Below are 965,389 nucleotides of genomic sequence, written 5' to 3'. Positions count from 1 at the left end.
GCTCTGTGAAGTTGGTGCTGTGTTTCTAGATAAATTCATTGTGGATAGACCAATCAATGGCTATCAGCCAGGATGGGCAGGGATAGTGTCCCTAGCTTCTGTTCGCCAATTCCTAGCTTCTGGCAACAGGGGATGGATCACTTGATGATTACCTGTTCTGTTCATTCCCTCTGAAGCACCTGGCATTGGCCACTGTCAGAAGTCAGGATAGTGGGCTAGATGGACTCTTGGTCTGACCCAGTATAGCCATTCTTATGTTAGGTGTAGAATGTGAACACCTTACATAAAAAAGCCTTAAAGAGACAGCTCAGAGTAAATTCATGTGAGCAGGTTTTTTTTAATTTTTTTTTTTCATTGCATAGGTTTGTCAAAAACAGTTTCATGACATATTTGATACCAAATTGTAATGTAATTGATCCACAGTGCCCAGAGAAGGAAAATAAATTGTGGTGCTAAAGCAGTATGCAGTATAATTTATTCTTTAATATTGTAGGAACCAAAGACATCAAGAAGATTAGGGCTGATTGTGCTAGGAGCTGTACAGATATACTACTGTTCTTCTGTGACAGAACAATGAATGGTAATCCAGGTAGGGGCCTCCATTTTGCAGGGGAGGAGAGAGAAAAATAGTTAGCTTATTTACCATTACAGGAAATAACAGGTTACAGCTTTCTTCCAAAGTGTAATATAAAACTTTACATTTACTGTATCTAACTTAAACTTAATACCTGATAATATAAATTAAAATAATTTCATAAACCCTGCTGATTTGAGGCTATGGACAAAGTATATGCTTTGTGTTCAAGTCTACCTTGAGGAGACAGTGGTAAATACTCTTTACTTCATCACTTCTGACTCCTTAGTGCTCCCTTTTCCCTGAGGAAAGTTGTCTTTATCTCTTTCAATAAATCTTAGCTAACTTAATGCATGTCTTCTGGAATATTTTTTCGTTATATGCTACTGTAGCTTGGATTACTAACTTTTTGCTCTTTGTGTGTGCAGTACCTGGCACAATGGAGCCTCAATACACTACTGCAACATAAATATTAAATTACATAATACGTAAAATGAATAGGAGTATGTTGTTAGCTTAATCTTTCATTAATCTTTTTTGATGCTCCTGAATTCATTACTTCTATCTGGTGTGCTGTGATCTAGAATAGACTGGGCTTTATTCTTTTCTCACTTACACTGGTGTAGATGATTAAGTCCACAGAAATAATAAAATCTAAACAATGTAAAACTGATGTAAATGAGAGGCGAATCAGACTCTATATCTTGCCTTGAATATTAGAATTTCCTGTTTAGTAATCTTTAATTCATTTGTCCCCTTTCCCTTCAAGATTTTGTGTGGGTGTGTAGTAACATTTTTCCCACATACCCTGGTTTTAGTATTGAGAGTATGTAATAGGTTTAGTAATTTCATATAGGTTAATAGTCATTAACCTTAAAGCTGCTGGAATGAATTGTGTTTTCATCTTGTCTGTCTAGTGTGACTTTTTATTGTGTTTAATCCAGGTATCTTCTTTAATTTCTTATAGGCTGTTAAAATCTCTTCTGTTGAGATGAATGACCCACAAGGTCACTCATTCTTATAACTTACTACTGCGTTAAGAGCTATTGTAAATATCCTCTTTCATGTCTCATATTTGAACTTTTCAATTTTGATGTTGAAAATGAATGCCTTTCTTTAGTCTATATTATGCTGGTTAACTCCCATATCTGAGTATATATAATTTAAGGTGGACTGGGAATTCCATTCCAGGAACCCAGATGATTCTCAGTTAGTCAACAATTTGTGTACTTCTAACAGCAACTGTACATTGTAATTCAGTGACTTGACCTACTTCTGTAATACCTTTTTAAGGAGTCAAGGTATGGAAAGTTCATTTATTAAATGCCCGAAATTTAAACTCTGCCTTTCAAAAGTTTAAATGTGAGTCATTTAAAAACACAGTTGTATGAAGACAATTATTACAGCAGTGGTGCTGGTAGCCTGAGTATAGAACCCAAGTCTTAGTCCCTTCTTTAACCTTTAAAATGATTTTAAATTATATATATTGAATTAGTTGTGTCTGAAATAAGCTCTGTTGACAGCCCTGGTGACTGAAATCCATTTCTGTACCACAGCACTGGTACAGCATCAGTATTACAAGCTTCTCCACACTGTGCTAACTTGAAAGGGACCCTCCTGTGAAGATCAGAGGGCAATTCATTCTATAGACCTCTTCTCATTCAGTTTTCCCTTGAGACTGATAGTAAGAATGGGACTGATGTGCAATTAGCTCATGTTAGTAGTGAAAGAATGTTATCATCTGATAGCCCTTTGGAAGTGTACAATTGTCCACATCTGAAAACCATCACCATGGACATGCTTGTTAGTAAAAGAGAGGACACTGGTTGCCTTGGCATGGAAACTGAAGAGCCCTCTGACTCACAGATGTATTGTTTCTGGGACAGGATTGAAGTATGCTGGAAGGGTGTGATCAGAATTCACTAGGTGCTTTGGTAATACAAATAATAAATAATAACATATTACAACTGCTTCCTGTGCTGTCTCTCTCCTATCGTTAAATGGAGAACTTGAGTCTCTAAAATGTTAACATGGCACCTTCAACCAGCACTGAATTCACTTTAAAAAAAAAAAAAACATGAACAGAAAACTGACAGCAAAAGAAATATGTTTCTTTGTATTTGGTTATTCTTCTGAATAGTTGAGGAAATTGGCATATCCAAAATGCAGTAGAACACTGGCTGTGTGTTAAATTTATCTGGCCTGTTATTAAAACTAGTATTCTTACTCCTTGTCCCAGTTCAGTTATATTATCAAAGTGCTGATTATTGATTTTATAGCTATTAATTCAGGCAGGATCAGTAAATATCGATTGTGATGAAGATGTTATACTAGACAAAGTAACTCTTAGAATACTGTTACTTCCCTTACTGCCAGCTAAATGAATGTTTAGGAGAGTGGCTGCAGTAGTCAAAGGGTTTTTGCTTTTGAAATATTTACTATGCAACCTAATATTTATATCAAAACATGAAAACAAAGAATACAGGGGCAATCAGAATCAGCAATGTTGTTAACAGGTGGATACAGATGATTGTGGTAAAGGATTTTTTTTTTTTTTAAGGCGAGTGTCTTACAGTTTTGAAGTAATTTACTGCCAAATAGTTTCTTATAGTAACTGAATGTTTGCGTAGAAAAATGTAGAATTCTAGTTGGATAGTTACAACCAAGAGGAGAACATCGTCACTTGATCTTTCTTTGTTCTAGTATCACTTATTTTGGAATATGTTTATTTTCAATATGTTGAACATTAGTTTTCTGACCAAGTTACCGTATATACTCAATCATAAACTGGTTCGTTTATAAGCCAACCCCCCCCCCAAGATGGATAAGTAAAATAGAAATTTTTTATGACCCATTCATAAGCTGATCCTATAATTCAGGGATCGGCAACCTTTGGCTCCAGGGCCATCAAGATAAGCCGCTGGCGGCCGAGACTGTTTGTTTACCTGGAGCGTCCGCAGGCATGGAGGTAAACCTAAGTAAACAAAGTGTCCTGGCACGCCAGTGGCTTACCCTGATGGGCTGGGACAGCACCTGGTGGGGAAATTTAGGAGGAGGGAGGGAGAAGCTGGGGGTTAGGGGAGTAACCCTTGTGACCACCCCCAACATGACCCCATCCCATCTCTTCCCACTGTAGCTGAGGCAGGCCAGGTATATACGATAATTTTGCAGGCTATAAGATCATATTGTGATTACATTATTAAAAATATATTTCAAATACCTATTTTTAATCTTTGTTAATCCTTTTGAAGTGATGGACACATGAATCTGACTGCCCTGTTGGTGTTGAGATTGGATCATGGATAACAATTACTGTGGTTGCTGGACAGAACTGGTTTTGAATCAGCTGTCATTAAAATATAAATATCTGTTCTTCTGGAAGATCTGTTGATTTACCACAATTAATTTAATGATTGTGGGCTGGAGGCTAGCCAGGGTGTCATCGGTGCATGGTCCTGTGCTGTGGAACTTGGGTTTACTGCTAGTCCACTGTAGCTGGTCTCTCAGAGATTTAGGGCTTGGTGTGAGACTTGTCTTTTTTCTCATGCCTCTCACACAGGTGGATTGGGAGGATGGCAACCAGTATGGTAAATAGTCAGTCTTCCAGTGTTAATACTGGTCAATAGGTTAGTTAAAATTTCAGAGTATTATTCTGTGTTTAAAGACTGTGGTGGATGCTTTTTGTAAATGCTTTTTGTAAATTTTGAAAACGAAATAAGATTTTGTTCACTGTAATGTTAGGTTACAAAATACTTAGTTCACTCCTGTCCTTGAAAGTATGACACAATGTTTTACTTCTTAAACAAACCTAGTTTATTGTATACTTGTTCATGAATGCTAGGCTGCTGACTTTGATGGGTTTTTGTGTGTTTTCACTTAATTCACAAGATTGCCATCTTTACTTAAAATTAGACTGATGTTCTGAAGGAGTAGAGTTGAGCAGTCAGCTCAGGTCACTCTTTTTACCTCAGTTTTATCTGAATTTCAGTTTACAGTTTAATACTTACTTTGAATTTCAGATAAAATTCTAATGTAGAAACTGAACTTCTTTTCTTCTCTCTTCTGTCCCCTTCCCTTTTAGGCTTATTAACCATGTGATTTACAATCCAGGAAGTGAAGTCACTCCACCTCTTCCAAAATATGGAAGACAATTAGAATTTACGTATGGGGACAATTCCTCTCACCCCATACAAAATTAAAGTTAGGCCATATCTACAGTAGAGAGCTTACAGCTGCATGATTGTCCCATGCAGCTGTGCTACTGTAAGATTGTTCATGTAGCCACTTTATGCTGATGAGAGAGAGCTCTCCAGTTGACATAATTAAACTACACCCCAACGAGTGGCGGTAGCTATGTTAGTGGGAGAGTGTCTCCTGGTGAAAAAGCGCTGTCCACACGGGTGCTTCTGTCATTGTAACTCGTGTCAGTCAGGGGTGTGTTTTTTTTATTTTCTCCACATCCCTAAGTGACATAAGTTATTCTAACAAAAGTGCTAATGTAGACATAACCTTAGTCTCGTAAGTGAGAATTGCATTGGAGAGGGGAAAAAAAAACCCTGCTAAGTTCTTCTTATAACTGAAGCTTTCCTATTTTCCTTTTGACCTGCTAGGTGTTAGAGAAGTGTTAACTTAATGTATGTGCTTCTCAGTCACTTCAGGCTGTTAGTTTTAAATATGGCTCTTGTTGAGTGACTTTATATTGTAGTTAGATTTTTGAGATACTGTGAATAGAGCAGATTTAATCAGTTTTTGCTTTAAGGGATAACATCAACTTAAAATTTAGTCTATTTAAAAAAGGAGTTTAAAAGTAGTTTCAGGTTCTGCATCTGCCCTTGAGTTCTCCATTAAATGTTTGTGGTTTTACAGTCATCTTTTTTTATGTTAAAAATGTTTTTCTTTCCCCTACTACTGTATGAAAGACCACCCAAACAATAGGGGAAACAGATCCATTGATTGTTCCAGAAAAACTGACTACAGTAGAACCTCACAGTTATGAACGCCAGAGTTACGAACTGACCAGTCAACCACACACTTCATTTGGAACTGGAAGTTCACAATCAGGCAGCAGCAGAGACCAAAAACAAACAAACAAACAAAAAAAACCCATGCAAATACAGTACAGTACTGTGTTACATGTAAATTACTTAAAAAAAATAAAGGGAAAGCAGTATTTTTCTTCTGCATAGTAAAGTTTCAAAGCTATATTAAGTCAGTGCTCAGTTGTAAACTTTTGAAAGAACAACCATAACATTTTGTTCAGAGGTGTTCATAACTCAGAGGCTTTACTGTATTTGCAAAGTGTTCTCAAATGCATAAAATACACTAAAAATTGTTTTTTTCTCAGACCTTGGTTTTATAGTACTTCTACATGTAACTTTTACCAGTAGTAGTTAAAAAGCTTTATTTTGAAATTTATCTCTTTGAGATCTGAAACTCTTGACCTCTCTTGGGTGGAGACCTTCATCTCTCTCTCCTTCCTGGGGATTTTCTAGGCTCCACAGTTCCCTGTCTACACTCTGATTTTCCCAGAGAATCAGACTGCATAAGCACGCCTGCTTTGCATTCTCCTTAGAGGCTATAAACTGTGAAATTGCTCACAGTTAAAAGTTACCACACAGCCCTTTCTAAGCAAGGACATTTATTTTTAAGGTGAAAGTATTAGAGAAAACATATTAAAACAATAAAAGACCCTACACGCATGCTAGTAAGCTTACCAGAGATCATCCAAACCCAAACAAGGGCTCTGGTAGGATTCAGTCCTTCAAACCCCACCAAGTGGGGTGTTGTGATCTCAAAAACAAAACAAAAAAGAACTACAAGTTTATAACACCTGTTCAGAAGAACCCTCATGAACTGTGCATTGTTTTGTTTATGCAGTTTGGGCCTTTGATCTTTTCCTTATGAAACAGGTGATCGGCAGACAAAGATCCCCTCCTCAAGCTGAAGGTTCAAAAGGCTGACTTGTATCCTCCCCCTCTGGCTATGCATTTGCTTACTCCTCCCCTAGAGATGTCCCAGGAAACCCACTTAACTTTATTCCATAAGTACATTCTTGTGTGTCACATCGTTTCAGATGTTCCTTTGAAGCTCATGACACTTCCCAGTGTTTACCTTGGTCATGTCTCCCCCAGTGGAAGTCAAATACAATTCCTTGATTCATAAACTTTCCATTTTTTTATACAATGGACTCCAAAGCTACTTGAACTTAATTCAGTAAGGTTTTTCACAGATATTGCAAGAAATTGCCCTGGATGTCACAGAATACATTGTGAAATATCGTGGCTACAGGTGATTTCAGTCAGTCTTTTGTTTTCAGTGTTTTTCTGTTTAAATTAAGAGTGCCTTCTGTTCAACATATTTTATTTTCTTTTTTTTCCTCAACTCTGCCTCACTCATCCTGTTTTCTTTTTCCTTCTCCTTCTTTTCCTTTCCTTCCCTTCATCCTTCTTGTTGTGCATCTGCACTAAATTTAAAACATTTAGGGATGCCTATTGAGATTATGCTCTTCATTGCAAACTCTTCCAGTTCTGTTCCTGAAGCACTGCTTGAGAAACCACTCCTCTCCCAACTCAGGCTGTGGCTACACTTAGCACTTCAAAGCGCTGCCGCGGTAGCGCTGCCGCGGCAGCGCTTTGAAGCGCTAAGTGTAGTCAAAGCGCCAGCGCTGGGAGAGAGTTCTCCCAGCGCTGTCCGTACTCCACCTCCCTGTGGGGAATAACAGACAGCGCTGGGAGCCGTGCTCCCAGCGCTGGGGCTTTGACCACACTGGCACTTTGCAGCGCCGCAATTTGCAGCGCTGGAGAGGGTGTGTTTTCACACCCTGCTGCAGCGCTGCAAATTTGTAAGTGTAGCCAAGCCCTCAGTATGCATATGCCAAAGGTTTATTGGGGAAAACCTGTAGCATTGGAAGATCAAAAGCAACACTGTATTTATTAATGGGGAGTTGATGCCTTTCACCTTCTTGTCCTTGAATGGATAACTACACCTTTCTCTCCTGATGGATTCTCCATTCAGATTGCTGAATCTGGAGTCTGTCTCTGTTTATTCACAGAGGAATTATTGACTAGTGATTACAGTATAGGACTTGGAGTTATGAGAATAGATTTTCCTGAGTGACAAAAGGAAAAAACGCATTTTGTTTTTTGTAGAGATTAGGTTTTGCAAAACCTAAGACTAGTAGAAATGTTTCCATGAATTTTTAAAACCAAATGAAACCAATTTAACTGAGATCTTGGCAGCATGTTTTGCATTTTGTGTTGTGTGGAACCCTAAAAGAGCAGTTGAATAGCCCATTTTCTTTATTCAAGTTGGTAGTGAGTGCTAAATAGTTAAAATCTATTACTACAGACCATTAACCTCTTAACACTCTTAAAAAATAATTTGTTTTAGAAAAGGTTAAAAATATTTTTGAAAAAAGAAATCTTCCAATGCTCTCTTCCCTGTGTGTGCTTCAGTTTCCTCATCTGTAAAATAAGTTAATGGTTCCCTTTCTTGCCAGAGTGTAAGGTCTGACTTGCTTTATTTTCTGTAAATGCTTTGAGATTTTTTGGATAATTACTTGTACTACAGCAGATTAGTAGAAGTACATACTACTGGAATATTAAGTATATTTATACAATTCATCCTGTTTGTTTTACCCCATTATTCCTAGTTATGTATCTTTCCTAAATAATGTCTCCTCCTCCTTGGTTTTAACACCTTTTAACTATTTGTAGGCTGTTGGCTCTTATACAGTTGTCAGTTAAGTAAAATATACATATTTAGTACTTTTAATCTTCACAAGTCATTCCTTCCATCGTCCTGATAATTTTTGTCATTATTCTCTGAACTCTCCTTCTAGTGTGTCATTTTATTGATCAAGAGTGCCCAGAAGAGAGAATATTATTCCAGATGCAGTTATTCCAACACTTTGTGAAGAGATGATATTATTTATTTTGTGTTACAGTAGTATCTTGGGGCCCCTATCATGGATCAGAATTCTGTTGTGGTAGGTCCTATGAAAACACATCGTAAAAAGATGGTCCCTGCCTCAGAGTTTTAAATTCAAGCTGAAGATGAGACAAGAGTGGACACTACAGATAGATGGAGCACAAGAAATAACAGTCAGACAATATTTATTAGCATAATAAGAACAGAAAAATGGCCATACTGGGTCAGACCAATGGTCCATCTTGCCCATTATCCTGTCTCCCCTCAATGACCAATGCCAGGTGCTTCAGAGGGAATGAAATAGAACAGGGCAATCATTGAGTGATCCATCCCCTGTTGTCTACTCCCAGCTTCTGGGCAGTCAAAGGCTAGGGACACCCTGAGGATGGAGTTGTATCCCTGACCATCTTGGCTAATAGTCATTGATGGACCTATCTTCCGTGAATTTATCTAATTGTTTTTTGAATCCAGTTATACTTTTGACCTTCACAACATCATCTAGCAATGAGTTCCACAGGTTGACCATGTGTTGTGTGGAGTAGTACTTTTGTTTCTTTTAAACTTGCTGCCTATTAATTTCATTGGGTGCCCCCTAGTTCTTGTTATGTGAAGGCGTAAATATTGTTTCTTGTTCACTTTGTCCATACTGTTCATAATTTATAGACCTCTATCCTATCCCCCATTTGTTGTCTATTTTCCAAGCTGAAAAGTCCCATTCTTTATAATCTCTCCTCATAAGGAAGCTGTTCTGTATCTTTAATCATCTTTGTTGCCCTTCTCTGTATCTTTTCCAATTCTAATGTCTTTTTTTTAAGATGCAGTGATCAGAACTGCGCGCGGTATTCAAGATGTGAGCATGCAATGGATTTATATATTGGAGTTCTGATATTTACTGTCTTATCTATCTCTTTCCTAGTGGTTCCTAACATTTTGTTAGCTTTTTTGACTGCTGCTGTACATTGAGCAGATGTGGGGGATATGATAGAGGTATATAAAATTGAGTGATGTGGAGAAAGTAGATAAGGAAAAGTTATTTACTTATGCCCATAATACAAGAACTAGGGGCCACCAAATGAAAATAATGGGCAGCAGGTTTAAAACAAATAAAAGGAAGTTCTTCACACAGCGCACAGTCAATTTGTGGAACTCCTTGCCTGAGGAGGTTGTGAAGGCTAGGACTATAACAGGGTTTAAAAGAGAAGTGGATAAATTCATGGAGGTTGGGTAAGGAGTGGTATTCCTAGCCTCTGTTTGTCAGAGGGTGGAGATGGATGGCAGGAGAGAGATCACTTGATGATTACCTGTTAGGTTCACTCCCTCTGGGGCACCCTGCATTGGCCACTGTTGGTAGACAGGATACTGGGCTAGGTGGACCATTGGTCTGTCCCAGTACGGCCGTTCTTATGTTTTCAGAGAACTATCTACAATGAGTCCAAGATATCTTACTTGAGTAGTAACAGCTAATTTAGATTCCATTATTTTTTGTGTAGATTTGGGATTATGTTTTCCAATGTGCATTATTTTGCATTTATCAACATTGAATTTCATCTGCCATTTTGTTGCCCAGTCACCCAGTTTTGTGAAGCCCTGTCAGATTTATTTGTAGACTCTCGCATCTCCTCAGCTCTGTGTTTTCTGTGTGTCTAAATCCAAAATTGTATTGGCATTTTTTGTTGCTTCATTGCTTTGCAAATGTGTTTAGTTTGCTGTCAACTATTACCTAGAGGTCTGTTTTTAGCATTATTGCTTTTCAGGTTTTTCCTTTCCACTGAGTTTTTGGAATTTTTTTTGCTTAAGTATTATTTTTATTTGTCCATCATGTTATATTTTACCCATGCTTTCAATCTTACTAACTTGCTTTGCAATATTTTTTTTCAATGGCATTTTGCTGTTTCTTTGTCTTTAGAGCCATCTAAAAATCCACGTAATGTACTTTTTAACTTCTAGGTCATTATTCATTTCAGGGATAGGACCAATGGAAGGTAGTAACTGCAGTCTTAGTTGTCTGGGTTCTGGAGCATGTTCTGGACTTTGCATAGCTTTAATACAAAGGTTGCCTTGACTTTCAAGGAACTAATTCCTTTAGGGAATTCTGGTGACAAATTATGATGTTAGAACTTGATGGAATTAATTAGATAACTTGACTGTGTCCTTATATTTCAGATAACTATATGCTGGGCTAAATAAACTCAGAGGCTGGAGTGTTTTTTAGGAAACCAACTTTGTGTTAAAGGTGTTTGTCCAATTCATAGGGAGCATTGCAAATTCTTTTGATTACACTGTAATATGCTCTTTCTCTTCTCCTGTCTGTGGCTTTTATTCCGCATATTTCAGAACACTGACTCCCTCTGCTGCTTAGGGAAAGGATTGGTGGCTTCACCCATGAATAATTTTATGCTGTTTTAAATGCTTCAGTATTTTCCTGTTCTGAAGTTAATGGAAAACTGAATTTGGAGAGGGTATAATAACCTGACCAGTAATCAAGCTGTTGTTAAAGTTGAGATAGTATCTAAAATAATGTAATTTAAAGTTAGGGAATGGTTTAACTACAGGTGGGATTTAAAAAAATAAAATATATTTAGTTAAACTGGTGCAGCTTTGTGCATGGATCAGTTTATATCCATAATTCACAGGTGAAAGTTAAATTGATATGACTGTATACATGTATGTTTGCTGTACTTTACTTCAACTAAATTTGCCTTTAAACCGATTGAAGTTAAACCAGTGCCACTTCTTTGTAAACAGGGCTTATCTATTATGTGTTTGTGGCTTAACCTTCCTCGAGGGCAGGATGTTTGAGAAAAGTGGTTGAATGGGATAACAGAATAAGGGCTTGAGAAACAGAAGTAGCATTTTTGTCAGTATATGGCACTGTCCTTATGAGGACAGTAGTCAGACAGCACAAGGATTTGTGTACTTTCTACCTAAGTAACTTGCAAATTAGATCCCTTTAGCCAGTCAGGATGTGAGGATTTGCCAAAATTCATTTGTGGGTTAGCAGCTGTCCAGCATGTCTGTTCTCTGAGACAATTCCATTTCAGTATAATTCCATTTAACTCACAGTGACCCACCAGTATGGATTCCAGACTGTGAAAGATTTAAAATAGCTGGAAAAAAATTAAATAAAAGGCTTACTTTGGAACTGATTTGAAATTATCAAAATAGTTTAATGTAATTATTCATTTGTATAGTGGGTGAGCGAGCTTGAGAGAAAAAAAACATAAACCTAACACATGCGAAACACATCTGTGCAATCATTTTCCTTTGCACACTTATTTACAAATGGTAAATATTTGCCAAATTCTTTGCCTAATTTTTTGTCTATTAAGATTGTGTTCTTTTAGGGCAGAGACCTTATCTTGATACATGTCTTTAAAGCATCAAGCACATTTCTGGCACAATGTAAATAATAAAAATAACCTCTGTTAAAACCACCATTGTCAAACTATTTATCTTACCTGAGTTGTCTGAATATTCTAAAGTAGTCAATGCTTTTTGATGTCAGACATGTGATTATTACTTTTGAAAAGTGTTCCTTAATATTTGATGAATAATGTTTCCACTGTTGCTTTCCCAAAGAGAGAGTGGGTGCCATGCACTAGCTGGAGTAAATATTGAGCAACTGAGACCTCTTGGGGCCCAGCTTGAGCCCTGATTTGATCTCCAAGTATGTGCAAAAATAGTTGGTATAATCTATCAACCTTAATAAAAGCTGTTTTATTTCAGGGGGCAATATCTCTGGACATGTTTACTCAAATGACCTAAATTTTGGATCACTAACTTACCTCACACCCTTATGAGGCACACCAGATTTCAAGGAAATCTGAGTAACCATGTGGAGTTGAGGGAACTAGGAGCGTATTCCTTTAAATAGGAAAAGACAGTTAGCCTTTACTATATCAGAACTGGCGTGCCACCATAAAAAAAATACATCTGGTGGACTGTACCTGGCAATGCTATCTGAGGGATAAGCTTACTAGCCAGGGAGAAGAATACTGGGCTGCCTCCCCAAAAATCACACCCCAGCAATTTAAACATAAATTGGTTGTTTATTGCATACTGCATTTAATTGTAAAATGTCTGTCAAATTTCTTTTAAGTAAAATTTGAATAACAAAAAAAATTCTTGCATATATTTCTCAACAAATTTTAACAATATTGGTCAAATGATAGATTTACCAGATAGTATTTGAACAGGTATAAATCTGGTAGAACGCCACCAAGTATTTGTCAAATTATTCTAAGAATATCTATGAAATTGATCCAATGGTGTATTAATTAAGTTATTTGACAAGTTGTTACTAGTTATATAGTTTGTTATACCTTCTTACCTTTCTTGTCTTTCACATAAATAGGTCATGGCATGTCTTGTCCTAAACTGTCTTGTCTGTTTCTTTTCTTCCTTCTCTGGCCTTTCACTCCCATCTTTTCTCTCTTTACTCTAGCCCATATTGTACTATACCTTCTCCAATACATTTTCCCTCTCCATTCTACCCTCTCCTTCCTCCCCCCCGCCCACACACACCACAAAATTTCTCTATCGTATTACTTTTCTATCATATCCTATTAATTTCTTTATCTCTCACCTGGCCCCCATAGGGTTTTGCAAGATACCTAGTAACCAGAAGACTAAGCATACTCACCACAGACTGAGAGGGATTGGGGCAGACACTGTTTGTGCACAATACCCAAGTGAGAAGCCCCCCCCCCCACTTCAAAAGCAGGTCAGGGACTCTCATTTGGCTTGTATGCAGCTGATAATTTTTGAACCACCCAATGCACCACCTCCTACTTCAGAACCTCCAGGCTGCTATGAAAATGAGAGTTTGGGGGGCTCTTCTGTTTTACCCCTTCTCCAGACTCATGGCTACTGAGGTGGGTGTGTATGTATACTTCTTTGTTTTTTTGGCTGCGATATTTACCCATACTCTTACCCACCCTCTCAAAGCCTCCTCCAGTGAACAATGCTGTTGACTTTTCTCTGCTGCTGCTCATAACCTTCCCAAGCAAACAGCCTAATTAAACTGATCTGATTGTTGTGAATTTCACTGCTTCACCAGGTTCTGAGCAGAAATTCTGTAAACTGGCCAAATTTGGTTAGTTTTGGCTTTACCACAGCATAGGAAAACTGAGCAGCAGCAGAGGTACTGGAACAGTTTGTCTGCAGACTTAAGAAGGCAGTGTTACGTCAGTTACACTCGTTCATGTTTGGAACATTATCTTTGCAATCAGAAGGACTACAGATTTAATTGTTTAAAAATAAAAACTTAGTTTCTGGAGATCCTGATGGTATTCACCCTGGAAAGCTTCCTACTTGTCCTGGGTGATTTAGCAAGTAGACTTTTTAAGCCTGTATGTTGGTGTCCAGGGTTATCAGTTATATTTATTAGCAGTACATATTCTGCAAAAGTTAAAAATAAGTAAAATAGCTTTAAAAAAAAGCAGGTTTAAATATATGAACTTATTATGCCTTTTTATATGATTATATCTTTTTACCTTGCGAAATACTAATACTGTGAAATATCTTGATGTTAGGTGGTTAGATTATCTGCAATAGATCTGAAAATAGTTTGCTCAGAAAAGGTAACCTTGGTGTTAGAGGCCAGTTTGCTTTTTATAAGGGGCTATTTCTTTGATGGATGTGGTTTAAATATAGAAACTGTTGTATCAACATGGCATCCAACATATGTATGCAGTCAAATAAACCCTTTATTTCCATCTTTTATAAATAGTGTATTTCTTTTCTGTTCCCCAGCCCTTCAGTGTGTTAAGGGCAGACACAGTTATTACAGCAGTTATTCAGCTCTTCACATGTTTTTTATTTTTGTGATTATGTTTAAGAACGCTGTTTCAAATTTAAACAATAACCTTATGTTTCAAGGAGCTAAACATAAAGCTGATAAGTGTTGTTTTAATTGTATTATTTGATACCAAGTTACTGATCAAATTAGTTACCATGGAAATTTAGCAGTTTGAAACAATTATACTGAGTTTTCAGAAATAACCGCATATAGTGTTAGATATTAACATAATCAATGTGATAGATTTGTGTCCAATAATTTTGTTTTGATTTATCTCAGGACTTCACAATTGGAAGAATGTAGACAGATTTATTTGGGCTTAAAGAAGGCTTCATATCTATAGGGAATTCACAGATTTGAGTCTAAACTAATCCAAATAATTAAAATTTGGATAAATTATATAATAATAATATAATAATAATATATGGAGATATCCCTATCTCATAGAACTGGAAGGGACCCTGAAAAGTCATTGAGTTCAGCCCTCTGCCTTCACTAGCAGGACCAAGTACTGATTTTGCCCCAGATCCCTAAGTGGCCCCCTCAAGGATTGCTATTCCTCCCCCCACTGAGCCATCTCTCCCCATTTACTGTGATTAAATGAAGTAATGTTGTAAAATTTTTCATTCTTTTTATAGTCAGTTTTTTGAAAATCAATGTCAAATGCTCAAAGATTCAGTTTTTAAGGTGAGCTTATTTTTTAAGGTGGGGTCTTCAGAAGATCCTGAAGGATTTAGAACCACACATCCAACTGAGCATCAATGGGACTTGTGCTCCTAAATACTGTAGGAAATCCTCTGAAAATCCCTGAATGTTATAGTGGTTCCAACACATAAAAACATTAACAGACTTTATGGGTTATTTTTCTTGTGAAGAAATATGAAATATTAATTTTTTTAAGTAGGATGGATAGCTCAGAGGTTTGAGCATTGGCCTGCTAAACCCAGGGTTGTGAGTTCAATTCTTGAGGGGACCACCTAGGGATCTGGGGCAAAATCAGTACTTGGTCCTGCTAGTGAAGGCAGGGGGCTGTATTCGATGACCTTTCAGGGTCCCTTCCAGTTCTGAGATAGGTATATCTTCATATATTAATTAATATGTCAACAACTGCTAATTACTTCAAACAGCAATGGTTAGATTTACCTTCACATATATCTAAGTACTGTTACACTGATGGAAACTTCTGCAAGAATCGCTTTCTAGATAAATAAGGTTATCTCTTTATTTCAGTTTTATTCTAGACACCCATCCAAAAATCTGGATGCTCTTTACATACATTTAAATACACAAATATGGTGATTAAATTTTATTGCAATGTTCAATTTTTGATGTATGTTAAACAGCTTGTTTGCAAAATTTTCACTCCTTTTGCCTTCATACTGAGGTCCAGTTTCGAAAATGATCTTCTTTAAATTATATTTATTACTAGTTGAAAATTAGGTTTATAAAACTGATATATTTGTGAGTTTTATAGGCTTATCCTGTTTATTTTTGTATAGTATAGAACTGTAGGCAATTCAGGAGTTGATCAACACGTATCCACCTGTTTTTGTATTCTGAAATTACACGTTGCACTGCAAACTCTGGCAGTTAAATTGTCTAGAGTTCCATATCCACCTTCTGGATCACAGACAATTTAAGAACCAGTAAAAAAGATGTGTTGGGGAGGCGGGGGGGATAGTAGGAGAGAGGCTTATTGTGATTTGCTATTGTGTGCTTTAAAGTGTTATGATCCATGTTGCCTCCCTTGGGAGGATGAAGTGCAAGGAGCATGAACGAGCCCATAAAATTGCAAAGGGTTTATGGTGTATAATTAATACAGAACTTTCTATGAACTTCATATTAGTTTCACTTGGGCTTTTTTCCACTAACAAATATTTTTTTGAACGAAGATTGTTTTTAGAATTCGAATGTACTGATTTTCTTATTGAATCATAACAAGAACTTGTAGGCTGTTTTATTTTAGTATATTTTCTTAGTTTTCTTTAGAGGCTTTGTGTCTTAGAAAGGTTTTTGAGCAGTGGCCAGGTCTATACTAGGCGGCAAATAAACTTTGTCAGTATAACTGCATCTAATACTGGGAGGGTTGGCTGGAGTAAAAAATCATATCCTTGACCGGAAAAAATATGATCCTAGTACGAACACATGCTGTATGGGGCAAAATTGTCTGGTGAAGCTTAACCGTCACTCTGGGAATTCTCTCTGTGCCATGAACTCTGAATTTGGGCTGATTATCACTTATTTGTGTCTCATTTCCTAATCTGTAAAAAAGGGGATATATGCTTACTTCATACTGGTGGTGTTTCGCTCGAGTTAACATTTGTGAAGTATTTTGAAGATGTAAAGCAGTATAGAAGTGTTGAATGTATCAGTAGCAATTTCATATTTAATAAATTGTCTGGTATTTGTGTTTTAAATTAGAACAGCAAAAAAATTTTGTTAGAAAGTTTGCAATGCCAAGATATGATTGTAAATGAATGAAAAATATTTGCCTGAGCAGTTAGTCACTACTCTTCACTGTTTTCCTCAAATGAATATTAATCCGTCATGAGTCTGACACCTTTTAATAACAGTACTGTTCTGTGTTGCTGCCATTAAAAGTTGTTATGCAATTTAAAATAGTACTTTATGACTAAAAGTATTTTACATATCTTACTTTCTTCAGGTGCAACAGAGGTGCATGTTTTGGTGCTACCTTTTAGCTAGCTGTCAGCACTAGAATCCTGGTGCTACAATGCTACTGAGAAACTAGGTATGATAACACTGAATGCTAGCAGTAGCAACCTGAGACCCAGTGATCCATGGGATAGCCCCCAACAGCAAGGGCCGATCTTGGGGGGGGGGGGGTGTGATTCATAAGTCTTCATATAGCTCTGATAAAGGGTGGAGAAAATAGCAGATCCTCCAAATATCTTTGTATATAGGGTGGGGGACCATCAGAAAATGGGGGGGGGGGTCTACCTCAGGATGGGATGCAGAGATAAAGTTCTTGACACCTTAAATGACTGCTTTTTGAAGCAACTGATCCTGGAGCCCAGAAGAGGAGAGACAATTCTTGATTTAATCCTAAATGGAGCACAAGATCTGGTCCAAGAAGTGATTATAGCTGGATCGCTTGGTAATCCATAATATAATTAAATGTAACATCTCTGTGGCAGGGAAAACACCACAGCAGCCAAACACTTGTAGCATTTAATTTCAGAAAGGGGGACTACACAAAAATGAAGAGGTTAGTTAAACAGAAATTAAAAGGTACAGCGCCAAAAGTGAAATCCCTGTAAGCTGCATGGAAACTTTTTAAAAACACCATAATAATGGCTTAACTTAAATGTATACCCCAAATTAAAAAACAGTAAGAGAACCAAAAAAGTACCACTGTGGCTAAACAACAAAATAAAAGAAGCAGTGAGAGACAAAAAAGCATCCTTTAAAAAGTGGAAGTTAAATCCTAATGAGGAAAATAGAAAGGAGCATAAACTCTGGCAAATGACATGTAAAAATATAATTAGGAAGGCTAAAAAAGAATTTGAAGAATAGCTAGCCAAAGACTTAAAAAGTAATAGCCATTTTTTTTAAGTACATCAGAAGCGGGAAGCCTACTAAACATCCAGTGGAGCCACTGGAAGATCGAGATGCTAAAGTACTTTATGCAGGGGACTGGACTCAGTGACCTCTCGAGGTCCCTTCCAGTCCTAGAATCTATGAATCTATAAAGGAGCGCTCAAGGACGATAAGGCCATTGCAGAGAAATGAAATTAATTATTTGCATCGGTTTTCACGGCTGAGAATGTGAGGGAAATTCCAGACCTGAGCCATTTTTTTTAGGTGACAAATCTGAGGAACTATCCCAGCTTGAGGTGTCATTGAGGTTTTGGAACAAATTGATAAACTAAACAGTAATAAGTCACCAGGACCGGATGGTTTTCACCCAAGAGTTGTGAAGGAACTCAAATGAGAAATTGCAGAACTACCTAACTGTAGTGTGTAACCTATCATTTAAATCAGCTTCTGTACCAAATAGCTGGAGGATAGCTAATGTGATGCCAATTTTTAAAAAGGGCACCAGAGGTGATCCTGACAATTACAGGCCAGTAGGCCTGATATCAGTACCACGTGAAATGGTTGAAACTATAGTAAAGAACAAAGTTGTCAGACACATAGATAACATAATTTGTTGGGGAAAAGTCAACAGTCAGTTGCACACGTACAAATTGGGAAATGACTGCCTAATGGGAGTACTGCGGAAAGGGATCTGGGGGTCACAGTGGACCACAAGCTAAATATGAGTCAACAGTATAACACTATTGCGCGCAAAAAAAAAAAAAGTGAACATCATTCTGGGATGTATTAGCAGGAGTGTTGCACGCAAGACACCAGAAGTAATTCTTCTGCTCTATTCTGTGCTGATTAGGCCTCAGCTGGAGTATTGTGTCCAGTTCTGGGTGCCACATTTCAGGAAAGATGTGGAGAAATTGGAGAAAGTCCAGAGAAGAGCAATAAAAATTATTCAAGGCCTAGAAAATATGACCTATGAGGGAAGATTGGAAAAAAATGGGTTTGTTTAGTTTAGAAAAGAGAAGACTGAGCGGGGGCATGATAGTTTTCAACTACGTAAAAGGTTGTTACAAGGAGGAGGGAGAAAAATTGTTCTTCATGATAGGATAGGACAAGAAGCAATGGGCTTAAATTGCAGCAAGGGAGACTTAGGTTGGACATTAGGAAAAACTTCCTAACCTTCAGGGTAGTTAGGCACTGGAATAGATTGCCTAGGGAGTTTGTGGAATCTCCGTCATTGGAGATTTTTAAGAGCAGGTTAGACAAACACCTGCCAGGGATGATCTAGTCAGTGGTTCTCAAACTTTTGTACTGGTGACCCCTTTCACATAGCAAGCCTCTGAGTGTGCCCCCCCCCATACAAATTAAAAACACTTTTAAATATATTTAATACTATTATAAATGCTGGAGGCAAAGCAGGGTTTGGGGTGGAGGTTGACAGCTCGTGACCCCCCCATGTAATAACTTCATGACCCCCTGAGGGTCCCGACCCCCAGTTTGAGAAACCCTGGTCTAGATAATACTTAGTCCTGCCATGGGTGCAGGGGACTGGACTAGATGACCTCTCAAGGTCCCTTCCAGTTCTATGATTCTGTGGTTTTTGTAAAGGGAAATCATGCCTCACCATTCTACTAGAGAGGGTCAACAAGCATGTGGCCAAGGGGGATCCAGTGGATATAGTGTACTTAGATTTTCAGAAAGCCTTTGACAAGGTCCCTCACAAAAGGCTCTTAAGCAGGGTTTCTCAAATTAGGGGTTGGGACCTCTCAGGGGGTCGCAAGGGTATTACATGGGGGGGTCACGAGCTGTCAGCCTCCACCCCAAGCCCCGCTTTGCCTCCAGCATTTATAATGGTGTTAAATATGTAAAAAAGTGTTTTTAATTTATAAGGGGGGGGGTGTCGCACTCAGAGGCTTGCCATGTGAAAGTGGACACCAGTACAAAAGTTAAAGAACCACTGCTCTTAAGCAAAGTAAGCTGTCATGGGATAAGAGGGACGGTCCTCTCATGAATTGGTAACTGGTTAAAAGATAGGAAACAAAGGGTAAGGATGGAGAGAGATAAATAGTGGTGTCCTCCAGGAATCTGTACTGGGACAAGTCCTAGACAACATATTCATAAATGATCTGGAAAAAGGGGTAAACAGTGAGGTGGCAACATTTGCAGATGATACAAAACTACTCAAGATAGCTAAGTCCCAGGCAGACTGCGAAGATCTACAAAAGGATCTTACAAAACTGGGTGACTGGCCAACAAAATGGCTGATGAAATTCAATATTGATAAATGTAAAGTACTGCACATTGGAAAACATAATCCCAGTTATACATATAAAATGATGGGGGTCTAAATTAGCTGTTACCACTCAAGAAAGATCTTGGACTCATTGTAGATAGTTCTCTGAAAACATCCACTCAGTGTGCAACGGCAGCAGTCAAAAAAGCGAACAGAGAGTTGGGAATCATTAAGAAAGGGATTGATAATAAGACAGAAAATATATTGCCTCTATATAAATCCATGTTACACTCACATCTTGAATACTGTGTGCAGATGTGGTTGCCCCATCTCAGAAAAGATATATTGGACTTGGGAAAACGTTCAGAAAAGGGCAACAAAAATTATTAAGGGTATGGAATGGCTGCCTTATGAGAAGAGATTAATAAAACTGGGACTTCTCAGCTTGGAAAAGAGACGAGTAGGGCGAATATGATATCGGTCTATAAAATCCTGGTGTGGAGAAAGTAAATAAGGAAGTGTTATTTATTCCTTCTCATAACACACAAACTAGGGGTCACCAAATGAAATTACTAGGCAGCAGGTTTAAAACAAACAAAAGGAAGTATTTTTTCACACAATGCACAGTCAGCCTGTGGAATCCTTGCCAGAGGATGTTGTGAAGACCAAGACTGTAACAGAGTTCAGAAAAGAACTAACGTTCATGGAGGATAGGTCCATCAGTGGCTATTAGCTAAGATGAACAGGGATGGTGTCCCTAGCCTCTGTTGCCAGAAGCTGGGAATGGGCGATAGGGGATGGATCACTTGATTACCTGTTCTGTTTGTTCCCTCTGAGGTATCTGGATTGGCCACTCGCAGAAGACAGGATACTGGGCTAGATGGACATTTTGTCTGACCAAGTATAGTCATTCTTATATACTTATTTTCTTAATGTGGTGCTTTGTTGCTGTCGCAATGTGCTTATGCACAGGTGTAGTAGTACAGAAGAACCTCAGCGTTTTGAACACCAGAGGTATGAACTGAGCATTTGGAGCCAGAAGTATGTAATCAGGTAGCAGCAGACACACACATACACACACCCATCCATCCATCTGTACGGTGTTTGCCTTTGGTATTGTGTTAAATGTAAACTACTAAAAAAATTAAGGGAAAGTTTAAATTTTTTTTGACAAGGCAAGGAAATTGTTTCTGTGCTTGTTTTGTTTAAATTAAGATGGTTAAAAGCAGCATTTTTCTTCTCCATAGTAAAGTTTCAAAGCTGTGTTAAGTCAAAGTTCATTTATCAACTTTTGAAAGAACAGCCATAACGTTTTGTTCAGAGTAAGAAACATTTTAGAGTTACGAACACCTTGCAAACGGAAGTTGTTTGTAACTCTGAGGTTCTACTGTACTGATGTTTGCTAGTGCTGAGTGTTAGTGGTATTGTGACTTTATTTACTTTTAAACTGTGGAGGAATTTTCAGTCCTATAAGAAGTAAATTATCCTCTCTAGGATGCACTTATTGTGCTAGAAATCAAGCCTGAACTTTGGGTATTATTGAGTCACATTCCTCTAACTTTTAGAAAAATCACATTTTGTTGAAGTATGTTAATTGGGTATAGTCTATGTATATAAATCAAGTTAATTAGAAATTGCATATTTGTGATTTAGTCCAAAAACCATATTATTGTTCCACTTTGTTCCTGATTTATATCCCTTATTTATAGGGTTAAGGATTTATTTTGGAAAAGATGAATCATCTATTGATATTTCAGTGGGAGGATTTAGAATATTTGGTAGCCAAGCAGTTTTTAAAAAAATACCTATGTTTTATATAGCACTTTTCATCAGTAGTTTTCAAAGCACTTCACAAAAGAGGTTATCGTCATTATCTCCATTTTACAGCTGGAGAAACTGAGACCCAGAGAGATGAAGTGATTTGCCCAAGGTCACCCAGCAGGCCAGTGGCAGAGCCAGGAAAGAACCCAGGTCTCCCGAGTCCCAGTCTGGTGCTCTATCCAGTAGGCATTTCCTTCAGTAGCAATTATTAAATATTATACAATTTAATTATTTAATGCAAGAATTCTGAAACATGGTGAAATGACATAAATCATTGTCAGTGGAAGGCTATAATACCTGGGTGTAAATTGTACAGGAAGACCAGATCAGGTCATAAATATGCGGAAGTAACATTGTACTTAAAATATTTTGTAGATTCTAAGTGAAGAGGACTATGCAATAGAATCTTATGATTTGAAATTTACAACTAAAGAATAAAAATCTGATAGGGTGTAAGTACCAGTTTCTGAATCAGGATAGTGAATGCACAATATTGAGGGAGATCAAAGGTACAAAATCTAAAACAGTAACAATATGTGACTTCATCTACTTGCATATAAACTAGTCAAATGTCACGTCAGATAGAGCTCATAAAACTGGATGACTGGACAACAAAATGGCAGATGAGAGTCAGTGTTGATAAATGCAAAATAATGCATTTAATGCATATTGGAAAACATAATCCCAATTATACATACAAAAGTGATGGGGTCTAAATTAGTTGTTACCACTCAAGAAGAGATCTTGGAGTCATTGTGGATAGTTCTCTGAAGACATGCACTTAATGTACAGTGGCAGTCAAAAAAGCTATCCATCTTAGGAATTTTTAGGCAAGGGATAGATAATAAGGCAGTAAATATCATAATGCCACTCTAAATTCATGGTATGGTTACATGTTGAGTATTGCACGCAGTTCTGGTTGCCCCATCTTAAAAATATATTAGAAATGGAAAAGGTACAGAGAAGGGCAACAAAAATGATTACAGCTACAGTACAGCTTCCATATAGAGGTCTATAAAATCATGACTGGTGTGGAAAAAGTAAATAAGGGAGTGTTATTTACTCCTTCTCATAACAGAAGAACTAGGGGTAACCGAATGAAATTAATAGGCAGCAGGTTTAAAATAAACAAAAGGAAGTATTTTTTCACACAACACACAGTCAACATGTGGAACTCCTTGCCAGAAGATGTTGTGAAAGTCAAGACTATAACAGGGTTAAAAAAAACTAGATAAATTCATAGAGGATAGGTCCATCAATGGCTGTTAGCCAGTTTGGGCAGGGATGGTGTCCCTAGCCTCTGTTTGCCAGAAGCTGGGAGTGAGTGATGGGGGATGGATCACTTGATGATTACCTGTTCTGTTCATTCCCTCTGGGACACCTGGCATTGGCCACTGTTGGAAGGCAGGATACTGGGCTAGATGGACCTTTGGTCTGACCCAGTATGGCTGTTCTTATGCTCATATGAGAGAGAGACTAAAAAGACTGGGACTATTTAGCTTGGAAAAAGAGATGATTAAAGGGGGTTATGATAGAGGTCTATGAAATCCTGAATGGAGTGGAGAAAGTGAATAGGGAAGTGTTATTTACTCCTTCACATAACACAAGAACCAGGGTCACCCAATGAAATTAATAGGCAGCGGGTTTAAAACAAACAAAAGGAAGTACTACTTCACACAACACAGAGTCAACATGTGAAACTTGTTTGCAGGGGATGTTGTGAAGGCCAAAACTATAAATAGATTTTAAAAATAATTAGATAAGTTTTTGGAGGATAGGTCCATCAGTGGCTATTAGCCAAGATGGTCTGGGTACAAACCCATGCTCTGGATGCCCCATAGCCTCTGACTGCCAGATGGTTGGACTGGACAACAAGGGATACACACTTGCCTTTTTCTGTTTATTTCACTGAGCTCTGGCATCATTCTCCTAGGTTGAACAGAAATATTCTTTAATTGAGTGTGGATACATGATAGAAGAAATTAAAATTTTATAGGTAGAAAAGTTAATTTTGCCTTTTATCAATTGACCATTGTGTGGAGAGATATTGATCATATGTGAATGGAGATTGCTGTAGTCTGGTGAATCTGGCACCCATAAATTGAGTGGCTGTATCAAGCATAAAAATCAGTTTCTTCTGCAGCTTTGCCTGAAAGCAAACTTGAGTCACAATGGTGATCTGCACAACTCTTTAAGCTTCAATTCCCTTAGTGATACCATCGTCTGTTCCAGATTCTAAATCTACTTTGTCATAATAAAGTACAAGGTTTTTTACCCTGCATAAATTTGATACAGATTTTTTTCTAGCTACAGTGTATTCAGTGGACCAGGCAGTAAGCACTGTAATAAATATAGCTTTCGAGATCGTTGAGATCTTTTTGTCAGTTATTGGGCTAGTTGCACCTCTGACCCCTTCTGCTCTCTGTGAGTGCACCCCCATTCAGGCCTGCAGGCAATCACCTCTTTTGGGTAGGAATAGTGTGATTCTCCCATTCTCAGACCAGGCATTGGGCTGCAATACCCTGCTACTAACTGGTTACATCGGTAGATCTGACTTCAGAACCTGCAGTTCTGTTCCTCAGGAGCTATAACCAGTGGCATCCAGTGACCAAAACGCTTTCTTAAAGCAACGTATTGTTTGTTTAATATTAAAGCATTTCAGAGAAAATAACTTAAAACAATAAACAGTCTATACATATTCCTGTTTTACCGAAGGCTTATCATCCCCCTGGAAACTTGGGGAAGGCCCCAGCTGATTCAGACACTATTGCAGGACATGTCTCTGTGTCCCTATCAGTCTGTTCCCTCCACAAATTGACAACTGCTCCAGTTCCCTCTCTAGAGAGACCTTTTACCCATTTAGTGTCCATTACTAGGCTCCCAGGCTTGGAAAAACAATTGTGGCTTTGTCTTTGGCTGGGGCCTAGAAATAAGCATCTTCACTAAGCCATTGTCTTGTAATTGTCCCCAAAGGTTTGTTGGGAGACTGCTTATTTAGAGCTATTGAGTTGCCTTTCTGTTTGTTTTTCCAACAGCTCCCTAATAAGCTAAACCAATACATTTGTACAGAAAGCCCAACGTAGCAATATAGTGACTATCTTGCTAATCAGGTCGCATGCAGTAATTATTACAGATCAGAATTCCTTGATAAAATAGCAGCTCCACATTCACCACATCTTTCTTAAGATATTTTGCAATTTCCTTTCTAAAAGTTTAATACTTCATGGGTGTAAATATATTTTGAGCCCAAGTTAAGGATGTTTTCTGCAAATTATAGAGTATTTTAAAAATCTGTAAAACTGAAATGATGTTTAGCGAATGTGGTAAATTATGTTAAATGAGGTGGCAAACTATTGGATCTCCTGTTTCATTTTATGAAGAGGTCTGGAAATAGGAACTTCCTATGGACAAAGTAACATGTTTTCTGCTTTCATGCATTTCACAAATTAAACTGCCTAGCTGTGACAGCATTAGCTAATTTGCAACTGCATGGTTGTAACACAGTATTAGAAAGAGGACATTGTCCTTTTGAAATTAAACCAAATTTTGTTGCTGCAGCAAGTAATCAGATTGTATTTTTTTTACTTCAAAATGTACTTTGGGCTAGAAAATATGTGACTTACCTTTATGTCAAAAATAACTCTTTGAATTACCTGGCCCGTAGCTGAAAGGCCTTGTCCCAAACTCGCCCCTTTCCAGTCCCCTCTTCTCAGAGTACTAAGAAGGCAGAGCTCTTAGGCATAGTTTAACTTGTATATTTGGGCAGGGGGCACCTCCAGTCAAGCCAACAGGGCTGTGCATGGGGACAAATTCTGTGCTGGCCCACAGGGGCGCCATTTCAAATTTTGGGGAGGGGGATCTTTAACTATGATTCCAAGGGCTACTTAGGCAACTGAAAGCTATTTTTTTATTTTTATTTTTTTAAGTTAACTTAGAAATTATCTGACAGGAGCACGGTATCTAATTCCTATATCAAGAAAGAAAATTAAATAAATACTAGACTCACTCAGCTTTAATACTAACATGATCTGACATCTTGTGGCAAGTCACTTAAGGGACACTGGTTAGGTTTAAAATTGTAATGTATATTCTTTCTCAGATACTCTTACTAAAATCAGAATGGACCATCATGATCATCTAGTCTGACACCTGCACGTTGCAGACCACAGAACCTCACCCACTCACTCATGTGGTAAACCCCTAATCTTTGGCTGAGTTACTAAAGTCCTCAAATCATGGTTTAAAGACTTCAAGTTACAGAGAATTCACCATTTACACTAGTTTAAACCTGCAAGTGACCCATGCCCCATGCTGCAGAGGAAGTGAAAAACCACCAGGGTCTCTGCCAATCTGACCTGGGGGGAAATTCCTTCCCCACTACTCATATGGTGATCAGTTAGACTCTGAGAATGTGGGTAAGATCCACCAGTCACTCAGCTCATTCCCAGCATTTCCTGTTCTTTCCTGCCAGACCCGACTCTATTTTTCTTGGGCTTCTCTGCAACAGTGTTTTCCCCAGTCAGTTCTTAGTTCTTTACTTCCCATTTTATACTCTTAAATTGCTATGGTTTTGTACTCATTTGTTTAATTTACTAATTGTTAGTAGAGTTTCAGATTTTACATAGATTTTTTTCCTAGTAAGACATTTCACTCTTAAAATGCTCTTTTGTGCTGAAAAAGACAACTGCACGTATTCAAACAAAAATGATAAGCAATTGCCTGTGCTGATTTTGCAACCAGTATCACCTTCTGATATACATTGAACTTTTACAAGTCATGAAAGCTGAAATGCTTCAAGTAGGGGATATACTTCTCAGGATTTGCAGATTGAAGTCAAGTGATTTAGGAGCACAAGTCCCATTAGGTCCCTTTGAAAATCCCAAGCATATGTCCCTAAATATGAGTTTAGGAAACCTAACTTGAGGCTCCTGTTTTTTGAGAATTTTGGCCTATGTATATTTTTAAAACAAGTGATGACTTTGTTAATGTATTGTCAATGCTGAAGAAATTTTGTTTTGAAGTGACAAATATTTTATATCACTAAGTTTGTAGTACAGATACAATTTTTGTTCCTGATACTGCAAACGTTTATGCACTTATTTAACTTCAAGTACATGAATAGTCCCATTGAAGTTAATGGGACTATTCCTGTAGGTAAAGTTACATACCTGCTTAAGCATTTATAGGTTCAAGGCCTTAATTTTCAGTACTTGTGCATATGACTTTGATTATTGTTTGTCAATTAGTATCTCAAGGGGTGAATATACCCCATAGAATTTAGAGGGAGATTATCACAAGGAAAAGCTTTTTTTTTTTTTCCTTTTGCTATTATCATAGTAGATACATGTTATCCAGAAAAGAAACATGATCTGCTAGGGCAAGTTTTCCATTGTATTTATAGGATAACAAACCACTTTAACCTTACTATAGGAGCTTACTCTGTGTGGCACAGAATGCCTTTTGCTATCAGTTTCATGTTAACTTCGTCACAGTTCTTGTCGAAGTTGAATGGGTGAGATTTCCATTATCAATTAGATACAAAGAATTTTTTCATTATGTGGCATCTGCTAGGCTTAGAACTGCTGTCTAGCTTCTGCTACTGTGAGGCATCTTTACTTGATGGCTTAAAAAAGTGTTTTCTTTAGATCACAGGATAATAAATACTAAGGTAATAGGAGTGGAGAATGCTAAAAGGTGAGCTCATTTAGCAAGTGAATATTGAACTTAGGAGGGGATGAGGAAGCATGTACGTATCGTTAAAGTAACACACTATTTTTTGGTTTCAGAGTAGCAGCCGTGTTAGTCTGTATCGCAAAAAAAACAGGAGTATTTGTGGCACCTTAAAGACTAACAAATTTATTTTAGCATGAGCTTTCGTGAGCTAAAGCTCACTTCTTCGGATGCATAGAATGGAACACACAGACAGGAGATATTTATACATACAGAGAACATGAAAAGGTGGAAGTATGCATACCAACAGGCAGAGTCTAATCAATTGAGATGAGCTATCGTTAGCAGGAGGAAAAAAAACTTTTTGAAGTGATAATTAAGATGGCCCATAGAAGGTGTGAGGAGAACTTAACATAGGGAAATAGATTCAATTGGTGTAATGACCCAACCATTCCCAGTCTTTGTTTAAACCACAGTTAATTGTATCTAGTTTGCATATTAATTCAAGTTCAGCAGTCTCTCTTTGGAGTCTGTTTTTGAAGTTTTTTTGTTGCAAAATTGCCACCTTCAAGTCTGTCACTGAGTGGTTAGAAAGGTTGAAGTGTTCTCCCACTGGTTTTTGAATGTTATGATTCCTGATGTCAGATTTGTGTCCATTTATTCTTTTGCGTAGAGACTGTCCGGTTTGGCCAATGTACATGGCAGAGGGGCATTGCTGGCACATGATGGCATATATCACGTTGGTAGATGTGCAGGTGTACGAGCCCCTGATGGTGTTGTTAGGTAAAAAGCAAGTCCTACTCACCTCTCCAGCACCCGAGTTTGTGCGGAGTTGGTATAGGGCTCAGAAATCTGTCAGAGACCAGACAACAATTCGTTGATCAACGGGCTCACACCATCCTTAGCTTAAAAGCAGAGCTTCGGAGTAAGTGTGGCCAGTTTATTAGGGGTGAGCATCAATGTTTATACACAGAAGTAAACAAAGTGATTAACAGATCATAATGGTCATGCATAATTAATCAAGATTCTACGGGATAAAACAGGTTAAAATGCAAATTGGAGAAGACAAAGGAGGAGATGGCTACTTATGGCTACTAATTGGGAGGGGAAGGGTCATGAGTAGTTCGCAGGTCAAAACTTTTGATTAAAAGTTTCAGACAGAGACATGTAGTCTGAGTTAAGTTTCAGTGCATAAAGAGTTCAGACTCAACAGTGTGTCTGATGTGATTAGGTCCTGTGATGGTGTCACTTGAATGGATTTTTTTTTTTGTTATCTTCAGTGTCATTTGGTCAAATTTACCATTCAACATGGTTAAATCTGCTTTGGATGTCATCAACTCTGAGTGTCATCTCATGCAACAGTATTATTATTTGGATGGCTGGACCATTTTTAGGCCCTACCCTGAGATGGATTTTTCATTAGTAGTCAGTGTGGTAAAGCAGAATGGCAGCTACTTCTTCCATGCTGCTGATTACTTTGAAATGGTCTGGCTGAGTGGTTTTAAGGTTGGCTTTAGCCATTTTTGGAGCTGTGAATGTGTACCTAATTATTAGTTATTCTTAAACTTTATTTTGGTTTAAAGTGTGCTTATCAGATCACCCAGTGCATATGCAATATTCAAAAAACCAATTTTAGAGCCTGGCTTATCAAATAGATTCTAACTTTCTCTCTTACCCCATTGCTGAAAAGGAGAATTAACTTTAGACCCTTTCTAATATTTCCTCAAACAAAAACATGTGGAAAATAAGCTTTAGCTCTGCAGTGTGCCTATAGAGTCAAGGGCCCTGGTCTGAAAGTGCCCTGTCACCAAGACCCCTTTTAATTTAAATCTGGGGGGTGCATAGTTGGTAGGCCCCATCTGATCTCCATTCACAGAGTATAATAGGAAGAGAAACACTTCATTTTTAAGTACGTGGATTTGAAGTGTTAGGATCTGAGGTCTATCAAGTATTTGTACCTAGTTGTTGCATAGTTTCAAAGCAGCAAGTTGAATTAGTACCCTGCCAAACTTTGCCCCTCTCAGATCACTGTTTACAGAAGTCAGTTTCGCCAGAAAGTTTTTTCAGTCTTGAGAGATTGGTTGTTCATCAAGGAAAACTTCAAGTATTTAAAGAATTTATTCTCTCATTTTATATTTTGTAGGTTCTTAATAATTCCAATAATTTTGGCTATATTCTTTTCCAAAGAAATTGGTACAAGTGAATTTGTACAGAATACTGCATTAAATAAGATCTCAGAAGACATAGGACATACTGGATCCTGGAATAATATCAGACTGGGAAAATTCTTTCCTGTTTTGGCTTTGACATTACAGCATGAACCAGTATCATCCAATTTCTTGTAGAAAAGAGCAAAATCCAAAGTTAAACCAATATTCATGCTAAGAGTTGCACTCAGATATGTTACCCTGAAAGGGCCATAAGAGTTGCTGTGTTACTCCTGGAGATCAGCAGCTTATGTACATGGTTGCTAATTGCAAGAATACAACCCATTAGAGTAGACGTTTATTGTGGAGTTTATCATGAGATCTAATTAAAATCAAAAGATCCAGTGGATCTAGTTTGCTCTCTCAGTTGCACTTTGTCCTGTTTGCAGGCCTAGTTGCACACTATTTCTTTTTTGGTCTCTCTGACTGCACCCTCTCAGGTATCTGGCCTTATGCCTTCAGCTCTCTGAGAGCTGGAATTTCTCAGTTTGCCCACTCTTGCATTGGCTCCAGTACACTAGCTTCAGTACACTGGGTATTGACTGTGCTAACTCAGCAGGGCCAACTGGGTTTGATACCTGCAGTTCTTCTCTTTGGGAGTCTATGACCAGTGTTAAGTATAATGGCCAGACAGTAGGGTTGCCAACCTCCCAGGATTGGCCTGGAGTCTCCCGGAATTGGCATCAATCTCCTGGCGACTATTGAAAGCAATCTGGGAGGATATTTAAACAGGATATTTAGAGAAAATGACATTCTGTCATCACGGGGTCGGGGGGAGGAGGGGAAATCTCCTGGAATAGCTTCAATCAGCGTTGGCAGCCCTACCAGACAGCCTTGCATCAAAGAATTGTTTAACCTTAACAATAGGAATATAGCATAGTTTTAAAATCCTTTTCTCTCTATCTACGTGCATGTCTCTTACCTAAAGCTCTACCATCCGGTGATGGTCTAATTTGAGAGACACTAGTGGGTCTTGGGTGTCAGCCTGAACAGTTTCCTGACAGCAATTAATCTCCCTCTGGAAAAGAGTGTCTTTTTATCCAGTCTGAGTTCTTTTGTTGTTCTCAGTTCCCAGTACTGCCCTGTGTGGCAAAACAAGTTTTGCACCTTGACTGGAGTCATGAGGTAGAATCCGCTCAGGCATTGTCTTTTAACCACTCTAAATTGTTTACTGGGGATTGGCTTAGCTTGAGTCATTTCCCCCTTCCTGCTTGTTTTCCCAAAAGTCCTGTTGATTTAACCCACTATAGTTATGTAGTAAACATCCCAATAACCTGGCCAACACGCAGTAGTCATAAACTATTACAGAGCAGCTCATGTCTGTCACACGCATCACTGCATATCGTATAAAATAATCTGCTGTGCTTGCATGAGCAGTTGATCTAACAGGATGCAGATTGTTGTACTTCACATAAGAGAGCACAATCAAGTCTTAAAATACTTGGGATATTCAGCTACTAGCTTGCACCCAGGTTCTGCTTTCCAAAGTGATTTTAAAATCCTCCTAATCTTGTATTTCTCATTTTACTTGTTATTGGTTACTGTAGCTATACATTACTATACCATATGTTCTCAGCCGTGTGTGTGTGTGTGTGTGTGTGTAACTTTCTATTGGTGGGGAGGTCCAGTTAGTTGGCCCATATTTGGGTGAGTGATGATGTTGCAACACCATGTGCCAGTTCACAGTACTGCTCATGGGGTCACAATGCTACAACAAACATGCAGGTTAGTGTCTGAGGACCTCCTGGAGGAAGTGAGTCTCGGGGTGGTGGGGCTTGCACAAGGGCAGCGTGAGTATCTTTTCAGCTATTGTGTGGGGGTGGCCTCCCAGGTTAAAAACATACAAAAATGTTGAGTGGGTGTGTGATTGAAAAATAATTGAGGACCTCTATAAACAGGGCCGGCTCTAGACCCTAGCGCGGCAAGCACGCGCATGGGGCGGCCCTTTCCCGGGGGGGCGGCAGGCTGGGCCGGCGGACCTGCCGCAGTGATGCCTGCGGGAGGTCCACCGGAGCCCCGGGACGACTGGACCTGCCGCAGGCATGACTGCGGAGGGGGCGCTCGTCCCGCGGCTCGGCTGGACCTCCCGCAGGCATGACTGCGGCAGCTCAAGCGGAGCCGCCGGACCTGCGAACCGTCCGCAACTGCGGGAGGTCCAGCCGAGCCGCGCGACCAGCGGACCCTCCGCAGTCATGCCCGCGGGAGGTCCGCTGCTCCCGCGGCTCCGGGGCGCCTCCCGGGCATGACTGCTTGGGCGGCCAAAAACGTAGAGCCGGCCCTGTCTATAAACACTTTGAAAATGACTTCTAACATCACGTTGGCTTCTGTGTTTATGAAAATAAAATGGACTGATATTTGAAACACAAATCTTTAGTATTTTATAAATGTGGGGTGTGAAAAATTGACCATATACTTATGAGCCAAAGGCTGTTGGGAAGTTGATGTTTGTTTAAAAGGTACATACAGTATATAAAAACATTAAAAATATATATATAAAATGATAGATATTTTGACTATTCTCACTCTGTACAACATCTAAAAGAGAAGTGGGTGGGGTGTGATAGAACTAACAAAACTTGTGCCTGTTATTGTCCAGAGCACTTGACTGATGCTGTATCCTGCTCCTCTGTTAGTCTCAAACTTAGACAATCTAAAGACAGACTCTTGCTTTGTGTATAGAATGTGCAGCACAAATGAGTTTGGATCCTTATTGGAGCCTTTAGATGCTATTGCAAATAGATAATCATGAAAATCTTAATAGTACCGGGATTTCTACTGGACTGTTGCCATGCATTCTGCTAATAAATTTGAAGACCCAACCCTTGTGGTTACTGGAGAAAAGTTAATTTTTGTCTCCCCCTCACCCCTTTTTCCCATTCTGCAGTCACCTGACTAATGCATGGGGCAAGACTTTCCATCACTCTACCCCCAGTGCCAGCCCTCTGGGTACTCTGAGACCAGGCCTACACTAGAAGCACGACATCAGCTGCGCTGCTGTAGTGTGTCTGGTGAAGACACAATCTGCTGACGGTAGCACCAATGTGGACAAGCTCATAGATTGCTGTAACCTGCATCGCTCAAGGGGGGGCGGGCGGTGTTATCTTTTTCACACTCCTGAGCAATGTAAGTTAGATCAACTTAAGCAGTAGTGTAGGCCTGTCCTAAGGAACTGTGTGTGCTTTCCCAAGTGGCTGAAGAATGAAACTGACCTGATTGTGGTCAGATAATCTACTTCTCACAGAGATTTCAATAGTTAGTGTAAGTTGACAAGACTGAGTTTTTACTCTGCTGCAGCTTGGCAAAGTTGTTTCAGTATCTGAAGTGGTACTGGGGATGTCTGCAGATTTAGGCCAGGTATATACTAGGAGAGGTTTGCCAGAAAACCAAACTGGCAAATCCTTCCAGTGTAATAAAGGTAATAATTGGAGATATACCAATCTCCTAGAACTGGAAGGGACCTCGAAAGGTCATCGAGTCCAGCCCCCTGCCTTCACTAGCAGGACCAGTTTTTTGCCCCAGATCCCTAAGTGGCCTCCTCAAGGATTGAACTCACAACCCTAAAAGTGCTTTTTCCAGTATAGCTTATATAACTTCTCTGAGTGAAATAATCTATACCAGCAAATATGCAGTGTAGTTGTAGCCACGTCAGTCCCAGGATATTAGAAAGACAGTGTTTGAGATAGCAACAAAGAGTTCTGTGGCACCTTATAGACTAACAGACGTATTGGAGCATAAGCTTTCGTGGGTGAATACCCACTTCATCAGATGCATGTGTTGAGATAATATCTTTCATTGGACCAACTTATGTTGGAGAAAGAGACAAGCTTTCAGGCTCTGCATCTTGTTTCTCTCACTATACCAGCAAAAGCAGTTTTTTGCTGCTATAAAAAATGTTGCCAGAAATGATACCCCAAGCAACATTACTATATTGCCACAATTCTAATGGATACCAAGCCTTAGAAAGCTGGCATTGCTTCAGTTTATATTCAGTTGGCATTCAGAAGGTTACCTTTTATGATCATAAGGGATAGATATTTGATGTTTTTAAAATGAAATCTTAAATTCTCCCAAAGTTTATTGGTTTTCCTACTGCCACTTGCCATGGAAAACTACCTGCTCCTCAGTGGCAGGTAGGCGAGTGGATTTTTCAGGTCTTGTTAATTTGATTTTACTATAACAATTTCCCCCCTTGTGTTACATGCATCATATGTATTCTTTTCCTTCTAGATGATCATGGGAACAGCAATGGCAGTCATGTAAAAATCTTTTTACCGAAGAAGCTGCTTGAATGTCTACCAAAATGTTCAAGTTTACCAAAAGAGAGGCACCGCTGGAACACTAATGAGGTAACTAATTTTTTTTCTTTTAATAGCACTTTTCTTGGTGCTTATTGTCTGTTTTCTTGTTCAAGAAAACTCAGAAAATATTGTAGGTGAAATTGTTAATATGGAAACCCATGACCTTTGGTATCTAACAGAAGCTGACTCACTTTCTGAGAAGCTTGTGTTATTTAATGAGCTTTGAACTGTGCTTGTTTCAAAAAGACAGAATGAGCATGCTGACTAATTTGGTAGGAGTCTGTTCTGTTTGTATACGTTGCAGTGTTTCTCAAAGGTGTAGTTAAACTCTACATGTGTCTGATTTAAATGTTCTTACTGTTGTCAGGACTTAATGAAGATATGGCTTTGGTACTGTACTAAACAGTATTGTTTTGAAAATGTGAAATTACTGTTAAAATGGATAATGATAGACTTCCTAGCAGTAAAGCAATACTTATTCCTCCTTGCAAAATGGATTTGAGACTTAGCTAGCTTAGCAACTACTGAGAAACCCTTGTTAAGAGCAGAGGATGCAACTAATAAAGTATTTCAGACCTGCAGTCCAGTTCTAAAAAGAAAGCAGGAGGTGATTCTCTGGCTGTGCCTGTGTAACTCTTGTTAACCATAACAGGATTTTTGTGGTTGTTGTCAAGACAAGAAATGTACTCATTCCATTAATATTCAGTTGTTTAGGGGTACAAATTAAAACTTAAAATGCAGTCTGTTTGTGTGTAAACCATGGCCTGTTGAGTCTCTTAGGCAGTAAGGGTGCAAGTTATATCTTAGTACCCTCAATATAATATTAGATATGAATTGGCTATTCACATAATACCTGTCTTATTTATGGGAAGTCGTTTTATAAGATGTAGCAAGTTGTGGGGGGAGGGGGGGAGAATATTTTAGTGGATACCATAATTAAATTTTTTCTATCACTGTAATCAATTATTTGTATCAGACTTCAAAAGGTTTTAACTGAAAATGTACCAACAGAATGTACATGACAGCAGGTGGTCACTCAAGCACAAAAACAAAAATCTTAATTTGTTAAAATCTGTTTAGCAAAGTTGCAAACGTTATCACTTTTTGTCTCAAATCTAAATTTGATCTTGCAAATTGTAATTTACAAAATATTGTAATGAAATTAATTAGGTCAGGGTTTTTATTTTTTAATTGCCATCAAAAATTAAAAAATTTCTAGAGCAGTGCTCAGTATCATGCTTATATGTGTTGTCTCACATGATTTTGGCTGCAATTTTGCAACTTAGTAATTAGATTTTTCTTTTTTAATTGACTTTCTTCTGTGATAGCATTTATATTTGCAACAAAGCATGAATTAGTAGCAATTCCTATGGTTTTAACAGATGCTGGTTTTAGAGAAATATTTAGGCAAGTACAACTCTTAATATGGCCGGAACAATAGAGCAGTATTTTATCTTGAATGAGCTTGGTGATTTCAGACACTTCTCTGGATGACAAAGCCATTAAAAAGTGTAAACTTGGTTTTTTCGTGTCGCGTCATTCATACAAGAATATCACATAATGCTGTCATTTGTGCACATAAATTGTAAACTTTAATTATATCTCATGCAGATAGCATCTATGGTTATAGGAATCCTGGGTAAAATTACACAGTAGTCAAGTTTGAGGGGGAAATGATTGAGTATGGGGTGAACTATAAGGTGTGTGGAATATGATTTGTCTTTCTGGTGCTCACGAGGTGTAATAGGCTAGGAGAAGAGATTGAGAGTATCGTCTGAATGTGGGGTATATGTCAGTCACTGTTGGAGCTGTGTTCAAATCTTTTAATAGTACTTGTCGTGGTATAATTGATGCAAGTATGTCTTAAACTATTTGCCAATAAAATTAATTTTAGCTACAATTACTGTAAGTGATTATGATAATCTTCTCAGCACTACATTGTCTGTGGAGAATCAGTTTAGCTTAGTCTTTTGAATGTGGACCTTGACACTGTCGTACCTTTGTTACCTTTGTAACAATGAGATTCACTGGCAGCAGTCAAGGGACTAATTCTGCCCTTGGATTAAGGCTCGTGGTTTCCATTAATTTCAGTGTATATTGTACTGCTTTCAATTTATCTGTGAACGTATTTAAAGGGTTGACCTTTATGGGTGGTCATAGTGGCCTGGCCTGTGTACCAAGAGAAGAGAATCTTCTGCCTAAATTAAGTTTAGCAGCATTAAATTTTCTTCAGCAGAACACAGTCTTAAATATTGGTGTAGATGCACAAAATTATATACAATGAATAATAAAATCAGTAGGATATGAAAACAAGGAAAGTGGGGATCATGTCCCTTTCTCCATGACTGTGGTTCTTATTCTGAATTAAGTAAACTTTGACATTATTGTATTTCTTGTTTAAGATTAACTGATTCTGTCACCAAACCTTAATTCCATATCATTGTATAAAATTGAGAGAACATTATGAATTGACAAGTACTTGACACAACCAAAGATTACTTCAGTCTATTGTAGATTATCTTCTCCTGACTCTGTAACTGTATTTTTTGTACTCTTGCAAAACTACTTTGGGGATATTTAACTTAATTTTAAAGAGCAAAACACAGTTTCTCAGCTATTTAATGTTCAGTACATAGACAAACGTTTTTTTTTTTAAAACTGGGGTTTTGCAAAAAATGCAATAAGCAGGTAGAGAAATGGGGCATTTAAAAATGCTTAAAATTTTTTATTGAGATTTGATTTCAAATGATTCAGTTTTAACTAAAATGATGGAAATATTTTTGCTTATCAAAATCTCATCTATTTTTAAATCAACTTCATGGTGTTTTTATATTTCATGCTGAAGAAAGTGTTCCTTGTAAATTCTATTTTTTTACTAGAGATTGTGAAATCATCAGTTTAGCCAACCCATTTAATTATGGTTTTACATTTTTGAGATACTGAGACACTGTATATACATTGTTGTTTGGGATGGTGAAAGTGGGATTTCATATGAATTCTCAGTTAAGCCCAACATAATAACTATTTTTTAGAAAATGATTGAAACTGGATTTGAATAAGTGTTTTTGACTATTAATATTTGTGAAGTAGAATTTCTGTTCCTCTTGTTTTTACTATACAAAGAGGCAATGTTTTCCCCTTCAAACTGATGTTTTTGTAGATAGCTTCAGTTTTAATTGTGGAGGAACTATTTTCCCATTATAAGGCCAATTTTTTCATACAATAAAATCCTGAAACGTCACACATTGTGTCATCCTTTGATAACTTTTTCAAGAAGTCTGGAAGAAATCAGAAAAGGAGGTTTAACGTTGTGATGGTCTGAAATTTTACCTGAAGTTCTGTTTTGGAGTATATTTATTTCCAAAATGGTTGGCCTAGAAACTCCTCCTCTTTCCACAGGAACAGCAGCACTCAGGAGATGCTCCCAGGACTATGGAACTCTGAGCACCAGTTCTCACACCAGCTCAGGGCAGTTTTCTGAATTGTTGTTATGGTTACCACATTTGTCAGTGTGACACGTTGCATCCCATGAGGCTTTGTATGTGTGACATAACTGGAATATGTGTTATGCTACATATGCCATGTAACATCTCTGCAAAGGTTATGATCTACTGAATATATTCATCCTGTTTATACGCATGTGTCATTTTTGTGCTCGAAGTTATGAATATTGGCTTTATACTTGTTTAATTTTAAAAAGCCTCAGTGAAGCAGTTGGTCAGCTTTCTGAGAAAAGACTGTTCTCAGTAAGTGCCCAGTCAAGAAGCCCTTGAGCCAACAATTGACTTGGAGACGCCAATCCACATCTGAGCTTTCCCAGGAATGTTGTTTGGCTGATAAGGAACTCAGTCATGCATGGACATGTGACTTGCCTATGTGACTCCAATACTCCATTTGGTAGCTGGATTCTACATAGGGGGAGGAAGGGGTGTCCACCCACAAGAGAGAGTCTATTTAAACCCCTGGGAAACTCCTCTATTTTGTTTTCAGCTGGCTCAAGAGAGAGCCTCTCCACCCCAAATATTTCAGTTGGCCCAGAGGACTTTTAAGGTGACACCATTTGAAAGAATAGATTTTTGTTTCCTTGATAGATGGATAGATGTAGTTATGATACGTAACACCATTTTTCTTCATCAACATACTCAATTCAGAATTCTTTTGCTGTTCTTTTAATGCATTAGTCAGCTTAAAATGGATATGAATTAGTGTAAAACTTAAACTGTGGTTATATTTTGAGCATTTATTTATGTATAGAAAGTGAGAGAGAATTATTGAACTCTTAAAACCAGGTAATCTGGGAGAGAATATCTTCAAAGTGCACTAAGAGTATTCTGGTATTCCTGTAATGTTTGAAAAGCATAAAGGCAACTTTTGGGTTTTTTTTTCTTTTTTTGGCCTCTAAGAAGTTACTAAAAATGGTTGCCTGTTTAAATTGTGAGTTTTCTGGGACGAAGACCATTTTGTTCTGTTTCTAATTTGAAATTCCTAGGGTACTTCCTGACCCTGAAAAATAAGAGTACTCGTGACCACCTATTCCGCATAACCAGCTGTTAAAGCCGAAATCCTGTGAATGCTGGTCCAGTGTTGGATTAGTCAGCTTTCAGTTGCTTATTTTGTAGGTCTTTCTGGATTTAGTGTCTTGTGTTTTGTAATATTTCGTTATATTAGTCAAATTGCCTGTTGCTACATAATTTGCCAAGAGATTTTAAATGCTTTTAAGCTACCTTTTCTAGTTCACAATAAATATATAGGTATGGAAAATCCATATAAAAGTTGTTGTTTGGGGAATTGGGAGAAAAAAGAAAGCCCTGATTAATATGCATCAGACTAAACACAGATCTAACATAGACTTGATATTTGTAATGTCCGTGTTTTAATAAACAAAAATACATGTAGGCCGACTCTCACTGAACCTTAGCTATAACCACAGTGCTACATATAACTACTTTCAGAGTTAGGTACTAGTCAAGATGAGTGGGAGCGACCGAATCTATCCCATTATAACTTAAAATTCATAATAATCTTGTGGTAGGCAGTATTCTTAAATGGGATTTAGTCAAGATGTTGAAACACTGACAAAACAAAAGTATGCTTCAGATATGAAGTATTTTTTGCCGTCTTTGATATAACTCAATTATGCCTTTTAACTCAAATTTAATGAAAAGCATGAAGTAACTCAGATTGTTCCTTATGTGTAGTTTGTTGAAACAGCAAGTTGGCTAGTGTTATAAAACCTTTTACATAGTTGTACAACAGCCAGTACTTACAGGGCTGGAGTATTTTGACTACACAAACTAAATCAGCTCTGTAATCTCCGGAGAACAATGAGAATATTTCTTTGACTAATTGCTTACTGCCTATGCAGTAAAGGCATATAAAATGGCATTTGACAACATCCAAGATATATTAAGGATAACTTAACATTGTATTCAATCTAGTCTTATGGTTTTTAAAGTTTGGTTTATCATGTAAAGTTAGTACTGCCACACGATTACAAAAATTAATCACGAAATTAAAAAAAAAAGATGAATTGCCGATTTAATCGCACTAAACAATAATACATTACCCTTTAAATCTTTTTGGATGTTTTCTACATTTTCAAGTATATTGATTTGAATTACAACACAGAATATAAAGTGTACAGTGCTCAGTTTATATTTTTGATTACAAATATTTGCACTGTGTAAAAGAGAAACAAAAGGAATAGTATTTTTCAATTCCCCTCATACAAGTACTGTAGTGTAATCTTTGTCATAAAAGTGCAACTTACAAATGTAGAAATTATTTTTTTACATAACTGCATTAAAAAATAAAGCAATGTAAAACTTCAGAGCCTACAAGCCCATGCAGTCTTCCTTCTTGTTCAGCCAGTTGCTAAGGGCTTGGCTACACTTGAAAGTTGCAGCGCTGGGAGTTACAGCGCTGGTCGTGCAGCTGTGCAGGAACAGCGCTGGTGTGTGGCCACACTCACAGCTACCAGCGCTGGTGTGTGGCCACATTTGCAGCATTTGCAGCGCTGTTGGGAGTGATGCATTATGGGCAGCTATCCCAGGGTTCAAGTGGCAGCAACGTGCTTTTCAAAAGAGGGGGGTGGAGTGGGGTCTAGTGTGACAGGGAGCGGGGGGAGGGGGGGGAGAGAGAGAGTGGACTTTTGGAGCCAACACTGTGTGTTAGCTTCCTGCCTTGAAAAATCAGAAAATGTTTCCAACCCCTTAGTCTTAACTCTTAGTTGCAAACAGCCTGCATCCAACACGACTCCCCGCTGTTTCACTCACTCCCTGCCAGCCTCTCATTTGATTGTTTACAGACAGGTACAGTTTGATCACAGCAAACAGGAGCTCTGTTTGTTTTTTAGATAAGCAGCACCGGTGGAGCTCCGAGTTCACAACAAAACAAAGAGAGGCTGCATAACAAAACAAAGAGAGTAATTTAGTTAAAAGCATTCTGGGATATCTCCTAATACCCTGGAGGCCAATTAAAGCGCTGGTGTGTGGCCACACTTGACGAGCAGTGCTGGATCACCAGTACTGCACTCGTTATACCCCAACCAGACCAGGTGTACAGCCAGCGCTGCAGCCAGGGAGTTGCAGCGCTGGATGTGCCTTGCAGGTGTGGACAGTTACTAATTGCAGCGCTGGAAAGCCTCCACCAGCGCTGCAACTTTCAAGTGTAGCCAAGCCCTAAGACAAACAAGTTTGTTTACATTCACAGGAGATAATGCTGCCCGTTTCTTATTTAGAGTGTCACCTGAAAGTGAGAACAGGCATTTGAATGGCACTGTTGTAGCCAGCATTGCAAGGTATTTACGTGCCAAATATGCTAAACATTTGTATGTCCCTTCATGCTTCATCAGCATGGGAGCATATCCTCTGGAATGGTGACAAAGCATGAAGGGGCATACGAATGTTTAGCATAACTGACATCAATATATTTGAAAATGTAGAAAAACATCCAAAATATTTATAATAAATTTAAATGGGTATTCTATTGTTTAACGGTGCAATTAAAACTGCGATTAATTGCGATTAAATTTTTAATTGAGTTAATTTGTTTGAGTTAATTGCTTGAGTTAACTGCATTAATTGACAGCCCTGTGTAAAGTATTCCAAACTCTAACTTCTTATTGAATCAAGTAATCTACTGAGGTCCAATGTAGCATTACGAGGAAGAAGTGGCTTCTAAAATATCAGTACCCAAGGGTGCTGTGCCTCTTGGCATGTAGAGTGTCTTCCTGTCTCTTCCTAGCAGAGCTCATTAGGTTGACAGAAGCTGGGGATACCTGCTGTTAATCACAGAAACAACTCTCTTGAAGCTGTCTTCGTAGTTGAATGCACCACAGAGAGATTTATCTTCTTCAAGAGACATCAGAGCCATAGACTGGCCATGTGTTCAAGAAACAGTGATATTTACAAGTACATATGTGCATCTTTCTTCAAGTAATACCAAAGACACTGTGCTATAAACTCCTGAATTTTTTGAATGCCAAACTAATTTGACTGTAGAGAATACTAATTTTTCCCCCTATTCCCCCATAGAAATAGATTCCCTCAATTTCCTAACAAAATCCAGCAGTACCTCTCATATTTAACCTTTTCCTTCCTGCATGGTAAAGAACCTCAGCTTATGTCCAGTCTTTTCATCCCAGTGTTCAGGTGCTTCATGAATTACCACAACTCTGAAGATGATCTGGAGAAAGGGGTAAAAAGTGAGGTGGCAAAGTTTGCAGATGATACTAAACTGCAAATAAAAGCATTAATAACTGATGTTTTATAATGCTGTCTTTGAAGTAAGGATTTTATAGGAAATTTTTCTTATCCTCCCCTTTATTAGCATATGACCATGATGATAATTGTGTAGTGAAATTACTTTGACAACAGATTGTTTTTGTAGTTGTGTGCAGCTAAGATATTGGAATCATGTGACCAAATTGAGCATTATTTAGAAACTACCTTGTCTTAGATACTGTAATCCCCCCAGTTCTTGAGCAATGAAATTACCTTTTGTGCACTTATCACTGTACTTAAAAGTATTTGCTCTCGTTATTTTGCATTGGATACAGAGTTCACAACAAAGAATGGAATGTCTAAGGTTCAGTGATATTTTGTTCTTTTAGAACAATAAAAAAAACCATATTGAGGCTGAGTGCTCTGCCAATTTAAAATTGCAAAATCAATTATAAATTTGCCAGTTCACCCTTTCTACAGCTAGCATCTCTAAGGATGAATAACACCTTAGCACTATATCCAGTACTTCTGACTCTCCTATCTCACCTCAAAGGAAAGGCAAAACACATGGATCATTGCAGCATACCCTAAAAATCAGCAAATCTGTTTTTTTTCCGGATAGGACAGGATGACATTTTACAACTGAAGAACCCCAATAAAATGTACAGAAAAAAATTAATCTCTTTTGTGATATGCTACGGTCAATTAACAGGCTTAGTTTACTAGTAATATGTGAGCAAGATACCTCTGAAATATAGGGTGTTGGTTTTTTTAACTGTTACACAGTAAATGTTTCTCATTGGTCTAATAGTCTTTAAAAGTTTTCTCCTACTGGTAAAAATGGAAAAGATGAGGTTTAGCAATGTCAAAGGGCAGGCCTCAAAAGAGAGAGGTTACAAATAATTCAGTCAGTTATCTGAAATAGGAAATTCTCTTTATATACAACACACAGGCTAAAAAATTAAATGACAATATAATACATTAGAATTACGCCGCTTCCTAAACTGGTTGACATCACCAGTTTTATTCACAAAATGAGAATCATTTTCCTGTACTTTGCTTCCTTGACAACAGTTTTTAAGATGCTAAAGGATAGTAGCACCTTCCAATTAATGAAAGTGTATAGAAATGTTTTCTTTCCAAAAGTTAATTTTAAATGGAATTGATATCCAGATTTGTGAGAGAGTATTCATTTGGCCTTTCTTTTGTATTAGATGTTTCTCTTATGAAAGTGTAGTTACTAACATACATTGAGATGCTATTGTACATGATTTACCAAGTAGTTAATCCACTTTCTGAATAAATTGATAAAGCTGACATATGTACAAGAGTTTTTGGGCAAAAGAATGATGTTCCACCAAAATAGCTATCTTAAAAAAAAAAAAAAAAAAAAAAAAGAGGGGGGGGGTTTCATTACCATTTTGTAAATGCATGAAGAACTTGTTTTGCTAAAATTCAGCTAAAATGCTTGAACACTAAATGAAAAACTCTGGCTCTTTGAACTCTTTCTGTAGCAGTCTGAGGGTATGTCTGTACTACCCGTTGGATCAGCAGGCAGCAGGGATCGATTTATCGTGTCTAGTCTAGACGCGATAAATCGACCCCCGAGCGTTCTCCCGTCGACTCCTGTACTCCAACACCATGAGAGGCGCAGGCAGAGTCGACGGGAGAGCAGCAGCAGTCAACTCACTGCAGTGAAGACACCATGATGAGTTGGTCTAAGTATGTCTACTTCAGAAGTTGTGTAACTTAGATTTCCTCCCCAAGTGTAGACAAGGCCTGAGAATAAAGCTTCCTACATCAGTAGGTATTACTGAGTCCTGGAGGTGCTAAAAATTTAGCCCATTCCTTCAAATTTACCCATATGTAGTTCCATTGGTTTTAATGGGATTAGAAAATTGCAAAAAAAGAATTACTTGGACGATAATGTTTTGCAGTATTTGGCCCTTACTCTATTTGTCTCTTGAATTCTTTCACAACTATAAAAAGTTAATTTGCAGAGGTACATTATATGCTCCTTTTATATTTAAAATGAATGAATCTGCAGACTTGGAGTTGGAAAGAATAAATTGCTGTCCTTGTTCTAATATGCAGGATTATAAATAACTCATTGATTATTTATGTTTCATTGTGATGACATCTGATCAGTGCCAAGTTAATAGTGTTTAGTCTCTTTAAAGGGAGACAGGTTAAAAATCAGTTTTAAAAAATTTCTCCAAAGGTAATTTTCATGCATTTGAAACTTAAATCTGAAACTTGCAAATAGCTATTTTCATGCAAATGAAGTGGTATTGGCGGTGCATGGTATTTGTCAATTCTGTGTACCAGCTAGATGATGATGATGTACACTTTCTGCCATTCATTTTACAAAGGAGTATAGTGTCTGATGGAGATATATAGCTGCTGTTTCTTCAGATGTGAATGTGTATTCTTGAAAGGATTGTCAGCATTAATGAAAACATTTCAGTCTGCCAGTTTCCTGGTTTTAGTTACCATTATAACTTATACTCATATTACATAAATTACTCCCTTTTCCCCTGGGCATGAGACTTGGTCCTTACAAGACAACTGTTTCTATCTCAAAGGCTCCTGTTCACCTCTAATCCAGCAGTCTTTTTAACCAGCTTCCTGGTAGTTTACATTAAATATCAGATTCCAATCTTCCACCAACCTGAATTAGGCTCCTGTGGTCCAGGAGTTCCTTTCCCTTTGATAACCTCCTCTGCTGTCTGTCTGCTCCTTGGCTAGCTTTTATATCACTGCAAGATTGAAAGCTGGCTTGTAGCCAGCCAGTGGGAGCTTTAATTCTTGCAGTAGCCTTCTTTAAGGCTTCTCCTCCTTTAAGGAATACATTGTTGTTGTCATTTGTTTGTTGTTTTTCAAAGGGAGACCGAAACCTTATATATTGTTAAGATGGCTATGTATCAGCAAGAGCTGAAGAGACGGTACAGCCTATAGAAGGAGACTTTCTTTCCAAAAGATTAGGAAGATATATATCTTTTTGTTATCATGACCATAACCTCATATAAAAATATCAACAGTGAAAAAATTGAAGGTTCATTAATAGGAAGTTGTGCGTGGGCAGAGCAACCTTCCTTATTTGTAATTCAGAGCTTATATAGCTCTGGACACACACCTGAATCCCCAGGACAAGAGTCAGGCTTTGCGCAACAAAATCTCTGTTACCATCTCTTTTGTTACATATGGATGTCATTCAGTATCTTAGGAGTTGATAGTCATGAACACTGTCTGTAGAAGTCAGTTCTGTCTCTGCACTTGGAAGACAATGTTCAGGGAAAACAGCTAGTATTGGGGAAAGAAGTCACTTTGCAAAGTGCCAGAAACTTTGAAAACCCACAGAATCATCATCAACATTAATGTCAACAGAACAGGATGTTGTGACTTGAGGGTGTAGACCTGGCTTGACATGAGTCACTGGGCTTGGGGGAGGCCTCATTTCTTGAGAGACCAGATTAAGGAGGTAAGTAGATCAGCAGCCTGGAAACAATGTCTGTGCTAACTAAGGTAGGTAAATGCCCCAGTAAGCTAAGAGTCAGAATATCTCAACTAGCTAAGATAAGTGGGAACACCAAGGGAACCTTTTATAATGGACAAAATAGCAATGAACAAATAAGACTGGAACATAATATGAGGTAAAGAGTAAGGCTCTGTCTACACTACGCAGATTTTAGTGACATGGCTGTGCTGCTACAGCCGTGCTGCTAAAAGGCGCACAGTGTAGCCACCGGTTTCAGAGTGGTAGCCATGTTAGTCTGTATTAGCAAAAAGAACGAGGAGTACTTGTGGCACCTTAGAGTACTATTTGTCCGTTTTGAGAGAACTCTCCTGCCAACAAAAACTTCCATCCCCAACGAGTGGCATTAGCGCTGTCGGCAGGAGAGCACTCCTGCCTACAAAGTGCTGTTCACACCAGCACTTGTCATCGACAATACGTTTGTCTTTCTAAATCATGTATAAACAAATTGTGCTGCATGGGGATTGGTTCCTACGAAGTGATCAGGCCAGTCCCAAAATGTGTAAAGCAATGTGATGTGTAATGTATATAAAGGAAGAGGTTTTTCTCTGTAGCTTTGGATTTGTGTTATACCCTGCCTCCACCCGCTGTGTTTTGAGTCTGATCAACTCAGTGTAGCTTTGCCATAAGCCAAATAAAAATACCTGAGTGTTGAAGTCTGGAGTTGAACTGAGTACTTGGAAAGCCAAGTAGAAAGAGTTCTCCAAGAGAATGCCAACACAGGCCTTTGACTAGAAATCACTATTCTTTTTAACCTTACAGCTAGGGCTGTCAAACGATTAAAAAAATTAATCGTGATTAATCACGCAATTAAACAATAATAGAATACTATTTATTTAAATATTTTTGGATGTAGTGCAATCTCTTTATCATGAAAGTAGAACTTACAAATGTAGAATTATGTACCAAAAAACTGCAATAAAAATAAAACAATGTAAAACTTTAGAGCCTTCAAGTCCACTCAGTCCTATTTCTTGTTCAACCAGTTGCTCAGACAAACAAGTTTGTTTACATTTGAAGAGATAATGCTGCCTGCTGCTTGTTCACAATGTCACCTGAAAGTGAGAACAGGTGTTCACATGACAGTGTTGCAGCTGGCATCACAAGATGCCATACGCTAAAGATTCATACGTCTCTTCATGCTTCATCCGCCATTATAGAGAACGTGTGTCCATGCTGATGATGGGTTCTGCTCGATAACGGACCGGCGCATGTTCATTTTCATAATCTGAGTCAGATTCCACCAGCAGAAGGCTGATTTTCTTTTTGGGTGGTTTGGGTTCTGTAGCTTCTTTATCGGAGTGTTTCTCTTTTAAGACTTCTGAAAGCATGCTCCACACCTCATACCTCTCAGGTTTTGGAAGGCACTTCAGATTCTTAAACCTTGGGTCGAGTGCTGTAGCTATCTTTAGAAATCTCACGTTAGTACCTTCTTTGCATTTTGTCAAATCTGCAGCGAAAGTGTTTTTAAAATGAACAACATGTGCTGAGTTGTCATCTGAAACTACTGGAATATATGGCAGAATGCAGTAAAACAGAGCATGAGACATACAATTCTCCCCCAAGGAGTTCAGTCAGAAATGCAATGAATGCATTATTTTTTTTAACGAATGTTACCAGCATGGAAGCATGTCCTCTGGAATGGCAGCTGAAGCATGAAGGGGCATAAAATGTTTAGCATATCTGGCACATAAATACCTAGCAATGCTGGCTACAAAAGTGCCATGCGAACGCCTGTTCTCACTTTCTGGTGACATTGTAAATAAAAGGTGGGCAGCATTATCTCCCATAAATGTAAACAAACAAGTTTGTCTTAGTGATTGGCTGAACAAGAAGTAAGACTGAGTGGACTTGTAGACTCTAAAGTTTTACATAGTTTTGTTTTTTGAGTGCAGTTATGTAATAAAGAACCCTACATTTGTAAGTTGCACTTTCATGATAGAGATTGCACTACAGTACTTGTATGAGGTGAACTGAAAAATACTATTTCTTTTATCATGTTTACAGTTCAAATATTTGTAATAAAAATAATATAAAGTGAGCAGTGTGCACTTCGTATTCTGTATTGTAATTGAAATAAATATATTTGAAAATGTAGACAAACATCAAAATATTTAATACATTTCAATTGGTAGTCTATTGTTTAACAGTGCGATTAAAAATGCGATTAATCGCAATGATAGATTATCCCTCTTCTTGCTACACAGACAAGCAAGTCCTAAAAATCATAAAAGGACATACTCTAGAATCCACAAAGATCTCTGAAGGACACATCTCACAGTGAAGTTCTTCAAGCAGTCCCCATATGAGCGCCTCTTAAATAGAGATCAGCTGTTTACTATTACAGTTTCAGTAAATAGAGCTTGTCCCCTACCACGAGAGATTCCAGAGAATTCATTGTTTTCTTTGTGTTACTCAAAAATGGGGCAGAAAAATTTGGGTATCCTGGCTCTGAAATACCAAAGCACATCTGCCAGAGCGTGAAAATACAGAATGGAAACCACCTGGATAGCGACCAGTTGGGGGGCTAGCGTGAACTTTATCTGATGTTTGTAGACCCTAAGACAGCATCTTCACATGTTCTCATCTTTATGTGGCTCAAAAATTTCCTGAGATTTTTCTGAAATTCCAAGTGCTACCAATTTAAGTGTCTGCTCTTTGGTTTGGTAATCCTCCTCCCTCAAAGGTATTTACAAAAGATACGCATAGCCATAATTGTACTCCCAAGCATCCAGCGCAGGCATATGTATCTATTGCTAGATTACATCCTCATCTGGGACTGCACGGATTAGCCACATAAGTGAAGGCATCTGACCAAACCTTGGCAAGCGTTTCCTCTGCAGACAGAAAGGCAGGAAGTTGCTATTAGTCTTGAGTCTCTGAGGATGAATTACACCCTTTTGGAGCCTCTTAGCTTGAGATATCCTAAGGAGGAGACAGGACCAAGATAGTGTCTTACCCGAGGAAACAAGGAATGTAGGAAATCGGTATGAATGAGATTATTCCAGTGGGCAGAGCAGAATACCTTGTGCACTGAGGTCATGCATGTCAGTCTTTGATTCATAAACTGACTGGCTGAGCCAGCAGTCCCAACAACTGTAGAATGACCCTAAACCATTTGTGAAACATTCCTAATTAAATGAAATATCTTTAGTAAATCCTCTTGCATTAGCAGTATATACGAGTTATAAAATCTGTATATAGAGCATATGGATTAAATTAACTTTCAAGCAATATTTGAATGTGATATAATCATACAAGTAGCCAGATATACCAGATAATATAATATACTAGTTGGGTTGCTTGATTTCATCACCTGATAGGCAGAAGTGTCAATTAAATTGCAGAGAAAAAGAAATTGTGGAGGTCCTGTGTGCACAGATTGATGCACCAAAAATATAGAAACATAATTTACAAGTACAAATTCAAATTTTTGTTTAGTTTGTAAAGGAGTCTTACCTCGATTTAAAAAATAAATAAATCACATTTTCAGTGGTATTTTTGTCGTATGTAAAATAGTTAATCTGCACAACAGAAGAAGGTATATAAACTTTGTCCTTATTCATTTGTATGTACATATAGAATAGTTATCTATAATTGGATTTCACGAAAAGTTATGCAACTACAGATCCTCCTGTTCAGCTGTTTTTCCCCTGAGTTGGTTTTATAGTGAGACTTGTACATACTTGGTTAAATATGAATGCTCAGTAGTGACTGAAGCAGTGTGCCCATAGATTCAGAATCTTAATCTAGTCATAGAAAAATATTTATCTAGTGTTATATTGATGTCATGAAAAGCATATACAGAAATGGAATTAGATGCGTTTTATAACAAGGTCATCAGTTGTAAAGTAAGAATGCAGTTTTTAAAGGTAAGCTCTACTGCTCCACAGGTTTGGTCTCTTTGGTGCATATTGCAAAGGAACACCCTGGTCTGACATGATGTGAGTTCTGAATTGAAAGTTAAACATAATTTGGGATGGATAAAATTATAGTTATCAACTAATTGCTCAGAAAACAAGTGTAAATTTTGTGTTTGCTAATCAGGGGAGTGCCATTCCTTATTTTCATTATTTTATAGAGTACAATGAAGAGGTCATTTGAATGTGAGGGTATTTGTTTAATAAAACAATTCTGAACATGCCTGTCTTCTCTAGTATTACTTTCTGGCTCTAGTAATGTTTTTGTCAGTACAGTTTTGTGGGGAGGACTCAGGGTACCATTAAAAGCTATATACCATTATTAAAGTAAGCTGTCCCTAAATGGGTTTATGAATGTAGGCTACAGTTGGGATTTCTCTTCTATACTTTTAATAGTAGCTGTGCTCAATTGTTCAGTTTTAGGAGGATGAGAATTCCAGACGGAGATAGAAGGCAGTAGTAGAGAGGTAAGATTGGCCACACGGTGAAAATTCAAAGATGGAAAATAAAATTTAAGAGTAACATCATAGAATAGATAGCTAAATCACTTGGTATTAAAGAATTCACCCAACTATAGAAATAAAGGGTATTGAGGAGGGAATCCTTTTTCTCACAAAGACCTGTGGAGCTGGAGCTCCTAGAAAAGATGTTGGCTCAGCCCCTTGCCTGATTCTTTTCTTGGTTTTCCATGTCTCTTTACTTTTTCCACCTGTTGCCTGTCCACCCGTATCTTTTATTTACTAAATTGTTCTCTACCTACTCCTCTACATTTTCTTTCCTTCTCCCACATGTCCCCAAAAACTTTCAATCCCTATCATAGACTCATAGAATGTAGAATCATAGAAGATGAGGGTTGGAAGAGACCTCAGGAGGTCATCTAGTCCAACCCCGTGCTCAAAGCAGGACCAATCCCAACTAAATCATCCCAGACAGGGCTTTGTCAAACCAGGCCTTAAAAACCTCTAAGGATGGAGATTCTACCACTTCCCTAGGTAACCCATTCCAGTGATTCACCATCCTCCTAGTGAAATGTTTTTTCCTAATATCCAACCTAGACCTCCTCCACTGCAATTTGAGACATTGCTCCTTGTTCTGTCATCTGCCACCACTGAGAACAACCGAGCTCCATCCTCTTTGGAACCTGCCTTCAGGTAGTTGAAGACTGCTATCAAATCCCCCCTCACTCTTCTCTTCTGCAGACTAAATAAGCCCAGTTCCCCTAGCCTCTCTTCATAGGTCATGTGCCCCAGCCCCCTAATCATTTTCTTTGCCCTCTGCTGGACTCTCTCCAATTTGTCCACATCATTCCTGTAGTGGGGGGGGTCCAAAACTGGACACAATACTCCAGATGTGGCCTCACCAGTGCCGAAGAGAGGGGAATAATCACTTTCCTCTATCTTCTGGCAGTGCTCCTACTAATGCAGCCCAATATGCCATTAGCCTTCTTGGTAGCAAGGGCACACTGCTGACTCATATCCAGCTTCTCGTCCACTGTAATCCCCAGATTCTTTTCTGCAGAACTGCTGCTTAGCCAGTCGGCCCCCCCGCCTGTAGCAGTGCATGGGATTCTTCTGTCTTAAGTTCAGTATTCTGCACTTGTCCTTGCTGAATCTCATCAGATTTCTTTTAGCCCAATCATCCAGTTTGCCTAGGTCACTCTGGACCCTATCCTTACTCTACAGGGTATCTACCTCTCTCCCCAGCTTAGTGTCATCCACAAACTTGCTGAGGGTGCAATCCATCCCATCAAAAGATCTGCCTAAACAGGGCTGTAATTACATACCTTTTTTAATGCCTTTTTTCAACTTTAGTTGTTTCATTTTTCCAAGTACTTGTTTTTTCCCCTTGATATTTTCCTTGTAAAATAGTCACTGTGTGTGAGATTGAAAAGACAGGATTTTGATCACTTGTCAAATTAATAAAAACTGAGGATATTACATTTTGTAAGTGAACCAATTCATCTGCGCTTATATATGCTAGTCCCTTGCAAAAAGAGATTTAAATTGACTTTGTAAATTGACTTTGTTGGAAAACATTTTCCTTGTAAAATGCAGTGCAAAGTACAACTCACATTGCACATTAATGCTGTGTTGAGTGCTGTGCATGTCAGAGGCCCAAGTATATGATGTAATAGTATTTATTACCACTTTTGTCCCTGTGGATCAGCAAGATACTTATTGTAATATTCAAATTAAATTAATGCACGCTAGCAGTTTTCACATACTTCAAAGAATGGGTTTACACATTAAAAATACTGAAATATTAAATACTTTTTTCTTTGATTGTGTTCTCTTTTGCTGGTATATTTTGGGAGTAGTGGTATATTGGTGAAGCGGAATGAAGCCTGAAAATGTTATATTTTATGAAGAACAGAATAGGCTAATGAAAGGGCAGTTTTTTCTGAAGCTATTTTTTTTTCTAGTTAAAATTTTCAAATACTTCTGTGCTAACTCAAAAATCACTTTGAATTTTCTTTAACTTCATTTGTCAGCTGTGTGGGCCAAATAAGAAATGTGGTTTGGCTTTTTCAGTAAGTCTTTTTTTTTTTTTTTTTAAATGTGCTCATTGCCGAGAGCTTTCTCTTTGGCTGAGGCTCAGGCTTCTCCATTCAGGCTTCCCCTTACACTAACCATTATAGAGTTCTGCATGCCAGTAGTCTGATACATCATGTAATTGTATTCTCTTATCAGACATGAAGAAGTGAACCAAAATAAGTCTTCTCCTCTTAACGCTTTGTGAACAGATTACTATGATCAGCAGCAGTTCCTGAGCTGGATCTCCACTTCTATAAGAGGGGCCAGCTGGCAGGGCATTCTCTGGGAGAAGCCCTCACTTTGAAACTCACTTATTTCTCTCTCCCTCTCCCTCCCCACTTCCAGTTTGACTTTCAGGGCATCTGGAAAGTCCCTTCTGTCTTCCCTTATCTGTGAGGGATTGTGAGGACTGGTGGGAGATCGTAAAGATCTAAAATACGTTTTCAGCTGCTGGGTTAAATGTTAGGTATGAGAGGAAGGGGGTTCTTAGTGTAATCTATATGTATAATTAACCGTATGTTTTAAATGTGTCAGGGAGCGCCCAGATCCTTCTTTTTATGGAATAAGTATACAAATCAAAATAAATGTCCAACTAATATTGCTAAGATAGACAAGATAGGTGAGGTAATATCACACTCTTTCTAATAGCAGAACTCAGGATGGAGTGTGCTGCCTTGAAAGATTTCTCCTCTCTATTAACCCAAGACTTCTCAAGCTGCTTTCAAACCTAGTTTTTCTGTATGGCAACATTATATCTTGAGATAATTAATCATTATTTGGGTAACAGCCACCTCCCCTCTGTCTCATTCAACTAAAAGCTGACAAAACATGACTACAAGCGTAATTTGAATCTTTGAGTCAAACCATGAGTTGAAACTAGCATCTTTCAGAAGGGAAAAGCTAGGGCATTAATTCACTCTGCTGTCTAGTCCTATCAGCTATTTTTATACAAGTAAACTGCTGCTGGCTAGGAAACAATTTTTGGTGACATTTTCATGTTATTTCCAAAAATGTACGTGTGTGTGTGTATTAGAAATACATTTATAAAATTTAAATCAGTTAAAAATGCCTAAGGAATGCCTACATGCAAGTTCTTCAAGTTGATGTGCATGTACATTTTCTTGTGGGGAATGATTGATTTTAGAATCTTACTGTATGGAGTGTTTATGTTGAATTTTCTAATTACAGGATATAAAAGCAAGTTCAGGCTAAGCCTACCGGTTATAGTTTGAAAGGAATAGTTTGATCTGGCCTTGTGACTACTGCTTATGACCATGTAGGTAAAATCAGTGCCTTTCGAGGCATTTCAGCCTCTTTCCCTTTTTCTCTTTTTTCTCTTTTTAATATAAAAAAGTGGTGGACTGGGTATTGGGATGAAGCAGAATTGCCATATCAGCTGTCGTCTTTGGCCATGCACGTGAGAAACAGATGTGATTGGTCAGCTGGTTTTGGAGGCACTATCTTGTTGTATTACTAAAAGACAGGACTTGAAAATGTAACTGGACACCTGCTAGGTAGAGAAATATGCCTGTCAGCCATGGCCTGATATGGAGCATGATCGTGCTCAGGAGAGAGAGAAAAAGGGTCACTAGTGAGATTGACAGGCAACACCATCATGACGAGCCTGATGTCCTGTCCTGGCTCTCTGGAGTGGGGAAGATGCTGGGATTCCCAACTGGGCATCATCACTGGACCCTACTTGGGGTTTTGATCACAGATTCCTGCTATCCAGACACAGGTACAAAGGACATTTGAAGCACTTTTCCCCCACCAAAGCTGATAGTGTTATCAAGCATATTTTTTAAATTTAAGTGCGTCTTGTCAATTTCACTGATGCATACAAAGTTGAGAATAGTTGTTGAAAAACAAACTAAACATTGCCTAACGATTTTTTAAATTCAAAAACATTTTGCTTCAAACTTTTCTAAAATAACTTATTTTGAAAATGTTGGAGTGTTTTTTTAACCATTTTTGGTTTTCAGTATCTTGGTTCAGCATTTCCGCTTCTCGTTTTCTGTTTTTTCCATTTTTGTCACTGAAAAAGGAAATGAGGAAAACCAAAAAAGCCCAACAGTGTTTTAGTTTAAAAGATTTTTTTCACCAAATAAGCCTTTTCTCAAAAACAATCTTTTTTTTAAAAATAAGTTTTCCTTCAAAAACATTGATTAACTCCAGTAGTGAATAGCATCTGTGAAACAGACCTTTTGTTAATTTCACTCTGCCCAGAAATTGATGGCTTAGCTTCCCAACTTCAGTATGCCCTAAAGAAAGGTTTTGTTTTGTTTTTTAGATTCCACTTTGAGTAGATTTTTTTCAATCCTTGCTATGATGTAGGTAACATTTTCAAGCGGCCTATGTTCTATTTTCAAAAGTGACCTAGGCACTTAAAGTTCTATTCATATTGAATGGGCAAACTATTTTGATGAACGTTATACGTATATAGAAATTGTAGGATGTAAAGGGGTGGATTTTGGAATTTCTGATCCATATTAGAAACTGACATATTTGAATTTGAATAATCAGTATCTGAACCTGGAAGTTCAGTGAAAAATTATCCTTAAAATTTACACTAACTCATAGCTACCCGAATATATTTTGCACCTTTGAAAACTTATTGCACTTATCTCATTAAGAAATAGTGCCATCTAAATTAGTTTAGAGCAGTGGTTTTCAACCTGTGGTCCACGGACACTTGGGGGTCCATAGACGATGTATAAGATTTCCAAAGGGGTCCACACCTCCATTTGAAATTTTTTAGAGATCCACAAATGGAAAAAGATTGAAAACTACTGATTTAGAGTAGTGGTTCTCAACCGTTCCAGACTGCTGTACCTTAGGAGTCTGATTTGTCTTGTGTACCCCAAGCTTCACCTCACTCAAAACCCACTTGCTTACAAAATCAGACATAAAAATATGAAAGTGTCATTGTACACTATTACTAAGAAATGTCTTACGTTCTCATTTTTACCGTATAATGTACTAACTTCACTAGTGCTTTCTATGTAGCCTATTGTAAAGCTTGTCAAATATCTAGATGAGTTGATGTCCCCCCTGGAGGACCTCTGCATACCCACAAAGGTATGCATACTCCTGGTTGAGAACCACTGCTTAGAGGGTAGCTTTTATGGAGGTCAAGTCTATCCGTTTGTAACTGCTAAACTATTTTCAAGTGAAATACTTGTTTCTTGCTTACTGCTTCAGAACTTCATTTCATTCTCAAGAAGATGGATTGGCTTAAAATCTTTCAGTTTAAAATAAATGCTGATTAATCAACGATTTCTTGTTAAATGGCAAGTGAATCAAATAACAAATATACCAATTATCATTTTAAATTGTGTATACATTGCTTCACAAAAATATCCATAGCAGACTGTTCATTGTGATGTTAACTGCCCCCCTTCTTAAAATTTTATCATATAAATTTAATTTATACTTTTTGTTTGGAATCTGTGAGCAACTGGGGAATGTTACATATCCAAATACATTTAATCATAGTACTTCATCTGAAGTGTTCATTTTTTTTCTCACAATGATAGCACATCTACTGAGATGAGTCAGGAATTTTATCATGCTTATGCTACTTACCTGGGTTTTTACCTCACTGCAAAGACTAGAACGCAATAAATAACATTGCCTCTAAAGGATTATATGGCTTATACTGGCATTGTGATGGGGTATTGATTCTTTCTATAACGTTTAAAATTGCTTGTATGCCTTGTAGTAGTGAATACATATATGATAGATTCAGTATGAGATGAGCATTCCAGTAGAAATGAAATAGTGGTTTACATTCCCATTTCAAGAGCTATGCAAAAACAAAAATAAAAAAAAATCCACCTCTTGTTTCTCAGAAATGGAGCCTTAAGCTACCAACCGATTTGTTTCCAATGCATGAAACGGCAAGTTACTTTATTAAAGCCTAGTTTGAGGAAAGCATCAGTTTTACTGTCATAGAGTTTTTCTTCATTGGTTGCTTTAAGCTAGCAGGATCTCCTTTTGTGCCCTTCTCATAAGATACATTTTGGCCTTGATCTGTTTTAATGTACAAATAGTTCAGGATTATATTTTAACAAGAGAAAATCAAATGTGAATTGAAACAGAGGGTTTATATAGAATTAACTTTAACATGGAAAATTGGAAGAGAGGTGGTTAAATTTTGATCATGAAGGAGTTTATTTGAAACTATTTAGTTATAACCCAATGAGTTAGGGATTACCGGTACTTTAGCACCAGATTTAGCCAGTTGGTACTAATGTGAACAGTATGATAGTAATCTAGAATTTGACACTTTCTCCAGCTGATTTTTCACTATGGTAAGAGAACTCATGTTTAATAACACATTTTTGTGGCACAATTAAAGAGAGAATTAAATAATTGCTGTAGAACATTAACTTTAAACTGAATTGTTTTGTATCATTAGTGGTCAGTTGTCCCTAGCTTGTTTTAGCTAAAATTATATGTAAATTTTGGTTGGATTTCTTGACCTAGATTTGTTCCAAATTTAAAATTATTTATCTCAAAGAAGTGAAAACCTCTTGAAACTTCTTATTGTAGGAAATGAAAAAAATATAGTGGAAGAAAAACATGAATATAATCCTGTAAAGTTGCTGTTTTGCTTTTAAGGCATGTTGTAAACTTATCATTTCTGCATAATTTCAGTAAGAGAATTGACTAAGTTACTGCTTGTTGCTTGAGAGTGCATACCAAAGGTTCTTTATAGCTTCCATGTAATTGAAATTCTAGTGGGAAAGGATTTTGTGTTGCAAATCACATTTAAAGGACTATTTTATTGTAGTGTTAACTGATACATTATGATTTTAGTATTTCTTGTATTTGTGTCAATAACTACATTATTTCTGTATTTATGCTGAACAGAGAAAACTCTAAAAATAAGGGAATAATTTTTACACTGAAAATGGATTTTAAACATACTTGTATCAAAACCCATTTGACAGTTATCTGTTTTTAAATAATGGGTTCCCTGATCAACATTGTTATGAGTATGATTATAATTGCTACGTTCTTTGACTTTGTGTCATAGATTAAACAGTGGGATTATAAATTGGCCTACCTGTGTTGCTTTAGTTTTCCTGACTTTTAATAAGAACATTTTGTAAGTTTAGGAGAAAAACCTTCTTAAATATTTCTTTGAATGGAAAGATTTGTATATAAGCCACTTTAGGCAGGGAAAAAAGGCAGTGGCATTAGAGTAAAAATTGAGCTTAATAGCAACGTAAAGGTTACTACACATTCAAACATCACATGGTTTACTGTATTCAGTTTGGAAAGAGGCTATTTTCAATAACTTTGATTTGATTCCATGAAAGGTATTAGTTTTACTTACTGTAGCTCCTTTGTTTTGCAGAGATCTTGATGCAGACGTCCTTTTGGATTTCTTTTTAATAATGTGTGACCCTTCACCTTTGATCCCTTGACCTGCATTACCTTGGTAACCATTTCATTTTTAATTTAATTTCATTTTTTAATTTTTGTGTGCAAGCTGTAACATTTCATCATCTTAAATTGTAACTTTCTTTGACTTCCCCAAATATATAAATGTTCATTTTATCTATAAAGTTATATAATGCTGGGTTCATTTTTGTATTAAAATTCATTTCAGTTGTAAAAATAAAGTGTAAAAATCTCATTTTCTTTTTCTTTAAGTTTAACAGTGTGCATGTTTTTTGTATAGTGCATTACTTTTTCTACCCATGTCCTTAGAAAACTTAAAACTTACTTATTATTTGTTGTTTTTGCACTTCTTAAATGTTAACTTGCATTTCCTCAGTAGTTATCAGTATCAGTAGGAATTTCTCTGCATTTTGTCTGCTGTTTTCTTTCTATCCTACTCACATTTTAATAGTTTAAAATGCCATTGTGAGAACATTTAAAATATTATTTTAATGAACATAAAATAATAAAAAATTATACCATTTTTAATATTTCATTTATTCTGGAGTTTTTTTTCCTTTCACTTCTGCGGTAATATAAAAACAAGTAGTTAGTAAGTTGGGATATGATTAAGGTTTTGGTTTCTCATCCCAGATATAAAGGCCAGCTATTTAAACAGTTATCTGTTTAATCTAGTGATGCATTGGTGCAATTGTGATATTCTGATCTGACAGAGTTCAGAATTATCAGTACTAGAGGCATCAGTATCCTAAAGCCACAGTACTTTTTTGTTTTTGTTTTTTCTTTTTTCAAAAGATGCTGACATTTAAAGCAATTTGCATTAACTCTGGATACTAGCAATGGCTTTTAGTAGGAATTCGTTTCTGTCTTATAAATTATCATATGAAATCTCTACTAAGCATGGTCCACTGAAGCACAGATTATTTTTTTAAGTGTCTCATTATTTTATTCTCCAACATTTAATGCTGAAGTTTTAATTGCACACAGCTGAAGCTGCTAAATGAACACTGAAATGTACTTAAGTCCTCTCTGAGGTTTGTTGATACCTATAAAAGTTTATAATTAAAATTAGGGTTGAAGTGAGCTGTTTGAGCTCTTCCAAACTTGGCCCTCCAAACTCACTGCTTTTGTCCATTTGGCCTATGACTATTGCTGAAATCTGTTGCTGAAAATGCAGACTATCATGAGAACCACCAAAGATGCTAAAACCATTACAGCATTTTCAAATCTGAAAAGTGAACCTGCAAAGGTGTCACTGTATTACAGATATGCTCCATATCTGTATTCCATTATACCTATTTACTTCAGACAAGAAATAGTTTTACTGCTCTTTATTCCTGAAATCATTGAAGAGCCAGTACTGCCCAGAGTGAGTGAGCTGGATTCAATTTTTTGTCCATCAACAGAATTGTTGACTTAAAATCCAATTAGTTATGTGTGTGTTCAACCGCATTACCTTAAATATGTTTCACATCCATCACTAAAAATGTTGAAAAAACTCATCTCCATTCTCAGAGTACAGGTTGGATTGGCAGAGATGGTAGTTAAAAAATAAAAATATTTTAACCTGTAGAATAGGTATGATCATTGAGACACAAAAATAGAATCCCTTGATGATTTTACCAGAATGGTAGCCATCTTATTCTGTATCCACAAATACAACAAGGAGTCCGGTGGCACCTTAAAGACTAACAGATTTATTTGCGCATAAGCTTTTGTGGGTAAAACCCCCCACTTCAGATGCATTGATGATTTTAATCATTTTTCAGAATAGAACTGCACTTTGAAGTAGTAATAAAGTCTACTGCGTTATATTTCCTCAGTTTTAACACTTATTCCTGTGTCTTTTTACAATCCTAGTATTATGAGTTGAAATGGGAATGTTGGTTAAACTCCAGAAGAGAACTTCAGGTCCTCCACATCCCTCTCAGAAAACAGAGGACCCATCCTATTTTCCCCCTTTTCTCCCCATGGTAGCCTTAGTCAATCCAGAGCCAAGAAGCTCATAGTCTCTTAGCAGAAATTGTGTAAAGGGACCACATTTTGTATACAAACTTGTTGTGATTTTTTGGGTGTGTCTGTGACTGAAGGACACGTTCTGTGAGCAGCCTCTGCTACTTGACCTAGATATATACTTCAGTCACTCAAATCAGCATGACTTCTACTTGGAGTGCATACATTTGACACAGCATTTCTCGTCTTTCACATCTGATGCCCAATTTGAGAGCAGTTCTGCAACCCTTGTATTTATTGTTTTCCACAGATCCATCTTTTCTGGGTTGTTACTGCTAATTTATCTCCCAAGTGTCCTTTATGTTGTGAATATTTGAAGGAGAAGGAAAGATTATTAATGTAGTAATTATAGCTCTGAGTAGTTTGACAGCATAGATCCACACCCTCATGTTCTTTCCCCACTTCGGAATCTATACAGTAGGTTCTGATTCAATGGAAATGAACTGAAGTGAGATTGCGGCCAGTGCTTCTTGTATAACATGGAGTCCCTTCAAACATGTGGTGTCATGAGAGAAAAGCATACATGCTTGAACAGTGCTGGTTTTCCTGAGGATTCTTGATCCAGCAGGCATGCCCTTGTAAAAATGCAGATCTTTTTTTCCTTCTGCTTGGAAAAACTACAGTAACTAAGTAGGTAATTTTTTTTCTGTTAAGTATTTAAGATGCCCTCCTTTTCAGCATTTATTAAAACACATTTCCTGTGTAAGCTGGGAATGCTTTTACTAATCTCCAAGCAAGGCTGAATGCTGGAAGAAGAATTGATATTCTTTAAGGTAAATATGGAGATTTCTCATCCAGAAAATGCTGCTGCTGCTGCCGCAGATGCTGCTGTAGTTTTTGACAGTGATGATGATGAGTGGTGTGTAATAGTAGTTCAAGATGAGAGGCTACCACACTGTGGAAAGCAATCCTTTGAACATGAATTCTATGACATGATAGCAGCAGTAAATGTGTTCTGTTCTGTTGCCTCATTGGATTTCCCACAGGTTGTTTCTTACCCTTCTGGATTCTCCTGAACAGATTTCACATTTCAGAGTTAAATATTTTTGTACTTCCCTGCCTCTTATCCTCACACGATCACTTTCCATAAACTTTAATCCCCAGTACTGGAATGGCTTAAGTGGGTTTCAGTCATGTCCCCACCCATATCCAACTCAACAGGCAAGCTAGTGGTGCTTCTTGATTAGTATATCTTCTTTTCTTTTGTCCTATTTGTTGAAGATTTCCTCCATGAGGGAGGAGCACTTGGCTGTTCATTAAGATTATCCTGTATTAAGAGGTCTGATCTGACTGTTTAAAATAAGATGGGGTTGAGTGAGAGCCAGGATTTTAATTGTCCATAAGAGTTCACTATCTGCTCTCTCAATTTAGTGCTATTATACTGTCTTAAGTTTAATGTTTCTTTTTGGACTATTGTATTTACATAAAAAGCCCAATAAGCATAGCTTAACAAAGAAAGCTTACTCACAGGGCAGGTTTCCTTATTTTCTTTCAATTCTAATTAAAATATGTGGGGCTGTATATGAATGACAAATGGAAAATTCAATCAGAAATTAAAATTACACTTATAGTTTTACTGCTGTAATAAATTTTTGAACTTCATGAAGGAAGGTTTTGATAGTATCTTTATAATAAAATGAAAACGCTTACCAACACCAGAAGTAATTTTTAATTCCGTTTTCACACTTGAATTGAACTTGTCATATGTATAATCTGAGATCCTCATGTGACAGTTTATTTTTGATTGATTATATGCTAAAATCAATCTTGTGCATCTTATTTTTGAGTGATTTTTAGCAGATATAATCAATCTTGTACATCTTCAGAATTTCTATTGTTGAGAATGCAAAATAAACGTGTAGCACTTTTTGTTGAGGGTGTCCTTCCATTTGGAGAGTGAAGTGGGGAGAACAAATGGCTTGAATAACATTGTAGTTTAATTTCAAGGGACCTGAGTATAAACCTTGTTTAAATCACAAATGAACAGCCACAAAGTAGTCTCATGTAGTTCCTACTAGACATCTTTACGCCTAGATTGGCAGAAGTTATAGTGATGAGGGTTATAGAAGTACCTAAAGAGGTAGTATTTTCTGTTAATCAAAGAGAAACTGGAAGAATGACTGTGGCAGGTCCGTAGTAAGATGCACTGGCATAGTTGTGTGAGTGCAGCAGGTCAGTTGCCTACCCACACTAACCCTGATTTTATCAGTGTTTTCCCTACGTTTTTGAAGAACCTATCATAGCTTCCAAAGCCACAGATAATTTCCCAGGGTAGAACAACGTAAGCTGGGACATTGTCAATTAATGAACACGTTCAAAGGATTCCCTCCTCTTACCACCACAGAATCCCAAAGCTCCTTGTGCTACACCTTCAGTCATGCTGCAAAAACACTGCAAAGCTCAACAAGTGAATTTTGTCTGACCAATATAGTGGAGGGAATTTTGGAGTAGATAGTCCTCTACAGAGAAGACTGTGCTCCAAGTATACAAATCTAGGATCTATTTGTGAAATGCTGTAACCTATGTCAGTTGCACTGTGATAGGCTTTCTCCTTGTGCTCCTTCTTAAGATAGCAAGGACCCAGGTTATAATGGACTTTTAGATCAAAACCAGCCCTTAAATGCACCTGAAAACAAATGGAAACCAGTGTAGTCTTCAAGGCACAAATTAATATTCTCTTCTGTAAGAGACTGCTAAATAGGAGTACAGCAGTATTGGCATTAGTTCAAGTAAAACCATGGATTAGGACCTCTCAGAATCCAACTTTGCATATTACTGATGTTATACTTTACTGAGTTGTCCTTTTTTTTTTAAACACAGCTGGGCCCCTAAAGACACTAACGCCAAGAAGCATTAGGTACTATATTTATTATGATTAAGCTCTTAAGGAGTTGTCTTGTAGTAAAAATATAAAATATGCACACCTATGGAACTCTAAATTTTATCAGCATGAACAGCAAAATGAAAATTTTGCAATTTTAGTCTAATTTCATTTCTGTAACTCATGAAAATATAAGAAGAAAATTATTTTGCAACTTTTTTTTAATTTCGCCACTTTTTTTTATTTCTGCCAGGTGTTTTGGTGCACCATCTGCACAAAATCCTCAAGTATTTGAAAATTAGTGGGCATTTTGCATTGGGATAAGAGAATTGCTCGGTTCTTCAAATTTTAGTTCATTGCCTTTATTTTGGATTTATTACCAATTTCTTCTTTACATTTGGTTTTATTGTTTAGTCTTGTCTCGGTATTAATAGTTGAATTGTGAACAGCATAGGAGAAGTAGATGTGTAATACTTGAAATGTTTTTTGTGTTTTTTAAACTGACTTGTCCCCCTTTTTAATAAAATCACATAAGAACTTAAGCTCTTTGCTGGTGGGAGTTGGAAAGAAACACTTCAAATAGTGCGATGACAGGGAACTTAAATTATTATACATAAGTCTCTACCATTTGAACAGAAGTAGAAGCTTCATAAGCTAGCAGTAGTACATTATTATCCTCTAATGAACCAGCCATTATAGGGGAATTTGATAGATTCTCCCATTGTATTCCATACTCCTGTTAGAAAAAGTCTGTCTTAAGCATCTGGGGTATAAAGGAACCATGTTGGGCTCTTACAATCTCCTGCCTGGTTCTTTGGTGAGTTTTAAACCCAGGACCAAGACCTTCAGCACGGCATAGATCTCTGCCACTTGAGTTAAAGGAGTAGAGCTGTTAAATGGTAACAGTAGTAAATCTGGTACTTCTCTGCTGTCTCAATCTAAAGAAGACATTCATACTGAAGAAAAATATTCTCTCTGTACCTATAGAAGAGGTTTCTGCTCTCAAAAGCTGGTTTAGCACTTGAACTGGTTCTTAAGTATTTTCTATCAGTTCGGTCTTTTGACATCTTTAAAACTTAGCAGTAAACATGTACGACTTAATATTTTTGTACTTAATTTAAATGTTTTAATAGAAGTTTAAGCCTTAAAATATATTGTCATAATTTCACATTTAATTTTAGATAGGATTTTTAAAAAACACATATATTTAAATAAAAATCTGATTTTTTTTTTAACAAAAGCATTGTTTTTTCTCTCTTTCATTATCAGGAAGAGAAAAGTAATAAAATGTAACAATTGATTTGACAATAGTCAGTTTTACAGCAAAGCGGGAACCCTGTCCTGTCCTCCCTTTTTTGAGCAGAAGCTTTTTCTGGATCCTGTAAGAGAGAACCTTATTTAATATCAGTCAAGCCAGTGTTTGTATTGTATAAAATGATCATATAAAATACTTTCACCAAAATTAGTTCTCAAGTTAACATTTTAAATAATTTAAATAATTTCTTTTAATTAAAACATTACCAGGAAAGAATTTCAGTTAATAAAGTCAGTCCTCTCTCACATTCAAGCACACAAATCCATCCAAGTATTTATGCTTAAAGATTTAAAGTCACTTCCCAATTTCTCTTGAAAATCATTATTAGAAATAACCATAAGCTACGTTATCCTTAATGTTTAAATTTACCATATTCTCCACTTATTTTAACCAAATATCAGAAGCTTCCAAATTCCTCAGTAATGACTTTTTCAATTATTCACTCTTTTTCTGTACTTGAGATACTGACAATTTTGGGTAATATCAGAGGTCACATATTGTTTAAACAGTCTTGGTTGCAGTTGTGATGAGAAGTGCAGAGATCAGGCTCTACCTCTGAGCATTGGATAAATTAAGTTTAGGCTAAATTATCTTTCCTGGTTGATCTCTGCTTGCTAAAAGGAGGAGGAGGATGTTTCCTGTGCCTGCTCACCTCTGTCTCCTCCCTCTCCATGTGGGCACCAAACCTCCTTGGGGAGGGTGCTGTGAAGGCAAGTAATTGTCCCAGTAACATTTGTGAATCTGGGCCTTTGTGACAAAACAATTACTATTGACAGGAAGGGAAGCACTTTTGAGTTCCAGTAACTACAAAGTACAATATGTTCATTATCTTTTGGGAATAGTTTGGATTGGAATTCTAGGTCCTGGGTTAATAGATTGATGACCCTGCACAATGATATAAGATACATGACAAATTGACTGTATGGAAGGCAAAAAGTTGAAATTGTAAGATTGTTTAGGAACACCTGAGCGGAAGCTGGCAAAATATGCTACTGGTTCTATCATTCTTCCTATTTATGATCAATTGTACCACTCCTGATAAATTCAGGCAAGAGAGTTTCGGTCTCACAGTTTGTCACCAGCAATCCTCTGTACTCTCCTTATGTCTGCTCACAATTCATCTACTTTGTTTTTATATATTTATAATAAACACAATAAATATAAGTTGTAAATCCATTCAGCTATGAGTAAAAACCATACAGAAATGTTTTAGGAAGCAAAATGAAATGGTGTTTCACCTGAGTTGAAGGGGAAAAAAGTAAACTTTCTTTAATTCTTATACTTAAGTGATAGAATTGGTATAAACAAGGTTATTAAATTACCATAACTAAAGTAGATGACTTTTGTGTGCAGCATAAGCCAGATATGCCCATTCTAAACACTCGTTTCTCTGGGACAGAACCCATTAAATTCTGTTACTATGTGTTATTTGTCAGGGCACTGGGTCCAACAGATGGATTCTATCTGATTCTTTCTCAAAACAAAGCATTATATGTTAGGCTAAACTAGGACATCTTTTACTGAGCACTTCATAATTCTGGTGATTTTCAGTTTTTTTGCTCATTTAAAAAAAATCAAAGGATTAAAACCAAAAGTTAATCTGGAAGACTGCTCAAACATAAATGTAAAGATTGAAACTAATTTATTTATTTACAAAGGATACATGTTCTGGCTATTTCATTGAATAGCCATTATATAAATGGATAGCGCTTCATGATTATTCTGCCTTGTTTTTTAATCTAGTAGTCATTAAATAAGAACACATCGCTCTTAAACTTGGCATCTAAAATCCTTGTCCATCCCATGTAATTCCCAAGGAGAATTCACCAATGGTCTTGTTAGTATGGATGCAGATGCTGTTTGTTTACATTATTTTCTGATATCACATTTTTTGGATACAAGTCCACCTCCAGCAGAGAAGGTGGTTCACATTATTTTGTGGTGGGGAGAGGTGGTTGTCACTCACTTTCAGACTGTACAACTTGAGCCTTTCGGTGGGCCAAATAACCATGAGGTTTAGGTAATAGTGTGAAAGGATGGTGACAAATCCTGATGTGTGAGGTTTGCCTTAGTGAAGGAATCGTATAATGAAAATCAAACACTTCACCTATAGTAATGAATTTTAAGTTAATTACAGCCTGTTAGAGATAAATGGGTTTGGATTATATGATTATGTAAAATTGGAAGCTGCATCTACTCCATGGTGAATTTCTGCTCAGCAATAACCAGTTACCTTTTGGTAGCACTGTGTGTATCGACATTAATAATTTAAACTCATTCTCTGTACAGAAAAACGTTCACATTGCCTGGATGACATTTAACACAGTATTTAAACTGTCGTTAGAACCTTTACCTCATCTATATAGAACCTTTACCTGTGATACACAAGTCCCCTCTATCCTCTTAAATAAAATAAAAATGAAAAACCATCTAAAATTAACAAGCAAAACACTAAGTAGAAACAGTATAAAAATATTTTACCAGTAAATCTGGGGCAAGAGCTGTCTTTTAAAGAAAGCCTATTAAACTTGGCAGGAAAAAGCTTTGGAAGGAGTTCTTTGGAAAATATTATAATTAAAAGATTTGTTCAAATGTGTTTTTTTCCCCTTTTGAGGAGTTTAAAGAAATCCCTCCCTCCATAAATTGATTACCTCTCAACATGAGAACTCCTTGGCATTAAATACCAGTTAAGCTGCCACTGTGCTGATTTGAATGTTCCTTTGTGTTAAATGTAAAACAGGTTTTTAATCGTATGATTTAGATGTTTTAATAGAAAGTAAATGTTTAACTTACTTTGGCTGCAGCTGAACCTTTATTTAATCCACAAGAACATTTACAATAAAGTGAGAACATGCCTTTATTTAAATAAAGCTTCATTGATGGGCTAGCTATTTTAAGCATTTCAGGATATACAGTCAAAAATAGGAATAATTTTTAAATAGAAATGACAGTTCACATTTACAGGTATAGCTTGTATAATATTTTAAGCAGTGATCAAGCTCAGATTGCAATATAAGGCCTGGCGAAAGGTAAAACTGAAATACTGTAATGGGTAAAAACACAGGGCTTTTAGGTGCCATATGGTTAGGTAAAACTGTTCTCTCTCCCCCACCCCCAAAGTGCCATTGGATTTTAAATGATTAGTCATGGTCAGTGCCTCTGTTTGCTTCTGAGTACCGTACTGGGACACTGGTTTAGTAATAACTTCAGGGGAAGAATGCCACCTTCTGAAGTGAAGCATGGGCATCTCTTTCTGAAGCATCCAGGTTTTCCTGGCAGAGCTCCATCAAGTGTTGGAACAGGCTTGACCTTATTTAGCCTTTGAGCTCTTGATGCAAGATCACAGCTCAAGGTAATACAACTGCAGAGGATCAGGCTTATAAGGCAAAATTTCTCTATTGCTCCAAAGCTATTTTTTTCTTTAAAAAAAATAGTGGGTGGGGAGAACTATCAGTGGCCTGTGAAAAAAATACTGTAGAGGAATTCTGCCAATTCACTTCAATGTACTGTCTTTGCAGTTGCGCTGGGAATTAAGGAAGCCAGATTTTCTTTTCCTGCTAACATGGCAAAGTTTTATATACATTACCTACAATACAACATTCTCTGTTTCTTTGTACAAGTAGATCCATCAGATTGCTCAGGCTCGAGCAAATCTTTGCTCCTTCTAGAAGGGAGTTTTGCCCTAGAGACCCAATGGATAAGAAGATTGATGGGGCACTCAAAAATATTTTTGATTACTCTGCTGCTTAGCTGGCCATGCATTCATTATATGCAGCTCATGCCCTAACAGCGTGGAGTACACAGTTACAGGAGGAGCCCTCCATCTTTGTTTTAATTCCAGAATATTCAGAAAAGTTTTATCTGAGGGTAGTATCATTTGCAGTTTTTTATATATTTCCACCATCAGAAGACAGACTACTAGGCCTATTAGCGTCTTAAGAAGTCAGTAGATCATAGGCCTCTGGAATTCTATTCTGAAGAAGGCTAGAATGGCCATGTATTGCAGTGCTTTCAGATTAACATGTAACACTCATATCTTCAGTTTGCTTTTCCACAGCCACAACAAAAATTACAATGAGGGGGAGAAAGAGAGAGACAAGGGAATTATCATATGAGAAAATAAATCCAGCTGATTGTCTCAGGGCAGGAGAGAGGAAATTGAATTGCGTGGTTTTATTATGAGATTGGCAGTGAGGTGGGGATTGTAGCTGCTCAGCTACTGTGATGATGAGCAGTATAGACATGGAGTCACAGACCTGGGGAAATGCATCCAAACAAATCAGGGACTGGGGAAAGACCCCATGCAGTTCTGACATGGGTTACGCACTCTGCTGAAGTTCATTGCTGCTGAAGTCTGTAAAAAAGGAAGACAAATGATCATTTGTTTACAGGCACTGAGTCAAGTTATTTCATGCCGGAGGTCAAAAGATAACTGTATAACAGCTGGCAACTTATGCTGTGTGTGGGGCATATATATGTTCTAATGTGAATGTCTCTGGAAGGTTAGTGACCACAGGGCATGATCTCGGCACACACTGTATCACAGGCCTCAGAGCGCTGCAGTGGTGCTAAAGCACAGGTTGAAAAGTGCATTTCTGCTGTTGAGTATAACATTACTTTATACTCTTTTACTGCTCCATATCCTCACAGCCCTGGGAGATCAGCAGGTAGTGTTTAGAGGGTGCAGAGTGTAACCCATTTTTTTTACAATTAATGTGTGTGTGATTGGGTGGGTAAAGTGAATTTTGGGAAAGCTGATAAGAGGGCCAGGCTCCAGAAATGAGACGCTCCCTTCTGCCTCGGATTGAAAAAGGAGGTATATTTAGAATTCCACAGAGCCACAAAGCAGCCTGCACTGGCTATAGTGTAGTTAACTGGAAACATAAACCACTACTTAGAAGAGATTAAGTGGCACAAATTACAAACTTTACAAATCGTTAACTGATTTATAAATTATTGACATTTAGGTATAGGTGTGACTGCACCTTTCCATTCTTTGTCATTCCCTTGCCTACAAACAGAGGAATAATGAGATTCTAGCCCCCAAAGTATTTGGATCATTCATGTCTGAATCATTTCTGTTCTCTGTTTGGCTGCATTGATTTTTCAGTTTTGGATTTGTACTGTTTATCTTACTTTCAAGTCTGTAGGATTAAACTCTCTAACATTCTTGCTTCAGACTGCCGAATATTACTACCTTATTTCTAAAAACGTCTGGCTCCCAGTGATTGTAGAATCTGATTTTTTTGGTGGGGGGAGAGGGAAGGGTAATCACATGGTAACTAAGCAGAAGGTCCAGTTAAGTCTTTATGTGGGCACATTGGGAGTGGATATACCTTACCTGGAAAGAATACCAAATGCTGTGTTGTGCAGTGTCTTCATTCTCTTTTTTTTCATTATCAGCAAGGTGTTTCTCCTTTTTCTACATGCCAGTGACTTTGAGGAATTGGGGGATAGCCCTTATTAACATTGTTTAAATAAAGCATTTGCTGAAATTTTATGACTAGTGCCTACAGTTTTAGTCACAGTTCTTTGCCAAGGTTTGCATTTACAGATTATATGAATGTTATAATTAAAACCTTTTGTAGCTTGGGAGATAAGATTTGAAGCACTAGACTCTTTTCCAATAGAGATGTTTTTATTTGTAAATTACGATTGCTGTCCATTACCTTCTCTAATGAACTTGTAAAGTGTTGTATTTCAGCCCTATGGAATGGATGGAGGATTCCCTTTTCAATTTATCAGCTGCGTTTGTTTCTTGACACCTATGGACACTTAACTTTTTATTTTTTCCCCATTAAAAAAGGCAACGCTGCCAAATTCTGGTTATGGAGCTGTGAGTGTGGAACTGCTTTTATAGATCTGTATTGATTTTAGTTAGAGGTGATAGCAAAAGTGGATTGCTCAACGTAACCCTCTTTTCTCTCATTGGAAGGTCCCAAATCCGTGAAAACATCTTGATCTCTAGAGCCAGCAGATGGCTGGTGGAGTGAATTTGATTGTGCTGCTGGTGTGCCAGTGAACTGGCCAGGGATATTTTGTCACTTCTTAGGGCGACCCAGGAGAGTCGGGCACCTTACTACCACCTGCCCTTAGTGTGAGGAAGTCTTGTGTGTGCCTGCCAGTGGTCAGCTCCCTGACACCACCAGTCACAAACAGTGCAAGCACTCACCCCACGCGGGCTTAGGGTGACCAGGTGTCCCAATTTTATAGGGACAGTCCTGATATTTGGGTCTTTTTCTTATATAGGCTCCTGTTACCCCCACTCCCGTCCCAATTTTTCACACTTGCTGTCTGGTCACCCTACGCGGGCTCCATTGTCCTGCCACAGGTTAGCAATAGGCACACACCAACCTCAATGTCTAATCTGAGTTCTGAGCTCTTTTTCCAAGGATTTTGTCAATTTTTCATTGGTGTGTAAGCCCGTGCCCTCTTCCATCACTGAATAAATAATTTTCTCTGCAGTAACATTTAATGTAATTCTAGCTCTGCCTTACACAGAGAAGTTTTCACAGGGTGTTAATTTACATTTATGTAGAGCTTTATATCAAACTATTTCTAAATGCTTTACAAATGGGTGGGGTAAATCCTCATGTTACAGATGGAGGACACATCCAAGCCCACCCAGTGAGTCAGTTTTAGAGTTTTGACTAAACCCCACAGATCCACTGCTATAACCACTAGACCTGTTGCTTTCCTTGTAAAAACAAATGGAGGGGACATTTTGCTTCCTGTTTGAGGCAGTGAAGCTGTTCTGAGATTAGGAATCTAAACCTGTCTGTGAAATCTTCAGTTTGTGTAGACTGACATAGGCCTGCTGTCTTCTAATTTACTAATTTAATGTACTAATGTACACAGTCTAAGAATATGGCCCATTGTAATTCTCCAGGAAGCCAATATTGTTAAGAAAACTAGCATGCTAGGTTATAAATTACTGAGGAGGAAGTCCAGGGCAAGTATAAATAGAAATTTTTTCAAGCTGGGAAGAGATTCCTTGTGTCAATTGCAGATAATGAGTGCTAATACTATAGCTTTTTATTGTTTATATGAACTGTCTAGATGATCAGATGAAAGTCAAGATTCGTAGCTTGGAAGCACAAGGAAAACTGTAATCAGCTTCTGAAGCATTTACAGTATGTTCTCAATTAAGATGTGCTCCTGGGAGAGGGACACACTGTTCAGGGCAGCTGAATGAACAATGAGCAAGAAACAAAACAGAGGGAGTGTGACTGGGAAAAGGCTCTGGGCCTTGTGAGGAAGAGCTCCTAAACTGTGGCCTTGTTTTTAAAGGGACTAGGAGAAACAAACTGTGTGCAGGTGCAGAAAGTTACTCTACTGATCCACCCAGGCTGTCAGGCCAGGTGGGGCTCGTTAAATCTCACTCAGTGTAGGTAAGAGGCAGAAAAGTCCAGTGAAGGGAAAGCAAGAGGCAAGGATAGAAAGTCCTAATAACAAGATAAGCCTCTGCAACAGCTTGCTCAGAAGAAAGCTAGGGGCAAGTTTCTGTTGATTTGTTTTGAAGTGCAGTCCTGCTTTCAAGACGGTTGTTTAAGACACCGAGGAAGCTAAATAAAGACAAATACTGGAAAGCAGGTATGCTCCATAGTATCCTACTCTGTATGTGCTGTTGTGTTATGGGGTATGAAATGTGTTGTACTAGCTACAAAGTGTTGCAGGGTGCTAACAGGATGAGTGATACTAGTGAAAATGAAAATCTCTTCAGTCATTCTGGTACGCTGCAATGAAAATAAAGGACACTACATCCCATAGCTAGGGGAATACAAGAGACCATGAATCATGTGGGTATCTGATTAGTATCCACTCTTGCTCACTGTGCAGCTGAAATTGCACTTTGGGGTTGGGGTTAAAGTAAAATGGAATTAAAATTATTCCAGATTTCAACATTGTACTTCAAAGTTAAAAATGACTTAATGTTGAAAAGACACCATTTTGTGGTGACCTGAACAGGGTTCTTCAAAGTGGGAAGAGAATTGTTAAAACTTACCCAGGCTATTTTTTGAAAAAGCAGAGAGGCTCTGGCATCTGCACTAGGTATTGAAATTACATCTCTAGTCTTACCAAACAAATACATGTAAGCAGGAGTACCCCCCCCCCCAAGAAATATTTTCATAGAAATTACTAAAAGACTGGTCTTACCATACAAATACATGTAAACAGGAGTACTCCCCCCTGAGAAAAATTTTCATAGAAATTACTAAAAGCATCTATCAGGATCAAGTTAAAAATGACTTTTATTTTTAAGCACTAATGCATTGGAAAGTTATCTGGATCTCTCTTTAAGTTTTTCTTTTTTACTTTAACTTCAAAACTGGCATTTCAGATCTGGATTTTAATGAGAAAAAATAAACTTGAGATATGCATTCGTTAACTTAATCCTATTTAATAGCTTTTATGTACAACCTACAGTTTCTATGTCCAGTCAGAATGACTGCAAATCAGAGTGTTATTTTGATTTAAAATGGTAACACAATTGTGTGAGTACATACAGTTAACAGTTTACAGAAATTTAAAATAACTTAAGTAAATTCCTTGTGGTAAACCACCTGGAATTGTGCAACCTACAGTTAATTTTAAGTGGTGCTTCATGGTTTTAGAATGATGTCACATACATTGTGAAAACACCGATTCCTATGCTGAGGCTTTGGCTACACTTGCATTTCAAAGCGCTGCCGCGGCAGCGCTTTGAAGCGCTAAGTGTAGTCAAAGCGCCAGCGCTGGGAGAAAACTCTCCCAGCGCTGTCCGTACTCCACTTCCCTGTGGGGAATAACGGACAGCGCTGGGAGCGCGGCTCCCAGCGCTGGGGCTTTGACTACACTGGCGCTTTGTAGCGCCGCAATTTGCAGCGCTGCAGAGGGTGTGTTTTCACACCCTGCTGCAGCGCTGCAAATTTGTAAGTGTAGCCAAGCCCTGAGTCACAAAGGACACAAATATACTTTGTAAAGGAGTGGCCTTCAAAATCACAAAAGCTTAATGCTTTAAATACAGTGACCTGGGAGAAAAGACCTAATTTTATTGTGTGTGTGTGTGTGTGTGTGTGTGTGTGTACACAAGGCTTTTCTCATTAGTACAGAACTACTACAGTTCATTTGCTTACGGCTCAGATACATAAATTAAAACCAAGAATTATATTTTCTGTATTAGCTTTCAAACATTTAAAACTATTATATTAATGCAGGTGATCATATCTGGATAGATAATGATGTTGCTATGTACAGGCTTGCACTGTAAGTTGTTGAGATCCAATTATGTAAGCGCTTGTGTGCTATAAATAGCTCATTAGTCTGAGAAGTTGCATTCACCACACAGGCACTGCCTGTTTTTGTGCGTTCTGTAGTAAAAGTATAGAGGATGGGTTTGTGTGAGTGTATTTGGGACAGATTAGCACTTGCTACATTTTGTGCCACTTGGAACAAAGGCCCTGATCCTGCAAATACTTAATGCATTTGCTTACCTTTTGATTAGGTGAGTACTGCACAAATGTTTGCAGGATCGCAAACTAGGTATCTCCTTTTTTCACTCTGGTCTCTATACCTTCTACCATGTCAACGTGTATACACCGAGTGACATCCCAATCCCAGTGCTCCAGGCCTGTGCCCCTTTCTCATTCGAATCACTTCTGAAAGCACACTGCTTCTGTGAGCCTCTCACACGCTAACTCCCATCATCATCAAATGCTTCCTTTCCATTCTTGCAACAGATAAGAGAGAACTCAAGGCTACTTGCATGCAGAAAGTTAATGTAATCAGGGCCTAAATTACATTTTCTTTTGGTGCATTCTGCCTTACCTGTGCCCATCTTTTAGGCTCTGTCCACACTAGAAGATTTTGTCTCTGTTTAGAAGGTGTGTAGTATGGATGAAGCCGTAGTGTAGGCAGGATACAGGCCTTTTTAATTCTTTATTACTTAGACTGCTTCTAATTGCAATGTAAAGCATTCCAGATTTCTCATTGATGTGTCCCCTAATGCACAAGAAACTGAAGTATCATTAAATTACAGGGCATCAGTGGATTGATGGCTTTTTTCCCCCTCTGCTTTACAAAACAAATACCAGAATATATTTTATTAAATGCAAATCAAATTTAATGCATTATGCTAAGAAAGCCAAAAAGATAAATTGTTTTATGATACATTGTTGCTTTCCTCTGACTTAAATGTATATTATGCCCAGGTGCCTCTTAATTAAAAAAGTGTCTTTGAGCTAAAACTTTTCCTAGCAGAATCAAACATCTGAAACCAGAGACCAGCACTGGAGCCCAGGGCTTCTCTAGTGTAGTTAACTGTGGAATGCTAATGTTTTAGTATTACATTTTGCTTTTTACAAATGGACTCCAGATAGGAACTGTTCTTTCCTGTGGCTTTGTTTTTAGCAATGCAGTTTAGAAAGAAACCCATGAAACCTGCCTCTGCTAATCATCTCTCAAAAACCTGAATGGATTGAAAATGTGACAATTTCTCCTCTCTGTGTATCAACAAATGAGTTCATATTTGGTTGTGTTCTGCGAAGGTCAAGAAGAGGGAAAAATTGCGCTTTCATGGGTGACATGACACCTGTACCCTCTGGCCTAATTTAACATTCTCAAACTGCCTGAGGTAACGCACATGCTAATATCCTCACACCTCAGCGCTCCCTTTAACTTGCCTACCTTTTAGGAGTTAGAACCTTCCTTTTTTTCCCCAAGGACCCTGCCTAGAACAGTAAAAATTTCTTTCTGGCTGTAACACGCTTGCATTTAAATCAGAAAGGCTAAGGCACAAAAAGTGTTACACCTAGCAAGGGACATAAAGGCAATAAGAAGAGGTTCTTTACATCCTTAAGGAGCAAAAGAAAGATGAAGGAAAGCGTAGGCCCTTTACTAAGTGGGGAAGGAGAGCTAATAACTGATTATATCAAGAAAGTTGAGAGGTTTAAAGCCTATTTTGCATCAGTCTTCACTAAAAAGCTTAATGGTGACCAGATACTTCACACAATATTAACAAGGGGGAAGGAATGCAAGCCAAAATAGGGAAAGAAGAGGTTAGTGCATTTTGATAAGTTAGATGTATCCAAGTCAGCAAGCTCTGATGAAAGTCATCCTAGGGTACTTAAAGAACTAGCTGAAGCGATCTCAGAAATGTTAGCATTTATCTTTGAGAACTCATGGAGGAGTGGTGAGGTCACAGAGGACTGGAGAAGGGCAAGCGTAGCACCTGTCTTTAAAAAGAGGAACAAAGAGGACCCAGGGAATTATAGACCAATGAGCCCTACTTTGATACCTAGAAAGATACTAGAACAAATTATTGCATACAGACTGACAATACACCGGGAAGATAATAGGTTTAAAAGGAACAGCCAGCATGGATTTTTCAAGAACAAATCGGGCCAAACCAACCTAATTTCCTTCTTTGACAGGGTTACTGACCTACTAGATAGGGGGAAGCAGCAGATGGAATGGATCTTGAAATTCCACAGCATGTACTTGGGCAGCCCAGCTATCCCTGGCCCATATCTGCTTGTTCAGAGTGCAGAAGAAAGGGGAATTGAAGACATACTCCAAATGAGGAGCCTCAATTATCAGTTATCAAGTGACATGATTACTAGGTGCCCAACTGATTCTCAGAGGTGTTTTCTCCGCTTGGGCACCCAAACTCACTCCTCTTTGATAGGTTAGGTCTAAATTCTCCTAGTTCCTTAGCTCTGTAGTCCCTCTGCATCCAGACTCTGCACTGCAACAGTGGGCCCCTGCTACAGGCATGCTGACTACCACCTACCTTTCTGGTCACACATGCTTCTATAGTAGCTGAAATGATCCCATGAGCTTATTTCTTCCTGTTTCTCTAAAACATGTCCTGACTCTTGACAGATCATCTGATCTCTGGGCAGACTGAGCTTCAGAATCGGCGTCCAGCCAGCCATGTCCTATCTTATTGGAAAATGACAGAAATAATGCTCCTGACTGGCTAGTGGCAGCAGCTGACACTTAATGTGATTTAATGGAATCTTGTTCAGCAAGCTATTGGGGAATCTTATCCACACTCCTAGTGAGATTGCAGCACCACACTGTGTGCAGAAAACGGGGCCTTCAATGACTATTAATTTTGTGTTTTGTTAATCTAAAATGGTGGGGAAAGCCCCAGTCACTCACTGAACTGTAAGCAACATTCATTTATGTACACATTAATTTAGAAGTAATTGCTTCTAGGGAGGCGCTGTTGAGACAGGGAAACCCTGAGGAGCTAGATTTTGGCTTGAGGGCTGATGTTTGAACTGCAGCAAGGAGTAGCCTTAGGAGGTTCTGTGCCTCAGAGACCTCACATTGAGGCAATTCCTCCTTGCTCCTGTGCTAGCCTGAACCAGAAGTTAATTAAATGTTCCCCCATATACTGAGTTGGAAGTGGGGGAGCAAAGGCTCCACCCATTTCCTTCTCCTCCCGGACCACCCGCACCAGCAAAGGAATCAACAAATGAATAACCCTGATTGCTCTTATGTGCCTGGACCCTTTTTGAATACTGTCTGAAGCATCTCCCGTTGCTTTCCGCTTGATTCTTCATGTTAAGAAGCCATTAAAAGTGACAGTAAATGTATGTACCTGCTAAAATTTCCCTGATGATGGCATTCTAGAAATTACATCCACAGCTCACTCCCCTCTGGAATGAATGTGGTGGCTGGTTTTCAAAGCTCAGCTATTATGCAGTAGTTTGTAATGTTGTTCTGATAGGCACGTGCTTCCTAGCAGTTCACTGCCTTGTGTACAAACAATTTCGGATAAATTGCTGCTTTCATTAATATTTTGAATCACTTTCTCAGGCAAATATATTATTGTTGTAGTCCGAAAAATAAGCTAGATATATGCAGTAGCACAGCTCCCCATGGGGCCCAAAATAAAATGGTAAGAATTGGTGTGACTTAAGGTATCACTCTCGGACCCTTTGATATAGTAGTAATGTAGTGTTTGGAAAGTTAATTCTCTTAAAAACGGATTCTGCTGCTCTTAAGAAGAATTATGTATAACCACTGGCCTTAGCAGATCTGGAGCTATAAATAACCACGTGCCCAGGCTTATTAGCAAAAAGGTCCACTACTAACTCCTCCAATAGTAAGTGTTATGGCAGGCAACAGGAAAATTACATAAGGCAATGAGATGAAAAAATTGGAGAAATACATTTTTAAACTAAAGCTCTTGTCAAGCATTTAACAGATGAGTTTTCCTTTTGTTCCTGTGCACTTCAGTGCTTGAAGAATAAACTTTGTGAAGTTAGTAATGTCACTGTATGAAAGCGTTTTGGTTTTTTTTAAATCTCAAACCCAACTGTGTATGTCCTGTTGTTGTACTGATCATTACCTATTACTGACCCTTTTTCATGGGACTCTTTATGCTGTAAAATGCTTTTAAACAGATCAACTTCCTGAAGTCCATTAAAAATTAAATTACAAACTGAAGTGAAATATTTGTGAAAAATTAATTGTGAAATTAAAAGTTTATTGCCTTTCAGTGCAGAGGAGGGGTCACATTGCTGGGGATTCCTCATAAATAAATAGCTAGTGGTTGGAGTAGAGATACTGAAGAATAGTTTTCTCCTGGTGGAGTGCGCATGGAGATGTGTGTTCATGTTTTGTCAGTAATATAATATAGACCTTTACAGGATAAAAAAGAAATAGCCAGTTTCCTCTTAAGTGGTGTGTGAAAAGAATAATTTAGTCTCCAAAGCTGTCACAGCAATCAAAGTTTCCTAATGATCAAATTATAAAGCTTTGTGAACGAAAATGGCACTAGAAAGCAACCAAAGTACTCTGGCATGTGGAAAACTCACTGACGTTTGTGTCTGACGAAGTGGGTGGTTTTCCAGTGGTTTGCATGCCGAGGGAGTGCGACTCAGTGTCCCTGGGTGTTACTGGTTTAACGAGGTGATGGGAGAGGGAGTTTGTTGTTACAGAGGACCAGAGAGGGAACTTGGGACCCCAACCAATGGCCTGGAGGATGGATACGCCAGCGACTGGGCACCTGACGACCCGAGGACCCAGCTCTGGAGTTGCAGCTGGTTCTGGCCAGTGGGAGGACAATGGGCTGTAAAGAGAGGACCCCATGACGTAACCAGCCGGTTCCAGCCAGATGGGGGCTGAGAGGAGAGGAGGCCCAGGTGACCCAGTTTACGACCCTGTTTACCTGGAGAGAAGACAATGGACAGAGGGGGCTTAGGGCCGGGATATCGGAGGCCCAGCTGGGAAGCAGGGTGGCTCTGGGCTGCAGAGTGGGAGCAGGCAGAGCCCACCTGGATGCAGGGGAGACTTGGATGTGCTGTGCTGAGAGAGGCCAGGCCTGAGGGCCCTGAGAGTTTCCTGTGCTGTGTTCAATGGATCAATTGAATACCAGTGTAATTCAATGGAGTTATAGCAGGGAGGTATTTGGACCGATCTGTCCAATTTTGTCATAGTTACTCAAGTATGGAGAGTTTTAGAGCACTCCTTCTGTTTGGCATATGCAGTCTGAACTTGTAAGAATGTGTTATTCATCACTTTAATCGGTGATCTGGTTGGGATGGACTCTGGGATTTTATTTTCTCGTCCCATATTTACATTTCTTTCTCCACAGGAGAAGAATAATCCTATAGGTTGAGATTTTCGAAGCCAGCTAGTGGATTTATTGAAATTTTATAGAAATGGTGTGACTAATTCCCTTGGTCAGAGTTGAAAATCTCCACTCTAATGCTTATTCCAAGTGAAACTTCATTTCCCACAATAGGAATTCCTTCCAGCCAACCCCTCTGTTGTTAAGGAGCAGCGAGGATGCCTTTGAAGGGAGAATGGTCCAACTCTCCTTGGTTAGAGAGAGGTATTTGAGAGGTGAGGGATAAAGTGTAAAGAATGTGGAAGATCCTCCTGGCGGTGAGGAAGAAGACAGGAAGAGCTAACCCTTCCTGCAGGTTATATTCTCTAGTGACGTCTATCTGCAGCTCATAATTCAGCCCCCAGTTACGAAGAAGGGCTGCAGAACCCATTAGTGTCTCAGGCTATGGCTACACTTACGGTTTGCAGCGCTGGTAGTTTGCAGCGCTGGTCATCCAGCTGTGCAGGGCCAGCGCTGCAGTGTGGCCACACTGACAGCTACCAGCGCTGCAGTGTGGCCACATTGGCAGCATTTCCAGCGCTGTACTGAGAGGTGCATTGTGGGCAGCTATCCCACAGAGCACCTCATCCCGTTTTAGCGCCGTTTTGGCGCTGAGTATTGTGGGAAGGGGAAGGAAGTGTGTGGGTCATTCCGCTCCCTGTTCCAACGCCCCGTGGTGCATCGCTTCACTTCCCAGCAGTCACACTTTCGCCGTCCACGTTTCTTGCCATTTGTGAGTGCAGCACGCTGTGAAATGGAGACTGAGCTGCTGAGGAATTTGCTGCTGACTGTCGCCAGCACATCACGTTTGGCAGTTGAGCTATTCCTTCAGCTCCAAAGTGACAGTGAGGATTCCGATGATGATATGGATTTGCCTAAAGCGGGTGACATGAAATTGCTTGTGGCGGTAACAGAAATGCTCAGCACTGTGGAACGCCGCTTTTGGGCTCGTGAGACAAGCAGTGAGTGGTGGGATCACATTGTCATGGAAGTCTGGGATGACGAGCAGTGGCTGCAGAACTTTCATATGAGAAAAGCCACTTTCATGGGACTGTGTGCTGAGCTCGCCCCCACCCTGCGGCGCAAGGACACAAGATTGAGAGCTGCTCTGACGGTGGAAAAGCGGGTGGCTATTGCAATGTGGAAGCTGGCAACTCCAGACAGCTACCGGTCGGTCGGGAACCAGTTTGGGGTGGGAAAGTCGACCGTTGGAATCGTGTTGATGCAAGTTTGCAGGGCCATTAATCGCATCCTGCTGAGGAGAACCGTGACTGTGGGGAACGTGCAGGACATTGTGGATGGCTTTTCAGAAATGGGTTTCCCTAACTGTGGAGGGGCAATAGATGGGACGCATATTCCTATTCTGGCACCACCCCACCTAGCCTACGAGTACATTAATCGCAAGGGGTATTTCTCTATGGTTCTCCAGGCGCTTGTGGATCACCGTGGGCGTTTCATTGATATTTACACAGGCTGGCCTGGAAAAGTGCATGATGCACGCATCTTTCGGAACAGTGGCCTGTTCAGGAAGATGCAGGAAGGTACATTTTTCCCAGACCGAAAGATCACAGTAAGGGACGTTGAAATGCCCATTGTGATCCTTGGGGACCCCGCTTACCCATTAATGCCTTGGCTCATGAAACCATATACAGGGAAGCTGAACAGGAGCCAGGACCGTTTCAACTACAGGCTGAGCCGATGCCGAATGACTGTGGAGTGTGCTTTTGGCCGTTTAAAAGCTCGCTGGAGATGTCTATATGGGAAGCTAGACTTGGGGGAAAGCAGCATCCCTGCGGTTATATCCGCGTGCTGTACCCTCCATAATATTTGTGAAGGGAAGGGTGAAGCATTCAGCCAGGCATGGACCAACGAGGTGCAAGTCCTGGAGGCTGAATTTGCACAGCCAGACAGCAGGGCTACTAGAGACGCCCACCACAGGGCAACAAGGATTAGGGATGCCTTGAGGGAGAAATTTGAGGCTTAAAGCCAACAGTAATGTTTTTTTGCCTTGACCAGGAGTGACGTGCACTGGTTACAGTGCTTTTAAGTGCCTGTGTTTTCCTTGATGTTTGTTACCTGTGTTTTCATTGGGGTTTGTTATCTTTCACTTTATGCAATAATAAAAACTGATTCATAATCAAAGAAATCATTTATTTAAAAAAAAGGAAGTACACGGGCAGGGGGGTTGGTTGTTGAACTGTACATTCATAGTTTTTCATATGTACTGCCAGGAGTGCTGTGCACCTCAGGATTGTACTGTTGCATGGTGATGGGTGTTGAGTGCAGAGGGTAAGGGTCGTAGTTCTCTGGGCTCATAGGTGACCGTACAGGTGTCGGGGGCAGCTGGTGATGGTGTAGGTAAGAACCTGGATGCTGGGGAACGGGACTTGGAGCTGACATTGGTGCATAGAGGAAAGAGGTTTGGGAGGGTGGGGGTTTGGCACGGTAGTGCTCTGCCTGCATTGCTACCATTGACTGCATACAGTCTGTTTGGCGCACAATGAGGTTTATAAGCTGCCTCGTGGTTTTCTTCAGCGTCAATGCCTTTCTCCTGCTTTCTGTTTGCCTCCAGTGATGCATCTTTTCTCTCCATTCCTGCGCATTTTTATTCTCTGTTGCACACTGGTTCATAACTGCCTTCACCAGTTCTTCTTTGCTCTTGTTCGGTTTCCTCCTCAGGTTTTGCAGCTTTCTTTCAGTCACTGATAAGACTGGCCCAGGACTACTCAAGGTCACTGTAAAAATACAGCAAATGATACATTTTAAGAGAGCTTCCATTGTGTATAATCTGAAGTTATTTTAAAGTCTCACAAGCATTCCTCACACATTTCAGCAACTGCTAGAGAATTCACAGCCTCCCAGAAATGGTAATGGTAATTAACCCTGGGGTTTCCTTCCGCGGTGTGCTCGAGCAGGGTGCTGGTGCTTTGTTAAACGCAGCACCTCCATCTCCCTCAGGAATTAACCCTGGGGTTTCCTTCCGCGGTGTGCTCGAGCAGGGTGCTTCTTGCTTCATGGCTAGGCTGCCTGTTTCGGGGCTTTGTTAACCCTGGGGTTCCTGGGGTTCCTGCCTGCCGCGCTATGCAGTTGGGGAAACCAGCACTGAAACACTCCCTCCATTTCCCACAGGAGTTAATACTGGAAGATATCTCCCTTCTGCGGGTTACCAAAGAAGCAAGGGAGGGTCTCCTACAACAATGCGGATTCCGCCCGGGTCCTTATGCAGCGTGCCTCTGTGCAAGCATGGTTCCCCCACCCGTCCTGGAACAGTGGCGCGGACGCGTTAGCCTGAATGGGACAGGGACCACAATGGCTCTCCCTTTAAACTTGGTCACGCGAATTGCCTATGCTCTTGCAGAAACTTTTGAAGAGATTACAGAGGCAGATTACTGCGACGTGATAGACCACATCAATGGGATATTCCATGTCTAGGCATGCAGGCATGCAGCCATACCATCCCCCCTACTCTCCCAAAACCTTTGCATTGCAATAAAAGCTGCTTACCTGGGACCTGCTCCTGTGATTCTTCTGCACCAAGTTCCAGGGGCTGCGACTGGCTAGCTTCCTCCTGGCTTGAGAAGAGCTCCTGACTGCATGCCTCCTCCGGGCTGGCTTCCCCCACCACAGTAGCCTCACTGTCTGCCTCCCCCTCCCCCTCCTCTACCGGCTCTGAACTGTCCATCGTGGTCCTTGGATTTACAGAGGGGTCACCCCCATAAATCGCATCCAGCTCCTTGTAAAACCGGCAGGTCGTGGGGGCACTGCCGGATCTGCGGTTTCCCTCGCGTGCTTTGCAATAGGCACTCCGCAGCTCCTTTACTTTTACCCTGCACTGCACCGCGTCACGCTCATGGCCCCTTTCCATCATGGCTCTCGATACCTGGGCAAAGGTATCATAATTCTTACGGCTAGAGCGCAGCTGTGCCTGCGCAGATTCCTCCCCCCAAACACTGATGAGGTCCATCAGCTCGCCATTGCTCCATGCTGGGGCTCGTTTGCCACGTGGAGGCATGGTCACCTGTAAAGATTCACTGATTGCATTCCATACCTGGCTGAGCAAACAGGAAGGGGATTTTTAAAATTCCCGGGGCATTTAAAGGGCGGGTCACCTGAGGCCAGGGAAGTAGAGTCTGACCTGATGAGCAGAGTGGCTGAACAGGCATTCTGGGATACATCCTTATACCCTGGAGGCCAATCACAGCGCTGGTGTGTGGCCACACTTGATGACCAGCGCTGGAATCCTTATTCCCCATGCCGAGAGGGGTGTTCGGCCAGCGCTGCAGCCAGGGAGTTGCAGCGCTGGAAGTGCCTTGCAGGTGTGGCCACTTACTAATTGCAGCGCTGGTGGAGGCTTTCCAGCGCTGCAAATCGCCAGCGTAGCCATACCCTCAGAGTAGGATATAAAAGAATAATACCCACCCTGTCTCCTCTGCTTGTTGAGCCATGCTTGTGGGCGCTTGGGTAGTTAGCATTTCAGGACTTTCCTGTCTGCTGATAAACCATGTATGGTGCCTGTTTTGTAACTAGTCCTGTCCTGTCTTTGACCTAGGAAACAGGCTTTTCTGCTCTGTAATCTAAGTACAGTACTGTGTTCAAAGAATTATGCTATCGTTTTGACTCCAGTAACATGCAGCACATGGAGTCACAGCAGTTTTTTCTAATAATTTGCTTTCTAGTTTTAAACACTGAGCATCTTTGTATTTCTGTTACTGCTGCTAATTTGTTGGATTGTCCAATGAAGAAAGGAAACATTCGGAAACTATGATTTTTCTGCCTGTTTTTCATTATTCCCACCATAACAGAAATCCTTTTTTGACCGTAAATAAAATGACAAGTAGCTGTAGGGTGCAGTACACAGAACAAAATAAAATTGTTCCATTTTAGACTTGTTCTACCCCACTGATACAGAAAATGAGGTTAGGCTGAAGTGACTGCAGGCAGTGTAATAACCTTGCCAATAATCTTTGTCATATAAATTAAAAAGTTATACATTTTTAATTGATGTATTTAAATGAAGGTAGGTAAAACAAGATGATTATTTAAAATAGAAGAGCTCAGTATCTTGAACTAGGGACAAAGGGCCCTTTTATTTGTGTTTCCTGCATTTCCTCAGTTTGTGACATAAATATTTGAAAGGTTTCTGCATTGAATTAAAAAAAATTGAAATGGTACTCAGTGTTTCCTCCTTCGACAAAAATAAAATCTCTTAGGCAGCATAATAAAACATACGTTATTTGCCCAGAGCTGTTCAAATCTCAGGTAAATAAACATATGCATTTTAGACAGTTTTTTCCCCCTAGAAGCTGTTCAGACGTCTCAAGTAAATATTTAAAATCTCTGGATTATTGTTTAGCTAGACTTTATCTGCTTAGAGGACTTTTATTAATTTAAACCCATTTATTGTAACAATTTGATCCACACTGTCGATTAACATAACATCGTATTGCTACTAAAGAAAATAAGAGAGAAGCGGATATTTATATGTCCATTCTTGACTTGTCCATTCTAATTCATTTCTTTTAATTGTTCATATTGTGTCTTGGGACCAGTAAGGTTTCAAGGTATAAGAACACAGCAGTTGCACAAAACAAGTGTTAAACATTGTGTTTTTGTTTCTTTAAAATTATTGAATGGATTTTTATGTGGTTGGGAATTATGCCTAAAAGAAAAATGATTCTTATGCAGACATTCAGGCCAGAGTGAAATGAAACCCCATAAAGCAGGAGTTAATGGTTGAGGTTATGTGGCATACTTAGATGCTAGGACTGCCCATGTGTTTTCCCAGTAGCTTGCATCAAAGTTCATTGATATTACTGTGTTCAGACTCTGTTCTCTCTTATTTTTCACAGTAAGCTTTTATTGACAGATAAGTGTGCAATATTTAATTTAGCAGCATTCAACCTCCTTAAAAATAGCACAAATATTGAGAAGTCATTGTTAAAAGTACTCAATCAATTTCAATGTAATTAAAAGGTATCCGATCAAAGCATAATTTGGTAAAGCACAATAATAACCACAGGTATGTAGATCAATGTGTAATGGTAAGGATTTCGGCTCTGGGCCTCACTGAAGGGCAGTGGGATTAAGAAGATAGAATCGCATGTCAGAGACCAATGCCTGGTTTGCCATCTCTTTGGATAACCCAGTCTACTGGTTTTAAAGGATAGTCCTGAACCCCACAGGAATCCAGCTGTACTCTCGTCCACCTGCTTTTTATTTTGTCTGCATGTCTTTTCTAGGAGGAAAATCTCTCCATGCACGAGGCGTAGATACACCTTGCCCTGTCACATGCATCATCTGCTTTTTAGAATCTTAAATTAGTCATTAAAAAAGTCTCTCCATCCCAATACTCCAGCATACAGGGCAAACCTGTGGATCTCGGATGCTTTAGGGAGATCAATATCTTCCATTCAATGTTGTTTGTTTGTTTTAAACTCTGGGGCACAGAGCTGAGGTTGGGAGAAGAGGGCGTTTGAAATAAATAGAGGTTTATTGTACACAGAACTTAAGAGCCGTAACTATAATGTGCGATAACTTTATGGATTCACCCTTTGTGCTCAAGTGACCACAATCTCTTCTGAAGGCTGGGGTGGGTTTTTGTATAATCTAAAGCCGTGCGTAGTCACTTTTAAAATTATTTTTCCCAACAGAAAACCTATAAAGGAGTAAAGGTTCTTGGTAGGTTTGCATGTTTTTTAGCCTTCCTTTTTATTTTGATTTTTTCCACAGAGCAGAACAGAAATAGTATGAGTAAAAAATACCTCCAAATAATCAACTTGCTGGTAAGTAAGGTAGTCCCTTTGTTGTACATAGATGTGTTTTAGTGAATAATCTTGAGCTTTTTTTTTTCCACAAATGACACCATCTGCAACTCTACAACAGTTTATTAATCAGCAAAAACAATAATTTGGAGTTCAGTTTTTTTCTCTCGTTTGAAAAAAACCTCCTAGCAGTGACTGTTCAGCGTGTCTGGTGTTTTATTCTTTTTATTGTGGCAGCCTCACATTTCTTAAAGATAACCTAAACTACACAGATACAAGTCTGGAATTATCTAGCTGGCTAACAGAAGTCATGGGGGCTTGCAAGATCCTCTTCCATTCTATAAACTGCCTATGTCACAAAGCGTTACAACTGCTGATAAAGTTTTGCTTAGGAGCTATTTTTATTAGTGTCTTGGGGACAGCTCCTCAGCTGGTGTCAAGCAGCATAGCTTCATTAAATTGTGCTGATTGACACTAGCTGAGGATCAGATCATGGGTCTTTTCAATTGCTAAAATAGAAAAGATTTAGCTCAAAGACAGAAATTACAAATCATACACAGACTGTTCCTTGGCTTCTGGAATGTTTTTCCTGGTGGTGCCTCGACTGCTAATCTGTTTTGACACATTTTAAAACTCCTCTTTGGAGAATCAAGCAGCTGCTTAAAACAAAAAGCAGGATCTGAAATGTGTTTTTATGAATGAAATAAGAATTTTGTCTGATTTATATTTGAGCTGTAAAAAAATTATTCTGCCGGAATCCTCTGCATTCTTCTACAGCATGTCACTGTCAAGAAGGTCATCCTGTCCCTTCAATCCATCTCACAGTATCTATGTTTACATAGCACTGCAGACAGGGTCATAAACTAGAGTGGAATATTTAATAAGGCACCTTTTTAAAATAAGACTTTTCATATCCTACTTTTATTGATTCCCAATTTTACCAACTCAAATTTCACTGGTATTTAGGAGCTGTATGTGCAGCACAAATTAGGGAATAGGCTTTTTTATTTTCCTGCAAACAACATTTTCATCATAACTACTCTGCCTATAATAAAGCAAATGGTAACATGGTATATTAGATGTTTAAGAAGTAAAAGGATTCATCCTTGTTGCTATTATACTCAGTGTCACCATAAACGGTAATCATTCTGTTATGAAAGTGCAGGGGCGGCTCTAGAAAATCCACCGCCCCAAGCAGGGCAATGCGCCGCGCCGCTCGCGTCGCCCTTCCCCGGTCCCGGGGCAGAAGTGCCTGCGGACCGTCCAGTGGTCCCGCGGCTCCGGTGGAGCATCCGCAGGCATGACTGCGGGAGCTCTGTCCGAGCCGCGGGACCAGCGCACCCGCCGCAGTCATGCCTGCGGCAGGTCCTCTCGTCCCGGGGCTCTGGTGGACCTCCCGCAGGCATGACTGCGGGAGGTCCGCCGGAGCCAAATGCTGCCCTGCCGGTAAAATGCCGCCCCACGCGCCTGCTTGGTGCGCTGGGGTCTGGAGCTGGCCCTGTGAAAGTGACACCTAGAGAATGGAGAGGCTGCATTTAATTTATACTTGCCCAGTCAGCACCTGTGCAAAACTGCCATCTTTTTAATTAAAACAAAAAATTAAGGTGAAATCCTTCTGTTACTGGTTCAACTATCCTTATGGCCAGTACACACAGGGGCAAAGGAACCTTCCTTAATATCACACACTCAGATGGTTCCAGACTGATGTTGGAGGTACCTGCTCAAGAGGGTGAAAGGACTGAAATATTCTGTGTGTCTTCCCTGGGATTGTCCACAAGGGGGCCAATACCCATTATTTATTTATTGATGTGGACACTTGCTCACTAGGAACTGGACTGGGTTCCTTCCAATTAATTTCATATCAAACACCCAACTTCCAGCAGTTTGCAGCCATTACCAACCAGGGTGGGATTTTAAGCAGTAATCTGGAGGCGAAGGGATATTCCTCTCCTTTCCAGTGCCTTTTGGTTGCATCTTTGTTTACTTGGATGGCTGAATTCATGGTTGTAAAAGGACAAGGTATAGAATCTCAAGGTTGGAAAGGACCTCAGGAGGTATCTAGTCCAACCCCCTGCTCAAAGCAGGACCAATCCCCAGACAGATTTTTGCCCCAGATCCCTAAGTGGCCTCCTCAAGGATTGGACTCTCAACCCTGGGTTTAGCGGGCCAATGCTCAAACCACTGAGCTATCCCTCCCCCACAAATCAGTGCTTACAGTAAGCTAAGACTTTCTTTTTGTTGTTGTTGTTGTGGCAAATAGTAAATGTGATTATAGGTAAACACAGTACTTACATTACATTTACATTTGTCTTCTGGTGGGTTGCTAACACTTTTAAAACACTTTCCCCCAAGAATTAACACATACACAGAGCCCATTATGCAGTACTTTGGTCTCATTATTAATTTTATTTCACATACAGGATCCTAGTGAGATGTCTTTACTACAGGGCTTTGGAGCAACAGGCATGGATAAGCAGACCCACTTTTGAGGAGTTCACTTGGTACAACCTCTAGTGTCCAATAGTTTCCCTCCCTCCCCAGCCCACTGGCTCGAGGTCCGGGGTAGCCAGAAGGATTCCAGGTGCAATCCGGGGAGTGGGCTAACTTTTCATATCTTTGCTTCCAGAGCCTGTTGGTGTGCGATTTTAACAACAATTTCTTCACTTAACAAATTTTGTCTCATCGTACTGGAGACATACTGAATTTATTTATATTGATAGGTATCAAACAATGATTTTTTTCCTTTGCTTTAACAGATGCTTTAACAGATGCATTAAAACCTTAATATTTTCTGATATTACCCAAAACATCTTATGCAATTGTTTTGGAGTTCACCATTGTGTTTCTGAGAAATAGAAGTGGCATCTGTGAAAGGGAGGATACAGCTGTGAAAGGGAGGATGTCCTAACTGATACTAACATATCTAGTGAGGTAAATAGAAAGGAGCATAAACACTGCCAAATTAAGTGTAAAAATGTAATTAAAAAAGCCAAAAAGAAGTTTGAAGAACAGCTAGCCAAAAACTCAAAAGTAATAACAAAATGTTTTTTAAGTACATTAGAAGCAGGAAGCTGCTAAACAACCAGTGGGGCCCCTGGACGATTGAGATACAAAGGATGATGAAGTCATTGCGGAGAAACTAAATGAATTCTTTGCTTCAGTCCTCATGGCTGAGGATGTTTGGGAGATTCCCAAACCTGAGCCGGCTTTTGTAGGTGACAAATCTGAGGAACTGTCACAGATTGAAGTGTCACTAGAGGAGGTTTTGGAATTAATTGATAAACTTAACAGTAACAAGTCACCAGGACCAGATGGCATTCACCCAAGAGTTCTGAAAGAACTCCAATGTGAAATTGCAGAACTACTAACTGGTTTGTAACCTGTCCTTTAAATCGGCTTCGGTACCCAATGACTGGAAGTTAGCTAATGTAACACCAATATTTAAAAAGGGCTCTAGAGGTGATCCCAGCAATTACAGACCGGTAAGTCTAACATCAGTACCGGGAAAATTAGTTGAAACAATAGTAAAGAATAAAATTGTTGGACACAGAAGAACATAAATTGTTGGGCAAAAGTCAACATGGTTTCTGTAAAGGGAAATCATGTCTTACTAATCTTTTAGAGTTCTTTGAAGGGGTCAACAAACATGTGGACAAGGGGGATCCAGTGGACATAGTGTACTTAGATTTCCAGAAAGCCTTTGACAAGGTCCCTCACCAAAGGCTCTTACGTAAATTAAGTTGTCATGGGATAAGAGGGAAGATCCTTTAATGGATTGAGAACTGGTTAAAACACAGGGAACAAAGGGTAGGAATAAATGGTAAATTCTCAGAATGGAGAGGGGTAACTAGTGGTATTCCCCAAGGGTCAGTCCTAGGACCAATCCTATTCAACTTATTCATAAATGATCTGGAGAAAGGGGTAAAAAGTGAGGTGGCAAAGTTTGCAGACTATGAAACTGCTCAAGATAGTTAAGACCAAAGCAGACTGTGAAGAACTTCACTTAGCTTTGTGAGATCTTTTTGATTAGGCAACAAAATGGCAAATGAAATTTAATGTGGATAAATGTCAAGTAATGCACATTGGGAAAAATAACCCCAACTATACATACAATATGATGGGGGCTAATTTAGCTTCAACTAATCAGGAAAAAGATCTTGGAGTCATCTTGGATAGTTCTCTGAAGACATCCACGCAGTGTGCAGCGGCAGTCAAAAAAGCAAACAGGATGTTAGGAATCATTAAAAAGGGGATAGAGAAAAAGAAAGAATATCTTATTGCCCTTCTGTAAATCCATGGTACACCCACATTTTGAATACTGCGTACAGATGTGGTCTCTTCATCTCAAAAAAGTTATACTGGCATTAGAAAAGGTTCAAAGAAGGGCAACTAAAATGATTAGGGGTTTGGAACGGGTCCCATATGAGGAGAGATTAAAGAGGCTAGGACTTTTCAGCTTGGAAAAGAGGAGACTAAGGGGGGATATGACAGAGGTATATAAAATCATGAGTGATGTGGAGAAAGTGAATAAGGAAAAGTGATTTACTTGTTCCCATAATATAAGAACTAGGGGTCACCAATTGAAATTAATGGGCAGCAGGTTTAAAACAAATAAAAGGAAGTTCTTCACACAGCGCACAGTCAACTTGTGGAACTCCTTGCCTGAGGAGGTTGTGAAGGCTAGGACTATAACAGACTTTAAAAGAGAACTGGATAAATTCATGGTGGTTAAGTCCATTATTGGCTATTAGCCAGGATGGATAAGGAATGGTGTCCCTAGCCTCTGTTTGTCAGAGGGTGGAGCTGGATGGCAGGAGAGGGATCACTTGATCATTACCGGTTCTGTTCACTCCCTCTGGGGCACCTGGCATTGGCCACTGTCGGTAGACAGGATACTGGGCTGGATGGACCTTTGGTCTGACCCAGTATGACCATTTCTTACGTTCTTATGACATGTTAGGCCTCTCCCTGAACCAGAAGGTTGACATTTGGGTAGCGTGTCTGTATCTCCTTCCTGCACAGTGCATTGTGTGACTGTAACTCACGATAAGGACACCCAATTACTGCTCACCATCTGGAGTTATGCTGACTCTGCTTATCTAGTTGAAACAAAGCAAGGTTGTCTCCTGTTCACTCAGCTTTTCTTTAGCCATATATTGTCCGTTGTTAGCCAGGCCTCATGCTGCAGACCAAGCTGTGGAAATTTGGCCTCTGTGAAAAATTCTTAACAGAGATTGTGGTCAAGATCTTACATAGATATTATTAGGATTTTGGCTCTTCATGAAGCTGTGAAAATGCACCTACAGTTGCGGTAATAATTGATCCTGTGTGGCACTGCTCTTGTAAACACTTTTATCCCCTTAATTATTTTGTTTTAGGTAACTCTAGGGGAGATTTTCAAAGGTACAAAGGGCAGTTAAGCATTCAGCTCTCATTGAAAGTCATGTATATCAACAGCCTGTAAACTTCCAAATGGAAGTATCACCAGCTGAACAGAGCCATGTTGAAGACCTGTGGACCTCTAAGCTCAGTGTTCTCCCAGGATGGCTCTTCTAGGGCAGTCGGGAGTGGCGGTCTTGTAAAGTTACATTTATTCCATAGAACATAGGGGTTGAGGATATATGTAGTCCTGCTAATGGGACACTAATGCAGTCTTAAAATGAGATCTTTTCCTGCCAGTCTGATGCAGTCAATTCCACCTCCTCTTCAATTGACTCAACTTCAGTTCACTTTCAGTGGAAGCTGAATGCCTGACCCCAGAATCCCTTTCAAAGGCCCAGCCATACATGTTCTGTTTTGCTGTGACACTGATACAGTATCCCACCTTTTGGCTGTGGCCTGAGAAGCATTTGGGATAAGCACAGAATACAGGGTTGATTGTTTACAAGTATTGGTTGTGTGCCTTTTTGTGCTTTTTATTTGTTTTTTGCATCTCTTGTTGGTTCAGCTCATTTGTTCTTGGCAAATTATTGTTTGCAAAGCCCTCTCTGTAGTATCTGTTTGTACCTTACATTGCTTAGATTAGAAGCAAATAACATTACTCAAATACAGGAGTCCTGCTGTGGTGTGGTGTCTGGCACATTGGCCAACTGAGTTGTGATTCTTCTCTACAGGGTTTTATCTAGTGATCTCTATTTTATACCCCTTAGATCCATATTCTGCTCCGATTGGTCTCTAGTTGCTGCCTGCATCCTAGACTTGTTTTCAAAGCTCTGCGTGGCGGTGGTCTGCTTGTCCAGCAACGCTGATGCTCCAGCCGGTAGTTGCTGTACTTGGCTCTGTGCTACACAAAGGGCTTGTTGCACTTTGTTTGTGCTTGGACACTTAAGCTTCATCGTCTCTTCACTTGTGTACTAGTGAACTATTGCTTTTTATCTATTATATTATTATTATAATATTAATTTATTATTATATTATTATTCACTTGGATTTTTTAAATATAACTCTAGGCACCTATTCAGTGCTCTGGGTAAATGTCACATAATCGGCACATAAATATGTCCACCTCTGCCCACAGCAGCCTCGGAGATACAGGCAGAGAGTCTTGCCCGCATGCGCGGGGTTCAGCTGATCGCCATATTTGGGGTTGGGAAGGAATTTTCCTCCAGGGTAGATTGGCAGTGGCCCTGGAAGTTTTTCGCCTTCCTCCGCAGCATGGGGCAGGGGTCGCTTGCTGGAGGATTATCTGCTACTTGAAGTCTTTAAATCAGGATTTGGGGACTTCAACAGCTGAGTCAAGGGAGAGAATTATTTCAGGAGTGGGGGGGTCAGCTTTTGTGGCCTGCATCTTGTGGGAGGTCAGACTAGATGATCATAATGGTCCCTTCTGATCTTAAATTCTATGATTCTATGAGAAGACATGGGTGGAAAAGGTGGGCTTTGTAGTATTCCTTGCCATTTGTTTTATTGGGGTGTTCCCCAGACTCGGATCATTTCTGTGGTAAACTAAGAGCTTGCTCTTGCTCAGGTTCTGGTATGTACAGCACTTGCTGGTGGGCTCAACTCTGCAAGGAGACACTGTGTGTTCCAGGACATATTGCAGGATCATGGTTGTTCTTACTGGGGTACACAGGTACACTCCTGTCTTCTGGTACTGTGTGGTAGGTCCATTTAAAACTGCTGAGTGCACACTTGTCCAGGGAGTGCGGTTATCCTGCTTCTGCTAAGCACAGAACCTGGCTGCCGGCAAAACCAAGCTCCTTCTGCCCACTCTTCTGAAACAGTTTGTCTAGCTCCAACTGGCGTTTGATATAAATTTATGAGCCCGCCTTTAGCTCCCATGAGGACGTACGGTAGGTCTGCCTCAAAAAGCTCCTCTGTGGTACAGATACAAAAGAGCATTGATGAGGAACAGGTTATGAAATGAGAGAGGCTGGAGAATTCAGAGGCAAGGCCAATGTGACTCAAACAAAAGCTTCCACATTAGAATTTCTCTTTCATGACAAAGTTAAAGTCAATTAAACTTTCTCAAGATAGTGTTTTAAAAAACTTTTTAATGGAGGCTTATAAAGTGCCTATTCAGAGATTTTCAGCTGCTTAGGCCTATTGGGTAAAGACCTACTTATATAGTTTGACTTTTAACATGTATGTACCTTAAATAATTTGCACCAAAAAAACCAAACCAAAGCAAAATATTACCCAAGAGAGTCTAACAGTCTGTCATGCAAGTAGAATTTAAATTAATTTCATGTTAGGAACACTTTAAAATGTATCCTGTTTTGTAAAGGGAGGTGTGCTGTCACAGGGCCGGGTGGTAACTCTTCCCTTTTCTACAGTTCTACTGTGACTTGCCAGAATGCTTCTCACACCTCAGTACAGGAAGGATTTAAACCAACTGGAGGAAGTTCAGGGAATAGCAACAAAGATACTGAAGAAAGAGCTAAATAGTGCTTTGCATGGCTTGCCTAAGCTATGACGGGGGTGGGAGATGGGGAGTAACAGGTTAAGTATTTAAAAGGTGTAAACACTAAAATGGGAAATGAATTTTTGTTGGTCTTAGTATTAACTGTTTAATAGACAAATGCTTAAAATTGTTACTCAGACAGAACCAAGTTGGTAATCCAGCTGTGTGTAACACCAAGTTTACATTGTTCCTGGCCCTCTATAGATGCAGTTAAATGGCAGGTGATGTTGATAAACACTTGGCCACTTGATTGGATCCATCCCACTTTTTCCATTATCATTTAGGCATTGACAGTGGGTTCTGCTCTGTAAATAAAGCTGTGGTTCCTGTTCACTATCTAAATTGTGGTTTATAACCTGTATATTTCATGAAACTAGCCCTCTGGTTCACCATGGACTGCAGTCCTCTCTGGTCATTTCTTAGAGTGGGGAGATAGAATTGCAGTGCATTATCTGTGTCAGTGATTTCTTTCAAATTAATAGTTATCTGCAGAATTGAATAAATTCAAATCTATTTTAGGGGTAATCTTAATTCATATTCTCAAAAATCATAAGTAGAAAAATAAGCACTGCTTTATCTTTGGGGGTTTTTTCTTTTTGCTCAAGTATCCTTTAGATTGAATTTTTATATTTTCCAAGAAAGGATGCTAATAAAGATGATCAAATTAAGATATGAGATGCCAGGAACCCAGTTCAACTGAGAAAGGAGAGGAGTTACTGTAAGACTTTCCCATTTACCATTTTCCATAATATGAATGATGAACATTTTACGTATATCTGAAGGGAAATGATGCTGCTGATGCACTATGGGTTTGATCTACAATGATTTGATTTATGGGCATATTAAAAACTTATTACATTTAATTTTCTGACTTGCAGTTATTGTAATTAATTTAATTTTTGAATTTGTGTGCGTGTATATATTAAAATATAAATTTTTTGCATTGGTTTTGTTTTCTCTTTTAAGCGAAGTTGTGATGAAATCAAAGCGTGCTCCACTTGGGTGGGTGTTTTTTTCCAGAAAGGTCTTTATAGGCACCAGTCGCAATTACACTTGTGAACAAAGCTTCTACATGTAATTTTTCCAGATGAAATTGGTGTCTGCCAGTCCCACTGCTAGATGAATTTCCCTTACTGACTGACCAGTGAAAAATTGCCAAGCCAATCAGTGACTGGCTTATTCATAAGAATACTGTATTTTGTTTCTAAATTATGCGTGGCTGAGGCACAGAATGCGTCCATTCTCTAAGCCAATAAAAATTCAGCATTTTAAAATAACACTCACAACTGCAACTTTCCTGTACCAGCATTCATCACAAACAGTGACAGAGCTTACATCATTAATCATTTGCTGTAATAGAAAAAAGTCATTGGAACAGAACATTGTTACAGGATGAATGTCTCCCAATTGCAAATAAATGCTTTGGTTTTCCTGCAATGTTTATATCTGAAAAATGCCCTGGCTTCAAAATGGCATTTACCTGGCATCAGGAGACCATTACCCTGAAACAATAGTCTATTCTGTTGACAATCTCTTTTTTAATTGCTCACCAGGAAGCTTGGAATGTGCAGTGCTCTCTATACAATTCTGCGGAGAAAAGAGGGACCTGCTGTGTGCAGCAGAGGTCAAAAGACAGAAGTTTGGTTAGGAGATAAATAACTTTATTATTGTCCTTGTCATGCTGTAATTTTACCCAATACAACATGGTGGTCAACAATGGTAAAACATAAATTTGAGCAAGTTGGAATGGTTCTTTTATTGCTTTACATGCTGTTGGGTTTAGCAGACAGTTTGCTCAGCAGTGTTTTGTACACAGCAGAAGTCCCAGTCCATGCACCAAGGAAACCTGCTCCGGAGCCCTGGTTGAGAACTACTGACCTACAGGTTGTTGATATAACAATAGGAATAGGAAGGCATATAGTTACTTGCTACAAAGCGGGCACAACTTTTATTGTATTTTTTTTTCATATTGGGGAAAATTTCCAGATCTAAACACTACTACTTACACCTCATTTGTTTTTCAGAATTTTTCTTGAGACACTTGGCCATGATAGAAGTACAGGTGATTACAAACTTGCTCAGACTTGACCATGATGCTGCATTTGTCGCATCACAGTCAATTTCATTGCAAAGACTATGAACTCTGTTCTGCAGGTTCAGACAGAAGGCTAGATCAGACACAACCCATCTCCAGTCACAAATAGCTCACCTAATAGTAGAGGGAGAACATAAACTGCCAGCCAAATGAACTTATCTATGGCACTGCAATAGATAATGTGAGTGCTGCTTTACAAAGAAAATGTAATTGAATCTGATCATCTCTTACTGAATTTTCCTGGATATATAACCTTAAAATAATTTAATTTTTACCGAGATACTTCTTACAGTTTGCAGTGGGAACATGGGGTTAATCAGCTAAACTGTGCTTTTTAGGTAAACATTGAATAATTGCTAGCGTTTGCCACTGAAAAAAATTCAGGCCCATTTTTAAAATAGCAGATGTTAAAATCAGCTCTTTATCTGGCTGTTCGTGAAGAAATCCTTATTCTTTACTTTTCAGTAGTAAATTGCAGAATGAAAAAATTAGATGAATGTGAGATTACAACATTTATTCAAGAACATGTTAGTTTCTCTCTCTTCTAAAGATCTTAAAATTAAGTGTGTCCGAAGTAACTAATCTTGGTTTGAAACTGCGTATTAGTGTTTGTTTCACTCCAGAAGATTAAGCATTTTATAGATGAAGTTACTTGTTTTGAGCTGACACAGCCATTTTTTCAAGGTTTTATGATTTGATAAGGTCTTGGTTTTGTTTGGCTTGTTGGTATAGTATCTCCATTAGCTGTTTTGGCCAGAGAGGATAACCCTACTTAACCTGGAAAATCATTTGAACATGGATGTAATCTAATTTCTGATTCTTTCCATATTGTCTGTTGTCAAAGGGTGGAATTTACAGACGTTCCATCCCATGAGAGGTCATGGGACTTGTGCTCCTAAATCATGCTTTTGAAAATCCCACCCCAGCATTTTGAGGAGGGGACTGTCTCTCTGTTATGGCATCCAGCACAATCGGATTTTGATCCTGACTGTTGCCTTCAGGCACCACCCATTATAATTAACATAATATTAATAAAAAAGTTTACTGAGGGCTCTCAGGGCAGAAGAGTGGCTTCCAGAGCTTGTGCTAATGAACAGGCCACTATCACAATGATCCAGACTAGCATTTCCCCTGGGGAACAAACACCAGTCTGCCTAATTCATGATACCGTGAGTTATAACTACAGTGTGCAGTTATGCAGTCTTTGGAATTGCTCCTGGATAGTGTTACTAACCTGAAGCATACAAAATGCTTTGCTACCAGTTTTATATCACTACAGAATGCTTTCATTCGGGTGGGGGAAAGGGGGCACCATGAAAATATTGACTATTCTTGAGCTTGGGGGCTCCTAAGTGGAAGGAGGGATAGCTCAGTAGTTTGAGCATTGGCCTGCTAAACCCAGGATTGTGAGTTCAGTCCTCAAGGGAGCCATTTAGGGATCGGGGGGGGGAATCTGTCCGGGACAGTACTTGGTCCTGCTAGTGAAGGCAGGGGACTGCACTCAATGACCTTTCAAGGTCACTTCCAGTTCTATGGATAGATATATCTCCATATGTGTTTGAATTTGGCCTTTTACAAGTTGAGATCTGTATGTTCTTTGCCTCTTGTATTACTCACTTCCTTTGAAATGTGATGTGTACAAAACGGGAGTTTGCTAAGCTTCCACTGCCATTGGCCTCTGTTTGAAATTTAAAGTTCTTTCTTAACTGCTTTCTACTGCCTCTGCTTTAGTCTGAAGTATTCACAAGTAAAGATATGTGAGGAAATCTTATGCTATTATTTGAGAAAAAGGAATGTAAGAATGTAGGAAGTTAAAACATTCTGAAGCAAACTAACTGGCTTTAAGCCTGTACTGTCTAATTAGAACATGTGCTATTTTAATTTTACGCCATTGTATTCAGTTTTTAAAAATCTAAAAATAACACAAATGTAATGTGTGAACATAAGCACTTTACCAAAATGAAAGGCCGTGAAGGTGACCAGTGATCTTGTAGGTCCTGTCCAGCAGTTAAGTTGTTATAAGGAAAAAGTTATTGTGGATCTTCTTTCTCGAAGTTGGTTCGGTTGCTGCTGCCAGATGGTAGTTTATTAAAATCGAGTGTGGTGCTGGCCACGTGAATCGGCAACAATCAAAATAAATTACTCTGGTATTGCTGTCTTGATGGTGGTTGAACTATAATCAGAACTTAAAGCAATGATGCATCTGTGTCCTGAAATAGGCAAGGATTTGTACAGCATTCTCTCTGCACGGCTTCTCCTGGATTGTAAGCTCTTTGAAGCAGGACCCGGTGTGTGTTGTGCGTGTGTATACAGTGCCTAGCATAGTGGGGCTGTAGGCCTTACTACAATACAAATAGTAAGGTTTAATTTGTCTAGCCAACAAAGCTAATGCCACTGAGCAATTGTGGGTCTAATTTCCCAACCTCAGAAATTGCCCCGTGAACTTGACCAGACCTGTTCTACCCCTTCTCTCAAAATATTCCTCCGTCATGTTTGTCAACACAATGCCCCCATTATAACTGTGCCTGGGATCTGTGAATGAAAGAAGTACAAAGAGATTAAATCTAACTTGTGTAAAGTACACAAGTGGCTACTTACTTAAAAAAAATAAAAGTTGCAAAATCTCAGAAAGGTTTATGAAAAATATTTATTTGCAAAGGATGGTGGAAATGTCTGAGTTCCACTCAGTGTACGGTAGTGAATTGAAATATAGCATCACCTATGTATCATCAAAATAATAAAATATTATGAAACCAATAAGCTATGAGTTGCCCACTTGGCAGGTTAAAAGTAAAACCCTCCCTCCTTTACAAGGCCAAGTGACTCTTAATTCATCCCCTGAGATTTCACGTTAAAATGTGTTCACTGCCAGCTGACAAAAGAGTCAAGCCTAGATTTATTACGCTGGCACCTGCAGTAAAAAAATGACGGATGAAGAAAATGTATTTAATTATCATTCACTGCCACATCTCTGTCTGCTTCAGTCTCAGTGCTGCAGCTGTTGGCACACATTTTATTTTAAAGTCAATGTGCTTATCTGGAGAAGAGCCTGATCTCCCTGAGTAAATTGACTTGTGGGAGAAAGAAAATGGTGAACTCTTTTAAGAAGCAGCTGAACAAATGCAGATTTGTATTATGTTCGCTCGCCTTAATTGTCTAATCCATTTGACTTTGTAGCAACTTCCTGCTTTGTGAGCAAAACATTTACAAGAAATAACATTTAACATGTCCCCTCTAAGCCCAAATAAATATACTTCTCATTCCTGTACATACAGCTCAGGCTGTCTATCTGATTTTGTCAACCTCAATTTGGGACACATTTCCTGGTGTGGAGTCGGGTTTTTCTGAGGGGTATGGCAGTTCTGTTGCTATTGGATATGATGATAGTGATCAATGGATCCGTAAAATGTCTTTGGGAGGCCAGCTCGCTTTCCTAGAGGTCAGCCTCCAAAGAGTGGCATTTTCCTCTTAGTTCTTTGCTTGCAAATATCTTTTAAATAAATTCCCAAATCCTAGGAATGAAAAATATTCCTCCTTGGGGGGCAGTCTTTTGTAGAATCCTGTAATCCCTGATTTTGCCATTCTGAGACTACCCCTGTAAAACTCCACTTGAGTTGGATTGGTTTACAGTAGTTTAAAGATATGCAATTTGTAACAAAAATACTTCCTATCAAAAATAGACAAAGCCTAATGATGATTCCCTTGAAGTTACCCTTATCAGAGTGGCCAGGTCCCATTGTATGCATTCATCTTACAAACACAATAGGATTATATTGCTTTGCAGAGGCTAATGTTGGGATTGAGGCAATAATTCACCTAGGAATTTTGGTTTTGGATAACTGGCAAGAGAATGTTGCAAAGTTCTATATGGAGAAAAATGTGGCACAGAGCAGAATTTTCAGACATGGGGTGTCTAAAATTTAGACACACAAATGCATAGTTAGACCCTGTCAGAGGGTGATTGGTCCTTTAGGGGAATTGGGCCCAGACCCACCTGTGTCTAATCAGCTGCCTCCCAGCTGATGCTCAGAGTCCAGGGATTAGGAGAGAGCTTGAGTGTAGTTCAGTGGAGTTGTAAGACCTGCAGGTGGGCTCCTGAAGTAGTCCTTGGAGCCAAGGGAGAAGAACCCAGTTTGTATGTCACTTGCAGACAGATGGCTGCTGAGCGCAGTCAAGAAGGGAGCGGAGAGGGTCTCCTGGGCTAGGCTCCCAGGCAGACGGCCTGTGGAGTGTAGCTCTGGAGAGGGTAGAAAGGCCCCTGCAGAACAGCCTGGGTCAGAGGGAAGGAGCATGACTGACAGATTGAACCTGTGTTTTATTATTAATAAATCACAAGTCCTGAAGAAAAGGGACTGGGATCCTGTGGCTGGAGAGCATTCTGTGGTGCATGGGCCAGTGAATTAGCCACGGGCTTACAAGCATCTAAATCTGTGGCTGGATTTTCAGAGGCACTGAGGACCTGCATTTCAAATTGACTCTGAAAATCAGGTGCTGTGCTCTAGAACAGCTTGGCCTCGTTTCACAGACCTGCTTTTCTAGATGATGGCTGAATGTACAGCAGCTCAACACGTAGCCCTCAGACAGCACTGTAAACAGCCTTTCCAGGCACCTTAGACTCGAGGTGCTGCCCTGCAAAGCTTTTGAGGAATGATCTGGAGTGAGTCATGTGGTTATTGGCCACACCCATGCCAAGGACAGCATTCCAGGAGACCAAGCTACTCCAGCCTTCTCACAACTACCAAGCTAGTGTGACAATACATCTTTTCAATGACCAGTGTTGAGCCTAATGTGTAGTTCATAGAAGTTTGCCACTGACCTCTATGGGAATGGGATCAAGCCTACTATAGAAAACCTTAGGGAGCACCTCCTTGCTAAAATGAAATCCCTGATGGCAGTGCTTAATTTGTGCCAGTTCAGCGCCCCGGCACTTCTTTCATTACGAATTAAGCCCTGCTTGATGAATTGTGTGTTCGTTCCCTCCTACTCCCTGTGCCAATGGAATCCCTTTTGGCTCTTTCCTTCTCTCCGTCAGTCCCAGGGGAGAGCTGCTGAGTGTCTCCAAAAGCCAACTCTTATCCCAGCCTCCTGACATCTCTGAGCCCATTCTCCACCTCCTGCAGAGCCATGCTGAAGTCGTATACTTCGCCTGCCAGAGTTTGCCATTGTTAGGTGTCAACTGTTTGTTCAGTTTCTCCATCGATGGAGGTTGGTTTCAGCCAGTCCTGTAATGACCCATTTAGTCCACCAGAGACAGTTACATAACACACACTGCATGTCTCCTCTGCCCCAGGAGCATTTTAACTCTGTTGAGCCCAAGGGTAGGAATCCCTAGTCAAGTAAGTCACTGCCACGCATGCCATTCATAAAAATATTACAGAAAATTTCTACTCGTCAGGCATCATCATCATCATCCTTGGCTCTGAGACCCCCTTTTCCTGCCCCCTTCACCAACTGTACAGAATGTCTGCAAGCCTGATTGTCATTGTCTCCACTGACTTCCTTTGTTACAGCCCAGCCTATTGAAATCCTCCTCCATGGCTTCATCTCTAATTTTGGCACTTCTGACACCCATCTCCTGGGCCTTCCCCAGTATGCAAGTGCAAAATACTGCTGCCACTGCCTTGCATGCATGAAGAAGAGTCACCCTGCCGCTCCTCTTGGCTCTGGGCTCATTCTAGGCTCCAGTGCCAGGTTGTCTTCCCTGGACTTGTCCAGCCAGTTTTACAAACTTTGTCTCTCTCTTTCTGCTTCTACTCCTCAATACTCCCAGCCCAGCTCCTTTGTGACTTTGCTGGATTTTCACCAAAGCGGATGAAAAGGCCCCTGTGCCATGTTGCCATCTGGAGCAACCTCTGGGTATCACTGAAATGGAGAGGCAAAGGAAACCCGGTAGTCTCCCCAGGAAATGTCTCTTCTGCATTGTGCTGTGCCTCTGGTTCTCTATCCCTTCTCACTGGTTATTCAGCTGTGTGCAGATTTTTGGGATGCATTTCGTATTAAGCCCATTAATGTATTCACACTCCTCTTCTGTGCATCTTCTTACCCATTTCACTGCACACCTCTTGTCTTTGTTCTTCCTTCCTTGCGCACCCGTATTGCTGGAACTTCCCTACCCCCATTCCAGTGTGCCAGGTGCCCACCTCGATTTTTCAAATTTCTCCTCACTGCACCCCCTCCCCGCTTTCCCTTCCACAAAGCCACTGTCGCCCACCCATCACCAAAAGATACGCTAATCAGACAGAGTCCTTCTGGGCACATCTCATGTTATCAGTCTGTTTATCTTACAGGCCACAGGGAAGTGGGGACTGTCTTCTGTATCTTGCTGCAGTCAGGGCCAAGCACACTGGCGGTAATTCCTTGTAAATAACTCTAATGTGGTCTCATGGCTGCTGACAAGGCAACAAGCAAGAGAAGGGATCCCTTTCCTCTTAAGCCTTGTGTTCAGCGGAGGGAAGTGGGACTTTCACTTTCAGCCTCTGTCACATTCAGCACCCCGAATTGTAACCTCGTGTTTCTATCAGCTCGGTATTCACTGGAGAAGCTGTTTATAGCTATTAATGCAAGCTCCTCCCACACCTTTTTCCATTGTCTCATGGGCCTTGGTCTGTCAAAGACGACAAACTAAATATCCAGTTATAATTATCTCTGGATATACAGTACAGACCCCTTTATGCATGGATGTCGGGAGTCAAGCCATCACGACCACGTGTTAACGGACCACGGGTTAAGATGGCCATGCTGAAAAAAGTGTCAATGATTCACTTAGGAAAAAAGCTGTTATTTTCTGCTCTTTTTGGCTCGCATTTTTTTTCTTTCTTATGAAGTCTGTCATTCGCCACAGATGAGTGATTTCGATATTTTCTGCATTTTGCTCCTCCGTAAATCTTACAACAGTTTCTACAGCACTAAGGACTTCTGTGGGCAAATTTTTGACCTTTTCAACGACATCCTCATCGTCGTCATTTAGGCCTGCATTATTAGAATTCTCACCATCACTTTCACGGTCCGACGTAGCCTTGCAGTCCGTTAATATTTCTTTCTCAGCCAGAAATTCTGAAGTCAGGCAATCTTCATCCATCTCCAGCCACTCAGTAATGATTTCCAGCGACGCATCCAAACTAAAATCTTTTATCATTTGAAAGAGAAGTTTACCTTTATCCTCTTTTGTCTGTGTGCATGTTTGTAGGACGTCTTCTTCCGAAAATCCTTCAACATCTGGCTCTGAATCAGTGCCACTGCTGGAGTTTTCCGTGTCTGAGCCGTCTTTGACAGAAAAGGCATCACGGAGAGCTGTCATCCAGCAGTTTTCAATGGACTTTTGTTTTACTCCATCCCAAGCTTTTTTAACTAAATAAATATATTCCTTCATGTTTAACTATTTCAGGAATTCGGAAATGCCTGAAGACATGCATGATACAATCGCCAAAATCAGCTCCTGTCAAGAATTGTTGTTAAAATTCTGAATAATGCCCTGGTCTAAAGGTTGAATTTTTGATGTTGTGTTGAATGGTAGGTATAGCACTCAAATTTTTCCATCGCTCGATACCAGTGATTCGGCTGGAGGATGGGCTGGACAATTGTCAAGTACCACGTGTTAACGAGTCTTGCATGTTAAATAGGTCGCACTGGGAGGCATGGTACTACCGTGCTTTAAGCAGATTCGCGCGTAAACGGGTCTGTAGTGTATCCCCTTTTATCTCGGCTTACTATGACGTTAGGATAACACCAACAGCAGTAGTTATGAAGTGCAGGCAAATATAATTAAACAATCATATGGTAATAATTGGTTACAGTTGTTAAAAGAGGAGCAGACGTTTCATAAACAGAATTACAGATTGTATCAAGGTCAGAAAAGATGAAACACATCATTACGGGTTCATCAGAGGAACTTCAGCAGAAGGCATTCATAAGTCTGATTTCCAAATGAAGATAGCTACACATTCCTCCCACATTAATTTTTATTAAGCATTTTATGTTTTAATACAAAACTACATACCATACTGTGCAAGTTTAGTATGTTTTATATGTGTAATATATTTTGCAGTTATTATATGGCCTGTGTCGGTTATGTGTTAATGGAAATCAAACATCTCAATTTAACATTAAAAAGAAATTAAGCCAATGATGAATTATCCCTAATGTAGCTGCAGCTACAAGAATCTTTCCAGAGCAGTTGTGTGTCCTTTGAACTTAGTTATTGAGGAAGAGGTTAGCCTGGCAAATATGCTCCTTTAGCGCTGATGTGGCTGTTTTGGCTATCTGTCTTGTGGTTCTGTCAAACATGCGGAGTCTGTGAATGCAGTGTAAGCAGCTGATTCTTAGTAACCAGCTCAGATCAGGGAGGTATTTAGGTAGCTTTGCCAAGGTTTCTTACACAGCACTTTAGAAAGAATCCAGTCTCTCTCACTTTAAAAAACTCTTTGAACAGATTTTACAAGATATGGGGGATGCATTTTATATTGCGTCAGATCCAATATGCTGTTTAATAGCCGGTTAGACCCATTTCTGACAGTGATTGTACTTCTGTTGCTGTTACTGAATTCAATAGCCGTTACGACTCTCCCAAACAATTTCCTGGAATGAGCAAGCTGCTCAAGCAGCTACTAAACACCCAGATAAAAAAAGAAAAGGGAAAAAGATCATAGGAGCAAGAAAACACTGAGGTTTTTAAATGAAGGCACAGAAATGTACATGGGATGCATGTCTTTGCAAAAGTGTAGCTGGAATACCTCCGCTGTCCACTTGGGCGAGATGTGACAATGGCTAGAGCTGGGAAGGAGTTTTTGACTAATGTTTTCCACTGAAAAATGCCCATTTGTGGAAACCAAAACTGTTCACAACACAGGGACGGGTTCAATGAATTCCCCAACTCAAAAAAAGTTGAAAAAAGGTTCAAAATTGTTGGCTTTTATTTTGACCTTTTCAAAAGGAAAAATTTGTCTTTTCTGATTAGAAATGACTTCTTGTTTCTAAATTTAAGCTAATTCACTGATGCCTGGGTGAGAGAGATGGGGGGGGGGTGCTCTTGGAAGATAAAGGCCTTGAATGTCCCAATTCAGCCACTCTTATCACATGCTCCTCCCCCGCTGCCGCAACGACTGACCATCCTCTCCTCCCATAGCCCTCTGGGTGCCTCTTCCATGCTGTTCCCGTTGTGTGAATGTGCCACAGCCCTCCAATCCCACCACAAGGCCCCCCCAGTCTGTGACATCTGGGGTACTAGCCCACTAAAATATTCATCTCTTGCTTATTATTTAAAAACCTTTGCTCCCCATCCACTGCCCTCGCCTTTGCAGAACAGCACATCCGTCTAGGTGCTGCTGCTCCATTCCTCCATCTGCCTGCCCAGCTGCTACCAGAGCTGATCTTCAGGGCAGGGATCCTGTCTCTACTCTGTGAGCGGCCACTACTGTAATTAACAACCTCTTGTCCTAACCTTTCCTTCCGGCAAACTAGCAAGTTAGCAGAGGCTGTTGGAAATTACTCACTTCCCAATGGGCCGAACACCATCCCCAGGCACACATGGAAGGGAAGGGACTGACTCCAGCTGCGTGGCTATTGCCTTGAGAATGGTCCCCACTTGGGGTGTGCACTGTGCTTGGGAGCTTGGCTTTGCTCTGCAACTTGGGTTTCAGTATCAATAGCCCAGCACCGTGAATGTGCATCAAGGCTTCTCACTCTCACGAGTGGCAACCAGCTTGGCACGGGAGCTGAAGCCTGGTGTCATGTCTGCCAGATCCCCAGTGACAGCCCTGCCTGCTGCTGCTTCCACCTTCCCGGGTGCTTTGGGATGAGGTTGGCAAAGGAGCTAATGGAGGGAGACACCTGGTTCCCACTGAATTTCAGTGGGACTTGGGCATCTAACTCGCTTGGACCATGTCTTGGACCTGAGCAGTCTGTAAAAACTGCCCCAGTAGGAGGAAAGCTACAGGACTGACTGGGCAGCAAATGCAGAACATGAGCAAATGGGAAGGGACACAGGGACTTTACTTCCTTACCCCAGGCTGCCAGTGAAAACTAGCAGCAGGGCTGGGATTAAACCTTGTGAAATCCTGGATCCCACTCCTGTGCTCAGGCCACCAGACCCTGCTGCCTTTGCATATGTGTCCCCCTCTCAACACACTGCTTCCCAAAGGCACACAGATGCCTCACAAAAGTGATTATTTAAAAATCTTTATAACAATTACCATTTGCAGCTTGAAAAACAAAGATTTTACCCTTATTTATAGAAACAAATGGTCTCTCCAAGAAGAGCTACATGGCGTTTGTCAGTGAATATGGTATGCACCCAATCTATCAAGGGTATCTACTATCTACCGATATGGTACAGAATTGTGTTTCTAGCCACGTATCCGCTTTGTGTGCGTGCGCGACAGAGAGGGTCTGGCATGACAGAGAAATCAACAGTAGGAGAATATGGTAAACTTCAGAGGAAGAAAAGAGGAATTCCTGTAGCTCTAAATCCATCATGTGTGTTCTGCTGTTGCGCTGATGATGTATGTGTTTATCTCGCTATCCCTGTTGGGTTATCTACACAGTTTTGTTTAGATAATGCAGTCAAAGACAGGACGTTCTTCAAAAGAGCACAAGAAGAGGGCTTCTGCTAAACAAAGATACATTGTTCACATCTCAACTTCTGTCATTTCGGAGATAGCTATGACTAATCCGGTTACCCATTTCATCTTTAGAATTTATGATTAATTTAAATATGCTAAACTGATTGTTCACATCATAGTCTAAATGATAGGAAATGCTCCAGTGGGAAACCTGCAGGACTGGAGGAAAGTTCTGTTTATATTATAATTAGGGCCCTATGAAATTCACGGTCCATTTAGGTCAAGTTCACGGTCATAGGATTTTTAAAATAGTAAATTTCATGATTTCAGCTATTTAAATCTGAAATTTCCCGGTGTTGTAATTGTAGGGGTCCTGACCCCAAAAGATGTTGTGAAGGGGTCGCAAGGTTATTGATGGGGGGCTGCAGTACTGCAACCCTGACTTCTGCGCTGCTGCTGGTGGCGGCGCTGCCTTCAGCGCTCAGCAGCTGTCGAGCAGTGGCTGCTGGCTGGGAGCCCAGCTCTGAAGGCAACGCCGTCGCCAGCAGCAGTGCAGAAGTAAGGCTGGCATGGGATGCTATTGCCACCCTTACTTCTGTGCTGCTGCCTGCAGAACTGGGCCCTCAGTCAGCAGCTACCGCTTTCCGGCCACCCAGCTCTGAAGGCAGCAGTGCAGAAGTAAGGGTGGCATCGTGTGGTATTGCCACACTTACTTCTGTGCTGCTGCTGGCAGGGTGCGCTGCCAGCAGCCGCCTCTCTCCCGCTTCCACTGGAAGCAGCGCAGAAGTAAGGGTGGCAATATCCAGGGCCGGCTCCAGCTTTTTTGCCACCCCAAGCAGCGAAGGAAAAAAAAAAAAGATAAAGCCGTGATCTGCGGCACTTCGGTGACAGTTCTACCGCGCCACTTCGTTCTTTGGTGGCAATTCGCCGGCTGGTCCTTCCCTCCAAGAGGGACTGAGGGACCCGCCGCCGAATTGCTGCTGAAGAGCCGGACGTGGCACCCGTTTCCATTGGCCGCCCCAAGCACCTGCTTCCCGTGCTGGTGCCTGGAGCCGGCCCTGGCAATATCACGACCCCCCTAAAATAACCTTGTGACCCCCCTGCAACTCCCGTTTGGGTCAGGACCCCCAGTTTGAGAAACGCTGGTCTCCTCCGTGAAATCTGTATAGTATAGGGTAATAAAAGCACACAAAAGACCAGATTTCACGGCGGAAGACCAGATTTCATGGTCCATGGCGAGTTTTTCATGGCCATGAATTTGGTAGGGCCATAATTATAATGCAGAACATGTATAATTAAAAGGAACAGTTTAACTGGCAATATTAAATAAAATACCTTTACTTCAGCAAAGACGTTTTAAGTTTAAAAAAAACCTGCAGAAATTTTGAACCTGGTCCAGTTTTTGACTGGCTTTCACGAGCCACTGGTAGTGAGTGACATTCACTCCCAGAAATCCAGTTTGTTCTGTGTGCCGCCAGAAATATTGAGGCTCTATTAGAAAATTGCTGTTTTTAGGCAGGAAGTTACATTTATAGATGTGACATTTATTGCTTTATAAAGGAAGCTGAAAGTAATAATTTATACCATCTCAGGTAAGGATCCCTGCATGATGTAGCCAATTGACATTTACAGCTCTAGTTCTGTATTAAGATACAAGGGCCTGGTAAGCCATTTTGCTTTTATCCATTTTCTAACACCCCACTCATTTTGTGAGCGCTCCATCGCATACATTGTGTCCTGTGCTGCGGGTTCCTCTGCATGGAGACTATTAAGGGGACTGCGCTAGTCTTAGGATAAAAGGGGATTATGCTTGTACGGAAAGAGGATAGAAGAAGTGGTTTGACTTTGCTTGTCAGGGAGCATCAAACTATTGCTTAGGACACAAGTGCCGTTGGTGAGACAAGCCCAAGGCTGGCAAAGCCCCTTTAGCTAGTATTGCATTTTTGGCAATATTAGATTGATGGGAATGTTCTTTCTCATGGTTAAGTTGAAGGCTGTGTGATTTCCCTTGGTGGCGGGGGCTGAGGGTATCATGCGATCTGTACTAAGCATTAAAACACTCCTGAACTCTTCCGTTCTCTCCTGCCCTGCCTCAGCCTTGAAACTTTGTAGCACATTCTCCAGTCTGGGCTGAATCGCTGGTTTCTGTCAGCGGCTGTTTTACAGGCATTTGTGCTCAGGGTGCTTGGGGAGGGAAAACATTCCATGAACAGGTACTGTAATAATGGAACACTCGAGCAGGAATATTTTTATTGTTACATTTATTATATTACACGTGTTCTGTGAAGAAGAGCCCTGTGCTCCTGCATGCCTGTCATCCAAACCAGAAGAGAGGGGAGCTGTGGAACTGACTTGGTTTAAATTTCATCTGCAGTTTAGCTGTTAAAACGCAAACCTCTACTGGTGTCCACACCAAGAATAGCAGCTAATCTCAGTATTGGCAAGGAATTCCCATGTGACATCGCTCGGGGGAGTGGTGGTAACTCAGAGCTGACAGTGCAGAGAGGATTTCCTGTATAGGGTGCTGAATATTTGAAAGGCTTCTGCCATTCAACAATTTAAATACTACTTAGAATCTCGCAATACTTTTGCAAATTTAAAAATATCCCATTTAAAAATATATACTGCCAAGAAACTCCTGTTCCCCAAATACACGAGCCAGTGTACCCTGGTGTCAGGAGCTCGGGCACTTTGCCTGAGGAAGTGCTGCTGAGTTAGACCAGCTTTAGGTACTGCAGGTCAACTCCTACAGTCAGTAGTTTAGCAAACCACATTTAGTGACTGCGGAATTTGCCTCTCTCAGATAATGGGTGACTCCACCGTACAACACTGAGCCTGAGAGAGCTTGTTCCTAGGGCTGTCTCCCATAGCTGAGACTCAAGTGCCTTGCTGCGTCCAGCAGGCGTTCACAGCGGCACTGAAAGTCCTGAGACCCAGCCTTGCTCAAGAGGAGAGAGGGATGGCAGCCTTGTTGAAGGGCGTGAGAAAGGTGACACTGGTGTCTCTGTGCACTATAAAACTGCTTCCCATCTAAGTGAGTGCTGCTTTCTGAAGACTGCAGCTCTTGTTAGTATTTCTGCAGTAGAGATTTTAATGTGCAAAGCTGAATTTTAAGTCCCCTCAATTGACTATTAAAATACAGGATTACACAATAAAATCACTGCTGCAGGAATACTTGCCAAAGAGGCAACGACACATTCCCTTCACTCAGTGGAGTCTTTTTGTCTTTATCCTGCCTCAGCTCAGTAAATCTTCTTGCTTTCTTGCACTAGGGTCAATACATATCATGGTGGTTTCAGGAGCTTCCAGGGATCAGTTTTAAAAATCAAGTTTTCCCTAGCAGGAAAGCAGCATAGTTAGGCTGATGTCACAGTCCTTGTTGTTTTGACTCGCTGCTTGATTTCTGCAAAGTCATGGGGGTGATGAGAAACGGGAAGAGCCAATGAGAGCGTGTGATGGTGCATTAATTTATTCCGAGTGATCAATGAGTGCACAGTCTTGAGCCATTGATCGCTCCTGTGTCTATCCATACTCCTGCAGTGCACTGTTGCACTCCAATGACCCCAGTCCTGCCTGGTGGCTGCTGCCAGCTCATGATGAAAAAGGCAAGAACTGAAAAGAGAATTTTAAGTTGAAAAAGTGACACAAAGGGAAAGGGTGAAACATCTGGGAAGCCATGAAAAGTCCTGAAAAAGAACGTGAGGCACTGATACAGCCATGTGTGCAGGGTCTGCTTGAGGAGGGAGCAGGGCAGGGTAGTCAGTGGATGTGCTTATTCAGAGTGAAGTACCTCTTCTAATTTGTGATGTGCCAGTGCAGAAGCCAAATAAATTTTAAACAGTTTTGCAAGGCCATTAATTTGTCTTGAAGCAATGATGGCTCTTGCAGCCTATTAGCCAGCTCCTGAGAGGATAATAGAACTGGTTTTCCCAACTAGCTCCATAAAAGAAACTGCTTTGCATTCAGGGCCAGCTTTAGGCCGATTCCTCCGAATCGGGCCCTGCACCTAAGGGGCCCCGCGCCCTAAAGAAAAGCATCTAACTTAGGCACCTTTTTAATTTTTACTCACCCAGCAGCGCTCTGGGTCTTCGGTGGCACTTCGGCGGCGGGTCCTTCACTTGCTCCGGGTCTTCAGCGGCATTTCGGTGGCGGGTCCTTCACTGCCGTGGAAGACCCAGACCAAAAACCCGGAGCGCCGCCGGGTGAGTCATCCCTGCCGGGGGCCCGTCAAAACTATTCGAATCGGGCCCCGCACTTCCTAAAGCCGGCCCTGTTTGCATTCCAAAGCCAGAAGGTATTTGAACCTTGCATCGTTTGAGCCCAGGAAGACGTATCTTTATTACAACACAAGTTCATTTGACATCCATCCACTTCTCTGTCTTGTTTAAAGTACTACTGCCCTCTCTCACTGACTGCTGGGGAGGCGCTCAGCTGAGCAATGCAGGGGCCAGGCAGCCAAAACAAATGCTGTATTTGAAGTGAGTTGCAACAACTGTGAAATTGGAGAACTACTAACTGCGTTATGTAACACATCGCTGGAACAAGCCTGTGGACCAGATGAATGGAAGGTAGCTAATGTAAAAGGGTTCCAGAGGTAATCCTGGAGTTACAGGCTGGTGACTCTAACTTCAGTACTGGACAAACTAGTAGAAACTATAGTAAAGAATGGAATTACCAGACACTTAGATGAACACGATGTGTTGAGGAAGTGTTAACGTGGCCTTTGAAAAGGGAAATCATGCCTCACGAATCTATTAGAATTCTTTAAAGGTGTCAACAAGCATGTGCATAAGGGTGATCCAGTGGATATAGTGTGTATGGATTTTCAGAAAGCCTTTGACAAGATCCCTTACCAAAGGCTCTTAATGAAACTAATTAGTCATGGGATAAGAGAGAAGATCCTCTCACAGATCAGTGACTGGTTAAAAGATTGGAAACAACGGGTGGGAAGAAAGATCTTGGAATCAGCGCAATGCTCAGCAGTTGTCAAAAAGGCGAATAGAATGTTAGAAACTATTAGGAAAGGGATAAATAATAAAACATAAAATAATATAACGACACTATAGATAAAATCCATGGTGTCCCCACACCTTGAATACTGTGTCCAGTTCTGGTCACCCAATCTTGAAAAGGATATAGCGGGACTGGAAAAAGTTCAGAGAATGGCAACAAAGGTGATTAAAGATATGGAATGGTTTCCATCTGAGGAGAGACTAAAATAATTAAGGTTGTTCAGTTTAGAAAAGAAATGATGGAGGGTATGATAGAGGTCTATAAAATCATGACTATTGTGGAAAAAGTGGAGAGAGTATTATTTACCCTTTCCCACAATACAAAAAACAGAGATCTCCTGGTGAAATTAGTACAATCATGAAGTACTTTCCTCACAGAATTAACCTGTGGAACTCATTGCTAGGGGATGTTGTGAAAGCCAAAAGTATAACTGAGTTTAAAAAAGAACTAGTTGAGTTCATGGAGGATTCGTCTGTCAATGGCTATTAGCCAGGATGGTCAAGAACACAACCCCATTCTCTGGGGAACCCTAAACCTCCGACTGCCAGAAATCAGGAGGGGAAGACGGGGGTGGCTCACTCTGACTGCCCTGAAGTGCTGGTACTAGCCAAGGTTGAAGATCGCACTGGGCAAGATGGACCATTGGTGGTTTGGCCCAGTCTGGCTGCTGTTATGTTTGTTCAGACTAGTCAACTTTGGGCATTTCAGAGCTCACTGGGGTGCGGGGGGGAGGTGCTGTATATGCCAGTTGTGGGAAATGGTTCTGCTTCTCACCAAAGATCAGAGCCCTTGTTCCCCAGCTCCCAGACACTTGGTCTGTTTTCATTCCCTTTTATGAAAACCTGACAGGCTTCAGCAGCCTTGCGAGCTTCTGGGTGAAATCCTAGACCTGCTAAAGTCACTGGCGGAAGTTCCTTTGACTGAAGTGGAGCCAGGATTTCATTCTGTCCTTAGAAATAGACCCTGGAAAGTACCTAGAAAATCTGATCAAGATATCCTTAAAAACAGAGGGATCTGGGAAAACCTGACCTGCGGGCGCACTCAGTCTTATTTTTTCTAACCAGCAGGGAGAGGAATGGTGAGTGCTTCACCCAAACTGACAGGATATGGGCTGAACACCCAGAATCAAGCAACAGTGTATCACACTGATTCTTCCAACACCTGAAATCAGACATCTCCACATACGGTGCTGTCCATCCTACTCAGAAATCTACGGCAGTAGCACAAACGGTGCAATCCTGCACTAGGCAACACATGGCTTTAGGTGATGGTAAACTGGAGTGTCTTAGGGCTGATTTACTTTAGAAAACTATAACCTGTTCAGCTAAACTGATGCAAAGTATATGCACTTAAACCAGTTGGACCCTGCTTATATCAGATTATCTTAATGTAAATCCAAATTAACCTAAATCGATGTAAGTGAGGGTTAAGTCAGCTAAATGCATGTACATTAGGGATTTGCACCAGTTTAGTTAGATCAATTGCGTTAAACCAGTGCAACTTTTCCAGAGTAGCCAAGCCCTTGCAGAAAGTGCTATAAAAAATTAGTTGTACTACCATCTCTATTTAGCCAACCCTAAATAATATCGAGTGCAGATTTCCTGCTAGTGCTGCTGCTGTTGGGTGGTGGAAGTCCTAGGCAAAAGGCTTATCAAGACCTGCTGCTATGCTGATACTTTTTTAACCTTTTTGGGACAAGAGTTATTTTCCTATGGGAAGCTCATTGCTACTAAAGACTGTGTTGGGGACTGGTAGTGTGAAGGGATTAATAAGACTCTGTAACTCCTAGGTAACAGAAGTACCCTGTCTGCGGAAACTGCCGAGGGACAAATGCTGTTTTTCATTGACAGTAATGCTGGTGCACGTATTGTATGCAGGTTGTTGCATAATTCACTGCTGCTGTCTGGAGCTTACAGTAATTCACACATGACCCTTTTCAAAAAATATAATTTTAATAAGCATGCATGTACTTAAAAATTCAATTGTTGGGGATGTTTATCCTCTGACTTTCGTGTCTCTACTTGTGTGTCCTTGTCAGCAGGGACAGCTGGCTCCTTGTGGGCCCAGAGAAATGATTGGAGGAATCTCAGTAACAGGATTGGATAAAACACTATTACATACTTTTTTGTTGTGCTCTGTTTTGCATGGTTACCATCATTGTTCAGAGCTGTGGATGACTTTAAACAACTGCGCTCTGACTCTATGTTTAGATGCTGAAACTTTTTGATCTGCATGTTCTGAAAGGATATTCTTCTTTTCTTTCCTAGGTGAGAGCTCTTCATAGGCTACTGTATTGTCAAAGCCAAGGAAAGGCAAACAATCTTAGAAACATTGAAACAATATAATCTGATTTGTTTTGTTTAATTTATTCACTTTTTCAATCATTAGACTCTACAAAACTTGCATATGAACTGAAAAGTGCTCCGTTCCTGTCAGCGTCCCTCTCCCCTTGCAGCACAGCATTGTGCACTAGACTATGGTAACTGCTGAACAAACCTTGTTACGTTTTAGCTTCTTTTAAGTAAACCAGGCAATACTTTTTTACATGTCAGACAGAAATTCAGATCCTACCAGTGAAGGCTCTGAGACAGGCTGTAAACGCTCACTTACCATCCAGAAGGGAGATGAGGCGAAGTCCATTAGTATGGGATAGGCGCTTTGATACTAGGGTGACGAGTGCAAGGGAGATGCCTGAACATTTAAAATAATAATAATAAAAAAATTAGACAAGCCCAGGGGAGGAAGATGGAGGTGTCTGCACCTCAGAAGGAAAGGCGTTTGTTTTTTTGTCTATGAAACAACATGCTTGTATTACTGTTCCCTCACTCACATTTTTTTCCCTTCACCCACCTGCTCCATCTTTTTTTCAGCTAAGACTGTAAGGTCTTGAGGCAGAGACGCTCTATAGTCTGCACAGTGCCTGGCACAGCAGGGCCCTGTCATGATTTTGGGGCTCTGTCTGTACAACTTGTGAATTCTGGTTGATGATATGAGATTGTATCATGAAATTGCTGTATAATGGAAAGCCTCTGAATGTGTATCTACCAAGAGCCGGCAAGACCATGTCGTGTCTGCCTCAAACCAGGGACGATGGGGAATATGAAAGTTAAATGTGGTGCTGTGAATGGACAATAGGTCTGCTAAGGGGGGCTGCTTAAGCTGGGAAAAGTTACTTTGCCTGTCTGGAGGAAGGGGGTGAAAGGAGAGCAGTGGAAAGCGATCAAAACACCCAGCAAAGAAAGCCAAGCGTTGGTTGGGGATATATAAAAAGACTCAACATCACACAGGGGAACCTGGGGCACAAACACAGGAAGTGTTGGTAGGAAGAAGGAAGGGGTCAGACTAGTCAAGGACGGAAATGGAAAAGTGGGGAAGAGACTGAGGGAGAAGTAAGTCACCATGTAGGAGATGCAGGAGGCTGGGGATCCTGCCTCCCTTGCTGAAAACAGATGGTCACCTGGGATCCAGAGGCTTAGGTCCACTCCCAACAGTCTGCCAGGCAGCGGGGGCAGGGGAGGGGGGCGCGAACTGACTGAATCTGTGACAGGCCCCCACTTCGTAGGGCCCCAGAGCCCCCCTGTGATGCAGTAATAGCCACTTTCCCCTAGGCAGGCCTTCCGCTTTGCCCTGGGGTTGGAGCAGGTGGGGGGACGGGCTGTTGGAAAAGGGAGGTTTCTCTCTTCTTGGGAGATACCAGAGGGGCTTTATTTTTAGTAAAATATTACAATTTTAAAATGACTAATGTGTACCTTTCTAGTAACTGGGGAATAGCTGCAGGTGTGATTCTGTCCCATAACAATGGGGTCTTGGTGGTGTTCTGAGTCATTCCCGAATACCAAGGGAACATTATATTATGTCCCAGTATTACAGCTGTAGACTGTGAACAGAAACAGCCTATAATGAGCTTCACTACAACTGACAAAGTACAACAACTAATACATACATGTAAAGACAGTAAACAGACAAGCAAAATTAACTTCCACTCAAAGACAGACACACGGGTCAATATCTTGTCACAGAGAATTACAAATGCCTCCTGTTGTACTACTACTGAATGTGCCCTGCCCCAGGGTAGTATGTTTGATAGGTTAGGAGATGGTTAGCAGCAAGCAATTCTTATTAGTCAACGTCAAAGTATCTATTTGTAAAATGTAGGTGTATTGTGGTTTTAATGTAATTCCAAAATGGCTGCCCTTGGGAAGGTTCCCATGGGAAATGTACCAGCAGGTTGCAATTGGGGAAATATTTCCAGCAGTTCAATAATGGAAAGTTGTCATGCAAAGTCGAGACTAAAGATTTTCTGCAACTCTTGAGCACAGGGGAGACTTGGTAGAGAGGAGGGGTGTTTATCCCGTAGTTTGCCCTGGTAAAATGCAGCTCTTCTGGATTCCTCCTCTGAGCTCCAGCCCAATTGGATATTAATATTAATTTGAGGTTCAGAACAACCAGTGCCTGTAGGTGTGTGTGGTGTACGTGCATCATGCTTGAACTATGCTTACTGGACTGGAGCTACAAGGGGGAACTGCAGAACGTACATAGCCGCTAGAGAACAGAATAGCTTAGAAACCACTGGCAGCACCTAAGGAGCCATGAAACATTCCACTGAGATGACAGGTTTTAGCTGGAGGTGGGAAGGAGCCCAGATAAAGCTGTAATGAAACAAGTAGGATTGAAAGTTCTGCTTTGGAAAGTCTGTGAAGGAGGAGGGAGGCCCTGCTGTGGATTCGAGGCTTCTGTAGAAGAGTGGGGAGCCACAGTGACATAAGGCTGGTTAACTTCTGGAACAGGCTTCCAAGGGAGGTTGTAAAATCCCCATCACTGGAGGTTTTTAAGAACAGGGAGGCTGTAGAATCCCCATCAGCGGAAGTTTTTTGGACAAACACCTGTTGGGGATGGTCTGGGTTCTGCCACAGTGCAGGGGGCTGGTCTTCATGACTTCTTGAGGCCACTTCCAGCCCTACATTTCCATCATTCGTGATAAAAACAACATTTCCAGGGGCTCAGACCCAGCGGACCTTTTAGCAGGTATCCATACATGTGGTCCAGGTTTGATTGTTTTTTGCAGCCACAAAAGACATTGGGGGTACAAGTGGAAGAACCTGGATCTCTAATAACTTTGTCAGTGGCAGCCAAATTGAAATGCTCTGCTCTGTGCCACACCGCAGGCATGGATTGCCTTCCCACCTCCCAGAAATGGAGGCCGCTCCCTGTGAAAACTGCCCCCAACGACCAGAGTCTGCCCAGTGTGTTTGATTTGCTGTAAATGAAAGCTGTTGCAATAGTGATTTGGCTGTTTCCTCTTCCAGAGATACTCTGTCAAGATGCCACATTATTTTATCTCAATGTCTAGTATAAACCCCCCCCAAAGCACCCAGGTCCCTCTACTCTTGAGAGAAAACAACATCTGAGATTTTAAACAGAGCAAATTCATATCGGTGCGGTTTGGTGTTGCTTTTGAAATGCGTCAGTGGCTTTGCTGCTAGTGGAAGGTGCCAGGCTGATGAGCGCTTCCTTTCAGCTCCAGGACAGGCAGAGCGTAGGAAGCACAAGTGCAGGCTTGCCCTGCCTGGCTCATGTGCCTGAATGCTGACCTGGGGTGGGGGTAGTTGCTACAGGGGACAGGGCCTGTTCAGTTTCTGTGACCCATTCAGCTCTTGGCTTCTCCTCAGATTGTCAACAGGAGCCAGTGATGATGGCCGCTTTGTGCTGTGTACACAAGTCCAACAGGAACTGGACTGAGATCCACCAACTGATTTCACATCAGCCTTGCAGCCGTCAGATAGGAACAACTTGTGCATGCTACTGCTCCGAGCTGCATTAGCTCTGGGGAGCCACCGGCAAAGTGCTCTCTTCCCTTGGGGCAGCCACTCTCCCATAACCCAGTCTTCTAAAAGACACAGTATGGGTCACACAGGCTGTGCAGCTATCACCTGAATGGGCCTGTATCCCTTCACCAGGGCTGAAATCTACCCCTGTACAGAGGGATGGGGAGGGTTGAGCAGTGCCTAGTGTTCCATCTGTGCAGGCCTAGAGTTTGGGAAGGAAATGTCATTCCCCCAAATCTGATATTTCAGGGGGCAAATGTAATTAGTAGCCACAGCACCTGGCAGGGGGCTGAAGTTTCCCATTGTCATGCTGCGACTTTACTGTACTAATAGGCAGAACTTCTGATCAATGCACTTGTTCTAGACAATTGTTTGATTAATTATTTGTTAACACCATCTTTGGCTGTGTCATATTTACTTTTTTGTTTACTGTTTGCTGTTCACAGTAATTACAGTATAGTTGTGAGATGAAAACATGACTAAATTATGACAGTGCTTGTGTAACAATCTCTTAGAACTGACAGGGAAGGCAACAGCTGCACAATTAGGCTATAAATTCTCTTAAATGAACTTGTCTGTGGAAATGGTACCTGTGTGGCCGTGTTTTGTAAGAGATAACTAGACTTAATGGGCTTGGTGAAGGAGCACCAAGAATAGCCTCATAAAAAAGAAACTTTGTTCTTTGTCATAAACCACTTGTTCTCTTATAAAAACAAAGGGCTCAGTGTTGGGCCATTAACTTTCTTGCTTTTGTTGTGGGACAACTGGCACCAGAGCATCCATTTGACAAGCATCAGGGATCCTTTCCCACTTCACTGTAATCTGCTCTTTGAGGGAAGCCAAACTCTAATCACAGAGTCACTATCAATGCAGAGGGAGATATAGATATAAAGTGGATTTATGCTGATGCAAACTCTGAAGTGGGCAATGATTTAGTTTAATCGCCAGAAGCTAAGGTGAAAGGGAAAGTGATAAAGCTCTAGAAATGTGAGTTTTAAATGCTACATATTTATTTTTAATTAAAAAGAGCAGTTTATACTTAATTGGTTATGCTATGTTTTAAACTCTGATTAGATTTTAAAAGCAATATTTCATGACTAAATTAAATTATGGTAATTTGAAGTTTTCATAAAATCATTAAAAACTGATACAAATGCGCTGAGAAGCTCTACTAAAGTCCTGCAGCAAGCTGCTCTCATGCGTAAGAGTGCACAGGATTGGGCCCATAATGGCTGGTGATTGAATTTTTTTAGAAATCCATTTCTCTGCGTTTTCATGCTGTAAAGAGGTAAAGTTAGTGCTAGGGCCTCATTACCATGTGCACAGAGTCCTTGTTCACAAAACAGCTTAAAAGAAGATAGAAGTTTTCCAATAGGAAGAAAACATTTCATTCTGGGCAGCCTCCTGACAAGTCTAAACAAAAGCAGTTTTAACAGTAATGCCAGCCCCGTTTACACTTTGTGGAGTAAAGAAATCAAACACCTGGGACTAGTTTAAGAAAAAAACTGAGTGTTTTTCTGTCAGAAAATGTTGATTCATCACAATGTCTATTTTGACCAAATTCCATTTTGAAAAAAAGTATTTTGACCTCATGAGAACAGAACATTTCGATTTTTAATTTCAAAATGTGTTTTATTTTATATGCTATAAGTTACAATAGCAAATAGAGTAACTTGTATATACTTCTTCTGTATAGAAGGCCAGACACTGAGTCCCCTTTTCCTCATCTCTGGCAGTGTCTTGCAGCACCTGAAGTCTTGCTGAATCAAATAGTGCCACTCAGCATGTGGGAGGGGATCAGAATCTGGGAGCAGATTTGGGGGCCTGGCAGATCAGTCTGAAGCAAAAAGTGGCGGATTTCCTCAGACTACCTGTGTCACCTTGGGCAAGTGATTTAACTTCAGTCCCTTAGTATTAAAACTGGGAGATGATAGTTGTGAGGTCAGTATAATATGAGGCTAAAATGACTTTGGTAAAGCATGTAGGACAAGAAGTCATCAGCTTAATCTGCAGCTAGGGAGGTTTAGGTTAGATATTGGGAGAAAAATTTCTAACGGTAAGGGCAGTGAAGTCCTGGAACATGCGTCCAAGGGAGGTTGTGGAATCCCCGTCATTGGAGGTTTTTAAGACCAGGTTGGACAAACCCCAGTCAGGGATGGTCTGGGTTTACTCAGTCCTGCCACAGCGTAGCTGGCTAGACTTGGTGACCTCTTGAGGGCCTGTCCAGCCCTGCCTTTCTGTAATTCTGTGTTGGACTTGGATGGAAGGCAAAGTAGTTTTATTATAGCACAGGAGTCTAGGTGCCATCTCACAATCAATCATACAGAGGCTGTGGCTACACAAGAGAGCTTACAGCTGTCCAATGCAGCTGCGCTGCTGTGAGCCCTGTAGTAAAGCTGCTCTAAGCTGATGGGAGAGAGCTCTTGCGTTGACTTAATTAATCCACCCCAAACAAGCAGTGGTAGCTACGGCAGTGGGAGAAGCTCTCCTGCTGATGGAGCGCTGTCCACACCAGCACTTAGGTCAGTATAACTTATGTCGCTTGGGGGTGAGGGGGTTTCTCACACCCTGGAGGAGCATAAGTTATACCGACATATATGGTAGAAAAGGGCAAGTGATCTCCTTGCGTATGGAACCCCAAAGCACACTGTGTTCCTCTGCTGCATATTGGCTTTGACTTTGTAAGTTTGTTATTAATAGGACTCAGGCACTTCCTCAGGAAATAAGTGATGCTGTAAATATTGGGACTGTTCACATGGAGAAAAATACTACCCCTGAAATCAGCCCTGCTGTCTGCTTTTGAAGAGGCGAAGTTCTGTGCCATATCCCAATATATTGTTACAGACTTCCCCTCAGAGCAACCTGATTGTGGACAGCACGCTAATTTATGTGAGCATAGCTCAAAAAAAGTATACCTCTGTGTTTGGAGATAATCCACTTAGGTCATAATGAAATAGAAGGTGTGTGTGTAGAGATGCAATAATTCTTTCATGCAACACTTGCCACCTTTTCCGCTCCCTCTCCCCCTCCTAAAAACTGAGTTACCAGAGAGACCATCTTATCCTTGTAGTTTGCAAAATAAAAGCAAAGTGCAAGGCTCCCACAATGCATGCATCTGTCTGCAGGGAGGCAGCCAATTAGATTTTCAATTTCAAAATATTCCCAAAAGTTTCAGTACCTGAAGGGCACAGAGTCCCATGGCACACAGGACACACATCTGGGCATTCATCAGATTGCTCTTCCTTTGTACCTTTCTCCTGCTGCTCACAGTCTGTGCACTGACCTGCTTGCACCCCAGATTTATGAGGAATCTTAAACTGCTGTCCCATTACAGTGCGTCTTTCACCCAGAAAATCCGTTAACTGCACTGTTCTCTATGAACTTCGGCAAAACTTTGGTCATTAGAAGTAGTGCAATAAGCTAACTACAAAATAGATTTCTTAAACGTCTCCTTGAAGCATGTTGGCTTGAAGCAACGCCTGGAACAAATTCAGATTGGAAATATAGTGTAAATTTTTAACCAGGTAATTAACCGGGGGAACAACTTACCGAGTTTCATGGTACATTCTCCATCACTGGCCATTTTAAAATCAAGATTGGATGTTTTGCTAAAAGTTCTGCTCTAGGAATTGTTTTGGGGAAGTTCTCTGGCCGTGCTATACAGGAGGTCAGACGAGATGATCACAATGGTTCCTCCTGGCCTTGGAATACACGATTCTGTGTTGTGCCCTAACCATTTTTAGTTCTGTGTCTTGCCAGTCAAGATGGAGGGGCCAGGTGGCCAAATATAAACAACATTGCAACATTATTAACCCGTTAAAGATTGTGAATGTAGCATATTCTGTGTATGAGAGTTTTAAAATAATTATAGTAACATTAAGCAGTTATTAGTATTCACGAAAAATGCTTGTGGCAGGCTTAGCACAAGTAATGAGAAGCCACCTGCAGTTCAAAGCAGTACTTGATAATGCTGTAATTAGATTTGAGATGCAAAAAAGCTCATTAAAATTAAATAACATATTTGTCACTGTTTTAAGAGGTACAGATTGCCTAGAACCATGCTGGTCTCTTGACCTTGAATATTTTGACATCGTCTTGGCTGTCAAGAATTCAAAAATAACATCAGCAATTCTTTAGAGAGTTCTGAAAGTCTGTTAATTCTTTTTAAACTACAAGATGAACAAACTGATGTTTACTTGATCTTCGTATCTGAATGTTTATACTATACCTGAGATTCATTCTTATTGTCTGATAATGGGCATTTTGTAGGATTTATTCCCAAACAAGGCTGGTTTTGCAGCTAGATTTGATGCAGAGCAGCTGCTTCGTCTCTTACTGGAGAATGGGTTACATGATATAACATGCAGATTGTGAATGTTGCTGGTATTTTGCTCTTATAGGTGCATTTCAGCCCCAGGCAGGTGGTGTGCACAAGGCCTGTGCATCACTGGAGTCCCACCTGAGCCCTATGGTTTGTAGCCTGTATGGTTACAAACCCTTGTGAATGGGTTACATGATATAACATGCAGATTGTGAATGTTGCTGGTATTTTGCTCTTATAGGTGCATTTCAGCCCCAGGCAGGTGGTGTGCACAAGGCCTGTGCATCACTGGAGTCCCACCTGAGCCCTATGGTTTGTAGCCTGTATGGTTACAAACCCTTGTGAATGGGTGGGCAGATGTTTTCAGTGAAGTTGTAATTTCAGAGAAGTCAGGCAGTCACTGACTGAAGTGCCAGATGCTCATGCCGAAGACTGCCTTGCTCTATAATTGTCCCATTGATTTCACTGGGACTGCTCGTGGGGTAACGTGCAACTTAACTAACATCAGGAAGAGCTGGTCACTCAAGAGACCGAAACCTGCTGTTCCCTTCCTGCAGCCTCATGCTGATGGCCCTAATCAGTAATACCTGCCTGTACCATTAGCTGGGTTGCTGTTTAAAAGACTCTTTTCTGCTACCAAAGAGTATCTGGTGAGTATCACTGAGCACCGCCTGGTCCCTCCCCCCACAAGGTGCCAAAAGATGACTGAGTCCCATTCCTGCAGCTGGCTCTTGCACCAAGATTCTCATGTTCCATCGGCACCAGTTTCCCAGGCGAGCAGAGTGGAGACTGCGTCTGTGGCTGGGAGTCCCTGTGACTGTCCTCACCTCTGGAGCCACCCTGGCATATTACAATTAGACACCTATATCTGAAGGTTCCCATCTTTTCTGGTATTTATCCCCTGGAGGTTCCACCTGTGCTCTCAGGGCCTGAGACCTAAAACCTCACTGGGCCCTGGAACTCCAGTTCCCATCTCTGAAACTGGTATTTAACATCTGAGTACAGTGGCATAGCTTTGTGGTGTACTGTACAGGGGAATAAAGACCCAATATCTGCCCCACGGAGCTTACAGTGCAAGTGGGATAAGAACTGACATGATGCAGGGGAAGGTGACTTTGGGCAAGGCGGGAGAAGTTCACGCAACATGAAGTGACTTTATTTGTATTGCACAGGGCGTTGGTCTGGGGCTAAAGGACAGGGAGAGGTGGGTAGAAGGAGGGATGGGAATGAGCAGGAGGCTGCAGGGATTCCATTTCAGGCTTGGGGTCCAGTCTGGGAGAAAAACTGAAAAAGGGCAAGAAGGGAAGTGGGGTCAGCAGCGTGCCTGGCCTGCGCGGAGGTGCAGCAGATCTGCTGAAGAGTGAGCAGGAGCAGCGGTGTGCAGAGCCTTGAAGGTGGAGCCAAGGAGTGTGAATTTGACATGGGAGGAGATGTAGAGCCAGTGATAAGCATTGAGGGTCTAGAACTAATTATCTGAATGGATTCGCCACTGATTGAAATCCATACCATGACCACAGTGATGTAAAAAGGACTGTGTATGTGTGTGTGTGTTTTGGTGTTTTGACTGTTCTAGCCTGTACAAAATCTCCTTACATTTGCTGTGAGTTCTGCCTAGTAAATGCCTGTCACCTGTGAATACGAACCTAAAACTGAATAGAGGCTTGGGGAGAAATTGTCAGTCGGGAAGTGCAGATTTCAGGGCTGACAGGTTTTGCTGTCACTAGGTCAGCCTCACCCTTCTCTGCATACTCCAGGAACACTGAAGTCATTTCTTGTGTTACAAAATTAACTATGATCTATGTTAAACTCAATTGGAAATGCATTTTCAGATGTGTAATGAAAGCAACAGATTTTAATTCACAACAACGGGTGTTCTAGCTCTATTGAAACATCCCTGAAGGTGAGAGGGTTCAAAGCTGCCTTAATCTTCGGGTGCAAGGTGAAAAAGTGAAAACAAGTGTAAGCAAGATGGAGCGGTTGGTTGGTTTGTGTTTGTCCTGGGAATGTGACCTTTCTCTACTCACATGATCAACCCGTAAGGTGCAAGAGTTCATTGCATAGCAACAGCAAAGCTAAGGTGGTGAGGATTTCTCCATGGAAGCAGCGGACACACAGCACAGAGAGAACCCATCTCTGAGGGGCATCTTGGTGCCATCCTGGACTGGAGAGTAAAAGTGCAAACAGTCAGCTTAATTCCCGTCTGTGTGCTCACCGTGCTGTGTGACTGACTGTAAACTGGTAACAAGGGACATTAGGGATTGCTTACTACCTGGGTTGGCTTCATCCCTTGTGAGAATCCTACTGCAAGGGCGTAACCTCTGTAGTGTCCTCCGGGGTCACTGCATGCTGAAGCTCTGAGAGAAATAAGGCTCCTCAGGACTTGGGAGCTGGAGAGATTGGCATTTTTCTGGATGGCAAAGAGAATTCTCACCATATGGAATTTCCCAGGATGTGTCTCATGCAAATTGTTTACATATCTTCCAGCTCATGGTTAGAAGCTTTGTGCCACTTGCCCTGTCAGTTACTCTATCAGGTATGCTTAGAGAATTCTCTTGATTTATGGGCTTAGCCTGGCAGACAGAAGTGACTTGCAGAGGAAGTGGAGACAAATCTCTATTCTACATGGCGTTCTGGCATCAGAAAAGGAAAGGCTGTGTCACTCAGCTAGGCAAAAGGCTTCCCAACCTACACAGAGGTTCCTTTTTTGCTGGGGGAGATCCTCCTGTTCATGTCTGCTGGGCTGACTCTTTTTATGGCACAACGGATAAGTATGTTTTCCAGCCTCTATTCACAGGGTTTTGTCTCCTCCAGCTATTTTGCACTCAGCTGATTTTGCTTTTCCTTTTCTTTTTAGTGTTGAATCATCCAATGTGGGGCAGCCCCAAACTTATCAACCTTGGTGACCTGTGGTACTGGCTGCATTATGTTATTTAAGGAATGGAACGTACAGTTTAGGAGAAGCTTTGTTTGAAAAGCTTATTTGCAAGTTACAGATAAATGCTAACAGTTTGCATATTGGGGCTGAGACTTCTAGCCTTCTGGATCCTGCAGGTGCCTCTGCAGAATGATCAGTTCAGATTTTCCTGTTAGAAATAGAATATAATTTTGGGGGGAAATGTTGTATTTGCTTTTGACAGCTGCAGCACAGAATAACTAGAATGACCTGCAGTGTCATGGACTTAAGCGATTGAGAGAGATTGTGTGAGTTGAGTTTATTCTCCTTGGAAAAGAGACGATATTGTGATGACCTCTTTCACGTTTTTAACATTTCAAGCAGATTGATAAAATTGATCCAAGTAAATTCTTAACACTTCAAAGGACATGAAAGCAAGAGGACAGGACAATTTATAGATTGGGGGATTGGGTGCAGGAAAGCACTACGCCAGTGCTTCTTACACAAAAGGTAATAATAAATCTGGACTCTGTTAATAGATGGAGGTGAAGGAGTCAAGAAGCCTCAGAGATTGATTCGGCTGCAATGTGCCAATGGCAGTGAGAGAGGCAAATGGACCATATGGTGTACTCCACCTCCTAGTGCAGTTTGTGTGTGTAGGAACCGATGAAGAATTGCCAAATCAGATCAGACCAGGGTCCATCTAGTCTAGTATTCTCCTCCTGGCACTGGCTAGTATCAGATGCTTCAGAGAAGATTGCAGAAACCCAGTGTTGGACTATTAAGAAATAACCTTTCCAAAGGAGATGATTCTTCCTAAACCCATCAAATAGAGTTTGTCTTATAGCCTGAAGCAGGAGTGGTTATATCCCTTAGAGAAGAAAACGCTATCTAATGTAATTGTGGCTGTTCTCATTATCCTTATGACCCAGCCCTCTAGAATCTGTTTAAGCTCTTGGTTTCAGTGATATCTTGTAGCAATGAGTTCCACAGGATAATTATGCATTGTAAACATGATTTATTTTATCAGCATCACATTTATTGATTTTCAGTTTGTTGTATGCCTCCTTGCTCTTGTGTTGCAAGAGAAGGGAAATAGGAGTGCTTTATTAACCTCTTCTGTACCATTCATGATTCTGCATGCCTCAATCAGTAAGTATCTTAGCATGAGTATTTGAGGGTGTGTGTGTGTGTGTGAAATCAGGTTTTACTTCTTATAAAATCGCCTGCGGGTTGTGCTGTTGACTTAAGTTATTTAAAAATGGAGTTGGGTAACAATTTGTGGTTATTGGATTTAGGTTGTCTGAGTTAGGTACTTTAGTCTCCTTTTAATTGGAAAACAAGGAAATATTTTAAAAGGTGACTGGTAATTAGTCTTTAGTATGGATATTTACCTGGATCCTATCTATCCTGTTGGAGTCCTGAGGGTTCCCTCCATTCCTCACTCTTCCTTCAAGGGAAAAATCTCTCTTCTTGGATCGTCACTGGATGTTTCTTTATAAAGAATAATACAGTCTGTGGATGGTGCTCTGCTGAAAGGTGCTGGGCTGAGCCCTGGCACCCAGAGTCTGTCTTTCTCCACAGAACAAGCGTGGCAAAGGCAGCTGCAGTACACGCTTCCCCATAACGCACTGTCAGTATGCCTCAGCCACGACCCTCTTATTCATTGGATGAGTCAGATCTCCTATGCTGGCCCCAGGGAATGCTGGGGCCTCCTGCTGGGCAGCGGGGCAGATTGGGATGCAAAGGGAGATAGCAGGAAGGTGTGCACAGCCTGGCCCCATGTCCGAGCTGTTGCTGTGATTCTCCGCAGAAGGTCTATTGGCCTTTCCCGAGTTTGTCACTGGAGAAAGGGAGTGTGATTTACAAGAGGGTTTCTGTGTGACCTATAAACTCTTCTTTTGGGGGGTTGCCTGCATCTGTTTTAAATGCCTCTAAATGGAGACTCTCTCTGTAGAAAGTCGTGTAGAAAGATTTTTCTCTGACAGGGAACATGACCTTTAAAACCTGAAGTACATGCCTGGAGAAATCAGAATTGCCAAAAAAAGCCAACAGTGTGTGACCTGCAGTTTCACCTGCCTTGCATTGGTGAGCTTGTCTGCAGGAGCGAAGCAATATTTAAATGTCTCCTGTTCCACTGGCTGTGCAGCTGCAAGAGTTGCCTGGGGACCCATCCCACAGATCCCATAATAAGGGTATTACCTTGGACTTGACACATGAAATGCTTCACCTTGCGAGAGGCTCGCAGGGGACTCAGAAGTGTCTCTCCCTTCCTGTGCGGGAAACAAACTGGCAACAAATTGCACTGTGCATGGGAATCTCGCTGCAGGCTTATTTAGCTTTTTATTTTACATAGCAAAGAATTGGCATGATATTGCCCTCCTGACTCCATCACCACCACATTGTGTCCTAAAGGGCAGCTCACATGGACACGTCTTTATCATGTAAAGGGCTCCCATCCAAAACCTCACCACAGGCCTGGCAAGATGCTGCTAAGAAATACTGACATGTTCAAACTCCTCATGGGAATGTTGGGTTGGGGAAGGCAGTCAGGAAATCCAGATCAGCCCATTCACAGGGCAGGCACAGAGATAGCTCCAGCGCTTGATGCATATGGTAACTAACCTCTACTGGAATTTGCCCATGTGTCAGGTGGCACTGCTGAAGGGAAGAGATCTTACATGGCTCAGTGCTTGGATTCTGCTACAACTGCTCTTTGGGAGTAGAGGGACATACCTGTAAAGGACCATTCACCGCAGCTCTGTGCCTCCAAATGGCTGTCATTTTCCAAGCCTTGAGGCGTTTCTGGTGTTCGTTTCCAGGGAGCAGTTATTTGTCACATAGTGAATTACCCAGAATTTGCAAGAAGAAAATGTTACTATTCATTTAGTAATTACATTTTGTTTGACATTATGTTTTGTTTTGTTTTTCTCTATTTCTCCACAGGTAGGTCAATGCCCATAGACAGAAGCATGACTAGCATGACTGTTTTGATGAGAGAAAACTTGCAAACCTTTTCGGAGGCAAGTGTTCTGTTGCCTGCAATGAAGTGCAGAGAGCTTCCAGGGTTGCATTAATTTTGGTTTAACTTCAACACTTTGTGCGTGTGTGTGTGTGTGTGTGTGTGTGCGCGCACATACAGGCCCATTATTTGAGAAATGAATTTAGCTCCCACATCTGCCATACAGTGTCTGCAAATCTGGCTTCTTAAAGATGGGTAAATCAAGTTTCTAGGCTGAGAAGTGATGGGAAGAACTGCTGTTTGAAACAGCGCTACAGATGCCAACACGACGATTTACCTACATTGTATTTTACTTTTCAAACCGCATTTTAAAATGCCAGTGTGAATTGGTTTTCAAAGCTAGCTCTGTTGTTTTGGGCTACTTGTCGGGACATGCCCCTGCGGTGGGCGGTTAGAATGCGAGATTGCACAGAAAGTGCTGAAGTTTAGAAGCAGACGAAAGGGATTTTGCCCTTTGTCCTTTGGTTTATCCTTTCTAGTGGTTGAGCAAACCCCAATATGATTATCATTTATTACATATTAAGCACATATTATTCAACACGATGAACTCCATGGAGCCCCAGGTGTAGCAGGAAGAAATGCTTCCAAGGGATAGCTTTTCTTTATGCTTCTGCACAACTATCTTCTCTTTCTATTTCAAATAGATTTGCACATGGCTAATTTAAAACCCCAAAAGATTTTTTTTCAAAAGAGAATAAAAGATAAGGCCAAGATGATTAATTTTGTAATTCTTCTAAAGGTCATAAATATACTGGCCATTGTGTAGACCTTGCCGAGTCTCTGTGTATAGAGAGGCTACCCAAGAGATGGAGAAGCTATGCTGCAAACATGGGGTGAAGGGGAATTCCAGGATGAAAGGTGGTATGCTCTGATCCTGTTTAAAAAATTAAAAATGGCTAAGCTACAATGAGGAGCGAGTCCTGACAACCATGAAACCCCCTGATCTGACAACAAAAAGCATTTCATTCTCGCAGTTAGTGCAAAGCCATTTTCTGCCTGGTACCTGTGCTGGTGGCAGCATGACACAACTAGGAAACTTGCCATAGTTACCTATAAAGAGCTTTCCCAATATTCAAACTAACCTGCTCTGGTTAGTTACAATGCAATGGTCACATTTAATTTAGATTTTGAATATGTGGTATTGCCTTTGTACATGTTGGTGTTGGATTCTGGGACAGAATAAAGCCCCATTTAGCGTTCAGAGGGCCTACCACATACACAGACGCTCTAGTCTGATCAGAAATGTAACGCTAACTATAATCATGTGTATGTATCTGCTTTGGATACATGTGTGTTATAGCACTCTCTCCTAGATGTGTTTATATTAAAGGCTGGTTTTTATTTTAATAACTGTCAAAAATAGGTTATGGAGTAAAAGGTAGTGGAGTAAAGGACTGCATATGAGGCTCAAAGAGCACAAACAGGCTGGGCTTTGGAGGCAGAAAAGGAGAAACTTGAACTTGGTGGGTTTTTTTATTTTGTGTGCTGTGCATTTGCAAGGTGCTGTGCATCTTGTGGAAGTGACGGCAGGACTGAGCCTCCAGTGTATAGGTGACAAGTAAAAGGGACATTTTATTAAGTAACAAAATACATTAAAAATAAAGCAAATGACAGGATTCAAAGTGAAAAGAGGAGAGTTTGTGACAAGTTGACAAGACCATTCAGTGCAGTGGGTTCTCTTCATAGATTTCAGATCTGAATACATTTGTAGTTCTGCTGTGAATTTGTGCTAAGCAGAAAAGTGAACGTCCAGTGATATTTATCTCTATTTTTTCAATTTTTGATTAAATACAATAAAATGGGTTTTAAATGCCCTTGCTCACTTCAGCCTTAGAAATAACGTGTGAGGCTCTCACACAGGGTCCATTAGCAAGACTTTGTAATTTTCTAAAATTAATTTTTAATGATGAATTTGTCTTGTTTTCAGAAGTTATATAAAACATCCTTTGTTTAAAACACATTTATTTCTCAACAATGTCATCATGAAGGAGAATCACGTTATTTCAGGATCTCTTAGTAAAATTGTTTATAGTTCAGCTGTTCCACGCTCACAAAATATTTTAGGCAGATGAATAATTGACTGTCACAATTAAATCAAAATTGTTTGGGAAGTATTCCTGCCAAATGCCAGACACAAATGTAGGCTTCAAAACAGCATCTTTGAGTGACAGCCTCTTTGTAGGGTAAATAAACCAAGCCAGCTATAGTGAGAACAGAAGGGAAGGTGCTCCCTCACCCGCTTCTGTCTTTCCTGAAGGAGCTGTTTTTTAACTGAAATTACACACACAAATAGCATTACCTAGTAAACCCCTTCTTGCTTTTCAGCAAAGGTTCAGTTTCCTGCATGCAATCAGCACACAGTGGTGGTGTTATTTAAGAATGGGCAAAAGGGTAGGGGTGGGAAGAGTCGGGAGAATGACTTCGTGGTCTGCACTTGATGACTTGTTAGGGAATTGTTTTGAAGTGACTGTATTAACTCTGAGGGATGGAATCTGGAAAGCGAGCAGGTGTGGGCGTCTTGGGGGGGTGGGGGTGCGGCAAGAAGCCAACAGAAAGAAGTGAATTTTTGTAGCGAATAAGGAGGAGAGGAAGGTCCACGGAGCAAGAGTCAATGGAGCGTGTGCCGGGCAAAAGCCCAGTTTGGAGTACGCCGAGCCAATGTCTGTGTGAGGGCACATCTCTTGAGGCCCAGCTACCTGCTGAGGTGAACTCCGATGCATGGAAAGAAATCCTTCTGGCCCCAAATCAGTGGCACATCTGATATCTCCTAACCCTCCCCAGAAGTGCAGAAGCCCTCCCAGAGTGAGGGTGAGGAAGGAAGTCAGCTGGTGTCATTTGCAGAGGGATATTACTCCAGGTTTAGATTTAGTTTTGACAGGTCTATCTCAGCCATGATGTTAACATAAAAGTGTAATCAGAGAGGCAGCATCCTGCACTCATATTCAGAGCCTCCCTTCTGCGTTCCCCCTCTTGGAAGCCAACGTTGGAGGAGTTGTTGGGATGTCATTTCTGTGCAGTGTCTGCCAGTCGGGTTTGAATGCAGGATCTTCAGCCTCACAGCAAAGAGTGTAAGGAGTAACTCTTGTTAGTTTTAGCTGCTAAGAGTGGTAAGCCGTTCTCAAGTGAACCAAGCAGAGGAGGGGGACAGGACACTCACTTTGACGGCGTGTACGTACAGTGTGGGCATAGGGCACATTTCTGTCGTCACTTTCCACTCACTTGATTCTAATTATGTTATTCCATGAGATGGGCATCATCCACATACAGAATGTGAACCTGACCAAGATACATCAATGAACTTAACCCAGCTAAGTGCCCAGGTGCTGTAACTTATCATCTCCATAATGTGACTATGCAAACCTTACAGAAACCCGATCTGATTTGTAACATCAAGACATTACATCACTGTTAGTAACAAATGTTGTATTCTAAATATGCAAAATACTTCTACATTAACCTAAATAACACCAATAAATTCCAAAGCTTAGCATAAATCTGCAAACCGCTAATGGAAGGCTGTGCAGTTTGTTCCTCTTTGGAGCAGTCTGGAGTCATGCATAATGCAGTAGTGCAACCACTAACAGAAGCTCACACACAATCATTTACATTTCTTTTTATGTACCCGAGAAACTGATCTTTGAAGTGCTCCCTAATGGCCCAGGCAGCATCCTGAGGGACCAGTCCAGTTCCCTCCTTCCATCCACTGCAGACTACAGGGAGTGGAATAAGAACTGTCATGCTATTCCCCTGAATTTATGCTTTGTCATTATTTGGTGAGATGTTTCAGGCTTTGCCCACTTATGAATCCTCTCAGAGAGGCCAGGACCTTGCTGTGCAGTTGTGTGTCAAAAGAGCAGAGCACATGAGGTCTCGCAGACCTGCTAGGAGACTGTCATCCTCTGATCAGAGCAAACAAATCTACACAGGCCCCGGGAACAGCGCCGTCACTTGCCTGCCCAGGCTCAGGCGCAGCAGGAACGTTACACCAGCACTCGGAAGTGGAGTCAAAGACGCTGTAGAGGCAAATAGCACTTTCTTCGTGTCGAAGGAGCTACGTCTATGCCAAGTGCTCCTCGGTCCTTCTCACTAAATTAAAACAAACCCTGAACGATCATCCCCTATGTCTCTTGATTGGACACTGTCTTAACTTTTATGGTATTTGCATTATTCCCAGAGATGCATTTAAAACTTGTATTTCTTATGAAAGCGAATTTCATATTGACTCCATTGCCCCTGTGCCAGGAATGAGTGATGGGCCTGTCATTCAGTCTGTGCGTGGCCATCAGTGTCCTGCTGGAAGTGTCTGCACCCCAGAGACCTTGTTGTTGGCCTTCAGTGTTCGGCTGTAACCACCAATCATTGCTCCTTTTTTTTTTTAAAGTTACAAATTAAAGCAAATTTCCATCATTCTTGGTCTATGACAGTGGGACACTTTCCTACACAAGTATGATATTCTGCTGTGCATGCCACAGGCCTCCAGTGCCAGGGTAGTAATGCGAGGTGAAGCATTGTCTGTGGCATCCCTGGTATGGGCTTATTCCTGTTGGGAAGGAGGTGACTTTGAGGGGAGATGACAGGAACTTCAAAATTAAGAAATGGGATGGAGAGAAATTTGACACCCTGTGGGGAAGGAGACCGGGGACACAGTGTGGAAATTGGAAAGCCAGTGGGGAATCTGGGCAGAATGCCTGCATGCCACGGGGCACAAACCGCCTCTCTCTGTCACGGTCTTCACAAGATGAGTAGTTATGGAGTGAGTTAACATGGAAGGTGATTGAAGCAGAGGTATCTGAGTTCCAAAGACTTCAGCTTTCATGTCTGAGAATGGGGAGATGTCTGGGTCTGGTTAAAATGGAGGAAGGAATCTATAAGAAGTTTTAAAGACTGACCTGTTAATGAGCCTGTAGTTAGATGACCTGACACTACGTGCATTCCCACGGTTTCTCAAATGCAATATGGGAAGGTTGGTTCTTCCAATCCTGGGTGCACTCGGAGGGTGGGAGTGATCTTGGCATCAGCCATAAAACTGAATGGAAAGAGCCCACCCCATTGTGCACTATTCCTCAATAACAGAACATTCTTGGAGGTGGATTGATGTGAGCTCACTTGGGTTAGGCCTCCTTGGGATCCGCCTGATTTCCACAACATGCTTTTCAGACAATGATCTTTATTTCATACAGATTTCTTTTCCTCATTCAAGCATCCAGACTCTCCGCTTGTGTGAAGCAGTTTCACTCCTCCCCTTTTTTCCTAGCTCCTTGACTGGGTGTCCCCGAGAGACACCTTTTGATGAATGGCAACTTCATGTCACTTCCTGAAGGCTGGTTGCAGTCTAGGGGTACATCTACACAGGGATAAAAGCCTCAGGCCACGGGGCTAGCCGACATTCAGGCTCAGGCAGGACTCTGAGCTCTGGGACTCTTCCCCCTCACAGGGTCCCAGAGCTCAGGCTCCAGCCTGAGCCCAAACATCTGCACAGCGTTTTTTCATCCCCAGAGCTGACGTGGGCTGGCTGCGGGGCTTTTATCCCCATGTAGACACAGCCTGTGGGGCTTGTGTCCCTGATGAATCAGGCCCAGGCTTCTGTGCCTAATGTTTTCAGTGATTTCCTGCATTTGATGTTGCTCTCTTCTTTGCTGTGAACCTTGCTTTATATTTTCTTCTTCACTTGCATTGCTGGAGATTGTTCTTGAACAGCTTTCTACACGCAGAGGAGACTGGTTTTTGACAAAGTGCCCTGTGGTTTCTTTTCTGTTTTTAAGTCCCCTCTGAATATTTCCACTAGCTTTTCACATGTCTCTTTAGTCACCATGCTCCTGTAACACTTCTCCTTCTGGGGAGTGTCAAAGGGTTAAAAAAAGAGAGGGAGAGAAGACCTTGAAAGTAATTAATAGAACTGGTGAGAGTGTCTCCTGGAGAAGAAAAGCACATAATGTGGGTTTTTTTCTGCTTGCCTCCTCCTCACTCTTTGTGAGTAATTACATGTAGGTGTCTTGGGGTGGGAGTATTTATAGACACTCCACATTTTTGGAGTGTTGAAATTTTCCTTTTGTAGCACTCTCGTTATAAAAGGCAGTGAAAGTACAGTGTGTGCCATGCACCCAGATTGCTTTTACTTTGTAGCAACTTTAATTAGAAACGAAAATGGAATTTTAAAGGAATTTTAATATTGCTCAGATTTGTAAATAGAGCAATTACAGTAATTTTACTATTACTTTAGGGGTGTCTCAAAAGCCCCTTGATCCTTAAGATACTAGCTTTCTAGCTATATGGTAGGCATGAGGCTGGCCCCCCCTATTATAAGGTATTCAAAAGCAAACTATAAAGAAACCATAATTGGGCTTGTGGCCTTTTTTGCTGGTTTGACGTAAGATCTGAAAATTTTTAATAAATGCCTTTCTACATTGTTTTCATTAATTCTCCCGCAAAAACATATAGAGCGGCCCCTTTTGTGTTTGAAGGGCCGGGGCTGTTGAGATTTTCACAGACAGCATTTTTCCTGCGTGTGTGTTAGGCAGTGGAGTTCGATGAGTGTTTTAACAAGGCCTTGTCTATGTTGGGGGGACGAGTGTTGCGTTTACTGCATTTATGTTGGTGATATAAGTAGCGTTCTGATATGGAGCTTAGCAGACGGCAATTGCTGCTTGCACTCATCCCTGAGTCCCTCTCAGAATCAAAAGGTTAGCACAAGAGGGAAATTTTAAAAATGAATCTTTTCACTGGAAAGTAGAAAGGAAACCACTGTCACAGCTTTCAAAGGCACAATGCCCTCTGCGTTTCCCATTTCCCCCAAGATGCTGTGCACACATGAAGCAGGAGAAGGTCCGTCCGCTCTGAAATATAGCTTTGATGAGCTGGAAACATTTTACGTGCAATTTTTGTAGATTCTATTATTTGGTGAGGGAAGGAGCTGCTTGAGGGAGGGGGAGGTGAAGTTAGCGTAGATGCCACTAAACTCAACACTAACCGATCACAGTAACTGCTGGTCTCTCCTATTCTGAACAGAGCAGCATCTGAGAGAATCTCCCAGACCACTCTTGTAACTGTTGGTGAATACTAACAGTATCTACAGTAAATAGTTTTAAGCCACTTGTCGCCATGGTATCTGACCTCCTGATGGCAATAACCGTCACTTTTTTATGGCCGTTGGCTTTCTTTTGTCCCAGTCTCTCCTCCCCTCCCCCCACCCCATCAGCTTGTTTGGAAGTCTCGGGTCAGTGTGGCAGTGTCCGGTAGTCTCAGAATGCAACACAACCCTGGTTAGTCAGCTGCCCTTAATTACTGGCAGTTGTTGCATACTGTCTGTATTACAATGGCCCTGAACTGGGATTTTCACAGTCTACAGTCTTTGAAAGAGTCTCGTAAAAACGTTAGCAAATGACGCCTTCAGAGCAGAAAGTGTTTATTGCTGAATCCTGTATGTTCCCCTCTCCTGATGTGTTCTTGTTTTCTGGGAACTGTAGGACGAGAAATAAGTGTGAATTTCTTCTAGCTTCTAGGAAAGGATGTCCTTGCAATCACATTGTCCTGAGGCCTGTCCCAAGGAGAGAAGCAGTTTGTAATACAACTTCTGATGCCTAGCGGGAAACTTCATTTTACAGAAAGCCTTTTCACTTACAAACAATCTTTAAAAGATCAAACATTGCTGGCTGGCTGTCGCTATCTGAAACACAGTTTTGGGTTGGGATACACAGGCTTATTTGTTGTTTCATTAACAATTACTTGATACCTTTTCTTTTAAGCTTCCCAGCACAATAATGAAACAACTTTAAAGGCTGCTCTGACTGATACTAACAAATGGTCACAAATTTGTGTTTTAAAAAAATATCTGAGCTCAGACCTTTATTCTGTCAGTTGGTAAGGGCTACAGGCATTGCAGAGAACCCCTGTGTTAGGGAATATAAGAACTGCCATATATCATCAGACCAGTGATCCATCTAGTCCAATATCACACCTCTGACAGTGGCCAACACCAGATGTTTCACAGGGAAGTGCAGGAAATCCTGTGATGGATAATTTTGAAATAATCTGTCAATGGCAGATTTTCTTCCTAACGCCAGTTTTCTCAGTTAGGTGGTGGTTGGTTTAAGCCAGGGGTCGGCAAACTACGACCTGTGGGCCGGTCCGGCCTGTCAGGGCTTTGGATCCAGCCCACGAGATTGCCACCCCCCATGGCGCCGCAGGCCCTGTGCCGCTCCCAGAAGCGGACGGCACCACGTCCCTGCGGCCCCTGGGAGAATGGGGCAGAGGGCTCTGTGTGCTGCCCTCGTCTGCAGGCACCAGCCCCCGCAGCTCCCATTGGCTGGGAATGGGGAACTGCGGCCAATGGGAGCTTCGGGGGAGGTACCCGCAGGCAAGGGCGGCGCACGGAGCCCTCTGCTCCCCCTCCCCCAGGGGCCGCAGGGACGTGGTGCCGTCCGCTTCTGGGAGTGGCCCGGGGCCCGGGCAGGCAGGGAGCCTGTCTTAGCCCCACTTTGCGCCACTGCCACCCTGGAGCCGCTCCAGGTAAACGGCACCAGGCTGGAGCCTGCACCCCGAACTCCTCCTGCACCCCGCACCCCAATCCCCTGCCCTGAGCCCCCTCCTGCGCCCCAATCCCTTGTCCTGAGCCCCCTCCTGCACCCCACACTCCCTCCCACACCCCAACCCCCAGCCCTACATTCATGGCCCTACATGCAATTTCCCCATCCAGGCCAAAAAGTTTGCCCACCCCTGGTTTAAGCACTGGAAGGTTTAAGCCTTTTAAATGTTTTTATCCTATCTGCTATAACTGTGGATAGTCTCATTATCCACATAAATTTGGAACCTTTTGTGAATCCTGCTAAGATCATAAACTCATATATGTTAAGGCCAGAAGGGACCATCAGGGTCATCTAGTCTGACCTCCTGCACATCACAGGCCACAGAACCTCACCCACCCATCCTGTCGTACGCCCATAACCTCTGGCTTAGTTAGTAAGTCCTTGTATCTTGATTTAAAGACTCCAGCTACAGAGCTCTTGGCCTTAATGATATCTTGTGGTAGTAGTTCCATTGATTAATTACATCCCACGTAAAATAATTTTTGGTCTCTTTGCTATTAAAAGTTTTTAGTTTCAGGGGAAAAACCCTTCAGGCTTCAGAGATCTTCATGTTTCTTCCTCCAGCTTGAAGCAAAAGCCTAAAAGAGGCAGCTGTTTTATCCAAATAAAAACCTGGAACATGAGAAATAACACCCTGGTGTTTTTTCCCCAAAGTCTTCAAAGCATTCTGCTCCATCTCCCATTTTATATATTTAGTAAATGTATATGAAGGCTGCTAAATGCTGTCTAAAGCTACAAATTGATTGGAGTGTTTATTTTGGATTACATGAACGTTGCTCAAGGTAATTCAGTTTTTCATTATGATGCTCTAAGAAATAGAAATCATTGCCGTTAAAGTGTGTGTGTATTTGTTGAAAGTTAAACTTTTATTCTCTTTATCAGCCTGTAAAGCTCTTTCCAATAGCTTCCTGCTGGGGAGTAGGCTCTTTGCCCTATGCCATGTTCATCCCCTCACCTGCAGTTCTTGTAACCTGCACTATGCTGGGCTGTCACTCCCCCTTACATAAAACAGCCACAGAATGCAAGGTCTCCTGTGCAGGTTAGAGCAGGTCAGTGCAGCATTCAGATATTGAAGGAAGAATGCGTTCGTCTTACTAATGCATAATATCTCCCCATTACGAAACTGAGTCAGTGGCCCATGGTATATTAAACTGATGTAGTTTCCTCATTTCATTCTTTTTAATTCCTCTTAATTCTTTGTTTTGTCTAGAATCCTGGAATTATGAGCTGGAATAAGCCACACAGTCCATTCCCTGCTGACCAGGCCTGGACTGTGGCAATCCCTACAATACATCTTCTAGAGTTTTGTTTAGTCCAGTTTTAAAAGATCCCATAATCTTTGTTCCTGTCTTTGTTTGGCACAGAGCAGTGGTTAGAATTCAGAAAAGGAATGACCTCCTTTTCATTAAATGATACTGACATTCTTTTGCCTTCAACATAAAATTCCTAAACAGTGATTAGACGGAATATTAGAGGCAGATAAATGAGGAATTTAAATTCATTAAGATTTCCTTAATTTCTCTATTTTCAGGTTTCTTTGCAGTTTAATACATTATCTTGTACTGTGGCATCTGCTCTTGCTGATTCATTCAAACAAGCTCTAACCTTTAGTCAGAGACACTGACAGTGAGAGCTGTCAACAGACAAGGGCTTGCAGCCTGAACCAGGATTTGTAGGTGTGTGACATGGGGAAGGATGATTCTCTGTGCATGAATTTAGGGCCCCCTTCAAGATAAAGTGTATTGTGAGGATGGAGATGATGCAGTGATTCTCCAAGGAGACACTGTGGACATATTTTGACAGCTGATTAGCTGAGTGACATTGCTGAGAGCCTTGGAGGAGTCGTTGGCTTTCCCAACCAAGTGCCCTGACTGTAAATACCAAACGGACGAGGCGCTGAGCCTGGTGAAGAGTAAGTCAGATGGAAGTGGGCAGCAGCTGGCTGTGTGGGCCAGCTAGCGCAAGGAGAGAGTGCATGGCTAAGGAAAGGCTGCAAAAGCATATTCCAGGGGCTGCAATATCCCGTCCTCATGCATCTGTGGAGTCCTGGCTGGGCTGCATGCTGGGGATTTCTCTCTGGTGCTGCCACTGGAGCCTCATTGCTGTAGGAGTCCCTGCAGCTGGTACATTGCCTAGCTGCAGGAGAAGGCCTGCATCATGGCTTTGTGCCAGCCCTGGCTTTGCGTGACTCCAAGGCCCCTGCGCAGGAGCGGGAAGGCGGGAGGCCAGCCCAGAGCAAAGCTGCCTCTCTTTTGTGTAGCTGGAACTATCACTAACTGCCCTGGGTCAAAGCTGCAGAGGAGTGGCAGGATTTTGGGCCTTGGCCACTTTTTTGCTTACAAGTGCCCCAGCACCTCGGTGCAGCGCGGGTCCCACTGATATTCACGATTGCGAATGGCCAGGATAATACCTCTCCAGTGTGCTGCAGCCAAAATAGTCTTCGCTACCCACTGCTTCATGTGGGCGGCTCCTCCTTGAGTCTCGGCATCTGCTTCCACATCTGACTCCAACTCCACATCCTCTCTTAGCTCTGCTCCTGCCTGGACATTGCCCCTACTCTCCTGCTCATGCCCTGTCAGCCACCAGCTCTGCCTGCCTTGCAGTTCCCTGGTCTCGCCTAGCAACACTGCATAGTCCTGGGTGCTGCGCCCTGTACTTGGAGGACCTCCGGGCGCCTGTGCTGACTCTCTCCTGTACAGGACACTTCTTTGGCATAGCCTTTCGTTGCTGAACTGCGCCCCACCACGCCTGTCTGTGCCTGGCCTGGGACCCTCAAACATGAAAGGCTCAGTGCAAGCCGAATGGCTGGAACTTGGGTTTGGATGCGTCTTCACTGCTGACTCAACTCGGGTTATCGGCACCCAGGTTAGCTTAGCCCAGGTGTGTGCAGCCACCCAGCAAGGCCAGATCCAAGTGATTAGATCCACACTGTGGCTGCATTCCCCCTTGTGTGTCTCTAAGATGTCTGGGGTCACAGCCTGTGGCACTGGAGGACTATCAGCATGGAAGTGGGGTAGCCTGGGTTTTCACTGCAAAGTGGGTGGGTCACCAGCCTGAGTGAAAACACCACTTGGGCTGCAGACTGTGCCCCAGCATGAGCCAGGTAGCTGAAGTCGAAAGCACAACCAAACTCAGCCAGAGGGCTTTGTGCGTGGACAGGAGCTGAGTTCGGGGCAACACTCAGGTCAGAGCCTGAGTTAACAAGGCCTTAGCCAGGGCTCCACATTAGCTTCCATTTCAGCCCTCCCATCTGTGCACACTGAGGCTCAGATCCCCTAAGCTTCTTGGGGCTGCAACTCTGCTTCTGAGCTCAGCAGAAGCAGAGCAGCTCTTGGTAACTGGGGTGGAGGATTAAAGTGGGGGCGCAAATGGATGGGGGCGGGAGAGGAGGGGGGCTGGTACTGTGCAATGCCTCTTGCATCAGAGGTTTCATGTGCCGGTATTTAGAGAGGAAACCTTCGCTCTGGGCACGGTGTGGGTGAGGGGGACTGGTGGTGTGATGGGCAGGGATTGAATCTAGAAAATAATTGTAGGAGTAAGAGAGACCATTTGTTACCCTGGTAGTAAGTGATTGTGTCCAGGCGAGTATTCCCGAGTCCTGGAATATTCCTTTGGTTAACTGTCCTGTCCAGCATCCATCTCACAACAGGCTCTGTGCTAGTAGCTGGGCAGCTCAGGGCTGAGAGGGTTCAGGGAAAGTACCTGCAGATGTAGGTGAGGCTTGAAACAGGCGCTTTGTAGAACCGACCCAAGCTGCCCTCCCAGCTTTTCCGTCCCCGGACACGGAGCTTTCTCGAACATAGAGTCTGACGTAGGAAAGAGAAAATCCCAGGTTCTCTGGGACCATTTCCTATCACACAGCCCCCACCATGCTTCCCTCGCTGTACTGCAGGGTGCTGTGTGACCGGGAAAAGGGTCTTTGCAGAAATTAAAATAAGCCACATGCATCTCGCTAATCCTGTTCATTGTTTTCCCTCTTGTTTCTTCAACCTCATGTTCTAAGTAGCTGTGTTTATGTTACATACATCACATTCCTTCCCTGAGCTAAAACAGAAGCAAAATAATGTTCATCGTTCACCCTGTCCAAGAGGCAGACGAACAGAAACAGCCCTAATATTTAGGGCTAAAATATTGCCAGATAAAATGGCCTCTCTAAATGAAGAAGGAAAGCCAGAGCTCATGCTGTCCTAATTGAAGAGCCCAGCAGAGGTTTTTAGCATGGGATGTGCTATGCTGCCCATCACTCTGCCCTGCTTGTCGCTATCGCTTAGAACTTTATTCCTTTCTACTGGAAAGCTTCCTCAATTTGCTGAGCCTTCCGATGGCCTGGAGTAGTGAAGGACTTTCCCTCGGGCAATATACGTTAACTGTGATCTGCCTGGCCTCCAACCGAGAGCTCCATCACCTTCTGTTTCTTTGTTTTTGCTGGACAGAACCATTCAGATCTATTCTGGGGCTTCAAGTGAGTCTCCGGAAGCTCCCAAGAAAGAAATCCATTTGATGTGTGTGGTTATGCTGAGAAATCTAATGGAAGAGCAAACCCTGGGTAAACATCCTCATTGTGCTGCTTGCTGAGATAGAGCAGCCTTTAGAATTTCAAGCCATAATTTGTATTCAAATGAAGGTCATTTGAAAGGTGTAACATAGTAAACAGCCATTATTTCATTTTGATAGTGGTACTAAAATTATAGTGTTGGTTGAATTATTTTAGTATAGGACCATTACCAGCTCCCTAAAACACTTCTAGGAATTTTTATATCAGTGCTGCAGTCCTGAAATTAGAGGAAAATTAAAAATCACGAGGCTGTGATGGTGTAATTTTTTGAGAGCATGTCTTGGTTTTTATAGTATTTTTCCTTTCTCCTTCACTTCTGCGCCAAAACAGAAATGTGTGTGCTTTGTCTGAGGTTGCCGTTGACATATTGCTGCTGCTGCTGTTCCTCACTCATTTTCTACCATGAGATGTCTCTGTTTTGAGTGCAAATTGTTTTAGGATAGTGTTGTCATCCCTGCAGCTAGCACTGTATGGTGTGTATTGCTGAGCTACTCCTAGCAGTGTTTGCATCGGGCTCTGGTACCGTTTGTCTGAGTGCAACACGTCTATTCTCATCAGCACCTCAAAAGTTATTGGTCTGCTCTACTTTCCATGATGCTTTTCCTAATATAAAAAGAGGGGAGAGGGCTGGAGTGTTGCAGGGCAGGTATGAGTCGTGGAGAATCTGTCAATCTGGAAGCTGAGGCTCGGCTGAGAAGCGGAGTTCAAGACCATGTGGTTAGCTATGGAGGATGTGGAGCAGAGATAGTTAATTATATTTTGTCAAGTTACAAATTTCTTGGTCAAGGTATAGTCGAGGTTCAGATTCCAGAGAAAATATTTTAAAAACTAACGATGATGATGATAATAATAAGTAAATAAAAAGATTTTGGCATTCGTTCAAAAGCATCTGGTGGTCTGGCTTTGGATCACAGATGCCTATTGACTGCTACCTTGGAACAGCATTCTCTTTTACTTTCCTGTCGTTCTGAAGGTGCCAGAGCTTTGCTATCTTTGAGGACTGGGTTTTTCTCTGTATTATATCTGCTTGGATGGAGGGGCTGTGAGTTTATCATGTCTAAGCAGAGTTAGCCCTAGTCAGAGTATGGATGGGAAACCTCCAGTGGAAACTGAGATGTTGCAGAAAGTGGCAGTGGTGATTCAGCAAGTGACACTCTTGCTTCTAAATCTGGGCTGAGTAGAGCTGTGCAGGGCTGGAACTTCATTTCACTGCCAGTTCCATGATTTGAACATTTGATTTTGTTCTGAATTGGCATGAAAGCAGATTTTCAAAATTTCCCACAAAACAATTAAAAATGATCTTGGGTCATTTCACTTTGATTTAGACTTTTAAAATTTGTTTCAATATAAAATATTTTTCTAAATGAAAAATCAAAACCGTCTGTTCCCCAAATGTGAAAATGGACCCTTGGAGTGCTATTAGAATGCTTTCTTTTGCAATTTTTGTCAATCAAATTTCATCAGAATTGACACATTCCCACAGAAGGTTTTTTTGACAAAATTGCATTTCTAGTGGAAAATGCCCTGTCAGAAGATGTTTGGCTCGCCCTAGTACGGAGCAGTGGGTCGAAATGGTGCTGTGCTACAAGAGGTATTAATTCTGTTGTAAGGAAACCCAAGGCCTTGAGCACTAACAATCCCACGGCACTTTTCAGAAGAGCCATGGAGGAGCCAAGAGAGCTTGCAGGGTCTGCAAGGTTACACATCCATCCATAATGTCAAGCATTTGGGTTTATAACATTGGTGAAGAGGAGAAGCTGGGAGGCCTCGAGTCTCTTGTCTGTCCTGTAACCTTCAGCGATTACTTGGGGTGGGGAGTTAAGCTTCAAATGCCTTACATGGGAGGATGTGTGGAGAAAGAGCCCAAGGCGTATTCAGTGGGATGTGTGTGTTTGGTGGGGTCGGTCAGAACTGATGGCATGCATGGGGGGCAGAGTTTGTTTATTGGTGGGGAAATGAACAATATAAAATTAACAGGCACACATTAAATGGATTAAATACTGGCTCAAAGTGTAACTGTAAATGAGAAATCATCACTGAGCGGGTCTGTTTCCAGTGGGTTCACTCAGGGATTTGTTCTTGGCAAATCTCTTTAACATCTTTATCAGTGACCTGGAAGACAATCACCTCTGATAAAGGTTTCAGATTTCACAAAATTGGGGGAGTGATAAATATTGAAGTTTGGGTCACTGATTCTGAGCAATCCAGATCACTTGGTAAACTGGGCACAAACAAACAATATGTTTTTAATAGGCTAAATGTAAATCTATGCATGTGGGAACAAAGAATAGAGGCCATAGGGGAACTATCCTGGGAAGCAGGGACTGTAAAACATTTGGGGGTTGTGGTGGAGATTGAGCTGAATGTGAGCTCCCAGTGTGATGCTGTGGCCAAAAGAGCTAATGCGATCCTGAGATGCACATACAGGGCAATCTTGAGTAGGTGTAGAGAGGTTATTTTACTTCTTTTTTTGGCACTGGTGCAACAGCTGCCAGAATACTGTGTCCCATTCTGGTGGCCACAATTTAAGAATGATGTTGATAAATTGGAAGGGGTTCGGAGAAGAGCCATAGGAATGATTAAAGAATTAGAAAACCTGCATTATGCTGGTGGACTCGAGCTCAATCTAGTTGGCTTAACGAAGAGAAGGGTAAGGGGTGACTTGATTACAGTCTATAAATACCTACAGGGGGAAGAAATAATTACAAATGGGCTCTTCAATCTAGCAAAGATATAACACAATCCAATGGCTGGAAGTTGAAGTTAGACAAATTCAGACTAGAAATAAGGTGCACATTTTAAACAGTGAGAGTCATTAAGAATTGGAACAGCCAGGCCCTCCGGCAGGGTGGGCAAAGGGGGTAATTGCCCAGGGGCACAGGCAACATGCGCTGCCCTTGCCCTGAGCGCCGACTCCGCAGCTCCCATTGGCTGGAACTGTGGCCAGTGGGAGCTGCGGGGGCAGCGCCTGTGGGCAGCGGCACGCAGAGACCCCCTAAGCCCCCCACCTAGGAGCCACTGCCAGGGGGTGTGCTGGTCACTTTTGGGAGCCATGCGACATAAGCGCCAACCCCCTGATCCCTTCCTGCACCCCAACCGCCTTCCTCAGCCTAGAGCCTGCACCCCGCACCCAAACTCCCTCACAGATGCCTCGCCCCCTCCCGCACCCAAACTCCCTCACAGAGCCCTCGCCCTCTCCCGCACCCAAACTCCCTCACGGAGCCCTCGCCCCCTCCCGCACCCAAACTCCCTCACGGAGCCCTCGCCCCCTCCCGCACCCAAACTCCCTCACGGAGCCCTCGCCCCCTCCCGCACCCAAACTCCCTCACGGAGCCCTCGCCCCCTCCCGTACCCAAACTCCCTCACGGAGCCCTCGCCCCCTCCCGCACCCAAACTCCCTCACGGAGCCCTCGCCCCCTCCCGCACCCAAACTCCCTCACGGAGCCCTCGCCCCCTCCCGCACCCAAACTCCCTCACGGAGCCCTCGCCCCCTCCCGCACCCAAACTCCCTCACGGAGCCCTCGCCCCCTCCCGCACCCAAACTCCCTCACGGAGCCCTCGCCCCCTCCCGCACCCAAACTCCCTCACGGAGCCCTCGCCCCCTCCCGCACCCAAACTCCCTCACGGAGCCCTCGCCCCCTCCCGCACCCAAACTCCCTCACGGAGCCCTCGCCCCCTCCCGCACCCAAACTCCCTCCCGGAGCCCTCGCCCCCTCCCGCACCCAAACTCCCTCACGGAGCCCTCGCCCTCTCCCGCACCCAAACTCCCTCACGGAGCCCTCGCCCCCTCCCGCACCCAAACTCCCTCACGGAGCCCTCGCCCCCTCCCGCACCCAAACTCCCTCACGGAGCCCTCTCCCCCTCCCGCACCCAAACTCCCTCACGGAGCCCTCGCCCCCTCCCGCACCCAAACTCCCTCACGGAGCCCTCGCCCCCTCCCGCACCCAAACTCCCTCACGGAGCCCTCGCCCCCTCCCGCACCCAAACTCCCTCACGGAGCCCTCGCCCCCTCCCGCACCCAAACTCCCTCACGGAGCCCTCGCCCCCTCCCGCACCCAAACTCCCTCACGGAGCCCTCGCCCCCTCCCGCACCCAATCTCCGTCACGGAGCCCTCGCCCTCTCCCGCACCCAAACTCCTTGCCCCAGCCTGGTGAAAGTGAGTGAAGGTGGGGGAGAGTGAGCGACAGAGGGAGGGGGGATGGAGTGAGCAGGGGGTCCTTGGGGAAGGGGCAGGGGGGAGGGCAAGGGTCTTTGGGCTTGTGCAATTTGACAGTTGGCAACCCTACCAGGCGGGCATGTGGAAGCCCTGGCCATGCCCAGCAGGGCAGCTGGCAGCTCACTGGGTACCAGCCAGCGCAGGCGCAGCACTGCCTGAATGTCTGTGGCTTGTACATGGGTGGGGGCCCATTGACTGTTCTGCTCTGGGGCCTGGCATTGCTGTCGGCCGGCCTGGGAACAGCTTACCAAAGGTTGTGCTGGATTCCCCATCACTGACAATTTTTAAATCAAGTTTGGGTGTTTTTCTGAAAGATCTGTTCTAGGGATTATTGTGGGAAGTTCTCCGGCCTGTGTTATACAGGAAGTCAGACTAGATGATTACAGCGGTCTCTGGTCTTAGAATTTAGGAATCTAAAGGTGGCTGCATGGGTAGGCTTCATCTGGGCTGACAGGCTTAAGGTGAGTGCAATCAGAGTTGAACACCGAGGTCTCCTGCCAAGACACACAGGATATGACTCAGCTGACTCAGGCCTTGTCTGCACCGGAGAGCTCACAGTGGCACAGCTGTACCAATGCAGTGCACTGCTGCAAGATCGCTCGGGTAGCTGCTCTCTGCCAAAGGGGGAGGACTCTCCCATCGACATAATAAAACCACCCTCACGAGTGGCGGGAGCAGCACTCCCACTAACATAGCGCTGTCCACTTGGGCAATTCTGTAATTTACGTTGCTCGGGGGATGGTTTTTTCACACCACAGCACCATAAGTTATACCGATAAAAGTGCTGGTATAGACAAGCCCTCAGGTTTGCAGGGCTCAGGCTGTGTGGCCATGTGAGCTTGGGCTGGAGTCCCAGATCTGAGATCCTCCCCACCCAGGGCATCCCAGAGCCCGGGCTCCAGCCTGAGCCCAGACATCTACGTTGTAGTTTTATAGCCCCACAGCCGGAGCGCTGCGAGCCTGAGTTGGCTGACATGGGTCAGCCGTGGGTGTTCAATTGCAGGGTAGGCACACCCAATATGGGTTTATTTCTTGGCCTCAGTCACATGCATTTGCTCAGGAGTCTGAAGCTAATAATCTCGTTACATGAGACGGGTCAATATTTGTTTGGGGCACTTCTCATCTCTTTATTGTACATCCTCTGTCTGTTTCCATCAATATACCCCTATAAATACACGGGGTGTATCAAGTGACTCAATGGAGATGGAACTGATCTCATTAGAGAGGATTTTGCCTTCTATTTTTATAATTATTATTTACGTGTGGGGAGGGTGTATGTGGCGCGGGTGGGGGGACGTGTCCTGATAAATTTAAATAGAGCTAGAATTTTATTATTAGGCCTAATTATTATGAAAACCAACATTCAGGTAGCAAATGGTTGGTCCTGAATGTTTAGTGGATAAAAGGGCTTTAAAATAATCTTCACGAAAAGCTGAAGTCTTAAGAAAATCACGGTTTCCAATTTGAGAGCTGATTCATAGGGTTTAATTTCCCTGGCACATTAGTTTGCATCAATCATTTGAATGTCCAGCACCCTAACAGTAAAGCTCCATATTGCTGAATAATATGAAGAAGAATCAGGTTTCCATGATTCTGATTCCCAGAAACATCTGCCAAGACTAGGGATTTTCCTACTTTAAACCAGAGCCAGTTGCTCCATACCAGCCCAGGTGTACTGTCTGTAAATAGAAAGTGTCCGGGAACATTTTCAGTTCATTAATATTAACCCTAAAAGATTTACATTAGCCATAACTGTTTAATAGAAATTCTGCTGTTACTTTCAGAGAAAAGTAAATGTTGATTAATGGGTGAGAGAAAAGATGATTGTTTCAAGAAGCATCCCAAAGTTAAGCAATACGGCAGCATCTGAAACATAGTTACTAATACCTCCTCTGTGTTATCTGTACAGCTCCTTACCCCAAAAAACAATTTAGAGTGTTTCAAAATAGGATGAACATTAAGGCAGTTGGTGAACAAAACATACTGTGCAGGGGAAGGGAACTGCTTTGTGCAGCTTCTAATGTAAACCTAATTTAGATTTTCAATAAAAGAAGGTGCCATATCACCTTACTTCAGTGCTTTTTGTCATTATATTATGTTTAAGAAATACTTCCATAGGGGAGTAGATATGCACTTACAATCTCTCTGCATTTATTTTCTTTTAGGAATACATATAATAAAACTCCAAGTTAATAGAATGAAAATAATTTCTACAATAACAGTTCCAGCAAATCTCAGAATTGCCGGGGTGAAGGTGGCTAGACAGAGTAAGGCAATTACGTCTATTATTAGTAGCACAGTGGAAGGATTGATGTACAATGGGCTGCGCGTAAGCAGAAGCCTTCAGACGTGAACTAAATTTTAATAGTGAAATTCTCATAGATTATAGCTCCCTTCATTAACATTTTCACACATCGCTGACTAACAAATGAGGAAAAGGGCCTTCTGTACCCGTGGATTTATAATGCTCTGAATGCTCTCTATACCTCTGTGTATGTGCTGAAGCTTAATCTTCCCCTAACCTATGACTGCTAGTGGATTAACTCTTTCTGAACCAAATGTTTTTTCATTCAGAGCAGGGAATCTGTTCAGGAAAGAGAGTAATCTCTTCTCTAAAGACATAAAGAGCAAAGTAGGTGGTGTGCTTTGTGCATGGCGGTGGTTAGCTAATCTTGGCAGAAGGCTCTTTCACTTACGCTATTGATATTTGACAACCTGTGTTAGCAGCTCAAAGAGCCAGAGGCTGGTTAGTGAAGAGTTACTTGTGGCTTCAGCGTTAAAAACCATGAATTGCTGGTAGCCAAAGTGGAACTTTCCTCTCTGGTGCCTTGTGTGGCAGATTTGGATTTAGACATCGATTTTCATGAGGTGGTTGTTTCCAGAGATGTATTGCGTCCAAGCTGACATAACTTGGTTGAGTTGTGCAGAGAAACCCTTGCTATCAGAGCACGCTGCGCAGAGCAGTTCAACTTTGCTATTAGAGATGGGGACTTTAAGAGCCTAAAATTTGGCATCTAAAACTAGGGTGACCAGTTTGAAAAATCGGGATGGGGGTTGGGGGTAATAGACGCCTATGTAAGCAAAAGCTCCAAATATTGGGACTGTCTCTATAAGATCGGGACATCTGGTCACCCTGTCTAAAACCATCCTGAGGCACCCAAACAAGTGGCTGATTTTCAGAGGTACTCTCGATTGTAGTGGGGACTGTGGGTGATCATCAGCTCTGTCCCTTGTTTAGATGCCTATGGGTTGAGATGTCAGACCCTTAGGCTCCCAAGTTAGAAAGTTATGGCCTTTGGGAATGGAATTCTTGTGGAATATGATAAAATATACAAAAGGGACTGATGGCTCAGGAATGGCGCTAGTGAGAGCTCATGTAACACTCTTGTTCTGTGGAGGGAGGTTATGGAGCCACGTGGTTTTCCCTTTGGGTGTAAGAGACCTGACAGCCCAGTAGAATGTAGCTCAGAAACGGGTCCCCAGGTTTAAGGGCTCTGAAGCAGACTCTAGTTATGGTACCTGGCGGGGTAGGGAGGTTGTTTCATTACATTGGTCATTATCATATTCTATGAGTCTGTGATTTAAAAAAAAAGTGTGTGCGCAGTCACTGGGAAAGGGATAGCATCCAGATTGTTACCTGCATGTCAGGTGTGCCTCAGTGCCCTCCTAATCTTTCATAGAGAAGTGCAGTCCCTGGTGACTGTAGCTCCCAGCATGCAGTGCTCTATCTAGGAGTGTACCTCACTCCCATGAAATGCAACTGTGCAGCAAATTGCATGGATCCCCTTCCGAGGACAGTTTGTGTGCCTCTGTGTTCACAGAGGGGCTGGGGTTACCCAGGGCAGGCGGTAAGGCTGAGGATGAGAAGTTCTATGTATTATCTGAAGGAACAGACCCATTCAAAGAATGACACTTTTGCAGAAGGTGCTAGTCACTTAGGTATTAATGACACTACTAAGGGGATATTTGAGGTTTTATGATAAGCAACGGGCGGGTGGTGGGTGGGGGCATTTGAGCCAGAGCCTGGTGGATACATGAAGCATAAACAACAGTGACAGGTTCTGTCTGCTGGGATATCACTTTTGGACTTGCTCATTTGTACGCACTCATGGGCAGGAGCAACGGGGAGAAGAGTGATTTTGAAATCACTCACCCGTAGTTTCCTGAAATTGATAAATGATTCCTACACATGGTTACAGTCAGAGCAGTTGTTCACTGAACAGAGTCCCCAGGGAGGTATGTGGTCAAGGCGCTGTCACTGCCAAGATTCAAGGGCAAGGTGGAGGCACAGGGAATGTGTCTTGTGAAATGCAGGGCTCAGATGGCCTGTTCCAAGTATGTGCTCTGGGCCTGCTGTCTCCTCTGCAGGAGGTGACATTGCATCTCAGTGCAGCCCCAGTGCCTGGACTGAATGAAAAGATGAATTGTCTGTGTCATTTATCAGTCCCTGGAGGGCAAGAGTCGGGATTTCAGCCAGTTACAACACAATGCAGTGAAACCTCCCTCCCCACCAAGCTCCGCTCATCCCTTCTAGAACTGCTCAGCTTCTGTGGAAGCTGTGAATACTGAATGTCCAGTCCCATCACCTGGCTGCCATGAAGGCCTCTCTCTGTCAGTCTTCCCAGCTAAAACCAGCCCAGTCCCTCAATGCATCCAACCCACACCTGGATGAAATCATGGAAGAGAGTGAGTGAAATTATACACCCCCTTGGCCACCAGAGAACCGAATTACTGCTCTGCTTCTCATCTGTGTTCTCCGTGTAGTGTCTGCTTGTATAACCGGAGTCGAGCTCATGGTGTTGAATGGTTTCTGTGGTTATCCATCACCTCAGTTCGGCTTTAGTATTTCCCCAGCGGCCCGAGCATCTTATTGCATTGTGGGGTCCTTATTTTTTAAAAACAAAAGCTAGGCACTAATGGGACAATATACAGCTCCTCCTTGCTTTTTTGTGTGTGTGTGTAATGTGCAGCATGTTGAATGGCCATGGCACTGAAATGCTTTGACAAGCTGGTGCTCACACAGTGCAGCACATATTGTATCCATCAAGTGTTAAAAGTGCATCAGAAATGCGCCAGTTTCATTACACATAATCAGTTCTTATTGAAATGATCCTTTCAGTGCTGCATGCTGCAAATTAACAATCTGACTTATATACAATAAAAACCCAACTATTGTACAAAGTAATACTTCTTAGGCGGTGGAGACACAGATGGAAATTCATTTAATGAACAGCACCAAGAATAGATTCTAAACTTTTTGCAATTACCCTGGAAAAACCCAGAAGACACAAAACAGCGCTTTGCAGTCTTCCGTGTGAGAGACTAAGACTTGTTGGAGCCTATTGCGGGGAAAGGGGACAGAAGCAGTTTGAAATAAATATCTGTTTCACGTAAATAATACCACAAGCCTTTTGCGCATACACATGCTACAAATGAGGCTGTGTGCTCACATGTGTTACCTAGCCGGGTTCAAACCTGCAATGTCTAGTTGGCAGCCGGTATCAACCAGAGTGCCCCAAGGGTTGGTCCTGGGGCTGGTTTTGTTCAATATCTTCATTAATGATCTGGAGGATGGCATGGACTGCACTCTCAGCAAGTTTGCAGATGACACTAAACTGGGAGGAGTGGTAGATACGCTGAAGGGTAGGGATAGGATACAGAGTGACCTAGACAAATTAGGGGATTGGGCCAAAAGTAATCTGATGAGGTTCAACAAGGACAAATGCAGAGTCCTGCACTTAGGACAGAAGAATCCCATGCACTGCTACAGACTAGGGACCGAGTGGCTAGGCAGCAGTTTTGCAGAAAAGGACCTAGGGGTTCCAGTGGACGAGAAGCTGGATATGAGTCAACAGTGTGCCCTTGTGGCCAAGAAGGCTAACGGGATTTTGGGCTGTATAAGAAGGGACATTGCCAACAGATCGAGGGACGTGATCATTCCCCTCTATTCGACATCAGTGAGGCCTCATCTGGAGTACTGTGTCCAGTTTTGGGCCCCACACTACAAGAAGGATGTGGAAAAATTGGAAAGAGTCCAGTGAAGGGCAACAAAAATGATTAGGGGGCTGGAGCACATGATTTATGAGGAAAGGCTGAGGGAACTGGGATTATTTAGTCTGCAGAAGAGAAGAATGAGGGGGGATTTGATCGCTGCTTTCAAGTACCTGAAAGGGGGTTCCAAAGAGGATGGATCTAGACTGTTCTCAGTGGTAGCAGATGACAGAACAAGGAGTAATGGTCACAAGTTGTAGTGGGGGAGGTTTAGGTTGGATTTTAGGAAAAACTTTTTCACTAGGAGGGTGGTGAAGCACTGGAAATGGTTACCTAGGGAGGTGGTGGAATCTCCTTCCTTGGAGGTTTTTAAGGCCTGGCTTGACAAAGCCCTGGCTGAGATGATTTAGTTGGGGTTTGGTCCTGCTTTGAGCAGGGGGTTGGACGAGATGACCTCCTGAGGTCCCATCCAACCCTGATATTCTATGATTCAATATGCTGAATATGCGCCACTCTCATTGATGGCAGAATCAGTCTCCAAATGCATCAAAAATACTTTTCTGTGTGGTTGTAACCACAGACATATTTATGTCCCAGCCATTACAATACAGTTTATTTAAGCAGAAGGAATTGTGCATTTTTATGGAAGGAGAATAAAAACACAGGTGTTTTCTGAGTGTTTTTAATGAAAATCTTTATTGGTGATAAGCTGGTTCTTTCAATGAAGTGTAAGAATAGAGTGCAAATAAAAATTCCCTGAAATTATAAATCCTTAAAGATTTTGCTAAATATGTAGAATTTCCCGTTTTTAGCTGCACCTGCCTGGCTCTGCTCATCCCCTTTATGGATTTTCCATCCCCTGGTGCTTAACCTACACTTCTCTCATTACATGAAAAGTTCTCTAGTTACATTAATATATATTGGAAAGAATGTGAACTCTAAAAAATGGTTTCAGAACGTTTGCCGCTTTAACTATGCGGAAACCCACACAAATGAGGCATGCAATTTGAAATGAATTGGGTCTGTAATATAAATTTTCTCCCTATGTCTCTGTACTGAGGAGTCAGCTTTTGCTCTACAGGCAATTTACATTTAAGCATCAGAACTTATTTGACAAAAAAAATTTGAACTCCAAAATGTGATGATTAATAATGTTCTCAAAAAGGATGTTTCTCCAGACCGATTCTTCTTTTTCCATCATATCGAACTGTTTTGTATTTTGAATATACAAATTAAACCAAAACAGCCTCTGCTTTGTGCAGAATTTGGGAGTGCAGTTGATTGCAGGGTAGATGACAGATTTTAAGTATCCAGCAGAAAATCCCAGCTAAATTCTGTTATTGAGCTCAGAATAATGCAGGTTCAAAAGTCAGTTGCTGGGATAACAGAGCCCTTTGAAAATGTGGTCCATAATCTCTCAAGGCCTAGCCCCTCAATGCTAGTCCAGACTATTGAATGTGAATCAATTCAGAGACCTGGGGGAAGTGAAGGGGGAGGCTGTATTGCAGTTTCTGCTGAGTCAGTTTCACAAGGTTTGTTCCTTTGACTGATTCGGGTAATGGCAATAGACAAGAGGATGGATACCTGCTCTGAAGCACTGGCCTCTTTGATCCTCACAGACTAACTTGGGAGGTTTTCATGATGAGCTTGTGCACAGATTTTTATTATGTGAACATAGTGTCACAGAAAGTCAAAAGGGCAGAAGAGTCTCAAAACACCCCAGGCTCCAGCTTGGAGAGGCTCAGAACACCTCCATGCCCCCCAGCTCCCCCTCCCAGCACTTGGGGGGTGGGGAGCTGAGCAGCTCCTCTAGGAGCAATATTTCCTGTGTGTCTGCCTGCCTAACACTGAGCTCTCCAGTTTAGGCGTTCACACTGTGAATGCCCTTCTAGTAGTTGGCCAAGATGGCCTCCTGCATGCTGCACCTCCTGGTCTTCAGACAGGTGAATGTTTTAGCCTGGCTCACGTGTTCCCGTGGCTTCTCCGCTCTCCTATTCACTAAGAGGGGGCACCTTGTCATAGCCCAGTTTCTATAACTCTCTTCTTTGTATGAGCCTATGGGCCAATGTTCATGAACAAATGTATGTGATTGCTGCTTAACTTACATACAATACAGAATCACATTCACTACAAACTCCGTGTGTGTAAGTGCTGTATTAGTCCGAACGAGTGAGTGTCCACATCTGGGCTATTTCCCAGTGCATCATATTCAGCATAAGTGAATATTGAAGATATGTAACCATATTCTGGCATCTGTCTCTTGGAACACAGATTGCAGATAAAGGTATGGAGAGAGGAACCCATTCCTTGGACTGCAGGAAACATTGCACTGATTCAACACTTCAGTACAGTATTCAGCATCATTAAAATAGCTCCCCACATGCATTTGGCCCTGAGAGAAATAACTTGACTTCACTGCAGCCTATAAGAAAACTGCCTCAGGGAAGTTGGTTCTACTGTATCTTACACCCTCAAGTCTTCTATTCCCATCAGTAATAGGTGGTGTTGCCTTAGTGCCATTAGTTTGGTAATGGGACAGGGTGGAGAGTGGAGGCTTAATCAAAGAATACAGCAGGAATGCTGTATTGCTGGAGTGTTGTGGACTATTAGGCCTGGTCTATACTTAAAACTTAGGTCGACATAGCTACATTGCTCGGGGGTGTGGAAAATCCCCATCCCTGAGTGAGGTAGCTATGCCCATCTAACCTTCTGTGCAGATGCAGCTAGGTCAGCAGAAGGATGTTTCTATCAACCTGGCTACCATCACTTGGGGAAGTGGTTTTCCTACCGCAATGGAAAACCCCCTTTCATCTCTCCAAACTGTCTCTATGCTACAGGGTTATGCCAACACAGCCATGCCACCTAGAAATGATGTAATCCTTTTTTTAGTCAATAAGGGACTCCCCAAATTGGTTCATGTCAAAATGTGCAAGGCCTGTGCAATTCCATCCCTACCAGGTGGAGTGCATCACATGGGCATGGAGCCACGAAGTAGTGCTCTTGAGACTGCTCCTGAGGACTTCTCAGGGGCATCTGATTTAAAAAAAAGAAGCCTAGTCTTGTTCTGTATTAATTCTACTGTATCAATTGCTGCAGCAGCTCCCCTGATACTGGGCTGACGAAGGGGGCTGGAGCATGCCCATGGGGAACCAGTTAATATAGATGTGTTCAAGTGAAAAGTTAATTGATTTTAATAGCACAACAATCTGAGGTGGGAGGCAGCGGTTACTGAGACAGACGCTCCTCAAGTCTCCCAGGGCACCCCTATCAGCACTGCCTGCTTCAGAAGATTGCAAATCCTTGAAGGGCTTTGGTGGGCTTTCCTGGGCTTGAAGTGATAGCGGGATAGAGAGACTTGCCCGGCTGTAGTGCGTATGAGCACTAAGCCTTAAATACAAGGTGTTCACATAGATCTCTCGAAAGGACAGTTTCAAACAGGGATAAGGGGAGAAAAAATATGCAGCTGGAATGGAATGCCATAGGAGATAAGTATCACAACCTGTTCCATATTTATTATGGGCAACAATTTGACTAACGGAGAATTTAGATTAATAACATTCAGCCTGGAGAAGTAATTTCCTTTGAGAAAGCGATTTACATGCACTCTGCCAAAAAGAGCCGTCACCGCTCTCTCTTGTCGTGTCAGCTCAAATAATGAAGTTGAAAATAACATGGAAGGTTAATAGGTCCTACTTATCTCCTTAGAGCCGAAAAGGAAGATTTACAGTGTGGAGTCTGTTTTGCATATTTCCGTTGGAAATTGAAAGGTTTTTTCCCAGACAAGATTTATGAGAACTCGTGGTTAAAGGTATCTGCTCTGTTATTGCTCATCAGTGAGGCAGTAAACCACTTCATTTTGGTAGATATTTCCATGGTTAGAAGGGAGCCAAGTTTCCTGGGTCACTGACCAGGGACTTTATTGGGATGCTGATGCTGTCATTCAAGTTATATTTATTTTTAATGGGTGATAACTACTTTAACTTTGGAAGTTCACCCATTTATATTTAACTGTCACAGAGTGGTTAAAATGGGTGAAGAAATTGCACTCTTGCCCTGCGTCTCTTGCATATTAATGTAATGTACAGATGACTAACATGCCATCATCTTGGCTGAACACATGTTTGAGAATCAGCATGGAGTTCAATAGCTTAGTGGTTTTCTTCTTCGTCTCCTGATCCTCTCCTCTGACAACTTGCAGGGGCTCCTTACAGCTTTAGAGAAACCAATATTTGTTAAAAGCTGACTGTTTTCCTTTGGAAGGAGACTCATGACTTCCATTTCTGCTGGAGGTAAGCAAGGAATTGCATGTATGTGTATTAGATATGATGTGTGCATATACTCTGCCTTGTATGCAGATTAATTGTGTGTTTGTGTGTGTGCACACTCTACACGTGTCTGAAATACATATTTGTCTCTATTTAGTCCTTTATCTTTAGTTTCATACTTTGTATTGAAGTGGACAATTTATTTTCATAAATTTGGTTTCCTATCTAGACAGTCCACGGTGTTTGAACAATGATTTCTCTGAATTCTCAGATGTGATACGTTTATTAAAAAAAAAATCCCTGCCCAGGATTTGCCATTTATTCTGATTACAAGGCATCCTGATTACAAGATCCTGATCCGGCTGGAGTCAATAGGAGCTTCATAGGTCAGAGTTTGTGCAGAGCCTTGAAGATGAGAAGATGCTTGTTCCCGTGGAGAAGGGTGAGCCAGTGGAGGGACTCAGAAAAGTGGGAGTGACACAGTCAGATCAATGGGAGAGGAAGGCAGTTTTTGTGGCTGTGTCTTATTGGTCTGAAGGAGGTAGTGTGGGTGTTGGGAGGGACTGGCTGCTGTAGTCAAGATGGGGGATGATCCTAGTGTGGATAAGCATGTTGGCTGTGTGGGCAGAGAGGAGGGGAAGAATTACTGATTTATTGTGGAGAAATACAGGGGCTGGGTATCAGAGGAGGCTGAAGAGATGGCCCCCGGGTTACAGGCTGATCAATAGAGTTATCAATAGTCCAGGAGCCCAGGGGCTTGGGTTTAGTGATGGTAAATTTGAGTTGACAATGACTGTATCCAAAGAGAGTCCCACTGTGATGCAAGAGTGGGGAGAAGTAGGTTTGTGAGTCACCAGCGGAGAGAGAATAGCTGAATCCGTGCAGGGGGTGAGGTTCAGAGAGCCTGCAGAGATGGAGGAGGAGGCCAAGGGCAGAGTTGTGAGTGGAGGAAGAGTCACTAACAGGAGGTGTGGAAGGAGCAGGGTGGGAGGATTGTCAAGGAGAGGGAGCTGCCTTCGGAGCTGGTGGAGGAGGAGAAATCAGAAGCGTGAAATGCTGTGGTGATTTGGGGAGGATGAGGCTGGATTCTAGGCCCAAAGGCTTCAGCAGGCAGAGGCCATTCGAAACCTTGGCGAGAGCAAACATGAGAGAAGGGGGATTCTTGCCCCGGGTGCAGGAGGGAGAGGGAGTGACTGTGTGTGGACTGAACAGAATGGAGTCCCTCACCTGTGTCCTCTATCTGCTGGGCCGGCCTTCCCTTCCCTTCCCTCTCCCACACAACTATAACCGGAGTGCCTCGCTACTGCGGGAGGGTTGCCTCACAAATAAGGTGACCAGACAGCAAATGTGAAAAATCGGGACGGGGTTGGGGGGGTAATAGGAGCCTATATAAGGAAAAGACCCAAAAATCAGGACTGTCCCTATAAAATCGGGACATCTGGTCACCCTACTCACAAATAGCCAAACGTGCTGTCACTTCGCTGCGTATTGCCTGTCTTCATTCTCTGACATGGCTCCGGCATCGGACCTCTTTTGCTATTTGTGGAGATACAGGACTGCAGTTCTTCTAATCCAGTGATTCTCAAACTTTTGTATTGGTGACCCCTTTCACACAGGAAGCCTGTGAGTGTGAAACCGCCCCTTATACATTGAAACATGTATAAACATTGAAAACACATCGTTTAACACTATTATAAATGCTGGAGGCGAAGTGGGGTTTGGGGATGGAGGCTGACAGCTTGCGACTTCCCATGTAATAACCTCGTGACCCCCTGAAAGGTCAATAGGCAGCAGGTTTAAAACAAATAAAAGGAAGTTCTTCTTCACGCAGTGCACAGTCAACTTGTGGAACTCCTTGCCTGAGGAGGTTGTGAAGGCCAGGACTATAACAATGTTTAAAAGGGGACTGGATAAATTCATGGTGGCTAAGTCCATAAATGGCTATTAGCTAGGATGGGTAAGAATGGTGTCCCTAGCCTCTGTTCGTCAGAGGATGGAGATGGATGGCAGGAGAGAGATCACTTGATCATTGCCTGTTAGGTTCACTCCCTCTGGGGCACCTGGCATTGGCCACTGTCGGTAGACAGATACTGGGCTAGATGGACCTTTGGTCTGACCCAGTACGGCCATTCTTGTGTTCTTATGTCATGATCCTCAGTTTGAGAACTCGCTTTTTTATCCCAGCCTTAATGCATATTTTCCCTGACCTCAGGAGTGAGGTTATGGTTCTACATAGCTCTGGATTGGTGTTACTGGTGAGCCTGAGACAGGATACAGGTCTTTCTGCCTAATCTTTAGAGGCAGTTGTTTGTTGGGCTTTCTCTGGACTTCAGTACATTATATTTAATATCAAGTTCTCTATCTAGAGCTCTGGATCCGCCACATGATCACACATTTCCACAGCTTTAAGAGTATATTTGACACCCCATAACAGCATGGTGTTCTTGCATTAAAAATGCCTGGTGATAATCCATGTTACTTTCCTTGGGAGTAAGAGCTGCCAGACTGTACTGATGTGTCACCCAGAACCTGTTCCCTTCATTAAAAACAGTAATGATCTTGTGGTAACCAGTGAGGGTGCTGCTGCGTTATCTCAGGGTGATGCTGAAAATAACTCGAGCTTCCTCTGTAATTACACCATTTACTAAAACACGTCTTGCTGAGGCAATGGATGATAACGATATGCACAGGAGGGAGCAATTCTAAGACATTAAAGCCCTGTCATTTCAAATTATTATTATTATTATTATTTATTTTATTATTTTATTAAATTCCCAAAGGACTTGGGGCATGTTATGGACATTTTGATTTTAAAAAGCTAAGCTGCCTCTAAATTATGAGAACACAAAAAAGCTCTCAAATCTTTTTTTCCCCATTGCTTTCCCTTAACTTAAAGGCCAAAAATAAAATTAAATTGAAAGTTAAGGATTCTTGTAATTGGGGAGCATAAAATACATTCATTTCCAAAGGAATCACATAAGATGACATTCTATTGTTTTAGTTAATAGCAAAAATGGATTAGTCAGGAAAAAAAAAAGGAGGCTATATTGACAATTGCTCCTGTACTTAGCCCCGGTCTGCCAGTCTTGGTTTTCAGAAGCCGCCAATCTGTGTAAATCCCTGGGTCGGGGCGGGACAGGTTAATGATGGAACTTTAATCCTTTTGATGCTACTACCAGTAGGTATGCCAAAATCCTATGCTTCTCGTCATAGATGTTTTACATTTATATAAACTACAGAGTTGCTGTTATAATTACTTAGGTGTGTGTGGCAAAGAGAAATGACAAGTCCCTCCTTAGGGGAGCTAGCAATCTAACTTAGATTTTAGACACAATAAACCTGTGGTGCAGCTAGGAGTTGGGAAGATGAGGGGTTACAGTGAATATACAATGCTAAACAGCTTCATTAATCCAGCTCAGTAGTTTCTCTTTTCATGCCAACAAGTGATTTTTCTTTCTCACAACTGAGGATTTGGGGGAGGGGAATGTTTGAATGCAGAGAAAGGAGCAATGAGGGAAAAGAGGGAATCAGAGGGGAGGATGAAGGTTGTAAGATTGGTGCTGGAGAGGAGAAGGGAGATGTCTGATTTGGAGATGGGACTAAAGGAGGAGAGCAGTGGGAAAGGGCATAGGGATGGTTTCAGGGGAGGAGGTGCTTGGATGCTGAGGTGGTGACTGTGGTGTGTATACATGGATGATTCAATATCAGAGTCCCACCCAGCTGGTGATGATTTTGTCTTTAAAGAATCAAGCTGGGCCTGGGAGGAGGAGACGAGATTGGAAGGCAAGTTTCACAAGTTTATAGCTTTCCAATTAAATCTTTCAGGGAGGGGCCAGTCTTGTGCTCTGCACATTTCCACAGCCAGCTCGTTCGTACACTTGAGAGGTGCAGTGGGTCTGTCATGCCATTTACTACACGTGCGAATGCGGTTGTGCCAGTCAGTGCTGGGCAGGAGAGAGTATCCCCATTACCCAAGGGATGGCATGAGTGGGTCCATGCCATGAATGCACATTAAAGACAGGAGCTAGCTGCTCTCCCGAAAAGCTAGAAATTGGAAAGCATTCCCGCCCCGTGGAGATACTAACCTGGGGAGACTTCCTCCACCAGCTAATCCTAGCTCCAGGAGCAATTCAAGTGAACAAACTCAGTCCCTGCAAACAAGGCCCTCTGCTTTCTGTGCAGTCTGTTGGCAATTAATTCCATGCTACACCTGTAAATAGGGTTCGGCTCCCAGCCTCCCATCACACAGTGCAAATCAATAAAGGGACAATAGGTAGCCTTGGACAATCCCCACAGATTTTCTTGTTACTATGACATCCCATTTCTTTGAATGGAAAGAGCCTTTATTCTTCATTGAAACACACTTGACATAACCTTCACCTCCCAGTAAACGCAGAGATGTTTCAGACGTCACATTGGTGAGAGAAGCATTTATTTAGTCTGTATTTACAGGTATTAGAACGAGGCTCCATTGAAATAGCAGATGTGCCTGGGCCACTTTATCACCTGTGCTGAAGAGGTGAGCGCTGTCCTGCGCGTCCCATATCTGAAGCCAAATGCTTTTCTTCTCCTCCATGGCAGCCTGCCATTCCATACACCTCATTAGTGCCAGGTGTCTAAAAGAGTTAGAATTGCCCCAGTCACCTCCACTGGTTTTTAAAAATCCTTGTTCGTTCCCTCAGAATCCAGAGTTGGGGGAAGGTGGAACAATAAACACTTGACAGCTTTATTAATGCAGAACCTGAGAAAACAGACACTGAAAGAAACCCAAACCAAAGGCGAGAGAATGTTACCACTCTCCACTTTGCCTGCTGCTCTGTTACCTGATGGATTTAATGCAGATTCTGAATGTGCTCAAACATAGATCTGCACCAAAACCAGTTTTTGAACTCCTGTCTATGTAATAAATACTCTCCTGGATGATTTATGCCTGGCCCTTCGGAAGATTCTCTGGCTCTCTGCTGCTGGAACTGAATCATACCCAACTTTTAAAAAATAATCATTCCATCTTGATGATTTAAATTTCATAATACATTGGAGCCCACTTAAACGAATAACTCCTAAAAGGGATAGAATTGCTAATAAATGTTCTGTCTAGCACAAACCGTAAAATATTCATTTAAGGCAGTTATTTCACATTACTGAATATGTGAAAAAAAATTAACTTTTTGCACAGCTTAAGGTACAATTCAATAATAATTCAAGCTATTTAATGAATGAAATATTTAACATAATCTGCATACATTAAATGACAGAATACAAGGTATAACAAATGTAGCACTGGAATTGAAGGATAAAACTGGGAGAAATAAATATAAATTGTTCAGTGTAAATCTGAAGAGAAGAGGCTTCCATGCACTATAAAATATATTGTGGGAAGGGAGCTGATTTCCATTTCCAGGGCCTCTTGTCTCAGGATATTTTGGGAGGTGAGTTTTCGTAACTATGGGGCCCACTGCACAAACAGAATCAGTGGTTAACCAGGGGTGATGGTCAATTAATAATAACCACTGCAATGTGTAATTCTCATGGCCTGGAACTGGGGCCATTGGGAACAGCTGTGTCCAGTGGGCGTGTGATGGTCTGGAATGGGATGAGTAATGTCTATGGGAGAGTAGCACTCTAGATCTTCCCCTCAGAAGAGTTCATGTCTGCTTCTGTTAATTACCATACAAATCACTATGAAAGGTCACTCCAGTTTAATTAAAACACATCCTATTTAGGGTTTTGTGTGTGACTGTTTTTATTTTACTTTGTCAGTGTGTATATTTGGCCAGGAAAATTCCTAGCTCCAGCACAATGAGGGAGAAATCCAGACTTGGGTGTGCTTGTAGTGTGTAGCACTGTCCAAGCCCAAGGCCTCGGAGCACCATTACCTTTGGGATATGGGAATTAATCCAGAGAGGTTATTGGCAGAAATTTCCTTGATGTCCTATATGTGGTTTCTGTGGCTCTTTTCTCTCCCTTTATGTGGAAGCAGACCCCAGGATGTAATCTGTTCCTGTGTCGCTGAGTATGCTGTCAGTGTCAGCTGTGCTGTGTGGTTAATCCTTGCTGGGTATCACGATTGCCTCCAGCAAATCCTGCTGGGAACCGAAGAGGAGAGCAGCTCTGAGCTCCCCTACGTACACTGCTTGATTAGGGTTTTCTTAAAGCCTGCTGCAGAGATGAGATGTCTCTGAGTAGCTCCTTTTCTGGCGCGTAATCAGGAGCCCCGGGCCTTGCTACAGCAGCACTTTACAGTGCGTTTGATTTATCTCCCAAACCGAGCTGAACTTGTGACCAAATATTCTGACCAAGACACTGGCCAGTGAAAAGGCCTGTTAATGCCCCGAGCCACACCTGGATTGATCAGCGTTTGGATTTGACAGTGTCCTTTGCACAAAGTATGTCTGAGAGGTGGGGAGATGCTGTACCCCGGCCCCCATGGCAGAAAGCCCTTTAAACTGGGCAGTCTGCACTGCTGCCTTAGTCTCCTGGCTGTTGTAGGTGTCTGATACTGGGGGAGGTTCACTACCAGGGAATGCTTGAAAATAAATAATCTTAGGCAAAGGCCCAGAGGAAAGATGTACATTGAGATGGAGGCCAAAAAAGGCCCTTTACCTCTGATGGATTGTGTGTGAAATTCTGTGACCAATGTCCATAGTATCAAGCCATGCAGGAGGCCAGGCATAAGGAAGCATATACTGATGCAAAGGGCAGCGTGAGGGAGTATGTTTTTGAGGGGCTGAAAATCCACCACCTTTAGACAGGGAGATGGGATTCTGGTCTTGGCATCCAAGGCATGGTATTTGTTTCCATAACTTGGAGCCAAGACCATCACCCGAGATAATAGCTGGTTGCTCCTTTCTGACTTGGGAGGGCAAGTCACTGCCTGTGTGTTGGGTTTTATCACAGTGCTAACTCTGGCGTGAGGAGGAGTTTTGGGCAGGGGGCGAGGAAACGGGATCAACACTTTCTGTGAGTGTGTTGTCCATCTCTGGGTGTTTGACTTGACAAAGATGGGCCGCTTTCTGCATTGCAATGTTTGTGGTGACATTGGAAGTGCTTTCCATCGGGTGTCTAAGGAACTGCTATAATATAGCCTGTCTTGCTGGCAGATGTGTGAAGCTGCAAACTACACATCTTTCCTACACAGCCTCTGGTGAGCTCGGTAACTGTTGTTTGACCACAGAAGATGAGAGGGGGCACTTCCAGGAGTTTACATATTTCAAAGTAAATATGTGTTCTGAAATCCAAAAGGCCTCTGCCCACCAGGGTATGTAAATCTTCACATTAAGTAGTCTCATAAAAGGAAAAGTGCAGACAAACATAAAGATTTCGCTAAGAACCAAATTTTGACAGAGCTTTGAAAGGAGTGCTGGCTTCTGCTTGAATGTGGAAATCAAGAGGGTATAAACTCTTCCTTTAAAATACAGCTTTTAAAATAAAGCCTGTTCCCGGAGTGTCGAGAGGTTTCAAGCTGCATGTTGGCCCAGTGACTCGCAGGAATGAACAGAGTGCTTTCCTTGCTGCTGCAGCCTGTCTCAGAGAATATTTCAATCTGCTCATCTGTAATAGAACAGAAAAATTCCTGAAGGGTTCCCGCAACCTGCCTCAGCTCTGCACATATGGAAATCTGAATTGGAATTGATCCTTCAACTAGTCCTTGTGAAAGCCGCAAAGAACAGTTTGTGGTTGGTGTGATGATATTATAAATAGCTTTGGAGGCTGGAGGGTGTTTTGCAGTTCACTCAGCCATGTACATTTTGGAGACAGGCTCTCCTTTTGTGGAAATCCCAATGCCCTGAAGTCATGTGAACTCATTTTGCTCTGCGTCCTTTAGGCTTTTTCAGTGACAAAGCACAACACAGCAGGGCTGGTTCACAAACCTAGTGCTCCTGAAAACTGCTCTGGGAACAAAATAAATCCAGCCTGAGTTCTACTGTACGTATACTAGGGTGCAGCTCCCAAAGCTGGAGGTCTGTTTTATTGCGTGTTACTTCCACTGTGCTGTTATATAATGTATCAAAGGCAGAAATGATCATCACAATGACTCTGTGTTGTATGTAGATGTGCATATGTACAGGCTTGTGTCTCACTCATGCTGATAACTGCCCTGTAGCACATTGGGATGGCAGTGGCTGTCACTCACTGGAAGGCAAACAGGACAGTAAAAAAGTCAGACGTTGTGAAGTCATCCTTGGTCCCAAATTTTCCTTTTCCTCTCCCATTTCCTTTCTCTGTAAGTCACCTATCCCCACCTCTAGCATATTGTCAGAGGTGGTCCTAACTTTGACTGTAGCCTCTGTTGAAATCTTTTAATCACACATCGATCATTTCCTGTCTCCTAAATCCCGACTCTCCAAACTTGACAGAATCCAGAATGCTGCAGCTAGAGTGCCCCCTTCTCTAGAACGCTAGCACTGCCCTATAGTAGAGCATGTCTGTTTCTGAGGCACCTGTCACAGTGGTGACTGAGTACCAGCAATGTTATGTAAAGCAGCAAACAATCCATAGGCCTGCGTTCTGTAGCCTGTTCTCTTCCCGGAAGGAGCATGCATTGTTTGTGGTCGTGCTGCTGGAACATTTCATTAACTTGATGTCAGTGTGGAGCTGCGGGCAGTAATTATGGGAAGGCTTTTGCCCAGAGGCAGGCCTTGAATTTCATTCAGCAGGTGTGTCAAGGGGGCAGCAAGGGATTCTCTCAGCTACGCTAGCTTCCTTTTTCTCTGCTGGCCCTTACACTGGCTGGCTATCCAACTCTGAATCCAAGTGAAAATGCTTCATGGACTTGTACCACAGAAAGGCCATCTGCTCCCTGCCAGCTGATGCTGCTTCTCTTTCTCCGCAGTCAGGGACACCCTCCGTTTGGAATTCTCCCTCCTTTTCAAAGAACCTGCCGATCTCCCTCTTTAAATCCTGCCTAAAAATCTTCCTACTAAAACCAGCCAACAACTGATGTGCCTCCCACTCCTCATGCTCTCCCCAGCCTTCCTCATGGTGACGCTCCCTCTGATGAGCTCCCCTACACTGTCACTTCTCCTTACAGTCCCCTCCTGGCGGCATGGAACATTTAAAACATATGTTTTGTGAGTGATCTTAACCTTTCCTGCTCCAGGGTATAAGCCAACTGGCCACTATCTCAGGGAGGGGGCTGGCTTTGATGGCCCCAAACCCTGAAACAGGATGGCAAGTCTATGTTCCTGAAGCACTCACTCCCACACACTCCTTATGGACAAGCCCTGGAGAATTAGGAAAGCAGATGTCATCCCCACCCTGCTCTGAAAAGAACATCCACATGTTGTACACAGGCCAAACTTACTCTTCTCCTAGGCTTTGGCTTTAACTGGTAATGTCAACAATAATTGAACATAAACCTTGGCGTAAGCCTTCTCCTTGAGCTTGACTCTTCTTAGCGTTTTCCCTGCTTGATCTCTCTCTGTCTCAGACCCTAGTTGGGGGGCTGGAACAATTTTTATAGCGTGGGTCCTGATGATGGAAGCCATGCATTTGGTGTTTGTTATTACTACTTCAATCCCAGGGGTTGCAGCAGCACCCCCAGCACCCCTAGTTCCAGCACCACTGACCCTAGGTCATTCTGTCCAGGGCAATACACAACCCTTCTTTTGTTTCCTAGTTAGAACTAACAAGATCGATCAGCTAACATGTGTCAGGAGCACATTGTAACTTCAAACAGACTTCAGGCATCTGACATCAGGATGACTCAAGAGAGAAACTGTGTCAGGTCTGGGAGTCTGCCATCTTGTGACAATTTCATAAACTTTAAACAAATAGGGTTCTATAGATACTACTCCAAAAACCTGTAGGGCCAGATCCTCTGTTGGTGTAAATCAGCCTAGCTCCATTGAAGTGAATGGAGCTATATCAATTTATATCAGCTGAGGATCTGTCCCATAAACTTTAACAGAGGCCCTTTCTGTCAGGCTTGATTTGTAGCCATCCTATAGAATTCTACAGCAGGAATACGATTCTTTAGGGCTCGTCTTCATTTTCCCCATTGCTGAAACACTCTTCCCCATTCACTTCCCCCTTCTTCCCTCTGGAAATTGCTCTCTGCATCTGTCTCATTTTATGATACTTTGTATGAGATGCTTTCTCTAAAAATGAACAGTTCTATATTGCATAAATATTAAGGGGTCTGTTCCCTTGTTGGTCTGAGCCTTATAAACCATATTAGCAGCACTAATGGGTGCTGAGTTTGCATACTGTATCCCAGAAAGCAGAGACCCCTTAGCTAGCATTTCTGTAGAACAATTACAGAGTAAATTGGGGACGGGTTAAGACAGCAAAAACCACAGGAAAGGAAAATAAGAGATAAAACTTGATATTTTCTTCATACAAATAGCGAGAACATTAAAAGGCATTAGGTGACCATGCAATTTGTTCTCAGCAGGCAACTGCAGGAGGGGGCAGTTGGTTGTTTGTCTTTACCTATAAATTGCAGTTCATAATCAAAACAGTGGCAAGGTTGAATTCTCAATTATGCTCAATTAATATGGGATTTTCAGTTAATTTTCCCTAAGTGAAGTACATTTTAGTAATTTATTAAATCTCTTTTCTCTTTTGTGTAAGTGGCCAGCACTCTGCAAACTGTCTAGTGAAATTAAAAGAATCACAGGGAGAAAATGAAATCTGTTTTTAAAATGATTTCCCAGTGACTGACACCGTATTCTAGCTCTTGAAGTTTGGTGTGTATTTTTTTAACCTTCTGAAAGCTGTAACACATTACCCTGGAACTCCTCATAAAGAATACAGATCTTGGCTTGTTTATGGTTCTCCTGATTGGACAAAAATCATCTGGAATTGGTTACTGGGTCCCATGCACTTACTTTAGTCTCCTTGAGGTTAAAAATATTAACATCACTTACTGTGCCATTTGGGGGGAGGGATAGCTCAGTGGTTTGAGCATTGGCCTGCTAAACCCAGGGTTGTGAGTTCAATCCTTGAGGAGGCCACTTAGGGATCTGGGGCAAAAAATTGGTCCTGCTAGTGAAGGCAGGGGGCTGGACTCAATGACCTTTCAAGGTCCCTTCCAGTTCTAGGAGACTGGTATATCTGCAATAACTAGATCTAAGTTTTGATCCAACGCCATAGATTGTTGCCATTGCAACTCACAACATGTTTGGCACTTGTACTTCCTCAACCACAAGCATCCCTCTGTCCTAAGGAATGAGTAGGAAAGGTAAATGCATTACTGTATTAAGCACATAGGGTGTAGAATGGACTCTCTCCTTTTAACTCTCACCTTGACTCTGAATAATGGTTTTTATACCAGACTGAGAGAGCAGAAAAATGTAAAGGAGAAAAATGTTCAAATGGTTAAATGCCTCCAAGCTTTTCGCAGCAGGGTCTGTAATTTATAGCTTAATGTTGTTCAGGAAGGACTCTGAAACACTCGGATTCTATTTTCAATTGTATTTCTTAGACCAAAAAATTGACTGCAGTAACAAAGAATAGAAGATGCACTAGTTTCGGCTGGAGAACACAGGAATTGCCAGACTGAATCAGACCTGAGGTTCCATTTAGTTCAGTGTCCTATTTCCAGCAGTGCCGGGTACCAGGTGCTTCAGAGGAAGGAGAAAGAACTCGCAGTGAGCAGATGTAGGATAAGCTGTGCCCCCTACTAAATCCCATCCTGCTGTCTAGCAGAGATTGGCTTGAGCCCTGATGCATGAGGTTTAATATCCCTTCTATAGAATTGTTACAATAACTCTGCATAGTCCTGATATCCATAGAGATGCCCAGTCCCTTCTCTGACTCTAATGTTTTTGGCCTTGAGGCATTCCTGTGGCAGAGAGTTCCACAGTCTAATTATACATTGCATGAAAAAATATTTTCTTTAATCAGTTTTGAATTTCTCACTTCTAATTTCATTGGGTGTACCCTTGGTCTTGTGCTACGAGACAGGGAGAACAGAAGTTCATGATCCATCTTCTCTATTCCATTTATTCTTTTTATATACTTTAATGATGTCTTCTCATTACTTGTCTCTTTCATGAGATGAACAATCCCAGTCTTCCCAATCTCTCTTCCTGGGGGAGTTTTTCCCCCCAGAACCTTGATCGTTCTGATCTCTTTTTTGATCACCTCTAGTTCTGCAATATCCTTTTTGACATGGCGTGATCAGCACTGCACAGAGTATCCAGTTGAGGCCAAACCACTGACTTATATAAAGGCATTATATTCTCGATATTAGGTGACCATCCCATTCTTTATCCATCTTAACATCATCTTTGCTTTTTTGACCGCAGCTGCACGTTAAGCCGAGGTCTCCATTGAGCTGTCTACAGTGATGCCCAGGTCTCTTTCCTGGGCTGATACAGTTTGTTTAGAACTGTTAAGGTGTCTGAGTCATTTACAGTTTCCCCTCCAATGTGCATTGCTCTGCATTTATTAACAGTTTCAATTGCCATCATGTTGCCCTTTCACTAAGCTTGTTTAAATCTCTCAGAAGTTCCTCTGTGGTCCTGACTAATCTAAATAACGGTGTCCTCCGTAAATTTTGCCGCTCACTGCCCCCCATTTCCAGATCATTAATAAATATATTAAACAACATAGGACTTAGTATGCAATGTTGAACCCCCCCCCCCCCACCCCGTTAGGGTATACTGGCTACTCGAGGGTGTATTGTGTACTAAATTGATGTCATCCTTATGCAAAAGACAGATGACTCTTCTCACTGATTGAAGGAGTTTAAACTGCCAAACTTTCATGAAAATATTCTTTCTCTTGATACCAAACGTTTTCACTCCTGGGGAACCAAAGTTTCAAGAATAGAGAAAAATGCTTTGGTTGGGCATTACCCTCAGAGGATTTTGATGGTTCGCTACATGCCATACTTCCCTTTTAATGTTATATTTTAATGTGAACCAGTTCAACACGAGCTCTTTCCATTGTTTAATTACTAGGTGAAGGCCACATCGTCTTTGGGTAGTTGCTGGGAGTGGCGACAAGAAGCAATTTGACAGTAACTGCAAAATCTCATGGTACTGTCCTCTATTCTATTGAATAAACTGGAATCTTGATCAGAGAATGTGAGATTTCATGGCAGACCTCGACCTTGCGATAAAACTGCAGATGCTGTGTGAAGTTACTGTACGACCCACAGAATTTCACAAGTACTCACCAGCATTCAGGTTATATGCACCTGCTAAATGTGACCATCAAGGAGTCTGCAGGAGTATATAATTTCTATCAATAAGCTGGTATTTACCAAATAAAATTTACTCGATTTGTTTACCACAGTGAGTTCCCTTTTGAGCAGAGATGGCTGTTCTCATATATTTTACAGAAGAGATTTTAAATTCCCCCATTGTTAAACAAAGAATAAAAATGATTTTGTGTATTTTAAATAATTAATGAAACTGGCATTAAAGAAATAATTTGTGCATGAAACAGACTGAGGAATGTTACTTTAATGGGTATTCAATGGCCTTCTTCAGGGAGTGGATATGGAGTAGGCTAAAGCAAGGTTTTTTGGTTTGTATTTTTTTCATCTCTGTGTCTTGACAGCACGTTAATGTCAATATTACCCCTAAAAACACTTTGCTTTTATAACAGGCAATTTTGTTGTTGTTGAAAATACATTGTTTGAATTCGAAAGCAATTCATTCCAGGATCAAGGCTTTAAATTGGAGCCAATTAGGACAAAGAGCTGCTAAAAAGGGTTTTTCAAACACCAAGAGCTTAAAGGTTAAAATTCAATGAACTAAACACAAAGAACCATCAGAATGAGGCCTTCTAAGGACAGATGTATGAATGGGCTGGGTGAAAGCCAGTGCTTATAATCGGGTTTATACTTTAAAATATTATTGCTTTAATGTGATTAACCAAATGTGTAACGATGCTTGAGTTTCAGTAAGGATGGTATTTCTGTGGCAGGACTTCTTCCTACAGTCATTTATGTATATTTGCAACCAGGTTTAATGATAACTTTTCCTATCACATATAATAAAGCTGTGTGTGCGCGCACGAGAGAGTGTCTCGGTATATGACATTGTCTGTGAGGAAGAAAGTGGGGAGGGTGTGCGCTTGTGCCAGTGCCTTAAAAATAAGCCCTCAACAAATTGTCTATTAGGTCACAAGTAGAAAATCTATCCTAATTGCCCCCTGTGCCTGCGGTGTACACGGAGCTTTTGGGAAGGGGGAGCCCCACTGCCTAGTGGAATTGGAGCAGGAAATGGCAGAAGGTGAGGAGACACCTGCTCCCCTGGCCCTGCTGTGACCGAACAGGAAGCAGTATGAGTGGAGGGGAGGGAGTCCCTGACTGGCAAAGGTGTGCTGGGCACCTGGGCTGAATGTGACGAATAAATCCTAATGAGTTCTGGATCTGTCTTTGCCTTCTGGCTTTTGAGTCTTTGGGCTGCACATTTTCAAGCTTTGCTCCGTAACCAGGTGGGCGGGAAACTTGCTATCTTTTTTAGTAGAAGCTGAAAATCAGGTGATTACTCAACTCCAGGAGCCGGGGCTTCAAGTGAACCACCAAACCTCACAAGAGTCATGATTAAAATTGGAAGAGTTGTCAGCACTGGGCTGCTGGGGATGCTGTGCTCCTGGCCTTGCCGTGGTTGCTGGGGAATTGTGCCGCCAGACTCTCCCTCCCTCATTTGTCACTTGCAGCACGTGAGTCAGGCTGTGGGTAAGCTGCGGGCTGTTTCCCACAGCTATGTGTTTGTGTGTTATGCCATGGTCGTGGCTGTGCTTGCTAGCCAGTCCTGGCCTCCTGCTTTGCTGTGAGCAGCCTGGCACTCCCCATGTGGCGGGGTGGGGGTGATTGTGGCCATGCTGCAGGCTCGCTACATCTCTCATTGAACTCTTCTCTATATTTAGCAAGAAATGCACTGGCATCCTTCAGTCTGAAGTTCGTTTTGTACATTGAGCTAATAAACAATGCTGCATGAGACTAATAACAACACATCGCACAACCCCCCAGCCACCTAGCCCTCCTGCAGAATCCTTTCAGGGCAATAAATCCCAGGCCAAATTGAATAGCTCTGAAATTTACGTGGGTAGTTTTGAAAATGGTAATGATGAATGGTGTTCCAGCACTGCTCTGACAATGAAAAATGTGACAGTGGTATCTCACAGGATGGAGCTGGGTCCCTGCTGAACTGGAACTGATCACCTGATCCTGTGAAGTCTCTCAACGCTGGAACCATCAGGATGCTTGTACTTTTGTATGTTGCCAGAAGCATCAGTGGACAGATGTTTAGATGTGTTTTCTGACCATACCCAACATCTACCATTTAAAAATATAAAGAACCATGAAATAGTATGTAATGCTTAACTTTTGGAAAATATTAGTTCTATCAGCCCTTACTACACTGTTTAATAAAACATGAGGTAGCTGAAAACATGGCTTGCAGTTAGTCTCTAGCTGTTGCTGTTTAAACTTGTGAAATGTCCTGGCAGTACAAAACAAGACATAGCCAAGAAAATGCTGGGTTAATTTACCCAGACATTTGCCCAATAACTCAGCCCACTGTGTCAGGTGTGATGGGGCATCCTCTTGGAACAGTGGGAGTCAGCAAGCCAGCCCTGGGGAAAGAGACATTGAAGCAACGTTCCCATTAGGACTTCAGACTAAAATGAATTCTTGTCCCAGAGAGAAGCAGCAGCCAGGTCATCCTGGCTAGGAATGAGGATGGTATCACTGTGGGCAGGTTTGTTTTAGTTCTGGAGACATGAACTAAAAATATGTTTTAGATCACCAGTGACAGACGGTTACATCCTTGTCTGTAGGAGACATCTGTCCACATCCCTAAACTCTTAGTAAGGAATGAATGAAGAGGCCAGGTGTTTATATATATATATATATATAGAAAGTCCTAAATATTATCCCATGGTAAGCTTTGCATTAGCAGTCAGTGGACACTAATCTTATCAATGGAACAAAGGCAGGGAGGAGCAAAAAGAAATTCTATTTCTTTAAGTACTTGATTCATCCCAGTCTTGGTTTCCAAAGGATGCTTGCAAACTTTGAAGATTACTCTGAAATCTTCCTGTTCTGTGGGAGCTGTAGCTTGCTTTCTGAGCCCCTACCACTGTCCTGTATAAGCTCAGTTCCCTTTGTAAAGTGTGTGGGGATTAGTCTCACTATAGTAATTGGAGGTGGAAGTGGAGGTTGTGGCCCGTGGGGATTTGCCTGGTTAGCCTCGAAGGGCTTCTACACCCATCACAGTCTCCAGCTGACTATTTCAAACCTAACTCTTTCAGGCAGCAGTTTCCCCCCCCCCAGAAATGTAGTACTTTAGGCATGCTCTCTGGTTAACCCTCCTTGGAGGGCAAGTCCAGGAAGCCGTGGGCAGTTCATTTTAAAGGTTTGCTTGCCCAATGATGCTCAGAATTGGAAAGATCTTGTTTTTCCTTAAGTGCTTGTACCTTCTTCTTAGAAGTAAGGGTAGCAAAAATCTTTCCTGGTAAGTGAAATATGAATCACATCTCAGAGCTCTGAAAATAACTTGCAAAGAATTTATGGATCCCTGAAGTTCTTCTGGGTTTTATATTGTTTATTTTCCTTTCTAAAATAAAATAATTCACAGGTGGCGGGTGAGTTTTCAGTGTGGGTAATTCTGAATAAAAATGGATGGCAAGAAGAATTCCTTCTAGAGGGTCAGTTCCACTGTGACTACCTAAGACTAATGGTACTGGATTAATAATACAGGGCTGCTTTAATATTCACAGCCTGCTACTTATATAGGCCAGAAATATTTTCATTTTTATGTGCTGAACAAAATTGTAACGAGAGGACAGTTTTATTGCAGCTGTGTGCATAATGGGTTGCACAGGAACCAGTCCTGTACATTAATCAGCATTTGTTGGCTATTTCCAGAGACTTGACCTATAGTTGCCATTGCTGCTAAAAATTCACTGATTTACTAGATTAAATTGGCATACAGATGCAGGAATTGTAAACCACAATCTAACAGCACTGGGTGGGACTCAGAAGCCTGCAATCAGCTTCAAGCTTAATTTTTGGGAGAGTTTTTCTTTCTAAACCTCAGATAAGGAACAGTGATCACAGGTAAAATATGGAGGAAAAACTTAATGAGCCATGGTGATTTAAAATGACGAAAGAGAGCCAAACAGCTGAATTTACAATATGATTTGCTGGATTGTACCTGGGACATGAAATAATATAGACTGGAGCTCAAATATATCCTTTTGCCACAGGGTACCAGAAATAATGTGTTCTTACTTATTAAACATGTTCTTTGCAACTTTTCTTCAAAATATATTCAGTATATGTTGACTAAAGGCCATAACCAATAGAAACAGCAATGTATTGAGTTGAAGGAAGGTGTCTGGTGGTATACAGCAGAGATCAGCATTAGGCTGTAATCTTACTTTAACATCTTCTCTAGTGATCTGAAAGAGAGATTAAACTGCACTTTAGTAAAATTCCCACAGAGGACATGAAATCAGGATGAGTTGTGAACGCCCATTGAGACAAGGGAAATGTGAGGAGCCCAAGAGAATTAAGAAACGTAGGCAGACAATTAAATAAGAATCCGCTAAAAAATTCAGCTGAGGAAAAATAATCCAAAGCACCCATTCTTCATGGGAGGCAGAGAGCTGTGAAGCAGTGATGCTGAAATTGACTGAGGGGCAATACTGTAGTGCCGGGGGTGCAATATGCTTGGAGGTAACAGAGGACAATGAAGTTTTGAGCTGCATGTACCTTGGCATCCCATCCCAGCAGGGATAAAGCCCTCTCTACCTGGTTATGGTGTGTTGCTTTCACTATGGGGCACCACACAGCAGAAACAGTTACCCGGGGGATAGAGAGATGGGCTTAGATGGAAGGACTCAGCGCTGAACACGTTTAGTATCTCAGGGGAGGAAACAATGAAACTACGTGTTTGTGACGGGGGGGCGTAACTGAAATTAAAAAAGGGGAAAATGTAGGGCAAAGATTTAGTGTTATTTCTGTTTTAATTGCATGGCAGATGCATGGATAGTCTGGTGATGGGGCCATGTCGTTACCACTGCCTGCGCTATACCTGTTCTGCATCTAAATAGAGGACTTCCGTTTCTAAGGCTGCTGGGCACTTCACAGCAACATGGATGGAACTCAATAACAATTAAAAAAGCAAACCAGGCACCTCACTACTATAACTGCTACGATACTTGTTAACGTTGTGAACATTAGCATTAAAATGTTGCTTTGAAGATCAATAACAATACACATGTGGCATTTAAATATTTGTAATCAATGTAACAGCCTGAAAACATTCTTAGAGGGCCACTAGGTCTGGAGAAAAATGACAAATTAAACGTTAGTTGTATTTTTTCCCAATGACTTGGAGATCAATAGATGCCAGATTCTATTTTAGTTTCCATTTAATGTTTTTATTCTTTACACTCATTTCTGTATCTTTTTCTAGCCTATCCTGATGCATGTTTACATCAACTGGCAATCTGAGGATCCTGTTCGTCCAGAGACACTGTAACAAAAACTAATAACTTTTCAAGTGTCAGATCTCAGGAGAAATGTATTTATTACCTGCAGGAAGGGGAGGGAGGCGTAGAAAGGAATTGGGAGGGGGGAGAAGGAAGACATAAGAATCAGTTCTAGTCACATGTCAGAGTTTGAAAAGATTGTGGCACAGTGGTGTGATTTGTCAGGTGCAAAGAAACAGTAGGTGCTTTAACATTGATCACCAGAATATCATCACATCCTGCAGTCTCATCCTAAATATGCATTGACTGTACAGCAAAAAAACGGGAAAAAGACTATCGGGGCTGAAAGCTTTGCTGCATCATGCAAAGGCTTCAGCCATTTTCCTCTTTCCAGAATAATGGGCAATGGAAGGAAATATGATCTAGTCCAGTTAATTCAATAGCCAACAGACATTTTCTTGCTTTTTGAGCTGTAAAATGCAAACGTTCTCACAGGACATCTAGACTATCTGCTTCATCCTAATCCTACTATTCATGGGGAATTTCTTCTTTTGCATCAATTCTAAATAGCAAGTTCTTTATCAGAGTCTCTCATTTTGTGGCTACCACCTCCATGCCCCTTGTAAGCTGAACTGAATACGGCTTTCTTTCAAGAGGAACAGAGAAACTGAATGTATTTCTAGACTTTGTTCTCTCTGGTCACTAGCTGCCTAGTCCTCTGTCTACTAGACGCAAGACTTATTTCCTAATTGGTTTTGTAATGGGATCATTTATAACGTTTTAGGTAAGAAGACCTTTTAGGTTATTGATATTATCTCACTGACACATCAGGTATTGGCTGAGATTTATTTGGATTAATTGGAGAGATGTTCGGAAAAGATAGTATACTTGTTTGTTTTCTGTTTTAGTCACATAGTTTCATGATCAAGAAAAATGGCAGCAGAAGACCTTAAATTTTATTACAATGTCCACAGGGAACTTTTGGTGGGTATGTTTGGATGTTAATTATCACAGCAGCTAATTGAAGAATGTTCAGGTCTGAGCATCAAGGTCTCCTGAAGGGACTTTAATGAACAGGCAAAGCAGAGACCCAAAGAAGAGCTTTGTGCGGCTTGAAAGCTTGTGTGTGTGTGTCTCTCTCACCAACAGAAGTTGGTGCAGTAAAATATATTACCTCCCCCAGCTTGTCTCTCAGGCAGAGCAAAGTTGTTTGTGGTCAAATGCTGGAGAATTGTGTTTCCCTCACTTCGCTGAAACATCTGTTGCCCTACAAAAAGTTCACGAAGAAGCTTTCAGTGCCTCATAACAGATGGGCTTTTGAGGAGTAAATCATCCCAGCAAGATCCAACTATGGGAATTTACAAAGCAATATCAGAAGCCAATAATCCATAATGTGGCTATAGACCCTTTTGGTGTCTTCAGTATTTTAGAAAATGCTTGTTACTGTTTGGAATTACAATAGCCTGCTCCATGATTTTGTTTATTACTTTTGTATACATTTTAATAGGCCTTTGCTAATGGCCTGATGCTGCCGACACCAAGTGACACAAGCAGTTCCAGTAATACCAGGGGACAGTTCACATGAGTGAAGGGTTTGTAGGCTCAGACCCTTTTTACCATCTCCGAGTGATGGGTTGAGTCAGTAATTCATGTGCACACTTAGACAATTTATAGTACACAGGTTATTTACTCACTACACCCATCTTACTGTAACAAAAGTGTCCTGAATACAGTTTTGCATGACAGACTATAATAGTTCCTTTGGAGTCATCATGGTCTATCCTGTAAATAATAAATATTTTAAGAATTATCTTAATATGTGCGTATACAATGGATTATAATGGGTCCCTCCGATCCATTACATTGATCAGGAGCATACTGTAATACCCTTTTAAAAATAGTCTAAATACTCTTTAAATAGTGGTTTGGAGTTTTTGCAATCTAAAGTTCATACATCCCAGAGAGAGCATCTGTTTTTAAAATATTCTATTCAAAAACAAAAGAGAAATTAATCCATTAGCCAATAACTTAAAGTGATTCTTACTGCTTGACAAATAAACAGCGGGATTTGGAGTTTGAAAGATACTGTATTTAGTCATCACCTGGGTGGGCATGCAACACAGACACTCCAATAAATATCATCACACACTAATTATAATGGGGCTCATGTGCATAAGTCCCTCTGAAGTCAGTGCAGGATAGCTCTGTAATACCTGGGTGCAAGACGGCATGGAAAGCATATATTCCAGCCCTGTCTCTGCATTTCCTTTCTTTGTGGCTTTGAGTCAGACCAGCATCATCACTCTCACGTAGTTTTTGTCATGATTTAATGTGCATCTTTCTTTTAAGAAGCATTTTAATTCCCTCTTTGAAATAAAAAAAAGAAAACATAAATCACAGACAGAATCTTTTAACATTTACCGTTTAAAATGAATTCCTGTTGAGAGTCTCTTAAGCTAGATTTATATCTGATTTTGCATTGAACTGTGTCGTTATGTGGGACTGAAAAACTCTTATAAAATTAAGCATAATGTGAAAACATGCTGAAAAGACAGTTTTGCAGAAATATGGAACATTATTATGTTAGAGAATATTGTAGTGAAAAATATGCAGAAAGGAACAATTACCATGGACATTTTCCTCTTAATGATCCTTGTACAATTCTTTGGTGGAAAGGTTTGTTGGTGTCTCCTTATCGATAAATGCAAATTGAGAACGCATTGATATTTTCAAATCATATGAAATCAGTACAAAGAATTAGCCTTTTATTTGGAGCCAGACTAGCGGGAAGCCAGGGTGAGCTGGACTAGACACGCTGATGTTGGTACCCTAGAGAACTGGAAAGTTGCAGTCCAGATGAATGGGGATTTGACCCTGCTGACAACACAGAAATGAGTATTTAAAAAAAAAAAAATACTCAGCACAAATGCATCATTATCTCCTGATTCCTCCCCCAAATTCTTTGACACCTACACCCAGCAAGAAGGCTCTGTTGAACATTGCATTGATGAGCTGAAGCCTTTTTTTCCAGCCAGTGCTTTATTTTGAACCAGCACTGCAATTTAAATGTAACAGTACCCGAGAGCTCTGGTCCCCTTCCTCTGATTTCTCCTTTTGCAGGGGGCAGTGGGAAACAAAGTCCTTGCTAGGAGCACTAAAATGAGAAAGCTTTCTCCAAGTGATGATATGAGGAAGAAAATGACAACATTAACTTAGCCTAGAAGCATACTCTCAAGGAAGAAGGCTATATTGGTTTTAAAAGAGACCTGGTTTAGAGGGAAAGTGAAGGCAGCTATAAAAAAAATATATATAGCCAATGGAAGAAAGAGTAAACTGATAGCAACAAATATAAACCAGAAGCTTGGAACTGTAGAAAATTGATAAGGGAAGCAAAGGGACATAAGGAGAAATCTATGGCCAGCAAAGTTGAAGGACAATAAGGAGTTTTTAAAGTACAATAGGAACAAAAAGAATCCTGACAGTGGCATTGATCCATTAAAAGATGGAAATGGTAGAATTATCAATAATAATGCAGAAAAGATAAAAATGTTCAATAAATAGTTCTGTTCTGTATTTGGGGAAAAAACAATGATGTAGCTATATCATATGATAACACTCTTTCCATTCCACTAGCATCCCAGAAGGATGTTAAACAACAGCTACTAAAGTTAGACATTTTAAAAGCAACAAGTCCATATAACTTGCACCCAAGAGTTTTAGAAGAGCTGGCTGAGGTGCACACTGGACAATTAATATTGATTTTTATTTAAATAAGTCTTGGAGCACTGGAGAAATTCCAGAAAAGTGGAAGAAAATGAATCTTGTGCCAATATTTAAAAAGGGTAAACAGGATGACCTAGCTGCTTATAGGCCTATCTGTTTGACATTGATCCTGGGCAAGATATGGAGTAGCTGATATAGAATTGAATTAAAGGAGGGTAATAGAATGAATACCTATCAACATGGTTTTGTGGAAAATAGATCCTGTCAAAGTAATTTGATTTTTTATTAGATTACAATTTTGCTTGATAAAGGTAATAGTGTAGATGATGTAATATACTTATACTTCTGTAAGTCATTTAACTTGGTACTGAATAACATTTGATTTAAAAAGCTAGAATGATATAAAATTAGCATGGCACACATTAAATGAATTAACAACTAGCTAACTACTCCTCAAATTGTATTTTAAAGGGGAATCATCTAGTGTGTGCGTTTCTAGTCAGGTCCTGCAGGGATCTGTTTTTGGCCGATATTGTTTAACATTTTTATCAATGACCTGGAAGAAAACATATAAATGATCTCTGATAAGGTTTGCAGGTGCAACTAAGATTGGGGGAAAGGTAAATAATGAAGAGGACAGGTCACTGATACAGAGTGATCTGACTTGCTTGGTAAGCTAGGCTCAATCAAACAATGGGCATTTTAATATGGCTACATGTTCTAGGAACAAAGAATGCAGCCCTACTTACAGAATGGGGGATTCTCTCCTGGGAAGCAGTGACTGAAAAAGATTTGGGGGGTGGTAGTGGATAATCAGCAAGAACTCCCAGTGTGATGCCGTGTCCAGTAGCGGAGCTAATGCAACCTGGGACGCATAAACAGGGGACTCAATAGTAGGAGCAGAGAGGTTATTTTCCATCTCTATTTGGCATTAGACTCACAGACTTTAAGGCCAGAAGGGACCATTGTGACCATCTAGTCCGACCTCCTGCACAACGCAGGCCACCGAATCTCACCCACCCACTCCTGTAACAAACCCCTGACCTATGTCTGAGCTATTGAAGCCTTCAACTTGTGTTTTCAAGGTGCAGAGAATCCTCCAGCAAGTGACCCATGCCCCAAGCTGCAGAGGAAGGCGAAAACCTCCCAGGGCCTCTGCCAATCTGCCCTGGAGGGATATTCCTTCCTGACCCCAAATATGGCGATCAGCTAAACCCTGAGCATGTGGGCAAAACTCACCAGCCAGACTCCCAAGAAAGAATTCTCTGTAGTAACTCAGATCCCAACCTATCTAGTGATTAAGGTCAGCAAGAGATATTTTCATTATATTACACTATTGTTGTGTTTATCCCGAGAATTAAATACTTTGATGGTAATTTAATAAAAACTGGTAAAAATAGAGAAATCCTGGTTCCCAGCATAATGCCGAAAAGGACAATTTTGGGAGCCATACTGCAGGTCTGAGTCGCTCCTAATGGCAGGTTTCTAGCTTTATTTATTATTTAGTTTTAGATCTTTCACCTGAGCCATGGCCTTGTCTTCTAGCTTGTTCTGTTCCTTAAAAGTTTTCTTAGCCTGATTATAGCTTCCCAACAGCTCTGTTGATGGAACCTCTCTAGGCACATGCAGATGCAATCCATATGGATTTTGTTACAGTGTAGTGGTGCTCGGTTTATTCTGAATGCAGCTGTCAGCTTTCTTCCAACCCTCTGGGATCTGGAGTTGCTGTAGTTCCTTCCTTAGCATGGATATGGAGGAGAGAAGATTGTCTGCACATGAGTTATGTTTCCTATTCTGACCTTCCATTCCTGCCATCTTATGTCTGGGTGGTGGTGTGTTTTGACAGCAGAAGCAGAGGGCGAAGCCCACTGCACTGCAGAAATAGCTGGAGTGTTCTCTCTCCCAAACAGGCCATTAGGTGTGGTGCAGCACTCCCTTTGGCAGAGAAATCAATTTCTTCTCTACCTACATCAGGATCAGAACACCAGACCTCAGTGTGACCTCAGCTTGAATTCACTCATCAATAATGAACCAGAGGTGAGGCCGCTGCATGAGAAGGCGTGCCGTGAGGTTTGTGACTTCAACCCCCTTAGCAAGTACACGCTCAAAATGGGAGAGACACCCAGTCAGGTAGCAGCTGGGATTGCTTGGTCCGGTATTGGCTGGGGAGCCAGTGTAGGGAATTGACCCTCAAGGGGGGGCAGGGGGTGCTTTGCCTGGAATGTCTCAGCAGGTGCCTGTTGGAAATTCCTTATGGTTGTCCTGTTCATTCCTGGTCTTTTTTCCTCAAGACAGAGGTTTTTTTGCTAAAGGAAGCAAAGTTTTTTTGCAAAAAGAACAAGGAGTCCTTGTGGCACCTTAGAGACTAACACATTTATTTGGGCATAAGCTTTTGCTAGCCCACGAAAGCTTATGCCCAAATAAATGTGTTAGTCTCTAAGGTGTCACAAGTAATCCTTGTTTTTTTTTGCTGATACAGACTAACACGGCTACCACTCTGAAAGTTTTTTTGGAGATTTAAAACCTAATCTATAGGCCTCTTACAGCTTCAGATTTTAAAATACCACAGTACTGCTGAGCTGTAATTTAAGATTATGACATTAGCAATTAAAAAAAGATAATTACCACTACCCCACGGTATCTTGATGTGACTAATTTGAAGCCACTTGCTTGTGTTACACATGGAAGATGGTTTGGGGACAGATGGATCTTGGAGAAAGGTGAATATATTTCCTGTGCCTCTAGAGGGCTGTTTCAGCTGTTGGCAGAACAAACAGGAGAACAGCGATCTACAGGAAATGTTGCTCAGTCTTACATTAGCAATGGTTTAATGTATAAATTTGATTCTTTGAAATTCAAAAAGAGGAAAATTCTACAGTTTCTTAGCCAACTATTTTCAGCAGCAGACTGTAAAATAGCAATAACAAAACCTAATGTTTCCCAGAGCATAGTCAATCCCCACATTTCCAGACACCAAGAGTTTCCTACTACATGTTATCAAACTATACATATAAATCTGCTGCAAGGTGCATCAGCGGAAGACTTAGGTTTTGTGAGGGGGTTAAAGAGAGACCCTGGAGGACCCTTGCCCCTAATAATATATGCATATGTGTACATAATACACACCTAAGTGTATGTGTGTGGGGGTGTATGTATGTGTATAATTATTACAATGTGTGTGTTTGTACATTCACAAACATACATTCACATAGACGCACTGTTTGGTTAAGTCAGTGTTATTAGAATACTAATCTCAATTTCTGCAGTGTCTGGTGCATTACCTTTGAGTTTTAGGCCCCAGTCCTGCAAATACAAAAGAAAGTTGTGGAACTTGACTGGCATTGAAGTCTGTGGGACTACGTGGGTGAAATTTACATGCATGCTTAAATGTTTGCAAGATAAGGGCTTTACAGTGTTACCTGTAGGACTAATGGTCAAATCCTGCAGCCAAAACTTGTATCTTGCCCTCCCTGACTTAATTCTGTTGTGCTCTGTGGGCCTGATTCTGATTTACACTAAGGCCACAGCACAACACTAGCATGGCAAAGGAGCCTTAAGATGGAAGTAAATTATAGTTGCGCACTCGTGTGAATGAGAATCAGACCATGTGACCCCAATGGGAATTTTGGCTGTTCAAGGAATGTCCAGCCAAGCCTTGCTATAATACTTAGAGTTGGTTTCAATATACCGGTATATCTATTTGGTTTTAAGTAAATTTATGTATAAAACTTACTTGGAAATGTGTACAGTAGTTTCCTATAAATAGTAATCCCACATCTCTTTAAATCTGATACCATTGATGTGCTTATTGCTATTATTTTATTTTATTTTATTAATGAAAAGGGATTTCTGAAGGTGGAGATATGAATAACAAATTTGAACATTATGGGAGCAAAGTCTTCGATTCTAGATATGAAATTGCCTTTCACAAAAGGCTGTGCCTATTCATATTGACAGAAGTTAATGTAAATAGATTTTCAGGTTTTCCTCTCTGTAGATTTTCTCTAATATCTGCTATTGGATTGTGCTGTTGATATGGCTTTGGCATTAAGCATTTCCTCACCTGTTACCAACTCTTGCTTTCCATTAAAAAATGTAAATCAAGTGACTTTGAATGCTTCCAATTTAGATTTTTGATAGAAAAAAAGTTAAACTCAAAGCATTTGCTGATGATGTGGTACTTAAACCTGAGTAAAGTAGGAAAAAAAAGATTAAATTAATAACGCAGAAACTTCTTGCAGTATTGCTTCAGTTACTGGTGTTCCAACTTAAATTAACTTCACTGTATATTTAAAAAAAATTTAAGCCAAAAAGGCTAAATGTAAAAGATTGAAAAAGACAAATATATGAGGTAGTGACTAAAAGGTGCTTAATGAGACAGCCTCATTCCCTTAACAACCCAGCAGGGATGCAGGAGACCAACAGAAAAAAATGAAAATTAAATTGAATTTCAGAATTACAATTTTACTTTTGTATTTTCTATTTTGAAGTTATTTGTATTTCTGCCTTATGTGCAACAAATAATTAAAACCTACTTTACTGTGTTTTTCTTGGTATCAAACTGTGAGTTAGCATTAAAAATAATTGTACTCATAGTGCTTTTAATTAAAAATGGGGTAGGAGGTCTTCTGGCATGGTCCCAATGTGTTACGCAGTTACTAAGTTAGGGCCTGATTCTCGGCTCTTCGTGGGCTCTGGGTTCTGCCCATGTGAATCTGATTTCAAGATTGTGGCTTTTGGCTCTTCTGTGAAGGTCCCAGCGTGTTCAACAGACCTACAGAATATCCAAGTACAAAAGTTTCCCACTCTCTGGGATGGTTGATTTGCAGAGCTAAATAATATGGCCCAGGAAATGTTCATGAATGTGTAATTTTCCCATGAATTGTTTGGTAACTACCTCACTTCAGTTGGCCAAAGTTTCTTTTTCATGTTTGCTCTGGGGCCAGGCATGCAGCCCTTTCTCAGGCAAAACTCATTCATTTTTATTGAGTAAAGGCTGGAGGCTAAGGGAGGACCTTTAAGAATTTCATGCTTTTTCTACATAGCAGTGGAGAGGCTTGTTATGCCTAGAAACCTATGTTAATGCATGATGATTTATGGAAAATGTAACTGAAAAGAGGAATTGCAAAATTTCTCTGTGTAAAGTATGCCAAAATTGACTGTAGATGGGATGTAAGTCCTACAGAAGTGGGTTAGAGAAATAAGTTTTACATTTCTCTAGCATTCTTCCTCAAGGATGCTAAAGTGCTTTCCGTGCTTCACAAAATGATAATGCAAACTGTCCGGAGGAAGTGGTCACCTTTGAGGTGGAAAGCAGCAGTGCACATGGCAGTAGGCAGCAGTATAGGTCAGGTAGTGAAGAAGAATCCTATATCCGATTATATGTCAGGAGGAATTTAGGAAAGTGGAATGTAATTGCTTGAGTAGGAGAATGGACTTACTGTATAGCTGGGTTATGCATCATGGCTCTAAGTTATTAGGCCTATCGATTACTATGATAGGTGTGTTGGGGGAAAGAAGTAAAATGAATTAAACCTCTTAATAAAATAAACTATTCTAGTCCAAAAATCGAGCTATTTACCACAGTGAAGTTGACACAAACATATTCACATCTGGCTCCCCTTGAAAAATGAACAATGAAAAAGACTTTCATTTTTGACAGAATTAATGATGAAGAGTTCATGGATTCCAAGGCCTGATGGGACCACTGTGATCATCTAGTCTGACCTCCCGTGTAATACAGGCCAGAGAATTTCTCCAAAATAATCCCTAGAGCAGATCTCTCAGAAAAACATCCAATCTTGATATAAAAATTGCCAATGATGGAGACTCTACCTTTTTAACTGTTCAAATGGTTAATTACAATCATTGTCAAAAATATACAGGCGTGTCTCATCTTATGCTGGGGTTACGTTCCGCTGTCAGCGTGTAAAGCGAAAATCATGTATAGTCAAAATTACATTGAGTGTAATGGCGGGTGGAATCGCCCGCACTACAGGCACAGTATTGAAATTGTTATTTTTCTCTTTTTTTTTTGTTTTGTTTGCCGATCGCGCAAAGCTCAGTTCGCGCATGTTAAATGCGCGTAAGATGAGACTCGCCTGTACACCTTTTTTCCATTCTGAATTTGTCTAGCTTCAGCTTCTAGTCATCGGATTGTATTAGACCTTTCTCTGCTAGATTGAAGAGCCCATTATTAAATATTTGTTCTCCAAGTAGATAATTATAGACCATAATCAAGTCACCCCTTAACTTTCTCTTTGTTAAGCTAAATAGATTGACCTCTTTGAGTCTGTCACCATAAGGCAGGTTTTCTAATCCTTTAATCATTCTCATGGCTCTTACCTGAACCCTCTCCAATTCATTAACATCTTTCTTGAATTGTGGGCATCAGAACTGGACACAGTATTCCAGCAGTGGTTGCACTAGTTCCAAATACAGAGGGAAAATAATTTCTCCACTCCTACTTGAGATTCCCCTGTTTATACATCCCAGGATCGCATTAGCTCTTTTGGCCACAACATTACATTTGGGAGCTCATGTTCAGCTAATTATCCACTCCAAATCTTTTTCAGAGTCTCTGCTTCACAGGGTCAAGTCCCACATCCTGTAAGTATGGCCTCCATTCTTCGTTCCTAGATGTGTACATTTTATTTTAGCCATATTAAAATACATACTGTTTACTGGTGATCAGTTTACCAAGGGATCCAGATTTGCTCTATTTCAGTGACCTGCCTTCATTATTTACCATGCCCCCAACTTTTGTGTTATCTGCAAACTTTATCAGTGATGATTTTATGTTTTCTTCCAGGTCATTGATAAAAATTTTACATAGAAAGGAATGTTGTAGAAAATGAAATACTCTTGTTTATTTTTTTAGCAGTCTATAGCAGACTGAAGTCTCTTTACAGTGTTTGCCTATTGGGTCTCCAAAGTGCAGAGAGACTCTTTAGTAGCTTTAGATTGATTAATTGTTCTAGTTTGAGTTATGTAAAAGAATTGATTTATTTTTACTATTGTGAACATATCTACAGTACATTAATTAGCATCCCTTATTGAATTATTTTTTTCTCTTTTGCATATTTAGAATATTTTGTCATGATTAAGCTGCTCTTCTAAACTAGCAATGGAGGCCTCGTCTGTAGCTCAAACACTAACAACATGCAGCATGTGAGGAAATGATTTAGAATTCTTTTTTTGTATTTTTTAATATTCACAATAGGGGATGTCTGTAGTGCATCAAACTGTTTTCATGTGATGATTTATGGACAACTCCCAGAGACTTTGAATGAAGAATCAGCAGTATAGAATCATAGGACTGGAAGGACTTCAAGAGGTCATCTCGTCCAGTCCCCTGTACTCATGGCAGGACTAAGTATTATCTAGACCATCCCTGACAGGTGTTTGTCCAACCTGCTCTTAAAAATCTCCAATGACGGAGATTCCACAACCTCCCCAGGCAATTTATTCCAGTGCTTAACCACCCTGCCAGTTAGGAAGTTTTTCCTAATGTCCAACCTAAACCTCCCTTGCTGCAATTTAAGCCCATTGCTTCTTGTTGTATCCTCAGAGGTTAAGAAGAACACATTTTCCCCCTCCTTCTTTTAACAACCTTTTATGTAGTTGAAAACTGTTCTCATGTCCCCTCTCAGTCTTCTCTTTTCCAGACTAAACAAACCCAATTTTTTCTATCTTCCTCATAGGTCATGTTTTCTAGAACTTTAATTATTTTTGTTGCTATGCTCTTTACTTTCTCCAGTTTGTCCACATCCTTCCTGAAATGTGGCACCCAGAACTGGACACAATACTCCAGTTGAGGCCTAATCAGTGAGGAGTAGAGTGGAAGAATTACTTCTCGTGTCTTGCCTACAATACTCCTGCTAATACAGCCCAGAATGATGTTCATTTGTTTTGCAACAGTGTTATGCTGTTGACTCATATTTACTTTGTGGTCCACTGTGACCCCCAGATCTCTTTCTGCAATACTCCTTCCTAGGCAGTCATTTCCCATTTTGTATGTGTGCAACTGATTGTTCCTTCTGAAATGGAGTACTTTGGATTTGTCCTTATTGAATTTCATCCTATTTACTTCAGACCATTTCTCCAGTTTGTCCAGATCATTTTGAATTTTAATCCTACCCTCCAAAGCACTTGCAACCCCTCCCAGCTTGGTATCGTCTGCAAACTTTATAAGTGTGCTCTCTATGCCATTTTCTAAATCATGTATCCCTCAAAACAGATTGTTACTGAATATCCTTCAGTTTAGGACTTTGTTTAAATGTAAAGCTAAAACCCATGCAAATCCCACTGGATATTGGCTTATGTAGGGTGTGATGCTGAAAACACTTAAGGATGTGAGTAAATATGTTGTTGAGTAGTCCCCTCCGTTCAATGGGACCATTGGTAAGTGTGAGCGCTTGTCTAGGATCAGGTGTTATTCTTGGCTCTGTGGGTGCAAGTAGTTAATTTATGTGGGGTGTGGGTGTATATTTTACAAAATTTAGTATACAGTAGAACCTCAGAGTTACCAATTGACCAGTCAACCACACACCTCATTTGGAACCAGTTTGTAATCAGGCAGCAGCAGAGACAAAAAAGAGAGGAAATACAGAATGTAAACTACTCAAAAAATACAGGGAAAGCAGCATTTTTCTTCTTCACAGTAAAGTTTCAGAGCTGTATTAAGTCAATGTTCAGTTGTAAACTTTTGAAAGAACAACCCTAACGTTCTGTTCAGAATTATGAATAACCTCCATTCCCGAGGTGTTTGTAACTCTGGGGTTTGTTACCGTATGGTTAAACATTGCTGAACAGAGCTTGGTTAATTGTGGTGTCTTTCAGCCGTTCTTTGTTTTGTTCTGTTGCAACTTACTGGAGCTGTAACAAACTCTTTGTGGGTCACTATACAAATGTCAGAAATTGCCAGAAATGCTGACTCAAAAATTCCATGTTGGTAGCTGAATTTCCTCTAGTAAGGTATTTTAGACCTGAATTTCTGTAATACTGTCAGTGAGACAGTGAGTTATCCTGAGAGAAGAGCACTCCTGGGTGCATAGTGAGTCATGTAGTAGAAGTAAAGGCCTTCAGTGATCTGTCCAGTTCGCATGCAGTTTGGGGAGGAGTGGAGGAGGTTTTCTGTCGCTGTACACTGGCCCCAAGGCTCTATATACTGTTACATGGCGTTTAAGGAGATTTGCACCCCATACCTACTTTTTCTTTGAAGTTTTATGTAGGTTCCCGCCCCTACTTTTAAAAGCTCCTAGTATCATATTAGTGAATCGTTAAAGTTATTCTTGATTTTGCGGTTTAATTTCTCTCCACATTTTCTTGTGTTTTTAGTGCAACTCAGTTATGCCTTTCGTCCAGTGACTTTCCACCATCTCCAGTTCCAGGAGCAGAGCAGTTCATTTTTCCCTTCCTACATTATAAATGTTTGGGATGGAATGATAGGGGCTAAACATTTTAAGCAGTGACCACTATGCTGACCTAAAAGAAAGTCTTGTTAGCGTAGTTCCGACTCTGAACTGGGCTTTAGGAAATCTGGTGGCTTAACAGCAACGTTTTCCTTTTAGTGATTTAGCCTCCCAAAAGAGGCTTTTAATAACAAGTTCAGCTTAAAGTGTGATTTTAAAAAATGATTTAGCCAGGTCTGAGGAAAGCCCATCGGCGAAGGTCAGAAGCCCTGTCCCAGCTGGCTCTTTGAAACATTTATAATGGAATAATTAATTTTGAATTTTATGTTTGAATTTATTTTTAAAAATGCAGTTGTGCTTCCCCAAGGTAAGGTATATGATAGCCAGCCTGCTTTTCCGGAACACTTCTCTGTGCCAGCGAGGAAGAATGTTGAGCAGGTTGAGTTTCTCGCCAAGCCATGCTTTTCCCTGGATTTAGCGCAATCTAGGTAGGGTTACGGGTGCTCCAGTGGCAGAGCTGCAGCTCTGCTGTTGGAGCGCCATAGCATAGTTGTTTCCTGCATTGATGGAACGGGATTTTCCATTGCTGTAGTTAATCCACCTCTCTAAGTAGCAGTAGCTAGGTCACAGATGAATTCTTCTGTCATGCTGGCTGCATCTACATTGGAGGTTCGGTTGGCTTAATTACAGTGCTCAGGTGTGATTTTTTTTTTCAGGCTCCTGAGTGATATTGCTTTGTCAATCTAAATTTTAAGTGCAGACCGGGGCTTACTCTGCAGCTGCTTGGTAGGGGGATATCGGAGTTCTGTATCTGCCTCTTTCACATGTTGTCACAATAGTGTGTTACTGCTTCTTCCTTCTCGTGGTGAACTGGAGAGGTGATACAGGCAGTTGGTGATTCTTGACCATGCTAATGCCATGAAGTGGCCTGGAGGAAGTGATTGTTAAAAGCAGTATGTGTGTTCCACGGAGAGAGGGCAGGACTGAGTTACAGCAGGATTCATGTTAAGGAGTGTAGTGGGTTTGTTTATTGAGAGCGAGGAAGTTGTTAGAAAAAGTTTAATCAATGGCCGAGAGGATAAAAGACAATGAGAATTTTTAAAACAAGAACCAGTGACTGGAAATTGAAGTAAGCAAAGTTCAAAGAGGAAATAAGATGCAAATTTTAAAACCACAAACATAATTAACAATTGGAACAGCTTACCAAGAGAGGTGGTGAATTCTCTATTATTTGGAGTCTTTAAATCAATGCTGGATCTTTTTCTAAAGGATATGCTCTAATTCCACCACGGGTGCTCGGGCTAGAAGCAAGAATCTCTGGGTGCAGTCTATTGCCTGTTCTTATGCAGGAGGTCAGACTAGACCATCTGTCCCACCTGTCCCATCTGACCAGCTGGTCAGCAGGGCATCCCCAGGGAAATCTGCACTGTCATGTGCCCCTTACCTCTAGCTAGTCCATGCTTTTGTGGGCGGGGACATGCTGCACACTTTGGGATATGCTGGTCTAGGTGATCATAATGGTCCCTTCTGTCCTGGAAATAGACGTTTGCATCTCTGGAAACGTGTCGTCAGGAAGCTGCCCAATCACCATCCTCTCTCTCATCTTCTGATTGTATAGCGTGTCGCTGTCACTCTGGCAAGGTCTAGAGCCCTCATGTTTAGGGCCCTTCCTGTCAGGATTCAGGCCTGCGAGTCATGTGAAGGGTGTGCTGGGCTCCTGCTGGTTGTGCGTGTTGTGAAGTGCTGAGAAATGTTGTTACAGCTGCTCAGTGCTGCTGTTCTTGGCGCTCTGGTGATAGCCGCATGAGCAGAGGACCTGGCTTGCTGATTCAGCAGACCTCGATGTTACACATAAAGAGAGACCACAGCCTTGGTTTGGTGCCGAAGGTGCTTGGCGAGGTTCATTGTCGACAAAGCAAGGTCCTAGCCCCCTGATAGGGGCAGGCACCCTAACACTAGGGTCATCAGATAGCAACTGTGAAAAAACGGGACTGGGGGTGGGAGGGTAATAGGCACCTATATAAGAAAAAGTCCCAGAAAATGGGACTGTCCCTTTAAAAACAGGACATCTGGTATGCCCGCAACAAGGTACCCATTTGGTCTGCACACCAGGATGCTGTCCCCTCAGTGAGTGCGAAGTTACCCCTTCTATAATTTCTCCTTTTATACATAGATACAAACCAGGTACGTATTATGCTCCAGACGTTGCTAGTTACCACCCTTCTCCTTGTACCTGCTAGTTTGAACAAAACATCCATGTCCATTACCCTGTCGTTCCCTCCTTATCTTCAAGGGGTCGGTGTGTTCCTGTACCATCTCCTAAGAATGTGTTCACATAGTTACTTGAGAACTCTGGGTGTTGTACCATCCTCTCCAGCCAGGAATGTGCTTACTTGGTTTGCCGATACCTAGGGTGCTGTTATTTTGCCAAGGCCAGGACAACTCTGGTTCACAAGCCTTTGGTTCACACTATTAGTTATGTCTAGAGCTGCAGCAAGGTTTACAGTGGATGAAGTCCAAGTGTTCATGCTAAGCTTTTGGGGATCTATCATTTGTCCTGTATGCTATTGAGGCTACTTTTTATTTTATTTTATTTTATTTTATTTTTTTTTACATTCATGGCATATATTGCAAGGCTTGTTTACTCAGGTTTTCTTTGTGGGGTATTGTAGTGTGTTTGAGGTTATTAGTTTTCTTGTGTACATTCACCAGTATTGGCTATCGGATTTACTTTGTTGTTTTATTTTTTTCTTATAAGAAATGCAATAGGGTGTAAGCAATAGCTGAGTTTTTAAATAGAAAACCCCCAGACCCTGTAACTTCTCAACAGACAGAATTTAAGGAATATTAATTTTAGGAGTACTTGATGCAATGACATTATTGTGAAACTTCTTCACAGTCAGATGATTTCATCAGAACTTAGGATTTCTAAATGTCATTTTATAATGTCTAATTAAGGTATCAGTTTGAAGACATCATGTTATTTTAATTGAAACTGTAAGAGTAATCTATTCAGTTTTTCCTGTTAAATTAAGAGCACAGACCTTTAACAGATGATTAATAAGACATTGTTATTAATGAAAACATCCTGCCATTTGAAATCTAGACTCTTGTCTTGTTGTGTAAATGGAAGGAATGAAACGTATATCTCTAAGACCAAATACATTTTTCATTTATTCTTATTTGGAGCCAGCTAGTCGTCTCAGTGCCTCTTTTGGGAGATTTAAATTTGAAGGGATTGGGAATCTATTTTCTATTGGGCAAGACTTAGTGAATGAATTGGTAGCTGTTAATAGACCAGTAGGTCATTTGATTTATCCCTCGTAAAACAAGGGAGAAAAAGGGAAAATAATAAAGAACATTTTGGACAGAGATAAATACTTTATCTGCTAGGCTAATAGGCCAACAGCTTTGGTTTGAGCCTCTAATGGATGTTTTCAGGCCTAGAAATAAATATGTTTTTGTGTCATGAAAAAAAGCACCAAATGAATAATGTAAAAGCTCCCATTTCATTCCTGTCCTCTCTGAGCCCTGGTCTACGCTACAAGTTTAGGTTGAATTTAGCAGCGTTTCATTGATTTAACCCTGCACCCGTCCATATGACGAAGCCATTTTTTTCGACTTAAAGGGCTCTTAAAATCTATTTCTGTACTCCTCCCCCGACGAGGGGATTAGCGCTGAAATCGACCTTGCTGGGTCAATTTGGGGTAGTGTGGTCACAATTCGACGGTATTGGCCTCCGGGAGCTATCCCAGAGTGCTCCATTGTGACCGCTCTGGACAGCGCTCTCAACTCAGATGCACTGGCCAGGTAGACAGGAAAAGGCCCGCAAACTTGTGAATCTCATTTCCTGTGTGGCCAGCATGGCAATCTGCAGTGAGTGCAGATCTCATCAGCAAAGATGACCATGATGGAGTCCCAGAATCGCAAAAGAGCTCCAGCATGGACCGAACGGGAGGTACGGGATCTGATCGCTCTATGGGGAGATGAATCCGTGCTATCAGAACTCTGTTCAAAAAGACGAAATGCCCAAACATTTGAAAAAATCTCCAAGGGCATGAAGGACAGATGCTATAACCCGGACCCCCAGCAGTGCTGCGTGAAACTTAAGGAGCCTACCAAAAAAACAGAGGGGCAAACGGCGGCTCCGGGTCAGAGCCCCAGACATGCCGCTTCTATGATGAGCTGCATGCCATTCTAGGGGGTGCCCCTGAAACTACCCCACTCCTGTGCTTTGACTCCGTCAATGGAGTAGCACGCAACAGGGATGTGGGGTTTGGGGATGAGGAGGAGGTTGAAGATAGCTCACAGCCAGCAAGTGGAGAAACTGTTTTCCCCGACAGCCAGGAACTGTTTCTCACCCTGGACCTGGAGTCAGTACCCCCCGAACGCACCCAAGGCTGCCTCCCGGACCGCCAGGTGGAGAAGGGACCTCTGGTGAGTGTACCTTTGTAAATATTATACATGGTTTAAAAGCAAGCATGTTTAATGATTAATTTGCCCTGGCATTTGCGGCCAGTACAGCTACTGGAAAAGTCTGTTAACGTGTCTGGGGATGGAGTGGAAATCCTCCAGGGACATCTCCATAAAGCTCTCCTGGATGTATTCCCAAAGCCTTTGCAAAAGGTTTCTGGGGAGGGCAGCCTTATTCTGTCCTCCATGGTAGGACACTTTACCACGCCAGGCCAGTAGCACGTAGTCTGGAATCGTTGCATAACAAAGCATGGCAGCGTATAGTCCCGGTGTTTGCTGGCATTCAAGCAACATCTCGCCAGAAGACGGTGCAGTACGACTGCAGGCAGGACTAAATCTCCATGAGACGAAACTTAAAAAGAGAATGACCTGGAGTCACTCCTATTTATGTCCAGGCGCCACTGACAGACCTCACCGAGGTCTGCCAGGAGCACCCATGTCTGCCCGGGCACTCCGACCGACCTCACCGAGGTCAGCTAAAAGAGCACCCAGGAAACGACAACGATTGCTACCAATTGTAATGCACCACCTGCTGCCAAAAGGCAATGAGCTGCTGCTGTGTAGCAATGCAGTCCCACGTCTGTCAGCACCCAGGAGACGTACGGTGATGGTGAGCTAAGCAGACTCCATGCTTGCCGTGGTATGGCGTCTGCACGGGTAACCCAGGAAAAAAGGCTCAAAACGATTGTCTGCCATTGCTTTCATGGGAGGGGCTGACAACATGCACCCAGAACCACCCGCGACGATGTTTTTGACCCATCAGGCATTGGGATCTCAGCCCAGAATTCCAGTGGGTGGTGGAGACTGCGGGAACTGTGGGTTAGCTACCACAGTGCAACACTCTGGAAGTCAACGCTGGCCTCGGTACTGTGGACGCACTCTGCTGAGTTAATGGTCTTAATGGTCTTAAGTGGGGACACACACAATCGACTGTATACAATCGATTTCTAAAAAATCGACTTCTATAAATTCAACCTAATTTCGTAGTGTAGACACACCCTGAGTCTCTATTCTCCTTGCCTGGCTGGCCGAGTCTCCTAGATCAGCATGTCTCAGACATGCTCTTGGATACCATATTTCTCTCGAGGGCACTAGGTTTCTTTTCCTATGATTCTTTCTCTGCCCTCTCTCCACAGAGGATTAGCAGCAACGGAGACCCTGGGGAACCAGAATATTTGTCATTTGCTGTTCTGTATGCTTTAGAAAGGGGCATCTAAATAATAAATCCTTGGAAGGATGTTACATAGAAGCTAGGCTGGCTGATTGTTAAAAGGGCCAAGAATGGAATGTGGAGCCTTTTCTCATCTAGGTGACTGGTTCAGATTTGCCCAGTTCAATAGTATCTGAAAGTCATTGCTGTCTGATAGCCAATGGGCAGCATGACTTAGTTATCTGGGGGCCTGTGTCGGTCTGTCCTACTAATTTAAGTGCCTAAACACTGCGGTGTCAACTGTCCCATTCCTAGCGGGGCAGGACAGACCTCCACCACTGATATAATTAACTGGCCCCTAGCTGACTGTCTCGGTGGAGAGATCTGGGTCGGAATTAGGCCATGGGGAATGACCTGTTCCTCTCTGATTAACCTTGGGCTCTCCTTGTCAGGGGGGTGTTTGGGGAAGCCTGCAGAGCAGAGCCAGTGTGTGGGCACCAGTTCTATCAATCAGGCACCTTTTACCAGTGCTAAATGCTTTTAGAAAAGACCTTTATGCATTGACACTGGACTTCAGCTACCAACACTGACCCTGCTGGTAAGTTATTGATCACCATTTTCCAAACAGCTCTGTAATTTTTATGGAGCTGAAACTCCCATTAATTCCTGAAAGATGATGTTTATGAGAGGGAATTAAGCACAGGTTTTAGATTTTATAATTATCCTTTTTTTCCACTCAAGGGGATAAGGAAACTGGGGCTAGTGTAAGTTTCTGACACAGGGAATAAAGACAAATAACAGAGCTCTTGTAAAATGCTACATACAGACCAATCATTGGTGTCTTTCTCTTCTAGGGAATGGAGTGAGTCTCAGTACAGCAATGACTGTAAATGATTCAATTAGAGTTAGCTTCAGATATTGATAATAAAATCTAGCTTCCATCTAATTAGGTAGAAGATTAGTCGGTGTACCCTTACTCAATTAGAAAAATACATTTAAAATGAAGTTTTAATTTATTTTTGTCTTTAATTCAGTCACAATGGGGAAGGGAATTCAGTAATTTGAATGCTGACTTTCAGGTACTTCGCATTACAAAACCAAATGAAATAACATTCTGCTATAATGTTTCATTGCTCTCAGATTTATAGGGAAAATTAAAATGAATCCCACATTAATATGTGGCCATATATAAAACAGCAGCAGCTAAGATCTTTGATAGGCAAATATCCTGGTTTGGGGTATTTGTAGAAGGACAGAAAAGGAAAGTAGGGCTGTTGAGTTCCTCTGCTGGTTTATAGAAAGAAAGAAGAAAGAGAATCTTTGCTTGGCAGCCGCTTTCTGTACATTGTGAAATGATGGCAACATTGAATTGCATGATTTGAAATTTTATTACTGCCAGCCAGGATCTCTATTAATCTTTTTTTAATGTTTTTTCGCCTCCATTTTGTGCCATTTGTCAGAAGTTACCTGCGAAGGAAAATAGCCTCTTTTCTCTTTGCAAATAAAAGCTTTGCAGCTTGTTTTCAAATGCTAAGGATCTTAACCATTTAAAGCAACCAAAATTAATTGTAAATCTGCTGTTAGTTTCTGATTAGGAAAAAAATCACAGGAAATGTGTATTGCTAGACTTTAAGCAATCAGGAACCCAGCTCCATTCTGTGCTTTGTGAAGTATTGGCTTTGTCGCAGAATAATGTAATTTCTAGAGAAATTTGTGTAATTTGGCAATGAGTGAGCTGTGTGCCTGAGTTTCACTGTCTGATTTGCAGGGTTTGTTAATCAAGAAAGGAATGCCCCTTTCATTTATGACATCACAGGGTGTGAGGGCATGCACTCCCCACACTAGCCTTGCAAGAGCTGAATTTGGCCAGGAGGGCCCAATCAACTAATTAGGATGCAAGCAGGGGACATTTAAGTTAGAGGCAGCTGATTAAGGACAGGCTCACCTGTGCAGGAACAGGCAGGGCCTGTAGAATACCATGTAGCTGGCCACGAAGAGCAGGGCTGCTGGTGCTGGGAAAGGCTGAACAAAGGGAGTGGGAGGCTGGCAAACCCGGGGGGAAGCCCAGGGAAACAGCGGCAAGAGGTAGGACTGTCACAGGGACTGTGGCTCCTTGTTCGAGGGTCCCTGGGCTGGAACACAGAGTAGAGAGTGGGCCTGGGTTCCCCTCCCAAGCACTGGGGAGTGGCAAGGGCTTTGGAAGTGCCAGCCAGCCAGCAGGCCTGGGAAGAATGTGAATTCTCTGGAATAGGAGGACTCAAGTGACCTGGCCAGAGGGCCAAGCCACAGAGAGGAAGCTGCAGACGTGGGAGTGAGCAGGGGGCAGCGGAGCCAGACAAGCCAGGAGACCACACCAGAGGGAGAGCGCAAGCTGGCAGAGCTAATCCCCAGGATGGCTGGCAGGAAGCGCCGCTCGCAGTGAGTGGACCCTGTGACCCAGGGGAATAATTGGAATGAAAATTACTTGTGCCATTTAGTATGGATGTGAAAGCAAAGAAAAGCAACCCCCCAACTGTAGATGAGAGCCAGGAGAATCGATGGAAAACGTTTGAAAATCGGTGTAACATTTTTTGGCACTACACTTCATCCCCAAAATGTGTCAAGTCTGAAAAGCATTCCCAGAAGTCAGAAAGGTCCCTACTTATGAAATGTCAACAGGATGACACAAGTGAGCTCCGGAAGGAATGAGGAGCTTGTGGTTTAAGGTGCTCAGGAGACCCAAGTTCTAATATTGGTTAGAGTGGGTCGAATTTTCCATGCTGCTTTTGTTTGTGAGTGTCATTTTTCACATGTTGTTGGGTGATTTTCTGAACTCAAGTATGGTAACTTTTATGTTTAACAAAAAAAAGTTGTTATGAATATTTTGGCTAGTTGTGTATCTTAAAAAAAAATACATAGACTAATGCAACGGATCCCCTTCCCAGTGCTGCACTGAGCAACCAGAGCCATGAGATTAGTAGGCACATAGCCAAGGTTTGGTAATCTTGCTGGAGAATGGATGTCTAGACAGATGAGGCATCAGAAATCCAGCAGGCAGCATTGAAGGCCAGAAAAGTTTGAGCAGAGTAGTTCAGGTCCAGCTTGTCCCTCTTTGTTTGCTTAAATGTCTAATGCTGTTTTTGGGGGAGTTTTTTAAACCCCTCTCTTTCTGGTGCTGAGAGTTAATGTTCTGCTGACATTTGTTCACAGAAATACAGCTTTGATTTTAAAAGCAGCAAAGAATTGATTTTAGCTTTGATTGTATTATACCAGGGCCCTTCACCCACGTATGGTTAAGGGTCTGTCAGTGATTCTTCATAAACATTCCCTTCTGGGCTGAAAGTTGGCAGTTAAGGCCTTTTATTTTTCCTCCCCAAAACTGGAGAAAAAACAGGTGGTAGTTTGAAATGGTAAGAGTGCAAACCCCACCTCTTAGAGGAGTTAGCCTGTTAGTCCAATGATCAGATGACTAAATACCCACTGTCCCCTCTGTTTTCATAGATTGGAGAGTGTTCAGTCTTTCTATTGCTATTTGAAAGCTCTTTGTATCTACGGGTACGTCTACACTACGGGACTATTCCGAATTTGCATAAACCGGTTTTGTAAAACAGATTTTATAAAATCGAGTGCGCGCGGCCACACTAAACACATTAAATCGGTGGTGTGCGTCCATGGTCCGAGGCTAGCGTCGATTTCTGGAGCGTTGCACTGTGGGTAGCTATTCCCTAGCTATCCCATAGTTCCCGCAGCCTCCCCCGCCCCTTGGAACTTCCGGGTTGAGATCCCAGTGCCTGATGGGGCAAAAATCATTGTCGCGGGTGGTTCTGGGTAAATGTCGTCAGTCACTCCTTCGTCTGGGAAAGCAACGGCAGACAAGCATTTCGCGCCTTTTTCCCCTGGATTGCCCTGGCAGATGCCATAGCATGGCAATCATGGAGCTTTTTTTGCCGTTTGTGACTCTCACCGTATGTGTACTAGATGCCGCTCACACAGGCGATTCAGCAGCGCTACACAGAAGCATGCTTTTGCTTTTGCATGACAGCAGAGATGGTTACTAGCCATATTGCACCATCCAAATCCTTCCATAAATTGGAACTGAGGATGATCATGGCTACCAGTCCTTTTGTACCATTTGCTGCTAGTGCCCCTGGTCAATCAGCCAGGGGCGCAAAAGCCAAGAGTGGTTACTAGCCATATTGTACCTTCCATCGTTTTGTACCATTGGCTGCTGTCATAAGTGCCCCTGTCCGATCAGCCAGGGGCGCAAAAGCAAAAATTGGGAATGACTCCCTGAGTCAATCCCTCCTTTTTGGTATCTAAAAATAGAATCAGTGCTGCCTAATATAGGCAAGTGTGCTAGAGAACCACCTGCTCTGTGTCAGAGCCCGCAGAAATTATTATCTGTATGCTATTCACAGGGGGTGCTCCTGTAACAACCCCACCTGTTGATTCCGTTCTTCCCCCAGCCTTTCTTGGCTACCGTAGCATTGTCCCCCCACTTGTGTGATGAATTAATAAAGAATGCAGGAATAAGACACACTGACTTGTTAGTGAGAAATGAGTGGAAGGCAGCCTCCAGCTGCTATGATAGTCCAGACAGGACATTAAGCAGTGTGTAGGAGAGAAGCCCAGCATCCCACTGCTAGTCCAGGGGCAACTGAATCTTTTCTTTACACATGAAGGGTGGGGGCTGATGGAGCTCAGCCCCCTGTTGCTATGATGAGGATGGTTACCAGCCATATTGCACCATCCATCCACCAGAAAAAATTAGGGCCAATAGGCTGATGACGAGGACGGTTACCAGTCCTTTTGTACCATCAGCTGAGGCTGATGATGAGGATGGATTTCCATCTTTTTGCACAATCAGCTTATGCTGATGATGAGGATGGATTTCCATCATTTTGTACCATCAGCCGCCCATGACGGGGGGGGAGCAAGGATGTTGGTGTTGAGTGCTGCACTATCGCGTCTATCTGCAGCATTCAGTAAAGATAGGGTGACATGTAAAAGAGTCAGAGGATTGTTTTACCTTTCGCTTCTGGGGGTGGGTGGGGGGTGGGTGAGTAGATTGCCAAGCTATGCCCTGACCCGCGGGCACTGTGTTTGACCCTAGAAGCATTTGGAGCTCAGCCAAGAATGCAAATAATTTTAGGAGGCTGCAGGAACTGTGGGATAGCTTCAGTCCTCCAGTCCATGCGCATCCATTTGATTCTTTGGCTTTCCGTTACGCTTGTCACGCTGCAGTGCGCTGAGTCCCTGCTATGGCGTCTGTCTGGAGATTTTTAAAAAAGGATTCTGAATTTCATCTTCTGTAACGGAGCGCTGATAGAACGGATAGAACGGATTTGCCTGCCCTTACAGCGATCACATCCGCATGGTCCATGCGGGAGCTCTTTTTTTTATTTTGATTTCGGACTGCATCGCCACCCGTGCTGATCGGAGCTCCACGCTGGGCAAACAGGAAATATTCAAAAGTTCGCAGGGCTTTTCCTGTTTACCTGTTTACCATCCGAGTTCAGATTGCGGTCCAGAGCGGTCACTGGTGCACTGTGGGATAGCTCCCGGAGGCCAATACCGTCGATCAGCGTCCACACTAACCCTAATCCGATATGTTAATACCGATACTAGCGTTACTCCTCTCGTTAGGGAGGAGTACAGAAACCGGTTTAAAGAGCCATTAAAATCGATATAAGGTGCCTCCTAGTGTGGACGGTTTTGGCGTTAAATCGGTTTTATGCTCCTAAAACCGATTTAAACGCCTAGTGTAGACCAGGCTTCAGAGACTGATCTGTAAGGCCCTGATCTCACAAACACACATGCATCCTTTCTAGATGACAGTAATCCCATTGAGTTCTGTGAAGTTCTTCTCATGTGCAAAGTTGAGCATGTACATAAATGTTTGCAGGGTTGGGGTCTGAGTGATTTGAAACAGACTAGATGTCTATTGCAAGGGCCTCTGTTCCTCTGTGCTGGAGCTCTGGCTCCAACCTGTGCTCTGACACACAGGCTCCCTGGGCTGGGGAGCCTAATACTGGAGCTACGCTACAATGGAGGAGATGTAGGCTCCCACTCTCATTCCACAGGCTAGCAAGGGGCTGGGGCTGCTAGCTTGCTGAGCATATACGGAGGTCTGTGAGTGCCACGCAGGAAATGTGCACACCGTGCTTTGTCACCAGTGTAACCAGCATTCTTCAAATCACTAGTGAGAGCCAAAAGCGAGTGCGCACATTCCCTCTAGGAGAGGGTGCACAAATGTGGGCCTGCTCACCTGTTTGTAAATGCTGAATGAGTTACGTTGAGCAGGTGAAGTTAATTCCATTCTGTGGGGAAATGCTTCCTCGCTGTCTCACTAGAGGAGCTAATGTAACACCAACAGACCCTGGTGGTTGGTGGGCGGGATTGAACCTGAGACTTCTGGAGCTTAGTGCGTGAGCTGCTACTGCATGAGCTAAAAGCCAGATGGCTGTTAGCTAAGGCTGCAGAGCAGACTCAATCTCTCTCTCTAAGTGGTCTCGGTGCCACTAGATGGGACAGAGCATCACACCCAGAAGGTGTGTGGGTTACACTAGGTGAGCCGGAATGGCCTGTGCACTTCAGTGGTGAGAACCTGCTATTACCGATTCCTCTAGTGGAACAAAGCTGGGTCGTGTGTCTGGTGTCATGGGGGCACGATTACCTTGTGCCAGTGACATCTGTGACTGATTAAGGAGCGACCAGGGTTGGGTCTGAGGTCTCCTTTGCAGCTCACTTGGCCAAGGTGGCAGCACAAGGCCTGGAGGATGGCAGGGTGGAAGGAAAGGGGGTACAGAGTTTCTCGTGGCTCCCCCTGGGATGCTCAGGAAAATGGTCTACTGTTGTCAGTGGCATTTACAATCTGGCTCCTAGGCCTGAGGTTTGTGGCTTCCCCCAAAGCAGGCACCAGAGGCACCAGAGCAACCCTGTGTCTAGTAGCTGGTGTAGGTCTGCAAGTCAGGCTCTGTGTGGGCTGCAGGCCTGGGCCGGGTGTGTTCTGTCTGCGCGGGTCAGGCTGTCGTCGTGAGCTATCGTTTCTTGGTGGTACGTCTCCCAAGTCAGCGTTTCACGTGGTCTGTCCCCTTGCAGTTCAGGCTTTCGCTAATTGTTCAGCCATAATCACTGAAATCTTAAAACCCATGTCACCATCTTGATGGTTCCTGGTGTTGAACTGAGGAACTGCGAGAATTAAAAACCTGCATCCCTACAGCTTAAACGAAGAGGCTCAGTCCTAGCACAGAGGCTGTGGGTAATGGACACTGAACAGGGGGCTCCCACTGCTCTTCTTTCTCGACCATAGGGAGAAGCATCCGGAGGGGGGGAAGGAGCATGTGCTGGGGAGGCCAAGTCCTGAGTTCTCTTTGTGGCAGCCTTTGAACCACTGTGCAAAATTCAATAGAGAATTATCTGCCTTAGGCTCTTTTGAAAGCCTGAGGCACAAGTGCCCTATTCCCTTAGACCCTTTTGTAAATACCAACCTGTATCCCTTCCTTCTCTGGGACTGTTACAAGAACTGACACAAAGGCTGCCATTCTCTGCTGAACTCTGGGTTATTCCATAGCGGGTGTCTGCCTCCCTGCAGGAGTGCTGGGAGGGTTAATTAGTTTTATGTTCAACAGTTTGTATGCTCACAGGGCTCTCTCAGGGTGCAGGATTATTATTAAGTATTACATAGTGGGGGGTTTCAAAGTCTTTGCCATATCTCTGCTAATCTAATATGAAATGGAAACCCCACAAATGGCTGTGGTTACCCTAGTTTCATATTGTCAGTCAGCAGATCATAAACTTCTTCAGAGACGCTAAAGCGTTGTTGGCTTCTATATAAAGACAAGCTGGCTGAATTGAAATAGTTAGGGAACCAGCTTCCGGTCTCCCTGGAGGACATAAACCACTTCCAGAATCACAGGGCTGTTGATAAATCCATACAGATTTAGACTGGCCTTTGTGACACAACACACACAATTTTCTGTTTAACAGAAACCTGGTCCCTGAAGGAAAGGAACCAGAAGGGATGCTCTTTGGGTTTCTGTTTGTTTGGGGTTTGGATTTTTGGTGCAATACTTTTTGCTAGAAGAACTTACACCAGAAATGAATTTGGCCCAACACAGCATTAAATTCGTCTTGTGCAGAGCCCCACAAGAGGCTTGTGCACTGCCTAAATCTCTTAGCCCTGGCTTGCTAGGCTTTCTGATTTGTCTGTCTTCCAGCTAGTCAGGAACTCTTGCCAAGCTGCATCTCAGCCTGGCCCATCCTTGTGTGTTTTTTGTCACTACAAACTCTTTTCCATTGCCACCTGGCTACGTTGCTCTTCAGTACACATGGCATGCCTTGCTGGTCACAGCCTTCTTGTCATTACTACTCTCATTATTTCGGTGTTTAGCACTCTCCCCGTCACTGTTGCGTGATACCCATTCTGCACAGAGTGTGTGTTAAAATCATCCACCTGCTGTGTCTTTGTCTTAATGAAAGATAGTTGTATTTCACATCACAGTGTGGGTGTGTCAATATAATATATTGATAAACACATTATATCATTGTAACAACTTGTGTCTTCCGTTCCCTCGCTGGCACTCACATATGAATACCTATAGATCAGGTATTTTATTGCTCCCAAAATAAATGTACTTTCTATGCAGACTTGGCAACAGAAATAGCTGTAAATGAAAGGTCAACCCAGGGTTGCAGTGTGAAAATGACACATTTTGGTATGGGTATAGGAAACAACAAACTGAAGTATGTTACAGCAGTGTGACAGGCAGGATTTAAAGTGACAACAGGAACCTAACAGGTCCCTTGACACCTCCCCACTTCCCATCTCTTCCTTACTTTGTGCTGTAGGAATCAGATTTCTTATTTTGACTGAACTGATGTGAAAGCGGATTTTTCTCTCTCCCCTCAGTTGTGGTCTGTAAGTGATCAGCTGTTGCAATTGGTTCAAAATAATTCTTTATTCGAAAAATGTTCAGCCCTAGAGGTATAGCTCTGTATGATGGTAAAACGGAATCCAGGTGTATGATGAAGCCTGCCTAGCTGCTGTATTTCATCTTCTGCAGATGTTTGAGTTTGTGCTTTGGCCCTCCGGCTGCACTGGCGGTGACTCGCTGATGCACGTTCCTTGCAGCAGAGGTATGGAGGGCTGGGAGCATTTCACAGCTAGGGTGCTGACCCCTGCCTGCTTCTCTGGGGGATAGGAATCCCCCATAGTTGGGCAGCCAGCAGGTCCCATGAATATAGGGGAAGGCTCATAGCATAGATGCTGGGCACAGGGCGTACCTGCCACGAGTAGGTTCCTTGCTGATGCTTTGGGATTCCTTACTAAATGGGGATTGTTTTTGCCAGGGGCTATGAGGGAGTGACGAGGAAATGCTCAAAGGCCTCGTCCAAGCAGATGCTGATATTAAATTATCTAAAGATAGGGTCTATAGGTCCCTTTTCATTCCCAACCCCCGGGAAGTCTGTGTCTCTGTACGCTTGTAGCTCCGTGCTTTGTGTCAAAGCTGAAATGTCCGTGCCTCATGCTGGGTGATTGCCGCATTACTGCGGTGCAGCAAGGTGAGCTAAAGGGAGTTCCATCCTTCGCTCTCAGTGCCCTGGCTCTTCGACAGCACAGAGCCAAGTGAAGTGAGTGCCACGCTGCTGAGGATTTATATGGAAATTGTTTCTATGCTTTGTATTGCTACAGCTGCCCACACCCTTTCCTGCCCATTCAGCATTGTGTGTTCCAGTGCCGTTTAGTAGCAGAGCAAGGAAGAGCAGGTGTGGTGTTTTCTGTCTGCATCTGGCAGCCTGGACTGCTCTGGGTGGAAGGAGCATCCCAAGTGAGTGACGCTCCCTGGGGTGGTTATTACAATGAGGGAATTTTAATTAAAAGAATATAAAAATGTCTTGCTGATGTCAGCGCAGACATGGAAGCAATGAAAAGCAGCCACAATACTCCCCTGGAAATGGCCTTTGTTGCACATAAAAGTAAAATTAATAAGATATATATAACTTTATGTTCACTTACAGCATTTCATCACCACAGACAGAAAGGCAAGAGGTCTGGTCCATAGATCCTGAAACCCAGACTGCACCATTCCTAGCTTCACTAACCTTTGCTTAGAATATAAAACCATTTCAGCCTACAATACGGGGCAGGAGCAGTGACCCACTCAGGGCCCCTGCCAGTCTGACCAATGCTGAGTTTTGCAGGCATGGTGCCTGATTAATAGGGAGATTGACGCACAACACACTTACAATAATTTGGTAACTAATATGGAGATGTTCATTAAAAACTACTTTACATCCATTTAATGATAATTCATAATCCTTATACAGTGGTTTTCAACCTTGAAAAGCTTTATATACATTAGCTGGTTGCCGTATTGCAGCTCAGAGTTGGTTACTGAACTCCTCCCTCATCCTCTTCTTCAGTCGGGAAGAGAGAATCTTCCCAGGGAGTATTATCACCTTAGCCTGATCTCAATTCAACAGGAGTCAGCAGCCAATAGGAGAAATTTCAACCCAAATGATAGTTTTTGGAAGTAAAATTATATGCCATTGAAAATAGGGGTCTTGAATAAAACCCAGGAGTACTGCCTCCTACAGTACCAGATAATATTGCTTGTCCATGTAGTCTGGCAGCCTGGCCTTGACATTGATAAATTGGACCATGAGTCTATCTAGTTCACTATTCCACTTTCTGTGGTACCAGATCCGATCACTGGTTATCTGTGCTAGCATCCTGCCTCCAGCTGTAGCCAATGAGGCAGATGTAAACCCACTCGTAATTAACCTCATTGTGCAAAAATACCCCACATTGGAAAAACGTGTTCTTACCCCGGCTGATGATCATTCTTCACATTAGCATGAAGATCTAGAGCCCTTGTAATAGCTTCCTAACTAGTGCCACTGAAGGTGGCATTTCTTTTCATACACATGTCTTTGAAAAGTGTGTGGTCTAGTGTTCGTGTAATTCAGAGCCTTGTCTTAATTGACCCCACTGCCAAAGTGTGTGCAATGTCTGTGCGCCACTCACGTCAGTTTTCAGAGTTCAGGAATACCTTAGTTTGTGTTCAGTGGTTTGTTTCAGTGTATTATCTCCTATTCCTTTCTACCTGTATTATCTCTCACATAGGAATCTATTGCTACAATGTAGATTGAATGTTAGAATATATTTCTAAGTTTTTATTGTTTCCCCGATCTCTACATGTGGCTTTAGCAATTGCATGATTTAATTTGGGAGTATTTATATGAAACTAGGATCTGTGGATGCAGGGCCGCCCAGAGGATTCAGGGGGCCCGGGGTCTTTGGCGACGGGGGGGCCCCTGCTGCCGAATTGCCGGGTCCCGGAGTGGAAGGACCCCCTGCCGCTGAATTGCCGCCGAAGACCCGGCGTGGAAGAAGCTCCGGGGGCCCGGGCCTCACGAGAGTTTCCCGGGGCCCTCGGAGCGAGTGAAGGACCCCGCTCCAGGGGCCCTGAAAAACTCTCATGGGGGCCCCTGCGGGGCCTGGGGCAAATTGCCCCACTTGTGTCCCCCCCCCCCCCCCCCCCGGGCGGCCCTGTGTGGATGAGAGAGACAAATTAGAAATTCCAGCCTGCATTCACCGTGCAATGGAATAAAAAGGGTCTGTCTAATGTACATGTGATTATTTTGTTCGGGATGGGGGCCATCAACTTACATAGTGCGATGTAAAGGAATGTGTGTGAGGAAATCTGTCACTTCTACTGCATTCAGTTTTGTATTGAAACTGACCTTTGAACAGCCTAGTTCAATACACCAAGGTCTACAGAGAGGTTTTAGAAGAAAATTCATGGCTTGGAAGATAGTTTCAAAATAAATGCCCCCATGCCTCTCTGCCTCCCCCCAAGAAGCCCCCCAGATCCTCTCGTCATAGTCTGGATTTTGTTATGTTAGCAGAATACCACGTTAGGGAAATTTAAGTTGGTGCTACCTCCTTGCAAAAGTGGCTCACTTTTCTAGCTCAGAATGTCACCAGTGCAAGTTTCTAGTTAAATGAGCATTTATATATTTTCTGCAAGACAGGTGTATTGATTGCCTCCCTGTCTCTTTTAGAGAGTACAGTCAAAGTTTAGACTAAAAAATTTGCTAGGAAACATTACAGTGACAAAAATAAAATTAAATAAGAGCACTGCTAACCACAGGGGAAAATTGCATTTATATTTTAAAAGGCTGTGTGTTGTTGACAGATGTTCATAAAGCCTGACACTAGCTTGACTCTAATTCTCTCCTGGCTAATGAGAAACCTTATTTGCTTCTCTCCCGCTTTCCATTTTCTCTGCAGCTTAACAAGTGTCATCTTTTTCTGTGGTTTCTGATTATTTTAGGCCAAATAGCTGATCAAATTAAATTGCATTTCATTTTTTATTCTGATGCTGCTAAGCAAGGTAGCGAGAACTCCACCATCATGTGACATTCAGATCAGTTTGTGTTTGTAATATCCAGAATATTAGTGGCTGTGATAGTGCGCGGAAGCCCTCCACTCCCCCAGAGAAGACAGTGGTGGAAAATGAAAATGGCTGGAACTGAATTAAGAGGAAACCACAGGTAAAATTGACTTGAATTTATATTTTAATGTCAGCCCGACAAGAGAAGGGAGCTAGATACGGGAAGTCTGCTTTCTGGACAGTGGTGGCCTAGAAGGAGGCTTTCCAAGTTCATAATTTCTTTTGTTTAGAAGATATCCCAGCCATCAGAAACGGTATAGTAAAATCCTCAAACACAGACTTCCATTCCACACATGGTAATTAATAGTCTGGAATTCAGGCTTATTTTTAAACTAACACTTTATTACAGTAGAACAAAGTAGATAATCTAAACTGACATGCATGTATATTATGTGATTCTATATTAGAAAGGAAACAGAGGCCAGATGGGAACACCTGGTACATGTTGCCTTTTGGGAACAAAGCAGCATTTATTGAGATGCAAGAGCCTGTTGGAAATGTGGTGAAGTTGGCGGGGAAAGGAGCTGAAATTCAGATTCACTCCGAGCTGCATGGAATTCGATAGCCCTTTAGGCTTCATCTCTGTGACCAGAGAGTTAGTGAATTTTGGTGCAAATGACTCAGTTCTCCAGAGCTGGTGAAGCCCTGTCTGTGCTGCTGCATCTGAGGAAGTGTTTAATCACAGAAATTGTAGGGTCAGGGTACCTGGGGGTTCAATTCTACCAGCCCGGACTCTGGATAACTCATGGCATGAAGGGGAGGGGTGTTCATGCCAGGGATTCTCTAAAGAGTTTCTATATCTGGATAGAAGCCCCTAAAAAAAGCACATGGGCAGAGCCTCCAAATGCTGGCCTCTTGTGGGATGGCGGATTCTTCTTGCTGTCCCATGACTGGCTCTAAAGGGAACTAACTTCCTTGGTGTTCATTTTGTATATAGTGAGCACAGCTGAGTTTGTAAATCAAGAAAACAAAGAGGCATTTGCAGCTGCAGGAGAAAGGGACACTTTACTAATTCAAAGAACGGGAACATCTGGTCCTCTTACCAAGGACCTTTAGACGTTCCCCAGTCATTGCATCTTAAATGGACCATACCACTTGTTTGTGTAAAACGGGATTTATTTGTACCACCAGCTCTATCCAAACTGGAGGCAGCTTTTCCAACGAAGGACATTAAAATCGTTGTTCCGCGGTAGTTTTGGTGAACATCCAGTGTTGGCCTTCGTATCTGCCATACATCATGGCACCAGTTATAGACTCAGGGCACAGCAGTGCAGAGGCACAGGAGCCCATCGTGGGGGGGGCTGTATCAAAGGGCTTTGGAAGCTCTAGTGCTAATGTTTCCTTAGCAACATGAAGTTCCTGAAGTGTTTTGGTGTAATACTTTCCCCTTTCTAGTGTGATGCTACTCAGGTGCCTGGCCTGTTTCTCTGTGGCCATGCAGGGCTGATATGGCAACACTCCACTGGCTGGACTCAGATGCAATATCAGATGGTGGCTAAAATGGATTCAAAACAAATAACCAGACAACTATACATACAATATGATGGGGGCTAAGTTAGCTACAACTAATCAGGGAAGAGACCTTGGAGTCATCGTGGACAGTTCTCTGAAGACGTCCACGCAATGTGCAGCGGCAGTCAAAAAAGCAAACAGGATGTTAGGAATCATTAAAAAAGGGATAGAGAATAAGACTGAGAATATATTATTGCCCTTATATAAATCCATGGTACGTCCACATCTTGAATACTGCGTACAGATGTGGTCTCCTCACCTCAAAAAAGATATACTGGCATTAGAAAAGGTTCAGAAAAGGGCAACTAAAATGATTAGGGGTTTGGAACAGGCCCCTTCTGAGGAGAGATTAAAGAGGCTAGGACTTTTCAGCTTGGAAAAGAGGAGACTAAGGGGGGATATGACAGAGGTCTATAAAATCATGAGTGGTGTTGAGAAAGTGAATAAGGAAAAGTGATTTACTTGTTCCTATAATATAAGAACTAGGGGTCACCAAATGAAATTAATGGGCAGCAGGTTTAAAACAAATAAAATGAAGTTCATCTTCACTCAGCACACAGTCAACTGGTGGAACTCCTTGTCTGAGGAGGTTGTGAAGGCTGGGACTATAACAGGGTTTAAAAGAGAATTGGATAAATTCATGGAGGTTAAGTCCATTAATGGCTATTAGCCAGGATGGGTAAGGAATGGTGTCCCTAGCCAGAGGGTGGTGATGGGTGGCAGGAGAGAAAGATCACTTGATCATTACCTGTTAGGTTCATTCCCTCTGGGACACCTGGCATTGGTCACTGTCGGCAGACGGGATACTGGGCTGGATGGATCTTTGGTCTGACCCAGTATGGCCGTTCTTATGTTATGTTCACTCTCATTTAGAAATGTTTGCTCTGCTCAATGGATCATCCAGTGTCTGCCAATGTCTTGTACCTCTTCCCTAGGATAATTATTCCACCATCTTCTGGATCTCCCTGTCCAGGGAGTTTTCCTTGATATCTACTTTAAATATTCCCCTTTGTGTTTTCACCCTTTAGTCTTGGCACTACTTCCCGTTAGCCCTTTTCCTGCTGCTCTCAAATACATTTCTTCTCCCTCCTTGGTGCTGGTTTCTCAGGTATTTGCAGACAGCTTTTGTCCCCCCCGTTCAGTGTTCTCGTAGCCGAGGTGTATGTACCACGGCTGTTTGTCCTCTCACTTACACCATGTGACTCCACTAACTTTAATGGAGCTACTCTTGATTTATACTGGTGTCAATGGGAGGGGGATTGGCCCTACTGTATGAAGAGTTTAATATTTCCTCATGCCCAGAACCCCTGGGCTCCATATCTTAGGCCACACCAGAGCTGTACAGAGAACTATTGCTTCCTTGCTCTGTCAAAGTATGCCTCTGCATTTGCAGCCTTGTTGTCTCTACAGGTGACAGCCTCAATGCTCACATCTATATTAGTGTGTAAACCAAGGCTGACATGTAACATTAGCTCATCCCAGAGTGTACGTAGCCATGGGTGCTCCCGGAGCATATTCACAGAAGCACTTCTCATTCTCTTGTGCCTCCAACACTGATCTGAATATGGCAATTTCATTCTTGAGACCAATTGGTGTCCGGTGTATCCTGTCTGGAATCTGAAACCATGTTGCCCTGCTCTGCTGCTCTCCTGAATATTCTTCAGTAACCACTCTCAATTTTGGGGTGGGCTGTTTCATCGTATGGCAGCAGCTGGGTACTATGCTGACAGTTACACCATAAAAGCCTACGCTGAGAACTCTGTTCCTGTGTCACCCTTGGGGCAGTGTTTAGCTTTGGAGATCATCTCCCTGAAGACAGGGGGACTCATAGGCAGATCTGTAGGCTTCTCATGGCCTTTCTAAAATAGCTTATCCACTGCCAGTCCTTGTAACTCTGAGTAGGATGAAGTCCACAATCTACTTGGAACTGTGGCGGGTTCCTTTCATCCCTGTCAAACATCCGGTACCCCTTCATTGATGCAAGAGGAAGGAAGACGTATTTATTCTGAAGGAAATATATTCCCCATAATGGGACTTGAGCAGACCAAACAGCTGCGCTCTGATGAGCTGGAACATGGTTGGGTTTCTTCCTGGCTTCAGTTGACTGACTTCAACAGGTGCAGGGCTGAGCCCCACATAATCTGAGAATTAACACCTCGTTTGCTATGTACGGTGTCTGTCTAGGAGGCACTGTAATGCCATTGGAAACCAGAGGGGGGCAGCCCATCACGTTCGTTGTCTGCCCATTCTGTTTATACTGTCAGAGGTGCAATAAGTCTCAGAGCGAAGAACAAAACTACCTTCTGCTGTTCATCGTGAGTTTTTAGCTCAAGGTGGATCCAAACTCTCTCTGGTTTTAGTCGCTCCATTTTATTAGTAAACCGTGTGTCCCAAAGGATGTTGCAAAATGTAACACGAGTAAAGATTCGGCTTCACTCAAGCCTTCCTTTAAATATATTTCTTATTTGTTCTTCTTACTTTGTTGGCAAATAGGTAGCACAATATCAGAATAGTGAAGTCTAGCTTCCTGATCCCTTATATGATATTCCCAGAGAATGCAGCATTGCAGCTGCTGCTTCCAGGAAATGTTGCATATTTTCAGTAACTAATACATGGAATGTTAGAGCAGGTCCTCTTGTTCAACTCTGGGTGATTTGCTATTATTAAATGTTTAAAAAAAAAAACAGCCAAGAGGCTGCAGTCACACAATACTAGTTTGGAAATGTATTTGTGGTTCTAGTTCTTTTGCCATTGTAACCTCCTAGTCTGGCATCCTTATCTGGCACCTTGAAATTATCTGATCACGTTATAACTTCATGTTTCAGCTGACAGTATGCTCAATACAAGACTACTGAGAGAAGTAAGGGAAAGCAAGAGCAATGTGAGATCCAATACCAACTCTCAGTAGGCAATACGAGTGTATATGGCATCTCGGCAAGGCATGGCTCAGGCAGAGCTTGCCCAGCTGCTGCGCTGTCTCTGCCTCACTGAGAACTCTGGATCAATCAAAGACATCCCTCCCTAGGCCTGTCAGTCTGGCACCTTTCACCAGCATTACATTCAGATTTTTTTTTAACTTGTTAAATAACAAGCAAGAAAACCCAAGAGAATAATGAGAGGCAGAGACGACATTACAACTTGTAATAAATTGCTCCCTTTAATCTCAAGTCTCCCAATGATGGGTTCTGACAGCTACAAGGATTGTGTATATATAACACAGCTCGACATAACTGCTGCTACTATTACTGTATTTCCATAAGCCATTAAAGCCGGGAATTCAGGGGTTATAGATGCAGGTGTTTTCTGAGCCCAGTTGGGAGCAGCTCGGGGTTAGTCATTTGCCATTTTGCCCTCATTTCATGCATTCAGAATTCAGTGTGTACATGTATCAATAGCACCATCACTTGCACAGTCGACTGTGTGCCACACGCTACACAAGCAAGACATGAATCTGCCCTGGATTCCCTGACACATCATAACTTCATCATCCACTCTAGGTCCCTGCTTTAGTAATGCATTTAGGTATTAGTCCATCCTGGTTCATCAAAGTGCCTAGTTTACAGTACAGGTTCTGCACAAGAAAACATAAAATCATCACTGAGGAAGTCTGCACATGACAAAAACTGGGGCAGTGGCAAATAATGAAGAAGACAGGTCACTGATTCAGCGTAATCTAGATCAGTGGCTCTCAACCTTTCCAAAATACTGAACCCTTTCAGGACTCTGATTTGTCTTGCGTACTCCCAAGTTTCACCTCACTTAAACTACTTGCTTACAAAAATCCAGAATGTCACAGTACACTGTTACTGAAGAATTGCTTGCTTTCTCATTTTGTTCGTATGAAATTTTAGTTTTGTCCTTACTTCACTAGTGCATTTTATGTAGCCTGTTGCAAAACTAGGCAAATATCGAGATGAGTTGATGTATCCGCTGGAAAACCTCTGTGTACCCCAGGGATGCATGTACCCCTGGTTGAGAACTGCTGATCAGCAGTTCTGAATCCTGGGGGGCTGTGAGCAGGTTTCAGGAGGTCCACCAAGCAGGGCCAGCTTTAGACTCACTTGAGCCCAGGGCAGAAAGCTGAAGCCTGAGCACCTTAGCTTTGTGGGGACCCCTGTGGTTTGGAACCTCAGGCAGTTGTCCTGCTTGCTACCCCATAATGCTGGCCCTGGCTTTTGCGTGCAGAAAAACAGTTGTGGCACAGGTGCGCTGTGGAATTTTTATAGCAAGTTGGGGGGCTCAGAAAAAGATTGAGAACCCCTGCTATAGCACATCTCTAGGGATGAGAGGGTGGCTACAGCTCTCTGGCTTATTCACTTGTTGGTCTCTCAGCCAGGGCCGGCTCCAGGCACCAGTGCAGGAAGCAGGTGCTTGGGGCGACCAATGGAAAGGGGTGGCACGTCCGGGTCTTCGGCAATTCGGCAGTGGGTCCCTCAGTCCCTCTGGAAGGGAAGGAGCGTCTGCTGAATTGCCGCTGAAGAATGAAGCGGTGCGGTTGAGCTGCCGCAGAAGTGCCGCCAATCATGGCTTTCTTTTCTTTTCTTTTCTTCACCACTTGGGGCAGCAAAAAAGCTGGAGCCAGCCCTGCTCTTAGCTATGTGCTTAAAACTGAAATATAACGCCTGGAAGACTTCTCTGTCTACCGGAAACATACCTGGTTAAGGAACTAAGTAGCTTTTCTTCAGACTTTGGGTGTGAGCGAGTGAGTGACTCTTGTACTGAATGGTTCTCGGAGCAGCTTTCCATTCACTTCATGAAGCTTCGACTTCTCCTGGGAGTCCATGTGGCTCTGCGTGGCTGATCTGGCCCAGAATTCTGGCCCTTGAAGCTTTAACCCATTTCCTGACGTTTTTGTCTGACCTGTAAATGTCACATCACTCCCTCTCAGACTGAAGACTCTTTGCTTTAATTGCCTTCCTCAGTGACCTGCTCCATAACGTTCTCACCCTTTGTGTCCTGCCAGAGCTCCACTTGTAACCCTGCTTGTTGTGACTTGTGGGATGGTGCTGCCTGTGGGCTCTGGATGAGGTCAGGGCCCTGGTGTGCTGGGTGCTGCACAGAGGAAAACACGATCCCTGCCTGAATAACTTGTGCTCTGACTCCCCAGTTTACTGGCCGCCTCCCTACTGTGAAAAGTGAATCTCTTCCCACTTAATGGACCTTTTTAGCTCACCTCAGAGTCTCTTCTTCTTCCAGAGATCAGCAGCCTGACACCTTCAGTCACAGCTTTGATCCTGGCATTTGCCTCATATCCAAGGCAACAGTCTCCTCATGGGACAGTGCATAGGACCAGACAGAACATGGGGGGTGGGATTCAAACAAGGTCCTCGTGCTCATCTGTGTGTTTTGTATTCAATCCTTCTGCTGATACAGGCTAGTACCCTATTTGCCCTTGCTACTGCAGCCATGTTGGGCTGATGCTTTAAAGGCTTATTACAGTCACAGTTTGCACTGACCCGTGGTTATTAACACTTTCTTCAGGGAGGGCATTGATATGTTCTCCAAGTCCCCTCTCTTTTTTTCTTTTTAACTGACTGTAACAATTAAGATTTGGGGGATTATTTTCTGCTGATGGCAGTTTGTAGTTGATTCAAAACTCTCCTTGTAATGTTTCTTTGAGGTTTTAGAAAGAGTGTGCTGTGTGGGCCAAAGAGTTTAAAAAGGGATGAGTAATGCCTCAGGCCAAAGCCCATGTGGCAGAAACTTGTTTAGTCTCTGGAGGAACTCACCAAATACACCAGATGGAGAAACAGGTTTAGGAAGGGACAGCTGAGTGTGGAAGAGAGGAGATTGTTCATTTGCTATTAGTCAGATGTTTGGAGACTTTGGGGCCCTTCTTTCTTCATACACTTCGCAATTAAGCAGGGAGCATGAATGCAGAAAGCTGGATTTTGCAGGATTTGGGTCTTTCTCTTCTGACCTTGATGGTGACATGCTGCCTTTTGTTTGTAATCTTGGGCAAAGAGCAACTGACAAATGGTTTGATAGGAGACAAAAGCAAACAATAGACTCACTAGAAAGATACAATGAATAGGATTTAATTGAATTTTTTGTGAAGACATTGATTTGACCCTGTAGGACACATACAGTAAATCATTAGGGAAATTAATACACATTAAAGTGCGGTTTATATTATCACAGAACTTTTCTTCTTGTTTTGTTTTTAAATTATTATTTCAATGACTTTGTTTTAAGTAGTGATGAATCTTTCATTTTTTTTACCTAAATGGGGCTAGTTTCACACAGTGATGTACTTTGCAGAGCAGCTTATGAATACCTCACGTACATTAGTAGCAATGCTCATGCTGCAAAACTGAACACAGGCTGGTTTATACATTTCTAAAAAAATCCGTTAATAGCCAGCCATTAAACCCCAATGTTACAGTTCAATCTCAGTATCTTGCCTTTTCTCTTAGGCCCCTCCAGATCTCTCAGAGACTCTTGGATTTCTAAACTAACACAGCCTAAGAAAAGAGTTTTTGTTACAAAGAAACATGTGTGAATTTAGTGCACTGGGGCAATTGGATCCATACAATTAGGCCAAAAGATGGATCAGGAAGTAACTTAATAAAAGTGACTTGATTTTCAAAGGTGCTGAATGCCTGCCGGTCCCAGCTTCCACCGGACTTGTGGGTGTTCAGCACTTCTAAAAACCAGGCCTCTTCTACTTGCCTGCCTAAAGATGGATTCGGGAGCCTGACTTTAGGCCAGTCATATTTGGAAATTTTGGTCTGTGCAAAAAAGGAGGCGATAGAGCTGATTGTAGCTGACTCATCCCTAGGGCAGGGAGGTGCTGTGATCGCTTTGACAAGTGCACATTAGTACTGGTCCTTGGAGAACTCCTCCTGTTTCCCACTACCTCTCCCAGGAGAAACACACCCTGCCCTCCCTTTGCCTGTGTATTTTGATCCTGCAGCACCTTCTCCTGTTCCAGCCCTGGGCCTCTCTTGAGCAGGCACATCCCGTGCTGCCTTAATAGTGCTGAATAATGGGCACAAATAGGGCCACAGGTTTCCAAACATTTCCAGCTGTGACTTACCCTAACTCTTGAACTGTTGTTATCCCTACCCCACAGAACCAGCTTCTGTATTCAGCAGCCCCTGCTTCCCCATTGCTTCCTTGGCCATTACAGTTTTGTAAATGTAACTTCAGTACTGGGCAAATTGGTTGAAACTATAGTCATAGGTGCTGGCTTCCTCCAGGCCTGAAAGGTGCTCAATGCCCCCGCTCCACCCCAGGCTCTGCCCCTTCTTCCAAGTCCCCATCCTCGCCCCACCTCTTCCCGCCCAGCATGTCCTGTCTCTGCTCCTCCCCCTTCCTCCCAGAGCCTCCTGCACACCACAAAACAGCTGATTGCAGCGGGAGGGAGGCTCTGGGAAGGAGGGGGAGGAGTTGATCAGCAGGGCCACTGGCAGAGGGGCAGCACTGGGGGAGAGGAGGGAGCTGGCTGCTGGTGGGTGCTAAGCACCCGCTAACTTTTTTCCATGGGTGCTTCAGGCGCCTATGACTATAGTAAAGAACAGAATTATTAGAGACACAGACAAACACAATATGTTGGAGAAGAGTCAACATGGTTTTTGTAAAGGGAAATCATGCCTCACCAGTCTACTAGAATTCTTTGAGGGTGTCAACAAACATGTGGACAAGGGTGATCCAGTGGATATAGTGTACTTGGACTTTCAGAAAGCCTTTGACAATGTTCCTCACCAAAGGCTCTTATCCCGTGACTGCTTACTTTGTTTAAAAGGGATGGTCTTTTTGTGGATCAGTAAATGGGTAAAAGATTTGAAAACAAAGCTTAGGAATAAATGGTCAGTTTTCAGAATTGAGAGAGGTAAATAGTGGGGACCTGTGAGGATCTATACTGGGACCAGTGCTGTTCAACATATTCATAAATCATCTGGAAAAGGGGGTGAAAAGTGAGGCGGCAAAGTTTGCGGATGATACAAAATTACTGAAGATGGTTAAGTCCGAAGCAGACTGCAAAGAGCTACAAAGAAATCTCACAAAACTGGGTGGCTAGGCAAGAAAATTCAAAGAAATGGACATTAGGAAACATAATCCCAACTATACATACAAAATGAGGGGGTCTTAAATTAGTTGTTACCACTCAAGAAAAAGATCTTGTAGTCGGCGTGACTAGTTCTTTGAAAACATCCGCTCATGTAGCAGCAGTCAAAAAAGCGAGCAATGTTAGGAATCATTAGGAAAGAGATTCTGTTTTTATTATCTATCAGAATGCCACTATATAAATCTGTGGTATGCCCACACTTTGAATACTGCATGCAGTTCTGGTCACCCCATCTCATAAAAGATAAAGTACTGAAGAAGTACAGAGAAGGGCAACAAAAACGATGAGGGGTATGGAACAGCTTCCATATGAGGAAAGAGTAAAAAGACTGGGAATGTTCATCCTAGAAAAGAGATGACTCAGGGGAGATGATAGAGGTCTATAAAATCATGAATGGTTTGGAGAAAGTGAATAAGATATCACAAGAACCAGTGGCCACCCAATGAACTTAATAGTCCGGAGGCTTAAAACAAACATAAGGAAGTGCTACTTCACTCAACGCACAATCAACCAGGGGATGTTGCCAGGGGATGTTGTGAAGGCCAAAGTTGTAACTGGGTTTAAAAGAGAATTAGGTAAGTTCCTGGAGGACAGATCCATCAATGGCTATAGCCAAGATGGTCAGGGTCATAACCCCTGTCTCTGGGTGTGCCAGAAGCTGGGACTGGACGACAGGGGATGGATCACTGAATGATTGCCCCTGTTCTGTTCATACCTTCTGACGTACCTGGCGCTGGTCACTGTCGAACAACAGGATACTGGACTAGATGGAGCATTGGTCTGACCAAGTATGGCTATCCTTAAGTTCTTATGTACAGCTGTACTGTTGTGCCTGATGAATGTGCAGTGCAGCTGTATTAATGTCCCATTGCTACAGAACAGCGTGCGCGCACTCTCAGTGGAAATCCTAAAAGAACAAATGGCACTTTCTTAGCCAGAGCAATGGACTGAAAAATGATACTTTCCTGCCTTCTACCTCTTCAGCTCAGCCCCTACGTTGATTTGGGTCTGTTCGTCCCCAGGAGTTGTGAAGCTGTGTAAGGAGGATTTTGGCTGTAGCCCTCAGGGCTGTATCTGTTGCCTTCGTTTTCTCTGAAGCCAGTTCCCTTTTGTTCGGGTGTCTGCACCGTCTTCAAAGCAGGTATAACTCAGCACCTGTGTAATGCTACAGGAACTGAATTCTGTTGCTGGCTGAGATTTTTTTCCAGTGTGATGGATAAGAGATTAGGTAATTATAGAAAGAATATTCACAGAACTGGGGCCAAGCTGCCTTCTGAACACACTTGTAACTCCAGCCTCCTAACCTTGGTACTGTGCATTCATATGTTTGCCTTCTCCCAGCGCTTGCAGCGCTGCTCAGAGGTAGAGATCACAGCTACAAACACCCAGGGTGACACACCACACCTTGCAAGTCCACAAGTGTTGTGACCTGTGAAATCCTCCTGCAAGGTTGTTTAGCTTGTCTGCTTCTCTCACTCAGGCAAGGCTCGTCCTGTCATGGCAGATTCCCGGTAGCCATTCCTTCCTGATCAGAGAGAGACAAAGTGAGCACCCAAGAGCTAAGCCACAGTAAGTGAACTTGGGCTGATAGGGAAGAGGGGTAGCACAGACTAGAGATTGATCTACCTGCAAAGACTCCCTTGGGAATTGATGATTAACTCCTGACAGTAGCCTTATCGGTCCCAGACCTCTCTGCACCATACAGGAGGAGAATCTTGTTTTCCCTGGATCACCCCCCGCTCTCAGGCCTGTTACACTGGGGTGCCATTGGCGAGGGGAAGGCCTCAGTCAGGAATTAGATAGTCAAGAGCGCAAAAGGTGCTAGAATTAGAAGCAGGGTCCATCTCTGGCCCTGAATGGAACTGCGTGTGTCTGAGAAGCACTTCTAGATTCCTACATGCCCAAGGAGGAGGGGAAGACAGTCAAAGCTGGCGGGTAAGAGAAAGTACCGGCCAGGTTGTGCTGCCCCCTCGCCACTGCATGGGAGGGGACACAAAGTAGGTGGTGGAGTGATCTCCATGGTGTTGTGCACGCCGACCTTGCAGAACCCCTCCTATTCATCTTTGGGGGCACAGGCTGGGAGGGCTGAGCCAGTCTGGGGCAGATCTCTTTGGGAGGGGAAATGTCTCCATCATCTTCCTTGCCCCTCCGTCCTCATCCCCTAGTATTTGAGCACTTGCTCACAGGTTTCCCCTGGTCTTGGTCAAAGCCTTGTGGGACAGCTTGTGTGTGTGGTGAGGAGGGAGTGCTTTACTGCTACCATTCCGTGTAGCTGATTCCTGTGCATAGGAGAGCCAGTCTGTTTCTGGAAGCTTTGTGAGTTCACCCTTGCTGTATAATCAGCAAGAAAATGCTTAGAGATGGAGGGTGAGAGGCTATTGTGTCCACAGCAGTGCCTCACTACACCAAGGACTTCACAGGCATCTTTCCTGGGACCACAGATGTCAAATGTGAGGTTGCCAAAATAGGATTAAAAATCAGCCAAAAGAAAATAAGTCACGATCGCTGAAAGAAAGGTCTGAAGTGAGGATGCAGATGCGATTGAAGCATAGTTAACAAGTCTGTATATCTGGGAAGCACAACCAGTGCTGATGCCCAACTTCCTAAGGAGATGAAAGCAAGAATTAAAAAGACACGTGGAGCTTTTTCGAGACGTGCGAATCTTAGCATTTTTCAAAATATTTGCCAAAGTACCACGATAAAGTGAACCAAGTTATTGTGATGCCCACATAGGAATATGCTTCTGAAATCTGGCCAATGCAGAAACCCACGGCAGGATACTGAATGCATTCCATGAGATGCTTGCGGAGAATTCTTGGTGTCCACTAAAGTAAATATTGCCGATGTTTCGAAAGACTGACTCACAGGCTGTAGAGACAATGATTGAGGGAGACGGCTGAAGTGACTGGACATGTTGTACAGATAGTCCTAGACAAACGCTTGACTGGACACCATTTGGTGGAAGATGGAAAAGAGGAGGACAAAAAATTACGTATAAGAAAACCATTGAGAAGATGTCAATGTAATAGGATCAGATTATAAAGCAGCAAGAAACGTGGCATTGAACAGAGGGAGGTGGAAACACTGGGTTGCCTCATGTCATAAATTACAAGAACATATAATCCAATAATAATGGGAATGCAGAAAAATTCCATTTCCAGTGGGTGTGTTACCACCATCTCCAAGCAGGGTCTGCCAGCACATTTCTTTAGCTCAAAGAGCTGAACATGGCATCTACAGCCAGTGATGCTTTTCAAGCCTTATTTATGTTCAGTCTGATTGGATCCATTATTCTGCTAGGAATTCTGCTCTCCTTTATACTTACGTTGTTTACAACTTTGCCATTATACCGTTGGATAAAGACCCATCATGCAGCACTTGGTACAGGATGTTAATATCCATTTGTTTGTTTTACATCAGAATCAAGTTACAAAAACACCAACTATGATGAAAATTAACACCTGACTAAAAGCCATAAAGAAGGTAGGAAATTCGTTGTTAAAGCTGCCACTGTGTAATTAGGATTGTTGAAGGGTGTCGCTAGGAGCAATTGCTAAGGAATTAAAAAAATGTAAATTTTTAAGTTTTAAATAATAGGAAAAAATCTCCTAATGGTCATATGTGCTAAGAAGTGATCATCTCATTACTTGGGACACTTAAAACTGTGCCAGAAAAAGCACTAGCAAATACAATTGGGTTCATTTATAATTCACCTCTTGCAGACAGACAGTTCTGTGGTCAGAAAGCAAAAAGTAAAACCATTCAGGAGGAGGCCAGGAAGCTTTGTAAGGAACAGCCCTGTGCTGGCTGGCCTGAGGCAAAAGCCTTTGCTGTTCCGGATGATTTTGTTGATTTCAGTCAGGCCCTCTGCATAATTATGATTTTTTAAAATTTTTTGATTTATTTGGTGTTAAACATTGAGGGTGAAACCCACCAGCTTTCTGCTGATGACTCTCTGTTTGTAGTAGCTCCATTAGATCTGGTACAGTGTCAACTAACAGTTCTGATCTGCAGACAGTATTAGGTACTTGCATGAATATTGTAATGCCCCAGGGTCCCTTTTGAGATCAGCATCACAGTTCCAAGCCAAAATCCAATTGAAATTTATTGCATTTAGCAGAATAAATATCCTACCTATAGTTCTCTGAAACCTACCTGCAAATGGCATGTATCATCATAAGATGTTGTCCATGATACACTGGACATTTCTTTCTGTTCAAACTCCTACTGAAACAACGGAGTTTTGTGTAGTAAGAGTGTGCTGCAGCAAGCATATGATCTAGCATGGATGCCTACAAAGATTTAAAAAAATAAAAATGTAAAACCAAGCATCTCCAGTGGATTAACTGAAAGCTGTGAGGCCAGACACTATGTATGTTCTGCAGCTAGGCTGCAAACCCAGCTACCTGTTTTGCCTCCAAAACATGTTTCTTTCCAAGCTGCCAGAAATGATTAGTCCATTTTAAAGATTGACCATATGCAAAAGCTAACCCTGAACAGAAATGGCTTTACTAAACAATCCAGAATTTAGGATTTTGTTTTTCAATTTCTGAATGATAAAAACAGCATTTTAATGATTTTAATAAATAATGTAAAGAAATTGTAGTGGAGTTAACGACCTGCAACAATGCCAGCTTCCGGCTGGATGTGAGTTAAAGGCCCCTGTAAAAGGGGGGTTTAGAATGGGAACAGCTAAGCCTCTGGGGTCTTTTGTGGCTATTCATCACTTTAAGCAGTTAGTTTTCCCCTCTTTGGTGTATGTTTCTTTCGAATGTGACAAAAAGAACATAAATTTCTCTCTCATAACATTGATTCTCTTTATAGTAACCTTTGAAGAGCAAAATCCCTTTATATGTGTTTGATATAATATATATTGCATCAAAAGCTACTCAGCAAGATTTCTTTGATTGACTATGTTTCAAGGAGCAGGCATGGATCTCCCAGTGCCATAGTAACATACTTTCACACTCATATCTTTTATTGACTGGCTGCTGTTGGAAGGAAGGAAAAAGAAGTTAAATATCTTTGTAGGTCCCTTTTTTATAATGACTGGCTGGAGGATTTGGGTAGCTGAGTGTGGGTTGGGGATGTGTGGAGCTGGGTCCAGCTCCCCGCCAGGCACAGGGAATAGCAGCATTTTGGGAGTGATATTGGGAAATGTTTTCCCACCTACCTTGTCTGGAATATTGGCAGTCTGGCTTGCCCTGAAGGCTCAGGTATCTACCTGCTTTAGAAAAAAGTGGCTAGGTCTGGCTGCAAGAGATATTCAGTTAATACTTTACCCCAATGCTAATTGTGTGCCTTCAAATTGTCCGTCTGTTTTTGGGGGGCTGCTAGGTTTTCAGGGGCTTGTGCGCAGGGCCCTGCACAAGGCTTTCAGACTCTAGTCTAAGCGATGCACAGGCCTTGTGCAGATTCTCTGCCCACAGCTGAGTTGCATGGTCAGTGAATAAGGATCCCAAAATGGCTCCAACATTTTCCTTTAAGCAGCTGCTGCAGCATGAGATGCTACCAAGGAGCCCCTGGCCTGGCATGTTTGTGTTTTGCCTACAGTGTTTAGTGTAATCTCGTCTAAAACATTGACTCCTCAGGCTCATTGTTTAACAACATTTCTAATTGCTGGGATTGGTCTGTTGGTATTTCAACATTTCTGGTAGAGTAAAGGCTTGGAGGGTGGAACCTTTATCTTATGGGACTTCCTTTGACATTTCTTTCGTTTGTGTATCTGCTTTTGGAATTTAGTTTCTTTTGTAGATAATGGGATTCCATTCTGGGGTGTGAAGGAGCCAGTGAGTTGTCAGCTGAGAGAGGAGATACGAGCTTTTGATCAATGGCTTCTGTTAGTTTGTATCATGGATGTATTAATGTTCAAATTTTGTCTGTTTTGATTAGTCTTATTGGATGTGGGGTTATGATGTAAAGTTGAGAAATGGCTTTTTTTAAACAAGTGTTTGTCTTTGCTAGTGGCTGAGCTTCTGGGGCTGAGATATCTCCTTTCATTGTAGATTGTTTGGAGTGTCTTTTAATGCCAGCAAATGATTCTAACACCTCTGCTGGCTGCTTGTGCAGCTAGAGTTCTTTAGTTAAATCACACCTGAGTTTCTTTTACCTGTCACTCGATTCACAGTAAAACAGGGGATGCATTTAAAAGAAATAACAGCCCTGGTAACTGGAGGCCTGTCTTTATTCACAGAACACAGATCCGCAGCATGGGCAGCAGCGATACACACCACAGCTGCCAGTATGCCCCTAGGATGTCTCCAAGGAGTGACAAGGGAGTTCAAAGTCCCTGACCAGTCTGCTGAATGCCAGCTGCAGGAGGCCAGATAGTGGCCGTTGTGCTGGTGGGTTTTTGTTCTGTAGATATGTGTATTACTGGGAACTGGGTTCAGACCCACCATCTCCTTTCACATAAGCCAATTAACAGCAGACTAAGGTTCACTACTCACATGGGCCAGATGTTTTTGTCTTCTGCTGGCATATGATGCAGTGTGGGCACTGATGCTGTATGGGTTATGCCTGAGATGACTTGCATGTGCATTGGTAGGGGGATGTTTATTCTTGTGTTGTATCCTTCTTAAATATATTTATTTTGTTGTTTTGCTCTGCACCACAAATGCCATGGGATGTAATAGAAACAGAGTGTTTGGTGTATCTACATTAGAGTTTAGCCTCAAGTTTTCTGCCGCTGTGCCAGTTGCGCTGACTCTCTCTGCATGTTTCACTGATTCCAGCAATGCAGTTTGTCAGGGCACTCCTCTTTTTGGTTGGCTTTGTGCTGTGAACGTTCACTCCAAGTACTGCTGAGCATCACTGAATCACTGATTTCTTCTAGTTCTACAATTTGTGAGGTTGTAGACAAGAGTTTTCCCAGCTTCTTGTTACTGATGTAGTGACAGAAGTTGGCACGTAGGTGTCAAACTGTAATGTGAATCTTTGCTTGTTTCTCTTCTACATAATGTAGAGTCGTTTGAATAGAACGACTCCTGGGCTCTTTGGCTGAGATACTCTCCTTAAATGAAATGTTACTTTGATTTTCTGTTTCATATTTGAATTTTGTTTGTGGCTAATAGATATGTTAGCTGCATTAAATAACTGAAAATACGCTTTGTAAATACAATAGGAATCATTTACAAACTAGTACACGAGTTAGGTTTAATGGTAATCCTGTGTGTGGTGTTCTCTGTCCTTTGTGACACACATACATAATATTGCTGGAGACACCCTTGCCACATAATAAAATTATGAACGATGTCATGGCAGAAATGCGCTGTGATGAAGTGATATCTGGCTGTGTGAAGGTTTTAGGTATCAGGCTGTGGGTGCACGTGGAGAAAGTGAAATAGATTCAGTTAGATTGGGTGGGAGAAGTTACAGAATTTATATTGGACTAGACCATGGCATTTTATGTGACTTAGTAACTCCTTGATAGGGATGTTTCTGGATAGTAAAACACTTCCATCGTGTGCCCTGCCAACACAGGGTCAGCAGTCATGTGGCAGCCCTGAGCTGTGGCAAGGGCACGGGCACTGTGGCTGCTCTGCTGTTGTGGGTTGGTTTTTTTTTTTTAAGATGTGAAACATTTTCTGTTTGTGCAGTAATTGTTGTTTTACTGCTCTCTGGGGGATTAGTTCACCCCCCCCCACACACACACACCCTTGTGTGTGTAAGAGAGACCATTTGGGTAGTCCTCATTAATCTCTTCGCTTCCGGACTGAGGTTTGTCCTGGCACTGTAATCGATGCTCTATTCGAATTACCGAAAAGCCAGGCCATAGATTACCTAGAACATTGGGCTGTATTGGGGATGCAGTGACCGCTTTGAGGAGCCTAGTGGTATTTTTGAGAGAACCACAGTGATGGGAGCTACTTTGGCCCTTGGTCTTGTTTTCCCAGTAGTCTGTTTCCAAACCAGCCAGCCAACTACCAACCTACCTTAGCTGACGCTTCCATGATGAAAGTACAGAATCCAGTTTCAAAATAGCTTTATGTTGCTGCTTTTTTCCTTGCAGTTTCAAGTGGGCTTTATGAAGTGGCTCCATTCTGATCTACTCCTCTTGGTTATAAAGATGAGCATTCTGGGAAGGGGGCCTTTTCTGCGCTTTGCACAAGTCCTGGTTTGTTATCCCATTTTTGCAGTTTGCATCCTCCTAATGCATAAGTCTTTGTAACTGTGGAGGCCTTAGTTAGTGCATGAAGTGCAGCATGGAGACTTGATTGTCTCTCCATTGTAGACTTTAATTTGTCCAGTTTTGTGAGATAGATTTTCCTTGTTCTCCAAAGGTATTTCCTCTGGATGAGGGAAATCAGCCTCTAATATGTTGTTAAGCAGAAAGCCCCCAGGAACTCCTATCCTAGTTGATGTGAATCCTTCCTTTATCCACTTATAAGAATTGAATTATACTTTCAGAATTGTCTAAAGATCTATCCCTCTGAGCCTGAATTGAGCTTTTGTCTTTCATATTATCACAGTGGGGATGAATGCTCCAAGGGGGTCTGAGTGACCATGCTGAAAAGACAGACTTCTTTGGCCATAGTTCTGCAGCACACTTCTCTGATGGCAGGATCCATCCCCATGAGCAGGTTTCAGAATGTCATTGCATACCTGTGGACTTCAGTCTGTAAGAAAACCATGAAAGGGGTTCTAGATTATGAAGAGATGCCTGACCTCTCCATAGTAGTAAGGGGGAAGCAAGCCTCTTGTTTATAAAAAACAATTTGCATCTCCCACTTCTAACATGGTGAAGAGCAAACCACACCCTAACTGAAAAAGCTGTGTTGTGTGAAATCGTGTTTGGGTGGGAAGTGCTGCTTCCACTCCCATCATTGTATGTAGTGTAGCTGTAGTTGTGTCGGTCCCAGGATATTAGAGACACAAGGTGGGTGGGGTAATATCTTTTATGGGACCAACTTCTGTTGGGGAGAGAGACCAGTCAGGGTGGGACTTCAGACCCATTAGCTCCTCCATTCCACCTCCCCAAGTGAGTTTGTTGACACTAGTTTGCCACAAGGGCTCCCGCCTCTAAACTCTGATGTCCTCATACCTACAGGGACTGCTTTATGGCAGCATCGCCTCTGGGCATCTTGCCCTAGGCAAAATCCTAAACCTATCTGTGACCCACTGAGCATACTTACTTTGGAGGGATCTAGAGTTCAAACCAGCTTGATCCATCTCTATCTGAAGGCATTTGTTTCCTTAAATGTCTGCATGTACAAACCATCTGCCAATAGCTTCTTTAGGGTTCTGTACTAGAACAGGCAATGAATCCAGATTCCAGAAGCTCTGCCTTCCTCCTCCAGTGCTGGTTGTTCCGTTCCATTCTAGGGCTCGCTTTCCGTCCAAGCGTAGGATTGGGTGCGCACTATAACCTGGTTTAAACCCCCTTGTTTTCAGTTTTTACTAATTTTTACCTAAAATTTCCTGGGTTTTACAAAAACTATTGTTCAGTTTTTACTGTTTTTTTTTTTTGTAAACGCAAATTTTAGACCACTCAAGTACATGAATATACTGATTGTTAGGAAAATTCAATACCTTCTATTAGGTAGATGTGTTTATGTTAATAATAAATTAGTCTAACTGTAAATGAGAGACTCTTGAAGTAAGGCAATGTAGTGGAAGACACACAGGAACGTGAACATACAGTTCATGAAATAAACCACAGCATTAAGCTGCTTTTACTTACTTTCACCATTTATTGCTTTTTTTTCTATCATCCTCTCCCATGATATTTATTTATCCAGAAAACTGTGAAGTTAATTTTTGCACTGATTTTTTTCAACTCTCCCCTCCCCGCCTCTTAGCCTGAGTCCTGCGAACACAAGTCAGCTGGCCCGCACCAGCCACAGGTGTAGGGTGACCAGACAGGAAGTGTGAAAAATCAGGATGGGGTGGGGGATAATAGGAGCCTATAATAAGAGAGAGACCCAAAAATCGGGACATCTGGTCACCCTACTCGGGTGTCTAATTCCAATGTAGACCTAACTTCCATCTTCGTTTAGTTGCACATTGTCAGAGTTTTAGAACTTGTGCTTGTTTCACTTATTCATCTGATTTGACCGGTTGGTAAAAGTGCAGCATTTGTTGCTTACCTCAAGATTGTGTCCAGTGTAGCTGTTCCAGGAATTAGATTCTGGGGGTTTGCATGACATTATTTTGACACTGCATTTTAAATGGCATCCGATCAGAAATAATGAAGGGGCATATTCAGGACCTCAGCACAGCTTATTCATGTATGAAGGCATTGCTAAAATCTACTGCAATAGTAATTGTTTTAAAAATACAGGCCAATAATTGTTTGTAAAATGAGTCCTGCAATGGATTCTGGGAGAGTTTATTTGTAGTGTAAACATGTTGGTTAGAAGTCATTAATATGACATTCACGCAACTCTAATAAAGTACATAACACAGATCTGGCACCACTGAAATACTCAAAGGACATTAAGTATGAGTCTTAAAACCAAGAGTATTGGAAACAAGATATTTTTACGTCTCGTTTGGGAGTAATATAATTGCGTTTTGTGGCTCTAGCAGATGCTTGGGCCAGCTGGTTGGAGAGCATTGTTTTTTTCCCCCCTTAGCTTTGGTACCATACAGATAAACCCTTTATATAGAACTCTCATAAAGACCTTTTTTTTTTTTTAATCATCTCATGGTCGACAGACCCATTTTTGTGTGTACATAATATTCTGGATTGTATAGACTGTAGACACTTTTATTACAAAAGCACTGGAGAATAAACTACAAATGTTTGAGTCTAATTTGAGGCAATATAGCATTCAATCCGGCTTTACTGACCTTTCTGTCTCGCTACCGCTATCCAAATCTCCCTGAGAAGAAAAACCTAGAGCTGATGGGGACTTAGTTAGGTATTTTTTGGAGAGAGATTATCAATTGACACAGAGCTGCAGCAGTAAACACTTCTGAGTGCATCCTCATGGATGGGGTGCCAGAGTGACGTTACCCCACGCTGTGTTGGATTGCAGGCTCTCTAGGGAACATTGGAGGGACTGAACAGCTCACTTTTGATGTGAAACTTACGTAATGAGGCTCCACATTTACGTATAAGCTTCCCAATGCTGGTCGTCACCTCCACATCTAAGCACTTAATATAATAAATAGTTTATTCTTCCGACTTCCCTGGGAGGCAGAAAAGTACCTGCACAAGAGCATACTAGAGTGGTTGTGTTGGCACAAGCAGTGTTGTGTTTGTGCCAGGGCTGAGCCCTGGCCTCTCTGGGCCTGGCGATTCGGAGCCCTGGCCCCTCTGGGCTTGCCGCATCAGTTATGAAAGTAAAATTGCTTCAGCCCCGGCACTTCTGTCATTACAAATTAAGCACTGGGCACAAGACAGCATTGGAAGCTGTATAATTGTGAACTGGAGGCAGAGTTGGCTACAGCAGATTTTCGCAGTGGCTTTGCCCTAAAGAGAAGTTGGAGAATATGGCTACCCCTGCCTTACACTGACTCTAATGGATTTGGGGTCAAACTTTGCTTAAACAGCATTTCATTTTCACATTGTCTAGTGCTGAATAGTTTGCCAAGAAAAATAGGAGCAGCTGGATTGGCTGGGTGCGTAGGTCAGCATGTTGCCCTGAATATGGGGCATTAATGAGAGAACATTACTGGTCGCACACTTGCCAACACTTCATGTTGCCAAAGCTGGGTTCCAGGGGGAATATTTTCTTTTTGCGTGGTATTTTTGGACAGTCTAATTATGCAAATACTGTACTGTGAATCCTCTCCTTTTCCATGAGAGTTTTGTGCTTATGACCTTCCCAGCTTGTGCGCCTTTAAAACAAATCCGTAATGGGATTTCCAGCTTTTTACTTAGTTAACTTGTGTCACAGTTGAGCCTTGCATCTCACTGTTCTGTAAAATAGTTGAGGTTATTTCATACATTTTTATGTGCAATCCTGTCGTCGTGCAGCTGAGATGTTCATCGGGCTAGCGCAGGTTAGCGTTTTGGGCATGGTGAGACCTAGAGGCACCATTTGAGAGAACCTGGTGCTTGCATCCAGCGCATGAAAAGCTGTAATACTTGCGCTGTGTATATCCATGAAAAATTGTCTCTGCTGTCACGTTTATTCCTATGCAAAGGCCCTTTTTAAATACTAATTTTTGATGCTGCTTGTGTCAAATTGAACTGTTGTAATTAGTAAGTGGAAGCCTCCCTCTTTTTTCCATTGAAAGCCGCTCCAGACGATAGGAATCAAAAGGATCATTGTAGAGGCTGTTTTTAACAGCGTACCAGTCGTGCCTTCTGTAAGTGTTTTTAATCTGTGGCCCCCATGAGGTGTTTGTGAGACAAAAGAGACCGTGGGAAGCTGAGCCAGAAAGTGTGCGGGTTTTGAAGACGACAGTGTGTTTGGGGTCCAGAATGGCCTCACGAGCTGTGGATTCTGCTCTGCCTGCCGCATGGAGAATGTGGCTGCGGGAGGCAGACACAGTGGTGGTGGTAGAGTGGCTGGGTCACAGCCAGATTCCGGCATGTTTCATGTAGCGTCCTCGATCTCTGAATGCTGTGCAGAGTTACGCCCTGATGTGAGGCCAGAGAACGTCTAGGCAGCCCCTAACCATAGGCATGTGAAGCTCTCCGTCCAGGTTGGGGTTGGTGACTCGGGCAGAGGGTCAGGCCAGTTCCTATTTGCAGTTGTCCCACCCCTAAAGGAGTGATCAGCGACCTGACTGGGCTGATAGCTGTGCAGCAGGTGATGCTGCACCAGTGCAGTGAACAGAAGACCCAGGAGCTTGAGGAAGAGAGATGGAAGGCGAAGACCGGTCACTTGGGACTCAGGAACAACCAGGCACCTCCAGGCCTAGCTGGGAAAGGCAGGGAGTCGTGAGAGAGTTTTTGTTACTTCAGAGCAACTATCTTTAAGACGCCCTTATTTACCCACAAGGAAATGTTCTTCTGGGCGTATTTGTGGTAGAGCCAGCTTGACACCTAGTGGCCGGCTGGATTTATGGCAGGTAACATAGCCTGACCTTGGCTCTTGTGGTTTGGTTAGATTTCTCCTCACTCAGCTCCAATCAGAGTGGGGATTTATGAACCTGCATGGGCTGGTCACGTCTTCATTCTGTGTGAATCATCAGTCCCTTTCCTAATGCTGCCAATATAATTTAAAGAAACAGGAGTAAAAAATATCCCTCTAAACTACTTGTAGCACATCCTGTATTGGGCTGGCAGGAACAGCAGTGATCATTAGAATATCTCTGAAAAGACATTTGCAGCTTTTTCTGCAGCCTGACCTGAATTGAGTGGTTTGAGCCTTTACTGGTACGGTAGTTATACCCAGGATACAGCTCTGTGCTGAATTAAACAGCCTCTCATGCAGCGCAGCCTATCAATCAGCAAGCAGGGAGGCATTGACATAATTTATAACAAAAAGCTAAAATAAAAATGTTCTTGTGGCTGGTTGGGATTTGAATCCAAGCCGTGGAGATTAAATGATGCCAAGATAAAGTGTCTTTGCCTTCATGTTATTTTGCCTTGTTCATTCTAGCTCACTTTACACACCAGCCCTATCGGTTTCCCAGACACTATGAAGTATGTTTGAGCTGGGTTTGTTACCTGGGAAGGAGGCCAGTGCTAACAATCAGAATCCTGCAGCTTACTCTGAAGGGAGTATGCCCTGCAATGCCAGTATTAGGGATAGATATTGTCTGGGTGCTGCTGTTTTGCTCTTTGACTATTGACAGCACAAGTGACATGCTAAAAATGGCAGCTGGACTTCCTTGCCCTGTTGCCAATGCCCATGCTTCCATCTCAGCAAGCTGAAATGGGCACCCACTTTAAGCAACCAGTGGCTGCTGTAGAATGAGCGGCTCTGACTGGGATCCCATATAACAATACCTCGCACAGATAGTGCTTTTGGTCCACATATCTCAAATTGCTCTTCAGAAACAGGCATGTGGCATTGTTACTCCCAATTCACAGCTGAAGAAAGAAGACTTGCCCAAAGTGACACAGCAAGTCAGTTTTGGAGCTGGGAGCAGAACACAGTTCTCCTGACCCTCAGCCCAGCAGCTACTCAGACTTATTCCTCAAGCTGTTCATGCATTGGGATGTGCAGTATCCTGCACTGCAAATCTGTTTGGGGAAACTGGTTTAATTGTCTGAATAAGAAATATATTATGAGGGTTATGAGAGAGAGACGTGGCTTGAGTCCAGGACTGGACGCAAGCATCTCCTGAATTCTGTCTCTGTCTGGGGTGAGTCATGTAACCCTTCTGCACCACCCCAATCGGAAGAGTGACCTTTAGGAGTTATACCTGGACCATAAAGCTGTGCCGAGGGAGAGTATATTCATCAGAGCGAACCCTGTTAGCCCCATTCCAACACCATGCCCCTTTCCCTCTTCTGTTTGAAATGTCCCTTCCCCACCTCACTAGCCCTCTGCTAATCTGAGTCATTGCTGCTCTATAAACCCCCATTACATTCCCAACCCAGACGGGGCTCCATGTTTGGTAGTCTCCGCACCTGCTGGTGGTTGGGCAGGAGCTCACAGCTGAGAGAGGCTGGATCCTCCCTCACCGGGGTGGTGCACACCCACCCTCCCTGCCAGACATAGTTTCTCACTTTTGGTGAGGTATTTGTGTCTTTCAGTATTTTCAAACCCAAGCATGTGGGCTAGAATATTTTTCTTCTATTTTAAATGAATGCTAAGATTCTCTCTCATTCACATGATTCCAGGAGCTGGGGCTTTATGAAACACATCAAATACTGCGAGACTTGCTGTAAAATCATGTGTGTAGCCAACAGTGGTCCTGTTTCTATTCTGCACATTGGGAATAACATTGCACACAATTCTATGCAAATTATAATTATTAAACACAGTTCTAATGCAAATAGTGTGGGGTAGAGGGTATAGACATGAGACACTGGGGAAGAAATGCCAAAGCAAAGCTGCTTTCCAACACAGGAGGTTCTGCATGAGCAGTTTGTGTTTTTCTCTCTCAAGTTCTTGGAAATTTTTACAATGGTAATGTGGGATGTGCTGGTTCCCAACAGACCTTGAATGGTCTCTTGAAATGTGTTAACTACTTATGCTAAACAATCTGTTCCACCTTGTATTTTGCTGTGACACCCTGAGTACTTTTCCCAGGCCTGAAGAAGAGCTCTGGGTAGCTTGAAAGACTGTCTCTCTCACCAACGGAAGTTGGTCCAATAAAAGATATTACCTCACCCACCTTGTCGGTTAGTAGGAGTCTAGACAGTCTTAGATATTCAGACATAATTTTGACATATGCCCAGAGGCAGAGTGCTACAGCCAATATGTGGGAAATCGGCCATCTTCTACTTTAGCTCAGGAGCAATCACTGATTAGAGAGATTTGTACAAATCTAGTAGAGTGCTTGCCTCTTTAGGATGGAATTGTTCCACGGTGGCTGGATTGCTCTCTGGATGATTTAATGACACTGATATATGAGGCGTTATACTATCTGCTGAGGGTGGCAGTGAGGGGCAGGCACTGGAATGTGCATCCTGGTGTGGTGTGTTTAGGGTGGGACGTGCTCGGTCTGGGTGAAAGCCAAATGAACGGGACTTCTGCAGTCTCTTCTGCTGGAGTAATACTTGCTGGGGAGAGGCTTTTGTACTGGGTTAGAGCATGACAGGCTCTTTCTGGAGGGTTGTCTGGCCACATGCAGGTCCCCATAATGAGTCTGCACACTCAGCAGTTCTAATGTTCACTCTAGTTTTGCTACTGCCAGTACGCTACAGTTGTAAATAATGAAGGATGAAGTGTTGCCCAGCATATTCTCTCAAGGAATGTGTCATTCCTTGCAGTAGTCTGTAACATCCTCTATTGAGCTGAGGCTGTGAACCTGCTCCCTCTAAAGGGCTGGCCAGAAACACTTCTTCCCTTCCTAAATCAACGTAACATCTTCCCTGCTCAGTCACCTGACCAATGGCAAGAATAGCCTACATTTTGTGAGCAAGAGATTTAAAAATAATAAAAGGAGATTTAGTTTTACACATTGCATAATCAACCTGTTGAACTCTCAGTCACAAGATGTAGAATTCAAGAGCTGAGCAAGATTCTAAAAAGGATTAGATACTTATAAGACAATGAGATGATCCACAATTGTATCAGGCATACTAAGATAAAACCTATTTCCAAGACATAAACCATCTACTAACTGACAAGGTTATGAAGAAACGTCTTCTATGGGCAGGGTATTGCAAGGGGTTTCTTACACCTTCCCCTGCATTGGTGGACCCCTGGTCTGATCCAATATGGCAGTTCCTATGTTCAGACAAAACAGGAGAGGAATGGACTGGTAGGTCACATTTGAATGTGGGGGGTGACTAATCCAGTGCTATTTGGAGATGCTGTGAGCTCGGTCTAGTGTCTTCCTCTCCATAAAATGCACATGTGCATAACTCCAACGCTGGCGCAGTGCTTTGAGTCTTCTAATTGAAAACTGATGCATAATTCCTATTCAGCAGCTTTTTCTCAGGCTTAAGGAAGGTGATTTGGTGTTTTGTAGTAATTTGAAGTTTATGAAACACATATACCAACACCATCTTAATTTAACGTACAGACTCTGCCAATTTCCTCTGAGCAAATCAGTTCTCATCTGGAAGTAATGGGCCGTATCATGCCTGCAAGTGGGAGCAATGACTTACGGTGATGTCACCCACTGGCTTTTCATGGAAATTATTAATAAATCCGTAATTCTATCTGCAGTGATGTTGTGTGTATAAATATTTAATTTACCTTCGGGTGCCCACGTTTTCACCATCGTGCCCTTAGCTTTCTGACTTAGCTCAGAGCTTGGAGGAGCTGCACAGTAGATGAAGTTATCTGAGCTTTCTGTGTGGTGGGAAAGGTTAATGTATTTCTCCTTTTTCCTTTTAATCTTTACACAGTTGGGCTTTGGGGGCTTGGGGCTTCGAATCCAAGCTGGCAAAATACAACTTCTCCTGCCTGAATGAAAGACTTAAAGGATGGCTCTGTCTCTGGCAGAGGCCTTCCTAACACAGAATGTTGTTACTGTGACTAAGTGAAGACCTGTTGCCTGCTTCTGTTTTTAAATGAATGGTATTTGGGGTAGGAAGCCATTTCTCATGTTTTCTGTTTCAGGGCTGAAATATTTTGGTCCTCACTATAGATTGCCCTTTCCAGCCAAAGGCTTTTGTTATAGCATGCCAAGTGGTACACAGAAGATGTTTCAAACTGGATTTAAAGTCAAGGATCTAGCAGCAAAGGCAGGATCGACAGTATCCTACTTGAGGGTGGAGCAGATTTAGAGAAGTTCTGTTCTGTGAAACTTTCAAGTCTCCAAAACTACTATGCAAGTTAATTCTTTTTTGCACATTTTTCTTTTTCAGGAAATTGCAGCTTATTTAATAACATTTGAAAAGCATGAAGAATGGCTAACGACTTCCCCTAAAACAAGGTAACATTGCTAATATTGCAGCTTGTGAAAATGTACATTGATTTATTTTCACTGATGACTTGACTTGCTAATCAATTCATTGGGCACAAAGTGAAAACTCCAAGTCATGCTTGATAGCTTGTGACACTGAAGTCTCATTAATTGACATAATGAGTGTTTTATTGAATGAAATCAGATTGATTAAAAACAGACCACCTGCAATCTTGACAGGTAAAAGTTTTAACCTGATGATTTAACATTTAATTGTATCCTTTCAGATGAATGCATTTAAAAGGCTTTGTTGAGTGAAGGTTGTAGGCTATTTATCTTGACAATGCTCCCTACTGTCACTAATCTGTTAGCCAGAAACTTAAAAAAAAAATCCTTTGCACTTTCCCTGTTTAAAATGCAGACTCTAAGTTTGTTTGTATTTTGGCATGTTTCTTGTTGGGGTTAAGTGTCTGGTGGCAAGGAGATCCCAATAAGCCAAATTAACAGGCATGTTTGCAGTTTATTAAGCAGTAAATGTCATGTATTCTTCTAACTGCCATAAATGTTTAACTTCTGCAACCCGCTGGGAACTGATACAATAAATTAAAGACTGCAGATGTTTTCCTGTTGTGGAATCCTGATGATCATTTTATTATGTTGAGACATGAAGTTGCACTACTTGCGACTGAAAACAAGAAAAGGAACTTGTGCTTACGGAGAGTGTATAAAGTTCTGGGGTGTTATCTAAAACCACATTTTTGCTTTTTCTAAATTACAGCATCTTTCTCATTAACAATGAATGGAGCAAGGGTTTATTAGTCAGAAGAGGGTTAGCTCAGCAGGACATGCTGAAGTTCTGTTTTTCTTGCTGTATAGTTGGGAGAAACCCAGTGCATTTTCACACCTGTTCACAACTAGGCTGTTGGGTCACTGGTGTGAGAACACATTTTTGGAGGAATAATGAACTATTCAATGTTGTAAACCAGGTAAGACCTGCCCCAAAATAATACAAGAAGCTGTAGTGCTTTTCCTGGGAGGAGGCCAGAGCAGCTGGAAGTGAGGCTTTCCTGCTTCTGGCCTCTGCAGTTCAATGTGCTCACAACTGCCTGGAGAGCAGCCCGACGATGCTTCATGCAGACAAGAGGGTACAGCCAGCGAGTGCCTTTTCCATCTCCCACTGGGGATGGCCCCAAGAAATGCAAATGCAGAGAGAGCTACAGCAGACACAGCACAAGATGAATCTTTGATAGTTTGTTGCTTGGTTTGGCATCATATTCCTTTGTAATTAGTAGGGGCAGAAATTATAGTAAGATACAAGAATGGTTATTGACCGTAACAAATAGTACAAATTAACTTGCTGAATGTTTAATAGCTCACAGCTGAGGGGAGGATTTAGACAAAGGAGGATGGTAGAGCAGTTAAAGAAAAGAGAAGGGTGGCTTTCTTTGGGAAGTTAGAAAACAACTTCTGTTAAACTTAGGACACTCTCCACCCCCGACTTCTCTAGCATTCAAGCTGCCTTAACATCCTCTTACATTATTAAACAAGTTCTTCATTAATCGTTATCAAAACGTGGTGTGCATTAGGACTGAGAGGTGAGAGATTTCATGTGCTATTGCTTTTACAGGTGATGCACCCAGTTCCACTAGACTCAAATGTTTACTACAACGGCTGATAGTTCAGGTTCTTGCTTTCAAGGAACTTTAGGTGCACACGGTGATAGGATCCCTGGGGTGCAGCCTGGGACTGTGGGACCTATGTGCTCTTAACTCTCCTGCCTGGGCTGTCTCTCACAATGCTTTGCTAGTGACAAGCAGCAAACCCCTCCAGGTGCTGTTACCACTCAGCACAACTGCATGTGGAGCCCCACCCCCAGCTCGATGGCATGAATGTTCCCAGAGCCACTCATGAATCACACAGAGAAAGGCACCAGCCAAATCCCCCCAGCTCCCAGCCTTGTACCTCAGGAATATACCATCTTGCACTGCTCAAAACCCTTTCTTGAGCAATGCAATTTTGTTAATTGGTTCACCACTTCCACAATGGAACATGGATATACACCAGCCTAAACCTGAGCAAATTTACCAAGCAATTCATGCAAACACACTAGTAAAGATAAACAGTAAAACAAATTTACTGATTACAAAAGATAGATTATAAGTGATGGGCAAAAAGTAGAGTGGTTACCAAAATATAAGCACACAGTCTGAACTCTCAACCCTATTAGACTGGGCAATATCTAGATTGAGCAGTTTTCCTCACCCCACTGGATATTGCAGTTCATAGGACACAGGTTTCACCTTTGAAACCTGGGCCAGTCTCCTCTGTTGGGGTCTTCAGTCTTCTGAATGTCCTTGTTGCTTGCAGCATAGATGGGGGCAGGAGAAAAGGCCAAGCATGCCGCCATTGTATTCTGTTTTATACCCTCAGTCCATGTGCTTGGAGGACACAAGTCCAGGCATGTCTGGCCGGTATTGTTGAGTCTCCAGGCCAGATTGAACAATTCCCCTGGTGTGGCCTTGTGCAGGTGAGTCATTGCATTGTAGCTCCCTTGCTGGACAATGGCTGTTGGTTACTTTCCTTGTTATTGTCTTTGGGGGAGCTAGTACCTGGGCACTTTCCAAACCCACGGCATATTTTAGTGACAACCAAACAACACAATTCTCATAACTTCCTATGTATTAATGTTGTACATATTTAGATGGAACAATGGGTTTCAGCAGATCCTAACCTTTCCCATGGTACCTTACATGGCCTGCTTTATTTGCAATATCACAATTATGAATGATGAATATGGGGGTTGCAGGGTGCGCCCCTGGGGTGCAGAGTGTGTCACACACCTTTCCAGCCTAGGTGGGGGTCTATATTTTATCACTAGTGACAGGCATCTCATCTGCAGTCTCTGGGTGCTGCCACCTTTTTCTTGGGGCTGTGTAAACAGATTCTCATTCCACCCATTGGCTTCAGAACAATAGGTAAAACGATTGCATTTGGAAAGGCTGCTTTCTGACCTGGGATCTTGAGTTATAGAATTAATGCAAAAAGACGTCTCTTTGAGCTTTGCCAACTCAGCCTGTTGAGTGGTCAGAAAGCATATTAAACAGAGTCAGGGGATATATACAGCACCATTAAATACATCAGAAATATGCATGTGTTTGTAGAAATGTTTTAAGACTTTAAGGGTTTGTTTAGTTTGCTAAAGGCAATGCATGAAAATAGCAATTTTCCTATTAATATTACAATATCCTGCTCCTGTGTATTTATACTTGAAAGCATAATGTCCCATGAGGAGGAAAGTTGCAACGGCTGTTCAAGGACCTTCTTAAATTAGTTGTTGAGTTCATTTTGAAATTTTTTTAATATTGAAATTAATTGGTGCAGTTAAATGCTGAGTTCATACAAACAGGCCTCTTGGTATTAAAGAATTAATGACATTGATCCAGCACTGAACCGGAACATTCCCCATTCTTCGTTTGCTGCTGCAGGTGCTGCTAATTTCATCTTAGAAAATTAATAAAAATGAATTGCACCACTGACACTTATAGAGTTTCTTAATAAAATGATACATAGTGTGAGCTGAGGAATCGCTATGAAATGAATCGCTGTAGTTGGTGCTTATAGAGATGTTGGGTATGTGAGTTTCAGGAAGGGACTGACCCTTGTTGGTGCTGCTTTCTGACGGTCTAACAATACAATTAGTCCTTATTGCATCATAATTGTAAAGAGGGGCTTGGGAGCCGGCTGTTTGATTCAGTAATGGGGTGCTATAACGTTTCTTTAGTGGGAAGCAACAGTGGGTGGTAATAAATGTATAGGGAAAGGGGCTGGGAGTGGATCTTCTGCCAAAGTAGTTTTCAGTCCACAAAAAGTTCTCTGTTGGATATTTTCCCTCCAAGAAGTGTGGAGTGCAGGTTCCAAACTGCAGGCTGGGGCGTGTGTGCATCAAGAAGAGAGTAACTTGGTGTCCTCTGCAGGTCCTTGGCCGTGATGTGTCATGTTCAGTGGTGTATCTGAAGGCTGGAGTTCAAGATCATAGGGTTAAGACCTTGTGTGTTGAATATTCATGACAATATTTCATTACAATACAATAATGTCACATGACAAGCTAATTGCAAACTAATATTCATCCTGAAAGGTCGGTAATGGGATGTTGTGAATGGCAGAGATGAGACCCTTTGCAGAGTTGGCTCCAGCTGATGTTGTATGTTCACAAGGGAATGTGCAGAGGTAATTTGAAATATGCATGTGAATGATTTAGGAAGGTGCCGTGCCAGTTTGTCCTTTTCACAGGGGAGCACAGCTCTGCTGTCTGACACTAGAATGAAGGGCATGTTTATAACGGAAACCTAACGCTTCTTTCACGGCTGGGGCATTTGCTCTGGCTGAAATGTGTTGAATGAGGGTTGGCCTGGAAAGAAATAATTCTACTGCACTAATATACAGGCTGGCAGAAGAGGGAGTGGCTCTGGGTTTCAGGCCGTATCTACATGCCTGGAATTTCAACATGGCTTAATATTTTCCAATTAATAATTCACTGAATTAATCTATAATAAGGGTATTAATAAGTTAAAACAACTGAGTTCCCTTCCCATGTTTACAAAGAAATGGTGCGCATGGATGTCCTAATGTTTGTATACTATCTCTGTAATCTATGGGCAAGAAAGTGCCTTATGCATATCTATATTAACAGAATCATAATGACTGAAGAAGCAATGAGAAATCTTCCAAAGAGTCATAGAGACACCTGATTTCTTTTTTTGAATGTATGAATCTATGAATTTCACAAATCTCCTGGTAAAGTGACTTTCTAGTGCTCAATAAAAATTAAATGTCGGACAGCACTGTAGTTATTTGGTTTTGTAGAACGAAGACTTTGTTATTTTTGCAAAATATGCTAATAAACATACTGGAGATTAGTTTTAATTAATTAGTTATAAACAATGTATAAACATAAATTAACGAAGTACATTTGGTGATGTAGTAACCTTGATGTTGTCTTGTAATCATATTTGCTTGCTTACTTGTTAATTTGCCAACTAATCCACAATGGGTCTTCTAGTCATTAGTGAGAATTAATAAAGTTCGACTGTAATGTAGCACTAATAAAATCTTTGATGCTTCTAGATTTAAATGCAAATCATGGAAAATTACTAAACATTCCCATAGGAAATGGAATAAAATTGTTTTCATTGTTAAAGGCACCCTGGTTTTCAGTGGCACAATGGATTTTCCAGACACAAACAATCTTGGTTTCTCCCTCAATACATTCTATAACTACTGATTTTTCTAGTGCTTTTCATTTTCAAAGCACGTTAAAAACTTTAACCCTCATAACATCACCGGCTTCAGATCTCTCACGTCCCTGGCGAGTGCCCTAGCTCCTGGGCTATTGGCTGGTCTGGGGTGAGTCTCGGCTGTTGACCAGGGATCTCATGCCTCACCTGCGAAACCTTCCCAATGAAACCGGTAGCTCCTCCTGATTTGGAGCAAGAACTTGAACTTGGGTCTCCTACAGCCCAGGTAAGTGCCCCTACGACCAGATTATAAGAGTCAATCTCTCTCTTCCCCATGGCCCAATGAATATTTAGACAAATCCGAACAGCTCCAATTGGGGGTAGGGGGAAGGAACGGGGAAGAGTGTGTGTGTAAACGACTGACTTTATAGCCTTGTGGTCAGGGTGCTCATGTGGGATGTGGGAGATCGAAGTTCAAGTCTTTGCTCTGTCTGATTTTAGACCAGTGACTCGAATGTGCATCTGCCTGACCACTAGGCTGTTGACTGTTCTCAGACGGTGTGTGGCTCTCTGTGATTTTGACCAAAACTTTCATCCTAACAAAACTTTCCTCAACCCAGAACTGAGATGATTCCATGAAAAGTTTTAATTTCCATGAAAAAAGTGTAGTTCAAAAGTTCCCAACCAGCTCTTAGTATTACCCTTGTTTCCAGCATGAGGAAACTGAGGCAAAGAGAGGTTAAATGACTTACCACAGGCTCAAACCAATGGGACACTGGTAGAGTGGAGCTTAGAATTGCAGTAGTTGCAGACCCATGCTCCGTGCGCTGGAGTTAGCTGTTCAGTCCATTAGATCACAGTTTCTCTATGAGGACTACAATTTGATTATTGAGAATTAAATAGTGTCTCTTCTTGCAACTGATAAACATAGATTTTACCATCTACATCTGTGCTTTGATGCAGGGTTATTTCTCTCTTTCTTGTTACATTTTGTAGCTTTGTATTAACCACTTTTTCTTTGCTTGATATTACTTATTTTATCTTTTTGATAATACAAAAATCAATTGAAGTGATTAAACAGAAAAAGAAGTCTGACCTAAGCTTACAAGAAGATTTTCAGAGTACAGGTATCTCCATTTGTCGTTATCTCAGACTTTTAAGTCCTAGATGTGGCCAGGCTTTGAAAAATGTGCCTGAACTTTTCAGCACAACAATCTAAAATACAGATTCCTCAAGAAAATTTAGCTCTGAGTCGCCTACCTCTTGTGAATTAAGCGAAACCCTGAACAACAGGTGTTAGTTAGCAGATCACTGTGCATGTTCGATTGGATTGTGGTCACATAAATTAGAAAAATCAAGTTCTATCAAATTAGAGTTTCCTGACGGACTAGAGCTGCCTGACAGGTGAGGACTGCAGAGGGGATGATTTCAGGTAGACCTGTTTGAACTGCGGGTAACATTTGTACTTAATTTTTCAAAGACAATATGACAGAGCCTGTGCTGATCCATGTGTTCAGATATGCTGTTAGGTACCTCCAGAACTCAGCATGGCCATGGCCATGAATGAAACCTAGAGTATTTCTGAAAATTCAGGCCCAGGTGTTACAATGGGCTACAGAGATAAACCAGGTGATACAGAATGAAATTACAGCCATTATAGCACAACTAATACTGAGATCCTGCAAATGTCTTCCTAGTTTAACCAAATTAAGGCTGCTTTAATTCTGAATGAGTGTGTCCACACAGGGCTTTAATGCAATTTGATGAATCCACTTTAAATTCTCACCTTTAGTGAATTTGGATTAATTTTCCCGAGTGTTCCTGTGTACAGAAGCGCTTCAATAAACACATTCCTCAAACATTTGGTGCAGAGAAGAGGGTGGAAGTAAGAGTAATTGAAGAAAAACTTACACCAACTACTCTGGGTGCAAAACTGCCTCTGGGAATACAGCCACTCTTTTGACAATTATGGGTGATCTTTCTGTTGTGCTGCATTAGGGGCCTGCTGTGCAGTTAATATGGTCATAGTACAACGTTAGAGTATTTTGTTAGTATGTCTTGCAAATTCTTGTTATGACACAAAACCTACAATAATTGGCGAAGTGTCAAACCTGCCTGAATGGCTCCACATTCCAATTTCAAGTGATTGTTTTGGCGGTCTGAGAATATGCCATTGTAGCAAAAACTGAAAATTAATTTCAGAGCTAGTTTAAAAGATCTGGCAAAGTCTGCTTTTCAGTTACACAGTGTACGCTTGCCCATTTCACTTCTGCAGGAGTTGGGTTTCTCGCTGCCCCTCTAGCCCGTGAGAGAGAATGTATGATTTAAACAAGCAGGCTGCTAAAACTCAGCACTAATGCCAAGTCTCGTTGAGCTTGGCAGTGGTATACACAAGTTCACATGAGAAGGAGCTGTGCTTTGAATATTCCACCCCCCACCCCCCGAGTATTCTACACAAACCTACTTTTCTTCCTCATTGACCACGCATGCATTATCATTGCACCTTGGTGTGTTTGCTATGAACAAAGACATTGATCGGGAATTAAGAGGGGCACTCCTTCCTCTGGAAACAATCTGCCTCTTTGAAAAGCCTCTTTGTGTGTGTCTCTAGATATTTAAATTCCTAGCATGCAGAAGCATAATGACTGAAGGCTAGAAAGGAGGGGTCTTGGATGACCAGCCTGTTCTTCCTGAATTAAAGGCACTTCCTTTTGCTAGCTCTGCTGACTGTCATGTTGAGGATTTCCCTTGCTGAGACTCTGGTAATCCTGAAGGAATGGCTGTAGTGGAATTTGCATTCTTGTGTAGTTCTTTCAGCACCTCACAGTCCTGTTCCTGAGTGGAGAGTTCACTCATTAGCTCCTAGATGTTGCTTCACCCCCTTGTCAGCAAGCCCAGAGAGAGCACAGTCACACAGCTGGATTGCAAAGAAATAGTAGACACCAAACTGCTTGACTGAGGCACAATTCCAGACAGACAAGCCCTGATTTCTAAATCTAAGCACCGTTAGACTATGTGAATGTCTCATCTATGGACACTTAAATTAACATTGTAGGCACCTACAACAGCTAGTTACTTGCTGAATTACCGATGTGAACGTTCCATTTGGGAGCTGAGTGTTCCCTTAAGGCCCTGCAAGTTGGAAAATTGTCCCTCTTTGCCCTCTTTGTGTGGCATCTCGCCATTTCAAGTCTTATTTTCATTACTACCACTTGAAAGACATTCTGCTATTGGGATGTGACTGGGAGCGTGGTGGGGAGGGCAGGCTCAGAGATAATGCAAAACAATTGTGCTTTGGCTCTGGTACTCACAAAAATACAAGCTGAGGGTGTTTTTGTTTTGTTTTTTAAGCATTTCCTAATAAACAGTTGGCGCTGTGGTGAGCTGTACTCTGCACTAATGGGGAGAAGGAAGGGGGAAATCCCAGTTGGAGATTCTCAGCCCGGGAAGGTGGCGCCTGGCATTTCTAGGCAGTGAGACTTGGCAGTGATTAATATTTCTGAAACTAAAAATGTTCAGTTACAATGTACTCATACAAATCAATAGCAATTTACATACAGTGTCGCTATCTGTTTGTGGTAATTTAGTTTTACTTCTGCTACCTGCTGGTTTATTTTTAGTATTTTAATTTCCCTCTGCTGGGTTAGGAAAACAAGCATAGCTTTTCATTTAATAGACAAGGACAGTAGAGTGTGTAGTGTTTCCTATTGATAAATTCTGACCTCATAAATCAAAAAGTTTGCAAGACTCAGTTCATAACAAATAAATACATTAAATAAGGCCTGGTCTGGTTTGTAAAGTGTTGTTGGAAATGGAGAATGTGCATTTTTCACGTGCATGCATGCGCACATGAACAATTTATAATTTCCGACTGGTCAGAAGTAGTTGAGGGCTGGATTTTTATTTCACACTTTTATATAGTGCAGAGAACATGGAGACATGATCCCTGCCCATAAGAGTTTATAATCTAAAGGTGAAATTCCAGGGTTTCTGTGGGGTTAAGTGGTGCATAGGCCCCATGAATTTTGCTTTACATGAAAGACCCAATGCAGGGAAATAGAACGTTGGGAAGGGAGAGGGAGTCTTATGCAAAATGTAATTTTTGGAGGGAAAGCAGGAAGGAGAGAGCTTTTGGGAGGTTTATGAAGGAGGTTATGGAGGAAATGTGCCATTGAGGATCAGTGAGGATATTCAGGCATCGGGAACTGCATGGGAAGAGGCCTGAAAATGAGGGATACAGTAGGGAACTGGAATAAAAGGGGCTCAGGGCCTGAGTGAGAGATGGTCTTTAAGGTGAATAATTGCCACGCCAGCTGGATGGACTGTCCCTGAGATACAGCACTGTCTGCAATCTCCCAAAGGAACAAAATCCCCGATCTGTGTGTGTCTCTTTCACACTGTGTGGGTTGCGGTTAGACAAGGTCGCGTGGTGGTGGGGGCAGTACTGTTACAAGTGGCTTTGCATTTTGGTTGGGGGACGACCTCTTAAGGAGTTGACTGGGCCAGAGAGATTAGGCTTTGCAATGCTTATTGGGGTTTTAAGGGATTGGCTTGCTGTTGATCCGCGAGCTAATTTGATGGGATCCGGTTTTCAAGAGAAATCAAGCCAAAGCCCTAATCAAATCCTCAGCCAGGAAGTGGAAAATAAATAGCTCTTCTTCCTGCGTTATTCAGATGGGAGTCTCAGGCTATGTCTACACTACGCAGCTTTTAGCAACACGACTGTGTCGCTACAGCCGTGCCGCTAAAAGTCACACACTCTAGTTGCTGTTTGTTGGCTCTCCTGCTGACAAACTTCCACCCCCACCGAGTGGGGTTAGCTTTGTTGGCAGGAAAGCACTCCTGCCGACAAAGCGCTGTTCACACCGACGTGTGTTGTTGGCAAAACTTTTGTCTTTCGGGAGTGTGTGGTGTATGTTTTGTTGTTCAGAGACTTAAAAAAAAATTTGTCATTCAATTGTCAGTGTAGACAAAGCCTCGGAAGGGCCTAGTTTTGACTTTGTTTCTCTGGTGACTCCAGTAGCCAAAGCAAGCCATAGGGATTGTGCATTACAGAGACTGGTTTGAAATCACTTTTCCTGATTTAAAACACTTTAGAATCATCTTTTCTCTCCTCCCCTCCCCCAGTTATTTTGCAGACTCTGGAGCTTTCAGGTTTGCTGTGAAATTCAATTCCATATGTAGAATATGGGCTTGTGCCTACGCTGAAGAGGAAGGTACTAGCCCACGATAAGATTGAGTGGTAGCAGGGCAAGACAATGTCATAGTTTCCTTTGCAACAAAACTGCCTCTAGGCACATATGCACAAAGCAATGCGGAATGGATTGTTCCCCACCACGAGTGACAACACCATGGTGAAATAGCAGCTGTCCTGTGTTGGGGAGCTGGAGAAAGGAGCCTTGCATTGCGATGCGCAACAGAGGCCAGCTGGGCTCCTAACCCACAGCGAAGCTAGAACCTCCAAGCAGAGGGGCAGGGAACAGCCTAGTGACAGAGTGGCAGGGAGAGCGCAACCTGAGCATGTGAAAGATGGTGATTAGCAGATGCTGCTGTATTGAGTGTGTTCTCATGGGAAAACCTTGCAGTCCTCTCCCAGGCAAGACTCCCACTGTTCCTATATGTTATCCCAGACATAGAATTTTGCTGCAAGTAAGTAAAGTAAGAGGAAGAACATGGTAGTTAAGAAAACAGTCACTAGACACTTAATTTCCTAAGAGACAAGGTTAAATTTTAAAATAAACCTATCATGTGAAAGTAGGGAAATCCCAGAGTTTAAGGAACTACCATAACTCTAACCTCCCAAACAACATTCATTCTCTCTCTGTAGCAATGCAAGGCTCCCATCTCCTCCTCTTCCTTCCTTCCGTACGCTCTTTGTAAGGTGTTTATTATTGGACCTAGGACTTTCAGAAGGCCCAGCTTTCCTTTGGCATCTTTGTTTTCATAATGGCTTGAAGGAATCTGCAGTCTGTAGCTGCTCCTGTCTCGAAGGTGGAGAAGGCACTAACTGTACTTGTCCAGCCTGTGTGTGCATGGCAGAACATTGGCTTTTGAACTGGCTCTGTGCCCACACATCTCAAGTGCTCTGTTGCTGCCTAGCCATCGTCCCTTTTCCTGGAAGGGCTCTGATTTCTCTTTGCAGATGTGCTAGCTCTGGCACATGGATAATGGTTGGAATCTCAAAGAAAAGTGGGAAACAATGGCCCTCATTAAGTGATTTGTAGGGCTAATAATTTATAACATTACAGCATGTAGAAGCCACAGAAAAATATTCAGAGAGGGCAGGAATCTGCACAACTGCTATAGGACTAAGAGAGCCGGACTCTCACTTTACTGGTTACTAAAGATGATGAAGCTCTTTGATACTAGTTGATAGGGCTGTCTCAGGGTTTCTGGTTTTTCTCAGAGCATTGCTATGAGGACAGAGCTAAGGATGAGTCCTCTAACTGAATGTCCCTGTAGCAGGGTGGACCTCTGCTCTGGCTGTGAAGGGGTTAAAAACAGCCCTGGGAAGGGGCCAAGGCTCGAGAAAGCAGCTTTTAGGCTGGGTTAATTGAGGAAGAGGCTGCAGGTGAGGCCACGCCCCAAACTGAGCGACAGCTGGCCCCTATAAAAGGCCAGGGAAGCCAGAAGCAAGGCAGTCTCTCTCTGCATTCAGAGGAAGATGGACCTGGCTACAGGGAGCTAGACCAGGTACCTGAGTGGAGCAGGGCTGGGGAAAGGCTGAGGAGCTGGGGAGCTCTAGCCTGGAAAGCCCCAGGCTGCGGCCTAGCATTGGGCTAAAAGGTACTGGGGGTTGCAGAGGGCAGCCCAGGGGTAGGCCAAGGCAGCAGGTCCAAACCCTGCCTGCCAGTGATGAGTGGCTGATCCTGCAGTCTGCCCCAGGGCGTGGGGCTAGACAGTGACTGGCAGTAGCAATACACTGAGGCAAGGTGGGGATAGAGGGTGGGGGTTCCCCAAGGAGGGGAGACCCTAAGTGAAAGGGGTTACTGCTGGGGGGGTAGCACCCCATGTAAAAGGACACCGGGGTCCAGGGAGGGACTCGAGCCAGAGGACAGGCGGATCACTGGCCTGCAGAGGGCGCTCCGTGCTGGAAAATGAGCTAATTCCCGGAGTCACCAACAGGAGGCGCCGCAGGGGTGAGTCCGACCCGTCTACAGTCCCTATTTCAAATATTTGGATTTCATTCAGTCTAACTTAATCTCTCAATTTTCTGAGTATTTAAGGTTGGTTTTCATTGAAGTCCTATTTTTTCCCTTGACCTTCATTCTAGCTTAATGAACATTTTGTGTTTTGGAACTTCCTTAGTTATGATTTTGTTGTGAGCTTATGAATTTTTGAAATGTCTGTAGGCTGCCCTGGGAGACAGGCAGCCAAATTCCCCAGGGGAGGAATGTGGCTCAGCCAGTGTACATAGTCCCTGGCTCCCAAGTCTGTTCCTATATTTAGAGGGAAGGCAAGAAAGCAACCTTAGCCAGAGATAGGCTTGTGTGTGCGTGTGTGTGCGTGAGCGGTGTTACACTTACCCCATACATACACATTACATAATCACATTATATTTCTGCTATTAGTTTTTATCAGAAAGTGCCATGGGGTTCTAAAGATGTTAGAATTTTGCAGTATATTAATTTTGTATTGAATAATTAATAGTAAAGTTAATTGATGAATTATTCAATTTTCAGGTAAAAATAGGGTAATAAATATTCATAACTTATTTTATTATGGGAATTTCTATTTCCTATATCATTAAAAGCAAGATTAACTAAGGTTGGTTTTAAATGAAGATTGAAAACAATTGTGCTTTAGAATTAATTTACAGTGTTAAGGTCATTACCTTGCAAGCACAGCTCTCTAGTGCAGTCTGTGCTGAAGAGCTTGTATTTTACTGCACTGGGTATTTGTTGAAATTTTCTCAATTAGCTGAGTTGATTATTTTTAAATAAAAAAAAAGTGTGGTTTATACTTTAAAAACATTGTTTATTTTTTAAATCTTTTTTTATTGTGGAAAGCTCAATGCACAGCAGAGCTAATCACATAACAATTACAGTGCACAGGGTCCTTCATGCAAAACACTGCCACTGGCCCTCTCAGTTTATTAATTAGGGGGCTCTTAACTTGGCTGCTTCCACTGATTGCAGCTGGAGCAGTATGGCAGAGGGTGAGGGGTGGCTTCTCAGGCAGGAAGGTCTCAGACCCTTTAGGCAGGTCTATATGCAGCCAAATTACCACTTTAAATTCCGGAGACCAGTTGGCAGCCAGGACAGGCCACAAAGCACTAGTATAATGCACTCATGGCACATAGGACCACGTAATAAAAAGCCAGTGGCATTCTGCACTAATTTACTGGCCAGCATTGGTGGCTCCCGAGTCAACTATCATGGAAACAACTTTTGGAATTTCCTGACATTTGAATGCTTGCTATTTTCCCCCATAGCTGCCTGGAAAATGGCATTTCAGTTCTGTGACCATTTCTGAGATTTTTGGAAAATGTTCCATCCCAAATTGGGATAAAAAACAAACTTGAAATTTTACCTGGATCTAAATTTCTGCAATATTTTGGAAACATCAAAACATGCTTCCAGCTGGGACATTTCGGTGTTTTCTAAGCGAAATATGCTTCCTGCGCTCCCCAACAGCCTGCTTAGCAGGATGCTGGGAAGTGTGTGTGTGGGAGCTGCAGCACTGCAAATGATTTTCCAAGGAAGAACTGAAATTTTCCCACAGAAAATTGAAATTTTGCAGGAAGTGAATTTCCTGATGGGAAAACTCCCAATCAGTTTGAAGTTCCACCTTTGCTTTTGCATTCACACAGCTGTTTTGTGTTTGACACTGAAGTGCAGTATAATGTGGTCCCAAACTTTGCCCATTGATCCCCAAACATATAGCCAGGTATTTGAGTTGATTTATTAAGAACTTCACAGATATGCAGTGGCCAGGAATGATGCAAGTGTTACCACTCTAAAAAAATCCTAAGAGAAGAGTGAAACCTAATGTATTATTCAGAAGAGGGGTCCCTCTTACTCTTAATGAGAGGCTCTTCTCCACAGGGCAGAGATGCCGATTGTGAGTTTGTCTCACTCTCCAGCAGTTGCTGAGAAAATCTGCTTTTAATCTCTTCATTTGCTGCATTGTGCTGAGTCCTTTCTTTTTGTATCCTTTACAACATGGGTGGTTTTCCCCTTAGTGACTTTCCTAAGCAGCAAGAAAATATAGTTCATTGTGCAAGAAATTTAGCATGTGTGGTTTTGTAAGGGGACATGGTGGCATAGAGGTGAGAGATCTAGGAAGGGGTGAGAAGAAAGAGGTTAAAATGTGTAGCTTTGTATCCAAAGTCCTGCTCTGGTTATTGCTCATCAAAATATTGTTGGAAACTAACTAAAGCCTCTTAGATACATTAGCGAGGGCTAAAAAGAGCCGTATTCTCTCCTACCCCTAGCATGTGTTAAAGGGGTCGGGGTCGTCAGCCTTTCCTCAAATCTGTTCTTGCCCCACCCACCTACATTGGCTGTAAAATCTGCTTTTCTGCTTGTGCTGCTCAGGGGCGGCTCTAGGAATCCCGCCGCCCCAAGCACGGCGGCACGCTGCGGGAGGCGCTCTGGCGGTCGCCGGTCCCGCGGCTCCGGTGGACCTCCTGCAGACGTGCCTGCGGAGGGTCCGCTGGTCCCGCAGCTCCGGTGGAGCATCCGCAGGGACGCCTGCGGGAGGTCCACCGGAGCCGCCTGCTGCCCTCCCGGCTAGAGGCAGAGCGCCCCCCGCAGCATGCTGCCCCAAGCACGCGCTTGGCACGCTGGGGTCTGGAGCCGGCCCTGGTGCTGCTAGAATTTTTGTTTTTGTTTTATGAAACTACACAAACTGCATATCTCTGTGTTTAGCTCAGGAAATGTGTGCAGTCAATTTCTTTTGAACTTGAGATAGTGCTTGACACCATCCCTGCTTATACGGCACTGCTCATCTTATACTTTTAAGATCTTGACCCTTTTTTCATATTGTTCTTTGTATTTCCAGGTCTTTTTTTTTTCCCCTTGAAGAGGATAAACTGTACTGAGATGGTTTAATAGCCATTGATTTGTAATGATTTTTAGCCACCGTGGTCCAGAAGAGTTGAAAAGCCAATAATTAATCCTTTCAACAGCTCATCTCTTTTGTTTTAAAATGACCTAATAGCAGAATTGCTAGAGCAGTCAGGATGCCTGACCCAGATCAGTTCATTGTCTTCAACTATTTCCTTCAAATATGTTTGCCATGAATTATTCAGCAAGACAGCAGGTGAGAGCTTGTGCTACCGGAGAGCGTGTTTTATTTAATATTTAACTAGTAACTCAGAAGAATGGCATCATTGCAGGTATTGTCTAAAACAAACTTAGCAGGATAAGAAGATATCTATGTATCCTAAAAGGATGGGATTTAATTGTTGCAAATGCTGATATTTTAGTCTTTGTCTGAAGTGCTGTGTAAGGCAGTTCATTCTGCTTTTCATACGAGTTAATGGGTACAGCTGCTCATGAGTGTGCTTTTACTGTTCAGAAACAGAATATTAACTTCACCCATCCTCAGCTTATATCTCCTGTTTGCCTATTATTGCAGATACAGACACACTTTATCCCAGAAGAAAACATAAGGGTTGGGCCTCATGTTGTCTCCCCTACCTGATGACTTCTTCAGTGGGAGCAAGTGGGGTGGGTTGTATCCCAAAAAACCCAGGCAGACACTTACGGGCTTGGCTGGGTCATTACATTTAGAAGAGGGACCAGCTGACTGGTCCAACCTGCTGTCCTCCTTGTTTGAAATCCTCCAGGATACCAGGCCATGGAGGCTCCTGTTCTTGTGCTTCTTTGCAGCCCACTCCAATAGCAACGTCCTTAGTCCCTGTCTGCCTCTGCACATAGGCAGCAAGTCGGAGCCCAGACACCATGCTGGTGTGGATGGGCACGGCAGCCTGTCAGTATTATCTGTAGCAAGCAGCTCTGCAATTTCAACCCCATCCATCCTTTGGAAATAGAGAACCCTAGAAAATGTGGAATAATCAGAAAAAGAGATTATCTCACAACATGTAGCAATTAATTATTCAGTAAACTGGTGTCTGCTTTCACTGAGGCTTGGTAAGCTCTTCCATCAATAGATGTCAATGAAAAAATTATAGTGTTACATTTGGACAAAATTGAAATTCAGAATGTGGACTGGTTCTGATTCTCCATAGATCAAATAATATGGGGGAAAGAACTTGGCAAGATTTCAGAGGCTGCTGTGTATGATGTGTGTTATCAGTAGGGTCTTACCAAATTCATGGTCCATTTTGGTCAATTTCACAGTCATAGGATTTTTAAAATAGTAAATTTCATTATTTCAGCTATTTACATCTGAAATTTCATGATGTTGTAATTGTAGGGGTCCTGACCCCAAAAAGAGTTGTGAGGGGGGTCACAAGGTTATGGGGGGGGGAGGTTTGCAGTACTGCTACCCTTACTGCTGCTGGTGGTGGCGCTGCCTTCAGAGCTGAGCAGCTGGAGAGCGGCAGCTGCTGGCCAGAAGCCCAGCTCTGAAGGCAGAGCTGCCACCAGCAGCAGCGCACAAGTAAGAGTGGCATGGTACTTCTCTGCTTTTACTGGAGCAGAGCACCGCCTTCAAAGCTGGGTACCCAGCCCACAACTGCCGCTCTCCGGGTGCCCAGCTCTGAAATCAATGCAGAAGTAAGAGTGGCAATAGTGTGACTCCCCTAAAATTATCTTGACTCCCCTACAACTCCCTTTTGGGTCAGGACCCTCAACTTGAGAAAGGCTGGTCTCCCCTGCAAAATCTGTATAGTATAAGGTAAAAGCGCACAAAAGACAAGATTTCATGGTGGGAGACCAGATTTCACCATCCGTGACCCATTTTTCATGGCTGTGAATTTAGTAGGGCCCTAGTTATCAGGGATTCATTAGAGCTCAGCTGAATAAGACATTGGCTGTTTCTGACCTGGTGAGAGTGAAGAGATGAATGTGAGGAGACTTCGCCGTATATTATGAATGATGGTTGTGGTGAAACATGACTGCTAGAACTAGATCTCTTAATGCCTAAAAAGAGTTAATGCTCTTGGATTAAAACATATAATAGAGACATGGGAGCATATGACAAACCGAGGAGAGGGTTTCTTTTTCCGAGTATCAGAATCATCGAGTTTACAGAGAAAAGCTGTTCTCCAGGGAAAGTCTGAAAATTGCGGAAGGACCAAGAAAACTCGTATTTGTTCGTGGTATTTAACATGCTAATAAAATTAAAGACTTTGTGGCATTTTAAATGCTTTACAGTTTAATTTATATTCTAGTATGGTAATGAAGAAGCAGCTTTTGTCCAGGAGGTGAGATATGCAAAAATAACCTTTAAGTTGCTCATAATTAACCTTTAATGATATTCTCTCACTTTACCAATATATTGTGTGCATCAGAAATGTAACATACAGTGAGAGTGGCTGCGGCTGCTTGTTGCATCCTAATGACCTGCAAATCATGGATGATTAAAAAAAACCCAAAACCCTTTTATTGAGGTTATTTATTTGCAGTGTTTTTACTCCAAGAAATCTGGCTCTGAAATTTGAATGCTGATGATTGGAGCCAAGCATCTGAGTTAGTTTCCATTCTCCTATGATTAGCCAAGAGTGATCAGGAAGCATAGATTCCATTATAAGACCTGTGTTGTCAGAAATGTGGATAAACGGGCTTTTATGCAATGAATAGTTTAGAAAGTGTAATGTTTACTGTAAAGATGGTATCTCTATCTGTAAATTAAATTGTACTCTAGTTGCTTTGTAAACATGCACACAGAATCTTGAATTGGGAATAGAGTTTTGCAACACCATAACTGTTTGTATGTCAGGAACACAGTAAGAAACTTTGATTGAAGGGAACTGTGCATAATGGAGGGCCTGCTATTCAGATGTAGTTGAATACAAATTGATTTGTATAACAAACTGTTTGTCAGAAGATGAAGAGCTAACTCCAGAGGCTGATTTTTATGCTGAAGAACAGCATTTGGTGTATGTAATAAACAGACTTTATCTTTGTGTGGAATGAAAAATAATTTGCTAACCCAGTAGTTTGTGTATTTCACAGAAACACATGCTGTTTATATGCACACTCTGCTGTGGTGATACGTTATAACCGTCTTTCACTGATTCCTTAAAGGGGCCCTTCCGTTAGCTCAGATTTAAGGAATTATGGAATTAACTGACAGACGCGGCTCTAGACATTTCGCCACCCCAAGCACGGCGTCATGCCCCGGGGGGTGCTCTGCCGCTCGCCGGTCCCGCGGCTCTGGTGGACCTCCCGCAGGCATGCCTGCGGAGGGTCCGCTGGTCCCGCGGCTGCGGTGGAGCAGCGGGACCAGCGGACCCTCCACAGGCACGCCTGCGGGAGGTCCACCGAAGCCGCGGGACCAGCGGACCCTCCGCAGGCATGCCGCCGAAGGCTGTCTGCCTGCCGCCCTTGCGGCGACCGGCAGAGCGCCCCCCCGCGGCATGCCGCCCCAAGCACACGCTTGGCATGCTGGGGCCTGGAGCCGCCCCTGTTAACTGTGTTTTCTCCTAAAGCATCCAGCACTTGAGCCAGGAGGGACTTGACTACCATTTCTAGGCTAGCGAACCAGTAAAGGGCTTCTCTTGGTGCCCCACAAACAGAGCAATTTTCTAACCCGCCTTTGGATCCTTCCCCAAGCCTCTCAGAGTTGTGGAATCAGGATAGCAAGAAAGTGGCTAATTTTTTGTATTTGTCTATCAAAATAGAATCAAAGCAAGGGGCTTAGGAGATACAGACCAAAGCCACCTCTCCACTTCATAACAGCGCATTCCCTAGAAAATGATACTGTCATTAGAAGAAAGAATTGGAAAATAATTGTCTTATTGTGCTGCAGTCAAGCTCTAGAGCTATGGAAGTTATGAAGCTGAATCTTAAGCCAATCTGTGTCTGTCCATCTGACTTAAATTTGCTCTGCAGCACAGATAATAAACTCTCTCAAAGGGTGAAATTCAGCCCTGTGTAGAGGTCCCTAGCCCTGTGCTGACTTCCTGCACGGTGGTGCATTTCACCGGGTGTGACTAACACTGATAATAGCCCAACAGTGGGTATAGTGTGGTGGTAGCAAAGGGGAGACTTGCAAGAAACATGGATGGCAGTAGCAGCACGCTTCTCTGTTCTTTGGATTTCAGAATTTGGATCTATTGGAAACTGAGCTCTACGGAATCAATCCAGATATTGAGCTCTGCCTGCGGTCAGTATTACTATTGTGTGTATTATTGTAGGGCCTAGGAACTCAGTCATGGGCTGGGTCCCGTTGCACTAGGCACTTTACAAACCCACAACAAAGACAGTCTCTGCCCTGAAGAGTTTGCAGTTTGAAACTTGCTGTAGTAACAAGGCTGCTGCTGTTGTGTGTGCTTTTTAAATTTGATCTTTTCAAAAATCACAGTATCTTCCATGGCTGAATGTGGGTCTCTCAATACTCTGTCCTCCCCCAGATTAGTTCTTCATATTCCCAAGAAGCTGCAAATTCAGAGTAATGCAGTTGGAAATTAACTTTCATTTGATGTGCTAAGAGTTGTGACAGTTGTAAGTCTCTCTGATGTCAGACACAATAGTGTGTTTAATTGGATCAAATGCTCCATGGGTGATAAGGCTTTATTGAGTCTCAAGTCTTTTGATGTTATCTAGGAAAACATTAAAATATCAAAGTCACATTTTTCTCATTAAGGTACCAGATAAATATTACACATTTCATAATGTTTGCAGAAGAAAGGTGACCAGCCTCCAGGAGAGATGTCAAGGATGAAACTATTTTGTAGAAATTAACCAACTATTTGCAGCTTGCTTTCAGGTTACACGTAGCCAGTTAGAGCTTTATATTTTGAGAAAAGGCCACTGATTGTGCCAGTGACGGCAGAGCAGCTAAGCAGTTTGATGCGTGCTCAGAGCCTAGTGCCTGATATTGCTGGAGATAATAAGCATATTGTCACTGAGAAGTTATTTCTTTCTACTCTACTGAGCAAAATAGTGAAATGTCCAAATTTTACATATAAAGGAGGCATCCTTTTACATTTCTGTTATGTTGATGTGGAGCTGATGTGCAGCTGAGAGACTCCCGACTGGTGTTGCCACGAGGGCTGGGAAATATGAGCCTTTGTTTCCATTATTCGTATTTTCTTTTGTGAAGTTATAATTGAATAGGCCAATACGTGGGTGCATGTGATGGACCACTCCCCCAGGAATACAGTAGCCCTGTCTACCTCAGTTGCCTGTAAGGCTGATCTAAGGATGGAAAAACAGCGTTTGAAATGGGAGGTCAAAAAGCAGTCGTGCTTTCCCCAAAAGCATCATCTGCCACACCCACGTTCCCATCAGTCCCCATTTGTTACACTCTCTTTGCCGTCCTCCCCCCCTCCCCGCTTTGCTCCATTTGGCAAGGGAATGCGAAGGGAAGTTTATAAACTCCAGTCTACTAATTTGAACCACCCCAGAGGAATCGTTTGAGGTGATCCGAGAGGACAGAGGTACGCATATTAGATTGAAGGGAAGGAAGGGAAATTAAAGGCTGAATATGAAGAAATATAGCCCAACAGTGAGGTCTGTTGGGTTGTGGAATAGTGATCTTAACCCTATGTGTAGGGCTCTTTAAAAGTAGGCTGGACAAAAGCACAGGAGGCAGGGGTGCTGGAACAATGTGTAGAGTGGGGGTGCAGAGAGCCACTGAACCATACTGTAAACTCTTCATGCCAGGGAGTGCGGCAGCCCCCTCCACCGAGCATCTCTGGTTCCAGCACCTTTGACCAGAGGAGACACTGAAGACAGCAATCGTGTATTCCAGGAAGATGGAGTAGATAACCCAGTAGATCTCTTCCATTTCCATAGATTGACAGGCTTCTGTGCCATTGTTAATGTGCTCCAGTTTAGGTGCTGTATGTTGGATGTGACCCATTCGTGTAGTATTTCAGGTGTTTAAGGAATGTCACATGGTAGCCTACACCAGAACACTCTGTACATTTACTATTATGATGATACATTGCCACATCACAGGGGTTCTCAACCTCCTGGAGGCTGCAATCATTCTTCATTTTTCTCCCTTTCTGACCCTTTCTTTAAAAAAAATAAAGAAATAAAATAAAAGTGGATCAACCTTGTGGTTGCAGAGAGACCCTTGGAACCGTGAACCAAACATAACCGATGCAGCTATTCTGCCCAAATCTGCAGCCACCCTGAAACAAGCGCTCTGGGGGGGTGAATGACGCCATTCATCTCAGTTAATCCCTATGGACTCTGCTATTCTGTGGCGGGAGTTTGGCACTTTCAAGATGCCAAGGCTTTCAGCATTTCTGCTGTGGAATTTTCCACTTTACTGCAGCTTGGCCCTGGCATTTTGTTTTGTCTCCCTGCCCTGGTGAGACCTGCTGGCAGCTGCCTCCTGCTCTCTGGCTTTGCCTTCGAGGGGGAGTTCACTGGGTTACAATGTGCTTCCATGGAACTAGGCCACCCCCTTTCCTACCTGTTCTTCCCTCTTCGGTGGATCTGCCGCTTGCAGTCATGGGCAGTGGATGAAGCTTTCCCTGTCCTGCCTCTTCTGGCTGAGGCTATGCTCCTGTTCTGCCCCACGGCCCCGCCCCCACTCATGCCTCCCCGACCCGTGGCCTTGAAACTGGAACGCTCTGTGCCCCCGCTGTGGCTCCTCGTCTGGGGAGATTTTTCTGCGCCCCCTAAATCCGCCATTGCCCCCCCCAGCGGTGCAGGCTGTGGGGAGGCTTAGCCCCCCCAGCCTCCATTACATGTTGTCCATGCTTGCAGTGCAGCTTCCCTCTCTGGCAGACGCTGACCAGAGCACAGCCAGGAATGCTACTCAGCTACCTCCACCCTTCAAAGGAGTAGGTGGGGTAGCTGGATTCCGAGGGCTGCATGCAGTGGTAAGGGGGAGGGAACACAGCCATTTGAGCCCAAGTATCCATCTTTACAGAGTAAACCATGGAGTTCTTCAAGGAGAAGCATGTGAGTTTACAAAATCAGACCACTGTTTTATTATATGGCAATGCTGCTGAGCATCAGATTTGGTGTCCTCGAGAATAGCAAAAGCTGCCTAGCCTCAGATAATTGGGAAACGCTGATTACACACTGTGTATCAGATGTCATTAATGCTATATTGGTCTTTGCTGCTGCCAGTCAAAGCCACTCTCTTCCAATGACTCAGTCAGCTGATGACAAATTTATGACATGGCTGCAGATGTTCAGGAACAGCTGTTCAGCAAAATTCAGGAGAGCCAGCACTTCTCCATCTGAGTGGATGAAACCACAGATGTTGTCCTCTGCCCAACTTTGATCGCTTGTCCAGCCAGTGGGAATTACCTGTGCATGGGGGTACTGACAGGACGTGCTATGGGGGAAGCTTTCCAGCAAGCAATTCTTGCAGCTGGGTTGGATTGGCATTGCTGTGCAAACACAGCAGCCATGTGTGTTCAGTCCAGCCCATTGCACTCCAAGCCATTTGAACTCCTTTGTTCAGTTCACTAGGAAGTGTTGGAAGCATAGAGAATGCCAGGACGAGTCCTTGACAATCTGTGAACTTTACTAAAGGGGAGCCCACTGAGGCAGGCCTCTGCACTGTTATGTGAAGAAACAGGCACTTGGCATCATCAGAGCTTGTTGGCTTTCTCCTGGCAGAGTTCTGGACTGCTTGTGTAGCTCAGAGACAAGGCAAGGGTTTCATGTGGTTCTACCCTGGCAGAATACTTCCCTGACCACCTTTTGCTTACTCGGAGTGCTTCTTTCCAGTGGTGCAATGTGACATGGGTTCTTAATGTGGGGAGTGGGGTGTTGTGATTCCTAACAAAAAGTTGGGGTTCATGACTACCCTGCCCTTCCCAGTTTGCTAAATGCAGGAGAGGGAGATTGTGGCTAGAGGGGTGAGGGTCCAGGGTGCTCCCAGTCTGGAGAGGGATGGGAACTCTGGCTGGATGAAAATAGCTGTTTCTCTGTTCTAGCTCTGGCTCATTGCTCTCTTTGATAGACGGTTCATTAAGGCGTCTCCTTTTTGTTTCTTCTTGCTGTGGATTTTAAACTGCTCATTGATAGCTTGGCAGGATTTTCAAGGTGCAAGTTCTGCTGCTTTTCCTTTCATTCCTGCTGGGGAGATGAATATTTAATGAATGACTCTGTATTTCAGTGGAGGGTTCTTTGCCACCGCTGTCCCACCTGAACAGATGAAAGATTGATGCATGTTTGTTGTATGGCTTCTCTCTTTGTTCTCAGGATAAGTGTCGGAGTCCTATAAACTTTTTACCAGAACCTGCCCTGTTGGAGCTCAGAAGCCAATTGCTGCTTTAAGAGAGAGAACCACCAACGTAATTTAAAGACCCGTAAGCAGCGACTTGCAAACATTTGATGGGAATGTGGGGAGCTAGAATGAGCGACTGTCCCCTACTGTGTTTACCTGGAGAGAAAACATTTATTTAGGTATATTCACATATCACATCTGTTTTGCATTTAAATGGAAATATTTTCCAATGTTTGTAATGCCATGAATTGGGTTAAACATTTTAAGAGGTAATAACATAAAAAGGACACACAGAGTGCCTGCTACTCACTGGAGAGCAAGTGAGGCATGCACACAGCCTGGGCTGGCACTAATAGGTTCGCTGTCTTCCCAGTCAATGGACCGGATGGGCTCATAGTGAATTTATGAGGATTTTATTCCCAAGTTCTGACTTCCCCCTTGTCTCACACTGAATGCTGCATCTATGGGTGGGAGAAGGGGGAAGCAAAAAGGAAGAGATTTGCCAGACAAGTAACCCTGTCCACTGCACAGGAATACAGATCAAGGGTGCTCTGACACCATTTTTTTTACATTGGTGTAAATCCACGGGTGGCCACTGTTGAGACATAAACTGGAGTAAGACAATGGACAATCAGGCCCATAATACTCGAAAAGGACTAGTTAGTAAAACTCCAGAAAGCTACCAGCCTTCTCTTCCCCCACATGCTGCATAAACCTACACCAGCCATGTCTGAGGCGCTGTCTCCTGCTCACTGCTGCTTAAAGTTACTAAACAATAATCTCCTTATTAGTACTACAGAGCTGTCCCTGTAACTGGCCGGATTTCCAGAGCCCTTCACGGTGCGAAGTAGAGGAAAGAGGTCAGCTGCTCTTGCCATGCAACATTTCCCTTTTTTCTCTCCTCCACTTCCCTTCAGGAGGTGGCTGCTTGCCTGTCTGCCGCCCCTGAAATGCTGGGGGCTGCCATCCTGAGAGAGCCCACGTGGTATTTACTTTACAGTGTTGAGTGTTGGCAGATGCATGATTCAGTGGCCTGGCCTTTGTGTCATAGGAGGTTACTTTCTGTTGTCGCAGAGCACCGCAGTGCAAGATGCAAACAGCCCAAATAGTAAATCAAAATAAGGTGTGTGACACTAAAAAGAATATTAGACAAAGTCAAATAAGGCCTGATCTGATATTGGCTGGCTGATATTTGTTATGGAAATGTCTTGTTTTCCCATAGACAGACTCACTGTGATGAGTCAATCCCACTGGTGTACTCAGTAAAAGCCTGATGAGAGAAATGATGATGTAGGATGATGCATCCTAGCTGTTTCTCCTGTGCCAGGTTGCAGTCCAGTGGCAGTGGTCCTGGGGCACTTATTCCAGTTGTCTCCTGGCCCCATACTGCTGCTGCGTGATGCGAGGTAGCAGTGCAGAACTCTGCAACTTTTAACTGTGCCTGATGCTGTGGCTGCCTCTGCCTCTGTTTAATCTTCATTTGATAAAACAAGGTCCTTTTCCTGATGATGTAAATGTTGCCACTGCGTAAATCTCATCACCTGAACACAGAAGCTTTAGATTTGCCTAAATATGTCCCATTGTCTAGCAATAATGAGCAAGTTGCCTTGTGTTCAAACATGCTTTTTCATCCATTTTGGCAGGCAGAGGGTTACCCATCGGCTTCAGAGCTTGAGGGGAACCTACACAGTCATTCTGAGGGAATCAGTTTTTCCTCTGACCACATCCTGGGGAGCAGTCCCTGTGGCTTTGGAGTGGAATGCAGTCCCCTAAAGTCATCCCCTCACATCCCCTTTGTTGGCCAGCCATGGGAATGAAGGCCTCATGCCTGTGGCTCGGCCTCTGGACACACCTGCCAGCTTCTTCCTCTTTACAATCAGCTATGGCCACAGAGAGACTGAATGAACACAACCCCCCCACCTCCCTCCCCTGCCCTTTGGAGCATCCCTTGTGTAGAACCAGTGCCCCACATGTGGGTCTGAGCAGATAAGTTACAATGTAGCCACTTTCCTCCCAGTCTGAGTCTCACCGTCCTGGGGGTGCCAGTTCACTTTCCCAGCACAAGCACTTGTGTTTTCACACTGAAATCTTTCAAATCCCACTTCAAAAGTCACTTTTCATAGCCAGCTTCCCAGTTCTACCCTTGGTTTTGGTCAGTCTGCTTCAGTTCTGCATTTCATCGCAGAGTGAGGGAGATGGAAGAGATCTAGAAAAATACAAAGCAAAACAACTAGATTGTCAGCTTTTTCTTAATTTTGTTTTAGTTGTAAATTATTCATTTGTGAAATAAACTAAACCAAATTAGGCCACTTTAATTCTGGAAGAGGATGTTCACACAGGGGTTTAATGCATCCACTTCAAATTCGCACCTTTAGTTAATTCAGATGAATTTTCCTGGGTGTCCCCAGGTAGACAAGCCTTGAGAAATAGCTGTCCCCAAATCAGCTCTCTCTCCTCCTTACTGTCCAGATTTCATTCTGTTTGTCTAATTTCATAGTGCAAGGACATTGTTGTCTTCTATATCAACTGCCTTTTATTCCTGTGGTGCTATATCAGCAATTATAATAATAAACAATAACATATTATAACATATTCCATTATCCTAATGACTTACTTATCTGTATACCTACATATTCTTCTGCAGTCCCCTCCCTTCCCCATCTTGACACCTCCTAAGTCTTAGCCATGGTGCATAAATAGATGTTTCAAAATGTTGGTCTAAATTCCGTATTCTGGCATTTGTCTTTGATTCTGAGATTCTGTGCTAACACTGCGTCCTGGATACCTTTGTTTTAAAATCCATAGACAACATTCTTTATTTTTTAAATACATTACTTGCAAATTGCCAACTGTCTATTTGTTCCAGGTAATTGTGAACACAATTGGTAAAGTAAGCATCAAGTAGGGTTTAATTGCACGCCTAATGGACAATGACTGATGAGGATAAAGCCCCAGCTGTGCTGCACCTTCACTTTACAGAAGAGCCACCTTCCTTGCAGCAGGTTTACTCACTACACTGTACTTTTAAAAATGTTCCACGGTGAATATTTTCAGAGCTCCCTGTGCTTCCCATTTCCATAACCTGTTTGGTTCTGTCCCTTGTGCGTAGAATCTCCTGGGGCTCGTGAGCCATAACTTTAATTCTTACGACAAGTTGCACTCCCATTTTTATAAGTTATTAATTTCAGAGACATGCAAGCCTTGCTCAGGCTCAACAACAACATAATAATTAATATCCCTGTCATAAAGTCACTGTAAGACATTCGGGACTTTATTCTTGCATTCATTGCAGTGCTGCTTTTCTCTGTTTTATATCCAGAATTCTGAGAATTATTTTCAGTCACCATAAATCTCTTCTATAAATCTCTGATCAACTCTTCAGGATCAGCCAGATTCTCAAGCTTGTATCTAGAATAAATGTGTTTTGTGGGAAACTTTGCAGCTGTTCTGTAACCTTTCATAATGCAGCTTTGTACTACTGTGCAATTTGTCTGTTTTGAAGGCTAGTGTGATCATAATATACTAATCATTTCATAAAGTCCAGAATAGCTTTAATATCCTTGGCAATTGATCCTCTTCTAGTTTAGATTGGTGAATTATATAACATTTAATAATATATTATAATTATTGAATCTATTAATCACTAGATGTCCTGTATCTTTTGCTTCCATACAACATCAGAGCATGAATTTAGGAGATGCTTAAATCACACAAAGTTGGATTATCCAGGCAATCAGTGTCAATGTTCACAATCATGATAGTTTAATTGAAGAAAAAGGCTTTCTTCAGATCCTTCTTGGAGCACCCATATAACGGTAACTCTGAGAATGTTAAACTGCATTCCATCTTACAATTTGAAACTGGCCTTGTTTTACTACGAAGCCCTAAACAGTTTCTCACATGAAGACCCTAAACTGTGAGCTAAGAAGAGACGCGGAGGAAAAGTCCTGACTTTGTATATGTTTCTCATACCCACATAAGATGACAAGGCCCAAGTTGTTTCATAAGGTCTATGGTACCTTATATTTTAATATTTCACTGGCTCTGTTACACACACACACAGAACGATCTCTGTCAAAACTGTTTCATTACAACTACTTACTAGACACAGCTGTTCACTGGAAGTGGCTGCCTCATGCAATTGTATTTAGGAACTTGCAGTTGGGTTAAATACTTAGTTTTTTGGATTCAGGATCTGAAACTGTGTTTTGTTGGCATTTTCACAGCAGGTTAACTATTCACTTTGTTGCTTGTCTTTATTATACAAAAGAGTCAGGGTCCCCAGCATACCGGGACATTGCCAAACTCTTTGAATCTGATGTGCCTGTTCGGACAGTACCTCAGAGCACCCCCACCCCCACCTTGGGCGCTCTGTCGATACAACTTCTCCTCTCAGCTGGTGGTGGTTTTGGTCCAGGCACCCATAGTCCCTTTCCACTGTATAGCTCCTTAGACTTATTGTCTATTTGAAGAGCGTCCCACACATCCAATATGTCAATTCAGCATGTTGTGTGTAATCTGTTAGCTTTCGCTATGCTGTCTCTTGGCTCAAGTCCTCTGGCATTTGTTTATGTGTATCTCCTTTTAAACTCTCATTTTCTTTGGCTTTTTAAATTCCATCTTCTGTTATATTGAGCCTTTAAGTGGTTAAGCGCTGTTGTGTCTGCAGCGCTATGGGACATTCTTACATGGATGAAAAGAGCTATGGAAGGAGTTGTGCACACCCATCCACCCTTTCTGGGTCCAATAATTGGGTGACAAACCTGATATTTACCAGGGCTGGATAACAAATAGGGCAAAACTACATTTTCAAGGTGCAGTATTTTCTTTTTAGAGAGGATTCCTCTTTCCCCATTCACGAAGATGTCACATTCCTGCCTGTGGAAACACTTTCATGTGTGTGCACACACTGCAAGGTGCGAGCACAGATTCTCAAATCTGATCTCTCTTGGTTTGTTGGCGCTGAGGATTTTTTCACCCAGCTCTGAACATTACTGTTGCCCTGTATGTATTCCAAGCTGTATCAGTGTACAGCATCAATGGTTTTGGAGAGTGATAAGGCACAAAGAAGGAGGCCTTGTCCCAAGAAACAGTGTCTATGTGGATGTCAAGTATCAGAGGGGTAGCTGTGTTAGTCTGGATCTGTAAAAGCAGCAAAGAATCCTGTGGCACCTTATAGACTAACAGACCTTTTGCAGCATGAGCTTTCGTGGGTGAATACCCACTTCTTCGGATGCAAGTGGTGGAAATTTCCAGGGGCAGGTTTATATATGCAAGCAAGAAGCAAGCTAGAGATAACGAGGTTTGTTCAATCAGGGAGGATGAGGCCCTGTTCTAGCAGTTGAGTGAAAACCAAGAGAGGAGAAACTGGTTCTGTAGTTGGCAAGCCATTCACAGTCTTTGTTTAATCCTGAGCTGATGGTGTCAAATTTGCAGATGAACTGGAGCTCAGCAGTTTCTCTTTGAAGTCTGGTCCTGAAGTTTTTTGCTGCAGGATGGCCACCTTAAGATCTGCTATTGTGTGGCCAGGGAGGTTGAAGTGTTCTCCTACAGGTTTTTGTATATTGCCATTCCTAATATCTGATTTGTGTCCATTTATCCTTTTCCTTAGACTGTCCAGTTTGGCTGATGTACATAGCAGAGGGGCATTGCTGGCATATGATGGCGTATATTACATTGGTGGACGTGCAGGTGAATGAACCGGTGATGGTGTGGCTGATCTGGTTAGGTCCTGTGGACCTATGTGGATAAAATTTTCAGATCCAAATTGGATTTCTGCAGATCCAGGTGTTAAGAGGATCTTTAAGTCCCGAGAAACCTAGATTTAAAAAAATCTGCCAAGGATTTTTCTTAAAATTCTCCTTGGTTAGCATTCTTGCTATATGCACTGTAACAATACTTTAATATAATTAAATATTAAATTCCATGTAGAATCTAGTGGGTAGGCAGATGTACTGGTATGTTAAACTTTATGTTGCTTGAAAATGGTTTTCAGGTACATCAGAGGGAGACCATCCAGCTGTAAAATTATCTGCTTTATGATGCTGCATCACAGCTTTGGCTTTCCTTTTAATTAAAAATGTACCTTAAAGTCTAGCATCCTCAGACAATCTTCACTATCACTTTTTGTTTTGTTTAATTTACTGACAGAATATAAAATGACACAATTGTTCCATGAGCTTTTGGTATTGTTTACAGAGAGAATGCATTTTAATTCAAATAATTTTTGCATTTTGCTTGGTTGATCCAGGTTTGGTTTTTTTTGCCTTTTTGTGAGGTTGTGGCAAATGCCACAGCAGATCAGACCATTGATTTAAAAACCAATCTGAGCTCCCAGCACAGGTGATGTAATGTGGTTGCTGGCTGTGACCCTTTTAAGATAGTGCCTTCCCTTCCCAGACCATCTGCATTTGAGGGATCAGGTGGCTCATAAGGACCAGGTTGTATCTATTCATAATGTTTGGAGAGACAGTGTGGTCCAGTGGATAGGGCATTGGGCTGGGACCTTGATTCTCTACCCACATCTGCCACTGACCTGCTGTGAAGTGACATACCCAGGGTCACACCTATCTGTGCTTGTTTCCCTTCCTGATCTTTGTTTCTCTTGTCTGTTTAAATGGTAAACTGGGGGGGGGGGGACAGGAGCTGTCTCTTGTAATGTGTCTTGCAGGGCACCTAGCACAATGGGGCCTTGATCTCAGTTGGGGCCCCTAGGTGCTATCATACTACTACTATATTTCATGATGCATCTATAATATTTGGCTTCGCACCTGAGTGGAATCCCTCAACCTTCCCCATAGGCTGTATCTGATAGAGAACCAGAACCTGTGACCGGGCCTGGGTGAGCTCATCTGCTGACATCTGTAGGTGTTGCAGACACGTAGATCTGGTCTTGCATATCCACAGAACATGAAGTGTTTTTTTATTGCCTTTGTTTTATACATTTAAATGGAAAAATGAAGACAATTTTACAGAAACAGAAAATTTTAATGCAAAAAAAGTCATCCAAATATTTCTTCATTTAATAATGTTTGAGGACTGCTGGCTTTGCCAATAATATTTAATGACACTTCTTTAGCCCCTTCCATCTGAGGCTCTCAGCTTTAGGGTCCTAATGTTGACTCTAGGAAATGTTGTTGTTAAAAGCTGGGTTTTCCCTGCCTCTCAGTGAGCCACATCAATGGGTCACATGGAGTGTCACAAAAACGTCCTCCACGGTCAGGCCAGAGTGAATGTTACATTATCCCCGGGCACAGGCGGCAGCTGTAGCTGGGAGCTAATTAGGAGGGAAGAGTGCAGGATGGGAGAAGCCACTACTTGGGCTTGATTCTGCTGTCTCTCCACTATGTAATGGTGTAACCCTATTGCTTTGATTGGAGTTGCATCTGATTCTCGCAGGTCTCAGTGAGAATAGAATTGAGCCCCTTAATATTTCTAAATCTAATTTTTTATAAATGTAAGATAATGATGATCTTAATGGGGACAAATAAGGCCACTTCCCCACATTCATTTGCAGAATTTTAATGAGGCTGTACCTGTTCTATAATTGCACTGTCTTGGAATGCTAGTTAGCTGGTCAGATCTCTCCCTCAGTCCTGCTCATTTTGCAGTAAAATTTAAAAGCTCGTGTTTGAGAAACATGGTGTTAAGCTGTACAATTGCACCTATACTTTATCATATGCTAGCAGGGTTGTTGACGCTGAGTGATACAGATGACAGAAGGACACTCTATTTACAAGTGAAATTATGTTGTATATTTTAAGTCCTACTGTAAATATAAGTGACAGGCTAATGCATCACTTTGAGATACACTGGCAGGGACAGGCAGAGGTAGGATTAAACTCTTACATGCTGTAGTCTTATTTGCAGCCCTGTTTTTGTCATCTTGATAGAGATACTGGATTTTCCTGCTGTCCTCCTCACAAGCTCCTTTGCTCTGTTGCTCCAGTCCCCATCACCAGTTGAAGGACCAAGCTTGTGTCAAACTTTATCTCAGAGGAAGATCTTTAAATTCTTCTCTGGTTGTGTTCCCTATTCTTCCACCCTTGGGATCATACCCCTTTAATGGTTTACATCCTCTGACTTACCGGCCCCTAGAATTAGGTTGCATAGTAAAAGAGTGATGTCAAACATCAGACACTTGGCTGGCATCTGCAGCAGTGCTGTGCAATATAGCACAATAACTGGGTGCTGCCTAGCAACTCTGGGGAAACTTTGTCTCCCGTGGGTTCCATTAGGAAGTGCAGTTGCTGCTGTGGCACTGACGGATGAGCTGCAGCCTCTCAGAAATGTAGGCTGCTTGGGCTTTGACTTTGAGTCGTAGGTTGGTCCATCTAGGGTTATATTGTTCTCAGTCACCTCTTGATTCAGGAGCCATCATTTTCTTTCCAGAGCCATTTAGCCCTTATACATGCAGCCAGCAGCATTGCAGCACCAGCTGTTGCAATTTAGCTTTCTTTAAATTGTAATGCTGCTCTGTGTCTGGTTGTGATCAGATACCCCCAAAACTCACCACTTCCTTAAACAAGGGCATCAGCTGTTCTGCTTTGTTAGACTGTAAGAGTCAGCAACAGAGAACCCACCTTCTCCAAAGCATTGCTTCAGTGCCCTCGGTCTTGGTACATATAAAGTTCTGAGAACCTTTATAGCCTCCATGACAAATTGTTTCTGGAACGACAGAGAGTGACTAGTAGCACTGGAGTTTCCAAAAGGAAAGGGCTGGCTTGGACCTCAGGCTGGCGTGAACTGTGAGAGTGCAAGGAAAAGAGAAGAATCCATTAGCCGTGAGCAGAGCTGAACTTGGGGGTTCTGTGCACACTCACATTTTAATGCTTCAGACCTCAGAAGTGGGCTGTCCTAGGGCAACATCTTAAACCTGGTTCCCTTAAGAGGACTTGAGAATTGCATGTAGGTGAATGCTGTTCCTAGTAAGCTCATATCTTTCTTATTCTCATGGTTGGGGCAGCTTTGAGTGATCTGTACTAATAAAGAATGAAGTAGAAAAACTGGCACATTTCAGATAAAAATACCATCATTACAGGAGATCGGGGGCATGGACGAGGTGCCTTTCATCTCCAAATCTGGCACAGGTGACCAGTGAAATGAGTTTGGAGCGGCTCAACCAGGTACCGGGGGAACACTTGTTTAACAGACTCCAGTTTGTGTTTGTAATGCTTGCTAGTGCTGCAGGAAAGCGTAGTGTCCCCTAAGATGCTCTGTGTCGGTTTGCAGAAAACTGAACACCCTTGCCATGCCCCCTGGAGGCCCCGGCCTCGCTCACTCCTCCCCCTCTTCCTCCCTTGCTCGCTCTCCCCCACCCTCGCTCACTTGTTCATTTTCACTGGGCTGGGGCAGGGGGTTGGGGTGCAGGAGTGGGTGAGGGCTCCAGCTCGGGGTGCAGGCTCTGGGGTGGGGCCAGGGATGAGGGGTTCGGGGTGTGGGAGGGGGCTCAGGGCTGGGGCAGGGGGTTGGGGTGCAGGAGGAAGTTGGGGCTCTGGGTGGTTCTCACCTCAGGCAGCTCCCAAAATTAACAACATGTCCCTCTGGCTGCTAGGCGCAGGGGCGTCCAGGGAGGCTCTGCGTGTTTCCCCCACCCTGCCCACCAGCTCCACAGCTCCCATTGGCCAGGAATGCAGCCAATGGGAGGTGCTCCTGGCTGCCCCTGCCCTAGGAGCCAGAGGGACATGTCGCCACTTCCGGGAGTGGTGCGGAGCCAGGTAGGGAGCCTGCCTGCGCCACAACTGGACTTTTAATGGCCCGGCGGTGCTAATCGGAGCTGCCAGGGACCCTCTTCAACCAGGTATTCCGGTTAAAAACCAGATGCCTGGCAACCTTAGGTTCTAACCAGGGGCGGCTCCAGGCACCAGCGCTCCAAGCGTGTGCCTGGAGTGGCAAGCCATGGGGGGTGCTCTGCCGTTTGCCGCTAGGGCGGCAGGCAGGCTGCCTTCGGCGGCTTGCCTGCGGAGGGTCCACTGGTCCCGCGGCTTCGGTGGACCTCCCGCAGGCCTGCAGGAGGTCTGCCGAAGCCGTGGGACCAGCGGACCCTCCATGCTTGGGGCGACAAAATGTCTAGAGCTGCCCCTGGTTCTAACCGTAAAGACACTGGGGTATAGTGCAGGGAAAACTGGACTTTCTGTTGAGGAGAAGGAGCAGAGCTGCCCCAGAGTTTGAAAGGAGAAATAGGAGAGAGAAGGTGGTGTTTGAGAGGCTCTGGTGCTTCCCGACTTAGCAACCACCTGCCCTGCACAGGACATGCCTCTGGCTGCCGGAAGCAGCCTTTGCCTCTATGAACAAAGGGTATTTATACTTCTTTAAACAGGAAATACCCACGTAGGCTTGGAATTTGTCTGTACCGGGAATGGCGTCCAATGCCAGGCAGTCAAATGCAGAGTAGCATCAGCATGGCAGTGGGCAGCAGGGACACTTTGTTTTAACGAGGTCAAAGTGCTTCATTTCGACCCTTGCCTTTTGACAATTGTCATTTTGATCTTTTAAAATCAGAAATTGGTTTTCATGGGAAACTGTGATGTTTCATTTTGATTCGGGGTGAAAGGAAGTGTCAGAATTCTCACACAATGAAAGGTTGCGCTTTGACCAGCTGTAGGCACAAGATCTCATTCAGACCAAGGGTGAGATTTTGTGCAGCACTAAACTCACAGCCCAGGGGGAGGAAGGGCTCAGGTGTCTTTAAGCCTGGCCTATGCTGGTGGCTACAGAGGCTCTCGGCATAGTTTAAATTGCCCTGGGACCTGCATAAATCATGGCCGCCCTATGGGCCACAAGGACTGCCCAGCATCTCTGCATGCTTCCGTCCTGCCCTGACACACTCCTCCTGCCTTTCACCCCCCTACAACAGGGACTGCGAGGGGGAGTCTCGAACAGGAGGCTTCTGCACTTTCTTATTCATATTACGTGAGACTCGGTATGCCTGTGCAATTTCATATTGCTGCCTCCCTGAACTCTAGGGGTTGTGTCAGGCTGCAGGAAAGGAAACACCTTCAGAGCAGCTAAGAGAACAATCGGGCTATTACAGGGAGATGCGGCTTCCGGGTGCCAACAAAGTTAATGGCTCCTCTTGCCAAGGCTGAGACCCTAAAGGTCAAAAGACCCTAACTGATAAAAAGTGCCCCTGGTGGAAAGGAAAGGTGGAAAGCGGTCAGCATGCTGTGAGCCTGGCAGTGCAGGAGAGAGGTAGCATCTGCAGACAGCCAGGCCTCTGTCAGCAGGGTCTAAGCAGCTAGAAGTGTAGGTAAGATCCGCATGGTTAAGCCTCTTTCGTTTTTAACCCATGTCTCTGACTGCTGTATTCCTGTGCTATTAATAGTCTGCAAGACTGCTGGAGAAGGCTATGTAGTCCTTGTGTAATAACAACTAGTGTCAGCTCCTGGGGAGAGGTCAACAACAGGGCCCACCCCCGCCAGACCTGCTGAAGTTGTCACAGCTGGTACCCAGGGGCCACAACCCAAGTCCTGTCTCAGTTCTGTTAGCTGACTTTGTTTTATATCCACAGCACTGTGCTTACACTTCTCCAGCTCCAAGGACTTTTGATCCTAATTCAGCTCCTGAACTTCTCTCCCTGCTGGCTGCTCAGTATCTACATGTTCAAATGGGATCTTAATAGTTAATTTCCACAGATACAAATAAAGTTAAGAGATGAGGAAATGTGTGACGGTCCTTTCAATTAAGAGAGAGAGAAATTGTTTCAATAAAGTGTCTGGTCTAGGAGTATCTATTTCATTTGTTTAACTAGGTGGTCATTAATATTCTCTGTGACACTGATGCTGCAGATGCATGATTCATACCCAAAGTGGCCTTTAGTTTAAATGAAGCCAGACCACTAACTGTGGGATTGGAATACTTTCCTGCAGGCTCTTTGAACAAGGGTTTTAAATAGTCACTGTGGAATGGCTTTAGAATGCCGGATGCAAATACCGTTTTCTGATTGGCTATCCGTAATGATGTCATACCATTACCAAGAGCTGGGAATTGACTGGAGTTGTGTCCTGTGCTTGTTTGTTTTTTCATTCATTTCTAAGCTTTATTTTCATTGATTGTCTGAGTCACCGAAGTTTACGTTTGTTACAATGGAAACTGATGATACATGAGTCACACTTATAAAAGTGCGAGGTCCATTGCTTAAGATAATGGACTACATCCGCCTAGGATCTGCATGAGCTTTCACTGGCATGGGGTCCACTGTAGTGGAAAAGGGAGGAGTATGGAAATGGAAGTAGCCAGAATCTGGCCAGCACTGGCCAGGAATGGGCCGTGCCAGTGCAGCCTGGGAATGCTCTGAATTCAGCGCTCTGTTCTGTGGAGCTCAGTGAGATTTAAAGTTGACTTCAATGGCAGAAGCCCTGAGGGAGAGAAATGTTGCTTGTCATTCCCCTGCTACCGCAGGTGAATCTCTCCAGGGACATGAGGAGCAAGGCTGGTGTAATTTGACCCAATGTTCAGATCCTAAATGTAAAGTAATTCCTAGGAGCTTTTCAGGATGCACATTTATTTTGCATTTATTGAATGGTTCTGGGCTCTCCCTCCTTGCACCTTGTATCACTCGCAGTGTGCTGTATAAGCTTGGAGAAATCCCCAGCCTATTAAGACCCAGTTACATGAAATGTCCTTCTACACGGTCCTGCCTCTTATGAGTTTTAGGAGAGACTATACATTTTATATAGTCTGCCTATGACTCAAGTGCCTGAGAACAAAGGGCATCTGCTCAGCATGTAGGTCATAGAGTCAAAGAATGGAGAGAGAGCTGCTAGGATATCTAACCCATCTCCCTGCCAAAGGAGTTTTGCTTCCTGCAGCACCTTTATGAATGTCGTGCCAGATTGCTGCCACTCAGGTAGAGGACAATATTTGTGACCCAAAAAAAAAAAAGTCAGCGAGTCAGCATGAAAAACAATTTTATATCCCTACATATTTTTCTATATTTGATTTAATTTTGTGCCTGTGTGTGTGATAAAATTAGAGCTGGGGAACAGCCTGCTGCTGCAGAAAGTTGGTGCATTTTAACTCAGTGACTAAGTGTGAAAAATTGCAGCTATTGAACAGCCAATTTTGAAGCTTTTCAAATACTTGTCAGGTGTGAGATGCCGGTCATTTCCTAGGCAGTTACTACCATGAGGCCAGGTGAACCCATTTGCTAAATTCTCAGATAAATGCTTTCACTTCAGTATGAAAAAAACCAATGGCTAGGTAAGGTTTCCCTGCCCCTCTCCAAACACGAGTCTGTCATATTCTTGGAAAGGAAAGGAGTGCAAAAGAAACCCTGTGTTTCAGGAATGTATAGGCTGGCAGGTCTGGCCTGAACAGTAATTGGCCTGAAATGACCAAAGTCGTGATTAATGTTCTGTCTGATGATCTGTATTTCTGCTTCCTCTCCCCAAAATACTTGGGAAAAACAGGCATTTTCCCTTGAGCTTTCCCGCTAAGTTCAGCTATGCCAAGTCCAACGCAGTGAGACAAATCTGGGATTGTGTAGCTGGTCAGCCTCCCACCTTGCTTGGGATGGAATCTTCTGTTGCAGGGCAAGATGGTGAGCTGTTGATCTTAACCAGTGCCAGCAGTAAAACTGTCTTCCCAACCGGGATCCCACTTCTGGAATTGCTGCAATGCAAGACTGCCGTGCACCCTGAGGCCGAGGAAAGCAGAGCTAATTTGGGAGCCGGAGAAGCAGGGCAGGGGTGATGGCTGAACAATAAAGTAACCCCATAAAAGGGAGCAGGAAACATGTCACTTTCATGTATACTTCAACAAGCAATGTGACTGCTGTCCTGTGGAGCCACTGCGTTTGTGAGCAGTCCGCATGGTATGAACTAGCATCGTTAGCATGTACATTTCAGGCTATCAAAGCTCAGGAAACCAATACTTCCGATGACCTGACAAAGTGACCTGCAATATATGGAGATTTACATACATATTGCCTGGTCCCCAAACTGTCTGAAACTCCCCAGACAGCATCCAGAAGCAAAGATGAGAGTGCTGGTGGAAAGCAGTGCTCCTGTGGCCTTTCTAGAAGAGCAACTTCCAGAAAACTTCAGTGAATAGAGAAACTGTGACTTCTCCTGGCTGTATTTGTTCCTCCCCCTTTCTAATGCAATCAGTTGTTTTCAGAGGGCTCACTCTTCACCTCCACAGGCTACTGTGATTGCTGAAAAACCAACCTTCGAATACACAGAAATAGCCTCGAGAATGACCTGTTTTGGTTAGCTCAGGAGAAGCTCCAGAAGAGAGACAGGAGTCTGAAAACGCACAGTGAATCTATCAACTCTACTAAGAGTGTCAAAATGCAACTTATTGTGGAAACCACTTTTGTCCCATGGTTATGTCAGCCCTGGGTAATCTCTCTTGAACTAAAGTGTAATTTAATAAAATGGGAGATAAGGAATGAGTGTGGTAAAAAGGGACACCAATAATTCTTGTTGTGTCTCACTGCAGGTGACTAGAAAAGGCTTCAGTGCACTCACAACAATTGCCCAGCTAGTGAGTCTGTTTTCAAAGCTTATGCACAGGGGTGAGGTGACAAGGATGGGACCCTTCCATTGCTCACTGCCTTCGCTGGATGGCAATTCTGGGTGCTGACGTGAAAATGAGCAAACCAAGCATCCCATAACTAATGCGGATGCAGCAGCAGCCAGCTTCCAGGGCTTGACAGTGCAGATTATCTGGCTTATAAATAGAAGGTAAAGTCCTGAGCAAGACAGGGGAATGCAGAGGACTTTGGTCCTCCATTAATGTCTCCATTAATGTGAGCACTAGTGCCTGGTGACCGAGTTACACCTTACCCTCCCCCACGCTTAGCCTCCATATACATCTGCACCAGAGCACAACCCCCTTTTATTCCCTCGCTGGCAGTGTGCATGGATTTGCAAACTCGAGGCTGCTCCCTGGAGAGCAGGGGCTGCCTGGCCCAGCTGTTAGTGGGCATGTGTTTTACCCTGTCAGTGAGGGTCTGTGAGCCTAGTGCAGGAACCATGAAAGTGACTTCATTAAAATAGCAATTATGAGATTATTAAAAACTGTTACTGCAGAGATGAACTGAGGCAGGTGCTGTGCTGTAGCACTCACTTCTCTCTGCTGCATAGGCAAGGTAATTTGTGTAGTAAAATACAGAGCTGAAAAGTGATCATTTGACCAATTTTCAGAAATAATTTCTTTCATGTGAGATGCTGGTGGAGAACTGGCAAGCCTTGTCACTAGCTTCTTGGAAAAGTTCATATATAAATATTGCTGAGGGCAAGTTGGGACAGTGCCGTTAACATGCCTGGACAATATCAAACTTTAACCAGTCGCATCAAAGCGTTGATTGTCAAATCCATTTATGCATTGTTCACAGCTTGCTTGTGGATTCTGCTAGGGAAGTGTCCTGTCAACTTAGCTTTCGCAGGGTTCAGTGGCAGCACCAGAGCACGTGAAATTGCTTACTGCAGTCAGAGGGTGGCAAAGTTTTAGCTTTCCACTCGTCAGGCACTCAGACAGAAGACAGGTGTGTTACATGAACTCAGTGCTAGGAACATGAATAGCTGTGTGTAGGTAATGACTGATATTTGACACCTTTTATCGTTTTTGTGACACTTCCGGAAAACACGTTCAATCAGGGCTTGTTCTTGTGGCAAAATCTTGTCTCTGTACCTCAAGTGTTGAAACTTCACCAAGGCTAGCAATGCCTTTTGTTCAGTGACGTGTGGAGATCTGTGGGGTGGAATAGGTACCCCATGCTTTAATCAAATAATGTTTGCTTATAAACAAAAGGAGATGGCTGATATACCTTCCCACTTCCTGGTGCACGCATTTGAGGGCCATCCATGTTTTAGGTATGTAGGCCAGGAACCTGGACACATAAGTGCGGCATAAAATGCATTTTTCCCTCTTGTATTCAATCTTGCCACTAGTGTGCTAAAGCTAACCCTAGGTAGGCTAAATGGCAGTTAGAGAGAGCTCATTTATGAAAAAGAAACAATTATTTTCAACAGATTCAGAACCATGGAGTTGTGCATATTGGTAACTTGTATTACCATATGCTATTGTTACTCATCTGGTTAAAAGGTCAGATGTACAGATCACAAGCAGAGATCTGCTAATAGAGTTAATTGAACTGTATCCAGGGCACAAGTTTGATTTATAAATGTTTTGGAATATTTTAAGCATGCAAACTTGCATAGAAATGCTCCTAATTGCTCTCCTTGCTTAAAATCCCAAGGTGACATTAACATTTAAAGTATTTCAAAGGTTGTGCTAGGATCTTGTGGGATTGTGTGACTTTGCTTCCCCCAAGAGTTAACACCAGACTACTTTAGTATAGGTCATATTATATAGCATTATTACACGCTGTCTGAATAAGGAATGCAAAAATCTCTGCCCACCAGCATATTGGGTAACTCATCAAATGATCTGCCTAAGTTACTGTGGTTTGTTTATAGTGAGAAAAGTAATGCTACAGTACAAATGTTTACTGTATAACAGGATTTGAAAGCTGCTAGGAAAAGGTTGAAACTGTTGGGCCAGTTACCAAGAAAATACTTATTTTTTTTTATTTTTTTTTATTTTTTTTTGTAAAGAAGGATTTGGTTCACTGAATAACATACTGTCCTAGCCATCAAATGCTAAGAGGAAACGTATCCTGGAGTCAAATTTTATTATCTGTCTCCTTGTTTCTAGTCTGCAATATTTAAAGTGACAGATTATTAGAATTCTCAGTGTTAAGCTAACTTGGTGCAAAAGAGAGAAAACATGGATCTAAAATATTCAGTGTTGTTTATGCCAGTTTCTTGTATTTAATTTATCTCATGGGATTCCCGAAAGCTCGTCTTATTATTTGTACTACCTTAGTGCCCAGCACCAGGACTGCATTGTGCTAGGCACTGCACAAACACAGACCAAATGCAGTCATTCCACAGAATAGCAAAGAGTAAGAATCACTTGTCTTTGCTGGCGTTTGTGGTTAAGGCTGGTGATATAAAGGGTTCTTGATTAGGTTATACAGAGCTGACCAGTGGGGATCCTGAGTCCTGTAACTTGAGAGACTCCCATTCCTGCCCCAAATTCTGTGGTCTAGGGATCTGATAATTTTAGTGACTCCCAATGACAACTATCCAAATATCTTTCCTCAAGGATTTGAGCTGATTTTTATTCCCCCCCCCATCTGCTTTTATGATGTGGAAGAGCAATGTTCAACGTTCCTTAATGAACGCATGCACCAAGAGAAGGGAGAAGCTGAAGTTTTCTTTGTGTGACAATGAATTTCTGTTGAATTGTGCAAGATCTCCAGAATCATCCCTTCCCCCTTGTGCCCCCCTTCTCCTTGGCGTGGTCAGACAGTAGCACGACTGCTGTCTCTCACTGGGTCATAGAGAAGATTTTCCATGACTCTGGTTTTCATATTGTTTTGTACCATAACCTTCCAACCCCTCACCTCTTTCATGCCAGTATTCATTAGGGACCGGTGTGGATACAGATGAGAAATACAAATACCAGTACACACACACATCCCAACGAGACAGGTTAGTTAAATATATTTTTCTTCCAAGAATAACATGTAACCAGAACTACATAGAACAGCTGTCAGACCTGTCTTATTCAGGAAGTATTTTTTAATAACTTCTCTCTTCAATAAAAATAATAATGAACAAAACCCCATTTTGTTCTGTGCCTTGTTTTGAAGTCATGAAGTTGAAAAGGCGGAAGGATTTTCTAATCACTTCTACATTTGTCTTCCTCCTCCACCCTAGTGTACTAAACAGACTTTTCCAAATGCCACTCTGCACATCTGCTCTGCCATTCACCTTCTCTCTTTTTCTTTCCTTTTTTCTCTTCAAGTTTTTTTTTAAGTAATCCAGCAGTGTGTGTGCGTCAGTTTCATAACCTCAGAATTCAGGGGGGCTTACTCCAAAGAATTCCAGGTGCCAAACCAAAATAGAGCAAAACCCTGTCAGGCAACTATCCACATAAGGTGCAAACTTGTTCAAAGAATAATTGAGAGTACAAAAGAAGTCAGTACGTTTCCTAAACACAGATGCTGATTTTTCAGAAGTGTTGAGCCAACACTAGCTCCTGGTGAAGTCACAGCACCCTTGGGAATCAGGCCATAAAGCTTTCGTAAATGCATCTGTGTGTCATAGGAACGATCTGTTCTGGGGTGCCCGACACTGTTGTACTGACCACCAAAGAAAAGGCCAGGTTCTGATGCTTTGAGTCCTGTTTGGTTCCTCACCCTACAGGTGGGCCCCATGGATTTTTATGGGAGTCTTTGTGCAGTCAGGTTTTACTTGTTGGGATGGAGAGCCTCAGCTGGTACAAATGGTCAGAGCTCCACTGAGCTCAAAGCTGAGGGTGTGCAGCGTTGAGTGAAGGTGGCAGAATGTAGGCCAACGTGGTTAGGACACGCACAGAATTGGCTGTTCTGGATGCACTCAGGTTTGGCAGCTTTCCCCTCCCCTTTCCCATTGTAGTTGCTTGTAGCGATTCCTTGTCCTGGGTTATTGTAGAAAGACTTTTGCAAGGAGGTGAGTGCTCTGAAAATGGTCAGGTTTGGGCTCATTCTTATCCCCGTGAGAGGGAATTGGTGTGACATATAAAGATGTTTGCTCCAGATGCTTTCGTGCTTTTGCTAGCTTGTTGCATTTCCAGGGCTGCCAGGGGGAGGGTGCAAGTGGGGCAATTTAAACCAAATATGTCTCCTTATAGTAGATTGCTGTCCTTTATAATATGGGATGTATTTCTCAGTCACTTTAAAAGTCCTGCTTCATTAGCTTGGTGACTGTTTGGTAATTTGCAAAGTCACTTTCACAAGTTTTAATACTGTCTGGTTGAGAGTCACAGTAATAAATGTATTAGATCTTAATAGTGTTATGATTCTGTCTGAAGTGAAAAAAATTAGTCCGTAATTAGCTCTGACCTCCAGTTAAGCCAGTGCCATGTAAAAGATTGTGGAGATTGTGTGGAGAGAGCACAGAATGTTGTGATAATGTTGGAGGGCCCGAACTGGATCTTGCTCCCAGAGAGCCTGGACAGGTGAACAGTAACGTGGCCTTTTCAGCCAGTTACAGAAATGTGCTGCTTCCAATTTCATATGCAGCTCCCACTAGAGTAGACTACCTAGGTAAATGTCAGGGGAAGGGAAAATTAGACAAAGGAGTAGGGTAGATCTCATTCAGTTGAGCAATTGCATGTACCTCTGGGCTCTTCTCCAGAAATGTGTGGGCAGCTGAGGAGAGTGGACACCCCAGGCAGCTTTATCTGGGGTGTCCAGGGCAGAGCACCCTCCTATCAGGTTTACTGATTTAGCGCCAACTCTGAGACCGTTACTCGGATGGGGTAAGGGAGATTCAAATCTAAAATCAGACAAAAAAATGAAACTGTCAGTGTTTGACCCTTAAACATCAGAGCTGGACTGGTGTTTTAACAGTTTCCATTCCTCTACCCCGATAGAACACGAGTTCGGATATAACGCAGTAAAGCAGTGCTCTGGGGGGATGGGGCTGCACACTCTGGTGGATCAAAGCAAGTTCGATATAACGCGGTTTCACCTATAACGTGGTAAGATTTTTTTGGCTCCCGAGGGCAGCGTTATATCGGGGTAGAGGTGTGCTTGTCTGATTCAGCTTTTGGTTTCCATGTTACTTTTGTGCTGTAAACAATGGTGCTTTTCCAAAAGTTTGCAAAGATGTTCTAAGCAAAGATTAATGGCAAAATAGATTTTGACATTTTGATAAGAACTAGTTCACATTCTATATTGTGAATTTTTGATTCTAAGCTGTTTTGAAAAGTCACTGTGAGCTTAAATCTTGTTTGTAAAATCTGCATATTGCATCAGTAGCAAGAACTGTGTGAACTCAAAGGTCACTTCATATACACTTGAAACAATTTGGATGAATGCAGAGACGTTGAATTAGAATAGTTTGCCAGACTTGCTGCCATTTGTGGGTGTTGTGATAGATACATAATGAATGTCTTGAACTTCTCAGCCTCTCCAGTATTTGGAATGTAAAAACATGGACCTTTAATGGAAATGTTTTATATTCATGAAAAAGACAAAGTTCCTGCTACTTAGAAAACTTGGTTGCAATGTGAGAATGAATAAATACATCAAGCACGGTGTGACTGTCTATTGTGAGAAAATATTTAAAATTGTATTTTAAATACTACAAGATGCCTTTTAGTATCTTGGCACAAACCTGACAATTATCATGAATTTTCCCTTCCGTCCCTGACAGCCCCCTGAGAGTTACAATCCAAGCTTTTGAAGAAACCTCCCACTGGACTGCTTGTCTGGACCAATATTAGTGAGACTAGTCTAGCCAGTAGGTGACATTGTGGGTAATCTTCCAGCAGAGTCAATATAAATTAAACACAGGAAATCATTCAGGGAGAAAGGGCTTGGAGAAGGAAGATAATCAGGAAAAGGTGTGGATGCCATTGGTTTAAATTTAGGAAGCAACAGACAACAATATACTGTATGGAGAACAGAACTTGCTTTTGCAGAGCACATTTCAATACGGAGTTGGGCGCCAGGAGGGCAATGATCATGCAAAAGCAACCCAAATTTGTCTTTCCCAGTACCATCAGCTATAGTTCACACACAGCCTTGCACATTGACACTGGTTTTATTGTAGAGAGATCAGGGTCCTTAATGATATTTTATTTAAAATTGTGTCCTAGAGAGTATTAACCTCCACATTAGCAGTCCCTAGTCAGAGGACTTGGAATGGCTCTTCCTGTACTGCAGGATCTGGACAGCTGTCCTGGTGTAGGACTTCAGTCTGTAGCTTTCTGATCCAGTCAAGCTGTAAGCACAGAGCAAGAATATAGAAGCTGAAAAACAAGTCTTTGTCTGTGTGTGCAGAATGCACTGCTGCTACACTTTCCCCTCTCATTCCTTCCTCCATCACACAGCAAATTTCCCACTAACAAAAGTAGGGTTGGCAGGTCTGACAATATGAGTGGGTAGGGCACTTGGAGCTAGGGTTAGGGTTCCTATGGGTAGGGCTTCTTGCCCTAGGGTTAGGGTTCCTATGGGTAGGGCACTTGGAGCTAGGGTTAGGGTTCCTATGGGTAGGGATTCCCGCCCTAGGGTTAGTGTTCCTAAGGGTAGGGCCCTTGGAGCTAGGGTTAGGGTTCCTATGGGTAGGGCTTCTTGCCCTAGGGTTAGGGTTCCTATGGGTAGGGCATTTGGAGCTAGGGTTAGGGTTCCTATGGGTAGGGATTCCCGCCCTAGGGTTAGGGTTCCTATGGGTAGGGCACTTGGAGCTAGAGTTAGGGTTCCTATGGGTAGGGATTCCCGCCCAAGGGTTAGTGTTCCTAAGGGTAGGGCCCTTGGAGCTAGGGTTAGGGTTCCTATGGGTAGGGCTTCTTGCCCTAGGGTTAGGGTTCCTATGGGTAGGGCATTTGGAGCTAGGGTTAGGGTTCCTATGGGTAGGGATTCCCGCCCTAGGGTTAGGGTTCCTATGGGTAGGGCCCTTGGAGCTAGGGTTAGGGTTCCTATGGGTAGGGCTTCTTGCCCTAGGGTTAGGGTTCCTATGGGTAGGGCATTTGGAGCTAGGGTTAGGGTTCCTATGGGTAGGGATTCCCGCCCTAGGGTTAGGGTTCCCCTCGGGTCTCCTGCCCCATCCAACCCCCCACCTTCCTTGACAGATTCCCCCCGGTCCCCTGCCCCATTCACCCCCCTTCCCTGTCCCCTGACTGCCCCCTGCTGCCCCATCCAACCCCTGCTCCTTCCTGACTGCCCCCCCCGGGACCCTTGCCCCCATTCAATCCCTCTGTTCCCTGCCCTCTGACCGGCCCGACACTAATCCACCCCCCCAACACCCCTGCCCTCTATCCAACACCCCCTCCATGCTCCCTGCCACCTTACCGTGCTGCCTGGAGGTGGGGGCAGGGCCGGGCTGGGCTGCTCGGCCAGGGTTGGGACCGGAGCCGGGGGTCTCGGCCGGGGCCGGAGTCGGGGCATCCAGCTGGCTGGGGCCGGGCCAGAGCCGCGCCGCCCGGCCGAGTGCCCCAGCTCCAGCTCCAGCTCACCACTGAATACGACTGTTTGTCAGATGGTCATGAAGAAGTTCTGTTGCCAGGGAGTTAATATCAAGGCAATTTCCTCCCATGTTTTCCCCAAATTGTTAGAACTTTCAGGATTTACTAATTTAAAAAAAAAAGGGTGGGGGAAGAGGTTGTTATAAGGGATTTTTTATCACACTCAAAGCCAAAAGAGTATTTCTGCTCATGGCCCCAAACCTATAGCATGGGATCATCTTCTTTATGTATTGACAAAATACACAAAGAAGGTGACACCAGGCCAATCCCTTCTCCAACAGTGTGAATATACGCAATTGCTAGAAATGTCTGCTGTGAAATCTGAATTCATTAGAAGTTTTGGCTAATTGACTTTATCAGTCCATGCTGCTAGTTCATTTTAATTTTCCTTTCAAAAGCTGTAGCATGTGGGATGTGCGACGTAGAATATTAATGCCCAGAAATGATGCAGCATGTGATTCTGAAGTGGCATGAAAACCTGCCTAAAGCAAGCAAGGTCACTAACAAAACAAAGATGTGCTGACCATGGCACTAGTTAACATAATTAGTTTTTATACAGAAGTGGAAACAGGAGAAAGACAGGGTAGGGGGAGGGAACAAACTGGCTTTCAAAAAGCAATTATAATAGAGTGAAATATTTGTAAAAATTCTCATTCGATCTGTGAATGTTCCTTCTTCCAGAGTCAACATAATTTGCTAAAATTTAAATGAGAAAGCAGAAAAAGTACATACAAATCATGGGGACTTTTTTCACTTTAAAATTCCGTACGTTTCAGTGAATGTGCACTAAGTCATTGGACTTTGCACTGAATGAATGATTGTGACACATATTTGCTCCGGTGTTAACTGTAGTACAGGTTCAGTGTAGAAACCATGAACTCAGTTCTCTGAGGTGCATGGGAGCTTGCAACTCCCATTTAAGTCAGTGACCTGGAGATGCTTAGTACCTCTTAGTAAAAGCTTAGCACGTCTCAGGAATAGGAGCTCAGACCACATAAATGCAGAGAGAAGAGTGTGTTCTTTGAAATTGTGATTACAAATTAGTGTACCTCCTTTCCCTGTTTTGTGCAAATGTGCATCTGAATTAAGTGGCCAGTATATGGTTTCAATAGGAAATGGGTTGCAGCTATACATTCTTGGCATTAGGTATATCAAAGGATGGACACACACACACGCGCACACACACAAAATCTGTCAATGTCTTTTTAGTGCATCAGTCACCATGATATCTAGGTATTTAATTTAGTGAGTAAATTACAGGGATGAAGTTTCCCCATGCATGCATACTCTGTGTGTGTGCTTTCCTGTTTCATTTAAAGTGATTCATTATTTTGGTAGTTGTAATTTTTATTATTATTGTTTTATTTATTTTTACATAGAAGAAGTTAAGGAAATTCTTGGTGTAACCTTGAACCAGAGCAGAATTCTTCTGGCAGAAACCTTCAGGTGTATATCATAAGGTTCTGTGGATTCCCAGTTCTTTGCTGGCGAGCTGTTGCTTGAAAGTTTCAGGATCAAGTATCATGCCATCAATTAATTTTTTACTAAAGAGGGTTATCCACCCAACAGAGGGGCATGCATCATTTTGTCACTCTTTGTGCTGACTCTGCTCATTAGTATTCCACTGTCAAAAATTGGCCTAGTGAATTCAAGCACAGAGCGAACTCACAAAGACAATATCTGGTCTGGCTGTTCTGCTCCCGTCAGTCAATGTGGCAGAATTAGGCAGCAGAGTTGCACTTTCAATATTGGGCAATAGACAAGTGACAGTGATTGAATTTGTTTAATAAAACGGCATTTGCGCTGCCTCAGTAGAACCATTCTGAATGAAAAACTGGCCCTTGAGCAGATGACCAAAGTCATCAGCCTCTGACTTATTAAGAGGAGAACTCAGAAAGCCTCCTCAGGGCTTTGGAATGAAATGTGAATGCTAAATTGCAGTGAACACAAGGGGTCTTTGGAATCCTAAACACCTTACCTCCAGGCATCAGTAGCCCAGGGGAAAGCAAGGTACAGTTATACACATGTTCTATTTCAGAGGAGCAGCCGTGTTAGTCTGTATCCGCAAAAAGAACAGGAGCACTTGAGGCACCTTAGAGACTAACACATTTATTAGAGCATAAGCTTTCGTGGGCTAAAACCCACTTTATCAGATGCATGCAGTGGAAAATACAGTAGGAAGATATATATATATACACACACACACACAGAGAACATGAAACAATGGGTGTTACCATACACACTATAAGGAGAGTGATCAGTTAAGGTGAGCTATTACTAGCAGGAGAGGAAAAAAAAACTTTTTGTAGTGGTAATCAAAATGGCCCGTTTCCAGCAGTTGACAAGAAGGTGTGAGGATCCATAGAGGGGAAAAATAAACACAGGGAAATAGTTTTACTTTGTGTAATGACCCATCCACTCCCAGTCTTTATTCAAGCCTAATTTAATGGTGTCCAATTTGCAAATTAATTCCAATTCAGCAGTCTCTCTTTGGAGTCTGTTTTTGAAGTTTTTTTGTTGTAATATTGCGACTTTTAGATCTGTAATCGAGTGACCAGGGAGATTGAAGTGTTCTCCAATCTTATAATTCTTGACGTCTGATTTGTGTCTATTTATTCTTTTAAATAGAGACTGTTCTGAGGTCTAATTCTAGGCTCCCTAAATCTACATGAAGAGAGAATGCTGACTCCTGTGTACAGCACAAAAGGGTGTGGAAAAGACATGCTAAGTCTAACTTTAGCATGGTCTGTGCCCTTATAAGGGAAAACCCCAGTGCTCATTCACTAATGGAAGGTTAAACTTTGTGCACTTGATTTTATACCTAATATTTCTTCAGGATTTGGATAAATTTATCTGGATTGGTTGCAAACATTAGAATATCAACTTTAAACTAAGGAATTCTATACTGCTTTCCTGTATGGATCTAAAGAAGAGAGCTAGAAGAGAGGATAGTAAGCATATCTTTCTCATATCTTATTTAATTAAATTTGTCTGTTCTACTTTTAACTCATCCATTCCGATGGATAACTATATAAGGAGAAACAGTTTATTATTAAAGGAAGGTTGATAACCAAACCATTTTAAAACACAGAATCATTATTACATTTCCACACAGTCAAAAGCCTTTTCACTATGAAGAAAACTTTAGCTGAAGTTAAATTAAAAAATTTTGAGCAACATTGCTGACTGTTAAAATGTCGACATTTATCCACAGTCATCACAGAATGGTATCTGGGATACTGCATCTTATATTCAGAATAGAAAATAACTGTTATCTGGATAAACTACTTGGTAAATGAGAGATGAGATTATTAAATCTTGTTGCTCGGTCTGAACTATATCTTGTGTTCCCAAAGGCGACTCTGTCTGGTGGTCTCCAATTTGGAATATCTTCCCATCACAATGCGAACGTGTTTGTAAATATTTTATACTCTCAAGGATCAGTGAAGTGCTCCTGCTCACATGGCAGTCAATGGAGTTTTGATGTCTAATCTAATATGCCTGTTAGTGTAGTATGAAAGCATCACTGGCGTCGGCGGGAGCTATATCACACCCCAAATGGGTCTAGTATTACAGCATTGCTGGGCATCGTGTTGGGGTGTCATTATCAGAGTGCTAGGTGTTCTGAGTGAATCCCCATATTTATTATAACTCTATTCAACACATTTGGTAACCATGAGTTCATTTCCCACTGAAGAGCTTATAGCCATTTAACTTTACTGCTCCTTCTGCTCTTGCAGCTATTAATCGCTGTCATAACATCTCTTGTTTTCACTGGACTTTCCAGCAATGTCACATCAGCTACTGCCGGTTCAGGGTGTTAATCTTGTATCCTTTTTCACTATGAGCATTATTTTTTAAATGTCTAACGGGTTGCATTATCTCAGTAGTAGAAAAATCAATACAATAACTTAAGGTAGGTATGGTGTTATAATTGTAAGGTTAATATGGTTAATTAGTTAAACATAAAGCATTGTGTTCTGCCCCCAATGCTATTTAAATTACCAACAAGTAAATTACAGCTCTCCTTGGACACACTTAAGTATGCTTACAAAATTGAGGTACACATCCTGCATCTTTAGAGTTAAGAATACTTTTCCTTTTGCAACATCCACACTCTTTAGATTTGTTCATCTCTCAGCGAGGTGAGGACTCTACTCGGGAAGAAAACCCATTCTGTAATGAGAACACTGTATTTAAGTGGGGAAACACTCTTTCATTGCTTCCCCCAAGCAGACTTCGTTTAAGACCTGAGTAATTTTTTGTTTAAACTGGGAACCATATGTCAATTTTCAGTTCTGATGATTTAAAACTTTTAATTTCATACATCACTTCATAGGCAACCATATATAAAGGGCAAAATAATTAGATATTTGTATTTTTATGTTTTCAAATCATATAATTCATATGAAATCTGACATTTAATCTTGTTTTCTTGCAACTGATTGAGTTTGACATGCCAGTGGTCTAGGAAAGTGAACCCGGGATGTAATGATAATAAAACAAATACAACTTCCAACTTGTTAAAATAATTAGGAGAATTGCTGTCTAAGTGTAGTAAATTGAAAAGTAGATTTAAAATGCATAGTTAGGATTTAATGGTACTAGATAATAAACTATGTAGAAATAGGATAAAAAGCAGCAACTGACACAGTTTGAAGTCCTTAATATTTTTAGCCACCTCAGTAGAGTCCTGCAAATCTGTGGATATCTGCTTTATATCTGCGGATCAGATGCGGGGACCGATTTTGTATGCACGCAGGGCTCTACACCTCAGTGTTTAGGGTAAGGGTGGGGCAACCCCTCTTGGGCTTTGGAAGGACTGGTAGGTGTCTTGCATTCACATAGCATGACATTCCCTGTCATTTAGAGCATTCAGTGCTAGACACTAGCAAGCTTGCTGTTGGAGTAAGCTGACTTTGATCTCATGGTGCAAATTCCACTCCCCCACCAAAAAAAAATTGTTCGAGAATCCTCTGAAATTCGATTAGAACACTTCTAGATGCTAGTGTTCATGCCTGAGCAGGCTTTTATTGCCACGACAGGCAATTTATCTATTAACACAAGTCTCAACAGGAAAAGCTTTAGGAAGCTTTGCTTCTTTCCATTGCCAGACAAGGCTCAGGATTGTCCCAGTTTTAGGATTAAAGTACTAATATCTGTCCAGCCCAAACTTGTAGATGTCATTCCACTTGTGTGTGTGAACCTGAATTAAGAATCTGAGTGTGACAGAGAACTGTGCTCCTTGTCAGAGAAGTGAGTCCTGCATCAGGGTGAGAGTCTTCTTTCTCAGCTCTTTATTGGCTTGGGCTTTAATTGCACAAAAAGGGGTAGCAGCAGAAAATAGAAAGAAAACCAAAACTATGCCAAGGTGTGCATTCCTCACAATAGATTCTTTAGATTCTGGAACCTTAGATAGGTCCTAGATCTCATAACCATGAGTCAAGTTGCCTAGCGCTGCATAAAGACAAATGGGGAGAATTTAACAACCAATGTTCTGTAAGTTTGTGGCTGAGATAGTGTCTCCCTGCAGAACTGTCCCTTGGATTGCAGAATTCGCCACCACAGGAAAACGCTATCTGCTTTGTCTGCATTCTCAACATGTGCATCACAGGTACTTCTAGGTTCAGTGGCAGCTTTTCTCCTGTAAGAAGACCACCTTCTCCACTGCTCTATTTGTTATGCCACTAATTTTAAGGAGGATTATTCTTGATTGTCTCCAGAGAAATGTTGCTGGCCATTTTCCAGGCATCGGTTTTGAGGCATGGTCCATGCAAACAGATGAGACCTATGTCATGCCCTGATAGTGACAAGGCTCAGGCCCATCTCAGTCTCTGTTGGTAGAAAGTTCCACAGCCAAGGGCCTGCCACCATGAATGACCTGGATCCCATGTGCTGATAGCTACAGGGTCAGGTACCACTCACTTGCCCAGAGTTCTCAACTGTGTGATTTCTGACTAGCCAGGCCACAGCCCACTAAGAGGTTTAAGGGTTAGTACCAGGACCTTGAGGTCCATCCCTAACTGGATGAAGAGCCATTGCAGCCTGCAGAGCACCATGTGATTCTGTCATTGGTCTGTCTTCCTAGTAAGCCAGCTGCTGTGTGTTGTTCCAGGAATTCTTCTGTATTGTTTCCTTGGTTAACCCCATGGGGAGGTCATTCCTGCTCTTCCTCTGTGTGTGATACTTGCAGCTTGGAATTGTGCAACTTCAGTCTCCTGGCCTTTTATTCACCAGTGTTTCAGGAGCAATAAACTAATTAAAATATATAAATGAAAAGCAGCTGCCTGTGATTTGTGCCTGTATATGTGAGTCTGAGTGCACTCTGAGTTCATTGATCCTTAAATGAAGTCTCGGAGTTCTGCCTCTTGGAGTTGCTCAGGGGATGAAATCCTGGCTTGGCTTCTTCTACTCTTTTCTACAATATCTTAACCACCAACATTATTTTTTTTCCATCTTGTCATATTTTATCTTTTCCTTTTTCTTTTACAAGCACATGCAATAAGTTTCAGAGTGGTAGCTGTGTTAGTCTGTATCAGCAAAAAGAATGAGGAGTCCTTGTGGCATCTTAGAGACTAACAAATTTATTTGGGCATAAGCTTTTGTGGGCTAAAACCCACTTCATCGGATATCCTGTTCTTCCCATATCCCAGGGCTCAGAGGGTGGGCAGGATCCTGTCAAAATAATGTGGCTTTTTTTAATCTTTAAGCTCTCCCTTCTATACCCACCAATGCCTAGGAACAACAGTGAATGTTTAATGATCTTTTACACAAGTAGTTCCATCTCTTGGGAGATAAAATTAGATCTGCTTCTCCTGGCATATGAGAAGCTGGAGGACATGTGAGAAGCTGGAGGACATCCATCATCTATCACCTAAGTGCTTGCTGTAACATCCTGAGATGAGTTAGAAGTGACATCTGCTTGAGGAGTCTCTTTAGGTGCAGTTGTGTAGTGTGACACTCTGAAGTCGTACTATTTCTGGCTACTAAAAACAGATGGTAGCGATCTCTCATTTAATGGATACAGTGTAAAGCCGAGGTATTAGATTACAAAAGATCATTCCATCTGCCTGTGTTTGAAACTCAGACTTGTATATGCATTTGGTCACAGTGTGGCCTGAAGTTAGTACATGGGCAGGTAAACTGGTAAAGGTGTTGCATCTTTGTAAAGTTTATACAGCACTGTAGTATTTTTCCCTTCTAGGCTTTAGAGATTCCTAAAAGTAGCACTGAAGTGGATTCTTGCCCATCAGAGCAGGGGACATGTCTACTGCTACCTTTAGGATGATTGTTCCTAAGGTTTCTAGCACCCTTGAGAATTTACTTTGGTTGATACCATTGACAGTGAGCTTGCACACCGTGAAACTCTGTTTTTATAGTTAAGTTGCATAAAAGCCCCAGTTCATTTCTAGAAATGTGCAATTTACAGTTTTGGAGACAGTGAAACTCAGCTCATGGTGCCAGGCCAAGCTGAGGTTCTGAAGAAATTAATGGGAGTTTTTCCTTTGTCTTCACTGATGCCTGGGTTTGGCTCAATAAAGTTATATGGTTTTGAAATGACTTTGTTATAAGAGGTTCCAGTGTATTGAGTAAGGAATAGCTCATTGTCTTCGTGGCACTTTGAATTAATCAAGATTAAAATAGATACCATACAGTGATTGTTATATAAAATGCAGAAGAGCATGGGAACAATTCTAAATGCATCTTATCATACAGTGTGTTTTCTTGAGGGATATAGAAAAGGAAGCCCTATGAGCCCTATTTCTTCTGGTGACCAATTAATTAGACTTATGGGATTAACTACTACTATACTATAGAGTAGTTATTAGACTGAAAATGTATTAAAACTCCACGGCTGCAACTACAGTCCATAGTCATCATCAAGCAGGAAAAATTATGCTTTAAAAATAAAAATACACTAAATGAATGTACTCCAGTTTAAGGAAATATTCATGAGAAAAGGTTAACAACCACAATGGAATTGTAATCAAATTTCTTCATTATTTCCATAAATCTAGTGTTCATAAAAATACACAAAGCCTTCCTTCAAATAGTCAAGGTTTACAAGAGACTTGTATGAAAAATAAAATCCCTGTGTTAATGGATGGTTTCTAAAATGAAAAAAAACAATAAGGTTGAATTGAAAGCATATTACACAAATGGCAGTGGAGAATGCATGACAGGCAAATGTTACACATGTGCAGTCAGATCTAATAATATCCAGCATTAGGAGATTTTATTTTTGGCAAGGAGGTACCAAGTATGATGGTTTTTTTTTTTTTTTAACAAAACACCTTCAATTTCTTCTACAGTAGCATTGCTGGTGGTGGTAAGTGAAGGGCAGTAATTACCATATTACCTGTAATATGATACCAATTGCTGACAAAAGAAAGGGGGAAAAGGAATAAAGCAATGAACACCAGGTATTTTATTCTCCCACAGTATGTTGCTTATACTGCAGCAAATACTGCAAGCATATATCCTAATGTCCTTTGCATACTGTACTCAGTTTAGAAATGGTTAGTCTCCCCTATGATCTTGGGAGGGATACATGAAGTTTAAAAAGGATTCTTACTAATTTGCATGGTCTTAAATCAGGGCATGTTGCTTAAAAGTTAGTTCAAGATAAATTCATGTGAAAATCAGTAATTTCAACTAAACTGTTAATAGCACCCTCCTATAATTTATGTAAGGTCGGAAATACTTTCCATTGAAAAGGTCTGGGAAAAGATGGGGGTTTGATGAAAACAAATGTGTTTTATACTATAATAATCAGTCTTGCATAAAACCTATAGGTTGTTAGCAGCTTTATCATGAAATGCAGCTACTGATCCTAACATAAGTGAGGGACACTTAATAGTTCAAAATATCTCAAGTTGCTGTTTACATTTAGATTTGCTTATTTGATTGGAGTTTGTTTTGTTCCCTGTGGCCTGAATTGGGGGGGGGGGGCGGAGGGGGGAGGGAGAGGAAGGAGGAAAGGGAAAGACAGAGAAATTGTTGATTCATGTGAGAAATTATTTTAATTTGTGACAACTTTGTATTCTGGTAATTGTATAAAATCAATAATTGAGATACAAGATGAATAACATTAAAACACTTGGAATAGTCTTATGAGTGCATAAAAATTAAATATTGGAGTAATATTCTATTTTTTTCTGTGTATAAGTCACCTTAACTCTTCAAGTAAGCAGTCTACATACTGTATCTTGTTTGAACAGTTGGTCACATCTGCATGATAACACAATTCCATTAAGATGTTCATATATTCAGCATACAGGCAATTTGCCAAATAGGGTAGGCATGGTGTTAAACCATAATCAGAATAAAAACGGAGAATGCAGAATATTTGAAAATATTTCCCGAGCCAAATTCTCAGCAAGTATCAGTCTATTGATGGACACCGAATTCAGAAGTTTGTGTGTCAGCTTCCCTGAATTATGTTTCTGTATCTTTCTGTGCAGGGAGTATACTGAATATGTCAGTATTAAGAATGCTGGTATTCTGAATAAATTACAGCATAGACTTTATCTTATGACTTTAGAATGTGAAAATGGCAAAAGAGAGAGCGAGTCATTTTAGATTTAAAATACTTTTAGAAGAAGTCAAAGATATTGTACAATCAGTCAGAAGTATGCCATGCTGAGACAGCTTTAGGTGCTGCTTGTGAACGTGTCTTGTGTGTTTTACACTCTGAAGTAAAAAATACTTGGATAACAAATTGAACTGATGGATACCATCTTATTTTTGGTTTGATATAGATGCCAAATGTTGTGCAGAGGTAAGATTTTGGGAAGCTGGCATGCAAGGTATCATATAGTTTTAGTTATGGCAAATAATAGAATATGTTTTTCATGATATACATATGTACCTGTCAGGCTAGTATCAGTATGTCACCCAAGATAAATATTTCATTATGTCAATCACTGTAAGAAAAATACAAATAAAATACGTCCCCCTTTCATTTACTAAGACTAGTTTACTTTTAATTCTGCATGACACTGTGGGCCTTCATATTTCACAGACCATAACTAGATTACTATGTTCTACTGGAATAGTTTGTGTTAATGAAGTCTGATTGGGAATATAGAACAGATTTCCTCTAAAGAAGGCATTATGTGGTTATTTTCACTGTCTGGGATTCCAGTTAATTGCATTGTCATCATTAATTGATGTCACTAAATTGACATAAATAGATCGGTATCGTCTTGAGGTTAATTTTGAAGATGGGAGGGGGAGGAACTTAACTTTTTTGTGAAGTTCTGATACAGGCCTTGGTTCAGCCAGATACTTAAACATGTGCCTAAATTATAACCGATGCGTAATAGCCCCATTGAAATCAATGGACTGACTGGGACTGCTCATGTGTGGAGGGTTAGGCACACGCTGAATCCAGGCCGCAGTCCATAAAACAAACAGCTTAACTCCTCTATTTAAAAGATAAATCCCTAAAGAGGGGGAGACTTTCTGTATGTTGTGAGACCCCCAGGCTCCCTTTTAGTCACTTGTGTGTGCTGTGCCCGAACGTGTATGGAGACTTTGCCATGACAGCTGCTCAGTGTGAACTGCTATTGGGCCATGTGCTCCATCATATCTTTTAAGTTGTGATTGAAATCTTGTATCACTGTCTGAATAAAGATGCAGAGAAACTTCACACTGAGTTTTATGCCTATAAACAGCTGATATGTCTCGGCTGGAGGCTAAAAACACCCACGCCTCTGAGCCTGATTTGTGACAGGCTGAACACCTCCTGTTCCGGGGTCAGCCCAGATTTATGTATATAATTAGTATTAATCAACAATCAAACAAGAGTTTGTGTGTAAATCAACATTTTTAATTAGGTTGCTACATTGCGTAAAATATTTTTGGACTGTGGAAAAAGAGCCATTGAAGGTTGGTTAGCAGCACTCTGTTCTCACCCAGCGTTTTCATTAGTGCTGTACTCATTTTCATCAGCTTTTTGCTTTGCTAATCAAGGGACTATGACTTTGGCTTTCTACATTTGCCTTGTGACAGGACTCCCAGAGTGGAGCTTAAGTACTATGTAATGCCATGCACTGAAATAGGTTTCCCCAGTGCTAGAAGTAGTTTCCTTCATGGGGTTGGGGGGAAGTAAATAAATTGAGGTCAGGCAGATCCTGGCTGTGAACAACTGAAATGAAAGAAGCCGTCTTACTCCAGGCTAGGCAAGGAGCTTGTCCGGCCTCCCTCACAATGAAGCCAGCAATAGTTACACTGGACTCTTAGCAGAGCTCCGCTGAGAAGACCCATCACATCACACAGGGTTAAACAGAGCGCCCATCCCAAGCTCCCTAACTTGGCATGACCAGCCGGCTGCATTATCACCAGCTGAAGAGATGTCACCTCATTGACTTTCTTTTTCTTTCCAGCAGTGTCAGGTCAAATGTGTTCGTTCATTTTCTGACAGCTGCTTCTGCTGAGATATTTTGTGCATGGTATTTGAATGCAGAACTTGTCCTTCCTTGGTTTTGTTTAGTCCCTGAATGCTTATTACCAAGCTCTCCTCTGCACTGCTCAGCGGTAGCCCAAGGTCCATCCACATGGGCATTGCTTTTTAAAACTAATTTTCAGGGGCTTGGAATGAGCTATGGAAGCTAGTAGACAGTGTTTGTGTGTACCCTTTCATATGGAGAGAGAGAGGATTGCTCATATGGCCATAGTGAGACAGATATACCTTAAAACCAATTGTCCTGAAATGCATCTGACTGTTACCCGTTTCTCCAGACTGTGCCAGTTCATTCCTGTCCTGTGTTGGTGTGGTGTGCGGGACACCCAGTGCAGCATGTGTTCCCCGCCTCTGCCCCACACCGTGGCAAGCACTAAACGGGAATGCTTCCTGCGTTCAGGAGGAGGCAAGGACTGTAACGGTGACTGATCCCTGTATTGTAGGCACATGGGTTAAGGGAGGCACAATCTGCACAAACATGGTTAGGTAGGCGGCATGTGCACATTCCCAATCTCCTTTTGGACACAGCCAAGTGCTGCCTTCAGAGCTGGGTGGCCAGAGAGCCACCCTTACTTCTGCGTAAAGTTTTACCTTTGCCCTGGGAGAGGGGCTATGGGGGACGGGGAGCTAAGGACAATTTTGGGGTGGCTGTAGCTCCCACAAGCCCTCCCCTAGCATCATGTCACCTGTGTCTGACTGTTAATTATAAATGACATTTTTCCCCCTGCTGATCTCAGTGTTCTGATTGATCTGCAGTTTAATGCAGCTCTTCAGCTGCTGAACAATCAAGCCTTCTCTTGTCTGAGTCCCAGGGCCGCCTTAGGGAAAATTTGGTGCCCTTTCTTTGGAGGTGGAGTGGGGCTGGATGGGCTGGAGCTGACAGGCAGAGCCCCGTGTAAGCACCCTGCGAGCCCCTGACCAAACATGTGCGTGCTATCCGTGTGCCTAGGGAGGTGTAGCTACTGGTTTCAGATGATTTGTGCATGTGCTGCTGTCATGCTCTTTTCCCAAACTGGCTGGATCTCACAGGAGAGCAGTAGGAGCAGAATTGCAGTGTCTCCCCTCCAGTTGGTTACATGGGGTAAGGCAGTAGGTTGGGGTTGGTCACAGACGATGCCTCTCTGCCATGCCGCTCCATGAGCTGTCTGCAGCTTCAGGGGATGTGGAGAATCTCCTGCAGGCTCTGTTGATGCATCTGTGAGTGTGGGGCCCCACAGGCTAGTTACAGCTGTGTGCCCCGAGGGCTTCGTGAGATGAGGTTTGTTCCCATAGCATTGCTGTGCTCTTCTCTGGCACTGTTTAGCGTAGGCTTGTAAAGCAGTTTTACAAATATTAACTCGCACAAACCCTCTGCACTACATCACCTCCCATATAGAACCGTCTCCTTTCACAGATGGAAAAGATGAGGCACAAAGCTGTTAAATGACGATGTGACTTTGGGCAATGAGACAATGTCAGAGCTGGGAATAGAATCCAAGAGTCTGGATTCTGTCCACCAAGCTGTGCTCCTCCTGTGCTAACCGTAGGGGCGTCTGGCTGCTCTTGGGGACTCGACTCCATCAGACAAAGCATTGATGGACCATTGTAGCCAGCATGGGCAGGGGGATGTTGTCCCTGGCTTCTCTTTGTTTGCCAGAAGCTGGGAATGGGCAACTTGCTGATTCCCTGCTCTGTTCATTCCCTCTGGGGCACCTGGCATTGGCCACTGTCGGAAGACAAGATACTGGGCGAGATGGACCTTTGGTCTGACCCAGTCTGGCCGTTCTGTTTCTCCAAACTGAAAACTGAGGTGTGTGACATCCTCCCTATATCTTGGAGACACTTGCACCCACTATCAAGTGAACAGCTGCTACAGAAATCTAGTTACTGTATGTAAATTGCAGTCCTAATTTATTTGTATTAAATTAGTATACATTTAATGAAATTTTGATCACTGAAAGTTGTTTACAGAACAAATTCCAGGGAAATTTTGAAGTGCTTTTCTTCCTTATTTTTGTTTGATAAATGACAAAATGATGGTCTAGTAAAATATATCTCACTACATAAGGTTTTTAGTTATAAATGTGAGGGTGGGTTTATCACAGTAGTGGATTATTCCAAAAGTCTTGTTGAACTAATGTTTGAATTTCAGGTTGCCATTCGTTACTGTATCTCCTGTATAAATACTATCCTCAGATTGTTCCAAACCTACTACTTTGTTAATAATTGTGCAACAGAAAAATCAGTTTTCAGAGTGGTAGCCATGCTAGTCTGTATCAGCAAAAAGAACAAGGAGTACTTGTGGCACCTTAGAGACTAACATTTATTTGGGCATAAGCTTTCGTGGGCTAAAACCCACTTCATCGAATGCATGGAGTTGAAAATACAGTAGGAAGATAGATAGATATAGATATAGATATAGATATAGATATAGATATAGATATAGATATAGAGATATAGATATAGATATAGATATACATACACACACACAACATGAAAAGGTGGGGGTTACCATACCAACTCTAATGAGACAAATCAATTAAGGTAGGCTATTAGCAGGAGGAAAAAAAACTTTTGTAATGATAATCAGGATGGCCCATTTCAAACAATTGAGAAGAAGGTGTGAGTAACAGTAGGGAGAAAAATTAGCATGGGGAAATAGTTTTTAAGACTGGGAGTGGATGGGTCATTACACAAAGTAAAAACCATTTCCCCATTCTAATTTTCCCCTACTGTTACTCACACCTTCTTGTCAATGAAAATCTAAAGAGGTGCATGGAGATATCATCACAGTCCACGTTGGGAGCCCAATGTTCGGGACAATGACTGAGGTTTTGTGTCAGGTTCATTTACAGCTCATTGTGCAGATATATCCGATAATTCCATGTGAAGCTCCTGGATTTGATTCTTATTTACATTAATGTCCCTTATACCTCTATGGCAGTGTAAAGGAGCCTTAAGCCGGGCTTAAATTTTATTTACCGTGACTTGTCTTAAAGAACTATTTACATTGCCAGAGTGATACAGAAGGGCCTTGGTATAAATGAGAGTTAGGCCCTCCATCTCTTACTCTGAACTGTAAAATATGTGATGAAAAATTAGACCTCCAGGTTTCTAAGAACACTTACTGAAAGTGGAAACAAGATGATTTCTACTGGTTGGAACTTCTTGGCATCCGACGAAGTGGGTATTCACCCACGAAAGCTCATGCTGCAAAACGTCTGTTAGTCTATAAGGTGCCACAGGATTCTTTGCTGCTTTTACTGGTTGGAACGTTAGCATATTCTCATCATTTGGAGCATCTGATTTTCTTTCCCCTTCGAGGGTTGACAATTAAAGTTTTTCAGTTGGACAATAAGTTACGAAAACTCAATTTGACAAAATATTTTTTTAAACCTCAAAACAATTCACAATGAATAATGTATCCAATGAATTTAGCCTCCTTTTTTCTACATAAGGAATCACCACATGGAGATTGCACATCTGTCACGTTTATTCTTTACTTCAGGGCTGCCCGGGGGGTGGGGGTGGGGGGGCAAGTGGGGCAATTTGCCCGGGGCCCCACAGGGGCCCCCACGAGAATATTGTATTCTATACTATTGCAACTTTTTTTTATGGAAGGGGCCCTGAAATTGCTTTGCCACAGGCCCCCTGAATCCTCTGGGTGTCCCTGCCTTACTTTAAAATATTTAATATTTTAAAAATTTTATTAAATTCTGTGGGAAACTATCCAGCATCATCCTGTGATTGGGGTCCTGGAACTTAGGGTGCTGAGGGGCAGCAGCACCCTTAGCTTGAAGTGGTTTCCATCATATACTGGGTTTACAGTTTTGTTCAATGTGTTTCAGTACCCCCACTAAAAAAAATTGTTCCAATGCCACTGTGAATATCTGATATTTGTTAATGAAGCTTAATTGGTTAGCTGCAATTGGTAAGATTAGCCACGGGGCACTGTTTCTGTTCCTTGATTGGATGTGCGGGCAAGGATTTCTGGTATGAATTCTCACATGTGCAAATTTAAAATTAAGTTCATACAAATACTTGTGTGGGTGACTTTGAGGTTCACTTCCTACAAACCTCTGCATCGGTAAACTCAATTGCCAAAATGTTTGTGCAAAGCAACACAAAGCATAGTCATAGCAGTTGGTTTTAAAATTTTAGCAAATAGTGACTGATGGTGTGTTTGCAGTATTTACCAATTATAAAAATAAAGTACTTTTGTCTAGGCAAGAAATAACCCCGTCTCCATACTGGCCATAGGAGAATTCTGGTAGCTATTGCTTTTGTTCCACCCTCTCTTGGCAGAATATTAACTACAGTGTGAGCTGATGGTTATAATGGGTAAATTTAGACAGGTATTGAATGTAAGACACACATCTAAATATTTGTGATTTTTACAGTTTACTAAATCTTAGATTAATATCCTATCATTTTTTCGGCAAATGTCTGGGCAACATCTTTCAATGTATACATCATTTCAGTCTTTGAAAGCAATCTCAATTTTAAAATGATTTCTAAATATGATCCTTTATATCCATTTATTAGTATAGTGGGATTATTTCCTGCTGCTTTATAGACGTGCCTTGAGGATTTCTTTTTAAAAGCACCCCAAGATTTTCTGCACTAGAGAGGAATCTGAAAGGAAAGACAGCAGGAAAAGAACACCTACTGCACTTCATGTACCTACAATACATTAAAAGACACTAAAGTTGCAGTGTGTTTCACTAACTGCTCTCAGTGGAATTTATGGATTTGCACACAATACCTCAATGGTGTAAAGAAATTTGTACTATATTCAAATTGATGATTCTATCTAGGTCAGAGACTTCTCTTTGTAGAAAGATTATTGGAGCACTGGGGTCTAATTGTCCAGCTTCATTTTTGAAGGTTCTCCCTTTCTGTTTTGCTTTCTCCTTGAGCGATCTCGGAGCTCCCTGTAATGATCACCTAAAGACTGTTGTTGAAGACTAATCCCAAACAAAATTAACCATACTTAACAGCATTTATTTTGCAAAGTGCTTTAGACATTTTTCAAGTTTGATCATAAAAAATGTGGTACTGTATGTCTTCCATATAGAAGGAGGACACTTGAAGGCTCTAATACTGTAGCTTAAGATCTAAAAATATGTGGAAAGGATCATACAGAATCTTGTTTTGTGTTCTAGAAAAAGGGAAAAATTTGGTGTAATTTTATGTAGACTGAGAAAATATTTTTGTCTTCCCTCCATCCCCCCAAAAAACCATCCATCACCCCTGGTTTTGTAGAAAAAAATGTTTCTTTGGAATCCAAACAATGCACTATAATAAGATACAGAGTTAAGCCTTGTTAAAATAAGTTTTTAAAAGTTAATTGGAGCCCTAGGTCCTTGAGATAATGACTTGTTTCCATGGAGAGAGCAATCAATAACTCGAAACGACTGTTAACACAAAGAGCAGGTTTGGAAACCCTGTAGCTAAATTTGAAAATATAGATCAAACAGGGACTCTCCTAGGTGCACTAACAGATATTTGAGTGATTTATATGAAAACAATTTAAAGCATTCACTGGCTGTAAGAACTAATTTTCAATAAATCAAACAGCATCCCCATAGGAACAAGAAATAAATGAGGGCAAAAGAAATTGCTAAAGGTTGTTGAGCAATAAAGAGATGGGTTCTAGTTCTCTTAAAATTATATTTAAATGGACAAAGTTGATTTAACTGTCTTTTTTCATGTCTAGTACTAAGATTTAGGTCTATAGCATGCCATTATAACAAGAAATTATTCATCAGAAGACTTTTAGTATTTCATGTGCATTCCACTTAATGGCAATTTTAATATCCCAGCTTCAGTCCTAAATCGTTATGAAGAGGTTTCAATTGCTTGGTATACTGGGAAGTCCATAAAAATTGTTTCTAGAAAATTTTCAAATCTGATGTAAAGATACAATTATCAACATCTGATATTATCCAGTTATTGGAAAGAAAAAATGTCCATGATCCTATTGTTAGCCTGCACTACAGCTGCACTAAATGTTTAGCCGTGGGATCCTACAAGTTTCCAGAAGTATAGTCCTAGTTAGTGAGTCTAATGACAAGGTGCTAAAAACTAGTTCTGACATATTACTTCATTAGAAAGAAAGGCGATTGCTTTTATGGTCATGTTAGGAAAAGGATGTACTTTGGTGTTCCCTTTCTAAAGGTGTAAACACTTGGTGTAATTTAATTGGCAGAAAATAACATAGCAACTTACCAAAGTTCAGAATTACTCAAATAGCAGACACTATGAAAACCCGACCATGATTTCTCAATTTTGCTTTGGAATGGTTCAGTTTTACAGTTTATTTTACAATGACATAATCTCTGAAAGTGGAATGTTGGCCCTCCAGATGTCATTGGGAGTTTTGCTGTTGACTTCAGAGGACCAGGACTTCATGTTGAGTGGGAGAAAAGTAATAGGGGGCGGGGGGGAGAAGGAGAAAATTCAAATGATGAAACATTTTGTGTGAAGCACGTGTCTGATTGCATGCCCCCTGCACTAAGGATTATGGCGCTTTTTGTCCACTTCCTGTGTTGTGGAATTCCAAAATAAGGGATTTAGGGAGGAATTTTCAAAAGTGCTGAAGTAAATGAGCACAAGTCTGATTGAATGTCAGCGGGACTTGTGCTCCTAAGGCTGTTTCTGAAAGTCCCACCCTTAAACAATTTCTACTGGATTTAGAATCTATATCGGAAATACCCTAGACAAAGGAACTCTCTGTATGCTCAGGGTGTGGTCCATTGAAGTTAATGGTAATCTGTTTATTGACTTCAGTTTGCTTTCAGTTAGGGTCCTAGTGCTTAGTAACTTCAATAACTGAATACACCACAGCTCCCAGATCAGAGTGTCCTTGTTATATAAACAAAGCACATGGAATTTAGTCACATAACCAAAATGGTTAAAAATTACTAACCTAGAAACCATAGCAAAACATTTTCTAAGCTCTATAATGCAAAGTTTCTATACTGGTGGATTGTGTTCTTTCTCTAAATATGTTTATATATGAAATAAGGTACCATGTGAAACATGGTTGCTAGAGAAACATATCTGGTAAGAGGAGGCAGAAGCACAAGTCACAGATGGGTATAGAAACTGGCCTGGTTTTGCCTGTACAAGTTCTGGTAATAAGTTGAGCTCGCTGAAAAATGGAATTTCTGTCCTGAGGGAAATTCTGAAAATTTTAAATTTTGTTTTGTTCCAAATCAGAACACATCAAACCTTTGTATTTCCTGCAAAAGGGCATATTCTGATTTGGGAACATACCGGAGCCATGGCCGCCTATCCTGGGTCTCCATGTTCCCCAGCACTGCTCCCTTTTCTTGTGTTGTACCCTAACGCTGTGAGACTTGAGTGGGGACAGAAACCCCTGGGCTGAGAATGGGAAGGATGTCGGGGGATGAAAATGTTGGGCTGACTATGGGTGAGGGATTGATTCTCGGGCTCACAACAGGAGGGAAAACCCTTGCCACTGTAACAGCTCTTTCTGTTGACATTTTTGTGTTCCCACAAACATTTTGATTTCAACAAACAGAATTTTCCTGCAGAAAACTGTTCCATCAGATGTTTTTGACCTGCTGTGTTAACAAGAGCATAGTTAGGAGTGGAGTTAATAGGCCCATAATATGGGGCGAGATTGTGTGATTCTTTTGTGAATTCACTGACTGGCATCAAAATGTGGCACCATTGGCACTGATTGCTTTTCTTTCCCTCAACCATGATTCTTTATTTAAAACTTTACAGTAAAATAAATATTTGCTGAAAAGGAAAGACTATAAATTCCAGGGTCCCTGCACTGTTCCCTATTCTGTCAACTAGTTAAATCAAGGAGCAAATGCGCAAAGCAAAAAATAAAGTTGAAATTTACATTCTTTTCAGGAGCATCATAAAAATGGGACTTAAAATATAAATAAAACCTATTGATATCAATCAGTTTTATTATGAAACTGAAAGCCTGATCTGTAGTTGCTCCATCACACTCCACCTCCTATATGTCTTGGAGTCTTTTGTGGAGATCCGTAGGCAAAGCTCTACACATACATTCATAGCTGCATGTAACCCCTGGGCGGATTTCATCCGGAAAGCAGTGCTGTGACGGCTATGGATTTATCCCGGGATCCATGACATTGCTAGGCGGATGATGAAATCTCTGAGCTGCTGCATCCTCCCATAGCAATTTGCTTCCCACTCACCTTGTGTTTGGACTTTAACTATTTCTGACTAAGGTAAAGAAACAAAAGCACTAAATAAGGGTTGCTCCTCACTGGGTTTTCTTGGGGGGTGAGGTGGGATTGTGTCAGTATAATTGCAGGATATAATATATAATGTTCCAAATCTTTGAAAGGGTGGACGGCAAAAAGTGGAAGACCTAATGGAACATATAAACCCATGAAAAGTCTGGGGCAAGAACAAATCAAGGTCTTGGGGGACAACTGCTCTCTTCTCCCACAGCAAATGACGCCCCTGTGTTTTCAGTGAAAATCTGCATTCGCTTACTGTAAATGTAGAGAAATGGATAACTCTTAACTGTGAGGCATAGGCCATGTCTCAACTCCTCATTGCTCCCTTTGCAGTTGCACCTCAGAGGCTTGCGCACCGTTGCTAGTGCTGCTGTTTCTCCTGTGTTGTTTCTGAGTCGTCCCGACAGTGTGACTCTCACCACAGGGTTTGGAATCAATACAAAGTGTTCAGTTAAAGTGGAAAAAATGAAACAGACCTGCCTTTTCAAGCTTTCCAACATCCAGCCGTTGCGAGGCATTATTCTTCCCTACCGTCCCCTTGTATTGCACTTACAGAGTCATCGATTCTAAGGCCAAAAAGGACCATTGTGATCATCTAGTCTGACCTGTAGAACACAGGCCAGAGAATTTCCCCACAATAATTCCTAGAGCAGAGCTTTTAGAAAAACATCCACACTTGATTTAAAAATTGTCAGCGATGGAGGATCCACCACAACTCTTGGTAAGCTAGTCCAGTGGTTAATAACTCTAACAATTAAAAAGAATTTACATTATATTTCCAGTCTGAATTTGTCTCACTTCAACTCCCAGCCATAGGTGGGTGTTATACCTTTCTCTGCTAGATAGAAGAGCCCATTATTAAAGATTTGTTCTCTGTGTAGGTATGTATAGACTCTAATCAAGTCAGCCCATATCCTTCTCTATGTTAAGCTAAATAGATTGAGCTTCTTGAATCTATCACTATATGTATGTTTTCAAATCCTTTAATCATTCTCGTGACTCTTTTCTGAACACTCTCCAATTTATCAATGACCTGACAACGGAAGAATGGCCATACTGGATCAGACCAATGGTCCATCAAGCCTAACAGTGGCCAGTGCCAGGTGCTTCAGAGGGAGTGAGAACAGAAGAAGGCAGATATCGAGTGATCCATCCCCTGTCATCCAGTCCCAACTTCTAGCACTCAGAGGTTTAGGGACACCCAGAGCATGGGGTTGTGTCCCTGACCATCTTGGCTAATAGCCATTGAGGGACCTGTCCTTCATGAACCTAATTCTCTTTTGAACCCAGTTGTACTTTTGGCCTTCACAACATCTGCTGGGAATGAGTTCCACAGGTTGACTGTGTGTTGTGTGAAGAAGTAAACCTGCTTCCTATTCATTTCATTGAGTGACCCCCTGGTTCTTGTGTTATGTGAAGGGGTAAATAACACTTTTTTTGTTCACACCATGCACAATTTTATAAACCTCTATCATACCTCTCTCAGTCTTCTTTTTTCTAAGCTGAACAGACCCAGTCTTTTTAATCTCTCTGTGATGGGTTGGATCACAGAAACCCGCTTGGGGCTGCAAACTGATGTGCCAAGACTACTTCTGCCCCTGCTTTCCCTGCCAGCTTTGGACTCTAGAACCCTGCCTGGTTGTGCCGGCCACGCTTGCCAGCCACAAACACAGTCCCAGGTCTGAACCACGTCCCACAAACTGCAGGCTTAACTGAAGGCAGTTTACAGGAGTGTTCCTGTCTCCAGCACTCAGATGCCCAACTCCAAGTGGGGTCCAAACCCCAAATAAATCTGTTTTACCCTGTATAATACATACTCTGGGTTCAATAATAAGTAAAAAGTGATTTTATTAAATACAGAAAGTAAGATTTAAGTGGTTCCAAATAGTAACAGACAGAACAAAGTGAATTATCAAGCAAAATAAAATAAAACAGGCAAACCTATGCCTAATACAGTGAGAAAACTGAATACAGCTAAAACTTCACCCTCAGAGGTGTTCCAATAAGTTTCCTTTTACAGACTAGTCTCCTTCTAGTCTGGGTCCAGCAATCACTCACACCCCCTGTGGCTACTTTCCTTTGTTCCAGTTTCTTTCAGGTATTCTTTGGGGTGGAGAGGCTATCTCTTGAACCAGCTGAAGACAAAATGGAGGGATTTCCCGGGGGGTTAAATAGACTTTCTCTTGTGGGTGGAGACCCCCTGCTCTCTCCTACGCAAAGTCCAGCTCCAAGATGGAGTTTTGGAGTCACACGGGCAAGCCACATGTCCATGCATGACTCAGTTTTTACAGGCAGCAGCCATTGCCCACATGCTATCTTGAGTATCTCCAGGAAGACTTCTTAAGTGGATTGGAGCCTTCTGAGATCCATTGTTCATTACGTGTTTCTTGATTGGGCACTTAATTTGTATGTTCCTTTCTCAAGAAGCCGACCAAATGCTTTACTAAGGCTACTTAAAAATCAAGCAAGTACACAGCCAATATTCATAACCTCGAATACAAAAATGATGCATGAATTCAAATAGGATGAATAGATTCAGTAGAGCGTAACCTTTACAGAGCTATGTTACATGGCATATGTAGCATCAAACATATTCCAGTTATGTCATATATACATTCATAACCATATTTCCATAAAGCCTAATGGGTTGCACTCTCACTGTCCTCACATGGAAGCTGTTCCATACCCAGAATAATTTTTGTCGGCTTTCTCTGTATCTTTTCTAAAATGTCTTTTTTGAGATGAGGTGACCAAAATTGTGTGCAGTATTCAAAGTGTGGGTTTACTATGGCTTTATATAGTGGCGGTCTAATATTTCTTTCTTATATATCCCTTTCCTAATGCTTCCTAACTTTGTTAGCTTTTTTGACTACTTTGATTGTCCATTGGCTTCACTGATTATTTGGACAGATTTCCTGCTTCTGATGTACTTCAAAAATTTTTTACTGTTAGTTTTAAAATCTTTTGCTAGTAGCTTTTCAAATAATTTTTGGCCTGCCCAATTATGATTTTACACTTGACTTGAACATAAGAATGGCCATACTGGGTCAGATTAAAGGTTCATCTAACCCAATATTCTGTCTTACAATAGTGGCCAATGCCAGGTTCCCCAGAGGGAATGAACAGAACAGGTAATCATCAAGTGATCCATCCCCTGTTGCCCATTCCCAGCTTCTGGCAAACAGAGGCTAGAGATTCCATCCCTGCCCAGCCTGGCTAATACCCATTGATGGACCTATCCTCCTAACCCTGTTTTAGTCTTGGCCTTCACAACATCCTCTGGCAAGGAGTTTCACAGGTTGACTGTGCATTGTGGGAAGAAATACTTCCTTTTGTTTGTTTTAATCCTGCTGCCTATTAATTTCATTGGGTGACCCCTAATTCTTGTGTTATGAGAAGGTGTAAATAACACTTTCTTATTTACTTTCTCCACACCGGTCATGATTTTATAGGCCTCAATCATATCCCTCCTTAGTCGTCTCTTTTCCAAGCTGAAAAGGCCCAGTCTTATTAGTCTCTCCTCATATGGAAGCCATTCCATACCCCTAATAATTTTTGTTGCCCTTTTCTGAACCTTTTCCAATTCCAGTCTCTCTTTAGAGATGGGGCGACCACATCTGCAAACAGTATTCAAGCTGTGGGCGTACCATGGATTTATATAGAGCAATATGATATTTTCTATCCCTTTCTTAACGACTTGCCAGAGTTTATGCTTCTTTCTATTTTCATCAGTAGGATTTGGCTCCCAATTTTTCAAGGATGCCATTTTGCCTCTAATCACCTATTTTTCTCTGCTGTTTAGCAATGGTGACTCTTTTTTTTGGACATCGTTCTTGAATTGTGGGCACTAGAACTGGACGCAGTATTCCAGCATCGGTCACACCAGTGCCAAGTACAGAGATAAAATAACCTCTCTACTCCTACTTGAGATATCCCTAGTTAAACATCCCAGGATTGCATTAGCTCTTTTGGCTACAGAATCACACATGTTCAGCTGATTATCGATTACAACCCCCAAATCTTTTTCTGAATGATTGGTTCCCAGTGCCCCATTCTGTGAGTACGGCCCACATTCTTTGTTCCTAGATGTATAGGTTTACATTTAGCTGTATTTAAAAACATATTGTTTGCTTGCACCCAGTTTACCAAGTGATCCAGATTGCTCTAAATGAGTGACATGTCCTCTTCATTATTTACCACTACCTCAATTTTTATGCCATCTGCAAACTTTATCAATCACGATTTTTGTTTTCTTTCAGGTCATTGATAAAAATGCTAAATAGTGTAGGGCCTAGGGTGACCAGATGTCCTGATTTTATAGGGACAGTCCTGATTTTGTTTTTTGTTTTTTTTCTTGTATAGGCTCCTATTAGCCCCCACCCCCTGTCCCAATTTTTCACATTTGCTGTCTGGTCACTCTAGTAGGGCCAGGAACTGATCCCTGTGGGACCTCATTGGAAACAGACCCACATGATGATTCCCCATTTACAGCTACATTTTGAGACCTATCAGTATTTAATCCATTTGACGTGTGCCATGTTGATTTTATATTGTTCTAGCTTTTAAATCAAAATGTTTTGCGGTACCCAAGCCAAATGACATAATATACTTAGACTTCTTCAAGGCAACACTGTAGTATGTAAGAACCACTGCACAACTTGCTGCTAAAATACAATGGTCACATAGGGTCTAATTCAGGAAAGCATCTCTGTTTGGAACAGCATTTAAGCACATGCTCGTCTCCCATTGAAGTCAGCAGGACTTAAGTGCTTTCCTAGATTTAAGCATGTATATAAGTGCTTTTAAGGATCAGGGCTATAATAAAGTACTTAAAAGCAGACCATATGACTGCCAAATTACCTGTAACTTTACTGCAGTGGAACCTTTTTAAAAAAATAGCAGTGACCAAAAGTAACTGGTTTCAGAAATTAATCCTGCCTGAAAACATCCCCAGCAGTTGGAGAATTGCTCAGCAGTTTTTTACTGTACTTTGCATTGGACATTTCAGTATAAATTCTAAAAACAGATCTTACAAAAATGCTTTATTTTGCAGCACATAAACAGTCTTGTAACATGGCATAAATGTTAAATTTGTACTGATGTTCACTTCACTCATTTTTTGTTAGAGCTGTAGGTAATTACACCCATACTTAATGAATAGCATTAGTTTTATTGATGAACACTGAGGCTACATGCTGGCAGGAGGAGGTAAGGCTTAAGTTTTACGGCCTACTGCTGCTATGAAAAAGCATCTAGACACCAATTAATGTTTCTTTGATGGGATTAGTCACTGCCTTAATTGCAACTTTGGATAGAATTGCTAAATCTGTTCTTTTAGACTAACTTTAAAAATATTATCAATATGGAATAAATTCCCTTTCATCTTAAATATAAAGACAAAAAATAGCCAGTGTATTTACATTTTTTGTGTGATTTATATCTGTCCCTAAATGGGTAAGAAGAGTATCATCACCAGAACCTTAGTTTCATTATATGCAGAACCCAATGAACAGGTTAGCTTCTGGCACACATAATTCAAACTTCCTTCTGCTGCTGTATAATAATCTCAGGATTAACTAAAGAGAGCAAAGTCTTTAAAGGTGAGGAGTAATTCAGTCTCCATGCAAGATGAAATATTGCCATGTCCTCAGCAGAGACTTCAGGTTCTGTGAATTTGTGTTAAGTTATTCGATTAGGTTATTTGTGGCTCTGCTGCAAGAGGCTGAACATAAATAAACCAGGATTTTTTCCCCTTTAGGGTAAAAGTACTTATTTTGGGGTGGGGGGGAGTGATTTTTGTTTTGTATATACAGTAGGCCAGTGATATTCCTGTGAAAGGCAACTCCACCATTCTGAGCCACGTGCCCCCTCCTCCCTGATTAAGGATGCCAAGGAAAAGTGAGTTTGTCTAAGAGTTATTTTTAAATGGATTATGGATTGTGCATATGGAAAAAGAGCTATGATTTTTAAAAGCCATTTTCTACAGAGAAACTTAAATGAAAAGTTTGTTGGCATCATATATTGAAATGTGTGCAGCTACGATAGAATCCTGAGGATGCATCTACTGAAAAAGGGGGTTCATTTATTTGTACAATATTGTAAAATGGAATTGTGTGCTCTTGTATTTAATTACCCCTGATTGAAAGTTGTGACTTCTGCAATCACTAAAATAGCTTCCTTGCACAGTGAACACATATGGTGCCATTCAAATTGAAAGCATTTTTGTCCCTCCAAAAAGATCCTTTATTTTATATATTTTTTTCTGTTTTAGGTAAAACTGTTCAATGTGCAGAATTTTGTTTCCTCTCTTAAAAAAGAGCAATAATATAAACAATCAGACTTTGGATTTCTATCCCTTCTAAGAGGGAGAGGGCAACAGTTGAACCCAGGCTATGTGGAATTCTTCAGAGTTCAGATTCCTTGTTTATAAAAGGAATTAATTTTCTAAATATTTGCTTAGGGCCAGAAAACAGCCTGTCCTGTATGCCTGCATAGGAAAGTTGGAGGGCATAAGGCAGCTCCTTACTCCTCCGAGAGAGCTGTCTGTACTGTGCCAGGTGCACAGGTACCTCTGTGGGAAGTGCTGCCTACCTCCCACCCCTGACATGCGAGCAGGAGGGGGCAGGGAATGGGTATAGTCTAGGCTTCACCCCAATTTTCCCCTTTCCCCCCACTGGTTGGCACACTGAGGACATATGTTGTGCCAGGTATAGAGCCAATGGAGGGTATTTCTCTTCCCTCCTCCACTTGCTCCCCGCCCCCACCCCCAGCAGGGAGGGACCAGGAAGACAGATTGTGGCTCTGAATCAGAGTTTCCCTCCCGTCTTCTCCTGAGGCCATGCAACGACATGCTGGCGAAGGGAAGGAATTGACTACGCTCTTCTGAATGACTGGGGCTGATGTAGCTGAACTTTCTTTTTTTAGCTTCAGTCTCAGGCTTGGAGCTACGGTACCAGCTTTGGATTTTAATCTTCTGAAGAAGCCAGTGGTACAGTGGGGAAGAATGTCAAGGCAAATGAAGACTTATGGAAGCCTGTTTCTCAATGGAGAAATAACTTCTGTCATTGGGTGGGTTGTCTCTAAATACAAGAAATAAGAAAGATGCGATATTTTTAAAATCTTGTCAGTCAAACTATCATAATCAACAGTCACCAAGCATCCTTCATCACTCTTCACATGAGAGCTGCAGTGCAAGAGCTTAGAAAAATCCACTGAGTACCAGAAAAAGAAATTAATGGGGTGGTTTACGGGAAATCTATCATCTGGCATGTTTGATAGCACTTAGAGCAGAATTCTACAAGATAAAATCTCTCTCTTGGAACACGACATCAGAAGGGTGTGGTCTGAATGGAAGGCACTTGGGAGCACTTGATCCTGGCAGTCCTTGCGATTTCCAAATCGAGCCTTCCTTTTTTGTATGTTTTAATTCCTGCCTTTAGGACCTAGGATCACTCCTTTCTTTGGGAGTGTAGCGAGGTGCAGCTTGATCCCTCCTGCTTCTGCCCCTGCTGCCCTCACAAAACCAATCAGGGACACCTCAGGTCGATGCAATCCCCCGTGTATTTTATTTGTAGTCCTGTCCCACCACCAGCTTACTGTCTATGTACAGGGTTTTACAGCCGGATTTCACCAGCAGCAGACCAGAGTCACCAGTCCTTCCCAGGTAATGGGCCTTTGCTGCCAAATGAGTTCCACAGGTCTCTGATAGTGTCAGATGTGGCTGGGAGATGGACCAAATGTGATTTCCAGCTAAATGAACCCGGTGACATAACAAAAAAGATGACGCTTTTAAGCAAATCCGCTGAGTATCAGAGATGAGGGAAATAACAGGACTGCACCATCCCCTTCAGATATCGCATGTACAATCCAGGGTGTTTGTGGTTGTCTTTTGTCCTTAATACAGACTAATTTCCTAACGTACTCAAAGTGCTAGATGGAGATCCCAGCCCTTCATGAGCATGGCGTCCTCACAGCTTTCTCTGGTCTAATCAACCACAGTAGAGTATTTTGTAGTATTTCTCAATCTTTTCCATATTATACACTGCTGCCTAGAACCGAAATGCTCTTGTGAACCCTCTTATCCCCCCACCCCAAATCCACAATCACCCTGCAGCATGGGAGAGGGGAATTTTCAAAGGCACCAAAGGGAGTTAGGCACCCAGCTCACCATGGTATCGGAACACCTTCCAAACTTAAAAATGAACAGAAATAGAAAATAATACATGTGTGGAATGTGGTTTGAGTTAAACTGTTGGAATTTAAACTTTTTGTATTCTCTGTCAATTTATTTTAGCTGTGAAGCTTTAAAATTTGTAGAGTAAACAGTAGGTTAATGGTAAGGAGTTTCAAAGAAGTATGTTTTCACTGTAGCTCAGATGTTATAGGTACCACTTATGGCCTTGGTATCTGAAATTGGGTGTCTGGTGACTAATTGCCACACGCCATTGCAGCTTTCTTACTGTGAAGTCAAGTGAGTAAATTAACCTGTAGTGGCGTTGCACCCACTTATGCTAAAGTCAGTGGAATAGCATCTATTTACCCCATCACATTATTTTCTGCAGTTTTTCAGAGCTCAGGTTTCTTTAGTAAAGTAATAGGTTGTGAAAGGGTGTTTTCTGTTGACTTCCTCATTCCTTCCCTTCTGCTGGAAGAAAACGTTAGTATTTGATTCTTCTGCCATTATTATGAGCCATCAACAACAGTGCTGAGGAGGTGCAAAGGCACAACAACAAAAACGGGCGCATGTTTTGCGGCAGTCTGGATGTTGAAAAGTAGAAATATGATTTGACATGTAGAATAATCAAAGCTGGCACATGCTATATTGATTGCATGCCGTCACATGACAGGCCTTCAGCTACCAATCTAGCAGCACACGGCGATGATAATGGTATACAAACTACAGCTAAACAACAAACAATTTAACTTTGAGTTAACAAATAAAAAAGCAACTTCTTTACTAAGGCAAATAGGAGGAAAAGTTTAATTAGCTCTTTGGAAGCCAATCAGTGCTCTTATAGCTGGTGGAATATTTCAGGTAAGAGAATAAGGACCTGGTTGAGGGTTGATGAAGAGAGAGAATGCTGAACAGCCCACGCAATCCAGGTCCTCTTGTTATTTGCTAAAGTTAAATATTTAGAGACTGCTCAGACAGTAATGCTTCTCTATTTAAGTGTATTGCTATTTCGGGAGAGCAAATGAAAACTGCATGGTAACTGGCACTCTCCCTTGTATCCCAGTCTCAGTCACTATGTGACTTGCTGCTCTGTTGAGAGCAGATTGGAAAGCTTAGCAGCAGTGACAGATCTGCAGAGCTGGTGTCACTCCTGCGTGTATCTTGACAGTTAAACATATTGGTCCTGGCTTAGATGCCACTTCTTGAAAACATTTGCTCTGGTTTGGACACACACAGTACATGGTTTTAATATGTTTGTTATGACACTGTTAGAGAGCATACCGGAAGTTCTTTGAAGCTCAGACACAGCCCGTGTTTATTGTTTAATTTAGGGCTGATGCCAAAATGATTGATTGTGGTTTGTAAATATCATTTTCATTTGTTCTACCTGTACAAACCCTGCTCTTGTGCAGTCTGATTTACGTTCTGTTCTCTAACAGCAAAGTGCTATCCATTATTGCCCATGATTCCGGGAACCTAACCTGGAGGTGGAAAAGCCCTAACTGTAATGAGGCCCTGAATCTGAAGGAAAAGATGGAATTTCCTTACCAAGAACAGGTGACAAAGTGTCCGTGACAATTTTCCCCACCTGAAAATCCAGTAGCTGGAGATCAAATGGGTCCTGTAGGTTACAAACTTTAGAAACACCCCACACTGTGAAACTGAGGCCACAAACCTGCATTTGTGTTTGATTTTTTGAGGGGTTTTAGAAACTAACATTGACTAACGCAGCAAAAATACTGAGAAGCTAGTCTAATGAATGCGATAAGGCTCGTCCTGTAAATTGTTTGGGATAGTTACCAGCAGGGCTGCCCAGAGGATTCAGGGGGCCTGGGGCAAAGCAATTTCGGGGGCCCCTTCCATAAGAAAAAGTTGCAATACTATAGAATACGATATTCTCGTGGGGGCCCCTGCAGGGCCTGGGGCAAATTGTCCCACTTGCCACCCCACTCCCTCCCAGGCAGCCCTGGATACCAGTCACATCAGTCTGTCAGCATCATGGGGCAACATTTCCCTGGGTTCAGCTGTTGCGAAAAGGGGGTTCCAATGTATTGCTTTAGATACAAACTTGGAGATCTATTCTGCATGATCTTACTCATGTGAGTAATCCCATTGCCTTTAATGGGACAGTGAGGATTACTCAGGCAAGGAAAGGCATCTTGGCTCTCACTCACACATAGTCCTAGGCTGCTTTTCACCTGTTGTGAGAACCCTGTTTCTCAGGACTCATGCGAGGCATTTGTCCTCTTCACTTATTTATAGTTTCTCCCTTTCATTCAAGTGGGATCCAAAGCTAGTGATTCAGTGCAATGATTTTATTAAAAGCTCAGGCCTCCTTTTTCTAGGGCCTCCCTTGAAGGCTCCAGCTGTCAGTTTCTAACCAGTTTCTGCACCAGTAGTTATGGCCTTTGGGAATGGAAATTAATTTCCGTATATTATCATGCAAAGATTGAGAAGAGAGCAGAGAGCCTCTTTCCCCCATCTCCCAAGCGTATGGTAGCTCCAACTATAGAGAACAGGAATAAGAAATAATGCCATCCAGACTGTTAGCAGGAGTCCTTTCTCAGTACCAGGCTTAGAAAGCCAGACTTTCAGGCTTTCCCTATGTAGTGTGTCTTAACGGAATCTGCTTCTTGTCGATTAATAAGATATAAGAAGGTATTTCCTGCTTTACCATTGCCATAGTTAAGTTATATGGTCAGAAAAGAGGATTTTCCATAGTGGAAAAACTTTCTGGCAAAGTCCAGTTCTGTCTTTATGTATTGTTCATGGATACCACTGCAAGCAAAGCATCTCAGCAGAGAAATCAAATCAGACTCAGAATCAAGATATATTCACATTCCTCCTAGTATCATACAAAATAGGCCTTCCTGTTTTACAGAGAGTAAACTTTGCACCCAGCCTTCACCCTGCCGGTATTTTTAAGGAGCATTGTCAAGGTTGGTAAGCCTAACATTCATCCTAATAGCTTTGGTTTGGTTCACGTACAGTATCACCAGCCCCTACGTCTACCTGCTGGCTCCATTTTCCAAGACATGGATTGTTGTAATTGTCACAATCCTTCTGGCTCACAGGAATGAAGCAGGCTGGGAGGCAATGTGGCAGGACAGCCAGATATACCTGTATGCTGAGTTTGGAAGATCATACAATGGATGAACTGGGATTTAATTTATGCTTCAGCCATTGGTTTGATCTTGTTGAAGTGGCCTCTCTCTTGTTCTGCATGAGCTGGAGCTTACTGGAACATTCTCTGCCTCATTTTGGAAGAGCTGTTCATAGCGTTTTCTGGATCAAGTGGGAGGAGGTTATTGCGGGGGTCATTGATGCCTGTTGACCACAGCACGTCCCTTTTATAAAAACCTGAGACCATACAAATTTTTATATTTGTATGGTAAAGAATTGAGCTGCTCTAAATACCTTTCACAGATGATTGAAATAATTGCAGGGTGGAATAGAAAATAATCAGTTTTAGACACCAGCCTTTCTAGAAGAAGGGTTTGGGGTGACCTTACTCTTTTTTTTTTTTTGTCCCAGAAAACCAGAGTCATTGTTAGCTTTGCAATATTTACAGCATGCTCTCGGCCACTTGAGCAGTAAAACGTAGTTTTCCATTAAATGATATGTCTGACATTTACCAACATTTTATGTGACAATTTAGAAGAAACTGGTTGCATTAAACAACCTTATTAATATTGCAGTAACATGATTAGGGGAACATCCTGGTCATTTAGACCAAAGGGACTTTAATTTATGGGTTCAATAGGGTGGCTATGAAGTGTCTATTGACCAAAATACCTTTACCACAATTCATATTGTATTTACTGTTCTAGTGTGTTTGTGTCTCATAAACACAATAAGGCCACGTTTTTTTGGCTTTCATTATCCAAACACCAGAGTTTATTTAAAAAAAAAAAAGACTGGCTATTAAAAACAGAAAATGGACATGTATAAATTAATTCCTGCCAACTTGGTTGTTGAGCTTGAATTTGGTCACATTTTGAAAATATCCCTGGTTCAGTTTAGATCCCAGATCTATTGTCTCTATTGCAGTTTATGCCATCAGTTTGTTTCATTATTCGTGGCATTTCATGCATGCATTGTGGCAAACCCAGTAATGGAAGCGGCTTATAAAATGCAAATGGAGATGGACCCATCCCTTTGCAAAAGTGATAAATTGCTAGGAAAGTTACACCAAAGTGGTGGTGTCAAACCTGAAAAAAATAGATTTAACTTGAAGAATTCCCTGTAGTAGAAATCTTGGGAAATGTTGAAGAGCTCATTCACAAAATTATTTTGCTGAATTCCACTTGATTTTTATATACTTCAGTTATCTCAGAGGGATGTTGTGAAGCTAAATTAATGTTTGCTAAGCATGCTGAGATCCTTGGATGGAAGGTGCTACAAAAGTGCAGAGTATTACTACTTTACTAGGAATAAATGCAGAAGGGACATTTGCAGTGTGTGTGTGTAATTTGTGAGGGTATTACAATAAAAGTTTAGTTATAAAGGGGAAGATTGAATTTAGGTAGTTTATAACACACCTACATTAAAATGGGTGTTAGTAGCTAGTAAAATGTTCTCTACATCCTCACTGTATTTTTTAATTTATAAAAGAATCCGTTGCTGTGTCATTAATGCATCAAGTCACAAAACAAGCTGGCAAACCTTGAGGAACAATTTTGTGGTCCCTTGTTGGCTATCAAATCATGTTGAATTTATCGGGGGCACCATTATATTAAAAACATTGAATAATAATAGAGAGAGCCCCTTAAAAATGGAAGTCCATGTATAATGAATAGAGCTGGTTGAAGATAGAAATTTCCATCCTGTGAGAAGTTCTGAGATTTTGAAATTTTGGCTTTGTCCTGAATCAAGATAAAAATTCTAAATCTTGCAATTTTTTGGTTAAATAAAATATTATGAAATACTTATTTTTGACGTTATCAAAATGTTTTGTTTCAGTAAAATCAAAATGCTTTGTTCTGACTTTATCATTTTGATTTTTATGTTATAATTAATGTAACAGTTGAAAGGATAAAGGGCAGCATGTGTGGGAAGCTAGTGCTGCAACCACCTGAGTAGTATTTGTAGCGAGGACACACTGAGGACATCAGCCTAAAGGGCTGTCAATCTGGAACCTTTCACAAGCATGGATGCACTTACTAAACGAGGTGCCATCCTGTCTATTGGACTCCTTTGTATTAACGTATAAACTTTTCCATAGTAATGAAGATGAGTTTTTTCACCATTTCCTTTATTAATCACTTATTTAATCAGCTTTTGAATAAGGATCTGAAAAATTGCTCAGGAGTAAACATTGGTGAAACAGCCAGTTCTCTGCCTTGGTCTGGATACTGAGATTTAAAAGCCTGTTAGTTGCATATTAGTTAATATTTTTCAGCATATGTTGTTCCATTTTTCAGTATTTTTATCATGTAGAGTAAGTGCAGGTGTCTGGCAGAAAAAATGACTCAATACAGTTCATTGAACTGAGGCTGCATTGTGTGGAACATAGTATGCAGTGTTGGTCCCAGGATATTAGAGAGACAAGGTGGGTGAGGTAATATATATTTTATTGGGCCAACTTCTGTTGGTGAGAGAGAAATACATGTTAACTATTTATGCTAAACAATCTGTTCCACCTTCTGTATTTAGCTGGGGCACTCTGAGTACCTTTCCCAAGACCGGAAGAAGAGCCCTGTATAAGCTTGTCTCTCTCACCAATAGAAGTTGGTCCAATAAAAGATATTAACCCACCCACCTTGTCTCTATGAAACACAGTGACATCCTTGCATTCGAAGAAGTGGGTATTCACCCACGAAAGCTCATGCTGCAAAACGTCTGTTAGTCTATAAGGTGCCACAGGATTCTTTGCTGCAGTGACATCCTTGTGGATTTTGTCAAATTTCCCTTTTTAAAGGCTATATAAGAAAAGGCCCACCAGTGTCTTTATCACCAATTTGGGAAGTAACACAGTTTGGACAAAAATAGCCCATGTGCCAAAATATCTATTTATCTGATAGCCATAATAGAGAGAGAGAGAGAGAGGGAGACAGACATCTCAAATCTCATGCATGCCCATGATGGAGTGTTTTCTGCTTCATAATGATTCTTCCTGTCCTCCTTCCCCCAGGCCACAAACAAGAAACCTGAGGAGACTTACAGGCAGCTTTTAAATGCCACAGAATTATAAAAGAGAGGAAATCCATAGTTATAACTTAAACTTCATCCTTAAAGTATTCTGTTCTATTTCAGTGTTAAGCAATAGTGTCATACAGAGCTGATATCCAAGCCCCTCCAAATGGGATCGGAATTAATGATCACATGCTCTTTGTTCATGAAGAACACCACGCTCCTCTATTCATGGCTTTTTCCCTTTTTATAGCTTATGGAAAAAATATTGTGGGCTGTTCTTCTATCCTTGGTACTGATGGATTGCTATGTGAAAGGGTGATTCTTCCCTGATCAGAACAGGGCTTATCCTGATCGCTTGCATTAAGGCCTTCTGCTGAGACCATTGCATACCATGGCTCACAAAATCCTCACCCTAGGCTCTGATAACTACAGCTATCTTAGTGGGACTTGATGGCAAGGCCATCCAGTGGGGCTCTGCTCTTGGGCAAGGGTCCATAGTAGATCTGATTGCAGGAGTGGGATGTTTTTGAATCGAGGGACTCAATGTTCGTTTATGTAAAGTATTGTGCACATCTGTGGTGTTATTGAGTAATAATAAATAGAAATGCCATTTATGAAGTTTCAGCATTGTTGTTGTTCCTGCACTATTTGTTTCTAATACCATTTATAGATCATAAACAAAACAAAATCTTATAAAAGATTTTTGCTGAGTGTGAAAATCTCCATCAGAACGCATGAGATTGTTCCCTTCACCAGTTTTTAGCTCATCACTGCATTTCTCACCTGCAGAACAAAAACCGTTTGATATGGTTAATCCTCTTTGCTAAGAAATGACAGAATAATTTTTGTTTGTTTGTATTAGATTATTAAGAAATTATTAGAATATGACAAGTCAGGAGTTGTTGTAAGGATGAATTGTCATTTCATGGACACAAGGTTTTTTCAGAATATATGTGAAACTTGTGTTACACAGCAGTGGTTTCCTTTTGAAACTATCTCTGGTGCATTTTCTCATTCATTTAAGATAAGGGGAAAGGTCTGACTGAAGCACACTAATGACTCTCAGAACTATGACTGCTCCTGCCTTTTAGTCTGTTGTGCCTAGGTATAAAATGTCCAAGAAAAATTCTGTTTGGTTTCTAACTGTGCTGTTAATGGAACAGAATGATTGTCAGCTTCATTAGACAGTCTACTGCAGCCATCTTGGATTCCTTCCTTTTCTTATATATTCATCTTTCTTTCCTACCAGGGTAAAAATCCATGCTCCATTGAGCTCAATGGGAAAACTCCATTAATGTCAGTGGAGCCAGGATTTCATCCCATATTTTTATATCACATGTCTATTACGGCTCTTTGGTAACAGGCAATAAGATAGGCATTGAAACTGTAATCTGGGCACACCTGATTGAAGGCAATGATGCCAGCAGCCAGAGATTTAGAAAAGTGTGTGAAGATTTCTCAGTCCTGGAGGGTCTGTCTTCCGGGTAAGTTCTCTGCCTCAGAGTGGAGAATGTGAAACTTTGTATCCAGAGCATAAAGGAAGCTTGAAATGAGAAAAATAAGCATTATGAACAGGTGCCTGTCCCAACGTGCTATCAGACAGTCTACACACTGTGCCGTGTCCCAGTTTCATCCTTTCCTGGGATTTCTTTTTATTAACACAGAAATTAACAATAAAATCATGTCAAGTTTAGCTGAAACCTTCTCACCAGATGTGGCTCTTTCAGGCATCCTCCACCCTGTATATCTCGTGTGTGGAAAGCCATATGCATTAAATCTGGGGGAGTGGGGGTAATGAGGAGGGCTGGTCAAAGGGATTCTGACCAAACAAAACAAAGCTTCAAAGGATTTGAATATTTTCACCCCAAAATGGTACCAATTGCAATTTTCCAGTTTTCGACAAAACAGTTCCAAATTAAAAGTTTCAATCTAATCAATTTAAAAAAAAAGTTTCAATTTGAATTGTATTAAATCTAAATGAAAAATATCTAGTTTTCTCCCTTCTCTCCCATTTTTCATTTAGAAGGGGGACTGTCGAAAAATGTCATAGGAAATGAAGATTATTTTTTTTTGTTTCATTTGAAATTTTCTGGGTCAAAAAGTTCCGATTTTTCAGTGAGCTCAAGTAATAAGTAAACAGTCTGTGTGAGCCAGCAGAACCCACTTACACTTATATTTTTCCTAGTAACCTGCTAAGAGGATGTGGTGTTACACACACTACTAGCATGGTTCATCCAGAGATTATAATTATTTATAAAAAGACTGACTTTGTGGGCTGAGAACACCTGTGTGCTAGATTTAAGCCCAATATAAGGGAAAGCTACCACATTGTGAGCGCCTGAAAAACATTTTATTCAGATGAAAAATTAACAGCCCTGTATTATTGGCATTGCTCTGGGCAGCACAGCTGTAGTAATTATAGATAATTTTTGTTTCACTTAACACATGCTTTCAATATTTGCATATCGTCAGGGTCAGTTTCCAGTGCCTCTCCACTTGAAGGGATACAATTAAATTACTTTATTCACTGCTGTCCTTTTGTATCTCTGGTTGATAAATGTATTCAGTGTGCATGACAGTAGTATGGAAAAAAAGAAAACAGGGCTTTCTGCTGGCCTGCGATTTGATTAATGACCCGCTCCAGAGGGGATAGTCCCATCTTTTCTTTTTATTAAGTGTACATTAGGGAGAATGACATCTGATATTAAATAATATACAATTAATAACTCAATATTCAATAGCAATAAACAATCAATAATGCATAATTAATTCCCAACAAATGTAGGCAACCTATTTCTTTAAATATGTTATAAAAATATATCCGGACTCCTGTATTTTATGTAGTTACAATAATTCGTGTTTCCCTGTTTTCTGCCCTCATGACCAGTGGTTTACAGCTATGTCTAAGGGGTCCACAAAAGATTGTCATGATCATAGAACAGTGAGTTTCAACCTGTGGTCCGTGTATGCCTGTGGATCTGCAGATGACATCTAAGATTTCCAGAGGGGTCTGCACCACCAGGTGACATTTTTCAGGAGTCCGCAAATGAAAAAGGTTGAAAACCACTGCTCTAGACAGACATGTTGATCAAAATTCAAGATTGCACATGACGGTAGGTGCTTGGAAATAAACTTACATTCTATATTTACACAACAGAATTGCAGATATTTGCTTAAAAATATTTTCCTTTTTCTACATTCCCTGTTTCCCACTCTGAAAATATACCAACCTTTCTGTCCCCAACAGATCCTCAAACCTAGGAGGCTCTGCTTTGTATTTCAAATTTCAGCCTGCAGTCCATTTCCTAGTGGGCGAAATGTAGCGAGAATGTGGGGAAGGTTTGTTTGGCTCTCAGTGCAGTATTCCAGGTCAGCCCTGCAGAGGAGTAAGGGACCTTAAAGGATAAAAACATGTGGAAACAGAAACCACTTTTCCATTAACCTCACTTGGCAACAGGCCCTCTGAACAGTATCAACCGGGCCCCACGCAGCACACTAGGCCTCAGCTCAGCATCACCAGAGCATCCTGGGGGCCTGCATCTCAGTCTGCTCTGTCCCATCTCCCCTGCCCTCACACTGGCTGCGCTCAGAGCAGCAGGTGCAATTCCTGCGGCTGGCCTCTGGGGAGTGCTGGTCTGCCTCCTCCATCTCTGCTCTCTTCATGGCACTCAGGAGGGAAGGGCACTCTGGCTAGTAAGGAAATGATGGGGAGGGAGGAGGGCTGTTCCAGTCTCCCAGGGCCCCCACAGGCTTTGCACTCCCACTGCCTCTCCCCACCTCAGGTCCCAGAGCCCCCCACAGGCCTAGGGCTCCTACTGCCTGCCCACCTGTCCCCCACTTTCCCCCTTTAGGCTCTGAGACTCCACCGGCCTTGGGCTCCCCTGACTTCCCCTCCCCAAGCTCTCAGAACCCATCAGGCCTCCTTATGCAGAGGAAACTCAGGAACAAGGCATGCCAATATTTGCTTAAACATTCGGAGATGTGTATGTATAGATAAATATTTCCCTTTAAGACCCATCTGATGTAACTAGAACATGAGAATAAAATTCCCACTTAAAAAAATAATTAGACTCCAAGATTTCAAAATTTGACAGACCTTATGTCACAGCTAATTACATGCTCAACTATGGGTCAGAATTATCAAGGCGATAACAAGGAGATATTTTTGGTTTATCAGACATTAGTGAATACATTTCATTTCTAGATATTAACATGCTCAAACAAAGAGAGATTACCTAGTTTTAATAACTGTGATGCTTTCTATTGATGGAAAGCTGGCACAAATATAGTATACATGTGTAGTTAAAAGCAAAAAGTAATTTTTGAATTACTGGTTTTCTGTAAATATAGTAATTGAGTAATTATTATCAGAACCATGTCTGGTTTTAAAATACTGAAAATCACTTGTATGTGAAACATGACAAATACGTTCCCAGCATTCTTTTAATTAGCCTTACCCTATATCAGCAGTAAAACTGCAAGCGGAGCTAGAGCGTACAATATTTGTAGATTATTTTGGTTCGTATTCTTTCCATTATGCAATAATATTAAAATACTATTTTATTATTTCCAGTATAGACTTATTTTAATGAAATGAAGATGGCTGTGGAGCTGCAAACTAGGAGCTAATCAAATAAGTAAATTGGTGTTTCCATTCTAGTACTACCTATTATTGCTATGGTTCCAGGTGAAGAATAAAAAAAAAGAATTGCTTTTCATATCTGACCAAATGCCGCACAGGTTTAATTTATTTCCCTTACAAACCTCCTATAAACATAAACTAGAATAGTCCAGTAAGAAACTATGATCACAGAAGAATCTAAGTTCTGTTATGCAACTTTCTTCCTCCTAAAATGTCGAATATCCTGTAAAAGTTTGAGTGGTATTCCTGAATATATGTATACAGGCAAAACCTTTAGATGAGATTGGGTTTTGTAATATACCAATGGTGCATTCTGAGGATTTGTATCAGATCTTGATCTCTTCAGCCTTGCTGTAACCATCAATTTATTACTCCTGGCTCTGTTTGTGTGAGACAGAGATAAGCACAGGGGACATACCTTCTCTGTTTTTTCTTACAACAAGAGAGAAATATAGGAACAATTTATATCAGGTTAAAATTGTTTCTCATTTTTATGAAGACACCCAAGAAACAGCTGTTTTCTATAGGCATTAAACCAACTTGAAACAGTGCTATCAAAGTCAGAGACTTTCCCAAGATTTGTAAAAGGCATTTTTTTAAATAGAGAAAAGGGGAACAGAAGGTTGTAACTTACTAGATTTTTAACCAAACCATATTAGCTGTGTTGTCGTCCAGTGATATCTTACTCTGTTCCGTGCTGTGTAATAGAAGGAAAGGGGTGTGTGTGTGTGTGTGTGTGTGTGTGTGTTAAAGAGCTTTTATTTATTTCAGCCTTGCAAAATCATCATGAAACTGTACTAGGCCAGGTACACAATCTGGTCACCCACTCATGCTTTAATGATGATGGTAATGAGAAAATGAATGATATTCTAATCACCCATCAAAAAATTACTCAGCCCAATCAAGTGGGTGTGTAGAACTTTTCATGATTGATTTCTATATTTAGTGTTTTGTGTAGTTCCTTGTGACAAAAGTAGCTGTAACAAAATCAAAGTCAAAATGACTGTGTCTCACCCTTCATCAGTTCAGCATATCCAATCAAACAATACCATAAAGAAACTAAGATCGTATTGATAGTGCTAGTGATAATCTGAGAAAGCAAGTAAACAGAAACATTTGGGCTGATGAAAAGGAATAATAGAATTGTTGTATGCACATTACAGATCATAAGTAAGGCTACATTTATGTCACGGAGGTCACGGAAGTCACAAAATCCATGACTTCCAGAGACCTCCATGATCTTTTCTGTTTCAATCTCTGGGGCTGCAGGACTCTGGAGCTGGCAGCCAGGGGGGCCCCCTGAAAGGTTCCAGTGACAGTGTCGCATGGGGGGAGGGAGACTCCCCAGGTGAGCAGCTGGGGTGTCCTGTTTTCTCTTTGGCAAATATGGTCACCCTGGAGCTGTAGTAGTTTGAAGTAGTTTCTTGTCCATGTTAGTTGTGTTCCATATGGTGGGTATGATTCTGTATACCTTGCAGGGCATTATTTCGGGAAAGAGACGGGAGGCAGATTAGGTAATATTTCAGACTCAACATGGCTTTACTTATCTACATGAAGGTGAGGACCAGGTGCAGAAGCAGAGAACAGGTATGTTTTGTCACAATCTCTCCACACTGTTTATGCGCCTTTTTTTGACATACAATAAAGACGAGGATATTAGCTTAGTCTAGATCTTTTCAGCCGGGGTAAGGCTCAGAAGAAACCTGTCAATAGCATATGGTGTATAATGATGACCTGAACTTAATTGAGTACTTAGTCCAGTGTTGGTGTGAATTATTATTAACCCCATTTACAACAGTTACTGTTTTGTTACTGCATTATTCCTATGTAATAAAATACTGTTTTGTGTAACCACTTTCAAATAGTGGCACTCTGCATTTTTACAGAAACTGGAGTGTGACCATCTGAATAAGATGATATTCTTCTGTTGTTGCAGTGGCTACATGTGAAGCATAAAAGTAGGGGTGGGCGATTTTTCCTGCTGGTCTAAGTATCGCTTTCTTCACCTCTGGTGTGGCTTTGAAACCACAAGCCAATATTGTATAAAACAGACCACTTAATTTGGCTTGTTTAAAGAGCTTTCTTGGCTGGGAGCTATATTGAAACTCTGCTGGCACTGAAAATGTTTAGTAGCATTTGTTAGTTCCAAATAATTCTTTGCTCCTTCTGAAAATACAGGTGCCCAGACAGAAAAATGTTTTTTAAAATTGAATTCTGTAGAAATTGGTGTGCAGTATATTGTGTAGATTTTTCCTCAACGGTTTCTGTATGTTAATTTGTTTTGTTTATACAAGTTCAGGAGTTTTACTTTATCATATGTCGCCGGCGAAAGCTTTTCTATGAAAGTTGTTTATTGCTGCTGCCGCTGCTAATGTTGTTGTATTTCTTTCTTTTCTTGGTGTTCCAAAGCCAAATTACTGTGACTAATGTACCACTGTAAATTTTTGCAACCATCTACATTACTGATGTCTGCATGTGATGCATGGTGTCCTTTTAGTGATTTTTTTTGTTACGGAAAAATGGCATTTCTGCTATATCAGTTTAGCATATGATGAAACATTTCAACAAAATATTGTAGTGTACCAAAAAGATATTAACTACTGTATATTGGACAAATAGTTACGGTTACCTATTGATATCCCAAAACTTCCATAGATGAGTCCTAAGTGGAAAATGTGTTCAGGTAGCTTTGAAGTTAAGATGATGAACACAAATGAAAGAGCTGTTTTAGGTCTAACCTTGATCTAAAGTGCGTGCAATGAATACCATGTATTCTGGTATAAATGAATGCCTTTTCTATTTATTTTTTGGTAACATATTCATTCAACTGCTGTTAAACCTTCTTATTACCTAATCCTGGTTGATGGATTAAAAGATGTGGTAGAAGTTCCTTTAAGACTAGATGAGAGACTGTGTACCATAAAATAACCAGTATCCTTTCTCTTTCACCTTCTTTTTCTTCTATTTTTAGAGCATAGCTCAGCCTATGGGTAATATATCATGGTCAGACAGTGGATAGTACTAACGGGTTATTTTTTTATAACTATCATTGACACATTTAATTCATTAGGTACAAAATCTCAAGTAAATTTTTGCAGACCATAAAACATAGTTAATCTGGTGAGTAGCAATCAAAGGTGAAAAATTATGTTAAGCCAAATGTAGAATATTGCTTTTCTGTAGAGACTTTGCGGTCTAAATATCTTTCATCATAAATTTTTCTAGTGTGTTTCTTTATGTAATTCATCCGTTTCTTGTTTTCAGACCACAGAATGGTTCTATGATACTGTACAACAGGAAGAAGGTGAAATACAGGAAAGATGGATATTGCTGGAAAAAGAGGAAAGATGGGAAAACCACCAGAGAGGATCACATGAAACTGAAGGTCCAGGGAGTGGAGGTAGGAGAACAAAGGGTTTGCCTTTCAGGGGAAGGAACAGTGAAAGAGCAGTGCTTCCATTAATTGCTCTTGTTAATGTAAAGTTGTAAATACTATATGTATATTTGCTGAATTCCTATTTTCCCCCTAAAATCAGTATTATAGTTTTTAGTAAAATCTAAATGTGGCTTCACTTCATCAGAATATAGTTAAGGAGTCAGAGTGTTGTTGAAGATATTGAAGTGTTGGAAAATGTTTTTCCAAGGTGCACACTTTTCTATAGCAGTTGATTACAAAGGCGTGCAAACATCTCAGGCATGGGTTGCTAATCATTTGCAAGTCGTCTCTCTCTTAGAAATGGGTAAGCATCGGTGCCTTCACGTCTGCATGATGAATAGGCACTTACTACTTGGTGACTGTCGTTCAGGATTTCCAGTAGGGCACTGTAACTTGACCTGATTTTACTCGAAGGACCTGATCTTTCTCCTAATGGAAACAGTAGTGGAATTTACACTGACTTCAGCAGGGGCAGGATTGGACCCTAATTCAAGGCATGTTTTGAAAGTGCCTCTTATTGTTCTGCTGTCCTTTGCTGGGCTGTTCAAAGTCCTGATGCTGATGTAGCTTATCTCCTAGAATACATATGTTTGCACTACACAGTGACTCCTTGGAGCAGTTGCCTCTTCTTGAATCATGCATCAGGAAAAGCTATTCAATTGCATTAATATTCTGAATGGGGAAGTGGAGAAAAGATGCATTTATTTAAATCTCATTTTATTTTCTAATTTTGCCAAATGGGGAAGTGACCTTGGCTGCCCAAATAGTTGAGCCTCTATTACGCATGATTTGCTTTGCATCATTAAGCCCCCCAAAATACAAGACAGGTTTACCCCATACTTAAGATCAAAATGAGGAAAGGGCTTAACAAGCACCAAGGAAAACTCCATTCTAGGAAAGTGATCAGAGACTTGTGTGTGGGCGGGGGCACGCTCCCACACACGTGCATGTGTGTACATACCTTTCCTAGAAAGATCATTCCTGATGGAGGCCTCATGAGTGTCATTAATATATTTAAATAACCTTTATTGATGGGATTGTTTGGTTGTTTTCAGTTTATACCATGTTCCTGTTCTAATAGACCCAATGCTGCTCTCAGCTATGTGGCTATAACTCCTATTGTACTTGATGGCGGTGTATAATCAGTGTCTCTAGGCACATATAACAATGGTAAATCTATACTGATGCCCAAATCAAGTGCATTACAATAACCGCATCCAAAAGTGACAAAGGTCTAGAGTACCGTGGCATGGAATGGTCACAGTCTTTTTGCCAAGTGCAAACTAAAAGAACTTTTGACCACTACAGCTGTCTGGCCATCTAGAAGTGATAACGTTTAGTAACAAAATGGGCAGTATATTACCTGCAACATTCCCTTTAATTGTTATACCAGTGAGCCCCAAATTCAGCAAGACACTTAAACATTTGCTTAACATCAAGTATGTCAGTAATTCTGTTGATGTCATTGGGAGTATTCATGTGGGTAAAGTTAAGCACATGCTTAAATAATTTGCTGAATCGGGCCCCTAACTAGCACCATCTCTCTTTTATCCAGATTGAGCATCAGACAGTTTGCTGCCATCCAAATCCCAATCTAGACCAGAATTTGGGAAAGTTTAAAAAAAATTGCACCATCTGTGTCTGATGAAACAGAAATACAGCTGAGTATCATCAGCATAGTGATGGTACTGCAGCTTAACGTAGTGTACTATCCTCTCCTGTTTTACTGTAGCCTTGAGATGGTGACTTTAGGAATGATGTGCTAAAGGAAAATGTGAGCCCAGATATTTTTTCTGCGTCTGGTATTGTGTTGCAGAATTTAGTGTTTACTGAATTTACAAGACCACTTGAGTTCAATGGATTACCCTACCATACTGAAGTTTCTTCTGGGCACTTTATCAGTATTACGTTTTGCAATACACATTATTGAGTTTATTATGTTTAAAATAGCATAAAATGGGTTTTGTTATATTACACCAGAGATGCAATTTTGCTCTGTAATTTTAATGTCTAATACCAATATTGTTTATTACGATGAGCAAAGAAAAGTTACTATACTAGAAATTCTGTGAACTCTTTGCTCAGGTTTTTCACGGCATGGTTTAATTGACTGCAGTGAACATTTAAAATGCAGACTACCAAAAACAGTCACCAGGAAGTCCTTCTAAAGAGCTGTGACCATTGCTTAGGACACTCATGACTATAGATAGCAATTTGTCTTCAGCCATTTTTTAAAATAAACCCATTATGTGAAAAGAGTCTACTTCAGCTATTGCGTAGTCATAGAGTTTACGGTCAGAAGGGACCCTTAGGTCATGTACTCTGACCTCCTTTACATCATAGGCCATTAAATGTCACCCCAGTAACCTGTTCTGAGCGCAATAATTTGTTTGACTAAAGAATAGCCTCCAGAAAGGCTCCCAGTCTTAACCTGGAAAGAGCAAGTGCTGGGAATCGACAATCCCCTTGTTACTTTTGTTCTAATGGTTAATGATCCTCACTGTTCTACTTTAACTTATTTTTAATTTGAATTTGTCTTGCTTCCACTTCCGACCATTGGTTCTTGTTCTGCCTTTCTCTGCTAGACTAAAGATCTCTTTAGCAGCCAGTATTTTCTATCCAATTATGGATTGTAATCAAGTCACCTCTCAATCCTCTTTTTGATAAGCTAAACAGAATGAGCTCTTTGTCTCTCACTTCGGATAAGGGCAGAGCCAGGGGTCACTGCTGTGGGTCTGGAGGGCTGATAAGTTTGGATGGAAGAGCAGGGGAAAGATTTTCCAAGTTTCATATCAGGTAAACAAAGCAATGGGCAAGCATGGCCTTGGTTCCCAAATTCAAAATGGCGAAAGACTAGTAGAAATGTGCTTGGCATTAGGGCTCATAATTGGCAGAACACTATTACCATCCAAAGATATCCATAAAGTGATTTGGAATTTCCCAGACTGAGTGACTAGGAACCAGACTGACCATCTATATACGTTGATATCCTAGATTCCACAACAACTGTAGCTAGTTTCAGACAAGGATGCCTAAAGTCTGGATAAGTGAAGACACATGCAGCTACGTGAAAGAAAGGAAACTAGCCAAAGCAAACTCTTAAAAAATGTGTCCAGAGAAAGGAAGCAGCAAAAATCTATATACAAGAGGATAAAAGGCAGTGTGTGAGGAGACAAAAAGAAATACACAGAGAGGAATGCCAAAGATGCTCAAGAGGCTGCTGAAAGAGGTGAGACTAAAACACTTAATCAGCTCAACAAAGTCCTGACTGGCAAGTTTGTGTCAGCTGAAGTGTCTGTGAGGGATGACTAAGGAAAGACTTTAGCAACAGAAAAAGAGAGCGACAGATGGAGCAATTTCAGGAGGTGCAGAAAAGACCAATACAACACAAAGCACCGGCTTTGACAAAGAAATGAGACGCCTCCAGTTAGAGAACACAACGAGAGTTGGGCAAAACGTTTTCATAACATTTCGCATCACAAACATAGATGTGAAAGACTCAATAGAAATGTTAAAACTTGCGAAAGCTGCAGATGAAGCTCAAGTCACTAGGGAAGTGCTGAAAGCTGCAGTAATGAGACCATCAATGAAATCATTGAACTCGTCAACAAATATGGGAGTAGGAAAAGCCTCCAGAACAAAGGAAAATAGCATTATAGTCAAAATACCAAAGAAAGGTGACCTAAAGCAATTGCTACAACTAGTGCAATGTTGCACTCTTTTCAGTGATAGGTTAAGTTTTCTTCTTAAGCAGAATAAAGGATGTGATTGAGGCAGAGTTAAAGGAAGAACATGGTAAATTTCAATTGAGAGGGCCATATGTTGACCAGATTTTCACCCTATGAATAATGGAGGAGAACATTGAATGGCAAAAACAACTTATCATTAACTTCATAGATTTTAAGAAATCATTTGAAAGCCTACATCATGATTGACTGAGGAACATATTGAAGCAGCATGCAAACAAAAATAATATAACCAAGGCTTTGTATAAAGGTGCAGCATCCACAGTTAAAGTAAATGCGGACTTGAGAGTACGGTTCAATGTAGACACTGGTGTCATATAAAAATGCATTTTTGCACTGCTACTGGTTGGTATTGGCATTGACTTCATTATGAGAAGAAGTGTAGACGGATATAACACAGGCATCAACAACAGTATACTAGATTTAGAATTTGCTGCTGACGTTGCTCTTTTAACTCATGCGAAGACCGAAAGACTGCAGCATTGCAAAAAGAGTTAGGAAAAAACAAATCTAACAAGAGGCCCAGCAACTTCCTACCCAAGCATGACTTTAGAAGGCAAAGGAATACAAGAAATGAGTTAATTTACATATGTTGACAGTAACATGTAAGCCAGTGGGGATGTCCGGAAGGAAATAACGTCACAAATTGGCAAGGTGACAGAGGCACTTACCAGCTTAAAGAAGATTTGGTTATAAAAAATCGGCAACTTAAAGATCAATCACTGAATCTTCAATTCAAATGTTATTTCCATCTTAACATATGGATCTGAAAGCAGGCAATAAAGATACAGACAGACATCTAAAAGCCTTAGAGAGCAAATGCACTAGAAAAATACTAGCCATTACATGGAATGAATTTATTTGGAAATAAGGCATACCTTTTTAATGGTGAGAGTATTTAACTATTTTAACAATTTACCAAGTGTCATGGTGGATTCTCCATCAATGACAATTTTAAAATCAAGTTTGGATGTTTTCTTAAAGATCTGCTCTAGAAATTGTCCTGGGGCAGTTCTCTGCCCCATGCTATCCAGGAGATCAAACCAAATGATCACAAATGCTCCCTTCTGACCTTAGATTCTATGAATAACAAAGGCCAAGATCCATCAGAGAGTTCAGTAACCTTTTATCTTTAAAAAGAGAATAGAAATATTTGGACATGTGTTAAGAATGAAGCCTGAGCATTGGTCATGGCAATCATGCCATTGGGCAGCGGGAGGAATGTGCCAAAAGATCTGACTGAAATAATCTCTTCATAGAACAATACTCAGAGAAGGAAAACTTACGGAATTTAACAACATAGGGGGTATGCACAGCATGGCCCAGAGATGGGATAGTCTTATTTGTGCCATGAGCGACTTCTGATGCCATGAGAAGGATTCAGATTCAGAATCAAATTAATCTTTCAAGTTCCTAAAGTTTCATATCCCTTCAGTAATGAAGAGCAACTTCACCCATAAAGGATGAAAATTCTTCTCCAAGGAGTCAGCACAATCGGAGCTGGATGTTGTTTAGGTCTCTACTTTGTACTAAAACAGAAGACTCTTTAGATCTACAACCATTTAATCATGATTCACTTTGGGAATCCTGAATGTTAAAAAAAAAATGTCATTGCAAATAACATGGCTCAGATGATTAAATAGATTTCATCTAGGGCTTCCAGCAGATGCAGGATGCTCTTTCTAAGTTTGACATACCAATAGTCTATTGTAATGCTTTATGTAGTTGTATATTGAACTTTATTAATCATTTCAAATAAGTCTGCTTCTGTATCAAACAGTGCTAGCTGTAGGAATTCATTAACTGGCTGTTTTGGCGTATTTTATGTGTGAATCAGAGATTTGTCTTGTGGAAGGTATTTTGATGCAGTATGTTTCCTCTTCGTGCTCAAGCAGGAACTCAAACAACCTTATCTATAGTCATCAATGATTATTTTGAGGGTGGATTTTTTTCCTTCTCAGATCATTAGCTAGACCACTTTCACTTCCTGGGCCGTGGCTCCTGGGTGGTTTCTAGGCAACTTGACTGACAGTTGCCTTCCCCCACACTGCCTCGTGTGTGCCATGGGAAGGGATAGCTCATCTCCTGGCTACATGCATTTTGCCTGTTGATCTGTTCTCCAGGCTCCTAGCTTGCCAGTCTAGACTTCTGGTTCCCTCACTCTCTGCCTGCAATCTGGACTCCAGTTCTGGCTCCCTGACCCCCTGCTGCCTACTTCCATGAAACAGTGCAAGGGCTATGCATTTCACACTCGTAAGGGAAAGCTGGAGAGCAGAAGGCGGAGCAGGGAGACTGAAAATATAACGTTTGGCACCTGTCTACAAAAAATGGTGGATTCCACAACAGAAATGCTGAATTCCATGGTATCTTATAAAAGACCAAATTCTGTGGCTCTGGAGTCCATAGGGGAATGGGGAAGTTATGTGAAGCTGGCTAGTGTCTGTCAGTAGATATAGCTACTTGGTATATACATCGGGTGTTTAGATTTTGTCTTAAGTGTAATGTTTACTTTGGAGTAGTGCCTGTTGGTGTGAGTACCAGCACAGTGCAGGTAAATAGAATGTCCTGAAAATAGTTCTTTACAGTCCACATTCTGCCATCCTCCGTCCTTCTGTGAAGTACCTTAGCCTGAAATCTGGCTGCTTTCACTGGGCCAGATCATCCCCTTATGGCATTGGTGGTGCAGGGCCGCCCGGCGGGAGGGGCAAGAGGGACAATTTGCCCCAGGCCCCACAGGGGCCCCCACGAGAGTTTTTGGGGCCCCTGGAGCAGGGTCCTTCACTTGCTCCGGGGGCCCTGGAAAACTCTCACGGGGCCCGGGCCCCTGGAGCTTCTTCCGCTCCCGGTCTTCGCCGGCGGGGGGTCCTTCTGCTTCAGGGCAGAAGGACCCTCCGCCGAAGTGCAGCCGGGTCTTCGGCGGTAATTCGGTGGCGGGGGGCCCCGCCGCAGATCTTCGGGGCACTTCGGCGGCGGATCCCGGAACGGAAGGACCCCCCGCTGCCGAATTACCACCGAAGCGGGGGCCCCCGCCACCAAAGACCCCAGGCCCCCGGAATCCTCTGGGTGGCCCTGTGGTGGTGGGGTGGGGAGAGAACACAAATTCCCATGCATTATTCCATGGTGGAGAAGGAAGCAGGCAAAAGTCCAGGGGTCCTGCCCCAACCCTGGGGGATTAGATAAGCTGAGGGCTATTTATATGGGGATACCCCAGTGCCTCCTCATTTGCTGTGTCCCATAGCTGAGTTCTTGTGGCAACAGGGATTCCCCCGATTGCTTCTGCTTTCTCCAGGGACCTGAGGCTGCAAAGGGGCTTAGCAGGTTGCACTCTATTTCTTGGGGACGCTCCTGTCGGGAACACTATATATCTGTAAAAGCAGCAAAGAATCCTGTGGCACCTTATAGACTAACAGACGTTTTGCAGCATGAGCTTTCGTGGGTGAATACCCACTTCTTCGGATGCAAGTCTTGCATCCGAAGAAGTGGGTATTCACCCACGAAAGCTCATGCTGCAAAACGTCTGTTAGTCTATAAGGTGCCACAGGATTCTTTGCTGCTTTTACAGAACCAGACTAACACGGCTACCCCTCTGATACTTGACACTATATATCTGGTCCGCCTGGCCTCCCGCTCTGGTGCAAACCTTGCATCCTGTAGCTGTGTAGCATCTGGAGCCCAGTGGGAAGGGATGAAGTGCTGCAGGGGCCTCTGAGTTCTCTGCTACACACCCAGAGTGTGTCTGATACATGCCACTGGGCTGCATGTGCTTTTGAAGTACTACCTACACGGACTACACATGGCAGAATCAGGTTATAAGCTCTTCTTATATATGTTCCCTCCTGTGCTCCTTAATTCTGCTCAGTAAAGCAGCATCATATGGATTACCATGCTTAATTTTTAATAACCCTTAGCAATTTTTAAATATTTCTGTCAGGATACTTTTTCTCAAGATTAAATGGTTCAAATCTTGCCAGTGTTTCTAACGTAGTTGCTCCTTTTTTGCTTATCATTTTTGTTGCTCTGCACTGAACTCTCTCCAATTTAATTACCACCATTTTTTCTACTAGGCTGACTAAATCTAGACCTTGTACTACTGCAGACGTGATCTAATCAGGTCTTTAATAAAGATATAGAACAAGGTCCTTAATCATAGGAGATACCTATCTTGATACAAGTCTATTAGCCTTCTCCACTGCTCCTGCATCCTGGGCTGAACATTTAAATGTTGGATCTATGCAGCTTACAGCATTATTATATATGGTGCTATGGTTGTATTGCCCTGGGCTAATAAATGGAGGGAATATCTTCTCTATTAAGTGGGTAGAATTAAGTATCAATATTGCTATAATTTTTCCATTAGATGGCCTCAGTTTTGTGAGTCTTTGAAGCTCCCAAGCCTGCCTGATTTTTAGCAAGGGCTGTTCATATTTTCCCAATGTAGTAGCCAAAAAAAAATGTAGCCACCCTAAGTAGGGAAGATGATTACTACCCATTTTATCCAATCCCTCTCCTTCCCTCTCTTTTATGGCAGGGGCATGACTCTATACTCATCCTGTAGTTGGAAAAGCATCTTCATTCCAAAGGACTGTAAAATCATTTGCAACCCCTCTGCTTGCAAGTGATGTGTCCTGTATCTTCTAGTGGCTTTGGGAAATGCCTCACCTCTGGGATAATCCCAGGCCCATATCATCCAACCCAAGCACTGAAAACAGCCTGACTCACTCCTTAACTAATCTCTTGTAGGACCATGTCTTGCTGCTGCCTGCTAGGTCATTTGGCTTGCAACCTTAAACCCCAGTAACAACCTTCAGTCTGAATTGTAGACAAAGTTCATCGTCATTTTTGTGACTTCTAAATGTTACCCACAGAAAATTAAATATTGTCTAAAATTCTTGATTAATTACTAGTTTAACTCACATCATTTTTTGTTGTTTGAGGTATGGAGTTGTGGTCTTACGTTTGTGATCTCATTCCAATTAGAATGAGATGTTCTTTACTTGGACACTTAGATAACAGATTTTAAGAAGCTCCTTCTAAAGTTGGGATGATATTGTAGTTACCACATTAGGAATTAACAGGGCATGAAATAACTGTCTGCCTTGTGGCACTGCCAGATCATTTCAGGTCTGCTTGCAGTCAGAAGATAAATAGGTATCATACTTCTGGCTGACGGAAAAATACTTAGAAAGAAGCCAGCCAAGAACATTGATAGGATCCAAGTCAAGTTTTGAAAATGGCAGTTAATAGGCAAAAAGGAGAAACAAAATTGGCAATGAAATTACTGACCAGGCAAATTCTCAAAAAGGGTTTTATATTTAGTGTATTTTTATTATTAATTACTTCTTGAATGCCCTCAGCATGCTTTGTGCTGTGCTCATTTTAGCTTTTGGTTGAAGAAAAAAATCTTTTGAAATGAGTTTGGATCAATTACTTATTTTCAAGGTGGTGTTTAACACAGTAGAGGAGAATTTGGTGCATATAGAGAATACAGGTAAAGCAACTTCAGTAAAGCTAGAAAATGTAATAAAACTTGCTTAATTTCTTCTCTTGTATGTCAGGGTGATGGTGAATAATTCCATGAGATTCCTAATCAAAAAGTTGTCTAGGTTAGCACCATTGGTCACTGTTTCTTCCAGTAACTTTCTTGGTTAAACTGGTGCACTATCCTCTAGAAAATTCTGGGTAAACCAACAGTGAGAAGTTCACTTGGTCTTTCCCTAAATATCTCTTTTTCAAGATCCAAATCCATAGCCCTTCTTTAATTTCTAATTTAGTTAGGATCCCTGGTGATATGTTGCTAATCAATTCACATAATTAAAAAATTTAACTAATAAATAATAGTAAGTGGTGTGTTGAAATAGCAATAGCATATTTCCCGACTGACACTGCTCTAAATTTACAGATGGTTGGTTCAATTAATGTATTTGCCTTTCCTTGTGCATGAATCTCTCTCGCTGTCTATAAATTGCATATACACCTGAATGCATAGTAAAATGTTGCGAAAATGAATGAGGTCATATGGTCATAGTAATTCAGGAAGTGGTCTCCTAATAATTGGGAATTCTTCTGTCTTTTAATCTGCTAATAGGATCAAGGGCAAAGGGAGGAAAGAATGGGGAAAATGAGCGATGAGAGAGATACTGGAAATGTAGTGAGTACTACAGCTTCCAAAAGAGAACAGTTCCTGCATTTCTGAATCTCAGTGGAAATCCTGGCCCTAGGCAGATACTTCTCCGGGGCTTGATCTTTCGATGATGCACATCTGTTAGATAACTGGTGATGGAGCCATGCTGAAGTCCAGGACACAGTAATAACATTAAACAGTAGCAGAAGTTGAAAATCTACTTTGAGACCATTTGGTTGTATCATGCTGTGAGGCTACTTTCCATTCTGGTACCTCTGATTAACAGGTTTATTGGAAACTAGAAGGGATAACTTAGACACCCGCCAAAGGGAGCAAGCTTCCCTTTGTTTTAAAATTGTGAGCCCCAAAAGAATGTAAGTAGAGTCAATGGAGAAACTGACAAGGAAAAAGAAATAGAAACCCTGGAATTGCCAGAGGTTTTTTTGAGCTCACAAAGTCACTTGAATGGGTCTTACTGAGCAGTGAGCTTTCTAATAGCCCACTGGGGACTTGGGGAAACCAACCAAATGCATTTTTATTTGTGACCTTAGCCAATTTGAACCCAGGTCTGCAAAGATGATTAGTCAGTATATTAACCTCATGTCCCCTCCTGATTCCAAATGTAATTGGGAATGAATACTTTCTCCTGTCCTTAAATCACTTATGTCTGTGTACACATATAGGTATCTGAAATGCCATGGAAGTTATGGCTATGGAACAAAATGCTAACTCTGTGTAGCAAGAGTTTGCTACTAATATTTTTTTGCATTCCACTAGCTCTCTTCATCTGAGCTCTCAAAACACTTTCCAGTAATTAATTAGCTGAACAATGTACTTGTGAAGTAGGCAAGGGATATATAGTAATCATTTTACCCACTACTGAAACGCAGCCACCTCTGGGTTGATGGGAGCAGCTGTTTAACAGTTTACAACTATGCTATACAGCTGTTTAGAACAATAAAAGAACAACACTAAATTCAGTTGAAACTACTGGGGAGGGATGAGTATATAAGAAAGCAGAGCGTAATTACCCAAGCTGAAATTTTGCCAAGATAATGGTATTGACCCCCAAATCTTACAAAAAGTTCAATGGGATTTTTTATTGTCATAATTGTTCAGAAATTCAGTGTAACATGAAAGATATCCCAGTTTTGGGGTGCCCCGAAAGGCCAGGCTGACTGAGAGAGAAGGGTGCCACTACTGAATTGCCAAGGTTGCTTTCAGCAGCACCTCGTGCTTACTGGGGGTTTCCCATCAAAGTATCAACCGAGTTTGACCTTGCTAGTTTGAGATTTGATGGGACCCTACATATATAGAGAGTGAACCATTATCCACCCAGGATGTGTTTTCATATATTACAATATGTTACATTTTGTGATTTTCCTTTTTTAAAACTTGATTTGAGTTTTATTAAGCAAGAAACTCCCTTGTGGAGAGAGAGCTGCAGATTCCAATTTTGTATGCAGAACTTGTATTTAATTATTATCATAACAGTCCCTTAACATTATTACAGATTAGCCCACAAGGACATGTATGGAAATTTTAGAGTATTCAATTTCTATATAAACTCTGAAACATCAATGTCAACATTCACAAAAGACTTCTTTAGCATTTGGGTCCAAACATGCAGCATACACATTACATAGGCTGTATCACGTTGGTGATACTAGCATTGTTTATTATTAAGAACAAACTACCTTTTTCTCTTAGTAAGTGAACAAATGGACTTTTTCTGCAGTATGTAAAACAGTCCCTCACTCAATCTTAAACTATAGATTGTTTTTACATCTTTCAGTTCACTGCTATTGTCAGTACAATTTATTGCTAAATTATTCCTGGAGGGGGAAGCAACTTCTAAGATGAAATATTCAAGCAACGCTAATCTCAAAAACTATTTCTAGGATAGTCTGATCCAATTCACTTTAATTTACATGAGTTTTACTCACCATCAGAGGTGCGCTATGTAGTTTGCAAACTAATTAGGATCACGTTGTTTAATCAGGCTGCTTAATGCATTCCAGGAAAATAGAGTAGGACCAGCTTGGAGAAGAAAATAGAGTTGAAGGTGAAAGACTTCTGATACCAATATGCACACACAAATGTGTGTGCCCACACATGCACAGTGTTGCAAACAAAAAACATTCAAACTCTACCCAAAAGAAGTGACAGGTTTTGCATGAACTTATTCTGGGCGGTCGCTATTAGGTGTTTTTTTTTTAACCTCCTTTTATTTTTCTACTTCTGTTGGCTTAACTTTCATCTGATTTTTTCCCTTGCATATCCTCCCAACTTGACTGAGATGGGGTGGTTGCAGTCGGCTGTGATTCATAGTGGGGGAAGTAGCTTTTCCCTAGCTATGTCCTTGCAGTTTGTTCTCGTGATTCTAATTTCTGTCACAATGTAGTATTTTAGGGCTGTAGTGAACTGATCACAGAGCCTCCTCCATCGCGAAGGGTGCTTGCTCCTCTGCCATGTCTTGAAGAGAGAAACAGGACTGAAGAGCGTTAATGCATGCATTTGTTAGCGTTTGAGTTTGGTTTGGGATGGATCAGGACATGCTGGAATGAAAGACAGACATAGGGATGGATTTTAAGAAGCAGGCTGTAACTTTAATTTAGCAACTGGGAGGCGTGCCAATGCCCTTCTCACATACCAGGCACTTACCTGGGTCCAATGCAGAGTTACAGGGTTCCCACCATTTAACTAGAAGTTTGGGGTAGGGCCTCTTCAGCCTGTCCCTAGAACCCAGCTCACTTCTGAATCCTCTCCCACTCCTTCCCCTCCACCCCGTAAGGAGATTAAACGGTACCAAGGGAGGCCTTGATCTTGGAAGATTTCAGGTCTCCCCTTCTCCTTTCAGGCACAATCCCAAGCCTTTTAGAGCCATTATCCGCATGGAGACCAGTGCGAGTTGCAGCAATCTGAACATTCCAATATTTATTATCTTGTAACATTTAAACTTCTGTTCTTTCTCCTTTAATGTAACTGTGCCCATCTAACGCTGCGAGGAAGGTGAAAACCTACCACATCTCTGCCAGTTTGACCCAATGGGGAAAAATTCCTTCCTGATCCCCCGCCAACAAGACAATTGGTCAGACCCTCAGCATCCTGGAAGCTCAATATACTTCAACTACGGGGAGGCAGTGGGGCAGTTGTGTGGGGGTGGGGGGTGGGAGGGAGAGGAGGGAGCCAGGCAGCCATAGAGGCAAGATTGCTCTGGAAAGCATAGAGAAGGTTTGAACTGAGGCCAGTCAATGAGAGGCAAAGAACACCTCCCACACACTGATACGTGGAGGGGCAGGAAAAGGTTAGAATGTGACAGCAAACTGAGATTCCAAGACAGCCTTCCTGCACTATCCTGGCATTTGGGCATCTCTGCCCAGTGGCCGTGAGATGTCCTATCCACCACCTCTCTGCTGCGTGGGGGTGGCCTGTCTGGTGTCCTTGCCGAAGAGATGCACCCCCGTGACCGGCGCAGGGACTGCGCTATCAGTTGTGTTCTGTTTAGGGCTGAGAACCTTGTCAGCCTGTAACAAATAACAAGCAATACAGACTAGCTAGAACAGAGCAAAATGGAAAGTGGATTAAAATAGCAAGTGTAACTTGGGAAAGGGAAAGTCTGTAGCAAGGGCGTTTATTAACCATGGAGTCTTTTGAAAGGCGCTTGGACACGCTGAATTTAATAAAATCCCCATGCAATAGTTACAGTGAAGAGGACACATTATTTCTGCATGTTTAAGTATTTACGTGACAGTAGAAGAAAACCGGTGCCTGTTACTTTAATCTTTGCTGCCATAATTTACACCCATCTTTAGTGATGGATTTGACAGGTAGACGCTTATTACAAATGTGTAAAAATGTTGATTCTTCATGAATTGATTATTTGGAATTTATTTGATTAAATATTCTAGGTGGTGTTTGATATACTGAACTTATGGTCATTACAGCATCTTAATGATTCATATCTCTATGGCAGTGTGAGGGAAATCAAAGAGCTAGTTTACAGTTTCTGAAGGAGAATATGGATTATTATTAAATCTGGAATGAGTCTCCTGAGAATCAGTTCTGAAGGGAACATACATATCAATAATTCCTCTTCTACATTGGGATCCTAATGTATTCACTTATAGTAACATAAATTCACAGCGAATGGTTGTGCTTTCTGACAGTTTTTTTCCTAACACACTATACACATGAAAGGTCTTTTTTTTTTAAATCCTTCAGCAAATACGTAACATGCCTAATCCCTTAGTTATGATAGCTTGTTTTACAGTTTATAACTTTTTAACAATAAAAAGCTTTCTTAATAGCTGGGTGTTTCAGAGCCTAAGATCCTGTAGAGATCAGAATGTTTTTTGTATGCATATGATCTTTTAGTGGGAATCTTAAAGGTATTTACTTTGTTTTCTTGGATGGGACCTATGATGGTTATTAAATCCACTAGGGGTCCTCTGAGTAAAAGCCCAAAGAAGAATGTATGCAAACTGTTACTAGGTTTTTAATTTGAGCAAATTATTGTGGGAAAGGTTGGTAACAAAGATGTGTAAACTACACTTTGTTGGGTAGAACTTCTGGTTAGTTATTTTAAACTCTAGAGGTTTTTTTGCCTTTTTTGTGTGTTTGTGTTTTAATGCACTTTGGCCAAAAGTGCATAACATTAAACAGTGCTACATCATAGGAAAGCCAGCTTTTCCTGATGTAGCTTTGGTAACACTTTGAGAAGAATGCTGGCAAGTATGCTATTGCATGTGGCTGAGAACTTAGCAAAGTCTCCTTCCCAAAGAGATGGATGCAACAACATACTGGGCTTGATTCAGATTCCACCTACACTGGCTTTACGTTGTTTAACTCTGAGGACTTCAGTGGAGTTCTTCCTCCTTTGCACAAGTGTGAGTGAGTAAGAATCAGACTAAGTGAATCCACTGTTATGTTTTTAAAAAAGGAAATGAAGAAATCCACAGGCTCCTTGTTTGTATGTTAACAATACAATGTGCGGGGATTCAATATTTGTTTATTGATATTTGCGTGACATCTTAAATCCTTTGTTTTGTTTCTGGGTGGCGCAGACTGAAATGCACTTTGTTACCAGTATATTACTGTATAATGTTCAATGTGCTGACAAAATACACACTGGACAAAGATAATTTAGCAATAATCTAAATTATTATTTACTTTCCTTAGAAATATTCTGGCCTGCCCTAACCAGAAATCAGGGTCTTCTCTACAAAATCTCCAGGTAGAACTTATATATGAAGTTGGACATTTCTCACAAACTTGTATCTTTTGGAATACTGATGTAGAGCTTATGGCATCTATATGCCCCAGATGCACTAGGTTATCAGAGTTGTTATTTTTAGTCACTGGAGTATGAGGAGAAAATAGATAGCAGGCAGCACTGAATGTCAAGACATTAATGCATCAGTCTTTAGACATTTTTGGTCCAGAAGAGCAAGCTACAGTCTGGGCACAGCAAGTATTCACAGAATTTCTCTCCCTAGCATGAATCCGCAGGGACTGGTATGCTAGGGTCTTTGTGGCATGATGCTTGTTTTGCATGGGTATGAAAAAAAAAGAGAGGATTGTATCATTTCTGTCATTCTGAAGCCTAGGATGGCTTTCTCAATAAGTTCTCCTGATTTAGCAAAGGACTTAAGCACATGCTGAATTTTAAGTATATGTGTGATCTGTCTCTGTTCAGCAAAGCCGTTGCACACATTCTTAAATGCTATTGACTTAACTGGGACTTAAGTACGTGCTTAACTTTAAACACATGATTAAGTGTTTTTCTAAAAAAAGATAGGATCATTTGTATGCTTAAAGTCAAGTATATGCTTAAGTGCTTTACTGAACTGGACCCCAGGCTACTGAGGAATTCATACATAACTGTTACCTTTTCAGTGTAGAGCACAGTAGTTGAGATGAACTTTTAAACTGTTTGCTAAAACAGATTAGTGAATGTTCATTGGAAATGTACGACAATGCAGTACAGTGTTTACATCCCATTTTATTCAGCCTCCTATAAAAAGGCAATACCCAGTTTATACTAACTGGCTACCTGATAAAAGTTTGTTTTGTTTATGGATAGCAACTTAGTCTATAAAATTGTTACTTTGAGGCTTCCAGATGGAATCACTTGGTAAATGGAAGGAGCCTTAGAAGGAGGGAAATGAAAATGAATTCACGAAGAAATAAAGAATCTGTTTCTTATAGTTCCTTTTGCAAATAGTGCTTCCAATGACATATTGTGAATGGACTGAGTTATAACAAAACCAGAAATAAAAGAGGGCTCCAGGGTAGAAAGAACAATTGTTACACTTGCTTTGCATTATATCAGTTAAAGTAGCTTTTTTACACTCAATTAGTTCACACATTGTGTTGGACACAAACCAGAATGTAGAACATTTTTTTATTTTGTTTTTACTTGATTAAGGGAGATGAGATTAAATAAATTCAGTACCATTACCCTCTGTTCTTTCTTTTAGATGCTTTAGTCTAGCTGTTGGTTTTTGCATGAGTTAGTGGGTTAAAGAATTTTTACTTTGCCTTAATCTATTCCTGATATAGGAAAACTTTTGAAACTAAAACAGAACAAAGGTTCTTTTTTCAAAGCAATTTGTTTCATTGTATCAACAACGTATTATGATGCAGAAATGTTTATGAAACAAGATTAAGAATAGGAATTTTTATATTGGTATGTTTTATTTCAAAATGTTTGTGATTTGAATTTTAGTGAAGGATAAATAGTATGGTAGGCTAATAGCTGTTTGGAAACATTTAAGCAGCAAAAATTGTGACACAGAGTATTTCAAGAAACTTCGTTAATTTATTGTGCTTAATGACCTTTCCTTACATTTTTAATGTTAATACAGTAATGTTAATCACTATCATGTTTGATTGCTGATATGACCATTTAATACATCCTGAAAGTATAGTGACAATTTAAAAAAAATGCATACCTTTGATAAAATTATTCTCATTGCTGAGAATAAAAAAAGAACAAAACCAACCAACTAAACAAAAAAACAGGATCCTTTGCTGTTCCAGGTTATGTGCCAGTAACCTGTCTGGAAAGAATATGGAGAAAAATGTTGTGTAACCACTTAAGGATTTTTATGATGAAATTTAAACAATAAGTGTTAGTGTAGATCTATGGATGATTTTAAACACCCGAGATCCATAAACATGTTATATATACAGTATGAACATTGTCAATTTAAGTAACTTATCTAGCAATATCCAATTTTTTTTTTACCTGTGGATTCAGTTGTGAATGAATTCCCAGATTTCAACTTTAAAAAAAAATCATATTTAGAGAAACAGAAGATCAGTAAACGCAACAATTTTTTTTGGTGTTCTATAATGAAACTATTAATAAACAAAATAGTAGGAACCTGCTGGGTAAAAATTCCAATTACATGTTTTACTCCAAAAAGCACATCAAATAAATATTGCACTTTGTTATTTCTAGAAGATGCATCAGCTTTAGTTAATTTGCATAAATTATACAACTCATTATCTTTGTTTATAAAGCTTTAGCAAATTTTTGGCTCATGAATGCTAAGAAATCTGTTAAATTCAGTGCTATCTGCTTTACTACCTATTCACTTTTTAAATAATTTACACAAAACATATCTGTGACAGTCCAGGAAGTGGTGCCCTTTACCAGTGATAAATGAGATGCATTAAGTTTGACTTATGTTTCTTAAAATTAAAAAAACAAAAAGCTTATGCTTTCCTCTGTGCTTTTTAAAAATGTATTGTATTTCCATGACACACATGCAAGTTATTTTTATAGACCTAATAAGTATGATGTAAACACATGCACATTTATGTCATTGAGTTACAAAGGTTTAATACTGTTCATGCACTAAAAATATGGTCTATGTAGCACACTGAAGATTTAAGTATATAGGTTAAGATTTTAGTGTATGGGTTAATAAACAGTACTTAACTCCACCATTGTGTATAATTCTCATCACTTTAAGATGTCTACCCTTAGTATTTACCTGATAGATAATATTTCTGGTGGCTTATATTTCACTGAACAAGTGTTTGGGATGTGTCTGGACTCTATTTAGATTTGGAACTGTGGTCAAAGGACAGGACATTGGAATCCTATATAGTTGCAAAGACTTCCTTCTCAATTAAATATTGTGTATTTCTGCATTGACTAGACCCTTCAGGATATCATCCTTAATACCGGCAGGGCAGTAAACACATTTTGAATGATTTATAATAGACTGTGAAGATTAATTATGAATTATAATAGTAAAGAAAGTTACTGTGATGTATCCGACGAAGTGGGTATTCACCCACGAAAGCTCATGCTCCCGAACGTGTTAGTCTATAAGGTGCCACAGGACTCTTTGCTGCTTTTACAGATCCAGACTAACACGGCTACCCCTCTGATACTGTGATGTATCTGTGAAGCTGAAATTATTCTCATTAGAGGAGCAGAGACAATATGATAGTTTGAGTTTTGTGTGGAAATGCTGTTATTGCTAGGCCCTTGTGTGTCTGCAATCATGGTCTGAATGTGCTGATGTGTTGCTCAGCTGCCTTCACTGGCTGAGTTAACCTTTGTTGTACGAACACATAAGAAGCCTTGTGGGAACAAACACATTTTTAACTGGCAGGTTGTTGTAAATCTGCTTGTTGTTTTTAATGAGGGCAGAGTCACAAACTGAGGTTGTAATGAATTCATATGTTCTAGGCTGGACTCTGGGGCACAATGTCTCAATCGTGGAGTAAATTTTGGGGAGCACAAGCATTCAAAACTTAATTCTGTTTGTTGGTTTTCCACCGACAGGAGTGCAAAAATCCCTCCCCAAATCCAACCATAGTTAGTAGCTGGTGTACAATGTAGGTGTTGTACGGCTGCAGAATGGATTTGACTTTGACTTTCAGGGCTAGTGTAAGAGTGCTGACTCAGTCTTTTATTACTACATGGTTCTTCTTATTGGACTGTGCTCTCATTAGGCATTGAAACCACTTGGAGAGAACCATTGAAGGATGAATGCAAATTAACACAAACAATTCCAGTGTGAAGGATTCTTAAATTGTGCACTTCATCAACAGACAAAGCTGTTCTCTTCTTCTCAGCCTCCCACGCCCCTTTTAAAAAGTCGGCTGTGAAAATCAGAGATGGTACCGGGAAGTGTTGTCAGGATCTAGGTTAGATTTAGAATTTACATCTAGGGGCTTGGCTATACTTGAAAGTTGCAGCGCTGGGAGTTGCAGCGCTGGTCGTGCAGCTGTGCAGGGCCAGCGCTGGTGTGTGGCCACACTCACAGCTACCAGCGCTGGTGTGTGGCCACATTTGCAGCATTTACAGCGCTGTTGGGAGTGCTGCATTATGGGCAGCTATCCCAGCATTCAAGTGGCAACAACGTGCTTTTCAAAAGAGGGGGGCGGAGGGTGGTGTACTGTGACAGGGAGCGGGGAAGATAGAGAGAGTGGATTTTTGGAGCCAACACTGTGTGTTAGCTTCCCTGGATTTAAAAATCACAAAATGTTCGCGAGCCCTTAGTCTTAACTCTTAATTGCAAACAGCCTGCCTACAACACGGACTCCTCGCTGTTTCACTCACTCCCTGTGGTGTACTGTGACAGGGAGCGGGGAAGATAGAGAGAGTGGATTTTTGGAGCCAACACTGTGTGTTAGTTTCCCTGGATTGAAAAATCACAAAATGTTCACGAACCCTTAGTCTTAATTGCAAACAGCCTGCATCCAACGCTGTTTCTCTGTCAAGCAAACTGCTTGCCTCTCATTTGATGGTTCACAGCCAGGTACAGATAGCTCCTGTTTGCTGTGATCAGTGTTTGTTTTTTAGATAAGCAGTTCAACGGAGCTCCGATCGGAGTTCACAACAAAACAAAGAGAGGCTGCATAACAAAACAAAGAGAGTAATTTAGTTAAAAGCATTCTGGGATATCTCCTTATTCCCTGGAGGCCAATAAAAGCGCTGGTGTGTCTCCACACTTGATGAGCAGCGCTGGATCACCAGCGCTACAATCGCTACACCCCAACCTGGCCAGGTGCTGCAGCCAGGGAGTTGCAGCACTGGATGTGCCTTGCAGGTGTGGACAGTTACTAATTGCAGCGCTGGAAAGCCTCTACCAGCGCTGCAACTTGCAAGTGTAGCCAAGCCCTGGGTTTCAGGTTCAGATTCTATCTCACAGGATTTTGACCCCTTAATGGCACTAAACTTCTTGTAGCTGATCCACCATCTTGGGCCAGAATTGGTGAGAAAGGTACAAACGGACCATTGAACTTGGCTTATCATAAAGAGCAAAAGGGAAATGCGTTTAGCTAAAATGAAATGTGTGCTATTTTTTCCTTTGATCTTTAATTTAAAACAAAACAAAATGGGAAATTCAGAGCTAAAGCTGAAACTCTATGCTTACCTCTCCTGTTGTGTTCAGCTTAAGAATAGAAGAATGGCCATACTGAGTCAGACCAATGGTGCATCTAGCCAAGTATCCTGTGGGCTAGAATGCTACTTTACAAATCCCTGGTATGCCTGCACCTTGAATAATGCATGCAGTTCTGGTCATCCCATCTCAAAAAAGGTATATTAGAACTGGAAAAGGTACAGAGAAGGGCAACCACAAATTATTAAGGGTATGAAACAGCTGCAATATGAAGAGAGATTAAAAAGACTTGGACTTTTCAGATTGGAAAAGAGGGGACTAAGGAGTGGGGGGGATATGATAAGAAGTCTGTAAAATCCTGAATGGTGTGAAGAAAAAGTGTTATTTGCCCCTTCACGTAACAGAAGAATCAGGGTTCACCTAATGACAGTAATAGAGAGCAGGTTTAAAAGAAATGAAAGGAAGTACTTCTGCCCACAATGCACGATCAACTGGTGGAACTTGTTGCCAGAGGATGTTTTGAAGGCCAAGACTATAACAGGATTCAAAAAAGAACTAGATAAGTTCATGGAGGATAGGTCCATCAATGGCTATTAGCCAGCATGGGCCAGGATACAAAAGCATGCTCTGAAGTGTCCCTAGCCTCTGTTTGCCAGAAGCTGGGACTGGACAACGGGGGATGGATCACTGGATATTTGCCCTGTTCTGTTCATTCCCTCTGATGCATTTGGCAATGGCCACTGGTCTGACTCAGTATGGACTTGCTTATGTTCTTATGTTAATAGAATTTGATCAGCTTTAACTTCATGGCGGAGAGGTATTATTTGCTCTTACATTTTTCAGTATCCCTGCACTTTGAAACATATCCAGGAAGATTAATTTAAAAGTGCAAAGTGCTGAAGAGTTGTTTGGTTGAAGTGTCAAATGATATTGGGGCATTGTCTTTTGGCTTCTACCCCCTCATAGTGTGATGTCCCAGGATGACAAAGATTCAAAGTATTTAGAATATATTGGGCCCTTAGAGCCAGAAATCTTGTTCTTAAGATTAATTGTGGGTCTCACGTTAATCTTCTGTTTTCCATTATACAGGGGTTTTCCAGCTAGCTTTACAAGTTATTTACTAGGAAGTTTAGCTTTAATATGTGCTATTTGTAGTTGCATTGAGAAATAGGTATACTGAGCACTGTAGTTTACTAATGTAGCTTTTCTCTTGAATCAGAAAATGGCATGCCTTTGTCTGAACAACCCTCCAATGCTCCTGTCCTTTGGATCTCCCAAAGGACCCTTCACTTTTATTTTTAAAACAGGAGGGCTTTGTGAGGTAGCAAACGTATTGTGTGTGTTTTCGCTGCAATAGGAATGGCTATAGGGGTAATACAGTGACTATATCCAGATGGCTTAGGTCTTGTATTCTTTAGATCTATAAGGCCAGGGGGCTTGCAGCTCCTGAAGCTGTCACAAGACATCCTACCAGGGCTGGGGCTGGCAGAATATAAAGCAGCTTTGTATCGGGAAATGTGTGAAGCAGCTGTTTGGTGAGTTTTGTGCATTTACAAAAGAACATACATAAAATGTTCAGGTTTCAGCAAAGTTATTTTTTTTTGGCTACAAGCTAGCTGCAGGCCATGTTTTTCTCCCCAGTAGCCTGTTTTTAGTACTGCTGTTCGTGTCCACATCATACTGGATTGGGAGCTAATGCAAGCTGTACCCTTTAATACAGGCATAGCTAGGGCTTTTAGAACAGTTCTTTGGCTTACAAGGTCTCCAGGATGAAGTGAATGCAGAACAGAAACATCCAATGTCAATCATTTATCGAGTGGCTCTGGGCTAGTGGAGATAGCATCATAGGGCCTAGAGAAGAAATGTCTCCTCAATGTTATTTTATTGCAGTGGCCTGAGAGAGAATTTGCACAGGTGGGAAGTAAGTATGGGAAGAGGATGTTGTCATACCATCATGGAAGTTAGATGGAAGAACTGTCAGGGTATCCAGTCCCATCTCCCCGCACACGTGCACGTACTCCCTGAAGTATGTTGTGCAATGTTTTATTCAGCCTAGTTTTAAATGTCCCAACTGACGGAGCTACCACTACTTCTGGTGGGAGGTAATTCCACAGTCTAATAGATCTCGCCATCAGGAAACCTTTCCTGCTGCTCAGCCTAATTTGTTTCTTAATTTCATCCCGTTGCTTGGCATCCTCTCCAATAATCATTTGAAGTAGTAATTCCTGTAAGCTGATGTAGAGGAGAAGCTTGTTAAGGCCTGATATGTCAGAAAACGTTCAGTAATCTTTTCTGGTGAAAATATGATCTCTGTGCTGTTGCCAGGTTCACGCAGGGGGATTTGTTGCACAAGTGTTCGTTGTGCTACTTGTTTGTCTTTAGGATGTTTTAACTTGTGTGGCCAATAACTACAAAGTGTCGTCAATTTCTGGAAAGGAGAATAGATGTAACCGGCTGATCTGGGATACTTCCTCACTAAATTAGATCTCAGTGAAAAAAATGAGCCCAGTGGTTAGAGCTGCTTGTTGTGTCCTGCATAATATTTGTGAGACAAAGGGGGAAAAATTGTTGTCAGGTGGAGGGCAGGGGTGGAGCAGCTGTCAGCTGAGTTTGAACAGTCACACCCAAGGACCAAAAAAAGAGCTCAACGTGGAGCTATGCGACTGAAGCCTGGTCTACACTAGGCGTTTAAATCGGTTTTAGGAGCGTAAAACCGATTTAACGCCACAACCGTCCACACTAGGAGGCACCTTATATCGATTTTAATGGCTCTTTAAACCGGTTTCTGTACTCCTCCCTAACGAGAGGAGTAGCGCTAGTATCGGTATTACCATATCGGATTAGGGTTAGTGTGGCCGCTGATCAACGGTATTGGCCTCCGGGCGGTATCCCACAGTGCACCACTGACCGCTCTGGACAGCAATCTGAACTCGGATGCAGTGGCCAGGTAGACAGGAAAAGCCCCGCGAACTTTTGAATATTTCCTGTTTGCCCAGCATGGAGCTCCGATCAGCACGTGTGGCGATGCAGTTAAAAATCAAAATAAAGAAAGAGCTCCCGCATGGACCATGCGGACGTGATCGCTGTAAGGGCAGGCAAATCTGTTCTATCAGCGCTCCGTTACAGAAGACGAAATTCAAAATCATTTTTTTAAAATCTCCAGACAGAGCTCCAAATGCTTCTAGGGTCAAACACCGTGTCCGCGGTGGGTCAGGGCATAGCTCGGCAATTTTTGCCCCATCAGGCACTGGGATCTCAACCCGGAAGTTGCAAGGGGCGGGGGAGGCTGCGGGAACTATGGGATAGCTATGGAATAGCTACCCACAGTGCAACGCTCCAGAAATCGACACTAGCCTCGAACCGTGGACACACACCACCGATTTAATGTGTTTAGTGTGGCCACGCGCACTCGATTTTATAAAATCTGTTTTACAAAACCGGTTTATGCAAATTTGGAATAGTCCCGTAGTGTAGACGTACCCTGAGGGAGACCTGGGAAGAGGATTTTAATGGTCAGCCACGGTAATGTGCTATGCTTGACTGTGGTCTATCTGGCCCTTACGTTCTGGGCATGTTAGAAGTTGTGTAGTGCTTGGAGTACATTTATTAATATCACACTGGCTTTTAATGGCCCTAAGAACTTTGCAGTGTTTACTGCACATTTGTAATTATTATACTGTGTTTTTCACTGAATCTCTGAGTTCCGTGGTCCTATTTTATTGCAAGTAATATGTGCTTTGAGTAGTGTTAGGCATTCTGGAGTATCCGTTGTGAAGTAATAAAAACAATACAATGCAAACTTATAAAATAAATTAATGGAAAAGAACTTCAAAATTAGAACAGCAGAAAATATTCCGGTCCATTCTTGCCATACACCAACTATGGCTCTCACTGGTCACTTGTGGCTTTCCGCACTGTCGCTGGCATAGAGTGGGGAGAGAGGATGTGGCCTGTGCTGCTAAATGGAAGGTTGGGGGGCGTAAGTAGCGGCTGAACTGGAATTCTGCATTCCTTTACAAAGTGAGCGAGCCTGAGACTGTTGGACCTGTAGGTCAACAAGGGTCTGCAGCACTTCTGTTTGCAGCCTGGGGGGAAGCCCAATTATGTCCTGGTGCATCTCCCTCTCCTTTTCCTGGTGGGACTCCTGGGCCTTTTCCCTGTCCTCTCTCCCCACCTCCAGGCTGTCGGCTATATTCACCCTCCAGATGATCCAGTGAAGCACTGGCTTGCAAGATCTCAGTGAATGTGTTCTTCCTAGTCCCCATCAGGAACAGGCATTCCGGGGTGTGGAGGGGGCATCTCTCAAGGCCACAACAGTAGCAGCTACAGGTAAAACAGCCAGGTGTATTATTGTATTTACAGTAACAGCAGAAAGCAAAAGGTCTGTTTCAGAGCTCCCTTCCCTTATTCCCATAACAGTTTTACATAAGACATGCTTATTGACACGTCAGCTTTGGAGTACCTCTGGCCCCCTCCCCCCCATGTGTCCTTCCTTCCTCGTTACTGTTTGTGGCAGGGATCTGTGTCTCAGGCTCTTGGAAGGTGTCCATGGAGCTGTGTTGGGTTCCAGTGGGGTCTCGACCAAGTCTGGCATGCAGCTCGTTGTAAAGCAACTGGGTGGTGGCTCAGCACTAGATCAACCATAGGCCTCCCTGACCTTGTGGTGTGTCTGCTGCTGTTAGTTTCCTTAATGCAGCACTGCTGCTGATCCCAGTCATGGCCCTTTGCCTCCATCCCATGTGCAATCTTTTAGTAGGTGTCCATGGTTCCATGACTGGTCTGTAGCTGTTCCTGTATAGCCTCTTCTTCTCACAGGCCCTGGAGAGCCAATATCTCCTGTCTGTTCCAGGCAGGGGCATGTCAGGAGCGCGGAGCCAACACGTTTGGCTGGGCAGTTGTACACGGCAAGGGAGAGCTGCTAGCTGTGCTTGCCAAGCTGGGCGATAGCTGAGTGGATGCTGTCAGGCATTGTGGGACAGCTGCTGGAAAACTTTTTGGCTCGACAGAGGTCATGCAGCATCTACACTTGCACTGCATTGACCACAGTACATTGACTAAGGCTCAACGCTGTTCAGAATGCAGGGTTACTGCATCACCTTAACAGGCTGCTTGGGAGACAGATTTCATTGTAGACACATGCACAATGAGGTTGATGGAAGGCAACTTTTATATAACTTTGTGGTGCAGAACAGGCCTAAGGGACTTTGACCACAGAACAAGTTTTAGCCCTTATTTAAAAAACAACCAACCAAAAACCAAACAACAATGATGTGGAAAGAGAAAATTAAAAGATCAGGTGTTGAACTGAGATGTAGCAGTTTAAAAACTATGGAAGCGATTATTGCAATACAAAGGAATTCAGTTTGGCTTGACTGAGTAGAAATGGGGTCAGCATCCATTTTGGGTGGATACAAAGTAGAATGTAGGGAAATTCTCTATAAATCAAGTGTAACTGTCTCTACAGTGCAAGATATAATAATCATGGTGTGGCACAGGTTTGCAATAATTGTTCAGGCAATTGTTTTGTAATTGACTGTATCATATTTTTCCTGTTTAATAAATAGAATGAATAAAGCTGAATCACATGAGGTAGGATTGCAATTCAAATTCCATTCATTAAAGGCTGAACATTTGTCATTTAGCATGTAAAGTCAGTTTCTATGTAAATTATTCCAAAAGGATCTCCATGGACTAATGACGTTAGTGTCTATGGATTGAAGTTGTTTGAGTAATTGATACTACAACCGGATGGCATGCTTTGGGGGAAAAAAGAAACTGGTGATGTAACTTGTACACTTCTCTGGCAGAATTGGCAGTGTGACTGCTAAATATGTTAGATGCATGAATACTACAATCAGGAATCCTAAATAAAATGACTTGTTAGTTTCAGTTTAAAGATTCAGATTTCTTCTCATTTCAGGGTTTTTTATGCTATAGATGTTGTTGTTAGCCAAAAAAAAAAAGTTTGATCAATGTCTAGAATACTTACATCTTTCTATTAACAAGTCCTTCAGACTTTCGTCCACCTGGGCACCTGTTCCCTCTTTCACTGTAGCCTGAGATACAAGTACCAATTGTTAGGTGAGAATAATATTACTTCCAAGATCACAATTGAAAAAGTAAACCCTTTAGTTATTCAGAATACTTCAGTGTTCAGGTCTCTGAATTTACCTCAAGTTCTGAAGGTGAGTCCAACCAGCTTCAACTATTTGTAAATTTCATGCATCCTGGTTGAATCCAGTCCCGGAAGGGAACATGAAAAACAGTTCATTAGTTATTTAGATTGACATACAAAGAAGACTCCTGTGCACATCAGAGAGCACCCTGTGGCAGCTAGTCAGAATCCGATTCCATACCAGCCAGCAGCTTAACAAAGTCCATTTATAAGAAAAGTAAATTCACGTAACCAATCAGCAATTTAAAGCAGTAAAATATATTCAGTCTACCAAAGAGCTTCATACCCTTTGCCCTCTTCAGAGCCCTAGCAAATACAGAGTGTATTTGCAGCACGTCCTATAGGACAATATACATAAGTGAAATTTGCTGTAATTTTGGTAGTTCCTAACCTTCTGTAAGTGAAAACTGAAGAGTTTAGTGAGTCCAGGAAGGAAAAGTGGAGGGTGAACCCTGCTGAAGAACCAAAATCCTTAACTACAAAGGGAGAAATTGGTTTCTGGGGTGGGCTACCTTGTGGAGGAATCTTGAGTCTGAGTCAGAGAGGGCTGAGTTCAGTGCTACTCATTCCACCATCTAGGAACCCTCGGAGCAACCTGAGTATAAGGCCTGGACTGGCCTTTTTGTTCAGATTTGGGTAGTTATTCTTGTATAGAATCCAATGTGTTTGTTAATAAAGTCAAACCCTGGGAAGAGGGTGAGTTTTGATCTTACACAGGGCTGTGAATTGTGTTTTTAGGGTAGATGGAAGGTCAGCTGCTCACAGGGACATAGGAACAAACTGACTGTGGTGTATTTTAGGAAAGACAAGATTATCTCAAATCCAGAACAGGTATAAAAGCAGGAAAGCTGAAGAACTTGTTACAACTCCTCAGCTCTTCCCTTAGATGAGTACAATGCATTCCTTGTGAATCATGCCTCTTAAATGTGACCTATATAATACCCATTTTGATGTTATAACAGTAATACTTTGCACATGCATAGTGCCTTTCATCTGAGAATCTCCAAGTACTTTACAGACATCTGCTGTATACTACTATCAAAATAACCTAAACAGTGTTTTAAAAAGTATAAAGCTCTGTGAAGGCTGTGATAGTAACTGTGGAGTTATTCCTCCGCCGAGAAGTTTCCAGGACAGTCACCTCCTAATCAAATCCCACGTTAGTAATATATTTAATCAAAGAATAAACTTGTGTGGAAAATAAGACAAACCATGAAAGTAGATAAATTCATTTCTTTTAAAAGCCTTGAAACTATTCTTAATTTTTTAAATTGCGCAATTACTCACACTAAATATTAAAAATAATTTTAGGTTAAATGTAGGCTTGCAACATCAATATAATCGCAGCAGCTTAATTTGGCATAAAATGTCTAATGAAATATTTTAATACAATTGTACATTCAGTTTACTAGTTTATTTCAATTTCATGGTGTATTAGTAGTTTTTATATTATTAAAAACCCTTCCAGTTGATATTCTTGTTTACGGAAAAAGCCTGCTGTTAAGAGGCTGTCTTCTGCCTGGGGTTGTTGCCTGTTCTGGGTCTGATGTTCTGACAGCCCAACCCTCTATGTTTCTTGTTAGTCACAAAAACAAAGTTAAGGTAAAAATCTCACTGAGCACGGCAGGAGTCGCCCAGCTCCAGGGGTTGGAAACATTTGCTTCTCAGATGCTAACTCCCGCTTTGATGCAGGTGGGCACTGGGCAGAGACGGGAAAGAGGTAGAGCCTGGGCTCTGTCACCTCTGAACAACAAGCTGGCCAGTGCAGCTGAGCTGCCGTTGAGAGATGTAATTGTTGCCAGCCCTAAACTTGGCACAGATTACTTCTCCCCTGGAGCAAATGGGGAAACCAGGAACCAGATTGTGACTCTTGGTTTAGTCCTGAGGCAACGTAAGCATGTGCTACCCCTTCTTGAGGCGGAGTGTAAAATAACACTCTTGTCTGTTGTGAAATTACTTTGTATAATTGCATACAAAATGGCAGTAACATCCATGACATCTTGTATAGCCACAGACAGCAACACAATACAAAGCAATTGCTGATTCACATTTGTGAAGAGGCAGTGTTGCCTAATGAACAGAGCAGTCGGCTGGCTGGGATTCAGGTGACCTGGGCTCTGTTTCTGGCTCTGCTATTGGGCTGGTGCGAGGCCTTGGGCAAGCACTTTGCTGGTTTGAGCATCATTTCCCCCATCTGTAAAATGGGAATAATGATACCGAGCCCCTTGGTGAACACTTTGAGCTCTATGGACGTAAAGAACTGTATGAGAGCTTATCATCATTATTAGTGATTATTGGACTTTATCGTGACTTCCCACCTTCCCCTGGGAGATCTGTTTTGAATTGGTAGGGTAATCTGGGATCATCTGTCCATGATGTACAATCATCACCTGCCCATATTACTCTTTCCCTTCCTTCCGTCTCTGTCTGTTTTGTTGTCGTAGAGTGCAAGCCCTTTGGAGCTGAGGAAAGTATCTAGCAAATTGTGGGAACTACCAGATGGAGACCTGGTATCTACAGTTAAATGAAGAAGGAACTTTCCCTAGAGCCAAGTACAATGGCTTGCCTGATTAAAGCACCTGCAGTAGCAATGGCTAAAATTTGTCTGAACATTTTCCGTTAGAATTACCGTGCAATTAGAGATGAGGATGAAAGTGGAAGGTGGCATGTAGCATCTGGGGCCTTGTCTATACTACAGAGTTTTGTCGACAAAAGTTATGTCGACTCTCAAAAAGTGCTATAATAAAAATCAGTATTGCATGTTCACAGTCACTCCTGTCAGCAGAGTGCATCAACACACAGGGCACTAGCATCAACAGCGTGAGCAATGCTCTGCAGATTACCTTTCCCACAGTCCAGCTCGACACCTTCTGCCACTAGGTCTTGTGGGAAGGCAAAGCGGATCATGGCGCATCTTGGGACCGGGCTCAATGTCCCATGATGCATTGCTTTCTGTCCCAGCATTCCATGGGCTTCCGGCTTTTTTCCCTGGCATTTTTTCAACATCCCTTATTTGCTGTGCACCCAAGCATCATGAGAAGGGATGGATCCCGCACTGCTCTCATATGCTCTGATAACTGTCATTAAGATGTTGCGGATGGCAGTGCAGTTAATCATGAAGTTCCTAACTGAAGAAGACTCCCAGTTGCCTGACATGCTGTGTGGTTTGGATAGGAGCAACTTTAGATTGCTTTTGACATTCACAGAACAGCTGCAGAGGGTGAACCATTGCTTTGGGGCTCAGGAAATAAGCACTGAATGGTGGGATTGTATCATCATGCAGGTGTGGGGTGATGAGCAGTGGCTACAGAACTTTTGGATGCGGAAAGCCACTTTCTTGGAACTGTGTGTGGAGCTTGCCTCTGCACTGCAGCACAAGGACACCAGAATGAGAACTGCTCTATACCCTGAACCCACCTCTGCGCTACACAAACCACAGCCACTTACCAGGCGTCTCCTCTCCTGCTTCTTGCTCTCCAGAGAGCAACTGCTGAGGACTGACTAGACACCTCTGGAGTGGAGAACAGTTCCTGGCTGCCTGCCCACCGGGTGACCCCACTGGGAGCTCCCCATCATCATCTAACTGCACATCATCATCAATGACTTTGTCCTCCAGGTTAGGTCCTCTTTCTGCCACCTCCAAGCCTGCTGAAGTATCCACGGGGCTCTTGGCAGTGGTGGTGACGTCACCACCGACAATACCATCCAGCTCCTATAGAACTGGCAGGCCTTAGGTGACGCACCGGAGCCTCGAGATCTGCCTGTAGGTATCAAAATTCCTACGGCTCAAGCACAGCTGGGACTGCACAGCCTCCTCTCCCCATATACTGAGCAGCTACAGCAGCTCCACAGTGGTCCAAGCGGGAAAGGGATTGCTGTGATAACCTGCCATGGTCACCTGGGAAAATGCGATGAGACCTCTCTACGCCAAGCCAACAGGAAATGGAATTTCAAAAATTCCTGGGCTTCTAAGGGAGTGGGGCGGGTGGCTGTTTACCTGGCTGTAGGGCAGTGGAGTTCAAACTGATGACCAGAGTGGTCACAATGGGCATTGTGGGACACCTCCTGCAGGCCAATTAAAGCAATAAAATCAAGCATGGTGTCTACACTGGCACTTCGTCGACAAAATTTTGCGCAAAAAGCCTTATGTCTTTCATCAGAGTGGTTTTATTTTGTCACCAAAACAGGGCATTTTTGCCACCAAAAGTCACCTTGCAGTTTGTACGCATTCACTGTTTTGTCAACAGCTGTCTTTTGTTGACAAAATGTTGTAGTGTAGACAAGACCTAGGTGTCATTAAAACCAGGGCGGGCCGTCTGACGTGACTTGCAAGCCAGAGAGAGATTTGCAACTTGTCTCTCTGTAGTCAGTAGTTATTATTGTGGATCTCATTGAAAAGAGATCAACGAATTAGTGTGCTTTGTTAGGGATAAAGTAAGCATTTTCTAACTTGTACCTCGACGTGTTTGTCTTCTAAAATCTGCCTTTTCTTTTTTTTTTAAAGTAAAAAGAATGGTCTTTTTCTTTTTCCATTCTGAAAAAAACAAAACCAAACCATTTAATGTATTTCTTAATTATTGATACTATTTTTCTTATTAATTATAGTATAGGAAAGACCTCTACATATTAAAAATCCTTACTAAAGAAAATATTAGAACAAGAATACAAATTTGAAATGAGTCATTAATACACAACCTTGTATGCCCATCTTAAACCACGGGTTTGTGCCATTGGGGAGAACGTAAAGCACAAATACACAGTGACATTTATATTGACTCTTTCAGTTTGAAGAAATTTTAAATGAAATATGCTTTCCACCTGCACTATGAAAAATCCATTTATGGAAACAAAATCCAATAGGAGATCTGAAGATTGGGGCCAGAAATGAAATATTTTGAGAATAAAATATATGGAGATTGGATTGTTCAATCTGCGGTCTCTGTTTAACGTGCCAAGGATTTGAGCTGAAGGTTGAGGTTTATTGGACTGAACTTCCTCCTGATAGTGTTTGCAAAACAATTTTTACATCTTGGCAATTTAGAAAACTAAAGTTTTAAAAGAGCCATCCTAATTTATCAGTCAGAGACAATAGTCTGCATTCACTTGGAGTCCCTTTAGACCAACCTCGATATGCGGAGATACTTTTTATGAGAACATGTTGGCAAGGAATGTGCCCTGAAAATCACGTCTTAATTTGGAAGATTTAAAATACTATTTTCCTGAAGGATATTTTTATGCATCTGTAGATTTGTTCTCAGTAGAAATTGGTTTCCTCTAATTGAACACCAGAGAAAACCAGAATTGTGGATTGATTGACCAAACCAATTAACTCGTTCTAGTAAAGTTAGTTTTTGAAATAAAAATTGATTCTTCACCGGTTCCATCTCTTTTATATGGATTTCATTGCTGTGGCCCTTATGTCACAAATCAGAATCAAATACAATTGACTATATGCAGCACCTTTCATTGTGAATTCATAGAAATCACATCACCGCAGTGTCCAGGCTGTGCATAGACGTGGCACTATGTGCTCAGCTCTAAAAAGTCTAAATAACGTTGGATGTTGCACTCTGTTTTTGCTTGTGAAGCAACTTACACTCCTGTTACTGCTGATAGCTTTGTAATTCCTGCCTAAAATCTCATTCTCAACACCTGTTGGAATACCTGATCCTGACAGCTTCCATTTCCTGTCTGGTGAGGAACTGCGATACATTGTTTTTATTGCTGCATTTATCATGGATAACAACTTTAGCATCCCTCCTTTCTTTTTTCGCTGTGACCTTCACTTGTTTAACTGTAACTCATTTGAAAGGCAAATATTCTCCACCAGCTACTCAGTTTCTAAAGGACTATTAATGGAGGATAGTACTATGACTAACATCCATTGCAGTTCCTCATAAGATTAGCAGGTTTACTATTTCTGTATGGGGCCACATGCTCACACAGTGTCCAGATTATTAAACAGTATGTGTTTTGTAATCTTATAATTCCATTGTCAGCTGTAACTGAGATAACTTTGACAGAAAATGCTGAGTTTCTGTATGTTGTACAACATTGTTACCTGAGCTCTTTGTGTGATATCACTGTTCTTGTTTGGGTTTTTGGGACATTTTAGGAATTAAAACAGATTTTATTGTATACCTCTAACATGCACATTACAATAAAGATGACTTGTTATCAATACCATGTGCCATCTAAACAGAACAGGTGAATTAACATCCTGATTTCAGAGATTCCTCTTTGGAAGAGAGAGAGTTTGATTCTGATCTCATTGATAACAGTGCAAATCAGAAGTAAATGCAGTGAGATCAAAATCAGGTCCAGAGTCTTAAATGCTGTTGGGAATTTATGAAAAGCAAAAGTGACTCTTATTATTTGGTGCACTTAGATTTCTGACTACACAGAACACAGTAGGAAGGAAATCAGCTAACATAATTCATGCATGTAATCTTAGGTCCTAGTCTTGCAAACAGCTCTTTGTGGGCACAGGAGTCTACTGGCAGTGAACTGCTTGCATGATTGAGGTCTGAGTAGTTATGTTAAGATGAAGGAAACTTGTTATAGTTTCTTCATGTACAAGCAGCCGTTAAAAAGTTGACTTTGTTTACCACATAGTTACCACAGATACATATTTCCTATTCTAAGTAGAACAGAAAACTGGATTTCAACTATGTGGTAACATTTAGCAAATGCTGACTTTTTAATGGCAACCACTGTGTAGGATAATGTTTATTCAACTATCATACTGGCATGATATGAAAATTAATTAGTTTTTGTATATTTTTGCACTTTTGAAATATAAAGCATTGTATGCATGCTAACTATTGCCATGTTGCAGAAAATATATAAACTATGAAGGTCAGAGTGGAGCTATTGGAAAATTCTTAGTGGCTAAGGAATGCCATCTCCATAGAGAGAATAAAGAGAGACACTGAAAAAAATATGTAATGATATTGCCTATATTTTCAAAAGGTCAAAGAGCCATTTGAATGCCAAGATGATTTTTACAGAGCTCTTGGGGACAGACTGCCTGGAAAATGTACATTTTTCTCTAACTGCTTGAAGAACTTTAAAAGATCCAAGTGTCTGATTTAAAAAAAAAAAGGGGGGGACTGTATAACTGTGCTCTTTTAAATTGGATATTGTGCATGCAAACTGACAATTGAGTCTGTCCATTTATTAATGTTAACATCCTATTTGCATGTGCAGTTGTAGAAGTTGTACTTACCAATTAGCCCAAAATTGTGCGCAGATTCTTACATGCAAGTTTTAGACATGCATTTAAGACTGTAAATGCTTTGTACATAACAAATGAGGATGGATGCTGTGCATCTAAATAGTGGATGTTAAAACTGTAATTGTCCATTCAGCCTGCTGCTTTGTCAGTTGGTTATATACACTCTCACTTTAGTTGCAAAGTGTGTGCAAAATAATCAGTTCCTGGAAAATAACCTTGTTGTGAAAGTGTTAAATAAGCAGCTTAAACACAAAAGCACTAATGAGATGTTAGACCATGTTAACAAAGTTGACAATGCCTGGGGATGTGGTTGGGTTGACAGGCCTAGAGATGCTTTACATTCAGTGAATATGCTGAACTTGAAAACAAGATACAAACAGCCATTTAACAAACTGAATATTCTATTTCTGGGAGTAAATTAGCTGGAACGTTTCTCATGGGAGTGCCTGTGAGCTGAGATTACTCAGCACTTTTCCAGGAGACACTCGGCACCTTGCAGGATCATCCTTCAACCAAAACTTGGAAAAAATACATTGGAAGGGAGGAGGAATTAGCTGAATCAGAAACTGTTCTTTGGGTTTTCCTGACACACACTGGGATGGGCAGGGCAAAAGAGATTTTAATATACTAATTCCATAGCAAGAAAATACAAACAGCAATTTTAAATTTTATTATTTGGAAAAAAGGAAAACTAGTCCTTTCTCACTGCTTACTTGTCTGAGGAATAATCTGGATATTAGGTTGCCCTTAACAATTGCTTAATCTTCGCAAAGTCTGGGAGTTTTATAATTGTATGGTAATATATTCATTCATTGCTGCGTTTTCATATTTCTACTGCCACCTTGTGGCTACCCAATATTAACATCACTCTATTGTAGATCTAATTTTCTTGTTGTAGGGGAACTAATAAAGTTGATCATTAGAGGCTCCTGACTTGGGCAGCAAAGGTGTGACTGATTTGTTTGAATTCTTTAATCACCTTTTCTACTAGCCAGTCAACATTAGACCCATCTTCAGTCCTTTCCACTCCTCTGACACAAGCCTATTATCTGTCCATTCACACCATTCCTCTGTTGAGAGAGCCTCCTCCTTTGCTAGCCCACCAACTGCAATAAGTGTCCTAATATCTCTGTCTCCATAACTCTTCATCTGGCTGAAAAACACCCCCTTCTCTTGCCCTGTGTTGTGCGTTCCTCTGTCACTATTTTATACTTTACTTAACTCTGAAGCTCAATAAAGTTGTATTTATTACATGTTGATTTCTATAAGGGAGCACTCGTTTGAGTTTTGACTGTCTGACAGATCAGCTTGAACCTTTTGTGATTATTTAGTAGCTGAATTATCATGGCCTTTGGGACCCTTCCTAATGTAAATGAAAGCCGATTATTTCACTTAATATGGAATGCTGCAAACTTTTACAAAATGATATAAAAATACTGACTTTGCTATTGACATAAAATGTTCTACAGCAACAGAACAGCTGAATACCTGGATGTGGTATTCAGCGGTAATTGCAAGGTCATATTTGCTTAACTGTTGTTTGAATTCTGATAACAAGAAGGGGGAAATCAGCCTGAAATCTGAGGAAATAATGGTGCATTAAGCACCTTTCTGGAATTAGAATTTGACTGCAGGGTTTGAAGGCTAATCCTAGGACACTGACATGGTATTGCATCTGGCTATACCATGGGTCTCTTGGAGTCTATACAGTGCTACATGTGTGACAGTGATTGTCACTGGGAGAACTGCGTCATGAAACTGAGCATTTAACTCTTCCTGACCTTCATCAACATAGCGCAGTCTCTCAGGACTCTGTTCCCACAAGTTACATTTCCAGAACTGCTTTCCCCTGTCTGCTTATAGCCAGTTCTTGTCACTTATTGCAACAAATATGGTGTGTTATTCCATAAAAAGGCCCCATGCTACTAAGGACTGCAACATTTTACAGTACTATAAATATGTTTTTGAGGATTATGTCTTCTGTCTAACCTAAGTACATTCTATAATACTATGTGAGTGTTACTGTTTATGGTTGTACTTTGACTGCAATTTTTGTATTCCTGTTGTCATAAACAAATTGTTAATAAAATGTAAGTGAAAAAATGTTTTATGCATAAAAATTGAAAGTTTTTCATGAAATCTATGTCGTGCAAGTGCTGTGCTTGCTAATATTACCTTTGCTTTATCTAGCTATGCAGTGTTCATAAAATAAGCAGATTTGCTCCCTTCTTAATCCCGATCAGGAAGACTCACTGCTATCATAGTACATATGTAGCCATATAGGATATAGTATGTTGCCCCCTGTGACCAAAGTGATGTCGACAGTGTGCCCTTGTTGTCAAGGAGCTTAATGGCATTTTGGGCTGTATAAGTAGGGGCATTGCCAGCAGATCGAGGGACGTGATCATTCCCCTCTATTCGGCATTGCTGAGGCCTCATCTGGAGTACCGTGTCCAGTTTTGGGCCCCACAAAGGCTGTGGAAAAATTGGAAAGAGTCCAGCGGAGGGCAACAAAAATGATTAGGGGGCTGGAGCACATGACTTATGAGGAGAGACTGAGGGAACTGGAATTATTTAGTCTGCAGAAGAGAAGAATTAGGGGGGATTTGATAGCTGCTTTCAACTACCTGAAAGGGGGTTGTAAAGAGGATGGGTCTAGACTGTTCTCAGGGGTGGCAGATGACAGAACAAGGAGTAATGGTTTCAAGTTGCAGTGGGGGAGGTTTAGGTTGGATATTAGGAAAAACGTTTTCACTTGGAGGGTGGTGAAGCACTGGAATGGGTTACCTAGGGAGGTGGTAGAATCTCCTTCCTTAGAGGTTTTTAAGGTCAGGCTTGACAAAGCCCTGGCTGGGATGATTTAGTTGGGGATTGGTCCTGCTTTGAGCAGGGGGTTGGACTAGATACCTCATGAGGTCCCTTCCAACTCTGAGATTCTATGATTCTATGTATTTTTTTTTGCCTTTTCAACCAGGGCCGGCTCCAGAGCCCAGCGGGGCAAGCACCCGCCTGGGGCGGCCCTTTCCCGGGGGGGCGGCAGGCTGGGCCGGCGGACCTGCCGCAGTCATGCCTGCGGGAGGTCCACCGGAGCCCCGGGAGCAGCGGACCTGCCGCAGGCATGACTGCGGACGGTTCGCTGGTCCCGCGGCTCGGCTGGACCTCCCGCAGGCATGACTGCGGCGGCTCAACCGGAGCCGCCGGACCAGCGAACCGCCCGCAGCTGCGGGAGGTCCAGCCGAGCCGCGCGACCAGCGGACCCTCCGCAGTCATGCCCGCGGGAGGTCCGCTGCTCCCGCGGCTCGGGGGCGCCTCCCGGGCATGACTGCTTGGGGCGGCCGAATTTGTAGAGCCGCCCCTGTTTTCAACAAGAGGTGGCTCTGAGCTTCAGAAAGTGGAGTAAGTTAATTTTTCTTGTCACACCTGTCTCAGCTCCCTCTCCCCCCCAGTTTTAAGTACAGGCATTTATCATAGGTTTTATTTACTCGTCTCAACCTATACAATTGTAAATTCCCACTCATTCAGCTTTTTTGTAGCTTACCCATGGCTGTAGAAGGCAAACAATGCAGACTTTGATCATTAGAAGTAAATGAGTGTTATCAAGCATATCAACACTTTACTGGGATTTCCAGATTGGTTATAGTCTGGGAAAAGGAAATAAGACTAGGATCTAAGAAATAAAGCTGCTATTCTTGATCAGTACCTGCTATTTTTAACTGAGCAAAAATTACTGTTATAGATTTCTTCTGTATTGCAAATGCAAAAGTGATTAGGAATATTGGTATATTTTCCCCCAACTCATTTTTGCCAGTGTCTTTTTATAATGTACCTCAGCAGGCTGTGACTTCTGGCTTAGTTGACATTCTTCCCATTACATTGGATTTCTAGATCTGCCTGTGTGTGACCTTTGTGGATCACGATGCCTGACAGGCTGACTCCGCATACTGTGACCATGGGTAATGAGGGAGAAATATCTGAAGCCCAAAACAATGGCTTGGGTTATGATCACTTGGGATTCTTTGGTCCCTTGCCTCATTGTCTTTGCATCACAATAGAGAATATTGTGTGGCTTAATCATTATTTATAAAGGGCTTTGAGATCCTCAGATGAAAATCATCTCTATTCTGTGCAAATAGAAATGGCATTTTGTTTTTCTCCCTTAGAATATATTGATATATTTCTTCTGCTGTTGATGCTCATTTCTGCAGGGTCACGAGTTGTGCAAGTCCAGGACTATTAGCTCTTCCTATTGGTTAATATTGACTTGGCTGAAGATGTCAGATGGGAACATTTTCTTTTTCCAATTGTGTTTTTTATAAAGAAAATACTTTGTTAATGAGGAATTTGCACGAAGGCAACTGTTCTAGAGTTGGGGAAGTTGTTCTTCTACCTAAGTGACAAGTATGCAAAGCACTTTTAGTGTGTTCTATATTTAAGAAAAAACTTTTCCTTACTTGAAACAGATTTACACAATTAAGGAATTTGTTTAGACTTTAAGTACTTTTTCTACTACTGCATAATAATAATAATAGAGTAATTTTGTAATTAGCAAAAAATGTGCCTTTTCCAGTAAACTATCTTAGTTAGGAGAAGGGAAGCAAAATAATCTTTCTCTCTCTCTTTTAAGCAAAAAATATATTTTTTTTCATGTGGGGGTGGGGGGAGAGGTGGGGAGAATGCTTACTAAGCATTCTGAGTCCCTCTCAGATGGTGTGGTACAAAGCCAGGATCTTTCCCATATCTCCACGCACATGGCATCCTCGGTGGGGAGAGAAATCTCCTGAGCGCTGAGGATTTTCAATATCTAATTTGTCATACTTTTCAATTAACACTTTTTGAACTACAGTAATTGTATAAAATATATGGAAAAGTTTTGATTAAAACATGAAATCCGAAGGGTTATTAATGACTGGAGGGCATTGGAGCTTGGTGCTTACTGTGGGTTCTCTTGTCAATTTACAGCATTTAAAAACTACCACTGATTAAAATGATTCTATCTATAGCAATTTTATTTGCATAGTCTACGTAGCTTTCAAAGTAAATATTAATTCCATTATGCCATAAACTTTTATTTATCATGACAGCAAACCATAAAGTTCTCCTACTAGAATATAGCCATTAAATTGCATATCCTAGATCAGACAGAGCACACACATTGAATTCAAGCAGCATTACCTACCATACTTTAAGTCAGAAATGCATACTATTTAACGATGAATCTTAGCCTGAGCTTATGCAGAAAATCTTCTTTCGCCATTATTCAGCCAAACAGAAATATGAGTGGAAGGCTGCACTTGCAGAACGGGCATAGGCCAGAACTGGAGAGCAAAGTGCACAGAGGCACCAGGCTTTAATTCACTGAAAGTGTTCCTGGCATATTATATGTTTGACTTTTTTAATTACCTAAATTACTCATTAAAAGTGCCTTATAATTGCCCAACTCTGTGGTATTGTGAGAATTGTAGGTTTTAATTTTTTTTTTATGTAATGCAGTTGACTTGTGCAGGGTGATTATTTAAAAAGATGGATTTTTGTTAACTCCAGTGCTAAATGAAAATAGATAGCTGTGTTTAGTAGAGGTGTGGACTATTGTTAGAATTTTAAAATTTTCCATAAACTATACAAGGAATTTAAATGGGAAGCACTGGCTACTTCCAACATGCTCTCACTTGCTTTGTTGCCACATTTTAAAAACAACTGTAGGAAATAGAAAGAGATGAGTGTTCGTCATTTTAGCTCCATAATGCCATGTCCAGAGGAGATTTCACATTCTTAATCTCTGCTCAGTCATTGTTTTGAGGCTCCAAACAACCAAGATTGATAGAACTCTGAGACCTATGTGATACCTACTTGTGTATTTTTAGTATTTGTTGTTTTGGTTTTTTTTGCAATTCAATTGTGTGCAAAGCTTTCCAGCAATCTTCCCTGTTCCATGTGTACTTTCCTTTTTCCATGCATCCCAGCTTCTCTTTCTCCTGGTTTGGCACTGGACTTTTGCAAGCCAAGTTACTGTCCTCAGACTGATTCTTTATCTCAACACTGGCTACTTTCTCCTCCTGCTTCTCTCAGTCACTACTGATGCAGTCACTACTGTGACAGTTTGTGGAATCTGTTTATGTAAGTGCACAAAATTCTATTAACACAGTTTCTGACTATGACCGTCAGGGTGGCTTGCCCTACAGTGTTGAGGTAAATATGCCCAGTGGTCTGTGATGGGATGTTAGATAGGTTGGGATCTGAGTTACTACAGAGAATTCTTTCCTGGGTGCTGGCTGGTGAGTCTTGCCCTCATGCTCAGAGTTTAACTGATCGCCATATTTGGGGTCGGGAAGGAATTTTTCTCCAGGGCAGATTGGCAGAGGCCCTGGAGGTTTTTCGCCTTCCTCTGCAGCATGGGGCACGGGTCACTTGCTGGAGGATTCTCTGCAGCTTGAGGTATTCAAACCACAATTTAAGGACTTCAGTAACTCAGACATAGGTTAGGGGTTTGTTACAGGAGTGGATGGGTGAGATTCTGTGGCCTGCATTGTGCAGGAGGTCAGATTAGATGATCATAATGATCCCTTCTGACCTTAAAGTCTTTGAGTCTATAAATCTTCCATTTTATGGCAGAACACATATAGAGCTGGTCTACACTGGAAACTTGCATGGGCATAGCTATGTGTCTCAGAGATGTGAAAAATCCACACCCTTGCTATGCCAACATAACCCCTGGTGTAGACAACAATACGCTTCAGAAGAATTCTTCTGTCGACTTAGCTACTGCCTCTCAGGAAGGTGGATTACCGAGCTAGACTGACAGGAGAGCCCCTCCCGTAGGTGTAGGAAGTGTCTAAATTGAAGCGCTACAGTTGCAGCTCTGCCGCTGTAGCATTTCAAGTGTAGACAAACCCACCGTGTCTGAGAGAACTGAACCATCGAGGAACCATCAACAATGGAGGCTACCAGCCAAAGCCTATTGACTTGCTAATGACTCTCATCTGTTCCAGTGACTCTCTATGCCAGCATCCCATGTTAGTGGTGGTGGCAGGATGGAACCCCACCCCCACCCACTGGAAGGATTGAAAGAACATGTTAAAACCTGCTTTTAAAAGAACATGCTGTCTCTAGTAGAAGAGAAGACCATTGCCTGGAATGGGAAGTGTCCTGGACTCCTTGAAGGACACTGACTAAAACTCGAAGGGCTCCCAGGAGGGGTGAGGAAACGGGGGTGAGGGAGGGTCTTGCATGCAGGTGTTTATTTTTGCCTATACCTGTTAGTGTGCTGCTTTTCTGTGAGTAAGGTGTGTGATTTAGAAGTTCCTTTGCAAAGTGGGTGTGTTACTTGCTCTAACTATCATATAGTCCCTTAAGAGTTAAACTATAAACCAGAGTCCCACAAGATCAAACCTTTTGGGGAAGATGCGCGTAAGCTATTTGGGAGACTTGGATGCTCATCGCTGGTCTTGAGGCTTAGAGCAGCTGGACCAGGGGATTCCATTTCCTGAGAAATGGTACCAGGCATGGAATCTAACCAGTGAGTATACCTGAGAGTCTGGATGCTGCTCTGACCCAGAGCACACAGGATCGAAAGGTTGGGGTCAATATAACTGCCTAGTGTCCATCCACAAAGAGAAACTCAGCCTAGGTTGTAATAACTACTTCCATACAGAAGGATAGGCAAGCAGTTTTGCTGGACCCAGCAATAATTTCAATCAAAAAATGCATTGGCATGAAATGCATAGACAGTTGCTTCTTCTTTGTTGCCTATCTTATGCAATGCACCCTCTACTGGGAATTCCAGGTGAGTCTCATTTGGCATGAGAAATCATAAATAATACGTCAAAGCCACAGTAGATGTCATTAACTAGCCACTAGTTGCACATTTTATAAGTGTTACACAATCCTAAACAATTAATATGGAGCATTGAAAGCAATAAAATATGTAACTGTAGTATCCACTTTTGGAAGATCTTTAATATATAATTCACATGTCATAAAGAAGAATGAGAGAAGGGCTGCACTTTTTTCTTTTTAAGGGCACCTAAGAAAAGCTGGTAATACAACACTTAGAGAATCATGAGTTGAAAAGGATTCTAGTAGCCAGGGCCGTCCTTAGGATTTAGGGGGCCCTACGCAGTATTCTTGAACTGGTGCCCCTGTGCCTGGCAGCAACCCGGGCTTGCAGCCTGCGGGAGAGGGAAGGGAGGGATGAGGCAGCAAAGGATACCGAGCTGCCCGGCTGGCCTCACGGCGGCGGAGAGGCACAGTTCCCCGCAGAGACCCCTATACCCTCTCCCTCATGCAGAATGCGCGGCACTGATGCATTCGGCTCTGTGAATATGGCCCCTGCCTAAGGAGACTACAGTGCGCACTGGGTGTGTGGGAGCCGACCCTCTCTTACCTGCTGTCATGGGCAGTGGGTGAAGCTGCTGCTTGGGGAAGCTAGCTCCTCCGCCCATACTCCACCCCAGCTCTGCCCCAGGCCCCACCCACCCTCTCCCCAATGTCTCCCTCCTCTCCCCCCCCCCCCCCCGATCACTCCCTTCCAGCCAAATCTCTGAACCCAAATGAAGCAAATGACATTTTAAAAAACCACTCTTTTGGAATTTCTTTCTAAAGAAAATGGAGCATGTTTTTGACTGCATGCCAGAAGGTGAAGACTGGACATGCAGAAGGTACCTAATTAAAAGCACTAAATTTGGGAATAAAAAATGTCAGTCACGAGTTTTTTGATGTACCCTGAAGTTTGTCAGAGATTTATTTGCAAAAACTTTGCAGTAAGCGGAAGTCAGCTGTCTTGCTGAACACAACATTAAATATTATGGAATACACGATGCAGCTCTTCTCTGTTTTACATTTTCTTAATCAGTATTTCTAAGCTGATTTTATATTTTAAATGTACTCTTAAGCCTTCATAAAGTAATCAGTCCAGATTACTACATATTTAACTCACTGAAACAAAGACATTATTTTAAATTAATCAGTCACAGAGGTTTAGTGTGTTCATAACAACGTTCATTGCTTTTAGAAAAAGGGAAACTAATTTACTTTGTGATCTCCATAACAATAGACATGTTTATGAAATTTTAACAACTTTAAAAAATGTTTCTAAAGATTTTAGGCATAACAAAGGATTTTCTTTCTTACTAAGGTACTGATTTTGCTGGAGGGTTCTCTTAAAACTAGTTCATCAAATAGTCAGAAGTAAAGAAAGGGAAACTCTTTGTCCAGCAATCTGGCAGGAAAGGGGTGTTGTCCCTTTAAGGGCTATCTTCAACACGGGGACTTCTGGCACCTTAGAGACTAACAAATTTATTTCAACAGAGGGGTGAAGGGAGAAAGGGATGGACAGAAACTTTGGAAGCAAGTTTTTTTTACTATTTAAAATTAAAACGTGTATTTTAGATAAGGGTGGTCCTTTGAAGGATTTATTTATTTAAACTATATGTCTGAACATCCAAGCATTTAAGGCTAAAGATGAATACTCAGATTGTTCATCTAAAAATCTATTTAAGTATTTTTTAGAGATGTGATTTTATTGTCTTCAGCAACATACTAATGAAATATTTTTAAAGCAAATTTTAAACTAAGGTCCTGTAGAATAAAAAGTTCTGAGTAAATATTACAGTCACGCACAACCGTTTTTGTCAGTAAATTCTGAAATTGACAGTATATACCTGGGGTTTGGCAAATGCCTGTTGAATGGCTTCATTACCGCTTGAATGGCTCTTCAACAGTTTCAGTGTTGTGCTAATGGGTCTGGCAGGTTGGAAGGCTTTTTCACATTTAAGTTACTAGATCCTCTCCAGAGTAAAAAGAACAGGAGTACTTGTGGCACCTTAGAGACTAACAAATTTATCTGAGCATAAGCTTTCGTGGGCTACAGCCCACTTCATTGGATGCATGCAGTGGAAAATACAGTAGGAAGATATATATATATATATATATATATATATACACACACAGAGAACATGAAACAATGGATGTTACAATACACACTATAAGGAGAGTGATCAGTTAAGGTGAGCTATTACCAGCAGGAGAGAAAAAAACTTTGTAGTGGTAATCAAAATGGTCATTTGCAGCAGTTGACAAGAAGGTGTGAGGAATAGTGTGTGTGTGGGGGAATAAACATGGGGAAATGGTTTTACTTTGTGTAATGATCCATCCACTCCCAGTCTTTATACAAGCCTAATTTAATGGTGTCCATTTTGCAAATTAATTCCAATTCATCAGTCTCTGGTTGGAGTCTGTTTTTGAAGTAAGAGTCACCAGGCTGCTGCAGCTATTTGTGGGAGCCTGCAGGAAGGGTCAGAACAGGTATAGGAAGAGGTGGGGGGGAGGGTGGACACTAAAACCCGGGAGGGTAAACACTAAGGCTATGGCTACACTTGCACTTCAAAGCGCTACCGCGGCAGCGCTTTGAAGCGCTAAGTGTAGTCAAAGCGCCAGCACTGGGAGAGAGCTCTCCCAGCGCTGTCCGTACTCCACCTCCCTGTGGGGAATAACGTACAGCGCTGGGAGCCGCGCTGGGGCTTTGCAGTGCCGCAATTTGCAGCGCTGGAGAGGGTGTGTTTTCACACCCTGCTGCAGCGCTGCAAATCTGCAAGTGTAGCCATGGTCTAAGACTCAGGGGTGCCCCAAATTTTCAGAATCATCTCCTAGAACTCAGCCTTGTTCACTAATGCTCCATGGTGCATTCTCTCACTCCCCAGTTTTGTGCACCCTTCTCACAGATGCTTTTAATGGTGTAAATGTGGGAGTATTCCCAAGTTTTTTCCAAGCAGTGTAACAGAGTATATTGTATTTGTATTCAAGGTAATTTTAGACTTGATTTCTATTCTTGTTCTTAGAGAGAGGCAATAAAGACCACTGCATTATTGTTATAGCTATTTATATCAGGACATTGCTGTACGTGGTGCTTTCCAGTCATGTAAGAAAACAGTCTGGCTCTGAGGAGTTTACTATCAGAGGCTGTGGCTACACTTAGCACTTCAAAGCGCTGCCGCGGCAGCACTTTGAAGCGCTAAGTGTAGTCAAAGCACCAGCGCTGGGAGAAAGCTCTCCCAGTGCTGTCCGTACTCCACCTCCCTGTGGGGAATAACGGACAGCGCTGGGAGCCGCGCTCCCAGCGCTGGGGCTTTGATCACACTGGCGCTTTGCAGCGCCGCAATTTGCAGTGCTGGAGAGGGTGTGTTTTCACACCCTGCTGCAGTGCTGCAAATTTGTAAGTGTAGCCAAGCCCATCGGCTCTGATCTCTCAAACACTTTCCACCAGGCATAGTGCATGCTACTGTGCATTGTCTCTTTGAATTCGGTGGGAACAGACACAGCACTATACCCAGTAGCAAGTGTTTTCAGTGAGTTCTGATGAGAGAGGTTGTTCTAGAATCATAGAATCTCAGGGTTGGGAGGGACCTCAGGAGGTCATCTAGTCCAACCTCCTGCTCAAAGCAGGACCGATCCCAACTAAATCATCCCAGACAAGGCTTTGTCAAGCCTGACCTTAAAAACCTCTAAGGAAGGAGATTCCACCACCCTTAGGTAACCCATTCCAGTGCTTCTAGTGAAATAGTTTTTCCTAAAATCCAACCTACACCTCCCCACTGCAACTTGAGATCACTGCTCCTTGTTCTGTCATCTGCCTCCACTGAGAACAGCCGAGGTCCATCCTCTTTGCAATTCCCCTTCAGGTAGTTGAAAGCAGTGATCAAATCCCCCCTCATTCTTCTCTTCTGCAGACTTAATAACCCCAGTTCCCTCAGCCTCTCCTCATAAGTCATGTGCCCCAGCCCCCTCATCATTTTCGTTGCCCTCTGCTCAACTCTCTCCAATTTGTCCACATCCTTTCTGTAGGGGGTGGCCCAAAACCGGACACAATACTCCAGATATGGTCTCACCAGTGCTGAATAGAGGGGAATAATCACTTCCCTTGATCTGCTGGCAATGCTCCTACTAATACAGCCCAAAATGCCGTTGGCCTTCTTTGCCGCAAGGGCATGCTGCTGACTCATATCCAGCTTCTCATCCACTGTAATCCCCAGGTCCTTTTCTGCAGAACTGCTGCTTAGCCAGTCAGTCCCCAACCTGTAGCAATGCATGGGATTCTTCTGTCCTAAGTGCAGGACTCTACACTTGTCCTTGTTGAACCTCATCAGATTTCTTTTAGCCCAATCCTCCAGTTTGTCTAGGTCACTCTGGACCCTATCCCTACCCTCTAGCATATCTACCTCTCCCCCCCCCCAGCTTAGTGTCATTGAAAACTTGCGGATGGTGCAATCCATCCCATCATGCAGATAATTAAAGAATATGTTGAACAAAACTGGCCCAAGACCAACCCCTAGGGCACACTGCTTGACCAGCTGCCAACTAGACACTGAGCCATTGATCACTACCTGTTGATCCAGATGATCTAGCCAGCTTTCTATCCACCTTATAGTCTATTCATCCAATCCATACTTTTTTAACTTGCTGGAAATAATACTGTGGGAGACTGTATCAAAAGCTTTGCTAAAGTCCAGAAATAGCACATCCACCGCTTTCCTCGTATCCACAGAGCCAGTTATCTCATCATAGAAGGCAGTTGGGTTGGTCAGGCATGACTTGCCCTTGATGAATCCATGTGGACTGTTCCTAATCACCTTCCTCTCCTCCAAGTGCTTCAAAATGGATTCCTTGAGGACCTGCTCCATGATTTTTCCAGGGATTGAGGTGAGGCTGACCGGTCTGTAGTTCCCCAGATTCTCCTTCTTCCCTTTTTTAAATATGGGCACTATATTTGCCTTTTCCCAATCATCCGGGACCTCCCCTGATCTCCGTGAGTCTTCAAAGATAATGGCCAATGGCTCTGCAATCACATCAGCCAACTCCCTCAGCCCACTCGGATGTATTAGATACAGCCCCCTGGACTTGTGCATGTCCAGCTTTTCTAAATAGTCCTTAACCTGTTCTTTAACCACTGAGGGCTGCTCACTTCCTCCCCATACTGTGTTGCCCAGTGCAGCAGTCTGGGAGCTGATCTTGTCTGTGAAGACCGAGGCAAAAAAATGATTGAGTACTTCAGCTTTTTCCACATCTGTCACTAGGTTGTCTTCCCCCATTCAGTAAGGGTCCCACACTTTCCCTGATCATCTTCTTGTTGTTAACATACCTGTAGAAACCCTCCTTGTTACCCTTCACATCTCTTGCTAGCTGCAACTCCAGTTGTGCTTTGGCTGTCCCGGTTACACCCCTGCATACTCAAGCAATATTTTTATACTCCACCCTAGTCATCTGTCCAAGTTTCCACTTCTTGTAAGATTCCTTTTTGTGTTTAAGCCCACTGAAGATTTCTCTGTTAAGCCAAGCTGGTCGCCTACCATATTTGCTATTCTTTCTGCACATCGGGATGGTTGGTTCCTGTGCCCTCAATAAGTCTTCTTTAAAATACAGCCAGCTCTCCTGGACTCCTTCTCCCCCCATATTAGCCTCCTGGGGGATCCTGCCCATCAGTTCCCTGAGGAAGTAAAAGTCTGCTTTTCTGAAGTCTAGGGTCCGTATTCTGCTGCTCTCCTTTCTTCCTTGCGTCAGGATCCTGAACTTGACCATCTCATGGTCACGGCTGCCCATGTTGCCACCCACTTCTGCCTCCCCTACCAATTCTTCCCTGTTTGTGAGCAGCAGGTCAAGAGGAGCATGGCCCCTAGTTGGTTCCTTCAGCACTTACACCAGGAAGTTGTCCCCAACACTCTCCAAAAACTTCCTGGATTGTCTGTGCACTGCTGTATTGCTCTCCCAGCAGATGTCAGGGTGATTGAAGTCCCCCATGAGAACTAGGGCCTGTGATCTGGAAACTTGTGTTAGTTGTCCGAAGAAAGCCTCATCTACCTCATCCTTCTGGTCCAGTGGTCTATAGCACATGCCCACCATGACATCGCCTTTGTTGCACTCACCTCTAAACTTAATCCAAAGACTCTTAACAGGCTTTTCTCAAGTTTCATACTGGACCTCTGAGCAGTCATACTGCTCCCTTACATACAGTGCAACTCCTCCACCTTTTCTCCCCTGCCTGTCCTTCCTGAACCGTTTATACCCATCCATGACATTGCTCCAGTCATGTGAGTTACCCCACCAAGTCTCTGTTATTCCAGTCACATCATAGTTCTTTGACTGTGCCATCACTTCCAATTCTTCCTGTTTCTAGGTAAGGGGTGCTGTGAAGAAAGGCACAGAATCAGGAATGGGACAAGAACCTTAAGAAGAGATGATTAGACAGAGTATAGGGAATGAGAAGAAGTGGTGTGGAAATAGGTGGTGAGATGTTGGTGGGGCAGAGCTGGATACAGCCTTGAAGGTCAGGCCAAAGTGTTTGAACTTGAGGTGGAAAGTGACAGACAATGCCAAAGGGAAATGCAACCATATTTGTAACTACCTCAGTAGCCTGTGATCTTTGGTGGAGAAATTGCAAAATCTGGGAAGAAGGCTTAGAAATTCCTACAAAACCAGGTCCAGAATGCTTATATACCATCAGTTGTAGGACTGCTGTGAGATCGGAGAATCCTGTCAGCATACAAATAGCTGATATTTGAACTGTAAAAGCACCTTTGAAATTGCTTAGCTCTTGATTAAACAAAAAAACCTCAAGAGGTCTGTAAATACTTAATGTTAATGTTAAATTATCAAAATCAAAGTGGCGTGTGTAATGGCTGTTGAAAGCCCATCTAGAAGGGCACGTTGATTCATAAATTCATAGATGTTAATGCAAGAAGGGACCATTCAGATAATCTAGCCTGTTCTCCCACATAACACACGCCTGAAAATATCTCCCAGGGATTCCTACATGGAGCCCGTTCCCTCTTCTTGAGCTAGGCTGTATCTTTTAGGAAGGTGTCCAGTCTTGATTTAAAGACTTAGAGAATCTGCCACATCTTGAAGTTAAAAATTTGCACCTTATTTGCACCTGAATTGTCTAGCTTCCAGCTATTGGATCATCTTATGCTTTGTCTAGTAGAGTAAAGAGCTGTCTACTATTAGAAATATTCTCCTCAAGTAGGGACTTATACACTGTGATCAAGTCACCTCTTAACCTTCACTTGGATAAACTAAACAGATGGAGTTTCTTAAATCTATCTCCCAAAGGCAGGTTTTACAGACCTTCAGTAATTTTTGGAGATCTTATCTGAACCTTTTCCAGGTTTTCAACATACTTTTTAAAGTGTGAATCCCGGAAATGAGCACAGTACTCCTGGGATACTCTCTCTAATGTTGTGTAAAAAGGTAATAATTTCCCTACTTCTTACTCTATATTACCCTGTTTATGCATCCAAAGATTATATTAACTCTTTTACCTACTACAGAGCACTGAGAGGTCATGTTTAGTTGGTAATCCACTTTGACCCCTAAGTCCTTTACTAAGTCCTTGCTTTTAAGAATATAGTCTCCTATCCTGTGAATGGGATCTGTGTTTGTTCCTAGATGTGTGACATCACATATGGCTGTGTTCAAATGAGCCCAGTTTACCAAACAATCCAGAATGCTTTGCAGAACTGACATGTTATTTACCACTCCACCAGTTTTTGCATTTGAGAAGCTATTAAACCTGGTAAACACACAAGGTATCCCCTTAATAAATGGCCCTTTTGCTGATCCTGTGAATGTTAGTGCTGAGAGTCAAAAAGTTTTAGGAGAGTATTCTGAGAAAATATTTGTGCTCAGATCAACTCCTTTGAACTTCAAATAGTTCATTCTCTTTGATTACAACTTTAACAGGCAATTGTATCTGTGCAGATGTACCCAACTAGACTGATGGGGTGTGTATCTCAGCAACTGGCAACTATTATGTAGATAACCAACAACTGATAAAAACAAACCTTAGTGTGTTTACAGTGAATCAATCTGATGAACATTTTCTTATGTAAAGACATTATTTCTAGGGTCATATCTGAACTTCAGAGGAACCTGCTAACATAAGAGACAAGCCCAAACTCACTGACAATCAGAGGTGATCCTCCAGTGAAATAAACTCTTATAAAGGTTACAGGAAGATGCTTTGTTATGAGAAGAAGGGTCTTCTATGTCTAGAGTGCTAAGATTCTCTTTCTAAAATCTTCACACTTAGATTTGGTCTTAGGGTTAAAAATTGTCTGACATACGTATTTATATTTTAAACTTATTTCATTTTCTCTGATAGTCTGTTGTCTGCTGCAATCTAATTCTGGTAGATTACCAAAAAAGAATCATGATAGAATGTTTGCAAAGTGGGACAGAGTATTTATATCACAGTCAACAGGGCTGGAGAAGCTTTCACCTTATGTCAAAGGCAGGGCTAGTGATTTTATATAGAAAAGGTACAAGCTAAAGGTGCTGGAGGTCAATCTGCAGTGCCAATGCGAATGGAGAACAAAGGACAATTACAGAATTTGTGATGGATGAACTATCCATCTATAATCCATCTATAACTTTCCAGCTACATGGGGGAAAGGAGGTATTGGAGAACAGCGTGAATCCAACTTACTGCGTGTCCAACTAGCTAAAAGGCAAAGAGGAAAGTGGTCATGTTATTGAGTGAATCCCCAACCTAAATGATCAGAAGTTGCTTGACATGCTGTATTTCAATATGATTTTATTTCAGTACAAATATACCCAGAAGCACTTGAAATTGGAGCAATGCATGAGGGAAAATCTGAATGTCAAAAGGCCACTGACAGATTGTCTTTTGTGTTGTCAGAACTAGATATTTGACATTTGAAGGTTTGAGAGTTGAGCTCTGGTCAGTAGCATGAGTGAAGGCCATGTCCTACTCAGTCCCTGTGGCAAGAAACACGGATACTAGCTGAGACTGTCAGGTCAACATCCACAATAATCAGAATTTTAATTCAGATTTAGAGTATCTGTTAAAAGGTCCATATATACCGGATCATTTCTCATCCTTCCAGATACATCCACGTGATAGTTATTCCTTTTATTTATTACTTGTATTCCAACGGCACCCAGGGGTCTGACTCAGTGGTGGGTCCCCATTGTGCTAGGTTCTGCACAAACACACAAGTGCATACTCCCTTGCCCAAGGAGCTAATAATTTAAGAAGATAGGTGATATACAAAAGTTAGAGAAAGGAAAGCTGCAAAATCTATACATGTTTTTAATGGATAAGCCCTGAGCCTCACTGTCATGTTTTGGCAGATTTATTATAGGTGTCGCAGCGGAGGGGAGAGTTTGAGAGCATTGGATTTGCTGAGACTGCTCTTTCAGTGTTTATCATTTATTTTTAATTTTAATTTTTTAAGAAGACTGCTGCAGCAGTTATGCTGTATCCTGATAGTGTTCTGAGCCCAAACGCGCACTGGTTCTATGTGTTGATTGTTCGTAGGTGCTGGAAAACTATTTTCTCACCAGATTGTATTTCCCTTTCTTGCACAAGCTGTTTTTTACAGAATCCCGTCACTCGTTCTCTAATTTCACCCAGGAATGGCCTTTTCTTGCAGTCCCCATTACTAAAAGCCCTTCTCTACACTTTGACTACGGAAACCTCTTTCCAGTCTTCCTGCTCTCCACTCATCCTGTTCCAGCCTGTCCAAAACAGCCCTATCTCCATCACCTTCCTTCCTGGAATCCCTTCAATGGCTTCCTGGTCCTTTCTGTATTCAATTCAAGCTCACATGTACATCTTTGTCCTCTTTTCTCTTGTTCCCTTCATTTCTCCTAGTCCTTACCTGTAAGGAGGGATAGCTCAGTGGTTTGAGCATTGGCTTGCAAAACCCAGGTTGTGAGTTCAATCCTTGAGGGGGCCACTTAGGGATCTGGGGCAAAATCAGTACTTGGTCCTGCTAGTGAAGGCAGGGGGCTGGATTTGATGACCTTTCAGAGTCCCTTCCAGTTCTATGAGATAGGTATATCTCCATATATAATAATAATCTCTCTGAACTCCTGTCTTTTATCTTGTCTTGCCCTTGTTTACCTTCTCTGTCATACTATGGAAACTCTGTGGGGGTGTAGGATATGCCCTACTCTTTGAGGAGTGTTGTGTATATTTATAGGACTATATAATGATTAAGAAGGGTGATGATAAAATGAAGGCTGATTTAGGCACGCTGTTTTGGCAGAGCAGTTATATTGCTATTAAGAATACATTTTGCTGCTAGTGTTATGAATTTCTTTAGCAGAGTAAAAAGAGTGTCTCAGACCTTTATGAAAAGCCTGTTTTTATTGCAAGGAACTCACAATAACAAGCAAGACCTTGAAAGGTGCCTCATCTTTACAGGCTTTATTTTTTATTATACCAGTTCCAACTCTGGATTTTAAAATATTTTTCTCTGAGTATCAAAGTGTGGAGGGACTGTCCACACAAGGGAGAGGCAAATGGAGCAAGAGAGCAGCTGTTTATTCATGAGGACTGTGAACTACTACTGCTTAGCAGAGAAGGGCTAGAGCAGGAACCACCTCCCTGTCCCCAGATCTTTGCGGGAGTACAGCGTACACGTGAGCTCAGCGTCGGGACTAGCCTCTCTCTAACGTTTTAACTAGAAACAGTGAATCTGGACACTCTTCTGTTTTGGAGAATTTCAGATTCAGACCAGGTTGTGGCTGCGCTCCATAACCAAGGATTATTTCGGCTAGATAAAATATTAATGCCTAGATTGTGCCTGGTCCTGACTGGTATCCTTTCTAGGAAGAGAGAGTTTCACTGCAACAGGAACATGCTGTTGAGACTGTGCAAACTTTCTTCGGTCTGGATAATTTGGGATTATAATTTTAAAATATGAATAATTGGCTGCATGCAGAGCACGTTTTTGAGGCTGTGGAATTTGAATATTGACTTGTCTCATTAAATTTAGTAACAGAGCAACAAGCTGCAATTGTCAGGGTCTGGAATGGATTGATAAAGTGTTTTACAAAATCTGAATCGTTACAACATTTTAAAATGTGGACCAAGTGGCACAGCGACTCAGTTGCAGTGAACATTCACTTCTGCTCTTTGGAGTTCCATTCCTTGCTTAAATCATAATTGAAAACGTGCATAATCTCAGGCTAGTCTCCGTGTGTTACAAAACCAATACATAACATTACACAGCACAGGACTGTTGACAGTATATTTTCAAGAAAGGCACCCTAGCACATTGACTTCATGACAGAATTGTATTCCATCGTCATCAGATTCTACTCAGTCCATTCCTCTTTCTAGCTAATACTGTTCAGTCCTTCACTTGTGAACACAGACACATTGAAACCAGGGAGACTTTGATCCTGCTCCCATTGATGTCAGACTGTGCAAATTGAGTATATGTAGATTGAAAGGCTTGGAGATCTTGCTGTGAGCATCGTGGATCTGACCTGACTTTAGAAACCATCAGAATCGTTTAGATGCAGAACACAGAGGATAGCCCTTATGGACACACATGAAGGATCCTGGAAATAAAAGTGAACCCTGCCTGTGCCTTTTCCCTGTGTAATTAATCTACAGTTGTAAGTCTGTCAGTTAGTTAAATGGGGAACAACATGTTTCCGACATTTCAGCTACTTAGTTAAAATGTTTCCCCTGAGGTCTTGGCGAGCAAATGTTTCTCCTGTAGGGGTCCCCTGCCCACCTTAATAACCTAAGGAAACTGGGGTGGAGCTGTGATTATCATCCTGCCAGAAATAAAATGTGTGATGATTAAAAATATGGGTTCGCTGTTTTTAAAGGTAAAAGTCAATGCAGAAAACATTGGGTGATTTGTTAGAAGAGGTCATGGATATCTGAATTTTTGGAAAAATTAAGCTGAATGGCAGAGTAGAAAAAATGTGAAGTTCCTGTGGCAGTATTTACAAACTGCTGTATTTGATTTGATCTCAAATACTTAAAGGAAGAATTTGTGCTTTTACTTTATCAGATTTAATGCATGTTTTCTCACTTATCATTGCATATTGTATTGCACTGGATCTTTTGCATGCTTTATCCTGAGAATTTTTTGACAGTGCAACAACTCTGGGTATATTTGCATGTATGTTTATTACCTTAATCTGAGAGAGAGAGAGAGAGAGAGGTGGATTCTCAAAGTTTTTAAGGATTTTATTTGAATTAAGAAGAAATCTTTACTATGCAAACTTGCAATGTGACCAAAGCTACAGGCAGATGTTGTTGATTTCTTCTCAAAATTAGTCAAAACTGGAACGGAGTTACCCATATTTCTGGAATTTCTTGGATGCATTCTTCAGCTGAGATATCAGCCAAAGTGGATTTCTGTGTGAAAGAATTATTGCATATGACAAATCTGAAAGAATGTGCATTATTTTCTGGCTGATCTAGAGAGTGGGAAGAATATTAACCCCAAAACCTAAATTGAATTTAAATTGATAGCTTGTTTAAAATAGAAATGCTTAGGCTTTTCCTTATATTAGAAAAAATGAAAAACATTTTGTTTAGAAATTGTCAGCCAACTACCAGGAACTGTTGCCAACCTGTCAGACTGATCAGGATAGGAGAGGAACACACTGTAATGTTGTTATTTACTAAAGGAAAATCCCTGCTATCATTTCACCATCTCCAGTGTTAAAAAAGCCTAGTTCCATCTGTGACTTGAATGAATAAAGATCATGTGACATTGCACTCCATATGATTTATGAATATATGCTAATGAGTGTGAATATAATGTAACTGGAATATGCTTTATGCAAAAGGTCTCTTGTAAGGTATCATTACAAAGCTTATACTCTACTGAGTGTGATCATCCTATTTGATTGTATGTATCATTCTTGTATCTGAAATGAGAAATATGAAACATAACTCTGAGATCCTCCATTAATGGTGGTTTGGAATCTTGATGGCTCCCATCAACTAGGACAATTGGTTGCAAATAGCTCTGTTTACTTGCAAGCCTTCCTGTGAGTCAGACCAAGAAGAATGAAGGCTGGGGGGGTCTCGCAGAACATGTGACCATGTCACATGATACTGGAATCCATCTTAAACCTGGTGCTTTTCCATGTAGGAGGAGGGGTGGGGACCCAGAGAGACAAAAGATTCCCACCTTGTGCCAAACTATATAAGGGGGTGGAACAGAACAATGGGGGTTCCAGTCATGAGAAATCCCCTAGTTACCTCCTGAGCTGGAACTAACAAGGACTGTACCAGGGGAAAGGATTGGGCCCAGACTAGGAAGGAGTCCAGTCTGTGAAAGACGCTTATTGGAACATCTCTGAGGGTGAGATTTTATCTGTAATCAGTTTAATGTATTCGGCTTAGACTTGCATGTTTTGTTTTATTTTGCTTGGTAGCTTACTTTGTTCTGTCTGTTATTACTTGGAACTGCTTAAATCCTACTTTTTATACTTTTGCTTATTAATTAACCCAGAGTAAGTAATGAATACCTGGGGGAGCAAACAGCTGTGCATATCTCTCTATCAGTGTTATAGAGGGTGGATAATTTATAAGTTTGCCCTGTATAAACTTTATACAGAGTAAAACGGATTCATTTGGGGTTTGGATCCCATTGGGTGCTGGAGGCAGGAGCACTTCTTAAGCTGTTTTCAGTTAAGTCTGCAGACTTGGGGTGCGTGGTTCAGACCCTGGGTCTGTTTTGGAGCAGACTGGCGTGTCTGGCTCGACAAGGCAGGGTTCTGGAGGCCCAAACTGGCAGAGGAAACGGGCTCAGGGGTAGTCTCAGCACATCAGGTGACAGTCCCAAGGGGGTTTCTGTGACCCAGCTCGTCACAGATCAGATCTGAGGCAGCTGATCATGAGGCTTTAGTTGCTGGGCTATTCCCCTTCTCGCACCTTCTCTGTCTTGCAGAGAATCTGCATCAGACATAAGCTTCCACCTTTAATGAATGGGGCTGCAGACCTGTCAGATACTTGCCTTCCTATCCCATCCCTTTGGATTGCTGAGCTATTTCTGTGGAGGGATGAACCATGTTGGATGAAAAGGAGAACCTCCTGCCCTTCATCTAAATTCAAATGGAGCTGTTTTTAAAGCTCCCAAATGTTCCAATTAATGTTATTCCCAGACTGCTATTTTACTTAAGTTTCACATGTCGAGGTTCCAGCCAAGGTCTAGAATTGGAAATGCATAAATCCTGGAGAGAGGTTTTAGAACAGTCTTTCCAACCACAAGTGCAGTAGAAGTGCTGGATATTTTAGTCAAACTTTGCAAACCCGCGAGGTTTGGATAGTTCAGATTAGTTTCAACTAAGCATCCAAACTGAAACTGAACTCTGAATTCTTTGAGGTTCCTCTTCATGTTCTCTTCCGTTTGCTTGAGTTATCCAAGTTTTGTGAAATCACAGTTACTTCCATTGTGATACACTTGTGATGTCATTATTAATTCTGGATATAACAGACCATCATGAGTCAAGCAAGAGGAGAAAATGTCTTTTGTTTTCATACACAAATATGTTAGTCTTTAGTGGTGATGCGAAAGGAAAAACAGATTCAAAATGTTGGAATGAAATAGGGTTTTAGCCAAACAGGGTGTTTTTAAGTCTAATCTGGTGAGCTCCAGGCTCTTTAAAACCTCCCACGCAGATCATAAAATCATAAGTCGATTGTGCTGTGTTCAGCTTTAACTTTCTCTATTGACTTTAACTTGACTTTAAATGTGTGTGACTAAATGAGAGAAACTTAAAACCAGTGTCTCATGTTCACAGAAAATGGTGGAAATTCTTTAATATATAAATAGGAGTGTTCTGTGTTTCATATTATGAAGCCCAGTGAGGGTAGCTTGGGGGAACTGGGGGAGAACTGCTCCTTACAGCCTTTGCTCCGAATGAGAGTCACAGGAGCAAAAGAAAAGAATCAAATCTGCCTTCCTCATCTCAATTGGGAGCGTGTTTTCCAAACAGCGCTTGCAGCAGTGGCACCCAGTGAAGTATTTTGTGTGACCCTGGCAAGGAATTCCACTTTGTTGAGCTTCCATTTTTCTATCTGCAAAATGACACTAATAAAATCAACCTGCGTCACCAAGGTGTTCTGTGCTATGTTCTCCTCAGATGGAAGGTGCTATACAGATTCCATCTTAAATTATTTTTGTCACGTCAGCAAAAAGGAATACATTGTAAATTATTTGAAGAGACCATATTCTGCATGTGAAGGAAGGTGCCCTGGCCAAATGTAACAATTCAAGAGATTAGTCAAGTAAACACATGAAATGATGTTTTTCTGTCGATACTATATAGTTGTGCATGTGTTGTCTTTGTGCCATTCCTGGGATTTTGGCTAGGTGTCGAAGTTAATCAGTTCTTTTATTTGGTAGCTCATTCTGTGCATTCAAGTGATTTCAGCATAATTTTCACACTGCAGATTTCAATTAGAATTGAAGACGTTTAATTACACCTAGGACAAGCACATAACTGCTCGAAAATATAAAGCAGTTATTTAAACATGTTGTTGATGTGCTAATTGGTTGTTAGGTATTGGGGCCACAGGAGCCATAGGAGATTACAAGGATATTTTATATTGTCATTTTCTTTTGGCTGTTTTTCCTCAATATAAATGTTTAAACAAAAGCAGGTAGATCTTGAAACTTTATCGCAGGGTAAATAGCATGGAGGAAATCCCTGCTTTGCTTTGCTTGTATGCTACTAGCTATGAACAGAAGTGACTCAGCTGGACTCAGTGATAACAGGCATTTAAGAAACTTGTTTAAAAAACAACAACTAGTGAGTGAATTTTAGAACTTTGAAAGAAGCGAGATTGACAGAAGTGTTGTGTTTATCCACAGAACAGGCTCCGCCACCGCAGAGGAGGTGCAAGCTTTCCCAGCACTGTGTCTGAAATTGAGCATGGAAGGATCACCTCTGGGTTTCCTAGGGATTCGTCTCCATGCTCATTCAGTATGGCCTCTTGATGAGACTGCAAAAACAACCTTTCACATCACCTTACCTAAAAAGATATATTTCCATGATAGCATATATCAGAGGATTTATAGATTCCAAGACCAGAAGGGACCATTGATACTCCAGTCTGACCTCCTGTATAACACAGGCCACAGAACTTCTGCAAATTGATTCCTAGAGCAGATCTTTTAGAAAAACATCCAATCTTGATTTAAAAATTGTCAGTGATGGAGGATCCGCCACAACCTTTGGTAAATTCACCATGACCCTTGGTAAATTACCCTCATTATCAAAAACTGAATGCCTTATTTCCTGTCTGAATTTGTATAGTTTCAGTTTCAACATTGGATAACATTCTACCTTTCCCTGCTAGACTGAAGAGCCAATTATTGAATATTTGTCCGTATGTTGGTACTTGTGTACCGTGATCAAGTCACTCCTTAACCTTCTCTTTGTTCCGTTTAAATAGAATGAGCTTGAGTCTGTCAGTATAAGGCATGTTTTCTAATCCTATAATCATTCTTGTGGATCTTCTCTGAACCCTCTCCAATGTGTCGACATCCTTCTTGAATTCTGGGCACCAGAACTGGACACAATATTCCAGCAACGGTTGCACCAGAGTCAAATATAGAGGTAAAAAAATCTCTCTACTCCTACTTGACATTCCTCTATTTATGCATCCCATGATCATATTCACTCTTTTGGCCACAGTATCACACTAGGAGCTGATTCTTTTTTAGAGTCACTGCTTCCCAGGAAGAATACCCCATTCTGTAAATATGGCCTGCATTCTTTGTTCCTAGATGTATGTGTTTATATTTAGTCATATTAAAATGCATATTAATCAAAATGTCAGGTGGTACCAAGTCAAACACCTTACAAAAATGTAAGTCTATTATGTCAACACTCTTTTATCAGTCTTTGGATGCAATGATTTATGTCCATTGCTATCATAATATTTTAATGTCCTGTGCTTAGGGATGTCCATTAATGAAAACAAAACATGAAATGCTCAATGGGGAAAAATTCTGAGAAATGTGATATTTTATTTCCAATCAGATTTCTTTCTGAAATGTTCCAGTCTTCTATTTTAAGGTGAGGAGCAGAATTTGAGTCTTGCTGATTGTCTACATTATGGGGGTTAGTACAGCTATCACAACTATGCCGCTGTAACCCCATAGTGTGGACGCACAGCGCAGCAATGGATGCGGTTCTTCCATCACTGTAGGTAATTCCACCTCCCCAAGTGACCGGTAGATAGGTGGATGGAAGAATGCTTCTGTTGATCTACCTGCGTCTACACTGGGGATTTAGGTCGGCAGAGCTGCAGCACACAGGGATGTGGATTTGTCAATGTCCCTGAGACCTGTAGCTATGTCGACCTAAGACCAGGCCTTAGTGATGGCTCCTCTAATGTTCAGTATTAGTTGTCTAGTTATGGCCCCATGATAGCATGTTGTTTTTTAATATAGTGTAGCTGCACTTCATGGGGCGGATGTGAATTTATTAATTCCTCACTAGTTAGAAATTTCTACTGCCAACAGGCTGTGACATCATTATTGACTAAAAATGCAACCATTCATCCTTTTGGACTGGAAAAAGAGCAAGGGAAATATGAAATCATCAGAGCCTAATGTCCTTCTTTTTGTCTGGTTCAATCTCATCTTTCACTCGGGATTTTGTGGGACTCAAGTTTTCCTGTGAGCACTTAATAAAATGTAAATATTAATTGCGATGATTTTGATTTCGCTTATGCTACTTTTACATTGCTGTCTCTCGAGTGACTGGAAGGTTTATTCGTTATTTGTGCCAGGGTAAGTCAGATCAGATCTTATTTAAATATTCTGAAATACTGCAGAAGGAGCAGTAGATGGGAAGTCTTTAAGACCCTATTGCTTACCGATTGTAGTTCCAATCTTTACATTCCTGTGCCCTGGTAAAGCAGCGTTTCTGCTCAGGAACTTGGTACAACATGTTTATTTTATGAATGGCTTTGGGGTGGGGGTGGGGGAAACCGTCAGGATGCCATCCAGGAGACTGGTTTTATTATGTTTTCTCAGTAAACAAAAATTTGGTACATTTAATACTTAAACAAATCCCGTGAGATTTCTCTGATGAATGCAAAATGACAGTTATCACAACATTCCATATAAACCCAAGTTGGTATGTAGGAGCCTATTTTATTTTTAATTTAAACTCCACCCAACCTGTTCTGGGGGAGATGAGCACAGATAATATAGGGAGTTTACACTTGTATCTATCACTCATATTGTTTTGTTATTTTTAAGCATTCATGTCTTTTCTTTTTTAACTGTTATTAGTGTAATGCCATAATTGCTCTTCACCTAATTTAGCTGCCAAGTGCAGATTGATAACATGGTATTATTTAACTGATTTGCTAAATAGAGCTGCAAAATGACACACACGAGGGGTGACTTTACATAACAGCAATATACACTTTTTTTTTAGCAGATCCATTATTTAAGATCAGGTTGATGTGCAATGTATTATTATCTTTAGTGTGACAAAAACAAGCCGTAAAAAAATACACATTAGTAGGGTTGTAACCTCTGGAGCATGGCGGGTGAGTTTACATGTAATGATACATGGTGAATTGATTGTTAAGGCCATATTTTATTATACATTTGCAGATTGGTTTCTTAGCTACAGTATTACACATCTGACCATCTTTTTATACAAACACTTCTCTTTTGTGTGCGATACCTTTTGTCCCCTTGGGGCAACATGAACCTTCAAGATGTTAATTTAAATACATATACATTTACATACTTATAGTTTACTTGCATACATAAGGTGTATTCTGCCATTTATAATTGCATTTTACAATGGAGCCCTGCATTTTAATTCATCAGCATCTCATTTAGTTTAAATTACAAGGGGATTCCTAACATGAGAGAGGAGTTTGCCGCAGTACTGGATACACAAACTGTCCCACAAAAATCAGGATGGCTGAATCCAAGGTCAAGTGAAACAAATGTGTAGCTCTTCTGCTCTTACCTCCAGTCCAGTAGAGCACAGGTTCGTGTTCCAGCCCATGAAACCTACATCATACCAAGACACTGGGGATTCAGTATGATTAAAAAAACTTTCTGATTAAGTGAAAGATGAGGTCATGTCTGATTTGTGGGCTAGAACTCCCATAGGGAGTCTTGATGTGCCAGGTGAGGAGATATACTTGAATCTTAAAACCAGCGTTCTCCGTCAGAGAGCTACCACGTATCAGTAACTTCAGTAAATATATAAACATAATGTTGATCTCTAGTGGAACATGTAACCTGATGTATTTACATGTGGTGGTAAGTTTAAACAGCTTTAGACAGCCTTTCCCTCTGATTTTGAATAAAGCATTCTTGTATCCTACTCAAAATTCTCTAGCCGTGTTTACATTTTAATAGGCATTGCTGTAGAATAGATTTTTTTTTTATTGCTTGTATATATCAGTAAGGAAAAAAGCAAAGCGGCCCAGCTGCATGTTTCTATAGAAGCAGCAAAGAATCCTGTGGCACCTTATAGACTAACAGACATTTTGGAGCATGAGCTTTCGTGGGTGAATACCCACTTCGTCGGATGCATGTAGTGGAAATTTCCAGGGGCAAGTATATATAAGCAAGCAAGAAGCAGGCTAGAGATAACGAGGTTAGTTCAATCAGGGAGGATGAGGCCCTCTTCTAGCAGCTGAGGTGTCTCAGCTCAGGATTAAACAAAGACTGTGAATGGCTTGCTAACTACAAAACCAGTTTCTCCTCCCTTGGTTTTCACACCTCAGCTGCTAGAAGAGGGCCTCATCCTCCCTGATTGAACTAACCTCGTTATCTCTTGCCTGCTTCTTGCTTGCATATATATACCTGCCCCTGGAAATTTCCACTACATGCATCCGACGAAGTGGGTATTCACCCACGAAAGCTCATGCTCCAAAACTTCTGTTAGTCTATAAAGTGCCACAGGACTCTTTGCTGCTTTTACAGATCCAGACTAACATGGCTACCCCTCTGATACTAGACATGTTTCTATAGAAAGCCCTCTCCTCCAACTAATCAGCAAACACAACTTTTATGGGCAAAATAGCATGTAAATTTTAACCTGTCTGGTAGCCAAAGCAAAAATATGTGCAATTGGATGATTAATATATCATACCAGGAAAAAATTGACATTAGAGCTAAACATTTCCAAAGGAGTCAGCTGGAAAAAAATGAGTAGCAAACAGAGAGAGGCTACATCTCATTGCTCCGTGCTAGAAGATAAATCTCTGCTGTGATTGTTAGGAAATTTAAACAAAACACATAACCATCTCAAAATATTTGTCCAGAATTTGTTGGAATATAGGAATGGTTCTACTCCACAAAGGAGCTTTGGTAAAATTGACTGACAGTCAGAAAACTCTAGAAACAAACGGAATTGTAGCCGAGCTCTTTGGAGCTGTGTGGTAGCACTCTTTTTATTGTTTCCTTTTCTGCATGAAGGAAAAATCCTGCCTGCTCTGTGTGTAATAAACAACTTTCTGTTCGGTAGTTAGTCCCTACGTAGTAGCTCCGTGTTGCTGTTAAAGGCACGAAGGATCTGCTCATCCTTGCATGTAGTTAATATTAACTTTCTCTTGTGCAAAAGGTTCTTCGCATCGCTGTTGATTTGTATAATACAATAAAATGAGCCAAGTCAGCTACTGTAGCATTGCACAGACCAAATTGCCAGCTCTTTCCCTAGGGAAGTCTTTCTCTTTCCTCTCCTAGCATTCCCAGGAGATACCTAATTAAAAACTACAGATGCAGTTTAAAAATACACTTGCCAGATGTTTGTTTAAAATGACCTATAACTGGCAGCAGAAATAGAAAAGGCCGAACGTGTTTGATGCCATAATGTAACCTTTTTGTAGACTGTCATTCTGTATGTTAATGAAGCACAGCTGAATTTAAAAGCCAGACCTGCCAAGCCATAAAACAAACTGCTTTGAAAGCAATGCATCAGTAATTCTTATCACCTGGCATCTGGAGCTCCTGTGAAAGCTGACTTTCTAACTAGAACATAGCATATCATGGCTTAGGAGGAAGCTCTGATTTTGCAATTTGCAAGCAATTTAGGCTGATGGATCTGCTTGCTGAAGCTAATACAGATCTGTTAAGACAAACAATTTTGTCTGCAAAATCTCGCTTTGAAACATTTCAGCATTGATTTTACTAGTATCATATATTATGTTGAAATGCAATGTTGATAGATATCTAGATGCCAAACAAAGTTGCACAGGCTATTTAGTTAATCAGATATGTTTTAAAAAATGAAACTAAAGTTTTGAGTAGGATATAAAATTGTTATTGAAACTTTAATTTTCCTCTGGAAAAGCTGAGTGATTAGGAATATAGAACCTTTTAATCAATTTGTTTAAAGGAAATTGACTGTCTCTTCCTTACAATGACAATTTATAGACAGCAAACGTCTATTGGTGCACTTATTAAAGAAAACATACAGGTTAAATTACAGTTAAACTAGTAGCTAGCTGTCAATATATAAGCATTTCAAACAGTTTTTGTGGCTAATGTGAGGGGAGCTTTTAGCTTTCAACCATATGAAATACCTGTTTTATTGCCTTGTACCTTTTTTAAGCCTGTGGCTGACATATATTGATGTACCGCGTCTTGCATTAAGATACGTTGCTCACACGTGGGAGACATGGAAATTGGACACCAGGAATAAATTATTGCAGCTTTTCCTCAGAAAAAGACAATTTAAACTCATGGAGGAGTACAAATAATATGCGTGTGTGTATGATAGCAAGAATTATGGGTTTATCATATTCTGCCAATTAGTAAAGGATGACGTATTTGTAAGTACTACTATAGGTAGACAAGGTGCAATGTGTAGTTTGAGTCTCATTGCAATGTTTTTCCCTTGAACTTTGTTAAATAAAATTCATTTCCTAATTTTTAGTAAATGAGTCACAAGCTGTTACCCAGAGATGTTGTTTATAAAAATTATGTAACAAACTATTCAATCATTTCCTTTCCTAAGCTTGTTCTTACAAGAAACTATATACAGACATGTGGTTTTATTGCCCTTTTATTACCTTATTAGAAGTGTGTTGATGTGCTCCCAAAAATAAATATAACAATAGTCCAGAACACCTACCTCTGCTTAATGTTTAATATGCCTGTGTACGTATTCATGCTTTTTATTAGGAATCATAAAGGCATCCAGTTTGAAAATCTGAAAATATCCAGTATTATTCCATATTTATATTTAGCTGCACAGTTCCTCCCAAAGTAGCTCTACTGTACAAAGCATACATAATAGAGGCTAATTGATCTGGGGGAATGCTATCCACACAGACCAGTAAACAGTGTGCCAGCTGGAAGTATTAAGTGTTCATAATCATCTAAGGACCCTCTTCTGTCCATGTATCTTTGTTTTACTCTGATTCAGTAACCATGCCTGGATGAGGGTCTTGATCAGCAAAAACTCAAATTACATCACATTTCAACCTCTTTTTTCAATCAGCCATCTATGGGAAAGTGCCTACCTTTCATTTAGTAGGTAAGAGCTGCAAATTCACATATTCCCTGCCATCTGTACTCACAGTGGCGCCGATTTAGCCTGTAGTGTAGACAAGGCCTCAGACTGAGTTGGAGCAAGGAAAGAAGGAATTAGGTAGAGTGGGTGTGAAGGGGAATCAGGAACACTCTATCACATGACATCACTCTCTGGATGTTGTTCTGGGCAGATCCAAATTGATGTGCTACCATTGCTCCTGGGAGTTTGTTTCAATATCCTGTACTTCAGGTTTGCCAGCTTCCTGCATGCATCTGAAGCACTGGATTGGAGGGATCTTGAAAAAGTCTTGCGGTGACTCCATCAATTGCAGTAGTTACTGTTAAAAATAATAGTAGCTAGAAATTGCTAGGATTATGGGTCAGTAGGAAAATAAGGAGAGCAAGGCATGCTAAAGTAACAAGAGCTTTAAAATTCCGGTGGTCTTGTTGGGGAGTTTGTGTCCTGCAGGGTGAATTCTATTGAATGATCTTTAGTTCCTGAAAGCCACTCCCTTCCTGCTGGAATGGTGAGATTATACGGCCACAGGACTTTCTGCTCACTTCATGGACATCCTTAGCACATCTCTAGCAGAACAGGAGACTTGGCAGCCTCTGCATCCAGAAGAACAAATAAGAAATGGTGGAACAAGAAGGCCTTGGGTGCTGAGAAGAGGTGAAAAGATTGATGTCCTGTTCTTCCCAGACAATGAGCAGTGGTCAACAGGGACTAAAGAGGAGCTAAACTCTTTTCTTAAAGGGATGGATCATTCACAGATATGACCTCATTATAAAACTCTGGCCATGTTTTCTCTCTGCACCCCCGCTCCCCCCTGCTGGTGTGTGTAGCTCCCATATTAATCAGGGCAGCACCCCAACCCTAAAGGGATACTTCCTGCTTTTCCCAACAGGATAAAGAATGTGTTAACTAGAGAACAGGTATATCATGTCTGGGCTACACTAATGCTGTAAGTTGATCCAAGTGATGCTTCTTCAGTTATGTAAGTTATGCAACGTAAGTCGACGTACCTTAGATTGACTTACAGCGGTGGCCACTCTATGCTATGTTGACGAGAGATGTGCTGCTTCTGCCCCTTGGTAAGGTGGATTATGCACGTGAACGGGAGAGCACTCTCCCATTCATTTAACATGTCTTCGCTAGACCCGCTAAATCGATGCCACTGCATCGATCACAGTGGTGCTGATTTAGCCCGTAGTGTAGACAAGGCCTCAGACTGAGTTGGAGCAAGGAAAGAAGGAATTAGGAAATGAAAGGAAGCAAAGCGCACGTGTGTTAAATCTAGAATGGAAGAAAATGGACATTTTCTTGGATGAGTTACTGACTCCAGTGCAGGAACAACAAATAAAAGGCTTGGGTCAGATTTCTAATTATCTGGCCGCTTTAGGCCACTCGTTATGTGGATTGGTATAGGTTATCGCTCAGCATGTTGACAATTCTGCAACCCCCTTTATCCCTGTCCAGGGCAGCGGGGGACACAGCCAGTAGGTGCAGGTCGTTGTGGCAGAAGCAAAAGATCTGCCTCCTTAGTTCTCTAATTTCAGGAACAGTGCAGTAAACCTGCGTCTGGCCCATTTGGAAGGAGAGGGGGGTGGCTTCATCTGCCTACAAATGACAATATCTGTGGAAGTGCTGTGGTTGCCCTCAGCTTTTCTTTCTATTTCATTGTGATGACAGAGGCTTCCTAATTTTCATGCTTTCTCCTTCAAAGTCGTACCAAAGCAGCTACTGGCAGGCATGAAGAGGTGACAGCAGCACCTGTCGTACAGGCAGCTGTCCATTTGTGTTAGTTTAACACTATGTGCTGGCATGACACATGGATGAGTGCGTCCCTCACAATGAGTTTGTATGGAGGGGAGAAGAGCAGCAGTTTCACAATATGTTCTGGAACTTGTTTGTGTTTTTAGTATGGAACAGAGAGAGGTTTTGGAGATTAGCTGCAAAGCTGCACTCATTTTAGACCCTGACATGGATAGTCAGACCCTCAGCCCAGCCCCCTCTGGCGTAATTGCTACACTCTTGAAACGTGCCCCAAATTGTGGAAGAATTAGAAAGAGAACGCTGCCTTGTATCATTTCTGTAAAATGTATATTTGACCATTTTAAAATACTCATTATTTTACAGAATTTTAACAGACTAGAGACCAAATAGGATCTTGAATAAGAAGAGCAGGCTAGCACTGTTCTCTATTCTGTGTTATATTCACATTTCATGAAACTAACCTGCTTTGTGACCTGTTACATGGAAAAGAATATACTGGACTATTTAAAATGGCAACATAATCTTAATCTAGCCCTGGGATCACACCTAGATAGACTATCGCGTGAGCAGGAGAGATTTCACTCTGATAGCGCATCTTCTTATGAACTTCATAGGTAATGACAAATGTTAAATTGCATTAACATTAAAAAATGTGAGTTGCTAACTGACAAGTAAAATAGCATTGTTTGTGTTTGTGTGTAATAGGGAGCCTTATAATATGCTTGGGCCAAATACCAATAGACACATTAGAAAGCAAAAGTTGAATACAATGTAAGGTGCTATATAGGTGGCCGTCCCTGTAGGGCCAGTGCTGTGTACTGTAAAGGGTTAGCTCACAGGTCTGCAGGCTGGGAATGTGCTGCTTTATTCAGCTGCATCACAAAAAAATTGAATGGGGAGAAAACTGACGCGGACTAAGAGGAGGTCTGGAGGCGCGAAGCATGGCTCCGTTCCCATATACTCTGGGTAACTCCGTTAACCACATCACAACCACTTTACTGTACTGTGCAAAGCCCAGCAGGTGGGAGGCCATTTACACTCTGGAAAATCGGGAACAATAAACTGAAAGTATTGCAGACCCTTCAGAACCTAGCAACGCCCCACCCAAACGCAAACGGGGAATTGTTAACACTGCAGTAATCCATACTAGCGAATTGGGAAAAGGTGTGGCTGTATTTGAACTGAACTGTCGCCCAATTCCGAGTTGCCTTCTAGTAAATGGCTGTGAAAGAAACGCAACTGGTTTAGTACTGACAAGGAGTTTCCATCAAGACTTGTTTGCCAATGGTAGCACAGCAAGAGACATGCTTATAATGAATGTGTGATTGTTCTCTCCTCTCATAAATATCATCTGCATGCATTATATTCAGGCAGCCTCAGTTCAGTAATTTGGTCAGAGTCCAGTGCCGCCTCTGCAGAATTTTAAATCGTGTCTGTCTCAGTCTGGGCTCTGTGCCCTCTCTGTGGAGTAAATAAGAACCTGAAAGGGGAAAATGCTGTGCCTCATATAGCAAAATGAAGTTAAAAATACAATAATGTCTGTTATGAATTGTGGGAACTGTATAAAAGCAGAGAGGCCTTTTGGATACTAAGGTAGGATATCCGTTGTATGTTAACTGCTACTGAACATGGAATCTTAAGGCTTTATTCTGATCTCTCTTATGCTGCTGTAACTCCATTAACTTCAGTGAAGTTTCTCCTAATTTCCCATGGTAGAGCTGAGATCAGAATCAGGTTCATAGTGTGCTGGTGTTCTGTTAACCCTTCTCGTTTGTCTGCTTAGGTGTCCTGCTGCTATCCCTGGCCAAGACTTAGCTGTTCTGTTCAGCACTAGTGATTTACAGGGGGTGGCATGGTAAATTAAAGTCCCTGCCAGCTGCAGAGTTGGCTGCCTGGCTTTTGGTCCCTGCAGGCCTGCTGACGAGAAATCCCATCCCTATTAGGCTCTTTATGAACTGCTCTGATAAAAGCCACAATAAATTTATCTTCATTACAACTGCCAAGGCAGCACTTGAGGTGCCAGGTCCACAGCAATGGAATCCTCTGCTAGAGGGAGCAATGATTTACCGTGGCACCCACATGAGGAAAGACAGAGCAGGGTCTTCTTCGCCAGAAGACTTATGCAGGTACAAACACCAGAAGCAAGCCTGTGACTTAAGGGCAGAATCTAGTGATTTTCCCACAGAACAGAAACATCCTTTTTCTGGGTTCAGTGCAGTTTTGCTTGCACAGTGTCATCTGCACTCATCCTCTTCACGTATCAGTTATTTGGGATCACATACATTAACCTGGCATTCATTAAATCTTTTGACCCTACATAAAAGTTTTGGATACAAGTTTTTTGTATCTTGCAGTTTCCCAAAAGAATTACTGGCAACCTGAAAGGGATAAAATTCAGTGCTGTCTGTTTTCAATCTTCCGCATTTTTAAGCGTGTGCACTCCTTTTCAGTCAAGTAGCACTTCCAGTACGTTCTATGCTTGTTTTAGTAAAACATTGTATATCTGATGAAATGGGATTAACTTCTTGGGCCACAAGGAGGCAGCTCCCAGTAATGGTGAGTAAAACCACCAGGATTCATGGAAGATGGATGTTTGAAGTACTTCAGCATAGTCGGCTAATGAAGGTGCTCATGCAGAGTAAAAACCTGCTGCATTCACATTCTCAAACTTTTGGACTAAGAGAGATTTTCTGGTGTAAGGACATGATACTAGATTGCATTTAGGTCCATTTCCTACCAAAAGAAAGGAAATCTTTCAATTTGCTTAGGAAGAATTGTCTGTGTGAAGTATCCCTCCCTATTGCCTAGATTTGTGATGATTATGCAAGTTTCAGGTGCTTGGGGCCTGCTTTAAAGTCCCACATATGCATGAGGAGTTCCTTTTAACATGAATATACACCTCTGTACCAAAGGAGCCTGCACATTGTCTCAGTATTTGTGAACGATGTTGAGAGGAGAATGTATTTGTTTTTCTTCTCTGGGTGAGTACCCCATTTTTTGCATCCTGCCTAGAGCCTGGCAGGTTTTTTGGGATGCATAATATAGTCTAGGAGACAAAATACTAATATCACGTGATGCTCTGGGAGATCGATCTTACATTGCCTTCTCTTTAAATATATATGTTATATCACAAGAAGCTGGAAAAGGCAGGGTTCGGAGGTAGAAATTTTTATCTGTGACTGTAGAAGGTGCAGCAGTTACTAACAGTTTGAGTTTAACATTGTAATCACTTATATTTCCAGCAGTGTAGTCAGCCATAGCTTTGTAGCTTCATTTCTTCCCAAAAAGATGAACAATTGATCGTGTTTTGCTATAATATACTTCACCATCCTATAGAGCACAAGATATTTGCTGGTGAAGTGCCTTTCATTAGAGTTCATTATAAATGTGACCTATTGCATGAAACAGAACAATGGGTCAAAGAGTCTTAAAATGTTTGTAAAATATTTTATTTGCATATAATTTTTAAAATACGACATTCAATTTAATTAAATTGTTTATTATTTTACTGCACCTTTAAGATTTTTGTTTTCCATTCAAACTTTTGCTGCCTTAGACTTTTGAGGATTTATTGAAGAATCTTTTTCTCTCCAGGGCCTGGAGATATGAAAACACAGGAAGATACATTTCCAGTGCAGGGGGGTTAGCTGTACAACTTGCATCAATGTTAACAGGATTTGCCCTGCTAAATCCTTATGTGCTAACCTGCAGCTGCATTCTCTTAAAAAAAGACTATGCATCATTAGAAATCACAAGACCCCATTCTGATATTAACACGTATTGATGCCCCTCTTCCATTACAATGCAGCAACAACTACAGAAGGAATAATTTCCTTGTGGGAAAGGAGTTTATGGCAGTGCTGCTTCTTTGTGATCCTCTTCCAGTCCACAGTTCTGATAAGTAAAGAGAGATTCCTTTGAAAATGTTTTATGAATTTGATTGTGATCAGAACAGTTTAGTCTTTGTACACAGGAGGCTGAGGGGCAAAAATTCTTGGAACCAAGGAGGCCAGAAAGAGAGTGATTTCATTTGTCCCATGAAAATAATTTGCATTTTTCTTACATATCTTTCTGTTTGCTTTTCTCTTGCTCCTTCCCCTTTTTGAGCCCTTAAAATGGGATTTTCCCACCTCAGTAGATATAATCGATCAAACTCTGATATGCCATGTTATTAAGGCCTATGTTATGACTGCCCTTTGAGCATAGTGATCTTGGTTTTAGCTTTATAAGCAATGCATCACATGACAATAGCCCTGTGGTTCTTGTCCTTCTGACCTCTACATACTGCTAAAATATTGTCCTATGGATATGAAATGAAAAGGGTACAACTTTATTTCTTCAAAGATCAGCCAGTCTAGCCCAGAGGTATAATAAAATTCCAAACTTTCCTTTTAGGAATCATCTTTTTGTAAGAAATATCTTTCAGAGTTAAATGGTAGATACACAATTGTGAAATAAAATATCAAGGCTCAGTGCCTTGAAGCTGTGTAGAGTTTTATGTTGTAGTGACTGCTCAGTTTCATTAGGAGGGCTACATGTTATAAAAGTGGTTTCTTTGCCTATGGAAGGCTGCCTGTGCAGAAAGAGTTTAAACATAAACGTACTATGTCTAATCTTGCCACCAATCCTGTCACACTGGGAGCCTGCAAGGGCCCATGCTAGTATTCACTACAATGTGCCTGAAAGATGCTCAGACAAATAATCAACTTGATGCTGTCTCTCTTTAGGGTGACGACTCTTCCAAGATTCATCTCCATCCATTCTCCTAAGAAATAGAACATAACTTGATTCGTTATTACACTGGAGCTCTAGTAAAGTCTCATCTGTTAGGGCAGTTCAGAGACAAATCCTGACTTCTTGTTTGATTGGAATATAGGATACATTGCATCAGACGTGACCTCAGTATAAACTGGTAATCTGAACAAATGGACTGCCTGGTTTAGGCTCCTAGATAAGAGATTGAAGTCCAGGACCTCCATAGTAGTGTTCTCTGAAATGTTACCAGTTCCATGCGCAAGACTAGCTAGACAGGCAACTGCAGGCAGGGCCGGTGCAAGGATGTTTCGCACCCTAGGCGAAACTTCCACCTTGTGCCCCGCTCTGAGGCCCCCCCCGCGGCAGCTCCCCCCCCTCCACCCTGAGGCGCCCCCCTTGAGGCAGCTCCCCACCCCCCACCCTGAAGCACACCCCCCCGCCCCAGCTCACCCCTGAAGTGAAGCAGCCCCGGCGTGCTCGGGGAGGAGGCGGGGCAGGGGTGAGCTGGGGCGGGGAGTTCCCCTGCATGCCGCCCCCCCTTACTTGTTGCAGGCGGCTCTCCCCGCACTCCCCTGCCCCAGGTCCCTCCGCCTAAATGCCAGCGGCGACCGGGGTGGCCGAAAATCCGGCTGCCGCGTTCGCTGCCAAAGAAAATGGCGCCCCCCCAGATCCCAGTGCCCTAGGCGACTGCTTAGGTCACCTGAATGGTTGCACCAGCCCTGACTGCAAGGTATCAATGCATGGATGAGATGATGGTTTAGGGAGGAGGAGGGGTTTAGCTTTATTAGGAACTGGGGAAATTTTTGGAAAAGTAGGAGCCTATACAATTGCTGACACACACAATTAAAAAGGTGATAGAGCAGTTTTTAGGGCCGACGAGAGCACGGGGAAGCCGGTACAAATTACCGGGGCCCAGTGGTGTGGAAGGGGGCCCAGGGCCCGGCTTCCCCGTCTTCGTCAGCTCTGTTTAGCCAGTCCGCCCTTGCTGGGGGGCCTGGATTTTTTTCACCGGGGCCCAAACCCGTTCTCGGCAGCCCTGGCAGTTTTTAAACTAAGGGCTGGCGGAAAGCCGACAGGTGTGGAAGAGAATGTAATTAGGACAGAGACATCCCTTGGGGAGGATCTATTAATGGAGATTCTCTATATCTTAGTAAGGAGGAGAAGTTGGAAGATGATAAAGTATAGGTAGGATCTGATGCAAAAAAGTCAAATGAAATAGTCCCATTCAATTAATGGCAGACAGCTAAAAAGTGACAATTTTTAAGTGCTTATATAGAAATGCTAGAAGTTTAAATACTAAGATGGATTAATTTGAGTGCATCATATAAATTAGGATTTTGATATTATAGGTATCACAGAAACTTGGTGGAATAATCACACAGTAATACCAGGGTACAAAATATATTGGAAAGACAGAATAGGATGTGTTGGTAGGGGAGTGGCACTATATGTGAAAGAAAGCATAGAATAAAATGAATTAAAAATCTCAAATGAACCAAACTGTACCACAGAATCTCTATGGATAGTAATTCCATGCTCAAATAATAAGAATATAGTAGCAGGGATGTACTACTGACCACCTGACCAGGATGGTGATAGTGACTGTGAAATGCTTAGAGAGATTGGAGAGGCTATAAAAACAGAAAACCCAATAATAATGGGGGATTTCAACTATCCCCATATTGGCTGGGTACATGTCACCTCAGGACAGGATGCAGAGATAAAGTTTCTTGATTCCTTAAATGACTGCTTCTTGGAGCAGCTAGTCATGGAACCTCCAACGAGAGAGGAAGTTCATGATTTCGTCCTAAGTGGAGCACAAGATCTGGTCTGATGAATTACATGCACCATCACTGCAACTCAGAGTAACCAGAACCCCCCTAACGTAGCCAAAAACAACAGTCTGGGCAAAGAGAGAATTCCCATGTCAACTTGTTCTTTGTCAGATACAGGCTAATATGCCTCTATCAAATGAAGTCTTGTTCTTCTCCCACCCCCATTAACCCAAATACTTAGCTGAACTCCGCTGCAAGATAAGCACAGAGCAGCTACCAGCTCAGACAAAGGGAGGCTCCCGCTAAACCCACCTGTTGGAGCTACTGCTTGTAGATCAGGTGAGTTCCAGGCCAGATTTTGCCTGAAGTCATGCAGAGGATGAAGACAAAGAGTTCAGCAACCAGATGCTGGGCTCAGAGTTTTGTAAATCTGCTTTAGAATTTGACCATCAGTTGGCAGGTAGAGAAACCACCTCTTAGATATGTGACAGTGGAAGAAGGAGACTGCTGCTATGAATGAAAAAAATGCATTTAATGAAGTTGTTTTTCCACCACATTCCATTAAAAAATAAATAAACTCTCACCAGGGCATAAAGCATTTATTAATCAAAATTCTTAATGTTGACAAATGTAAACCAATACTCACTGGTCTCCAAATAATAAACACAAGAACAAAGATCAATAGCATTGAACTACAGAACAGCAACTTTGGGAACGAATGTGAAGTGAATGGTGGATTATGTCTTTTAGAAAAGCTGGGTAATAAGAAAAAGCAGTTTAAAGAGCCAGCAGATTACTAAAACACACAGAAAATAGATGGAAATAATATTTGAATAGTTAGAGTAGATATTGCTTAGAATATTCTATGGGAACAAAATTAGATAGACACACATGCAAAATATCTTTTTGTGTCAAAAAATTCAAATGTTATTTCACTTAAGTAACAGCGAATGAAATTCTTTCAAGATTTCATGGGAAAAATGGATACCAGACTAAGCTCTGACATGCCAAGTACCATTTCTACAGGGAAGATTTTCGAGAACTGAGGCAGCAGTTCTTCAAGCAAAGAATGATATCGGTGTTGCCAAATTCTCCTGTAAATGGGTGAAATTACAGTAAAGTCGGTGAAGCTGTGCCAATTCAGACCTGTGGAGAAATTAGCCCATGGAATAAGCTACCAGGGAAAACAATTGAATCCAAGAGTATAAATAAGCTCTGGAGTCATCTCAGTCAGTTTTCCAGTGAGGAGGAGATGGAGGGGAGGTTGGTGGAAGAAGAAAAAAACATTCATGAGCTGGTATGATGCCTCTGAAGAGGCTTGTTCCTAAAATCTTTTTATATGTGTGTTAATCCCCCCTGAAAGCTGGGCATCAGGAAGGCAAATGCCAATCCCATTGTATCTGCAGTAGCTTCAGTGACCATTATGGCATCCTAACTGCTTATTAATAAGATATGAGGCCCCTAAAGGGAATTGCCAGTTTCTGTGAATGAAGATGAGGCATTTACAGGTTTCTGATCCATCTGTAGCTACTATGGGGTATGTTCTTCCAATGATGCAAAATACAGTTACTGGAATTTTTACGGGGAGCTGTGTGTACATTGAAGGGAGTCTGTACTCTAAACTGCTAAAGAGGAAGCATAAAGCCACTGTTTAAGCTAACTTCAGGGCTGATGAGTTCTTGAAGAACAAAAGCTCAGTAGATAGTGTTAGCAGAGACAGAACCTCAGGCTTGTGAAACTGTGCTTATTGTTCTTTGCTTGTCTCTCTTTGCAGCAGAACTTGTCCAATATTTAATTGAAAATAATAGAAACTCTAAAAATTAAGACACTAAGCAAATATTTTTCCTTAAAAATACATTGCTGCTTTTTTGAGAGGGCTTACTGCCCTGTTATTACAGGGTTAGTCCCTGAGCAGTGTGCCTGTGAAAATGGTACTGTCGATTTTATGGTTATTTTCTCTCAGTGGTTTACAGATCATATTTGCTGAGTTGACAGAAAAAGAAAGATGTTTTTCTTAACAGCTAGTGCTACAAATTCACCTGGGATCTGAGAGTCAAGATAGGTTCTTTCTGACTCATACATTATAACTAGTGATAAATATTCAACAGGGGCAAATTGTTCCCTAGTTATACCTTTGAAACCCAGTAAATTTCAGTATATAGCTGTAATTTAGGGAAGAATTAGGCTCTGCATTCAGAATTTAGAGCCTGATCCAAAGTTCACTGAAGTTGACAGAGGGACCACCATTGACTTTTGGATCTCATTTTTAGTTAATGAATCTGTTGATCACAAGTGAACCTCAGTAGAATCTGACTCTCTCTCTCTCTCAGCGGTGTTGGTTTTGCAACAGTAACGGGAGTAGAAGATAGTAAAGGCATTTGTGTCACACCTGATTGTGAATGTACTGTACTGAGGATATAGAACTGTTGCATAAAAAAGTGCTTTTCATATCTAGGCCCAGCTACAGCAAGGGGCTATTTCTTCTAACCATCTGATTTCAGCCCAATCAGTGTGGAGATGAGTTGCTGCCTTTCATGAAGCTATTGCATTTAAGTCGATCTCTTTAATAGAATAACAGAAATGTAGGGTGGGAAAGGACCTTGAGAAGTCATCAAGTCCAGCCCCCAAGTAAACCTAGACCATCCCTGGCAGGTGTTTGCTCAACCTGTTCTTCAAAACCTCCAGTGATGAGGATTCCACAACCTCCCTTGGAAGCCTGTTCCAGAATGACCTGTATAGTTAGAAAGGTTTTCCTAATATCTAACCTAAATCTGCTTTGCTGCTCCAATTACTTCATGTCCTACCTTCAGTGGACAAGGAAAACAATTGATCACCATCCTCTTTATAACAGTCCTTTACATATTTGAACACACTTATCAGGTGTGTCTCCTCCACTTTGTCCTCTTTTCTCAAGACTAAAACCCAATTTTCTAAACCTTTTACCATTTCTGTTGGTCTCCCCTGGATTCTCTCCAATTTATTCACATCTTTCCTAAAGTGTGATGCCCAGAATTAAACACAGGACTCCAGCTGAGGCCTCACCAGTGCCAAGAGCAGGACAATTAACTCCCCTGTCTTACATGAAACATTCCTGTTAATACAGAATATTAGCCTTTTTTGCAACTGCATCACATTGTTGACTCTTACTCAATTTGTGTTCCACTATAATCCTCAGATCCTTTTCAGTAGTACTACCACCTACCCAGTTATTTCCCCATTTTACTGTTAAGTGGGGAGTTTTTTGTGTCTGGGAAGTCTGTTGAGCTCACTGAGTATGTAATAAGGTTTGTATTAAATTGTTGTGGATGGACATTTATATAAGTATGCAGTTTGTAAGTCCCTTATAGATCCAACAGGATGGAAGATAATTAATTGGCATCATAGTTAAAATGTTAAAGGAAAATGATTGTTACAATAGGCCAGATTTATCCTGAAGTCAATGGAATTGCCTGAAACTTCCATCTGAAATTGTAATTACGCCAAGGATAAATTTGGCCCACTGTATTTTTAAATAAAATAAAATGGAAAGTAGGTAACAGCCATTAGGAGAATAGGTGAGAAATGGGGTCTGATGTGCAAACAAGCCTTCTTTGTTAGTAAAAAATACACAACTGATTCAATGGCAAAAATAAATAGGAGGATTCAGTGCTAATGGTCTGAAGGGGTTGGAAGCCTCCAGACTCCAATATTAAGAGGTGGCAAAATATTTAGTGTTCTTTATTGCTGGAAATGTTACACTTCCATTTACCTCATTTTAATTATGAATACTATTCCTCAGCACAGGGAATGACTGGGGAATTACATCTACTAATGGTTAGAAGAAATAGTTTAGATTTTAGCTGTTCTGTTATCTCACTCTCATTAGGACATCTCAGTGGCTTCTAGGAAAACCCATGTAGATGTGCAGACTATGGGGTATTTAATTTTAGGATCACTGTTAGCTGATAGTAGTACTTTAGTTTCAAGAGTATTCTTTATACTCAATCTCTCTGGAACAGTTACAGATTAATCTTACTGCGAAATGGGGCTTTGTTCTATTGTCTGTTGCCAAGATCGAATCCTGTCATCTGCCTGTAGGTCTTACACCAGTGGTGGCCCGCAGGGATGTGCTGGCCACTGCTTCCTACAGCTCCCATTGGCCAGGAATAGCGAACCAGGGCCACTGGGAGCTGCGTGGGGCCATGCCTGTAGGCTGTAGACGGTCGACGTCAGCAAAATGTCTCCTGGCCCGCAATCAGATTACCGTGATGGGCCGCATGTGGGTTGCCTACCACTCTGTTATACCATTACCAGTTGTATTGGTTGGAATATGTTATAACCATGCTGTGGGGTTTAGACAACAAATCCTAGCTGTGATATAAACTTAGTCATTAGTATTCTGTGCTTGTGCATGTTAAAGACACCATGGAATAGTGATAATTAGATAAAGCATCATTTAACATCATCACCAATGTACTTTACAATTATTTATTCACCATTTTTCACCATAGTCAGCAAAACAGAAACTCTCTAAAGCATCCAATAAGTATACTATCCCATGGCTGTTACTTAATTACTGGTTTATGAGGATCATAATTCTTGTTATTGTAGCACAGGCTGTTTTCTGAGGGATCCATGGGAGGTGTCCATTAACTTGTCTGTCTTCCTTGTTCTTTTTGTTCATTGTTTATTTTGGCATCAGGATGTTGTAATTGCTGTTGCAATTTAGCAACTTACATACCCAGCATGCTACAGTTAAGTTGCAGCACATTCCCAAGCTCAACGAGTCCAAGTGAAAGACCTTTGTTTTTTAATAGGATTATTTGTCTATGAAATGGGGGGAAAAAAGTGTTTACAGGTGCATGAGAAATAAATCCCCTGTGTTCCCAATTCCCTCCTCCGCCCTGTTAGGGGCACTCTGCCACTGCACTCATCTAGCCGCAACATGGCATAGTTGTCACTAATAATAAGGACCATTTTCTAGTATGATCTTACGGTTCTTTATCTCTTTGTCTATGTTAGGGATGTTTTTGATTGGTTGGGGGTTTTGGGTGGAAGGAGATAACCATGCTCTAAGTATCATTCTTATAGAGGATGGTCAGATTTATCTAACGTTCTCTGGAAGTTTGTTCCATAGCCAGAATCCATCAAGAACGTTTTATTTCCTGTTCTCACCCACTTCCTCCGGGACTTTGTGAATCTAGTCCTTACATAACTTCTTTGCCATGAAAAGGTGTGACCGAGGCTCTGGATCACCATGCCTATTTCATAACTTATAACCACAGAATATAAGTGTTGGGGGGTTGTTCTTGTAGAAAATGCCTATTTGAAAGGTCAATACCAAAATGAGCTGGGGTAGAGATGTGCAAAGTGGTTTGCGAGGTGTGATAGCTAAGCTAGGCCATTAAGCCTTTGAAAGGCAGCTGCTAATCATTGCCAGGGGTCTTTGTATCAGTGGCCAATTTAGAGTTAGTGAGGCCCTGTGTGCAGCTTCATTTTCATTCTTTTTTTCTTCATCCTCTTACTATATTATAAGTAATGGGAAGTAAATGAAAATAAAGTGAGGTACCTTGATTGGGGCAGGGGGTTGGGGTGCAGGAGGTGGTGTGGGGGTGCGGGCTCTGGGCTGGGGCAGGGGGTTGGGGTGTGTGGGGGGGTAGGAGGGTGGCACTTACCTCTGGCGGTGCAGCTCTCAAAGTGACAGGCACCCCCCCCCTCCAGCAGCGGCTTCTAGGCAGGGGGGGACAGGGGTCTCCATGTGCCACTGCCCACAGGCACAGCCCCCGCAGCTCTCATTAGCCACAGTTCCTGACCAATTGGAGCTGTGGAGTCAGTGCTTGGGATGGGGGCAACGCACGGAGCTGCCTCCTTTGCTGCCAGGGGTGCACAGAGACGTACCAGCAGCTGGCCGCTTCCAGGAGCGGCATGGGGCCACCGGCCATGGCATGCAGGCAGCCTGCCTGCCTGAGACCTGCTGCGCTGCTGGCTGGGACTCAGGAGTGGGTTATCAGATATTTGTCCTGCATTTTGGGGGGGCCCCCTGTCGGTGGGAGTCCCGTGCCACCACACGGTTTATTTCATGGTAAATCTGCTCCTGCTTTGTATCCTCAGAAATGTTGTAGAGAGAGAGCAGCAAGTGCAAACTCTGTTGTGTGCAAAGGTGGGTAGAGAAAAGTGGTTTGGATGTGGAGGTAGCAGTCATGGGAGGGAGGGAGGATAGGTAACTTTATTAAAGAGGCTGGTTTAGTATAGATGAGCTGTGTGTACAATTCCTGTATGCGTGAAGCCCATAGTAACAGCACAGCTGTCCAGCTATTACCAGATATCAGATGTCTGGCAGCACCTGATCAGAGATGGGCTTACAGGAGAGACTTGGAGGAGGATACTGTGATGGTGACATAGGAGAAAGCAGGAAGGTGTTTGCAGGAGAAACAGGTGATTGTGCTTGGAATCACGGACAGAGCAAAGGCAGGAATTGGCATCACATCTTTTTCACACAGTTCAGGATCTGAATTTTGTTTCGTGTATTTTGGATGCCAAAGTAGATGGAGCTCATTCTCAGAAAGATATTGTCATGGAGTGTGGGGAAGTCCAGGCCCTGCACCCCTGGCTTCCTGCGATTCACCGTGACTCTCAGCCAGCCAGTAAAACAGAAGGTTTATTTAGATGACAGGAACACAGTCCAAAACAGGCCTTGCAGGTACAGACAACAGGGCCCCCTCAGTTAGGTCCATCTAGGGGGCCAGAGAGGCCAGAGCCACATTGGGAGACCAGAGCCCCATCTGGGCTCCCCTCCATTCTCCGAGCCAGCTCCAAACTGAAACTCCCCCCAGCTCCTCCCCCAGCCTTTGTCCAGTTTCCCAGGCAGAGGTGTCACCTGGCCTCCAACCCCCTTCCTGGGTTCTCATGTTACGTGCCCAGGTATCCTCCCTCAAGGAAAGTCTCCCATCCCCAATGCAGACAGTCCCAGCAAAATTCCCCTGCAACCTTCCCAGGCCAACACTCCCCACTCAGCATTCAAACAACACATTAAGAACATTCCCAGTTTGTCACAGATATGTATTTTAACTGCTGTAGTGTGTGACTGCTTCATCTTAAACATCAATTTGTCTTGGCTCAGTGTTGTCATGGTGCTAATTGCTATTGCAGAGGGGCTATGTCATTTCTTTGAAAGGAGTGTGTTTGATTTCCTAGAATTTTTATATGCAAAGATAGCATGCTCTTTGCTTCGGTTAGAATGTCTTCTAGTAATTTTCACTGTACTCAGATGCTGGGATGTTTGTCTCATAGTTTCCTTATGACTAGCACGCACTATGCTATCCGAACTCCAAGTCAGAGAAGAATACAAATTCAAGAAAATAACACCTGCCAACATTAGCTTTTTCTCAGGGATCCATTAAAAGTTCATTAAACTTTTCACAGGCATCAATTCTAAGTGCTGAAAAATTGGTGTAGTTTAGAAAATGCGTGGAGAATATGAAAGGTGTCTTTTGTGACCTCCCTGTAATGCTGTACAAGAGCTCAGAGGCTTCAGTCCATGCAGAGAGTTGGGGTTACAAAATATCTTGGATTTTTTAACTTGTACATTGGCATCTACGCAAATATCCTTGTTTAAAAAAGGGCACTGTTTTAATGCTTGTATTCTGTTACCTCCTACTGCTGCTACATTACTACTTAGTATGAACTTAATGTACCTGCAATATTTTTTCCTGTTCATAGAATATAGAATAATAGACAATTAGGGTTTGAAGAGACCTCAGGAGGTCATCTAGTCCAACCCCCTGCTCAAAGTAGGACCAACCCCAAATAAACCATCCCAGCCAGGGCTTTGTCAAGCCAGACCTTAAAAACCTCTAAGGATGGAGATTCCACCACCTCCCTAGGTAACCCATTCTAGTGCTTCATTGCCCTCCTAGTGAACATTTTTTCCCTAATATCCAACTTAGACCTCCTCCACTGCAACTTGAGACCATTACTCCTCATTCTGTCATCTGGTACCACTGAGAACAGCCAAGTTCCATCCTCTCTGGAACCCCCTTTTAGATAGTTGAAAGCAGCTATCAAATCCCCCCTCATTCTTCTCTTCTGCAGACTAAACAACCCCAGTTTCCTCAGCCTCTCCTCTTAAGTCATGTGCTGCAGCCCCCTCATCATTTTTGTTGCCCTCCTCTGGACTCTTTTTTCAATTTGTCCACATCCCTTCTGTAGTGGGGGGCCCAAAACTGGATGCAATACTCTGATTTGGCCTCACCAGTGCCGAAGAGAGGGGAATAATCACTTCCCTCGATCTGCTGGCAGTGCCCCTACTAATACAGCCCAATATGCCATTAGCCTTCTTGGCAACAAGGGCACACTGCTGACTCATATCCAGCTTCTCGTCCACTGTAAGCCCCAGGTCCTTTTCTGCAGAACTGCTTCCTAGCCATTCGGTCCCCAGCCTGTAGCAGTGCATGGGATTCTTCCATCCTAAGTGCAGGACTCTGCACTTGTCCTTGTTGAACTTCATCAGATTTATTTTGGCCCAATACTCCTATTTGTCTAGGTCACTTTGGACTCTATCCCTATCCTCCCATGTATCTACCTCTTCCCCTAGCTTAGTGTCATCCGCGAACTTGCAGCCAGATCATTAATGAAGATGTTGAACAAAACATATCCCTGGGGCACTCCACTTGATACTGGCTGCCAATGAGCCGTTGATAACTACCCGTTGATCCCGATGATCTAGCCAGCTTTCTATCCACTTTATAATCCATTCATCCAATCCATACTTTTTTAACTTGCTGACAAGAATACTGTGGGAGACCCTATCAAAATCTTTGCTAAAGTCAAGGAATAACACGTCCGCTGCTTTCCCCTCATTCATAGAGCCAGTTATCTCGTCATAGAAGGCAATTAGGTTAGTCAGGCATGACTTGCCCTTGGTGATTCAATTTTGACTGTTGTGATCACCTTCCTCTCCTCCAAGTGTTTCAAAATGGATTCCTTGAGGACCTGCTCCATGGTTTTTCCAGGAATTGAGGTGAGGCTGACTGGTCTGTAGTTTCCTGGATTCTCCTTCTCTTTTTTAAAGATGGGCTCTACATTAGCCTTTTTCCAATCATCCGAGACCTTCCCAGTCGCCAGGAGTTTTAAAGATAATGGCCACTGGTTCTGCAATCACATCAGCCAACTCTCTTAGCATCCTCGGATGCAGCATCCGGCCCCATGGACTTGTGCTTGTCCAGCTTTTCTAAATATCCTTAACCTGTTCTTTCACCACTGAAGGCTGCTCACCTCCTCACCATACTGTGTTGCCCATTGCAGCAGTCTGGGAGCTGACCTTGTGTGTGAAGACCGAGGCAAAAAAAGCATTGAGTACTTCAGCTTTTTCCACCTCATTTGTCACTAGATTGCCTCCCCCATTCAGTAAGTGTCCCACACTTTCTGTGACCAACTTCTTGTTTGTAACATATCTGTAGAAACCCTTTTTGTTACCCTTCACATCCCTTGCTAGCTGCAACTCCAATTGTGCCTTGGCCTTCCTGATTACACCCCTGTGTGCTCGAGCAATATTTTTATACTCCCTAGTGATCTGTCCAAGTTTCCACTTGTTGTAAGCCTTCTTTTTGTGCTTAAGCTCACTGAAGATTTCTCTGTTAAGCCAAGCTGGTCGCCTACCATATTTGCTATTCTTTCTGCACATCGGGATGGTTGGTTCCTGCGCCCTCAATAAGTCTTCTTTAAAATGCAGCCAGCTCTCCTGGACTCCTTCTCCCCCCATATTAGCCTCCTGGGGGATCCTGCCCATCTGTTCCCTGAAGGAGTCAAAGTCTGCTTTTCTGAAGTCCAGGGTCCATATTCTGCTACTCTCCTTTCTTCCTTGTGTCAGGATCCTGAACTTGACCATCTCATGGTCACTGCTGCCCAAGTTGCCACCCACTTCTGCCTCCCCTACCAATTCTTCCCTGTTTGTGAGCAGCAGGTCAAGAGGAGCTCGGCCCCTAGTTGGTTCCTTCAGCACTTACACCAGGAAGTTGTCCCCAACTATCTCCAAAAACTTCCTGGATCCCAGCAGATGTCAGGGTGATTGAAGTCCCCCATGAGAACCAGGGCCTGTGATCTGGAAACTCCTTCACCTTTTCTCCCCTGCCTGTCCTTCCTGAACAGTTTATACCCATCCGTGACATTGCTCCAGTTATCTGAGTTACTCCACCAAGTCTCTGTTACTCCATTCACATCATAGTTCCTCGACTGCATCAGCACTTCCAATTTTTCCTGCTTGTTTCCCAGGGTTCTTGCGTTCATATACAGGCACCTAAGATAACTAGCCGATTGCCCTGCTTTCTCAGTATGAATCAGGAGGTCTCCCCTGTTGAACCCTCCTCATTGTATTTCCTCCCAGTATCCCACTTCCCCCACTTACCTCTGGTCTTAGGTCACCATCCCCCAGCAAACCTAGTTTAAAGCTCTCCTCACTAGGTTAGCAAGCCTGCCCGTGAAGATGCTCTTCCCTCTCTTTTGTTAGGTGGATCCCATCTCTTCCTAGCAATCCTTCTTCCTGGAACCACATCCCATGGTCGAAGAATCCAAAGCCCTCTCTCTGACACCACTTGCATAACCACACATTTACCTCCACAAGTCGATGGTCCCTACCTGGGCCCTTTCCTTCAACAGGGAGGATGGATGAGAACACGACTTGCGCCTCAAACTCCTTCATTCTTCTTCCCAGAGCCACATAGTCTACAGTGACCCGCTCAAGGTTATTCTTGGCAGCAGCATTGGTGCCCACATAGAGAAATAGGAATGAGTAGCGGTCTGAGGGCTTGACCAGTCTCAGCAGACACTCTGTCACATCCTGAATTCTAGCTCCAGGCAAGCAGCACACTTCTCGAGTCTTCCGGTCTGGACAGCAGATGGATGACTCTGTCCCCCTTAGGAGGGAGCCCCCCATCACCACCACCCATCTCCTCCTCTTGAGAGTAGTGGTCGTGGAACCCCCATCCCTAGGACAATGCATTCCATGCCTTCCGGTCGATGGGGTCTCCTCCTGATCCCTTCCCTCAGATGACTCTTCCAAGCCATTCTCCGCCTTAGTACCTGTGCAGAGAGCCTGAAAACGGTTTCTTACCTTTATCTGCATTGGGAGTACATGGGCTTCTCCTCTTCTTCTTCTGGAGGTCTGTGGTGGACCATGACTCCATGGAGTACCCAGGTTAGGTGGCATTTTAAAGTTGCCAGTTCATGTTGGTTAGGCAGTCTGCTTTCCTGGATTTGCAGTTTACTTAACCTTGCAAGCACTTAGTTATGGACTAAACTTGAAAATAAAGATTTTTAAATTTGATATATTCCAGGTTTAAGCAACAGGATCTCAACTCCATGAGCACTTTGCAGTTTGGCATGTAATCATTCAAAAGAAGGTAGGGTGTTATAGCACTTTTTGAAGCCTTTTTACTCCACATTTAGAGCTGTGAATAAATCCTTGTGTTGCAGGATAAAATGTGATTGTAGTATATTATTTGGGCTTGACATTTATGGCAAGTATAAACAGAGTGTTATTACTGCCAAATCATCAGGCTTAGATCAAGGAAAAATGGCAAGCTGAGAGAGCACGCAAGTGAGAGGAGCTTTTATACAAAAGAGAACAAAGTGATATGCTCCAGCTTTTAATACTACCAGCTATAAACTAGAAAAGCGAAGAGCAGAAAATTGAAACCATCATGCAAGTGTCACGTCCAGGGGCATCCAAGACAGAAGTCTTTACTGATAAATATGTGGTGCTGGCTTAGGATACGATGGACCAGCACAGGATTTTTTGGTGGGGAGGGCATTTAGTGTTGTAACCTTATTCAGTATTGATTCCCACCCATCAAGAACTCTGCTGTTACCCTTCAATCCTCTGTTCGGTATCTCTGTCTAATTAGACAGTAAAAAAGAAGTGTTGTTCACATTGGACCTGAGCCCTTGCGAAATGGCGGTAGGGGTCCTTCCTGATGGCTCCTTTGGCTAATTCTGATATAGATCCCTCCTGAAATATCAGGTCTTGGGTATGCTGTTGAGATGACCCCTCTCTTTCAAAGGTAATCTTTTTCAGTATCCGGGATATCATCGTTCCATCATTTCAGCAATACAGTTCAACTGACTTCTGCCTCACAAGAAAGATTTGAGGGTCTTTATTTCCCAGTTAGACTCCTGTAATTCATGAGCTGCCAGTTTATGTAGGGTTGTGGGTTCTTCAGCATTCACTTGCTTATAAGTAAGGTCCAAGTACAGTGTTTCTAAAGGACGTCTGTGCTGCAGTTGGATGAGTGATTGCAGTTTGGGTAGGCATACCTGTGCTAGCTTTAATCCAGGTAGCATGACTAAAAATAACAATGAACCCTGGCATAGGGTAGCAACATGAGTATATACCCAGAGTCCTGGGTGGGTTTGTACAGCCTGCATTGAAGCCCATGCTGCCATATCTTCACTGCTATTTTTAGCATTGCTAACTAGATTAAAGCTACCACATGTATGGCTATCAGAGGTGTAATCGCACCTGTGGCTGCAGTGAAGACGCATCCTTAGTCTGTTGCACCTATTCCTATGGTTTTCCCAGAAAAAGACCCTCTGTGCTTTAGGAATATGTACAGTACCTCAACAATAAAATTTACAAAAGCTGATTTTATAGATCCTTTTTTTCTGGCCACTTCCTTGTGGCAACTAAATTGTTGCATGTTGTTTTCTGTCAATATTATTAGTTAAAGTCTTTGGAATTTATTAATCTAATAGCTCTCTAAATGGGCATTTTTGAAGCTGAGATTCCAAATGTCAGATTGCTTACTCTTTTTAAATCTATACTGACATAATGTTTATTTGATGTTGTCTTTCACAACTGACCCTGAGAGTGTCTCAGATGCTCTGGTGATGAGTACTACTAAACACACATGTTGGTATTGTGACTGACTTGTGTGGTATTGAATCATTTTAAGTAGTTTTTGTGATTTAAATAAAAACAATTATCACTGGACTCCTTGATACAGGAGTCTGAAGATTCCAAGAAGCTATTAGTCATCTGACCCCATAGTTAAATGTAGACTCCATACAACTCAAGCACCAAGTTTGCACCTTTCTTACCTTTTTCAACTTCTTGTGTAAGAGTTCAAATGGGGCTGATGCATCTAAATATCCATAAATGTTGTACACGTTGTTTGTGCAATCACATGCATCAGCTGCCATGTTCTAACAGGATAAGAAATGTCACTTTTAAATCTGAAAACACTAGAGTTAGTGTTAGCTCTACACGTTCTTAGAGTATTATAGCATGTTCTGTAGGATCTATCTGGCTTGAAAACTAACCCAGCTACTCCTCTGTTTCTCTCTCTTTTTGACTGTGCTCTTCTCAGTGACAACACCTTATTTGCTTTTATTGAAGATCTAGTTACTTCTCCTTCTGTATAGAACAATCCTCAGCACCTTCTGCTAGTGAGTGATTTGCCTCTAGGCTGCTGTCTCAGGCCATTCATTGTAAGAACATTTCTCCTGTGCTTCAGATACTACGTTGCCTTCCCAGAAGTGGCAGATTGAGTTTAAAGTCCTTCTATTGACTTGTCAGTAGAGCTGAGCAAAAAAAAAAGAAAGGTTTCATTGGATTTTTGGGTGCTTTTTACCTTTTTAAAAAAATCTAGCCAAATTTAAAAACGAAATGTCATTTTGGAGCAAAAAAGACTGTTTGTTTGCCAAATTCATCCTGAATTCACCTATAGTTTTGATTGATCAGAAACTGCATGTTTTGCAAATAGAAATATCTGAAAAAATTTGCCCAGTTTTACTAGTCAGTGCTTTGCAAGTCCAACACTTTGTAGTGTATCTCCCTGACATTTTGATGACATAAGTTCTGGCTCATCTCTTGAAATCCATCGATAGGATTTATGGTCTTGTTTCTGGATAGTAGGCAGACAAATGTCAGAGATTATGTTCCTCCATGGGTTTTGCTATAAGCATGAGTTCTTCATTTCCAGGAGACCTGCACCTACTCTGCAGCTAAGGAGGAGCAAACCTAAAATAGTTTCCTTAAAATTTTTACACAGCTGGTGACATGATTTAATGTGTTTTTCTTTTTGTTATTCACAGGTGTATTTATATTTCTTCTCTCTGTATTAGTGCAGACAAGTCTTAACAACATTTTCTTGAATTACGCTATGAAAAATAGATTAATTAACTAATTTAAAAGTTTAAAGTAATTGTTGCTGAATGTGATTTAATCTGTTTTGTTACTCATATGTGGATTTAGATTGCTTCTCTCTGTATTAATGCAGGGAAGTCTTAATGACATTTTCTTGAATTGCACTATGAAAAATAAAGATTAATTAACTAATTTAGAAGTTTAAAGTAATTGGGATGTCTTGGCTTCTCATTCAGCAACAAACATTTTAGGGGCATTGTTGATCTCCATTCTGTCTTATGAATATGCATTTTGGTTTATTGATAATGTTTTAGTAAAGTTATAAGGTAAAGAAAACTCAATTTCTAATGTATTCACTGTAGAGTTTTATGGGGAGTGGAATCCTTTGTTGGTTTCTGTACATGTAGTTAAAATCCCTGACTTGACAAATGAGATGTGACCTTGAAGTAAATTTGCCCATTATCTAGAAATCGTGCTAGCAGATATTAAAAATTGACTTCATTTATTTTATGAGGAGTCGGGGCATGTCAAGCTGCTCATAATTAGTGATAAACTTATTTCTGCTTGACTACTTTTTACATTGTTTATATTTTTTATTGATGTACTCGTGCATATGTAGCTATCATTCTAAAAAGGAAATGATCAGGTCATTTATAATGCAGTCTATGTTCTTCCAACTCGTTGCAGGAATGTCCCTTACTATATCAGTAATATGATCCAGGTCTTATTTTGGTTTGACAGTCTTTAATCACACCCGCTAGACAGACTAGTCATTTTTGAAGCTAGTGAAAGAGATCACACCCATTTGTTTTCTCCAAGTAAGGTAATGGGAGACTCCTTAGTATAAACAGACAAAACACAGCACAATTGCATCTGCAGGACCTCAGCTATAACAAGCTGCTTGAGCTCTGATATGTATTTATTTCTTGTTACAACAAACAAGTAAAGAAAGGTCCTCCAAATAAAATAAACTGTGAACAGACGACTTCATTTTTGACTCTTTGACCCTGTGTCTTAATGCCATATGTTTGTATGGTATGGCTTTGAAATAAACACAGTGGCAGTACTTGTATGTCATACAGTCACCAAAACACTGCTTTGTTGTTGAACAACCATGCTAAATAACTTACTGAAATAGTTATTAAAATACTGAACAAATATGTTTGACTGTCAGTTTGGGGGGAGAAGTTAAGTGGGCGCCATCAAACCCCAGAATGTACAGGGTTATCTTATATATCCATAGTCTGAGTAGCCCTTTCTATCTTTGAACTGAACATTTTGAGCTCCTAACTTCTCTCATCGCTAGTTTTCATTCACATTTATTTTTTTGGCTAATTTAGCGTATTGGAATCACGTCTAAGGAAGATGGAGGAAGAGCACTATGGGAGCAGGTTAGAGCACATCACATGAAAGTCGAAATCCCTTCCACGGCAGCACAAACAAATCCAAACTAATTGCCCTTCCATCTCTCTCAGGCTTCTCTATAGTTCCCTTGTAGTCTCTACCTCATGGCTTCCCCTGTAGGAGCCTGACTTGCCCCTGTTGTTTCCTGTTTGTTAAACCCTATCCCAGGGCTTCTCTCCACCAGAGACACCTGACCCATTACAGTCTCTTCCCACCTGAGCCACCTCAGTCTATTGATAATGCCTAGCTCTGCCTCCTCTGGCCAAGAGTCAGTCAGTCATCCCTCAGGTGCGGAGTGTGACCAGTTGGGCTTCTGGCCTGGTCTTGCAGGTGCTTGGGGGTTAGCTCCCATCACAGGTACATTCAGAGATACAGCAGGGGCTGGTTCTGCTACACATACCTGGGGTTCTTCACTTCTCTAAGGAAAGAGGCAGGAGACATGGTGGTATGGTAGAATGTGCAAGTAGGTGCATGGAGTGCAAAATGCCTTGTCAAATGACAGATTAATCAAAGTCCCGTCGGGCATTTCTGTTTCTGTATACTATTCTAAATCCACTCAATAGACTGGGGACAAGAGTATTTGTGTAAGTAAGTTTACGGAGAATGCGACAGGGTAATTTTTTTTCTGATACATGAATCTGTGGCTCTTGGACAAGAACAACACAGGCCATTGTTAATAGGACTATGTCACTGAAAAGATTAAAATTTTCTTTTGCTATATTTGTTTTGCAACAGGAACAATTTCACATGGCTGCTAGACAATTATTTTATAGGGGGAAATCTTGGTCATTATTCTGTCTCATTCCTACATCTGTCATGTTCCTCCATGAGCTTTTCTCTTTGGTGCGCTAGATACAACCATGTAGTCATCACTATTAAAAGCTCTCTCACTTAGGATGGAGAAGACCAACTAGATTTTGTTTGGTTCTGGAGCTCATTTTGGCCATGATAACAGATTGTCTGTAATAACTATTAGTATATTTATTTCTTTGTTAAAGTAGGACCTTGTGAGAATGTGCTAGATCAGCTAGAATACAGAAGGATGAGTCGGTAACTGCTAGTTGCAAAATGGCTGGTTAGGGCTGCAACTGCTTGGCTGGGAAAAAGCTCCTGTTAAAGGGCATCCCTGCACAGGGAATCAGGGAGAGACCAGGAAAAGTGCTCCTGGACTTGGGGTAGGTTTGGTATTGTGCCTTTCACCAGTGTATCACCAACTTTCTGTATCATATTTGCTTTGTGAATTTTATGGGCATTCACCAGCAAGGTATTGTGCACTGACTGGGGTTGATGAGGACGAGTAAAAGAACCTAATTGGCATTTCCCATTTCTAATTCCTGAGATTCTGCACATTTCATACCAAGTTCAGTAAGTGGCCAAATGTTGGATGTGTTTATAAACTTGACCTAGCTCAGTAGAAATCTTGAAGCGGTGATGATGATATAATGAATTATTGCATCACTAATTAGCACTATCTGAACATTTTCTTGAATTAAACTCAGTCTTTCTTAGCCTTGTTGCTGTTTGAAGAAAACATTTCTTAGTCAGATCCATTTCCTTTGTGAATTCTCTGTGATCTAAGCACTCCTTGAACCAGAGAAACTAGACATGGGAAAAACCTGTTAGGTTAACTGTCTATCTGGGCTAACTATTTTCTTGGCCAAGGTTGGATTGTGCCCTGCAGTATGTTTTCTAATGCTGTGCACAGTCTTACATGTCCCAAGTGATGAGGCTACCATCACTTCCCCAGAAGCCAATTTTATAGCCAAATAGATTTCGCTGTCTGGAAGCTTTTCTTGATATTCTGCTTTAATTGTCCTTTCCTCAGTTTCTTCCCATTACTTCTAGTTATCTACAGTCTTTCTGCTCTCTCCCAAATAATACCTTGCCTCCTTAGGTGTTTGATATCTTCACATACATACTGTTATTTCCATTATACTACTTATTCTCTTTCCTATAATAGAAAATTTTAGCCCAGTACTGTATAGAGTCCAGAGCTCTTTTCTTGGACAGAAGGGGACGTCAGAAGAGCAGCAAGCTATTACATTCTCTGTTTCTTTCTCCAAGTGCAAATTACACCTTCAGAAAGTTCCTTTGAAAACTGTCATCCTCCAGCAGATGAGAAATTATGTATTTTAAGGCATAAAGTAAAATGCTATAGAGACTTTCAACCATAATAATAACAACAACCTTCATGGCTTACGGAACCAGGGGAATGAAAGGTGGAAATTTCCCTTTTAAATCATTACCCCTCATGAAGGAGATTTTTCAACTCAGCAAACTAGGCTCAAAAGCTGGAGATGCAAGGCAGTGGGAGACACTTTTGTGCTTGTGCTATAGGAGTGCTGAAAACTTATGTATACTTTGGGGTGAAGGAATGTTACATCTCAGCTTTGTTTTACTCATAGTTCTTAAAGCATATGTATTGTTGGGTCCTCCCATAACATATGAACAAAAGTGTTCCTCACTGCCTTGCATATCCAGCATTGGAACCTTCCAGGAAAGCATCCCAGGGGTTTTAAATACTCTGACATCACACTGGATGCTCTGACTTTGAGAGGCAATTGCAATTGTAAATTTCTTGCTCCATGAACAGAGCTAACAGCACCAACATAAAAATGGCCATAGTAAGTCAGACCAATGGTCCATGTAACCCAATATCCCGTCTCTGTCAGCGACTGGTGTCAGATGCTTCAGAGGGAATTAACAGAACAGGGCAATTTTGAATGATCCATCACCTATCATCCAGAGCCAGCTTCTGGCAGGTGGAGGTTTAGAGTCACCCAGAGCATAGGGTTGCACCCCTGACCATCTTGGCTAATAGCCATTGATGGACCTATCCTCCAAGAACTTATCTAATTCTCTTTAGAACCCAGTTATACTTTTGGCCTTCACAACAGCCCCTGGCAACGAGTTCATTGTGAAGAAATACTTCCTTCGGTTTGTTGCCATCATTGTCTGGTAGAATAGTCTCTTGGAAAATACAAAACAAGTAAAGGTGGCAGTTTCAAGATCTGCAAACCTCTGTCAATATGGCTTAGTATGGCAGCTCTTCATGATACTATACCCAGACATAAGATGTACTATTTGCTCTTGGCACCCAGTTATTCTCTATGTATTAACTCATTATGATGTGGTCTGCTTAATAATTGTAGATTATCCTGGTCAAAGTTTCTCTCAAAAGATGCTTGTAAGCCAATATTTTATTTTGCTATTGAACCTCTTCTTTCTTTGTTTCCTGCAGCCATGCTACTTTCAGATGGGATCTCACAAGATCCCATCACAAGCAAAGCAGGGTTGGGCCTGGTCAGTACTTACACAGGAATTTACCAAGGAAAGCCTAGATACTGAAAGAAGTTGTCTTGGTTCTTCAGTAGGTGGCGCTTTTCCCTCAGGATGGGTGCTGAACTGGTGCTGCAAGGATGGTGGTGGGGCTTTTGTGCTTGTGCAGGTGCTGTATTTTGAATGACATTTAAAACAGGTGTTGACCACTCACAGTCAGTAGAGGTGTTAATCCCAGTGTCCTGGTAAGATTCTACTTGGGGTAATTACATGTTGTCTCCTTAAATTCTTCTGGTAACTTCAGTTTGAAACCAAACTCTTCTTCACTTTTTGTCCTAAACTCTGTTGCTGTGTGCTACTTAACAGCTTCTGTTTTCCACCTTGAAGATGGCTGCATTTCAGATCTGGAGTATGGAATTCTTCCCCACAGTGCTAACACAATCTGAATTTTGTGTCTTTAGCAAATGGAATTAGTCACAACAACAATCTAACTGCTTTCTTAGTGTACAGAAATACTGTACAGTGATCATCATTAAAAACTTTACAGTTTTGCCTTTGGAGGTAGATAATGTTACCGGGGTATTTGTATATTTCCTATTCCAGTTAAATGCTATTATAATGGTAGTTTGTACAATGTTATTTATAGGCCCCAACTAGATATTATATTATTACCTACAGGCCCCCGGTATTTAAATGCCTAGCACAATTTTGATGCTCTGTAAATAATAATAAAAAATACAATAGTATCATTAAAGACATTTGTAAAGATGGTTCTGATCTTGCACCAGTGAAGTCAATGAGAGTTCTGCCGTTGATGTAATGGGTGCAAGCTTAGGACCTATCCTGGTACCACTCTACCAGGAGATACAGATTTGACATGTCTCACCCAGGTGCTAATTGCAGTATTCAACTCTAAAACAAAACTAGAGTTTTTCCAAGAAAGTTTCTTAAATGGTGTTACTACAAGTATTTTTGTTTTCTCAGGCAATTCAGCATAAGAGTTTATTGATTTAAAAATAAAGACACTTGAAGAACAGACTACACAAAGTGCAATTTTTAGTGATGAAATTAGACTGTGATGTCCAGCCAGTTTAGCTGTTGGATCACTGAACTTTATCTGCAAATTACCCTCCTGAAATTGAAAGTGGAGTCTGTTTTTCTGCAAACTGATCTATCTGGATTATCGTCTCCAGAAGTTAATTTTGGACCCAGCTGTATGTCGGTTTTGCTTCAATTTATGCAAAAAGTGACCTTTGTCTATATTTTCCCCCATTTCTGTCCTCCCTTTGCAATCTTTTCCTCTTCCCAAAAAAAAAATGCTGACAGGAGATTTCTTCCTTGTCATTCTGGAAATAGTCAACAAATTCTATGGAGAGGTGACCTCCATTATGAGAGAGAAATCGGCATTTGGACAGAGCCCAAACTCAGGCACCGTAGTCCTCCTTTGACTGGCAAGGTGACATTGTATGTCATATCAGCATTCATGACCAGCTCCCTGCTCCTCAGAGAGTAATTATTTCTTTCAGAGCGAAAGGTCCAATTTGCTGTGAAGAACAGAGCCCCAGGTAAAACGAAAAGAGCCTGGCTGTAAGCTCCCTTGACATAAAAGAGGCACAAACCCGAACTTTACATCATAATAGCCATTCAATTTGATTTATTATGTTTGTTTTTACTTTCCTTCTGTCAGATTGTATTAGGATGTTTACACTTCAGTTTGCTCTGTGCACAGTTCGGTAGGCAAAGATTGCCAAATTACAAATGACACCAGTGCTGGGATCCTAACCCTCTGGCTCTGCTCAGGATACTTTTTATGCCAAATCTGCACCTTTTGGTACAGATTGCGGGATTTATTGCTTTGAACTCCTGCTAAACTAAACACACTAAAGACTCTTCAACTTTCTCTCAGCATTAGTATTAGAATTAGAGTAAAACCGTTGGGAGGGAACAAATGCAAATGTTATGAATGTGCTGGAGGAACAAAGGAATCCTGTAACAAAGTTTTCCAGTCTAATTCAGGTAAAGGTAAAGAAGTTGAATCTACGCAGCCAAGGCTGCTGTTCAAACTAATTTAAATTACATACATTCAGTTCTGCGACTGAGCTATGGTAATGCACTTTCTAGTCCTCCCCCTCCACCCCCTTCCGAGGAAACAGGTTCATGAACTCTGCTGAGATGCCCACAAATCCCTGAGAATCTTATTCTGTGTTTATTGTCATAACGGTAGATTCCTAATCTCAGCTTGATTAAACCCCTGGAGTGCGTTGCTCAGTTCATAATACATGGAAGCTTGGTGTGGGATTCTCAGTCTGTGATACACAAGCACTTGGCACAGGGTCCTTTGTAGGTTGTTAGCTGTAGGGGTCGTATTAGTATTGTTTGTTCCACAGTGGTTTCGAAAGATCCCAAGGGGCTGGGGTGCCATTGTGTTACGGTCAGTTCAAATACATATGATGACATGGTCCTTGCCCTGATCATCCTATCTGATTGTGCAGGCAGACTCTCACCCACAGGGTGTAGGGGACCACCCATGAAAAGCATTTTACAGGCCGGAGGCCTAAATTATCCAAGCATTGGGCATGTGAGAGTCAAGCACTTGTATACTCTGGGGGTGATGTGTTATGTGTGGTCCTTGGCCTGAGAAATCATGCACAATAGCCTGTGCAGATTCTTAAAATCACACAGTGACGGGTGCCTCAGTGTCTGAGATGAGACACGCTTAATGTTGTTAAAGAATATGATTTTATTAATTGCATTTCTTCTGGGTTGTTGAGCTTCCCCTAAGGTGCCAAACCTGCCACTAAGATTATCTCCTGCACTGTAGCACCTTTTTCTGTGCATGTCAATATGGCATAGAGTGAAGATTCTAGAACATTCCCATTCTGTCGGAGATGGGCACACACTCTTCTAATTGAACTCAATAAACTTCTGCTTACAAGACTGCATGCTGTCACAATTAGGTCTTCCACAATCCTTTTCTCAACTTTATTTGATCCAATGTATTTGGAGAGATAAAACTTGGAAGGCAATTGACTTAAACATGGAACAAATGCAGCCTAGTTATTATGGTGTATGCTAAATTTTAATGGCATTTAGAAAGTGTTTTGTGGGGTAGATAATAGGAGTAAACCTATCAAACCTCAACTATGTTCTGTTTTATAGTGCAGAACATTTTTGTGCTACAATCCAAAGGCTTTAAAATGTAATAAGGTACATTTGAACCCACGGGTTTTAAAATATATGTAAAAATGTGCATATAAAAAATAGAATAAAAGAATCCATTACAGCATAAGTAGAATTCAAGTGAAGAGATGCATTACCGGGAAAGCTTTTAACATTTCATGTGTCACAGATGATTATTTATTGACATGTATTATTGTTCAAAGATTAAAATATTGCAAAGTTAGGGGGGGAAATGCAGTCATGGAGAGGGTTTTATTTCTGTATTGTTTTACTCTGGTTTTTTACTCCTAAATACAATTGTCACAAAATCTACCAAATTGCATTATTAACTAACTTCAGTGGAAAATTCCATAGGAATATCTCCTCCTTCTTTTAGTATAAAAATGTGAACTTGAAAAGTGATACATTTCATGAGTTTGAAATATTAGTTTACATTTCTGAACTGAGCAAACACAGTAGCTGCTGCTGTCTAGTTTTCACTTAGTTTTATTTTCATTGTATTTCTTTTTAAAACGTACTGTGCTTTTTTTTTGTATAGGTTTATAGTCCTTTCCTCTTTATGCCCTAATAAAGGTGTTCTCATGCATTTTCCGCAAACCGTTGCAGAGAATAAGCCAGTAAAACTCTTTCATTAACAGCAGTTGTTCTGCCCTATCACTGATGTTGGTGAGTGTTTCACTTTTCAGTGATGTCACTTCAAGGAAAGCTTACAAAATTAAGAACCTGATTTTGATCTTGCTTCCACTGGGCATTTAGAGGCTTTATTTGCAGCATGGGAACATGGCTTAATAATGGGATCCTAGGTTCAGAACCAGCCTATGTCATTAGTCACCCTGCTGTCCAGTTTGTGGTGGACACTGTCCACATCACAATACTCTCCCCCCCACCCCCCCGCTGGTATCAACTGGCCTCTCAGCACAGTGTTGCCACTGCTACTACCAAATAATAACAATACCCCTGTGGCTTTCCACCCTGAAAGACGGTGAAAAGATTAACTGACCTTCACTGGGGAAGGAGGTCTGACTAGCCCTCTTTTACGGATGCATCAAGTGAATGGCTGGCAGAGTGTGGATTCCTGCTGCCATAACCCTAGCCCAACCTGCCATCTATGTCTAGTGACTACACAGGTTTGCGGTTAGTTAATTTTAAAAAACTGACTATTTAAAACTCTGCTGGCTTACCGCTGTCCCTTAGCTCTTGACGCCATTAAGCTGCTGAAAGCATTAGAAAACCCGTTTTTATATAATACTAAAAATGACTGGCCTCCCATGCAGGTGTTTTAATAAAGATGAAATGTATTTTTGAAGCTAATCTTGTGTAGGCTTCCTCCAAAGAATCTCTTTAGCATTCTGCAGAGGGCCTATTTCTGTGTCAATTGTTGTACTTCATGGATAGATGGTGACGGAGAGAGAGGGGAAAAAATAGGAGTGGGGGGAAGCAGCTCTTGCTTCACAACAGTTACTAGCCTGATCTCGCTATATTCTGTTGAAACACATACAGGCTCCTCTCAGACATATTGGACAACCAAAGGGTGCACGTTCCGGGCTGGTAACCCCTGTCCTTACAGACAGATGGAATCCGTGGCCCATCAGCAGCAGCAGAATGATGGCTTGATTTCCAATGTACAGTTGCTATCACACATTCCGCACTGAGTGCTTTTTTTCCCTTACAAAATATCCATATGGCCTGCTTAGAGAATATTGTAAACAAAATTTCAGACAAAAGTCATTAGTTGCAAGAATTTTAATGTACAAAAGATAAACAACAATATGTGACTGGCGTCAGCAAAACCAAAGACTGTTGAACTGAGTTACTTTGAAAGTGAAATCACAGGAGCATTATTATTTAAAATAGAAGTAACAATCAAACAACAGGCAAACCATATAAATGCCCATGGAATAGGCACAAACCCTCCAGCCTTAGGGTTTAAAGCCAGTCTTTAACTACTAGGGACTGGGATGAGATCTTCATGAGGGGCAGAGTATTCTGCCTCTACCTACTGCAAGGTTTCTTGAACCTTCCTGCAAAGCATCTGGTGCTGGCTACCTTCAGACACAGGATACAAGACTAGATGGACCGACCACAGATCTGCTCCAGTGTAGAAATTATCTTCCAAGTATACTAAAAAATACTCCCACATGTGCACAGCCACACTCATTTACTAACACATTCCTGTGCGGTTTTTTACACATTTATCTTGATCCTTTTTAACACACCCACATGCTCTCTCTCTCTTAATCCATGCTCAATTACACATACACGAGAGATAATCATCCAGATTCAATACAATGTGGTTATTATCTGAAAGAGGAAAGATAACCAAAAGATCCTTCTTTTAGATCTCTTTGCTTTTATCCCTAATGGGGAAAACTTCTAAATAATTTGGAAAGCAGTATTAATCTTTTGCTTCTGAAAAAGGAGCCTGCATCTTTAACAGAGCCTAGTTTTGAAACATAACTCATGGAGTTCTACAAATACCCCATCAATAGTGCAGCGGCTCATTGCATTGTCCTCAGTGCATGGAATCTTCATTATTTGCACTGTTGATAAAAGGCAGCATTTTTAGCAGATCTGCACTACTCCATTTAGCTGAGAACAATGATTTATTCCCCCCTCACTATTGGATATCCTCTGTTTCCTTGGGTAATAAAGAACTCCCACACTGATGGGGTGAATGGGAAAGAATGGCTGTCAAGGGTGGGAAAAGAACAGTCCTAAAGGAAAAACTATGGAAAAAGCATTTTACTACAGGCTCTGTGACTTAAAAAACAAAACCTACTACACAGGCTCCCAAGCTAAACAATGGAGTCTAAACACTGCTAGAAAGCAGCTGCACTCTCTCACTCTGAGAGGCTTCAGTTCTATGTGTGATGGGAAGCAGGGGTGTGTGTGTGTGTGTGTGTGTGGAGAGAGAGAGAGAGAGAGAGTGTTTGCATCTGCCTCTGCCTGCATGTACGTTGTGCATGTGCGAGAGTGTGTGTGTGTCTGTGTGTGCAAAAGAGATGGGGAGAGAATGTACTTCTAGGCAGGAACACCGCCTACCTGCTGTGCGTTCTTGCACAGATACAACATTTTATTGTAGTTTCCTCACCGACAGTGTTGTGGAATCAAGTAGCTAATGCCGCACATCTCTTGCTGATGAAAAGTACTATATTAGTAGTATATTATTATACTGTTAATGCTGGGTATTATTACTCGTCTTTTTATACTGTGCCCTGGTTCTCTGTGGCTGTCCATCTTTCTCTCTGCGTGTGTGCTGTAGTGTCTATGATGCGTTTCTATATTGCTGAGGGGGCTAAATGAATTACATGGCTTTTTTAAAGGAATGGGGGTGGAATTCATGATGGATCTAAAAGAGTGAACACTGTGGGCTGCTGGGATAAACTGCTAGGGAAGAGAGCTGAGTTGCTCTCCTTAGAAGTGTTCGTGAGGGGCTAGATTCCAGCCACTGGTTCTTGTTGTGCCTTTTTTTGCTAGATTAAAGAGCCTTTTAATACTCAGTATTTTCTCCTCATTCAGGTATTTACATACTATAAACCACTCAATCTTTTTGATCAAACAAACAGATCAAGCTCTTTAAGTCTCTCACTGTAAGGCACTTTCCAGCCCTCAAATAATTTTTGTGGCAGTTTTCTGCACCCTCTTCAAATTTTTAACATCCTTTTAAAAACGTGGGTACTGGAACGGTATGTACTTTTCCAGTATTGCTCTCACCAAGGCCATAGACAGAGGTAAAATCACCTCTTTACCCCTACTTGCTATTCTGCTGTTTATACATTTGAGGATCACATAAGCCATTTTTGCCACAGCTTTGCGCTGGGAGCTCATGTTCTGTTGTTTGTCCTCTACAACCCCTGAATCTTTTCCAGAGTCACTACTTTCCAAGACTCAGCCCCCCATTCTGTAAGTGTGGCCTGCACGCCTTGTTCCTAGATGTATGACTTTGCATTTGGCTCTATTAAAACACATTTGGTTTGAATCGGTCCAGTTTACCAAGCGATCCAGAGCACTTTGTATGACTACCCTGTCCGCATCATTTCCAATTCCACAAATCCTTGTGTCATTGCAAATTTTGTCAGTAGTAATTTCATATCTACTCCCAGATCATTAATGAAAATGTTTAATAGCATTGGGTCTAGTTCTGATGGCTGGAGAACCCCACATGAAGCCCTCCAATTCTATGATGATTCTTCCTATTTAATGATGATTCACCATCATTGACTGGGATCTGTCAGCCAGTTCGCAGTCCATTTAATGTGTGCTTTATTGATATTGTATATTACAGTTTTTCAATCAGAATGCCAAGCAGTCCTAAATCGAACACCTTACAAAAGTCTAAGTATATTACAGCTTTGCAATTACCTTTATCAACCAACTTGTAATCTCCTCAAAGAATGAAATCAGGTTTGTTTGCCAAGACCTATTTTCCATAAAACCATGCTGACTCATATTAATTATATTCCTATCCTTTAATTCTTTATTAATTGGATCCCATATCAGCTTTTTCATTATTTTGCCTGGGATTGATGTCAGGCTAACTGGACTATTGCTACCCGCGTCATCCTGCTTGCCCTTTTTGAATAATGATGTTGTGGTTCAGATTACAGGGTAATTGCACACAATGGAACTCTTACGTGTAATTACCATGTTGTAACCTCCCTTTAGTTTAGAATGCAGAAATAATCACATATTTATTTGCTCTGTAATTACATAACAATGTACTCCCTATTAAATTAAGAGGTCAATAATTGCCACTTAAGTAATGATTCACAGGAGGTTTGAAAATGTGAGGGAATATCCACTGCTCATAACCTCAGAAAAGATTAATGACATCAGCACAGTCTTGGGCAGAGACAGAGGGTTTATTGTTCTAAAGAAGGAAAAGACCATCAGAATTCAGTCTGACTTAACCTTTATAAAAGGTGAACACATTAAAGAGAAGGTCCTGTAAGTAGCAAAATTCTAGCTAATATGTAAAATGAAGGTGTGTATGGGTTGACATTGAGGTGCATTGGCAATTATGCATGTAACAGAGAAGACTGGAAATTTGAGGCATAAATACAGGACAGCACAAGGGTGCATGCATAGAGTTGGGGGTATAGGAGTGTTCTTTCCTTGACTGCAGTAGCAGGGAATCCAGCAGGTCAAAACTGAGGTACATTGATTAGATTTTGGGATGACGTGTGTGTCGACTGGACTAGTGAGAGGTTCTGAATGGAGGATTGAGGTGCATCTGCAGAGCTATAGAGAAAGCCAGCACTGTTACTCCCTAGCTTTCGTGACAGGTACAGCCATTCAGAAATAAAATAAAGGGAATAAGCTAGAATAGATGAGGCACCGTGTCAGCACCAGTAAGAGACTAGGGTAAGCATAGGTGGAAAGCTGCAAGATAGCTTATGTTAAGGAAAATATATAATTTAATGACAGGTTTCAGGTCCTCTTTGAGCTCAGTTGCTCTAGTTTGTGGATAGATTTGACATTATTTAGTCTTTTAATTATTTAGGGACCGATCCTAGATGGGTGTAAACTGTCATAGTTCTATTGACTTTAATGAAACTATGACAATTTACACTCCCTGAGGATCTGCCCCCTAGATTGCTCTTGGATGTGAAAATCAGTAGACAGTAACTTCTATGGCTAGTTTCAAACTAGCAGTGAGAAATGAGGCATATTGTGAGGGATAAAACTGTGTGTCCCATTGATTTGTCAGAATTTGTACTGCTTGTTCTATATACCACAATAACGTTTAATGGATACTTGAACCATCTCAATTGGTGAAAAAGAAATCATGCTTCAGATAGTCACTGTTGCTATGGAAACCACTGCGGTTAGACCCTCATGGCTGGGCGCTCTCTGTGAGTTGGAGAGTTGGGGTTGTGTTACAACATCGGGAGGGAAAAGAAAACAACACACACAGCCTTCTAAAGTCTATAAAGAGTGTTTAAAAACTGGTGTTTACTGTGTGCCTTTAGATTTGGACTGAGCATCTGGCCAGGGTCTCTAAGTGCTAGTTAGATACCAAGAGGAATTAAAAATACCCTTCCTTCCAAAATGCCTTGTTTTACACACAGCAAAACCTTTCTTTTGAGTGTGGGTTAAATGAAAGATTACTCAGAGTGTGATGGTAAATAGTAAGTGAGGAATTCCAGGCAGAAGGACATAAATACAGATTTGCTCGGCCATCTAACATCCTGGCATATCCTGCTATAATGGCCTTTTAATTGATTAGTCCAAATATAAAAGATTCATGTTGTCTGCTCCCTCCAAAGCTCTTCAGTTCCATGTCAGCTCAGAAGCAAACAAAAATGGCTGTCAATGGGTTTATAGTCACAGAGCATACAGGGGACGGCAGAGCTGGGCACAGCGGGTTCTGGAGGAAGGGCAGAATTTCAGGACAACTGATCTAAAATGCAGAGTAAACATCCAGCAGTTGAAATCTCCAACTGTACAAATCAATGAATTGAAGGTGCGTTGTGCAAAATACGGTACGTGGGCAGCTGGTCTGGCTCACAGAAATATTTGTGTACTGTCCTTTACCATAGCAAATAATGTTAACACTGGGCTACAGGATCCTCAAACTAGTGAGCAATTTCAGTATGTTTAATGTCTGAGACATTATTTCCATGCAGGGAAACCCTCTTTTATGTGACCAGGAATCTGGCTGAGCTTGGATATGCACAAAATTCAGAGCTAATTGATGCAGCTCTGGTGCCCTTGTTTCTGCAGCACCTTTATGTGAGCTGGTTCACCTGAGTGTGAAAAGCTTTTCATCTGTTGGTAACAGAGTCAACTGTCTCTTAAACTTGGCACTTAGTTATTTTGCCAGTTGCCTGCGCAAGAGACTCACCACGTGATCAAACCAGAAAAAAAACAAAAGTTCCAGTTGTTAAAGCGTTTTCCTTCCTGTTGCTCCTTCCCCAGCACAGGTGCCGTTTGTTGCCTGAGGTTGCTGATATATGAAGTTTTTCATGGCTGCAGGCCCCATCCTGATACTTTCATAGCTATGAGTCCCACGTTATAAATCCCATAGTGCCTACTGACCTCCTGACTGATTTTTCTCTTGGGTTGTCACAATAGATAGTTGGCTGGTTTTCTGTGTCTACAAAGGCTATAAAAATGTTCCAAGTAAATATGTCACTGGCAGATGATGCTTGAGAGCCTTGCAGGAGTCTAGCCCCTTCATCTCAATGCACAATGCAGCTGCTGCCAGAATTTATCAGCTGGAAGCAGAAAGGAGAGGATAAGGAAATGCTTGTTTCCCTGCAAATACTGATCTAAACCCTTTGGTAGAGAGAGATAACTTCATCATGTGTGAGCCTGCAGGTGGAGCCTCTGTATGAACAGATTACCTGCAAAGATTGTGTACAGATTATGTGGGGAGATGGGGACTTTGAGAACAGATTACTTGGGAGTGGTGGGGGCTCTCTACCCACCCACCACACAGCGGGTTGGGGGCTCTCTGTCTTCAGTTTATCTGGGAGGAAGGTTGGGATAGTTGAAAATCTTAATCTCCCCACCAGTTTTGCCGATGGCACTGTTCTGTGAGAGAGTCCTGCAGTTAGGATGTAGGGTTCAGTCCGTATCTAGCAGTGCTCTCATTTCTATAACAAGAGGGGGCCTTCTGAGGCCAGGTCTCAATGTCCATAGAAATGTGATGGATCTCCTGATAGCAGAGTCAGCGAGATTTTTACTGAGTAGCAGGAGGTGTTTCCAGAGACCAGTCAAGTAAACACACTGGGCACAATTCAGAGTTCATTTTCCTCTGAGACCTTTACTGAAATATTCTTCTGTTCCAGTCCCAGTCACGTAAAGGTGCCATTGGCTGCGCCTCCTTTAGTAGGTTGCAAACTCAGCCTGTTCCTTCAGATTCAAACAGGGTAGAAGTCCTCAGTCTGGAAGAATCTTTTTCTGAAATACAGGTAATACTATTTTTTCCTCATTTCAGGTAACCTAGCCATGCCCCATCCAAACCAGTGAACTCTGGAGTCAAAATTCCAACCCCTTCTCCTTTATACAGTCATTCTCCCACCATTTTTGGAAACTAACAAAAGATTTAACAGAGAGGAATTACAGTAATTTTTCCAAAAACAAATAATCTTACATATGCATTTTTCCATCAAGGTCTGTGCTCCATGCTGTCACCCTCACTCTTTGCATCCACCATTCCCATAGCACACCCCTCCACATGCTCCCGTTTAGTCTATAGATGTTACTCAGATGGAACTTGAAGATCTGTCACATGGCTTTCCAGCCCTGCATCTCTCACTCTTCATTATGTAGAAATTAAGCATCTTCCATCAGAAGAGCACTCCTTCTCAAATGCCAATTCAGGAAGCGCTGTAATGTCAATGGAAGTCAAAGTGTTGGACCTTTTTACGCACTGGAATTGTGCAGGTACAAAGCCTTCACTGTATCTATTTTGCCAGTTGGGGTTTACCCATCAAGAAGACCCTAGGTTGCTCACACCAGGGAGACTAATTATTTGTTCATTGATGAAAGATGGTCCCAATCCACAAGGTGTGGTTCCAAACTTTCCCAGAATTCACTGATGCTCTGGCCCAGCCCTAGAAGGGCTGCAATACAGTGCTGGAGCTAGAAGTTCTGTGGGTGATACAGTCTCTTGGCTTTTTATTATTCGAATTGTTCCTCTTGTTATTTAAGCAGCTGAGTCAACGTTTCCTCGGCGTTTAAGAAAGTTAATAGGGGAGCTGAATAAATATTTTAAGGTCATGTAAGTGCTCATAGGAGGGTTGTTTATTTTCAGGCTTGTGTAATATGATTCCTGTGCTCTTCCATGTAGAACACTTCCCATTTGTGAAACTTGAGCATTCATAAAATTTGCTGTAGCCTCCAACAGGATTAATCTTGGAATAAATAATCAGCAAACTGGTGTGGGGTACCAAGTGTTCACGTATTAGCACACATTCAGGTGAAAAGCCTGTCAGAAATGCACACAAGAAGAGAGATGCTTAACTGCAGGGTGGTTTCCCACCCACACCTCAGAGGAAGTTACATCCCCCTCTGAATCAGCCTTTCTCAGGCCCAGGGCCTTTCAAAACAAAAATGTTGCATGAGTGCTGTGGCTTCTATGGAACTTGGCTTGTTCCCCAGCATTCTCACTGCTGCTCGGTCTTGGCTATTTTCTATCTAATGAGGACTGCTGCACACTTCTCACTTGAGAAAAGGATATTTCTCCTTAGCTGCTAATTTCTCTTATAGAAAACCTGCTTTGGTGACCAAACTCTCCCAGTTGGTTTAAAAGAAGATGGAAGTACTAATAAAAATTAGTATCCCTCTCACTTGTAGTTTTTTCTTTAATATGAAGTCTCTCTCTCTTTGTAATCTGGTGCTAAATATTCTAATAAAGTCGTTTACAAGTTTGGAAGGCCCCTCTGTGTGGGATTCGTTTTTAGGCAGTGGTCAAAAAGTGACATGGCCCGTAATGGTTTGCTGTGTTGTTTTAGCTGTATTGGTCCCAGGGTGTGAGCAAGACAGGTGGATGAGGCAATATCTTATTGGACTAACTTCTATTGGGTGGAACGTTCAAGCTTTTGAGCTTCACAGACTTGAAAGAAAGCTCCATGTAGCTCATAAGTGTGTACCTTTCACCAACAGAAGTTGGTCCACCTCACTTACCTTGTCTTTCTCATGACCCCGACTGACATTTTGTCTACTGCCTCTGGGACCTGGAAGTGGACACAAACCCCTTCCAGTGAGGGTTGCTGGCTAGGCTTTCTCAGAGAAGATAAATTAGTGGCCAAAGAGAAATTTCCCTGTAATTCCCACACATGAGTCTGCTAGGAGACATCTGCTGATGTTTCTCATCCTCCGCCCGGTCAGTGAAATTTAAATATTTGCAGACCCAGTTTCCAGAAGAATGAGGGGCAGATATTGGGAGTAGAGGAAGCAGGCTAGTCCATATCACTGTATGGCAGTTGCTCTGCATTTTACAATTTTTAGTCAATTTATTTATGAATCACAAAATGTGAAAATAAATGTAAACAAAAATATATAAACAGGGTTAATGTACCAGGTATCAGATTTTATCTGCTCGGGTCCTGATTCATTAACCTTTTGCTTGTGCAGGCATATTGTTATCTTTGATTTCTCTGTTTGGCCATATGGGTTTGTTGGCTGCATAGTATTTATCAGCAAGGAAGCAGCAAACTTGCCATCTGGGTGGTGTTCATCCAGCTACTTGAAATAGTTTTAAAAATATGGGCCTAGGGAGCCCCCATTTATCCCACATTTTGACATGGAGGGGGCACTTTATACCTCATTCAACAGCTAAGCAATAGCCTCTTTTCTGTAGTGGACAGGTACCAGGGGGCATCACTGCTCAGGGTGAGGCAGTCTGTGGACACAGGTTGTTTATGTAACTGATGCTTCCTTTACTGACACTTCAGGTGTCTAATAGCCATCACTATCTTCACAATGTGTGCTTGTGATACTACTTCAGAATCTCTGGCATTGGAGCAAAAGGGACTCCTCTGTATTATCATCGTGCAAAGATGCCCAAAAGATGGAGAGGCTCGTACTGCAGTTAATAGAATTGTCAAGTGTCTTTGCAAGAGAAGATGCTCATTTTTTCTTTACATTTTACTCAGTAAACACCATGCTTTCATCTCACATTGGCATTTTACTTTATATAGGTTGCTTCATTGCTGCAACCACCAACTCCCCCCCCCCGGTCCTCCCCTCCCCAAAACCCCCCCAAAAACAAAAAAACAACCCTGCAGAAATGCTCAGAGGGTCTAAGAGTTTGCCAGTTACACCTGAGGGTGGACTTGGGATGTACCTCACTATTGGGGGTTCAGAGGAGCCTTCTGCTAGGGGAACTGCCTACCTCAAGGTTTCTTGTACTTCACTCTTAAGGATCTGGCAATGGCCACTCATGGTGACAGGATACTGGACTAGATGGACCACTAGTCTGGTCCAGTATAGCAATTGCTGTAGTTCTACCATCATTGCTTGAATCTTTTAGCTCACCAATAGGAGAGCGAAGACATAATGCCATATTATTCAACGGCATCCATAACATTTCCCTTCAGTCTTACATTTATGTTTGCAGCCTATGTAAAAATATTAGTTCCCATTGCTGCCCAGTTTCTGTAATGTCAGTATACTAAGATCTACCTTTCAGTATTGCATTTTACACACAATGCTGCTTTCTTTATATACTAGAGAATGTTCCAAAAATAGCCAGGTTTCAAAGAGGAGCTCACAGGCAATTTTGCTGTTGGCAGTGAAATAAATGTTTGTTGTGATCTGGAACAAAAAATGCAATGGATCCTTAATTGAAGTTCACTTTTAACATTCAAGGTATTTTTATTACAATTTGAAATCCATTGTGGTAGATGATTATCTTCAGAGATTAGCTTTCCTTTGGGACTTTACTTTTCTGGTGATGTAATTTCAATGGCACCTTGGCTAATATTAGGGGGCAGAGATAGAGTTGGTCAGATGATGCAGCTTTGTTAGACACCATCTACTATAGTATGTTCTGCTGCGTCGTTATATCTGGTACTCCTGAAAAGGCCCATGAAAGCTTCCCTCCTCCTCCTCCTTCTCTGAAACAATTACTTTCCTTTATATTAATTTTTCCAATTCTACACTAAAAGCCCTACTGTATTCCTTTTTTCCCTTATGAAGCACAGAATTAACTAGGTATGGTTAGATTATAAAATGGTAAGCACAAAATATGCATAGCTGAAAAGAGCAATTCTTAATCAGCTGCCATAACTTCAGTAAAAATAATGGTAATTTAATTAATCGTACAATGCCACTGCTAGTGATTGAATTTGTGGAGTTTAAGGAAATTAATATAAATTGTGTATTACACTCTTATTAAGAATACCAAATCCTAACATATTATGTTTTGACATGTCTATTATTTATATGCAAATATAGTCTTTTCTACAGAATTTCCTTGGAGATAAACATTTTATTAGAAAGTTAAGGAAGATTTCACAATGTATTAATAGAAGATAATCAACATGTAGCTTGTGACTTTGGGAATATAATTGTAAGAAGTGTGCAGACTAGCTTTTATATCATTATTGCTCTTTATTTGAGATGCATTCAGAATGAGATGTTACTTAGAAATATTGTATGCACTCTATATAAAATCTGCATAATATGCGCACACATTCTGTGTGTTTGAGTGTAAGCTGAATTATGCCTATTTAATAAGAAATTATGCACAGGATTTTTTTACAATTATAAACCTAAATTTTTATTCAATGGCCACACAAAACTGCCTTTGTTCGCTGCACACTCATGGTAATGGTGATTAACAGTGATTTTAGTATAATGAATCCATTTCAGAGGTTATATACATTGGTCACCAGTAAAAAGTCAACATTTACTGTACCAGAGTATTGGGGATACAATTGTTTGCAATTCTGGGTAGAAAGGAACCTGTATTAGCCTCAGACACTCTGTGGTAGTTGTTAGTACATTGACTTTTTAATGCAACTACTGCATTTCCAAACCAAACCAAACTGCAGAGTCCAATCTAGAGTTTGATTAGTAACTGAGATGGGTTGTGAAAATGGAAAGGGCAAAAGGCATTTTTTTACCAATCATGAAATCTGTAGCAGTTCAGCAGCATCCTTGTTTTCTATGGATCACAACAAAGGAACATTTCAGTGATAAAAACAAACCATTCTTTGTTGCAATATTGTCTACACGTAAATAGAGAGGAGAGGAAACATTCTTTATATAAAAATGGACAAATCTAGTTAGAACTTTGTGCGTATTTGTAAATTTGCAGTGCTGGTGAATGGTACTTGGCAGACTGCTCTGGAGAATGATGTGCTTTGTTTCACCATAGAACAGGTGAATACGGTGTGTTTTAGGACACACTGAAATATTAGTTCCTAGTTAGTTGTTCAGGCTTTATAGTGATGGATTCATTTTTAATATATATATAGATTGCAAAAATAGATCTCTGCACATGTCATTTAGGACAATATGATCCACTTTAGGAGCAGGCTTCAAAGGTTACTTCTGGCCCTGTACTTTACAATACCTCTCTAAATTAGCCTCCCCCAAGGACAGAGTTACATGTATAGACATGGTCTTTTGATGGATTATTTCTCTGGCATGTTGATTTACAAGTTGAATGTTTATAGCACGTTAAGTAAATGTCACAGAAGTATATATCTTTAAGAGTAATACTCTCAGTGACTGCAAAATGATAAACGATGAGATTGGACCCCCTACTTCCCCCTGCTGGATTTCAGTCAATATTTTATTGGTGCTTGTGGAATGAGAGCATGTTATGCTCACTGGTGGCAAGGTCAAGCCCTGCTGAATTAGCATCTTTTTGTTCCAGACAGAAAAGAAGCCCCATTTTGTGGGGCTAAACATTTATTGTGGGGAAAGGAAATGAGATGAGCAGGTGGATTACAATAAAACAGATCTGCATAATAGTTGCAAAAGAAATTCAGTCTTCTGCTAGAAATAGCAATGCAATCATCAGCATTTTAAGAGTGGTAATCAATTAAACCCCAGTCAAACCCCTGACTCGTGTTGAGTACCACTTCCTCACATGGATAGTTCCAGTTGGCTTTGCAAGGTTGTGCAAAAATTGGTAGTTTCTTGAAGGAAGCTGTAGATAGTGTTGGAAATTAATTTGAAGAGAGGTATGGGAAGAGATCAGTGGGAGGAGTCTAGTCTGTCAGGTTATCAGGCCTTCTGTTTGTGGCACCCTCCGATTTTTTCTAATTGTGTTGTGTTTGTAAAATTGTGACATCTTAACAATTACCTGAAGAACACTTTGTTTCCTTACATTACGTCTTTGTATGTCTCTAAATTACTGTGATTGAGCTTCAAACCTCAATCAGGGTTCATGCATCCAATAATAATAATAATAATACTTCTATAGTATTTCCTTTGCAAAACCCATTACCAATATTAAGTAATTATTTGGATACCTGTAAAAGGGCAGACTTGTATTGGTGTTCTACCTCTGAAACAAGATAATTACAGAGGCTCTTCAAATTTTATGTATTTAGTTATATTTATCAATTATTAGTAAAGTTAAAAAACCTAACAATCTAACTGCACATGTGACATGATTTATAAAAATATGTATTTGATAGGTCTTCCTCATTAGTTATTGTTTTCTTTGGTAAATAATTGAATTATATACTTGATCTTTTTCTTTGCTCTACTCATTTTAGAAGGAATAATCTGTACAGATATGCTGAGTTCACAGCAATGTACAAAGTCTCATGCTTCTGAGTCAGTTAAATAATATTTTTTGTAATCATTTTGTTAATTTTAATTTTAATTTTACAGTAAATTTTAAATGTTTAAATTATACTTCACAAAGCTCAGTGAACCACAGTTAGCACTATATGACACACACAATGTTTGTGAGCCAAAAACTAGAACTTCTCTTTCCATGCCCAGTTAATGAGGAGGATTGGAATTAAAACCCAACTTGGACTCGGCAGGTTTTGGAGAACTGACGGTCACTGCCAGTTGATGTTTTGTACTAGGTCTCTGAGGGACCGATTCTGGTTTCCTCATTGGATGCAGCTGCGCTTGACATCTAGATTCCACTGCCACTCGTGCTTGTGTATATTTCCTGTGCACCTAAGAGTCCTAAGAAAGCCCACCTGCTGGAGAAGAGCTATTGTTTTAACAGTATTGGCAGGCTGCATCTTAGCATTATGTTTTTATATATGTTCAGCTTTCCTGTCTCAGTTGATGATGATAAAGGATACAGCATCATAGTTAGGAAATCAAGATAAATATGGCTCTGGAACAGAGAAGAATGCCCCAAGGCCCCTGTTTGCCTTTTTCACTGTGCAGATTGGTGCTTCTTTCCTTTTGTTTGTTTGCTATTAATAGAATGTTTAATCTTAGTTGGGCAACATCAACCAATATTACTTGAACAAATAAGTCGGCATAGATATTTGCTTTAGGCTTTTAACTTTGTTTGAATATATTTCAACTTTTTTGTTTGAATAGCTTCTCTATAGGGATATTCTGAATGTTTAAATTTCCTCATCACAAGTGAACTGTTGAGTGAAGTAAAATAGACATCTTGGGTAATAGCTCATAAGATCAACTCCCCTTTGCATGCAAAAGGGTACACAACTTGTTAAATTGTATAGAAATATTGGACTTTTTCTGCTCTATTTATAGCATCATTATGACACTGGCAACATCACTGTATTTAAAGCTGAGCTGGCATTTACAATCAAAACCCTGACGCTGGGGCACAGGGATCACATCTTAGCCTCTATACAATGAAATTGTACTGAGGTCTGACACGCACTCTCAGAAATTAGATGTGGAAAAGACCGCCCATTAGCCTGTCTAGTCCAGCCCCAGGCAGTACACCTCTACCCCGATATAACGCGAATTCGGATATAATGCGGTAAAGCAGCGCTCTGAGGAGGCGGGACTGCGCACTCCGGCGGATCAAAGCAAGTTCGATATAATGCGGTTTTACCTATAACGCAGTTATATCGTGGTAGAGCCGTATAGGATTGTTCTCTACATACATTCTCCAATGCTTTATCCATTTGTCTTAATGGCCTAAGTGATGGGGCTCCCAATTCCACAGTCTAATAGATCTCACTGTCGGGACATTTGTCCTGATATTCAGGCTAGATTTTCCTTTCCTCATGTTCAGTCCATTACTCCCATTTATTGCACTTTGGGCCATTTTAAATGGTTCTCTTCGCCCCCTCCCCCCCGTGGTTAGTCCCATAGCTAATTATTCCATTAGCCCATTCGTTATTGTTTTCAGCCTAGATGCGATGTTTACTTCATACTAAAGATTATTCTAGTGAGTTTGGGAAGTTTATTAGTTAGGGTGCATCACCTAGATGTTTTTATTTTACTAAGTTCTAGACAAGAACTCCTTTGGGTCACAAAAACAAAGGAGTGTTAGAAATGGAAGAGAATGAAAGTGAGTATTACAGAATTAAAAGGGCAGTCTATGGGCTGTAGAAGGGAATGGTAAAACATGAAACTTGGCGTGTAGAAGGTTTGATCGCAGGGACTCACTAAAAGGAAACTCTTGCTGTATATAATTAACTGGATAAGCCCCTGTAAACTACCTAGATATTGTTCAAGGCTCTAGGAAACCATTAATTAAAAAAATTACACCCTGTGTATAGGGAGGGAGTAGGAAACTCTGCAAGAAGATATTTCTCAACATGAGCTCAGCACATGGGGGACTGGAACAAAACTCTGTTGAAATGACAGACAAATATCAGTATGAAAACAGTGACATAGGCTGCTACTTTGAGCTCTCCAATTCCTTGCAGACTTGAATGTTAGTATGCCAAATCTTATATTGCTTCTTCAGCCAAAACCCCATTTGGGAATAAACACTCACTTGTGAGTTTTGCCTGAGCAAGGCCCAGAAGATTTAGCTGAGTAAGAGTACAAAGAGATCAAGAACCTGATCCTGCTGTCATAGTCACTAGGAGTTTTGTTGACTTCAATGAGCGCAGGATCAGAAGCCAAGTTAGGATGTCAGTGCAACAATAATGTTAAAAAGTGGGCCCAATCCTGCAGTCCTAGCGTGCACACAGCTCCCATTTCTTTCGATAGCTTTTTTTTCCATGCGCTTCAGTGTCAGAACTCTACAGTGCAAATCTCTAGGAATGGTGTCATAGTAAGAGAAGAAATGTTGAGTAGTCTGTAATCAGTATCCCTTTCTGAAAAATGCTAAAGTATTCAACAAAGATTGTGCACGTCTTGGAATAGTGTGATTTCACTGCTTTAAAGACTGAGGGACAAGTTTTGATCGTACTTCAACTGAGCTACTCCTAATTTACACTGGTGTAACTGACATGCTCAAATAAATGTGTTAGTCTCTAAGGTGCCACAAGTACTCCTGTTCTTTTTGACATGAGAAACAGGCCCTTACAGGAATATTTTTTATTAGGGTTATGATCCAAGGTAAAAGAAATTGATTCTGAGCTAACGTAACATGAAGGTTCAAGACAAACCATGAAAAGCCAGTAAATCATTACTTAACTCAAGCCCATTCTGCTTACTGAGGGACTTTGCTCTATGCTCTCCCCTGTCATGGAATTATCAAACAATTAAGATTTTTATATGCCTGGTCAACTGTACCCCTGGAGACCCTTGGCTCAGCAGGCTTCATTTAGGATCTTCATTCGTTGTGCTAGCTTGGATCTCAGCTTCAAAACAAAATACTTGCTGTCACTTCATTCATATATTCACACATCTATATATATTTACTCAAAAAGTTGAACCAACATAATCTGCCCAATGGACATGGATGAAGGAACCTGAAAAATGGATTTGCAAATGTTGATAGTATTAAAATGGAGCCTATATACTGATGTGCAGGAGGCTATGATAGAGAAGAATTCTGCAGTGTCTTAAGGTCAAAAATATGCTTATCAAGTTGGAATCTAGTTTGATGAAGTTCCTAGGTTTATCTGCCTTTCTGGAATGTTATTTCCAACACACTCAGGCTTTATTTTTTGCTATATTTTTTAACATTTGAAATTAATATATAGAGAGTACTATTTTATTGTAACCATTTTGCAGTCATATTTACCTGGGATTATACTGTAAATCCGTACAGGTTCCCTTTTCAGGAGGGTAAAAGATTTCTGCATGATTTCTTGGTCCTGGCATGCCTATGAATGAGGTCATATAGCTGAAAATGCCCCCCTTCCTTGTGGCTTTCCCATTAGTACAGCTGCTGTGGTGGCACAGCTGCCTCATCTGTTACTATGAGGGGAGGATGCAGAGGGTGGCTCTGTCCTTGGTAAAAGCTGTCTCATTAAATATGCCTGAGTAATCATTTGATAATTAACGGATGCATACAAGCCGGGCAGGATAAAAATATATATCCATCTTTCACTCCTTGCTAATCTCTGACTGTTCTTACAGGTCATCTGGAAAGTAGGGTATTTAACTCAACATGAAGATTTTTTAACCTTTTTAATACTGATACATTTGTTTTGACTTGGAACATTGCCAGGACTAATAATAATAATGACTTCTAATGATGGGGCAACAGAAAAAGCTTGGGGGGAATATAACTCTGGGAATCTAGTTTCATTCCAGCCTAGAGTAAAATAACTATTAATTATGAGTGTTGCTCATTAATTGGTTCTGTGGTCTTATATAGAAACAAACAAATTACTAGGTTAAGGAGTTAGGTGTAATTTCTTCCTTTCCTTTTTTTTTCTTTCTAACTTTGGAAATCCATTTGATTCTTATTAATAAGTGTATTCAAATTAATTTCATTTAATATTTTTCCTTCAGTTTGACAGCAACTTCTATCTCTCTTGCCCTGCTGTAGCATCAACTCTCCATCTTATTTCAGATCTTAGCTGAAAAAATTGTTCTCCCTTGTGTATACAGCTCTCTATAAGTAATAAATAATTTCACGCTCATTCTATTATTTTTCTCTACAACTATATTATTGAATTCTGTAAACCAATTTCGGATACACAAAGTTTGTGAGAAAAACCTTGTGCTAAATGTACTTGTATTACATTATATGGAAGGACCCATCCTTCCTGTCTTCCTTCATTTAGAAATCCCAAATTTATCTGCATCTACTAAGTCTGGCATTTTAATAACAGCAGCATGGGACATTCTGAACTATAATTGCTTTGGTGAGCTCTTGCCTGAGAGACCCTTGGGTTATCCGTGGCTCACAAACCAGTTTTGGCTGGTGCCTTCTAGTTCAACAGATCGAGGCTGACAGCACCATGGGGGGCCAATAGCCTGCTGCCTCTGGCTTGTGGTCTACCTGTGCTTGAGAGGAGTGATTGTCCTAGAAATGATTCTGAAATATTCTCTTCCACAGCATGCCATCTGGTCAGGTCAATGCATTGCTCCTGTGCAGAGAAAGAGAGAGTGAGACTAAGGGCTAGACTAAAATACTTCCTCAAATTTGCCTAATACTATGCTATTAGGAGTTAGCATTATCATTGTATATAATATAATTAATAAACAATGGGCATACCTTGCTGCAGTGATTTACCTTGACTGGTCCCTTATTAAACATACCTGCAGCTACGAAACAGGCTGTAGATTAAGGATAGATCTGCATGGGCACATAGCTTGCAAGGTAATTTATCTTACTTGCTATGCTGTGTGAAGAGAGAGAATGAGTGTGGAAAAATGTGCAGCGGCAGTCTCTGTCACACCAGAGGTTCCGAAGGGTCTGCCAATTTGTCTGAAGGTGGCTGGTTTTGAGTTTGTTACTCATTTGGGAAGATTTTCTAGAATTGGGGGGGAAATCTATCTTTTTAAGGCAAGAGTGTCTTCCGCTCCCTTTTGTTAGATTGTGATACAGGAACTGGTGTCCCAATATGTATCTTAATTGAAAGGAAACGTACGTGAGAAAAATGGGGGCGTCTACCTTAAGTAGAAAATGCTCTTAGAGGAAAACAGCGTGCTCTTCAGAATGAAGATCTCTAATTTCCTTTCATACCCCAGAAGCCCCAGGTGTCCCCACAGCCCCAGGCTTGGCCTGAGACATCAGGGCAGAGACCTGGCTAGATGAGACCAACAATTAAAATGAAAACAGAGATTTAAAAGAGCAACTGCAAGATTTCTTTTTAAAGTGAAGTGAATTAACATAATATTTTATGCAGTATTTATTACCATCTACTATTTTATTATCTGTATAATAACTTTTATAGACGTATCTGTTGCCTTGCCTCCAGCCCTGAGATTTAATAACTGTTACCAGGGCACTTGCATAGCTCTGTTGTCTTATCCCACGTTTTAAAGACTGATGCGATGCTAAAGGCAGTTTAGGATTCAAATTCCACTGTAGGCGGCTCATGCCCTGTCTGTTACTGTGCACATGTTCAGTTGCAGCATTCTGGTGCATGATGTTCTAACCTATGTAGAGGGGGGTAAGTCGATTTATTTACCAATTCTGTGCTACAGAATTCCTCTGTCTGACTTAAAGTATTTAAACAGACCATGAATTCATCTGCTTGCAAGAGACTGCAGCTGGATTTTCTATAGGAACCCTCTAAATACTAAAAGTGGAAATTATAATAAGATTCACTTTTTTTTTTCTTCTAGGAACTCAGTTCCAGTCTTTACCATAGGACAGTTATACACACCCAGCAGTTTAAAATTTCTTTTTACTGAATAACACTCCAAAGACAAATCGTTATAGCACAGCAATTACAAGGTGCCCTAGATAGACTAACATCACTAACTAGAGATTTGTTATTTTCCTTTCCAATGAAAAATATAACACAGGGCCTAAACCCAAATATATTATATATTATTTTAAACCTTACAAAATAAGTACAGGAATTAGGACATCTGACAATTGGAGATCTTCTGCTCTCACAGAGGCTCACCCTGGGGATTATATTGGCAATTAGATAAAACATTTAGTTGTCCCACGTAACCAATTTTTCAGCATCCACAATATTGAGTGCACACAACTTAAAATAAGAAAAGCTAACAATTACTATGGCTGTTAGACTTGCATGCTGTCTGTGGTTCAGTGATGTAATATGACTCATGAAGACATTTGGCTTCCAGTAAACTATTTATGATGTTTTCCCAGTCTCAATCCCACTGACTTCAGTAAAATTATACAAAATTGTTTTGCAATCCAACCCACAGATTCAGCCCCGGTTACCCCTGGCAGCTCTATCTTCTCCCTGCTGAGTTGTGCTGGATCTGACTGGTGTTCTATCAGTCAGAGCACAGGGTCTTGTGTCTCAACAATAGATACAGTCACACACATACCTCTGCCCTACTTACTTACTTGTAAGCTTGCTTCTTATAATTAGATGACCAAGGCGGCATCCTTTTAAGCAAGTAGCAGACTTCCCTATCATTTTAACTATAATCCACTGCTATATTTTAAAAATAATATTTTCCTTTTTGGGGCTAAGGACTTTACAGGTACCTTAACATACAAATCCTGCAGACCAATCAGGTCCAACTAACCTTTACAATTACAGAAAACTGTATTGAGAGCCACCCCCAAGATTCAGTCTGGGTTACCCCTGGCAGCTCTATCTTCTCCCTGCAGAGCTGGACTAGATCTGACTGGTGCTCAAAAAATAGCTGCCAGTTTTGTACCCCTGATAGAACTTGCTACTGCTTGGTCAGGCACGTCCAACTTTTAACTAAGTGTGTGTGTGTGTGTGTGTGTGTGTGAGAGATGCAGAAATGTGCCCTTAATGAAAACACACCCAGCCGCTTCAAGACAGCTACTGAGCATGGTTAACACCTTCCTGCTCTCCCTCAAATGTGCTGAAATAGCAACTGCTTTTGTGTAGTTACTCAAGTCTCTCTGCTGCCACCTTGCCTGAGAATGTTTCCATAGCAACTAAGAGCAAGTAGAAACAACAATAAGGTTTTTGACTGAATGCTAGAAAATAAGGGGGGTGGGGAGAGGGTTGCATGGTTACTACAGTCCACAGCAGGACCGGCTGCATGCACCAGACGAGAAAGCATGTGCCTGGGGCGGCACATTGTAAGGGGCGGCATTCCAGCCAATCTTGGGGCAGCACATTCCGGCCGCCCTGCCGTGGTTTTTTTTTCTTTTTTTTGCTTTGGCAGCTTGGTCCGCAGCTCCAGAGCCCCCAGCCGGCTCCCCGCGCTCCGCCAGTCCCAGCCCAGCTTGGGGCGGAAAAAAGCTAGAGTCGGCCCTGGTCCACAGCATCCCTGTCACAGATGGATCTGAGCCATGGCACCTTCAAAATGAGGCAGAAACATGTGTCTTCAAAATGTATTCAGCATTATATTTTTAAGCTGTCATAAACCGTCATCCAGAAGAGTAGCAGAATTAATTGAAAAGGAAGCACTTCCTGCTTGAATGCTTGAAATAGATGAGATTTATTTGTTAACTAGCAAATGTGCTCATTATAATCTTTAGGCTTGGGTAGATTGTGTAGGATATCTGAACCATGCATTGAACCATCCTCTTCCAAAATGACAGTATCAGGATGAGCAGGTTTAGCAATTTTTCAATCATTCCTATTTTGTTTTGTTTGTTTTCAAACGGCCAAGTCCCACCAATCTCTTCATATCAGGGGCTGGGTAATGGTGCTTACATCATTCATAGACTAATTATATTAGTACAAATAAGCCCTGGCTGCTCAATAAAAGCCTTTGATCACAACTGAGTGTGCAATTCAAATCCTGCATCAGGACTGTATGTTTCATGCAGAGAGGTGTCCTGCTGGAATGTTTGTAACAGAGAAGAATAGTGGGGTATCTGCTAATTCTCTATGAACTCTTTGATCACTGTGGACAATCAGATGGAGAGAACTCTTGAGTCAGTAAGTCAATATTTTAGTGCTGAATGCTTTAGGTAAGTTCTCTTAAGCTGTCAGGGGAAAGAGGAAAGAGAGAAGGGCAGATTCAGGGCTTCCCCATCAAGTCAGCCTTCCTGTGTGTTCCTTTCTGGACAGCGTGTTATGTCACAATACATTACTTGAGTTAGCAGAATACAAGGGCAGATTAATAAGACTGTGAAGCTGTTGCTTACATATGTTGATAGATGCTGCTAGTCTGGCGGTCAATGCAATCAGCTGGTATGGTGCCAATATTGTCATTTTAAATCCTGCTTGAACTGAAGTTTCAGATATTTGGTGATATAGATATTGGCAGTATAAATATAAAAATAAATCTATCGTTCAGATCAGTGATGCCCCCCAACATCACACTTTGCTTGGTATCATCTGATCAGCCCAGCTAGGCTGCTGAGAACAATTTATATGAAGAGTTGGCATAAGCAAGCATGTGAGCGATACCCACTGCATGGCGAAAGCTGTGTGTCATTTGATTCAATATTGTCCCTGTCCAATCTATGGGATTCTCCAGGCAACTTTTCAAACACATTTTGGCTCAATAAAACACCACTTATAATTCCTCATTCTGTGAACCATGTTCTTTATTAACACACAATCCTGGTTGCCAGACAGCCTTGTATTGGTCATGGTTTAATACAAGATAATTTATATGGGCAACAAGCAAACCTCTTATGCTTAGCCAGTCCAAGTCCACTAGCATGAAGGATTAAATGTCTCTTTCCTAACAGCACTTGTAACGATGGCTACTGGTATCTGACCTTTTTCAGAAAAATTCATGTAGACAAATTCTGATGAGAAATAAGGTGCAAGTTTTGTAACAGTGCTGGTTATTAATCATTGAAACAAATTACCTTGGATTCTCTGTCACTTGCCGTCTTTAAATCCAGACTGGACATGTTGCTATACATTAGTTCAATGGGAAGTTGTGGGCTGGATGCAGGAGCTGGGCGAGGTTCTGTAGCCTGTGTTACGCAAGAGGCCAGACTTGATGACCATAATGTTTCCTTCTGACCATAACGTCCATGAATTCTTCTCCCTTGCCTGCACCAAGGCCCATGGCTAGTCAGCGAGTCTCTGTCACGGTATCTCAGAGTAACCTCCTGTGCGGCATGACTTTGTCTCCGTCCCTTTGCTGCCCTTCTTGGACCTGCATGGCTCTCTCTCACAGACCCCCCTTCAGCCTCCCAGTATAAGTATTTATTTAAGTACATGAGTGCCTAGCAGCTAACCAAGACCAGGGTCTCCTTGTGCTAGGGCACTTTGCAAATGCAGAGTAATAGACAGTCCCTGCCCTGGAGATCTTACAGTCTACGTGGGTAAGACAAAGGGCAGGGGAAAGGGATAGAACATACAAGCAGAGTGATGATTTCATGGCTGAGTCTCCCAGGTCCCCCTTTTTCTCTCCTATGGCCAAGTCTGTCTGGAGCTTTTGTTTTAGCTCACAATGATCCAAACAGCCAGCCAGACAACAGAATGAATGGAATTCATTTGGAGCAGGACCCAAATGTTCTAGGGATTTAAATAATACAGCTGCTACTGCTTGCTTCAAGCGGGGGTGGTGCATTAGGATTTCCCTTTTTATTTTCCCATAGTTCCAAAACAGTTTCAATATTTTATAAGGAGTCAGTCCACACAGAATAGAGTAATTGATATAAGCAATTTCAGTTCCCTTTAATATAACAAATCTCAAGTGTGAAACCTCCTTGGTTGATTATCTGCATAAAATAAAGGTCTTTTTAGTATAACTAAGTTCTCAGTTCATTTTACAGTTGAGTCGAGTGAAAATATCATTACATTGGGGAGAGCATTAAACTTTATACCTATTGAACCTGCCCGAGTTTGTGAGAGAGAGAAGCAGGTTTCCCAGCAGTTGCTGCTGCAAACAATTCATTCTGGGATCTCTGTTTCTCCCGGAATCCTGCCTCTCTCCTCACTGCAATGCTGAGAGGATGGGATAAGTGGGAGCGCTAGTGCTGTGGGGACTAGCAGCAGCCATGGGGATTGCATCAGCTTGGAGTCAGGGAACATGTAAACCATGAGGAATGGGTAGGCAAGAGAGAGCTGCCTGTGCCTGTGGGGCCAGCAATAGTTCATAAGAAATGTCATGACAAAGTAACTATTTCTCTGTACTAAATCACTGGTCTCACCTGCTACATTTATCATACAGGGCAGGACTTAAAAGTTATAGGTACTTAATACTACAGAGAACATATGTGGGAGAGAAAATACATCCTGCAGGAAATACCTGTGCTGCTAAATCTTGCCATGTTTGCCTGCACTGGAAAGGTGGTAACAGGACAGGCTTTGATCTTCATCTTAAAAATGCACATTTTGCTTAAAAATATTGAATTACAAGCAATGCATTTAGTTTAAAGAGCTACATTTTCTGACTGGTTTTACTAAAAGTTTAGAGAAGAATTACACACAGGATAACTACCCATCTATGTGTTTCTCTTGCCAGTTTATTATCCAGTTAACTGTAATGGTATCAGTGCATTGGTCTGAGACTGAAACCACTTACAGACATGTAGCTAAATGAAGTATTAATTGAACTGCTGATGCACACAAATGGGGAGCATGCAATGTCTTTGGGTTTCTGCTGTACAAATGAGGTTAGAGCAGTGTAAATGTTTTTAGCACAGATTCTCAGAGAAGGCTCCAATTCTTGCAAAATAAAAAATTGCAAATAATATCTGCAGACATAGCAAAGACAATTAATATTAAAACATGTTGCACTTCCAATGTTCCGTACACGCTGGACCATGCCTGGAAGTGCTCTCGGGTTGCCTACTTTTGCCATTCACTGCAGCCAAAACTCAATGTTGTTTAGCCATTCCCCATCCCATTTTCTGCAAAAATTGCTGCTTTCATGGAGTGAAATCAGAGCCACTGAACTAGACTGAGGTATCAGAATTGCAAGAGAGATTTGTCAAAAACCAATTTTTTTGGTAGATAACCAAACCTTCCAGAAGTGAATAAATATTAAGACTTGCCAGAAGTCTTAATTGAAAGTTTTATTTCATATGCTTAAGTGCAGAGCAAAATGTTACCAAATAAACACAACACAGGACCAGGGGGTTCTTGAGTCCCTATCAGCTCTTGAATGAGATTAGAAAACTAAACAATTTCACATCCAATATGATGCCACAAGTTAATGAAATTGTGCTGCAAATGCATTGTAAGATCCTCACTGGGGCACTAGATGAGCACTGCATTTTCAGGAAGGAAGAGACCTTTAGCTTCTCTGCTGTTAAATGGTTGAGATGTGGGATTGGAGAAGAGGTCAGCTCAGATAGTGCCCTGAGAGATTTTACTGTAACCTCAGCTCCAGAGCAGTTGAAAATCTTGGGGGTGTGCAGGGTTACTAAACTTATTGGCCTAACCAGTTCCTGCTGCAATGCAGGCCTTGTTCTCCTTCTGTCTGTGTTATATTAGCTACCTGACAGGCTGGAGGGAATTCCATGAGTTTGCTATCAGCTGCAGAGAGAGACAGATGTTCAGACCCAAGGTGACGCATAGCAGCAAATGCCTGCAGCAAGAAACTATTAATGCTACTAGTCAGAGAGAGCCCCACAGTGCTCCATGCTGCAGCAAGACACAAAATAAATAAGTGTCAGTCATTACGGCTGGAATTGTTTTTCTCTTTAGGTGGAGAGCAGCAGTGTTGTTCCTCTAGTCTAAGCAATATTCCACCTACATTATTTACCTTTTAAGGATCCATCAAAATCCTCCAAAGATCTAAAAGTGAGTGGTGGTGATGATAAAACCTGGCGCATGTCATTTTATTTTAATGCATCCAGGTTTCTGCATTAATTTTCTCTAACTCCATACTAAGGGATCTCCACCAGAAAAAAAGAGAGGGAGAAACCTTTGCCATATCTGGAAGTTTAATGTGTGGAGGGTGTCTCTCTCTTGCCTACTTCTCCCCAAGAAGATGCACTTGGACTGCAGTTGTACCAGGTTGTTTGGCAGAGCACAGGAAACTGACTCACAAATTGGTGTAGGAACAGACCAGTAAGGCATAAATCAGTCCCTCTGCATTCACTGACTTCAGTAGTTACACCCACTTATGGCAATGTTATATTTGGATGTGAGTTTAAAAGAAGATACTATTGTTTGTGAGGAAACGTACTCAATTCCAAGAAATAAAAATGGAACGCCTACTTAGTTAAAAGTGAATAGTACAAAATAAATAAAGGTTTCCGATAGACAACTTTTATTTTATTGTTGCTGTATCTCTGTAGCTCTCATCTTTGGACCCAGTAAGAAGCTCTTCTCATTGATTTCAGCACATTTGGCATTGGTTCCCTCAGGTAGACAGAATAACAGAGTAGATAGATCATTGGTCTGTTCTGACATATTAGTTCTTATCAATAAATTTTAAAAGGAAATTTTGACTTATGGGAAGACTTAAAATGTGGGGAGTATTTTAAGGATGGCTGTGTGTCTCTAGGTAGGAAGCAGTATTGGGGACTCAGTAAATGGCTGACTGTGTATTGTTTTGAAATCATTATGCAAAAATGTGCACTTTGACAAATGGATCTGCCAGTCCAAATACTACGAGAGGAACACTAATGCCCTTACCTCTTCTCCAGCAAGGAGAGAGACTGTGCAAGCATATCAGTATCTACATGGAGAACAAATATTTCATCATGGGCTCTTCAGTCTAGCAGAAAAGTATAACATGATCCAATGGCAGGAAGTTGAAGCTAGACAAATTTAGACTGGAAATAAAGCATACATTTTTAACGAGGAGAGTAATTAACCATTGGAACAATTTACCAAGGGCCACGGGAGATTCTCCATCACTAACAATTTTTCATTCAGGATTGGATGTTTTTCTAAAAGAATTATTTGAGGGATGTTCTTTGGCCTGTTTTCTACAGGAGATCAGATTAGATGATCACAATGCCCTTGGAATCTATGAATCAGTGGAATCTGTGAATGTACCTTGGCACTGTCAAAGCCAAGGACACAGAACTTATCCTATAGAGACAGATGGTGGAATAATGTTTAGATACAATTGAGGACATTTGACCAAATGCTACAAAGTTCGTTTTGATTAACCTGGTTCAGATTATGATTTAGGATATTTTTTTGCTGCCCAAGTCGCAGTTTTGTTGCCGGAGTCCAGAGATAAACAACAGACATGGGGCAAACTATCGAAAAGGCCTGAGTAAATTTACACTCCTGAGCTACTTTGGCACTTTAAAAAATGTTACCCATGAACAGCTATTATGTTACCATGCGGCTAAGTTAAATCCACTTGAGAGACTGAATTCCCAAACATTTATTCTTAGTGTCATAATTTATTGTTATTATTTATTATTGTTTTATCTTATTTTTGCTACTTCTCCCCTTCCCTCTTGCTGTTAATTGGTTTCATGCACTTAGTATGTAGTGTTTTACAATGTAAGCTATTTGGAGCAGTGACTCTCATTCACTGTGTGTTTGTAGAATGCCTAGTACGACGGAGCCTGACTTGGTTGAGGCCACTAGGTGCTACAACAATGAAAATAATAGTTAATATTTGAATAATGCAGTTTGAAGTTAAATAGTAATTTTCTTAAGTATTTGGTAGCTTATATTAATAGTAAATTTAATATTTTCTTCTATAATAAGTTGGATGTAATGTTGTTGGGAGCCCTGCAATGATGCTAGTTGCTAATTCAGTGTATATAATGTATAAGCGATTAGATCTTGGAGAAATGCATAGTTAGCTGTGATGCATTTCTTTTTGGAAATGGAGCATATCATTGAGAAAGCATGTTTCCCTGACTGTCTGACTGAGAATCACTTTCTTACATGCAGCTTCTGCCCACATGCTATACTCATTAAAGTGGATAAAACATGATGAAATGCTAAAGCTTTATAGCCCCTTTATACCACTACATCAAGTATTTGATGGCTCTATTGCTGGTTTTCTGTAATTCAGAAAAAGTATGAAACTGAAGTCCTGACCATTTGTGGTCATTAATGTTTTTAAAAAACACAACCCTTAACCAGTTTGGTCATTCTGTCTACCTAAACACTACTTTGGTTTTGTATTCTTCATTTCCTTGTATCGTTGTATAATGGTGCTGCACACTATTAAATGCTAACAGACGTTTTGCAGCATGAGCTTTCGTGGGTGAATGCCCACTTCTTCGGATGCACTTGCATCCGAAAAGCTCATGCTGCAAAACGTCTGTTAGTCTATAAGGTGCCACAGGATTCTTTGCTGCTTTTACAGAACCAGACTAACACGGCTACCCCTCTGATACTTGACACTATTAAATGGATGCCCTAATTCATCCCAGATATGATTGCATTTCATTGGTGGGCGAAGTGATCCCTATATAAAAGCTAGAGCCTGCAATGCAATGCTATTTATTGGTAGAGTATTTGAGCATTTTGGAATTATTGGCTGGAACATGCTTTATGTAAATGACATATCAGGATCTCTGTACCATTCCAACAGACGAGTGCATTCCTTACTACAGATTTGCTTTATTTATTTATTTGAGGATCTTAAGAAACTCTTATCAACTATAGATAAGGTTGCAGGTGATGGTTTGAGAGGATGGATGATCTTGTGGTTAAGGCATTGGGCTGAGGATCAGGAGATACCTTGTTTTGCCACAGACTTCTTGTGTGACCATGGGTAAATCACTTGATATTTTTCTGGGTACAGGAAAGTACCTTTGTTTAAATCAGTGGGATGTGAGCACGTGCTAAAAGTTAAGCATTTCACAGAATACGTCTTTTGAGTCTCATCAACTCACTTGTAAAATGAGGATGAAAATTCCTTTCTCCCATCCTTCGTCTGTCTCATTTGGGCTGTTGAGATTGTAAGCAAACCTTCAACTCCATGGGTCTTCCCCTTAGACTACAGGTTGTCAGACACTTCTGTGGGGAAGTAATGTATAGGGAAATCTCCATCTGATTGGCTGCTTTTCCTCTACCTCCTGTAGAAAGGCAGCCAATCAGAGAGATTGCAGCCTGTGGAGAAGCTCTGCTGGGCTGCCCTTCTCCGGGAGGCACTTCAGGACAGCGACTGTCTCTTACAGTGTACGTGCAGTGCCTAGTATAATGCGGCCCAATGCTAATAAGTAATGGCTAGTTGTTTCCAGCATGGCTTGGCGTATGAACTAATCTGTGCCTTCTCGTATTTTCTGACTAATTCTGTCCTGTTTCAACACTTTTCAGAATAGGAGACCCAAAATGCAGTTCTGAGTCTGCATAGGGCTAGAGCAGGAGAGGGGGGAGAGAGCTACTAGATACACAGAGCTCTTCTTCTGCAAATGGACTTTGAGACCAGACTTGAGCTGCAAAGAGGTGCCAGTTATACGCACAGAGCAGCTTTCATAATAAAAAGTCTCTCTTAAAAGTGAAAAAGACGTGTTTCTCCCAGCAGAGTTTAGGTGAGTCAATGTGGATGTTGTTTCAGTATCGAATCAAATCAATACAATTGGTATTGAACTCAAAGAAGCCTTCACTGCTGATCCAAAAGCTGTGTTGGCTCCGGTTACTGTAACAGGACAGGTAAATTACTGAGGAGGAAGCTCAGCTTCTCTGTAATTGTTTGCTATCTGCCTGGAAAGGACAAGGAGCTTTGAAGGGGGCAGTAACTGTGAGGCTTTGTGTTTCTTACAAAGGACAGAGGATGTGGGTTTAGCTTTTTATCTTGCTTCTTGCCTTTCCTTTATGAAAAGTATGAAGTCTGTATTACAATTGATTTTACACTGAGCCTGGTGAGAGGGAACTTCCTTCCTTAAGGCAATATAGGTAAATGGAAACAGATTTGTTATTTTAAAACAAAACTGAAGCAGGATTTAACTTTAACCATTCCAAAGTGCAGTACAGCAGCCTGGTGAATTTGCAGAAAGAAAATAAACTTGGGGGGTGACAAAATTTAGTAAACAAAAAGTTTACCTTAACTATATGAAGAAAAAGGTAGAATGCACCATTCATTTCAACCCCAGCAGACAGAGGCAGCTAGGCATGATTATCAGAGAAAGGGACACGCAAGATAGGCTAATCAGGAAAAAGGAGTATTTGGGGGCAAAGGACCTTGTCTGTCTGTGCTGGTGCATATCATCCCCAGTTTTATTGATCCCTGGGCCTTGAAATCTGTAAAGATCACTGGATTTAGGATTTAATTTGTGCTGTTAAATCCATATGGCAGAATCTTCATGTCTACATTCATTTTTTTGTTTGTGTTAAATGCTTTATTTAGTGATGTTAAACATCACTTGTGATTTGTGTATATTTTTAAAGTGTTTCCAAGAAAAAGGCTTAAAAATCCTTTCAGGTCGTATTTAAAACAAAGAGAAATTGTATCTGCTGATGATATCTATGCCTTGGGATTGAAGATTTTTAAATAGATTTGTATCAGCTCAAGTTGGAGAATTTATAACCCGTTAGTCCCAGTATTTGTGACATTCTGGTATGTTTCCATGGACAGAATTGTGATGCCATAAATAAGGGCACCCTGAAGGTTTCATACTCTTTAATGTCACTGAAACACAGACTCTGTGTAAAATATGTGGAAATGTCAGAAATATAACAAAATGCTTTGCAGAGAGACATTTTTTAGTTTGTTGTGCTCTGTTTTCAGAAGGAAATTTATTTTGTGTCTTGGAATACTTTGATTTTTAATTCAGTGTATTTTTTTCAAACTTTGTTTTATTGAGAATCAGTGACACATACTCACTGTAAAATTGGTTTTCCAAGAAGTTTATCTTGTTCCATTTGTCAGGAGAAAGGGACAGCCCTGGTTAAAACCAGATCTTTCAAATTCTTTGCTGTCTAAGCAATCAATAAGCATTCATAAGGGGCAGAGTCTGTGACCCAATGACAATAATTTCAGTCATTTTAAAGAAAGCACTCCATATTTCACTCTGGCAGACGAGGTCTCAGTTTCTATCCCTTCACAACAAATGCTGAGGGCTAGGTGGAGTGGCACCGGGTTAGGACTGGTGCACAGGCAATACCAGCTGAATCTCTTTTATGCAACCACTCAGCTTTTAGGGTTCCTTGCTCTTAAAAAATCTCGTCCACAAGAATGAGTTATTTATCCACATCCTGAGGTCTGAGTTAATCATTGCATTGCTCCTGATGAAGACGTTCTGAATTGTCAGGAGAACAGAAGAAAACATCAGCCTTAAACTCAAGTATCTGATTTCAATGAGCAGGAATTCTAACCCACATCTCTCAGTATCACAATATAAAGAGAGATTCCAAGGGCAAGGTATATGAGTGAGAAATTACAAGACTTCACATAGCTATGAATGTGTGCTGTAGACAGGCATTTTCTGATTATATGCTTTTATTACTCTGTGCTACATATTTATTCTCTATGTACATCTACTGAATATTGCTCTTTATCTTAGTCATATTTTGAGAATTAAGTATAATTTGAGAGGCACATATGCTTTGTGCAGGACCTGTGATCAGGAATAAATTTTACTGTGTAGGATCGCCAGGTAGCCAGAACTGCGTACTTCAGCATCAGAGGGCTGGAATGAACACTTAACTTGTAAGTTCAGATTCTCCTCACCACTATAGAACAAACAAGACCTCCTGCCCCAATCAACGTCTGAACTCACGTATGTGTGTCTTCTATGTTACTGCAACTAAGACCTGAATGCCCATAGTTTGCCGTTCTTCCAGATGAGACCCTAGCAGTGCTGAGTCTGTCTCAGCAAGGAACCAACACTGCCAGGCCAGGCTAGTTGGAGCTGTGGCCTGTACAGAGCCCATCTCAGTTGGGATTTGCCTCCCTGTGACTGGGTTAATTGAGATTGGTCCTGCTTTGAGAAGGGGGTTGGACTAGATGACCTCCTGAGGTCTCGTCAAACCCTCATCTTCTATGATTCTATGAAACTCTGCAGTGATTGACATGCGAGGAGTTTATGATGCCCAGCACCTTACCAAGTTCAAGTCCTTAGACTACAAGTTCCTCTGAGCAACGATTTGCCTTTTGATTTGTATATAATGTGCCATCCTTTCAGAGGGCGCATTAGAAGTAGCAAGTGGCTTCTCATCCTCAACCACTCAGAAATAAACTCACTGAATCACTCTGAGTGTTTATGGTGCAAAATTACGTTACTGGTTAATACATCCTTTTAAACTAACTCATATAGTGATAGTAACTTTTTAAAGCCTTAATGTTACTGTTTATTACTTATTGATACAGGTTTACATAAAAATAAAATGACAGATCTGTGCCCCCGGAATCTTTAGCCTTAATTAGACTTTAGGTAGTGAAGAATGGCAGGAAGCAAACTTTTGGGAACCATGTCACAAGTGAGAGCATGAGATGGGTTTAAGGGCCGCTTTGGATTTTTAAAGGAATACGTACAAAAGATTAGCTGAGTGTTTGGCCAGGTCCTGAACGAAGACGAAGATCAATGGTGGAGGCTGAGCAGTTGATAAGCTTGAGTCTTGAGGAGCGATTTGGAAGTGGAGGAAGCATTGAGAAGCCATTCTAACATATGGTGTCCTGGCCCTAGGCAGCTTGGGAGCTCCCCTTCAGCAGATTGCATCAGGGCATCCCATTCCTTTGTATCAAGGAGCTCCGGCACTGAGTGACTATATTCTCCAGCAAGGGCTACAGGAATATGCCCATGGACTAGTGTCTGTATATTTGAAACAAAGTTGTCTTACACTTGTAAATACATTGTCTGGAATGTTTCAGATGCAGTTTGCTGCCTTGAGTGACTTTATTCATGGTACAGTAATAGACTAGGATGCTGTGAATAGGAGGCTCCAGGACATTCTTGCTGCATTTCAGGAGTATGTAGGGTAAGTACAAATAGTTGGTACATGAGGATTTCAAAGCTGCAATATGCGCACACGGGAAATTTTACCCTGCTCCTGATTTACACCAAACAAAGGTAAAAACCTGGTTTTCTTAAGGCAGAGAAAGCAGACAGTGTGAGAGATCTGTGAATTATTTCCAAACTACATAATAATTGATTGGCTATCTAAGCCCCATTATGCATTTTCCTATAAATGACATTAACAAAGTTCTTCCTCTCAGAGCCATCCTCTCATGGGGGCCTGGGAAAGCTTAACTGTGGTTCTTTCACTCCATGTTTTCACCTGAATAATACAACATCTTCATTAGCCACCCTAGCAATAATCTGCTACTGATTGAGATTAATAGAGAAAATATTTTCTGAACACTTTAGTACGCATTTTCATTAATCTATGTTCAGAAAATTAATCTTGTGGGGTGACCTGCAAAAGGTGTTAATTGCAGTTTCAGATATAAATCTATCAAAAGTTTGAAGAGATGCACTAACAACTGCAAAACAACAGCCAGATTTTCAGAAAGGAACCTCCATGTCATAGTCCTTCTGCTTTATGCCAATTTGAAAAAAAATCTCCTCTAAACGAGGTGCAAGCCTGGCTTTTTATGGGCCACAGAGATGTTTTATATTCCTGCCCATAGCAGCGTAGGAACTTTCAGTCACCAAATTATTTGCTTTATTCTACTGTATGAGTTGATGGATTTTAAACAAACAAAACAACCCAACAACACCCAAAGATAATTTCTTCCCAGTAATGTGCAGTACAGTGGCAAACGATTGCATGTTGAACTTTGAAAGGTGATTTTACTGGAGCTATGGCCAAATATGACTGCAAGCTACAGCCCATGAATGGTCACTAGTGCTGGGACTGTCTGCATATTGTTGAGAGCGTGGAATGAGGGTGTTGCCATTCGAATTCTGGGGAGGTCACAGTCAGGCTTAGCTCAAGATGATGGGGAAGCAAAAAATGAAGCCTATTCCCAAGCCTAGCGTTCAGCTATAATTTCTGAAAAGCATTGCGAGTCTGTCCATGACAATGATGGACACATCCGTTATCAGAAGAAGAAGGGAAAATACAGCTGAGCTGCTTGGGCCAAATTAAACACAGAGAATCATAGAATATTAGGGTTTGAAGAGATCTCAGGAGGTCATCTAGTCCAACGTCCTGCTCAAAGCAGGACCATAAACATCTCCGCACTTGAGAATTTGCTTGCTTTGAGCATGTTTACGTTCTTATAAAATTCTTATATTCAGGCTTAAACAAGATTTTTTTTCTCTCACCAGTGATAAGGAGGTTGTTTTCTTTGTGTGCAGGGATTAAATGACTATTGTAGCCCATGGCTGAACTGTGGGTTCAAAGTTAGTTTATAATCATAAAGAGAAGATAAAGATATAATTTAGCAATGCAAGACACCTACAGGCCCAAGCCTATAAGATATTAGCTTAAGTGCTTAGCATAAGGAAGTTAAGCTTGTAAATTAAGCATAAGTAAACTGATCAGCCGTGACCCTAAATCACAAGATGGCACAAGATGTAATTTTGCAATAAAAAATTCTGCATAAAATGCTGACAGGTAACCACAAAAAATTAGTTGATGCTCATTTGGATATTTTAGAATAGGAACATCAGCAGATGTTCAACTGCAAAATTGATATAATAACCAATTGACATACATGCTAATAAGTTTCAGATAATTAGCCTAGAGAATAACAACACCCCAATATTAGTAGTGAGGAAGTTAGTTATGGGCAAAGGAGGCCGAAAACATTTTTATGGAAATTCATGGCAGCCAAGAGATCTGATAACAGGCCTAATCACGACCTAGACTGTTGAGATCATGACCCTTGGAATCATTTGGCATGCCAGAGAGAGAATAGGACCCTCGTGGATCACCTCCCTACTTCTAGATCTCCACAGGGATTGTATGAGTATGAGTATGCATATGACATGATGCTGGACACCAAGTTAGTATTGGATTACTGCCACATACTTGTTTGTATTTGATGCTTGTGTATTTACTAACTGCTAATAAAACTGTTACAATACAAAAGTTTTTCTCTGTGTGTTTTGCAGCTGTGCATGCTGGGGTTTCCAACTAGAATTTCCAATTAGAATCGCAATTCTAATAACTCTGGGCCTGATCTTGGAACTGAAATCTGTCAAACCTCAGCGTATTGGCTGGGAATTCTTAAGTAATCAATATACCGGTAATTAATACATGATCATTAGATCAGGCAAGATCCCTAGTGGTGCATTTTTCTCCTGGTTCACAGAGAACTTACTACAGAATTGATTTGTATTTTATTATTCTCCAAGCTGGCCATGGAGCTGCCAGATTTATATATTAAGCAGATATAGGCACATAGAAATGCCATAATTTGGATTAAGTAGGCTGTGTACATATTATCAAATACACTGTGCATGGAATATTCCCATGTTCATAGCTCAGGAGCTCAGCACAAACCTAAGTGGGGACAGAATTCCAGAGCACTCTCAGACTAGGAATTAAGTGTTATTGTTATGCTCTAATTTTCACACTGCAGCAGACTCTTGTTTGTGTGACTTGTTTTCAGACCACTGCTGCTAATGCATGATAAGGCAGAAGGTGCCTTTTCTGGTTCACATTACTTCTGGGCTCCCATTTCCTGCAAGGTGGAGTTCACACAGGATAGTAGGCTCCCATCCATGTTCTGCTGGAAGAGAATCTGATATGGGGCACCCTTCACATAAGAGTTAGTGTCCATGAATGTGGAAAGGAATAGCAACTCCATAGAGTATTGAGTTGTTCTGAAGTCATGGAGAGGAAGATTATGATGATGTTATTACATAAGGGCCCATTACTCATGCTCCACCCTGGTGAGAATAATACTTAGAAATAGATGTATCCTTTTTATAATAATATAATATATGGAGATATACCTATCTGATAGAACTGGAAGGGATGTTGAAAGGTCACTGAGTCCAGTACCCTGTCTTCACTAGCAGGACCAAGTACTGTCCATCACAGTGCCCCCCCCATCCCTAAATGGCCCTCTCAAGGATTGAACTCTCAACCATGGGTTTAGCAGGCCAATGCTCAAACCACTGAGCTGTCCCTCCCCCATCTGCTATGAGTTCACACTTAAAGTCCATTCCACTCCAAAAGGAGTTTGTTACTTCTTAGTTAAGAGGAGCATTGTTTCTTTTACTTTAATGTTCAGATGGCAGATCATGCGGAGTGTGTGTGTGTGTTGTGAGGCACTACTCAAGAAAGGATGGGGTAAATATAACACTTGGGGTACATTTGTATGACTTAGTATATTGAACAATATACCTACAGTATCTGTCCTGTGAATCCTGCACTCTGTTCTCCTTGGCAAGGTGGATTGTTAAACATGTCTAGGCTGCATTAACATAGTACTAATATGCTGTATAGTCGTTGCTGTGTTGGTCCCAGGCTATTAGCGAGACAAGGTGGGTGAGGTTCTGAGACCTGAAGAAGAGCTCTGTTTGGCTCGAAAGCTTGTCTCTCTCACCAACAAAAGCTTGTTACCTCACCCACCTTATCTCTCTCGATACAAATAAGCAGTTCCAGGGAGTGGGCCTGATATGTACCTACTTGTCGCCAGTGCAACTCCATAGGTTCTAGGTTTACATGGTTGTGAGAACCGAATCAGACCCACACACATTTCACATATTGCATCATGTGTCCTTTATTCTTCTCATATGAATTAAACATGGAGTTCCAAGTAACCGAACTCTATGCACCTTCTGCTGAGACCACATCAGAATGGGTGTTGGAGCTTCCCAGGAGGGGCTTGTATGGTATTGCAGGAAAGGGCAGTGAGTCTCGTGCTGGAAGTGAGTGTAGATGGTGAATATTCAGCATCAATTCTAAATGTGCTTTAAAGTCCTTTGGTGGCCCTTATTCTTGAGATTGTTTCTGGGACGGGGACTTGCTTTTCCCTTCCTACTCTTCTTTGCTTCCTCCTCACAAGTCAGTCTGGTTCTAAGCTCCTCCTAGGATACATGAAACCAGTGCGCTCTGGAAGTCTGTACACTGAACAGGGTTCTTTGAGAAGGATTATTTGTTTACAATTACTGATAATGAAATCTGACATGGAAGTGACACTGTGCATGTCATGTGACCAGCCTGAGATGATGATTTACGTCCACTGTTACTTATGAAAGTGCAGTTGGTAAATTCTTGTCGATTTGAAAATCTGCAGCCAATGTATTGGATAAAACTGATGAATTGAAGAGTTGAGGGAACCGGTTTGTGCACTCCCGAAGGACTCATTTTTAATGGTACTTTTTGTTGTATTAACATGCTGTTTATCTTCGAATTCTCCAATTTGGGGAAGCTAGCAACACAGGATTTTCTTTTTCTTCTTGAAATCCCAAACAAACGTGAGTTGGTTTCAGTGACTGAGAAAATATTGCTTTTTGATTTACTGCTGTAGCCAGCTTAAGTAAGACTCAGTACATGGTCAATCTCAATGAAGTATTTTCACTTGACAGTAAAGAAGTATTTGCGTATATATTCCTGCCTCTTCCCGGGGATGCTGATAAACTGCTCTTTACAAAAATGAAAATAAACAATACTTAAGTTTACAAATGCCACAATCAATCTTCCTCTGAGCTATCAGATGGTTGTTAAGGTTTGAATTATACAAATTACATGCAAAAGCACTAATCAGTTTTTGAAGTTGCATTTTTATAATGGAAACAGGTAAAATTTAGAAAGGACTTCAAGTGTGTATGCACAGGAGGATTTAATGTTGGCCTTGTAAGTGGATACTGCTCCTAGAGAATGAAATGTCATCATTTAAGTCCCACTTAAACCTTGAAAACAGAGCTTAAATTGGATTTAAGTAGCACTTACTTCTTGTGCAGTACTGCAGTATGGGGTTTGTTTCACCCCTTTCGGAGCTGAGCACAGAGAGCCTTTGCGTGCAGGATACTCAGCATCTACAGGAGAGGGTGGATGAGGTCCTTCTATTCATGGTTACAGGAGCCATTCTATTTGTCACGCACCTGGAAAGAGTAGGATTAGTGTAGAATCTCTACTTCTTGCAAAAATGTTGGGCCACCCATCAGGAATACCAGCCACAGCAGAACCCAGCAGATGTGCCCATAGATGCAAAGCAAATAAAAGTGCTTCTCAAAGCAGCTGCTTCTGGAGACAGGGCAGAGTGCAAGGACTGATAAGAGCAGCCTAGCATGTCAGTCTTGCCCCTGGCTTAAGTAAAGGGATAGCAAGGCTGGACTTTGACAGCCTTCAGGGTTCTGAAAAAGTAGTTTGGTTTGGGCTTCAGGATTGAGAAACGTAGCGGAGCGGTCCCAGTGAACGGAGCCTTTTGGACTAGAAAGAGCAGAATAAATGACATATAAAGTTCAAAAGTTTATTTTATAAATTATGATTGCTCCCTCCCAGTTGAAATTGGAAGCCTGAAAGCTAGGTTGGGATGAGGTAAGGCAAATTCCATAGCGGCCGATGTCCTGCCAGCTGGGAGGAGGCATTTCGCTAACTGTGATACCAGCATTCTGTTTGGCCAAATGTCTCTGAACTGCTGGGTTTTTAAAAGAAGTGTCTAGGAGAAAGGCAGTTTGTCTTAACCCCCCCAGCCAATCATATTTGACTTTCATCAGTGATTTGTGGAACCTTATTCCAGATGTATAATAGCTAGTGCTTATCTGTGGCCATGGCAAGAACTTGAAGCCCAGAGAAACAGAAAGAGGCAGGTTCATTTCAATTTGAGCCATGTAGTTTCATGGAGTATCAATTATCATCTAAACAGTGAGGTCTAGGATAACTACAGTTTTATGTAGAAAGTGCAGACATGAGGCATTTTGACTCCTAGCCTGTTATCTGCTCCATACCTGTATTGATTCAATTGACACTCTTTGTTAGCATTTTCTGCCTTTTAGTTATAAAGTATAAGTGGTTGAAGAGGTGTGTATATATAAGATCCCATCTGTAGAAGAGTTTATAAGATGAACTTGTATGAAAGTTTTGGGTTAGGTAATCCATAATTAATCAGCACAGCTCACAGGTCCATTGGATACTAGTGACAAGTTATTTCACATAAAATGTAATCCCCTCACTCCACACCTTTTATATGGGGGAGATTTCAGATTTGAATGCAGCAGTATTCTGCAGTTAATCATGTGTGTTTGGTTTGGATAGTTTTATTGTTTATATGACAGTAGCAGCCAAAGGCCCAATTAGGATCAGGATCCCATTGTCCCATGTACTCTGCAGAGGCAGACTGAGTTCTAGCCCAGACTAGTTTACAATCCAAGGGTCAGATTGTGGCCTGGCTTGATGTGGCCATCTGGCATAGAAGGGAGAGTTATACCCTCCCCTCATCGTTACTGCAGACATGAAGAAAAGAGCAGGGGCTGTGCGCGGTACTCTCTGCCTCATGTGCAGGTGGGTGAAGTAGAGAGGGACAGGGGCATGGCTCCCCCTCCCATTGCCCTGGCCAGCACAGTTCAGTCAGCATGAGATGGATGTCGCAATCTGCCCTGTCACAAGGGGAAGGAAGGACAGTTCCTTTCTTTGAGGTACAATTCCTTCCCTGGGCTGTGGCTGGCACTATGACTACGTATCGACTCTTACACAAGGCTGGGGGAAAGGAACAATCTACCTTTAGGCAAGATGCAGTTTAAGGCTCTGACACAGGAAAGCACTTGACTGTGTACTTTGGTCCTACTGAAGCCAATAGGACTTAAACACGTACATAAAGGCAAGCTCACAGTTAAGTCTTTCCTACATTTTTTTTTTACAAATAAGGAATGAACTAGTTCTTGGTCCTTGATCTTTGCCTTCCCTCCCCCCCCCGCTCCATTTTATCAGGGCATGTGCCAGCTTGTTGCTCCTCCCTGAGGTTGTGTTGTATTTTCCTTACTCAACATTATAAGTGTCATAATTGTGAAATTGTCTTGAACAACCCTTCAAGAAACAGAGCAACAACTTACAGTATCTTAGACAGAAAGTCATCCCAGGAAGACAAGAGAATGTTTTCTGAAATTCTGCTGTTATTCATTTGCCAGGATATACCACTACTGTATATCTTGCAGTAGCAGATCTGTTCCAGCATTTATTAGCTACCATGAAAACGAGCTTTCTAGTCTTTGATGAAAAATTAATACAAGTAAAATATCGACCTTTTTACTGCTTATTGAATGTCAAAAAAGCTCAGTTCTGTTTGCTCATTGTGAACTTGAATAAATTTAGCCACGCTAATCTTGAGATTAATGCTTTGATGTTTGGATTTTTGGAACATGAATGAAATATTTAAAATTTGATTGTGAGCAATGTAAACTTGGCATTTCTACAACAGCTTGTCCAGAAAGACATTCTTCAGTGCATACTTGTTGTAGTTCCTGCCATAGCTTGTGAACTATAGTGAGGGCTTAAGGATTTTAAATTGGAATGGTAAGATTGTGTTATTGGCATACAGAATAATTTGCTTTAAGATGTAGAAAAAGTATTTTATTCAGGGATCCATTGAAAGGAGGTTTGAAGGTCAGATCCTTCCAAGTTTTGAGCACATTTGGTATATTTTCAGAATTGCAAGGCTATTTCATAACCTTAAGTGGCTTGGCATGAGAAATATTTTTAGTGATGAACTGAATATTAATTTCTGAAGTCCCCTGCTTGGAATCCACTCAGGCTTTCCCCTCATTTCATCATGTTTTTTACCCAAATATTTTTGTGGGATTAACAGGTAAAATATGACTTCCTTGCAAAGAATTTAAATTGACCACACAGGGAAGACTTTGGGTATTGATTATTAAATTCCAGAACTTTTAATTGTTTCTTGTTCTAAAGTAATCAAGAAATAGAAGCCTGGACCAACACATTTTAAGTGGCTGACATCTACATTGAATGCAGTCATTTTTAGACTGAGTCTGATGTATTCTTACGTAAATTTCTATTCTTGTGGGTTAACGCTTTTACTAGCATGTGGGTTGATTTTTTTTTTGGGTTAAATTTGTAAAATACTGCTTTACTTGCCTGATTCTGAGAGATGCATCATCACCTTGTGTAATTGGTGGAGTTGGGATTTTGGGAACTTCTTGGAATAAAGCTCCATGCACTGTATTTGCACTATAGATTCTCATCACACCCAGCCCTTGATGTTTTTTCAGTAGTGCAAATACATAAAGCAAATTCAGTATGTAAGATAATATAGGATCAAACTAATAATAGAGAAAAAAGTAGCATTAAAAAGAAAATGTTATAGCAAATCAGGTATATCTAATAGAGGATACATTGATACATTTACACACACTTCTTCATATGTAGGAGCTTTGAAGTTCCCATGCCAGAGAACTAGGCCATCAGATCCAGGATCCTGCTCTCCCTGATATCAATACGTGATGTTTCACAGGCGAGCGTATTTTTTTTAAGATACCTATCAGATTGTACAATGCTATGGAAATAGTGGAGGAATTCCTTCCTGATCCCTGTGACAATCAATTCATGCTTTGAAGCATGAGATCGTATTATTAGTAATGGGCAAACTCCGGTAGTTTGAAGGTTCCGAGATCCTTGCAAGCTGCTTTTTTAATGTATTTGCTGCAAAACTAGGGCCAGGTCTTGTAAACCCTTTGTGCTCATGAGGATTCCATTGAAGCCGTTCTGGTCTCTGTTACACTTCTGTGAATCTGAAATAGTTTCATTAACGTCTATGGCAGGATTTCACAAACTCCATTGCACCGTGACCCCCTTCTGACAACGAAAATTACTGAAGGACCCTGGGCAGGGGGACTGAAGCCTGAGCTTTGCTGCGCTGGGCAGAGGGGCCAAACCCAAAGTCTGAGCCCCACTGCCCAGCGGGGCGCCTGCGGAAGCCTCAGGGCTTCGGCTCTGGGCAGTGGGGCTCTGACTTGGGCTAAATGGACCCTGTGAGGGAAAGTCCCACACCTGAGGCTTTTCTTTTTCAGTGATAGATCTGAACACCTGTCCCAGATTGAGGTGTCAATAGAGAACGTTTTGGGATAAATTGAGAAATTAAACAGTTAAGTCACCAGGACCAGATCGTATCACCCAAGGGTTCTGAAATGGCAGAACTACTGACTGTGGTATGTAACCTATCACTTAAATCAGCCAAAGTTTGCAGATGATATAAAATTACTTAAAATTGTTAAGCCAAAGATGAATGTGAAGAGTTACAAACGGATCTCTCAAAACTGGGTGACAGGGCAAGAAAATGGCAGATGGAAATTGAATGTTGATGAGTTCAAACTAACGCACATTGGAAAACATAATCCCAACTATACAAAATAATGGTGTCTAACTTAGCTGTTACCACTCAAGAAAGAAACTCTGGAGTTATTATGAATGGTTCTCTGAAAACATCTGCTCAATATGTTAGGAAGCATTAGGAAAGGAATAGATAATAAAACAGAACATATCATAATGCCACCCTATAAATCCATGGTATGCCCACACCTTGAATGCTGCCTGAAGTTCTGATCACCCATCTAAAAAATATGTTAGAATCGGAAAAAGTATAGAGAGAGGCAACAAAAATGATTAGGGATCTGGCACAGCTTCCATACGAGGAGAGATTAAAAAGACTGGGACTAGTTGGCTTGGAAAGAGATGACTACAGGGGGTATGATTGAGGTCTATAAAATCATGAATGCTGCACAGAAAGTGAATAGGGAAGTGTTATTTACCCTTTCACAGAACACAAGAACTAGGGGGTCACTCAGTCAAATTAACAGACAGCAGGTTTTAAACAAACATAAGAAAGTACCTCTTCACACAGCGCGCAGTCAATCTATGGAACTTGTTGCCAGCAGATGTTGTGAAGGCCAAAAGTATGGCTGGGTTTTAGATACATTCATGGAGGATTAGCTAAATTGGTCAAGGACACAACCCCATACTCTGAGTGTCCCTAAACCTTTGACTGCCAGAATCTGGGACTGTGGGGTGGATCACTCTATAAATTGTCCTGTCTGTTCATTCCCTCTGAAGCATCTGGCACTGTCCACTGTCAAAAGACAGGATACTCAGCTAAAAGGACCATTGGTCAGCCATTGATTTAGTCAAGAGACCCTCTGTTGTTTCATTATACCATATGTTAAAATCGAGTAACTAAACCCTTCATATTTTTGTATGCTATACTTCAATCACAACTCTGCTCCTCTAAACTAAATAATTCTATTTTGTACATATATAAATCTATGTAGACATCAAACCATCTTCATTAATCTCCTCTGAATTTTTTCAGTCTCAGCTATCTCTCTTATAGCTGAAGCAACCAAGGTATACGTTAGTAGTTAGTACAGATTTGTATCTGATTTTCCATTTATGCTGCTGACATGATTAAAGGCTTCAAGTAAAACCTCAGTTAAATCCTGTCATACCTCAGGTCCGTTATTTTTTCTTCTATTAGGATTTCAGGCATTTCTTTGACATACTTTTTATTGTTGAGTTAGGAAGAAAACACTTGACTCATTTGCAACATTTTTATTATATTCTCTTTATAACAATTTCTAAAAGAGAATAAAATGTTTTCTGTATTGTGGCCATATTTCAGTTTGACTTTAATATGCTGCATGATTTTCCAGCTCATAGTTCTTCTAACCTTGTGGTGACAGTCAAGAAATCTTTATACCTGAAAAAAGGTGCAGCTGCACAAGTTACTGGAGATGCAATATATTGTGTGGGAAGCCTAATTACTTGCCTGCACTGGGATGCTCTGGCCTGGAGGTTTTACATTTCTTGCTTAAGTAACTGCGAGGGAGGATTTGGGTTTGGCATATTTTCTCATGGAAAAAAAGTAGCCTTTCATATGGCTCTTCATGTAATTCACTCACTCAGTGAGCTGGTTTTCTCCAGTCTAAGGATAGATGACCCTAGATTTCCAAATTAAACTGCAAACTCTGAGTCTGTCATTTGGCTTATACATTCTTTCCTCTGGGCATGATCCTGAGATATGCTAATTGCTTGCAATCGCTAATAACTTTACCTTGCATGAGGTGTTGTATAAAGTTTCATCCCAGACTGCTTATGCATAAGGCAGAATAGTTAGTCTGTTCTCTAATCACTTATCATATGTTGAAAAGCTAGTGAAGTAACAATCCTGATGCTTTCTGCATCTGACTGGATATATGTGCTATTTGGGCTGTGATTCACATATATTTTGAGCCATTGGTGAATTTTCTTGTCACTTACTAATTATCTTCCTCCTCTTAGTCTTGAATATTCTTTTGGACTATAATAACCTCAGAATGATTGATATTAGTTGTCAGTGCAGCCAATTCTTCTCAAGCCGAGCTGTTCTGAAGCAGTCAGGCCTGATGATGTCGCAGCTCTAATTGTGCCCTATTCTGTAGGTGTCCCAGGAGACCCTACATGTTCATTTTTAATGCTTCAGTGAGATGGATAATGCATAGATCTTAAGGCCAGAAGGACCATTAGATCATCTAGTCTGTAGGGTGACCAGACAGTAAGTGTGAAAAATCGGGACAGGGACTGGGGGGTAATAGGACCCTATATAAGAAAAAGACGCAAAAATCAGAACTGTCCCTATAAAATTGAGACATCTGGTCACCCTACTAGTCTGCCTCCTGTATTCATCCAGTTACTCCGTTACTGAGCTCAATAACTTGTGTTTTGGCTAAAGCATATCTTCCAGAGAGGCATCCAGTATAATCCACCATGGCTAATGTTCCCCACTGTTAAAATATGACTTATTTTCAGTTTGAATTTGTCTGGCTTCAGCTTCCCTGCATTGGTTCTTGTTATGCCTTTCTCTGCTACACGAGAGAGCCCCTTAATATCCAGTATTTCCTCCCATGAAGGTACTTATACACTGTCATCAAGTCTTCTCTCAGTCTTCTTTTTGATAAACTAAACGGCATTGCACTGGGAATTCATGTTCAATTGCTTGTCCACTATGACCCCTAAATCCTTTTTAGAGTCACTGCTTTCCACGATACAGTCCCCCGTTCTCTAGATATGGCTGGCATTCCTAATTCCTAGATGTGTAACTTTGCATTTGGCTGTATTAAAATGCATTTGATTTTAATTGGCCCAGTTTACCAAGTGATCCAGATTGGCCTATATGACTGCCTTGTCGTCCTCGTTGTTTACCATCCCACCAGTCTGTCATCTGGACATTTTATCAGCAGTGATTTTTTTATTTACTCACAGATTATTGATTAAAATGTTGAATGCATTGGCCCTAGTACTGATATCTGCAGAAATCCACTAGAAACACCCTGTTAAATGATGATTTTCCCATGACGACTACTTTTGCAGAGCTGTGAGTTAGCCAGATTTGGCAAACTGTCATAGATATTTTAAAACCATATTTAGTCTCCATGGCTTCTTTTCAGGAAAAAGCCATATATTGGGAGGAGGAAAATGTGTAATGTGCTGGGTGGGCAGTGGAGTTTTCCCTCAGTGCACCACATTGCTAGAGCATGTCTCTCTCTGTCTGTCTGTGTGTGCACACTGTGGGTGCTAGGCATTTGGGATAGGGATACTTTGTGCACTGCGGTGTGGATGCCAGAGCCTTCGGTTCAAGCAGGGGTCAGAAAATCCTTAACTTAGGGTTAAAATGTAGTGGAGACACTCAAACCCAGGGTCCCCTGACATGGGTCAGCTGACTCAGGTCCCACTCACCCTAGGCTCACATTGCTGTGTAGACATACCCTCAGGGACCTTATAGTCCTTAGTCACCCCAGCTCCTGCTTGTATGTGATTGCTCTAATCAGCTGATCACATGGGCACTGGAGTCTGTGGGCATGGACATTGGTTTCCATGCATTCACTACAGCTTTTATCTTTCCTTTCTAGAAGCTTCTTTACCAGATCAATTATTCCCACTTAGAGATTCAAGCCTTTATCTTTGGAGTTTCTGAATCTGTGTGCTGCTTAATTCATGCAGAGTTTTGCATGCCATCTCTTTATCAGCTTGACTACCATCACCTGAGTTAATCGCTATACCACTGAAACGACCCTTGTTTTCAAAGTATCCATCAAATAAATGGATTTAAAGACATAGGTCAGAGAGAAAAAAGATCTGTAACAAGCTGGTACAATTTGTCCTCCCAGTGTTTTAAAACCTGGTGCTGAATGATTGTCCCTTTGCTTTTGTTGAAGATTATACATTTGGTCCTGTTTGAAATAAGTGCGTAAGTTTCTAAGTGCTGTCACTGTGCTTCCCTACTCGTGTGCTCATGCAGAAATCATGTTTATGGAATTTACAGCCTTTAATTTTCTTTTTCTTTTGCAATAACAAACACAGATGTGTAATGGAAAGAAACATCATGATTTGGGTCCTTGGTTTCAAGTAGCTGCAAACCTTCTGTAAGATAGAGAACTTGTCATTTGCTAGGTTTCACTCAAATGTAACAAACATTTGCTGTCTCCCACAGAGCCCAGTATCTCTTGTTATCTCTATCGAGGGCCCTTCATCTTTCCAGCAGACCAGAGGAGAATTATTTATTACATTCTTTATTACCTTCTGTGCAGAAAATGCCTAAGCAAATGCATTAGGGAGAGAGGCTGATGCCTGGCAGGCAGATTAAGAGAAGACTTTGCTTTACCTTCTTTGTTTGGCCATTTTTTTGCACGCCAGATAAACCCTGGAGATTTGTATAGCCTTTTTCTCAAGTGTGTCTTTGGGGAGAAAGGCACAATATTAAACACCTTCCGTCCCTCATTCATATCATCAGGAAAAGTATGGAGAACGTAAACTGTCCTCACCACAGCAGCCCTAGGGTGAGAAGGCCTCAAGATGCCCAATAGCCAGACTCACCAGGACTAACTAGGTAACATGTCTCTGCTGGGCAGCCCCATGACCACAGCTCACATGGGCCATCCTTTGAGTTGCTCACTGCTGCCCAGACACAGGCACAGTCCAGTCACAAGTAATGGTTAAAAGGAGGACACACGAAAAATCTTTTTTCACGATTCAGCATTTTGTGGGACAAACATTCTGTCCAGCTGCATGGGCTGTTGTATTAATTTAGATGAAGTAAAGGGCCCAAAGAGTTAAAGATGTTAACATGACCCTGAAATTGTCCAACATTAAGCGGTTTTAAATGAGGTTTGGGGTTTGATATACTGAAACCTCAGCCTGCTTAGTACCGTGGTAAACACACCATGACCTTTCATGAAAGATACAAAAAAAGGGGGGGAGAAGTTAAAGCATTTGAAATGTAAAGTATTAAGTAAGGCTTTTGTTTTAAAGACATGTCTTGTTCTCGTTCTCTTTAGCTGGAGAGAGGTTTTAATAAGGAAAACCCTGCTACTTGACAGTCTTAGATGGTAATAAGTGTCCATTTTGGGGAAAAGAGAAATAGTAATTTGAGATGGGCTGGTACTGTTGTTGTTAAAGTCCAGTCTTGTTTTCTAAATGACAAAACACACACAGGAGGGAAGAAAAAAAGAACTTTAAAGATAGAAAATGCAGATTCTGTCTCTGCTGTTGACTTTCACTTGCAACCTCGCTGCTAGAGAATCATAGGAATAGCACACAGCCTTACTAGTGGGTTAGATAAATGTCTATCAGGGATGGTCTAGACAGTATTTGGTCCTGCCATGAGGGCAGGGGACTGGACTTGATGACCTCTCGAGGTCCCTTCCAGTCCTTGAATCTATGAATCTACCAGCCACTCCGAGATCTGGCAAACTTATACTAGCATTGGGCAGTTCAGGGCATTGCATTTAGCTGCCTCTTTCTGGTCAGAGGCTCACATGCAGTCTTGGCTAGCTAAGCCAGACTCTTACTAGACAGAATGGAAAAGGAGAGAGAGAGAAGAGAAGGCATAAGGTATGGAAAGAAAAGGGTGTTGTGTGTTTCAGACAAAGTCTCATATCCCATCTGGCATTTGAGATTTAGCCAGAGCCAGTGGAAGTGGTGGTGTCATCTGAGTCGCTCTCTCTGGCTTGGTCTGGTTGGACATCTCTCAGGATGTGGGTGAAGAAGGCACGATTGTGTCACACTAGATTGTGGCAATGAAACCCAGTCCTGGTGAAACTCAGCCAGAACCACAGTAGCCAGCTTTTCCTCTTAGTCTTTATCTGAGAACTCTAAAAGAGAGTGATGGAATATCACATTCCTTCATTATTTTGTTTACGAATCAGGTCTAAATTGTGACACACCAATTTTGGTCCATTAATTTTTGGTCCCCTCTTTTCTTGTTTACCAGGCATGATTCTAACATAGTCCTTGAATTACATTAGTTGGCCTTTTTGTTTGGACTAATTCAGTCTTTGTCTTCCTTCTGCACCTTTTCCCATCAACATCTATTCTTGTAAGTTATTTTGACATTTTATGAACTTTAACTCACTTTTCACAGTTGAATGCACAATTAGGGTAAAATCGTAGGCTGCTCTGGTTCCTGCACACTCTATGTATATATGGAGAAAAACCAGTGGTTCCTTACTCTAATCAACAAGGGGCTGCAGTTCAATCTCTCTGAAACCTCACAGTAGTGCACGATCACCTTGTGCTGCCATTTGTGTTATACATCAAATCAGGGTTATTAGAAGCCTCTGTGGGGCAAACTGGTATCCAGCACATCTCTGTATTCTAATTCCAGAGGAAGCTGCTGATTAGAAGTAGCTCTGGTTATTGTATGCACATTTGGTCAACAATTAAACACATTTTGAACATGCTGTTTGCATGTAATTTATGTGAATGTTTGTTGAAGTGCAAGTGTGTATTGAGGCTGCTGTGTTGTGTGATTATGCCGACTGCAGCATGACTAAGGTTTATACGGTTCACCCTTTATACTGTATAAAGTACTTTTTCTAGGATCCCGTTTTCATAGTTTACTTACTCTAACATAGCGATTAATTTTGTTTTTCCATCCTCTACCTTCTCAACTGTCAGTGATGCATCCTAGTATCTTAACTGTAACTGTATAGCCTAATTGTTTGCTTTCTTAATTGGTTCTTAACATTGTCTAACATTTCAAGTAGTTATTCATCGCTATTCCATGGTTCTTGAAAATTGTATGTCATTTTATACTTACTCTGAGACATATTTATAGCCATTGGTTTTGCATTTATCTGTGTTATATTTTACTTCAGAATCATGGAACTATTTCAGTATGTTACCATTCATCATTATTCGGAAAAAATAGCTTTCAGATTTTATGTTGGAGAATCTTGGTAAGATGTTTAGGATCAAAGTGTGATCTTAAAGTGTAGAGATATGGCCTTCAGCTCCCACAAATCTTTCCTGGGAAGGTTGTGAGGGTCCACACACATCAGTGTCCTAGGTCTCAAGGAAGAGGAGAAAGATAGCTACCAAAGAATTAGACGAGGTCTCTGTACCATTGCAAACAGTACTGAGCAGCAGGATACTAGACAGCCAAAAGCACTGCCGTATCTGGCCTAGGAACAAGTCCTTATATTATATTCACTGCCTTCAATTTTCTGACTGGAAAGTAGAGTATGAATATGTATTATGAAGTGCTTGATTAATTACACTATTCAGAGTGGATACCTCTTTTAATGATTATTTCCTTTTTAATTAGAATTTATCTGTACGCCAGCCACAGACAACTGGATTATAAGAGTCTCTTTTATCTGTCTTGTTTTAAAAAAAACCAAAAAAAAAACCAAAAAAAACCCCAACACCCGGAAGGACAGAATATACAGTTAGCTTTAGTATGTATCCAGGGCTCTTCTGAAGCACAGCTACATTTTATTGATGGGTGAGGAGGTCTGGAGATAGTGTTCCTTTTCCTATTGTTCTCAGATAGGATTAGGAGGGCTTCAGGGTGACATATGCAGACTTTGACTATCAAATTAGATAATAATGCATCACTTCATTTTTTTTATTCACAAACGAGCTTTATGATATCTCAAGCTGACTGAAGTCCAATTAATGAGTTCTTTGCAACCTAAAATACAGAGAATGAGTTTAGGTCTAACATAGACATTAGACCGGCCTTCTCTGACATTTTGATTAAGACACTAGAACAATACAAATTCAACATGACACACATTAAATCAATTAAAAACTGGCTAGCTGATAGATCTCAAAATGTAATTGTAAACAGAGAATCATCATTGAGCAGGTGTGTTCTAGTGGGGTCCTTCAGGGATTGGTTCTTGACATTGTCAAAGAGCAATCAATCAGGATCACTTCGTAAGCTGTGTGAAAGCAAACAATATGCATTTCAGTATGGCCAAGTATAAAGTCTCACATTTAGGAACAAACAGTGCAGGCCATATTTACAGGATGGGGAACTCTAACCTGAGAAGAAATGACTCTGAAAAGGACTTGGGGTCATGGTAGATAATCAGCTGAACTGAGCGCCCAGTTTGATGCTGTTATCAAAAGGGCTAATGTGATCATTTGAAGTATAAATATTGAATAAGAGTAGAGAGGTTATATTAACTCTCAATTTGGCACTGGTGCAACTGCTTCTGAAATAGCATGTCCAGTTCTGGTGTCCACATTGAAGAAGGATGTCAAAAAATTGGAGAGGATTCAGAGAAGAGCCAGGAGAATGATTAAGGGATTGGAAACATACCTTAAAAACGCAAGGAGCTTGATCTGTTCAGCTTCTCAAAGAAGAGGTTAAGGGGTGACTTGATTATAGTTTGTAAGTATGTTCACGGGGAACAGAAATTTGATACTAGAAGACTCTTAAATCTAGCAGAGAAAGATATAACAAGAACATGGAAGGTTTAGACTAGAAATAAGGTGCAAAAATACCCAGTAAAGATAATGAACCATTGGAACAATTTACCAAAGGTTATGGTGGATTCTCAATCACTAGAAACCTTTAAATCAACATTGAACATTTTTCTAAAAAATATGTTCTAGTTCCAAGATAAATTAATTCAGGAAAGTCCGCTAGCCAGTGCTATGCAAGAGGTCAGACTAGATCATCAGTGGTCCCCTCTGGCCTTATAATCTATGATTCAGTAATTAGAGGAAGTATAGTATTTTTTTTAAAAAAGGGAAAAATATCTAGGCCATTTTTGACAGATTATGGCATAGTTTAAAAGATATTTTGCAGTTGAATAATTGACGGTGACTATTAGCCCTGAGGAAAGAGTACCCTCTTTTCCTTTTTAACTTCGTGGGAATTCTGTAAACCTGTCAAGAATCCCAAGTACAATCTCTACATCTTGTACTGTTTGAGTGGGAAAGATTTGACATTTTTTTCTCCTTTTTAAATGCATCTGCATCGGAGTGAGATTCCTTTTGTAGGGTTCTCACCCAGGCTCTGGTGATTAAGCACTTAAATTGATTAATCAAATTTCCTGTGATGAGAACGACTGTCATTCATTAATCTGAGCAGGATTATAAATAAGAGATGGCAGATACAGGAGACCAACATGTTGACAGATACACATGCTGGTTTGAATACAAATTGCACTATTACATCTAGAGGGTTTTAGCTGTAGGCTGTCTAGGGATATCACTTCCCTAAAGATAAAATTAGACTGAGATTAAAGTATCCCCATTTTAATAAAAAAATATGCATTTTTGAGCAGGCAGCTACTGTAGGTGAGCATGCAGGTTTGCATACCAATTATTGTCTTTCATTGATACAAGAAAATATCTGCTGGTTCTACAACAGCATCAAGCTATGGAATTTGTTTTACTTATAGTTCATTGAAGATTTTTATGTGGCTAATTTTACTCATGTCGGTCAGAATAGAATTCTGACAGGTGTTTGTCCAACCTGTATTAATGCATGCAGCAATTTACGAGCATTTCATAAAATCTAAACACATTCCTATTATTCGAATACCTGTTTTAACAATCCACACACACACATCAGCCAGACTGGTTCCAGCAATGTATTTGTCAGTGTTTGTTTGAGACCGAGGGGCCTAGGCACGAGCTGGCACCCGGTCTGCCAAAGTCAGACTGGGTCAGACCAAGGGTCCATCTAGCCCAGTATCCTGTCTTCCGACAGTGGCTGATGCCAGATGCTTCAGAGGGAATGAACAGAGCAGGGTTGATTATCAAGTGACCCATCCCATCATACAGTCCCAGCTTCTGGGAGGCAGAGGCTTAGGAACACACAGAGCCTGGCGTTATGCCCTTGACCATCATGGCGAATAGCCATTGATGGACCTATTCTCCAAGAACTCATCAGTTGTTTTTTTTAACAGTTATACTTTTGGCCTTCACAACCATTTGCTGGCCACAAGTTCCAAACAAGTTGACGGTGTGTTGTGTGAAGAAGTACTTACTTATGTTTATTTTAATCATGTTACCTATTAATTTCATTGGGTGACTCCTGTTTCCTGTGTTATGCGAAGGGGTAACTAACACTTCCCTATTCAGTTTCTCAACACCAGCCATGATTTTATAGACCTCTATCATAACCCCCTCAGTCATCTTGTTCAATACCCCTAAGTTTTTTGTTACCTTTTAATGTACTTTTTCCAATTCTATTGTATCTTTTTTGAGGTGGGCGACTGGAACTGCATTCAGTATTCAAGACGTGGGGGGTCCACGGGTTTACATAGTGGCATTGTGATATTTTCTATCTTATCTATTTCTTTCCTAATGGTTCCTAACATGGTTAGCTTTTTTGATGGCCACTGCGCATTGAGCAGATATTTTCAGAGAACTATCCACAATGACTCCATGATCTCTTTCTTGAATGGTAACAGCTAATTTAAACTCCATTGTTTTGTATGTATAGTTGGGTTGATGTTGTCCAATGCAATTATTTTGCCCTTACCAACGCTAAATTTCATCTATCATTTTGTTGCCAAGTCATCCAATTCAGTGAGATCTCTTTGTAACTCTTCACATTCATCTTTGGACTTAAAACCATCTTGAGTAACTTAGTATCATCTGCAGACTTTGCCACCACCCTGCTTACTGGGTTTTCCAGATCATTTATGAATATGTTGAACTGCACAGGTCCCAGTACAGATCCTTCATGGACTCCACTGTTTACTTCTTTCCACTGTATAAACTGACCATTTATTCCTACCCTTTGTCTCCTATCTTTTAACCAGTTACTGAGCCATGAGAGGACCTTCCCTCTTATCCCATGACTGCCTGCTTTGCTTAAGAGCCTTTGATGTGGGACCTTGTCAAAGCCTTTCTGGAAGTCTAAGTACACTGTATCCACTGGATCATCATTGTCCACATGCTTGTTTAAAGCCTAAATGAATTATAATTGAGTGGTGAGGCATGATTTCTCTTTACAAAAGCCATGTTGACTCTTCCCCAGCATATAGTGTTCATCTATATGTCTGGTAATTCTATTCTTTACTATAGTTTTAACCAATTTGTCTGGTACTGAAGTTAGGCTTCCTGGCCTGTAATTGCTAGGGTCACCTCTGGTGCCTTTTTTAAAAATAGCCATTAAATTATCTATCCTCCAGACATTTAACTTCCATTGATTTCAGTAGGATTTAGGTACCTAAATCTGAGCCTTCACCCATAGTATGTTTAGTGATTTTGCAAACCATTTCTTTCCTGAATGAGTGAATGCTGGGAAGTGAGGAATGCTGCAGAGCATGCTGAGATTAAAGCTATCATTTCTCGTTGAACTGGTCTCATACATTGTTTTTATAAATATTTAAAGAACCCTTATTAAAAGAATTACCATCATAAAAATTTAAGAGTTTGATAAGTGACATCCAGAATGCTAGTATTTTATTTCAGTTTTTGAGAGGGAGATTAAAAACGAATACACTGCTCGTAGTCACAAAAAGGTGTTAGTAATTGTGCATGGTTTTTAAAATGTTTGTTTTCTGCATTCTTGCTCTCCCAGCCTTCCTTTCTTCTCTGGTGTGCTGTTGTGTAGCAAGATTGCCTTTACTTCTGCCAGCAGAGTACAGGGCTCTTGTCTACTGCTGGCAATGGTAACACCTGTCCTTCCTTCACTTTTGTGCTGCATGCCTGATGTACTTCCTCCACGTTAACGGACATATATCCGATAGCTTCCACGCTTTCATCACGCTGCATCCTGGGACTCTGTCTCTTCATTGCCTCTGAGCACCTCTTACTGCTCCACCCACAGCGATTACTCTTTCCTACGTCATATTCAGATTATAGATAAGTGTGTGAAAGCGACTTTGCCTATATTTGGAGAAATCCGGGGGGCACCCCACTGCTTGCCATTCTGTTAGCTGCAGAAGGAGACTCATTTCTTTGTCTGTCTGTTTCTAAGGATCAAAAGCCTTTCTCCTTGGCTGATTTAATCCGAGCCAGTTGTGGTGAATGGGGCATCGGCTAATGCCCATACCTGGACACCTCAGAAGAAGAAAGGATGTGGCTACTATAGAATATAAACAGCCCACTAAAAAGGAGCTGACCTTGGACTTTAATTTAGTATTGAGCTGCAGATAAGGGATCAATGGGTAGGCTCAGCAGGATTCAATAGTGGGTAAGCGAATACTGTCACTGAATGCTATTAGTATTCTTATAGTGGAGGCCAATGTAAAGGAAAAGGCTAGAGAAGAGAGGGGTCTCTTTAAAAGGGGCTGGGAAATACTAGAAAACCTGGTTGCTGAATTTTTTTAACCCTCACCACAATACCGAGAGGCATCTGCACTTCTCTGGTGCAGGTGTAGAACTGGCAGTTTTGCTAGGTGGACTGCTAGCAGCTCTTACCAAAAAAATGAGAATAGTTGTTTAATGAGGTCCAATAACTGCCTAGCACGGATACTGCAGAAAAGGACCGGGGGGTTATAGTAGATCACAAAGTAAATATTAGTCAACAGTGTAATGCTGTTACAAACCAAGTGAGCATCATTCTGAGATGTATCAGCAGGAAGGTTGTAAGCAAGACACGAGAAGTAATTCTTCCACTCTACTCTGCGCTGATAAGGCTTCAACTATAGTATTGTGTCCAATTCTGGGCACCACACTTCAGGAAAGATGTGGACAAATTAGAGGAATTTCCAGAGGAGAGCAACAAAAATGATTAAAGGTCTAGAAAACATGACTTACAAAGAAAGATTGAAAACATTGGGTTTGTTCAGTCCGGAAAAAAGAAGACTGGGAGGGTGGTGCATGATAAGTATTCAAGTATATTAAAAGGTTGTTATAAAAAGGAGGGTGATTAATTGTTCTCCTTAACCACTGAGGACAGGACAAGTAGTAATGGGCTTAAATTGCAGCAAGGTCAATTTAAGTTAGACATTAGGAAAATCTTCCTTAACTGTCAGGGTAGTTAAGCACTGGAACAAATTACCTAGGGAGGTTGTGGTTTTTAAGTACAGGTTAGACAAACTTACTGACCCTCCTAGTGGCATACGACAATCTGCAGAATTTTGAAAGCCGAGGCATCTGCTGGGGCTAGGGGCGTCTGCAGAAGCCCCTAACCAGGGGTGAAAGTGGTGTGGCGTACCGCTAAGAAGCTGGTACCGGCCTGTATGCAGCCGAGGTTAAAGCGCTGCCCCTTTCCCTTGCACCCCCCCCCCCACAGCTGCCAGTGGGGGGAGCAAAAGTGGCAGCTGCCCCGGGCTGGCGATTTAAAAGGGCCTGGGGCTCCTGGCCGCCGCTGTTGCTACCGCAGCAGCAGCCAGAGCCCCGGGCAGCACAGGCTGGGCAGCGCGGATGGGCTGTCTGGGGGAGGCTGACCTCCCAGTCCTGCCTCTTCCGCCCAAGGCCCCACCCCTTCTGGGGCCCAGGAGCCAGCCCCCCTGCCGGTAAGAATTTAATATTAGTTTCACCCCTGCCCCTAACCTGCCACCCCGCCGCAGGGCAGAAGCCCCAAGCTCCTCTCACCCCAGTCTGGTCGGTGTAGAATGGAGGGGAGAGCATGGGGGCTCGGCAAACCGCACTTTAACTGTAAAAGAGCCACCTGCGGCTCAGCCACCCCCGGTTTAGATCAATCTTAGACCTGTCTTGGTGCAGGGGACTGGGCTAGATGACCTATAGAGGCCCTTTCTAGTCCTACATTTCTATGATTCTATGACATGAACTGGGCAAGTGTTTAGATGTGTAGATTTAAACCATTTCATGACACTAATATTATTTTTCAATAATAGATGTTTGTAGCATTTGGTTTGTAGCAGGATCTGAAAGAAGCATGTAGTGGTGCTCAGCTGTGGAGTGAATTTTGGAAACCTGCACTGACTTTTCAGGAATATGTCGACTAAATACTATAGCACTGATGTCCCCAAAGATATTGCTATCCTCTGAAAGCTCAAGTCCATGATGTTACTGTCCAGAACCATTGCTGCATTCACCTTTTCCCCTGTAGTTTTCTACGTTGCTGCCATAAAAACCACTTCATTCTCTATCGGCCCTCAGCATCCAGGTGCTGCTGCCTAGAACTAGTGCTGCTTTCACTATTACTCGGACATCCCTGGAACCAACGTCTTATTCTGTCTAATGTGCAGTAACATTTTTGAGTTTGGGCTCTGCTGTGTAGGCAATTAAATTATTAACAAGGTTTAACTATTGAGCCTGTTTCAATAAGGAAAATTAACGGGTCTGAAAAGAGATTCAGCACAGGATGAAGCAAAAGCAGACGGTTTTGGACAGGATGAGTCACTGAGACTGGATCCTTTGCTGTGTACTGACTCCTAGAGCCTTCCAGGCAAGCTTGTCCTACCTGACATTCCTCTACATAGAGGGATCTGAGACTGTTCTCTGTTGATAGGGATCTGGTTGAATTAGATGTGCAGCCTTTACTGTGTAATAGTCTGCTGTATATATTGCACAGCGGGATCCCTCAGTTTCTTCTATTGCAATTGCTTCCATAGCTGCACTAACTCAACACAGCAGATCTGCTTCCTCTCCGGCACCCACAAACACTCACCAGTAGGCACTCTGGTCTTCCCAAAACTTGAGGGATCTGCTTAATTTTCCAGTGTAAACCCAAGTGTGTGTGTGTTCCCTTGTTTTTTGTATTAGGCAGGGTATCACACCAGAACTGTCTTTCTCACCCTCAAGCATCTGGGCCCAAAAACTAACTGCAATTTTAAACGGATTTTCCAAGTCTATTCAAAGCACTTAGTGGTTATCCAGCCTGACTTGGTTATCCCCATCTGAGATGTGTTGTTCAAGTGACACGGGCCTGTGTTTTGGGGACTGAAAGTTCTGGCCCTTGTGTACCTTTTACACACTCCCTGAGGGCACCATTCTCTGCCACTGATATGTTACAACGTCTCTTCCACTGAAATCTCTTCTCCATGCTTCCTGCCACAATTCCTGCCATCTTCTCTGTGTCATTACTGACCAAAGTGCCCAGTTAGGTGCCCATCCATCCATCCATCCATCCCACTCATGAGGTGTTAACTGCAGTCCTAAGAATTTACACCAAACATTGTGACTGCTTTTAAGGTTACACAAGTGATGCTAAAGTGGCTCTAGTTTGTGATGGGCTGTAGTGTTCACAGGAACTCTTTCTTGTCCGAGAGCTAACACTTACCACTGTATTCTTATGTAAATGACACACTGGAAATAACATTCTCAGCCTTCAGTCCCAAGATCTCAGGCCTGTGCTTCAGCTAATGGAGCTGCCTCATTAGCTAAGCCAGTACAGGAAACAGTTACCCATGTGAGGAGATTTGACATTTATCCTGCCCCATGGAGGGGATTGGTACACAGAGAAACCAACCATCATATTGCCTTGGAGTGTTAGATCACTGCATAGGTCATGGGTAGGTCATGTGTCACTTTTAATGTGACAATGTGATTATTTTTGTAATACGTGCCAGAATTATTTGTGGAAGATGCTGAGGGGAGGAGCATTTCTGTCCCACTGTGAGAGAAATGAATGAAGAAATGGACTGCGATGTTTAGAAGCAGGGTGAAAAAAGTTGGATGGTGACATGGATCAGTTGTGTAAATGTATTGCCATTAAAAACTAAACCAAAAGCGGTGTTCTGTATATGCTGGTGTAAATGGTCTCAGCAATCTGGCTAACCAGAGGCAGAATTTGAATTTCTAAAGCCTGCTACAATTAGGGTGACCAGATAGCAAGTGTTAAAAATCGTGACAGTGCTTGGGGGCTAATAGGCACCTACATAAGACAAAGCCCTGAATATCGGGACTGACCCTATAAAATTGGGACATCTGGTCACGCTAGTTACAATGCAGCTTTTCATGTCTGAAGTGACTTTCAAGTGACCGCTGATGCACCAAACCAGCCACTCATTCATTTGAACTATGTTGCGGGCTCTGAGTTTGAGAGCCCCCTTTTGGAGCCTGTTAGGAAGGCTTCTGCCCCTATAATGGGAGAAGTGATCAGTCAGATGTGACGCTGGCTTTCCAGTAAGACACAAACATTAGAAGTTTGAATCTTCTGAGACCTTGCCATGGAAACCATTGCAGGTAATGATACATTCAGACTCCTTCTCCCCTTTATCACATGCTGCTTTCTTTACTGAATAGAGAGCACCAGAGAGAGTCTCCTCCGAGTGTTCTTTGCTTACAGAAAAGAATGAGACTGAGGACATATTATACCCTTGGCACTCACTTCGGGAAGCTTCTGGGATTGAATAGTTTGTTTTGAATTGTAATGGAGCTAGGGATAAGAAATAGATACAGAATTTTTATGGTCTAGTAGAGAACTTTTTGTATGTGCTACAAAAAAGAAAATGCAAATATCTATCAGCTAAGTATTAGGTTAAAACATTATTAGATAAACTTAACATTAGTTTTATGGCCCAACTATGTATTTGGCCCTGTACAAGACACAAATGAAGATAACTACCACATGGAAAACTCTCAATATAAAAGCCAGACTTGGTTTCTCTGGGAGACACCTAATTTAGATAGCTTCCATCTCTCACCCTCCCTTCAGTCCATTAGCTTAGTGAAGCATCTGAAAGACACAGGACAATGTTCATAGAGAAAATGAGTCTTTAGGAGGGATTTGAGGGTGGGGAGTGGTTGGGACCTGGTGCACAGGGACTAGGAGCTCATGTTCCTACATAGTTGGTGTGAAGATGAAAGTGGGGAAATGGAGAGGTGGAAAGACTTGTCTCAGTAACACAGGGTGTGAGTGCAGACACAATAAAAGACAAGGTCTGAGATATAGAGTTGTGCAGAAACAACAAGGAGTCCTTGTGGCACTTTAGAGACTAACAAATTTATTTAGGCAAAAGCTTTCGTGGGCTAAAACCCTCTTCATCAGATGCATGGAGTGGAACTGTTGTATATTTATACCTCCCTACTATATGTTCCACTCCATGCATCTGATGAAGTGGGTTTTAGCCCACGAAAGCTTATGCCCAAATAAATTTTAGTCTCTAAAGTGCCACAAGGACTCCTCTTGTTTTTGCTGATACAGACTAACACGGCTACCACTCTGAAACCTGAGAGTTGTGCACGGCTTTGAATGCCACAGATTAGAAATTGGAACATGATGTAGTAAGCAAAGCAGGGAGGTGTTTTTAGGGGGATTCAAAGCAGGGAAATGATATAATTTAGTTGGTTGCATTTTTTTGCATTACAAAATGAGCACTATGTTATCTTCAGTTTTTAATTTGTAGAACAGTCTGTTCAACCCTTTTACAGTTATTTAAGATTCAAAGGACTGAATAGGCTGGATTCTGCTCTCAGTTATGCCTGTGCTACTCCATTGTAATCTAAATGAAAGCAGGATCTGGCCCTGTGTAGCATGGTTGTTAAAAATAGCATGTTATTAGAATATAATGAAGCCTTTTCCCCAAACCTCTCCAGTGATAACTTGTGTGCAAGATTCCTCCTCTGTGTCCAGCTTCAGCATGATGTCTTTGTCTGGGTCTGAATGCTTAGTCTGTGGGTCAAAGTTTTTGAAGCAACTAAGTCCTGTTTTCAAAAGTGATATAGGCACTTAGGAGCCAAAATCTTATTGAAAATCAGTGGGTTCTAGGCTCCCAAGCCACTTACCTAGTTCCGAAAGTTTTACTTTGGGTCTCTTCTAAGCTGTAAGGTCCTTGGGGAAGGGCTACATCTAGGTCTGTGTTTTGTTACAGGGCTGCTAGTGCTGACTAAATAAAGCCCAAGATTTTGAGACGTGACTAGTTATTTTTGGAGCCCCAGTTTTTAGGGGTCTGATTTTTAGAGAGCTGGTGCTCGGTGCTTTCTGAAAATCAGGCTCCTTTAAGGTGTCTCAAGTTGGGTACCAAAAATCACTAGTAAAGCCAAACCAATACACGTACCATGGGTCTGGACTTGCTCTACATTGCCACCCCCAGCACATGGAAGTCATGACTGCTCTGTATTCTCCAGGAAAATAAAGCTTTCCCACATGGGATTATACTTTGGTCTGTCATCCTGTATCTTGTAGACTAAGGGCCTGATTTACCACTGCCTTGAATCTCATGTCAGTATTTTCACCTGAGTAAAGTGAGCACTGTGGGCTGCATTCAGCAAAGCGCTTAAGCATTTGAGTGATCTCATTCCTATTCGGCAAAGCACTAAAGCATGTGCTTGAATCCCATTGACTTCCATGAGATTTAAAACCCTGCTCAAATGTTTTGCTGACTAGGGATGGGATCACTCGTGCTGAAAGATACGCATGTGCACTAATATTTTGCTGAATCAAGACCTCCTCTGAATAATCTTGAAAAACAAATGTAAACACATTTAATGTCTGTGTTTTGCTAAGACCAGTAGTTTTGAGGACAGGATGGGGCATGGTTAGCAATGGTTTTGTTGGAGGATGTGCGATGTTGGGGAAATTGTGAATGCCTCTCTATGTTATGACAGTATTTTGCTTATTAGAACAAAATAAAAATCTCAAGTGCAGACTGGCTTCCCTTCTGTTGGGTTCCTTGCTGCTGCAAAGTTCAGCTGCTGTTACCCCACAATCTCCTAGGCAGGCAAATTGGGACTGATTTTTTTAAAGGAGTGTTTAGGCTGGTTTCCTAACATGTCCCCATCAACATCATGTCATTCTGCCCTACGATACATGTCAGAAAATTGCCTCTCCTGGTGTTGCTCACTTGACTAAGCCTCCATCACCCCTTCCGCTTCCCCAGCCACAATCTAGCATTAAGGGGGAGAAAGTAAGATTGATGGCATTGGAATCCCTGTGCATGGTACTGGCATCAAGTCAGGGGATTTTATAGCAGTACCTTGGCTTTTCTTACTGAATTTTGATTAATGGAGCAGGCTGGAACTGGTGAAGTCTCCCAGCTCTTTAGCTGACAGGAATGAACGTAATCTGATGTTTAAATGGATTTGGAACGTGTCTGTGGTTTTAGCCTCTGTGTCCTGAAGGAAAGACCATCTGCTACGAGATAACCTCATCTCAGAGGGCACTTATTTCACGTCTGTTTGAGAAGGCAGATGACACTTTATATAAAGTTTTGAGATTTTTCAATGCTTGCTAATTTTGGGGGAAATAAGCACCTGATCCTAAATACCCACATGTTTTTTGATGTCCTGACTCTCTTAACCCTGCTCTGGCCTTTCAGTTTCACTAAGAGAGAATTTCCTAGGTTCTCTTTACAAACACATATGGAAAATTGCTCGGAGGTACAAAACAAAAATTTTACTGCAAACAACCAGCAACCTGTGGTGAATATTGATAACTACTTGCACGCAGTCTGGGTAAATCAGTTTCAGGAAGACTGGATAGAGAGTGCATCTGCTGGGAAATAAGTTCTTTAAAACTGCTGGGGCTTTTAAAATAGTAAAATACCATAAAATGTCAGGGAAAAAACTGGAATAATTGCTACATGTGCATATTTAAATAAATAAATAAAGGGAACATTCAAGATAAATGCAAGAGAACAGATTTGTACTTTTTGGTTTATTCCTCTGGAACTCGGGTTATTGTGTGAAAAATTAGGTGTTTCTTTTTCATCTTCCTCCCCAAGAAGAAGCGCTGAGGTGTCCTTGCAAGCCCACACAGGCAGGTGGGATTAAATGATCGACAGGTTCCTAAGCGCTCCATGGCACACAACTTTTACGTTGTACCTGCCAGATTCCTTACAGAGCGGTGCTGGATAGGGCTGTGTTGGAATCTGACGGCTCATATTTTAAATGAGCAGAATAACGACATAAAAGCTGTTTCTTTCCCATTTATACATCCAAGGAAATTTGTACCACATGCAGCGTGCATGTCATTATACGGTTCAAAATACAGCATTCCCTCTTTCCCAAGCCTCTTATATAGCAGAGTAGATAATTTGCAGGGCTGAGGTTAAGAGCAGAACTTGATTGGGCTCGGAGACTGTAGTTAATTTAAGAGACCCATATCTTTTCATTAAGAATAAAGTTAAATCCTCACTTGCTTCCTGGGAGGTTTGATCATGGCTGCGGTTGCTGCTTCTGCGAGGCAATACATTATCCCTGATGAAAATCTGTGGAGGAGCTCTGAAAATGTAGGTGTAATTACAGACGGATATACAGTGCAGTAGAGTTGTTTAATGGATGTATGATTAGTTGCTAGGCCTAAGTACACACTGCTTAACAACATGAGGCCTAACAACAGCAATGATGGCTTTTCATCCAGCATGCCTGTCAGTATCACAAGCCATTAAAACAATTGTTACCCTGTTGTGTCTCTATTCCCTGTCCCTTATTTCTTAACCATTTGCCTTTTGTTCTTACCTGCAATTTTAACTTTCCACTGTGGGCCACAAAAATGTTACTTTTAAAAGCTAATCTTAGAACAATTAGCATCAACTACAGTGTCCAAAGAAATACAGAAGTATTTGCTCTACCTATCAAAAGGGCCAGTACAAAATGGAGCCTAGTGTGTCTCTGCAGATCTAGGTAGTCGTTGGGGCCCAAGGTTGTCGTTTCATTCTCTTCAAGGTGGGGAATGAGCTCTCAGTTTGCAGCAAGAACCGCTTGGCACAGGGCAGAGGCATTTTGCTTGTAGAAACTGGAGGCTAAGAAGTGCAAGTACCTAGGAATAGCAGGGTATGAGCCCTAGGTGTTAAATGCCAGTCTTGCAAAGAAACTTAACAAAGGCATTTTTAATTCTGAGATTCTGATGGAATAAAAGACCAGAATATCCCCCTCTGATCCGTCTCACTGTACTTAGTGTCTCTTTATGTTTTATTGTTCCAGTACCGGTCAGTCCCCCTGGCAGAAGCTGACACCTCAATATAATTTATTCTCCTAGTGGGGGACCTGTAGACCTGGACTCCTAGGTGAATAGACTGTGGTGAATTACCTCCTGGGATGTGTGGCTTGAATTCTGTTATCTGGCCCATCTTGTTTCAGGGGCAGGCAGGGTTCTGTAAGAGTGCGGGATAACATGGGGCCACCCTATGCACAACCTGGCCAGGGAAGGGATCTCTTTCTTTTACACGTTCATTCATTGACTTCAGGAGTCCTTTCAGAGGGAATTTCTCATCCTGTGTGGACAGGTTTGTGCAAAGTAGATTTTCTCATTTAACTGTTTTATGGATTTAACTTGCTTGCTAATCAGATTCCTTTATTTGGGGCACTTTAGTTGTGCCATGAGTATGTTTCTTTGAAAAGACCATTTGTTTAGGGATTTCAGTGTAAATCCCATATTGTTAGGGGTTTGGTATGGGAAGCGTGCCCTTTTGCTAACAGGTTAATTCTTCTGTCTCTCTCCTTCTATCTGGGAGAAGCAAGAAAGCCCTGAGAAATTGGCTGTCAGGCAGAGGGGAGAGAGGGAGCGCCGAAGAAATTGCTTGTTGAATGGGGAAGGAAGGCGATCTTCTGATTTACATTTGCTGAAAGCTCACTGCCTGGGAAAGGAGCCATGGCAGAAGAATTCGTGCCAGGCTGTGAGTGAGAAGCTGGAGCTGTCTCCTGTCTCAGCTCTGGATAGGAGGCAGGAAACCCCCCATTTCCCCATTATTCTGCACTAAATTTGTCCATGATGTCTGCAAATAGCAGGGATATTTGAAAGTTGAGGACTCATTCCAAAATAATTACCCAGGTGTATTTCTAACATTTTAGAGGTGCAGGTTTTATATGATTCGGTGTAACTTTTTATTAGGGGAATTGAGAATTGTGTGAAAATCTGAACAAAATCCATAAAGATTTTAGTTTTTAAAATATCCACAAATGTAATGCAGTGGGGAGAAGGATTTCAAAGCTTGTCCAGCCCTATCTTGAATTTCTGGTTCTCTTGCTTTTCCATTTTCATCCTCAAGGTGTTCTTGTTAAAGAAGAGCACCTCAGCACTAACATATATATCTTTTAATAAGACACAATAACATTAAGTAGCTCAGCATAAAAAAAATCCACAGACACTTTGATATTTTTCCAGTTTTCAGCACGTTGGTAACATAATCTGTGAAATGCATTTAAAACGGGCAAGTCTATGTGTAGAAATAGCTGTGTCTATTGGAAGACAGCCTTTTAAGTCAATTGAACATTCATTAGTAAGATGTGGTGGGCTCTACAAGTGTCTGACTCGTAGGGAACAGCATACCGCCGGCATAGACAGAAGCTAGCTGTAACTGAGCCTCTCTAAAGACATATACAAGTTTCACATCCAACAGGGACTCTACAGTGTTCTTCCTCTAACTGTGGACAGGGGATTCTGAGTGTGAAGACAATGGCATCGTTTCTGCAAATTGTCAGGAGTTTAACCAATCTTTGAGCTAGATTAAGCTGCTTGCACAGAAGGCATTGACAAAATGATAGCTCCGCACACCCCTGTGTTATGGCAAAGAGTTTAGTATAGGAGAGGAAGGGTGAGACCTTGATTTTTGCATATTCAGACTCCTGAATTTCTGCTCCACCAGCAATCTCTGTTTCTGGCATGATATGGAGACTGCTGGCTTGTTCAGAGAATGGAGACGTGCCAGCTTTAACCCCGAATACTTCCCAGCTGTTAGCACACAAATTCATTGAATCTTCTTCTTTGGTTTCTCTTCCTCAGCAGCTATTAGGAGCATAAACCCCAAGTCCTTTCACCACCCTTCAGATGGGGAGAGCTGCAGAAAACTAGTCTGTACTGACAGCCCTTTGGCCAGCAAAGTGTAACAGTCACAAGGAGGCAGTGTCTTAGCTAGCTGGGTCATTAGCACAGAGAGGAGTCTCCTGAGTTGACAGAAGTTTCAGGACAAAATCCTACATTTCTTGCACACCCAAAATTCCCAGCTAAGTCCATGAGAAATAATGGCAAGAGAAGTAATATCAGTCCTTCTTATTTGTAGTTATAATGGTGCCTCTGTAGGGTAATGGATAGGCTCCTTAGGCTCAGGTAGCTGATGGTTACGGGATTAACTTCTCAGCACCTTTGAAACATTCATTAGTTTATTCTAATTACATCCTTTGTGTCTCATCACAGCTCTGCACTCTTCTGGCTTGTTTGCCTGACCTCCACCCTTAACACAACCGCTTCTGAGAGAGGACCCCCCTGCTGGGGGCTTTTGTCAAAGCGTTCATGCACACTTTGGGCTAACTTTGATAGTGTAGCATTACAAAGTAGAGAGATGGGATGGCCATCCTGAGTACAATCCCACCTGGGACCCTGGGTACTTACTCAGGTGCCTACTACTGGTGCCAGGGTGGCTACACTTCTCTTTTTAATGCACTAGCTCAATCAAAGCTAGCACGTGTGCATCTACCTGGGGTGGAAATTACACCTCCAGCTCAATGTGCAGGTATAGCCCGGGGTCTCTGAGTGGGGCTAGGGCTCCAGACAGCCGTCACCACTTCTCCTTACAGAGTCTGTTCTCTTTGGGGGACTCCGTGAGCAATTCCCCAAGCAGCAGCCTAAGACTTGCATTAAAAACAAGATTTATTGAAAATAGAGAGAAAGTGGTTGTAAAATAAAAGAAGCAATTTGGGTAACACATCTAAATGTAAACTTCTCATAAGCTAGAGAAAGCCCCCTCAGCTTATTTACAGGATAATAAAAGGAAATGTTACATTTGACTCACTTTTGTCAAAGATCTGTTGTCAGTAACCCATCTCCCGCCTCTGCTTTCCCAGAACACACACTCTGAGAACTTGGTTCTCAAGTCCCAGGTCCAGATCCAGTGCTTCCATATGCCTGGCATATAAGAATGGCCATATTGGGTCAGAACAACGGTCCATCTAGCCCAGTGTCCTGACTTCCAACAGTGGCCAATGCCTGATGTTTCAGAGGGAATGAACAGAACAGGTAATCATCAAGTGATCCATCCCCTGTTGCCCATTCCTGTACCCGAGTGTTTACTCACTCATTCTGGTATATCATCATGCTAGATAGCCCCTTTCACCATAGTTCTTTGTAGATAGATCCACAATGGGTGTTTGTAAACATTTTGGATCCTCAGGATGATTGTCATCTGGAGGAAGGTCTTTAGAAATGCTAATTAACTTCCTTAATTTCCTCGCCAAGCGGACAGTTTCTGGCCTGCCAGACGTCCATTGAGCATATCTGTCTGCATTTAGAAATGCAGCTTATGGACTTTCATAACTCATTCTTAACATCGTTCTATTCCATATTAATTATCTTCCTCTTGTGTGTCATCTCCATTACTGGAGGTTTGCAGCCAAAGTAGCCCATTCTGTACTATGCTCTATTAATCTCTTTGTGCCTGTATAGTCCCTTTTGATCCACCCAAAATACCGCAGCCTCCATCCAAGATCTTCTTTTTCTACCTTCTGTTCTTCTGCCGTTATCTTTCCCTTCCAGCGCCCATAAACTTGCATCACCCACTGAGCACATCAAGCCATGCAGGGCACCAGTTGGTATTGAGGGCCAGTCAGGTGTCATAGCAGTTGAGGAATACTATGTCAGGTAATCGTGGAATAATTTGGGGGCTAATACGGCACAAGGGCCCCAGGAATCAAATGGAGCGAGTTTTTACAGACTGGAACCCTAACTTTTAGCTGAAGGCTTAACCCACAAGGCAGCAGGGATTTTAACTCATTGACAAATACAGACCCTCTGTCACAATTATCTGTTTTACAGAGGGGAGGAGGGACATATAGGTGAGGCAGGGATTAGCACAGGGTCACACTTAGTCCACTAGACCAAACTGTTCCCTGTTTGTGACAAGCTTTTTCCCTTTCTCCATCCCTGTTTGTATGGGGACGGGGGGGGGGGGATGTCTTCCTCTGCTTTCACACCCTTTGGGATGAGATGGGATCAGCTTCCGCACTGTGAGGGGAGAGGACAAGGGTGGTGGCTGAGCGAGGGCTACACAGAGACCCTGGACTTTCCTCAGTCATAGAAACACTGATCTTTTCAGACCTGAGGGAAGTAGTCTGCTGAATTGCTCACCCAGTGTGGTGCATGGTCTGTTGCCCAAAATGCTTTTGTGGTTTGTGTGATGTTCTTGCCTCTCACATACACACATCCTATTGTGCCTATTTTTTGCCAGTTCCTTGGGAGAATGAATTTTTGTCTGTGATGTAACTTGTGCCGAGGTGAGACGTGCATGTTGAGTGGTGACTATAGACCATTCTGGGCAGGACAGGAGGTGTCCCTGCTGAGCTGGTGTAGCTCTCTGGAAGTAGGAATCAGTCCCCTTTTCCCTTGATGCATCAGGCTGCAAGGGGGAGAAGAATGCTTTCCTTGTCTTTACTGGAGTCAAAGAAGCATTTTTCCAACTCTGAACACAGAAAGAGGCAACTGAGAGGATTCCATTTAGCATTTCCCTTTAAAGACAAATTGCTGCCTGTTCTTGCGTTGAATTCTCATCCGGAAGGCGACAAACTTCACATTTTCATATTTGTATCTGTTTTCAGAACAGAAATCAATAAGCTGTTGAAGTGGCTTTTCCCTTCAGGTGGGTCAGAAATGTGGCTCCTTTCCTTCTAAAGATTTTGTAAACTTAAAAGAAAATAATGAAAAAAATGTTCCTCTCTGTCCAGCCCATTAATTCTGCATGCTCAGGACAGAATTAACCTTGGCAAGCCTTCTAGAGGAGAGAGTAATTCTAACCTTAAAAATCTGCTGATTAAAGCTGGTTTCAGGAATTCGATTTCACTTAATGCCTTGGCTGAGAGCCCAGCCCAGCATTAACATAGCCACAGACACACAGGCTTTGGCGTTTTTTACCTCTCCAATAAAAAAAAGGCCAATGAAACCCCTTTTGCATGTTTTAAGCAAGAATTCATTTTAAGGACTCCTTTAACTAAGTGGATTGAGTATGTCATGGTTACCTAGCTCCTAAGGACAGCAGGGGATGTAATTCTGGCCTCCACACAGCTAATTATATTTAGAAATGGTGGTAAATTTACGCCACTGATCTCATTTTAGTCAGACACATGGCAAGCAGGTTTGGGGAATAGGAGATTGTGGGAGCTTGGCAAAGAGAAAGCATCAGATTCCCTATGAGGGAATCGAGAGAGGCCAGAAAAGGTGAGTTTGCACAGGTGCGATAGTATGGCTGCTGTTGCATAGCTGGTTAATGTGAAGAGATGCACTGGCTGCTGTATGGGCCTTGTGGTTAATTAGCTTGGGTTCCTCAGTTCAGCAGATTGGTTTTTATAGGTAAATAAGCACAGGCCTCCCAGAAGAGGAGCCGTTCAAGAAAATAATTTTGAAAATAGGTATTCCCTGCATCCCTCTCATAGCCCACTGCAGCTCATCCAATCCTAGCCGAGTTGTCTGTGCTGCCCATTCTTCTCTGGCTCATGTCCCGCGATCAGTATTCATGTTCCAGCATCTACAGTCTGACATTCATCTGGAACGCAGCTAGAGCCTTGGCTGCACAGCACTCAGAGACAGGGCCACAACGCGTCCAAGGAGGAGTCCACGCAGCAAAAGAAGGGTGTGAAACCTCCCCCCATACACACATCACACACACCCCACACACACTCTCACTCTTTTAGATAGAAACAAGGGACAAATATTAAGTAAACCTTCTTCCTGCCCTTGTTCCCAAGGGCACTTGCCACACCTAGGCACCTGTGTTTAACCACATTGATTTTTAATGTAAACGCTGGAGAGACGAGCAGTCATAGGTTCTTAGGCTGGGTCCAGTACTGATCTCTCACTTTGCTTGCTGGCTGGAATGGAAACTGAGTGTAGCTGGCTTAACTTTATGGGCACCAGATCATCAAAAAAGCTTTGACATATTCTGTGCAGTGAGCCAAACTGAGTCTGGGAATCCAGGATTCTCCCGCCTGGATAGCGTCTGAACGCTGGGGAGGTATGTGCGCTATGAAAGAACACAAAACAACAGCCTGCCACTTAGGAGCCCAGCACAAATATCACCGGGATTCCTTTAGCCGTAGGGCTACAATGCAGCCATGTGCAAAAGCAGCAAGGAGCAAAGGGTTCTGATCTCCTCCCAGCTCCACTGCTTTCCCTGGAATTCTATCCAGTCACTGCTTTCCAGTGCTCTGTGGCATAAATTCCCCTCTTCTGGGCCTGCCCTTCTACCCTGCATACCCCTATAGAGAGGGCAGGCAACTGTGGCGCTTCACCCTTTCCTTGGCATAGAAACCCCATTGCACTCTGGTTTTAGCAAAATGCTCCATTCCCAAAAAGCCCTGTTAGCAAAACTCTTCCATAAAGTTGCAGTAAGTGGAACACAGAGCACACAGTCTGCGAAAGTGTCCTTTGCTGTCTGATTGGCCTCTGGAACAGTGACAGCACTAGGAAAGGCTGGAGTTTGCAGTTCTGTTGCTATGACCCATTGTTTTAAGTAAGGATTGGGTTGGGTTCATTGTTGCCCTTAAGGAAGACTGTCAAAGATCATAATTAAATCTCTCTGTCATTCATGTGTATGATCTGTCCTCCTCCAATTGCTTTCTGGCTCTAACAACAAGCCTCAACCCTGACAGGTAGGACCCAGCGTGGATGAGGTAAAGAGGAGTTTAGACTTCATCACCCATTCATCACTCATGTAGTCCTTGGAGTCTGTGCTGAGACTGGGGCAGGGGAGGGGGACGTTAGTGACAGGTTGGTCTTTTTGTGCTGTGGCTGCCTGTGCTCGAAGAACTGGTCTGGGGCCAACAGCACGTTTAACATAGGCTATTGAGCACCCGTCCAATGGGAGCAGCTTTGAGTTACTACATCCTGGCCAGATCTGGACAAGTGACCGGTAGTTAGAGGCCAAGTCTTTCACAAAATTCTGATTTTATTCTGATGGGTTCACAAGGAATTTATGAAGCTCTGGAGTGAAAACGAGGTGAAACAGGGTAAGATTCACTAATGAAACTGTTATGTTTGCTTCCCAAAGGTGCTTACTGCAGCCTGGAATCAGCTCAGAGAAGGACTTTCCCAGTCCTTTGCAAATATTATTCATCTTTGTACAAAGAGCAGTTTTACCAAGCGGTTGTGGAAGGAGTCCTGTGCTCTTTGGGTGCCTTTGCAGTGCCCTGGTAATCGTTGCCTGATCTCACTGCATGGCAGCATGCCCAGAAGAACAAACTGTGTGACAAATGGGCAGGGAATTTCAGAAATGCTACAGATGCATAATCCTGTTACAAATGCAACAATATGAAAAGCCACTAATCGTGTTAGGATTCAAACAGCACAAGCATGATGGCTTTAGTCCCAGTCCCAGTTGGGGGACACTGCTATAGTCTCCATTTGCCACAAGGTGCCTGGTACTTGCAACAGCAATCACATTTCATGGGGAGAAGCTGCCTCTCGCATTGAGTGACACACACAGTTCTTAGCTCTGGCCTCAGTCGCTGGCGATTATTTCATTTAAACCTACCTGTTCTGGGTGTAAGGTCTTCTGCGATCCCTGCAAGGGATTCTGCGATCCCTGCAAGGAGTCAGCACGTCTGTCTGGCACAGGAGGGCTGGGTGTAGCTCTCTCTAGAGCCTGTACGGGGGTGAGCTCAAGGAGGCCATTTTGTCGGGTCCATACACTGCCCCTGTTGTTGTAGGAAGCAAGGCCCCTATTTTGTTCAATAAGAACCTGGATAGAGAAAGACACTGACAGTTGCAGTACATTGCGTTATGCCTTCCCTGTAGGAGGCCAGGACATCCCAGAGAGACCTAAAGAATCTGTGTTATCCTGACTGGAGTCTGTCTCTGGTAGATTGGGGTGGGGGTGTCGCTGAATCTGAAGCAGACTTCTCAACTGGCAAACAGGCAGAATGTCTTCCATCCCCACCTGAGGTGTTTTCCTGTACGCTTCCAGTTCTTTTCCTGAAACGGATGCCCTTGGACTGGGATAACAGCAACTGCTGGGAGACAGGGAGGGAGAATGCCTGAGCTGCATGAGAAAGGATCAAGGAAAAGACATTTCTCACCTTTTGGGGTTGCCTGTCCCAGTCTCGCATTGCACTAGCACCTTCTCTCTTAAGTCAGGTGAACTCCTGGTCTCTGATTTATGATGAGAACTACTGTTATCTGTATTCTGACAGTGACCGCAATTTGCTAAGCACTGTCTATACATGGACACGAAGGCTGATCGTACGTATGTTTTTATTATTAAGATCTGCACATACAACATACAACAAATGTGCCAATATCTTCACCAGCCTCCTTGCTGGACAAGTTGTGATTCTTGGTGGTGGTTCTTTAATATCCTTTGAAGCTGGGATGTTTGAGAAGCTGCCCCAAAGAAGAGTCAGCACATGTGTGAATAATTAACTCCTCTTCAGGGAGTGCAGTATTTCTGTGCAATCACATGAGTCAAGCTACATTGTTAGTGTTGGTAAAACAGAAAGCAACAAAGAAAAGGCTGATTAAAATATTAACTACGGTAAGCGAGGGACTTTCAGGCCTCCTTATGTAAGGAAATATGCTTTCTGTGCACTGTTTTTCAGTTTTAAAAAGTCCCAGTTGGTCAGAGTTCTCACTTTCACCTTGTAAGTAGGTTAGAGATTGGTGCCAAGGAATATTTTCCCTTTGACAAGATGCAAACTTCCTAGGCGTTTGGTCCTGGAGGAAGGAACTTTTCATTTAGGAGTTGAAGGAGCTGGCAGTAAATACACTGTTCTTGGGTGCACCCTTTGCCCACTGTTTATTATTAAATCACATTAATTACATTAGTGCCTAAAGCCCAGCCAAGAACAGGGCCCCATTGTGTTAGGTGCTGTGGACACAGCGGGGCAGTCTGTCCTTGCCGGAAGAGTGTCCAGTCGCAAGAGACCAGACAGACACAGAGTGGGAAGGGCTGGAACACACCAGCAGGGGCCTGCGTGATGGCAGCAAATGGCATGGCAGTGTCTGGATTTAGTGGTTTGTTTCTTTGGGGGGTTACTTAGGAGGGGATCAGCTACATGGAAAGACCAGGGAAGGGAGGGGCAGGGTTGAGGGGGACGGGGCAGGGGAGAAGAGAGTAAGGGCGCAGGTGTGGAGAGACACAGAGGTGAAGAGACCCAGGGGAGCGGGTTGGAGAAACGGACAATCAGCACAGGGCAGAGAAAGTCCAGTTAAACTGCAGGACGGTCTCTGAATGCCCAGTGGTCCCTGCTCTGGCTGGTTCTGGTCGTACCAGCTGGGGCTCCTGCTGGCTCCTCTCTGCAGTTCCCCCCCAGTGCTACGTGGTGGGGTACCACCAGAGGTGGGTGGTGAGGTCTTTCCTACACTGTTCTGGGTCCAGGCAGGTGCGGGGAGGAGGGAGACGTGGCTGGGCCCCAATTTACCGCTTCCCTCCAGGGCAGATCCTGCTCTGGCTACTTCTAGTCATACTCCGTCTCCTCCTCGGTGTTGTGTCTCTGCAACGCACATGGGACATCAGTTCCAAGAACTTTTACCATAGAAGGAATTAGAATACTCTGACCTGCTCGACACAGCATTCTAATCAACAGTAACATCTCCTACAGTTCATTTCTGTGAAGAATTTTTATATTTCAGGAAATATGAACAGGAAAAACTTTCATTGCCATTAAATATCCCTTTTAACTTTCAGCTATTAGTAACTTTTCCAATAAAAGAAAATCCTTTGGTCTGAAATCTCACCTGGTTTGTCTCAGCCTATCAGCGCATTTAATTTTTTTTGACTATTGAAAACTGCTCAGAATTAATAACATGCCTTTTTAAAATGTGTAGCTTGCCCTTACAGGGGAATGGACTTTTAAAGGTTTTAGTTGGCTTACAACAATGGAAGTAATAAAAAATTTGCAAATGCTGCACACACTGGCTAAAATTCACCCCAAAGCAAAGAGCAGCAGATTCCACTTAAGTCTTCATAAGTGATTGGCTCTCTACAGAGGGGCAAATTTAACCAGTGTGCAAAGTGATATTTCTATATGCTTCCTATTGGAGGCAGTGCACGTTAACCCATATTTTCTGGCTGATACTATTTAACCTTTTAGCTACTGCTGAGAGATGTTGTCCTTTCATGACCTATCATTTGCCATCCTGGAAATCCATAACAAACCAATGCAAGGGTCCCTGGCTTTATAAAACTCTGTTAGCTCTAAATAAACTATTTCAGTATTTAAATTTTTTTAAATTATATTCAGTCTAGAATTTGCTGTTGTCCAGAAAAAAAAACTTGTAAGGCGACATACAGATGAAGAGAGAATCCCTTTCCCTCCTTTGTATCCATGCAACGCTTGTCTTTCAGACAGAAGCCTTGTTTAAGTGGGGAAAATTTCTCTGATTATTCACACTTACAACTTTATGTGAAGGGCACATAGGTTAGTCACTCACTCACTCACTGTTTTCTTCACCCTTTTTGTCATATTATTTATCGGGTACCCTCAAAGTCTCTCAGGTCAGTGCTATATCATTCAAGAAACAGTTACTGAAAGACTCTATAGTGCCACCTTCTGTCCAGATGTATGCAAAGAGAGCCAGCGTTTCATGAAAAATGACTGAAAACCAATTTTTCAGCTTTGTTTCAGTAAATAGGGAGACACTGCCATTTCCTTATCTTTAATTCACTGTGATAAACTAATCATAATCAATTTGTTTAGTGTTAATGTGGCTATCATAAAAATAACTAAAAGTTATTGCTTCCATTGGATTGAAACTAACTTGGGACATCCACTCACACAGGGTCCAGAGGCTAAAAGTGGAGAAAGCACACATGACACCATTCAGATTTACAAACTGACATTACCTTCAGGGGGCAGATCTAAAAAGTAGCCCTTCCAAAACTCCAAAGCAAGAAGAAAGGGATAAAGAGTGGGATTGACCACAAGTTAAAAAGTGGAAATCCACGTAGTGTTAATAGTACTTCTGTCCTCCTAATTGAGCAGAGTTTGTATAGTTTCCTTGTGATATTTCTGTACTGCTAGAACCAGGGAGTGATCGGGCCATATACCAATAATTCTTAGACCATATGATTTGTGACACAGGACAGCTGTTCTACAGTGGACACAAATGCCATCCATGGATAGTTCAGTGCTTGGAGTGGAAAATACAGTAGAGAGATATAAATACACAGCATATGAAAAGATGGGAGCTGCCTTACCAAGTGGGGGTATCTCTCTGCTGTATTTTTCACTCCATGCATCTGATGAAGTGGGCTTTAGCCCACGAAAGCTTATGCCCAAATAAATTTGTTAGTCTCTAAGGTGCCACAAGGACTCCTTGTCGTTTTTGCTGATACAGACTAACATGGCTACCACTCTGAAACCTATCTAGAGGATAGTTCATCTTTGTTGAATTGGTTCTGCATTTGCTTTGGTATTTTTATTAGTATTAAATTTTCTCATACTGTTTCCTGATCCTGGAAATTCTTGGTTTTTGTGTTATTCCATTTAAAGGAGTCTGAAATTCTATAGGGAATTTCAGTAATCATTCATACTGACCCATGTGGTTCTTCATGTATTTTTCATGTAGTAAATACCAAGCTACTCCTTCAAAGCCATTCTCCTGTCAACATACAGTAAAGAGCTTGAGAACTGGCACCTTTTTCCTTAAGCATCCAATGCTTCTCTCTCTCTCTTTGCAAGAGAGCAGCCAAGGAGGGAATGTCTGGCTCAGGAGTCACGGGAATCTAATATATTTTCTAATACCCCACCTGTTGCCAGGAGATCTGAACACCGATGCCGTCTACTCTGGGAAGCCTGGTTTTATGGCATCCCTTCACAAAAGCTCCTTTGCAGGAGAGTGTAGAGATCTAGTCGGGAGAGGGCAGAGCTGGGGTGACAACTGTCTGCTGGATTTTCCCAACACTCTCCTCCCCCAAAAACAATTTGGTGGACTAACCCAAGCAAGCTGCTTGAAGGCATTGCCTCAAGCAGATCTGCAGTTACTGTTGGTTGAGGGCACTGCACGCCAGGGCTCTTGCATGCAAATCTGGACTATGATGGAACAATTCCAAGGAAACCACACAACTTTCCACATACACACACCCTGTCTGGGAATAGAAGTTGCCAGTTAAAAATGCCTTTCATTGTTTTATTTTCTCAGCTTGTTCTGGACTAAAATTCATGACATGTCTGACTCACACTGTAAATCCAAATTTACCATGTTATCAATTTTTTAGCTATTATTTCATTTTATGGTGGTTAATTTATTAACCTTGGAAATCCCCAGAAACAATAAAGCTTAAGATATCCTGGCTTTTATATTTATATCTTAAACATGATTTTTATACTTTTTTATCTGAAAATTCATTTAATGTTTATTGCAGTCTTCACTCATGTTGTCTTTATTCTAGCAATTGGATTTATTAAGATTTGTTTCTTCTGCTACAGCACATTCTCCTGCAGCTGTGTTAATTCTGAAACACAAAGGTATGATGTCACTGAGAAAGAGAGCTACCCTGCTGCCTGTGCCATCCCATAGCTCTGTGAGGCAGGAAGGCCTGTAAGCCAAAGGAGCTTGTTCACTTCCAAACCACCCAAGTTAAAATAGCCAGGTTGACAACTGCATCTCGAGATTGGGTCTCATGTCACACCCTTTGTGAGAGAATCAATTGCATGTTTTATGTATTTTGTAAGGCACCTTCACATTTACTTTTCTATACAACATTTGAATTTTCTTAACACTCTGCTCAGATTTTGATAAGCAGGTTTATTGGGTGTGAGATACTTGTGCATCTTTAATTATGCAGACCAAGCGGTAATGGCACACCTAAAACCTTACACAGAGAAGTATGGGAACGGGGCACTCTTCATATCCACAAGCTAAACAAAACGCATGCTAAAGGAGTCCCAATAGTCACTGCATCTTTGTTCTGTACTGATTTGTGTGCGCTAATCACAAAGCATGACTATGATAGCACAGTAAATCAGTGTAACTATACTGATTTACGCCAGGCGAGAAGCTGGCTTTCTGTGACCCACTGCTCAGTATTTTGGGATTCTCTAATGAAGAATCAGGTGTTGGAATTTCTCTCTCTCTCTCTCAGCAATACTTTGTAGATATCTTTGTAGATACCTTTCATCTAAGGATCTCAAAATGCTTTACAAATGTTAATGAATGTCACCTCATAACACTTAGGTGACGGAGGTGTTTCACCTGCTGAATAACCCATAGTACTTCTAGCAGCACATAGATGTTCCTTGAAGAGCTCCATTTCAAGTAGTGACCCAACCCTGCTTCTGAGATCTAGTGGGATCACAGCGTGGGGACAACATTGCATCACACAGAGAGACTCTCACAACATGAGTATTACCTTAAATTCCTCAAGTGGGTTTTTCGGAGCTGCACACTTTTCTTATAACAAATTGCATATTGTTTTAGATTATATCAATGAATCCCATGAGGAATTTGCAAAATAATTGTCTGGTTAAGGAGATTCAGAAGAGAATGAGGAGATAAGCAGAACAGTAAGCCTGAACACTGCCAAACCATGCTCTTTTAACCTGGGAACTCATGCTATCTAAGCATCTTAGAGCCCACTTAGAAGGAAATACTATGGTTCAGGAAATTTCTAATATAAGTCATAAGCAACTTCATTTTAAGTTATAGGGATGTATTTTCTTCTGCCAGTTTCTGTGCTGTTTTCGGAACGATTTAAGATTATCTATTAAATATAACCTAGATTCTGGTGTGTTGATCAATGAACGGACTAATATTCAGAATCCCTCTGATCACTGAGCACCTAAGGCTAAATCAAACTGGAATCCATTTAGTTAAAATTAATTTTAAAGCAATTCACTACTTAATGAATTCTATAGCCTCATCTTTTGGTGGAGGAATGGGATTTTAATTGGTTTGTCTAATCTCAGGTTAATATTAACCAATTTTTTTGACTAAGCAGGTACCACGTGTGATAATTTAAGCCCTCTGTCTATAATGAAGGCAGTGACAGAACAAAGGTTGGCTTTCTGTATGTGGAATTGCTCCATGACCTTTGCTACTAACCTAATGCCACTGAAAAATAAATGCCACCTGTGATACTTCAGCTTAAATGTAGAGGTTTTTCTTTTGTGAAGTCTTTCTGTTTACATCCTTCATTTGGCTTCAGCTACATGAAAATAGAAGCTAAACCCATAAATATTTCCAGCCTTTGCATTTCTGCAAAATACAACAGACGGGGGAATAAGCTATGAATCCATTGTGGAGGTCTCACTTCTGACCTTGTGATCAGGGACAAGGCATTTCAACTGCTAGTTGGGGATCTGAGAGCAGGGTCATAATCTCTCTGGCCAGAATTGGAGCTACAGTGCCTTAATCTATAGCAACTTGTAAAAGAAGAAACATGGTGCTCCGTGTGTTATCTTTCCCAAATATTCCACCAGTATCCACCTAATGAAAGTTAAGAAACTTCCCACATAGGGCATCCAGAGACCGTACCATGTTTAAGGAGCAATTCTTTGAAGTTACCTGATGCTGACAGTGCAGTTTAGCTATTGTGATAATTGGCAATTTAGAAATACCAGAGATTATGTATCTAGTGGGAGGCAAAGTAGTCTTATTCACCACTTACTTGGTATCTACTATTCACTGATTTCACATACACAGATTTATCCCTAGAAAAAGACCTGCCACTGATATATTGCAATAATGAAGCATTTGAATCTTTAAGATGAAGCATTACTACAAAGCAGATCCTGAGCATTACAAAGAGCAGCTCCATCCCAAATGGAAAGTGCAGGAGAGACTGCCTTCCTTACATAAGAGCAAATTGTTTTGTGCATTGTGCTACTGCAATACATGCTCCTTGTTATGGGACAGGAATGGAGTTTGGAGCCAGCAAGGGGCACATCAGGCCTGGTGCCAGCCCATCCACAGGTAAGCAAAGCCTGGGCCAAATTAGCATGTTTGGTCATGTCAGGTCTGGGCCAGATTAGTATCAGTAGCATGCAGGGCCTGGGCTCAGTTAGCAGACACTCAGGGCCAAGTTAGTGCTAGTGGGTGGTGGCCTTGGCCTAGTTCACATGAGCAATCTTTGGAGCCTGTGCCTGGCTGAGTCGGTGAGTGCTTGGCAACCCTTTACCACTGGCAGGTACACAAGGCCTAAGCCAGGTTAGTGTCAGTGAGCATGTGGTGCTTGGGCCTGGTTGGAGTTAGTGGGTCCTGGACTGGAATAATGTCAACAGTGGGGGGTGGGGGCTGTCACTTAGTTAATCCTAGGGAGCGGATGCTAGTTCCCAATAGCAGGGCCTGTGTCTGGTTCGTATCAGCTGGCACACAAGGCGTGGCCTAGGTATGGAGGCGGGCCTCAGTCAGTGTTGGTGGGCACTCAGAGTATGTGAACACTGTAATTAAAAGCCTGCGGCTGGCCTTTGTCAGCAGACTTGGACTCATGGGGGTTGGGCGGGGCTGTTTAATTGTGGTATAGACATTCGGACTTGGGCAGGAGCCCGGGCTCTGGGACCCCATGAGTGGGAAGGGTCCCAGAGCTCAGGCTCCAGCCTGAGCCCAGATGTCTACACCACAATTAAACTGCCCCATAGGCCGAGCTCCCGAACCCAAGTCAGTTGACACAGGCCAGCCACAGGTGTTTAATTGCAGTGTAGACAAACCCTTAGAGCCCACGTAGCATTGATCAGCATCCTTGTGTCAGTGGGCCCGTGGGGCCTGGATTTGGTGCACATAAGGTTATGACAGCACTATAAGGGGTCTGAATAAATTGTTTGCATTGCCACTGTAGAGTTATACCAATTTCTAATTCTGATATCATAGAAAGGCTTCTCAAGAAATATTGATTGTTAAATGATTGCCTGGAAACTTTTTGGAACACCTCAGTTTTTTCCCCACCTGATAGGCTACCTCCTGAAATGAGAAGACCAGTTCTAAGTCAGCATAATGGTACCTTAAAAACCCTTTAATACAACATGAGCCTGCAATGCATCCCAGAATCTCTGCTGGAGATTATCCTAAATAAACAGGATCTGTTTCTCTCCCATTCTTAATGGTGGGATTAAAATACTAAAATGTTTAGCTTTTCTTTGGATTATTTTTTTAGGGTTGGGTTGGGTTAGGTTTGTTTTTTGGGGGATTTGTTCATTTCTCATTTTTTGTCAAATTTACCCTTGACATATTTGAAAAGCTGGTTAATCTTCAGCATTTGTATTTTTAAAATAACTATATGGTGGAAACTAGCAGCCCATAAAATCCTTTTTAATTCAAGTTGACCTTGTGAGTGATTATCTTGCACAGGAGAAACAACAGCCAGCCTCTTAGTACATTCAGTGATAAGCATGCGTTTTTAATGCACACCTGAATCTGGCTTTTCCTTCACACTAATCATGTTATGGGGCATGCTAATGATGCCACGCCTGGCAATCTTATTGTTTGCAAAGTATTTTCTTAGTTTGTGAAGGTGTGTGATGCTGAAGGATTATAAATCAAGATTTGTGAAACCTTTTGTATTGGGATAAAAGGGTCACAATTCCTGTATTAGAGAGATTATGCAAAGAGAGACTATGTCACGGTGCAGGGTGCTATCCAGGTTTTATTGACATGTAGATTGGAGAACCGGCATTACTCAGGCATAATAGAGTGCTAAGTAAATTATTCAGGGCACCCAAACAAGTGATGATAAAACCTGGATTCCACCCCTCTACGTAACATTAGTAGTTATGCCGTGATATCCATATCTGGGAGAAAAAGGTATTAAAGACAATTTAAACAAGATCTAATGATAGGATTTTGTAATACTCATTTGCTTGTCTTAGTTAATATAAGTTTAAAATATTACTGAGTTTTACCATATTTAGGGACAGTTTTACAGATGGAAGGAAATTTTAAAATCAAGAAAAACAAAGATAACCTGAAAGTTTTCTTTAATAGAAAATAGCTGAGCAACTTCCATGTTACAGCCCCCCCATTTTAAAGCACACTAACCCAACAACAACCCCTTCTCCCAGTTCAGGGACCACTTAGCCCCCACTTTTCACACAGCAGACCCCTGAGAACAGGGCCACCTGAAAACCTTACATCTCCAATGTTCTGGGGCACCTACTTGGACTGTACCCATAGTGCTTGGTATATTTCTTTTGGAGCTGAGTGAAATGCCAGTGGAACTGAATCTAAGCCACAGGAAGAGTATTTATCTTCTTAAAACCAAAGAACATAATTCAGTGTGAACAGAATTCCCATTTTGTCCAGTCTTGCTTTCTAGATTCCCCTGAACCAAGTTCAGGAATGGAAATACCAAAGGAAATGTTTGAGAGAGGCAGTGCTTCTGGGATGAAGCTGCTCAAGCAGGGAACTACCAGTCCCATCTGACTACTGATTTATGATCCTCCAGGGTGGACATGAAGGCACATCCCCTTGCCCAGTCCAAATAGCAGGGAGTGAGCAGAAACTCTGTGGGAAAACCTTGACCCAGGAACTAATCTGGCACTTGGTGAAGTGGTGGTGGTGGTACGGCAAGCCAGGAGCACCAGGGAAGGTGGATGCACAGGGAAACCACCAAGAAACTGTCTATTCTATTTTATTTTATTTTATTCTGTATCAGTTTATATACCATAGTATCTGAGCATCTTGCAGTAGTGCAGTAAGCAACATGACTTCACACTTGTCACATGTTGTTTTTCTCATTCTCTCCCCAAAAGGAGAAGTCTGTGCATTGGAATGTCTTGGTTTTAGGTATGGTTTTATGATGATGATGATGTCGTTATTAAATAAACTATACCTGTTGCTAAGTGTTTAGAGAAGGCAAGCTTAAAGAAATGTGCTTTGCACTTGGAGTGGAAAGGAGTGTGATTTGTGAAGGCCCTGAGTTCCTGAGGGAGTTCATTCCACAGTCTAGGACTGCACCTGGAGAAGGTTCTGTCTCCCACACAGATGAGCTTTACAGTCTTTGTCCTTGACCTGCCAAGATGGACACACGATTCCCAAGGCAAATACACCTCTGTCAAGGCTGCCCTGCAGCACTCTGTGGATCAAACCACAGATGCAGAGTGGAACTGAGCAGCCTTCAGTGGCTGGACACAACAAAAAGGAGACTCTCTCAGCAATTTTGGCTGTTTACCAATGCCTCGCCACTTCCCAGCCTGTGAAGACTAAATGCAGGATTCAGTGGCCCATATGGCTGGGAGAGAGATCTGGGTAGCACTTTAGAAGGAGAAACCTGAAGAGCTGGTGAAGGAGCCTGAAAGAGCGAGAAGAGGCAACTATTAAAAAAGGAATTAAAAATAAGCCCTGTAAAGAAGCTGATAACTTATTCAGTTCTGATATTTATTTCACCATTATAGAGACGATGCAAATGTTCAGTGGGTGAATTTGCTTTATCTTAGTCCTTCAGTTTATGTCATCCAAGTGTTGCTAATATTTACATGGGACTGCTCATTTTAAAATATTTATAACATATAGTTTCTAATAGTTTTAATATTTAAAATGTTTTGGCACTAAAGGGAGATAAGTTTGTTTGCCAAAGCAGTTAAAAGAACCCAAAGTGTAGTAACCAAAATCCAGGCGTCTGCAGCATTTGTGCTCTCTTCTCAGCTATTAAGTATCAGAGGGGTAGCCGTGTTAGTCTGCTTCTCAGCTATTGTCATTCTTTGTAATCTTGCTGCAAAATCCCTCCCTTTAAACATAGCCAATCTATACATATGTATGTAGCTATTATTCATACCTTGACATCTGAACTGTAGCTGGAAGGCAGAAGCCAGAGCTAATTCTGTTGTATAGATCATCTGTCACTGAATACCACATCCCTTCTTCTCCCACCTGGCATGCACTCACATCAGTTCCTTCTCAGGATTTGAGTGCTTTGCTGTTACAGCCTTCTTTTCTCTAACACAACATTGCACAGGGCAGAAATCCTATTTTTCATTAATTGTTAAGAAACTAGGACTAGGATTCATATAGAACAAAGCTATATGCTGGGAGGTCTCATGTTGCAATTGTAGTTAAAGATAGATATTTACATTTTAATAAAAAGACATGAAAATAATTAGGAAACTAGAATAAATTATCACAAGGTAGGTACCCCCAACCCCAGGTGTTAGAATCACTGACTATTATTTCATGGCTTAGTGTCAGATCCATGGCGTTCTCATTTTATGGCAGCATGGCAGGAGCATAGTTCTATGGGTCAATATGATTTCTTTTAGATTTTAGTGAGCCAGTAAGGATTCTTCTAAATTAATCCAGTTTCAGTTCTTCATCTCAACCAAGGATATAAACCAGGATTTATTTGCAAATGAAGAGAGATACCATTCAAGCTCATTATCTCCTTATATCAAATGAATCAATAGACTGAGCTGGGGACTCTTCTTCTCACTGGACAGTGGGGCACACTTTGGGCCCAATCCTACAAGTTGCTGAGTATCCCTCCACTCCCATGACTCCACAGGAGGCACTCAGCAACTGCAGGAGCAAGGCCATGGTTAGCCTGTTATGCTAATTCTACAGAAATTCTAGTTCTCATATTGTGTGTCCCATTGAAGGGCCTTGGGTTTTCCCCAGATGTTAGATGTGTTAAAGAGAGCACTGTAAAGCACTTGGTCTCTTCTTGATGTTCATAAAAACCTTCCTATGTTATTGGCATCAGGCAGAATGAGCTTTATGGTCTTAATGAACAGACTTGCATTTTCTCCACGTGTCAGTGAGATGGGCTAAGCGTCAGGGAAGCTGGAGCTTAGAGACAGGGCAGGGAGTGTTCAACAGTATTTTTCAGTTCAAGATCTGATATTCTCGAACACTGCTGACTTACTCCCCTTTGGTTGGTATATTTATTTCACACTGAAATAAGATCCTGCGTGCCTTTTGTATGCAATTTCAGCACCATCCTTCCCCAAAACACAGCACCACAGAGGTAACTTTGAATATCTGCTGTAAAGAGGAAATTCTTCCTTGCCCTGACATTGCATCAAAGGGATGTTGACAGGCTTTTATTCTCCTATCTTAAAGTTTCTTCTCATTTGATGGGAAATGTTCGCTGGATTCTGAATATCTCATTGTTGGATGACTCCATCCCTGAGTAAATAAAAAGAACAGTCTGAGGGTTAGTATCCCCTATGAAAACAATGTGGTGTGCTCCTCAGCAGTTTCAGCACCATTAAGTAACCAACAGATGCTATTTCTAGAGCTGTGCTGACAGTACTGATGGTGCTCCTGCCCAGATGTAGATGCTTTGATAAGACGGTGTTATGCAGATTGGAAATATTGTCTAATGCTTAGAGCTCCTGCCTTGTAGTCAGGACTCCTGGGTTCCATTCCTGGCTCTGCCCCTAATTCACTGTGTGACCTTGGACAAGTCATTTAATGGCTATGAAAATGACCATTGTCGGCAACTGTTACCTCAGAACCAGTACTGCACACCACTGAATTGTCCATGTAGAAGGAAGAAAATAGTTTCCATCACCCTTACAGAAAATGAGGATCAGCCAAGTTTCAATCTCACTTTTGGGAGTAGTGGTGGAAACCATTTTTTCTCCTTTTATACTAGCAGTAAAACTATTTTCATTACCTGTGTGAGGGGGCTCTTGCTGACAAGAGTTTCCCACTGTAAACTCGGCTAACCTCAATGAGTCAGTTCCTTATATGCTGGGGACTATTAACCCTCAGATATGAGAGTTAATTAGTTAACATTTATCCAGCCCTTGGAAGAAGTAAAGTGGTATATAATGGCTAAGTATTATTCTAGTCAACACAATCTGTAGAATAAAATGCAAAAATTAAAAATTAATTTTAAAAAAGCCACAACCAGGAGAAATTTGATTGCCCCCTCCCCACACCTTTAATTGTAGAAATACTGATACTGCTGAGAGGCACATGACCACTCAAGGGACAATAGCTCATGAAATCTGCAAGCAGGTTGTTCAGTGGTTGCAATCTACCGTTTAAGGAAAACTGTCAGAACAAGACTCTTCTTCTCAGTAGGAGAGAGTGTAATATCATACCCCCTCCCTCTCTCCATTAAAAACCAAAGATGCCAGAAAAGAATATTGCTTTCTTAATAAATACATTTTGGACAGGAATTGTACAGGGATCTTTGAAATTAATTCAGCTTTGGTTGGTTAGTTGGTTTGTACTGGGTTTAGCTCACAACTGACAGCAATGTTAAAAGTTCTAGCATATTGGAAATCTGATTTTCTTGCAACCAAAATCCCTTAGCCTCATTGATTCCCGTTCCCATACAAGTAGGATTCAAATCAACTTCATTAACAAAATGTCATTTTGGCATTTTATATGTAAAATAATGTATTGTGAAATTTTTAAAGCCCATTTGTAAAATCCACTGATTTTTTTCTGTGGGATATGTTACGAAGGAGAGTTTAAAAAAAGAATCATCTTGAAACAAAAGATGGAAAAATACAGACCAAACCAGCTTCTTTGTTGCATGCCTGGAGTCATGGTAATACGGTGCAGTGTTATTTGCTCTGACCTTGTCTAGATGTCTGAGCTTTGAGTAAATACAGTAGCTTATCACTTAAGTGGTTATTAGGAGAATCTAGATAGTTTAATAAGTGGTTTTGAAGGCAATGGTTCCAGCTTTGTGATGCTGATTTAGAAAATCAAGTCATTTGGTTTCAGTAACATATCTGGTAATGTGTGTGCATCTCTGAGGGGTTTCTGTGTAGTGGCAGCCAAAGGAAATGGTCATGTAACATTTTTATTTACTTATTGCTTCACTCAACCCTCCCTAGTGCTTTGGGTGCAAGAACAATGTTCAACATAAGGAACCCTCTCAAGTACACGTAACCAAACCCCTCTCTTCAGCCCAATCTCCACCCGCCAGCCCTATCCAGACCCTGCACGGAGAAGCATGTCTTGCAGCATGACCTGATTAACAAATGTGGACATTGGAAAGCCAATGAAGGCAGGAATTGAGCTCTGGCGCCCAGGATCCTCACCTCACCAATGCTGAAATCCTGGCCCAACTGAAGTCAATGGGATTTTACTATTGAGTTCAATGGGGCCAGGATGTCTCCCAAGAACACCCTCCTGATTCACCCTGGGGACCTGTGACATGAGGCTTTAGAGGGTCCTCTGGGCCATTGTGAATTTAAATGGCATGTTTTGGCCAGCTTATTAATTCCTGACCAATGGAATTTAGAACTGGAACTGACCCCGAGCCCCAGTGAGGTGTTAGTGAGGAGAGCTTGGTGAGGTTTGCATGGGGTTTTTACTCTGCTCTGTTAGTTGTAACTGAACGATGCCGTGCCTTCCCTGGCCTAGCTTCAAATTTCCATTTATTGTAGGAACCTGACTGGAATTCTTTTCACAATTGATTGTTCTCTATATTTTGGGTGAATTCAGTTCTTATGAAGATGAGGCATGAATAACTTTTCTGTGAGCCAGTCAGTGCAGGCGGATGTAGCACAACCTTTTTATAGAGCACTTTGCACCAGCAGGTTGCTTTCGCATCTCCCCCATTTTACAGAGGGGGAACTGAGTCACAGATAGTGGAAGTGACTTGCCCAAGGTTACCCAGCAGGCCAGTGGTAGAATCAGAAATAGAGCCCACGTCTCCTGAATCCCAGGCCAGTGCTCTATCCACTATGCCACACTGCCTCCCTAGTTGCCATCTCATGTTGATTGTTTCTACTTGAAATAATCTGAGAATTCTATGCCACAGGTTCTCAAAGTGTAAAGCAGGGAGAGGTGTAAAAATCTAGTGTGTAAATGTTTATGAAGTACCATTCTAAAGTATAGGTATAATTTGATCTGGTATTCTGTTTTACCAGCAAGATCTATTCAGGTATTGATTTTAGTAAATACCAACATAACATAGCATATAATGTACTGTAGATACCAGGCCAGTCCCTGGAGCAGGCTTACCTTTCTTCTAACCTTTGGTTAGTGTCTGAACAGTGATTTCCTTCAGTAATGCTGTATCTCCTTTTTCTCCCTAGTGCCTATACGGCTGTTATGTCCATTCGTCCATCATCCCCACTTTCCACAGAAGGTGCTACTGGCTTCTTCAGGTAAGGTGACATGAGATTTCTCTCTTACTGTGTTTTGTTTTATAGAGATTTGTATGGCTCTGGCTTTCATTGCCTCTGGCTTTCATTGCCTCTAGAAAGTGATCTATAACTTTCTCTGCTTTTTGTCTGAAAGTGATGTGGATGTCTTCAAATTAATAAGTATCTATTCAGAGCTGTGAGATGATTTTTTTTCTCTTGATAACTGTTCAGCAACATAAAGGTGATAACAGTTTAAACATCCCCTACACACACAGACAGCTAATGAGAGTGAGATTTCTTAGTGTTTCCTGAAATAAGATGATGTTTTGGACATGAAGCTATTCACAGGCAGTGAGGAGCAAAGAATGCTGACTGCTACATGAATATGGGATGTCACAGGAGCGAAAGAAATCCCATGTTGATTATTAGGTTTTTGTTTGAAAATATTTCAGTGCAGAGTATGTGGCAAATCATAGTCCAGGAAAGTGGGGTTCAACCTTTGTCCTAGAACTCCTGTACAGTTTTCAAATATTTCATCTTACTGGTGTATTCTTTAGTAAAGCCCCTTGGAAGTTTCAAACTGAATTCTCATGACATTCTTACAATGTGCTGATATTAGTTTGCTGTTAGAGGGTTTTTTAGAACAGTTGGTCTGTGCATGCTGGTTATTTATGGTAGGCTTGCACATGGGTGCTGGATTGTGTGTGATAGTCAAGGATTGCTGGCCTTCTTCTCCTGGTTCGTTATTGTTGGGTTGTTCAGAAGTGCTAGATGGCACTAATTAATTTTCTTCTTTTTTGTGTGTTGTGTCTTTTAGCAAGTCAGAATCTCAAGCTGCCTTGTAGCAGATTCTCTTCCTTCTCATCCAGTTTTCCCTCCCACAGTTTGCACATAATCTCTGTGCTTTTATAATTGTTTCATTCAGACCTTTGAACTTTATTTCCCCCCTTTAAATTTGCTGACTATAAATAAGTCAATAGAGTCTGGTAACAGCATATGATGAAAAAATATCATTGCAGCCTGAGCCCGTATTCCACCTGCTTCAGACTGAAACCTAATGTAGCACCAGCTAGATCCATGCTACAGGAAAGAGCTATTGAACACTACTGGGTTTCACGGTGCATCAGCTCAACAATAAATAATACATAGTGCAGCATTTCCTATAACTCACAAGGGTTTTGCCTCCTGTAGCTGGAAGGAACTGCAAAGAAGCCGGTGTTACTGTTGCTTAGCTGAAAGGATAGTACTTCTGCTTTGAGATCCACAGACCTTCCGTTCATGTCCTTTCAGGGACAGATACTCACTCACACAGTGCCCTTTAAATATACGTCCTGTGCGTGCAGTAGGATACAGCTGGCACTTGGAAGGAAGGGGAGAAGCCTTTTGTCTGTACGGCTAAAGGAGCCATTATAAGGTCACTGTTCAGTGCTCTGGTCTGAACAAATTGCAAACTAAACTTAGTAAGAGTCCAATGTGCCTTAGGCAGCAGACAGCTGTTTGTTTTATTATTTAACTTCCGTCTCTGCTGGTGTCTGTGTGATGGATGATGTGACACCAGAATCCGATTGAAATTCTAAATTCGGTCACAGCACCAGTGTTTGCATTCACTTCCCCCTGCTGCGCTTCCTTCTGCGGCACTCTGCGTTCCTTGGGTTACTTAGGTGCTCCCTCCCGGCAAAGGAGGGGCACAGTAGCAAGAGAAGCAGCCAGATCTGTCCCTGATGGCTCTCACCAGGGATGCTCTGGGGGTCTGGTGGGGTGGTTCTGTACCTTAGGTTTTCTTCTCAGCCCTTTAACTTATTCATCTCCTCTTCTTTATCTGCTCCTTGGTTGTTGTTCCCGTTTGCCATTCACTGTCTCTTCCCCTTCCCGTAACTCCCAGAAACACAGGGAAATCTGCTGAAAGAAATTGCTATAAAGGGTGAACAAGATAAATGAACGAGAATAAACCTGCAGCTTGAATGTAACAAATGTAAAAAAGACCATTTTCTCTTAATGTCTCTGTGTAGAGGCTTACCTCCCATAGTCCCATATGGTGCTATTGAGCGAAGATATTACAGAGTTTACTCTGTGTTCAGAGGTGCATAGTTGTCAGCCGTGCTGTTACTGGTCTGCACATACCCTGAACCACCGACAGTTCCTGGAATAATTAGCCTCCTCCATGCAGTCATTGACTCTTCCCCATTAGCACTCACCCTTCCCTCCTTCCAAATCAAATCGCCTGCTCTCCCCAAAGCCTGACAATCCCAGAGCTCTTCTCTGTCCCATTGCTCCAAAGGGTTTTTATTTTCCCTGTCTGTCTACACCAGCCCTGTGAACCCAACTCCAGTGCTTCGAGGTACCTAGAGTCTTACCAGCTCACTGGAGTCCATTTCTATTTCATGAGTGTTTCATAGCAACTAAAAAATCTTGGGGAGGAGTCCTTGTCTTCCAGGAGAAATGCACAAATTAGGAACCTGAATACATCCTTTATCCTGTGCATTGTAGACAATGATTCAGAATCCCAAGGACAAAACTCCAGTCCAAGATTTATCTGTGACTTTTGCAGGTGGAAGGTGCTAGCTAATGCAAGGTGCTGTAGCATCATACTGTCACACCGAATGGGTATGGGGCTGGGCTCTCCCGGCACATTGTTTGTCTTCTTGAAATAAGCAGAGCTTCCTAATTAAGGAATTTAGGGCATGGTGAGTTTGACTGGATCGTGGCCTTATCCCTCTCAAGCAATAGACGAATATGTTCCAATATATCCAATACAGTTCCAATATATCCAATACAGAATAGTGTATTGGATATGGAATAATCCTGCAGGGCCCCAGATTATTCCATATCCAATACACTATTCTGTAGTTTTTCTCGTCCAGTTTCAAATGTCTCAAGCCATGAAGCTTCCATCATTGCCTTAGAGAGACTATTTTACACCCTCACAGATCTCACTGTCAGGAAATTTCCATTCAGCCCTAATCTACCAGCCTAACCAATTCCTGTTCCTTCTCGGTGTTTGCATCTTTCAGACACTTGTGTAGTGTGTATGTCCCCCTTTACTCACGGTTTGGCCAACCTATATTAGTTCATGTTTAGCTCCTTTCTCATAGGTCAATCCCTCCAGCCCCTTAATCATTGTTCCCATCTTTTTCTGTATTTCCAATATGTTCGTCTACATATTTCTAGTGCTGAGTTACCCAGCACTGCAGACAGTATATTCTAGGTGCAGTCTTACCACCACCACATAGAGAAGGGACTCACCTTCCCGGTCACCCAGGAAGCTACTGTGTATGCTACCCAAAATCGCCTTTGTTGGTTTGCTGCCCTATCATTAGCAAATTCATATCCAATTAGCTATATACTAATACCACAGGTCTCTTTCAGCTTCACTGGGTACAGAGTTTCTCTCTCCCATTTAATAGGTGTGTGTGCTGACTTTTAGACAATCCTCCTTCAGTCTGATAATTGATTGGAATTGAAACAAGTGAACTGGAAGTACATTTCTTATTATCCTATTTATAAAATGTGATGCAGTTCATTTTGTTGTGAATGTTGTATGCTCTTATTCATAAACAAGGACACATTGTGCCTTCATTGTATAAGGAATAGGAGTTTGTGATTCATTAAAGCATCTTCCAGATATAAATGGGCATCCTTCAATCATGCTCTCAAGGTTGTGCAACTCTGTAAAAGAAAGGAGTTAGCCAAGAATGGATGACCCTCATTCTAATAGCTGCACAGCGCTTCTCTTCAGCTCCAGGATGAATACAGGGACAAGCAAGATCAGAAAGACAGAGATGTTATGATGCCAAGAGAAACTTGATGAGTTGAGTCCTTTTTATCCGTATTTCAAAGTTAAAACAAGGAAGTCATTTTGGGGTTGGTATGTAAATGACTCCATAGCACTCCTACACCTCATTCATCATTTCAGATTTTAACCAATAGGCAAATATGTTTTCGGATTTGGAGGCCTAAAGTTAGGTGTCTAAATCCTGAATAACTGGCCTGATTTTTCAGAGAGGCCAAGCACCTGTCTTCTGTTGCGGGTCAGCATCCCTGAAAATCAGGCCCAGAATAAGGTGTTCAAATGTGGAGTTAGTTGCCTGTCTTTAGGTTGCTGACAATGTTGGCGTCCTTCTCAGACAGTTATTACATTTCCATACCGATAGTTCATAACTGTGCAGCCATTTTCCTTTCTGTGTAGGTGCTGGGCTTCTCTCAATCTACAAATGGGATCATTGTCACTAGAACAGTTGGTTTAAATGGGAAATTAGATAAACAGCAAACATGACTATCCCCCTGCTCTTCAAGTTTAAACATAGTAACTTATCTATCTGTTAACTTTGATTGTAAGGATACTGCCAAAAGTTCCCCAATTTTTCATTTCTAGTGGGAAGTTTCTTCTCCAGTTCTGCTACTTCTTCTGAAGGGCCTGATGCTGTTTTCCATAAATCCACGTGCCTGCACACAAATAGTAAATCTCATAATGAAAGAAAACTTACTTAAACTAAGTATTTTTTAACCTTCGTCACATGCTTTTAAATAAACAGATATCGATGATAAGGACTTGATGGCTTAACAGGACTGGGAATAGGATACAAAGCTTTTCATTTCTAGTTCACAGGTTTAAATATGGTACAAGATGGTAGCAATAAGTCAAATACAAAACAGTAGGCAACAAACATATGGGCTAAAGAAATATAAGAACTGCCATATTGGTCAGAGCAATGGTCCATCTAGCCAAATATCCTGTCTGTGACAGTGGCCAGTACCAGAGCTTCAGGGGATAGGGGAACTGTCCAGAGCAGGACAGTTGGAGTGATCCACCCCATCTTTCCCTCCTGGCATCTGGCAGTCACAGGTTTAGGGTCGCCCCAAGCATGGGGTTTCACCCCTGACCATCTTGGCTTATAGCCATTTGGTGGACTGATCCTCCATGAATGTATCTAGTTCTTTTTTTAATCCAGTTATACTTTTGGCCTTCATAACATCCCATGGCAATGAATTCCACAGGTTAATTGTGCACTGTGTGAAAAAGTACTTCCTGTTCTTTGTTTTAAAGCTACTGTCTATTAATTTCATCGGGAGACCGCTGGTTTTCGTATTGTGGGAAAGGGTAAATAACATTTTTCTATTCACTTTTTCTACACAATGATTTTATAGACCTCTATCATATTGTCTTTGTTGTCTCTTCTAAACTGAACAGCCACGTAATATTGTTAGTCTCTCCTCATATGGAAGCCCTTCCATACCCTGATCATCTTTGTTGTCCTTCTCTGAACTTTTTCCAGTTCTGCTATATCCTTTTTGAGATGGGGTTATCAGATATAGTATGCAAGGTGTGGGTGCACCATGGATTTATATAATAGCATTATGATATTTTCTGTTTGGTTTTCTATCCTTTTCCTAATGGTTCCTAACATCTGCCCATTGAGATTAAGTTTTCAGAGAACTGTCCATGGTGACTCCTAGATCTCTTTCTTAGAATATGGAGCACTCACTTCCTGACAGTGAAACTTCCCAAATGTCCCAAGAGAAACAAATTCTGCAATAAGACTGAAGTAGAAAATTACAGGCCCATTAGCTTGACATCTCCAATACACAAAATAATGGAAGCTATTTTGAGGAACAGGTTAAGTGGATACATGTACTAATTTAATAAAGGACAATCAGTATGGATTAGACTGAAAAGACCCTGTCCAACCTCTTCATCTTCTGAAGGGATCACAGACAACTCTGATAATAGCTGTGCATGAGATGAGATGTCATTTATTTACATTCCCAGATAGTTTTGGGTGAAGTTTTAAACGAGGCCTTTGCTCCAGTTGTGGGTTGTTTTCAGATGTTGGCTTCAGCCTCACAACTTGAAAACAGTGAAGACTGCTGACAGAATGGTTTAAAATGTTTTTAAACAAACTATTTCAGTGAAAAGCCCAGTAAGATTTCTTGGACCTGTAGTTAGTTCAGCAGTTTTTCTGAAGTTCTGAGTCCAAGTTCTCACAAATTCTGGGTTCACACTCACAAAGGACATTAATTTGGAAGAGAGGTCTAATCTGTATCACTCATAAAAAATGCAACAACATTATAAAACCACCTCAGCACACTTCAGCTGTCTCTAGGATCACCCCCTAATCCACTAGGGATTGGAAACCAAACAAGACTTAGAACCCACTCAGACTTGCTTTTCTCAATAATAAAAATGTGGGCACACATTCTAAGTTCTTTGTCACCTCTCGCAGGTGTATATTTGTGCTGGTTTTGCCAGGGCTGTGATGTTTTCATCACAGTTTTTGTTGCTATTAGTCAATACAATGACAGAAACAGGCTAGTGATCGATACGGGGATGAGCATCAGCGAAGCACAGGCCTTGTTCCAGCTTCTAGAGAAGCCTTTTGTTTGTAAGGGACCTTGGTGACTGCTGAGTGGGCTGACTCAGAGACAGGATCTGAATAGTTTACACTGGTCCCAACTGACAGTTCCCTCCATTCACAATTACTCTCATTAAAAAGATCAGGTTCTGTAAAATTCTATCCTAGCTCTGCTCAGGAGAATCTTTTCATATAAATAACTTGCTTTCATTATGTAATATAAATTGCTTCTTCCTGTTTATAAGCAGGCTGGGGCTTCATACTGCTGCCCCCAAAGGCAGAATCGACTGGAAGAGGCATTTGTGGCAATAACATATGATAAGATAAGATAAGATTAATCTGTTTGCAGATCTCTCAGAGGAGGGGAATTGATGCTAGACACAATTTTCTTTGTTTATGGGGTAGGTATTCAATTCCCTTAACACCTTTTCATTCTGCAAAGGATGTCATACTGAGACCCATCCAGGCATTGGTGGTGGATGGAGCTAACATGCTGGAATTCTCCATGCCAAGTGGGGCTCTGATGATGACAGCAATGCTACCCGGAGGATATTTTGGGGCCTGCTCTATTCTGACATTTTATAGCTTAATGCTGAGTAGGTTAATGGCCCAACTAGTCCTCTGAGCCATGGGGTTGCCAAGTCTAGGAGGGGAGAGAACTGCAGTTTCTTGGCCAAGACATCTGGCTGTCAGTGGAAGGCACCACAACCTTAACCATCGGTCAGAAATATTTTAGCATGCTGCATACACCTTAGAAACTGAATTACACTTTCACCAGAGGTATAGAAGTCTTGGCAGCCCCAGGGCAGTAGCTACTCATTCACCAACTCTTCTGTTGGCTCAGGTCAATAGAAAGCATGCTCATCACCATGGTCTGATTGCAGGGCATATAGGTTACTTATGAGCAATGGTGCATTCTTAAAGAAACATTATTTCTTTCATAAAATACATAGACAAATTGTTCACATCTTTTCCCACCCATTCCACTTCCACACTCATTAACTATATACCACATGTCCACTCCCAAGGGCTGCATACAGCACCACATTTTGCGCATTTTATTTTTTTCTTCTTTCACATTTTAATAGTATTTAATGCAGTGGTGGGCAACCTGCAGCCTGCGGGCCATATGCTGCCCATCAGAGTAATCCCCAGCAGGCTGCGAGACAGTTTGTTTACATTGACAGCCTGCAGGCATGGCCGCCCACAGCTCCCAGTGGCTGTGGTTTGCCATTCCCAGCCAATGGGAGCTGTGGGAAGTGGCGGCCAGCACGTCCCTGCAGCCCACACCGCTTCCCGCAGCGCCTATTGGCCAGGAACGGTGAACCGCGACCACTGAGAGCTGTGGGCAGCCATGCCTGCAGACCGTCAATGTAAACAAACTGTCTCGCGGCCTGCCAGCAGATTACCCTGACGGGTGGCCCACTACTGATTGAATGGATTGTTTTCATGCCACAAAGCAAGTATATAAATGGCAACATTTGGCATTCTCCAGTGAAGCAGTACTGGGTTGGGTTTTTTTAGCTGTCACACAACTCTAGCAAAGTTAGTTATTTTCATATTATTGGAAAAGGAGCCATAGAAGGGGTTATTTTGGGCTATGGAGCCTATCATCTCTGGGGTTTACCCTCAGGCCAGGTCAGTACCAGGTGATGGTTGTTCTGTGGCACACAGTTTGTGAAATGAGTTGGTGGATCACAGTCCAGTTCCTGCTGTCCCTGATCACCTCACAAAAAACACCATGAGGCAAACCCGCAGCCAAGCCAGGGCTGCTTGCTCTGCTGCTTGCGCTTGCCCAGCAGTGGGCGTTGTCCAGGGTTCTCTGGTCGGTGCCCTCCTCTGACTCCCTGTTTTTGACCCTGTGACCCTCACTCCTGTCCCTGTTTTTCTCAAAATTCAGCTGAGACCTGGATCCATGACTCCTCCCCTTACACTGGGGAAGGGGCCTTTAGGGGTGGGCAGGCTTGCACCCCCCCAGCCCCCAGAGTCCCGCTAGGTGCCCTGCAATGGAGCTGAGCTGAGTCACTACTCAGGCGTGCAGGAACAGCTCAGCTGCACGGACTTAGCCTTTCAGGGGAGCCTGCAGTGACTCAGCTTACCCCTGAGCCCAGCCTGGGGCAGACGACCCCCAGGCTCAGGTATTTCCCCAACCCCACCAGAGCTGCAGATCAGTCTGTGAAGCAGCACTGCTGCTGCCTTGCAGCGTGGCAGACTCTCGAGACTCCGGCCTGTTCTTGCTCCTGTTCCAACCTTGCCCTTGCCCTATGCAGACATTGCCCCAGCCAAGTTACTGACCCTCTCCAGCCTTGCCTCCGCTTTCTGACTCTCCCTGCTCCCTCGAACTCTGACCTTTCGCCTGTATCTGGACCGTGCTACGCTACTGACTTGGCTTGTCACTGGACTCTGACCATCCGGCTTGTCTGACGTGGCTTGTCCCTTGACTGCAGCTACGGTACTGATTCTGGCTTGTCTGTGGGCTCTGGTCTCAGTTCTGACCCCAGCCTGTCCATGGATCTCGATTCCAGTGACATCCTTGGCGGAGTCCCGACCCTATGTCCGACTTCGACCTCTGCTCCAACCACTAGAGCTGACTATCACCTGACAAACAGTCTTTTGCCCTTCCTTCTTGGAATTCCCAGCATAAAGGCCTAGGTTTGAATGGCCATGCAGGCTGAAGTCCCCCTTATGCATATGCATTACACTGCCATCTTCAGGTATATGCTTATATCCTGTATCTCTATTAAGATACTATTTATTATATGTACAGCAACTCCTTCATCCACAGAGCCTAAATACATGTGCAGTGCAGCCAATCTTCTCTCCAAAGAATGGTAAAAGTAATTTAAAAATCCACAATTGAGCTGTCTCTGTACAAAGTGCAATTTTCAAAGACTCTTATCTAGACCAAATCTTAGCCAGGTTTGCAGGTTTGGCATTCCTTCACAATAACTTTATCGTCTGGCTCCCAGCTATTTCAGCACAGGTGCTGTTTGTAAAAGTTGCTTGAATTGTTTATAATGGAAAAAGCCTTGACGTTCTCATATGGGACATGGTCCTGAAATACCCCTTTTCCCTTTAGTCCCCCCAAATACTATTTATTAGTTAGATGTATTTTTAAGGATTTTGAATGTTGGACAGTTGATCTAATTGCAGTAATGTCATGTGGAAAGGCAGGGCTTTCTTCTCTATTTGCATTTGAGCTGGGAGTCTGACTTCAGGCTGCTGCAGAGTATTAGACTGATGCTGTAATATCTTTGAGAAGTTAGAAATGGGTGTTAATTTATGCAGGCAGCTTTAGTGTGTACCTGTAGGGCTGAGTGACAGCCAGCTCCTAACAAAAAGATGGGTGATGTTCAATGAAATCACAGCCACAACAAACGAGGCACTTTCATCTTCCCGGGTATTTTCTTCCAGGGCCAGGCCAGCAGATTCATACTAATAAATGTTTTCAGCATTTGCTGTTGCCAAAGAGAAATTGCCCCTGCCTAATTTTCAGGAAACATCATTGTTGTTATAAAGTGGTGCTGGAGAGCTGTTATCGCAGGTCGCCTATAACGCATGCAACAGCTGCTGATTAGAGACAGTAAATGAATCTCCCTGTGTAGAATCTTCCGTTATCTCCTGAAGGATTCCCGCTTTTTTCAGATGTTTTAAGCTTTCTCAATAATGCTGCGTATACACCCTTAATTTTTAAATAGGTTTTTGTAATTGTAAAACACACATTGCAGTTTCTCTGCCAAAGATATTTACCTTCCAGCCTCCCTGCACTGACAACCTCTCATTTACTTGTTGGATGCAAATGAATGAACCAGGACAAAGTGTTATTTTACAACATTTTTTCATATTTTTTGTTTTAAAATTTTCCCATTCTAGTAGAATAAGTTCATGATTTGTACAAGACATAGATAAAGCAATAAGGCTGATTGTGTTAATTCCCTTTAGTAATTGTGCTTGCTGTGGAATAGCACCTTAAAGAGATGCCACTACAAAGCCCTTTAGACCGTTAATTTGCCATATCATTAGTTATGAACTAGTTGGGAATGTCCTGCAGTGTCCAAGTATCTAACTTAAACCTCTACAAGAAAATAAAACAGAAAATTAAACGGAAACAGCTACTAATATTTGAGGTCCCAAATCAAGCCAATATCTTGTCCTTTTAACTTCCCATACATTGGCTGTGAACAGATGACACCTAGAAACACTTCCAAAAATTGTGTACATTTTGTTCACACCATGGTTACACTGATGCACAAACAAGCAAAGTACACCAAAAGCAGCCATGTTGGTCCCTGGTGTACTGAAAACAAAGGAGAGCTGTCTCTGCAGTGCTACCCTGACCCATTTCACCAGATAACATATAACATGCCCAGTGGACCAAATAAATCTCAGAACCAAACTACCTATAACTTGATTTTTTTAAACGGAAAAAGCAATTTTAAAAAATCTGCAGGCTATTGGAGATGAGCATTTCATTGTTACTGTAATTACTTTGGGGTAGTGGACATAGCTGTAGTGTTCATCTTTCTTTATGGTATCCAGCGAGGGAACCTGCCCCTGGAAAAAGCAGATATTCTGCAGTTCTTGCAAATTCTCAGCAAACAAATACAATTTCAGCCTAGATTGCTTTGAGACATGTTCTGTGTGCCCCTATGAAAGTTGCACTACACCTAATTTAGACTTGGAAAGGAAAGCTATCTGAATACTGAAAAAGCTGATACTGCATGACAAGGCTGCCTTCCTGCTAGGCTCACATGCACTGAAGTGTCAAACCAGGTGCCACACAGAGTAGAATAAATCTTTTTTTTTTTTTGGGAGTACCTGTTAGTTTAATAAAAGAAACAGAAATTCAGCTGTTTGCAGTTAGTTAAATAAAGAAGCAGTATTGCTTAAATCTTTTCTTGGGTAGGAATAATGTCAGGTCCTCCTCAGGCTCATGAAAAGATTTCAACAGTTAGCTACTATAACTGAATTCATTGGCTTGTTTGACAGGAAAGGGATTGTGTAAGAACACAACTGCTGTGTATGTTTAGATTTTCAAAATGACACCAGATTTTCTGTCAATGGAAAACAAGTCTGTTTATATTCACCATGACTAATGCAGCAGGAAATTTAAATTCTTGGCCACAGTCAATTTTTAAACATTGGCATAGTTCAATAACAAATTATAGAATTCCCTTCTGTCTATTGGTAATTAGCACCCCAGGAATTTAAAATGCTGCTAGCTGCCAGGCTCCTATGGGCTGGCTGCTGTTTGCAAAGATTATTGGAAACACTCACCATCCTTTCCTGTTAATGCTGATGCATCTCCTGCCTTTTCCACTCTCACATGGCAAATCTACAGTCCCTGAGCTTGTTGGATACTCTGAATTGTTTGTTTTCCATCCTGATGCCAACAAATTAGTGTTTTCCATTAAATGAGATTTTCCTGATTTACTTTAATTTGATTATGTTAAAATGCTGTAAATGGGGGAAGTGACATTACAATATGGGTAAGGTCCCCATTTCTCTTAGATTCAGGGTCCACAGAGCCACACCAGGCACATGAAGTCTGCCCTAAAGGGTCATCCTAAAAGATCTTGTGAACTTCATTATTGCTTAAATATTGTCTCTTTCTAGAAAGATAGAGTTAGTTCAAATTGGTGCCTTTTCTGTAAGTGTTGACTTCACAATGTCTTAAATGGAGCTAACTTGTGTATTTTATTTGCTTCCCTTTATTATTTGTCTCTCAAAATACCTTCCTCTTTTGCTTCAATAAGTGGATAAGAAAACAACTACAATCTTGACAAACAGAGGTCAGTGACCCATCATAGGGCAGAATACAGCTGACTTGACAAAAATATCGAGCAATAGAGCTGGAGAAAATACTGCAAAAAAGAAAATGAATTGTGAACATTCATTCAAATGAAACCTGCACATTTGCTTAGAGAATATTCATTATTTTATTCATTTTCTATTAACACTTGTAGGAGTGAGTTTTTGTTGGCAAACTTCTTTGTGGAAGGAGACAGTGTCGTGAATACCTGTAAGAATTGGTATTCCTCCTGGAAGTGTTTACATAGCCATCTTGACCGGTCATGCAGCACAGACAGTGAATTAGTCAGAGCCAGTATTTGAAGGCAACATGTAGGCAGATGTCTCTTCCCATCAACTGTTCACTGAATAATTTCAAATGATGTGCCAATTTGTAAATGTCAGTATTTGTTCATAGGTAATTCACAAAGTGGTGGCAGGCTAATTCACTGAATTATAGGTTAGCAGACCATAGTGTGCCTAGCCCTGCCCAGCAGAGAGCAGAAGCCCCAACAGTGGGTGGATTTATGAGCAGTTGGCAGACAATATCTAACCATGGGATGCAGTGATATGTCCAGTATGAAAGAACTTGTCGTGCTCGGTGTTGGAAGGGAGTGGAGCCCATGCTCTGGGTCACAGGGATGTTGCCTGCAGAGGAGTTGCACAATTCCAGAGTGCATTGCCAAAGAAATCTGTGGCTGGAGGAAGTCAAAGAAGTTTTGCCATTGGCAATGCAGATTTGTACAGCATTTTGTAGGAAATCTGTACAATTCATGCGCTCTCATTTGGGCACAATTTGTGTGGATCATATGTGCCAGCGTTGAGATGGTATAGTTTTGTCATGCCAGCTAGTGGTTTAGAGAACATAATGTAAAATGTATGACAGATACCTGTGCCACCACAGGAAGTTCTGAAAAGTGAATGAGGAAAAATAGGCTCAGCAGCAATCTAGGAACTCTATAACTTAGTATATAAAACAATCTCTGATGGACCTCTGCTCTTTGGTTGTTCACCATGGAAGTTGTAAAGAGCCACAAGACTTACTGCAGCACCTGCCACAACAGAGTAAGCTTAAGTGACATTCTAGGGCAATGTTGCACATCTGTAGCACCATACAGATGCTGCTATCAGGGCAGCTCTATGTATTTTGCCATCCCAAGCATGGCAGTCAGGCGGCTTTTGGCGGCATGCCTGTGGGGGTCTGCTGGTAACGCAGATTCAGCGGCATGCCTGCAGGAGGTCCGCCAGTCCCGCGCCTTCGGTGTACCCGCCGCCCACGGGACCGGCGGACCTCCCGCAGGCATGCTGCCGAAGGCTCCCTGACTGTCGCCCCCACAGCGACCGGCAGGCTGCCCCCCCCCACCTTGCTGTCCCAGGCACGCGCTTGGAGCGCTGGTGCCTGGAGCCGCCCCTGGCTGCTATTCTGAGCAGGCATAGCGTATCCTATAAGAAGCAAGTGAAAGATTCTGAAGGAGAGATTCCAATTATCTAATCATCTACTAACAATATTAAAACAAAACTTCGTTAAGTTTTGCATGTTTTAACCATGTGTACTACTTAGACTATCTCTAAGCAGCATTTAAAATCAGAGACTCTAAAATTGTGGGGTTTTTTGGTTTTTTTTGCAATATATGTTCCTTTAAACTTTTTTCTGGATTTTCTTCTGATACTTGAATATGTATCTGTTATTATTGATGCCCACATTGTGCTACGTGTTTCCCAAACATAAAAGAAAGCATTGTCCCTTCCTGGAAGAGCTGCACGTCTGAATGCTGTAGGCAAAAGAGAATCAAGGCTTGTAAATCCAGTTCAGATGTTTTCTCATGCACAGGCTGTGGCTGTCCTCAGAAATATTTCCTGTTTCTGCTGTCACCTTTGCATCAGACATCCCTTCACATTCTGGGCATGAGGCAAAATAGCTCTTTCCTTTGAAAAAGAGTCCTGACAAATAAGCATCTCCTCCTTGTCTCAGAGCTTTGCCCTTGCTGTGTAAACAGCAGGTTCTTCCATTCTGTCCTAAGTAACAAAAGACTGTTGAGAATTTTTGTTTTATATAAATTGGGAATATTAAAGCCTCATAAAAATCTTGAGACTTTTTGCACAGTAACAGTTTTTATGTTTCATTGGGGTAAAATAGAAATGACTGGGCAATAAAGCATTAAAGAATGTGCACTGTATGTGGGCACGTTAAGTGTGTCCTACATTATTGAAACAGCAACGTATTCATCTAGGCACTCAGCATAATGAGCCTTTGCAGTTTTTTGTTATAGGGATAAAAACTGTTGGCATTATACGAACACATTTTCCCAAAGTGCGAGTTTTAACCTATATGATCAAATTCTGAGTGTATTGTAGGATAACAAAGGAGGACACCAAGACTGTAACTGGAAGCAGTGTGGTCTGGAGGTTTGAGCACACAATTGGGATTCAGGAGGCCTAGTTTCTGTGCCCCGTGCAGTGGATTTGTTGTGTGATCGGTGGCAAATTATATAAACAATCTGAGACTTGACTTTTTCCCCATCTGTGAAGCGGTGGTGATAACTTCACTCACTTTGACTGAAGCATTTTGAGATCTGTTGTTGTTTATATTACCAATAGCATCCAAAGACTCCATCATTCCGGAGTTATTCAAACACACATCGAGGAACATTCCCTGCTCCTAAAAGTTCACAATCTAAGAAAATCTACAGATGAAAATAGAAGTGCAAAGTATTATTATTGATTCCAATGCGTTATTGGAGGCTTCAGGTATTAATGGAGTATGAATTCAGGTCTGGGTACTGAAACTATTAATTGACTAGGAGTAGAAAGAAACTTCTCTTACAGAGAGGTTACTGCATAGTTGCCCATTATGAAGTTTTTCACATATTATTTTGAAGCATCTAGAACTGGCAGTTGTCACAGACAAGGTAGTGGGTTAGGTGGACCTCTGGACTGATGCAGTACAGTATAGCATTTCCTACGCTCCTAAAATGCTGTGAAAAGTAAATCAGAGCCTAAGGTTTTACAAGTGTTGTCTTGTTCGTAATTTTCGGAATTTCGAAGGACTCTGAGTTCCTGGCATGCTGTTTAGACTGCCTAGTTCTGACTCAGCTTCTGGCTTTTCATTTTACAACTGTGCTGACCAAGTTGTATAGGAAGTTAGGTGAATTTGCCTGAGATCACTTAGCTTTTGTCCCCTCAGAATTAGGACATAATATTTAGTACTTACCTTGTGCAGCAGCTCTTTATATCCTTGAAATTCTGAACACACACTAACTATTATAGGCCCAGCCTGGCTCCAACTTTTGCAGTGGCCACTATACTTCATTGCCCCATAAAGAGAATATGGTAAATAGCAAAGAGTGCAACATCAGTTGACCACACTGCACTTCATAAGATATTATGTAGTTCTCCCCATTTTTGCTGGGGAGAACTACACTGATTGGAAATGCTTATAGATGGATAATTATAGTAAAGGTCCGTCAAGAGGCCTGATTGAATATCCTTAGAGTAACATTTTTAATGTAAAGATACTGTTGACTTGACCATAGGACTATGCATTTTGAGAGTTTTACTAGATGCATTCCTGGATATGGAACTAGATTAGTGCTGAAGGACTTGTCTTTGACATTGGGCTTTCTATGACTGGCATCTTACGAGTACTTTCAGCACCAGCTCTGACCATCTTTGATGTCGGTGGAGTACATTAAAATCTATCCACAGTCCTATGCCTCTTTGCCATGTTTCACAACTCTCAACTATACAAAAGCAAGAAAGAATAGCATGTAAAAAGATCTGTCCTCTATAAGCATGACCTTATCATACGTGATGAACATTTTTATTCTATGAAAGTTGTAGATACCCCTAATAAGCTTCCTTGTGTTCCTTTGTCCTAAATTACCTGTAAAAAAGAAATCAAGAATCACTTCTGCTTCTCATGTAGTCCCTTTAAAGACACACAATGCTTAAGCCACTGCCATGTTCTAGTTTTCTTTTAACCACACATTTAGTGACCCTTGAATAACAGGACTGAAATATAAAAAATATTCACAGAATTTATGGAGCTGGGCAAAAAAATTGCACAGTCTCATTAAGATTTCAGGGTCCTAGCCAAGACTTTTCAGCCTAGTAGATATTCCTGCCTTCTGCACTTATACCTTTGATTTCAGTTTATTTTGGTGAGTCAGGTGTTGTAATCACAGTGTTTTGTTTGTTAGTCTCTGCAGTTAGTCATATTAGGCCAAGATGTTATCTTCTCTTTGGGAATCAGATTCGTATGTAAGAGTGTTTGCAGTAGCTTTTCTAGAACACTGGAAACTGCTTGTAACCAGGACTTCCTATTATCATAAATGCCCCAAAAGTTAATTTTAAACAGGCGTCAGATCTTGTTTTCCTGATATTAATTCACTTTTGTGCTCTGTACTTTAGAGTTCTGTGCTGATCCCTTTGGCTCTCAGTGGGCCAGAAGCCTTACCAGTTGTGTCATTTGTTTCAAAATAGAGTTGTGTATGACATAAAACCTAGTATGCAATATCACTGTCTGTGTTCTCATGTTCCAGTTGTCTAGAAAATACTGCCGTTGTGTTTTTATCTTTCACCTCATTCTGAATGGGAAAATTGCATTTGTGGTTTTCGTCTTTCCTCTTTATTCAAGACCAACTATGAAAGTTGCCATTTGTTTACTCTGGCCAATCCTTGAAATCTGCGGTCATCTGTCATAATTTACAGGACCTGACTGTTAAACCTGAAGATAAAGGGAAAAGACAAATGAAGCAGAGTGAGATGTAGTTCCTCAGAGAAGGAAATTATTAATTAGTCTTATTATCCAGAACTTGTCAGTCTGCTAATCCTACACTATGCAAAGTGCTTTATGCTTCCAATACTCTGTTCTGTCAGCTTTGCTAAACAGTTGCTTTGAATACAAAGACTAAGCAAAACAGTTTGGTTACCATCTTTATTTGTCACACCAAACAAATGCAGTTCTCCGTTGCACATGTCAACTTTGAAAAGGCAGAGAGAAACTAAAATCTCCTTAATTTATATTCTATATTGTTTATAATTTGGGGCTTTTATCCAGTTATGCATGTTGTGTAATCATCTGTTGACACTGCACTCCTAATAAAATAATCTTCTTTAAAGCAAAGGGGGTTTTGATCTTTTTCAGAGCAAAAGACAAAAGTTTGCCTCAAGGAAACATTTCCTTTTTTGCCTTTGAAAACAAAGAAAGAATCAAGAGTAAAATATGAGTCAGAACTTGAAAACAATAAAAAAATAAAACCAGCATCACCAAAACATAGATACTTTTTAGATCTCTCCTCTTTAAAATGGACTGCTTGTGAAACACCACTGCCACCGCTGCTCCAGAAGCTGGGCTCTGGAAATGGGTCCTTGGGAGCTCCAAATTAGAGACGTTCAATATTTGATATTTTCACTAGAACAAACTAAAAATGATGCAAAGATTGAAAATTGAAGGAAACAACAAGTGAAAGGGAAGCAAAGGAGCTAAGCAGACAATAGTGAATTTGGTGCCCATACTGAGTGATGATCAGCACTACTCAGTATTATTTATGGTGTCTCATGCTTGCCGTCCACTGCCCAGCTCTGTGCTGCATCATTACCCAAGTTCCCCACTTCCATCTCAAATCCTTCCACACCCTGCTATTGCTGCCAGAGTTTGTTCACTGACTCTCTGAGATGAGTACAGGTGTTGACAATATTAACTTTTAGCCCAGCCAATCTCAGTTAGGTTCCCCACCTTTCTCTCTTGGCAGAACAGTGATAAATTCCCTATTTTCCTAGACCAACCTGGATTTTAAAGTCCTAGAAATGAAATCTAAGACTCCTCCACAATATACCGCTGAAACATCTTTTACAGTTGTCATTAACATCAAAAAAATGAAAAGCAACCAATTTCTCTTTGAGAGCATTCAGCTGCTGCAGGTCTGCTATTTGTCATCCTCTCTTTCGATCATTTTCTGCGTCTCCCGGAGGCATGTCAGTGCAATCGCATCTCTGCCATGAAAGAGAGGAGGAGAGAGGCCTACTGTCGCTGCCAACACTCATGATAGGCATTGAAAGTCACACACTGCGACAGCTGCTCTTGTTCTCTCTGACACTCTCTCCTGTTTACCTCCTTTTAAACAGTCTCCTTTATTTTGCAGCTGTATGGCCTGAATGCAGAGAGAGCTGCTGAGCCGCTGTGATGCACCCTGACCTTGACAGGCTTTACATGACCCCTTGAATTCTGAATCTCACCAATGTTCACTGTAGCTGGAAACATTTGCAGTTTATGTAAGAAATGTGGCTTTATGTTTGTCTCTCAAGTATTCAAATATAGCTGTCGGTGCTCTTCCTACTGGTGAAGGTCCCAGCCTAACAGTGACCTTTTAATTCATGCTGAATCCCTGGCGGCCAGACTGTGCCCCGCAGAGAGTGCATGCTTGAGCCAGAATGCCTTGGTCAAGGGCAGGTGCTGTGGTGAGAGGTCCTACAGGAATCTTTGATAGATACATAGATGGAAAGATGCTCCACGGATAACAGCAGGCATCTTATGAACACAGGAGTGGCTTATGAACACAAAAGGGTGGGCTTGGGGATGTCTCAGTCAAATTGAATTTCCTATTCCAGGGGTCCATGTCCAATAATCTCACAGTAATCTGTTGTTTTGACCTTTTCATGTGGTGAGCCATGTAAATCAGGAGAGATGAGAGTGAGCAATGAAGGGTGAGATAGCAGTGAGCATCAGGCTGGGCCCTTAATGCTCTATGGGCCACACTTTCTAACCCGGGTAAAATCTTTGTAATGAAAGTGCAGTATTGCTTTTGGGGGCTAGCTGGACTCTGCTTGAAACACCTTTTGTAGCTTAACTCTCTTTAATTAAATTATTTTTGTCAAATATCTGCATTCTCTGATGCAATGATTCCCCCAGGGAATGAATTAATTTACTCCCCAGTGGTTCACCTGTTCGAGAATGTTTAGACTCTCTTACAACTTTGTCATCTCCACCCATTTGACTAAAACTGAATTCCATCTGGTCATCTCTGGCCAAGATATTTACCTGGTCATAAACTCCTTCCTTAAACTCGTCTGTCTTATTCTGATGCTATTCTGTAAAACATATTCCCAAATCACCTTGCTTAGTTTTACAAAAGTAAGTCCCCTTGATGTATTTAGACTAAGAAATAACCTCACCTGAATATCACACTGCTCCATGCTGTCAGTATTCATGGAGATCTAGCAATCACTGTGTTGTTGGGTAGCTACTCAGTAGTTATTTATTTTCACCTAAGTATTCTCTCCTGGAAACAGGGAAGCTTCATATGTCCCTCCCACGAAGCTTTCCCAGCTACCTTTTCCTCGGGCATAAGCCCATTCACCAATTCCAAATTCCCTTAAATTGGCTTAACTCTCAAAACCTTTTTAATCTGAGTGATGATTCCATGACCCTCCCTAAAGGCTGACCTCCATAATCTTGACTTCTGGCCCTTTGACTCATTCAGAGAGTTTCCTGACAGTTCCCAAGCTGGAATTTCACAATGCAAACCTGTGTGTCAGGAGCAATTTGTCATCTTCAGCTCTTCAGATTTTTTTACTCTCCAGTCTGTTGTTTTTCTGTAGAACTTTCTCACAGAAACAAATTGTGCTGGTTAAAATTGGAACTGCAGCTCAGACTGGGACATACCCTGCTCCTATTATAAGTCAAGATATCTTCACAACACAAGATGAGTTTTGATACCTGCAGGATGAGTTAAATGGAGACTGCAGTGAAATCCAGCAATGACCCTCTGCTGATGTTCCAGTGAAGGGAAGACAGCAGTGATTTCATTACCTAGAAGACTGGAAACATCTTAGCAGGAATGTGCTTTATCTTTTGTAATGTTTTTATAAATTTATTAATATACTTGCTGCATTTTTCTGAGAATTTGGATAGTAAAGCTAAATGTATAGAGGGCAGCCTATTTTCTGAGAGAGAAGTGCCAATGGCTCCATGATTAAAAAACAATTTCCAACCATTTTGAACATATAAACTTTATTTTAGCTGAGATTTCTGCTATTTTTGTATCACCCCCACCTTTTAAAAAAGAAAATCAAGGATTCATTCCCTAGATATATGAGAAGACTGACATTAATGCAGGCAAACTAAAATGAAACCAAAGTCTTTAGGTTTTGCTTTCTGTTCTCATTTCCAGAAGAAGAGATGCATTTCCCAAACTGTTTTAGGACGTGTGCTGGTTTCTAATCAAGAGGAATTATTATAGGGGCAACATAAAAAAGTCCAAAACATGGACAATTCCTGCAAAATTGGAAAGCAGATTTTATGCTTTTGGCTCTTTGTGGAAACAATGTACCATTTGCACTTTACATCTGACTTGGGAGATTGAAAGCAGCATATCTGTCACTTTATAGTTGCTGTAATACTGCCATGTGCTATTGGCTCCGCTAATGTAACAAAGGATAGCAGCACATGACAGAACCAACAAAATGTTACCATGCGGCCATTTGTTTAAAATTCTGGCAGGTCTGATGTGACACTGGCCTTATGCAAACAGACAACTATTTGTCTATTTTCAGTAACTTATACCTTGAGCACCTGCGCTGTCTAAATCGTATTTTTCCTCAATAGCTATGAAGGGACAGGAAACAGGATTAGTTCAGCAATGTCGGGGCACCCTGCTGAGATGTGGTGTCTGCATGGGGCAGATTACAATTTTAAAGACTGTATCCAGGACTGGAAGTGACGTTTGGGACCTCGTTGCTCACATGCACCTTCCATCTGCTTGTTGAGTGGGTCTCACATGCTGGGCTTGTGTATGTTTTCAGATTCTGCTCTGCTTTCTGGATCTGTGATGCCATCACACAGTTCTTCTCAAAGTGTACGACAGCAATAGCTCCACTGGAAATGGAATCAAACTAAAGACTCCTAGGCCTTTATTACTGTTCTCTGTATATTGAGGATTAGGCTTTTGGTGACATTTAAATTGAATCCTAATGCTATTCTGAAATATATAATACACTAAATTTATTTCACCTCAAGTTTGAGCTAATGGTTTATTAAAATTATGTACCTCACTGTAACAAATCTCTGCTTCCTAGAGCAGGATGGTTAGACTTAAGAATGTGATGATTTTGCTGTTCTCAGCTGCACACTGGCTGGGAGATTACTGTAGCAAACTTTAGATCGATGGATTTCTGAACACATTGTACTGTACATTTAAACTCCACCTTCTCTGGAAAGAAATCACCTGGGACTGAGGTGCAGCGTTTGCAGTGAGTTAATGAAGGAGCTTCCAACCTGTATGTCTTCAGGGCCCTTATGCCCCTCAGTGCCCCTGTTGCAATGAAAGTTGGTGTTTACAAGCTAAAATTATATATTTACGTGAATGTTTGTAAAATATTTTGTGTTATCACACTTGACTAATGTTGTACATACCCCTTTCTTCGCTCTGACCTGCAGGGTAATTATGAGGAGAATGGACTGTTGATACTGAGTTTTTGGCACTGTGTAGTTCGGTTCAGTGACAAATAAGATCAGATGATCCCTGAAAGAGGTCATGTGATTACCAAACAAAGGGCAAAGCCAACTGTGCTATAATAAAGAAAACTGATAACTCATAGGGAATAAAGGCGCTGTCAGAGGCACTTTGCTGAGGAAATGTATTAGATTGAGTGAGGAAAGGAATTTCCTTCACCTCCTCACAGCCGATTATGCTGACGTGTTTAGTTCAGTTAGAGTAGATAAATCAGCTTCTCTGCCAGATGCTCTGACTGTGTTGCTGCTCTCTTTGAATCCCGTCACAGACTTCAGGTTCAAGCTTCTCATCTTTGTCCTGAAGGCCCTACACAGCTCCACTGCTATCTTCATCTCTGTTCTCATTGCCTCCTGTTCCCCTGTCACTCTTTCTGCTTCTCCTAAGCCGCAAACCTAACTGTCCTGTCTCTCACTGCCGTTTAAATGTAAGGGAGAGTGTCCCAGTTGTTGAGGATGAGGAGAGAACAAAAATATCTAAATATGTGAAGTGCTTTCCTGGATCACAAAGATCCAGGAGGTCAGTGAAGTCCCACGGTCTGACTCTCCTTTACACTTATTCCCCTTTACACCTAATTTATGTCCTCTTCAAACTGCATTACATTGCCAGAGAGGCATAAAAGGACCTTGGTAAAGGAGAATCAGACACGCCCCCCCCCCCCCGCCTTCCTTCCCCCCCACAAAATTTTACAGAGATTTGTCTAGGTGTCAGACAGCTTTAGTATCCTCCTCCTTCTGTCAGCTTCACTTCTTTTTCCTGAGTCCCTACATGCTTGGATCTTCTCCTTCCTATACACAAGTCAACCATATTATTTTCATTCAAATCCCAATTAAAAACACTCTTCTAATACAAAATCTTTCAGCGATCATCTTTCCTGGATGTGGGCACTGCTTTGGTCTTGCACCATCACCCCATACAATATAGTAGTCCCTGATTGCTTTGTGTATTTTTATTGATGGTTGAATGCCAAGGGAATTACCCATTTGGTTACCCAACCATCACTTCGCAGAGGGAAGGCTTCCCACCAGATGGCTGCCATGATGCTTGCTGTTAAAAATACTTGACTAGACTAAAAGCCTCTTATCTGCCATTTGCTTTATTTTAGTATCAGATGGTGGGAAAGACACCAGGTCTTCTGGCTCTAGCAGAACCTGTTCATTTGTTCTCTCGTGTAATACATAAACAAATTGCCATTTATTCACCTCCGACTGCTTCCTATATGTAAATTGGAACATTACTAAATGTAATGTTGATTTGATATTCCATATATCTCATGAGTAACATGAGCTTGTTAAATGTTGAGTTGCTATATCTGCTAGATGAGAATTGATAGCTTTAACTTGGAGTAGGCAGGTCAAGAACTTTTGGAGTTTGAACCTATAGGCAGAAAGAAATGGATCTGTTTATTTCAAAAAGTAACAAAGTGCACCTGCATCAGGATTCTTGTACTAGCTTTTCATGTGTTGAACATTGCTGTAAACACTTATTTGCAACCTTTTGGCTAAGCTTGACTGTGCAACATCAGTGTGAAATACGAATCGTCCTCTGCCTGGAGAATTCAGGCCTCCCCTTGAAAAAGGGTGAATTCAAATGCGAAAAGGTCAGAAAAATGGAGAATTGGTTTTATTTCAGTGCAGCAGCCTGGTTATTATGATTCTATGATTCTTTTCTTTTTTTCTAATTTGAAGTATTTGTCAGACACACCTACTGTGTTCAGACAGGTACCTCTTGTTAATTGATATCTCTTGCGGTGTGAAAAGTGTGATTATTTTAAACTGAAATCCCAAGCTTTTTCTAGCCCCTGCCACTGCATTACAACCACAGTGAGAGCTTCCCTTTTGGTGAGCGCCAGATGGAAATTATTTGAAGTGGATACATCAGATTCTGCCTTTTTTTTTCCTTACTGTTGCCAAATTCATTTCAGGAAAAGGCAGAACTGAACTGAGAAATATAGTTGTGCTTGTCACTGGCACTAAGTGTTTGCTAATGAATTCATCCAACTGAGTGAGAAGATGAAGGAAGGTTCTGCCAGTCTGACATAAGTTCAAAGTTCGTTAGCCAGCACTTTCCATCTGCAATGGGCATCAGGAAAAAATAATAGATTCATAAAATATAATGCCAGAAGGGACCATAGCGATCATCTTGTCTGACTTCCTATATAACAAAGGCCATAGGACTTGTGCAAATTAATTCCTCTTTGAACTAGAGCAGATCTTTTTGAAAAACATCCAATATTGATTTAAAAATTTCCAGTGATGGAAAGTCCACCACAACCCTTAGTAAATTGTTCCAATGGTTAATTACTGTCACTGTTTTTAAAAAGTGCTTTATTTCAAGTCTGAATCTGACTCGCTTCAACTTCAAGCTGTTGGATCTTCGTCTGCTAAATCAGAGAGCCCTCTGTTACCAATTACATGAGGAACAGAACAGGCTGTAATCAAATCATCCCTTAATCTTCTCTTTGACAAGCTAAATAGATTTAGCTCCTTGAGTCTTTCACTATAAAGTATGTTTACCAATCCTTTAATCATATATATGGTTCTTCTATGAATCTTCTCCAGTTTGTCAACATCCTTCTTGAATTGTGGACACCAGAACTAGACACAGTATTCCAGCACTCGTTGCACCGGTGCCAAATACAGAAGTAATATAACCTTTCTATTCGTACTCAGGATTCCCCTGTTATTCATCAGTTAGCCTTAAAACATTAGCCACAACATCACAGTGGGATCTCATGTTCCTCTGATTATCCACCAAGACCACCATGTCTTTTTCAGAGTCACTGCTTTCCAGGAGAGAATCCCCCATCCTGTAAATATGACCTGCACTCTTGGCTCTTAGATGAATGACTTTATATTTAGCTGTATAGAAGCACGTATCGTATGCTTATGGTCTGCTTACAAAGTGATTCAGATCACTTTGAATCAGTGACCTGTCCTCTTCATTATTTACCACTCCTTCAGTCATCGTGTCATCTGCAAATTTTATTAGTGATGCTTTTAAGTTTTCTTCCAGGTCATTGATAAAAGTATTAAAAAGCATAGGACCAAGAACTGACTAGAAATGCACCTGCTCAATGATGATTCCCCATTTACAATTACATTTTGAGACCTATCAGTAGCCAGCTTTTAATCCAATTAATGTGTGCCACATTGAATTTGTATCATTATAGTTTCTTAATCAAAATATCATGGTGTACCAAGTAAAATGCCTTACAGAATTCTAAGTATATTACATCAATACGATCGCTTCAGAAAAAGATGTTAGTATAACAAGGTCTGTTGTCCATAAACATGTTGATTAGCATGAATTATATTGTTCTCCTTTAATTCTTGATTAATCAAGTCCCATATTAGCTCCTGCCCCCCCAGGATTGATGCCAGGCTAGCTGGAGTAAAATTACCCAGCTCATCCTCTTTGCCTTTTTAACTATTGTCACGAGATCAGCTTTCTTCCAGGCATCTGGAACTTCCCAGTGTTCCAAGTCTTATGGAAAATCAGCAACAATGATCCAAAGAGCTCATATGCTACTTCTTTTAAAATGCTCAGATCCAAGTCATCCACACCTGCTTGTTTAAAAATGTTGAGCTTAAGTAGCTGCAGTTTAACATCCCTCCTGAGTTACTGTTGGAATGGAAAGTATTTCATCATCATATGATATGAATACATCATGCAACTTTTTCCCAAACACACAACAGAAATATTTATTAAACTCTTCTGCCTTTTCTGTATTATTATTGACAATTCTACCATTTCCATTTTTATGGACCAATACCATTGATAGGAATCCTTTTGTTCCTAATGTATTTTTAAAACTTCTTGTAGTCCTTAACTTCGCTGGCCATCAATTTCTCCTTGTGTCCTTTTGCTTACCTTACCAATTTTCTACAATTTCTAGTTTCTAATTTATATTTATTACAATCAACTCAATAGCAATAAATTGAGTTTTCACATCCCCTGTAAGCTAGATTGATTTTTTTTTACCAGTATAGTCGTCTTTCATGATTGTGTATTTTGGGCATCTTGCAACAGTTCCCCATTATTAACATTTTCTGATTAAATTATTTCTTCCAACTCATAATTGTTTTTAGCTTGCTTGAAATTGGCCCTTTTAAAGCACCAAATATATATGTGTGTGTGTGTGTGTGTGTTACTTTATTCTGTTTGCACATAATACATATGATCAAGTTGTGATCACTTGCACCTTAGCAACCATTAATTTTTATCTATCAAGATAGGTCCAATAGAATATTTTTGAGTTAAGAAATTTTGATTTATAATTTTTGAAATCGTAGGATATTTTAGTACTAGCAGCATGAGACTTCTAGCATATGTCACTCAATTGAAGTCCTCCATGATAACGCAGATTTTTTTCCCCACACATTATAAATCTGGTAATCCTGTTCACATGTGTGATTTTGTGGCAGACACCAATTAGCACTCAATCTTGTGCTTTATCTATTAGTACATTGGTCTATAGGCATTCAAGATTATTTGCTTCTGAGTTGTCCATTATTCAGAAACAAGCAGTGCCATTTTTGGCATTAAATGCCACTCCCCATCCCCGTTTTCCCACTCGAGCCTTCCTAAGCAGGGCATACCCATTGATTTTCACATTCCAGGCATACCGGTCTTCCCATCAGGTTTCAGTAGTACCAACTAGGTTGAATTTGTGCAAAATTTCAATTCCTCTTCTTTAATACCCAGGCTTCTAGCATTGGTGTATAGACAATTAAAGATTTTGTTCTTTTCATGTCCATTAGTGCTATGATTACTTTTGTTTTCAACATCATGGCTTAGTTCTGAAGGAGTGCTGGTCCCCCTTTTTGCTGTTAGTTTAATCACCTCCTGTCCCGCTTAGTCTAGCCAGCCAGTTTCCTAAAAGTTGGTTCCCCTCCTTCTGAGATGAAGGCCCTTCAGACTCTACAGTCCCTTCTCCCATACACACATGCTTAAAATGGAGCCTTAAAACTGTCTAGCTGCAAACTTGAAATTCTCTCTAGAAAGGGCCTGGACTTGAATATAACACGACATTGGTAGAGTCATTATCAGATTCAGCAAAATAAATTAAATGTTCTTGCTTAACAATAAAAGGCAAGACCCCACATACTATCTCATCAACCATCCCTGGCCCTGTAATGCTACATGTGTCACCCCCTTTCTGTGCAGTGTCCATCAAATGAATGATGGTAAATTATGTAAGAGTCAAGGAAGGCAGATGAAGTTGATCCTGAACAGCTCTCAGGCTGCCTATCTTTGTTGCCACCTACAAATCTCCTTTATCATGTCACTGCCCCCTCAGCTCAGTTAATGAAGTTCTGTTTGTACCTTTCTCTCCCACCCCCTCCCACCCATTGCTGCCACATGTGGAATGCCCTCCTTAAACTGGTTTGCAGGGAAACCACTCCTTCCTTGGTCAGATCACTCTTGAAGGTCCACATCTACAGCAACCCCTATACGAATTAACAAGACATTTTATTTGTTTTTAAAATTGCCCGGTGCTGTGTCCATGCTTTTGTTGAACATCCACATAATCTTAAAAAGCGACAAAGAGTCCTGTGGCACCTTATAGACTAACAGAAGTATTGGAGCATGAGCTTTCGTGGGTAAATACCCACTTCGTAACCCCTGTCAGTCCTCCTCCATCCCACCCGAGTTTTGTGTCTCCCGCTCATCATGTCTTGTCTGAAGCTAGATTGTGAACTTTGGAGCAGAGAAATTAAACATGACAATCTGGCAGAGCTGGAGACACGTGAGAAGCCGTGAGAGTAATTTGCTAGGTGTGAGGGTCATGGTTGTATTTTGGCATGAAGAGTATATGCCATGTAATCATAAAAAAGATACTTTTACTTAATGCAAAGGAACTGTTTTCCATGATACTAACAGATCTTATAAAAGAATCTGAGGATTTTTAATGTCAAGCAGGGATACATAAAGTGACCTTTGTGTATGTTAGAGTATATATGATATACCACTCTCAGTGAAGATTGGTAAAGGCTATTAAAAATGCCCAGAGATCATATTCTACTCTCTAGAATTATGTGCCCACCTGTGAAGCCATGGGGGTAACGTACAATACACCATAATCTGTTCTGTTTTTGTTGCTTTGCAGTCCTAATTATATGACTTTCAACAGCTACGCGAGGATATAAAAATCCCATTAGGAATATGCATTCACTTGAATATTTGATCTCAAACACGAGACACTGTCTTGCTTTTGAATCTAGATATAAAGCCTGCCAGATTCAGGAAGAGAATGAACTCCAACCTCAGTCACCTTCATGCCAGTGCTGTTTTGTGCCAGGCTACAGTTTAGTCCTCTTTAAAGTGATTTGATGGTTCTGTTTAATGTCATAGTGAAAGGGCAAAAGCCTGAAGAGAATAGCAGTAATGGCTTTTTCTCTAGACCAGGCATCATACCTGAGGGCATAATTTTCTGAGTCAAGGAAAAAGTGTTAGACTTCCCTTATCATAAATTTGTTTCTGAGTTAAACATCAGCCAGTTTTGCTTCTGTTTCATGTGATAGCCTTCAGAATGCACCAGTACTTCTGCTGCATTGATTAGACTAGCAACCAGATTTATTAACTATCTGCAGTAAGGAAACCATGATTTACCGAGAGTGAAGTTAAAATTCATTTTTTATCAGTCAGATCCTTCCAAAATGAGACAGTCTGAGATCATGAAATCAGGTTTCCCCAGAACATTCTATAGTAGCACAAACCAGCTCTATCAAATTAACTATCTGTGCCACCTTCCCCTTTTATAGCCATGTATTCAAAGCCATTTGGGGAGAGAGGGTGGAAATTATCTGGGATCCTCACCTTTCTGTACTGAGGGAAAAGTATTTAGCGAAGACCCATCTAATCTGGTGTCCTGTCTCTGGCTGCAACCCATACTAGATACTTCAGAATAAGACCTATCCTCCCCTGTAATGGTCCTCACTCAGATTTGCTTTCATAGAATATCAGGGTTGGAAGGGACCTCAGGAGGACATGGGCAGATTTTTTTTTCACACCACGCACAGTCAGCCTGTGGAACTCCTTGCCAGAGGGTGTTGTGAAGGCCAAGATTATAACAGGGTTACAAAAAGAACTAGATAAGTTCATGGAAGATAGGTCCATCCTCTTAGCCAGGATGGGCAGGGATGGTGTCCCTAGCCTCTGTTTGCCAGAAGCTGGGAATGGGCAACAGGGGATGGATCACTTGACGATTACCTGTTCTGTTCATTCCCTCTGGGGCACCTGGCATTGGCCACTGTCAGAAGACAGGATACTGGGCTAGATGGACCTTTGGTCTGACCCAGCATGGCCGTTATGTTCTTATGATTTCTTCTTGACACTAGTGATAAGATTATGTGGTTGAGAGCACAGGCCCTTTTTATGCTGCCCAAAGTGGCTGCATGGAAGCCCGGTCCTGTGTGTCACCACACAGCAGCATCCTCAACAAAACAAGCTGCAGCAATGAGTCTCTAAGGGCCTGGCTACCTATGAGAGTCTGGAAACAAAAGATGTCGCTGGACAGCAGCAGGATCATGCCTCTTAATTCTCCATGACCCTCCTGGTAAATAACAACACATTGGCCTGTACAGCCTGTCAGACAATCATGCGTGCCCACAAAGAGAATGGTAACTGTCCGAGGAATGTAGATGATCCTAGCTGGAACTTTGATATTCAGAAGATTGCAGATAAGGTTCTGAAAGGGACGTGTAGGCAACAGGAAGGTGTTCTATCCACCTAGAGCCAAGAGGCGAAATGTGACTCTAAGAATGGATAGACTTAAGTCAACAGTTACATCCATTGGTGAGGGTAGATTTCAGCACTAAAGATTCTGCTTCCTGGGATACCTCACAGCTTGTTGATGACATAAGGGGGATTTTGAAGGATGCTGAAGAAGAAGAATGTCCAAATGACCCTCTCAAGATTTTTCCTGTCCTGCAGGCGAAGGCAGGCAGAAAGTAGAAGATTCTGGAGGTGAATCTTTGGTCACATAGAGGGTGAAATATAGAGGATTTTGGTTTTGTAGAATGTTGGTCCAGCTTCTGTGTGGAGCGGGGTCTGTACAGTTTGGGTGGCCTTCATCTCAGTAGAAGGGGAACCAGTCTTTTAAGCGACTGGCTGGCTAAACTAGTCAGGACAGAAGGGTGTTAAGGGGTGAAAAAGGGAGGATAAGATGGGCACTCATTTACAGCTAAATATTAGGTATTTCAGAAAGCAAAGGCTTTAAAAATAATTGTTTAAAATGGATAGTACAACATCTCTACAAGGCAAAAATACTTAAGGGGAGATGTATTTAAAATGATTTCTAAGCAACTATAATGTAACTGCTCCTATGTCCTTTTATCTTTAGCTTTGAAGTACAATAACTTGTAAAAAGAAGCCACTCGTATAATTTTCTGTATGAAAGCCAACATTCTGATGGGCAGATGTTTCTCTGGGTTTATTTATTTTCTCTGGTATGAAATAGCATAGAAAACGTAATGGGATCACCTCAAAGAAGCTTTTTTGCAGTAAGACAAAACTAAATATTCTAGCAGAATCCTGCTGTCGTTTCAAAGAACAGAATTCTCGCTTTTATGTATTTATCTGAAAGTATCACAAAACTTTTGTTTTTGTCCCATCATTCAAATTGACCCTTTGTTGCAATGATAGGGCAGGCACATGCTACTATCTACTGGGAGCTTATTTTGTAATATATTAATATACTAAGCTACCTTTCAGGAAACACTTATTGTCACTTTGTAATAAAAAATGTTGATCTTAAAACAACTTAGTGATTCCTTTCATGTCTTGCTGGCATTCTCTCCCTAGACCATGCTATCATGGAGAACAAATATTTAATAATGAGCTCTTCAATCTAGCAGAGAAAGGTCTAATACAATCCAATGGCTGGAAGTTGAAGCTGGACAAACTCAGATTGAAAATAAGGTGTATGTTTTTAACAATGAGGGAAATTAGCCATTGTAATTATTTATCAAGCATCATTGTGGATTTTTTGTCACTGACAATTTTTGAAATCAAGATTGGATGTTTCTCTAAAAGAGCTGCTCTAGGGAATTCTTTTGGGGAGGTTGTGTGGTGTGTGTTATACTTGAGATCACACTAGATGAGCACAGTGGTGTCTTCTGGCCTTGGGATCTATGAATCTGAGAAAGGCAATTCAAATCAATTATTGAGATTTGCTGGGATACGTTGCCAGGCTTTCAGACATGGACAAAAGATGGTCTTCTGGTTAGGGAATGAATTGGGACTTAGGACATTTGGGTTCAATCCTGGCCCTGCCACAGACTTCCTTTGTGATCACTGTGCCTCAGTTCTCCAGTTGTTGTGAGGATAATAAATTCATTGATGTTTGTTAGGTGCTCTGTGGACATGGCCTAGACTTGACAGTATGGCGATGGGGCCATACGTTATAAATAGAGAAAGAGCTGGAGAAAGAAACTAAATTCTGCTTTTGAAGAAAACAGGACATTGCATTGCTCCTGGGAAGCAGAGTTATAAATGGGCCCAGAGAGTTAAAGGTGTTAACATGACTTGCTTATTGAAGGGTTTTAAACAAGGTTTGGGATTTTGAGTACAGAGACCTTGGCCTGCTTAGTATCATGGCAAACACACGCCATACTTTTTAAATCTTTTATTAAAGATGCAGAGAAAAAGGAAAAAAGTTAAGTTTTTAAATCTAAAGTACCGGTAATATAAAGGTTTTTTTAAATGACATTTTTATTTCCTTCCCCTGTAATTGTAGATAGTTTTTCAAAGGATACCACCACCGTCACTCCATCTGGCAGTCTTTTAAGTGATCTTAAAGATGGTAATAAATGTCCTTTTTGGAGAAAAGGGAGGAAGTTAGTTGAGATGGGCTGAGGCGGCTGCTGCTGCTGTTAAAGGTTGATTCCATTTTCTAAAAGACAAACCAGACACACAAGGGGACAGGGAAAACCAGTGAAGACTGAAAATGCAGCTTCTGTCTGTGTTGCAGCCTCGCTGCTAGAGAAAAACTGGCCCAGCATGTGGTCTGATCCGCCACTCTGAGACCTCCCAGACTTGTACCAGTTTCAGTTGTACCAGTTTTGGTCTGTTCAGGGCATTGCTTTTAGCTTCCTCTCTGGTCGCAAGGTTACAACAGTGCTGCAAAATGTAAGATCTTGGTCAGCTAAGCCAGACTCTTATTAGACAGAAGGCAAAAGGAGGATGCTAGGAAAGAGAAGAAATAAGGTGGGGGTGGGGGGGAAGGACACATGAGGGTTGTGTGTGTCTGGGGCCGGGGGAGGGGGTGATGAAGTCTTGCACCGTAGGTGGTATTTGGGATTTAGTCAGAGCCCATGGAGGTGGCAATGTCATCTGGTTCCTCTCTTCAGCCCAGTGTGGTGTCAAAGTTAGACTCAGGACTCACAGTTTTAGACCACTCTGTTTTATTAGCACAGCGCTCTGCTAATAACACCCAGATAATGTGAGCACCATGCAAGACACAAACTATCTTATTTATACAGATAATGTTAATGTTTCGCCATTAGCACCATTGTTTATGCCTAATGTTTCTTTTCCTGGCACCTGTATTTCAACATTTCTTATTTCTGCTTAAAGGTACATACAACATTTCTTTAATCCTTTCTATTTTTACAATATAATTAATGCTACTTTCACAGTGGTCAGGTCATCTGTCAGAAACTTGACAACAAAGGCCCAATGGTATTAATGGTAGATCGCAGGCAATAGGAGTGGTAGCCAAGACAGTGAAGCTTGCACCTTCCAGATCTCAGCCAGCAGTTGGTGGTGGTTAGCCATCTTGCAGGTAGTTTGTAATCCCATGTGTTCTTTCTTGCTTTTTTTTTTAACAACACCCCAAAGGGGGGTGATGGGCAGAATAGCCTCAACCTTTATTAATTTATTTACCAATTAGGCCTAATTTTTGACACACCAATTTTTGTTTATTAATTTTTTGTCCGACATTTCTTTTATTTACCAGGAATGATTTTTAACGGAGTTCTTGAATTATTAGTTGGTCTTTGTATTTGGACTAATTTAAGGGGTTTGGGGGGTTGTATATTTTTCCCTCTTTTTCTACTTTTTTCCATTAACATTTGTTGTTAGAGGCTGTTGTGGCATTTTACAAACATTTACTTACAGTTAAGTTCACAATTAGGCTTAATTTGTAGACCCAATTATTACCACAGTGCTGCTCCTGGGAGCCGAGCTCAGATCCCCTGCCTAGAAGTGCAGGGTGCTGCCTCGCATCGTCCTGCTCAGCAATGCAATGTGCTGTCCATGAGTGCAGAATTCAGATTCCTTGAGTAACATCCACTAAGTAACAATCAGTGAATAAAACAACAAAAACCCCACACAGAAACTCTTATCCTCCCAGAAAAAAAAATCGTGCGTGAGCAGCCTACTTACCTAGATTTCTGTAGAATGTGATGATGGCTAAAAGAAAATATATTGCTTAATGTTTATCTTGACTAGGGCATGAAGTCCCAGAGTTTCAGTTTAAAGGTACAACATCAAAAGAGTTAATTAAACCATCATTTGCAGCAGAGAATTGCACTTGTCAATGCTGAAGCTTCATCTAGGAAAACTTGAAATCTGTAGAGAAAAGAGACATGAGATTGTTGAATTATATACTATTGTCTGCAAAATAAACTACAAGGTACTATGTCTTGCATCACACTATAAGGCTGGATTCAAAGCAGCAGATTTATTGGGCTGCTACTGAGGAATGAGAGATACAGGCCTGTAGATAATTGAAAAATCAAATCATTGTATCCGCCCAGCTGACAAACTTCTTTCCTTGTGAGTGACAGAGGCTCCTGTTAATGTCCCAGCTACAAGGATTGCAAACACATCATTTCTCTCTGCTGCCATTTTGTTTGTCATTTGTGATAATTGTCATCTATAATTCAGCAAACAATTGCAGTCATGTGTTGTTGTGTAGGGGACAGAGAAGGTTGCTGGGATTTTTAGTGTTCTTTATTAAATGAAAGCTCATTTCATTTACATTTTTCCTGCAACCCTTTAAAAGGCATTTGGGATAGATCCCACAGTAAATGAGGCTGCTTGCATTGCAGGCAGAAACTACATTTTGGCTTATTAATCACACAGAATGTTTCCCTTTTGTCTTTGCTAACCTCACGGGTGGCATTGCAGACATAACAGAGTCCAGACTGAGCTCAATGCTGCTTCTTCACAGTTGCAACACATCTATAACCTAACCACATAGGCGGTCCCCACATCCACAGGTCTTGCAGTTTATCACTAGTGCATTTTTGGACTGATAAAATGTACCCCCATTTGGGGCCTCCTGCTTCCTACAAAAGTATCCACAGATTCAGGGGGGTAGAAAGAGCTAGTGTTTCATCCACTGCAATGCTCTCTCCTTCCCTCAACCCTCCGTTGGGAAGAGTCGGGAGATCTGGAAATCCCTGCTGGAGGATTCCCACTCTCGAAACCCACAAGTGAATCTGGTGCAAGTGACTGCAGTATCTGTGCTTGCCAGTGACTAAAGGGAGGTGAGTGGGAGGAACATTCTGTGTGTTTTTTTTTCAGTGCCTAGTGCAATGGGGCTGGGGCTGCTAGGTGGGACTACAATGCAAATTAATAATAATCATCCGCAGGGCTTGAGGTAGCACCCTGGACTCTCATCCTGATGGAAGAATTAAAAGAAAACCCCACCTGAAATACCCAATGCAGAAATAACACATGTATAGAGAATTTGACCCTAGGGAAGTCTTTAGCTAAGGACAGTTTTACTATGTAAAGCATCTCAAGGTGTAAGTTTATGTGAACTATAAATGACTACAGTGAGCAAATCTCCATTAATAATTTACTCGAGCTCTTAATCTGCCCACTGGAAAATACACTCTGGGACTTGGCAAGTGAGTTAAAAGTCACAGAGACACCTCAGTAAATGTGTTTATTTTTTAACGTTTTTAAAAGGTGGTTAAAGTCCTTACATTTCCCTTTTCTCCTTTTAATCCACAAATTAGTAATTGAGTCCTCAGCCATTTCAACTATTCTGAAAACTCATGTGGGGAATTACACAGTTTATTCCTGATTAAATGAGTAATGTGTCAGATGTCAGCTTGTTGTGACTGTTTGTGATTCTGGTGTGCAATCTCTCAAAAGAAGCTTGACTCTGTTTAAGTTTTGGAGCGCTGCACTGAGGGACAGGAGGGGCATGGAGGTTGGTTTTGATGGTGGGAAATAGAACTGCTGTTTTTCTCCAGTTTTTTTAATTGTTTGAGCTTCAAGGCCAGGAAGTGCCTAGTGGGCAAGTGAGCAGAAGGTGATCTTAGAACTTACCCGATGGCTGCAACATAAATCAAAGCAACTTTGGGAGGTGGAGCCTGCACCACACACTGGTTGTTTTACTGAGCTATGTTGCTCAGGCTAGAGAGGAGAATAGGAGTTGCTATCTGCTGGGAAAAGATCTTCCTGTTTTCCCATGATCTCTGCCACTTATCCTTTCCCTCCCTGGCCCTCAGTCTTAAGTTCAGAGAATGCCCATTCACCTGGTTATATTTCTCTGACTGGTGAATTTAAGCCAATTGACATGAGAGATTTGAATCAAGTGTGTGACCATCAGATATTCAGCAGTACACACCACGGGCCAGCCCCACCACTAGTGATAGCCATCAGTTTCGTAGCTGGCCTGCTGGAAATAATTTTCCTAATCAGTTTATTAAGATTTACCATGACTTAGTTTCCACAGAAGCATTCCTTTAATAGTTCAAAGGTCACTTGATGTTGGTTACATCCAAAATAAAATATAAGCATGTACTCCTGTATTCTGTACCCTAGCAACAATACTGTTATACCCCGATATAACGCTGTCCTCGGGAGCCAAAAAATCTTACCACGTTATAGGTAAAACCACGTTATATCGAACTTGCTTTGATCCACCAGAGTGCACGGCCCCGCCCCCCCCCCCGGAGCACTGCTTTACTGCATTATGTCCGAATTCGTGTTATATCGAGTTGCGTTATATCGGGGTAGAGGTGTATTTGCTGAATATTCACAACTGGATCAGGCCTGGGAGACACCTTCCCCTCATGGCTTGATTCCAGAGAGGGAAGGAAGAGCTCTGGCAAAGCACCCCTAGTAAACCTTGCTTTTCTATATACTATAACAAACAGGTGAAGTCATTGCTGGTTGTTAGACCTTTGCTAAAGTCAGGGCCGGCTGTACTGTTTTTGCCACCCCAAGCAGCGCGCTGAATTGCCGCCGCAGACCGGCGTCGGTTCTCAGTCCCCAGCAGGCGGGGAGCCGCGGCTCCTCTTGTAGCCGGAGGGAAGCCATGGCCCCACACCTGCCGGGGACAGAGAACGCGGGGGCTGCAGGCGCCGGTGCTCTCTGTCCCCGCCAGGCGGGGAGCCGCGGCTCCTCTTGAAGCGGGAGAGAAGCCGCTGGGGACAGAGAGCACAGGCGCCCGCAGCCCCGGAGTTCTCTGTCCCCGGCAGGTGGGGGGGCCACAGCTTCTCTCCCCTGCTGGGCACTAGGCACCAGGGGCACTAGGCAGTGCACCTCAATGCACCGCTTTGGGGACCACCTGACTGATTTGAAATCCCGCTATACCACGACCCTGCATTTAGCGCGGTGGGATTTTTTGGACCCCAAATGTCGCGTTATAGCGGGGTTTCACTGTAATTATATGCATCGATCTTCACTATAGAGAATGTGAGGGAGATTCCCACACCCGAGCCCTTCTTTTTAGGTGACTGATCTGAAGAACCATCCCAGACTGAGGTGTCAATAGAGAAGGTTTTGGAACAAGCTGGGGAAATTAAGCCATAATTAGTGACCAGGTGCAGATGGTGTTCAGCCAAAGGTTCTGAAGAAACTCAAATATGAAATGGCAGAACTATTAACTGTATTATGTAACCTAGGCTAGCGTAATGCCAATTTTTGAAAAAGGCTCTAGAGGTGATCATGGAAATTACAGGCCAGTAAGCCTAACTTCATTCCAGGCAAAGTGGTTGAAACTATAGGAAACTATAGGAAAGAACAGAATTGTCAGACACATAGATGAACACAGTATGCTTCACAGGGACCTGCTTTTACGAGAATTGAAGCACCCCAATGTGATTGCATTACAGAAGGTTTTCCTTTCTCACAGTGATAGAAAGGTTTGGCTGCTGTTTGATTATGCCGAACATGATTTGTGGATGAGCCTCTTTGGGAGGGGATTAACTAAACGGAAAGACAAAGGAAAGGAGAGGGGAGTGAAGTGGACAAAGCAGAAGAGAAGACATATTATCAAGTTTCACCGTGCCTCAAAAGCAAATAAAAAGCCCATGCAGTTGCCAAGATCTATGGTTAAATCACTACAGTATGTTGAGGAACAATCAACATGGCTTTTTTTTTTAAACAAATCATGCCTCATCAATCTATTAGAATTCTTTGAGGGTTTCAACAAGCATGTGGGCAAGGGTTATCCAATGGATATAGTGTACTTGGACTTTCAGAAAGCCTTTGACAAGGTCCCACACCAAAGGCTCTTAAGCAAAGCAATCAGTCTTCTCATAGATCAGTAAAAATTAAGATAGTTAAGTCCAAAGCCAACTGCGAAGAGTTTTAAAGGAATTGCAAAAAACTGGGTGACTGGACAACAAAATGGCAGATGAAATTCAATGTTGATAAATGCAAAATAATGCATGCAGGAAAGCATAATCCCAGCTATATGTACAAAATGAGAGCTTCTAAATTAGCTGTGACCACTCAAGAAAAAAGATCTTGTAGTCATCTTGGCTAGGTCTCTGAAAACATGCTTAATGTGCAGTGGCAGTCAAAAAAGCTAACAGGATGTTAGGAACCATTAGGAAAGGGATAGATAATAAGACTGAAAATATCATAATGCCACTATATAAACCCATGGTACACCTGCACTTTGAATACTGAGTGCAGTTCTGGTTGCCCCATCTTAAAAAACTGATATTAGAATTGGAAAAAATACAGAGGACAACAAAAATGATTAGGAGTATAGATCAGCTTCCCTACGAGTAGAGATTAAAAAGACTGGGACTGTTCAGCTTGGAAAAGAGACAACTAAGTGGGAATATGATAGAGGTCTATAAAATCATGAATGGTGTGGAGAAAGTGAATAGGGAAGTGTTATTTACCCTTTCACAACACAAGAACCAGATGTCACACAATGAAATTGTAGGCAGCAGGTTTAAAACAAATATAGGGAAGTGCTTCTTCACATGATGCATAATCAACCTGTGGAACTCGATGCCAGGGGATGTTGTGAAGGCCAAAATATAACTGGATTCAAGAAAGAAATAGATAATTTCATGGAGGATATGTCCATCAATGGCTATTATCCAAGATGCTCAGGGACATCTTTAAATGTCTGAGTGCCAGAAGCTGGCACTAGATGACAGGATCATTCAATAATTGCCCTGTTCTGTTTGTTCCCTCTTGTGCATCTGGTATTTGGCTACTGTTGGAAGACAGGATTCTGGGTTAGATGGTCCTTTGGCCTGACCCAGTATGGCCGCTTTTATGTACTTATGCTAATATCCAAACTCAATTTTAAAACCATAATTCACTCTAATGTAATGGGCCTATAGTCCTACATGAACCAGGTGTGCTAGCATCAGGCTGAAGATTTTGACTCTTAAAGATAGCAATATGAAAGGCTCCTTGGAATAATGATGTTCAGAAAAGTTCTGGTAATACCTTTTGGACAGGTATCCCTTCTACATGTTGGGATATATCATTGGACAACTATCCAGACTTCTATTGCTAATTATGGACCTGATTCTGCCACACTTACCCCAAAGCATCTTACTCTGTAAACAGTCCCATTGACATCTGGAGTAAGGCAAGAGAAAGAGGCCATATTTATTTACATTTATGAAGAGTTTTCTCAAGAAATACAATTTTAGGGGGACTTTCTAAAATATCTCACATCTGTGGATTTAGCGTCAGTGTCCTTATTGAAATGTTAGTCATATCAGTTTTCTTCCATGTATTTCTCTAGTTTTACACTGCACCTCCTGGTTGTACCTTAAACTCTGTCACGTAGATTTTTCCCCCTTAAATCAGAGAATATTCCATACTTCTCCAAAACCTATTGCTAAAACTTTACACACTGAAGTATTCTGGGGAGTGTTTGGGTTATTTAGCTTGATTAGTTGTTGTTTGAGGTTAGATGTTCAGATAGCATCACAAAACAATTGTGGTTTCTCTCTGTAGTTATCATGCATTCTGTGTTTTCTTTAGCCATGTAACTATATTTTTAAAAATAAAACATAAATGTATACAATGCTTTTGGTCTGCAAACAGGAACCCCAGGTCTGCAGTGTGGTCATGGAAACATGCACTCTGATTCAACCAAGTACTTAAGCGTATACTAATGCCTCACTGACTTTAAAAGTTAAGCATGTGCTTAAGTGCTTTGCTGAATCGTGGCTTTAGAAAGGGTTCTTCTCAGAATATCCATATCAGATATTTAATATTCCTGAGAACCGCTGCTATTCTGAAACATTACAGCCAAAGCCTGCCCAGTTCCTTGGGATTTGATCAGCATTAATCTCAATCAGGTTTTGCTCATCTCATGCTTACAGTAATTAAAAACTAGATGTATCTGAGAATAAGAAACAAACTAAGCAGCAGATATGTTGCCTCATCTGTTCTTTTGGGGACTTGCCTTACATGCATCACATGAACACTTGTAAAAGAAGGAGCTCATGTGAAAAATAAATTTCCTCCTCAGACTAAAGGAAGGAGGACAGAGCTACTACATTAGTCTTGATATGAGGGTTGAGCGAGGTGCAGAAATCAGCCCTGAACTCTTCCCACAGCATCTGGCGCCTGTACAAATAGCTTGAATCTCAAATGCTGTTATTCTTTCAGTTTTATTGAACATTAAATCCATCACCAAAATATGCAGAAAGAAAAATGAATGCAACATCTCTCAAGGTCACTTATGTGGATTGTTTCCGTGGATGTACTGTAGTGGCTTTGGGCTTTGTTGTAATAAAGCAGCATCAATTCAGGAAGCCATACATTTCACAGCATGAGCTCCAAATCATAGAGCAATGTTCCTCTTTTCACTGAAAATTATAGTACAAATATACCTTATATATAACAGCCAATCAGTTCAGTGAGGCACTCAGATTAAGGGAAATTATACTCATTACGGGATGTCACTTCCTATCTGCCATGTACTAACCTGTACATTAGTACTCTTTCTTCTCAGAGCCCTAGTGACCAAGTGACACAGGAAGGAGTAGCCATACAAGTAGAACAAGTTCTAGCATCTGTGGCACTCCTGCAGCTGAGAGCAATCCATGCACATGAACCCCATGTTCACAATAACGTTTAATTTTTAACCCATTTAACTTTTATTTTCTTTCTTAACTTTATACTGAGAAATTGGGGAAAATTTAGGGGACAGGCAGAGGGAGGAAGGGGACCATGGTTTGTGTCTCTTATATCTTCTCCATTGACGTCAATTATTTGTATTGTCCAGTGTCGCCTCCCAACTGTATGGTGTCCAGTGTAGCTATATAGTCACACATCAGATTTCCCAGTAAAAGAGAGCCTGCCTACAGGAAGCTTAGAGTTAGATGTGACACCAAGTAGGAGATAGTTCTTGGAGAAAGGGGAGGCAGTTGTAAATTGAACTGCACAAGGCTGTGGGCAGACAGTGGTGGAGTTGGCCAGCACAATCTCTGTGTGGAAACAGCTGCATTTCTGTCACAGAGATATCTGGACCAAATGGGAAAATAAAAGTAAAATAAATGTGTTTTCCTCCCAATTCTCTCTCCATTTACAACTTCACTTGCTTGTGCAGTTTCCAGACAGAAGATGCCTGTGAAGCAAGTGCTCCCCTGTCCCAACAACACAGCACTGTCTCTGCTAAAGGCTCCATAGGACATATCACAGGTCAACACACCACACTGAGCAGCCTGGCAGCCCCAAGCCCGTACCGAAGAGCACTTTCCCCATTAAGGCTTGTGCAGCTCCAGCGTGCCCCACGGTACCTAAAAATCTGACCTAGAACTACCACAGTTTTGGAGGTACATGGACTCTGAGCTGTAGCAGTGGACTCTGCTAAGAATGGGGCAGGGAAGTGAGAGGCCAGAATGAAATGGAAGGTTTTAAACCTTAATCTCCCTCTAGTTCAAACCATCCCGTAAGGAAGGAGTCCAGGTTCCCATTTCTTCTTCCACTCTCCAAAGAAAAGGAAGCACTCACACACAAGACAACACTCTGAGTTAAACGTCCACAAGAGAACCTTTCTAAATAAGTAAAGCTGACATTTTTAAAAGCCATTTTCCCCAATCTGTTTGCATTTGCTTGAGCTTGACATGTACATATTTATCCATTGCTTAAGCCGTTAATCAGGAAACAGGAGCTGAATAAACAGGTCCTTGGGCATTCTTTGGAGATGGGTCTTGGGCTGAGCTTCAGCATTTCCTCAAAAATGTTGCTTTCACTTTTCAGTGAGCAATAATTTCAGCGCAAGGCATCAGTCTGATAAAAGGGTGGAAATGAATGTGTTTGCAGAAGTAAATTACAAGCTCTGGGCTACTGTGTTTGGAGTAGAAGATGAAAGGAGAGGTCTAAACAGAGTGATTTGTTACTACCTATGTCCTTCTAACTTCCTGATGGTCACCCTTTGAATTTTTGCCTTTAGGTCACCGTGGGGAAACTGTCTGTGTATCTATGGAGAATTCATGGTAGGGTGGCATGGTATAAAGGTTTTATCAGCATGAGAATGCGATGATTTTTACCCAGGAGCGGGTCATGTAGGTCATTCCAAGTGAATGACAAAACCTCTACACCTCACCTCACCATCATGCATTCTACATATGCCACATTGAACAGAACATTTTAGAAATGTTTTCAAGGGTTTTCAGAAAGGTTAGTAGAACTATTTTTCATTTTTCTCTAGCTATAAATCTGAGTGCCCTAGTTACTGAATGCAGCTGTGCAGATTTAGATAGAGAGAAAAGTTATAACTCATAGATATTAGAAACCTAAAAAGTTACTTAAATAGCTTTTCTATGCATAATAAAGTCTGATATCTTTCCAGAGCTAGAAGTGGCCAGTATGTGTTTGTTTAAACAACTGGGAATGTCCTCCCTCCAGGAATAGAAAGAATATCAGCCATACTTACCAGATGGGGGACTGTATCCTGGGAAGCAGTGACTCTGAAAAAGATTTTTGGGGAAAGTGGTGGATAATCAGCTAAACATGATCTCCCAGTGTGATGCTTTGGCCAAAAGAGCTAATGAGATCCTGGGATCCATGAACAGGGGAATCTTGAGTAGGAACAGAGAGGTTCCTGTACCTCTGTATTTGGCACTGATGTGAGGTTGTTGGAATCCTGTGCTTAGTTCTGGTGCCCACAATTCAAAAAGCATGTTATTAAATTGGAGAGGGTTCAGAGAAGAGCCATGCAAATGATTAAAGGATTAGAAAACATGCCTTACAGTGAAAGACTCAAAGAGCTCGGTCTTTTTAGCTTAACAAAGAGAAGATTAAGGACTAACTTGATTATAGTATATACATATCTATATGGGGGAGAATTTTTTAATAAGAATTATAGACCAGTCAGCTTAACATCAATACCTGGAAAGATTTTGGAACAAATTATTTAACTATCAGTCCCTAGAGGATTATATAATAGGGTTAAAAGGAATAGCCAGCATGGATTTGTCAAGAACAAATCATGCCAAAACAATTTAATTTCCTCCTTTGACAGGGTTACTGGTCAGGCAGATGGGGGAAACAGTAGACATGATATCTGTTGATTTTAGTAAGGCTTTTGACACAGTCCCACATGACATTCTCATAAGTAAACAAGAGAAATACAGTCTAGATGAAATTTCTATAATGTGAGTGTACAATTGGTTGAAAGATTGAACTCAAAGAGTAATTATCAATGGTTTGCTCTCATGCTGGGAGGATATATCTAGTGGGGTCCCATAGAGGTCAGTCCTGGGTCTGGTACTATTCAATATCTTCATTAATGAGTTGGATAATGTAAAAGCAGCAAAGAGTCTTGTGGCACCTTATAGACTAACAGACGTTTTGGAGCATGAGCTTTCGTGGGTGAATACCCACTTCGTCGGATGCATGTCATGTTGGATAATGTAGTGGAACATTTGCTTATAGAATTTGCAGCTGACACCAACCTGGGAGAGGTTGCAAAAGCACGTTGGGACCAAGATTAGAATTGAAAAGGACCTTGATAAACTGGAGGATTGGTCTGAATTCAATAAGATGGAATTCAGAAAGATAAGTGTGAAGTATTTCACTTAAGGAAAAATCAAATGTGTAAGTACAAAATGGGGAATAACTAGCTAGGTGGTAGTACAGCTGAAAAGGATCTGGGGGTTATAGTGGACCACAGACTGAGTATGAGGTGTTACATTGTGGAAGTTGCAAACAATTCCAATATTCTATGGTGTATTAACAAGAGTGTTTTATGTCAGATAGGGGAGGTAACTGTCCTGCTCTACTCAGCACTGGCGAGGCCTCAGCTTGGATTACCGTGTCCAATTGCGAGTGCTGCACATTAGGAAAGGTGTGGACAAACTGGAGAGAGTCCAGAGGAGAGCAACAGAAATGACAAAAGGTTTAGAAAACTTGACCTATGTGTCAAGTATCAGAGGGGTAGCCGTGTTAGTCTGGTTCTGTAGAAGCAGCAAAGAATCCTGTGGCACCTTATAGACTAACAGAAGTTTTGCAGCATGAGCTTTCGTGGGTGAATACCCACTTCTTCGGATGCAAGCATGAAAGCTCATGCTGCAAAACTTCTGTTAGTCTATAAGGTGCCACAGGATTCTTTGCTGCTTGACCTATGTGGAAAGTTAAAAAAAATTGGGCATGTTTAGTCTTGAGAAAAGAAGACTGAGGGGAACTTGATACAGTCTTCAAAGATGTTAAAGGCTGTTATAAAGATGATGGGAATCAGTTGTTCTCCATATCCACTGAAGGTAGGACAATAAGTAAGGGTTTAAGCTGCAGGTTAGATATTAGGGGAAGTGTTCTAACTCTCAGGGTAGTTAAGCTTTGGAACAGGCTTTCAAGGGAGGTGGTAGAATTGCCACCATTGAGGGTTTTTAAGAACAGGTTGGACACACACCTGTCAGGGATGGTCTAGGTTTACTTGGTGCTGCCTCAAACAGTCATCAATTCCAGCCACCTGATCTAAGATCCCTTCCAGACCTAAGACGTTCAGTTCAGCTGGGCAGCCAGAAGCTTGTTGACTCCTGTGAACCTTTTGAAGCTGCCCCCTTACAGTGGCTTTCACACAGCCCCGGGCTCAGTTTCTCCCTGTGTCTCCTCTGTGACACTGAGCACCCCTGTATTCACAGGCTACACGCTATTGTAATAGTTTTTGTACAGAATATGCCTAGTGAGGTATCATTTGAAATCTAATAACTCACTGATCAATAATAATCTTGCATCATGTATGTACATGATGGGTATTAAGAGGTATTGATGTATGCTGAATTTATAACTGAAGTGAGTGTGGATCAGTTATGTCGGGGGAGTTGTTAAGCAGGATTATCCAAAACAAAGGAAGTGTATTTATCTCAATTTACAAATAAGAATAAACAGACCCATCAAGCTAACAAGGGGTGGAGGCAAACTTCATACTAAGTGGGGGAGAAGACAGCATGATGTCTACACCCAATAGGAGAGAGAAGCTTGGCCTGGGTTTTCCTATTCAGAAGAAATCATTTCAAAGATAGATTCATAGATTCTAGGTCTGTAAAGAAAGGGGGGTCTAAACCTCAGGTGATAAGTTATTGAATCAGCTGATTGTATACAATATTACTGCATTATAAGCATGTATAAAGTGAGGTCTTTTCTGAAAGCTTATTGACATACTGGTGATTAATATCATTGGGAGATGTATGTATTAGCGCTATTTAAGGAATTATGAGTACTCATTGATCTTAGGCTGTAGGCTCTGCTCCAACAGCAGGGAATGTCACAGCTCTCTACCGGTCTCCTGTGTAAATTAAGCAGGGTGGAATGAGAAACACGGAAGCTCCATTTACACAGAAATTATACAGAAGAATTGGAAGCCCACAGAAAGGCAAGAACAGAATGAGGTCATCCTGCCTCTTGAAACAAGTTAATTGAACTTTGGAAGATATAAGCAAAGACAGAAGCCAACTTTAGCCTCCATCACTAGACAGACACAAGGGAACAGAGCCCTTGCAAGCTGAGCGAGAGAGTTCCTTCGACCAAGGGGGAGCTGAAGCATCTGGAACTGAGTATAGGTGAGAAACCTGCTTAAGCAAAGCTCTTTCACCTAAGAAGACAAGAGAAGCCAGCACCTTTTACTTTTGTAAAAGGCCTTGATGGAGGGAAAGTCATCTATGGCTGGGAAGAAGAATGACTGGTGAGAAACCATGATGAACAAAGTCTGTGTTGCTAGATTAAGTTTTAGATCTTAAGAAGCCTATTTTGTTTTGTTTTACTTGTAATTCTTTTTGTCTTCATTTCTTATACTTAAACTCACTTAGTCCTGTGTATATTTTGTTAATAAATTTATTTCATTTTTAGCATAAACCAACTCAGTGCTGTGTTTAAAAGGCAGAGTGTATTCACCCTAGTTAAGTTAATATGAAGTGATGTGTTTTGTCTTTAGAGGAATAAATGAACCATATGTTTTCTCTGAGCTGTCCAGGAGAGGGGTGGACATTGCAAACCACACAGTTTGGGGAACATTCGGGATGCGGAGTATGTTGGGATCACCTTGCTTTTGTAACGAAGGCTGGTTGGAGCCAGGCGGTGGGGCTGTGGACAGGATGCTGGGGGCAGATCTGCTGGCCCCAGGCTATCTGGTACCCAGACACTCAGGGTATGACCTGCATGCTGGTAGGCTGGCTGGGAGCTACAGCAGCAAAGAACTGTGAGGCACCAGGGTTACAGGGCAGGTGGTCTGGCTTGCACCCCAGAATGTGACATCCTCCCAATGACCTCTGGCTCCTTCTGCCTTTGGAAATTTAGTGACTAGGCCTGCACCATCCCCAGTTCCAGCCCAAAGCTCCTATTTCGGGGAAGGAAGAATAAGGAAAGGACTTGATTAAAAAGTGCATTTGTTTTTTTCTCTTGAATGATATTTGCAGTGAAAACTGTGCATGGAATTTATACTCCTTTCATATGATTTTGACTGGTTTTAGTACACAAGTTCTGAGTAGAAAATGTAGGCAATAAAAATTTGATGTGGTACTGTATATAGCTAAGCAGAATCTTTTTAAGAATTCCAACTCAGGAATATTTATTTTGTGTCTAGCTTCAGTTTTAGTGCCTATTTCTATTCTGCAGATGCCCTCTTTAGCCTGTTAACCAGTTTATAAAGAAATCATCAGCCTCTCTGACTCATATTGAATCTGTCTGCATCACAGAGCAGGCATGAAATGTTTCGTCAATCACTGGGAGTGAAGTTTCCAGTGGAAACCACAGCTGCCTAGAGTTCTCCTTTAGTTCTGTCACCAAGAAAATCAGTGCTTTGTTTAAGCTTAATGCAGAGGCCAGAGGTCTTCAGGCTCACTTGAGCTAGGTGAATTAGGACCATAGAGAATAAAATATTATCAAGTTGTTGGGCAGTTCTGTAGCTGACAAGAAGATGGTGCACTTGATTTATATTAAGTTGTGAAGTCTATTGAGAAATAGAAATAAATTTACTGAGTTTTAGTAGGGAAAGTGTAATAAATTTTGATTTATTATCCTCTGATGCTTGCACTTGCTTAGCATGCAAAACAAAACTGTGTAAGGACAAGAGAAAATGGAGCTGAAATGGCTAGGATGAAAATGTTTCTGTGGGTTTCTATCTGCAGGAACAAGGACAATGTGCTGCTTGTCAGCACAAGCCTCTGCCTGGATACATTTTCCTTTTAAACAAACTATTAAATGAAATGCGTCTCTAAAAATGGTTTCCAGGCCCTCATACACAGACTGATTTCCTGATGCCTCCAGACTTCTTCTCATGAAACTATTCTTCAGCTGATACAGAAGCAAACTGAGTTTGCTTGGAGAGCTCTGCTCTACACTCGGGCAATTGACGTGGTCCCCAGCTACCCATACGCTCATATGTAATCGGAACTGGCATGGACATAAATGTAATGAGAATCTTTTTTGATTACAGTGGTGTTTTCAGTATGACCATTATTGTTTCCTTTGTTTTTGCTACACATCGATATACTCTATGAAGGACTTCTTCATGAAGACTCAATAATGTTAGCAAAGTGACATGCAAAGTGATATTGAAAATAGCATGCTGCAGTGGAGGGAACTTGCTGTGAAGGTAGCAAACAAAGCCTGTGCACAATCGTAGATTGATAGGTTCCAAAGACAGAAGGGACTTTTGTGATCATCTAGTCCAGCAATGGCAAAGCTGTATAGCATATGGGTCAGTGCAGTGCCTGAAATAGATTAATTTCTCTCATCATTATTTCACCTTAATGAAGTTGTTTTCTTTTTTGCACAATTATTCTTTAGCTGTTGCTGTTACTGGGCACTTTTACTGAGGATGTGCACTTGGTCTCGGCAGGTTAAAATGAGATACCAAGGCCCATTTGGCTCTTATCTGTGCATTCCCCCTGTGGGGTGTCTGTATCTTCTAGAGTAAAAGGGGACAGATTGTTTCCACACTTGTGAAGCAGTGAAGACCCCACTTTGGGACAAGGAAGGGTTATAAGACAGTGACTGTCTGTATAAAGCCTTCGTTCTTCAGTTTCATTTAGGTATCTTGGAAGGCAGCTTATTGTTTAGACCTTTCCATACTTTGCCTGTCAGGCCCTATGGTTTCCCCAGCGTGATTTCAAGACTCAGCTGATGGGTTTAGAGTCTGTAGAAGCCAAATAATTGTTTGAGGAATGTCAGGTCTTGGACATTGCCAGTGGTGGATACTGGGCTAGTGGGACCAGTATGGAAGCTTTAATGCTACGTTTCTAAATATTAGGATAATGACTGACTGATTAGGAGCTGCTCTGTAACAATGATAAGGAATTATATATTCTGTATGTTTGTCTAGATAGTTCTAAGAGATTTTTATTGTATGAATATGTTGTTTTGGGGTAATAGCAGGCCATTGGAAAAAGCAAGCAGGAAGGGCAAACCAGTGATTCAAAATAAGACATTGCTCAAAAAGCACTCAGATATTGTTACAAGACAATGGGTGGACATGGTCTCAATGCTCTGGCTCATCAAACTGGTTTTGGGCAGCAGATCCAAGCCCAAGAAAAACTGGGAACAAAGACTTATGGCGGGATTAAAGATGCTCCCTAAAGGACGAAGAGCGACAGAGTTGAAGTGAAGAGACAGACCCAGTTAAGAGTCTGAAGTAAGATAGGGCTTTATGTAAGATACACATGCATGTAGACTTTGTTTTAAAAAATCTAGGTCTGTTAAACTAATTATCATTCAGGTGGAATGAAAAGTGAACAGGCTACCCCTGAACTTCATTATACCCACCTGTATCCATTGTGTCCTGTCCTTGAGCAGGAACCTTTTGTATGGTGATCCACTGGACAGTAGCATAGGCTCAGTGAAGTCAGTGGAGGTACGCTGATTTATACCAACTCAAGATCTGGCCTGTTATGTCCCAGTGATAGTCAAATTGATACTCTGTCTGTCTGCAGAGGCAGCTGAACTTTTTAATTCCAGTTATTCCCATCCAGTCACTGTACTGGTGAGAACAATAGATTTTGCAACCTCAGCATCCACTTGCTGCTTAACTCATTTGCTGTAGAACTCAAGAAACATAGTGAGAATGCCTGAATAAGGAGAAGTCCACAAACTCTTCACATCAAGTGCTGCCTTAATCATTTATCTGGATTTTGGGAAAGAAGTTTGACAACTGACCTTGGCAAGCTCTAGGTGGCAACATAAACTGTCCAGAAATTCTGTGGCATGCTGAGCTAAAACATCGTTTTAGCATTTTAATTGAAAATTATAGAAAGGACACACATTATTATGCCTGGTGTAGACTTCAAACGTGCACTCTGGGATGAATTCTACCCAACCCGGCAAATCAAACCAGCTCCTCTCTATAATTTGTTAACAGGAGTATGTTTTACAGTCACATGTTATTGTGAGGAAACTTGCTGAAATCTACAGCAGGCCTGTTTCATCACTCTTTTTGTAAAGTCTCTGTCTCCTCCCATGTGAAACTCCAAAGGAGGGATTTGTTTACATGGCTTACTAGAAAAGAAAGAATCTTGCTTGACATAGAGACAGGCCAGATGTGCGAACATCTTCTAATTCATCATTCATTCTGTTTCTTGATCAGATGCTTACTTCCCCATTAAAGGTTCAGAGCTGTAGATTGCTTGCCAGTCACATTAATTAACAGTCTTCTAAGCCATTGTGAATCACAGACAGGTGTATAAAGTATATATATTTTTATCACTTAAACTTACACTTTGTGTATTGTAAAAGAATACTTGTATAGCATCTTTTAGCTGGGGAGCTCAACACACCTGTGCGGTGGGTAAGTAGCAGTATCCCAATATTTAGGGTGAGTAACCTAAGACACACACAGATGAAGTGACTTGCTTTAGGTTACACAGCTAGTGAGGGAGAACTATTGTTAAAACCCTTTTCATTCCTGCACTCTTATTTTGTACCATGGGACCAAAGTCTTCCTATGTTTTGAATTGTAAGTGAACCTCACTTTATTGCACTATAATTTGTGAACATTATATTGTGGTAACTTGATTGAAACATGAATTTCCTTTTTAAAGGAAATAGAAATGGGCTGAGTGGAAGTTTGTGTTTAAATTTACATTAACTTCTGAGCAGAAACCTCAATACCAATGCAGGGGCTCACCTCTCTTCAGGATGAGAAGTAAAGCTGGCGGCATTGGTAGGTTTGCCAACCCTCCAGGGTTGTCCTGGAGTCTCCAGGCATTGAAGATTAATCTTTAATTAAAGATTATGTCATGTGACAGACCCTCCAGGCAGATGTCCAATCAATATTGGCAACCCTGGGTAGTTTAGAACTACCTTCCTAAAAAGACAACTAATAGTGTTAGGGCTAGAAAGGGAACGGCTCTCACTCAAATAAAGGGAAAGCGGAAGCTCCTTTTTTTGCAGTCTAAATATCTTCCACTAGCCATGTTCCCATCCCAGATAACTGAACAAGTTCAGCTGTTAATGTAACACAGTGAAAAGCATCACGGTGGAGGGATGAGAAATCAAGTACAAAACAATTCTCCAAACTTAAAAACCAAGTTTGGATCCATGTTTAGTATCTCAGGGTCACTGTAAAGATTTGTAAGATTTTGTGATCTTCAGCAGTAGACTCCACTGCATCCATGAGTTATTGTCTTTTCAATGCATTTTAACACAGAGCTGGAGGCTCAAAACATTGAGAGCTTTTTACTAACATTTAGTGATAAATTTTTGTCTCCTGTGAGTAAACAATCTGCTTCTTAGCCACTTTTTTTCAATTTGAACGAGAGTACATTGAAGCCCTCTTGCACAAACATCTATTTATGTCAAACAAAACTGTAGGGTTTGGGTTGTTTCGTTTTTTTTACTTTTAGTGTTCTCATATCAAATCCTCACTCAGAAAATACTGCTCTGAGGTGGGTGGAATGGCATGTTGCTGTATAAAATATACCTGTGCTTTTTTAAAGCCCGTGATTTTATGTTGTGGTGGGCTGGGATTTGGTGTAAGAATGAAAGATTGTGGCATCCTATTTGATTTCTGAATTGTTAGACCAGACATCATAGTTCATGGACATTCTGACCATTTGTCCTTCTGGTTTACTCTTTCTGGATTATTGTCCATCAGTTACCAAATGGAACAGGGTTTCTGAGTGGCTTGTAAATTAGGGCCATGTTACCACAGCACCCCGTAGTGCTGCTATATTTTAGACAATGTCAGAGTTTCTATTATAAACCCCATTTTTTAGAGGTTTATAGCTCAGCCACAAAAATTCACTGTGTGCTGGGATTTTGAAGCCACATCCCGGCCAGATAGAGGATTCCTTCACATTTTTTTTTAAATAAAAATGATTTTGGCCTTAGAGAGAGAGAGACTCTTGTGTTTATAAAGTTTCATAAAAAACCCTATGTTAAAAGAAGGTTATTTATGTTGCAAAGTCAGACACTTGAAGGTTCGGAAGTGTCAAATTTATGGTTGCTCCTGCAGCCTTAACTCTTCCCCTTTGTATTTCTGTCCTGCACACTGGATGAGACAGGGCTCCTGTGAAAAAAATGTGATTATGTAATTAAACGCTGTATCATAATGCATATGCACAAGGGAGACAAAGGTCACAGTTAAGTATTTCAGCACAGGCTTTGGGTGTTGGGGAGCTCCAGCCAGATATGGTGCCTCTATCAGTGGCAGATTAGCCACCAGGCCGAGGGGGCCCATGCCCAGGGGCCCTGGCAAAAATCCATCACCGGCGGCGGAAGCCCGGCACCCCTGCCACTGGACGGGCAAGGTGAGGGAAGCCCCCATGTTGCAACGCTGGGTGGGGAAAGCCCCTGCCAGCGGCCCCTGATCCTGTCCTCGGTAGCAGCTGCGGACAGGAGAAGCCCCTCCTCCCCTGTCCACAGGACCCTAACCCCATCCCCAGCAGCAACCACGGACGGGAAAGTCTCCCCCCCCACCCTCCAGCCCCAGACCCCAGCCCTGGCAAAAGCTGCGGGGTAGCGGGGCAAGCCTCCGCGCCCGACCCGCTCTCCAGCAGACATGCCGGACAGGAGAACCCCAGCGCCCTAACCCTGGTCCCCGCGCTGCAGCCCCAGAGCCGTGGTGCAGGGACAGAACTTCGCCAGTCTTGGAGCCACAGTGGGGTGGGCGCAGAAAGGAGGGTTGCGGGGGTGGAATGGGGAGGACCCTGGGTGGAACAGGGGCGGGTCCCAGGGAAGGGTCAGTAAGTGGTGGGGCTGTGGTTGGGGTCACAGGCAGAAGGGGTGGACCGGGGAAGGGGGCACAGGCAGAAGGGGTCGGGAGGGGCCCCCACATGCTTTGGCCCATGGTCCCAGGAAAATTTAATCTGCCTCTGGCCCCTATGAAGGGGCGGGGAGGGGAAGAATATGTGGTTTTCCCCCTACCTAAGATCAACATTCTGCTTCAAACAATGTAGGTGTGAGAACTTCTCAAAGAAAAGGCTGCAAGACTCTTTGGTAATGGAAAGTGTTAAGCTATAGAAATATAGGGGTCCTTTCCAGGTCCCCCTATTTTATTGGTTGAAGTTTCTTTTTCATAGCTTAAATAATGAGAAAAAGACTTCATGGTAAAGAGTAGAATCTGAGAAGCTGGCAACTGGCTTTTGTTAGGCTAAAAACAATCACCTGTTGGCAATATTAACCCTAAGAGTGGCTCTTACCTATTGTAAGTTAGGTACAATGACTGCTGCCCAGTTCTACTACACAAAACCCCCTAAAATCTTATATAGAGTACAGTTTTAATGTCCTGTATTAGATCTATGATCCGCATGTTTACATGCCTTTGAATATGTATTTATAGTATTCCTTTAAAAATATATGTAGATAAAATAATTATTTCCATGATGGGTGTTAACTGTAGGTCTTACTTGCAGCTTGTCCCTGCTCCATTGCTGATTGCCCTATCAAAACAAAATCCAAGACAAGTGAGAAAACGCAAGAGAAAAAGACACATTTTCCACAAACTTGTGAGCACTTACAAGTAAATCAAATACCAAGAGTTATTAGTGTGCCCACACAAGGCATGCCCACCACCAGGATGTGCATTTGTGTGTATACACATTTTGCATGCACCTCCATCAATAGAGGGATCCTGGCACCACACGTACACCTGCACACATAAAGGAGGGGACGCAATTGAGGCTATTTACACACACTCCATTCAAATGTAAAGAATGAGAGAGAAACAATACTGCAAATTGGAGTTAAAGCCAACTATTGCTAATTAGTTCTTTTTTGGCTTGTATTTCAGTGAGTACTAGATATGTTTCATAGGATCGCTCATTATTGGGAGACTCCCTGCGATCCAAACATATACAAGGCTTATGGAGGACAGAGAGATAAATAGAAAGATGGGATCAGTCTTAACCATTCTTTGTGTGATTTACTTTATATGGGTCTTAACATTTTTCCATGTACTGTGTGTGTGCATCTGTATGTTAATGCATTTTAACTTTATTACTAGAATGCTGCATTAATTTTCCTCCTGAATTCTGCCTTGTAAGAAGCACCCTATAAAATTTCTTTTCAGGTGCTGCAGTAGCAAGAATATATTAACAATTGGTTTGTTTTATAAGTCATATTGAATTATAGTCTGCATGGAGCAAATTTTTACCATCTCTTTTCTATTGTGCTACCCAGTATTTCTAAGCTAAGTCCAACCCCAAGTAACAACATATTGTTACAAGCATAATACATAATGACAGTGGATTTCATAGTGTACAATGATATGATTCTTATACTAAATCTAACCCTTAATCTGCGAATGGAGATGGAATTCTTTCATGAGCACACCTGCATCGTCTTATTAAATACTCACAGCTTACATTTTTCTTCAAATTGTGTCCTTATGGGATATATGCACCTTTTATTACAGATTTTCGGTAGCAGTGCCCGTTTAGCCTGCACACGCACTCCAGACATCCTCATTTCCCATATCACAGATACGTAGAGCTGTGTGGGCAAACCACCCAACAGCCGGAGATGGAGTGTTTAGCATGCCCACTTCTGCTTTGGTCTAGCTTAGCTTTGAATTCTCAGTTCTATTTTTAGTTTAGTTTAATTCTCTAATCAAATCTCCTTAGTTTATTTGGAAGTTTTCTTTTTAATACAGTGAGGACTGGGCTGTGGGCAGCCTGCGTGCACCGGCCAGTTACCAAGTTGCAGTCAGGAGACGCAAAGTGGGGTGGGATTGAGCCAGGTCAGGATACCAGGGAGTCAAGATCCAGCACCAGGTTACAAACAGCAGGCAAATAGCAGAGTTGGGGACATACCAGGGTCAGCAACAAGAGTCATGGGGCCACAGCAAGGCAAGGTCTGGAGCAGAAGCAAGCAGGTGCTCTGCATTGTTGCTCATACAGCTCCCCGTGATGGCTTCCTAGTTTACATACAGCATCAGCCAATCAGTTGGCTGCAGGGGGCTGCCACTCAGGTCCTGCTGAGTGGTACTTCCTGGAGTGCCTACCTTCAGAGGGTCCTCCAGCGGAAACCCAGCCTAAGCTTCCAGTGGCAGACTTCCTGAGTTTTCATTTAACTACTCTCACAATGGCAAGTTTAATCAAGGAATTGGTTAACCTTTTCCCGCTAATCAGAGAGCTGACTCCTGTATGGGATTTGAACTTTGTCCTTCATTGTCTTCTAAAACCTCCCTTTGAACCTCTAGCTAAGTGTTTTCTGCTGCACTTATTTATGAAAACGGCATTTTTGTGGCCATCACTTCTGCTGGTAGAGTCACGGAATTAGGAGCATTAATGGCTGATCCACACTGTGTTTTTTTAAGTATAAAAAATCATTTTGCCCAAGTCCATGCCTAAAATATCCTCTGATTTCCACTTTAACCAAGTTATTCACCTTCCTGTGCTTTTCCCAAAGCCACCCCAGACTAGAGAGGAAGCTGCCCTCCATACTTTGGATATTAGAAGGAAATTAGCCTTCTATATGAACAGAACCAAACTTCCTAGAAAGTTTTCCAGACTGTTTATTTCAGTTACGGACAGATCTAAATGATCCACAGTCTCCACCCAAAGACTTTCAAAGTGAGTTTCCAGTTGTATTCTTGTTTGCTAACATTCAGCCTCCTTTGAGAATAATAGCCTGTTCTACAAGATCCCAAGCCACCTCCATGGCACTATTAAAACATTTACCAGTTGCTGAAATTTGCGAAACAGCAACCTGAGCATCAGTGAACATTTTTTTCCAAATGCTATGCCCCGATACACGCCTACAGATCAGATGCTGCTGACGTCATGGTAGTCCTTTCTTCTGTATTGGATCTAGTTCCAACGCTCCGTTCTTCTTCAGGGGATACTGCCAGTGCTTGGGAGTCATCTGCAATGGAGCACTTATAAGGGACACTACTCAAAGAAGAAAGGAGAGGTTATTCACCTTGTGCAGTAGCTGCACTTCTTCGCAGGGGCGGCTCTAGGAATTCTGCCACCCCAAGCAGGGCGGCGCGCCGCAGGGGGCACTCTGGCGGTCGCCGGTCCCACGGCTCTGGGGGACCTCTTGCAGACGTTCCTGCGGAGGGTCCGCGGCTCTGGTGGACCTCCCGCAGGCATGCCTGCGGATGCTCCACCGGAGCCGCGGGACCAGCAAACCCTCCGCAGGCATTTCTGCGGGAGGTCCACCGGAGTCGCGGGACCAGCGCACCCTCCGCAGTCATGCCTGTGGGAGGTCCACCGGAGCCACCTGCCGCCCTCCCAGCAAAATGCCGCCCCAAGCGCGCACTTGGCGCGCTGGGGTCTGGAGCCGGCCCTGCTTCTTTGAGATGTGTGTCCCTATGGGTGCTCCACTGTTCTTCCCCTCTGCTTTCAAGTTTCTTCTTGAGAGACATCGCAGTGGAGACTGCAGTCTGCCTAGAGCATTCATTACTCCTTTTGCCTGTTGTGAAGATATCTGGGTTTCGGACTCAGGGCAAGTTCTCTAAGCTGGGAGAGTTGAAGGCAATCCCTCTAGCTGATTTAGAAGTGTTGAAGGAGTGAAAAGGGCCAGCATGTGGCACTGAGAGAAGGTGGAAAGTATGTAAAATCTGAACTACATAGACTCGATTAAAGGAAGAAAGGTATGGATAGGAATGGATAGAATTACCTATTTATTTATGACGTGATATGACTACAAAACGAGCCATCCGGTTCAGGCATGCCATCCAGGGCAGGCGCTGATAGTCCTGCTATATAAGGCTCTAATTTGACCCCCTCATAAGATACTGTCTTCAGTTCATTATCAGAAAGTTACTAGTAAATTGAAGAGAGTTCACAGAAGAGCAACAAAAATAAACAGGGTCTGGCAGGAATAGGAATATAGGAAATGTCATTTTACATCAGACCTGTAGAACTTTTAAGAATTGATAGGACAAGTACTAGCAAATGTGCTTCAGGAAACAATTCTGTACTCATAGGTAGATAGACTGGGTGCCCGAGATGAGTATTTTTCATCTATAATATTTATAATTGTGTTTATGCAATTCAAACAGCTTCTTCTATGTACTCAGCAACATGCCATCTGCACCATGAATATTTAGCATTCCTGCTGTGCTATGGACAGAATATTTCCTATTTGTGTGATGTGATATGAGACCTGTGAAAATTGTCTGAACCAACTAGAAACTAGCATACTGGACTTTGTTTTAAAATACCAGCTTTAATGGTCAACACTCTTAATTATTCTCTTGAAGAGACTATATTATCCAGCCCCTATCCAATGGTACCCTCCAAAATGTGGAAAGATGGACTGGAGCAATCATGTTATCACTAACTTTCATCCTCCTTCAGCACAGACCTAGAGTCATGAAGAGCAGCTTTGCAGGGAATGTTCATTTTTATTTTTCAATACAGGACAATTTTCTGATACCCCACCAGCTGATAATCACCTACCTTCCCTTTCAGAAAGGTCACCTAACAATATCAATTGTCATGTACAATTGCAAAGTAATGCTATAGTTAAGACAGAGTTAGAGAACCAAAATGAAAGCCTCTTTGTCCTGAGATGATATGTATTGGTCCCGCTGCTGACTAGTGACTCTTGCTATTTCTTGATCAGTGAAAACATAAATTCTGCCCTCCTTGGATATCTGATACAATTTCACTAGAGCTGGTCCTATCAGTGAGCTGTACTCTGGATCTGTGCATGGTGCACTTTTTAAATCAAACTCAAGACAGAGATGGCTTTAGTGGTTGTGACAGAAAGGGTTACACTTGAAAGTGGATGAGACTGCTTGACCCTCCTGGAAGAGTTTGTTCTTATAGATTTTCCTGTTAGATCTTTCTAACCCAAGTAGGTCCTGCAGAGCTTTTGCATTTCCACTCCTATCTGAGGACCCTGATTCAGAAAATAAGTGGCTACTATATAACTTGGCTGCAGGTATCTAATGTGCACTTCGACTGGAAAAACATTGAACACCCAGAGCATGCTGTAGACTGTGTACTCTGCTCTGTCCGGTGCATAGCTTCATATCTATGCTGCAGAGGCCATTTTCTCAGCGGTGACTTGCTTTTGGAAAGGTAGTAATGGACATATGTGCTGGAACTAGGGATGCTGGGGGGTGCTTCTGCATCCCCTGGCTAGAATTAGTTTCCATCATATACAGGGTTTACAGTTGGGTCAATGGCTCTCAGCGCATACGCATTGTTCCAGCACCCCTGGTAATGGGCCAGGGAAGTGATTTGCCCCTCAAAGTTACATGGCTCCCTCAAGACAGCACAACCCAAATGTTCTAGAGTTGCATTTTACGATCCACAGGGCAAGTCCTGGTATTTGATTCTTTCCTCTCCCCCACCTGCTTTACCATCCTCTGGGTTCATGTTATAAAGCTTCAGGAGTGTGTGGAAGCAATTCCAAGGGAGATATATGTAGCTGGTTGCTGAAAAACCAAGATTTCTTTTTTTAAAAAAGCAGGAAAAATATATTGTCTGCTTCTAAAACATATTTCCCTGTTATAAAGCACCAGTCTCCAAAAAGCTACTGCATCAGTAGCTAGTGAGAGAGACTGGATTGGTCTAGTGTGCGTATTAGGTGGTGTTACTTAGATCTTAAATAAGCTACAGAGTTTGGGATGCTTTTGCAACCTAAAATACTTGCATTGGCAAGAAATAAAGCAAAATATGTAACATTTTAGATACATTATTTTTATAGAGATAGTTTAACTAAATATAAGCAACGTATATCCAACGGCCCCAATCTAGAGATAGGAGAGGAAAATTAGGGACTCCAGTTACACCCTCTCCGGAATTGCCTCTCTGCATTGAATAAAAGCATCTCAACAAGAAGAGTTAATTGAATCATATCAGAATTATTTGTAAATTTGGAAACTAATTTTATTTTCTCTTTGAAAAAACGAATTTGAATAAAATCACATAACGCCAGCCCAAGAGGAGTGTCTCTGCTCCCGGATTCTGGTGCATCTCTGACCTTAGGGATGCTTATTTACTAGCTGTATAGCAAGAAGATTAAAATGCATCATTAGCAAGCAGCATTATGTGTTATCTGGAGAAGATCCTAAAGGAGTAAATTAGGAGAGAAACATCTGTTGCTTCCTCTCTTTGTTTTAGTGCTCAATCTGGTGCTAATTGTGGCCTCTCATGACCTTTTTATGTGTCCCCTCATCCTAAATATTAGACGTGTTTTATTCATTAACTTCTGATGTGTTGCAACCTTCTGGGTGGACTGGCTCGGAGATCCTCTCTGACATACAAAAGAGATTTGTTAATTTCTTCTTTTCCTTCACTCTGTCAGACAAGCTTTCAGAAATGGGGAGGACGGGGTATTGGGGTAGGAGGCAGAGAGTACCGGAGCAAAGAGGGGATAGAGCATTTCTTCCCTAACCTCACACATACTCACCCTTTATTGCAGAAGAATAGACATTGTTTTGAGTTTCTACAGAGTCCTGTGGATGAAATCCTTCTCCTGGCTCTATGTACGAGTAGTGACCGTTGGTACAAGAAGGTGCCACAGGAATAGGGGTGGAATTCCCTACCCAGACCCAATGAGTCTTAACTAGCTGCCAACGAGCCAGTCAGCTGCTGTTCCTCAGCCTGGGAATAGCAATTGGAAGGCATGTCAAAGGAAGGAGATGGTGCATCCCCAGCTGCTCCTGGATCACCAGGTAGCAGCGATGGAGAAGCATTTTCTCCAGATGACCAGAACAATGTGACCTTCTCTGTTTGATGCAAGACCTTGGCACACTTATCTAAGCCTTTATGGCCTCAAGATTACCCACTGCAAGGTGGTCTGCATGGGGCTGCACCATCCAGGAGCTATAATAGTACAGAATACAGCTGCTTGCTTATCAAACAGTGATGTCAGTAGGGAGCATCTCACACTGCTGCTTCCTGGCCTACACTGGTGCCTGGTCATCTCTGGGGGAAGCCATACACTGAGAGAACCTGCTGCAACTCCCACACTTGCTCTCAGATAACCCCAGTCTGCTGAGCTCTGGTCTCTTTGAGCAGGCTGGGTTGCAGACATGCTGGCTGAGGTGATAGGTGGAGTGGGAGAGTTTGAGCTGTAGTAGGTTTCCTAGCTGGTGGTTAGTATGTGGTGCAGGAGGGTAAAACATGCAGCAGATTTGGTTTAGCATTGATATTGGTAGGGTGGTCAGAGTCTGGGTTACGCCACGTGATCACACAATTCAATTTCAAGGCCAACAGCCTTTTTAGGGTGTGTCCCTTTAAAGTTTTCTCGTGCTCTTTCTCCCACTTGCTCTTTCTCTTTAGAGCCATTGTTCCACCTGTCTGCCATTTCTCTCGGCCCCTGGCACTAGGGAACAGCCTCAATTGCCCATACAAACCTTTCTCACCAAAATGTTAATATGGAAGGAGGCATCACGATTTTACTTTGAGACAAAAGCCACTTACATTTAAAATAAAGTACATCCCTCTGCTCTCCAAACAGACCCCTCTCTCCTCGTACAGAATAGCCTCTTTCAGTGCCACTTCTAAGTCGAGCTGACACACCTTCAAACTGACTAACCAGCCTGCTCCAAGTGGGTCTAGAGGAGACTCCTAAGTCACCGTAGTAACCGGTCTGCCCAGGGAAGGAAGCAGCCTCAGAGGCTTGCCAGAGGGTGAGTATGAAGGCCTCCTTCCTCTGGAACCTCTCCAGACAGAATTAACTTACCAAGGAAGTGCGTGAATGCTGTGGTGATGGGATAGACAGACAGACCCTCTGCTGCCAAATGCCTTGTAACACAAGGCGGGTGTAAAAAATGTGTTTTTCACAATTCTAAATGACGACACTAGGTGCCCAGCAGTAGAGAATCAGATCCTGAGTCTCTAGGAGGTAGCTAGTTGAACTTCACATTCTGTGCCCCACACGGTCGAGTCCAGCATCAGGCATTTCATTTCTCTGCTATCCCTTGATCTTCCGCCCAAGCACTTAGGAATTCCTTTAGATGATGATGGCCATGGTTCATCTTCCTGAAAGAAAATGAAGGATTTATTCCATCTCGTCTGTAGAGATTATCCTACCTCTGGAAAATGGGCTTCTTATTTTCACATTACATCAAATAATAGCCCGAGACAGAAACAGAGCAGAGCAAAAACTGTATCAAGTTGTGAAGGTAATATAGAGATGTTTCGTGTTGTCATAGCAAAGGAAGTTAAACAGTTGACATGGAGACAAGCGGAACAGTTATCGCTTCCTCCTTGTCCCGGTATTTCCAGGATTTGTGCAGTTCTAATGAATTCAGCAGAAGCTACTGCTGCTGCTAGGCTTTTTCTTTTACAGTCATGGAAGGGTTCCCCTCATTTGCAAGGAAGGTGAGCTAGGGAACGGAAGGGTGGTTGTTTTCTTGAATGTGAAATCCCCATCTGACATGTTCAACTCTCCTGGCAGACTTTAGAGAGAGTGTTGATTTTGTAAGTCTGTGCCATTTAACACCAAGTTGCAGCAGCAGTCACAGTCACAGAGGGGTTTTGTTCAAGGCTTAAAACACTTGCTCAAATTAATGACCAAAAATGTCAGATGTGTCCAGAGCTAATTATTCATTAAATGTGTAATTAGTGTGGGATGATCATGACATTTTAATATTATTAATTTTTATACTGGAATAGGAATTAAATTAGTCTGCAATCATAGAACCCAAGTGTTAACTCCACATTGGGGATGGTTGTGTTGTGTGGGGAAAGCGTTGGCCAAAGGTTGTGAGTTGAAATCTGTGAACGGAATTACCCTGTTTTACGTGGATGTGTAAAATGGATTGCATGGCACTGACGTAGAAGCAAGGAGCGTATGTTAACAGAGGAGACGTGTTTCAGCCCTCCTGCATCTCATGAAGGCCAGATTTGAACCGGTTACAGGTGAAGAAGTTCTCTGATTATACATCAGCATTTTGGGGATGGCAGTGCTGATCACAGGACCAAATTAATGTTGGCATAGTAAGCAGAGAGGCTGCTGGATTTAAGAAACATGAGGAGTGAATTAACCTTTCTCCCTACTATAATGGGGTTCTTGTAACACAGAAAAGGAGAAAGGATGAAGCTTTGTGAAGAGATTTACCCTGCAGCTAGCTACTGTTGCTATAGTTCATTCTTTCTTAAATGGAAAGATACAGTCTTCATTACTCTTCATCTCTCACTCTTTAGAAGCCAAGTGTTGTTACAAAAATTCATGAAAAACATAACATGCTGTTGGCTTCAGAGAGCACAGAGAATACAAATCTGTTCTCTGGTATTGTAGACAGCAGACTCCTCATTAAATGTATGAGAAAAACGCTCAATGATCTCCCCGCTTGCTCTGGTGGCACTCAGACTCCAGGCTTTAGGAAGAATACTGTATGGTTCACAGCAACAAGTCACACTGGTTTTTAATTTCTACTTGTTGTGCTGAACTTCTGCACTTCCAAGAATTTATCAAAATTATGACTTCTCCCCATTCCCTCCCCCCATCCCTCCGTTTCCTTGGGGCCCATGATGAGCATGTCTGTAGGTGAAAAAGGGAAAATGAAGAAAAAAATTGACTATGGCTGAAATGATAACCAGATGCTTGAATTGGAAACCCTCTCAAATCATCAGAACCTCATTTAGAACAGGATACGTCAGAGGTGCTTTGGTTGCTTCTATGATGAAGCAATCTCAATTCCTGTTGAGTTCAGTGTGAGAGAAGTTAAAAGAGCTGACACATCCGATGTGGGGGTAAGGGCTGTCTTGTCACAGTAATTCGACGTAGAAGAACACTCTGTGCTTCATATTAGTCAGAAACTGTTCTCTAGAGAGAGGGCACGTTTAGTCATCAAAAAAGAGGCCTTAGCCGTGAAGTGGGCTGTGCTCTGTAAGGAAACTCCTTTTCCCTGGTAACTGACCTGGCCCATCTATGAAGGCGGAACGCCATGAAGGACACCAACCAGCGCACCATATAATGCAATCCAGGTACAGCACTGAGTGGGACAGAAACGTTAAAATGGTGCTTTTTTCCTCCTGGGGAGGAGTGTCCTAGATTTAACTATGAGTACCACAGTCCCATCTTGAGGGGGAGGGTATGCGACAAACCCTGCGCCAGGAAAGAAGGGGTTAAAGAACAGCTTTAGGCTCAGGCAGCCTCGCCCCGCCACCCTTGCCGGGCGTGCCAAGCATGGAGGAGAAGCCCAGTTCAGAAGGACTAAGGCTTGTGAGCTAGACAGACCCCTCTCCACTAGCTACCAGGAGGGAGACCCCAGCAAGAGAAGGCTGCTGACCCCTCTGAACCTGGGGACTAATTGAGGAAAAGAAGCCAGCGGACTGAGCCCTGTAGCTGGCCCTAGTGACAAGTCCATCCATAGAGGAGAGCTGGGTGACTCCTGCCTTGAGGGACTGCCTGAACCCCAGCTCCAGGAGCAGTACTGGGGAGACTATGTGAAATATACCTCAGCTACTGCTGGTGAGGATGGAAGCAGCTTTACAGAAGCTGCTCGGTAGCCAGCTGGGCAGAAGCTATTAGGAGCCACACATCGAAAGGGAATTGAAAGAGCAATCTGTAGCTGCCTCAAACAGGGTCCTGGGCTGAAACCCAGAGGAGAGGGCGGGCGGGCCTTGGCTTCCCTAGCTGGCCCCTAGACCAAGGGGAGAAGGGCAGACTTCCAGACTGCAAGAGGTCAAGAACGATGAGCCGCAGATAAGGGCCTGGCGTAGAAGCTACTAGACTTTGACTTTTTCTGTCTTATGGACTGGATTCTGAATGACCCCAAAAGGGGTGACACTCAAGTGTGACTTAGCAGCCTGGACAGCCAGTCAGCGGAGCAATAGTGGAGAAAAACCCTGCAAGGCCGCACCTAACTGCGAGGGGGCATCCTTTCTGCTGGGTCACTTTGCCGCACTTCCATTTTAAGGGTTGTTCCCTGAGTCATCTTACTGTTCTTAGAACGAAACATGTCCTGGAAAATCCAGATCTTTATTAATACATAAGGAGGTGTTTGGATGCAACAAAGCACTCATTTTCCATCCCAATTTGACTCAGATGCTACCATGTCCGTTCAATAGAAGATACTTACATTGGTTGTGCATCTTGAGTTCTTACTGCAATAGGAATGTGGGGTTATCTATCTGATATAAAGATATAGAGGCCCTAGCTTCTCCACCTGATGGTAAAGCTATTTGTTTATTTTATCAAGGCCGTTTGGGCCAAGTTGCTGTTCAGAGTGCCAGATCCTGCTTGCTCTTTTTCCATAGGAACATAGCAATGGTCATACCAGAACAGACCAGGGGCCCAGCTACTCCAGTATCTTGTGTGATACTGGCCAATGCCAGCTGCTTCAGAGACATAGGTAAGAATGCCTGTAACAGATAATTATGAAATCTCCTGGCAAGAAGGGAAGTTTCTTCCTAATCCTCTCTCAGTGGCTGGCTTATGCCCCAAAATCTGAGTGTTTCTGTTTCTTATCAAGTATTGGTTTTATCCTCTGTAATATAACTGTGGCCGATCCCATTATCAAATTAAAAGTCAAGTCCTTTTCTATTATTTATGTTAGAGTACCACCTAGATACCCCAAGCAAAACTGGGGCCCCAAAGTATTGGCATCATATAGATGCACATAGTAAGAGACAGATGTTGCCCCACAGAGCGTGCAATCTAAACAGAGAAGACAGACACACAGTGGGAGAAAATGAATATCATTATCTCCCTTTTACAGATGGTGAACTGAGCGTTAGTGAGAGAGAGTGATTAAAGGCCAGATTTTCAGGTGCCCAGCAGCCATGATGGGAGCCAGATTTTCCAGAGAGTTCAGCTCCCATCTTGGTACTTCAATAAAGTCCAGTTTTTCAGAAGTGCTCAGTGCCCAGAACCTCCTGCTGTAATGCTTATTGACAGAGTTTGAAAAGAGCTCACCACCCAGCTTGCAGCCAAAGAGCTGAGCTTTTCTGAAAAGTTGACTGACTATTTTGGTGCTAAATGGGAACTGAGGCTTTTTGCAAACCCAGTCCTGAGAGTGGATGCTAAGCTCTTTTTCAGATCTGCCCTCAAATGACGTGCCCAAGGTCCCAAGGAAACCTGTGGCAGAGCCAGGAGTTGAACTTAGATCTCAGAGGTCCCAGTTCAGTCCCTTAACCACAAAACCATCTTTCTTCTCTATGTAATTTTTAAATTCTACTCAGTCCTTGCCCTTAATGCTATCTTGTGGTAATGAATTCCAAAGGTTAAGTATACAGTGTGTAAAACCTGCATCGTTTTAAATTTGTTGCCTTTCCATTTCATTGCCTTTCCCTTTGTTCCTATCCACCCTTTCTCATAATACAGGAAACATCTTATTAACTCCTGTATGTCATTGATTATTTGTACACCTCTATAATATGCCCCACCTTGTTCATCTCAATTTTAACCTAAACATCCCCAGTCTTTTCGCTCTCTCCTCCGATGGAAATTTTTACATATATTTGTTCTTTTTAGACACCCTTCTCTATAACCCCTCTGTTTCTTCTATATCCATTTTGAGAGGGGATGTTCAGAAATGAACCCAGTATTCTAGGCAAGGGCATTCCATTGATTTATATAAAAGCATTCTAATATTTCCAACATTTGCGTTTTCTACTCCATTATTTATACATCCTAACATTTTGTTTGCTTTTTTGATGACCACTGCATGTAGAGCGGAGGTTTAAACTGAGCAGTCCTCAGTGATACCTAGGTCTTTTTCTTGAGTAACTATGGTTAATTTAAAGTCCAGTGATTTGTACAAGTAGTTGACATCATTCCTTTTAAATACCCTGCATTTGTCATTATGTTGCCCTTTCATGTAGATTTGTCAGATCCATCTGAAAGAGTCTTGATTAACCTAAATACTTTTGTGTTATCTGCAGATTTTGCCACCTAACAGTTCACCCTCTTTTCCATATCATTAATAATAGTATTAAACAGCATCGGTCTTAGGCATGGAATCTTTAAGCACCTTGCCGTTAGCCATATGCCTTGTTTAAAATTGACCATTTAGCTTTCTGCCTTAGCCGGACAGTCCACAACAATAGTAATGTAAATTTTCCTACAAAAAATCTTTTTATCATTTTCCCAACCTGAAATTGGAATATCTCAGTCCTCTAGTAATGTGGCATGGTATGAATGAGCCAAGCAAATTAGAGATAAGTGACCTTATGTGCTTAGTCAGCCAGTTCTCAGTATAAAGACAAAGAGCCTTGTCAGTGACAGGGAACAAATAATTATTTTCGCAAATGTTGATTTTTATGGCATGTTATTTTAGGAAAGTCATGACGAGCCCTTAGCTGCTTATATAATGTTGCTTTAAACTTAGGGTTGGAGGATGCAAGAAATAAGGCTGCAGGCTCCTAAATACCAAGCCTAGTTGTCTTCATTAAAGTAACAATAAACTTGAAAAGAGCAAAGGCAAATACATTGGGTTCTGTTCATTAAGAGACTGGCGGGTTTCTGGCTTTGTTGTCTTTTAATACACCAGGAACAGATGCAGGTTGACAAGTGGCATCAGCCAAGGGACATGGCTTTATAAGGTTCTGTTGAAATAGGGCTTGGAAATAGCCAGATGAAATCTAATTTGTAGCCAAATGGAATAAATTGGAACTGATAGTTATTCAATTAATGGCATGGGCAGCAAGGTGAGGTCTACTCTCAAAATAGCAGAATAAGGGTTTCTTGACAATGAGGTTGGGGAAAACAGGGCACAGCACCAGGTTTTCAATCAAATTCAGCCATTAATCATCAGAGCAGCAGGAGGGAGATGTGATTACTATAGAAAGAGTCAGCAAAGTGGTTTAACTGAAAGCTTCTCTACAGTGCAATGTGTGATAGAATCTAAAACCAAATCACTACTGGATACACCACAGACTCTACTTTAAGCAGAGTGCCCCTGATTCAGGGCTGCACCAGCCAGTAATATAGGTATTGCCCCTGTGCGTCAATCAGGCCAAAAATAGTCTGCTCATGTGCATTGTCCCTTTCTCCTGGATGGACTTTATCAGCACTGATGGGTAAGCTCTCTGGAGGACCGAGATACATTTCACTGTCTTGGAGCCTGAAATTCCTCTTCAAATGATTTAAATGGGGATCCTGCTAAGCTAGTTAGTTAGCTGAGTGGTCTGAAGTCTGTTCTTTCTGAGGGTCACATTTGATGGTCACCTACAGTGTCTTCACTCACGTTTCTTGGGTTCTGTTTGCATTAAATGTCTTTCAGGTCTTGAAAGATGGAATCATGAGGTTAATGCATCTGACCCATTGTCCTATCTCTCATTTAGCGAGAATATTTATGTATTCCTTCGGTTGGACTGAACCTACCTGCATGCATTTTCTTACAACAACAGGAATATGGATTCTCTAACCATTGTAAAATTGGCAGTTTTTCTCTTGATCACTTTGTGCTGAGCCTTCAGAAGTATGGATGTTGAAGGTGAAAAACTACCAACTACTCAACTCCACTTCCAGTGAGCAATTGTGAAGCCCACATACCCAGGCATAAGTTTCTCAGACAGGAGATCATTACAGCTGGCAGGTGGGGCTATCAGTGTAGTCACCAAAATCCTTAGAGTGTTCTGCTCTGCTATGAGAAGCTCTGCCTGGGTATTCCTGCAGTTACCCTTGTTGCATATAAAGAAGAATGGAAACTTGCCAGTGGATATGAGGGCTATGCTTAGAAAGGCAGCAGGAGATTAAAGGCTTTCTCAGGCAGTTTAAAGAAATGTACAGGACAGTCATGGGGGAGCGAGCCAGACAGTGGGCAGGACTGTAGCTCTTTCAGAGGGAGGGAGCTGGCCGAGGGCTGGAGTGCGACACTGACCCAATATAGCCCACCCAGTAATTTAGAAATTGTGTCATGTCTCAAAAACCATGAGATTGGCTTAAAAATCATGAGTTAAAAAAATATAGTTTGTGTTAATCTGTCCTTTTTATCCTGTGGAACTCAAATGCACAGGCCTGGGTGTTTCTACTTTTGCTGTCTCCATGCAGACGAAGCCTCTCCTGTATCTCGCGTGCTGATTTTAGAAACTCCTTTTATCCTTGAAGAGTTGGGTTTCCTTGCTGCAAGAGTTTGGCATGAATGGACAGTTTCTGTGTCCTTTTATTGTTCTTCCTGTATGCAATGAGAGCACAGAGTAGGAGGTTCATTAATATATTCACTAGCCTTCTAGAAGACTCCTATGGTGCAGTGCTTCAGATGTTTGTATAATTTGCATAGTGATGAAGCTCCCATAGTTCTCTTCACCACAAGGAGACCAAGAAATATTGAAGGTTTTTTTTATCAAAAGAACAATTTATCCCTATGCAAATGGCTCAGTAATAATATTATCAGTGCAGCCTCAGGCATAGACAAGCTGAATGGAAGAGAAGCTGAGTTTATGGTTTTCAGCATAATGATTTTAAGCTTTATCAGTTCAGTATATATAACTAGGAAAGGGAGACACATTTTACCTTGAATAATATGATTCTTTGGGTAGAGGAACAGACTTTCATTTAGGGATAAGCCAAAAAAGTTACCTAACTAGTAAATTCTTAATTCAATGTCAGTGGCTAAAAACCTACTGGATCTTCTCTGTGCTCTTAGGTCATTATGTGGAGAGAACCTGAAAGGGCAACTGTTAGTACTGTGTGTGCCCTACTCTGTGTAGACCTGGTTCTCTCTGTGTTCCCCGCATGGAGCAAAGGTCTGTTTTCTCCCCTCACACATTCCAGCTTTCTGGGCTGCAAGAGTAGTCACTGTGAACTCTTCCTGAAGCAGAGCTGCTCTGCGTACACGCTGTCTGTCATGCCCTTCATTCAGTGCCCAACCCCGCTCTCACTGAAGTTAATGGGAGCTCTGCCACAGCCTTCAGTGGGACCAGCATTTAGCTCACAGTGCAGGAAGCCTGGAGCTAGTCTGCAGCAAAAGACTAAGTTAATATATTACCACTGGGATTTTAGCAGGTCCCTGGAAGAGAACTCTGCTACTGTAAACCTAATAGCAGCAGCGGCAGGAAGGGGGAGGCTTGCACAATGAAGCACCTCCCTGACAGAGCCCAAACTAACCAGCTATCTGCTAGAACACAAGAAGAGGCCTTCCCTCCCGCACTCCTGGGCAAATCTCCAGCTCTGGCCAGCCTTTGGAGTTTTACACAGTTGTGTATTATTTGCATTATTCGATACATTGCCTTGTAATTGAAGACTGTGTTGTACTGCCCAGGCAACCTGACCGTTGTCAATTCCTGAGTTTTCCGTACGTATCTGTGCACCCTTAGTGGTCTCCTAATGCAGGTTTTTAGGGCTATTTATTATTTTCATATATGTGTCTTATGAATTTTTTCACCATGTGAGTGTGTCCTGTGGGGAGGCCAAGGCAGGGCTACGTTTGTACAACCTTTGAGTCTGTTCCATATCGGGAGCCCCATGCCTCATGAGGGGATTAACCTGCAAAGTTTCTGAGACCCTCTTAGCTCTGCAGGTTCCTCTTGTTTCCATGGTGTTTACCACAGAAGCCATCTCATCACATGTGATAGATGCTTCTACTTCACCTGCCTTACAAACCTGTAATGGGCCTTTCCTTCAGAAAGAAATGGGTCACTTAAGCTTTGGACATGGAGATTCTTCTGGCAATGAACTAATGTGATTGAAAAGTTAACTTAAACTACATTAGCCCTGGTGTTTGCTCCAGCTGAATATTGCTCTGAGATCTGGAAGTGCAGTCATCACGCTGGCTTGTCAACATTGTGCCACTTGTATTGTTATTACTGGCTGCTTGAATTAGGCACCAACCTCTAGTCTGTATGTGCTAGCACACTTCGCTCCACCAGACCTTTGACCAGATGCCATTATTGTTGTGTGTGCCTGGGGAGTTGTGATACATGAAACTAACTTATTACATCCCCTGTTGACGGATGGCCCATTCTCAGACAGGAATCAACACACAGTGCCAACTGGAAGGTCTGCTTGTATTCGAGGGAGGAATACCATTCCTGCAGACTGGGGTGTGACATCATGGCTGCTCTCTCAACCCCCCCTTTGCTACGGCAACTCTCACGTTCTTGGAAAAGAGTGCTACTGGCCCGTTACCAGACACAAACTATCAGTGCCGCCGGAAGTGGAAGCATCGGTGGAAAAGAGAGTCTAACACAAAGTAAATGCAGGAGTTCGTCACCACACCTGTCTCCATGTCCCCTTAATAGTAACTCCTCGACCAGCCTCAACAGGCTACTCTCTAGCTTGTCCAGAGTTGCTGCAACTATGTACAGACATGGCCTAGGTTCCTCCCCACTCTGTGACAGTAACTCGTGGTGGAAGAGGGCTCAACCCAACGTCTGGAGGGCAGTCGACACCACCTGGACTCCCTTGATACAGAGGTTATCCTCTCATTACAGAACCTGGACATCAAGCTCTGACGTCTGCATAAGAGAAAAGACTGAAGAACTGGTGCTTGGGATTCAACCGAATACAAACACGGTGGTCAACAACAATGAAACATGCATGAAGCCTGGCCTGAGAATTGCATCCCAAATTTTAATACGAATACAGTCCAACATACTTCATAAAATCATGCTGTGACATTTGAGCAGAATATTTATGATCCTTTAATAAAAAGGAAATAATCTAAGGGTGAGATTTTACACAGTGACATTGATTTGATGCATGTGGAGTCATTAGCAATTTGATGCTGTAGCTTTCTCATTATAAACTTCTGTGGAAGAAGAAAATTAATTTTTCTGTGCTGTCAAAAGTTCTCTAAGCAGTTCCTTTCCCTCCTGGATAACCAGATCGTAAATTCCCTGCGCACATGCATTGACCCCCGTCTCTCTGGAGGATATAGTAGTTTAAGTTACATTCTAATTAAACTTGTGTTACAGAGGAGAAACGTAAAAAGTAATGTAAAATAATAGTGGCATACCTACATGGGTTTATAATGAGTATAAAACAAGACAGAAGCTAGTATAACAGAAGACTCCCAGAAGGGGGCATGGATTGGAAGGTTTGGTTAGGAGGACAAATCTTTTTAGCTTTTATGTGGAATAATTTTTGCAAATATGAATAAAAGAAAAATCACAGGGAATATTCTCATTGTAACATCTTAAATATCTTGAGATGCCCCTGTGTGTACAGGCACTGTATTATCTGGTGGGAGGCATAAGGGATTGCATCAGTGTGAGAAGTAGTAATTTCTCTTCCTAATCACAGTGTCTATTCTCTCTGAAGCCAGTAGCCACGTGCACGATGGATCCCTCCACTGCTGTCACCCATGCCATTTATTTAGTGCAGTTAGAGACAATTTTCAGAGCACATGACTATAAAGCACACCTGAGTAACAGATGAATCCACTCACTTGCTTACCTAGGTCTCTATCTCACTTAGATTAAAGTGTGTTCAAAGAGCAACTTGAATTTGACTTACCAAATCCATCAGGTAGATTCTCTGTTCTTCCTGGCATGCTCCTGTCTGTCCAGCCATCTACATCAATTAGCCCCAATTCCACAGACTGGGGAGAAAAGCCCTTTTCCTTCAGTCCAGCTCAGTGGCAAGTCCCTGGCAAACTCCCCTGGGGTTCAGGCTTTCATACACAGATGTGCTCCAGTGATACTTCCACCCACACGATCAGGGATTCTCCAGTTATTGGGGGGGCTTCTCATCTCCAGAGCAAAGTCAAGGTCCAGTTGAACTGCAGCTGTGGAACCGGGGACCACAAGAATACAAATAATAAATAACAATTGTTTTCAGTCCTGGTGTTGCAGGATGGGACACACAGGGAGGAGAGCATGTTGCCCACCCCCAAAGGTGTGTGCATTGGGCAAATGACAAGCACGCGTAGTCATCTGTCTGTGGTATGGGGAAAGTAAAGGTTCTAAGGCAGCCTTCCCAGAGGCAGGTTAGAGATTGGGTGTAGATCCCGGTGCCTCTTCTGGGGAGAGTAGATATGAGCAAATTTCATTGCTTTCCATAAGGAAACTAACATGACTCATTATGGTTCATGGAGGTTTTCTTCAGTGTAAGGGTTTGCTCTGCAAAATACTAGGATTCCCTGAAACTCGGGCAAACAAAAACTTGCAGTTTTCACACAGCTTCAGTGTTGTTGAAAACAAAAGAGGGGATGAGGCACCAGCTGCTGTTTATGGTTCAGGATGGTGAACAGTAAAAGTGTTAACTGTTGTAAAAGTTCACAGCTGGGATGTGAAGAAAATCTTGTAAAGCCAGTTGTTAGAAAGACAAGAACTTTGTAAGGAATCAGGAAAAATAGGTAAAGACTTTAAAATATGTTTTTCTTTTGGACAGAGAGTCTATGCTCGATCATGATTCCAGGTTACTTACTGATAAGGCTTTAAACTTTAAGCAGATTTTTTCAAGACCTCCAGAGAAAAACTTACTAGAGATTTCAACCTATTTTAAGTCTATGAGCTTTGCATGATAATTCCTTTAGGTCAGAACATGGATCTAAAATCTCTCCCAAGAATAATCCTTCAGAATTAGAACCCTTCCTGCAGCTGTATGGGCACATGTGTAGCCATCTTGGTACTCTGGCCAGGCTCCTGCTTTCAGAAAAGGGTCCCATACCCACTTTCCAAAATCATGTGATTCATGAGCTAACACTTCTAGATATTGGGAAGCCAGAAAAGTGCATGTGAATACCAAATTTTTAATTTCCTCATGGACTCGTCTGTGGTGGTCTCACCATAATATCTGTGTGCTTCATAAACATGAATGCATTTATCTTCACCCCTGTGATGTGAGGTGGAATTATTGTTCCCATTTTGCAAACAGGGAACTGAGGCACAGTGAGTCAGGTTATAATTTTCAAATGCTCCGCTTACTTTGGGTATTCAGCTTGAGACACTTAGGCCCTGGTTTTTCAGAGTATTTAGCATTTATATAGCATGTCATATGTTCAAAGCCCAGCTTCAGTTTACTGCAGTTACAGTTGTGAGCACTCAGCACCTCAGCAGATCTGGGCTCAGGTGCCTCAAACTGATCGCCCAGAAAATGAGGAACGCACAGTTAGTGGCCACCTGTGAAGTTTTTAGAAGTGATTTGCCCAGCAAGACACAGGAATTCTGTGGCAGATGCAGGGATAGAATCCAGTTCTCCAGGGCAGCATTCAGTTGCTTTGACAACAAGACCATTCTTTCTCTTCCTGCATTTGCCTGTCTCGTTCACTACACACCTTCCAGCTTCTTCAGCAAAGGAGGCAGGGGTCCCACAGAAAACAGCATCGTTTATTACTCAACCTTGTTTCATTCCCAGAGCACATCCATCCTGTGTACTGAATGAGGTGGGGTCCTGTGAAGAAATAGCATGTGATCATGTAATTAAAGACTACATCATATGCATATGCACAAGGGGGGCTGAATTACAGTTAATTCTGGATTTCCTAACGTTTGAATGTTTGACTTTATAACAATAACATTATTTAAACACAAGGTTTGGATGTAATTTCCTCCATTTTTAAAAAAACTAACTGTACCCCCCTGCCCTGTCCCCGGAATTCCATCTTGTGAGTCACAGGCAGAAATAAGACCTTCAGGTTCACAGTGCAGACCTGTAACCCTTGAGCTAACAGAGTAACTGTTACCAGGAGTAGGCTGTTATCCTCTATATGGCTCAGTCTCTACGGAGGGATGAGACACATTTTGGCAGTGGGTTTTCCAGCTATTTGCTGGACAGCGGAGGAATGTTGAGACTCAGGAATCCTGGGTTCAGTTCCAGGTTCTGGAGGGGAGCGTGCTCAAGTGCTTTCAGACTGCGCTGTCCTTGGTATCCCTTTGCTCCTACACACTCGCAGGTCTTATCCTTGTGCCTGTCCTCTGCTCCTACACCCTTTCCCCACTCGCTCCTGTTCTCTTATCCCCCTGCTCTTGTCAGGTTGCTTCCCCCTTCTGCCACATGATTTTTTTTCAGAATAGCCAATTCATGAGAAATTTCACAAAAATTGGTTTTGTTCCAACAAAATGCTCAAAATGTTGTGACCCCCAAATCCCGAGTTTTGGCCAGTCCTAGTGTCTTTGTGCAATAACAAGAGCACTAAAAGGAAGGCCCATGTGGGCGGCGAAATGGAGCTTTGGAACATGGCCCCCATCTCAGTATTATTTGTTTTAAACATTGACTTTAAATGTTAATCACAGGATTTAATCCTGTTTCTTCCCACTGTCCCCCTGCACTGAGTGCCTCCAAAATGCCAGTCTGTATATATACCTGCACACGTAAAAGAGCCCCACTCCCCCAGGAGAAGGTGGGTATTAGCTCTGCATTTTACAGATGAGGAAACAGAAGCAGAGAGGAGTTACATGATCACCCTATAGCAATACTGTTTTGTAAAGAGTCTGTGACAGCGCCTGGAATCTAACCCAAATCCCCCACTCACTCCTGTGCTTTGACTACAAGGTGAGCATTCTCCCAGTCGAGGAGCTTGGCATTACTTTAAGATGCCTCATAAAACCTAATACAGATTAAGTTTTGTTTTTAAAATGAAATAAGCAAGACTCCATTTTAAACCAAGCAACTGGCTTAAATCAAAATATTAATTGAACGGTAGGGCAGCTTCACAAGCATAGGTGTCTGTCTTCCAAAAGACAGGCAAAATCTGAATCCTTGGCAGAGTTTGATCTTAATATGATGAAGAAGAAATGATGATTGTTTCCTTTTGCTAGGTGTGATATTGACAGCAGGGGCTGAGATCTTGTAAGGGCTCAGGAGAACCCCAGGTGCTCTCTGGTGTTTAATATTGCATGATAGCCTGATGGTTTCTTGCTGACAAAACTTCTATAGTTCTTAATATCAGCCTGTCTGCATTCATCAGCTACAAAGCTTTTCTCTCCTGTTGGGCACTGGAATAGCACTAGAGAGCAAGTGGAGAAAATGTAGGAAGCTAATATGATCATTTTTTAATCTGATCTGCCATACACAGGAGGATCAGTTATGCTGTGATAACTGAAAGTTATGATGTAAAATAGAGAAACACTAGATGTCATTTTAGTGAGGCGGGAGGAAATATATCCCAACCACATTGCTGGTCCAGCTGCGGCATTTGCAATAAGCATGCAGGTTCCTCTTACCTCTTCCCAGCCTGGTGGAGACGGTGCTTTAGGAGTGCACAGCATTATTATTACTGTTTGTAAAGGGCTAGAACCTGCAGCACTTACTCACATCAAATGGTACTTTACTCCCAACCAGTCCATGGGGCTCAGTGCAATCCTGATCCTGAGATTCATCGAAGGTCAGGGACATCCATGTGCTCTTGTGTTTTCCCCAACAGTCATTGTCCCAAAGGCCAACTCACTTGCCAGTTTTGCAGCCCCTCGTCCCATCTACCAAGGGAACGTCTGGGAATTTCCTGTCTCCGATCTGGGAATATTCCATGTGCACTAGAGCACTATTTAGTCCTAAACAACATAAATATCCCCTGCTTGTTAATACATCATTGGGCTTCCCTTTCTGGTGGACAAGGATTTGGCATGTTTACAGCCAGGCTTGTCGTAAAGGGCAGTGCATTCCATACCACCTGTGCGCTCCTTTATTCCCTTCTAGTTGTCTTCCCATTAAGCTCCATAAGCCTCAGTGCTGCTATAGCCTAAAGCTGTAGAGGAGTTTCTGAAAGAATGGACCCCTCCTAGACTGCAGTAAGCTGCCTAATGCAGTCATGGAATGGTTAGATTAGATATGCAAAACTTGAAAGGTGATTTAGTGCCTATATAATTTTAGGTTACCCATTAAAGTATACTAATTCCCATCCATGCTCTGGGGTGCTCAGCATATGTCTATCGAAGTAGCAGTCCTAGGGCCGTGTGACATATGCTGTGCATTAGACCAGCCTCCTCATTTTAATGACTTCATCTAAAATAATGTGGCCCCGGGCATGCCAGGGAACATCACACTCAAGAGCTTAATCATAAACAAAGTAATGCAGCAGGGTTTCATCGGTACTGTAGGAGCTGGGTTTGTACCGAACACTTTACCCAACATGTAAAAGAGACAAATGACATAAATGTGCCAGTGCTTAGCAGTGGGGCTTCGTGTGCCTAAAAAGAGGCACTCTGTCTGGAACTGAACTGGGGTAAGAACTAAAACAATTCTTTTGTGGCCATAAAGGAAATAGCCTTGTTGGCATCTGGTAGAGAGGAGTCAAGCCTGAGCAGCTGCCTTTTTTGCTGCACATTGAAAGTATCATCCAAATATCAGTATGTTACACAAATGACACCCGACCCTCTATTGTGTTCTTCCCTGCTCAAAATAAAAAACATCACTGCTGTCTGGCTTATTTTTATATTTTCATAGGTGGTGGGTTTCCCTGGCCATCTCCCGCCCCTCAAGGATAGCAGCCTTCTCATGGTGCTAGCTAACACAGTAAGTCCTGGAGGTTTCGGTTGGATATTAGGAAAAACTTTTTCACTAGGAGAGTGCTGAAGCACTGGAATGGGTTACCTAGGGAGGTGGTGGAATCTCCTTCCTTAGAGGTTTTCGAGGCCCGGCTTGACACAGCCCTGGCTGGGATGATTTAGTTGGGAATTGGTCCTGCTTTGAGCAGGGGGTTGGACTAGATACCTCCTGAGGTCCCTTCCAACCCTGAGATTCTATTATTCCAGGTGGTAGGAGTCAGTGCTGCACTGCTGAAGTTTCAGGATGTTGGGATCAAGGAGACGCGGAGTCAAGAGGTTTGTTAAGCAGGCGTCCCGAGCTCTCTTGAGCTGGGTTTTTATTAGTAATTAGAACAAAGAGCATGAGATCACAGTTACTTGTAACATATTGATTGGTTCACCCATAGCCATCTCCCTTTGTGCAATATATCATAATTGGTGAAGGGACTACGTAAGCTATTGGAGGGGCTACGTGCACTATTGCCTAGTCTGTGCTTAATCAATAACCTGAGCATTGCTTTACCTTAAGCCAGGAGTAAATGTAATAAACACGTGTGTGGTTTGCCAGCACAGCATGTTTCACTACACCTCCCCCTTTTTGTTTTTAAGCAATTTGCAGGCATAATTCTAGCACCTCCCCCACCGCCCTCTGCTCCGTTAAGCAGAAGGTACTTTGGTTTAAAGTCTTTGCAAATACCTCCCATATATTAAGATGAACCCCCCCAGTCACTATCGGTCCCCCTTCCGTAGGGACAGTAGTTAAACTGAAAATAATTATTGTTAACAAAAGTACAGAATTGGCATTTAAGGAGGCTATTAATGCCATCATATAGTTCTCTGCCGTTTTCTCTTGTCCTGTTTTTTCCAACAGTTGTTCAGCCTGATTAGCTAGGTTCTTTACTTGGCCCCATGTGACAGGTGCATTTCGTTGGCCCCCTCGTTGCCGGCCTGTTGTCACTTTTCCTTGTTCATCATATAAGTGTATGTTGAAGTCAGGGATGGGGTTGCTCAGTCCCTGATGCCACGCCATCCTTGTATGGTCGAACGTATCGTGCAGGTACCCAGAGCGGGCCGCTTGGTGTTGATACAGCTGCGTAACCGCGCCCCCAGGTGATTAGTGGCACAGGTCCGCTCCACTCCGGGCCAGGTAGCTGACGATAGGTTACCTTTGGAGCAGGAAGAACTTCGGTCGTCTGATAATGCCGTTGTGCCCTGGTGAAAAATTGAGAATTGAAAGGTAATAGATTTAAATGATTGAGTGTAAACAGTACTTGAGCCAGCCATTCTTCCTTTTCTGTCAGGCTGCCGGGGACAATTCCCCCTTTTTGTTTTTGCCGCAGGAGGGCAGTTTTCAATGTGCGATTAGCTCGTTCTACAATGGCTTGTCCTTGGGAATTGTATGGGATGCCAAAGGTATGCGTGATTCCCCATCGCGTGCAGAACGCTGCCATCGCTGAAGAGCAATAGGCTGGGCCGTTGTCAGTTTTTAAAGCTGATGGCTTTCCCATCACTGCAAAGGAACGAATGAGGTGATTACAGACGTGTTTGGCTTTTTCCCCTTTTTGTGGCGTTGCCCATATATAGCCAGAATAAGTGTCTATGACTACATGCAAATAGGACCAGGGAGCTAATGGTGGGAATCGAGTGACGTCCATTTGCCACAATTGGTTTGCACCTAGCCCCCGAGGATTTACCCCGATAGCGGGGCCTGCGAGGTTTCCAGTACACTCAGGGCACTGCTGAATAATCGCTTGTGCATCAGATAGTGGTATGGAAAATTGCTTGGCCAATGCCCTGGCATTTTGGTGATGTAAGGAGTGACTTTCCATAGGAGAGCAGGGGAAAGCCTTTAAGGCGTTATCAGCATAGGCATTGCCTTGCGAGATTTCCCCGGGGAAAGGCTGATGACTTCTAACATGTGCGATAAAAAATAGATGTCGTCGGTGACGTAATATCAGTTGTAGGGAAAGAAATAAACCAAGCAAATTATTATCCAAAGATGCAGTAACACAACTAGAAGCAATATTACTAACAACATTGGCAGCATACAAACTGTCTGTTATGAGGTTAACTGGTTGATCAGAAAATGTGTTAAAGGCAAGAATTAACGCAGCTAGCTCCGCACGCTGAGGAGAGCGTTGCGGTAAGGTAAACTGGGATTTCCACTGGTCATTTTTCTTCCAAGCAACCACCCCTCTGGAGGGGCCACCATCGGTGAAAATGGTAAGAGCTGCTGTTATGGGAACGGGAGATACCAAGTAGAATACTTTCAGTGGAATATGCTGAGCAACTTGGAGACGAGGATCCTTGGGAGTATGGTAAGTTACGGACCCAACATAATTGGCTAGGGCTATTTGCACCTCCTCCGAGTGCATACATGCAACTTCCCAGGTGGCGATGGGGATGGGGATAATAATGTTTACTAAATCCATGGCAAACAAGTTTAGTGCTCGATTGCGTCCTTTAGTGATTAATTGAGCAAACATTCCAGACAATGGGACGAGTGTGTTTTTGTGTGTGTGTGGTAAATACATCCACTCGAGGATAAATTCTCTCTCACTTGTATGTTGAAGTAATGCCCCCATGAATTGCTTAGTGTCCCCAAGAATGATTAAGGACGGGGGCACGTCAGGTACTGCTCTATCTACCCACCTTTCTGCCATGGCTTCGTTGACCTTATGCACTACCTCCCGTTGTTCGTTTGTTAGTGATATTATGTCTCCCGGTTGCTTTCCTAATTTTAGGGCATTAAACAGTGGAGTCAGCATAGAAGTGGGAATCTTGTAATACGGTCTTATCCAATTTATGGATCCCAGAATTTGCTGTAGTACTACATATGTTAATTTGTTTGGCAAGGTAAGTTTTGGAAGTATGGGCATGGAGTATGCTGCAAGCATTTTATGACCTAAATATTGAAAAGGTTCGGCTTCCTGTATTTTTTCCGGGGCTACTACCAGACCCGATTGACTTAAGATATCCGTTAACTCACTTTTCCATGTGGTGGGTAGGGGCCTACCGGCTATTAAGATATCATCCATATAATGGTATACAAGTAGCTTTTTGAACTTATTTCTGAAAGGTTGAAGAGCAGTGTTTACAAAATACTGACACATGGTAGGGCTATTTAACATGCCCTGGGGTAACACTTTCCAATGATAACGTGTTGTGGGTTGGGCATTGTTCAGGACTGGCACTGTGAATGCAAAATACTTTCTATCCTTTTCCTGTAACGGTATTGTAAAGAAACAATCCTTTAAATCAATTATCGCTACCTGGTAGTCATAAGGGATTAAATTTGGATTGGGGAGGCCACACTGCAGGGGGCCCATTGGTTCTAGTATTTTATTAATTTCCCTCAAATCGTGAAGGAGCCTCCATTTTCCTGATTTTTTCTTAATTACAAAAACAGGAGTATTGTACGGGCTTGTAGTATGCTCAATGTGTTCATCTTTCAATTGTTGCTCAACTAATTGCTGCAAAGCTTCTAATTTTTCTTTAGGTAATGGCCATTGTTCTACCCAGACTGGTTTATCAGTTTTCCACTGTAACGGAAGAGCCTGAGGCTTACTCATCTTCCAAAATCAGTTTCGCCCCTATCTGTTCTAACAAATCTCTTCCCCAAATGTTAAACTGTAAAGGCAATATGCAGGGTTGAATATATGCTATTATGGGACCTTGTTCCTGGGATTTTACCGGTAACCATTGAGAGCTCTTTTTAGATGCTTGGCTTCCTCCTACCCCAAATACCGCAGGGGCTATCTCAGAGGGCCATTTAGGTTCCCAATCCTTTTCAGCTATGACAGAAACATCCGCCCCTGTGTCCAACAAACCGGTCAGCCACTTACCTTGGAGGTTATACTTACGTTGAGGTTTGTGCAGGGATATTCGGTGTACCAACGCCGCCACCTGTGGGTGAAAGGAAGAGTCGCTGTCGCCTTCAGTACGGGTTGATCCAAAGCCTCCTGTACGTGTTACCTGTGATTTTTCTCCAGGGAGCTCATATGGCAACAGTATCATTTGTGCCCAGGAGCCCCCTCGTCTTAAAGTAAAAGGCAGGTGACTCCAATACTGAACATATATTTTTCCCTGATAATCAGCATCAATCACTCCTGGAACTACCATAATTCCTTGTTTGCTTGCTGATGACCGAGGGAGTATAATGCCCACCGTCCCTTCAGGAAGGGGCCCTTTTAATTGAGTAGGCATTAAAAGAACTTCCCCCGGTAAGAATGAGGATTTTTCTTCTTGATTATACAAATCTATTCCAGCACTGCCGGTCGTTGCCGGTTGCGCTGTAGTCAATTCTTCCGCCCCCATTGTTTTTCCAGGGCCCGGGGAGGGCCCGGTTATTGGTTTCCCTGCCCCAGTCCTGATCGACATTGATTTGCCCAATGATACCCCTTGTTGCATTTAGGACATTTTTTGGAGGGCCTACCCCCTTCCTGGGGTTTTCCTTTATGTGCTCCCCCTCCGGGTGCCCTACACTGGCTTTTAAAGTGACCCGGTTTTTTGCAATTAAAACAATTTCCTGCTGGTTTATTACCTTGTCTTATAGCCCCCGCCAAAAGAGCCATAGCATGGGTTTGACTACCGACATCCGCGCAAGCCTGAATCATGTCCGCTAAAGTGTACGAGGGGCGATGTATTATAGATTGCAGTACCTTCTTGCAATCAGCATTAGCTTGCTCATAGGCCAGTCGCCGTAAAAGCTCTGTCTGTGCCTCCTCGTTATCGACCTGCCGCTGTACTGCTTCCTTGAGCCTATCTATGAACTGCGGATACGGCTCTGTAGGCTGCTGCCGGGTGGCTGTGAAAGACCTAGTCGGTTTCCCACTTACGGGAACCCTTCTGAAAGCTCTCATAACACTAAGTTTAGTACGAATATATGTATCTGGGTCTAACTCCAACTGTCCCTCTATAGTGCTAAATTGGCCTGCTCCATAAATCTGGTCAGGCGTGGCAGCTGGGGTTGAGTATCCCACAGCAGCTAACCTAAACTCACTGTCCCACACCATATACTGGGCGGGGGTCAGCACCATACGAAATAAGTCTTTCCAATCTTGTGGAGCCATAATGTAGCCATTTCCAATTCCTTCTAAGATGCCTGCCACGAAATTAGACCTGATGCCTGTCTCTGTGATAGCTTTTCTCACTTCCCTCAGTACTGTATACGGTAGCGCCGTCCACTCTCTGACGGCATTGCCCTGTGCATCGACTCCTGCCGCTATAGGCATTAACATGGGCAACTCTCCCTCCCACTGATGTTCTTCCTCCAAATTCAATTCCCCCGTCTCACGCGCCAACGCAACCGCCGCCCGGACGCAGCCCCCACGATTCCCCCGGAAACAAGGCTGATCAGTTCCTTTATTAACGGAGGGATCCGAGGGCCGCTGCCCCGTATCCGACACCGCAGGTGCTGGTGGTAGCACCCGCGGGTACGGAGGCGGTGTCGTCAGCGCGAGAAGCGGGGCGGCAGTGAGAGACGCCTGTGGCCCCAGTTTTCCCACTGCCTCAGTACAGCGCTGCCACATGAGCAGGTGCTGTACTGCTGCTCTAGGTTTCTCAAAGAGCTGTGTTCCTATCTTTTGCCAATCTTCTTGCTGCAGGGACCCCTCTTCGGGATACCAGGGGCATTGACATTCTATTTCCTTAACAAAATCCTCTACATGCCGCAGCGTAACCGCTGGGCAACCGCTCCCCTCAATGAGCTTAAATAATTCCTTAGCATGAGCCTTTTGTGGCACTGATAAATCGCTCCCCATACTCACGAGTGGCTGTTTCCAGCGGGTGCACCTAGACTATTCCAGTCGGATGAGCAGGGGTCCTCGGGATCCGGTGTATCACGTCGGGGTCACCAGATGTTGGGATCAAGGAGACGCGGAGTCAAGAGGTTTGTTAAGCAGGCGTCCCGAGCTCTCTTGAGCTGGGTTTTTATTAGTAATTAGAACAAAGAGCATGAGATCACAGTTACTTGTAACATATTGATTGGTTCACCCATAGCCATCTCCCTTTGTGCAATATATCATAATTGGTGAAGGGACTACGTAAGCTATTGGAGGGGCTACGTGCACTATTGCCTAGTCTGTGCTTAATCAATAACCTGAGCATTGCTTTACCTTAAGCCAGGAGTAAATGTAATAAACACGTGTGTGGTTTGCCAGCACAGCATGTTTCACTACATCAGGATCCAAACCCTGATGATGCAGCATATTTTTTGGTGGGAGGGGGGGATAAAAGTAAAGTTATACATACTTTGTTTTTCTACCTTTTTGAGAATTCAGGTTGCATGGGCACCCATAAATCTGGCGTTTCCTAACTTTCAAGTGCTTGGGTTTGCAACTTAAATAGTGTTCTTTTAATACAATTTGTGGTTGTGTACACACACACACACACCAAAGTTAGGAAATGACATAATTATGGCTGCCCATAATTTTAATTCTGAAAAAATGTAAAAACAAATTCTATGTGTAACTTTCATTCCCTTCCCCCATCCCCCCAAAATTATGCATCAACAGTCAGTTTTGAACCCAGAACATTCAGCAATGCAGCACAGACGTGACACACACTTCGACTACAGTACTAACTGCATTAGCTAGTAGCATAAGAAGGCTGCTATCCTGGAGGGGGACTGTATGAAAGAGACGGTTCCTGCAGGCCCTGCATTCAGTCAGTACACTGGTAAGTGTGGGAGAGACCTAAGGGAAATCAGAGAAATTAAGAGTCCAATTTTCCCAGCATTAATCTTAACAAACATCTTTGTTCAGGAAAAAAGTAGTTGGAAAGTTGGTCTCTAAATTAGACATATTGCTCAAAAACAGGCTGAGTGTGAGTGTCACCCTAGGAATGAGGCCAGGGCCAAGAAGAACTTGTTGTCTTTTCAGTGTAAATCCGAGTTAGCTAAGGGCTACTGTGTATGCACTACTGGAAGCAATGAGCCCAGTTTCTTCATTTGTGATGGCTCCTCTCCTCCTTCCCTCTCCACCATGTTCCATGCCCCCACGCTGTACTGTTGGCTACAGCTTTCTGAGTCACTTCAGAGTGAGAAGAATGTAAAGAATTTGACTTTATCTCATAATATTCTGATTAAAAAACTGGATTAAGAGCTGGGTAACTGAAAGATCTCAAAACGTAGTCGTTAATGGGGAATTATTAGCAAGTGGTGGTCCCGGATCTAGCATGTCCCTGTAAGGACTGGTTTGCAGGGTTATAAATAATGAGGAGGCAAATCACTGGTACAGAGTAATCTGGACCTTTTGACAAAGATCAAACAAACAACGTGCTGTAGCAGAGCCACATGCAAGCGTGTAGCTACAGGAGCAAAGCAGTGTACAGACTTACAGCATCCTGGCTGGCAGTGACTCTGAAATGTCTTAGGGTTCATCGTCAACGGAACACGAGCGCCCAGTTTGGTGCTGCGGCAAAAGTGCTAACAAGAAAGTGTGTCCAGGTCCAGTTCCCTCACTGTAAAGGGGACTTAGACAAACTGGACAGGGTTCAGAGAAGAGCTGCAAGAACGATTAGATATCAGGAAAACATGCCTCACAGTGAAAGACTAAAGCAGCTTACTCTGTTCAGTTTTTCAGAGAGAAGGTTAAGAGGCGACTTCATTGTGGTCTATAAGAACCTTCCAGGTAAGACGATCCCTGATACAAAAGGCTGTTTAACTTAGCAGACAATGGAGGACAAGATCCAATACCTGGAAATTAAAGTCAGCAAAGTGCACACTAGAAATAAGATACACATTTTTAACAGTGAGGGTAATTAACCACTGGAGCAAATTACCAAGGGATGTGGTGCATTCTCCATCACTTTGAGTCCTTAAATCCAGATTGGGTTTAGACATGCTCTGCTTCAACCACAAGTTATTGGCAGGAATCCTTGGGTGAGATTATATGGCCTGTATTATGCAGGAGGTCAGACAAGATGAGCATAATGGTCCTTTCTGACCTTTAAATTCATAAATCCGTGAAAAACCCAAAGGTAAAAGAGGAAGCTGCTAAATGCTATGTGCCACTATACACAATGGGAGCTGAAGGTTCTCAGGGTTCATGGACCTACCCAGCTAAGAGATAATTGGTGTGTGTGTGATATTCAAATTGCACATAAAGAATGTGTTCAGTGATTTCTGAGGCAGTGGTACTGGGGAGCCTGTCAGCTGCAGAAAGCTGCACATTTCACCTCACTCAAGAAAGCATCCAGCAGATTTCAGTATCATTTACTCTCGACAAACTGCCCGCTTAAAAAGAAAATATCCCAGCAAAAGTGAAGCCACCCATTTGGAGTGACCCTGCAAAACAGAAGCTTCTGTTGATAACTTTAGACTCTCGGTCAGAGATGCCAGATGGACAGTCTCTAGTGCCTGTGGTGAATGAACCACCAATAGCCAGACTGTATGCAGAGGACCTGCCTATATGTGTGTGCTGAGTCATCTGGCAGCTGCAATTTTGGAGAGGACATGTTAACACAACCTGCACTTTCTCTGTGGCTGGCAGAGAGAGATGGGCGGGGCCGGGGGGAATATGGGGCTGGGAGATATTTTAAAATGGAAAGACTATCAGGACTAGAAAAGATGAAAATCTGTTTTGCTCTCCCTGGACTCCTAGCTTCCTCCCCTCCAGCCAGCTGGCAGGACTTTGCTAAATATTTGAGATGGTAAAGGACTTAAATGGGATTACTTCTGGATATGAACAATTAGAATTGTAAATGAACTATCATCTGAATGCTCTCCTGATACTGATTCTGCAGGGATATGTGACACTCAGTGACAGTAAGGCTAAGAAAGTCAAGTGCAATGTAAGGAGAATCCTTTCTGGTACCTCGTTATGTTGTAAAGCAGCTATGACCTAGCGTGAACCATACCTGGTAAACTGTCCCTTCTGCATGGTCAGGAAAGCTCCATGAAGTTCTCTCATATGCCTCAGACTTGAGTTATTTGTATTTATTGTAAGTGTAGTTAATAAATGAGGAAAATACAAAGTAGGTATGAACAAATATAAAATCAACCCGTTTAACGATGTATCAGTTTTAATTAGTTACTGAGCTTTCTGTACAGTAATATATTTTATTAAGGTTTAGGGCACATTCTTTTTAACAGTGTCAACTTCAAAATCTTTTGTTTCTTTACTGTACGGTACAGTATTTTAATATTTAAGGAATACAACTCAACTAATGTTAATGTAAAGGGACAAATCTATATTAAGGCAGCAAATGAATTTGCTGCACAATAAATGTAAAAATGTCCATTTAGCTATGCACATAAAACAAACCCTTGGCAAGTCACACAGCCACTCAGTATCATGATTTATCCTACGAACTGCCAGTGCTCCAAGTGCATGCAGCTGTGGACTGATGGGCAGGCGGAGAACACTGCCCTACAGCAGTTTGAGGGGTCCCGCTCCCTGGAGATGAAGTGAATGGAGACAGTTCACACCTTCTCAGGGGTGAATCCTTCTTAGCCTGGGAGGGATCTCTTGTTATTGCACAAAGGGTGGTTCTATTATGCAGGGTCAAGGTGGGATCTGGAAAGCTCCATCAGAGGATGCACAATCTCTGGGTGCCAAGAAATCCAGCTGTGCTGTGGTTCCTTGTTTACCACTGTGCGGCAGGGATTTGGAGACTGGGTTAGTGGGCATATGCGCTAACACGCACGCGCATGTTTGAAAAAGTTTCTTGTGACACTTTTATGAGATTGAAAGGCTTTAGCCATTGGAATTAAATTAACCAGTGTCTGTTAAAAGCCTCCAGCCTAACGTTTTAACGTGGTTTTTATTTGTGTTTCACTGATGTGTTGAACTGATCAAAGTGACTGTCCGTGAATTATTAAATATGAAATCAGCTGCTTAGGCACAAAGCAGTCTCCCTGTCCCTTGCAGTGAAGGAGATGTGTTTAGAGGGAAGGGACCACACAAAATGAAACATTCACCAGAACCTGAAATTGCTTCCCTTTCTGGAGCCAAGAAGATCAGAAATTTGCTCCCTTTCTAGTTTCAAGAGGGAGAGATTGTCTAAAATGCTGTTTTCTCACAGCAGAGATCAGAGAAAGTTTAGCAGAAGCTTGGGGAGCTTCATTCCAGGAAAACAGCTGCCTTCAGTTTCCAGTAATACAAACACTACAACTTTAAGTGCCACATTTTTCGCAGAAGGAAAGGAAAAATCTGATGCACAGGAATATCCATCCAACCAAAAGGAATTTAGCATCCTCATTGATTTCTAGGGGATATGGTGGGATCCTCTTTGACTTAAACTAAGGAGCCACATAGTTTTCCACATGACTGCTGCTAGTTTATGATAATGACTTAAGGGTTCCATGTCTGTGTTGAAATTGCTTTCTGGACAGTTTAAGGTTAGACCTGGGCTATTTAATTGGCGTTAACAAACATAGGAGACTACCAGTGCTGCTGACAGGGAGGATTTATTTATAAATATACATGTTTATTTTTAAATTAACATTATAAATGATTTGTGCTCTTCTCTGTTAAGAGTTGGTGCCCTGGAAGCACAGTGGGTTGCTCTGAGCAGAGCTTTTTTAATGTGTTTTCTCCCCCAGATCCTCTGTCCTGGGGCTACCTTCTGCTCCTCCTTTGTGTGCAGTTCTACTCAGAGACATTGTTAATTGGGGGGGGGAGAGAAGAAGCAGTAAAATATGCAAAACCTGCTTACCTTTCTCTGTCTGATCCTTGCACCAAGGGACATTTTCAACAGGTGTTTGTGTGAGGCTGACCTCCGTTTCTTCCATGTTAGATTGAAGCCCCTATTGCTATACAGAAAGGATGTGAAGAATCCAGCATTGCCTTTTGCAGTTCTCTTTGACAGGTGGAGTGGATGTGTGTCCTGGGTTTCTACACCCCAATATTCATGCTTTCTCTGTGGTAAAGTGGCTTTGCAGGCAGAATACTGGGTTTATGGCCTCGCAAACCCAGCCCGGAAAAAATGCCACAGGGGCCTTATGCCACCCATCCCATCCCAAAGTTTTATGGCAGTCCAGTGAGTCCGCATAGGCCTGCTTTCTGCTATTCCAAAATAACCACCCCGAGCAACAGCAAAGCCATTATGTGATGGAGTTCAAGTGCCCCTGGCAGAATCTTTTGCTTGTTCTGCCCTGCCCCAGACCTCTGCTGCAACCTACATTGTTTAAAGAAGTTTATAAAGAACAATGAGGCCAGAGGGCTGCATTTGACAGCAGCACCATGAATGATGTCAGCTAAGGTGTTTAGGCTGAAGCTTACCATATGCACAGTACAAAGGAATTTCCTTCATGGGAATATTTGATTAGACTAAAGGAAAAATAGTTTCAGCAAGTCCCTGTGAATATCTAGTGATCTCTCTTGCTTCACTTTGTATCTGAAAATGTTCTGAAGTTGAGATGTCGATAAAAGAAAGCTTCATAAAACAATGCCAAAGAAGAAATGAAACCCTTTTATCTGGTTCCTAGCCAGTCCCCTGAGGTTCCTGAGACATAGGATAGGGGGACTGCAAGGTCATCTGATGAGAGCTAGCTTTAAAAGGCTTTTTTTTTTTTTAAATATTTGCATGAACAGTTAACTGGAGCAATCCGCAGAATGTTTATGGCTGGATTTTGGCTTCAGAATGGATTAAACGTGTTTTTTTTTAAATCCATCTACAAAATGCCTTGAACTTTAGCATTGCTGTATGCTCAAAATAATGTCAGTCTTTTAATGTTTGATGCATTGGGTGCCTGCAGGGGATCAAAGGATTTTGAAATGGCAGGAGAAGGGGAGGGTTACTGTGGGCATTAACAAGGATCCTTTTGATCCATGAAAGGGGAACACCTGCTCACTACCAGGCAGAAATTTCAGTGTAAGCTAAAGAATTGTCAGGGCAGTGTCATATCTTGAACAAAAGTTGGGAGCTGTTATACATAGCTTAAATATCAACAACACCCAAGCCACCTAAACAGCGTGGGGCAATCCAGCCTGCCTGGTACCTCAAAAGTGTGGGCTGCATGTCCAAAACCAGAACTGAGGCCTGCTTCAGTGTGATCTCCCGATCTCCTACTGACCAGCGCTGGTACATTTCTGGTCCAGGTACCACCTCCTGGCTACTCGGTAACTTCACTTTCTCACTGGCTGGCAGAAGCCAGGCTTAGCTAAGGTTAAAGCTAGTTTATCAATGTAAACCCAATTTCCAACTTCCCCAAAAAAGAAACCAATCTCCTTGAATTTCCCAGTGCTATATTTTATCCCGGGGAAGAATTTTTCTGGGAAGCTTTTAAAAAAATCTGAAATGAAAGTGGGGGAACTACAAAATTAGATGTCAGGAACCTGCAATAGGGTGTGTACGTACCCCCGGCCACAGGATGTGAATGTACTCCAGGCAGAGAAGGAGCTCTATAGTGCAGGGATCTAAAAAAGCGGAAGAACTTTCTCTATCTAGCTCAGCCCAGCTCAGCCTATGTGTGAAACAAGGCCAGGAAGCCAAAGGAGGGAGGATTAGGAAACTGACCACCTTGTTCACAACAGATGTTGTAAATTAGGGACGGTGTGTTTTTATGCTGCTTAACGCAGGACATCCTTTACTCCTTGGTCTTTTTGGACCAGGCTGGAGAAAACCCCAATCCTGACTTCTCATATATAAGTCCTGGATAGAGAAATGCTCCCGGGCAGAGGAAAGTGTACCTTAAAGCTTCTGGACACTGTATTTTGTCTCATTTTTTATTTCCTAGTGATATTGTGCAGAGCTAATGTCATATGTAATTAATTCTGTGTAGCTCCACCATTCAGAATCTTTGATATCAGAGACTTTGTAACCAGTGTTTGTCTTGATATTTGATACATTTGTTCATTCACCTTGTACCCTGTCCTCTCATTAAACTACACTCACCTAGTCACCTTCCAGGTGACAAGCTCTCCTGGGGTATTTTCTGAATACTAGATTCAGAGAGTAGTTTCAGGTCCCCAGCCCATCACAGGGGTAAATGGTCAATCAGTAGAAAAATAAGTTGGGCAGATTTTAGTAATGTTGGTGTTTTTCCTCTGCTTTGAGGTCTCTGCCCCTTTTTTCCATAAAGTTCTCCCCGAGAGCTGCTTTGTATCTTATGCATGTTGTATATATGCGAGGTGCTGAGTGCCATGATCTGGGCCTGTTCCTGATCCTTGAGAACAAGCTGAACTTCGCTGTCAGTTCTTGGCGTCTCTTCTCTCTGTGTCAGTGGTACAGCAGAGTAATATCTGCTGATACAAAGCTCTGCATCTTGGTGTGTGACAAATCACTTTTTAATTGCTTGAAGGAAGAAATCCATTAGTCTTCCCTTTACGTGAGAATAATAATAATAATCTGCGAAGCATGAGCTGGATGAAGTACGAATCTGTGGGCTCTGCTGCTGTTTTCAGTTTGTATCAATGTCCGGGCTCAGAGTATTAAATTTCAATATGACAAAATTGAACTGTCTGACACCTCAGAGTGGTTTGCCTGCATGAATCACAAGGGGAACAAGCGCTATAGAAATAGGGAAGAGCATTTAAATGGTGCATTAATTCTCCAAATAAATTTGTCACGTTTCATGAAAAATCCATCTCCTCTTAAACAAGTTCCAGTAATCAGTCTGCTCAGCAGCAGAGCAGAATAAAAGCAAGTAGATTTGGACCCTTCTGGGCACAACATCCACCAGCTTCCTTGCATCTCATGGCTTCCCACGCAGAAAACCTCAGAGCATTTCTTCATGTTAAATTATCGTCCTCCATCTTCATTTAAACGTATTGCTATGAAAAAACGTTCAAAAGGTCTCTGCTGAGCTGTCAACAGCTGTGGTTTCACTGACTGCCTTGGCTGGAGTTGATGGACATTTCAGACAGATTTGGAGTTTCTTCAGGTATCTTTTATTGGAGGAATCCAGTTTATGGCAAAGACTGAATCCCCAAGTACCTCTGTGTTGTTAAATTTGACATCCCTACTGCATCTAACTAAAGTATCATTAATACAGAACCCTGCTCCAGCAGATCTGTCAGTAAGATACAAATTCTCTTTCTGGGCTAGCAGCATAGATGATGCATTTGCAAATGTCCCTTAGTTAAAAAGAAGGAGATTAGGTCATGATGTTCCAAAGCTATTTTAAAAAGATGTTAAAGCCCCTGAATAATTTAGTTGATTTGTCACTATTATTGTATTTAACAAAAGAAAAACAATAAAGAATATTCTCCATGTGACTTTGATCCATGAGATACAGAAACTCCATTTTTAACAAGCATCTGCAATTGTAACGATCACTCTGCTTAGGATGAAGCTAGAAGCTCATTATGTTTTGAAATATAGGACAAATTACATTTTTTAGCTGATTACCTTAAGTGATTAGGTTTATAATATCCCTGATTAGTCAGAAATTTAGGGGGAATCATGAATTTTAGATATGATAATTGACAACTAATTTTCCTCCTAAAGATGAATAGCACATTTCTTTCGAGAGACTCAGTGTCCACTAGAATCTTCCTGTTATGGTGCTAGATTAAGTAGTTGTGAAGTTCTAAACTGATTAAACTGGAGTCAAGTTGTGTGGGTCACCAGGAAACTATGAAATATTTAACTAGGTGATGTATGGCTAAGAAACCTCCTGGACACCATTTGAGATTCATGTGAGACCCATAGGATATCACACATGCAGTTCGCTTTCCACATTACAGCAGCCAAGGACAGGCTAAAGGGAGAGCCAGTGCCCAGTATGCGCTACGTGCACATTCCCATTGGCACCATTTGTCAAGCAAAGAGCCCCCAAATCTCCTTTTGGGGAAATAAAGTAAACACCTGGTGCTATTTTGCTCTTTTGAGAACAAGAGAGTGAAGATTTCCTTTTATCTTGCTGTACCACGGTGACCTATACGAGCCTGATACAACAGTGATCCAAAGCAGCAACTGATTACTATGGAACAGGCCCACATCCCAGAGGCACCACTTGGTTAGTTTCTCTCTTAGCCTTCATCTCGCCATGTTTTATTAGGTCTCAGGGTTACGAATCTACATAAAAAACACACCACCATGATGTGCTGCACCTTCTCTGCTTTCACCCTTTGTAAAGAATTCATGGTGTTCTCTGGGGGAGCATGTCCCTCTAGCATCCCAATTGGAAGATTGAGGATTGAAAAAGATTTATATTAATTCTGGGTAACGGGAAATTATTTGACATAGACCTATTTAGAAGATCATGTTATTAAACTGATATAACATTATCACTGTGCTTTCAAATTTATAACTTTGTTAAAAATAATTAAACCTTGGTACTGAAGTAGTTAACAAATTTAAACTTACAATACAAACTATTAATCAAAACAAGGACAGATTATCTGAATTGTATGCTATATTAATTAATTAAAGAGTAAGACCGTCAAATCAGATATATTGACCATGGGGAGAATGATTTCAGAATTGAAGAGAGCTGTCAAAGGAGTATAACAGCAAACCTCTAAAATGCCTGTACTATACTATGAGGTTCTTTTAACACCTCAAAGATTATATTGAAAGGGAAGACTTTATGCAAATGATGTAATTTAGCATTTGGTGATTGAATCACAGACAATAAAGATTTTGAGGGAACAATTAATAAGACAAATTGATGGGATTTGGGGGCCCCTATACAAAACGATTTCATTATCTCCTTTATCAGTAGTAAAAAATGAGCATCTAGCAAGAAAAGATTACCCTCTTTATGCTTTTTACTAGGTGCTACTCATCTCACAATAACAGCCCATTGTCACACACGCCACACTCCAAGTCCCATATCAGACAACTGCAGAGCTTGGGATGTTCTTGCCATAGGTAAACCCTACTAACACAAAACTTGGTGAAAATAATCACCAATATGTTACTGTTTAGCTTCTCTTCCTTAAGCACACTGAACCTGATACTCAAACAGCAATACCATCCAAGTTACTGAACTTGGGACCATGTTGATTTTCTTTGTATCATATGTTAAACAATACTAAATGTATTATGTTAATGTATTTAATCTATGATTACTTTTATTATTTATAAATGAGATTTATGTTCTTTAATTGTGCTTTCAAAACAGAATAACTATTGGTATCAGTGCCCACAAGTGTACAACAGTATTGCAGTTTGCAGTATCCAAAGATAAACTAAAATGGAGATGTGCCCACTCATGAGATAACGCACAGAGCGTAGCTTATGCAGCCTGCTGGATGATCTTGTGTACTGGTGTGACAGACTGGGGAGATGCCCATGTGCGGGTGAATTCCCTGTGGTTTTGTAAACCCCATTTTGTTTCAGGGGCTCTACTTTGTACTGTAATCTTTGTGGAGTAGAGCATTCATTTGGTGTAATGGGGACTTGATCTCTGTGAAGCTTTGATAGAGCCATCAATTTTGAATGACTCTACTCAGAAATCTATTGTAGAGGAGGGGAGGCTGGAACCCAGATCTACCTGTGGCTGAAGCACATGGTTAAAAGGGGGGACAGAGACTGTTTTAAAAGTGGGGTGCATTTCTAAGCAAGGGGCCAGACCAGTGTGACATGCGGGAAGGGCTTCCTGTCCTAACTACTCTATGCAAACCTAGGACTCAGAAGAGGGATGTACTCCTCCCACAGTGTACAGTGCAGCAAAATCTTACAAGCTCAACATCTCTCTTATGTCCCCTGGCAGGAATTATTTATCCATCATGGACTGAACTGTTGAAAACCCATCAATAAATACTGTACATAACTGCCAGTTAATGCACGGAAGTAGCACTGGTATCTATATTAACCATGCCTTCACACCCTCTGATTCTATGATTCGTGCCCTCTGATTTAGAATAGCACCACATGCCTGGGATATGTTTCTAACTCAACCAGGAGTTCCAACATGTGTGTACTCCTTCACTGCATCCATGCTACATCTCGTAGCTCTCAGATGTTCTCACTGGGATTTCACAGCAATTCACAAATACACCAAAGGTTGAAGGTCTTATGTGAGACTCTTTCTTGCTTATCTTCTGCTCAGTTTAAAATCAGAATAACCTCTGAGTTGCAATGCTAAGCAGATGGATTCTTCCCATGCCTCTGAGCTAATCAGGCCTTGTTGTAATAGGAGTAACTGTTTGTAGACCATGTATGAAAATATGACTAATTCTTCAGGTAAGCTAGCAGACTGGGAGCACTAGGCTGCCTCCATCTACCCAAGGATGTTTGGGCATCCTGGTGAAATCCTAATTCAGAATCTCAGAAGATTTGGAGTTTTATCTGAAACTCTGGAGGCCTCCATTCCCAGAGCCCCCTGCTCCTAACACTTACATGAATGCAACTCCACCAACTTCACTAGAGATTACTGTGGACTGACATCTGTGAACAGACCAGAACTTGGCCCTAGTTTGAAGGAGAGCATACTAATGTGCTATTGGATATGTCAAGGGATCCTAAGCTGTCCCAGTTTGGTAACAGGGTGAAATAAAGTTACCAAAAAGGGCTAAAAGTAGGCTAATCTGGTAAGAATATGTGAAAAGTTAACAAGATGTAGGGAGAAGATAAATAGAAAGCCCCTGTCAGTGAGAAAAGGAAGAATTAAAAGCTTTCAGACAGAATTTGGAGTTCTTCCTGACTTCCGTGTATAGGACAATACCCAAAAGAAGGCCTAGTGTCTGTATTAATGGATAGCTATGACGCCACCCTCCTCTAAAGTCTAGTTTTTGGTTGGATTAATAAATGTGATTTTTTTAAATTGTTGTGCAACACACCATTTTCCACAAGCTGTCTTTATTAAGGAATCACTTCTGCTTTTGTATGTGGTATGAGTAAACAAAAGGAAGAAAAATGGTATGGAGAAATGGTAACTGTGTTCAAGGGCTCTGAAAAATTGAAAGGAATCAGTCTGTGCACTCCGAAAACAGGTGAAGTGTGTTTGCTGCTGCAGGAATTGGTGTAGTATCCTGTCAGAGTTTTGATTGAAGTTACTGAAGCAGTCACATGGTAATTATTGGGCTGAATCTATAGAAAATCTTCATGTTCAGAAAACACGAGTATCAAAATCTCCTACAGTCAAGTTAGTTCAGTGCACTTGAACTCTACCTTCTATTTCCAGCAGAAGAGGGAAGGCTAAAAATAGAAAGTTCAAAGGCAAGAGAATAAAGTGGGAAAAGTGTTGGGGGGGGGGGGGGTTTCTCCTAATTCCAGTTGTCTTTTTGTGGACAGCAACTACTTTAAATAAAGCAGAAAGTGGCTGGCATGACTCATAGCCCCTAACTTTAAAACAGAAATCTCTCAAAGAATAGGGAAAATTAACAGTAGGACCTTAATCCAGTTAGGGGCCGTGACTGGACTGGGACTAGGAATCTGAAATACTGCCCTGGTTATACTGGGAGCTGCAGCAACAGTGTAGAAGGACCCCCCGCCGCTGAAGACCCAGAGCGGAAGAAGCTTCGGGGGCCCGGGCCCCGCAAGAGTTTTCCGGGGCCCCCGGAGAGAGTGAAGGACCCCGCTCCAGGGGCCCGAAAAACTCTCGTAGGGGCCCCGGCAGGGCCTGGGGCAAATTGCCCCACTTGCCTCCCCTCTGGGCGGCCCTGCTCTCCAGCCTGGGATAATACCGACTTTTCTTCTGCACAGAGGTGGTTTTGGCTATTTTGCCAGATCAGGAATTTTATCTTTAATGAATATTTCAGTGTAAAAAGAAAGATAGGGCAGCTTGTCTGTGGGTGAAGGTTACCCCTGAAAAGAATAAATGTTTTAAGTGAAATTCTAGTGGTACCTAGTCATTGTGTTGGCCCTTTGTGAAGGGGAATTTCACTCTCACACTATCCTCAATCTGAATGTTATGTGACAGCGATAAATCTTTCCTCATGTTTGTACTCTATTTTTATAAGGAATATTCATCTTTGCAGTTGGGGATTAATTTTACATCTGAATTTATGGAGACTGTGGTATGTGCAAAGAAATGATACTAGTATAAACATTTCTGATGGAGTTTAATTGTTCAGATTTTAGTAAACAGTCCCTAGTTCACTATCCAACCTGTAACATGAAACACTTCTCTGGTCACAGTTCTTTCTTGCTTATGGGACCAATAAATGAATTCGCATTTGCAAGTTAGATAAACCATTTGAATGTATTATTGATGAAAACAAATGAGGGTTCAGGCTCTAGACAATAGCTAATGAAGCTGACTTGACACAGGCTGTTCCCACTGAGGGGTGCCAAGTTTCAGTGCAGACAGATTGATGCCAGTTTTATCCCATCATTCTCCTGTGGCTTACGCTCTTTTTATACGTTCCTTGCCTAGGCACAAGACTTAAAGACACCACAACAGGTAATTAATTATTGGCAATCCACTGGCAGCTATTAAAAAAAAAAGATCCTGCACATCTGATAGCATGTGGCTTGTCTGAGCTTTCGTCTTTATATTGACTCAAAGCCCAGGGATTCTGGATTTTTTCTAGTGAATTTTACTATTCAGAATGTCTTTCAGAAAAAGGTGGTGCCATATGTTATCTTTTCTGAATGAGAAATGTGTTTTTCAGCTGTGGATTTCACCTACTGCTAATAACCTTAATTAACAATCCTTTATGTATAGATCTGGATTATAAATAGACCATTCAGAATTAAAATAAATACCAATTCAAAGGTCAGTAGAGACATGGGGAAAATACCTTCAGATGGCTTGTATCTTTACCTATCACAGATGTGAAAATGTTCATTTCCTGATTAGATAGTCTTCTTTTTCCCGAGGGCAAATGGTTTCCTTGCTATTACATCTCTGAGAGGTATATTTCAAAGTCTCAGTTTAATCCAGAAAATACATCTTGATGCTGTATGGCATAATGCAGGACAAAGCTGCCATGTACACGGCTAAATCATGCTCATTGGAACTAGATAACAATTTCCATTTTGAAAATGAGCGTTTATGACCCTAAGAAATGGATGTAACCCAAGTGAATAGTATTGTATTTCTGATCTTGGGTAAGTGCTCCAGAGATTGTGCACATGGTATCCTCACAAATATATGTGTAGTAACAACGAACAGCACATCCTTAACAACGCTATCATATCATAACAATGGTGGGTATCCAATAGGTAGGATCCTCTGGTATCTTCAGATAGTTTACATGGTTCTTTGTGAAGTCTACACTGAAAACTGCTGGAGGGTCTTACAGTTAAGGCACTGGTCTGGGTGGGACTCAGGAGATTGGGGTGCAATTCTCAGCCCTGCAATAAATTCCCTGTGTAACCTTGAGCATATTGCTTAATCTCTGGTTGCCTCATTTCCCCCAACTTCAAAATGGAGATAATGGTTCCCTACCTCACAGGGGTGTTGTGAAATACAGTAATGAATGATGGTGAGACATTTGAATTCTGTGGCGATAGGGCCATACAAATACCTCACTAGATAGATGTATGGGTTTAGAGAGCCTGAGGCTGGAGGATACTATAAAGTTTTGTTGCCACGGGTTTGAGATAACGACATTACCATTAAGATCTTCCCAAACAAGTGGCTATAAGAACACCCAGAGCATCTTTCAGGATTTTTTTTTTTGTCCTCTATGGGGGAAAAAGCCAGAATCCAAATCAGATCACAGCCCAACTCACTGGCTGGCAAAGAAAAATGCTGAATAACTCGGAAATGGGTTTTGTCCTTACAATTGCTGTAGCTTTGCCTTTTCATATTAAAACTATTGTTTCCTGGCAGCACAATCCAGAAAGCGTAGCAGATTGTACTTTATACAGATCAGCCTGGATCCATTTCCATAGATACTTGACTGTATGTTGAAACACACTTTGCTTTTTAGATATAGCTGAAAAGTGGGTTCAGTCAGCTGTGATCTTATTCCCATTCTTCCCATTGGTCTGGCATGGCTGCCCAGAGAAAGTAGTTAGAGAACTGCACAGTTCAGCCACTGACAGTGAGAAAGTGACACCCAACATAGTATCGGGCAAAGAGAGCAGGGAAATGTCTGGGATATCACCAAATCTTGCAGCGGAAATGCATTGCCCTGAGGCTAGTGGGTACGTGCAGAGAGAATGGGTGCAGTGTTGGTATAGATTCTGTTACTGATTGGGGACAATGCAGATTTGTTTTGCAACAGCATTATAGTTCCCTTCAATGGATATTAGTATCAAGAGAACCGTCAGGGCGATTTCACTGCAGTGTCCTGCTTACTTTTCTCTACTTCAGTCATTTCCTTAATTTACTTTCGAAATGTCATTAAGCTGTACGTTCAAGTTCTTCTAAATGTAATAACTTGTTGATGTCTGTGTCGTTGGTCAGTAAGACAGAATTAGGCAAGGTTAGGGGAGAGCATTAGGTGGTAGCTTCGCTCCTGGACTCTGTGCTGTATTGTTATTCAGTCAGCTCCGGTTATTTTCAAAGATGAGGCAAGAAAAATGAGTGGGCTGAAACCATCAGAATCTCCTGCTGCCTAAGAAAGTATCATTCCATTGTGTAGCAAGTGCTTACAGAGACATTTCACTTCCAAAGTTCATAGGATGAAACAAGATTAAAGGGACAGTGTGTCAGGACCAAGAGCCCCAACATTTACTCTGCTGTAAAGATGAGGTGATTCCATCATACTCCTCTCCTCTTCTCTAAAAGAACAAGGCTTTATATAGGATTCTCAGACCTGTACTGAAACTGCTGGGACACTGGGGTGCTGAGTGCCCGGGACTGTGCACCTCACAAAGCCCTGTCCGGTTCCTCCAGCTTGATCCCTGCAAGCAGGGATGGAATGGGAGTAGTTAAGGATCCAGAGACCTGATTCTCTCCTGCCTTGGACCTTGTGCGGTCATTTATGTCTGTGCAAATTGAGTGTAAAAACATGATCCCTGGTGTGAGTGAGAAGAAAGTTCTGATTTGGTGTTTTACACTCACTTCACCCAGCAGTAAATTAGGGCATAAGGTCCATGCCATGGAGAAAATGTTCCCTGATCGCTGCATTCCTCAGCAGGATCTGGTGTATTTGAGTCCTTGCATGCTCGTTGGAATAAATCTGGAAGTGCAGCATATGGTCATAGTTCAAAGGACAGCTAGCAGGGAAGTCTCATTTCAGACCTCCCAGACATTTTCTCAAGAGTAACCTTCTCTTTGTTGCTTAGATTCATAGATTGTAAAGCCAAAAGGGACTATTGTGATCATCTAGTCTGATCTCCTGCACATCACAGGCCATGGAATCTCACCCATCCACTGCTGTACTAGACCCATAACCTCTGGCCAAGTTACTGAAGCCCTCAAATCATCATTTAAAGACTTCAAGTTACAGAGAATCTGTTATATAGAGTCCGGCCCTGAGGCTGGCTTGAGTGGAGGTTCAGTGCTCCACACCAATCTTGACTGAACATACAGACCTTAAGAATTTTATTTTAAAACAAAGGATTGAACAATATTTTTCCAACCTGATGCTGAAGACACTGGGAGGAATCTGGTTAATTAAAACCTAAACTCCTTGGCCATAGAGAAATGTCAGAATACCACCAGGAGCTTTCATATAACTTAGGATCTATGGGCAGATCCATCTTGGGAGCAGTGGGAGGAGCAGGGAATCTATTTACAAGCCAGGGGCCAAATTCTCTTCTCAGTTACACCTGTTGACTTCAGTGGGGTTGCACTGGGATAACACAAGAGGAATTTACCCCCATGATGTAGGTGAAACACTGTTTGAGTTTTGAACATAGGTGCATCTTCATTAAAATGTTTATTTCCTTGGGTGGTCTGACTGTCACCAGCAATGGAACAAGCCAGGAGCCTTTCAGAATGAGCTGCAGGGCTGGGTACAATGGGTAACACTTTTTTACTTTTCCTGCATGTCCTCACTGATGAATCTTATCACTTAAAATGAATTAAAACACTTCAGTCCCAGACAAATAGATAAATTCTCCAGCCCAGTGACAGAAATGAGATTTTAATTTGGATGGTTTTATTCAGTAAATGCCCCAAAACTGAGCACTTTTGAAAAGGAAACTGCAGATTTACTCTAACCCTTGGGGAGCAGAAGAAAGACTTTTTTTTAACAGTTCAAACACAGAAAGAAAATCTCTTCCTCTCTATAGAATCATTTTCCAAAGAAACTCCCCCCACTACCGAAAATATATTCCCCCCCACACTCTTTGATATACCTGTTCTGATTTTTTTTTCCTGTGCTCTACAGTGGATTCCTGCCTAATAAATTTATCATGATGAGTTGGTGGTGTTTTATTAAAGAGCCCTGCAGCTAAAAGTGGCAGGGTCCCTTAGCACCCTGTAATGAGAAGTGGAAATCCGCACCTTGATGTGGTACACCCAGCCTGCATTCTTGTCAAAGCAGATTATCACCATCTTAAAAATGTCAGGGAAGAATTTGTACATGTACATTTGACTCTTCCACTTTTAACTTCCTTTTCTGCTGCATCAGAATTCATGTACATCTAAGAGACTACATCCTAAATATTATCCCTTTATAGATCACATTGGGGCCCTCTCTAATTATGGGATATGCAACATGAACATGCATTCCTTTCAGAAAGACACTAATGTTAGGGGCAAGGAGGAAAGGCATCAGATTCATTGCACCTCCTTTGACGGACTTGTTTCTTTCCTGAGATTGCAGAGCAATGTGATAGTCACTGTGTGTTCAGGCATGTTCAGAGTTACACCAGTGTAAAACTGGAGTAATGCAGTGGTGAATCAGGCCCACAGTTTGTAATTTCAGGAATTCCTGACTCTAGGTGCTCCATGGAACACTGGAGAGCATTGTCAGCAATTGTGAACAACCTCCTGAGTTGGGTGTGTATTCCCAAACTCTTCACACCAAACAAGAAGGGTGTGAAGAGTTTAGGAGTAGATTTCCAAATTTATCCTTGAAAGGTTTGCTAGAACATCACCACAGGAACAGAAAGAGAGAGAGGGTTAAGCTCCATACCCTTTTTGCTCCTTGTGCTAGTTAATGTAATTGAACTGAAAGTTGGGACTTCTTTCTCCACAACCATCCCCAATACACTAAAGGTGAAATTCATCCCAATGCAGAGGACCAGCACAAGGGTTCTGCATCCCTCAATCCCCAGGTAGAACTGGCATGGGCTTCCTGCAGTTCCTTTGCATGGGGTGAATTTCACCCTGATAACTCTGATTACATTTTCTGGCATGTTGATTGTACATTGGTGCAGAATTTTATCTTGTTGCTTTGAACGGCCTCTTAGACAAGTTTTTATGAGAGATTTAAGGGCCACACAGGAATGTTCCAATGAAAGGAACATTGTTCTCCATTGTCATTAGTCATGTACCCTGGAAGGAACAAGTAGATCTCGCTGAAAGTAACATGGCACATTACTCTGATATTCAAGAGTGAAAGCTCCTCCTCTCCCCCTCCTTTCCACCTCGATGGTTAAAGGAAACATCCTCCTGACAGAAATAAATTACAATTAAGTAACCAGTGAACTATTGGAATGACCTACAGACCCGCCACATGGGAGAAGCAGTTACATGGCACTGAGCTGGACTCTCTTTTCTTGGGGAGTGCAAAAGGGATTCAGGAGACTGTATCAAATGCCTTCATCTAAAAGTCACAGCTGGAATTTTCCTGCTTTCAGTTCTAATTCTCACTGGTGCCAACTTGAATTCATAGATCTAGTTGCTGGTTCTTCCCCCTGTGCAGGTGGCAACCAATTGGCCAGTTGGTAATGAATAATGCAGCAGGTTAAAGGCTTGGGGGGATAGTTATACAGTCAAAAAGGTTACAAAAACTATTGTTAATGCCTAGACACTGAGGTACAACTATAGCAAATTGATTAATTGACTAAATCATACAGACTTTGACTTACCTCTCAGAAGTTGAATGAATTAGTTGATTAGTTACAGAAAGTTGCTTTGCCACAGAAAGGCAGAGAAGGTTATTGGTTTTAGAAAATGACCCACACAGCTAGCTCCCAGGATTCTGCCTTTGGCAGATGCCAATTCTGTCCGCATTTCCTTACAACTTGAGGGTGAATGAGATCCCTAGACACTATACTGAACACAGTGAGAAAGGAGCATGTTCTGCAGACTGCAGTGCATGTGACCTTCCATTGCTTATCGGCATCTTTGCCCGGACACAGCCTAATTTATTTATTCATCATTCAGTTGTTTCCATTTCCTTCCCTCCTCCCTTTTCTTTTTATCTCTTCCTTTTATGTTCTGATGCATTGAAGGGAAATTGGTGCTTTCCCTTCTTGTTGTGCTCAAGTCGTGCTTTGTATTCTGTATGAAAGCACGTTCTCCACGGGCTACTTAAGGATGACCTAGACAAATAACACTCTGGCCATGTGATTAAACGTGGTTATATATCCAAACAGTTCTTATCAACAGCAATCGTCTTCTCTTAGAAGAAAACTGAAAACCTTGTCCGAATTATTGATGTGGACAGAAATATTCTGAGTTGGGGGCTGGGATAAGGGTTGGTATAATGGCCACAGGGCATGATTTAGTCAATAAAGCAAATTGGTTTAAGTGAAAATAGAACAGTGATTGCAAGCGTGATTGAGAATAAAATAATTGCAATCTGATGTGAACCTAATATAAATCCCAGTTTGCTTGGAATTATTACAATATATCATTTATTACATTAAAGCTACAGTGTCAGAGGGGTAGCCGTGTTAGTCTGTATTCACAAAAACAACAAGGAATCTGGTGGCACCTTCAAGATTTAAGATTTATTTGGGCATAAGCTTTTGTGGGTTAAAAAAAACCCCACTTCTTCAGATGCATGTTTTGTTATCCCATTTTTTCAGTTTGCATCCTCCTAATGCGTGAGTCTTTGTAACTATGGAGGCTTTAGATAGTGCATGAAGTGCAGCATGGAGACTTGATTGTCTCTCCATTGTAGACTTTAATTTGTCCGGTTTTGTGAGAGAGATTTTCCTTGTTCTCCAAAGGTATTTCCTCTGGATGAGGGAAATCAGCCTCTAATATGTTGTTAAGCAGAAAGCCCCCGGGAACTCCTATCCTAGTTGATGTGAATCCTTCCTTTATCCTCTTATAAGAATTGAATTATACTTCAGGTCTGGGAAATGTACTCAGGGTGTCACAGCAAAATACAAGGTGGAACAGATTGTTTAGCCTAAGTAGTTATTGGGAGTAGACCACATCCACCCTGACTGAATTGGCCTTCTTAGCACTGGTTCTCCACTTGTAAGGTAACTCCCTTCTCTTCATGTGCCAGTATATTTATGCCTGTATTTGTAATCTGAAGAAGTGGGGGTTTTTTTAACCATGAAAGCTTATGCCCAAATAAATCTGTTAGTCTTTAAGGTGCCACCGGATTCCTCATTATATTAAAGCTACAGTTTTTCCACTTACATTTTATTAATTTGTGATACATTTAACACCTTTTCCATGGTACATATGCATACTCAAAAGGTACAGGTTAGATATGCTTTCACTGTTACACAGTTACTGTACTCATCCACACAATATTGTAATGGTAATGGTATTTCTGTGTAGATTTATAAGCATAATTCTAATCTACACCATACAATGGCGCTAAATGGTGCAGTAACTCTGATTTTGGTTTGTTTTACTAGAAAGTAACTGCTGGTAACAGTCTGAGATTATCATGCTTTATCAACAGTTTTACATGGTTATGTTAACCTAAAATGGGTCTGAGTTTGAGCTTTCTACCTTAAGGGGAAAAAAAGTGAATTTGAGCACTGAAAGTGTGCTGCAAATTCAAATGGAAACTCAGCAAGAGGACTACAAAGAGAACTTGAGGGAGGATTCTAACACCCAGTCCAAATTTGCAGCTAAGTGCCTTCATCTGTATCAGTAAATGTAAAGCTTTCAAGGTTTGGGAGTAGAAGAATGCCAGAGCCAGTTGGGAAAGCTGGAGTTGTAAAAGGCACTGGGAAAACCCTTACATGGCTTCGAAATTGAACAATATAGACTGTGTCCCAATTTTACTTTATTGAACTCAAGAACTGGAGAAGATGATAGCAAGGAAAGATGCTGTGTCAGAGGAATGGGAGGAGAGAGAATTTAATCTGGCTGACTTTAGTGGGAGTTGAGAATGCTTGACATCTTTCAGGATCCAGAAAGTATCAAGACACCTGTAAAGTATCAACACACCATTAAACCAACAGTGATGGGCTAAAGGTGCGTGTAGGACTTCCTCCAAAATACATTGTCAAACAAGGGGCTGCCGGCTTTACATACGGTTGAAAAGGAAACATTTCAGAGACATTCCCTGGAAGAGAAAACAGCTGATGAACATCCACATTTTGGATTGCCAGCTCTGTGTAAGTTGCTGTTTTTTCTGAGTATAGTCAATTCCTTTGGAGTGCTGTCTCTGTTGCCGCTGCATTGTAAGCTCCCTGCTGGCTTTTTCTTAGGCACGTGATTTAAGTTGCCTGTTTTGGTTGGTTGCACTCCATTTTGATTGATTGCAGACCCTTTTCTGGGATGTACAGCACCCCCTCGAATAGCTGTCAAGGTCTCAGAGAGGCATGGTACGCTCGAGTGCAACTGCAAGTTTTCTGTTCCCTTTGGGATCCTAGTATACCGTATATAATCAGGGGGTGGATAAATGGGGACTGACGGTATTAGCATTTGGGGGGTTGCTAATTATACTAGTAGTTGCACTTCTGAAATGAGTTTCTACTTACAGTTTGTTCCAAAGGCAGTTGTGTAAAAGCCGTCAGACTAAACTAGCTCCTTAGGGGGCAAAGCAACCCCCAGTTTATTTTAATGGGTTCTTGTCAAATAACTGATTGGAATAAATGAAAGAGCTCTTGGAGCCTGAATATTTCATGTAAAGCTTTCCAATAAAGAACAGGATTGATTTGGAAATGTCACTTGTGATCTAAACACTTTAACAGTGAAAATATCAGGATCTAATTAGTAACAAACCATTTTTCTTTCATTTATTCTTAGGTTTTCTGAGTTCTTGATTTTCTACTTGGTGTTAAGACTAACCAAATTGGCCATAGAGTCATAGCCCTGGTCTACACTGGGGAGGGGTGGGGGGGAAGAATCGATCTAAGTTACGCAACTTCAGCTATGTGAATAACGTAGCTGAAGTCGACATACTTAGATCTACTCACCGCAGTGAGTCAACTGCTGATGCTCCCCCATCGACTCCATCTGTGCCTCTTGGCCTGGTGGAGTACAGGAGTCGATGGGAGAGCGCTCGGGGGTCGATTTATCGCATCTAGACTAGACACGATAAATCACATCTAGACTAGATAAGGCTAGAAGGGACCAACAGATCATCCTGTCTGACCTCCTGTATACCACAGACCACTAGCACCACCTGCATATTAAACCCATATCCCACACAGATCTGTGCAAACTGTCTGGATATTGCTGTTTCTGACATTCTGAATAAACTAATTCCAAGGAGCAAAGGAAATGCAGTGTCAACTCACTGATTCAAAATGCTTGGCCTGACAAGAGGCACCATCCTAGTGACATGTGCTGTTATCTCCTTCACTTCCTTAGTGACTGGCTTCAGCTGTCAATGGGCCCCAAAGTCTCAAGCTGCAGAAAGTGCAAATTCTTTATTTGCTTCCATTTTCACTCATTCCTTGATATCCCAAAATGCTGGGACTCAGTTATTTAGTCTCCTTGTTTTGTCTCATACTGGGTGAAATTCACCCCTATGCAGAGATCCACCATGGAGTATGTACCATATAGCAAGGTGTAAGTTAAAAACATTAGTTAGGGAAATGGACTGGTCCGAAGAACTCAAGGATCTGAATGTGGAGGAGGCTTGGAATTATTTTAAGTCAAAGTTGCAGGAAATACCTGTATCCCAAGCAAGGGGGGTGGGGGGGATTGTAAGGAAGAGTTGCAGACCAGATTGGATGTACAAGCATCTCAAACAGGTGATTAAGAAAAGAACAGCCCATAAGGAATAGAAGATGGGATAGATCAGCAAGGAAAGCTACCTCTTGGAGGTCAGAAAGAGCAGGGGAAAAATGAGAACTGCCAGACGCCAAGCGAGTTGGGCTTGCAAAGGAAATAAGAACCTTTTGCCATTGGTTTTATAGCCCGATAAATAAAAAGAAAACAGGGGAAGAAGTGGGACTGCTAATTACTGAGGATGGGGTGGAGATTAAAGATAATCTAGGTATGGCCCAGCATCTAGACACATGCTTTGTCTCAGATTTTTAGAAGGGTGAACTTGTCAGGCTGGGAGGAGGGTACCAGTGGATTTCCTCAGGGATCGGTCTTGGGACCAATCTTACTTAACATTTTCATTAATGACCTTGGCACAAAAAGTGGAAGTGTGCTAATAAAATTTGCAGATGACACAAAATTGGAAAGAATTGCCAATATAGAGGAGCACCAGGGTATCATACAAGAAGTTTTGGACGACCTTGAAAACTGGAGTAAAAGAAATGGGATGAAATGTAATAGTGTAAAGTCATGCACATAAGGACTAACAACAAGACTTTTTGCTGTAAGCTGGGGACATATCAGTTGGAAGTGACATGGGAGGAGAAAGGTCTGGCTGTTCTGGTTGGTCACAGAATGACTATGAGCCGCCAATGTGATGCAGCCGTGGAAAAATGCTAATGCAGCCCTAGAATTCATGAGGCAAGCTATTTCCAGTAAAGATAAGGAAGCGTTAGTACCATTATATAAAGCACTGGTGAGATCTCATCTGGACTACTGTGTGCAATTCTTGTCTCCCATGTTTAAGAAAGATGAATTCAAAGCAGAACAAATCCAAAGAAGGTCTATTAGGATAATCAGAGGAATGGAGCCTACTTTACAAGATGAGATTGAAGGAGCTTGGCTAGTTTAGCCTAACAAAATGAAGGATGAGGGGATACTTCAGAGGGATAAACACCATGCAGGGAGCGCAGTTATATCTCCATTGGCCCTTAACGTACATAATGCCGACAGACACTGCTCAGCAGCAGCTGGGATCAAACCTGGGACCTCTGGAGCTTAATACACGACCCTTTACTCTACTGCATGAGCTAAAAGACACATCTCTTAGTCAAAACAATAGCAGGCTCATCAATCTTCAGTTGAGCTAGGTGCCACTAGAGGGGGGCAGAGTGCCACAGCAAGCAGGCAGGAGTTGCAGTCACACAAGAACAAATGGATGTAAACTGGCCGTCAGTATGTTTAGGCTTGAAATTAGACGAAGACTTCTGACCATCGGAGGAATGAAGTTCAGGACCAGCCTTCCAAGAGGAGGAGTGGGGGCAAAAAAATGAACTTGTTTTAAGACTGAGCTTGATAGATTTATGGCGGGATGGTGTGACGAGATTGCCCACGGTGGCACATACGGTGACCAGACAGCAAGTGTGAAAAATCAGGATGGGGTGGGGGAGTAATAGGAACCTATATAAGAAAAAGACCTATAAAATCGGGACATCTGGTCCCCCTGGGCACATGGCCCATCCATGACCACTATAAGCAAATATCTCCAATGTCTGGGGAGAGCTCTGAGTAACTGTAGAGAATTCTTCCCCATGTGTCTGTCTGGTGGGTCTAACTGATCGCCGTATTTGGGGTCAGGAAGGAATTCCCCCCCAGGTCAGATTGGCAGAGACCCTGGATGGGAGGGTTGCCACCTTCTTCAGTATTGGGTATTGGTCACTTGCTGGTGTGAACTAGAGTAAGTGGTGGTTTCTCTGTAACCTGAAGTCTTTACATCAAGATTTGAGGATGTCAGTAACTCAGAAATTCTGGACTCACTACTGCAGGAGTGGGTGGATGGTGTTCTGTGGCCTGCGATGTGCAGGGGGTCAGACTAGATTATCATGAAGGCCCCTTCTGGTCTTAAAGTCTATGAGTAAGTGGGAGTTAATTGAGGCATAGGCCTTATGATGGCCCTGTGCAGGGAGGTGAATTTCATTGATGAGCAGAATTTGGAAAGTGTTGTGGTGAGCTGTGAGCCATGTTTCCAGGCAGGAGAGTGTGTGTGAGAGAGAGACAGAGAGAATTTGTGGTGGTTTATTTTCTTGTAGTCTAGGTCCATGTGCTCTCCTGGTTCTTAACTAATGAGGGCTGTACAGTTTATTTTATCTTTTTCATAAGAGAAATGGACTGACAGTTGTAAACTCATCTTCCAGCGGATCATGAAGATTTCATAAATCTGGTGTCTGATTCAAGTGGTGATGATGATGCTATGTGAGCCGGCTTCTCTGTCCTTGTTAAATTCTGGTGCACAATACAAGGCCAAGTCATTCCACAAAGATAGAAAAAAGCATGTAGTATGTCCATCAAAGAGAGTTGTGCAAGCAATGGCCCAATTTCCACAAGCCTCTAGAGAATGGTTTCCAGTATTTTTCACTTGAAAATAGTCAATAATTTCTGTGAAGAGTCCTTTTCTAGCTGGGCCACAGAGCTGAAACACAGTTTTTAATAGAGTAGCAAGTGTGATGTAACCTGCTACCTCTAGGGGAGAGACATGCAGAGCTGGTCAATAGGAAAGAGGGTGGGAAGGAGCAAACTATTAGGCCATGGCAATACTCTCTCTGGCATTAGCATGAACCTTGAAAGTGTTATTGCAGATGCTCAGAAAAATAAGTCACATGAAAAGCTATTGCAAATGCTGATCTAGTCATTAAACTGTCCATATATGTATTCTACCACACTAGTACACTTTACTTCATTTTAATGACTTCCGACTGCTTGTCAAGCGGCTCAGAAACTTTCCTATTTAACTAATAGGAAGAAGGTGTGCTGGAGTTCTGTAGCATTCTCCTGTAAATCCAAAGTCTCCTGGAAAGGGAAAAGCCGTTAATGTTGTCTGACGGTGCACTGCAGTAAAACAGCAGAGTCAGAATTAGAGAGTAATTGTGACAGTTCAGAAAACACAGTGACAGTTCAGAAACTGTGAAAAGCATATTTCCTCAGACTCTGTTTTCTGAAAGTCGTAGTGCACATTTTAGTGTTAGGAGGGAAATCAAATAGCTCTGTGCATTTTGGGTAGCTCCCACTGAGTGTCACATGGCTTGAGTATCTCACTCCAGGGAGGGAGGGCACTACCATTTTCAGTTCAGCCACTTTCTATTTTTAACAATGTTTACATGGTAGACTTTCAAACTAAGATTTCAGAATAGCTGAATGATCAAAACAGTCATGCAATAATGTCAGAATTGGAGCTGTAGAATTATTAGCTGCATGTGTCAGAATTGTATAATTATATAGGAATAATCTCAGCACACTAAACCTGCAAACCCGTTAAGAGTTAATGTTAAAAACCATACAAGCATGTGTGTGTTCGCCTCTCTAACAAATTAATTCAGCTTTCTGACTCAGAAATCCCTCCCAGATTGGCAGAGCTGCCTCCGATTTACTCTAGGGAATGTATTAGCTTTTTAATTTAGTCTTCTATTTATAGAAGAACCAACAGGACTGTAGTTTGTTTAGAACTGCAGAAAAATGATGGTTTTGCTTGACACTCAGTTCCATACAAAATAGCAAGAAAATGTCTCATTTTAAAGAGCCCCATAACTGCTCATGGGGCTGGAGTGAGTGCTGTAAGGAAAAGGTCAGAAGTCACATTGTCTGAGTTTATGGATAATGGAGGGTTCTCCCACTATGAGGGGTCCAGCAAGGGGCAGTGCAGCACCCCTCCTCTTCTACAACAGGAGGGAGAGTCTTCCTCCGCTCCCTGTCTCTAGATTAAGAGAGTGCTACCTTCCCTTCCTCCCTTCCCCTCACTGGCAGGACTCACCTGCTGAATCTCAAGTGGGGGTAGCAGAAGATGATGGTGCCTGGCAGGATTGTTCAGACTCCCAGGCTCCCTTCCAGGAAGTGGAATGAGAGAAGTGAAAAACTAAGGAAAATACCTTGTATTTAGCTGTGATGCTGGGAGCACCTTTCCCAGACCTGAGGTTGAGCTCTGTGGTTCAAAAGCTGGTCTCTCTCCCCAACAGAAGTTGGTCCAATAAAAGATATTCCCACCCCCACCTTGTCTCTCTATGGAAAGCAGAGGCAGGAAAAAGTGGGTGACAAATGGAGAAGAAGAATAAATATGGGGGAGACCGACAGATTCTGATCACCTTACTCTGCAGAAAGTCCCGCTGCAGTCAGTGACACAGCATGTGGGGTACGGATGTCCAGGTGTGATCTACAATGCATAAGCACCCAGAACAGTGGAGAGACCTGTACTAACATATTGCACTAAAATCCACAGTAGGGACCCTCCCTCGCAAATCCCAGAGTGCTTATCCCTGTGTAGGGACAGGAACCGTGGCCAGATACTTGCAAGAAATAAGAAATGGAAAAAAAGAAATGGAAAAAATGATACATGCAGGTCAGATACGCAGGTATCCCTGCACCATTTATGTGACAGTGACATACACAATATAAATTTCATTTGACCAGCTCCCGTCATTTGCTGCTCTAAATCATCTCTACCTGGGTTTCTTTTGACATTTCAAGCCTCTGCATAGCTTTGAGATGGTCGCCATTTGAAAAAAAAAACCTATTTCAACAATGTTTCCTGCTTTCCCCAAAAGTGTGTGGCGGGGATTGAGAATGACACTTGCTATATACAGTCCTGCAGCAATGAGTTTTAAGTCTAATCTCTTGCAAACTATCTCAGTTGGACTGCACCTGATTTATCTCACAGAAGAGCTGGAACCCATAGATTGCACTGAAAGAGAATTGGCGAGAAGTCTGGGCCATAGCAGATCAGTTCTTAAAATAGAAAAGCTACCATACATAATTTCTCTAGAAGTTTTCTAAACAATTATTCTAATATTTCTGTCACTCACATGCTTGTATGTAGTTATTAAGGCAACCTTGGAAACTAACAGTATTCTAAAAAAACTTTCATTTAAGGGTTTATCTACATGGGGACACTTAGGAAACTTGCTCCAAATTAACTTAATAATGCATCACACCATCATGGATCTTGTTGATGTACTTAGCGCTAGTCTACATGGAGACACAAATTAATCTGAATTAACTCGCAGAGTGGATTTGTTAAACCATACTAAATCCCTGTGTGTGGATGCTTTTATTCAGAATTAAAGTGGCCTTAATTCAGTTTAACTTCCAAAGAGAATGTTTGTTTGTCTGTACACACATAATTTACTCTGAATATATGTGGCAATATCAAGGGCTTTTTTGGCCACATTACTGATTTTTCTTGTAACCCCATAAAACATCTGTGTGGATGCTTTTATTCAGATTTAAGGTAGCCTTAATTTGGTTTAGTTTAATTCATTAAAACAAAGCAAGTTAACTTTAATTCTGAATAAAAGCAGCCACGCAAGGGTTTTATTTGGTTTAACAAATCCACTTTTCTAGTTAATTCAAATTAACTTTCCTAAATACATCAAACAAATGCATGATGGTGTGGTGTACTATTAAGATTTTGTCAACATTAATTTGGTATGACCTGTCTATCTTGCCTGAACTTTTCCCGCGTGTGAATAATGTGGTCAGGAAAATTATTATATAACCCAGGGGTCGGCAACCTTTCAGAAGTGATGTGCCGAGTCTTCATTTATTCACTCTAATTTAAGGTTCCGCGTGCCAGTAATACATTTTAACGTTTTTAGAAGGTCTCTTTCTATAAGTCTGTAATATATAACTAAACTATTATTGTATGTAAAGTAAATAAGGCTTTTAAAATGTTTAAGAAGCTTCATTTAAAATTAAATTAAAAAGCACAACCCCCTGGACCGGTGGCCAGGACCCAGGCAGTGTGAGTGCCACTGAAAATCAGCTTGCGTGCCACCTTCAGCACACGTACCATAGGTTGCCTACCCCGATATAACCACATGTGTACGTTCTGTGTGTGTACACATATGATCAACTTCCCTGTGTTGCACCACGTATATCTAACCAACTCCTTCCCCTTCTCCTTTTCAAACACCCTTAGTCCTTTCAGTTGTGGGCGGTTTCTTATCTCAGGCTTTCAGAACTCAGCTCTTCCTTCGCTCAGAAATGTCATGCTTTGCCGCCTATGTGGAGCTGTTAGGAATTAGGGCCCCAGTGGAATGATTATTTCTCTAAATTCCCTTTCTCTTCCTAACTGCTCAGAAGTGGGATAAGCTGGAGAAATGGCTGGGGAGTTGAACCTGACACCTCTGTAATGCTTAATTTTGGAGTTTAAATAATTAAAAGAGTGAGACTCCTAGGTCTTTAAGGGAATATCCACCTCCATTCTGCTGCTGTTGGTTTTTTGTTGTTTTAGAGAGAGTAATGCTGAATGGCAGGAACTCCCGACTGAGGCCCAGAGAGTGAGCTCAGCCATCACTGCCTCTTGATGTCAGACTGCTGTTCCCTTCCGCTAGGAAACGCATCCACATGGATTCAGGGACGCTTGTTCCTCCCAAACTTGCACATACAACAGTAACTCCATCCTTACTGAGTGACACAAAATGTAGCACAAGGTGACAGAGTGACTGTGGTCCGATTCATGTTGCCTGTCTAGGAAGCTTACATCTGACCCAGTTCACTAGGTTTGTCTCTAGGAGGTGCAATACCTGTTGAGAAAACATCATGTTTTCTTTCCTCTTTTAATCCAAACTGTTGAGATCAGCAATGGTCACTTATTGTCATATGGCAACACTAATATTCTCTGATACAGAGTAAGGCAGCAAAACAATACATTCCGAATTATAGAGTAATTTTAGCAGCTGTAGTCATTAAGTTAAAAGTCCCACTAATCAGTAGAGCCTTATTTGTAGGGCCCTACCAAATTCACGGTACATTTTGGTCAATTTCACAGTCATAGGATTTTTAAAATTGTAAATTTCATGATTTTAGCTATTTAAATCTAAAATTTCACGGTGTTGTCATTGTAGGGGTCCTGACCCAAAAAGGAGTTGGGGAGTGAGGGGGCTTGCAAGGTTATTGTAGGCGGGGTGCGGTACTGCTACCCTTACTTCTGCTCTGCTGCTGGCAGCGTTGGCTGCTGGCTGGGAGCCCAGCTCTGAAGGCAGAGCCGCCACCAGCAGCAGTGCAGAAGTAAAGATGGCACAGTATGGTATTGCCACCCTTACTTCTGCGCTGCTGCCTATAGAGCTGGGACCTCAGTAAGCAGCCACCGCTGCCTGGCCACCCAGCGCTGAAGGCAGTGCAGAAATAAGTGTGGCAATACCATGAGCCCCCTGAAATAATCTTGTGACTCCCCTGCAATTCCATTTTGGGTCAGGACCCACAATTTGAGAAACACTGGTCTCCCCCATGAAATCTGTATAGTATAAGGTAAAAGCACAAAAAAGACCAGATTTCATGGCGTGGGGAGACCAGATTTCACTATCCATGACACATTTTTCAAGGCCATGAATTTGGGAGGGCCCTACTTATTTGGTTCTGATAATTTAATTGGATTTTTTTTAATTACAGAAGAGAATCATAATCCTGCAACAGTAGCATTTCTTACATTAACTTTAGAGGAATTATTATTGAAAGCCTCTAGTATTCCCTCCCCAAAAAGGGAGGGGAGCATTTTCAAAGGAAATAATATAAAACTTAGCTCTGTTGGGAGAAAAGGCAGGGAGCCTGGGGTGGAGGGAACTGTTATGCTCCTGTTGTTAAAATAGCTCACTTAAATGTGCACCTAGTAGTTCTCCTTATTTAGTGCATTGAGAGACCTGGAGCCCTTCACATATTTTGCAAAGCACAGTTCCATTTCAAGTCCTGCAAAATGGGAACAACTTCACAATTTCAAAATTGTTTACAAAATTATGTTTCTATTTTGCAAACAGCTCCATTTATAATCCTGTCTCTTCCCTTCCATTTACTTGTGTTAACTGCTTTTTAAAGAGGCTGCATGTGCTGTTCACGAGACACTTTGTTTGTTCTCCTATAGTGTTGTTAGAACGCCACTGAACAGGCCCCAGAAACACTCCCCACGCAGGGTGTCTGGGACAACAGCCCTGACGGTATGTTTACACTGGAGTGACGGGGTGACTGCAGCATGGTTAGACATGGGGGCTTTAGGCTTCCTTTATGTTTATGCCTGTTGAATGGTGACACGAGAGGGGGATACCATATTGTACTTGGGGTCCGGAAGGGGGCTATCATATTTGTGCCAGTGGAGCGGGTATGGTTCCTATGTGGTATCTGTGCTGGTAGGGACAGGGCCCATATCCATGCCCAAGGGCATAGTTCCTCTATCTGTGCAGTCAGAGGTGGGAGTTGGGGGCAGGCCGTGCTCCCATATCTGTGCTGGTGGGATGGCTCCTCTAGCAATGATGTCACTGACAGAAAAAGCTACGCCATTTCCAGACTGTAGAGAAATTCATCATTCTCCAGCTGTCTGCATGCTCCAGCCCAAAATGAAATATTGAACAGAAAGAATTGAGTTGACAAGGTCTATGCCAGATGTTCATACAGATACTGTGGGTTGTTTTCTGTCCTACTGCCTCTATACTTGTAACTTCAACTGAATGTGCAAGAGTAACAACCCTCACCGGCACCTTAAACATTGGTAAGTGAATGAAGTGTTTAGGTCACGTGCCATACACCAGTCAAGCTCGTTCGAACGGGCAGGCCTTGAGAGGCCAAGGATAAAATGGGTAATGGAGCCCACACTAGCCTCCCAGCTGTCAAGCTGACCTCTCCAGCTGCTGACTCTGAGGATCTCCACCTTAGAACCTCAGGCCTGGGACTCCCTGCTTAGCACCTGTCACTGTCCTGAAATGCAGCGTTGGGTGGGGGAGGGCACAGATGTAAAAAGCATCTCAAGTGAGTTTGGTTGTTTTATGGGGGTGGGGGGGTTAATTGCATGTTTGATAAATAGGGTAATTCCCCCTTTTATGAGCTATTGATCGGAGCAGGACTATAAAGCACAGTTGTGTCTACCTGGTAATGTGGCTTGATCAGGTTTTAATGTGGACACTGAAACCGCGTTCTACAGCGTTTGAGTATTGATGGCAGGAAGCAGGTTTCTGCAAATCACGGAATGCACACTGCCATTTGTTTACTTTGGGGGCCTCTGTCTCGGGCCCCTCAGGGAACATGTGTCTTCTGAGAGTAAATCTGAGTGATTCCTGGAAAACCACATGGAAACGGCTGTGAAACCAGTAACAGTGACTGTAAGCAACAGGGGGAAATGTTAATGCTTTTCTCGTGGGCGTAATTCAGCATATGGATGGTGTGGGGCTCAGGTCACCTGCTGGGAGAAGACAAACAATATTCATGCAGTCTACGTCTGCTAGTGTAATCACTGAGAACGCTCATGCTTGAGAACTCACTTGTTGGGCAAGGCAAGACTGATTCACTGAGGGGGGAGCATTAGAAGGTGCTGTGTTGTGTAGCAGAGCTTCTCTGCACTGGCTGTTGGCTCTTTACTCAGACTTAGCTCTGTAGCTGATGCTGTCAAAGAACCCCAATCCTGTGACGTGCCAAACATGGTAACTCTACAATTTATTCCCAAACTCCCACCATGCCCTTCCCCCTAAAACCAAGGTGAAAATCTTGAATCCAGCCCCCAGCCCCAGTGCCACTGACATAGTACTAAATAAATAGGAATGCTGAGCTCTGCATCCAGCTCTCACTACAGTGTTATGTACCAAGTGAAGGCTATATTCTTTATAATACGAGACCCTCCTCTTTATCTGCCACACACCCCAGTCACATTGTGTAGTCTCTGACCCAGACTGCAATCCACTGGTGAACTCTGAAAGGACATTTGTCGTCACTTTCCTGTCTCATGCCGTTCTTTCTGCACTTCATTCTGCACAGTCTCCCAGTGAGATGTATAAACATTCTAAAAATATCCTTCAGAGTCCTTGCTCCTGTACTGTTTTTCTGGTGCAATTCTGACATAAGGCACCTTTACAGAGACAAGGTGGGGAAGGTAATACCCCTTATTGGACCAACTTCCATTGGTGAGAAAGACGAACTTTCAAGCCACACTGGGCACGTCTACACAGCAAAGAGAGCCTGCGGCTGGCCCATGCCAGCTGACTCAGTCTTGCGAGGCTCTGACTGCAGGACTGTTTCATTGCTGTGTAGCCTTCTGGGATCATGTTGGAGCCCGAGCTCTGGGACTCCCCGCCCAACCCACAGGGTCGTAGATCCCAGGCTCAAGTCCAAGCCCAGAAATCTACACAGCAATGGAACAGCCCTGCAGCCCGAGCCTGCAGGTGTCTAGCTGCTGTGTAGACAGACCCACAGAGCTCTTCTTCAGATCTGGGAAAGGTACTCCCAGCATCACAGCTAAGTGGAAGGTGGAACAGATAGCAAAAGCAGTTATCACATACTGTAAGGGGCCATTCAAGGAAGAGTGGCTCATTAACAACTCTTCAGTCATAGGACAAAAAGTGGGGTTACAGATTGGATTTATGTCTGTAACCCACAATCCCCACCTCTTTGTGCTATGGCTGCAGAGGTGTTAATAGGCCATTCTGTCTTGAATGGTCCCTTACACTATGTGCTAACTACTTCTGCTAAACAACCTGTTCCACCTTGTGTATTTAGCTGTGAGGCTGGGAGTTCTCTTCCCAGATCTGAAGAAGAGAAGTTGGTCCAATAAAAGATATTACCTCACCCACCTTGCCTCTCCAATATCCTGGGACCCACAGGGCTACAACTACGCTGCATATATATTGAGCCTTTGTCAACAGTAAATGAGTTCAGAGCGGGAACCCCTGACCCAAGACTTTACAAATGATTAGTGAGCCAAGCTGCCTGGGAAGGAACAAGCATGATTCTTTAGACACTTTATAAAAGGGATTTTTTTTAAAATGTGTTTCTCCTCTCACTGCCTTGTAAAGCATGTGATCTGTGGTTTCCAACAGCGTGGCTGGGGTGAACTGAGCTGTCACTTTGAGGCAATGGGTGAGAAGCTCACAATCTCCAAAACAACAAGGTGTCCGGTGGCACCTTAAAGACTAACAGATTTATTTGGGCATAAGCTTTCGTGGGTAAAAAACCTCACCACAAAAGCTTATGCCCAAATAAATCTGTTTCTTTAAGGTGCCACCAGACTCCTTGTTGTTTTTATGGATACAGACTAACACGGCTACCTCCTAATACTTGTCACAATCACCACAGTGCTACCCTTAGGAAATGAAGGTTGAAGTGATTAATTCTGAGAAGCGTTTTCAGTTTATCTGGGTGAAAATTAATGTTCCAAACACAGATGTCTGTTCTCCCTTTGATACTTATGCAATTTCATGTCAAGAGAACAGATTCCAGAGTAGAAACATACTTGGGTACACCGGCCAAACCTTTCTCCTATGTAGTTCACACGTGTGCAGCCAAATTTTCAGAAGCATTCACTAATGTTGTGTGCTTTGAGTGCTCAGCATGAGACACCAGGTACCTGATTTCCAGAGGTGGTGAGCCCTCCAGTCTTTGTTGAATCAGGTTAATAGTATTTTTCTAGTTACAGCAGCCTTTTGTACTTTTATAGTGTCATCCATCCAAGGGGCTTAAGCATCTCCAAAAGGGAGTATATGGTGTTATCCACATTTTCTAAATGGGAATTCAGAGGCACAAAAAGGTTAGAGGGCTGCTGACGACTTAAAAACTTCTTCCTGAAAAGGTTTTAACTAGTGTCACAAGTAACACGTGAGAATCTTCTTATTGAAGGAGATGAAAGAAGGAAGTTTCTTCTGTCTTTGCAGTTTATTTGCTGCATGTGACAGCACCTTGAGTGCAATCGCTTCCACCGTTTCCCCTCTCTATCCTGTTAGGCACTGATCCAGTAGCTTGTTGCATGTGGGCAGACTCCCAGACAAACCCCCTTTCCATCAGCGGGGCTCTGTGTGGGTGCAGCAATCTGCCCATGCACTGCAGGTAGGATCAGGACCTTGGTCAGTGCTCCCTGTTAGGTGGGTCTGGCACACAGCAGCAGGGACAGAAAAAGCGTATTTTAAAAACGAAGGAAGTGTGATTGTAAAACCAGCAAAATAGTGAAGCCCACCCAGGGAAGGGGTGATATCTGAACCTGTTTGTGACACATTTAAAAAAAACAGACTTGATTTACAGTTGCGTGTTCTCGTAGTGACTTGCTCACTGGCACACTGTGACTTGGAGGAACCTAGGGGAGTGGAGACGAGGGGCCAGTTTTCAGAGGCACTCAGCACCAAGCTGCACCCAAGGTGCTGTCCACTTTTGCAGACTTGGTCACAGGAGGCTTGATTTTCACATTTCACTTACGCCAGTGCAAATCTAAGTAACTCCATTGATGTCAATGGGACTGCTCATATGCTTAAAGCTCCCCATCAGTACAGTGACCTCCAGTCAGTAAGGGGCAGATTGTGATACTCTGAATAGTAGCATGTACCAGAAACCGTCCCACTGAAGTCAATGGGGCTTCCCCTGTTGTGGATTACGCCAGGAGGGGCAAAGGCTAACTACACAGTGTCGTGAGGGGGTGAATTGATGAGGGAAGAGTGAACACCAGCCTTTGAGTCACTATAAAGAGCATTCAGCAAACAATAAAAACACAAATATAACAAACATTCCAATCTGGCCATCTGCCATCTGTTTCCTCTGCCTCTTTATTCCAATGTTCTTGTCTTTATTACAAACTTCGATGCAGTTTCAGGGAAAGTAAATTCTGAGTGCTCACATTACTAGGTTCTGCTGCTTTAGCCATTTTTTAAAAAGGAATATACATTAGACAACTGTTGTTTGGCATATCTTATGGTATTTTGCCTGGGTTTGAAAATGTAAAATTACTAAGCTGTTTAATTCAGCACTTTCTACATAGTTTGAAAACATAACTCTGATTCTGGCTTCTTGTAGCAATAGTGTGGAAAAATCATTGCAATTTGGATCATTTAAGCTCTGTTTGTTGCTAGTGTGATAGAAGTTCTATATCTGTAGCATTCATCTAACAAGTTAGCTGAATTGCTTTGCACTCCTTTATAGTGCAGGACCTGCATCTGGACGTTTGTCAGCTCCTTTCTGACGAGTTACCTGTATTCATCTGACAAGTTGCTGTGTAAGACATCTTATCTAACTTGCACATAGACTCTATGCAGGTGAAGAATGACTTTATTTTCCTTCAATTAACTATTAACCTTAAATATCTCCCCTAAACTCTTGCTGGTTTACTGGCACTTCATTTTTTAAAATTCTCTCAGAAAATGAGTGTAGCTGCTAGGTATTAATGTCACCATCTGGTTTGTTTACAGGAAGTCTGGGAATAGCTTTGGCTATGGTATGTCTTCCTCATGGCACGGATATGGTATTTAGCAAGAAACAAGGGATTCCAGTTGTTTCATCCATCTCCTACTTAGTGCCCATCTCTATTCTCCATTGTGTTTCTAACCCTCACAATGAGGACAATAAAATCTGTTCTTTATATTCAAATGAACACACATGGCTCCCATTGTACCACCAACATCTTTCCAGACTGACACATCCATCCCAGGAACAAGCTATGTTTTTAAGAGACTTTTTTTCCACAGGGTAGGTAGAAGGGAAGCTCTGAGTCTAACTCGTCGAAACTTTCAATAATATTTTTAGTTTTTCAGATCTCAAGCATCAGGGCAGGAGTTGATTTCCACATGCCTCAGGAAGGGAACTTCCTTTCACTGTGTCTAGCATTGCACTAAAGCAGGGGTCCCCAACGCGGTGCCTGCGGGCGCCCTGGCGCTCGCCGGGGCATCTAAGTGCGCCGGTGTACTGGCCAGCGGATGAGCATCCGCCAAAATGCTGCTGACAAGCTGCGTCATCCAGAGGCGTCGCCGCTGATTTTCGGCGGTATTTCAGCAGCGACTCCTCTGGATGATACTACTCGTTGGTGGCATTTCGGTGGCGACGCCTATTAACGTTGCCGCTTGGCGGAATTTCGGCGGATCCTCGTCCACTGCCACAGTCCTCTGTGGTTCGTCGTCTGGCGCCTGCCAGATGAAAAAGGTTGGGGACCACTGCACTAAAGCATCAGGAATTAGCCACTACTGGAGTTGGAATACCAGACGTGATATATTCTTATGACTTATTGATTTGTTTATTCAGCCCTGACAATGTGCTTAGTGCTGTAGTCAGCACAGAAATAAAGGTTCCTGGCTCCCAATAGCTTATAGTATAAAGACAGATCATGGCAAGACAGAACACAGTGGGAAAGTAAGAGGTGGGATCATGTACAGCTTTTGTTGTTCCTCCCTTGGTATAATATCTATAGACTTGTTTCTTGAAGACATCATGGAAGAACTGCATTTTGAAGCAGCATGAGAGCTAGGAAAAAGCAGTGATTAGGTGAGCCAGGAAGGTCATTCATTCTACATATAAGCAGCAGCATGCATAAAGGAATGGGGAAGGAAAGACATAAGGCATCAAAGCTTCCATGCTGACCAATATGGTTCCCCCGGTGCCATGGTTCCCTTCCAGGCAGAGAGACTCAGGAAGTTTCATTGATTCATTTTTGTGGAAAATGTACCTTTTCACTCCACCTAACAGCAGTCTGACACCCAGGAGCGTTGGGAAGAAAATACAGTTTATTTCTTAGCTCCATTGACATGATCTGTGCCAAGGTGACATTAATACCTCTGTCACCTGACTGTGGTTAGTATCCTCTGATTCCATTGGTTACTCTTACAAACATGTTTTCTGGAAGATCTTCCCCCCTGGGCATTTGCCCTGTCCTGCTTGAAACTCCCAGCTCCCTCGGCTACAGGAGATTTGGTTCTCTCACTCACACAAAGTCTTAGCATTTGAGGAGGTGAGTGGTGAGACTGCCCTGATTAAAGTTTAATGAGGCGTGGTATTATCGAAGGCCCTTTAGAGTCTGTGCTGCATTCATCAGTGGATGTCTCAGCAGGTTTTGCGTGGGTGAGTCCCATCTCTCCTAACACGAGGTCAGCCTCTCGTACAGCCTGCACATGGTGAGTATGTGACTCAGGCCGAGGTGGGGAAATGGGAAGGGAATTAATTTTATCTCCAGCAGCTGGAGCAGGGGTTCCCTTTTAGTTGTTATTTGCATACTTTAGCCATTGGAATTGAATTTGTGCCCATTAAAACTAAATTAGTGCTGCCTGGAATTTCAAATAGGCTCTGGCAGAGCAGCCCTATTAACTCTATCACAGCCCTCTCTCCAGATCCTCTGTCCCTTAAACACAGACACACAATTTATGCTGGAATCGGCTGCAAGATTCTGATTATTTTAATGTTTCTGAGAATAATCGGAGTGTTGGTGTTAATGATAATATATTTTCAGGGGTTGAAAGGCAGCATAGTGCAGCTCAGAGCTGGTTTAACTTTCTGTGCTTTACAGCAGACATGATGTAAATGAGTAAATAATCGACTTGCTTTACAGGTCTTTTAGCTGTATCAGCCACAATTCTGTCAATTTGTCCCCACTCTCAGCTCTTAAAATCTTTGTTTCTCTCACCAGATTGTTCATGCTAATCACCCCCTCCATTCTCTACTGAGCCAGAATCAGTAATAAAAACAACCCTCCCATATAATAAAAGTCTATGGAATTTAATAGAACCCATAGCATTGTATGGAAGTCAAATAGGGCTCTGTAGAAATTACTCTAAAATGCTATAGAATTCAATATAGAACAAAATATCTTCTATAGGTTTTTTAACCATCCTGTAGAATTCATTAGCAAGGTTATAGTCTTTATTCTAGGATCTAGTCTGGTTTTTAAAAGTGTATAGAAAATTTCTTTTCTAATCAATTCTGTAGGATTTTCCATAAGGGTGATTTCAAACTGTAGTCACCAGTCAAACAATACGTTCTTCCTGTACATCTGGCATGGGGGTGTTCTCATTTATGGTGGATTTTTTTAAAGATAGCATGTCATTTATTTTGGGAGGGACCTCTTTGGAGGAGAGAGCAGAACATCCCTTTATTCAGGGTGACCTTTGCAGCAATCACAAATCAGGGAGTCTGCTGTTTGCTCGCTCTCATTCTCTTAATGGGGAGGATCTTGCCTAGTTTCCTCAGTTTAAGAAAAAACAATTGTGTGTCTAAGTAATCATTAAAAGGTAAGAAAAGATGTTCTCTGCATGTAACAGAGAACATAGCTCCCTCTGGTGCCCACTTAAGAATATTGAGGTTAATGGGCAGAAGGCACAATGTTAATATACACTTAGAAGTGTAAGGGAGAGGGAAATCCCTTCCTGAAAAAAGTAGCTACAAACAGTTCAGTGCCTTTTTGTGTCTTGGCTCTGACTGCCTTGATTTCTTTTGCTGAAGGCAGCACAGTCCCATTCAGAGGGCTCTTGATTTCAGTGTGTCACAGTTCAGAGACCTCTGTCTGTGTCCCTGCTCCCTTTCTTCCCTGGCTAGTAGCTGAAGATACTAATACAACCAGTGACAATACAACCAGTTACTGTAGAGTCTGCGTGTCTGTGCCCTGGTTCTGAGCAGAGGAGATGCTCCATATGAAGTGAGACAGGCCCTCAGCAGAACAGCACACACAGCTGGCAGTGTAGGAAGGAGAAGCAACCTCCCTTCCTCCCAGTTACCTGGAAAGAGTTGTGACTTGACTTACGCCTTTCTATTTCCTGCGAAAGGTAGGGCTTTCACTAGTGCCTTCCATTTTTTGGTGGTCTCTTGCTGCAGTTTTAGCTTCTTCCCCAGGTCATTTTGATAGCTTTCAGTTCTGCTTCTGTTATACATTTCCAAGTTGTCTTTGGTCTATCACCACCTCTTGCCCTGGGATTCCAGTCCAACGCCTGTCTTGTTGTGATGTTCATTTCTAGCCATCTCCATTTTCATTCCATAATGTCCTGTCCTATCAATTTCTGATTTGTCCTATCCAAACCTCTTCATTTGTGATTTTTTTTCTGGCCATCTGATGTTGAGGATTTGTCTAAGGCAGCTGTTTGTAAAAACTTGATGTTTAGATAGCAAGGTCTTGTTAAGTCTCCAAGTTTCAGCAACATATGGTAAGACAGAGTTTAAATGGTTGGTTTTGGGGTTGCGAAGGCATATCTGACTTTGACTGTTCTGCCTTTAATGTCTTCATCGGTTCCACTTGTTTTGCTTATGATGCTGCCAAGATATGTGCAGTGTTGGACCTCTTCTTTGTCAGTCCTAGAAAATGTTATTGGTGTTTTGTGTGTATTGATTCTCATGGTTTTAGTTTTCTCAGAGTTGATTTTTCAGCCCTGCTAACTGCACAGGTCTGGAGATCATTTGTTTTCGCTTGCATATCTCTGTGGGTATGAGACAGCAGATTGATGTCATATGCGAAGTCGAGGCCTTCAGGTTTGTGTGTGAAAGACCATTGTATACCGCTTGGTTGTTCTGTGATCTTTCTCATTACCCAATCTATTACCAGTAAGAAGGTCATGGGTGACATAAGACATCCTTGACTGATGCCAGTAGTTAACTCAAATGGCTTAGTTTGCTGTTGTGTATTACTTGGTATGTCATATTTTCATGGAAGCTCTGAAAGTGTGGAAAGAGCTGTAAGGGGATTTATTTCTATTTTGGTATTTTAACTACAGAATTTTCCAAACTTAAACATTAATCTGGAAAAATATAACTGATCCTTTTTATAAAATGACCTTGAGGGACAAGAAATGCATTCTTCTGAGTAGTTTGGAATCCAAAAACCTCCTGACTTTTCAGTTTATTTTCACGTCTTCTTGTTTGTTCGTTTGCTTGTGTTTTATTTTTTCTAAGGGCATTTATATAGAAATGGGAACTTTATTTCTTAGGATTCATCTGCTGCTTATTCTTCCCCTGGTGCCATACCTATCATTTGTGATAGCACAATCTTCTCCATAGCAACTGACTAAAATGTCATGGATAGAAGACAATGGTGTTCAGTGTGGAATTAGCAGAAAGAAGAGATCAAAACTGACCAAGCAAAGAACCTGTTTTTGTTTTCATGCACATGCCCTCAACCATGAAAGCCGGGGCAGGAAGAGGAGACAGCTGAGTATTGTATATTGAGGATGAACAAAAAGTTTTCAGAGTTTTCTAGGGAACATCAGTGATGCACTACCAAAGCTGGGCAGGTGAAGACTGGTGGTGTTATCCTGCCAATATTACTCAGAGGCATAAACAAGGAATCGATGTTTTAATTTTTAAATCACATTCATGTCTACAGTTTCAAGCAGAAATCCTGAGACAGTACCTAAAATACTATGTCTGTGGTCCCACTGAGCAGAATGCAGCTGTGTGTGTGCAGAGTGCTGTGTTGATCAGTTCAGGTAAAAGTGGGGAAAGTTGCAAATATTTCTTAACCCTTAAAACACTGAATCTACTAATCTACTTGTGCCCTGATTTCTCCCTCTTGTGTAGCACAAGTGCGCTAGCCTTCCCCAAACCACTGACTTCTCCATGTCCCCTGACAAGCAGCCACAGTCTCTTAGCTTTCCCTCGGGCAACCTCCATATTGACCCATACCTGACTTCCCTTCACCCCACTTCCCGATTTCATTCTAGCTATTGCTTCCCCTTTATCATTGTCAACAGGAGCTACCGCCCAGCTGCCTGTTCCCTCCCATACTCTGGACAGCCCTTTTTTTGCCCTTGGAAATCATCTGTTGTCACTGATGTGCTCAACTTAACCAATCTCCCAGATGCTGAGTTAGTGGAACCTTTCAGCCTACCTCCTGTTGGCTAGGACCTTCCCAACACAGCCCCTGACCACACTGACCTGCAGGCTGCTGGAACATTCCCTCCCCTACAAAACCCAAAGACTGCACGACTGGGCCCTTAGAGATTTTTACCAGCATGTGGGGCTGTGTGCCTGCTAGCCCAATGGGTTTGGAGTTTCAAGAAGGAGAATGAAGGGGGCCTCTACATTTTGGAATATTAATCATTATAATCATATAGGTTTTGTTTGTCCAGCACCAGTACCCAAGTAAAACCTCAGTGCTCCAAACTTGACATGTGGCGTGAAGATGAGAACTTTGGTGCACAGACCAAACATTTTAGGAAATAAGGGTGGATGATCTGAATCAAGATTCTTCCTTTGCCGTCGTGTCTTCAGGAGTGTAGGGTGCTCTCCCTTAGCGTCTCTGGCATTTGAATCTGTATTTAAGAGAAGCCAGGAGAAGCTGAATAAGGGAGAGGGTTATGCAGCATATGGTGGACTGATAAACAGAATTCTTTAAAGTTTGATTTAAAGTGGGCAGCATAACTCTTATGTAATTCCTCTGAATCCAAGTAATGCTGCTTGCAAATGGATGTTGAGAATTATTCAGAGGAACATGACTCTCAGCTTGTCATCTAAACTATGGTAATATTCCTTCAAAGGAGGCACATTTGCAAACATTATTAATTATCTGGGGAACAGTTCAGTGTTGAAACTGAATTAAGGGGGAATGGCTTATATGTGGCTTAGGTTTTGATTGAGAGATGGATTATAATGTCCTAGAACAAACGGATTTTCTTCCCCATTACAGACCTGGCAGTGAAATGTATGGAATGAGTCTCACTCTGCAATGCGCTTCCTCTGGAGCAATTCACCAGAAAAAAATTACGGAAGGGATTGGCTGGGTGCTAAGGAGCCCTCAGAACTGTTCCTGGATGGCTGGCTAATCAGAAATAGCTCTAGATCTGTATCTAAGAATCAGCCTTTTTGTTTCCAAGAAAGGCACTATCCACTTAGCTGCATTAAACAAACAGATGCAGCTAGCAGGAGCTTCAGAGGGAGTGTAGAGAGGCTGTGTGAGAGGCTTTCCTTCCAACTCCAGCTCTATGTGTGATTTTTAAGATGGCCAGCGGCGAAACAGTGGTGGTGACCTGCAATGGAAATGTCATGTTTTCTTTCCTGCTTGAAGCCAGAAGGGATTTCCCATGCATAAAGTGCAAGTTGGTCGCTGTGCTGGAGGAAAAGAGCATTGGATTGGAGGGGCAAGTACAGACACTACTGAGAATGAGAGAAGCTGATTTGGGAAACATCAATTTCCCAGGCTCAAAGGGAAAAGGAGCTGGCCACCAATGAATTGGAGAGAGAGGAAGTCAGAGAGGGGACCTGGCAGTTCATAACCACCAGAGACAAGGTGGCATTCCACACAGCTGGAGATAGACGAGGATGGGCAGGCTGTGGCCACCAGAGAGAAGGGGGCCAGGAGGAATTCCACATAGCTAGAAATATCTAATCAATACAAGGTCCTCAGCATGGAAACTGAAAAATGCCTCTCAAGATCTAGCTGGTCCAAGGGAACAGAGATGTATAGGACACACCTGTGGATGGCAGCTTGGCCCAAGCTGTAAGAAAATCAAGCTTGCCCACAAAGAGTTCTCCAACTGCCGAACAAAGACAGACACTCTTTGTTGGGGATTCAGTACTCAAAAGAATTGAAAGAACATTCTGCAAGGGACAGCAGGATGGTGTACTGCTTTCCCGGAGCCAGGACACAAGATGCCACCCTAAGATTGGATAGGCTTCTGAAGTTGACAAGCAAGGATCCATTGGTGATGGCTCATGTAGGCGCTAATGATGCTGCATCATGGAATATCTCTCAAATAATAGATGACTTCAGGGAATGCGGAAGTGTGCTGAAGATACAGTCCAAGCAATCTTCTTTGAGATCCTTCCTGTCCCACGAGTAAAAGAAAACAGAAGGCAAAATATTCTGGAATGAACACTCTGGCTAGGCGAGTTGTGTAGCTGGAGGATTTTTGGTTTTGTGGAACATTGGTCCATCTTCTCTGGGGGTGGGGGCCATATAATTTGCATGGCCTCCACGTCAGTAGAAAGGGACCAATCTCCTTGGGGACAGGCTGGCCAAAGTAGTTAGGACAGCATTAAACTAATAACAAACAGAGAGAGTAAAAAGAGGGAAGATATGTGCATTCGTTTAGCATAGAATTGAGATTTTTTAGAACAAAATTAGTCAAGAAAAAGGACATGAACATTGCCCATGCACCAGTGCAAGGAGCCTGGGTAACAAACAAGAGATGAGGATATATTCAATCTAGTTGTTATGAATGAAAACTGGTGGGTTGATTCACATAACTAGAATGTTAAAATCAATGGTTATAATCTATTTAAAAGAAGGATCAAATGAGCAAAAGGGGAGAGGGAGTAGCAATCTCTGTCAAAAATGGCATTTAAACACAAGGTCATACCAAATAAATACAGTGATAAGGGAGAGGCCAAGGCACTCAGCTAAACAAAGAGGCCACCTAGTTCAGACAACATTCAAGGCCTCTCTAACCACTTTATTTTATGAGACTCCCTTCCTAACTAAGCAGGCCGTTCCTCCACTCCTGTCTCTAGCAATCTTGCTGTCATATGTCAGTGTGTCAGGCTGGTGGTGTTAGCTCTTAAACCAAGGACATATAAATACAAACTAAAGAAAGAGAAATATTTCAAGACTGTTTGTTTCTGGGGAAACTTTTTCCTGGCCCATGGGACCTCATCGCCTGGTAGGGCGCAGCCTGAAAAGTCCTTGGTGCTGGTCCCTGGGACCCCACAGCCTCCTGGGACACAGCTTGAATGGCTCTTGGTGCTGTTTGGAAAAGGCACTTGCAGGGCTCTGCCGACAGCCACAACTGAAATTTACAAGAATTCTAACGATGCGGCTTCGAGCCGCTGCTCCTGTTTCTATGGCAACGGATGTCGGCGCAATGAAAATGGGGCAAAGGGCTTTAAAATAATCCCAGTGATTGATGTCCTGCCTGTGAATCTGAGGTGGTTGGTGGGAGTGACGACATGCCTGGGTGAATTATGGGCACTTCTGGGCACATGGATTGCACTGTTGAAGTCTCATAAATATCTGTCAGTGTGAACTTTCGTCAGTTCCCCTTGCCCCATCACGCTGGCCTCTCCTTGTGCACTAAAGGACTCTGAGCCCTTTAGAAGGGCTTCTTGAGGCTCTGAGATACCAGAATAATGAGCACAGTATGTGAGCCTAGACAGACACACCCAGGGGTATGAGCCTCTGTTATGAAGAATGTGGAATGTCATTTTGTTGCTTTAAGGAGAAGGGCAGCCCAGTGGAGAGTGGTGGTGCTCTAGCTGCCTTTCCAGTTGTTCCCCAGGAGGGAAGCTGCTCTCATGCTTGCAGAGGCCAATGTAAAAGGCCACTTAGGATAGTGGTCAAGGGACCCCATCCTCTGTCTTTCCACTCTGTGGGCCATTGGACATTTAAGGCTTGAATCGCCTCTCATCGCAGCGTTGCCAGTCCCTTGTGTTCGATAACCATGAGTCAGCCCCAACCAGTTTGGCTTTAAAATCATGTATGGCACCCCTGGTTATCTCCTTTATCGCCAAGCTCCATACACGTTTTGATGGACGGCCCTGGGTTCTTCTGGATCGCGCCTCTCACTCAACTAGGTGTAACTTTTTTATTTTCTTCCCATATGAATTAATTTATTTTCCTGTCAGGGTCACCAGGGCAGCTTGGAAGGGAAATTCTAGCCTCAGGGTAACCCCCACTTACTTATCAGATAGTTGGAGACTCTGAAGAAATATCACAAACACACATTCAACACAGTAATTATATTAAACAGGAAGAAAATATGACACAAGACGGCAAAACACTACTCTCAGGGTCACCGGTGCCCACGCTGATCATACCCGTGAATTCTCCCAGTCACGTGACCTGATATAGCAAACATAAAATTAGAGTCCCATTGGTACACATATCTTGTAGGGGCCCTTGATGACCTCTGACCACGATCTCTTCTGTGTAGCAGTTAGCAGCTTGGCTGACTGGGCTCAGTACAGCTCAAACGACTCACGCATGGGATAACGTGGTGGGGTCCTCTGCCGGCTTAACAGGCAGCAGGTAATAAAATCCCCAAACTCTTCCCCCTGCCTTGAGATCACAGTTCAGGGAGTGGGATCTCCCATGCAATTTCCCTAAAGGATGGTGACTCCAACTCCATGACAGATCCTCAGGTTCATAGGTAGCTCTGGACTCCTCAGTCACTGCAGAGGGCTGATGATCACTGCGGGCAGGATTCAGGCTGCTGCTCCTCCCAGGATTTTCCCTCACCAAAGGGGTTCAGGGCTCTGGGTGCAGAGTACAATCACTCTCCTAAAACTCTGTCTGTACTCTCCTCCCCCAGCCCTCAGACACGCCCAGCAGCCAGGAGCCCTGAGGTAGCAGCCAGCACAGCAGAGCCATGGGGTGACTGATCTCACCGAGGGAGCTGGAGGGCTAACTCAACCTGGGTGGGGTGGGGGTAGTTTTCCCAACAAAACTCTGCAGACTGGGAGTCGTCTTGAAGAGGGAAAGGCACCCCCAAGCTGAGGGACTTTGCTTCCAGGTCCCCAGAGGCCAGTTCTCAGAGGGATCCTACATGCAGAGCTGGACCTCACAAGCCCCCACAGCCAGTCCTGCCCTTTCTGTGGCTGGCTCAAGACTGCTCCAAAAATGGCTTCTCCCCGTTCCAGAGCTCCATGGGAGGGGATATGACTTCCTATGGGTCAGGCTAGCTCTTCTTCCTGGGCTTGCACGTGTCAGTCATGTGACTCTGCCCCCTCTTTTCTCTCAGACACTGCCCCTCCCTCCCCTGAGTAGGCGCCCTGCTATCCTCCCCGCGCTGACAGCGCCCTGTTTCTCCAACCAGTGGCTCTCCTCTGGGTTGCCCAGCAGACTCTGAGTCATCCCTTAGCCCCCCTTCCTTCCACGGACAACACCCCTCCCTGAGGTACAAGCGCCCAGAGCCCCAAGAACCCAGGTCAGCTCCTCATGAGATTTTTAAAAAGAACAAATGTTGAGTTCTGTCTCTTTGCCTTTTTGTGTTTCAGCTTTTAAGATTTACGGTTTCAAACTTTGCTCCACAATATTGAAGGCTAGAAATTTCCTTTTTTTCAAAATAGAAGCTGAAACTCCCATGTAATTCCAGGATTCCGGGAGCTGGAGCTGTGAGAAAGTCGCCAAACGTTGCGAGATTCACAATAAACTCAATAGAGTTGGCAAAGCTATTTACATCCCTTTTATGCCTGTGGAAACCCATTGATCTCAGTGGAGTTACCCTGGCTTACAAAAGCAAGCTAGGAGAATCAGGCCCTTTATCTCTCTAGGGAGCACATTATCCCTGCATGTCTTCTGCCACAGACTCTCTGGGTATGCCTCAGACACAGGTAAAGATGTCTGTTTTCTGTTTGTCCTTTAGGATATTGCATGGTCTTGCTGTTTGAGTCTGCAAAGCATTAGGTGCATCACCAGCCAAGGTTACTGCTGTTTAGATGAGTACATAATATTGATCATTCACTTTAGTCAGGGTTAAAAAAGCCTTTTGCTCACACACTAACCTGCTAATTCACCTGCTTGAGAAGAGAAATTGTCCAATAAGTTTCTCAAACATCCTAAAGAAGCAACCACTCCCCCCCCCCACACCTTCCTTGCTCCCCTGAAAACTCTGTAAGTTGCATCTTCCCTCATTCTTCCTTTCCCTGCGCTCTCCCTAAGGCACCAGCCAAGCACGTGCGTCATTGTGCTGTGTTCTGCCTGTGAGTTTGCCTTACTTTGCCTTGTCTTCTGGGGCTCAACGAAGGCATGTTCTGCCTGCCAGGTGAGAGCAGATGTAACTGGGAGGTGTGGATGTGATTTCCACTCAGCAGAGCTGTTTTGGGAAAGGGAATGCTTCTCTTCAGCTTTCCACTTTGCTGTGATGCCTGCCATGCCAATTCTCAGGATTACCACAGGGTCTCCTAAACCCAGGGAAGCTGGTGTGTTATGCGATTTTCTTCCTCACGCTGGGGGCAATGGGTCTGCTGCATGAGGAGCAGCTCCCTTCGTATAGTACTTCAGCAATGCCAACTGCTTCCCATGCTGCAACACGGGAGAGCCAGCATGAATCTGTAGAGATTCTGATCTGCAATCAGCTGCCAGGCCCAATATCAGATGGGCATGCAGCTAAGAAAGGGCCAGCAAGGCTGCCCACATTGTAGGCAGTAAAAAGCAAGGAACCCTGTAAATAGCCTGGACCGCAGGAGGGTCTAGGTACAGGACTTGCGTGAGAGGGAAGGGCTACATTCGTGTGGTCCAGTCAGAGAGGACAGGGCCAAGGGGATACTGCAGAGCCAATGTCAGACAGTAGTTATGGTCTAGCATTGGCTGTATTGTAACTGTAGCTAGTTCTGGTTCAGTTTGTCCCCCTAGGAACAGGGCTGGCTCCAGGCCCCAGCACGCCAAGCGTGTGCTTGGGGCGGCATGCCACGGGGGGCGCTCCGCCTGTCGCCGGGAGGGCGGCAGGCGGCTCCGGTGGACCTCCCGCAGGCGTGCCTGCAGATGCTCCACCGGAGCCGTGGGACCAGCGGACCCTCCGCAGGCACATCTGCGGGAGGTCCACCGGAGCCGTGGGACCGGCGACCGCCAGAGCGCCCCCCGCGGCGTGCCGCCGTGCTTGGGCCGGTGAAATTGCTAGAGCCGCCCCTGCTAGGAATCATTTAAGGCCTGGGCTGGAATGAGATCAGGCACCTGTGAATCTTTGGTAGGTAAGAGGAGCCCATGTGACGCACAGAGGAGAATGAAAAGTCAGGCCAACTTCAAGTCTCAGGCCTGCTCCACTAAGGAGAATAACCTGTGCAAAATAAGCCCAAAGAACAGTGTAGTAGTAGCCATAAGGAGTAAGAACACCAGACCCCCTTGCAGGGAATTTAGCCCAGGTTCATTTTGGCCCAGGGCCTCCTTCCCCTCTGAATTCTGCATGAGAAAGTCCTCAACTCATTGAAATGAGTGTCCACATCCCAGACAAAAAAACACGCGGCCAGTTTCTGGCCTGCATTCAAGATCCACTCAGCAAGGAGAGGGGAGATGGTGTCAGGAGCTGGTTACAGCTCCCCAATCCTGTGGGCTCGTCTGCACCAGCCCTGGAGAGAGTTAGAGTAGCTGAAGGGGTGTTGTAACTTACACCACTGCAGTTGGTGTCATATGTACCCTGTGCCAATGAGGAGAGCCATAGTTGAGTTCTACTCCAATACATCACCTATGCTGGGGTGGGGAGCCCCCTGCACCAGATTCATGCCAGCATGTGGTCTGCTCTAACAGGGTACTGACATGGGAATGCAGCTGTGGGGGAAGGATGGTGCAGGGAACTGAGATGGGGGTTCAGAAGACAGATGGGGGGTGGGCCAGCCTTGGAAGTTGTGAGTTTAATAACAATACATAGCTGCTACATTGAGATTTTCACCTTGAAAATATTTACAAACCAGATCCATGGGTGACACCATTGCTTGCACCAGAGCTCAATCTGGTCTACAAATGAACAGGCCCCAAACCCCTGTGCAGTCAGTAAACTGTCCATTAAAATAAATCCTCCCATAATGATTGACAGTCAATGTAAGCTATGGTGTTGTGGACAATTACTGTAGAATGCAGTCGTGTTTTTGTAAGGGTATTGTCCCCATTTACAGTGACTGACATACACAAAGATTGTGACTGGCACAAAGTTATACAGGGTGACTCAGTGGCAGAGCAGCGAATAGAGCTCAGGTTTACCTGTCTCTCAGTCCTGTGCTCATAGGACTTACTGAAAAACATACTGCAGAACAAACTATGTGAAAGATTAGTCTCTTCTGTGGCTCCCATGGATTTTGAAAATACAGTCAACTGGTATTTACCATTGTGCTCTGCAGTGAGCTGGTGATGGGACTCAAAGGGATTTCAGGGGATTTATCATAGAAATAGCATCCTTCTTTGGCTCTTGAATTGCTGCTGTCATTAGAATGTAAGTTTTGTTTTCATTCTAATATGGCACAAGCCTCAGCAACTTTTGTAGCTTTCTTGCTGCCTTGTGAAGAGCCTGCGATAATGTTCTTTGAATTGCTAAGCAACCGCAGCCCATTCTCTCACATGGAGCAAATTGAAACATTGATTTATCTATTTGTTTTGCAACTAGCACTAGCGGCTTCATTACTCCATTCCCTAGGGACACCCTCCTACACGCTCGGATTGGAAATTAACTCTTTTTACCGAAGAACGTACATGGATTTGTTTTTAATTTGAAGAGAATCCAGAAACAATAGTGCTTTCTGGCTAGGCGTGCGCGCGCGTGTGCACGTGCATCAGAAAGGAAGCAGGGAGTCTCCACTTTGCTTGGCTGCATGCTGCCTGCAGTGTTGGAGATTGGTTTTGTGGGACTGACCCAACAGCAGTATGTCATTTGAACTTTATGTGCCAAGCACAGGTATGTGGTTTATGCTCATCACACCTTTACCACAGCACCTCCAAATCCAACTAGTGACTAGGGGACACACGGAGAGATGCACACACAAAGCCAGAGTCAGCAGCGATGTAAACAGTGATTTGAGATGCACATCAAATGCAAGTGACAAAGTCCAGTGACCCAAATCTCTGGGTGTGCACAACAAGGGGCAAGTTAAAGCAAGGAGAGGAACTGTTCTGATGCTGCCAAATTTTGTGCAGCTCCACATGTGATGTTTTATACAAATTGTTTAATGAATTAATTTACAAACTTGCAAATAATTTGGGTATAACCATAAACCTCAGCATTAGAAAAGCCTATGGATTTAGTGCTCATGAAAGGCATCGGAGTGACAGCTGTACGTACCTACAAGCTACACGCTTCTGCATATGACCCAGGCCTGATTTTTGCAGGAGTGGATCTTGCTGTAGGGGCAACATGGGTAGTTCAGTCTTCATGACGCAGGAACCTCTCTGCTGAGTCTGCCAGTTAATTCAAAGCCTGGTGCTGAATTTGTCATGGGGGAGATGGAACTGAGACTTGCCAAATTCATCTCAGATGAGAGACGACAAACATCCATAGATGGGACCAGCTCTTAATCCCTGTTGAACTGATCTGGACTAAAACTAGTGACCTGCCAGTGTAATGTAGCCCATTAGTAGTACCTTGAGACATCCAGTTGACCAATTACTGCTAACTTAAAAGGGGCCCCTCTCTCTCTCCATCCACCCACCCACCCACCAAAAAAAATGTTAAAAAATGATAAAGTTGCAAATCAAGGATTCAAAAGTTAGGAAATGCATGAATTAATGCCTGCTTCCTTGTGCTCATTGATTATGATACAGTCTTTAATTACATGGTCACTTTATGTTTTCCAGCATAGGACTTCTGCAGGGTTTGAATGCAGGACGGTCAGTGCCTCTCCACTGAAATTTTTACTTGAGATAAAGGAATAACGTGTATCAGAAGTAAGCTATTGTTCTCCATGTGAACCAGCCCCAAGAGGGGACCTGGCACATGCTTTGCCAGTGTGTTGCACTACTGTGTGTGGGTGAGCAATGGAATATTGGGTTTCGGGATTCCTGGGCTCTATTCCTGATTCTGGGAGCAGAGGGTGGTATACAGCAGTGATTAGAGACAGCATAGCTAAGAACAGATTTGGCTTATTCATTCTGAAAGCCAGTACAGCTAAGTGGGTGGGTCTGTCATATTAGAGAGCTGGGTTCCATTCCCAGCTGTGCCTGAAATGAGTTTATGCAAACTGTCAGATACCTTATTTGTAAAATAGGGGGAAGCTAGTTTCCTGCCTCCTCGGATAGGGGTCTGAGGGTGCACATGCTGAGCAGGAGATTTTACCTGAGTGGACAGGCATGACAGGGCTGCCAAAAGCTTAAGTGTCACATGAGATGCATGGCACTTGGCAGGTCTGCTTTTACACCATCCTTGCTATTGCTTTTCCTGCTGTAGCCTTTCCTACCCACTGTTTCATTTACACCACTTTGATCTAAAAGGAAGATGAGATGTTTCAATCAGTACAATGTAGCAGCTGCCCTTAATGATTTAAAAAAAATAGACTATTTCAACAATTCTATTAGGTCATCGTAGTGCATGTTATAGATGTGCTTATTATTAGCTACTACTGACATGTCATTAGATAACGTAAACATAATAAACAAATTTTAAAAAACAAAATAAAATTCAAAATGAAATGTAAATTTTACCAAAACAAACATTATTTTCCCCTCAGGAACTTTTGTAGAAATTAACATTTTTTTTCTAAACCTCATTTTAGACAAAAATGGCATTTTTCATCACAAAATGTATGACAACATATTTCTGATTAGCGCTACTCTTTACCTAACTGGCATTCGTCCATGGAGTTTGGACACTCGTTTTATTAATTGCTGAAGATTTCCATAAGCAGCTTTTGGCTCAGTGCATTGAAACAGGCTTTACAGTGAGTAGAAGGTGTAGAGTGCTCCTCTAAAGGATGCTGCACCACAATGGCTCCTAGATGTCATGTCCCTTCACAATGACGTTTTCCTTTTTTTAACTGGCATCTGGACTCAAATCTCTTAGCTCCCAAAATAATGTGGCAACATGACTAAGAACCTGTCTTGTTCTTCACAGGATTCTGTAGCTGAGCTCTGGTTGACTAGAACTCTGGTGTTGTGCCCTGTTCCCCTGCTAGGTAAAATCCTTGGGATGGGGTGGGGGAGGAAAACACAGAAGATTCCGTGGAGAGGGGTCCAGATTGTAGGAACTTTCCAGTTAATTCCACTTGAGCTTGGCAAAAGGAACAATGTATGATCCCTTCAGCCCTGCTCTTAGCATGACCCCTCTCCCCCAACACTCTGGAGGGTTCGGGGGATGGCGGATATGATGCCATGGAGACAGACGATGCCTCCTTCCACCCATGGAACCAAATCTGTAGGCAAGGGAGAGCCTCTGCTTGTGGTCCTGGAAAACCAGCTCCCCTGCACTAAGTACTGGTTCCCAGCTAGAAGTGGGGCCTGGGTGCTGACTCCTCCCCTGTCCATTGATAGCTTTGTGGCAGACGAATGACCACTCCATCCAGGGGTGGCTCCAGGCACCAGCACGCCAAGCACGTGATTGGGGTGGCATGCCGTGGGGGGCGCTCTGCCGGCCGCCGTGAAGGCAGCAGGCAGGCTGCCTTCGGTGGCATGCCTGCGGAGGGTCCACTGGTCCCGCGGCTTCGGAGGACCTCCTGCAGGCTGCCGCCGAATTCGCGGGACCGGGGACCTCCCGCAGGCAAGCCGCCGAAGGCAGCCTACCTGCCATGCTTGGGGTGGCAAAATGCCTAGAGCCGCCCCTGACTCCATCAATATGAAGGGAAGCCGTAATAAGCAAGAAATATGGAGAGTGAAGCAAGTGGTGGAAGGACAACAAGCATGATGAATCAAATTTAATAAACTAGCAGATAAGAGGCTCTATTGATTAGGTCCTCTGGAACTCACACCGTGTCAACAAACAAAAGGAATAATTGCTCATTAAACCCAAATCAGGAGCCCGATTATTTTCAAATAATCTCCAGGAAAGTAGCAGTAATTAATAGTCTTTAAACTGCAAGCTGGTGCTGCTCATCCTCAGATTACCTCTTGGTCTAGCTGTGCGTTCCAGCTCTCAGGCTGCACTCCCAATGGCCATTTCTCACATGTGAAATGCATTATTAAAATGCACTTAAGAAAAACAGCAGCAAATACCTTCCCTTCGAAGAGCTGGCTGCCTCTGCTGCATCAGACAGTGAGCTGCTGAATGAAAAGAAATGATGAAGTGTGAGGTTGTTTGGCAGGGCAGGATGTGCTTAAAATGAAGATGTTGCTGACTAATAGAAAAAGAAAAGAGAGAGCAGAGATAAAGAAAAGTGTGGAATGCCCTGGGTCATCAGTACTTGTGGTGTGAGCTAATTGTATCTGCTTACACTTTTCATAACCAGAGACCTTAGCAGAGGAAGGCGCCAAGAGACAGCAGGTCTGAGTTGTTTGATCACTGGACTGGGAACCAAATGTTATCCCTCGTACAGACTGCCTCTGTGACATGGAGGAAGTTGACTCACTTCTCTGTTTCCTGTCTGTGCAATGGGATGACAAAATGCACTGTCTCACGGAGGGGCTTTGCTTTCTGGCTTGCTAATGTCTGTATAGAGTTTGGAAATTGTAAATGTAGTTGTCATCTTCTCTCTGAGTCATAAGAATGGTGTGATGGAAGCAAATCTGAAGATCCAATATATGCTGGAGTTTAGTGTTATTTAGAGCTGTTTCATGTAGTGACAGTAGATGGTGCATGGTGTGTCCATCTCTTAGTCTTGAGCAGATGAAGTTCAGGTTTCTGTGACACAAGGCTGAGAACTTCCATGCCCAAAACGCTACGGCTGGGACATCCAGTAATTCAAGTAGAGGGCTCACAGGGAACCATCTAACTATTTCATCTGAGGATACAGGAAGTAATTATTCAAATACATTTTATTTAATTCAAACTAAAGCCATTTTCTTAACTTTTACTACAGGCTTTCTAGTGGGTCAGACTCACTGCAGCATAATCGCACCTCAGCATGAGGGAACCTGCTGGCAAAAGAGTGATAAAGCCTCTGGGACACTCTGTGAGTCCAAGGATTCAGCTGGCTGAACAATTCTAAGGGCTCCTATAACAACCAAAACAATGAGCAGGCAATATCCAAACTGGGCCTTTTGTACTGAAAGCTAGTGCCCCTGAAGGAGAGCTGAGCCTGCCTTCCCTCCATCAGTTATTTTTTTAATTTAAATTAAAAATCACTGTTTTAATTAACATTGTGTCCTATCACAGGGTGCTGACACCCCAGCATAGCGCAGAGGGGCTGAGTGTCAGAGGACAGCTCTCGCCTACCAAAGGTGGAAGAAGTGATGAGATCTCCCACTTGCTGCTTTCATGAGAACATGCGGATGTTACACAGCTTCATAGATTCCAAGGCTACAAGGGACCGCTGTGATCATCTAGGCTGACCTCCTGTATAACACAGGGCACAGAACTTCCCCAGAATAATTCATAGTAGTTGCTAGGTTGTTGGGGAAGTTCTATTCATATTGTGTTAATCACAGGGTCCTGGGTCTCACCTACCTGAGATGCTGAAGAGATGAGCCCGTCTCTGACCTACATAGTGAAGTAGCATTCTCATGCAGCGTGTAGAGTTTCTAGCTGTGACCCACCCCCCAAAAAGAGAGGCCATTTTTACTGTCCATCTAGTCAGTTATCTGAGTTTGAATTCCAGCTGAGAAGCTGGGACAGCAGAATATGCATCAGCACTGCACAGCTGCATTCTAAATCAAAACAATCAAGTTTAAATTTCTGTTTTATTCTTCACCTTAAACGTGCCTAAAGTGGGTTAGTGGATCAGAGCAGATTCACTCGGTATTATTTATGGAATGCTTCCTTTCAGTTCTTGTTGCTCCATGTTCTAGCAGCCTTCTCTTCTCTTTGTCTCTTTTTAACTACAGGAATTCCATCTCCCCTGTTCCCTTCTCTGCTGAAATCTGCACGTGGATATTACCATACAAACTGCCCACCATGGCTAAGATCTGTGCATGGCAATGCAAGTGCCCTTTCCCCAGCTTTGAGCACACCCAATGCCCTCAGTGTCAGTGTCAGAATGTGGGCAGTTACACAACATATACATGTGCGCACACACACACACACACACACACACAGCTGTTGTCTGAGCATGGACGATGTTCTGTTCTGGGGAAATCCATTCATCTCTCACATCCTCTCTTTACTGCTGAAATGGCCTTTATTTTTTATGGAAAACTGCAAGAATGTCAGGGCACGTACCAAATACTGCCTGTTTAGGGTGTTTTTCAGTAGCTTCAGAATGGTTTTGCATGCCCTCTGCTGGGAAAGCACCAGATAGTCAGGACCCCTCAGGGGCAGAGAAGGACAGACTCTTTAGGGGCCATTTCACATGCAGGCAATTCTCTCTGTGCTCCTCATACCCACACGTACCCTCCTAGCATTCTTGGAGGCCTCTCTCTTGACACTGGTGCCTGCTTCTCTGAGCTATCCCCATGTTCAGTATCCTCTGTGGGACTCTTCCCTCTCTGTTCCATGTCCCTGATTTATGTATGTACAATATTGTCTTAGATTTCAGACTTATACAAAGGGCACCTATACAGCGCTCTGGGTCTGTGACGTACATCAGAGAGAGAATGTAAAAACCAACCAAAGAAGCAGCACTCTTTCCTCCCAGCCTCCTATGCATCTTGTCATCACCAATCATTTGTCCAATGCAGCGTAAAGTCCCCATCACATTTCCATCCCCTCTTGCATTGCAACCTTTGAATGGATAGAAACTTCAGCTGGATGCATGTTCTCTCTCCCCACCTGTGTTTAGAAAGTTGTCAAGTGAAATGTGTGTGAAGTATCATTTTCAGTAAAAATTAACGCATCAGCCCAACTGGTTCTGTCTTTCACTATAGATACAGGCACCTACTATGTGTCAGGGGCACATTGGTTTTGGTACTTTGGGTCCCTTTTTTGATCTGATAAGTGTGTGAATTTTACTTCTATACTCTTTGAGGTCAGCGGGGCTGATTTCCCCAGCTCCCATTAATGTTTTAAGGATTTGGGGGATATATTGATATTTTCTGAAGATAAGCTGCCAGGAATTGGGAAAATGTTATAAAACGGTGGCCCGTATTCTTGTTCTCTTATCTGACTCTGAGCCTTATCAGGGCTTTAAAAAATATATGTGATAAAGCTCTTCCAAAGCAGTCAGAGCAATAATGCATCCTCTGTGAATGTATGCTAAGAAGCGTCTCCCGCTCCTTAAATAACAAGTAAGCAGTCACTTCACTCAGAATCAGAAAAGCTGTGTCCTTGGAAGGGGAAACTGGGGCTCCTCCATATCACACTGGATTTGAAGCATATGGGGGGGGGGTTTAGGTGCAGCGATCTCCTGTGGGGCTGCATGGAGAGTGGGTCAGGTCCTCCCACAGTATTACCACAGGTTAGCTCCCAACACTCCCTAAATAAAGTATTCAGAGTAGATTTGTGCATATAACTTACTTTTTTTCATTTGCTGGCAGTTCCAAAAAATCGAAAAAAGAAATTGATTGGACCTGAACTGAAAGTGAAATTTTCAGAATTTTTAGCAAAACACAAAGGAAATGAAAGGCTAGACTAACAAAACAGGAGGAGGAGATAATGCTGCCCCACCCCCACCCCACCCCCATTATACCAAATAGCTCAGTGATTAGGGCACTCAGCTGGGTTGTTGGGAGGCTTGGATTCAAATCCCCGCTCCAGATTAATCCCCAGCCTAAAGGGTACTATGGGTGCATCTCTCTCGATCTCTCCTGCAGAAGCTGTTCCACTTTGTATAATTATATATTCATTGGGGCAGGGACTGGAACCAGGGTGTCCTAATCCCCAGGCTACTAAGTCATTCTCTTGCTGGCCCACTGACTAGTCATGAATATTAAACAAAGTGGAACAGCGTGAACAGGAGAGATTGAGAGACACCCACGCCAGGAGGGGCATTGGTAGCCTCATGAGTCAGTCACATCCCATCATGAAAGGGCTGGTGGGGTTTTGCTAGCAGAGGTGTAAGGTGTTTGCAATTTAGTGGCAAGTTGGGAGTGATACCAAGAAGGTGGTTCTGGCCCTGAATCTGTACAGAAAGCTGGGCTCACTGCAGCCAGACACTGTTTTGTCAGTGTTTCTATTAGTGGGCAGTAGAGTTTAAAAAGCAAACAAGATGTTAGCATGCATACGGAATGAGAAGGAGAATAATGTGGAAAATATTATAGTACCACTATATAAATTAATGGTGCAGCCTCATCTGAAATGCTGTGAGGAGTACTGATGACTCTACCTCAAAAAGCATATTGCAGAATTAGAGGGTTCAGAGAGGTACAATAAGAATGATTAGAAGTACGGAAAACCTTTTTATGAAGAGAGATTGAAAATACTGGGATTGTTTACCTTAGAAACAAGAAGAATAAGCAGAGACATGATAAATATATAAAATAACTAATGTGCTAGAGGCACTATATGGGAGCATTTGTTTTTCCTATCTCATAAAACAAGAACAAAGGGACATCCAATGAAGTTAAGAGGTGGCAAATTCAAAAATTAAAAGGAAATACTTTTTCACACAATGTATATAATTAGACTGTAGAATTCACTGCCATAGAATGTCATTTAGGCCAAGAATAAAGTAAGATTCAAGCAGGGATTGGACCTATATATAGATAACAAGACTATCCAGAGCCATAATAATTAATGCTAATAACAATACTATTGGAAGGTGGTAAAACCTCATACTACAGGATTTAAATAAATCTCTAGTTATCAGGTATTAGGGGGGGCAGATTTTCTCACATTTTCCAGCTGTGAAGTTTTGTGAACCTTCAGTTGAGGCATCTGGTGCTGGACATTGAGAGAGACAGGACGATGGAGTAGAGGGAGTTTGGATTTGATGCAGTCTGGCATTTCCTATGTTCCTGTATTAGGAATCACCACGTTCAGGTGATTTAACTCCACTACAGACCTGTGGCAATGAGGAAATCAGAAGGCATACAGAGAAGACCGATGTAGTGCAGGCAATGTGTGATGCAAAGTGGAGATGAGCAGGTCATGTAGTCCACAGGCAAGACCATAGTTGGACAACCCGCATCAGTGACTGGGTCCTCAGAGACCACAAGTGACTGCTGGGAAGACCAAAAATGCGCTGGGCTAATCCCATGACAAAACTCTTTGGCCAGAAATGGAAAGAACGTACTCACAACAAAACGGAATGGTGTGGCATTGACTTGTGGTAGTGGAGGGAGGGACGAGGACAAAGGTGTGACAGACGTGCCTAGTGGCTATGCAAGAAGGGCACACTGTTGGCTCATATCCAGCTTCTCGTCCACTGTAACCCCCAGGGCCTTTTCTGCAGAACTGCTGCCCAGCCATTCAGTCCCTAGTCTGTAGCAGTGCGTGGGATTCTTCCGTCCTAAGTGCAGGACTCTGCATTTCTCCTTGTTGAACCTCATCACATTTCTTTAGGCCCAATCCTCTAACTTGTCTAGGTCCCTCTGTATCCTATCCCTACCCTCCAGCGTATCTACCACTCCTCCTAGTTTAGTGTCATCTACAAACTTGCTGAGAGTGCAGTCCATGCCATCCTCCAGATCATTAATGAAGATATTGAACAAAACCAGCCCCAGGACCAACCCTTGGGGCACTCCGCTTGATACCGGCTGCCAGCTAGACATGGAGGCATTGATCACTACCTGTTGAGCCCGATGATCTAGCCAGCTTTCTAGCCACCTTATAGTCCATTCATCCAGCCCATACTTCTTTAACTTGCCAGCAAGAATACTGTGGGAGACCGTATCAAAAGCTTGGTGAATCCATGCTGACTGTTCCTGATCACTTTCCTCTCCTCTAAGTGCTTCAGAATTGATTCCTTGAGGACCTGCTCCATGATTTTTCCAGGGACTGAGGTAAGGCTGACTGGCCTGTAGTTCCCTGGATCCTCCTCCTTCTCTTTTTTAAAGATGGGCACTACAGTAGCCTTTTTCCAGTCATCTGGGACCTCCCCCGATCACCACGAGTTTTCAAAGATAATGGCCAATGGCTCTGCAATCACATCCGCCAACTCCTTTAGCACCCTTGGATGCAGTGATCCGGCCCCATGGACTTGTGCTCATCCAGCTTTTCTAAATAGTCCTGAACCACTTCTTTCTCCACAGAGGGCTACCAAATTGTGTGCTATTTTTTCATATGTGGCCCGATGTCCACTAGAGACTGAACTGAGTTCACTAACTTACAACCGCAGTGAACTATGCAAATCTAATTCAAGGAGTCAGCTCTAAGGAGTCTTCCGCTTCCTTGGCGTTCTGCCAATAAAAAGCTCAGCTAATCCTGAACTGGCACCAATGAATTGCTCAGAGAAACTTGAATAAGCCCCATAGACGGTCCAGCCACACTGGCCTTTTCCTTGCAGCTTGTCACCATCGTTCACTGTGTGGTGTTGAGTTATCGTGCTGGAAACAGACAATAGGTTGGAACTACCCAGCCAGACTCTCTCTGAGGCCAGCACATTAACATGGCTTCCCTAATTTATCACAACAGGTGTGTATTTTTCTGGGCTGCAGTGGTGATTCCACCAGGTATGCTCAAAATCCCTCATGCCGGAATTCAGGTCATGGGTAGCTCTAAAGGGACACTTGCAGCAGGATCAAGGGCTGGGGAGATTTCCTGTGTTAATGCCTCCGCCTATTAGGGAAAGGTGCTGGATTGAGAGCCCCAGAAACCAAAGTCCACCAGATTTTAGGACGGGAGTAGCAGACAGCAACAGTGCCATTCTCCTGCACACCCCCATTGCCTATGCCAACATGCCTCCTGTCTGACCTGGAGGGGACCCCCCCCCTTAAGAGTGAGAGAGTAGACCAGCGTCAAAGCACATTTCACACTGGCCACTGAAATAAAGGTCTCTTCTAATGACCTAGGAATGAAGGCTGAAACTCAGAGCCTTTTCTTAAAAAATCTTGGTGCATTTCCCCCTGTGATTGGCTGGAATGTTTTACTGGTGTTTGTAGCTGGTGATACCTCCTTTGAGATTATTAATACTCTTTTAGCACGTGGGCAGGTGCAGAGAGTAATGTATGATATCTACTGGCAGGGCAGGTGCAGGCTCCCTGGCATTGATTGCCTGGTACTCTCAGCCACAGCCAGGGGAATCACATCTTTCAGTTTTGATGGCCTTAGAGCATCAGACAGAAAGGTTATACTTATACTTCATGTGATAATGAATAAAAAGCCTAAATCTGGCCCATGAAATGAATGAGTTCTCTCTAAAGTGCTTCAATATTGGGATGCATCTAAATCAAATTATTCAGTGTGGGGTAAATTTCCACCACTGGGTTAGCAGCTTTTCCTAAATATTAACTGTGTACGATTCCGAACTGAATACCCTTCAGAGTTATTTAAGAGGTTCTCATGTTTCCATTTTGATTATATGTTTCTAAATTATACATTAAACTTCTGAGGGTGAGTAATGCCTCACAGCTTCCCCATGTCAGACTTAATGTTACTTACTTGACTGCAGCTTCATGTTTACATGGAGAAGGCGAACACACTGCTTTTCTCTTCCATTTATCTTCACATTCAGTGCTAGGACAGAAATAAAAGCCTGAGACATGTAACCATTATGTGTGTTCTCTGGTGTTTCCGAGGCTTGGCACACACTAACAGTTGGCATGTTACTGCTTAAGTCGCTTTGCCACCTGTCCTATCCCTGCTCTGGCTTTTGGGTTCTGATCCAGTTTATCTGATAATTTGTCTTAGGGGAATCAGAGTTATTTCTAATATTTTGGAACTAACCAGCTCTGTATCCCAAGACTCAAAGGCCCTGGTTCTCCTCTCACCATCCCTGGTGTGAATCAGGGGTAATTCCACTGAAGTCATTTGAGTTACATGAGCATAAATATGGTGTATATGCAAAGAGAATCAGGCCCCAAACTTTCTCTTGTGTGGAAGCAACAGAAATTCTCTGCATTAGAACTAAAGAAGTGGAGCCAGGGAGAGCAGAACTGTTGTCATCACAAAGTTCTCCTCTCTTAAGAGTAGTAATTTGGGGTGAATTTCAGATGAGTTTTTCTGTCCTTCTAATGCTTTATTTCTGAAGCACAGACATATATTTTGTGAAAGCTTGTTTCATGTTTCGATGATCTGAGCATTGCAGTCAGAGCCAGAATCTGCAGCATGCAGTGGCCGCTTTGCACCGCAAGGGTCTGCTCTGGTACTGCATGAAGATGGCACCAGTTGGGGAAGTACAATGTGGAACTTAAGCCCCCTTTACACACACTCTGTGCCGCACCCCAGAGTCTGGGCTATCATTGGCAGAATTTTTTCTACCTCTGAAAATTCAATCTAATTGCAAACTGATAGTGAAAGGCCTGTTGGGGGATTAACAAAGGACCCAGCCCCTTGAACAACTGCCATGAATTTGCCAGCTCCATAGGGGAGGCAACTGGTTTACACTAAACATTAGTGTGCTAAGCCAGAGTGCTGCAGTGAAATGTTACCTTCTTCTTGGAGATGGTTGTCCCCGTGTCCTTTTTCTGGAAGGAGTGGTGCAGCCATGGCACTGTCCCCTTCATTGTGTGGGGAGTATTGGGTTTGGGGCTAGGGCAGTTATGCTACTCACCTAACGATGGCAGCTGGGTCAGGCTGCAAGCTCCATGTGTGATTTCTGGAGAAGGAGATGAAAGAAATCCCTGACAGTATTTACCTAACCCAGCCCTGTGCTTGGCTGTCAGCAGAAAGAGGTTTGCATGAATTTTACTCAAGGTGGTGATGGCTGAGTGGGGCTGGGTAAAGCTGTGCTTGACTGGGCTTTTCTTCTGTTCTCATTCCAGACATGCTGAGTTTGGAACTGAGTAAATGCTAGTATCTCTGGCATCTGGAGATGGAGTGTTGGCCTATCTCACTCCGTATGTTGCTAGCAGCATCTCTAGCAGCTGCATTTGGCTCAAGCTGTGGCAGTTTCCATGGTCATTGGCCCTTGTCCAAGACAGGATCCTATGTATTTGTACTGTTCCCATCATCATTAGCATAAACTAAACCATGCCCCACACACTGAAAAACCAAAAAGGGTAGGTACAGCCTGACCATGCAAAGCATTTATGGGGAAAGACGAGAACAAAGCCGGTGAATCCAGACAAATACTTTAAGACCCTCATCCAGTTCTCTATACAGCATGAGACTTAGGGTATGTCTACACTACGAAATTAGGTCGATTTAGAAGTCGATTTTTAGACATTGATTTTATACAGTTGATTGCGTATGTCCCCCCTAAGCGCATTAAGTCGGCGGAGTGCATCCTCACTACTGTGGCTAGCATCGACTTACGGAGCGGTGCACTGTGGGTAGCTATCCCACAGTTCCCGCAGTCTCCTCCGCCCATTGGAATTCTGGGTTAAGCTCCCAATGCCTGATGGGGCAAAACATTGTCGCGGGTGGTTTTGGGTAGATGTCGTCAGTCGCACCTCCCTCCGTGAAAGCAACGGCAGACAGTTGTTTCGCGCCTTTTTTCCTGGGTTACCCATGCAGACACCATACCACGGCAAGCATGGAGCCCGCTCAGCTCACCGTCATCACTGCTGTTGTGGGCAAGTCTACTGTGGGGGCTGCTGTTCTCTTAGCCCAGCAGAAGAATCTGTCCTATCTCAGGGCCTCTCCTTTTGTCCTTCCAGACCCACGAACATGATACAGTTCTGCGGTGACCTAGAATCCTACTTTCGCCGTCTCCGACTCAAAGAATACTTCCAACACACCTCTGAACAACATACTAACCCACAGAATCCTTCCTACCAACGCTATAATAAAAAGGATTCTGCATGGACTCCTCCTGAGGGTCGAAACAACAGACTGGACTTCTACATAGATTGCTTCCGTCAATGTGCACGGGCTGAAATTGTGGAAAAGCAGCATCACTTGCCCCATAACCTAAGCCGTGCTGAACACAATGCCATCAACAGCCTCAAGAACAACTCTGACATCGTAATCAAAAAGGCTGACAAAGGAGGTGCTGTCGTCATCATGAATAGGTCGGAATATGAACAAGAGGCTGCTAGGCAGCTCTCTAACTCCACGTTCTACAGGCCATTACCCTCTGATCCCACTGATGATTACCAAAAGAAACTACACCATCTGTTCAAAAAACTCCCTGAGAAAGCACAGGAACAGATCTGTACAGACACATGCCTAGAACCCCGACCAGGTGTATTCTATTTGCTACCCAAGATCCATAAACCTGGAAATCCTGGATGCCCCATCATCTCAAGCATTGGCACCTTAACAGCAGGATTGTCTGGCTATGTAGACTCTCTCCTCAGGCCCTATGCTACCAGCACTCCCAGCTATCTTTGAGACACCACTGACTTCCTGAGTAAACTACAATCCATTGGTGATCTTCCAGAAAACACCATCCTGGCCACTATGGATGTGGAAGCCCTCTACACCCACATTCCACACAAAGATGGACTACAAGCCATCAGGAATAGTATCCCCGATAATATCACAGCTAACCTGGTGGCTGAACTTTGTGACTTTGTCCTCACCCACAACTATTTCACATTTGGGGACAATATATACCTTCAAGTCAGCGGCACTGCTATGGGTACCCGCATGGCCCCACAGTATGCCAACATCTTTATGGCTGACTTAGAACAACACTTCCTTAGCTCTCGTTCCCTAACGCCTCTACTCTACTTGCGCTACATTGATGACATCTTCATCATCTGGACTCATGGAAAAGAAGCCCTCGAGGAATTCCACCGTGATTTTAACAATTTCCATCCCACCATCAACCTCAGCCCAGACCAATCCACATAAGCAGTCCATTTCCTAGACACTACTGTGCTAATAAGCGATGGTCACATAAACACCACCCTATACTGGAAACCCACTGACCGCTATACTTACCTACATGCCTCCAGCTTCCATCCAGGACACACCACATGACCCATTGTCTACAGCCAAGCTCTAAGATACAACCGTATTTGCTCCAATCTCTCAGACAGAGATAAACACCTACAAGATCTCTATCAAGCATTCTTAAAACTACAATACCCTCCTGCTGAAGTGAAAAAACAGATTGACAGAGCCAGAAGAGTACCCAGAAGTCACCTACTACAGGACAGGCCCAACAAAGAAAATAACAGAACGCCACTAGCCATCACCTACAGCCCCCAACTAAAACCTCTCCAGCGCATCATCAAAGATCTACAACCTATCCTTAAAGATGATCCCTCACTCTCACAGATCTTGGGAGACAGGCCAGTCCTCGCTTATAGACAGCCTCCCAACCTGAAGCAAATACTCACCAGCAACCGCACGCCATACAACATAAACACTAACCCAGGAACCTATCCTTGCAACAAAGCCCGATGCCAGCTCTGTCCACATATCTATTCAAGTGACACCATCATAGGACCTAATCACATCAGCCACGCTATCAGTGGCTCATTCACCTGCACATCTACCAACGTGATATATGCCATCATGTACCAGCAATGCCCCTCTGCAATGTACATTGGCCAAACTGGACAGTCTCTTCGCAAAAGAATAAATGGACACAAATCTGACATCAGGAATCATAACATCCAAAAACCAGTGGGAGAACACTTCAACCTCTCTAACCACTCAGTGACAGACTTGAAGGTGGCAATTTTGCACCAAAAAACTTCAAAAACAGACTCCAAAGAGAGACTGCTGAACTCGAATTAATAGCAAATTAGATACCATTAACTCAGGCTTAAACAGAGACTGGGAATGGTTGGGTCATTACACTAATTGAATCTATTTCCCTATGTTAAGTTCTCCTCACACTTTCTATGGGTCATCTTAATTATCACTTCAAAAGTGTTTTTTCTCCTGCTGATGATAGCTCATCTCAATTGATTAGACTCTTCCTGTTGGTATGCATACTTCCACCTTTTCATGTTCTCTGTATGTATAAATATCTCCTGTCTGTGTGTTCCATTCTATGCATCCGAAGAAGTGAGCTGTAGCTCACGAAAGCTCATGCTGAAATAAATTTGTTAGTCTCTAAGGTGCCAAAAGTACTCCTGTTCTTTTTGCGGATACAGACTAACACGGCTGCTACTCTGAAAAAAATGCAATCATTGACGTTCTGTTATTAAGGATAGTGACTCTGGGAAATGTGTGGGCCTTTTTAGATTTTAGATGCATCATATTCCTGTCCTTTGTCGCTGGTGAAGAAGTCTTGCAGCCGTACATTTCAGTCCGGTCGGTGCTGTAACACCCCATAGCACTTCTGTAACACACATGTAACAGCTCCAGGGCTCTTGCTCTTGTCTGCGGTTTCTTGGAATGTCTTCCCTGCCCGATTCCTAGCAACCTCCAAGGCATGGTGTACAGCTCCACCACTTCCCCTGCAGCTCTGCTCTCCTGCTCCCCAGCAATGAGCTCGAGGGATCCGTTCTGGTCCTCCTGGGTGCTGCTGGCAGACATGGTACTGCTGCTCTGGGAGGACTCCTTGGAATCCTCCTCAGTGAGGTTGATCAGGGGCGCCTGGACAGACATGGCCATCCTCCTCTTAGAGCACTGATTGGGAGCTAGAGACTCCAGGTCATTCTTTTCTTTAAGTTTTGTCTCATGGAGATTCAGTCCTGCCTGGAATATCATGCGAGCTGGAGGCTTCTGCCTCAGGCTGCTCTCCCAGCTGGCAGCAACGTGCGGTCGCACCTACCCCAGGAGGAGGGAGCAATATGGTCTACTTACTGGACTTTGCTGCACGGTAATTCTGTTTTGGGAGTCATTCTGATACTTGGGTGATGGGCACCATAAGCACCTAGAGAGAGGGATAGAGAGGATTGGTTGTGGGTGTACAACAGGGCATGCTTCAAGTATATCTTGTATTTGTGTTTGTGTATATATGTAAGCAGGGTCTGAATGAACTCTCCCCTGACAGCTAGCTGGGAGGGGGAGAGACTTCAGGAGCAAACCGTATTTACATGAACACACCTACTCTACCAAGATATCCAACAGATAGAGCGGTGTTGCTCAAAGTGATCAACTTTGATTGGTGTTGGGTTACAAATCACTTTAGTACTGAATGTTGTTTTTATTGTATGGGAGCAGAACTGTGCTTAACCTGTCCCACAAGAGGAGGTCACCCTCAGCTGAAAGGATCTCGTTAAGCCAGGGGCTTGAATGCCAGCCCCCTGTGAAAGGAAGGGGGTAGAGACAGATGTCCCATCTAGGAAGTATCAGAGGGGAGCCGTGTTAGTCTGGTTCTGTAGAAGCAGCAAAGAATCCTGTGGCACTTTATAGACTAACAGACGTTTTGCAGCATGAGCTTTCGTGGGTGAATACCCACTTCTTCGGATGCAAGTAGTGGAAATTTCCAGGGGCAGGTATATATAAGCAAGCAAGAAGCAAGCTAGAGATAACGAGGTTAGATCAATCAGGGAGGATGAGGCCCTGTTCTAGCAGTTGAGGTGTGAAAACCAAGGGAGGAGAAACTGGTTCTGTAGTTGGCAAGCCATTCACAGTCTTTGTTTAATCCTGAGCTGATGGTGTCAAATTTGCAGATGAACTGGAGCTCAGCAGTTTCTCTTTGAAGTCTGGTCTTGAAGTTTTTTTGCTGCAGGATGGCCACCTTAAGATCTGCTATTGTGTGGCCAGGGAGGTTGAAGTGTTAGTGTGGACTCTCCCTAAGGGTGCCCAGTCTGGTTTAACTGGCTACTCTCCACTGTCCTAGTGTTCAAAGACAGAGCAAAACAGGCTTCATTAGGAGCCTTTTGTTAGGTTAAGTACTCAGTGAGGGCTGAAACCACTTGTGGTGGGGCAGTGCTTCTGTCCAGCCTGCTGAGAGCTAAAAATCACTGAAACTGACCTACAGAGGTAACAGCAGAGAGGCAAGTGACGGGCGGACAGTGAAAGTGGCGATCAGATGGTGATCCGTCATCAGGGCAGCCAGGAACAGTGGCTGGCAGGGCGGCCAGGCGGTGAAGAGCAGCGGCCGGTGAGGTAGCCAGCCAGAGCTAGTGCTCAGATGGTGGAGCAAGCCAGGTGTCTTCTTCCCTGAATGGGAGGTGAACTCACACAGATGCACTTCTGGACACCAGGTCCTCACTGACCAAGGACAACCACTGCGAGTGGGGTATGGTGAGGGAGCAGAGAGGGCACAGGTAAGGAACTTTTGGTTGTAGAACTCAAGAACATGAGGTAGAAGACTCTGCCCCATGCACTCCGGGGTGGGTGTCCTGCTCACGGTTTTAGGTTTATGAATCCTGATTGTGGCATTTTCCCTAATTAATGTTGGGTGACTTCCCTGCTTTCATTAAAAGTTTCTTTGGTACACTCAGACTCTGTGCTTGCAAGTGGGGAAGTATTGCCTTTCAGAGGCACCCATGGGTGGTGTGTAATTTTCCCAGGTTACTGGGTGGGAGCTCGAGTTGGTTCTGTGTTGTACTGTTGAAAAGGAACCCCTAGATATTGAACCCAGCCCTGGTTGCTCATATCATCCTCATTTGTTTACCCCAGGGAAAGATCCTTGGAAAGCATTCTATTTGCTTAGGTTCATTCTTCTTTTCTGTATGACCCAGACACTTAGCTGCAGATTAATCTGGCACTCATCAGTGGATTGGCCAAGCTATTCAGTGTATATGAAAAGAGGTCCTCAAAAGCCTTTTCGTACAAAAAAATGATCACAGCAATTTAGTATCTCTGTAAGTGTTGTCTTTAGTTGACAAGAGGCTGATAGGGTGTTTGTTGTGATTTTAGGTGCTAGAGACCTCCAAATGTGTTGCCTTTTCCCCCCCTGCCACTATATCTGGAGACTGATGGTGTTTGGTTAAGTGCAGCTTTAAAATTGAAAACCAAGCAATTTACCTTCAATGGCTTTTCAGAATTTTGTGCGACAAGACACAGTTAAGAAGAAATAGATCCCTTTCCATTTTAAGTGCTACATATTAACGTTGGTTTCCTCAGTGAGATTAGTGGGTTTAGCTGTTGGAATTCAGCTCCTGCTCTCGCCTTACAAAAACGGCTTCTTTTCTCTAGGTACTCATGGTGAGCTTGTTTCTAGGGCTACATCAATTTGTTCTATAATGTTGGTGTTACACAAAGATAGGAAGGAAGAAATGCCTAACTCTAGCTTTCTGTCTTCCAGCCTCCTCGTGATGTGCTTCCTTTTTTATTTCTTGTACTGGGTTTTAAATAATTCAGTCCCAAGAAACCTAGTGAAGTTCCCTGTGTTCCAATATTGCTGCTGTCTACCTATGGTCTATCTGCTTCTTTGGCCTCATTACTTTAATATACAGATGGTCTGTAGTTCTGATGCTGTTTCAAGCACCATTTGCATTATGTTGAACTTCATTTTCCTCTGATGTGTAAATGATTTGATCCATTTTGTAGGGTGCAGTGCTGCTCACTAGCCACGCTCCCACTATTTTTCCTTTGCTGTTTTCCTTTGTAGAAATTAGTAGATATATGTGTGAATCAATACTGCTGTTTCACTAAATGCAACCATTCAGACCTCAGAATCTGAGCATTTTCTACTGAGCTGCAGCATGTTCCTACTATTTGTGTCACCCCAGCACCTTGTTATGTTTACATTTCTATGACAAAACACTGTATGTTTTCAGCAAAATTAATCAGTGTAATTATGTATGATTTTCAATGTCAGGTTCAGCTCAAATGCTGATTTGGAATGGTGATTAGCCCCATCAAAGTCAATGAGAATGGAGAGCTAATCTGATTGTGCCTCAGACTGTTTTTTAAGGTTTTGAAAGATGCCATTTCTCTCCATTTATGAATTTAACTTTTGCTGTGAAACCCCCAGTATTAACATTGAATTGAGATACTATTGTGATCGTATTTAAACTAGGCTGCTGTGCATTGGTTTGTTTTAAGTCATCGTCTCTTTGCTCTTGTTTGCGCAGGCTGCCATTATTCAGACAGGATAAAGCTGTGCCGTGTGATGTGATTTGCAGCATTTCTGCACCTTTCTGTTTGGCTAATGTTACATGAAGTGAAATCTTGAAATTAAGGTTCAGTCTATTCTCTGGTCCCTGAGCCTTCAGCTTCTACATTCTCCTAAAAAACTGTCACCCATTCTTGTTGCAATATATGTAAACACTAGAGTTTCTTGAAACAGCATCCACCAACTGAAATGCCTGCCTGCGCATTCCTCTTTCATTGCAGCCCCTGCCATAAAGTCATTGCACATTTGCAAGGATTAACCATGCTTGACAGGCTGTGGTCATAAGAGGACAGAGAGTGGAATGAGTACTGAAACTTAATATGCTCATCATCACATCAGTAGCTATCGTCTGCAAGTTGCTGTATTGGAGCTTGCTTGTAAGTCACTAAACTACAAATTGGGAACAGTGCATAAAAATCCTAGACAGAAACAAAAAAACAATTCAGGAGCTGGAGCACCCGAAAATGAGATGACTCTGAAAGCTACAAATAGAAGGGAGCCTGATCGGCACAAGGTCTAACAGAGCGTGCACCAGGAAGCGCTGACTCCTGAGGCTGCATTAGCAGAGCTTTGCATGGGAGTTGCTTGACAGCAAGCCAGGAAGGGAATGCACTTGTGTGTGGCCATATGGTCATCCACACAATCCATTGTGCCTGACAGATTTACAGTCGGTGAATGGATTAACTGGGTGGAAAGTGAGCAAAAGCAGGAGCTGATACAGGGTGTTCCAGTCGAAAACTGGACGCCTGGCAAACCTAATTGTCAATCTTCTAGAACTGAGTTCAGTGGAGCTACACTAACTTACACCAGCTGAGGATGCTACACAGTAAAATGGGGTTTAACCCAGATTCCCCGCAGTATCTCACTAGATACATTCCCCTACTTCAGGACCTAGCCATTTATCATTACCATTTGTTTATGATTTTCCATCCACTTTTCAATCCATATAACCTTGTTCATATCCAAATCATTTTCACCTGATTGTGTGATGCCTCATAGCAAATACTTCCCAGTATCTCCACATAGTACAACTACTGGGTAACGTGATCTGTTTGTTTTGTGATTCTATTAAAAAAGAAAATCAGGCTTGTCTGGCACAACGTGTAAATGTGGGGCTGTGGCAGAATAAGGCCATACGTTCCGTGCCGGGGTTTGTTTATGTACAGTGCAGTGACAGTCCTTTCCAAAACAATGGTTTTGTTCAAAGGGAAAGTGATTGTGGGAGGTGGCATTCTACAGTAAAGCATTGGGGAAGCTGTTCAGTGTGTTCTCAGCTGATAGACCTGCAGTGCTGCACTGGCTAGTGACCATATGGGCAAACAGCTGGTCCCTAAAAGACCTTTTCTATACTGGGCAAAAGCGTCGCCGTCGGAAACACATTCACTAAAACAACGCTGAACAGAAGTGTGAACAAAGGGTGTCGTGTTTAAAAACACATTCACTGTTTGTGCTTCTCTCTCCGCTAAAACATGTTAATATGTTTTCTTACAGGAGTGTGCCCTAGGGTCAGCCATCAGTTGCTGACACATTTTTAAAAGGATTGTACTTACACACACCAAGGGCAAATTCATGTTTACCCCTGGTGCTCTAGTTAAAGCATTTTCTGACCCGATGCATTTCCCAGCATAGATAATGCCCAGCAGAACTTTCTTCTGAACAGCTCTCTTGAAATCCAAGTGTATACTAACTTATCTGCTGCTTGCCATCTAAGACAACTAACTACAGTACCAGGCTTCCTATCAGCCATGGAGCTCCCAAACAGGCAAGATCCAGAGACAAGGGCATGGACCCAAGACTGATCATTCTACTTTTACTGCCAGGAACCATCCCCTAGAGAAAGTTCTGTTGTGGAAGCAAATTCTTTCCTCCCCTTCCCTAGACTTACCTCCAATCTGGGATCCATTTCTCACCCCAAATGCACACTTACAGCCCTGTGTCACTGGGCATGAGCCCTCAGCTGAGGAACAGTGGATCGGATGCACTTCCAAGCTCATTAGTACAATTAGACAGTGGGAGCACATCAGAGTGATAGACAGGCTTTCCCTCTCCCCATGTTAAATGTGCATCTTCTTTAGCACTCCTGACCCCTTGTCCTAGAAATAAAATACTAGACCAAGAGAATGACAGGTGCCTTTAAATCTTGTCTCCTGAAAGGGTTTTACAACCACTAGCCAATTAAAAGGGGAAGGGTATGTGAACTTGTCCTGGTATCAACAGAGAACAGACTTCATACTCCCTTTGGAGCCAACTGTTCTGTATTTCAGCAGAGAGGAACTGGAACTCATTGAGAACTACTTAGCCCCCTTACTTTAGCAAGTTTTTTTCCTGTGAAGCTCTTCAGAGCAGGGAGCACTTTAAAGATGACAGGATTCAAGAGAGATTAATTTGTTATTGTAGTCCTTTGGAAAGTGCAGTTGCGCAGAAACGAAGCTCCTGGGTCATAACGAAGTTCAGATCAATTAAAACAATTTACTTTGTTGCTAATGATTTCAGACCATTGTAATTTATTGGTGAGTAAATGACTTCAAAAGCACATTCATTCAGTGACTGCACAGAGGGAATTTTAACAAGTTCTTGGATAAATTAAGTCTAGAATTTGGTAACAGATTTTTATTGTAAAACATTTAAAGTAGGCCTGTCACGCAACTTTAAGGCTTCAGAGTTTCAGAAAACAATTACAACTTCTGATCAGTTCTTCAGAGTCCAAAGAAATGCAAAAAATAAGGGTAGTTATTGGGCTGGACTTGTAAACAGCCAACTAGTTAAAAACAACTCTTGTTCCTTGCAGAAGTTGAGTATCTGATCTCCTCACTCATTCCCTGGCAACTGGAAGCAACACAAGTTGTGTGTGACTGACACTATTACGTCATAGAGTAAATTACATTTAGGGGGTTTCGATTTGTAATATTCACTAGTGCTTCCTGACGTAATGATTTTTGACATTATTAGATGGCATTGAAGTGACTTCAGGCTTTGTTGAGCCTTAATCAGGACTGACCAGAAAATTCCAGTACTGAACCTTATTCCCTGAGATACTGTATTGAGGAAGTTTATCCTGACTTTGTTATACTTACTGAAGTTTCTTCCTAACCCACCGTTATTGGTGCTGGCTGAGTCATTTGCATGCTGAATCATTCTACAAGGAGCCTGAATCTGACTCATTCTGTGGGTATGTCTATACTGCAATTAAATACCCAGGGCTGGTCCGTGCCAGCTGACAAAGGCTCTCAGGGCTTGTACTAAGGGGCTGCCTAATTGCGGTGTAGGTGTTTGGACTTGGGTTCTAGGATCCTGCAAAGTGGGAGGATCCCAGAGAATGGGAAAGTTCCTGAATGAGGAATTTAAAAACTTTAAAATATAAATATATTAAATGCAGCAAGTTTTTGAATGCATGAAAGTGAAACTCAGTGAAGTGCAAGAGCTGCACAAGACCCTATAAGCAAAGCCCCAAGGTATCAAAAGCAAGCATCAGTCCCACCAGCTCCAACTCCTCCTCGGGACGCCCCCTGGCTCGGCAGCAGGGTCGGCGGGCAACAACAAGCAGGACGTGTCCATCTCCTTCCCTGGCTCGGCCTCCACTGGGCTAGGGGCTTTGCCTTTGCGCCGCCTCTCAACTTTCAATGGGAGAACCGGGCCTGGACTCCACCCAGCTGAGCGGAAAGAGTGGTCCCTCCCCCTCTGGCTTGGAGGACAGCACCTTACTACAGTCTTTAATTATTTCCTTTATTAGTTCAGTTGAAGAAATAGTTTTCCCCCTGGCTAGCAATTTTCATTGCTGCATTACAGTGGACTGTGGTACTCCTACCACTTTGTGTGTATCACTTCCCTATATCGTGATTTTTTTTCCATGAGTAGTCTCATGACTTACAACTATGTTTCTGGGAAATTACAAAGGAACGTGTGGTGGTTGTAGTGCAGTAGGGCACTGGAGAATGTTGGCAACTGAGACTGCCTGTGCACGTCACAGACTGCCCTATGTGAGGTCATAGTACAAAGAGAGAGGCAAAATCACACTTTGGGTTTATTCAAAAGACAGCACTATCCCAGTCAAAAGATCAAGGCCTGTCAGATAGAGTCAGATTCACCTCAATTAACCGGCTAAACCAAATGACAATGCTTCATTTCTTTTACTTGGCACCAATTTCAGTATTTACTTAAAAATTGTAGTTTGCTATCTCTAGCTACCTGCAAGAAGTGTGAGGCATCAGGCTATGTCACAGGGCAGCATAGCAATGAGGTGCTGAAGCAGTGTTGACGTGTCAGGGCTTCACATAATGGGCTTAAGGTTAAGACAGGGCTTCTCAAACTGTTTCCCAGTGTGAACTGCATCATAATAAAGAGATCAGCTCATGCACACCTCAGCTCTCATATACAGTCACATGGACTCTCTCTCCTGTTATTTGTCAGATAACATCTCTGAGGCATCTACAGCAATTGCTTACATGGAAGAGTGATATTAGGAAGGGGATATATATTTTTAGACCCTGTAATGCAGACTGTAAGAGCCAGCACAATGTAAATAGCCAGCTCTCCACAGACGACCACAAGTTGCAAGTTGGGAACCACTGAGTTCAAGTGTCAAAGGTGAAGAGAAGCCTACAGTGCGTCACTGAGAGAACTGCAAAACCAAATTGGTAGATTGTTCTGCCATGTATCTTTAGCAGAGGTCTAAAATAATCGTTAATAGAGAATAGGTGGGATCAGCATTTTGAGGATTTTGGATGGAAAGCCACTATATTTCTGTAAGGAGTAACATTATTGTTCGGCATGGCGGTTAAAGAGCATTTAATGAGCAATTATTTCCTTTGGTGTTAAATAATAATTATTGGGTGCAGGTTATTTTTGTAGCTATCTTTTGAAATAGTCCTTTTATAGAGGGATTTAGCAAAGAACATAAAGCTTAATTTTAAGAGTCAGTGCTAGTTTTCTCAGGGTCACTTATGCTATGGACAACCCTGATACAGCTTCAATTTGCCCACTTGGTAAAATTGGCTGTCACATGCCAGGGACAGCCAGATTTGTCAAGCCCCACACAGTTTTCCTTTATTAGTTCTATTGGTTTTATTGCCTTTCTGGAGCTCCAAGGGTTGATGGTTGTTTAGTAACAAGCACCTGGAAAATCATTCAAGTTGACAGTGCACTTTTAGATTCCATTTTTTCCTTGTTTCTGTATCTATAAAAAAGGATGACTAGATGACACAGTGAACTTGGTGGGGAATTTGTGATACTGAAAACAATGTCTGCCTTTCACTGTAGTCCAAATATCATACAAATGCAATAATATATTCACTTGGGATAATTGTACATGTAATTCTGCAAACCTCAGCTATTTGAGGTGTGTTTAATACCTTCTTGTCTTGCATGTAACAGCAATATCATTTCTGTGAAATGTGGGGATTTCAGACTTGGTGATGGGCTGGGATCAGAAACACCTATCCTGCCGATACAACATCAAAATGATGGTTGGGGCTGGCAAGCTTGGCAGCGATGATGTGATAGATGCATTCCTGGGATCCACCAAGGTCTGGATCTTGCCTTGTTCATTGTGTTATGTGCAGTTAGCACCATGCCGGAGAACAAAAGAAAAAAACACAGGAAAGGGGAAAGGGTCCTGCAGTGTCTCCTTCATATACATGCCCTTTTCAGCCAAACAACTGGGGTGTACAATAGTAGGGAACTGACTCAATGACAGCCTCACTAATCCTATTGAGGAACACAGCAAGAAGAATGAACTCTGGCAAGTGTTAACAGTATAATTAGGTAGGCCAAGAAAGAATCTGAAAAGCAACTAGCAAAAGACACACAAACTAACAAGTACCAAAAATTTAAAGTACATCAGAAGCAAGAAGCCTGTCAGACAATCAGTGGGGTCACTGGAGACTATCAGAGTGCTAAAGGAGCACTCAGGGAAGACAATGCTGTTGCAGAGAAGCTAAATTAATTCTTTGCATCAGTCTTCACTGAAGAAGATGTGAGGGAGTTTCCCACACTGTGCCATTCTTTTTAAGTGACAAATCTGAGGACCTATCCTAAATTGAGGTGTCAATAGAGGAGGTTTTGAAACAGATTGGAACAAACTGATTAATTAAACAGTAATAAATCACCAGGACCAGATGGTATTCACCCAAGAGTTCTGAAGGAACTCAAATATGAAATTGCAGAATTACCTACTATGGAATATAACCTATCTTTTAAATCAACCTCTGTACCAGTTTTCTAGAGGATAGCAATGTAATGCGGATTTTTTTTTAAAGGCTCCAGAAGCGATCCTGGAAATTTCAGGCCAGTAAAGCCTTACTTCAGTACCAGGCAAATTGGTTGAAACTATAGTGAAGAGAAGAATTATCAGGCACATCGATGAACACAGCATGTGAGGAAGAGTCAAACACAGTTTTTGTAAGGGAAATCAAGCCTCCCCAGTCTGTTTGACTTCTTTGAGAGTGTCAGCAAGTACAAGGACAAAGGTGATCCAGTTAATACAGAGTACTTGGACTTTCAGAGATCCTTTGACAAGGTTCCACACCAAAAGCAAAGTAAGGAGCCTGGGATAAGAAGGAAGGTCTTCTCCTGGATAAATAACTGGTTAAAATGGGGCCAAAATTATAAGGGGTTCAAAATAAGATTTAGATAAGTTCATGGAGAATAGGTCCATCAATGGCTATTAGCTAAGAGGGTTAGGCATCCAGCTCCATGCTCTGGTTGTCCCTTAAACCTCTGACTGCCAGAAGCAGGGACTGGACTACAGGGAATGGATCACTCAGTAATTACCCATTCTGTTCATTTCCTCTGAAGCATCTGGCACCATCCACTGTTGGAAGACAGCATACTGGGCTAGATGGACCATTGGACCGAACCAGTATGGACTTGCTATGTTCGCATGTGAGTGTGTGAGAAGGTCTTGGATATAGTGGCTTTAGTTTATTATTCTGCCAACCAGCAGACTGACTTGAGAAGGAAATAAGCACCAATTGTTCGAGAGAGAGATCTAGCATTAATTTATTAAGTCTTGGCTACCTTTCTGATCACTTACATACTTCCAGGTGTAAGTCAGAGGGGTAGGTTTACATGGAGGCAAGTTTTCCAGATTCATACAGTATTGAATACATTGAAGTGCAGTATGCATTGAGGGTCCTTCTGACTGTAACAACAATAATCATATCTTGAAGCATGAGGAAGAAAGGATCAGAGCCAGCTATAGTAGGGGATCTTCCCTGACACTTGTAGGTGTTTCATCATTAAATAGCCTCTGCATATCCAGAGAGATACTGAGTTTTTTCGCATAATACTTTCCCTATAAGCAAAGCCCCAAGGTATCAAAAGCAAGCGGCGTAAGTATTTTTGCTGCTTCTGGCATCAAAAGTGTTGCTTACTTTTTTACAGATCCCATTAGTATTCCCTGATGTGGTAGAAAGAGAGTATGTGTCATGGAAAGTATTTCCCCTTCAAGTTCACAGGGGGGCAGGAGGAATAGGATGACATGGTCTTCATCACTTTTTAATAATACAGCTTGTTTGGTAACATTTGAGAGTACAGTGTCAATTCTGCCCTCAAGATGTGAATCAAGACAAGCTGCTAACTCAGTTCTCTGATTCTGGCTATAAGGACACATTAGTAGTCTAGTGAATTTTTGCTATGTAACTGCAGGAGAACATTCAGTTTTATATTCACTTTGCATTTTACACTTTTCAAGAACACTGGATATCAGAAAAGTGACAGTATTGGGCTTATCCCAGCATTATTACTTCTGACTTCCCAAGTAACCGTTTCAAATGGATGGCGGACATTAACTAAGCTGGCAATATGATCTCAGTGGGTTGAGGTGAACATAACAGCTGTGCTTGCCAGCAGCAGCATGTAAAGATTTTTGTTGTTACAGAAACCTCTGAAGCAGATAATACATGGAATTCCAGTGAGTTGAAACTTCCTGCTTTATCTGATGTTTCTGCAGTTTCCTTTCACTTTGAAGCCAGAGGAGAATATTTCTGGCTCTGGGGGAGTAGACAAAGTAGCACTGGCTCTTTATATGTCACTTGCACCTGTAAGACAAGAAGTCATTCACAGCCATGTTTAAGTGGTGAGAGAAGCCCAATATGTTTGTAGAGAGCCTCCATTCTGTACACCCTAGATGATGTTAGTGCTATAAACCTTCGCTTTTTGCCCACTCTGGCAATATCATAGTGCAGTGATTCATGACTGCACACATATAGACACTTATGGTTGACAGCTACCTGTATATAAAAGGTATCTGGGATAGAATGCATGACCTGTCACTCCAAAAGCACAGATCTTTGTCCGGTGAGCTAAAAGAGCATCTCAGCCAGGAAAAGGAAATGATGAAACATGTAAGAATGCCTGGCCTATATTCTGGTACCTTCCTATAGGGCGTTCTGTTGTGTGTCTATATACACAAGACAGTTCTTTACAAGTAGTTAACCTTACCGAAAAAAAAAGACCAAGTGCTGAATTCTGCTCTCGGTTACACCTGTATAGCCTTTGTGTGTTGAATTGGGTTGCACAGGTACACCAAGAGCAGAATTTGTTCCTCTGAAAGGAAATGTGAAAAGTTTGTGATCCAAGCGGATGATCCACCTTACGATGAGGAAGGGTCCAGCAATAGCAGGGAGGTTAGATGTTACATAAGGACAAATGTAACTGTAGCTTCAGTAATGTGACACATCTAACAATAGATACTCAGATCAATTCTCCTGCTTTTATCTTTTCTTGAGGCTCGGCATGATGAAAAGTGACCTATATCTAGGGCTGATAAATGGCCAGAAACTTGCTGTATCTACTTTCTTTTGATATTCTTAAACAATTACTGCTGGTACGTTGCAAATTCATGGTCAAGGAGCTTAAGTGCTTAGTGGAACTTTCCAGTCAAGCGTTAAGGGGACTGGGTTGACCTGCCCTTGGGTTACCTCACCAGTAAGAGTAAATACACTTTACAATGTAAGTGGAAGCAGCAGCATTTTCTATTATGATGGTACATCAAGTTTCTCTTTTTTCCTTGTGTTCTGGGGTATTATCTGGTATCTGCTACAGATCACCAGATCACACAGTGTATCTGAAATGTATAGGGAAAAAAAGCTGTGTAATCATCGAGGACTTCAATTTCAGTGACATATGCTGGGGATCTTATGCTGCCTGTAATAAAACATCCTTGGAATTTCTAAAGAGTATAGATGACTATTTCCTAACTCAACAAGTGTTGCATCCAACAAATGGAATCCTATATTAGACCTTGTCTTGAAAGATAAAGAGGAACTGATCATAGAACTAAAAATTAATGGTAGCTTAGGTACAAGTGATCATGATTTGATTACATTTATAAGGTGGAAACAGACTAAAGTCCAGACCAGTAATATACATATTTGGTGCTTTAAAAGGGCCAATTTCACAAAGCTGAAAACATGAGCCAAATCAGGTGATAAGAAGAATTTCATCATAAAAATGTGAATGATAATTGGGAATTGTTTAAGAATACTTTACTAGAAGCCCCAAAAAACAAAATCCTACAATCGAGGAAGGAGTCCGTATTGGTTAAAAACCCAACCTGGTTTAGAGGGGAAGTAAAGGCAGCTCTCTATATATTATATATACATGCACAACAAATTGAAAAAATACGATGATGATAGTAATTAATATAAATCAGAAGCTTGGAATTGTAGAAAATTGATAAGGGAAGCAAAGTGACACAAGGAGAAATTTGTGGCCAACAGAGTTAAGAACAATAAGAAGGCGTTTTTAAAGTATGTTAGAAACCATAAGAATTGTAACAATGGTGTGATCATCCATAGAATGGAAGAATTATCAATAATAATGCAGAAAAAACAGAAGTGTTCAAAAAACAATTCTGTTCTGTATTGGGGGGGAAAGGGTGATGAGTCATATGATAACACTCTTTCCATTTCTTAGCATCTCAGGAAGATGTTAAACAACAGTTACTAAAGTTAGACATTTTAAAATCAGCAGGCCTGAATACCTTGCATCCAATAATTTTAAAATAGCTGGTAGAGGAGCTTGCTGGACCATTAATGTTGATTTTTACTAAGTCTTGGAACACTGGGGAAGTTCCAGAAGATTGGAATAAAGCTAATGTGTTAATACATAAAAAGGGTAAAAGGGATGACCCAGGTAATTATAGACCCGTCACTCTGATATCAGTCTGGGGCAAGATAATGGAACATCTGATACAGGACTGAATTAATCAAGAATTAAAGGGAGGTAATATAATTATTGCCAATCAGCGTGGGTTTATGGAAGATAGGGCCTATCAAAGTAAGTGGGTATTCTTTTTTTTATTGAGGCTACAAGTTTGATTGCTAAAGGAAATAGTGCTAATGTAATATACTTAGACTTCTGTAAGGCATTTGATTTGGTACCACACAACATTGTACAATGATGTATTTACAGACTTGAAACATGTTTAAGTTGCAGAAGAAAAACTAGTTTTTCCTTGTAGAATGTGCCAGAAGACTTTTGTCACCATTTGTCTCCCAGGTTCTGTGCACCGAAGAAAAGTGTGAAAGAACAGTGTGTTTGGAAGGGCACAAAAAGGCACTGAGACCCTGACAATTAGGGGAGCAGCCAGTCTCTGGCCTTCTTGTTTGAGATAGAAAGCCTTCAGGATGCCAGCTGGCTGCAACCTCCATACCATCAATGCCTGGAGCACTCCTTAGCACTTTCTCAGTTATGTACATTGATTTGGTTGTGGTATGTTTTTAAGGGAACCCTGTTCTTGGTTCTCAGTGCAATAGAAGGTGACTGAATGTGCAGCCGGTGCAATGTAAGGAGGAGTCTTTTGGCTCCTGGAATTTCTGTTGTTCTAACCTAGTGGTTAAAAGGAGGGGTGGTTTGCATGTTTTCTTTAAACAGGAGAGGTCAGTTAGTTGGTCAGTGAATATTGATAGATCTAATTGTTTCTGGGCTTGCTAAGAAACAACAGTTGTTTGCTAAGAAATAGCTGGGATAGCTGTTTATTCCTTGGAGTGACCTATTTCTTAGATGTTACTTTTGATTCAGAGTATGCTGAAGCCTAAAGGAACCCTTTGATCTATAGTCAGTTTCCTCAGTGTTCACTGACTTCAGAAATTCTTCTGTTAAAATTTAAACATTACCATGCTAAGCTCTTGGTGTGCTGGTTGTGGTTAGATGTTCGGCTGCCTGTGTTCTCCCTGTGTGCTCCCCCAGCTCTGCACAGACAGCTGGCACAGCAGATCTCGAGCAAATCGCCCAATGACCACAAGATCCATTAAGGTACGAAGGCGCCAGACTAGGTTTATTGTCAACAAAGCACGGTAGTAGCATCTGGCAGATTCTACGAGGATGCTAAGACATATGCCCGTGATAAGAGACACGGTTCAGTGAATGGCGGGACTTTCCATTCCCTCCTCGGTCAGACAAAGATACTCCCTCTGAGATACATCTTTATACCCTGATACAAACAAGTTACGTACTGCCTCTGACATAGTTAGTTACTGCCCCCCTGACATGGCTAGTTATTACCCATCACCTTGTACGTGTTGGTTCAGTCAAAACATCTCTATTACGTACTGTCATCCTGACCTTATCTTTTAGGAGGGAGGTCAGTGTGTTCCTTTTATCCTTGGGGAATGTTTTTGTACCATTCTTGATATTGGGATGTTCTGGTACCACTGGATAGCGGGATGTGTTTGCGTGAGCACTCTGTGCCTAGCACTTCTTAGGAATGTGTATTTCTGCAATATCAGCCCTGTTCTTGCCAGAGTCTGTGAGCAGGTCCTGCCTCATACCAGGCCTCTGATACAAGGGCTTATGTCTCAGGCTCTCTTCCCACTACACTGATTACTGCTCCAGTTCTGGGCTGTGTCATAGGTTAGCTGTGCATGATGTTCCTTAAGTAGCTGATCAATCAAAGAAAAAATGACTTGTGTTGTTTAATGGTTGAGTCTGCAGCCGTTACTGTAGTAAGGCATGGAATTAGGACTTGCCCCTTTAAGCTTTGTAGAGTATATCCCTGGGATGTCACCTGGTGTGCTGGGATGCCACTGAGGCAGACTGTTATGCCATCCTTAGCCCCCTTTTACCTGGTCTTGCTTGACTAGGCTCCCCCACCTTTTCCAGCCAAGCTCACAGGCAGCTGCACAGAGAGACCGAGATCCACTCTGGGAAGGCTCAGCTTAAGGAGCTTGCCACAGCACCCAGATGTCCACCCTCCCTTGGAGTACAAACCCAGAATTATATGAAATTCACCTCTTCCCTCTATGTGGAGGGGGGTATGCACAACTCCTCTGCCCCCCAGTTAGAAATCACATAAACTGGGTTATATTGTAAACCAGAAATAAATTTATTAAGTATAACAGGTGTATTTTAAGTAGTTAAGAAGGTAGCAGACAGAACAAGGCAGATTACTAAGAAAATAAAACAGCACGTAAACTAAGGTTAATACACTAAAGAAACTGGTTACATGTAAGTTCTCACCCTAAATGTGGTTCTTCACAGGCCAGACGCCCTTCCAGCCTGAGTGCAGTTCCTTCCCACAGTTCAGTCTTAGTTGTTTCCAGCCGTCATCTTGGGTGAGCAGGGGAGAACTGAAGACTGGGATTACCTCACTCCCCACTCTTATATGGGATTTGCATAAGGCAGGAGGAGTTCTTTGGTTCCTAGTTCCCCCTCCCCAGCTTCTCGTGAAAAAGTACAGAATTCAAGATGGGTTCCGGTATCAGGTGACACGGTCACATGCCTCTGTAGGGCCCCTGTAGCCGTTCTTCACACGCTGACCGACATGTTCGCAGGAAGACTAAGCTCTTTTACAATCCATTGTCTCTTGCTGATGGGCCGTCAGCACTGTTGGGCTTTCTCATTGTTGTACCTGAAGTGTTAGCAGGGGGTGTCACCCAACGTAACATAGTTGAAATACAGATACATAGTCAATATTCGTAATTTCAGATATAGAAATGATACATGCATACAAATAGGATAGTCAGATTCAGTAAATTACAACCTTTCCAATGATACCTTACAAGAGTTATCTTGCATAAAGCATGTCTTAGCAGGGCTGGCTCCAGCGTTTTTGCCGCCCCAAATGGGGGGAGCCGCGATTGGTAGCACTTCGGCAGCAGCTCCACCGCCGCTGCTTCATTCTTCGGCGGCAGGTCCTTCCCTCCGAGAGGGACCGAGGGACCCGGCGCCAAATTGCCATTGAAGACCCAGATGTGCTGCCCCTTTCCATTGGCCGCCCCAAGCACCTGCTTGCTGCGCTGGTGCCTGGAGCCGGCCCTGTGTCTTAGTTATGTCATCTTTCTATCACAAGCATATTTTCATAAAGAATATGGAGTATAATGTCACAGCCCCAACTAACACCATGTCATTTCTCCCAAGATTTCCAGAACTGCCTTTACATTCCACTTAAAAGAACCTGTAAGACTGTCTGTAATACTGCCGTGTGGTGACTCCCAGTAACCAGTTATAGGGAGTGAAGTGGTTATCAGCCAGGCAGCTAATTGGTGCATCCACAAACAAAGGATTCGGGGTTCTCACAGCTTTTTGTGATAGTGGGAAGCCCCTGTTTGCACATGAGGTAGTCAGTGTCAAACGAGCAGAGCTAATCCTGGGACAGTGTAGCCCAGCCATGCAGCTCTGATCAGAAGCAGCGATAGATGGGCTGGAATGTACACGCCATCTTTTATGTAGAAATAGTTTGACATTCTTTTTGCTGCCCATGTTCTGGAGTAGAATGAACATTGGTTTTTGAAGTAACAAGCTTCTTTCTGTGTACAGGGTTCAGTCAAATTGCTTATATCTCTAACCAAAACCAGAGGGATCTCCATTTTGAAGAGAGAAAAATACATGGTCATGCCTGCAGATTTATCTCTAAATCAGATATTTTTCAGGAGAGGTCAGAAACTCTTTAATTTCATATATCAGAGGGGTAGCCATGTTAGTCTGGATCTGCATCTGACGAAGTGGGTATCCACCCACGAAAGCTCATGCTCCAATACTTCTGTTAGTCTATAAGGTGCCACAGGACTCTTTGTTGCTTTTTAATTTCATAGTACATTCTGGTAATGATGATAGCAAAAGGCCAGAGAGAAACTGACTCATCTACACAAACACACAGCTCTCAAAAGCAGAGAATAGCAGTTCACAGACAATGCAGAAGAGAGTTTCTATGTGGCTAGTAGATATTGTAATGCATGTGAGACTGTCACACAGGTCTCTAAATATCCTGAGTTTTGTTAGTTGAGCTAGAATCACAGGCAGCACTACACAACTGGCATGCTAAGCCGCCAAAGAGGCTTCTGATAGATTCTCTCGCTCTCTGTTTAAAAATCTAATTGGTTGTAGCTTCTACTTTTACCATCCATTTGACCTGAGCCCAAGGGCTAAACAAAGGCTCACCTTGTTCTGCTTAAATAATACAGGTACTGAGGTTATCGGCATCCTGTCATGTGCTAGAAGATTACCAGGCTGCTCCCATACAGCAGCTCTGAGGCTGCAAAATGTGCTGAAGGGCGGGTGCTTTTCCTGGGCTGGCCTAATGACATCAACTCTTGCTAACTACAAATAATAACCGTACCCCCAGATAGCATCTGGGCTCCCTGTACTAATTCTGGGGCTTGATGCAGGATAGGATTCTTTTATCAGCTTCAGCATTTCCCTCTTTCAGTGCCCCAAAGCCAGTTTCATTCACTACATGCTTTCCCACACCTGGAAGCAAGTTAGGATAAATTCCACTGTGGAGTAGGGAGAGACTCTGACCTGTAAAGGAAAATGTGAGCAGACAGTAGCCAGGAAAGAATCTGTCCTGCCCCTTTGAATCCAGTGAGCTGCATGGGCATTAACCAGGGCATTAACTCAGAAAACAGTGAGTCAGCACTCCTGGCTCTTGGTGTGCATGAGAGTAGCTCTGGTAATTGGGCTGAAGTTTTATGATGAGTTTGCTGATCTTCCTGGGGGAATATTTATTTTCCCCTATTTATTTTTATTCTGTGTTAACTGAGGCTGCCTGCCAGGTCGGTCACTCTGGCATCCTATCATCAGAAATTGCCCCTACCCATCACATGCTGTTTTTCTGCCACTCAACACCCAAAATAATGATCCTGTTTGAGCCTCCTGCATGCTGCCTCAGCTCCACTTTCAGTGTTAAAACAAAAAACACATTTTCTCCGGTGGCAGATATAGAGAACACATTTAGCATTGGGATTCCATTAGCCTCTTTTCTTTCTGCAAAGCCACCTTGTGGGTGAAGTGGTGCAGATCTCTGGGAGCTGAGTTTGGTTACTGATGCTATTTGCTGAGAGTTATATTTTCTCCTAGGTGCACACATATAACACTAGTGTCCTATTGATGCCAATGGGAGTTAAACACCTTCACTGAAGTGAATAAAGAGCTCTGATCATTTATAAATTTACCTGTTTATTGCCTGATTCTGCAGCGGGTTTCCACACAGAATTCCCAAGGGCTTCAGGAGAGGAATCCTCATCATGAGACACTGCAGAATCTGTAGTTGGGAATGTAGCACAAACGAGGTACACTTTAGGAATATAAATTTGGTTTTTAGTAGGGTTTGTGGCCCAGCTAGTCGGCAAGGCGGAATATAGCAGTACAGAGCAGAGAGTTTAGAGGGTTGATTTCATTAGCTCTCTTCTTTTAATGTGAATTTCAGTACTAGTGAATGGTGTAGGATTGATAACCTCCTGACCAGCATAGACCCCTCTTGGAATCAGTCGCCATGACCCACTCAGTTGCTGATCTCTCTGCTGAGAGAGAAAGTAAAAACCGGTGTTATGCAATCACTATGTCCCCCATTGTCTAAAGCTGCCATGTAATACTTGTGTTAGCATGATGTGTGTGTGTATAAGAGGAATGTGTGTTAGTGCACAAGAGGGAGCGAATATGGGAAGTCCTTCAACAAGGACAAGTGAAGAGTCCTGCACTTAGGACAGAAGAATCCCATTCACTGTTACAGACTAGGGACCGAATGGCTGGGCAGCAGTTATGCAGAAAAGGACCTAGGGGTTACAGTGGATGAGAAGCTGGGTATGAGTTGACAGTGTGCCCTTGTTGCCAAGAAGGCTAACGGCATTTTGGGCTGTATAAGTAGGAACATTGCCAGCAGATCAAAGGACGTGATCATTCCCCTCTATTGGGCATTGGTGAGGCCTCGTCTGGAGTATTGTGTCCAGTTTTGGGCCCCACACTACAAGAAGGATGTGGAAAAATTGGAAAGAATCCAGTGGAGGGCAACAAAAATGATTAGGGGGTTGGAGCACATGACTTATGAGGAGAGGCTGAGGGAACTGGGATTGTTTAGTCTGCAAAAGAAAAGAATGGGAGGGGATTTGATAGCTGCTTTCAACTACCTGAAAGGGGGTTCCAAAGAGGATGGATCTAGACTGTTCTCAGTGGTAGCAGATGACAGAACAAGGAGTAATGGTCTCAAGTTGCAGTGGGGGAGGTTTAGATTGGATACTGGGAAAAACTTTTTCACTAGGAGGGTGGTGAAGCACTGGAATGGGTTACCTAGGGAGGTGGTGGAATCTCCTTCCTTAGAGGTTTTTAAGGTCAGGCTTGACAAAGCCCAGGCTGGGATGATTTAGTTGGGAATTGGTCCTGCTTTGAGCAGGGGGTTGGACTAGATGACCTCCTGAGGTCCCTTCCAACCCTGAGATTCTATGTTTCTATGTGGGAATAGTATTTATATTTATTTATCACATTAGCATCTAGCTGAGATAGTCAGTACACATTCAAAAAGAACAATCCTGTATATGGCTTATATTATTGAGTATAGTATCAGAGGGGTAGTCGTGTTAGTCTGGGTCTGTAAAAAGTGACAAAGAGTCCTGTGGCACCTTATAGACTAACAGACGTATTGGAGCATAAGCTTTCATGGGTGAATACCCACTTCGTCAAACGCATGTCCTGTATATGGCTTACATTATGGAGTATGTTTGCTTTTGTGAGAGGAGAGCAGTAGTGTTTGTTAGGATGTGTTATAACCAGTAAGGAATTGGAGCAGGATTATGAGATGGATATGACAGGGACACGCATACAATAACTCTCATTTTCATTAACTAGCAGCATCAGCCTCTCTGTTGTTGCATTGCTAAGGAGAGAAGGTCAATTGCTTCCAGCTTTGGCACGAAGTCAGCATCCCTGTTGCTCTCTTGATCATTTTGGTGTCAGGGCACCTCATTTCCAGCTAATTGAAATAGCATATTTTTCTGGTGACAGTGCAACATCTTCAGCCTCAGTTGTGTCATCTGTGAGACTAATTAATAGATACCAAGCAGGGGACTTTCATCTGATCCTTCACCCTTCAGGAGAGGGCTTGAGAGCTCTGAAGTTATTTCTCTTCAGTAAGATTTTCAAACTATTTGCACCACTAGTATCTCAAATGTAACCTTTCATCAATAATGATGATAGAATATTGACTAAGCACTAATGCTGGATGAAGCAGTCTTCATCGTGGGATAAATGACCATGTTAGAAGGTTAAGCTGCCTGAGGTAAACCTGGGGGCACTTGACATCCAGAAGGTCAATTAGTAATTTGAGGAGTGTGACTGCCATTTACAGACTCCTGAACACCCAAATAGCATTCTGTATAAAGACAGAGTGTGGACTCTATATTGTTAGGTATATGCAAAGGTCACTGACATGCTACTGACCACGGGGGAATGATTTTTCACATTTGTTAATTCACCTCCAAGAAGCCCTTGCTAAAGTCTCTGGAATAAAATACTTTTAGAACCAAGCAGTTAGAGAAGGGGTTTGGTTCAGGAAAGGATATTTCTGTTAGAAAGTGATCAACAAAATGAGAATGTTGGAAAAGCACTGGTTTGCCAGCAAGAGTGGGAAAGGTTTCCTGTTTCTACAAGTTCAGTTTTCAGTGGACCTCTGCTTGACCTGAGGAGTTAAGAAACTAAAAGCCAGTTTGAGCCAAGAGCTTTTCATCATACTCCATCTGGACAAGGCCTCCACAGCTATATATGCAAAGAGGTGACATTTCCTTTCACATGAAACAACAGAGGCGTTACTCCATAACCTGGATGGATGTCAGATGAGCTCAGAAAATCTACAGCAAACCTCACCACTAAGAAAACAAACAAACAAAACAACTTGTACTATACTGAAGCCTCCAGGAGGGCTAACATGGAGTTAAATCTACTGTCACCAGGTGGATCAGAGAGGAGGGTATTGTAAAAGCCTCTCTGAGCAGCAGAGAAAATGAATGTGTTAAAGTTATTGATATAAGTGGGGAGGTAGCTTCATGTCTTCTCTGGTAGCAATCTGCAAGACAACCAGCTGGGGATCTATGGTGGTAAACGCTGCAGGTTAGACATCCTAGTATATCCTGACATGGCCTATGGCAAGAGCTGTAAGGTCTCATTACTCTGTACTGTCTGGGGCATGTCACAGCTCCAGACTGGCAGGAAAGAAGAACGAGCAGGATGGCATTCTTGGTACGAGATGCATTTTCTCTCCCGGAACTCATCCCTGCTGGTCCAGGCTCTCATCGTGTGACTGAGTTTACGGTAGAAAAGGTTCTGAAGATGCTGGTGCCTCTGGCGTCCCCCCTCCCCCGTGCTGTGAAAGTCTGTCTGTCTGGTGAGGTGTCCAAGGCACCAGCAAGCCCCCCTTATATAAGCATGACATCATTCAAAAGCTTACTTGCACCGTCTCCACCTGCTGGCTGGGAGGAGCTATTCCCAAGTGTCTGCACAGGGTGAAAAAAACTACCTGAAAGAAAAGGATCAGGTAAGACATTATGAACATTGATAATGCATGAGGATTAGGGGAGCCCTTTAAATTAATATTGAATGATAGGAGAAAACTAATTTTAAAAATTCTTGTAGGTTTCATATCAGTCAAATGAATTCTGAGGGAAATAAGCTACAGGAATCTCGCATCTAACAACTAGCTAGCTCTCCTTACCCAGAAATAAAATGCACTCTTAAAAATTGCTTCAAATGCTGCAATGTTGTATCTCGTCAATTCACCTTTGATTTGGAATCTCACATATTTATAGACGCTCCCTTTTTCTGCCAAAAATGAAGCTTGACTTCAGAGAGAAAAAGAAATGTAACATGGAAAGGGAAAGAGAGTGTTAGAATCACTGAGAGTGGGTTTTACTCTTTGCTGGAATGACTAGAGAGTCACAACAAGATCTTCAGATAATGTGTAAGTTATATAGCAGTGATACAAGGATTACCCCATTGGATCAAAAGTTTCACAAGACTCTCAAAGCCAACATTCTGGAACTGTTTCAAATATTATTAATGTTCTTCCTCTGAGATTTTTATTGCTAGTCACTGATATCAACAGTAACAAATTTAAAGAAACTATAAATGACAGAGCCCCCAGAGATAGGGTAAATAAAACAAAATAAAATAAAATAAAAAGACTCTTTTACCATGCACCTTACAATGAACATCAAATATTAAACCGCGTTTATCTGATGTATCCCCAAGCACATCTTCCCAGCAGGCAACAGACTGACATTCACATCCTTTTCAGTAACCTTGAACCCCACAGTCCAGTGCTTACTGTATAGTGTTGCTAGCAGTAATATGAGAATGAATGAGAATGTTGGGAATAGATTGCATCCTGGTATGGGGATAAGTAACAAATCAAAAATACAGAGAACAAAAAACATGCTTGTGAGACTTAAGAGGTCACTAATCTGACTAAGGCATCATCCAAAATAACAAAAATAGGAAGCAGCCATTGGAGTATTAGAAAAAAAATCTTTTTCTGTGGCACCTTTGTTGTTATCCTGGGTGCTCAGATACCATAATGACGGGCTCAGTATAAGAACCAGAATAGAACATCATTGCCCACAAGGCAAGGTTGTTAAGGCTAAAGTATGGATTTATTTCAACACCTGCTGTAGATGGCATCCTAAGAGACTAGCCTGCCAAAAATAACATGCACTTTGATGAACTTAGTGACCTTTTCTCACTGCCAAATGTGGTGCTCTCTGCTGTGAAGTATTCGGTCTCCTGGAGCAAAGCATGTCCCAGCGCAATGGCCTCAGCAGCCCCCCATGGCTAATATAAGAACTAATATAAGAGATGTTACTTAAAGAAAGCAAATACTGGGTCAGGGAAAACTTAGTCTCTTCAGTGATGGAGAAATTTTGACCAAAGGGTTGTCTATAGCTGAGCACAGATGAAGTGAATGCACAATTGTCCTGCTCTCCTCAGCACTGAGGAGGATCAGCTGGAGCACTGTGTCCAATTCTGAGCACCACACTTTAGGAAAGATGTGGACAAATTGGAGTGAGTCCAGAGGAGAGCAACAAAAATGATAAAAGGTTTAGAAAACCTGACCTGATTAAAAAAAATTGGGTATGTTTAGTCTTGAGAAAAGAAGGTTGCAGATGACCTGATAACAATCTTCACATATGTAAAGGGCTGTTATAAAGAGGACAGTGATCAGTTGTTCTCCATGTCCACTGAAAGTAGGACAGGAAGCAGTGGGCTTAATCTGCAGCAAGGGAGATTTAAGTTAGATGTTAGGGAAGTTAAGCTCTGGAACAGGCTTTCAGGGGAGGTTGTGGAATCCCTGTCATTGGAGGTTTATAGGTACAGGGTAGGCACACACCTGTGAGGGGTGGGCTAGGTTTAGTTGGTCCTGCCATATTGCAATGGCAAGACTTAATGACTTCTTGAGGTCCCTTTCAGCTCTACATTTTTATGATTCTGTGATAATGCTGGATATGGCACATGGGCAGTTCGGGAGTGACTTAGACAAGGAGGGCTTTCTGCTGTTACTGATGTTTCACAAAGCCCCCTTTTATTGGTAACAGTGTGTCAGTAATTCAGAGATATTTCACTAATATATGGTCCAACTGTGGGCAGGGAATCCATGGTACCATCTGAATGGCTGAAAGCTGTTCATCTTCAGAAAGGAGAACACACGCACCATCCCACAGTCTTACCCATGTACACCCATATGTCTACACTACCCACCAGATCGGCAGGTAGTGATTGATCTACTGGGGATTGATGTATCGTGTCTCGTCTAGATACATCAATCCCCGAACGCGCTCCCCGTCGACTCTGGAACTCCACCAGGGCAAGAGGCGGAAGCGGAGTCGACGGGGGAGCGGGGGCCATTGATCCCACTCCACGAGGACATGAAGTAAGTCAATCTAAGTCGATCTAAGATACGTCGACTTCAGCTACGCTATTCTCATAGCTGGAGTTGTGTATCTTAGATCGATTCCCCCCCCCCCCCAGTGTAGACCAGGCCTCAGTCACATACAGTCTTACACGCTAACACACACAAACTGCACTGAGTTTTTGTGCTATGCCATCAGGCTAGGAACTATTTTTTACTGTATTTGCATATACAGAGAAATAGCTTAAAGCCTGACAGAGCTTAAAGAGCAAGACTGAGCCACAGCAGGTCTCTGAGCTTATCATGGGCTCAAGATACTTTCTTTTGAGTTTTTCTCATTCTCCCCTTAGAAATGGCAGCTTCCTATTTCTTGGCCAAACTATACCACCAGCAATAAAAAAATAGAAGCAAAGCATCTTTAGCTACATTTTTGATTGTTCATAACGTCTGGCAATATATTAAAATATAAAGGTTAACAACATTCCTGAGACAAACTAAAACACCCGGCGTATTAGAGAAGAGATTGCACAAATCGAATTCAAAGTGGGATTTCAAGCGGTGCATTCTGTTGATATAAACCTTGAGAGCGCTTGGTGAATGTCAGCAGAGCTTTGAAATTAAAATCTCTCTCATTTCATAGCATCTATTGTTGCATCTATGGCTTGGGTTAGTTGAGGAAGATAGAAGCCACTTGGGGCATGCTTTATAATGTTGGCATTTCTAAGACATGATGAGGACAGAAGTGTTTTGAATTTAGCTCTGTCTCTCTGAGCCTGTTTGAAATGCAAAGACAGAATTTTGTTATAAAAGTGACAAAGAGAGAAGATTCTGTCTCTGTGAGCAATGAAAACAAAAGCAGAGTCCTTGTAGATGTGGGCCAAGGGGGCTGTGATTTAGGCTTGCCCCTTGAGTAACAGGAAAAAATGAGACAGAAAGCAGTAGCGAATCTTTTTCAAAATAACACTGAATGAAAAATGAGGTTTACATCATTTTCATCATATACGATACCTAGTGATTTACATTGACTTACCCATGAATTGTAAATGATTAACTCATGTATTTGTAATTGCTGTCTGGCTGTATGCGTAAACCAACATTTTGAATCTGTTTATACAGCTATGGAAGTATAATATGTGAATGTTAGTGTAAGTGTGTGAAAGTTATGCCACCTAATTTGTTCTATATTTCTGTCAGGTCTCAAAAGCTAAGCAGGATCCAATTGATTCAGTATTTGGTTGGGAAATCTTGAAAGAGCACCTGTAGTAAGTCCAAAAGGAAGAGATACTGGGGATTCATTGGGTGGCACTTTTCCTTCTGAGTCAGCACTGAATTAGTGCCCCTTTGCAGTCTTGGTGACATTGTGCTGCTGGATATGCTGTCTTTTGGAGGCAATGCAAACTGCTGTCATTAAAAAATCAGAGAAATTTTCAAGAGTGTCATGATGTTAATCCTAGTGCCTGGTCAAATTTTAGTCTGGGAGATTGCATTCTGCCTCCCAGAATTCCCCTGCAGTTTTGGTGGACAAGAGATTCTTCACTCCTTGCCCTGTGTGGTGTTAAACAGTTGCTGTGTTTCATCCCAGAATTAGCTGCATTTCAATGGTAAATTAATACCTACGTGCAATATAGTTTGTATCACTTTGTAAATTCTTTGGAATCCTATGAAATGAAAAGCACTATATAAACTTAAGACTTTTTAAAATGTCATGGGAGTTCACCTGATATTGGCTAGTTTACACCACTTTACTCGTTCAGAGATTGACACTACTCTGTAAATGATACCATTATGCTGAACTTGGTATAGAAACTTAGATAGCCAATCTTTAAAGGTACATCTGTGTCATATTTACATGTTCATTGACAGCATGTATATTGAAGTATTATAATGCAACTAGCTTGCACACACATTTAAACTTAATTTGTCATGCAGTGCACCCAATAGTAATTCTCACAGAAATCCAAAGAAACCCTTCACAATTCCTTCAGAACCATTATATAAAGAATCCTAAGCCCTCTGCACACTGAGTTTTAAAAATTGGATTCGATGGTTGGATGGTCTCAGAGAGACACTGACACAAGGAGGAGAGAAAGGAAGGCATGGCAGAGGGACTGCAAAGGCAGAGGGAGGGAGAATGTGAATGCTGAAACTGGAAGGACAAGAAAATAAGAGATTCATTGGGTGACAATTTACTTCGTCTGACTGCTATGTGAATGGGAAATGCAGTACTATTCGGTTTTCCAAATCTCACATATATTTGGGGAGAGTGATATTTAAAATTGCTAGTTACAGGGATTGCACATGTTCAAGCTACAGCACATATGTGTTCTCAGGAGCTCAGCATCCTTTCCCATCCATAATTTCTCTTTGCTTGTCCAATCAGTTTTGGCAGCTGAATACATATGTGGCTGTGCTAAGAGGGGAAATTGTGCACTTCCAGACTCACTTTTTGTATGTCTAATTGGTGGTGTGGCCTCCAGAGATGTGAGTACAGACTTGTAAATCCCTAATAGCCTGGAACATATACCTGAAAAGAGAGTGCCTGGTAGGGCACTGGCTTGTGGCAGAGAATGTTTGCTGAAAAATATAGGCAGTGGAGATCCTGGTGAGTATTTCAGGTGGACATGGTAATAAGTTTGATTTCCTGATCAGGGATACTAAATTGGGTTGACAAACTTGAAAATAAGGTCTGAATTAAAATTCTGTGAGTTCTGGGTGAACTGGGGAGAAGACAGTTGAGAGATACAACAGTGACTCTGGCCTACTAAGACTAACTGCAGCTAGTGACACCAAATAAAGTGCCTCTGCTCAGAGGCTACCACTTAAAAGTTCTTAGTTTCTGCCCAGCAAAGAACACTGTTAATTGTTCTATAAAATGTTTATAAAAGTTCAATTTGCACATAGTGCAAAGTAAAAGCCATATAAAATGCTTTCCTGTAGACCAGTGGTCTCTAAAGTGGGGTGCGCAAGAGGATCCTTCGGGGTGCGTGGCAGGAGGAGCGCCGCTGGAGCAGCACCGCTCTTTTTTTTTTTTTTTTTTTTTTGCTTTGACAGTTCGGCCGGGAGCAGGGGGTGCGTTCTCAAAAAATTTTTACTCATGGGGTGCGCGATCAAAAAAGTTTGGAGACTACTGCTGTAGACAAGAAAGAGTGCACAGCAAAGAATAACTTATACAGGAACTGTTGGGTTTTGAGTTATTCACTATGTAAATTCAGTAAAGGGCCCAGAAGAGATTCATAAGATAATTTTCAGTTAGTATGGCAAATAAATAAATAAAAATGTAAGACTTATAGGCTTTTTTCTTTTGGAGGGCCTTATCCAAATCAATGAGGAAAAGCAATATTGTGCTTAAGTATTTTGCATATGAATTTCTTAGAGAGAATCATCCAAGAACTACATAGTCTAGAAATAAGATACCAAAGACATCTGCAGGTCACTGAAACACCAAGATTTTATCATGCAGTTCTACTATGAACAACAACTCTGTGAAAATGGCATTGTAGGATCCCATGTTTATACTTCAATTATTTCCAGAACCAATTTGCCCAGTTTAGAAGTAAAAGGATTTTTTTGCAAAGTGTCGGCCCCACAAATTCAGCCTGGGATGTGACAGTAAAATGCTGCTCTTTGTGAGACAGGTACACAGGAATTGCTGGATAAGACTAGAGCAGGTTGGATATTTTCCGACAGAATATTTTTTGTTGGAAAATGCTGATTAATCAAAATCTAAGTGCTTCAGAAGAATGTCTGTCGAACCTGCTGATGGTTTCTGGTTTCCTGTCAGCTTGCCCATTTTGCAGACTGCCACAGAGCCAGGATCCTAGGAGCCCTGGCTGGAGGGAGGGCTCTCAGGGGCAGGTCTCCCTGCTCTGAGTGGAGGACAAAATAACTGAGATGGGCTCAGAAGGGTCAGAGAAATCATTCACTTCTGCCACATTCCATTAGCTTCTCTGACTAGTTCTACGTTTGGAAATTTAAACAAATGGAACTTTTCTCCTAGAAATGTGATTTTGAAATCTTTTTCCCATGCAGGAGTTGAATAGTGGAGTGTTAGAACATGGTGCAGCAGGGAGCTAAATGTCTTGCTTGGTTTTAACTATACTGGATATTATAAGCTCAGTAAATACAAGAAGCCTTCCCCATCATTTTCCCTCCCCCTTGTCCTACTGGATACCATGCTGCTCATGTCTCTGGAATTTGCACTGGGCACTAATGTGGGTTCGGCTTTTCTCCTTAGCAAAGCCTTCTTGCTTTTCTCCTAGTCTTGGCTCCTGCGCACAGTATTGGCAGCATAATGCATATATCTCCTTCACTTTAAATGCTTCTGCTGGAAGTTTCATAGAATCATAGAATTTCAGGGTTGGAAGAGACCTCAGGAGGTCATCTAGTCCAACCCCCTGCTCAAAGCAGGACCAATCCCCAACTAAATCATTCCAGCCAGGGCTTTGTCAATCTGGGCCTTAAAAATCTCTAAGGAAGGAGATTCCAGCACCTCCCTAGGTAACCCATTCCAGTGCTTCACCGCCTCCTAGTGAAAAAGTTTTTCCTAATATCCAGCCTAAACCTCCCCCACTGCAACTTGAGACCATTGCTCCTTGTTCTGTCATCTGCTACCACTGAGAACGGTCTAGATCCATCCTCTTTGGAACCCCCTTTCAGGTAGTTGAAAGCAGCTATCAAATCCCCCCTCATTCTTCTCTTCTGCAGACTAAACAGTCCCAGAAGTTTGGCTTCTTATGACTGATTCCAGCAGTTTCCTTTGGTATTTTATAGTGCTTTCCTAATTTACTGCCTTTTTATTACAATAGTAAAAGGCCACACATCAGGGAATGCCATCAAAATTGAAGGAAACTTCCTCTCTGTCAGCTTAAGTTGAGCATTGTAATTTACATGAGAACCTTTTGGCTTAGGGTGTTTACCTCCCATGGAACAAGTTTCTTCTCCCATTATGACAATGAGATAAAATACTTCCCAGTTTCTTAAGATATTAAATTAGGATAGACTCTGTCTTATTGCAAATGTCAATGTGAAGCCAGCTCCATTATCAGGATTTCAGTTTAAGAGCATCCATTTTTCTTTGAAGGGCATATATTTTATCTCTGCCTTTTCCTTTGTTTAGATTTTGTTGTGAGATCTGCAGTTTAAACTGATGCAGGTTTATTCCATTAATCATAGAAAGTTTTTTGTATATGAAAACAGAATGTGTGTCCTCATTCGTCTCAAGAACTACATACATGGGTTGTTTTTTTTAATGGAAATAGTCAGCCTTTCCTCCCTCACCACCTCAATCTTCCAAGCTTCACATGATGAAAACCAGTAGCTGCGTGATTGCTGCCAAGGTTGTCTACAAGCTGTAGACAAAGCGCCATTAAAAATCCAACTCTATTCCTCTCCCTTTTTCTTTAACTCTGGCTTGCCCTATACAGTACATATTCCCTGTGGTACGCTCCCTGCACGTCTGGTGGGACGTAGAGTGAAACGGGGAATGAACAAAGCTGGGTAATGTATAGCAGAAATGTTCTTTATTCATTCAGGGTGATCCTCAGCCTTCCATTCCAGAGAGGGTCACAGACCGTGGTGCTGACCTTTCCTGACACGTTCAGTAAGCATATGTCTGTCTGGACTGAGGAAACTGTTATTGCTTTGCTTCCATAAGTTGAGTCACAGATACTAGAACAGGGAGTGGCGTCCCCACATAAATGTTTTTGCACAAAGGTAGTTCTTTGGATAATTCACATGTAGCAGCACTGCTCGTCAACGGGCAAAACTATCTTTATTCCTGGCACTGTGTGCAGGGCTCCCACAGCCCCAATTATAGCTATAGCTCCATGGATGTTTTTCAAAGCTTGTGCAAAATGATTGCAGAGTATTAATGTCATTCACCTTGAAAAGTCTTTCCGCTCTCATCCGACCCCTCAGAAAAAGGTGCTCAGTTGTATATTGACCATGATAAGAGATGGTCATATCTATGAAAGGACTGAGTCCTTCGACACCCACACCATGGGAACAAGTCTTGCTAACTGCTTCACACCCACCCCTTCCTTACACTGGCTCCAGTCCCACTGCCTCAACTGGCTACATTCCTTCCAGACCTTCAGTCTGGAATGAAAAAATGTCTCTGAAGTATTTAGAAAGGACCTATGACTTTGGTAGCCTGGAGACATTTATAAACAGAAGCACATGAAGAGAGGGCTGAAAAGAGATTTTTTCTCTTCACTCTCTCTCTGTATTCTGTAAATTGTATGAGGGCATTCTGCAGTACTGGGAGTTGCTTGCTGCCTCCGTTGCTATGGGCCTCAGACAGCCTGAATGACAGTTAGACTCTGTGGGTATCAAGTCATACAGCCTCCATGTCAGGACCATCTGCTGAGCCGGACATTCCACATGAACAAAGCCCTTAGACTTTACAGTTCCAAATCATGGCAGAAATGTCTAGTCACTGTCAGCTGCCTGTGTAAGTTAACGTTTCCAATTGGGGATAGTGACACAGATTAACAGAAATTTCCATTATCATCACAGATTTATGAAATTGTTACAGTCTTTGCAAATACCAGCATGAGGAAAAGGTAGTGGAGATACGCTATTTCTTTTATTCCACCTTGGATTTCTGTTAGTGACATACCAAGCAGACCCAAACTAATTTGTCATATGTGTTAATAGCACAAGAGGCAGTTCCTTTAAAGCTAATAAGCAGCTAAAAATTAATTTCTTCTTAGATTGCCCCAGTCATGACAGCGCTGCATTTTTATGTACCCTTCAATGTTTAAAATAAATAGGGGGGAAAAATAACCAGACATCAGACTAGAGGCAATTCTTGGTAAACATGCTGCAAATCGACACTGCTTTCAAAAATGTGAATGCGCATTTGATGATACACGAGGGAGGAGCTGATACTTGTTTTATACTGGAACTCTGCCTTGCTTTCTAAAAGCCTATTCTACTGCCACTCATACTGTTTAAATGCAGATTCCTAAACGCTGCATTGCACAGTGTGAGCCAAGCTGTGGGTTCCTTCACTTGCAGTGAAGAAAACATGACAGAAATGCAATTAAGGTTGAAAATTGTGTTTGCGTGTGTCTGTGTGACCTCATGACCCACTGCTGTGCAGGTGTCTCTGAGCTGGAGACATGTCACTGCCTCACAAAGAAATGCACAACAGAACCTGCTTGTCACCTTTACATTTTGGAGTCTACGGTTTACCTCTGCTATAACGAAAACAGATGAAGGAAAGTAAGTAGGAAAGTAGATCCCTATTATTCATACCCTGCAGTGTCAAAGTTTGGTCCTTCTTCATTTAAGGATGTTGCGAGCTCTAGTTCGAAGTTAACTTCTGACCAGGATTTTAACTAAAGCTACACATACATTTTGAAGACAGTGTTCAGTAGTTAGCACTATGCACTCGCATCAGAGAGAAAACAAACACCATAACATTTTCAGTAGTGATTGGATGATACAGGCCACTACAGACGCATATTCTTCAAGTGTCTGAAAATATATGTGTAAGTCACACGCACACTGAGTGGAATCTGATTGTATATCCAAATGTATTGAGAGGAGTGTGCAGTGTAAGCAGGACCCACCCCGTTCAAAAAGAGGAGAGAAGAGGTACTTAAAGTCCCTAAAGATGATTTTTGTTAGTAATGCTACTACTGTGACCGGGACCATTTCCTAGGTATAGTCTGCATGGTAAAATGTTGCTTTCTGTTTCAGAGATTCAGAGACCAAGCAGAAAGCAAAGGATATCAATATATATGACAGTTTCAGCCAATTAGGACAAATGGCTCTTTTCTAGTCTTTCAGCAAGACAAGTTCCTTGGGAGAATTATTCTTAGCATGCCTGTGTCATGTATATTGATGAAAGGCAGTAAATATACCACATCCGTGCTGCTAACCTATCATATTTACTCAAGAAGAATATCCTTGCTGCCAGGCCAGTGACAGAGTGTGTCTGTCTGTCTATCAGTACTCATATGACCTCCAGCACTGTAGTATCTGAGTACCTGACCAGCTAACAGTCACATAGATTCATAAATCATAAAGCCAGAGGGTTTTTCCATGTAAAATAGTCCATACATCCCACTCAATAACTTTTCAGGGAGGCAGCTGTTATTATTTTTATTATTTGTTATTATTTTTATTTGTATTACCATAGAGCCTAACCAAGGGCCAGGACCCTGCTGTGCTGAACACTGTACAAACAAGAGTTTACAGTCTAAAGACCAGAGACAATGGATGGGTACAGAGAGGCCGATAGGAGAGTACAAGGAAACACTGAGACAATATTGGGCCGTGTAATAGGTTGTGGTCTCAGTGCACCAGCAGCCAAGCTGATGTGTGTGCTACCATTACCCGCTGTTGGGTGGACGGAGGTCAGGCTTGGGTACAAAGAAAGACTCCCTCAGTGATCCCCTGACTTTTCTTTAGGCTGGTACTACTCATTAATTTGAAATGGTGGCGTTGTCTTTGGTCATGGCAGCTCAAATCACTGCTACATCCCGGAGGCCACCTTGGGCCTTCTCCAAGTTGTTTAGGAGCGTCCCCTGGCATTTCCCAATGTGAGTTAAATGCCAGCCATTCTCATTTTCACCACCTCTCATTTCTCATGGGTAGTTTTAAATCATTTGTCAGGGTTTCAGATCTTATTTATGTTTCCTCCTGGTGTATTTATACTTAAGGTGAAGGTGATTTTGAGGTAAAGACAAAAGCAGCTTTTAATCAGACACTGTAGATGTTAAACCCCCTGCAATCTGGGACTGACAGCAGTGTATCCTTCATGATGTGGATGCCCTTAGGATCACCTGCTTGCTCTGCAGTGGGGCTGAGTGAACTGTTCCTGTCTAGATCTGTTTCCAGTATCTCAACAGAAACAGAAAAGTTTTGAGGGGCAGAGAAAGATTTAAAGATTGTTTCCTTATTGCACTCTCCTAAGGCTGTCATGTTTGAGGCTGTGCCATTAGGTACTGTTTGTATCTTATCGGCAGGAGGTGCCTTTATAGCCATAAAGGACAAGATATTAGAGAGTGGGGTTTGATTCATGTTAGTATTCAGAATGTCTTTCCAGGCAGGTTGCAGGGACAACTTGGTATTTCAGGCAAGGACACTGCTTTGCAGCCTTCTTGTTTAGGTAGGTGAGAAAGAAAAGCAAAAAAAGCATCTGGAATTTGTCTGTGTCATTAATGTAACAGGTACAGTACAGGCAGAGTTAACCTGCAAGCTTCTTCCCCATACTATCAGCCAACCCCAGAAGCTACTGGAGGATGAAAAAAGATAAAGAGGGATTAAGAAAGAAAATAACAAAAGGAAAAACTGTATTTTCTAATCCAAACCTTGCCCTGCAGTGTCTCTGTAACCCCTAGTCATTCTTTTGAGACATAAAATGTAGAGCACTACAATTACGTTAGTGATTACACTTTATCTTTTTCTACCAAGGTATTAAAGAGGAACTGGGGAGCACATTAAAAAAACATACAGCCCTATTTAATCATGATTCCCTCTAAAACAATTGCAGGAAATCTCACTGTTATAATTGCATGATCATAAAAATCAGTGTTAAGCTTTTCAAGCTTTGCACAATTCATCATTTGCCTGGTTTGCAGTCTGGAGCTATGTCAGTTTAGTGAGCCTTGGATTGTTTGGGTCTTTAACTGCACTTCATAGAGGAGCACCCCCCGGCTGCAGTAATGCTACAGGGAGAGCAACAATGGTCCAAACTTTGATGCTCCTCCCTGATTTAAATGAGCCTTTGATATTACAAACCAAACCACACTGCAAATGCCTTACAGCACCTTCTTCTACTAAGGCTGTGACAATCTCAAAATCCCAACTTCTGGGCCAGACAGTCCACAAACAAGCCCACAGATTGCTGGGTCTGTGGGGCTTATTGACAAAGACATAGACATGGTGGAGTTACCTGCTCCTCTTGCTGCTTTCTAGGTAATTCCTGCACTGCAGAGCTGAAACATGCTGACTTCTGCTACTTGCTTCCCCAACCCAGAGGGACACTAATCAGGAGACCACATACCTTGTTCTGCAGCACAGAGAGACCCAGGCTTTTTGCAGGTGTACTAGGGCAGTCTCCGGAGGCACAAGAGGGCAGAGGCATAAGGAATGAATGTGTCACGGCAGAAAGCAGTTGCATCGTGAAATGTCACCCCTGCTCGGGGCATGTTACACTTCTGTACATTCCCCCCTTTCCTGTTTTGGTGACCACTGATTTGCCCACAATCTTCCCTTGGTAGTTTTATTCCAGGTATTGCAGTTCTCCTTCCCAACTGGATCCGACTCCGCACAACTTCTCCCTGGTGTTGCTATCATGGAGCTGAGATGTTCACTTTTTAAAGTAAATGGCAAGAAGATACTGTCTTGAAATAGTAACAACAACCAAATACATGGTTTCCCCTTTCAGCACCCTCGCTATAAAAAATTGTTCAAGCACCTCTGGCTAGGATCCCGTATGGCCCTTGTCACTGGAAGTATCAGATCCCCAGGCATCTTCCTTCCTGAATCTGGAGCCTGCCATCTCCTCTAATCCTGAGATTCAAGGTCCTGAACTTGTCCGGTTTGGCCCTACACCTGACGCATTGCCTTGCTAGTCCTCTTAGCCATGTTTAGTATTTAAGCAATTTGTAGTTAGAAACTGACTCCACCCAGCTTGTTTGCTGATCAGCTCGTCATGTTCCTCAGTAGAACACGTACCCCTGAAACAAAGGTTAGTTTGCTTTGCGTTTTCCCTTGATTGTGTTGTGCAGGGGTAATTCCCATTCGTGTTTAGAGGAGTTTCTCTCTCCCACCACCCTCAGTTATATTTCCTTAATTATTCTAATTCATATTTAAAATCTGTTTGTAGTGAACTCACTGTGTTTGACGGCAATGCAGGATTCTTCGTCCGTAGTCTGAGCTTGGAGCCTCTAGCAGTTTGATCATGAAGGGAACTTTTAGAACTCTATTTGTGGTACCAAAATCACTTCCATGGCAACAGACTGAGCTGTCACTGCACTGAAGGATGCTTTAGTGAGAGAAGGGATTCTCTTACCTTTCATTAACAGCCAAGAGAGGGAAAATACCAACAATTCATGAAAGGGGAACCAAAGTAAATGTACATCAGATATTCTATAAATGTTACTCCACGCAGTAAAGAAGCAAGCGCTGGGTTAGAGATAAATAATTAGCTGAGTGGAAGATAAAGTTATAAAGGGAGGCAGTTGCAGTTTCTCATGCGCTTAATCCTTAGGAATTAAAACCAGAGGCAAATGGCTGTGGAAACTATTAGTACTCCTCTCTCATCCCTCCAGCTTTTTCTTCTCTGTTGTATGGACAGTCATAATTTAGTGGACACTAATCTCAGGAGCTTCGTAAAGCTGGTGAGATACAAATAGGAGATTTGATTTCCTAAATGTTTAATTTGAACATTTTTATAAGAACATAAGAACAGCCATACAGGGTCAGATCAAGGGTCCATCCAGCCCAGTATCCTGCCTGCCGACAGTGGCCACTGCCAGGTGCCCCAGAGGGAATGAACAGACAATGAAATGAGTCTCAATGACAGCAAAAGAGATATTAGACTCCATTAAATGCCCAGTGGCTGCGTAGCTCAGGCATGGTAATGCCCTTTTGTCTCTACGTAATTTGGTGACCTGCCCCTGGTGATAGTGAGTGAACGTTCAGTGGCCTTTATGAAACGACCTGGAAACCTCAGTCTAGTTCCTCAGGACACCTGTAATTGGCCCCCATATTGCGCTCTCATCAGAGGGGCCAAGCATTGAATGGGCTGTAGACCATGAACTTCCCTCTTACTCCTAAAGGAGCCTCTCTGTGTCATGAGAACCACAGTCCAGAACTTGCATTGTGGGTGTCCTGTACCTTTTCTGGGCTAAATGGGGGGCCTCTGTTCTGACTGATACTCACTTAACACAGATGTCACATTCACAGGCGCCCCATGGTGCCTCAGTAAATAATCATGATGTTTGCTTTTCTGAGCCCAATAAAAGCAGCTCACAGAAACCTAGGGATTCCACACATGCATCAGCAGGGTGGGCTTAGCCATCTCACACCCACAGCGCCCCTGGCAGGTCAGGAAATGAAGCAGCTGGGCTTACGGCTTCTGAAGAACACAGAGACTAAGATCATGAAAGCCACACTCCAAGGGTTCTGGGTAAAAATATCAAAAACAGATGCTGGAATTACTGGTTTCATAATCTGTAAAACCCTGTAGGTGTTTTGTGGCTTTTCACAATGTAGCTCTAGCAGCTACATTGCCAAGGCAATGATAGTGTTAAAACCAGAAGGAATGAAGCAGTTAAGGTTAGTACCACCTACAGAAGAGAACCCACAAATCTTCCTTTCTGCTGAGTCTATTTACCAAACTTGGGGAAGGAAGAGACGGTCTCTTATCAGGATTCCTTGGTTCCTCAGAGCTGCTTGAAGCCTCTGTGACACAGATGGGCACCCTTAATATGGGTCTCTGGGAAGATTGTTTCATGGGTCTCCGAATTATTGCAAAAAACCAACAGAGGTGAATATTTAGAGATTTATTAATACATTAAAGCTACATGTTTAATATATCTTTCTGTTCTGATGACCCCAGTTGTCCTTTGCTCCTGAGAAATTTTTTGAAAGAAAATAAGATTCCACCTTCTCTGTTAATGCAATTTGAGACGCAAGATGGAATTTTAATTCAGAGATCTTTACAACCTAAAGTTAAATCCTTAGTCTGATTTTAATTAAGAAATCTCCTGGTGGTGCTGGCTAGAATGTAATGCCAGAGAAGCTCGTGAGAGCTTCTGGGATGAATTGAGCCCTTAGAAGCCAAGAGCGGATGCACAGGCGTATATTCTCCTCCCAAATCCAATTTACAAACAGCTGATCTGACTCCTTTCCCAGCAGCTCAACATTCCCATAACACCCCATGCTCGGCAGCCCACCCACTCCCAGAGCTTCCTTGCCAGCAGGAATTATCTGTCCTGTTGTCAGCTGTGGAACCCTCCTGCTACCCCAATTTGACAAGCACCTGGCTTGATCTCTTGTTTCTAGTTAAAATGCTGCATATAACACATGCAGGATCCAGCCCTCCACCCCAACAGTAAACCCTGAGTCTACTTCCCAAACACCTCCGACTCCACCCAGCCATTGGAACGCCCTCCAAGCGCTCAGTTCCCAATCTCCCACCCAGCTTCAGAGTCCCCTTCTCTGCGTTCCACCACAGCAGAGCCTCCCCATCTACCTTTCCTCCCAGGCCTCTGAACACTCCCACTTTTCTGGTGCTCAGCTGACCTCTTTCAGCTATGGATGACTGGGATGTGGCTACTCTGAGTTATGGCTATCTTTCTTTTTGATGTTGCAGCCACTCTCATCAAATGTGCTCAGCCCAAAATAATTTCAGGACCAGTATGTGTCTATAAGGTAAACCTGAGATGTTTTGGCTTTGATTGTTATCATGAGAGACTAATATATTCCAATACTACAGCTGCCAGGTTGGCTAGCAGTAGCATGACCTCAATTAGAAATTAGTTCAGGGATAAAGATGATACTGGGATTCAAACCAATAATCTTGTCCAAAGCCAGCGCTCTGCTAGTTGAAAGGAGAAATCCCATTACTTCAGTGTATGTGTGTATTTGTGCACTGTCTAGTCTGTGGCCCAGATTCTGCTTTTGATTAGACCATTATAAATCCAGAGTAACTGTTGTGACTTCAGTGGACTTACTCCAGATTTACTCCACCAGAAATTATGGCAGAATGTGACTCTGTCTGTGTCTGTGTCATATATTGAAAGATAATGGAATTTTTTGCCAGGATGTCTGTGTGCAGTATCCTACCATCAATTTAGTGTTTGTATCACCCAAACTGCAGGAGGCCTTTTAGAATAACCATCTACAAAAACCGTAGAAACTTTCCTTTTTTATGCTGTGTTTCCCAGGTGACATTCTGTGAGGTATTAATCCTACCACCACAGTGGTGTATGTGAAATATTTTCAATCTTCGCAGAAACCTGATTGCACCTTTCACCCTTTTGAATGATCTGAGGAATATAAAGCAAACCTCATAAATGAATTGTTGCCAAAAAACCCTCTAGTAACTCGGACAGATAGTGAAAGGAATAGAAAGTTGTACTTCTTGAACAAATGAATTCAGTTATTCATAGCAAGTGGCAGAAATTATAGAACAATTTCCACCTCTGAGTAGTTTCTAACCATTGGATTTATAGACTATTGAAAATAGCAATGATTGTATTTCCTAATAACCCATTGTGCACAAAGGGCAACCCTAATAGCTCATTTGCACCAACCTTTTAGTGAGAGAACTGGTCATCTGAATGTCCTTTATTACAACTTCCCCATGCCCAACAGCCTGGCCCTTTCAGGATGGTGGGAAGTGGTAGCTTTTCTTTGACATGTCCGCACCCTGGGATCTAGTAGGATCTGTTCCCTGCTTTGCAAATGATGTTTTTAGTTTATATTTGTTACCACACACAGGGACTTTGAGGCATGAGGGCCCCTCAAACAAAAAACCTGTTTGTTAGTCCACATGGGGCAGCTAAAGACCTCTGTCTATATCCAGGAGATCAACAAACTTATTCCTACTGATAGGTAAGAATGGGTCTGAACTTTGCTAAGCAGCAGAGCAGAGGGGCCCTTCTTGGTTACAGGAACTTGGGCACGTTCCTGTAACCATGGGTACTATCTAGAAATCTAATAACACACACAGTTTCATTGTTCATGTAGGAGCAAATCCTGCCCTATTCTCCATGGGTATGGAGAATTCCTCACAGCAGAGTCAATGCAATTCTTACTGTGTGTAAGATAAGTTTTAGGGAGGCTGCGCAGAGTGTGCTTACTGTCTGCATGGCACAGAGCTAAGCTCCGCAGGACACTTGCATACACTTGCACAGGAGGGATGCGGGGCAGGGTAAAGAGGATGCACTGTCTACATTGCAGCACAATGGGAGAGGGGGTGCAGAAAGTGCAGAGGCTATTTTAGCCTCAGTGTCACAGTCATGAGCACATGGAAGATGCACCACTATTCTGCGGCCTAGGGGAGGAAGGAGGCCAGTGGCCAACCTGTGACCTGATTCACAGAATTGGGCACTTAACGCATGATGGATTTCCAAGATTAATGCTCTCCAGTACGGAACTAACCATCCCAGCATTGCCACAGGATCTTCCTGGGGCTAGAGTCTGGGGCTGATGCTGCAGGGGTGGGGAGGAGTGGGTTTAGCAGGTTACTAAAATTACATTTGCATCCTCCACACTCCTCTACCCCATACATCAGTAGGGAGTAAACCCCAAACTCAACTGCGTAATTAAAGCTGCGGGTTGAAGCTAAGTGGCTTTACAAATTATGGCTAAATGCTGATAACAGAGAATTTTAAGAGAGAATTAGGCTGTAAAAGCTCGAGGAAGATCATGCTGGGTGCAGGAGATCATTAAGTAAAATTTATGATTTAAAAATAGTAAAGATCCAGAAAAGGGCAACGAAAATGATTAGCGGCACCTGAGGGGAGGGGCTATGTTTTTATGAGGAGAGCTTTAAAAGCCTCTGGACTATTTGGTTTGGAAAGTAATAGGAGGTAGGATAGAGCCATAACAATGAAGGGAATAGAGAAGCCAGTCTGGATTGCTAACTACCCTTCCCTATAATACAGTATCGCAGGTCCGATAGGGCAATGAATATAATTAAAAAGCACCAGAACTTTTTATTTGATGAATTATTAATTTGTGGGATTTATTGCTGCACGAGTCACTATTTGTCTCAATAGAAACAAGATTCAGATGAGACTCAGATGTTCAAAAAAACAAGAATAGAATCTACAGTGGTGCTGGTTAAAATAAAACTAGAGGGGTTGTAATCCTCACTTTTCATGATATAACTGATCCAAGCTGATCACAGCTCAGGTCTAGAAGAAATACTCCCTACCTGTAGTACTGAGATGCACTGTGCTGGGCCACTGCCATCCTCTGCAGCACCTGGTATGGTGGAGTTATGATACTGTACTGCTGGAGACCAGGGCTGGCTCCAGCTTTTTTGCCACCCCATGCGGCGAAGGGAAAAAAAAAAGAGACAAAAAGGACAAACTCAACTGAGTTGCCGCCGACGTGCTGCCGAAGAGGAACAGAGGGACTGAAGGACCCGCCGCCGAATTGCCGCTGAAGACCCGGACGCGTCGCCCCAGCAACTGACGGACTTTCTATTGGCTGCCCCAGGCACCTGCTTCCTTCGCTGGTGCCTGGAGCTGGCCCTGTGGAGACAGACCATTGCTCTGCCTGCCATGGCATTTCCTATGTTATAGACTGAGCCTAGGAATGCTCCCCTGTATGTCAGTGGGAGCAAGATTGCACCCAGAAACAGGTTGGTGTGAAATCAACTAGAGAACAATTGCCCCTCCTTGCTTAGCCATTTTTGTCTTTTTCGCATTGTCCCCCATCGTCTTCACTGCCAGCAATGCTCGTCTTGGCACACCATGGATCCATTCCTTCCAGGCCTGTCTCTGTGCTTTGTCCTGCATTGCTCTTTACAAACACCCTTACAGAGCTAGTCCACAACGCTCACTAACCTCCTAGGATTAAAGTGCCTCCTGGCGAATGCGTCTAGTGTAATGCCTGTAGGGAATGCACTGGCTAAAAACGGCCAGGTAAAGGAGTGATGATGAACTAGGATAACCGTAGCATAGGACAGTGCTGTATCAGTGCTGTAACAGTGTAACCCTCATTGCCTGACTGCTCCTTCCACCTGCCGTTGTCTGTCTGTCTCTGTTTTACATTGTAAGTCCTTCAGAGCAGGAGCAATTCTGTACCACTTCCTGTGTTTTTACAGTGCTTCATGGATTATGGGCACTACTGGGAACAAATAATTATTTCTGGTAGAGACTAAAATGACAGGAGTGCCATCCTCTTGTATTGAGGATGAAGGTAAATGGCTGGTGTTCCTGTAGGCTGATGCTATCTTTGATTAGAGGATTTTTTCTGCAGGTGGCTGGGATGAAATCTGCTGGTGTTCATCCTCTTAGAAGGTAGTATTTATTCCCCTTCCTAATTCTAGTGGTGGGTTGAAATGCCAGACCTTTCTCCTCACTCAGAGGTTGTTTCCCCAGAAACTATCACCCACCCTGATCATTTGCGATGCAGAAGCCAGCTGCTGGTGTGGCTCCAAGCCTTGACCTGATTGTCATTGCTGGGGAGTGAAGCACAGTCTCTCAGTAGTTGACATTCTCACGAGCTGCACATGTTGCATACTAGAGCCGCCCAAAGATGAGCTTTGATTTTCCCTTTCTCGCGCTTTTTTTCTTTAATTGCCGTTGTTGTGGTCATTGCCTTTTCTGTCCGACGACTGGAGACCTCCCCTCATACGGAGCTTCCAAACTGTACGTCTGTCTGGTGGGAAGTAAACCTAGGGCTATTGCTGCAGGTGAAAAAATATTTCCCTCCCCTCTCTGCCAGGCTTCTGATAGAAGTGCTGGAATACCCATCATTTCTTCGTTCCATAATAGATCATCCCCTTTGGCGGCTTTGTGGCTCTCTCTTATGTGCCTTTGCCCCCGCACTGTTTATTAAAATCTGGGTGCAGGAAAAGCTTTGCAATTGTGCCTAAATAGTGCTCATGTGAAAAATATCATCATAAAATGGGCTGGTGGAACAAACAATCGCTGATTTACTTTGCTAATTTAAATTGTATGTAGCGGTTAGCATTGGGAGGCTATGCCTCTCCTCCAGCAACCATGCTGGGAGGTCTGCAGCACCATTACGTGCTATTATTAGTTTCTGGATAATGTATACATTTTCACTATAACACAAGCCTTTCTTCTTCATTTTTCATGAGAACTGGCATTAGATTAATGACTAAGCCACTGAAGAAACGTAACGCCATGCCAGGCTGATTTATTGACCACTTAGCGTTGATGAAGCTGCAAACAAGAGTCAAACAGATGTTGCAGCTGCATTTTTCTTTATCAAAACTAACAGCCTTTTGCATTTTTAACCATTTCTTGTAATGTGCTCCTGCTTTTACCACAAAACCAGAGATATTGCCACAAATTACCCTTCCCTTCCCCAGAGGGCCCCCATCTGGAACTGCAGAGATGGCAGCAGTGTGTGTGCAAGGCTCCCAGTTGCCAGGCAGACTTAGTGCTCTGAGATGGCAAGTGGCAGAGGCTTTGTGACTCCACTGAGCAGAAAGCTGTGTGGAGTTGCTGACATACATAGCATTAAGGTCAGCGAATATGCTGTGCTATGTATCTATTTCTAGAACCTTCTAAATTCCTATTGATGGCTGGCCACAGTTTTATGTAAGATTTCCCTGTAGACTATGTAAGGCTTCTGAGATGTACATGGCAGGTCTCTTTTCTGGCTGAACCCTGGTGTGTTTCCTGCAGGTGGAAAACAGTTTTCCTGAAGTTTTGTAAGTAGTGAAATGGTCAGAAATCAACCCCTTGGTCCTGGAAGGAAGAGGAGCCTGGGATTTTTTCATCCTCATATACAATCTATGGTTCATTTGGCTCAAAGAGAGCCAAACCGCCGTGTGCCCATCCACTCTCATTGTCTCATTGGTGCTAGTGGTGATTTTGGTCTTCGTTACATTCCTTCTTGCCACTGATATTTAGCACTTTACAATGTAAACCACAGAAAAACAAAAGAGAATGTAGCTCCTTGGCTTGATATTAACAACTTGAGAACTGATTGGGTTTAATTTGGAGTATATGTGGGAGAAGCATAAGAAGGGAGGGGATTGTTTCAGAAAGGACAAGGAAGTCGTGAGTGTACAGACAGTGACTCAGGTTTCAAAGCTTCTTGTTACTCAACACAAGGTTCTGAAGAGCTTCTCTGGGAAAAAGAAACCTGCCACATCTTGGAAGCTAAACTTCACTAATGACTGAAACTTGCCGTTTAGTTTCTGATGGTAGCAATAAAGTAGTTCCAGCTCCCAGCCATAATACAGATTAAATTATTAGGGATAAATGCAGTATTGTACTATACATCAATCACTCCTAGCAGCTAGTGCACGGTATGAACCCCCTATTGGTTCAGTTGCCTTTTCATCCTCAGACTAATGGCTTCTTCTTTTTGACTTGTCAAAAGTTATTTCTAAATCGAGTTGCATTCACTTCACCAGAGTCTCTCCTCCATTCCCATTGCTGTCAATGGAAAATTACCATGCAGCATTCAACATTACAAACGCTTCTCACTTACCTTCATAGACTCCTAGGTTCATAGAGTCCTAAGCCAGAAGGGACCATTGTGATCATCTAGTCTGACCTCCTGTATAACATAAGCCATAGAACTTCCCCCAAAACAATTTCCAGAGTATATCTTTAAGAAAAACATCCAACCCTGATTTAAAAATTGTCTATGATGGAGAATCCTCCACAACCCTTGGTAAATTTTATAAATGGTTAATTACGCTCACTGTTAAATATTTATGCCTTATCTCCAGCCTGAATTTGTCTAGCTTCAACTTCAAGCCATTGGATTGTGTTATATCTTTCTCTGCTAGATTGAAGAGCTCATAATCAAATATTTTTCCCTATATAGGTTCTTATAGGGTATCTCTACACAGCAATTCCACAACTGGCCTGTGTCAGCTAACTCAGGCTTGCAGGGCTTGGGCTAAGCGGCTGTTTAATTGCAGTGTAGATGTTTGGGCTCAGGCTGGAGCCTGGGCTCTGGGACCCTGCAAGAGGGTAGAGTTTTCATATGATATGATTACATCATGCATTTTTCCCAAATACAAGACAGAAATATTTATTGAACACTTCTGTCTTTTCTGCATTATTATTGATAATTTTACCATTTCCATCTAGAAATGGACCAATGCCATTGTCAGGATTCATTTTGTTCTTAACATACTTTAAAATCTCCTTCTTATTGTCCTCAACTCTGCTGGCCATAGATTTCTTCTTGTGTCTCTTGGCTTCCCTTATCAATTTTCTACAATTCTGAACTTCTGACATATTCATTACTATAAACTTCCCTTTTTTTCCATTTGTTATATTTTATTTTTGTATAGCTGCCGTCACTTCCTCTGTGAACCAGGTCAGGTTTTTAACCAATATGGTCTTCTTCTTTGATTATGGCTTTTGGGGCTTCTAGTAAAATGTTCTTAAACAATTCCCAGTTATCATTCACATGTTTCTGATTAATTTATTTCTTCTAGCTGATTTGGCTCATAATTGTTTTCAGCTTTGTGAAATTGGCTCTTTTAAAGCACCAAATATAGATATAGATATATAGTGGTTTGGACTTTATTCTGTTTGCACATTATAAATGATCATTTGTACCTAAGCAATCACTAACTTTTCATTCTGTGGTCAGTTCCTCTTTTTCTGTGGAGATGCAACCAACAAGGGGGGGATTATAACATTTTTTCAGTTAGGAAATTGTCATTTATAATCTTTAGGAATTCTAAGGATGTGTTAGTACTGGCTGCATGACACCTCCAACACATATCCCTCAAACTGAAGTCCCCCATATTCACACAGCTTTTTACCTACACATTAATGATAGGTGCATAAAGAATCAATTAACCTGTTTCCAAGTGTGATTTGAAGGTGTGTAGGCACAAGCTCCATCTTGTGCTTTATCTGTTAGGACATTGATCCATAAGCATTCAAGTTCATTTTCTTCTGAGTTATCAGTGACTCAGAAACAGGTAATGCCACTTTTGACATAGAGTGCCACTCCCCTTCCCATTTTGCCCTCTTACTCCTTCCTAAATAGGTTATAACCATTGATGTTAACATTCCAATAGTGCATCATCCCACCAATTTTCAGTAATAGCAACTAGATCGAATTTATGCTCATAAATGAGCAATTCAAATTCCTCTTGTTTATTACCCAGGCTCCTAGCATTGTTGTATATTCAATTCAATAATTTCTTCTCTTCATGTCATAGAATCATAGAATATCAGGGTTGGAAGGGACCTCAGGAGATCATCTAGTCCAACCCCTGCTCAAAGCAGGACCAATCCCCAACTAAATCATCCCAGCCAGGGCTTTGTCAAGCCTGACCTTAAAAACCTCTAAGGAAGGAGATTCCACCACCTCCCTAGGTAACCCATTCCAGTGCTTCACCACCCTCCTAGTGAAAAAGTTTTTCCCAGTATCCAACCTAAACCTCCCCCACTGCAACTTGAGACCATTACTCCTTGTTCTGTCATCTGCTACCACTGAGAACAGTCTAGATCTATCCTCTTTGGAACCCCCTTTCAGGTAGTTGAAAGCAGCTATCAAATCCCCCATTCTTCTCTTCTGCAGACTAAACAATCCCAGTTCCCTCAACCTCTCCTCATAAGTCATGTGTTCGAGGCCCCTAATCATTTTTGTTGCCCTTCGCTGGACTCTCCAATTTTTCCACATACTTTTTGTAGTGTGGGGCCCAAAACTGGACACAGTACTCCAGATGAGGTCTCACCAATGCCGAATAGAGGGGAATGATCATGTCCCTCGATCTGCGGGCAGTGTTCCTACTTATACAGCCCAAAATGCCATTAGCCTTCTTGGCAACAAGGGCACACTGTTGATTCATATCCAGTTTCTCATCCACCGTAACCCCTAGATCTTTTTCTGCAGAACTGCTGCCTAGCCACTCGGTCCCTAGTCTGAAGCCGTGAATGGGATTCTTCCGTCCTAAGTGCAGGACTCTGCACTTGTCCTTGTTGAACCTCATCACATTTCTTTTGGTCCAATCCTCTAATTTGTCTCGGTCCCTCTGTATCCTATCCCTACCCTCCAGCGTATCTACCACTCCTCCCAGTTTAGTGTCATCTGCAAACTTGCTGAGGGTGCAGTCCACGCCATCCTCCAGATCATTAATGAGGATATTGAACAAAACCAGTCCCAGGACTGACCCCTGGGGCACTCCGCTTGATACCAGCTGCCAGCTAGACATGGAGCCATTGATCACTACCCATTGAGCCCGATGATCTAGCCAGCTTTCTATCCAGCCCATACTTCTTTAACTTGCCGGCAAGAATACTGTGGGAGACCATATGAAAAGCTTTGCTAAAGTCAAGGAATAACACATCCACTTCTTTCCGCTCATCCACAGAGCCAGTTATCTCATCATAGAAGGCAATTAGGTTAGTCAGGCATGACTTGCCCTTGGTGAATCCATGCTGACTGTTCCTGATCACTTTCCTCTCCTCTAAGTGCTTCAGAATTGATTCCTCGAGGACCTGCTCCATGATTTTTCCAGAGACTGAGGTGAGTCAGACTGGCCTGTAGTTCCCCGGATCCTTCTCCTCCTCTTTTTTAAAAATGGGCACTACATTAGCCTTTTTCCAGTCATCTAGGACCTCCCCCAATCACCACGAGTTTTCAAAGATAATGGCCAATGGTTCTGCAATCACATCCGCCAACTCCTTTAGCACCCTCGGATGCAGCACATCCGGCCCCATGGACTTGTGCTCGTCCAGCTTTTCTAAATAGTCCTGAACCACTTCTTTCTCCACAGAGGGCTGGTCACCTCCTCCCCATGCTGTGCTGCCCAGTGCAGTAGTCTGTCTTCATGAACAAGGTCAGCTTCCAGAGGCAACAAAAGCATTGAGTACATTAGCTTTTTCCACATCCTCTGTCACTAGGTTGCCTCCCTCATTCAGTAAGGGGCCCACACTTTCCTTGACCACCTTCTTGTTGCTAACATACCTGAAGAAACCTTTCTTGTTACTCTTAACATCTCTTGCTAGCTGCAACTCTGTGTGATTTGGCCTTCCTGATTTCACTCCTGCATGCCTGAGCAATAGTTTTATACTCCTCCCTGGTCATTTGTCCAATCTTCCACTTCTTGTAAGCTTCTTTTTTGTGTTTAAGATCAGCAAGGATTTTACTGTTAGGCCAAGCTAGTCGCCTGCCAAATTTACTATTCTTTCTACATATCGGGATGGTTTGTTCCTGCAGCCTCAATAAGAATTCTTTAAAATACAGCCAGCTCTCCTGGGCTCCTTTCCCCGTCATGTTATTCTCCTGGTGGATCCTGACCGTCAGTTCCCTGAGGGAGTCAAAGTGCTTTTCTGAAGTCCAGGGCCATTCTGCTGCTCTCCTTTCTTCCTTGTGTCAGGATCCTGAACTCGACCATCTCATGATCACTGCCTCCCAGGTTCCCATCCACTTTTCCTTCCCCTACTAATTCTTCCCTGTTTGTGAGCCAACAGGTCAAGGAGAGCCCTGCCCCTAGTTGGTTCCTCCAGCACTTGCACCAGGAAATTGTCCCCTACACTTTCCAAAAACTTCCTGGATTGTCTGTGCACTGCTCTATTGCTCTCCCAGCAGATATCGGGGTATTGAAGTCCCCCATGAGAACCAGGGCCTGCAATCTAGTAACTTCTGTTAGCTGCTGGAAGAAAGCCTCATCCACCTCATCCTCCTGGTCTGGTGGTCTATAGCAGACTCTCACCATGACATTACCCTTGTTGCTCACACTTCTAAACTTAATCCATGTACACTTAATGTCCTTTGATTCCTTGATTGATTTTTATCCTCAGTATTTGATCCTGTGCTAAATGAGTGCTCCTATCTTTCCCTCTTTTTATCCTCCCCTTTTGTTATTACTTTAATGCCCTCCTAACTTCTGTAGCCAACCTCTCCCCAAGGAGATCGGTTCCTTCTACTGAGGTGGAGGCCATCCAAACTAAACAGCCCCATTTCCTCAGGGAAGGTGAACCAATGACCAACAAAACCAAAACCCGTCACAACACACCACTAACCTAGCCAGCAATTCATTTCCAGATCTTCTGTCTTCCTTCACTCAGGGGACAGGAAGGATCTCCTAGATTGCTTGGACATTATTCTTCTTCAGCACACTTCTGATTTCCCTGAATTTATCTATTGTCTGTGAGATATGAGCCATTACCAATAGCTTGTGGCTTAACAGTCATTCTGCCACTTGGCTTTTGGGTGGGTTTGTTCCTTGCCGTTTCAGGAGCTTTGGGTGAGGATTTGATTAGCTGCTGAGGTTTAATTTTTGTAATTCCCTTTTGTCATTGTTGTTTTCCCCCTCAAACATAAGTGTCTTAAAGGGTTAATTCTAACCTAGCTGGATTTTAGGCCAGTGGAATTCTCCCCACTTGGATGCAAGCTTGTCAGAGGAGACCTCTCTAGCACCACTATGGCATTCATTTCAGAAGAGGGGTAAATTAGCCATAGGCATGAAATAAACATGGTACTTTATGTTCAGCTGAAGTTGCTGTATGTTAAGCAGATTGTAGGTGGCTTGTGTTAGCTGCCATTGGCCCATGACTCTCTCTCCACCTCCAGCTGTCTAAGATCTGAACACATAAAACACTCACTGAGATTGCTATGGATTATTGTTCAAAGGGATTTTATTTTCTCAAATCCCAAGTCTCTTGTAATTATGAAAACTAAATCATGCTAAACCAATACATTCTCCAGCATTTTCTGCTAACATCGCTCATTACGCCGCCTCAGACGTGCTGTTTCCCTGGCAAGTCAGCTAACCACACACATAATCAGGATCCAAAGTGGAAGAAGTTCAAGCATCCCAGCGGTACTGACACATGGCTCTCCTGTGCATCTGGTAAGGATGCTGCTGCTAGTAGTGAGCTGAGGAATTAGAGCAAATATTTTCGATATTGCTGCAGACAAGAAAAATGCCCTGGCACTGTTTGGATGGTAGAGGGCGCTGTCTTATCCCTTCCTTGTAGATGGAATCCAAATTTTCAAAAGAAATGTGAATATAAATTTAAAGAAGGGGAAAATATGGTTGTTCCTATCAATTCCTTTAGCTAGGGGTAATTGATATAACAATATGTTAATCCATGACTAAGAGGATTAATGATGGAACATGGGCTGTGGTGTCTTCAGTATAGTGTCGATGCCCAGTTTCATGTCACCATCTCATCCATTGGTTGGGATAGCTGAATGATTCACTCAGTGCATGAAATGGGGCTTGGAGGAGGATTATCTGATCAAGACTCAACCCAGACAAATCTGATAAAGCTTCCAGGTTGAGGAAGCAACTGGAGGAAATAGCCTGGACTTCATTGGGGAAGTATCCATGGCAAGTGTTCACAAACTGAGGTTCTCATTGGCTCTCCTGGTGTTTCTGGATATCCTGGTAGCACCCGTGGCTAAAAGCTGTCTCCCTCCCTCTATGCTTGGCAGGAAGAGTGGATCCTTAACTTAGGAAGCACATTACACCTGGATTCTGAAGTCTGCTCTGGCTACCAGTTCATTTCCAGGTGTGTGTATCTGTCTCTAAAACCCCAAATGGTTTGGGCCCTAGATGCCCCTGTTTGTGGGATGCTGCAGCAATTGAGATTAGCTGGGACCACTTGAGCTGACATTTCCTTGGTTTAGCCATGAAAGGAGCAGGAGAGAGCATGTTCTCCATGAAGGGAGCATGACTCACTCTCGCCACCGTTTGGTCTGTCAGACCCCCAAGAGTGCTGACTTTCCATCTGTTTTCTGGGACTTTGGAGAGAATTTGGTTTAGGAGGGCAGTGTGGTTATTGAGGTAGTTATTGATTACTGTTTATGGAAAGCCCGGATGGGTTAAACAGAGAAGAGGTTCTCATTTATTAATAATTTATTTTGTATGGTTGAGTTTTATACGTGTGCCTTGATCACTGAGTTAGGGCCATTTAAAACAATAAATAATAACTCTGAATGTTAATTGCGTGTCTTGGGCGCTTTCTTCAGCCCTTAGTTCTCCTTAAGCTGTATAAATCGGTGCTACCTAGCTTGTGGCTTGAGAGCTGTGTGCAGCTCACCGAGGCTCCCACGTACAACTCCCATGGAGTCCTTTGGTTTGCTGGAAACTCCTGTCTCTGCTGGTGACGCTGTGGTAGAGCAGTGATCACAGGACCACATCTTGCCTGGCACCCAGTGACCACACTTAACAAATGGGTCAAGCCTGCTAGGGTATGTGGGGGCAGTCAGTGCACAGTGAAGCTGCATGAGGATGCCACTCCACTATGACTTTGTGGATCCCAGCAGTTTCCATATGGTGACAGAGTGATTCTTCATCTCTTTGAGGCTGAGAGTCACCGAGAGAGCTGCCAGATAAACATCCCATCCCTGTATCTCTCCTGACGTCTGTGGTGCCCTGAGAGCTCCTTGTTTGTAGTTTGATTTTTGATAGATGGCTGACAACAGACTGAGACACTCCTTCAGGAAACCCCGTACCCTGTGGCCTGATTCTGATCTCACTGTCTGTAGGGTGTAAAACCAGAGAAAGCAAGAACCAGGTCCATAGGCACCTGATGGTGATTAATCTTTCATGGCAGGTTAATCTCCATCAAGAGCTGGTGGCACAGATTGAGATTCCTCTGTTCATTAGAAAGAAGATCCCACAACAGGATGCACAGTCCATTTTGTTTGCATTCCTTTCAGTGGCACCTCCCAGCCCATTTGTCATTGGTTCAAAATGACAGGTTAGTCTAGTTGTATGGCCATCACAACAGTATATCTGAGGATCACTGACACTGTTATAACTATCACATACAGCTGATAGAGCAGCTCTCAATAGCTACTAAATGCCTAGGGAAAAACCAGTAAAACTTTCCATTGATAACTAACTGCATAAAATTGCCTTCAAGTGATTTATGATAAAAATCACCCCAAATGTTCAAAAGAGACGGAAACCTTGAAATCAGCAGCTGGTTGGGCAGCAGGTCATTAAAGTATTAACCAGGTTTGTAGGCTGAGATGCTTGAATTCAGCAGATATCAGAATCAGTCACTATCTATCTAAAGAGACCTTTCTGCTCTTGTTCTGCAGGGCAGAGCTTTGGTGATAAAACCTTCACTGAATTATTGGCATGTAGCTTGGATCCCAAAACACGGGTGTGCATTTATATCTTATCTACATTTCATCAGCTGTCCTAGTGCTTACCCTGAAGGTCCTCCAGTCTTGAGGTGACTTGTCATTATTCTAAAAACAAGCCTCCTTGACCCACATTCCAGCTTCCCAGAGTGCTCAACCGCAGCATGCTTCCAATACTCTCTGAAGCTGGAATGTTGTGAATTGCAGTGGTAGCTCATGTGGCTGTCATCACCATAGCGTCATTGTACCCTGCTGGATCCCTCTCATCTTGTGATGTGTCTGATTTCGCTGGTACTTGGTGCTCTAGTGGTGATGCTACATGGGGTGAATATCACAGAGAAACAAACTCTGCGTGCAGTGCAAATACAGATCACACATGACCCTTTCCTGACAGTATGGCTTGATGTATGTGAATCTTGAGTCTAACAGCTGTGCCAATATATCTCTGCCACCTAACAGAGTTGCACACACAGAAACATAGACAGTAATCATGGATATGGCTTGTCATACACCAACCAATAACTTGATAGACACACAGCCTGTCAGCACACAGCTAGTGACTGAGGGTGAGATATTTTTCAGACGTGTTCAGTATTGACCGAAGTCTGCTCCTGTTTAAGTCAATGGAAGTTTGACTATATAACACAAATTTTAAAGCATTTAAAAATTCGTCATTCCAAAACAAAAAATTGAAACATTTCATTCAAAAAATGTTATGTCCCATTTTTCCTGTTTTTCTTCCCAAATGAAATTTTGCCAGAATTAGCTTAATTTCACAAAGTGCTTCCATTTTAATGAAACCACATATTACGATGGAATATGGTTCAGTCAAAATTTCTCCAGTCAGCTCTAAGCCTGGGTAGCACAAGAGATAGTAAACTACAGAGACTTTCACTGCTATGTCACTGGCTCATATCTGGCATAGATGATTGGTGACTGAAAGTCATCTTTTAACAGGGCTGTTCTCAGTGGCTGCACGAATTGCAGTAGTGACCTTAGTCCCAACTCTGTTGGACAGGTGGCATTCTTGTTTGCTGTCTCAGCAAAATGTCAGGAAATTAATAGTGCGATATCTTGAGCATCTGCAAGATATCACAAGCCTGCAAGATTCTTGCCCATCAGAGGGATGAGAGCTTATTTACTTCATGGTCCATTTTCAAGGCAGGTTCATTAGTAAATTGTCATTTTGGTACTGGAGTCTATTTGTTGCTCTCATTCTTTCTTCTCTGTTCAGTAGGAAATTGACTCCCATTAGTACAGCCTTTGCAGACATGTGGCAGTTTGTGTTCCTGCTCCAATTTGGAGCTGGTCTCTAACAGCATTAATGAAACATTAGAGTTTTAATTAGACCATTATCCTATTTATTTTTATAAATAATTCCAAAGTAGTCATTAAAGTTTGTGAACTTAGGAGTAAATGACTTTAGGGAAAGAAATCAAGTTTTCAATCTTGTTATTATCTATTGTACAATCTCCCTGGGACATTGTGGGGAAACTACAACGGTTGTTTGTGTTGTTGTTAAGATGATTTATTTACCCACATTGTAATAAACATTCTGTTAAGTTTCCTAGTTGGAAAGTCTGTGTCACTGCGGCAGAACTGCAGTGCATCAAAGAGGGGTTGCATTTTCTTTCTTTCCCTCAATTCCTATGGGAAGAATATGAGCTGAGAAAATGAATGGGGCATTAAACAAACCTGCAGGAGTGGGTACCCTGTAGTTGTTCAAAAAACTCCTAAACAGAAGCTCTACAGAGTTGTTCTCTATTCTGATTCCAAATTTCTTCAGCTTGATCTTTTCATCACAAGCATGCAAGATTCTTCAAAAGGCAAGAAATTACAGGCCTGACTGAAAGGAAGCTATGCTCAGGGGCACTGTGTAATATTGTCAGTTTCCTTGACTTTCTCCCTCCATTTTCCTGCAAATTTACTGAAAGTGTGGCTCTTATTGATGTTCTCGTGTATATTTCCATATATTTCAAATACTCTAATGTGAACCAAAACTGATCAAAGCATTTGATCGAGCACATGATTCATGCCTCTTAAACCAAAGCAAATTCTGTGGCAGTTATGACTGGTGTTTGGAGGAGTCTGCGGCTGTTGATACTGTAGTGTGTTGAAAAGGATTTGTACTAAGCAAACAAAGATAACAGTGAGACTGCAAGCAAAGGGACTCAGGAGGGAGGCTGCTGTGTGCAAAGAACTCTATCTCATGTGTTGTCATTTGCAACCTCATATAGAATGGCTGTGGTCTCAGGGAATTAATGTACAAAATGGGAATGAATTCTGGCTTTTTTTTCTGAGATTGAATTTTGAATAAATAATAGAGTGAAGATAAAGCTACCTACCCCCAAAGAGGGAAAGAAGACAGAAGTGGCCCCAGGTATTTATAATCTTTGTTCTCCTGTTCTCCCTACAGAACCCTGACATCGTATTGGTCCACTACCTGAATGTACCTGCCATAGAGGACTGTGGAAAACCATGTGGCCCCATCCTGTGCTCAATAAACACAGACAAGAAGGAGTGGGCAAAATGGACGAAAGAGGAACTCATTGGACAGCTCAAACCGATGTGTGAGTACTTGAGGATTTCCAGCTGCACTGGGCAGAAGGGGGCTTGTTTTCTGTATGTTCCTGGAGAAACACCAAGTGTGGGAGCTGTTGCAGACAGTGATCTGGCTCGGCCTATTTAAATATCAAACGTACTATACACATGGCAGGATAAAGGACAATCTGGAGGCTATTTCCCCACGTTTAGATGTTTTATGTCCAGCTAGTCTGAGGCCTGCCTGGGCTTCCCTTTCTGCAGGTGCAGCTTGCGTCCACAAATTCTGTACCCATAAAATGAATTGCAGGCACTAACTGAGCACTCACTCCTTGAACTACATGATCTGCACCCATGGTGAGATTTGGGCCTGCAGTTCAGTTATACAATTAGTGCCCACCTAAGGGAATGGTGCCTTTTGATAACTTCCTCCAAGTTCTCCTTCGTAGTAACACTGTTTCGGTCCAAACTGCCTGGCCTGAGCACAGTATCTTCTGATAATTCACAAAATAAACTTGGACACAAATTTTACAAAATTGAGAGGAAGCAAGTCCCAGGTGTCTTTCCCATTTTGTGCTCCCCTAGGGAACTGCACTTTTGAAAGCCTGCTCCCTGGGCTGGGGTATTTCGGATTCTAGCTTGAGGTATTTTGGGGAACAGGTTCAGGATGTTTCAAAGTGCAGTGTCTGTGCAGACCTTTGGTGTTCAGGCTTTTCCGGACGGGGTCTATGTACGTTGCAGATATTAACCTACAGTCTTGTGACCTCTCCATGACAAATCCTCTGTCCAAAGCACCCTGTCCCAACCCCTCTTACCATCTATCCCCACTTGTGCCTGGTGTGATCTCAGTCTTCCCCACCTGAGGAACCCTTCAGAAAGGCATCCCAGACCTTCCCAAAAGTATCTGGTCCTGTCCCCTTCTCCACACAGTTTATCCTAGATACAAAATTCACCCGTTACCTTGCCTCCCTGCCCCTACCAACAGGGATCTAGTAACTACCTCTGAACCCTTACAGTTCCCCTAGTTTACAGGTGTCTTTCCCCCAAGAGCTACTCAGCATTTGAAGTGTTTTATATACATGATTGACGTGGATCGCTGTTGCATGCAGATAGCTTTTATTGAACTGACTTTAATTTTATCACCAAGGGGCCCCATGCAGAAGCATCTTTCAGGTGCAAATTTTCTGATGTAAACAGCTATTAAAATAAGAGAGATTCCCATTCCCTCAGTTATCTGCACTGAAAAATATTTGAGTCAAATTCCTTGGTGATCGAACCCCATTGATTTCAGCCCTATGACACTTGAGATGAACTTGTCCCATAATCTATTGCTCATCTCCACTGGAGACTTTGGTTTGAAACTCGTTTTGACCTTGCACGCTCCATTGTAGAATTCTGACATCTCTCCCTCTTGCCAGCTGAACAATAACTAGAAACGATTGTTTTGGGATGAGTGTCAGTAACTGTTTTTCAGACTTCTGCAAGCTAAGGCAAGAGCTGCTTAGGAGGCTTGCAGTGGTACAGAGAAGTATGCCCTGCACACAGGCAGCTCCATGGAACCTCTGCAGCACTGGAATTGCCCTGAAGTACATTATCTTCTTCAATGGCTACAATTGAAAGGAAAGTGCCATCAAGTAGAACCTGACATGTTTTTAACAAGTGCTGTTGCCATTTGCTGGTAACTAATGTTCACTGGAGTTGAGAGGTTCTGTCCTGTAAATATGGGCTGAGGGATATTTTCTAACCTGTCACCCTAACAAGTGGAGATTGAGTCACAGTCTGTGTACAGACCTCACTTGCAGGGGTGCAAGCCGGTTTCCTGTCAGTACAGTTACTAATGACTACAATGGGTAGGAGTCTAGTGAAGGGACAGTAATACTCTGACAGCTTCATGTGGGACGAAAGGAGTTAGAGGGTACTCAGCAAAGCTGGGATGGAGGTCGATTTGGTGCTAGCACTGGGAAGTTCATTTTCAGGAGTTTGTGATGAGTCTTTTAATTTTCTCTGAAATAAAATCTGGCAAAAGTTCTTAGCCCAAGTACAAAGTAGTAATGATAAATTAGTAAATACTTTTCTGACTGGGCCTTCGTGTTCATCCATAAATTTGCCCTGTTATTGAATAAGAGAGTCCAAAGCTGGTAGATGAAGTGTGGGGATTGTCTTGGGAGGCAGCGTGCTCTGGAGGGAAGAGCACGAGAGTGCAGTCGGGAGGACTTGGGTTCGGATCCTGGCTCTGTGGCCTCACAAAGTCACTTCACCATTGGGGATAATGCTCATTGTGACATCATGCGTGTAAAGCTCTGTAGGAATTAAGTGCCACTCCACTGAACTAATTGGGTGAGCAGAGTGATCGATGTATTTGCAGCAGTGTGACTCTCACCCAAGTGCTCAGGTCAGGTGGCTCCACTCGTCCAGTCCTCAGTGCCCTGGAGGAGGTAACCTGCCATACACTCTGCACAGATACAGCCATGCCTGGCTGAAGGGCCCAGTATGAATAGGCTGTAAGTACCTCACTGGGCAAACTGCTCTGCTCTGGCAGGCTGCTGTCCAACGTCAGGAAGGGCACCCACCATTTGAGCAATCAGGCTAAAAAACAGGGATGCTTGTTTTAGTGTCAGAATATTATAACACCACTATCAGGAAAGACTTAATTTGGAAAGACAGTACAGTACAGAATAGGCATAGAGGGTCAAATTCTGCTCTCCATTACGCTCGTGTGAATCAGGAGTAACTCCACTGGCTTCAGGTAGCTCTTGATTCTCCTTGGTGTTACAGAGCAAGTTCTGTCACTTCATGCAGATAATCTGTCTATCAAACAGTACCTCACACAGACAAATGTCTGAGTCATTCAGATTCAGCTGGAAATGTTTCTCTCTTTCCCATCGAGATCATAAATTTCTTCTTTCTCAATAATAGAACAGCAGAGGTTCTGTTTAGATTGTATCAGGACTAGACAGCCTAGGGACTAACTCAGCATCACTGAGGACTCTTCTTTTTCTTTAATTAAGGAAATTAAATACAGAAATCTATGGCAAGGGAACTGAGAGAGATCAGCTCTGTTTTTTTTTTTCTTTCTTTTTTCTGGTTTGTGTCTTTTCAGTCCTGATTCACCCCTTTAGCAGGGTATTGCAGGGGTCTACGGATAAGTGTATGATCGTGAATACAATTTGCACTGCACTATATCTGTGATATACAATTTAAACTTCTCCTGCTAGCATAGGTTACGATGTTTAATGTAGACTTGTGTTTTGTGTGTTCTGCAAACTCCTAAATGTAGAGAGATCAGGTCAGTGGGAATCCCAGCTACTATGGCACAATGTTCTTATCTTCAGATATTTACACTGATAAATTGTATGCTCTGTGCCACCCACAATACAAGCATATTCCACAGGGTGCTGAAGCAGATGTCACTTGAGAAGATTACATTGTGTCCCATTCTGAGGAGTATATGTCCCAATATACATATAAATAATTTGTTTGCAATCAGAAAGAGAAATTAGGTATAAGGTAGAACCATAGAGGAGAAAATGAATTCAACAACCATAATACTGAAACTAAGCACTAATGCCTGACTCCACAAGTACCCATTCCACTATTTTTTATTCCTCCAATGGGGTGCTGATGTCCTGACAGACCCAAAACAATCAGAAGGAAAATGTTTGCTAAACATGAAACAAAAGATGCAGATTTACGGCTTAGCCATCAGGGATATCCCTTCCTAGCGAAAGTGGGCACACAGTGATCTTATCTGGTCAGCATCATTATTGACTCGAAGATTGTGCAATTTCTTCATTACTTTCCAAACTCTCTGGGACCATTTTGTTACTGTGGGGAGGATAGGCAGTTGGGGTCTCAGCAGTCCATATCAGGTGGGACACAGATCTCTGCAGTGCTTCAGCACTATACCTATGAGAATAGAGACCAAAAAAGAATATATGAGGGTTTGTAAATGAGTGGCCTTGTCCCAGGTGCCCCCTCATGGCAGCCCTGCAAGTGGCCACTCACCTCAGTTTCCCTTCTGAGTCCCCAGTAACTCCATATGAGCTTATAGCCTAGTCCATAATCCATAGTTTATCAAAACACAGTGAAAAAGTCTATAACACAACAATCACAAAACATAGTCCATCTCTGGCTCTCACACACACACGTGCATGTAATCTTTAAAAACCAGCTTTGTTCTCACCATATCTGGGCTCTTTCTCAGTCCTCCTCTGTCCCTCTGCATCCCAGAAGGAAGACAGCCACCCTGGCCCTTCCTTCTGGGATGCAGCTCCACTATGTACAGCAGAACTCCCACAGCCTCTCTGCTAGGACCATCTTTGCAAGGGGAGAATCCATCACTCCCTCTGGCCCTCTCATGGTTCCTTTGGGGTCCAGCTCTCTGGCAAGAAGACACCAGTGGGTAAACTGCTCCACAGCTGCTCTCTAGCTTAGAGCCAGCAGGCATCTCCTTCTGCTTCTCTCTGGCCTTCAGCCCTTTCCAGTCCTGGCTCTCTGGCTTGGGAATGTCAGCCAGCAAACCCCTCTTGCTGCTGTTCTGCCCTCAGCCCTCTCCCAGGAGACATCTTCTCACTTTGGCACCTCTCATCTCCCGCTCTTCCTGACTGAACCAGTCTGTTCTGACTTTCCTGGTGGCTTTCGCACCAGGACTCTTACAGCCCTCGGCTGCTGCCCCACTGTCTTAATTGGTCCAGCTAGGAGCACCTGGACTGGAACAGGAGAGTTGAGTCCAGTTTCATGTAATGGGCCAGCTGCCCCATTAGAGGGGCCATGGAAAGAAAAAGGGCCACGATGCCCTTAATAAGTTCCTGTATAGTCAGTACAAACACTGAACCTAGTGTGAGTGCCATCAGCCCACCTTATAGCTACTGCTTCCTTTCATACTCCAAAGAGACAAGAATGTGGTAAGCAGGGCTGCCCGGGGGGGGGCAAGAGGGGCAATTTGCCCCAGGCCCCGAGCCCCACAGGGGCCCCCACCAGGGTTTTTCGGGGCCCCTGGAGCGGGGTCCCTCACTCGCTCCGGGGTGCCCGGCAAACTCTTGCGGGGCCAGGCGCAGGAGCTTCTGCCGCTCCCGGTCTTCGCCGGCGGGGGGTCCTTCCGCTCCGGGGCGGAAGGACCCCCCGCTGGCGAATTACTGCCGAAGACGGAGCGGGACCCGCCGCCGAAGTTCAGCCCGGTCTTCGGCGGTAATTCGGCGGCGGGGGGCCCTTCCGTTCCGGGACCCGCCGCCGAAGTGCCCCGAAGACCCGCGGCAGGAGCCCCCCGCCGCCGAATTACCGCCGAAGACCGGGCTGCGCTTCGGCGGCGGGGAGGCCCCCGCCGCGGGTCTTCAGGGCACTTCGGCGGCGGGTCCAGGAACGGAAGGGCCCCCCGCCGCCGAAGACCCCGGGCCCCCGGAATCCTCTGGGCGGCCCTGGTGGTAAGTTACTCATTTGACCCAGTTCCTTCCCTTTCTTTGCTTTCTTTTCCTTTGTCTCACAAAGCTAGCTGGAGAGGCCACAAATTACAGGATGGAAAGACTAGATATGCTAACCAGAAGACTCCAGGAACCGATTAAATTGCACTGAAATTCAAGGTGTGGCTGAGATCAGACTAAAATCTTAATACCTAACAAGCAGGGAATGTGGCAGCCAGTTCAAAAATCTGCAGTGCATCAAGAAAATTATGTGAAAACTACGACAAACTAGCCATAAATCTAATAATACTTTGCTCTTTTATGTCTCAGGAGGGAAAAGTGAAGTTCTGCATGATTATTCAGTGTGTATGCGTATACACGTCTCTGCTTATGGATGCACATCCTGGGAAACGCATCCTTGGAAATGTAGCTAAAATAAAAGCTTCCGTTCAGACTTGGAAAACATAGAGGGCCCAGCTAACTATGTTCAGGGAATGTAGAGGTGTACTTGTTGCCAAGACATCAGATTTGGCTCCAAAATTGAGTATGCCATGAAATTTTGATGCCAAACCCATTAACTTCATCACATTTTCACATAAATCATAGTCTTTCAAAGACTTCACAGTTTGATTTCCTGATGTTTCCAAATTCCTCTGCCCTAAAGCAGATTTGTCAGTGATTTAATCAAAATGTTGTGCATAATATCAGTGGTGAAATGAGAGTCTAATTTGCAAGCAGTCACCTTTTTACCTGTTGCATAATGCAGATCTTATTGTTTTATTCCTTTGAAACTCAAGCTTCTGTGATGAGCTTTGATTTTATTAAATCCCACATTTACAACAGCACTGTTATGACAGAGCTTGGCTGTACTCGGAAGTCTGAAGTTTAATTACTGAGACTATGTACCATCTCCACAGGGATGTTTTGGGTAGGATTTTATAGTACCTGTAACTATGATTTTACTTCAGAGTTATGAAGTGAAATCACACTGGGGAGAACTCTCCTTCCTAAGAAAGAGGGCTGTTCCAGATCATAGACAAGTGGAAAAAGAGCATTACAATTATGCTTGATGACTCTGTAATGAACATTAGATGGTTACCTGTTGGCCCTTTAATACTGAGCTCCACATAGAATCATAGAATCATAGAATTCAAGATCAGAAGGGACCATTATGATCATCTAATCTGACCTCCTGCAAGATGCAGGCCACATAAGCCGATCCACCCACTCCTTTAGCAAGCGACCCCTGCCCCATGCTTCGGAGGAAGGCGAAAAACCTCCAGGGCCACTGCCAATCTACCCTGGAGGAAAATTCCTTCCCGACCCCAAATATGGCGGTCAGCTGAACCCCGACCATGCGGGCAAGACTCTCCAGCCATACCCTCTGGAAAAAGGTTAAGAATATCATATCATTGACCCATTGTACTATTTACCAGTGTGGCACTTAATTGACCTATTGACTAAGCCCGTTATCCTATCACACCATCTCCTCCATAAACTTATCTAGCTTAATCTTAAAGTCATGGAGGTCCTTCGCCCCCACTATTTCCCTTGGTAGGCTGTTCCAGTATTGCACTCCCCTGATGGTTAGAAACCTTCGTCTAATTTCAAGCCTAAATTTCCTGACTGACAATTTATATCCGTTTGTCCTCGTGTCCACATTAGCACTGAGCTGAAATAATTCCTCTCCTTCCCTGGTATTTATCCCTCTGATATATTTAAAGAGTGCAATCATATCTCCTCTTATCCTTCTTTTGGTTAAGGAAAACAAACCGAGCTCCTCAAGTCTCCTTTCATACGACTGGCCTTCCATTCCTCGGATCATTCTAGTGGCCCTTCTTTGTACCCGTTCCAGTTTGAATTCATCCTTCTTAAACATGGGAGACCAAAACTGCACACAATACTCCAAATGAGGTCTCACCAACACCTTATATAACGGGACTAGCACCTCCTTATCCCTACTAGAAATACCTCGCCTAATGCATCCCAAGACCGCATTAGCTTTTTTAACGGCCACATCACATTGCCTACTCATAGGCATCCTACGATCAACCAGGACTCCTAGGTCCTTCTCCTCCTCCGTTACTTCCAACTGGTGCGTCCCTAGCTTATAACTAAAATTCTTATTAGTCATCCCTAAATGCATAACCTTACACTTCTCACTATTGAATTTCATCCTGTTACTAATACTCCAGTTTACAAGGTCATCCAAATCTCCCTGGAGGATATCCCGATCCTTTTCCGAGTTGGCAATACCTCCCAACTTGGTGTCATCCGCAAACTTTATCAGCCCACTCCTACTCTTGGTTCCCAGGTCAGCAATAAATAGATTGAATAAAATCGGACCCAAAACCGAACCTTGAGGAACTCCACTGGTAACCCCCCTCCAACCCAACAGTTCCCCCTTCAATACTACCCTCTGCAGTCTCCCCTTTAACCAGCTCCTTATCCACCTCTGGATTTTCATTTCGATCCCCATCTTTTCCAATTTAACCAGTAATTCCTCATGCGGTACCATATCAAACGCCTTACTGAAATCCAGATATATTAGATCCACCGCATTTCCCTTGTCTAAAAAATCTGTTACTTTCTCAAAGAAGGAGATCAGGTTGGTTTGGCACGATCTACCTTTCGTAAATCCATGCTGTAATCTATCCCAGTTGCCATCGGCCTCATGCTCCGTAACCACTCTCTCTTTTAAAATTTTTTCCATGATTTTGCATACACATAGCTGACCCTGTTCAGCCCCTACCCTGTGGGTAAAGAAGGTGCTGGGGAAATCAGAGTGCACTCATGCAAACTAAAGTAGAGTCAATGCTCCTGCAGCTAGAGGCCGGAAACTTGTCCTCTTGAGGGATATGTGCCCGGGGAACGGCAAACAAAGTGGCAGATGGCTGCTGGGGAGGGAAGGAGAGGGGTAGAGAACATCAGCCAGAACAATGAATCATTTTCCCTGAAGTGCCCTGTGAGTCTCTTTGGGATGAGGATTTTGGCAGGAGGGTGTTTGCTCAGGTTCAGTCTTTCTGTAATTAACTTAGTTTCTCTCTCTTCCCTGTGGTGACATTCCTACATTCAGTCAGGGCATCCACAAGGACAAGAACTAAAGGTGTTGCTTCGGTGCACACAAACTCCCAGCCCTGGACTTCACATAAGCTGTCTGATTCCAGGGACACACTGTGACCTTGGCCACTGTGAAAAGATCCTTCTCGCTGGCCCCTTAACAAGCCCTCTCTCAACAAAGAGTTCCATACAAAACTGCAGAAATGCTCCTCTCCTTGTTCTGTATCTGTGCTTGAATCTTAAGGTTATGGATGAAAAATGGCCCTTTCAGTACTACCCAGCAGCTCCGAGAGCTTTGTGGAAACATCATTAACTTGTTTTAATCTAGTTGGTCTGTGAACTAATCAAGAGATTGAAATTAACCCATCTGAACATCCATGAAGGGTAAATACTCGCTTGGAAATGCTCTGAGGATTTTATTTCCATTTAAATCTCCAACTGATTTCCCTTACTAAAATTACTGAGATGAGACTGTACACACTGAAATAATCAAGCTGACTTCAGTTTTTATTATTTGGGATCCCGGGCCTAGTTCTGATAGTTGAGTCATCTGCATTCGCAGCTGGACACTCATGTTAGCTCCTGGTTGTTCAGTCAAACTGGATTATCCCTAGTGATGTGTTAGGTCTCAACCCAGTGACTGTCTCAGTATTTCCCTCTGGATTACATCACTTTGCAAAATCTCATTAAGATAAATGCAGGCAAGTTTGGTGGGGGTGGATCCACTATTCAAAATCTTTAGATGGATGAATCCATCTAGAGTTAGGAAATCAGAAATACAGGTGCTGTTCATATTTAAAAATTCTGGTATTAAAACTGCAATGAAATGTTATCATAGCAGATATAAGGACATATTCTAAACTATATACTAAAGTCATTGTGTTGGTGATAACACAGCTGTTGTATCTTAGAGATGGCAGGGTACAAGTTGGTCTCCTGAACAGAAAGTGTCCCATGGAATGTTTTGCTTCTGAAGAGACCTGTAGGAATGGGACCCCTGTAAGACATTTATACAGAATGAGAACTGATCACGTGTCAGGAGATCTCTGGGAGTTTTGTTTCTGAGACACCTGTAAGTCATTTCTGCCTGTCTGTGATGAAGCCTGGCCCTCAACTTGGCATTGCCCTGAATCGTTTTCCTCTTGTGCCCTATTATCCTTGATTTGAGGATTTTCTGAACAGATCAGCAGATGTCTTTAGAGGCATCTGGTGGTACAGACAAAATACTGGGGCAGAATTCAACACAGCAGAACTCTGTATATATACACACCATATGATCATCAAATCATGGGCCAGCTCAGCAGTGGGGGGTCTCTCCAAATTCTCCTCCCTTTTGGCTTCCCCTCTCTCTCAGCCAGCAAATCATGACCTGAAGGCTTGCAGCTGGTGATTTCTGCGTTCTGATCCTTGTTTCATGTCCACTATAACTAAGTACTAAAATGTGGTCTCTAAAATCAGATGTTTCTATCCCTTAGCTGACTATTGTGGTGATAATTAATAATACTGCCTTCACACAGTCACCGCTGGAGAAACTGCAGGCTGTACATGGAGCTGGTGAAACTTTATTTCTCTGAGCATGAAAAGATCCCACTGTTATACAATCAAACACACAAATGTAGTGCTCATCCCCACATCCACCCCTTCTCTCTGGACATGCTCAGTTCTGACTCTGTAAATGAAACATCCCAATGCTTTTGGTAGTGACCTGAGACCCACCACAGGCTGCACTGTCTGTGCTATCCCATCTGTGGCGGGGCCAGATCGTGGGACTACTGGTGTCAGAGTTGAAGATTAAATAAAAAGCTTACATTAAATTCAGGTTCAAAACTAGATAATTCTGACAGCCAATGAGAATCTATTTTCTGTGGACGTCCATTCTGCTGAGGTATTCCCATTTCCTCTTGGTCACTACATTTTATGAGGATACAATATTTAAAGAGCCACCGTCAAGCATTTAGGCCCCAAATGTAGGCTTTCTTCAATTGATCAAGACGGTGGTCTTGCGGTTTTACAAAACTCTATACAAATAGAAATGTTTCCATGCTTAAAAAAACCCAACTCTATTAAAATAGAGTATGAGGGCATTTGAAACTTCCCCAGCTGTTGTGCTGGAAATCTGAAATGCAGCTACAAAGGACTCTCTGGAGAACAAGAAAGTGACCATAAAGAGCAAGTAAAGTATCCCAGAACTGATATTTTTGGTTGGCCTAAGTCTTACCTGTTTGTTATTGTAATTAAATTTGTATTGTTTTTTCATAAAAATACTTGTTATTCTATTCCACATAGGTTCTTATGCCATCCTCATTCCTGTAGAATCTGAGCTCCTTCCAACAGTGTGACTAATATCTGTCACATGCTTGTTCTTTTATTCTCTCCCCGAGGGAGATGTATGCAGTGGAGTGTTTTATTTTGGAATATTTTTAATCTAATATATATACACATGAAGCTGTCTGTATATGTTAGAGAAGGCAAGGCCAAAGACATGTTCCTTTTACTTGGAGCAGAAGATGAGGGCTGTGAACTCCTGAGGCAGTTCATTCCACAATCTGGGATCAGTCCCCAAGGAAGCTCTGTCTCATGCACAAGACAAGCTTTACCCATATTGTAGAAAGTTCCGTTTCCCAGAGGAGTGAAATTGGTGACCACAGACTTCATCCCAGAGTTTTAGGCAATCTTTTAGATACCGGTTAGCTATATTACAATGTAATAAACCTAATGTATAAAAGTGGGTGTTAATAATAATGAAGCAATACCACCAAGAACACTGGACCAAACAGTCCCCAAAACTGACAAATATTAGCCCACTATCAGTTATTGCAAAGTCTTTGGGACATGGGTGCCAGTATTATTTCTTTAGTTTGAATACTGACTATATTTGGAAAGACTTCAAAATATTCCTGTTTCTTGTTAGCCTTGCATTCTGGATTGTGGACTGCTATTGAATACAGAGTGTCCCCCAGATGGTTTCCTAGATAATTCTAGCTACAGATGCTTATAAATTAGCTGTTGATTTGGATTATGTCTTGAGTTCATGATGGCTTCACGCAGTAAAACACATATGGGACCTTTGAAAGAGCTGGTGGAAAATATTCAATGTGTGATGTTGGTGGTATGAGGTATGGGCAGAGGGGGTGAGACGTATAGGTGTTGTGGTTCTTTCACTCTTCTTGTTTGTCCTCAACGGCTGAACAAGAAAGCCTGATGTTTTCAGTGAAACACACTCTTTATTAATAATATTTTAACTAACCTGTCTTCTGGCAGTATGTTGTTAAAAAGCATTGGCCACTGAAAATGTGACGAAAAAATTATTGTCAAAAGAAAATCCACTAAAACAATCTCTGACATTCTTCATTCAGTTCTGGTATTACCTAGGTACAATACCTCATTTGACAATTAGCTCACGTTACTTCCCATGTGCCTGGTACTTACTGGACACTTACACATCCCGTGACTAATGAACAATTACTGTGTTGGGAAGTCTTGTTTTCTCTTAATTATTCAGGTCAAAGACCAAAACATCCACTATTGGGGGGTTGGGATTTTTGTTCTTGGACTATAATCTTGATGATTATAGAATATCATGAAGCAAACTCAACAAAGGCTTTCATTTCCCATGAAAGCAAGGAGGAATTCATTTTCTAATCAGTTAGTGCCACCTGGTGGCCAGTGCCAAAAAATCTCCCTTTGGCTGGAAAGAGCATTAGTGGGACATTGTGCTGTTTGGAAACACCTTAAGGAAAGGCTCCCCAAAAGGTTTAATAAAATAGTGTGTGTGATAAACACCAAATGCCTAACTCTGCTCTCTTAGGCCACTGCAGTACAGAGGGTTTGCACCATAACTGAGAGCAGAATTTGGTCTCATTTGTCTAGGGAGTCCATATTTCTTGAGGGTTACCGTTCCTGTCTGCCGGTGTCACTTTGACTGCAGAGATTTGAAAACCAATAGAATTCTGTTAATCCTTTTATAATTTACATAGCTTTTATTGTTTTTAATTTATGGAACAATATTTTAATATTAGGATTAATATAGGATCCTAACACTATTAGGATTTCTTGACAGAAAGCTTGCCTCTCTCTCTCTCTCTCTCTCTCTCTTTTTTGGAAATCCATTATTTTAATAACACACTATAGAACGTCCTTCTTCTTGGGGGCCTTTAATAGCTGAAGTGAGCCTCTAGCTTAGACCTTGAAGAACTTGTGGAGCTAAAGGTGGAGGAGGCCTGGAATTACTTCAAGGCAAAGTTGCAGAAACTATCAGAAGTCTGCATCCCAAGAAAGGGGGAAAAAATCATAGGCAGGAGTTGTAGACCAAGCTGGATGAGCAAGCATCTCAGAGAGGTGATTAAGAAAAAGCAGAAAGCCTACAGGGAGTGGAAGATGGGAGTGATCAGCAAGGAAAGCTACCTTATTGAGGTCAGAACATGTAGAGATAAAGTGAGAAAGGCCAAAAGCCATGTAGAGTTGGACCTTGCAAAGGGAATTAAAACCAATAGTAAATGGTTCTATAGCCATGTAAATAAGAAGAAAAGAAAGAAAGAAAGAAAGAAAGAAGTGGGACTGCTAAACACTGAGGATGGAGTGGAGGTTAAGGATAATCTAGGCATGGCCCAATATCTAAACAAATACTTTACCTCAGTCTTTAATGAGGAGCTTAGGGATAATGGTAGGATGACAAGTGGGAATGAGGATATGGAGGTAGATATTACCACATCCAAGGTAGAAGCCAAACTCGAACAGCTTAATGGGACTAAATCGGGGGGCTCAGATAATCTTCATCGAAGAATATTAAAGGAACTGGCACATGAAATTGCAAGTCCATTAGCAAGAATTTTTAATAATCTGTAAACTCAGGGGTTGTACTGTATGACTGGAGAATTGCCAACAGTTCCTATTTTTAAGAAAGGAAAAAAAAGTGATCCAGGTAACTACAGGCCTGTTAGTTTGACATCTGTAGTATGCAAGGTCTTGGAAAAAAAATTGAAGGAGAAAGTAGTTAAGGACATTGAGGTCAATGGTAATTGGGACAAAATACAACATGGTTTTACAAAAGGTAGATTGTGCCAAACCAACCTGATCTCCTTCTTTGAGAAGGTAACAGATTTTTTAGACAAAGGAAATGCAGTGGATCTAATTTACCTCGATTTCAGTAAGGCATTTGATACGGTTCCACATGGGGAATTATTAGCTAAATTGGAAAAGATGGGGATCAATATGAAAATTGAAAGGTGGATAAGGAACTGGTTAAAGGGGAGACTACAAGGGGTCGTACTGAAAGGTGAACTGTCAGGTTGGAGGGAGGTTTCTAGTGGAGTTCCTCAGGGATCGGTTTTGGGACCAATCTTATTTAATCTTTTTATTACTGACCTTGGTGCAAAAAGTGGGAATGTGCTAATAAAGTTTGCGGATGACACAAAGCTGGGAGGTATTGCTAACACAGAGAAGGACCAGGATATCCTACAGGAAGATCTGGATGACCTTGTAAACTGGAATAATAGTAATAGGATGAAATTTAATAGTGAAAAGTGCAAGGTCATGCATTTAGGGATTAATAACAAGAATTTTAGTTATAAACTGGGGACACATCAGTTGGAAGTAACAGAGGAGGAGAAGGACCTCGCAGTATTGGTTGATCACAGAATGACTCTGAGCCGCCAATGTGATATGGCCATTAAAAAAGCTAATGCGGTTTTAGGATGCATCAGGCAAGGTATTTCCAGTAGAGATAAGGAGGTTAGTACCGTTATACAAGGCACTGGTGAGACCTCATCTGGAATACTGTGTGCAGTTCTGGTCTCCCATGTTTAAGAAGGATGACTTCAAACTGGAACACGTACAGAGAAGGGCTACTAGGATGATCCGAGGAATGGAAAACCTGTCTTATGAAAGGAGACTCCAAGAGCTTGGCTTGTTTAGCCTAACCAAAAGAAGGCTGAGGGGAGATATGATTGCGCTCTACAAATAATAAGGGAGGAATAAATACCAGGGAGGGAGAGGAATTATTTAATCTCAGTACCAATGTGGACACAAGAACAAATGGATATTAACTGGCCCTCAGGAAGTTTAGACTTGAAATTAGATGAAGGTTTCTAACGATCAGAGGAGTGAAGTTCTGGAACAGCCTCCCAAGGGGAGCAGTGGGGGCAAAAGACATATCTGGATTCAAGACTAAGCTTGATAAATTTATGGAGGGGATGGTATGATGGGATAGCCTAATTTTGGCAATTAATTGATCTTTGACTATTAGCGGTAAATATACCCAATGGCCTGTGATGGGATGTTAGATGGGGTGGGATCTGAGTTACTACAGAGAATTCTTTCCTGGGTGTCTGGCTGGTGAGTCTTGCCCACATGCTCGGGGTTTAGCTGATCGTCATATTTGGGGTTGGGAAGGAATTTCCCTCCAGGGCAGATTGGCAGAGGCCTTGGGGGGTTTTCGCCTTCCTCTGCAGTGTGGGGCACGGGTCACTTGCTGGAGGATTCTCTGGACCTTGAAGTCTTTAAACCACGATTTGAGGACTTCAGTAGCTCAGACATAGGTTAGGGGTTTGATACAGGAGTGGGTGGGTGAGATTCTTTGGCCTGCGTTGTGCAGGAAGTCAGACTAGACGATCATAATGGTCCCTTCTGACCTTAAAGTCTGTGATTCTGTTCTTGGGGTAGTTTCAGATCTAGCCTCTACGGTCAGGGCGATACCCAACAGCTCCATAGGCGTAAAGGCGGAATTGTCACAGATGCTATGGTGATTTGGGCCTATTGCAAAAACCAGTTGAGGGAGTCCGTTTCTTCCAGAAACCAGACCTCCTTTGGCTTGATTTAGCTAGTCATGGACTCCTCTCTTATAATTTATGTCTTCTATCTATGAGGCTCAGGGTCCCAAAGGCAAGGCATTTCTTTCCTGCCTGGCTTTGCTGCTATGATTAAAAATCAGAACCTGGGTGTCTAGTAATGGGGCAACGTCTCACTTTTGCTGATGCTGTGTTTATATTTGTGCTAGACTGTAAAGGAGAAGGGGCTTAGAAACTGGATCAGTGGAAGGAGGGAGACATACCAAAGCATTTTATAATATTCAAAATCAACATGTTGTCCAGTCAGTAGTTCACGTGTGTGTATTCAGCATCAGTGAAAATACAGGGGAGAGAGCAAGAGTGAAAAGTTGTCAGTGAAACCTCTGCGTTGTATGGTGTGTGCAAAGCTCTATCTCACACCAGAATGATGAGCATTAAGAACATAAGAGTGGTCATACTGGATCAGATCAATGGTCCTATCTTCTGACAGTGACCAGTTCCAGGTGCATCAGAGGGAATGAACAGAACAGGGCAATTATCGATTTGTTTCATCTTCTGTGGTCTAGTCCCACTTTCTGGCAGTCACAGGTTTAGGACACCCAGAGCATGAGCTTGCATCCCTGACCCTCTTGGCTAATAGCCATTGATGGACCTGTTCTCTGTGAACTTATCTAATTCTTTTTTAAGCCAATTATGCTTTTAGTGTTCACAACATTACCTGGCAACAATTTCCACAGGGTGACTGTGCACTGTATGAAGTAGTACTTCCTTCGTTTATTTTAAATCGGCCGACTATTAATTTCATTGGGTGAAGCCTGGTTTGTGTATTATGTGAAGGGTAAATAACACTTCCTTATTCACTTTCTCCACACCATTATGATTTTATGAACCTCTTTTACATTGCCCGTGAGTCATCTCTTTTCTAATCTGAACAGTCCCAGTCTTTTTAATCTCTCCTCAGATAGAAGCTGTTCCATACCCCAATCATTTTAGTTGCCCTTCTCTTTACTTTTTCCAACTCTAATGCATCTTTTTGGAGATGGGGTGACCAGAACTGCAGGCAGTATTTAAGGGATGGGCATACCATGGATTTATATAGCAGTATTGTCTATATATCAGTCGTATTATCTATCCTTTTCCTAAAGGTTCCTAACATGTTACTTGTACACACCATTCATTTATATTAGGAGTGTGAGCCAAGCTCATGAAACATGTGTAGTGTTGGAAAACCCTGTGGGTCTGTTTGGCCCAAGAGCAGTGGGTACTTGCGCATTGTATCTGCTGGCACAGCCAGAATGAGTTTTGCTCTCAGGGCCTGGATACCATCATGCAGAGTTGTTTGCTCTCCTTTGCTGAGTCTTGGGGAAAATCCCTTTCCAAGGGAGGTTTCAAGGGGTAGCTGCTATGGGCCTGATTCTGCTCTCAGTCATGCCTGGGTCAATCAGGAGTAACTCCATTGAGATTGCACTGAAGTAAAACTGGTGTAGGTGAGATGAGTAAGGCTCAGCACTGGCTGCTGAAGAGCTCCAACCCAGCTTCCTAGAGCAGCTCTCCCCAGCCATAGAGCAAAGGTGGGCGTTCCCTAATGGAAGTACTTTAAAAGCAAGGAGTTGATGAACGTGGTAAAGTCTCTTCAGCTGAGGGAATTGTACAGGTAACAACAAAATAAAAAAATGGGTTTGTTCCTTGTTATTTAAGAAAACGCTGGTTTTCTGTTCACTTGCTCTCCCCTTATATTAACTCTCTCTCTGCTCTTACTGGACATCTCCTTGTACGGCTCAGAGAGGTGGATCAGGTGCTTTCTCAGCCCTTAACTGAAGGAGGGGGATTTTGAACCATTAACAAAACACCTTTTCTTCCAGCTGTTAGTCAGGAATTTGAGTTAACACCAGCTAACTCAGGCAGGCATGGTTTGGGACAGAATTTTCAAAAGAACTCAAACAAGCAGCTGGCATTGTTCTCAATGGGGTGGCAGAGAGGGAATTCTATTGTTCTCAGTAAGGCAGCAGAGGGCATTCCTGGACGCTGAGCTCTATTGAAAATCTGCTTCATGGAGCAGACAGCACTGGAAATTTTCCTCTTAACCTGAGTTACAAGACACAAAGACTTAAAATGCGCCATGCCTGGGTGGCACAGAAGAGGCACTCTGTCCCATTCTTCCTTGCCTGAGTTGTTGGGACCAATCCACCTGATGATACTCTCCTCCCTACATCCAATGCTGATGAGAAGCACATTTGTTGTTATTCTCAGTTGACAGCTTCTTATGCCAGCTGGAGCAGTCACTGATGAGAGAAATAGCACTCTAGCAACTGAGCTGAGACCAGCAAAATCATTCCACCCGATTGGGAGAGACGGGCTTGTTCAGACTAGTTTTTGCTCTCATTTGTCTTTGCTGAGAGATACAGTGCAATAATCCATACTGGAGGTCGGAATGAGCCACAGGCCTCCTCCACCTTTAGCTCCACAAGTTCTTCAAGGTCTGGTCCTGAACTGTCCCAAAGTCTTTCCAGGGCCCCAGTTTTATTTCAAGTTTGTCACTAAATGAGGCTTTTAAAAATATTAAAATGTTCATTCTGCTGTAATGACACATGCTGCTATGAGGAAAGCCCATAGATTCAGCATCAACAGCTTGGAGTACAGTGCTACTGCTCATGGTAGTCAGCCTTTGCATCCAACTTCCCTCTTTCCCCTGTGATCCTGACACAGAGATTATGCCCTGTGACGCTGGCAGCTAGCGGAGGGGCGTAGCCACTTGTGACATTCACTACTTGATGTAGGCATGGATGGGAGCACGAGCGAGTGATGACTGTGCTGGGAGCACCAGGGCCCCTCATAGTTGTCACTGGCACATGCACAGAATATCCTACTAGCAACAGTAAATGCCAGGGTCATGGTGCCATACATGGAAATAGAAGAAGCCATGAGATTAAGCTTGATGGTTTATTTGGGGTTCTTGGATAGAGCAGGAGACAGGTTTATGAGAAAAGGGAATATAGTGTCTGACTATAAGGAGAGAGAATGGTGAGCAGGTGGGAGGTGGATTCCACCAGTATGATTGCACTAGAGCCAAAGGTGGATGACTACATACAATTTAATGACCTGAAGAGGTATTAGTCCATCTTGTGCTTGAGTACAGCTGTGGGAATTTCAGAGAGATCTTTGGCTTCCTCCTTCAGATGTGCCGGGGGCTTTTTTCTTGGGAGGGGTGGGAAAAAAGCTTCTATAAAAACATTTTTTAAAGTGAAAGCTGCAAAATATGTAGGGTAGCATGAAACCAGTTGAGACCTAAATGGTCCTTGGCCTCTGTGTCACAATGAAAAGGTGTGTAATCCCCCTTTCTGTGCTGGCTTAATACCTGTATGATGTGTGAACAGGAGAGGGGCACCTCACAGACTTTGGACGGTTCCAAAGTTTCTGTGGCGTGGGCTCATTTTGTGGTGCTCCTGGTAGGTGCCCAATTCCGCCTGGTGTACCAAAGACTATGGCTACTTGGCAATGCCTCCAGTGAGACAAGGGGCTAACCACACTAAGGCTATGGCGACCACCTTGAATTCACAGATAATTCAGACTCACACGAACAAGTTAAACAATAACTATAAACTTTCTATAAAGGTCTGATTAAAGAAAAGTATATAGCCAATAAGAATATTCTCTGATTAAAATGACTGGAGATATTAATAATACTTTTTTATTACTAAAAACTATGCTGGCAAACATGCTAGGTCACGTGACTACAGGCCTGCCAACGGGGGGGGGCAATTGCCCAGGGGCCCGGGCAATTTTAAAGGGCCTGGGGACCTCCGGCTGCTGCCACTGCCAATCCTTTTCCTCTCTAATGTCCCCAGTGAGATACCACACCAACTTTATCTCCTCTTAAATGCCAGCCTGGCATTCCTTGAAAAATGCCCTTGTGCTGTGTATGTCTGAGAAGCAGATATGAAAGTTGACTGGCTGTCCCAGAACACGAAGTTTGGTCAGTCGTGAAATACTAGCTAAATAGTTAAAGTTTTGTTCGCTTCTTGTGAGCTAAGTGTAAGAACATTTGTTCTGTCTCTGCCAACTGAGCTTTAGCAAACCAGGTATGAAATTCTGAGTATTGAGAAAGGGACTGGCTCAATGATAACAACTTTGTCCTGATTAACATTGATAGAAACAAGAAGTCTTAATAAGAGTTACGTTTTATTATAGGTGAGTATCCTGTAGATTGCTTAGGAGAACAATTTAAGGCCATGATCTTAGGTGCTGTTCTCTGGGCAGTTCTTGAACTTCCAGTGTTAAATGTAAAAGTTGCCATAGCATTCAGTAAAGCTGCACAAGTCTCGGTTCCCTAACTTGCCCTCTTGGGCTAGCAATTATCAGGCTTTGCCCCTTCTTGACAGATGGGAAGAATGCACATCCCCCAGGGGTCCATGCTGCTCTTTGAGCTAGGTTATAAGAAGCAGTGCAAAGGTATGTGATGAGCACCTTTCCATTGCCTAATGCCAGTGAGACAGCAAGCACATCCTCTCTGTGCTGAACTCAGGTTTCACGCCACTCTGCCACCAGCACAGATAGTGTGGGGATGCATCAGGAGCACTGGCGGCCTGACTGGCAACACAGGTACTTCAACAAGCAGTTCCAAAAAGGTTGCAGTATGTGCTAGTGCTGCAGATATCATGCTTGTAAGTCTGCAGCGATTTGCTCTTTACTTGGCATGGGCTGATCATCTTATCATAAGAATAAACGTCCCTTCCATAATAGGTCACAACCAGAGCAAGACAGGGTGCAAACGTTTGGCTTTGATGACATCCTCCTGGTAGTTGGAATCCCTGGTTATGCACCTGAAAGGCACATTTAAGTAGTTTAAAAGTCAGATTTAGGGTGTTAAGTCAGGTTTTATCAAACAGCAGAACATGTTCCAGAATGAGGATTTGGGAGCGTTCTTACCTGCAGTAAACAGAGATCCAGCCTTGTTTATTACAAACTGTCCACCTTTTTCTGGTGGCTATTTGATAAGTGTCAGCAGTGTACTCAACACTTGTCAGAGCAAAAATAAAAATAGTCCCTTCCCTGAAGCAATTACAGTTGAAAGGACAGATGGGCAGAACGCACTCTGAGAAACCCAGACAGGAGGAGAGTTTAGCTATGTAATGAGAGAGGTTCCAGATCTAAATCACTTATGATGTTGTGGCAGGGAGGGGATTTAACATGGGGTTAGTATTTGGTAGCCTTGTAGAAGAAGTGAGTGCTCAGGTGGGATTTGAATCAGGAAAGGGTGGGGGCCTGTGGTGAGCCAGAGGAAACCAGTAGTGCATTCAAAGGGGGTGACATAGTCAGACTGAAAGGTGAAGGTAATTTTAGCAGCTGGATTTTGGATGGCCCCAAGGAGAGATGTTGCTCAAAGAGGCCAGAGGGGAAGAGGTTGCAGTAATCAAAAGGGGATATGATTAGTGCATGGATTCATGTTTTATCTGCCAGGACAGAAAGAAATAGGTGGGTTTTCAATCTTTTGTGGGGAGGACGTTGTAAGATTTGGGGACAGCATGGATGTGTGGGGAGGGGACAGAGGCATGAAAGACCACCGCAATGGTCTCAAACCTAGGTGTGTACTGGGGATGGGGAGTAGGCTTGGTGGCATAGTCAACAGCAGCGAAGGAAGGTGGAAGTTGCCAGGATTTAGGGTGAAACTAGGAAGCTAAGTTCTGTCCCTATTTAAGTTTCCTTTGGCTTCTGATCTTTTTTGCTAGTTATTTGTTTCATAATTCACTTCCCTGTGCTGCTGCTGATCAAAGAAAGTCCTGACAGTGCTAATGAATGGGTAGCTATTGAATCAATACTGGAAGGTCATTTTGATTCTCTCCTTCCCCACAACAGAAAAGGCAGATGCTTGGAGGAGTGACCCCTCCCTCTTCCAGAACAGGCCTGAGGCATTTCTGCTAGCATCTCCATTTGCAATGCTTAATGATGAACTTTCCACCAGCCCCAGTTCTCTGTTTCTCAAAACACCACTCCCTTATACATCTTTAGCCACTTGGATTCCACAGGTTTCTAACATGCTGTACAGAGGCTGTGTCAGGGAACAGGACACTCACCACGGAAAGGACACATTTCACAACAGCCCTTTTTGGAGGGGAAGGGAAGAATATTGGAATTGTTTGCAGGATTTATTTAAATTATAAATAAGTGCAGAAGGAATCTGCACAGAAATTAGAATTAAAATACTTTGCAGCATTTAGCTGCTTCCTTTTTGATTTCCACATTCTGACCTTAAATTTAATCAAATATGCTTTTTAAATGGTTTAACTTTTTAAGCCTTTAAGAAAGGGGAGGGACATGTGTTGTTTTTTATTAACCTTTCTTTCACAATGCACGTTTTTCCCTATAGAAATCTCCTTTCCCGCTGATTCATTATGTGTCGGGAAGCCGAGCGTGACATGTTAAAAGCCATCTTGATAGTATTTGATATTCAGTACTAACAGCTCACCATCTAATAGGAGTTTTTTCTTTAAAGGGGGAGGGAGACAATCTGCATATTGGATGTGCCAAGACAGTAGGTAATTTAAATTAGGCATCCAGAAATACTCTGCTTTCAATCTGTCACCCTTCACTGGCTTTTCATTTTATAACCTTCATAACAGAAGGGGGAGTATAAGCACCAGAAGAGTCACAGCACATTGACAGAGTCTGGAGCTGGAACCTTGCTCAATCAGCAAGTGCAAAGCTAGAGATGGAACTTTTCCACTAAATGCCACCTGTTAGCAGAAGCCTGAAGCCTCATTGGCTCCTCCAAGAACTAAAGATCAGAAAATACAGCCAATGAGATCACTGAGAAATGCAATCGCAGAGAAACATGTAGCCTCTTGATATGATGATGTCAGACTATGAAATGTGGATGTTCCCCAGGAAAGCACAGTGTTTGGAGATCTCACTTGGGAATGCTACAGATACGTTCAAGATCAAAAGCTTCAGCTCCTGCCTGCTTCCTGCAATAGATCCATGTTGTGAGTTTAATATAATGGAAGAACCTGAAATAGTAGGCTACCATATGTATCCAGCTATAAAGCTGTCTGTGTTCCTTAGCTTGCAGCTCACAACTTGCTTGATTCAGGCTTCAGACAAATCATTATCTATACATAAACCATGAGACATGATTCAGGTATCAGACTTGCGCCCTGTAATACCTTGCTTATCACCGGATTTAGCAGCAGGGAGCAACCTTGACATAGCTCTGCAAAGCAGACCTTTCTGTGGGCAGTAGTATACATCCACTTCACTGCCATTGCAAGGAATTGTGGGAGAAACTGAAAATATCTCACGGCAAAATAAATTTCTCAATATAACTGCAGAGCAGGAACTTTATATAATGTAGAAAAAATCTTAGACATCGAGGCATACAAGTTTACCCGTACCTCGACGACTGACTGATCGAAGGCCACTCACAGGCTCAGGTTCAGCGTAGTTCGGGCCACCTTTTGGGTGCTGGATCTGCTAATAAACAAACAGAAATCAACATTGGTCCTGGTGCAGAGAACAGAGTTTATTGGGCAGTGCTTGACTCCGCCAAGTCCTACCTTCCTGAGGCCAAGTTCATAACTATGTCTGATCTAATTGCCTGGGTCACAGCTCACCCACTTACGACTGCCCAGGTGTGCTTCAAGCTGTTAGGTCATATGGCAGCAAACTCCTGACATCAGAAACCCCTTATACAATGTTCTTCAAGGATAAGGTCCAGCTGCACTCCCACCCGGCTTTCCTACCAAAGGTAGTGTAGCAATTCCATAACAATCAGGAAATTTTTCTGCCTGTCTTCTTTCCAAAGCATCACCACAGCACTGATGAGGAACATCAGCTCCGTACATTAGAGGTTAGGTGGGCCCTGGCCTTCTGTATCAAGAGGACCAAGCCCTTCTGCAAGTCTGCACAACTTTTTGTTACAGTAGCGGAAAGGATGAAAAGACTACCAGTATCATCCCAAAGAATCTTGTCCTGGATAACCGCCTGCATCTAAGCTTGCTACAAACAGGCCAAAGTTCCGCCTGCGGTGATTGTGACTGCTCATTCCACGAGAGCCCAGGCTTCGTCAGCAGCATTCCTCATGCAGATACCAATCCGAGATTTCTGCAGAGCTGAAACATGGTCATCGGTTCCTACCTTCATGTCCCACTACACCATCACCCAACAGTTTCAGTGCCAGTTTTGGGAGAGCAGTGTTGCAATCAACACGTCCATGAACTCCGAGCCCACCTCCAGGGACACTGCTTGAGAGTCACCTAGCATTGAGTGGACATGAGAAAGCACTCAAAGAAAAAATTGGTTAATAACCTTCTGTAACTGTTGTTCTTTTAGATATCAGAGGGGTAGCCGTGTTAGTCTGGTTCTGTAGAAGCAGCAAAGAATCCTGTGGCACCTTATAGACTAACAGACGTTTTGCAGCATGAGCTTTCGTGGGTGAATACCCACTTCTTCGGATGCAAGCAGTGCAAGCAAAACGTCTGTTAGTCTATAAGGTGCCACAGGATTCTTTGCTGGCTCTTTTAGATGTATTGCTTGTGTCCATTCCATCACACACACACACACACACCCGCCCTATCCCTCTGTTGGAGTTACCGGCAAGAAGGAACTGAGAGGTGCGGAGCCGGCAGCAACCCTTATACCGGCGCATGTGCACAGGGATCCAGGGGGCACTAGGGCTGGTCCAATGGACAGCACTAAGGAGGAAAATCTCCGGCAACTCGCACACCTAGCTTGGAATGGACATGAGCAGCACATCTTGAAGAACAACCGTTATGGAAGGTTAGAGTCATCATTTTTTCTGTTTAAAAAAAAAGTTTTCTGGACTTGTCATTTCCCCATTTGGGGTATTTCTATTCACAGTACCAAGGTATGCCCTGGTCACCAACTTTCAAGTATTGTGCAACTTTCTCCAGGCCTTTGTTAGTGAGTGACCCACACAATAGCTGCCGGAAGTGCTTGGAAGAGCCACATGTGAATGACAGGTGTCAGATTCGCAGGGAGTTCAAGCCTAGGACAAAGAAGAATAGGGAGGGTAGGCTGAAATTCCAGCTGATGGAGGCAGTGCTCAGGCCATGGTTGGAGCCGTTCTGGTCTGACTTGGTGCTGAGTGTTGCAGCTTCCGTGAGAAGTGCAACTTCAGGGTTAGCAGAATCCCGGCACCATTCTCCCTCATCTTTACTGAGGAAGAAGTACAGGGCTTCCAGACAGGCACCTGCCAGGGGAAGATATCTGCCCCCAAGTCTTGTAAGAGGATAGAGGAGTCCAGCGAGTGCACCTGAAACCTAAGCACTCGTCCTTCAAATTTATGCCTAAACTGGCAGTCAACTTCAGTGCTGCAAGGGGCACCATCAACTTCTTTGGCACCACAAGAGACCATCTTGGTGCCAGTTACCCCAGAAGTATTGTGGTGGCAAGAAGCCTATTTTGCCTCTCAGTGCTGGGGTCTCTGTCCTTCCAAGAGTCCAGTCTCTTGGCACCACTGCCAGCGATTCCACCTTCGGTACTGCGTTTTCCTGCTTCCTGGACAGGCAGTCTCCCAATACCATCCAAGGAGACACCTGCAGCGCGTGTGTGTGTGTGTATATATATACATAAAATGAAACTGTGGCTCTTTTGGATAACGTTGATCATTAATTTGGCTCCAGAACTGCTGAGATCCGAGTATCACTGCATTATGTGCTCTCCCAAGGTTTTGAGTACCTCTATAGTCATCCACCACCAGTCTCATTAGTTGTGACATCAGTTAATGAGAAACAGTGTTCAGGGTTCCAGCCTGTCAACCCCAGATCAAAGGACGCTAAAAAGATGGACTTATTTGGCAAAAAGATGTATTCGACAGGGCTTTGCAGCTGCATATCACTAATCAACAGGCTCTGCTGGGGCAGTATGATTTTAATTTATGGGGCTCTGTGGAAAAGTTCAGAGAGCTGTTTCCAGAGAATGCTAGACAGGAGTTTCCTTTCTTCGTCAATAAGGGCAGACTAGTCATGAGAACATCACTGCAGGCAGGGCTGGACGCAGCCCACGCAGCAGCTAGAAGCATGGCTGAAACACTAAGGTGTGGCATTTAGTTTCATCAAGGTACATCTGTCTGCTATTTCAGTGTTCCATCCTAAGGTGGACAGTCACTCTGTTTTGTCCAATGACATCATGTCCATAAGGTTTTTAAAGATCTTAGTCAAATTATACTCTCAAGTGCAAGAGCCCAATTCCCCTGTGGAATCTAAACCTAGTATTGTCATTTGAACTGTTGACTACCAGTTCTCAGCTGCTTCTGTCAATGAAGTTGGCTTTTCCGGTGGTCATTACCTTGCACAGAAGAGTTGGGGAGCTGGGAGGATTAATGTCGGGACCTCCATATATGATCTTAAGGACAAGGTTTGCCTGCACCCTCATCCAAAGTTCCTCCCAAAGGTGGTTTTCTCTTTCCACATCAACCAGCTTCCTTATTTGTCTGTTCTCTGCCCAAAATGACATACAAGCATGGAGAAAGAGCCTTGGCATTTTATCCATATAGAACCAGACACTTTTGTGAATCTTTCCAGCTGTTCATAGCAGTGGCTGATAGAGTAAGAGGTCAATCAGTCTCCACCCATAGAATTTCTTCCTGGATCGCCTCCTGTATATGCATGTACTATGATTTGGCTAATGTCACTCTGAGTTACAGCTCATTCGATGAGGTCACAATCAAACTTGGTGGCCTTTCTGGCACAAGCTTCAGCTGCAGACATGTGTAAAGCAGCAGCCTGGTCCTCAGTCCACATGTTTGCCTCCCACTATGCTGTGGCTCAGGACTCCAGAGATGATGCTAGAGTGGGACAAGTTGTTCTTCAATCTTTATTGAAATAGACTCTGATCCCACATCCTTTTTTACAGCTTGTGAGTCACCATGAGTGGAATGCACATGACAATCACTGGAAGAAGAAAATCCGTTACTAACCTGTTCCGTAACTGTTGTTCTTCGAGATGTGTTGCACACGTCCGTTCCAGGACCCACTGCCTTATCTTTCTACATCAGAGTTATGGTAAGAAGGAACACGGGGGGCTAGGGGTGGCTCCCCTCTTTATACCTGCACACAGTGGCATGCACCAGCAGAGGGAGCTTGAAGAAGTTTCTGTCGGCTGTGCTCTGGGTGCACAGATACCAAGAGTGGAATGGGCATGTGCAACACATCTTGAAGAACAACAGATACAAAAGAGGTGAGTAACAGTTATTTCTCCATGTCCACTGACGGTAGGACAGTAATTAATGGGATTCATCTGCAACAAGGGAGATTTGGGTTAGGTATTAGGAAAACTTTATAACTAGAAGTATAGTTATCTAACAGGTTACCAAAGGAGGTTGTGGAATCTCTGTCATTGGAGGTTTTTTAAGAGCAGCTTAGACAAACACAGTCAGGGATGGTCTAGGTGTACTTGGTCCTGTCTTAGTGCAGGGGGATGGGCTAGCGATGACCTCTTAAGGTCCCTTCCGACTGACATTTATATGATTCTATTAATTCAGTGATTCCAGGTTAAGGCTTTGGGGGCTTGAATCTGCAAGGAACCTTCTTTGGTGGAGTGCCCCAGAGTGCTCGGCACCTTTAAGGACAAGACCTAGTGCTTGAACCAAAAATTGCAGAAGCTGAATGGACACAGTTAAGGGGGAAAGACTGTGATTCACCTTGCAAATGATCTTGCCAACATATAGGGCTTCTGAGAATCTAAAAACACATTCTAGAGCACACAAGGGACATTAAACAAAAAATATATAGCAGAAGAAGGCATAGAGAAGTACTAGAGGAAATAAAACGAAAATAACTTTTGTAAAATACCTTTCTCTCGCATATTTCACTGAAAGTAGCTTCTCATTTTGTTAGGTTGAAAAAAGCTATTTTATATGAGATTCTGCACTTGAAAAATTCCGGGATGAAGCCATAATTCTAAGAGTTAGCTCCTATGTCAACAGTTCAGCCCTCCCATTGGCCTGACTAGCACACTAGCCAAGGGAAGCGCATCAAAAAGCTGCCCTCAGCTTTTCTACCAATGGCTTAAAATTTCCTATTGCATTAGTAAATTGTTGGTTGGTGATTTTATATAAAACTATTTAACTCTACTTTCACATTATGCAGTCAAACGATAGCAGAATGCTGCTCTAAAACCTGCGCAGTTACTCGAATCAAACACAGCTACTGTCATCCCCCATCTTTGCAGCTTACTAGTTTCTAATAAATGTTAAATACACTGTTAGGAGAGTTTTCACCACTATTTTTCTTATCACTCACCTTGTTTAATGAACCCCTGCCAACAGGAAACTGAAATCCATTTCCTGCTGAAATCTTTTTTCTCCTTGGTGTGTGTTCACTGGTTTATTATTGAAAACTTGCTCATGGCATTAGGAAGAAATCATCTGTACAAATGCCATGGAGTTTGCAGACAGATGAATGCAGAGAAGGTGGGTAAAATTTGCAACCTCATTCCCCAGACCAGGTCTTTGTTACATAGTTGTTGTTGTTGTTGGGTAGTACACTGGTATCGGGTGTTTTAAGGTATTTAAATAAATATCTTACTAGGCAATTATCTTCGCCAGTTCTTCTGGAGCTGAAGCAGTTGTGCTGTACGTTCTTTCTCTCTCTCTCTCTCTCTCTCTCTGTGAGTAGTTAAATAGAGAGCTAGGCAGATACCGCACTAGCAACTCTGGAACACTAGAGGCTCCTATAGAGATATCTGAGAGGTGGTGAGGCATTAGAGAAGGGGGCTTTAAGTCAGGGTCCCTTGGTTATATGCCTGGCTCTGCCACTAACTTTCTGTATTATCTTGGGTAAGTCACTTAACCACTGGGGCTCACTTTTTAAAAATGGGAGTAATTGTACCTACCTCACAGGCTGGTTGTGAGGCCTAATCCATGCATGTTAAAGCACTTTGAGACCCTTGAATTGAAGAGAGTAGAAAATAGTAAAGTATTATTAATTAATATTGTTCTTTACTATTATCCTGCAGCTCTGACAGCACTGTGAAACAGAAGAATAGCCTCACACGTGTTTTTGGGGGTAGCTCTTGATGATTTACTGCTGTGTTCTGACTAGCCTCTGATGGATGTTTTCTGCTATTCTCTCCACAGTTCATGGCATTAAGTGGACATGCAGCAATGGGAACAGCAGTTCAGGGTTCTCTGTGGAGCAGCTTGTACAACAGATCCTTGATAGTCACCAGACCAAACCACAGCCTCGGACGCACAATTGTCTCTGCACCGGCAACTTGGGTGAGTAGCTGATTACAGTAGAGAGCAGACAACAGGGCTAAGTCCCCTTCCAAATCAAAACTCAACTGCATACCAAGAAACCCATCTGCATCCAGAGATCCACTTCAGATTCTGATTTCCTATGAATGGACCTTGTGAGCCACTGCTAAGAAACCACTGCTGATGTCTTCAAATAAGACAACACAGAGAAGGCTAAATGGGATCTTCACATATTTTTCTGTAGTTCAACAGGGCCGCCCTGTTTGGCAGCTGATTACGCTCTTCAAGGTGACTGCTGATCTCATTCTAGGTGTTTCCTGGAAAGGATTTTCCATGCTTCTGAATGTGGATTTGGGAGTCCTACTATGTTACTAAATATTTGCCACGTGAGAATTAACCTTTTAGCAAAGTAAAATGACCCTTATTTGATGGAATAAAAATTATGCTAGAATAAAAACCCCACTGGGCAGCTGAGTAAAAGTCTCTGGGAAAATCCATAAATAAGATGTTATCTGCTATGAAATGCTGAACTTCTTTCTATTTCCTTTTTATCTTCACGATCTCTCAGATTGTAGCTTTAATCTAAGCTCAGCGTATTCTTTGTTGTTACCTAGCCATTAAAAATATTTTGCCACAAATTTTGAGATACAGTTAATCCAGGAGTAATTGATGAAGCCTCAAACATATTAAAGATGCAACATGGGGTTTTGAAAAATATGGCGACTGTAACATGCGAGCTCTCAGAATTCATCAGTTCCCTCTACTGGCGGCTTCCTCTAGAAAGCATGTTGTGTCCTGCAGCTTGCTCAAATTGTGTTACTGACACTTTCTGGGCACCATAAGCTTTACACTGCACTGTGTGCCCATAGGGCATTTCAGATGGTTAATTACAAGATAACAAAGAGTGAAAATAGTCCTCGGTTTTTTTTAATGTTGATGGAAATAGTGAATGAAAATTCCTTCCTGTTGAGAAGAGTTCTGCTTGGCTGAGATTGCCTGAAACAGCTAGGAAAGGTACATCCTCTCTAGTGTTAGCGCTTTATAATAAGAAGTGAGAATCTGAGTGATTCACTTTTCCAACTCATCTGCCTCATCCCTACCCCTTTTTGCTACTTTGGTCAAGTAAAATGTACAATAAATTAATTAGTCCTTAGAGAAATTTGTCAAAGAAAAATACCGTCTGTGCTTCAGGTTTTTTTCCCCAGTCTTCTTATACAATCAAGATTTAAGTAAGACTGATGACCTCTGAAATACCTAGGTTTGGAATAAAATTCAACCCCTAAGGATCAGCACTTGATCCAGGCTTGCAGATCTGAACATGAATTATTTTATTCTTCCCTTTGATGTTTTGTCTTATGCTAAGTCTGCTGCTTGCTTTGTAATGTACCAGTATCACTTTGCTTTACAGCAGCTTGCATCCCCAACTTATTACAGTCCCACTCAAAGATAGCAACTTGGAAGCCTCTCTCTAGTTCTTGTTCAGCTCTGTTCCTAAGAGAATGGAGAGATTTACTATTGCATTTAGTTTCAAAAGCTTTGTTCTGAACTACTTTAGGTGATCTGATTCAGATCTTGTACATATAATAGAGAAGTTCCCCTTCAAGGGCAAGGAACAAAAAGATTTAGCAAATTATAGCAGCTACGCAGCCACTTTATGATACCCAGAAGAAGGAAGTTGTAATTGTAGCCATTAGCTATGAGGAGAAGGTTTCTTTACCCATTAGGTCATTGTACTGTACAATAATTAAGGTTCTTACCTCATTCTGGGAAAACTGAATCAATTAGAGGAAGAAATATCAAAAAATCATGGGCCTTTCTTCTCAGAAAAAGCATTCCCAGTGCCAGATTTTGTGGTGAAAAGACAGTCGCCGAGAGAATCATTTACTCCAGCCAGCTTAATTTTGCAACTTCCGGAAACAAGTGATACTCATCCCATGACAGGCAAATAAAGGCATGACTGGGATAACCTCCTATCCAGAACTGCTTTCTGGTGACCTTTCCTCACTGGTTTTTCATCCTGTCTGGTACTAATCACCAGTGTACAAAGCCTCTCAAGCTCCAAAATGTTTTAGCTGTCAGCCTGTGAACTGAATGCAACAGCTAAGAAGTGCTACATATTACAGTACTTCTGGGAGGAGAAAGCTTTCTCTGTTCTAATTTACTTTCTCTGTAATAATTTGGCCAACAACTGTATTTGGACAAGATCATAACAAAAATAACATAGATGGCTGGATGATGTAGGGAACGGAAGTGGGATATGGAGTCTTCAGCTCTAGATCATCATTTGGCACTCAATCCACATGAGCAGATACCAAGCCATCTGACAGATGGCCTGTGTGAAATGAGTATGTGTTGCTTGTATTGGAGGGAGGTTTGGGAGTCTTTTCCTAGTTCCTAGTGGAATGTGGCCCACATCTCACCATCCATCACCACAGCTGGCAGTAATAGGGGCCTGTCTCAACAGTCCCAACAGTGAGACTTGGACACATACTGAACAACCCCAAGAGTGGGCACAGAGCCTGAACTCTCTCATTTCTAGAGGGGGTCTGATCAGGTCGGGGTAAAACTGGCAGTGTGTGCTGTGTGTTTTTTGAATGAAGGGGAAGGTAGTGTGGCTTGCTGTCATTGCACATAGTGTATCTGTTCATGGATGTAAAAGGAAGTTCAGTTTTCAGAGCTGTCAATCTGACATTGGCAAGAAATTAACGTTATTTAAAATCTGTCTCTCACACACTCCCATTCATACACACACACACACTCTCGCTCTTGCTCTCAAGTACAGGTATCCCATGCCATAAATGAAAATAGCACAATTAATGTTATCTTCATTGATTAGTTTGTTAATTACACACGTTGTTTGTGTTTTGGAACAGGAGCAGGTAGCAGTGTGCATCACAAGTGTAACAGTGCCAAACATCGCATCATTTCACCAAAGGTCGAACCAAGGACAGGTGGGTACAGCACTCACTCAGAGGTACAAAATAATGATGTCTCTGAAGGCAAGAATGAGCACAGTCATGGCAAGACCTCCAGCCGGGAGAAGAGGAATGGCAAAGTGGCAAAACCTGTGTTGCTTCATCAAAACAGTACTGAGGTCTCTTCCACCAATCAGGTGGAAGTTCCTGACACTACCCAGAATTCTCCTGTGTCCATCAGCAGTGGATTAAATAGTGACCCTGATATGGCTGATAGCCCAGTAGTCACTGGTGTCTCCAGCATGGCTGTTGCCTCGGTGATGGGAAGTTTATCGCAAAGTGCCACAGTATTTATGTCAGAAGTCACCAGTGAAGCCGTGTATACCATGTCACCCACCACTGGCCCAAATCAACACCTCCTATCCTCAGATGCCGCTGCACAAGGACTGGTACTGGCTGTGAGCTCAGATGGCCACAAGTTTGCTTTTCCTACACCAGGCAGTTCAGAGAGCTTGTCTATGTTGCCCACCAATGTCTCTGACGAGCTTGTGCTCTCTACAACTCTGGATGGTAGCAGAAAAATTCCAGAAACCACCATGAATTTTGACCCAGACTGTTTTCTTAATAATCCCAAGCAGGGACAGACTTATGGTGGAGGAGGCCTAAAAGGAGACAGCATTAGTACCAACATAAGACAGTCGCCCACGACAGAACGTGGGTTCAATTTCAGTGCAGCCCTAACTAAAGAGATTAAAACTGAGGACACTTCTTTTGAACAACAGATGTCCAAAGAAGCGTTTTCCTCCACTTCTGCATCTAATTCTCTCAGCCTTACTACAGGGTCAGGTCTGCTTCCATCTGGAGGCGGGCTGAGCCCAAGTACCACCTTGGAGCAAATGGACTTCAGTGCCATTGACTCCAACAAGGACTATTCTTCCAGTTTCAACCAGACAGTCCAGAGTCCTCATGTTCACCAGACCCCTTCCCCTAGCTTCTTTCTGCAGGATGCCAGCAAACCTCTCCCTCTTGAACAAAACACCCATAACAACTTGAATGACACAAGTGGCTCTTTTGTGAACACTTTAGGAATCCCCAATGTGAAAACAGAATCCTCCCAAACAACCTCTAATTGCAATGGCACAGTGGAAACTAGAATAGAGTCCACCTCTTCTCTCCAGCTCATGCAGTTCCAAGCAAACTTCCAGGCTATGACTGCAGAAGCTGAAGTTCCCATGGAGACCTCCCAGCAGGCAGAAGGGAATGAAAATCTTCTTAAATCAGGGGATCTTCAAGCCTGTAACACAGAGCACTACATGCAGCCCGAGGCCAATGGTGGTATCAGGAATGGGAATAATCTCCCTATTCTCCAAGGAAATATGGTGCAAGGACTCTACCCAGTGGCCCATCCCAGCTTAAACAACTCCTCCAACATGGAGCTTAATTTGGACCATTTTGACATCTCCTTCAGCAACCAGTTTTCAGATCTTATTAATGATTTCATATCAGTAGAAGGTGGGAGTAATGCCATCTATGGGCACCAGCTGGTGTCCGGTGACAGTGCCGGGCTATCTCAGCCTGAAGATGGCAACAGAGCAACCTACAACCAGGCTGAAATGTGCATTCCTTGCTGCAGCCCTCAGCAAGCCAGCATGCAGCTCAGCAGTGCCGAGAATGGAACCAGTACCATGGCATACATGCATGTTGCTGAGGTGGTCTCAGCAGCCGCAGCACAAGGCACCTTGGGGATGTTGCAGCAGAGCGGGCGCTTATTCATGGTGACAGATTACTCACCAGAGTGGTCTTACCCTGAGGTAAGCTTCCAGCTTTTATTCATTAACAGTTACTCACCCATCTTTAATTCCTTAGTTAATAAGGGCTCCAGGAATCTTCTTATTTAAACTTTGACAAGGCTTTTAAATATCTCCTCTTAGAAATAAGAGCATTTGAGGTCATTTTCATGTCTGAGTGATCTTTTTATTAAGCACCTAATTACCCTGACAAGGCTTCTTTCCTCACTTACAAAAGCATCAGAACAGAAATGTTTTGTTTCACTATAAAGCAAAGTATCTCCAATGTGATGCCTTCCCAGTGTTGCCTAGTTTATTTAGAAAAGTTGTGCATACTGCACATTGAGCCTGACACTTAAATCTGCAATTGGTTTTAATGTTGTCAGTAGCTAAATGTCCGGCCAGGAGTTCCTTTATTAGGTTCAGTACTTAATTTGGTTCCGTACCTTATGCCAGTGGTTCCCAAACTTCTTCCGCCACTTGTGCAGGGAAAGCCCCTGGCGGGCCGGGCCGGTTTGTTTACCTGCCGCATCCACAGGTTCGGCTGATCGCGGCTCCCAGTGGTTGCAGTTCGCTGCTCCAGGCCAATGGGAGCTGCTGAAAGCAGCGCAGGCTGAGGGACATACTGGCCGCCGCTTCCAGCAGCTCCCATTGGCCTGGAGCAGCGAACCATGGCCACTGGGAGCCGCGATCAGCCGAACCTGCGGACACGGCAGGTAAACAAACCGGCGCAACTCGCCAGGGGCTTTCCCTGCACAAGCGGCAGAACAAGCTTGGGAACCACTGCCTTATACAGATACACTCACTTGCACCACAGATTGGAAATGCCAGCACACAAACTCCTGTTTACGTGAAAACCCCGTACTGCTGGATGAAAAATATTCAGCCTTGACCATTATAATGAATAGACAGGATCAAACTGGTCAAGTGTAAAGAGAAATTGTCCTTTAGTAGTTTCTGAAGCCTAGACTTAGAAAATTTGCTTATGGGCTCATTATTGGGATAAATGCAGCAGTTCAAGAAAAAATCAGCTGTGTTATAATTGTTCAGAACTCTCTGAATTGTATGTCAATTATTGCATGTCCATTGTTTCTGTGATCTAAAACCACTAGAGTGCATCTAGACTCTGAAATCTCTTGATATGGAACGGTGAGTGGGCAGGAGGGAACACATCTGGGACGAGGAGCAGAGTAGTTTACCTAGCTTTCAGTGAAATGACCATCTGATGACTCCAAGACAAAGCTGTTAAGGGAACAGGTAATGAATTACTTTCCTAAAGCCTTAGAAACGCACCTGTCGGGTACGAAGGAATTCAGTAAAATACAACAGCATTCATCCTTCAGAAAAGGAGGAGCTTCATGATCGCAGCCTGTGCGAGTGGTCAGTCAACATTAAATAGATGGCTACTTTGGGGACCTGTCACATTCCATTCAGTCACACTTCTTAACCTTGCCAGTTCCCATCCTGAGAACAGCCGATAGTGGCAGTCCAGCTACAGATCAGTGTACAGCTTACGTGCATAATACAAATGTAATCAACCACTTACTACAGTTCAGCCCTAATGCTGTACAGTACATCACAAACGTTGCTAGGGAAATCTGGAACTTTCTAGAATAGGAGATGGATGCCTATCAAGGCCTGAGGCCACAGTGGGGGTTTGGAATAACTCTATTTCTGGGACAAACTAATCAGCAATTGGTCATTGATTACCTACCATGTTCTGTTAGTGGTAATTTACCATCAACTGGTCCCCAGAGAGAGATTGGAAATCCAGCATGTTTGTATCTGGATGTTGGGTTTTTTTATTCTCTGAGAATCATCCCTCATAGCGTGATAAAAAGCTGATGTGGCAGGGCCTGTGGTGAATATTACTGGTATTTTAAAAAAACTGGTTATTTATTGGTTTAATACTGTACAAAAGCACGATAACATGTTGTGTAGCAACTAAACCCCTCTGAAAATCAATGCCAATAAATAAAAGCATCTGTCCTTTTGTTTATCTTTAACCAACAGGTAAATAGCTCAGCTTCCGAGGGAAGTGTTTCCTTTCCACACTAACCAAACAGTAACAGAGTTTGGCAGTCCTGGCAGACAGGTCCAAAAATACATTGTCCCTCCCTTGTAAGCACCATCATCATGTTCCCATTGAGATGAGAGCTGCCAACTGTGCATTTTACCACAATAGAATCTGGGGTTCTTCACAAATGAAGGGGATCAGTGTGAATGGAGCCTGCCTTGCACAGGAGATACTAGGGGGTAGGTTGGAGAGGCCATGCTGTGGTGCAGGCAGGAGCAAGAGGCAAGGCCCATGCAGTTATGCCAGAGGTAATAACATCAAGTGAATCTGAGAGTCAGCACTGCTACCTAGTGTAGTGAGACCTACACCTGCACAGCTCACCTGCCTTAGCTTCATGAACATTTATTACTGAAGAGCCCAATGACCCTTAGCCATAAACTTTAGTGGCGGACAGGGAGACTACCTGAAACTCTGAGCCTGCTCAGAGAATTATTCTACATTGTTCAAAAGACTCTCTTGTAATATATTGTTACTGCTTTTCTGAATCTTCATTTTCTTTTTGTTATTTCCTTTGATGTTAGGCTTGTCCTTTTTGTTTTTTGGCTCTGAACTGGCCCTTTACCTTCATTTTGATTTCATTCTCTTTGTCCTTGACTTGATTTCCCCATCCTTTAGCTCAGGACTGACCTGAGGAGCCAATTAGCCATTCAGAATATCTTGACAAAAGTGACCAAACAGACTGTTCTCTTCTGCACCTTTGGATTTGTCAATAGTGTTACTGTACATCTCATTGTAGACCCCAGTTTGCACCATATGAGGTCTTGGTCTGTGGAGAGGAAGCTCATTCTCGTTGACTTCTGCAGCAACAGCCTGCAAAGCTGTCTGATGAGCTGGGACTTTTAGATGCAGAGTGTAACCACTGTCTGAGCTAACTTTGTTTTCATCTGCCGCAAGTTCCATGCTCCTGGTGGCTGTCAGATCTTTTACATTTGCTGCTGAATCCATTGCTATGATTACAGTTTTCAGGGAGCTGCTCCTCCTAGCACCTGGTGGTAGAGGTGGGATTTTTTTCTCAGCATGACAATGATCAGATATTGGCAGCTCTGTCATTGTGTCTAGTGTGAGCCTCTTCTTTTTCCAGTTTTTTTTCTACAGAGGAATTTCATTAATTCTTTCTTTTTCTCTTGCTGTCGCCAGGTTCTGTTCTCTCGATGGAAGTGAGAACAAGGGGAAAGTAGCTTCTGGCACTGTCATGTTGTGCCAGGCGGGAGCAGGGCACACACAGAGGCCCATGTGGTCACACCACACAGGAAATGCTTCAGTAATAAACCCAGAGTGAGCAATAGTCAGCACAACTGCCAAGCATAGTAGATCTACAAGCCTAACTCTAAGGGTATGTCTACATGGCCGTGTAAGCCCAGGTTAGTAGAAATCGAGTTTGCAGACCTCAGGTTTGTTAACCTAGGGCTTGAGCATCACATCTACATTCATTTGTAACCCCAGGTTAGGAATTGTTGAACCCTGGGTCAGCCTGGAGCTCCAGCATTATACAGGCCTGAGTCTAACCATTCATATCCCAGACCGTCCTCGTGCCCTTCCAAAACGTGGCCACTCTAACCCTTTGTTTACAAGTGCAGTGTGGGAAAACTTGACAACCCAGAGGACAAATAAAGGCACCTGTGGGATTGTGGAATACTTTTGGTGGACTCCCAGAGCACGAGTCCAGTGGGACTGTGTTTACACTGCCAACCAATAGGTCTCGAACCCTGGGTTCCAGCTTGATTCAAGATCGGACCCTCCACCCCTGTGGGATCCTGAGGCCCTGAGTCCAAGCAGGGGCGGCTCTAGCTTTTTTGCCACCCCAAGCATGGCAGGCAGGCTGCCTTCGGCCGCTTGCCTGTAGGAGGTCCCCGGTCCCGCAGATTCGGCAGCTTGCCTGCGGGAGGTCCGCCAGTCCCGCGGCTTCGGCGTACCCACTACCGAATTGCCGCCGAATCCACGGGACCAGCGGACCTCTCGCAGGCAAGCCACCGAGGGCTGACTGACTGCCGCCCTCGCAGGGACCGGCAGGGCACCCCCGCGGCTTGCCACCCCAGGCACGCTCTTGGAGCGTTGGTGCCTGGAGCCGCCGCTGGTTAGAATGTAGATGGAAGGACAGTTAGGCTTGAGCCTGAGCTAACATTGAATAGTAGACATATCCTAAGTGCCTGCCAGCTACCCCTGCACAGGCAGTAGGAACAATCCCGGTCTTGTGCTCCCTGTCTGTGATCTCTCCTGTCCTGGCAACAGCACTAGTAACCACCTAACAGGATGCTGCAACCTTTCAAAGGGATATGTTGTATCAATGCTCAGGCACAGTATCGCTAGGAGCTCCCACTGAGGAGGTGCAACCCTCAGCACCATGCCCAGGACTCATAGTATAGAGTACATGAATAACATTGAAATCCTTCTCAGAGCGTTCTCCCCTTTGCGTGTTCTGAGAGTTTCCTCCATTCTTTCAGCTCAGGTCCTTCATGCCCTGATCTATGTGTCCCCCTGCTTTTCATTTTTTCCAGTAGGATTTCTGTGGATTTCACATCTCAGAATGTACATTGTTCACCTTTGTCTGAGCTGGAGAAGGGCCAACATTCTTCTCTGCACCTGCTCTCCATACTGGCAGACTGACTCTTCTCTCGGCTTATGTAGAGGGCCTAGAAGCTCAGAAAACTCATCTCTTTTTCGTTGCAAATCCTTTTTCTATGCTGCTGTCATGGAAACCTTTTTGTTATCTAATTGATTCACTAAACCACCAGTCATCTCTCTTCCTCTCACAGAATTTGGTGTTGTTTTCCTTTGAATGATTCTCTAGGTCTGATTATTCTATGGCCAGAATCACTGGGGACCAGTTTTCAAATATAATGTTGGATCCAGGATTTCTTCTTAATTGGGTAGAGCCAAAGCTGGAGTCTATGGTCACAAATCTTGATTCCCAAGCAGCTCAAAACATCACCTCAGATGTTAATTTTCTTTACTGATATACAATATTTGTTATATACAATGTTGAGATATGGAGAGAATTTTTTTTCTTGCATTTGTACCCACTGGGAGCAGGTCCCAAATTGCTATTTTGTTGCTCCTGTGCTGCTTTTCTTGTGTTCCAGATTTGTAGGGATTCCTCAGAGTTCACCTTATGCAATAATTCTAGCACAAAGTTGCCAAGAATATCTCTTTCTTCTGTTTCTGAGGGCATTCGGAAAGGCCCCAAGCCAGAACTTGTGTTCGTTCATGTAACCGTGGTGGCATTATTCTTCTAAGAAAGCCTTGTTGGGTTTTCTTCGTTTTAGGCAGGTTTCTCTTAGGGTCACACAGACAGGTGTGCTGTGTGATCCTGGAACTGCGCCCAGACCACTATCCCATTTAACAAAGAACCGCTCAGAAGTGCATCTTAATGCTGTCCTTTCTGGTGAACTTTACCGGTACGTTTTTGCTTTCTGGTGTTCTGGCTGCCATAATCACATCATAAAAATATTATGTACTTTGCACTTCACATTTATCAGCAACTCATTAGCAAGTTTTCATTGTGAACTAATCAAAGAGTGAGAAAAGCCATAAAATTAACTTTCTGCATCTGCAAAACATACTCTGCTTGGGTGCTTCAGGATCCTAAGAATCTAGGATTGTTGGGTTCATCACAATAATCATTTTCGTTTTGTTTTACCATTCAGTTTGCAATTAATATTTGCTTGGAAGTGAGTTTCCACAGACACTGAAATGACTGTGCTTCAGTGTGTGTAGTAGGATTTGCCTTGTTTGGATTCTCAGTGGAGCTGGAAGAGTTGCCAAGGTGAAAATCATTTTTTCCTGAACACAAATTGCCTGCAACAAGTTTTCATAATAAATGTTTCTATTGGCATAACACAATAGAAAAAAATGCTTTGCTGTCAGAGCCTTTGCTTCATAGCTTCAGTGAGATTAGTCACCCATGAAAGGAACTCTTTAAACATCGGATAAACTCAAACCCTAATGCTAATAAAAAGTGTAAACAAATATCATCTTTTTTTTTTCTTATGGCCTGTGTGTCCCTCCTGGGGATTTGATGATCCATCTTGTTCTTCCCTTTTTATTCCCCAATTCCTCTTTCATAGGTGTCTTCTTCCAAAGCGCTCTGAAGTTGGGGAAAGACTCCCACTGATTTCCATGGGTTTAGATTGAGGCCTCAGGGAGGAAGTATTGAGATATCACTGTCAAGTGTGTCAATCTCAGGCTGTTTGATGGGGATATTATTACAGTCACAGAAAACCCCCACATTCTTCTTTCCGTTTTCTACTGTCATTGTTTGTTTTAAACATGATTCTCCTGATGTTACCAACAGCACAGCAGTAACACAACCAGAGACAATGAAGAGTCATGTAGAAAACATATTGCAAAGTTCAGTTCAGGTGGATTAATTGTAAATAATTGGACCAGTTACATTATTTTAGCTGAGTTTAAAATCCTCCAAAGTCTCTTTCTGTCAATCCAAACATATGTACATGAGCTCCTAGCATCTCAGCCACGCTTTGGTGTGTTCAGAAGTGACATGGCTAGAGTTGGTTTGGCCTGTTATCCAAACATTTTGGGGGGAAATCTCAGCACATGAGAGTCAGGGAAACCCCCAGAGTGAACTGCGCAGTTGCTTTCTGTTTAGACTGGCAGCAGGACCCAGCAGAGAAGCTTCTGAGCTCTTTAGCCAGACCCATCAGTGTAGGCCAAGAGCTGTGGAAAGGGCTGAACTCATCTGAACCAGAAGAAAGGTCCTACGTCAAGCCAGGCTTACTTGATCATCTCTAAATATGAATTCACGTTATTGCCAGTGCTCAATTTGTGCTGGAGCCCTGGCACCTCTAGCTTGGCAGTTAATAGCCGTGGCACCTCTGGGCTTGCTGCACCAGTTATGAAAGTAAAAAAAATTGATTGAGCCCCAGCACCTCTTTCATTAAAAATTAAGCCCTGGTTATTAAGGTACTGTCCTTACCTGCAATTTTTTGTGAGCTCTGTTAAGAATGAAGCTGGAGCTTCTGTCATTCTGCTGGGCAGCTGGAAGAACATGCAAAGTTGATGATCGAAACAATCCCTCCTTTGAACAGCACTTAGAGAGGGAAAACTTAGGGGACTTAACAACACAGAGGACATGTAAACAGGGACTCAGGATAGACAGGGATGATGGCACCTTGTTTGTGCCCTGAGCGATCTCTGATGATGCAGGAAGGATTGAGACTCAGACATGCAGGAAAGCCTGCTGTGAGCCCATCACCACTCTGTTATAAAATGCTCTTTTGCTGTAATTAATTTAAGAAAATCAAAAAACTTCTGACATGAAAAACCATTTAGATCTTAGCAGCCACCAGCCAGCTGCAGCAGTGGGTAAGATGCATCGCTCTGGTAGTTCAAAGGGCCCTAGGGAACCCTTCTCCACTGTAAATGCAGTCTGTTCTGTCCATGCTGAAAAGGGAAATTGTGAAGCAAAGATGATGGTAGGTGTTCTCATTTACCCAGAATGCCCTTCCAGCTATCAGCTGTGTCCCAGCAGTGCCAGTGTCTGGGCTCTGGATTCAAAACGGAAATAGCTGGCTACGCTTGTGGACAAAAAGAATCCCCTCTCCCTGCTGAGCTAGATGGCCACTCACCTTGTGTCCTGCTGTGTCGTATGTAACCTCGATTGTACGCTCCTTGTGGCAGGGACTATGCCTTATCCTCTCAGTAATGCGCTGGTGCTGAATACAAATACTAAATAGTAACCAAGCACCTTTAAACCATCTTAGAGAGTCTCTCCTGCAGTTTGCCACTGGAGGGCAGCACAGGAACAGCTAAATAAAGCAGTGTCTCCTTGGAAAACAAGTGCAACCCTACCTATGCATCTGATTACTAAAGAGCTCTTCTGATTTTTACAAGAGGCTGTTCCTTGTCTGCCTCAGTGTGAGAGGGCTGGGAGATACAGATACTCCCAGTTTCTGTTCATCGGAACCCAAAGAATCTGAAGAGAATCTCTCTTTAAAAACACAGTCTAATGCTGAGGAAGGACTTGGGGATTTTTTATAGAGGGTCATTGACCCCTGGCTCAAGCAGCAGGCTGCTGTATGTGTTCTGCCCCCAAAATGCAAGGTCTCTATAGACCCTTCTCTAATACAACACAGGTAACGGTGTGCTCCATGCTGCTACCTTAAACCTAAAGCTGGAGTGGATGGAACTTTGTTGCTCTGTATTTGCCAGTTGTTTTAAAAAATAAGCAGAGTTAGGACAGGCTGGTGCCTGAATGGGAGACTTCTAAAGGAAAAGGGGGTTTGTAGAACATGCATCTTTTGTGTAATAGACTTGCACAGAAGCTTCAGCCTTCAGCTATGAGTGATAGAGTAAATTCTCCTCCGGTTTGATAGGAAGTCCAGCTGCTTTGGGCTACAGGAGTCCCTGCATCATTTGTTTGCTGGACTTCTCCTCATCAAAGTAATCCTTCATCTGACTGATCTGAAAACCTTTCTCAGAAATGCTGCTAATGATTATTTTAAAAGCACAGATTAAGTGCAGACAACTTCAGTGCAGTATTGCTAAGGCTGAGAATGCAAAAGCATAAGAATCAGGAAATTCAAAAGTTAAGGTTCGCACAGCAACCTGCTTTTAAGCATATCACTCCTGGGACATCTGTATTTGTTTGGGTGACTGTTAGATGTCTGCCTTACTATATTTCTACAATGTATTATTACTTGTTATGTGTACTGGGGCAGTACCTAGCCGTCCTCATCACAGACCAGGACCTGCTCTGTTGGGTGCTTTTCAAACACCACAAAACCACAATCCCTGCCCCCAAAGAGTTTACAAGGTGACCCCTTGTAGTTGCTAGAGGAATTTGAACTTTTGACTGTTATATGTAAAGTGCTGAGACCACCATCTAACTGGAAGAAGCTATTGCAATGTCATTTTCTCTAGAACTCAGCTAAATCTTGCCCATCACAACCACCTCTCGGAAGAATATTTTTCCTTAGGTTGATTAGTAACACGTTTCTAGCTCTGACTCAGATCCAGTCTCCCACCTTTACAATCAAATTCTGCCTCATCTGCACATGAAGGGTTTCTGTGGCCCTGAGACAGGAGATATTGTTGCCAGGCTAAGTGCATGGTGCAGTACACCTAATGGCCACCGGATGTCACTGTTGCAGCTCACAACTGCAGCCAAACCCGGATCCCTTTTTCAACAACAAATAGGCTGATTTGAATGCGGTGAACATTGCTGTGAGGGTCCAAGTGCTTGGGGTGGCTTGGTACATGAACCTTTGGAATCTGTTGTGGGACTGACAAACAGGCTGGCAGGACACGGGCTAAGGAATCGTGCTTAGCTGAGTGATGGGGTGCGCTGCCCGTCTGGGTTGTGAAACACCCGAGTGGAGCCAACGGTAAAGCCCATTTTCCAGTCGTGGAGGGTTTATGTGGCTAGGAGAAGGGGCTCAGCTGGTGCTTGCAAACCTACTTGGCCCAGAAGGAAGAGGAAAGGAATGACTGGGCCTAAGCTGGGAAGAGATGCTGCTGCCCAGCTTATGCCCTCCGCAGGGAACCCCATTTGCTGATGCCGAGGGAATGTGGAGGTGGCATGGCCCCTCCCAGAGGGGACCGCTCTTTGTGGCCCATTTTAGAGCGTGTGTGATGGAGTGTGATCTTAGTCGGGGGCTGCAGGGTCAACAGAGGAGGTGCTTCCCACCGGAGGGTGCAGAGAAGAGGCTCCTCTGGAGGTCAGTATGCACTTTGCTTCGCTTTGTTTCTGGCTGCTGTAGTAGTTACACAGTAACTGCTCCTTCCCGTGGGTCCCAGTGGAGTTTTCAGAGTCGTGGTCATGAGGGGCCATGACTGGGTCCCCACTGCAGCAGTGTGTGCACTGGGGATGAGGGACGCACACATCCTAGAGGAGGTATTTAAACGTGCTGAATGCACATAAGGCATCAGTAGTAACCCTTCAGCCCTGACCTGGGCCAGGCCACAATGACCCCTTAACATGTTTGAGCTTGTATAGCCAGACTGGGCTCAAAAGGGCCCATGCATTTTATTGCCACTAACACCAAAGGGGAAGAAAAGAAAAGCAGACTGTGTGCCTGGCTCAGGACAGTGAGTACGCGCTGGCTGCCTTCATTCAGGGGGGTCTGGCTGTCAGCTCCCACCATCCATGACCTGTGGCTGTCTGCTGTATGTCCTTCCTCTACACCCTTGGCTCCTGGGATCCACTCACCCACCCATATGGATTGTGACCTGAAAAACCTGTGCCCTGGGTCTCTCCTCAGGGGCCCACAAACCCTAAATCGTTTCTTGGGAAATAAAATAAATAACTTTAAGAGAAGGAAGCAAAGTTGGGAACAAGGCAGCTAATGATGCAAGTGGTTTTCTCCCAAAAGATTCTGGGATGATTGATACAGAGAGGTCTGCAAAGGGAGTAATTCCTCCCACAGCCTCACGCGAGCCCCCTACCCTCTTGGCTCAGCAGAAGAGCAAAGATGGGAAGGTAGGTGATTTGATTTTGTGGGTGGAGGGATGTCATAGAGTTGGATATTGAACTACTGAAAATGTGTGTGCAGGGGGCAAGGAAAGGCGTGTTTCTGGGAAAGGTGAGAATGTGAATGGAAGGGATTCTGAGACTCGGGTGAGTTCTTAAGTGCTCTCCAGGACTAAGAAAAGAGAAGAGGAGTCAAGATTCCCCTGCCCCTTTCCTTCTGCTCTTCTGCTCCCTGCTCCACTCACTTCCCTCTGGCCTACTCCGCACTTATTCCACTGATACACCACACTGACACTTGAGTCCTGTCTTTGATGGCATTCTTTCCTGGGCAGAATGAGCTAGTGGGTATGTGGTGGAGGTGGAGGGGCCTCTGGAATCACTAAGTCTAAACTGGAGGAGTATGAGAAAACACAGTGTGTTTTCTAAGGACCACATTATTTCCAAGATTCTTGGTGTTCTCAAGCGGTGATCCAAGGGGCACAGCTGTTTGGGTGCCCTCGGTAACACATTTTCCATCGTTCCTTTAATTGAACCTTAAATGCAAAATGTCTGGAAATTTATTGCTTTTATATAGAGAGAAAACCGAAACATTCTCCGAAGAGATGAAAGGGTGGGCTGGATTACTGAAAGGCAGGGTGTATTTTTGTTTTTTAATTTTCAATTTTAACTCCAGATTAATGACATTTCTTGCCTGAGAATTTCCTTAGGGTTTTTAAAACATTGAAGATTTGCTCAATGAGGGGAACCTAGTAAAACGAGGTTTCTAGCTTTCTACATGGGATGTATTATTATTCCAGTTTATAGCTGGCGAAAATGAGAAACAGAGAGAGAGTACTGACTCAAGCAAGTCGCTTGGCACCTGCTATGCTGAATCGGGGCCTATTCTCAGTTTTCTTATTTGTACATACGAGGCAGCAGTATAGTGCTTGCCAAATACTCCCTTGGCGCAAACGACTCCCTTTCAGGTTGAAGCCATTACAAATAAACGTGAGGAATAAATGCAAGAAGCAAGCTCACCCCCAGACACTGACTAAACATTTCCATAAGAACAGCCATACTGGATTAGTCCAATGGTCCATCTAGTCCAGTATGCATCTTCCAGCAGTGGCTGGTGCCAGATGCTTCAGAGGGAATTAACAGAACAAGGCAATTTATCAAGTGATCCATCCCACTGTCCCAGTCCCAGCTTCTGGCAGTCAGAGGATTAAGGATATCCAGAGCCAGGGGTTGTATCTCTCACCCTCTTGACTAATAGCCATTGATGGACCTGTCCTCCATGAACTTACCTAATTCTTATTTTGAACCCAGTTATACTTTTGGTGCCCTTTGTTATCTCTTATCCATGCTAAACAGTCCCAGTCTTTATAATCTCTCCCCATAAGGAAGCTGTTCTGTACCCCAATCATTTTTGTTGCCCTTCTCTGTACTTCTAATTCTAATATATTTTTTGAGGTGGGGTGACAAGTTGTGGGTGTACCATGGTGTGATGAATTGGAGAAACTGCCCACCAGCATGGTGGTCATCTCACACAGAGCCCTGGGCTGGGAGCTGGTGGAGTGAGAGGGCCTCGGACCTCCTAGCCCAGGGGTTCTCAAACTGGGGACGGGACCCCTCAGGGGGTCCCGAGGTTACTACATGGGGGGTCACAAGCTGTCAGCCTCCACCCCAAACCCGGCTTTGCCTCCAGCATTTATATAAAGAAGTGTTTTTAATTTAGAAGGGGGGGTCGCACTCAGAGTTTGCTATGTGAAAGGGGTCAACAGTACAATAATTTGAGAACCACTGTCCTAGCCTCACTGCCTGAAAGACTGAGGAACCTTGACCAGGGAAACAAGGGGCCATCAAGCATGCCAACCACTAGGCCACCTGGGCCTCCAAGCACTTTGTTACATATGAATTTATATAGCAGCATTATGATATTTTCTGTCTTATTGGCTATCCCTTTTCTAATAGTTCCTAAGATTCTGCTAGCTTTTTTGACTGCCACTACAAATTGAGCAGACATTTTCAGAGAACTATCCATAATGACTCCAAGATCTCTTCTTGAGTGGTAACAGCTAATTTAGACCCATCATTTTGTATGTATAGGTGGGATCATGTTTTCCAATGTGCATTACTTTGAATTTATCAACACTGAATTTCATCTGCCATTTGCTTGCCTAGTTGCCCAGTTTTGTAAGATCCCTTTGTAACTCTTCACAGTCAGCTTTGGACTTAACTATCTTGAGTAATTTTATGTCACCAGCAAACTTTTCCACCTCCCTGTTTACCCCTTTTTCCAGATCATTTAGGAACAGCCCTGGTCCCAGTATAGATCCTCGGCAGACCCTGCTATTTACCTTTCTCCACTCTGAAAAATTACCATTTATTCCCTACTCTTTGTTTCCTATCCTTTAACCAGTTATTGATCCATGAGAGGACCTTCCCGCTTATCCCTTGACTGACTACTTTGCTTAAGAGCCTTTGTCAAAGAGGGACCTTGTCAAAGGCTTTCTGAAAGTCCAAGTCCACTGTGTCCACTGGATCACCCTTGTCCACAAGTTTATTGACGCTATCAAAGAATTTGAATAGATTAGCGATACATTATTTCCCTGTACAAAAGCCGTGTTGACTCTTCCCCAACATAACATGTTAAGCTCCGTGTCTGGTAATTCTGTTCTTTGCTGTCATTTCAACCACTTTGCCTAGTACTGAAGTTAGGCTTACCAGGCAGTAATTTTCAGGTTCACCTCTGGGGCCTTTTTAAAAAATAGGCGTTACATTAGCTAGCCACCAGTCATCTGGTGCAGAAGCTGATTTAAGCGATAGGTTACATCCCACAGTTAGTAGTTCTGTAATTTCGTATTTGAATTCCTTTAAAACACTTGAATGAATACCATCTGGTCCTGGTGACTTACTTTTTAATGTATCGCTTTGTTCTAAAAACTCCTCTATTGACACCTCAGTCTGGGACACTTCCTCAGATTTCTCACCTAAAAGGAATGGCTCGGGCGTAGGAATTTCCCCCACATCCTCTGCAACGAAGACCAATGCAAAGAATTAATTTAGCTTCTCTGCAATGGCCTTGTGTCTTCTTTGAGTGCTCCTTTAGCACTGTGCTCATCCAATGGCCCAGCTGATTGTTTGGCAGGCTTCCTGCTTCTAGCATAAGTCCACAGCCATGCCATTTCCAGCAGATTGGTTTTGGTTTGGCAAAGTAAGGGGTCACAATGGGAAGCTTATGTCAACCTGAACCACATCACAGACTAGGCTCCCCATCGGTATTTCAGGAACCCTGGTCTTCAACTCCACTTTCTTATATTGGGGAGGAAACCCTTCTCATAAGAAAAATGTCTGGATGCAGCAGATTTAAAGGTACTTGCTACACAGCACTCCAGGCAGGTCATCAGGTGGCAATGACACCCTGATTTTGTTAGAGCATCTCAACTTTTGGATGGGCTCCCAGTCCCCTAAATATAACCTTGCCTTCTCTGCAGTATTTTATCTACTGGATAGATGTGAGATACTTTGCAAGCTGAATATCCAAGAGGAGGGAATTCTCCTCTCTGCCCTCTTCCCACATGCCTGTCCAAGCTGTTCCCCTGGAAGTGTAGGGCCTCCAGCAGAGGTGCAGCTGAGGAACTGAACCAGTGCAGTTCTCTCAGGGCAGCTAGGAAGCATTGAGCTCCTGAACCAAAAGGACCAGGTAGAGAAGAGCCCTTCTTGAGGCCTGAGCCACAGGCAGTTGGCTCCCTCTACTGATTGCCAACACAGCAGCCCTGAAACAGTCAGAGACCCAAAACTGAAACTCAAGCACAGTGCCTCCACTCTGGGGTCAGCAGGAGACTCCGCCTCTGGCACCAGAGACGATCGTTGTGCTCTGCTGGCCATGGCAGATGCATGGAGATAATGCCTCAGAGAGAGCTACGTTCAGTCCTTGCCAGAGGATCTGTTACCTCAAACACAAGGACACTGAGAGCTAGGGAGTGGGGGATGTTTGAGTGAAAACTGAAGGGGCTGCTTTTGGATCAAGCCCTGCCTTGCCCCATGGCCCAGGATAGCTGGGGATGTTGCCTGCTCTCTGCATGGCAGAGCAGTGCTACTGTGCACTTGCAAGAGATGTTTAGATGCTTAGAACAGGGGCTTGGGAATCCAGACTCCTGGGGTCCAGTCCCAGCTGTAGCAGGGGCGTTTGATTTGGTGGGTTACAGTGCCAGGGGCAGGGACCGTGGCTTTATTCTGTGTTTCTAGAGCACCTTGCATGCGCTCCATGACTGAGGCTCCGAGGTGCTACTGCGATATAGATAATAATACATCAGCCTCCTCGGTCCTATTACAAACTTTGCCACTTACTCTGTTTGTCCTTGGACACATCTCTTCCTCCCTGTGCCTCAGTTTCCTTATTTGTCCAATGAGTCTGATACTCATTGATATACTGATGTGTCTTAAAGTGAGTTGTGATGCTGAATTAATCAATGTGCGTAAAGTACTTCAAGGTTCTAGGCTGAAAGGACCTGCAGAAGGGCAAAGCCTTGTTGTTACTGGGGCTTAACAGGAGCATGTCTGAAACAGAAGTTCAGGCTGCCTGGAGCCCACTTGTTCGTGGAGAAAGAGCTGGTTTGCTTTGCTGAGCCATTATCATGTAGTGCTATGTGTGATGCATACCTGTTACATTTTATATACAAAACCTCCAATATCATTGGCAGGTGCTTCAAACTGCAGCTCATACAGTGCCACAAAAAACAACTCAGTGTCCCAGAAACCATTTGTTCTCTGCAGAGTTGCCCTTAAAGCTGTCATTTTTCACTAGCAGCAGTATCTGTGAAGGGGTCAGTGTGGCTTTTCTCTGGGCAGAGCTAATACAGTGTGGTTGAAAGAACAACACTGGTGCCTCCTTTCACTTGTGTGCATTACACGGCCACCTCATTAACTTGAATTTTCCCTCCCCGATCAGATGTGTGGCATAGACACAGTGCTGTCTGGAGCCTTCACAGGGAAAGCGGAAAGGTCTGAAATAGGCTGGACCCAGATTTCTAAAGTCCCTGGTGGGACACACCACTGCAGCATATTTATTTGTTTGTGTGTCTAGATACTTACACAACACCATCTCTGTGGAACCCAAGTGTCTTAGTATCTGTGTCCTTCCTTATCCAGCTGCATCAGCTGGATCCCTAGTTCCAGGTCCGATGGAAGCTATTGGTGATTTGCACCCATGTCCCTGCCCCATAAAGGAGCCAGATTTCATTTATCCTCCCCCCAGTCCACTCGAACTCCATGATCTACCCTCAGTTCTGGTGTGGGGCATGGCTTAGGATGTGACGTGTTGTGGGCTCTGCTGTGTTCGGTGGGTGACCTTCCACTATCATTAGGAGGGACTCAAGACTTCCCTATTGTTTCTGCAGAATAGATGGTGGCAGTCAGGGCAGCCAGTGCTTAAAGTAGTCTGGAAAAGGTGGGAGTCCATCATTTTCTACAGAAATGAAAGCAAATCACATCTGCCTGTCCCCCCCAACATCAGTTCTGCCTCCAGCCCCACTTCTGCTTCTCCTGCAGCTCCTGGGGTTCTTCACAGCCTTCTCCTAGGTCTGTGGGGGCTGCAGTGGGGTCCCCGCTCCCCTTCTCAGGCTGAGTGTGCAGGGAGGGAAAGAGAAGAGGAGGGGAAAGGAGCAGAAAAGCCCTCCCCTTACACACAGGAGGGGAAGAAGGGACCAGAACTGCCCTCAGCATCTGTGCTCTGTTTGCTCCCGCCTCACTCCCTCAGCATCTCTGATTGGCTGCTTTCACCTCAGGAGGCAGGGCAAAAAGGAAAGCTGCCAATCAGAGGGGTTCCTCCCCATCCCCCAGGCAAGGCTGAAATGTATGCTGCTCAGCCGCCTGACTTGAGTTGTAGAAGTTGTGTTTGCATGTCTGCAACCCATTTCAACCAGGCGCACATTAAGCGCTGAGGGCAGCAGCATGCCGTGCAGAGTCTGTTGTGGTCAGTGCACTGATGCACAGCACATGGTTATACCTTTGGGAGAGGGGTGCAGGAGGAGCGAAGAGAAGGAAAGTTGCTAGGGGAATAACCCTGCACCCCAGGATGAGATTTAGAGGCCCAAGGGTACTCTAGACAATCTGATCATGACACTATAAAGGCCTGAGGCAATGGGGCCCTTGCTAATCCATGCAGTGATATAACCAGAGCAATGTCAGTTGCAGAGACACTTAGCTAGTGACTTGGCAACACTGTGAGAATCAGCACTGGATGTCAGCCTGTATTGCAGGATTCCTGCTTCCTGGCCTTGGTTTTCTGTCGTCTCTCATGATGCTCTTTTTGGCCCATGGTTCCAAGTTTAAGTGCATGCACCACTCTGGGGAATGCTTCTTTTGTAATGCTATTTCTTCTCTTTCCTGTCCTTTTCCTTGTAGGGAGGAGTGAAAGTCCTAATCACAGGCCCCTGGCAGGAAGCCAGCAATAACTACAGCTGTCTGTTTGATCAGATCTCAGTGCCTGCATCTTTAATACAGCCAGGGGTGCTACGCTGTTACTGCCCAGGTAAGGTATGCCCATCGCATGACTGGACTCAGCTCAGCCAGCCGGGCAGCGAGTATCAGGGCATGAACCTAACCATGGGTTACTCAGCAGAGAGCTGAGCCAACGTATGTGTTTACCCAGCTTACTGAAATGAATAGGAGAAATAACTGACACTTAGTAAATGTTCTGGGGAGCAGCAGCTGGAAGGTGGGGGTGACGGAGAGGATGTACACCCAGGTCACATTGCAGAGCAGTCACAATAGCTGTGGACTGGTAGCTATAGCTGTGGAGTTGTACATATAGTGCAGCAGTTCTGTGAACAATCCTCTGAGCCCAGCCCAGCTCTCTTGTGCTGGGTAGCACTTACCCATGGGCGCCTGGGTAAGTGCATTCAGTTATGGTGCCTGGCCCTCACTGCTAGCCACAGCAAGTCCCGGCCAGTGTACAGTGTGATGGGCCTGATGTGATAGCACTGAGCCCCCGACACTGTTCTGACTGATACAAGCACTGCCAGGGTGGTAAGTGCCCTACAGGATACAGAGATCAAGGCAGTCCCTGCGCCCAGGGCTTACTGACTAAAGCAGACACATTGAGGGCAGATGGACCAGGAGCCCCGGGGAGGTGTGTAACCCTTCTTTAGCTCTGAGCTAACTCTTCTCCTAGTGTAATGATGAGGGAAGAAGCATTTCATGTGTATTACAGTGAGGAGCATCAAAGAAATGACCTTTCAGCAAGAATTTGAGAGAGGTGCGGGTGGGACTGGAATACTCACCTCAGTAATACGGGGATGGGTGGATTTGATCTGTCAGTGAAATGGGGGTGATCTAGCAGGGCGATGCTGGTAAAAGTGGTGCCATTAAGGCCTGGCACTGATCCATCACGTTCTGACTCCACAAATATTGCTGCTTCATCTCTCGATGTGGGGCCTTCTCTGCGACTCGCCCATACAGCCTGGCTTTCTTCTCTGCAGCAAGCCAGAGTGTGTATGCACAGCACGCTAGCCTGCTGTGCACCAGCTGACCATGTAGACCAGCATCAAAGTCTTGGTGACCTCAGCTGCTTCCTCTCCTCCAGATGCTCACCTTCCCTGCCATTGGCAGCCATCCTTGATGCATCTCTCACTTTCTCACCCAACTGTCTCCATCTCGTGGCACCAAGCTGTGTGTGAACTAGTAAGATGGCGAATTCTGTGGGTCAGAGAACTGTCTCCTCCTGCATCGTTAAAGCACTTCACTCATATTATAACTAAAAAATAAGTTTCTCAAAAGACTGGGGTCTTCTGCTTCTTGTGCTGCGAATGGGCAGACATCCTGACTCACTCTAAGGGGAGAGGCCAGCGAGGATGATTTTCCTACATCCTTCCCTGATGAGTTACATGATAGATTGTGTGTCATTGCAGGGTATGCCTCAAACTAATATATCATGGGGCAGGAGGAATGAAGAAAACCAGAGACTCTGTGCACTTGGAATGGAATTAGGGTACTGGTATCCCAGCCCTGGGATTCATCCAGAGCAGTTTCCCCCATTTCTGCATTGCAGATTGTGCCCCCTTCAGCTGGAATTGCCTTTACCTTTGATGAACTCATTGCATCTCCCTCTGGCTCTAACAAGTGACAAAGCTGGATAAACAAACTGGAAAATCAGAGTATGATTTAATCAGAAAAACAGAATGGTTAATCCTAGAACACAACTACTTTAACGTCAAGTTGGGGAGCTTTAAAGGAAAATAACAGAGATACAGACAAATAGATTGAATACAAATAATAAAAAAGTTAATTAGAATAGAGCGAATCCATGTTTTAAACCCTAACAGCAGAATGCAGATTTAATATATGCTGCAACATGTGCAAACCACCCAAGCAGGCACTGTTTATAGTGATTAGACAAGTATTGCTTTTTCAGGGTGAGAGATCAAGAAGAAAAAAAGAAAAATATTCAGCAAGTGAGAAGACACAAAAGATATTAAGATCATTGATTGATTAAGAAATATAGTGTAGCAAAGCAAGTGACTGCAGAAGGAAATAGAAAACTGGCATAGCTAGAATGGCAATGGCAATACGCTTTTGTCATTAGATAGCTATTTTCTAAAAGAATATTTAAAACCACATTGGGCCCAGGTAGTGCTTACTCAGACAAAACTCCCAGTGAAGTACATGGACGGAGTGTGCCTGTCCTTCCTGAGCCTGGAGAGAGAACTGACCTCCATGTTCCTAGTAAAACCAGGAAGATTCTCAGGATCAGCCCCTTTCTCCAGACCTGTTGCCCAATCAGCTGCGGAGCTTCAGCCCTCAGCATCGTTCTTTCCACTTTTATAAGCAGTTTGTTCTTATTTAAAGTTTCTATATAACTTTTATATGTAATAATAGCGAATCGAATACCAAGGAAGCTCTCCTCACGTGTACAAAGCTATTTCTGTTAGTACAACAGAGACGCATCCCAGAGTATCCATAGGAGAGCTTCCTTGTATTGTATGGGCTGCACCACTGTGTGTGTTGTGCCATAGATTATTCGAACAGCACTTCGGAGAGTTGATGTGCATTAGTAAACTCATATCCCAATTTTCATTTAGAAGCCTTGAATTGATTAGTTTTAAAATAACGTCTTGTTTTTTTCCTTTTAACATAGAACATTAAACACTAACTGGAACCAGGAGCTCCACTTACTGTTCCTTTACATCTCCCATGGAGATGTCATAGTTTTTGTACCTTCTCTTTGGTCTTAATCGGGTATGGCACTTTCAGAGGCTTTGTATGGCCTTGCACTGGAGCTTAGTATTTGGCTTGATGTGCATGAAAAAACTTCACTGTAGCATCAGAGGAAGGTTTGTGATAAAATAATACTGAGTTATTTATTAACCTTTTAATCACTCCAACATACATGTAATCTGTGTCAATCTGCCAATGGAGTCTGCAGTCTACAGCATATCGCCAGGTTAGATAAACCTGATAAACATCTCTGACTTTCCAGCTGTGCAAAGCACAGAAACACTGTTCTCAGGTGCCCTTTCTGCTCTTGCTCTCTCCCTTTGCATACGAAAAGAGCTGTAGAACAAACCTGAACCATGCATTCCTGCAGAGAAATCCCTGCTCTTACCACTTGTTCTTTGTTTTTAGCTCATGATACCGGGCTTGTGACTCTGCAAGTTGCCTTCAACAATCAGATCATCTCCAACTCTGTGGTGTTTGAATATAAAGCCAGAGCTCTACCAACCCTGCCTTCCTCCCAGCATGACTGGCTGTCCTTGGATGGTAAGGAGTATATTCAGTGTCCCTTAACAAAGTGTACCACACGTGGGAACAGTGGGGTAAAGAGAGCGGGTGGGGGTGGGGGTGGGGAAAGGAGGTGTCTCTTCGCTGTACTGAGTTTCTCTTGCTCAGTGTTTCAATATAACTCCATTTCAGAGAACATATGCTGAAATTTCTCAGTGTCTTTTTGGTGTGAACAAAATATTTAGCTGGGGAGCCTGCTGTGGCCCAAAGTTTGATCCATTCGGGAGTGGGGGGAGAAATGCTTCCTCTGTAATAGAAAACTGACTGTCCCAGAGAAAGGGTCCTGACTGGTCACACAGTCAGGGCCAGCCCCAGGCATGCTGCTCCTTCTGTCAGAACTCTGAGCTTCCTCTTGTCAGGAAACACCCCGCTCTGGCCTGGAAGGGCTTAAAGCAGCTCGGGAGAGGGCTGGGGCAGAGAAAAGCTGGGCTGATGGGGAAAGCAGCCACAGGTGTAGCCAGTGTAATCAGGGCCCAGCTGGCCCTTATAGGAGGGCAGTGGGCCAGAAGTATGGACAGTCTCTCTCGAGCTTTGAGAGGGAGGGACCTGGCTGCAGGGAGCTGAGAGAAGGTATCTGGAGTGGAGCAGGGCTGGGGAAGGCCAAGCGAGCTGGGGAGCTCCAGCCTGAAACACCCCCCCGCCCCCCACGGCTGCGGCTTAGTGGAAGGCCAAGTAGGTACTGGGGTTGCAGAGGGGCAGCCCACGGGTAGGCTGAAGCAGCAGGTCCAAACCCCCCTTGCCGGTGATGAGTGGCACTTACACTGCAGTCTGCCCCAGTGAGCGGGGGCTAGATGGTGACGGGCAGTAGCCCACGACTGAGGCAAGGTGGGGATAGAGGGTGGGGGTTCCCTGGAGAGGGGAGACCCAGATCTGTGGGGTATCGCCTGGAGGGGCAGCACCCCAGGTAAAAGGGCACCGGGGTCCAGTAGCAACACGGGGGCCAGCGGCAGCGGGACACCGGCCTGCAGAGGCCACTCCAGAGGCTGGAAGAGTTAATTCCCGAAACAACCAGCAGGAGGCGCCGCAGGGGTGAGTCCCACCCTGTCACAGTCCCATTTGTTCCCCCTTTCTGCGCTAAAAAAAGTCTGTGTAACTAACACAGTGGTTTTCAACCATTTGTTTTTCATTTGTGGACCCCTAAAAAATTTCGAATTGAGGTGTGGACCCTTTTGGAAATCTTAGGGTACGTCCATACTTACGGCCGGGTCGACGGGTAGCATTTGACTTCTCGGAGTTCGAACTATCGCGTCTAATCTAGACGCGATAGTTCGAACTCCGAACGCGCTCCCGTCGACTCCGGAACTCCACCACCGCGAACGGCGGTGGCGGAGTCGACGGGGGAGCCGCGGACTTCGATCCCGCGGCATCTGGACAGGTAAGAAGTTCAAACTAAGGTAGTTCGACTTCAGCTACGCTATTCGCGTACCTTAGTTCGACCCCCCACCCTAGTGTAGACCAGACCTTAGACATAGTCGGCAGACCCCAGATTGAAAACCACTGAACTAAACAAAATACAGATGGGAAGACGGTGAGTCAGTGCCTGGAGAGAGAATCTCCAAGAGCAAGGCAGGGCTGATCCACACCTTCTGAATGCAGTCAGGACCCGCAGACCTGATGGATACAATCTGTGGTATTTATGGTGTCCAAATCTTACTTTAAAATCGTGATTTATTAAACAGTGCAGACATAGATTATGCCCAGCAACTGAGAGTCTCAGATGCCATTGCAGTCTAATTCTCATGGGCCTGCACAACATCTGTGAGCAGGGACGAGGTAGACGTTCTTTGCATGTATGGTTCAAGGACATGCTTTTTTGCTCAAAGATTCTAAGATGCTGGCTCATCCCCCATTCTTAGTGGGAATGGGGTACAAACTATAAAATTATTAGTTACCAGCCAGGTAGTCTGAAGCTGAGTCCATCTCTCTTGCCCTGATTTGACTGACCACAATAGAATGTGGTTACGTTTTGCTAGCTGTCAGAGCTGATAAATTATTGGCAACCTCAGTGGGAACATGTGCTTTTCCCTTAATATTTATCTGGTAATTCTGTGCCCCTCAAAAATTCTTTGAAAAGAGACTGATTGCAATAGAACGGGGTCGTAAGAAGTATAGAAAGGGAAGCAGGGGAGTTCTCTACTCTCAAGGGTTCAGCATACCTGCCAGGGAGAACTGAGTTGCCACATAAAATACATGCTGCCAGCAGGTGTAAAACCTGTTGAGAAAGAGAAGAGATTTGCAGCTGCTATTGAATGCACCCAGGAAGCAACTGATCCAGTGACTAGTTTCAGTTATTTTTGTAAAACATTGACTGCTGGAAGTTTATTGGTTTTCTCTTCAGCTAAGCATTAGGCAAGTTGCCAACATTAACTAACCGGACAGCCACTTCATTTCTCTTCCTGTCTGTGATTGCCAAGGAGATGTGCCTTCCAGCTCAGACCCTGGAGACCTGGGGAAAGTAACTGATTTGTGGTAGCAACCTTGACAGTCTGGAAAGAGACCATGGGAAAGGTTACCATTTTTTCATCCCTTAGTTCATGAGAGAGTCTTGATTTGCTAGGCACTGCAATGTATTCTGTCCAGTTTTAGAAAAAGTCCTAACATCACTGTTTGTTGATCCATTCATTTGATGGTTTTTGTATTCTCATATAATCCATTGGGCAAATCTGATTTAGCAAAATCCCCACTATTCAGAGAACCAGTAGCTAATAAAGAGAGAGAACTGATGTAAGTTATATAAAAGAAGTCAAGGGAGAAGTAGCTTGTACGTATGCAATATATGCCATATTGGAGATTGGAACATGGGAAATAATGTTAATAAACTGGTTCTGTTAACTCTTTAGTCCAGTGGTTTTCAACATTTTTTCATTTGTGGATCCCTAAAAAATTTCAAATGGAGGTGTGGACCCCTTTGGAAATGTTAGACATAGTCTACAGACCTCCATGGGTCCATGGAGCACAGGTTAAAAACCATGGTTTTAGTCAATTAACCTCATACTATTCTGTCTGTCTGCTAAAGATGTGGCAATCATTACACAACAGTTGCTTTTGGAAATTCACCTTAGGGGCATCTTTATTGGCTATTATTTTAAAAAATAAAAGAGTTGTTATCATTAAAACAGTCTGAAGTAGAATACGTTTACTAGTGTGATTGGATGTATAATACATTCCCATTGGACATGACTAATAATTAGAACTGTTTCAACTCAAACTTTATCAGGTTCTTTCTTTATGGTGTATGATGAGTCTGAGCTTGATTAGATGAGACACTCAGATGGGGCAAGTTGCCTAGCTCTGGTGTCTGTAATGGCAGAGCGTATATTATGGCACCTAGAGACTATTGTGGTTGATGCATTACAAATATCTCAGACAGATAAAAATGAATGCAGGAGAGAGCTCAGTAGAAACCACTTTAGGTTGCTTTCTGAGAGTGATATGTATGTATGTGCTGCATTTGAGCCAGAAAAGCCAAGAAAAGATAATTCCTCTGAACCTGTGTGTGGTGGGGGGGGGGGGTTTGGTGGTCTATTACATTATCTTTCTGTGATTCCCCATTATTATAGCAGTGGACTGGTCACAAGTTCTGTCTACGTACCTACCCACCTGTGATGAATTGCGCCCCCCCCTCCCTTCTGGGGTGCCACCTGATGTACTGGGGTATCACTGAGCCTGCCTGTTTCACCAGCCTGTTTCACCCAGTCCTGCTGAGCCAGGCCCTTAAGCCTCCTCCAGCACACACAGGTAGGGACACACCCAGCTGCAGAAAGACACGGACACTGAAATCAGCTCTGCCTGGAAAGGCTTCAGCTAAGGAATTGCGCATTCTCCCTCTGGAGAGTAAACCCCAAAATTGCATTGTCTTGTGCTGCACAGAGACCTCTACAGCATGAGCTCATTGAAATTCGCCCCCTCCCTCAATGTGGAAAGAGAGATTCACAGCTCCCCCCCCCCATTATGAATTACATAAACTGGGTTTAAAACAAAAAAGTTTAAAAAATAGAAGAGGTAGATTTTAAATTATTATAAAGGATAGCCAACAGATTAAAGGAGATTGCCTTAGTAAATAAACAAAAACCGCAAACTGAGTTTAACACACTAGATAGGTAGGATATAAATTAGCAAATTCTCACCCTGAGTGATAAACAGGCTGGCAGACTCTTAAGAGTCCTTGGCTTTCCCAGGTTTTCATACACAAGCAAAAGATCCTTCTAGCCTGGGACCATCTCTTCCAGGGCTGGCTCCAGACCCCAGCGCGCCAAGCGCGCGCTTGGGGCGGCATTTTGCCGGCAGGGCGGCAGGCAGCTTCGGCGGACCTTCCACAGTCATGCCTGCGGAAGGTCTGCCGGAGCCGCCTGCCGCCCTCCCAGCGCACCCTCCGCAGGCACGTCTGCAAGAGGTCCCCCAGAGCCGCGGGACCGGCAGCGCGCCCCCTGCGGCATGCCGCCGTGCTTGGGGCGGCCAAATTCCTAGAGCCGCCCCTGATCTCTTCCCACAGTTCATTCCTTGCCCTTCAGGTGTTCCCAGGTGTGCTGTTGCAGGGAGAGTGAGGTACCTTCATAATGTCATTGTCTCCCTTTTATATCTTCTCCCCACTTGCTAGAAACCTCTTTTGCTGTGACCTGGGTCAAACAGTTCCCATTGTGTAGTGCTATCTCTGAGAGGTTTCTATTGTCCACAGATTCTGGGGTAATCCTTGTGCTTGTGTGCATTTCCTCAATAAGCCATTAACATTGTTTGGCCTTTTTACTGTTGTACCTGAAAGGCTGCTTGTGGGTGTTCCCAACCTCACAATATATTTCAGTAACACATACATAGCAAAACTTCATAACTGCACATACAGAAAAGATACATGCATACAAATAGGATAATCATATTCAGTAAATCATAACCATTACAGTGATACCTCACTTGCATATAACACATCTTAGTTATGCCATATTCATATCATAACACTACCTATATGAAGAATATGGGGTGTAGGGTCACACTGTACCGGTCACAAGTTCTGTCTACCTACCTACCCAATCACCCACCCACATCACCAAACTATCTGAGTGCTCATGGTTTCAGTTTCTCATGACTTTCTGATTTGGGGGGGAGCCTACATTTTCGAGGTCTTGTCTGTACCCACAAGCAACTTTTGGGAAGTCCTGGCATTACTGGATCAGCCATTTTTGAGCATGGTGTGCATGTGGAAAAATCACTTTTTCTGTTGTCAAAATGCAATCATGCTTATGACCTTTCCATGTAGAGCTCTATCAGCAAAACAGTTTGGGGCCGGGAAATAGCCCTTGATGAGGAGCCATGTGTGACCATGTGCCAGAGGAGGAAACTGAGTTTGATTTTTACCATGTTCTGAACATTTGAAAACCATGCAATCAGCATGTGCTGTAGATGTGTTTCACTGAGCTGGAAAAGGGTGCCTGTTACATATGGGTGGCTGCACTGTACACGGAGAGATTTGTAGGCATCAGGCTATCACTGGTGCTGATGAACTCAGGTAAGGGGTTGGTTCCTCAGGATTTTGCCATGTGGCAGAAGACTCTGTAGGGTCATGGAAGGTGTGAGGAAAAGAAGGAACCCCACTGTGCTGCACAGGAGGAGCATTTAGTGTCCTGGGCAGCTCGGATCATGCTCATTTGTTCTGTCTGAGATGGACATCACTGTGCATGTTACTTCTTGCTGATTGGTGGTGCAGCCTTTCCTTTTTGTCTGCTCTGTCTGATTCTCTTAGCTGTGTTAGTCGTCTCTCTTCCTTGGCAGGGTGAGTCATATATTTCCGATGCACACACACAATTTGTTTATGGGCTTGTCACGCTATATCTGTTGGCTGCTCTTTTGTGTTTTGCTAAGTTATTGTCATTACGTTGAAGTGTGTGGAAAGATCCTGTCTCAGGGGTCCCCATAGTGTGAAATCCCTTCACCCAAGTTTAAGGGGCACCTAGTGCTAAGAGCCCTATCATAGGTGCAGTGCAGGTTCTGGAAGCAATATTGTTATCGTCATTAAGTATACGGTCCTAACACTCCAAGGCCCCATCAGAATCATGGGCCCATGGCACTGGGAGTTGTACAAACAGAAAAATCACTGCCTCAAAGAGCTTAGGCCCAGGCTTTTAAATGTATTTAGGCATTACTCCACTCAGCATTGCAAGGCCTCATGGCTTAGGAGTATGTCTACATTGCAGCTGGCCGCGAGTCTCCCAGGATGAGTAGACAGACTCTCACTAGCTCGGCTCAAGCTAGACCACTGAAACCAGCAGTGAGGATGTTGCAGTGGGTGGCAGCTCAAGCTGTCAAGCCCACCAGACCCCCCTAGGCCTGAGTTTGGGTGGCTAGTTTGAGTCTCTACTGGAGCTGCAACATCTACACTGTTAGTTTTAGTACGCTAACTCGAGCTGAGCTAGCATGAGCCTGTCTGTCTGGGCCAGGAGGCACGCTCCCAGCTGCAGTGGAGACAGACCCTTTGTCTGATTTTGAAAAATGACTTAGGCTCCTAAATCCCATTGACTTTTACCTGGAAGAGCAGATGGGGGTATTCACCCACAATGGAGCATGCTGATCATAGGTCAAAGAAGGACCTGCTCAGTAGCACTCAACCTTCATAGTATAGTCGAATCCCTTATGTACATGTTGGTTGCTAAGATTGTGCATCCATTTTCTTTCTTAGATGGGCTTATTGTCTTCATTGAATTTTAACCAGCAGGTCAGATTTTGGGGAGCTGGGACGGGAGACCCAAATGAGTTAATGCTACTTGAGCTGATTGCCCCTTTTGTTGCAGTGGAAGTTAAATTACTGAAGACTATGGAGAGCTAAAGATGGGAAGAGGGGATGCTGAGTTCCTTCAGAGGCTAAGCATTTAACTTCATTACCTTTTAAACTGTCCTGCTGGTACATCATTCCTGTGACTGTATCTGTAGATCCAAGGTTAGCGAGAAAGGACCTGGGCTGAGCAAAGGGAAGAAACTTGGCACAGGGGAGGAGGCTTGTGCTGGAAATAGTCCCCAGGGCAGGGCCAGACCTGGAGCCAGGGCTAAACCTAAATAAGGATATGATGAAAAGAGGTGCAGAGACAAGAGGACAGGGTCAGGAGGGAGATGGATGGAAATGAGCCGCAGTTATTACACTAAGACTAAGAGTATCTAGTTCAGTTTCTCGCTAGCATCTCAGCTGAAGAGTTTGGGTCCTGAGGCCAAGCGTGGAAAGGGGGCCAGATGGCAGGGTCTGAGCACATTGCTACAGCAAAGGACAGATCCATTCAGTTAAAACAAAACAAAGAAATTCTAAAACCTCTTATAGATATTCCAGCTTTTCTGCTGATTCCAGCACATGATCTGAGTGAGGTTATTAGAGTTAGTCTTACTAATCAAAGGTCTCCATTCTGATTGTTGTACTTTTAATAAAAGTTAATTTATAAGGCTCACTTAATCTTTGCTGAATTATAGTTACAGAAAATTGACAGCTGTGGCTGGCTTCCTTCTGAATGTGAGCTGTGTTTGTCAAACTATAAAATACCAGGTCTAAGTTTCTACTTGAATGTGTTTGATGTGAAGGAATTAACCTGGGAATGAAGGTTCCCAGCATCCCCGACACACCACTTTGCTTATGTGCAAAGAGAGGCAGAGCTGTTGAGTGATAAAAGTTCTCTGGACTGGCTGAGAAGTAGTTATCCAATCAGTTTCTTGATATTTCATGTTTTGACCAGTCATTAAAAAATGACTGTGAAACCATCGGTTAGTCAGAATGAGCCTAATTAACTTGCAGCAATGGTCAGCATACCCATTTACATGGCTGACACTATGCAAGAGCAAATATATACTTTGGCCTCAGGCTTAGTAAAACTGAGAAACAAGCAGGGAGAAATGGAAATTGTGAATCAGGGGACCTGAAAGGAGAAAATTTGCCAGAGGGAAAACACACCTAGAATGGAAGCTTGGGCAAAACTAGCCTTCATTGGCATGTACATGGATTTAAAGCTCATGAAACCAGGAGGCAAATTGCTCTGGAAAGAGCCAGGAAGAGTGGGAAGGAGGATTTGGAGCCTTTGATACCTGCTGCACATATTTGTGACTGAGCACTATACTGTACAAATTCTGATTGACTGTGTTTAATAGTCCACAGTATTGGCACTTCTTTATCTGCACAGTTTGTGTCCTAGATCCCCTGGCCGCACTTTCTTGTAGTGCATACACATCCTCCAGTGTTGGGCACTGCGACACGTGTCCCAGCACAGGGTACCTACGTGGACAACAGTTCACAGCAGTTTAGGGCAGGGAGGTGAAGAATACCACATCCATCTGAAACTGCAAGGGGGCTATAGGTTGGCAGCTTCTTTATCAGGAAAGTGGCTGGGACACTAGTATTGTAACAGTCCATCTACACTAAAGATGGGTGTCAGCAACAAACTCCATTAGTCTCCTCTCCTCAGATGGAATTAATCAGTTTAACTGCTAGATTAGAAAGAGCAAAATCATTTCCAACACTGTAACGTTATGGACCATTATGTGTTTATCAGGATACTCAGAGTAAAAGTGCGGAGTCCCTTCCTTTTATTTCTTATGGTTTTTTTAAACTAGTTCAGCACACATTTATCTGAAGTCTCTCTATCAGGTGCATGGAGTAATTTTGTGAATGTGACAATGTCTCAGTGCAAGTGAAACCCTCAAGAGACCTCCCATAGCAAATTAGACCAAAACACAAATGCACAGAGAACTGGGACATCCCACCCTATACCTCCCCCCCAAAACAGGCATCCTTGTACAGACAATCCTGATGTTGAAAATAATCTCAAGAAAACATAGTCATCTTGTCCTGGAGTATTTAGGGAAGATTCTCTGTTAGTGATGAGGAACGGTGCTCCTGGGTTGCTCCTACTATTCGTATTAAACCAGAGACATCTTTGCATATAGGAACCATTCAGTTCACTGGTGTTAGAAAATCCTGATCTGCCAAGCAGTGCTTGGGATAATGCCTGTAGCTGTCTTTGCCAGCAGGAGCTGGTGTGATGAAAAGCTCAGTCCCCTGCAGCCATTAATCATCTTTTCATTACAGAGAAAGGGGGAGGGAAAAATTTAAAAATCCCTCTGCTCAGTTCCCTGGGAATACTGGTGAATTTAGATGGCGGAGGGGTGGAAAATGGCCACTATGACTGGGAATGCAGTTTCCTTTGTCCTGTAGCTTGTCTGTGAGCCCAGGGTGCTGACTAGTGGGCAAACTCCCAGTTAGAACTCCTTAGGAAGTGGAAGTGTGTGAGATGTGGAGATGGAGGGGGGGGACGTGGAGGAGGGGGACTGCAGCAGAGAACAAACTAGGGCATTGCTAACAGCCAAAAAAAAAAAAAAAAAAAAGACAGCTGCAATGCAGAGACCCTTCAGGGAAAAAGATTGAATAATTACGCTAACCATGGCATATCAGAGGCCTCTGCCTTCCTGCACAATACTCTGAATGCAGCAAAACACCAGTTTATTTAAAGGGCCAGCAACTTTTCCCAGGGCTTAGAAGAGCAAATGCCAGCTTACTGTAATAAGCTCTAAATCCATGTGGATTCATTCCATGGATAGCACACATCTGTGATTTCCTCGACATGTTCTTTTCTCTGTTTGCCTTAATTGTACTGTTCTAAATCCTAGCCCTGCTGTCAACTGCATAGACTTGGGGGGGGAAAGATTTCAAGGGGAATTTATAACTTGAAAATATTCACTTAGTTTTAAACTTTTGATTTGAATTTAATTAATGCAGAGGAACATTTTGGTTTACGCTACATTGTTTAACACCCTTAATGACTCCTGCTACAGATACCACTGGAGGAAGAAGGCAGGGTTAATAAAATCTCTCATATTCCAAGTAAGCTCACCAAAGGGGAAGTCCATGTCCAACTTAGTCACACAAGGTTCTCAGGTGTGAGCAATTATTCCTATAATATAGCTCTTACTGGCAGTTTTAGAATGGCTATATATAAACAACAAAGTTTTAGGTTTTATATATTATATATATTTCTATTTTAGGTTTTATATATATACACACACAGATTTATTAACTATAGAAAGATAGATTTTAAGGGATTATAAGAAATAGCATACAGATCACAGTTGGTTACCTAAGAAATAAAACAAATTTGCAATCTGAGTTCTATTAACTAGACAGGATTTGAATCAAGCAGTTTACAGATCCTCCATACACAGGTTGGAACTCCTTTCCAGGATGGGACAACCCTCCCCCATTCAAAAGTCTTTATCCTCCAGATGTGATTCCAGGTGTTGAGTTGGGAATAGGAATGAAGCCAAGTGATGATGTCACTTCCCCATTTTATCGCTTCTTCCAGCTTACTGGAAGGATCCTTTGCTGTGATGTGAGTCCAACAGCCTCCATTGTGTACATGCTCTCTGAGAGGTTTCCATTGTATAGTTCCTGGGGTAATCCTTGTGAGTGCATGTATTCCTCTTAATGGGCCATCTACACTAGTGATTTTCAAACTTTTTTCCTCGTGACCCATTTGAAGAAAATTGTTGATGCCCGTGACCCAACATAATTATATCTGTTGACTAGAGTTTTCATAAAATCATAATATTGCAAAACATTCCAGCTTAACCCACTTTACATAACTAACCACTAGCCTTAGTAAGCCTATGATAAGGAGTGTGGGAGAGGGCAGAGGGTGAGGTGCAGGGTGAGGGCTCTAGGGTGGAGCTGGGCTCAGGGGCTCAGGGTGCAGGAGGGGGCTCAGGGATGGGGCAGAGTGTTGGGATGTGGGGGGGGGTGAGGGCTCTGGCTGGAGGTGCGAGCTCTGGGGTGGGGCCAGGGATGAGCAGATTGGGGTGCAGGCAGGCTGTCCCCAGGCTGGGGCCAGAGGACTCCCCCCAGCCCTCTCCCCGCCCGCAGCAGCTAGCTCCGGGGAAGGGGCCTCTCTCTCCCCCTTCTGGCAGGCAGCAGGGAGCTCCAGGGGAAGGGTCCCTCTCTCCCCGCTGGAAGCAGCGAGCTCTGGGGACAGGGGAGAGGCCCACAGCAGCCCTGCAAGACCCAAATTGCTCCCCTCCCAGTTCCCAGCCCCCCTACCACTCTCTCTCCAGGTCCCTGCTGAGCGGCCCTTTAGAGCTGCTGCATGGCAACGGTCGTTATAATTTGAATCAGCAAGGCGACCCCGCGCCTGACATTCCACAACCCAGTACTGGGTTGCAACCTGTACTTTGAAAAACACTGATCTACACTATCTGGTGTCTTCATCATTGTACCTGAAAGGCTGCGTATGGGTGTTCCCAACCTCACAACATATTTCAGTAACACGTACATAGCAAAACTTTGTAACTTCACATCATCATAATTTTGTACAAAACACATCATATCACCCTGGTAGATGTGGGAGGTGCCAGGGTGTTGCTTTAGGATACAGAGTGTCAAACTTGCAAACATAGAAAGTCATGATCCCTGACCCATGAAACTTACAAAAACAATCAGAAGGACTGTCTGAGTCAGATGCATCACATAAGGGACATGGTGCAGGGTTTTCTTTTAAATCAACTTTTGGTGCATTAATATTTAAAGGTTTTATCGATCAAGTGTGTGTTTTGATTAAAAAATGAATTATTCAATTTAAAGAACCCACAAGATTTGTGGAAGGTGGTGGAATCTCCATCATTGGGGATTTTTAAGAGCAGGTTGGACAAACACCTGTCAGGGATGGTCTGGATAATACTTAGTCCTGCCATGAGTGCAGGGGACTTGACTTGATGACCTCTTGAGGTCCCTTCCAGTTCTATAATTCTAAGATACTAAAATGCTATAGATAAAGAAACAGATGTGTTAAACTCTTCCCAATATATGGCCTAGAACAAACCGTAGGCAGAGGCACAGCTGTCATGTAGCTGAAGAGAAGAGGTAAGAAACTATTTATTTCTTTTGAGGTGATCTATTTTGCTCATAACAGTGTAACTGAAGATGGGCGAACTGACACTCTTTGAGGACAAAGCCACCGTTGTCCTGCACAATGTCCTTATCCATGTGTTGGCATTTGGAATTTGTTCCAATGTTGCAGGATTTTGATTTGATGATTAAAAAACAGCTGCCTTCTGCACTTGACTGAGCCCTAGTTCTAGGACAGCAGTCCCCAAACTTTTGAGGACCACACCACCTTACCCCTGTCTCTGCCGCCCCTGAGCTAGGAGCAGGGCCATGGGGCGGGCAGGGGAGATGCAGACGGGGTAAAGGGGCTACAGCTGGAGGTGGGAGCGGAGACAATTTTTCCTTGTCTGTATCAGTCCTGGCTTCCTCCTGAGATAGCTACACATCAAGACTGCAACATGCGTTCAGTCATTAGGACACTGATGTTCCATTACAAAGGCCTTCTTCAGCCATGCTGGGGAGGGAGGGCTTAGCCTCGAGCTTTTCTGTGCAGGCTCCCCTCAGTCTGACACCCTGGCAGTGCTGACGCTTGCTTTCACTCTGTGATATGAGCGTTGACATTTCCCAGAAACCTTTATAGTGGTTATATTTTGCCTATGTCTGAAGTTAGCAACGGAATTTGGGAAACACTGAAATGCCTCCACTTGTCTGTGCAGTGTCACTAAACTGTCTCCTACAGCAGGACTGTGGCGTTGGCAAAGAACAGAATTACAAACCCCTTGTTTACAGGCGGCTCAACAGGCCATCAGTTCCCCAAAAGAAGGGGCTAGTCCTAGAACACAGTTAAAACAGGGGATGACACTCACACCACATGGGGAAAAGGAAAGGACCAATTTCCTCCCAGCTGGGCATCTTGTACTCTTCTCCTACCCCTATGTAGGGGAGTGTGGCAGGGCCCCTTTGCTTCTGCCTCTGCTAGGCTCACAAAAAGTCACTCGAGACCCTGGGTTTTGTGACCAGCAGTGTACCTTATTCTTAGGCTTGTTCCCACCACGGTTTCACCACATACAAATAGCCCTTTGCCATCTGCAGACAGGAGGGAAGAGCTACCACCCTGCTTCCATTCCCTGCCTTTTCTCCTGCCCTCCCTCAGCCTCCTCCCCTGAGGCTTTTATGCAGTCCCAGGCTAACTAGGTAGCAGCTGTCTCCGCCTCCCCAATTAGGACCAGGTTATCCCCAGCCAACTCTAAATTGTTCCCCTAACGAGGAGCTGGCGTGACTGAGGGCTGAATCTGTCACCCTTTGCCCAGCACCCTGTCACACCCTAGGTAACCAATCCCTGCGCAAGAGAACAAGATTGAAAGTGAATGTGGTGGAAAAGAAAGAGACTATGTGCATTTGTGCCTGAGAGACCATGAAAGTGTGCTAGGTAGCACTGCTCATGGGGTAGCTGAAGCAGCACCCTGTGGTAGCAACTTTGACATTTCTTAGCCAAACTGGTGTGGCATTACATAGCTTGATTTGTGTAATGTATCTGGTAATAACACTGGTGAATGTTCACCTCAGTATTCATTCAGGAACTGCTTCTCTCAGTAATATGTTTGCACTCTTGGAATTCAGATGGCATTGCCTTGTGGAGCATGTATGTACAGCATTGAGCGGTTTCTCTGAAAGCAAGAATATACACTGAGCATATAACCCTATACTGGCCCCTGGGGATGGTTATGGGGCCCTACAAAGTGTTTTGGGGTCTGGAATAATGGTAACCTCTGAGTTTGCTGTTTTGACTCTTAACTGATTACAGATATTCTAGATTCAGAATTCCTGCTCCCTTTATACAATGGAGTAACCCTGCTCCCCTGTTGCCCAGCAAACTTGGGTTTGACACACAAACCTACTATCTGTCTAACACATTTGAAATGAGCAGTTGCTTTTGTGCTGTCAGAGTCCGCGCTCCTCTCTTCATGTGGATGGATGCAAATTTCACTTTATACTTCTAAATCTTAAATTTTGTAATTAAAGATTTATATATGGGTGCATCTTATGCACTTGCTGAAAATTTGACATCTGTACAACAGGGATGCTCCTTATAGGAATGTATATATTTTATGTAAATATTGCTTTTTGTTATGGAGCTACTGTTAGCTGTAGTATGCACAGGAGAGTCATATAAAATATTAAGTTTAAAACACCAACTTTTTGTATTCATGCCATTCTTCTTGATATTTCCATTTTATGTCAGGTCAGTCGGCGTGGATGCTCAGTGTTTATTTTTCTGCTAAGATCTGTATTGTCTCTTTCATTCTTGTTTTGTTTGGGATCTTTTGGGGGCATGCGGCATGATAAGAGTTTTTTTGGATATTTATATATTATTTATTTTAATGTTGCTTTCACTGAGTTTTCTGAGTTGACTTTTTTTCTGTTTTTTCTAAGAAAAGGCTATGTGGTAGAGTTGCGACATGGAGTATTTCATTTTGTATCCTGGATTTTGTCTTGTGAGTTTGTTTTGCTTTATATTCAGACATAATTTCCTCTGGAAAGTCTGTGTTTATTCTGTGATTGATGATTAAAACATGCCACACTATTTAGAAAGGAATCTTTGCTGGAGCTGATCACATTCATCCTGTCCTTACTGGTAATTCCTTTTTGGATTAACTAATGTGCTCCACATCACATTCCTTGGAATTTGCCCATAGGAGCTTAATTATGTCAGGAGATACCTAACATAGATCAGCTCTGTACCACAAGCACAATCCGGCTTCCACTGAAGCCAGTGGGAGTAATGTCATTGATATCACTGGGAGCGGGATGAGGTTCTAAATGCCTAAGGAGATAGACATAGTACAATAATCAAATGTAAGTATGTATTGCTGTGCCTGTTACTGTAAATGTGTTTGGGGAGTATGAAGGTGAACAGGAATAATTTAAAGTGTGGTTATTTTTAAAGCACCAAAGAGATTGTCATCTCCTCTTTGTGAATCATTCTCACTCACTCAAGCATGTCATGTAAGTGCAAAGAAATTGTATGATAAGAATTATCAACAAATACTTTCTCCAGAGATCCAGTGAATGCAGGCGGTCTGTACATGGGAGGCGAAAGCAGACAGGACTAGGGAAACGGGATAAGAAGTTGGATTTTGTGTGTTTGCTTCGAAAGCAAAAATCTGCCAGTTTTACTTTTAAGGTTTTAAGTGGAGTGTGAGACTTTCTGCTGACAGTAATACAATGTGTGACACCAAAAATGCTTTTTCTGAGAGGGTTCAATTGTTTGTGGGAGTGATATTGTCCAAAGAGTCAGTCTATACTAAGGACACTTTCTGAAAACATCCCACTAGTGTTAGCAACTAAAGGATTTTTTAGAAAATGTCCTTAGTGTAGACAGGGCCTGGGGAGGCAGGGCTGCAGGAACCTGAAGTACTTTCCTGGTTGAGCCCCTTAGTCTTACTAAATTTTACACTAAAATGTTTGGGGAAAAAATCTTCTGAGTTTTTAAGCTATAAATAACTGTTTCCTTGTTACCTGTTTGTAGATTAAACTGGCCAGTTACTTTTTTGAAACAACTTTCTCCTTAGCCCAAGGTCTGGCTAAATCAAGTGATTTTCTCTGTTCAGTATGGTGTCTCATAGTAATAATCCCAGAAGCACAGGAAGCTGTCTCTCACTAGGACTGGGAGCTGGGGCAACCTACTGTCACAGGGGGTGAATCATCCTTTTCATAAGCAACATTTGAGGGGCCTGATGACTCAGCTCTACAGAAGACGTAAAGAGAGACAGTCGCTCACAGCTCTGTAGGGCACAGAAATAAGATGATGAAACATTTTAGAAAATGTTCATTCAGCATGACATACTCGCCCTTCCTTTGCTTCTCCAAAATCACATTTAATAAGATAAAATAAACCAATTGTTGTTATTAATCCCAGTACTACCGTACACATATATAGGCTTCCCAGCCATAGAACTCAAAGAGCATCACTACTCAGAAGGTTGAATATCAGATCAAGTGAAATCACTTGAAAGCATTGTTTGTGTTCGCCTTTCTGGGTAGTTTATGCTCCTCTACGTGTTGGTGATGGCTGTTCAATAGAGCAGATCTGAGGGTGGCTGTGCAGAAATAGGAGAGGTGGGAATTTGATGGAAAGAACGAGGTTCTGCCATGCCCTCCTTTTATCCTAATGATGGGGAAGCTCCTCTGTCTTGAGTGTGTGGGGCTGAGGGGTTCAGAGGCTGTGGAGGAGGGCATGCTGAGGATGAGTCTGGCATTGTCTCCCATGAAGTGGCAAGAGAAAATAATGCTGACTCTGCTGGCATTATTTTAGGCGTTGTCTAAATACACAAAAATTGGATTTGTAATTCACTCCACAACTGATAGCAACAGTGAAAGCTGTAATGTAGACAAGATGCAGTTGGTCAGATGACATGATGGTGCAAACACCTACATCCTGTTTACACTATGTAGTGTTACTACCACTTATGGTGAACTGTGTGTCCAATTTTTGCTAGTAGAGATACAGCCTCACACTGATTCCTCCTCCATGTGGATTTGGAGCAGCAGCCACTGAGGAGGGGTCTGCTGCATGGAGCATTTTAGAGACTGTAAACAAAACCCTCAGGCCTCTATAGGTGCCCTGGGATTCACAGATTTCCCCAGAGTCCTAAGACATCTCTAGGTTTGGAGGGGCCTCTGCCCACTCTGCAGGGAAGCAAACTGTGCTTCCCACCCTGCCTGGCTGAGTAGGAGGGAACTAGCTGAGTTGAAATTCATTAATTTTCCTGTAAAAGCAGCAAAGAGTCCTGTGGCACCTTACAGACTAACAGACGTTTTAGAGCATGAGCTTTCGTGGATGAATACCCACTTCGTCGGATGCAAGCAGTGCAAGCAGTGCTTGCATCCGAAGAAGTGGGTATTCACCCACGAAAGCTCATGCTCCAAAACGTCTGTTAGTCTATAAGGTGTCACAGGATTCTTTGCTGCTTTTAGAGATCCAGACTAACATGGCTGCCCCTCTGATAATTTTCCTGGTCTGACATGAGGGATGGTGTGGGGCATATGTGTTCTCCTCTTTCACTTAGAGTCATAAAGTCTTAGAGTTTAAGGCCAGAAGGGACCACTAGATCAGTCTGACCTTCTGTGTATCCCAGGTCACCAACACGACCCAGCACTCACCCGTGCAGTACTACTTCTCTTCTTCCCTGTTTACTCCTCTTTCCCTCGTTTTTAAATCATTCACCCTGGTGTTTTAAATAAAGAGGCAGCCTATTCACAAATATCCAGACACCCATTCGTACACACTTCACATAGTGGATGATTAACTGATGACATATAAAATTGTTGACCAAGTTGAGTGTATTTAATGACTGGTACCAGTTGACATATGCATTACTAAGATTTATGTCTTTTTAGAAAAAACTAAGTTAGTGTCAGTGTGACTCTTCTTAAGTAAATATGATCATGCCTGACATGAAATACATTTTGCTGCAGTATCAGAGCAGTAGCTGTGTTCGTTTGTATCCAGAAAATCAATGCGGAGTCCGGTGGCACCTTAAAGACTAACAGATTTATTTGGGCATAAGCTTTTGTGAGTAAAAAACCAAGTCTGTTAGTCTTTAAGGTGCCACCGGACTCCGCGTTGATTTTGCTGCAGTTAATGCAGGTTGAGTATGAGTAATCATTAGAAACTAAGTTTGAGGAGAGGTGGGAATCCATTGTCTTATCTCTTTAGTATGTAAAGGCTCTTACGAGACTGGCTACTTCACGACATGTTTCTTGGAACTAGTTTAGCAGTTTGAGTGATACCCCACCACCGCACATTCAGGTATGGTCACAGTGTTAATGACCTGGGTAATAACTAAACATTATTATAACAAACAATAGATTTGGGGAATTACGAGGGCATTTCAATGCTGATTTATTTATTCAAGCAAGTAGATTCCATTCAAACAACAAATACCATTTTAGCATTGATTTAGCATTGATTTTATTAAGAGTAAGTACTATTGCTAACTCTGCATCTTTGTGCTTTAACTATCCTCCTACCAACAGGGGTAGCTGTGTCCTCAGTTCTTTCAAAGATCCATGCACATTCTGAAAGAAGCAGTTTACAATAATGGTGATTTTCCCAGATAGATCTTGCAGGAAAAATAAATTAATAAAGATAGAGATTAGATGGTTCTTCCTTTCTTTTACTCTACTGATAACAAATAAAAATACTTGGATGACACCAGTTGCATAAGCACCACATCCAAGAGGGACCCCTTCCACATCACAGTCCTTTATCATTTGGTCCCTTATTTGTGATGTGCTAATTCAGGGGTGGGAAAACTACGGCAAATTGGAGACTGATCCTGCTTTACTTTGGGGCTGAATTTGGCCTGAATTGAGTACTTGAGCTATAACAAGAAACTGCCAGAAAAAGGAAAATTCCTTCTTTCCCATTTTCCACTGTGCGCCGGATGCTAGAAAAGAGAAGTAGAATTGCACAGGAAGGGAAGCCTCAAGTGGGACCATGTATCAGAGGGGTAGCCGTGTTAGTCTGGATCTGTAAAAGCAGCAAAGAGTCTTGTGGCACCTTATAGACTAACAGACGTTTTGGAGCATGAACTTTCGTGGGTGAATACCCACTTCTTCGGATGCATGGGGGACAAAGTGGGACCATGTATTTCATCTCCAAGTGTTTATTAAAATCATAACTCTCCTGCAAGATTGCTCTAGGATAATCACCACTGTGAGCTAACACATGGAATAACTAAATCCAGATCTAGTTTAAAGCAGCTTTAAGAGCTTCAGAAAGCTGGTACAGGAGAGTTTGGTTTGCCTTTTTCCTTTTCACTTGAAGAACTTGTCTGTCTGTCTCTCCTCTCACCCCCACTATCTGTAATTTGGGCAGTATTAAACATGTAGTCTGAAGTGAGTTGTCATTACGTGAACACGTTTTTAGTTAACTAAGGGTGGGTCTACACTACAGCTGGGATCGATGCTCTGAGATTGATCCACTGGCGGTTGATTTAGTGGGTCCAGGGAAGACCCGCCAAATCGACAGCAGGTCGCTCTCCGGTCGACCCCTGTACTCTACCCCGACGAGAAGAGTTAGGTAAGTCGATGGGAGAGTTTCTCCCATCAACCCCCTGCAGTGTAGACCCCGCAGTAAGTTGACCTAAGGTATGTCGACTAGTTGCGTAGTGTAGGTTGACTTACCGCAGTAGTGTAGACAGCCTGACTTTATAAAAATTACGATTAGCAAGTCTCAGACTTTCACAGTGATGGCCCACGTTCCCTCCCACCCACTGTACATTAAAACAATCTCACATGGAAACGGAGGAGTAGGAAAGTATTGTGTTTTTATCTGTCCTGAATATGATTTAGCAGCCCCTATCATATTAACAGCCAGGTCTCCACACTACACAGCGTGAGAACTACTGCTTTCAAAAACTGTCAGGGAATTTTCCATTAGCTTAAACTAATGGTTTCCAAAGAAACATGGTTTGTGTTTTTGGAAACCGTTGGGCTTATATTGTTTGCTCTCAGTTCTAACAACTTTATTACCTAACAAAATAGAAATTAAATGAGCTGCTGGGACTAACTCTGGTATTTTATGTAGAAGCACTTTCTATATCTCACCTCAGGTGAGCCCACTAATGGGTATCATGCCACATACTGACTGGTTCGACAGAAGCACGAATTCTATGGCCGAGTCCCTAACCCTGACAATCCCCACATTTGGTGGTGCTCTCATTTTAAGCGTGTGTATGGGGCCTAATACGAAGCCCACTGAAGTTAATGGGATTCTCTCCATTAACTTCAGTGGGCTTTGGATCAGATCCCTAGAGACAAAGGCCAGGTACTACCTAAAACTTAGCTATGTCACTCAGGGGAGTAGAAACTTCCCCCCTCCTGCCCGAGAGACTTAGTTAAGCTGATGTAAGCCCCGTGCAGACACCGCTAGGTCGACGGAAGAATTATTCCATTGCCCTACTGCCTCTCGAGGGGATGGATTCAGCTGCAGTTGTAGCACTTGTTGTGTAGACATACCCTAACACTCCTGTTTATCTAGCAGCATCTGCAGTATGATCCTTCTTTCTATCTGAGATGGATGAGACATTTTCAAAAAGTACAGGGAAGGAAGTTAGTAAACATTTTAATTTGTGATTTTTAGAAGTGAAATACAATACAGCTACAAAGAACCACACATAGACTCGTACACTGAGACAGCAAGACTGAAGAGTTCCAAGACATATTGTAGGAAGAAGGTGTCACAGTTTGGGGTAACTGCACCTGTATATTCCCCTTCTGTGGTCCAGCAAGGGCACCCATTCGTAGGCTTCCAGCTCCCTAGCCATCATCTCTCTTGGGCAAAGACATGTGTCTTTCTCCCTCCTGACTGGAGCATTCCCAGGTTGCACAGTTCCCTGCCTACACTGTGAATTCCCCAGCAAGTCAAACTGCCTCAGTAGGCCTGCAAAAAGAACAGGAGTACTTGTGGCACCTTAGAGACTAACAAATTTATGCTTTGCCTTCTCCTCAGAGGCTGCAAACACTGTAAGGTAGAACCTCAGAGTTACGAACACCTCCAGAATGGATGTTGTTTGTAACTCTGAAATGTTTGTAACTCTGAACAAAACATTATGGTTGTTCATTCAAAAGTTTACAACCGAACATTGACTTAATACAGCTTTGAAACTTTACTAAGAAGAAGAAAAATGCTGCTTTCCCTTTATTTTTTTAGTAGTTTATGTTTAACACAGCATTGTACTGTATTTTTTTTTGTGCCTCTTAAATTACAGATGAAAATGGCTAATATAGCCCCAATCCTGCAAACGCTTATGCATATGTTAACTTAACTGGTTAAGACTAGATAAAATAATAGTCTCGTCTGGCCTTAAACTCTATGAATCTGTGAAACTATACTACCATTCTTCTCAGCAAAGTTAAACATGTGGATGTCTGCAGGAGTGGGACCTACGTCCTTATGTCCTCCACAGGCAGTGCTGCCTTCTAGCACTTCACTTTAGATCCTATTCTGCAGCTCAGTATCACTCGCTCAGAAAACTTTTCCCGATCTTCAGCCTGAATGTCCCCTTTCTTCATTTCATTGTATTCCATATAGCATCTTATACCATGCTTATCACTGTAGTATCTAAGCACTTTCTGATAGTGCATGAAGCAATTGACTACACACCTAAGGTTGGGATTTTTTCTCTCCCCAGAGGAGAAGCATGTGGAGTGGAGTGTCCTGTTTTGGCAGGGTTTTAAGGGTTGGATTTTTTAAAATGTATATGTTGCTATTTATATGTTAGAGAAGTTAAGGACAAAGAATTGCACCTTCCACTTGGAGTAGAAGGTGATGAGGTTGGTGATGGCCTTTAGTTCCTGGGGGAGTTCATTCCACAGTCGTGGCCCAGCCCCTGAGAATGTTTTGTCTCTCACTGTTCTGTCTTCCTCCTATTACTCCTAGTTCTATCTCTTTTTCCTGTTTGGGGTTTGCACCCTCTTTGAGGTAAGCCCCACCTCAGCTCTCCTTCAGCCCAGCAATAAAGCCCTGGCTCTTAGTTTCCCAAAATCCATTTTTGTTGCGCTACCTATGATCAGGGAGTGATAGGAGTGCGAGATGGAGATGCTGTATGTGGGTCAGTATGATGACAGCACCAGCCTGGGATCTTCCCTTGCTCACACTGTTGGGGATAGTGTCTATAGCTCCTATCCCTCTGTAAGAGCTGTATGTGGACTTAGCTAGGTAGGAGCTTGAGCAGGTAACTGATGCGAAAACAGGCCCTGGGAGAATTGAAGGGAGTTCATGGAGTTTAAGGTCCCCGGCCTCTGCACTACAGTGAGTCGGGGGGACCTGGCTATTGCATAATCACAATGTGTAGTATAGATGGGACTTTAATCAGATCCTGGCTACCCCAGCTTGGTCCCTGACTATTGGTGGGCTGTGCAGACAGAGTCGGAGTTTCCCATGGGTACAGCAGGTGGAGCAGCACATGCAGCCCTAGTCTACACCTGTCCCTTCACTCCACAAGGCTGCTCCTATTGCTTGCATGTCTGCGCTCCACAAAAGGGGTGTTCTGAACTCAGGTCAGGGCTGAAAGTAATGTACCGATACTGCCCCGGAGGGGGCGTGGCCTCAACGGGAAGGGGCGTGGCCTCAAGATTTAAAGGCCCTGGGGCACCAGTTGTGAGTCAACCCTAAGGCTCCGTGAAGGACCCGGCTCCAGGGCCCCTGAAAAACACTCGTGGGGGGGGCCCCTGTGGGGCCTGGGGCCCACTTGCCGCCCCCCCCCCCGCCCTGATCTACTGGAACCCCCCCCCCTTCCAGCAGCTCCGGAGCTGCCGGCGGTGGCTTAGCCCCCCCCTACAAACTCGCTTTCCCTGGCCGTGTAGACACGGCGCCACGTGCCCCGCGGCGCCCGGCCCGAGCAGGGCGGGGATCGGGGCCGGGCGCTCCGGGCCCAGCGCCAGGGTTTGTCATAACGCGGCGGCGGGGCGGGGCCGGCGGCTGCATTGCGGGCTCCGCGGGGGGGGCGGCGCGGCCGGGCCGGGCCGGCCGGGCTGTCGGCCGGGGCATGGGGCGGCCCGGGGCTCGGCGCGGCGCGGGGCGGGGGCAGCGCGGGGCTCTGCGGCAGGGCTGGTGCGGCGGGGGGAGCAGCGCGCCCCTCCCCAGCCCGCCGCGGCTGCTCCCGGAGGTAGGTGCGCTCGGCGCGGCTCCTGCAGCCGCCGCCAGCCCCGGCTCCGGCAGGGACCCGGGCGCGGGGCGCGGGGGATGGAGCCGGGCGTGCGGGGCGCGTGAGTACCGCGGGCTGGGGGGCGGGGGCCGGTCCCGCACCCCGCTCGGCAGCGGGCCGGGGCGGCGGTGGTAGCCTGACGCGGACACCGGCTCGAGTCTCTGGGGAGACGCGGGACCTGCGGCCAGACGGCGGCTGCTGGATCCGGAGCAGCTTCGGGACTAGGGGCGCGGAGCTCGCCGGGGCCCGCCCGGGGCTCGCTTGTTGCACTGACTGTGACCCCTGCCTAGGAACCGCCCGCAGCCGCGTCCCGGGGGGTGCTCGGTCCCCGCGGAGTCCGGCCCCGACAAGGGACTCGGGGAACGGACGGACGCGGAGCGAGGCCGGATCGGGGCCACTTCACTGGCGCGGCAGTTTCCTCCCCACGAGCTTCAGCCAAACTTCTCCCGCTTTGCGGAGCTGTTCTCTCCCCCCCCCCCCCCCCCCCCCGGGCAGCGGGGTGCAAACGGCCGAGCCGGGCCGCTCCCCGGGGAGGGACAGAGCCCCCCCCCCTGTGCCGGCAGGCGGCGGGGTCCGAGCCCCGAAGCGCCCAGCGCCGAGCACAGAGACGCTGGTCCGGGCTCTCGCTGTGGCCCCCGGCTCACCCCGACTGTAAACACCGGAGTTTCCCGGGGCCTGTGAGCGGGTGATGTCATTGTTCCAGCCCAGGGTTGGCTTGAGCAGCTCACATGAGCCTTTGGCTGGGGATGCATGAAGCCAGCCACGGAGGAAATGGGAGGCAGGGTTTGGGCAGCTGCGATTTTAAAGATCATTGTAGCTGTCTCGTCATCAGGCAGTGGGAAGCTGCAGCTCCCACCAGCTCCCTTCGTGATTTATTTTTGAGATTTTTTTTGGTAAAAGGAGGAAATGGTGTTTTAGTTCATGTTTTCCTTGTAGGACAGCTGGATTTACAGCTGTAGATGGTGTTGTTTGCATTTAACCTGACTTCGTTGCACTGCTACCCATGCATTGTAACAGGGGAATGAAATTCCTTCTTGCAGAGTATAATGTGATGGTGGTGGTGGTGTGTAGAGGCAGAAGGGATAGATGCGGTGCATTGGCTCTGCTACATCCGCAGGCTTATGAAAATCTCCCAAGGCTGGTGCTGCTGGTTAGTTCCATTGTTGTAGATTTCCTGTTGGTTAGTTAAGAATATAACCTAAGGGTGTTTAAAAAGTCTCCGCTAAGGTACCGGTCTATCTGAAAAGAAAAGAAAAACTTTATATCTATAGCTCTCTATGTATAACAGTGAAATGTTTGGTGTAAAAGTTAAATTACCATCAAGAGCTGAAATAAAAACTTAATTTGTTGTAGCACCATAGGTGGAAGTATCCAACGAAGTCATTTATTCATTCTCAGATTGTACCATGTAGCTTTTAAGTTCAGTTGTTCAGTATTAGTCCTCTTGCATTTTTTATTCCTTTTTAAGTTGCCAATATTTCCCCAACACATTTGTTGTGGGAATGCCCTTGGGCTCTTGTCTTTAAGAATATTTCCTTACCCACAATCACAAATGGAACTGAAGCTTTCATCCTGAACTAGTAATGCTGCTACAGATCACTTTATTAGGGAACGCACATTGTTTAAATACTATTAACTTGCAATATTATTTGATATGGGTTCTTATTTAAATAATATAAGCTAGGAAAAGCTGCCTCAAACACTGCTATGGGAGACATCCAGTAGTCACTAAGACATGCCCCCATTTTTGTTTATATAGCGATGCCAAAGTTTGAAATAATGAAAGTAGTGTTTTCACTACATTTAGAGGTGTAGCAGTTTAATGGCTTTTTTTGAGTGCATGGATGAATCCTTAATACATGATGGTGCATTCAGACATTTTGTCTGTTCAAAGATTGTTTTTTGTTTAATGCTGCTTGAGAGTCTGCTGAATTCTGAGGTGTTTAGCAGCATTTGTGTTTTTCATATTAATAATTAGGGGTGTGTGTGTATTGGGAGGAGGTATTAGTTTACCAAAATTAGAACAAGATCTGTACAGGGAGAGAGAGAGAGACTCTGTGTTTGCAACCTCCTTTGTTTATTATCCAAAATAATGTGAAGACCATCTCAGGAAGGAGGCAAGTATTTATCATGTTCTCATTGCATTTGTATAAGAAAACAAAAATTATACAAGAGAACTTCAGTGTCAAATGATATTGGGTAACCATGAGCATCTGTGTTCTTCTTTTGCATGAATAGGAATACAAGGAAACCTCATGTATATTTTAAATATTTTTTGCAGGCCTGCCCCTTGCTGTTTTGTTGAGTCACTGCTGGTCTCACATTTTTAAAGGACTCCATCCTACTTTGGTGTTTTTATACGTTGATATTGTTCACTGAATATTTATATTTTGTGAAACTTGTACAAAATTAATAGAAAAGATTCCCTTTCTCCAATAAATATAGAGCTACACTATTTATTTATATTGTTTTTAGGACTTTAAGACATGCAATGAATAGAGCTAGAAATCTGGGATTTCCCTCTGTAATAAATTTGCCCCTTGCAAACCACTTCCATTTGAGAATGAAGCTTAAATTTCAAGAGATTAATAGAAAAATTGGTCAAAGTATTTTAATGACTTCACACAACATATTGTAGAAATTAGTTGGTAAACTTTGTCAAGTGTAAAACTGTACAGAGGACTCCCGATTTAAATATTTATATTATTGTTGCACCCATGGGCCCTGATGTGAAATAAAGAGCCCTGGAGGAGAAGACTGAGCACCTGTAGCTGTGTGGGGCTGGCATGACAATCACACAACAGCCTAATACACAAAAGAAAGTTCACTGCAAATGTGAATAACTGAGGTGAGTGCTCTGGAAAACTTAAATTGAAAGCTGTAAATAAGAGATGAAATCCTGGGCCCATTGACTTCAGTGGCGGTTTCACCCAAGGAGTTTACTCATTCAGCCTATAATAAATTCAGGGCAAATTTCGTCTCAGGCTCTGTAACCCAATGCAAACATCAGCTTTTGATGTTAAACAGATTATTTTATATAATAGATTATTCAATCCCTTCCAAAATATTTCAAAGTATAAAAAGTTAGTGCTTGAATATTATGCTCTAGAAACATCCAAAGCACTAAAAGGATAGGGCTGAGTAATATCCCTCACACAGTTTGGTACACTAAAATAGAAATGTTTATCAAAGCTACAAGCTGAATATGGAGAAGTCTCCTAGTAAGACACAGACCTCCAGCCTCTGCATTTGTGCTGGTTTTAAGTACTTTATCATCCTCCTGAAATAGCTAGGCAGCCACAGTTTTATTTTCATTGAATAGTCAATCCTCTTCTTCTAGTCTTAGGCCCAGATTTGTAAAGGTATTTAGGCATTACTGCACTCCAGTGTTGCAACTCCTAGCAGATTTAGGAGCCTAAATCTCATTTTCAGAAGTCAACAGTTGATAGTATTTAGGCTCCCAAGTGCCTAAATCCCTTTTGATAATGGAGATTTAGGTTCCTAAACCAGCTAGGCCTTGCATTGTAGAGTGCAGCAACTCCTAAAATCTGAGCCTTAGGCTGTGGCTACACTTAGCACTTCAAAGCGCTGCCGCGGTGCAGTGCTTTAAGGTGTAAATAAGTTGAAGCTGTAGCAGGTACCTGCTTACAGCAGCTATGAACAGCACAACTAAACTTCTCTTCATTACGTGGTGTAAGCTGAAGGGCTGACCATCACACTCCGGACAATGGCTGAGTTCTGGTTCCTTTGCCCAGGGCGTTTCATAGAATCATAGAAATGTAGGGTCGGAAGGCATCTCGAGGGTCATTAAGTCCAGCCCCCTGCGCTGTGGCAGGACCAAGTACCTAGACCATCCCTGACAGGTTTTTTGTCCAACCTGTTCTTAAAAACCTTCCAATGATAAGGATTCCACAACCTCCCTTGGAAGCCTGTTCCCGAATTACCTGTATAGTTAGAAAGTTTTTCCTAATAGCTAACCTAAATGCAAAGTACTTCACCTAAAAAGGAAAAATCAAATGCACAACTACAAAATGGGGAATAACTGTCTAGGTGGTAGTTCTGCTGAAAAGAGTCTCGGGGTTACAGTGGACCACAAATTGAATGAGTCGTCAATGTGATGCAATTGCAAAAAAGGCTAATATGATTCTGGGATGTATTAATAGGAGTGTTGTATGTAAGACATAGGATGTAATGGTCCCATTGTACTCAGCACTGGTGAGGCCCCAGTTGCAGTATTGTGTCCAATTCTGGACATCACAATTTAGGAAGAATGTGCAACAAGCCAGCCCCAGCAAGCTCCGTGGACTGAATTCAGCAAGACGAAAATTCAATAAAGACAAACTGAAGAGTCCAAAGGTGAGCAACAAAAAAGATAAAGGGTTTAGAAAACCTCACCTGCAAGGAAAGGTTGAAAAAACTGGACATGTTTAGTCTTGAGAAAAGAAGACTGAGGGACAAACTGATAACAGTCTTCCAATATTTTATGGGCTGTTATAAAGAGGACCGTGAACAATTGTTCTCCATGTCCACTGATCAATTTCATTGCCATAGGCTTTTAAAAATCCTCAGTTTCACAGTTTCAGATATTTACATCTGAAATTTCATGGTTATAACCATGGGAGTCCTGATCAAAAGAGTGTTGTGGGTGTGTGTGTGGGGGGGGGAGGGGTGTTGCACCTTTATTTCTGTGCTGCGGCTGACGGAGGCACTGCCTTCAGAGCTGGACAGCCAGAGAGCAGCGGGGCATGGTATACGGGGTTATCACTTTTGGGGCAGGAGCAGGGCCAGCCTTACGAGCAGGTGACTGCCCATGAGCTCGTGGTCAGGGAGGTGCTGTGGTCCCCCACCCTCCAGCCAGTCCAAGGCATTTTAAATGCCTGTGTGCTGGACCCAGAGCCGGGGAGGGCAGAGCTGAGGGCAAGGGTGCCAAACCTTTGTAGAAGTGGGGGGGGTCACTGTACAGGCAGTAGCCACAGAGCTTCTTGCAGCCGAGGGAGGTCATCTAGTCCAGTCCCCTGCACTCATGGCAGGATATAGAGTATTAGCTAGACCAGTGCTTCTCGAAGTCGGGCCGCTGCTTGTGCAGGCAAGGGCAGCCAGCCAGCCCATCCCTCAGCCTGCGCTGCTTTCCGCAGCCCCCATTGGCCTGGAGCGGCAAACCGTGGCCAGTGGGAGCCAGGATCGGCTGAACCTGCAGATGCGGCAGGTAAACAAACCGGCCCGGCCCGCCAGGGGCTGTCCCCGCACAAGCGGCGGACCGGCTTTGAGAAGCACTGATCTAGACCATCCCTGACAGGTGTTTGCTAACCTGCTTTTAAAAATCTCCAGTGATGCAAATTCCACAACCTCTCTAGGCAATTTATTCCAGTGCTTAACCACCCTGACAGGAACTTTTTCCTAATGTCCAACCTAAACCTCCCTTGCTGCAATTTGAGCCCATTGCTTCTTGTCCTATCCTCAGAGGTTAAGAAGAGCAGTTTTTCTTCCTCCTTGTATTGACTTGAAAACTCTTATCGTGTCCCCTCTCAGTCTTCTCTTCTCCAGACTAAACAAACCCAATTTTTTTCAGTGTTCCCTCATAGGTCATGTTTTCTAGACCTTTAATAATGTTTAGTTGCTCTTCTCTGGACTTTTTTTCAATTTGTCCACATCTTTCCTGAAATGTAACACCCAGAACTGGACACAATACTCCAGTTGAAGACTAATCAGTGCGGTGTAAAACGGAAGAATTACTTCTCATGGCTTGCTTACAACCGTCCTGATAATACATCCCAGAATAATAGAAGCAGCAAAGAATCCTGTGGCACCTTATAGACTAACAGATGTTTTGCAGCATGAGCTTTCGTGGGTGAATACCCACTTCTTCGGATGCATTCACCCACGAAAGCTCATGCTGCAAAACGTCTGTTAGTCTATAAGGTGCCACAGGATTCTTTGGTGCTTCTACAGAACCAGACTAACACGGCTACCCCTCTGATACTTGATCCCAGAATAATGTTTGCTGCTTTTTTTTTTTTTTTGTAACAGCGTCACACTGTTCACTCATATTTAACTTGTGATGCACTATGATCCCCAGATCCCTTTCTGCAGTTCTCCTTCCTAGGCAGTCCTTTCCCATTCTCAACCTTCTTCATAACATGGATCATAACTTAGTGTCTATCAGCCAATCTTCATCCAGTTCATAGTTCCACAGAATCCCTGTAGCAACTACAGCAATTGCTTTTAAATGGAAGAGTAACATTAGAAAAGTTTTTAAAGTGTTTTAGCAACAGGAAGGATGTGACCAGCTCTTTTCAGGCATTGGAATAGGCAGTTAGACAGTAATGTACTTTCACCATCTTACCTGATCCCAGGCTATGGCTACACTTGCACTTCAAAGCGCTGCCGCGGCAGCGCTTTGAAGCGCTAAGTGTAGTCAAAAGTGCCAGCGCTGGGAGAGAGCTCTCCCAGCGCTGTCCGTACTCCACCTCCCTGTGGGGAATAACGGACAGCGCTGGGAGCCGCGCTCCCAGCGCTGGGGCTTTGACCACACTGGCGCTTTGCAGCGCCGCAATTTGCAGCGCTGGAGAGGGTGTGTTTTCACATCCTGCTGCAGCGCTGCAAATTTGCAAGTGTAGCCATGGCCCCAGTGCTTACTGCAGCGCTTTAACGTGGCTTGTGTGGTCACGGCAGAGCGCTGGGCTCTCCCAGCGCTCATAATAAAACCACCTCCACCAGAGGTGTGTTTTCACACCCCTGAGCGAGAAAGTTGCGGCGCTGTAAATTACCAGTGTAGACAAGCCCTTACTCTGGAGGGGATCTAGTAACTTAAAAGTGAAAAAGCCTGACAGACCTATAAGCATAACATTGAAACGGTTAAAGAGCCATTCAAGTGGTAATGAAGCCATTCAACAGGCATTTGCCAAACCCGGGTATATACTGTCAGTTTCTGAATTTACTGACAAAACCAGTTGTGCATGACTGTAATATTTACACAGAACATATTAGTCTACAGGACCTTAGTTTAAAATTTGCTTTAAAATATTTCATTAGTGAGTTGGTGAAGTTATAAAATTACATCTCTTAAAAAATCCTTGCATAGATTTTTAGATGCACAATCCTCTTTAGCCTTAAATGCTGGGATCTTCAGACATATAGTTTTTTAAATAAATCCTTCAAAAGACCATGCTTATCTAAAATACACATTTTAATTTTAATTACTGTAGTAAAAAAAAAACTTTTTTCCAAAGTCTTCCTGTCCTTTCTGTCCATCCCTTTCTCCTTTCACCTCCACCGCCCAGTTGAAGAGAGCCCTTAAAGGGACAACACCCTTTTCCTGCCAGATAGCTGGACTGAAAGAGTTTACCTTTCTTTACTTCTGACTATCTGATGAACTAGTTTTAAGAGAACCCTCCAGCAAAATCAGTACCTTAGTGAGATATAAAATCCTTTGTTATGCCTAAAATCTTTGGAAACTTTTTTTAAAGTTGGTGAAATTTCATAAACATGTTTTGTTATGGAGATCACACAAAGTAAATTAATTTCCCTTTTTCTGAAAGCAATGAACATTTGTTATGAACATACTAAAGCTCTGTGACTGATTAATTTAAAATAATGTCTTTGTTTCACTGAGTTAAATATGAAGTAATCTGGACTGATTACTTTATGAAGGCTTAAGAGTACATTTAAAATATAAAATCAGCTTAGAAATACTGATTAAGAAAATGTAAAACAGAGAAGAGCTGCATCGTGTATTCCATAATATTTAATGTTGTGTTCAGCAGGACGGCTGACTCCCCCTTACTGCAAAGGTTTTTGCAAATAAATCTCTGATACTGCGTAGGGCCCCATAAATCTTAAGGACGGCCCTGTTCTCTTTTGAATCAAAAACCAAGATTCTCTTATTATGCTCAACAGCAGAAGAACTAGATCATTATGTATTTACTGTCTAATGGTGAAGTCAGATTATTTCTGTAAAATACCTGCACAGCCTCACTTGGCTATGGGGGTCACATTCCTAGAGTGAAAGGAACTGATCACCTACTAAGAAGTTCCAGTGAGACAAGTTTCACTGCATTCTCCAGGTCCTGTTTTTTGGTCTCATTCTCCAAGAACTACATTCATTCACCAAAGGCTCAATCCTGTGAGCCTTTAAGTGCCTCAAATTCCCATTAGAGACAATAGGAGCAGAAACAGTTCAGCATCTTGTAGATTTCAGCCCCAATGTTTGTATTTGATCCAAGAGTTAAGCACTTGCTCTCAGGATATCTAGAGTCCAACAAAGAATGTAGTGAGAAGGGATGAAAATGCATGAAAAGAGTGTGAATCAGAGCAGACATGGTGTCAGAACTCCTCAAGGATCTCAGATACATTGGGATGTATCTGCCATGTACATTGGCCAAACCGGACAGTCTCTACGCAAAAGAATAAATGGACACAAATCAGACATCAAGAATTGTAACATTCAAAAACTAGTAGTAGAGCACTTCAATCTCCCTGGACAATCAATAACAGACTTAAGTGGCCATTCTTCAACAACAAAACTTCAAAAACAGACTTCAACGAGAAACTGCAGAACTGGAATTAATTTGCAAACTCGACACCATCAAACTAGGCCTGAATAAAGACTGGGAGTGGCTGGGTCACTACAAAAAATAATTTTCCCTCTGTTGTTATTCACCCCTTCTTGTCAACTGTTGAGAATGGGCCATATCTGCCCTAATTGAATTGGCCTCATTAGCACTGACCCCCCACTTGGTAAGGCAACGCTCATCTTTTCATGTGCTATATATTTATTCCTTACTGTATTTTCCATTGCGTGCATCTGATGAAGTGGGTTATATCCCACGAAAGCTTATGCCCAAATAAATGTGTTAGTCTCTAAGGTGACACAAGGACTCCTCATTGTTTTTACTGATACAGACTAACACAGCTGCCACTTTGAAACCAGACACATTAGGGTTTCCAGCAGATAAAACAAGCTGTCAGTGAAAAGCTCTTTAGGGCAGGACTGTCTCTCATTATGTATGTTTACAACACCTAGCACAATGGGCCACTAGGCCTGGTGGCAATACTCATAAATAATGGAAAGTAATTTCAAACCACTTTTGTCAAGGTTAAAGAAAATAAGTGCTTCAGCAAAGAGACTAAACTTCCCGAAAAAACAGGGGAGAGCTAGCAGTGTCCAGCGCTGGGGTCTATGAGGAGATGAAGGGAACTGACCCCATTTCAGTTTAATTTATTTTAGAAAATGGGTGCCATCTCAGCATTTAGATACCAGGGTGATAGCTTAAATACCTTGGATAAACAACTGGTATCCCAAATAGGGACTCAATTACATGTTGACTGAAACTGCTGAACCCCTAACTGGACAGGAGACACTGTGATCCAGAGAGAGAATGAACCCTGGCATTCACTCATAAGTGGGCATTCACCCACGAAAGCTCATGCTGCAAAACGTCTGTTAGTCTATAAGGTGCCACAGGATTCTTTGCTGCTTTCATAAAAAAGAGAACATGCAAAAATTCCCCTGCCTGGAACCAAGCCCAAAAGGAAAGAGGACCAGGAAGGGACACGCATGCTGCAGTCTGTGGCACTGTGGCTTGGAAGGATTCAGTTTTAATCTGTAAAGGTTGAGAAATGTCATAGAATCATGGAATATTAGGGTTGGAAGAGACCTCAGGAGGTCAGCTAGTCCAACCCCCGGCTCAAAGCAGGACCAACACCAATTAAATCAGGGGTAGGCAACCTTTGGCATGCGTGCCGAAGGCGGCACCCGAGCTGATTTTCAATGGCACTCACACTGCCCAGGTCATGGCCACCTGTCCGGGGGGGGGGGCTCTGCATTATAATTTAATTTTAAATGAAGCTTCTTAAACATTTTAAAAACCTTATTTACTTTATATACAATAGTTTAGTTATATATTATAGACTTATAGAAAGAGACCTTCTAAAAACGTTAACATGTATTACTGGCATGCAAAACCTTAAATCAGAATGAATAAATGAAGACTCGGCACACCACTATTGAAAGGTTGCCGCTGACCCCTGAACTAAATCATCCCAGCAATGTCTCTTACACTGTTCACATACAAACCAACCAATTTCCATTGATGATAATTGAAATGTACAGCTAGGCCAAGTAAGACAAAATCTTCTTGAGAACTTACTAGATTTTGATTTAAGGCTATTTACTATGTATATTTTGACATGTGATGTTGACAATTTGTGTTTTAACTGTTTGTTATAAAGCTTTAACTTTTTGAATCGCAATGGTTACTGTCATTACATAATTATAGTCTGACACCCCCCTCCCCAATTGTCTGACTCCCTCTCCCATCACTTCCTGCAATTCTGAAAATTTAAATTGATAAAAATTGAAAAAATGATTAAAAATAAGCATCTGTATCCATCAAAATTATATATTAAAAAAAATCAAATTCTGCCAAGCCTAGTTTATAACCAGTGAAACTTAGAATATGGTATGATGGAAAACAATACCCATGTGGGATGCTGAGAGCACGGAGACTTTATTGGACCAGAGAGAGTGCACAGATTTATTTGAGTTTTCGGGAACCTCAGAAAGGGAAGATACAAAATGTAATTGTTCTCATGGTTTTCCATTGAGGTTTACTTTAAGCATAAGTGCATGTCAGACACATAGAAAAACATAAACTGTTGAGCAATAGTCAACATGGTTTCTGTAAAGGGAAATCGTGTCTTACTAATCTATTAGAGTTCTTTGAAGGGGTCAACAAACATGTGGACAAGGGGGATCCGGTGGACATAGTGTACTTAGATTTCCAGAAAGCCTTTGACAAGGTCCCTCACCAAAGGCTCTTATGTAAATTAAGCTATCATGGGATAAAAGGAAAGGTCCTTTCATGGATTCAGAACTGGTTAAAGGACAGGGAACAAAGGGTAGGAATTAATGGTAAATTCTCAGAATGGAGAGGGGTAACTAGTGGTGTTCCCCAAGGGTCAGTCCTAGGACCAATCCTATTCAATTTATTCATAAATGATCTGGAGAAAGGGGTAAACAGTGAGGTGGCAAAGTTTGCAGATGATACTAAACTACTCAAGATAGTTAAGACCAAAGCAGATTGTGAAGAACTTCAAAAAGATCTCACAAAACTAAGTGATTGGGCAACAAAATGGCAAATGAAATTTAATGTGGATAAATGTAAAGTAATGCACATTGGAAAAAATAACCCCAACTATACATACAACATGATGGGGGCTAATTTAGCTACAGCGAGTGAGGAAAAAGATCTTGGAGTTATCGTGGATAGTTCTCTGAAGATGTCCACGCAGTGTGCAGAGACGGTCAAAAAAGCAAACAGGATGTTAGGAATCATTAAAAAGGGGATAGAGAATAAGACTGAGAGTATATTATTGCCCTTATATAAATCCATGGTACGCCCACATCTCGACTACTGTGTACAGATGTGGTCTCCTCACCTCAAAAAAGATATTCTAGCACTAGAAAAGGTTCAGAAAAGAGCAACTAAAATGATTAGGGGTTTAGAGAGGGTCCCATATGAGGAAAGATTAAAGAGGCTAGGACTCTTCAGTTTGGAAAAGAGAAGACTAAGGGGGGACATGATAGAGGTATATAAAATCATGAGTGATGTTGAGAAAGTGGATAAGGAAAAGTTATTTACTTATTCCCATAATACAAGAACTAGGGGTCACCAAATGAAATTAATAGGCAGCAGGTTTAAAACAAATAAAAGGAAGTTCTTCACGCAGCGCACAGTCAACTTGTGGAACTCCTTACCTGAGGAGGTTGTGAAGGCTAGGACTATAACAATGTTTAAAAGGGGACTGGATAAATTCATGGTGGCTAAGTCCATAAATGGCTATTAGCCAGGATGGGTAAGAATGGTGTCCCTAGCCTCTGTTCGTCAGAGGATGGAGATGGATGGCAGGAGAGAGATCACTTGATCATTGCCTGTTAGGTTCACTCCCTCAGGGGCATCTGGCATTGGCCACTGTCGGTAGACAGATACTGGGCTAGATGGACCTTTGGTCTGACCCGGTACGGCCTTTCTTATGTTCTTATGTATTGCTCTGCAGTACTATTAAGCCTGTGAGGAGCTCTCTTTAATATGCCAAGACTTTGACAGTAAATCATCCCTGTCAGAGAACTTTGTGGGACTTTATAATCTGTAGTCTGCTCTAGTTTTTCCAGAAGAATGATAAACCACAGTGAGAACAGATTTGACAAAGGGGAACTTGGTATGCCAGTGCCGTTTCCCACATAAAGTGGAGAGGTTGGAGAATAGGTGTTTTAGGACTGTAATGACTGTTGTGAGATAGTGTATCTTCAGAAAATATATCAAGTTCCTTGCTTCTCTTGCAAAATTTTAGCCAGATGTCTCATTCAGATGGGTGAGAGCAGTGGAAGACCTCAGTTTGCCTTTGTTAAAAGACTAAAATGTTTAAAGTCCAAAAACTAAGACCTAGGATGCACTAAAGAGGCTTGGGGAGTGTTAGCTATCAAGCCTGTCCTTGCCTGCCTGCCTTTGCTGTATTCTCAAAGAGATACATGGCTGCCTGAGTAGCTATACTGAGAACTGCATGGTGATATAATAGATGCATAGCTTCACTTATCAGCTTAATGTGTGTGCTGTTGGGTTTTTTGTACTGTGAGATGTGTAGTCCTGTGATATTCCAGGAGTATAACAGACCTGAGCATGGTCTCCAAGTTCTTAGTGCCCACTGAGCAGGCAACTCTACAGAAACATCTGAAGTGATGAAGACAGGAGAGGTTTTTAATAGCAAAATAGGAAGTGGCACAAGATTGGTGGACTTGAGCTTCTGGAGTGATGCAAAGTGTTCTGGCAGATCCTGTCAGGCGGCGTCACTCATGAAGAAATGCAGGATACATTGTATTAAATGTTGACAAAATTGTCTTTAACTTCGATTCTCTCTCCCGTGTTTGTATTTGTGCTTCACGGCTTTGATATTTTTTTGAAGGGGAGGCAGGACAGTAAAGGTTTTCATCAGAGCTCCAAATAAAATGCCTAATGATTGAACATTACTGCTTAACTCCTTTGCATCTCTTGGCTTGGTAATATTTTGACTAAATGTCTCACAACTGTATCTGAAGGGTCAGCAGAACAGGACCAGTTTTTATCATCTTTTGGGACTTCCCTCCAACTATCTTAAATTTTTCTGTATCCATTGTGAAGATTAGGATTGAAATCATGGCTCTGGGGAATTTTTTTTCTTGTTGGGATTATTTATTTATGGATCTCAGTTGTATTTTGATACAGTACAAAAACAGATACATCTGTATCCCAAACATTTTGAGGTCTGCCAAACAAATCTTCAGTACTTGGGTCATCAATAAATAAAAGAACCTGTATGAGCAGAAAATGTGATGTTTTCTGTTTTCTTGCTGATTTTTAATAGATGCTATTGTAACTACCTTTTTACATATAGAAAAGTTTAAAATGGTTGAGAAATACACTGGTTTAAAGCTAAAATAGCTACAAGGAGAGGAAAAGTTATGTCTGGTTAGTTACAGTGAGCAGGGCAGAGCTCTTTACCCAAAGCAATGTGTTCTCTAGGCATCTTTCAGTGAATGCATACTTGCTACTGCTTATTATCTGTGGAAACTTTGCCTTTTCCTGAACCTGTTCAACTCGAAGACATTAAAGAGGAAAGAAAAACACTTAAACATTCATTTCTGTGTTATAGATGCTATTATTGTTACACTTAACATTGGATGAATTGTGTTTATAACAAAGAACTAGTGAAGTTGTGAGACAGACTGCCACAATCAAAGTAGTTCAAAGTTAAGAGGAACTAACGTTATCATGGTGCCTAGAGTTTGCATATTGGCCTGTACAATGTATTACATGAAATCTCACAAATTTGTTAGGCCCCTGCAGAACTGGGATAAAATGTATCATTTAGGGGTACAGCATCACCCTTCCTTTTTTTTTAATGCAGCTTCCAAATTGCAGGAAGCAGCACCGGTCTGGCAAAGTGGTCAGCTTAGTCAAACCTGTGAGGTGAGACTTCCTGGTGTATGTCATCTTCCTGGACCCAATCTTCTTTTAAAATTGTCAGTGAGATTGAGGTTGCAGAGATGCATTAAAGGTAAAACTTGTAGAAATCTAGATTTTTATTTTAACTATTTTATATTTTATTACTGGGTTGAAAAAAGAATTTGATAAGTTTGTGGAGGATGGTCCATCAGTGGCTGTTATCCAAGATGGTCAGGGACACAGCCCCATTCTCTAGGCATCCCCAAGCCTCTGAGTGCCAGCAGCTGGGACTGGACATCAGGGGATGGATCACTGGATATTTGCCCTGCTCTGTTCATTCCCTCTCAAGCATCTGGCTCCAGCCACTGTCAGTAGACAGGATACTGGTCTAGATGGACCATTGATCAGGTCCAGTATGGCTGTTCTTATGTTCTTATTTTATGCTATAATTAGAAGTATGATGAGTTCCATTAGGCTGTCTTGGGTACATTGAGGATATGGAATGTGGGGGGCTGCTATCACAAAGGTTCTTGAGTCAGTTGTCTCCTCCTAAAACAAAAGTACACACACAAGGTCCTCCATGTAATACAAACAGGAGATCTGTGACCTGTAAGGCAGGTAATACTAAAGCTCTGCTTAGGTATAGGGACGATGTTCCTCCAACCACGACTGCATCCATATCCCAGCGCAGGTAGTTAGCAGCCTGTCATTTCCTTTCTGTTGTCAGGAGGAAATCACTGGTCTCAGTGCTCCTCTCCTTGTCGCAGTGACTTATTATTATTTTAAATAACTGGTACCTTCCCTTGCAGAATAGCGAATTGCTATACCTTTCTGTGCTGAGATTCCTAGAACTCGGCAGCTGGGTGCTGCCTTCGTACAATCAGAGAGAGATGGGCTGCTGACCTTTGAGACTGCAAAAGGCAAGAAGCCTACACGGCAGGTTGATCAGACTGTACTGGAACCTTGATTCTTAACAAGCCATTTCAATCTGTCTGTGGCCACATGAGCCTGCGGCCTGATTATAACGACATTACACGTAAGGCATTTTGAAGTTTCCACTAGGTAGGAGTTTTATTGAGGCTATTGAAATGACAAAATTATTCATCTGGAGAAATGACTGTGTGGAGAATGGCACCCAGGGTTCTCTGTTAACTATTAATGATACCTAGTGGACCTCGTTTCATATCAATATTGTCAGTGACCTAGAGCTATTGGAAGGTTTAATTCCACTTCCTGTCGTACTCAGGAAATTTAATGCTTCTGAGTTGCCAACAAACTAACCAGTATTTTGCAGCCATCGATGAACACTGGTGAGACACTAAAGAGAACAGTATCAGAGGGGTAACCTTGTTAGTCTGGATCTGTAAAAAGCAACAAAGAGCCCTGTGGCACCTTCTAGACTAACAGACCTATAAGAGAATAGCAATCACCTCGGCCAGGAGAAACGGCGGCTCTGATGGCACATCCCTCTACACAGTATTCTCTCAGGACAAGGTTGTGCTCAGGCCACATCCAAAATTCATCCCAAAGGTAACCTCCCTGTTCCACGTGAACCAATTGATTCACCTTCCAATTTTCTACCCCAAGCCTCTCTGCGACAGCAGGGAGGCTGTATTACACACAGTAGAGATCAGGAGAGCCCTAGCTTTTTACCTGGATAGGACAAAGGTTTCTGAAAGTCTCCTATGCTTTTCCTCTCTATTATGGAAAAATCCAGGGGCACAACAGTATCAGCCCAGAGGCTCTCTAAGTGGATCTCGAACTGCATTCGACAATGTTATTAGGTTCGCAGTATGACCCCTCCAGACAGTATTTGCACACAATCCACGAAGTCAATCTCCTCATCCGTTGCCTTCTCCCAGAATGTCCCTATCTCAGAAACCTGTAGCGTGGTGACATAGGTGTCAGTCCACACCTTCGCAGAACACTGTGATCACTGGGGACTCCGCCTCCAATGCCATCTTCGGCTCCACAGTACTGTCACCTGTAACTGACCCTCCAGTAGGGATACTGCTCGGGAGTCACCCACAATGGAGCACCCTTAGGGACACTACTCCAAGAAGCTGTTGTTCACCTTGTGCAGTGACGATGGTTCTTCAAGATGTGCCCCCCTATGAGAGTTCCACAACCCAGCCTCCTCCCCTCTACTTCGGAGGTCTTGTCAATGACTCTCCTGTAGAGAAGGAACTGAGGGGGGTTAGTCTGCATATGCTGACTAGCTTCGTGGCGGTGCACAAGGGGAGACCGCGCACGTGCGGGCCTAATGGACACTGCTACCGAAGTTCTCCAATCAGCAGTGCAGGGACACAAGCACCCCTGCAGTGGAGAACCCACAGAGAGAGAGACGTCTCAAAGAACCATCCTTACTGCGCAAGGCGAGTAACTTCTTCATCAGGAGACAGTGCTACAGTCCATACTTCAAGCTCCTGATAAGTCAACCTGTGGCCTTGAGCTGTGCAAATGTTGGGTGCCCCTGTGGAGCACTGTCCAGAGATTTGAGTAGAGGCCGCTTGGGAAACCTGGATACTATTACAGAGATTGCCGCTCGCTGTCTGTGGGTATGTCTACACTACAAAGAAAAACCCATGGCTGGCCCGTGGCGGCAAACTTGGCCTTGCGGGGCTCAGACCGCAGGGCTGTGGCATTGCTGTGTAGACTTCAGGGGTCAGGCTGGAGCCCGAGCTCTGGATCCCTCCCGCTCTGCAGGCCACTCCTGGGTGTCAGTTGCTGTATATACATACGCTGTGAAACCTGGGAAAAGCCACTTACTTCTCTCTTTGTGTCTGTTTCCTCATCGGTATAATGGGGATAATGATAGTGACTGCCCATCCCCTTGATAAAGTGCTTGCAGTCCGCAGATGAAAGATATTACGGAAGAGCCAAGTATCTTTATCTGATGGATCAGGAAAGGGATGGGTTAGGATCAGGTTTTTTTTTTTTAAAGACACAAGATAAATTCTTGAAGGATAGCGTAGAACCTAGGATAATTAGCTGCATGCAGAAAAGCCCAGGGCTCAAATTGCTATTTTTGACAAACCAGTCATGTAAAAATACATTTCTGTTGAAACTCCAATACAGTGTGAGATCTTCAGGGTCAGAATAACCTGATCCAGCTTTCACCTGAACAGTTGATTCATGCAGTTGTTGTCTGTAGGATTAGACTGTAATCCTTCTGTACCGCTACATGCAGGGAGCCAGGGGGTGATTTGTCAATGCTGTCTGCGCTAAGTCGTTCAACACTTTGCTTTTTAAATGTTTTCCTGTGTTGAATGGCTGTTACTTTCTCCTATTTGGAATTGGAGGCTCAGAGAAATGCTACTAGAATGATGTTCATGAGACTGTTCATTGAGCAGTTAATAAAATGAAGGTGCTGGCTGTACTGCCAGAGGGAGTGGTGTTAAACATGCAGACAGTGGAAAGCCGTTAACCTCTGCAGCAAATATGTGGCTCTCTGGCTCTTAGCAAGTTACAGACATAGCTGTGTTTGACACAGAGATGTGGTGAGAAGGAGCTGGCTCAGTGATGTCAGGTAGTTTCAATCTCTGCAGTGTACGTGCTCTGCATGGAAATGGGGGAGGAGGAGGAAATGACATGGACTGCACTGCAGCACACTGCAGTACTGCCAGAACAAAGCCGTGTTGGAAAAACACTACCTAAGGAGAGGCTGGGCGCTGACCACTGTTTGGGAGCAGGGTGTGCAAATGTCACCTGCTTCTTAGAGAAGTTTGTCTCCTCATTTGGAGAAGCAAGGTGGGGGAGGGAGTATCTTTTACTGGACCTACTTCTGTTGGTTAAAGAAACGGGCTTTTGAGCTACCCAAAGCTCTTCCTCAGGACAGGGAAAGAAACTCCGAATGTCACAACTAAACAAAGGTGAAACAGCTTGTTTAGCACAAGTAATTAGCACATTGTAAGAGACCATTCAAGGTGAAGTGGCCAGTTAATCTGTCTGCAGTCATAGGACAAAGGGGGGGCTAGCGGGTTACAGATTGTTGTCATAAACTGTAAATCCAGAGCCTTATTTAGGACCATGATTTTTAGGCTTTGTCTACACTGCCACTTTACAGTGCCACAACTTTCTCAGGGGCGTGAAAAAACACCCCCCTGAGCACTGAACTTTCAGCGCTGTAAAGTGGCCGTGTAGACAGTGCACCAGCACTGGGAGCTACTCCCCTGGTGGAGGTGGGTCTTTTACGGCGCTGGAGCGTTGGTGCCACGACTGTTTTAAGCCTGCTGCCTATTAATTTCATTGGCAGACTCCTGGTTCTTTTGTTATGTGAAAGGGTAAATAATATGTTCCAAGATTTTAGCCCTAGTAGCTGCTTCGTCATACTGGTTTGCAGTTCAGGAGGAGGAGAGTAACCAGTGGTGCCTGCCAGCTCCCATAGAGATCAAACCTAAGTAAAATAAGCATTTTGTAAAGACTCTTTGATGTGCCCAGATGCTATCCCCGTAGTTGGCAGCTCCCACCAGCCTGGGGGAATGGAGGAAGTTTGGCTACTGCCTACTTTTCAGTAGCATTTAAAGTAATTGTTACTGACCCCTTATGAGTTTGCAGGTAACTAGCACATTTTATGGGCTTTGTCCACGTTAATTTCTGAGAGCTGGGATCTGAGTCTAGGCCTAGGAAGAAGGGAATGTGCTCCTCTACTGGCTCCTTGTTCCAAGAGAAATAAAAAGCCCGAGGGAATCTTGTTTCTGTAGCAATCATTCACTCATGGTTCTCACCAGGTAAATCACCCTTTGTAAAATGGGGACGATGGCAGGGCTGCCCAAAGCCAGCTGTTGCAGGGAAGGGGGTCAGCGCGATAGGAAGCCATAAGCTTTTGGAGATGGGCAGCGAAGGTGAAGCCATATCTGTCTCTTACATATTTCACATATAACAATTGTAAATTAGTCATAAAATATCAACTACCTTCTCTTCCCCACCACTTGAGGAAGCCAAGCCACTGAATTGTTTGACGCTTGAACATAACAAGCAGAAAGTAGCAAGGAGGTGCCCTTCTACTCTTGTGAGGAGGGCAACTCCACTCCACAGCCCCCACCTGAACAGGAGGTGGGCGCCGAGTGCAGCACGAGGACTGCCCAGAGTTCTGTCAGGAAATCTCCAGTTCTGACCGTCTTTAATCTTTACTTCCTTTTGCTTTGGAGATGTTCACCAGCTTCCCTGATCACACAGTCTGTCTGAGACAGGGAATTATTCCAGGATCCCGCTTCTGACCGTATGAATTACAAAACAGAACTCGCCTTCCGCGCATCTCCAACTGGTGCCAGGTCCCATTTGTGATTTTGTGCAGGAGGTCACCAAAAGCTTGCATTTGTCTTCTGTGGAAATGTCATAACTCTGTCTGTTTTGACCTAGATAATCAGTTCAGGATGTCAATCCTGGAACGACTTGAGCAGATGGAAAGGAGAATGGCCGAGATGACGGGATCCCAGCAGCACAAACAAGGAGTAGGAGGCGGGGGCAACGGGAGCGGGAATGGAGGAACCCAGACGCAAGTATGAGTCCTTCGTCACTGAGTCAGTTTTGCTTTATACACGTTCCTTCTGGAATTAGCTTTTTGGAGGGTGAGGGAGATATCTTTTAAACACCATTTGCCTCTTGAGAGCCTTTTAATTACAACCTCCTCTCAAAATCACCATATTTTCCAGCCCTATAAATAGTGGTTCGCACTTCTTTTAGGGATTGATTGTGAATCCATTAAGAGATGCATCTCTATGGTCCATGGAAGCCTGCTCTAGTGACATAGAAACCCAAATTCTGTAGCCTTCCTTTGGAGATGGGCACACAGCAAAGAATAAAGACGACCTGGCAGTGGCTGGCCCAACAGATGCAAGAAGAAGGGACTTTGGAAGCATGAGGCTTCTGTCAGTGTGACGCTCAGGAAGGCTTCTAAATATTTCACACCTGTTAGTGATACCGGATTCCCGTGTTACATACTAGTTGAATGCTAGAATGACAGCTTAGCTCCCGCTGGGGACCATGTAGAACTGCTGTTGAAGGTTGGAAATGGCACCCAGGGCAGGTGGTAGTTTGATGTGTGCTTGTAACAGAGGGTGCAAGCTGCTATACGCAACCCCACTGGCTTCATAAACTATCTGGACTAACTCTTTTCTGTGTGATTAATCAGAACGACAAATCACTTTGTTAGTAATATAGTGCAGTGTAATATGAAAGAACCACATTCCTCAGACATTTCCGTAGTTATTTAATAAGTATCCTAGAACCACGCACTGCAGAACAGAAATACACTGTCTCCAACATCTGTAGTGGCCTTGGTCCCAGGAGCCAAGCAGCCAGGCAGTCTCTGTCATGCCAGGGACAGCAGCAGGGTAGGCTGTAGTGGTATCAAACAGCAACAAAACCCACTAGCAGGTAGACACTCATCCCCCTCTAGGGTGCCCGTTCTCCTCCTCCCTCCCACCCCAATCAGATCTGGGAGATCTCCACAAGCCAACACCTAGGTTCACTCTGTCTCCCTAGCCAGCATGGCACTCCCACTGAGCAGCTCCATTTCTTAACGTCCACTGAAACAGCTCCTGCCTTTAAAGCAAAAAAGCAATGTTATGATACTGGTGCCTGCTGAATAGAGGCCATTTTTTGCTGTGTTACACACCAGTGCAACTCAGGTCAGTGGGGTGGCACAGATGTAATTGAGCATAACTTGCTTCAAGGGACTTATCACTGTCTGGTAGACTTGAGGTGTCTCAGTATCCATACGCTTTTTGTGAAGCTAAAGGCTGAACCAAGACAAAGTTTTATTATTAATGAAAACAAAGCTATCAGCTGTGCAGCTTTTAAGTTGGATATATTGTTATATCTTGTATCGAAAGACTTATACACATTGATCCTGAGTTAACTGATTGGCATGTAATAGGGGCATGCTTTGGTGTCTTAGAATGACCGGGAAGCTGAGGTGTTTAACTGAAATATCTTCTTTGTAGGGTTCATTATTTCTCATAAGACCTTTATTCTGCTCCCCAGTATTTCTGTTCAAATGTGCATTTCCCTACAGGTCGTCTGTTGCTCTGAAGCAGCATTTTGGGTTAATTATATCCATTACTATTAAAACATCCCTTCCCAGTAACTGGCATGGGAGAGTGTTGCTTTCACTAATTCTCATCTGAAAAATACCTAAATATGAAATTACATAAATACCTATTTTAAAAGATCTATAACTAACTAGCTACACAATATAACATAATGACTCCCAGAGAAACTCTTCAAATCTCTTGAGTTAACTCTTGCACTTCTAGAAAGGGATTTCAGTGTGAACTCCTTTAAGGAAGAGAACTAGCACATGCTATGTGCTTGGGCTGTCACACAGTGACAAAGCCAGGAGGTTAAATTAAAGCTCACCTTGCACCCTGAACACTCCCAGTTGTGTTTAGGAATGGAAGAGGTAGCAGGTCAGTGTGTGCTGCTGCAATACTTAGGCACGTTACAAAACAAGTGTTGACATTATCAGAAGATCTGGCCTTTAAGCAAGGGGTTCCTTTTGAGTTCAGGGTTTTTTAAATTTTAAACTTTACATTTTGTTTAAATTTACTTGACAGTCAAAAGTACCTTCGATTCGCAAGGGTCCAAAGCAATTTACAAACATAACTACTGAAATACAAATCACAAACGGAGATCAGTACATTCACCCTGAGGGGTCAAACATGGCTGCTGTTTAACGGCACACAGCAACGTGATAGTTTAGGGTAGTTTAGGGTCGGAAGTGAAGAACACTGTAGGAGCCACAGCAGATAAAGCTGCTGGGGAACTTAATGCAACCAAAGAAGTTACCAGAAGTGGAATTTGACCATTGCGCTGGAGCTAACCGCTTTAGTTATGCAAAAAAATGCCATGGGATTGTTACAGTCCAGAAGTAGGCAGGAGCTGGCTTTATATCTCATTCTAAAGACTGCACCTCTGACAGCTGCCTAACATCAGAGCTGTTGCACTGGTTCAGTACTTGCTCAGATGGAAGAGTCACCTATTGAATCATCAATATGCTACCTGCAGTATTACCTAGGACTTCTCCCATCTAAATGTTGACATAGTCCAATGAGACAGGAGGGGATTATATCATGGTGGGGGGCATGGGGTGGAGGAGGTTCGCTAGCCACATAAAAAGAGCTCCATTAGCACTTGTAACTTGGAGTCTGTTTTAAAATGTACCCTGAGGATGAGGAGCACAGCAGCAATGGGGGACCCCTTGGGGGGGCGGGGGGGGGAGAGAAGTGCCCAGCTGGTGAGATGTGTGGAACAGAAATCCAGGCCCTAAGCATATAGGGCTGGGCAGTTCCATTTCAGAGTCTCTGGTCTGTGAGGGACATCCAGCATTTATAGCTCTGATCGAGTCAGCACTGCACCCATTATTCAGCTTCTGTCTTTGGAAGCACATTCCAGCCTACAGAACAGATAAACCAGGGAAGGGGCTGGCAGGAAACTCATTGGTAATAATTGCATATTTTGGGGCCTGTCACCTGATAATCACTGAGAAAATCAAAGACATTAGCTGGTCTAGGAGTTCTGGGTGACCAGAGAGAACGGTGCCTTGCGTAGCAGTGAAGAAGCAACTCATAACACGAGTTCTTTGAACTCAGCACACAGTATCTGGGCTTTTTAATTGTTCAGACTCCTAGATCTCTGTGGCTCCAGAGACCTCGCAGTCACAGTATCTGTCGGCACTGCTACAGTTTTGCTGTGGGCAGTAACGCACACGTTACCTCCTGTTAAGAGTCCCTTTTGTGATTTAATTTTTCTTAGGGGTGCGATACAAGTGACTGAAGTCATCTTTATCCGCAGATATGGCAGAACACCTGCAATTCTGCTTCCCCAGAATCTTTCTGCACAGCTGTTGACCAGTCCTGGCTCATGGCTTTTGGTCATTGCTGCTGTTCCCTGTTTAAGTACTCTTTCCAGGTCTGGTTCTGAGAGGCACTGGCTTTGGTGGGAGTGGAGTGCCCAGCGTCTCCTCCTAGGCTCAGGTAGTCCATGAGAAGGGCACCCTCTTGTTCCCAGTGTGCCACTTGTAATGGATTGCAATGACCTCCCTAATGTGGAAAGTTACCCTATAGAGTTGACTGTAAGTACAGGTTAGTGCAAATAAACGAAAGAACCTGTCAGCTTTTGTCTTGTTCCTCGTGTCACATTCATCCCCTTCTGTCACTTCCCTATCACTCATTATTTTTAAAAGCAAATGCCCACACTGGCCTAACAAGTCCTGCCCTGTGCAGGATGTGAGTCCAAGCCACCCTCCCAGATGACAGCTTCTGAGATGTGCATATTGCTTGCAGTGTGTGTCTGGGGCCGGGACGTTGGGCAGCTGCTTTGAGAGCCGTGTGGTGGTGGTGTGTGAGAAGATGATGAGTCGTGCCTGTTGGACAAAGTCGAAACACCTGATCCATTCCAAGACTTTCCGAGGAATGACCTTGCTACACCTTGCTGCTGCTCAGGGCTATGCAACACTGATCCAGACCCTCATCAAATGGCGGTAAGACCCAATGCTTCAGACTTCTGACTTGTCAATGTAGAGGCTGCAGGAAGCAGGTATAAACTCTGGTTGGCCTGAGTTTCTGGGTCTCTCTTGCACTTTGCAGAGGAAGCTGCCTGTTGCAACCTGCTCCAGGCCCCCGTTGTGCATGGGTACCAGTCTGTTGTGAGTGGACCCAACCGCTGGATCCCACATGCTTCTAAGCCCCCTGGGTTTGGATAGTTGACCGGTCATTATTCCTAACACTGGGGCTCTCAGGTGCACTCCCAGGACCATCCCCCATGTCTGACACCATTCTTGGGCAGTTGGGTCCTGCAGTACAATCGGAACCAGTGCTCCAGCCCTCCTGAGACACCCAACTGGTTTCGTCCATTCTCCGAGATCTATCTTACTGTGGATGCTCTGAGCCTCTCAGTTAATCCCTTTGGGGACAACATGGCAGGCAAGTAAGGAACACGGTCTTAGGAAAGGGGTTTCTTAATGAGAGAAACTTTACTCTTGAAAGCACTGGGGAGTTACAGATTATTGGAAAAAACTGTCCTGAACTCCTGCCCTCTCTCTCCTCCAGCCCTTTCTTCTGATGTGGCAATCATGACCTCCCTTCACACAGCAGATTTCCCCCTTAAATGTAAACTCTGACCTCTTTGGCCACATGTCCAGGTTGAGAAACTCCAGCCTCTGCTCCCATCTGAGCTACTGTGTAGAGAATTAAATGTTCCTAGGGTTGGCCTGCCTTTGAGAGACAACCAGTTGATGGGCCTGTGTTGCTATGTGTCAGCTTCATAGATGACATCATTTAACTAGGTGTCAAGCCCCCACTACAATATGGATGCTCTAATCCACAATAGAGATTACAATAAAGTGAGGCCCCTGGAACAAAATGGCATTCACAAAAGAAGATGGAGTTCATCTTTTCCACAGACAAATCCCCAGTCTGTCACGCAGCTTTCTTCTCTGATTTTAGGGGATAAAATTATCCCCTTGTTGTGGTTTCCCAGGGCCAAGTGCCTCAGCCTTTTACATGGAAGCTCGTAACCTGCCTGGGTTGGCATGTATGTGCTGGCCTGAGCTGGCATTGTGCTCACCTGGGAAGTGGAAGATCTGGGTACTCGTTACATTAGTGGTATATGTTTGATGTTTTCACTGCTGGCCTGTCTCCATCTTCCACTTCATAAACAGAAGCTGCTTTAAACTTGACTTACTGTGGATCCCAATAAACCCTCTAGATTATCCCCATCCATTTGTTCTGGAGCCACTATTTCCCTTCCCCTCTTTGTACTGTTAAGTGTTTCACTTAATTTAGCCCTTTTTTTGTGAGCAGCCTGTAGGGGTGTGCATGCGGTGTAAAATAACAGCCTCAGTGTTTGTCACCAGAGTTTATGGGAGCTGAAGGCCCCAGTCTGGGAGGCAGATCCTGAACTCTTTGTCTAGATACTTATTGGCCCTCATCATGGTAATATCTGAATGGAGTTATAGGCAGCACCGCTGTGACATAGGGAAGGGTTATGCCCATTTTTCAGGTGGGGAACAGAGGCATGAGGTAGGTCACGTGACTTGTCTAGGGTCACCCAGGAGATCTGGGGTTGAGCTTGGAATGGAACCCATGTTTTCATCCCAGTCCAGTGCCCTATCCACTAGCCCATCCTCCTCCCTAACCCAGGCCACCAGCTATAGCAAGTGTGCATTGCAGGCATGCAGGTGTGTTCAGCACTTCTTTTTGTGGTCAAGCCTCGGGGTGTAAAGCTGTGGTTTTGTGTAAGGATCTTAACCAAGCTACAGAACATCATTCCTGCTCTCATTTCCTGTGCAGTACCAAGCATGCAGACAGCATTGATTTGGAACTGGAAGTTGACCCTTTGAACGTGGATCACTTCTCCTGCACGCCACTGGTAAGTAACAGAGCATTTTTTCTGTGCCAGTGACTGAGTCCACTGAGACAGTAGAATGATCCTCCTCGGGGGGGCTGATGAGCTCCTCCTTTGCTGCCGTTCCCAGTCCTCTTGAACTTTTGCAGTCTGATGGAGTAGATGTATCTTGCATACTGCTATGCTGTATAAATAACAACATGACTCTAGCAAGTCTTAAATTGTTTTGCTCTGAGAGAAACCAAAATAGTTATCCCAATTTTTTGAGAAGTGTGGGGTGGGTTTTCTTGTTTCCAGATCTCTTGTTTTGCCCAAGCATCTCTGCTTTGCTGCCTTGAGGAAAAAGAACTTATGTCTTTTTTTACTAGTTGGTCTGTTTACATGTTTTCCAGTTTGTGGAGGTCTCAATCATCCTATTGTGTCAAAGCCAGTGAACTCACAGTTACATTTCCTGATAACCTAGAAAATCCAAATCATCCAACATGCATGGAACCAAGAATAGGTCCAAATGAAAACTAATTCCCAAAGCCAGGTGGTAACTTTTTAGATGAGCATATCCCCTGTGAGAAGTTGGAGTGACGCTCTTAGGGCTGACAAGGTACGTGAGGTAATATCTTTAATTGTACCAACTTCTGTTGCTTGTCTGTCTCACTTTTCGAGCTAACACAAAGCTCTTTTTCAGGTGACGTGTGTAAGCTCAAAAGCTGGTCTCGCTCACCAACAGAAGTTAGTCCAATAAAAGATATTACCTCCCCCACCTTGTCTCTCTAATATCTTGGGACCAACACGGTTACAACGACACTGCAAACACTGTCAGAGCTGGACTACCCACAGTTTGTTCATTGGTATAACTAGGTTCAGAATCCATTTAGTTCAATCAGTGCAACCCCCTAGTGTGCACTGGTTTGACTAAAGTGATTTACAGTAACACTTCTAGCCACACCCATATAACTCTTACAGAATGTGTAGACAGTGTCTTAGCAAATAATTTTGTAACTCTTGGCTCTTCTGGGATGCTTCTGCCCAAGATGCCAAGTGCTGTGTAGAGTATTTTTCTCTTCTTATTTTTAAAAACAAGTATTCAAGTCTTAAGTGTGTTAATCATTGATACAAGCTGAAAAGTTAGAATGGACAACTGTAAGCAGTGATTCAAGGCCATTGTGAAGAAGGAGTAAGTTTATGGGCCATTGTCAACTCTGGTATAAGCAGGTGCCATTTCTTGGGGTTCAGTGTGGTCAAACCTCTTACACCAGGGCTGAGCTGGTCCTGTACCTGCTGGCTTGTTTAGACAGGTGCACGTGTGTATGTGCTCAACCATCTCTTTAGTTAGTAGACAGACAGGAATAAGCTTTCATAAAGCTGTAATGTATACAGTTGCACTCTCTGTGACATTGACAACAAGCAGTGTTTGAGTGCAAAGATGCTACTGCCAACCTTAATGAGACACCGGGCCAGGTTCGTTTATTGATACTCATTTGTATTCTCTTAGCTCACACACTATATTAGGCACTGTCTCAGACACTGAGTTTTAAAACTTGCCCATTTGTTATGGTCCCGAGAATACTTTCTTACTAAGAACTGGGCAGTTGCTGGCTGCTTGTAACGTTTGTACAAAGGTCGTTCTAGGTTCCTGCTTCTCTAACGTTGTCCTAGATGTTTGATTTTTGCATGATTATTAAATACAAAATCTAACAAGTCCCAGCTGTCCATGAGCCTGCCTCACAGTTTGCTTCTGATTGACCCTTTCCTACCTTGTCGCAGCTCATGATCCCCTTTGTGAGCAGAGTTCCAAAGCAAGCCTGGCATGGCTGATGTCTCCCCATGTGGCCACTCGGTCCTTTGAAAGCCAAATACAAAATTCATGTGAAATGTAAGGACCCCTGCATTTCGCCCTTTCCTAGCTTTAATCCTGCTGCTCATGTGCTCATCTGTCTATAATCCACGTGTATGCAGCTGAGCTCTTCTGCCTCTGCAGCATCGTTAAGATTTATGCCTGTATGAAAGTTTCACTTATTGCTCAATAAGAAAATTTCACCTTAATTTATTATAGCTGGACAGACAACTACTTCTCCCAGGAAGTAGAGAGTAGGACTTGTCTAGTCCTCCATAATGACCTCTTATTCAGATGTGACACTTATAAAAGCTCTCCTTTGGTGCTGAAGCATTTGCCAAGCTCTGCTGATAAGAGCTGTTTGTCAGTGATCTGAGAGGAGAACAAGAGAGTGAAGCACCTACAGATGTGTCAGTTGTCCTTTTCTCTTTCAGATGTGGGCGTGTGCACTGGGCCACATGGATGCAGCCATTGTGCTGTATAAGTGGGATCGCCGGGCCATCTCTATTCCTGACTCTCTTGGGAGACTGCCACTGGCTATTGCTCGGTCACGGGGTCACGTGAAGTTGGCAGAGTGTCTGGAGCAGCTACAGCGAGATGAGCAAGTGCAGCTTGGGCAAAATCCCAGAGTTCACTGCCCTTCGAGTGGGGAGTCCAGCACCGAGAGCTGGGTTGCCCAGTGGCAAAGTGAAATCATTACTTCTCAAGAGCCTCAGAAGGGTGTCACTGTTATGTCCAGTTCAAATACAGGTAAAAACAAAAATAACCTGACTGTAGGTTTCTCTGTGCTAACACACGACATGCAGGGTATGTCTGCCACTGCAGCTGGGAGGTGTGATTCCCTGTGCAGGTAAGCAGACTCTCGCTAACTCAAGCACAGCGCGTATGCTAAAAGCAGCAGTGTGTATGTTGTGGAACGGGCAGCGGCTTAGGCTAGCCACCCAAGTCCAAACCTGCCCAATCCCCTGGTTCTGAGCTCAAGTGGGTAGCCCAAGCCGCTGTCCATGCCGCAGTGTCCACACTGCCATCTTTAGCATGCAGCTAAAGCCGAGCTAGTGTGAGTCTGTCAGCCCATGCCGAGAATCACAACTCCCAGCCGCGGTGTAGACATACTCATAGTGGCCTGAAGCAGGCAGCTTACTTGGGGGAGGTGGAGGGGATGTTAAGTGAAGCTGTTCTATCTCTGCCCTGTTTCTTTGCTCCCAGCTCCCTGTCTCTCTCTCGCATTCCCTGTATTTGCAGGAGCATTGGCAAGTGTAAAAGTGTGTCGAAAGGTACAAAATCCTAGCTATTTGGAAAGGAATAGGGGTGGTTCCGCTTAGCATCTTCCCAGGATGACAGTCACTTCTCCTGCATGTCCCAAGGCATGATCTGAACTGTTACCTGCACTCCTGGGAGGAGGGAGGTGTTATAGATGACAGGAGCACTTTCAGCAGTTATCACGTCAATTGTTCAGTCCTGACTGATGGTTTCTTTGCTTCCAGAGTTAAGACGACCAAGGTCTGAGCCCTCCAACTACTACAGCAGTGAGAGTCAGAAAGATTACCCAGCACCCAAAAAACATAAACTGAACCCCGAGTATTTCCAGGCACGGCAAGAGAAGCTGCTTTCCACAGCACTGAGCCTGGAACAGCCAAGTGTCAGGAAGCAGAGTTCCAGCTCCAAGCAATCCATCTCTGAGACAATCAGCCCCAGTGAAGGGATAAGGGACTATGGCAGGGAGCTCTCCCAGCACATCCCAGAAGTTGCTGGGTATCGGGGCTCTGGTGGCCAGGCAGGAATCAAGTGGAACCCAAAAGACGTTTATATTGGTGTGTCTGCGGTGCAGATGACGGGAAGCCAGAAGGGGCTTGCGTTGGGGAAGGACACCGTAGCCCACCGGCTGCGTCAGCGAGAGCAGATGAATGTGCTGATGATGGCTGACAGGGAGATTGTGGATGGGGAGCTGCTTTCCTACAGGGACAGTGTGGAGAATGAGGACTGCTTACAGCACATGGATGACTTGCAGGTAAACATATCTAACATGGCGGCAAGGCCAGCTGAGGCAAATACATCCCTCGGTGTCAGCCTTGAGACTGCACCTGACTGACCTGTGTGCTGTGGTCGGAGGTGTTCTTGCAGCTAGAGGGCCCCCGAAGCATGCTTTGCAGAAGTTCATGGCTCTTGCAAACTGTGCACTTTCCCCTCTGACAGTAAGTGATATCCTTTCAGTCCTGCTGTGAGAGTGACGGTTAGCATGAAGGGTTGTGCACAGCATTGCACTGTATTAGTTGGACAGTCTGCTCCCTTGAAAAGTTCTGCCAGCTATAATGGAATTTTCCATCTTGAAATGAATGGAACCAAAGCAGAGGAAGGTGCTAAGGGCCCCTGCTCTGGGTAGCCAGTGCTGTGCTATCTTCTATACAGAAGGGCAGCAGAGAGGTGGGGATGGTTCTTGCCTTTTTACCTGTTTGAAAGGTTTCTTGTCCACCTCAAGCTAGGCTGTGTGAAGCTTGAGAGCTGACTGTGCTCTGAACTCAGCACCTCCCATCAGTCACTCCAGGAAGTGCTGTTCCTATGTAGTGGGCAGTAAGTTCATGGTCCAAAGGATAAGGAAAAGGCAGAGTCTGTTGGCATCGCCACTAATGTCGATGGCAGGTACTTTCCGAGGCCTCGCCATCGCTCATTCCATCCCTCTCCTTCCATTGCTTGCTCTCCCACACCCTCGCCCATTTTCACTGGGCTGGGCAGGGGGGTGAGGGCTCGAGGGTGGGGCCAGAAATGAGGGGTTTGGAATGTGGTGTGGGCTCTGGGTTGGAGCAGGGGGAATAGGGTATGGGAGGAGGTATGGGCTCTGAGCTGGGGAAGGGGATTGAGGTTCTGGGGTGTGGGGCACAGGGTGCGAGCTCTGGGAGGGAGTTTGGGTGCAGGAGGGGATTCTAACCTGGGGCAAGGGGTTGGGGTGCAGAAGAAGTTTAGGAGTGCAGACTGTGGGTGGCGCTCCTGGAAGTGGCCAGAATTTCCCTACGGCTCCTAGGCAGAGGCACAGCCAGGCGGCTCTGCACACGGCCCCTATCAGCGGTTCGCGGCCAATGGGACCTGCGGAGCTGGCACTCGGAGCGGGGACAGCACACAGAGCCCTCATGGCCACACCTCCACCTAGGAGCCAGAGGGAATTGCTGGCCACTTCTGGGAGCTGTGCAGAGCCAGGACAGCCAGTGAACCTGCCTCAGCCCTCCTGCACTGCCGACTGGACTTTTTAGCAGTGCTGATCGTAGCCACCCAGATCCCTTTTCGATTGAGCATTCCAGTAAAAAAACGGATGCCTGGCAACCCTAGGAGGTGGAAGAAGCATTCTAGCCCTGTACGAGTGGAGGAGACACAAGAGATGCCAGTGCTGCAGCTGAGCTCCTGCAGAGATTCCAGGTGGTCACATCTCCTTCCTAAGTGGATTACTTTGCATATGTCATTATTGAAATAGGATGAAAGTCAATAAGGACAAATGTAAAATACTCCATTTAGGAAGGAACAATCAGTTGCACACATACAAAATGGGAAATGACTGCCTAGGAAGGAGCACTGCAGAAGGGGATCTGGGGGTCATAGTGCATCACAAGCTAAATATGAGTCAATAGTGTAACACTGTTGCAAAAAAAGCAAACTTCTTTCTGGGATGTATTGGCAGGAGTGTTGTAGGCAAGACACGAGAAGTCATTCTTCCGCTCTACTCCGTGCTGATTAGGCCTCAACTGGAGTATTGTGTCCAGATCTGGGCGCCACATTTCAGGAAAGATGTGGAGAAATTGAAGAAAGTCCAGAGAAGAGCAACAAAAATGATTAAAGGTCTAGAAAACATTACCTAAGACGGAAGATTGGAAAAAATTGGGTTTGTTCAGTCTGGAAAAGAGAAGACTGAGAGGGGACATAACAGTTTTCAAGTACATAAAAGGTTGTTACAAGGAGGAGGGAGAAAAATCATTCTTATTAACCTCAGAGAATAGGACAAGAAGCAATGGGCTTAAATTGCAGCAAGGGAGGTTTTGGTTGGACATTAGGAAAAACTTCTTGTCAGGATGGTTAAGCACTGGAATAAATTGCCTAGGGAGGTTGTGGAATCTCTGTCATTGGAGATTTTTAAGAGCAGATTAGACAAACTCCTTTCAGGGATGGTCTAGATAACACTTAGTCCTGCCATGAGTGCAGGGGACCTCTCGAAGTCCCGCTCAGTCCTATGATTCTATGATCTACAGACGCAGGCTATTCTGATGCTGTTCTGCTCAGACAGCTTGCATTTTGAGTGCTGGAACTACAGACTAATGTCCTTGTTCATGCAACAGGGGTAACAGCCTGGCTGCTGAACACCTTTGAGTTCACATGTGCATGATACCAACTCTGCACCACCACTGAAGAAGCATTGCAGCAATGAGCAGCTACAATGACTATGCAAAGCTGAAGGTGGTGCCCATGGGCTGAAGAGGAAATCACTGCAGTGTGAAGGAAAGGGCGTTCCAGATTTGAGGAGGAAAGGGAGAGACTATATGGATAGTGTTTTGGGAAGAGAAATATACAAGATACGGTGTAGGGGAGAAAATAATACCCAGCAAAAAAAAGAAGGTGGGGAGAGGAGAGAAATAAGTAGCTTAATTTTTAGGAGAGGAAGATTATAAATGCTTTCTGATCTAACGAGGGGTGGTGAGTGAAGTGGCAGCCAAGAGAGCAGAGCCTCAGAAATATACCCACCCACTACATCTGGAGATTCTTCCACACAGCCAAAGTCATAAAGGGAAACAAAACCCTTGCAAAGCAGGGATGGATCTGCTTGGTCAGGGGTCCCCAACGTGGTGCCTGCGGGCGCATCTCAATGCGCCCGCGTCCTGGCCAGCAGTCGAGCATCCGACATGCTTGCCACCGACAAGAGACATCATCGAGAGGCGTCGCTGCCGAAATGCCGCGGAAATTCGGCGGCATTTCAGCGGATGCTCGACCGCTGCCACGGTCCTTCCAGACAAAAAGGTTGGGGACCACTGTGCTTGGTGTTTGCAAAAGATGCATTCATGTTTCTGGAACTGCCTTGGGTTCTGAATTATTTGAGCCTCCCAGATCCAACAACTGTACAGGCCCTAGTCATAGGAACAGAGGTGTCATGCTGAATGTTGCCAACACCAAATATTTAACGTTGGGAGCGATGTCCCAAACCTGCATCATGGGCTGTTTTCTTCACTACAGGAGAGGCTCACCTGATGCTTGGAAGCATTCCAGTACAATAGTGTTCGATACTATATAGAAACCAGAGGGAAAGGAGGCAAGTCTAGCAAAAGGAAGAGTGAAATACAAAACATGAATATTTATTTCTAAATTAAAAAATACCTAAGGGAGCAATAAGGGAAGAAATATAGAGGGAGACCCCCACCAGTCTGGGAAGTTAAGTGGAATGGGGCTGGGGGTAAAGTGGCACAAACGGCATGAACTCTGAACTTGTTCTCTTCCACTGGCTCTTTCATGGGAACACAGGTATGTTCCAGGGTACTGGAACAGCCTGAGAAAGTACGCAGCAGTGACGCTATATGAAGTTTTAATGCTTTCGGTCTCCTGTCTCTCCTCCATCAGTCAGAAAAAAGGCCTCAGTCTGTGGAGGTCTCTAGAATTGTAAAGGAGAATCCATGCTTGTTAAATTTCTATCCCTCTTTGTTGTGACAGCATAACCAGTGCAAACCACTCAGAGCCTTTCTCTCTTTCCTAATGATCACAAGTTATTCACAGTCCCCTCCCAGTCATCCAACACTGGCCTTCGGGTCTGGAAAACCTGTAACTCAGTCAGAAGGCTATGTTTACGCTATCATTTATAGTGGTATAACTTATGTCACTTGGGCGTAAATAAGCCGCCCCCCAAGCAACATAAGTTGCATTGATTTAAGTGCCGGTGTGGACAGCCCTCTGTTAACAAAGCTACTGCCGCTCGTTGGGGGGTGGATTAATTATTGTGTCAACGGGAGAGCTCTCTCCTGTCAGCATAGAGCAGCTACGCTGGAGATCTTACAGCGGCGCAGCTGCACCAGTGCAGCTGTGCTGCTGTCAGCTTTCTAGTGTAGACATAGCCTTAGACTGAAGCCAGTGGCATTTTTGCCTGAATGAGCTATTCAGGATCAGGTCCAGTGAGTAACCCTCACTTGCCACACACTTGGGCAGCCCTTGTCCTCATCCTCGGGTAAAGCTGTGAATTGTTTCACCACAAAGGTGTTGGCAGGAAGTTGGCAAACATTGCTCTTGTCTGCCCCTTCCCAGGTGAACATGATGACACTTGCAGAGCACATCATTGAAGCAACGCCTGACAGGATCAAGCGGGAGAATTTTGTGCCAGTGGAGTCACCGCTGGTGGAGAGGACAGACAATGCTGCCATTAGCACCACGATGAGCTGGCTGGCCAGTTACCTTGCTGATGTCGATCATATACCAACTGCTGCACAGATAAGGTCAGCAACACTAACCACAAGACAGGCTTGGGCATGTCCCCATTCCACTGCAGATTTGCTGGTCTGATATTTTGTGTGTGTGTTCTTTGACCTTTGGTTTTGCTTTTTAATTGGGTTTAATGCAGGTCATTCTAGGACAGGCGCACTTGGTCTCACACATGCAAACATCAAGCAATATAAGCAACTGCCTTCACGCTTTCCTTTGTTAGATACAACTGTAAATTGACGGAAAAGTGCAAACCCCTGCAATAAAACAGATGCTTTCAGACCAACAGATTCTTGTTTGAGACCACAAGGAAAGTCCAGCTGGTTAAACAACAGAGTCTGTTTGGCTCTACATCTGTAATTATTGGGGTTATTCTGTACCCCGACTGCTTGGGTGCCAATAGCGTGCCTGACATACCACGTCTCAGAGGCAACAGCTGTAGGTGCTTCAGCAGGTTGGCCTTGAAGGGGCTAGATATGGTGGGTCCCAGTAACCACTCAGGCACATGGCTAAGGGAGTGTTTTTATTAGGGCTAGCAAGAAAGGGGAAAGGTTGTAAACACACTAGGTACAGAGGTTTAAAGTTATACAGTAGAACCTCAGAGTTACAAACTGACCAGTCAACCACACACCTCATTTGGAACCAGAAGTACATAATCAGGCAGCAGCAGAGACCAAAAAAAAGCAAATACAGTACAGTGCTGTGTTAAATGTAGACTTTTAAAAAATAAAGGGAAAGCAGCATTTTTGTTCTGCACAGTAAAGTTTCAAAGCTGTGTTAAGTCAATGTTCAGTTGTAAACTTTTGAAAGAACCACCATAATGTTTTGCCCCTTTTTATGGTACTGAGTTATGGGAAGGCTCTTGGATGACATCCCAGAGGATGTTAGGAAGAGTTTCTTTTAACTTCATGTTATACTGCAAAGCTCCCCTCCCCTCACTGGGGCTGGCAGGAAAGGGGAAAGAACACATTTTCCCAAAATATGGCTCAGAAGATAAACCCCAGCACTGGTCACAAAGGCAGAAGCCAAGTGCCAAAGCAAAAGTAGGATGGAGGGTTTTAGTGTCTATCTGTAATCCATGGCAAGTGCCTAGTGACAGGTGTTTTAAAAATGCTGATGGATTCAGCTACAGAATCCTCCAGATCTGACCCAGCCATGATTGTCAGGGTATGATGATTAGCAATATTAATCCCACACACTCACTGATTTTGCAGATAACTTCTGTAGACTGTCTGTTCTAAATAGTAACTTCCATCATAATTTCACACACTGAAGATGAACTCAACTACTGCAGATGTCATGAGAATTTTTGTGTCTTGTTAGAGGCTACGGGAAGACTCCTGTTGGGAAAGCAAGGCGACATTAATCCCTTGCCCTCTGCATCAGAAAGGGAAAACTGAGCAGTGTAACATCCCACAAGAGTTGCACGCCTGTCTCACTTTACCCAATTTCTTATGTCCTCTGACATTCCCCTTTGGGAGCTGCTGGGATTCTTGCCTTTTATTATAAATGGTATGTGCAGTCACATGAAGTTCTGAAGTTGGATCGCAGTGCAGAGTGTAGCTAGGCCATGAACCCTGGGGCCTCCAGCAGCACAAAGAAATAGAAGACAAGGCAGCCCTAATGAAACTCATTTCACAGCACTGGAGTCAGAAACTCCGGATCATTCAAAAAGATTAAAATGGACTTTAGTCTGTTGTTAAATCCTAATCTGAATGTAACAGTCCTTATCTGAACAGCAAAGAAATTAACTCCACTTATTTTAGAGCTGCCCAATTCCCAGGAGAGACCACTGGGCTATTTACAGTGAGAGAAGCTCAGCCACCTCTGAGAGCTTCTGCCTCTGCATTTGTATCTCTGACTGATCCACAAATATTTCTGAGATTAAAAACTAGAAATCAAGTTACTTGAACAAATTGAGCTCTTTAATTCTTCCCAGATGCGCACTCTGTGTTTGGGCTCGGTTCTATCTGCATGACAGAGCTGTAACTAGACATTTTATCCTCCAGGGCATGCAAGCATATTTGTACCCCCTGCCAGGGGTATTTTGGCATGTCTCTGCCCCGTTTTTCTGCCCCCCCCCCCAGCTTTGCGCCCAGGGCAGCTGCCCCACTTGCCCTGCTCTGGTTATGGCCCAGGTGCATGGAAAGGGCTGAAGCATTTGTGCTGTTCACATGGTGAGTTCATGGCAAACAAATAGCAGAATTCAAGATCGACCTGAGACATTGAATTCCCAGAATACTATGCATTAGAAGATGGGTGGAGAAAACTTTTCCAGCCTTGGTACCAAATCTAAACTTAGGAGAGAAAGTAAATTGACCCAAGGTAGACACCTGCTCTGCTCAGGGTGGAAAGATCAACTCCTTTTTAAGGGTTTCAATAGAGACAAATTTATTGTTTGTTTTGAAAAATCCTTTCACACAAACCTTTTTATAATGACAAAATAATGATTAGAAAGAACAGAGAAATTACACTGTAATATACGTGGAGCATTCAGTTCACTGTGAGCTAAATCCATTCTTGGGAGGGATCAGTGGAGTTACACCAGAGGTTAATTTGCTCTGTGCCATTTAAAGATGGAGGTGAAACCATCCTACACATGAGTCATGTAAAAGGTGAGGGGGCAAAAATATCACAGATCATGGAACAGAATCCCAAAGCCAGTGTTCAGCCTGCAAATTCCACTGCAGTCAGGTACATTCAGCATGTCACAGGGCATGTACCTCCCGGGGCTTTGGGTGGTGCAGTGTCATTTGGAGCGGTAACTTTGCCCTTGCACATAAAAACGTAATAAGCTACTAGTCATGCCAGTCCTGCTTCTCTGTGACAGTGTTCCTTGTGTGCCTCTCGTTTCAGAAGTCTATACAGTGAACCCCTGACCCCTTCTTCAAACACCAGCTTGAGCCCAGTAGGCTCACCAGTCAGTGAAATAGCTTTTGAGAAACCCAGCCTTCCTTCAGCCGCAGATTGGTCAGAATTTCTGAGTGCATCCACCAGCGAAAGGGTAGAGAATGAGTTTGCACAGTTAACTCTGTCTGATCATGAGCAAAGAGAACTCTATGAAGCTGCCAAACTCGTCCAGACAGTGTTCAGGAAATACAAGGTAAGTAGCAGGAGCATACCACCTCTTTGCCTTGGGCGTGTGGAAGTAGAATCCATTAGAAAATCAAATGTAGACTATATATTTCTTAGGCAAAGTAGTTCTCCCAGTGTGTCTTGTGTAACCCTGTTAATTCTTACCCTGGAGCTCTCATGCTGCTGAAATTTGTCTAACAAGCTAGCAAAGGGAGATGAGTCCATATTTTAGTATGTGGCGATGCTTCCTCTGCAACAGTATGGCAATCCACAAAGCATAGCAGGAAAGTACACATCAAAGTCTTTGTTCAGCTGCCTGTTTTCATTCTCTCCTGCAAGCTGTCAAACTCATTGTTTATAGATTGGGGGTGTTCCATCATCTTCATAAATTACTAATAGAAACCCCCTCTTTAGAAAAAGGAGGGTGCTGCGATGGTAAATGTGAACCGGGGGTTATACTCAGGCTGCTGAGAGCCATTACCTTTCATCCTCTCTTCTGTTTGTTCAGTGTGATTTATGCTGACTCAGAACTTCTTCACTTTTTGTTACAGGGCCGTCCTCTCCGAGAACAGCAGGAAGTGGCTGCTGCTGTCATTCAGCGTTGTTACAGAAAATACAAACAGGTAAGTGAAGAATTGAGTTTCTGTGAAATAATGTGCACCTGTGAATACTGGCAGCAGATTCTACATATATTGGGAACTGGTGCAAAGAGAGAACCTCCAAAGTGTGCTTTTCAATATGCAGTGATAAATATGCAGAATGTGTTATGATTAAGCTCAAAAGCGCAGAAAATCACATCATAAATCTAATTTCACAAGCTGTTTGCTTGAGAAGATTTTAATTTCTGTATTTTCCCTGGTTTGTTATATATAGTGTTATCAAATAGTCCTGTAACTTATCTCTCAATGATGACGTGGTCTGAAACTAGAGCAACTGTGTGTGTATAGCTGCACATTTGGAGTGAGGAACAAGCTGTATTTCATATTTACCTGTACATTAATATATTATTATTTATCAAAGTGATTACATTGTACTTCTTACTAGTTGCTTTCCAAATTTCATTGTGAAATTTAAGATGGTTTTGTGCTTAAGACGAGTTGGACTGCAGAGGGGGAGGGGAAAAATACATGTCAAATTTTAAAATATGAAAAATCCAGTTTTTCATTTGATATAATTTGTCCTGGGACTGAAACCTTTCAGCACACTTTCGTCTGGAGCCAAGTTTTAGGCTGAGTTTTCAGACCCGGAAATAAGATTTTTTTTTTTTTATGGGAACAATGAGGAGCCCATTAGCACCAGTTCAAACACACTTCTCCCCCCAACTCAGACTGACTGACATCTAGATGACAATATTGAAGACAGGCCCTTACATAACATTCAATTAGAAACATTTATTTGGGAAAACCTAACTAGTGTTAGATCACCGTAGAGTGACATTCTGGAGTGATGCTTCGTATAATCATAGTGTGAATTCCCTTTCAAATATTGCTTCACAAGGTTTGTCTTGGACCCCGAAGCCATTTCTTTTGGGAGAAGATGGTCTGGTCAGGTGTTTGGTTTTTGTTTCTCAGTTCTTCATTTGCAGCTCTAACATTAACTTTGTATTTTCTGTTTTTCCCCTAAGCTTACTTGGATAGCCTTGAAGGTAATGAATCAACAAACACTGCTTTGGAAACTGTTCCCTTTGAGTTACAAACTTTCACATTCAATACAAACCAGGAAAACCTGGTATTCAGTGAAATAATTTGATAATGCCCAGCAGTGAATGTATGTGTCAGCTAGACTGCTCTGTGACAAACACAAATCCCCACTGTAGGACAGAGACGGTGCGGTGTTACCAGAAACACATCACGTTAATATAGAAGCACACTTAATATTTCTAAATACACTTATTGAGCCGTGAAGGGCTGAGATGAGGGGACTGTATCAATGCTAATTCTTAATGAAGAAACATTTTGCTCTGCAGTTGTTCTTAACATTATCTTTATAAGCAACAAGAACCTTTACTGTCCGCGGTGCTCTGGATCATTAAATTGCTCCCAGTGCTGCTGAGATCTTTTAGGTTCCATTATTTGCCTCCATGGTCATGGACAACATGAGGGAATATTGATCTGAACAGCCACGCAAACAATGACATCAATGCTTTGTCTGTATCCATGAGTATTTTTAATTTTCAGCTTTAAAAACCTGTGCACTGAATTCCCAGTTACAGTGCAACTTGTGTGTTACGCTAATACAGTCAGTGTCCTGTTAGAATTGTCCTGTGACAATATGCAGTGAGCATAACAGCCTGTCTCTTACCTGTGCAGCACCCTGACCACGGCCGTAGTCAGTATCAGTTGGGTGTTTTCCAATGCTCTCAGGGTACCTAAGAGACAAGAGTGCCTGTTGTTCTTTCAGGGGAGATTTAATGTAATATGAAGATGGGTGTGTCCTCCTAGAACTGTTCTTCCACCCCCAGCTTCCTCCTTCACCAAAGACTTCATATTGGGCCAAAGCACTATTTTGTCAAGGAAGGTGAACGTGTCTGTCATCATGCACCTAGACTGGCTGGAGATACTCACTTGACTGAAGCTAACTACTGTTTCCCTTGTTCTCCCAGCTCCCACCAGCCTGAGGGGAGGGTGAGGGTGGTGGGGGGGAGTTTTGGCTGGACAGAGATTTTTAATGCATAGGCAACAAGACAGCTGAGTGGATCTCACAAGTTTGGATGCAGACTTGAGTGATATCTTAGAGCTATGATTCTCTCATCTCATATAACTTATTACTATATTAAATCCCTGTATTATTTACATCAATGACTGCAGGTTTAAACAGACATAGCTAGAGTGTCACTGTTCCACTTTTAGCCCTCTGTTCAGGGTGTTGTAACTCAGCCACAGAAGTCCTCTCTGGGCTCAGAATTGGAAAAGAAAAGATCAGCCTGAGAGTGAATTATTTTTAAATAGCTAATTTAAAACCAAACTTTGGTTCATCTAATTATTAAGAGTTTATTTAAAAAAATAAAAAATGACAACAAAATGTACCAGCAATCAACAACTGCTTCAGTTCCAAAGAGTGAAATTTGGTAAAAGTTGGTGTTACTCCATGATATGATGGTTTTTTGGTTTTTTAAGAAGGGAGAACTCTCTGAAGTATGGTATAAAACTGTCAGATATAGAGATGGCTGCTGCCCATGTGTCACATCTCTCCTGTAATTAGATAAGCAGTGAGTCAAAGGCTGGCAAACGGGGGATATTTAACACTTTGACATATTCTTCAAAAGAAGACCAGCGCACAGTAAAAGTCTGCTCTACACATCAGTTCCGCATGCTAAATGTGGCCTTCACATATCAGTCCAGGTCTGCATTTACCACTTAGAAAGTAAATTGTGTGCAATTTTAAATATTTCTGAATGCAGATGACTTCCATGTACCAGGGAGGGCCATCTTGCTTTGGTTATTTTGAAGGGAGAAAATGTAAAAGCGATTCTTGCCTTTAGAGAGTTGCTTCCTCCCCTCATTACTGACTGTTCTGCAGAAGGCTGGGTAATATATGTCTTTTATTATGCAAGGTAAACGTTATTATAGAAATCTGTTCAACAGAATGCGATAGCTGAGAGCAGTGAAGTACAACTCCCATGTTCAGTTAATAGACCAGGCCATTGATGTTGGGCAGTGTACAGTGCAGGGAGCTAATCCATGAGGTTCTGAATGAGGAGCATTCTGCCCATGGTTAGCAATCTTTCACACAGGAACTAGCCAAAAATAGAGCGCATCAATTGTTCAGGCATGTCTCAGAAGGACCCTAATGGAAAGCACCTCTTCACTGGTTAAGTTTTACAGATGGAAGGTTAAAGGCATAAAAGATTGCTGGTCTGTAAATAACCCAGTACTGGAGGGGGACTTTTAGTGTATGTGAGCACTAGTGCAAATTTGCAAATTCAGTGCATGGGGTTATAACTTTATAAAACACAGAAATATCACTCTCATTTATAATGATTAAAGGGGTACTCTCAAATAGTTTAGGCCCAACATTAGGCTTGGTTTAATACAAATGATTCTGAGAAAATCTTAGTAGTATCAAAAATTATTTGTCAAAATATTGTTTTTATTTGGATGTAAACAATATGAACAATCCAAATATTGTCTTCATTGCCTGACCAGCGTGAACTGCAAATGGCATGAACATTGAAAAGCAAAATAGTTTTTAAATGATCTATTTAAAAGTGACATTTTTATAACTGAGAAGTATTAGACAAAATGTTTTTTTCAACATACTTTGTGCATTTATCAACACTTTGTGTTTAGTAGGTTACGTTGTTGTTTTTTATAGTCTGCTAGCTAGACATAGTCCCCTCTTGTTTGTGCAAGTTTTGACACAGCAACAGCTGTGTGTGCAAAAGAACCAGAGACCTTTATTTATCTCATGGCATTTGGCATCTTGTAATGGTGAATGTTGCTGTACCTATTAAGAGAAAATACCAGTTCCTCTGCAGTTGGATTACTTTTGTACTAGAATGTATGTGCACTAGAAATATAAGTACCTACTACTGTAGACTGGACACAAGATCAGAACAGGTGTTAATGATTCAAAAATTAAAACATCTGTGCCATGTCTATATTAGTACTTACACCATTGTTACCAATTAGAAATATAAATAAATAAATTCCCCCAGCATGACTGCACCATTGCTGGCAGAAGCTGTACTATAGGTACTAATTTTTCTAGTGTAGACTAGACCCTACAACTGTACCACTTTGTCACCGGGCCATATTTCAGACAGTTTCCTGGCACTGAGAAGATATTAAATTTGGCCTCTACTCATAGCAACAAGAAGAGAGAATATCCTCCCCCATCACATTCCAGTGGGGCAAGAGTCTTGGAAGCCTGCTTTCTGCTGGAATGCCTTAGCCTCTCTTTGTCTCCCTTGCAGTATGCACTTTATAAAAAGATGACACAAGCTGCCATCCTTATCCAGAGCAAATTCAGAAGCTATTATGAACAGAAAAAATTCCAGCAGAGCCGACGAGCCGCAGTGCTGATCCAGCAGTACTATCGCAGCTACAAAGAATGTGGGAAGAGGAGACAAAAAAGTCGAGCAGCTGCCATTGTACAACAGAAACTTAGGTGGGTCTGTGGTAAAGAGCTGAAAATGTACTCTTGTAGGAAAGAGAGGAGGAGAGCTAAGTTAGCCTGTAGAGGAAAGGAGGCTCTCAGTCAAACTGAGCTGTCCTGCAAGAACAGAAGTGCAGGAACAACCTAGATATTCTTCTAATAGTTATTCCTGTTGATGCAGTTTGTGAATCATGGACACTGGCGTTACAAGTGAAAAGCCCAAAGCAAAAAATAAATAAAACTGAATGATGATCCTTTTGAAATGAGAGCAGCATCCTGATTTCCGAAAGGAGATCCCCACAGCAGGATTAGCTAACGGGAACATAGTAGCATGTGTGCTAGTTCTGCTGGCTTTGAGGTTCCTCCATAAGTCTGTGTTAGAAAGAATAGTTCATTCAGTTTATTCTCTCATCTTGGATTGCGAATGTCCTCATACAGAAAGCAAATTAATAAGCATCTTAGGGACTCAAAACAGCATTACCAGCTATGCATAAAAATCAATTTTAAAATTAAGGAGCTGATATACATATCAAAGGAGCATTTAAGGGACAGTAAATGCAGGTCATAAGAATTTTACTCTCCAACAAATGAGATGAGGCAGAGGAAAATGTAATAAAGGTAGCATGTAAGGTTCTTAAGGGCTTATACTGTTTGTATGTTGGTATCTAACACAGCCCTGGACTGTGCCACATTTTACAGGTAAGCCAGGTGAGAAATGCACAGTACACATAGAATGATTATTCTCCTATTTAGTACCCTTTCTCCTCAATATTGCCCATGCCCTGATGTTCCTTTGTTTGTGTTTAGAAGCAGTCTGCTCACCAAGAAGCAGGATCAAGCTGCTCGCAAGATCATGCGGTTTTTACGACGCTGCCGCCACAGGTATGACATCACTTTTATATGGATTTTCCTTACCTATCAGTTCTAGGCCATCCCCAGAGCATTGCAATGAGTTCACTATAAGAGCCTGAATAGAACAGATTAGAATCACTGCAAATCTCTCTTATCATCAAGTAACAAAGCCCAGCTGCTTACAAAAAAAAACTAGGAAAAAATCTCCAGATTGGGACTGTCACTAAGACACATTCAGCTGCATTGCAGATATGGTAAAAGGCTGTGATAAATGGAAGCAGAAGAAAGAAACTCTTAGTTATACTCCTTTACTGAAGTTGGCTTTAGTGAAGTTGGGCTTGAGGAGCCCTGGAGGAGAGTTCAGCTGAATGATAGATTCCCCTCCCCCCCCCCGATTATATCCTAACTGTTTCACAGACTTTTCATTGCACCGTAGCCTCATAGTGCAGCGTGTCACAGCATCCACTATACCTTGGAAGCATTTCTATTTAAGACACAGGTATACATGTAGTGGAGTCACAATGGATGAATCTGTTTATAATCTAGATAAGTTGAGCCCCACAGCCCTCTAGGAGGGGAGACACTCAACAGCAAACAAGTCAGTGCATTTGTCAGCCACGCCACATGTCTAAATAAACATTAAATTGGAGAATATATACACAAAGCAAGAAGGGTTTCCTAACAGTACCAGGAACTCAGGACAACACTGATTCAATTGTTTGCCTGCAACATGTGGCAGCTGCAGCTCCCATAACAGTACTATACTGTGTTGAGGTGACTTGCTTTCATTAGTTAATGAAAGGATCTTGTTTGTGATTAACTTGTCAGCCAGAACATTGTCTTGACTAGTAGAAATGAATTCAGATCTTTCTGCATATGCCTCCTCCATAATAACCACACGCTTATCTTGTCTTGTAAGAAAAGGTAAAATACTTGGAAGTGAGTCAAACCAAAGTATGTTTAGTTTAGGCCAATGCTGATTCAGCAAACTAAACTCCGAAATGGAGGGAAGTACATGGTGTTACTAGTATTTTGGTACAAGGTTTTAGAAATAGTCATCTTTGTATGAGGTCAGAGATACAGACTGGGATGAGGCTGGTGTAGCCTGAGCAGTGGGCAGACAACTTGTCCTGCAGGTTCATGTGGCAAGCAGCAGATACAGCCCAAGAAAGGAGCTACTCTAGGTTTCTAAACTAGCGCCAAGTGCTCTTGATGTTGACACAGCATTTTGTCAGGGGATGGCTGGCTTGTCCCTCACTACAACAGGGCAGGCAGGAGTGAACTCAAAGGTTCACCTGACCATTCTCCATACAGGTCTACCCCCCATAGAACAGGTACAGAACTCAGAAACTGTAGATCCCCTCAGATCTCTTAAAAGGCAGGGCAGTCCACATTGAAGCTTTGTGCCCCCTTCCCTATGGCCAATGGAGCACTGCTGCCAGGGACTCTTGTATTTGGCTGACTTTGACACCCCATAAATGTACTTGCACATACAAAAAAGGTCCCCTAAAATTAGCCATAGTGCAGAATCTCCTACCAGTGAGCCAAATACTTGGACTACACCACCATTCCCAGGCTTTTCAATAGGCCAGTCTCTTCCTTGGCCTATCTGATGTGCAGCTTTGGCAGCTTCTCCTGTCCTTGACCCTTCTCCTTCTATCAGCCTCTTCTCAGTTGCTCATTTCCTTAAAGTAAGGCTCTGCACACTCATAGGTACCTCAGGCCCATGAAGGAGTAGACCTTTCCTATGCCTTTGGCTCAATTCCTTGCAATACCTAGTCAGGTGGGGTCACTATAGCTGTGTAGAGACAGAAGGAATTAGGGGGAAAAAGCAAGGAGGGGAGGGAAATTGACTGTGACCAAGAGAATAAATCTCTTCCTGCCTCAGGCACTTTGGCTGTAGCTCACTGCTCTGTACTCATGTACCATCTTGAGAGCAATTCCTTCTCTGAGTTCAGAGGGCAAATGCACTGCTTTGCAAGAGAGCAGAGTTGTTTTGGAATGAATCCCTAATTCTTGGCTGGAATTAAACAAAAATAAATTCTTGTCTCCTATTTCCAAGGAAGAGCTGATCATAAATCCTAAATTACTATGCTCCCCTTCTAAACTGAAAATGTGCCCACATCCTTTGTGTGCTATGTACGTGTTTCTACTGCAGAATGTGCATGTGCTTTACTTGGGCAATTGCAAAGGTTTAACATGAATATTTTCTTATTACTAATCTTATTTACAAAAGATTTTTACCTTGAGGCATCCTGGCATTGGAGAAAATTACAAACAAAAGTTTCAAAATCTCATTACTCAATGAAGCAGCATAAGGATTCAGCATAAAAACTGTGGTCTGAAAAGGTCACACACAGAATGGCACAGTGGGGATGTTGGGTATTTTTTGTGTTGAATTTGGGAATGTACTAGATTTATTAATAAAATTATTAGAGTAAATTTGATTGTATTCCCTTAGAAATGTAAAAGTGAGCACACCAATAGGAGAAGGCTCCTAGCTCCAGTGCCAATTTCAGGGGGTGAACCAGCACGTTCTGAAGTCTAGTCTTGACTTACTGCTCTGGATGTTCTGGGTGGTGGGGTGGGAAATGTGACTAGCAGCACCTCCGTATCTCTAAAATGACATGACGGAGCTACTTCTTTCGCCTCTGAAAATTCGCATCAGCACACGAGATATTATGATGATTGATGCACTAGGAATACCTTAGAGAGAGAGAAAAGAGTGATAGAAAGGAACAGAGAGAGAGCTTAGCAGCATAAGGAAAGTGAGACTTGTTAGAATAGGGGAGGGGAAAAAAGCAGAAGAAAGCAAGCCAGTCCTTGGCACAGACCCATCAAACTAAGTGTAAAGCCAGTGAATTCTTCAGCTGCAGAAGTTTTTAAACGTGTAGCTTGTGAGTGAACATTTGCTAATTCTAAATTTTTTAAAATTTGCTTTAACCTAGTTCTGTTGGCCACATCTAGATATTGGAACTGGATCCTGGAAATAATTCTTGCTAAGAGATTATTTTGTTCCCTTTATGCAAGATTCAGTTACGTGCTTTCCTTGGGCTTTCTCCTGGTAACCATCTGACTGATACTTTGTCTAAATCTGTTTAAGTAAATTATGAAAAGCCACTTTCTGTCCATATCCAAAACAGCTCTAAGGTACCCCTCGTGGTTTGTTAGATCTACTCATTGGCTCAGATCTTCAGTGGAGCAAAGCTGATTTATACCGGCTGAGGATCTGACCCAGTGTGTTTAAGAATTGTGCTAGTTGGAGCTTCCTGTATTCATGAACTTTCACTTACTGCAGTATCAGAGACAACAGTTCAGATGCCACTGGGTCAGTTCATGAGATCTACAGTTGGTTTGGTTACCTTGGTAACTGATACATGAACATTGCATAGGATAGAAAGAAAGAAATGTGAGTTTCAATTAAGTGTGCATTGTTGGATGAAGGCAGGATTTTTTGGAGCTGGGGCTCATCTCTGCTAAGATATATGCATCTGAATATGGGCAAACATCATGTAGACAAAAATAGACCCCCATTAACAAATTCTGTACACTCATCTGTGACAGTAACTCTTAAGGTAGGATATGCAGAGATTACTATAGATCTTGGAAAAATATCTATTTGTCCATCTGTTACGTATCCCCAGGAATGTGAAGAAAAACATGCTACCCTATCATGGTATCAGCATGTCTTACCTTGAAAGTGTTTATTATAGAGCATGAGACAGAACAGGCCTTTCAAGAGATGCACAGCTGAATAGTTCTGAATGTGGATAATGCTAAGGCCTGTTAGCCAGTGACTGACTCTTAGTTTTAAGTCTAAAAGTTGCAGTAATACCTTCTGCTTGTTGACCTGCCCTCCAGCACAGTGTCCGTGTGTGAGACCAGAATTAAAGGCTTGCAGATTTCATGACTCACCAGCCATCCTCAGCTAGTCAATGGTTCGTAAATAATATTGATTTAGAGCTACAGGGAAAGGTGGAACCAATGTCAGTTCTAACTGGGCCTGGTTTAACCGAATCAACACCCACTTGCAATCCACACAGTCAACTTTCAGTAAACTGATAACATTCTATTCCCTTTCTTTTCCTTTGGTTTAGATTTAAAATTTTATCTTCTTGAGGTATCTCTGTAGTATTGCTAGGCTGTGATTATCATCTGGATTATAGTCCTGTTGTAGCCAGTGAAATTAGGACTGAGATAGAAGACAGCCTGTCATACAAGGGAAGATAGGTTGGGGCTGGAAATGCCACCAGAACAACTATCTGTTTTCATTTTACTTTGTATTGCACTTTACTATCCTAAAATGTTCTGAACTCTGATCTGCTGCTGCCTGGTGAAGAGAGGGAATCACACAGGCAGCATCTGGGGAGTGGGCCCTTCTCTCTCCAGGCAAACAGAAATACTTTGTCTTCCCTCCATTGAAGTGAAACTATTGTAAGGTTTCTTTGATGCCATGTGTATGCTAATAGCTCTTTGGTATTGTTTTGCTATCTGAAGCCCTCTGGTGGACCATAGGCTGTACAAAAGGGTGAGTTAGCTGCCTGCTAGCCAGTTTCTCTCTCTATTCCATTTTAAATATTTTGCTTTCTGCTTGCTTGCATGGGGCTGCAGCCTAGATATGCCAGTAAGTTTCACATCCATTAATTATATGAAACAAAATACTGTATAAACTAACCCTATTGCAATTACTAACACTGCTGCTTTTCACAACAGGACAGAACTCTGCAGTAGATGTTACAAATGCATGAATAAGTGGAAAAAATGGACTTTTATATCCATCACTGGGCATGCTTAGAAAGTGGTATTGGTGGGAACTTTACAGTATCCAAAATGGCTGTTAACAGGTTTTTTAAAACTGGAATGGGTCTGCACTGGCATTTGCTAAATGAGTAATGACGTCCTTCATAATTAAAATGTTGCAGCATTAATATTAGATTTTAGCATAATCTCAGCGAGCTCCTAAATTGTTTAGCCTACACTAGATGGGTTTCCTTTTGTATTTTCTGACTGAGCTGTAGGGATGAAAAGGAGCTCTCCTCACTGTTTCCTAAAATGGTTGGGCTTTAGTTTTCCTCTTCCTAGGAAGCAGTATTAGGTAAGTTACACACCTGGCTGCCCAGGTTTTTTCCTTTCTCAGCTGATATTTAAAATGAGAAAGAAGTGAAAATAGAAGGGAGAAGCTGGTGGTGTTATAATTATCTGAATAAGAGAGCTGCAGTTGTACAGATCCCCTGTGCAGGGACAGAAATTTTCATCAAGCCAGTGATACAACAAACTGGGTGCTGTCCATGAAAAGGCAAAAATGAGGCTGAGATTTGTTACCACAGTGGAAGAACCACAATCATTATGTTCCTGTAATGCAGAGGAGTACTGCTTTCAAACAATGTGTGTATAAAAGCACCCAGCAAGACAATGCAGAGGACAAAGGCTATTTTTCTTAGGCAAAAAGCTGCAATGGTCATATTTTATAAATGTCTAGTGGGGAGGTTAATTAGACAGTTGCACACACATATCTTATAAATTAAGTATCACTGTAAATTGCTCTCTACCAGTGGCAAGGTAATTTTTTGTGAATTAACCCTAACTTCTGCCCGCTATTACTGAGTCTGGTGTGGCCCCGTCTCTTATTGGCTTACTAATTGATCCTAACAAAAAATCTAGTTGTTGAAATTTTTGCAGAATCCTGAGACTTCTGGCACTTGCAAATGTCTTTTCATTCGCATTCATAGGAAGAGTCATTTGATTTCTTTCCTCATGAAATCTGAAGTAAGAATCCTATGAAATGGAGTGCTAAACTCAGGTGGACCCAAATCCTTTCATTGTGCCATTTCTCTGAATCTGACTTCTCTGATGTGATACCTTGATGAAGGAAGGAGAATCTTGTTGCCATTCACAAACAGTTTCAGATACTGTTACTCTGCAAAGCTGTCATCCAGCACAGTTTGGTTTATTCTCCGGAAATGAAGTCCAGTTCACAGTGAAGTGCTTTACACATCTTGCAGGATAATTAGAGAAAGCATGCAATATTATAGCCTTTTCTCTGCCATACTCCCTACTAAAGGATTATTAGTCCATTGTTGTTTGCTATTCTAATGTTCTCTGCAGACTGAGGCTGGGATTTTTAGACATGAGAGTTGGGTGTCTAGCTCCTCACAGCCCCTTTGAAAATATTAGCCTGAGCTATTCATACTGAAAAGGAGAAATCACAATAAATTGTTTTTAGAACCACACATTTGTTTTCAACATATCAGCATTCACCAATTGCAAGGATGAATAATATAAGTAAAGGTGATGAGCTTTTTTTAATGCAGAAATATATTTAAATTGCCGTGTGTGTGTGCGCATACGCAAACCACAAGTTGGTCTCACTTTCTCTCTGGAAAATAAAATAATTTCCTTGTCATGTGCTCAGCAGGAGAGACTAACGCAAAGCACCAGGCACTCCATCCTCCTATTAGAGTTGGGAACATAATCCAAGAATTCTGCCTTCTAAGGCCTGATAGTGTGTTGCATTGGTGTAAAATGTCACAAATCAGAATAGCATCACTGGTGTAAATGACTGCACCTGGTGCAGGACAATAAGATTCAGACCCCCAGTCTGCTGTTCTCCACAGACTCCCTTCTAGAACTTAGAACAGAACATGGGCATCCTGACTCCCAGTCTCCTCACAGTGTCACTGCTGCCTGATGGTTTTCTGAACAGCTACCAGGATGCTCCATTACAAGCTTGTCAGTTTCACTGTGCTAATTCTGAAGGCTCTTGCTGAGCAGTAGTGGGAGAGGTTAAGGAAAGGAGACTCTTTTTCCCTCTCCCAGCAGCAACTAAACACTGCATCTGTGTTTCTGAAGATGCTCAATACTTTTCAGAGAAACAGCAAACTTAGGAGAAAAGAATCCAAATGTTGGAGTTTGGGAAGAAACAGGGAGGTGGCTTTACCCTTCCTCCCAGTGGTGGGAAGTGAAGAGGGTTCTAGACTTATCACCTAGAAAAGGGTCCAGAGACAGCACCCTAATTGGAATCCTACTAGCTGGGACACTCTGTTTCTCACCAATATGCTGTCCTGTCCTGAATTAAATGGGGGACCTCGCCATTTTTCCTATTTAATGTCTGTTTAACTGAGTTAATAGGCATGGGGCTGGTAGGTATTGGGCCTGTGCAGGTGTTTGTAGCTATATATCGGTGTGCTGCTTGCCACAAAGACCTGTGTTATGAGACTGCAGTGAAGATGAGCATAATTGCAAATTAACAATTCATTTTTCAAACAGCTATGCTGCTTCCCCTCCAAACTCCTCTCCCACCATCACAGTTTTGCTGCTGCCTTTCACAGTCCTCATCCTCTTCAATGAATTGCTCTTTAACTCCCCTGTCCCCCCCCAATACAATTAGCAGTTACCACTCCTGTCCTCTGCTGCTTTCCTTGTCACCTTCTGCCTTTTCCCTTCACCTGCAGACAAGAAGCAGCATAGGTTACCTGCTAAATTCACTTGCTCAACTATTGCAGAATGCATAAGGGGCTCTCATGCAAACTGCACTTCTTCCTATAGGACAGGCTATGAAGCTCTGAAAGATATCTTTCCAGCTTCCCAGCTATGCATGCAGGTAACACAGAACAAAAGTACTGGATTTGTAGCTGAAATTCTTAACATTTACTCACTTTTGTTCTGAAATAATAAAATGATGAGACTTACACTTTAATGTCTCAGAATGAGCCAGTCAGGTTCAAAGCTGAACAGAAAAGCGTGAGAGGGCACACGTTAGGAATAGAGGAGAGAACAAAGAAATTGTGCCATCGTGCCTTTCCTAAAAGAATACATGCATGCTGCAGTCTCAAGATTACTTGCAATCGATACATCTTTCGTGGTCTGCACTCTTAAGAGCCCGCATTGATAGTTTCCTTAATGCTTGTGATGTAATAATGAACATTCTGTAAACAAATATCAGCATCAGAATGAAGTGCCCTCTATGTAAAGACTTCTTTATTCTTTTGTCAAGATCCACAAATGGAAACTTGAAATTGGAGCATTTGCTAGGTTTCTTCTTTGCAAGATGTCCCTGTGGGTGCTCCACTCCAGATGAAGGTGCGTCCCTGAGCTTTTGCTCTGAGAGTTTTGCAGCAGTGCCCGTACGGGTCATGCACGCACGATGCCTGCCTCACACACCGTTGGCTCCTCAATAGTGTATGCGCGACCAGGACTCTTCAGTTCCTTCTCAACCATCCCCGGCCTGAGACGGAGCTCAGCAGTCCCATTGAAAATCTTCATTTTTTTCAAATAGATAGTAGTTTAAATTAGTAAATTAGGTTAGTTTAGATAAGTTTCAGTTGTTACGCCTTCGGCCTGTTTCAAAAAAAGAAAAATTATATCCTGTAGCTTAATTAGAGGTAGTTAGGAAAATGCCTGGTTCGCCAGGTTTTAAAAGATGCACGGTGTGCAGAGAGGGCAATGCCTATCTCAGATGGACATGCTCAATGTGTCCATTATCTGGGGGAATCTAACATTCCCCAGAAATGTGGCCATTGTAATAAACTGAAAGTTAGGGCAGAAAAAGATAAAGACCTGAGGCTTACACTCATCCTAATGGAAAAGTCCCTCAGATCAGCCTCTGACCCTGGACAGGAATCTTCTTCTTGCCAAAGGTCACCAGTCTCCTCACCGCCTAGATCAGTGGTGGGCAACCTGCGGCCCATCAGGGTAATCTGATTACGGGCTGAGACACATTTTGCTGATTCTGATCATCCACAGGCACGGCTCCTCGGAGCTCCCAGTGGCCACGGTTCACCATTCCCAGCCAATGAGAGCTGCAGGAAGTGGTAGCCAGCATGTTCCTGCAACCCACTGCTTCCCGCAGCTCCCACTGGCCTGGCTCCTCTAAGGACAAATAAAATGGTGAAAAAGCAGCCAGCTTCCTCACCTCACAGAGAGCAGACCACCGCAAAACGTTTGCTGACCAAATTGCTCTCATTGGTGCCAGCTGCTCCGCGGCTCAGCACCGTCTGTGCGGCTGCCGCAGCCAGCACCAGCCGCTCAGGTGCCAAGGTTAATGGCTCTAAGTTGCCTGCTTCCACCACAGCACCGTCAATAGCACCAAAGGAGACAGTACCAACACCCACTCCTAATCCCATGCTGCAGGCTAATGCTCCTAACACGACGGCGCCACCTCAATTTACTTCAGCACTGACTCCGCGCACTGCGCCACCACTCCAATTGGTACCCTGCCCTCGGAACTGATGGTCTTAGCACCATTCCGTTTCCTGCATCACAAAGATTTGGTGGTCTCCCCAACTCCAGAATCCCCTCTGTTAGGCACCAATGTCTCACCGGGGTCCACAGTACTGCACCATCAGCTCTCTCCGATACCATCACTGTTTTCCAGGGATGAAGATAAGGTTGAAGGGGTATTCTCCTCATACCATTCTTCCCTGGTTGGGACCCTGATTATTGCTGGACCACCACAGTCCTCATTCTCATGATCTACCACCTTGTATGGTCGCCCATGGATGGGACCACCAGTGTCCTTCTGCAGTCACTGGCCATACTGGAGTCCCTGGGGTCCCTATAGAAGGCACCATAGCAGGTGCCACAGTCCACGTAGGGAAGACACCAGACCCTCACCTACACCTTTGGAGGCTGTAGCGGTGGACAGAAGGGAGGAGCCCATGATTCAATAACAAGAGAACACGGCTCCAGACACCTCTCCAACCAATAATAATTCATCTCCTCACCAGACAAGGCTATTATGCCTCCACCGCCAACCACTGCAAAAGACTTTATCCACTTTCAGGACCTGTTCAAAAGAGTGGCTAATGAGCTTAAGATTGCTCTGGAGGAAGTGTTGGAAACTCAGCATGACTTAACTGATATCTTGCAGATATCTGCCTCCTCCAAGATAGCTTTGCCCATTAATGGGGTCATCATGGAACCTGCTAAGACAGCGTGGCAAACTCCAGCTACAATACCCCTAACCTGAAAGAGGACGGTCCAAAAACGTTATGTTCCCTTGATTTGAGGTCCTCTTTTCACACCTACCACCAAACTCGCTGGTAGTGAAAGCGGCCAATCAAAGGAGCAAACAACAACACTTTTAATCCACTCCTTCTGATAAGGAGAGTAAGACGCTGGATCTGTTTGGCCGCAAGGTATACTCTTTTTCTACACTACAATTTCGAGTGGCGAATTACACAGCATTACTTGCCAAATATGACCACAGGAATTATGGCAAATTTATGGAATTTATTAATGACATTCCTGAGGGAAAATAGACAACAATTCAAATGTCTGGTCTCTGAAGGACAGATGATTTCACACATGGCTCTATAGGCCACACTGGATGCTGCTGATACAGCTGCCAGGTCCACTGCTACAGCTGTAGTCATCAACTGTATCCACAACCTAGATACCCGTCTTACACACAGCAACACCAAAGACCATGCAACCAACAAAAACAACAGAGGCAGAGACCACAGCGACAACGCCCTCCACCACCATCGGCATCTCAACCTAGTTCCTCCAATAAGCAAATTTGAAGTCTTGGTCGAGGGTCAGGAAGACCTCTCACCCGTTTCAGCACTTACACCATCCATCCAGCTTTTTGGAGACCGTTTGCTCCCATTCTATCCCAATTGGGTGGCTATCATCACAGACAAATTGGCCCTGGAAATCATCATATTGGGCTATACCATTCCTTTCCTGTCTATACTCCCCTCTCCACCCTCCCACTCCCTCTTCAGGGACCCCTCTCACAAACACTTGCACACCCTCTGTGTTAGGAGAGCACTGTCTTTTTACTTGGACAGGACCACGCCATCTAGAGTCTCACCGAAGCTTTTTATTTCCATAGCATCAAGTTCTAAGGGTAACTCCATATCCACTCAAAGTATCTCTAGATGGATATCCAGATGCATTCAATTATGCTGTCAATTAAAAGGCATACAACCTCCAGCAGGGATGAAGATGCACTCTACCAGATCCATATTGGCATCAGTAGCATTCCTGCACAACATTCCCATTACATTTACAAGGCCGCCACCTGGGCCTCTGAACATACCTTTGCTAAACAGTCTGCTGTCATGCAAGGCCCTCAGGCAGATACTCGACTTGGGTGAACTGTGCTATCAGTTGCTTTTCTGCCAACTCCAAAGCTGCTACCATCCTAGGCGGGCACTGCTCTTCAGTCACCTGGAGTGGAGCACCCACAGGGACATCTCTCTTGAAGAAAAGAAGGTTACTCACCTTGTGCAGTAACTGAGGTTCTTAGAGATGAGTGTCCCTGTGGGTGCTCCACTACCTACCCACCTCCCTTCTACTTCGGAGTTAGGGGCAGACTCCAGGGTAGAGAAGGAACTGAAGAGTCTGGATCGTGTATGTGCTATTGAGGTGCCAACAGCGTGCTAGGTAGGCACTGCGCATGCGCAACCTGTACTGGCACTGCTGCAAAACTTTCTGAGCAAAGGCTCAGGGACGCACCTTCACCTGGAGTAGAGCATCCACAGGGACACTCATCTTGAAGAACTGCACAAGGTGAGTAACCTTCTCATCACATTCAATAATGAAAATAAAGACCCAGATAATTTTGAAGGGAGAGAGATTCGGGGGACAGATCATTGATTTCAGTGGAGCTATGGCAAGTTATACCAGCTGAGGATCTGCCCTTGGGATTTTAGTGTGGTGCTCTGCAGTGGCTAGAGAGTTCAGTGCTACCTGTGAATGGAATTTATTTAACATAAGCATTCTCTTGTTATTGTTGCAGTTTAAATGGATTGTAGGGCATATCAGAAACTACAGGAAACAATTTCTGAAGGTGCAGTACATGTGCAGGTTTCTCCATAGGCTATAAACAGTAGGATGGATGGGATTCAAATCTCTTGCAGTTACTCACTGGTATGAAATATTTAAATGGCTTGATTATATGACCAAAAAGCAGCCAGGAACATCAATTGCTTTGCTTTTATTTGAATTGTATATGATTTCACTGTCTCTCTGCATCACAGTCTGATATATAGTAAAACACCGATTCCTCAAATGTTTAGAAAAAAGTGCTCTGAAGTTTCACTGTAAGTAGCTGAAATTAATGAGAAATTGTCTAAATTAAATATTCTGTTCTGTTACAAGAATGTATGGCGAGCACAATTTAACACTTCCCACCTTTTAATGTACAGCAGACATGAGTGGATTTTTTGTCCATTTCCCATTCAATGCTCATCTCTCCCTCTACCACTAAGATCTACAGTGATAGTTCTTAGCCCACATGATTTTCCAAATAAAACAAAGGAATCTACTTATACTATAGATGTAAATGGCTTCATGTATATTATATAAATTAAATAAAATATAACAATCTCTGACATCTGAGATAGTAAGGAAGCAGCAGATGGTAGGTCTTAAGAAAAATCTCTGAACTTTAATATGACACACATAAGGAACTAACTACTATGTGACGTCTAGTTTGAGGTGCACAGGGGAGACTTGGCATTTCATTTATAATAACTGAGGAAAAATATATTGCAAATGGATATAGGTATGTAAAAATGGTCCAATTAGATTGTGTTCCCTCTGCCTCATATATCAGTTGTCTTGTTATTTTTGAGGCAGTGACTGTGTCTTTGTACACATTTGCATGGTGCCTAGCTCAGTGGGGCCCAATCCTTGATTGGGACCTTTGGGCTCCACTGCAATACAAATAATTAAAGAATGTGAATCAGGGAAGTACAGCCAGTGACTAATGACTTTAAAATCAACCAGTTTTTCAATGAATAATGGGTTATGTGCACAAGGGGAGTGTAAATACATCTTAGCATGATGCATCAGAAATCATTCCAAGTGCCCAGTTCTCATTTTCACAACAAACCAGTTTCTGCTTCTTACTCTCTTAACTTGTACTACTATTTTTTCTCTATATTTGGAAAATGTAAGTGGTGAGCTGCTGCAAGGTGTATCACCTGCGACTTTGCTGAAGCATAAGAGACTGTACAACAACTACTCATTCTTTATTGCTGTAAATGTGCATGTATCAACATGCACACAAACGCTGTGTGTGCATGTACACACCACACAGTGCACCAACACTTGTACACAGACTGGATTTAAAAAATTAATTGCAATTAATTGCACTGTTAAATAATAGAATACCAATTGCAATTTATTAAATATTTTTGGATGTTTTTCTACATTTTCAACTATATTGATTTTTATTACAACACAAAATACAAAGTGTACAGTGCTCACTTTATATTATTTTTATTACAAATATTTGTGCTGTAAAAATGATAAAAATATTATTTTTCAATTCACCTCATACAAGTACTGTAGTGCAATCTCTATCGTGAAAGTGTCATTTACAAATATAGATGGGTTTTTTGTTTCATAACTGCACTCAAAAACAAAATGATGTAAAACTTTAGAGCCTACAAGTCCACTTAGTCCTACTTCTTGTTCAGCCAATCGCTAAGAAAAACAAGTTTGTTTAAATTTATGGGAGCTACTGCTGCCTGCTTCTTATTTACAATGCCACCTGAAAGTGAGAACAGGCGTTCACATGGCAGTATTGTAGCTGGCATCGCAAGGTATTTATGTGCCAGATATGCTAAACATTCGTATGCCCCTTCATGCTTCAGCCACCATTCCAGAGGACATGCTTCCATGCTGATAATGTTCATTTAAAAAAATAGTGCATTAATTAAATTTGTGACTGAACTCTTTGGGGGAGAATTGTATGTCCCCTGGTCTGTGTTTTACCCACATTCTGCCATATATTTCATGTTATAGCAGTCTCAGATCGACTCATAGACTTTAAGGTCAGAAGGGGACTATTATGATCATCTAGTCTGACCTTCTGCACAACGCAGGCCACAGAATCTCACCCTCCCACTCCTGTAACAAACCCCTAACCTATGTCTGAGTTATTGAAGTCCTCAAATCGTGGTTTAAAGACCTCAAGGTGCAGAGAATCCTCCAGCAAGTGACCTGTGCCCCACACTGCAGAGGAAGGCGAAAAACCTCCAGGGCCTCTGCCAATCTGCCCTGGAGGAAAATTCCTTCCCAACCCCAAATATGGCGATCAGTTAAACCCTGAGATGATGACCCAGCACATGTTGTTTCATTTATGAACACTGTCACTGCAGATTTCACAAAATGCAAAGAAGGTACCAATGTGAGATTTCTAAAAATAGCTACAGCACTCGACCTAAAGTTTAAGAATCTGAAGTGCTGTCCAAAATCTGAGAGGAATGAGGTGTGGAGCATGCTTTCAGAAAAACCTGAACCACCAAAAAAAAAAAAATCAACCTTCTGCTGGTGGCATCTGACTCAGATGATGAAAATGAACATGCATCAGTCTGCTCTCCTTTGGATTGCTATCGAGTGTAACCTGTCATCAGCATGGATGCACATCCTCTGGAATGGTGCATGAAGGGGCATCTGAATCTTTAGCGCATCTGGCACATAAAAATCTTGCAACGCTGATTACAACAGTGCCATGCGAACGCCTGTTGTCACTTTCAGGTGACATTGTAAACGAGAAGCGGGCACCATTATCTCCTGCAAATGTAACCAAACTTTTGTCTGAGCGATTGGCTGAAGTAGGACTGAGTAGACTTGTAGGCTCTAAAGTTTTACATTGTTTTATTTTTGAGTGCAGTTTTTTTTGCACATAATTCGACATTTGTAAGTTCAACTTTCGTGATAGAGATTGCACTACAGTACTTGTATTAGGTTAAAACTCATACTATTTTTTTTTTACAGTGCAAATATTTGTATTAAAAATAAATAGAAAGTGAGCACTGTACACTTTGTATTCTGTGTTGTAACTGAAATCAATATATTTGAAAATGTAGAATACATCCAAAAATATTTAAATAAATGGTATTATATTATTTAACAGCTTGATTAATTGTGATTATTTTTTAATCACTTGACGGCCCTAATTTTTAGTTTATATTATGAGGTTTCAATATTTAAAAAAAAAAAGGCGAAGGGAAGAAGGTGTTCTCCCAAAGAATTACCTGGATTAAATATAACACATTTCCCAGAGCAGGTTAAGATTTTTGGGTGGGATTTATGTAAGAAAGCTGCAGATCTCAAAGGGCCTTATTTAGTCACTATTAATTGGCTACATTACTGCAGCAGTGATAACATGCTATTTCAGAAGGAACTGGTGGCAATAACGTACAATTAGTAGCTCCTTTCATCCCAAAGGAACCTTGGAGAGATTTCAGCTATGCTGAATCTCTATTGCTCTCTCCTAAACATATAAAAGGTTGACCTGCTCCTTTGTTTAAACTTCCTATTAACCTCCCACGTGCAAGTTTTGTTCAGAATACAGATGCGGGGTGCAGCTACAAGACACTCACAGAGAGATGTGACCCCTTCTCCCATAACTCTGAGGAGCTAGTATTCATAACAATCAGGTCTTCCTGAACTGCTGTACTGGTTAAACTACTGTCTGCTTACAACAAAGGTTCTAGCCTGTTTTCTTGGGCAGAACAAGCAAAGTTACTATAGGAAACAAGCAATAATAAAAGGAATACATTCATTTATGGCAGCAGCCTTTTAAAAACTTCATCCCATTGGTTATGTGTGGTTCTCTGCTTTTGGGAGGGCATATGTACCATGTGATGTCAATTACTCTGGTAAGTACAACTTCTTTATTTCATACCTGAATGACCAACCCCATAAAATGTACTCTGTTACTCTCTGCAGGCCAGTCCTTCCCCCAGCAGTTCAGATACAGCCTCTCCCACTCTTGTGCACCAAGGTTCTTTTAATAAAAGCAGGAAATGTATGATATGGAGCAGCCATTGCATTAAATACCCAATTTCTTATGTGTCTTGTAGTAACATTAAGAATGGGCGAAATGTTAGGGGGAGGGGGCAAAGCCCTCTCCTGAGTAATCCAATGTAAGGATAATGGGAGAAAAATGTCTTGTGGGGCGTGTGTCAAGGTGGCTGCAATGAAAGTTTCCAAAGTAATTTTGTTTCGTTTACCTTTTGCAGGGGCTGAATGTTTTTGGAGCACAAATGTGTGTGTTAAATTGCAGGCCCCATGCTCTGGGGTGTCATTCTTATTGGGCCTTTCTGTCTTTTTTGTTTTGCAATCCAAATGAGATATCTGGAAAAAGGCAAGAGCTCCCATTTCCTAAATTTCACACAAGCCAATTCAGCTCTCAGAGCAACAGGTAACTGACTAAAAAGCCTTCTGTGGCTCTAATTCACCCTGTCCTTTATATTACTGACCTCCAGCATTGCCAGAACTTTTTTGCTGTAAACTCACTGACTCATTGAACATTTCCGTGGCTGGGCATTATAGAGTAATTTTTATGAAACAGCTTTGCCTTACGCTTTACCCATGAAGCTATCGTCTGCTGTAACTTTTCTAAGTGGGCCTAATTCATTTGCTCACAAATTCTCATTTGAAATTTGAGGGAAATACAATACAAACTGCTGCTGGCTTTCAGGGCTGTTGCTTACTACATTGCTTCAGCACATAACAATGCAACTTCCTTAATGGTATTTGAATAAGTAATAAAAGCCAAAGGTCATGAGAACTGTCTAGCTGGGGCACTTTAGGAGCTGTAGGTTTGTTTGTGATCTTTACACTTCACAGAGTCACAGCTCAAAAGCTCTGTTCTTCACATTTAAAAGAACCTCACAGTTAACTTACTAGAACACCATAAAGGGAGGGCAATGATACTCCCTGTCACCCTGGTTTACTCAATCCAGCTGCCCTTCACTCACTAGTGAAGAATGACCCTGTACCTGGAGGTGGCCAGCATGGCCTCTGGCCAAAATGTGTGAGGTCTCCAGTGGAGCCTTTGACACTGGGGCCCTACCTCACACAGATACACGAGAAAATAAATTCACCTTCTTCCCAATTCTGTGCCCCTTTCACATGGGCCAATGCAACAGCATAACAGCTCTTCTTGATGAAGGCTACATGTGGGGCAGCGCTCCAGTGCCTCAGACTACAGAGTTCACATTTCAGCACCAGCAGGACTTCACTTGAACAGCCCTGTCAGCCACATCACAGCACTAAGAGGCACTTTCAAAAGTGCTCTTAACTAATGAGAACATGCATATAGAGCTGAGACAAGCTACAGCCCCCACCTAAAACTTTGGCCTTGTGCTACTTCTGCCCATGGCTGCCCTGACTTAAGGTGCAGACACAGTATTCGGAGTCTGCTCAGATCTAGATGAATAATCCACGCGGAGAGCAGTCATTTTCTGGGGCAAATGCCGCCTTCATTTTATAAAAATCTGGTGCAAGTTTTTACTCCTGGCAGGTTGCTAATGCTTGCAAAGGAAGGGAGCCTCCACAGACCTCAGCCCCCTTCCCCACCTGAAATTCAAAGTGGAAAGAGATGAAACAAGGTGCAGAGAATGTCTTGGCTAGTTGCAGTAAGGCAGCACCAGCTGTCGCTCTCTTGTGCGCTGTGTGAGCAGCACTGCTATTATGAATTTCTATTTACAGGGGTTATAATTTGTCCAGGAATCCATCTTGGAATCACATTGTTTCAATTTTGAAATTTTAGTTTGTACTTTTTTTACACTGAGTGCTAGTAAATGGAAGATAGCTGGCCTGTTCTTCTGTTCTAGCTTATATCACTATAAAAACATCACCAAATAAAACTGGCACTGATCAAGAAATGATTTTTGTTTAATTATGGAAGTATTAAACTGGAGTAAAGGCTGCTGCTGGTGACAAGAGTAACTACTTTCCAGGAGGGTTTCTGAAGGACTTGCATTGTGCACTTTTTAGGCAAGACTTCTGAATGAACTACTGGACAAAAAATAATCAGTTAAAAAACATTAACTCAAGTTCACTTGAAAGCAATTCAGAGCTATTTGGTCATTAATAAATATTTTAAATTCTACATAAGAAAAACGTGTATATGTTTTGTCTCAAACATAATTTTAAAAACAGCTCAGACTGGATCTAAAGAAGACCTTGACTGATTCTGTTTCTTTATTCTTGCACGGGGCTGGAGAAAAGAGAGATCTTTGTACCATCTCTGTTCCACCCAAACTCACAGGCCTGCCCAGTCCCACTATAAAAAAGAGCAGCCTCAGAGGTGCTTCAGTTTACATTCTAGCTGCACTGAGCCAGCCAAGAACAGCCAGAGCCTACTCCACTAGAGCCAGACCCCTTTTACTGAGGAGCAACGAAGAGCACAGGCAGAGCCATTCTAGTAGCTGTATGTCGGCCAAGGAACCCCCTTGTATTGGGATATTTCACTTGGGCCCTGCTTTTCTAAGTCTGAGTTAAAGATAAAACATCATCCTTAGGTTTAATCTTCTTGATTGCTGTCTGTGTCACCACAACTTTGACACTGTTTAGGCATATTCTTTGTATTAACATGCAGTACGTTATAAAAACAAATGACTACCTGTACAAACATACACTCTCCGATCCCCCTCCCCTCCCCGTTCACCTGCACACACAGCTATTGACTATGTGGGAAAATTTAACAAATTCAAAAAGTATTAACTGGCATCATCTTTAAGTCATTTTCCAAATACCGTGGAATACAAGGTTGTGAAGCACATGAGGTCTGTGAATGTAATTGTGCACACTGCAGCATCTTTCACTAATGAACACACCATTGTTTTGTATTTCATATTTGGGAAACTCAGGAATGGTATGTTCTTATGTTTAAGCAACAATCAACACTGCAGTTCCAAAATTTGTACAAGCCTACAAACCTAGTAACTAGTACAGGACTCATTTGACCAAGAAAGGTGTTGCACATTTGTGAACAGGATCTGTACTAGTGCAAATATTGAATGCTACAGTAATCAACTTGCATTAGCATGCATATTCCAGTTAAACAGGTATGCACCAGTACAGATGTTGCATGTCCTAGGTTGAAGTTGCCAGCAAAGCATGTCTTGCATTTTTCCAGCAAAAGTGTGATCTGTTAGTGTAGAACTTGCATGTTGAAGTGCTAGACATGGATACAGCATGTATCAGTAAGAGCCACAGCTTACCAATTGTGCATGTTCTCAATGAGACCTATAGTAATAACAGGTGAATTTTATATTACAGTAAGAGGTGCAACTGAAAAATGCACAAGTTGCACTACCTGTCCTGCATTGTAGGTGATATCTTTTGTATATGTGTGATTAGTCTCAACATAAAATGTGAACTAGTGCACATCTAGGGAGAAGTAACTTTTCACTTTCCTGCTGCACGGAAAGAGAGCTTAAGTTTTAACAAATTAAGAATATTCTGAGTTTGTGTTTGTGTGTAAGTACAGTATTATAAATTCCCTCTACTGGTTCTGAATACGTATATCCTGTAATATAAGAACAGGACCACCAGACAATTAGCAGAACCACAGTGAGCTGCAAAGAGAGAATAGGGAGTAACCTCCATTAGACACAGAATGAAGAATTCCTCCCAGGCAACTGGAGTGAAATTCTGGATCCATTGAAGTCAATGGGAGTTTCACCATTGACTTCACTGGAGCAGGATTTCACCTTAGCCCCCTTACAGCAGAAAGGAAAAGCTAGCTTTTGACATGTCTTTCACTGCAATGATACTTTGACTACACTACAAAATTGAATCATTGTTTTATAGCAATGGGGCTCCCTGAATCTGTACTGGAATGGTTTAAATCCTAGTGTCAGTCAAAACTGTTTAGTGTTTCAGAAAGTGGGAGTGAGATGCCACTTTCAGCCATAGTTCATGTTGTTAGTGTAGCCAGGGCTTCAGAGTCATGCCACACGTGATGAAATACTGCAGACCCTATTTTCATTTTTGATCAGCAATAGCCACACTCTATGTCCTCCCAAGCATGGAATTCTCAAACACTTCAGTAAAATAAAGACAATTAGTAATGTTCTAAATGCATGCATACTACTCGTGTGATCCATTCATTCATTGCTGGAGCCCATGTCCCCCAATGTCACAAGCTTACAGGATGTCCTGAATGCTACAGCTCTGATTTAGCTGAAAATTGAAAATACAGTCACTGGGCCAAATTCAGAGCTGATGTGTAAGTTTGTAGTGGTTACACATCAATATGAAAGTATAAAGGAGTCCCGTCGCACAGGGGCCAAAAGATCATGAATGTAGTGGTGGATACCTACTTTAATTTGCACTCTATTAGTTGCTCTTTCTGCTAAGCGCCTCTGTTCTATCCCCATAGCATCTAAATTAGGCTAACCTAGGGCTCTGTTACAGTCATTGATTTAGCTGGATGCCCTTATGCCCACTTACAGACAGGGCAGGTGCAAGGATGTTTCGCGCCCTAGGCAAAACTTCCACCTTGCGCCCTCCCTCCCCCCGAGGCAGCCCTCCGCCCTGAGGTGCCCCCCCATGGCAGCGCCCCCCGCAGCAGTTCCCCCCAACCCAGGGAACCATGCGGCAGCTCCCCGCCCAAGCTCACCTCTGCTCCGCCTCCTCCCCGAGCACGCTGTCGCCGCTCCACGTCTCCCGCCTCCCAGGCTTGCAGTGCCAATCAGCTGTTTGGTGCCACAAGCCTGGGAGGGAGAGAAGCAGAGCGAGGTGGCATGCTCAGGGGAGGAGGCGGAGCAGAGGTGAGCTGGGGTGCGCGCCCTCCCTTACTTGCTGCAGGGGGCCCTCCCCGCGCCCCCCTGCCCCAGGTCCCTTCACCCCCTACCCCCACCAAATGCTAGTGCCCTAGGCAACCGCCTAGGTTGCCTAATGGGTTGCACCGGCCCTGCTTACAGATGTGAAACTTGAAATACTTTTTAAAGCACCTCTGAATTTATCCCCTTGTAGTGTCTCTAGGTCAATTTGCTTAAGAAGTTAATATACTAACAACTGGATGTGCTCTGCTAAATCCTTCTACTTTGAGTCGTAATCACAACCTTTTGGGGGAAAACTACCCTCAGAATAACTGAGCAAGGACATGCAGAGTCAGGCAGGTTTTTTTCACATAGATGTGTTTCTGTATATAGTAGCTTATTGCAATACACACTGCTTCTGACATCAGATTTAACATGCTGTTCATTCTGAACTGGAGTTAATGCATTTTGATGCTTCATAGAAATGAGTCTATGACTAGCTAGAATGTCTAAAATTATTTTACTAAGCAGTGTATATTGTAATAAAAAATAGTCAAAAGCATATGGGTTATATAGTCCTAAAGAGCTACCTCAACTGCAGGACAAAAAAACTATGCAGCTTTTTTGTGACATTGAGTGCTTTGTTTGACCAAGAGTTAGACTGAGCTATACATAGTGGAGACAAAAGCAGAGGTATACAGAACTGCATTGACAACTCATTCCCTCCCTAATGATGACTGGGACCCCAAACTCTCTCCCTTGAAGCTGGGTTCATTACTAAGCAACTTGATAAAGCCTTGACAGTATGATAGCCTAGATCAAGTCTGGATGTCTGCAGTTGTTCATTTAGTCACTTTAAGGAAGCCTCGGTGAAGTGACATAGCAACAAAAATCAAGATTATGTTAGCCAAGTAGCGGCCTTAATGGGTTTCCAGGCATGACACAAGTCATTTAATTTGTTTAGTTTTAAATTTCCCATACTTTCATAGTTTTACTTAACTAATATACTACAGCTTAAGCACCTAGATCCAATGGTGATAGGTGCTACATAAATCAATGAATTCACTTCCATTTCTAAAGTTCTTGCAACTGTAGCATCTGCATGCTCTTTACAGAGTTAGTACTTCATGGAGAGACTGTGTCCCTGGCTGGGGATTATGAAGATACAAATAAATATATCCTACAAGTAACCAGACTATGCAGATGCTGATAGTCAGACTGAGACAATAAGTTGAAGTAACGTATCTGCTTACACTGATGCCAGTATAAAGTCCTTACACATATGTAAATTCTATTAACCTAAGGTACTGTATAAATTAAGTAGAACTTTGCTATGGAAGTCTGGAATAAATCTGTTCTCTCCACAATGCTGGATGCAGCAGCATCTGCCCATGTTCAGTGAAAAAGAGGCAGCACAGAAAGTGCATGTTGCTCAAATTATCTGGTACATGAGGCAGCGGCAGAAATTGATGAAAAGCAGTCATAAAAGACAATTAATTAAATAAGATGATTTGATAGTAGAATGAATTTGGGTATTAAATAAAGATGTCCAGAAATGGGTTGCAAAAGGTGAATTCTTCCTTCTGAATGAGTTTTTTCTTCCTCTTCCCTGGCTCCCAATTGTTTACTATATCAGGAGGTTCTTTCTTATTTGTACTGCTGAGTTTTCTTAAGGTGATGGCTACTTCATACTGGAAGTTGTAGCGAGGGATCCCTTTGACTTTTGCCTGTTGAAATTCTTTTGGAATAGAAATGTTATAGAGGGCCTTTTTATTGTTTCAGAGTGAAAGAATTGAAAAAGGCCAAGGAACTTGAAGATACACAGCAGCATCCCGTAGCAATGTGACATTGCTTTTCAGACTGTTTTCATTTTCTGTTTTTAGCAGAGACATGCAACAACAACAAAAAACCCACTGCAGTTCTGGGAATCTCAGCTGCAGGATTTTAACAGTAATGTTTTGGTCATTGCATTTGCACTTTCATGGACAACTTTTAATTTGTTCAGCAAGACATCTTGGAACTCAATCTTCTGTTGGATCATGGGAAAAAAGACACCAGGAGGAATTTGTGAGTTGCTTCATTCTCTCCAAAAGAAGCGATTAATTATCCTTTTCATATAGGGCTGTATTAAAACGTGTGGAACTGTACAAATATTATACCAAAAATATTGTTAAGAAAAGGTGGGAATGCACAAGCAACACAAGAATGCTATTCCTGCACCTGTCAATCATCTCCAAGAAACTGAAGCTTCAAGAGTCAGTGGAGGGGCTTAGATCAGTAAATCTTTATTGGGTACATGCATTCTCATTTCCTTTGCACTTCTGTCCTTTCTTTTTATTTGAATCTCTCTACAGCACACTTAATGCAACTTTTTAAATCTGCAGGTTTTTAATACATCCCCTGGAAATTTACAGAGTGGGTTGGCATATGAGGCAAACGGGTAATGCATGGGAAATAAAGAGAGCAGCTTGAGCGAGTTTTTAAAAGTTCCTTTTTTGGTATTTTTTCTAGAACCTGCAAGTATTTCAAGTGTCATGTACTTATTCTCATAATCAGCACTTTATTTTCTGGCCTTACTTTTAATTATTTACTTAAAACAGTTTGTACCGTATGTAGCGCTCTTTTTTTTAAACAGTAATTTTGTTGTTCTGAGCAGTCACGTACATATGTTGCCTGGACATTTATACCACCTAAAGATCAGAGTGGTGCTCCATCCTGGCCAGTAAATTTCTTATTTTGGCTATTTCATCAAAATCTGGGCAGTTTCTGTATATATAGAAGGTAGAAATGGAAAATGAGAAATAATATTTGAAAGGGAATATATTGATTAATTACTAAATATTTTATTCACAAAGGGTCAATAACTTGGCAAGATAAAATTATTATTTGTATAGTTTTGTCTGAATGAGCGAAAAGAGTGTGGATGTATTGTTTGTACATATTGTATATATTAAAACAGAGATATGTGCATGAATTCAAGAAAAAAGAAATGAAAAAAGCAAAGCATTAGTGGCTATGGTCTGTAAAATGAAACAAAAACTTTATTTCACTATAAGAAACTTTATTTTAAATGTTCATTAGAAGAACATTTTGCTAAAGCATGACTAAACTGCAAAAAAAAAAAAAGAGCTACTGTATTTAGACTTAGGAAAAAAGGCAGAGTAACTTTACTAAAAAAGGATATGTTTACATTTGATTTTGGCTACCAGGACGTTTATTTTATTTTATTTTATTTTAATTTTTTGCCAATGGTGCCAAGTAATGTGAATGCTAATATTGCTTAAGAAAATTAAGTTACTTTTGCAAAGCAGATAATCATAAGAATACAAAAACGTATCTAGCTTAACACCATACACTCACTCCAATAAAGAACACTTAGAATGAACATAAACTGAAAAAAGAAATAGTATGAAAGTAGAAAATATGTTTCACATTTTCATATCTCCTGCTGGAAGTCAGAAAATGTAATAAAAATGCACAAAAATTTAAAAAAATAAAAAGTAAAACTTAAAAGATGCAAACTGGTCTTGTAGGGGTGTCATGGTATATTGCTATTTCCACATAGTGAGGAGCCAAAGAAATCAGATACTTTTAAAATTGACATACTAATTAAAAATTGTCATGAAGTTTAGACAATAGGGGCCTGATCTTAATTACACTAGTATATATCAGGAGTAAATCTCCTGAAGTCAGTGCAGTTACTCTGGATTTACACAAGTGTAGCTGAAATCAGAAATTGCTTCTGTGACTTTATGTTGCTAGTACCAGTTTAAAATTTCCAAATGGTTGGTGTAAATTTTACATGGTTAGTTTTGGAATAGTTGCTCTTACTTGATCCTGGCCACCAACTAAAATGTTTAAACTCCAGGCTTTTTGTGAAGCCTAAAAATATTCACAAATGAGAAGCTTTTAAACTGGTGTCTTTAAAAGAAGGGTAAACACAAAGATTGTGGCAAAAAACTGGGGTCAGTGCTCTTGGTGCCTTTTCTATAATTGTACCTGGTTTTTAATTACTTCCTTTCACTGCCAGCATTGAATTACAATATATGTGCTATATAGCTCTTTATCAGAACTCTGTACATTTGTGAACTGCTGCTTTATGACCTGATTCAATTTAAAAAAATTGTCTGGCTCCCACACTGTGGCTGCCTCATAATCTCCATATATTTTATTGAAACAGAACCTTACACATTAACTATTCCACACACAAATAATGGGAACGGAATTTGAAAATAAACTCCTTTGGAATGAACTGGAATACTCTGTATTAATACTGGAAATATTCTGACATTTTGAAATATAAATGTTTGTCCCATTGACTGGCATTATGACAAATATAATTGATCTTTTCCTAACAAGAGTAATGACCTCAGTGGAAACATTTTAACCCCTTATATTTGTACTTAAATTTTCAGTAAAATACAGAGCTATTTCAAGTTACCCTTCCAGATCCATGGGCCTGGTTGTGTCTACTGATAAAGACCCTGATACAGCAAAATATTTACACACATGCTTAATGTTAGCCATATGAGTAGTTCCATTAACTTAATGGGACTACTCACATGCTTAAAGTTAAGTATATCCTTAAGTACTTTGCTGAACAGGGTTGTAACCTTTCAGTGAATGTGACCACTAAAAATGCTCTCCCATTGAAAAAGCTTTTTTGCTTACCCCTTTCTTGACTGTGGAACTTATTTCTGATAGAAGATACGTAAGTGCAGCTTTCTTGGATAATCGGGATTCCCAAGTGCCAGGAGCAGGACCTTCTTCTGCCTCCTGAATATGGAATTGCTCCTTTGTGTAATACGTTTGACATAAGTAATACTGTGTGAAAGAAATAAAGAATATAACATGAACTCCCTATATGGTTGCACGCTTACAGCAGTTCCACACAGTAGTTGGTGCCCAACAGGGGGTCCCCAAGACTTGCATGTAAAACTAGTATAGATGTCTCTTTTTTGTAAGTTTTATTTTTGTAACTGTGCATGTAAAGCATCACTGAATCAATGGATCTGTTGAAGAACTCAGCTGCTGGAACCATGCAAAATGTTTTGAATTGCCCTTAAAATATGGAAAATGTTTTCTGAATGCTTTATATTCTTTCTGCTGTAAATTAAAAACAAAAAATTTCCCCATACTAAGTGTATTTCTTTTAACATTTTCTCTTCCATTTTAATCAAGAAGGAGCTGAAGATTCCTCAAGTAATTATATATATCCTTGTAAAGTATGAATCTCTGTCACACATTTAGAAGACCTACTTGTAAACTCACATAGTCTCTTAACTGACTGAATTTCAAAGGCAGACATAATTTTTTAAACAAATTCTGCTTCTAGTGTGTGTACAGCTCCCCTTGGACTCAATGGGATCCATGTACTCATGTGAGAAGAGAATGTGGTCCTTAAAATCTATAGTTAACAACTATTTCAAAAGAGAGAAGCTAGGAAATAGGAAACACTTATCTAATCAAAATTAACAACAAGAGTGAAAAACTGGAAGTCACTTGGACCTCTCAGCCTGGGTATTGATGATGTACATTATATAGTCACAGGCCTGACTTTTTTGAGTAGTTTTTAATGTATGTTCTTCATCAGGCTTATTTCATAGAAGGGACCAAAATAATTTCTAGACCACATCTTTTAGAAAAACATCCAATCTTGATTTTAAAATGGTCAGAGATGGAGAATCCAGCACAACCCTTAGTAAATTGTTCCAGTATACCAGTACATTTCAGAGCTATATTTGCATTTCAAGTAGTAAAACTGACTTAGCCTTCAGATTCAGGCCTTCATGATAACCCCAAGGTGCATTATAATTACTCAGAAATGCACTGCCTATCACAGCTTATTGTTTTAGTTTAAGATGTTCTAAGTTCAGCTCAAAAACTCTCATCATAGTGTTCGGCACCTACCACATGGGAGACTCAGGTACAATTCAGTGGTTCCGGCGTCTTGCTTCCGATTCTGGCAGCAGGAGGCAAATGCTATGTGATGCTCCTTTTCCCTTTTTTTCTTTCCTTATCTCAGGGGGAAAGAAATGTTCTTATGTCAGTTAAACCAGATTTTACAGCAGAAAGGTAACCAGTTTCTCTGACTCTGGGCTCCCCTCTTGTTCAGTCACAAATGACAATTTTTAGTAAGATGGATGCAATTCAATGAAGCTTAGAAAATCCAACTGTATTTAAATTTGTGGGGCAAATTCCTCCCCTCTCTAGCTCAGTGGTGGGCAACCTGTGGTCCATATGGGTAATGCGGCCACTGGGAGCTGCGGGCGGCAATGTAAATGCTGTCTGGTGGCCCGCCAGTGGATTACCCTGATGGGCTGTGTGCGGGCCACAGGCTGCCCACCACTGCTCTAGCTCCTCTAAAGCTAATAAAATTCAGCAGAGCCTTATGCTGAGATTAGAATCTATCATAATTTATTTTAAATACTTCATGAAATGCCTGGAATAAATCATCATACAAATACATTTGTGAATTATTTGAGCAAATGTGTAAGATGATAGAATACCAGTAAAAAAGATGTCTAATGTTTTTGGAAAATAACTCAACATTGAGCAAATAAATTATTCAATTTATATTATGATAAATTCCACTAGGGATGAATTTGGCCATTTTTCCCAAGTATCAGAGTCATACTGAGAAGTGCAATTCTGTGGACACTTACAAAATGCTGACCAGGGGAATAGTGAGTTTTCCATTAAACAACAATGCTCCTTCAGAAAAAAGCAATGAAATGTTATATCCAGGGAGATTATAAATGCACAATTTTTATAACTGAATAAAACAGAAAAAATAGGACACAAGAAAGTAGGAAGAAATATTTGACCAGCACCTATCCCAATGGGGCCCCAATCCTGATCAAGACCTCTAGACACAACTGTAACACAAATATATAATAAAATACATTTCATATAGCTATTTTCAACTTTCTGAGAGCACAATACTTTCTGTACTTCTTAAATAAGGTACTCTCTGTGAGGGCAGAGACTAAGTCCCAAGTTTCCAACAGAATCCATGAGGCAGTGTCTAATAAATTCCAAAACTCTACACAGAGGGACAGAATAAAATAATTTTAAAAGTTCCATGAGGCCTTTAGAAACAAAATCCAAAAAGTCTGAATACTGCATACAGATGTGGTCTCATCTCAAAAAAGATATACTGGCATTAGAAAAGGTTCAGAGAAGGGCAACTAAAATGATTAGGGGTTTGGAACGGGTCCCATATGAGGAGAGATTAAAGAGGCTAGGACTTTTCAGCTTGGAAAAGAGGAGACTAAGGGGGGATATGACAGAGGTAAATAAAATCATGATGTAGAGAAAGTGAATAAGGAAAAGTTATTTACTCGTTCCCATAATATAAGAACTAGGGGCCACCAAATGAAATTAATGGGCAGCAGGTTTAAAACAAATAAAAGGAAGTAGTTCTTCGCACAGCGCACAGTCAACTGTGGAACTCCTTGCCTGAGGAGATTGTGAAGGCTAGGACTATAACAGGGTTTAGAAGAGAACTGGATAAATTCATGGAGGTTAAGTCCATTAATGATTATTAGCCAGAATGGTAAGGAATGGTGTACCTAGCCTCTGTTTGTCAGAGGGTTGTGATGGATGGATTAGGAGAGAGATCACTTGATCATTACCTGTTAGGTTCATTCCCTCTGGGGCACCTGGCATTGGCCACTGTCGGTAGACAGATACTGGGCTAGATGGACCTTTGGTCTGACCCAGTATGGCCATCCTTATGTTCTTAAGTCACACTTAATAACAATGCAGAATTAATTTCTGGTTAATGCATTTAACAGGCATATAAATGGCTTTGAAGCAGAGCTGGATACTGTTGTAATATAGTAAATAATTTTTCCTTTCTTTATAAAACTATTAGAGCGCACACACACAAAATCTGTTGTGTAAAAGTGTGTGTCATTAATCTCATGATTAACCCATTCAGCATATGATAGTAATCAGAGTAAGAACAGTTCCAGGTCAGAGTGTGGCATTTGGATTCTACATTTACCCTAAATTTGCCAACCACCATAGGGGGAATGCAGGGTCCAGTCATGTGTCCATTATAGTAAAGAAAGCTTTGCCATGAACATCACCAGAAACAGGAATGGGCCTTTAATGATGCAGTGAATGGGACTTAGGCACCTCTGAACATTTTACCCCATTACAATCCATATCCAGCACAAGAAAAATGTAGAGGTCAATAGTAAAAGCTACAATTAGTTTGTCCCAGAAAGTGAATGAGTTAAAGTCCCAACCTCATCCCTCACTTCCTGATCTGACAGTCTGGGTTCACTCTGAGGAATTGCACAGTCAAGCTCATGAATGGCTGGACTCCCTTAGTCAGCACCCACCAATTTTTTGAGGTAGTGGCCTGAAGTTGAGGGATGCCACATGCCCTTCAGCTAGAATCAGAATTTGATTTTATGTTACTATTTGCCTATTGTGGTTAGCTCCAAAACACTTTAGAAAGTCAGTGACAATACAGGAGTGTATCAGCAACTTGCCTGGCTATGCTCCAGATTTTGTGTGTCACTTCACTTGTCTGTCCCTTAGCCTCTTCAGCTATAAAACAAGGGTGATAATACTGCGCAATGGGATGTTGAAGCTTACTCAATTAGGTATAAAGCACTTTTGGATCCCCAGATAGAAGGTAGACAGGAAACAAAAAAAATCTTCGCTTACTCATGCTGTGCACTAGCCTTCTCTATGAAACTGTTCTCTTACTGATCTTGCCCCATCCTTCCTCCTCTACCATTCTCTTATTAACATCTCCTTGTGTCATGTTAAAAATTAGTCTGTAAGCTCCTTGAGGCAGGAATCATATCTTTTGACTGAATTAGGAGGCGCCTAGTACACTAGTAGGTGCTGTCAAAATAAATAATGGTGATTATGTGCTCAGCCAATCTCTCAGCCTCATATAACACCTAGAATACTAGCTTTCTTGAGTGAAGAATTAGGGGCCATTATCCCAGAGTTATCCCTTACTCTTTCTTAAAAAATGACTGAACAAACCAGCTCAAATAGACAACAAAAAAGCACCCACCTTGTTTTACTGTCTGTTTTAAATAACCTAGTAATGAAAAGCTTACAGTGAAGTCAAAAGCTTGATAGAATGCAAAAAAAAAATTGATAAAAGAGCATGGAAAATCCTGAAGTTATATGTTTCAGGGATCACAGAATCATAGAAATGTAGGATTGGAAAGGACCTCAAGAAGTCATCAAGTCCAGTCCCCTGCGTTGTGGCAGGACTAAGTAAATCTAGACCATCCCTGACAGGTGTTTCCAGAGCTTAACTTTTCTAATAGTCAGAAAGTTTTTCCTAACATCTAATTTAAATCTCCTTTGCTGCAAACTAAGCCCATTACTTTTTGTCCTACCTTCAGTGGAGCTGGAGATTGATTACTGTCCTCTTTAGAGCATGCTGTAACATACCGGAAGCCTATTACTAGGTTTTTCCCCTCAGTCTTCTTTTCTCAAGACTAAACGTGCCCAGTTGTTTTTTGTTTTGTTTTTTTAAAGCCTTTTCTAATAGGGGAGGTTTTCTAAACCTTTTATCATTTTTGTTGCTGTCCTCTGGATGCTTTCCAGTTTTGTCCACATCTTTCCTAAACTATAGTGCCCAGAATTGGACACAATACTCCAACTGGGGCCTCAGCAGTGCCGAGTACAGCGGGAAAATTACCTCCTGTATCTTACATACAACACTCCTGTTAATATACCCCAGAATCATATTAGTCTTTTGGCAGCTGGATCATATTGACAACATACTCAGTTTGTGGTCCACTATAACCCCCAGATCCTTTTCAGCAGTACTACCACCTAGACAGTTATTCCCCATTTTGTAGTTGTGCATATAGGATAGGATGTGCTCTTAGAATGTAAAAGTCGTCTTTTGACTGCAATGAGGATTGAAGTCCTGTCCGCACCCTTTTTGTAAGGTGAGTGATTACTCAGTTACATGAACTGGGATGAATCTTAGTCCAATACAGTAGCCTAGCATTTATAGGCACATCCAATCAGTTGGAATGACTAAATAAACAGATACAGTAGATCAAGAGAAGAGTTAGCTCTGAATTAGACAGTTGGCAAAGAATAATGCATACGATGAATTAACACAGTGGGAGAGCTTCAGCCAGTGTCCTGGAATGACGACAGATGCCTACCTACAGCACAAGCGTCATGAACAATCTCTTCATTTGCAGTTTTGAGAAGATTCAGGCCATGAGAGAAAATTTTGCTGTTGTGACTAGTCAGTAAATTAACAGTTGTTGCTAGTGCATTCTTTAGAGGCATGTCCACCAACAGCTGCCGTACTGGGAGAGGATGGAGTCTGGGCCTGACTGCTGGAAATAAGAGAGGTAAGAGAATGGTTTAGGCATCAGTATGATGTAAGGTTCAGGTGCATAGCTGTGCAAAGGCCAATGTCACTGTAGCATAACTCTGTCCTTCCTCTATGCCCATGAGGCCTCACTCCATCTGTTGGCACTTCCTAGTAGCCACTCCTCAGAAATGACCTGGAGCAGCTGGATGGAAGATGTCAAGCCTGGCCTCCAGTAGCAGGTATGGAAGTAAGGTTCAGGTGCATAGCTGTGCAAAGGCCAATGTCACTGTAGCATAACTCTGTCCTTCCTCTATGCCCATGAGGCCTCACTCCATCTGTTGGCACTTCCTAGTAGCCACTCCTCAGAAATGACCTGGAGCAGCTGGATGCAAGATGTCAAGCCTGGCCTCCAGTAGCAGGTATGGAAGGATTCAGGTTGCCCTGGTATGGGTCTCAGTCCCCCTTCCCCACTATCCAGAGTAACTTTTATAGCCCTAGGCAAAAGCCATTTATGGATTATGGAGACTGCCCGATAAGCCAAGCACCCACAGAATGCTTAGAGGAGGCAATAGGTGCGACATGGCACTTTGGAGCTAATTCAGTATGGATTTATTTTCAGAGCGCCAGCGAGTGACAAGTTTCTCACAGGAACATGCAGAAATCCACCCTGCCACAAAAATACATAGCAAAGAGTCCTGTGGCACCTTATAGACTAACAGACATATTGGAGCATGAGCGTTCATGGGTGAATACCCACTTCATTATCCGACGAAGTGGGTATTCACCCACGAAAGCTCATGCTCCCAAACATCTGTTAGTCTATAAGGTGCCACAGGATTCTTTGCTGCTTTTAGAGATCCAGACTAACACGGCTCCCCCTCTGATAAAAAATACACAGTCACCTGCCCTGGAAACCTGCCTCACCCTGTCCCTAGGGAGGTACAGGTACCTGCCCCCTCCCCAGGGACACCCAGGAACCTCCCCCCCAACCTGCCCCCCCAGAGACACCCAGGAATCTCCCCCCCCAACCTGTCCTCCCCCCTCCAGGGGGACACAGGAACCTGCCCCCCCAGAATCTCCCCCCCAACCTGTCCTCCCCCATCGAGAGACACCCAGGAACCTGCCCCACAACCTACCCCCCCCAACCTGCCCCCCCAGAGACACCCAGGAATCTCCCCCCCCAACCTGTCCCCCCCCCTCCCGGGGGACACAGGAACCTGCCCCCCCAGAATCTCCCCCCCAACCTGTCCTCCCCCATCGAGAGACACCCAGGAACCTGCCCCACAACCTACCCCCCCCCCCCAACCTGGCCCCCCAGAGACACCCAGGAACCTGCCCCACAACCTGTCCTCCCCCCTCCAGGGACACACAGGACCCTGCCCCCTAAATCCCCGCCCCAACACACCTCCCCCCAGCAGCAGGGGGCCGGCAGCAGCGCGCGCGCCGTTACACAAGCGGGCGGTGGGCGGGGCCTGGCCAATCCCCGCCCCTGGACCGTCACATCCCCGCCGCCGACTGCGCGAGTGGCGGCGGTTTCCGGTTCGGGGCCAGTCGCACAGCTTCGTCCTGCGTTGCCGGGCGGTTCCCCCAGCCCCCCTCGGAGCCTCGCACCTGCCGCCGCCGCCGCCATGTGAGTGCGGGTCCCGGAGCGGCTCCGCGCCAGCTGCCGCCGGGCCGGGCCGGGCCTGCGGGGGCGGGGGTCGCGCGGCGGGGGCTGCCCGGTGCCCTCCTTCCCGGGCGGGGGCCGCGAGGCGAGGGGCGCCGCTAGTGTCCCCGTGACAGGCCAGGCCTGGGCGTGTCCCTGGGCCGCTGCTCCGGGCACGGGCCGGGCGGGGCCCAACGGTCGCGTTCTGCGCCCTGGGGGCAGGAGCCGCGGTAGCCCGCGGCATTGCCCGCGCTGCGGGGGGCCGGGGCCAGGGCCGGGCGGCGGGGCGGGCCCGCCTCTCTGCGCCGCGGCTGGGGGCTGGAGCCCGGGCGGGCACAGGTCACAGCCGTGGTGCAGGCGGTGTGTGCACGGGGCCCGCTGCTGCGGGGACGTGGCGGCCCAGCTGGAGTCGGAGCTGCTCCCCAGCGCGTCACGCACGGTCCTACCGCCGCGGCCGGTCTCTGCTCTCTAACCTGGCAGCTGCTGTCGTTCGCTTGTGTCCCTAACTCTGCGCGGGAAGCCTCACGCGCAGCATTAACTTCATTTACCTCCGCCTTTCTGAGAGGAGTGATTGTTTAGCCGCAAGGGGTTTACTGGGTCGCAGAAACTCATGCTTTCTTGCTGTCTGCCTCTTAAGGGTGATGATAGATGTGACTTCCGTAAGGGCTGCCTTTCCAGAGTAGGAAAGAGTAAAATACGCATGGCATTAGATCGTTTAACTTTCTGTGGGCAGTGTGGTTGGGGATTTTTTTCCTGTCAAATGACAAGAACATTTTTTTTTAAAAGGCTTAGCACCCGTGAAAGGAATCTGGGAATTTATATACTCCTGTTTGTTCACAAAATTGGTAAATCATGCATTGTGACTCTTACAGACAGCTTGATGCTGTTAAATGTGCTAGCCAGTTCATATTAGCTTGACAAAAATTAATCAAAATGTTCTTTGTTTCTATATTATAGTGTGCAGGGATGGTAAGCTCTGTGATTCTGCTTAGACTCCAATGTTTAAAAAATGAACATAGGCACTCTTCTGAGCCATTCGCTAGCGATTCAGGGAGCTTTTTAAAATATACTGGCAAAAAAAAAAAGCCTTTTATTTCTTTGGTCTAACCAGTCCGGAGGGAAGGGGAGATATTGTGGGATTGTTTATTTCCTTTTTGGTTTTGTACTGTTTTATTTTACAAACTAAAGGAACCTGGTTATTTGGTGCTGTTTTTAAAAGATGGCATATATTGTGATAGAGTATTCATTCTATAAGTTGGTGTGTTTATAGTGACAATAGTACTTTGAGCAGTGAAAAAAGTATTAAAAGCATTTTAAAATGAGAGCAAATCAGGGGATAGTTAAAAGATTTCTCCTAAAATAGATGCTACAAACAACATGATCTTGGTCCAGAAGGGACCATTCTGATCGTCTATCTGACTCCTGCATTGTACTATCCAAAGAACTGCATCAAGTCCATAATTTCTGTTGGAGCTATAGCATAGGAATGGTCATACTGGGTCAGACCTATGGTCCATTTAACCCAATATCCTGTCTTTTGACAGTGGCCAGTATCAGATGCAATTGCCCTGTTCTGTTCATTCCCTGTAGCAAGTGATCCATTCCCAGCTTCTAGAGGTTGGAGGTTAAAGGACACCCGGAGCATGGGGTTCTGTCCCTGACCATATTGACTAATACCCATTGATGGACCTATCCTCCCTGAACTTACCTGATCCTTTTTGGAACCCAGTTAGACTTTTGGCCTTCACAACATCCCCTGGCAATGAGTACTACAGGTGGAGTGTGCACTGTGTGAAAAAGTATTTCCTCTTGTTTAAAACCCGCTGAGTATTAATTGCATTGTGTGACCCCTGGTTCTTGTGTTGTATGAAGGGATAAATAACACATCCTTATTCACTTTCTCCATATTAGTCATCATTTTATAGACCTCTGTCATATCTCCCATAGAATCATAGAACTGGACACGACCTCGAGAGGTCATCTAGTCTCATAAACTCATAGACTTTAAGGTCAAAAGGGACCATTATGATCATCTAATCTGACCTCCTGCACAATGCAGGCTACAGAATCTCACCCACCCACTCCTGTAACAAACCCCTAACCTATGTCTGAGTTACTGAAGTTCTCAAATTGTGGTTTGAAGGCCTCAAGCTGCAGCGAATCCTCCAGCAAGTGGCCCATGCCCTATGCTGCAGAGGAAGGCAAAAAACCTCCAGGGCCTCTGCCAATCTGCCCTGGAGGAAAATTCCTTCCCCACCCCAAATATGGCGATCAGTTAAACCCTGAGCATGTGGGCAAGACTCATCAGCCAGCAGTCCAGTCCCCTTCACTCATGGCAGGACTAAGTATTATCTAGACCATTCCTGACAGGTATTTGTCTAACCTGCTCTTAAAACTCTCCAATAATGGAGATTCCATAACCTCCCTAGGCAATTTATTCCAGTGCTTAACCGCCCTGACAGGAACTTTTTCCTAATGTCCAACCTAAACCTCCCTTGCTGCAATTTGAGCCCATTGCTTCTTGTCCTATCCTCAGAGGTTAAGAAGAGCAGTTTTTCTTCCTCCTTGTAACAACCTTGTATTTACTTGAAAACACTTATCATGTCCCCTCTGTCTTCTTTTTTCCAGACTAAACAAACCCAATTTTTTTCAACCTTCCCTCATAGGTCATGTTTTCTAGACCTTTAATCATTTTTGTCGCTCTTCTCTAGACTCTCCAATTTGCCAACATCCTTCCTGAAATGTGGTGCCCAGAACTGGACTCAATACTCCAGTTGAGGCCTAATCAGCGCGGAGTAGAGTAGAAGAATTACTTTTCGTGTCTTGCTTACAACACTCCTGCTAAGACATCCCAGAATGATGACTGCCAGATTTCTTTCCGCGGTATTCCTTCCTAGGCAGTCATTTCCCATTTTGTATGTGTGCAAACTGATTGTTCCTTCCTAAATGCATTTGTCCTTATTGGATTTCATCCTATTTGCTTGAGACCATTTCTCCACTTTGTCCAGATTATTTTGAATTTTAATCCTATCCTCCAAAGCACTTGCAACCTCTCCCAGCTTGGTATCGTCCGCAAATTTTATAAGTGTACTCTGTATTCCATTATCTAAATCATTGATGAAGATATTGAACAGAACCAGACACAGAACTGATCACTGTGGGACTCCACTCATTATGCCCTTCCACTGATAACTACTCCCTGGGAATGGTTTTCCAACCAGTTTTGCACCCATCTTATAGTTGCTCCATCTAGGTTGCATTTCCCTAGTTTGTTTATGAAAAGGTCAAGTGAGACAATATCAAAACTCTAGTAAAGTCAAAATATACCACTTCTACTGCTCTCCCCACCCTCAAGGCTTGTTACCCTGTCAAAGAAAGCTATTAGGTTGGTTTGACATGATTTGTTTTTGACAAATCCATGCTGACTGTTACTTGTCACCTTATCTTCTAGATGTTTACAAATTGATTGCTTCATTATTTGCTCCATTATCTTTCTTGGTTCAGAAGTTAAGCTGACTGGTCTGTAATTCCCTGGGTTGTCCTTGTTTCCCTTTTTATAGATGGGCACTATAGTTGCCCTTTTCCAGTCATCTGGAATCTCTCCCATCTTCCATGACTTTTCAGAGATAATCGCTAATGGCTCAGATATCTCCTCAGTCAGCTCCTTGAGTATTCAAGGATGCATTTCATCAGGCCCTGGTGACTTCAAGACATCCAATTTGTCCAAGTAACTTTTAACTTGTTCTTTTGCTATTTTAGCCTCTTCTGATCCTACCTCATTTTTACTGACATTCACTACGTTAGATGTCAAATCACTACCAACCTTCTTGGTGAAAACTGAAACGAAGAAGTCATTAAGTACCTCTGCCATTTCCACATTTTCTGTTACCTCGCCCCCCCCCCCCCCCATTGAGTAACGGGCCTACCTTGTCCTTGGTCTTCCTTTTGCTTCTAATGTATTTGTAGAATGTTTTCTTGTTTCCTTTTATGTCTCTAGGTAGTTTGATCTCATTTTGTGCCTTGGCCTTTCTAATTTTGTCCCTACCTACTTGTATTATTTGTTTATATTCATCCTTTGTAATTTGACCTGGTTAAAAAGATAGGAAACAAAGGGCAAGTAAATGGTCAGTTTTCAGAACGGAGAGAGGTAAATAGTGGTGTCCACCAGGGGGTCTGTTCTGGGACTAGTCCTATTCAACATGTTCATAAACGATCTGGAAAAAGGGGTAAACACTGAGGTGGCAAAATTTGCAGATAGTTGAGATCCGGGCAGACTGTGAAGAGCTACAAAAGGATCTCTCAAAACTAGGTAACTGGGCAACAAAATGGCAAATGAAATTTCATGTTGATAAATGCAAAGTAATGCACATTGGAAAGCATAAGCTCAACTATATATATAAAATGATGGGGTTAAAATTAGCTGTTACCACTCAAGAAAGAGATCTTGGAGTGATTGTGGATAGTTCTCTGAAAACATCCACTCAATGTGCAGCGGCAGTCAAAAAAGCGAACAGAATGCTGGGACTAATTAAGAAGGGGATAGAAAATAGGACAGAAAATACGTTGCCTCATATAAATCCATGGTACGCCCACATATTGAATTCTATGTGCAGATGTGGTTTCCCCATCTCAAAAAAAGATATATTGGAATTGGAAAAGGTTCAGAAAAGGGCAACAAAAATTATTAGAGGTATGGAACAGCTTCTGTATGAGGAGAGATTAATAAGACTAAGACTTCTCATCTTGGAAAAGAGACTGCTAAGGGGAGATATGATTGAGGTCTAAAATCATGACTGGCGTAGAGAAAGTAGATAAGGAAGTGTTGTTGACTACTTAAAACACAAGAATTAGGGGTCACCAAATGAAACTAATAGGCAGAGATTTAAAACAAATAAAAGGAAATATTTCTTTACACAGTGTACAGTCAACCTGTGGAACTCCTTGCCAGAGGAAGTTGTGAAGGCCAAGACTATAAAAGGGTTCAAAAAAGTAGTAGATAAATTCATGGAGGATAGGTCCATCAATGGCTATTAGCCAGGATGGGCAGGAACAGTGTCCCTAGCCTCTGTTTGCCAGAAGCTAGGACACCATTTCTGCCTATCCTGGGGCACCTGGCACTGCCCACTGTCGGAAGACAGGATATTGGGCTAGATGGACTTTTGGTCTGACCCAGTAGGGCCGTTCTTATGTATGACCTAGTTTCCACTTTTTGTAGGACTCTTGATTTTTGCATCATTGAAAATCTCCTGGTTAAGCCAGGGTGGTCGGTTGCCATACTTCCTGTCTTTCCTACGCAGTGGGATAGCTTGCTTTTGTGCCCTTAATAACGTCTCTTTGAAAAACTGCCAACTGTCTTTTTCCCCTTAGACTTGCTTCCTCTGGGATCTTACCTACTGACTCCGAGTTTGCTAAAGTCTGCCTTCTTGAAATCCATTGTATTTATTTTGCTGTTCTCCCTCCATGATTCTAAGGCAGAAGTGCGCAAACTACGGCCCACGGGACCTTCCTGCCAGGCCCCTGAGCTCCTGGCCTGGGAGGCTGCCCCCGGCCCCACAGACTCTGCTTGCTCTGGCGCAGTGCTCTGGGCGGTGGGTCTGCGAGATCCTGGGGCAGCGCAGTTGTAGAGCCTGGCCTGCCCTGGTGCTCTGAGCTGCGTGGTGGCATGGCTGGCTTTGGCCGGGCGGCACGGCTGTAGCGCTGCCAGCCACCGGTGCTCCAGGCAGTGTGGTAAGGGGGGCAGGGAGCAGGGGGGGTTGGATAGAGGGCAGGGGAAGTTCGGAGGGGCAGTCAGGAATGAGAGAAGGGGTTGGATGGGGCGGCGGTGGGCAATCAGGGTTGGTAAGGGGACAGGGAGTGGGTGTGTGTGGATGGGACAGAGGTCCTGGAGGGGCCCATCAGGGAACGGGGGGGGGGTTGGATGGGGCAGGAGTCTCGGGAGGAGGGGGGACATCAGGGGGCGAGAAGCGGGGAGGGGGTGGCGGTGGGCCATGCCTGGTTATTTGGGGAGGCACAGCCTCCCCTAACCAGCCCTCCATACAATTTCTGAAACCTGATGCGGCCCTCAGGCCAAAAAGTTTGCCTGCCCCTGTTCTAAGGAATGGTAGAACTCTCTAATTTCATGAGCGCTTTCAGTCATCTCTTTTCCAGGCTGACTAGTCCCAGTCTTTTTTGTTTTTGTTTTTCCTCATATGAAAGCTGTTATATACCTCCTGATCATTTTTGTTGCCCTTCTCTGTACATTTTCCAATTCTGATGCATCTTTTTTTGAGATGGGGTGACAGTAACTTTAAAGAGAAATTTTCTCGATACTGTAAATGACTGCTTCATGGAGCAGCTGGTACGGGAACCCACAAGGGGAGAGGCAACTCTAGATTTAATCCTGAGTGGAGTGCAGGAGCTGGTCCAAGAGGTAACTATAGCAGGACCGCTTGGAAATAGTGACCATAATACAATAGCATTCAACATCCCTGGTGGTGGGAAGAACATCTCAACTGCCCAACACTGTGGCCTTTAATTTCAAAAGGGAGAACTATACAAAAATAACTAACCCCCTCAAACAAAAGTTAAAAGGTACAGTGACTAAGGTGAAATCCCTGCAAGTTGCATGGTCCCTTTTTAAAGACACCATAATAGAGGCCCAACTTCAATGTATACCCCAAATTAAGAAACACAGTAAAAGAATTAAAAAAGAGCCACCGTGGCTTAACAACCATGTAAAAAAAGCAGTGAGAGATAAAGACTTCCTTTAAAAAGTGGAAGTCAAATCCTAGTGAGGCAAATAGTAAGGAGCACAAACACTGCCAACTTAAGTGCAAGAGTGTAATAAGAAAAGCCAAAGAGGAGTTTGAAGAACAGCTAGCCAAAAACTCCAAAGGTAATAACAAAATGTTTAAGTACATCAGAAGCAGGAAGCCTGCTAAACAACCATTGACGATCGAAATACAAAAGGAGCGCTTAAAGATGATAAAGTCATTGCAGAGAAACTAAATGGATTCTTTGCTTCAGTCTTCACGGCTGAGGATGTTAGGGAGATTCCCAAACCTGAGCCGGCTTTTGTAGGTGACAAATCTGAAGAAGTGTCACAGATTGAAGTGTCATTAGAGGAGGTTTTGGAATTAATTGATAAACTCAACATTAACAAGTCACCGGGACCAGATGGCATTCACCCAAGAGTTCTGAAAGAACTCAAATGTGAAGTTGCGGGACTATTAACTAAGGTTTGTAACCTGTCCTTTAAATCTGCTTTGGTACCCAATGACTGGAAGTTAGCTAATGTAATACCAATATTTAAAAAGGGCTCTAGAGGTGATCCCGGCAATTACAGACCAGTAAGTCTGACGTCGGTACCGGGCAAATTAGTCGAAACAATAGTTAAAAATAAAATTGTCAGACACATAGGAAAACACAAACTGTTGAGCAATAGTCAACATGGTTTCTGTAAAGGGAAATTGTGTCTTACTAATCTATTAGAGTTTGAAGGGGTCAACGAACATGTGGACAAGGGGGATCCAGTGGACATAGTGTACTTAGATTTCCAGAAAGCCTTTGACAAGATCCCTCACCAAAGGCTCTTACGTAAATTAAGCTGTCATGGGATAAAAGGGAAGGTCCTTTCATGGATTCAGAACTTGTTAAAAGACAGGGAACAAAGGGTAGGAATAAATGGTAAATTCTCAGAATGGAGAGGGGTAACTAGTGGTGTTCCCCAAGGGTCAGTCCTAGGACCAATCCTATTCAATTTATTCATAAATGATCTGGAGAAAGGGGTAAACAGTGAGGTGGCAAAGTTTGCAGATGATACTAAACTGCTCAAGATAGTTAAGACCAAGGCAGATTGTGAAGAACTTCAAAAAGATCTCACAAAACTAAGTGATTGGGCAACAAAATGGCAAATGAAATTTAATGTGGATAAATGTAAAGTAATGCACATTGGAAAAAATAACTCCAACTGTACATACAATATGATGGGGGCTAATTTAGCTACAGCGAGTCAGGAAAAAGATCTTGGAGTCATCGTGGATAGTTCTCTGAAGATGTCCATGCAGTGTGCAGAGGCGGTCAAAAAAGCAAACAGGATGTTAGGAATCATTAAAAAGGGGATAGAGAATAAGACTGAGAATATATTATTGCCCTTATATAAATCCATGGTACGCCCACATCTCGAATACTGTGTACAGATGTGGTCTCCTCACCTCAAAAAAGATATTCTAGCACTAGAAAAGGTTCAGAAAAGGGCAACTAAAATGATTAGGGGTTTGGAGAGGGTCCCATACGAGGAAAGATTAAAGAGGCTAGCACTTTTCAGCTTGGAAAAGAGGAGACTAAGGGGGGATATGATAGAGGTATATAAAATCATGAGTGATGTTGAGAAAGTGGATAAGGAGAAGTTATTTACTTATTCCCATAATACAAGAACTAGGGGTCACCAAATGAAATTAATAGGCAGCAGGTTTAAAACAAATCAAAGGAAGTTCTTCACGCAGCGCACAGTCAACTTGTGGAACTCCTTACCTGAGGATGTTGTGAAGGCTAGGACTATAACAATGTTTAAAAGGGACCTGGATAAATTCATGGTGGCTAAGTCCATAAATGGCTATTAGCCAGGATAGGTAAAGAATGGTGTCCCTAGCCTCTGTTCGGCAGAGGATGGAGATGGATGGCAGGAGAGAGATGATCGTTGCCTGTTAGGTTCACTCCCTCTGGGGCACCTGGCATGGGCCACTGTCGGTAGACAGATACTGGGCTAGATGGACCTTTGGTCTGACCCGGTACGGCCATTCTTATGTTCTTATAGTTCTGTTGTGCTACAGTACCAAGCACATTGGTTGAAACTAAAGTTATGCTTACCAGCTTGTAATTGTCAGGATCGCCTCTGGAGCTTTTTTAAAAAATCAGTGTTATGTTAGCTATCCTGCAATCATTTGGTACAGAGGCTGAGTTAAGTGGTGGGTTGCATACCACAATTATTAGTTTTGCAATTTTATATTTGAGTTCCTAGAACCATCTGTTCCTGGTGACTTATAGCTGTTTAATTTCTCAGTTTGTTCCAAAACCACCTCTCTTGACACCTCAATCTGGGACAGTTCCTTAGATTTGTCACTTAAAAGAATGGTTCAAATTTGGAGACCTTCTCCACATCCTCTGCAGTGAAGACCAATGCAAAGAATTCCTTCAGCTTCTCCAACGGCCTTGTCGTCCTCTAGCTCCCCAATTGTCCAGTGACCCCACTGACAGTCTGTTTGGCAGACTTCCTGCTTCTGAAGTACTTAACAAAAACAACAAATTTTCGTTTCTTTATCTAGTTGCTTTTCACGTTCTTTTACACTTGATTTGCCAAATTTTATGCACCTTTTTTTTTCCTCAGTATGATTTGACTTCCAGTTTTTAAAAGGATGCCGATGCCTTTTTGCTTGTAACCATGTCCATGCAGTTTTCAGGCATTTCACCTTTGACTTTTCCTTTTAATTTCTATTTAACCAGCTTCCTCAGTTTTGTGTAGATCCCCTTTTTGAAACATATCCAGTCTTGATTTAAAGACTTCCAAGAGATGGAGAACCCACACATCTCTATGTAAGTAGCTTTATGTTTAAGGACACCTGAAGCCCAGTTGGTGTCCTGTCCGGTGTCCTATCTAGATTTGTGTTCATAATCAATATTGAAAGGTGGTACAGCAAGCAAACGATAAAAGGCCAAAATACAGGATATGTTGTAGATCAGAGGTTCTCAACCTTTTTCTTTCTGAGGCCCACCCAACATGTTGTTAAAACACCACGGCTCACATGTGCCACAGCAACTGTTTTCTGCATATAAAAGCCAGTGTTTTTCTGCATATAAAAGCCAGGAACAATGTCGGGGACAATTGCCCGAGTCCCCATGCCACAGTGGGCTCCCACCAAGCGAAGTTGCTTTGGCTTCAGCCCCATGCAGTGGGGCTTTGGCTTTCTGTCCTGGGCCTCACAGGTCTAATGCTGGCCATGGTTGGCGGACCCCCTGAAACCTGCTTGTCCCCCCCCCCCCCCCAGGGGCCCCGGACCCCTGCTTGAGAACCACTGTTGTAGGTGTCTTATGTGTACAAACTGTAAATGTGCCTGTTCTTCTTCCTCCATTGGGGGTATGCAAGACAAATCAGACTCCTGAAAGGGGCACAGTAGTCTGGAAAGGTTGAGTCCCACTGCTCTACAGGGCTTCTTTCACCTTCTTCTGAAACATCTGGTATTGGCCACTGCCTCTCTATTCTGTGGGGAACTTTTAGGAGAACAAGCCGCGTGTGTGTTGCATGCTTCCAGTAACTGACACAATCTTTTTCTGAGTTCAGTAGCTTCCAAAAAGAATTTAAATGCCCAAATTCAACAAAGGGAAAAAAGTGCACACAAGCTCATGTGCTTTTTTATTTGGGCGGGGGGGGGAGGGAAATCCCTAAACCCGTGTTCTTGGCCAATCAAGAGCAACTGTACACCATGTTCTGAGCTGTAGTGCCGCTCTTCTTTCTCCCACCTGCTTCTCTGCTCTCCAGTGGCATTGCAGCCATTAATTGGTGGCAAGTTTGGAACACTGTCTGAATTCTATGGCTAAAGCTTGCTGCTGAAGCTTCACTCCTCCACTGCAAAAGAAATCTAACTTTCTTTCTTCTGATGTATTTTAGCTCCTTGGGAATGTCCCGCCTTTTTTTGTTATGACCATTGGTGTTTACATTTATTTTCACTGGTTTTGTATACCCTTTGTTTGCAAATTACCAAGCATACTTTTAGGTGGTATATAAATGTAATTAACAATATGATATCATAGTGTAACTGTCTCTACACTGCAGGTCAACAAGTGGCCCTGGAAGCTCAAGTAATGCCCCTGGCAGTAATCGTCGCCTTCAGCAGACACAACACCAAGTAGATGAGGTATGGCTCTTGTATAGAGCAGCTTTACCATTCCTTTGACCTTGGGAAACCTGACAGAGGGAAGACATATGGAAGTGTTGTGTGGGCAAAGTTTAAAGTTGTCTGCTTCAGTGTATGAACCAAAAGCTAGAATGTCTTCGTTTGTCCCTCTTGCGATCTGAACTATCATTTTGAGACTCATTGCAGGAAACCTGTGATACTTTACAGGTGTTGACCTGCTCCTGCAAAGATGAATATCTTGTGAGCCAATGTGTTAGCTACACAACTTCAGTTGGTTTCTGACAGAGAATGAGCTTTGCTATTTGGAAATCCACAATTGCCAGGGGTTCCTAGTTGTGTATCAAAACTATGGCAAAACTTCCTGTGTGAGCCAAAAACCATCCTTGTCTGAAAGCCTTATCTTTCTGGCTGGATAGGGTAGCACATAACTTCCTTTTCAGAAGTCGTAGGTGCATTGTACAGCAACTCCTCGCTTAACATTATAGTTATGTTCCTGAAAAATGCTACTTTAAGCGAAACAATGTTAAGTGAATCCAATTTCCCCATAAGAATTAATGTAAGCGGGGGGGGGGGGGGGGTTAAGTCCCAGGGAAATTTTTTCACCAGACAAAAGACTATATATTTTTATATATATAACACATCCACACAGTATACATTTTAAACAAGCAATGTAATACTGTACACAGCGATGATGATTGTGAAGCCCTCAAGGGTTAACATGTTAATGTAGCCTCACACACTACAAGGCAGCACGAATGGAGGGAGGAGACACAGCGTAGTGTGCGTGTGAGAGAGACAAGCATTGCCCCTTTAAGTACACTGATCCCACTCTAAGTACACTGCCTTTTTAAGTAGATCAGCAAGTTGAGACAGCAGCTGCTGCCAGCAAGCTCTTTCTGTCCTGAGCCCTGTTGTGTCCCATCCCCCCTTCTCTGTGGAGATAGGGTACAAGAGTGTGAGGAGGGGGGCACCATGATATTAGCATGCCTCTTCTCTTCTCTTCCCCCCCCCCCCCCTACAATCACCCACTGCACAGCAAGAAGGAGGTTCCCGGGAGCAGCTCCAAGGCAGAGGGCAGGAATAGCACATGGCAATGCGGGAAGGGACAGCTTCCGCACAGGGAACTTAGGGGGGTGCCGGTCCACCCTGGTTCCAAGCCCCCACCAGGTAGCTCCAACAGGCTGCTCTTTCTGCAAGCAGTGGACAAAGCAGGTGGCTGCCAAACAATGTTATAAGGGAGCATTGCACAACTTTAAATGAGCATGTTCTCTAATTGATCAGCAATGTAACAATGTTAACCGGGACAACGTTCAGTGAGGAGTTACTGTGTTGTTCAAATGCCAGTTGTGGCTTTTTCTTACGCAGTTCTGACCCTTCTCTAACATGCTAGATTATTAGTTAAATGCTTTTGTTTCAATAGGAGTATGTTTATAAACAAAGTTTCTGATATTGAAACCCCATGGCAGGCACTGGGAATCTCCAACTCCAATTACTTTGGCCTGGTCTACACTGGGGGGTGGGGGGAAGGGAGGGTCGATCTAAGTTATGCAACTTCAGCTATGTGAATAATGTAGCTGAAGTTGACGTACTTAGATCAGCTTACCTTGGTGTCTTCACTACAGTGAGTCGACTGGTGCCGCTCTCCCGTCGACTCTGCCTGCGCCTCTCGTCGAGCTGGTGTATAGGAATGGACGGGAGAGCGCTTGGGGATCGATTTATCACATCTAGACTAAAAGTGATAAATTGATTCCCCCCCGGATCGATCACTGCCCGCCAATCTGGCCAGTAATGAAGACATACCCTAAGTTCCACAAGTCTTTTAACTAATATAAGAACCCAAGTTCAGTATTGTCTACTCTTAATCAAAAAGGTAATATCTTCTGCTTTATTTAAAAACAAACTCTTGAATGATGTTAATGTTATAAAAGATGTTTGTCGGGATCTGCTGAATGCTTAAAGTGTTCAAGGGGATGAACATCTAATGAATGAATAACTTACTGTGACTATTAAATCACTGTAGGTGGTTGACATCATGAGGGTGAATGTAGACAAGGTGTTGGAACGAGATCAGAAGCTGTCAGAGTTGGATGACCGTGCTGACGCACTGCAGGCAGGAGCTTCTCAATTTGAGACCAGTGCTGCCAAGCTGAAAAGAAAGTATTGGTGGAAGAATTGTAAGGTAACCATGACTCGAGTATTTCCAATACAAATTAATGTTACTAAAAACTATAAGTAGCTGAATACTACATAAAGGGGAAGAAATCCAGGTGACTTTTAACCATGAAAACACATGGCCAATTTCTGCAGCCTTTACTCGTGGTGAATAGTATTTAAGATTACAATATCCAGTCCTTAATGAGCATCTGGCTTAGTGAAGTAAATGAACTGGCCAAAAGTTGGGTGGCCTGGCCACGTTCCTTTACACAAAACATTCTCCAGGACAGAAATGTGGTCAAGGATAAATGAATGTACTAATTTAAGGTGTTGGATTTCTAGGAGGAAGAAATTCAGTGATATGGATTGAATGATGACAATACAGACACAGCCCTACAAAGAACCTTTAGTTTCTTACAGTCATGTCTGCTAATTACAGGGAGGCCTGGGAGCACACACAGATATTTGCTGCAAAGCCAAGACAGAGTGTAAAACGTTAATTGTAAGGCAGGGGAGCAATAGTTGGGTCTAGAGAATCAGCCCTCCTTTTTTAAAAATATCTAAGTGAGTTGTTTGTACTAAATGATGTGCTTTTTTGACAGATGTGGGCAATATTGATAGCAGTTGTTCTCATCATTATCATCATCATCATTGGTAAGTGTTTAGCTAAAGCACTGTTTTGTCAGTAGGACTAGCGTACATGGGGCATAAGACTGTAAGTCAAATGCAAAAAGTTGTTGTTGTAACACTCTCTCGGTGTGACTGCTAGTACATAGGTCATAATATTCAAAAGTTAAGGTTCACACAGTAACGCTAACTTAGCCATATTGCATGCTTGACATATGCAGTAGTCCAAAGTAGTACTTACACTGCTAAATTAATGTTTGAACGTAATCTGTGTGATGTGGTGAAGTTATGGCTTCTGTGGGAACCTTAACTGTTGAATCCCAGGCTCTTGTGCACTGAGTAGAAATGGGATCCCTCAGGAGACTGGGACCCCTGAGTCCCAGTCCCAGCTTTGCCAGTGACTGAAAGAGTGACCAGGTCACTTGACCACTTCTTTGCCTCCATTTCTCAATCTTTAAAATGGGGATAATGGCGCATACCTCACAGGGGTTTCCAAAGAGTAACATGAAGTGCGTTGAGAACCTTAGATGACAGAGCTGTGGACATACACACTTATCAAATTCATCTTTCATAGTATTTCTACATTTATTAATCCTTTAGACTCCAGGTTCAATAGCCTTACGTCACTTTTCTTTCTTGCAAAGCAGTCTGGCCCTCTTCTATTGGATCACACCCTTTTCCTAATCCCAAAAGGGGTACTCCAGCCAATCAGACTCCCCTTGCTGTCTTCCAGCCCAGAAGTCAGGCAAAACAAACAACAAAAAAAGTAGGGAAGCGTCATATGAGGTTCTCCTCCAATCCTCGATAGTGCTTAGATAGCAAGGTAGTTGGGCCAGGTCTACACTGTAAACTTACATAGTTATATCAGTGTTGTGCATGGGGTGTGAAAAATCCACACCTGTGAGCGACGCAGTTATACCTGCCTAACCCCTGTTGTAGACAGTGCTATGTTGACAAGAGAGCTTTTCCCTTAAACATAGCTACCGCTCTCATGGAAGTGGATTAACTATGCCAATGGGAGAAGCTCTCCCATCATTGTAGTATTGTCTTCTCTGAAGCGCTACAATCCAGGCAAGAGCTTTGATCTGCCTAGTCTCACTTGAGTGCAGGAAACCCCACTGACTTCACGCACTAGCTTTCCTGCTGGAGCAGAAGCCTGGGGGAGAAGGAGGACAGGCAGTTCTCAAGGATTCATCACCGGTGAACAAGCTGTTTAAACAGAAGTATATTGCAGTAGAAGTTTTAAGAGGAAAGAAATTCATGCACCCTTGTTTGATATCCAGATTTTACTTTTCCCAACTTCTGAATGTTGCCAGATGTACCCTTGTGTATATGATAGCCACAAGCCCATTATTGTAACTGGTAATGAACCTATAAATACAAATGCAAGTAGAGATTTTTCTGGTGTGTGCAAGGAAGACTGTGGGTTCATACTCTGGCCATAGTAGAGCCAGTGAGCTTATAACTAATTACACTGCCTGGTGTTCAGCTCTTTGAATTTGTGATGTAGCTGCTTAAAAAGCTTTCCAGCAGGATTCATTTACTCTCTAGCTCTGACAGCGTATTAATTTCTTACCTTTTGACCTGTTTGTAACACAATCTACAGCAACTAATTGTGATACTACAAACAGAATTGTGACCATAGGTGAGAAATACCTGGTACATGAATTCTAAAAGTCAGTCCTGTGCAAGAATGAAACTTGCCCTGTGGTAAAACAAACACAGGAAATTATTTAGAATTTCCTTATGTTGAATACTTTGTGTTCAGTAGCTCAAGTCTTTAAGTTGCAGGATTGTTTTATGCCTCTTTGATGTGGGAGGGTGAGGGGAAGAGAACTGTCACTTTTCCAATCCTTATTTTTCTGTTATAGTCTGGTGTGTGTCCCCGTGAGTTACAAGAAGAAATGCAAACCAGCGGAAGCCATCTCTCTCCTTCAAACCTGCTGTATTCTCAAGCTCTCACCTACTGATGTATAAAGCAAAATTATTTTGATTAGTCGTGTGTTAACTTTTCTCTGGTTTATAGAAAATGTGCCTTTATTTAAAAGTTACACTCCTAATTTTAAAATGCTAATAAGCACAGCCCACACCTTGCACAGTGCCTTGGTAATCTTGAGTATGAGCTGGTGAAGAGGATTTCATGTTTGCGTTTGAGAATCTAGAAGCAATGTATTGTTGCCAGTGACTATTGCATTCTAGATAAATGTGAAGAGTATGTTTGGATATCTGTCCTCTTCACTGTCTCTTCCGTGCCCCAATTTAAAAGTGTCTTTTCTAACACACTACTAAAGGGGTGGGAACCAAATCTTAAATTTGTGCCTTCTTGGAAGAAACTCTTAACACCTCTGCCATTTGAACAGACTTTGCCTGCCTTGTCTTACTCCATTAATGCCTTCGGACTAGTTGTGGAAGAACCTGCCACCGTTGTAAACACTACTTGTCGTTCACTGTTATTTTATGAATATGCGGTTAAATTCTATTATTAAGCTCTAAAGATTTGAGCACTGAACTTTTAGTGCTGCCTTGTGGCATTTGTGATTAAACACGTCTTTAAGGTGTTTACATTCTCTTCTAAAGACAGTCTGTCACTTTTGGTGCCAGTTTAATCTGAAAGAGAACCCTTTAAAATGTTTAGTGTTTGTCATGTAGACACTAAAGTTGGTTTTGTTTGGGGTTTTTGTCTTTTGCCAAAAAGTAGTTCAGTGAAGGCTTTTCTCTGCAAGCCAGCAAGATGTTTCCAGTGTAGAATCAGTGCCAAATGTAGTTTAAAATTTTATATGTATTTATATGTAATTTGTTTGCATTACTTCACAAATTGTCTTCCCTCTAAACTAGTCCTCAGAGTGAGTGTTCCCCTAGGACTTCAGGAAAGGCTGGTAACAAATACTGTTGCCTCATCCCTCTTATCGCCAGACTTTTTAGGTATGAGTGACTCCTCTCCACGAGGAGGGGAAAAAATAACTTGGTGCTTCACCCATTGAGTCGCCACTGTGTGTACTCTGTCTAATCTACCTGTTTCTAATTTCTTACCAGTCCTTGTTTCTACTTCCTCTGTATAGTTTTCCTTTCTCTTGTCTCTTTTTCTCCCTTACTTTTCGGGGTAGATTTGCAAGTAGCTACACTGTGTAATTGATTCACGAACCTAATCAACATAGCCTTCTTCTTTGAGTGTTGGATGCTGCTTTAGCTGTTGAATTATGAGCCAGACTCTTGATGGACAACTACCAGAAAGATGTGACTGAGTACTCAGAGGGTGGCTAAGCCCAATGGTGGATCTGCTCTCTAAGCACCTGGGAAGAAATATTGACCTCTTTACACCAAAGTACAAGATGCTTTAGAATGGTGTTTTTGGTAGTGAGTGTTGTGGAAAGTTGCTCTTCTGCCTTATAATTAACTATCTAAGGCCTTGCCTGTTTCTTTGAGGATGAAGAGGGAGAGAAAGGCAAGGATTTCAATGCCTACTTAAGTACTTTAATTTCTGCTCTACTTTCATCATTGCAGTGACTAAATGTACAAAGTCTCTTAGAAAAATAACTCTACTGTATAAATGCACCATGGACCAGTAACGAAGCTAACTGTACAAACTGAAATCTTATTAACTCATAATTAAGAAATTTTTTACTATTATGTTTATGCTGCAGCTTTTAAAGAAATATCAACTCTGTATACTAGTTCCTGCACTTTCAGAGGTTTCTAAGTGTATGTCATAAGGAGGGCATATGTCCCTGCACTGTGCTGGCAAAGAGGCCTTTGTAACATTTAATAAAGTGGCTTTTGAAACGTGTGTGTGTGTGTGTGTGTGGTGGGGGTAGGAGGGGGGTGTAAGGAAGAAAGGTCTCTGCTGCCTTGCACTGCTGGGGAGGGCGGCTGCGCCTCCTGCGGGGTGGGTGTTGAGGGCAGAGTGGTCCAAGGGCGGTTTCCGAGCTGGGACAGGCTGTAACCCCAGATCCCAGCCTGGTGACACGGGCCGGGGCAACTGGGTGCTGAGGTGGTTGCAGCGCAAGCCCAGGCCAGTAGCGTCGGGCTGATGTTCTAGCCCCTTGGGGGAGGGACTTCCTGACAGCCGCTTTCCCCTGCTGCCCAAGTGAGTCCACCAGGCTCCACCCCGACTCGCGTTGCACTGTGGGAGCGCGGGGTGGCTGGCCTGGGGCCCAATGGGAGGAGGGGGCGGGGCCTACTCGCATTGGGATGGGTGAGAGTGGCGGGGCGGAGGCAGCGCACGGCCCCCAGGAAGGGGGAGAGACCCTGCTAGCGGCTCGAGCCAAGGGAGTGAGGGGGAGGGCCCGAGCTTGGGGGCTATAGCTGCCGAACCGCCGGGCTGAGGGCAAGGGCTGTAACTCTCCCGACCTTGAGGGCTCAGTGACCTTCCCCTCCAGGCTGGGGCAGAGGTGAGAAGTTGGGGGGCTCTATAACCCCTCCTCCCATTCTGGGGTTGAAGTGAGGGGGGAGGCTCTATAACCCTCCTTTGGGGCAGGAGAGATGCTAAGACTTTATTTCCTTCCCCCCCCCCCCCCCCCGCAGGTTAGGGGACTGTATAATCCTCCAGATTTGGGGAGAGGAGAGAAGAGGTGTTTGGTGGGGGCAGGACTGTGCAGCCCCCAGGACTGAAAGAGGTTTTGGAGGATGGGGAACTCTGTAGTTCCCTGGTCTGGGGAGGAGCAAGAGGAGTGGGTTTCAAAGGAAAGGAGTCTGTAACACCACCAACCTGACCCCCTGCGCTACAAGGGAAGAGGAGTGCGAGCAGGGGGAGGGGTAGCTCAGTGGTTTGAGCATTGGCCTGCTAAACCCAGGGTTGTGAGTTCAGCCCTTGAAGGGGCAGATCCACTTAGGGATCTGGGGCAAAAATCCATCTGGGGATTGGTCCTGCTTTGAGTGGGGGGTTGGACTAGATGACCTCCTGGGGTCCCTTCCAAGCCTGATATTCTCTGATTTAAAAGTCAGGGTTATAAGAGCTGGTTCCAAAATCCTCTCCTCATTGACATTTCTTGTTTATTTTCCTCTGTTTTTTTCAATCAGGAAATGGTTCATTTTTCCAAGCCATGAATGACTATGGAGTATTCCAGACAGACATAACAACATACAGCATTGAGGAGCTGGTAGCAGTTACATCTGAACGCACCCCAAAAAACACAGTAAGTTCAGCTGCAAATCAGCGGTGTCCTTCATTCTGATTTGGGAAACGCAAGAATAACAAGTGCAGAAAAAAGTAACGTTTCTTTTCCCCTTTGCCAAATGTAGTCAAGGTCTCCTTCAGAATCCCTTAGTTCTCTCAAACCACAAAAAGATTTGTCATTTCTTGAGACAGCTTTGGTAAAATAGCTCCAAACCTGAGGAAGCAATGTAGTTCTGGATGGCTTCTCTTTGGTTCATATTTGTACTTCAGGAATAAATTATTTCCACCTACTTTGTTCCTGATATACATCATGTGCTGTGCTCCCTGGCTTTGCTTGGAAGAATGAAGGTTTCTTGAGATTATTTCAATATCATTGGAGAGAATGGTAGAGAGAGATGAAAGTGTCTTGAGTTTTCAGTGGTGTCACACCTCGGTGTTGGTAGCGAGGGCCAGGTCCTGGTCACAGCAACGTCTGTGTGGTCGGAAACCAGCATGTTCCTTGGGTAGGCTGGTGTCCACAATGGGCCCAATTTGGAATCGTGCTCCATTGTGTTACTGTGTTAGCAGTAGGAAGCCAGGAACAAACTTACAGAATGAGGAATTGTGATGCCTTGAATAAAATAAGATTTTGAACCTATCACTCTAGTTTGAGCACAGATTTCTGAAGCTTTGTCTCAACCAATAATTTTGTACACTTATGTCACTGCTGTTGTGCTTTGAAGGAAATTACTTTTAAGAAATGCCTGTTTTCTAGGACACACTTGTGGCTATGTTTTCCTTGCTTTCTGGGCAGATGGTGCATCTCTCTGAGCAAACAGCCTCCATTCTGAATTGTAAGAAGACATTTCTGGACTCCTCCCAGTTTATGGAGCTGCTGGCCCCTCAAGATGTCAGTGTGTTCTAAACACACACTACCCAGTCCCACCTCCCACTCTGGAATATGGAAACTCAAGAAGGTGACTTGGCGACACTCTGTCTTGCTTTGCACAGGAAAATGGTTTGTCTTTGCAGCCTGAGCACAGAACTGCCTATATGCCTTGTTGTACCCCTCCCTGTCTCAAGCATATTCGTTTAAGCTGCCTGTGCAGATTGGCTGCATTTTTCATGTTTAAAGTGTTTTAACAACAGTTTTTCCTTCATACTCTGACCAGTTGCACTTCGATTCCATATGAATTGCTTCCAGTTGCACTGCATATAGGATGCCCTTTCTCTTGGTGTCTCTCTGTGGGCTCAGATTACTGTACACATAGTTTCCTGGTTGCTTAATTCTTAGTTGGAAAAGTTCAACAGAAAGTGTTTAACTTATTTAAATACTTGCTTTTTCACCCCAAATACACTTGTTCAGGGAGCAAATTGAGTGCTGCTGCCAAGAAGGACACAAATAGAAATAAAAGCCAAATTCAGAGGTGATTTTTGGGTGAGTCTAAATTGGTGTAACTCGCATGTTCCAGACCTCTCAGCCTATATGTTACAGATACTAAGGCTATGTAACTTATGCTCCACCGACACATCACCTTGAAATATGGCTAATGGACTCTAGGTCTAAGTCTGAAGTTATTCTTAGTTGGTGTATTTTACATGCCAAGGAGTCAGAGAGCAAGCAGAAAAAGCAACAAACAGAGCTGGTAAGAATGCTTAAGTAAAATATTTAAATTACATTGTCTTATACCTTCTAGCTCCTGGGTTTGTAAACTATTCCCTGTTATGCTCACTCATGGTAAAGGATTTACATCATACTTCACAGCACCTCTGAATTTAGCATTAAGTCTGCAGTTTCTCCAGGAGTGCTTGGGTTGGGGAAGAGGAGAAAATACTTACTGCGTGGACATGTTACAATATCCTTAACTGATAAGAAGTGGGCTGGGTGGCTGGACTCTCACTCAGAAAGTAAACTGGGGGATACTCAGTTTAGAATAGTTCTGTGGGCGTGGGAGATTTACTAAATGAACAGTTGTTGCCTTTTGTATTTTTTACTTTCCTGTTGGCTTCTCTATATGAATATGCCCAAGTGAAATCCTTTTTCTAAAGGATCAGGCAAGTATATAATTAAAGTTATACATGGGGGTAGCAGCAGAGTTTATCCTTATTATTGGCCATTAAGGCCATGCTGAACTCCAGTGTGAAATGGTCTTTCTTACATTTAAGCTGAAAGCAGGGGCGGCTCTAGGAATTTCGCCGCCCCAAGCAGGGCGGCACGCCGCGGGGGGGGGCGCTCTGGCGGTCGCCAGTATCACGGTTCCAGTGGACCTCCTGCAGACATGCCTGCGGAGGGTCTGCTGGTCCCGCGGCTCCGGTGGAGCATCCGCAGGCATGCCTGCGGGAGGTCCACCCGAGCCGCGGGACCAGCGGACCCTCCACAGGCATGCCTGTGGATGCTCCACCGGAACCGCCGGACGACTGGACCCTCCGCAGGCACGCCTGCAGGAGATCCACCGGAGCCGCCTGCCGCCCTCCCAGCGGCAAGCCTCCCCAAGCGCGCGCTTGGCGCGCTGGGGTCTAGAGCCAGCCCTGGCTGAAAGTGATCTCCAGTGGGGCATCTAGTCTATCCCTCTGCGCTGGGGCAGGACTGACTTTATTCCAATACCTTTCTCACTGTGTTGGTTGATCTTTTCTGGGGATGGATGAAAATCTGGCGTTTGTGTTAATTCTTTTTAATCTTATTAGCATCCATCAGTACCATTGATCAGGAAAGGAAGAATGGCCTTGGGGGAAAAGGAGGTATCCCTATTTTACAGATTGAAAACTTTAGCACAAAAGGACTGATTTGCCCATGGTCATGCTGGAAATCTGTGTCAGAGCTGGGAATTGAAACCAGATCTCCTGAGTCCCCAGCCAGTGCCTTAACCCTGAGGTCATCCTTCTCTCACTGTGGATTCAATACTATTATAATCTTGTGTGTGTGTGTGTGTGTGTGTGTGTGTGTGTGTGTGTGTAAAAATTAGTTGCCTTCTTCATTCGTGTGTGTGTGTGTATATAATGATGATCTCATGTATAGCTGCACTCCAGTCTGTGCTGTCTTGTGAAGTACATTGGTTGCATCAGGAGCTGTGCACCTGTGATCTAGTGTAGCATCTTTCCCAGATTTCTCTGAATTATTGAGAAATTTAACTACATTCCAGAAAATTGAGGTTCCAAGATCAGCTTCCATTCTCTAGAATGGCAAAAAGGGCACTTTGAATATAGAGCATAACATTTATGTTTTTAAATCCAGAAATCACTTATAAAATCCTCAAATCTTTGTTTGTAGTACCTGTTTCTTCAGAATTTTCTAAAGCACCTATGCTCCCCTTGTCTATACTAGGCCCATTTGACTCCAAAAGATTCATGGAATAGTGATGCTTTCTAGCAAGTGTACACTGGGCATAGCTTTGAAACTATCTTTTGTTGTTGTTGTGTTGTTACATTCCCAGTGTATCAAACTGGGTCCTCTAGGCTCCACTTCTTTCAGCTTAACCCAAAGAGAGAAATTGCTGGAAGGTATTGTCATAGCATTAACTTAGGGATCTTGGAGTCATCTTGGCACTAAAATTATTTTACTAAATTCTGTGTGTAAACACACACTTGATATTAGAAATCCAATACAATCCCTTCAGCCAGAGTTTGAGCTTGGGCAAGCTACTGCCTTATAAATTTGTTCTGTGCAGCATTTTTCAGCATTCCTGTAGTCAGCAGTCATGTAAAATATCTGACTGTTGGCACCAATGCATTAATCCTTTTAACTTTTCCTCAGGGGAGGTAAAGACCAAGAACAATAAATGCTTTATTATACCTTCTGGATCACCCCATACTTGGTCCACGTGTGCAGCTCTGGCCATGTGGCAGCAGAATCATCCTGCCTAACTTTGGCTGAGTAAATTCACTCTGGATATGAAGGCAAGTCAGGAGAGTTCCAGTTAAAAACAAACCAATAGTAAAACGCAATAGATGTATTTGAAAGCCTGTTTTCTTTGTTCAAAAATTGAACTTGTGCAGACACCAGATAGTGTATGTCTTCCTTTCAAGGACCTGCGTTATTGTTACCACTCAAGAAAGGGATCTTGGAGTCATCATGGATAGTTCTCTGAAAACATCACCTCAGTATGCAGCAGCAGTCAAAAAAGCTAACAGAATGTGAGAAACCATTAGGAAAGGGATAGATATTAAGAGAAAATATAATGCCACTATATAAATCCATGGTACACCCACACCTGGAGTACTACATGCATTTATGGTCACCCCCAGCTCAAAGATATATTAGAATTAGAAAAAGTACAGAGAGAGGCAACAAGAATGATAAGAAGGTATGTAACAGCTTTCATATGAGGAGAGAGAAAAAAGACGGGGAGTGGTCAGCTTGGAAAAAAGATGGCTGCTGGGAGATACGATACAGGTCTATAAAATCATGAATAATATGGAGAAAGTGAAGAAGGGAGTGTTATTTATCCCTTCACACAATACAAGAACAAGGGGTCACCCAATGAACGTAATAGGCAGCAGATTTAAAACAAACAAAAGGAAGTCTTTCGTCACACAACGCACAGTCAACCTGTGTCCTGTCCGTGATTTTTACTAAAAATACCACTAACTAAAGCTTAGGTGGTGGGGAGGGGGCTGCTCCCATGGAACCTGCTGCTCTGGGGGGGAGGCTTGAGTACACTGTTGCTCCTGGGGTTGGGGCATTCCGGGACCCCGCTGCAGCTGGGGTACGGCAGCCCAGAGCTCCACTACTGCTGGGGAGGGCGGCCTGGGGCCCTGCCACCGCTGCTGCTGCTGGGGAGGGCGGCCTGGGGCCCTGCCACCGCTGCTGCTGCTGGGGAGGGCGGCCTGGGGCCCTGCCACCGCTGCTGCTGCTGGGGAGGGCGGCCCGGGGTCCTGACGCTGCTGCTGGGGGGCGGGCCGGAGCCTCACTGCCACTGCTCCTCCAGGCAGGAGGCAGCGGCCCAGGGCCCCACCACCACTGCTGCTGCTGGGGAGGGGGCAGCCTGGGGCACTGCTGCTGCTCCTAGATCATTGCTCCAGGGCACCACCCGGGCCCAGCTGCCTGAGCGGCAGCCAGTATGTCTGGTCCTGGAGCCACCCCAGCTGCTCGGGAAGCCCTAGGGTCAGCTGCACATGCCGCTGCAGAAGTCACATGAGGTCCCGGAAAGTCGTGGAATCTGTGACTTCCGTGACCTCCGTGAAAGACTCACAGCCTTAGAAATGATATATGTGGATCTCGCTAACAGGACGGGCTAGTACGAATGTGATTGCTCAGCCTCTGGCCTTTGTAGTGAGTGGCATTATGTTTGGATTTCAGAGCAGTCCCTTTGTTGGGTTACCTTCCTCAGGATTGGATTGGAACATCCATCTTGATATATTTGCACCCAGAAGATCACCCCCTTATGGTTGCCATTCATCAGAAGAGTAAGTCCTTAATACTCATAGGGAATTTCTACAATTTTATAATGTCCTTTCAGACTTGTGTTGGTCTCTAGCCTGGCCAACAATGTGGTGAATTCAAGCATCTGATTTAAATTTAAAATGTTTGTTCTTAATCTGCTTTGATAGATCCCAAGCCTTGACGTAGCAGTTTTATGATGTAAAAACAATCCTCTTTGATTTCCATGCAGTCCTGAAGTTTGCAGGCCAGCCTCCATTTGAGCATTTGCCCATCAGATTTGGGGCAGCTTTGTGAACCCCTGGAGCAGGAAAGTCGTGTTCATCATTGGCCGGCACAAAGTCCAAACGTAAGTCAGTTGTGGAACTGAACCCCTCAGAGACTTTCTCTTTCCCACTAAACTCTCTGCATAGCAAAACCACTTTCTTTACTATATCAGAGTACCACCACTAGTAATGCACTGGAGAGCAGCTAGCTGGCATGTGTGCTTCAGCCCATTTCGCAAAAGCCTGGGTTAGCAAAGGAGCATAGCAGTAATGAAATATTGGACAAATGGAAGCCCAAGCAAATTTTATTTGTTTAATTGTTTTAGCATCCAGCTACCATGGTGATGATTATGTATAAAACCTAGACTAATTTGATCTTCTAAGTGAAAACTGAGCAGGTGTGTGAAAAGTATAGCGCACAGTAAATAATTGTTCTTTGGCATTTAATCCTCATTTGTTTGAGTGAAAGTTAAATGATCCTGAATATTGTATTTAGAAATGGAGAAATGCATAGCCTGTGACTCCCAGCTAAAAACTGCCTGCAGAGCTGTTGCTTTCTGTTGGGAAGCAGGGTTGCTTTAATTCACTTTGTAATTGAAAACATTTAGTTTCTGTTTAGTCTTTTAATGTTTTTAAATTGGGTAAATATTGCTCTTCAGTCTGCTGGGTTCCTCTTTAGTTCCCAGCAGGGTTGGATATCTGACTTTCTGCCTTCTACAGCTTATATGGTTGGTTTCCCGTAATAAATGGCTTTCAGGATACGTACTGAGTTGCCTGAGTTACCTTTCATTTCAAAATCTCTATTGGGTGTTAATTTTTCTCTCATGAGTGAGAAAAGAGCAGAGGAGTAGATGCTATGCAACCTTTATTCGTGCTAGTGTGCTGGCTGCCATTCCAGACCTGGGTCCCTGCACACAGCCCTACTGGGGCACCTAAATCTTCCTTTTCTTGTCATGGGCCCTAATTGAATAGAAACAGTCACTTGCACCAAGTTGTATGTTGGTTTAATGAAGCAAATGCCTGCAACAGGTAAGAGAAGACACACACACACACACACACGCACACTTAATTTGCAACATTTTCCAAGTTTGACCCAACTCATGTTAGGCAAAAGCTCATTGTCTTTACTCCCCTCCCTCAGATAAAACTCAGTGCACTGACTGCCAGCAATAGAGTCCCTGAAACTCCTTCCTAAATACTTTATTCTGGTGACTACAGGTAGATGCTTTCAGCCAATCAGAGTACTCTCTACCCCTGATTATTCTTGCTGACTAAGCTGGCGAGGACATCAACCTGAGGTGACCAAATAAGGGGTCCCTGCATGCTCATTCATGCCTCAAGACAAAAACACTTGAGGCTGTCAGACATGTTAATTATCTTTCTGTCTGTCTGTCTAGATCGGGGGTTTTATAGCATCCATCATGGTATCCATGCACTTACTACACAGACTAAAATTATTGCCAGTGAATGTTCTTAAAGGTTAGCTATAAAAACTGAATTTTGATTTAACCCTTTGGAGACTGAGGCAGAGGCACAGATACATTCCCCAATAACCTATATGCTTAGCATTTTGGAAAGATCTGCTGGTAGATGCCTAGCAGTACAAGCCTCAGATGCCGTGATATATAGAGAAGTATTTCAGCAACTGTTGTTTTCAAAGCCAAATCATCTGTCTTTCAGTCTTAAAATTTAATTTAAATTAAAAAAAATATATTAGTAAGTCAAGAATCATCCTTCCTAGTCCATTAAAATGTCGGTGGCATGGAGAGTTGGTTTTTAAATTTGGAAAATGAATATAGTAGCTGTCACGGCAGAAAGAGGAAGAGAGATGTTATCCTCTGGAATGGCATAGTTTTCAGACCTAAATGTGTTTTGTACAAATATTTAAAATGGTGATGCCCCTGTAAAACAATAGGGCTATGGGAAGGAACTGTCTCTTTCTGGGTAGTAATAATCCCTTGCCTGAATTGTTTCTGATATTTTCCCTCCTAGTGTACTCGTTTGAGGACGATAATAGCACCTCATAAAGCAGCAAAGTTAATACCATTCTCTAAAAATCTGCTCTGTAATCTTGTTTATATAGATCTTTCTTTAACTAAATTAGGTTTGACTTGACATTAAACTTCCATTGGTATTTCACAGGAGCCTTCTGAATGAAGATGTTTTTGCTGCAAGAAGCAAAGAGACGAGCAGTGTCAATAAAGAGATTTGCAAGGACAAACGTACAAGCTTCTCCTGGAGGTAAAGAGGATGAAGGAAAATCTGAAAGTCTCACAAAATAATGAAGATTCTTCACTTACGTCTCTGGAGTCACTTGAAATTTTGTGTTGCTAACTGCATTATCTCTTTTTACGGTTAGGCAGAATTCATTGTCTTAGAGCTTTCTTACAGCCAGTTCATAGCAGTGATTCTAGTGGTTATGGAAGTCTTGGTAGCAATGGGTCTTATGAACATTGCATCAGCATAGCGTCCTCTAGTGACTCCAGTGGGAATTGTGCTGAGGAAATACAGCAGAACTAGTAAGTCTATCAATATGACATTGCCCAGGTAACTATGAAAATTCTCACTGCAGACATACTCCACGCATTGTGAAATTATATTGAAGTGGGAAGATACAAGGCAAATCAAGTGCTTGAGTTTAATATACTTGGATTGGGCCAACATACACAATTTTTAAATTGCCAGAGTAAGCATTTACCTGACTGGAATTGTCAGATACCTCAAACAAAGTTATCATGTGAAGTAAATTACAGACATACAATGATATACAGTGACTTCTTTCAGAGAACTGGCAGACTTGACAAAATAATGGGGAACCCATGTTAAAAAGAAATGGTATCTAGGGTTAAAACAAATGTGCAGGATACCCCGAGCAGAATGCATGTGAACAGACAATCTTCTGTGAATACAAATTTTAAATATAGTTTCCTCCTAAACAATATCCTGGGTAAGTCATTAACTTGTTCTACCCTTTCATCTCTGAAGGCTTATATCAATTCAAGAAATCATTCAAAAGCTGAGGTGGTAGACTTTGCCATAGTGAATCTGAGTGATAAAAGTCAAGACACACCAAGCTCAGGCTGATAAGTCCATCCCTCTATGCTAGGTTGGATTGAGGTATTTTAGCACATTATTGTGCTTGTGTTTGCCTGTGTTTACTCATGTTTCCTCAGTCTGACTCCTGTAATTTTCTCTCACCCCCAGATGACATTGCAGCAGGTCTATGCCAATGTGAACCGAATAAAGAATCGGTCAACAGCTGCATACTAAGTCACAGAGCAAACTGCATAACAGAAAGGATCCAGTCGTAGATACTGTACTGCAGGGAGGTGAGTTAGGGTGGAAACTGAGCAAAATTATCTTAACCATAATGATTGAAATGGGCTGTTTGTGCACTGTCTCCTTTGTGTTCACTATATCAGAGGGATAGCCATGTTAGTCTGGATCTGTAAAAAGCAACAGAGTCCTGTGGCACCTTCTAGACTAACAGATGTATCGGAGCATAAGCTTTTGTGGGTGAATACCCACTTCGTCAGATGCATGTGTTCACTAAGATCTTCTGGGGTGGATGTTTCATCTTAAGCTTGTAATTTTTTTCTTGTACAATACATTGGTTCAGAAAAATGTGTTCTCATTTGAGCTCACAGAATTAGTTAATTTATGGGAGTGATACTATCACAGGCCACGTACCCTCATAAAGACTGACTTAGGGGGCAGCTAAAAGATGCTTTTGGAAGATGAAGTTTTTTTTCTTTTGTAGGCAAGCAGAACACTGCTTCATGTATTCTCCAGGCACTGAGAAGTAACATCACTGAAGGCCCAGATAGTTCATCCTGTGGTGATTCAAGGAAGATACAACATGTTCTATCCTACCAGCAGATCAGCTGCGTGGACAGTATCATCAGGTGGTAAACTTGCTCTTGGATTATTTGGGGGAAGTTCTACAGCCTGTGTTATGCAGGAGGTCAGACTAGATGGTCACAATGGCTTGTTCAGGCGTTTCAATCTATGAACATTATAGCATTCTGTTAGCACAGGAGAATCAAAAAGTGAAAGTGTCAAGAAATGTACAAGTCTTGTTTCATGGCCAAAGTACAGTGAATGTAAAAAGTAAACAGCATGAACAGTTAGTCACAATTATTTTTAAGTATTTAAACTTTTTTTTTATATCAGTATCTGATACTACTAATAGGTGCCTGAGCAACCATCAAATAAAGATGAGAATTCTCTGACAAACTTGGAACTTTCCCTTATAGAATTGACTAGTCTGTATCAGGCTAAAATATAGTTACTGCAAAACCAAATGTTCGTGATGCATGTAGGAGCCTGCCATATGCTTGATTTGGCCAGGATTATAAAAGGAAAAGGAAAGATGGTGCAAAAGAGACTCATAGGGAACAGTCCCTTCTGCTCCCAGCTGGTTGAAGCTGGACTGGTCTCTGGGGTGTATTTCCCAGTCATTTGAGTTGATTTGTACTGGTTTTGAATTGGTGCTTTTGAGAATAAAGCCAGCCCTGAAGACGGGGATGTGAAGAGTCCAGCAGTTGGGACTTCATTTTTCCTTCCCCTTCTAGTGGATTCCCCCCCCCCTCCGCCCCCCGGCTTACAGTTAGTTTGAAAAACCAAGCGCTCCGCTATTGGAATGACTTGATGTTTAAGGTTGAATACTCATCATCTACTTGCCTCTTTGTGCATATGCATCCTGTATTGTGTATATCATATTCATTGTCAAATAATACAAGATATAATTCAAACTGGAATCTCGTCTATAACCTTAGTACTGTGAACACTCTGTACTTAGCTATATTACTGAAAATATGACTGCATCCTCTGCTAAACAGTCACGCTTATGGTTTGGTATAGACTATAGTATGTAAAATAATAAGATATTGTCACCTTACTTCTGAGGTTGGTTGAGTTCATGTCTGTTTGAGCAAATGGAGTAGAAATTGCTTCCTTGATTATAGCTTTATAGGAACTTCTCTAGATGTGCACTTATGCTATAATATGACAATGTGGTCATACAGTATTACTCCAGGCTAGATCTCTTGTGTTTGACCTTGCTTCCATTTATAAAGATGGACTGCCTGGTACAACCACAGACGATACAAGCTCAGATAGCGCTTGCACAGTTAGTTCCAGTGCAGGATGGACAGGAACATAGTGCTGTCACTGTGTCATTCCTGTGCACCTCAGTCTCCATGGGTGGGATATCATACAACAGCAGCTGAGTGAATGAATATACTTGAGTTGTGACTTATGTTGTGTCTCTCTCCCTCTGCAATGTTACGTGAACCCACTCAGTAGCTCAGATGAGATTGTTTTCTGAATGATCATTCATTGAAAGGGGGAGCAAACCCCAGGATGCCAGGCCAAAGAGTTACTTGTTTTCCTTCTCTCTTGTAGAAGGTGCCACTGTGGAGTGTGAACAAATTGAGCTGCCTCCTCTGAATGCTCAGAGTCCCACTGTGGTTCTTGAGGAATTTAAGCAAGTTGGACTAACAAAGGAGGTTTTGTCAGCCCACACTCTGAAAGAGGAGCAGAACTACATTGATGGGCTCCACCAGAGGATATTGTCGTCTCCGTATAGGTCCTATCTCTAGCAAGGGAGCAGAAGCAACAGTGGATTTTCCCATGGTCAAAGTAGGCACCAGTTGTTCTGTGTGGTAAATGAATTAGTAATTGAGTCTAGTTCTGCATCTTGTGACCTAATCAATATCTTACTAGTACTGCAAATCCGAGCAGGATGTTTTCTTCTAACTGCTGGGGCTTAATAGTAGTCACAGCACAGAAGTCTCTGCCCAGTCCTAGATGCTGCTATCCTGGACTTGTATCAGGACATGTAACTCTTACAATAAATGCTGCAAAAGGCCACACAGCAGTGTAATGCCTCCTATTACTAGGACTCCAATACGCTGAAAAAATAGGTCGGGGTAAGCCTAGGAGAGCAGTCACGGGCTGATGGGATATAGAAGAGGACTGTCTGGGCCTGCTAGCAAAAATTTTCCTACCCTGACTGGAGAAACTGTCCAGGGGGCATATTCTGCTAAATTAACTCTCTGAATGTGCTGCATATTCTGCATTATTTCTCTGAAGGCCTGTCTGTCTCTCCAGACCTGCTACTTCAGTGAGTGACTCTTTTTCCTCTCTTTTAGGAGACTCCCTTCAAAGCAGACCAGCCCAGTTAGCTGTAGAAGAGGCAAATGTAGGAAACTCAAGTGCCAGAACCCACTAGAGCCCTCATACAGGCGTTCATCTAATAGAAATGATCTTCCACACAGGAAGAGAACAGCTTCTGGGAAACAGTTCTGCTCTCCCTCTGAAGCAGTGGTTCCCAAACTTGTTCCGCAGCTTGCGCAGGGAAAGCCCCTGGTTTGCCGGGCTGGTTTGTTTACCTGCCGCGTCTGCAGGTTCGGCTGATTGCGGCTCCCAGTGGCCGTGGTTCGCTGCTCCAGGCCAATGGGAGCTGCTGGAAGCGGCGTGGGCCGAGGGACATACTGGCCACCACTTCCAGCAACTCCCATTGGCCTGGAGCAGCGAACCGCGGCCACTGGGAGCCGCAATCAGTCGAACCTGCGGATGTGGCAGGTAAACAAACCAGCCCGGCCCACCAGGGGCTTTCCCTGCACAAGCAGCGACCCAAGTTTGGGAACCACTTCTCTAAAGCATCACATCTGAAACCCTCCAGTGGGACCTTCCCTCATTCGTTGCCCCTTCTCATCTGTTCTTACCCTGTGTCTGGATTTCCTATCCCCTTCATGACCCCTATAGGAGGTGATTGTGCCACCCACTCAGTAAGACCTGAGTCCATATCATCACATCTGCCCTACACCATGCAACCCCTTCCAGCCTTCCCTTTTCCATACAAGGGCACATTTATGGCCATGTTCTGCCACAGTTTCCCCATATATACTCAGATACCTCAGCCTTTCTTGCTCAGTATGCTTGCTCCTTCTCTTTAAATCCATGCTCTACAATGCCCCCAGGTCCTCTGCAGTATACCATCAAACCCTGTGGCGCAACCCTCTCCAATAGCTACACCCATGTCTGTTGAAGAGCAGCAAGAGACCCAGAGTGACCAATCGCCACTGTTCAGTAGCTTCAGCTGAACCTGCTTCAAGAGAAGCTGCCAAACCATTGGAACCTCCCAGTGGAGCTGGAGCCGAAGCACATGTGGAAATGAAATGTGTAAGTAATACCAGGTATTAAAAGCAAACAAGGAGCCCTGTAGGAAACCTGACTTTTGTGGGATTTGATCTTTGTTGCATGCAAAACTGGATGTTAAAACAAACTGTTCTGTTTATGCTAATATTTGCCCAACATTGCTATAAATGGAAAGTACCCCCGTGGTGTTTCTGTGACATGGTGAGAATTCATCAAAAAGAGAAAGGTGCTTTGCCTGTGGGGTAACTCCACAATTGCATTAAACTTTATTACAAATCACCATTTGAATAAATGTTACTTGAGTTGAATCTCTGATCAGCTGTGGTTGAATTTATGCATACAATTTTAAATGTATTCTAGACGTGTGTTCTTGTTTTTGTGGGGTTTTTAGAAAAGTAGCCCCTTACTCTATTCTTTGTAAATGTTATTACGCACTTAACTGGAGGGAGTGACTACAGTAAAGATCGTCACATAGCATCAAGCTGTTTTATTTTTCTGCCTCACTTTGTACTTTTCACCAATTCCAATGAATGTTGTTTGCCATTTAACACAATTACAAAGTGGCAGGATGGAGTCATATTTGCTAAGTATAAAAGCTTTTTGGGTTCAGCATGCAGCATTTCAAACGTGTGTGTGTGTTGGATGAGTCAGAAAGACAGGGAAGTGTGGAAAACAGCCTGAGAACTCCCCAGGCCCAAAGTGTCCAAGTTCCCTATCTCCAGAGAAAGAACAGTTTGTGCAGCTGCAGTGGCAGCTTCCCCAGGTGGGCCCTGTATCTGGAAGGGACCCCATCTGCGGGGTGGAGCAAGGTTTTCATTCTTCATAGTATCATAGACAGTGATTACTGACAGGAGCCTCGAATAGAATACAACAATTTCTATACACTCCATAGAGAAACATTTTCTACATGAATTGATCTTTTCCTAGTTCTGGATCTTTAGACAAAACCTCTCATCCAAAGGGAATCGGTGACATCAGTAGTAGCTAGAGAAGTCTAAAGGAAAAAGGCAAAAATCTATAACACTTCCTTCAATGACAAGACAAATGTTTTTATTGCAATTTCATTAAAATCAGAAGTGGAAAAAACAATCCTTGTTAAACATTCAACTGAATAGGCTCCTGGTGCTGCAGCTGCTGCAGTTCCACTAAATGTAGAGATCTTGTTTTAGCTATAATAAGTCTTTTCTTGCCTGCTTATTCAATGGAGGTTTTGGACACACATCTAAATGGAAAAGGAGCATGTTCTTCTGCGAGCACAGTCATGCCACCATTCTGTTTCATCTAGTTACAGTCTGTTGCCTATGGAACATATTTTAAGTCCTTCACTATGCGGTTCATCCAGGACTGTCTACAGGTCTTCCTGAGGGAGCCAGTATGCTAGCTGGGTGCAAACCACATACTGGAGCACTTGTCACAGCCCTCTGTCACTAAAGATAGGCTGAGAAAGACTTATAGGCTTGCCTTGGAGCAAGACTCCCATGATGCTTTGCAGTTAAGATAGAACTAGCTTTAGAGTGGAATTTTACTGAGAAGTAACACTTAGCCTATTTCGAAAACTGTGGTAGGATATATTTTAGCCGTGTACTAACTGCAAGATATGAAATGAATTCCAGTGGAACAGGGAACCTTGCAAATGGCCTAAGATAAGAAGTGTGTACCACAAAGTGAAAATAGATAAGGACCAGAATTATACACAGTAAGGAACATAAAAGTGTAATTGCCCCTAAATTGTAAGGGAAGTAATACCATCTGCAGACTAGATCCTGGCTATAATACTATCCAGCTGCAGCTGTTAGTTAATCCTGATAGGCACGCAGTTACCAACTGTTAATCAGTGAATCCAACCAAAACTCACTTCTCCAAGGTTTGTTGTTGTTAAACTAATCCAGACTCAAGAGAACCCCTCACGCAACATATAACCAATAATTGATACAAATTATAACTGATTATCAATTGGTTGATTATTGACAAATTATTAATGATCAGTTATTAGTTATTAATGGTGCCCAAGCTGGGAAGATACATGTTATGATAATATATGTTTGTGTTTGCTGGTAAATTGCTGCTACTCCTTCATTATCAGTCTGACAATACTATATGCCTGTTTTCAATAGCAGCCTTTCTCCAGTAGGTCCATGCTCCAGCTCACAGCTGAAACTCTTTCCTATTGCTTTGGCAGGAAAGTGATGGAATACAACCATGAAGCTTTTAATTCCTATCCTAATAACCTGTGCAGTGGGGAAATCCCCAAGGGCAGGACTAGCCTACAGAACTGAATAGGGAAGGATATAATTTCCTACTGCAGGGGCCAGGGCCCTGAAGCACTGGATGTTTGTGCCACTATCACTAGCTTTAAAATCCTGTCGCTTCTCTTATTCTGCATCCTTTGAAGGACACAATATTTGACTTCTGAAGTGGCAGGAAATGAGAGATTTCATGAATGAACTCTGCCTTGCCAAACTGTCAGATGAGGACTAATTTTTACTCTGTCCAGAAGATTTAAGATGGCTGCATTGTACATCCAACTGCTCAACATTTGTAAGTACATTTTTCATTGCTGTAGCTGGTTCCATCTGTCATAAGTGTCATGAAAAGTGAACAAGATTTATTTGACCTGTGGGCTGCGTTTTAAGCAACCTAGTCAGAGATTTATGATGTACATCAATGAGATCAATGTAACATGTATCCCTGCTAGCTGTAGCTTTAACTCAAGATTTACTGGAGCTCTATTTGTGCCTTTTATACGACGCATCTACTAAAGAAGGCAGGGCTCCCTGAAATCTTTCCACTGGACTCTCAGGCAGCACCCACAGTGCCCACACCCAAAGGCAACTCAGACTTTGTGCTCTGAAGACACAGACAAAAGCACTGCCAAGAAATAGCTTTCAGCTGAAAAAAAATTCTGGGTACTAACATGCAAATAAATTGTACAAGAAACCTCACTGGCTATAATGGAACAAGACATGGCTGTGGGACACTACCATAGCTTGGGTCCTAAGTGTTCTGAACAGTGGCCGCCTCTTGCTAATTCAATGGAAGGTGTCAAGACATGCCTTTATGCACAAAACCTGCACATTGAATCACCAGCATCAAGGGGCTGAACGTCAAAGCTAACTTTCATCCTAGTGGGCTCAGTTTGGATACTACAGGAGAAACCATAGCAGAGCTCCAGTGGGGTTTTTCTGTGAGATAATTCCTGCCTTAAGGAAGGGCCTGAGTTCTGCAGTGCTCGTCCTGTTTACTAATAAGATTACATAGCACTTGTCATCCTCAAGGTTCACTTCAGGGCACTTCACAAACTCTGCCCATGAGGGCTGCTGAAATGCAGCCCTGTGCAGGGCCGCTGGGGGGATAAGTGGGACAATTTGCCCCGGGCCCCACAGGGCCCCCCCCCAAGAATATAGTATTGCAACTTTTTTTTATGGAAGGGGCCCCTGAAATTGCTTTGCCCCAGGCCCCCTGAATCCTCTGGGCAGCCCTGGCCCTGTGCAGTGCATCAATAGGATTATGTATTGTTTGTATTGCAAACATATCGAAATGTTAGCCACTCTCCAGACTAGAGTCAGACTCTTCCCAAAGAGCTTAGTGAGATGAAGGGGAAGGGATACAATACATAAGTATAGTGATTTGGAGGGTGGCAGGGACATGTTTTCTTAGCCCCAGGAGTTATTTTAATGTGGCTTTTGAACAGTGCTCCCAAGGGAGTGAATTAAATGAGACAAGGGTAGAGGACAGATGAACAAAATAACATTGTGAAAGTCATTTCAGGCAGACGGTAGCCTGGACTCAGGCATGGCAATTATTATGAAAGGAAAAGCCCAAAGATCTGTTGAGATGTGTCTCATCAGCCTGAGGAGTGGATGTGAAATGAGCTCAGGTGGGAGACGGGAGCAGTGGCTGTTCACATTTTATATGCAGGGCAATGGAGAACCAGGAGCTTCTAGCGTTCCCTGTGAACACCCAAGACATTCCCCCTCGGCCACAGCATCTAGAACCTCCAGAGGAGATTGTGGAGGAAGCGGAGTGTGGCACTGAGGAAGAGGTGACTCTGAGAACCAACATCTCCTCCTCCTCCTACCTAGATGAGGTGGTCATGCCTCCGCCACTAGCGTTGGCCTATAACTTACAGCTTTTTCAGGACCTAGCAAAGCAAGTTGCAGATACTGTTGGAAGATGTCAAGGACACCCATCACAAGCTCCTTGACTTATTACATTCCTCCTCATCCTCTAAAATAGCCCTTCCTATTAATGACGCTCTCTTGGAGCCTGCAAAAACCACATGGCAGACCCCAGCATCAGTGGCATCTACCTTGCATCTGATGAAGTGGGTTATATCCCACGAAAGCTTATGCCCAAATACATTTGTTAGTCTCTAAGGTGCCACAAGAAGGCTCATTGTTTTTACTGACACCTACTTGCAAGCAAACCAATAATAATAATAATAATAATAAAAAAAGTCCCAGCTACGGAGAGAGAATTCCTCTTCTCCCACCCTCCCCCAAACTCCAGTGTCATGGGCGCTGTGAACACGTGGGGCCATCAGCGCCAAATGAGGTTCACTCCCTATGACAGGGATTGGAAACATTTCGACCTATTTGGTAGGAAGGCCTATTTCTTGGCTACGCTACAGTTTCGAATCACTAAATATCAAGACTTAACGTTGAAATATGACTGTCAACTATTCGAAACTTAGCAACTTCATTGCTCAGCTTCCTGAGTCACAGAGTGAACAGTTCAAAGCTGTCAGCCAGAAGGGACAGCTATTAGCCAAGACAGTGCTACAGTCTGTCCTCGATGGAGCCGACACAGTGGCCCGGTCCGTCTCCACAGCGATGGTTATTGATATGCATCATGGCTACACCTTTCAGGCTTCCCTCAAGAGGTGCAGTTGACTGTCGATGACCTTCCCTTTGAAGACACCAAGCTCTTTGTAGCAAAGACGGATGCCTCTCTTCATATCCTAAAAGCCTCTCGGGCTGCTTGCCACTCATTGGGATCTATACACCTGGACAAAAGAGAAAATTTGTTCTGCAGCCCCAACACAAGCCACTCACCTCCTAACACCCGACGGAGCACTAATGCAAACCTCAGAAGAAGAAATCTAAATTTCCTAGGCAAAAATCATCTGGCCCATCTCCAAACACCAATTTTGACATGTTGGTCGAAGTATCGAGAGACCACTCTCCCCAACCACTATAGCTGACCACTGCTTCCTACGCATTTGGCTACTGCCTTGCAAAGTTCCACAGCACCTGGGCACGCATAACATTGGAACAAGAGGTCCTGGAAGTTGTTCACAATGCATATTCCATCCATTTTACCTCCCTATCTCCTCCATTAGGGATACTGCTTGGGAGTCACCCACAATGGCGCACCCATGAGGCTGCTACTTGAAGAAGTAGTAGTTGTTAATCACCTTGTGCAGTAACAATTGTTCTTTGAGATGTTTCCCTCTATGGGTGTTCCACAACCCTCGAGGTCCGAGTTCTTGTCAATGACTCTGCAGTAGAGAAGAAACTGGGTGGGGGCGGGGTTAGCCCATGTGCTCTGGCTAGCCTTGTGGCAGGGCACGAGGAGAGAGAGTGCCTGTGCAGGCATAACAGACACTGCTACCAAAGTTCGCTGATCAGCAGCGCAGAGACGCAAGCACACCTACAGTGGAGCACCCATAGAGAGAGACATCACAAAGAACCATTGTTACTGCACGAGGTGAGTAACTTCTTCTCACCTTTGGGTTTGAACAGTACTGTTCTCTGTATAACACCTGGTACAGGTGACAAGCATTATAAGAAGACAAACCCATGGGAGCAGTTCTCTAGAAGATCTTTCGCTAACAGGCTTCCCTGCTGTGACAGTTGGAGAACCACCCATGTAATTCAGTGAATCCTGCCACTGACAAGGCTGGTTGTGTCCCCAGACAAAGCCTCTCCAGCCCTTCTGTAATCAGCAGCATGGGGGAGAGGTGGGGGGGGGGGCTGCTGTCCAGTGGTGTTGGTGGGCTCTCATGCAAGTCAGCTATTGTGTTATACAAAATCCTGCAGAGCCAGACCTGAAATGAGGCTGCATAAATGTCAGACACCATCCTAATACCTCTTGCCAGTGAATGCCCCTTACATCCCCAGTGTGCTGGGCAGGGGTTAGAGTGTGTGCTGGGTGAGTGAAAGCAGAGAGGCCTGGAAGGCAAAGCAATTGCCTGCTGTAAGAAATTGCTCTGTTTTCTAATATGCATTAGGTCAGGTTCCCATGTCCCCCACCTTTTCATCAGTTCGCCTCAGCTCACTCCCATCCTCACCACCTCTGGTAGTCTGCTCCCCCTCAGATTCCTTTTGGGGGTGATCCATATAATTATTCTCTCTTTGCTATTACTGATCTGTTACTATATTAACACATTTGGAGATACAATTTATATGAAAGACTATGCAAACTAGTGTGGCATAGTGCTGGTTCATCCATCCCTCTGCTTAGAGAGACAATCCTATAGAATTCCTAATTTCCCAGACTGGTCCCTCACCAGCCATCTGTTTTCCCCTTCTTGCCCCATCACTTAGTACCCAAGAGAAATGGAATCTCTGAAGGAAAATAACTCATTGCTCACGGGTTATTTGCAAAACATAGAGGATTTATTAATCTCCAAACAGCGTGGAATGTAGAGTTAAGAGTCAGCTTCACATTTCTTTATTCTCCTCATGTTAAAACAAGCAAATCTATGTACATGTTTCCAAGACAGTTATTAACATCTTTATAAATTAAGCAGCCAGGATCAGGAAAGAGTTTGTCCTCCACCCCACCGCCCCAGGCTACACACAATATTTCCAGAAGCACTCAGAGAGGTTCCCACGTTTTTTATTCTGTTTCCTGTCTTTGGCCAGCAGGCGGCTCAGCAAAGCAAGTCGAGGGTGACTTCCATAGACAGCCTAAAATCAAGCAACAGCATGCAGGTTAGTGAGTGGGAAATCGGATTAATCCTCTGAAAAATGCTTACAATGAGATGCAGTCCCTCTGCCATCTCACACCGGGCCCTGTGGCCCCATATTCTGACTACCCCGGGAAGACAGACAGCCCAATATCCATCTGTGATCCAAAATGCTAATCAAACTCCCTGCCTTAATCTTTAAAGGATCGATATATGGTAAATAGTAATTATTTTGTATTATCAATTAGCCTAGTATCATTGTGCTAATGTTGCACACGTTGCAGTGGGAAAAGTGACATACTTATTGACTCTCACCCATATCCATACACACTCTTTAGCCAGGCCTGTAGAGACTGGAACTGGCCTTTTATTTGGAAGCCAGTTTTTCAGGAGAGGGCTGGAATTTTAAAGTTATGCTGAAATGCTTCAATTTCTGCCAAATCTGTGTTACTATGGCCTTGGAAATATTTTTAAAATTATGCAAATTAGCAGTTTTCTGTCATCTTTCAATATCCTTTTTCTGCTACAGAAAGATGGGTCATACTTTGATCTAAACTATTTTTAAGTTAAATGGGTCTTTAAAGGGTGTCCTACTAACCACTTCTCCTTAATCTAAAATGTAGGTTTCCAGTTTCTTATTTTGACAATAGCTAGTCATTCACTTACCTCTTTCACATTTTCCCCTGGATTGTAGTTGCTAGGGCTGAGACCTGGAAAAACAAGTATGAAATGCTTCTTAATTTAGAAATGGAGAGACTATGCATGTCACTTCTGATTGCCAAAATAGAACCCGCAGAGGTAAAACAGACGTTAAGAAGATCAAATACCAACTGTTCCTTCTGATGTAGGGTCAGTCCTTGTCATAGCACATTATTCCTGATGGGTGTATGATAGCGGGGCTGCAGCACTTACTTAATCTTACCTGTAAGGAACCTCTCTCCCGCATAAGTCATTGTCATTTATGGCTGTAGATTCTGCATTTTCTGAAAACGCTGCTGCATTTCAACAGATTGTGATATTTGCATGGCTCAGTTACCCACTCCCAGACCAAGTCCCTGTCTTGCCTAGAGGAGTTCCTTGCCTTTTAGTCATCAACAGCCACTCAACATCAGTATGAAGTTCAACAGACTTTTTTTCAGACTCACACTGACTTAGAGGGCTGCAACTTCCTTTCACTGTTAATGAGTTCTTAATGGGATTGTACCTGATGTACCTTTGATTCTCCCTCCGACTTAAAATGTTCCTGCTGGTGGGGTTTGGGTTCTCTGCAGACAGTGAACTTCAGCTGCTTTGACAATGTGCACCCTCCAGGCAGATTCATATTGCAAGATGTTTCTTATTTCTTGCTGCTCAAAGCAGGTGAATTTTCAGAAGGGACCCTTGGTATTCTGTACCTTGGAAAAGTTCTATGTGTAAAGTGCGTGGGAGAGCTTTACCTTCTTTGCTGGGAGTGTCCTCAGTTTGTGCCCCCAGGAGTCTTGGCAGAGTCTGAAGCAGAGACGCTCTCCCCAAGCTGTCCAATCGCTCCACATTTAATCTTGTATCTTCATCTGCTGTTGGTAGAAGAAGATATTTAAAGAAGACGTCAGAGCCTGTATGGGATGACACCTGCCTCAGGACCCTGTTTCCTTTTGGGTAACATCCATTCAGTCAGCTGGCTCCTGAACAGGACTGTGGGCCCCATGTTTTGAAGATGTCAGAAGGCACCAGTAGTTAATCACTGACCTTTATTTAATGAATGAGAAAAAGGTGGTGATTGCCTCTTTGGGCACCTGAGTCACCCTCCTGATGTTACATCTGTACAGTCTCTATTCTCACTGCTCTAACAGATCTGCCCAAGAAGTCACCCATTGGTTTGGGGCCCTGGGTACCTACAGCCCCAAGCACAGAAACTACTGCTGTTTGGGATGTCTGCAATGCTAAAAAACACAGTGAGAAAGTGGCCGTCTGCCAAATGATTACATGGAGCTGCATGTGGCTACTGCTCAGATGAACTGGACAGGCTACAAAACCAAGATGCGACTGTCTGAAAGGAAAGGAAGGTGGATTTAACAAGATAATGATTTCTAGAACTTTGTGACACCATTTCAGGAGAACCTACATGAATACAAGCTGGGGTCTTTTAGCACCCTGAAATAGCTGGCTGATTTAGAGACAATATAATGGATCATAGGTATTACTTCTCTGCTTTTGATTTCCCCACAAACCCCTTCTTTTATTTAAATTAAATTTTAAAACATTGTAATGAAAACAAAATATCGGGGGAGGGGAGGGGATTTTTTTTAAATCCTTGGCCATAAGTGAATACTGTAGTTTGCCTAGTAACTGTGCATAGGGACAGTTGCAGAAGTCACTGGGAAGTTTCAGAAATGTCTTTGCATGATAAACAGTTACCTCCATATGCAATATGCTGAGACATTTCGCACAGTTATTCTAATATACTTTGCCTCTCCCTAGCAATGCCGATATACACCTTTGGTTTGAGATAAAAATATAGACTCCTGATTTTTGTCTTTTGTTCTCTAGAGGGGCTTTTTAATTAGTAGAGAAGCTTTAATAAGCTTAATGCATGCCTCCAAACAAATGCAGTTGATATTACTGGTTACTGCCAGCTCGTCCATCTCATCATACAGTGAATGATGTCTGGATTGAATGACAGCTGGCTGTAAACTGACTGCAATTACACAGTAGGTTTGTAAAGACACTTGTTTAAATTTTGGACTTACTAATATTTAGAAAAACACTTTAGTGTCTATCAGACTTTGTAAACTAATTAGCAGCAGTGTCTGCAACAAAAGACCATGAATTACTTAAGTAGAGGGCAGTTGGGCACAGTCCCTTCTTTGTGCACAGCTTTCTGACCTGCAGCATTCCCTGATCTTTCAGTCCTGAGCCCTGGCTCAGAGTTGAGTTCATACACTTCAATCCTGACTATATGGTATCCTCTCTATTCTGTTTTTGGACCCCCTATCCTGTTTTACCTTTCCCCTTCAGTCCTGACCTACTGTACCTTTACTTTTCTAAACCTTGGATTCCCCAAGCAGAAACTTCTTCTCTTTGTAAACTGAATGAAGTCTCCTTAGTGTGAGCAACTCTCTACCAGGATACTAAATGTGAAACAGCTAAACTCATTTTCACTGCTAACTTAAGCCAAAATTGGACTGTTCTCAACTCCAAGATGGGAGTGGTTACTGCATTAATTTCTGCAGTACCACTCCCACTTCTAGGTATTTTTTAATTTAAAAAATAATGAATAAGTCGTCTTAAAGTACAGCCAGAGGAACTGGCCATGCAGCCAGGCTACTCTAAATGGAGAATCAAATGTTAGCTAGCTCACATTTCATGGTGCAGGGTTCAGAGAGCTTGCATTCAGGATCTGAAGGCAATAGCAAGGGATATTTAGGGCACCCAACCTCTCAATTTTCTGAGGACTTACACTGACCTGCTGATTCCAATTGTGCCTCTAGCATCATGAAGAAACACCTGCTTTTTGCCACAGCTGAAGAACACAGATGAGAAAAGGTCCTTTCTGAAAGAATTTTTCGGTTACTCATCCGACATTACTGTCCAGTGCCCTACTAAGCTCCTGACCACTAAAAGCAAAAAAAGTCTTACCTGAGAGCTGATAGGACACCTCTCTGGAGTCGATAATGGGGAGAGACAAGAGAGGACATGAGAGGCTGATGATAAAGAGACAGCAGAATACCAGCCTATGCATTGTTGCTGCGTGAATATAATTCGTCTTTGTTGACCCCGTCGTGCAGAACCGCTATCTGACTGGTGCTTCTCCTCCCAATTTCAACCATTATATAGCCACTCATGACCTCATCAATATCATCATCCAAAAAAAAAAATCCAATGACTTTATTGCCCATTGATTCTAAATGGAAACCACTTTGCATTGATGTCATTTTTCAAGGTAACAGTTCATAGCCAATAAATTTACTGTCTCATTGCATGGTGTACAAAGTGGATATTATATCAAACCAGGCACAGTAAGTTTATAAATCTGGCATAAAAAATAACTTCCAGTTATAAATCACGAGTTAATGAAAGGGTCAGACATTGGTTGAAATGACCAGGGCAGTGAGATGGCTGATTTATGAGCCTTAGCAAGCTTGACGCAGAGCATCTGATATGAAATGTTTTGTTTTTTTGCCTTTTGTGAGTTGGATGGATGAGTTGTCATGTTGTGTTGGGGGTTCTCGTGCCAGGAGAGTGAGAAGAGAGGAGATTAAAACTTCCATCCAGTTGTTTTCTTTGTAAATTAAAGCTGAGCTGAGTTCAAGATGCTGGTGTTTTTCCCATAGATTTCATGTCTGTTTATTTTTTCCCATTTGCAAAGGCCTTTTCCAATATTGCCCTAGAGAATTGCCTTGGCAGCAGGAGCATAACTTTGATCTTCCTTTACGGTTAAGTGGAGACTCGCTCAATACATATAAACTAGTTTGGGAAGTGTTAAATGTAGCTCTTTTACTAGCCTGTGAGCAGCACTGACCTCCTTTCTAGCTTACCTACCACCTGTTTCCCTCCTTTAAAGAAATTTACTTGATCTTGTATTAGATAATGTGCTACTCTCTAGCTGGCTATCTTTTTTTCTTTTTAAAGCTAACATTGGGGGTACCATGCAAAACAAGCAGCCTCATGACATTATTCTTGGTGTTCCTGCATCCATTCATCTACCTTGTCTCATGTCACCTCTCCTTGCAGTCACACCTGTCTTTTCCTTCTAGATTATGAACTCCTCTGGGAAGGGGCCAGGTGTTCTTTCAAGCATCACACACCCCGTATACAGATATTAATGTCATAAACTGACATATATTTATGCTGTGAACCTTTGGTTCGGGTGATGTTGAGAACATGAGCTTGCATTCAGGTCTACAAAAATGGCCATCCCAGTTCAGGCACAGTGTCCCTGAACATAGTTTTCCTGCCTTCCAACGCTCTGGAAAAACAAAGTGAGCTCTGATCAGTTGATACTAGGACTTTTCAGTTTCCTTTTGTCTTTACTAATGAGGTTGATCTTTCATACTGTAGCTTCTGGAGTTATCTGAAAATTATCTGTAACTGGAATTTACCAGATGACAAAATAAAAAACAGATCAATCACATCGGCATCAGCTTGAGATACAGGTCATTTGTCCAAGATGCAAGGACGTATTGAGCAGCACAGAGATCACATTAAGGAAGTATAAGCGTTCATTTACCTGTGCAGCACTGTACTAGCCAACAGTGACCTCAAGAAAAAGTGACATCATGGATTGGAAAGCCATCCAGATCATTCTCTAAAATCAACAATGTACAGAAATCAAAACTATAAATTCCAAAACAAAACTGTGAATGTTCAACTCAGATGTTATTGATCTCAGTGCTAAGTTATGGCAGCAAGAACTGGAGATCTATGTTAGATAGCAAACTAGACGCCTATGAAAATAAGTGCTTAAGAAAAATTCTGTACACTGGTTGGACAGACTTCATCACCAGCAAAGAGATCTGATAAATCACTAACCAGCAGTTCATCTCCCCTACAATAGAAGAAAGCAATGGACAGATTTGGCGCATACACACCAGGTGCCAACATACAGACTCCCACATGAAGCTGCCAAGTGAAAACCAACTGGTGTGAGGAAACATGAGCACCCAAGAGAAACCTTAAGAAGAACCCTTTGCAGGGAGGACAGAAGAATTGATTTCAACACCATAGAGCAGATGGAAGTGGCAGCTAATGGCAGAGATGGATGGAAGAGAGTTTCCATTCTGTGCACCAACACTGGCACAAGAAGGATGGGGACATTCCATGTAAGGCATGTCTTACATACATTGAGCTATATCTGTAGTAGTGTGTGAGTAGGTGCATATAGGAGCCATATATCAATTTGTAAAACATCTGTTGTAGATGCCTCAACTGTGTGACCCATTTCCTACTTCCTGGACTTGTCTTTGTTTGTTTGGGTGGGTGAGTGAGATAGAAAAGAGTTTGACAAAACTAAATTAACAAATTCATGTATCCTTCTCCCCCTCCACAGGGAATGCAAGTGGCTGAAGGAACTCTTCCCTCCCTCTGTGACTCATGCACCTTTTCATTCCAAGATTGCAAACAGCAATTAGGTCTGATTTTTGCTGCATGATCTCATTGTTTAAGATGGTGCTGACTGCTCAGTACAAACACTTCTCCTTCAGTGAGCTATCAATGACAATGGCATCATCAACATTCACTCAACACATCCTCTAAGGAAAGCTAATGAAGGAAGCACTCTACATAAGCAATTTTTGTCCTTTGTCTTCCCACCAGGAAGAGTGCAGCCTCTTACAGCAATCATGAAGTGCGTCATGTAGAAATCGGGCAGCTTGCCCATATCTTATTGCTTTCTACTCAGGTCTTGCATTTGTCACCTATAAACTGTTCTTTGCTGGGGTGCCAAAGGCATTCAAGAGCAGGGTGCACGTCATCATGCAAAGCAAGGAAACAACTCCTCTAATGAGGGTAAAAAAACCCAAGCACGTGGCTGGCAAAAGTGGATGTGAAATGTCAGTTTGAAAATTTGGGGGATTCTTTGTAGGAGAGTTTTTTTAAGCTTTTCCAAAACCATTATTCAAAACAAAAATATTCTCTGAATCCTCACTATGTTGGTAGATTTTGCTTCCAGTGGCAATACTTGCCTATGAGATAACAAGGCACTTTGGTGGTGGTGGTGGTTGTTGTTTGATTACAGTTTGATTATTGAACTTCTTGTGGAATAACAAGGAAGAGTAACCACATTACTGTACTTTCAATATTTAATAATAATCTTTACTAACCAGGAGGAACCATTGTAAACGAGTTAATTTATACTGTTGACCAGTTTTGATTCAAACTATAAATTACTAAGGAGATGTGGAATCTCTGTGTCTGGAGGTTTTAAAGAGCAGGTTAGACAAACACCTGTCAGGGATGGTCTAGGTCAGTGGTCCCCCACGCGGTGGCCGCGGGTGCCATGGCGCCTGCTGGGGCATTTATGTGTGTCCGCCTAGTGCCCAGCAGGGGAGAGAAGCCACGGCCCAGCACCGGCCGGGGACAGAGAACTCCAGGGCTGCAGGTGCCGGTGTTCTCTGTCCCTGGCAGGCGCGGGGCTTCAGCTTCTCTCCGGCTTCTCTGGGGCTGCAGGCTGCGGGCACCAGTGTTCTCAATCCCCAGAAGGTGTTGGGCTGCGGCTTAAGCTGGAGAAAAACCGCAGCCCTGTGCCTGCCTGGGACAGAGAACTCCGGGGCTGTGGCGCCAGTGTTCTCTGTTCCCGGCAGGCGCGGGGCCCGTCTAGTGCCCAGCATGGGAGAGGCACAGGGCTACAGCTTCTCTCCTGCTTCTCCGGGGCTGCAGGCGCCCGTGTTCTTGGTCCCCGGCAGGCACGGGGCCGTGGCTTAAGCCGGAGAGAAGCCACGGCCCGGCGCCTGACGGGGACCAAGACCGGCGCCTGCAGCCCCGGAGAAGCAGGAGAGAAGCTGTAGCCCTGCGCCTGCCATGGACAGAGAACGCCAGCGCCTGCAGCCCCAGAGTACTCTGTCCCCAGCAGGCGCGGGGCCGCGGCTTCTCTCCCCTGCTGGGTACTAGGTGGGCCCTGCGCCTGCCAGGGACAGAGAACACCGGCGCCCGCAGCCTGCAGCCCCGGAGTTCTCTGTCAATGGCAGGTGCGGGGCCGCGGCTTCTCTCCAGGGCTGCAGGCGCCGGTGTTCTCTGTCCCCGGCAGGCGCTGGGCTACGGCTTCGAAGCCGGAGAGAAGCTGCGGCCCCGCCCCTGCCGGGGACAGAGAACTCCGGGGCTGCAGGCTTCATTCTATGTTAAAGTAAGAATAATAAACGTTGAACTGCTGGTCCAAATATATTTTACTTTTTTAAAATAAATAAGATGAAAACTGTTTATGATATTTATTTTGTAAAAACTCCTTAATTATTCTTACAGGTAGATAAAAAAGAGCAAATTCACATGGTAAGATGAAAGGGTAATTGCCGAATAATTTAATTAATACCTTTTTACATGTAAAATTACCCTTTTTATCTTATGGATTCATATATTATTTAATATTAAATATGATGTTTTTCATATTATTTAATGTACAAATACAAAATAAGTCTTGAAAAATTGTTGGCGCCCGCCATACTCTTCTGAAAACATGAATGTGCTACTGGCCACAAAAAGGTTGGTGACCACTGGTCTAGGTAATACTTAGTCCTGCCTCAGTGCAGGGGACTGGACTAGATGACTTCTCAAGGTCCCTTCCAATCCTAAATTTCTAGGATTATTAAATCCTTTTATAAGTCGCTGATCTAGGATGGTCACTTGTTAGGGTGACCAGATGTCCCGATTTTATAGGGACAGTCCCGATTTTTGGGTCTTTTTCTTATATAGGCTCCTATTGCCCCTCACCCCCGTCTCGATTTTTCACACTTGCTGTCTGGTCACTCTCTCACTTGTTCAAGTCACGCACACGAAGTTGTGTTTCCAGTCAATTATATTTCCATCCATATACTGTATCCATATAATGTTGTAAACCTGAGCATACAAAAGGAAGTAGGAAAGGAACTGAGATACTGAAACTTACAAGATCAGAAAAAAACCTAACCATAACATGGACACTTCTTGTTAACTTTCCTTTTTCTTAGCTGCTTGTTAGCCGATTGCATAGGCAGTAACAGTAATATGGCATGTGTGGCGTGTCCTGTGTATAACCAAATAGTATTTCTGCTCTTTGAATCTGAGAGAAAAGTTGTAAGAGATGAAAGTACACTTTTCTCTTAGCTGGGTTGCTGAAAGGCATGCATGTATGCGTGCATATGAGTACATGTTTATGTGAGTGAAGATGGCAAGGAATTAAATGTTTCTGCAGATTTTTTTTTTTTTTTGGCAGATAAAACAGTCCCCGGGACCTGGGCTAGTACCAGATCCCAGCTGCCAAAACACTGCTCCTTTGTAGGGCAGTTTCTACCCGTTCTGAGAATATCCTCTTTGAAGCAAGCCCTGCTGGGCTGGCACACAGTATTCTGGGTTTCTTCTCTCCAAGTGAAGCCTTACAAACTGGCCCTTATTTTCCTTGTCCACCCAACACTAGAGAATTAACAACTAAAACCTTCACATGTTCAACATGAAGTACAGCAAATCTGGCATGACTGGAGCTTGGAAATGTTACACATCAGCCACCTATGGGATTCAGATTCTATATTATGCATCTACTGGAGTACAGTCTTCAGACTCAGAATGAGGCTATTTTTGTCCCATGGGAATTAAACTTGTTCCACACAAAATATCATGGAGCCAACTGGGAAATTATAGTTTATTTTTGAAAAGTAAAATGGGGAAACAATACAATTGGCAGAAGGGATAAGCAAAGGGAATCCCTTTCATTCCCCAAGTGCCCCCAAATAATCTGCTTTAACCCAGGTGAGAGAGTCTGGCCTGAGGAAAGAGTCTTGGACCGAACCAAAAGACCAACAGCAAATTCCCCAGCAGCAAAAAAGTGAATGGTCAGAGTTACTCATAGGAAACTAAGAAAAACATATCTTAGTGAAGTGACTTCTCTTCCCTACACCTGCGTCTCTCTCTAGCTGCAAAAACATAGACAATTCCTAAGAATTGTCCTTTCTGTCATGTTACTCATCATGTTCTGTGTTGAATGACTGCTGCAATTATAGCATTTTCATCACTGCAGTATCTGAGCACCAGAAGAATTTAGACCAGTTTAGTCATCTCTGTTTTTGCAGATGGATGGGTTTTGTACCAGGTATCTCTTAGAGCAGTGGTCCCCAATGCAGTGCCCGTGGGTGCCATGGCGCCCGCCGGGACATTTATGTGCATCCGCCTAGTGCCCAGCAGGGGAGCGGTGCTGGGCCACAGCTTCTGTCGGGGACAGAGAACTCCAGGGCTGCAGGTGCCGGTGTTCTCTGTCCCTGGCAGGCGCGGGGCTTCAGCTTCTCTCCGGCTTCTCCGGGGCTGCAGGTGCCCGTGTTCTTGGTCCCCGGCAGGCGCGGGGCCGTGGCTTAAGCCGGAGAGAAGCCACGGCCCGGCGCCTGACGGGGACCGAGACCGGCGCCTGCAGCCCCGGAGTTCTCTGTCAATGGCAGGTGTGGGGCCGCGGCTTCTCTCCAGGGCTGCAGGCTGCAGGCGCCGGTGTTCTCTGTCCCCGGCAGGCGCCGGGCTACGGCTTCGAAGCCGGAGAGAAGCCGCGGTCCCCGCCCCTGCCAGCAGGGGCGGCTCTAGCAATTTTGCCGCCCCCAAGCATGGCGGCACGCCGCGGGGGGCGCTCTGGTGGTCGCCGGTCCCAGGGCTCCGGTGGACCTCGCGCAGATGTGCCTGCGGAGAGTCCGCTGGTCCCGTGGCTCTGGTGGAGCATCCGCAGGCACGCCTGCGGGAGGTCCACCAGAGCCGCCTGCCGCCCTCCCGGCGACCGGCAGAGCGCCCCCCATGGCATGCCGCCCCAAGCATGCGCTTGGCGTGCTGGGGCCTGGAGCCGGCCCTGCCTGCCGGGGACAGAGAACTCCGGGGCTGCAGGCTTCATTCTATGTTAAAGTAAGAATAATAAACGTTGAACTGCTGGTCCAAATATATTTTACTTTTTTAAAATAAATAAGATGAAAACTGTTTATGATATTTATTTTGTAAAAACTCCTTAATTATTCTTACAGGTAGATAAAAAAGAGCAAATTCACATGGTAAGATGAAAGGGTAATTGCCGAATAATTTAATACCTTTTACATGTAAAATTACCCTTTTTATCTTATGGATTCATATATTATGTAATATTAAATATGATGTTTTTTGTATTTAATGTACAAATACAAAATAAGTCTTGAAAAATTGCTGACGCCCGCCATACTCTTCTGAAAACATGAATGTGCTACTGGCCACAAAAAGGTTGGGGACCACTATCTTAGAGAGATCCCTCAGCGTAGTTTTGGTCAGTTCTGTCCCAAAGCTGTTCTTCTGCAGGGCTCCATCTCATGTCCTTCTTGTTTGGTGAGCATATGGGGCTCCTAGGAAGGTTAGTAAAGAGGCATGTGCTGCAGTGCTATCAGTAAACCCACCTATATACTTGTATTTCATCTGACCTGGCCAGAGCTATCAAACCCACTGTTTGGTAGAGAGTGAGTCACAGATGAGAGGTATTTGGATGAAGTTCAAGGGTAAAAGTGAAGTAGTGCAGGTAGATTTGGGGAAGCACTTGGAAGATATGGAAAGGATTACATCACTTCCTTTGTTGAGGGTGTTTGCCTGTCACTAGCTTTATAATCTGGAGGTGCTGTTGGATTCCCCAGCTGCTATTCGTTGGCTCATATAGAAGCCTTGACAAGGACAGCTCACTTCCACTTCCAGCTAGCCAAATAGCTATGACCACCTCTCTCTGATGCAAACCTTGTTACTGTGATCTATGCTCAGCATGTCTGCAATGCTCCCAACACCTTAGATCAACCTGTAAACTGAAGATGATGTAAAACACTGAAGCTCGCTTATTCAGTGGAGCTTCTTGTTGGGAGCACAGCACCTGGTATACAGGCTCCACACTGGCTGCCTGAGGGTTTCTAGCTAGAATTTAAGTTGTTGTTTTGGCCTGCTGCCTCTCTCCTGTGCCACACGGCTGCAATTGTGAGAAGCCAGGGTTCTCACTCTGGTGCTCCTTTAGTATGGAAAACAGGCACTTAGCAGGGTGCTGTCTTTGAGGTGCACTGAATTCTGGAGTTCATTCCCGCTACTATCCAAAATAGCCCAAATCTGTTGCCCTTCTGGGCACACTGTGAAGTCCCTCTTTTTCCCTAAGATTTAGGAGGGGGAGGAGTTTGCAGAGAGAGCTGGTACTGGTAGATGGCTTTTACCTCTGTTGGTTGTGTGGAAGCTGCTGGATTTACTTCTGTTTGTAGTACTGTGATTGAATTTTTTAACATATGGCTAAGGTGCCTGGAGCCGTGAAGGGGCACTTTGTACTACTAGTGTATAAATTCAAAGAAAACAAAATCTCCTCCTTTCCCTCTCTTGTCCTGTTTTTAGCTAAGTCTTTCTTGTACTTTGTATCCCTAATAGAGATTGGAGGTTTAGTATCCCTTCCAACATTTTTATTGTCACCTTCTTTGTGTGGCTGATGTAAATGTAGAGCAACAATTATAATTTTACGGTTAGATGGTTAAGCCAGATAATTGTGTCTGGAGTAGCAGAGTGTATTGCTGTGATGCCTCCTTCATATTTGTGAAGTGGGCATTGAGTTGTTATATGTTCCCTGGTCTGTTCTGGGTGACCATAGTTTGTGCAGATATGGTTTAGGGTTGCCCATGAGGATTGTGGAAGATCAAAGCCAGGGATCTTTATTATCATTAACTATTATAACTCTAGATATTTCTTGTTACCCATATGAATATCCAGTCTCTTCTACATCACATCCTGTTCTGCCAAAGCCAAAGTTCTGCCTTGGCTTCTTGCCAAACCCTTCTTTTTGTCCCCTTCATTCACTTTTGTCTCTTTTCCTTCCTCCACACTTGGAATGGCAACATCCACTAAATGCCTTCACTTTTCCTTCCTCAAATCACCCCATGTGACCTAAGAATAATGTTGACACAAAACTCTTCTTTCTGCTACTTGTGTCAGCTGTTCTATATTCCCTTCTGCCTTTAGTGTGTACAATTTTGTGGGAAAAGATTTTGTTAATTTGTTACATGCATTTTTCCTTATGTAAGATATGTCATAAATGACATCTGACACTCATAGCTGATTGGTGTGGGTGTGAAAGGAAGGGAAATTCCTCTCTGGCCCATGTGGCAACCAGCTCACAATCTGAAGGATGAAATAGCATTATGGTCTCTTTAGCCTACAGATCTATGCATTGTTTTTGGCTAAACGATCCAGCTGTTAAAGCCCTGACCCCCTGATTCACAGAGGTTACCTACATGCTGAGTGAACTGATACAGAAAAAGTGTTTGGTTGCACAATTTCTGCCACAGTTTAACTGAACTAGTGTTTCTTCTGGGGTTTTGCCTTTATAATTCCAGTAGCTGGGATGTTCTTTTCAGTAAGATGCACTTGTTAATTTTGTTACATGTTTTCCATGCACACAGGGCAAGAAAGTGTTTCTTATAAAACAAAGCTACAAAACTCTGCATAGTCTGGTTACCAGCACTGTGAAAACCACCCTATTATATCACGTCCTTTAGCCCAGCCCCTCTCTAACCCAGCCCCAAGGGGACACCAGAAAAGGGATTATGCCAGACGTTGAAAATTATGGGGATTATTTAAAAATTTTCTATAACCCGAAGTTAATGATTCTGGTCACTAGAGGCTGGGAAGGAGCAAGGGCCCTTCTGCCTGTGGGCCTCCCCCAGGCTCCAGCGGCATTTCTTCATGTCTGCCTCAGGTAAGGTTGCCAACTCTGACTGAAGCTATTCCAGGAGATTTTTTTTTCCAACATGACATAATGTCATTTTCTTAAAATATCCTATTAAAATGTCCCCGATTGCTTTTACTAGTCCCCAGGAGATCAATGTTGATTCTGGGAGATTCCAGGCCAATCCTGGAGGGTTGGCAACCCTAGCTCCAGGACACCCGCTGAGCGCTGCCAGGCTCCCCTCCCCCAGAGCTCTCCCCTGTCCCTGCCTGCTCGGCGCTGGCCAGAGCAGGAAGTGCATCTCCCAGCCAGGACTGGCCCCTAGCCGCCGCATGGAGGAGGCGTTGGGCAGCCCCCACAGAGCAAGCCAGAGCTGCGGCTGTGATGGTGGGAGCGTGGCTGAGGGGCCCAAGTGGGGCAGTGCTCACTGCGACCCGCCTGCCCAGCAACAGGAGCCCTCGTGGGCCAGAGCCAAGCTGCAGGCGCCAGCTCCCCTGTGGACAGTGAGACAGACACACTCACAGCTACGGGCACCTACAGACATGCAGGACAGACACACACAGATACTGACAGACACACAGGTACCTACACACATGCAGGACAAACAGATGCTCAGGCACCTATAGACACCCAGGACAGACAGATGCACCCTTTGTTTCCTATCTTTTAACCAGTTACCAGTCCATGAGAGAACCTTCCCTCTTATCCCATGACAGCTTACTTTGCTTAAGAGCCTTTGGTGAGGGACCTTGTCAGAGGCTTTCTGAAAATCTAAATATACTATGTCCACTAGATTCCCCCTTGTCCACATGGTTGTTGACCCCCTCAAAGAATTCTAGTAGATTGGTGAGGCATGATTTCCCTTTACAAAAACCATGTTGACTATTTCCCAACAAATTATGTTCATCCGTGTGTCTGACAATTTTGGTTTTTACAATAGTTTCAACCAATTTGCCCGCTACTGAAGAGAGGCGGCCTGTGGTTGCCACAGTCACCTCTGGAGCCTTTTTTAAAAATTGGCATCACATTAGCCATCCTCCAGTCATTTGGTACAGAAGCTGATTTAAATGATAGGTTACAGATGACAGTTGGTAGTCCGGCAATTTCACATTTGAGTTCCTTCAGAACTCTTGGGTGAATCTCATCAGGTCTTGGAGACTTATTAGTTTATCAATTTGTTCCCAGGGCCACCCGGGGGCGGGGGGGGGGCAGTGGGACAATTTGCCCAGGCTCCACAGATCTTGTGGGGGAAGGATGACATGCAAGGTATTAAAGGTGCTCACTTACATTATGGTTTACGTCTCCCATATGCAGTAATTTTCACTGTTTTTGTCCCCCTCCAACCTCATATCCATTTCCTATGGGTGACCTTTCTCTAGGGGAAAAACGTTGAAAGGTGATAGCTTAAGTTTGTTTATAAGCTAAGTTGTAGCATTTCTGCACATCTCCTTGATCATTTCCTTTGTGGTGAGTAACCTTATGTTACAGTTTTGTAGCTATCTTCTGTGGTTGGGCCTAGTTCCAGCAAATAATCTGGGGCACAACAGAAATTAATTGATTTCCAAGACTTCATAAACTCATGTGGCCCTGGATGACATACATATGCTATATAGTCAAGTAACTATGTATAATTCTTTTCGTTGTCAGCTCGCTAGCAGTCTCTTCTCTCCTGTATATCATCAGTCTTGAAGTCCTAGTGGAGTTTATGTTCAGATGGCCCTTTCTTCTTCTCCTTCATCTGGTCCAGCAGCCCTTCTGTTACTTCCTGTTCTAAACTCAGTTTGTAATGAGGACTTAAAGCCAGTAAATTGCAATAGCAGTCATAAAGTTTGCTTAGATGATGTTTTATTACTGTTTTCTGGCTGATTGGCCACTTCCCCTGCTGTCCCACAGGAGAGATAAGGACTGATTGTTTTCTACTTCTCTTAAAACAAATCTCCTAAAATTGCACCATTTATTCTTGAAAGGCCACCTGTGCCATCTTGCAAATATTCTGCTTTGAATGCATCTACTTTTTGCATTTCCCCATCCTCTTATTTTGAGGATTATTTGGCTACAGACAGGATCCTTGTTTCCTTAAACTCTAGAGCATCTCCTGCTCATTCCCCTTAATGTGAAAATCCCATTTGTGATGTCCCAATTGTTTGTTATAGAAAGAATTCTGATAAGTCTGAGGAGTCTGAGTTCATGTGAGGAATATGCAGCAGGAGCCTTTGTTTAGCACAAGGCACATACAAAAATGTTAGGTTGTATCTTGACTGGGCAATTAAAGGTTGCCCAACTTTATAGATATTCTTTTGCCATATTTGTCAATAGAAAATTGAATTCTAGCCCATCCTTCAAACTTTAGAAGAATGGACACAAACAGTGCCTGGAAATCTGTCAGTATTTGGATCTACTCTCCCTGGAGCAAGGGGACTGGAGTGCTGTGTTTCCAGCAAGGGGGCAGTGCACAGAGCTCCTGAGCTTGACTGTCAAATGTTGATGTATCTGGGATACCAGGTTTGAGCACCAGACTTGGGGTTTCTCCAGCTTAGGTCTTGTGGTGAAGCAAGAGCATCCTGTTGCAAGTTGCACATAGGATGTCTTGTTTGAAGTACAGCTGTTTCCATGAAAGTATCGGGGATCCGGAATAGTTATTTTGACGAAAAGAAGTTACATTTCATGTTAGAGGCATCTGTTACCCTGGCTGACTATTTTGGAATATCCTGGCTTTTATGTCTTCTTCTCTTTGAGCAGTGTAGCTGTCTGAAAGATTCTCTCTCCAAACCGCTTCCAGTTGTTCTTTGCCTGTCTGTTCTGTGCTCAGGGCCGGTGCAAGGAAGTTTCGCGCCCTAGGCGAAACTTCCACCTTGAGCCCTCCCTCATCCCTGAGCCCCCGCCCTGAGGTTCCCCCCCTCCGCCCTGAGGTGCCTCCCACACAGCAGCTCCCTACCCTCCACCCTGAGGCACCCCAGCTGACCCCTGCTCCACCTTCACCCCGAGCACGCCGTCACTGCTTCACTTCTCCCGCCTCCCAGGCTTGCGGTGCCAATCAGCTTAAGTGCTGCAAGCCTGGGAAGCAGGAGAAGTGAAGCAGCCACGGCGTGCTCGGGGAGGAGGTGGGGCGCGGAGTTTCCCTGCATGCCGGCCCCCCCCTTACTTGCTGCAGGTGGCTCTCTCCGCTCTCCCCTGCCCCAGCTCCCTCCGCTTAAATGCCGGCGGCGACCGGGGCGGTCGAAGGTCTGGCCGCCGTGGTCGCTGCCAAAGAAAATGCCTCCCCCCAAATCTCAGCACCCTAGGTCGCCTAAATGGTTGCACTGGCCCTGTCTGTGCTCATTCCTGTTTTGATGAGAAGATGCCACTCTAAACCCACAGAGCAGTATGCAGAAATATTCCTTGAATGTAATTGTTTCACCTGTGGGGGAATGGGGTCGCATGGATTCTGACGACATTCATAACAAATTATAAAATGAAGGAGCCAAACAAGTGCCTTTGAAGCTGTTGTTTTGCAGGGTTCAAATTCTCCTTAATTAAGTACCTCTCCTTAATGGCCAGGTACCCTTCTCCTGTACTGCGATTGTCCCTCACTTTGTCAGTATAAATACAAATTACATGTTGTTTTTAACTATTCATCTCATTATATAGAGTATATAGACATACTTTCTCCGTAACTCAACAGAGAGGCTCTCCTATGTCCATACAAATAGCTGCTTTTGTGTGATCCTGCAAGTAGAAATGACCATACAAAATTCCAGTTGCTTCTACTTTTTAGTATGTACATTTGAGTAAATATAGTTAAAATGTATTTTGAAGTACTCATTTGAACAGGTGTTTTCCATTCTCCTAGAGGCAATTTGCCAGAATTGCTTATAAACCAGATCAGAAAGCAGTACCATGTAGCCCTAGTCAGAAGGCCCTAACATCAGCCACAGCACTTGAATTACATGGAGTGAGATGATCTTTAAGTACAAACAAAAAGTCAATACAATGTATAATGTCGCCTTCTACAGCACAGGTTTTCCATGAACAGAGACACCTGACTTAATTGCAGCTGCCTTCTCATTAGTGAGTGTTGAGCTTTATTTATGCCAGTGTGCTAAAGGGAAGCTACACAGCTCGTTAGTTGTCTCCCCCTACTGTGCCAGGTGATCACAGAAACCTTATAGATGCCTTAAAAACTGTCAAAGTCTAGTGAAATCCCCGGAGTTCATTAACTGCTTCTCTAGTCTTTCACTTGGTGTTACATAAACATTGCAGGTAACCCTAAGTACAGATAATCAAACACATAGTTAAGAGTAAAGTCTTGGCAGTTGAGAGCTGCAGCTTCTCAGGCTGTGGAATGTGGTCATGTAGCTTCCTACAGCTGGGGAGTGCTATTACCTGGGTTTTCAAACACACCTGTTTCTGATTGAGCTGGAGTTAGCTGTGTCTGACAGATTGCATTCTTAGAGAGGGTGTTACTGGATGAACTTCTGATAACTCTTCATTTCACTAAGTCCTTGTCTATACTACCGAGTTTTGTCGACAAAAGGCAGCTTTTGTCGACAAAACAGTGGATGCGTACATATTGCGATTCGACTTTTGTCAGCAAAAATACCGTTTGGATGACAAAATAAAACCACCTTGATAAGAGATGCAAGGATTTTTGCACAAAATTTTTGTCAACAAAGTGCCAGTGTAGACACCATGCTTGATTTTATTGCTTTAATTAGCCTCCAGGAGGTGTCCCACAATGCCCATCCTGACTGCTCTGGTCAGCAGTTTGAACTCCAGTGCCCTACAGCCAGGTAAACAACCACCCGCCCCACCCCCTTAGAAGCCCTGAAAAATTTTGAAATTCCATTTTTTGTTGGCTCGGCATGGAGAGGTCTCATTGCATCTTCCCAGGTGACCATGGCGGGTTATCGCAGCAAACGCTCTTCTGCTTGGACCACTGTGGATCTGCTGGATCTGCTCAGTATTTGGGGAGAGGAGGCTGTGCAGTCCCAGCTGCACGTGAACCGTAGGAATTTTGATACCTACAGGCAAATTTCTCGAGGCTTGCGTGAAAAGAGCAGTGATTGGGACATGCAGCAGTGCAGAAGATAAAGGAGCTGAGGCAGGTGCACCAGAAGGCGAGGGAAGCAAACCGTCGCTCCAGTGCTGCACCTAAGACCTGCCACTTCTATAAGGAGCTGGCCGCTATTCTCAGTGACAACCTCACCACCACCTGCAAGAGCCCCGTGGATATTTCGACAGGCCTGGAGGTGGCGAAAAGAGGACCTAACCCGGAGGACGAAGTCATTGATGAAGAGGTGGAGTTAGATGATGTGGAGCTCCTGGCAGGTATCTAGCCAGTCTCAGCAGTTGCTCTCTGGCAATCAGAAGCAGGAGAGGAGATGCCTGGTAAGTGGCTGTGGTTTGTGTGACGCAGAGGTGGGTTCAGGGTATAGAACTATACATGTCTGGCTGTGTTTCTGTGTGCTGGATATTTCCCTGTGCAGCTATTCACTTCGGTGGAACAGGGTGTTGCTGCACACCAAGATCTCACGGGAATCCTCCAGAGAGATCTCTAGGAAAGTTTCCTGGAGGTACTCAGCAATCCTCTGCCAAAGGTTCCTTTGCAGAACTGCTTTGTTCCTTCCCCATGGTAGGAAACTTTCCTGCACCATCCGGCAATCATTTGTGCAAGGATCAAAGTGGCACACAGGCAAGCAGCATAGGGACCAGGGCAGAAGCCACAAGCGTGTAGTAGATGTATCCTCGCTTCCCTGCTTACTCTCAGCAGTGAGATCCCTGCATGTGGAAAAGTGTGGGAGAATTTTAGAATTTTTTCCCCCTAGTTGGCTGCACCGCAACCCTGGCAGTGTGTTCTTTTCCCCATGCTGAGCACCCCCTCCCCTAGCCAACATTCACCGGGCTTTGGGTGTTTGTCGAGATGTGCGGTTGCCAAGAGTCAGTGAGAAAGTGATTGTTTGGTTCTAATAAAGAAAAAGGGTCATGGTAGCTTCTGCCTCTGCCCCATAACAGGGAGGGCTGGCAGTGCTGTTCCCTTGCATTCTCTCTGCCTCTAAATGAGGATTAGTAAAAATGAAGAATTTCCAATTACAAGTAGCTTAGTGAAGTAAAGGGAGAGAGTGCCTCCTCTTTTGACAGCAAGCTGGGTGGGGATGCATGCTTTACTCAGTAAATTGGACTATGTTCCTCGTTAATTTTTTGTTTTAACCTTTTTGATCTGCAATTTGTCGAGGTTTTGCTGTCCTTGAAGACGGTGCACTGGATCACTGTCTGCAGGAACAAGAGAGTAAGAGCTGGAATCCACGGTAGGGAACAGAGCAGAAGCAGTTCTGCCATGGCAATCCTTATCCCTTCTGTCCCCCTCTGACCTATTTCCAGGGGGGAAAGTAAGGCAGTACGGGCCAGTACGGCTTACCGGTAAAAGGCAGCCGCCTGTACCAGCCCGTACCGCTGACGTTAATGTCGCTGCCCGTTTTTCCCCCCCCACCTCCAACGGGGGGCAAAAGAAGTAGCTGCCCTGGGGCCGCGATTTAAAAGGGCCCAGGGATTTGGCCGCCGCTGCTGCTACTTCAGCAGAGCTGGCCAGAGCCCTGGGCCCTTTAATCGCCGCTGGAGCCCCAGGCAGTGTGGGCCAGGGAGCTCAGCTGGACTGGCTAGGGGACGCTGACCCCCCTTCCACCCGAGGCCCTGCCCCTTTGGGGGTGGGGGCAATGGGGGACAGAGCGTCCCCGTACCGGAAAGAGCTCCGTTTTACTTTCACCCCTGCCTGTTTCCAGGTTTTGTATGTGTTCCCTGCCTGCTTTTTCCACAGACACTGAAGAGCAGTGGAAGGGTGAAGCTGCTCCAGTGTGCATTTCCTCCAGTCCAGCTAGTTGCTGCAAAATAAAGCAGTTTGTTAACCCTCCCACAGTTGATTTTAGAGGACAAATGTGAGGCAGTCTGTAGCACCCCAGACCTTGGACAAGAGCCACTGACTGATTAAAGAGGCCTCCTAATGGTCACTGGAATGTATCTGTCCTACTTACCCTGGGCAGCAGATGAATGGCATATAGAGGCTGATTTTAATTTTGTATTTCACTATCCAAGTGCATAATCCCTTTAATTCTTCACTCCATGGATGATGTTTTTTGTTGCTGTTAATTAAATGGAGTCTATACAGCCTCAGTGACTCAAATTTTAGGACAAATCTGTGCACTTAACGAGAGGCAGGCTGGCCCAGGTCTTCTCAGGCAACATGACATTTAAAGGGACACTTTCAAGGTTATTGCAAAGATGAATTGGCCTTTCCTGGCAGCCATCCATGCAGAAGCTTCCCTTCGCCATTCCAGAAGTGGATTCTTATTTATCAAATAATTCTTAGTACTACAACAAATACTAATAAATCCTCCCTATGATGTCTGATTTACTGCAGGGCTGATAGTGATTGGAGTGGAAACCCTGCCTCCTTGAAAGGGAGGAGATAAACAAGAGTAGGGACCGAACCAGGGTGAAGAAAGAAGGTATTTGTACCTCAGTTTGTTTATCATGGGGCACACAGCAAACTGAACTTTACCTGCTGTATCAGGGATGCAAGCATTAGCAAGAGTGAATTTGGATTAGAGGGGCAGGGATACATCCACTCCTGCAATTTTGAAGGGGAGATTTACAGTAGAGGATCACACCCCAAGAAGTTAGCGTTTGGCCTCCTATCCTTGTCCCTTTAATAAATATGTGGTTTTTTTACTAAAGCTTTTAACACAGACAACACCAAATGGAGGCTATTAAAATGGGGCTGGAAAATGTTAACTGGGGAAGGCCCACAGAAATGAGGTGTGGGGAGAGTGGGTAAGAACAGTGTTGTAGCTAGAAGGGTGTATTGTCCTGGTGGGGCCTCGTCTGAGCAGCAAGGCCAGATATTGGGTTGTGGCTGGCCGGTCTTTTTCTTCTGGTTTTGTAATAATGGAAATAAGTTTGACCTTTTCTTTACTTTTAGATTTTTATAAACAGGCCCCAGGGTGAGCTCTGTGCATAGTCATTATATAAAAACCCAGCTGGGATGATGCACAGGGAGAGCGTTGTCTCTAAGGCAGCTAGGACACAAGATGTGTAGGTTGGTCTAGAAGTTAGTTAGGAGGGACATGTGGTCGTCTTCAGGGAATATTAACTTTTAGTCTTACGTGTCATGGAGGCATAAGCAACATATTTTTATTTGGGGGTGGTAGAGTTTTGTCCACATTTAATAAGGTGAAATCAATGGATTTCTGTTCCAAACTCAGTGTTTCCTTTATTTATTAACGCAATCCCTAATTGTGTGGAGGGAGAGGGGGCAGGAGCCAAACCAGCCACTAAGCCCCCCCAGTTGTCTCCACCCATTATTATTATCATCATCTAGCACAATGGTGTTGTGGTCCAAGACTAGGGCTTGCAGGTGCTACAGTAATACAAAATCATCATAGTTGTTGGTGTTCTTATCTAAATCTAGATTTGGAATTTGGCTCATTATGTCAAACTTTTGCTTCCTTATCCATTTGTCAATGGAAAGTAATGAGTGTTCCCTGAGCCTCTCTAGGAAAGTGACTTTCAGTTTCAGCACTGTGAAACCACTGCCCAAAAACCAACTCTCACTTGAATATCCCTACAGTTAGTGGTAGACCACAGCTTGGAGGAAAAATGCAGGGCAGCAAATGATGTTCTGCTATAAGGAATATATTTAAAAACATAAAGTGAATAGTTTAAGGGCAGATAAGGTTAGCCTGGAAGAGAGGTTAGGAGTCTCTCTTAAACTATTAGTTTAAGCAAAGAAACTGAAAGACAGAGAAGAAAACCAATCTCAAGTGTCTAGCTGAGGGGTCTGTTCTCCTGACAATGGTGAAGACTAAAATTCCTGTCTTAAATTCCCTGGAACCTCCTTGAACATGCTCAATCAGCTTGTTATGTTTAAAAAGACAATATGTAACAATAGTTAATTTGTTTTTAGTGAGATGTATTTATTTTTTCGCAAGAAGCGAGTGATTTTTTTCAGAGGGGGTTGGGTGACAGGAGTTGCATGTGTTAATTGTAGCCACCGTGATTATGTATGATTTTTCCTTTTCTTGTCTTGTATATACATGGGATAGTTCTTATATGATTCAATATAAGAAGCTTCTTTTCCTCCACTCTTCATATTTCATAATGTGACTCAGAAGGCAATTGTATTTGGCTTTTTGGTGGGATTTTAACTTATGAGACAACAGAATTCAGGACATCAGGTGTTGAACTGAAATGCTTCTGCCCCTGTGTGATGAAGGACTCCCCCCCGCCTTGTGTATTCCCGTCTTTGTTAGGATCACTGTCTTTGTTTCACACACTGATTTAAGAAAGTGAAGTTGTGCTTTAGAGATTTGTGTTCATTTTCTTCAGCGTGAACTTGTTTTTTTCAACTCCACTTCAGGTGGCTCTGGGTTTGGAACAACAATCTTGTAAACGATACTAAAAAGTTGGTGTTTAAAAGTGCTTAAACTACTTAGAACTTTTGAAAATTTTACTTAGATTCCTAAGCTCCTTAGTCACTTAAGCACTTTTGAAAATTTTTCGGAAATTTTTTTGGTATAATTTATGGAATACCATGTTTGTATTTCACTATGCGTCTATTGTTCGTTCTATACATCATGCAGGCTCGCCAGAGATTAAGAGTGAATCCGGCATCCAAGTGTCTGTCACTTTCAAAACTGGAACTTAACTGCTTTTGAAAATTTTATCTTTTATCTTGAGAGGTCAGTACTGGCAACATTTCAGTGTTATTCTCGCCTCTTCACCCTCCCCGTCTGCCACTCGCCACTTCACCCCCCCGCCCACCAACCACTCACCCCTACGGCACCGACTTCTCCTCTGCCAGGTGGGTGCTCGCTCACTTCCCACCCAAGCATCCGCCCCCATTCCACCCCTTCCCCCAAGTCCCCACCCCTGTCCTGCCTCTTCTCCCCCTCGTGAGCTGTATCCCCGCTCCTTCCCCCCTCCCAGCGCTTCCTGCTACCTAACAGTGCTTACGCTTTCCAGGAGGGACGGGGGGAGGAGCGGGGACATGGCGTACTGGGGGGCGGGGGGGAGGAGGCAAGGAGGCGGGAGCTTGGCTGCAATTTGTCCCCGTGGGTGCTCCCACGGAGCACTCATGGAGTTGGCGCCTCCCTCCCGCTCGCCTCCTTACCTGAATATCGGGACAAATGGCATCCCGATCATACATTGATCGGAACGAAGGGTTAAATATCAGGACAGTCCCAATTTTATCGGGACATCTGGTCACACTAAGTGGGCTGCATGTTCAGAGCACTGTACAGACATTAAGTAAACCTCACACCACCCTGTCATGTGTGGAATACATTAGTGTATTCAAAGATTTACTCTGCAGCTTGTTTAGGTGGGTGGAGGATGTGTGGGGGATGAGGACAGTAGAAGTTATTAATAGATTTTGTGGTTTGCTTATGAATCAGTCTTTTTTCTTGAGTATGTTTTTTCCACGTGAGTAACTCTCTTTGGTGACTATTCATACGTTTAAGACTATGACTATAGAATCATAGAATATCAGGGTTGGAAGGGACCTCATCTAGCCCCCTCATCTAGGAGGTCATCTAGTCCAGTCCCCTGCTCAAAGCAGGACCAATTCCCAACTAAATCATCCCAGCCAGGGCTTTGTAAAGCCTGACCTTAAAAACCTCTAAGGAAGGAGATTCCACCACCTCCCTAGGGAACCCATTCCAGTGCTTCACCACCCTCCTAGTGAAAAAGTTTTACCTAATATCCAACCTAAACCTCCCCCACTGCAACTTGAGACCATTGCTCCTTGTTCTGTCATCTGCTACCACTGAGAACAGTCTAGATCCATCCTCTTTGGAACCCCCTTTCAGGTAGTTGAAAGCAGCTATCAAATCCCCTCTCATTCTTCTCTTCTGCAGACTAAACAATCCCAGTTCCCTCAGCCTCTCCTCATAAGTCATGTGCTCCAGCCCACTAATCATTTTTGTTGCCCTCCGCTGGACTCTTTCCAATTTTTCCACATCCTTCTTGTAGTGTGGGGCCCAAAACTGGACACAGTACTCCAAATGAGGCCTCACCAATGTCGAATAGAGGGGAATGATCACATCCCTCAATCTGCTGGCAATGCTCCTGCTTATACAGCCCAAAATGCCGTTAGCCTTCTTGGCAACAAGGGCACACTGTTGACTCATATCCAGCTTTTCATCCACTGTAACTCCTAGGTCCTTTTCTGCAGAACTGCTTCCTAGCCATTTGGTAGCCCCAGGACCAACCCTTGGGGCACTCCGCTTGAAACCGGCTGCCAACGAGACATGGAACCATTGATCACTACCCGTTGAGCCTGACGATCTAGCCAGCTTTCTATCCACCTTATAGTCCATTCATCCAGCCCATACTTCTTTAACTTGCTGGCAAGAATACTGTGGGAGTCCGTATCAAAAGCTTTGCTAAAGTCAAGGAATAACACATCCACTTCTTTCCCCTCATCCACAGAGCCAGTTATCTCCTCATAGAAGGCAATTAGGTTAGTCAGGGATGACTTGCCCTTGGTGAATAAGTACAAGCCTTTATGGCAATGGCTGCATACATAGAAAAATATTGTGTAAAATAATGTGATTTCACAAAAGCAAATCCAATATCCATAGTTTAGTTGCTATGAAAGGAATGAAGTAAAGACCACAGTACATTCAAGGAGAATTATTTTTTGAATTATTTGCTCTTTTATTCTAGCATGCTGAAATTGCAGAAATTTTCTTGGTTCTTTTGATATTTTCACTGTAGCTGCTGCCATTCTCTGCATTTGAGCTGTTCCGCTAATGCCTAACTTTAACCTGCCTAATTTGCTTGCTGCTTTGCTTGCTTTTGTCCCTCTTAAAAATACAAAATAAATAAAATATTTCCTCCTCTCCTTGCTCTAGGAAAATGATTTCCTCGCTTACCCACAGCAAATTGTAGACTCCTATATAGACTGGACTGGTGGCATAGAAACATAAGAGCGGGTTGATCTGGGTCTGCTCTCTTGGCCTTAATCAAGCAGCTTCTTCAAGTTAGGAGGAGGAGAGCCATGTAGAAAATCATGCCAATCCCAACGGTTGTCTGTCTTTGTGAAGAACAAGGCTGTTGCGAAAATTTGTTTATATCTGCTGTGTAACCCTTACTATCCTCCATTTTATATTTGCATGTATATACAAGGGCATGCCAAACTTTCATGTCATTGGTGCAACCAAAGAGCAATCGACAGTGAGGAAAAGAAGGATTATTGCTTCAATCCTAGCATTAATATAGACAGCCCAAATGCAGCTGATGGCAGGGGAGGATGGTGCATATCAAAACAATACCAAAGCTGGAAATATTCAAAAGAGCTTCTCAGTAACATTAATTGAGACTGTGCTAGAAATGACACCTGAAACGTGCTTAGGGAAAGCTGCCGTTACACTAGACGCCAAGCACCATTCAGGAAAGCCTTTCCAAAGAGGAGTAGAGCCTGTGAAACAGCTCTGTGGAGAGGCTCCAGAAACTCTCCTTGTGGCAGAGACGGGGAGATTGGATTCAACTGCAGTAGGACAAGGAATCAGAGAACACAGGGAGAAAAGGTACCTAGGAGACATTTCTCGAAATGTCTTGGGGAAAGCAAGCTCAGACATTGAGAACTGTCCTGAACACAGCTCCAGGGACAGAAGGTAGGTCTCACAGTCAGAGCCATCCCTTGGATAGGGTGAATTGGGGCGATCACTCTGGGCCCCACACTTTGGGGGGGCCCTGTGGGCCAGTGCAATTGGCCAGTGCTATTGGTCCCAGAAGAGACTAATCCATCACTTCTTCCCTGGGCCCCCCTGCTCCGGGATCTGCGCTTTGGGGGTCCCCGTGGGCCGGGGCAATTGGCCAGCATGGTTGGTCCCAGAAGAGACTAATCTTTCACTTTTGCCTTGGGTCCTGTGCCCCCCGAGGGCTGGCCATGTTCACAGCAGAGCCAAAATAAGGTCTATCACTCACATCTTCCCTTTAGGAAAGGAAACCCTGGTCTAAGATCAGGTACTAGTAATTAGACAAATTGGAGATTAACCTTATATGGGCTTGCTTATTAGAAAATGCAGCCTACAAGTATAACTAATACTACACATACAAAGACACAATGGTAAAAGAGTTTGACCAGCAAATAGTGTATCCCAATGAGAATAATAATTTTACTGTTTATTATTATTCATATATTTGTATTACAGCAGCACCAACAAATCACCAGAATTAGAAACGGAAAATGCCATTTAATACTCTTGTAGACTATTCCCCTTCAGCCATGTTAGGATTATTCCCTATGTATATTCTTTATCTAGTCCTGTTTAAAATGTACCAAGTGATGATGCTTTTGCCACTTACTACGATAGACAACTCCACAGCATAATACATCTCGGTAACAGGATTTTCCTTTTAGTCATCACATGTTCAGTAGCAGGGGGAGTGTATTGGGCTTTGGGAACCCTATAGTGAAGCAGAGTGTCTTGAGGAACTGAGTTCAGTGGAGACTGAGGGAAGAAAATCAAGTCAAAAACTTCCTTTTCTTTAATTAGAGGAACAAGAAAATCATCACCGCTTCTCTCTCTGCTCTTCTTGATTGATGGAGGGCCAGTTCTGTTTCGCTGCGTTTATAAAAGCTTTTGAGGGAATCAATGGATGCTAAATTTGGAAAGCCAAATACAGTGTTTGTTTTGGAAGGGAGAATTTTTCCTAAGGCTGGTTGATTTGTGATACTTCTCTTTGGCACCTTTCCCCAGTTTTGTCATTGTTGATTATTCTTTGATCCAGCATGCTGAGATTGGGAAGTCTTGGGATTCCCATTAGCAATAGCTTCCTTTTTGACCAACTCTGCTTTTCTGATGGACCCACCCCTCAGGTCTCTTTCAATCATGTTTGATACTTGTGATTTTGCAATTCTGTTCAGATGAGAATCCCCAGCAGCCTTTCAGCACTAACCCCCTGAAATGGCAGCTGGCAGAACTAGAACTTGGGAATCAGGAGCAGTTCCTACAAGAAGAAGAACTGGCTTGGAGACTGAAGGAGGAGGAGTAGACTCATGCCTTAGGTGAACCTTGAGCAGAAAGGGAGCACATTAGACCTCAGCAGAGGTGTTTCTCAAATTGGAAGTTCTAATTTGATTATAGTTTTCTAGAGGATTGTGTGTAGTACACAATCCATCTCCATTATCTAAAGTACACATGCCCTTGAGTCCATATACAGGCCACCTTGACAGGCTACTGGTTAAAACAACTTCAGTATCTCAGAATATTAAGATCTGTTTTTAATAAAACCAGAAAAAGTCACTTTGCATAGAAATAGCATAGATTGCGCTCTTTGCCCCTTAGAACTGTTGCTGCTGCCTGCTTTCCATTAGTATCTCTTACTATTGATTCTCAACAAACTTTTTAATCTATTCTGCAGAGAGGAAGGAGGAACCAGGAATGCAATGACAACTGTTGAACAGCCCAGGTGGCTCAGGATGAGGTAACAGGCTAGATGCAAGCTGTTCACATTTCCCTCATCTGTTTTTCTTGGCAGTTAGAAAATGTCTTCCTGGCCCAAGTGTGTGTGTATAATGTGGCAGATATCAGGGCAAAATTCCAGGACTGTGGAAGAAGGAGGTGGCTCGTCCTTAAAAATACTTCAAAAAAGGGGAAACTCACTCCTTTCTTTAGTTTCCAAAGCCAATGCAACTTCATGGCCCAGTTGGTGCTTATTTGTTCTGATGCCAACAAGCCCTTGAAGACGTATTTGTTGCCCCTGTAACATGCTGTCACTTCCTGGATGAGTCAGGCAGGAGATTAGGAAAGTGAAAGCCACACGTCCAGACCCCGTGGTAACTGCAGTAATAGGGGAAAACACACAGCACAATATGACTGTAAAATGGTGTTTGAATAAGATGTGAAATCTTGTAATGGTTGCCCAAATCTGGTGCTGGCTTGAGATGCAACTTGTTCCTGGCTGTCCTGGCAGCAGCAGTTGCCAAGTACCTATCTTATTGTTATCTATTATTTGTATTATTGTAGAACCTAGGAGTCCTAGTTCTAGACCAGGATCCCATAGTGCACATGCGGCTCTTCAGAAGTTAATATGCGGCTCCTTGTACAGGCACCGACTCCGGGGCTAGAGCTACAGGTGCCAACTTTCCAATGTGCCGGGGGTGCTCACTGCTCAACCCCTGGCCTCTGCCACAGGCCCTGCCCCCACTCCACCCCTTCAGGCCCCCTCCCCTCAGCCTGCCGTGCCCTCACTCCTCTCCCCTCCCCCACCAGCCTCCTGCACGCCACAAAACGGCTGATCGGGAGGTGCAGGGACGGAGGGGGAGGCGGGGCAGCCAGTGGGTGGGAGGTGCTGGGAACGGGGGGGGGAGAGCTCGGGGGGGCTGCTGACGTATTACTGTAGCTCTTTGGCAATGTACATTGGTAAATTCTGGCTCCTGCTCAGGCTCAGGTTGGCCACCCCTGCCGTAGTGCTATACATTGTACAAACACAGAATAAGAAGATGGTCCTGCTCCAGGGAGTTTACAGTCTAAGGCAAGAGACAGACAGACACCGACTGACTGGGGACTACAAGGAACAGAGAGAGAGGATTGGTCAGCATGATAGGCAGTGTTCTCAGCACACCAGGAGCCTAACCATTGTCAAGTTTTTGTAGGCCTCACACAACAAAGTAGAGTGTTAAGAGAGGATTCAGAAGAAGGTTGGATGAGTTAGTTTTACAGGCATTTACCAAGAGCTTCTCTCAAGTGTACAAATCAGTATGGGAGATAACAAAGATACTTGTTTGAAAATTTTAACGAGTGAGTGATAGTGGCCAATTGGAGGTAGGAGCTGACTCTGAGAGATGATAGCTAGGAAGGGGATAGGTTGTGAAAGGTCTGGAAAGTGAAGACAAACAGCTTACGTTTGATGCAGTAGAGACGAGGGAGCCAGTACAAGGATGTAGAGATAGGGGTGACATGGTCAAAGTGACAGGCTAGGAAAATGATCATTGCATCAATATTCCAAATGGATATCAGTGGGGCAAGACTGCATTTGTCAAGGCTAGAGAAAAGGATTAAAGTATGTTGCAGTAGTTGAGACACAAGATGATGAAAGCCTAGACAAGAGTTTTTAGCTGTGTGGATGGATAGAAAAGGCTGCATCTTAGAGAGATCATACAGAAAGAATCTGCAAGATTTACACACAGCCTGAGTGTGAGGACCTAGCGAGAGCTCTGAGTCAAAAATGTCACTGAGGTTACAGGCCTGAGTGTCTGGTGGAATGGTGGTGTTATCCACAGTGATTGAGAAAGCGGGGAGGAAAATTAAGAGCTCTGTTTTAGCATGTTTAGTTGAGTTGATGGCTACATATCCACAGGGAGATGTCAGAGAGGCTGAGATTTTAGTTTGGAGAGAAGGACACAAGTCTGGGCTAGAGAGGTAGATCTGTGAGTCATCTCCATAGAGATGGTAGTTGAATTTATGTTTGTGGATAAGATTATTTGCCCTTGGGAAGCAGGTTATGTCCTTTCCTTTCAGATCCAGAGCTCGCTATGGTTACTTATGCATTGTCATCTCAAGGTTAGTTGGGTGCAATGCTGGCTGGATGGGGCTTCACACTTAAACTAGTTGGAAGTAGCAGCTAGTGAAGAATCAGCTCCCCACTTAACAAGCAATGTGTTTCCTGCTAAGAGCACATCACATGTTAGCTCTGCCAGGTGCACTGGCTGCCAGGTGACTTCCGATTTGATGCTATTGGCTTCAATCTAAAAAGTCCTAAATGGTTTGGATCCTACCTGCCTGAGCCCTCCTCAGTAGTTGTGGTTGCCCAAGACATCCAAGCTAACAGCCTCCTGGTGTAAATGGGATCAAACTAGTGGCAGGGTGTTTCTCAGTGAGAAGTCCTTGACCCTATAACTCACTTTGCACCTTGGGTCACCAAAGCCTGAATTTGGTGACTTTATGCCAAAAGTCATGTTCCTGTTGGGGTGAGAAGGTTTTCAGAAAGTTTGTTTGTTTTATAGCTGTCCATGAAATCCTGTGTAATGCACCTTGACCTGTGGTAGATGCAGGACTGCCTATCTGTTGTAGGCAGTAGTTAAGGACAATCCCTTAGTGTTTGCATGTCTGTATCTCTGTCCATGTTGCTGCTGGACCTTTAAAACCATGTTTATGTGCTCAATGAGAACTAACGTTCTCTCACATCCTGTCTCATGACACTCCAGGAGATTGCTAGATATATGCAGAACCAGGAACTAAAAGCCCAGTGGAGATCCCATGAGACAAACCTGGAGACAGAGAACAGTGATGAGGGGAGCAACTTATCTGAGCCAAGGAGAAGCAAGGACAAGAAGGTAACATGTTAAGTATCTACCACTTGGACAAAATACTCCAGGTCGCAAGAAGACCTAGCTAATGAGACTGAAGACAGTATATAGAGTCCTCTGTGCTTTTATAATTACAGCAAACAAAGTAACTTGGAAATCTGTCCCAAGGGTTCTATCCTATCTGTCCCAAAAATATTTTTGTAAGGTAGGTGCTGGAAACAAAATTCCCCTAAGGGCTTACTGACCAGAGAAGAGGAGATGCCTGACAGATCAGGGCATCAGAACAAGCTGTGGAGGTTAGTATAGGAAAAATATAAATTAAAAATAAGCAAAATGCTTGAAAGTTTCTCTGCTCCTCACCAGTTCAAAAATAAAATAACCAATCCCCTTCATTTCCTACAAAGCAATCTCCATATTCTGGCAAGCCCTGATTTTCATTTTGCAGCTCCAGTGCACAGTTGACACAATTACCAGCACAGCTGTTCACAGTAATTACAAAGATGTAATTCACATAATCTAGTGCTGTCCATGCCAAGTGGAGTCAAGCTTCAGTGCTTTATTCACTGGAAGAATTGGTGATGTTCTATTCTAAGGGAGTTCATGCGAATATATCCTCAGCTGATGGAACCAAAGACTCGGGCAGAAGCGACCCAGCAGGAGAGTGGGGTAGGAAAAAACAAGGAATTAAGAGAAACTTCAGCCAAATGAGGAGCTGGTAATGCTTACTGCTGACCCTTTTCTCTCTGAGGGCTAGTGAGGAATCCAAGCAGCTGACCTCTGTTCAAAGTTCTCCAGATGTACTGAAGCAGCAAAGAATGGCATGTGTTTCTTTGAGCTGTGGCATGCATCTATTTGTCTGGTTCAATAAGTAGACACTGGACACTTCTTACATGGATCTGGAGGCGAGAATAGAGTTTAATTGGTCAGCCTGGTTAATGGCTACAAATTTATTTTGATAACTCAAATTCTCCTATTCCTGAAAAATTCTGTTTCAAATTAAAACCTTAAATTGGTGCCAGCCATTGAACTATGCCACCCTAATAACCTTCAGGTTAGAGGGAGGGCTGTTTAACACCCATAACCTTTAAAGGTCTAATGTGGATGTCATGGTAGTAGACAGAGAGGTGATTGCAGCTGAGATCATAAGGCTGAGTGTGCTTGTAGCCTCTTGCACACACTTGCTCTCTAGCTGTGGTGGTTAGCTAACAAGCTCGCTGGTCTGAGTGATACCACCCCCGGAAAGGAAAGATTTCATCACATAGTGCTATTGGGCAGACACCTACCAGAGGATCAAAACACCCACATTGAGGGAACAGCGGTGTAAAGCAACCTGCAGCAATTTCCATTATGCAGTCAGTGGCTGAAATGAATTCTAACATTAGCTGTGGGATGAAAGAATGGTAAACTCTATTTATTTGAATTAACTTAGAGGCCTTAATTCAGAACCAGCTCCCAATTTTCAGACCCCTTTAGTCTCTGACAAAGTTGCTAACATTATTAGAGTTGAGCAATTCCTCTGAATTACATTAAGGTTAGTTTCAAGAAAAGTCCCATGACGTATTTACCTTGTAAGGAAAAACTGTTCTTTGTTGTATCATTACTTGGGAATGGTAGGGGATCTTTCCCTATTCCCTGCTTTGTTTGGGATAAGATCAGACGTGAATTTCAGCTACTGAATTACAACTTCCTTAAATGAATAAATAACAAAGGAAGTTGGTCCAATAAAAGATATTACCTCACCCACCTTGTGTCTGAATAAAAAATGAAACTATAATGCTGACAGCCAAATGTGGCACAGGACAAGGAGTGTCTACTCTGAGCATCCAGGGGATTGTCCAGGGCAATGTTGTTGGTAGCCATGTGATCTAAAATGGACAGACAGAACATATGACACATGCCAGTGCTGACCATGGTTTGCTCCTGGGAATGATGCACTTTTGGATCTGGGGTAGCATGTACTTATGATCCTTTGCCTTTTGAATAACAGGAAGCCAAGTCATACAACTGTGTGGCAGAAGGGAAGGAGTATCATTAGCACAAAAGTCAGTTTGCACCCAGTGCCTCTACTTATTGTATTGTGCTGCTGTTTGGTGTATCCCAAGGGACTCAATAACTCTGACTTTTTTCCCAGTACATGAGAAATAACAGATGGGGCTGAAATTAAATTCTTTGCTAGCTCTCAGCCTTGGGCTCATCGGGGAGGCAGCACGGGCTGCATTCTTACTCTAGTTCAGCTGCTGACTTGATGTGTGGTGTGAGACAAGTCTTGAACCTCTTAGTATCCGTTCCACTAGCTATAAAGTGGGGATAATAATCCATCTCTCACTGGGATGTCATGACGATTAATTAGCTAACATTTATAAAACACAGTATAAGTAACATAGGGTCAAAAGCTTACCTTCAAAGTGTTGGCAGGTTACAATTCAAATACAATGGTGTGTTCCTAATACCAGTGGGGGGATTTCATGAATCTACACAGAATTGTAAGAACCAAATTATTCAAACTTGGTCTCACTATAGATCTTAATAACCTTCCTCCTTGGTCAATGTACACCACAGAGCTGCCTGTCTTCTGTCTTATAGATCAAGTCAGCATAAACTCTTAGTGTCTTAATATAAAGAGGTATGGTTAGATGTTGAGGTACTTGGATCCCTAGTCAGAAGTCAGACCCTGGAAAGGTCAGACTTGCCAACCCAAGGAGGCAAAATAGACAGAACAAAGTAGGTGTGGTTTTTTTTCAGACTTGTAATCTCTTATACATATATTCTGGACTATTTTAGGGCCTTGTATACTTGTGAGGGAGTAAAGTTGTAGAGCCTTGTGCAGAAGAGTTATTTTCCAGCTAGTTAAATGCTCTCTCCCTACCGCAGTCTCTTTTCATTCAATGGGATCTCAGGTTCATAACAGTTCAAAGGGTAGTTTGAGGAAATAAAGATCCAAGATATTCAACGATTTTCTCAGTACTTTCCCTAGTTGAGCTAATGTACAATGTTGATGTATCAGTCACTCAATGTAGATAAAAGACCAAGAAATACTTAAAGTTGCAGCTGAAATGTGTTCTTGTAAACTCCATCTGAATGTTGTTACGGGACAAATCCAAATCTTGGTATACCAGCATTCCAATTTCAGGAGACGCTTCTGAATTTTGAATCAGCAAAATTCACCTTAAATAAGTTAATCTATATTATAACCCACCACAAAACAACCTGAATGCACTAATAGGGACATACATACGACATGGTAATAAGATACCCCTGAATGTTCTTCTAGAAGGTATGAGGTGGGAGTAAGAGTTACTCTTGCTGTACTGTTCCATTTCTGTCCTCTCTTACAAGTTTCAGATCAAGGTTGCCTAGATAAGAAATGACTAGCTGTCTTAGTTCTGTAAACATGTAAGCTCAGAAACTGTCTTCAGACATTTGAAGAAGAAAACGTACAAATATGAAATCCTAAAGATCCAAATAAAAAGGCAAAAGTATGTAAATCTGCAGTAACTTTCAATGTTTTAACAGGCAACAGTTCCTCAAAAGACTGCTGAAGATCTGGAACCAACTTTTAAGTGAAAAAAGAACCACCTGCTGAAGTGTTTGCATTCTGCTCCCAAGGTAGCAATACCTAGCCATGCTTTGCTCCACAAGCTAATGCTTAGTAAAACCATCTGTCCTCTCACATTTCAGTCCATGCAGCTGTGGTGTTGGAGTCTGTCTCTGATATTTTCAAATTTTTTCTATTACCTATATAAAGTGAAATCTGAGTCCTCATTAATCTAATGTTCCTAATATCCCACATGTGCCATAGTTTGTGGTAGGTCTACTTATGTATAAAGTCCATGCTCACAGGTCTCTTATGATAGGGTTCCTCATCAGCACTGGATTGCTAATGTACATTTGGCAAATTTGAAGAAATTATATAAGGGGAAACAGGAACTCTGCCTGTAAACAATGACTTGACAAAAATTGGAGGAGTGATGATGAGGATAGATGACTGATAAAGAGCAATCTGGACCACTTGGTAACTGTGCAAGCAAACAATATCTGCTTTAATATGATTAAAGGTAAATGTATATATTTAGGAATAAAGAATGTAGGCCATACTTACAGAATGGGGGGGAATGCTACCCTGAGAAGCAGTAACTCTGAAAATGGTGTGTGGGCTGTGGTGGATAATCAGCTGAAAATGAATTCAATGCTGTGGCCAAAAGAGCTAATGCAACCCTGAGATGTATAAACAGGGGACTCTTGAGTAGGAGTTGAGAGGTTATTTTACCTCTGTATTGGGCCCTAGCGTGACCACTGCAGGAATACTATATTCAGTTCTGGTGTCATTAATTCAAGAAGGATCTTGATAAATTTGGAGAGGGATTAGAGAAGAGCCACAAGAATGTTTTCAAGGGTTAGAAAACCTGCCTTATCGCGATAGAGGCAAAGAGCGCATTCTATTTAGCTTAACAAAGAGAAGGTTAAGGTGCGACTTAATTACAATCTATAGGTCCCTACAAGGGGAACAAATATTTAATAATGGGCTTTCTGGACTATCAGAGAAAGGTATTATAACATGTGCCAATGGAAGTTGAAGCTAGAAAAAATTCAGATTGAAAAATAAAGTATAAATTTTAACAGCATAATTAACCATTGGAACAATTTATGAAGGGTCATGGTGGATACTCCATTACCGGCAATTTTTAAATCAGGATTGGATGTTTTTCTAAAAGATATGCTGTAGAAATGATTTTGGGTTAGTTCTGTGTTGTACAGGAGCTCAGACTAGATGATCATAGTGGTCCCCTTCTGGTCTTGGAATCTCTCCCATTCTTTCCAATAACACTTTTTAAATGAGGAATTTACACCTGTAACCCCTGACACCTAGTGACTCAGCTTAGTCCTCCTGCCATTTCTATTACAGCTGGAGTTATTCATTCTATTCCTTCTTTTTGCAGCTGCCCAGTCACACACTGTCCCAGTTGATGGCCATCGGACCTGCCTTTATTCACCGACCAAATGTCAGCCTGAAAAGCTAGGACACCAAAAATCCAGGGACAAGAAGGAAGGTTGTAAGCAGCAGTGAATCCTAAAGCCTTCACCTACAGCCTACTTCTTCTAGCAACAACAAAATATATTTCTTCCCCATAACTGTGAGTTGAATGATGACTCCTTCTTTCTGGCTTAATTACCAATGGCTAGATTTACATAATACAATTTCTTCCCTGTTCAAGGTTTGCGTTATTACTTTGGTGGAGCCTTTTACTGAACTCAGGTGGATGCACAGTGAGGTTGCTATTCCTCTGTGTTAATGAATGGACAGTTTATCAACATAGTTGCTGTATATTAAAATTCAGTTTTAGATGAAAGTTTAACTCTGAGAGAAGTAATTTGTCATGTTGTTAATACAATCAGGGATGAACCCAAAAGTCTGCATGCCACGTTTTTCCAGGAACTTTAGGGAGCAAATAGTTTCAAACAATTAGATGTGCCATCATGAATTATTGAGTCAAACTGTGATGATACTATTGCAGTTGAAATTCAACTGTACAGGATATTACTTGTTTACCTGCCGATGGGATTAGATCTGAATTCCTTATTTCATCTTGTTAGAATTAAGACTTCAGCACAGCTGCAGTGAGACTAGACGTGCAAACTAATTGCTTTTCCTCAATACCGCTTGGACAAACTTATCTCATTTTTTTCAGAAGAGGAGAAAATAATGGCTTGAAAATATTTTCCAGGAAGTATTGAAGAAACTAAACTTGAAAAGATGAGAACAATAGCTTCACATGTCTCTTGAAGACTGTCATGTAAGTTGAGGAGACTGCATGTGATACTGCAAACTTCTCTGACATGCTGCAAGGGAATGGAGCTTTTCAGCTATGTCTACTGTATACATGATGATAAATGGGGGTTGTTCAAAAGCACGATTATTTCACAATAATGTGCTTCTTTGGGATCTAGAGTGGGAACAGGCCATTCATTGTGAACATAGTAAAGGCAGGTATTACTGGAATATGTTCTAGGAAGTACATGAGCCCATGGCTAAGACTTTAATATTTTATAAAGACACTTCACAGATCACTATTGATCATTCAAATACTGTAAAAGTTTTGAGATATGTTAAATAGATTTGCTACAGACATTATTCACTTGAGATGACCTTATTTCCTATAGAGTTGTTTTTGATATGGAGCATATTGAACTGCAAAGCACATTGTTCATAGACTTTAAGGTCAGAAGGGACCGTTATGATCATCTAATCTGACCTCCTGCACAACTCAGGCCACAGAATCTCACCCACCCACTCCTGTAACAAACCCCTAACCTATGTCTGAGTTATTGAAGTCCTCAAATCGTCATTTAAAGACCTCAAGGTGCAGAGAATCCTCCAGCAAGTGACCCGTGCCCCATGCTGCAGAGGAAGGCAAAAAACCTCCAGGGCCTCTGCCAATCTGCCCTGGAGGAAAATTCCTTCCTGACCCCAAATATGGTGATCAGTTAAACCCTGAGCGTGTGGGCAAGACTCACCAGCCAGCACCCAGGAAAGAATTCTCTGTAGTAACTCAAATCCCGCCCCATCTAACATCCCATCACAGACCACTGGACATGTTTACCTGCTAATAAAGACCAATTGCCAAAATTAGGCTATCCCATCATACCATCCCCTCCATAAACTTATCAAGCTTAGTCTTGAAGCCAGATATGTCTTTTGCCCCCACTACTCCCCTTGGGAGGCTGTTCCAGAACTTCACTCCTCTAATGGTTAGAAACCTTCATCTAATTTCAAGTCTAAACTTCCTAGTGTCCAGTTTATATCCATTTGTTCTTGGGTCCACATTGGTACTAAGCTTAAATAATTCCTCTCCCTCCCTGATATTTATTCCTCTGATCAGGGCTGGCTCTGGCTTTTTTGCCGCCCCAAGCAAAAAAACACCTGCGGGTCGGCCGGGCTGGAGCAGCGAAGGGGAAAAACAAAAAAAAACAAACAAACCTGAAGGCCAGTCGGAGCAGCAAGGGGAAAAACAAACAAACCAACCTGCGGGGGGTACGAAGGGGGAAAAAAATCAAAACCAAAACCTGCAGGGCGGACGGAGCGCGGGTTTAGGGGGACTCCCGGCCCTGCAGACGTGCCCTGGGCAGCAGAGCGCACGCCCCGGGCAGCAGGAGGGAAGAGCGAGAAGGGAGGTGGCCAGGGCTTCCTACAGCAGGGCGCTCACCATGCCGCCTGCCGGGAGGGCTCTGCACCGCTCCGGTCGGCGGGGAGGGAAGGACGGGGGCTGCTCTGCCGAGTTTGCTGCAGGGCGCTGCCCTGCTCCGCGCCCCGCTCCCTACAGGGCGGCTGGAGCAGCGAACAAAAAAAACCCCAAAAAACCTGTGGGGGCGGTAGAAGCGGTGAAGCAAAACAAACAAACAAACCAAAAAGGATTGGGCGGAAGCCGCCCCTTGGAATCTGCCACCCCAAGCACGAGCTTTCTCGGCTGGTGCCTGGAGCTGGCCCTGCCTCTGATATATTTGTAGAGAGCAATCATATCCCCCCTCAGCCTTCTTTGGTGAGGCTAAACAATCCAAGCTCTTTGAGTCTCCTTTCATAAGACAGGTTTTCCATTCCTCGGATCATCCTAGTAGCCCTTCTCTGTACCTGTTCCAGTTTGAAGTCATCCTTCTTAAACATGGGAGACCAGAACTGCACACACTATTCCAGATTAGGTCTCACCAGTGCCTTATATAACAGTACTAACACCTCCTTATCTTTACTGGAAATATCTTGCCTGATGCATTCCAAGACCACATTAGCTTTTTTAATGGCCATATCACATTGGCGGCTCATAGTCATCCTGTGATCAACCGATACTCTGAGGTCCTTCTCCTCCTCTGTTACTTCCAACTGATGCATCCCCAATTTATAATCAAAATTCTTGTTATTAATCCCTAAATGCATGACCTTTCACTTTTCACTATTAAATTTCATCCTATTACTATTGCTCCAGTTTACAAGGTCATCCAGATCTTCCTGTAGGATATCCTGGTCCTTCTCTGTGTTAGCAATACCTCCCAGCTTTGTGTCATCAGCAAACTTTATTAGCACATTTCCACTTTTTGTGCCAAGGTCAGTAATAAAAAGATTCAATAAAATTGGTCCCAAAACCAATCCCTGAGGAACTCCACTAGTAACCTCCTTCCAGCCTGACAGTTCACCTTTCAGTACGACCCGTTGTAGTGTCCCCTTTAACCTGTTCCTTATCCACCTTTCAATTTTCATAGTGATCTCCATCTTTTCCAATTTAACTAATAATTCCCCATGTGGAACTGCATCAAATGCCTTACTGAAATCGAGGTAAATTAGATCCACTCTGTTTTCTTTGTCTAAAAAAATCTGTTAGCTTCTCAAAGAAGGAGATCAGGTTGGTTTGGCACGATCTACCTTTTGTAAAACCATGTTGTATTTTGTCCCAATTACCATTGACCTCAATGTCCTTAACTACTTTCTCCTTCAAAATTTTTTCCAAGACTTTGCATACTACAGATGTCAAACTAACAGGCCTATAGTTACTCAGATCACTTTTTTCCTCTTTCTTAAAAATAGGAACTATGTTAGCAATTCTCCAGTCGTACTGTACAACCCCTGAGTTTACTGAGTCATTAAAAATTCTTGCTAATGGGCTTGTAATTTCATGTGCCAGTTCCTTTAATATTCTTGGATGAAGAGATTATCTGGGCCCTCCGATTTTGTCCCATTAAGCTGTTCGAGTTTGGCTTCTACCTCAGATGTGGTAATATCTACTTCCATATCCTCATTCCCACTTGTCATCCTGCCATTATCCCTAAGCTCTTCATTAGCATCATTAAAAACTGAGGCAAAGTACAGTGAAACCCCGCTATAACGCGATGTTTGGGGTCCAAAAACTTCCATTGCGCTAAATGCAGGGTCGCGGTATAGCTGGGTTTCAAACCAGTCAGTTTGTCAGTGGTCCCCAACGCGGTGCATTGATGTGCACCGCCTAGTGCTCCTAGTGCCTAGTGCCCAGCACGGGAGAAGAGCTGCGGCCCCCCCACCTGCCGGGGACAGAGAACTCCGAGGCTGCGGGCGCCGGTGCTCTCTGTCCCCGGCAGGCGCGGGGCTGCAGCTTCTCTCCCCTGCCATGGTGTTGGGGACCACTGGTACAGTACTGTATTATGCCTTAAAGGGGAGCCAACCTATGATCGCGTTATATGCGATTTTGCGTTATAGCGGGGTGCGTTATTGCGAAGTTTGACTGTATTTGTTTAGATATTGGGCCATGCCTAGATTATCTTTTTAACCTCCACTCCATCCTCAGTGTTTAGCGGTCTCACTTCTTCTTTCTTTGTTTTCTTATTTATATGGCTATAGAACCTTTTTACTATTGGTTTTAATTCCCTTTGCAAGGTCCAACTCTACATGGCTTTTGGCCTTTCTCACTTTATCCCTACATGTTCTGACATCAATAAGGTAGCTTTCCTTGCTAATCCCTCCCATCTTCCACTCCTTGTAGGCTTTCTGCTTTTTCTTAATCACCTCTCTGAGATGCTTGCTCATCCAGCTTGGTCTACAACTCCTGCCTATGATTTTTTCCCCTTTCTTGGGATGCAGGCTTCTGATAGTTTCTGCAACTTTGCCTTGAAGTAATTCCAGGCCTCCTCTGCCTTTAGATCCACAAAATTGGTGCTAATGATTTTAGTTTTACACTTTCATGTGTGTTAATTTTCTGCTTCTTGCACCTTTCATAAAGGACAGTAGCACAGGCTGCTGTTCAGCAGTTCTGTTGGCAAATAAGAACTGTGACCCTTGTAGGAAATGCCCTGGTAGCGGTCTGAACCTTCCTTTGCATTTGTACCATGTGTTAATTTCAGTGTGTATTTCAAGCTGTTTTTATAAACCTACCTGTAGATGTATGCATTATGCCCTTCACATTCCAAGTTAAATAAAACAGCAGTTTTTTAAATAGAAGTTAGCCAAAAGAGGCTCATAGCTGAACTCCTTGGCCACTTGTTTATTTTACTGGCTCTGGCTTTCATTCTTTTCCATAGCACCAGAATTGACTGACTAAATGCCCCACATACTAGCCTTTAATTTACTGGAAGGATACTTATGTAACATAAAGTAAGCATAAGTAATTTCTAGGAATGTTTATTCCTAGAAATACTTTCTACTAGAATCTGCCCCCTAAGCTGTCATAGCCCTGTTCGGTCAGTTTACTAGCTGAGGATGTGCCCCATGGACTTTATATTTCAGTTCAATGGAATTTTATATGGAGCTTAAATGCTCATCATAACATACAAGACACAAATTAGGTGTGAGAAGTAAACGTCATTAATGCCAAATAAATCATACGTGGAAATGAGCTCTGTGAGCCCAAAAGCTTCTCTCTCTCACCAACAGAAGTTGGTCCAATAAAAGATATTACCCCACCCACCTTGTCTCCAAAAAATCAATCCATCAAACAGATTGGAAAAAGTACTGTAGTGTGTGCGCGCAGGGAAAGAAAGGAAAAGGGAATAAGAATGTCAAGTTCCTGAAGATATGCAGATTCTGTTGGAGAGTGAAACTCCAACTGATGCAAGTGTTTCCAGGGAAAATACCATTGCTGAGGTTCTAGATTAGAAACTGATCACAGAGTAATCTGTGACATTCTGAACTTCTTACAAGAGCCAAACGTTCATTTATAAATAGGGTGGTAAGTTTTTTCACTCCTTGGTCATTACATCTTAAAACCTGCAACTATTACTTTATGTAAACGTCACATTCTCCGGTTTGAAAACACATTAATTGAGGAGAAAAAAAATTTAGGAAAAGTTATTTATTTTTAAAAAAATCTTATTTAAATAAATGTAAATATGTAACTTTACAGGCAGGGCTTCAGTTCCAGACCCTTCTTTTCTTACATTTTGCTTTGTAATCAATTATATACAAATTTAATCAAAACCACCGAGCTACATAAGGCTTCTGTTGCATGGAGGGAGTGACTGGGCTCTCATTCATCTGCCAGAAGAAATGTACCTTGCCTAGTTTAAAAAACACACCCACCAAAACTAGTCTTTACATGACATGTTGACTTTCATTATATTTTTGAATAACACAATGAAAAAATATAATATACATTTATGGTTCTGTAAAAAGGTACAGCTATCACTGCCAATGCCATGACTAAAACATACACATTCCCATTCTTATTCAAATTAAAAGCAATAGTGACTGATCAAGACAAGTATCCGAGGGGTAGCTGTGTTAGTCTGGATCTGTAAAAACGGCAAAGAGTCCTGTGGCACCTTATAGACTAACAGACGTATTGGAGCATGAGCTTTTGTGGGTGAATACCCACTTCGTCGGATGCATCCAACGAAGTGGGTATTCACCCACAAAAGCTCATGCTCCAATACGTCTGATCAAGACATACACTTTCTGACATGAAAATATTTCCAACCTCAGTTCTACCTATGAAATTAGCAACATAGCAAGTTATATTTTACATGTACTGTACCTGCAATGCATGTACCGTATTTAACATATCCAAAAATCAGAGGATAATATTCTAATATCAAAAGGATGATATAGTCCAGTTGCGCTAATCACATGGTCTCAGATCAAATTAACTTGTCACAGTGTATCCAAGGGGTGGGGCAAACTTTTAGGCCCAAGGGCCACATCTGGGTATGGAAATTGTATGGCGGACCATGAATGCTCATGAAATTGGGGGTTGGGGTGTGGGAGGGGATGAGGGCTCTGGCTGGGGGTGCAGGGTCTGTGGTGGATCCAGCAATGAGGAGTTCAGTATGTGGGAAGGGCTCTGGGCTGGTGTAGGGGATTGGGGTGCCGGGAGAGCTCTGGGGTGAGGCTGGGGATGAGGGTTTCGGGTGCAGGAGGGTGCTCCAGGATTAGATCAAGGGGTTTAGAGGGCAGGAGGGGGGATCAGGGCTGGGGCAGGGGGTTGGGGTATGGGAGGAGGGTCAGGGGTACAGGCTCCAGGCAGTGCTTACCTCAAGCAGCTCCCAGAAGCAGCAGCATGTCCCCCCCCCCTCTGGATTCTACACGGACATGCAGACAGGCAGCTCTGCATGCTGCCCCATCCACAGGTGCCACCCCTGAAGCTCCCATTGGCTGGGAACCACAGCCAATGGGAGTTGCAGGGGTGGTACTCAGGGTGGGGGGCAACATATGGAGCCCCTTGGCTTCCCCTATGTGTAGCAAGGGGAAGGGGGACATGCCCCACTCCACGCAGCTCCTGGAAGCAGTGGCAAGCTCCTGGCCCCGCTCTCCAACTGGAGCGCTCGAGTGGGGCAAGTCCTGGACCCTGCTCCCCGGCGGGAGCTTTCGAGGGTTGATTAAAATGTCTGAAGGGCTGGATGCAGCCCCTGGGCTGTAGTTTGCCCACCCCAGTGTGGCCACTCCACCTACAAAGCCAATCAATGTAACAGCTATTTGGAAAGTACAGAAAAGGTGTTCTGAGGCATCTGACAACCTGACTTACCATATTCCTTTTAACTTCTAACTAAACTGGATTAGGAAAGCATTCTGTAGGGCTGGATATAGAAGTTCATTCTGGGAGTTGAAATAGTATGGGTCTAGGTTTTTATACCACACCCATCAGTATGATAGCTGAGCACGAATTAGGAGGGGCTATAGTTCCAGACATAAAAAGAGCTTGTACGCTGGCTGCCTGCACTGTACCTAGCTGTAGTCAGTGTTTAGTCTGTAACTCAGGAACATTATTCTCACTCCCAAACTTTAATAAGTAAGCTATAGCATAGGCATCTTCTACTAGAGGTAACAGAAGACCAGTTTGGCTTGTGGTTCCTGTATTATTGATGCTTTTTAGTCTCTAGGGCAAATCATAATATATTAGAAATATTAGTCCCAGCATATGAACAAAAGTTAGCAAGTTTGCTTTCATTTTAAAGATGCTGCCCAGAGAGTTTAGTTAGAATCTGAGATGTTGACAAGGGCTAATTTTTAAAAAGAGTTTATTTAAAAAAACCAAAAAAAACCCCAACTCTTCTGTCTGTAGGACAGTGATGTAGTGAGAGAGACCTGCTGCTTCCACCCCTGACCGCATTGTTCAGCCCGTAAGTTCTAAAATTCACTTAACCTACTTCTACTCCCACCTCCTCCCCCACCCAATTATGTAACCAGGCTCCGGTCCTGTGCTCTGAAAGGGAAGGGAATCACAATTGGCTTTCTTAGAAAGTCCAGTTTCTAATGCACCAAGGAATCCCTGAATAGTTTGGATTTGCTACAGTCATCACAGTCTCCTTGTTCTTCCTCTGGAAAGCGGCAGCTGCAGGCATCTTCCTCCTGAGTCGATTGCTCAGGCGTTACCTTCACTAAACAGAAAGAGATGATTAACTTGAATTGCATTTTTTATCATTCATATGTCGTTTTCCCTCAGCAATGACTGCATGGTGTTAACAAGTTATTCAGAATTGTTCAGGTTATTTGACCTGAAATTGCCTTTTTCTCCAAAGATATTTCCTGGTAAGTTAGTCTATTGTGCTTTGCTTTCTCCAATGCACAGGAGGCTCTCTTTGAGGTGAGGAGAGCTGTCAGCATGGAATCTCCAGACTTCAGAGAGCAATATTGCTTTCCTCTGTAGATTGAAATACCACTATGGCACCAAATAGGTTTCATATATGGATTAGAATAAATCCATGTATCAGCTGCAAGGTTGATTTTACTCATAAACAGGGCTTTGGAGTGGAGCCCGGAGCTGGAGCGCAGAGCAGCTGTGAAGCAGTGAAACTGCAGGTTTTTGCCTGGAGCTGGAGCGGAGCCGGAGCACAGCTCCAAAGCCCTGCTCGTAAACCAGTTTCTTTAATGAAATTTCTACTAATGGAGATAACCAGCAGAGATTTAGAATAATAGAATATCAGGATTGGACGGGACCTCAGGAGGTCATCTAGTCCAACTCCCTGCTCAAAGCAGGATTAATTCCCAACTAAATCATCCCAGCCAGGGCTTAGTCAACTGCTGTTTGACTACAACAGAACATGTACATGGTTAATTCTACTTTTCTTACCCATCCCATGAACATCTCATGGTTGAAATATCTGATTTTATTTTCAGCTGATAGTTCAAAGTGTGTGCGTGTGTGTGTATATATGTATAAACACACAGTTTATTGCCAACATGGTAACATAGTGTACACAGGTTCTATACTCCAAAGACCTTACAATTTGAATGGACAAACAATATAAACAAAGGAATAGGTAGCAGAACACAGGGAGACTGTGGAATCAAGAGGAAGCAGAAGAGTGCCACCCTTCAATTTGTTTAAATTTTATGTTTTGGATTTTCAGCTAACATGTTAAATCCTCTCTCTACAGGTAGGGTTTATAGGCTTTTTGGAGGAAATCCATTTTCAGGAAGGACATGAAGGGGAGGACTGAAGCTTGCCTGACCAAGTCAAGGAGGGAGTTCCAGCTGCAGGAAGCTTCACAGGAAAGGGTGTGGACAAAAGGATGGGTTTCCTTCCATGTCACTTGTGAGACACATTAAAAGATTAGCCAAGACACACTCCAAAATACCTCCAAGGTGCATAAATACATAGAACCATGAGATACTAATTAAACCCATGGAGGGAGTAGTCTTAGCATGTTGTGACTGGCATTCTGTTGGGAGTTCAAAACCCAGATTGAGGTGGCATGTAACATACTGTGTTCTTAGCTCATGCCTGTCTAAGTAAACATGTCCTTCCCCATACAGAAGCAGAGATACTGAGGAAGATAGGAGGTTTCTCTACATTGTGCAGGTGATGTCCCACTCGTACACCTAAGAGTGTCATTTCCTGGGAGCTTCCTGTGGTTTCATTTGTTGTCGGTCTTAGGCAGGTAGGAAACCGTCAAATATTGTATCTTTACAAAATTGTGCCACCTCTAGAGCTGGGTCACATTTTTTGGCCAAATAGTTTAGTTTCCAAAAAATGCTGTTTCGATGAACCTGCAACTATTCATGAATTTCCCAGCTAAAACTAATTGGGTCAAAAACTTTTTCAGCGCCAGCTTCAGAAACCCATGTGTGTCTGTATGTTGTCCTCCTAACCTTTTGCCCAGTGGTTAGGGCACTTGACACACCACTTTGAATCATGCAGAGAGAAGATTCAAGTTTTCATAGCCTACCTCCCAAGTGAGTGCCTTAATCACCAGGCTATAAAGTTATTTGCATTTTCTCTTTGACCCAATGAATATTTAAGTAGTTAATATGAAGTGGAACAACTTCAACAGGAGAGACTGAGAGCAACCCACACAGAATAGCCTATAGCCTGGTGCTTCAGATGCTCATTTGCGAGGGAGGAGATGTGAGTCTGAGTCCCTGCTCCACAGTCTGGATTCAAATATGGTTCTCCTCCATATTTTAGTGCAAGTGCACTAAAATCACTGGGATAAAGGTTAAAAGGGGACAGACATGGATGGAGACACACACTTTTTCTGACTCAAAAGAAACAGATGATCCAAAATAGACTCTTCCAATTTGCATTCAAAGTCTGAATATTTTCTGAACGGAACCAATTTTTTGTTCCGATTTTTAATTTGCTGGCTGACTCCAAAAAAATAAATTACTCACCGAGCTCCAGTCACTACCAAATTCCAAAGGGCCACGGGAGACCACCTTTGTAACATTTCTAAAGCTAATTTCCTCCCAATAACCTGATTTTTTTTAAAAATAATAATAATAATCAAAATCTAAAACCTGATTTTCTTTTCACAGTAAAATGTGTTCTTTGAAAGTCAGTCATTAAAGTTCAACTACGCTGCTGGCTTTCAAGGAAACTCTGAAACCTGGATTCTTGCCTTCTTGCCCACCACTAGGAAAAGGAAGTTTGTAGGTAGCATGTCTTACTTTTCTTGAACATAGCAGGTAGTTTCTTTTTGTCGCAGATGCTGAAGCACACATACAAAGGCAGCAGAAACATTATGCATACCACCACGGCCACAGTAACAGCAATCCCGACGGTGACCACCTGAAGATCCTTCCCTAAGAAGCAAAAACATTCCTTAAAAATGATTGCAGAGCAAAGCTCCCCTGCAATGGAAGCAGCTGGATTATTTGTCCCTAAACAACAGGAGCTACTTTTGTTTTTGCTTTTACTGCTCAGAGTTGCTGCTGCTGTGAGACTGGAGACAAATAAAAGGACCCTTAAGTTTGGTTATAAGCATGAGAGCTATAGTTTATTTAATTCTAAGGCAAGCTATAACTATTTCACTCTAGCGAGGAATTATTATGTAATTACTCACCTTGTCCATGGATAGGGACTATGATGGAAATGGAGGATGGAGTCATAATTTCTGAAGCTTGTTCGCAAACCGCATCACTCCTATTAGTCCCATTCACCAGGACCTTATCTGGAAGGCATCTTAAGTATGTAAAAAAAAAAAAGATGTATGAAAATGAATTAAACCCAGACTCAAAAGCTATATCGCTTGTTTTTTTTAAAAAGTACTTACTTTGTCCATTGTCTGCAGGGACCATTGGTCTGATTGTTAAATGTCCCACTGGGACAAGTTTGGCAAGCTTTGAAAAAATACAAAGAGTTACCATTTATATAAATTGAAGTTTAAAATGGTGCAAGACACATTATTGTATAGCTGAACAAAAATAATTTAGCATTTATATATCAATGTTCATCATCAATGGCTTGTATAAACACAGGTGTAAGGATTGGTAAAGGTCTTACATTAACTAAGGGAATATTTTAATAAGTGGCTTTCTCTGTAAACAAGTTGCTTGAGGCCCCTGAACTTGAGCTGACAGGACTAATTCTGTTGACTCTTCAGTATCTGGAAATATATTAACTATCCAACTATGAGCTGTGCCCCAAGGCCAGAATGTCTCTATTCTTGTTATTCCAGAGTTCTGCAAGTATCTTTTCTTTGTCACTGGTATCCCAAAGGACCAAGGCCTATGTTTAGGGTCCTACCAAATTCACAGCCATGAAAAATGCGTCATGGACCATGAAATCTGGTCTCCCACCATGAAATCTGGTCTTTTGTGTACTTTTACCCTATACTATACAGATTTCACAGGGGAGACCAGCCTTTCTCAAACTGGGGATCCTAACCGAAAAGGGAGTTACAGAGGGGTCGTGGTATTGCCACCTTCACTTCTGTGCTGCCTTCAGAGCTGGGTAGCTGGAGAGCAGCAGCTGTTGGCCAGGAACCCAGCTCCGAAGGCAGCGCACCTGCCAGCAGCAGTGCAGAAGCCAGCAGCGGCCATTCTCCAGCAGCAGCACATAAGTAAGGGTAGCAGTACCCAACTCCACCCCTACCTACAATAACCTTGCGACCCCATCACCTCAACTCCATTTTCAGTCAGGACCCCTACAATTACAGCAAATTTCAGATTTAAATAGCTGAAATCACAAAATTTTTAAAATCCTACGACCATGAAATTGACCAACTTGGACTGAATTTGGTAGGGCCCTACCTATGTTAACGGAGTTTTATTGAGCTAATGAACCAGCAAATAATACAATAAGGCCCCAATTCTGCAAACAGTCACTTGGACTTTTCTACTATTATTGGCACCTAAGAGTTTTACATAGAGTAACAGGACAAAGGCCACCATACCTTCTTCAAGAGGTTCCCGACCTACGCCACAGTTTTCTACACATTTAGAACAGTCTTTTCCAATACAGCGATGCCCATCCTTACATGCACATTCTGCATCCATTGTTGGAGAACACTCCCTTTTATATTTGAATTTTCCTGTAGAGCAAAAACAGATATCCCATATTGACACTCATACCGCTAAGAATCTGGGACAGAAATGAGCTCATCCTAAAACATCATAACAGGGCTGTGATGAGCAGAGGGACCTCCTGCCTGATTTTCTTCAGAGGATTCAAGCTGAGAGTGCAGGCCAGAAAAGTAAAATGGATGCACCAAACTGATTTTCACTTTTTAAAAAAAGTTAACTTAACAGCTGTACCAGGTCAGACCAAAGGTCCATCTAGCCCAATATCTGTCTACCGACAGTGGCCAATGCCAGGTGCCCCAGAGGGAGTGAACCTAACAGGCAATGATCAAGTGATCTCTCTCCTGCCATCCATCTCCATCCTCTACCAAACAGAGGCTAGGGACACCATTCCTTACCCATCCTGGCTAATAGCTATTTATGGACTTAACCACCATGAATTTATCAAGTTCTCTTTTAAACGCTGTTATAGGCCTAGCCTTCACAACATTCTCAGGTAAGGAGTTCCACAAGTTCACTGTGCCCTACGTGAAGAAGAACTTCCTTTTGTTTGTTTTAACCTTGCTGCCTATTAATTTCATTTGGTGACCCCTAGTTCTTGTATTATGGGAATAAGTAAATAACTTTTCCTTATCCACTTTCTCAACATCACTCATGATTTTATATACCTCTATCATATCCCCCCCCTTAGTCTCCTCTTTTCCAAGCTGAAGAGTCCTAGCCTCTTTAATCTTTCCTCATATGGGACCCTCTCCAAACCCCTAATCATTTTAGTTGCCCTTTTCTGAACCTTTTCTAGTGCCAGTATATCCTTTTTAGTAATACAAGGGTATCCAAACTGAGCCCAGCTGAGGGCCTTATTATAAAAGCTCTTATGACAGCTAGGGACCAAATTTTTGCTTACATACTTAATACAGTCACAAAAATACAGCCATGCACTTCTGACTCACACAAAACATAGAACTGGGGTATATTAACATATCTACCTTTCCACAATTTTATTTTCAAGTGAAACTTTGCATGGGGGGAGGGGGGAACAGCATACAGAGATATGTGGTTTAAAAGGCCCATGGATCTAGAGATGATTAATCATGTACCAACAGTGCGCTTAGCTTAGCTTCCAAGGCTGAACAATTCCATTTACAGTTCAATGTCTATGTATACTACACAATGCTATGCTCACTCACCTACTAGATCAGGGATGGGCAAACTACGACCTATGGGTCGCATCCGGCCTGCCAGTCATTTTAATCCGGCCCTCAAGCTCCTGCTGGGGAGCGGGGTCTGGCACTTGCCCTGCTCCGGGGGGGGGGGGGGGAGGGAGCAGGGTCAGGGGACACTCCACATGGCTCCCGGAAGCAGCGACATGTGTAGGGGCACCCAGGGGGCTCTGCTCCACACACTCCCCCCACCCCAAGCACCACCCCGCAGCTCCCATTGGCCAGGAACTGTGGCCAATGGGAGTTGCAGGGGCAGCACCTGCAAATGGGACAGCATGCAGCAGAGCCTCCTGGCTGCACCTCTGTGTAGGAGGTGGAGAAGGGACATGCCGCTGCTTCATGGAGCTGCTTGAGATAAGCGCCCCGGGGCCGTCCTTACCCATACGTAAAGTATGCAGCTGCATAGGGCACCAGGAAACTTGGGGCACCAAATTTCCTGGTGCCCTGCACAGCTGCATACTGCTCCAGCCCCTGCCCCCCTCTTCCCACTCCTGCTCTGCCCCAGCCCAGCCCCCACTCCACCCCTTCCCTGCTCCACCCCTTAGGACTGCAGCAGGGCCAGGCTTGCACTCATCATCGGGGGCGGGGGGGGGGGAGTGCAGGGACCGAGACCCAGCTGCATCCCCAGTGAGTGCTGGGGGGTGGATTTCCCCCCCCCCCCCCCAGAGGCCTGGCTCCCCACCCCCATGGCTGTGTAAGACTCCTGAATAGCTAGGGATGGCCCTGTAAGCACCACCCGGAGCCTGCACCTCCTGAACCACCCCCCAGCCCCAGCCCTGATCCCCCTCCTGCTCTCCGCACCCCTCAGGCCCAGCCCGGAGCATCCTCCTGCACCCAAAACGCCTCAGCCCCAGCCCCACCCCAGAGCCTGCACCCCAAGCTGGAGCCCTCACTTCCCCGGCCCTCTGCCCCATCCCTGATCCCCCCTCCTGCCCTCCAAACCCCTGGGTCCCAGCGCAGAGCCCCCGCCCGCACCCTGAACTCCTCGTTTCTGGCCCCACCCTGGAGACCCTCAGCCCCAGGTCCCTGAGCATTCATTGCCGCCGTACCATGGCCATACCCAGATGTGGCCTGAGGGCCAAAGAGTCCCGTCCGGTCCCCCCCCACGCCCCCCGGGGCAGACCCGTCCGGGCAGTAATTCGGGCAGCCGGGGCTACAGACAGGGGCGGGGCAGCACTTACCTTCACACCGGCGGCACCTGGTGCAGCTCTCCCGGGCACTGGCCGTGGCGGAGAAAGTGCCCCTGGGGCAGGCGAGACAAACCTCGTCCGGGCTCTTCCCACAGTCCGCGCAGCCGAGGAACTTGCCTGCGAAGGAGCCAGAGAGATTGTCTAGCTCCAGCCGCGAGAAGCGGGGCGCCGCCTCCGCCCTCCCCTCCCCGGCCCGGTCCCGGTCCCGGTCCCCTCCCCGGCCGGCCCGGGGCACTTACCGGGCGGGCAGAGCTGGGGGAGCGCGGGCGTCAGGGCGGCCGGAGCCAGGCTCAGCAGCAGCAGCAGCGCCGCCGTCACCAGCGGAGAGTGGCCGCGTCCCATGGGCTCCGCGGCGAGAGGCTGCTCCGGGGCGGGGCGTCTCCCTGCGTCTGAAAGGCAACACACCGGCGTGAGCCAGGCCGCACCCCGCCGGGAGAGCCCGGAATGGCCCCGCAGGGAGCCCGCGGCCCTCCGAGCCGGGTCTTACCTGCGGAACGGCCGCGCCTCCTTCCCGGCCGAGCGCCTCGCGGACTCTGCCTGCGCCGGGCTCGGAGCGGCCCTTGTCTGACCGCCCCCGGCGCGCTGAGTCACCGGGCGGGGGCGGCTCGCGGGAAACCCCCACGCGCCCCTGGAGCGCGAGGCCGGGGTCGCACCCCGCCCACGCGTGAAGCTTCGCGCTCCCGGGTCTAGTGAGGGTCTTGTGGGGCACCCGTCTGCGCCCCGCCGCCCCGTCCACCCGCGGGTCTCAGAGCTCCGCTCGCCTTCCTGGCACTGCGGCACAGGCAGAAGTCTGACCTCCCGGGGGATTTTCAGATGAACCCGCCTCAGCACCAATGGTTTTTTTTGTAAAATTCCCGAGAGTGGCCCATCTGTACAGAGGAAGGGCCCAATGGCAGCAGGCGCAGACACCGTGTCCTCTGGCTTCAGCTCACCACACCTCACCTCACCATTATTTGTAGTATCAGAGCACCTGGGAGTCCCAGTTGTAGACCAAGTCCTCATTGTGCTAGGTACTGGGTCTTTTTTATTTTGTTTTGTAATCTCTGCTGTTGACAAACTGGCCCTCCCATATGCTGGGCCCCTAGGAAGCTTCCCTAAACGTGAGAACAGGAGGTATCCTGGGTTAACTAAAAGCTACAACCTTGCCACACTCTGAAGTACTTGCCCAGATGCATTTACATATATCAGCCAATATTTTTTAAAATCTGTTCCTAAAGATAGGTTCCTAAATACATATTCAATAATTCATTGATGTAAACATTCATTAACTCAGCTTTAAGGGTGCCTGGTGGTATCGTATGCCTTCTACAACATCAAGTTCAGCAAAACTCAAAACTTCTGACAACAAGGAAATGCAGAGTGAAGGTATGTGCCCACTAACCTTATCTCTGCCTCCCTGGAGCTGGCGATAGCTCCTGGAAATCATCTGTGTACATGACAGCTGCATTTGCTATAGTAGGTATAGTTGTATTGACTAGTGGAAGGATTAGTTGTGAATGTTATATGAAGTGATCTGGGAGGGTGTGTGTTTGAGCCCCTTTCCTGATCCATGTCTGTGTGATCAATGGAAAGAAGTACATGTGTACCTTGAGAGACTCAGTATGCTTTACTTCAACTGTGTTGTGTAGGTTGTTAGTAGAAGGGCACAGGGGTCTCTGTGCCAGGGAACTGTCAGCAGTAGGATGAGAGATGAGTGTGGTCTGTGATTTTAATGAAGGGTAAGTGAATATAGTGTTAGCTGGTATTGTAGGTAAGGGTGAAAGTGTTGTAAAATGCACCAGATGTGGTGACATTTCAATGGAGTAGGTTAAGTGTTTGAGGGTAGGGCAGGTGTAGATAGCTCCTGTACAATGTACAGGCAACCCTGTGAGTATGTGTATTATCAATATCGCATAACATCGCTCAGAGATGGCAGTTAAAGCTGCATGGATGTTAAACTTTGTATTGTCAGGTTTTCAAAACCTTAAGATAGAGTTCAGCAGAACTCTACAATCTGGAAGGGCATGAGATACCATCAGGCAACTTTAACTCAGCATTAGTTACATTTTTTGTCAATGAGTTTCTAGTGCTTGTTTGTTTGTTTTTTAACAGAAAGAGAAACATTGGTAGGAGTTAGTGGTCATTTAGGCAGTTGTAATTATGTACGTGTGCAGTTCAGACACTACTGTGGCCAGGTAACAGTAGTAGTAGTAATACCTAGCTCTTTCATAGCTCTTTTCATCAATAGGTCTCAAAGCATTTTACCAAGGAGGGAAACATCATTATCCCCATTGTACAGATGGAAAAACTGAGGTACAGAGAGATGAAAAGGCTCTACATAGCCATCTGCAGCATAGGAAGCTCATAGAGATGTGAAGTTGCTCATTCATCTCAATGTGATGTTCTCAGCTGAATGAGAATGTTCCAGGTAGATAAATGCAGCCCGAAACAATAGCTCTGAAAAATGTGAGCTGTTCCACTTATCTCAGTGGTGTTCTCATATCTGCTCCCCCATGCCAGTGCTTGAGAACCTGTGAATGCATCAAGCATGCCCATTCTCAACTACTCACCCCCGTCTCAGCAATGTGTTCTTGGTGCATGCTCCCAGCATGCCTGTTCTTACCAGGAGGCAGAGCTTCCCCAGATACCAGCTCACATAAGGGGACAGGGAGAGGGGCTCAGAGCCCTTTAGAGCAAAAAGGGCCCCCAGCTCCTGATTATCACATGAGGGACTAGGGAAAGGGGCTCTGACCTTGAGTGGGACAGAGCCCCCCAGATACTTACTGTTGCATGGTGGCAAGGTTCCCCAAGATCCCAGCCCACATACGGGAACCGAGAATGTGAGGCACCCTTTGCCCCAAACCCTTCTTCTCTTCCTGCCACTCACCTTCATGTCCACTCCTCCCAGTGTCCCACTTCTGCCCTCCCACTTCCTCTGACAAGAGCCCCCAATCCCAAATTTGGATCACTATGTTGGGGAAAAGCCAAAATGATTTTTGTAAAGGGATAATGTGGACAAGGATGATCCATTGGATATAGTATACTTGGACTTTCGGGAAAGCCTTTGACAAGGTCCCTCACCAAATGCTCTTAAGCAGATTATGCAGTCATGGGATAAGAGAGAAGCTCCTTTCATGGACCAGTAACTGGTTAAAAGATAGGAAACAAACGGTATGAATTAACAGTCAGTTTTCAGAATGGAGAGAGGTAAATAGCAGGGTCTCCAAAGATTTGTACTGGGACCAGTGCTGTTCAACATATTCAAAAATGATCTCGAAAAGGGGTAAATAGTGAGGTGACAAAGTTAGCAGACAATACAAAATTACTCAAAATAGTTAAGAGACAAGGTGGGGGAGGTAATATCTTTTTATTGGACCAACTTCTGTTGGTGAAAGAGACAAGCTTTTGAGCTACCCAGAGCTCAGCCTCAGGTTTGGGATAGGTACTTAGAGTGTAACAGCTAAATACGAGGTTGAACAGATTGTTCAGTCTAAAGATGACTGGCAAGAGTTACAAAGGGATCTCCCAAAAGTGGATGACTGGTCAAGAATGGGCCAATGAAATTCATCGTTGATAAACGCAAAGTAATGCACATTGGAAAACATAATCGCAACTAAACATACAAAATGATGGGGCCTAAATTAGCTGTTACTGCTCAATAAATAATCCGTTAGTCTTTAAGGTGCCACCAGACTCCTTGTTGTTTTTGCTCAATAAAGAGATCTTGGAGTCATTATGGATAGTTCTCTGAAAACATCCGCTCAATGTGCAGCGGCAGTCAAAAAAGCTAACAATGTTAGGAACCATTAGGAAAGGAACAGATAATAAGATAGAAAATATCATAATGTCACTATATCAATCCATGGTATGCCCATGACTTAAATACTGCATGCAGTTCTGGTCAGGGATGGCCTTTCAGGTGGGTGCCATGGTCAGGGAGGTGCCATGTGAGTGCAGTAAGCTGTTGGGCCTGGGCTGCCAGAGTGGAGGGTGAGAGCAGGCGAGCCAAGGGCTGGAGCCCTTGGCCAGCTGGGCTGGGGGTGGGTAATGCCACTTGGAGCTGCCAGCCTGGTGGGAATGTACAGCCAGCAGGGCTTGCCCCTTCTTGTGGGCATAGGTAGTGGCTGCACACCTGCTGTCCTGCTTGGTGTTTGGGGATGTATGACCAGAGGAGTCTCCAGGCTCAGAAACACCTCACTGTGCAGCCTGTCTGGCTCCGGGGCCAGGAGCTGGTCCTCACACCCTGGACCCCACACTGCAGTTCGCAAACTCAAAAAAAGGGTGCCAAAATACAAATTCGCCCAGGGCACCATTTTTCCTAAGGCCAGCCCTGGTTTTGGTCATCCCATCTCAAAAAAGATGTCCTAGAATGAGAAAATTACAGAGAAGGGCAACAGAAATTATTAGGGGTATGGAACAGCTTTCATATGAGGAGAGATTAATAAGACTGGGAATTTTTATTTTAGAAGAGAGATGATGGGGGGAGCAATATGATAAAGGTCTATAAAATCATGAATGGTGTGGAGAAAGTGAACAAGGAAGTGTTATTTACCCCTTCACATAACATGAAAACCAGGGGTCATCCAATTAAATGAATAGGCAGCAGTTTTAAAACAAAGAAGCATTTCTTCATACAACACATAGTCAACCCGTGGAATTCCTCACCAAAGGGTGTTGTGAAGGCCAAGACTATAACAGTATTTAAAAGTGAATTAGATAAGTTCATGGAGGATAGGTCCATCAATGGCTATTAGCTAAAATGGTCAGGAATGAAACCCCAAGCTCTGGGTGTCCCTAAACCTCTGAGTGCTAGTAATTGTGACTGAACGACAGAGTTTGGCTCTCTCAATAAAGTGTACTGTTCTGTTCACTCCCTCTGAAGCATGTAGCACTGGCCACTTTTAGAAGACAGGATACTGGGCTAGATGGACCATTGGTTTGACCCAGTATGGCCATTCTTATGTTTTTATACTAACCTTACCCCATACCCCACAGGAGTCACAGCAACTTTTTAAGGATATCTGAGGAAAATGTGGATTTTAGAGCACTTAGAAGCAGGGGCGGCTCTAGACAATTTGCCGCTCCAAGCACAGGAGGTCCACCGAAGCCGCGGGACCAGTGGACCCTCCGCAGGCAAGCCACCGAAGGCACCCTGCCTGCCGCCCTAGCGGCGACCGGCAGAGCGCCCCCCATGGCTTGCCGCCCCAGGCACGCGCTTGGAGCGCTGGTGCCTGGAGCCGCCCCTGCTTAGAAGTCACCTGTTAACCAGAAAGGAGTCCTTAAGCACATCCTTAAATCCCATAGTTATAGTCAGGGGTGGCTCTATGTATTTTGCCGCCCCAAGTATGGCAATCAGGTAGCTTTCAGTGGCATGCCTGCGGGAGGTCTGCTGGTAAAGTGGATTCGGCAGCATGCCTGTGGGAGGTCCGCCAGCCTGCGCCTTCGGTGTACCCGCCGCTGAATTACTGCTGAACCTCCCGCAGGCATGCTGCTGAAGGCAGCCTGACGGCCGCCCTCAGAACAACTGGCACGCCACCCCCCACGGCTTGCCGCCCCAGGCATGCACTTGCTGCACTGGTGCCTGGAGCCACCCCTGGTTACAGTTAAGGATAAGTGCTTTGCTGAATCCAGGTTTATGTGGTTTGCCCAAAATTAAATAGCAAATTATAGCTGTAGAACAGCCAAGAATAGAATCCATCTCTCGAGTATCAACTCGGTATCTTAACCAGAAGTATACCCCTCCTCGAAATATTTGCAGGAAATAGGAAGAAGTAATAAATGATCATAGATTACATAGCACTTTAATGATGTTGAAGTGTTTCATGGTATAAAGTCACCTTCCATCTCTTGATTTTGTGATAAAGTCAAACGGGGTTTTTCTAATTTTCACAATGGATTTCTGTTGCTTCATATTCTCTGTACTTTACATGCTCTTAAATATCAATATAAATATAATGGGGGACTTTTTTATTATTATTCATTTCCAGGCACTACCTGATGTGATCCAAAAAGAATTAGCTATTCTTTCTTAATTAAATTATCCAAGTGTATGATACTTTTGATCGTGAAATGTCAATCATTCCTCTGTCCAGTGAAGCATGCTATTGTGCTAAGGATGTGAAGGACCTTTATCCAAGCTTAATTTTAAAATATTTTCTGTAATTTGAACCTGTTTGCAAATGCCCTTCTTATTATGTCATTTACAGTGACAAATCAGGTACAAAAGTATAACATTAGTAAACTTTATGCCTGAGATTTTTCAAAGACTCAAGGCATTTGGACAATCAGTTCCCATTAATAGTAATTGGGCATCCAAATTCATTAGGTGGCTTTGAAAATACACATTTTTAGTAACCACATGCATGTATAACCTGCCTATCAGTATTATATATAGGGTACTGCCAAAATAAAGTAGCTTCCAGGGAAGAACAAGGTACGATACGCTACACATCGCTTATAGTTAATACATGGATTGTTTCGCTATGAGTGTTTAGCAGATTGTGCAGACTGGGAAATCCCATGAACTGCATCACAGAAATTCAGCTGTGGGAGTGTTAATCACTGCATAGGTTGCTAACAACCCCCATAACATTAAAATTATCACCATGAATTCTAATCTGTCCTCAAATGAAAAAAAAGTGAATACGTCAGAACTATGTTAAATTTAACTACCACTGATCTCAATTTCTGAATGACATTTTGTGGGCTGCAATGTGACCCTTCATGCAGAAGTGAAGCAGCTGACTTCCCATCACTAGATTTAGCACATTTTTCTATGCAAGGCAGCAGTATGGCAGACTTACGTGCACTGTGACAGCAAAAGAAAATCTAATAAGATTAATTGTATTAATTATATTTACATATTAACTAAAGATAGTTATTACAGAAAACTATTCATCATGTTTAGATTTACAGATTTTGTGTAGCTTAATATGAATACTAATCATAATTTACACTTACTAGTGCTCTATGTCAGAATTTATTCTGAGCAATAATACTTTCCAATTACATAGTGCTCTTTAAGTTAAATTCTGCCCTTATTTTCAATGGGGTTGGTCCAATAAAAGATCTCTCACTTATCTTGCCTCAATCAATGTGGTGTAAGTCTGTGCAGAACTTGGTCCTATATCTTGACAATCCTAAGCGTTAGCCAACTGAAAGGAAAACTTTAAAGTGCTGTATAAATATTAACTAACTTGATATTTTTCAAGTCATTGATTTTCTAGGAAGCTTTTTAGCAAGTTCACTCTTCTTTTAAGGAACTGAGAAAGGGGATGCTCCTTAGAATTCCTGAGCTAAAGTAAAAAAGTTTATTTAGCAAGTCTTCTCTCTCATAAAACAAGCACCTGATTACACACACAAAAATTTGGATCCATCATGTTTGTTTTCAACTCTTATTCTGAGCTCAATTAATGGTTTTCAGACTATTGATCAATTGGAAGATGAAAGGGAATCCACAGGGTAATAATGGAATGCTTACAGAAATACTTTAACTGAAGAGAGGAGAAAGTCTGCTTCAGAACAGAAGAAACATTAGCATCCTGGAGGGGGGTGGATAATGCTATATTGATACCTTATCTGGAAGGGAGGATTGGCACTGCCCCTATATTAATTCCCCTGTGGGGAGATTAGTTCTGTCCCCTATTAATCCCTTACTGGAGTGTGTGTGGAGGGAAGGGTTAATACCGAGCCTATTGATGCCAACTCCAGGGCTGTGCATACCGATCCCCTGTGGATTGGGGTGGTGGTGTTGACTGATAATTATGCCAACTTGGGGGCAGTACATACTGATTCCCTATGGATTGGGGGGTAGTGCTGATACTGATGCCAACTGGTGGGAACTGTGGACTGATCCCCTATGGATCTTGGAGCGGTTGGTGCTCATTGATGCCAACTTGGGGGCAGTGCATACCGATCCTTTATGGATTGGGGGCAGGGGTAGTGCTGACCCATAATGATGCCAACTCGGGGGCGGTGTGTACTGGTCCCCTATGGATTGGGGGCGTATAGTACGCTATTGATGCCAACTCGGGGGCTGTTCGGACCGGCCCTCTATGGATCCGGAGGGCCCCGGGGGCGGGATTAGGGCCGCGCGCTCACCCCCAGCGGGAGGGGTGGAGCCGCTCTCTGGTAGCTCGCGGCATCCCCTCGCCAGGCGGCCCGCCTACTGCAGCCCCCATTGGTTCACTGGGCCGTGGGCGGGGCCGAGCAGCCCCCAGCCCGCCTTTGCAGAGCCCGCCCTGACTCAGCGCTGACCATCAGCAGGGGGGCGGGGCTGCTGCTGCGGAGGTGGCGTGACTCCCGCCGCGCGTGACGTCACCGACGCCCCCCTCAGACGCGAGAGAGGCTCGAAGCGCGTCTTGTCAGCGCCCCCTCCCCGGCTAAAGGTCACGACCTTCCCTCACAGGAGCCCGCCGTTATCGCTCGCATCCGTAAAGGTCACGAGCCTGCAGCACCGCGTCACGCGTGGTGCCCGGGCTCAGGCGTCCACCTGAGGCGTCTCAAAGGCCCCTCAGTCTGCCCCCCCCCCGCGCCAGCTGAGTGTGAGGCCCAGGTTAGGGGCGCCCCCCCGCTTCCTGCCTCGCCATCTGTGCAGGGCCCCCCCCGGCAGCACTGCCGGTGCCGGGGCTTGCACCTCTCGCGGATGCAGCGCTCTTGGCTGGAGGCTTCGGTGCCCAGGAGTTGGCTGCCTGTGGAAAGTGACACTAAAGCCCAGTGTGTGGAGCAATAAATCAGGATTTCACCCTTATGTGCGCCCATCATCGACGCTCGGGCCTGGTTGGCAATCCAAATAGTGCTGGTTAGAGCCAGGCATGGCTTGGACAGGTACCACCCTCCTTTACCAGGGTAATCGCCTAACAGCATCCAGTAACATTTCTCCCCCTTATACCAGTTTATGTTAAATTCTTATTTCTTTTCTTCTTTTAATGTTGGCATGGATGCTGGTATGCATTTAATACAAGGTTTTCACCGTTTTCATGGAACACTTTTGATACGGGTTTGAGGAGCTTAGTGTTTTAGGAGTTTTATGTAATGTCTCAGTCTCTCTGAAGGCCTTCCACAACTTTTGGAGACTGTTTCATTATCATGCAGCTAGAAATAGCCCCTTTTCAGGAAGCCTATTAGAAATACATCAGTCACAAAGCATAACTATGAAATATTAAAATCAATATTTATATACCAGATACAGTTCATAGAATCATAAAATATCAGGGTTGGAAGGGACCTCAAGAGGTCATCTAGTCCAATCCCCTGCTCAAAGCAGGGCCAATTCCCAACTAAATCATCTCAGCCAGGGCTTTGTCAAGCCTGACCTTAGAAACCTCTTAGGAAGGAGATTCCACCACCTCCCTAGGTAACCCATTCCAGTGCTTCACCACCCTCCTAGCGAAAAAGTTTTACTTAATATCCAACCTAAACTTCCCCCACTGCAACTTGAGACCATGATTCCTTGTTCTGTCATCTGCTACCACTGAGAACAGTCTAGATCCATCCTCTTTGGAACCCCCTTTCAGGTAGTTGAAAGCAGCTATCAAATCCCCCCACATTCTTCTCTTCTGCAGACTAAACAATCCCAGTTCCCTCAGCCTCTCTTCATAAGTCATGTGCTCCAGCCCCCTAATCATTTTTGTTGCCCTCCATTGGACTCTTTCCAATTTTTCCACATCCTTCTTGTAGTATGGGGCCCGAAACTGGTCACAGAACTCCAGATGAGGCCTCACCAATGTCGAATAGAGGGGAATGATCACATCCCTCGATCTGCTGGCAATGCCTCTACTTATACAGCCCAAAATGCCATTAGCCTTCTTGGCAACAAGGGCACACTGTTGACACATATCCAGTTTCTCGTCCACTGTAACTCCTAGGTCCTTTTCTGCAGAACTGCTTCCTAGCCATTCAGTCCCTAGTCTGTAGCAGTGCATGGGATTCTTCCATCCTAAGTGCAGGACTCTGCACTTTTCCTTGTTGAACCTCATGAGATTACTTTTCAGAGCCGTAACAAGGAATTTTTGTGCCCAAGGCAAGGGCCGACTCCAGGCTCTTTGGCGGCAATTCGGTGGCGGGTCCCTGAGTCGGAGGGAAGGACCTGCCGCCGAATTGCTGCCGCTGCTTCATTCATTCTTTGGTGGCAATTCAGCAGCAGGTCCCTGCGCCCCTCTGCTTTGCGCACCCAAGGCAAGTGCTTCACTCACTCGCCCTTGTTATGGCACACTTTCTTTTGGCCCAATCCTCTAATTTATCTAGGTCCCTCTGTATCCTATCCCTACCCTTCAGCGTATCTACCACTCCTCCCAGTTTAGTGTCATCTGCAAACTTGCTGAGACTGCAGTCCATGCCATCCTCCAGATCATTAATAAAGATATTGAACAATACCAGCCCCAGGACCAACCCTTGGGGCACTCTGCTTGATACCAGCAGCCAACTAGACATGGAGCCATTGATCACTACCCATTGAGCCCGGTGATCTAGCCAGCTTTCTATCCACTTTATAGTTCATTCATCCAGCCCATACTTCTTTAACTTGCTGGAAAGAATACTGTGGAAGACCGTATCAAAAGGTTTGCTAAAGTCAAGGAATAACATATCCACTTCTTTCCGCTCATCCACAGAGCCAGTTATCTCATCATAGAAGGCAATTAGGTTAGTCAGGCATGACTTGCCCTTGGTGAATCCATGCTGACTGTTCCTGATCACTTTCCTCTCCTCTAAGTGCTTCAGATTCCTCGAGGACCTGCTCCATGATTTTTCCAGGGACTGAGGTGAGGCTGGCTGGCCTGTAGTTCCCCGGATCCTTCTCCTTCCCTTTTTTAAAGATGGGCACTACATTAGCCTTTTTCCAGTCATCTGGTACCTCCCCCAATTGCCATGAGTTTTCAAAGATAATGACCAATGGCTCTACAATCACATCCGCCAACTCCTTTAGCACCCTCGGATGCAGCACATCCGGCCCCATGGACTTGTGCTCGTCCAGCTTTTCTAAATAGTCCTAAACCACTTCTTTCTCCACAGAGGGCTGGTCACCTCCTCCCCATGCTGTGCTGCCCAGTGCAGTAGTCTGGAAGCTGACCTTGTTCGTGAAGACAGAGGCAACAAAAGCATTGAGTACATTAGCTTTTCCCACATCCTCTGTCACCAGGTTGCCTCCCTCATTCACTAAGGGCCCCAAACTTTCCTTGACTTTCTTCTTGTTGCTAACATACCTGAAGAAACCCTTCTTGACTTGTTACTTGTAACATCCCTTGCTAGCTGCAACTCCAAGTGTGATTTGGCCTTCCTGATTTCACTCCTGCATGCCTGAGCAATATTTTTATACTCCTCCCTGGTCATTTGTCCAATCTTCCTCTTCTTGTAAGCTTCTTTTTTGTGTTTAAGATCAGCAAGGATTTTACTGTTAAGCCAAGCTGGTCGCCTGCCAAATTTACTATTCTTTCTACATATCGGGATGGTTTGTTCCTGCAACCTCAATAAGGATTCTTTAAAATACAGTCAGTTCTCCTGGGCTCCTTTCCCCATCATGTTATTCTCCCAGGGGATTCCACCCATCAATTCCCTGAGGGAGTTCATAGTAGGAAAGGTAGGCATTGTCAGATACAGTTCTATTTATTTATATAGGCTTATCCTTGGTTGTTCTTTGTGCACCTTGTGTTTACTGTCTCATTGGGTCTCTCATTTTTAGTTCTAACTGGGAAAGGAGTTATTTTGTGTGATTGGCTTGATTGCTGGGGGGTTTGTCTTTTTGGCACATTCTCTGATAAAGGTTAGCTGTATGTTGACAAGCATATTAAGTTAAAAAGAGAAAATACTATATGTTGTTTCTCATTTCCCCTAATTTCTGTCTACATATACATGAAATATAATAATAATAGTCATAGTTAATATTTAGCCTGGTAAGTTCTTTATTCTTTGCATTTATTTTATTGTGCTGTGCTGTCTGTTCATAGGTACCTTTACATTTTAGTAAATAAAATAAATGTTATCGTCATTAGGGAAAGAGGATTTTCAAACCCTGATATAATTATGACTGATATAAGCATTAGTAAAATGCCTCCTCACTTCTGAGCAAAGGGGTGAAACATTTTCATTCCTTGTGCCAAATGTGTCTTAATTTGTCCTTTCTCCTCCTCGCAGCGTTTCATCCCTAGGTGTAATCTTCTGCTTATATTCAGGCACTCGTTTTGATTCTTGTACATGGAAATATGGGTGATTTGGAAACGTTTAGTACTTAAAAGTCAGGTTTCCTTATTACTTACTTTCCTTTCTGCTGTGTTTTTGGCAAGAAATGGGTTAACAAGAAGAGCATGTCCTTTAGGGGGTGGTGTAGGACTGTTCCATTTATCCTGGAGGGAGGACAGAGAACTTCGAGCAGAAATTATCTATATTGTACTATTTTAAAGCAAAAGGCTAAATTATCAAACGCGTCTGTCAGAGGACGGTCTGGGGCGTGTGCACTGGCAAGCGTCAGCCTGCAACCCTGCGAGAGCAGCGCGCCTCCTGCGGCCAATAAAAGGCCCCTCCGGAGGGAAGCGGGTTCCGCCCGCCCGAGCTGCCTGGGGGTTGCGCGCTCCCAGGCCGGGCCGGAGCTTTCCCTTGGTTTCCTTTCCCACGACGCTGCGCGTTATTGCCGCAGGGAGCGTCCCCGCGCCGCTGCAGGCCGGGAGTGAGGCAGGCGGCGCGGAGCCCGTGGGACGCCAGGGGATGAGCCGGAATCCCGGCTGCTAAGGGCCCCGGAGCCTGAACCAGCAGGTGCGTGTGTCGGGGGTCCGTGCGGGTGTGGGCTGGCTACAAACGGCCCCCTTGCCCGCCTGAGACCGTGTAGGTTCAGGGTCTGACCCTCTGTAGTTTCACCCGCACGCCTGTGGCTACAACTCCCTTTACTATCTCTTCTTGCTGGCACTGTGGTCTTGATCACTCTGCAGTATAATGTTGTGCTATTCCTCTTCCTGTTTTTTGTTTATACATTCTGAAACTTAATCTTGTGCATTCAGATGCCTCATCCCCTACGTTTAAAAATAGCTGTTGAGACATAGATATTCTGTCTAGTTTGGCTGAGTTCATAAGCCACTAAAATGTATTTATTTTCTGGCTCACGTACAGTATTTTTCCCATCTGCATTTGGGTTCGTGTCTTAAAAGGACACCATCTTGTTCCCAGCTTTCCAGGGGCTGCCTTTCCTAATTGCACCAGTCAGCAGTCATTGGTCCCAGAAATGTGCATGTACCCATATAAGGAGGATGATCTTAATTTACTGGCTGCCACTGGAATAGTAGGATGTGCCTGCTCAAAATTGGCACCATGAGACTACAGAGGGAGCAGGATAATAGATTTATTTGCCGTGCATACTCATCCTGCTAAATCAAGGACTTGTTCTGAGTAACTTGGCTCTGCAATCTCCATGAATAATAATTATTTTTATTCTGGTAGCACCCACAATGTGCTAGGCACTGTACACAAATGCCCTCAGAGGAGGACATAGAGGTTACTCCAAAGAATGTGCAGTCTCTGAAGATAAGAAATTTATAAATGACAGGAGGAATACAAACAAAATGTGTACAGCTTCTATATTTGTCGTGTGTGTATATATACATGAACCATTCTTGACAACTCTTCAACCTATTTGTTATTAGCCAATTTCTCATGAAAATGAGTTTTGCAGATTCTTATGGCTCTTTTGAAGAAAAGTATCAACTCTTTTATTTTAGCACTCCTTAGTGATTAGTGACACAGTGCCTGGAAGTTCTTGCTATGACTACATGAGTCAGTTTACTTGCTCAGTGGATTTGGTACTTAATTGGCAGAAAATAAAACTCCGTAACAAATTAGGAGTTACTATACTAGATTAGACCAGAGGTCCATTTACTGTAATTTAGTATCATGTCTCTTGATGGGCTGGATACCACATACTGTACTTCAGAGGAAGGTGCAGTTATTCCCTAAATCTGCCTATAGGGGAAGCTTTTTCTGAATCCCATTAACTGGTGGCTGGTTTATGCCCTGAAACAGGAAGGTTTTATATCCCTCATATTCTGTCTTTTTGACCATTCTTAAGCATATAAACTAATCTAAAAAATATTATACTAAACTGTTGGCCTCAGTGGTATCTTGTGATAGTGAATTCTGTAGCAGAAGTATTCAGTGTGTATTTTTAAAAGTATTTTTATAGGCTCCTGTGGAAAGAGGTAATGGTAGTTAAGTCCAGAGTAGAGAAAGAGACAATTCTTTGGCCACGTCTTTTGTGAATGTGTACAGAAAATGGCTTGTTGCTCACTAATTGCTGCTACTGCTGAAGAAACCAAGCAAAGCAGAGTACAATAAAATTACATTTAACAAATCCTATTCCCCTAGCCTCCAGATTTGTCTAGGTGACTGTGGGTAACACTTTTTTCTTATAAAGAATGCCCAGACTATATGTACATTTTTGGGTGGAAACCCCCTTACTGGAAAAAAATCCCTACTAAACAGAGTGGGTGAATTGTGAAATGCCTCCATTCCCAGTGGTCATCAATGTTGCCATCTTACAAGTGACTTTTGGGTCATCAGAAAGTTGTGTTTAACAAAAGATTTGTCCCATAAACATGAATTTAATATGTAGTTTATGTGCCACTTAATATTCTTCATTTAGATTCTCTTGAAAATCTGGCTGCCCATTTAGTCTTAAATATCTATTTTGGAGCTTAACTTCTTAAAAGAATCTTCCTTTGTTCTGTTCAGTCACTTCAGGGCAGTTTCCCCACCCTCCTCCCCACAGAGATTGGGAAATACCAGAAAACATATTAATCAGACATGTGAAGACATGGGTAGAATCATTACAAATCACAGGAAACTCCTCCTGCATCATGCTGTCCAGAAACTAAATACCAAATATGGGTTTAAAATGTAGTTAAACCCTTCTAATAAGAGTTGTAAACAAGACCTCAGGTGGAAGTCAATAATCTCTCTCCCCATCTCTGTGGGTGTGCACTCTGAAAGCAAATCTGATGTTCACTTTAAGCATTAACACTGGCAAATATATATTATGTAACATTCTTGATTAGACCAGGCTTCTCTTCCCAACTCTGGACTGATGCACTGTATCCTGTTGGACAAGTTGTTTAACCCTTCTGTGCTGTAGTTTCTCTGTGTAAAATAATGGTGGCATAATTCACAGAATTGTGACTGTTTTGAGATCCTTTCAATTAAACATGGTACAGAAGTGCAAAACAGTATTATTCTGTGGTGCATTTTGCTATTGGGCAACATTTGAATAAGGCACAAGAATTGCCTCTCTAAGAAGAGGCTTTTATTGTAAATAATCTGTTTGAAACAAAATGATCTAGATCCTTCATAAATTTCTTATGCAGTATAGTAGAAATAATGGCTTCTTACAAAACTCAATCACCACCTCATGATGAAGTCTAGGGCAGTGGTTCTCAACCAGGGATCCGGGACCCCCTAGAGGGCCTCGAGCAAGCTTCAAGGGGCCCTCCAAGCAGGGCCAGCATTAGACTCGCTGGGACCCAGGGGAGAAAGCCAAAGCCCCACTGCAAGGGGCTGAAGCCCAGGGGGCTGATCCCCACCACCCAGAGTGGGAGCTGAAGCCTGAACAGTGTAGCTTTGTGGGGGGCCCTGTGGCATGGGGCCCAGGCAGTTGCCCTGCTTGTTACCCCCTAACACTGGCCCTGGCTTTTACATGCAGAAAACCAGTTATTGTGGCGTAGGTGTGCTGTGGAGTTTTTATAGCATGTTATGCGTGCGGGGGGGGCTCAGAAAAAAAAAGGTTGAGAACCTCTGGTCTAGGGGATTTGCCCTCTAACAGGCTCTCTTTGTTCCTTGAGCAGACTATTTGCTTTTTGGACTCTGGAAGCTTCAGTGCAGCGGTGGGGCCCAGTGAAAATCAGAAGTACACCTTAAAGCTGTTAAAACATGGCCTCAAAAAGAGCCTTAGTGATTCTGGCTAAAGGAGCAGAGGAGATGGAAACGGTTATCCCCACTGATGTTATGAGAAGGGCTGGAGTGAGTATGAAAACCACTAGAACTTTTTATGACCATTTGTTGAAACCAAAAGTATTCTCACCTTAAATCAATCCTCAGTGATGAAGAGATTGTTTTATTCAATGGCCTCCTGGATGAACATGCACCTGGGCCCTTTTATTTGTGGCATGAAAGACAAATGCTCACTCATCCACAAGTACTCATTGCTGCAGAATATGAATTCATAGATTCAATAGGCCATAAAATGTACCTTTTAGAAGAAGCATCCAGTCTTGATTTAGAAATTGTCAGTGATGGAGATTCAACCATTGGAACAATTTACCAAGGGTTGTGGTGAATTACTCTCATTGGAAGTAAGGCATAAATTTATATCAATCTGAATCTGGCTAGCTCCACCTTCCAGATATTGGATTGTGTTACATCTTTTTCTGATAGATTGAGGAGTCCATTATCAGATATTTTTCCCCAAGTAGGTACTTACAGATTGCAATCAAGTCACACCTTAACCTTCTCTTTGTTAAGATAGATTCAAGTAGCTCAATCTATTTATCGCTATAAAGCATCTTTTCTAATCCTTTAATTGTTCTTGTGGGTCTACTCTGGCCCTCTCCAATTTATCAACATTCTCTTGAATTGTGGACACTAGAACTGGACACAGTATTCTAGCAATAGTCACAGCAGTGCCAAATACATATGTAAAATAACCTCTCTACTCTTGCTCAAGATTCCCCTGTTTATGCATCCAAAGATTGCATTAACCCTTTTGAGCACAGTGTTGCACTGGGTGGGATTATCCACTACAGCCCCAATATCTTTTTCAGAGTCACTGCTTCCCAGGTTGGAGTCTCCCATTGTGTAAGTATGGCCACATTCTTTGTTCCTAGATATATTCATTTACATTTAGCCATATTAAAATGAATGTGTTCCAAACAATGTAAAGACATTTAAGTTGTGAACCTAGCAGTGACTAGGGCAGGTATTTAGGTGTCTATCATCCCCTCAAAATATGTGCAACTCCTGTGTTAGTGGAGAGAGTTTTCTTTTTTGGGGGGGATGACTAGACCCCTTTGTTCATATCAAGCTAATGACCTTGATCATCTCACTCAGATCTCTCCTTGAAGCTCTGCTTTCATCTAGCAGTCTGTCACTTACCACCCATAGAGTGCTCCCGATTTATCACCTGTGCACCTGCACGTATAGGCAATAATCAGATCTTGATCAGGTGCAAGAGTGATAAATAAGATTTAAATTCTCACTTTTCAGTTTTTAATGACCAGAACCCCAAATCTGTGCACATGAAACAGCCAAAATAAAATTCTACCTTTCCCCTTCTTTTTCATCCCATTAATTTGTTCACTCCGTTGTCCTGGTGCTCCTTGGGCACAGATCTTTCCTTATTTTATACCTACAGAGTTCTGTGCACGTCTATGGAACTGTGACCAAGTAGCTGAGAGTAAGGAGTCTGGAGCTGAATAAACAGATTTAGAGAGTGTCCTGTGCACCAGGACCAAAGAGATAATGGATCATTTAGCAGCCTCCTTAATCTGACATTACTTTAATCTAGAAATTTGTGGAATGCTGGATTATGTGATACATCTGTTAGACCTTCCAGATTCAAATAACTAATCTTACTGCAGGTACTTCTCATTTAATTTTACTTTTGAGGTGGGAAACTTTTGGTTTTAGTCTGATTCTCTACAGCTTCTACTATTTCTTGGTTTAAATAATCTTTTAAACAAAATTCACCTGCATACAACTTCAGAATTGTCATCTGCATCCCCTTAAAGGAGTATATTTTCCTGTTGTAATGGTGTCTGTTTTTCTGTCAGATCAAGGTGACTATTGCAGGTTTAACAGGAAAAGATCCAGTGCAGTGTAGCCGAGATGTCTTCATTTGTCCTGATGCCAGTCTAGAAGATGCCAGAAAAGAGGTTTGTCATACTGACTTAGCATAATGCTTTACAGGACCTTCTTCACAGGTTCACAGTGGAGTTGGAAGGTTATTAGTAACGCCCAGTTTGACTGATTGCAGCAGCATTGCACGAACCCAGGAACACACAATTTAATTCTCTCCCTTCTAGTGTTGTCCTCCAACACAGTATCTTAGTTTTGCACAATTTTTAACATTCTGTCCAGGTATTTGACTTGGTAAAATGTTTAACTCTGAAATTACTGTACATGTTACCCAGACTCTCCGACAAAATAGCATAATTTGGAACAACAGAAAGTTTCTGTTCAGGAAGGAAGTGCTGCTTAGGGAGCTTTGCAGCATAGCACCTATCATCACATTGCAGAGCTGTCAGTCACACTCTGGAGCACTTAAACTCCCCCATCCACAAATACTTACTTGTGTAGGCAAAGTTTGCTTCAAAATAAGTTTCTCCAGCAGTTCTTGGCCTGGTGTATGGAAAACGAAACAGTGTTTTTCTAGTAGCTCCATTAGGTGAAATATTTTGGTCGCTCATCAGACTTCCTTTTGCGTAAAGAGCCTTTCAGAAGCAGAAAAGTTAGAATTCCTCTGCTTCTCATTTTAGTACATTTTAACAGTCATAAAGACAAACTCCTGTGTGAACTTGCATGCTCTTCTCCTGTAGAATTCTGCTAAGTAAGCATTTCTTTCTTTATTTAGGGGCCTTATGATGTGGTGGTCCTGCCAGGTGGTAACCTAGGAGCTCAAAATTTGTCAGAGGTAAAATCATAAAACCTGAAGATAATTCAAAGGCCTGCCCATATATCTATAAGTGTTGCTTATATTCTCCTGCTACTGCAGCAAATTCAGTCCAACATTTCAAACAAACAAACAAAAACACGGTAAGCAGTGCAGCTGCAGTCTTAACCGGAGTTATCCTGTGTAAAAATGGGGAAGTACTCTGTTGTATACATTTGTAGTATGGAGATGCAACATGTTGTAAATGATTATTGAACAGGATATAAAGTATTTTGATGCCATAAGAAATTAGGAATTGCCATACTGGATCCAATTTAAGGTTCATCTAGTCCAGTATCCTGTCTAGCAGTGGCCAGTAGCATCTCCTTTAGTGGAAGGTATAAAAACTAGGTCTGTCGATTAATCACAGTTAACTTGCGTGATTTAACTTTAAAAAATAAATAAATAAATTGTGATTAATCATAGTTTTAATTGCACTGTTAAATAATAGAATACCAATTGAAATATGTTGGATGTTTTTCTACATTTCCAAATATATTGATTTCAATTACAACACAGAATACAAAGTGTACAGTGCTCACTTTCTATTATTTTTTATTACAAATACTTGCATCTGACTCAGATGATGGAAGTGAACATGTGTCAATCTGCACTGCTTTGGATCGTTATCGAGCAGAACCCATCATCAGCATGGACACGTCCTCTGGAATGGTGGTTGAAGCATGAAGGGACATATGAATCTTTAGTGCATCTGGCATGTAACTATCTTGCAACACTGGCTACAACAGTGCCATGTGAATGCCTGTTCTCACTTTCAGGTGACATTGTAAACTAGAAGCGGGCAGCATTATTGTTTGTCTGAGTGATTGGCTGAACAAGAAGTAGAACTGAGTGCACTTGTAGGCTCTAAAGTTCTGCATTGTTTTATTTTTGAATGCAGTTATTTTTTGTACATAATTCTACATTTGTACATTCAACTTTCATGATAAAGAGATTGCACTACAGTACTTGTATGAGGTGAATTGAAAAATACTATTTTTTTTGTGTTTTTACAGCACAAATATCTGTAATAAAAATAAATATAAAGTGAGCCCTGTACTCTGTGTTCTGTGTTGTAATTGAAATCAATATATTTGAAAATGTAGAAAACACCCAAAAATATTTAAATGGTATTCTATTGTTGTTTAACAGTACAATTAATAGCAATTAATTTTTTAATGAGGGTTTTTTATTAGGGTTGTCAAGTGATTTAAGTAGATGTGGAATAATTTAACCTAGCAAATTGATCTCGCTGTCTCTCATAGTTAACAATTGGCTTAAGCCCTGAAGCATGAAGTTTAATATAACTTCCAAAATGTTACTTATGTTGATAACTCTGGATATTCTTAATATCCAGTCTCATTTTGAATCATTTTGAGTTCTTGGCTTCAGCTACTTCCTGTGGCAAAAGTTCAATCACATGTTGTGGGGAAAAAGTATTTCCTTCTATTGGTTTTGAATTTTTCACCTTTTGATTGACTGTTCCTTGTCTCATGACACTAAAACAAAAATTCCTGATCTACTTTCTCTACATAATTAACTATTTTCTGTATTTATTACAGATAGTGCAGCATGATTTGTGGGTGGGTCTTTTTGTTTTTAAATAATTACTTAATGTTACGTTATGTCTTTGTGCAGTCTCCTGCAGTGAAAGACATTTTAGTGGACCAGGAGAACAGAAAAGGCCTAATTGCTGCTATTTGTGCAGGTACAGTAATGAACTATCTTGTATTGACACCTACGTGGCTGCTTTCAAGGACTGTCTGGGCAGCTGCCTCCTTTAGCAAACACTTTTTCAGTGCTGTTGTGTCTCAGTAGCTCAGTAGCAACAGTAAATGTAACATGCATAAAATTCAAATGGAGGGGGGAGAAGAGCTATAATCTAATGTGAGGCGCTCTGTAAAACAGCGTGAAGCTTAACTACAAGTTGCCAACACTCCTGTTGCCGCCTCTTGTCAACGTTACTGGTGTGGGGTTAGCTGCTGTAAAATACAAAGTGAAATGCAATATATAGGGTCCTACCAAATTCACGGCCATGAAAAACACATCACAGCCATGAAATCTGGTCTTTGGTCTTTTGTGTACTTTTTACCCTATACTATACAGATTTCATGGGGGAAACCAGTGTTTCTCAAACTGGGGGTCCCAACCCAAAAGTGGGTCACGGGGGGGTCGCAAGGTTATTGTAGGGGGGTCATTGTATTGTCAACCTTACTCTTGCACTGCCTTCAGAATTGGGTGGTCAGAGAGCAGCAGCTATTGGCCAGGCACCCAGCTCTGAAGGCTGTGCCGTGCCAGCAGAAGCACAGAAGTAAGGGTGGCAATACCATACCATGCCATTCTTACTTCTGCGCTGCTGCTAGCTGCTCTCCAGCTGCCAAGCTCTCAAGAAAGCACTGCCACCAGCAGCAGCACAGAAGTAAAGGTGGCAATACCATGACACCCCCTACAATAACCTTATAACCTCCCCACAACACCATTTTGGGTGTTGGGACCTTTTTGGGACCTCTACAGTTACAACATAAGAATGGCCGTACCGGGTCAGACCAAAGGTCCATCTAGCCCAGTATCTGTCTACCGACAGTGGCCAATGCCAGGTGCCCCAGAGGGAGTGAACCTAACAGGCAACGATTGAGTGATCTCTCTCCTGCCATCCATCTCCATCCTCTGCCGAACAGAGGCTAGGGACACCATTCTTTACCTATCCTGGCTAATAGCCATTTATGGACTTAGCCACCATGAATTTATCCAGGTCCCTTTTAAACATTGTTATAGTCCTAGCCTTCACAACCTCCTCAGGTAAGGAGTTCCACAAGTTCACTGTGCGCTGCGTGAAGAAGAATTTCCTTTTATTTGTTTTAAACCTGCTGCCTATTCATTTCATTTGGTGACCCCTAGCTCTTGTATTATGGGAATAAGTAAATAACTTTTCCTTATCCACTTTCTCCACATCACTCATGATTTTATATACCTCTATCATATCCCCGCCCTTAGTCTCCTCTTTTCCAAGCTGAAGAGTCCTAGCCGCTTTAATTTTTCCTCGTATGGGACCCTCTCCAAACCCCTAATCATTTTAGTTGCCCTTTTCTGAACCTTTTCTGAACCATGAACTTTCAGATTTAAATATCTGAAATTGTGAAATTTAGGATTTTTAAAAATCCTATGACCATGAAATTGACCAAAATGGACCGTGAATTTGGTAAGTTGCTGGCAATATATTAGGGTGTTCTATAAAATATGTGCTTATGCTAGGAGTCTCTCTGCTAGGAGCTGTTTGCTTGCAGTACACAGTCAATAGAAATTTCTTAGACAAAATAATGTGGCCCTCTGTTGCCCTTTAGTTTTGGAAGAAAAATTGTAAATATAAGATTACAGGTTCACCATTCCTCATCCACATGGCAGTGGTAATGAGAATTATTCTGGCCTGGCATGGCTGCCTAGACAGATTGCATGACCAGGTATCTTATTCATTGCTTTATAAAGTGCTTTGAGGTGTCTGGGGTATGAAAAGTAAGATAAGCAAGTGCCAGCTCTACTAGCTGGACTCTAACTGAAGTGGTGGTCAGGAGAAGGCTTTGATAAGTAATTTCCTTCTGCCCACTGACATGTATAAAATGTACATATTTAGTGTAATCATATGCATTTTTGGAATGCCTCTTTCACTTTTGTTTCTGATATGTCTTTGTTCTTTTGAGTGCTGTGGAAGTATAGAATGTCATTTAATTTGCTATCACTAGATTTATCTGATGCCTTAGCCCAGGGATCTGCAGAGTTTTGAATTTCCTCACACTTGAGGGATAGTAGTTTTCTATTTATCCTCCTGCTTTTGCTACAAACAATCAATATGAATTTTCAACAGTTGTGTAAAGGAAACCTTTCATAATAATGGAAGTTCACTTGAAAAGAGTCACTGATTTAATTATAACTGTTTGCAAAGCAAATTTCTAGCTGAATAACACAAAAGTTGTTTCTTTCCTGGAACTGGCCCATGAATGAGTCAAACTTGAACAACAAACAGAAACTGGTAAATTGGGCAAATATTATTTTCTGGAATTCCCATAATGGTTTTTTCCAGGTCATTTGTTATATAACTTTCTGCCACATTCCTTCCTCAATTCAGTTCAAATGGGAAGTGTTATCTCCTCTTCTAAATGCTGTTATTACAAATAAAAAAGTTACAGCTGCTAGCCCATGATTTGGCTAAGATATTGTATGTTAATACCCTTCCTTGGGCACTTGGCACACAGATGACTCAACTGTGAGGTTTTCCCCAGAATATTTGTAATTAATTCTTATTAGCAGCTCTCTCTTCAGTGTCACATTCTGCCTCTTTTTCCCAAGTTAAGCAGATATCCTAGCAGTATGACTGACTTGTTGTAGAAGATGAGTCAAATACAGTGATCACTTAATCTGCAAGACAATAGTTTTTATTCAAAGATTTAGAACTAAATAACTTTCTGGTTTTTGATATACGTTCTCTCCCATGACAGATTGATTTTGTTTAAAGGAAATGTAGGACACCATGTACCTGTATCTCTCTGTTGGGGCCTTGCATTTACTCTTTTATAGTTCTCATGTGGGCCTAGACTGTGTATGCATCCATGCTAGGCCTCTCCTGGGATTTTGTGAGGCTCATTCTTTGAATGTTTGTTGAAAAGTACTTGTCTCCAAATGAGTTTACACTAGTGACAGGCTCACTTTGTATTACTTGCAGGTCCCACTGCCCTGATGGCACATGGGATAGGGTTTGGGAGGAAAGTTACAACACACCCTTTGGCCAAAGATAAAATGATGAAAGGAGGTAGGTATGACTATTAAAAGGCAAATGGAGGTGTTAAACTTAGTGTTTGTCTGTCCTGAATACTGTGGAGGAAATGGATCCACAGACCCATGCCCTTCAGTATTAACGCTGTCCAGAAAGAAGGGCTTGGGGGAGGAGAACCTCAACAAAACACTTCTAGGAGCATTTTCCTCTCCTACTTGAGGCCTGCCAGCTCTCCCGTTTCTGAATTCTTACCTAAAAAAAAAAACCCAGCAACCAAACTGAAATGGTACCCTTCCAGAAACCCTAGCTGTCAAAGGGTGATATTTTTCTCATGTAGCAAAGTGCTGGTATTTGGGGAAAGCATGTCATGCACGTTTCTCATTGCACTTTCTCACCACTAAATGGAAGGAGTGGAAGAGAGTGTAGCAGAAAAGGGGAAATATGGAGGTGGGAAGGGTATCTACCACTTCCCTCCCAGAGGGAGCTTGAAAATCTCCTAACAGCGAGTTTATAGAGGCATTCTGTGATTTCTAGACATACTCTGAGAATTAAGAGGCACACTAAATCTTTCTCAGAGTTGATGGTTTTTGTTACCAGGGTATATGTTGGTTTGGGGTAAGTATAAACTTATAAGACTTTAAAAAGCAACAGAGTCCTGTGGCACCTTATAGACTAACAGACGTATTGGAGCATGAGCTTTCGTGGGTGAATATCCACTTCGTCAGATGAAGTGGGTATTCACCCACGAAAGCTCATGCTCCAATACGTCTGTTAGTCTACAGGGTGCCACAGGACTCTTTGTCACTTTTTACAGATCCAGACTAACACGGCTACCCCTCTAATACTTATTAGACTTTTGTTTTATTTTCCTTATTGACTAGTATTGCAAATCCATACATCACTATAGCGCTGATTAAAATATTACCTGGTGTCCTGTCTAAGTACAATAAGTTACAGTTCTGGTCAATTTGAACCATGTCCCTTCCTCCTCCTAGAATGGGGTCTGGGTAAGGTCATAGTCTTCCATTTGGCACTAGCTGCTGGCTTCTCCAACCTGGGATTCGTTTCCAAGGTGAGGTTTAGTGGCACATTTTCATCTGGAGCCAGTAATGGCCACTAATTCCTAAAGTCTTAAGAATAATGGCTTATGCTGGAAAGATGACCTGCTTTATGCCAACATTCAATATGGACTTTGAACACAAGATATACATCCCTTTCACCTCATTGCCTTGCAGCATCAAAGCCATTCCCTTCACAGACAGTATGAAGTGGATACGTGAACCTTTGTGAGGGATTGCAGATTTAAATGGAAATCACTGTAGCATACTCTGTTGTGTAATATGATGAATTTCCAAGACTGTCTAAAAGCATAGTGTAATACGTCAGAGCTTTCACAAAAAGCTGATAGGTTTGCAAGCCACAGGCATTAATTAATGAAGCACATACTGTCTTAATTAGCAGTACAAGTGTTGTCAGCTCTTGGGGGAGAAGGAGAGGGGTTTACTGTGAGGTTTTTATTGTGGTTTTTTCTTAAAGCACTGACCATAAGCATGTGATTGGGAGAGATTCTCAGCTTTTATTTAAAAAAAAAATCCTAAGCCTCATGATAATAAAGAAAAGCTTTAAAGATTTGAAAGTCAGAAGTTAGAGAGAACACAAAATGTATTTTAAAAAAATCTCATGATTTTGATGGACCCGACTCATGATTTTTGAACACTTGGGGCTAACAGTACTGAGTAGTACAGCAGGTCTGGAAGAATTTGCCAAATTGCTACTGGAGTTGTGCATGAGCTGCATCAACCTGAACGTTTTCTGTGTTCTGTTTTCCTCTTTAAGAACACTACAAGTACTCTGAAAGCCGTGTGGAAAAGGACGGGAACTTTCTCACCAGCCGTGGTCCTGGCACCAGCTTTGAGTTTGGCCTGGCTATTGTTGAAATACTGATGGGGAAGGAAGTGGCTGATCAAGTGAAGGCTCCTCTTATATTGAAAGATTAGTACAGAAATCTTGATGAAGGGAAGGAGAAGGAGAACACAAACTGAGATGGAAAGTGTCTTGTTTCTCTTCTTAAGAATAACCAAAAAGAGATTTTATGCAGAACATAGATCTGTGAGGTGAACTCATTTAGCACAACATTGATGTGACTAGCAGTCACACTTATATTAGGAACTGGAATAATACACAGGCCAATGGGTTTTGTTTTTAAAGAAGCTGACTTAAATGGATCTGGTAGCTAATGAAACTTCTGCCCTAGAAAGATCTGTGAATGTAAACAATTGTGTTATCTGTTTAATAGTTTTTGTTCATCTGATTCTGAAGCTTGTTTGCTTGCTTAAATAAAAAGGAAATCTGTTAAAAAGTGGATTGCTGCTCGTGTTTTGTTTCATTTTTGAAACTATGCCAGAATTTCTCTTACCAGTTTGGTTAGTAATGTTGTGATCTTAATTTCCATAAAAATTTAAACATAGAAATGTGGGCATTCTTGTGACATCTTTCTTGTGTCACAGTTCTTGTGACATACTGATAACTGCCAGATTAAATTGTTTATCCCCATGTTGTGTTTTATTGTAAAAGTGCCCAACTTATTTTTATATCTTTGACAATATATTGAGTAAATAAGGAAGTCATAGTTAAATCAAGCCCCATGTGAACTATAATTTATTTATTTATTTTTAAATGTGTAAAAGACAGCAGGTGCCTACCAACAATCAGAAATATCTCACTTTCATGGCATCCCTGAGTTCTTTCAGATAGTGGCTTGTTTGGGATGCTGTTTGCATCTGCCTGAGACTTCACTTTCTTTATAAAAACAAAACAAGTTATTGCAGACCAATTTATCACAATGCTGCATTTATAGTGACAGCTGCTAAAATCATATTTATTAATAAAGGAATAAAAATAAGGGGGTTAATGCTCAGACCTTGCATCACTGTTGGCGAGATTCAGTCCTGCTTATGTCAGAAACCTTTGCTGGCCACCATT

At 42.7% G+C, this 965,389-nt stretch overlaps 6 protein-coding genes and 2 long non-coding RNA genes across 17 annotated transcripts; 6 read left to right on the top strand and 2 right to left on the bottom strand.

The window, feature by feature from the left end:
• Nucleotides 1-49,681: 49,681 nt before the first annotated feature.
• LOC123354462 lies at nucleotides 49,682-57,742 on the top strand. The gene is made up of 3 exons (XR_006574761.1): nucleotides 49,682-49,733; nucleotides 52,989-53,076; nucleotides 57,166-57,742. It is a non-coding gene; the product is annotated as an uncharacterized LOC123354462 (long non-coding RNA).
• A 13,038-nt stretch (nucleotides 57,743-70,780) lies between these two features.
• CAMTA1 (calmodulin binding transcription activator 1) lies at nucleotides 70,781-839,971 on the top strand. Its single transcript, XM_044996562.1, has 21 exons — nucleotides 70,781-70,954; nucleotides 230,488-230,555; nucleotides 317,983-318,118; nucleotides 498,383-498,454; nucleotides 698,588-698,741; nucleotides 727,047-727,187; nucleotides 730,040-731,892; nucleotides 748,761-748,887; nucleotides 751,980-752,114; nucleotides 794,021-794,160; nucleotides 797,947-798,143; nucleotides 799,954-800,032; nucleotides 802,274-802,589; nucleotides 803,324-803,847; nucleotides 808,101-808,288; nucleotides 811,131-811,377; nucleotides 811,901-811,972; nucleotides 812,974-812,994; nucleotides 816,265-816,458; nucleotides 817,254-817,328; nucleotides 839,603-839,971. Exons 3-21 carry the CDS (start codon nucleotides 317,999-318,001, stop codon nucleotides 839,664-839,666), a joined length of 4,719 nt encoding a protein of 1,572 aa, XP_044852497.1. The 5' UTR covers nucleotides 70,781-70,954; nucleotides 230,488-230,555; nucleotides 317,983-317,998; the 3' UTR covers nucleotides 839,667-839,971.
• A 9,612-nt stretch (nucleotides 839,972-849,583) lies between these two features.
• Nucleotides 849,584-867,243, top strand: VAMP3 (vesicle associated membrane protein 3). Its single transcript, XM_044996563.1, has 5 exons — nucleotides 849,584-849,774; nucleotides 860,597-860,678; nucleotides 862,699-862,857; nucleotides 863,435-863,486; nucleotides 865,331-867,243. Coding segments are annotated over exons 1-5 (315 nt in total). The 5' UTR covers nucleotides 849,584-849,772; the 3' UTR covers nucleotides 865,351-867,243.
• A 404-nt stretch (nucleotides 867,244-867,647) lies between these two features.
• Nucleotides 867,648-879,968, top strand: PER3 (period circadian regulator 3). Its single transcript, XM_044996610.1, is given in 15 exon segments — nucleotides 867,648-867,651; nucleotides 868,476-868,591; nucleotides 869,327-869,525; nucleotides 870,555-870,606; nucleotides 872,303-872,449; nucleotides 873,848-873,954; nucleotides 874,161-874,205; nucleotides 874,208-874,277; nucleotides 876,337-876,398; nucleotides 876,401-876,435; nucleotides 876,586-876,717; nucleotides 877,399-877,442; nucleotides 877,444-877,523; nucleotides 877,955-878,132; nucleotides 879,533-879,968. Coding segments are annotated over 15 exon segments (1,707 nt in total).
• A 1,206-nt stretch (nucleotides 879,969-881,174) lies between these two features.
• LOC123354210 lies at nucleotides 881,175-934,592 on the top strand. 7 transcript variants are annotated; one of them, XR_006574668.1, is made up of 13 exons: nucleotides 881,175-881,382; nucleotides 883,538-883,896; nucleotides 906,471-906,968; nucleotides 907,813-907,885; nucleotides 908,992-909,079; nucleotides 911,213-911,311; nucleotides 916,002-916,064; nucleotides 918,787-918,915; nucleotides 922,402-922,494; nucleotides 923,826-924,020; nucleotides 924,576-924,680; nucleotides 933,211-933,418; nucleotides 933,590-934,592. It is a non-coding gene; the product is annotated as an uncharacterized LOC123354210 (long non-coding RNA). The 7 variants fall into 7 exon arrangements; XR_006574672.1 differs by adding an exon at nucleotides 915,505-915,645 and having other exon boundaries at nucleotides 906,471-907,885; XR_006574674.1 differs by lacking the exon at nucleotides 908,992-909,079.
• UTS2 (urotensin 2) lies at nucleotides 888,156-892,092 on the bottom strand. The gene is given in 5 exon segments (XM_044995984.1): nucleotides 888,156-888,272; nucleotides 888,938-888,981; nucleotides 889,708-889,824; nucleotides 891,887-892,010; nucleotides 892,012-892,092. Coding segments are annotated over 5 exon segments (483 nt in total).
• Nucleotides 930,799-939,749, bottom strand: TNFRSF9 (TNF receptor superfamily member 9). 2 transcript variants are annotated; one of them, XM_044995979.1, is made up of 8 exons: nucleotides 939,475-939,749; nucleotides 939,227-939,376; nucleotides 938,979-939,104; nucleotides 936,451-936,588; nucleotides 935,329-935,395; nucleotides 935,119-935,237; nucleotides 934,724-934,858; nucleotides 930,799-932,211 (listed from the first exon to the last, which is right to left on the bottom strand). In XM_044995979.1, the coding sequence occupies exons 2-8, from the start codon at nucleotides 939,327-939,329 to the stop codon at nucleotides 932,084-932,086; spliced, it is 816 nt and encodes a 271-aa protein (XP_044851914.1). In that variant the 5' UTR covers nucleotides 939,330-939,376; nucleotides 939,475-939,749; the 3' UTR covers nucleotides 930,799-932,083. The 2 variants fall into 2 exon arrangements, with proteins under 2 accessions (XP_044851914.1, XP_044851915.1); XM_044995980.1 differs by lacking the exon at nucleotides 939,475-939,749 and having other exon boundaries at nucleotides 939,227-939,400.
• A 500-nt stretch (nucleotides 939,750-940,249) lies between these two features.
• PARK7 (Parkinsonism associated deglycase) lies at nucleotides 940,250-964,769 on the top strand. Of its 3 annotated transcripts, none has more exons than XM_044995983.1 (7): nucleotides 940,250-940,352; nucleotides 954,782-954,956; nucleotides 956,765-956,866; nucleotides 957,565-957,624; nucleotides 959,281-959,350; nucleotides 962,357-962,443; nucleotides 964,244-964,769. In XM_044995983.1, exons 2-7 carry the CDS (start codon nucleotides 954,867-954,869, stop codon nucleotides 964,402-964,404), a joined length of 570 nt encoding a protein of 189 aa, XP_044851918.1. In that variant the 5' UTR covers nucleotides 940,250-940,352; nucleotides 954,782-954,866; the 3' UTR covers nucleotides 964,405-964,769. The 3 variants fall into 3 exon arrangements, with proteins under 3 accessions (XP_044851918.1, XP_044851917.1, XP_044851916.1); XM_044995982.1 differs by lacking the exon at nucleotides 940,250-940,352 and adding an exon at nucleotides 947,583-947,792; XM_044995981.1 differs by lacking the exon at nucleotides 940,250-940,352 and adding an exon at nucleotides 951,502-951,710.
• Nucleotides 964,770-965,389: the final 620 nt, after the last annotated feature.

Source organism: Mauremys mutica, chromosome 21, assembly GCF_020497125.1.
Source record: "Mauremys mutica isolate MM-2020 ecotype Southern chromosome 21, ASM2049712v1, whole genome shotgun sequence".
Classification (NCBI taxonomy): domain Eukaryota; kingdom Metazoa; phylum Chordata; order Testudines; family Geoemydidae; genus Mauremys; species Mauremys mutica.
Note: the sequence above shows the minus strand (reverse complement) of the source record. Positions and strands in the feature narration are given on the sequence as shown.

What these genes read in the sequence shown, in the direction of transcription:
- CAMTA1 (XM_044996562.1), top strand. Translation starts at nt 317,999, where the DNA reads ATGATACTGTACAACAGGAAGAAGGTGAAATACAGGAAAGATGGATAT. An exon ending in TATGTCCAGTTCAAATACAG is followed by an intron (nt 802,590 to 803,323) that starts GTAAAAACAAAA and finishes CTTTGCTTCCAG; the next exon opens with AGTTAAGACGACCAAGGTCT. An exon ending in AGCACATGGATGACTTGCAG is followed by an intron (nt 803,848 to 808,100) that starts GTAAACATATCT and finishes GCCCCTTCCCAG; the next exon opens with GTGAACATGATGACACTTGC.
- TNFRSF9 (XM_044995979.1), bottom strand. Translation starts at nt 939,329, where the DNA reads ATGGGACGCGGCCACTCTCCGCTGGTGACGGCGGCGCTGCTGCTGCTG. An exon ending in CCCCCAGCTCTGCCCGCCCG is followed by an intron (nt 939,105 to 939,226) that starts GTAAGTGCCCCG and finishes GCTCCTTCGCAG; the next exon opens with GCAAGTTCCTCGGCTGCGCG. An exon ending in CAGGTGCCGCCGGTGTGAAG is followed by an intron (nt 936,589 to 938,978) that starts GTAAGTGCTGCC and finishes TTTGCTCTACAG; the next exon opens with GAAAATTCAAATATAAAAGG.
- VAMP3 (XM_044996563.1), top strand. An exon ending in CACAACACCAAGTAGATGAG is followed by an intron (nt 860,679 to 862,698) that starts GTATGGCTCTTG and finishes AAATCACTGTAG; the next exon opens with GTGGTTGACATCATGAGGGT. An exon ending in CATTATCATCATCATCATTG is followed by an intron (nt 863,487 to 865,330) that starts GTAAGTGTTTAG and finishes TTTCTGTTATAG; the next exon opens with TCTGGTGTGTGTCCCCGTGA.
- PARK7 (XM_044995983.1), top strand. Translation starts at nt 954,867, where the DNA reads ATGGCCTCAAAAAGAGCCTTAGTGATTCTGGCTAAAGGAGCAGAGGAG. An exon ending in TAGAAGATGCCAGAAAAGAG is followed by an intron (nt 956,867 to 957,564) that starts GTTTGTCATACT and finishes TTCTTTATTTAG; the next exon opens with GGGCCTTATGATGTGGTGGT. An exon ending in GAGCTCAAAATTTGTCAGAG is followed by an intron (nt 957,625 to 959,280) that starts GTAAAATCATAA and finishes GTCTTTGTGCAG; the next exon opens with TCTCCTGCAGTGAAAGACAT.